Source organism: Mastigoproctus giganteus, chromosome 10 (assembly GCF_048544385.1).
Source record: "Mastigoproctus giganteus isolate SK-2022 chromosome 10, ASM4854438v1, whole genome shotgun sequence".
NCBI classification, from domain to species: Eukaryota; Metazoa; Arthropoda; class Arachnida; order Uropygi; family Thelyphonidae; genus Mastigoproctus; species Mastigoproctus giganteus.
The window spans coordinates 88,689,749-89,843,181 of NC_143584.1; the positions used below are offsets into that span (position 1 = coordinate 88,689,749).

The 1,153,433-nt window shown below is 37.5% G+C and overlaps 3 protein-coding genes across 10 annotated transcripts in view; 1 reads left to right on the top strand and 2 right to left on the bottom strand.

Annotated features, from left to right (window-relative positions):
- Positions 1 to 103,285: 103,285 nt before the first annotated feature.
- LOC150079141 (uncharacterized) lies at positions 103,286 to 176,902 on the bottom strand. The gene is made up of 6 exons (XM_090382968.1): positions 176,849 to 176,902; positions 147,759 to 147,863; positions 137,513 to 137,629; positions 120,306 to 120,401; positions 108,230 to 108,315; positions 103,286 to 103,532 (listed from the first exon to the last, which is right to left on the bottom strand). The coding sequence occupies exons 1-6, from the start codon at positions 176,900 to 176,902 to the stop codon at positions 103,286 to 103,288; spliced, it is 705 nt and encodes a 234-aa protein (XP_090239094.1).
- Positions 176,903 to 199,968: 23,066 nt separating this feature from the next.
- LOC150079142 (polyamine-transporting ATPase 13A3-like) lies at positions 199,969 to 950,808 on the top strand. Of its 5 annotated transcripts, XM_090383358.1 has the most exons (29): positions 199,969 to 200,179; positions 340,902 to 340,987; positions 350,286 to 350,453; positions 365,176 to 365,234; positions 402,005 to 402,119; positions 419,984 to 420,153; positions 449,508 to 449,577; positions 464,062 to 464,196; positions 506,719 to 506,785; positions 510,609 to 510,740; positions 534,175 to 534,351; positions 560,909 to 561,054; positions 569,537 to 569,799; positions 605,656 to 605,800; positions 670,136 to 670,243; positions 686,487 to 686,640; positions 699,023 to 699,265; positions 715,971 to 716,146; positions 745,190 to 745,294; positions 782,229 to 782,308; positions 782,420 to 782,462; positions 818,530 to 818,639; positions 846,426 to 846,522; positions 867,105 to 867,177; positions 884,415 to 884,565; positions 899,521 to 899,666; positions 919,119 to 919,207; positions 945,267 to 945,353; positions 950,082 to 950,808. In XM_090383358.1, the coding sequence occupies exons 1-29, from the start codon at positions 199,993 to 199,995 to the stop codon at positions 950,580 to 950,582; spliced, it is 4,083 nt and encodes a 1,360-aa protein (XP_090239484.1). In that variant the 5' UTR covers positions 199,969 to 199,992; the 3' UTR covers positions 950,583 to 950,808. The 5 variants fall into 5 exon arrangements, 2 of the variants coding, with proteins under 2 accessions (XP_090239484.1, XP_090239485.1); XR_016547547.1 differs by lacking the exon at positions 899,521 to 899,666 and having other exon boundaries at positions 950,082 to 950,119; XR_016547548.1 differs by lacking the exons at positions 899,521 to 899,666; positions 919,119 to 919,207; positions 945,267 to 945,353; positions 950,082 to 950,808 and having other exon boundaries at positions 846,426 to 846,526; positions 884,415 to 884,538.
- Positions 950,809 to 968,558: 17,750 nt separating this feature from the next.
- LOC150079143 (potassium voltage-gated channel subfamily KQT member 1-like) overlaps positions 968,559 to 1,153,433 on the bottom strand; it is a 334,431-nt gene continuing 149,556 nt past the window's right edge. For 3 of the 4 annotated variants that reach the window (XM_090383460.1, XM_090383459.1, XM_090383462.1), the window contains exons 5-18: positions 1,140,908 to 1,140,986; positions 1,124,541 to 1,124,637; positions 1,119,473 to 1,119,613; positions 1,117,738 to 1,117,848; positions 1,115,318 to 1,115,413; positions 1,113,682 to 1,113,789; positions 1,102,448 to 1,102,592; positions 1,099,053 to 1,099,208; positions 1,090,771 to 1,090,848; positions 1,071,113 to 1,071,233; positions 1,045,999 to 1,046,074; positions 1,032,467 to 1,032,561; positions 999,574 to 999,667; positions 968,559 to 968,764 (exon numbers count right to left, since the gene is read on the bottom strand). In XM_090383460.1, coding sequence (XP_090239586.1) covers positions 968,657 to 968,764; positions 999,574 to 999,667; positions 1,032,467 to 1,032,561; positions 1,045,999 to 1,046,074; positions 1,071,113 to 1,071,233; positions 1,090,771 to 1,090,848; positions 1,099,053 to 1,099,208; positions 1,102,448 to 1,102,592; positions 1,113,682 to 1,113,789; positions 1,115,318 to 1,115,413; positions 1,117,738 to 1,117,848; positions 1,119,473 to 1,119,613; positions 1,124,541 to 1,124,637; positions 1,140,908 to 1,140,986 — 1,505 coding nt within the window. In that variant the 3' untranslated portion in view covers positions 968,559 to 968,656. Of the gene's footprint in view, positions 968,765 to 999,504; positions 999,668 to 1,032,466; positions 1,032,562 to 1,045,998; positions 1,046,075 to 1,071,112; positions 1,071,234 to 1,090,770; positions 1,090,849 to 1,099,052; positions 1,099,209 to 1,102,447; positions 1,102,593 to 1,113,681; positions 1,113,790 to 1,115,317; positions 1,115,414 to 1,117,737; positions 1,117,849 to 1,119,472; positions 1,119,614 to 1,124,540; positions 1,124,638 to 1,140,907; positions 1,140,987 to 1,153,433 lie in introns of all 4 variants that reach the window. The other variant, XM_090383461.1, reaches the window with a different exon arrangement.

The window sequence follows — 1,153,433 nt, forward strand, 5'->3', positions numbered from 1 at the left end:
ATTGTTTCGAGGAAAAGTAACGCCGAAAGTGAAAAAGAAAACCCAGTTTTTTGACTCAGAAGAGGAAAGATTTGCGATGAACTTAAACATAGTGTTTAGAAGTCCGTGAAATCAGAAGAAGAAGAAGAAACGTTTGTGATATGTATATAAGAAATCAGAGTAATCTCTAATCACATATCTTTATTAGGTAATCCCTAATTGAGATATGGGATCTTGTCTAGAAATCAGCTTGTTATCAAAGATGAGCATATGAGCAGCAGACATTTTTTTGTGATAAACAAAACAGGGCTGAGTTTCGGAAGGGTTTAAATTAACTAAGTTATATTTATCCCATTGATGAATTGCCTGGAAATCGGCATTTAAGGAACTGGTGGTGGATATTGGAGAAGTTGAAGAGAATGGTTTCTCAAACTGTTTTTCTTGTTAGCAAGAAAATGAATACGATTTCCAGACAATGAAAGGTCATTAATATACAAGAGAAAAAGAATGAGAGAAAGAACTGAACTTTGGGGAACACCAGCATTAGTGGAAAACTTAGAAGACAGCCATCTACCATCATCCGCACAGAGCCGTCAGAGAGAAAACTGGATATCTAATTGCAAAAAGCAGTCGGCAATTCATAAGATATTATGAGATTATTAAATTTGTATTAAAAATTATAGGTGATACAGTATGCAATTGGAAAAACTGATAAGATAAAAATCCATTTTAAATTACGAGATCAGTGATAAACTAGCGTGTTTTTATTTTTTTTTTATTTTACAAAATAAACTCAGAAAAACGTAACCGATTACTGAAATACCATGCACGCCTTTAAAAGCTTCCTCTCTTTTAACAATCATTCTATCTCATTTAGATTTTGCTGCCCTCATTTGTTCTCCTTACATTCACTCTGATACAAGTACAGGGTTGTTAAAATTAAAATATACCTATGTAGAGGGCTCTGGAGTGAGTTCTAAGGCTCGTACTGAAAAGAAATTTGGACAACAGGTATAATTAAGATTGTGATCACCATTTATTGGGAAAAAAAATTAGTTAAAAAATTTGTCACTATAAGGCGCTGTGGCAATACAAATCACTTGAACAGCGCTACAATTGTTCAATTGTCCTCCATTTTACACAACAACAGTTTCCATTCGAAGAACAGCATTTTCTACAGCAGAACGTAACATGTCAACTGGAATAGCCAGCACATGACGTATAATGCTGTCCTTCAGATCTGCCAGAGTTTGACATCCTTCCGATACACCTGGTTCTTCAAAAAACTCCCCAACCAGAAGTTGCATGGGGTGAGGTCCGGTGATCGGAGTGGCCAAGATGTCTGGAAAAAACGGCTGATGACCAGCTCGTCTGTAAAGTGTTGCCTTAGCTATCTTTGGATGTGGGGTGGCGTACCATCTTGCATGAATATGGTATCCTGAAAGTACCCACGTTGTGCAGCTCTGGTATTGCGAAATTTGCCAACATTTCATAATATCGCTGTCCAGTGACGGAACAGGCGCGGGGTCCAGTCAGTGTTATCTGTTCAAACAAATATGGCCCAATCATGAATGTGGCCGTAAATCCACACCACACTGTCACTTTTGGAGAATGCAACGGGACCTCTTCGATAACTCGAGGGTTTTCTGTTGTTTTCGAGGGTTTCGAGGGTTGACAGTTGGATATCACTTGGCCATGGAACAAAGTGAAAAGTGCAAAGTGTGTTAAGTGTCTAACGGCACCAGGGGTTCCCCCCATCTCCGCGTTGCTTTCATTGTGAGTGTACCAGTTCACTGGGAAGGCCAGAGATTTAAAAGTGTATGGATCATGTGAGTGTGTTGTGTTATGTACCGTTGTTTGGCCATGGAACATCCAAAGGATGTTCCATGGCCAAGTGATATCCACTGTCATTCGCGCCAGAAACTGAAGTGCGTATGTAAAACGAATATCTGCATCGCCATGCTTTAGCTGCTGTAGCATGTGCATCTTGTAAGGATAGCACCGCAACACCTGACGCATTACTAGCCTTACAGTGGAATACGGCATGTCCACTTCACGAGAAACAGCTGGCACACTTGCGCTACCACATGGAGATTGACTTGATAAATCCACGACAGTCATAGCCACATCTTCAACCCGAGAGGATTCCACTCGTTTTCGACCTCTACCTGGTTGAACACCAAGATGTCCTGTCGCTCAAATTTCGCAATCATTTTGAGGACAGTTGTAGGTCCACGTGGGCCTTATGCGCTTCTGACGCCGGAATTCTCTGATAACCGCAGCTGCATTGTTACCTGCACTGTTACAGCAGTGCAGGCAAACATCTACTGTATGATTTTAAGAGACTGTTTTGCTTTTATACAGTACAGTAGAGCAGAGTAGTGGCGCTGTGGCAATAACTTACGATTAATCAAATAACGTAACTAAGATAGTTACGCGCCATACAGTGACACAGCACCATACAGTGACAAATTTTGTAACTAATTTTTTTTTTCCCAATAAATGGCGAGCGTATTCTTTATTGTACATGTTGTCCAAATTTCTCTTCGGTACGAGCCTTAGAACTCGCTCTTGAGCCCTCTACATAGGGATACTTTAAATTTAACAACCCTGTATAATACTTGTATGAATCTTTTAGAAAAAAAAATCCAGAGGGTTGCAAAAAAAAAAAAAAAAAAAAAAAAGAGTACGTTGACTCTACACGACGAATATTCGTTAGTTACTATATAAAGACCATAACTGTACAATAGTTTTTTTTTTTTTTTTTTTTTCACAAAGCTCTTTTCGATCAGAAAAGAAGCCTTTTGAAACAGTCCTGATATTATTTCCTCTCATATTGCATGTCTTTAGAAAACAAATTCTTGATTTGAGATGATTAGGTATATAATCATCTCAAACATCTTGAAGGATTTTTTGATTAATCCGAGGAGAGTTTTTAATTTGTGATTTTTAGCTTGTTGTTTATTTGCACCAAAGATTAATATTTGGTTCGCACAGAAATTAGCACTGTTAATAAATCATTAATGTTCTGGGCAAACCATTGATGGCTCGCAAAAACTGAGGTCAAATTCTAAATCTGCATATTGATATTCATAACGAAACGCCAAGAACTGTAGATAAATAGAATCGATACTATGTTACCGCTACAGAAATTGATACTGTGTAACATTTTTTTTTTTTTTTTTGGGAAAATTTGTTGCACATAGTATCAATCTGTTTTATAGTTTTATCACCTCTGATTTAGCCTTTCCCCATCTGTTTAACTCTTTTTTAAAAATCCTAGTATATTTAAATAGAAATTCTTGTTCATAATTCTTTTATAGGCCCGAATAACAAACAACATAGGCCCGAAGACGAGATTAAGAATCTTGAACTGTTTCCAGTCTTGTATTAAGTATTGCTGTAGTAATATTTTTTCACAATATATTTTTATTTACCTACTTATCAGTTGTCATTCCAACTTCTTGATTAGGAAACCAGTCTTCTCCAATTAGCTCTATCTTAGCACCATTCCCCGCACCCCCCCCCCCCTCTCTCTCTCTCTCTCTCTCTCTCTCTCCAGCTCCTCCCAACAAACACCTCTTCTTGCCATCTTCTCGGCATTCTTTTTTTTTTTTTTTTTTTTGGTCTTTTACCTTCATTTTATCTCCTGACATCGTCTTGGGCAGTCAGATATCCTCCATTCTCTTTACATGACCAAACCATCTCAGTCTGTTCCTCTAAATCTTGTAATCGTTGTTCTCCCACTTTCTCCCGAATGGCTGCGTTTCTTACTCTATCTCTTCTGGCCTTTCCACACACACCTCAGAAACTTCATTTCCAGCGCTTGCATTCTGATAATATCCTTCTACCGCATTATGATTCCAATCCACAGGTTATTATTGGTACATAATAAGCTGTGTAGAGTAACAACTTGTACTTCTCAGATACCTCCTTTCTTCAACCTAGATCTTTTACATAGTTACAAAACATTCTTCCTTGGTTTGCTGTTCTACATATCTCCTTATCAATTCTCCCTTCTTTATCTACTGCACTCTCTAAATATCTAAAACTACCCACTTCTTCTATCTTCTTTCTCTCAATAAAAATGTTAATCTCTTTTTTCGTTGTCATTCTCATTGCATTACTCTTATCATTACCAAACTTTAAACTGTATCCCTTTGCTTCCTCCACCCAGCTTTCCATCTGTTCCTGTACATCCTCCCACCCATCCCCTTAAATCAACAAATCATCAGCAAAACATGATCGCTTTCCTTTTTCTGTCCCAATCCTTTTCTCCACAGCATTTGCTATATCATTCATTACTAGCGTGAACAGTAGAGGTGAGGAGAGTGCATTAACCTGTCTGAGTCCATTATTAATTTCAAACCAGTCTGTGTTTCCAACCATAGTTTTCACGGAGCTTTCGGTCCCTCACTGTGAATAGACATTTAATACTCTCTATTAACGACTTTCCTTCTGGCTTCCCATACCGTTCTTCTCTCTACACTATCGCACGCCTTTTCAATATTCAAAAAAAAAAGCCACGGACAGATCCCTTCCATACTTCACAGCACAAATTAGATCCGCCGTCGATCTACCCTTTTCTGAAGCCTCTCGTCTTCCCTCATCCTCGTCCAATCTTTTCTCATACTCTCCTTTCATATAATTTCCCTTAATGACTGGTCAGGTGATCTCTCTGTATTTCTCACTTCTTTTCCTGTCCCCTCTTTTATATATCATCATCATCACCCATTTCCAATCCACTGCAGAATGAAGGCCTCTCCAGCAACTTTCCAGTTCCTTCTGTTTTGTGCAATGGCCATCCATTTACTACCCACAAACTCATGAATTTCATCTGTCCATCTCCGTCTTGTCTTCCAGGTTTTCGTCTAGCTCCTCTTGGGTACCATTCTGTTATTTTCTTAGTGCATCTGTCATCATGTCTTCGAGCTATGTGTCCTGCCAAGGACTATTTTAGTTCTTTAGTTTTGATAAGAATGTCCTTTACTTGAGTTTGCTGCCTAATCCATGTGTTTCTCTTCTTATCTAACAGTCTGATTCCCAAAATAATTCGTTCCATTCTTCGCTGTGTAGTTCTCAGCTTCTCTTCCATGCTTTTGGTGAGTGCCCAAGTTTCACTTCCATAAGTCATGGTGGAGAGTATACACTGGAGTATACTTTACGTTTCAGACGAATTGGGATATTGTTTCTCAGTATGTGACTATACTTCCTGAATGCTATCCACCCAAACTTTATTCTTCTCTTGACTTCCAGCCATTTATCATTATTATAGCTAATGACTTGTCCCAGATAAGTATATGACTCCACCTTTCAATTACTGCTCCTTCAATAATTATATCCTTCTCTGTGGTATACTTGTTCATCATTACTTTTGTTTTAGCCATATTCATCTTTAGTCCAAAATCCTTACTAACTCTGCATAACCCATTAAGATTTTCCTCTAATTCTTTGGGATCGTGACTTATGACCACAATATCATCTGCAAATCGTAAATGGTTTAGGTACTCTCCATTCATATTGATTCCTTTCTGCGACCAGTCTAATCTTCTGAAAGCTTCCTCAAGGACAGCAGTAAACAACTTCGGAGATATTGTGTCTTCTTGTCGAACTCCTTTCTCAATTTTATTTGCTACTGTATTTTTTTGTCTAGTCTAATAAAGTAGGTAGCGTTCTCATATATTTTCTTCAATATCATAATATATGGTGTATCTATGCCGTGTCTTTCCAGTGCCCAAAACATTGCCTTATGCTGTATGGAATCAAATGCCTTTTCATAATCCACAAATGCCAGGCATAATGGTATTTTATATTCATTTGCTTTTTCCATTAGCTGTGATATTACGTGAAGGTGATCCATAGTTGAGAATCCTGTCCTAAAGCCAGCTTGCTCTTTCAGTTGATTCTCATCAAGTATTCATTCCAATCTGTTAGTAATGACCCTTGTGAACAACTTGTAGGTGTGAGATAACAAGCTAATTGGTCTATAATTTCCACTTTCTGATATATTTCCTTTCTTATGCAGCAAAACTATGTTCGCATCATTCCACTTCTTAGGCGTCGCACCTTTCTAATCACACCAATTCATTTTGTGAAGAGTCTTGCCAGTTTTTGTGTCACGTCTCTGCCTCCCAATTTTAACAACTGTACAGTAACTTCACCCCCCCCGGTTATTTCTGATTCTTCATTTTCTTCAACGCATGTTCTACCTCATCAGGAAGGATATCGGGTATGTCGTATGTGTGATATATAGGCACAATCAATTCTCTTTTCCAATTTCTCGTTATCCTTTTCTCCATGGACATACAGAGTATTGCTACTTCCAATACTCTGTATGTCCATTGCAGCCCTGTTGACCAGCACATCCTACCATTTCTATCGTCACTTCATCATGCCTTGGCTATTTATCTCTCCTTTCATCTTTTCCATTGCTGCCACTTCACTCCTTGATATTCCTCTCTCCCCCTTCTCTCATTTCCAAACGTCTTCTTCCATTGCATTTCCTTTTTTCTCTGATATTCAATACCATTGTAAAATAATCTTTCCACTTCCTCCTTATTTCTTCTTCACCTGTAATTATTCTTCCCATCTCAAATACAAGTAATATTGTTGTTCCCTGTCCCTCCTCATATTTTTCATTATTCCATATAATGTCTTTTTCCCATTATTAACATCGCACAGATCTTGCGACCAATTCCCTTTACTATTCTCTTTGCATTCCTTTTTTGCTTATTTATATTCTCCCTCTGACACGTCCATCGGGTTTCTACATCTCTTTCGAAAGAATCTATTCTTCCTTAGAATAGCCTCCTTTGTTTTCTCTCGTTCCATCAATGTGTCTCTTTCCAACTCCTCACGGCACTTGTTCCCCCACAAATTTCCTCCACAGTGGCAACGCAACCAAAGCCCTTTTTAAATCCTTCCTATTTCTCTTCTACTCCTTATACTTCATTCTCAGTTCAGCTATATTCTCGTTTTTTAGCCTCAATATTTTAATTCTCCTATCTTGTCTTCTTTTATTTCTCTCTTTATTTGATGCCAGCACCCCTGAGTAGTCCCTAATCACTATCGCTGCTCTTGGTAGTGCCATTTTATCCTTCACTCTCGGTCATAGGTTACTACTAATCAATATGTAGTCAATTACAGTACTGACTTCTGCTTCCTGTCCCAGCTTAACTGTGACTATTCTGCTTCTGAAACCACATTATTCCTCAAGCATAGGTCCAACCTTCTTTCGCCTTCTTCATTTCTTCTCCCTTTTCCATACTTGCCCAAAAATGTTCCACATCGTCTTCTATCTATGCAAACTTGCGAATTAAAATGCTCTATAACAATCTGATCTTCTTCCTTTAAACACTCCATCTCTTCCTCAAACGTAACTTTTTCCTTACTTTCGCATCCTGTTTGTGGTACATACACCTGCAGAATGTTGATCCTTTCTGTCCTACCATCATCTTGATCCCTACCATCCTGTGGTTTATTTAGTTAACTTCCACAACTTTCTCCCTCCCTTCTGGGCTCAATATTACACTCACTGCGTTTTTCTCTCTCTCTTCATTTCCTGACCACCAAAGCTTATGGCGCCTCCGTAGCCAGGTGGGTAGGAGCAGCAGTGCGTAGCATATGCTTCTTGATTAGACCGGGGTTCGAGCCCGTGACCACCAAATACAGAATATGCGGAAAGGTTAGGGAATGACCACCGCATATCTCCGGAGCAATATGGCCTTAGTTGCTAATGCTCCTAAAAACCAAACAACAAACCAAAGCTTATCTTTTTCCGAGTATCTTTTATCCTTTTCCTCTCCACTTCACTTACTCAATCCCAACACATCTAGTCTTCGCACATCTATTAACACTTCCTCCTTCCCGTTTCAAGTTAAAATATTCAGTGTTCCAAGCCTCATGTCCTTTTTCCACTCTCTACAGTCGTTAACCGTACGATTTCGCCCCGAAAGTAGTTGGCTAATAGAGCTCTAATGAGGCTGTGACGGGTTTTCTTGATTTCCTTGGTTTTGAAAGCACTTAGTTATCCACTGTCGGCTTGCTAGACCTGTCACGCCTCATTAGAGCTGTATTAGCCAACTACTTTCGAGGCATCGTAAGAGCACCCTTGCAATTTTCCCTACTCATAGTCTTTATTCTTTATCTATGTTCGCTGAAATCATAGTCTATATTTTAAATGCAATTAATAATGTTTATCATGTGTTTTCCGAAGATTATAACGAAATGATATCGAATAATTCTCACGACTATTAATTATTACCATTTATGTCTGTTCTTATTTACAGAAACATCAACAGGAACTAATCGACGTGATAAGAAAAGAAAAAGAATTAAAAGTGGAAAACCACGAGCGGCATAAGTCATTGTTGCACAACGTAGAACAGAGTCGCAATCAGGAAAGTACCATGTTAACGAAACTTAAATCCCTCATTGAAGTTGGAAATACCGGTGCAAATGTCGTTGATCTGGAGGAGAGCCAGGTAAATGAATGTTCAGTTTCTAATTTTTATGTAAAGAGTCAGATATACACTCATTGATGACAGAATTATGACCACCACCTAATACTGTGTTGGGCCGCCGTTTGCACAGATAACAGTTGTTATTCTCTTAGGCATTGACTCATTAGATGTCACAGACGCAATCAGGGATCTGCAGCCAGCCATACTGTCTGCAAGTCTTTTCACACAGTCAGAATAGATGACGGCTGCATACCCATACGCCCCACTTCCCATTGCAGAACATCCCACACGTGTTCAACTGAAGTGAGGTCAGGCGAATTTAGAAGCCAATCAGCATATCCCCCATCCTACTTTCAATCTTTTCTCGTACTTTCCTCTCTATTTTTTCATACAATTTCAAGATGTTGGTAACTTCACTGTGTTCCTCGAACCACTCGTGCACACTACAGGCTCCATGACACGTCTTGGAAGATCCCGTTTCTGTCGGGGAAAAAATTCAACGTGACAGGGTGCATGCGGTCGCCTAAGAGTTGCCGGTAAAGTGTAAAGTGTTCGGAGTCTAACGGCACCAGGGGTTTCTCCCATCTCCGTTTAAGAGTAAGGTATATGAGTAATGTACTGTTGTGTCGTGTATTGGTGCATTGTATCTCTGACCTTGGCCCCCTCAGTCGCTTGGCCCCTGGTGGTACCGACCGTTACCATACTTTGCTACAGGAAGGCAGGGCAGGTAGCCAGCAGATTTGATATGTACTCTGGCAGGCTCTGCCACCTAGTTTCCAAGGCTTTTAGTGACAAGGGTCTAAAAAAACAGGGGGGGGGGAGGAGTGGAAGAGCACTAAAGTTAAGTTAGAATGGCCGAAAGAGGTTTCAAATCAAATCAAAAGAGGTTTCATCAAATCTGCTGGCAGGTAGCCAGCAGATTTGATATGTACTCTGGCAGGCTCTGCCACCTAGTTTCCAAGGCTTTTAGTGACAAGGGTCTAAAAAAACAGGGGGGGGGGAGGAGTGGAAGAGCACTAAAGTTAAGTTAGAATGGCCGAAAGAGGTTTCACAAATGCAGTTAATTTGGACGCGTTGGTATTTAGTCGTCAAGTTAGGGGTGAAGGAGGTCGTTGCAGGTAGATGATGGAGTTGGAGACTGAAGACTGGTGGGGGACAGAAAGAAGTATTGGGACGATAGAAAAGGCGATCCCAGTGGTGGCAGTGGGAACGAGTCTCACCAGGAGAAACGTGGGGGTGGAGACGGAGGACACCCACCCCCACAGTGGGTGGGTGTCCCCCGATATGGAAAGATAGGAGCCAGGCAAGGTGCCCGGTTCAGAATGCCAATATGGATTGATGGTAGCAGGCTGCATCGTCAGATCAGTGGTGTCCAGTTCTGTAAGATCACGTCCAGTGTCTGTCATACATAGGTCAGGTGGCCATCCAGGAAAAGATTAGAGAGATGGCTTGTACCGAATTCTTCATCGCTTAATCAGGGTTTTTCTCCCTTTATTCGGGGTATTGTGGCAATGAGTCGATTTATGGTGTCCAGTTTCGTCAGTCACTCCAGGGACCTAGTGTCCCATCCAATGTCTGTTTCAGTGTGGTCAAGTAGATATTGACAACATTCAGCGGTGATAGTCAATCCAGGTGGGCATTCATTTTTGCTATTCACATTGTGGATATCGTGTTTCCTGAGTTGAGATAGGACAAAGTACAGTTGAGGTCAAAATCAAGATAGTGTCAGTTTCATTGGGCTATGAAGGTTGTGGATATATCCTTCTTCCGGTAAAAAGGTCCTGCACATTTTGCATTAAAGCCTTCTAGTGGTCCTCGTTTTTTTTCTGTGGTAAGAAGCATAGTCTGGTGATAAGGCGGCATTGTATATCCTCACTTTGAAAAAGACTATTTGGATAACCGGGATAAATCTTCTGGTGACGTCTCCTTTCACTGATCTTACCCAGCGAGTTTACAAGTTTTTCTGCAGGTGGGCAAGACATTTCTTTTCTTGCCACCTGTCATTTGCTGGGTCAGTTGTAAAGTTCAAGCAGGTGGATGCTCTGCCCTTGAATAATTGAGAGAGAAACCCACAGCGAATGATCACGAGATCAAGGGGGAGGGCTCCCTTGAACTTGGAGAACGTGGGTGCTTATGGCGCAGCATACTCTGGAGATTGTCAGGACAGATCGTTGGAGGGTCTCTAGCTTTATGTTGACTGCAGTCACTGCCTTGTGGAACTAGATGCCCAATGCACGCGTTATTACCGGTAAGAAAATGGTCTTGTAGAAGAGGGTGAGGGTGAGGGTCCTCTTCTTCAGTCGTCATTCGTGGAAGGTGACTCTTGCAATCAGTGCAGAATATTTCTTGATTGATCTTACTTGGCAGGTATATGGGGTGGGATGTAAATGAGAGATTGTTGTCCAGCAGTATGCCAAGGTATTTGAGCTCTTTGATGAGTTAAACTGTAGTTCCCTGGATCTTTATCTGGTGGGGGGACCTTCTAATGTCCAAAGTGCCCCTAAGTAGAATTGAGGAATTTTATTGGTGATAGCCTTAGGTGTTGCTGGCCAACCCATTCCTGTAGGGTGTTTACTGCATGGTTTGCAGAGATTTATAGTTGAGCTCTCGGGTTCACCGCCAGCATCAGGATCAATTCGTCTGCATAGGCCAGTGACACATCTCCAAGATCAAGATTAATAAAGCTGTCACAGACTACATTCCAAAGAATGTGGGCCAAGCACTGAGCCCTGTGGGCACCCTCTGAGTACTGGTCATGTGACTGAGCAGTATAGGGTGCTAACGATTACCTTTCAATTCGATAGACGTTTTTATAGTTGTATAGATTGGCTGGTATTTTGGCTTTCAGGAGTCTGTCAAGGAAGCTTGGTCACCATAAGGAGTCAAATGCCCGGGCAAAGTCAACAGAAATAATGAGAAAGTACTTGTTATTGGTGATATTTTCCAAAGCATCCACTGTGGAACTGCCACTTCTGAAACAAAATTGATTTCCAGATGGTAGTCCAGCATTGATTGGAGTAGTGCGTTTTGATTCTATTGTGTAGGAGATGATCTATGAGCTTATTTAGAACAGACAAAAAGGCAATAGGCCGGTACGACTCCGGGAGGTCTTGAGATTTCATCTGGTTCTTAGGAATGAGCCTTAGTTTTTCGGATCTCCATTATGCTGGGAAGTAGCCCATCTCAAGGCACTGGTTGAATAGGCTTAATATTGTATTTGGGATTGTTTGAATAACCTTCTTGACAATCTCCAGCTCCAGCATGTCCTCTCCTGCAGACATCTTATTTTTAATCTTTGCTGGCGTGGTGATAAGGGGTCCTCCACCTCGATTGTGGCATAGGTTTCATTTTCCTCACATAGCTGTGTTTGCTCTGGAGTGTTTGGTTGCATGTGCTGAAGAAATGTGGCATCGAGAATGTTATTATGGACTCTGTCCATGTCTTTGTGTAGGTGACTTGCGGCGTTTTAGTAGCTGGCATGTCTTGGGCCCTGGGATGTTTTTTAGTTGTCACTTTATAGACATCCCCCCCCCACAGGGATCATTGTTTCCATTTGTGGAGACTAAATTCTCCCAGAAGTGATTATTGCGCTGTTTGATCAGGGTAGTATATTCAATTTTTCCTGGTATATATTGTTGTCTGAGGCATTCCACCTCTGTCTCCAGCCAGGTCTTTCTTGCAGGTTGGAAGTTTTTCCTTCGGGTACTGACCTAGCATCTTAATCGTTGGAGCTCCGGGCATCACCAGGGCACTGCTCCTGAGGCTGGTTTCTTCTTCCTTATGGAGTTAGCTGCAGCTTCAATGATGATGTTTAGAATTGCCTTTTGGTGCTGGTCTGGGTCCAGTCCCACTGTGCTGGGAGAGCGGGTGGCCTCGGTCAGTGTTTCACTGAATTGTTGCCAGTTCACCTTGTCTACTGTGAATCTCTTAGGTGCTTGTCTTGTTACTGGTTACCAGTTTATTGATTGGTGGACTTGGAAAGTTATCATACGATGGTCGAACATGGTCCAGCTCTCCCTGTCCAGGATGAGATGGGTCATGCGACTGATCTTGTAGCCAGGATCATATATATTGTCTTTCCACATCGTACTGGAAAACGTCAGCAGGTTATTTGGTAGGTTAAGTATTGAGAAGTTGCTGTTTGAGGGGTATTCTTCTAATCTCTGACCATTATGCACTCCTCTTCTTGAACCACGCTGCGACCTGCAGTTTGCGTCAGCCATGGCGATAATTTTTGGACTTGGATATTCTAGTGAGATGCTTTGAAGATATCTCATAATTGAGGGGGGAGGGGTAATCCTCCCCTAGCCAGTAGTAAAGAGACTGTGCAGAATTCTCCCAGTGAAGTGGTCATAACGACACATGCTGCCCAGTGGAGGCAGTACTGTCATTTTGGTTACGATAAGATCAGGATTTCTGATTCGCTGCCCACAGGGTTTCCCCATCTACCTGTATGATCTTGTATGCTAAGGGGTACCTTCTGACTTACTTGCCATGAGAGTAAGGCTCTATCTATTCTACAATCTGTCTTTCCTTAATTTTAATTTATGCCCTCTTAGGTTCGTAATCTGAACAAGCGGAAGAATCCCATCAGAATTCAGCGTGCTCAACCCATTCAAGACCTTATACACCTCAATCAGATCACCGCGCAGGTACATAGTCTCCAGCCATTGCAATTTGCAGAATTTAAGCCTCTATTGGTAAGAGGATCCCTTCATTGCCTTCACCAATCTTGTTGCCCTTCTCTGTACACGCTCAAGGAAATCTACATCCTTCCAAAAATGAGGATTCCAGAACTGTATGCAGTACTCAAGGCGCGGCCTGGCCATTGCCTTATAGAGAGGGACAATCACCTCCTTTTCCCTGCTAGCAAAATTCCTATATATCATTGACAAAACCCCATGATCTGCCCTGGCAGCCTGTCTGCATTGCTCAGAAAACTTCATATCTGACTGCACAATTACTCCCAGGTCTTTTTCATTTTCTACCACCTTAAGTGTAGTACCACACAGTTGGTACTTTTCTCTCGGGTTACTTCTACCGATACTTAGTACTTTGCATTTGTCAAGGTTAAACTTCAGTTGTGACTTCTCAGCCAATCTGCCCAAATTTTCTAGATCCTGCCATTACAGTTATTAATGGCAGGATCTATAAAAGTAGCACACTGCCAATACTGTCATTAACAACCCTGCCAACCTTTGTATCATCTGCAAACTTCGACACTAAGCCTGATATGCCTTTATCAATATCATTGAAAAACATACAAAACAACAGTAGACAAAACACCGAACCCTGTGGGACTCTACTAATAACATTAGTCCACGAAGAGCAGCACCCGTTGATTACCACCCTCTGTCTTCTTCCACTCAACCATCCCTTTATCCATTGTAGAAACTTACCCTTAATACCATTCTGCTCCAATTTGTACAGTAGTCTTCCATGCGCAACAGTGTCAAAAGCTTTCCTGAAACCCAAATATATGATATCAAAATTATTTTTTGCATCCAGTTCCTTTGTAACCACATCATAATATCTTATCAAATTTGTCAGACAAGACTTTCCCTTAACAAACCCATGCTGTGTCTGAATTGTTGCAGCAGTCTTGTCTAGATGATCCTGCAATGCATCTTTAACCAGCGACTCCATTATTTTACCCGGAACAGAAGTTAAACTAACTGGTCTGTAATTACTCGTGTCACCCTTCGATCAACCCTTTGTGAATTGGGGATACATTTGCACATCTCCAGTTGGTGGGGATCTCCCCTGAGTCCAAGGATGCTCTAATAATTATGGCTAAGGGTTTGCTTACTTCATTTGCCACCTCCTTTAATATAAAACTGGATAGATCTCATTCACCACAGGTGCCTTTCGTATGTTTAACTTCACTTTGCTCTCAGTTATTACAAAATCATTAAGCACCCTGCTACAATTTGATAACCTTCTCCCATTTTCAAACCTTAACAGCTCCTCATGTATGAATGTAGATGCAAAATACTCATTCAGTTTGTTTGCTATCTGAGCAGGATCATCAACAGTCGAACCATCGATATCAAGTTGACCAATCAGATTCATCCCCTTCCTTTTAGAGTTTATATAAGTAAAGAAATCCTTGCTGTTTTTCTTAGCATCCTTTGCCAAAGATTTCTCGTAATCTGTCTTCGCCTGCCAAACCTCCATTGTGACTTGATTACAGATTAGCTTTTATCTGCCATAGGCTTCTGTGTCGCCTGATAATTTATATGTATCCCATGCATTTTTCTTCCGTCACGAGTCTCATTAGTTCATTTGATAACCATTTAGCCTTAAACCTTGAACAATATTTCTTAATAGGTATGAAACTTTTAGTAGCTTCCATGATTAATTCCTTGAATGTTTACCACTTAGAATTTGCTGTTGGTAACATCATCAGCTGATCTCACTGTACAGAATTTAAAAGCTGTCTGAGACCACTGTTCTCACCTTTACGGAAGCAAAAACCCTTTCCTTTTTCCCCTGATGGTAATTATATCTTTAAGTAAATCCCACATTAGTACACTGTGATCACTGCCACCTAGTGGTTCCTTTATGTGCAAATTCTTAATACACGAATGATCGCTGCTGATTACCAGATCAAGAGTATTACCCTCTCTGGTTGCCTCTCGAACATGCTGCTGCAGAAAACAATCATCCAATAAATCCACAAAAGTCTTACTAGTTTGCGAGTGACCAACCCACAAGTTGTTGTAGGATTGCAGACACTTTCAAATTTAACCTTCAAATTTGTGTTGTAGGATTTAAGATAAGTCCCCATAGTTGAACCTTAATTGGAATTCACTCTTTGCCTTCATGTCAATCGGGCACTTGTTGTCCCAGATGGAGAGGTCTGCTTATATTTTTTGCAACTTGCAGTTCGCCAGGTCGTTCCTGTTTTTTAGGGCACGAGTTAAAGTCGTGGCTCCTCTAAGCACAGTGGCCACATGTGGGTTGGACTTGGTTACAGGTATGTGTTGTATGCCCGAAGCGACAACACAAAGCATTTGGTGCCAGCCAAGTGATCTCTAAAAACGGTGCCTGCCCCAATTTTTGAGGATCCTGTTCTGTTGACTTATTGTTTTCCGCGCAACTGGGGTAAGTTCACCGACCCAGTTTGTACCGTTGCCAACTCTTGATACTTCCCGAAGTATCAAGCCTTGGCTTGATACTTCGGGATGATAAGTTTGGTGGGTTCCACATCCAAATGGTTCTGTTTCAGGTTTCTGCTGTATAGTTCCTGCCATAGTACTTCCGGGGTTAAGTCTTTATCACTGTTAAAAATTATTGATGCTGAGCCCTTTCCTTCAAGTCCGAGACTTTGGGATTATTTATAATCCTATTGGCAGAGCTGCTGGAAGACCTCACCAGTGAAGCTTTGGCCCATACTCATCAGGGGTCCTAGCTCTTACCAGCAAAACATGCCCCAAATATAAGCAATCACTGCCACCAGCCTGGATAGTGGACACCGTGCATGACGGGTCCATAGACTTGTGTTCCTTGGCCACACATTAAGATCACGTTGTTCTAGGTATTTGTACTCAGCCCACCAGCACACTCGTTTACTGTCCTGTGGTGTTGACACCACAGCATTAGCCATCCTTCGCCATTGACCTTGTCTGCTGTGAAACCCCATACGTCTGAGTGTGCTTCGCATCGTCATCTGGAATATTGTTCTTGCATTCCCCATATTGTATTGCGAAGTCAACTGCCGCACAGCGACCTGATATTGAGCCGGTTCAACATGCTGCACCCTTCGTTCCGTACGAATATCTACCTTGAGTAATCCTTCAGTAAGTGAGGTGATGTGACCCGTTCGATACCATTCTATCACTTTAACCACAGTGGGCCATGAAGAACCGACAAGAAGTGCTATTTCCAATATGGAAGCACCCGACACACGAGCTCCCACAATCATGCCCTTTTGAAACTCCGTGGTATCTTTACTACTACTTTATCACTTTTACTTGCACAACTAGATGCAAATTATCACTGCTCTATCGTACAAAGGTGTTCAGATTTTTATACTGCGAGCTATGCATCACAGTCCATTATGGATGGGATGGTCATAATTAAATAATCAGTGGATTCCGGTTATTTGGGCCACCGGTTAATCGGAGCAGCCGTTTATTTGGGGCAAATCTTAAAAAAACAGAAACCAATCGAGAAAATAGCCAGGGTTTACTTCGCTTAATTGGGACAGCATGCCGTTTAATCGGTGGAGATTACCCTACGATTGTCTCCGACGGTACCACGTTGTTCGGTCGAAATTCTGGAGGTCACAACCATAAAACAATAAAAACAATTAGCAGTGATCTGTTTATTGGGCTTTTCTGTTAGTGAAATCTATCATAAATGGACAGTAAACTCGATCTTACGATAATACCGACAGCTGGAATTCTGTGGGTTATTATGGTGAAATGAGTTTACACTTCAATGAAATCTTCAATTATATAAAAAAATTAATTTTCAGAATCTTCTCTTCATTCCTATTTTTAAAGCTTTGTAGCTCGTTACTCCGTTCTCACTTGTGCGTATATTGTGTTACTTGTAATTTGTGTGTGCCGTGTTCTTTGTTATTGATTGCTTATCTTTTTACCGTTTTAAATTTTAACCCCCACCCACAAATGTCAGTGAACAGAAATGTCAACTAGTTAGTATGTACATATCACAGTACGTATTAATTATTCCGATTATCACGTATCATTTAATATTTTAATTGGTAAGGTAATAAAGGGTAAATTTGTGCTTAATATATATTTGCTTTTATAGCCTGTAAATAATATTCCTCCTATTTTCGCTAATTAGAATCGCTGTTAAAATTCAAATTCAATTCACAAACGTGATCACAATGACTCCGGCGCTTACTGCACATCGTATAGTGAACGGTACTGTATTATGTCGAGTTCGTCGTAACGTGATTTGGTTGTACAGTGAACCAATTGTAAAGGGGGGTACATGGTATTTTTAACTATTTACGTGAAACTTCGGATAATTGGGGCAGCCGCTTAATTGGGCCAAAATGCACTAGTCCCGATGTGTCCCAAATAACTGGAATGGACTGTATATACAGGGTTATTCAAAATGAAGTCCGGGGTTTCAATCAATTCCTGTACACACGTGAGCAGACATAGGAAGAAAGAAATATTTCCAGAATGCAAGTATAGTAATGAAGTTTTTTTACATACCTCATAAATATTCAATATGAGAGCCTTTAGTGATCCGGCAGACATCAACTCGGGAAAGGAATTCTTTCCACACACGGCTTAGTAAGTCAGGAGTGATGCTTTCAATGGTTTTGGTGATCCGATCTTTCAGTTCTGGTATATTCGCAGGTAAGGGAGGCACAAAAACCTTATCCTTTACGAAACCCCACAGGAAGAAATCGCATGGCGTTAGGTCGGGAGACCGAGGCGGCCAATGAATCGATCTGCTGATCTGCAGCACTCCCACGTCCGATCCATCGCTGCGATAAATGGCGGTTTAAAAAATTCCGGACTATGTGATGGAAGTGACATGGGGCACCATCTTGCTGTAGGATGAAGTTCGCACTATCGTCCTGTAGTTGGGGTAGAAGCCATAAGCGTAATAAATCCAGATAAATCTCCCCAGTTACAATCTTTTCACAAAAGAAAAATGGACCGTAAACTTTCCTTTGAGATTAGCCGTGCAGCATACCGAACATCGCGAGCGTGGGAACGAAACTTGAGATATATGCGTTCTTTCGAGATGGCTACAAATGATTATGACACGTGCGCTTTCCCAAAAAAAATTCTGAAACCCTGGACTTCATTTAGAATAACCCTGTGTATATATATATATATATACACCGGGTGGTTACAAAATTAGTTTCCCTATTCAGGAGACACTAGTGTCAAAACGGTTGGAGTTAGCGCTGTGAAAATCAGTGGGTATGTCATTTAGGGTATGGGGCAGGATTTGTAGAGGGAAAAATATTAGTTCAGATTTCCGCCACCAGGAGAAAAACGACACTACACATTTGTAAAAGTTGTCATTTACTTCAAGAAACGCTGTCATTTACTTCAAGACACGATTTAAATGACATCCTGTTAGATAAAAGCAGAAAGTTCTACGCCACCATCAATAACCATTATGGCTCTTACAAAAATGGAACGTGCTCTTTTAGTAAAACTGTTCTACCAGAATAATAGTAAAGCTAATGCAGCACTACGTGAAAATCGGAAACTTAAAGGTTTGCGTTAAGGACCTTTGAGACTGTCAGTGGGCCTTCGAAAACTAAGGCCGCCGTAGCCTAGTGGTCAGGTGCGTGGGTGCATAAGTACACGTGCCTTGAGTGACCGGGGTTCAAGCCCGTGACTGCTGAATACGGTAGTTTCTTGTATTCTGTCTATCTTGTGAACTCTGACCGTTTGGTTGTCCCGGAGTATAAACAGAAAATTTATTTTTAATAAAGAAATTTTAAACAACTGACAGGGAAGTTAGGTTTAATTCCAGGCAGGGGACCTGACGACCACGTATCGGAACGGAGGTACTGGATGAAGTGGCGGTTGCAATGGTCAGAATGTGAAACACTACCAGTCAGTAGTGACTGCCAGAGGTGTGTCAAGAGACTTGAACCTTCCTTGGTCTGCTGTACGTAAAGTGCTTCGAATAATTTTACGCTGGTTGCCGTAAAAGATTCATGTAGTGCAAGAACTAAAGCCTTGTGATCAACAACGAATATGTTGCCCTACGATTTCTCGTATGGAACTTGACGATACATGGGCTCGAATGATCTTGTGGTCTGATGAGGCACATTTCACTCTTCATGGGGCTGTAACACCATACTGTAACGTACGTACCACACCATACTGTAACGCAGTGGTCTCAAACTCAAATTGCATGCAGGCCGAATGCACGATCTGAAAGCAGCTGACGGGCCGTACGTTAGTTTGTCTCCATCTATATAGCAATATGAACTGCGCAGCTGTGCATCCAGCTAACCAACTAGTGACTGACTGAAGGAAAATATATATCAGAAGTACCAACTCAATAGAAAAAATCGGAAATACCAGAATACTGAAGCGCCACCAACTGTCGGCTGGCGAACTAAATTTACTGATTGTATCGACGTGGGAAGTTCTCCCACCTTACCCCAGTCATGTGGCCTGGCATACTAGCATACAGTGACAAAGACAAAACTCCAACCTATTCATTCTATCTCTTTTTCCTTCAATAGCAGTCGTGCACATAAGCTCAGTCCATATCTCTGTGTCTCTAAAATTATAAGCACCATATTTACAACAAATACATAATTCAAATGTATTTGCGGGCCGTGTAAAATTGCTTCGGGGGCCGGATGCGGCCCGCGGGCCGCCAGTTTGAGACCACTGCTATAACGTATGTACAAAGTCTATACGTTACAGTATGGTGTGGATTCAGAGCAGAGTTTATAATCGGACCATTTTTCTTTGAAGAGTCTACACCTCATTCCCTGTAAGGTAAATAGTGCACGGTACTGCGCTCTTCTAAGAGATCACATTATTCCCACTCTGCAAGAAAGGCAATGCTTCCAGACCGCAGTGTTCATGCAAGATGGTGCCCCTCCCCACATTGGTCGACAAGTGAAGCAACTGCTCCGTTCAACGTTCGGAAATGATAGTATCATTTATACTGTAGAGACCTTCCGCAGTTCTGGCCAGGCAGATCTAAATCCCTGTAATTTTTGGCTATGGAAATACCTGAAAGACAGAGTTTACCGTAGTGGCATACAGACGCTTGTCGATTTGAAAGCAAGCATTAAACAGCATGTAGCCAACATCCCCAATAGACACTACGTGAAACTGTGTTGCACGCAGTCCTCCATTTTCAGAATGTTATCTCAAGCGAAGGAAAGCACATAGAACAATGTCTGTAGATTTCTAAGTTTTGATATTAAAATCTAATCCTAAGTTAAGTATTCCATCTCATGTTTAAAGTGACAATTTCTCCCCTCATGGCGGAAATTTGAACAATTTTTTTTTTCTTTTACAAATCGCTTCCTCATGCCCTAAATGGCATACCCATCTAGCCGTTTTGACACTAGGGTCTCCTGAATAGGTAAACTTATTTTATAACCACCCGGTATATATATATAGAACAAAGAGAAAAGGTGTTAATACATTTTCTCATATATATTAGTAAAAATTTCAGAGCTGCAAGGCTCAATAACTTCCACGATTTTTCAATATATTAAAAAAAGTAAGAGATTACCTCCATCTTTTTCGTGGAATGCTTCAGTCAATTATCTCTAAATGTAACGGATAAAATAAGATGAAAAAAACGAATTAATAAATTCCCTCACTCATGGATATACGACCAAATTCTATGCGCAACGGAATCGAAAGCCGAGAGCCCCAACACGACCCGAAACACATAAAACCACCGCAGCAAGACCATGAGTGTGAAAGACATTGTGTCAAAAAAAAATAATTAAAACCGCTTCCGATAATAAATAATTAAAATCGCGATTAAAATCACGATTAAAAAAGATTAAAATTACAATTAAAAAGTTAAAATCACAAAATTTGGATGAACACTCAAATTAAACGAAATGCACAGCTGTTTCCCTTCCATTTTTTAAGCAGACCACGCTTTTCGGCTGATCGCCGTGTTCACAGGATGGGAATATCGCGGTGTTTGTGTGTTCATCCAAATTTTAATCGTGATTTTAATAGTGCTTTTAATTATTTATTATCGGAAGTGGTTTTAATTATTTATTCTGACACAATGTCTTCTCACACTCATGGTCTTGCTGCGGTGGTTTGATAAAAATAAAAATAAATAAATTTTCTGTTTATACTCCAGCACGACAACCAAGTCAGTAGAGTTTACAATAAATCGTCAATACAAATATTTATCGTATTTAGTAGTCAGGAGCTTGAACCCCGGTCCACTCAAGGAACGCATGCTATGCACTCTCGCTGATGACCACTCGGCTACGTCAGGCCAAATGTGTTTCGGGGTCGGGTTGGGGCTCTTGGATTTCGATTCCGTTGCGCGTCGAATTTGGTCGTATCTACATTTGAGTGAGGGAATTCATTAATTCGTTTTTTTCATCTTATTTTATTTGTTACATTTGCAGAGAATTGACTGGAAGCATTCCACGAAAAAGATTGAGGTAATCTTTTACTTTTTTTAATATCTCATATATATATACATACAGGGTCATCTAAAAAGGTGTCCGTGATTTCCCTTTTAATTATCTTCGGAAATATTTGATCGATTGCTGCGATCGTAGCAGCAAACAGTGTGGTAACTCACCAAGTTTCATTTGACCTTAGCTGAGCCGTGAGTGTGCGCAGAATGACTCCTACACGTGCCGCCTCAGTCAGTGTCAGTAAGATGGCTGTGCAACAGAAAGCGTGGTGCAGGGGTCGGCAACCTGCGGCTCTTTGAGCATGTAACTGTGGCTCTAACTTTTAGCCTACATGAAGCAAAGTTTGAAATGGAGTTAGAGGACTTAAAAATCAAGGACGTGGTGTGCATGACTAAAATGCCTTAAAACTGAAATTGGGGATTTGGAGAGGCAAAAGGCCCGACTTCTGTCCACCTGGCATATTGATCAGACTTTTCTCTATAAGAAAAGTCTGATCCTCGATAGCAATCACTGATTCCAAATAACCTCCACCCATGCCCCATATTCAGGGTTTTCTCCCAAAATGTGCGCGGTATTGTCAACAAATTGGCTTCTCTGCAGTCCCTCCTCCTGCTCGACAAATCTGATTTCATTTGCAGCCAGGAAACTTGGCTTAACTATGGAAGACAACTTATCCATTTGGCCACTCCCCACCATTACAGAAATATATGCAATGCAGATGCCACCTCCGCAAACGTGGTGGGGTCTGCATCCTGTTCAAATAATCCATTACCTTGTGAGTGCACAACTCAGTAACTCACCAGCATTTGAAGCCATTTCTGCAATCTTCAAAGTCCAAGAAATGAGGATTCAGGTTGTTGCCATTTATTTACCTCCAGACCATAATCCCGACACCAGGAAGGAGCTAACTACCTGGTTTATAACCCATCTCAAGCCTCACACGGTCACGTTCGTTTTAGGAGCCTTCAACATGCCCTCCCCAAGACTGAAGTAGCTATAAATGACCTCATAGACCTTATACTTATCCATACGCGACCTACAAGACGTCAACAAAACGTTAAGCTCTTATTTCATAATCTCGACAATCTCTCTCACGTTGACTTTTAAGTTTGCCTCAGCCCATCTTCCAATTGCCTTAGTTAAAACCTGTGCTTACCCCAACCACTGGGCCAATATAACCATAAAGAATCTCAACTGAAGATCTTCTCATTAAAGGTTTTAAACTTCAAATCATCCTACAAAGATCTACAGACTGGAACCAAATCGTTGCCAGCCATCCTAATCAAAAGCTCACCAATTTAGCTAACATTAGCATTAGCATTAGTAGAGGCATATGATGCAAGAAAGCAAGCTTATTCAGCATCAGCCAAAATAAAAAAAAAAAAAACCACCCACTCCCATTTCACCCCTCCATTCGTTCGAAATACCTGTCCAGTTGAGCCTTAAATTTGTTTAGGCTATCAACTTCAACAACAAGTGATGGAAGTTGGTTCCACCAACCAACCACCCGCTGGCCAAAGGCAAATTTCCGCACATCTATCCGACATCTGTCCTTCCTCAATTTAAATTTATGTCCTCTGAGGTGATTATTCTTAGCAAGAGGAAGAATCCCATTGGCATTGAGCATGCTCAAACCATTTAAAGCCTTATACACCTCTATCAGATCACCTCGCCGGTGCCTAGTCTCCAGACTCTGTAATTTGCAAAACTTAAGCCTTTCTTCGTAAGAGCAACCCTTTGTTCCATTCACTAATCTTGTTGCCCTTCTCTGTACCCGTTCCAGAAGCTCTACATCCTTCTTGAAATGAGGCCTCCAGACCTATATACTGTACTTAAGGTGTGGCCTGACCATTGCCTTATACAAGGGAATAATCACCTCCTTATCCCTGCTAGAAAAATTCCTGTATATCATTGACAAGACACCATGAGCTACTCTTGCAGCTCGTCTGCATTGCTCAGAGAACTTCATATCTGCCTGCACAATTACCCCCAGGTCCTTTTCATTCTCCACCACTGTCAGTGTAGTACCGCAGAGTTGATACGTTGCTCTGGGGTTACTGTTTCCCATATGTAGTACTTTACATTTGTCAATGTTAAACTTCATTTGCCACCTCTCAGCCCATCTGTTCAACCTTTCCAGATCCTGTTGCAGCAGCATAGCGTCAGTAGTGTCCTTAACAACCCTGCCAACCTTTGTATCATCTGCAAACTTGGACATTAAACTTGATATACCATCATCAATATCATTCATAAATACCGAAAACAACAACGGACCCAACACTGAACCCTGAGGAACTCCACTAATAACATTAGTCCACGTTGAGCAGTGTCCATTGATTACCACTCTCTGTCTTCTGCCACTCAACCATCCCCTTATCCATATCAGCAATTTGCCTCCAAAGCCACACTGCTCCAATTCACAGGCGAAGTCTTTTAACAAGTTAAAAGACATCGCCTGTGAAGAGTTTCCAAGTCCGAAACCAAGAACTGGTTTCGAACTCGAAGAGTGATGCCAGGGGTTGACATTGTGATCGAGATTGTCATTACTTGTTCCATATCTTTGACTTCCTGTCTTAGGTCTGATAGCCAGGAATATTATCCTGGCCACCTGGTCGTGTCTGTGAGTGTGCTCCATCTGGGTAATCGCCCGGCATCTTGCGGTGATGTGCTGGATTGTTTCTGGTGCCAAGTTGCATCAACGACATGCTGTTACTCCAGAGTCCTTGGCGCTGTATTTCTTGTTGTTCCTGGTATTGGTTACCTGATCTTGGATGGCGAGCATGAATCCTTCCGTCGCGGGGAAGAGCTTTCCTTTCGTAAGCCAAGCGTTGGAAGCCATCTGATCTATGTAGTGTCTGCCATGGAGTGTCTTCGCCCATTTCAGAGACTGTTGGGCATCATTGCGGAACAAGTAAATACATGGGCAGTGTTAGGATAGCTAAGAATAAGAACATGTGCACCAATGCAAGGAATGTAGTAAAAAAATTTGATGAATCTGAGGTGCTAATCAAAACATCAAAGGCAGATATTGTTGAGACATCAGAGACGTGGTGTCACACAGATATAAGGAATGCAGAATTGGAATTTGGGGAGTACAATGTGTGCAGAAAGGATAGACAGGCAGGAGCAGTTATGCTATTAGTGAAGAAACACATAAAATCAAATGAAGTGACTCCAGGAGACATGGATGGACAGTGCAACCTTGAGTCAGTTTGGTGTGACATAAGCACTGGGAACACAAAATTGAGAGTAGGAGTGTGCTATGGGCCTAATGACTCTGACGAGTATAATGAACAGCTGTACAGAGAAATAGAGTGGGGCAGTAAATCAGATTGCCTCATAACAGGGGATTTTAATTTCCCAGATTTTGACTGGAACTTGTGGGTTGGTCATTCACATACTAGCAAGGCTTTTGTAGATTTATTGATTATCAGTAGTGATTCATGTATTAAAAATCTGCCGATAAAGGAGCCATAGGGAACAGTGATCACAGTGTGCTGATGTGGGATTTACTCAAAGAGGTAACTACCATCAGGGAGGGTAAAGCGAAGGGTTTTTGTTTTCGTAAAGGTGACTACGGAGGTCTGGGACAGTTTTTAAATTCTATACAGTAGGACCAACTGATGATGTTACCAACAGAAAATTCTAAATGGGAAGCATACAAAGAATTAATCTTAAGTCAGTTTGGTGACATTTCTATGTTGAAGACAAACATAAAAAAGGCATCTGGGGTGGCGCCTCCATAGCCAGGTGGGCAGGAGCACACGCTTCTTGATTAGACCGGTGTTCAAGCCAATGACCACCAAATACGGAGGTTGCGGAAAGGTCGGGGAATGACCACCGCATATCCCCAGAGGAATATGGCCTTAGTTGCTAATGCTCCTAAAAACCAAATAACAAACAAACAACAAGCATCTGGGGTGGATGGGATCTATCCAGTTATATTAAAGGAGGCGGCAAAGGAAGCAAACCCTTAACCATAATTATGAGAGCTTTCTTGGACTCAGGGGAGGTACCCATGGACTGGACATGTGCAAATGTGACCGAAATTCACAAAGGACGATTAAAGGGTGACAAGTAATTACAGATCTGTTAGTTTAACTTGTTCCGGGGGAAATAATGGAAGCGCTGGTTAATGAAGCACTGTAGAATCATCTAGACAACACTTCGGTTATAGTTTCTACACAGCATGGTTTTGTTACGGTGAAGTCTTGTCTGAACAATCTGATTGGATACTATGATGTGGTCACAAAGGAACTGGATGCAAAAAATATTTTTGATATCATATACCCGGATCTTAGAAAACCTTTTGATACTGTTGCACATGGAAGACTACTGTACAAATTGGAGCAGTGTGGGATTGGAGGCAAAATGCTGCTATGGATATAGGAATGGTTGTGGGAGAAGACAGAGAGTGGTAATCAATGGGCACTGCTCTTTGTGGACTAATGTTATTAGTGGAGTACCCAGGATTCAGTGTTGGGTCCATTGTTGTTTTCTGTATTTATTAATGATACTGATGAAGGTATATCAGGCTTAATGCCAAAGTTGGCAGGGTTGTTAATGACACATATGACAGTGTGCGGCTGCAAGAGGATCTAGAAACGTTGAGCAGATGAGCTGAGAGGTGGCAGCTGACGTTTAACATTGACAAATGTAAGGTACTGCATATGGGTAGCAGTAACCCCAAAGTAACATATCAACTGTGTGGTGCTACATGCACGGTGGTAGAGAGTGAAATGGATCTGGGGGTAATCGCACAGTCAGATATGGAGTTTTCTGAGCAACGCAGACAGTTTGCAAGAGTAGCTCATAGTTTCTTGTCAGTGATATACAGGAAATTTTCTAACAGGGATAATGAGGTGATTATCCCATTGTATAAGGCAAGGGTCAGACCACACCTTGAGTACTGTATACAGGTCTGGAGGCCTCATTTTAAGAAGGATGTAGAGCTGTTGGAATGAGTACAGAGAAGGGCAACAAGATTAGTGAATGGAACAAAGGATTGCTCTTACGAAGAAAGGCTTAAGTTTTGCAAATTACAGTGTCTGGAGACTGGGCACCTGCGAGGTGATCTGTTTGAGGTGTATAAAACCGTGAATGGCTTGAGCATGCTCAATGCTGATGGGATTCTACCTCTTGCTCAGAATAATCGCCTGAGAGGGCATAAATTCAAATTGAGGAAAGACAGTTGTAGGTTAGATGTGCGGAAGTTTGCCTTTAGTCAGTGTGTGGTTAATTGCTGGAACTAACCTCCATCTGTTGTTGTAGAAGTGGACAGCTTAAATAATTTCAAGCCAGAACAGGACAAACATTTGGAACAAATGGATGGGTGAGATGGGAAGGTTTTTTTTTTTTTTTTTTTTTTTTTGGCTGATGCTGTATAAGCTTGCTTTCTTGCATCACATGCCTCTACTAATGCTAATCTTTCTGTCTTTGTTTCTCCTGCGTGTTGTCTCCTAGTTGAGGTTGAGTGGTGTGTGCCGTTTGTCTATCTTTCTTTTGGTGGTGGATTGATGCTGTGTTTTATGATAGTAATCCTGCTGATTCTTAACCGCCTTCTCTTTCTCAACGAGGTCAGTCAAGCCCCTCCCTCCTCCTTTCTTTCATTACGGGCTACGGTCAGATTATTATTTATTTATTTCATTTTTCACTGCATAGCTATGAAACATTACTTTTCTTTCTTTAACTATGATAAGGCCAAGCTTGCCCTATTTAAAGAAAGGAAAAGGTAAAAAATAAATTTAAAAAAATAACAATAAAAAAAATAAAATCACTGTTTACTATTCCAGGCATGATATCTACACTGTAAAACTACATCTTTACTCTTCAAATTGAAACTCCCAACTTTCTAAAATTACATTTCCGCTTCCTCGACGTCAAATCGCTACTCGTTGAACTCCTCGGATTTTCTGCAGAAAGCTTGTATTGTTCCAAGTTCAACAATTTCTGAAATAGTCCAATCGAACTATCAAAGCAAAAACAATTTTCGCGTGTGATAGGAAAAAACTGAATAAAATTAGGATGTAGTCTTATTGTTATTATAATAATAATGTTAACGGATCCCAAGTGTAACTTATATTCCTACAAGTATATTATATCTGTAGATATCTACGTTCACGAATCGATTTGCGCATTGCGCTCTACCCACTTCGCCTTAGTTCAGCTAGCTAGTCTCAATTCAAGACGACCTTAAAATTCCTCGTCTTCGAACCGAGACCTCTCCAAAGAAGCGACGAAACCACTATGAAGTCAAGGACGATTTATTGTTATTTTTTTTAAAAAAGGCAACAGTATTTGAATGTTTCCAATGAGAACTTCGGTGCTGTATAATTACCGTTTCAATCGCCAGATGCGCTGATAGACAACAACAAATTTGTCTTCAGATATAAGAACGCTCTTTTATAATAGAAAATATTATGGGCGACCCCATGCCTGTACATTTTCCTCCGTGCTTCTCGTGCACGCATGTCATTAGTTCACCATTCCTGCCCTAAAGTCTTTGCAACAAGTGTTAGCATAGAAGGTAAGGGTCAAGGTACTATGAGATTAACTCTCCAAATGTATTGCGGTAAATAAGGGGGATTTAGCTTATTTAACTGAGAAATGGATTTTGCACAAGGAGGGGAGGGGGGGGTTTGTAGTATTCCACTCCCAATGTAACCCAAAGTGAAATTATAAGAGTTGAATTGCACAGGTGATTAATATTTGCACTGAATAAGCATTTTATTCGGTGTACAGTGTGTCTTTGTAGTTTGTCTGCCTCAATTCTTGATTAATTTCAAACACATACAACAGGTGTTAAATGTCACCAACCTCGCTCTTAGATAAGCTTTATACGCCTGGGTTCAGAAGATGGAACTGTCATAAAAATTAAAATCTGGGATATTTGTGTCAAACCATGGAACTTTACAAGCCACAGCCTTGATAACTGCACTATTTATATTAAGGCATGCTAATTATAATGTTTTAGTATCTTAATGCCAATATTTTCTTGTTTACATTTGAATAGGATGAAGACGGCACGTCTGACGGTGAATCCACATCTGTTGAAGAGTAAGTACTATTTTCAGAACTAATTAAGGAGAATTAGTCCATAAAATTGGCATACCAAAAAAAAAAAAAAGGAGATTTATTTATTTTTTATTATTTTTAATATATTTCAAATTAGTTGCAGTGAGATTATTAAAACACTTACAGAGATAACACATAAAGCCATTCAAGAAGTAGATAAATTAGAGTTGCATAAATTTAGTATAAAAATTTACTAACTTCATCTTACATACGAGGGGCGTTGAAACTCTACCTGTTATTCAGAATCATCCCGAGCATTAAGAATAGTTTACATTTCTAAACAGTGGCCTTCACATGCAACATGTGCAACAAGAGGTGAAAGCAACTTTCACCTCTTGCAAAGCTTCTCAAACGCAAGTAACAACATAACAAGTAGTACTGTGCATTTCTGCAGGCTCTTCAACTTAGCGACCGTGACACTTCTTACTTCAAAACCGCTATCAATTTTTGTCCCTTTTCACTTTTCAAGATCATAGGGTATAGTGCGTTCGTGTCTAACGGCACCAGGAGTTTCCTCCATCTCCACGTTGCTTTCATTGTAGGTGTAACAGTTCACTGTAACGGCCAGAGATTTAAAAGTGTATATACACTGTATTTTGTAAGTGTAGTGTTATGTATCGTTGTTCTTCTGGCCATTTAGCCGCTAGACCTCTGCTGGGGCCCAACGTTATCCACACTATGCCTCGTGGAGGCAGACCAGGCACCCAATAATTTAAAATTTTCACTCTGGCAGGTCCTGCCACCTAATTTCCTGAGATTTCAGTGGCTAATACCTTAAAAAACAGGAGGGGGGGGAACGCTGGAATTTAGGTACTGCCGAAAGAGGTTTATATTAATGCAGTTTAATTTTGGAACGATATCTTTAGCAACGTTATACAACACTAGATTCCCCATAACCAAATGATATACGATTCATTAATTTCCTTATGAAAAGAACTTCCTCCACCGGTATTTAACGGATGCACTGCTTAATGAATTTAATCTGTAAGATTGCTGAATAAACTCCAGTGTCTTCTCGAGATTTTGATCCAGATTCACACAATATCAATCGCATATCTTTTCCTAAAAACGTAAGAAATATTGTTTGGCTTTGAAGCTCTTTGTATAGTTAATTAAAAGCATATGTACCTTCCAGGCTATGCATTCTAATTATCTTATCGCGTAAAATAATCACTAGATTAAATATAAAATAAATAACACAATAAACACTTTTTTTCCCACTCTTAAACACTGATATACTGGTTCATCCATATGTATATCTTATAATGCCAATCTAACTCTTGCGCTGTATTATGACTCCTCTTACCACTCTGGAAAGCTCTAGCCTACAACGGGTGGAACAGCTTTGAAACTATGAGGGATCAAAATCCACTAGCATCTCTCTTCCCACCTTTTCCACCCCTTTTTCTTAATTGAATTTTAAATACCTTAAAATGAATATGTAAAATTGGGAACGATGAAATATAATGTGTATACATAAAGTTTTCTTCTGTTTTTTTTTTTTTTTTTTTTGTTTCAGAAAAGCGAAAATCTTATCTGATTGAAAAAAAAATTGATTGTTGGTTATGAAACGCTGCCTTCATTTTTTTTAAAATCCTGTGTATAGGATGTTTATAAATCTCCCTTAGATATTGTATGATGCACTTATGTAGTGGAGTGACTATTTGGCAACCGAAACTCTAGTACCACAGGCGCCTCCGTAGCCAGGTGGGAAGGAGCAGTAGTGCGTAGCACACGCTTCTTGATTAGACGGGGGTTCGAGCCCGTCACCACCAAATATAGAGGATGCGGAAAGGTCAGGGAATGACCATCGCATATCCCGGAGCAATATGGCCTTAGTTGCTAATGCTACTAAAAAACCAAAAATAACAAATAACAATCTAGTACCACATTATCAATGGGTCATGCACCTTTTTTGCAAAAGCAAAGGGGCTAGATTTTGCAACGTATTTAAGTCAGAGTATGTAACCCCAGGAATACGGAATGATGAAAAATTAAACAGGCAAGAAAACTGTTACATTGTTAAAAGAAAATTTAATTCTTGCCATCTCCCGCTTTCAATATCTTAGTGCTATTCGTAAATTGCAATGTTCAAATTAACATTTTAAACATCCCCATAACACTTCATGACAGTAGATATGGTCTCCAAAATACTCCAATTTTAGAGACATATTATTTTAAGTTTTTTAAAGGAAAAAATCTCATGCATAACTTTCCTGCAATTCTCCGCCACCCATATATTATTATTAAAATCAGTTTATTTCTCAAAAAATCTTGGGTCACACCGGGACGGCTCTGTGCCAGAAGGGTGTGAATAGTTACAGCCTAAAGTGCTTCACCAGTACGCTAAACTGAGATACTTGTGAAGGTAAAGTGTAAAGTGTGTTTGGGGTCAAACGGCACCAGGGGTTTCCCCCATCTCCGCGTAGTTTACATTGTCGTGTGATACAGTACACTGTAAAGGCCAGAGATTTAAAAGTGTATGGATATTGTAGATGAGTAGTGTTGTGTACCGTTGTTCTTTTGGCCATTTAGCCGCCAGGCCTCTGCTGAGGCCAGACGTTGCCCACACTTTGCCCCGTGGAGGCAGACCAGGTACACCAATATTTTAAATAAGTACTCTGGCAGGTTCTGCCACCTAGTTTCCTGAGATTTCAGTGGCTAGGACCTAAAAAAAAAAAAATAAATAAATAAAATAATAATAATAATAATAATAATAAATAAAAAAAAATAAAATAATAATAATAAAATAATAAAATAAATAAATAAATAAATAAATAAAAAATAAAAAAATTTGAGAGGTTATCGCGTGGTGGTTGTGCTAGAATTGTGAGGCCGAAAATTGTGGGCGAATCAAATTTGGCTGTAATTAAGTTTGGATGTGTGGGGCTTTCGCTTGCGTGCAGGTAGAGTGGGAGGGAGACTGAAGGCTGGGGGGGGCGACAGACAGAAGAATGGAGTCGATAGGGAGGGTGACTCCAAGATTTGGTGGGGCATGCCCATGCCCCACCAGAAGGGAAAGTGTGGGTGGCAAGGAGGGAAGGAGATAGAGGGACCATCACCTCCCCCCCGGCCAGGGAAAGGGAAGAAAAGTGGACCAGGCAAGGGCGCCAGGTCAGATCGCCAATAAGGCTAGTGTGCAGAGAGGCTCTGCAGTTTCTTCAGTCGGTGGAATGTCATTTTTGGGACATTGTCCCATCCGAGGTTTACAAAGTCCAGTTTATTTTGTAGCCATTCATTGGTTAAGATCCCATCCGAGGTTATTTAGTCCAGTCAGCTTGGATGTGCATTTGCGATTTCATTTTGTTTCTTCTGTTATGAAGTCGGATCCCTGGGGGTTTGATTTGTTCTGGTGGTCCTTAGTGGTGTCGAATTGTTTTTCTGATTATGGGCAGCTTTGATGGGTACTTGCATTCTCTTCATTGCAGAGGTTGCGGCTGGGGGAAGGTCCGTCTTCTGCTGAAGAGGCCCTGAGCGAATTTTGTTAGCGCTTTGTAGCTGTCTTCTTCTTCTAGGATGAGGTGTTCCTGGTTTTGCAGTGTGAATCGAATTTCAGTGATGAGCCGGCAGCGTAGATCTTGATACAGGTGACAGTGATACATGAGGTGTTCCCATGTTTCTGTTTGGCCACAGTGGCAGAGAGGAGTGTCACTGAGTCGGAAGCCTGATAACTTGTGTCTGAATGCACCGTGTCCGGTGAGTAGGTATGTGACGAGGAGTCCTGGAGACAGCCAGTGGGGATATTTTGGATATACCGTCTGAATTGTCGGCACGAATTTCCGGGTGATTTCACCTTTTATTGAATTTTCCCAGCAGGTTTGCCAGGTCTGTTGGAGATGCAGTGTGAGTCGCTTCTTTTCCATTTTAGGGTCATTGGCTAAGTCAATCGTGTAGTTCAGGCAGGTGGACGTTTTTCCTTTGCTGAGGTGGTGTAGGATTCCGCGACGAACGATCTCCAGGTCCAGGGGGAGGGCACCCATAAGGACCTGCAGCGCGTGAGTACTCACCGTCCTGCAGGCTCTGGAGATCGTTAGCAGGGTATATCTTTGTATCGTCTCGAGTTTTCTCCTGTTGACCGCGGTGGTCGCTTTGTGGTACCAGACTCCGGAGGCATATGAAATGGCTGGCAGGAATACTGTCGTATAGAAGAGGGCGAGGGTCCTTTTCCTCAAGCCCCAGTCCTTACGGGTGACTCTTGCAAAGAGTGCAGAATAGTTTCTGATTTTATTTCTGATGTATGTCAGATGTGGTGTGAAGGATAGATTCCTATCGAGCATGACTCCCAAATGTTTTAATTCCCTTGCGAGTTTGACGGTTTTCCCCTGGACTTTGATTTGGGGAGGCCTCCTAATATCTAGGTTCCCCCTGAGTAGGACTGAACATGTCTTGGTTGGAGAAATTGTGAGTTTGTTGTTGTCAGCCCAGTCTTGCAGGATAGTGACTGCTCTATTTGCGGAGTTCTCTAATTGTGCTCTGCAGTCCTCAGCAAGCATCAGAATAAGATCGTCTGCATAAGCCTGGGATGTGACGTTTCCAAGGTTGAGATTTAGGAAGCCGTCTAGGACGACATTCCAAAGAAGAGGGCCCAGAACGGAACCCTGTGGGCATCCTCTGTGTATCAACCATGATACGGAGCAATACGGAGTAGTGACTGTGACTGATCTGTCTGAGAGGTATGTACTGATGCATTTGTATAGATTTGCTGGCAGGTTGCCTCCCGGAGCCTGCCGAGGACACTTGGCCACCAGAGAGTGTCAAACGCCCCAGCAAAATCTATTGCGATGACGAGGAAATACTTTCGGTTGGTTGTGGTTGCGGCGTTAACAATATTTTCCAATGCATCTACGGTGGAGTATCCTTTTCTGAACCCGAACTGATTTCGGGATTGAAGGCCTGCGTTTGAGTAGTGAGTTTCTATCCGATTTCGTAGGTGTTCCATCAGTTTGCTCAGTACAGACAGTAAGGCTATGGGTCTGTAGGACCCTGGGAGATCCTGCTGCTTTGTTGGATTTTTGAGGATGAGCCGAAGCGTTGCCGTTTTCCAGGTGTGTGGGAAATAGCCTTCTTTTAGGCACTGGTTAAATAAATTTAGTATTTTTTCTGGGATAGTCTCAACTGCCTTTTTTACGATTTCTGGCTCTAATAAGTCTGCACCTGGTGATTTCCTGTTTCTTAGTTTGGCGGCTGCAATGTCCAGTTCGATCCTAGTAAAGGGCTCCTCCTCTTCGATTGTTGTGTAGGTACTATTTCTTAGGCAGAGCGATGTTTGTTCTGGGGTGGTTGGATCCAGGTGTTTCTGGAACATGGCATCTAGGATATTATTGATGGATTCCTGCCACGTTTTGGTGTACTCCCCTTGTGGCTTCTTGGTTGTGGGGATGACTTCGCCTCTGGGGAGTTTATTTGTGGTCACTCTGTAGACCACTCCCCAGGGGTTGTCGTTTCCAACTGTGGATACTAGGTGCTCCCAGGAGCGTTGTTTTCGTTCACGGATCTTTGCTGTATATTGATTCCTGGCCGTTCGGTACTGTTGTCGTAGTGCTTCCACCTCTACTGCAGGCCAGCTACGCCTGGCACGTTGAAAATTTTTTCGGCAGGTGTTTACCACACGTCTGAGTTGTTGTAATTCTGGGGACCACCAGGGAACAGCTCCCGGAGTAGGTTTTTTCCGCTTTATGGAATTGTTTGCTGCATCTGTGATAAGCTTGACAATTTTAGCTTGGTGTCTATCTGGGTCTAGTCCTTCTGTGTCAAGTGCTTGAGCAGCTGTACGTAATGACTCCTGGAAGAGAGGCCAGTCTGCCTTCTCAACAGCATATCTGTGTTGCATTTGTCTATGTACCATTTGTCTATTTAGTTTCCTGTTTAGTTGAAAGGTGATTGTTCGGTGATCAGATGAGGTCCAGTCTTCTCTGACAGTCCAGAATGCAATGTGGTCCGCTAGAGATCTGGTAGCCAAAGTAACATCAATCGTGGCCTCCCACATCGTGTTTGAAAATGTTGGTAGGTTGTTTGGTTTGTTAAGGATCATATAGCAACTGTTTGCCAGATACTCCTCCAGGTGTTGTCCATTTACCGCGCCACGTCGCTCCGGGGTTTCACTAAACCACGCCGGCGAACGGCAGTTTGCATCAGCGCCCACTACGATTTTAGCGTTCGGGAATTCCTCCAGAACATTTTGCAGGTAAGTTATAGCTGGGAGGATATCTTCTCCTGGCCGACAGTAAAGCGATACTGCATAAAATTCGCACTAAAAATACTTGTGAAGGTATGAAAACAGGGGCAGATGACCAAATTTCTGATGCATAGAGAGGGATCGGCGTAATACACCTCAGGATGTGCCAAACAAGCAGCGCTGGCTGATGCACACTAACGAGCTCCTGATGCACTGCCCAAAGAGCCGCATATGTCTTCTGCCTCATCCTGACAAAGTGAGGCTGAAAGGTGAGCCTAACATTCCAGGTGAGGCCAAGGTCAGTATGGGAAGTCACTTTTTGCACCTGCTCCCCACTAACAAAGATTTAGATATCATTTTTGACTCTCTTCTTGGTTATTGGCAGTTGCGCTGATTTGGAAGGGCTCAGATGCAGCCCAAGTGTGGCAAGATAATTTTCCAAGCTCAATATCTGCCTAGAAGCTTGTCAGTTAATATCATGAATCTGATGATTATGATCTGAGCTCAAGTAGAACTTCAGATCATCAGCGTAAGAGACAAAGTTAGGATTCTCAGCTAGGAAAGGCCCCAAAACTGCTGCAAATAGATAGCTGACAGCACACTTCCTTGCGGGATGCCTCTTGAGACGTCAATAGTTACCTGGAAGTCGTTGTTGATCACAGACAGGTGTCTAGGAAGTAAAATTGACTTCAAAATTTGAAGTAAGGTTTCTGTCAGGCTGAAGTAGTGTTTCAGAATGGTAAAAAGAGCTGGGAGGTGTATTCTGTCATAAGCCGATTTAATGTCTAGGAATATGATATCAATCTGTGATTTGCTCTTAAGGGTCCACTGAATTCTAAAGAGGGCATCAAGAAGATTGGTAGTTGTCGATCTACTGTACAGAACAGTATGCAGGTACTCGGGCCTGTGTACAAAGCAATGCTGGGCAATTGCTGGCTGGATTACTTTATTCAAAAATTTTGAGTAAAGAACAACTGATGGAGATTTGTCGCAGGTCTTTAGGAGATTTGGGTTTCTTGATCTTTGGAACGGGCTTAGCATGATAAGTTCTTCAAATTGAAGGAACTGTTCCACATTGCAGAACTTGTCTGAAAAGATGAAGGAGAAGGTCAACAAATATGCACTGCAAATTTTGATAATAAAGGGTGGGAAACTATCCGGACCCATAGTAGCTTTGTTGGGGAGTTTATTAATGATATCAGTTAGGGTCTCTCTAGTTATTTCTATGTCAGTCAAGTGTGCCCTAGGTAACCAGTCCTCATGTGAGAGAGAGGAATCAGAAACAGGAAAATCTGTCTGCAGAAATCTGAACTGTGCCCATTCCTGGACAAGCTTTTGGGCAATGGCTAGATGATGATGATGATGCAAAAGGATCCTTCTAGCCCTCTTCAACCTATCGAGAACAGTTTTTCTTTTTCAAGAAGCATGCTTTTTCTTTCTTAAAGATGGAAAGGTCTGAGGGAAGTTGGGTTTTCTGGCATTTCCGGTTGGTCTTCTGCTTCCTGATGAAAGACGTCTTACTTTCCTTATTAAAACTCCGATTCAACTTGTTACCAATCCTGGTGATTCTGGCTGCACCATGTAATGCAATTAACTTCAGTTGTTCAAAAGCATAATGGCATCTTACAACGGCTCAGAATAGAGACGTCCCCAGTCAAACTCAATCAAGCATTGGAGAATGATCTCTGGCTTCAGCTATTTAGTAGAGAAGGCTATCCTAGGCAAGTCAGCGGAGTACTCGTCAGGGAACCCAATGGAATTGCTCTGTAAGGATAGTTTACATGCAATTGGATCAGATTGGAATCAAAAGTTGCTAGATAGCAGTTTGATGTCTTGCAAGTTGTGGAAGATTAGGTCCAGCGCTTGACTCACTCTAGTTGGTTGCGTCGCTAACCGTGTAAGATTAAAGGCCTGAAGAGAACTTCAAAGCCCACAACAGCATCCCCATGCTGTTGTGGGCAGTGGCAAATTAAAATCACCTGCTACAACAGTTGGAATTTTAGGCACTAAGTTGGTTGCTAACCACGTGAGCAGCTCAGCTCTAGTCTTCACTGTGGTCTGGAGGAATGTAAACCAGGCAGCACTGGATTTGGTGAAGGGGACTCCTCAGCGTCGTGCAGACTGCCTCAAAGTTGTTCGACTGGCTCACTCGTGTCCTTATTGGCTGGAATCGATTCAACACCTGCTCCCCACCCACTAATCCTATGATTCCCTATGTGTTTGTAATGGGTGTTAATAGGGGTAAGATCAAGCTGTCGGTCTGCCGCATGTTTCTGTAAGGCAGATGACATCACACCCATTAAGAAATAGAGTCTGGAGACAATGAAGCTTGATTTTTAGGCTGCGTACATTCTGCATAAACCAAAGAATCTCTCCTTCGTGTGAACCTGGTAGCATGCCATCCTTTTGTAGTTATGGCTGTTTATCTCGACTAGGTCCGTTGTAGGCGATCAATCTGCCCCTCTCTTGGAACGGCTTTATGAGAGTGCCTACGGGCTAGCACCTATAATCCAAGACGATATGCTTTGCATTCACAGGGCAGGAGATGATAAAGGAAGAATAGTTCAGATGTCTAGTGATAGCCTTTGCGTCTAAGTTGATCCCATGCTCTTGGGCAAAGAGTGCCCTGATACTTTCTGCTTTTGTTGCTGGTCCCAGTCTGGAAACAAAATTTCTCTCAGATCTGGACAGCTGAAATATTATATGTCTCCTCGACAGAGGGACCGAGGTAGGTTCGGTTGGAACCGAGGTATTAGGCTCCTGGGATGGAATTCTGTTCCCGTGTTTTCAAAAATTTTGAAAACGCTTTGGGCACAAGCCATTTGTGGGTTATGCCTGGGAAATTGCGCATGAGAGTTAAATTGATCAGAGAGACAGAAGGTATCCGCTTTAGCGTAGATCAGCTCTTCCCTGTTTTGACGTGGGTTTTCTTTCATCTTCATAATGTAGTAACAGTGATAAGTCTGGCTCAGAACCTGGCCACCAGGCTTCTCCCGACGTCTTCTGTAAGGTTGGTGCAGATTAGATTCCCCAGGAATCATGCACTTATCCTGGGTAAAAGGATTGTCAGCTTTGAAGGTCGGACCGCACTCATGGGAGCCGGTGTGCGGGGATGAGTAACCAAAGGGTTCAACATCACGGCTGGCGTTACGATCTGTTGAGTTGTTCTGTCTGCAAATAGAGGAGAACCGTGCAAATTTTTGAGATCTGTTATTCTATGCTGGACATGCCCAATTTGCGATGGGGGTTTTGGAAGTGCATTAACTGCTTCCTGTAAGTGCTCCCGCGGTTCCACATGGTCCATCACTGACGTCTGATTAGAGGAAAAACATTCACTAATAAAGATTTTGAGATCTCTGAGTTGTTCATTCAGTACAAGCATTTGGTCGAGAATCTCTGTATTTTGGGCTCTGAGTTTTCCAATTTTATCATTGAGGCAGGCAAGATAGTCGATTATTGGGACAGAACTTCTCCGAAAATGATCTTAATCTTTCAGAGAGGGCGTTGAGTATAGACGTGTTGTCATCTAAAGCACTTTTAAGTGACAAACTATTAAAGGGACTATTAACCTGTAAGCCCTTCGCGGCGGTGGCAGGAGCAGTATTAAACTCCCTATCTGAAAAAGCAACGTCTTTCCCAAAGCATAAGCTTGAATCTCCAGGTGTTCTCAACACAGACGAAGCAATACTACCTTCAATCGAACGGCGCACCTCAAGAAGGCCAGAGGGGTTGGATGGGGTTTCTTCTGCAAGTAGTAGATATAGTAGATATCTCTTCCTTCGAGATGTCCGCACTTTTTGAGTTACTTGCGCAAAGATGGCAGATCCATTTTCTTTTCCGTTGTTTGTTCAACCTTTTAACTTTAGGTGGCTGGCAATCACGACAGATGATTCTACAACATAACACAAAGTAATACCGGGGCCTCCGATTTCCATCCACAATCAGCACAGGATTTTCATTGTATACAGCTGAATTGGAAGCGAAGGAACTGAGCTGAAAAAGGGGATGAGAGGCATGTTGGGAAAGGCTGTAATCGGGTAGGTGAAAAAGCAGGGAGTAACAAAGTCTTGCTGAAATTGGGCAGCTTAGCAGCATGAAGTGTAGGCTAAATTCCAGAGATGCACAAATTAAGTAAGTCTTGAAAGAGCAGCTCGGCTATCTGAGACCTCTTGATGAGTGTGTCCAGCAATCATCTTATCAAATACTTGATTGCCAGGCAGAAGTAGACAAAAATAATCAAAGTTAGGTTGCTAAGTTCCGTCTAACTCGCTGTCAACATGCAATTTCTTAAGCTAAACAGATGCATAAGTAGGTCAGAGTTGTAAAAGTCGCACCTTGCATGCCATCAATTGATGGAAAACTCCCACCGCAGAGGAACTGCTTGTCCTGTTCCGAAGCAGACAGTCGTTAGCCAGCAGAGTAGGCCAACAGAAGTGAAGTTTGAATTCGGGCCTCGAGACAAGCAAAGATGGCAAATGTGAATATAGGTAAGAAACAGATAATGCAGAAATCATAATTACCTAAAAGGTTAGGGTAGCAACCTTCCACAGGAATTACTAGGCAGGTCACTATACAAAAAAAAACTGGTGTAACTCGCGAAATAAATACATGAAAACACTGTAAACTTGAGGAGCACAAGATTAAAGAGTCTTCATAGCTATGCACACTCTTCTCGTAATTATCGTAACATTGCTTCTTATCTCCTTGAGTTACGCAGTTTAAACAAGTCCATTCTTAAACAAATAAACAAAAAAAAAAAAAAGAGGGTAAAAAAGTTGGCACATAAAGCCAAGCATAAAATGTACCTTTGTTTAGCCAATTCTTTCTCTTTTATCTCCCATCCCAACTGCCGTTGAATTCGCCACTGATCACAGATAACAAGGTCTATCTGTTATTCATAATCAAAACGATCGTGTCGGCTTAAGTTTTGCATCTAAAAATATAAATCATTTTGAAAAGTCTCAACGTGGAATCGAGCTGATATTAATTAGAATTTAACATTGTTGTTGTTGTGGGGTTTTGATGCATTAGCGGCTTACACTATATTATTCAAAGTAATCACCACCTGACTGAATGCACTTATTACAATGTTCTAAAAGTTTCTGAAAAGAGTGAGCAAAGGCGTTCAAAGAGATGATGTTCAATTCGGCGGGTGCATTTTTCTTTATGCCCTAAACATCCTGAAATCTTTCCTTTGGGGCACTTTTCACATTGGCAAGGAGGAAGAAGTTATTGGGTTTTAGGAGCATTGGCAACAAAGGCCACACAGCTCCGTATATATTGTCTGTAAATTTTGTGTTCTGAGGTTGATTTTCTGCTTGCTGGACGAAAAACCCAGGTTTGCTGGATGAAAATTCATGCTATTCCTGCCTGAAATCGACTAACTCAGCCATCTTGTGAAAAATACCCATAAAAATTAATCCCGTCATTGACGGAATTCCAACTCAGGTCTTTTCCATCCGGTGTGGGGAGGACGGCGATTCTATCAACTGTGCTGTCCACGAGGGCAAAGAAGAAGTCCGGGTGCTAGACTGGATGAGTAGGGTAGATGGTTGATCTGTACAATGCCATATGTCATCAGAAATGCCTTCACATCAAGTGCGGAACATCAGGTGGGAACATTGTCATGCAACAAGAACAAGCAGACTTTCTCTCGAAATTGCGGTTTCGCAAGGGAAATGCGCTTCAATAGTCTTTGAAGCACCTATCTATAGAACACAGCATTGACACTCTCCCTTTCAGGTACAAATCTCCCTTTCATGTTGTGACGCTTTGTCTCTGGGTCGTAATGAAACGCCAATGCTCATCTCCGGTTACAATACAGTCAGGGAAATTAGGATTGTCTTGACAAGTCTGGATGAAGGTTTCGCATGACCTCTTTGTTGCTTCTGCTCATCAGCACAAATTTTTAATAATCTTCCTTTTCCCTACATCTTCATTAAGAAATCGATGAACCGTCTCCTTATATCCAACTTATCAACCATTATTCTGAGGGTTAAACGACTATCTTCAGCCACAATTTCCACAACTTGGCGCCTCTGTCTTCATTCCGAAAAAACTGAATCATCACGAACTTCTTGGATCATCGCAAACATCATCACGCTGTTCGTCTTTGAACCGCTTTACAATTCAAATACACTGTTATGACTAGGGACAAGCATGTTCAACTGGTTCTGCCAAACAGGGCCCCATCGCTCAAATTGTCTAAATAATATCATCCGTGTCTTTTCCGCATTTCTATCAACAAGCCTACTGCTGTCTTAATATCTAGTTAAGCACATTATCATCATTCCAAGACCACTTGCGCAAGTCGACTTGAAAATTTCTAAAAAATCACTATTACAAAAACATGCCGTACAAGGTTTCCACAAGATCCCATGTAATTCTAGAACAATGTCCCAAAAGTTTTGGGGCCGGCCCTGGGTATGATGTTTCATCACTATAAACAGTTTTTAAAATTTCATACGTCTCTGTTGCAGATATTCCCAGTTTAAAGCAAAATCTGATATCCATACATTTCTGTATAATATCGGTGTAGATCAGCTGTCGTCAAACTACGGCCCGCGGATATTTCTATTAGATAGTAACAATTAATGTTTAGATGACACTAAAATTTATGCAAAACACATTTTACAGATTATTTTAACATTTGTCGGGTGATTAATAGTGTTGACACCTCTGTGTCACCAGCTTAGTCTTGTTAGATATTAATTGTTATTTCCACTCAAAGCTATTCTTGAAAACATCTTTAAAATAATATGTTAATCTTCACACTGCCATTAAATAGCAATAGGGGTTAGAGACAGTAATTAGGGATTTCTCTTGCCAACTTGCACACCAACCCAGATGTACAGAGTATGCGAGCAAAGGTCACCCTGGGCTTTCACTACACAAGAATCGCCGATAAAACCTGGCACTTGCAGCATGGTCTGATGATTGGTATTGGTAAGATCCTGCCTGAACCCTGATGTTCAGAGCAAGGAAGCAAAAGTCACCCCTGGCTTCTACTATACAAGAACCCCAGATCCAGGATAAAAACATGACTGTCCTATTGGCTAATGGAGTTAATCCCTCTACTATAAATTAACTGCTGGCAGTCTGTATGCACATAACGTTTCTGGTAGCATCGGCAAGAGGAGGCTGTCGGCAGGTATGAATTTAATCTCTCTTAGCATTAGTTGAGGTATATGATGCAAGAAAGCAAGCTTATAGACCAAAAAAAAAAAAACTTTCCCATTTCACCCATCCGGTCACTCCAAATGTTTGTCTAGTATTGCCTTAAATTTATTTAAGCTATCAACTTCCACAACAACAACAACAGATGGAAGTCTGTTCCAGCAATACACGCTGGCTAAAGGCAAACTTCTGCACATCTATTCTACAACTCTCCTTCCTCAATTTGAATGTATGCCCCCCTCAGTTTCTTAATCTCAGCAAGTGGAAGTATCCCATCAACAATGAGCCTGCTCAAACCATTCAATGCCTTGTAAACCTCAATCAGATAACTGGCAGGTGCCTAGTCTCCAGATGCTGCAACTTTTAAGAATGCAGAATTTAAGCCTCTCCTGGTAAGAGAACCCCTTTGTTCCTCTCACCAATCTTGTTGCCCTTCTCTTTACTCCTAGCAACTCTACATCCTTCCTAAATTGAGGCCTCGAGACCTGTAACACAGTACTGAAGGTGTGGTGTGGTGTGGTGTGGCCTAACCATTGCCTTATACAAAGGTATAACTACCTCCTTGTTTCTACTGGCAAAATTCCTATATGTCATTGACAAAACTGCATGATCTGCTTTAGTAGCCCATCTGCACTGTAAGAGAACTTCATATCCAACTGCATAATTACCCCTAGGTCTTTTTCATTCTCCACCTCCACGAGTGTAGTACCAGACAGTTGGTACGTTTCTCTTGGGTTACTGCTACCCATATGCCGTACTTTGCATTTGTCAATATTAAACTTTAATTGCCACTTCTCAGCCCATCTATCTAACTTTCATAGATCCTGCTGCAGTAGCATACTGTCTTTACTATCATTAACAACCTTGCCAACCTTTGCATCATCTGCAGACTGGTACATTAAGCCTGATATACCTTCATCAATATCATTAATAAATACACAAAACAACAATGGGCCAGGCATTGAACCTTGGGGGATTCCACTAATAACATTAGTCCACGTAGAGCAGTGTCCATTTGTTACCACTCTCTGCCGTCTCTCACTCAACCGTCCCTTTATCGATTGCAGCAACCTGCCCTTAATACTATACCGCTCCAATTTGTACAGCTGTCTTTCACGTGCAACAGTATCGAAAGTTTTCCTGAAATCCAAGTATATGATATTAAATTTTTTGCATCCAGTTCCTTTGTGACCACATTATAGTATCCAATCAAATTGGTTAGACAAGACTTCCCATTAACAAACTCATTCTGTGTCTGAACTATTACTGTAGCCTTGTCTATGTGATCCTGCATCACTTCTTTAACTAGTGACTCCATTATTCTACTGAGAAACACAAGTTAAACTAACAGGTCTATAATTATTTGTGTCACCCTTTGAACCCCGTTTGTGAATTGGGTACACATTTGCATTCAGGGGACCCCCCCCCCCTTAATCTAATGATACTCTCATAATTATGGCTAAGGGCTTTCTTACTTCTCTCGCTGTCTCCTTCAATATAACTGGATAGATTCCATCTGCTCCAGGTGCCTTTATGTTTAACTTAAACAATTTCTCCTCCACTTTGCTCTCTGTTATAACAAAATCATTTGGCTCCCTGTTAGTTTAGTAAACTTCTCTCCTCCCCATTCTTACAGTATTCCTCATGAGTGAATGTAGAAGCAAAATACGAATTCAGTTTGTCAGCTATTTGAGCAGGATCAACAGTCGAACCACCAACATCAATCAAGTGAATCAATCTGATTCATCCCCTTCCTTCTAGAGTTTACATAAGTAAAGAAGTGTTTGTTGTTTTTCATTGCATCCTTTGCCAAGGATTTCTTGTAATCAGCCGTCACTTGCCTAACCTTTTTGACTTGATTACAGACTAGCTTTTATCTGCCATAGACTTCTGTGTCACCTGCTAATTTATATGTGTTCCCACGCACTTCCCTTCTCCACCACGAGCCTCATTAGTTTATCTGACATCCATTTAGGACTAAATCTTGAACAGTATTTCTTAGTTGGTATGAAAAGCCTAGTAGCTTCCAATATTAATTCCCTGAAGGCTTCCCATTTAGAATTCACTGTTTTTTTAACATCATCAGTTGATCCCACTGTATAGAATTCAAAAACTGCCCGAGACCACCGCAGTCACCTTTACGAACCCTTCCCTTTAACCCCTGATGGTAGTTACATCTCTAAGTAAATCCCACATCAGTAGACTGTGATCACTGTCACCTAGTGGTTCCTTTGTCTGCAAATTCCTAATGCAGAAGCAATCACTGCTGATAATCAGATCAAGAGTAACTTGCTCTGGTTGCCCCTCGAACATGTTGCTGTAGAAAACAATCCTCCAATAAATCCACAAAAGTATTGTGAGCGTACAAGTGACCAACACACAAGTTCCCGTCAATATCTGGAAAGTTAAAATCCCCCTTATAAGACATTCTGATTTACTGGCCCCCTATTTCTCTGCACAGTTGCTCTGCAAATATGTAAAATCAAAAATACGATCACGTCTAACTGACCCGCATTTACATGACTTTTTAAGAATTGAAACTAGTACTTTAAAACCCAATATTATGAAACTTAGTCGCACTCTACAACCAAATTCATTGCATTAATTATAATTTTGTTGTATTACTAACTGTATTTTTGTGATTAGTACAATAAATAAGCAATAATTAAAATTTGATATATACAAATTGGTATATTTTATATTACATATCCATCGATTTATTTTTGAATCTGTAGATACCGGTGTATATATATACAGGTAGCCCTCGTTTTGCGCCGATCACCACAACGCCATTTTTTTTTTTGCAAATTTTTTATAAATTGTCAGTACTATGCTATCCACTGTTCGCATGATTTAGGACAATCTGAGGCAATCAGCAATTAGCACATCCGTATCAGAGACGAGAAAGATTCCTGCCCTCAAAGTAACCACTCGTGGATGCGGTAGTAAAGGTCCATGCGGTGAACCATTCAGTTGGTTGTTGTTTACATTTTTTATTAATTGTGCTATTAATAAATTAAATAAAAATAACAGTGATATCTGTGTGCAATTTTTGTCAATCGTGTTATAATATTTTTAATTTAATAGAATAAAGAAACACCATGTCTGATAAAAGAATTTCATTGAATCTTAGTGCAATATTCGGAGGATGGAATCTGGTGAAAGCTGCCCTAATGTGTGTAGGGCTATGAATATGCCTCCATTGACTATTACTACAGCTATGAAGAATGCTAAAAAAATAAAACAATCGATGCAAAGTGGTAGGTAAAATTTTGGTGCCTGGAGCCTAACCCTGTGATTTCCGATTGACTCCGTTATTAAAGGGTTCCATTTGCACCTGTCCTCCTCCCCCCCCCCCCAGGAATCTAACCCCGACATAAATCGAGGGCTACTTGTGTGTGTGTGAATATTTATATATATATTTTTTATTAATTAAAGCGTTCGGTATAAAATTTGTTTCTCTGCATAACATTAAAATGTATGCAGAGAATGTAATTTTCAGTAATTAGGAATTTTCTCCGGCCCCCCCAAATATTCCAAAAATTCATATTTGGCCAGCTTCTCTAAACGTTTGGGTACCCCTGGTGTAGGTACGCCATAGAAAACTCCATAGAAAAAAAAAACTACGATAGTAGTGTAAAAGGCGTCATTTCATCTGTATCTCATGTTGTTCTCATCTTTCACACCGATTTTAAAAAGGTAATGTTAAACTCTTAAAATATTATGCTTAGTAGCATTTAGTTTTATTTTAATATTGCTACGTGCAAAATCGTGACACAAAACGTTAATGCTACTAAATAAAACCGACCGTTACTTGCAACCTGTCAGCCTACTGGGCAATCTTTGTAGCACCATCTGTTGAAAATTTTGAACTACACTTCTGTTTATTTTCAAACTCATCGAACATGATCGCAACATCACCACTCTGGGAACTTTATACCACACCTCATATTTAAGTCTGTACAAGTGCGTGCGTGTTCACGTGTGAATTTGCATGTTGTGCCACTGAAAAACCCGAAATAACTCACGGGAGGAAATTCTCCTCTCTTTGCATGAGATCGGTTAACTACAGCACTGAAGAGTATCTTTGAAATTCCTCTAGTCCTTGACAGGACAGAAACTCTCCAAACAGGTAAAAACTGGAGAAACCACTATACCGTCACAGAGGGTCTAGAATTCAATGAGTTAATTTTAAATGCAAATTAATTAACTGATGCATTTCAGTGACAAACTAACATTGTAAATAGGAATATTATAAGCACCACAATATGCCAAAAGAGTGTCTTAATTGGATAAAAGTTTCATGCGTGTTTTTATTACTCTCGAGGTATACATGATCAAAACCATACGCAGGCGTCACCATCCCATCTTCTCTCTCCCTCTCTCTTTCCATTTGATTCTTTTGGTAAAAATTTAATGAAATGGATGTAAATGAGAGATATAAATAAAAAAAATGCCATGGGAAAGGAATTTACTGATTAAATAAACTAACAACTGTACGTCAAAATGAACCTTATTTCAAAGCTTTATCCTTTATAACCAACCTCCGGCATTCTGTCTAACTGGATCACAAATATCACAGAGACGTTGATAACAAAATCAGGAAAAACAAAATTATTAGTTTGCATGTGTGTTGTAGAAGTATTATTATCAATTATAAAATCTGTTTAATGAATCAATAAATATGGTAAACACCCCTTAAACAGCCAATCATCCAGCAGAATGATTCATCTTAGATGCAGTTATTTACATCATATATGATATACTAATGCATACTCCCATCAATTGTTTGAATCACATACAATTATTTACATACAGCAAAAAAGCACGTGTCGCGGCTGCATCAATGTGCGGGTTTCTTGCAGTTTTCTGGATCTATAAGAGTTTTCTTTAAGCACCAAGGCAAATAAGGCTACGAGAAGACTATATTGCATCTATAAATTGCATATATTCTGTAATCTATTTGCTTGACGAAAACCCCTAGTTTCTGGGAGGCAAAAAGCTTGAATCGACATTGCAAGCTGACAGGCACGTCTCCAAGCAGGTCGAACCTCAACATACAAAAGTCCATCAAGTCTCACAGCAGTTGATGCTAAAATCAAAAAATTATAAGTGACCGATTGCATCATCAAACTTTAACCCAAAATAAAATATTTGGCCAGCTACCGTTGCGAGCTGTCAAAATTACTAGTGCGTTCAATTCAAGGATTACAAGAAAAAGTTTTTATGGTATAACTTAGATAAATTTTTCCAAAAAATTTAGTTAATTCATTGCTAAAGAGAATTTGTGTTGTTGTTATCGGTGTTAAAAGTCCTAGTCATTATTAATATATTTTGTAAATACAGTAGTCCTATAACCTTTGCTCGCAATAAAATACCAGATAGGGATTACTTACTTTGCTTTCAAGGAAATGAGTGTTCAATATTTTTTTTCACATTACTGTATGTTTCAAAGAGCAACTGCTTTAAATATTCTTTGTTTAGAGGAGAAGAGGAAAATGCAACTCACCGGGCATCGAAGCTCGAAACTGAAAAATACAAGACACTGTATAAGTCAACACACGGAGAAAAACAAAACCTATCCGAAATGGTAGCAATGCTGAATAAGAGGTAAGAAAATATATTTATGAATACAGTACTTACTAGACAGGAAGTGGAAAATTTTCTTATTACAGTACTTCAAGTTATTATTAATCGGTGAGGCTGAAATATCTATTGCAAACATTTGACCAAAACTATGTCAAATGATATAAATTAGTAAAGTGGGAACTATCTCATCAAATTTTTCAGCCAGAATATTTCTAGTACTATGAATAAATGCTATGGACTTGTCTCCTTGAGAGACTACTTTTAAGCATCATCGGAAGGTTATTCTGTTATTTAATAAATAAATACATAATCTTTATGCCCAACACAGCAAGATGCCAGCGGTTCACAAAATAAATGGATATTTCATACATAAAAGTAATGTCAAAAAAAAAAAACATAAAATAACAAATAAAAATAAAATAAATATAAAATGAACAGAAAGCTGTAATGACAAGAAGGCACTCTGAAGTCTAGGAGCAACTCTGATCACACCACACAGAAAAAAGCTTTCAAGTTTTGTCTAGCCTAAAGCAACTGTTACATGTTCATTTTGCACACTAATCGAATCAATCGATCTAATGAGGAACATACGTGTTTCCCCGGAACACAGCCATGCCGAGACGAACAAGGCTCTTGCCTTAGGTTAAAAGTTGAAAGGGGCGCCAAAAGAAATAAGAAATAATTGCCAACGTTGCCATGATTAACAGTAGGGCGCAATTCTTCATTCTTGCCCCAGGTATTAAAATGGCTCAGCACGGATCTGTCCCGGAAGCTCTAGTTTTTCTTCGGAAATACATCGGAAAATCTCCAGTAAATCCGCCAATTTTACCTCATACACATGGAGGGATTAAGAGATTAAATGAATTTTGATATGGTAATGTGTTAAGGCGCAGAATTAGTGGTTTGTCATCATGACCTATACTGGCTAAAGAAGTTGTTGCTGAGTCTATACCCAAGGATGGGGAAGGATCTTTGCCTCAGAATGGACAAATAGCCTTACCTCAGGATGGGGAAGAAACGCAACCTAGGAACAAGGATCCATATCAGTGATTATGGCCAAAATCCCGACAGTACCTACTATATTGTAAAAATATAATTCTATATATTTACTAGTTTTTTAGTAAGTAAAAATTTACCTTATTAGATTAATTTAGTGGAAAGAATATAAAAAACTAAATTTTAACGACAAATACCTCTCTCAATTTGAAGATCATGTTTCCTGTTACAGAAACAAAGTTATAAAAACGACTTAATTAATTTTACTTAATTATACTGCATTTAATTGATAATTTTTCAAGTTGAATTTTGGTATTTGTATAGGGCATTTGAGCAATAATTATAGGTATAGCATTGAAATGCTAAAGATAAAAAACTTGAAATAAGAATACTTCCAGAATATGAAATTTAGAGTAATGTATTTTGGCAGCTGCGTCATAAATATCATTAGCATAACTAAAACTATAATTATACAGGTATTTGTTATTAGCAATACTTTCTCAAATTTTTTGACAAGTACATTAGGCCTGACCATGGGCGCTGGCATGATATTTTGAAAGGGGTAACAGGGAAAAATATCGGTATGTTGCGATGTAGAGCTACAGAGCTCTACATCCTTCTTAAAAGAAGTATATATGGGAAAACGTCATTATAATAATACACTGAATAAATTTTATTCAGTGTATTATTAAACTTAATTAATAAATTAATTATTATAATTAAACTGATTATTCTTTATCACATAATTTTTATGCAGGAAAGCTTTTTACCCAGAAAACTTGCGCGGAAAAATAATACATTGCAATATATATAGTTAAAGTGACCAGATGTCTCGGATTATGAGCGACAGTCCCAGGTTTCAGTCGTTGAGTTCAGGCAATGCAAACTGTCCCAGATTGGACATGTAGCCTCCATACTTAATGGCAAACATAGTTGTACACGGCCGACCGGGCTAGCCGGGTGGGTTATATAACTAAAATTCGAACCAAAGGTCGCGGGTTCGAATCCCGCCTCAGGGTTTGGATCAAAGTACTGCAAAAACCTTGGAAGGTGCATTATGGCCACAGAAGCCGATGCGCCAACAACTAGCAAAAAAAAAAAAAAAAAAAAAAAGTTGTACACGTTGGCACTAATGATATCAAGAGTAGGAGACCGGCAGAATTACTTAACAAGTATAGGTCACTGTTGAAAAAAACTATGAATTAGGGTTGAATTTGAAAGTGTCTGCAATTCTGCCCAGACACAATAGAAGAGAGTATATGATGAGAGCCTTGTCGATCAATTCGGCCCTGGAAAGATTGTGCAAGGCTCAAGGGATAGAATTTTTTTCAGCCTGGACTGTACTTGTTAACAGGAGAGACTGCTTCTACAGTGATGGGATACACTTAAATAGAAAGGGTGCAAGAATATTTGCTGATGCTATTGAGGCAGTGTTAGGTGGGTCAGAAAAAGTTAGCTTGGGGGGATACAAAGACTAATACATTAACAGTAGCCGCTGGCAGAGGTGAAAGTGATTCTTGCACTGCTTCTATTAGAATGAGCAGAAGCCTGAAAAACAATATGCAGGATATTTCAGAGACTGCTGGGAGTCATTGCGGTACAAGTAAACACATGGGTTGTGTTAGGGTAGTTAAGTATAGAAACAGGTGCATGTATACTTGCGTGTACACCAATGCTAGGAGTTTAGTAAATAAATTTGATGAATTTGAGGTATTGCTCAAAACATCAAAGGCAGATATTGTTGGGATATCAGAGACGTGGTGTCACACAGATATAAGGAATGCAGAACTGGAATTTGGGGAGTACAACGTCTACAGAAAGGATAGACAGGATAGGAAGGGAGGAGGGATTATGCTATTATTTAAGAAACACACAAAAACCAACGAAGTCAAGCCAGTCGACATCGCTGGACAGTGCAGTGTCGAGTCAGTTTGGTGTGATATAAGCATTGAGAGATCAAAATTGAGATTAGGAGTGTGCTATAGGCCTAATGAGTCTGACGAGTATAATAAGAAACTGTACAGGGAAATAGAGTGGGCCAGTACATCAGAGAGTCTTATAATGGGGGATTTTAATTTCCCAGATATTGATTGGAATTTGGGGGCTGGTCACTCACACACTAGCAAGGTTTTTGTGGATTTATTGGATGATTGTTTTCTACATCAGCATGTTCGGGAGGCAACTAGAGGGAGTAATACTCTTGATTTGATTATCACTACTGATTCTTCATGCATTAAGAATCTGAAGATAAAAACCACTAGGTGGCAGTGATCACAGTGTGCTGAAATGGGATTTACTCAAAGAGGTAACTACCATCATGAGTAAAGGGAAGGGTTTTTGTTTTCGTAAAGGTGACAACGGTTGTCTGAGACAGTATTTAAATTCTATACGGTGGAACCAACTGATGATGTTACCAACAGCAAATTCAAAATGGGAAGCATTCGAAGAACTTATCTTGGAAGCTACTAGGCTTTATATACCAACTAAAAAATATTGTTCAAGGTTTAGGTCTAAATGGATGTCAGATGAACTAATGAGACATATGGCAGAGAAGAAAAACGTATGGGATATATACAAATTGACACGTGACACAGAAGCCTATGATAGATACAAGTTGATCTGTAACCAAGTTACAAAGGAGGTTAGGCAGGCGAAGGCAGATTACGAGAAATCTTTGGCAAGGGATGCAAAGAAAAACAGCAAAGAGTTCTTTACTTATGTAAACTCTAGAAGGAAGGGGATGAATCAGATTGGTCCACTTGATATTGATGGGTCAACTGTTGATGATCCTGCTCAGATAGCTAACAAACTAAATGAATATTTTGCATTAACATTCACACATGAGGAGTTATTCAGCGAGGGGAATGCCAGAGGTGTATTCAACTCTGGCAGTAAGCTAAAGAATCTTGTAATAACTGAGAGTAAAGTGGAGGAGAAATTGTTGAAGATAAAAAGAAGAAAGGCACCTGGTGTGGATTTGATCTATCCAGTTATATTAAAGGAGACAGCAAAGGAAGTAAGCAAACCCTTAGCCATAATTATGAGAGCTTCCTTGGAATCAGGGGAGGTACTCATAAACTGGAGATGTGCAAATGTGACCCCAATTCACAAAGGAGGATCAAAGGCTGACACAAGTAATTATAGACCTGTGAGTTTAACTTGTGTTCCAGGAAAATTAATGGAGGCACTGGTTAAAGAAGCACTGCAGGATCATCTGGACAAGACTTCAGTTATAGCTCAGACACAGCATTGTTTTGTTAAGGGGAAGTCTTGCCTGACCAATTTGATTGGATACTATGATGCAGTCACAAAAGAACTGGATGCAGGGAATAACTTTGATATTATATACTTGGATCTTAGAAAGGCTTTTGATACTGTTGCACATGGAAGACTGCTGCACAAATTGGAGCAGTGTGGCATTGGAGGAAAATTGCTGCTATGGATAAAGCGGTGGTTGAGGGGGAGAAGACAGAGAGTGGTAATCAATGGACACTGCTCATCGTGGACCAATGTTATTAGTGGAGTCCCTCAGGGTTCAGTGTTGGGTCCATAATTGTTTTCTGTATTTATAAATGATATTGATGATGGTATATCAAGCTTAATGTCCAAGTTTGCAGATGATACGAAGGTTGGCAGGGTTGTCAAGGACACTACTGACACTATGCTGCTGCAACAGGATCTGGAAAGGTTGAGCAGATGGGCTGAGAGGGGGCAAATGAAGCTTAACATTGACAAATGTAAAGTACTACATATGGGAAACAGCAAACCCAGAGCAACGTATCAACTCTGTGGTACTACACTGACAGTGGTAGAGAAAGAAAGGGACCTGAGGGTGGTTGTGCAGGCAGATATGAAGTTCTTTGAGCAGTGCAGATGGGCTGCAAGAGTAGCTCATGGTGTATTGTCAATGATATATAGGAATTTTTCTAGCAGAGATAAGGAGGTGATTATTCCCTTGTATAAGGCAATGGTCAGCCACACCTACAGTACTGTATACAGGTCTGAAGGCCTCATTTCAAGAAGGATGTAGAGCTGCTGGAACGAGTACAGAGAAGGGCAACAAAATTATTGAATGGAACAAAGGGGTGCTCTTACAAAGAAAGGCTTAAGTTTTGCAAATTACAGTGTCTGGAGACTAGGCACCAGCAAGGTGATCTGATAGAGATGTATAAAGCTTTGAATGGTTTGAGCATACTCAATGCTGATGGGATTCTTCCTCTTGCTCAGAATAATCACCTGAGAGGGCATAAATTCAAATTGAGGAAAGACAGATGTAGGATAGACGTGCGGAAATTTGCCTTTAGCCAGCGGGTCGTTGGTTGGTAGAACAGACTTCCATCCCTTGTCGTGGAAGTTGATAGCCTAAATAAGTTTCAGGCTCAGCTGGACAGGTATTTCGAACGAACAGAGGGGTGAAGTGGAAGTGGTTTTTTTTTTGGCTGATGCTGCACAAGCTTGCTTTCTTGCATCAAATGCCTCTACTAATGCTAATGCTAATGATTTGCATTATGTTTTCCGGGAACAAATGGTACAAGGGAAAGAGTTTTTTGTAGTAAATAAGTTGTGGACGTTAACAAAAAAAAAAAAAAAACCTCACCATAGAAACACTGTAAGCAATACTACAAAATTATGAAGAATTATTAAGAAAAATTCACTCAGCAGAAAAATATATTTAATTATATTATTTAATTTCTCTTGTTTTTATTGTTAAAAGAAGTATATATATTTATTAGTAATATTATTTCAGAGAAAAAACAATCTTTTTTCACTAAACAAAAATGAAAGTCGATTAACCCAGGGGCTCACATCTGGTGAGTATGGGCTTGGCACACCCAGGATCCTGAGCTGGATATCACCATTCTTCTGCTTCTTGGTGATTCCCTTCTCTCTCTCTCTCTCTCTCTCTCTCTCTCTCTCTGGGTAACTCGGAAAATTTTTTTTTTGGCTGGTGCAGCATAAGCCTCAGGCTTCCTTGCAATATATGGCTAGTAATAATAATAATAATAAAAACATGACCCCTCTAATAAGTTTTTTTTTTTTTTTTTTTTTCCCTTCTAATAACTATTTTTTTCAGTTCATGTCCTTCATACTGTTCGTCATGGAGCGTAAAAGGAGGGGTACCTTTTCTGACTGAAAATATAATATTTCAAAATTTAAATATTTTCTAATATCCTATACATTATATTTTTTATCCTATTTTTATTTGGTCTGAATTCAAAACATCGTTTTAAATTCAAATAAAGACAGCTTCTCTACAAAAGAAAATCACGATAAGGTAGCATTTGTCCAATTTTACGAATATTAGCGGATCTCGATCACGCAAGCAGTCTGCCCAACATGAGCAGTACCTACACTGAATTTCAGCCTTTCTGTGAAGAAAAAAAAAATAATAATAAAAAATAAATATATATATAACTGATAATAAATATAAAATTAAAACCAAATTAAAACATATGCCAGTAGTATGGCAAAACTGTAGAGCGAAAATTTAACATTAGCATAGGCACATGATGCACCCATCCACTCGCTCCAAATGTTTGTCAAGTTCTGTCTTGAATCTATTTAAGCTTTCAACTTCTACGACAGATTTAAGTTTCTTGCAGCAATCAACCACCCGCGGGCTAAAGGCAAACTTCCGCACATCTATCCTACAACTGTCTTTCCTCAATTTGAATTTATGCCCTCTCATGCGATTATTCTGAGCAAGAGGTAGGATCCCATCAGCATTCAGCATGCTCAAACCATTCATGGCTTTATACACCTCAAACAGATCACTTCGCAGGTGCCCAGTCTCCAGACACTATAATTTGCAAAACTTAAGCCTTTCTTCGTAAGAGCAACCCTTTGTTCCATTCACTAATCTTGTTGCCCTTCTCTGTACTCGTTCCAGCAGCTCTACATCCTTCTTGAAATGAGGCCTCCAGACCTGTATACAGTACTCTAGGTGTGGCCTGACCATTGCCTTATACAATGGAACAATCACCTCCTTATCCCTGCTGGAAAAATTCCTGTATATCATTGACAATACTCCATGAGCTACTCTTGCAGCCCGTCTGCACTGCTCAGAGAACTTCATATCTGCCTCCACAATCACCCCCAAGTCCCTTTCATTCTCTACCACTGTCAGTGTAGTACGACAGAGTTGATACGTTGCTCTGGGGTTGCTGTTTCCCATGTGTAGTACTTTACATTTGTCAATGTTAAACTTCATTTGCCACCTCTCAGCCCATCTGCTCAACCTTTCCAGATCCTGTTGCAGCAGCATAGTGTCAGTAGTGTCCTTGACAACCCTGCCAACCTTTGTATCATCTGCAAACTTGGACATTAAGCTTGATATACCATCATCAATATCATTTATAAATACAGAAAACAATAATGGACCCAACACTGAGCCCTGAGGGACTCCACTAATAACATTAGTCCACGATGAGCAGTGTCCATTGATTACCACTCTCTGTCTTCTCCCGCTCAACCACCCCTTTATCCATAGCAGCAATTTGCCTCCAATGTCACACTGCTCCAATTTGTGTAGCAGTCTTCCATGTGCAACAGTATCAAAAGCCTTTCTAAGATCCAAGTATATAATATCAAAGTTATTCCCTGCATCCAGTTCTTTTGTGACTGCATCATAGTATCCAATCAAGTTGGTCAGGCAAGACTTCCCCTTAACAAAACCATGCTGTGTCTGAGCTATAACTGAAGTCTTGTCTAAATGATCCTGCAGTGCTTCTTTAACCAGTGCCTCCATTAATTTTCCTGGAACAGAAGTTAAGCTCACAGGTCTATAATTACTTGTGTCAGCCTTTGATCCTCCTTTGTGAATTGGGGTCACATTTGCACATTTCCAGTCTATGGGTACCTCCCCCGAGTCCAAGGAAGCTCTCATAATTATGGCTAAGGGGTTGCTTACTTCCTTTGCTGCCTCCTTTAATATAACTGGATAGATCCCATCCACCCCGGGTGCCTTTCTTGTGTTTATCTTCAACAGTTTCTCCTCCACTTTACTCCCAGTTATTTCAAGATTCTGTAGCTTACTGCTAGAGTTGAATACACCTCTGGCATTCCCCTTGCTGAATAACTCCTCATGTGTGAATGTCGATGCAAAATATTCATTTAGTTTGTTAGCTATCTGAGCAGGATCATCAACAGTTGACCCATCAATATCAAGTGGACCAATCTGATTCATCCCCTTCCTTCTAGAGTTTACATAAGTAAAGAACTCTTTGCTGTTTTTCTTTGCATCCCTTGCCAAGGATTTCTCGTAATCTGCCTTCGCCTGCCTAACCTCCTTTGTAACTTGGTTGCATATCAACTTGTATCTATCATAGGCTTCCGTGTCATGTGTTAATTTGTAAGTATCCCATTCATTTTTCTTCTCTGCCATATGCCTCATTAGTTCATCTGACATCCATTTTGGCCTAAACCTTGAACAATATTTCTTAGTTGGTATGTAAAGCCTAGTAGCTTCCAAGATAAATTCTTTGAATGCTTCCCATTTTGAATTTGCTGTTGGTAACATCATCAGTTGGTCCCACTGTATAGAATTTAAATACTGTCTCAGTCCATCGTAGTCGCCTTTACGGAAGCAATAACCCTTCCCTTTACCCCTAATGGTAGTTACCTCTTTCAGTAAATCCCACTTCAGTACACTGTGATCACTGCCACCTAGTGGTTCATTTATCTGCAGATTCTTAATGCATGAAGAATCACTGCTGATAATCAAATCAAGAGTATTACTCCCTCTAGTTGCCTCCCGAACATGCTGATGTAGAAAACAATCATACAATAAATCCACAAAAGCCCTGCTAGTGTGTGAGTAACCAGCCCCCAAATTCCAGTCAATATCTGGGAAATTAAAATCTCCCATTATAAGACTTTCTGATTTACTGGCCCACTCTATTTCCCTGTACAGTTCCTTATTATACTCATCAGAGTCATTAGGCCTATAGCACACTCCTACTCTCAATTTTGATCTCCCAATGCTTATGTCACACCAAACTGACTCAACACTGCACTGTCCAGCGATGTCGACTGGCTTCACTTCCTTGGTTTTTATGTGTTTCTTAACTAATAGCATAACCCCTCCCCCCTTCCTATCCTGTCTATCCTTTCTGTAGACGTTGTACTCCCCAAATTGCAGTTCTGCATCCCTTATATCTGTGTGACACCACGTCTCTGATATCCCAACAATATCTGCCTTTGATGTTTTGAGCAATACCTCAAATTCATCAAATTTATTTACTAAACTCCTAGCATTGGTGTACACGCAAGTATACCTGCACCTGTTTCTATTCTTAGCTACTCTAACACAACCCAAGATCCAAATATATGATATCAAAGTTATTCTTTGCATCCAGTTCCTTTGTGACTACATCATAGTATCCAATCAAATTAGTCAGACAAGACTTCCCCTTATGAAACCCATGCTGTGTCTGAGCTATAACTTAAGTCTTGTCTAGATGATCCTGCAATGCTTCTTTAACCAGTGCCTCCATTAATTTCCCTGGAACATAAGTTAAATTAACAGGTCTGTAATTACCTGTGTTTCTTTTGATCCTCCTTTGTGAATTGGGGTCACATTTGCACATCTCCAGTTTATGAGTACCTCCCCTGATTCCAAGGAAGCTCTCATAATTATGGCTAAGGGTTTGCTTACTTCCTTTGCTGTCTCCTTTAATATAACTGGATAGATCACATCCACACCAGGTGCCTTTCTTGTTTTTATCTTCAACAATTTCTCCTCCACTTTACTCTCAGTTATTACAAGATTATCTAGCTTATGCCAGAGTTGAATACACCTCTGGCATTCCCCTCCATGAAGAACTCCTTACGTGTGAATTTAAATGCAAAATACTCGTTTAGTTTGTTAGCTACCTGAGCAGGACCATCAACAGTTGAACCATCGGTATCAAGTCGACCAATCTGATTCATTTCCTTCCTTCTAGAGTTTACATAAGTAAAGAACACTTTGCTGTTTTTTTTTTTTTTCCATCCTTTGCCAAAGATTTCTGTAATCTGCCTTCGCCTGCCTAACCTCCTTTGTAACTTGGTTACAGACTAGCTGATATCTATCATAGGCTTCTGTGTCACATGTTAATTTATATGTATCCCATGCATTTTTCTTCTCTGTCACATGTCTAATTAGCTCATCTGACATCCATTTAGACTTAAATCTTGATCAATATTTCTTTGTCGGTATGAAAAGCCTAGTAGCTTCCAAGATTAATTCTTTGAATGCTTCCCATTTTGAATTTGCTGTTGGTAACATCATCAGTTGGTTCCACTGTATAGAATTTAAATTCTGTTTCAGACCACCATAGTCACCTTTACGAAAGCAAAACCCTTCCCTTTACCCTTGATGGTAGTTACCTCTTTGAGTAAATCCCACTTTAGCACACTGTGATCGCTGCCACCTAGTGGTTCCTTTATCTGCAGGTTCTTGATGCATGAAGAATCACTACTGATAATCAGATCAAGAGTATTACTCCCTCTAGTTGCCTTCTGAACATGCTGCTGTAGAAAACAATCATCCAATAAATCCACAAAAGCCTTGCTAGTGTGTGAGTGACGAACCCACAAATTACAGTCAATATCCGGGAAATTAAAATCCCTCATTATAAGACACTCTAATTTACTGGCCTACTCTATTTCTCTCCACAATTGCTCATTATACTCATCAGATTCATTAGGCCTATAACACACGCCTACTCACATTTTTTTCTTTCCCCGTGCTTATGTCACACCAAACAGACTCAACATTGCATTGTCCACCCACATCAATTGGATGCACTTCCTTAGATTTTATGTGTTTCTTAACTAACAGCATAACCCCATCCTCCCTTACTGTCCTGTCTATCCTTTCTGTACACATTGTACTCCCCAAATTCCAGTTGTGCACTGCTTATGTCTGTGTTACACCATGTCTCTAATATCCCAACAATATCTGCCTTTGATGTCTTAACTAGCACTTCAAGCTCATCTAATTTATTACCTATGAGGCGCCTCCGTAGCCTGGTGGGAAGGAGCAGCAGCTGTGCGTACCACACGCTTCTTGATTAGACCGGGGTTTGAGCCCGTCACCACCAAATACGGAGGATGCGAAAAGGTCAGGGAATGACCACCGCATATCCCGGAGCAATATGGCCTTAGTTGCTAATGCTCCTAAAAACCAAATAACAACAACAACAATTACCTATACTTCTAGCATTGGTGTACAAACAAGTATACATGCACCTGTTTCTATTCTTAGTTACCCTAACACAGCCCATGTATTTATTTGTTCCACTATGACTCCCAGCAGTCCTGGAAATTCCCGTTGCCTTGCTTTCCAGGCTGCTGCTCAATTGCATTTCAATAGAAGTAGTACAAGAATCACTTTTACCTCTGCCAGCGGCTACTGTTAATCTATTAATACATGTATCCCCCCAACCTAGCAGTTTTCCGACCTACCTAACTCTGGCTCGATAGCATCAGCAAATATTCTTGCACCTTTCTATTTAAGTGTGTCCCATCCCTGTAGAAGCAGTCTCTCCTGTTAACAAGCACAGACTAGGCTGAGAAAAATTCTACCCCTTGGGCCTTGCACAATCTCTCCAGGGCTGAATTGATCGACAAGGCTCTCATCATATACTCCCTCCTATCGTGTCTGGGCAGAATTGCAGACACTTCCAAATTCAACCCTAACTCACAGCTTTTTTTCAGCATTGTCTTGTACTTGTTAAGTAATTCTGCCGGCTTCCTACTCTTAATATCATTAGTGCCAACGTGTACAACAATATCACCCTTTTTGCCCTTAAAGGATGATATCTGCCCTACAATGTCATCAACCTTTGCTCCTGGCAGACATATCCTGGTCCTGTTCCATCTATCCTTTTTGCACAATATGTTCCCCGTTTCCCTGACAAGAGTCACCTACAATAACTAGTTCCTTTGGGACTAGTGCATTCTGCCTTGGGGGTTGCAGCTGTGTTGTGTGATATTCAAGTGCAAGCTCTGGCATTGATGTGGGGAGCTGAGAGCTTGATGGGCCCTCAATTTAAATCCTTCGAGGACATCCACCCTGTCCTTCAAGCTCTCATATAAGCCCATATCAATGCCGAGTTGGCGCCTGATTTCCTCGTACTCCTTACATCGTGCACACACAAAGACATTCCCCTTGGCAATATCATGTTCCATTCCTGATTGCTCCACAAACATCAGTTCTCCTCTGAGCCACAGCACTTCCACTAGTTGGAGCCTTTTGCTTTGCTGCTCTGGTCTGAGTCATGATTTCTATTCAAGTTCAATAAAATTCCAATACAAAATATAACCCTAAACCTATATCCCAATGCAGTTATAACACTATATATATGTATTTCGGTATCAAATATTATCTCCGAGTTACGTTATATGACTTTCTTATCCCCTGTCAACTTAGTTACGTTTGTAATAAAAGGGTCGCTATATTTATTTAGTTAAAAAAGTACAATTCAATTGACAATGAAATTTAATAAGATTAATAAATTTTACTGATTAATTGATACTATCATACTCGCTATCTAGTTTTCCATTAAACCTTATGTTATCTAGTTTTCCGTTAAACCTTAGTATCCCACGTTGTATCTTATAACAATGGCGGCAAGTTATGAATGGCTGAAAGACAATGATTTATGTATTTGCTACCAGAAAGAAACTGGATATATATCTTATATGACTGTAATCTATATGATTATAGAACGGTTCTTAGAAATTCCATTAGCTTACTGCAGCAAGGGAACAAAGGCTTCTTCTTGGAGGGCTTTGATGCTATTCAGTTTTAACAAGATTTTACTAATAGGTATTCAGAAGAAAAATTCTGTATTCCACTAATTAGGTTGTTACATCTTGTGCTTTGACTGCTGGAATTTTTTTCCCACTCCCAATCACACCAAGATCTTTTTTTGTTGTTGTTTTATCCTCTGGAGTGGATCCCCAGAGGAATCTGGTCCATCTTTTGGAATCACTATGTGGATTAATGTCAAATAGAAACATTATGTGAACTACTGGACTGGCCCACCTTAACATGGTGTGGACGAGTACCTGGAAGCAGCCATCCCAGTGACTGTTGCTACCTGGAAGCAACAGTCACCAGAACACACATTCATATGCGCGCAGGGGGGCTGCTTTACAGTTTTCTGTATCTTCGCATAATATAGAAGCAGATTTGAATGTTTGTTCTGGGTGCCACCCTTACATAAAACATACATCTCCTTATCAACTAATTACTAAGATTATAACTTTACAGAACACTTAATAAAATTCCATATTTAGTTTTACATTCTCTAAGCTTCACCATTCAGTTTAATTGCAACTGTATAATATATAATTTAGGAAGGATGTAGGAACATTTTTGGAAGGATGTAGAGCTGCTGAAACGAGTAGAGAGAAGGGCAACAAGATTGGTGAGGTGACACAAAGAGGTGCTCTTACCAAGAAAGACTTAAGTTCTGCAAATTGCAGCGTCTGGAGACTAGGCATCTGCAAGGGGATATGATTGACATATATAAGGATTTGAATGGTTTGGATCCCATCAGCATTGATGGGATCAATCTCTGAATTTCAAATTGACAATATAGAAAAATAATATATTCAGTAGCAGATAGCCAAAGCTAACAAGATTATAACCCGAGTCTGAACAATCTATAATCTTAGTTCAATTCAATTTATATTCTTATGCTATGTAATTTTTAACTAACTAACAGTCTATACATGTAATGTTTTCTGTATATAGTATACTCATTTCATTTCTTCATTTTTTAGTACTTTATTTAATTATTTTATTTATTTATGTCGGATGATTCAGGCAACCTTGTCTTTATAGTAAATTGTTAACCCCTGGCCACTGCGCCATGGTTTTTTTCTCCTGGAAACTGGGGTTTTTTGTTTTAACAAACAGAAAATCAACCGTAGAATACACGCAATTTACAGACAGTATATACGGAGCAATATGGCCTTAGTCGCTGATGCTCCTAAAACCCTAATAAACAACAACATTGCCCACTCATTTCTACAACTGTTATGTTTGTTGCTAGTGGATTGCAACAAACATAATATCCAGTGCTTCATATACGATATATGGATATGAAACTGATATATATATATGAAAAAAATAATAATAATAATAATTGCTGAATTTTTATTGGTCCGAATTTAATGAAATTTGAAATGGTTTGACAAATCTATCTCTTGCTTTATATGAGTGACCAGTGTAGGAACACTGTACCTTACAATATTAAAAACATTTTCGAATGTTCTGGAACTTTCAAAATCCAATTCTTTGTATCTCTATTTGCCACTTTAGTTGCTAATTTAAACTGAAGATCCTTCTCAAACTGTGTCCTTGATATTCCTAATTCTTTAATATTTCTTTCATATGGCTGATCCACAAATTCCATCTTTTCTAATTCCTGCTCCAATCATATATTATAATTCTGGAACAGGCTTTCTTTTTTGGCACTTCAGTTTTCATACCCTTTTCTGGAATAAGTTCACACTCTGCTATGCTTTGAATATCTGCACATGACTCTACTTTAAGAACTATGCCCTTTTCTCTTATAGTCCTCATTCTCCTTACTTTAACTCCTTTCAACTCTGGATTAATTGACTTCTTCAACTTCCTCACTAGCTTTTAAATGTTCACCATTGGTTAAAATTTGCATGTCTTTCCTGTGTTTTCACTTCATTCTTTTTAGCATCTTTAACAACATCAGTGTAACTTTCCCTCACTTTTCCAATAGTTACACAATCCCTCACCCTAGCTCTCAACACTTGGTTTTCCACATATATATATTAATTGCCTTTGACTCTAAAAGGTCCCACATTTCTAATATCTCCTGCATAGACTTTCTTGTGCATCACAAAATAAGAAATCATGAAATTTCTTTCTCCATTTTTATATCTTTTAAAGCCTCATCTGCATTCTCTTCCTCCAGTTCTTCCATTCTTGATCTTTTAAATCCAGTCCTTTGCGATAATACATCCATAACAACTGGTGGATCAATATTACTTTCTTCTTCTCATTGCTCAGAAGAACTTTCTTCCCCTTCTTCAGGAAGCCTCTCTAATCTCACTGATAACGTGAGAGTAGAAGGAGATTTCCACACACTGGTCCCTTCCTCACCTTCCACAATCTTCTGGACATTCTTTGCTCTTGACTGTGCAGCCACAGATATTTACAACTGCAATTGCTTATAATCTCAATATGAAATGAAATCCAAAATATTCAATAAAATTAACACAACTCCAAATCAACAATTAAACCAAAATCATAAAATTACAATAAAAAAACAACTGATCAAACACTGCTTGCTGTATGAATCCCAGAGCCCAGACAACACATTCAACTCGCTTCCAGGGACCAGGAATTCTCAGTCTGTACTTCCTTCTCACTATCTCTTCTACATTCAGTTTTTGCAGTTCACTCCACAGCTAATGGCACACTTAGCTGGCCAGGACAAGCTTGGCTGCCCATTCCAAACTACGTGAAAGCGAAGGTCAATCTAAGTATTCAATGGTCAATGTAAGCACAGTTGAACTATTGCTTAACCCAAGGTGCTATCACCAAAACGTTTCTGCCATAGGTTGCAATGGTCAGTCCAAAGCTACCAAACTGGTACGTCCCTGGACTGTATACAATCTTCCCAACCTTCACCCTGACAGGTCACGACCTCCTAAAGGCAAAACACACTTCCGTGGGGGTTGACTTTTTTTTTCTTTTTTTTTTTTATAAAAACCCAGAACACAAGAGGTATTAGAACCTATAGTACTTAGTACCGTGCTTGGGTTGGAGGTTGAGAAGACGAAAGAAGATATTTGTTTATTTGTTGACATTAGACTTGAACTTTCGTAGACTAATTTTCAGGAAATATGTATGAAGGAAGGTTGTTCCAGAAAACGGCAGGTGAATGAATAAACGAGGAAGATGAAAAGTTGGTTCTGTGAGTTTGAAGTTGGACAGTAAATGGATGTTGGCTTGTGGCGACACATCTTTGGACTGTTTTGAAAGAAAGAGAGTGGGAATTACAGAAACTAATTCAGAAGAACCGTGGCCATGGAAGTATCAATAGAAAAGGCATGCAGCAGAAACAGTGTCTATGAGACAGAGAGTGCAGAGACTCCGTTAGAGATAAGTCATTAATTAACCTAACTGCCCTCTTCTGAATGGAATTTAGAAGCCTGAGAGAAGGGTTGGGGATACTGCCCCAGATGTGGGAACAATATTCCATCATAGGGCCGATTTGCGATTTGTACAGAGTGAACAACTGTTTGGAAGAGAAGTAACGCCGAGAGTGAGAGAGAAAACCAAGTTTTTTAGATGCAGAGGAAGCAATATTTGTAATCCTGCTTGTGCCAAGAGAAATTAGAAGTCGGAGTATCCCCAAAAGAGATATATCATCTTGCCTAGAAATCGGAATGTCACCAAAAATAAGCATAGGAGCAGAAGAATCCTTTTTGCACAATACAAGACAGGACTGAGTTTTAGAAGGGTTGAAATCAACTAAGTTATTTTTGTGCCACTGGAGAATTACCTGGAGATCAGCATTTAAGGAATTGGTAGTGGATATTCGAGAAGTTGAAGCTGATTGAGCAGTGCAAGGTTTCTCAAACTGAAAAGTGGAATGCAATGTGCTATCTTCAGCAAAACTATGGATAAGATTTTGGGTCAATGGAAGAAGGTCATTAATTACAAGAGGAAAAGATTGGGAGAAAGAACTGAACCTTAGGGGATACCAGCATTAGTGGAGAAGTTAGAAGACAGAGAGCAATCTACCATCACCCTCAGTGAGCGATCAGAGAGAAAACTGGATAACCAATCACAAAAAACAGTTGTCAACCCATAAGATGGAAGCTTGTTTAGAAGACATTTGGGCCAAACACGATCAAAAGCCTTTGAGGTATCAAGAACAACTGCTTGTGTTTCACCGAACTTTTCCATTGAATTTGTCCATCAATCGGTAACATAAGCCAGAATATTACCAGTGATCGACACTGATGGAATCCATACTGGTGATCATTGATCAGACAGAAGGATTCTAGGTAGTTTAAGAGTTGACGGTTATTTGATTTCTCCATTACTTTAGAAAGAGCAGAAGTAATTGCAATGGGATGATAATTGGATGGTAGGGATTTGTCATCCTTTTTAGGAACTGGCTGAATATGAGCAAATTTCCAAGCAGAAGGAAAAACACCTTTGGAATAAGAAAGTGAAAAATGGCAGCAAAGACCAGGAGTAAGTTCAGGAGCACAGGTTTTGAGAACAAGTGGAGAAATACTATCAGAACCTGGAGCTTTAATAGCATCAAGATTTGTCTAAATCCTTCTGACATCCTTTTGACAGAAGACCACAGGAGGCATTGAATGGAGCGTGTTGGGAATGGTGGGAGGTGTTTTACCAAGATCATTAATACATGAGTTGGAAGGAAAATGGGGGGGTGGTCTTGTCAATGATATAAAAAAGAATGTTGCTAGCAGGGATAAGGAGGTAATTATCCCTTTGTATAAAGCGATGGTCAGGCCACACCTTTTTACTGCATACAGGTCTGGAGGCCTCATTTTAGGAAGGATGTAGAGCTGCTGCAGAGAAGAGCAACGAGATTGGTAAGAGGAAAAAAATGGTTGCACTTACAAAGAAAGGCTTAAATTCTATAAACTGCAGTGTCTGGAGATTAGGCACGTGTGAGGTACCCTGACTGAAGTGTATATGGGCTCAAATGGTTTGAGCAAGCTCAATGCTGATGGGATTCTTCCTCTTGCTCAGATTACATACCTGAGGGGGTATAAATTCAAATTGAGAAAAGACAGTTTCAGAATTGATGTGCAGAAATTTGCCTTTAGCCAGCATGTGGTTAATTGGTGGAACAAACTTCCATCTGTTGTTGTGGAAGTTGACAGCTTAGATAATTTCAAGAAAGAACTAAAACCTTTGGAGCGAATGGATAGATAAAATGGAAAGTGTTTTTTTTTTTTTTTTTGGCTGATGCCCTATAAGCTTGCTTTCTTGCATCATATGCCTCTATTAATGCTAGTCTTGTAAGTACAAAATTAATACACTCACTGCACCCCTTCCCCCCAGGTGTGTAGCTCATACAGCCAGGACCACACCGCAGCTGAAGAACAATAGTAAGCTGAGGTGTACAGGGGTGCAATGTAGTAAGAAAGACACTGAATGTGTGTGAAACAAATGACCAGAATTAATGGAAGAATACAAATATATATATTTGTAATAATATATATGTTATTTATCTAGGTATTAGGTAGTTATTAATCTGTAAGATAATCTATACTCTAAGTACCATTATTTCAATTTAAGTTACACTACATATGATTGTGTCCTCCCTGGTGTGTAAAAGATGATGGATGCAAGGGGGAAAAAATCCAAACACACTAACATACATAAATCTGGCCTTTATGGAATATGTATTCGTCACATTGCTAGATGTGGAGTTGGAGAAAACCCCAGAGCTGCATTACAATTAACACTATACACTATAGCCTAATACATTCTTTTATCTACTCATATTTTAGAAATAAACAAGGAGTTACCTTTTACAATTCTCCTTATGCGAATAAATTATGAAATGATACATTAAAACCAGATTACATAATTTAAAATAATTTAAAACTCATAATGTGTGTTCCTCACTATTGACACACGGGCACTCCAGGATCACAGTAGTGAACCCCCAACCCGACCCCAGAAATATCAAAACCCCCATGCAACCTTTAGTGAAGGAAGACATTTTGTCATAAACGAGAATTTGAAATATGAAAGATATACTATTAAAATGAGACAAAAGTACGACAAAACAATGAATTTAAAATGCACTAAAAATTCCTCCCTTAAGCGGACTAAAATTTTGACAAGTGTCATGTTCACAGTGTGGAATGAAACTAACAAACCATGTGTGTTCGGAATCTTATAAATAGGAGATTAGTCTTTGGTAAGCATCGTTCGAATGACCACGAATCAGATAAGAGAAAAATGACGTCGAATGTTAATAGAGTTTTTTTGTAATTTCATTTCTAAAGTTTCGGCAATCAATAATTTAATATAATTATGTTGATTATTTTAAATTTTGGCTTCATTAAACAGGAATGTGTGGTTTTCATTTATCGCATGGACTACTAGTTCTGATGCGTTCGCATGTGATGCACGGACTGATGCTTCATGTTGCTTAACCCTCGAGTTTAAAATACATTGATAGATCCAATGTAAGAAGAATCACAATCCTTACATGAAATGTGGTAGATGAGGTCACGTGTTTGTTCAGAATTCGATTGTACCGTGTGATTTTTTAGCGTTGCATATAATTTACAGTCCAGTTTTGCTACTATTTTCATTTCTGTACCTCTAAAAAAGGTTGTTAATTTGTCTATACCAGTGTTCAACATACGGCATTGAAATAAAATATTTTTTATTAATCCTGTCATTATGTTTGTTATTGATTATTTTGTCTTTAGTTTCTAATTTAATGCTATCGACAGAGGTAATCGGGTATCCTCTATTTAGGAACCTATTCGTCAGTTCTTATATTTCTATCTGTAGGGCAAGTTGTGTGGAAGAGTATTTGAATGCATTTAAGAACTGATTTAACACGATCGACCTTTTATATGAGTAAGGGTGGTAGCTACTATAGTGTAGGAACATCCCTGTATTCGTGGGCTTATGATAAATACTGAAATTAATATTTTCTCCCTCCCTCTTAAGTGTAAAGTTTAAAAAATTTATGGACTTTTTCTTCTTGTTCTTTCTCCAGTGTAAATTTTAACCTAATGTGCATATTATTAAAAGTTTGCAAAACTTCGTTTGTAGTGTCATTATCCATTATAATGAGGATGTCATCGAGGTATCTTCCATACCATGTTATTTTTGGTAAAAACTGTGTTAAATGTATATTTTCTAATCTATCGAAATACAACTCTGATATCAGGCTGCTCAAGTTTGAACCCATAGGCAAACCGAAAATCTGTCTATAAATCTTACTTTCAAATAAAATATAATTAGCCTCAACCACTAATTTAATTAGCTCAAATATCTCTTTTTTGGGCAACTTCGTATGTTAATGCTAATAGTGTTATTGTTTAATAAATCCCAAATTACATCCAGTGCATATATTTCATTAACGTTAGTGTATAATGAGACTACATCAAGGGAAAATAATTTAACTCCTCCCCCAATTTTACTCAAGACAAAGGAATTGCTGTGCACCCAGCCATTCTACTTGGTCTCAGGGTAGGAACATCAGACAAGAGGAGGGCTAGGAACTCTTGACCAGAGGCACTAGAGTTGTGGGGCAATGTGTGGAGCAGTGAAGTTAGCCATAACGGCCATGTTCCCTGGATACACCTAGTAAGGAAGAAAACCAAGGACATACAAGAGATGATAGAATGGAAGATGCAGGGGGAAGTACAACAGGCAATCAGGAAGTCCCACAACTGGCAAAACCCAGAGATAGATAACTTCCACATCTACTAATAAAAAAACTTCAGCTGCACACAGGCACAGAGCAAGGCAGTTCACCCGTATTATGATATGGCACCCTGACACAATCCCGGTTTCTTACTCAAGGAATTACCTACCTGAAGGCTGAGGAAAATTTGTTCCCTAAAATTTGGAAAACTGTTCTCCTTAGAGTGATCCTAAAAAATCCGGAGAAGTCCTTGAGCGAACCATCATCATATCGTCCGATTGCATTGTTACCTATATTGGGAAAAATATATGAATGATTAATTATAAGTAGATACAATGCAAGGTATGTAGCTTCAAGCTTAATTTCAGAAAAACAGTACAGTTTTAAAAAAGGCAGGTCCACAGAAGATGCCATTCGAAAATTAATGGACACTGTGCATAATGATTCTTGGCGATATGTCCTCGGTTTGTTTGTGCACTTTAAGGGCACGTTCAATGACCTGTGGTGGGGTAGTATCCTCCGCAGGGCTAGAGCCGCTCTGTGTCCTGGTAATTTATACAACATCTTGAAGGATTACTTTTCGGACCTCAGTGTTCTTGTCCGGTCAAAATTTGACGAAATAACATATAAAATTCAATGAGGATGTCCCCAGGGATTCATGCTCGGCCCCTACATGTGGACAATGGTGATGGATGAATTCTTAGAGGGTAACTTGGGAGACGCTACCGCCATTGCCTATGCCAATGACTTGGTATTGGTTGTGTTGGGTGACTCCAGGAAAGAAATTGAGGAGAAAGGTAGTATAACCTTAAGCAAATTGTTAGATTGGAGTGTCCTTCACAAGCTCACCATTTCTAAAGAAAAAACTGTGATCTTGTTATTGAAGGACAGGCTAAGCCATTCTAGGCTGCCAGTTATTAGAAGTGGAGGTATCTCTTTGAGGAACATCTCAAATGTTCGATACCTGGGTTTGCACCTGGAAGAGAGTCACTTTTTCATAGAGCATGTAAAATATTTGAAAGTAAAAGTTAAGCATTTATATGCCAAGCTCCGGAGGGTAGTCAGGATTAAATGGGGAATAAAGAGGCGTGCCCTAAATATGTTATACGAATGTGTTTTTGTACCCTTCTGACGTATGCTTCTGGAGCTTAGTTTGAATGCATTAAAAAGGTAATAATTAAAAAGCATCTATTTTCAGCTCAGAGGTTCGCTCTTCTAGGTGTGACAAGGGCTTGCCGTACAGTGGCAACTGATACTTTACAAGTAATACAAGTAATTTTGGGTAAATTACCTGCCGACTTATTAGTAATAAGATCTAGGTTGAGATATTGTCTGAAAAGAGGCATTTCAACTGAAATTTTGGGCATCCGGTCTTGCTCGGAGAATAAATGATAAACTCATGAATATCTGGCAAAACAGATGGACCTGTTCTGAGAATGGCAGAGAGAACGTTTGTATTTCTGCCCTCCGTCTTGACAGTAAATTTTAAATTGCGGCCATGGCTTCAGTTTGGTTTGAATGCGTGCTTTCTCCTCACGGGGCATGGCTTGAGGTCCAGGCTGAACCAGTTTGGCTTGGTTCCCTCTGGTCTCTGCGAGTGCGGGGTGGTGGAGACTGGTCTTCACGTTGCCCTCAACTGTTATAATTATTTGGATATAAGATCTGAATTAGAAAAAAGTACTTTTGTGTTAAATGATGGTTCTCTTCCAGAATGCTTTTTAGATAAAAGTTTATTTAAATTGTTTTTAGAGTTTATAAATAAGGTTTTTAAAAGAAGAGCCGGAATTCTATCTACACATGGCATACCTCCTCAAGGTCTGGACGGAAACTGAACGCTTTGGACAGAGTAATGCACTGTTCATCTCCTTCAGGCTAAACTGCCGTGGCTCTTCTTTGCTGGTCATGCTAAGCACTTCTTCGGTTTTATTTAAAAATTTTAATATCATTGTTTAGATTATAAATTTAATAATTATTGTGAATATAATTCATTCTACCGTATGAATGAAATGTAAATATTGTATATTGCTACATATTTATTATATTTACTCGTTTATTATTGTAAATGTTTTATGTATATATATGTATATATTTTATATATTTTTCAAATTTGAAATTATATTTTATATATATATTTTGAAATTTATAAATAATCCTTGGTAGTAATAAATTTCGTGAATGAAATTAGCGCATATGGACTTCGGTCCTGGTGGCACCTTTTAGGGAAGTGCCTAACATGTCCATGTCTACCTGAAGGCTAAGGACCAAGATACAAGACACCCGCAAAATTAAGGCAGATCGCCCATCTCTCAACAAGTACAAATCCTAATCAGCTGCATAACATAACAAAGATATGAGACCATCTGGAGAGCCAGAACATCATGGCCGAGCAGAAGGAATGCAAATAGATGAACAAAGGATACAAGGAGCAATTGATGCAGCAGTCATGGAGCAAGCCTACAAGCAGCACACAACACTGTACACAGCCTGCCATAAAGCCTACAACCCCCATACCCCATAGCTGGCTGATAGATGCTGAATATCTACAAAGTCAACAGGATACTGACATGCTTCCTAGAAGCAACCATGACAAAGTGGAAGACCACCATCAAGGTTGAGAACATCATGACCAAACTGATCCCCATCAGGGGAGGAATCTTCCAGGAGGATGCCCTGAGTCCACTGTGGTTGTGCCTAGCACTTAACCCACTGTCCACCACTCTCAACAACAGCAAGTAGGGAAATATCCTCAAATAAGGGAAGAAGAACCTATACACCCTCTCTCACCTGATGTATATGGATGACATTTAACTCTCTGGGGCAACCAAGAATCAACTCCAATAGCTAATACAGATCACTGAAGAGTTCAGCACTGACATCAGGATGCAATTTGGCCTAGATAAATGAAAGACACATGGATTGCATCAAGGATATCCAATGGGATGAAACAACAAGCTGAAGACCGGTGAAGAGATTGATGCCATGACAGAGGAAGAGACATACAAATATCTGGGGACGATGCAGGCCCACCAGTTAGAACACAAGGAGACCAAGGTCTGGCTGACTGAGAAATACCATCAGAGAAAGAAGTCTGCGAAAAATCAAAGCTGAATGGTGGGAACATGGTCACAGCCATAAACACCTATGCTGTCCCCCTCAGTATTAATATACTCCTTCGGGATAACAGATTGGGCCAACACCAAGCTGGAGGAGATTATAAGATCAACCAGGAAAATAATGATCAAGGGTCACCAACACCACCCAAATTCCCTGAAAGGAGGAGGGAAGGGATTGACTGACCTCACTGAACAAGAGAAGGCAATTAAGAACTTGCAGGATTACTTCCAGGAAACACAGCACCAATCTACCAAGCCATAAGAAAAAACGGTGCACAACATTGAACTTTAACAAGGACACCTCATTCGAACAGACAGAAGAAAAAGACAAAGCTGGGTAAAGAACGCACGCCGTGGCAGACAATGACCTTCATCAAGACTACATCAATAAGATGGCTTCTAACGCACAGCTGATGAGTGGGAGGCTCTTCCCTGAGACAAAGGATTCCTGCTCACCATCCAAGACCAGGTAATAAATAATGGGAAATACATCGCCAAGGATCCAGTAGTGACCAGAGCCATGTCGATGATGCCACCTGGCCCCAGAACTAGTCCAGCACATCACTGAGAGATGCAGGGTAGCAGATGATTACCCAGACTGAGTACATTCGTAGGAACAACCAGGTCATCCGGATAATACATCAGAAGCTAATACAAAAAAGCCAGTTGATAAAAGAACGTTTATCATATTACAAGTACTATTCCCAGGCCGTACTCGAGACCCATACTCACTAACTATACTGGGACCATGCCATAATAATGGACAGGAGGTTCCTGCACAACATATGAGACATAACCCTCATCGACATCAGGAACAGTCTACCTACCTGATCAGCATAGTGGTGCCCAACACCAGCAACCTCCAGAAAATGATCAGGAAGTACACAGAACTTAGAGGAAGTAAAAGAGATGTGGCATATGGAACAAGTAATGATCATCCAGATCACTGTGTCAACAATCAGCATGGTACCAAAGAGCCTCCATAAGAATAGAGCAACAATATGCCTCCTAGAGAGCACTTACATTGAACTCCAGAAAGCCACAATCCTGAACACCTGTCGGACAATAAGAGAGTTCTTCGACCAACAGTAATGACAATAATAATAGCCAGACACAACCAATCACCCAATGCAATTGGTATCAGCACCCATCACAGTGTGGGAAAAAAATCCCATGAAAGGAGTAAAGGTTTTTATAATAACAACAATAAGTGGCATTGTAAATCAGTCAGTGAAGATAAAGTTATAAGAAATTATAGTAATAAAATTTTATAATCTATTATGGAATTCATTATTGTCCCCAAAATGGAAGAATGTCAATTTCTTCAATGAACTTATTTTTGGAATTTACTAAAAGATTACTTTAGCCATTTCAAACTGAACTTGGCATTTCGGCTTCAATTTAGAAAAATAATAAATACAGGCAATCCCCGTATAACACAGTATTTCTACAACACACTTGATAAATTGCAGCAATTCTCACACAACACGATACTTATATAACACGTTAAGAGAATTGCGGCAAACCATGCATAACAGTATTTTTGAGCTTTTCGTGGGGGAAACCCTGCTATTATGTTGGATATAATTTTCAACATTCGCACTCTTTTTTGTGAATCCCCGCTGTTGACTCGCTAGTCATTATGCAAAAAAATAAATAAATAAATAAATAAAATAATAAAAATAATTATTGGGAAATCCCTGTGTTAGGTTCTGTGCTATTGAACTTGTGCTAGTTTAAGACCATAAAAATTTATGACTTTGAAGTGTGCGGTTCGTAACTTTGAAGGTTTTTGTAAGGTTATTTTGGTTTTTATTTGATCGTTTATAAATTTTTCTGAGTATGTATTACTAAACTTTGTTCTTAAGAAGCATATTGGAATAATTTCTTTGTTGTGAATTAAATTTCAGTCCTAAATTATGCCTAAGGAAATTAGACATAATTTGGGTTTGGGTAACTGCCGATTTATTTAAAGAATGGATTATAAACTGTTTTGTGCCAGTTATGGAAAACTATTTAAAGTGGAAAAATCTAGATTTCAAAGTTTTAATACTATTGGATAACGTGCCAAGTCAGCCAAAAGATTTAAGTCATCTAAAATGTTGAAGTAATGTTCCTACCACCTAATACTTCTTTAATGACGTAGCCCAGTGGTCAGGAGTGAGCGTGCATAGCACGCGTTCCTTGAGTGGACCGGGGTTCAAGCCCGTGACTACTAAATACGATTTACATTTGTATTTATGATTTATTATAAACTCTACTGACTTGGTTGTCGTGCCGGAGTATAAACAGACATTTTAATTCAGCCATTAGATCGAGGCTTTATATCTACCTTTAAAACTCATTACAAATGAAAATCATTACAATGGATTTTGGAAAAATTTATTTCAAATCTATTGAAGTGATGGAGGCATGGAAACATTTTTCAATTGTGGACTGTATCAGAATCATAGCTTTATCGCTCAAAGAAGTAAAAACGTCAAATTTAAATGCATGTTGGAAAAATGTATAGCCAGAGTCAGTTCATTCAGGAAATATGGTCCAACCGGCAGAAAACAGAATCAGTGTGATAGCAGAACTTGCTAAGTCAGCAAGAGGGGAAGGTTTTGATGATAGGTCAACTGAAGACATATAAGAATTACTGGTAGAAAAGAGGCTGGCAAAGTGGATTTTGTGGAAATGGAATCGGAGGTAAACCAAATCAATTCAGAAGATGATAGTGCAGATGAAAATTCTGAAGTTCCAAATTTTACACTAAAAAGCATACTTCAAGGCATAATCTTAGCCAAGCAATTAGAATCTTATTTTTTTTTAATGCAGATCCTTTGACTGGAAGGAACACAAAGTTCAAAAGGGAGCTTCAAAAATGCCTAGCTCCATACTATGCAATTTACAAAGAACTATCAATCAAAAGCAAACAATCCCGGAATAGTGATATTTTAAAAAGAGCAGAAGATACACAAAATCTAGATGCTGCAGAAGAAAGTTCAGAAGGTGAAGATATTCTGCAACATAGAAAAGGTTCTCATTTGATTGTGCTTAGCAGCAATGAAGAGGAAAATTATTAAATGAACATACATTAACTGACATATTATGTATCAGTTTGTAAGACGTTTGTTCAGTTATTACTATTTTTAATAAAAACTAAGTTTCCGATAGTTACAAAAAATTGTATTTTTGTTAGCTTTTGGAACACAACCCCCCCTTTTTGTACTGGTTCTTCCTAACTACAGTGTTATAAGAGGGTTACCTGTACTGCAGTCGAATAGCAACAATTTAAATAGATACGAATGTAAAAGTTCCTGAAATTCCACCATGTGGATAGAACACAATGGCCAGAAATTATATGTATACTGTGTCTATACTCTCAACTTCTAAGGCAAATAATAATTTATTTTTCAGGCTAGATGAAGTAACAAGTCAGGTGATAGAAGCTGAGAGGCATTGCAGAAGCCAACAGTGCCAAATTGAGGAACTTAAGAACAAACTAGCATGCATTAAACAAGGAAAGCCTGTAGAAGGATTAGAAACCCTAAAGGCAGAGCGACATCTTCTTCTGGAAGAACAGTAAGTTGGAACCTTTTCTGTTATTTAATTTTAAGACACTATCAAACACAAATTTCATTGAGTCACATTCGCTGTTTCAAAATGCTTTGGCTGATTATACTCATATATCAAAGTTGCAGTCATTATGTCATGCCATGTGTGGTGGATAAATCTGCTTTTGTGAATTAACTCTCTGTTATTCTTTCAAATTTGCATGGAAGAAAATAAAATAGCATTGGAGAAAGAGTGAGGTACAAGGGTGGTGCCAAACTGCTCACAAAGGTATACACCACAATAAAGTCCCTTTCTCAAATACAAATTTAGCGAAAATATTTTCAGGTTCCAGAAAATCTGAAATTCATTTCGTTATTATTAATGCTAAAATAAGTCTAGTTTGAAGAAAATAGTTCCAGCGATATATTCAGGGCAACAAGGGGTTTAAATTGCTTTTCAGAAAGAATAAGAGGAAGCATATACCATTAATTAGAACTTGAACTATTAAGAAACTTTGTGCCATTAATTAGAGAACTAGTAATAGAATTTCATTTAAAGTTGACTGTAGTCTGCAGTAGTTCCTTGAACATTCACTAGAGTAGCAATAAGTTACAGCACTTTACATACTTTTGATCAATCCCCCTGTAACATACCCCCCTTAGGTAGCATAGTTATAGTTGATAGGATCACTTTCCTTCCAAAAACCGGCTGGAAAATATCTGAGTCTGAGTGCCATCAATGGTGGCAGGAATTTTTACAGGCATTTTTCACGTGGCTGCGTTAGCTGGTCTCAGGAGATGATAGCATGGTTTTTCTCCTGGAAACTCAGGCTTTTCATCTAGTAAACAGAAACTGATCCTCAGAACACATGCAATTTACAGACAATACACACTGAGCAAAATCACCTTAGTCACTGATGCTCCTTAAAGCTTACTACAACAACAACATGCTACTAAATCCCATGTGCTCTTTCAGGAAGCAAAATAGCAAAGAATTTGTGCCCTCACAATCAAGTAAAAGGATAAAAAGTTGTGCTGGTTTTTTTTTGGCCAAAACAGAGTGCTGCGCAGGGAAGATTATAAACTTTTTTTAAAGCTCACTGTGCACCTGCAATAAACACAATACTTCATTCATCCCAGCCATTTGAAGAAAAATGCTGTATAAAGGTAAAAATAACCTTGCATGGCCAGAGTTTATTGCGCAGAAAATGTTGAAACTTTCAGATTGCAATGCAACATAGGCCAGAAAGGTCAACAAGAACAACAGCTCGTGATCTTGAAATATTTCAGAATTAATGACCACTTCAGGTTTAAAAATGCTCCCATACACAATTACTTTCCAAAAAGCTTAAATTACTTAAATTCAATGCACGGGCAGACTGTACAAAGTGTAACATAACACCTTGTTGTCAGATGAAGCTTTATTTTCATTTGGACAGAATGTAAACAAATAGAACCAAGGAGAGGCAGCTTCGAGACCTCCAGGTCATGGGAGACTCAGGCAAACACAGTCCCCACAACGTTATTTTTTGGGCATTTAGAATATGTGCAAAACATTGTTCTGCTTAATCTGACAATGAGCAGATCAATGTTTTGAAAGACAAATCCATTTTGCCAGATTCATGAAAAAAGTAACTACAAATGGAAACTGACTGTGTAGGTAACTGTCAGTATTTGCATATGGTACAAAAAACTTTTTACATCAGCTCATGGCAACTCATCTTTCTGTACACACCTAATTGTTTATACAAGACAGCTCCACCAAATACAGCAAAATGCTGCATTGTATTTTTTGCACATTGTTTATAGCTCATGCATGTAGTCATACCCTTATCCTGATCATTGCAACTACGCAAGATTAATTTCTTGAATGCTTCCCATTTAGAATTTGCTGTTGGTAATATCATCAGTTAGTCCCACTGTATAGAATTTAAAAACTGTCCAAGACCACACCAAAGCCACATTTACAAAAGCAAAAACTCTTCCCTTTACCCCTGGTGATAGTTAAATCTTTAAGTAAATCCCACATCAGTACACTGTGATCACTGCCACCTAGTGGTTCTTTAACCTGCAGATTCTTAATGCATGAATAATCACTGCAGATAATCAGATCAAGAATATTACTCCCTCTGGTTGCCTCCCGAACATGATGCTGTAGAAAACAATGATCCAATAAATCCACAAAAGCCTTGCTAGTGTTCAAGGGACCAACCTGCAAGTTCCAGTCAATATCTGGGAAGTTGAATGTAGTTGCAAAATATAGAATATAATTTGAATGTTTTTGAGTGACCTGAACTGGATCAACAGTTATTTCGCTTATATCCCCCAGCCAATGTGATTCGTCCTTTTCCTTTTACTGCTTTTCTTTGCTTTCTTAGCCAGTCTTTTCACAATCTGCCTTAGATTGCCTAACCCCCCTTCAAGACTTGAGTGCAGACTAGTTTATGCTTAATGTAAGTTTGCTTCTTCACTGATAATTTATAATTATCTCTTTCATTTTTGTTTCTCTGCAACTAGTCTCATCAGCTGGTCCCATGAAATGAATTTAAAAACTGTCTAACACACATATGTGCGTATGTGTACCATCTGTGGTGGCTCCCAGAAATAATCTATCTCCACCTAGTACAACTGTGCTGAAATACAGAACTCTGTAAAAGGGGCCTGATGTGTGGATTAATGTGTGTTAGTGAATGTTCTGTAGTGTGTGTTGTTAGTGTCAGGCCTCTTTGCCACCAGGGAGTAGCCATAACCTGAAAAACTGCTGCATGGTGCCCATCCACCAGCACAAGGAGCCAGGCCTGCATCCCAGTCTCTAACAGCATCCACTGGAGGTAGTGCTAAACCATTGGATGCTAATCCTCTATGCACAGGTTGCCCAAACCTGTACATTTAAAAAACTGTTTCAACTTGTCCTTGCCATTTTAAGCAAGCAATAGTCACCTATAAAAAAAGAGTGCAATATCTCTAGGCGCAAAAAAAAATGCTGCATTACCTCATGTTCCCAGTACTCTTCTAGAAAGCAACTGTCTTCTGAGATCAAAGACAACTTTACAATATTTCTGTAAAAGATTAAAATTATCATGGTTAGATATAAAATTAACCAAGTCACTATTTCTATTGACAAAAATATCAAGGATATTCAGTTCTTAAATTATCATATAAAGAACATTCTAATAAAACATGTTGCCATGTTTCTTCGCTTCCACACAAACAGTTACTATCATCTTCTAATCCTAACTGGTATAATTTAGCCTTCAGTAAACCACTGGTAAAAACAAATGAAGTCAGCATACTAGGGACAAACCATTTACTGATTTTCTTATTAGTCAAAAATTGTACATCTGGAATAAAATTTAGAGTAACTATACCAGTTGTACTATTATCTCATTTTAGCTGCCATATATCATACAATTCGATTAAAATTCTAGTCTTTTCTTGTTTTATGTTATTTTCAGGATGAGTATCAACATTTAAAATACTAACAGCTTTATCCCTTTTCAAATGATATACGCAACCTCTGTATACTATCTGTAAATCTAAAGGAAGTGCTTCATTTAAAATCCAAAGAGCATTCATTGATACTGTACAGCATGCTCTATGCATAACTCACTGTAATGAACATAACTTTTCCCTCATTTTAATATTAGCTACCATATAAAACCATACGTTACCACAGACAAAGAACACCACTTTATAATACAAATTCAACATTTTCTTATTTAATCCCCAATTCACTCATGCTATTCTAATTACTGCCACACTAAAAGCTGTTATCTTATCTCTCAACTGCTCAACATAAGTTATAAAATACAGTTTATCATCTAACCCCCAGATATTTCAAACTTCTAACATACTCCACCTATTTATTATAAATTAAAATTCTGGCTGGTTGACTGTAATTGAATGTGGCTCTAGAAGTCATCATTTTAGTTTTATTAATTGAGATTTTTAATTTATCCACTGGCACCCATTCAATTAAATCTTTGTAATACAAATTAGTTCTATCCTCTAACACTACCCAAGAGATACCCAGTATACAAATTGCCAAGTCATCGACATACAGAATTTTATGACGGTGTTCAAACGAGAGAGCCACTGATTAAGTACCATATTCCAGTAATCCCAAAACAGAACCCTGTGGGCAACCCCCTCCACATTACTTTTTCAAAACTTAATGTAGAGCTTTAATAGCTGTTTTCCTATCTGAAAAGTAATTAAGCAGTACCACATATAGCTGCTCACTACAGTTTAATCGAATCAGTGAATTAAATAGGCTTTCCCACCATAATGTATCAAAGGCTCCCTCAAAGTCAACGAACACTACTAGTACATACTTTGTAATTGCCTGATTACAGTAGTTGATCAAATCTTCAATTGCATTTTCAGCAGATTTGCCCTTCTTAAAGCCATATTGATTGGAAATGTGTTGTTCACTATTTCATAATAACTCATCTATTCTTATTGCTAATAAACTTTTGTATACCTTACCCAAATTGGGTAGTAATGCAACAGGCCTATATGCTATCGGATGAGTAGAATCCTTGCTTGGTTCTGGTATATTTGTAACAGAGCATATTTCGACAAATAGAAATACAGCTTCAACTAAACACGCATTGCACATAAACATCTTAATAATGACTACATTTTCAATTAAATTCATTCCTTGAAATTTATTAACATTTAGCTTAGATATTATGGACTCTAAGCTATACTGTAATCTTACTGTAATATAATTCATCCATCGTAGAGACTTCTGTTTGAATTATATTACAGTAACTGTCATTAGAAAGAATACTTGATGAGAATCAACTGAAAGAGCAAGCTGGCTTTAGGACAGGATTCTCAACTATGGATCACCTTCATGTAATATCACAGCTAATGGAGAAAGCAAATGAATATAAAACACCATTATGCCTGGAATTTGTGGATTATGAAAAGTCATTTGACTCCATACAGCATAACGCAATGTTTCGGGCACTGGAAAGACAAGGCATAGACACCCCACATATTATGATTTTGAATAAAATATATGAGAGTGCTACTTCCTTTATTAGACTAGACAAAGACAGTAGGAAATTTAAAATCGAGAAAGGAGTTCGACAAGGAGACACAATATCTCCGAAGCTGTTTACTGCTGCCCTTGAAGAAGCTTTCAGAAGATTAGACTGGTCGCATAAAGGAGTCAATGTGAACGGAAAGTACCTAAACCATTTACAGATGACATTGTGGTCATAAGCCACGATCCCAAAGAATTAGAGGAAAATCTTAATCAGTTATGCACAGTTAGTAAGGATTTTGGACTAAAGTTGAATATGGCTAAAACAAAAGTAATTTGAACAAGTATGCCACAGAAAGGGAAATAATGATTGAAGGAGCAGTAATTGAAAAGGTGGAGTCATACTTATCTGGGACAAGTTATTAGCTGTAATAATGATAAATGGCTGGAAGTCAAGAGAAGAATAAATTTTGGATGGATAGCATTCAGGAAATATAGTCACATACTGAAGAGCAATATCCCAGTTTGTCGGAAGTGTAAAATAATGAACCAATGTATACTCCCCACCATGACTTATGGAAGTGAAACTTGGGCACTCACCAAAAGAATGGAAGAGAAGCTGAGAACTACACAGCAAAGAATGGAATGAATTATATTGGGAATCAGACTGTTAGATAAGAAGAGAAACACACAGATTAGGCAGCAAACTCAAGTAAAGGACATTCTTATCAAAACTAAAGAACTAAAATGGTCTTGGGCAGGACACATAGCTCGAAGACATGATGACAGATGGACTAAGAAAATAACAGAATGGTACCCAAGAGGAGCTAGAAGAAAACCTGGAAGACAAAGGTAGAGATGGATAGATGAAATTCATGAGTTTGTGGGTAGTAAATGGATGGCCAGTGCTCAAAACAGAAGGAACTGGAAAGTTGCTGGAGAGGCCTTCACCCTGCAGTGGATTGAAAATGGCTGATGATGATAATGATGATGAAATGTCATTCTCTTGTCTTACCTTATCCTGTATCTGTGAATCCTCACATTTATTTCCTCCGAATATATGAAATCCAAAACAGCAGAGACAGGTGATACCCAAGCCTGAGTTTCTTCATCGTTTGTTTTAATACCATTAAAAATGTCTTCAGTACGAATCTTATTTCTGCTTATCTTATAAAGCAACTCCAAGGTTCCTTATTGTCTACTTCTTTAACCAGCTTCTGCCAAGCCAACAATTTGCTGTTATAAATTTCTTTATGATACAGTTTTTTTCTTTCTTCTATAATTCTCTTTTTACCATTTCACCTTTGCAAGTTGCCATGATCTCCTTCTCTGATATAACTTTCTAGCTCTGTTTACCTCACTCCTTAATCTGGAAAGTTCTTGCGTCTACCATGTGATAATAGCTTTCCCTTTGCTCTTTTTCTTGCCTGCATATACTAATGCCCTGTAAATTGCATTTTGCACATAGTTTGAGTATTCCAAGGCATTTAACACATTAAACTGTATTCCCTTACTACCATCAAAATCTAGTTTCAATGATTCATGGAATTTATTAAAATTTAAATGTAGTTATTGAAAATCTACAAATCCTGAAACATTGGTTTCTGATTTTCTTGGAAACATGACTTTATTACAAAATGTATTACTCTGTGATCACTCTGGGTATATTCTGTCATGACTTTCCCATCTGCTATTCTGTCTCCCATATTATTGAATGCTAATGTTATGTCTATATTAGATGACCATTTACAATTGAAAAGGTATAGGGCATAAAAGGCCTATTATATACAATAAAGTTGTGTACCATTATAATTTCCTCTAGTATTCTACTTATATTGTCTCTGTTCTCACTATACCATAAAATAGATTTAGCATTGGAGTCCACAGTAATTACTAGATAACAGTCCCCAATTAGAGATGTAACTAGTTCTAAATAATGTGTAGCATCTTCTATACTCTGTGATGGAAGACAGTACATTGAAAGAAGATAAAAACCAATGTAACATGTGTAAATTAATGCACATGCAAAATTTTGTGTACAGAGATTGTTGAGTTTCACAACACCTATATCATTATTTATTACAACAATAGCTGACTTAGAATTAGTGTCCATACAATTAACTACTCTAGATGCAAGAGAAAGTCTTGAAATGTGATAACCTGATGATCTAGCATGCTGTGGGTACACAAAATGTTCCTGTAGACACAAAATGTCACAATTTTTTCATAAGTAATTATTTTAACTTCATCCATAACTGCTCTAGATTGCTGACAATTTAATTGCAGTATCTTAATATCATTTATGATGGGGTAATTAGCAGCCTGTTTATTGTTATTACTACGAATTTAGCCATTATTAATTTTCAAACTTGTCAGTTCAATAGCTCTAAGGTATTCAAACACAACCAGTACTTCTTACAGAATGATTACAATCTCTTTTGCGTCGTTTACAGTTTGGATGCAATCTGCAATGTATATGCAGATTATCTTTGCCTAGACAATCTGCATATACATGACTATTTTCAGGACAATGTCCACATGTCATTGTTTTATGTGTACAATATGTAGCTGTGTCCAAAGCCCAAACATTTATAGCATTTTGGTACAACTGTACCTAAGTAAATCCTTTCCATTTCCATTAAACATTTATACAGTATAAGAGAATAATCTATCACCCAACTAGTAAGGTTTGGCTTTGTACCAGAAATAAATCTAAATTTTTTTTCCTCGTATAACTTCATCTTCTATAAAATCAGTCTAAAATTTTTGTAGTACAAATCTGCCATAATGTCCTCCTTAGTCCAATCCTTAGTTATATCATATAACAGAATCGTGAGATCATTCATCTTAGGTCTATCAGGTATAATACCTACCACAGCCAAAGTGTTTGATGAACAAAAATTCTCTAAATCCCTCTTGTTATCTGCCTCAAGCAACACCCCTTGTTCTGCACTAACTACATATTCTTAATTTTAATTTTTTTTGTTACTTCTTGATTGTATCCATCACAAAGTCTCTTATTTCTTGACTAGATTTTAATTCTGAACTCTCCCCTACTCTCAAAATAACATTTTTCTCCTTACGTTCATCAATTAACTTTTGATGAACTTAAGGAGAAAAATTTTGAATTAACTCCTTGACCATTGTAGTCACCATTATGAAAGCAAAATCCTTATTTATCCTTTATAGTTATAATTTTAAGTAAACCCCACATCAATACACCACGATCACCGCCACCCAGTTAGCTGTAGATTCTTAATGCATGAATGTTATTGTTGTAGTAGTAGGGTTTAAGAGCATCAGCGACTAAAGCCATATTGCTCCGTGTATATTTCTGTAAATTGGGCATTCTGAGGTTTTCTCTTTTCTCTTTAAACTGTAATTTCCAGGAGAAAAAAAAAACTGTGCTATCCTCTCCTGAGATCAACTAACTAAGCCACATTGTGAAAAAGGCCTTTAAAATTCCTCACATCATCAGCAGGATTCGAACCAAGGTCTTTTCCATCCAGTGTGGGGAGGACGGCGATCCTTCCGATTGTGCTACCCATGAGGGCCAATGCAAGAAGGAGTCACAGGCTAATAACACTTTTTTTTTTTTTTTTTTCAGTTTTTCCCTAGTTTTGGATTGACACCCATTACATGAACATGGATTTCAAGTCTCGCCATGTTCGTGTCGAGTGTAACCACACTCTACACGAACATTGCGAGACCCAAAATGAGACCACTCATTTATTCAGCCCCATTTACATGAATATAATTATTTATTCATTTATTTATTATTGTTTATGTAATTGTTTGAATACATATATATCCATTATTTCATTATAAATTGTTTCAAGAAAGATTCAGTGAAATCATCTGATGAAATTCTCCTGTATGTGCAGCTCTTTTCTAATGAAATCACAACAGACATTTGGAAAATTCAAATGTGTTAAAATGGGACAATCATGGTTAGTCATAAGTATAGATTAAATGACAATTAAGTAACTGTTATACCATGTGAGTGTATTTTAAAATGTATTTATTAAAAAGTTACCACATTGTTCTGCACTTAAAATATTGCCAATGTTTAAGGTTCTACTGAATTTCGAAATGCTACCATAGAAACCAGCCTGAAGATGAGGTTTTAATGTTTCACATTTTAAAATATATTCATGTGGTATAACAGTATATTTAACTATCATTTAATCTATACTTTAGGAAAATTTACCAGTTATACTTTGACTGTCCTCTAGTTGACTAGAATAAGGTATGGACCATACCTAATTATTTGTACCTCTTGTTCTATTTGATTACCTACGTAGTTAAACAAAACAAAAACATTGATGCCGTTTGCCATACCCATAATGTTGGGGCAGCCAGAAGATCATGATGGCGATTGTTACTTTTTTTTTATGAGAATATAACTGGAATCTCATCGAAGAATAAGCACAATCTTGTTTATCCAAACCCAACAAGACCAATCTCGTGATGACAGTATGGCGATTCCAGTACTTTCACAACACAGACTAGATTCATTAGAAGATGAAATGGAATGCGATGCAGGAGCAATTGGCAGAACCTGAGAACTTCAGCCAATCCAGGTACAACACCAATGAAGTGGCATCGGAGCTGGAGCTCTTTATCCCAGTTCAGTTGAATGACCTCTTTAGAAATCTGGCTCCTCTCCAAAGATAAAAGCCAAACTTCTGGCTTTGAGCTAAAGCAGAAACATTGAGTTAAACAAAATGTATGTCTCAGTAACGAAAATTGGGGCAAACTCCAGTGCTGGCTGCCAGAAAAAAAACACTACAGAAAAGAAAACAAGTTTTAGTGGCATTTTTTTTACACTAAATAATCTGCTTTGCTACTGCCACGATTTTATTTCCACCTCTCCATATTAAATTTGGCTTGATAAAGAGGTTTGTGAAAGTGATGAGTAAGATGAATTGAGAAGATTTTATTAAATTAAATAAAGGAGAAATTCCAAAAAGAATCAGGGGGGAGAGAGAGAGAGAGAGAGAGAGAGAGAGAGAGAGAGAGCGAGTGCTCGCTTCAGTAGGATGAAAGCTTTCAAAAATGTCTAACTAAAAGCATGGTAGTAACTGCTCTATTCATATAAAAAATGGGATGTCGTATGTCGCTGAAACTTTTTCTTGAATTAGCATCTAAACTTCTTCCCCAAAAACCTTAGCACTGTGAGTGACGAGCAAAAGGAACAATTCCATCAACACAAAGTAGATGGAAAACTGCTACCAAGGTTTCTGGAAAGAATGTATGTTGGCAGACTACTGCTTAATGCTGTACTGCAACATTCCAGGCAAAGTGTATTAAAAGAAATCATCTGCACATTTTTAGTACATATCTCTTTTTACACACTTTAAAAATTTATATTTAATGAACAATATATACAAATGTAAATTTTTTTGATACTTTGAAGTCAAAAAACATTAATTTTTTTGCAACAATAAAACTTTAATTGTTCAAAATGCCATCCATCTGCATTAATGCATGAGCAGCATCCATCTTCAACAGATCTACATTTCACTATGTAGATCCATCTTCAACAGATCTACATAGTGAAATGCACAAAAAATAGGTGAAATGTTTTCTGCTTCTTGTTGAATTTTCATCCAGATTTCCTCCAATGTTTGTGGTTTGTGACTGTAAACCTGATTTTTCAAGTATCCCCAAGCAAAAAAATCTAAAGGGGTGAGATCTGCCGACCTTGGAGGATATTCAAAAGCACTCCCTTGATGACCTATCCGTTGATCATCTTCCTGGATTACATGCACTAATCGAGGTATAAATGACAAAGTTTAATTCCTTCATCATTCTAAAAACACTTGTATGGTTTAAATCTAGCTTTTGTGAACACAGTCTTGTTGATTTTCTTGGGGTGCACAAGATTGCATTTCTTACAGTTTCAGCATTTTCATTACTTCTTGATGTCCTCTTCCTACCACATACTAATTTATTGATATTCTGAATGGTTCCATGATCCTCAAATTTATCCCACAAACGAATAATTGTTAAACGTGTGGATGCTTTTGTTTCACATTGTTATTTCCAAGCATGCTGAACTTCACTGACATTTTCATTTTTCCAATACAATTTTATAAGTGCCTTTCTTCAAAACTTAATTGGGTACTCTCCATCATTTTAGAGGTATCTATAAAATAAAACAAAAATTAAATTATTGTTAAAAAATTGTCTATTTTAAAGCTACAAAATGAATTTAAGAAAATTAAATTGGTGCATACTGTTCATTAAATATAAATTTTTAAAGTGTGTATACATAATTTTGAAACACCTTGTAGTTCTATCAGCAGTCATATTAGTAAAACTACACATGCTGGGGGGAGGAAGAAATCTCATTTTGTTGGCCAGTGTAATTAGATAAAGAATTTGCTTTTTTCTCAGGAAGAGACTAGCCTGGGTGAGAATAGTCACCACAGCTAATAACTTTTGCAATGTGCTACTGCTGAGGGAAAAAAAAAAAAGAGAGAGAGAGAGAGAGAGCTAAAATTGTTGGGAGCTGCCCAGGATTACCTACAGCCAGCCCGGCCCAAGTTTTTCTTGATGCTTATCTAACATTCTGGGTATAGAAAACAGTTATCTAGAAAAGTTATGCTACTGTGTGAGTGACCAACCCACAAATCCCAGTAAATACCTCAAAGGTAAAATCATTCATTATCAGACAGACAATCCAAGTTACTGGTGCACTTTATTTTTCTGCATAACTGTTCTTGATAGTCATCATAGTCATTCGGCTTTAACATACTCAAGCTCTCACTTTTGTCTTCCCAATGCTTATATCATACCAAACTGACTCTACATTACAATGTTATTCAAACTCAACTAAATTTAACCTCAGGGGCTCATATCTGGTGGGTATGGGCTTAGCATACCCAGGATCCTGAGCTAGATATCATCATTCTTCTTTTTCTTGGTGATTCCCTTCTACTTCTCTCTCTCTAGGGGTAATTCAGAAAAATTTTTTTTTTGGCTGGTGCAGCATAAGCCTCAGGCTTCCTTGCACCATATGGCTAATAATAATAAAATAATAATAAATCAACTTGTTGTTGTTATTTGGTTTTTTAGGAGCATTAGCAACTAAGGCCATATTGCTCCGAGGATATGTGGTGATCATTCCCTGACCTTTCCGCATCCTCCGTATTTGGTGGTCACGGGCTCGAACTCCGGTCTAATCAAGAAGTGTGTGCTACGCACTGCTACTCCTGCCCACCTGGCTACGGAGGCGGCCAATAATCAACTACCTTAGATATTGTGTGTCTGTTAACCAAGCACATATTGCCCCATCTTACCTTTCTCCCACATTGTCCATTCTCTCTATTCAAATTCTGCATCCCCTACGCCTAGGTGGCACCATTTTTCTGATATCTCTATAATAATGTCACAATTGATGAATTAACCAATATTTAAAAAATGGACAACATATCAAACATATTAAATTAAAAATGTTCCACCAATCTGAGAATGAAAATTCATAATGTTTGTAACAGTTTCTTAGGAAACATTAAATGAGTAAACACTTTGTGCCTCATGGTGTAGGGAGACAACTTCTCATTAGTTATAGGTAGTCAACACAGCTAAAAGGAACGGCATCCATTCATGTTCTTTCCCCAACCTTTCCAGCCCTGTGTGCAAGAATTAGTTCCACCACAGCATAAAATGTGATGGCTTATGAAGAAATAATAACTATGTGAAAATCATGGATGGCTGCTGAGAAATGAATAAATTAATTTGGTTTCTTTAATCATGTTCCAATCTCATTAGTTACAACATTGAGTCTTGCTTATAACTAGAGCCATAACTAGGTATTCCAACGTCAAAAAAATATATATATATTTTTGCACCCTGATAAATAAATAGATATACTGCAAAATACGGTTATTCATTCATTTTTCAATATTTCAACATTAATAAAATATCAACAAATAAATACATATTTACATAAATATACACACATGGCGGACACATGTGTATGTGTTTATAGATATGTGGGCTGTACTTTCATGATCAATACAGGTCCTGAAAACAATGGAAAAAAAAGTTTATTTAAACATAGTTGTATGCTCAAAATTGCATTGTTTCTTCTCTCCGAATTGTAGCCAGTTTGTCTTCATGAAATTAGTCAGTAAAAAATTACCTCTTGGTCTCTGGATATACAAATCACATTACAATGGCACAGGGAAGTGGATAAATAATAAAATCCCTTATGAGGAAGGGAATAAGACAGATATATATATATATATATATATATATATATATATAATAGATTATTATATGTTATTATTATTATTATATAATAGATTAAGATATATATATAATAAAATAGAGAGATAAAGTTCTAGCAGCTCTAGTTCTAGTTCTAGAAGGATAACTATAGTGTCAGTGAAACAGTAAGTCTCCTTTCAGACAAAATATATACTAAATAAATTTAGTGCTAACTTAATACAGAAATACATTCTATAATACTGCTTCACAAAACTAACAACAGTCTAACAACCAAATATGAAACTTGTTCAGATTTGTGCAAATAAAATCTTTACCAACTCTCGGTACCAGTAATTGAACTTCACACTTCATGTCATCGTTGCTGCCAGTCTGTCTTCAGAAGAGTCACCATCGGTCGTTCAAAGCAATGTGTTTGATTTGCCTTGCTGAAAATTGTTATTCATAAATATTGACCACATTATTAGTTTGACAGTGATAATTTTTATTTAAATTATCTTCCATTACTGTGAAAATTAATTGTAAAAAGTGCATATCTGGCTACTGGGGCAGTCCCAAATAGGAGCTATAATCAGTCACCCTCAAATGACCAAAATAATTTGGATTTTTTTACAGCTATGTGATGGTTAAAGCTTAATGATTTCCCGGAACACTGTTTTAGAACCCTCACCACCATCCTTTATAAAATCCTGGATCTGTCCCTGTTAGGCTATGTTAGTTTAAACTTCTCCTAATGTAATTACACCGTTGCATGTGGTTTGTGATGTTTGTAAAGAGCTGTTTTTAAATTAGTTTCTTATGCTGATTTCAGAAAGGTTATTCATTTTTTTTTTTTTTTTCTATCACTTACCAATTTTTCACAAATCGCTTAGGGATTGTCATGAGTTGCATTATTGAATGTATTAAGGCATAAATGCTGGGAATTTGTAAACTAAATCTTCACAACCTTCATTCATTTCTTTTTTGACTTTGGGAGCTCCAATGCAGCAGTGCTTATCAGTGTGAGCTCGGTTTATTTTTGAGATTGTGTCCAATTTGTGCTGAAAAGTGAGTAAAATGTCTTCACACAAGTGTTTGAACAATCCAAACATATTTTATTATATTTGTGGAAGTTACATAGTCCTCATGCAAAGAGAAGATATTACAGAATTTGTAAAAAATGTGTACTGTGCTTATTTTAGAGTGATATAAGTTTTCTGAGCAGTGGGTTGCACTTATCAAGAAAAACTCAAGTTCTGTAAATTGCAGCATCTGGAGACTAGGTGGCTGTGAGGTGATCTGATTGAGGTGTATGAAGTGATCTGAAGGCCTTGAATGGTTTGAGCAAGCTCAATGCTCATGGGATTCTTTCTCTTGCTCAGATTAAGCATCTGTGAGACATAAATTCAAATCTAAGAAAGACAGTTGTAGAATAGTAATGCAAAAATTTGCCTTTAGCCAGTGGGTGGTTGTTTGCTGGAACAAACTTCCATCTGCTGTGGAAGTTGATAGCTTAAATAAATTCAAGGAAGAACTAGACAAACTTTTGGAGCGAATGGATAGGTGAAATTGGAATTTTTTTTTGCTGATGCTGGATAAGCTGGCTTTCTTGTATCATATCCCTTTGCTAACTCGGTGACCAAGATAAACAATGGGCTTCACAGAAAGTTTGCCATACCTCTGTTGAAGCAGTGAGATTGTGAAAAAATGGTAAACAGAAGGCTATGTCATTTGCAATTCCCATGATTTAGCAGAAGCCTAGAAGCCAAGTGATGATTGTTACTTTTGCTAAGTTAATGAAGAGGGATAAAATGAAAAGAGTAAGAATGGCACTGTATATCCTAATATTCCATCTGCCATTAGATCAGTCCCACATGGAGATAACCTGCCAATTCCATGCTCTCCAACTTATATTGGGGAGTGTAGCAGCTGAGATTGCTGAAAGTGAAGCTTCTGAAGATGAAACTGAAGCCTACATGCCTGGAGACACCGAGTCCAGCCCTCAATTGTTTTCACAGCATGAATTCAATAATCTGGTAAGAGATTTAAATTTACCAAAGGAATCTGCATGGTTGGAGACTTAAGTCAAAAAATCTAGCACATGGTACATTTTTGTCATGGTATAGACATAGAGAACAAGAACTAGCTCCATACATTTCTGAAGATGATTCTATGTTTTTTGTAGTAATAAAAGTAACTTAATGAACTATTTAGGAATTAGTTACAATCCTACACAGTGGGGTTTCTTATTGCTCATCTAAGAGAGATCTCAAAGGTGCATTGCTCCACAATGGAAATAAATATGGGTCAATTCCATAAGCTCACTCTGCACATTTGAAGGAAACATGAGAAATTGAAGTTGTTGACAAATATTAAGTATGAAGAACATGGTTGATTGGTTGGTTGGTCTGTGCTGATTTTAAATTGACAGGCATGTTACTTGGATAGCAATCTGATTAAAAAAAATGCCTTGCTTTTGTGTGTGTGAAACAGTTGGGCAAGGGGTAAGCACTGTGATGTCAAGATGTGGCCAAAAAGCGGGTTAGCATTAGCAAATTCTTCAAGAAAGCAAGCTTATATAACATCAACCAAAAAAAGGCACATCCCATTTCACCAATTCATTCCCTCCAATAGTTTGTCTACTTCTTCCTTGAATGTATTTAAGCTGTCAACTACAACAACTGGCTAAAGGCAAACTTCTACACATGTATTCTGTAACCATCCTTCCTCAATTTGAATTTGTGCCTTCTCATGTGAGTGGTTTGAGCAAAGGGGATGAATCCCATCAGCTTTGAGCTTGCTCAATCCATTCAAAGCTTTAAAGACCTCAATCAGATCACCTTGCAGGTGCCTAGTCTCCAGACGCTGCAATTTGCAGAACTGAAACGTTTCTTGGTAAGAGCATCCCTTTATTCCTCTCACCAAACTCAATGCCCTTCTCTGTACTTGTTCCAACAGCACCACATCCTTCCTAAAAATGTGACTACCAGACCTGTATATAGTACTCATGATGTGGCCTTATACAAAGGGATAATCACTTCCTTATCTCTGCTAGAAAAATTCCTGTATATCATTGACAAAACCCCATGAGCTGTCCTGGCAGCTTGTCTGCATTGCTTAGAGAACTTCATATCTCACTGCACAATTACAACCTGGGTCATTTTCATTTTCCATTACTGTGAGTGTAATGCTACACAATTGGTACATTACTCTGGGGTTACCCATATGCAGTACTTTGCATTTATCAATGCTGAACTTCAGTATCATTGATAAGTCATCAATATTGTCAATTGATGATATTGATGATTTATCAATAGCCTGAGAGTCTAAAATAGAATACGCATGATCTTCACATCTGATAAAGATTATCCTGCTTTTCCACTGAGAAGATTGGACCTTTGTTTCTGGGTAACAGCCATATACTAGTAATAATGGAAAAAACAAAATGAGAAAAAGCCTCTGAAAAAAAAGAATATCCTCACTCAACAGCATGAGTGTCACGAATCTATCATGTGCCATTCACAGTTTGCAGTCCTTGAACTGTGCTATTGATGAAGCTGACCATACAGAAATGCTGGTGAATGATGTGTTGCACATCATTTTATCCAAGTACAGTCCTCAAAAACCTCCTTGAGGATTCTCCCCTATAATTGATTGATTCCAAGTAATGTCATAATTTAAGCTGTTTACTTTTATAAGACCGTGCACAAATTTTGAAATAAATAAGAGAGCTATCATGCTGTGCAAAAGGTGTTTTACAATCACACTAGGACTGGAAAAAGCCAGTTTAACACTATTAGGCTAAAAAAATAAAAAATCAGTTTTAGAATACATTACACTGTCTGTTGGTGTGCACACATGCTATGATTACGGTCACGACATGCAATTGGCAGGAAATGTGTTCCATCTACTGTCAATACAAAATATTAATCTAGGGCTTTCTACATGTTGTTAAAATAAAAATCATATTTCATGTAAAAAATATGTAACACATGGAATTGCACATTTTTTATATGAAATATGATTTTTTTCATAATCGCAGAATTCCAAATCTTTGCACCAGCCCGCCCTTTTCCATAGCCAGATTTATCCAGGCACAGCTACTCAGGGATCCAAAGTTAAAAAGGTGCCAGTACAATGCGATTACTTTTGTTACAGAACCACTGCAGCCTTATTTTTAGGGCCTCTAAAAATGTATGCTCTGGCTGGCCCTATTCTACATAAATATTGTACTATCTCTCCCACTCGATAAATGGCACTGCCCCCTTGTTCATGTTAAGCACAACATTTCACAACACCAATCAATAATAAAAACTGCAATGATTCTTCTCTAAATACTTTATAAAAACCAACTCTCCTCTAATAAACACTGATAGCATCCACTGCAATACACAAAAAGAAATTTGTTCTATACAGAGTTTAATATTTCATTGGTTTGCCAAGTGGTTTATTTTCACTTCTGCAGCCACTTAAAATTTATAAAGATTGTGCTTTCCCCATTACTCGACATTGCTAGGAACCAAGTATCTGGGGTGGGGCACTGAATAGCTTTATAAATACCCTATGAAATAGAACATTTTAAAAAAGATTTCATGTATATAGTGCAAGTTCCTTTTAACAATAAGAAAAATTTTTATCTGACAGGAGAGGGATATAGTATATACTGTACAGTATATGAGTTTTGCAGAGGCTGTCCTCAATATGTTATAACACTACCACCTTTCCCCACATTTAAAATAGTATTAGTTGTGGAAAATGATGCAAGAAACCAAGTTAAAAAAGTATCAGCAAAAAAAAAAAAAAAAAAAAACCTTACCACATCACCTGTCCATCCCTTCCAATAATTTGTCTAGTTCTTTCTTGGATTTATTCAAACTACCCACGTCTACAACAGATGGAGGTTTGTTTCAATGATCAACCACATGCTGGCTGAAGGAAAACCTCTGCACATCTATTCTGCAACCATCCTTCCTCAATTTGAATTTATAATCCCTCATGTGCATAGTCTGACCAGGAAGGGAATGCCATCATCACTGAGCTTGCTCAATTCATTTAAAGTCTTAAAAAACTCAATCAGATCACATTAGAAATGCCTAGTGTTTGCAGAACTGAAGCCTTTCTTGGCAAGATCACCCTTTTGTTCTCTTCACCAACCTCATTGCCCTTCTCTGTATCCTTTCAAGCAAATCTACATCCTTCCCAAGAAGCCTCCAGATCTGAATGCAATATTCAAGATGCAGCCTAACCATCACCACTTGATGATTTGATCAATACTTCAAATTCATGAAATTTATTTTACAATGCCTCTTAGCATTTAGTGTACATGCAAGTATGCATGCACCTGTTCTTACTCACCCTAACTCAGCCCATGTATTTACTCGTTCCATTATGACCCACAGCAGTATTTGAAATCCCCAACACCTTGCTGTCCAGGCTGTTGCATGTTTCAATAGAAGCAATATATGAATCATGTTCCATTCTGCCTGTGGCTCTAATAATCTATTAGTTAACCTATTTTTACAGAGATGGGATATACATAAATAGAAAGGGTGCAAGGATATTTGCTGATGCTACTGAGGCAATGCTAGATGGGTTGGAAAAACAGTTTTGCCTATTAACAAGCACAGACCATGCTGTGAAAAATTCTACACCATGAGCCTCTCTCCAGGGCCAAATTGACTGAGAAGGCTCTCAACATGTACTCCCACCTATCATGTCTGGGCAGAATCGCAAACACTTTCAAATTTAATCCTAACTCGTGACATCTCAACATTCCCCTGTACTTGTTAAGTAAGTCCTCAGATCTCCTACTCTTAATACCACTTAAAATCATTAGTGAAATGTGTACAAGCTCTATAATGTCATCTACTTTTGCCCCAGGCTGACATACCCTGGTCTTATTCTAACTATCCTTTTTGCACAATATATTTCCTGTTTCCCTGACAACAGTGTCTCTGACAATAACTACCACCTGTGGGGACCAGTGCATTCTGCCTTGGAGATTTCTACTGTGTGGCCTGATGCATAAATGTAAGCTCCATTGTCACTGAGTTAGATAGCTGAGAGCTTGATGCTCCCCCCATTTTAATTCCTTCAAGGGCATCCACCCTATTCTTCAAGCTCTCATTAATGCCCATCAGAAAGCTGACTTCACACCTAATTTCTTCACACTTTTTGCACCAAACACACACAAAGATATCTCCCTTAATTATTATCCCAGTCCAGACAAACATCTCACAAGTAGCACGTTTTGTAGGGCCACAATTTTTAGAAGAACTGCCCCCTTTAGTTCTAACCAGAGCCACAGCACTCCAGCAACTTTGAATCCGTTGCTTTGCTTCTCTGGTCTGAGGCATGATTTCCATTTAAATTTAATTTAATTTTAGAATACTACACTGAACTAATAGACACCTAAATGCAATAATAACACTACTCTATTCACAGGTTATGCAGCAATAAAACATATTAAGCTATCAAGTTTACGTTACATGTATTACACTATATCGTTACATCCTAGTTAAATTAGTTATAGCCTTATTAGAAATAATTTCTTAGCTAAAAATAAAAGATAATATGCCATCCTATGTGATTAGAATCTTTGAACTACTTATTTACCATAATTAAAACCCTACTATTCCACTACCATGCCCTACACTACTAGTTACATGATACAATGTTTGCACCAAATCACCGATACAAATGCTCTAAGATATTAAGTCATAACTTACAAAATCTCTAGCTAAACTTAAAAATATGCTAACAAACATAACTGGGACTATTAATCTATATTAATTAATCTAAATTGAAAACAAATTTAATTTGTGGTTCGTAGCCCCAGAAACAAATACAACAACACAAAATCTTAAAATGATAAAAAAATAGATATATCACTGATTATCATACATTATAATTTTGATATAGTAATATGGACAGTTTTTGATAGACAAGATAGCATTACAAACTTGATAATGAAGATGTATGATAGGTATTAAATATACAATTCTTGTAAGTTTTATATTTGTAGTTTTTACAAGCATCACCATGTGGAGTATAATTATATAATGATAACTGTATTATATAATACAATTAAATATAATTATATAATATAAATGGGCACTGAACCTCTTGAAGTAATGTTATTAGTCGAGTCCCTCAGGGTTCAATGCTGGACTCCTTACAATATTTATTGACAATATTGATGAAGGCATGTCAAGCTTATTGTAAGTTTGCAGACGATACAAAGGTTGGCTGGGGGGTTAATGACAGGTCTAGATAAATTAGGCAGATGGACTGAGAAGTTGTTGTTGTTGGTTGGTTGTTTATTTGGAGCATTTAGCAACTAAGGCCATTTTTGCTCCGGGATATGCGGTGGTCATTCGCTGACCTTTCCGCATCCTCCGTATTTGGTGGTGACGGGCTCGAACCCCGGTCTAATCAAGAAGCGTGTACTACGCACTGCTGCTCCTTCCCACGGACTGAGAAGTGGCAATCAAAGTTTAACATTGGTAAATACAAGGTACTACATATGGGCAGCAGTAATCTCAGAATAACATATTAATTAAGGTGTACCACCTTCAAAGATGGTGGAGAATGAAAGACTTAAGGGTAATTGTACAGTCTGACATGAAGTTCTCTGAACAGTGCAGAGAGGCTGCTAGAACAGCTCATGAGATTCTGTCAAAGATATAGAGACACTTTTCCAGAAGGAACAAAGAGGTGATTATCGCATTGTCTGAGGCAATAGTTAGTTAGAATACATCTTGAGTATAGCATACAGGTCTGGAAGCCTCACTTTAAGGTGTGGATCTCTTAAAACAGAAGAGCAACCAGGTTAGGTTAGGAACACAAAAGGGTACGCTTACCACAAAAGACTTCGGTTCTGCAAAATTTCAGCACTTGGAAACTAAGCACTTGCAAGGATTGAAGTGTTCAGGGCTTTAAATGAATTAAATAAACTTAATGATGGTGGTATTCTAAGTCTCTCTCTCAGGCAACACACACACACAAACTTAAATTGAAAAAGGATGGCTGCACGACAGATGTACAAAAATTTGCTTTCAGCCATAGAGTAATTGATTGTTGGAGAAAATTGTCATCTGGTATTGTGAAAGTAGGTAGCTTGAATAAATTTAAGAAAGAATTAGACATATTATTTAGAAGGAATGGGCAGATTATATGGGTGGCTTTTTTTTTAGCTGATGCCAAAACAAATATAATAATAATATATTATTATATTATTTCTACCTGACTGGGGGGGTTCCACCCCAAGAGGGTATTGCTACCAAGTACACAGGACGGTCGTTATGTCTGGTGTTACGGTTGGTCGAGGAACTCTGATTATCTTACAGCTATTCGGGATTGCAACTTTTTGGAGTTCCTTGTAGATGTTCTCTGGGAGACCTATTGCTGCTAGGCTGTTATGCAGTCTTTGACACCATACTGGTGGTTGACATGATGATCGGAATGGTCATTACTTGTTGCATGTGCCACACCTCTTTGATCTCCAGTCTTAGGTTCGTGTACCTCCTGGTTTTCTGGAAGTTGCCAGTGTTGGACACTGCTATATCAATCAGACAGGTAGCCTTTTCCTTCTTGTTGATAAGGGTTATGTCTTGTCTGTTGTGTGGGATTGTCTTGTCCACTATTATGGTGCGGTCCCAGTACAGCATGTGGGTTGAGGTCTAGTACTGCCTATGGTTTGTACTTGTAATCGGTATGTCCTTGATAGCTTCTGATGTATTATCCTGGCTACCTGGTCGTGTCCACAAGTGTACTCAGTCTGGGTAATCACCTTGCATTCTGCGGTGATACGTTGGATTGTTTCTGAGGCCAGGTGGCATCGTCAACATGTGTCATTTGACACTCCGGACTACTTTACGATGTAATTTCATTTCTGGTGTTGATTACCTGGTCTTGGACGGGGAGCATGAATCCTTCAAGTCTCAGGGAAGAGCATCCCACTCGTGAGCCATACATTATTATTATAAATTATGTTAATAATATATAATAATTATGTAATATACTACAATTTACATATTATGATTTAATAATAATACTAATAAAATGACCTCCATGCCCATTCTCCATGGGTGTAAGCACACTGACTTTAGGGTATTGAACCTCTCACAGCAATTGCCTCGGCACTTACTGAAACAACTTAATCTAATCAAACTCAAAAATGTCATTTTTAAATTGTTTTTTAGATAATTTTCTATCTAACAATAAATTTAACAATTTAACAATCAATTCTTAAATTGAATAAGGCAATTCACATCTGTGTTAGAGAGACCTCTTGACAGTATTCCATGTAAATATAATTTATGTATTCCGTTTTATCAGGCTGAAAGTTCTTAAAGAAGAAAATGAGTTTCTTAGGACCTTCCTAAAAAAGGCTGTTGTTACTAAAGAAGATGACTTTCGACTCTATCAAACTAGCATGGAGGGAGCAAAGCGGCTTTACTTGAAGAGTTTGAATGAGATAAAACGCCATATCTCAAACACATCACTATCATAAATGATCTTTAGAGTATTAATAGCTATTAAATTGTTCAAAGTGTGTGGCATAAAACATAAGCATTATAGTAACTGAAATACAAATGTAGTTTATTTTGAGGTTCCATGACAATATATTGCTTTAATTAAAAGATAATATAAGTCATTTGGCACATTTTTATTTTCATTTTGGAATTGTTTTATTTTATATTTATAAGTTAAGTGATAAGGAATAAATGTAGGAGATAAATTTAAATATAAAAATGAAATATTATCCCGAACATTTTTCAACCTTTATTTCAACAAATGCAGATGAAGGAACGCAGTGGTATAGTTCAAAGCACTAATGTGTTTGGATGTAGGGGAGAAGTTTAATTAAATACACAAGTGATATGACTATTTTAGTATAAGTGGACCTCCGCTTTATGACTGGCTTAATAGGGCTCACAATACCAGTTAAAATCTTAATACCAGTATTTTGGTATTTTTAATTTATGAAACCAGGATGCCGGTATTCCAAAAAAAACATTTTTCGCAATACATTTTGATGACAATTAGGTGCAATAAAGTAAGGAAAAAAACAAGTAATTACTTGAATTCGTGTTTTAAATCAAACTTTTATTACAATAATAAATATTCTAGCAAAAATTATTAAACATACAGTTATTCTAAAAACAAAAAAATAAGCATCCAAAAAAAAAAAAAAAAAAAAAATTTCCTTTTTGACTTTTTATGGCACTATATCTGTATTAACGAAAAAGAGGGATTGACATTTAAGCTTGGTGAGGAAAGCAAATATAAGTTGTGGGGGAGGGTTATTTATTTATTTATTAATTTTTATTTCCCTGTACTTTAGTTCTGCCGTCAGTGGCCATTGTTATGATTTTTGTACAGCAGTTCCCCACAAGCTACCTGACTGCGTTAAAAAATGAGAATTTCCAGGAGCTTGAGGGATATTCCCCCCCCAACACGAGTATATATATTATATATTGTATTAATATTATATTAATTAATTAATAATATTAATTTGTATTAATACAAACTTATATATCGTATATATATATTATATGTGAGCTGTCAGTTTCTAAAGAGCAATGACACAAATATAAAACAAAAGTCATTTATCATACAAATCTACTTACAATACTTAAGTGGTGTTCATTTACATCTAATCTATTCATTTTTCTCATTTAATCTGTTAATACATGCTATAATTTCCATTAAATTTCTCTCAATTAACAATCTCAACTCTCTCTACAGCTTCAAACACTAAACTAATTTAATCTTAATCACCAATATCAATTCTCTTCACAACAACAACCCATAAGTCGCTAACTTAATGCTAACAATTCCATGTAATGTCTCTTAATTTAGCAATATCAATTTTCTTTACAACTTCAAACACTAAACTAATTTAATCTTAATCACCAATATCAATTCTCTTCACAACAACAACCCATAAGTCGCTAACTTAATGCTAACAATTCCATGTAATGTCTCTTAATTTAGCAATATCAATTTTCTTTACAACTTCAACCAATAAACCAACTCAATACTAAACATTTCCTTATTTCTCGTGTTTCTTCAACTTCAACCTTACTCTAAAATAATCTCCCAATTTAAGTACCATTTCTAAAACAACACGGTTCAGAGGACTTACCTTCCTTCTCTTTCACGGTGGGATTCCTTCCACGAAGTGCAGTGATGTCTCTCTCTCCTTAGTCGAACTCTGCATCTCTGCTGTATAGCTCTTCCAGTACTGTCTTATTTCGGGATTTCGAGAACAGTTCTCTGTTAATACTGAAGGAAATTAACACGGCAGTAATAGAAGCCAGGGCACTATCTGACTGGCTTGTTATTCAACTTCTGGATTAACTTCTAGCACAGAAAACATGCCCGAACATGACGCGAACTGAACCCAGAACTACCACTGGAAGTCTGCAACCCCTCCGAACAACAACCACAAACCCTTCTTTTGGTGCGAGCACCTTATTTATTTCCTTCACATTTATTTATTTATTGAATTGATTGCAAGTTACAATTGCACCCCATACTACTTTTTTATATGCAAGCTTATGTGCAAACCCCAGAGGAGTTTGCATGCATTTACGTATCTCCCCCTATCTAATTTAAACCTGACCCAATCACAGTGTTATTCTTTAAACTCACACTTCTTCCTTTGGTGGGAAAAACAGAATATTTTTCCCACACAACGGAACGCTTTTGTCTTTTACCTCTAGATCATCTGTTCACAATAACTTTGAACTGCTCCATACCGACACCCTTTCCCAAAATGCACCGAGTGTCACATCCTCAAGTAGCGGTGTAATAGAGGGATTAAACTATTGCTGCTGTTGTTGTTGTTGTTTTGGTTTTTAGGATCATTAGCAACTAAGGCCATATTGCTCCGGGGATATGCGGTGGTCATTCCCGGACCTTTCCGCATCCTCCGTATTTGGTGGTCATGGGCTCGAACCCCGGTCTAATCAAGAAGCGTGTGCTATGCACACGTATCTCCCCCTATCTAATTTAAACCTGACCCAATCACAGTGTTATTCTTTAAACTCACACTTCTTCCTTTGGTGGGAAAAACAGAATATTTTTCCCACACAACGGAACGCTTTTGTCTTTTACCTCTAGATCATCTGTTCACAATAACTTTGAACTGCTCCATACCGACACCCTTTCCCAAAATGCACCGAGTGTCACATCCTCAAGTAGCGGTGTAATAGAGGGATTAAACTATTGCTGTTGTTGTTGTTTTGGTTTTTAGGATCATTAGCAACTAAGGCCATATTGCTCCGGGGATATGCGGTGGTCATTCCCGGACCTTTCCGCATCCTCCGTATTTGGTGGTCATGGGCTCGAACCCCGGTCTAATCAAGAAGCGTGTGCTATGCACTGCCGCTCCTGCCCACCTGGCTACAGAGGCGCCTTTAAACTATTGATCAGAAGCTTTTAATTTTAACCGTTCCACTCCTGCCATACCACTGTTGACCATATTCCTTAATTGCCCTACCAGGCCTACTGCCACTAATGGAAATATTTCCGTAAAGATGTTTTCGTTATTCCTTAAGTGCTTTACTTCCAGACACACTATACTTACTAAGAGAAATATATTTGTAAGATTTTATGTCTTACATTTTCATGATGTTTTCAGGTTTTTGTTGCATTTGTAGTGTATAACAACCCCTCATTTGCAAATTCAGCAGTATTAATGATTTATTGTTGTTGATTTTATAACCTTCATGGGAATAAATCAATGGATAATTATTTTTTAAATTAGTACCGAAAAACCAGTATTTTTGTATCAATACAGGGATTTGAATACGGAAAAAAATTATCAGAATCTCGGTATTGTAAGCCCTACTGTATAATCAAATCACTTTACAATGGACTCACCATAATGAAATACCATTCACTATACAATATATGGTAAGTGCCAGTCACTGTGATCATGTTTGCAAATTGAATTTTAATTCTATTAAACAGTGATTCTAATAAGCAAAATAGGAGGAATATTATCCACAGGCTACAAAAGTAAAGATCACAAATTTACACTTTATTACATTACCAATTAACAAAATTCAATGATACGTGAAAATCGGAAAAAGATAAACGATCAATAACAAAGAATATGGCATGCACAAATTGCAACTAACACGATATACGCACAAGTGAGATATGGAGTAACAAGTTTACAAAGCTTAAAAAGTAGGAATGAAGAGAAGATTCTGTAAATTTATTTATGTTTTTTAAATGATTGAAGAGGAAGGGGGAAACACATTTCACCATAATAACATAAAAACCCATAGAATTCCAGCTATTGGTATTATTGCAAATGCAATAAAATCAAGTTTACTACCTGTTTATAATAGATTGCACTAACAAAAAGCCCAATAAACTGGAAACTGCAAATTGTTTTTATTATTTGACAGTAGTGACTTCCAGAAATGTGCTTTAGAAAAATATTACAAAGGTGTTCAAAACTGATTCTTTTAACTGAACATATGAAGCAATGAAGTGTAGTGCATTTTAATGATTTGAATTGGTTTATTGAAATTAAAGTGGCTGATTCCATTAACCAGTGATCATGTTAACCAAAGTCTACTTATTTCACTTCACTTTACAACAGAATGGGCCACAGAGTAGCAACATACAGAGTGGGCAGTCTCACAGATGATAATGTTAATTTCGGTTACATGTTGAAACGCATAGAAAGTGAAGCCACCAGTTTGAGATTATAGAAACAGGCTGAAGCATTGCAAAGAGATTCCTGGAGAATTTTCTAGTTTTGTAATTGTGAGGGACAGTATATTGATTCATTGCTTATTAGTATGAGATGTTTACAATTAATTATTATTCCAATACAAAATAGGACACTATGAAAGATGGAAGAATAGCAAAATATAAACATAAGTAAAGATTTCGGCAAGTTTATATTGACGGTTATGGTAGCCTTATAGTAACGAAGAACAAAGTCGTTTTTTTCCTTCTTCAGTTCAAATCCTTCCGTTTCCACCCTTTTCTTTTTCTCCCCCCTACTTTAAATTAATTTCTCCACATAAGTAATATGGTAATTTACTTATGTTTTCACATACATATAATAATTTAATATGTAATATTTTGAATTGTTTTTATAATATAATGGTCAGACATTGGCTAAAATGTAGCCTAGAAGGAGGTTAAGATGACAGTATGTGTAACCAGTTGCAATAAACATTGACAATTAAAGAATTTTTACATACACATTACTGGAATCAGGTGGGTAATTACAGCAGGTTTCAGTACAGTGAGACCAGTGCACCTGTCTTACTGTACTGAAACCTTTTATTATCACCTACCTGAACCCAGATGGGTGATAATAAAAGGTACATAAAATTCAGTATTTATTAATATTTACCGCAACTGGCAACATAACTGTCATCTTAATCTCCTTCTAAGCTGCATTTTAGCCAATATCTGGTCATTATATTTTAAAATATTACTTATTGTGACCCACTCTATTATCTGTATAATTGTTTGTTATACTCATTACAGTTTAGAACTATAACACAATTCTACTCTCATTTTTGTTTTCCCAGTGCTTATATGACACAAACTAACTCAACATTACACTGCCCGCCGATGAACACCTGGCCTGTCTGTCCTTTCTGTACACATTGTACTCCCCCATATTCAAATTCTGCAACCCCTTATGTTTGAGTGACACCATATCTCGGATATTTCCACAATGTCTTCATTTGATGACTTAATCAGTGCTCCAAATTCATCAAATTTATTTACTATGCTCCTGGCATTAGTGTACATGCAAGTATACTTTTGGACTTGGATGTAATTTCCATCCTACACTGATAACGGTGAGTTAAATAAAAATTTATACATGGAATAAAAATATACTTTTAAAGTCTGCATAAGTGAAAGACAGCCATGTCGTCTTTCACTTATGCAGACTATGCTGGCCTTGAACAGTTTTCAAGTAGGCATTAAAAGCCTACTTGAAGTTTTTCCATTTTGTCACTTCATGTTAATAAAGTGTACTATTTTGATGTGTGAAACATTCAAGACCATATTTCTTTGTGAATAAATATGGCCTTGAATGGCTTGCAGTTGCACATGGCTCTTTCACTAATTGTGAAAGAGCCATGTGCAACTGCAAGCCATGATTAGAACACTACCACTTCCCAGAATAATTTTATGAATTTTCTTTAACAGAAAGGTTATGCAGTAACAACAGTACACGCAGTATTATTTTGTTTCCTTGGTTTTATGCAGAAGAAATTTCAATCAGACATTAGAGTATTAAAATTTAATGTGGGGGAATATACAACACTAAAGTACTCAAATTATTCAGCTTTTAGTGTTTTATAAACTTATAATCAAGCATTTTATAAGGTAAATTTTTTCATAAGTTTTTCACAACACACCCCATCTAACATAATCTAGGCAATATTCAGCTGTTTAGTTTCTATTTCTGTAACTCGTTTATGCAATCTGCTTGTCTTCTCTTTCAGTTTTCCAGCAATTTCAAAATACTCTGATAGTGATTCATCAAATTTCTCTTCCATTGATTTCAAATGATCAACTTTCAGACGTAAATGTTTGCTGTGGTCTTCCAGGCTTTCTACTTTTGCAGTTGCATTTGCAGCATCTTCCTGAATATCTTCAATTTTACAAAGGAGAAGGTTTCTGAAATTAGGAAAATAAATGCACAAATGCCAAAAAAAAAAAAGTCTGATTAGAAACATCTCTAAATCATGTACTTTATACATTTCTTGTGACATACCCTTAAACCATTAATAGATGAAACACTTCTATTTTGTTTATCAATTAAGTTGCTAACTTATTTTTTTCACTACCGTTCTAAGATAGCTAAGTGAGCCTTATTTCCAAAAAGTTACTGATGGATTACACCACAATTATGTGGTATGATCCATCACAATTATAGGTAGTGACATCACCTGTTCAGTTTGATATGCCCCCCTGTTGGTCCACAGAAATATCCCAGGGTCAATGATCTGAACTGTCCTTACTCTATCCTAGCATGCCAGGAACTGAAAGGAAAAATCCAAAAATATCTCAGGATCACTTTAAGCCAGGTGCTGCACCATGTCCAATTTTTTACAGGTAGCAGTAGTGACAAATGATGCAAGAAAGCAAGCTTATAGCATCAGCAAAACACACACACACACACACACACCCACCCCTTACTCTCCAAGAATTTGACTAGTTCTTCCTAGAATTTATTCAAACTATCCATTTCCACAACAGACTGAACTATTCCAACAATCAACCATTTGATGGCTGAAGGCAAACTTCCACACATCTATACTGCAACCATCCTTATCCTTCCTAAATTGAAGCCTCCAGACCTGTATACAATACTCTAGATGTGGCCTAACCACGGTCTAGTACAAAGGGATAATCACTTCCTTATCCCTACTAGCAAAGTTTCCATACATCATTGACAAAACCCCATAAGCTCTCCTGGCAGCACATCTGCACTGCTCAGAGAATTTCATATCTGACTGTACAATTACCTTCAGGTCTTTTTCTGCTTCTACTACCCTGAGTTAAGTTACTCCAAGATTATTGCTACTCATATGCAGTACCTTGCATTTGTCAATGTTAATTTTCAACTGCCATTTCTCAGCCCATCAAATTAATTTTTCTAAATCTTGTAGTAGCATACCATCATTACTGTCATTAATCACCCCGCCAACCTTTGTATTATTATCTCCAAACTTTGACATTAAACGTGATATAACCTTCGTCAACATCATTAGCAAATGTTGAAAACAACAATGGGTCCAGCACTGAACCCTAGGGAACTCCACTGATAACATTAGTTATGTTTGTTATTTGGTTTTTAGGAGCATTAGCAACTAAGGCCATATTGCTCCGGGAAATGCGGTGGTCATTCCCTGACCTTTCCACATCCTCCATATTTGGTGGTGACGGGCTCGAACCCCGGTCTAATCAAGAAACGTGTGCTACGCACTGCTGCTCCTTCCCACCTGGCTACAGAGGCGCCTGATAACATTAGTCCACAAAGAACAGTGCCCATTGATAACCCCTCTCTGTCTTCTTTCACTTAACCATCCCTTTGTCCATAGCAGTAACTTGCCCTTAATGCCACGTTGCTCCATTTTATACAGCAGTCTTTTAGGTGCAACACTATCAAAAGTCTTCCTGAAATCAAGTATATGATATCAAAATTATTTTTTTTTGCATCCAGTTCCTTGATCATTGCACCATAATAAGCTGTCAGATTGGTTAGACAAGACCATCCCTTAACAAATCCATGCTGTGACTACAATATAATTACATTTTTGTCCATGTGGACAAAACTTCTTTAACCAGTGACTCCATTATTTTCCCTGGAACAAATGTTAAGCTGACAAGTCTGTAATTACTCATGTCACCTTTTGTTCCCCCTTTATGAATTGGGGATATGTTCACACATCTCCCATCCATAGGGACCTTCCCTAAATCCAAGGATGCTCTCATAATTACAGCTAAGGGCTTGCTCACTTCCTTTGCTGCCTTCCTTAATATGATTGGATAGATCCCATCTGCCCCAGGTAGCCTTTTTACATTCAGCTTCCAACAATCTTCTTCTACTTTTCTTTCTGTTATCACCAAGTCATTTAGCTCCCCGTTGGAATTTGATAAACTTCTGACATCCCCTCCATAAAGAATTTCTCATTTGTGAATGTATAGGCAAAATATCTATTCAATTTTTCAGCAACCTGAGTAGGGTCACCAACAGTTAATCCATTAACATCAAGTGGCCCAATGTGATTCAACCCCTTCTTTCTATTGTAAAGTCTTTGCTGCTTTTCTTGGTGTTCTTTGCCAGACTTTTCATAATCTACCTTAGCTAGACTAACCTCCTCTGTGATTTGATTACAGACTAATATATATTTACCATAAGCTTCTGTTATCACCTGATAATTTATATGCATCCCATGCACTTTTCTTCTCTCAAAGGACCTTATGGGCAATGGCCAAAAAACAAATTCTGACTAATGGCTGCAGGGATTATCCTACACTTAGGAATGAAAGTAAGGAGTTCGTGCAAAACTTTTATTCCTAAATGCAAAGTAATTCTCCAAGCAATTGTTCAAAATTTTTTATGCTCTGTGTTTTTTTTTTTTTTTCATTGCAGACTTTCCTGCATCTGCTGCACCATATGATACACTTTTACCAACAGCCCAATATTAAGTTAGGATATGTCTGGAATTCATTCTCTTCTCTAACTACTGGCTCTGTGAACATTGAGAACATAATTCATGTTTGCAATCATATAATTCATAATTTATGTTCATGAGAACATCAACTTTGTGAACATAATATCACATGTGAGCTGATAAATGGCTGCATTTATCATCTCCTATGTACAACAACTGTAATCCACCTATGCTCAAATGTCAGATAAAATTCAGTCTGTTTCAATAATTTACTTGTTCACAAAATGAATTCAGGCCTTCAGAAAATAAAATCAATGTCAGTTATCAAATAAGCAAACAACCAATAAAATTACAGATGATACAATCATAACAAAGAGAGAAAGTCAGTCCGCTGAGTGCATACCAAAAAACAAAGCTTTCAATGGATGATGGCATCATAAATACTGAGTTTTGCCAAATGTGCTTATGAACTTTCGCTATGAAGAAAATATTGTTTTGCCAACAGATAACAGATTTATGCTATAAATTATATCTCTAAACTAGAGAAATTAAATTATTTTTTTTAGTTCAAAGTTTTTTCTATATGCCAGAGAAAGTAGAACCTATTTACACTTTGTTTGCCAAAGAAAAGTTGGCAAAACTATAGACTTAAATAGAGTACCTATTAAGATATGATAAATTCCCAACATTTTACCACTAAGGACTGCACAAAAACATGCTAACTTAACCTGCAAGAATAATTCCCCCTAATTATTTTCCTCACAGTGCAGAATGATTATCACTTTATACACTTACCTTACACTGCTGCCATATGAAAATAATTAATGATTATAATCATTAATAATAATTACATGTAATGTTATACATCTATTGGAAAATAACATTGGTCAGCATCAATTTCCTTCATGAAATAATTTCGACAGATTCTTGTAGAAAATACGTTCAAAAACTCAGATATGTGCTTAAAGAAATCTCATCACACTCAGTTTTCAAATATCGTAGATTAATGACTGAAAACCAAGACCTGTAGTTAGTTTAATCACCTTTTCCATCTATTTTATCTATTTATTTTTTTAAATTTTTTTCTATCACATTCAGGAGCTTTCTAAAACATTTGAGAACATTCTAGAATATTGCTATGTGTGGAAGAAAGGTCAGGATGTTTTTGGAAGGTTCTAGAACTTTCAACAGAATTAAGAAACATTGAGCTTTCTAGACACTTCTCTACCGATATATATACGAGTGGGTTCTGCACCAAGCAAGCATTATCGTATTTCAAAAAGTGTACGTGTTTCAGAGAGCGAATGGTGGACAAAGTGAACAAGTGTTTTAGTGAATTAGTGTTTGTAAACAAGTGTTGTGTGCATTAGTGTAAATCGTGAAACTGTGTTTAAATTAGAAATAAAAATCTACAATTTCTTAATTGTATATTTAAAGATTAATAGATCCATTGTTCAATATTTAGTATGGTATATAAAATTTTCTAAAAATATCTGAAATAATTTTTACTAGAAACTTAGTTTTTGACTTTAATCCCTTCTCCCTTAAAACTGGTGGTGTTACAGCAATATGGTTGCATTAATTGAATTCAGCAATGTCAAATCTACAAGAATCACCATGAATTTTAACAGGGTGTGAAAAAAAAATTTTTTTTTTTGCTAACCAGTGTAATTTAATAAGAGATAATTATAACTACAGATTAAATAGATTTTACAAATATAAAATTAACTTTACAAAAGCCATTCTTGACAGTTTAAACATTCAGAAGGATAGGGTAAAAATTCAGAAAATAATCCTTATATATACCTTCTATACATCCTTCACTGATCAGGCAATGTGATCTCTTATCAATGAGGATTAGAAGGTACATTTTCTCTGAAAAATGATTTCTTTGGTTTGCACTGTGGTTTTCCAAGTTTTCCTGTACATATTGTTCCTAACAGATATAAAACACAATTTGCATTCCAGTAATATAAATATATGAACCCTTCATGAGGAGTCCCTGAAAGACTGGGACTTTGTTGTGGCTATGTTCAGCTGCATTCCAGAATGTAGGGCCTCTCAAAAAAAATTCACAGCGCAGTACTTCCAAAACCACTGTGCAAACACACAGTTTAGAGGGAACCCTACTGGCAAGCAGTAAAATGAACCACATAACATCTACAAATTCCTAATAATGAAATATATTCATACCTTTCATGTTCTTTGGATTCATCACCTCTCTCTCCTACATCTCCAATAATATTGTCAGATAAAGTAGCATTTGCTTCTGTTTGCAGCTGAAACATTATTTTCGATAATATAACAGTTATCAAACAATAAAAGCAAATCAGAGTGCAAGAAAAAATATATTCACATTAAAAAAAAAATTGCACAGTGATTTTTATTCAGAAAACAAGATCTATCTGGAAACTGCTTTGTGAGGATGATCAGGTTTATCAAGAATAAATGTAAAGTTAAACATCTTTTCCACTCCATCAGCTGCTTAAGTTTCTAAAGTTTTTTTTTTTTTATATATACTATATTTGAAACATGGCAAAAAAATTCATGATATTATCTGACAGCAAAGAATAAACAAAAAACAAAAGTAAATATCTCTCTCTCTGTCTTCCCCCACCTCTAGTTTGTGTGTTCCTGTAGAGTAAAATTACAGCCTATACGAAGAGGAATGATATTACAATTTAATATAGGTTTTGAAACAATTTGATAATTCATATATATATATTTTTTTTTTTTTTTTGCTGTCATGGGGGAAGCCAAGAAAATATAAATGCAATGAAGAATTTTCATCAGACTATTTGAATTCTCATTGAAATATAATCCCATTCCATTACTTAATGCTGCACACCACTTGGCTACTCATTTAGATCTCATACAGTTATTCAGAGTTTTGGCACTAAGTTGCTAATGGGATCATCTACCATCTGATCTGAGTCCAGCAGACTTGAAACAGCTGTCATTGTGATGCATTGAGTTTTTAATGGATTCACTCCCTTGGTAATGCTGTTCAATTAAAAACAAAATAATGTTTTTAGGCTGTAATGATATCTCTAAAATGAGCAAGAATCCCAAGCCCATCACATGATGTCAAAGGATGAAACACAGCTTCCCATACAGAAAGACTGAAAAATATGAATACAGTGAAGCATTTTTATTACAACCTGTTTAATGTTTTGAGAAGAACATGCTATGTTTGATTTAATGTATTTTAGAATGAATATTATGAAAGAGAGCCATCTTAATCACAGAAAAGAAAGGGATAGAATTAACTGTAAAAAATGTTATAATTAATCATTTTATAATACAAGAATCAGTGCTTTACAGAATGAGCTATGATAGTATTCTTGTAACATTGATAAAAGTTACGATTCCTGATTTGCCTTCATTAAATATTTTTATGGAGAATTTTCTATTCAACTGTAAGTTAGTTGAATAGAAAAACCTCAATCCATAATTATGAGGTGTTCCACTAGGACAAAGTTCTCAAATTTATTCCCATCTTAAAAATGAATACATAAGTTCATGCTGCCCTTCCCACAGTGTAATCCGAAGGTTGGCTGTAAACATTCAAGTCACAAGTCCAAGCTGAGTGTGCTGAATTTTGGCAAATTCTGGTAATATCTCCACCCCACATTTGAAAAGCATTTTTCCTAGGAGTGCTCCACATATTTCTCAAAGAGCAGGGATTTTTTTCAGCTTATCCACAGCTGACATCAGAAAAGCTCTCTAATCAATTCAGCTATAAAGTTTAGTAGAAAATCTAAACCTCACTTGAATCTTCTCTGTCAGTTTGCTCAGGAGTTCACCTGTGAATGTCGTGGAGTGCATCAGATCGCTCCGCTTGATTATATACAGCTAGTTCAAGGGGGAACAAAGGAACAGGATGTAAACAAAGGATTGTTAATGGCAAATTGAAAGTTTTAGAAGTCTTTATTATTTAACTGACCACTCATTATGTATTCTGTTAAGTCTTCAGATGAAATTAAAATAAGTATAACCAGATAAGTCTTTACATGGGAACAATGGTATGATTGTTTTTGGCCACCATTCTTGCAGCATAAAAAGTAACTTGTCCTGCAATAGACGTAGCAAGTAAAAAATCTGACTGTTTAATCATATTTGACTCTGAAACACCAGCAAATCAGTGGGAAATTCTATCCCCCCTTCCACATGTGAACTGAGCATAGGTGGCTAAAACTCGCTAAATAACAAGAGTTATCGTATCCATGAGTTATCAATCAAATTTGATATATTTTTACTGGGGCATGATTTTACTGGAGCATCATGCCGCAAATCATTTCCTATGAAAGATGTCCACAAAATATATGCACCAAAAGTGTAAAAGATAGAAAGCTGAGAGTATAGAAATTATGACTTAAGGCTGCAGATACTGAGGCAGAGACTCGGGATATGCAGCCTGTAGTTTGCTTCCAACAAACTAATTTTTAAGAAAATTGAGGGGCCCATCAAGATCTCAGCTGCCCACATCAACGCCAGAGATTGCACTTGGTCATCACGCAACACAGCAGCAACCCCCAAGGCAGAATGCGCTGGTCCCACAGGAAAGAGTAGTTGTTGGTGACTCTATTGTTAGGGAAATGGGGAACATGCTTTGTAAAAAGGATAGGTGGAACAGGACCAGGGTATGTCTGCCAAGGGCAAAGGTTGATGACGTTCTAGAGCAGATATCATCTTTTAAGGGCACAAAAGGTGATATAGTTGTACACGTTGGCACTAATGATATCAAGAGTAGCAGACCGGCAGAATTACTTAACAAGTAGAGGTCACTGTTGAAAAAGAGCCGTGAATTAGGGTTGAATTTGAAAGTGTCTGCAATTCTGCCCAGACACGATAGGAGGGAGTATATGATAAGAGCCTTGTCGATCAATTTGGCCGTGGAAAGATTGTGCAAGGCTCAAGGGGTAGAATTTTTTTCAGCCTGGACTGTATTTGTTAACAGGAGAGACTGCTTCTACAGGGATGGGATACACTTAAATAGAAAGGGTGCGAGAATATTTGCTGATACTATCGAGGCAGTGTTAGGTGGGTCGGAAAACTGCTAGCTTGGGGGGATACAAAGACTAATAGATTAACAGTAGCCACTGGCAGAGGTGAAAGTGATCCTTGCACTGCTTCTATTGGAATGAGCAGAAGCCTGAAAAACAAGATGCAGGATATTTGCAGGATGCAGTGTCGAGTCAGTTGGGTGTGACATAAGCATTGGGAGATCATGATTGAGAGTAGGAGTGTACAATAGGCCTAATGACTCTGATGAGTATAATAAGAAACTGTACAGGGAAATAGAGTGGGCCAGTACATCAGAGAGTCTTATAATGGGGGATTTTAATTTCCCAGATATTGACTGGAATTTGGGGGCTGGTCACTCACACACTAGCAAGGCTTTTGTGGATTTATTGGATGATTGTTTTCTACATCAGCATGTTCGGGAGGCAACTAGAGGGAGTAATACTCTTGATTTGATTATCAGTAGTGATCCTTCATGCATTAAGAATCTGCAGAGAAAGGAACCACTAGGTGGCAGTGATCACAGTCTGCTGAAGTGGGATTTACTCAAAGAGGTAATTACCATTAGGGGTAAAGGGAGGGGTTATTGCTTTCGTAAAGGCGACTACGATGGACTGAAACAGTATTTAAATTCTATACAGTGGGATCAACTGATGATGTTACCAACAGCAAATTCAAAATGGGAAGCATTCAAAGAACTTATCTTGGAAGCTACTAGGCTTTACATACCAACTAAAAAATATTGTTCAAGGTTTAGGCCTAAATGGATGTTAGATGAACTAATGAGATGAACATATGGCAGAGAAGAAAAATGCATGGGATACATACAAATTAACACGTAACACAGAAGCCTATGGTAGATACAAGTTGATCTGTAACCAAGTTACAAAGGAGGTTAGGCAGGCGAAGGCAGATTACGTGAAATCTTTGGCAAGGGATGCAAAGAAAAACAGCAAAGAGTTCTTTACTTAGGTAAACTCTAGAAGGAAGGGGATGAATCAGATTGGTCCACTTGATATCGATGGGTCAACTGTCGATGATCCTGCTCAGGTAGCTAACAAACTAAATCAATATTTTGCATCGACATTCACACATGAGGAGTTATTCAGCAAGGGGAATGCCAGAGGTGTATTCAATTCTGGCAGTAAGCTAGAGAATCTTGTAATAACTGAGAGTTAAGTGGAGGAGAAATTGTTGAAGATAAACACAAGAAAGGCACCTGGGGTGGATGGGATCTATCCAGTTATATTAAAGGAGACAGCAAAGGAAGTAAGCAAACCCTTAGCCATAATTATGAGAGCTTCCTTGGACTCAGGGGAGGTACCCACAGACTGGAGATGTGCAAATGTGACCCCAATTCACAAAGGAGGATCAAAGGCTGACACAAGTAATTATAGACCTGTGAGTTTAACTTCTGTTCCAGGAAAATTAATGGAGCCACTGGTTAAAGAAGCACTACAGGATCATCTAGACAAGACTTCAGTTACAGCTCGGACACAGCATGGTTTTGTTAAGGGGAAATCTTTCCTGACCAATTTGATTGGATACTATGATGCAGTCACAAAAGAACTGGATGCAGGGAATAACTGTGATATTATATACTTGTATCTTAGAAAGGCTTTTGATACTGTTGCACATGGAAGACTGCTGCACAAATTGGAGCAGTGTGGCATTGGAGGAAAATTGCTGCTATGGATAAAGGGGTGGTTGAGGGGGAGAAGACAGAGAGTGGTAATCAATGGACACTGCTGATCGTGGACTAATGTTATTAGTGGAGTCCCTCAGGGTTCAGTGTTGGGTCCATTATTGTTTTCTGTATTTATAAATGATATTGATGATGGTATATCAAGCTTAATGTCCAAGTTTGGAGACGATACGAAGGTTGGCAGGGTTGTCAAGGACACTACTGACACTATCCTGCTGCAACAGGATCTGGAAAGGTTGAGCAGATGGGCTGAGAGGTGGCAAATGAAGTTTAACATTGACAAATGTAAAGTACTACACATGGGAAACAGCAACCCCAGAGCAACGTATCAACTCTGTGGTACTACACTGACAGTGGTAGAGAATGAAAGGGACCTGGGGGTGGTTGTGCAGGCAGATATGAAGTTCTTTGAGCAGTGCAGACGGCCTGCAAGAGTAGCTCATGGTGTATTGTCGATGATATATAGGAATTTTTCTAGCAGGGATAAGGTGGTGATTATTCACTTGTATAAGGCAATGGTCAGGCCACACCTAGAGTACTGTATACAGGTCTGGAGGTCTCATTTCAAGAAGGATGTAAAGCTGCTGGAACGAGTACAGAGAAGGGCAACAAGATTATTGAATGGAACAAAGGGGTGCTCTTACAAAGAAAGGCTTAAGTTTTGCAAATTACAGTGTCTGGAGACTAGGCACCAGCGAGGTGATCTGATAGAGGTGTATAAAGCCTTGAATGGTTTGAGCATACTCAATGCTGATGGCATTCTTCCTCTTGCTCAGAATAATCACCTGAGAGGGCATAAATTCAAATTGAGGAAAGACAGATGTAGGATAGACGTGCAGAAATTTGCCTTTAGCCAGCGGGTGGTTGGTTGGTGGAACAGACTTCCATCCCTTGTCGTGGAAGTTGATAGCCTAAATTAGTTTAAGGCTCAGCTGGACAGATATTTCGAACGAACAGAGGGGTGAAGTGGAAGTGGTTTTTTTTTTTGGCTGATGCTGCATAAGCTTGCTTTCTTGCATCAAATGCCTCTACTAATGCTAATGCTAAAATGATTCTGCAAATAATTCAGTGGATGAAAATAATAAACCTGGGTCAGTTTCCAGTAAAAAGAACAAAATGAAGACAAGATACAGAACAGAGTCCCCCCTGCTTACAGGTGCATGAAGTTCAGCACACTTCACACACCTGCACCCAAAGAGAGGAGTACCCATAGTCACTGTGCTGTCCAATGCCACAATTATAAAGACTGTAAGAAAGCACAGGAGGCAAAATGTGCAAAATTATAAAGCAGCTGAGCTGACTTTCAATCATTCAGCGAGGGATGCCAAGTGCCCAACCTACATGAAAGCAGTGAAGCAGTAAACTTAAAATAGATTATGGATATTCTGCATAATCACAATAATGATCAGGCTTTGAAGTTCTTACAGCTTAATTGCGATCAGTGGTAGACTAAAAATAGTTATGGAAGAAAACCAAATGGATACAGCTTGTATCCAAGAGCCCATGGCAGCAGGGTTCAGAGTTATCCCATAAACAACAGAATAATTGAAGCCTCCACAGCTACAACATGGGCTGCCATAGTAATCAGAAACAGAAACATCACAATTATTAAGATCAATAGCCTATGTACCCCACTGGCTGTCTGTGCATGGATTACCCCTTCCCCTAAGATCCCTGCATATTATATCTATGTACTGCTGGCCTAATCAAAGTATAGTTCCTTCTATCCAATATCTTGAAACAGCACTGAGCCAGCTTTCTGGCAACAAAATCTTAATATCAATGGACTCCAGTGGTATAGCCATACTCCACACAGATCAGAAATTTTCAGTGTGCAAGAACTAGAATACTTCATAGCAACTACCCCACTACAAGTCTTAAACCAGCCACACAATCTGCCAATGTACAATATTATATTGCATGAGAGTGTGCTAGATGTTACTATGGCAACACAAGCATAGCACACAAGTTCCTAAACTGGCATGTACAGGAGGCCTGGACTACATCTGACCACCATGTTATCACCTTCCTGTTCACGTGCCAACTGGATCAGACCCAGCCCCCAACATATGATATTATCAGATATAACTTGAAAAAAGCAGACCAGCAGAAATATAAAGAAACTCGTGGATCCCTCCTTTCAGGAATAACCCCAGAACAGAATAATCAAAAGTATCCACTTAAACAGGTTCAGAAACTAACAGAAGTCATTATCAGTGCAGCAGATACCTCTATGAAGAAAAAACAACCAAGCCCATACTCAGTTACCTGGTGGTGCCCTGAGCTGGGCATTCTCTGGGAAAGGGTTCACCAGATAAGAAAACATTTCCAGATATTCAGTCCAAATTGGCCCCTATCAGAGGTTAATGCCAGAGGGAAAACATGCAGGCATGTAGAGTATATTAAGTATGGTGGCAACTGAACATCAGTTTAACTCTGCCTTGGTACACTACAATGAACACACAACCCTGCAAAAGGCCAGAAATGTGTGTGTGATGTCATGTTATGTTACCCATCCATATACTACAAAAATCTGTCTAGTTCAGCCTTGAATTTATTTCAGCTGTCAACTTCCACAATGCCAAATGGAAGTTTGTTCCAGAAATCAATCACCCGCTAGATAAATGCAAATTTCTGCACATCTATTCCACAGCTGTCTTTCCTCAATTTGAATTTATGCCCCTCAGGTGCAGAATCTGAGCAAGAGGAAGAATTCAATCAGCATTGAGCTTGCTTAAACCATTCAAGGCCTTACACACCATAATCAGATCACCTTGCAGGTGCCTAGTCTGCAGAATCTGCAATTTGCAGAACTTAAGCCTTTCTTGGTAACAACAACCGCTTTGTTTCACTCAATAACCTCGTTGACCTCTGTATTCATTCCAGCAGCTCTACATCTTTTCTAAAATCAGGCCTTCAGACCTGTATGCAGTACTCAGTGTGGCCTGACCACTGCCTTATATAAGGGGATAATCACCTCCTTATCCCTGCTAGCAAAATTCCTATGTCTCATTCCCAAGACCCCATGAACTACTCTTGCAGCCTGTCTACACTGCTAAGAAAACTTCATAACTGACTGCACAATTACCCCCAGGTCTTTTTCAATTTCTGCTACCAAGAGTTTAGTACAGCACAGTTGGTATGTTACTCTGGGATTACTGCAATCCATATGCAGCACTTCACATTTCTCATGTTAAACTTCAGTTGCCACCTCTCAGCCTATCTGCTCAACTTTTTCAGATCCTGTTGAACGCAGTGTACTGTCCTTACTGTCATTTTTAAGCCTAATATACCTTCATCAATATCATTGATAAATGCAGAACACAACAATGGGACCAACACGCACCCTTTGGGGACACCACTAATAACATTACTCCAAAGATCAGTGTCCATTGATTACCACTCTGTCTTCTCCCAATCAACCATCCCTTTTTCCATAGCAGCAACTTTCCCAGTAATTCCATACTGCTCCAATTTGTACAGTAGTCTTCCATGTGCAACAGTATCAAAAGCTTTCCTAAAATCCAAGTATATGATATCAAATTTATATTTTGCAACCAGTTCCTTTGTGACCACATCAAATTGGTCAGACAAAATTTCCCCTTAATAAACACATGCTGTGTCTGAACAATAACTGCAGTCTTGTCTAGATGATTCTGCAGTGCTTCTTTAAACAGTGACTCCATCATTTTGCTGCCTCCTTTAATATAACTGGATAGATCCCATCCACCTCAGTTGCCATTCTTATGTTTAACTTCAACACTTTCTCCTCCACTTTGCTCTCAGTTATTACAATATCATTTTAACTCTCTGTTAGAGTTTGATAAGCTTCTGGCCTCCATTTTCCTAAAGAATTCCTCATGTGAGAATGTAGATGTAAAATACTCATTTAGTTTGTCAGCTAACTGAGCAGAATCCTCAACAATCAAACCACTGATATCAATGGTTTGATTGTTGGACCAATCTGATTCATCTGCTTTCTTCTAGAGTTTACATAAATAAAGAAGTCTTTACTGTTTTTCTTTGCATGCTTTGCCAAAGATTTCTCGTAATGTGCCTTTGCTTGCCTAACCTCCTTTGTGACTTGATTACAGACTATCTTGTATATAGGCATCTGTGTCTCCTGATTTTGAGATTATGCCGGTGATAGAAAAAAAGGTTTGACAAAAATCATCATAAATAGAATATGTATATAGAATGTGCTCAGAAGTCTCGACCTTGCCACAGAAACAAAGATCGGAATCAGAGAGATTAAACTGAGCCAATTTTACATTTATTGATGTATTGATGTGTCATGCCCTGTAAGAAGGAAACAAGAATACAGATCTGGCAAAAACCATTTCAATGTACTTTGACTGAAAAAAATTAACATCACTGATAAAAGATTTAGTGACTTGACACTTAGAGGAGTCAATCCAGTGTTGCTGCCATTTTGACATAAGGATATTGAAGACCCTGAATTTTTTCTCTTTTCAGATCATTTACCCCCAGGGGCTCACATCTGGTGAGTATGGGCTTGGCACACCCAGGGTCCTATGCTGGATATCATCATTCTTCTCTTTCTTGGTGATTCCCTTCTACTTCTGACACACACACACACACACACACAGGGTAATTCAGAATTTTTTTTTTTTTTTGGCTGGTGCAGCATAAGCCTCAGGCTTCCTTGCACCATATGGCTAATAATAATAATAATTAGATCAATCAAGTTGAATGCCATCAAAGTCAAGAGGAATATTCTTTTTTAATAAAACAGCAAAAAAGTCAAGGGGCCAGAAACCAGACATGTACTTGTAAGGCAGGAGTCGAGACAGTTCTACAAGTTTTCAATAAAAGTAAAAGAAAACTGCTTTGTATTGTGCATAGTTTACTCTTGAAAGTGGAAAACCTGGTCAGAGTAAAACCAAGCTGCATCTACATAAGTGGCAATGACAGCCTTAGAGAGTGTTTAATGTTTTTTGTAGATATTACACACCAGCAATTTTTTACACTTATCATGTAAAAATAATAAAGGAGGATAGAATGTCAGACAGTATCTATAGCTATCCAAGATAATCCCAGGGGCTCGCATCTGGTGAGTATGGGCTAGGCATACCCAGGGTCCTGAGCTGGATATCATCAATCCTCTCTCTCTCTCTCTCTCTCTCTCTCTCTCAAATTTTTTTTTTGGTGGTGCAGCATAAGCCTCAGGCTTCCTTACACCATATGGCTAATAATAATAGTAATATCTGGTTTTAGTGGCATAATGAATGAATACTGGAACCATTAAGTTTAATTAAAGGAGGTCGGTTAGCAAATAAAGAACCTTTTAAATACCATAACAGAAATTTTATGTTGAAATTTTTTAGTTTTTTAGCTTTAGCCCATTCTGATAAGTCCTGTAAGATGCTATTAACTTGAGTTTCTATCTGGGCCGTGGAGTTAGCATGGCATAAAAGGACAAGGTCGTCCGCATATACCATTTACTGATAATTATCATATTGTCTCTTAAGCAGCCACTGATTTAAAACCAAATGCCAGGATAGTGGACCAAGTGGAACCTTGTGGGCAACCGCAATTAATTTGTCGATAAATAGCCTGAAAGTTGGAAGCAACGCAAATGTGTCTGAAAAATAATTTCTCAGAGTGTTATATAAGTTAAAGGGACAGTTTAAAGAACTAAGACATTTGAGGGCACTCTCCCACCAAAGAGAGTCGAAAGTGCCGTTGAAGTTGACAAATATGGCTAAGGAGTATTATGTTGTGTGTAAGTGATGAGTTTCATAAAATGAACCAAAGCATCTTCAGTACCAACTCCAGGTCAAAAGACAAATTGATTTTCTGAGTAGAATTTAATTTTAGTCAAAAGACAAATAATATGGTAAGACAAAAGTCTCTCAAAAACTTTTCCTAAGTGACTTAGAAGGAAAATAGGTCTAAAAGAACAGGGGTTATAAATCAGTTTGCCAGGTTTGAGGAAAATTTTCACAGTTGCATTCCAGACTGTAGAGAAAGATCTTAAGTATAAGCATTTGTTGAATAGTTTAACGATGCAGTTTAATTATGAATATACTTCAATAAGGTCTTTCCCTGGACATTTGTCAGGAAACATACCAGGTTTTAAGGAGCCAATAAGGCAGAAAAAGAGGACTCCAGGCAAATGCTTGTTTGTACCATGGGTAATGCCGACGCGTGAGGTGAGGTGTACTGTACTGTACTGCTTAAATGCTTATACTTAAGATCTTTCTCTACAGTCTGGAAATCTGCACTGCACTGTACTGTACTGTTACCAACAGTCTGCCAAAAGATAATGTGATAAACACCATAAACACCTGGGAGGAAACAGTTAACCACATCCTTGATCTACTATTTCCAGTAAATGACAGTTCTCTCACAGAAGAACAGGAAGTTATATGCACTGAGAAACAATAACTGTCAAAGACCCTGGAGGAATTATCCATAGCACTGGAAAAAAACAAAAATAACAAATGTCCAGGTAATGATTTAACCACACCATCTATTGTAACTGTATAATAATTGTTTACAAAAGGGAATCTTCCCAACCACTTGGAAGCAGGAAAATATAAGATTAATATTAAAGAATCCTGAAAAACTGCCAACAGACCATAAATCATATAGGTCCACTGCCTTTGCCAGCTTTGGGCAAGGTAATGGATAGGTTAATACTACCCATATTACAGTATAACTATCTCAATACCAATCTACAATCAAAAAAGCGATGTGGCTTTAAACAGAGTTGCTCTACAGAAGATTTAACGAACCACCTAATTAATTCAGCTAACACAGCAGAAGAAAAATATGTAATGGCAATATCTATAGACTTTGCAGGAGCATTTGATGCATTGTGGTGGCCCAGCATTCTTCACAGACTGCAAAGTGCTGGAATACCACAGAACCTATATCAAATAATACAAGATTACCTAAGGGATAGACAGGTCTCGGTCAAAACCAGATACCACTACATCACCAGAAGTGTGACAAAAGGAAGCCCCAGGGTTTGGTGCTGGGTCTCTATTTTTGGAATCTGATACTGAATGAATTCCTGGGAAAGGATATTATTGGTCCAACTGACAGGGTCGCCTTTGCTGATGACCTTGTCCTGATATACAGTATTTGCTTTTATAAATGGTACTGTATATCAAAATCTATTTTTTTCCTACTATTTTTTCCAGTATTGGTATAGGCCTGCTGCATTCCAAAGTTTTTCCAGCTTATAAAGGAAGTAAACAATATATCAATGTCAAATGTTTTTCTCCAATACTGTACTGTAATAATTTATCAATATCAACTGACATCTGTAATATTTTTAAATATCTCAACAGTGTTGTGTTTTTACTTTAAAAATTGAAAAATTAAGAATTTCAAAATTCAAATTTATAGCTGGATGTCAGCATACAGCAATACAAATCAAACTAAAACAATCTGGGATCAAAAAATTATTTTGAGAATCTTCAGCTGCATTTTTCAAGCTCTACTAATTTTCATCATCATGGAATATGAATATTAAAAAATATTAACTTGACTAATGCTTATACTTACTCTGGAAAGAAAAGTTGACATGTGTGCTAGTTCCCCTGAGAGCAAAGTCCATGGCAAATGAAGCTGCTCCATAGTATATGCACCAGAAATCAGATCCTGAAACAGAAGTGGTCTTTCACAGTAGTGAAGTGTCTATAATACTATTAATAATCAATAAACTTTATGCTTTTTTTTTGCAAAAAAGACAGTAAAATTACTGCCTACAGAGTGTAAATCTTTTGTTTCAAATGCAAGTTCATAACAAAAGACAATTGAACACCATTTTCTTGGACCAAAAGAAATATTAAGACAATGATATAAGTGCAGGTTTATATTTTAACTCAAAAGGATAATTTTTTGCAAACTGTTGTTTTTTTGCAGGTACATTTTTCTGTCTGAAGAAAGCAACCTCATACCCATGGTAATGCCAACTAACTTTTCAGTGCCAAGAAAAATTACTAAAACATTTCATTAAAAACTATACTATAATTGCCTATACTTGGCTGTCATGGATACTAGAGCTGCACTGATAAGAAAATTGCCCCATTACCGATTAATCACCCAATTAGTCATTACAGTGCCTTGCTTCGTCATTACAATGCCCCACCTCAATAGTCAGCAGCAGTGGCATATCCAGGTATCATTGTAAGGGGGGAACATGCCGACCAGGTTTTTTAGTTTTTTTTTTTTTTTTAGAATGCCTCCTATGTTCTTTTTCTTTAATTTAAAATTTTTGGTTAAGGAGGGACATATGCCCCCTCTGCCCACCACTGAATACACCCCTGGTCAGCAGCCCAGTGAAAATGTTGCCTATTGCTTAATTACAGTACAATACATACAGTCAGATATCAACCAAATAATACTAATATGTGGAATATTACAATGATTCATGTCTAAGAGTGTTCAATTACAGAATCAGTTACATATCTGTAAGGTAGCCTGCTGGAAGGTAGTCTAAGAGACTACCTTCCAGCAGGCATTTTTTTGCATCCCGGTGACACGATACATCATTTGCATCTCAGAAGCACATCCCTGATACACACAGACAGTTAAGCAGCAGTCACGTGACTCCTACTTCGATAGTCTGCCTGTCACACTTGAACCCATTAAGAAGGACTGCAATTCATGGATGAAAAAAAATTTTTTCCTACTCAAGTCTTTCTACATTGCTACCATTCTAGACTTTTGGCAGCACGGGTATACTCCAGTTTAAAGTACCCTACCCCTCGTGTTTCACTACGTAACGAACAGAAGGTTGCATGAAGGACGTGAACTGATAAAAAAATAGTCGTAATTAGAAGGGAAAAAAAAACAATTATAAGGTGGGTCATGTTTTTAATTGACTTTCATTTGTGTTTAGATTTTTAAGCGACTCAGGGAGGGATTCAAGCAAAAACCAGTTGTTGACCATGGCCGGGGAGTGCCGCAAACTGGTGTTTTACCGGCATCGCTGGGGACTTCGATAATTCTACTCGACATCAATGAGTTTAACGATTTTTAATGGTTTTATAGGTAAACTGAAGTGATATTTTGTTATTTGCATTATTAATAATAGTGTTAAAATACACATTGATGGTTATTCTTTTATCAAACTTGGAACTTGAAAAAGTCTTTTACAAGGAGATGCTGAATTTGGAAATTTGAAACAAGAGCCAATATGAGAACCACAGCAAATTACAGGAAACTTACCCAACAAACTGATCATACCATATGAACTGGCGCATTATGACCAACATAGTCCATGTGCCATTAAACCCTAGCACAACCAACCAACCAACCAACCCAACAAACTTCTCTGCTGCTACTACAGTTTCTCACTGCATTCTTGGTAAAGAGATGATGCGTGTTATCGGTTAGTTTCCTGTGGTTCTCATGTCAGTTTCTTTACGTTCGCCTCTTGTTGTATTCAGTTTGTTTGTACACCTTATTAATCCATTAATCTAAATCCTCTTAATATTTTTTCACATTAAATTTTAATAAGATTTCAGCAGTGCTGTAGTCGTAAAACTAGATTTAAGGTATACTCTATAAATGTTGCAAAAAGTAGAGTATACTGTGCATATCAGGCTTATTAATCAAATTTGCTTCAATTGCATAGAAGTCGCACAAAGCTATAAGTATTGCCTAGGAATCAAATTCTAATAAATTTATTTTTTTAATTTTCAGTAAATATTTTAATAATACTCATTTTTTCAAGTCTTTCAAAAACCAGAAGGTATATGCTATTCACTTAAAAAAATTCAGAGGGTATACAGCGTATACCCTCCACTACAGCCCTGGATTTAAGTAATTGTCAAAGTAACCATTATGGCACCAAGTATTGCATGGAAGTATTTTACAATAAATCCAAAGGACAAAACTGTTTGCATATGTAATTTATGTGATACCACCATATCAAAGGGCAGTAAAACGACTACAAATATTACTTTTATTATTAGCCACATGGTGCTTGGAAGCCTAAGGCTTTTGTTGCACCAGCCAAAAAAAAATTCCCGAGTTACTGAGAGAGAAAACAAGAGGCAAAAGTAGAAGGAAATCATGAAGAAAGAGAAGAATGATGATATCCAGCTCAAGACCCTGGGCGTGCCAAGCCCATACTCACCAGATGTGAGATGAATCATCTCAAAAAGTTCCATCCAGAAGAAATGTCAAAAGAAATAGAAGCATCAGATCAGTTGAAAATGACATATGCTTAATGTTCATCAGGAAGTGGCAGCACCATTGAACCTCCTGCTAAAGTGCAAACTACTATAGAAACAGTATTAACAAAGAAGAAGCTTTGGGATATTAATGACCACAAGGCCAAAGAGATCCATTATTTAATTGGAGAAATGATAGCTGTTAGACTTCAACCATATTCTGTAACACATGACATTGAATTACAAAAGCTATTAAAAAAATTTTTTCCCAAATTACAATATTCCAAGTAGAAAATATTTCATTGATAAAATCATTCCAGATATATTTCAGAAGTTAAAAAGAAAACTTCAAACATCCCTTGATAAAGCCGCCAACATTTCTTTAACCACTGATATTTGGACAACTACTACAAATAATTCTCCATTTGAGTATTACAGGCCACTGGCTTTCAAATGAGTTTGAACAACGTCGGGCTGTCCTAAGAATTCTTCCATTTTCAGGCTCTCATATAGGGATATGGATCAGTGACGAGTCAAACAATGTGCTATAAGAATATAAGCTCTCAAAAGCAAAGTCTTCCTCATACTGTGAGATTCTGGAGCACATAAGCATTAGCATTAGTAGAGGCATACAATGCAAGAAAGCAAGCTTATGCAGCATCAGCCAAAAAAAAAAAAAAAAATCCTCCCTCACCCCTCCATTCGTTCCAAATGCCTGTCCAGCTCAGCCTTAAATTTATCTAGGCTATTAGCTTCCACAACAAAAGATGGAAGCCTGTTCCACCAATCAACTACCTGCTGGCTAAACGCAAAATTCTGCACATCTATGCTACAACTATCTTTCCTCAATTTGAAACTGTGCCCCCTCAGGCTCTTAGTCTGAGCAAGAGAAAGAATCCCATCAGCATTCAGCTTGCTCAACCCATCCAAGGCCTTATACACCTCAATCAGATCACCTCGCAAGTGCCTACTCTCCAGGCGCTGCAATTTGCAGAACTTAAGCCTTTCTTGGTAAGAGCACCCCTCTGTTCCCCTCACCAATCTTATTGCCTTTCTTTGTACTCATTCTAACAACTCTACATCCTTCCTAAAATGAAGCCTACAGACCTGTACACAGTAGTCTAGGTGTGGCCTGATCATTGCCTTGTATATGATAATCACCTCCCTGTCCCTGCTAGCAAAATTCCTATATATCATTGACAAGACTCCATGACCTGCCCTGTCAGCCCGTCTGCACTGCTCAGCAAACTTCATATTTGACTGCACAATTACCTCCAAGTCTTTTTCACTTTCCACTTCCCTAATTGTAGTACCACACAGTTGGTAGGTTTCTCTTCAGTTATTGCTACCCATAGGCAGTACTTTGCATTTGTCAATGTTAACTTCAGTTGCCATATATCATTGGCAACTGAAGTTAACATTGATGATATATCCTAGATCCAGTTGGAGTGGCATACTGTCTTTACTGTCATTAACAACCCTGCCAACCTTTGCATCATCTGCAAACTTGGACGTTAAACCCAATATACCTTCATCAATATCATTGATAAAAATACAAAACAACAATGGACCCAACACCGAACACTGGGAAACTCCACTAATAACATTTGTCCACGAAGAGCAGTTAGTTAGTTAGTTAGTTATTTGGTTTTTAGGAGCATTAGCAACTAAGGCCATATTGCTCCGGGAATATGCGGTGGTCATCCCCTGACCTTTCTGCATCCTCCGATGAAGAGCAGTATCCATTGACTACCACTCTCTGTCGTCTCCCACTCGCCATCCTTTTATCTATTGCAGCAACTTACCCTTAATGCCATACCTCTCCAATTTGTACAGCAGTCTTTCATGTGCAACAGTATCAAAATCTTTCCTGAAATCCAAGTATATGATATCAAAATTATTTTTGGCATTCAGTTCCTTTGTGACCACATCACAGTATCCAATCAAATTGGCCAGACAAGACCTCCCTTTAACCCATGCTGTGTCTTAACTATTACTGCAGTCTTGTCTAGATGATCCTGTAATGCTTCTTTAACCAGTGATTCCATTATTTTCCCCAGAAACACAAGTTAAACTAACAGGTCTATAGTTATTTGTTCACCTTTTGAACCCCCCTTTGTGAATTGGTGATACATTTGCACACCTCCAGTCCATGGGGAAGTCCCCTCAGTCCAAGGGGACTCAGGGGACTTCCCCATAATTATGGCTAAGGGTTTGCTTACTTCCTTTACTGCCTCCTTTAATATAACTGGATAGATCCCGTCCACCCCAAGTGCTTTTTTTATGTTTAACTTCAACAATTTCTCCTCCACTTTGCTCTCAGTTATTACAAAATCACTTAGCTCCCTGTTAGGGTTTGATAAACTTCTGGCACTCTCCCTCATTGAATAACTCCTCATGTGTAAATGTAGATTGAAAATACTCATTCAGTTTATCAGTTATCTGAGCATGATCATCAACAGTCACCCCATCTATGTTAAGTGATCCAAACCGATTCGTCCCTTTGGATCACTTAATTCATCCCTTTCCTTATATAAACTCTATAAGGAAAGGGAACTGCCAAAATTATTCCCCTGAAGGCTTCCCATTTAGAATACGATGTTGGTAACATCACCAGTTGATCCCACTGTAAAGAATTTAACAACTGTCTGAGACCCCTGTAGTCACCTTTACAAAAGCAAAAGCCCTTCCCTTTAGCCTTGATAGTAGTTACATATTTAAGCAATTCCCACATCAGTACATTGGGATCACTGTCACCCAGTGGTTCCTTTATCTGCAATTTCTTAATGCATGAATAATCAGATCAAGAGTATTATTCCCTCTGATTGCCTCTCTAACATGTTGCTGTAGAAAACATGTCATCCAATAAATCCACAAAAGTCCTGCTAGTGTGCGAGTGACCAACCCACAAATTACAGTAAATATCTAGAGTTAAAATCCCCCATTATAAGACATTCTGATTTATTGGCCTACTATTTCTCTGCACAATTGCTCATTATACTCATTAGATTTATTAGGCCTACAACACACACCTACTCTCATTTTTTCCTTTCCCAGTGCTTATGTAACACCAAACAGACTCAACATTGCATTGTCCTCCAACATCAATTGGATGCACTTCCTTAGATTTTATGTGTTTCTTAACTAACAGCATAACCCCCATCTCCCTTCCTGTCCTGTCTTTCCCTTCTGTACACATTGTACTCCCCAAATTCCAGTTCTACATTCCTTATATCTGTGTGACACCACGTCTCTGATATCCCAACAATATCTGCCTTTGATATTTTGAGTAATACCTCAAATTCATTGCATGTTTTTCTTCTCCCACTAGTTCAATAAACATCTAGTTTTACCCTAGTTATTTTTTAAAGATTTATTATTGTTTTCACATACAGTGGAACCTCGGGTCATGAATTTAATTCGTTCTTTGACTCCGTTCGCGAACCGAAACAATTTTTCCCATTGAAATTAATGCAAATCCAATTAATCGTTCGCCTGCCCCAGAAACATATTGTTTTTTGACTTTTTTATGGATTTATGTGTGGCAAAAATATATAATATAAAATATACAGTATAACTTTACCTTTGTGGTTGATAGTTGCTGGCACAGGTAGATGGTAGAGGAGGAGGAAGACTACTCCTTCGAAGGAGAGTCCCATTCCATAATAGCGTCGAGCATTTCTGGTGTTTTTTCTCTTGTTTGTATCCTGAGAAGTGGTTTGATTGCTGGCTCGGTGGCTGGTGTTTTCACAAGATAACGAACCAGAGACATTTGTCTTTTTCTTTGTTGGATAATTTTCCGAAAATGGGACATCACATTGTCATTTAAAATATCCACTGCTCTGCTGGTCACAGTTTTGTTAGGGTGATGCTTCTCAATGAAAACCTGCACTTCACTCGCTACAAATTTCTTTGATCTCAGCACTTGAAACATGTACCACCTCTTCCTCCTCCTCTCCCGAGTGCTCCTCCTGCATAACTTTCATCTGTTCATGTTGAAACTCAACAAGTTCTTCTGTGTTGAGTTCTTGTCTGTGGTCCTCCACCAGCTCCACCACATCCTCCTCGTTGACCTCCAAGCCCAACTCTTGCTAATGGTCACAATCTCATTTACTATAGTTACATCTGTCTCCTCGAAGTCTCTATCAGGCACACAACCTGGCCAAAGTCTCCTCCAGGCAGATTGAAACGTGCGGTTAGAGACATCGTTCCATGCCTTGTCAATGAGGTTTATGCAGTGGAGGATATGGAAGTGATCCTTCCAAAAATCAGTCAGGGTCAAATCCGTGTTTGACCCTGCGTGATTTCCAACTTCAACTTCTTGAAGTTGGAAATTACTTGCTGGTCCATGGGCTGGATGAGAGGAGTGGTGTTAGGAGGCAGAAATCTGACTTTTATGAAGTCGTATTCAACATCAAGGTCTTCTTCCATACTTGGAGGATGGGCAGGAGCATTGTCCATAACCAGCAGACACTTAAGGGGCAAATTATTTTCCTCAAGGTATTTCTTGAATGTTGGCGTAAAAACTTCAGTCAACCACTCCATAAAAAGTAATCTTGTCACTCAAGCCTTGCTATTCGCTCTCCACAATACCGAACGTTTACCCTTTAGCACTTTATTGCGTTTAAAAGCGTGCGGATTTTCAGAATGGTAAACTAAAAGAGGCTTAATCTTACAATCCTCACTTGCATTAGCGCACAATAAAAGTGTAAGCCTGTCCATTGGTTTGTGGCCAGGCAGTGACTTTTCCTCTTGAGTTATGTAGGTCCTTGGCATTTTTTTCCAAAAAAGTCCCGTTTCATCGCAATTAAAAACTTAATGTGGTACGTAACCTTCAGAGTTGATAAAGTTTGCAAATTCCTCCACATAGGCATCTGCTGCTTTTTTGTCCGAACTAGCTGCCTCTCCAAGCCTAACAACACTATGAATTCCAGTTCATCGATAAAACTTCTCGAACCAGCCTCTACTTGCTTTAAATTCGTCAATGCTAGCATCACTTGTATTCGGCGTTTTCGCCACTAAATCACTGTGCAAAAGTAAAGCCTTCTCACATATTAGGGCCTCGCTAACACTATCTCCAGCAAGCTGCTTTTCATTAATCCAAACTAACAATTTTTCTACTTCTTCTAACACTTGAGACCTTTGCTTTGTTAACATAGTCACTCCTTTAGCCACATCAGCCGTCTTTAGAGCATCTTTGTTCTTTAAGATAGTACAGATCGTAGATTTAGCCATGTCGTACTGCTTGGCAAGATCAGAAACACGAACACCATTCTCATGTTTAGTTATTATTTCCTTCTTCATTTCTACTGTAATATGCTTAGGCTTCTTTACACTGCTGTCACTAACACTTTTCACTTTCTTGGGAGCCATAATGAGGGTTAATTTAATGCAAAAAGCAAAAAAAAAAATTGTATCAAGAACAACGCAATGGCAAACAATGTTCACAGCGTGCAAACCTGAGTACGACTGATGCTGTTCGCGAGCCAAAAACATGGCGCCAAAGCCATGTTTGTGCATTCGTGCGCCGAGGCATTGTTCACGGGTCAAGTCAAAATTTGTTCAGAAATTGTGTTCGTAGGCAGATTTGTTCGTGACTAGAGGCGTTCATGACCCGAGGTACCACTGTATTAAAAATAGGAACAAAAATCTGATATTTATCTACAAATGGAAGTTGTACTGTGATTAGCAAGAGATGTAGTTTCAAATTCTGAGCATTGTGAATCATGCCAAATTTGAAATAAACCCAAAACAAAAGTAGCTAACAGTATCATATATATATATAATGTATTTTTAATTTTTAATATTTACTAGGGGGCTTTACCCCCTACTCGCCAACCCCCGCACATGCTTTTCTACGTAAAATGTAGAGGTGTGACAAAGTAAGTCAAATCTTTTCTACGTAAAAAGACACCTGTCAAAATGCACTGATCAATATCTAATCAGGAAATGACCTATGTAATTATTTATCTGTGCATTTGTAGTGACATAACCATCCCGCCCAATTGTACCACATGACCTGCATCCCTCTTCTCCCATTGGCTACCCCACCCCAAGGCATTCTCAAGGTGCAATAAATATCACTATGTAATTATTTATCTGCATTTACATAGGTCACTTAGGAAAAGTGCCTTTTGCTTTGGGTTCCATAATGCATGAGGAATATTGTTGCATCTGAAAGAGCAGGACTAAATTATTTACAAACTATACAAATATTTAAAATTACAACATACAACTATTTACAAATATACAAACTATATCGGGTCCCTTCAGCAGCTGACATTACAATGGAACATCAAATTATGCCGGGTGTGACCATGTTTCAGACAGTGAAGCATGTGCATGAGGTTGGTGACAGTTATGGAGGCAGTTGTCTTTCAATGGACAACGATGTAATTATTTACCTGAGCATTTGTAGTGATGTAATTGCCCTGCCCTCTTCTCCCATTGGCTCGAATAAATATCACTAGGAGGGAAACTTTTTTAATGTATATAGAGAGGTATACATAATAAGCAAAAATATATGTGCATATGCATATTTTTAATTTCACAAATAAAAGAGAATAAGAGACTAATGTTTCTGTTCTATGTATAAAATGATTTTTGCAATTTTAAGCAGATTTATTTATTTATTATTATTATTTTAAAATAGGTATAAAATTTTTTTTATTAAACCATTAAAAAGCACATACAATAAATACTGCAAATAATTCAGAAAAGATGAAATACTGGCATTGTTCACGCAGAATTCAAAAAAATCCGAACACTTTCAAGAAACTAAAACGAAAGCTAGGTCTGGTGACCCACCATTTTTGCCAAATTAAACAGGTACGATCAAATGAAGTAAGGGGGATCTATGAAAAATAGTAGCACATTTGCTCATAGGGTATTGCACAAGCTCTGCATCAATTCCATATCTTCCAAACATGTGTTTGGAAGATAGAATACAAACATGTATTCTACAGAGCAGAAATAGAAAATCGAATCAGATGCATTTGATAGTTGTACTTACAAAACTTGCTTTGTACAAACAGCTAATATTTCAAGTAACTGTCAGTAGATCTTACATGCTGATCTTCAGGTAATTCACCAGTGGGAAGAAGAAAATTTAGTTAACTTCAGTCCTAAAACCAAGTCCTATTTTATTTCACAAACATAAGTCTGTACCTTTATCAACATCATTAATAAATAGCCTGTGCGGACGTAGCTTATTGCCGCTCCTGGAACAGGGAAGTTTTATTAGCTTAAATTGGCATATTAACTTATTTTCTAGAGTAGTTTTATATTCCTAGTTATGATACTTAGTTTAAAGTTTAACTTAGATAGAGATTTTGTAGGTATTACTTAGTATCAGTAAGGGTATCAAATCCACGTGTTACAAGTTGCAGCTCCGTTGAACGAGAGGTTTTTTTTTTAACCATATTTAGCCGATTTATTAACCAATTGTTATATCAAATTATTTTCTGTAAGTAGCTAGTCAGGATCCTTAGTATATTCTGAATTGAGACAGCGAGAGTTGGAAGTTAATCAATACTTAAGTGTACTAATGATACTTAAGTGTACGTAGATTTACCGTACGTAAATTGCCACCATTCTTATGCGATACAAAATATCTCGAACTAGATAGCATAAGCTTAGTATAGTATAGTACATAATATAATATTGTCAGTTAATCAGTAAATCTATTAATCTTGTTGAACTTCATTGTCAATTAAATTGTACTTTTTTTTTTTTTTTTTTTTGGTAGTTGTTGGCGCATAGGCTTCTGTGGCCATAATGCACCTCCCAAGGTTTTTTGCAGTACTTTGATCCAAGCCCGAGGCGGGAATCGAACCCGCGACCTTTGGGTTGCCAGGCAAGCACTTTACCCACCCGGCTAGCCCGGTCAGCAATTGTACTTTTAACTATATACATATAACGACTTAGATTACGTAACATAAATAATTAGCAAAAATAAATAATTAATACTTAACTTGATTCGGAAGTTATATAAAGGGATTTCGTAGATAACACTCGATACTGCAACATAAATATAGTGTTATAACTGTGTTGGGATACAAGTTTAGGGTTTTAATTTTGTACTGAAATTTAAATTTTATGGAAATTAAATCGAAATCATGACTCAGACCAGAGCAGCAAAGCAAAAGGTTCAAGCTAATGGAAGTGCTGTGGCTCAGAGGAGAACTGAGGGGGGCAGTTGCCCTCTGAATCACAGCCTTTTAAAATGCACTATTTGCTTGATGTTTGTGGAGCAGTCAGGTACGGGACATGATACTGGCATGGGGATGTCTTTGTATGTGCACGATGCAAGGAGTGTAAGGAAATCAGACGACAACTCAGCGTTGTTATGGGCCTATATGAGAGCTTGAAGGACAGGGTGGATGCCCTCGAAGGATTAAAAGTGAGGGGCCCATCAAGCTCTCAGCTGCCCACACCAACGCCAGAGCTTGCACTTGGGCATAGCGCAACACAGCAGCAACCCCCAAGGCAGAATGCGCTGGTCCCAAAGGAACTAGTAGTTGTTGGTGACTCTATTGTCAGGGAAACGGGAAACATGATTTGTAAAAAGGATAAGTGGAACAAGACCAGGGTATTTCTGCCAGGGGCAAAGGTTGATGACGTTGTAGAGCGGATATCATCTTTTAAAGGCACAAAAGGTGATATAGTTGTACACGTTGGCACTAATGATATTAAGAGTAGGAGACCGGCGGAATTACTTAACAAGTACAGGTCACTGTTGAAAAAAAGCCGTGAATTAGGGTTGAATTTGAAAGTGTCTGCAATTCTGCCCAGACACGATAGGAGGGAGTATATGATGAGAGCCCTGTCAATCAATTCGGCCCTGGAAAGATTGTGCAAGGCTCAAGAGGTAGAATTTTTTTCAGTCTGGTCTGTACTTGTTAACAGGAGAGACTGCTTCTACAGTGATGGAATACACTTAAATAGAAAGGATGCAAGAATGTTTGCTGATGCTATCGAGGCAGTTTTAGGTGGGTCGGAAAACTGCTAGATTGGGGGGATACAAGGACTAATAGATTAACAGTAGCCACTGGCAGAGGTGAAAGTGATTCTTGCACTGCTTCTCTTGGAATGAGCAGCAGCCGGGAAAATACGATGCAGGATATTTCAGAGACTGCTGAGAGTCATTGGGGTACAAGTAAACACATGGGTTATGTTAGGGTAGCTAAGAAAAAGAACAGGTGCATGTATACTTGCGTGTACACCAATGCTAGGAGTTTGGTAAATAAATTTGATGAATTTGAGGTATTGCTCAAAGCATCAAAGGCGGATATTGTTGGGATATCAGAGACGTGGTGTCACACAGATATAAGTAATGCAGAACTGGAATTTGGGGAGTACAACGTCTACAGAAAGGATAGACAGGATAGGAAGGGAGGAGGGGCTATGCTATTAGTTAAGAAACACATAAAATCCAAGGAACTGAAGCCAGTCGACATCGCTGGACAGTGCAGTGTCGAGTCAGTTTGGTGTGACATAAGAATTGGGAGATCAAAATTGAGAGTAGGAGTGTGCTATAGGCCTAATGAGTCTGATGAGTATAATAAGAAACTGTACAGGGAAATAGAGTGGGCCAGTACATCAGAGAGTCTTATAATGGGGGATTTTAATTTCCCAGATATTGACTGGAATTTGGGGGCTGGTCACTGACACACTAGCAAGGTTTTTGTGGATTTATTGGTTGATTGTTTTCTACATCAGCATGTTCAGGAGGCAACTAGAGGGAGTAATACTCTTGATTTGATTATTACTAGTGATTCTTCATGCATTAAGAATCTGCAGATAAAAACCACTAGGTGGCAGTGATCACAGTGTGCTGAAATGGGATTTACTCAAAGAGGTAACTACCATCATGAGTAAAGGGAAGGGTTTTTGTTTTCGTAAAGGTGACAACAGTCGTCTGAGACAGTATTTAAATTCTATACAGTGGAACCAACTGATGACGTTACCAACAGCAAATTCAAAATGGGAAGCATTCAAAGAACTTATCTTGGAAGCTACTAGGCTTTATATACCAACTAAGAAATATTGTTCAAGGTTCAGGCCTAAATGGATGTCAGATGAACTAATGAGACATATGGCAGAGAAGAAAAATGCATGGGATACATATAAATTAACATGTGACACAGAAGCCTATGATAGATATAAGTTGATCTGTAACCAAGTTACAAAGGAGGTTAGACAGGCGAAGGCAGATTACGAGAAATCTTTGGCAAGGGATGCAAAGAAAAACAGCAAGGAGTTCCTTACTTATGTAAACTCTAGAAGGAAGGGGATGAATCAGATTGATCCACTTGATATCGATGGTTCAACTGTTCATGATCCTGCTCAGGTAGCTAACAAACTAAATCAATATTTTGCATCTACATTTACACATGAGGAGTTATTCAGGAAGGGGAATGCCATAGATGAAGTAAACACTGGCAGTGAGCTAGATGATCTTGTAATAACTGAGAGTAAAGTGGAGGAGAAATTGTTGAAGATAAATACAAGAAAGGCACCTGGGGTGGATGGGATCTATCCAGTTATATTAAAGGAGGCAGCAAAGGAAGGAAGCAATCCGTTAGCCATAATTATGAGAGCTTCCTTGGACTCAGGGGAGGTACCCACAGACTGGAGATGTGCAAATGTAACCCCAATTCACAATGGAGGATCAAAGGCTGACACAAGTAATTATAGACCTGTGAGTTTAACTTCTGTTCCAGGAAAATTAATGGAAGCACTGGTTAAAGAAGCACTGCAGGATCATTTTGACAAGAATTCAGTTATAGCTCAGACACAGCATGGTTTTGTTAAGGGATGGTCTTGCCTGACCAATCTGATTGGATACTATGATGTAGTCACAAAAGAATTGGATGCAGGGAATAACTTTGATATTATATATTTGGATCTTAGAAAGGCTTTTGATACTGTTGTACATGGAAGACTGCTGCACAAATTGGAACAGTGTGGCATTGGTGGCAAATTGTTGCTATGGATTAAGGGATGGTTGAGTGGCAGAAGAGAGTGGTAATTAATGGACACTGCTCATTGTGGACTAATGTTATTAGTGAAGTCCCTCAGGGTTCAGTGTTGGGTCCATTGTTGTTTTCTGTATTTATAAATAATATTGATAATGGCATATCAAGCTTAATGTTCAAGGTTGCAGACGATACAAAGGTTGGCAGGGTTGTTAAGGATGCTACTGACACTTGGCTGCTGCAACAAGATCTGGAAAGGTTGAGCAGATGGGCTGAGAGGTGGCAAATGAAGTTTAACATTGACAAATGTAAAGTACTACATATGGGAAACAGCAACCCCAGAGCAACGTATCAACTCTGTGGTACTACGCTGACAGTGGTAGAGAATGAAAAGGACCTGGGGGTAATTGTGCAGGCAGATATGAAGTTCTCTGAGCAGTGCAGATGGGCTGCAAGAGTAGCTCATGGTGTCTTATCAATGATATACAGGAATTTTTCTAGAAGGGATAGGGAGGTGATTATTCCCTTGTATAAGGAATGGTCAGGCCGCACCTTGAGTACTGTATACAGGTCTGGAGGCCTCATTTCAGGAAGGATGTAGAGCTGCTGGAACGAGTACAGAGAAGGGCAACAAGGTTAGTGAACGGAACGAAGGGTTGCTCTTACGAAGAAAGGCTTAAGTTTTGCAAATTACAGTGTCTGGAGACTAGGCACCGGCGAGGTGATCTGATAGAGGTGTACAAAGCCTTGAATGGTTTGAGCATGCTCAATGCTGATGGGATACTGCCTCTTGCTCAGAATAATCACCTGAGAGGGCATAAATTCAAATTGAGGAAAGACAGATGTAGGATAGATGTGCGGAAATTTGCCTTTAGCCAGCGGGTAGGTGGTTGGTGGAACAGACTTCCATCCCTTGTTGTGGAAGTTGATAGCCTAAATAAATTTAAGGCTCAGCTGGACAGGTATTTCGAACGAACAGAGGGGTGAAGTGGAAAGGTTTTTTTTTTTTTTTTTTTGGCTGATGCTGCATAAGCTTGCATCATATGCCTGTACTAATGTTAATGCTGTACACTGCAGGTAAGGTTAGGTATAAGGTATGTTCGTGTCAAATGCACCTGGGATTTCTCCCAACTCTGCGTGTGTTTTGCTGTATCGAGGACAGTACACTGTCAAGCCAGAGACTTGAAAGTGTGTGGGCCATGTCTCTGCAGTGTGATATGTTGTGCCCATTGTTTGACCGGCTTACTGGCCGCCAGGACCCTAGTAGGGCCTGACGTTGCCCATACCCTGCCACGTGTGTCCAGTATCACAACAAATAGCTCTGGTAGGTCCTGCCACATAGTTTCCTGGGATTTCAGTGGCTAGGACCTTAAAAAAAAAAAAAAATTTTTATGCATTTGACATTAGTGCTTAATGGGATTGCTCTTTGGAAATCGCTGGTTGGGGTTGAACGCTAAAGTGATGTGTTAAAGGCCTAATAGGTCGGGCAAAATTTTGATGTTATTAAATTTAGACGTGAGGCTATACGCTAGATAAAAGCTAATAGTGTTTGTTGTCTTAGAGATTTAGACGAAACCAGTGAAATTTGGACGTTGATTAGAATTTGGCGGCATTGTCAAGGGTGTACCTTGGTCGATTTAGTGAGAAGGGGGGAGACTGAAGACTGGGGGAAAACAGAAAGAAGAATAGGGATGATAGAGTAGGCATCCCCAAAGAGGTCAGTGGAGACGAGCCCCACCAGGCGAAGTATGGGGGATAGGCAGGGAGAATAGGCCTGGTTCCCTTTAGAACCCCATCCCCAGGCAGGGGGGAGACAGAGATCTGTCTCCCCCCTGCCTGGGGATGGGGTTTTAAAGGGAACCAGGTTAGAGTACCCAGTTCAGATTGCCAATGACGTGTTGGCAGTAAAGCCGCAGAATCTCTTCATCAGTGTCATGTCCAAGCAGTGTCGAATCTGGTATGAAGGTCAAGCTGCCCATCCCGCTCCAGGGGTGGGATACGTTAGCTGGCAGTGGGGAACCCACCAGGCGACGGGGTAAGAGAGACACATTTTGCAACAAGACACTCTTAAGGCAGAGGCAATGGAACGTGTGCTGGTAGTAGGATTATTCTGGACGGCATTCAACACACTTTCTTCTATGGTGGGAGTTTGCATCGAATGTGGTCTGCCCGCACTACTCCTGTTACCTCTAAATGACCCATAATCGCACAAATTTTGATGCACACATGCAAACAAACGGTGGTCCGGTACATGTCTGTCTGTCTGGGAGGCGTTCTCCATAAATTCATTGAGCGGCTCGTCCATTGCCCTCTGCTAATACATACACTAGGTGCATGTCTGCCAGCTCACAGTCCGTGTATCGATGCATGCTCTTCATGCAGCAACTACTGCTTGAATGAGTAAACTAGAAATTTTCCCTCTCGGGAATTGATGAACAGCACCATCTACCGACTTATGGTGATGTTTCCGGTTATGGGTTCCTATGCGATTCACATTCCTTTAGAAGTTACCCACCTCCCCTAATATATTTATTTATTTACTTATATATATGGCATATATTAAAAATAATGAAACTATAAGTTTTAACTAAGAATCAAATTCTAATAAATTTATTTTCTGATTTTCAGTAAATAATTTAATAATATTTGTTTTTTCAAGCCTTTCAAAAACCAGAAGGTACACGTCATTCACCTTAAAAAATCCAGAGGGAATACGGCGTATACCCACATATACCCTCCACTACAGCCCTGGTCATATCTATGATTTATCAAACATTATCCTGTAGAGATTGGGATGCCACAGTCTCACTGTATAAGGAAATTGCGAGACCACGTTTGGAATAGTGTGTTTAAGCATAGAAAACTCATCTGAAAAAAAGACAGAGCTTCTTTTAAGGGTCCAAAGATAGGCAACTTGCAATTGGCAAGAGGGTGATCATATGAGAAAAGACTGATTATGTGGGCTACAGAGCTTGGTAACCAGGCACCTCAGAGGGGACCTGATTGTGGTTTATAAGGCTCTGAGAGGGGTTAATAAATGAATGAAGGTGGAATTTTCACTGTTATAAAGAATTCCAGAACTAGTGGCCATAAATTCAAATTACAAGGGAAGAGGTTTAGACTAGATTGTAGGAAGTCTTCTTTTAGCAAGCAAGTCTTTGATTGCTGGAACAGGTTACCTTCACAGGTAGTTGCTAACAGGTTGAATAAATTCAAGGTCAACTGGATAATTACCTATGTGAGGAGGGAAGCAAATAATTTTTATTTTCTTATCAACTTGTTTTTTTTTTTGTTTTTTTTCATGGCAAGTGCAGCAAAAGCCCATGGCTTCCCTTGCACTATATGACTATTACTATTTTCAAGTTAATGTTTGTGTTTAATTGGTGTTTTTAAAGTTTAATTTACCAAAAATATTTTAAACTTGTCCTTTGAGAAAGGCTGTTATAAATAAACCAGTAAAAAAAGTCCACAATTTATATAAATTTGTCTGTTTTTGTAGTTACAAAGTTCTATTAAATATTTGTGGATCACAGTTGAGAGTGGATTTTACAACTATAGTTGTAAACCTATATGATGTTATACTAACACTACATTAAAGATAACTAACTACCTTCAGAAAAATACGATCTTCCTCATTATTTTCGTTGTGAAACGTAAGCTTCATTCCTAGGGTTTGGAGTAATGCTGCAGTATCTTTTCTGTCCATATTATTTTTTAGTATTTGGAACTGAAACATTTTAGAGAAAAACACTGATTATAATATATAATAATTTATGAATTTGAAATACTCTGAAGTTAAAATAACACTTTTAAAAATTAGATTACAAAAATTCAACATTTATTTATTTATTTATTTATTTTATTTTTTATGAAAACCCCAAACACCGGAGGTATAAAACCTATAGTACCATGCATGGGTTCGAGATTGAGAACATGAAGGAAGATGACATTAGAACTTCAACTTCTGTAGATTCTAATTATCAGGAAATATGTATGAGGGAAGGTTGTTCCGTAAAACGGAAGTGGAATGAATAAATGAGGAAGAAGAAAAATTGGTTCTATGAGTTTGAAGTGGGACAGTAAAAGGATGTTGACTAGTAACAGCACATGTTCGGACTGATTTGGAATTATAGTAGCCAATTCAGAAGAACAGTTCCCATGAAAGTATCAACAGAAAAGGCATGCAGAAGAAACTGAACATCTATGAGATAGAGAGTGGAGAGACGCTGTTGGAGATGAGTCATTAATTAACCTAACTGCCCTCTTCTGAATGGAATCTAGAAACCTGAGAGAGGTTTTGGGGGCACCGCCCCAGATGTGGGAACAATATTCCATGGCAGGGCGGATTTACAATTTGTACAGAACAGCTGCTTGGAAGAAATGTACTGCCGAAAGCAAAAGAGAAAACCCAGTTTTTTAGATGCAGAGGAAGCAATATTTGTAACGTGCTTATGCCAAGAAAGATTAGAAGTCAGGGTAATCTCCAATAGAGATATATTCATCTTGCCTAGAAATATGAGTGTCATCAAAGATAAGCATTGGAGCAAAAGAATCCTTTTTGCAAGATAAGACACTGAAGGACTGAATATTAGAAGGATTGAAATCAACTAAGTTATCTTTGTCCCACTGGAGGATTACTTGGAGATCAGCATTTAAGGAATTGGCAGTGGATAATCGAGAAGTTGAAGCTGTTTGAGCAGGGCAAGGTTTCTCAAACTGAAAAGTGGAATGCAATGTGCTATCATCAGCAAAACTATGGATAGGATTTCCAATCAGTGGAAGAAGATCATTAATGTACAAGAGGAAAAGAGTGGGAGAAAGAACTGAACCTTGGGGAACACCATCATTAGTGGAGAAGTTAGAAGACAGAGCCATCTACTATCGCCCACAGTGAGCAGTCAGAGAGAAAACTGGATACCCAATAACAAAAAACAGCTGGCAAACCATACGATGGAAGCTTATTTAGAAGACCTATATGCCAAACATGACTGAAAGCCTTTGAAATGTCAAGAGTGATTGCTTGAGTTTTACCAAAACGTTTCCATTGACTTTGTCCATAGATGAGTAACATAAGCCAGAATGACACCAGTGGATTGACACTAACAGAATCAATACTGGTGATTGATGATCAGATGGAGTTTCTAGATAGTTTAAGAGTTGGCAGTTAATTGATTTCTTCATTACTTTAGAAATGAGTAGAAGTAGTTACAATGGGACAAACTGGATGGAAGAGATTTGTCACCCTTTTTAGGAACTGGCTGGATATGAGCGAATTTCCAGGCAAAAGGAAAACACCTTTGAAATAAGAAAGTGAAAAAAGGTTCCGTAGAACAGAAGTAAGTTCAGGAGTGGAGAAATACCATCAGGACCTGCAGCTTTCTTAGCATCAAGAGTCTGCTGATGAGGCTAGTGGGATCCAGATGTGTTCAAAGCCGTTAAGTTGACTTTTTTTATTTATTGATTTGAAATTGTTTTTGTATAGCTTCTAATTTAAATTTAGCAGTATAGTATTTTTTTTTGTGATTTTCGAATTAATTTGGTGCATTTATTCTTTACTCGGCCTTGTAAATGCATAAAAAACCACAGTTGATTTTTGCTGGCATTGAATCGACAGTAGCATTCAAATCTGCCACCATTGTTTTTGTATCAATATAGCAGATACTGGTAGTTTCTACGTAACTTGTAGCAGTGTAATCAGTATCAGCAGAGGATTATAACTATAAATTAGAGCACTACTTATGTGTTTTAATAATTTAATGTGTAATATTCATAGAGTTTTTTAGAATTGGTGATTTGGCATAGATAGCTAGCATGGGAGTTCAAACCACTTGGGTAACAATAGATAGTTAAATTTATTATCTGTTATATAACTACTTAGATTTTACAAACATAACGTTTTAACTTAAACTTGATAGGATATATGAAATTCATATAACATAACTCAGTAGTAGAAGATAAAACTCGATACTGAAATATATGTAGTGTTATTACAGCATTGGGATATAAGTTTACTGTTTTATATTTTTAATTGTACTGAAATAGAATCGAAATCATGCCTCACACAAGAGCTGCAAAGCAAAAGACTCAAGGTAGTGGGAGTGCTGTGGTTCAGGGTAGAACTGAGAGTGGTGGCTGTCTTCTGAATCACAACCTCTTGAAATGTACTGCTTGTTTGATGTTTGTGGGGCTATCAGGAATGGGACATGATATTGTGAAGGGGAATGTCTTTGTATGTGCTTGATTTAAGGAGTGTGAGGAAATTAGGTGCCAACTCAGCATTGTTATGGACCTTTATGAGAGCTTGAAGAACAGGGTAGATGCCCTTGAAGGGTTTAAATTGAGGACCCATCAAGCTCTCAGCTGCCCACATCAACACCAGAGCTTACACTTGAACATCAGGCAACACAGTGGCAATCCCCAAGGCAGAATGCACTGGTCCGACAGTAACTAGTTGTTGTCGATGACTATTAGCAGGGAATACATTACACAAAAAGGATAGGTGGAATAGGACCAGGGTATGTCTGCCAGGTCAAATGTTGGTGGTGTTGTAGAGCAGATATCATCTTTTAAGGTCACAAAAGGTGATATTGTTGTACACGTTGGCACCAATTATATTAACAGTAGGAGAACGATGGAATAACTAACAAGTATGCATGGGTCAATGTTGAAAAAAAGCTGCGAGTTAGGGTTGAATCTGAAAGTGACTGCAAGTCTGCTGACACAATAAGAGGGAGTATATGATGAGAGCCTTTAGAATCAATTCGGCCATGGAGAGACTCTGCAAGGCTCATGGGGTGGAATTTTTCTAAGCCTGTTAACAGGAGAGACTGCTTCTACAGGGATGGGATACAATTAAATAGAAAGGATGCAAGAATATTTGCTGATGCTACCAAGCCAGTGTTGGTGGGTCGGAAAACTACTAGCTTTAGGGGATACATGGACTAACAGATTAACAGTAGCCGCTGGCTGAGGTGAAAGTGATTCTTGCACTGCTTCTATTCGATTGAGCAGCAACCAAGAAAACAAGGTGCGGGGGATTTCATAAACTGCTAGGAGTCATCGCAGAACAAGTAAATATGTGGGCCGTGTTAGGGTAACTAAGAATAAGAACAGGTACATATATACTCGCGTGTACACCAATGCTAGGAGTTAAGTAAATAAATTTGATGAATTTGAGGTGTTGGTCAAAATATCAGAGCCAGATATTGTTGGGATATCAGAGACATGGTGTCACACAGATATAAGGAATGCAGAATCGGAATTTGGGGAGTATGATTTGTACAGAAAGGGGAGACAGGATAGGAAGGGAGGAGGGGTTGTGCTATTAGTTAAGAAACACTAAAATCTAAAGAAGTGCAATCAGTTGACATGTGAAGACAATGCAGTGTTGAGTCAGTTTGGTGTGACATAAACACTGGGAAGGAAAAATTCAGAGTAAGAGTGTGTTATAAGTCTAATGACTCTGATGAGAATAATGAACAACTGTACAGAGAAATAGAATGAGTGAATAAATCAGATTGTCTTATAATGAAGGATTTTAATTTCCCAGATATTGACTGGAACTTTCAGTTGGTCGCTCACACATTAGTAAGGCTTTTGTGGATTTATTGGATCATTGATTTCTACATTAGCATGTTCGGGAGACAACTAGAGGATCTGATTATTAGTAGTGATTCTTCATGCATTAAGAATCTGCAGATAAATGAACCACTAGGAGGCACTGATCACAGTGTGCTGAATGGGATTTACTCAAAGAGGTAACTACCATCAGGGTTAAAGGAAAAGGTTTTTGCTTTCGTAAAGGTGACTACGGTGGTCTGAGACAGTATTTAAATTCTATATGGTGGGATCAACTGATGATGTTACCAAAATAAAATTCAGAATGGGAGCCATTCAAAGAATTAATCTTGGAAGCTACTAGGCTTTACATACCAACTAAGAAATATTGTTCAAGGTTTAGGCCTAAACGGATGTCAGATGAACTGACATCCGTTTAGGCCTAATGAGACATGTGGCAGAGAAGAAAATGCATGAGATATATATAAATTAATGGGTGAAATGGAAGCCTATGATAGATGTAAGCTGGTCTGTAACCAAGTCACAAAGGAGATTAGGCAGGCAAAGGCAGATTATGAGAAATCTTTGGCAAAGGATGCAAAGAAAAACGGCAAGGAGTTCTTTACCTATGTAAACTCTAGAAGGAAAGGGAAGAATCAGATTGGTCCACTGGATATTGGTCGTTCAACTGTTGATGATCCTGCTCAGGCGGCTAACAAACTAAATGAGTATTTTGCATCTACGTGAGGAGTTGTTGTTGTTATGTTGTTATTTGGTTTTTAGGAGCATTAGCAACTAAGGCCATATTGCTCCGGGGATATGCAGTGGTCATTCCCTGACCTTTCCACATCCTCCGTATTTGGTGGTGATGGGCTCAAACCCTGGTCTAATCAAGAAGCGTGTGCTACACACTGCTGCTCCTTCCCACCTGGCATGAGGAGTTATTCAGGGAGGGGAATTCCAGAGATGAATTAAACTCTGGCAGTGAGCTATATGATTTTGTAATAACTGAGAGGAAAGTGGAGGAGAAATTGTTGAAGATAAACATAAAAAAGGCACGTGGGGTGGATGGGATCTATCCAGTTATATTAAAGGAGGCAGCAAAGGAAATAAACAAAACCTTAGCCATAATTATGAGAGCTTCCTTGGACTCAGGGGAGGTACCCATGGACTGGAGATGTGCAAATGTGACCCCACTTAAAATGGAGGAGTCATTTTAAGAAGGATGTAGAGCTGTTGGAACGAGTACAGAGAAAGGCAACAAGATTAGTGAATGGAACGAAGGGTTGCCCTTACAAAGAAAGGCTTACGTTTTTCAGATTAGTGTCTGGAGACTAGGCACCTGCAAGGTGATCTGATTGAGGTGTATAAAGCCTTGAATGGTTTGAGCATGCTCAATCCTGATGAGATTCTTCCTCTTGCTCAGAATAATCACCTGAGAGGGCATAAATTCAAATTGAGGAAAGACAATTGTAGGATAGATGTGCAGAAGTTTGCCTTTAGCCAGTGGGTCGTTGATTGGTGGAACAGACTTCCATCTTTTGTTGTGAAAGTTGATAGCTTAAATAAATTTAAGGCTGAGCTGGACAGGTATTTGAAATGAAACAGAGGGGTGAAATGAGAGCGGTTTTTTTTTTTTTTTTTGGTTGATGCTGCATAAGCTTGCTTTCTTGCATTGTATTCCTCTACTAATGCTAATGCTTTTTATATTGTGAATAATAATTCCTTGATAAAAATGTAAAATAAGAGATCAAAATGTTTTTTTTGTTTTATGACTTGAATATTAAAGTAACAGTAAAATAGATAATATGAACAAGAGCTGTAATGCTCAATACAAGTAACAATGGCACCTCCGTAGCCAGGTGGGCAGGACCAGCAGTGCGTAGCCCACGCTTCTTGATTAGACCGGGGTTCGAGTCCGTGCCCACCAAATACGGAGGATGTGGAAAGGTCAGGGAATGACCACCGCATATTCCCGGAGCAATATGGCCTTAGTTGTTAATGCTCCTAAAAACCAACAACAACAACAAGTAACAATAAAAATCATTTTAATAGAAACTTTTAACTTATTTATTGTACAATAAAAAATAAAGTTGATGGTCCTCTGTGGAACTGATGACCATCAACTTTAACCAAGGGACAAACCAGCGGTGTTTCCCAGACCACAATCCAAACAACTCTCCTACATATGAGACTGCGGAGCAGGCACCCAGTCAAGGCATCCAAGCTTATGGCCACCCACTGCCACAATGCCTTTAGGTAAATGTTCAGATGGAAAATTAGGCAAATGTACAGATGCAAACTAAATTTTGCATCTTAACAGTGTCGTTAGACTATAATTGACTGGAAAAAGTTGCCTTTTCTGACGAATCACATTTCCTGCTGTACTGTGTGGATGATAGGGGAGGTTTTGGTGACAAACTGCAGTGAAGAATCACTTCCATATCCTAATCCAGGGCCTTCGTAGCCAGGTGGGAGGGAGCAGCAGTGCGTAGCACACGCTTCTTGATTAGACCGGGGTTCGAGCCCGTCACCACCAAATACGGAGGATGCGGAAAGGTCAAGTGATGACCACCGCATATTCCCGGAGCAATATGGCCTTAGTTGCTAATGCTCCTAAAAAAAAAACAAAATAACAATAATAAATGTCCTAATCCAACAGAAACAGGCAGGTGGTGGCAGTGCTTTGGTATAGGGGATGTTTTCCAGGAAATCTCTTGGAGCCCCTCATACATCCCCAAATCTCTGAATGATAAAAACTGTACATTGTGGCTGATTAGGTACAACCTCTCATGGTGACTATCTTCCTGGATGGCACTGGTATGTTCCAGCATGATAATAGCCACTGCAATGTTGCCACTATTGTTCAAGAGTGGTTTGCCAAACATGAAGGAGTTCGGGTGCTACGTTGGCTGCCAAATTCACCAGATGTGTATCCCATGGAACATCTCTAGAATTAGGTGGATTAACGTATCCAGTGATTGGATCCTCCACCACAGACTCCACTATACATTGACCTGCAGGACACAATCTTGGGGACAGGGTACAACATACTTCCAGCAATATTCAGAGGCCTTATAGAGTCTATGCCTCACAGACTATATGAAGTTCTCTGAGCAATGCAGACAGGCTGCAAGACAGGTCATGGGGTTTTGTCAATGATTGTCAATACAGGAATTTTGCCAGCAGGGATAGGGAGGTTTTTACCCCTTTGTATAAGACAATGGTGAGGCCATACCTTGAATACAGCAAACAGGTCTGGAAACACCTCGTTTCAGGAAGGATGTGAAGCTGGAAACTTGGGAAATTCTAGGAACAAGGCTTGTGCAAAATGATGCGAATTGACTGAATCCCACCACTGGACAGAGCCCATAAAAATATAGAACCCAATAAAATTGCTAACACAGGGTTAAACATCTTAAATTTCTAATAAATAAATGAATATTATAGTAAATATAGCACTTTACCTTGACAAGATATGGAGTCTAGTTGTTGGAAGTGGGTGTGAAGGGTTGCAGCTGGTGAGTTATAGCGAAGAGGTAGAAGGGGGTTAACATTCTGAGGATGAAATGTTGTTACACCTGATGTGGAAGGGTGTGACTCACTGTCCAGCTTTTCTTTCTTCTGTGCTGGTTTAAAATAGCTATCCAGCTTTTGTTGCTTTTTCTGCCTCCTTCTTTCACAGTTTCATACCTCCTTCTTTCATGCTTGTTGGAAGTGGGTGTGGTGAAGGGTTGCAGCTGGTAAGTTATAGCGAAGAGGTAGAAGGGGGTTAACATTCTGAGGACGAAATTTTGTTACACCTGATGTGGAAGGGTGTGACTCACTGTCCAGCTTTTCTTTCTTCTGTACTGGTTTAAAATAGCTATCCAGCTTTTGTTGCTTTTCCTGCCTCCTTCTTTCATACAGGAGCTGCCTGTATGGTTCCAAATGGTTCTGAATGCCACGAAGCGCAATCCTACTACATTCAGCATTGCAGGCTGGCCTTGATTAACGCAATTAATTTGTCCCACAAGCGCATCATGCAAAACGGAAACATGTTAATCGAATATAATAATCAATAGAAAAAATTATAATTGGTCTGTGACCTTCAGAAACGTCCATAAAAAAATACTTTTTAAATAACTTTTTAACTGCAATACCATTTAAAGATAATGAAAATAATTATAGAATTAAATGCTTATTGCATAAAATACACAATGAAGAAACTATTTGTTATGGAAATATTTGAACACAGTCATTTGAACAGTGTTGGCTTTCTTTTTTTCACCAATCAATTTCTGATAACCAACAACAATCCTGTCTAGGCACAGGAGAAATAAATACAGTATCGCGGAGAATCTCAAACCTTTTGTTTGAGGTTCTCTGTAATATGAAAGTTTCATTTAGTTCTTTCACCGTTATCTCCTTTGCAGTAACATTTTCATCTGGCTCATTTAAAAATTAAATTTTTTTTTTCATTTAAAAATTAGAATTTTTAAATGCACATCTTCGTGTGACTTTATTAGTGGGACACAAACAAGTAACACGTCTGCTTCCGATAGTTGATGGAACACACTAGGGCGGGCAGCAGGCAAACGCTTGTTTATTGCCCATCTGACGTGCAGTAAGCTTAGCGTGCGATTCAAATCTTTTTCAAATATCACATAAAAAAAAAGATCATGTTAACTGGAAATTTGCATCGTGTAAGTGAAAAGTAACTTTCTGCAGAAGTATATGACTATACTTCTGCAGTCTACTGTTTGTCGGTGGAAAGCCTACTGAGGATAGTGCACTACTGAGGGATAGGTACCACAGACCAAATCGGACTGGCATGCTACCAAAGTGAGTGACAGTGATGTGAATGTAAATCATAAGTCTGAATACTTTTTTTGGAGGGTATCTTTGAAGCTGATAATGTGCTTGAGACTAAGCTTCAGTGCAGTATGAACTCTATAAATAAATATTACAGACAAGACACAACATTAAAACTCACAATTATTATTAGAAGGGACAGCAAAAACAGAAGAATGCCATGTTTCCAGGCTGTTGTATCAATGGCTATATTATCCATTTGTGAGAAGGCTACCATCATCAGGCAAAAAAACAGAAGTTAAATAGCAAAGATATAGGTAACTGCCAGCAAACATCTTGATGGAGCTTAAGCCATATTTTCTTGTACATGAATTTTTTTTTCGCTCAAAGCTTGTGAAATACACTCTGCAACATGTACCTATAAGAGAATACAAGATGCATTTTATTTAACCAACATACTTAAAATATAACTACATTTAATTTAAAGTAGTTCATCTAATTTGATCAAACACCATAATGATTAAATTATGGATGCCATATGAAATCAACATTCTCATAGTAACTGCTACCATTAATTTTCTTCAGTAGCCTTTTTCATTTAAAACTCATTACTTTAGTAGGTACTAAAGTAATGAGTTTTAAATATATATACATACTTAAATGTATACATACTTAAACGGGTCAAGTATAATTGAAGTTCATCTACTATAATGTTGTTGTTGTCGTTGTTTGGTTTTTAGGAGCATTAGCAACTAAGGCCATATTGCTCCGGGGATATGCAGTGGTCATTCCCTGACCTTTCCGCATCCTCCGTATTTGGTGGTCACAGGCTCGAACCCCAGTCTAATCAAGAAGTGTATGCTACACATTGCTGCTCCTGTCCACCTGGCTACAGAGGCACCTATTCTAATGTATCCGTAAATAAAACTAGTAAAAAAAACATTCGTATCCAGTATTCTAGCTGTAAGGAGATCTGGATGAAAATTATGCAAAACCATTAATTCCAAAGGTCATCAACTAGGAAAGCCGTACTGGTGATGCTTGAGTTAGGATGACCACAGATTCAGACAAGTACAACATAAATAAGAAAGGAATTGTTCAATGAGTTTTATCTCACAGCCATGGCATGCTCAAACTGAAAAATTACAAGGAGTCCAATATTCCCAAAGTAGACATTCTTCAGGAAAACCCTAAAGAAAGTATCACAGAGTTTCACCTCAAGCTACGTTGTAGACAACTGCAACTAATAATCCTCTCACTGATAAAATGTGTTGGAAGCAGTTGCATGAAACATACAGTACGTTTAAGGCACGTGCTGAGGTTGTAATATGTTGCAGCACCACAATCACTAGGCAATAATATGATGATCATTAGTATTTGTAATATGTAGTATGCAGAAAAAATCCCATCTCAAATGCACAAAAATAAAACCACATGTTAGCATTGTGCAGAGGAATATCAATTTACATAAAAGCAGTGATCAAGTCATTTGTGCTGCTGGATACCAGTAATGGTGGCAATTGGAACACCTTACACAAAGGAGCATAAGCAGTTTCCCTTTTCCTTTGACCTCTCCAAGATTGCATCATTAAACTAGACTGTTCTTCGGCCTTACAATAAAAATCATAAACCATATAACAAATTTTAAATCTTAAAAAATAAATATAATAAAAACAACACTGGCTACTATTACAATTATATTTTTATAGTTTTAATAGACACTACCATATACACAGCTAAGCATGCCAAATTCCCTACTCTATATATGTGGCTCCCACATAGTAATCTACAGTAGAACTTCAATTATCTGCCAGGGTACAGGTCCGAGACAACGACAGATAATCGAATTGACGGATGATAGAATATGTACATCAAAACCATTATACAATAGAATGGGTCACCTAACTTGTTTATTTTATTACAGAATACATAACCTAATGAAATTTAATTCCAAATGATATTAGACTAAATGTCACTTTTATACTTTAACATTCCACCAATCACACCAATTTAGCACACTCATGCAGCATCTGTGAAATACTCCCTTTTGTTATAATTATAAAAAATTAATTTTTAGCTTTTTTACTAATTTGAAAATGATCATTATTAATTATGATTTACTAAACCCAATTAAAAAATACTGAATGAAAATAAACAAGTAAAATAATGTTTTGTTGTATTTTTTTAGAAATTTGCAAGGTCAATGATTCCCTTGGTTGAAAACCAAATGCTCAAATGGCACGGTAGACACAACATGGACATCTGTATTTTTATCAACTGTTTACCTTTAGCCAGCAAAACTAAAGCCCTCTATGGCAAGATTAGACACCTGTAGCTGCCATCTCACAGATGCCATGTGGGAAAGGAAGTTTGCTAGAAGACAGATAGACATTTCTGCTCACCTAGTGCCTTTTAAAGCCAAACAAACTTAACATCTGATAATTCATAAGCATTCATAGTATACCATAACAAAACCAGAAAATACTGTATAACCAGAGAATACTGGTTGGCAAAGTTACATGGGGGAATTTGATTTCATCACAGTATACTGATGTGGCATTTACTTAAAGATATAATTACCATCAGGGGTAAAAGGAAGGGTTTTTGCTTCTGTAAAGGTGACTAGAGTGGCCTCAAGACAGTTTTTAAATTCTGTACACTGGGACCAACTGATGATGTCACCTTTTTTTTTTTTTTTTTTTTAGGAGCATTAGCAACTAAGGCCATATTGCTCCGGGATATGCGGTGGTCATTCCCTGACCTTTCCGCATACTCCGTATTTGGTGGTGACGGACTCGAACCCCGGTCTAATCAAGAAGCATGTGCTACGCACTGCTGCTCCTTCCCACCTGGCTACGGAGGCGCCTGATGATGTCACCAACAGCAAATTCTAAGTGGGAAGCGTTGAAGGACTAAATGTCACTTTTATACTTGATATCAATGGTCCTGTGGAAGCTAATAGGCTTTTCATTCCGATTAAGAAATATTGTTCACGGTTTAGGCATAAATGGAAGTCAGATTAACTAATGAGACTCGTAACAAAGAAGAAAAATGCATGGGATCATATAAATTATCAGGTAAAACAGAAGCCTATGGCACATATAAGCTAGTCTGTAATCAAGTCACAAAGGAGGTTAGCAAAGGCAGATTACGAGAAATCTTTGGCAAAGGATGCTAAGAAAAACAGCAAGGACTTCTTTACTTATATAAACTCTAGAAGGAAAGGGATGAATCAGATTGGTCCACTTGATATCGATGGTTCGACTGTTGATGATTCTGCTCATATAGCTAATAATCTGAATGAGTATTTTGCATCTACATGCACACATTATGAGTTATTAAAGGAGAAAAATGTTAGAAGTTTATCAAACTGTAACAGGGTGCATAATTATTTTGTAAAAACTGAGAGCAAAGTGAAGGAGAAATTGTTGAAATCAAACATAAGAAAGGCACCTGGGGTGGATGGGATCTATCCAGTTATATTAAGGAGGAAGCAAACCCTTATCCATAATTATGAGAGCATCCTTAGAATCAGGGGAAGTCCCCATGGACTGGAGATGTGCAAATGTATCCCGAATTCACAAAGAAGGATCTAAGGGTGACATGAGTAATTGCAGACCAGTTAGTTTAACTTCTATTCCAGGTAAAATAATGCAGTCACTCGTTAAAGATGCATTGCAGGATCATCTAGACAAGACTGCAGTATGCAATAGTTCAGACACAGCATGGATTTCATTAGCATTATAGTAGAGGCATACGACGCAAGAAAGCAAGCTTATGCAGCATCAGCAAAAAAAAAAAAAAAAAAAAAAAAACGCTCCCATTTCACCCCTCCGTTCGTTCCAAATACCTGTCCAGCTCAGCCTTAAATTTATTTAGGCTATCAACTTCCACCAACAAAGGATAGAAGTCTGTTCCACCAACCAACTACCTCCTGGCTAAAGCCAAACTTCCACACATCTATCCTACATCTGTCATTCCTCAATTTGAATTTATGCCCTCTCAGGTGATTATTCTGTGCAAGAGAAAGAATCCCATCAGCACTGAGCATGCTCAAACCATTAAAGGCTTTATACACCTCAATCAGATCACCTTGCAGGTGCCTAGTCTCCAGACACTGTAATTTTCAAAACCTAAGCCTTTCTTCGTAAGAGCAACCCTTTGTTCCATTCACTAATCTTGTTGCCCTTTCTGTACTCGTTCCAATAGAGAAGGGCAACATAATTAGTGAATGGAACAATGGGTTGCTCTTACGAAGAAAGGCTTAAGTTTTGCAAATTACAGTGTCTTTCTTAAGGGAAAGTCTTGTCTGACAAATTTGATTGGATACTATGATGTAGTTACAAAGGAACTGGATGCAAAAAATAATTTTGATATCATATACTTGGAATTCAGGAAATCTTTTGACACTGTTGCACAAGGAAGACTACTGTACAAATTGGAGAAGTGTGGTAATCAATGGATGCTGCTCTTCATGGACTAATGTTATAAATGAAGTCCCGCAGGGTTTGGTGTTGGGCCCACTATTGATTTGTATATTTATCAGTACTATTGATGAAGGTAAAAACTGCAGCCAATTTCAACCCACTGTAGGATGGAAGCCTCCTTAACAATTGGTACATTTCTCTTGGGAGAAATGTACCAACTGTGTGGTACTACACTTAGGGTGGTAGAAAATGAAAAGGATTTGGAGTAATTGTGCAGTCAGATATGAAGTTTCCTGAGCAATGTAGACAGGCTGCCAGAGCAGGTCTTGGAGTATTGTCGATGATATACAGGAATTTTTCTAGTAGGGAAAAGGAGGTGATTATCCCTTTGTATAAGGCAATGGTTAGGACACATCTTGAGTACTGTGTAGAGGTCTGGTGGCTTCATTTTAGGAATGATGTAGAGAGTTGTTGTTGTTGTTATTTGGTTTTTTGGAGCATTAGCAACTAAGGCCATATTGCTCCGGGATATGCGGAGGTCATTCCCTGACCTTTCCGCATCCTCTGTATTTGGTGGTGGGGCGACTCCGTAGCCAGGTGGGAAGGAGCAGCAGTGCATAGCACACGCTTCTTGATTAGACCGGGGTTCGAGCCCGTCACCACCAAATATGGAGGATGCGGAAAGGTCAGGGAATGACCACCGCATATCCCGGAGCAATATGGCCTTAGTTACTAATGCTCCTAAAAACCAAACAACACACACAACACAACACATTTGGTGGTGGTGACGGGCTCGAACACCGGTCTAATCAAGAAGCGTGTGGTATGCACTGCTGCTCCTTCCCACCTGGCTATGGAGGCGCCATGTAGAGAGTTGCCTGAGTGTGTACAGAGAAGGGCAACAAGACTAGTGATGGGAACGAAGGGGGGTTCTCTTACAAAGAAAGAGTTAAGTTCTGAAAATTGTAGCATCTGGAGACTAGGCACCTGAGAGGTGATCTGACTGAAGTATATAAGGCCTAGAATGGGTTGAGCACACTGAATTCTGATGGGATTCTTCCGCTTGCTCAGATTATGAACCTGAGGGGGCATAAAATCGAAGTGAGGAAAGACAGTCATAGAATAGATGTGCGGAAATTTTCCTTTTAGCCAATGGGTGGTTAATTGCTGGAACAAACTTTCATCTGTCATTGTGGAAGTTGATAGCTTAAATAAATTCAAGGAGAGACTGGACATACTTTTAGAGAAAAATGGATGTATGAAATTGGGTTTTTTTTTTTTTTTTTTTTGGCTGATGCTACATAAGCTCATGTACTTGCTTTCTTGCATCACATGCCTCTGTTACTACTGCTGCAGTACTATTTACAAATTAAAAAAAAAAAAAATTTAATTCTTATCTGTTAGGCATCATACTAGCAATAGAAGGTTAAAATAGGGTGAATAAAATTTTTTAACACAGGCAATTTTTTTGTTACTTGAAGCATAATTTGTGTGCCAGTCTTAATTCATCTGCATTCATAAAGCCAAACTTATACAGAACCAGCAGGGAAAAAAATTCATTTTCTCATCCCTTCTTCCAATAATTTGAGCTCTACTTTTTAATTTCAGCACATTTGAATATAACAGAAACACATATTTATATTAGGGGGGGGGGGAGTATGTTTTATTCAGTTGTGTTAACAGAATTGCTGATATTTCCTCTTTACATAAGCATTATCTACATGTTTCCCATGTATATTATGCATAAAGTAACCAGATCCCTAGTATTCCAATGCGGAACATCAAGGGGGGATTTTTCAATACCCCTAAAAACAATATACACATATTTTTTTTAAATGTTTTGTATATGAAAATATATTCACATTATCTTTCTTTACATCAAAATAATTTTCCTCCTAGTCATATTTATAAAGCCAATGGGAGAAGAGGGATGCGGATTACGCGGTAATACGTAACAAATACTAAGATACATAACAGAAACTTGCTTTACTGTTATAAAACGAGCTTCTGTTTCAGCATGATCATGCTAGATAAACCTGAGCATGCGATTTGTTTATCTAGAATGACTGCGCAGTACCATTCTTGATTTCCATATGTAACGTATTTTTTATAAACTATCAGTGTAAATACACCATAGTTTGCTCATAAAAATGAACTACATTCGCAGTGTAAATGCATCGATTTAATTGTATCTCATATTGAGACTACCTTCACGACAAGTTACCATGTATTGCACTACCTTGAATAAGTAATGCTTCACTAATAGAGAAGACTATTACTTATTCTCAGTGAGCACCACCACCCAGACAGCACAGTTTCAAGGCTTGTTGACCTATCATCGATGGGTGGGCAGGTACACTGGTGTTGCAATCATGCCAACCCAGTTGTAATATGATTCCACAATAGGAGAGAGGCCAAAAGGTGTACAGAATCCATCTCTCATATTGTGGAATCACTTCACAACTTGGTTGGCATGATTGCAACACCAGCGTACCTGTCCGTCCATCAACCATAGGCCAACAAGCCTTGAAATGGTGCCATTTGGGTGGTGGTGGTTGTGCCCACTGAGAATAAATAACAATAGTCTTCTCTATTAGGGAAGCGTTACTTTTTTTATTATTATCATTAGCGATATAGTGCAAGGAAGCCTGAGGCTTTTGCTGCACCAGCCAAAAAAAAAAAAATCCTGGGTTACCCAGAGAGAGAGAGAGAGAGAGTGTCAGAAGTAAGGGAATCACCAAGAAAGACAAGAATGATGATATCCAGCTCAGGATCCTAGGTGTGCCAAGCCCATACTCACCAGATATGAGCCCCTCGGGGTTACACTTATTCAAGGTAGTGCAATACATGATAACTCGTTGTGAAGGTAGTTACAATATGAGATACAATTAAATCGATGCCTTTGCATTTACACTAGCATTAGCATTAGTAGAGGCATATGATGCAAGAAAGCAGGCTTATTGCAGCATCAGCCAAAAAAAAAAAAAAACCTCCCATTCACCTCTCCGTTCGTTCGAAATACCTGTCCAGCTGAACCTTAAATTTATTTAGGCTATCAACTTCCACAACAAGGGATGGAAGTCTGTTCCACCAACCAACCACCCGCTGGCTAAAGGCAAATTTCCGCACGTCTATCCTACATCTGTCTTTCCTCAATTTGAATTTATGCCCTCTCGGGTGATTATTCTGAGCAAGAGGCAGAATCCCATCAGCATTGAGTATGCTCAAACCATTCAAGGCTTTGTACACCTCTATCAGATCACCTCGCCGGTGCCTAGCCTCCAGACACTGTAATTTGCAAAACTTAAGCCTTTCTTTGTAAGAGCACCCCTTTGTTCCATTCAATAATCTTGTTGCCCTTCTCTGTACTCGTTCCAGCAGCTCTACATCCTTCTTGAAATGAGGCCTCCAGACCTGTATACAGTACTCGAGGTGTGGCCTGACCATTGCCTTATACATGGGAATAATCACCTCCTTATCCCTGCTAGAAAAATTCCTGTAAATCATTGATAACACACCATGAGCTACTCTTGCAGCCTGTCTGCACTGCTCAGAGAACTTCATATCTGCCTGCACAATTACCCCCATCTCCTTTTCATTCTCTACCACTGTCAGTGTAGTACCACAGAATTAATACATTGCTCTGGGGTTGCTGTTTCCCATATGTAGTACTTTACATTTGTCAATGTTAAACTTCATTTGCCACCTATCAGCCCATCTGCTCAACCTTTCCAGATCCTGTTGCAGCAGCATAGCATCAGTAGTGTCCTTAACAACCCTGCCAACCTTTGTATCGTCTGCAAACTTGGACATTAAGCTTGATATACCATCATCAATATTATTTATAAATACAGAAAACAATAATGGACCCAACAATGAATCCTGAGGGACCCCACTAATAACATTAGTCCACGATGAGCAGTGTCCATTGATTACCATTCTCTGTCTTCTCCCCCTCAACCACCCCTTTATCCATAGCAGCAATTTGCCTCCAATGCCACACTGCTCCAATTTGTGCAGCAGTCTTCCATGTGCAACAGTATCAAAAGCCTTTCTAAGATCCAAATATATAATATCAAAGTTATTCCCTGCATCCAGTTCTTTTGTGATTACATCATAGTATCTAATCAAATTGGTCAGGCAAGACCTCCCCTTAACAAAACCATGCTGTGTCTGAGCTATAACTGAAGTCTTGTCTAGATGATCCTGCAGTGCTTCTTTAACCAGTGCCTCCATTAATTTCCTGGAACAGAAGTTAAACTCACAGGTCTATAATTACTTGTGTCAGCCTTTGATCCTCCTTTGTGAATTGGGGTCACATTTGCACATCTCCAGTCTATGAGTACCTCCCCTGATTCCAAGGAAGCTCTCATAATTATGGCTAAGGGTTTGCTTACTTCCTTTGCTGCCTCCTTTAATATAACTGGATAGATCCCATCCACCTCAGGTGCCTTTCTTGTGTTTATCTTCAACAATTTCTCCTCCACTTTACTCTCAGTTATTACAAGATTATCTAGCTTACTGCCAGAGTTGAATACACCTCTGGCATTCCCCTCACTGAACAACTTCTCATGTGTGAATGTCGATGCAAAATATTCATTTAGTTTGTTAGCTACCTGAGCAGGATCATCAACGGTTGAACCATCGATATCCAATGAACTACGAATGTAGTTCATTTTTATGAAAAAACTATGGTGTATTTACACTGGATATTTTATAGTTAATTCATGCTCATATTCTATTATGCCTCGTGCATTTATATTTTTATTACAGCAACAAATTTATATATATATTCATGTATTTATATTTTCATAACTGGGGAAGAGACACACACGGTGTCAAAAGCTTCTGTAAGAATTTTATATTATTAAAAGAAGCGAGGGCAGCAAGTAGGGGCGAAGCCCCCTAGTTATTATTATTATTATTATTATTATTGTTGTTGTTAGCCATATGGTGCAAGAAAGCTGTTGTTGTTGTTTGGTTTTTTTAGGAGCATTAGCAACTAAGGCCATATTGCTCCGGGGTTATGCCGTGGTCATTCCCTGACCTTTCCACATCCTCCGTATTTGGTGGTCATGGCTCAAATCCTGGTCTAATCAAGAAGCATGTGCTGCTCCTGCCCACCTGGCAACGGAGGAGCCTGCAAGAAAGCCTGAGGCTTATGCTGCACCAGTCAAAAGAAGAAAAAAAAAATTGGGTTTTACTCTGAGAAAGAGAGAGTCAAAAGTAGAAAGGAATCACCAAGAAAGAGAAGAATTATTATTATTATTACTAGCCACATGGTACAAGGAAGCCTGAGGCTTATGCTGCACCAGCCAAAAAAGAAAAAAATTCCCGAGTTGCTCCCTGTGTGTGTGAGTGAGAGAGAGAGAGAGAGAGAGAGAGAGAGAGAGAGAGAGAGAGAGGGGCATCACCAAGAAAGAGAAGAATGATAATATCCAGCTCAGGACACTGGGTTTGCCAAGCCCATACTCACCAGATGTGAGCCCCGCAGAATGGTGATATCCAGCTCAGGACCCTGGGTGTACTTAGCCCGTACTCACCAGATGTGAGTCCCTGGGAAAATAAAAAATAAATACATACCCTTCTTTGAACTAAACTTATAAAATAAAATATTACTTTAAAAAAAAAATAATAAATACCTTATATTTGGGGGGGGGGGGTTGCATAGCAAGGCTGAAATTCAGTATACGGTACCCTTCCTGTTACGCTACGTACGAAAAGAAAGTTGCAGAAGGACGTAAACTGAGAAAATTTGTTGTAATTAGAAGGAAAAAAAACACTTATTAGATGGGTCATGTTTTTAACCGATTTTAATTTTTGTTTAGTGAAAAAAACATTTTTTTTTTTGTGAAATAATAATAATACATACTTCTTTTAACAATAAAAACAAGAGAAATTGGCTAACATTTAGTACTCGGTGCACCCTTCTATGCTCGCCGACGAGGCAATGGTCTTGGGGTGTTTATTCCCCCTCTTCCAGCTGTTTTAAAATAGGAAAACGAGTTGCCGATTTTAAAACGGCGGTCTTGGGGTGTTTATTCCCCCTCTTCCAGCTGTTTTAAAATAGGAAAACGAGTTGCCGATTTTAACCACTGCCGCCATTTTGAAAGGTGCACCGAGTACTAAATCTTTACCGAGAAATTAAATAATATAATTCAATATATTTCTCCGCTGAGTAAATTTTTCTTAATTGCTATTAATTTTCTTAATAGCATTATTTGCTATTTCTTCGTAAAATTCTTCACAAGAATTAGCAAAATTGCCCTTTGATTGTAGTAATGCTTTCAGCGTTTCTACAGAATCGTGCTTTTGTTGACGTCCACAGCTTATTTACTACCGAAAAAAAAACTCTTTCCGTTGTACCATCGGTTCCCGTCAAACATAATGCATATGATTTGCATTATGTATGGAGGCTATATATCCAATCCGGGGCATTTTCTGGGACAGTTTGCAATGCGCGGAAAATAACTGAAAGCCGGGACGCATGCACGAACTACCTACTTTTGCAGTTAATTTATACATGTAAGATATGGGACAATACTCTTCAATATGCTATCTTGTAAACTGAAACCTAAAACATTCAATTGCTTCAAAATAAGAAAATCCATAAAGCAGAAGTCAACCTTTGAATATGATTATCATTATAAAAGCCATAATTCTGTTACAAGCATTTTTCACTATTCTTGAATAGGTTACCTAAGAAAGTACTGTGTATATATATAGAGGGAGAACAACGTATATAGAGGAACCATAAAAAATAAATAAAAGTGGCTAACTACAAAATGGTCAATTAAGAAATACCAAAATCCAGCAAAATGCATCTTACCCACATCTTCTTAAACTCCAATTTAATAATAAATTTTAACGCACACTGGAACTTTTAGCAGTGAAGGAACAATGAAAAGTCAGAATAAAATTGGATAAAATGGCTTGTGTTGAATCTTCATTGTTGCTTTTAAAATAATCAGTGCTGTTCCTTTTAGTTATTATTAAGTCATTTTCATACTGATTATGATCCTGAAAATAAATTTAATATTATTAGTACATTTAATTTAAATATTAGTACAATATTTATAACAACCCGCCTATAGTCGCGCTACACTTGACAGGTGTAAAGAAAAAAGAATCTTTGCGCTATCTTTCTGGTTCAAAGTTAGTGAAACTTTCTCTAACTTTACATAAAGTGTTACTAGAAAAGCTTTTAAATTAAAATTTCAGCCATACATCATTGTGAGAGCACATCGTGTGATAACTTGTGTTTCAACCCCAGGGGTTCACATCTGGTGAGTATGGGCTTGGCACACCCAGGGTCCTGAGCTGGATATCATCATTCTTCTCTTTCTTGGTGATTCCCTTCTCTCTCTCTCTCTCTCTCAGGGTAACTTGGAAATTTTTTTAGCTGGTGCAGCATAAGCCTCAGGCTTCCTTGCACTATATTGCTAGTAATAATAATAATAACATTAGGGCAAATAACAAAAAAAAAAAAAAATATAAACTCGGGTGACCAAATTTTTAGTGATAAAAATGAAGACAAGACGTATTCCGAACACGAAAATCGGGATGCTACCAGAAGCCAGCTAACACAAGTTAATGTAAGCATAAAAAAAAAAAAAAAAAAAAAAAAAAACGCGCCTGAAATATTACTCACTGAGTTACATTTCAGGCGCTTTCAATTCTTTTTTCTTAAATTAAATTATTTTTTCATATTCTGTCATTAACAGAAATGAAAAGCTGGTTAATTGGTTGTTGTAAGCGTACAGCAACCTGGCCCATATTGGGCCATATACAAAAAAAATTTGTATAATAGTTTGCAATTGTGTGCTGTTTGTGGTCGATTTGCTGTTTGCGGACGAAAAACCCGTTTCCGGGACAAAAAATCATGCTACCCATTCACTGGTAGATCCAGAAAAAAAATGACAGGAGGATGACAGGCACCATGATACGAACCCATAACTCTATTGCTACCTTATCTTACACTCTGTGCTTATATCCTTCTAAAAATCTTTATATCTTTATAAGGATATAAATTTATACCAAATTTTAAAAACTAATTTAAAAAAAGATGTATAAAGTTATGTTATATAAAAGCGTTTGTGAGTCGAGTGATAAATAAATAAGTAACTCAATATAAATTATAAGGAACATGAAAATTAATATTTATATGTTTACCCTACAATTTTATGAGGTGTAGCAGTGAAAGTCACAAAGTTTGTTTTATAAAATGTTATTCAGTTCTTTGAAATGAAAGAAGAGAACAAGTTTACATGTACTCTAAATGCAGTTTTCGCGAATGTGTTCTGGCAATATATTTTGAACCTCTTCAGGGGTTATCTCAATATTTTTATTTATATTGAGCATGGCCAAACCATTGAGTCCTATCTGATCCATTGTTGATCTCAAGTAGGTTTTAATTATTTTCAACGAACTAAAAGATCGCTCTGCTGTTGAAGTAATAACTGGTATTACACAAAGAATTTTCAATAGGCAGTCGACGTTTGGAAACATAGACGCAAATCTGTAAGCTGCTGTAATCTGTAATTTGTAATTGATGTATCGACTTTTTCGAATGTCTGTATCCAGAATTCCCTCTATAGTTTCAATTCTCCATGAAGTACCTCTATAAGGGATGGTAAATCGGATTCATATGTTTTTGCTGCATCCCGTATCTCTTCATCTGTTGTGTCCGAATCAAAATAATATTTGGAAATTATTTTTTACAATTTGGATACAGCTATGGTACAGTGGCGTGCGTTATACCTTCATGGAGCCCAAGACAAAATGGAATTTGGGGGCCCCATCTAAAGAAAAAACTAATAAAGAATATTTTCAATTTCATTTAATTGTGACAACAAAACAAACAAATTATATGACATAAGAACTAAATATAAAATTTCATCAAAATCGGTAAAACCATTTTTGAAAAAAAAAAAAAAAAAAAAACGTAATTTTAAAATTAACCTTCAAGTAAAGTTCATTGGCGCTGGCAGGTAGAAAATTCAGTTTCTGTTAAAAGCCACTAAAAAAATATTAGCAAAAAACAGCAATGAGTTTTTGAAACAGTGATTTTGGAGCCCTTCTCTGACCGTGAGCCCTAGGCAGATGTATTCTTTTTTCTACAGGATAACGCGCCACTGCTATGGTATTATCTTTAGAAAATTGTGAATCTAACTTTGAAATCAGATAGCCAAGATAGGGTAAAAATGTATTCACTCGAAAATAGTCTATCAGATCGGTCAAATTAACTCGGTTTTGTTCCACATTTCTGACTCTTGGAATTTGTATTTCCACGTCTAAACTTTCGGAATTACTTTTGGTCTGGTCAAATATAATTCTAAATTCAGTTTCTGAATTTTCTCTTAATCTATTCAACGCCGTTTTAGCAATTTCTACCACTGCAATTGCCTTACAGAAGTCAACATTAATGCTTTGCAGTTGAATTTAAAATTGTAGTGTGATGGCTAAAAACGTTGTCAAAATTCTTAAGCACAACAAATTTGCAAATTGCTGCGGATAGTGACTGGGCATTCATGGATACTGACAGTATTGGTGCTAATTATATCATCCACCACAAAAACTACTGCAGGCAGTATTTCCAAAAAGTATAGAATTCCGTGGTGCTCTCAACACAGCGAGTTTCCCAAAGTTTCCTGACCTTTACTGCTTTCTGAGTCGGTAAGAGTTCTGTTATTTTCGCACTTAACAGTTAAATTCTTCAGGCAGATTCTCTTAAAAAATTGTAAACATTTGTAATTATGCCGACAGTATTCCGAATACATCATTCGAATTTAAAGCACAATGTGTGTGCCAATCACAGGCTGTACACACACACATTACTATTAGGTGTGTCGGAAAACTGCTAGCTTGGGGGGGGGGGGGATTCAAAGAATAAAAGAATAACAGTAAGCGCAGTCAGAAGCGAAAGTTATTCTTGCACTGCTTCTATTCTAATGAGCAGCAGCCTAGACAGCACGTTCTGGGGATTTCAAGAGCTGCTGGGAGTCATCATGGAACAAGTAAATACATGTTTGTGTTAGGGTAAATAAAAGTAAGAACAGGTGAATATTAGTACTGTATTAGTATTAGTATTAGTAACGGCCGCATGGTGCAAGAAAGCCTATGGCTTATGCTGCACCAGCCAAAAAAAAAAAAAAAAAAAATCCGAACAAAACAATGATAAAACAAAAAATAAATAAATAAATAAAATAAATAACTAAATAATAATAATTAATAAATAAAAAAAAATAAAATAAAAAGGAAATTAAACCTATCATCCTATGCGCTTCCCTTACCCGAAAGTACTATCCAGATGACCTTTGAATTTCCCCAAACTGTCGGCCTCTACCACCCATGAAGGCAACTTATTCCAGTAATTTATAACTCGCTGGCTAAAATAAAACTTCCTGCAGTCCAATCTAAACATATATATACTTGCATGTACAGAAAGGCTAGAACTATAGTAAATAAATTCGGTGAATTTGAAGTGCTGATCAAGACATCAAAGGCAGATATTGTTAGGACATCAGAGACATGGTGTTACACAGATATAAGCAGTGGAGAATTGGAATTTGGGGGGTACAATGTGTACAGAAAGGATAGACAGGATAAGAAGGGAGGAGGGATTATGCTGTTAGCTAAGAAACATATAAAATCAAAGGAAGTGCATCCAGTTGCCATGAGTGGCCAGTGCAATGTTGAGTCTGTTTCGTGTGACATAAACACTGGGAAAGGGAAAATGAGAGTAGGAGTGTGTTATAGGCCGAATGACTCTGATGAGAACAACGAACAGTTGTGCAGAGAAATAGAGTGGGCCAGTAAATCAGAATGGCTTGTAATGAGAGATTTTAATTATCCGGATATTCACTCGAACTTGTGGTTTGGTCACTCTCACGCTAAGAAGATTTTGAACCTTTATTGGCGGATTGTTTTCTACAGCAACACGTTCACGTTCGACGAGCAACCAGAGGAAGTAATCCTCTTGAACTGATTATCAGCAATGATTATTCATGCATAAAAAATTGCAGATAACGGAACCACTAGATGATAGTGATCACGGTGTACTGATGGGACTTACTTAAAGATGTAACTACCAAGAGTAAAGGGAATGGTTTTTGATTTCATAAAGGTGACTAAAGGGGTCTCAGACAGTTATTAAATTCTGTACGGTGCGATCAACGGATGAGGTTAAAAATAGGGCGTTCAACTGGGAAGCCTAGAAGGAATTAATCTTGGAAGCTACTAACTAGGCTTTTCATACCATCTAAGAAATACCATTCACGATTTAGACCTTGATGGATGTCAGATTAACTAATGAGGCTCGTGGCAGAGAAGAAAAATGTGTGGGATGCATATAAATTATCGGGTGACACAGAAGCCTATGTCAGATATAAGCTAGTCTGTACGCAAGCCAAAAAGAGGGTTAGGCAATCGAAGGCTGATTACGAGCAATCATTGGCAAACGATGCAAAGAAAAACAACAAAGATTTCCTTACTTATGGAAATTCTAGAAGGAAGGGATGAATCAGATTGGTCCGCTTGATGTTGATGATTTCACTGTTGATGATCACGCTCAGATAGCTGACAAACTGAATGAGTATTTTGCATCTACATTCACACATGGCAATTCTGTAAAGAAGGGGAGGACAGAGGTTTACTAAACTCTAATAGGGAGCTAAACGATTTTGTAATATTGAAGAATAAAGTGGACGAGAAATTGTTGAAGTTAAACAGAAAAAACTGGGGAAGACGTACTGAAACAGAAGGTACTGGGGAAGACGGAATCTATCCAGTCATATTGAAGGATGCAGCGAGAGAAGTTAACAAATCCTTAGCCATAATTATAAGAGCATCCTTAGATTCAGGGGAGGTCCCCATAAAGGAGATGTGCAAATGTATCCCCAATTCATAAAGGGGATTCAAAGGGTGACACAAATAGTTATAGACCTGTTAGTATAACTTCTGTTCCAGTGAAAATAATGCAGTTATTGGTTAAAGAAGTGATGCAGGATCAACTAGACAAGACTGGAGTGATAGTTCAGACACACCATGGGTTTGCAAAGGGGAAATCTTGTCTGAACAATTTGTTTGGATAGTACGATGTGGTCAGAAAGGAAATGGATGCAAAAATTAATTTTGATATCATATACGTACTTGGATTTCAGGAAAGCTTTTGATTTTTTTTTTTTTTTTTTTGGTAGTTGTTGGCGCGCCGGCATCTGTGGCCATAATGCACCTCCCAAGGTTTTTGCAGTACTTTGATCCAAGCCCGAGGCGGGATTCGAACCCGCGACCTTTGGATTACCAGGCAGGTACTTTACCCACCCCGGGTAGCCCGGTCGGCAAAGCTTTTGATACTGTTGCACAAGAAAGACAGCTTTACAAATTGGAGCGGTATGGCATTAAGGGCAAGTTCTGCAATGGATAAAACGATGGCTGAGTAGGAAACGTCAGCGTGGTAATAAATGGACACTGTTCTACGTGGACTATGAAGATATGAAGACTATGACAGATATGAAGTTCTCTGAGCAGTGCAGACGGGCTTCCAGAACAGGTCATGGAATTTTGTCAATGATATATATAGGAATTTTGCCAGCACAGACAAGGAAGTGATTATCCTCTTGTATAAGGCAGTGGTCACGCAACACCTTCAGTACTGTGTACAGGTCTGTAGGTCTCATTTTAGGAAGGATCTAGAGTTGCTAGTACGAGTACAGAGAAGGGCAACAAGATTAATGAGAGGAACAAAGGGGTGCTCTTACCAAGAGAGGATTAAGTTATGCAAAAAACATCTGGTGAGGATGAGCTTGACACATCCAGGGTCCTGAGCCTGGATGTCGTCATTCTTCTCTTTCTTTACATCTCTCTCTCTCTCTCTCTCTCTCTCTCTCTCTCTCTCTCTCTCTCTCTCTCTCTCTCTCTCTCGGGGAATTCAGAATTATTATTTTCTTTTTTTCCGGCTGGTGCAGCATAAGTCTTAGGCTTCCTTGCAAAATATGGCAAATAATAATAATAATAAAGTCGCAGCATCAGGAGACTATGCACCTGCGAGATGATCCGATTGAGATATATAAAGCCTTGAATAGTCAGAACAGGCTCAAAGGCTTTTGCACTCGTAAAGGTGACTACAGTTGTCTCAGAGTTTTTTTTTTTTTTTTTAATTCTATACAGTGGGACAAATTTATGATGTTACCAACAAGAAATTCGAAATGGGAAGCATTCAAGGAATTATTCTTGGAAGCTACTAGGCTTTTCATACCAATTAAGAAATACTGTTCAAGGTATAGGCCTAAATGAATGTCAAATGACCGAGTCAGATTCGTGGCAGAGAAGAAAATGCATGAGACGGGTATAAATTATCAGAACAGATGCCTATAGTATATATAAGATAGTCTGTAATCAAGTCACAAAGAACGTTATACAAGCAAAGGCAGATTACGAGAAATGATTGGCAACGATGCAAAGAAAAACAGTAATGAATTCTTTAGTTATGTAAACTCTAGAAGGAAGGATGAAACTCTAGAAGGATGAATCAAATTGTTCCACTTTACATCGATGGTTCGATTGTTGGTGCACATGCTGAGGTAGCTGATAAACTGAATGAGTAGGTTGTATCTACAATTACACATGAGGTGTTATTCAGGGAGGTGAATGCCGGAAGTTTATCAGATTCTGGCAGGGATCTAAATGATTTTGTAATAACTGAAACAAAATCGAAATTTTGTAATAACTGATTGGAGAAACTTTCGAAATTGAACATAAGAAAGGTACCTGGATGGATGGGATATTTCCATTTATATTAAAGTAAGCAGCAAAGGAAGTAAGCAAACCCTTGCCATAATTATGAAAACTTCCTTGGACTCAGGGGAGATCCCATGGACTGGAGATGTGAAAATGTGTTCCAAATTCACAAAGAGGGGATCGCAGGGTGATGTGAGTAATTGCAGACCTGTTACTTTAATTTCTGTTTCAGGGAAAATAATGGAGGCACTGGTTAAGGAAACAATGCATGGCATGATCATCTAGACAAAATCAGGGGCTCACATTTGGGGAGTATGGGCTTGCGCACCCAGGTTCCTGAGCCTATCATCATTCTTCGTGATTCTCTTCTCTCTCTCTCTCTCTCTCTCTCTCTCTCTCTCTCTCTCTCTCTCTCTCTCTCTCTCGGGTAATTCAGAATTTTTTTTTTTTGACTGGTGCAGCATAAGCCTCAATTTATCAAATTATTATTTTAGCGTTGCCCGTAATTGAAAACATTAATCTGTATTTGTGTCTGCAAATTGCGTGTGTTTTATTGTCGATTTGCCTGTTTTGCCGGGAGAAAAACCGTGCTATCAACGCCTGAGGCCAATTAACTCAGCCACGAACTGAAAAACGCCCATTAAAGTTCCTCGCGTCATCGACGGGATTCGAACCTGGGCCTTTTCCACCCGATGTGGGGAGGACGGTGACGATACCACTGTAGTAGCACAGACCACATAAACCTCAGGCTTCCCTGCACCATATGGCTAATAATAATAATAAGAGAAAGACAAGGACAATGATGACCAAGAGCCGCCAACACCACCCAAAGCCAGCCGTGGGGAGACTGAAACCTGCTCGGAAAGATGGAGGAAGGGGCCTGATAAACCTCGTCGAGTAACAGGAAACTGCAATTGCTAACCAGAAGGAATACAACAAGATTACATAGATAAAATTGCTTCCAATGCATGGCTCACGAGCGGGATGCTCGTCCCTGAGACGTAAAGATTCATGCTCGCCATCTAAGACCTGGTAATCAACACCAGAAACTATAGAAAATACATCATCAACGAGCCCGGAGTATCCGATGACAAATGTTGACGATGCCCTCTAGCCTCAGAAACGATTCTAAACATCACAGCAGATTGCAAGGTGATCACCCAGACTGAGTACACTCATAGACAATACCAGGTATCCAGGATAATACATCAGAAGCTAGCAAGTAAATACCAGTTGAACAAAGAAATTATACCGTACTACAAGCACGAACCCCTGGCAATACTAGAGACTGCAACCCACATGCTGTACTGGGAGGACCGCGACATAATAGCGGATAAGATAATCCCGCATAACAGACCGGACATAACCCTTGTGGACAAGAAGGAAAACGCTACCTATCTGATTGACATAGCGCTACCCAATACTGGCAACCTGCAAAAAACCCATGGGGAAAAAATTAGGAAGTACACGGACCTAAGACAGGAGATCAAATAGATGTGGCATATGAAACAAGTAATGACGATCTCAATCATCGTGTCAACCACCAGTATGGTGCCAAAAACCGTACATAACAGCCAGCAGCAATAGGTCTCCCAGCTAACACCTACCAGGAACTCCAGACAGTCGCAATCCTGAACACCTGTAGGATGGTCAGAGAGTACCTCTACCAAGAGTAACACCAGACATAACAACAACCACCCTGTGTACTTGGTAGTAATTCCCATCATGAGGGGGAATCCCCAATCAGAGAGAAATAATAATAATAATAATATTGCAGTTGCAATTCAGACACAGCATGGGTTTATTAAGGGAAAGTCTTGTCTGAAGAATTTGATTGCGTACTATTATGTGATCACAAAGGAACTGGTTGCAAATAATAATTTTGATATCATATACAGTACTTGGATTTTAGGAAAGCTTTTGATACTATGGCACATGGAAGACTACTGTACAAATTGGAGCAGTACGGCATTAAGGGCAAGTTGCTACAGTAGAGTGTAGGGTGTGTTTAGTGTCGAATGGCACCAGGGGTTTCCCCTATCTCCGCGTAGTATACATTGCTGGTGTGACACAGAACACTGTCAATGCCAGAGGTTTAAAAGTATATGGATTTTGTATATATGTAGTGTTGTGTACCGTTGTTCCTCTGGTCATTTAGCCGCTGGGCCCCTAATGGGTTCCAACGTTGTCCACACTCTGCCCCGTGGAGGCAGACCAGGTACACCAGCATCATATTTACTCTGGCAGGTCTTGCCACCTAATTTCCTGAGATTTCAGTGGCTAGGACCTAAAAAAAAAAAAAAAAAAAAAAAGCTGCAGATAGGGGTTAGCCAAAAAGATTACTGGTTATGCGTTTTCATGTTGTTATTAAGTTTTTAGGTGTAGGGCTCAGGCAATTTCGAGCTGGTTCGGACGCTGGTTATAAGTTATAAAAGGAGGAGGGAGACTGAAGGCTGGGGAAAAGACAGAGATAAGGGGTCCATAGAGAAGATGACCCCAAAACAGTGGAGCAGGCCCATGCACCACCAGAAGGAAAAGAGGGATGACGAGGGGGCAGGCGACCAGAAGTAACCTCTCCCCTCACCTGGGTGGTGGAGGAAAAGAACCACGCAAGGGAACATGGCAAGGAAAGCTTAACGGCAGCAACTGAGCTGTGCTTTTGAGTGTCATACCTGGGACGAAGGTCCCGTCCCATCTTGTCTTCTTTTTCAGAGTCTGGCGAGGCTGTCACACTTGGGACTGTACGTAATGTGTCCTGCCCGATGTATACTTGTTACTACGAGTTCGGAGCTTTCAGGTCTGGTCGTCAAGTGTGTGGTTATCACTGGACTGTGTAACTGAACCTAGTACGGGTCTCTCCTAGAATTTATCCCGTTTGTTAAGTCAAAATTAGAGATGTATGTTCACTGCAGTCTGATTTTGGGGGCAGTTTCACGGCTTCCGTCCATTTGGTCACTGGATCAGCAGAGCTGCATAATATCACAGTTTGTGAAGAGCCTAAATCAGGAAGGTCCAAAACAGTGTTGTCATTCATGGGACAGAGGTCCCGTCCCAATATCAATGGTAGTCGTTGACAGTCCTGCTTGAATTTGAGCAAGACGAGTTAGTCAGGTGTACGTTCGTTACAGAGGTAGGGATCTTCTTCTTGTGAAGAGCTCCTGGTAGTATTGCGAGAAGGCCTTGTACTCTCTGTCGCTGTCCAACAAGTAATGCTCCTGGAGTTTTGGATTGAAGTTAATTCTGGTAATCAGAATGCAGCGAAGGTCCTCACACAAAGGGCAGTCATACATTAGGTGAGTCCAGCTCTCCACAGTGGCAGAGGGGATCATCAATAATTCCAAGACTTGAGAGTTTGGCTCCGATGGATCCGTGACCTGTTAGCATGAAAGTTTCTTACAGGCCGGGGGAAAACCATGACGGAGACTTGGGATATATCTTGTTCATATGTGGAGTAAATTTCCTAGTGATATCCTTTAGTAGAGTTAGCCCATCTATCTTGCCATGTCTGCTGTAAATGGAGGCTAAGGCGCTTCTTTTCAGCATTCAAGTTGTTAGTGGGTCAATGGTGTGGTCCATGAACGTCACCGATGTGCCTTTTGATAGTTGGTAGAGGAACCCGCAACGTATCACCTACAGGTCCAAAGGAAGGGCGCCTGCCAGCACCTGAAGGGCATGGGTGCTGACAGTACGGCAGGCCCTGGTAAGGGTAAGGAGGATAAATCTTTGAATAGTTTCAAGCTTCTTTCTGTTTACTGCTATTTTTGCTCTATTTTCGCTCCAGGGATATGGTATCCACGGATACCATATCCCTGGAGCGTATGTAATCGCCGGTAGAAATACTGCTTTGTAGAACAGCGAGAGAGTGCGGCGGTTGAGGCCCCAATCCCGCCGCGTAACTCTGGCGACCAAGGCAGTATAGTTCCTTAACTTTGCCTCCAAGTGTTTAGAATGTGGAAGGAATGTAAGTAGAGTCCAGGATTATTCCTAGATATTTCAGTATCTAGACCTGGAGAGATAATGAATACAGTAATTGTCAATGGTGTGGAAACAACTGATTGGATTACAACAGTGCAGGCAATAACATCGGAGTTGTTTCCTCATGAGGAAGAAGGGGGGAGATAACAGAGCAAGAAGGTATCAAGGACTCTAATGTAACATACCTTGGGTCTGTTGATATTAGCTTATTTACTTTAGAGGAATTGAGAGCCGTTCCTAAGAAAATTAACATTTCCAAAGCTCCGGGGATCGATTTAGTAGAGAATATCGCTGTTCTTAAAGTGATTGAGTTTTATCCTAACATTTTGTTAAACTTATATAATAAATGCTTACTTCAAGGTACCTTTCCTGGGATCTGGAAAGTTGGTTTGACCAAGCTGTTAGTTAAGCTGGGTAAAAAATCAAATGACCCAAGAGGGTATAGACCAATTTCGTTATTGGCTAAACTTGGCCAAGTTTTTGAAAGATTGTTATTTTTAAGACTGAACCAAGTCATGGATAAAAATGGTTTGACCCTACCTTTTTTTTTTTTTTTTATGAAAACCCCAAACACGAAAGGTATCAAAACCTATAGTACTTAGTACCGTGCATGGGTTGAAGGAGAAGTATGGGGGGAGGGGGGGATGCCGGAAACTTTGCTCTAGAGACTAAACATGGGTTTCACCACTTCAAGCCTCCAATAAGCAAAGTGGTGGTATTTCACCGGTTGATGAAAGTCACTACCACCTTAGCTTAGCAGCATGGTTTCAAGAGAGGGCATTCTACGGAGGATGCCATTAATGATCTCATGAATTTCACCAACCAGGCAGAGGATAAGTATGTGTTAGCCATCTTTATAGATTTTACTGAAGCTTTTGACAAGGTGTGCATGAGAGTATTCTGTTTGTATTAAGGGGTATGCAATGTCCAGACTTAATGCATAGAACGATACAGAGTTATTTGTATGGTAGAAAAATTATACTGAAATCTAAGCATTTACAGTTTAATAAGAATCTTTCGAGAGGGTGTCCTCAGGGGTCTGTATTGGGCCCACTTTTTTGGAACTTAGTACTTAAGATTGCTTAAGCAGATGTTTTGGTTTTATGTGTTACTGGTAAATCCAGGTCTGTGCTTGAAATAAGTGTGGCCCAGGTATTAGAAAGTCATGGGCTAATCTGCATAAACTATTGATATCTACAACTAAAACTGTTATGATTCTTCTTCTTAAGGGGAAACTAAATTATGCGCGACCGCCAAAAGCTTTAATTAAGGGGGGGGGGCAGATTCCCCCAGTATCTGAAGTGAAATATCTAGGTATAAGAATTGATGGTAGATTATCGTTTTTTCCACATTTAAATTACTTACATGAAAAAGTTAACAAATTTACTGCAGAAATAATTCGATTAACTAGGTCAGATTGGGGGTTGAAAAGGAGAGAGTTTTAAATTTATACTACAAGGCAGTCTTCTTACCCATAGTTGCGTACGAAGCATCAGCCTGGTACTTCAGCGTTACTAACGTTAAATTTAAACAGAAATTGTTATCGATTCAGCGCTCAATGCTCTTCAAAGCTCTTCCTCTCAAGTGCAAGACCTCCTAGATGTCATTTCTTCTGATGGTTTTTCTCTTCTCACTGACGGAATTATCCCGACTAGAATGGGAGAGTCCCACAATTGCCTTCTTGACTTCGCAATTGGGGAATGCTCACTAACCTATGCAGTACTGGATGCAACCATTTCTGATCATCGTCCCATCTTAATGGTAATTGAAAATGAAGAAATTGTGGAAGAGATCATGCACACTTACAGATCTGTGACTTCAGGCTCTCTCAATCAGCTCTGCTATGATCTCCAGCAGTCTTCGTGGGATGGGGTGATTGCTACAGATGATCCTGAAATTGCGACGAACTTCTTCTATGAGCATATCCTAAATAGTTACGAAAAATGCGCGTCATACATCAGGATCCCAGGGAATAAAAAGACCACTAGGCCAAGACGGAAATTATGCCCATTTATCTCAAATAAAATTTGTAACATGCTAAAGAAAAGGGACAAACCTGAACGAATTGCTAGAGAAACAGGAAAGGAGGGGAAAAAAAACAAATACACAACGTACAGAAACAAAGTCACCGACAGTATTAGGTCGGAGAAAAGGAAATATTATTGTTCTCAACTTAAAGGCGTCATTACAAGCAAGGAAAAGTGGACAGTCTTGGACAAGCTACTACCTGGAAGGAAAACGAAATCACAGAGCTACGTTGGAGATGTAGTTGAGAACGAGATACTCATCTCAGATGACCAGGAAAAAGCCGCAGCCTTCTGTAATCTTCACACTTGAGATAAAGTGATTACCACTTTATCTCAAGTGTGAATAACCTTTTTAAAGACGAAGTTGACTCTAGAGATAATGCAACGACAGAATCTGTCAAGCACTCAATGAGGAGCTCGTTTTTCTCGCTCCGCTCTCAGATCAAGAGATTTTAGAAGCAGGGCATCAATTAAAAGAAAAGGGAGCCCCTGGCTTTGATGAAATATCTCCTGCTCTGCTGAAATATCTCCTGCTCTGCTGAAAAAGGTCCTGAACTCAGTTCTAACACCACTGAAGTATATTTACAATCTTTGCTTTCAATCTGGTAAATTCCCGTCTCAATTCAAAAAAGCAGTCATTGTTCCTGTTCCTAAGGGGAAAGATTGCAACTCTATCAACAATTTTCGTCCAATAGCTCTACTCTCAGTTTTTGCAAAATTATTCGAAAAATTCTTCACGGCAGACTCATGGGCTTTCTGGAAGTCAATCAGCTTATCCATCAACAACAGTACGCTTATCGTTCAAAAAGATCCACTGACCTGGCAATTGTTGACTTCTGCTCTAGGATCACCGACTGTCTTGAAAAGGGTCACTATGCAATAGCACTGTTTCTAGACCTATCAAAAGCTTTTGACTGCATAAATCATAATATCCTACTCAACAAGCTCAACAATCTTGGCTTGAGAGGAAAAATTAACCTTCTCCTTGAAGACTACCTTACTGATAGGCCATTTGTCGTTAAAACAAACTAGTCTTTTTCAGACATTTCTTATTTCACCAGTGGAGTACCTCGAGGCTCACTTCTCGGACCTATCCTATTTGTTCTTTACATTAATGAATTTCTCTCTCATCTTCCATCTTCCAACCTAGTAGGGTATGGCGATGACATTTCCATTCTAATCACTGATAAAGACCCTAACCAACTTCAATGCAAGGTCTCTGCCCTGCTCTCTGAAATGCATAGTTGGCTACAAAAGAATCAGCTTATACTAAACCCAGAAAAATCCAAATATATGGTGTTTAGGACGAAAAATAAACCATTAAATATTGATTTCGAAATAACATACAAAGGAAAACAACTCGAAAGGGTGAATGATACCAAGTTTCTAGGAATCTGACTAGATGACAAGCTGAGTTGGGATAAACAAATGATCACCTTACAAAAGAAGACTTCGTCACGAGCAGGAATACTCACCCGAGCCTCTGCCTGGGTACCTCCTTCCCTTCTCAGACTAGTATTCCTTTCCTTAATACAGCCTCACTTCACATATGGAATCATCTCATGGGGTACGACCAGTCAAGATAACCTTGCTAGAATCAATTCACTTGTCAATTGTAAGAGTCAAGCGAGACTCTTAAGCATCTACCAACTGATACAAAAAGCTGAGGCGGTCTTTGTCTACAATGCTTTGAAAATTCCAAAATTTCCTCCTCTCTTCAGATCCGTTTTTATAACAACAGAAGAAGAAGGAATAAGATATAATTTAAGAAATGAAGCGAACCTGAAGGTTCCACTTTTTAGAAAAGCCATAGGTCAGAAAAATATAAAATACAGAGGCGCAAAAACCTGGAATAATCTTCCTGAAAATATCAAAAATGCTATTTCACTAAACAGGTTCAAGAAGCTCCTAACTGAACACATCACCAGGGATGTTTGATCTAAATCACCTTCCACTCAACTCCTGAACTTTCCACAATGCATACCAGTTTGGAAATTATGTAAACAAGTTGAAGGAATAGCCGTCAAAAAGCTTGTAACACTCTACGCAATTATTTCATAATTTTTTTCTTTCATACTTGTTATTGTAAAAGTACTCACAATGTAATTATAAGTACTGTTGTTAACCACGCGACATGTGTGGTTGGTTTACGAAGTCTTTGTAATGGAATGTAGAAACATGTCCGATTCATGGTGTATCTGGTTTTATTGTTATCTTTTTCAAAGGGAACACCCCCTAAAAAGCGTCTGGCTTATGTGTTCTCCCTCTCTTCTTGCTGTTATCTCCCAACAATTGTAACACAAAATAGGGATACATAAATTATCAATTATCAATTATCAATGCTTTATGTTATTTCTAGTTTGTGCAGAACAGTCTCAACGAATGCTATGCAGGTTTTGGCCGGGCATTTGCCTCTAGACTTGTACATTGTGTATCGGGCCCTTTGTTATTACTTAAAAAAAGGCATAGTGGTTTTTTTATGAATATTACATCTGATGTCACTATAGAGATAGCTAAAGCTAAGAAAAATGTTCTAACACAGTTGATTGGTATATGGTATGGCAACAGAGATGGGATCTTAGCGTAACTGGGGAGGTGACTAGATTGTTTATTCCAACAGTTAAATTTACTTATGATAGTAACAACAAATGTTTTTTTCCTTCTATGGTAACATCGTTTATTTTAACTGGCCATGGCTCATTAAATTTTAAACTACATTACTTTGGTCTAGTCAGCTCTCCTTTATGTACTTGCGATCAACCTGAGACTTGGAGTCATTTATTATATGATTGTAGTTTGTATGTTGAACTTAGAGAAAGGCTAAAAGTGAAGATTGGTAATTTGGTTAGAGGCTGTGAAAGTGATCTTATTGCTAATCAGGATAAATTTCAAGCACTGGAAGAGTTCTGTGTAACTGTTTTTCAACGGCAAAGACATTGGAATAATTTAATGCTTACTAATTAAGATTTGGTTATATACACTTTGATTATCTGGTTGTTGTTTTTTTTAGTTTGTTTATATTGTATGTATATGCGCGTGTGTGTGTGTGTGTGTGTGTGTGTGTGTGTGTGTATATGTGTATATGTGTATATGTATATAATTTTTTTTTATTATTATTATTTTATTATTTTATTATTTATTTATTTTTATTTTTGCTGGCTCTCAGGTGTGGGCAGCCTGGGATTTTTGTTTTGTTTGGTTTTTAGGCGCATTAGCAACTAAGGCCATATTGCTCCGGGAAATGCGGTGGTCATTCCCTGACCTTTCCGCATCGTCCATATTTGGTGGTGACGGGCTCGAACCCCGGTCTAATCAAGAAGCGTGTGCTACGCACTGCTGCTCCTTCCCACCTGGCTACGGAGGCGCCGCAGCCTGGGAGCGGGATTGCTGGCACCCACCGGTATAGCACTACTTCCGGTGGGTGCGGGATTTTTGTGCATGAGGCACTGTTAAAATAGTAGATCAGGCCCAGTACCAAGTGACTATGGGCGGCCATTAGGGAGCAGTTGTGCAGGTGCTAGCTGTTCCCTGGTGGCGAAGAGACCTGCGACACAGGTCTGTTTTGCAGAGGTTCTGCACAAATTCAGTTTATCAGGTGGAGATAGACGGAAGTCTAGGTGCCACCCTAGACATAGTAATAATAATAATAGATATTTCAATTCAGTAGTGAAACGTATTGTGGTCTCGTTTATCTTAATTTGTGGACGTCTTCTGAGGGACACTTTCAGTAAGATGCAATTAGTCTTCATTAGAGAGATTTCAAGATTATGATCCCTTGCCCAGTTTTGTAATATCGAGAGAGCCTGATTTGCAGAATTTTCTAGTTGCGCTCTGCAGTCTGCAGACACGGCCAGGATCAGATCATCTGTATAGGCCTGGGAGATAACTTCATTCCGGTTAGTGGTGAGGAAGTCATCAAGTACAACATTCCAAAGGAGCGGCCGCAGTACTGAGCCTTGGGGACAGCCCCTGTAAACCTGGCGTTTGACTCTACAGTATGGTGCATTGACATTTATTTCTCTGGCTGTGAGGTAGCTTCTTATGGTGTTATAAAGGTTTCCTGGAAGACAGGCACGTTTTAGTCGGCTGAGGACGCTCGGCCACCAGAGTGAGTCGAACGCCCCAGCAAAGTCTATGGCAATAATCAGGAAATATTTTCTCTTTGAGTTTGTGGCAGTTGTGAGAATATTCTGGAGTGTGTCAACTGTTGAGCATCCTTGTTTGAAACCATATTGGCTTGTAGAGAATAAATTTGCTGCATTATAATGTACTGTAATTCTACTGTGTAGTAGGTATTCGAAAAGCTTGCTTTGCTGCAGTGGATAAAAAGGATGGTTGAGTGCGAGAAGTCGGTGAATAAGGGGGATGTGGGAGTACCTCTGCATCTATGGTAGCGGTCGCTGCCTACACAATATTAGCTGTATGAGGTCTTGATGGAGAAACCACTTCGCACCTGAAAGTTCGATCACACCGGCATATGGCCGTGCTACCAAGGCACCCATTACCATTCGCTTCATTTATCACTTTAATTGTTTCTGATGCATATGTAAACCCATCTGACATAAAAACGAATCACATATTACTGTTCAATATATGTTCGTCATGCATTTGAACAGTGATCGTCAGTGACACGCGGTTAAAAAAACTCTCTTCACGCAACACTAGCTGGACAAGTACTGGCATGCGCACACAGTCTGCTCAGTAGCGATCAGGGAAAGCACCTCTAGCGGCAGTTATGGAAAGTTTGTACGGTAAACATAAAATCTTTCACCGGTCTGCGAATTAAATGATCACCCCTCCTAAATATACTGCCCTAATCAAAAGAATCTTTGGGACTGGGGGCTTCTCTGGCCATCTTGAAAGCCATATTCTTCCCGATTGTTACATATGCTGCTGGGGCTTGATGCCACAGGGCCATACTTGCCAATAATGTAGCCAAGCTGCAATCAATCCGAGACATGCCATGCCATGCTACTTACCATATCCAGAGCATACTGCACAATTAGCACAGCGGTGCTCTAGGTCCTTGCTGGTACCATCCCGTTCGACCTGGAGGTTGCTCACTGTGGTTCCACTACAAGGCATCACACATATACAAAGTCCATACACTTTTGAATCTCTGGCTTTTCCAGTCAACTGGTTCACCCACAATGTAAACTACGCAGAGATGGGGGAAACCCCTGGTGCCGCTTGACCCTAAACACACTTTACACTTTACACTTTACAGATGAAGAAAGGCTGTTCCGACAACCCCTCTAGATTTCGCCATATACCGGTCTAATGATTTCAAACAGGAAACCAAGAGGCTAGATGAATGCCTTCCACAACAATGGCATCCAGATGGGATAACTCACCGAAAAGCACCATCACAAGTCTTTCCTGCCTTAAGTCACAATTACTCACTCCGAGCCTTCTTTCTGGTTTTCCCCTTGGTTACATGTAACATTTCTTATTACAGCACACAGATCATTAAAATCCAAACTTGTAAGCATTGGAATCACTCAGGACCCATTGTGTACATGCAACACCTCAGAAAACTGGGCACTCACCATTTACCATTGCCCAATTTATGATGACCTAAGGACGATACTTATCACAGCTGTTCATATTTTCCCTCAAGGGACCAAACACTAGTTCATCTTAGACCACGAATATTATAATGCCCTCGCCAAGTTTGCTTAAGACATTTTCTCCATTTTCGACCCTGTGGCACCTGACCAATCTTCCCAGTTGAGATCTCCACTTGAACCATAATTAAACACCGATATCTCTACCTGTCAGATGACTGACCTCTGCAGCTTTGCAAGTTGCTGATACCTAGAAGGCTCAATAACTACACAGGATCCACAGATGCCCAGCAGGGACGCCTTCATTACCCCAGAATATGACAACCAAATTTTGCACCTGGACTCATCAGGTAATACACTGCTAATACCTCCGTAGATCTCAAGATACAAAAGACCTCTTAGCTGGACTCGACTTGCTCTAGCTTCGGCTAGACTTACCATGGATGAACTGCAAACCCTACATTGACCTACCTGAATTTTCTACTACATCGACCTGACTGCATTTGACCTTATAACTGGATATACATCGCACGGTTACACGAAGTTTATCTCTTGTCTCCTCCCCCTGTCATTGGTAGGACCATGCTAACCCATAGAGCAGGTAGGAACAGTGAGACCAACATACAGCAAGGGAACAGCATGTTGGTTGCATCAACATGCTGCTCCCTTGCTGCACGCCTTTCCTGCCCACTCTGCGGAATATCTCAATCGCCCTTTCGCCTGATGGAGCCTTGTTCCATTGACACCTGGAAGGAGCTCTTCTCTTCATCTTCCATATTTCCACCTGCTACCACCCTCTTGCATACACTGTTTTTTTTTTTTACTTGGTTCCATCCAGGAAGCTCAGGCGACCCCGACTCACCTCCAAGTGATGGCGGCGAGCAACGTAGGGTTCCACTAGGGACCCTGTGGCCATGTAGCCAGACACACAACAAAACATAACGTTACATTACACAAATAAAAAATTACACGTTTCTGCGCGGTAGCACAGTAGTATCGTCACCGTTCCCCCCACACCGGGCGGAAAAGGCTCGGATTCGAATCCTGTCGATGACGTGAGGAACTTTAATGGGCTTTTTTCACTCCGCGGCTGAGTTAGTCGGTCTGATAGCAAGGTTTTTTTTTTTTTTTTTTTCACAGAAACTGGGGTGTTTCGTCCAGCAAAACAGATAAATCGACCAGAGAACATGCAATTTACAGCACAATACACATATGGGTATATAGAAGCAGTTTGGGGTGACTCTAATAAAATAATTTGAATTACATTTTATATTACAGTAGTACTATGTTTCACCATGGCGCAAATGTGGGGAACCACCGGTGGCACCTTACATCAAAATACTATGCTACTAGAAGGGGTGGCATTTTTTTAAAAATCTTTACTGCTACTGGATGGCGCCACATAATATTTTATTAAAAATAATTTTATTATTAAGATGGACTCGGACACACCTCTGCAAACTTTTCATCAAGAGCCCATAGAAAAACAAATACGCATATCTTTTGTTTTAAATAAAGTGATGATTGCATTCCATAGATATTCGAGACATCATTATTACTATAATATTACAGTACAGTAATATTGCTATAATATTAATGGTTTAAGCTGTGAAAGAAATGTGTTACCTGAGAACAATAAACTATAAATAAATTTGTATTATGCTATTTTCGGAACTGTGTTATACATTAGTAAAATGTCACATTCATAAATTTTGTTATTACAGCTAACAATGGGAAGAAATGATTTCTTAATAAACCAGCATGTTTTATTTTATGAAATCATTTTTAGAAAGAGTCATATTTCGTATAAATCTTCGCCCATAAACATTCCACGGAGCGCATATTTCATTCTACATGTAATATGAATCTATTCCCTACAATCTACATTGTTAACTCCTGTGACACGATGTAGCGTCCCAAAGTGTAAACAGAATATTTCTTTACATTAAGGATTTTCACTTCAGATGTTGTTGAAATAGAGTTTTGCGAGCATCAGTGACAGAGGCCATATTGTTCCGCGTATATTGTCTGTAAATCCGTGTGTTGTGATGTCGATTTTCTGTTTTCTGGATGGAAAACCAGAGTTTCCCAGAGAAAAACCACGATACCTTGCCTGAGACCGACTAACTCAGCCGTTTTGTGAAACGGCCCATAAAGATTCCACCGTCATCGACGGGATTCTCAAGTTGTTTTTTCACTCGATGCTTAATGCCTTGATCATAGACGTCCGCACTTTTTGCCTTAAACCACGATTCCACGTCATTGATGACTTCCTGAGACGAATCAAAGCGGCGTCCACGCAATGGTTTCTCAATTTCTCGAAACAAGAAGAAGACGTCTGACGGTGCTAGGTCAGAGAATAGGGTGGGTGCTGCAGTAGTTCGAAGCCGCGCTGGGCAACAAAGTTGGTGGTGGCAATGGTTTCTGCAAAGGCGTAAGCAATCTTGGAACCCATCGTGAAGAGACCTTATACATGTGCAGATAGTCATGTAAAATGCTGTGAGCAGACCCATAACTAATGCCCACTACATTTGCGATTAAATTAATTGTCACACGTATGTCACTCAGCACCAGCTGCTCAACCTTTGCAATCGTCTCACTCTCTGTGGATGTTGATGGCCTTCCTTCTCTTGGCTCGTCAAAGACACTTGTACGACCGCACTGGAACTCCTGTTTCCACTTTTTTTACAATGTCATAGGATGGACAATTCTGTCCACACACAGCTTTTATTTCTTCATCAATGTTCTCAAATGCAGGAACAGGAACTTGATTACTGCCCAATACTCCACTTTGTTAACCACAGTGTCCCTTCCTCAGATTCCGGGCTACACTTCTGGTGTACGATCTACGGGAATGAAATTTCACATGTTAGTTATTGAATATGTAGACAACTTATATTAAAAATGGCATCTTCCTACTGATGTTTTATCTAGGTCACGGTACGAACGTTTTTATACTCCCTCGTGTATATATCTATATATGCGCAAGCGCACCTGATAATATGTCACGATCACAATATGTTAGTTTGGGAAGAGCTATTCTAGAACCAAAATAAATATTTTAACAAACTGTTCACAAACGTCTCAAATGGGATTTTAATAACAGGATCAAGCAGGAAATTAGCATTATTTCAATTTTTCTAATCTTAACATTCAAGATCTGATCTTTATTTTTATGTTTGTACTTTAGGATTTAAAGTGCAATAGCACCATTAGCCAGAGTAAGCTACTTATGATCAGAAATCCTTCCACTTTTGAGTTAACAGATCAGTTTTTTAGCAGACTAAAATCACGATTTTATTAGTCTAGAAAACGAAATTCTCTCTCTCTCTCTCTCTCTCTCTCTCTCTCTCTCTCTCTCTCTCTCACACACACACACACACACAGATTTAATTAAAAAAAAATAACAAAAAAAGCACATAATAGAAAAAAAAAAAAAAAAAAAAAACATTCTATCTTATTTCGAAAGAAAATAACAGGAGTTGCTGTCTACACAAAGAAAAGCCTGTTTGTAACCTCCGAAGCAAGAAGATATTGTTTAATTTTGCGCAGCCAGATTACCCAATACAGTATTTATCTATGGGTAAATACCGTGATAAATACGAGTAAAGTTTACAAAGAAGTTGCTCGACTGGTTCTGAAAATTGTAAAACCGAGTTTTCAGTATACTAATTCAAACTAATTCATAAAACAACGAAGCCGAAAACACCGTAGCTCGAATGTGTATCGGCAGCATTTTTCAATGCTATAATTATATGGGATAAAGCTAGAAACGCACCTTCTCACAGGTGAAGTATTAGTTTGTAATTTATTAGCCTCATTAAATTCTGAAATTTTTTATTATATACCATACAGAAGAAAAAGAAGGCAAGATGCCATTGTATATAGTAAATTTGTTGTTTAGTGTAGTCTTTTGATGTAACGGTAATGATTACGAAACTGATATACTGTACTACAATTGGTAGTGTATGTTGATACTTATTTTGGTATCTAATTAAATTAATATAAAGTGACCAGAGGTCCCGGATTTCAGTCGTTTGCCCTGCATTTCAAACTGTCCCGGAAAATTTATCGGATTGGACATGTAGCCTCCATACTTAATGGCAAACATAATGCAAATGATTTGCATTATGTTTGCCATTAAGTATGCAAATCATTTGCATTATGTTTGCCGGGAACAAATGGAACCACGGAAAGAGTTTTTTTAGTAGTAAATAAGTTGTGGACGTCAACAAAAAAAAAAAAAAAAAAACACCAACTTGACCGTAGAAACGCTGAAAGCAATACTACAGAATTATTAAGAAAAAATTCACTCAGTGGAAAAATATATTTAATTGTATTATTTAATTTCTCTTGTTTTTATTGTTAAAATAAGTATGTATTTTTATTATTAGTATTATTTCACAGAAAAAAAACATAACCTTTTTTCACTAAACAAAAATGAAAGTCGATTAAAAACATAACCCCTGTAATAAATGTTTTTTGTTTCCTTACAACTATTTTTCTCAGTTCATGTCCTTCACGCAACCTTCTGTTCGTTCATGCAGCGTAACAAGAGGTGTACGTTTCCTGACTTTAAAATATAATATTTCAAAATTTTAATATTTCTTAATATCCTATACATTATATTTATTATCCTATTTTTATTTGGTCTAAATTCAAAACATCGTTTTAAATTCAAAATGAAAACAGATTCTCTACAAGAGAAAATCACAATAAGTATAGCATTTGTCCGATTTTACGAATATTAGCGGGTTTCGATCACACAAGTTGTCTGTCCAACATGAGGGGTACCTATAATGAATTTCAGCCTTTCTGTAAAAAAAAAAAAAAAAAAAAAAATATATATATATATATATATATATGTATGTATATAGGTTATATCTGTTTTTTTTTAATAAGAAGTGTGGTATTTTATTTTATAAGTTTAGTTCAAAGAAGTATATGTATTTAATTTATATTTTGTATGTGTGTATATTGTTTCTAGGGGGAATTGTAAAATTCTCCCCCCCCCCTCCAGATGTCCTGCATTGGAATACTAAGGATCTGGTCACTTTAGTTAATATTACCCCAATATCATTAATGTAATTACGCTTTGACTTTTAAAATCTCTTACTGTATTCGTGTTTTAATTTGCGAACCCTCGTTTTTCCAGTATAATGCTTTACAACAGGGCCGTTCCTGGCCCCTTGGCCGCGTGTGTGCAGCAAGTTTTTGGCGCCCCTTTATATCATATTTTTAAAAGGAATAAACTTTTCCGAAAAATTTTTAGTTTTTATTAGTAATATGAACATCATCATCATCAGCCATTTTCAATCCACTGCAGGATGAAGGCCTCTCCAGCAACTTTCCAGTTCCTTCTGTTTTGAGCACTGCCCATCCATCTACTACCCAAAAACTCATGAATTTCATCTATCCATCTCCGCCTTTGTCTTCCAGGTTTTCTTCTAGCTCCTCTTGGGTAAAGGTAAAAAGGTAAAGTGCAGGCGTTATCAACCCACTGCAGGATGGAAGCCTCCTCAACAATTCATGCTGAGGGAAAATGGACCATAATCTGCCACGCTGGTCCAGTGCGGGTTGGCAGATCGACCGTATTCAGCAGTCAAGGGCTTGAACCCCGGTCTACTCAAAGAGCGTGTGCTACTGCACTCCCGCTCCTGACCACTCGGCTACGGTGGCCTCGTCCCTCTTGGGTACCATTCTGTTATTTTCTTAGTCCATCTGTCATCATGTCTTCGAGCTATGTGTCCTGCCCAAGACCATTTTAGTTCTTTAGTTTTGATAAGAATGTCCTTTTCTTGAGTTTGCTGCCTAATCCATGTGTTTCTCTTCTTATCTAACAGTCTGATTCCCAATATAATTCGTTCCAATCTTCGCTGTGTAGTTCTCAGCTTCTCTTCCATTCTTTTGGTGAGTGCCCAAGTTTCACTTCCATAAGTCATGGTGGGGAGTATACATTGGTTCATTATTTTACGTTTCAGACAAACTGGGATATTGCTCTTCAGTATGTGACTATATTTCCTGAATGCTATCCATCCAAAATTTATTCTTCTCTTGATTTCCAGCCATTTATCATTATTACAGCTAATAACTTGTCCCAGATAAGTATATGACTCCACCTTTTCAATTACTGTTCCTTCAATCATTATGTTCCTTTCTGTGGCATACTTGTTCATCATTACTTTTGTTTTAGCCATATTCAACTTTAGTCCAAAATCCTTACTAACTGTGCATAACTGATTAAGATTTTCCTCTAATTCTTTGGGATCGTGGCTTATGACCACAAAGTCATCTGCAAATCATAAATGGTTTAGGTACTCTCCGTTCACATTGACTCCTTTCTGCGACCAGTCTAATCTTCTGAAAGCTTCCTCAAGGGCAGCAGTAAACGGCTTCGGAGATATTGTGTCTCCTTGTCGAACTCCTTTCTCGATTTTAAATTTCCTACTGTCTTTGTCTAATCTAATAAAGGAGGTAGCACTCTCATATATTTTCTTCAAAATCATAATATGTGGGGTATCTATGCCTTGTCTTTCCAGTGCCCAAAACATTGCCTTATGCTGTATGGAGTCAAATGCCTTTTCATAATCCACAAATGCCAGGCATAATGGTGTTTTATATTCATTTGCTTTCTCCATTAGCTGTGATATTACGTGAAGGTGATCCATAGTTGAGAATCCTGTCCTAAAGCCAGCTTGCTCTTTTGGTTGATTCTCATCAAGTATTCTTTCTTTCTAGTAGTAGTAGTAGTAGTAGTAGTAGTAGTAGTAGCAGCAGTGGCATGTGATGCAAGAAAGCAAATGTATGAGCTTATGCAGCATCAGCCAAAAAAAAAAAAAAAAAAAAATCACACCATTCCCTCCAAATGCCTGTCCAGTTCCTCCTTAAATTTATTCAACCTATCAACTTCCACAACGACAGATGGAAGTTTGTTCCAGCAATTAACCACCCGCTGGCTAAAGGCAAATTTCCGCACATCTATTCTACATCTGTCTTTTCTTAATTTGAATTTATGCCCCCTTAGGTTCGTAATCTGAACAAGTGGAAGGATCCCATGAGAATTCAGCGTGCTCAACCCATTCAAGGCCTTATATACCTCAATCAGATCACCGCGCAGGTGCCTAGTCTCCAGCCACTGCAATTTGCAGAACTTAAGCCTCTCTTGGTAAGAGGATCCCTTCATTCCCCTCACCAATCTTGTTGCCCTTCTCTGAACACGCTCAAGTAAATCTACATCCTTCCTAAAATGAGGATTCCAGACCTCTACGCAGTACTCAAGGCGTGGCCTGACCATTGCCTTATACAGAGGGATAATCACCTCCTTTTCCCTGCTAGCAAAATTCCTATATATCATTGACAAAACCCCATGACCTGCCCTGGCAGCCTGTCTACATTGCTCAGAGAACTTCATATCTGAGTGCACAATTACTCCCAGGTCTTTTTCATTTTCTACCACCTTAAGTGTAGTACCACACAGTTGGTACGTTTCTCTGGGGTTACTTCTACCCATATGCAGTACTTTGCATTTGTCAAGGTTAAACTTCAGTTGCCACTTCTTAGCCCATCTGCCCAAATTATCTAGATCCTGTTGCAGTAGCACACTGCCATTACTGTCATTAACAACCCTGCCAACCTTTGTATCATCTGCAAACTTCGACATTAAGCCTAATATACCTTCATCAATATCATTGATAAATATTCAAAACAACAGTGGACCTAACACCGAACCATGCGGGACTCCACTAATAACATTAGTCCAAGAAGAGCAGCACCCATTGATTACCACCCTCTGTCTTCTCCCACTTAACCATCCTTTTATCCATTGTAGCAACTTACCCTTAATACCATTCTGCTCCAATTTGTACAATAGTCTTCCATGCGCAACAGTGTCAAACGCTTTCCTGAAATCCAAATATATGATATCAAAATTATTTTTTGCATCCAGTTCCTTTGTAACCACATCATAATATCCTATCAAATTTGTCAGACAAGACGTTCCCTTAACAAACCCATGCTGTGTCTGAATTATTGCTGCAGTCTTGTCTAGATGATCCTGCAATGCATCTTTAACCAGCGACTCCATTATTTTACCCGGAACAGAAGTTAAACTAACTGTTAGTAACGACCCTTGTGAACAACTTGTAGATGTGGGATAACAAGCTAATTGGTCTATAATTTCCAATTTCTGATTTATCTCCTTTCTTATGCAGCAAAACTATGATTGCATTATTCCACTGCTTAGGCATCTCACCTTTTCTAATGCACTCTGTGAAGAGCCTTGCCAATTTTTGTGTTATGTCTCTTCTTCCCAATTTTAACAACTCTACAGTAACTTCATCTTCCCCCGGGGCTTTCTGATTCTTCATTTTCTTCAATGCATGTTCTACCTCATCAGGAAGAATATCGGGTATGTCGTATGTGTTGCTACTTTGCAATCCATCTTCCCCACTGCTGGCATCATTCCCTCGCTCCTTGTATAATTCTCTATAGTAGTCTTCTGCTATTTGAATTATGCCTTCTCTGCTGTTTATAAGTACACCATCGCTGTTCTTCAGTTTCAGTATCATTTGTCTTTCTGTATTACTGCTCATGACGGCTGATTTAAATCCTTTGTTTTCCCTTAATGTTTGTTCTACTTTTCTTGTGTTAAAACTTCTTATGTCCTCTCTGAGTCTCCTTCTAATGGCTTTGCATAACTCTGTATACTCAATTTTCTCCCTGTCAGTGTTTTTCTTGTTCTTCATTTGTCGTCTTCGGTTCATCATGACAAGTGTTTCTTGGCTAATTTTTTCTTCTTTGGATTTCTTTTTCCCTATAGGTTTCTTGGGCTTTATCACTTTCAGAAAGTTGTAGTATTCCTCATCGATATGTTGGTCCTGAGCAGTTTGCAGAAGCTCAAACTTGTTCTTAAGTTCCCATACATACTGCTTTTTCTCCTCCTCTGTTATCTCAAAGACCTTTGTATTATTTACTCGAGTCAGTTTTTTCCTTTCCTTTCCTACATCTATATCAAGTGTACATCTTACCATTCTGTGATCACTTCCAACATTTACCTTATTCAGGATGGTAACATCATTCACAATATATCTCCTGTTAGTGAGGATGAAGTCGATTTCATTAGTTGTTAATCCATTTGTACTTTTCCATGTCCAGTTTCTGTTCACCCTTTTCTTGAAAAAAGTCTTCATTACTGACAATCCTTAGATTCTGCAAATTCCACAAGTCTTTCGCCTCTTTTATTTCTTTCACCAATTCCAAAATTTCCTATAGTTCCTCTTTCTGCGCTGTTTTGCCTTTTTCCAACCTTAGCATTGAAGTCCCCCATAATAATAGTGTAGTGGGTTTTCTGCTCATCTAGAAGACTCTCAATTTCGGTGTTCATTTCTTCAACCTCTTCATCATCAAGGCTCGATGTTGGTGCATAAATCATTATAATCTTTAGCTTGTACCTCTTAGAAATCTTGAGTATTAGTCTTGACACCCTTAGTGATGTACTTTTGAATTCCAAAATGTTGTTTTTAAAATCTTTATGGACCAGAAACCCAACTCCACCTTCACTCCTTTCACTGTTTCCATTGGTGTACAGCAGATTTCCACTTGATAAACTTATAAGTGATTCATTTCTTCTTCTTGTTTCAGCCAAACCGATGATATTCCAATTCACATTTTCTAATTCCTTTTCCAGCTCTAATATCCTGTCTTCACTAATCTTACGTTATGACAGGACAAGTTCAGTTTCCGTGCATGGCAGCCTGGTCGTACCCAGAGATTCTTAGCACCCTCTGCTTCCACTCTGATCCTCTCGCTGCCGTAAGAGGGAGAGTGAAAGCTGCTGGGGACTGAGGGCCATTTCTTTTGTCGTGCTGTCATATGCTGGACGGTTTAGTCTTTTCCTCTTCACGCTGACCAGGCGTCTTGAAGAGAACCACTCTACACGTTCTTTGCCACCTAAGTGACGTAACAGGGTTTACCATCGAGAAGGTGTGCATGAGTGGATTTTAGGGAGGCAGGCCAACCGGACTTCTCCTAAATCTTCTGTAATAGAGAGATATCGGATCCATCAGTGTTTTAGGCTGAGTGTCTGATAACACACAGGATACCTGTTCCCCTCTAAGCCCCTTAGAGGGGAACAGGAATAATGACACAAATTTAAATTAAATATTTACTGAAACTGATACACAAAACTACATATCATGATGTACTTCGCTATTAGTTGCCTCAGTGTTGCACTACTCTAAACAAAATAATTTGTTGATGCTGCACTTGAGATGTACATTGCTGTTTATTTAGAGTACTTCCATTATCGTGGTTTTGATTTCCGATGAAAAAAAACCCCGATATTTGCTTCCAGCCAGCGAGTAGTTGATTGTGGGAACAAACTTCTATCTAGTGCTGTAGAATAGGGTACTAATAAATTTTAGAAGAAACTAGACAAATTATTAGATAGATCAGACAGGTGATGTGGAAAGCATTTTGTGGGTGGGCTAATCTGTAGAAGCTTGTTTTCTTGCATCATTGCCACTAGTAATACTAGTACTAAAAATCTTCTGATAGAGAGTAGAAGAACACAATTTATAAACTAGAAAGATAAAATACACAAGAGACCACCAGAAAACGAGGCCTGGAATATATTAGGCCAAACTCCATCAATCTCATCATCTCAATTTTTCCGAAAAAACTGTATCGCAAATGTATATCGGCAGCATTTTTCAATGCTAGGATTACAGATACAGCTAGAAATTATTAGTCTATAAGTCTAATTATTAGTCTATAATTTATTAGTCTCATTCAAGAAAAAGAAGGCAAGATGGCATTGTGTATCGGAAACTTGTTTTTTAGTGCCTTCTTTTGCCCTTAATATTTCTGTTTCTCTGGTTCAAACCGAGGTTCGATCCATTATATTCACGGAAAAAGCCCTGATTTCAATCTATTAGACTCCCAATATAGAACAGGTGAAGAACAGAGGGAAATAAAAAGAATGATACGGGGAGAATAAAGTGAGCGGTTTAAATTTAAAAAAATAATAATAATAAAGAAAAATTCTGTAGCAGGTACATGTGTCCTGCCGCTAGCATATTGAACGTGTTTTACATTTAAGAGTCCAGTCATAGGCAGGCGTTAAAAACGTTTTAATTTTCAGATATTAATAAAATTCATGGATAATAATATAACAATGTTTTTATTTTATTAATAATAATTACATTTCTGTTACTGAAAGTATTGGTCTGTGATCACTAAAGTAGAATATATAATTTTTATATTAAAGAGTTCACGACTAAATACATCATCTATAGTTGTTCCATTATGTGTAATATTTATCGAAAGATCTGATGACATGTCCAAGTTGAAGAATGTTTTCATAAATGTGTGCAACTCTTTTCCAGCCTCAGAGTTTAATTGTAAAGAAAAAAAAAAAAAATTACATTCAATCTGAAAAGACCAGGTGACTTGAAACCAGATGCGTTTTCGAATTAACACATTTCTCAGTTTCCGAAAGTTTTTTGTATTTTAAAACCTTAATATTTCTGTTTCTAAATTCCTTAGCTTTCCAACGATATGCTATACGTCCACATTATCCCGTTTATTATGTGAGAAAATTTCCTCGATCACATGTTCATATTTTTTGCTATCCTGGAAAAACTACCGCAATTTTCAAAGTTTTGAAAGTTTTTCCTCTAGTATAGAGCTAAGATGAAGCTCCTTGCAAAATTTTATTAAATTTCGTCCAGTAGAAGAAAATTAAACTAGAATAAATTTTCGTAACGCTTTTCGCATGACGATTTTTCGTTACAAATTTTTTGGAATAACGCCAGTAAAAACGTTTTTAACGTCAAAATAAAAAATTCTACACGCTGTTAACCCCAAGAACTTAACTTAGCTGAAGTCTGGTAAAGTTTACTCCCCTTTTCTAATTCTATTCTCTTTCCCTGAATGACAACGCAATTAAGAGTGAATCGTTGTAACAGTGACATGAATAGGACCTGTAAGATGGAGCAAGGTCAGGAAAATTGCAACGGTCAGGAGCGAGATTGCAACACGTGCGCGGTTGCTTATTTACTTATACAGTAGACTCTCGATTATCCGGGATAGATGGTAAAAAAGAGAGGCGGCAAGCGAGTGCATTGAACCATTGAGGCTAATTATGCGAGCATCACTAGACTCTGGGGAGATTCCCTTGGATTGGAAAAGTACAAATGTATCTCCCATACATAAGGGTGGCTCTAAAAGTGAAGTTGGAAATTATCGACCTGTCAGTCTGACTTCAGTAGTAGGGAAAATCATGGAGGCAATGATCAAGGGTGGAATTCAGGATCATTTGGATCGAATTGAAATTCTCAAGGATACTCAGCATGGTTTTGTAAAGGGAAAATCATGTTTAACAAATCTGGTTCGCTATTTCGAAAGGGTCACTCACGAGCTGGATTTAGGGAATAATTTCGACATTGTTTATTTAGATTTCAGCAAAGCTTTTGACCCAGTCCCACATGAGCGGTTGCTTTATAAGCTGGAACAGGTTGGAATCACTGGGAAAATCCTTAGATGGATAGAAGGACGGCTTCAGGGCAGGAGGCAGAGGGTTGTGATAAATGGCTGTTCCTCAAATTGGGTTGATGTAAGAAGTGGGGTTCCCCAAGGATCAGTATTAGGACCACTGTTGTTTTTAATTTTCATAAACGACATTGATGAAGGGATAGAGGGCGTGATGTCTAAATTTGCAGATGATGTTAAAATTGGTAGAGTAGTTAATGATCACTGTCAAGCTGAGCTTCTTCAGAGAGACCTAGATAGACTTCAGGAGTGGTCAGAAAAATGGCAGCTGTGCTTTAATCCAACAAAGTGTAAGGTATTACACCTGGGAAACAGTAATCCCAAAAAAACTTATTCACTTGGTGGAGTTCAACTAAACCCAGTACTGGAGGAAAGGGACTTGGGTGTTACGATACGGTCAGACATGAAATTCTCTGAGCATTGTAAACAGGTTGCAAGGAAGGCCCATGGTGTCCTATCGATGATCTATCGAACTTTTGCAAGTAGAGATAGGGACGTGATAATCCCATTATATAAGGCTTATGTTAGACCACACTTGGAATACTGTGTTCAAGTATGGAGACCGCACCTAAAGAAAGACATCAAGCTTCTTGAAAGGGTGCAAAGACGGGTAACTCGCCTGGTGAGATCGGCAAAAGGGCGTCCTTATGAAGAAAGACTTCGAATATGTGGGTTGCAGAGTTTGGAAACTAGACACCTTAGAGGAGATTTGATTGAGGTGTTTAAGGCTCTGAGAGGCATCAGTAAAATGAACGAGGACAAAATTTTCAAGATTATAAATGATGCTAGAACTAGGGGACATAAATTCAAGTTACGGGGGGAAATGTTTAGATTTTACTGCAGGAAGTTTTATTTTAGCCAGCGAGTTATAAATTACTGGAATAAGTTGCCTTCATGGGTGGTAGAGGCCGACAGTTTGCGGAAATTCAAAGGTCATCTGGATAGTACTTTCGGGTAAGGGAAGGGCATAGGATGATAGGTTTAATTTCCCTTTTTATTTATTTTTTATTTTTTTTTTTAATTTATTAATTATTATTATTTAGTTATTTATTTTATTTATTTATTTATTTTTTTTTTTTTTTGTTTTTATCATTGTTTTGTTCGGATTTTTTTTTTTTTGGCTGGTGCAGCATAAGCCATAGGCTTTCTTGCACCATGCGGCCGTTACTAATACTAATACTAATACTAATACTAAAAACAAATCCAGGATAATCGATTTCCCGGTTAATCCAAAAATACAAAACTCCCCGACATACGTAAGGGTACGTTCCAGGACATTTTACTTCGTCGAGTTTTACGTAACTCGAGAATGACTAATAACGTATTGCTACTATGTTATTATTGACAAATTTGAATTCCGCGCGATCCTTGTTAATAATGTTTGGCCATTTTGATACATCTAAGGATATAATGATTCCTTAGAGATTTAGCAGATGCACCGTTTTCAAACTTTTGAATAATTTCAAGTTTATGTTTAACTGAAAACGCAACTCTTTTGCTTTTACTCATCATTTTCGCGATTTCTAAGCAAAAAAAAAAAAAAAAAAAAAAATTACTATAAAAAAAATTCCGACATCTCTGATATAAATAACGAAACAAAATTTGTCCTTTTGCGCTGCAACGGAACGCAACAAATCGACGCGACGCAATAAAACAAACTAAACATTTGGTCTCTCTCTCTCTCTCTGTTTTATTTTTATTTTTTTTTTTTTTTTTGAGCGGCGAGTGTGAAGACAGCGAGGATTGCAAGATAATAGGTGCACTAATGAACGTGGAGAGACCGCATAAGGTGTTTAGCCAATATAAATAACGAATGTCAGAGACACATTGGACAGAAGAAGGAACACTGGATATGACAGAAGGATGAATATTTTACTCAGGGAGAAAAGACAACATACATAGAGGAGTCGCTTTCATAGTAAAGAAATATCTATTAAATTCAATAATATAAATTCACCCACACAGCTCAAGAATTATAAATTTAAGAATAAAAAGTAAAGAAAAAGGAATCTTCATAAAAATAATCCAGGTATACGCCCCAGACTCCTCGCATGATGATACAGCTGCCTTCTATTCAGACCTACAAGAAACCATAGATAACACAAACAAAAAAGATATTTTTATAATAATGGGAGACTTTAACGCAAAAGTTGGAGGCTTTTCGACAGATTTCAGTGATGTATTAGGAAAGTTCGGGATAGGAAATAGAAATGAGCGAGGAGAAATACTCTTGAACTTCTGCAAAAAAAATAAACTATTTATCACCAACACACTGTTCTACCACAAATCTCAACATAAGTATACATGGACATCACCAGATGGAAATACAAAAATCTGTATGGACTACATTTTAATAAATAACAACTGGAAATCATCCATTCAAAATGTTAAAACTCTTAGAAGTACAGATTTTGACACCGACCATGAAGTGCTAGCAGCAACAATTAAATGGAAATTTAAAAATACGAAGCCAAAGAACAATAGAGCAACTTTAAATATATCACGATTTGAAGAAGACAAAATAAAGGAAATTTATGGGAGAACCCTACAAAAAAAATTAAAAGATATAAACTATTCATTATCTATGGAAAATATATGGGAGAAAACTAAACAAATTACTAAAGATGCAGCCATAGAAACCGAACAAAACCAAATCAAATAATCCTTGGATTACAGCAGAACTTTTAGATGTATGGACGGAAAAAAGACAAATGAAAAACCTCCTAAACAAAGAAAATAGTCAAGACAAAAGGGAAAAATATAAAGCCCTAAACAATAAAATAGACAACCTATGTAAAGCTGCTAAAAGGAAATGGTTGGAAGACAAAGCAAAGCAGCGGGAAGAGGCAAATAAACGTCAGGACTCTAAAACAACTTACCGGGTTATAAAGGAACTCTCTAAAACCTACATCTCGAAAACACTGACGATGAAAAATAAAAACAATATAAAAACAGGAAACACGGCAAGGCACCCGAAAATGACGGTATCCAAGCAGAACTATGGAAATTCGGAGGCGATGCAATGTTAAAACACCTCGCACAACTGTTTAATCAAATTTTATTTACAGGTGATAGATATACCAGAAGACTGGAAAAATGGAATAATAGTACCTATACACAAAAAAGGAGATAAAAAAAATTGTCAAAATTATAGACCCATTACCCTTTTAAACCATATATATAAAATATTTATAAGGATCTTACAAACAGGATACTTAAAACATATGAAGGAACAATAGGGGAAGAACAAGCAGGATTTAGAAAAGGCAGATCAACAATAGACCAAACATCATTGCAGAAAAATATTGGAATAAGAAGAAAACTCTTTATCTGTGCTTCATCGATTTCAAGTAGGCATTTGACTCTGTAAACAGAGATAATTTAATGAAGCAACAACTACAAAAAATCCCACTTGATCATGAAATAATCATGTTTGTAAATAATTTCTACAAAAATACAAGAGCAATAGTAAAATTCAACAACTTTAAAACAGAGAAATTTGAAATAGAGAAAGGAGTCATGCTGGGATGCCCTTTATCTCCATATCTATTTAATATCTACCTAGAAGAACTAATGAAATCAATTGAAGAAAAAAGAGGCACAATAATAAATGGAAAAAATATAAACGAAGTTAAAGATCTGGGAGTTACTTTTACCGCTACATGTGGGTTTGAAAAACACGTTAGGAATATATTAAATCAAGCGAAAAAACAAATTGGCTTCATTAAACTGCAGACGTACAGATTTCAAGATCCTCAGTTCTCTGTGCTCCTATTTAAGACAACTATACTCCCTATAGTGGAGTTTGCTTCTCCTATATGGAACCCACACTATGCATACATGATACAGCAAATAGAATCGCTCCAGATGAAATTTATCCACTATCTTTCCAGACGTAACCCCATGTTTTACCACAGAATCTTCTACCGGAATCTCTGTTCCTACTTCAAGCTTCAATCTCTGGAAACTCGGCGAACTGTTCTTGATTTAAAACTGTTGTACCACATCTTCGCTGGATCAACTTACCTGCCGGATCTTCTATGCCATATTGACCTTCACGCTCCAGTGGTGGCTACTAGACAGAAGACTACTTTCCACATCGGTAACTCCAGATTAGAGATATCCAGGAACTCCTTCTTCAAAAGAACATTGGCACTCATGAACAAGTTTGACTTGGATATGGCTGTGAACAAGAAACAATTTCACAGAACTATTTGGAGTAAATTGACCAATTGACGGATGAGTTCTGGCCTAAAGATGTCCTCATTAATTCGTGTGTGTGTGTGATGATGTCTCCTGCAGCAAACTGCTTTCTGCGAGTTTACATAGCGCTGGACTTGACGTCATGAATATCTTTTTATTTTTGTGAATTGAACTTTTCCCGTTTCCATTGTACAAAGTATATTAGTCTACCATTTATTTTTATGTTTGTACAACCTTTGCTCTGTTATACACTTTAACTGGGCGAATGCCTGTTGTGTATATTATATGTTAAAAAATAAAATAAAATAAAATAAACCACATAAAATATGCAGATGATATTGTGATTTTAACAGAAACCAAAGAACAACTAAAAGAAAAATTAACAAACATCGATAAAGCAAGCAACAATTAGTGAATTAATATTTATATAAATAAAACCAAAGTAATGCAAATCGGTAAAAATATAGAAGACATAAACATCCAAAATCAACAAATAGAACAAGTAAGTACAAAAATTTGTATACGTGGGCTCTCTAATAACCGAAAACATAAGTAATATTGACCAAATTAATCACAGACTGAACATCGGATGGACAAACATGAACAAACTCAAAAACATATGGAAGAGCAATAAAATTTCAAATAGTCTAAAAATTAAACTAAATGAAACTGTCATCGTACCCATAGCAACTTATGGATCAGAGAATTGGAGAATAAATAAGAAAGAAAGGCAAAAGATAATGTCATTTGAAATGAGATGTCTAAGGAAAATCAATAAAACAAATTGGAGAGAACATAAAACTAATGAAAAAGTAAAGAGAGATCTAAATTTTGAACACAGAATAATAGAGCAGCTCTACAAAAAACAACTTCAGCGGTTTGGACATGTGAACCGGATGAAACAACACAGGCTGCCTAATGTAGTACTGACAGGAAGAATTGGAGACCACCAGGTACACCCAAAAGAGAATGGCTCCAATGCCTAAAGGAAAACACAGGCTTTCAGAGTTATCAACAAATGATGCAAGATTCAAGAGATCGACAACAATGGAGGAAGATATCTAAATAGGGACTCAACCCGTACCAAACGGAAGAGCAGAATGATGAATGATGAGGAAATAACGAGGAAAACATCAATTTCTTTCCGAGTTCATGTTCTAGTCCAGTGGTCTCCAAACTGGGGTGCACGCACACCTAGAGGTGCGCGAGATAATCCTCAATGAAATCGTGAGGGCTGTTTGCGACACTGATATTTTATTTATAAATAATACATTATATCTAGATAATAAAATCTTTATATAATGCATACCATGTAAATTATTTATAAATAAAACAAATAGTATTGCATTACATTTACTGCACTTGTTACATTAATGATTTCTTATCATTTTGTACTTGAACTTCAATTTAATTTTGTTTTGTATTTTTTTATTTGTGATCTTTTAAAATTATATGTGATTTTAGATATAATGCCTTCCATGTAAATGATTTATAAATAAAAAATATATATTAAACCTATATATTTAATTTTTTTTTTTCGGGATGCGCGCTAGTCTTTTTAAGTAAAATAAGGGTGCCCGACCGAAAACGTTTGGAGACCACTGTTCTAGGCAACTGATCCAGGATAAAGACTTAGCTGCCACTTAGTGGAACTGCATACTTGGGGCGTACTAATTGGGAGGCAGCTCGATCTTACGTACCTACATAGAAGTTTCATAAGAAGTCAATTTAACAACGACACACAATTACCTATATACCGTAATGTGTCATTAATAAGTAATCCACAAAAAAAAAAAAAATTCGAAAATTACTTCAGTTCAAGACTCTAGTCACTGACCCATGGCATTAATTTCCTACATGGATAAATCAGTATGGAAAAAATTAATAACATGGTGAACTAAATTCATTCTAATGAAAAAGAATCTCCCCTTAACTTGTTCTATTGAATTTAAAATATCTTGCAGATTAAAATGACACTCAGGTCTGGATTATCGCCTACTTCCAGAAAATTATAGTGTTATTTAGAAATACAAGTCTGTATATTTTATGTTCAACTTATTTAAATTTAATTTATTAAAATAAGTTAAGCTACATATTAACGTATAAGTTAGTGCAATTGCATCAGTTCAGTACATAGCCAACTACTTAAATAGTTATAAATTGGCACCATTAACAATATCTCATATTGTGAATACCTTCACAACGAGTTGCCATGATATTATTATTATTATTATTATTATTATTATTATTATTAGCCATATGGTGCAAGGAAATCACCAAGAAAGAGAAGAATGATGATATCCAGCTCAGGACCCTGGGTGTGCCAAGCCCATACTCATCAGATGTGAGCCTCTGGGGATTATTGCATTACTTCGAATAAGTAACACTTCACCATAGGAGAAGACTATTGTTACTCATTCTCAGAGGATACCATCACCCATACGGCACCATTTCGGAGCTCATTGGCTCCTCATCAGTGGGTGAGTAGATACCCTGGTGTTGCAATGATGACAACCCAGTTGCGAAGTATAAATCCACAATATGAAACTACATATTACATATTAATGAAATAATATGCAGCTTTCTGTGCATTTATTTGTATGAACTTTACTTAAAATTTCTCATTAAATTTTTCTTGAAGGATATATTTTTACCACTACAAATTTAAATTGTTATTTGATATATTCCTGAAAACCGAATGAGAGCGCTAGTGTGGAACTATTAATTACTTTAAACGCTGAAAAGAAAAGAGTAATACTGTAGGGCAAAACCCATCAGCAATCGAAGACAACCACAAGGAAAAACATTTTCAAATAACTACAAACGGGGTTAGGGGTTTCAAAAACAATGAAGTACAAAACTTAACTTGTCGATATAGCAAATCCAGGAGTATTATATACATGGTGTGTCAAAAATAGTAGTACAAACATTTAGGGGAGGTAGGTAACATCTAAAGGAATTTGAATCGCATAGGAACCCATAACCGGAAACGTCACCGTAAGCCGGTAGACGGCGCTGTTCATCATTTCGGGAAAGGGAATATTTCTGGTTTACTCATTCAAGCAGTAGTCGCCGCACGAAGAGCATGCATCGATATACGAACTGTGAGCTGGCAGACATGCACCTAGTGCATGGATTAGCAGAGGGCAATGGACGAGCCGCTCAACGAATTTATGGAGAACGCTTCCCAGACAGATGTACCGGACCACCGTTTGTTTGCGCGTGTGCATCAAAATTTGTGCGATTATGGGTCATTTAAAGGTAACAGGAGTAGTGCGGGCGGACCACGTTCGACGCGAACTCCCGCCATGGAAGAAAGTGTGTTGAATGCCATCCAGAATAATCCTACTACCAGCACATGTGCCGTTGCCTCTGCCTTAGAAGTGTGTCGTTGCAGTGTACAGCGTGTCTGGCACGGCGATTCCTTACACCCCTTTCATCTCCAAAGGGTTCAGTTACTGCTCCCCCAAGATCATCCTGCACGTGTGGCTTTTGCGCAGTGGTTTCTCCAAGAAAGTGTTCAAGACTTAATTTTCCAGCGTATGTTTTGTTAACGGATGAGGCTTATTTCACTCGGGAAGGCTTATTCAATCAGCACAATGCTCATGTGTGGGCACAGGACAACCCATACGGTGTGCGCCCCCATGCGGCACAACATCGCTTCGCAATAAATGTGTGGGCAGGTGTGGTCGGTGACTGCTTAGTCGGCCCATACCTGTTACCATCCCGCACGAACTCCGCTAAATATCGGATATTTCTTGAACAAGTTCTACCAGGGTTATTTGACGATGTTCCAGCAAATGTGAGACGCAATATTTGGTTTCAACATGACGGGGCGCCTGCCCATTATCGAAGGTGTGTTCATGACCATTTGAACAGGCGTTTTGGGCGTCGATGGATTGGACATGGTGGACCCGTTGCCTGGCCCCCATGCTCACCTGATTTATCGAGCCTTGATTTCTTTCTGTGGGGGCCCTCAAATCTATTGTGTATGAATCGCCCGTGGAGACGGAAATGGATCTCGTGGCGAGACTCTTCGGCGCTGCTGCTACTGTCAAAGAAACTCAAGGTGTGTTCGACCGTGTCCGCCAATCCATGCTGCGTCGGTGTCATGCATGCATCGCGTCCAATGGTGGGACATTCGAGCATCTGTTGTAACATGATGAAATGCATCCATCTCGTACTCCATTGTTAATATTATGTCAAATAAATGTTTGCCACTAATTACTGTCTTGTGTCATTTCTGCTTCTTGTGCCCCTGCTACTACTTTCCCGTGACGTTTCCGATTATGGGTTCCTATGCGATTCGCATTCCTTTAGATGTTACCTACCTCCTCTAAACGTTTGTACCAATATTTTTGAGACACCCTGTATAAATCAAATGAATTTGTGAGCTTTTGATTAAGTCAAATAACGCTGATGTAGTTGGGCTTACTGAAGCATGGTGAGATTCGTTAGAGAATCGAGACGAAGAATTTAATTTTGATGCATATTCTGTGTTAAGGAGTAATAGGGAGGGATAGATGGGTGGGGACTGATGCTTCTGATCAAAAACTGTCTCAGAGTGACAAGAAATTTCCGTGCGTCTGATCAAGATAACGTACGAGATATTTAGTCAGTGTGGTGTGAAATGACTTGCAGCCAAAGGAAAGATAGTAAGGAAATGTTATACGCCAAACGACTCGAGAATTGTGACAAAAAACTTCTTTAGACAATTTGAATGGGCCGGGAAATATGACTATCTCATTATGGACGAATTCAAGCGGAATTCATGGACAGGAAATGTATTATATGGTAACGGGTTTTTGAACAAACTGGATGATTGCTACTCTCTCGATCGTGCTTATCTCAGCATGTTCGAGAAGTACAAGAAGATCTAATATCCTAGATCTAGTGGGAACTAGATCTAGGATATTAAGAGTAACTACATTATATTAGCAGTGACCACAATACCATGAATGGAATGTATAACCTGTATAGCCGAGCAATTCAATTCAAAGCCTGTATAGCCGAGCAATTCAAAGGTAAAGACGGGCAATTCAATTTCAAGAGACGTAACTATAATGGAATGAGATTTTTCTTGGGCTCGATTAATTGGAGTGACTACTGTATGGTGTTGGATATAAATACACTTTAAGAAATATGTAAAGGGTTTATCCTCGAAGCCACAAACGTAATTTATTACACATGTTGTGGGTACTTGGTTTAATCAAGTTTAAACGTAAACTACAAACGCAGTTTCTTACACGAATTAATATTCAGAACTGCATCATGTAATTTTGTCTTCAATGTCCGATGACCAGCCGCATTAAAATTTCCTGTGCATATTTAACGTATCTCGTTGTGAAGGCACCCACAATATGGGATATAATTAAAACGATGACTTTACACTACATACGTAGTTCAAATTTATGAGTAAACTATGGTGTGTATCTACACCAATATTATATAGTTAATTACCTAAACCCATAAGAAATTATGCCTTGTGCATTTCATCTTCTAATACAAGTTAATCATGGATAGTTCTAGATAAGGGCGCATTTGCTAGGGTGCAGTGGTGCAACTGCTCCGAAACTCCATACGAATACAGGGCTGTTTGTCGACGCAGGAACACGTCGCGAGGAAAGGGGCTTCAGTGTTTCAGCTATACCCAAATACTTTGGGTATTTCGATTAAAACGAAAAAAACCCAAAAAACCTAGTTGTTTCCTTTAGATCAAAGCAGCATTCTGATTGAGATTAGCAGTCCTGATTAAAAGCCCATCACTACAATATAAAAATCGTGGGTATGTCACTGGTTGCAGCCTAACACCCGCGGAATGTACCTTAATTTTAGGGCCTTTAAAAATTTAAAAAAAAAATAAATTTAAGGAGAAACTGGACAAACATTTAGAGGGAATGGTTGTGTGAATTTTTTTTTGGCTGATGCTGCATAAACTCATACACTTGCTTTCTTGCATCACATGCCACTATTACTATTACTATTACTATTACTACTATTACATGTAAACACATATATATTCTTGTACTCCTGAACTTGAACCATTCGTTCCAAAAAATATACACAATTATACATTAACAATACATATTTATAAACATAGATATTACTTTTAACAAGTATCACATCTGGTGAGTATGGGCTTGGCACACCCAGGGTTCTGAGCTGGATATCATCATTCTTCTCTTTCTTGGTGATTCCCTTCTACTTTTCTCTCTCTCTCAGGGTAACTAGGGATTTTTTTTTTTTTTTTTTTTTGGCTGGTGCAGCATAAACCTCAGGCTTCCTTGCACCATATAGCTAATAATAATAATAATAATAATAATAGTATTTTGGTAGTCCCCAGACTACCAAAATCTGGCATTGCTCCAATTGTGTCTCTGTGTTGGAGGCGCGGTTTAATAATATTGCTAATCATAATAATAATCTGTTACATAACCGAAGACTAGCCTGTTTTTGTGAAATAATAAATTCGTTGTTATTCTAAGAAATATTTTGTAGTGTCGCTTTTCCCAATAGTGGCGTAACTAGTTATACTTTAGGTATATCAAGACATGTGGTTTGTATTTGAGTCGCATAAATTGTGAAATTAAGCAGCCTTATCACGTGTAAATTAGGTATTATCATTCTCATCACACGTCAATCTATAAGTATTCTTTCCAGTCAGATTTCTATCTGAGAGAATTCTTAGTATTCAGTCTTATCAATGTCAGGTTATTGTGAAATTCGCGATGAAGTTGGTTGCATTGCTTACTCCACGCCATTTTTAGCTAAGCCTGTTAATTATCCTTTATCGTCCTGAGAACTGGAACACATTAGTTAAAATACATTAAGGCGCTTTTAGAATCAGTTGCTTATTATGCAGATCTGTTAATATGCCTTGCATATTAAACAGATCGATGTTGGCTTTAAAACGAAACACTTTCAAAGACATCATCCTAGAAAGATAGGGGAAAATGTCTGGACGCATCCCACCATAAGCCGGCTGTTCCTCTGAAAGCTGTTTCAGTCATTACTGTGATTTTTTTTTTATTTGTTTATTTATGGCTGTGATAAATTAATTTAAACTGCATATAATTATTTCTGAAACTCCTTTATTAATTTAGAAGATCAGTTGCTTACAGTTTTAATAATTTATTGTAAAGTTTCTAGAACAACATAATAATAATTTTGCGTAGCTACGTTACATTAACGATATCAGTCATTAATTTAGTAAGAGTAAAAACGTGCTGCGCCGTCAAATAATCAAAATTTAAAATGGCTGAAAGGGGAAATTCTAGGTTATTATCAATATTTACAACCAAGTACTTTGCAAATATGCTGCAGAAGGAAGGATATGGTTCACCAGGTCATATAAGTAATGGCAGTTTAAGGCAGCAGAATCATATACCACCAGAACCAGAAGGTTTTGTACCACTTCTTGATGGATTAGTAGGCATTAATGGTAAGATAAACCCTAATTATTGCTAGTTAAAAGCAAAGTTTATTAAATGAAAATTATTAGCGTTTTTAAGTTGTTTTTTATGTAAAAATTAAAATTAAAATTTTGAAAGGAAGTTATGTATTTTGAATTTGTTTAACTTCTTAAATTTAATTTTCATAAGCATATAACTTTGCTGTTTCTTGCAGTGTTGAGCATCATATTTTCAAGAAATGTAAATAACGGTACACTGGTTGTTCCTTGCTAGTAAACAGAGAAAACTGTGGATTTGAAAAGTTTTAGAAAATATTAAGGTATACAGTACATTATGGCTTTAACTGCCAGTGCACCATAAAAATCTAAATTGGTGATCCTTGTCAACCAAGAAAACATTGAAAAATGGGTGGAGATTCTTCCATTTATTTTACCTTATAAATTTATTTTTAATGTGATATCATTCCTTTTATGACTGTTTTGATAATTAATTGTTAAATGGAGTACCTTTCTCCCACAAAATTGACCAGTTAAGATTTGAACATTTTTTTCTAATTACATATTATTTCAGTTACTGTTATGTCCAGTCAGTGTATTTCCCCTGATATTGTACTAAGGAATAGCAAAGTAAGACAGATGGTTTTACTTTGATTTCAACTAAATAAGAAAACTGAATATTTTGGAGTTGTACATTATCAGTCTATAAGGCTATCAAAGAGCAATTTTGAGTTTCAGAGATGCTAACCTACTCAAAGTAGACCCTTTGTATAACCTGGGTCAGCCTTTAGTTGCTTTGGAAGAGAACTCTATCCAGACTACAATGAAAGGGAGATGCCACAATCTATGAAGCCTCTGTGTATATATAGTTGAGTTTGTTACCTGTCATAATATTACTGACTACTTAAAGATAATACACTTTGCAATAATGGGATGGGCACAGTTGAGTATAAACTTTCCTTTTATGGGAAAAATTAATAGCCTAACTTGTTGGCTCAACTTTCTTTTGTATAAACCCCCAGGGGCTCACATCTGGTGAGTATGGGCTTGGCACACCCAGGATCCTGAACTGGATATCATCATTCTTCTCTTTCTTGGTGATTCCCTTCTATTTCTGACCCCCCCCCCCCTCTCTCAGGGATAACTCAGAATTTTTTTTTTTTTGGCTGGCGCAGCAAAATTCTCAGGCTTCCTTGCACCATATGGCTAATAATAATAATTGGAATACACTCTATATTTTTATAATGAGAAATTTATTTTACTGCAGTGAAAATAAAAAATAATCTTTCCCATCTATTATTGAACATACAACACTTGTGCTTCCCTTCTTTGAAAGAGGTTTTGTGTAGGTCTTATTTAAAGGGATTTGGTAATTTTTTGTATAGTGTTTTAAAAGGAAAAATTTTTAAAAGTACTTCATAAATAGATTATAACATAAAATTAACTGTGTAAAATTAGTTTTCCCACAATCTGCAGTTAATAAGTAGAAAAAAAAAATAGGGAAATTATAAAATTAGTCACCTTCCTTTATTATGCAGTTCTCTGTTTGCCTGAGATAATGGCACATGACTGCTGAAGAACTGCAGATTGGAAACTCTTATTAGCTTCTTGGTGAAATATAAAAGCAGACTGGGGATGTTAGTTTTATGTTAATAATGTTACAAATTGGAAAAACATTTTGTTTATTATAAACTGCAATTACTCATTTGTTAATTAATTATCGTATTTGCCAAGTAAAGTTACGTTAAAGCATCAAGGACTCACGATAGTGAAGCCCGCAAACTTGAGATAAGTCAACATGAGGTGTTTATTAAAGTATTTTTTAAATAGATATTATAATATAAAATTAACTCTACTATATTAATTAGTTTGTCCATAACCTGCAGTTAATAAGTAGAAAAAAATTGGAAAATTAAAAAAAATTAATTAGCTATGTCTTTGTTGTGCAGTTGTCTGTTTTGCCTGAGAGGGCTGCAGAAAAACTAACATGTGCACAAAACGGTATAGGAATTAAAATTGTAGAATTTTAGACGTAATCAGCTTTGTGCAGGTTTAATAATACAATTGTGTATTACCCCGTGACTTTTTAAATTAATCAGTTGGCTTTTCTGCAGTGCTTTTGATTTAAATGAATAATATCTGAATTCTAGATAATTAGTATTAGTAGTGGAAAATGATGCAAGTAAGTAAGCTTGTATAGCATCAGCCAAGGGGGAGGGGATCTCACATCATCTGTTCATCCCCTCCAATAGTTTGTCTAGTTCTTCCTTGAATTTAATCAAACTATGGGTCAGTGTCTCCATAACCTCTCTCTCTCTCTCTCTCTCAGGTTTCTAGACTACATTCAAAAGAGGGCACTTAAGTTAATTAATGACCCATCTCTTACAAATTCCCTCCACTCTCTGGCTCTTAGATATTCTGTTTCCCGTACATGCCTTTTTTATAGATACTTCCAGGGGCACTGTTCTTCTGAATTTGCTTCTATAATTTACCCTCTCTCTTCCTTCCAAACCAATCTGAACAGCTGCCACAAATAGTCCTCATCTTTTTACTGTCCAACTTCAAACTCACAGAACCAACTTTTCTTCTTCCTCATTTATTCTGGCCTCAATTGCCAATGCACCATTAAACACCAAACCAAGCAACCTCATTCCTTGCACCATATGGATAATAATAATAATAATAATTTATTCATTCATTCATTCATTTTAACTTCCATTTTCTGGAACAAACTCCCTTCACACATTTCCTGAAAATTAAAATCTACAGAAATTCAATTCTAATGTCAACAACAATATTACAATATTATAGTGTTATGTTTATAACAATATTGTACGATATTACACATCTATTTGGGTGAAATGTAGTGTTTCTAAATATGTTGCTCCAAACAGTTCAGGGCTATTGTAATATTGATTGTAAATGACAATGTTTATTTAATGAATCAGTTTAATAAATACTGGAATGGTCTTAAGGGACTAAAAGGCTAATTATGGTAATTATTATTATTATTAGCCATATGGTACAAGGACACCTGAGACATGCTGCACCAGCTAAAAAAAAAATTCCCGAGAGAGAGGAAAGGAAAGGAATCACCAAGAAAGAGAAGAATGATGATATCCTGCTCAGGACCCTAGGTTTGCCAAGCCCATACTCATCAGATGTTGAGCCCCTGAGGTTAATAACAATCTGCAAGATAGATAAAAAAAAAATGTAAATAACAAAGATAAATAATAAATATCCATTTATTAGCCTGAAATGTTATATGTACATTAACAACTTTAAATACTTACTCTGTGTAGCTCAGGGATTAAAAGGGCTTGCAGTGTAGCAAAATAGAAAAAGTCAGTGTAATTGAACACTACATAGAGACACTGCTCAAAGCAATACGATTAAGAAACAGTGAGTATGTAAATATTAATTAATACAAGAAGATTTAAAATTAGACATTAGAAGCACACTTAGGTAGAGGTTAGCTCATGTTAATGCGCTATATGCAAGATAATATCAAGACTTTTATCTGATTGAGGGTTAGGGTGATAAAAATTAATCAGGGATAAAATTTCTATTATTTATTGAACTTAATGAAGGCCTTAGCCTGGTATTTTTTTGTAGGACATGCCAGTTAATTGCAAATATAAAGGCTAGTGTCACCCATTAACGTGTAATTTCACAAATGAATTGAGGGACAAGATTTCTGTAGTCTTTTCAAGAGGAATCCTGTTAAGGACTTTGTAGTGGAGTTCTAGACCAAGTGAATTCATGACCAGGCTGCAGATTTGCCAATTTCATAACCATAATTTCTATAGAGTGTATTGGCTTCAGGTTAGAAACAGCAGTAACTTACCATACCTTTTACCTATACTGCATTATTGATAGAAGATGGGTGTCTGTATTTTTAAGTAGCACATCTGGTTTTATAACATGAATTAGCTATTGATGCACAAGCCACATTTTCCTTAGAGGAGAAATTTTCTTAGAATAAAGAAGTAGCTGTAAGTCAGTATGTACCCCAAGATCCTCTCATATTTGAACAGTCTTAATCCTGTGTTCTCCAGTATGCAGAACAATGATAATTGAAAGTTCTTTTTTGTCAATGTGGTGTCCTGATTTATCTGAATTAATTTCTAAGCCATTTTGTAGATACCAAGTAACCTGATGCACAGTTTAAAATACAGGTTGGCCAATTATATTTCCACTTAAAAGTTTGGAATCCCATTTCATTTTTCTTAATTTTCAAGTTTTTTATTAAAAAAAAAATACCAACTTGTTTACCAATTTTTATTAAAATATTCATTATGTATGAAAATCAAAAAACTGAAGTAATATTTAAGAAATTTCTAGAATATTGGAGAATATTTCAGAAAGGTATAGGTCCTTGAATGTGGTGGAAGATTCTTAAATGCATTAGAAGATTATTGAATGTATTAGAGCATTGTAGAGCAACTTGACTTTATGATTCTATAAAGTCAGTTGTTTCAATATCATAGGAGACTTTAGATGATTGTACAGTGTTTTGCAATGATATAAATTGAGGAGTAAGAGCTGTAACCCAAACTCGACCATACATAATTCAGAAAGAGGGTTTTGTGATAAACGTGGCAAGAAATAAGGAACTGAGTGTTGTAAAAAAAAAAAAGTTTTTATAACTCTGTATAAAGAAAGTTATTCCATGATAAGTACTGGCAAAAAACTAGGTGTTTCATTTAAAGTACAACCTACCATTCAGCGATTCAAGGAGACTGGGAGTTTAAAGGATAAACCATGCAGGATGACCTTGCGCAACAACGGAAGCACAAGATAAGACCATAACACTGATTTCTAAATGCAGTTGATGACTTACTGCATCTGAAATATGAGCTTAGTTTGATTGAAACAGAGAAACTCCTATGTCTACAGCCACTGTAAAACTTTTGTCTTAAAACAGCTGGACTTCATGGACATGTAGTGGTCCGACAACCTTTATTAAAACTGAAAAATCAAAAGAAATGGTTGGCTTGGGCTAAGGGCTAATTATCCAATTTTGGGACATAAAAATTGGATAATTGAAGAGTGGAAAAACATACTGTGGACAGATGAATTCAAATTTGAAATTTTTGGATTGAAGTATAGTTTGTGAGATGATCAACTGAAGCAAAAATGGTACTACATTGTTTAGTTGTTTGTTGTTTGATTTTTTTTTTTTTTTTTTTTTTAGGAGCATTAGCAACTAAGGCCATATTGCTCCGGGATATGCGGTGGTCATTTCCTGACCTTTCCGCATCCTCCATATTTGGTGGTGACGGGCTCGAACCCCGGTCTAATCAAGAAGCGTGTGCTATGCACTGCTGCTCCTTCCCACCTGGCTACGGAATCGCCACATTGTTTAGTGCCTACAGTCAATCATGCAGGTTGTTCCATTACAATCTGGGTTGCTTCTGTTTTTCCAGAGTAGGTCACATCATCAGAATTGGATTAATTTTAAGAAAAGAAGGCTATAAAAATACTCTTGGTCATAATGCAGTATTCCCTGGACTTGACTTTATATTACAACAAGGCAGTGACCCGAAGCATAGCTCTGAGATATGTAAGGACTTTCTAGCAACTACAAAACAGGAGAGGTTATTGCAAATTATGGTGGCACCTTTCCAATTGTCCGACTTTAACCCATACAGCTTTTATGTGATCATAAAGTCTGTGAAGTCTACCCATCTTCCCAAAATTTATGGGTACCTTGCAGATCATTGGAATAATGTTAGTCAAGATTATTATTAGGCTATTATAGACACTATTGTAAAATTAATTGTCAGGGTGCTATATCTGTGTAAGTTAGTGATAATATCTTATGGTAGACATTTTGATGAAAAATCATTATAGTTGTTAATATTAATCATTTCAATATTTTTAGCCGTAAATTTTTCAGTGCTTAATAAAAAAAAACCTTAAAATACTTTGTGTTTTTTTTTTTTTTTTATATTAAACCTTACACCAGTGGTCGTCAACCTGGTCCCTACCACCCACTAGTGGGCGATTCAAGCTTTCATGGTGGGCAGAGTGGAGTTTTTTGTCCATTGTTACAAATTTTGTTCTTCCTCCATATATTGAATACAGTGCTAACAACTTTGAGTTTGACTTTTTATGATGAAGAGAGCAAATATAATTTCGATAGTGGTGGATACCAAAAACTGTGGAAAAAAAATGCCTGCGTTATATCCAGATATCTGGAAAATGATATTTCATTTATTGATACCTTTCCCTACCTCATGTCTTGTAGAATCGGGCTTTAGTGCTGTTAATCATTATCACCAAACAGAGAAACCGTCTGAATATCACTGAAAGAGGAGACCTTCGTTTGTTCCTTACAAAAATCGAACCAGATATCAAATATTTAGTCTCGCAGCATCAGCCTCAAGGATATCATTAATTAAAGGTAATTTCAATAAACTTTATTGTTTTCGCATTTAACTTTCTTTTTCTTCAATTTAAGCAGCTTCCGCACTAGTAGGCGCTGTATCGACGGAGATGCAGAAATTCATTAAATTTAAATTATCTATGTGTAAACATACATAAAGTATAAATAAAAAGATAAATTTAAGTACATATTTTTTTACAAACCCTCTCCTCTAAAAATTACTTCGCACTTGTGCTAAATTGAGTTACTGTGGCACCGGTGGGTGGTAAGGAAATTTTACCATCAACAAAGATACAAAAGTGGGCTGTAGATATTAAAAGGTTCACGACCCCGACCTTACACTGTCATAGCTGATTTCAAAAAAAAAAATAAATAAATAAATAAAAATAAAATAAACTGTTGTCATAAGTTGTGATTTCAAACTTTTAGGTGGGAGTGTATATACAGTGGAACCTTGTTAATCCTTCAGTGGTCACATCACCTTTCACGATATATTTAGTATCCATTTTAAAAATTCATTTTTGTGTTTGTGAATTTCTTTATAATCTCATAATAGGTGTTTTTGGTAACACATTCAGAAACATGATATGCAGCTTTTAAGTTTTTCTGGAACTGAAAATGCTCCCTTAAATTATTGAATTATATAAGGTTCCTAAAGTGAGTATTTTAGTAATTCACTGATATTGAATAAGGATTAAAGATGCTGGTTCCAAGCAGGTGGTGATTAGGTTGTACATTTTGAAGAACTATATCTCTTTAAAAATTGTAACCAAGTTATTTTAGTGGCATAGTGTGCAGGTAAATCAATATGGAAAATTTTGAAAATCTAAGCATTTTGGCTTCAGTAAAGTAAATTCTGCCTTTAATTTCTTGAAGGAATATAGATCATTCTCAGATATTTCATGGTACTTCTGTACCACTTCTCCAGTGAATGAATTGCTGTTCTTGTTACATTTCAACTTTGTATACAAATTTACTATAATAGAGCAGTCACTGAAGTTGTGTAAGAACCACAAAACATCTAAAAATTATTTGTCTTCTTTGTAGAAATAAAGGCAGATTTTACCTAATTGAAGTGTTAGGTTTTCACTATTCTCCAAAATAATTTTATTATTATTTTGGAGAATAGTAAAATCTCATCTAATGCATTTTGTCATTAAAAAATGCAGAAACTGTATGTGTAAATTAAACAGAAAACTTTGAAAATGAAATTTTATTTCAAGTGCTACATTATGAAATACTATTATTATTTTTTTTTTTGGTTAGTTGTTGGCGCATCGGCTTCTGTGGCCATAATGCACCTCCCAAAGTTTTTGCATTTTACTCTGATCCAAGCCCAAGGTGGGATTCGAACCCGCGACCTTTGGGTTGCCAGGCAGGCATTTTACTCACCTGGCTAGCCCGGTCGGCACTATTATTATTACAGACCACATTGAGAACAGAAAAGATTTGAAAAATAACCATTTAATGATATATAGGATCTTTCGGTTGAATTTATTCATCAGTGAGGATATAATGATTTTGATTCAGTTTTGATTGTTCAGTTTTACATACACATCAACACTGTTTGTAAACTAAAAAATCACAACTGAATCAAAATTAATGAGTGAATAAAGGAAATTCATTAAAACCATTTCCCACCGTCATATGTCACAGAATCAGTTACTGCATCCAATACTGTCATCTTCAACAGCATTGTCTCCATCTTCAGAATTATTTGGTTCCAGGGGTGTCAAAAACCAGCACGTGGCTCTATAACAAACAGCCTTGCTGAGCCTATCTTCTTCCTCTAATTTCTCTTTACTGTAACTCATGGCTATGGTCCAGGCCTAGGGAAGCTATCCCCCACCAGTGCCCCTGTCCCATAAGGCCCACTCAGTACGTCTATTTGGTTTATAATCTGTACATTTATTAATCCACTCTGACAGTTATGTTTCAAAGTAGCATTAAAATTCATATGCACTAATTCATTTTCAGTGTTACATGGAAACATCTATTTGCACATAAATGTGTAATTACACAAGGGATACAGACTGTTACCAAAATAATAATGAGATTTGAATAAAATAACTTCATTTTTACACAATTAACAAGAATGCCGCACACTGAAATTGAAACTGGAATCATAATGAGATTGGTCGCGTGGATGGCTATTGTTATCCAGTTCGATTTGCAACCCAAGTTACTTAGGCAACTGACCTACAGCTGATCTCAAATCACACTGAATCCATGAAGTAGGGTTAGAAAAGTTCACAGGATCTAAATTTTTGGCTTTTAATAATGGGGTTAGAAAGCTTGTTATAATGAGATCTGTTGAATTTTGAAAATTTTCTTGGTTTGAAAACCTGTTTTAATATTAACTTAAGCTTTGCGTAACAATATTAAGAATAATATTTTTAGATTTTGTTTTATTTATAAGAGAAACAATGAGAAAGGAAACAGTATAATTGAAATGAAAATATGTAATCAGTATAACGTGAACTTGTAAAAGTAGAATCAACATTAATATTAAAGGAAAGATGAATTCAGTTCAGTTGCATAGTTTGTCTTGTGTGCATTCTTTAAGTGTTGAGCATTATTATAACTTCTGCTTTCATCATTTCAAACAACTTCATTTTGCTTGTTGGTAAGCAGCTCATTAGATGTTGGTGTTGTTATAGTCCAAAGCTTCCCAAACTTTTATAGCTTGTCCACCTTTTAAAATATTTCATAAAATTCATACCTCTCCCATCTTCCAGAACAAGTGCAAATAAATAGATTTGACAATTTATAAGTAAATATATACTTCATTATGTTAATTTCAAAGATTGAAATAAAATACACTTGATACCTGATTAGTGAAATGGTTTATCCATATTTTGTTAAAAAAAGTGCTTCATAAAAATGACATGTGCATCCCCCTCTCCAAAAAAATTTTGTGCTGGGGGATCTGGCTCCACACTTTGGCAACCTCTGCTTTAGTGGCAACATCATCTACCTTAAATTCCCCAAATTCTTCAACACAATCCATATACTCATTCAAAATCCCATTCCTCAGTGTTGCTGTCTTTTTCATTTATTCATTTGCTAGATTGTTTTTCAATGATATTCTTGTCACAGCTACCCTCTGTGTAGCACTTGATTATTACATTTGATGCAATAACATTATGAATAGCATCCAGAACATTCCACATTGGTTGCAAATTATTCCCTCCTATGTAGCAGCTGACCAAGCACGTTATTGGGCAGGCTTTATATTCTTCTCTTGAAGTTATTAATGTTTTCGTCCAGTTGCTGTATAAAACTAGTAAAATGTTGAAATTTGAGTTTTCTTGGTACCTGTTTTAAAGTTAACTTAAACTTTGTGTAACAATATTAAGAATAATTAGAGGTATAAGTGAGAAAGTGAATATTAAGAGGTGAAAGTGATTATTGTGAAAGTGAGAAAGTGAATATTAAGAATAATTAGAGGTGAAAGTGATTCTTGCACTGCTTCTATTAGAATGAGCAGCAGCCTGGAAAACAAGATGCAGGGTATTTCAGAGACTGCTGGGAGTCATTGCGGTACAAGTAAACACATGGGTTGTGATAGGGTAGCTAAGAATAAGAACAGGTGCATGTATACTTGCATATACATCAATACTAGGAGTTTGGTAAATGAATTTGAGGTATTGCTCAAAACATCAAAGGCAGATATTGTTGGGATATCAGAGACGTGGTGTCACACAGATATAAGGAATGCAGAACTGGAATTTGGATAGTACAATGTGGATAGGAAGGTAGGAGGGGTTATGCTATTAGTTAAGAAACACATAAAATCCAAGAAAGTGAAGCCAGTCGACATCGCTGGACAGTGCAGTGTCGAGTCAGTTTGGTGTGACATAAGCATTTGGAGATCAAAATTGAGAGTACGAGTGTGTTATAGGCCTAATTATTCTGATGAGTATAATAAAAAACTGTACAGGGAAATAGTGGGCCAGTAAACGATAGTCTTATAATGGGGGATTTTAATTTCCCAGATATTGACTAGAAATTGTGGGTTGGTCACTCACACACTAGCAAGGCTTTTGTGGATTTATTGGATGATTGTTTTCTACATCAGCATGTTCGGGAGGCAACTAGAGGGAGTAATACTCTTGATCTGATTATCAGTAGTGATTCCTTCATGCATTAAGAATCTGCAGATAAAGGAACCACTAGGTGGCAGTGATCACGGTGTGCTGCAGTAGGATTTACTCAAAGAGGTAACTACCATCAGGGGTAAAGGCAGTGGCGTAGCTACCATGTAGGCAGGCAAGGCAATTGCCTCCAGGCCTGGGCCCTTTAGTGCTCGGCATCTTTGGCTGTCTTCTCTTTTTGCAATTTTCATTAATTAAGTAGGGGCCTGAACATGTTCTTTGCCTCTGGGTTCGAAAAAGGGTAGTTATGCTACTGGGTAAAGGGAAGGACATTTGCTTTCGTAAATGCAACTACGGTGGTCTGAGACAGTATTTAAATTCTATATGGTGGGACCAACTGATGATATTACCAACAGCAAATTCAAAATGGGAAGCATTCAAAGAAATTATCTTGGAAGCTACTAGGCACTACATACCAACTAAGAAATATTGTTCAAGGTTTAGGCCTAAATGGATGTCAGATGAACTAATGAGACATGGCACAGAAGAAAAATGCATGGGATACATATAAACTAATGACTGACATGGAAGCTTATGATAGATATAAGCTGGTCTGTAACCAAGTCACAAAGGAGATTAGGCAGGCAGGCAAAGGCAGATTATGAGAAATCTTTGGCAAAGGATGCAAAGAAAAACAGCAAAGAGTTCTTTACCAATGTTAACTCTAGAAGGAAAGGGATGAATCAGATTGGTCCACTGGATGTTGATGATCCTGCTCAGGTGGCTAACAAACTAAATGAGTATTTTGCATCTACATTCACACATGAATGTAGATGCAAAATCCCAGGAGTTATTCAGGGAAGGGAATGCCAGAGGTAAACTCTGGTTGTGAGCTAGATGACTTTGTATTAACTGAGAGGAAACTGGAGGAGAAATTGTTGAAGATAAACATAAAAAAGGAACCCCGGATGGATGGGATCTATCCAGTTATATTAAAGGAGGCAGCAAAGGAAGTAAGCAAACCGTTTGCCCTTGAATGGTTTGAGCAGGCGTAATGCTGATGGGATTCTTCCTCTTGCTCAGAATAATCACCTGAGAGGGCATAAATCCAAATTCAGGAAAGACAGATGTAGGATAGATGTGCGGAAGTTTGCCTTTAGCCAGCGGGTAGTTGGTTGGTGGAACAAATTTCCATCCTTTTTGTGGAAGTTGATAGCCTAAATAAATTTAAGGCTGAGCTGGACAGGTATTTGGAAGAACGGAGGGGTGAAATGGGAGCGGTTTTTTTTTTTTTTTTTTGCTGTTGCTGCATAAGCTTGCTTTCTTGCATCATATGCCTCTGCTAATGCTTTGTTTAGATTTTTTTTTATTTATACGAGAAACCGTGAGAAATTGTGTAAATGAAACCATGAGGATTTCTTGAAAATGTGGCACGCACACATTTTCTCATACCTAAATTTTCAGTTAATATTTGTCTGTTTTTCTTAGATCATCGTCCACATTCTCTCTCTTCCTTCTAAAAATCTTTTATGCCATTCAAACATGGAAGCTCTTGACATAGTATCTTCCCCATAAACTTGACATAACTTTCAGTTGCTGTTTTCTATAGTTTTATTAAAAATTTGAGGTTGATTCGTTGTACGATTCTTTTGTCTGTCATTTTTCTGGCAAACTGCAAAAACACATGATAATGTAAACCTGTCTCATTGCAAAGCAAATGAGCATGTTGAAATGTGACCGGGCAGGCAACTAGGGAAAGGTTCAAGGTCAACTGCTGTAAATTTGTTTCACAGGTGGTGCTTGATGTGTAGTGGCTGTGCATGCAGTTGTGTTATTTAATAACCACACCTCGTATGTGCATCAATTTGCAATTGTCACTAATCTGTCACCCCTTCTTTGAACTCTTTCTCTCTCGAAGTTGTATATCTTTTTTTGAAGTGCAGCCTCCAGATCTGAATACAATATTCTGAATGTGGCCTAATTTGCCTTTTATAGAGCTCTAATACATCCTTCCACCTACCAGCAAAGGTGCTATAAATCATTAACAGGACAGCGTACCTTCCTAGTGTCCTGTTTACACTGCACAGAAAACTTAATATGAGACTAAATTGTAACACATAGGTCTTTTTCATCTTGACCAATTCAGCTTTTCTTTCTAGCTTATATGTAACTCCAAGTTTTCTGCCCCCCCTAATATGTAATCTTACATTTAGAAACATTAAAACTGTAGTTGCCATTTTTTTTAGACCATGTATGCAACCGATTCATGTCTTTTCGAAGTAACAAGACTTGACTGAAATTGTTAACAACCCTTTCCACCTTCAAATCATCAGAAAGCTTCGATAACTTCCCTTAGATGGTCTTGTCAGTATCATTTATGAAATTAGACAAAGAAGGGGACCCAACACTGGTTCCTAAGGGATCTCACGGATTACACTTGTCCAACCTTAAGACTGTGTGTCTCTCTCTATATACAGGATGATTCAGGAGAAATAGTAAATATTTTGAGGTTATAGTATTGATTATTCTGAGTAAAAAAGTTCATATAAACATTGTCCAATTCTTAATGGATACGGAGATACAGCTGTTTGAAACTGGCATGCACAAAGCCATTATGAGAGGTATTAAAGAACGATAAATGACATAAATGACTTATTGTTTGTATTTATTGACTTTTTGAATGATACAAAACAAATAATTGACATATTTTTTACAGTTCACAATAAATGTTCGAAAATCCCGAAAAACCTCAATGCACTTTTCAACTTTTGTGGTAATATGACTAATATGATGTGTTGTCTTGGCATTCCTTTGAGGGCAGCAGTATCCAAAATGCGAGTGAGCAATTCATTTCTTGTATTCACCTTTTCTTTGTATACTGTGCTTTTCATCCATCCCCACAAACAAAAATCTAACAGAGTGAGGTCTTGGAGACCTTGGTGGCCAATGAATGGGACCACCACTGCAGCTGATCCATTGTTCAGGGAAAGTTTGATTTAGATATTGTATCACCAGAGGGGTATAATGTGCAGGAGCTCCGTCATGCTGAAAGTACATACCAATCCTTGTAGCCAAGGAACATCCTCCAATAGTAGTGGAAGTTAGTTTTGCAGAAATTCTAGGTAAATGGGTCCTGTAAGGTGATTTTATAACAAAACAGGCCCAATCAACTGATTGTCGATGATACCGAACCACACGTTTACAGTGAAGCAATGTTGAAAATTTGTTTCTACAGTGGCATGTGGGTTTTTCTGACCACCTATGAGAGTTACGAGTGTTGTTTGTAACGTCACTGGTGAAAGTTGCTTCATCGCTGAACAGTATTAATGGAATTAATCGGCAATTAGTATTTACCCACCGACAAAATTCCAATCGCTGGGCATCATCTCCTGGTTGAAGGTGTTGCACCCGCTGTATGTGAAATGGATACAAGCTGTTCTCACATAATGTTTGCTGTACTCTTGTCTGTGGAACGCTGATATGTGTAGAAATTCTGTGCGCTAATAGTAGAACTACGTTCTATTGACTGAAGAATGTGTTCTATTTCATCCACATTTTGTTCATATGCACGTTCACAGGGCTGTACTTACACTTCTCGCGGCTGAGGCGCTAAGCTCTTGCGGGGTCCCCTTTAAAGATACCAGAAGCCAAAAAAAAAACCTTGCATATATATGATCAGAAAAAACAATTATTTTTACCAATTTGTTTAAACACAAACGTTGTAATAATACTGTGAAATATGAAGAAAAGTACTGAATTAAACTCTGTCTCAAAAGCCCGTGAGGGTATGATGACCAGCCACACGGCTTTGGTGGGTCATCATGTGGTCAGCAAATCTACTTCCATCGCAGTGTTTCGTGACCAGCGTCTACTACACTTTCACAAGTAGCTCCTCATTTCACAACATGATGCTGGGTGAACACCATAAATTTGGGCCCCCACCAGAATCGAACCCAGGTTGCCTGCACAGTCAGAACCGAGCTACGGGGGAGTCCAACGACAAAGTATAATACACAAAAAAAGTACAACAAATTAGTGTATTTACTAATTTTAATACAAAAATAATATCAAAAATTGTGTTACAAAAATATTATAAAAACATTCAAATCTTGTTTGTCAGCAGTATATAATATCAGGTACATTATAAATTAGCAATGCAATAGCTGAATTATGAGTTGATACAATTTATTTGCATAAATATTTTTTCTTTGGCTTTACCTCAGCAAAAATATCTATTAAATCATCGTAATTAATGCTGTTTACTTGTTCAGATTCAATAAATAATAATGACATATTGCTCATTTTATCTTGAATTAAACTATTCCTCAAATAGTTTTTAACTCATTTGAGAACAGAAAATGACCGTTCCCCGTTTACTAACCGGCATTGCAAAAATATTTTTAATATTATTTCAACAATGGGAAATGTAGATCTTAATCCATTATTAATGATATTATATATTTCATTCATATTGTGCCAATATTTTCTCCTTTAATAAAGAGTAAAAATTAGATAACTTCATCTTTAAACTTTTCCGAGTCAACGTCATTTTTATATATATACTTATTAATTTATCGATATTAATGTTGAATTGTTTCATCTAAATCAAGATTTATAAATATTTTAAAAGTATCTAAAATATTGGTGTTTACTTATATTCGTCTATTTATTTCAGCACTTAAATCCATCACAAATAACATTGAATGTATTGATAATAAGCATTTCTTTCCCTTCTAAATTACTTCATTATCTCTTGTTTCATCGCACAGTTTTCTTTTTTAAATTCAACTTTGTTTATTGCCATTCGTCAGTTAATTTATCTTTTCTTTCAATAATATAAAAATCGTTTCTAATATGAAAACTATATTCATGTAATTCTGCATGATTTACTGTACGATTCTGATTTCAAAAGATCAGAATCATGTAGTAAATTTATTGCAGGATATTGTAACGATTTACTTGGTTTTTTTAAGCTATTTAATATTTTATCCCAGAGGACAGTAAATAATTCAGTTTCATACTCAACATTTTTTTAAAATTAATTTAGTACATTCTAGACGCACTACTGCCTTTCATGTTCACTTGATAAATTAATTAAGGCTTCTTTTGTTAATTTATAACAATTTTGTTATAATGGTTTATAACCATCTAGTATCACTTAAATTTTTCAGTGTTAGTCAATTTCTTCCAAAATATTGATTTAAGACATTCCATCTTCTTGGGGCAGCAGAAAAAAAATTATATAAATTTTCTATAAAGTGGAAAAAATGCTCTGCAGTAGAACAATATTCAACTGCATTAGTTCCAATTAAATTTAGAGAGTGACTAGTAGAAGGTACATAAAATACAGTAGAACTATGTTGCTTCAATCTGGCTTGGACTCCTTAATACAGTACTTTCCTGCCACATTTGAAGCATTACCATAACTTTATCCTCTGAAGTTTGTAATAGCAATTGATAAATCTCCTAATCTTTTTAAAATACAGTCGAACTTGGTTATAATGAGCATCAAGGGACAGACAAAATTTTCTCGTTATAACCGTTACTAGCCATACCACTGGGGCCATTAAACAATGAACACTTTATATCAGTGATGAGTTAAATCTACCTCTTGTTTTTTTAAATTCTCAATAACTTGATAAAAAGATAGATTCAAAGAAATATTAAAGAGAAAAAAAATAATATAAGTACAGTATATACCTACATATTATTTGTATTAATATGCTTGTATAAACTACAATACACTTAATATTAAACAAAATTTGTCTGTAATTTTAAAACCATACACTTAATACTAAACAATTTCTCTGTACTTAAAAACAATACTGTTTAATAATAAACACGATTTCAATTAGTCTTTATTTATGAATCTTAAAGTTGATATTTATTTTAAAGATTTCCCTTTGATATTTCTTGTTTCCCCTTAAAACACTCAATGCATTAAACGTCTCATTACTTGCCTCAGTTCCTTCAAAAAAATTGACTGTCTCCATTGCACCTTGAGCTTGTGAGATTGTCAGCACTGATTTTGATCATTTTCAATTGTCATCATATCATCATCACAATCATAGTCTTTACCATTGTCGTTATCGTCTTTGTTGAGCACAGTATCTACAATGTCAATCTCCGTAGGAAGACCACTAGTTAATAAGTTGTCATCGACTCGTAAAAATTCATCAATGTTATCTGTATTAAAACCTACAATGTTTTTACGTAGCAACCATTCGGATAATGGTAAGTTGTTTTCTTCGTTTCCATCTTCTTCATATACAATTGAAATTTCATTTGAATTTAATTTTGATTTCTTGAAGCAATTCGATATGGTTGTCGAAGTAACATTGTTCCATGCATCATTCAATAAATTTATAGCATCCAATATCGATATAGACTTAGTAGGTTTCTGTTCTCTTTGACTGATCAGACTTAGATCTAGAAATCTTTTATAAAATCTTTTCAAACTCTCGATTATAGCTATGTCCATTGGTTGAAAAATTGATGTCGCATGGGGAGGGAGAAACACTAGCTTAATGTTGGACACATTTTGAATCTGGGGATGTGCAGGACAGTAAGTACTCGTGAAAAATATCTGAAGTCATCCAAGCTTTCTTGTTTGCAGTGAATCCACAGGATAGGACAGTAAGTACTCCTGAAAAATATCTGAAGTCATCCAAGCTTTCTTGTTTGCAGTGAATCCACAGGATTACATTGCAAACAAGAAAGCTTGGATGACTTCAGTTTCCTTATGTTTGGTGAGCCTTTGATTTTTTTTTTTTTTTTTTTTTTTTTCACACCAACACATGTTTCCCCTTTGAATTTAAATGTATTGTCAGGTACCAAATTATTAAAAAGTCCTGTTTCATCAGCGTTGTAGTAGTAGTAGCAGTAATAGAGGCATGTGATGCAAGAAAGCAAGCGTACGAGCTTATGTAGCATCAGCCAAAAAAAAAAAAAAAAAAACCAACCCAATTTCATACATCCATTTCTCTCTAAAAGTTTGTCCAGTTCCTCCTTGAATTTATTTACACTATCAACTTCCACGACAGATGGAAGTTTGTTCCAGCAATTAACCACCCGCTGGCTAAAGGCAAATTTCTGCACATCTATTCTACAACTGTCTTTTCTCAATTGAATTTGTGCCCATGCAGGTTCATAATCTGAGCAAGCAGAAGAATCCCATCAATTCAGCATGTTCAACTCATTCAAGGCCTTATACACCTCAATCAGATCACCTTGCAGAACTTAAGCCTTACTTAGTAAGAGAACCCCTTCGTTTCCCTCACCAATCTTGTTGCCCTTCCCTGTACACGTTCAAGCAACTCAATATCCTTCCAGACCTGTACGCAGTACTCAAGGCCTGACCATTGCCTTATACAAAGGGACAACCACCTCCTTTTCCTTGCTAGCAAAATTCCTGATATCATTGACAACACCCCATGACCTGCTCTGGCAGCCAGTCTGCATTGCTCAGAAAACTTCATATCTGACTGCACAATCACTCCCAGGTTTTTTCATTTTCTACCACCTTAAGTGTAGTACCACACAGTTGGTAAGTTACTCTCAGGTTACTTCTACCCATATGCGGTACTTTGCATTTGTCAATGTTAGACTTCAGTTGCCACTTCTCAGCTCATCTGCCCAAATTTTCTAGATCCTGTTGCAGTAGTACAACTGTTATAGATGTCTTTGTCATTGAAATCTTTCCTGATTTCTGCCCAAACAGGGTCAATCCATTCATTTGCCATTATTGGATCTGCAGATCGAGATTCTCCACTAATCTTTGCATAAACAATGTTATGTCGGTTTTTAAATCAATCTAGCCAACTGTTGTTACACACAAAATTGTAGTGTCCAAATTGTTTAGTAAATTTTTCTGCTTGTGCCTTCAAGATTGGACTGTATTGAAAATTCAGCACTTTGTGGTGAACCATTAAAACAATGCTTCATTAACGTTTGTAACCTCGCATTTTCTAAATTTTTTTTTTTTTTTTGGTTATGTGCTTTTCCAGTGCCAATATGTAAACGTCTTTATTCTTCCACAATGTCGATACATTTGAAGGAGAGAAGGAGACAAAGAAAACTTTCACTTCAACATTTTTTGCGCAACGTTCTAATTGAATAATTTCGACTTTTTTGCAAATCGAGAAACACTTTCTTTTGTTAGTAGACATGGTTCTGAAGGAAGGGTTCATTTCTAACTTATTTTACTTTAAATTGATAAAGTGATCTGCATACAGACTTCTAAAAGTCCCATTTCCAAAATTCTTTAAGTCCCGAAATAAATTTATGGTACAGTGAATAAAAGACAATCTGTAAATAGGGTAATGTGACAAGCACAACGTCAATGCACTATTGTATAGTCCCTGTCCCCGGAAGGACAAGGTCATAAACTGGCTTCTAATCCGATGCTGGTGGTCATAAAACTAAGTCTCCATTTTCATCTATTCCAAGAATTGGGATTTTTCGACTACCACAGTAATTAAAAATGTTTGCATGGTTACCAAAATTTGTTATGTATATCCATGTAGTACGCTTGTTATAACAGTGAGCGATTGTGTGGGAATACGTAAATTAAAATCATTATGGCTTTTTGCTCGTTACAGCCATGATCTCGATATAACCAAGTTCGACTAGTTTTTTCCATATATTCAGCATTGTGATGTTCTATAGGAAGGAAACCTAAAAATTGTTCTTTGATGACACAATTTTGTGATATTTATCTTATAATAAACACTAATTGATCAACATGGCTAATGTCAGGGGTTGAATCAACAATAATTGAAAAATATTTTGCTTCTTGAATTTCAGAAACCATCACCTTTTCAACTTTTTCTGCCCTCAATTCTATAAATTCATCACAGGTTTTATGTGAATGGTAATTGGTTTTGCCCGATCCACAATTAGCATACATCTCTGTATGATTTCTTAAAAAAAATATATCAAATTTGCTCAAATTTTTAGGCAACTTAGGTAATTTCACTAAGTTCTGTATAAATTTTGTCATTACTACTCCTAAATCCTAAAAATTATAGGAAATTATATCCAATAATTCTTCAGATTGAATTAGTTTCATTATTTCCATGTCAGTACGACCCAAAATTGAATGTCTATTCAAATAAACACACAGCATTAATGTGATCTGATGAAAAAGACCGTTCACCACTTGCGTTTGTCACAGGCATTGTGAGAAATATTTTCAGAATTGTTTCAACATTCAGAAATGTCGATCTAAGTCCATCATTAATAATATTGTACATATATTTATCAATATTTGAAACATTTTCTTCTTTGGCATAGTTGCTGCTATTATAATTAATGCCTTTTTAAATATTAATATATCATTGTTTCAATTTGTGCTTCATTTAATTCATTGTTTAATGATGATTTCAGATTTTTAATTCAAATGAGATTATAGTAACAAGCTTAAGAGTAATATAACTGATAATAATATTGATTCAATATAAAAAATTAACACTTGAATCAATTCATATTTTAAGAGCGAGAAAACAAAAAGCTTTCAATAAAGGAAACTTATGCCACAGTCACAGTAGATAACAGAACATTACATAGATATGATATTTAAATTTTCTGTTACAACAGAATCAAAATTTATTAAACTACAATACTTTCAGAGAGATAGATAGATACATACCTATATTTACTTCAGTTTGAGCACTCCTACGTATCACACTTTAACTTGGCACTGCAGCAATTATTCTCAGTCTCAGCTTATATAGATTCTCAAAATCCCTGGGTGGTCCAATTAAAATAATTTCTTTAGAACGAATAAAATATCCATAAAATGAATTGATTTCGAGAGACCTGGGTACATACTGTTCGCACCTGTGGTCTTTAGGCAATAGAGCTTCTGCTGTAGAAAGCACGAATTAAAAGCTAAAAGAATTAACATTCCACAATTCAGTGGGGTTTGTAACACTTTTACAACTGCCTTTCCCACAAACTGTACCAAGAAGTCGTCGTGTTGGTCAACTGCTTTCTTGTGTTCATAGCTAGTGGAAATGATTAAGGCATATTGCCGAAGCAGATAATGTGCCATTGTCAGCCTGTGTTCTATTGTTACACCCAATTAGAGAATTATGATAAAGCAATTTTCCTAAACTCAGGAAATTAATCTGTTCTTTTGGAGAAATGAGTCATCCACACTTTCAGTAAATTTCACCTGTCTCTGTTTACATAGTAGGTACAAGTGGGCCTTAGTTTAGATCAGAGTGTTAAAAAAGAAGTCTCTTTAAAAATTTGAGATTACAGAGGCCTTGCGAGGCCCCCCCTCTATTGTGAGACCTGATGCTAGCGCCTCATGCACCTATTTATATGTACGGCCCTGCATGTTCAGAAGAAATGAGCTCTTGGAACTGTACGTCTCATGCAGTTTGGTGTAAACACTAGTAAATGTTCTTGAATTCAGTATTCTGCGGTTAGAACCGTCAATGGTATTCTATACAAGCAGTGGTAGCACTTCCACCACAAAAACTGTAGAGAAACACCATATCGGCATATTCAGCATGTTTGAAGATGTGTGTCATTCCTAACAACACTTCTAACACCAAATAGCGTCAGATTATAACTACTTGGTCACATCTGATTCAGGGAGCTGTGCATGCCAGTTTCAAACATGTGTGTGTCAAAACTTATCTCCATCCAGCTGTTTAATGATGCATCATAGTAACTTACCGGATTGGTCAAGCATGACCTTCTGTTAATGAACCCTCGATGGAATCTAGTCAAAAATACCCTTCTTTTCAAGATGGTATTGAATTGTACCCTTAACCACAGACTTCAAGATATGCCCTTACAACAGAAGTTCAACTCATTTGCCTGTAGTTACCAAATTCCTTCTAGCACCACTTTGGTGGAATAGGAGATATTTGCACTTCTTCATTCTAGGGGGATTTTCCGAGAGTCAACACATTATGTTAATATCAAACCATTCATAATGTTAATACATTCCCAACAATCTGATATGTCCTCTGGAGCCTTGTCCTCCTTTAATCTCAGTAGGTTTTCTAAAGAAGCACTTCTCTGAGATCATTACCGTATTTCTTCGATTCTAAGACGCCATCGATTGTAATACGCACCTTAATTTCAGTACCACCAACAGAAAAAAAGCTTTGATTCTAAGAAAAAAAAAATAAATAAAATAAAACGCTAAAATAAATCTAACAAATATTTTTATTATAATAAATTCAATTTACTAACAACAATAGTATTTATCAGTAGGTATGTTGTTCATCACTTTCTTCTGAACTGTTTATATCTGAATCAATATCAGTCTACTTCATATTCAGAGTCTGATTATTTGGCTAATGCAGCATAAGCCTCAGGCTTCCTTGCACCATATAGCTAATAATAATAATAATAATAATAAAATATCGTCTTCTGAGCCATCGAGAGCATTGGTGATGCAACATTTTTTTAAATGAGTGCTGCACTATTCTTTCTGGGATTAGCTTCTAAGATGTTGATATCCATTCTGCCAATTTTGATACTGGCGCTTTCTTAATTTTTCCGGAAGGTGTCAGTGGAAGGTTGTCAGTCAACAGCCAGGATTAATATTCCTTTCTCATGTAATCCTTAAATGGTTTGTTGACTGAAACGTTGAGTGGCTGCAGTTGGCTAGTCATGCCACCAGGAATCATTTCGAGGCATATCGAAAAGACCAGGGTCTCATCAGCACTTCCAATTTGACTAAACTTGTTTATTTTTTTCCTTAATTTTATCACCTGTCGCTGAAAGTTAACCAGATTCTGTTGAAAGTCTGCAGGAATTTTTTGACAGATAGATGTTCTGTGCCTTAACAATAATCTGCTATGATGCACGAGTCTGTCGCACCAGTTGTGGCTGCCTTTAAAAATTATTTTCTCTATTCCTAGGGACTTGGAAATTTCTCTGGCTTTCAATTGCATGGCTTGTCGAGTGATGGGTAAGCCTTTTGCACGTGTCTCCATTACAAAACATATCACAGCTTCATCGACTTGTGAAAATTTTCCTTTCTTAGGTCCTGTAAAGCACCTGGTCGTTGCTTTGCACGAAAATATGGAATTGCGATCATTTCTCCAACGATGAACATTTACTTCACTAATGGCAAAATGTCGACCCGCAGCTCTATTTCCATATTCTTTTGCATACATAATAACTTTTCGCTTCAATGCGGCTTCGTAGTGCAATCTTTTTGACATTTTAATGTGCAATAAGGGATCAAAATGAACGAAATACAGTAACTCCACTTCTTACGTACTTTCAAAGATACAAACAAAACTTCCTATTCACTGAGTGATCTACACTATAATGAAATAACAGTGGCTTCACATTTCGAAAGCACGTGAAATCACCCATACCACTTTATTCTCCAATGGAATTGGAGAATGCGATAACGGTCAAACTTGGAGGCGGGGTTTTCACGTAAAAACAAAATGTGTGGTGCCATGTGTAAAGCACAGGAAAATTTGAAAAAAACTGAGATTGTAAGATGCCATCGATTCTAAGATGCACCCCGTTTTTAGAGATGTTTATAGGGGGGGGGAGGATGGGTCTTAGAATCAAAGAAATACGATATATCACTTATTTTACAGCAGTTTTGGCTCTTTAATATTTGCTAAAGATTTCAACTTGCTTTTGGTTAACCAGTTAACAGACCTGTTTGATTTACATATTCCCATGGTGCACTATGGCCATAGTTGCCAATGCGCCTAATAAATCCCTAAAACAAACAACAAACATATTCCCCTTTTTTCATTCACATATTAAAAAATTCCCCATCTCTGTTCTTGGCTTTCTTCGTTAATGCTTTCTTTTAATTAGTTTTGTCTTAACTCCTCAATATCTTTATTACATATCCTCTTATAATGCTCATACTTGCAATTTCTGGTGATTGTAACTATCACAGATAGAAGAAACAAAGTGGGTCAGTAGTAGCATGTTGACGCAGGTCTTGACATGTGAAAACTCTCCACTCACTATAACCATCAGTGAATGATTATGAATCATAATGAGTGGTTATAATTTGTTTTTCTTAATTAAACCTTAACTCCCCTTGTTATCCATTTTGGCAAGGATAAATCCCTTAAATATTCCTCATAGTGTATTTATTTGTGTCACTGCATATAATAGTCACAAGTTACTTGACCCCAGGAGATCTCATTCTATTATAATTCCCTTCCTTGAGATTGAAGTGCTTGCATTTATCTTTGACCACATAGGTTTATTTAGACACAACCACATTTTATGGTATTGTGGTAACTACCTGCCATCAGTTTGCACTGTGAAGTTTTCGCTACAGTTAAGCTCCTTAGTGATAATGAAATCCTAGGATATTAGACTCCCTTGTATTCAGTTGGACATACTGGGATATATAACAGTTAGGCAGTTTGCTTGAATAACTGTTCCCATACAACATGTGATCAAAAATTTTGTTGACTGAAACTAATATTTGGGAAATGATGAAGCTTACTGGCCATTCTGATGGATTCCTTTCAAAGTAGTCTCCTTGACACCGTGTACACAAACTTCACTGCTTCTTCAACTTCTGGAAACATTTTTGATATGCTTCTTTTGGAATTGCTAATAGTTCCTGTGTTGTTTGGAATAATTTTCTCAAACATGGCAAATCTGTGATCTTTCAAGAGGACTTTAAGCTTGAGGCGGGAAAATTCACAAAGAGCTAAATCCATTTAGCTCTTTGTGACGGTTGATGAAGGATAATCGGAATGGAGTGCTTCACATGAAATTCGTGGATGGGAAACAGTAAGTGTGGAAGAGAGTTATCATGATGTAAGTGCCAATTCCACGAAGCCTCCTTTATGGCTGTATTCTCTGAATTGTTCAGTTGCCATTGAACTGTTTTGTAGTATTCCATGTTTGCTGTTTGACTATGCAGCACAAATTCATAATGAACAATGCCCTGTGAGTCAAAAAATACAATAAGCATGATCTTCACATTTGATAGAGATTATTCTGCTTTTGTGGGTTGGAGAAGATCTGTCTTCCATTGACAGGACTGGGCCTTTGTTTCTGGGTTATAGCCAGATGACGCACATGATTTGTCACCTGTGATGATAGAAGAAACAAAGTGGGTCAGTAGTAGCATGTTGACGCAGGCAGGTCTTGACATGTGAAAACTCTCCACTCACTATAACCATCAGTGAATGATTATAACCACTCATAATCATAATGAGTGGTTATAATTCAAGGGTTATAATTTATAATTCCTTTCCTTATTTTCTAATGATTTTGCCTATATTGGTTGTGAGGTAACATGTGTTCGACCTGTATTTTAAACTGTGAAATATCGAAATGCTTTCTTCTTGGAATTGTTCCAGGAAATTGGCAAAAACCAAAGACGTAGTGACGTTCGAAGACTCCGTGACAAGACATTATTCAGTTTTAATAAATATAGTTCCCCCCACCCTTAAAGCCAGAGTTCGGATTTTTAAACATGCATGAAAGGGAAATTGGAAAACTGTTTTTAGAAATCCAATGATGTTTTGAATGAAACACTCATTTAAAGTCGGCCTGTGAGGTTTAACTGGTCTCTTTGCTTCAGATTATTTTTCAGCAACATACAAATTGTATTGTACAGTATTTATACCCAGAGAAACTTGAACCCAGTTTAGTGTTAACGTGAAAAGCTAATTACTGTCACTTTAAAAAGACGATTGTACAGCTTTGAGCCAAAGAGACTTTTCGAAAGCACTCGGAATACATTTAATAAGATTTAGACTTTTTGCTATTTTAATCCAACAGTTATAGTGAAGCTTCAATGGGATTGCCGTATTTATTAGGGAAATGAAAATGATGCACTTGTGGCCATTTTCGTATAGTTACACAAGGCAACTAGCCGGAAGCTATCGAATTCAACTTTTTTTTTTTTTTTTTTTGTAAACATTACTCTTGAGTTATGACTAATCCCGGACGGCTCCACAGGAAATTTTGTAAGTGTAATAAAGAAGTTAATGAACGCAGTGCATTACATTTCCGCCGTATTCAATTTTTTTTCCCCTTCAATTGATGGAATTTATTTATTTACAAACTCTGTGGAAAAGGAAATTGTTGTTGTTATGGGGATTTGATGGCGCATAAGCAGCTATGTCTATAATGCGCCTGAAAAAAGAAATATTTGCCGGATTTCTGTTTGCTTGATTTAAATGAAATCTGCGACACGTGATAAATCTTTCTAGAAGAATTAAATTGTTCTATCACTTCCTTCCGTGTGGGATGAAATACTTTTCCCCCCCTCTCTGCTTCCTTTTTCCCTGTCCCAGTTCAACCGGCACAGGATCGGTTGAACTGGGATAGGAGAATTCCATCCCGTACAGGAAGGAAAAAAATTCCATCCTGTGCGGGATGGAATTTTTTTTTTTTATTACACTACACACACCGGCCTTGACAGGGTCTATAAAAACTGAACAGAGCAACGAGGCGGAGATGAACTTCTGTTCTAGGAGCTGCCCATACAAATACAATAAAATAATTAAATATAAAATTTCATGAGAATCCGTCCAATGGGAGTATAGTTTTAACGTACGTACGCGGCTTTATTTTCTTCACCATGTCACATGAAGAAAATAGAGGCGCGCGCGCACAGCACGTGCCAGCAGGGCCTTGCCCGGGACGCCATTCTTTAAGTGGGCGCCAAATTTTAACAAATCATGAAAAAAAAAAAAAAAAAAAAAAATATATATATATATATATATATTATCTTCTTAGTAAAGGGGGCGCTGAAAAATCTATCTGCCCGGGGCGCGTGAATACCTTGATCCGGCACTACACACACACACACATATAAAGTTAGGAAAAATCAGAGAGTGATAGAAGGTAACAGAAAATATGCGAATAATAATGAATAATAAAAATATGCGAATAGAAAATAATAGATAAATAATTACAAAATTGACAATTTTTTTGTGGATTTTGTAATTATCTCTTATTATTCATATTTTTTGTTACATTCTATCACCCTCTTTCCCCCTTATAATTTTTTCTCACTTTATTGTCCATGCTCTTCATAGGTTTAGCATTTGCTGCATTTGACTGCACTAGACTATCCCCCATTTTTCTGCCTTGTTTCTACTTTCTTGTTATTCTTTTCATACACGCACGCACGCAAAAAAAATATAGAGTAAACGTATAATAATCGTAATTTTTCACAGTAAATATGAAATAGCCTAACTTCCTCTTTTTTGGGGGGAAAAAATAGTAGTCATTTTTAGGGGGCTTATACATAAGCGCCTATTATCTTCATGCCCGATCGTCCATCTGCATGTAATAGAGCGACATCCAGTGGACTGAATGTCATTAAAATTAGTCCACTGGATGTTCCTCTTTTATATTTGGTTCATTCAGAAAGATTTGTCGAGCCATCCTAAATTTCATTACGATCGGAAAAATAGAAATCCAGTTATTATATTATTATATATACAGTCGATTCCGGTTATTTGGGACACATCGGGACTAGTGCATTTTGGCCCGATTAAGCGGCTGCCCCAATTATCCGAAGTTTCACGTAAATAGTTAAAAATAGAATATACCCCCCCCCCCCCTTTACAATTGGTTCACTGTACAAACAAATCACGTTACGATGGAGTCGCCATTGTAAAGTACTGTTCACTATACGATATGTAATAAGCACCGGTCATTGTGATCACGTTTGTGAATTGAATTTTAATTCTATTAAACAGCCAGGAGCGGATTAAGGTCGGTTGAGGCCCCGGGCGCAGAGGAAAATATTGGGCCCCTTAAAAAAAAAGAGACAGGGAAAATAAAAATACATGTTAACCAATTTTTTAAATAAATAAAAAATATTATGTACTATTAATGTTTTATTTCCAATAAAATTTGAATATAATATATGTATAATATAATTAATAATAGCATAATAATGATCACAAAGTTTTGAACTAATATGTTCAACTAATTTGTTGGAGTTTTGCATGGGCCCTCAGAAGTCGGGGCCCAGGGCGCGCGCCCGCCGTTAAATCCGCCTCTGTAAACAGCGATTCTAATTAGCGAAAATAGGAGGAATATTATCCACAGGGAATATTATCCAAAAGTAAAAATATATTAAGTACAAATTTACCCTTATTACCTTACCAATTAAAAAATTAAATGATACGTGAAATTCGGAAGAATATACGTGATAATCGGAATAATTAATACTTACTGTAATATGTACATACTAACTAAACTAGTTGAGTTACTAACTAACTAAACACATTACGAAGCTTTAAAAATAGGAATGAAGAGAAGATTATGAAAATTATGTTTTTTTTTATATGATTGAAGATTCCATAGAAGTGTAAACACATTTACCATAATAACCCACAGAATTCCAGCTGTCGGTATTAGCCATCTGAATGGCTACAGTCAAATGGCAGCTGCAGAAAGTATGGTTGCGACAATACAAGTACAGTAGTTGGTTACAAATACAGTACTTTTATTGTTGCAATGTTTGATTGCAAATACAGTACTGTACTTGTGTGATTTCAACAATTCGTTATAATAATTCGCCTCTGGAGGAAGCTGTAGATGTAATGTCTGCATCGCATTTTTCGTGACCAATGAGATTTACTCAGTTGAGTTACCCAAGGATGTTTCACATCAAAAAGAAATTCACAAATTACATGTAATTTTCTTTAATGCAGTATTGTTAGCTTTGGGCAGTTCATGCACGCTTCGCGTGTATTGTTATGTAAGACTTGTGAAGGTGGTGACGCTTGTGAACAGATACGTCTACTGTATGTAAAGAGAAAGACTCAAGAGTACGTACAGTATATGGAAAAGATCAATAAATATAATTGTAATTAAACAACAGTTAACTTTATTGTGTTCAATAAAGTTATAATCCTAGTAATTAATTGTTAAGGAGATAACTATGGTTACTTTTCACTTCAATGGATGGTTAATCATGAAAAAAAAAAAAAAAAAAATAGAATGCACCTGAAATGTAATGCACTACGTACATTACCTAACCTACAGTGGAAGTATGTTATTGGATGTTTAGACATTGCCGGGGAAAAAAAAAGAGATTGATATCACATTTTCAGCGTATGTTTCTTTGATCCCTGGAAAGTTTTTAAGATCAATCATAGCCCACCCCACGACTTCCTAAATCTATTCATATAAATGAAAGTATATTTCGTGTATCACTCTAGAACGAAAAGCCAGATTGGGGCCAGATTTTCAACCTGTTCTTTATTGTTGGTCATTGGGAGAATTTCAGGTCTACTTACGATTTTACAGCCCTCGTCAAATTGGCATAAATGAAAGTAATTTCGTATTAATCGACAAGAAAATTACGGATTGCTGCTAAATTTTCAACATATATTCTGTTGGTCTCTAGTATGGTTCTAGGTTCAATTTTGATTTCGTAGCATTTCCTCCCCAGTTCCCACTACAAATATTATTACAAATACTACAAATATTACCGTAAATTTGGAACAGAGTTCTGATCCATTTTCAGCATTTCAATGCTTGCTCAGAATATTTTAGGAATCTTTGTAATTTTTTTCATGTTGATGGGTTGACTTATTTTGTCATAAATCATGAAATATTATTATTTGTTACCGCGCCTGAAATGTAATGCACCGTTTACTTGGTATATTCTTTTAGCTATATATTAAATAACAAGAAGCCGGGTGTGCGTGCCATAAAATAAATTTAAACTTAGACTGACTCCATATGTTAACTGGTTTTATGGGGATTGTTTCCTGTCATGATTTTACTGGAGGGATCCCTTCAGAATTTTACTGTTATAAGGATAGGGTGATTAAAAAAAAAAAAAAAAAAAAAGTTTGCAGGCGCCCTCCGTGCTTGCCCGTATTATTCTTTTTGTTCTTAATTTCTTCTTGATTACTGCACATAGTTGATAGTTGCTTCCTATCTTGTTTGTGGAGTTTTAGCCACGTCAGCTACTTAGACCATATTGCATTGTGTTGTATGTAGAAATGTATGTTCACGGGCCGATTTGTATGTTGTGTAGGTTGAAAAATACGAAATAACAAGGGAATCCTACTCCCTCCACCTGAAATCGGATAACCAAGAGTCTACGATGACTTCAAAAATGCTTTCAGTTAGAGACCGCAATCGACTCCCGCTTCCCCAAACGACTGACACGTGCTGAAACCACTATACTGTCACGGAAGAACGCTCTCGTTTCTTTATTTTGTTTAGAAGAAGAAGAATATTTATTGCAACACATAAAAGTTTGTCCAGTTCCTCCTTGAATTTAAGTTATTAACTTCCACAATGACAGATGGCAGTTTGTTCCAGCAATTAACCACCTGCTGGCCAAAGGCAAATTTCCACACATCAATTCTACAACTGTCTTTCCTCAATTTGAATTTACAGGAACTCCCCGACTTACATAAGGGTTGCCTTCTGCGGAACGCTACATAAGTCTGAATTTCCCCCATGCTTGTGCAGCACTTGCAACTGTGCTTGCTGAATTGATTGAATCAAAAAAGAAATGTTCGACGAACATGTAAATAGAATTATTTATTGTATCTATTCAATTTTTTATCTCATGCGCAGGAAAAATTACAAAAGCGTGCAATTTAAAAAAATTATAAAATTACAAAAAAGAGAAGAGACAGGCATAACGTCTAAGTTTTACCTCTCAAGCATCGTTACTAGAATCGACGTCTTCAGCTGATAAGTACGCCGCTGTGGAGATTTAGAAGGGGTTAGCCGCTCAACCTTACGAAAGAACATATTAATGGATGACTGGACAGTGGCTTTTTTCTTTTCATCGCGGATTTCTTTGAAACAAGCATATCATTCAACCCTCTGTTAACTTTTAAGAATCGTTTGCTGTCAGGATCAAATCGTTTGAAACCTCGCCATTGCCGATTCAATTTCACGAAATGCCATTGCCATCTCTCTGGTGATGAAGTGTCTCGGCTCTTCATTTAGTTCATCTTGAGCTTCGCCAGCATTTTCTTCTTTCACTGTCGCTGCCTGCAAGTCAATAAGTTCTTAGTTAGATAATTCCTTTTCTTCTTCCCCTATTAACTCCTCCACGTCTTTGGCATCAACCTCCAACTGTGAAGTAGCTATGCAACCTTTACAATCTTATCTGTAACCTCTTCATGTGATTCGTCTTTTTCAAATCGTTCGAAGCCTTTTACGTGCCGTGGGCATTTTCTTCCATGTGTCATTTAAACAACTTTTAGTAATTTCTGCCCAGGCCTTATTAATGTCTAGGATGGCTTGGTAAATATTGTAAGATTTCCAAAAGTCTCTTAACATAAAATTTTTCTCACCACTTACTGCAGACAATGCCTGAGCAAATGTTGTGCATAAATAGTATGCTTTTTAAGTCGAAATAAACACCCTGATCCGTACGTTGGATGAGTGAAGTTGCGTTTGGCGGTAGAAATATAACTCTCACGTTCCAATTGAAATCATCTAGATGCGTAGGATGTCCAGGAGCATTATCTAATAGAAGCAAAATCTTGAAAGGAACGTCGTTGTCTTTACAATATTTTTCAACTTTGGGAATGAAGGAGCATTTAAACCAATCCTCAAAGAGAGATATTGTTATCTATGCTCTCTGGTTCGATCGGAAATGCACGGGTAGGGTGGCTTTATTTAATGCCCTTAAAAGCACAAGGATTTCCAGAATGGTACACAAGCAGTGGGTTTAATCTGTAATCTCCTGCTGCATTAGCCCCAAGAAAGAGCATGGCCTTATCTTTTGACGCCTTGAAAGAGACTTTTGGAAATTTAAAGAGACTTATGGCATTGTATTTTTTTCTTTGGCAATGTATGTTTGGTCCAGCATTTTTTTCCAATACAGAGCAGTCTCGTCAACGTTAAAAATTTGCTGCGTTGAATAGCCGCCTTCATCAATAATTTTTTCCCACACATCACAAAATTTCTCTGCAACTGCAGAATCGACACTGGCGACTTCTGTATACTTTAAAGTTGTGGAAACCAGCGCGATGCTTGAACCTATTAAACCACCTGTTGCTTGCCACGAACTTGGCTTGGGGTTCGACTTACTTATCCTTAATATCTTTATAAATACTTGTTGCTTTTGCTTGAATGGTCATTAGACTCGGGGGCACTCGCTTCTGAATCTGTTTTTGCATCCATATTATTAACAGCTTTTCCATCTTCGATATAGCACCTGAACGCTGTTTTGTTATCAAAAGCCTCTCTTGGTAAAAGGATCCCTTCATTCCCTCTCGTGCTGTTGATCTTAAGTGCGTTGATCCTTAGACATGTTATTTTATACATGCACTGTCCTTTAAAACAGTATTCTCTATCGAAGCAGCAAGACCTAATTCCCTTGCAATAGATGACAAACTTTGTCCTGCTTCGTACTTAATCATTTTCATCTTCATTTCTAAATCAATTTCGTTTCGTTTCGTTTCGTTTCCTGGCACTACCACCACTTGCAATTTCTGTTGGTCGCTTTCCCTTCATCATTGAAATGCATAAATAGGAATGAAGAGAAGTTTCTGAAAATTTGTTTTTTATGATTTAAAGATTTCAGTGAAGGGGAACACACATTTCACTCTAATAGCGTAAAAACCCACACAATTCCAGTTATCAGGATTATCGCTTATTGCAAATGCAATAAGATCGAGTTTATTGCCCGTTTATAATTAGATGCGCTAACAGAAAAGCCCAATAAACCTGAAAGTGCAAATTGTGACCTCCAGAAACGTGCTTTAGAAAAATATCACAAAGGCGTTCAAAATTGATTCTTATAACGGGAACATATAACGATTAAATGGTAGTGCAATTTTCATTATAAATATGACCTTTTAGAGAGATAAATAGCTTAGTAACATAGCGAAATTTAACTTCCAATGACTTGGAACGAATTACAAAAAAAAAAAAAAAACACCAATGTGTTATTGGGTTCACATTACGATATCCTCATTTATTCCTACACGATACTTTCCACGATTTTTTTTAAGTTTGCACCGGCCGGCATAAACTTACGAAAAGTCGAATATTGCAATTTGGGTGGGTATTACGTAAGTCGGTGAGTTCCTGTATGCCCCCTTAGGTTCGTAATCTGAGCAAGTGGAAGAATCCCATCAGAATTCAGCGTGCTCAACTCATTCAAGGCCTTATACACCTCGCAGGTGCCTAGTCTCCAGCCGCTGCAATTTGCAGAACTTAAGCCTCTCTTGGTAAAAGGATCCCTTCATTCCCCTCGCCATTCTTGTTGCTCTTCTCTGTACACGCTCAAGCAAATCTACATCCTTCCTAAAATGAGGCCTCCAGACCTGTACGCAGTACTGACGGCGTGACCCTGACCATTGCCTTATACAAAGGGATAATCGTCTCCTTTTCCCCATTAAACGTCCATCCCAAACTATATTAAATTGCCTTGGTTATAAGACATGTAGACATAGATGGTAATAATAATAATAACAAGCAGGTTAAAAATACTACAAGACATTAACAGGACACTTACCATTAACAGACTTGGGTAATCCCGAAATTTTATTTAACAATAAAATCCATTCTTTGCTTTTATTTTTTGAAAATATATTAATAAATTTTTCATTCAAGTTTGGTTTTCCTCTCGCTCCTCAGTTCCTTTGACTCGTTTTATCACCTAAAATTTCGTATTGGGAACCTGCCAACTAAGCATTGACTCAACAACCAATGGGGCCAAAATGTGAACTGCGTAGCGCACAGTTCCACCTACGGTTCAACTTCAAAGTTGAAAACGATCTCGTGTTTTTTTTGTTTATTATTGAAATGGTTATTGGAAATATTGGAAACATGGATGAGTATACTACTCAACCTATATTTCAACAACCATTTCATGCGGGACCTGTTAATAAAAATAATGATTTCATTGCATTGTTCTTCACAAATTTTCATATAACTCCGTTGACTGTATAATTAGATTTAAAAATTGTTGTTGCTGCAGTTCCAACCAGCCGCCCCTGATGCATATATAATAAAAAGGATATAAAATGTATTGTTTATAGGCTGCGACCAAACAGTCTTGTTTGTGGTATACAAAGGAAGAATTAGCCACAAGTAGACCCTTGCTATGAAAAAAAAAAAAAAAAAAAAACCTAAAGGGAATGTGAAAACCATAAAGCGAAACTGCTCACGGTTGAGTTATGGCTGCAGACTCCCCTGAAAGCCGCGGAACACTTTACAATAGCATCTGTCAGGAACCAATTCAGGGGAAACCTATTCGCGGCCTGCAATCTTGTTTGCGATATACAAACAAAGAATTAGTCAAAAGTAGACCGTTTGTGTGAAACACTATCAAGAGATGGTTCCTGTGAAAATAAAGGGAACTGAAAACTATAAAACGAAAATGTGGGACACTTGAAATAGTGGCTTTTAGTTACAATTTGTGCAGCCAGAAATATTGCCCATTTAATTACAGGTAGTTGTCGACTTTACGAGTTAATTCGTTCCTAGCGCGCGCTCGTAAAGCGGTAATTAAATCCCATAAACATAATGTTAAAAATAGGGGTCACGTTCTCAAAAATGAAATTAGTTAGATAATTAGTTTATGTTGAAACAATGATTGATTTATCCAAAGAAATTAAAATGTAGCCTGTAAATTCAAGCAAATTATAATAATGAAGAAATTATTTATGGCTTACAGATTTTAAAGAATGTTTATTCTTCATCATCGACTAAAAGCACACTCATTGATCACTTATTATTGGCTCGGCACTCGTTAGTGGCGTCTCCGTAGCCAGGTGGGAAGGAGCAGCAGTGCGTAGCACACGCTTCTTGATTAGACCGGGGTTCGAGCCCGTCACCACCAAATACGGAGGATGCGGAAAGGTTAGGGAATGACCACCGCATATCCCGGAGCAATATGGCCTTAGTTGCTAATGCTCCTAAAAACCAAATAACAAACAAGCACTCGTTAGTTTGTTGCACAAGAGGCGTTTGTTTCCAAGATAATCTTCTATTTTCTTTATAAATTTCAATACCGTGCATATGCATTTTTTAACGGAACGCACAAACTAAGGTCGCCGTAGCCTAGTGGTCAGGCGCGCGGGTGCATAAGTACACGTGCCTTGAGTGACCGGGGTTCAAGCCCGTGACTGCTGAATACGGTGCTGTTTCTTGTATTCTGTCATCTTGCGAACTCCCCTGACCGTTTGGTCGTCCCGGAGTATAAACAGAAAATTTAATTTAATTTAATTTAATTTAACACGATTTGCGCGGAGTAACAAGTTTACGAAGCTTAAAAAAAGGAATAAACAGAAGATTCTGAAATTTTTTTTTTCATTTATTTATTTTTTATACGATTGAAGATTTCAGTAAAGGGAAAACACATTTCACTATAATAACGCAAAAAAAAAAAAAACAAAAAAAAAACAAAACACGCAATTCCAGCTATCGGTATTTTCGCAAATGCAAGAAGATCGAGTTTACTACCGTTTTATAATTGCTTGCAGTAACAGAAAAGCCCAATAAACCGGAAAGTGCAAATTTGTTTTGTTTTATGGTCGTGACCTCTAGAAAAATAGCACAAAGGCGTTCAAAATTGATTCTTATAACGGAACATATGATAACGATGAAAGTGTAGTGCATTTTAATGATTTGAATTGGTAACTAATACAATTTACACTATAAAAACGACCTTTCAAAGAGTTATATAGCGAAAATTTCAACTTCCGAGGTCGTGGAACGAATTACCAAAAAACAATGTGTTATTGGATTCACATTACGATATTTTAACGATACTGTGGTTCTCTGAACTGATTAATATCGAAAAGCAGGGTACACTGTATTGTATAGCTACGCGCGTGGTTTGAAATGCGGTATTTATGAATGTTTAACATTCATTTTTTGCAATATATGTTCATATTTTCGATTTTGTTGATACTTGAGGAAAAAAAAAAAAAAAAAAACTCGTAAAGCGAGAACTGCCTGTATTTTGAAAATTCCGTGTCTTTTGAATTTTAGTGATTTATTTTCGTCGCGTACCATCTAACAAGTATCACATTATTTTCATTTGATTTTTCGTGTTATGTTTATTTGACATAAATTTATTGACTTCGTGTTTTATAAAATAAAAATTACTATTTTTTTTCTTTTTTTAACCTGGGGAGGGGATTTATTCCACCGGGGGTTAAACTCACCCCAGGTCACCCCCCTAGATTCAACACTGTGCATGATTATCATATTCCCGGCCTGGCATTCTGTTATCTTGGTCCTTTAGAAGTCAGCTAGTTAGCATTTATCGGTTCTTTGCTGTGGCTAACGGGGCTTTATCTCGGTGAGAGGTCTCATAAAATGGTCGAATTATCGCTCCACTTGGCCATAGATGGGTGGGAGATTTCATTGAAATATTTTGGGTTGAACTATTGTTGAAATTTAAATTGAAATATTCCAATTTAAAAGTTGCATAGTTGTTACTTTTGATTTGCAGCTGATTTACAGAAACACAGTCGGAGTTCTTCTTCGACGGCTGCAATTTGGGTGGGAGTTATGGGGATGAAGTTTTTAGACGAAGATGCTTGTTCTTGCTTTTGTCGGTTGTCTTATTTCACGCAGTTTTGATGTTCCAGAGGTGCCCGTGGCAACTAGGCGCTTCTGTATTGGTGGGGTCCATGAGTGGGTTTCAGGCGGATAGCTGGATGAGCCTTCTTGCACGCGTTGTTAGATCCAGCTACGAATTTTGCGCAGGTTGATGAATTGTCAAAATGGGTATACTTACTCGATAGCTGGTTGGTATGGGAAGTGGTAGCAGAAGAGCTGTAGGCTTTGTTTCCGGAGGAGTATATGCTGATGTCTACAGATTTCGAGCAAGCACATGCAACTATGGGGTTGTTTGAGTTGGGCTTACATTTTTGTGTAATGTGGTGATGCGGTAGGTGGTTGGGAGAATAATGGATGACGAACGAGCTTGTTGAGTCATCATGTGATCAGGGTCTTCACTTAGCTTGCTTAGCTGTTTGTTGTGTATGTAGACTTACAGGGTCCGTGAGTGCTGGCTGGTCTGCCTTGCACGACCGCCGGGTCAGAGGAGTTTACAATAAATCATGAATACAACCTTTAATCGTATGTAGCAGTCACTGGCTTGAACCATGCCACTCAGAGTGGACCATGGTTTAAGTTCTACTGCATTCTCGCTCCTGACCATTCGTTACGTAAAGCCTTTATAACAAGGCATTACATGTAATCAATAAGTGTGTACGACAATAAACAGGTTCATAAACTGAATTCATCTTTACAATGTGAACATTTCCAACAGAAATAAATTGAGCAGTTCCAAACAATAAAATTTGTACATTTATAAATTATCATTAAAATTACTTATTGGTCCTTAGGACATAGACAATATATAATGAATAAAAGGATTGAGCAAGCTGAGTTCTGATGGGATTCTTCCTCCTCCTGAGACTTGAAGGGACATAAATTCAAATTGAGTAATGATGGTTGCAGAATAAATGTGCGGAAGGTTGCCTTTAGTTAGTGGGTGGTTGATTGCTGGAACATACTTCCATCTATTATTTGTAATAGTTGATAGCTTAAATAAATTCAAGGAAAACTAGACAAATTGTGCATAGGTGAAATGGGATTTTTTTTTTTTTTTTTGATGCTGTATAAGCTTGCTTTCTTGCATCATTTGTCAGTACTGTTACTAAAATAAAGGTAATTTTAAATTAGAAAATGTATATACAATTAGAGCAATTTCCCATTAATTTTCAGTGTTTTGTCCCTTTACTCGAATATTATCACTTGTTTTCTTCGTCTGTAATTACGATAGAGATGCTAACATCCCAAGTTATGTGCGGATGGTCTCCTCTGTAATACTGTGCAATTATTGATAGTACAGACTTTACATGATGATTGTTCCCATTATTCCGAAATACTACAAAAAGCTGTTTTTCTATATTTAGCTTAGCCACATTCCCAAACATTGAAAATACAATACAAAATCAAATAATGAACTCGAAACGCGAAATTTTTGCAATTGACGTCATGCAACGACTTTTCAACATCTTTCCGTACAATATAAGAACTGAGGACAACGAATTTCGAAATTGCAGCATGGATGCTCCGCATGCACCGGAAACGTAAAAATAAAACGTAAGTGCGTTATTCAGAGAGTTCTAACCTTATAGATTATTTCCGAAACGCATACATATTATGACGTGAAAAACTTGTTACATTCCACTTCATAGTATTTACAGCACCGAAAATCTGGAAAATAACAAAAACTTTTAATGTCGCGTTTTGTATTATTTATTTATTAATTTATTTGAATTTTTGTCACTTTTCCTAGCTCATTTTCAGTTTGTTAAAATGCAACTCTGCCTTTTTTCATTCTTATTTAAAATGTACACCCAATCTTTCCGCCAAATGATCGCGCCATATAGATTAAATTCAATAGTATGAACCAGAGCTATAATGCTCGATACGTTCTACGTTGATATCAGTATTTGTAAAAGAATAAGAGAAGTTTATCTCAATAAGATACGTAGAACACTTCCGTATGATACTCTCCAGAAATTAAAACGAAAACAATTGCAAATCGTTTTGCAATTTTTTTTCCTTAAATTAATTTTTTACTTAATTTTTAATTGCGTTAAATTGATTTTTAATTGTTAATTTGGTTTTTAATTATTTCTTACTGTAATGTAATATTTTCGATTTTTTAATTGTTTTCGTTTTAATTTCTGGAGAGTATCGTACGGAAATGTTCTACGTATCATATTGGGATTAAATTCAAATATTTTCCCTGTCGTTTTGGATGTGCGCAAATTCGCCACCTTGTTTTTTCAAATGATTCACCAATTTATAAAAAAAAATACCTTGCAAGCAAGTTCACTGTAGTAGCCTAGCAAAGTTAACCTGTCCCATGCTCGATGTGGGTTTCCTCCACCAATGTAGTAGTAGTGGCATGTGATGCAAGAAAGCAACTGTATGAGCTTATGCAGCATCAGCCAAAAAAATATATATAATAAAATAAAAAAATCACACCATTCCTTCCAAATGCCTGTCCAGTTCCTCTTTAAATTTATTTAACCTGTCAACTTCCACAACGACAGATGGAAGTTTGTTCCAGCAATTAACCACCCGCTGGCTAAAGGCAAATTTCTGCACATCTATTCTACATCTGTCTTTTCTTAATTTGAATTTATGCTCCCTTAGGTTCGTAATCTGAACAAGTGGAAGGATCCCATCAGAAATCAGAGTGCTCAACCCATTCAAGGCCTTATATACATCAATCAGATCACCGCGCAGGTGCCTAATCTCCAGCCACTGCAATTTGCAGAACTTAAGCCTCTCTTGGTAAGAGGATCCCTACATTCCCCTCACCAATCTTGTTCTCTGTACACGCTCAAGTAAATCTACATCCTTCCTAAAATGAGGCCTCCAGACCTGTACGCAGTACTCAAGGCGTGGCCTGACCATTGCCTTATAAAGAGGGACAATCACCTCCTTCTCCCTACTAGCAAAATTCCTATATATCATTGACAAAACCCCATGACCTGCCCTGGCAGCCTGTCTGCATTGCTCAGAAAACTTCATATCTGACTGCACAATTACTCCCAGGTCTTTTTCATTTTCTACCACCTTAAGTGTAGTACCACACAGTTGGTACGTTTCTCTGGGGTTACTTCTACCCATATGCAGTACAGTACTTTGCATTTGTCAAGGTTAAACTTCAGTTGCCACTTCTTAGTCCATCTGCCCAAATTATCTAGATCCTGTTGCAGTAGCACACTGCCATTACTGTCATTAACAACCCTGCCAACCTTTGTATCATCTGCAAACTTCGACATTAAGCCTGATATACCTTCATCAATATCATTGATAAATATACAAAACAACAGTGGACATAACACCGAACCCTATGGGACTCCACTAATAACATTAGTCCACGAAGAGCAGCACCCATTGATTACCACCCTCTGTCCTCTCCCACTTAACCATCCTTTTATCCATTGTAGCAACTTACCCTTAATACCATTCTGCTCCAATTTGTACAATAGTCTTCCATGCGCAACAGTGTCAAAAGTTTTCCTGAAATCCAAATATATGATATCAAAATTATTTTTTGCTTCCAGTTCCTTTGTAACCACATCATAATATCCTATCAAATTTGTCAGACAAGACTTTCCCTTAACAAACCCGTGCTGTGTCTGAATTATTGCTGCAGTCTTGTCTAGATGATCCTGCAATGCATCTTTAACCAGTGACTCCATTATTTTACCCGGAACAGAAGTTAAACTAACTGGTCTGTAATTACTCGTATCACCCTTCGATCCCCCTTTGTGAATTGGGGATTTGATTTTAACTTCCCAGATATTGACTGGAACTTGTGGGTTGGTCACTCACACACTAGTCAGACTTTTGTGGATTTATTGGATGATTGTTTTCTGCAGCAGCATGTTCGAGAGGCAACCAGAGAAAGTAATACTCTTGATCTGGTTATCAGCAGTGATCATTCGTGTATTAAGAATTTGCAGATAAAGGAACCACTAGGTGACATTGATCACAGTGTACTGATGTGGGATTTACTTAAAGATTTAATTACCATCAGGGGTAAAGGAAAGGTTTTTTGCTTCCTTAAAGGTGAGTACAGTGGTCTCCGACAGTTTTTAAATTCTGTACAGTGGGATCAATTGACGATGTTACCAACAGTAAATTCTAAGTGGGAAGCATTCAAGGAATTAATCGTGGATGCTACTAAAAGTTTCATACCTATTAAGAAATATTGTTCAAGGTTTAGGCCTAAATGGTTATCTAATGAACTAATGAGACTCGTAACAGAGAAGAAAAATGCATGGGATGCATATAAATTATCAAGCGACTCAGAAGCCTATGGCAGATATAAGCTAGTCTCTAATGAGGTCACAAAGGAGGTTAGGCAGGCGAAGGCAGATTATGAGAAATCCTTGGCAAAAGATGCTAAGAAAAACAGCAAGTATTTCTTTACTTATATATACTCTAAAAGGAAGGGGATGAATCTGATTGGTCCACTTGACATCGATGGTTCGACTGTTGATGATCCTGCTCAGATAGCAAACAAACTGAATGAGTATTTTGCATCTACATTCTCACATGAGGAATTATTAAGGTTTGAAAATGGCAGAAGGTTATCAAATTGTAGCAGGATACTTAATGATTTTGTAATAACTGAAAGCAAAGTGGAGGAGAAATTGTTGAAATTAAACATAAGAAAAGCACCTGGGGTGGATGGGATCTATCCAGTTATATTAAAGGAGGCGGCATAGCAACTAAGCAAACCCTTAACCATAATTATGAGAGCATCCTTGGATTCAGGGGAGGTTCCCACGGACTGGAGATGTGCAGGACTGGAATGTAAAAATACCGGCATCTAAAATATCAGAATGTAAAGTCGTCTTTCATCAACACTTTAAAATTTTAATATGTTTACACCCTAATAAAAATATTTTATTTCCTTTGTTTGAGTGTTAAAAGTAAAAAAAATTGAATGACAACTAAAACTCTCACCTTCTGATTTGAAGTCAGTATGTATCTTTTTGTTCAACTTCATTTCTCTTTTAATGAGGATTGCATATGAAAACATCACAAAATTTCAAATCCACTTTCCTTTCATCTTAAAAGTATTTTCATATATAAATATTATCTTATTTATTAATGGCCATGTTAGATGTAATTAAGAGCGAAACTGTTAATCATGATTTTGATACGATTATCTGAAAGGAAATTTTTATTAGATACATGAATTTTATTCAATGAAATCCATACACCCAATTGCGACTCACATGCCTTCAAAGATTACGTTGTGCTGCTCTCAAGTCTCCGGAGGTTATCTTTCGTGGCTATCAGCATCACTAAGCTTGGTTCACCAAGCTTAGTGATCGTTTAAACGAATTTCAAAATTCGTTTATTTACGCTACGTCGATCCGAGAGCCTTCCTGCAGTCAATGTAAAGTCACGTTTTGATTCCAGTACTAGTTCTGTTCACCTATATTACACACAAATAACAAATGTATTATTAAGTATACCCAACAGAAATAACTTACCATTTGTGAATATATGAGTATAGTAGTGATTGTGATTGTAGTGTCCCGCAAAATTTTAGCCTCTTTAAAAGTGTGCCGCAGCAACGAAAAGTTTGAGAAACTGCGTAGACTTTCAGAATAACGGCACCTTCTGGGATTAGAGATGCCGTTATTTCGATTTTTCCGTTATCTAGAAAGTTTTATTTTTAATATATTTAATGCAAAAATAATGAGGCTAAATAAGAAATAGAGAGATTAAGAATGCAATTTTATTAACGGCGCATTAAAAAAAACATAAACATGTTGCCGATCCAATGTTATACACTCCTTTTTTTTTTTTTTTTTTTTTTTATGAAAACCCCAAACACGAAAGGTATCAAAACCTATAGTACTTAGTACCGTGCATGGGTTGAAGGAGAAGTATGGGGGGAGGGGGATGCCGGAAACTTTGCTCTAGAGACTAAACATGGGTTTCACCACTTCAAGCCTCCAATAAGCAAAGTGGTGGTATTTCACCGGTTGATGAAAGTCATCTACCACCTACTCCTGCTTACGCCCGTTCTATTTGCTCTTATTATATCAAGTTTGCCACTAAGCTTTAATGTTCTTAATTATTCTTCTTTTCTCTGTATGAGGTTTTAGGAGCCATAGTGAGGGGTTTTTAATTTGAAATAAATGTAAAATAGCGCTTTAATCCGTGATATCAGTACATTCATTCATTCATAATTTACAATTGTGTGTTAATAAATAAATAAATAAATGAATGAATGTACTTACTGATATCATGAATGAAACCATGCCGAAAACAAAAAAAAAAAAAAAAAAAAAAGTAATCACATGACTTTCCGTTTTCTTGTTTTCGGCACTGCCAGACATGCGCTATGTAAACATCCGATTTCAAAATGTGCCGTTATTTCAACAGTATACTGTAATTGTTATCCTCATAAGTTGGCGAGGCTAACGAACAACAGAAGCTAGCGAAGAAATACCAGTTGGTCAAAGAAAGTAATACCGTATTAATAGTACGAACCTCAGGCCATACTAGAGACCCCTCCCCACAAGTTGAACTGTGACCGCGCCATAGGTCCCGCACAACCGACATGACTAATCCTCATGACCCTAACACTATGCACACTATGAACAAGTATGCTCCAAATTACTGATTGCAGCCTTTATACAAGAAAGCAAGAAGCCGTTAAAGATGACGAAATGTCACAAGGATAGGCATTTTCTAGTGCTTATACCTAGCTTTAAAATGGTAATTATCGCTCATGTATAAAAATGATTGAGACATCAGAGATTTAAAAAGACATTCAGAACGATTAATCTTATTCATTGCTGATAATATATCCACAGTTGGATAGACTACAGTTACTTTCAAATTAGCTTCTGGATCAGAAATTTGTTGATCAGTACATATAGCCATCAAATTTACTCTTCACTGATGGGTATGCGCTTATGCGAAAATGATGCTGATCACTGTATATTCTGATAATTCTGAGCCTGTATACAGGGTGATTCACTACCAGTGCGACAAACTTGCAGGACGTGTAGGGGGCACAAAGACGAATCGGAATCACATAGCATTGCAGGGTCCGAAATGTCTTCGTCATGCGGTAGAGGACGTTGAACGGGAGGTCGCGTGAACAGCGATCCCACTGGAAGTCAGCATTTGCGAACCGGTTCTCGAAGCAGTAGGACAAGTATTCAAACGTTGAACTGGCCGACATGCACCTCGCGTATGGAGTTGCGGACTGTAACGGGCGCGCCGCTCTGCGCTTGTACCAGGAACGTTTCCCCGCACAGGCGTGCTCCTCATCATACGATTTTCGCACGTGTGCATAGAAGGTTACGTGAGACTGGTATCGAGAGCGAACGACGAGGACGCCAGACAATGAGGAGATTGTCCTACGTCTTGCAGAAGGCAATCCGAGTACGAGTACTCGAGTGATAGGCCAACGATCAACTCCATACGCGAGGTGTGTGTGTGTGTGTAAAACACACACACACCTCGCGTATGGAGTTGCGGACTGTAACGGGCGCGCCGCTCTGCACTTGTACCAGGAACGTTTCCCCACACAGGCGTGCTCCTCATCATATGATTTTCGCACGTGTGCACAGAAGGTTACGTGAGACTGGTTGTTTCACGAGAGGTACCATGAATCGAGAGCGAACGACGAGGACGCCAGACAATGAGGAGATTGTCCTACGTCTTGCAGAAGGCAATCCGAGTACGAGTACTCGAGCGATAGGCCAACGATTGGGTATTTCCCAATCCACTGTATGGAGGATACTGTCAACACACCAAATGAGTTCATATCATCTGCAACGCGTCCAATCATTGGAGCCTGCGGATTATCCACTCCGGAGGACTTTTGCTACTTGGTTTCTTCAACAGAAACGGTTCGCAAATGCTGACTTCCAGCGGGATCGCTGTTCACGCGACCTCCCGTTCAATGTCCTCTACCGCATGACAAAGGCATTTCGGACTCTGCAATGCTATGTGATTCCGATTCGTCTTTGTGCCCCCTACACCTCTTGCAAGTTTGTCGCACTGGTAGTGAATCACCCTGTATACTGCGTCAGTGCATTAAAAATTTCACATTCAAAAACATAAAAAGATAAATAGTTTCACAATTCTGAAATTGCTTTAGTAAACTAGATGCTCCACTTCTTTCAGCAGTACTTTTAATTCTAGTTAACGGCTGCATTACATTATTCTGTCTGTGCCGTATACTATGAAGCAATCAGAAGACCAACATTGAGCAGAGCTTCTGCGAAGTGATATGTGAGTTAGGGTGGAATTTAAGATAGCCCTTTTATACTGTAAATAGACTTCCACAAGACCATAAAAAAAAAGCATTTATTTTAGGAATTGACTTTACTGAATTTTTAATTAATAAATTTAAGTTATAACTGGTCCAGTATACATAGTTTGCTTAAGGAAACTTCAAGTAACAGCGCTTGAATACTCGCCATATAGTCGTGCCATCTGAATTTTGAAAGATTAAAACTCCTCTGCTTTCACTGCTCTCTAAATTTTAAAGTACTAGGAGCCTTGTAAGCTCCTAGTACTCAGTACTCAACGCTCTGCGTATTGATTTGTGTGAAGCTGAGAAATTGTTCATTAGTTGTGTTAGCATATATGCATAATGCGGCTGTTGTTCTTGCCACATCCGTAACAGCTCGACCCTCAGTGGATGGATTTTCATGTAGTTTTAAATTTGGGCCCTTTAAAGAAATTTGTCTAGCTGTTCCAAATGTTAAAATTGGACAATTAGAAACCCAGAAGATACAGTATTTTTATTTATTTATTATTATTTTTTTTTTCTTATGGGTTTTGCCATCATGCGATGGGTACTAATATCAATTGCATGGGGTGATTGTTATGTCCGACCACCCTTATTGGTCGAAGAACTCTCCTACAGGTGTTCAGGATCGCGCTTTTTGGAGTTCCTTGTAAGTGTTCTCTGGGAGGCATATTGCTGTTAACTTCTTATGTAGGCTCTTTGGGACAATGTTTACAATGACTGTGACTGCGTTTACAACATGGTGTACAACACAGTAAGTGTTGGGCGCCGCTATGTCGATCAGGTAGGTTGCCTTTTCCTTCTTGTCAAGGGCGCCTCCGTAGCCAGGTGGGAAGGAGCAGCAGTGCGTAGCACATGCTTCTTGATTAGACCGGGGTTCGAGCCCGTCACCACCAAATATGGAGGATGCGGAAAGGTCAGGGAATTACCCCGCATATCCCGGAGCAATATGGCCTTAGTTGCTAATGCTCCTAAAAACCAAATAACTAATTAGTCCTTGTCAATGAGGGTTAGTCCGGTCGGTTGTGCGGGACCTATGGCGCGGTCCCAGTTCAATTTGTGGGTAGGGGTCTGCAGTACGGCTCGAGGTTAGTACTTGTAATACGGTATACTTTCGATGACTAACTGGTATTTATTCGCTTCTGTTATATTATCCTGGCAACCTGGTCTTACCTATACATCTGGGTGATCATCCTGCAGTGGTGTGCTGGATTGTTTCTGGGGCAAGGTGGCATCGTCGACATGGGTCTTCTATCACAGATTCTTGGCGATGTGTTTTCTGTAATTCCTGGTGTTGATTGTCTGGTCTTGGATAGCGAACATAAATCTTCGGTCTCGGGGAATAGTCTGGTGGTATATGGCGCAGATCTGGGAAACCACAGGTGGTGCTTGACCCTAACATTTTTTTTTTTTTTTTTTGTTGGTATTCAAGATTGGCCACTTTGACTACTGGATTGCTGGCAACCAGTGGCATGGCACACGAACAAGCGGATGCGGGATATTGTGCTGTAATTCCTGGTGTTGATTGTCTGGTCTTGGATAGCGATAGCGAATGACCACCGCATGTCCCCCTGGAGCAATATGGCATTAGCTGCTAATGCTCCTAAAAACCAAAAAACAAACAAAACAGTCTACTGGACTAAGGCCCGGCATCAGCTATCCAAGTGATAGTGCTCCTGGTGGTAAAGTGGCCTGACGTAAACAACACATATTAATACATACACAAACACATTTATACTGTCAGGCCCGTTGTACAAAGTTTCTGTATGTCTACACAGAGATATTAGTTGGAGATAAGCACATGCCTTGGAGCCACTATAGACAGGGAACATATACACGTGACCCTTACACTATGCACACTATGGCGAACTATTCTTTGGAAGCCCCTTTATCTGTGTCTCTTGGAGTGACCTCATTGTAGTGCCTTCGTTGCCGTTTTTCTGTCCTTGTTTCTTCCGTCTTTAGGTAGGTTTCTCATCATTGAGGTTGAGCGGTGTGTGCTGTTTGTCTCTTTTCCTTATGGCCTGGTAGATTGGCGCCGTGTTTTTCTGGAAGTAATCCTTTACATAAAGCGATAAAAAATGTTTTTATCGCTTTATTTTTGTGTTTGATGAGGTCTGTCAAATCCTTTGCTCCTTTCTGGGACACCTTTTCAATGTTGTTGGGGTTTTCGTCGTCATTATCCTGGTTCTTCTCATGATTTTCTCCCAGCTCGGTGTTAGTGCACTCTTTGAGCAAGTGATAGAGGCAACAAGAGGAAGCAATAGTACTCTTGATCTGGTTATTAGCAGCTATTCTTCAAGCATTAAGAATCAGCAGGTAAAAGACCAACTGGTTGGCAGTGATCATAATGTAATAATGTGGAATTTAATTAAAGACATAACTACTGTTAGGGGTAAAGGTTTTTGCTTTCGTAAGAGTGACTACAGCAGTCTCAGACAATGAGTTTTTAAATTGTATGCAATTGATAACGTCAGAAAAACTTATGTTGTTACCAACAGCAAATTATAAATGGGAAGCATTCGGGGAAGTAATGATAAAAGCTACTAGGCTTTCATATCAACGAAGAAATGCTGTTCAAGGTTTAGACCTAAATGGATGTCAGATGAACAATTGAGACAAGTGGCAGAGTAGAAAAGTGCATGGGATGCATAAATTATCAGGTGATTCAGCAGCTTATGGTATAGATATAAATTAGTCTGAAATCAGTTGATAACGTCAGCAGTTGATAACGGTAGATTGGCGCCGCGATTACAGTACTTCCAGAAAAACACGGCGCCTGGTAGATTGGTGCCGTGTTTTTCTGGAAGTAATTCTTTACATAAATCGATAAAAAATGTTTTTATTACTTTATTTTTGTGTTTGATGAGGTCTGTCAAATCCTTTGCTCACAGGCCGCCGTAGCCTAGTGGTCAGGCGCGCAGGTTCATAAGTACACGTGCCTTGAGTGACCGGGGTTCAAGCCCGTGACTACTGAATACGGTGCTGTTTCTTGTATTCTGTCTATCTTGTGAACTCCTCTGACCGTTTGGTCGTCCCGGAGTATAAACAGAAAAAATCCTTTGCTCCTTTCTGGGTTATGGTCAGTCACTCGACGGACACCTTTTCAATGTTGTTGAGGTTTTCGTCGTCATTATCCTGGTTCTTCTCATGATTTTCTCCCAGCTCGGTGTTAGTGCACTCTTTGAGCAAGTGATAGAGGCAACAAGAGGAAGCAATAATACTCTTGATCTAGTTATTAGCAGCTATTCTTCAAGCATTAAGAATCAGCAGGTAAAAGACCAACTGGTTGGCAGTGATCATAATGTAATAATGTGGAATTTAATTAAAGACTTAACTACTGTTAAGGGTAAAGGTTTTTCAACGAAGAAATGATGTTCAAGGTTTTAGACCTAAATGGATGTCAGATGAACAATTGAGACAAGTGGCAGAGAAGAAAAGTGCATGGGATGCATAAATTATCAGGTGATTCAGCAGCTTATGGTATAGATATAAATTAGTCTGAAATCAGTTGATAACGTCAGAAAAACTGTTACCAACAGCAAATTCTAAATGGGGAAGCATTCAGGGAAGTAATAATAAAAGCTACTAGGCTTTCATATCAACGAAGAATACCATTCAAAGTTTAGACCTAAATTGATGTCAGATGAACAGTTGAGACAAGTGGCAGAGAAGAAAAGTGCATGGGATGCATAAATTATCAGGTGATTCAGCAGCTTATGGTATAGATATAAATTAGTCTGAAATCAGTTCGCAAAGGAGGTTAGGCAAGCTAAGGCAGATTGAGAGGTCTTTGGCAAAGAATGCAAAGACTTCTATGATTACAGTAACAGTAGAAGGAAGGGATTGAATCACATTTGAGCCACTTGATGTCAGTGGGTTAACTGTTGATGACCGTGCTCAGTTTTCTGATAAATTATTAGGTATTTTGCATCTACATTAAAACGTGAGGCATTTTTTTGGGGAGGGGATGTCAGGAGTTTATCAAAACACCAATGGGGAGCTAAACGACTTCGTGATAACTGAAAGGAAAGTTGTAGAGGAATTATTGAAGCTGACCTTGAAAAACACACCTGGGGTGGATGGGATCTATCCAGTCATATTAACAGAGGTAGCAAAGGAGTTAAGCAAGCCTTTAGCCATAAGTATGAGATAATCCTTAGATTCTGGGGAGCTCCCTATGTACTGGAGATGTGCGAATGTATCCCCAATTCATAAAGGGGGATCAGAAAGTGACATGAGTAATTACAGACCTGTTAGCTTAGCATCTGTTCCAGGGAAAATAATCGACTCAATGCAATTATACTGTAATCACAGCATGGATTTGTTAATTGGTGGTCTTGTCTAACCAATCTGGTAGGTTACTATGATGCAATTACTAAGGAACTGGATGCAAAAAATAATGCTGTTGATACCGTTGCACATAAGACTGCTGTAAACTGGAGCAATGTAGCATTGAAAAACAAATTACTGCTATAGATAAAATTTAGGGATGGTTAAGTGGAAGAAGACAGTGTTTATCAATGGACACTGCTGTTTGTGGACTAATGTTATCAGTGGAGTATCCCATTGTTTTCAATATTTATTAATGATATTGATGACGGTATTTTAGGCTTAATGTCAAAGTTTGGCAGAATAGCTAACGACAGTAATGAGCTACTGCAACAAGATCAAGGAAAATTGGGTCAGTGTGCTGAGAAATGGCAGTTGAAGATTAACATTGACAAATGCAAGGTACTGCATATGGGTAGTAGTAATCGCAGAGTAACTTATGAAATGTGTGGTACTACATTCAGGGTAGTGCAAAAATGAAAAAGACCTGTTGTTAATTGTGCAGCCAGTTATGAAATTCTCTGAGTAGTGTAGACATGCTGCTAGAACAGCTCATGTGGTTTTGTCAATGATATACAGAAACTTTGCTTGCAAGGACAAGGAGGTAATTATCCCTTTGCACAAGGCCATGGTTGTGCCGCACCTTGAGTATTGTTTACAGGTGTGGAGGCCTCGCTTCAAGAAGGATGTAGAACTGCTGCAACGAATGCAGGGAAGGGCAACCAGATTGGTGAAGGGTAAAAAAAAAAAAAAAAAAAAAAAAAAAGGGGTACTCTTACCTAGAAAGGCGTCATTTCTGAGAATTGCAGCTTCTGGAGATTAGACACCTGGAGGGTGATCTGATGGAGGTGTTTAAGGCCTGGATTATATTGAGTAAGCTAAATGCGAATGGCATTCTTTCGCTTGCTGAGACTACACACATGAAGGGGCATAAATTTATGTTGAGGAAGGTAGCCTTCAGCCAGCAGGTGGTTAATTTTTGGAATAGGCTTCCATCTGTTGTGTAAGTGAATGGTCTAAATAAATTCAAGAAAGAACTAGACAAATTCTTGGAGGGTGTCGTTGAGAGAAGTGTATAGTTTTTTTTTTTTTTTTTGGCTGATGCTATATAAGCTTGCTTTCTTGCTTTTTTTTTTTTTTTTTTTTTTTGCCAGTACTACCACTGTGATGGAGTACGTTAGTTGCTGTGTTTCCTCTGTTCGGGTTGCTTTTACAGGCTTCTGAGTCTTATAGTATTTCTTCGTCAGGCGGGGCTTGATCTTGTGTTCTAGATGTTCAACTTGCATCATCCGCAGGTACTTGTGGGTCTCTTCCTCTATCATGGCTTCCATCTGTTTAACGGTCTTCACCTCGTAGTTTCGTCCGAGTTGTTTTCCCTGATGCAGTACATGGAGCTTGCATATTTTTAGTCCGAATTCCATCTTGATGTCAGTGTTGGAATTTTTGTGATCCCTAGGATGAAGAAGTTGAAGTTGCTTTTCAATTGCCGTGTAGAGCTTGATGTCATCCATGTACATCAGGTGGGAGAGGGTGTACAGGATCTTGCTTCCTTCTTTAACGGTATATCCATACTTTCTGGTATTAAGCATGGTGGATAGCAGGTCGGGTACTAAACAGAACCATGGAAGATTCTTCTCCTGATAGGGATCGGTATGTTCTCGACTTTGATGGTTGTCCTCCGTTTCATCTTGATTGCTTCTAGGAAGTTTGTCACTCACTGCCCTGTTCATTTTGTAGATATTCAGCATCTCTGTCAGCCAGCTATGAAGCAGAGACCTCGATGGGAGCTGTGTACGGTTTAGGCTCACTTGCCCTAATTCATGTGCCTTAATCTCAGAAGCACTAATGGTGACTTGCGCTAATCGCACACGCCCTAATGAACGCCTGCCATAATAGTGACCAGTCCTAATTGTGTACCAATGGTAAGGGGGGGGGGGGTGCTATTGTCAGTTGCCCTAAGCAAGTATATAATTGCATACCTTCAATCCCTTTTACTCTAATTATCCTTTACAGGGGATTGATGAGCAAGTGAGGTAACGTCCCCTGGTGTTTCCATCTGCGTTTGTCAACCTAAGAATTACTTCAAATAGTAGCCAAACATCAGCATGACGTTTGCTCTTTACAGCGGGGGATAATACTTATTAAGGTTATTATTATATTTTAATTATAATATGATTATTATTATGTTTTAATATTATAATTTATAGTTGGTGTGCCAGCTGGTTCAAGACCTTCCCCATACCTATCATCAGACCATGCTGCTGCTGCCAAGTTTTTTTCCTGGATCCGGGATTCTTGTGTAGTATGTATGCATAAAGGCCAAATGTTTCAATTTCTTTATTTTCTTCTTCCAGATAAGTCAAAATCAACTTACAATCGCATGTTCTGATTAAATCAACAGAAAGCTTTGCAAATCGGGACAATGTTTCAACGAAGAAAATTCCAAGTTGATTACGAAAATGCTGTGAATCAGATCGATAAAATAAACATTTTCTGATGCTGATATTAAGGGCTGTTTATTTCATTTCAGTCAAGTAATTTGGCAGAAAGTACAACATTTAGGATTACGATTGGCATACATCGAGGAACAAATTGTCAGAAAGTTAGTGAAGTCAGTGGTGGGATTAGCATTTGTTTCTTTAGAGGAAGTTTGGGAAGGAATCATTCGAGAACGTCCACCGCCGGAACATCCTTCATATGAAAAGTGTGAAGAGCTTATAAAATACTTCGAAACAACTTGGATTGGACCCACTGCTCACTTTCCGCCTACCCGAAGGCTAAAACCCTCGCAAAATAATAAAGACCGATCACCTGTCTCCCAACAATGTACAAGTTACCGACCATATGCATAACCCAAGAAGATATTGGACCACTTAGAGAGCCAGAATATCATGGCTGAACAAAAGGATGCAACGAGCAATTGACTAGCAGGATAACAGGCGCAATCCTAGAAGAATCACCCAACCTGTACAGACCCCACTTGCCCCAATTAGTATAAGGGACTTTTTGGGATAAAACTATGCTGCCCCTCGATGGATAATCATGTGGAAGGATGCCATTATGCCTTAAATAAATCTGTGGGGCACCATCATTTTAATATATGGAAGATGATTACCATTTAAAAAAACAACAAGCTAACTTTAAGAGAATACTAGGATTAGTAAATGTTGGAAATCTTCCACCTCGTAAATATGAGTCCATTAATAAGAAATTAATGAAATTAACAGCAGATAGACAAAACGGGGACATCGATTTACACACTTTTGTGCAAGCAGTTGGTTACTTTCTTTCACTAAATGATTAGTATAATTTTAACTTTAATAATTTGTATTTGTAACCTGTGTTTATTTCTTTATTTGATATCAAGACATTTGTATAAAGAAAATAAATAAATTATTTTGATGTTATATATTTGTTTATTTTTATTTTTTTCATTGTTTTTAAGTCCATGTTTATATTTTTATCGCTCCGAAAAATAGGATACGGTTACATACACACACAATAGAAATGTGATTAGGGAAAGTGGGACATGGAGCATATACTTTTAATGCAAGTGAGAAATAGGGCTTAAGCTATTAGGGCAAGTGGGGTGTGTACAGGTTGGGGTGCTTCTTCTAGGCTTGCGCCTGTTACCTCGATAGTCAATTGCTCGTTGCATCCTTTGCTCATCTGCTTGCATCCCTTTTGTTCAGCCATGATATTCTGGCTCTCTAAGTGGTCCGATATCTTCTTGGTTATGCATATGGTCGGGAACTTGTACATTGTTGGGAGACAGATGATCGGTCTTTATTATTTTGCGAGGGTTTTAGCCTTCAGGTAGGTGATTCCTTGAATCATACTCTGGGGTCATCCCGGTGAACTGCTTTACTAGGCTTGTATGTGCTGCTGAGCTTCTTTACCAGTGGTTATTATTATTTTTTTTTTTTTGGTAGTTGTTGGCGCATCGGCTGCTGTGGCCATAATGCACCTCCCAAGGTTTTTGCAGTACTTTGATCCAAGCCCGAGGCGGGATTCGAACCCGCGACCTTTGGGTTGCCAGGCAGGCACTTTACCCACCCGGCTAGCCCAGTCGGCACCAGTGGTTGTGGATGTTGTCTCTTCCTTTTTTTTTTTTTTTTTTCTTTTTTTTTTAAAATTTTATTTATTTATTTCTTTTTATTTTTTTTAATTTTATTTATTTTATTATTTAGTTACATAAATGTTTTATTTTAATAATTTTGGTTCCAAATCCAGCACCACGGGTGATCCTTTTTTTTTTTTTTTTTTTTTTCCCCTCTGGAATGGGCCCCCAGAGGATCCTGGCCTACCTTCTGACAACATTAGGTGGGTCAGAGTCTCTCTTGAGACAGTACGTGCTTTACATGGACTGGCCCACCTTCCCGTGGTGTGGACGAGTACCCAGAATCATCTGTCCAGGTGACTGATGCCTCTGGGTAGCCAAGCGGCCAGAACAGAACAACAAAACACACACATAATACACACAAACCGACGTCACACACATATCTGGCCCATTTGTAGTGCTACTGTTCTTCACAGAGATACGAGGTGGAGTTGAACAAACGTTCTAGGAGCCGCCCTTTACATATACACATGTCCACATGTCTCTTCCTGGGGTTCGCCTGTTGTACTTCTTCCTTGTGAATCTCCCATTTTTCCATTTTGTGTGTCCTTGGTTTTCTTCCCTTCTAGGTCTGTCCAGGGGGCTCGGGTATATTATCTAATTTCACTGCTCCATAGGTTTCCCCAGAACTTATCTATTTTATCATACTTAAATAAAATGTAAATGCTCAAGGCATAATAGATTACGAGTTTAAAATACACTATAAAATATAGGTGTAAATACACCATAGCGAACTCATAATGAAAAACTACATAAGTAGTGTAAAGGCATCGATTTAATTGCATCTCATATTGTGACTACCTTCACAACGAGTTACCATGTATTGGCACTACCTCGAATAAGTAACGCTTCACTAATAGAGAAGCCTATTATTACTTATTCTCAGTGGGCACCACCACCCAGACCGCACCGTTTTATGGCTCGTTGGCTTATCCTCGGTGGGTGGGTAGGCAGGTAGGTGAAAGTAGTCACAATATGAGATACAATTAAATCGATGCCTTTACACTAATGTAGTTTTTCATTTTGAGTTCGCTATAGTGTATTTGCACCTATATTTTATAGTGTAGTTTAAACTCTTAATCTATTATGCCTTGAGCATTTATATTTTATTTAAGTATTATGTTGCACACCTTTTGGCATCTCTCATATTGTGAAAATAACGTCACAACTGGATTGGTATGATTGCAACACCAGGGTACCTGTCTGTAAATGGCATGTGTGTGGTCGATTTGCTGCTTGTTGGTCGATATAAGGGACTTTCCGGGATAAAACCATGTTGCCCCATGCCTGAGACCGACTAACTCAGCCAACACATTGTAAAAAAAAAACCAGAAAAATACCTCACATCATCGACGGGATTTGAACTCTGGCCTTTCTCACCCATTATGAGGAGAACGGCATTCTACCACCTGTGCTACCCACAAGGGCTTTACACTCATGAGCCAAAACATTGACCTCTACCTAGGTACGCTAGGTCTCCCCATACCGGCTACCAAATTCTAGCGTTTTCCCCCTTTTTATTTTATTTATTTATTATTATTATTTTTTTTTTAAGGTCCTAGCCACTGAAATCTCAGGAAACTAGGTGGCAGGACCTGCCAGAGTAAATAATATCTAAATTACTGGGTACTTGGTCTGCCTCAATGGGGCTGAGTGCGGGCAACATTGGGCCTCAGCAGGGTTCCAGCTGCTAAATGGCTAGAGGAACAACGGTACACAATACACGTACAATATCTTTGGCCTTCCCAGTGAACTGGCACACCTACAATGAAAGCAACGCGATGTGGGAAACCCCTGGTGACACTAAACACACTCTAGATACCGGGTGGGAAAGACCTGAGTTCGAATCCCGTCGATGATGTGAGGTATTTTTCTGGGCTTTTTTTCACAATGTGGTGGCTGAGTTAGTTGGTCTGAGGCGAGGGGCAGCATAGTTTTATCCCGGAAATTCCCTTATATCGACAAGCAAGCAGCAAATCGACCACGGAACTTAGACATAATACATGCAGCGCAATATAGCCTGTCTCTGATGCGCCTGAAATTCTACAACTACATGAGTTTATATGAAAAGTTAAATTCTTTTCTGATATTTTCACTTAACCTGTTTGAATCAGTAAAAACTATTACATTAGGTCACCTGTAAAGTTACTTTCAACTACCCATATGTGTGTTGTGCCTGTAAATTGCATTTGTTCTCCGGATTTGCCTGCTTTGCTGGACAAAAAACCCATTTTTTTTTTCCGGAGGAGAAAACATTGCTATCTACGCCTGAGACCGACTAACATAGCCACGGGGTGAAAAAAGCCCATAAAAGTTTCTCGTGTCATCGACGGGATTCGAACGTGTCTTTTCCACCCGGTGTTGAGAGGACGGTGACTTTACCACTGTGCTACTCGCGCAGACTCGGGTGATTGTAAAGATAGCGCATCATTCTGGAGAATTTAGTTCAGAAGCATCAAGCCTTTTTGGCTAAGGAGAAAAACAGAAAAATGCTGAGCGGCCGCGGGCCGCAAGAACAATTCCTTACCGCTAATTGTTCATTTTTTAAAAATATGATTTAATTTTTGTTGATCAATGCTTATATTTAGAGTTTTTGCACGTAATAAATACGAATTACCCTAATTACACGGTAATAAGACTAATGGTAATAATATTGTTAAATAATAATAATAACACCCCCCACCCCGAACAGGGAGAAATAAAGTAATAACAATATTGTAATAATATTCTTAAATATTGAGGAAAATGGAAAATACATTAGCGCAACGGAGAAATCGACTTGGGCATTTTTCAATTAAATATTTTTGAAAAATTTGTTTTTTAAAACTGATGTTTTCTATAAGTTGTATGAAACTGTATTTTGTGATACTCTAGTATTTAGTTTGGGGAAGGAGGGAGAGACTAGAAGTGCCTACATGACCGCACGCATCCTTTGAGTTGGACACCGCTAATTTTGTCCTTTCAGTGAATATGTAGATAGAAGAGAAGAATTTCCCATCCTTCTCTTTTGTCTATAAGCAGTTATCGTGCTACAGAATTTATGCCGTCTTGCAGACCACAACCCTCCAGTGGCTAAAAGGCGAATTCCAAGTGGATAGACTATCTGTGTTGTGTGATGGACAGTTTGCCTTGCAGTCTCCATTGAACTGCTCAAAGATGCGATGTTATTTCTAGTTCGTTGAATTCTAATTTTGAGAATTTTCTTCCTTAGAAGATGTATAACAAGTTATTGACACATTCCGAAAAACTCACTAGTGAAGTTGAACCCTACGATCGATGGAGTATTAAATTTTTTAAGTATTGACATTTTTTATTTCGAAAGAAAAGCCGCTGAAATTTATTGAGATTAAGTTTCCTTATATTTTTTTAATCACCGTTAAATGAAGTTTGCTTCTTGTTATGCATAGTGTGGTTGGCATATTCAATAAGCACTTACTAAAAATTGAATGTTCCGGAAATCACATAATAGAGGTCACGAATTGCATGCATTATACGATCGAAATGCTAAATTATGCATTGAAGAAAATTTGTTATTATTACTACTACCCTAAAATTTGTGATTTCTTTTGAAGAAAAATTTGACATTTCCTTACCCTTAATTTGTGAACAGGTAACTGATCACAAATTTTAAGGGTGAGGAAATGACAGTGAAAGGCGAAATATTTGATATGTATAAAACCGACTTGTGAATACCTAAAAAAAAAAAAAAAAAATAGGGTTCGAATCCTTCGATAAATTCAAATTTATGGGATGGATGATTTTAAAGAATAAACCAGTTTGTGATGAATTACCAAAAATAATTGTGTAAAAATGTGTAATTAATGTGTAAAAATATTACTGATATGGAATTTAAAAGAGTTGAAAGAGGGGAATGATGATTTGCTTAAGAGATCTTGTTTCGATCTGTGGTCATTGTGTGTATGTTATTCCTGAAGTTTGTACTTGAAGAGTACACCTCGGAAACTGAGAAACTATCTTGCTTTTTGTTTGCCATTCTGGCTCGTAATGGAATCGTCGAAAAAATATTTTAAGAAATTCACGAATCATTATTCAGATTCATTATAACCAGACAACACCTCAGCTCACACCGGTATCGAGTTATGAAATTACATTTTAGAAAAATCTATAATTCAAAGTAGTTTGTAATTTATAATTTGTTATCAACCGTACTAAAAACGGTAATTTTTTTTTTTTTTTTTTTGTTAAATTTATTTTCCTAAAATAGTTTTTAACATATGTTGTTATTTTGGTTTTTAGGAGCATTAGCAACTAAGACAATATTGCTCCGGGGATATGCGGTAGTCATTCCCTGACCTTTCCGCATCCTCCGTATTTGGTGGTCACGGGCTCGAACCCCGGTCTAATCAAGAAGCGTGTGCTACGCACTGCTGCTCCTGGCTACGGAGGCGCCAGTTTTTAACATACCAGATTAATTAATTTGTTTACAGTACCACTTTGTTTTGTCAATGTTCTTTGGTCAGAAGAACGAAACCGTTTTGGATGTAAAACGCTCGTAATTCCATTATAAAGTGTAAATTAATAACTTATAAAGAATTTGTTTTCCGGTACAGTATATTAACCATATTTTCTTTTTATAAATATTCCTGTTTTATTTTTGGAGCACTTGTTTCCCAACCATTGGTTTTTATTTATTATTATTTTTTTAAGGCTTTTTAAAAGTCGTCTTCAGCATCTGGTCATTCTGAATTTTTTTTTTTTTTTTTTTTAAGCACGGCTGTGATGTTATAGATACAAGAGTTATACATTTCATCTTTTCTTAGTTGCTTCACAAAACTAGGGGTCTCGGTCTTCGAGTGTAAATATAACATATCGGCATTCCCCGCCTCCACAAATAACTTATCCCAGTGTTTCTAAATATCGAATTCAAGGCCGGTGGATTTCCGCCTCTTGTTTTTCCGAACCTTGCTAGGAGCGACTTCAAACAACTTTCTTAGCAGGAAAAGTTGACTTTTGTTATAGTGTTATAGTTACTTCCTTCCCACTTCAAGGTAATGTACAACTTTGAAAATGGTTCACGATGTTGGGTGGAGCATCCTTATCAACTTGTTTTACCAGCAGTGATACACGTGTTCTCCTCTGCATACTAATGATTTCTTTGAAAAGCGTTATTCAACAGGCATAAATTATATTCATATGATAAAATTTGTTGAGCTCGGATATGCACGAAGTTTCATATAGTAACATTTTCAGTTCATGCATTGTTTTTTTTTCTCACCATGTCTCAAATTTTTTTGTCACCCATTGCACCAGAGGTTCCCAAAAAAAAGCTGGCCAAGCGGCCTGACATAAACAACACATACTACAGTACGCGCATTAACACTATATAATATTGGTGTGAATACACCATAGATAACTCTTAAATGCAAAAAGGAAAAAAACTACGTTTGTATTGTAAAAGGGCATAATTTTATCTGTATCTCATATTGTGCTCTTCCTTCACAACGAGTTGCCATGTATTGCACTACCTCGAATAAGTAACGCTTCACTAAAAGAGAAAACTATTGTTACTTATTCTCAGTGAGCACGCCACCCAGATGGCACCGTTTGAAATACGGTATGGGATAAAGATCTCTGTTATCCTCATACTATCCCTATTAGACTTAGGAAAGCAAAAAAGATGTAGGAAGGTGATAGTAGGAGAGGAAGAAAGGGACAGTTACGCCTTCAACTCACACTACTCAAAAGCTCATAAATTCCTCGAATAGGCAACGCTTCCCCAGTAGAGAAGATTGTTGTTACCTATTCTCGGAAACACCGTGAATATCAGGCTCTCCCTGGTGACCGTTTCAAGGATGTTGGCCTATCATCGGTGGGTGGGCAGGTACCCTGGTATTGCAGACATGACAATCCAGTTGTGAAGACACTCACAATATGAGAAATGTTAAAAGGTGTACATGATAATGTATAATGCAACAAGGCATCATAGGTTTAAGAGTATAAATAATCTATATAATATTGGTGTGAATACACCATTAAAGGCAAAAAACTACGTTTGTAATGACTGGATTGTCATGTCTGCAATATCAGGGTACCTGCCCACCCACCGATGAAAAGCCAACAAGTCTTGAAACGGTGTCGTCTGGGTGGTGGTGGTGCCCACTGAGAATAAGTAACAATAGTCTTCTCTTTTAGTGAAGCGTTACTTATTCGAGGTAGTGCAGTACATGGCAACTCGTGGAGGAGCACAATATGAGATACGGATAAAATGATGAACTTTTACACTACTACCTAGTTTTTTGCCTTTAAGAGTGATCTATGGTGTATTTACACCAATATTATAGATTATTTATACTCTTAAACCTATGATGCCTTGTTGCATTGAGTTTAAATTATACATTAGCGCATTAACAAATGCACATTAATACTATGTCAGGCCCGTTTTACATAGATTCTGTATTCCATCACAGAGACATTAGATGGAGGTAGGCATACGCCTAGGATCAACCATAGACAGGGAACACATACATACAGTGCGTAGTACCGTGTGTGGGTTTAAGGTTGAGAAGATACTTAGTACCGTGTGTATTAAGGTTGAGAAGACAGAAGATACTTATTATTGACATTAAACTTGAATTTCTGTAGATTCTGATTTTTCAGGAAACATGCGAAGGAAGGTTGTTCCAGAAAACAGAAGTTGAGGGGATAAAAGGAAGAAGAAAGGTTGGTTCTGTGTGTTTGAAGTTTGACAGTAAAAGGATGTTGACTGGTTGCGACACATATTAGGGCTGGTTTGGAAGAGATAGGATTTTGAATTGCGCACCTATAATTCCAACCGTCTGTAATGGTTGGAATTATAAATGCGCAATTCAAAAGAATAGTGCTCATGGAATGTATCCAGTGGTGGGATTCAGCCGGTTCGGCAGAACCGATACCTAATTTTTTGTTGAGTTCGGCGAACCGGTTGTTAAAATGGCACTTGTGATCAGGGTTCTCTCTAAGGTGGGCGCCTATTCTATGCCATTTATTAATTCAGCAAGAAATTTTCGTTTAGTATCGATAAAATGAAGAAAATGTATGTTCTGACTGATGTTTATCAATGGTATAAGCATAGTGCTTTGTTTATAAAAGTTTATGATATGACCACACGTGGACAGAACCAGTAAAACTATTCAAATATATTGGCACATATCCGCTTCTACTCTATAATATATTAAAATAAAACATTTTTAAATTTTTTTGCAGTAGACCTTAAAAGGATGAAAAGGCAACAGAGTTTGACAGATTTTTTTCAATAAGAAACCAAAATCAGAATTTGTTGTATTAGAATTGGCCTTGGATTCAGTTACATCACCAACAATTTTCGTTGAACTAGTTGAATTGGAAAAACAAGATGCAGAGACAATATGTTTTTCAGTTATGGAAAGTTTAAATAATGTTGGGCTTACTAAGAACTACCTAGAAAAAAAATTAATAGGATTTTGCTCCGATGGTGCCAGCGTTATGCTTGGGAGAAAATCTGGAGTGAGCACTAGGATTGCAAAAGAGTTTCCAAACATAATAATATGGCACTGTTTAAATCATCGCCTCCATCTTGTTTTAGATGATTCAATAAAGGAAATAAAGCAAGTAAATCATTTTAAAATATTTATTGATAAGATATATACTATTTTTCATCAATCCAATAAGAACCAAACTGAACTTTCCAAAATATCCGAACAACTTGGAATTGAAATTATAAAGATTGGTAGAGTTTTGGGACCAAGATGGGCTACCTGTAGTTTAAGGTCAACCCTAGCTGTGTGGCGCGCTTATCCAGCGCTACATCACTATTTTTATTCAAATAAAAAGTACTTAGGTATGGCTACCCGTCTTGAAAATATATATTTTATAACTGATTTGGCATTGATGATTGATATTTTATACGAAATTTCTCTTTCAAATGCACTGTAAGCAAGAAATATAGACATAATAAAGGCTGAAAAACTCGTGATAAGATCTATTAAAGCATTTCAAATGCTTGGAAAGGAAAAGGTTCCATACGAAAAAAAAGTTGATGAATTAATTACTTCAGAAACCTTCAAAAATATAAAATTTGTAGAAAATCATCGATTTGTCTCGGGCTTCCTCGAGAAAGACTTTTAGAAAACATCATAACGAATTTGAAAAAAAAAAAAAAAAGACTACTGGATTGTGAACATTTAAAAGCAAGTTGTAGCCAATTTCAAGAGAGGAATTAATTACAATTTCTCGATTTTTTGGAGCCAGATTACTGGAATATTGAAGAAGTACTAGTTCCATGGAAAGCAGCTGAAAAACAATTGCTCGTATTTAATGACATTTTTAATTACCAAATTGATATTAATGATTATCGAGATTTCTTGGAAAACGTTTTAAAAAATTCCCAGAATTATGCAATTCCTGAAAGTGTTCAAAGAGCTAAAAATATTGTCAGAACAATTGCGGTAAGTTCAGCAGAAGCGGAAAGGGGTTTTTCAAAGATGAACATAATATGTTCAGAGAAGAGAAGTCGCCTAACTGTTTCTAATATATCAAACACAATGACTATTAGTCTAATCGGCCTACCTCTAAAGGAATGGGATCCTACTCCTACAGTGGTTAAGGATAGATCACTCAGCCGATGATGCTCGGATAAAAGCGAAGAAAATTGCAAGCGAGGACGCCAATCAAGAAGCAATATGGAAATATCTTAAATAACAGTTTTAGTTTTTTGTCAGGTATTCTTTAATATTTTTTCATTAATATTTTAAAACTTTCTTATAGAGGTCCACAAAACATAATCTAGTTTTGTGGACCTCTTTTATTGTTCTTATTTAAGTATTAACTGCATGAAATAATAAACTACCTTTCGGTATATAGTTTTTTTATACTTAGAACAGTCATTAGGGCAGCGAACCGGTTGTTAAATTATTTGAATCCCACCACTGAATGTATCTATAGAAAAGGTATGTAGCAGAATCAGAACGTCTATGAGACAGAGTGGAGAGATTCGTAAGAGATGGATCATTAATTAACCGGCTACCCTCTTTAAATAGTCTAGAAGCTATGGTTGGGTGATGTGTTTTAGGCGCATCAACAATTTACGCCATATTGCGCCTATATACATGTACAGTATATTTCTCTGTAGTGTCGGTTTGCCCGAATGAACGCATTGCAGCATCGGTTGGAAAAGGGTATTGACTCCAAAATGGAACGATGCTGAAAAGTAACATGTTATCAGACTACTGATAACATGTTACTGATAACTTGTGAATACTATTAAATTGTCATAATGTTTTTGGAAAGCCATACAAGTGATTAAAAACAAAGGTTAAACTTTACCAGCGAGTACAGGTAGTTCTCGACTTTACGAGTTAATTCGTTCCTAGCGCGCGCTCGTAAAGCGGGAATTTATTTCTCATAGACATACGGTTAAAAATAGGGGTTACGTTCTCAACAATGAAATTAGTTAGCTAATTAGTTTGTTTAAACAGTGATTGATTTATCGAAAGAAATGAAAACGTAGCCTATAAAATCAAGCAAATTATAATAATAGAGAAATTATTTACGACTTACAAATGTTTATTCTTCATCATCGACTAAATGCACACTCGTGATCACTCATTATTGGCTCGGCACTCGTTGGTTTGTTGCACAAGGAGTCGTCTTCTTCAGAAATGTTTCAAGAGGCGTTTGTTTCCAAGATAATCTCCTCTTTTAATTATAAATTTCACGATTGCATGCATAAGCATTTTTTAATGGTACACAAATTGTAACTAAAACGATTCGCGTGGAGTAACAAGTTTACGGAGATTAAAAAAAAAGGAATGAAGAGAACGTTCTGAAAATTTGTTTTTTATACGATTGAAGATTTCAGTAAAGGTGAACACATTTCACCATAATAACGTAAAAAAACACACAATTCCAGCTATCGGTATTTTCGTAAATGCAAAAGATCGAGTTTACTACCCATTTATAACTGCTTGCAGTAACAGAAAGGCCCAATAAACCGGTAAGAGTAAATTGTTTTTTGGTCGTCACCTCCAGAAATGTGCTTTTGAAAATCACAAACGCGTTTAAAATTGATTCTTATAATGGAACATATGATAACGATGAAGGTGTAGTGCATTTTAATGATTTGAATTGGTAACTAATACAATTTACAACCCACGCTCACGACCTTTTATATGGCCCTTAAGGTCACGCTTGTGACCTTAAAAATGACATTTTAGAATTTTTTTGAAAATTTGAACTTCTGAGATCTTAAAACGAATTACCAAAGAACAATGTTATTGGGTTCCCATTACGATATTTTAACGATACGATGGTGTTTCTGGAACTGATTAATATCGTAAAGCGGGGTACACTGTATTGTATAGCTACGCACGTGGTTTGGAATGCGGTATTTATGAATGTTTAGCATTCATTTTTTGCAATTAATGTTCATATTTTCGATTTTGTTGATACTTGAGGGAAAAAAAAAACTCGTAAAGCGAGAACTGCCTGTACTCCTAGTGGATCTTTGCGACAAGCAATGATAGAAAAGTGTAGCTCCTCCCACTTATTGCTCTGACAGGTGATTTGCGGTACAGTGAATGCCGTCTTTCCCCCGACTTAAGCCTGCAAGTTTGCGTTAGAGCAGCGTTTTGCGAACCCATGGGGGTTCGTAGACCAGTTGAAGGGTTCGCGAAATGGATCCTCTGAAACTGGTCAGATTATTCGTTCTATGTATAGCAAATTGATGATAAATAAAGTTATTATTATATATACTGTATATATAAAAAAAAAAGTTGAGTTGCTTTTAACATAAAACTTTGAATTTTCATTTTAGAAAACCCAGTGTGTGTGCGCGCGCACACACACACACACACACACACACAGTGCTTTTTTTGCAAAAAAATTGGTGCCGGTACTCATTCTTTGCTATCAGGAAAAATTGACAATTAAAAGGATATGTAAAGTACTCTAAATTTTTTTTTTTTTTTTCCTGATGTTACTTTAGTAGTAATGTTTTTGGAATAAGAACAACAAATTTAAGTATATTAACACAGTTTATTAAGCATAAATTTATTATTTAAGTATATAAAAATATATTAAAGTAGCACCGTATATAAAAAAATAAAGTAAAATAAGTAAAAATAATTTAATAATAAAGTTTTTTTTTTTTAGAATATTACAAATTTTTATTAAGTTCTCATCCGATACACTGTGTCTGAATGACGTTTCCGAAGCAGCGGCGGGTCTACAATTTTAAGAAATAGTAGTGAAGAAATTGTTTTTGTCATCAACGAAGTTCTGGTTGGGCTGACAATCAGATTTATTTGTGAAAATTCTCGTTCATCACATTCACCGATGAAATTGGTGTCGTACTCAGAGCGTTCATCAAATGCTTCAATTCTTCTGAAACCGTTTTTCAATTAGGTACGCCCAAAATCCACGAATTGGATCTCTTTCATTTAACTTAACCTAATTGACAATTTTCTAACTTCATTTTCACCAAATGCCAACATTTCATGTTTAGAAGGTTTAATACCTTTGTTGTCCTCATTTTCCTTCGCTCGTCATCGATATTGTCACTAGTTCTTTGAACTAGTTGTTAAATTTGAATATTTTCTTTTTTTTTTTTGAAACTGTCCAAAATGTCGGTGTCATTCGTGTATCCAGATACTATGACCGTGTAAACAGAGGTAAGAAAAATGTCGATACAGAAAAAAAAAAAAAAAACGCACTTCCGCGAAACAGATGACTATTTGTCGGGCTGAAAGAAAAATCACTTTCTCCTAATTCTCGAACAGGGCGCTTACAGTTGATTCAGTGGCGTCCAACCTATGGCCCGCGCGGAAAGTGAACTAAAACAGCATTTAAAAATTTGTTAATTATCAAAAAATTTTCTCATTAAATGTTTTGTTCAGTAAATGTAATTGTGTATTGTATTTAATAAAATTTTCGAATATTTTCAATTTTTCTTTTACATGTAACAAGAAATCGAAAATGTAACACTAATTTTACTCGAATCACTCAGTGCGGCCCGCGAAAGAAATCTAACTTTGAATTTTTTTGAATATGGTCCCTGTACGAGAAAATTGTATTTGTGTTTTTGTATGTTCTTTCAAGGTAAGGCCACTGTGTCGTGTAATAAATTAAAAAAAAAAAAAAAAAAATCCAATCAGTTGAACTAGGATAGGGGAAAAGGAAGCAGAGAGAGAAAAAAAAAATAATCCCGCACAGGAGATTTTCATCCCACACGGGAGAAAGTTATAGGACAGAAAATTTGTCTGTGAGCTTGTGTGTGTGTTCTGTGGTGTTGTGTTGTGTATTGGCCTTTTGGCTACCTGGAAGCATTGATCACCTGGACTTCCGCCTCAAGGTACTTAACCCTAGCCGCGGGAAGCAAGGCCTTCCCTACTATCTGCTCGCCCTCCTCTCCAGGGAACGAGTTTCCCAGGGAGGAAAAGAAAACTAGAGTAAGGTGAGGAGGGGGACGCCCGCCGGCCCAGGGGAGCCCCAGACCAGGAAAAATTGCTAGGGGAAAAAAGAGTGGGTGAGAGGTTGCTAGCCTGACACGGGGGAAAAGATTGGATACCACTGAAGTAGAAGGTTGACCAAAGCCCATTGGCAGCATCGGGAATACCCCTTGATATGCTCACTGTTGACCAGCGCGACTTCTCCGTATGTGGGACAGGTGGTCGGATAGGTGTTAAGAGTACTCCTCAGTTGCAGAATGGTAATCCCGTTAGCTCCCTTAATTCGTGCAGCAGCACAAATTGCCTGAAGGCCACAAATGCGAACAGTGCGTACCGAGTTAAGTCTGTACTGATCCGTTCTTTATATGAAAATTTTCTTCGCTGAACTGAAACTATTTTAAATGTAACTTCCAAGGGTAATTAAAATTCGCTATAAAAGGAGGTACGTTAAACAGAGGTCCGACTGAGTAATTTATAATTCTAAAAATGATTATAAAGTTTTTATATAGAAAATGTCTTAGCAATATAGAGTGAAAAATGCAAATTTAATTAAATAAATTTAAGCTTGTTAAAAAAAATTACGTAATACTGTATTACGATTACTGTATTACACAAATTTCGAAGTGTACTGCATCCAAACGTCACACATAACTGTTAATAAAGGTGCCGCTACGCCGTACCGTCGCGTCCGGTCCCAAAAAAAAAGCACTTATATATATATATATATAGTAGGGGTCCGCAAACTTTTTTGATTTTTGAAAGGGTCTGTAGATCTTAGTAGTTTGGGAACCACTGCGGTAGAGTATATACGTAAACACGGGGTAACCTTTTATAAAGATTCTGAAAATGCGAAGGAGAAAGTGAATGCCGTCTTGGCGCTGGTTTTAAATTGGGAAACGAGTTTACCCCGTCGGTGCTGGATTTGAATCAGGAAATTAAATTCTCCCTCATTGCTGGTTTTAAATCATTGCTGGTTTTAAATCGATAAATGAGGCCCCCCCCCCCCCATGGTGCTGGTGTGAAATCGTTTCCTGCTTTTAAACCAGCACCCGGAGGGGGCGGATTTTAAACCAGAGTCAAGATGGCATTCACACTCTCTCTGCGTTCATTTGCATCTTTAGAAAAGTGTGCTGATTATAAATCGGGAAATGAGGAACCCCCTTGGTGCCGGTTTGAAAGCGTTTCCTGCTTTTAAACCAGTACCGGGGGGGGGGGTTAAATCAGCGTCAAGACGGCATTCACACACACACTCTCTCTCTCTCTGCGTTCATTTGCATCTTTAGAAAAGGGTGCCCCGTGTTTCCATATAGTCTAAGGAAACCTGCCAAGTCGCAGTCTAGTGTCTAGAAAAGAGTATCCGTATTCTCTCTTGATTGTTTGCCGCCGACATCCGAGGGAAAGCACCAACGTGGCTGCATAGATGTTACCATAACCAACTTACGAAGGCAAGGCGTTGTCTGTTCTCTCGGCATACAGCGGAGATGGGGGAAACCCCTGGTACCGTCAGACAACTAACACATACAGACATACATACATGTCATGTGACGGTCACGTGACATCTCGTGAGTGTAAGGGCACAAACACACTTATCAATTCACGAGACTTCACTCCTATACATATCTAATGTCAAATGTGGGGGAGCTATACAGTATTTACCAATTATTTTATTGCTAGGAGAGCACCGTTCTAATTGGCTCTATTCACAAGATAACACGACAGGCTTCAAGACCGAATGACACATGTCAGGATCTCAGATTTTTCTGTTCGAACAGAAATTGCGTTAGGCGTAACAGGAGGGAAATGAAGGATATGCTAATAGAAAATTAAATTAGAAGTAAATAATCTGTTTTCAGCGCAAATATATAGGAAATTAAATTCTTTATTCATCCGTAAGTACATCTTGAAACGATTTTCATCATATTCTATATCTTGCAGTAAAGGATTTAATTCGCCTTTTTCTGTTCTCTTCCAGTTGATGTCGTTTGTCCATTGCGTACTCACTTTTGTTTTCTCGGCTATAAGAGAAGCGCATGCATCTTCTAAATCTTCTTCAAAATCTGAAGGGAGGATGAACTCTGGCAATTCATTTCGCTTCAGCTTTCCTCAAAGAGAATGACACATACAACGTTACAGGTTACCAGACGTACCCCTTTTGGAAGTATAATAAAATTTCCAAGATACCCCTTTTTTAACATTTGAAAAAAGCAGAAATCATGAAACACCCTGTTGAGATGATTATTTAGGAAGAAAGAATTAACTGACGATAAAGTTGTTGAAATGCACCCTTAATTAAAGACTCAAATACGACATTCTATCCTATTTACAAAGAGGATTGTAGAATATTTATACAAATGCTTACTTTGTAACCTTTTACATTCTACTTGACTTCTTTTTTATTTAGTTGTAATGGTTTAAGGCTCAGGCAACAAACTTTTTTTATTTAAAATTCCCAGTATCAATATCGATTTGCTGTATGAAGAATATGTTCTGTTGAAATCATTCCGTAGAAGTATTTCAAAAGACCTCAAAAATACCACAGATGTTTGGATAAAAATTTTAAATGCGTACGAAGTACGTAATACAGAAAAAAATATTAATTTTGTTTTTGCTTTGCCTCACTCAAATACGCAATTTCGAAATTCAATCAGCGCTAAGGAAAAAGTAGTTATTTGTTAAAAGGAAAGTTAAAATACTGCAAGTTTAATTTTGAATAAGGACTTATTCTGTCAAAATACGAAACAAAAATTTTTAATGAAATTTAATAGCAACAAAAAAACTACTTCTCAACCCTAAAAATTGACCATGTAAGAAATTATGAGTTGTGCAAATTGAAATGATCGACTTGTTCGTCCCCTCAATTTATTCTGTTGGTCTATTTTCCTCCTTTGGCCATTTTTGAGCGTCCCTGTGACTGGACATTTGCGGTGAGTATGCAGAGTAAACTGTTTGAAGTGGAGGGTGCTTCGGAATAGGCACAGGTGCAATGTCCTTGAAGTTATTTGTTTTCGGATATTCTTACTTGTGCGCTGAAAACAGATTATTTACTTCTAATTTAATTTTCTATTAGCATATCCTCCATTTCCCTCTTGTCACGCCTAACGAAATTTCTGTTCGAACAGAAAAATCTGAGATCCTGACAATGTCATTCAGCCTTGAAGCCCGACGTGTTATCTTGTGAATACAGCAAATTGGAACAGTGCTCTCCGAGAAATAAAATAATTGGTGAATATAGCTCCCCCACATTTTACATTAGATATGTATAGGAGTGAAGTCTCGTGAAGTGATAATAGTGTGTTTTGTGCCCTTAGGAGGCGCTACACTTGCCAAGCAGCCTGTCAGAGCAATAAGTGGGAGGAGGTACACTTGTCTCAAATTGTTTGTCGCAAAGATCCACGCAAGGGGTGCCCGCTTATAAAATTAACCAAAACAAATAAAGAAAATATTATAGTCAAGAATTAGAAAAGGGTTAATGCTCTACTGTGAAACAGTCGGATTGGCAAGAGTACTTTCTTTCGAATGGTTGTCGGAGTAACGACATCGACAACCATACGAACTGTACGAAGCAATAGCAGTAACTGGACACGCACATGCAGTTCAAGAACAAATCGGGATATGTAACTTCCATTGCACATGCGTAAATCGCGACAAGGCAAAAAAAGAATAACTTAAACCGAAGTGCTGATTACAATAAACGTCATTTTTTTTTTTTTTTTTTTCCTTTATGTATTATCATCCGCCTGATCGGGACTATGTAAAATGATAACATTATCCGTGATCACAATAAGGGGTTTACACTATACAATATATAAATTTTATTTCATTCACGTGTATTTATTAATATAAATGCAAACTTTTACATTTCGTTATCCATCAATAATGCCTGCGCAGTTAGAAGAGCGTTATAATCACCTCTCCCAACACCGGGTTGTAAAGCCCCAGTTCAAATCCCGTCAATGACGCAAGGAACTTTTACCTACATTTTTTTTCCCCCGAAACGCGACTTGGTTCGTCGGCCTCATGCATAGATAGTAACATTCCCCAACCTGGCAACTCTGGTTTTTCGTACAGCAAAACACAAATCGACCATAGTACACACGCAATTTTTGGACACAGCATGGCCTATAAGTTGGGTCTCGGGTGCCTTAATAAGTCAGTTTTTTAGATTTTTTTTTTTTATTTGTCAGTGATGATTATTCTGTAATTATGTTATTAAATCTGTAATATCCTTGAACGTCTTGGTTTATCGAATCACATAGGTTTAAATAGAATATTCAGTAGTTCTTAGATTGACAAAGATAATTATGCATTTTTTGTTCCGACAGAAAAACATTACTTCTTAAAAATTCATGGATATAATAGCAAGATACTGAAACTTGTGCATGTTGTAAATATTTTTCTAATTTTATACAGGAAACTTATTTTGATTTCCATGAAGTGGGCGTTAAAAAATAAAACAGTAAAAGTGGAAACGTTTGGGCTCAAAAAAGTTGTAAATAGCTGATCTGGAGAGACTAGTCAGTGATTCACCACTCTGCATTTTGAAGGAAAAAAAAAAAAAAAAGAGTATTTCTGAATCATTTTCTAATGCTAATTTCAAAAATGACCTCCGTTTGGTTCCGTCATCAGGTTTTTTCAAAATCACGAAAGAAAATTTGATTTTTCACAAATTTTTATTAATTTGGCAGAATTTGTGCACTGAAATTATAATAAAATGCTACTTTTACCAGATATATTTAAATACAGGTTGAAAACACAATAAAAAAGGGCAGTGTGATAAAAAGTCCACTAAAACACTCGCCTTTCATTTTAAAACCTGATCTACCATGGTCAACTTTTCGTTTCTTTGATTTTCTTGCAGATCCTTCTACTTTACAGGCACTCTTCAGCATGCAACAATAGTCAGTCATTGTGTTGACATTTTACCTCCCCTGATGCCTCATTTCTATTTCTTTAATGTTCTGGTGAAATCTCACCCTGTTCTTTTCAATATTTTCTGGGAAGTAGTCGACATGGGAGTGTAAAAAATGTACCTTGACACTCATATTCCAGGCTAGCTTCTTGAAGTTTGTTAACATATTTTCAACTATATTCTTGTAGTCTTGATCCTTGTTGTTCCCCGAGAATTTGTCACTAACAGACCTGAAGATAATCCATGACTGTTTTTCTCTTTTATTCATAGTTACCTCAAAATCTCGGACCCTCATCAGTTTGTGAATTTGAGGTCCAACCAAAATACCTTGTTTTAGCTTCTCTTGGGTGATCATTGTGAATTTAGTACAAAGGTAGTTGAAGCAGAGGCCTTCCTGCGGTAAAGCTCTCACAGATTGTTTCATCAAACCCAGTTTGATGTGCAAGGATGGGAGAAGAAGAAGGAGGAGGAGGAGAGTTTTGGGGTCTATTAGTGGTTTATGAACTATATTCTTCCAGGCAACAAACAGTCGGATTGTTGAAAGGTCTGGCCATAGAGGAAACAGTACCTTTATGGCTAGACCTTGACATCCAAGTACTTACTCCTTGCCCGACTGCCCCACTCACATGAAAAAAGCAAGGCATTTTTTGTGTAGCCAGATTGCTGTCCAAGTAACATGCTTGTCACTTTAAAGTTAGCACAGACCAACCAACCACGTTCTTCTTACTTAATATTTGTCAACAATGTCTTCAAGTTCTCGTATGTTTATTTCAAATGCACGTGAGTTACTGGAATTGATCCATATTTATTTCCATTGTGGAGCAACACACTTTCGAGACTCCTCTTTGTTGAGTCAATAAGAAGTCTCCACAGGTAGGATTGTAACTAATTCGTAAATACACTGCTCAACAAAATTAACAGAACACGTAGAAAATTTGGTGTAACTCGTGCAGCTTGCGTTGCAGCGGGACAAAATTTGGTATGGTGGTGTACCATACAATAACAATGCCATGAGGAGGCTGAGAAACTTCGGACAGGTATTAGGACATCTATAGGGGTATAAGAATTACCAAAAAGGTCTTATTACAGAAGTCGATATGATGCTTGAAAACATGGTCACATGACTTCAAATGGCGTATGATCCCCTCCAATGGCTGAACAGGCCTGACAACGGTGAGCCATGCTCGATATAAGGTTGTCTATAAGATTCTGTGGCAACAAATCCCATTCTTCCACCAGCGCAGACGTTAGTTCACCAAGTGACCAAAGTCAACTGTTTGCGTGCAATATGACGCACAAGGGCGTCCCATACATGTTCGATAGGATTTAAGTCTGCTGATTGGGCTGGCCACGGCAGTCTTTGGATATCTTCAGTTTCAAGATATTTCCCCACCACTTGCTCTATGTGCAGTAGCGTTTTTGCATGAAAAGAAAATCTGGACAAACCGCACACCCAAAAATTCGGACATAGAGTTCGAAGATCTGTTATCGGTACTTCTGCGTAGTTATGGTATCCCTCTCAAAAAGTTGAATAGAATAGAAGCTTTAATTGCAGTATGAGCTACATGCAATTAATCGTGTCACGGCATGATGGTGCCACGGGTTTGCAATACATATTTACATCCACATCCATACACACATAAGAAATACATAACATATTATATAATATACAGCCACACATATATGGACACAAATACATAAATAATTAAATTATTGCATTAACCGTAACCACAAAAATTAGCAATGAAGAGGCTATTGATCATTATTTGCCTCACACGAGAACACCGCTTCCACCATGTGGCCCTTTCTCTGACGGAGGGATTATATCAGGCGACAACTCAACGTTGTTATGGGCCTATATGAGAGTTTGAAGGACAGGGTGGATGCCCTCGAAAGATCTAAATTGAGGGGCCCATCAAGCTCTCAGCTGCCCACATCAACGCCAGAGCTTGCACTTGGTCATCACGCAACACAGTGGCAACCCCCAAAGCAGAATGCGCTGGTCCCACAGGAACTAGTAGTTGTTGGTGACTCTATTGTCAGGGAAACGGGAAACATGCTGTGTAAAAAGGATAGGTGGAACAGGACCAGGGTATGTCTGCCAGGGGCAAAGGTTAATGACGTTGTAGAGCGGATATCATCTTTTAAGGGCACAAAAGGTGATATAGTTGTACACGTTGGCACTAATGATATTAAGAGTAGGAGACCGGCAGAATTACTTAACAAGTACAGGTCACTGTTGAACAAAAGCCGAGAATTAGGGTTGAATTTGAAAGTGTCTGCAATTCTGCCCACACACGACAGAAGGGAGTATATGTGAGAGCCTTGTCGATCAATTCGGCCCTGGAAAGAATGTGCAAGGCTCAAGGGGTAGAATTTTTTTCAGCCTGGACTGTACTTGTTAACAGGAGAGACTGCTTCTATAGGGATGGGATACACTTAAATAGAAAGGGTGCAAGAATATTTGCTGATGCTATCGAGGCAGTGTTAGGTGGGTCGGAAAACTGATAGCTTGGGGGGATACAAAGACAAATAGTTTAACAGTAGCCGTAGGCAGAGGTGAAGGTGATTCTTGCACAACTTCTATTAGAATAAGTAGCGATCTGGAGCGTGGGGTGTTGGGGGTTTCAGGGACGGATGGCAGTCATCCTGAAGTAGGTGGGTATATGGGATGTGTTAGGGTGAATAGGAGTAGGAGCATGTATGCTTGCATGTATACCAATGCTAGAAGTATAGTAAATAAATTTGATGAATTTGAAGTGTTGGTCAAGACATCAAAGGCGGATATTGTTGGGATAGCAGAGACGTGGTGTCACAGAGATATAAGGAATGCTGAACTGGAATTTGGGGAATACAATGTGTACAGAAAGGATAGACAGGATAGAAAGGGAGGAGGTGTTATGCTGTTAATTAAGAAAAACATAAAATCAAAAGAAGTGCATCCAGTTGATATAGATGAACAGTGCACTGTTGAGTCAGTTTGGTGTGACATAAGCACTGCGAAAGCAAAAATAAGAGTAGGAGTGTGTTATAGGCCTAATGACTCGAATGAGTACAATGAACAATTGTACAGAGAAATAGAGTGGGCTAGTAAATCGGAATGTCTTACAATGGGGGATTTTAACTTCCCAGATATTGACTGGAACTTGTGGGTTGGTCACTCACACACTAGTCAGACTTTTGTGGATTTATTGGATGATTGTTTTCTGCAGCAGCATGTTCGAGAGGCAACCAGAGAAAGTAATACTCTTGATCTGGTTATCAGCAGTGATCATTCGTGTGTTAAGAATTTGCAGATAAAGGAACCACTAGGTGGCAGTGATCACAGTGTACTGATGTGGGATTTACTTAAAGATTTAATTACCATCAGGGGTAAAGGAAAAGGTTTTTGCTTCCGTAAAGGTGAGTACAGTGGTCTCCGACAGTTTTTAAATTCTGTACAGTGGGATCAACTGACGATGTTACCAACAGTAAATTCTAAGTGGGAAGCATTCAAGGAATTAATCGTGGATGGTACTAAAAGGTTCAAACCTATTAAGAAATATTGTTCAAGGTTTAGGCCTAAATGGTTATCTAATGAACTAATGAGACTCGTAACAGAGAAGAAAAATGCATGGGATGCATATAAATTATCAAGCGACTCAGAAGCCTATGGCAGGTATAAGCTAGTTTGTAATCAGGTCACAAAGGAGGTTAGGCAGGCGAAGGCAGATTACGAGAAATCCTTGGCAAAAGATGCTAAGAAAAACAGCAAGGATTTCTTTACTTATATATACTCTAAAAGGAAGGGGATGAATCTGATTGGTCCACTTGACATCGATGGTTCGAGTGTTGATGATCCTGCTCAGATAGCAAACAAACTGAATCAGTATTTTGCATCTACATTCACATGTGAGGAATTATTAAGGTTTGAAAATGGCAGAAGGTTATCAAATTGTAGCAGGATACTTAATGATTTTGTAATAACTGAAAGCAAAGTGGAGGAGAAATTGTTGAAGTTAAACATAAGAAAAGCACCTGGGGTGGATGGGATCTATCCAGTTATATTAAAGGGGGCGGCAAAACAACTAGGCAAACCCTTAGCCATAATTATGAGAGCATCCATGGATTCAGGGGACGTCCCCACGGACTGGAGATGTGCAAATGTATCCCCAATTCACAAAGGGGGATCGAAGGGTGACACGAGTAATTACAGACCAGTTAGTTTAACTTCTGTTCCGGGTAAAATAATGGAGTCACTGGTTAAAGATGCATTGCAGGATCATCTAGACAAGACTGCAGCCATAATTCAGACACAGCAAGGGTTTGTTAAGGGAAAGTCTTGTCTGACAAAGTTGATAGGATATTATGATGTGGTTACAAAGGAACTGGATGCAAAAAATAATTTTGATATTATATATTTGGATTTCAGGAAAGCTATTGACACTGTTGCGCATGGAAGACTATTGATCAAATTGGAGCAGAATGGTATTAAGGGTAAGTTGCTACAATGGATAAAAGGATGGTTAAGTGGGAGAAGACAGAGGGTGGTAATCAATGGGTGCTGCTCTTCGTGGACTAATGTTATTAGTGGAGTCCCACAGGGTTCGGTGTTAGGTCCACTGTTGTTTTGTATATTTATCAATGATATTGATGAGGGTATATCAGGCTTAATGTCGAAGTTTGCAGATGATACAAAGGTTGGCAGAGTTGTTAATGACAGTGTGCTACTGCAACAGGATCTAGATAATTTGGGCAGATGGGCTAAGAAGTGGCAACTGAAGTTTAACCTTGACAAATGCAAAGTGCTGGATATGGGTAGAAATAACCCCAGAGAAATGTACCAACTGTGTGGTACTACGCTTAAGGTGGTAGAAAATGAAAAAGACCTGGGAGTAATTGTGCAGTCAGATATGAAGTTTTCTGAGCAATGCAGACAGGCTGCCAGGGCAGGTCATGGGGTTTTGTCAATGATATATAGGAATTTTGCTAGCAGGGAGAAGGAGGTGATTGTCCCTCTGTATAAGGCAATGGTCAGGCCACGCCTTGAGTACTGCGTACAGGTCTGGAGGCCTCATTTTAGGAAGGATGTAGGTTTACTTGAGCGTGTACAGAGAAGGGCAACAAGATTGGTGAGGGGAATGAAGGGTTCCTCTTACCAAGAGAGGCTTAAGGTCTGCAAATTGCAATGGCTGGAGACTAGGCACCTGCGCAGTGATCTGATTGAGGTATATAAGGCCTTGAATGGATTGAGCATGCTGAATTGTGATGGGATCCTTCCACTTGTTCAGATTACGAACCTAAGGGGGTATAAATTCAAATTAAGAAAAGACAGATGTAGAATAGATGTGCGGAAATTTGCCTTTAGCCAGCGGGTGGTTAATTGCTGGAACAAACTTCCATCTCTCGTTGTGGAAGTTGACAGGTTAAATAAATTTAAGGAGGAACTGGACAGGCATTTGGAGGGAATGGTGTGATTTTTTTTTGGCTGATGCTGCATAAGCTCATACAGTTGCTTTCTTGCATCACATGCCACTACGACTACCTCATCGGTATAATCCTTCATCCAGATATTATATATCTGGATGATATTATACCTCATCGGTATAGGTCCCAGTGCCGATTTTTGGAGAACCCCACTTACTTTTTTCCAATCTACAGAATAACCGTTAATCACAGCCCTTTGCTTCATGCCGTCTAGTAATCCTCTGAGGATTTTCCCTGTGATTCCAACATGTTCCAGCTTATAACAGTAACTAAGAAATTTTCTGAAATCTAAGTAAACAACGCCGAAATTATTTTCTGCGTTCAGCTCATGAGTTACTCTCAAAGCCTATCATATTGGTTAGATATGATTTTTCCTTGAGAATACCATTTCTATTTAAATGATACTGTAATCCACTCTTTATTATTGCCTCCATGTTTGTCCCTACCATGTCAGATGATACTGATGTCAGATACATGATTGTCCCTACCATACTGATGTCAGACTCACCGGTCGATAGTTACCCACTTAACTCTTAGAGCCACCTTTTTCAATGTATTAGTGATACATTGGCACTTCTCCAGTCCAAGGGAATGATTCCTGAATGAGTGACGACCTCATAATTAACCTCAATGACTGAATGTACTCTCATGCCGCCTCCGTCAAAATTAGAGGGTATATGCCATCATCTCCAGTATCCTTAATCGCCTTTAGGCTCGAAAGATCTTCTAATAAGTAATCATCAGAAATTTCAATATCGTAATTTCATGCTTTCCAGCTGCACTCGCACAATTTCTCCTCACTGCGAAGGAGAAATCTCCTGTAATTTTGAGGTGTTTTCCTGTAATTATTGATGCAAAGTACTTGTTAACATCATCTGTAGGCTTAGTATTTACGAGAAAAACTTGTTCCAGTTCTTTGCTCTCTCTTAGCCAGCGATATTTCTCATTTGCCTTTGCCAGCCTAACTTTTCAGTGGTATTATTACACATCAATTTGTAGTTGTTATAGGGTTCGGTACTTTTCATCGTTCTGTAAATTTTTCCATGCCATTATTATTTTTTTAAATTAAACTGGCCAGTTCATTATTCATCCATCTTTGACTTTACTATATTTTCTTAATGTTGTATGTGCTTCACGGCTTCTCTGACAATAGATTTGAAAAAGATTATGCAAATAACTTACGTTATTTGCATAATCGGAAGTTATTGCCATAGCGCCACTACTCAGCTCTACTCTACTCTACTCTACTGTATAAAAGCAACGCAGTCTCTTCAAAATCATACAATAGATGTTTGCCTACACTACAGCAGCAATGCCAACAACTTTGCAGGAAAAGGCGCTATTAGTGAAGCTGTACTATCAGAACAGCAACTATGCGGCTATCAGAACAGCAACAATGCAGCTGCGGCTATCAGAGAATTCCGGCGTCAGAAGCGCATAAGGCCCACGTGAACCTATGACTGTTTGTGATGTCCGCGAAATTTGAAGCGACAAGACATCTTGGAGTTCAACCAGATAGAGGTCGAAAACGAGTGGACTCCTCTCGTGTTGAAGATGTGGCTATGACTGTCGTGGATTTATCAAGTCAATCTCCATGTGGTAGCGCAAGTGTGCCATGTTTCTCGTGAAGTGGACATGCCGAATTCCACTGTAAGGCTAGTACTGCGTCAGGTGTTGCAGTACTATCCTTACAAGATGCACATGCTACAGCAGCTAAAGCATGGTAATGCAGATATTCGTTTCACATACGCCTTTCAGTTTCTGGCACGAATGACAGTGGATATCACTTGGCCATGGATCATCCTTTGGAGTGATGAAGCCCACTTCTGCTTAAATGGACAAGTGAATATGTAAAACTATCCCATTTGGGCAACAGAAAACCCTCGAGTTATCCAAGAGGTCCCGTTGCATTCTCTAAAAGTGACAGTGTGGTGTGGATTTACGGCCACATTCATGATTGGGCCACGTTTTTTTTAAAAGGTAACACCGACTGGACCCCGCACCTGTTCCCTCACTGAACAGCGATATGAAATGGCAAATTTCGTAATACCAAAGCTTCAACAACGTGGGTGCCTTCAGGCTACCATATTTATGTAAGATGGTGCGCCACCCCACATCCACCGTTGTATCCAAAGATTGCTAAGGCAACACTTTACAGACGAACGGGTCATCAGTCGTTGTTTCAAGACATATTGATCATCCCGATCACTGGACCTCACCCCATGCGACTTCTGGTTGTGGGGTTTTTTGAAGAAGGCAGATCCGAAGGACAGCATTAGATGCCATGTGCTGGCTATTCCATTTGATGTAGCACTGTTCAAGTGATTTGTATTGCCACAGCGCCATATAGTGACAAATTTTGTAACTAATTTTTTACCTCAATAAATGACTAGCGCATTCTTTATTGTACCTGTTGTCAAATTTTCTCTTCAGTACGAGCCTTAGAACTCGCTCCTAGGCGCCTCTGTAGCCAGGTGGGCAGGAGCAGCAGTGCGTAGCACATGCTTCTTGATTAGACCGGGGTTCGAGCCCGTGAGCCACCAAATACGGAGGATGCGGAAAGGTCGGGGAATGACCACCGCATATCCCCGGAGCAATATGGCCTTAGTTGCTAATGCTCCTAAAAACCAAATAACAACAACAGAACTCGCTCCAGCGCCCTCTACATAGGGATACTTTAATTTTAACAACCCTGTATTTTAAAGAAAAGGTCGTTCTGTGCATGCCGTTAATTTTCGCCGTCCCTCTGATTGGTTCCAGCAACATTGAGTGTGGTCTCTACAGCTATGGGATTGTGGTCTGACTTAAAGCGAAACAAGTTGTCTGCTAATGTAATGCTAAGCGTATTGTAATAGACACCAACTAACCGTTGATTCCCTCTAGTTGTTGGAGTAACCAGCTGTTTCAGATTAAGTTGTACAAGAAGAGAGTCAAGTTTTGTTTTGCGTCGGTATGTTTTGGAATTGGCACGTTAACGTTGTGGGGGGTGGTTTGTGGAAGAGAGTTATTCTGGAGGTATAATACTTTTTCTTTTATTATTATTATTTATTTCTTTAATAATAAATCATATTAACCTTCCAGGCCCACCTCTTTTAACTTTGTATTTCTCACTTAAATTTCCCCCTTAATTTACCACCCTCTACGTTAACACCTGACTTGTATACTGCACAGAAGATCACAGATTCTGGGGGAATAATAGTTCGTGTATGTCTCCTCTGGACTGGCTGAATATTCAGAATGACTCAATACTACACATGATAAACATATACAAATTTGTTTATTTCACAGTATATACATTAAAGAATTGCATCATACAACATCAATTGGTATAATGTTAATAACTGGCATTATATGTGTGTTAAGATGTAAAATTAATAGCAAATGATATAATGTCTCTTCGTGTCTTTCTGCTTTTTCTCCTTCTGGTTTAGGTTACATCTCATAACATTATTTTTTCTTTCTAACAGTTAAACTTCCCAACTGGAATTACCTCAGTGGGCTTAACACCTCTATGGATATTGTCCTAGATTTATAAATCCCCGCTATAATCTTTCATTAATTTATCCCTTCCAAAATAATTCAATCTTAATATCTTGTAACGTTTCAAGTACATAGAACACCTTTACTTCTTAACTTAGAACATACCAGTCAAGTACATGTATCTAAATCTTCCTTGCTTTAACTTATCCTTGAGATGAAGTACATACATCTATGAACCCTTTTCTTCCTTTTATACTAATCAATACCAAATCTACTATCAACTAAATAAACATTTTTCTAAAGTCCTTCTCCTCAAATCTAGCTTAAAATTATTATCTCGTACTTACATATTAACTTAGGGAATCACTCTTTACACTACCTTTTCTCAGTTCAGGGGCGACTCATCATCAACAGCATAGGGCATCATCAGGCTCCAACTGGAATTTTTCATCGGCAAAGTACTGCTGTTCATCTACAGGGATTCTCCTACGTTCAGGAACTCGCTCTTCTTTCCATACGGCTATTAAATAAGTTGCTCCGGCCTGCTGATCAGTTCGATGAAACTGGGAAGCATAATAGAATTATCAGGACTCTTCTTACTGCTTTATCAGGAAGCCTGGCTATGTAGCTCTTCCTTATCGTTCTATGGTGAGGCTTTTCAATCCTTTTTTCTCAGCTCCAGCATAGGTGTTTCCATCGTTCAACGGTTATCTCCTTTCTATTCCAACAACTCTTAAACAGCAACTCCCACAACTCATTACTATGTCCGTTACTTTCTGGCGATTCTCCCGGCACTTCACGGGATTTCTTTCCAGCCGCACATCACTCAGGCATCTCTACGGGAACTCTCTAAACTTCCACACTGCCAAAACTCACAACTCTTCCACAAAAAAAACCCTCCTCTTCCGTCTTGCATCTCCCTTTTTGTTTCAGCCGCTCATTCTAATTTTTATCCAATCGTCGTTCGTTCTTCATCACCTCATTATTCTCATTCGCTCTCTCCCACTTCTTCCGTTTTTCTTGGCCCTTCCCTCTCCTGCGGTAACTTCCTGTTTACAAAATTTCCATCAACTTCGATGAACTACTGGGCGTCTAGAAATTTCTATATATTTCCTTGTGATCATTCCCGATTCACTTACCGCCATTAGTCCACTCTGTTTCTTCTCTACCGCTCCTTGGAAATTAATAAGTGCTCAAGGAGTCGGTCTGTTTCAAATAGCTGCAGCCATTTCTACATAGTGTATATCGCATCCAGGGTTTTCTTCACCCTCCTAGTTCTTAAAATCTTCCTCTCCACAAGGGGGAGTCGGTTCCCTTGTTCTTTCCTTCCAAAGAGCTGCTCACTTTCTGTTTATGCGACCATGAACTGGCCTTGCGGTGCTCCCTTTGTACTAGTGTTCCAGTGCTCCCATTGTCTTGTGTACCGTCCTGCTACCCCCCGTTGTTACGTTAATCCTCCCCTACTTGACTGTATGGACAGAGCGATCGCAATCTAAGCTGAAATCATCCTATGTACATAATATTATTTAATATATACATTTTTTTTCTTGTTATGTTATAATATTTATAACATAACATTCGCTAGGATAAGTGTAAGAATTTTGTTCTTACAACGTCTCCTAACAGGATCGTATCTACAGCTGGATTGAGGTTAAAGGGAAGCCATGCAAAGAGTTCATTTCTGCAATCCCTGATGTGCTCAGGAGGCAGATATATAAGACAGATTTGTAATTTTATTTTCCCATTGAAAAAGGTAGCACAGGTGGCTTCAAAATTATCTGATTTGGAGAGGTGTTCCTTTGTAGACTGATATTCATCTTTATACAGGATCATGGTTCCTCCACTCCGTTTTTCAGTTGTTCCGTGCCAAAGCATTTGTATCCAATTAGTTGTCTGTTATTGCGTAACCACGTTTCAACAAGGCAAATGTAGTCAAAGTCAGCCATCAACATGCAGGTGTGTAGCGCGGGAAGCTTGTTGGAAATGCTTCGAACGTTCTGCAAAAAACACCGCACGTTGCCAATCCTCTGTCTGAGAGAAGGGGAGGATTTGGTTGTTACTGTAATGTTTCAGAAGGGCTATTTGATCTTGATTTTATCATCCATCTTTCCCTGTATGGTTTGACAAGCGACCCTGCTGGCCAGTCCTGAAAATTCAGTAGCAACGAGCAGTAGCGTAGGAACGCCTTGGCATTGGGGCAGATGCCAAGGGCGCCACTGACAGGCCACATCGGTTCCGTGCCAAGCTGTTTCGGTGCCCAAGGCTAGCTGACGAAATGGCATCCCTAGATGATGTCCCATCAGAATGCGAGCAGAGGGCGGAGTGAAATTAATCTTTACCAAATGGCGTGTTTTCAGAGGGCGAATCAAACCAAATGCATCCGTAAATCTGAGTACATACTGCAAATCAGCATAGATCTATTTGCTGCCAGAACGTAATTTTGAAGGAACCAATCAGGCAACCGCTTCATCAGCGTATGCACGAATGCACAGCAGTTTGCAATTCACGCATTGTGTACGTTCTACGATATTGAATAAGTTAGAAGTTATAAATAATGTGTGTATAGTGTTTTTGTGCTTGCTATATAAAGAGGTAATCGTGAATATTGTGATTTATAATTTAAAGAAAACCTCCCCAGAACAAAAAACCCCAGAAACGCCATCAATTAAAGTGAAAAGTAGGACAAAACCCCCTTAGTTAAAGTAAAACATGACAAACGCTCCCATTTTTTTCCGTTTTCGGTCTTTAACACCATTATAAAAATTTTTGAGGGGATCTTTAGAAATAGAAAAAAAATAACTAAAATTTCAATAATGTCGTAATCCTTAAAAATATAATCTTTGCTTGTGTTGGTTCATTCTACTTGATCATTTTTTTTTTTTTTTTTTTTGTCTACCTGAATAATCCTCCAAAAGTGACCCATTTAGTGATCATGTGACCTCACTTTGTATTTTAGCAGCCTGCCAGGGGTTAAATCAGAATTAACTTCAAGTTATTGCTGGGGTGGGCAATCAGGTGTTGTATATAAGGCCACTAGGTCTAACCTGAGGCACTAGTTCCACTCCAGCTACCATAGTGTTAACGTCTGTGATATTACACTGTTGTTGTGAGCTTTGTAGTGTTTTAAAAAATTGGTTATACTCTTTGAGTGACCTGAAAAATCGGTTCTCCAAACACCATGGAGATCAAGAATAATAAAGGAGGTTCTAAACTGTGTGCAAAAACTACTTATACACCAAGAAGAGCTCAAACAGTAGACGAATGCGTTGGGAACGTTCGCAGAGGAATGCACTTTCTTGCAAAGGTTTTGCTCATACAGATTTGGAGGTGAAGCAACTACAGTAGACTCTCTCGATTTTCCCGAATAGATGGTAAAAACAAATCCCGGATAATCGATTTCCCGGTTAATCCAAAAATACAAAAGTCCCCGACATACGTAAGAGATACGTTCCAGGACTTCTTACTTCTTCGAGTTTTACGTAACTCGGGAATGACTAATAACATATTGCCACTATATTATTATTGACAACTCTGAATTCCGCGCTGTACTTGTTAAAGTTTAGCCATTTTCGTACATCCTTATTATTTTAATTTTCTGATCCAAATCGATGGCTTTCCTTTTGTTGGTAGATTTACTAGTAGCGCTGTCACTTATTCTCTTAGTCGGCACCATGATAACGGTCAAAATGAAATTTTCTGAAAAGCACTTCACAGGGTTAAACAAAAACTTGAAATTATTCAAAAGTTTGAAAACGGTGCATCTGTTAAATCTCTAATGAACCATTATAATGTAGGTGACCAAACCATACGCAACATCGTAAAAAATAAAGGGAAGCTATTACACTTAATCGACATCGCAAAAAATAAAGGGAAGCATCGTATTGGACACGCGAGTAGTACGTGGTAAGTTTTTTACGTTATTATGGAGGAAGGCCGCCGTAGTGGTCAGGCGCGCGGGTGCATAAGTACATGTGCATTGAGTGACTGCTGAATACGGTGCTGTTTCTTGTATTCTGTGTATCTTGTAAACTCCGTTTGGTCGTCCCGGAGTATAAACAGAAAATTTATTTATTATTATTTATTTTATATTTCGTTTTTTATCTATCGCCATATTTTTTACGTAGGTTGCTGAACATTTTTCGATACAGTAAGTCCTCGACTTACGCAACTACGGATGTACGTAAATTATTTTTCACTCAAATTTTTCTTTTTTTAGGATTGTAAATTTAAAACAAACAAAAATAATAAATAAATAAAATAAGCAATCAATAACGACGATCACGGTACGCACAAGTAAGATACGGACAAACAAGCAAAAAAATAGGAAAGAAGAGAAGATTCTTACAATTTATTTATGGTTTTTTTTTTTATATATGATTGAAGATTTCAGTGAAGGGGACACACATTTCACCATAATAACGAAAAACCCCACACAATTCCAGCTATCGGTATTATCGCAAATGCAATAAGATCGAGTTTACTACTCGTTTTTAAATGAATTGCATAAACAGAAAAGCCCAGTAACCCGGATGGTGCAAATTGTTTTTGTTTTATGGCAGTGACCTCCAGAAATGCCGAGTAACCCGGATGGTGAAAATTGTTTTGTTTTATGGCAGTGACCTCCAGAAATGTGCATTTAGTAAAATGTGAGTTCGCGTGAGATGATAATAGTGTGTTTCCCCTTAACTGAAAACGCAACTCTTTTGAATTACCCACCATTTTCGCGATTTCTAAACAAAAAAAAAAAAAAAAATTCTATAAAAAAATTGACATCCTTGACATAAATAACGAAACAAAATTTGGCGCTGCAATCCTTTGGCGCTGCAACGGAACGCAACAATCGAAGCGACGCACTAAAACAAGCTAAACTTTTTTTTTTGAGCGGCGGATGTGAAGACAGCGGGGACTGCAAGATAATAAGTACACTAATCTCCCAATGACGACTTATAATGCCGCTTGTCGCTTATTTACGACTTGCAAAATATCTGTTTATACCTATTCTAGTTATTACTTGAATTTTTGATTTCTGGTTGTTGTTTTTTTTTTTTTTTTTTTTTTTTTTTTTTAAATTTGGAGTCTTGATGTGTCCTGGTTAATCGAAAGTCTGCTGTACTTTCCGTTGCTGAACACAGCTACGACTCAGATCCTAATAAGGTTAAAGCAGCCGAAGTAAGCAGCACCAAAAGACAGCTGCTTTGACCAACAGGGTCAGATAGGCATATATTGTTGCAGACGCCATATGTTAACAACCACTTGAAGTCCGTTGTGCCATTGGTCTACTAGACTCTTTGAAACGTAATGTTCAATGTTTACAAAATGGAGCATTTCCAAAGGACCTAACACTTGTCGTTGCATCCAGCCACCAGCTCTTCCTGATGGACTACTTCCAGTATTCATGAGAAAGATTCCTCCCGGTTCCACCACAGTTATGGATTGTCCATCAGGCAACCATTGATGAGGAGGCTCGCACCAACAACCTATGCGAGAGTTGGATTGTTTTCCATGGTCCTGTGGGGCATGACCACCCAACCATCTGGAATGCCACTGAAAGTATTAGAAAGGATCAGGCGGTATCAACAGCCTTGATTAAGGATTCTCATGGTGAGTCCTCACAGGACCATGGAAAGCAAACGTGCCACAAAGGAGTATCAACAGCGTTTGAAGAACCTTTGTCTAGACTATGCGAATGAGAGAAAGACCTTGAAGGAATTTTTGAATGGCGTAGGTCACAGTATCAGGTCGAAGAAAAATGAACTTTAAATTAACCGTAACGCTTAATGAGATTTTCAATATTGTGCTTTATTTGTTTGATTTTTTTTTTTATAGATACTGTATGATGTTCCTTTTATTATGTTCATTTTTATGATTGTGTAAATAACTTCGTTCTTCTGTAAAGCAGGGAGCTATAGATTTATAATGCAAGTGTTATACATAAAGTATGTACATAAAGCAGTGCAATACTTATGCCTTCCTTATTCTGATATTTTTCATGTCAGAGAAGTGTTCATAAACTATAAATAATAATAAATATTACGATTTCAAAATTTCGTATTATTGTTTTTCTCAGGGTTTTCTGTCCCATAGAATTTTTTTTTTTCCCAGGGATATTTTGTCCCAGGGTGTTCTATCCCACACTGTTCCTGAACATATGTTAAGTACTGTATATAATATTGGTGTGAATACACCACAGATCACGAAAAAACTACGTTTGTAGTGTAAAAGGGCATTTTATCTGTATCTCATATTGTGCTCCTCCTCCTTCACAACGAGTTGCCATGTTTGCACTGCCTTGTTGTATTTAGTTTAACTTATACAATGTTAAGTACGTATCCTGTCACTAATGGCCGATGTTTCATAAATAGTGGAAATACAAAAATGAAGGTATTGAAAAACAGAATGGAAATTATTATTTTATTGCAAAAAACAAGGAACAATATATTGTTTTCCTTGCCTCTTATTTGTATCTGGCACAAATAATGTTCCATTTTGAAGCTCAGATAGATTTAAGGACTGGAAACATGTACAAAGGGTACTAGGAAAGTTTTGCAATACAGCTTTGTTTATTTAATTTTTTCAAAGTAATTTCCTCTACATTCAATACACCTCTCCATCCTCCGAAACCAATCTTTAAACCAGTTCTGCCAAGTTTCACTAGGGAGTAAAGCACACTCGTTGTCCCAAGCCCGTAGAAGGTCCTCATCACTGGAAAACCGCCTCCCTTTTAGCTTCATTTTCACATGCGGGAACAGTGCAAAGTCGCAGGGAGCAAGGTCTGGACTGTAGGGAGCGTGCTCGAGAAGTTTCAGTCCTGTCGTGGTCAAATATTCGGTGCAGGCTTTGGCGCAGTGAGCTGCAGCATTATCGTGATGGAAGTACCAGGTGTCCATTCTTGACTTTGGCCGCAGGTTCTTCATAGATCCAATGACTTTAGGCAGGCATTGTTCAGTATACCACTTAGCTGTGACTGTCTTCTGCGTGTCCAAAACGACACGTTCCACAATTCCACTCGATTTGAAAAATACAGCTATCATTTTCTTCTTTACAGATCGGGATTTTCTGACAATTACGGGTGTGTCGTCATCATCAAAGACCCAAACTTTGTTTTGAGCCTTGGTCGGCAGATCGTAATAGTACAGCCAAGTCTCGTCACCTGTCACGATGTTGTTCACATACCGAGATTGTCCCTTATCAAACTTTTTTAACATCTCCCGGCACCAAGTCACACGTCGTGTCATCTGCTCTTCAGTCAGTAGATGCGGCACCCAGAGAGAACAAAGTTTCTTCACGTGCAAATGATCTTGCAGAATCGAACGAATTGCTGGTGCATTTAGGCCCAAAGTATCCTCTATCTGTTGGTAGGTCACTCGCCTGTTTTCGTCAAGCATTTTCCTCACAGCAGTAACGTTTTCCTCCGTAACTGACGTTCGAGGCCTTCCCGGCCTCTCAGAATCCTCCAGAGTGAAATTTCCGCTTTGGAATTCTCTGTACCACCTGAATATCGTTGTACGATGTGGACAATCATCATCTAGTGCAAGAGTCATTTCTTCTAAGCACTGGTCTATGGTTAAACCACGTACGAAATTATACCGCAAAACTGTCCTTATCTCATTTCGTGACCACGATGCCATCGCAAGCACTTTACACTCTCACTACTAATGAATAACTGAGCCCATCGACTTGGCGCGGCGGCTACTATGCACGTATGAACATGTCTCAACAAGCAGCTTCCTGTGATTCATTGTTGCGTCATATTGCAAAACTTTCCTAGTACCCTTTGTAGTAGTAGTAGTGGCATATGATGCAAGAAAGCAAGTGTATGAGCTTATGCAGCATCAGCCAAAAAAAAAAAAAAAATCACACCATTCCCTCCAAATGCCTGTCCAGTTACTCCTTAAATTTATTCAGCCTATCAACTTCCACAACGACAGATGGAAGTTTGTTCCAGCAATTAACCACCCGCTGGCTAAAGGCAAATTTCCGCACATCTATTCTACATCTGTCTTTTCTTAATTTGAATTTATGCCCCCTTAGGTTCGTCATCTGAACAAGTGGAAGGATCCCATCAGATTTCAGCGTGCTCAACCCATTCAGGTGCCTAGTCTCCGGCCACTGCAATTTGCAGCACTTTAGCCTCTCTTGGTAAGAGGATCCCTTCATTCCCCCTCACCAATCTTGTTGCCCTTCTCTATACACGCTCAAGCAAATCGACATCCTTCCTAAAATGAGGCCTCCAGACCTGTACGCAGTACTCAAGGCGTGGCCTGACCTGACCATTGCCTTATACAGAGGGACAATCACCTCCTTTTCCCTGCTAGCAAAATTCCTATATATCATTGACAAAACCCCATGACCTGCCCTGGCAGCCTGTCTGCATTGCTCAGAAAACTTCATATCTGACTGCACAATTACTCCCAGGTCTTTTTCATTTTCTACCACCTTAAGTGTAGTACCATGCAGTTGGTACTTTTCTCTCGGGTTACTTCTACCCATATGCAGTACTTTGCATTTGTCAAGGTTAAACTTCAGTTGCCACTTCTTAGCCCATCTGCCCAAATTATCTAGATCCTGTTGCAGTAGCACACTGCCATTACTGTCATTAACAACCCTGCCAATCTTTGTATCATCTGCAAACTTCGACACTAAGCCTGATATACCTTCATCAATATCATTGATAAATATACAAAACAACAGTGGACACAACACCGAACCCTGTGGGACTCCACTAATAACATTAGTCCACGAAGAGCAGCACCCATTGATTACCACCCTGTCTTCTCCCACTTAACCATCCTTTTATCCATTGTAGCAACTTACCCTTAATACCATTCTGCTCCAATTTGTACAATAGTCGTCCATGTGCAACAGTGTCAAAAGCTTTCCTGAAATCGAAATATATGATATCAAAATTATTTTTTGCATCCAATTCCTTTGTAGCCACATCATAATAACCAATCAAATTTGTTAGACAACACTTTCCCTTAACAAACTCATGCTGTGTGTGAATGATTGCTGCAGTCTTGTCTAGATGATCCTGCAATGCATCTTTAACCAGACTCCATTATTTTATCCGGAACAGAATTTAAACTAACTGGTCTGTAATTACTTGTCACCCTTCGATCCCCCTTTGTGAATTGGGGATACATTTGCACATCTCCAGTCCGTGGGAAACTCCCCTGAGTCCAATGATGCTCTCATAATTATGGCTAAGGGTTTGCTTAGTTGCTTTGCCGCCTCCTTTAATATAACTGGATAGATCCCATCCACCCCAGGTGCTTTTCTTATGTTTAACTTCAACAATTTCTCCTCCACTTTGCTCTCAGTTGCTACAATTTGATAACCTTCTGCCATTTTCAAACCTTAATAATTCCTCACGTGTGAATGTAGATGCAAAATACTCATTCAGTTTGTTTGCTACTGAGCAGGATCATCAACAGTCGAATCATCGATGTCAAGTGGACCAATCAGATTCATCCCCTTCCTTTTAGAGTTTATATAAGTAAAGAAATCCTTGCTGTTTTTCTTAGCATCTTTTGCCAAAGATTTCTCGTAATATGCCTTCGCCTGCCTAACCACGTTTGTGACCTGATTACAGACTAGTTATATCTGCCATAGGCTTCTGAGTCACTTGATTATTTATATGCATCCCATGCATTTTCTTCTCTGTCACGAGTCTCATTAGTTCATTTGATAACCATTTAGGCCTAAACCTTGAACAATATTTCTTAATAGGTATGAAACTTTTAGTAGCATCCACATTTAATTCCTTGAATGTTTCCCACTTAGAATTTACTGTTGGTAACATCTTCAGTTGATCCCACTGTACAAAATTTAAAAACTGTCTGGGACCACTGTACTCACCTTTACGGAAGCAAAAACTCTTTCCTTTACCCCTGATGGTAATTAAATCTTTAAGTAAATCCCACATCAGTACACTGTGATCACTGCCACCTAGTGGTTCCTTTATCTGCAAATTCTTAATACACGAATGATCACTGCTGTTAACCAGATCAAGAATACAGTATTACTCTCTCTGGTTGCCTCTCGAACATGCTGCTGCAGAAAACAATCATCCAATAAATCCACAAAATGTAAATCCAAACGTTCTATTTCATGAGAATTCGTTACAACACAATAACCAATTTCACAAAATGGAAATTGGTAGAAAAGGGTTTTCAAAAATGTGGACTAATTGATGACGTTGCACAAGTTGGACTAAGGAGCGAAATTTCGAAATGGCGCCATATACTGAAACTAATATTAAAATGTATATTGTTCTGTGCTGAAAATAATTTGACATTTCGTGGACAAGTTCTTTAAACAGAGGTCCGATAGTACTTATTATTATTTATTATGATTTTACCAATTATCGAAAAAAAGGCGTGTAGTCATGAATTTGCCAAGGGCGCCAAAAACCTAGCTACGTCTCTGGCAACGAGGACTATCCCATTGGGCACGTGACAACAAATGAGGCGTAAGCAGGATGCCTTGTTTTTAATTGTTTAATTTCAACTGTTAATCCAAACTCAGTTTTACACATGTCTTTGATGTTACTGGCCTGTGTTGCAGGGCCTAATCTGGAGATAAAGATCTTCTCTCGTGTAAGAACGGTTGTAATATTATATTTGGCCAGCCTATTCAAATCTCGGTTGGATGTGCTACGAACGTCAGTACTAGGACCCTTGCGATTAGAAAACCAAGGTGCTGCACACTGCCAGACATTATTACCAGTAGTGTGGGTCTCATTCGAGGTGTTGCCACTTTTTTCTGGCAAGGGCGAATGCGAAATACTATTAGAACTGGGGTCCTGTAGTCTGTGGGATACTTCTGCTATCTTGTTTTTCTCTCTTAAGGTTTCGCTGATGATTTGCTTAGCAGTGATTGAAATAAAAGCAGGTTGAGGAGGATTAAATGATGGGACATGAGGAATCTCCGAATGTGAGAGGGACGGAGCTTCAAAGGTAGCAGAGCTCTGACGAATGTTCGCTCCATCTTCCTCTGTATTCAGAGAGGGAATTGCCAAACCACGACTGACAACTGGCTTTGTTATGAGTGACGGCAGTGTAGTTGATCTCACGATGCAGAGAGCAATCGACTGCTTTGCTAATCTTCACACCTGGATGACTGAGGGGAAGAAGGGGACCTGTAGCCCTTATTCTTCATGCGGGTGTGATTTTCTAGACTATCCATCTTCTCCACCAGTCGCTTTACACCGTAGGATTTTGAGCTTTTGCTCTTTAAGCAAGTTGTTTTCTTCTTGCAGGGCGTATATGAGTTTATAGATCTTTCCTATCCTTCCTAAATAAAACCTGCTCTGGGCACTGCTCTTTGTGGATTAATGTTTTCAGTGGATATAATGAATACAGTCTCCCACGGTTCATTATATTTATTAACGATATTGATGAAGGTATATCAGGCTTAATGTCAAAGTTTGCAGTTGATAGAAAAGTTGGCAGGATGGTTAAAGACAGTAATCAGGGCGATCTTGTTGCAGTAGCTCACCCTGATTACTGTCATTAACCGTCCTGCCAGTAATCAGGGTGAGCTACTGCAACAAGATCGAAGAAAATTGAGTCCGTGGGCTTAGAAATGACAGATGAAGTTTAACACTGTTTAATTTACTTCTCCCCCCCAAGTCTTTTTCATTTTCCACTACCTCAGTGTACCACACAACTTATGAGTCACTCTGGAATTAGTGCTACCCATATGTAGTACTTTGTATTTGTATATAATTTCTGTATGTCAAATTGACATACAGAAACTTTGTTAGCAGAGATAAGGAGGTGATTATCCCTTTGTAAAGGCCGCATCTTGCGTATTGCATACAGGTCTGGAGCCCTCATTTGAAGGATATAGATCTACAGTAACGAATGCAGAGAAGAGCAACCAGATTGGTGAAGGGAACAAAGGGTGCTCTTACCTAGAAAGGCTTCAGTTCTGCAAATTGCAGCTTCTGGAGACTAGGCACCTGCGGTGTGATCTGATTGAGGTGTTCAAGGCCTTGAATGGATTGAGTAAACTAAATGTGAATGGCATTCTTCCTCTTGCTAAGACTGTACACATGAGGAGGCATAAATTTAAGTTGAGGAAGGATTTGTAGAACTGAAGCCTTTCTAGGTAAGAGCGCCCTTTGTTCCCTTCACCAATCTGGTTGCTCTTCTCTGCATTCGTTACTGTAGATCTATGCAGGATAGACGTGTGGAAGGGTGCTTTCAGCCAGCTGGTGGTTGATTGTTGGAACAGGCTTCTATTTGTTGTTGTGGAAGTGAATGGTTTGAATAAATTTAAGGAAGAACTAGACAGATTCTTGGATTGTATGGATCGGAGTGTGTTGTAGTGTTTTTTTTTTTTTTTTTCTTCTTTTGGCTGATGCTAAATAAGCTTGCTTTCTTGTATCGTTTGTACTACGAATACTACTAAATACATTGTATATACCATAGTGAAACTCATTATTCCCTAATTTTGGGTAGAACCACGTTTCCATTATTCCTGTTATGTCAGCATTAGTTATCCTAACCAGGAATTCGAATTCACTTATTTTATTGACGACACTCTTGACATTCCTGTACACAGTTAAGACTAAGTGTTTTTGTATGATTTACTACTCTGACATACCCCTTGAAATTAACTATGCTTGTTTCGCTAGCTTGATCTTCCCGCTCATTTGAAACGTCATTACCTTCCGAATATATTGTATCGACTGCTGTGGCAATAAACAATAATTCTAGAGACTTGTGCATTACTTTGATCTTTATCATCAGATGGTATACATATTACCCCTGTTGCCCCTAATTAGTAGTTTCCATGAACCCTTGCTATCCTCAGTTATACTGGCAAAAACCCTTGCATCACTTTTATTCAAGTTTATTCCATCTCTATAAAAGATTCCTTCTACCTACAAGCGCGGACCACGCTGATTTAAAAAAAAAAAAAAAAAATTCCCTCTCAAATGAATGATGTGATTTACTTATGGATTCACACAGACTTGCAACAAAAATTTATAAAATAAAATGTTTTAAATTTGAAGCAGCTTACATTTCATTTATGGACAGCTTGTAATTCATACGAGAGCCAATTAGCATCCAATGCTAGTAAATCAAATTTCATTCTTGCGTTTTAGTTATTATCAATAGATATGCCACTGCATATAGATAAAAAATGATAGTAATTATTATAATAATACAGTATAAAGAAATGAAAAACTCGTAAAACTTTATAAAAACCCATCGAAGATAAAGAAAAGGGGGGGGGGAGACCTTTCTACAGACTAGGAATGGCGAATCAAGGAAACCACGAGCAGCACGAGAACCACAGAGGAAAAATTATAGACACACGGACCAAATCGACCACACAACATACGCAATATGGGTTACGTGTAATACATAACAAATACTAAAATACGTAACAGAAGCTTGTTTTATTGTGGTAAAACAAGCTTCTGTTTAAGCGTGGTCACGCGCTATGTTTATCCAACATTACCACGCGTACCATGCTTTATTTCCATATGTGATGTTTTATGTATTCATAGCAGAGGAAGAGACGCACACAGTGTCGAAAGCTTCTGTATTTTATTTTACTTTATCAAAAGAAGCGAGCAGGGGACGAATCCCCCTAGTCTCTCTATACATCAAAAAAGTTTTCCTCCTAGTGATATTTATTCGAGCCATTGGGGTAATTACGTCACTAGAAATGCGCAGATAAATAATTACGTCATTTCCTGATTAGATTTCGATAAGTGCGTTATAATATTATTATACAAATTATTATAAAACATTATACAATACAAAACTATACAAATATTTACAAAAAAACTAAAATATTTATAAATTACTAAATTATTTATAAGCATACCTCTACTACAACGGAACAATGGGTCCCTTCATCATCTGTCATTCATATATACAAAAAACGTTATAATGGAACGTCAAATGATGCCGGGCATGATCATGTATTAGACAATGAAGCACGTGCAAGAGGTTGGTGAATGTTAAATGGAAGGTACACAAATGGGTTACTGGGCAGAATCAGACACTTGCTGTTGACGATGTAGAGTTCATTGCATTGAAAGACAGCTGCCTCCATAATGTTCACCAACCTCATGCATGTGCTTTGCTGTCTAATACATGACCACGCCTGGCATCATTTGATGTTCCATTGTATTGTCAGCTGATGAAGGGACCTGATATAGTTTGTTTATTTGTAAATAGTTTAGTATTTTGTAAATATTTTAAATATTTGTATAGTTTGTAAATATTTTAGTTAAATATTTTAGGCCTGCTCTTTCGGATGCAGCAATATTCCTCATGCATTATGGAACCTGGAGCAAAAGGCCTTTTCCTAAGTGACCTATGTAAATGCAGGTAAATAATTACATAGTGATATTTATTTCACCTTGAGAATGCCACATGGTGTGGTAGCCAATGGGAGAAGATGGGTGTGGGTAACGTAGTTAGGTGAGCGGGGAAATCGTGTCACTACAAATACACAGGTAAATAATTACATAGGTCATTTCCTGATTAGATATCGATCAGTGCGTTTCGACAGGTGTGTGTTTTACGTAGAAAAGATTTGACTTACTCCGTCATACCTCTACATTTTACATAGAAAAGCATGCGCGGAGGTTGACGAATCCTTCTAGTATAAATAAATAAATAAAAAATCGCTAGAAGAATATTTACTGTTTAAATAAACTAAACATTGACATTAAATTGGAACTTAATTTTTGACCTTAATAACCGAATGCAGCGATTCCTTTTATTTTTATTAATAGCAAGTTAAATTAAATTAAATTTTCTGTTTATACTGTGGGACGACCAAACGGTCAGGGGAGTTCACAAGATAGACAGAATACAAGAAACAGCACCGTATTCAGCAGTCACGGGCTTGAACCCCGGTCACTCGATGCACGTGTACTTATGTACCCGCGCGCCTGACAGATAACTATTAACAGTGTATCTGAGGGAAGAACAATGAACAGAGTTGATAATAAGGAATCCAACAATAAGATAAACATTGATATAGATTCAAACATTAAAATCATATGTACAGAAGAGGTATGTATTTAGTTAAGTTACTGGTAGGCCTGACGTAGCCCAGTGGTCAGGAGCGAGAGTGCATAGCACGGGTTCCTTGGGTGGACCGGGGTCCAAGCCCGTGACTACTAAATACGATAAATATTTGTATTGACAATTTATTGTAAACTCTACTGACTTGGTTGTCGTGCCGGAGTATAAACAGAAAATTTAATAAATAAATAAATTAATTAGAGAATAGAAAATAGTAAAACAAATAATAATAGTAAACTACAATAATTAGATGAGACCTAGTCACTTTGCAGTTCAAGGGAAGAGGCAATCTTGTGGATGGAGTTCAATCAGTGATTGCGAGTTGTCAAAAAAGTCACTGAGAGAGTCATTTGCCGATTTGCTAATTCTGTTCAGTGGACTGAACTTCATAAAGCCAGTGGTAGCAGAGTCAAGGCGAAACAGGGTAAGGTTCCTGATTTGTCTACAAGAAGCACTGACGTTGATTTTACTAAGGATATCAGATGCTTCATAAGTTTCAGTAATTACTTTGGATAGAAGGGTGATATCAGCAAATCACAGACACCAGAATTAGATCAGAGACTGGCATAATCTAGTACATTGTGAACATGAAAAAATCCCTCTGCTTTTTCGGAAAGTCTCTTGTCTCTTCATGTTTTTTTTTGGAAGAAGTCCTGCATTTTGCAAAAAAAAAAAAGTCTTTTTTTTTTTTTTGCCTGTTTTGGCCAAAATACTTGTTTTCCTCATGTCTACAAATCTAATCTCCAGCTTTTCGAAAGTCAAGAGTGTTGGCAACTATGGAATTGTAAGAAGCTTAATGTGACCTCGAACCTCGTGAGGCGCCTCCGCAGCAGTGCGTAGCACACGCTTCTTGATTAGACCAGGGTTTGAGCTCGTGACCACCAAATACGAAGGATGCGGAAAGGTCAGGGAATGACCACCGCATATCCCCGGAGCAATATGGCCTTAGTTGCTAATGCTTCTAAAAACCAAATAACAAACAAACAAACAAACAGAACCTCGTGATTTAAGTTCTCATTAGGAGTAACATTTCTAATGCTTACTCCTTACATGACACCAAGAATTTTTTAATATCTTTTATCCCTATTTTTATTAACGTTTTCTGTTATTTATCACAATAAAAGTATTAGTGTGATTAAAGTATTAAAAAGAAGTGGCGTAATAACAGTCAAATTATACCATGGTTGACGTGTTTCCAAGACTCACCAAGACTAATTCAAGTCTTGGTGATTCAGCACTTGCTACTCGTTTGGAGCCGTTTGAGTCTAATGTTCAGTACTGGAAGAATCTGTTGTGTAACCTGAGTTGTTCAATTTGAGGTTAGGAGTTTGTGTGGGACGGGGGGTTCCATCCCTTAAACAGAATAATATGCCATAGAGCAGTGGTCTCAAACTGGCGGCTCGCGGGCCGCACCCCGGCCCGCGAGCCGCCAGTTTGAGTAAAATTGCCCCCCGAAGCAATTTTACACGGCCCGAAAATACATTTCAGTTATGTATTTGTTGTAAATACGGTGCTTATATTCACTCTCATTTTGTTATAAAAAAAATTCCGGCCCGTCAGCTGCTTTCAGATCGTGCATTCGGCCCGCATGCAATTTGAGTTTGAGACCACTGTCATAGAGCACAAGTAGATAAACATGGTGCTCTGCAACCCATGGCGTGAAGTGTCTTGGCGGTAATCCAAAATAACCCAAACCTTTGTAGCCATTTTTTGAAAAGTTGCTACGCTAGAATGAAACCATTGTTGGTTAACTTAGGTAATATGTACTTTCGCAATATCTGAATCAATTATTATGTAATGAATTTGAAGTACAATATACTGCTTTTGTTGTTTGCTTATTTTGAAGGTAAAGAAATGGCATACATATAATGAAGTGTTTTCTTGTGCAAGGTGAACAGACCACCTGCTTTTAGTAGGACACTTTTTTTTTCCCCAATCTATTCTGTTGTACCCTGTTTCTGCTCCTGCTTATTTCTAATATCCTAGTAAATAAACTTTCGTAAACATATGTCCTGTGTACTTTATCTGTGTTTAAAGTTGTCCTTCATTGAACTACAGATCTTATGATCTTAATACAGAAACAGAATCATTCAAAATGGACGTTGCCGTGTGGCAGTAATTTTGTCACTGCAGCCATAATACATTTGCAATTGTTATATCTTGAACTGAAGCACACGCTTCTTGATTAAACCGGGGTTCGAGCCCGTCACCACCAAATACGGAGGATGCGGAAAGGTCAGGGAATGACCACCGTATATCCCGGAGCAATATGGCCTTAGTTGCTAATGCTCCTTAAAAAAAAACCAATCTTGAACTGATGCCTTTCAAACTACTTGTGAATAAATTATCTAGTTCTTGAAGCATTATACAGTGTACTTGTATTATTTCATTAGTCACTTTGCGCATGGTTTATCATTGGCAGTGGCGTAGCTGTGGGGGGAGCGATCCGCCCCCCACAGCTACGGGGGAAGCTGTGGGGGGGCAGCACTTTTCACGGGAGACAATTTTATTTTTCGACGATCTTTAGAACAGCAACTGAGTGATGAAATAGACTTCGACAATGTCATCGACGATTTTGCTAACAGAAAATCAAGAAAAATAACGTTTTAGAATGTTGGAATTAAAGTTTTACTTCAAAACAGGGCTCCCATTCACAAATTTTAAAAAAACCTAGATTGCAACTTAAATAAACCCAAAAAAAACCTAGTTTTCATCATATAGTATAGCAACACAAATAAGATAAAACTTACCATGCATAAATATCTTTTATTTAATTGTAATCAGAATTTTCATCCCATTCAGTTCCCTCCACATTTATTTTTTGAAGTTCTTTTATTTTTTCAAACGTTCTTTGAACATTTTTTCAAACGTTCTTTGAACATTTTTTCAAACGTTCTTTTATGACAAGTTCCTTGTATGACTTCTTTTACCAATTCTGATTTAGATTTCCATATATAGCAATTTTGATTAGATCTATTTATCGCTTGTTTTGCCATTAGTCGATCTTTCACAGTTTCTGGTTTAAGGGAGTTTGTGGCTTTTGTTTTTATATGGTTTACTTGGGAGAAGATGCTTTCTACGCTTGCCGAAGAGTGAGGTAAAATAGTTAGACTGGTCATAAAATTAGATAAAATCTTATATTTAGAATTATTAAAGCCATCTTTTACATTACGTAGTAGATACGAAAACTCAGGGATGGTTTTGTAAGAGAGATCTTACAAACGAAATGATCTCCATCATCTAGAAGATCTGTTTTGTCTTCAGAAACAAGGTGAGGGAACTGCATTGCTAAATGGAAAATTGAGGATGGCGATTTGGCACGATCATGTATCACTACTGGGTCAAGAACATTGAGACTGGCGATAATTCCATCGTCATTTAGAGGAAATCTTTTTCTGATTTCCATACAAAGTTCAACAAGAAATTTTAAACAATCATTTTTAAACCTCTTTTCACTATCACCAAGTGGTGTTGAATTTAATAAGGCCATACAACGGCCTCCCAAATATATTTTATTCAAAGGCTTATGATTTATTGCATTGCTTGGATCAATTTCAACCAGCTTGCACGAAGTAATGACTTCTTTTATGAAAAAACTAAGAATATTTTTATACTCAATTGAAACCATTGAATGAAGTGCAATCTGAAATGCTCAGATTGAAATTCAATATTCAGGCAGTTTATTTTCTCCAGTACATATCCTAAAAACAACAACATATGCTTGGTTCCTTTGGTGATCATAGTATTGTAAATATTCCCTCCACCATCGATTTTGTCAATTTTTGATTGAGACTGAAAATAAAGAACTAACGCATCCCACTGCTCAATAATAATTTTTATTACATTGCCACGGGATAACCAACGTGTTTGTGCTAATTTGGAGATTTTATGCTTAGCAGTATCTACAACATCTTGAATCATTTTGAACTCGTTTAATCTTTTACTACTACGGGAAAAATAACAAGAGATATTTTTTATAAATATTTCTAGATATGATGGTAGTACTTTGACTGAATGACTAGCACATAATGCAAAAGAATGGCAAACACATCCCATTATAAATACTGATGGTACATCCTTTTTTAGCAATGACTAGAACCCACTCTTAGTACCCATTATAGTGGCACAATTATAAATTTTCTGTTTATACTCCGGCACGACAACCAAGTCAGTAGAGTTTACATCATCGTCAATACAAATATTTATCGTATTTAGTAGTCACGGGCTTGAACCCCGGTCCATTCAAGGAACGCGTGCTATGCACTCTCGCTCCTGACCACTGGGCTACGTCTCACTTATTTGTGAAAAGATCTTTTACAGCTTGATAAAGCCCTTCTGAAGTACCATTTTCGACACAGTGTCAAGTAACACTTCTACAACATCAAGTTTTTGAATATCAAAATATCTAACAACAGCTAGAACTTGCGATAAAGATAAATCTGTACTTTCATCTATTATCATTGAAAACTTGTTGTTTCTGCATATGTTAGAAATGTATATTTTTTCATGATAGGCTATGCCATCTTGTATAAGATAAGAGACTTTAGTCGCCTTCATCTGAACTTGTTTTGCAATATTGCTATCATGAAATGCTTTCTTACATGCTTCTATAAGGTGATCACATTGCGCAAATGGAATATTATACTCAGAAATGAGTGCAGCAATTGTTAACTCTGCCTTTGCTACTTCTTCATTCCCCGTAGGTACTTTTTGTGAAGAACGTGTCTAACGTTGAACTTGTCTTAGCAATATTTGCACTTTTTCTATGTTTAACTGTATTTTTATGCGCTAGTAACATCGATTTATTGGCATTCTTTACTTTACTTTCACAACAAATACAGTAAGATGCACCTTTTTCATTACTGTCTTCTTTCAACCAATCCTTTAATTCCGGATCTTCTAATCATTCATTTCTGAAATTTTGAGTATACCACCGTTTATTCATCTTTCTCTGTGGGGAACAAGTTTCAGACATTGTGGGCAATTTGAGGGTATGGCTAGTTAGCAGTTATCTTATTTAAAAATGTTCTACAAAATAAAAAATAAAGCGCTAATCCATTAACATAAAATAGAAATAAATTTATTATATCACTGTATGTAGTACACGCATAAATGTAAAAATCACACAAAATGCAATAATACCACGAATGATCACGAAAGACTGTGCAGTAAAGACCGCCTTCCGCCTGCTCAATAGGCTGCGCATACATGTTAGTAACACGAACAAAAACCATAGTGTAGAACCCTGCGAAAACTTTGAAATCCTTTTACATTAGTATTTTGTACAAGCACTTGAGATATTACAAATTATGATCAGTATTATTAGAATATACAATTAAGAAAATTGTAAACTGTTATTAAATGTATTAAATTTTATTGTATTTACAAGAAATAAAAATAAATTTTGACTAAAAATTAAAAATTACCGAAAAAACCCAGATAATGAGATATTTTTGTGAAAAAAACCTATCAACCCAGATGACAATCAAAAAACCCAGATCTGGGTGGAAAAACCCAGGAGTGGGAGCCCTGCTTCAAAAATAAAGTGTTTTAATTTATTTCGCTATACGTCGTTTTGACTTTTTGTAGTATTTTTGGTGTGTATTGAGAGGGGCGGCAAAAGCTCTAGCTACAGTACAGATCATTGGATAATAAAACTTGTAACATCATCATCATGAGTGTCGTTAATGAATATCAGAAATTTGCTATTTCTAAATATTTTACTTACCTTTGCTTTGGTTCATGTCGACGTATTGTTATTCACGTAGTTTTTTACTCTTCAGTTTTTTTTTTGTTTTTTTTTTCGTTGATTCTTTAATTCTCATTATTAATAGGAGAAAGTTTAAGATTCCATCATTTGCTACTTTATACGGGTTACAGATATAATTTTGAATCAATCCCAGCTTCTCAGTATGTGTCTGTTATGAGGTGCAATTAGTTTTTAGTTGCTGATATCTTAACTTAAAACAATACACAGCAACTTAAAATGCCCAGAGTTGCAAGAAAACCAGATGAATAAAGCCATATTCGAAATTGAGAATTTTCACGCTCGTAGCGTTCGTTGAAAAGTATTTACACATTTCTTGGATTCTTCATTGAAAGGCCTCTGAGTATTCGTGACTCAGCATAATTTTTATTCAGGCTTCGAGTAGCCTTCTTCAAAGTGCTCATTCTCTCATTATAAGTACGTGTTCTTACCTGAATTAAAATTGCTGCCACTACCACTTGCTATTTAACTTGCGATTAAAGAGCATCCTGGCTAGACCTCTTCACCTCTCACAGTAGTGTGTCATTTCGCCTCAGTCGTTTTGGGAGGACTGACCTCACCAGTATTTGTTGCAGGACTTGACCCAAATATGGAAGGTAAGTTGTCGTGAAGTTATCCTCGACTTTGATGAAAGTAGTTAGGTTGATTAAGAGCGAACGAAATGTACCATCTGAAGTGTTTGTTTTTAACTGTTGTTTTTGGCCGAGGAAGAAATTATTTTTCATGATAGCTTCTTTTCTTTTATTTATTATTTTTTTTTCCCCCGGTAAAAAAATAAATTCAAAGCTACTTCGCCAGGTAGTACTTTCGCAATCAGCCGGATGGAAATACCCTATCTGCAACAATAGCCGGAATTACTGAGAAATACAGCCTAAAATGCTGATAAACTACGTACCTTATCATGATCCCGCAAATGGGATTGGAATTTAATCTCATTGTACTTTACTTATTTTTAATGATCGACACAGCTCAGTTTGATGTGGTCGCCAAGCTTCGCAAACATGCACGAACTTTGCTTTACACTTGTGTTATGATACAGTGGTTCTGTTAGTCACACTTTGGTCTTCTACTGTTGACATCGCCACGTGTTCATAATTGGCGCAATGTATCCAGGTAAAGACACATTTTGATTTTTCATGTATCTTTTATTCTCTTTAGGAGAAGTGTCAGAGGCGATTTTTCTTGCTTCGCTAACGCTTACACAGTTTGTTATCGAAATTTATGGCTACTGAAATTACAACATACTCCTTTTACTTCTACACGCGTATAGTACAGTACTTAAAATACAGTACTTAAAATCAGCACGTATCTACCAAGAATTTAATTTTTTTTATAAAGCTATAAAATATTAAAAATTAACTTTTTTTTTAAGAAGACAAACTACTAACTTTTTAAATGGAGACGTAGTAACATAAAGTTTGAAATGTTCACTTAATTATTACTTTTATCATTATTAGCAAAAAGTTTTGTAGTAAAAAAAACATTTTTTACTGCAGTATTAGCATTTTTGTAGTAAAAAAGTTTGTTCTTTAAATTTTATGAAAAGATATTTACATCTTATTTTAAGTTTAAGCATGATAAACCATTACAAAATTTCCAGTTTTCATTTATTTAGATATTATCCTGTCACATTTTTGAAATATTTAATTAGTGTACATTCTTAGTTTGTCGATAAAACAGAAACGAGAATCCTGTTTCATAAAATTAGGTTTAAGTGTGATTCAAAGTAGAAATTGGAAGAAATCAATTTTCATTCCCTTACAAAAAAAAAAAAAAAGGAAATCTGAAAATTTGCTCAAATTACAGGACTGGACTATTAGCCTAATTTCTCACGCTAGCAAGATTCTTCTTAAAAATCACATTAAACAGAATCTCAAGAAAACTTGAAGTGCCAGAAGAGCAAGCAGGTTTCAGAAATCAGATTTTAAGTCTACGACTGATTGAAAAATGCAAAGAATTCAATGTTCCAGTCGTTTTGTGTTTTATAGATTATGTAAAAGCATTTGATTGTGTTCAACATGAGAAACTATGATTAATATGGGTTTCCCAATCCACATAATTTAGCTACTTACCAGGAACAGGAAGGAACTGTGAGAACCAACAAGGGAAACACGGACTTTTTCACAATAGGTAACTGTGTCAGGCAGGGCTGTATTTTGTTACCTCACCTTTTTAACCTTTATGCTGAAGATATCATGCGTGAAGGTTTGGAAGATTTAGAGACTGGCATCAAAATTGGAGGACTGAAGATAAATAACCTTCGTTATGCAGATGATACTGTGCTAATTGGTAATTCGAAGGATCATCTTAAAGAAACTCTGAGGAGAATATGTAAAGCAAATAAGAAAAATAGATTTTTTCTGAATGTGTGTAAAACTAATTTTATGGTGAGTGGTGATAATCTCGGTTCCGGTAAAGCGAAGGTTAATGGGCAAGATATCGAAGAAGTTGATGAATTTGATTACTTAGGGTCGAGAATAAATAAAAATAGTGACTGCTCAAACGATGTAAAGAGACGACAGGCAGTTGCTAAAACGTTGGTCGTTGATCTGATAAAATTACGGAGAGATCATGATCTGTCCCTAAAGACGAAACTGAGAATCATTGATTCGTTAATTTTTCCAGTTGCCACTTATGGGTGTGAAGGATGGAATCTGAAAAGAGTTGACAGGAAGAATTCGGGTAGCCGAAAAATAATGCATAGCCAGAATTATTTTCTGGCTGAATAAATCACAGCCTAAAGAACAATGTATATTATAGCCATGCTTTGATACAGGATCATCTCCCATAATTAGTAACTTCTTTGTTACAGCAAAGTAGAACAACGCTAACACACTGATGTCTTTTACGGCAGGGTTGCGCAAAGTGTAGAGCGCAAAAATGCCACCTGATCGTCAACTAGAACCAGTCCTCTCGACAGTGTAAATACCTTATCCACCGTGATGTGATTTTTATCAGTAATAATCGTAGCATTCCCCAGGAATCATCGTTGCACTGGGTATTTATACGAGGGGATTCAAGAAAAGAAAAAAGTATTCATCCAGAAGTATTTGTGATAGAAAGATGAAATTGTTTTGTTTGATACCTAGTTTCTATAGTAACCACACAAATTTTGGTTTCGATCCGACAATTTTTTTTTTTCTTTTTTGCAGCAGCGCTGAATGAATTCACATTGAGACATATTGTGAATGTGTCACAATGGATACAGATCAATGATTCGGTTCCTCTTTCTGCAAAGGAAAACACCCAAAACAATCCAAGAAGAAATGGCCGCTGTTTATGGAGAAGCCTGCCCAGGTTACAGTGTTATTGCACATTCATATAAACAATTCAAATTTGGAAGGTCCTCAGTGCAAGACGAAGAATTCCCAGGACGCCTAGCAAATTCGGTAACAGAAGAGAGCGTTGCAAAAATCAATACATTAATTCAGGATGATCGCCGTATGTTAATACGGCGATCATCCTGAATTAATGTGTAGGGTCTGTGGAGAACATCCATTAACAGTTGCATACGAGTCAAGTGTCTGCTAAATGGGTTCCCCTACTTCTGACCCCTTACCAGAAAAAGGAAAGGGCGCAATTTACACATGAAATGTCGATGTGCCAGGACAGGAAAACAAGAGTTTTTTTTCACGGCTAGCCATCGTCGAAGAAATTTGGATTTATCACTATGATCCCGAAACTAAACAAATGTCAAAACAATGGAAGCATGCAGAATCACCATCCCCCCCCCCCCAAAAAAAAAGAGGCAAAGGTGCAATCTTTGCATGAAGGCAAGGTGATATTGTCAGTTTTTTGGAATTAGCATTAGTAGAGGCTATGTATATCTTAGTGCACTTGCATCATTTATACACAGCCATTTATAGATTAGCAAATTTGCAATAGCGGCATCGTTTAAGTTACATCTCATATTGTGAATACCTTCACGACGAGTTTCCATGACATTGCACTACTTCGAATAAGTAACGCTTCACCTGAAGGAGAAGACCGTTGTTACTTATTCTAAATGGATACCACCACCCAGACGGCACCTCAGTGCTATTTGGCCCTTCTTCGGTGGGTGGGTAGGTACCCAAGTGATGTAATGATGACAAAACAGTTATGAAGTATATCTTCACAATATGAGAGATGCCTGTTGGTGTATGATATAAGTTAGGACTCTAATGCATTAAGGGCTTATACCTCAAGCTGTGAAAGAGTTAAGACTATGTATATCTTAGTGCACTTGCATTGTCTAACTCTTTTGCAGCTTGAGGCATAAGCCCTTAATGCATTAGTAGAGGCATATTGTCTGTGCACGTAGTACAGTGGTATCGTCACCCTACATCGGGTGAAAAAAGGCCCAGGTTCGAATCCCGTCGATGACGCGAGGAACTTTAATGGGATCAACTTCCACAACGACAGATGGAAGTTTGTTCCACAATCAACTGCCCGCTGGCTAAAGGCAAATTTTCGCACATCTATTCTACAACTGTCTTTCTTCAATTTGAATTTATGCCCCCTCAGGTTCGTAATCTGAGCAAGAGGAAGAATCCCATCAGCATTGAACCTGCTCAAACCATTCAAGACCTTATACACCTCAGTCAGATCACCTCGCAGGTGCCTAGTCCCCCAGACGCCGCAGTTTGCAGAACTTAAGCTTTTCTTGGTAAGAGGACACCTTTATTCACCTCACCAGTCTTGTTGCCCTTCTCTGTACTCGTTCTAGCAACTCTGCATCCATCCTGAAATGAGACTTCCAGACCTGTACACAGTACTCAAGGTGTGACCTGACCTTTGCCTTATATAAAGGGATAATCATTTCCTTTTCCCTACTAGCAAAATTCCAGTATATCATTGACCAGACCCCATTATCTGCACTGCTCAGAAAATTTCATACTGCCACATCTTTTTCATTCTCTACCACCCTGAGTGTAGTACCACACAGTTATGTTGCTCTGAGGTTACTGCTACCAATATGTATTACTTTGTATTTGTCAATGTTAAACTTCAGTTGCCACTTCTTAGCCCATCTGCCCAACTTTTTTAGATCATGTTGCAGTAGCATATTGTCATTAACAACCCTGCCAACCGTTGTATCATCTGCAAACTTGGACATTAAGCCTGATATACCTTCATCAATATCATTGATAATTATACCAAACAATGGGCCCAACACCAAACCCTGGGGGACTCCACTAATAAAATTAGTCCACGAAAAGCAATGCCCACTCAACCAACCCTTTATCCATTGCTGCAACTTGCTCTTAATGTCATACTGCTCCAATTTGTAAAGCAGTCTTCCATGTGCAACATATCAAATTTTTTCCTGAAATCTAAGTATATGATATCAAAATAATTTCTATCCAGTTGCAAAAAATAATTTTGATATCATATACTTAGCATGGTGTAATACCAAAGAATCACCTTCAAAAGGGTTGCACTGTGACGGCGAAGTATTTTTCAACCCCATCATAAAGCTGCGTGCCAGATGGAGAATTCTGTCAAAAGGTGTGCGTCTGCTCCACCATAATGCCCCTGCGCATTCCACGCATGCCGCAGAGAGGTGTGCCCACGAATGTGGGTTTGAAATGTTGCCGCATACTGCTTCTTCCTCCGATCTGGCACCTTCGGATTTCTCTCTCTTTCCTGCCCCGAAGTCCGTTTTTTGTGGGAACATTTCGCTGCTGCTGATGATGTGATTTCTGCTGCCGAGTCGTGGTTTGAAGGACAGTCAGAAGATTTGTACAAAACTGGCCTGCGGAAGTACCGTATTTCCCCATGTATAAGACGCACCTTAATTTGGGGCCGGAAATTTGAAAAAAAAATGTATTACCTAAAAAGTTATTGAATTCAAGTTTTATTCATCATATAATTCATACAACTCCTCATCACTGTCAAAACTCCCATCCATTAGCTTGTCCTCATCTGTGTCTGATGACGAATCACTGTCTTCATATATTGCCTCGTCCTCAGTTCCATCTATGGCATTTGAAATGCCACACTTCTTAAATGACTTCACAACGATCTCAATCTTGATATTATCCCAGGATCTTTTCACCGAGGTACAAACTTCTCCTATAGTTGGTTTCTTCACTCTTTCTGCTGTGTCAAATTGTCCCCAGAAGACTTCATCCATTGGTTCCATTCGTCTCTCATGGCAGCTTTGAAGGGTTTGTTAATGCTGACATCAAGTGGTTGGAGCTGGGACGTCAAGCCTCCAGGTATGACGGCAAGTTTTGTTTTTTGCTCTGCAGCAATCTTCTTTGTATTTTTTGTTATGTGTGCCCTGAACTGATTAAGCACCAATAGGGCAGGTTTGCGTAAGAGCTCACCTGGTCTCCTGCTCCAAACTTTCTAAAACCAGATCTTCATCCCATCCTGATCCATCCAACCCTTGTCATGAACGTGGACAATCACTCCTCGAGGCATGTCTTCTTTTGGCATTGTTTTGCGTTTGAAAATCAGCATAGGAGGCAGCTTGGTTCCGTCGGCACAACAAGCTAGAACAACTGTATAATGGCTCTTTTCATGTCCACTTGTCTTCACAGTTACAGTTTTCGCCCTCTTCTTATCAACAGTTCTGTTACGTGGGACATCAAATTGAAGGGGGACTTTGTCCATATTTGCAATCTGTCCCAACTCAAACTGATGTGTCTTCCGACATTGAATGACAAAACGATGAAATTCAAGGACCTTCTGCTCATATCTTTCAGGCATCTTTTGGGCAAATCTGGTGCGTGTACGCATGCTTAGTCCATTCCGTTTCATGAACCTGAAGCACCAATTGTGTCCTCCTTTGAAATCAGTAACTTCTTTTTCATCAGCAAGTCTTCTTGCCTCATGCTGAACCATCTTTGTGGACACAGGAATTCCAATTGCCCTTTGCCCTTCAATCCATATCTTCAATTTCCTCTCTAAATCAGGCCATTTTGCTGACTTGCCTTTAATGGCCTTCTTCTGCCGTGGCGTTTTCAGTAGGGTTTCTTCTTCCCGTAGTCAGTCTCGGATTGTTTTCTCAGTTGGAGGAGGAAAATCTTTTCTGAAACGTTCTGCCCAGAAATGGCTCAGAAAATCTTTTCTGAGCAATTTCTGGGCAGAATGTGGCAAAATGTAACCTAATATACCGGTAACAAGTGCGAAAAAATGAGCGCAAAGACAACAAGCGCGAAAAAGCGGGAAATGCAAGTAAAAAAAAAAATCTACAACCACTGTATAAGACGCACCCAGTTTTTAGACGCCACATTTTTCGAAAAAAGGTGCATCTTATACATGGGGAAATACGGTATATTGAGAAGTGGCAAAATGTATCATTTTGTCTGGTGAGTAAGTTGAAAATGTGTAATACATGGCTGTCTCTACCTTTTATCACTTATGGGTGAATACAAATGTTTTTTTTTTTTTTTTTTAACTTTTTCCCCACCCCCGTATAATTTTGCCATGACTGTCTCATATAACATTTTAACATAACTTTTCTTTTCCTCTGTATACCTCCTTTTTAAACTTTCTGTTTTGGCCGCTACCTTGAATCACCTTACCTACTGGATCGACCGCGTTGCACTCGTCACATTTTTTTCTCTTTATCTTTAATTCATGTCACCACCAACAATTTTCGAGTCCTATTTTTTCCGTATAGCAACAGTAAGATTAAAACATTGTCAGCCTACCTTGATTAAAAATTAAAACCATGTCAACACTCTTTGAAATTCAGTTTTAAATTTTGTATGGGCCACTCTTCCGTCCTGAGGACGGATTTCCGTCTTTTGAAAATTTTTCCGCCCCGAAAATTTCGAATGATTTTCTAAAATAAATATGAAGAAGTTATCTTTCAATTACTGAAAATCGGCGATCGGGAAATTGCTTCGCGGCAGTCGTTACACAAAATACTCTTGGCAGTTGTGAAAGTTCAGTTAATGCCAAAATAAAAAAGAAACCGGTGTACATATTTCGTTTGCAGCAGGCCCAAACACAAGCATGCCAGCTCCTGATGCTGAGCTCATTTGTGAAATCACGTAACGCTGTATATCCCGCGTTTTAGAAACAAATTGTAAATTATTATTATTATTATTACAATTAGCCATATGGTGCAAGGAAGCCTGAGGCTTTTGCTGCACCAGCCAAAAAAAAAAAAAAAAAAAATTCTGAGTTACCCTGAGAAAGAAGAGAGAAGGGAATCATCAAGAAAGAGAAAAATGATGATATCCGGCTCAGGACCTTGGATGAGTATAGGCTTGGGTGTGTCAAGCCCATACTCACCAGATATGAGCCCCTGGGGATATAAAGAAGGTTAAATTTACTTTGCTTCTTTAAATATTCTGATTTATTTTAAACAACACTATTGGAATAAATACATTGTTGATTATATTTTTAACTGAAATGGCTCAACATGCTCCATGTAGCATTTGAGAGGAAGGAATTTTTTTATTTACTGAAGTGCTGATAATGATGGCAAAAATTGGTTGGATTTTTTTTTCAATCTTGGTGAATTGTAAAGAGTGGCACCCATGATTTTGCCTTACGTAATTCTTAAATGTCTGCAAATTCATGGAACAATGTAAACCATATTATACATCTGTATTTTGTAATAGATATAACCAGGGCAGGCTTTAGGGCAAGGCCAAATAGGCACTGGGCGTAGGGGTGCCAAGGTTTAGGGGGCTCCAATGCCACTCTCCTCCTCCTCCTCCTCCCAAAAACAAACCTGCAAGAAAAATTTGTGTATTTCATGTTTAATATTAAATTCATAATTTATAATTACTAATTTACATAATATAATTTGCATAATTATAATGCATATAATTTACTTTTGTAAATAAAAATAAAATGTAAAATTAGCCATTCTAAAAAAATGATAATCTTCGCATTGGCTGGAGGGGATGCCATCAGTCAATGTGTTCTGGGGCATCATATACATACCCTTGAGCTGGCCCTGGATATAACTTATGCATCTGTAGCATCTTGTGCACCACGAATTGTGCACTTCTCATTGATTAATTATATTTGCTGCAGATGCTGTTCCCAGGGTTACATCAATATAAGATTCATCCTGTATCGTATCCGGTATCATCGTAAGGGAATCATGACGACCAGGTTTTTTTTTTTAGATAGGCCAAGGAACACTTATACACATGGTTAAGGGAGACATATGCCCCTCTGTCCCTTCCTAAATATGCCCCTGGATTCGTCCATAGTAAAGGAATACGTTGCCATCTGTCCACATTCATTTATAACTCATAACCTCTTTATTGTAATAAATTCCATCATCTCACCATTTTAATCAATGCTTTGATTTACCCAGAGCACAGAATCTGTGTTTGATCCAGGGCAATCAACATGTCTTACTGACCTAGTTCCTTGCATGCTCTTTCTATATAATCCAAATGGCTCAGCTTGTCCCAGAATTAGCAGTAGATGCAGACTACAGCAATCCTGTAAATTTAGCACAAACCCCTTGTATGAAGTAAATTTAGAAATGAGATAATCATGAAAAGTCTCTCTGCATTGCCACTGTTTCATTGGATATGTGGCAAGTCATTTGCTGAAATCAGTAGTAATGTTCTTTATTATTCAGTAACATAGTAAACTGGTATATTAAATCTTAGTATAAGTTTTCGTCACCCGTCTTCTTGAGAAAGAGTTTCAGCCACTTTCTGATTGAAATGGCACCACGCATGTGTATTCACACGCACATACACACTTTCTCACTCTTTTTTTTTTTTTTTTTTTTTGTAAGAAGTAACTGTGTTTCAGGGATTTTCATTACTCCATATCCTACCATTTTGAATACTAATGTAACCATTCAAGTAGAACCATACTTTATCATTGAAGAAATTTTGATCCAAAATACCAATTCCATATGAATCAGTAAAGGCATGAAACCAATGACGATAATGCAGTCTTTTTTTCATTATCGGGTTCTTTAAATTAATGCATTAATCAGGATTTCACAACGTTTTCCTTTCGAATTATATTCAAAATAGAGTTCAAAAGGAAATCTGTGACATCTATAAAAAAAAATCTTCATGCTTGCCACTTAGGCAAGTATATCCAAATTATAATAGATAAAAATTTAGAAAATTTCATGCTACTGTTGTGCGGGAAAAAATCTTCCCCAGTTCCACCTAGGGGCACATGTATATAGGGTTGTCAATGCCTGCATTATATGAATACAAGAGTGTGGAGGTCTAATTTTTTAACATCCCTTTGTCTACCTGAACAAGATATACCTGTTTGCTTATCAATGAAGGGAATCCAGTTTTTTGTCCCGAACTCCCCCCTTCCTTGTTTCACAAAAATGGGTTTACTAATTGTGAAATTGCTTATTTACATGGTACTGATGAATTGGCATTTTTTTCCCTCCCAATTCCACTCTGATGTTTGCATAACTGAAAGCAAAGTGGAGGAGAAATTGTTGAAGTTAAACATAAGAAAAGCACCTGGGGTGGATGGGATCTATCCAGTTATATTAAAGGAGGCGGCAAAGCAACTAAGCAAACCCTTAGCCATAATTATGAGAGCATCCTTGGACTCAGGGGAGGTTCCCACGGACTGGAGATGTGCAAATGTATCCCCAGTTCACAAAGGGGGGATCGAAGGGTGACACGAGTAATTACAGACCAGTTAGTTTAACTTCTGTTCCGGGTAAAATAATGGAGTCACTGGTTAAAGATGCATTGCAGGATCATCTAGACAAGACTGCAGCAATAATTCAGACACAGCATGGGTTTGTTAAGGGAAAGTCTTGTCTGACAAATTTGATAGGATATTATGATGTGGTTACAAAGGAACTGGATGCAAAAAATAATTTTGATATCATATATTTGGATTTCAGGAAAGCTTTTGACACTGTTGCGCATGGACGACTGTTGTACAAATTGGAGCAGAATGGTATTAAGGGTAAGTTGCTACAATGGATAAAAGGATGGTTAAGTGGGAGAAGACAGAGGGTGGTAATCAATGGGCGCTGCTCTTCGTGGACTAATGTTATTAGTGGAGTCCCACAGGGTTCGGTGTTAGGTCCACTGTTGTTTTGTTTATTTATCAGTGATATTGATGAAGGTATATCAGGTTTAATGTCGAAGTTTGCAGATGATACAAAGGTTGGCAGGGTTGTTAATGACAGTAATGGCAGTGTGCTACTGCAACAGGATCTAGATAATTTGGGCAGATGGGCTAAGAAGTGGCAACTGAAGTTTAACCTTGACAAATGCAAAGTACTGCATATGGGTAGAAGTAACCCCAGAGAAACGTACCAACTGTGTGGTACTACACTTAAGGTGGTAGAAAATGAAAAAGACCTGGGAGTAATTGTGCAGTCAGATATGAAGTTTTCTGAGCAATGCAGACAGGCTGTCAGGGCAAGTCATGGGGTTTTGTCAATGATATATAGGAATTTTGCTAGCAGGGAAAAGGAGATGATTGTCCCTCTGTATAAGGCAATGATCAGGCCACGCCTTGAGTACTGCGTACAGGTGTGGAGGCCTCATTTTAGGAAGGATGTAGATTTGCTTGAATGTGTACAGAGAAGGGCAACAAGATTGGTGAGGGGAATGAAGGGATCCTCTTACCAAGAGAGGCTTAAGTTCTGCAAATTGCAGTGGCTGGAGACTAGGCACCTGCGCGGTGATCTGATTGAGGTGTATAAGGCGTTGAATGGGTTGGGCACGCTGAATTCTGATGGGACCCTTCCACTTGTTCAAATTACAAACCTAAGGGGGAATAAATTCAAATTAAGAAAAGACAGATGTAGAATAGATGTGCAGAAATTTGCCTTTAGCCAGCGGGTGGTTAATTGCTGGAACAAACTTCCATCTGTCGTGGAAGTTGATAGGTTGAATAAATTTAAGGAGGAACTGGACAGGCATTTGGAGGGAATGGTGTGTTTTTTTTTTTTTTTTTTTTGGCTGATGCTGCATAAGCTCATACACTTGCTTTCTTGCATCACATGCCACTACTACTATTACAATTTTGATAAAAATATTGTTTGTCTGTAAACACGTTCAGACATGGAATATGTCATGATGGCTTTGTCACAAACCAACCGGTGTGGAGATAAGTTTAAATGAAACCTTAAGAGCTGCTGTTTTGCATGTGGAGGTATCTAGTGTTGCCAGCAATGTCGTTTTCAAAACGAGAGAAATTAACTCTTTCATTTTGTCTTTCTTTATGTATTTCATTTCATTTTATAGAGAGGGAAACAGTGTGAAATTCGAATCACTCTGTTTACCTTCTCTCTATCTCACACATGCCCATGTGAAGAGTAGTCTGTTTTTTTTCACATATTGGAGTCACTTTGTAAAAAAAAAAGTTTTTGTATGTACTTCAGCACAACTGTTAGGTCAGAGGAGTTTACAACTAGTCATTTTGACAATGAATACAATTGTTAACCATGTTTAGTAGTAGTATTAGCCATATGGTGCAAGGAAGCCTGAGGCTTATAGTGCACCAGCCAAAAAAAAAATTTTGAACTACGCCCAGAGAGAGAGAGAGAGAGAGAGAGAGAGAGATAAAAAGGAATCACCAAGGAAGAGAAGAATGATGATATCCAGCTCAGGACTCTGGGTGTGCCAAGCCCATACTCACCAGATGTGAGCCCCTGGGGTATTCACATGGGTGTGAACCATGGTCCACCACTTGGCTACTCCAAGGCCTGTTCTAGTCAAGTTAAGCCTAGCAAAACTATCATAGTACCAAAACTTCCCTTATGGGAAGAGGTACAAAAGTACCTCTTACCATAGAGGGAAGAGGGTGAGGAGTCAGGGGGACCTGATGGCTGGTTGATTGTCAGTGATCATGTGGGCTTCTTTGGCAACCTGGTGGGGGCATAATTTATATTTTTTCTGCAGAAGTATAGTAAATGAACTTTATGTGACCTCCAATATTCCGATTTTTATGCAGATTTAATGACTTATTTTGATTAGAAATTTTGTAAGCTTGAGATGTTGGAGCAAATTCCTGAGACTGTCTGTCTCTTTATATAGGAACTTCCGTGATTTGTTATATTCTCTGTATATAGTCTATGGACAGACATATACTTCATTGACTGTTATTTCTTCAGAACAATTTTATACTTTATTTTATTTATTTTTATGTTCACTTTGATGCAAAATGTTTAGGCTAAACAACATGGTTTCAGATAACTTTTGCTGTTCCAAAAATTCCTTTTACTAAAGAACAAACTGTATTTGTAGCAAACTGTAAAGTTATAGCAAGTTCAGGTGTCTGTCCAGCCAAGTGGTCAGGGAGGGATAGTAAAACCTCACTAATTTGGACTTCGCTAATCCCCTTTGGCATTTTTCCCTAAACTCTAAAAGGGAAATTGTAATGGAAGTAAAATCCACCACTAATATAAGATACTTTTAACAAAAACACTTAGTAACTATAAGGGGTGCATCAGGGTTGTCAAAAGCAGTAAAGTACAAGCTTAATTTGTCTATACAGTAATGAATGGAGTATTACGAATAAATTAAATGAATTTGAGCTTTTGATCAGGTGAACTAATGCTGATGTAGCTGGGCTACCAAGACATGTTTTCACTCAGAAATGATAATTTCATTTTGGTTATCATCGCCATGTGATGTAAAGCATAAGGGTACGGTACATACGTGCCCATGACGGTGGTTCAGGCCAGCGACTTTGAAATGCAGTGATATTTCTTGTATTCTTGTGAATACCTCTGACATTTTTTCATCTTAGAATATACAGGAAGGCCTCGCATAACGCGAATTCGATTAATGCGAATTTCAGTTAACGCTATTTGAAAAAATTATACCACTTTTCACTTTACACGATGCAAATTTCCAGTTAACGCGATCTTTTTTTTTTTTTTTTTTTTTTTTTATGCGATAGTTGAAAAAGATTTGAATCGCGCGTTAAGCTTACCGCGAGTAGTACAGTCAATAAACAAACGTTTGCCTGCTGCCCGCCTCGGTGTGTTCCATCGGAAGAAGACGTGTTACTTGTTTGTCTCCTGCTAATAAAGTCAATGCACACTTGCATAAAAATTCAAATTTTTAAATGAGCCAGATGAAAATGTTTCCGCGAAGGAGATAATGCTAAAAGAATTAGATGAAATCTTTCATATCGCATAGAACCTCAAACAAAAGGCTTGAGGTTCTCTGCGATATTTATTTCGCCAGGGCCCAGAGAAGATTGTTGTCGGCTATCGGAAATTGATTGATGAAAAGAGAAAGTCAACACTGTTCAAATATTTCCCAACAGTCATTTCTTCATTGTGTATTTTATGTCAGAGGTTCCCAAACTTTCTCGGTTCACGGCGCTCTTAGTGTCTCAGTAATTTTTTCAAGGCGCACTCAGACCAAAAGAAATACCTAACAGTTCCGCTTAGTTGTTAGGTCCAAACAACTTAATAAGAAATGTTGAAACTGTGAACTACCTCGAGCTAGTAGTTAGCGCAGTATCCGACAGATGTCGAGTATCGCTGTGTTTCCATCGAAAATTTAAAATATTCTGCGGCGCGCAGTTTGGGAACCGCTGTTTTATGCAATAAACATTTAATTCCATAATTATTTTCATTATCTTTTACATTGTATACAGTTAAAAAGTTATTTAAAAGGTATTTTTAAAATTCTTTATGTACATTCCAGAAGGTCGACCAATTATAATTTTTCCTATTGGTTATTATATTCGATTAACGCGTTTCCGTTTTGTGCGATGCACTCACGGGACGAATTAATCGCGTTAATCGAGGCCCTCCTGTAAATGGAAAACTTTTTAATATTTGTGCGTTTAGGGGAGATAGGAAGGGAACAGATCTCAGTGATAGGAGGGGAGTGATATTTATTATCAGAAACTGCCTGAAGGTAGCAAGAACTTTCCCCCTAGTTAGATCATGGGTAGTGCAGATGAGTTACTGTGGTGTGAAATGACTTGTGTTAAAGGGAAAATGATAATTGATGTATATTACAGGCCAATGACTCCGTGGGGTATGACAAAAAAATCTTTCTAAGCAGATTGAATGGGCTAGTAAATACATTTGTCTTTATGGGAGAATTTAACCTTCCTATTATATCGAGAGGGAGAGAGAGGGGAGTACAAGGGGACTCAAACATCATAGGTCTGGTTCTCAGTAAGGAGCATAACTGTATCATGAACTTAACAGTGGGAGAACCACAACCTGTGGTCAAAGGTAAAGACAAAAGTTTCAATTTCAAGAGAGGAGACTATAAGCAATGAGATAATTCTTGTCCTTGATTGCGTATGGTATACACCGCCCTACCCCTAATATATGGCCACCTCTTCATGAGTAGTTGGTCATGTCCTACCCAAGCATCACATTATACACAGCTATAAATATGCTTTATAGGCCTGTAAGGAGATGGTAGTATGATTGTGAATGAAAGATACTGCAATGAACACAGTTAAGAGACTTCCAGCGTGGAATTAAAATATGGTGTCGCATTGCAGTCGGTCTGTACTTGAAATTTCAATGGTCAACTGGTGATGTGATGTGATCTGCAAGTGGAAGGAACTGGTGCTGAAACAATCACAAAATGACCGAGTAAGCCTCTGAAGCTGAGAGAACGTGACAGGAGAGCCCTGTAAAGACTTATCCGTTGGGAACATAGGTCAGTGTTGTTGCAGCTCACAGGCCCTCAGCGAGATGATTGAGATACATGTCGGTACACAACAGTGTACCGACATGTATCTCAATGTGTACACAACAGTGCTGCATGATATGGATTACCATGGTTATGCAGCTGTTTATAAGCCACTAATCATCCCAACTGATGCCATCTAGCTTGGCGTAAGGCCCCCACCACTTTTGGACTAGCTGGAGTCCTGTATTGGGTCAGGTACCTGTGGGTTACCCACAGTGTGGGTTGGGTCTTTAGAAATTTTGTGGTTTGTAGGTTGAGTGTGGGTTCCAGTTTTTAGAATGTAAATAATTTGATATAGTAATACCAAAAATTAATATACAGTCACTCCTCGACTTACGTACTTATTCGTTTTTTTTTTTTTTTTTTTTTTTATTCATGTATGTAAATCCATTTTGTACATAAGCCCAACTTAGTCTGTCTTGTAGATACTAAATACATATAAAGTACATGTATTTAGCATCTACATTTTTTTCTCACCGAGATTATAACCCTCAACAAATTTCACCAGGCCGTATGTAGAGTATTGTTTACAGCATTTTACGATTTGTAACCGAGTTAAATGAGGCAGAAAAAACACAAAATGAATAATAATCTAGAGTACAGTATTTATTCAAAAGTAATTTTTTCTAATGCCTGTAAACAATACTATATAGTGTATAAACAAGATACAATATACAAGAACAAAAATAAACAGGACTTTAATTTGCCCACATTATTGTCGGTGTTGTGGAGATGGAGGATCATAAACTTTCGATGACACTGATTCTGCTGATTTGGGAGCAGATTGACTGGTCGTGGTACCACGACCATGTGTTCACGTTCACTTTCTTGAAAAACTGATTGATTTTAATCTACACAGGTTTTTTCTTTTCGTAGATTAGTTTGTAGCAAGCAATGTCATTGTTTACATCTGCTGCCACTTTGTGACGCTCTCAGTGTTAGGATCTTGAACCTCAAAAGATGATAGTGCTTTTTCTGAAAAAGCTTCAGCTAGCTGCTTGCGGGTGAAATTTTTTTAAACTACTTCTTCCTCTTCAGTGGCCTCCTGCTGTGTTTATTTTTCAAGTTTGAAGAGATCTTCATTGGTCAGCTCCTGGGAGTGGTTTTCCAACAATTGGTAAACACTCTTCTGCCACTTCTAGATCCAATTGTTTTCCGAGTTCCACCACGTGTTTCGAGATTGACACTACCTCTTCAAATGTATGGAAGTCGTGAGCAAATTGTGGGATGAGTTTCTTCCAGATCTCATTCATATTTGATGATGTTATCTTATGCCAGGCAGCATCTATATTCTTGATTGCATCGTAGATGTTATATTCCTTTCAAAACTGCTTTAAGGTCATGACAACTCTCCTTCTCTTGCTGCTAAGGCTTCCATAAAAGTTCTTCCTGTGTAATAAGACTTGAATGTAGCAGTAATCCTCTGATCCATTGGCTGTAAGAGGGAGTTGTATTGGGAGGCAGGTACACCTCTTTAACATTAAAATGAAAATCATCCAGGTGAGGTGAATTGCCAGGAGCATTGTCCAGTGCTAACAGGATCTTGAATGAAAGGTTGTTTTCAGTACAGTACTTTTCTACTTGTGGTATGAAATGTTTGTGGAACCACTCCTTGAAGATTTCAAGAGTTAGACAACCAGATGACTGGAAGTGAAGCCTTGATAATGCCTTTGCATGCAAAAACCCTTTTCTGCATGGTACCCTAACAGTGGTTTGAGTTTGCAGTCACCGACAGAAATTTCCCCTGGCAGCAGAGTTATCCGGTCATTTCCTTTCCTTCTTTCATATATACATGCGATCAGGCATTTTTTTCCAAAACAATCCAGTTTAGCATTAGTAAAGGCATACGATGCAAGAAAGCAAGCTTATGCAGCATCAGCCAAAAAAAAAAAAAAAAAAAACCCCTCCCATTTCATCCCTCCGCTCATTCCAAATGCCTGTCCAGCTCAGCCTTAAATTTATTTAGGCTATTAGCTTCCACAACAAAAGATGGAAGCCTGTTCCACCAATCAACTACTCACTGGCTAAAGGCAAATTTCCATACATCTGCTCTACAACTATCTTTCCTCAATTTGAAACTGTGCCCCCTCAGGTTCTTAGTCTGAGCAAGATGAAGAATCCCATCAGCATTCAGCTTGCTCAATCCATTCAAGGCCTTATACACCTCAATCAGATCATCTCGCAGGTGCCTACTCTCCAGGTGCTGCAATTTGCAGAACTTAAACCTTTCTTGGTAAGAGCACCCCTTTGTTCCCCTCACCAATCTTGTTGCCCTTCTTTGTGCTCGTTCTAGCAACTCTACATCCTTCCTAAAATGAGGCCTCCAGACCTGTACACAGTACTCTAGGTGTAGCCTGACCATTGCCATGTATAACGGGATTATCACCTCCCTGTTGCTGCTAGCAAAATTCCTATATATCATTGATAAGACTCTTTGACCTGCCCTGGCAGCCCATCTGCACTGCTCAGCAAACTTCATATTTAGCTGCACAATTACCCCCAGGTCTTTTTCACTTTCCGCCTTCTTGAGTGGAGTACCACCTAGTTGGGAGGCGCCTCCGTAGCCATGTGGGCAGGAGCAGCAGTGCGTAGCACACGCTTCTTGATTAGACCGGGGTTCGAGCCCGTGACCACCAAATACGGAGGATGCGGAAAGGTCAGGGAATGACCACTGCATATCTCCGGTGTAACATGGCCTTAGTTGTTAATGCTCCTAAAAATCCAAATAACATAACAAATAACCACCTAGCTGGTACGTTTCTCTTCAATTATTGCTACTCATGTGCAGTACTTTGCATTTGTCAATATTAAACTCCAATTGCCACTTCTCAGCCCATTTTCCCAACTTATCTAGATACAGTTGGAGTAGCATACTGTCATTACTGTCGTTTACAACCCTGCCAACCTTTGTATCATCTGCAAACTTGGATATTAAACCTGATATACCTTCACTAATATCATTGATAAATATGCAAAACAATATTGGGCCCAACAGCGAACCCTGGAGAACTCCACAAATAATAACATTTGTCCACGAAGAACAATATCCATTGATTACCACTCTCTGTTGTCTCCCACTCAACCATACCTTTATCCATTGTAGCAGCTTACCCTTGATGCCATACCTCTCCAATTTGTACAGCAGTCTTCCATGTGCAACAGTATCAAAAGCTTTCCTGAAATCCAAGTATATGATATCAAAATTATTTTTGGCATTCAGTTCCTTTGTGACCACATCACAGTATCCAATCAAATTGGCCAGACAAGACCTCCCTTTAACCCATGCTGTGTCTTAACTATTACTGCATTCTTGTCTAGATGATCCTGCAATGCTTCTTTAACTAGTGATTCCATTATTTTCCCCGGAATACAAGTTAAACTAACAGGTCTGTATTTACTTGTGTCACATTTTGAACCTCCTTTGTGAATTGGTGATACATTTGCACACCTCCAGTCCATGGGGACCTCCCCTGAGTTTAAGGGAGCTCTCATAATTATGGGTAAGGGTTTGCTTACTTCCTTTGCTGCCTCCTTTAATATAACTGAATATATCCCATCCACCCCAGGTGCCTTCCTTATGTTTAACTTCAATAATTTATCTTCCACTTTGCTCTCAGTTATTACAAAATCACTTAGCTCCCTGTTAGCATTTGATAAACTTCTGGCACTCCCCTCATTGAATAACTCCTCATGTGGGAATGTAGATGCAAAATAGTCATTCAGTTTATCAGCTACCTCAACATGATCATCAATAGTCAACCCATCTATGTTAAGTGGTCCAATCTGATTCATCCCTTTCCTTCTAGAGTTTACATAAGTAAAGAACTCCTTGCTGTTTTTCTTTGCCAAAGATTTCTCATAATTTGCCTTCGCCTGCCTAACCTTCTTTGTGACTTGATTACAGACTAGTTTATACCTTCCATAGGCTTCTGTGTCACCTGATACTTTATATGCATCCCATACATTCTTCTTCTCTGCCACTAATTAATTCATTAATTCATCTGACATCCATTTAGGCCTAAACCTTGAACAGTACTTCTTACTTGGAATGAAAAGCCTAGTAGCCTGCAAAATTAAGTCCCTGAAGGCTTCCCATTTAGAATTCACTATTAGTAACATCATCAGTCGATCCCACTGTACAGAATTTAAAAACTGTCTGAGACCTCTGTAGTCACCTTTACGAAAGCAAAAGCTCTTCCTTTAGCCTTGATGGTAGTTACATCTTTAAATAATTCCCACATCAATACATTGTGATCACTGTCACCCAGTGGTTCCTTTATCTGCAGATTCTTAATACATGAAGAATCACTACTGAGGATCAGATCAAGAGTATTACACCCTCTTGTTGCCTTTCGAACATGTTGCTGTAGAAAACAGTTATCCAATAAATCCACAAAAGTCTTGCTAGTGTGTGAGTGACCAAACCACAAGTTTTAGTCAATATCTGGAAAGTTAAAATCTCCCATTATAAGACATTCTGATTTACTGGCCCACTCTATTTCTCTGCACAATTGCTCATTATGCTCATCAGATTCATTATGCTTATAACACACGTTATAAGCATAATGAATTCCTTTCCCAGTGCTTATTTCACACCAAACAGACTCAACACTGTATTGTCCACCAGCATCAATTGGATGCACTTCCTTAGATTTTGTTTCTTAACTAACAACATAACCCCTCCTCCCATCCTATCCTGTCTATCCCTCCTATACACATTGTACTCCCCAAATTCCAATTCTGCATTGCCTGTATCTGTGTGACACCATGTCTCTGATATTCCAACAATATCTGCCTTTGATGTCTTGACTAGCACTTCAAGCTCATCAAATTTATCAACTATACTCCTAGCATTGGTGTACATGCAAGTATACGTGCACCTGTTCCTGCTCCAGCCACCCTAACACAGCCCATGTATTTACTTGTTCCACTATGACTCCCAGCAGTCCTGGAAATCTCCATTACCTTGCTTTCCAGTCTGCTGCCCATTCTAATAGAAGCAGTGGAAGAATCACTTTTGCCTCTGCCTGCGGCCACTGTTAACCTTTTAGTCTGTGTATCCCCCCACGCTAGCAGTTTTCCTACGCACCTAACACTGCCTCGATAGCATCAGCAAATCTTCTTGCACCCTTTCTGTTTAAGTGTATCCCATCCCTGTATTTAAGTGTATTTTTAAGTGTATCCCATCTCTCCTGTCAACAAGCACAGACCAGGCTGAAAAAAATTCTATTCCTTGAGCCTTGCACAATCTCGCCAGGGCCGAATTGATTGACAAGGCTCTCATTATATACTCTCTCCTATCATGTCTGGGCAGAATTGCAGACACTTTCACATTCAATCCTAACTTGTGAATTTTTTTCAACATTGACCTGTACTTGTTGAGTAACTCTGCAGGTGTCTTACTCTTAATGTCATTAGTTCCAATGTGTAGAACAATATCAACTTTTGCCCTGAAAAGATGATATCTGCTCTACAAAGGCATCAACTTTTGCCCCTGGCAGACATACCCTGGTCCTGTTTCACCTATCCTTCTTACATAGTATATTCCCCATCTCCCTGACAATAGTCACCAACAATAACTACTTCCTTTGGAACCATTGCATTCTGCCTTGGAGATTGTTGCCTGACGCACAGGAGTGAGTTCTGTTGTTGAGCTGGGCAGCTGAGAGCCTGATAGACCCCTCATATTAATTTCTTCGAGGGCATTTGCCCTACACCTCAAGCTCTCATAGACTCCCATCAGAACGCTGAGTTGGTGCCTAATTTCTCGACACTCCAGACACCTAGCACACACGAAGGCATCCTCCTTGGCTAGATCATGTCCTGTTTTAGAAAGGTCGGCAAACATTTCACATTTTGCACATTTTTTGAGACTGTGATGCGTTGGAGAATTGCCCCCTTCATTTCTCCCCCGAGTCACAGCACTCTCGCAAGTCTGTGATCTTTGCTTCGCAGCTCAAGCCTGGGTCATGATTTCTGTTTAAATACAATTTAATTAACAATGAAATTTAATAAGATTAATAATATTTTTGATTAATTGATTATACTATAATAAGCTAACAGATTCCTAATACAGTGCTTGTATTATGCTCTCTAGTTTTACTTTATACCTTTGCTATCAGTTCGAGATATATATACATTAAGCTATTTCTTATCAAATACAAAAACCTGTGCTCCTGAACTTACTCCTATTCTTTGCCGCCTTTTTTCACTTTCTTATTATGGAAATTTGCTCATATCCAGCCAGTTCCTAAAAAGGGTGACAAATCCCTCCCATCCAATTATCGTCCCATTGCAATTACTTCTACGCTTTCTAAAGTAATGGAGAAATCAATTAACTGCCAACTCTTAAACTATCTTGAAACCTTCCGTCTGATCAACGATCGCCAGCATGGATTCCGTCAGTGTCGATCCACTGGTGATATTCTGGCTTATGTTACCCATTTATGGACTAATTCAATGGAAAGGTTCGGTGAAACACAAGTAGTTGCTCTTGACATCTCAAAGGCTTTTGATCATGTTTGGCATAAAGGTCTTCTAAACAAGCTTCCATCTTATGGTTTGCCAACTGTTTTTAGTAATTGGTTATCCAGTTTTCTCTCTGATCGCTCACTGAGGATGATGGGAGATGGCTCTCTGTCTTCTAACTTCTCCACTAATGCCCGTGTCCCCCAATGTTCAGTTCTTTCCCCCACTCTTTTCCTCTTGTATATTAATGACCTTCTTCCATTGACTGGAAATCCTATCCATAGTTTTGCCGATGATAGCACATTGCATTCCACTTTCCATTTTGAGAAATCTTGTCCTGCTCAATCAGCTTCAATTTTTCGAAAATTTGCTACCAATTCCTTAAATGCCGATATTCAGGTAATTCTCCAGTGGGGCAAAGACAACTTAGTCGATTTCAACCCTTCTAAAACTGTCTTGTCTTATATCTCGCAAAAAGGATTCTTCTGCTCCTATGCTTATCTTTAGTGACACTCCGATTTCTAGACAAAATGATATATCTCTTTTGGGGATTACCCTGACTTCTAATCTCTCTTGGCACAAGCACATTACAAATATTGCTTCCTCTGCATCTAAAAAACTTGGTTTTCTCTTTCGCTCTCGGCGTTACTTTTCTTCCAGACAGCTGCTCACTCTGTATAAATCGCAAATCCGTCCTGCCATGGAATATTGTTCCTACATCTGGGGTGGTGCCCCCAAAACCTCTCTCAGGCTTCTTGATTCCATTCAGAAGAGGGCAGTTAGGTTAATTAATGATTCATCTCTAACAGAGTCTCTCCACTCGCTTTCTCATAGACGTACTGTTTCTGCTGCATGCCTCTTCTACAGATACTTCCATGGGCACTGTTCTTCTGAACTGGCTTCTATAATTCCCGCTCTCTCTTTCAAAACAGTCCGAACACGTGCCGCCACCAGCCAACATCGATTTACTGTCCAACTTTGAACTCACAGAACCAACTTTTCATCTTCCTCATTTATTCTTCATTCAACTGCGGTTTTGTGGAACAACCTTCCTTCATACGTATTTCCTGAAAATTACAATGTACAGAAGTTCAAGTCCTATGTCAACAAATATCTTCTTTCGTCTTCTCAACCTCCAACCCAAGCACGGTACTAAGCACTATAGGTTCTAATATCTCTCGTGTTTGGGGTTCACATAAAAAAAAAAAAAAAATATGGCGGCTAGTTCAACAATATTGGTACCAACACCGGGAGTCGTAACTTCCAAAAATTACTGGTTAAATTCAAAATAAGAAGCTAACGAATGCTACTAAACCTATTTAATATCTCCGTAAAACACAATGTACTATGTTAAATAACGAAGAATACGTTAAAAATTAAAAAAATACTTATCCCTTTACAGCAGCCAAAAACCCACCGTCTGTACTGCTCTGTGATTTCGTCTACATTAAAGATATATTCTGGCGTATGATCCTCATTAACAATAAGTCCCACAAGAACTTTTTTTTTTGCATTTTTGCCATGTTAGGGAAATAACAATATCTTTTGTAACAGGAAAAACACTGTTCCTATTCTGAACAAAAACAAAAAAAACTTGAGGGATCAGGAATAGACAAGCAGCAGTATCAGTTAGCATGAGGGTAGCTGATGCAGTGTTACCACATACATACCAGATGATTTTGGTACTTTGTACTCATGTTCAAAACTGTAGATATATTTTTGGTATACAGTATTTTTATTTATTTTGAAAAACTTCGTGCTTTGTATGTATGTACATAAGTAAAGGAGTTCCTGTATTAACTCATAAAGCAACAGTTTTTCAGTTTTTTTTTTTATTTCTAAGAAACGGTATTTACTAAATTATCAGGCGTGTTTCATCTTTTGTTTTTTTTTGTGTGTGTGATTTGAATTACACACAAATGCTACTCCACTACTGATATTTTTGTAAATTGCATATATTCAGCTGAATCTCCCCCAGTATCTTATTTCTAGATATGAAAAGTAGACGAAAACATGAGACTCATGGACATCCTTTTTCAGTATCTAAATTATCTCTGATTATGATGTTATTATTATTATTATTATAATTAGCCATATGGTGCAAGGAAGCCTGAGGCTTTTGCTGCACCAGCCAAAAAAAAAATTCTGAGTTGAGAGAGAGAGAGAGAGAGAGAGAGAGAGAGAGAGAGAGAGAGAGAGAGAGAGAGAGAGAGAGAGAGAGAGAAGGAATCACCAAGACAAGATGATGAGAGAGAAGATGATGATATCCAGCTCAGGACCATGGGTGTGCCAAGCCCATACTCACTAGATGTGAGCCCCTGGGGGGGTAATGTTTGTTTTTATTACGTTATTTTATTACGTTACTTCTGATTATGAATAATAATTCTTCTAAATAATAAAAATAAAATAAAAAAATAAATTTAAATGTTATTTATAAAATAAATAATTTTAATTTATTACTGATGACAATTCTTTTTTTTTTTTCTTTTTCTTTTTTTTTTTTTGTGGGTTGCAGGTTGGATTGCAGGTACAAACAATGCAGGTTGGGTTTGGGTGCAGGCGTGGTTCTAATAGAGTGGACCCATGGGACTCTACTGTAGATAAGTGTAAAGCTGTACTGTGGAGTGATGAGTCATGATGCATGGTCTGCCCTCTGATGGTTGTGTCTGGGTGTGGCAGGTGTATGGCAAAAGCTAGCTGTGGTTTGCAGGAATGTATTATCCCAACGATGAAGTTTAGTGGATGCAGAGTAATGGTCTGGGGATGTTTTCCTTGGTTCACTCTGTGACCATTGTTTTGAACAAAATCATGCAATGCTGAGGTTTTTCTAGAAGTCCTGGACAATAATGCATTACCTACATTGTGGCATGTCGAGGAAGGCCCATACCTGTATCAGCAGGACAATGCTCTTGCATTATGGTGGATTGGTTTTAGGACATGAGTGTCGAAAAGTTGGACTGGCCAGCTCAGAGCCTTGAACTCCTGTAGAGAACCCCTAGAATGAATTGGATTGTTGGGTGCAGATGTGGAGAGGCTACCCCAAAAAAACAGAACTGAACTGGTCATCGTTCTGAATGCTGAATGGTGGAAAATATCAGAGGATTTACAAAAAAAACTGGTGTAGTGTTCCATGGAGATTACGATTACAGGCTGTCACAAAGGCTAAAGGTTTCAGCACATATTAGTAGTGGCAAATGATACAAGAAAGCAAGCTTATAGAGCATCAGCAAGGAAAACAAAAAAAACCCTCCCCACCTCACCCATCCATATCCCATCCAAGAATTGTTCTAGATTTTCCTTGAATATATTCAAACTAGCCACTTCTACAACAACAGTTGGAAGTTTGTTCCAATAATCAACTGCCTGCTGGCTGAAGGCAAACTTCTATCATGTATCCTGTAACCATCCATCCTCAATTTGAAATGTCCCCTCATGTGTGCAGTCTCAGCAAGAGCAACAATGCAATAAACATTGAGCTTACGCGATCCATTCAAAGCCACTCAAATCAGATCTCCTTGCAGTTGCCTAGATTGCAGATGCTGCAATTTGCAGAACTGAAGCCTTTCTTGGTAAGAAAAAAGGGAAAAAAGTAAACTGTAGCCATTATCAACCCACTGCAGGATGGAAGCCACCTCAACAATTCATGCTGAGGGAAATGGACCTTAATCTGCCATGCTGGTCCAGTGCGGGTTGGCAGATTGACCATATTTAGCAGTCAGGGGCTTGAACCCCGGTGTATTCAAAGAGCGTGTGCTACTGCACTCCTGCTCATGACCACTCAGCTACAGAGGCCATTTCTTGGTAAGAGCACCCTTTTATTCCCTTCCCCAATCTCATTGCCTTTCTCTGCACAAGTTCCAGAGATTTACAGCCTTCGTAAAATGAGGTCTCCAAATCTATATGCAGTACTGCAGTATAAAAAGAGATAGAGTATAAAAAGAGATAATCACTCCTTATCCTTGCCAGCAATGTTAAAATTGTATATCATTGACAAAACCCCATGAGCTACTTGGAATGTCCCCTCATGTGTACTGCACACATGAGGGGACATTCCAAGTAGCTCATGGGGTTCGCTAATCAGTGCAGATATTCCAGTGTCTGCACTGCTTAGCGAACACTATATTATCAGATTGCACAAGAACTCTAGGTCTTTTTCACCTTCCATTATGCTAGTGTACTACCACACACTATGTATGTTAATCTGGTATTATTGCTACCAATATGCAGTACCTTGTATTTGTCAATGTTACACTTCAACTGCCATTTTTCAACTCGTCAGCCTAAATTCTCTAGATATCGTTGCAGTAGCTTGCCTTGATTACAGTCATTAACCACCTTACCAACCTTTGTATCAACTGTAAACGTAGACATTAAGCCAAATATACAGTAATCGGTATCATTAATAAATATTGAAAACAGCAGTGGGATCAGCACTGAACCCCGGAGGACTCCACTAATAACATTAGTCTACACTGAGCATTGCTCATTGATAACCACTCTGTCTTTGCCTACTTAACCATCCCTTTATCCATAACAGTAACTTCTCCAATTTGTAAAGCAGTCTTTTATGTGCAACAGTATCAAAAGCCTTCTTGAAATCCAAGTACATGATATGAAAATTATTTGTTGCATCCAGTTCCTTTATTACTGCATCATAGTATCCATTCAGATTTGTCAGACAATCTGCTCTTTAACAAATGCATGCTGTGACTGCAGTATAATTGCATTCTTGTTTATATTTTATTTTTATTAATAACAAGATACACAACAGGTAACCATTAACAGTGTATCTGAGAGCAGAACAATGAACAGAGTTAATAACAATAATAAGAAATCCAACAGTAAGATAAACATTGATATTGATTCAAACATTAAAATCATATATACAAAGGAGGTATGCATTAAGTTAAGTTACTGGTAAAACAAATTATAAATAAATTAATTAGAGAATAGAAAAATAATAAAATAAATAATAATAATAAAATACAATAATTAGATGAGAGCTAATCACTTTGCAGCTCAAGAGAAGAGGCAAACTTGTGGATGGAGTTGATCAGTGATTGGGAGTTTTCAAAAAAGTCAGAGAGTGATTTGCTGATTCTGTTCAGTGGAAATGAAGTTCATAAAGTCAGTGGTAGCAGAATCAAAGCAAAACAGCGTAAGAGTCCCGACTTGTCTACAAGGAGCATTGAATTTGATTTTACTAAGGATATCAGATTCTTCATAAGTTCCAGTGATTACTTTGGCTAGAAGGGTGATGTCAGCAGTAACTCTTCTAGCATACAGACTCCTCGGGAGAAAGTAATCACACAGCGATTCATAGTATACTGAGTGATAAAATAGAGGATTACAGAATGTAAGGTAATGGATAATTTTTTTTTGGACCACTTCAATTTTGTTAAAGTCTTTGTGTGAGGATTCCAGATGTGTGAGCTGAATTCAAGGATTGGCAGAACAATAATTTTATAAAGGATAACAGCATATCTGTAGTTTTTAAACTTGTAGGCGTTCTGTTTGATAAATCCCAGTGTCTTGAATGCTCTATTGGTTATTTTAAGGACATGGGCATTGTCCATCAAATTTAGCCCTGCTGGGGAAGAGAATTCCCAGGTTGTTAACTCTGTCACACCTTTCAATGATCACAGAGTTAATATTGTACTCCGTATTTATTAATTGTGGAGATCTGCAGGATGAGAAAGAGATTACTTTGCATTTCGAGGGGTTAGCAGACAAGCCATTCAGAAATAGCCACAGAGAGAATTTATTGAGGGAACATTGAAGCTGTTGAGAATTGGCAATCTCCAAATTCACTTCTGTGCAGATCTTAAGATCATTTGAACATTGGAGGTGCAGATGAAAGAAGGAAGATCATTTATGAAAACAACGAAAAGTAGAGGGCCTGGCAGGGGAACCCCCGAGGTACTCCACTTCGTGGTATAAAATGGTTTGAGTTCACTTGATTGATAATAACGCTCAAGGAACAATGCATAATGTAGCTCCATAGCCACGAGAGTGAAGAGTCATGGATACCATATAGCTTAAGTTTTCCAGAAGTTGTTTGTGCGGGACTTTATCAAATGCCTTTATCTGTATAAACTGCATCAACTTGAACGTGGTTATCAAGAACTTCAGAGATATGTTGCCAGAAAGGAAGGAAATTTATGATTACTGACTTGCCACTGCAAAAACCATGTTGATTCTGATCAATGAAAGGCCTGAAGAATTTGAAGAGATGTTTGTGTTATTGCTGTGCCGAAGAGCTTAGCCAGGCTGTTTTGCAAGGATATGGGTCTGTAATCAGTTGCAATTTCCCTTTTTGAAAATTGGAACTATATTGTCCTGCTTAAGGTACTTCCCCAGTGTGAGAGACAATTTAAAGATCTGAAGTATGAGAGGCTTTAAGGCAGTGACAGTCATTTTCCAAAATAAGCCAGGAATGTCATCTGGACCTCTAATATAGTCTTTTTTCATGCTTTTTAATGCTGACTTTAAATCTTCATGTTATGATCCTTCTTCTTCCTAAATTCTTCATCATATGATCCTGCATTACTTCTTTAACCAATGACTCCATTATTCTTTGGAGCAGATGTTAAGCTAACAGGTCTGTAATTATTCATGTCATCTTCTGATTCCCCTTTGTGAATTGGGCATACCTATGCACATCTCCAGTCCAAAGGGACCTCCCCTGAATACAAGAATGCTCTCATAATTATGGCTAAGAGGTAGCTTACCTCCTTTGCTGCCTCCCTTAATATAATTGGATAGATCCCATCCACCCCATCTGCCTTTTTTATGTTTAGCTTCAACAGTTTCTCTTTCACTTTATATTCAGTTATCACAACGTCACCCCTTCTTCCCCAAAGAATTCCTCATGTGTGAATTTAGATACAGAATACCTATTCAGTTTGTCAGCAACTCAAGCAAGGTCATCAGCAGTTAACCCATTGACAACAAGTGGCCTAATGTGATCCAATCCCTTCTTTCTGTTGTTATTATAAGCATAGAAATATTTTGCTAGAGACTTCTCATAATCTGCCTTAGCTTGCCTAACCTCCTTTGTGACTTGATTACAGAATAGTTTATATCTGTCATAAGCTTCTGTATCACATGGTAATTTTTATGCATCCCATGCATTTTTCTTCTCTGCCAGAAGTCTCATCAGTTCATCTGACATCCACTTAGGTCTAAGTCTTGAACAGTATTTCTTAATTGGTATGAAAAGCCTTTCCCCTTATGCTTAACAGCGATTATATCTTTTAAGTTAATTTCACATTGGTATGCTGTGATCACTGCCACTCAGTGGTTCTTTTTTTTTTTTTTTTTTCCCCGTTATTATCATTATCAGCCATATGATGCAAGGAAGCCTGAGGCTTTTGCTGCACCACGCAAAAAAAAAAAAAAAAAAATTCTGAGTTATCCTGAGAGAGAGAGAGAGAGAGAGAGAGAGAGAGAGAGAGAGAGAGAGAGAGAGAGAGAGAGAGAGGAATCGCCAAGAAATAGAAGAATGATGATATCCAGCTCAGGACTCTGCGTGTGCCAAGCCCATACTTTCCTGCAGGTCTTGAATGCATGAAGAATCTCTGGATAACCAGATCAAGAGTACTGCTTCCTCTTGTTGCCTCTCTAACATGACTGCCGTAGAAAATAGTCATCAAATAAATCCATAAAAGTTTTGCTAGCATAAGAGTGACCAATCCACAAATTCCAGTCAACATCTGGAAAGTTAAAATCTCCCATTATAAGACATTCTGATTTGCTGGCCTACTCTATTTCTCTGTATAGTTGTTTGTTATACTCATCACAGTTTAGGCCTACAGTACACTCATGCTGTCAGTTTTGTTTTCCCAGTGCTTATGCCATAGCAAACTGATTCAACATTTCACTGACCACTCATATTGACTGGCTGTATACCTTTCAATTTAATATGCTTCTTAACTAAGGGCATTACCCCTACCCCCTTTTATCCTGACTGTCCTTCCTGTATACATTGAACCCCCCATATTCAAATTCAAAATTGCTTAAGTCTGAGTTGTTTGTTATTTGGTTTTTAGGAGCATTAGCAACTAAGGCCATATTGCTCCTGGAATATGCGGTGGTCATTCCCTGACCTTTCCACATCCTCCGTATTTGGTGGTGACGGGCTCGAACCCCGGTCTAATCAAGAAGCGTGTGCTATGCACTGCTGCTCCTTCACACCTGGCTATGGAGGCGCTAAGTCTGAGTGAAACCATGTCTCCGTTATCCCCACAATGTCCGCATTAATCAGTATTTCAAATTAATCAAATTTATTTAGAATGCTGCTGGCATTAATGTACACAAAAGTATACTTGGATGTGTTTACTTGTTCTGTGATGACCCACAGCAGGGCTTGAAATCTCTGACACCTTGCTTTCCGGGGTGCTGCATGTTCCAATAGAAGCAGTGCAAGAATCACTTTCACCTCTGCCTCTGGATCTAGTTAATGTGTTAAGTCTATATATCCTCTCCAAGCTAGCAGTTTTCTGCCCTGCTTTTATAGCATTAGCAAATAATTTTGCATCAGTTCTGTTTAAGTGTATCCCATCCCTGTAAAAATGGTCTGTTCTGTTAACAAGCACAGAGAAAACTTCTACCTCATCAGCCTTGCACATTCTATAAATCGGCTGAATTGATTGACAAGGCTCTCAACATGTATACATTCTCTTATTGTGTCTAGGCAGAATTACAGCCACTTAAATTCAGTCCTAATTTGCAACCTTTTCCAAACATTACCCTGTATTCAGATCTCCTACTTTCAATATCATTAGTGCCAACATATACAGCAATATCTTTTCTGCCCTTAAAATGTGATATCTGTTCTATGTCATCTACTTTTGTCCATGGCAGATGTATCCTGGTCCTATTCCACCTTTCTTTCTTTCTTGCACAATATATTTCCTATTTCTCTGACAAAGTCATTGACAATACCTCCTGTGGATCAGCACGTTCTGCTTTGGGGTTGTCCCTGTGTTGCCTAATGCACAAGTGTGAGCTGTTGCATTGTGTTAGGCAGCTTGATGTCATCCCTGATTTTAATTCCTTTAAGGGCATCTACTCTGCTCTTCAAGCTCATAAATGCCCATCAGAATGCTGAGTTGGCACCTAATTTTTTGACACTCTCTGCACCAAACAACCATAAAGACGTCCCTGCTGTATCATGTCCTCCTTTAGAAATCTACGAACATTGGTACAAGTAGCACATTTTGTTAGGCTTTATGATTCGTAGGAGAATCACTCCCTTCAGTTCTCTCCTGATCCATAGCACTCCCGCTACTTTGATCACGCTGCTTTGCTGCTGTTGTCTGGGGTATAATATCCATTTGAATTTAATTTAATTTGACAATATTACAGTATACTAATTTATACTTAAATTATTATTATTATTATTATTATTAACCATATGGTGTGAGGAAGCCTGCAGCTTATGCTGCACCAGCCAAAAAAAAAAAAAAAAATTTCTGAGTCACACTGAGGGGGAGGGAGAGAGAGAGAGAGAGAGACCGAAATAGAAGGGAATCACCAAGAAAGAGAAGAATGATGATATCCAGCTCAGGACCCTGTGTGTGTGCCAAGCTCATACTCACCAGATGTGAACCCCTAGGGTTGATGCAATAATATATATCAAGTAGTTTACATTATACGTTACCATCAAGTTCATGTTATCCGTTGTGCCATATCATTACTTTTGTAAAGTTTTAAATTACTTATAATTTTACCAAAATAAAATATCTTGGCTAAAAACAAAAAAGTATATTCCAGCATATGTGATTAGAGCCTTCAAGCTACTTATTTATCACAATTAAACTCTACAGTTCCATTACCATGCATTACACACTAGCTATATGCTACTATATTCATGCCAATTCACCGATACAAAAGCTCTATGAATATTAAGTTGCAACTTACAAAATCTATAGTTAAATTTAAAAATAAACTAACAAACGCCACTAATATTATTAAGCTATTTATTGAACACAATCTAATATGTTAATTTAGTCATAAAGACAAAAGTTAAGGCAAAATTTTTCAGAGAAATTTATCCGTTCCCAGGAGCTCAAAATTCTTCATCTGCACAGTTTGTAACTTTGAATCCTATTACATTTTCCTGAAAATAAAGGTAATTTGTTGATATGCAGGTGTCTGGATGTTAATGGTGGCCTTGAATATTTCCCATAGTCTGTAAATATGCTTTGGGAAATATTCAAGGGATTTAACCTTGTGGGTTAGAAACATATCTGTATGAATAGTTAAGTTCCATAAGTTTAACTTTCCAATATGAATTACAGTGAGGTTAAGAATTTAATTGGGCAAAAGAAATAAGCATGTGATGGTTACAGATAATCATGGAATTCTTATTTGTAAGGGCATTATAAAAGAATATGTAACAAAGTCATTGATGGGGTAACACTGGTGAAAGCTGATTATGAGAGTGCACTAGCCAAGAATGGAGATTGGGAATTCTTATTTCTGCACACAAAAAAAAGAGTAAATCAAATAGTCCCTTTAACTAATTTCAGTGTAAAGGCCATAGAAAGCCAAGCAAAAATGGCAGATGAATTGAACAGATACTTAACAATATTTACAGTTGAAAGCAAGCTTAAATCTTTCAGAAATTAAGAAACCAGATTGCTGTAATATAAGTGATATAATGATTTCAGATGAGCATTTGTTAGAGAAGCTACTGATGTTAGAGGAAAGGCTTCAGGAGTTGATGGTATATACTCGGTTATAATTTAAAAGGCTACATGTGAATGTATCAGATCTCTGAGAATGTTAACAAGACCATCTTTAGACTCCAGGGAGATCACTCCAGGCTGGAGAAGTCCACAAAGAATGAATGAAGTCTCCTTAGTCCAAAATTGTGGTGTTAAAGAGGAGTTAGTAAATGTGAATGGCAATCTTCTTTGTGCTGAGACAACACATGAGGTGTTATAAATTGAAGTTGAGGAAGGATGAGTGCAGGGTACATGTGCGAAAGTTTGCCTTCAGCCAGCAGGTGGTTGATTTTTGGAACAGGCTCCCGTATGTTGTTGTGGAAATGGATGGTTTGAATAAATTCAAGGAAGAACTAGGCAAATTCGTGGAGAGTATAGATGGGTGAAGTGTGTAGGTTTTTTTTTTTGGCTAATGCTATATAAGCTTGCTTTCTTGTATCATTTGCCACTACTGCTATAGGCCAATGAGTTTGATTTTTGTCTTAGGGAAGATCATGGAGTCTGTTGTCAATGATGCAATTTAGGACCATCCCAACAATAATGGTTTCTTGAATAGATGCCAGCATGGGTTCATTAAGGGGTTGTCATGTCTGAATCGCATCCATCTCTTTAATTAGTGTACACTTGATCACAAATGAGCTAAAAGGTAGGAAACAGAGGGTTGTCATAAATGGTCAGTCTTCGGAGTGGTGGACCAGGTAATAGGAGGTGTCCCCCTCAGTGTTAATTTTTAGGTTCCCACCTATTTCTAATTTTTATAAATGATATTGATGAGGTGTCCAAGGGAAGCTGTCAAAGTTTAGAGATGATTTGAGGGTGGGAATGGTAGTTAACAATTTGTGTCAGGCCATGATGCTTCCAAAAGGACTTGGATCAGTTACGTACATGGTCTGAAAAATGCCAACTAAAGTTTAATGCTTCCAAATATAAGGTTATACAGAGAGAGAGAGAGAGAGAGAGAGAGAGAGAGAGAGAGAGAGAGAGAGAGAGAGAGAGAGAGAGAGAGAGAGAGAGAAAAGTAGAAGGGAATCACCAAGAAAGAGAAGAATGATGATATCCAGCTCAGATCCCTGGGTGTGCCAAGCCCACACTCACCAGATGTGAGCCCCTGCGAATCACACAAGAAATATTGCATTTGAAATATTGTATTCAGGCCTGGAGCCTGCACCAAAAAAAAAAAAAAAAAAAAATTTCTGGAGAGGGTTCAAAGAAGGGCAGTCAGATTAATGATGAGAGTAAATCAATACATCTATGAAAAATGACTTAAGAGGTGTCGGCTTCCAAGTTTGACAACTAGACATCTTACAGGAGATCAGTTTCAGATTTTTGAGTTGCTGAAGGAGTTTAGCAAATGGAATGAGGAAGATCTGTTCTCCCTTGTAGGTGAGACAATTTTTGGATGCGCAAATATAAAATATCAGGGAATAACAGACTAGATCTCGTGACGTTCACATATGGGTATTGGGATGTCAGACATTTCAATATGGTACCTCTGACTGTGGCACAAGCAAAGTGTCTGAATAAATTCACAGCGGAATTAGATGGTTACTTTGTCAGATTGGGAATAGTCAGGATATTCTGTTTAATTTTATGATTATATTATTTATTTATTTCAGCATCAACCAAACAAAACATTAATGTTTTGTTTGGTTGATGCTGAAAAAGCCTTTGTTGTGTTGTTTGGCCTTACTTAATAATAATTATTTGAATCTTTTGTGATTTGGACTACCTTGTTTTTTTTACATATGCATTTTATTTATGCATAACAACAACACTTGTTTCTAAACAAGAATTTAATGATACAATTCTTTCAGATTGGGCTCACAATCACTTAATAAAAGAAGAAAATCCATTTTAATGGAAAAATTAAATTCAAATGAAAACATTAGGACATTTTTATTGTTAGATAATGGTTCTGATAGGAAGTCACTCAGCTAGACATTTACATGAATAGAAACAGTTGAAGAGGGTTTTTTTTAAACTTGACTATCCTGACTAAAGGAGGAAAGACAGACAGCATTAAAAAATATATTATAAAATGTGCTCTGTATCTGTACTGGAGAATGAAATGAGGCGGAGTACAGTAGTAAGTGCATGAAAAAAACATAAAATAATGACGATGGAATTATATATGAAGAGTGTCAAATGCATTGCACAAAAGTGAAAAAAGAATATTGATTTGGGTATGTAATGTAATGTAAGAATGTGGCTAGAAGAAGTTGAAACAGCAACAGCATTTCAAGGGAAAAATCTGTAGGGGAAGTGAAGAAAAAAAGAAAAAGTTAAATTACTCAAAGACAGAAATTCCCTCAATCTTATTCAGTTTCCTAATTCTGATGAGAAATTATAAAAATAATTCCTTATTAACATCTAAATTATTACATATTGCTGCTGGTTTTGTGTATAAATATGCTTGTATTTTTATGAACTATAACTTGAAAATATTTACACACAATTATATTCTATAATTGTGTGTAACGATGACTATTATGGGTTTCCCAATCCACATAATTCACCTGATTAAGCTACTGCACCAGGAACAGGAAGGAACTGTGAGAACCAACATGGGAAACACAGACTTTTTCACAATAGGTAATGGTGTCAGGCAGGGCTGTATTTTGTCACCTCACCTTTTTAATATTTATGCTGAAGATATCATGCGTGAAGGTTTGGAAGATTTAGAGACTGGCATCAAAATTGGAGGACTGAAGATAAATAACCTTCGTTATGCAGATGATACTGTGCTAATTGGTAATTCGAAGGATCATCTTAAAGAAACTCTGAGGAGAATATGTTAAGCAAATAAGAAAAATGGATTTTTTCTGAATGTGTGTAAAACTAATTTTATGATGAGTGGTGATAATCTCGGTTCCAGTAAAGTGAAGGTTAATGGGCAAGATATCGAAGAAGTTGATGAATTTGATTACTTAGGGTCGAGAATAAATAAAAATAGTGACTGCTCAAATGATGTAAAGAGACGACAGGCAGTTGCTAAAATGTTGGTCGTTGATCTGATAAAATTATGGAGAGATCATGATCTGTCCCTAAAGACGAAACTGAGAATCATTGATTCGTTAATTTTTCCAGTTGCCACTTATGGGTGTGAAGGATGGAAACTGAAAAGAGTTGACAGGAAGAAAATTGAGGCATTTGAAATGTGGTGTTAAATTACTGTTACAGGAGAATACTGCATATTTCTTACTTGGATCAAAGAACAAATTAATGGGTATTGAATAAAATTGGCAGGCCTAAAATCTTTCTTCATAGCATCAACAAAAGAAAACTCAAGTTTTTTGGTCATATAGTAAGAAGGGAAAACTTTCTATTGAAGAATATAATGGAAGGAAAAACCGAGGGAAAGAGGTGCAGAGGAAGACCTACAACTAGGTGGAAGGATGGGATCAGTGAACCTCTTAGCATGACACTTTGCGATGCTGCTCGTATAGCACATGATCGATGCAGTTGGAGGAATTTGTTGGTGGCCACAACAGCTCCTCAGTGAGCTATGTGACTGGAAGAAGAAGATATTCTATAATTTAGACTACCTCCCACCACCCTGCCCCTGATTCAAATTAGTGTGGTTCTACCATATACAGATTGCCAATTTTAACATGTTCTGTAACAGAGTGCGAACTGTTGGCCACTGGATAAAAATTTAATATGTGATATGATTTCAGCAATCAAATTATCTTAAAATCTGAATGCATACTACTCGTAACTATAAAGTACTATATTGTAAACTAGTTTTGAATGTCTCTCAAAATGAATGGTTTTATACATTGCAAACACAGCTGTAACCGTTAGAACGTGATCTGCTTATAACGTGATGCATGCATGGCTCCCATTTTTCATTAGTTGAAATGTGTTTTTAGCCACTGAAGATCAACATTTTGGTTTCCTTGCGAACACGTGGTGATATTTTCAGTTTAACATGAATCCACGATGCGCATTATCCTTTGATTTCCATAAGAACACTAATAAACGACTTGTAACTTTACTGCAAAGTATTTGAACATATACAGTATTTTTTTAAAAGGTTCACTAGGTGCATGTAAAATCACAGAAGTCATTTACATACAAGGCACAATCCTTTTGTTGTTTCATGCTGGTAATGATCTGTTTGATTTTTATTTCAGGTGAACAAACTGGCAAGCTGTCTTGTTTTACTTAATGCACTCATACAGAATAGGATATTCACTTGAGCAACAATTCAAGCATTTTAGTTTTAGTAGTAATTTAAAGAAATTTTTTAAACTTCAAAAAATGGAAGAAGTTTACTTTAGAAATAAAAATTGCTGCTCTTGATAGAATTGAGTCCAAAGTCCAGCAAATTCAAGTAGCTAGAGACCTTGGTGTGAATGAATCTACAGTGTGTGGATGGAAAGAAGAGGAGAAACGTTGTGATGCAGCCGATCGGGCTAGCCGGGTGGGTAAAGTGCCTGCCTGGCAACTCAAAGGTCGTTGGTTTGAATCCCGCCTCGGGCTTGAATCAGAGTAGAAAATGCAAAAACCTTAGGAGGTGCAATATGGCCACAGAAGCCGATGCACCAACAACTAACAAAAAAAAAAAACTTTGCGATGCAGCCAAGTCTATGGAAACAAGCGATGGACTTCAATGAAAACACTTGTGGCAACCTCAAGATGAACAATTGGATAAAGCTGTGTTTCCGATGGTTTGTTCAAGAATGATCTGAAGGTACACTTCTATCTGGACCCCATCTGCAAACCCAAGCTAAAAAATTCCACAATGATCTTTATGGAAATGAGTCCACAGCATTCATTGCAAGTAATGTTTGTTTATTTGGTTTTTAGGAGCATTAGCAACTAAGGCCATATTGCACCGGGATATGCGGTGGTCATTCCCTGACCTTTCCGCATCCTCCGTATTTGGTGGTGACGGGCTCGAACCCCGGTCTAATCAAGAAGCGTGTGCTACGCACTGCTGCTCCTTCCCACCTGGCTACGGAGGCACCTTTGCAAGTAATGGATGGCTAACATGTTTTTAAAAGTGGCATGAAATAATCAAAATAGCTATATCAGATGAGATATGTTCAGCTGATGATAAAGCTGCATACTGTTATCTTGCTCAGCTTCAGAAAATAATTGAAGATGGTGGCTATACTACAGAACAGGTATATAACTGTGATGAGACCGGACGTTTGTTATAAAATGTTACCCAATTCCACTCTGGCTTGAAAGAATAATGCTCAAAGAACACAAGGCTTCAAGCAAATGAAAGATAGAGTGGCTGTAATTTTCTGTGTAAACCAAACAGGAAATCACAAACTGAAGCCACTTTGCGTAGGAAAGTTTAAATCACCACGGTGCTTCCATTATGTGAACATGGCCTCTGTCATTTGCCAATGACTTTAACAAAAATGCATGAATGACTTCCAGCATTACTGAAAACTGGTTTCATAAGCAATTTGTACCTTCCTGTATGTAAACACTTATGCCAACAAGGGCTGGATACCACACTCTCTTGCTGCTGGATAACTGCCCTATCTATCCTCCTGCCAATAATGGTAGGAGGATAGATAGGGCAATTATCCAGCAGTTTGACCCGTTCAACACCTGCTGTTGTCGAACGGGTCAAACCACCTCCTGTTGACTGAACTGTAAAGAATTATGCAAGGTGGATGTTCATGGTGATCGAAGGTGCAGCATGTTGTGTGGGCTCAGTGACACTGTGCAACAGTTAACATCGCAATACAATATGGAGACTGCAAGAAAAATATCCCAAATGACGAGCACACTCAGACATAGGGTTCCACAGCAGATGATCCAAGAGACACTCTCTGCTCACCACTGATCATTGTCAACAGTGAATGCTGTGGTGTCAACAAGCTGGTTGGACCCTGGAGGACAGGAAACGAGTGTGCTGGTCAGACGAGTCCAGATACCCGGAGCAACACATTGACGAACACCTTCATGCATGGTGCCTGCTATTCAGACAGGTGGCAGTGGTTGCTTAATATGGGACATATTTTTCTGGCAAGAACTAGGCTCAATTTTTCACTTATGAGGTCTACCAGAAGCTCTTAGGAGACCATGTGCACCCTGACATGTTGCCCTATTTCATGGACTGAAACAGGATCTTCCAAGAGAATAATGTGCTGCATTGTCAGGCCCACACTGTACAAGTGGTTTGAGGTACACAGTGAAGTGTGCAAATTTGCCTGACTCAATTCAATTAAATACCTGTGGGATGTTTTGGAAAGGGAAGCGAAGCGCATGGACATGCAACCATTATCTGTTCTGACACTCAAATGCCTTGCATGAAGCATGGTTGCAGATCCCTACAAACATTTCCAGACGTTTAGTGGAGTCAGTGAATAGTGATTGTTATTCATGCGATTGTCAGCCCAACATGGTATTAAATGGTCAAATTGAGTGATAGTTCAGTGTATATATGCATCTGTGTGTAGATCAATAGATAGATTTATGTATGGATGTACAGTAGAACCCTCACAAATTCAGCATCCTTGGAATCCAGGATTTTTGAAAATTAGTTTTTTGAAAGTTGTGCACATAGCTAAGTATTTAGGGACAGTTCATTCCTTTTGTTAGATAATACAGTAGCTCTGATTCCTGTAATCTCAACAAAATGATAGTTGCCAGCATTAAGCTGAAATGTTAACCTATACTGCCAGAATTGTCCAGTGGTTGCCTAAAAAAAAAAAGGTTACAAGTTTCAATGCTACCTCCAGTATGGGTGTTGCTATTTTTCAGTATTTTTCTAGATGAGGTATAAATAGCGTGATATGATTGCAGCAATCAAATTGCCTTGAAAATTAAATACCTGCTACTATACTGTACTATATTGTGAACTAGTATTGAGTGTTTAGCAAAATGAATAATTATTATACATTGAGAATACCTAGCAGTGATGTCACTTTAGTTCTGCAAATTGCAGCTTCTTGCACCTAAGCAGCTCTAAGGAGATCTAATTTGAGGTGTTTAATTCTTTGAATGAAATTGAATTGAATAAGCTCAGTACTGATAGCGTCCTTCATCTTGCTCAGACCACACACACAAGAGAGCATAAATTCAAATTATGGAAGGATAATTTCAGGACAGATACGCAGAAATTTGCTTTCAGCTGGTGGATTGTTGGAACAAACTTTTCTAAATGGTGCTGTAGAAGTGGGTGGTTTGAATAAATTCTAGGAAGAATTAGACTGCTAATTTTTTTTAGGTTCTGCTGTATGTATATATATATATATATATAAGCTGGTATTGCATTCAGCAGTTATATTTTATTAACATAAATTTTATTTTATGAATTTCTTTAAATTAATGCAAGTGCATATCATAACCAGTTTGGTAGCAGTGCTGGTTTCAAGCACAAGTTGTATTGTTGTAAAGAGTATATTGTATCTAATGTATAGTGTTTTTTTTTTTTTTTTTTTTTTTTGGGTAGTTTTTGGCGCATCAGCTTCTGTGGCCATAATGTGCCTACACCAAGGTTTTTGCAGTACTTTGATCCAAGTCCGAGGCAGGATTCGAACCCGCGACCTTTGGGTTGCCAGGCAGGCATTTTACTCATCCAGCTAGCCCGGTCGGCCTAATGTATAGTAAATTTAGTGGTTCTTTAAACTTTGCTTCACTTAAACTTTTAAGCAAAACTCTTATGCTTAAATTTACTAGTGATTTTATTAGCTTTAAATTATTATTACTACTACAGTAACAGTTTTTCAGGTGGTTTCTTTCTTAGCAGATATCACATTATTATTGAATATTTAATTATCATTATGAGATGTAGTTTTTTAATGAAAGTTTTGATATTCACAAATAAAGTAATAAATATAATACTTGAAATTAAAAGCGCTATCAAGTTTCTGGAATCTATTTAATGTTAATAGTGCACAAATCATATGTTTTGCAGATTATTCTCTTACACCTCTTCATTGATTATAATCCCTGAAGAAGTGGAGCAGTTTGTTAGTTTGTTCTTTTGATATAATAGCAGGGTTACAATTACTGATTGCAGTTCTAGTTTTAGACTCTATTAACAATAAGTAAGTTCCAAAAACTTTACACGGATGAAGTGTTTTCAGTTCAAGTGTTTAGATAAATTAACAGAGTTTTGTTAAAATGTTTTATGAACATATTGTTGTGTTTTTAGGTGATACAAATAAACTAACAAAGGACAGTCCACCACCATTAAAGGAAGGCATAGATTATATTAATGTAAGAGAAGAAGATCAAATGGTGAGTATAAATGCTTAGGAATAAAGCACATCTTACTTCTAATGATTTAATTTTAGAAATTAATTTTACAATATTGTTGGCCAGCTTCTATGCACTTGTGGGCCGAAAGATAAATTTTGAAATTCAGATTGTGCAAGCTAAATATAACACTATTATAATAATATTTATGTAATATAATAATGCAGGCGGTCCCCAACTTACATAAACTTAACTCTTTTGGTAAGGTTTGAAATAAAAAAAAATTAAATTGTGTGTTGGGGTTGGAGATGGCATATGTGAAAAATGCAGTCCCTTCTGATGCATGTTGGTTCACATTTGTAATGTGCATTATTCAATCCGTGGTATTTGCTCAGTAATGATTTTTGAGAAATTAAAACACTATTATACCAAATTGAAGAGAGTTGCAAGGTGCAACTAGTAATTCTGACGGGTACTAACTGCCACTACCATTTGAATTAGCATTCAAATTCTAAAATTTTTAGAAATAAATAAGCAGAATCCCATACTCATCCAGGGGAAGCACAGTGACATAGTCTCTTGTTAAAGTATGGTGCAACTGCTGTCTTAAACAAGCTAGGGAATCCCCACTCCACTTAGCCTGCCTAGTGAATGCAAACACCCACTAAAGAAAAGGAATGAAAAAATTTAGGGGAACACAGTGACCACTTCAAGAGGCAACAGCACTTGGAAATTCCCAAACACTTGTATTCTGTCATTGCTTGCTAACAGCAACAGCAAAAAGAACCATGGATGCTCCAGTTTGAGCAGTCAAGTCTGATATGACAAAACAAAATACATGTTAAATATGGTTATCAAATAACTAGTAAACAACTCAAACTAAAAGACAAAATGCAAAGTAGATACCAACCATTCAATGAGAAGCCAAACCAAAATGCAAATATCCAATGTTAACATCCAATAACTGAAATTAAACAAAACTACATATTAACTATAAAATTAGATTGATTTGATTTAACACTCAACCATTTGACAAAAATAATATGTGAACCATTCTGTAGACAATTCTGTTGTAATCCATGCTTTCTTATTGGATGGGCAAATTACGGGCAATGTGATTTTTACAAAACCCTTTAGAGCTATTCGGTTTTCTGCTATGAACATCAGTAGAGGCTTCAGTTTAAAATCCCAGATGAGTTTCCACCCAACAAAGGTGTTAAACGATCTTTTGATGCTTTATATCCAGGTTGGGCATTTTTTATTTTCAGCTAAAGTTTGTGAGGGCATTTTTTTCCAGAACAGTCCAGTTTCGTCGATGTTGAAACCTTGTCCGTCCTTGTAGCCATCTTCCTCAATGGTGTCTTTCAGTTCACTGGGAAATCTTGCTGCAGCATCTTTGTTTGTGCTTGCACTTTCACCTGAGATACGAACATTGTGAAGCTCAACACGATTTTTAAATCGGAAAAACCAACCACGACTGGCTGTAAATATTTCTTTAGTCTCCTCCTCTTCATTTTCTTCTTTTTCCTTCAGTGTGTTATAAAGGCTCATGGCTTTCGCTTGAATGATGTTTTGACTCAAAGGAATTTTCTTTGGATTACAATCTTCTATCCATATTAATAAAAGACATTCCATGCGGTGCCAACTCTATTGTCTCACATGCACATATGCCATTAGCTCTCCTCAGACAGTCAGCGGCAACAGTGTTCAGTGTTCCATCCTGACAAGACAAAGTGATAGCTTTTCATTTCACAATTTATTTTTTACCCCTTTAAATACAAAACAATGAGTCAAAAAAGAAAAAGTAATGAAAGCAGAAGCTACTAAATGTAAATGGCTTACATTAGAAAAAAACTTGATATTATCAAGCAGTAGCGTAGCTACCCTTTTTCAGGCATGGAGGCAAAGAACATGTTTAGGCCCCTACTTAATTAAAATTGCAAAACGAGGAGACAGCCAAAGGCACCGAGCCCCTAAAGGGTCTGGGCCTGGAGGCAATTGCCTTGCCTGCCTACATGGTAGCTACGTCACTATTATCAAGTGCCATGAAGATGGTGTATCATATGCTAAAATTGTGCGGGAAAATGGAATGAACGAAGCATCAGTGCGAACGATTATTCAAAAGAAGGATCAGTATAAAGAGCAGGGAATTTCTACAGCATTTTACATGACGAAATTGATAACTAAGCAAAGAAGTTCACTATCGATTAAGTACATGTACCTAGGCTACGATAATGCAGCATATATGTAGAGTACGTGTCTACGATATTATTGTAAATTTTCAAATAAAGTTGATAAATCATAAAGTTTATCGATTCCTCTGAAAACTAATAAATTTATTATAAGTTAAGATATAAAAATATAAACAAACAGGAGCCTTTGGGGTGATGGAACATTATAGTCATAAAGCAATAAACTTTATGACTATTATGGAACCCAATACCAAAGGCCTTTTCACAGACAAACTTAATTGAAAACCGTGTTATAGTGAAACCTGTGATGTTTGAAACCATGCTAAGTGAGGTATTGCTGTATATCTATCTTGAACCACTGATGGCATTATTTTCCTAGAACAGAGATCAAGCTTACAGGTCTGTAAATACTCACTTTTCCCTTTGATCCCCTTTGTGAAAAGTAGAGACATTTGCATATCTAATTTATAGGAATCTCCCCCCCTGAATCAAAGTATGCACTTATAATTATGGCCAATGGCCTGTTTGTCTCTTTTGCTGCTTGTTTTATTATTATTGAATAGATTGCATTTTATTATAATTAGATAAAATTAGTTCAGCTGTAGGTGCCTTGCTGACTTTTAAATTCAACAATTTTTTTTTTTCACTTTCTATTTCAGTTTTCAGAAAATCGTTTAGCTCCTAGTTATAACTTGGGGTTTATTTCTGGTATTCTCATTTCTAAAAACTCCTTCATGGGTAAATGTAGAGGCCAAATATATATTAGTTTATTAGCAACTTCAACAGGATCATTAGTAGTTGCACTATTCATATCTAGTGAGCCAATATGATTCATCCCTTTCCTTCTAGTGTTAACATAAGCAAAGAAGTCTTTTCTACTTTTCTTTACATTTTTAGTCAAGGACTAGTCATAATCTGCCTTAGCTTGTCTAACTCTTTAATGACTTGATTGCAGACTAGTTTGTACTTACTCTAAGTGTCGGCACCCCCAGTTCATTTATAATTTTCCATGTATTTTTCCTCATCTGACACTTGTCTTGTCAGTTCGTGTGACATCCATTTAGGTCTAACTTTGGACAGTATTTCAAAGAAATACCGTTCAAAGTATAGAAATACTTAGTAGCTTCTATGTTTACTTTCCTGAATGCTTCCCATTTAGGATTTGCAGTTAGTAACACCATCGTTCCATTGAAAAGAATTTAAGAACTGTCTAAGACCAATGTAGTCAACTTCATGAAAGCAAAATCCTTTTCCTTTACTCTTGATTGTAGTTACATCTTTAAGTTATGTTTGTTATTTGGTTTTTAGGAGCATTAGCAACTAAGGCCATATTGCTCCGGGAGATGCGGTGGTCATTTCCTGACCTTTCCGCATCTTCCGTATTTGGTGGTGACGGGCTCGAACCCCGGTCTAATCAAGAAGCGTGTGCTACGCACCGCTGCTCCTTCCCACCTGGCTACACATCTTTAAGTAAATCCCACATCAATGTGTTGCTGCTGCCTTGTGTTTCTTTTATTGAGAGATTTTTAATGCATGAGGAGTCACTGCTGATAATCAGATAAAGAGTATTGTTTTCTTGTGTTGTTGTATATTGCTGTACAAAGCAGCTGTAGAATAAATCCAGAAAATTTCTGCTACAGTGCAAGTGACAAGATCACAAGTTCTAGTCAGTATCTAGAACTTGTGGAATTGCTCATTATAAAATGTTCTGTTTTACTGGCCCACTCTAATTATCTGTATAGTATCATTAAATTTATTAATTTTGACTGTTAATCAATTAATTTGTATTTAAGCGGAAATCATTCTGCAGACTAGAGCAGCAAAGCAACAGGCACAAAGTAGTGGGGGTGCTGTGGCTTAGGGAGAAACTGAAGGCGCGATTCTCCAACATATAACAACCTAACAAAATGGGCAACTTGTGAAATGTTTGCAGACCTTTCTGGAACAAGACATGATCCAGCCAAAGGGGGATGTCTTTGTGTGTGCTAGGTGCAGGGAATGTGAAGAAATTAGGCGCCAACTCAGCATTATGATGGATGTTTATGAGAGTTTGAAGAGTAGGGTCGATGCCCTCAAAGGAATTAAAATGGGGAGCCCCATCAAGCTCTCAGCTGCCCAACTCAATGCCAGAGCTCATACTTGTGCACGGACAACACAGCAGTAATTTCCAAAGCAGAATACACTGGTCCCACATGAGATGGTTATAGTCGGTGACTATATTGTCAGGGAAACTGGAAATGTGTTGTGCAAGAAGGATAGGAGGAATAGGATCAGGATATGTGTGCCAGGGGCTAAAGATGATGACGTTGTAGAGCAGATATCATCTTTTGTTGGCATAAAAGGTGATATTGTTGTACAAGTTGGTGCCAATGATATTAAGAGAAGGAGATCTGAGGACTTACTTAACAAGTATAGGGCAGTGTTGGGAAAAGGAGGATTGAATTTGAAAGTGTGTTTGCAATTCTGCCCAGCCATGATGGGAGGGTGTATATGTTGAGAGAATTGTCAATCAATTCAGCCCTGGAGAGACTGTGCAAGGCTTATGGGGTAGAATTTTTCTCAGCATTTTGTGTGCTTCTTAACAGGAGAGATTGTTTTTACAGGGATGGGTTACACTTGAATAGAAGTGTATCTCATCCTCCTTATCACTAATGCTAGGAGCATTAGTGTTAAGGAGGTGATTATCCCCTTGTATAAGGCCATGGTTAGGCTGCATATTGAGTACTGTATACAGGTCCGGAGGCCTCAATTAAGGAAGGATGTAGATCTACTGGAACAAGTGCAGATAAGGGCAACTAGACTGGTAAAGAGAACAAGAGGATACTCTTACTAAAAAAGGCTTCAGTTCTGAAAATTGCAGTGTTTTGAGACTGCAGGTAAATGCACCTGCAGAGAGATCTGATAAAAGCCTTGAATGTATTGGGTAAGCTGAATATTTTGCACCTACATTCACACATGAGGAAGTCTGTAGGCAAGTGGAGGCCAGAAGCTTATCAAACTCTAGCAGGGAGCTAAATGATTTTGTAATAACTGAGAGCAAAGTGGAGGAGAAATAGTTGAAGTTGACCATAAGAAAGGCACCTGGGGTGGATGGGATCTATCCAGTTATATTAAAGGAGGTAGCAAAGGAAGTAAGCAAACCCTTAGCCATAATTATGAAATCTTCCTTGGACTCGGGGGAGGTCCCGATGGACTGGAGATGCGTCCTCAATTCACAGAGGGGGGGATCAAAGGGTGATATGAGTAATTACAGACCCGTTAGTTTAACTTCTGTTCCGGGGAAAATAATTGAGTCACTGGTTAAAGAAGTATTGCAGGGTCAGCTAGACAAGACAGCAGTAATAATTCAGATACAACATCAGTTTGCTAAGGGGAAGTCTTGCCTGACCAATTTGATTGGATACTACGATGTGGTCACAAAGGAACTGGATGCAAAAAATAATTTTGATATCGTATACTTGAATTTCAGGAAAGCTTTTGATACTGTAGCACATGGAAGACTGCTGTACAAATTGAAGCAGTATGGAATTAAAGGCAAGTTGCTACAATGTATAAAAGGATGGTTGAGTGGGGGGGGGGGGTCAAGACAGAGAGTGGTAATCAGTGGATAGACACTGCTCTTTCTGGACTAATGTTATTAGTGGAAGCCCCCCCCCCTCCAGGGTTCAATGTTGGGCCCATTGTCATTTTCTGTATTTATCAATGATATTGATGAAGGTATGTCACGGTTAATGTCCAAGTTTGCCGATGGTCCGAAGATTGGCAGGGTTTTTAATGACAGTAATGACAGTATGCTACTGCAAAAGGATCTAAAAAAGGTGGACAGATGGGCTGAGAGGTGCAACTGAAGTTTAACATTGACAAATGGGAAGTACTGCATATGGGTAGAAGTATGCAGTACTTTACATGTAGTACTTAGTACCGTGCTTGGGTTGGAGGTACTAAGTACTATAAGTTCTAATACCTCTCGTGTTTGGGGTTTACATAAAAAAAAAAAAAAAAAAAAAAAGAAGTAACCCAGAGTAACTAACCAACTGTGTGGTATTATACTCAGGTTAGTGGAGAATGAAAAGGATCTAGGAGTAATTTTGCAATCAGATATGAAGTTTTCTGAGCAGTGCAGACAGGCAGCAAGAGCAGCTTATGGGGTCTTGTCAATGATATACTGGAATTTTGCTAGCAGGGATAAGAAGGTCATGTCCCCTTGTATAAGGCAATGGTCAGGCCACACCTAGAGTACTGCATATGGGTCTGAAGGTGTCATTTTAGGAAGAATGTAGAAGCTGCTGGAACGAGTACAGAGTAGGGCAATGAGATTGTTGAATGGAACAAAGCGTTGCTGTTACAAAGAAAATCCTAAGTTCTGCAAATTGCAGCATCTGGAGACTAGGCAGCTGCGAGGTGATCTGATTGAGGTATATAAGGCCTTGAATGATTTGAACAAGCTCAATGCTGATGGGATTCTTTCTCTTGCTCAGATTACTCACCTGAGGGGACATAAATTCAAATTGAGGTAAGACAATTGTAGAATAGATGTGTGGAAAGTTGCCTTTAGCTGGCATGTGGTTGATAGTTGGAACAAACTTCCATCTTTCGTAGTGGAGGTTGGCAACTCAAATAAGTTTAAGGCAGAACCAGACAAGCATTTTGAGTGAATGGATGGGTGAAATGGGAATTTTTTTTTTGGCTGATGCTTTATAAGCTTGCTTTCTTGCATCCTTTGCCTCTGTTAATGCTAATGGCATTCTTCCACTTGCTGAGACTACATGTGAGTGGACATAAATTTAAGTTGAGATAGGATGGTTGCAGGATAGATGTGTGGAAGTTCGTCTTCAGCCAGCGGGTGTTTGTTTGTTGGAACAGGCTTCCATCTGTTGTTGTGGAAGTGGATGGGTTGAATAAATTCAAGGAAGAACTAGACAAATTCTTGGTGGGTAAAGATGGGTGAACTGTGTAGGTGTTTTTCCCTTTTTTTTTTTTTTTTTTTTGGCTGATGCTATATAAGCTTGCTTTCTTGCATCATTTGCCACTACCCTGCAATACTCACTGGACTTTGCTGCTAAACTATCAAAAACCATTGGTGCTTTGATAGAAGAAATAAGAAAGGATATATTATCACACATTGGAAACTCCACCGTTGTATCTCTAATTGTCTTCATCTTACTGAGTACAGTATAGTCATTTGGCCTATACAGTAATGCACTCCTACTCTCATATTTGTTTTCCCAGTGTGTATATATCACACCAAACTGACTCAACATTGCAGTGGTCACCCACATCAGATGGGCACACTATCTGATTACACAAAATGTTGGAAAAGTAATTAATGGCAGGAATGAGGGTTTGCTACCACAAGAGTAGAGAAATAAAGCAGATTGTTTTGCAACTTCAAGGTGGTGTATAATGAAAGATATCCTGGGTAATTTTACAGTTTTTTTTTTTTTTTTTTTTTTGTCCTCGCTTTTTCCCATTATATATGGGAGTCAGTTTTTATTGTTTTGGCATGAAATTTTTGCAGCCGGATGCCCTTCCTGACGCCAACCCTCACCCTTTGTCCAGGCTGGGGATATGCAGTGGTCATTCCCTGACCTTCTGCATCCTCCGTATTTGGTGGTCACGCACTTGAACCCTGGTCTAATCAAGAAGCATGTGCTATGCACTACTGCTCCTGCCCACCTGGCTACGGAGGCCCCCTGGGTAATTTTACAGTCTAACATGAAATCTTCTGTGCAGTGCAGCCAGGCTGCTAGGATAGCTCATGGGGGTTTTGTCAATGATATGCAGGAATTTTTTCATCAGGGACAAGGTGGCTATCCTGCTGTGTCAAGAAATGGTAAGTTTCAACTTAAGTACTACATATAAGTCTGAAAGCCTCATCTTAGGGAGGTTGTGGATATTTGGAATGAGTGCAAAGAAAAACAAGATTGGTATGGGGAACAAAAGGAGATACTCTTGCTAAGAAAGACTTCAGTTCTTTAAATTACAAAATACTAAAACATAGGCACATGTGGAGACCTGATTGAAGTGTTTGAGGTTTAAATGGATATAGTAAAGTAAATGCTGATGGCATCCTTACTCATTCTTGGATGAATGCACACAAGGAGATAAATTGAAATTGAAAAAGGATGGTTGCAGGATAGATGTGCAGAAATTTTCATTCGACCTAAGATGGAAAAATAATGCGGGTAGTTTTTTGGCCGATGCTGTATAAGCTTGTTTCCTTACATTGCTTGCCACTTCTGCTACTGCTACAGAATTTTAATGTATTTTAAGTTTTTTCAAAATTAGATAAAAAAAAATAATAAAATAAAATGTATTTCCCACAAACATGTGCCCAATTCTATACAGTTAGAAAGCTGTGGATGTTTGATATTTAACAATGGCTATGAAATTTTATTGGTAAAAATAATAAAAATAGAAAAATAATTAATTGTAATTTTTCCATTGAAAATTCCTATAGCCATTTTGTAAAATTCAAACTAGCATAGCTCATTTACTAGTCATAATTGGACACATGTTTATTTGACTTTTTTTCCCTTTCTAGGTCCTAAGAATGTGTGCCAGGAATTTATTGCACATATTTTTTTAAAGTATGTATGCTAGATATTCTGTAGCTCCCTGCAATCTATATATATATATATATATATTTTTTTTTTTTTTTTAAGGTGAAATAAAAGACCTATTAAAAAAAAAAAAACAGAAAAAGTAGTACAGTAGTAGTAAATGTTGACTGGAAACCCCCTCTCTTCCCTTGGCAATCAATAAAAAAAAAAAAAAAAAAAACAACCTTTCCCTCTTCATTCCATTCAATCAGTATTCATTAATTTATATAAAATGCTATCACTTTTCGTCCTTGTTTTCTGTAGTTTCGGAATGTTTTTAGTTTACCAAAATATGTAGATGTTTACTATTTACCCTTTAACTTTTCAATTAGATACTATGAGCCAAATAAAAAAAAAAAAAAAAGAGGGTGTTTCATGTTCTTAACTTGGACTACTGGTTGCTGAGCTATGATCTAGATTAATAACTGTTTATGTTAGTTTGTAGTGTAATAAAAATTTTTTTATACACAGGACCTGTATATTTTTTACCAGAATTTGTTTTATATATTTTATATAAAAATGTAAATTTTTATATTTTTTATACAGGAGATCTATGGTTACAGACCTCATCCTTTCTATACTTTTCTAACTTGGATAGGAATAATATTAACTGTCGGTCTTCTCCGTTTAGTATTCCACTGGCATCCGGAATGGATGTTGTATTGTACTCATATTCATTGTGATCTTGAATGTGCATCAAAAGTTCTTCTTGTGGTGAGTATAGGTTTGAATTGCCTCCTCTCTCCTGAAAAAAGTGGATACTGTAATATTGGTTAGCAATATGAGATGGTATCAATGATACTTGTAAAAAAGTTAAAACTTAGAATCTGGATGTTACTAACAAATTAGAAGATTTAGTGTTCCAAGTTTCATTGTAAAAGTATTGCATTCTTTATACTGTATGTTATTGAATGTTTTTTCTGTCAAAGCTGGTTTCTGTAGCAGTTACGGTTTCTTATAAATAGCAGGATTTATGCATTAGTTGAAGCATTTGTCCAGAAAAGTATATTATTGTGTGGTCTATTTAAATGAGCGACTTTACTTGTAAAGATTTATTTTTTCTTTTATGTGCATGAAAGCCTCCTTACAGATGTATACACTGTTTTAATGTATAATCGCTGGCTATGGTTCTGGAATAAGGTTTATGTATGATTGTATTACACATTGCAAGATAAACCTGTATGGTATATTAAAAAAAAAAAAAAGTGTATAGCCCATTGTTAACTGTTGTGCTGATATATCAGCTGAAGAAAGCCTTTTATAGTTGTAAACTCCTCTGGCTCCAGCCATACAGAGTATAAATAGAAATTTATTAATGTGCTTGGTGAATGTGTTATCCTTTGTGTGTGATTGTGCACATAGTTTGATTGAGTTTTTTTTTTTTTTTTTTTTTGCATTGACAACAGAAAGAATTGAACCAGAGAAGAAAAGGCATGAAAAGTAAAGTACTCAGAGCATATTTTGTGAAAGATCTGTTCAGATATCATGAAGTGATTTGGATACTTCACAATTAATAGAATGAGTATTTAGCCAAGCTGAAATTTAGCAGTAATTTGAATATAGATAACTAGGAATTATGGAATTTATTCAATTGTTTTGTAACTTCAATTTATTTATTACAGTTTTACTACACATTGTGTGTGACTATAGAAAAAAAAAGGAAATCATAAAATGTTCAGAATTAAGCTCAGTGCTGAGTGGAGTGTAGTCCACTGCTAATTAAATATACCAGCTGTTCCCAAACTACTGAGATTTGCGGACCCCCTTCAAAAATCAAAACAAGTTTGCAGACCCCTACATATATATAGGGTGTTTCAAAAGTGATGGTCAATAATTTAAAGGTGAACTGTACAGACTACAATATGCAAAAAAAGCCTAGTAAACATGGGTCCTTAAGTGAATTGTTTGAGATATTGCACATTTCTAGTTGGGATTCACCACTGACAAGGTGAACGGTACAGAGTTGGGATCCACCACTGACTTGTTTGTTTAGGTTAGGTTATGCTCATTCTCTTCGTTTCCCCTCTCCCAATGCTCTGAGACATAGAAGGCATACTAGTACTTGTCAAAGAATAGTCAACGTGGAAAGAGGTTATAACAACGAAGAGTATGCGGACATGCGCTTCATGTATGGTAAAGCCAACGGCAGTGCACTCAAGGCTGCACTTTTGTACCAAGAAGCATAATCCCCCCGAAGTCAGCCCAACAGGTGCACATTCATCAGGGTATATCAATGCCTTAGAGAACACAGGCGCTTCACACATAGAGTATGAGCAGGTAGGCCCAGAAGCATGACACCTGATGTTGAGGAAAAGGTGTTAGAAAGAACATCCTGTAACTTGTAGCATCTGTAAAATCCTGTGGTGTTGAAACCAAAAATTAAAAATGTATTATCTTATGTTTAATAAAACCACCCTTAGCAAAGAATTCACAGCATTTTTGCTAAACTAGTGCTCCCATAGTCAGTGGCAGATGTTAACAGAAAATGTGCATTATCTCGAAAATGGTTCATTTGCAGCCCGATGTTCACTGGGACTTTTTTTTTTTTTTTTTTTTGCTTATTTTAGTTTGTACATTTCACCTTTAAATTATTGACCATTTTTGAAACATCCTGTATATATATGTGTGTGTGTGTGTGTGTGCGCGCGTGCGTATATATATATATATATATATATATATATATATATATATATATATGAAAATATATATGAATATAATGAAAATACGGTGTACCCTGGGAGCCATATACGTGTTGACCGAAAGGGGGAGGGAAAGATAGGAATCAAAATTAAAATAAATATAACAATAGAAAAAATAAACCAAATGGAATTTTGAAGAGACAACCAAGGTGGAAATAGCATTGCGGTTTCATTCATAATTTTAGTGTCTTCTTCAGAGGTCATCCTTAATTTCGATTCCTATCTTCCCCCCCCCCCTTTCGGTCAACACGTATATCGCTATCAGGGTACACCGTATTTTCATTAGTCTAATTCTAAGCATAAATATCTACTTACTATATTTTATACTAATAATAATAATTCTTTATATATACATTATGGTTGTAGGGTATTTTTGCGTTAGCATTGACCCTGATCCATATTTCATGTTATCGTAATACTGCTTATCTAATCTTATCTAAATCTTAATCCCCCCCCGCATATACCAATAGCTTCTCCATTCTATTATTCTAAAAGATTATATATTATATATATATATATATATATATATATGAACACTGGGTTTTCTGAAAAGAAAATTCAAAGTTTTATGTATGAAACAACCGAACTTTATTCTTATTTTTATACAGATATATAATAATAACTTTATTTATCATCAACTTGCTATACATAGAACTAGTAATTTTAAATATGTATACAATTATATATACTAATTGTATTGAAAATAAGTAATGTTCTATAATGAAATTCGTTGTGATTCTATTCTGTGATTCTTAGAAAGGCTTAAAATTCTTAGAAATTCTGTGATTCTTAGAAAGGCTTTTGATACTGTTGCACATGGAAGACTGCTACACAAATTGGAGCAGTGTGACATTGGAGGCAAATTGCTGCTATGGATAAAGGGGTGGTTGAGGGGGAGAAGACAGAGAGTGGTAATCAATGGACACTGCTCATCGTGGACTAATGTTATTAGTGGAGTCCCTCAGGGCTCAGTGTTGGGTCCATTATTGTTTTCTGTATTTATAAATGATATTGATCAAGCTTAATGTCCAAGTTTGCAGACGATACAAAGGTTGGCAGGGTTGTCAAGGACACTACTGACACTATGCTGCTGCAACAGGATCTGGAAAGGTTGAGCAGATGGGCTGAGAGGTGGCAAATGAAGTTTAACATTGACAAATGTAAAGTACTACACATGGGAAACAGCAACCCCAGAGCAACGTATCAACTCTGTGGTACTACACTGACAGTGGTAGAGAATGAAAGGGACTTGGGAGTGGTTGTGCAGGCAGATATGAAGTTCTCTGAGCAGTGCAGATGGGCTGCAAGAGTAGCTCATGGAGTATTGTCAATGATATACAGGAATTTTTCCAGCAGGGATAAGGAGGTGATTATTCCCTTGTATAAGGCAATGGTCAGGCCACACCTAGAGTACTGTATACAGGTCTGGAGGCCTCATTTCAAGAAGGATGTAGAGCTGCTGGAACGAGTACAGAGAAGGGCAACAAGATTAGTGAATGGAACAAAGGGGTGCTCTTACGAAGAAAGGCTTAAGTTTTGCAAATTACAGTGTCTGGAGACTAGGCACCAGCGAGGTGATCTGATAGAGGTGTATAAAGCCTTGAATGGTTTGAGCATGCTCAATGCTGATGGGATTCTTCCTCTTGCTCAGAATAATCACCTGAGAGGGCATAAATTCAAATTGAGAAAAGACAGATGTAGGATAGACGTGCGGAAATTTGCCTTTAGCCAGCGGGTGGTTGGTCGGTGGAACAGACTTCCATCCCTTGTAGTGGAGGTTGATAGCCTAAATAAGTTTAAGGCTCAGCTGGACAGGTATTTTGAACGAACAGAGGGGTGAAGTGGAAGTGGGGTTTTTTTTTTTTTTTTGGCTGATGCTGCATAAGCTTGCTTTCTTGCATCAAATGCCTCTACTAATGCTAATGCTATCAGTATATTATTTTAAGAAAATAAACATACAGTGGAATCTCGTTAATACAAAGTTCAAGGGACCTAACTTTTCGAGTTTTGTAATAATGAGGTTTGTAGTTACGAGTTCCCCCAAAAGTGTCAAAATTTTTTACCTTTTTTTTTTTTTTTTTGGTGCATACTGTACAACTAAGAATAATAATAAATAATAATAATATCAAAAATAAATTAATAAAATAAAATAAAAAGAAAAGCCTTGTCTAACAATACAGTAATAGGAATAACATATTTTTTAAAGATTTTATTTGTAAGATAAACTAAGAGAAAAGCCATATTAGCGAAAATGAAAATATTGTACAGTATATATTTTGATATATACAATATTTTAGTATCACAGTAAAACAAATTACAACCTTAATATAAAAGGAGACATACAAACCATTAACTTTTTAATAAATTAATCTAATTTAAAGAAAGAATCCGGTTGTTTGCACAGTTTTTGTACTATATGCATTTTTAACTACAGCACAGACATTATCAAATGCAACAGTTGTTTCTTTATGAACGTTACTGCAGGCAACACATTCTCTATTATGTTCAATGCATTTTGGGCATCTTTTTTAGATGGCAGTGTGCACCCTTTTTCACTGGTAACAAAAACATCATCGATTTGTTTGGTACCCAGCAGCTCTTCTGGTGTTGGCTTTGCAGTGGTAGCACCGTCATCATCCACCTTTACAAACTCTTCAAATTCGCCAACCAAATGCCGTATGCTCCTTCAAATTCCTCCATTCCTCACTGTTGCTATCACATTCGTCTGCTGGACCATGTTTTTCGATTATGTTCTCTCCAAAACCACTTTCTGAAGCAGTTGATTATTATACTTGATGTAATACTTTCTCAAGCAATAACAAGATTACGGATAGCATCCAAGACATTCCAATTTGGCTGCAAATTGTTCCCTCCTTCTACGTTGCGGATTAAATACCTTATCAGGTGGGCTCTATATGCTCTTTTGAGGTTATAAATAATGCCTTGATCCAGTGCTTGCATTAAACTGGTGGTATTGGGAGGTAAAAACAACAGTCGTATATTTGTCAACTTGAGTGTTTGGGCAGAATGTGCTGTACAACGGTCTAGAATCATCAAAATGTTCCTTTTTTCTGAAGCCATTCTTCTGTCCAATTTTGATAACCAAGAATGAAAAATTTTGACCGTAAGCCAAGCACTTCTATTGGCCTTGTAATCACAGGGAAGTCGGTTAACTGCTTTAAAACATCTTGGCTTGGAAAACTTACCAATCACAAGGGGCATAGTTTTGTACTGCCATCTGAATTTCAGCATAACAGAACAGCGAGTCTTTGTTTACTTAATTTTCCACCATGAAAAGACTCTCTTCGAACAATAAATGTTTTGTTTGGCAGCAAATATTATAAAATAAACATGTCTCGTCAAGATTAAAAATATCTTTGCCTCATATTTTTCAAGGATGGACTGTACAGAACACAACCAGTCTGTAGACTTTTCTTTGTCGACTAATCCAGACTCACCGCAAACATTTTGCAAAACCAAGATATCCCTGTCTTTAAATCTTTGGAGCCAGCCACTGCTGTATTTGAAGTCGCTAATCCCATGTTGCTGAGCTAGATATTGGCAAATTAGATGCACGCATTTGTTGGTACCACTCGAAAAGTTTTGTTTCAAGTTCCTCATGTTTTGTACCATGAATTCGTTTCCTGTTTTTCATTACTGCTCCAGTGTCACGCACTTCTTCACGGCGCCTCCGTAGCCAGGTGGGAAGGAGTAGCAGTGCGTAGCACACACTTCTTGATTAGACTGGGGTTCAAGCCCGTCACCACCAAATACGGAGGATGCGGAAAGGTCAGGGAATGACCACCGCATATCCCGGAGCAATATGGCCTTAGTTGCTAATGCTCCTAAAAAAAACCAAATAACAATAACAATAGCACTTCTTCAAGTCTGTTTCAGTTTTTCAGTATTGTAGTAAAGTAAGTAAAGGGATGTTTTATTCTTTTGCAATGTCTGCTTTGCATCTTTCCATCCTATCAGCCTTTTGTATAATTCTTAGTTTAATTTCCAGGCTTAATTCTGTCTGTCTACGTTTTTTCGCCATAATGCTGCTGGATAAGATTTAATATAAACAAATTTTAAATTAATTTAAAGACACGTTCTGAAAAAGACATCAGCTGACCCTATTCCCGTGGAGAGCAAGGGAGTGCATGAAAACAACTTAGAAAATTTTTTTATTCTTTTGTTAATTTAACAACTCATCCTTCAGAAAGATGTTTTTCAGAGTGCACTTGACATTGTAGCTATACAACATCAAGTGCAAACACTTGACATTGTATAGCTACAACGTCACACCAATTTATGGTACAAACTGCTTTTGTGTAAACAAAAGCAGTTTGTACCATAAACTGCTTTTGTTTACACAAAACTGATTTCTAACAAGTCAGTGCCATCCTTCAGGAAGTAAGGAGCCAGGTGGCCCGGGGCAATAATGGGATCGCTCTGCCAAGATTTGTATTAAACATACAAAACGACAATATTTATTTCTCATGGGGTGAAAAAGAACTTTGTAATACATATTAACCAAATTTTGTAATAAACGAATATATTTACATAGAAAAGCCTATCCTTTCGCAGGGGACTGGTATGTGCTTCATATAAACGAGTACTTTTTATAAACCGAGTTTGTATTAATGAGATTTTACTGTATTACTTGATACCTTCTGAATGTTTTGCAGACCCCCTGGAACTGGTCTAATGACCTCCAGGGTTCCGTGGATCCCAGTTTGGGAAACACTGAAATATACTGTAGTGGAATAGCACTGGAAATATAGGGTGGTCCAGAAAAAAGGTTTAGTGAAATGGAACTCCTGTTTTCTGTTTCAGCTCAAAAAAAAAAAGTAAGTGAAAGGACTTACTTTTGGGGAAATATGCTACCTAGGTCATGGAAATTTCATTTGCTCAAATAAATATAGTGGATTCTGGTGAATTGGGACATACGTTAATCGAGTCAGCTGTTTATTTGGGACAAAATTTTAAGAACAGAAACAAAACAAATATTTAGCCTGAATTTGTTCTGCTTATTTGGGCCAACTCGCCGCTTAATTGGGGCAGTGAAGGTCATGATTGAACAATGAACTGTATGTAGATGGCACGCACGCTCATAACATAGAGATCATGCGGACAGCAGCCGAGTCAGTTATTGTGAAGATGTGCTGTTGAGCGGTTGTGTTATGTTTGTTTTGTGTTGTGGTAATTGGATTCTGATAGAAATTTTTCTCGCAGTTGTTTACAATCACATTAGGTACATATGTATATGTCTTGTGGGTTAGCATAGATTAAAACTCTACCAAACAGTGCACTGATTTTTTTCAGTACATTTAAGACCCCTGTCAAGATGCCACGTAAAGATTTGTCACTTTCAGAAAAAACCCCTATTCTTGACAAGATAAAAAGTCAACCCCCTAACATTAAGTCATTGTCAGCTAGCAGAGATAATTAAGGTGCCAAAATCTACAATTTCACGACTGCTACAGCAACAAGAAATACTTAGAGAGGAGTGAACATTGCGCGTGGGTTTAAAGAAAACATCTCATAAGTGAAAGAAGGAAGGCAAAGGTCCAGACTGTCGAGGATGCTTTGAATCAATGGTTTTCCACTGTATCTAAACGAGGTATGTGTGTAAGCGGCCCTATGCTAAAAACCAAGTCAGAAGAGTTGGCCAAAAAGCTAAGTCGTTTAAATTTCAAAGCGACAGATGGTTGGTTGTCTCGATGGAGATGTAGAATAACATTAGTTAGAAAAAAGCACACGGCGAGAAGGACAGTGCTGATGCTACAAGCACTGAGAAATGGAAATCTGAAAAACTGCCAGAGTTGCTTAAAAATTTTAGTGGGAATGACATTTACAATGCTGATGAAACAGGCTTGTATTATTGTGCTATGCTGGATGGTTCCCTGAGCTATCAACACGTAACATTGTCCAGTTCAAAGAAAGCAATGGATTGTGTAACAGTGTTTATCTGCTCAAACATGTCAGGAAATGATAAACTCAAACTTTTGGTTATTGATAAAAGTGCTAAACCTCGTTGTTTCAAGGGACTTACAATAGGCAGTTTGCTAGTTTTGTATTATGCCAATAAGGTGTGTATGACCACATATATTTTTACACAATGGCTAATGAACTGGGACGTGGAACTGCAACTTAAGTCCAGAAAAATTCTGTTGATATTGGACAACTGCATGGCAACCTCTAATGTAGATGGTTTAAAAAATATTGAACTGGGATTTTTACCCCCTAATACCACATTCCTGATACCTATGGATGTGGGAATTATAAAACATTTGAAGACCTATTATCACAGAAAGCTGGTTAATCACATCCTCGAAGCAATTGAGGAAAATTTGCTGACATCATCTTCAAAATCAATAGAAGTTATTGCAAAAGTTTCAGTGTTAAAAGCTGTACAATTTATTGCTGATAGCTGGTGAGGAATAAGCAGTAAAACAATTCAGAATTGTTTTACTAAATATGGTTTCACAACTAACTGTGATTCGGACACAATGAGATGTACAGAAAATGAAATGGCTTTGGAACTGCAACAGGTCCAAAATTGAAGTATTTTTAATGATGGACCTAATGATTTAATGATTGATATTTTAATATCCTGATATTTTAATAACATGTTGAAAATGAAAATTATGAGGAAACTATTATTGAACAAATTGCGCCAAAACAGTCAGACACCAGAAGACCAAGAAAATGATGACGATGATATACCTAAGTGAGTGACTAACCAGGTTGCCTGGAAATATATCACTGAATTGAGATGCTATTTCATGTAGGAAGGCAATGAAGGCAGTCCTTTATTAGCATTAGATAGCTGCGCCGACTTTGTTCAGTTGCAGTCCATAAAGAGAACACATCAAGGTACACATGATCATTTTTTCAAAGTAAGAACCCTTAAGTAATGTGTAACCTTTGCTTGACACATATTATTCTGTACTGTATATTCATTTTACATATGTACATTGCAAACAAAATGTATGTATGTATATTATATGTACATACGTACATTTTGTTTGCTTTTAGCTTTAGTTATTTTTAAATAAATGTTCGTACCAATATAACTTAAATACAGTGTGCATTCTTTAAATGCCACATTCCTGTTATTTTATTCTTACCTTTTTGCCTTCGTTAGAATATGTTTTTCAGCTCATTAAAATTTTGCTTAATTGGGGTATCTACTTAATTGGGTCAAAGCGATCTAGTCGTGATGTGTCCCAATTAACCGGAATCGACTCTATTTCCTGACAGACCGATTTCTTGTGGTGACTTTTCATTACCATTGTATAGTCCAGATGTCTACCGATCTGAAGCATATTTTTGGTGATTATTCTGAGAAAAGTGTTCCTAGAACCCTGCACAATCTGTGTAGTGATCAGTGTTTGTGATTTAAGACATTTCTGATGAAATTTTCTGTCATGGTTGACAGATTAATTTGTCATGTGGAATTGTTTTGAGAGAAATGGTGCATACTTGGAAATTGTCTTTCCACAATAGATGCTTTGGTTTTATGTTTTTCCTTAATTATGGGAACTAGAAATGGATGTGTTTTCTAAGACATAAGGAATTCCAATTTTATTGCTTTAGCAATAAACAGTTAAATAACTTTTGTTATTTAACTTTGTTATTTTTTTATATGTTTTATTTTGTTATTTTAAATTTGTTATTTTATTTTTATTTTATTTTGTTATTTTGAATTTGTTATTTTGTTATTTAAAGTTAAAGAACTTTTGTTGGATCAGTATCTTCAATGGAGTCCCTTAAGTTTATGTGCTAGGGCCCTTCTAGTACCTAATTTTCGTTAATGATAATACTTGTAATACTTAACAAAAATGTTAACAAAATTTGTGATACTGTCATCAAGACAGTATTACAACAAGTTTTGTCAAAATTTTCTGTAATATTAAGATGGGTATGGTTTTAATTGTAATTAAGATTTGCCACAAGAACTGAACTTAACTGATGGAGCTGTCACTTGAAAAACATACTTCATGGTAATCTGAATATTCTTAGACTCAAATGAAGTTCCAGAAGATTGGAGATGTATAAATGTCTTTTCCATATATAAAGTTGATAAGAATAATATAGAACAGTGGTCTCCAAACCTTTTTGGTCGTGCACCCGTTTTTTTACTTAAAAGGACTAGCACACACACTGGGGGAAAAAAAAAAAAAAGAATTAAATATATAAATTTAATATTTTTTTTATTTAAAAATCATTCACATGGAAGGCATTATATCTAAAATTGCATATAATTTTAAGAGATCACAAATAAAAAAATACAGAACAAATTAAATTGAAGTTCAAGGACAAAATGATAACAAATCATTAATGTAAAAAGTGTAGTAAATATAATACAGTGCTATTTATTTTATTTATAAATAATTTACATGGTATGCATTATATCTAGATATAATACATTATATCCAGATTATATATCACTGTGGAGAACAGCCCTCATTATTTTATTGGGGATTATCTCACGCACCCCATGAATCATCTCGTACACCCCACTTTGTAGACCACTGATCTAGGAAATTATAGGGCAGTTACTGTGATTTTTCTGACAGAAAAAAATTATCTGAAATGTTCTTTTAGTGGCATTCTGCACAGGTAAGTCAAAAAAATTTTTCTCACTTCTCCATTTTTTGAAGAGGTAGCATGTATGATCAATCATATGTGCTACTCCTAAGAATAATATCTAACTGCTAGTAAGATATCATGAGGTAATCATGGAGGAATTGGATGCAGGAAATAATGACATAATTGTATTTTTGAAGGTCATTTGAGTGCATAAATTGGAAAAGATTGGAATTGGGAGTAGGTTGCTACAATTGATAAAGGGGTGCTTAATTAGAAACAGTAATGATTGCTAGGCAAAACTTTTGTTGGATCAGTATCTTCAGTGGAGTCCCTTAAGTTTATGTGCTAGGGCCCTTCTAGTACCTAATTTTCGTTAATGATAATACTTGTAATACTTAACAAAAATGTTAACAAAATTTGTAATACTGTCATCAAGACAGTATTACAAGTTTTGTCAAAATTTTCTGTGATATTAAGATAGGTATGGTTTTAATTTCAAAGACTGGTGAAGTTCTGTAAACTAGGTATCTGTGAGGAGACCTTATAAAGGTTAATTAAGCTAGTGCTTAAAGCATCTTTACTGTTTCTAAGATTGCACGCACGCGCGCGCACACACACACACACACACACACACACACACACACACACACACACACACACACACACACACACACACAAATTGAAAAAGAATGGTTTCAGGATAGATGTACAGAGATTACAAAGGGTACTAGGAAAGTTTTGCAATACAGCTTTGTTTATTTAATTTTTTCAAAGTAATTTCCTCTAGATTCAATACACCTCTCCATCCTCCGAAACCAATCTTTAAACCAGTTCTGCCAAGTTTCACTAGGGAGTAAAGCACACTCGTTGTCCCAAGCCCGTAGAAGGTCCTCATCACTGGAAACCCGCCTCCCTTTTAGCTTTATTTTCACATGCGGGAACAGTGCAAAGTTGCAGGGAGCAAGGTCTGGACTGTAGGGAGGGTGCTAGAGAAGTTTCAGTCCTGTCGTGGTCAAATATTCGTTGCATGGCTTTGGCGCGGTGAGCTGGAGCATTATCGTGATTTAGGTACCAGGTGTCCATTCTTGACTTTGACCGCAGGTTCTTCATAGATCCAATGACTTTAGGCAGGCATTGTTCAGTATACCACTTAGCTGTGACTGTCTTCTGCGTGTCCAAAACGACACGTTCCACAATTCCACTCGATTTGAAAAATACAGCTATCATTTTCTTCTTTACAGATCAGGATTTTTCTGACAATTACGGGTGTGTCGTCATCATCAAAGACCCAAACTTTGTTTTGAGCCTTGGTCGGCAGATCGTAATAGTACAGCCAAGTCTCGTCACCTGTCACGATGTTGTTCACATACCGAGATTGTCCCTTATCAAACTTTTTTAACATCTCCCGGCACCAAGTCACACGTCGTGTCATCTGCTCTTCAGTCAGTTGATGCGGCACCCAGAGAGAACAAAGTTTCTTCACGTGCAAATGATCTTGCAGAATCGAACGAATTGCTGGTGCATTTAGGCCCAAAGTATCCTCTATCTGTTGGTAGATCACTCGCCTGTTTTCGTCAAGCATTTTCCTCACAGCAGTAACGTTTTCCTCCATAACTGACGTTCGTGGCCTTCCCGGCCTCTCAAAATCCTCCAGAGTGAAATTTCCCCTTTGGAATTCTCTATACCACCTGAATATCGTTGTACGATGTGGACAATCATCATCTAGTGCAAGAGTCATTTCTTCTAAGCACTGGTCTATGGTTAAACCACGCACAAAATTATACTGCAAAACTGTCCTTATCTCATTTCGTGACCACGATGCCATCGCAAGCACTTTACACTCTCACTACTAATGAATAACTGAGCCCATCGACTTGGCGCGGCGGCTACTATGCACGTATGAACATGTCTCAACATGCAGCAACAAGCAGCTTCCTGTGATTCATTGTTGCGTCATATTGCAAAACTTTCCTAGTACCCTTTGTATTTACCTTCAACCAGAGTTTGTCTAGTGTTACATAAAATGGATAGTTTCAATAAATTTAAAGGAGGAAACCATTGCATGACTCTGAAAATGCTGCACTGAAAGTTGTTCCTCAAAAAAAAAAAAAAAAAACCTGTATTTTGTTCTACTTTCCCTAAGGCATTGCTGGTCCCAAGCCCAGATGAGAAAGGAGGAGGGGGAGGAGCATACCTCATGTAAAAAAACCCTGGGCTTGGCTGGCTCCGGCCGACAGTACCTGGGATGGGCCCCTGCCTGGGTTACAGGTGAAGATGGAGGATCTATCTTCAGCAACAGTGGAAGTCTGTCACTCTTTCTAAGATACTGGTCCCATCTAAATTGTGGACTATGCAGCAGAGGAATGGCAAGTTGACTGCATTATTTGCCTTAAACCCTATGGATCTCAGTCATTGTAAGATAAACAGTTATGGAGAGATCTAAATTTTGAATGCATAATAATAGAGTAGATCTACAAAAAACAACTCCAGTGGTTTGGACATGTGAACCAGATGAAACAACACAGGCTGCCTAATGTAGTAGTGACAGGAAGAATTGGAGATAAGAGACCATCAGGAACACCCAAAAGAGAATGGTTCCAATGCCTAAAGGAAAACACAGGCTTTCAGAGTTATCAACAAATGATGCAAGATTCAAGAGATCGACAACAATGGAGGATGAGATTAAATAGGAACTCAACCCATGCCAAATGGAAGAGTAGAATGTTGATGATGAATGCATGGTAGTAAATTTCAGTGATTATGTATATTTCAGGCAGTGTTTGCTTCCTGTGTGTCTAGTGTGTACTGGATATATGTACTGAGATTAATCAGGAAATATTTGGTCTAGGGTTGGTAGGTTATATAGATTAACTCTTAACAAAAATGGATTTGCATATTATTTTTGCCCTTTGAGAGGAGTTTGGGAATTAACTGAAAAAACTTTTCTGATGACAAGCTGGGAGAGAGTGAGAGTGGTTATAGGTTATTGGTGAAAAGGTGATGTTTTCATGGGATTGTATTGAGATTCATTTCAAGGACAGACATTAATATAGTGAATGGTATCCCATGATTCAGTTAATCCAATGACAGCTTCTGTCATGGATTAACTGAATGGTTTACTGGAGTAGTATCCATTGTAAGGAAGTTGCTTTGATAATACGAAAATTTTTTTAATTTTTATTTCTCAGAGCAAACTAAACTAAAATTACAATTAATTAGCTTTCGGCTGAGTGGACAGCCTTCTTCAGATAGAAAAATACTTTGAATGGCAGTTGGAATAGAGATGTGCACTGCCAGGATGGTGCGTGAGGCGCGTGGCTAATTGTTTGAGGTTGATGTTTGTGGCTGTGACGTATGGTGGTGACGTGGCCAGCGTTTGTCTATGGACAGAATTACTGCTTCTGTGATGGGGTTAACTTGACAACCACTGTTCCTGTTCAAAGAGGTATCCGAGCATTTGAACAGGAACAGTGGTTGTCAAGTTAACCCCATCACAGAAGCAGTAATTCTGTCCATAGACAAACGCTGGCCACGTCACCACCATACGTCACAGCCACAAACATCAACCTCAAACAATTAGCCACGCGCCTCACGCACCATCCTGGCAGTGCACATCTCTATTCCAACTGCCATTCAAAGTATTTTTCTATCTGAAGAAGGCTGTCCACTCAGCCGAAAGCTAATTAATTGTAATTTTAGTTTAGTTTGCTCTGATAAATAAAAATAAAAATTTTCGTAGTATGAATCCAGAGCACGTAGGCCTCTTTCATTATATTGCTTTGATAAGTTTCAGAAGTGGAGAACCAGACTAGTGAGGCTAATATCCACGCTGAATATATTAAAGATATATGAAGCCTTTAGTTATATTGATATTAGATAATTATAAGATATAAATTTCTCAATTTTCTTAGTAGCAAATGAAGCATAGAGATATCAGTTATATGAATAATTGCCATGCAATATTTAGAAAGAATTTAAGCTAAATTTTCATGACTGATAATTTTTTTTTTATTGTGACTTTTTTTATTATGAGTTGTGAATGGATAATTGCATATTATTTTATTTTAAAAAGCATTATCCTGTGAGTTCTCTCCAGTTTACTGTTAAAAATAATTAAGTTTGTAATAAAAATTTAATTTCTGCTTCTGTAGAATCAGTATAGACAACTTTATGTTGAAATTATCAAGAGGATTCTTCCTGAAGATGTAAAGTAAGAAGTCATTTTATTGTTATTTTTAAGTTATTGTTATTATTTTTACAAAATGCATACCAGGATATCCAAGAGTTGCACAAGATATTGCAGCTCTGGCAAATGCTAAGTTTTTATTTATATTTAGCCATTTTATTGACTTAATTGTTATATTAAATTATTTTCTACAAGTAGTTTTATAGTTCTAGTCAAGCTCCTTGGTTTATTTGAATTTATATAGCGATTTTGAAAGTTAATACTTAGTGTCCATAGATTTTACCATTCGAAACTTGCCGCCATTGTTATACAATGCAGAATAGTGTAACGTATATCCCGAACTTATATTTTTTCTTAGCTAGCTTAGATAGCTAGCATTTATAGCTTAACGTTTAACATAAAACTAGATAGCAAAATACGTAGCACTGTATTATAAATCTGCTAGCTTAATTTAGTATTATCAATTAATCAATTACAATTTATTAATCTTATTAAATTTCATTGTTAATTAAATTGTACTTAAATGGAATCATGACCCAGACTAGAGCAGCAAAGCAACGAGCACAAAGTACCTGTAGTACTGTGGCTCGGGGGAGAACCGAAGATGCCGATTCTTCAACGCATCACAGTCTAAAAAAATATGTGAAATGTGCAATATTTGCAGACCTGTCTAGAACAGGACATGATCTAGCCAAGGGGGATGATGTTTTTGTGTGTGCTAGGTACAGAGACTGTGAAGAAATTAGGTGCCAACTCAGCATTCTAATGATCGTTTATTAGAGTTTTAGGTGTAGGGTACATACCCTCGAAGATATTGAAGTGGGGGACCCATCAAGTCCTCAGCTGCCTAACTCAACACCAGAGCTCACTTCTGTGCATCAGGCAACACAGTGGCTGTCTCCAAGGCAGAATGTGTTGGTCCCACAAGAGCTAGTTATTGTCAGGGAGATGGGGAGTATATTAGGCAAAGGACCAGAGTTTATCTGCCAGGAACAAAAGTTGATGAGGTTGTAGACCACAGATATCATCTTTTAAGGGACAAAAGGTGATATTGTTGTACATGTTGGTACTAATGACCTTAAGAGTAAGAGATCTGCAGATTTACTTAACAAGTACAGGTTAGTATTGAAAAAAAGTGAGTTAGAGTTAAATTTGAAAGTGTCTGCAATTCTGCCCAGGCATGATAGGAAAGAGTATATTGTGAGAGCCTTGTCAATCAATTCGGCCCTGGAGAGATTGTGCAAGGTTAATGGGGTAGAATTTTTTTCAGCATGGTCTTTGCTTGCTAACAGGAGAGATTCTTTCTACAGGGATGAGATACTATTAAATAGAAAGGATGCAAGAATATTTGCTGATGCTATCGAGGCAGTGTTAGATGGGTTGGAAAATTGCTAGCTTGGGGGGATTCACAGACTAAAAGATTAACAGTAGCCGCAGGCAGAGGCAAAAGTGATTCTTGAACCTCTTCTATTCTAATGAGCAGCAGCCTGGAGAGCATGTTGCTGGGGATTTCAAGAGCTGCTGGGAGTCATCATGGAACAAGTAAATACATTTGCTGTGTTAAGGTAACTAAGAGTAAGAACTGGTGCATGTATACTTGCATGTATACCAATGCTAGAAGTATAGTAAATAAATTTGATGAATTTGAAGTGCTGATCAAGACATCAAGGGCAGATATTGTTGGGATATCAGAGACATGGTGTCACACAGATATAAGCAGTGGAGAATTGGAATTTGGGGAGTACAATGTGTACAGAAAGGATAGACAGGGTAGGAAGGGAGGAGGGTTCTGTTAGTTAAGAAACACACACAAAATCTAATGAAGTGCATCCAGTTGATATGGGTAGACAGTGCAATGTTGAGTCAGTTTGGTGTGGCATAAACACTGGCAAAGGGAAAATGAGAGTAGGAGTTTGATATAGGCCTAATGGTTCTGATGAGTAGAACGAACAATTGTGCAGAGAAATAGTGGGCCAGTAAATCAGAATGTCTTGTAATGGGGGGGGGGGGGATTTTAACTTTTCTGATATTGACTGGAACTTGTGTATTGGTCACTCTCACACTATCAAGATTTTCGTGGATTTATTGGATGATTGTTTTCTACAGCAACATGTTCCAGGGACAACCAGAGGAAATAATACTCTTGATCTGATTACCAGCAGTGATTATTCATGCATTAAGAATTTGTAGATAAAGGAACCACTAGGTGACAGTGAACACAGTGTACTGATGTGACTATTTACTTAAAAGATATAACTACCATAAAGGGTAAAGGGAAACGTTTTTGTTTTCGTAAAGGTGACTATAGTGGTCTCAGACAGTTTTTAAATTTTATACAGTGAAATCAACTGATGATGTTTAAAGCAGTGAATTCTAAACGGGAAGCCTTCAGGACTTAATTTTGCAGGCTACTAGGCTTTTCATTCCAACTAAGAAATACTGTTCAAGATTAGGCCTAAATGTCAGACGAACCAGTGTGGCTCGTGGCAGAGAAGAAAAATGTATGGGATATATAAAAATTATCAGGTGACACAAGCGTATGGCAGATATAAGGTAGTCTGTAGTCAAGTTACAAAGGAGGTTTGGCAAGCGAAAGCTGATTGCGAGAAATCCTTGACAAAGAATGCAAGCAAAACAATGAAGACTTCTTTACTTATGTAAATTATAGAAGCAAGGGAATGAATCAGATTGTTCCACTTTGATGTTGGTGGTTCGACTGTTGATGATCCTGCTCATATAGCTGACAAACTGAATCAGTATTTTGCATCTACATTCAGACATGAGGAATTCTGTAAGGAAGAGGAGGAAGAACTTTACTAAACTGTAACAGGGAGCTAAACTATTTTGTAATAATGGAGAGTAAAGTGGAGTTAAATTTTTTTTTTTTTTTTTTTATGAAAACCCCAAAGACGAGATGAATTAGAATCTATAGTACTTAGTACCATGCTTGAGTTGGAGGTTGAGAAGACGAGAGGAGGTATTTGTTAACATTAGACTTGAACTTCAGTAGACTGTAATTTTCAGTCTACAGAAGACTGCAGTTGAATGAATAAACGAAGCAGATGAAAAGTTGGTTCTGTGAGTTTGAAGTTGGACAGTAAATGGATGTTGGCTGGTGCTGGCACGTGTTCGGACTGTTTTGAAAGAGAGAGTGGGAATTATAGAAGCCATTCAGAAGAACAGTGCCAGAACAGAAGAAGATACAGGAAGTATCTGTAGAAATGGCATGCAGCAAAAACAGAACATCTGTGAGATAGTGAGTGCAGAGACTCTGTTAGAGATGAGTCATAATTAACCTAACTGCCCTCTTCTGAATGGTATCAAGAAGCCTGAGAGAGGTTTTGGGGGGCACCGCCACAGATAGGGGAGCAATATTCCATGGTAGGGCAGATTTGTGATTTGTACAGAGTGAACAGCTGCGAGGAAGAAAAGTAAAGGCGTGAGTGAAAGAGAAAACCAAGTTTTTTAGATGCAGAGGAAGCAATATTTGTTATGTGTTTGTGCCAAGTTAGAGAGAGAGAGAGAGAGAGAGAGAGAGAGAGAGAGAGAGAGAGAGAGAGAGAGAGAGAGAGAGATTAGAAGTCAGGGTAATCCCCAAAAGAGATATGTCAACTTGAAGCAAAGATAAGCATAGGAGCAGAAGAATCCTTTTTGCAAGATATAAGACAAGACTGAGGTTTAAAAGTTTTAAGACTGAGTTTGTCTTTGCCCCACTGGAGATCGGCGTTTGAGGAATTGGTAGTGGATATTCGAGAAGTTGAAGCTGATTGAGCAGGGCAAGGTTTCTCAAAATGGAAAGTTAAATGCAATGTGCTATCATCGGCAAAACTATGGATAGGATTTCCAGTCAAGGGAAGAAGGTCATTAATATACAAGAGGAAAAGAGTGGGGGAAAGAACTGAACCTTGGGAGACACCAGCATTAGTAGAGAAGTTAGAAGACAGAGAGCCATATACCATCATCCTCAGTGAGTGGTCAGAGAGAAAACTGGATAACCAATTACAAAAAACAATCGCCAAACCATAAGATGGAAGCTTGTTTAGAAGACCTTTATGCCAAAGACGATCAAAAGCCTTAGAGATGTCAAGAGCAACTGCTTGTGTTTCACTGAACTTTTCCATTGAATTTGTCCATAAATGGGTAACATAAGCCAGAATATCCGCAGTGGATCAACACTGACGGAATCCATATTGGTGATCGTTGATCATACGGAAGGTTTCTAGGTAGTTTAAGAGTTGGCGCTTAATTGATTTGTCCATTACTTTAGGAAGAGTAGAAGTAATTGCAATGGGACGATAATTGGATGGGAGGGATTTGTCACCCTTTTTAGGAACTGGCTGGATATGAGCAAATTTCCAAGCAGAAAGAAAAACAACTTTGGAATAAGAAAGTGAAAAAAAGGTGGCAAAGAACAGGAGTAAGTTCAGGAGCACAGGTTTTGAGAACAAGTCGAGAAATACCATCAGGACCTAGAGTTTGCTGAACATCAAGATTCATCAAAATCCTTCTGACATCCTTTTGACGGAAGACAACAGAAGGCGTTGAATGGAGCATGTTGGGAATGGTGGGATTTGTTTTACCACGATCATTAATACATGAGTTAGACGAAAAATGGGATGCTAGCAGGTCAGCTTTATCCTTGGACCAAATGACAACAGAAGCATCTGGTTTTGACAGAGTTGAGAGCAGAGATGGGCAAAAATTGCGGCCAATAGCTTTGGCAAGAGACCAGAATGCTCGGCTGCCATTAGGGCAAGAAGCAAGTTTTCTACTTTTAGCCTGTTCAAAATCTAGTTTGGATTAGTTTATAACTGCTTTACAATTGTTGCGAGCTTTGGTGTAGTCAGAAGATGAAACTGAAGAATTTGAAACAAGACAAGTACGATGTGCAACATTCTTCTCCTGAATGGCCTTAGCACATTTATTGGAAAACCAAGGTTTAGATAAAGGATTAGATTTTAAAGTGGAGTGTGGGATAAAGGATTCCATTCCTGCAAGAATAATTTCACTGACGTGATCTGAGGAAATGTACACATTAGAAATTTTGAAACAGTAGTCCGACCAAGGAAAAGAAATCTCACAGGCCATCCCATTTTGCATTCTTGTAATGCCAAACAACACGAGGTTGGGAATAGCCATGGGATAAAGGCTCCATTGGAGAAGTGACAATCACCAAGTTATTATCTGAGATTCCTAAAGGACCACTCACTTTGACAGTGTTCTTAGAAGGGTTGTTTGTGTGAAAAAGATCAGGTGTGTTGGCTGTATGATTAGAATTGTCCGGTATACTTGTAGGTAAATGAACAATCTGTGCAAGGTCATTAATAAAAATGATTATAGACCTGTTCTCTTCCGGGGAAAATAATGGAGTCAATGGTTAGAGAAGTAGCATTAGCATTAGCATTAGTAGAGGCATTTGATGCAAGAAAGCAAGCTTATGCAGCATCAGCCAAAAAAAAAAAAAAAAAAAACCACTTCCACTTCACCCCTCTGTTCGTTCAAAATACCTGTCCAGCTGAGCCTTAAACTTATTTAGGCTATCAACTTCCACGACAAGGGATGGAAGTCTGTTCCACCAACCAACCACCCGCTGGCTGAAGGCAAATTTCCGCACGTCTATCCTACATCTGTCTTTCTTCAATTTGAATTTATGCCCTCTCAGGTGATTATTCTGAGCGAGAGGAAGAATCCCATCAGCATTGAGCATGCTCAAACCATTCAAGGCTTTATACACCTCTATCAGATCACCTCGCTGGTGCCTAGTCTCCAGACATTGTAATTTGCAAAACTTAAGCCTTTCTTCGTAAGAGCACCCCTTTGTTCCATTCACTAATCTTGTTGCCCTTCTCTGTACTCGTTCCAGCAGCTCTACATCCTTCTTGAAATGAGGCTTCCAGACCTGTATACAGTACTCGAGGTGTGGCCTGACCATTGCCTTATACAAGGGAATAATCACCTCCTTATCCCTGCTAGAAAAATTCCTATATATCATTGACAACACACCATGAGCTACTCTTGCAGCCCGTCTGCACTGCTCAGAGAACTTCATATCTGCCTGCACAACCACCCCCAGGTCCCTTTCATTCTCTACCACTGTCAGTGTAGTACCACAGAGTTGATACGTTGCTCTGGGGTTGCTGTTTCCCATGTGTAGTACTTTACATTTGTCAATGTTAAACTTCATTTGCCACCTCTCAGCCCATCTGCTCAACCTTTCCAGATCCTGTTGCAGCAGCATAGTGTCAGTAGTGTCCTTGATAACCCTGCCTACCTTTGTATCGTCTGCAAACTTCGACATTAAGCTTGATATACCCTCATCAGTATCATTTATGAATACAGAAAACAATAATGGACCCAACACTGAGCCCTGAGGGACTCCACTAATAACATTAGTCCACGACGAGCAGTGTCCATTGATTACCACTCTGTCTTCTCCCCCTCAGCCACCCCTTTATGCACATCAGCAATTTGCATCCAATGCCACACTGCTCCAGTTTGTGCAGCAGTCTTCCATGTGCAACAGTATCAAAAGCCTTTCTAAGATCCAAGTATATAATATCAAAGTTATTCCCTGCATCCAGTTCCTTTGTGACTGCATCATAGTATCCAATCAAATTGGTCAGGCAAGACTTCCCCTTAACAAAACCATGCTGTGTCCGAGCTATAGCTGAAGTCTTGTCTAAATGATCCTGCAGTGCTTCTTTAACTAGTGCCTCCATTAATTTTCCTGGAACAGAAGTTAAACTCACAGGTCTATAATTACTTGTGTCAGCCTTTGATCCTCCTTTGTGAATTGGGGTGACATTTGCACATAGTGATGCAGGATCACCAATAGCTCACCAATAGCTTCGAGGAAAGACAGTTGTATAATAGACAAGACTGCAGTAATAGTTCAGACACAGTATGGATTTGTTTAGGGGAAGTCTTGTTTGACCAATTTGATTGATTACTATGATGTGGTCACAAAGGAATTGGATCAAAAAATAATTTTGATATTATATTCTTGGATTTTTGAAAAGCTTTTGATACTGTTGCACATGGAAGACTGCTTTACAAATTGGAGCAGTATGGCATTAAGGGCAAGTTGCGGCTATGAATAAAGGGATGGTTGAGTGGGAGACTGCACAGTGGTAATAAATGGATACTGCTCTATTCACTAATTATCATTGATATCATTGATGAATGCCTTCATCAATGATATCGATGAAGGTATATTAGGCTCAATGTCCAAGTTTGCAGATGATACAAAGGTTGGCAGGGTTGTTAATGACAGTAAAGACAGTATGCTGCTGCAACATCTAGTAAAGTTAGATAGATGTGCTGAGAAGTGGTAACTAAACTTTAAAATTGTCAAATGCAAAGTGCATCAAATGCATATGGGTAGCAGTAACCCAAGAGAAATGTTCCAGCTGTGTGGTACTACACTCGGAGGTGGAGAATGAAAAAGACCTGGCGGTAATTGTGCAGTCTGATATGAAGTTCTCTGGACAGTGCAGACGGGCTGTCAGAGCAGGTCATGTAGTTTTATCAATGATATATAGGAAATTTGTTAGCAGAGACAGGGAGGTGATTATCTCCTTGTAATAAGACAATGGTCAAGCCACACCTTGAGTACTTTGTACAGGTTTGGGGGCCTCATTTTAGGAAGGATGTAGAGTTGCTAGAACGAGTACAGAGAAGGGCAAGAAGACTGGTGAGAAGAACAAAAGAGGGGTGCACTTATAAAGAAAGGATTAAGTGCTGCAAATTGCAGCGTCTGGAGACTAGGCACCTATGAGGTGATCTGATTGAGGTGTATAAGACCTTGAATGGTTTAAACAGGCCCAATGCAGATGGGACACTTCCGCTTGTTCAGATTAAGAACTCGAGGATTCGTAGACTCAAATCGAGGAAAGACAGTTGTATAATAGATATGCAGAAATTTGCCTTTATCCAGTGGGTAGTTGATTGCTGGAACAGAGTTCCATCTGCTTTTGTGCAAGTTGATAGCTTAAATAAATTTAAGGCTGAACCAGACAAACATTTGGATTGAATGTATGTGTGAATTGGGAAGGTTTTTTTTTTTTTTTTTTTAGTTGATGCTATATAAGCTTGCTGTCTTACATCATATGCCTCAACTAATGCTAATGTTAAAGAGTTCTTTCCCTACCCTCTACTTCCTCCTCTCCATAATTGCGAGAAATGGTCCGAATTTAAATTATGGTAGGCGGAGATGCTTAGGACTAACTTTTTAAAACTGATACTGTACTACAGTCACCTATCACAAAATTATAAACACTATGTATAGTAGACAGCGCAAAAGATGATGGCACACTATGGCCATAGTTGCCGGTGCACCTAATAAATCCCTAAACCAACAACAACAGCAGCACAAAAGCTGAGAAAATGCATCCATAATTGAATAAAAATTAAGCCAGACAGTCAAACTTTAAAGAATATAATGCAGACTAAAAAGGGTTTAGGGCTGAAAGTCTCAGACTACAGGGAGATTTACTAGATGAACAAGTTAGTTCAAAGCAGCATTTTATTTTGTAGTAAATTACTATGAACTAAATGATATGACTTGATGTGACCATTTTTTTAAAATATTTACTTACACATTAATAAATAATATTTATGAAAAAACATTGTAAATAATATTCAAGAAAAGAATACAAATAATAATTTTTAAAAGCACATTTTCAACGCAAAGCATTTTTAACATCAGTATTATGATAATGATATTATTTATGGAAATCATCACTTTCATCAGGAATAATGTATTACATTCTAGACAAACAAGTTAATGCAAAGCATCATTTTAGTTCATAGTAAATTACCGAAGTAGATGAAATGGCATAGTTTTTATTACATCTCATATTGTTCGGTGTAGATGCACCATAGTTTACCCATAAATTTGAGCTACGTATGTAGTGTAAAAGGCAATGTTTTAATAGTATCCCATATTGTGGGTGCCTTCACAACAAGATAGCTGGTATTGCACTACTTCAAATAACGTTTCTCTAGTTGAGAAGACTACTGTTATTTATTTTCAGTGGATAATCCACCACCCAAACGATCATTTCGAAGCTTTTTTCATCTTCTAATACATTATTATTTTTACACCATTTGGCATCTCTCATATTGTGGAAATAACTTCGCAACTGTGTTGGCATGTTGCATTACCAGGGTACCTGCCCACTCACTGATGATGAAGCCAAAAAAGCTTCGAAATGATCGTCTGGGTGGTGGTATCCACTGAAAATAAATAACAGTAGTCTTCTCTACTAGAGAAGCATTATTTATTTGAAGTAGTGCAACACCAGCTATCTCGTTATGAAGGCACCCACGATATGAGATACTATTAAAGCGATGCCTTTTACACTACATACGTAGTTCAAATTTATGTGTAAACTATGGTGTATCTACACCGATATTATATAGTTAATTACCTAACCCATAAAAATTAAGCCTTGTGCATTTCATCTTCTAATCTCACATTGTGAATTCCTTTACAAGGCGGTGCTGTGATATTGCACTACCTTGAATAAGCAAAGCTTTGCCAGTAGAGAAGACTAATATTACTTATTCTCGGCAGATGCCACCATCCAACTGGCACCATTCTGAAGCTTGTTGGCTTCTCAATGGTGGGTGGGTAGGTATTCTGATGATACAATGAGTGAAACCCAGTTATGAAGTATAACTCCACAATATTAGCATTAGTAATGGTACATGATGCAAGAAAGCAAGCTTATTAGCATTAGTAGAGGCATATGATGCAAGAAAGCAAGCTTATGCAGCATCAGCCAAAAAAAAAAAAAAAACCCTTCCGCTTCACCCCTCCGTTCGTTCGAAATACCTGTCCAGCTGAGCCTTAAATTTATTTAGGCTATCAACTTCCACAACAAGGGATGGAAGTCTGTTCCACCAACCAACCACCCGCTGGCTAAAGGCAAATTTCCGCACGTCTATCCTACATCTGTCTTTCCTCAATTTGAATTTATGCCCTCTCAGGTGATTTTTCTGAGCAAGAGGAAGAATCCCATCAGCATTGAGCATGCTCAAACCATTCAAGGCTTTATACACCTCTATCAGATCACCTTGCCAGTGCCTAGTCTCCAGACACTGTAATTTGCAAAACTTAAGCCTTTCTTCGTAAGAGCAACCCTTTGTTCCATTCACTAATCTTGTTGCCCTTCTCGTTCGAGCAGCTCTACATCCTTCTTGAAATGAGGCCTCTAGACCTGTATACAGTACTCTAGGTGTGGCCTGACCATTGCCTTATACAAGGGAATGATCACCTCCTTATCCCTGCTAGAAAAATTCCTGTATATCATTGACAGAACACCATGAGCTACTCTTGCAGCCCGTCTGCACTCCTCAGAGAACTTCATATCTGCCTGCACAATTACCCCCAGGTCCTTTTCATTCTCTACCACTGTTAGTGCAGTACCACAGAGTTGATACGTTGCTTTGGGGTTGCTGTTTCCCATACGTAGTACTTTACATTTGTCAATGTTAAACTTCATTTGCTACCTCTCAGTCCATCTACTCAACCTTTCCAGATCCTGTTGTAGGAGTATAGTGTCAGTAGTGTCCTTAACAACCCTGCCAACCTTTGTATCGTCTGCAAACTTGGATATTAATAATAGAATCTTTAATTGCAGCAATGATATGGTGGTGCCAGGGGTTATACCATCATCAATATTATTTATAAATACAGAAAACAATAATGGACCCAACACTGAACCCTTAGGGACTCCACTAATAACATTAGTCCACGATGAGCAGTGTCCATTGATTACCACTCTGTCTTCTCCCCCTCAACCACCCCTTTATCCATAGCAGCAATTTGCCTCCAATGCCACAGTGCTCCAATTTGTGCACCAGTCTTCCATGTGCAACAGTATCAAAAGCCTTTCTAAGATCCAAGTATATAATATCAAAGTTATTCCCTGCATCCAGTTCTTTTGTGACTGCATCATAGTATCCAATCAAATTTGTCAGGTAAGACTTCCCCTTAACAAAACCATGCTGTGTCCGAGCTATAACTGAAGTCTTGTCTAGATGATCCTGCAGTGCTTTTTTAACCAGTGTCTCCTTTAATTTTCCTGGAACAGAAGTTAAACTCACAGGTCTATAATTACTTGTGTCAGCCTTTGATCTTCCTTTGTGAATTGGGGTCACATTTGCACATCTCCAGTCTATGGGTACCTCCCCTAAGTCCAAGGAAGCTCTCATAATTATGGCTAAGGGTTTGCTTACTTCCTTTGCTTCCTCCTTTAATATAACTGGATAGATCCCATCCACCCCAGGTGCCTTTCTTGTGTTTATCTTCAAGAATTTCTCCTCCACTTTACTCTCAGTTATTCAAGATTATCTAGCTTACTGCCAGAGTTGAATACACCTCTGGCATTCCCCTCGCTGAATAACTCCTCATGCGTGAATGTCGATGCAAAATATTCATTTAGTTTGTTAGCTCCCTGAGCAGGATCATCAACAGTTGAACCCTCGATATCAAGTGGACCAATCTGATTCATCCCCTTCCTTCTAGAGTTTACATAAGTAAATAACTCTTTGCTGTTTTTCTTTGCATCCCTTGACAAAGATTTCTCGTAATCTGCCTTTGCCTGCCTAACCTCCTTTGTAACATGGTTACAGATCAACTTATATCTATCATAGGCTTCTGTGTCATGTGTTAATTTATATGTATCTCATGCATTTTTCTTCTTTGCCATATGTCTCATCAGTTCATCTGACATCCATTTTGGCCTAAACCTTGAACAGTATTTCTTAGTTGGTATGTAAAGCCTAGTAGCTTCCAAGATAAGTTCTTTGAATGCTTCTGTTGGTAACATCATCAGTTGGTCCCACTGTATAGAATTTAAATACTGTCTCAGACCATTGTAGTTGCCTTTATGAAAGCAATAACCCTTCCCTTTACCCCTCATGGTAGTTAACTCTTTGAGTAAATCCCACTTCAGCACACTGTGATCACCTCCACCTAGTGGTTCCTTTATCTGTAGATTCTTAATGCATGAAGAATCACTACTGATAATCAAATCAAGAGTATTACTCCCTCTATTTGCCTCCCGAACATGCTGATGTAGAAAACAATCATCCAATAAATCCACAAAAGCCTTGCTAGTGTGTGAGTGAACAACCCACAAATTCCAGTCAATATCTGGGAAATTAAAATCCCCCATTATATAAGACTCTCTGAGTTATTGGCCCACTCTATTTCCCTGTACAGTTTCTTATTATACTTATCAGAGTCATTAGGCCTATAGCACACTCCTACTCTCAATTTTGATCCCCCAATGCTTATGTCACACCAAACTGACTCGTCACTTCACTGTCCAGCGATGTCGACTGGCTTCACTTCCTTGGATTTTATGTGTTCCTTAACTAATAGTATAACCCCTCCTCCCTTCCTGTCCTGTCTATCCTTTCTGTAGACATTGTATTCCCCAAATTCCAGTTCTGCATTCCTTATATCTGTGTGACACCACATCTCTGATATCCCAACAATATCCGCCTTTGATGCTTTGAGCAATACCTCAAATTCATCAATTTTATTTACCAAACTCCTAGCATTGGTGTATACGCAAGTATACATGCACCTGTTCCTATTCTTAGCTACCCTAACACAACCCATGTGTTTACTTGTACCACAATGACTCCCAGCAGTCTCTGAAATATCCTGCATCTTATTTTCCAGGCTTCTGCTCATTCCAATAGAAGCAGTGCAAGAATCACTTTCACCTCTGCCAGTGGCTACTGTTAATTTATTAGTCCTTGTATCCCCCCAAGCTAGCAGTTTTCAGACTTACCCAACACTGCCTCGATACAGCATCTCATGAGAAATGCCTTACAGCATGCAATAGTAAAGACCAAAAAAGGGTTAAAAGTAAACATTTAAACTATCTAAAGAGGAGTGCTAAAAGGAAAGTTAGATTTAAATAATTTCAGCTGATTCCATGCCACTGAAGTAAAAAATATTTTGAAGCATTTAATTATTTTGGCGTTGAATTCATATTGTGATAGTGTGAACATTGTCACAAGTTCCCATTGGCTGTCTTTAGTTAAATGTGGAACTGTGCTGGTAGAACAGCAGCAACTTTGGCAGATGTATTTATAGAAGAGGTTAGAAGTGGTCATACGAGCAACTTTCAGGTTATCAAACTGAGAAGTACAACAAGCAATTTAGCAATTTGGTAATTTGGCTATTTAGTTATTTCACATGGTTAAAGAAATAGTCAGCACTAGTCAGTGTTAGTAGCACAAATACAAAAATTATTAATAATTCTAAACACTGTACTTGACAAGTATATTTATTATGCCCTGTCATTTCCTTCATCTTTTGTGACTACTACTCTAGTGTATTATGAGATGAAATTAAGAGTTCAACTTTTTTTATGTATATATATATGTTTTTTGTATATATAAATATTTTGTATGTATATATAAATTTTTCATGTGTTCTCTGTGTAATATGAATGTATATATACATTCCCTGTGTGGTGTGTATACATTCTGCATTTTCAAAGGTCACTTCAAATAATGTATACATTTACATATTTGTCTTAATATTTGAATATGTGCTGCCATATCTGTGTTTCCCTTTAATTACAGACATAATTTGTAATAGATGGCAGTACAAAAATAGTATTGAAAATCTGGATAAAAATTGCAGCTTAGTATCAGTTGCCGATTTGCATTTATAAAAGATGAAATTGGATAAATTCTTTAGAATTTAGATCTGGAAGTTGAAACCAGATTGAGTGTTAAATTGATATAGATGATATTACTTCATTAAAAAAAAAGGTTTTTAACAAATTTTTATAACTGTTTTGCAAATATATATATTTTTTATTATTTTTGAAATAATCTGGTGTGATTTTTGATAATTTCACCCCATTGTTGGGAAATCCAATCAAAATAAGAACAAATTAATATTTAAAAGAATTTATATACAAAGTTTTATTTTTTTACAGAACTTCAAATTCCATAAAGGAACTTACCTCACAAAGCCAATTTATTCCTGTAGCTCACAGACATTTAAACTCTTGATTAAGGGAAAATGAATATATCCTAATTGCTACTAATTATTATTATTAATTAAGTAATAATTTGAGTATTGTTTTTTAAAATTCACTGTTAGTTAACATTTTGACTACATTTTACAAGTAGTAGTTAATGAAGTTTATTGCATATGAACATGTACAAAGTTTCTGTTTTTGGATAGACTTTCTTCAAAATATTGGTATACTGGTTTCAAACAGAGTGCACAGATGTTGCTTCAGTTTCTAGAATTTTGAAATCTTATAATGCTCAGAAATTTGCCATACATAATTGAAAATGTCAAATGTCTCCAATTTTTGGAAAATTGTATTTCAAAAATAGTGATAATTAATTAAAAGTCTATTATTATATGGATGTGAGACTTGGACCTTAAATGAAAGACAAAAAATAAATAAATAAATAAACTATTGGCTGTTGAGATGGATTTCTTGCAAAGATTGGCAAGAAAGTCTAGGACTGAAAAAGTTAGAAATGATGTGATAAGGAATACAGTGAACATCCAAAAAACCATCATTGATAAAATAGAGGAGAAAAGATTGGAGTGGTTTGACCCTGTGAAGAGAATGGAGGACGACAGATTGCCCAGAAGGACCATGGAAATGGATGCCATGGAGAAGGAAAAAGAGAGGAAGACCAAGGACGTGGATAGAGAGTGAGAGAGTAGCTATGAATAGAAGAGGACTGGTGGATGGAGATTGGGAAGGTAGAAGAAAATGAAAAAAAGAATAAAGGAATGACTTTTTGATGTTAGGTTGAGGAGAACCATCGTAATAACTGAATAAATCCTAAGAAGAGAAAGGGAATTTGCATATATACTATATATATGTTTTTTTTTGGCTAACTAAACAATTATGGCAAACAGTTCACATTCATTGACAAATATGAGAAATTTGCTGCATTTTTAAAAAATTATGATTTGAATGTAGTTTTCAATTTTTTTATGAAGGAAAAATACAGAGAAAAACATTATTGATGTATCTGTCATTTTGACCCTTTCTCTTTCTTGCCATTATAACATAATTTCTGTGCCTTTTTTTGGAATAAAATAGTTTTATCTTTTCAGCAAAAAAAAAAAAAAAAAAAAAAAAGGAAAACTTCATTAAAGCTATATATTTTTTTAAATTTCTTATTTTTATTAATGAATATGACTATAATAAATGCTTAAGAATTGTGTTTGCCATAATTGTTCTGTTAGCAAAAAAAAAAAAAAAAAAAAAAAAAACACTCTGCAGACTTCATTTCTAATGCATGTACAGTATGGCCCAGGGTTATACCTCTCTCAGTTTAGCATGTAATAAAGATTAGTTTTCATAATATGACTGCTGATAATATCATTCAAGTTAACACAATTTCATTAAAAAACACATGAAACTGGTTATAATTGCATTTTTATCATTTTTATAGTTTAAACCCAATACAATTTATATAAATATATTTAAAACACAATTTTATACCCAATTTAAAAGTGTTGTGTGGATGATTTTCTTCAGTATGCTTTGTCCAGAATATTGTGGTGCTGTATCCATCAGTAGTCTGCCAACATAAATTGTTTCCAGATACCTTGTTAGCAATTTTACATTGACTTAATGTCTTGATGGAATTGTTTCCCATGCTTCTCACTCACCCTGTCAAGGTTTTTGGGAAAGAAGTCTAGTGAATGCAAGAAATGAAGTTTCGGTGACACATGACATTCCCCAATTTATTTATATGCATTGAGCAGTTTCTGAACTCCATCTTTTTATGTGGGAAATGTGTAGTTACCCAAGACGTTTCCAGAATGCTACTTGAAGTTACGCTTTTTAGTTCTATAACAAGTCAAGTTAGGGCAGTGCATCCTCGCTAGATGCACTAATACAACATACTGCACACTATGCATTCCTGGTTAATATGTCCTCTTTTAAGTCCAATAACATCTGGTATAATGGTCTTCAGTAGAACAGCTGTCCCAATGGAATGGGAAACAATGTTTTGTGAATCCTCCTTGCATGCCCATTCCATTGATGAGTATTATATTGAATTGCTTTAGTATTGAAATGGGAAGTTTATCTTCCTCTTTGGAGAAAGCTGGACCTCTAATGAGGTCATTCAACTCATTTTGGGTAAACAGCTCCAACTGTGTTGTCTCTTTGTTAGTTGTTTATTTAGAATTGGCTGAAGTTCTCTCTGTCAATAGCACTTTCACTACATTCTGTTTTGTGTTTTAAAGAATCTAGTCCATGCTGTGGAAGTTACTGGAATTGGCAATTTGTCATCATGCAGGATTGGCTCATCACTGAATCTAGGTTCAGATAAATAGTCTTGTGGTTATCCTTCACTGTAAATCCCTTTGCATTCATATTACAAAAGTAACAGTCACCATCATGGCCTTTTGATTTGCTTGATGTCATAGATATGGCAAATGGCATCAACTTTTTCATTTTGTTCAACCAAACACAATCCATTTGAACAAGTAGTAAAAATACAGTGGACCCTGCTTTATGATATTAATTTGTTCCAGAAACACCATCATACTGTGAAAATATCGTAATGTGAACCCAATAACACACTGTTTTTTTGGTTATTCATTCCAAGACCTTGGAAGAAATTTTCGCTATATAACTAAACTATTTATCTCTCTAAAAGGTCATTTTTATAATGGAAAATTGTGTTAGTTTTATATAAATTTGTATCAGATGAGCACAACAAAAAAATCACTTCAACTAAAGGATGCAGAAAGAAAACATGCATCTAACACATTTATAAACACTGCTATCTAAGAGGAAGGACATGTGGTCTGGTTGGAGACAGTCATAAGCCCATCGTAAAGAGAAATAAGTAGGCTCAGGTTAACATGATCACTGGTTATAGAATCAGTGGCGCCTCCGTAGCCAGGTGGGAAGGAGCAGCAGTGCGTAGCACACGCTTCTTGATTAGACCGGGGTTCGAGTCGGTGATCACCAAATACGGAGGATGCGGAAAGGTCAGGGAATGACCACTGCATATCCCCGGAGCAATATGGCCTTAGTTGCTAATGCTCCTAAAAACCAAACAAACAACTATAGAATCAGCTGCTTTATAGAATCAAACTTCAAAAAACCAATTCACATCATTAAAATGCACTACACTTTCATTGTTTATCAGAATTACATCTTCGGTTATAAGAATCAATTTTGAATGCCTTTGTGATATTTTTCTAAAGCACATTTCTGGAGGTCACTACCATAAAGAAATAAAAACAGTTATAAATGGGTAGTAAACTCTATCTCATTGCATTTGCGATAATACCGATGACTGGAATTCTGTGGGTTTTTATGTTATCGTGGTGAAACGTGTTTTCCTTCGCTGAAATCGTCAGTCCTATAAAAAACAAATTTTCAGAATCTTCTCTTCATTCCTATTTTTCAAGCTTTGTAAACTTTTTACTCCGTATCTCACTTGTGCAATTTGTGCATATCATGTTTTTCATTATTGATTGCTTTTTTTTTTTTGCTGTTTTAATTTTTACAAACCCCCCTAAAAAAGAAAAAAAAAAAAAAGTCAGTGAACAGAAATATCAGCGATTATATGAGATACTACCCAAAAGTTCCTGAAATTTGTATGTTGCACAGGAACTATGTCTAGTACGGACTTGTGGCATTAGATAACACTGCATGCATCCTTTGTGAATCAGTGTGCCACATGGTGTCTGGCTGGATAGAGTCATTGAATATTTATGCGTATTTCTTTGGCGGTTTGTTTTGTGTAGTTTGCGATTGTTGCGATGGCCGATGTGACAGAGCAATGTGCTTGCATCAAGTTTTGTTTCCTTCTTAACAATACAGCAACAGACACCCATAGGAAGTTGAAACAAGCTTTTGGTGACAATGCTTTAGGCCAGATACACACCTAATACTGGTTTAACCATTTTAAAGATGGTCGAACGTCGGTTGATGATGATCGCTCTGGGCATCCATCATCGAGCACCACCCCGGAAAATGTTGTATAAGTTTGGGCGGTGATCTAAGAAGACTGCAGGCGGACCATCCACGACATTTGTGGCATTGTAGGACTCGTACGACACGTGTCAGTGGATTTTGTCAGACAAGTTGAACATGAGAAGGATTGCGGCCAAGTTCATGCCATGGTTACTGAGTGAAGACCAAAAGCAGCATCGCATGGAAGTTAGCAGAGATCCTCAAGAATGGGCCAGGAGTGATCAAAACTTCCTTTCTACAGTCGTCACTGGTGATGAGAGTTGGCTATATGGGCATGACCCAGAAACCAAGCAACAATCATCCCAGTGGAAGAGCCTATTTTCACCCTGACTGAAGAAAGCCCGGCAAGTGAGGAGCAATGTGAAGTCCATGCTGATCTGTTTTTTGGAGATTGACGGGATTATCCATAAGGAATTCATCCCTCCTGCCCAGACTGGCAACGCAAAGTTCTACTGCAACATCCTGAGGCGATTACGGGAAGCCATCAGGAGGAAATGTCCCGAGAAGTGCCACACAAAGAACTGGGTCCTTCATTATGACAATGTGCCAGCCCACACCTCTCATTGCAGTGCAGTTTTTGGCAGCCAACAACATGACAATCGTCCCCCACCCCTCTTATTCACCAGACTTACCCCTTGCGACTTCTTCCTCTTCCCAAGAATGAAAATCAAGCTGAAAGGTCGAAGATTTGACCGCATAGAGGATATCCAAACTGAATTGCAGTTGGTGCTGAACAATACGATGACGGACTTTCAGGATGCATTCAAATTGTTGGAGAAGTGCTGGGATTGATGTTTACGCTCTCAAGGGGACTACTTCAAAGGTGATGGTAGCGAATAAGACCCAGGGTGAGTCTAATTTATTTTATAAATACATTTTGGGAACTTTTGGGTAGCACCTTGCATTACAATATTAATTAAGCTATGTATGCAAGTATAAATTTATTTTGCTAACATGTGGAAAATATTCTTCCGATTTTCATGTATTCTTTAATTTTGTTATTTGGTATAAGCAAAAATAGGAGGAATTGTTAATTCCCCTTATTTTCGCTTATTAGAATCACTGTTTAATAGAATTAAAATTCATTTTGCAAACGTGATCACAGTGACTGGCACTTACATATTGAATAGTCAACTGTATTTTTATGATGAGTACACCGAAAGTAGGTTGTTCGAACAGTGAACTAATTGTAAAGCAGGGGTACACTGTAATGCATGTTGCCCACTCCTTATTTTAATCACCTAGAGAACAGTCACAAAGTAACTGGTAAAGTTTTCAAATATCTGTTTTGGTTAATATTTGTTATTTGATTAGGAAAGAGCTATACACACATAACAGAATTTGTTAGGGTGATACTTACACCTTTGAGGCATGACTATGAATGTGTTTCAGTATTCACCAGATCTTACTGAAACAATTTATAATCAAATAATAAAATTATGAAATAACAAGCTTATAGGCTTATTCAAACAATTACATAAATACAACATAATCGTACATAAATAAATAATTATGTTCATGTAGGTTAGCTAAATAAGTATTTGAGTGGTATTAATCTCATCATGTTCATGTAATCGATGTCATCATAAAAACTAGATATTTTTAAAGGAAAACAGAAAACAGATTTTTAATCAGTATACAAAAATCTCTCTAGTCCACATAATTTTTTGTTTTTCTGATGAAAAAAATACTTGACCTGCATGGTCTAGAAATACAAGTGAAAATGCCTTCATCCATTGTTAGTAAAATTATCAGTCTGCCTTCCTTGTCAGCCACATTTATAACATACCAGTGGGATATAAGTTTAGAGACATAATGTCATAAACATCAAAATAAATTGATGGATGATGAACTGATCAGCAGACTATCATAATAAAAGTATTTTATTATGCATTTGGTAAAAGCATTGTTACTGTTTTACCAGCATTGTTCCATTTAAGTTATTTTGTGTTAATGTGGTCCAGTTAAGTGTTACAGTTTCAAATAATTATAGACTCACAACAGAAGTTGTGTGACCTAATAAATTTCATAAATTGTAGACTTAGTTTGGCAGCCAGCTGACTCTTTACAGTGAATTTCTTAAGTGAAAGGCTGTTTATTTATGGCAGTTGAAAGTTTGCTGGACCCAAACAGAATTCACAGATTAGTAAGTTGCCAGCTGAGTTTTTGGAAACATCAAGTTAAATATTATTTAACTTAAAACATAATTGTATTTGGAGAATCAATTCATCATTCAGTAGCACTCTCTAGAGAGGATGTTTCTTTGGCAAAGGATGCAATTTTATTTATCTTTTGCAGAAAAGCAAAAGATAAATGCTGGACAGAACAATGCCAAGAAATCGAAACCTTAATGCAGTATGGATGAACAGATAGGGCCTACAAGAAAATTAAAGAAATAACAAGAAAATGTAATGGAATTTGCTCCGGAGCAATCAGAAATGAAAAAGATAATGCCATTCTCGATGCAAAAGAACAACAAGAGACACAGAGAAAATATATAGAGGATCTATACATGGAACCATGTAGTTACACTTGAAAATATGATGAGAAAGGAGAACAACAAAACTTAAAACAAGATCAAATATTAAAAGAAGAATTTGATGTAGCTTTAAAGTTACTTCCTAACAACAAAGCCCCTGGTATAGATAATATTACAGCAGAATTAATAACGAACAGTGGAGATCAAGTCAAGCAATCACTATTTGGATTGATTTTGAAAGCATATAGTGAAGGAAAATGCTATATATATAGAAGAACATTGTACAACTGTCATAGTACCAATACCAAAAAAATCTGCCCCAACCAAATGCAAAGACTACAGAACCATCAGCCTCATATCACATGCATCAAAAATTCTCTTAAAAATCATAAAAATATGAATAGAATCCTACATCAAACACTTTTTAGAGGATACACAATGTGGGTTCAGAAAGAACTTATCTACAAAAGAAGTAATAGGAACTTTAAGATTCTTAGGCGAAAGAATGATAAACAATGGCAGGAACCTGTATGTGTGCTTTATTGACTGTGCAAAAGCATTTGACACGGTAATTTGGAATGAGCTTTTTCCTCTACTAGAAAACATGGGATGTCCACAAAGATTAATTAGGCTAATATTTCACTTGTATAAAAGACATCATCAGGTTAAACAGAGAATTGACAGAAACAGCAAAAATAGGGAGAGGAGTGAAGCAAGGATGCCTGTTTTCCCCAGGTTTATTTAATATATTTGCAGAATTAATAGTGAAAGAAGCATTTGATGGTAAAAAGTTAGGTATAAAGATAGGCAGAAGAACACTTAGCACAATCAAGTTTGCTGATGATCAGGTAATCCTTGCAGGTAGCCCAAGAATGTTATCCAATATGCTAAAACAGTTAACTAAGAAAGTGAAGAAATATGGAATGAAGATTAACACTAATAAAACAAAGATTATGATGATAAGTAAAAAGCCAAAACAATTTCACATTTAAACTGATGGAGATAAAATAAAACAGGTAACAAAATTCAAATATCTAGGACAGATTATAACACAAGATTCACCTTGCCACAGTGAAATCGGTTCAAGAATTGCAATGGCAAAACAAGTATTTAGAGGTATTAAAATCTCTTTACTAAGCCAAAGAAATATGTCACTAGACCTAACAAAAAGAATTATGAAAACATACAATTGGTTAATTTCTTTGTATTCAGCAGAGACATGGACATTAAAAAAAAACCAACTTGAAAAAACTAGAGGCTTTTGAGATGTGGTGCTGGTGGAGAATGGAAAATATTAGCTGGACAGAAAAAATGAGTAATAACATGGTTTTATAACGAGTAGGAGAAGAAAGAGAATTCCTAAGAAGAATCACAATACAGTGGCTACAATTCATCGGACACACCATGAGGCATAGAGGGATGTTACTGGATGTGCTAGAAGGCAAAATACCGGGAAAAAGAAAACAAGGAAGACCAAGAAACACCATCATAAATACAATTCTGAAGGAAACTGGGCTTTGAAGCTATGCAGAAGTGAAACACCTAGCACATGACCGGGGGAAATGGAGACAGCTCATCAAAGGGGCAAACCAGTCGATAGACTGATACACTGAAGAAAAATAAGTGAGGAACAACCAAATTGAGATTTGATAATAATGAAAGAAGAAAGAATTGATATATTGGGACAATTGTACAAGTGCACAGGGAAGTTTGGAATATAAAAAAATTATCCCAATTATTCTTGCTTGCTCGGAATTTAACAATTCCTGATGACAGTAATGAGTGTGAGAAAATATTCAGCCAAGTGAAAACGGAACTGAGCTCTGATCTCTTTCTGGTAAAGCTTTGGAAATGCTCTCGAGAGCTAAGTCTAAACAGCAGTGTCATTATTATAAACAAAATTTCTACTCTATTTCTGAAGATGGCAATGTCTGCAACAGTTTCTTTCTTAGCGCAACCATAATTACTTGATGTCTAACAGGCAATCCAATTAGAAATTTGTAGACAAAAAAAAAAAAAAAAAAAAAAAAAAAAACCAAGAAAAGTCAGTGTTTGAAAGATGATATACTGGTAAATAGTCCTAATAGTGTTTTTTAATATAAAGTGTGTGTATTGTTAGTGAAATTTAATTTATAGTGTAGTGTTGTGTGGACTTTTAAAAACCTGCTTTTCCTGAAAAATCTTCTGTTTTCCTCTGCTTACAATTACTAATATGTAGCTTTAAAAAAAAAAAAACATTTGTCAGCTATGTACTAAGCTTTGAGAAATTCTTCAAGGTTTGGATTCAGATGAATTGATAAGGCTTAGTGCCAGAGAATCAAAATACATAGGGTGACTATAAATTATCAAGGGATATAGTGGCCTACAGCAAGTATAAATTATTTTGTAATTAAGTTACTGAAGGGAGGCTAAGGCCTTTGTATTCAAGTCTTTGTCTAAGAATACAAAGAAAAGTATCAAAAAATTCTTTGCTTATATTAACACTTTGAGAAGGAAAGGGATGAAACACATTGGTCCACTATATACGAATTTTATAAATATTGATTATCCTATTCATTTTTGAGAAAAACTGAATAAATATTTCACGTGTAGCACATGTGAAGGAGTTTGTATTGAAGAGATACCAAAGTAATATAGTATTATTTTGTATTGTATTATTATATAATATTTAATTGGTTATAATTATAATTACAAGTAATAATTGGGAGATAAATGATATTGCGATAACTGAGTGGAAAGTGGAAGAGAAATTGCTGAAACTAAAAGTAAATAAACTACCTGTGCTGAAGAAATCTGGCCAGTTATATTAAAAGAAGTAGTACGGGAGATAAGCAAACCTTTAGCCATAATTATGAGAGCATCCTTGGATGCTCTTATAATTATGGCTAAAGTGTAAATGTCTCTTCTGGAAATGTGTAAATGTCGCTTCTATTCATCAAGGTGGATTAAAGGGTGAAGTGCATAATTACAGACCTGTAAGCTAGAGTTCTATTCCAGGAAAAATAATAGAGTCAGTGGTTAAATTCTGCATTCCTGTAAATATGCAGACTCAACTTGACAGGAATGCAGTTTAAATTTGGATTTGTTAAGGGGAGATCCTGTCTGATCAGATGCTATTAGTTGGTCATAGCATCTGATCAGGTGCTATGAGTTGGTCACGAAGGAACTGGATGCAAAAATTAATTTTGATGTCACTTAGATTTCATTAAAGTTTTCGATACTGTTGCACGCGAAAGATTGCTGAAATATATGACCAAAATAGTATTAGGGGCAGGTTATGCTCTGGACAAAGGGACGGTTGAGAGACAGTGAGAGTTAAGTTTATTAATGGTCATTACTTTTTATGGACTAATGAATGAATGAATGAATCAATCAATCAATCACAATGAGTTACCGTGTATTGTACTACCTCGAATAAGTAATGCTTCTCTAATAGAGAAGACTGTTGTTGCTTATTCTCAGTGATCACCACCACCCAGACAGCAGTTTCAAAGCTTGTTGGCCTGTCGTTGGTGGGTGGGCAGGTACCCTGGTGTTGCAATCATGCCAACCTAGTTGTGAAGTTAATTCTACAGTATGAGAGATGCCAGAAGGTGTATAAATAATATTATATTAAAATATAAATGCACAAGGCATAATACGATATGAGCTTTTATATTTTATAGATAGATTATTTTCTATAGATAGCTTATGAAAGAGCTATCTATGGTGTATTTACATCGATATTTTATAGTATATTTTAAGCTTATATCGTATTATGCCTTGTGCATGTACATTTTAATATAGTATTATTTTATACACCTTCCGACATCTCTCATATTGTGGAATTAACTTCATAACTGTTTGGCATGATTGAAACACTAGGGTACTTGCCCACCCACCGATGAGGAGCCAACAAGCTCCGAAACTATCCATCTGGGGGGAGGCCTTGTGAGGCCCCTCGTTACCGCGAATAGGTTACAGCAGCCTTCCCCAATGGGGAAGCATTGCCTATTTGGGAGCTTTATGAGTGGTTAGTTAGTTCATTGAGTGAGTGTGAGGAGTAACTAACCCTTTCCTCTTTCGACAACATTTCTTCTTCTTCTTACTATCACTTTCCTACACCTTTTTTCCTTTCCCGTGTCTAATAAGAACAGTATGTGGATAATAGTGTTTTATCCCATACCATTTTTCAAACGGTGCCATCTGGGTGGTTGTGCCCACTGAGAATATGTAACAATAGTCTTCTCCATTGGTGTAGCGTTACTTATTCCAGGTATTCAATACATGGTAACTCTTGAAGGATGATCACAATATGAGATACAGATGAAATGATGCTTTTTTACACTACTTTTGTAGTTTTTTGTTTAAGAGCTATCTATGGTGTATCTACATCGATATTAAATAAATAATTAATTCAGCTATGTATGTATAATTTAGTATAACTAAGTATAATTTAGTTTTATTTTGCTAACTTGTAGATAATTGGTAATAAAGTGTAAATTTGTGCTTTATATCTTTATTTATATAGCTTGTGGATAATATTCATCAATTTTGGTTTATTAGAATTGCTGTTTATTAGAATCAAAATTCAATTTGCAAACATGATCACTGGTCAGCTCTCAGCCCATATCTGTTTGATCTGGTAATGGATGTGTTGGTGAGAGAAGTGAAGAGTAGAGCACCATGGAGTATGCTGTTCACAGATGATATCGTACTGTACGTACCATCCCAAGGAAAGGTAGAGAAGAAATTGGAGGAATGGAGGAAAGCGTTGGAAGAGAGAGGCATGAGGATAAGTAGAACAAAGACAGAATATATGGTATTGAATGGAGAAGATGCAGGAGGAAAAGCTACCATCAGTTTCGAAATTTAAGTATCTGCGATTGAACGTTGAGAGGGATGGAGGATTGAGTGCAGAAATACAGCATAGAGTGCAATGTGGATGGTTGAACTGGAGAAAGATGAGTGGGGTGCTGTGTGATAAGAAAGTAAATTGTAGAATGAAGGGAAGAGTGTATAAAACTGTTGTTAGACCCACATTGATGTACGGTGCTGAGACATGGGCGATTACACGGGCCCAGGAGAAGAAGATGGAAGTGGCGGAGATGAGGATGCTAAGATGGATGTGTGGTGTGACAAGGAAGGACAGGATAAGAAATGACTACATCAGAGGTACGATTAAGGTGGGCCTCTGAGTAAAAAAAATGCAGGAATCTAGGTTGAGGTGGCTTGGACATGTGGAACGAAGAAGTGAGGAGAAGGGTGGGGAAGAGGTGTGAAAAGTTGGAGGTGATAGGGAAGAGGAAGAGGGGGAGATCTAAGCTGAGATGGAAGGACAAGGTGGCAGAGGATTTAAAAGAGAGAGGATGGAGGAGAGAGGAAGCCCAGGATAGGGAGGAATGGAGGAAAAGAATTAAGGACAGAAATGCGGATCCCATATAAACGTGGGAAGAAGGCGAAGATGAGCAGAAGAAGACCAGCTAACTGACATATTTAAGGATTTTGATCGTGTTTGGCATAAAAGGTCTTTTAACAAGCTTCCCTCTTATGGATTGCCAACTGTTTTTTGCAATTAGGTATCCAGTTTTCTCTCTGACTACTTGCTGCAGGTGATGGTAGTTGGCTCTCTGTCTTCTAACTTTTCCACTAATGCCGATGTTCCCCAAAGGTTCAGTTCTTTCTCCTGCTCTTTTTCTAACTTTTCCACTAATGCCGGTGTTCCCCAAAGGTTCAGTTCTTTCTCCTGCTCTTTTCCTTTTGCATATTAATGACCAGTCTTCCACTGACTGGAAATCCTGTCTATAGTTTTGCAGATTATAGCACATTGCATTTCATCTTCCAGTTTGAAAAACTGTCCTACAAAACCACTTCATCTCGAATATTCACCACCAATTCCTTTATTAGTATTATTATTAGCCATATGGTGCAAGGAAGCCTGAGGCTTATGCTGCACCAGCCAAAAAAAAAAAAAAAATTTCTGAATTACCCCGAGAGAGAGAGAGTGAGTCAGAAGTAGAAGGGAATCATCAAGAAAGAGAAGAATGATGATATCCACCTCAGGAACCTGGGTGTGCTAAACCCATACTCACCAGATGTGAGCCCCTGGGGTTAAATGCTGATCTCCAGGTAATTCTACAATGGGATCAAAGACAACTTAGTTAATTCAGTCCTGTCTTATATCTCACGAAAAAGGAGTTGGCTGCTTCTAGCTTATCTTCGATGGTACTCAGATCTCTAGACAAGATCATGTATCTCTATTAGGAACTATCCTGACTTCTAATCTCACTTGGTATAAGCACATCATGAATGTTGCCTGCATCTAAAAAACTTGGTTTTCTCTTTTGCTCTTGGTGTTACCTTTCTTCTAAACAACTCACTCTGTACAAATCCCAAATCTGTCCTCATGGAATATTGTTACAACATCTGGGATGGTGCACCCAAACCCCTCTCAGGATTCTAGACTCCACGTCTGCTAAATTAATGACCCCTTTCTTACAAAGTTTCCTTCTTTTTGTCTCATTGTCATATTGTTTCTGCTACATGCTTTTTCTATAGATATCTTCATGGGCACCACTGTTCTTCTGAATTGGCATCTGTAATTCTCCCTCTCTCTTTCAAACCAGTCCAAACATGTGCCACAACTAGTCAGCATCCATTTAATAGCTACCTTGAAGCTCACAGAACTAACTTTTATCCCTTTGAGGTTTCCATTTAAACCAAAATAAATAAGTAAATAATAATCTGTGAGGAGATGAGACCTGTTTGAGTTGTTTGAGGCTTTATTTGGATTGAGTTCATTATTGACATCCTTACTATTGCTTAGATGATGCACATAAGAGGATATATATTTAAGCTGAAAAATATTCTTTGTAATGTGTCCAAAACATTGTGATCAGTAAATGAGATATTGATGGTTGCAACAAACTACCATTCAGTGCTGTGGAAGTGGATTATTTTAAATAAATTTAAGGAAGGATTTGACAAATTATTATTGGGATTGGATATATGAGTAGTTTTTTTTTTTTGGCTGATGCTGTATATGGTTACTCAATTGAATCATTTTGCCAGTACCAGTTCTGACTTTTTTTCCACACTTTATGTATTCCTTTTATCCAGTCCTTTTATTATCATTATTAGTAGTAGTAGTATTGGCAGATGATGCAAAGAAGCAAACTTATACAGCATCAAAAAAAAAAAAAACACCACTACCCATCTCGTCTGTCCATCCCCTCTGATAATTAGTCTAATTTTTCTTAAGATTTATTCAAACTACCCATCACCACAACATCAGATTGTAGTTTGTTCCATAGTCACTCTCTGGCTGAAAGAAATTTTGCCCATCTATCCTGTAACCATCCTATTTCAATTTAAGTTTTTACCCCCTTTTGGGTTTTGTCCAAGAATGAGTTAAGTCTACTCAATCCATTTAAAGCCATAAATACTTCAGTCAGGTCTCTTTGCAAGTGCCTAATTTCCAAGTACTGTAACTTGCAGAACTGAAGTCTTTTGTGGTAAGAGTACCCCTTTGTGTTCTTGATAATCTGGTTTCTCTTCTCTGCACCTGTTCCAAGAGATCCATATCATGAGGCTTCGAGACCTGATCAATCCTTTATCAAGAATTTCCAAGAAAACATTGACACAATACATTGTATAGGTAATTGCTAGTCCATCGCCCCCTTTGATTGAATGCAAAACATTGTGACAAAGGAATTTGGCTTGTCAGCAGTTTTTTTTGCAAGTTATGGATCCCATTTGTTCTGACTCCTGATCAAAAGAGATATTGGTGCAAGACATTTTTCAGAATTATATGAGTTACCAAAGCAGATCTGGATAATTTTTTGTCAACATTTATAACCATAGATGAAACATAGTTTGACCAATATCTTCCTGAGTCAAGCAGTCCAAGAAATGGAGGCACCTGAGTTCACAATCTTTAAAGAAGACAAAAATGGTTCCATCAGTTTGAAGGGACATGGCAGCAATCTTTTTGTGATTCCAGACAAATGATAGTGTACTCTGTTCCAACAGATCAAACTTTAACAGTGGTATATTATGCTATATCTGTTGTGTTAATTGTGAGATGCCAAAAGGTCTAAAAGAAAAGGGATACTGATAAAGTGCATTTTTTCACTAAACATTAGCATCAGATTTTGCAGTAAGTGAATTACATAAGTGTTTATATGAATTTCCACCATACTCACCTTATGCGCACCAAATCTGGCCCCGTCATACTTAATTTTGTTTGCCAAATGTAAATTTCATTCATTGAGACAAAAATTTGAGAAAATGAGGTTATATCAACTGTAGAAGTATGCTTTTCAGGCCTTGATGGATCATTTTATAGGAGTGGAGACAAGTGCATTGCATCATTGCTGGAACAAGCATGTGCATCTTGAAGGACACTGTTCAGTACCCCTCATATTGGTATTAATATTAGTAGCGGTAAGGAAGGAAGCAAGCTTATACAGCTTCAGCCAGAAAAAAAAAAATGAAAAAAAAAAAAAAAAAAAACTACTACCCATATTGTCTGTTCATCCCCTTTAATAATTTGTCTAATATTCTTAAAATTCATATGATCAACTTCCACTGCACCAGATGGAAGTTGTTTCAACAGTTACTTTTGGCTGAGAGCAACTTTTTGTGCATCTATCCTGCTTCCATCCTTTTGCAATTTAAATTTACCTCCTATATGTGTTGTTGTTTCAGCAAGAGTAAGGATATTATTCACATTTAATTTACTCATTCCATTCAAAGCCTTGAAGTCCTCACTCAAATCTCCTTGCAGGTGCCTAGTTTTTTCCAGGCACTGCAATTTGCAGAAATAAAGTAGCCTTTTTGGTAAGAGTTCCCATTTGTTCCCTCTTGTTAAATTTGTTGCCCTAATCTGCACCTGTTCAACAGATCCACAGCCTTTCCAAAATGAGGCATTCAGACCTGTAGCCTAACCATTACCTTATAAAGCAGAATTATTATCTCTTTATCCATGATGGAAAAATTCCTGTTTATCATCGACACCCCCCCCCCCATCCCATGATGTGTACTAGCAGGCAGTCTGCAATACTCACCAATATTCAAGAATAATATACCAACTGTATGAAACCACCCACAAGTGTGGTTCCATATAGTTGGTGTATTATTCTTAGATTACTGCTCCTTTGTGCAGTACTTGTCATTTATCAATGTTAAATGAAAGGTACTGCACAAGTCTAAAAGAACCATGATTTCTATCGTTACCCACTCTGCTAACCTTTGTATTGTCAACTGACTTAAACATTAACCTTGATAAGCTTCATCAGTATTGTTAATAAATATTGAAAACAATAAGAGGACCAGAAATGAACTGTGAGAAGCTCCACTAAATCATTAGTCCACGAAAAGCGGCGCCATTAATAACCACTCCTTGTCTCTTACCATTTAATCCCTTTATCTATAGCAGTAACTTGCCTCTATTGCCACATTGCTCCATTTTTGTACAGAAGTCATTCCTGTGGAACATTATCAAAAAATTTAACTGAAATCTAAGTATATGATATGAATATTAATTTTGCATCCATTCATTTGTGAACTACATCATAGCAGCTGATCAGATTGGTTAGACAAGATCTCTCCTTAACAATTCCATGCTATGAAGGCCTTTTAAATTGCATTTCTGTGAAGATGATTCTGCACTACTTTAACCACTGACACCATTATTTTCACCAGAACAGAAGACAAGCTTATAGTTCTGTAAATACTCACCTCACCCTGAGCAGTAGTAGTAGTAAATGATTTCAACTTAATTCTTCATCTTCATGTTTTTGCAGCATGGGTAAATATTTTTATGGTACTGAGGTTGAATCTACCCTTCACAAACTACTGTAAATCTCTGCTTTGGTGAAAATTCTCGGGTGAATTGCTGAAATTAAACATTTTCCTAAACACAACTGGAAAATGGGTGATTCTCGATAATGGATTACCAGATTTGGCAGGTTTGATTGTACCTAATATAATATAAGTAATTTAATATAATATAATTCATATATTATATTATAATTAATAATATTTAATGCAGTTGTGCCCCTGTATCCGCTAATTCAATTACCCGCGGTTAACCCTGGAAAAAAAAAAAAAAAACTTAACACTTACTACTCGAGTGTCCAATTCAATGCTTCCCTTTATTTTTTGCGTTGTCGATTTTAAATTGAATAGCTTCCCTTTATTTTTTACAATGTCGCATATGGTTTGGTCACCAACATTATAATGGTTCTTTAGAGATTTAACGGATGCACCATTTTCAAACTTTTGAATAATTTCAAGTTTTTGTTTAATTTGAAAGCACAACTCTTGCGATTTCTAAACAAAAACAACAACAACAACAAAAAAAATAGGGTCGAGATTCAGTATTGGTTGCCCCTTCCGAACTGCTAGCGATATGGCCGTGATTGATGGGTGCTGACTCCGCCCAGTGTCACGTGATCTCCTGAACATACGGAAACATCTGATGTGGGTGACACGCACTGCATGTCACCCATGTGCCAAGCCTATACTCACCAGATGTCAGCCTCTAGTTATTACTTGAATTTTATGATTTTTTTTTTGTTTAAATTTGGAGCCTTGAAGTGTCCCGGTAAATCGAGAGTCTGCCATACTTTATTATTACCATATTTAATGTTGGTAATGTCTTACTGTGTGTTTAATTGATAAAGTAAACTGTATTATGCATATGTATTTACAAGCAAATCATGTTATATTTGGGGTCAGCAGGTGTTCGCTTATATCCGCAATTTCAGCCATTCGCGGTAGGGCTTGGAACGTATCCCCTGCGGATACGGGGGTCTTACTGTATAATATATTTATTAATATAATATATATTACTTATTATATTATTAGTGCACAAGTGAACAACAATTAATAAAGAGCACATAAGTACAGTGAAGTTTTTTAATAAAAGAGTTTAGAAGAAAAGAACCCCCAAACTCGAACATGAAATATTTCAGTTGAAACAACAATATTTTATAAATAAGAAAATAATAAAGTTCTTATATTATGTCATTGATCTCTCAGGTTCTATTATCTCGATCTTATACATGTCACAAGGGAAATTTTTATTTGGAGTGTATCACCGAGGCAACTTCTGGTGATATCATCTTGATCTTGGAGTAAAATTCTGTGGAGTGTGGATTTTGTTCTGTCCGTGTTTCATTTGTAAAATATTAATGTAAACGCTTGTTATAAAATCGCTCTCTCTCTCTCTCTCTCTCTCTCTCTCACACACACACACACACACACACACACACACACACACACATAAAATTATTCTCTGATTTGAGTTATTAGCTCTGCAGTGATGGTGCTCCATAAAGTAACAAAGCCAATGGTGCAAGACCTAAGAGACTTTCTTTTTAATTTTTGGAAGAACTTTTTAGGTTTTTTGAATTGTTTAGAATATATAAATATATACTGATATTTCATATTTTCTTAATGGATTGTAATACTTATTGTATGTAATTTTTAATTAGAAAATTAAATAATTAAAAAATGCAGCATTTTTTATACCTTTTTATTTAAAAATACCAAAAAAAATTTTTCTTGAAAGCTACAATAAAAAATATAGTCATAAAATATAAAGATGAAACAGTTGGGTTTCCATTTTCCAGTTTAAAAAACCATAAAACATGCAAAATTTAAAAAATGTGCTTGTGTTTATGCTTATTTTTATTATGTGTAAAAGTAGTTTAAAAAAATTAAAAAAATGTGTATATTAGATAATATTATTCAGTTCAATTTTAAATTTTTTTAAAAATTTACTCAAAATTTGGTGTTCCATGGAGTGAATTAAATTTAAATATTATGCATGTTGTGCTAACTGGTGTGAGTTAAAATCACCTTCCATGTTTGTATGATAATGAATTTATTATTCAAAAAATCAGTAGAACTATTGTCATTATGATTGTGGAAAGATTACATTAATAGATCATGGGAGTGTTTTAAAAATAACTTGAACTAGAAACATATAATTCCAAGTTCGTTATTGTCACTACCCATCAGGTTCCCATGCTAGCATGGGATGTGCAAATGTAAAGCGAATATGCAGTGAGTCCAATGCTTTTTTTGGGATGGTATGCAATGGTACGGTGTACCGGCACCTTTATTAACAGTGACATGGGACATTTGGATGTAACCCAAGCACGGTACTAAGTACTATAGGTTGTAATACCTCTCGCGTTTGGGGTTTCCATAAAAAAAAAAAAAAAAAAAAAATGCACTTCGAAATTTGTAATATTCCGTAAATTTTTTTCACATGTTCACCTACTATACAAATAAGCTTAAAATTATTTAACTAAATTTGCATTTTTTACTGTCTATTGTTAAGATGAAATTCTGTATAAAACAGTATAACCATTTTTATAATTTTAAATTACTCAGTCGGTCCTCTGTTTAACGAAGTTCTTTTATAGCGAATTATTTTGAATTCCCCCTTGGAAGCTACATTTAAAATAGTTTCTGTTGACCGAATAAAATGATCATATAGCGAACGGATTAGGAGAGAATTAACTCGGTATGCACTGTTCGCATTTCTGGCCTTCAGGCCATTTAGGCAATTAGTGCTGCTGCTGCACGAATTAAGAGAGCTAAAGGGATTACCATTCTACAACTTAGTGGTACCTGCTAAAACCAATCCAACCACCTGTCCCACATATAGTCACGCTAGTCAAGAGAGAACAGATCCAGGTGTATTCCGAATGGGCTCTGGCCCACCTTCTACTGCAGTGGTGTCCAACTTTTCCCGTACAGTGGCCGTATTCAAAAAAAATTCAAAGTTAGATTTCTTTAGTTCCATATCTAAAGGTTGCATGTAAAAGTAAAATTGAAAATATTTGAAACTTTTATTAAGTGCAATACACAATTACATTTACTGAATAAAACATTTAATGAGAAAATTTTTTTGATAATTAACAAAATTTTAAATGCTGTTTTAGTTCACTTACAGTTAATTCACAGAGGTTGGATACCTCTGTGAATTAACTGTAAGCGAGTCGTTTGAGAATTAGAAAAGTGGTTTCTTTTACTCTGACAAATAAACATCTGTTATTTCACGAAAGTGTGTTATCCACATTTTTCCATAAATTTTCCTCTATCTCTGTTTACATAGTCACAGTACCTGAATATCCGAATGACCCTTACATTTTGGATAGTTTCAAAAAAAATTAAAAAAAAAAAAATTCAAATTTAAGAACTAGTGACAATACCGATGACGAGACAAGGAAAACGATGACAACGAAGGTATTAATCCTTCTATACATGAATTGTTGGCATTTGGTGAAGGTGAAGTTAGAAAATTGTCAATTAGGTTACAGTTAAATGAAAGGAGATGCAATTCATTGATACCTAATTGATAAGAAGGTTTCAGAAGAATTGAAGCATTTGGTGAATGCTCTGAGTACGATACCAATTTCATTGACTGAATGTGAACGAGGATTTTTACAAATGAATCTGATTGTCAGCCCAACCACAGCTTCGTTGATGACAAAAACTGTTTCTTAAAACTGTAGGCCCACCGCTGACCAGCTTCAATCTAATGAAGTATGTTAATTCGTGGCTGCTTCGGAAATGTCATCCAGCAACTGACACACAAAGAGGTCGGCATAAGTGTCTGATGAGAACTTAATGAAAATTTGGAATATTCTACAAAAACTTTTATTATGAAATTATTTTTACTTAATTTACTCAGAGTTTACTTATTTTTTATATACTTGAATAATAAATTTATGCTTAATAAACTGTTAATATGCTTAATTTGTTGTTCTTATTCTAACAACATTACTACTAAAGTTACAATATCGGGAAAAAAAAAATTTTAGAGTACTTTTCATATCTTTAATTTTCAATTTTTCCTGAGAGCAAAGAATGAGTACCGGCATCTATTTTTTTATTAAAAAAAAAAACACTGAGTGAGACCTAATAGGTTCTCTCATGTGTTAATGCTGGGAAAATGATACAAAAAAAAAAAAAAAAAAAAGTTCAAGAACCATACTAAATAAAAATTGTTTATATTTAAGAAGGTACAGAAAAAACCACTAATTTTAATCTTAAAATATCAGTTAACACAGCCTTGTTGTCAAGATGAACCTCACTGGTTCAGGGTTAAGTGCCAGAATGAAGTAATCTTCAAAACTTTCTATTTACTTTTTTGGCCCAATTTGTAGTATACAAAGCTGTTGTAGCATGTGAAGACATTGTTGTTACCTGTATACAAAGAATACAAAGTTCATTGTATACAAAGTATACAATGAACTGAAATAACTAATAAATAAAAAATCAGAAAAAAAAAAATTAGAGAGCCTAGCTTCACCTCTGGAATGACACCTCACAGAATTCTGTTGTAATGGCATTACTGTTGCCTCTACTCAAGCAGATGATCTCAGTTTCCATATGATACCAAGGTAGGCAGGGTGGTTAACGACAGTCATCACCACGAGCTACTACAAGACCTTGAAAAATCGGGTCATTGGATAGTGGAGAATGAAATAGACCTAGGGGTAATTATGCAGTCAGGCATGAAATTCTCTGATCAGTGCAGACATGCTGCCAGGACAGCTCACAATATACAGAAGCTTTGCTAGCAGGGATAAGGAGGTGGTTATCCCTTTGTATGAGGCCATGGTTAGGCTGCAACTTGAGTACAGGGCTGGAGGCCTCACTTTAGGAAGGATGTAGATCTGCTGGAACAGGTGCAGAGAAAGGCAACCAGATTGGTGAAGAGAACAAAAGGATTTTCTTACCTAGAAAGGCTACAGTAAGACCATACACACCTGCATGGAGATGTGATTGAGGTCTTTAAAGCCTTGAGTGGATTGAATAAGCTGAATGTTAATGGTATTCTTCCACTTGCTGAGGCTACATATTGAGGGGCATAAAATCAAGTTGAGGAAGGAAGGTTGCAGGAAGTTTGATATAGTACAGAAGTTTGCTTTCAGCCAGTGGGTGGTTGATTATTGGAACAGGCTTTCATTTTTTTTTCTGGAAGTGAATGGGTTAAATAAATTCAAGGGAGAATTAGACAAATTCTGGAGGGTACGGATGGGTGAAGTGTTTTTTTTTTTTGGTTGATGCTATATAAGCTTTCTTCCTTGCATCTATTGTCATTACTATTACTACAAATATTGTAGACAGATGTGTCACTGAACAAGTAATAGAAAAAATAATGAACTAAAAATAATGAAAAATTAATTACATCTGGAATTTCACCAGACCATTTTAGTTAATAATTTTTCAGTTTATTTTCAATATGATTATTATTATTATTATTAGCTATATGGTGCAAGGAAGCCTGAGGCTTATGCTGCACCAGCCAAAAAAAATTTCTGAGTTACCGAGAGAGAGAGAGAGAGAGAGAGAGAGGTAGAAGTAGAAGGGAATCACCAAGAAAGAGAAGAATGTTGATATCCAGCTGTGCCAAGCCCATACTTAGATGTGAGCCCTTGGGGTTGTTTGCATTTTCCTAGGATATCCACAAATGGATGTCTGAGGTATATCTCTGTCATTGAATGCAGGCAGGCAGCAGTGATGCCATTATAGTAGAATTCTGTGAGGTGTTCTTGAGGTGAGGGTAGGCTCTCACTGATTTTCTGTTTTTGATTTTTATTAATTAGTTAATTTCATTTCTTTCTTTGTATATGGGTGATAGTAGTTTCTGGTAACTACAACACCTGTTGCAGTTTAAGCAATATTTTCACATGGGAAAATAGTGATATTAATTTTAACTTATTTTACCATATATACATCCTTCCTTTCTTGATGTAATAGGTTAGTTTGGTTTTTCAAGTGAAAAGTTGTTCACAAGATTCAGTTGTCCATAATGTTCAACATTATAAACGTTGAGTTTTATATTCTTATATATGTCACAAATGAACAGGATTTGAAATTTATTATTTTATTTATTTACTTTTCTTGGTCATACAGCAGAATGAAATTGTAGTGTGTGTATGTTTAAAAAAATGACCAATATAAAACAATTTCTGTGATAGTTGTAAACAGTGATGATTGGACCAACAGTGGATTTTTTAGGTTAAATATCTCCAAGTGTTTCAGAAGATTTGTTCCACTCTGCCTCTTAACACCTCATTTTAAAATTATAACAAACATCTTTGAAATGATATCTTATGCCAAAAGTTGAGCTTTTTCGGCCATTCTTGCTGAGACATTTCTTTGATTCAGTTTTGACATTTTTAGTTTGGTTCACATACAGTGTGTTAATATTTACTAGAATTTATGGTATTGCAATAAAATAAATATAGAGTAGCTTAATTCTAATGAAATATTTCTTTGCATTTAAGATTGGAACCAATGACATCTCTTGTAAACAATGGCCCAAAGACTGATTTTACAGATTCTAATATGTCAAAGGAATTAAATTATTCAACAGCACATTTAGTTAAACCTGGACCAGCAGTAAGTGTTATATAAATTAATAGATAAAAATATTTTACAAATAAAATCATGTGTATGTATAGCAAATTGTTTGGGATTATTTTAGAATCGTTAATCTCACAATTCTCAAAATAGAATTTTTGAGAATTTTGGAAATTTTATTACTTATTTTGCAGCTAATGAATATTTACAGGTTGAGTGCAACTGATTCACTAAGTAAAATTTTGCACCAGTGAACTGGTCAGTAGCTTTTAAAAAAGATTTCATGATGCCTGAATTAATAAAACTAGTAACAAGTGTAGTACAACTTAAAGATAATATATCTCTTTACACTGTCGTTTAGGATTTGACATGGGCTAACTCCTATCCTTTGAAGAAATTGTACAGTTAAGTATAGCTGAACTCAATCAAAATTCACTTCCAATGAATCACACAAAAAAAATGCATTATTTTGACTTGCTTTCAGCATAGGCTGGCCCCAATTGAAAGAATTTGGGTCAAAAGATAGTTTTTCACTAGGTCAAGTTGTCTTCAACAATTCACCTTTAGATTTGTTCACATTTTATATTTTTATATATAAATACAGTCACAAATAAATAGCATTCAATGTTTATTGTTACTTTTTTTTTTTTTTTTTTTTTTTCACCCTAGTCATACAACTGAATGAAATTATAATACTACTTTTTTTTTTTTTTTTTAATACAAAAATTTACACTCCAAAACTACATCTCTATGTTATAGTTATAAAGCAGTGATGATTATTTCTTTGTTAGATACTGCATAAAGCAGACTGCCATTTATATTTTGTATAACTTTTTTTATTTAGTATTAATAAAAGCCAAAATATGAAGGGAATCTAGGCTTTTGTTATGTCAAATAACTTATCCCTCATGTATACTCTTCCTACTGCCAGAAGGTTCTCATCTAGTTTCTCTTTAAATTTCACCAAGCTGTGAATCTTCTTCCCCAGGAAGACAGGTTGTCATTGGTCAGTGATGTGCTAATCAAACTTAAACTTCCTTAGGTCCAATAGTTTTCTCAGTAGTGCTTATTTCATTATAAAATTAAAACCTTCATTGAATTTGAATCATTCCAGCATCTCAATCAGGTTCCTTATAATACTTCAATTACGTTCCACCCAGGTGGAGGGGAAAAGATATTACTATACCAACAGTAGGAACCCAAATCCCAAAACTAATTGAAGTTATAGAAGTTATAGTTTCATTTTCATATCCAGTAGAAATTGAGAAAAAAAAGAAAATTGAAACTTGAATATAATATAGTTAAAATCAGATTTTAAACCAAAGTTACAGCTTATAGTGATCCTCTCTGGGTGCATTTATATACACTGGCATGTGCCAAAAATCCAGCATTACCTATGACCATAGAAGAATATTTCAAAATAAGCTAGAATTTTGGACATGTAACTTAAAATCAGTAATGACAGTGGAATATTATCTTGCTATCAAAAGTCCTTATTATACTTAATTACTGATAAGTACAATAAGGAGCTTGCTTACTGATCTTACTTAATGAGAATGATTCCTTCAACTGAGGGGCCCAGTGATCTGTGATCCACTGTTCTGGGAATCCTCTGGAAATGAAAATTATTGTAAAATGTGTTAAAAAATATATAGAAATAATTATAAATAAAAGCATGAAATCATAGAAGCTCATAGAAGAAATTGCTCATTGGCAATTTTCCACACTCGTTGACAATTTCTCATGCTCATATATGTGTACTTCAACTGAAACATTGAGTTTCAGTTGAAGTACTCTAGAAATAATGAAATTATGAAATGAACTCTAAAAGTTCATTTCATTATTTCAGTGTGTAGAAACTGTTGGTTTACCAATGTGGCTCTTAAAAGTGAATATTTTGCCAATTACAGATAAAATTATGATTTTACAAGCTGATGGCATGTATTCTAAAATAACTAAACAAATCAGTAAAATAAATAAATAAATTTTCTGTTTATACTCCGGGATGACCAAACGGTCAGAGGAGTTCACAAGATAGACAGAATACAAGAAACAGCACCGTATTCAGTGGTCACGGGCTTGAACCCCGGTCACTCAAGGCACGTGTACTTATGCACCCGCACGCCTAACCACTAGGCTACGGCGGCCTGTCAAATAAATTTTCTGTTTATACTCCGGGACGACCAAACGGTCAGAGGAGTTCACAAGATAGACAGATTACAAGAAACAGCACCGTATTCAGTAGTCACGGGCTTGAACCCCGGTCATTCAAAGCACGTGTACTTATGCACCCGCGCGCCTGACCACTAGGCTACGGCGGCCTATTCCTAAGAGTATACTCTTTCACTATTCTGAAAATTCAAAAAAAGATTGAAAGCTTAGAGAAATCTGCTGCACCAAAGACAAAGTATCTGGACCTTGAAAAGGTACTCTTGAAATTGGTAATGATGATTCATGCAAAAAACATTCCTATAGATGGAAATTTTCAACCAGGTGAAAAAAAACAAGAAAAGTACTTCAGATCTCTTTCTTGTGAAGATCTAAATGGAAATGCATATTTCACCAGGTGAAAAAAAAAAAAAAAAAAAACCCAGTGAAAATGCTTCAGATAGTCTCTTTCTTGTGAAGATCTGAAGAAATGGAAATGCTCTTAACAGCAAAATCCTAATAGCAGACTCATTTTTATAAGCAAAGCTTTGACTTAACATTTCTGAAGAGGGCAAAATCTGCAACAGTATCTTTGTTGAAGTGATCATAATCCGGCTATCTCTAACAGATAATCCAAATAGAAATCCTTGGACAAAAATCCTAGAGAGGTTAATGTTTGATAGCATGCTGTACTATAAAAGCAGTCCTATGGCTCTATTTTAATATAAAATGTATACGTTGTAAGTGAAATTTAATTTCAGGTGCCAAGACTGGATTAAAAAAAAAAAAAAAAAAAAAAAAAACCTGCTTTCCCCAAAATTTTCCTGTTTTCCTCAAATAAGTGCTTTTCTTTTGCTTCCATCCAATTATTATTTGCAGCTTTATAAAAGTTACAAGTTGGCAGGCATGATAATGGCTTAGATGTTATGATCTGCAAAGTATGATAGCTAGCCATCTAAGAAGAAATAGAATTGAGGTGTACCATGTACTGAAGGGGTTGAGTAAAATGAATGAGGAAGGTCTGTTCTCCCTTATGTGAGGCAAAAACCAGGGGCACAGATATAAAATCTCAGGGAATAACAGAATCTTAATCTCATGAAATTCTTTTATGTGTAGCAGGTTGTTGAATATGAATAAGCTACCTCCCAGTATGGCAGGATCTACAATTAATGTGGAATTGGTTGGTTACTTTGTCAGAATATGAATTGTATGAATATTCAGGATATTTTTTTTTTTGCTGAGTTCATTTCCACGCATGACTTGGCCTTACTGCTAATAATAATAATTTGAAACAGTGTGCTAAAAAACCTATATCTATAAAACTGTTTTGTTAGTCCTAGTTTTGTATGTTGATGGCACAAGCACTTTTCCAGGAGTGATTTCAGATTATCATAGGTTTTCTTTAAATGTTTAGAATAGGTGATCATAATTGATGGTAACATTTCCATTTTGTAGCAAAAACTCCTTTTAAGCTGATTGTTGAGCTTTTGGTGAAGAATCTCAATTTCAGTGGATGATATGTAACACCCAGTTTATTGATTAAACCATTTACATCAGTAGAGAACATGAGAGATTCCTCCTTGGAGTAGAGCAAATGAATTTTGTTTCTCTGTACTTTTACCAAGTAAATGAAATGCTAGGTGCAAACAGCTTTTTTGCATGCAACTTTGGAGCCTGTGAGCTGTTTGTGAAATTTCAGTGTCTGTGTACCAACTCATTCAGTTCACCGTGTTTAAACTGCTTACTGCTTTTTTTTTTTTTTTTTTTTAAACACAGTTTCAGCATCGCCAGTATACTCATGCACTATGCTTACTTGGGAAACAATAAGAATGTTTGCCCTGAGGGTATCAATGTTATGAGGTTTAGTTGGAATTGGTACATCTTCACTTTGGGGGACAGGATGAAGAGTTGATTGATAGCAGATTTGGATACTGTATTGCAACTCTGTTTGTGGTTCCGTTTCCTATAATATGTGCATAATAGTATACGTGATATGTGATATATGGGTTCACGCCATACAAAATGCAAGGTATATTCATTGTTAATGGATGGCAAACATAATATGGGAACTAAGATTTCTCTGTCATCAATTCAAACACCAAAATAAGAAAGATGCACTTTCTTTAACCCTATCATACATGCAATGTTGAGTCATTTTGGCGTGACTTAAAGGCACTGAGAAAACTAAAATGAGAGTAGGACTCTTCTATATGCCAAATTACTGTGATGAGTGTAATGAACAACTACATAGACAAGTATAGTGTGCTGGTAGATTGAAATGTCTTATAATGGGGACTTCTAACTTTATAGATATTGACTGGAGCTTGTGGGTTGGTCATTCATAGAGTAGCAAAATTTTTCTGGATTTATTGGATGACTGTTTTCTGTAGCAGCTGGAGAGGCAAAAAGAGAAAGCAGTACTTTTGATCTGATTATCAGCAGCGACTCTTTATGCATTATGAATATCCAGATAAAGGAACTACTAATTGACATTGATCATAATACAGGGTGTCCGAGCTAGAGGTATCCAAAAATACACACATATATCTCAGCATCTATAAGGTGTATTAAAATAATTTTTTTGTTATTATACAGAGTAACTCACCAAGTTTTTATGAAGGTTAGTAAAGTTCAATATGGGCACCTTTTGTAGCTCGACAAATGTCAAAACAATATTTGAGCTCTTGCCAAGTGTTTTCCAGTATCTGAGACATTATTAGAGCAACTGCTTCAACGATACGCTGTATCAAATCATCCAAATCCCGAAATTTTCTGTGGTACACACAGTCTTTAATAAAGCACCATGCTTTTTTTTTTTTTTTTTTTCATAGTCATATCTATGAAAAAAAAATGGACCGATGAAGCCATTTTTGTACACTCCTAACCACACATTGACTTTTGGTGTGTCCCTTTCATTTTCGATCACTTGGCGAGGATTCTCCATACCCCAAATGCGGCAAAATGGAACGAAACAAATCTTGGAGAGATTTCCTATCGACCAAGCTTTCTTTTGAGAAAATATAATGAGTGGTTCTTGCATTATAAGTCATTATTTTTGGATACCTCTAGCTCAGACACATTGTATATTGATCTACTTAAAGATATAACTGCTGTTGAGGGTAAAAGGAAGGGATTTTGCTTTCTTAAATGCAGCTAAAGTGTTCTTAGTTTTTAAATTCCTTTCAGTGGGAAACCAATTGATGTTACCAACTACAAATTCCAAATGGGAGACACTCAAGAAAGTAATTATAGAAGCTACTAATCTTTTTATACCACAAAGAGATAGTGTTTAAGGTTTAGACCTAAATATCAGCTGAACTAATGACATTAGTGACAGAGAAGAAAAATGTATGGATGATTATAAATTAGCAAGGGACATGGAAACGTCCAAAACTAATCTGCAGTCAGGCCAGCCACTGAGGGAGTTAGGCAACCTGAGACATATTATGAGAAGTCCTTGTCTAAGGATGTAAAGAAAAGTAGCAAAGAGGTCTTTGGTTATGTTAACATTAGAAGGGGATGAACATCAATAGACATGAATGGCATAACTATTGGTGACTGTTCAAGTTGCTGACAAACTAAACAATTTGCATCTACATTCACATTTGAAGAAATTTTAGGGATGAGGCAGGCTATAACTGAGAGGTAAATGATTTTGTGATAACTGAGAGAAACTGCAAGAGAAATTGATGAAGTTAGAAGTAAATAAGGGCACCTGGGGCTAATGGGATCAATACAGTTATATTAAAAGAAGCAGTAAAAGAGGTAGGCAAACATTTGGTCATTGTGGCCAAAGGTTGCTTACCTCTCAGGGCAGGTTTCTATAGATTGGAGGTGTGCAAATGTTTTTGCCATTCACAAAGGAGTATCAAAGGATGATGTGTGCAATTGTAGATCTGTAAGCTTGACTTATGTAGTAGTAGTAGTAGTAGTAGTGGCATGTGATGCAAGAAAGCAAATGTATGAGCTTATGCAGCATCAGCCAAAAAAAAAAAAAAAAAATCACACCATTCCCTCCAAATGCCTGTCCAGTTCCTCCTTAAATTTATTCAACCTATCAACTTCCACAATGACAGATGGAAGTTTGTTCCAGCAATTAACCACCCGCTGGCTAAAGGCAAATTTCCGCACATCTATTCTACATCTGTCTTTTCTTAATTTGAATTTATGCCCCCTTAGGTTCGTAATCTGAACAAGTGGAAGGATTCCATCAGAATTCAGCGTGCTCAACCCATTCAAGGCCTTATACGCCTCAATCAGATCACCGCGCAGGTGCCTAATCTCCAGCCACTGCAATTTGCACAACTTAAGCCTCTCTTGGTAAGAGGATCCCTTCATTCTCCTCACCAATCTTGTTGCCCTTCTCTGTACACACTCAAGCAAATCTACATCCTTCCTTAAAATGAGGCCTCCAGACCTGTACGCATTACTCAAGGCGTGGCCTGACCACTGCCTTATACAGAGGGACAATCATCTCCTTTTCCCTGCTAGCAAAATTCCTATATATCATTGACAAAACCCCATGACCTGCCCTGGCAGCATGTCTGCATTGCTCAGAAAACTTCATATCTGACTGCACAATTATTCCCAGGTCTTTTACATTTTCTACCACCTTAAGTGTAGTACCACACATTTGGTACGTTTCTCTGGGATTACTTCTACCCATATGCAGTACTTTGCATTTGTCAAGGTTAAACTTCAGTTGCCACTTCTTAGCCCATCTGCCTAAATTTTCTAGATCCTGTTGCAGTAGCACACTGCCATTACTGTCATTAACAACCCTGCCAACCTTTGTATCATCTGCAAACTTCGACACTAAGCCTGATATACCTTCATCAATATCATTGATAAATATACAAAACAACAGTGGACCCAACACCGAACCCTGTGGGACTCCACTAATAACATTAGTCCACGAAGAGCAGCACCCATTAATTACCACCTTCTGTCTTCTTCCACTCAGCCATCCATTTATCCATTGTAGCAACTTACCCTTAATACCATTCTGCTCCAATTTGTACAATGTCTTCCATGCGCAACAGTGTCAGAAACTTTCCTGAAATCCAAATATATGATATCAAAATTATTTTTTGCATCCAGTTCCTTTGTAACCAAATCATAATATCCTATCAACTTTGTCAGACAAGACTTTCCCTTAACAAACCGTTGCTGTGTCTGAATTATGGCTGCAGTCTTGTCTAGATGATCCTGCAATGCAGCTTTAACCAGTGACTCCATTATTTTACCTGGAAACAGAAGTTAAACTTACTGGTCTGTAATTACTCGTGTCACCCTTCGATCCCCCTTTGTGAATTGGGGATACATTTGCTCATTTCCTGTCTGTGGGAACCTCCCCTGAGTCCAAGGATGGTCTCATAATTATGGCTAAGGGTTTGCTTAGTTGCTTTGCCGCTTCCTTTAATATAACTGGATAGATCTCATCCACCCCAGATGCATTTCTTATGTTTAACTTCAACAACTTCTCCTCCACGTTGCTCTCAGTTATTACAAAATCATTAAGTACCCTGCTACAATTTGATAACCTTCTGCCATTTTCAAACCTTAATAACTCCTCATGTGTGCATGTAGATGCAAAATATTCATTCAGTTTGTTTGCTATCTGAGCAGGATCATCAACAGTCGAACCATCGATATTAAGTGGACCAATCAAATTCATCCCCTTCCTTTTAGAGTTTATATAAGTAAAGAGATCCTTGCTGTTTTTCTTAGCATCCTTTGCCAAAGATTTCTCGTAATCTGCCTTCGTCTGTCTAACCTCCTTTGTGACCTGATTACAGACTAGCTTATATCTGCCATAGGCTTGTGAGTCGCTTGATAATTTATATGCATCCCATGCATTTTTCTTCTCTGTCACGAGTCTCATTAGTTCATTTGATAACCATTTAGCCTTAAACCTTGAACAATATTTCTTAATAGGTATGAAACTTTTAGTAGCTTCCACGATTAATTTCTTGAATGCTTCCCACTTAGAATTTACTGTTGATAACATCGTCAATTGATCCCACTGTACAGAATTTAAAAACTGTCTGCGACCACTGTACTCTCCTTTATGGAAGCAAAAACCCTTTCCTTTACCCCTGATGGTAATTATATCTTTAAGTAAATCCCACATCAGTACACTGTGATAACTGCCACCTAGAGGTTCCTTTATCTGCAAATTCTTAATACACGAATGATCACTGCTGATAACCAGATCAAGAGTATTACCCTCTCTGGTTGCCTCTTGAACATGCTGCTGCAGAAAACAATCATCCAATAAATCCACAAAAGTCTTACTAGTGTGTGAGTGACCAACCCACAAGTTCTAGTCAATATCTGGGAAGTTAAAATCCTCCATTATAAGACATTCTGATTTACTAGTCTATTCTATTTCTCTGTACAATTGTTCATTGTACTCATTTGAGTCATTAGGCCTATAACACACTCCTACTCTTATTTTTGCTTTCGCAGTGCTTATGTCACACCAAACTGGCTGAACAGTGCACTATTCATCTATATCAGCTGGATGCACTTTTGATTTTATGTTTTTTTTAATTAACAGCATGACACCGCCTCCCTTATCCTGTCCATTCTTTCTGTACACATTGTACTCCCCAAATTCCAGTGCAGCATTCCTTATATCTCTGTGACACCACGTCTCTGCTATCCCAACAATATCCGCCTTTGATGTCTTGACCAACACTTCAAATTCATCAAACTTATTTACTATACTTCTAGCATTGGTATACATGCCAGCATACATGCACCTATTCCTAACCCTGACACATTCCATATACCCACCTGTTTCACGATGACTGCCATCAGTCCCTGAAACCCCCAGCACCCTTCGCTCCAGCTCGCTACTTATTCTAATAGAAGTTGTACAAGAATCACTTTCATCTCTGCCTGCGGCTACTTTTAACCTTTTTGTGGGGGGATTCACAGACTTGAATCCCCCCAAGATAGCAGTTTTCCGACCCACCTGACACTGCCTCGATAGTATCAGCAAATATTCTTGCACCCTGTCTATTTAAGTGTATCCCCTCCCTGTAGAAGCAGTCTCTCCTGTTAACAACTGTAGAAGCAGTAGATCTCCTGTAGAAGCAGTCTCTCCTGTTCCTGTGATATATAGGATCTTTGTGCAGGGACAAGAAGATAATTATCTATTTGTATGATGCATTGGTTAGGCTGTCCATCTTGAGTACTGCATAGTATTGAAGCTTCATGTTAAGCAGTATTAGCATGTCTTTATTGTTATTATTATTAGTCGGGCATATGATACAAGAAAACAAGCTTATAAAGCATCAGCCAAAAAAAAAAAAAAAAAAAAACCCTTCCACATCTCTTATTCCATTCCCTCCATAATTTGTCTAGTTCTTCCTTGAATTTATTCAAACTACCCACTTCCACAGCAAAATATGGAAGTTTATTCCAACAATTGACTGCCCACAGACTGTAGGCAAACCTCCATACTTCTATCCAACAACCATCCTTCCTCAATTTGAATATATGCTCGTGTGTGTGCGTGTGTAGTCACAGCACGAGAAAGAATACTATCAGCATTGAGCTTTGCTTAATCCATTCAAAGCCTTAAGATCTCTCAGATCACCTTGCAGATGCTTAGTCTCCGGACATTGCAATTTGCTGAAATTGTTCTTGGTAAGACCACCCTTTCATTCCCTTCACAAATGTCGTTGCTCTTCTCTTCACCCATTCCAGCAGATTTACATGCTTCCTAAAATGAGGCCTCAAGACCACCATATCTGAAATACAAGTATATGATATGCAGTACTCAAGATATGGGCCTAACTATTGCCTTATATGATAGGATAATCTCCTCCTTATCCTTCCCAGCAAAGTTCTGTATATCATTAAAAAATCTTCATGAACTGCCCCGAGAGCCTGGCTGTTTTGCTGAGAGAACTTCATATCTAACTGAAAAGTTACGCCAGGTCTTTTTCATTTTCTACTACCCTGAGTGTAGTACCACACAGTTTATATGTTAAGCTGGGATTACTGCTACCCATATGCACAGTACCTTGTATTTGTAAATGTTAAACTTCAACTGCCATTTCTCAGCCCATTGACCTAATTTTCCTAGATCTTGTTGCAGTGCTCACCTTTATCATTGTCATTAACTACAATGCCAATCTTTGTATCATCTCCAAACTTAGACATAAAGCCTGATATAACTTCATCAATATCATTAATAAATGCTGAAAATAACAATGGGCCCAGCACTAGTCCCTGGGGGGACTCCACTAATGTCATTAGTACACAAAGAATAGTGCCCATTGATAACTGTCCTCTGTCTTCTTTGGCACCTCCGTGGCGAGGTGGGCAGGAGCAGCAGTGCGTAGCATACGCTTCTTGATTAGACCATGGTTCGAGCCCGTGACCACCAAATACGGAGGATGTGGAAAGGTCAGGGAATGACCACCGCATATCCCCGCAGCAATATGGCCTTGCTATATGGTTGCTAATGCTCCTGAAAACCAAAATAAATAAAAAATAAAAATAAATCTGTCTTCTTCCACTCAACCATCCCTTTATCCATAACAGTAGCTTGCCCTTAATGCCATATTGCTCTATGGTGAAAGAGGCCTATGCGCTCCGGATTCATATTATTGAAATGAAAAATTATAATTCCTCAGAGCGGTTTAATACTAGAACATACATACAAAGAACGGTTAATATACAAAAGAGCTTTCGGCTGAGTAGACAGCCTTCTTCAGTTAAATAGAAAATATATTAAATGACAGTTAAAATGGAGATGTGCACTGCCAAGTTGGTGTGTGAGGCACGTGGCTAATTGTTTGAGGTTGAAGTTTGTGGCTGTGACGTATGGTGGTGACGCGGCCAGCGTTTGTCTATGGACAGAATTATTGCTTCTGTGATGGGGTTAACTTGACAACCACTGTTCCTGTTCAAAGAGGTATCCGAGAATTTTATGTTTAACGATTCCAACCAGGTGCGCCGTAGGTAATGGTGCGACCTGTCCACAACCACGACATCGCGGTGTGGGTCAATGTCGTGGCGGGTTGTCCAGACGTGCTCGGCAATAGCTGAGTGCTCCACATCTGCCAAACGGATCGCCCTTTTATGTTCTGAGAGACGTTTCTCGAGCCGATGTCCAGTCACTCCAAAGTAGCAGCTAGTGCAGTCACAGCAAGAGATGCGATAGACCAAACCGCTCTGCAGAAGGGTGGGGACAGGTGTTTTCACGTTAGAAATGAGAGAACGTAGTTTCTTGCATGGGAGTTGAATGCACTTTATCCCATGTGATTTTAGGATTCTACCGATCTGTTGTGACAGGTTGGGGTAGTATGGGATAAATGCCCTCGTGGATGACTCACCACTGTTGACGTTACTGTTGGTCGCCACGTTGTCGCGTGCCTATAGGTCACACCTGTCAAGGATGTCGAGATGATAGCCACACCTGTTTGCCATGGCAGAACTGACAGGGAAACCCATGGCTGTGCCATGCACCTGCTGGTAAATTGAGTCGCTAAACATGATTGCACCCACTGTTAAGCACAGTATGAGGGCAGTGGAAATGTCATCAGGCGTCAGTCTGGTTCTGTCGCTAAGGCTTTTATCATTGTCCAAGAGTTGTTTTGCACAAGAGATGGCAAGTTCCACTGGGAGGAGGTAAAGAGTGATACTACATCGAACGATGCCATGACTTGATCTTGTGAGATGGATATAGTGCGGATCCTTTCTATGAACTCAATACTGTTGGAGACGGTGTAGGTGGTCTTGCCAACTAGAGGAGAAAGAAGCCTCGAGACAAACTTAGACAACTCGTAAGTCGGTGATCCACAGCAGGATACAATTGGTCTTAGTGGTGTGTCTTCTTTGTGTACCTTAGGCAGGCCGTAAAACCGTGGGATCTGACACCCGGAGGCACTGAGGTGATTACAGGTTGACTGTGTTATCTTCCCCTGTTTGAGCCAACTATTGATGAGGATATTCACCTCTGACTCCCATCGTTCCAATGCTCTGCTGGGGGTAACGGTTAAGGGTTTGTAGACGGAAGTGTCTCGCAAAAGCAGTAAGGCTTTCGCCACGTAATCAGCGCGGTTCATTACAACCGTACGACGGCCTTTGTCCGCCGGTAGAATGACGATGGACAAATCCAGTTTTAGTGCCTTGAGGGTAGAAATCTGCATACAGCTGAGGTTTGAAGAGACGGGGCAAGCATGGTGTAGAACTGCTGCAGTCTTTAAGCGGATTGCGTTGGCCACATCTTCTGGGAGGCGTGATAAACATGTTTCCACGCCTAAGGCGATGTCAGTGATCGCTGGGTACTTTGGAAGAACGGCAAATGCCATGCCAAGAGTCAATAGGTCTATTTTTTCTGCAGATAACTGCTTGTTGCTCAGGTTCAATACGAAATCTGTGCAACCTGTGGAAGGGGCATTATGCAGGCACGTCTCATACACTCATTAGAAAATGGTGGTTTATACCGAAATCCTTTCGGGATAATCTTGTTTGCTTTGCATCTGTGAGCAAACCTCAGGTGTTGTCTGCCATGGGCTACAAAGATGAAATCCTTCTGTAGTCTCACAACCATATCGTATGTTGGTTGGCCAAGAATAGTTCTGTCCATAGACAAACGCTGGCCGCGCCACCACCATACGTCACAGCCACAAACTTCAACCTCAAACAATTAGCCACGTGCCTCACGCACCAACTTGGCAGTGCACATCTCCATTCTAACTGTCATTTAATATATTTTCTATTTAACTGAAGAAGGCTGTCTACTCAGCCGAAAGCTCTTTTGTATATTAACCGTTCTTTGTATGTATGTTCTAGTATTAAACCGCTCTGAGGAATTATAATTTTTCATTTCAATAATATGAATCCGGAGCGCATAGGCCTCTTTCACCATATTCGGACTATTCTTGGCCAACCAACATACGATATGGTTGTGTGACTACAGAAGGATTTCATCTTTGTAGCCCGTGGCAGACAACACCTGAGGTTTGCTCACAGATGCAAAGCAAACAAGATTATCCCGAAAGGATTTCGGTATAAACCACCGTTTTCTAATGAGTGTATGAGACGTGCCTGTCGGAACTTCGGCTTCAAGACTCTACGCATATGGATTGGCTGCCTCCACCGTGACATACAGCGTGCTTCAGCGAGCAAAGTAGCCCTACTAGTCGACCTTAAGGCTCTGATTCCTGATCCTATTTCACCAATGTAATCAATACTTTATGCTACCAGGCCGTCAGAGAATCAGATCGTTATTGTGCCCGACAGAAACGTAAGTTCAATACTTTAATTAATGAATCCCGTCAATTTCGTCGCCAGCATAATACTCCTTCCACAGGTTGCACAGATTTCGTATTGAACCTGAGCAACAAGCAGTTAAGCCGACCGGGCAAGCCGGGTGGGTAAAGTGCCTGCCTGGCAACCCAAAGGTCGCGGGTTCGATTCCCGCCTCGGGCTTGGATCAAAGTGCTGCAAAAACCTTAGGAGGTGCATTATGGCCTCAGAAGCCTATGCGCCAACAACTACCAAAAAAAAAAAAAAAACAAGCAGTTATCTGCAGAACAAATAGACCTATTGACTCTTGGCATGGCATTTGCCGTTCTTCCAAAGTACCCAGCGATCACTGACATCGCCTTAGGCGTGGAAACATGTTTATCACGCCTCCCAGAAGATGTGGCCAACGCAATCCGCTTAAAGACTGCAGCAGTCCTACACCATGCTTGCCCCGTCTCTTCAAACCTCAGCCGTATGCAGATTTCTACCCTCAAGGCACTAAAACTGGATTCGTCCATCGTCATTCTACCGGCGGACAAAGGCCGTCGTACGGTTGTAATGAACCGCGCTGATTACGTGGCGAAAGCCTTACTGCTTTTGCGAGACACTTCCGTCTACAAACCCTTAACCGTTACCCCCAGCAGAGCATAGGAACGATGGGAGTCAGAGGTGAATATCCTCATCAATAGTTGGCTCAAACAGGGGAAGATAACACAGTCAACCCGTAATCACCTCCGTGCCTCCGGGTGTCAGATCCCACGGTTTTACGGCCTGCCGAAGGTACACAAAGAAGACACACCACTAAGACCAATTGTATCCTGCTGTGGATCACCGACTTACGAGTTGTCTAAGTTTGTCTCGAGGCTTCTTTCTCCTCTAGTTGGCAAGACCACCTACACAGTCTCCAACAGTATTGAGTTCATAGAAAGGATCCGCACTATATCCATCTCACAAGATCAAGTCATGGCATCGTTCGATGTAGTATCACTCTTTACCTCCATCCCAGTGGAACTTGCCATCTCTTGTGCAAAACAACTCTTGGACAATGATGAAACCCTTAGCGACAGAACCAGACTGACGCCTGATGACATTTCCACCGCCCTCAGACTGTGCTTAACAGGGGGTGCAATCATGTTTAGCGACTCAATTTACCAGCAGGTGCATGGCACAGCCATGGGTTCCCCTGTCAGTTCTGTCACGGCAAACATTGTGATGGAGGAGTTAGAGGGACGTGCGTTTACACACGCACCAGATCACATCGCCTTTTGGTGTCGCTATGTAGACGATGTGTTCGTAGTTATCCCTAGAGACTCAGGTCAGCGAATCCTAACCCACCTCAACTCACTATCGCCCTTCATAAAATTCACGATTGAGCTGGAGTCGAACAACACCATACCAAACCTAGATGCTCTTGTCCGGCGCGAAGACACATGCTTGAAGACGACAGTTTATCGTAAACCTATGTGTGCTGGCCAATTTACCAACTTCCGGTCAGCACATGCACGGGGTCACCTCCTCACCACTGCCCGAACCTTGCTAACTCGCGCCTGGACACACTAGCTCTGCAGGTGAAAGACGCACAGAGATCACCAGGGTCAAAGTGGACCTTGCAAGGTGTGGCTATCCCATCGACATCCTTGACAGGTGTGACCTACAGGCACGTGACAACGTGGCGACCAACAGCAACGTCAACAGTGGTGAGTCATCCACGAGGGCATTTATCCCATACTACCCCAACCTGTCACAACAGATCGGTAGAGTCCTAAATCACATGGGATAAAGTGCATCCAACTCCCAGGCAAGAAACTGCGTTGTCTCATTTCCAACGTGAAAACACCTGTCCCCACCCTTCTGCAGAGCGGTTTGGTCTATCGCATCTCTTGCCGTGAATGCACTAGCTGCTACTTTGGAGAGACTGGACGTCGGCTCGAGAAACGTCTCTCAGAACATAAAAGGGCGATCCATTTGGTAAATGTGGAGCACTCAGCTATTGCCGAGCACATCTGGACAACCCACCACGACATTGACCCACACCGCGATGTTGTGGTTGTGGACAGGTCCCACCATTACCTACGGCGCACCTGGTTGGAATCGTTAAACATAAAATGCTCGGATACCTCTTTGAACAGGAACAGTGGTTGTCAAGTTAACCCCATCACAGAAGCAATAATTCTGTCCTTAGACAAACGCTGGCCGCGTCACCACCATACATCACAGCCACAAACTTCAACCTCAAACAATTAGCCACGTGCCTCACGCACCAACTTGGCAGTGCACATCTCCATTCTAACTGTCATTTAATATATTTTCTATTTAACTGAAGAAGGCTGTCTACTCAGCCGAAAGCTCTTTTGTATATTAACCGTTCTTTGTATGTATGTTCTAGTATTAAACCACTCTGAGGAATTATAATTTTTCATTTCAATCATATTGCTCTAGTTTGTACAACAGTCTGTTATGTGCAACAGTATCAAAAAGCCTTGCTGAAATCCAGTTATATGATATTTTAAAATTATTTTTTGTATCCAGTTCCCTCGTCACTGCAACATAATATCCGATAAAATTGGTCGGAAAAGATCATCCCTTAACAAATCCATGTTCTGACTAATGTATAATTACATTCCTCTCTTGATGGTCCTGTATTACTTCTTTAACCAGCAACTCCATTATTTTCCCTTGAAAGATATTAAACTAACATGTTTTTTATTACTCATGTGACCATTTGATTCCCTTTATGAATTTGTGAATTCAATCACACATCTTCAGTCTGTGGGGGACCTTCCCTTTGAAAGGGTGCACAGAAGAGCAACCAGATTAGTTAAGAACACTGAGTATGAGGTTATCCATGTGTTGGACAAGATTTTGCAGCTCTGGTGAACGCTAAGTTTTTATTTATATTTAGCTGTTTTATTGACTTAATTGTCATATTAAATTATTTTCTATAAGTAGCTTTATAGTCCTAGTCAAGCTCCTCGGTTTATTTTGAAATTAGATAGTGATTTTGAAAGTTAATACAGTAGTGTCCATAGATTTTACCATTTGTAACTTGCCGCCATTGTTATACAATACGAAATAGCGTAACATATATCCTGAACTTGATAGCATAAGGTTAAACGTAAAACTACATATAGCGAAATATATAGCACTTATTGTATTGGTAATACTATACAAATCTAACAGATTAGAAATCTGTTAGATTTGTATAATATTATCAATTAATCAGTCAAATTTATTAATCTTATTAAGGCCAACACGAGAACCACGGTAAACTTCAGGAAACTTTTACCAGTCAAAAGCGTTTCTCGGTACCACAGCTTCTCCCTGCATTCTCGGTAAACAGATGGTATGTGTTATCGGTTGTGGCAGTAGAAGTTGATAACGATGTATTGATTAGTTATTTCTTATTATTAAAAGCAGATTATCGGAATTCATGAGTGGGCTGAAATTTACTTATGGGTACACCCTCCCGACTGCCTCAGTCTTAGGGTGTTTATCACCCCTTCCCAATGTTTTAACCTGATATGAAAATGCCTTCTACAGATGGTGCATGTTATCGGTAGTTGCAGTAGAAGTTTTCCTATTGGGTTAAAACAGCAGGAAGGGGAATAAACACCCTAAGACTGAGGCAGTCTGGAGGGTGTACCCATAAGTAAATTTCAGCCATGAAGGCATTACACTCATGAACTCCAATAATCTGCTTTTAATAATGAGAAAAAATTAATTAATACATCATTATCGACTTATACTGCCATTACTGATAACATGCACCATCTGTTTACCGAGAATGCAGGGAGAAGCTGCAGTACCAGGAATCGCATTTGACTGCTAAAAGTTTCCTGTGGTTCTCATGTTGGCTCTCTTTACCTTTTGTTCTTATTAAATTTCATTGTTAATTAAATTGTACTTAAAGGGAATCATGACCCAGACTAGGGCAGCAAAGCAATGTTCACAGATTAGGAACTCGCATATGAAAGCATTAGAAGTGTGATTCTTTATTTTTAATTTTGCGGTGTTAAATGTCAGGTGTAGCAGTTGGAATCAGGATTGTTCATACATCAATGATGCAGCATATTCTGGGGGGGGGGGGTGAAGTTACGTCATTAATAATAATAACAACACATGATGATAAATTAACAATTAAAATACTACAAGAATTCTTTGATTACTAGATGATTACTAGATTGCATAATGTATTCGTCAAATTAGGTCAGTATGGCAAATGCTGTAATGTAATTTTTTTGGAAATTTTACATGCCAAAAGAAAAAAAAGAGACAGTTGTTCTTGGTATTCCCATCAGGTAGGGAATAAAATTCTCATAATTTTAAGCAGCAAAAATAATGTATACCAGTGTTGTCCATGATTTCTGAAAATTTGCTGAGTAGTGGTGATTAGTGTGTGTGTGTGTGTGTGTGTGTGTGTGTGTGTGCGCGCGAGCGCACATTTATTTGTCTGTTAATGAATGATATGTTTATAATTTTAGGGAGAATTTTGGCCAACTTGCTCTTTAATGTACTTTGAAAACAAGAAAGTACGTTATTTGTGGGACAATCTTTCCAAGCAATTTGTGCCACTTAGAGGACTAGATAGAGGTCTTCCATGTTCATACTTTCACCATCAGAGAGGTCTATCATCTGCTGAACAGGCCCTAAGGTAATTTTATGTATACTTACATGTGATGTTATTGTAGTGCAATAAATCAGATTATTACCCTAGCTTCTGTAATGAATTTGTATTTGCAAATGCAACATGTTTATTTAATGGATATTTATTATTTTTTTAGCTTCATTATTCAGTTTGTGATGATTTCTTTCTTGTTAGTTCAAGATCATTTTGAATAAATAAGTGAACTTACTTTTCAGCTCAGCTTTTGTTATTATTTAATTTACATATTTGTATGCCTGGTTGTTGTCTGTCTGCATCCCGACACACACACACACACACACACACCCACCCACCCACCCTTGGGGGGTGTTATTTTCACAAGAGTTTTTTTTTTTTTCCCATCCATTCTCTAGGTACACTGGCTGCATTGTTTTCATCTATATTTGACTGTTGTTCCTCTAAAAAAAATGTTTTCTGATATTATTTATTATAATTGTATTATATCACCGTATTTCCCCATGTATAAGACGCACCTTAATTTTTGGGCCCGAAATTTGAAAATGTATTACATAAAGTTACTCACATACTAGCAGGGCTTTTGTGGATTTATTGGATGATTGTTTTCTACATCAGCATGTTCGGGAGGCAACTAGAGGGAGTAATACTCTTGATTTGATTATCAGCAGTGATTCTTCATGCATTAAGAATCTGCAGATAAATGAACCACTAGGTGGCAGTGATCACAGTGTGCTGAAGTGGGATTTACTGAAAGAGGTAACTACCATTAGGGGTAAAGGGAAGGGTTATTGCTTCCGTAAAGGCGACTACGATGGACTGAGACAGTATTTAAATTCTATACAGTGGGACCAACTGATGATGTTACCAACAGCAAATTCAAAATGGGAAGCATTCAAAGAACTTATCTTGGAAGCTACTAGGCTTTACATACCAACTAAGAAATATTGTTCAAGGTCTAGGCCTAAATGGATGTCAGATGAACTAATGAGGCATATGGCAGAGAAGAAAAATGCATGGGATACTTACAAATTAACACATGACACAGAAGCCTATGATAGATACAAGTTGATATGCAACCAAGTTACAAAGGAGGTTAGGCAGGCGAAGGCAGATTACGAGAAATCCTTGGCAAGGGATGCAAAGAAAAACAGCAAAGAGTTCTTTACTTATGTAAACTCTAGAAGGAAGGGGATGAATCAGATTGGTCCACTTGATATTGATGGGTCAACTGTTGAAGATCCTGCTCAGGTAGCAAACAAACTAAATGAATATTTTGCATCGACATTCACACATGAGGAGTTATTCAGCAAGGAGAATGCCAGAGGTGTATTCAACTCTAGCAGTAAGCTACAGAATCTTGAAATAACTGGGAGTAAAGTGGAGGAGTAAGCAAACCCTTAGCCATAATTATGAGAGCTTCCTTGGACTCAGGGGAGGTACCCATAGACTGGAAATGTGCAAATGTGACCCCAATTCACAAAGGAGGATCAAAGGCTGACACAAGTAATTATAGACCTGTGAGCTTAACTTCTGTTCCAGGAAAATTAATGGAGGCACTGGTTAAAGAAGCACTGCAGGATCATTTAGACAAGACTTCAGTTATAGCTCAGACACAGCATGGTTTTGTTAAGGGGAAGTCTTGCCTGACCAACTTGATTGGATACTATGATGCAGTCACAAAAGAACTGGATGCAGGGAATAACTTTGATATTATATACTTGGATCTTAGAAAGGCTTTTGATACTGTTGCACATGGAAGACTGCTACACAAATTGGAGCAGTGTGACATTGGAGGCAAATTGCTGCTATGGATAAAGGGGTGGTTGAGGGGGAGAAGACAGAGAGTGGTAATCAATGGACACTGCTCATCGTGGACTAATGTTATTAGTGGAGTCCCTCAGGGCTCAGTGTTGGGTCCATTATTGTTTTCTGTATTTATAAATGATATTGATGATGGTATATCAAGCTTAATGTCCAAGTTTGCAGATGATACAAAGGTTGGCAGGGTTGTCAAGGACACTACTGACACTATGCTGCTGCAACAGGATCTGGAAAGGTTGAGCAAATGGGCTGAGAGGTGGCAAATGAAGTTTAACATTGACAAATGTAAAGTACTACACATGGGAAACAGCAACCCCAGAGCAACGTATCAACTCTGTGGTACTACACTGACAGTGGTAGAGAATGAAAGGGACTTGGGGGTGATTGTGCAGGCAGATATGAAGTTCTCTGAGCAGTGCAGACGGGCTGCAAGAGTAGCTCATGGAGTATTGTCAATGATATACAGGAATTTTTCCAGCAGGGATAAGGAGGTGATTATTCCATTGTATAAGGCAATGGTCAGGCCACACCTAGAGTACTGTATACAGGTCTGGAGGCCTCATTTCAAGAAGGATGTAGAGCTGCTGGAACGAGTACAGAGAAGGGCAACAAGATTAGTGAATGGAACAAAGGGGTGCTCTTACGAAGAAAGGCTTAAGTTTTGCAAATTACAGTGTCTGGAGACTAGGCACCAGCGAGGTGATCTGATAGAGGTGTATAAAGCCTTGAATGGTTTAAGCATGCTCAATGCTGATGGGATTCTTCCTCTAGCTCAGAAAAATCACCTGAGAGGGCATAAATTCAAATTGAGGAAAGACAGATGTAGGATAGACGTGCGGAAATTTGCCTTTAGCCAGCGGGTGGTTGGTTGGTGGAACAGACTTCCATCCCTTGTGGTGGAGGTTGATAGCCTAAATAAGTTTAAGGCTCAGCTGGACAGATATTTTGAACGAACAGAGGGGTGAAGTGGAAGTGGGTTTTTTTTTTTTTTTTTTTTTTTTTGGGCTGATGCTGCATAAGCTTGCTTTCTTGCATCAAATGCCTCTGCTAATGCTAAAGAGCAAGAGGAAATCAAATGAGCATGGAAGAAGACAACCCCGACCGAAGTGAGGCCATAAACTGATCAAAGCACCCAACAGGACCCTACAAAGATCAAAGAAAATAGCAGTGACAAAGAACTTGGTTAGACACAGCTACAGGAACTCCCCAACGAAGATCAGTGCATGCAAACAAACCAATTGACAAAAAACTCGGACTGGACATAAATGCAGGAACTACTGCGGTACGCCATATGGCGGTCTGAATCGGACTCCCTAGTCCTATTCACCTTTAATTCCCAATTCAGGAAAAGTCCTGGCAGGAGGGAGATGGTTTGCTCTTCCCTCCCCCCTGTCACTCTCCGCTTCTCTACTCCTGGTGGGGTATGTGCCAGTAGCTAACCTTTTTCGGGCCCGGAGGCAAAGAACATGTTCGGGCCCCTACTTAATTAATGAAAATTGCAAAAAGAGGAGACAGCCAAAGACGCCAGGCCCCTAAAGGGCCCGAGCTCGGAGGCAATCGCATTGCCAGCCTACATGGTAGCTATGCCACTGGTAAGGGCCTACCCCACTGCTTTTGGGGACACCTACTCTATTGTCCCCATACTGCTGACTTTTCTCCCCAGTCTTCAGTCTTTCTCCCCTTCTTTGTCTATACACCAGCGCATCAACTCCAGGGGCTCACATCTGGTGAGTATGGGCTTGGCAAACCCAGGGTCCTGAGCTGGATATCATCATTCTTCTCTCTCTCTCTCTCTCTCTCTCTCTCTCTCTCTCTCTCTCTCTCTCTCTCAGGGTAATGGGAATTTTTTTTTTTTTTTTGCTGGTGCACCATAAGCCTCAGGCTTCCTTGTACCATATGGTTAATAATGATAATGATAATGATAATAAAGTTATTGAACTCAAGTTTTATACATCATAAAATTCATACAACTCATCACTGTCAAAACTCCCATCCATTAGCTTGTCCTCATCTGTGTCTGATGACGATTCACTGTCTTCATATATTGCCTCTTCCTCAGTTCCATCTATGGCATTTGAAATGCCACACTTCTTAAATGACTTGACAATGATCTAAACCTTGATATTGTCCCAGGATCTTTTCACCCAGGTACAAACTCCTATAGCTGGTTTCTTTACTCTTCCTGCTGGTGTCAAATTGTCCCCAGAAGACTTCATCCATTGGTTCCATTCATCTCTCTTGGCAGCTTTGAAGGGTTTGTTAATGCTGACATCAAGTGGTTGGAGCTGGGATGTCAAGCCTCCAGGTATGACGGCAAGTTTTGTTTTTTGCTCTGCAGCAATCTTCTTTGTATTTTTTGTTATGTGTGCCCTGAACTGATCAAGCACCATTAGGGCAGGTTTGTGTAAGAGCCCACCTGGTCTCCTGCTCCAAACTTTCTCAAGCCAGATCTTCATCCAATCCTGATCCATCCAACCCTTGTCATGAACATGGACAATCACTCCTCGAGGAATGTCTTCTTTTAGCATTGTTTTGTGTTTGAAAATCAGCATAGGAGGCAGCTTGGTTCCGTCGGCACAACAAGCTAGAACAACTGTATAATGGCTCTTTTCATGTCCACTTGTCTTCACAGTTACAGTTTTCACCCCTTCTTATCAACAGTTCTGTTACTTGGGACATCAAATTGAAGGGGGACTTTGTCCATATTTGCAATCTGTCCCAACTCAAACTGATGTGTCTTCCGACATTGAATGACAAAACGATGAAATTCAAGGACCTTCTGCTCATAGCTTTCAGGCATCTTTTGGGCAAGTTTGGTGCGTGTATGCATGCTTAGTCCATTCCGTTTCATGAACCTGAAGCACCAATTGTGTCCTCCTTTGAAATCAGTAACTTCTTTTTCATCAGCAAGTCTTCTTGCCTCATGCTGAACCATCTTTGTGGACACAGGAATTCCAATTGCCCTTTGCTCTTCAATCCATATCTTCAATTCCCTCTCTAAATCAGGCCATTTTGCTGACTTGCCTCTCATGGCCTTCTTCTGCCGTGGCATTTTCAGTTGGGTTTCTTCTTCCCGTAGCCAGTCTCGGATTGTTTTCTCAGTTGGAGGAGGACCAAACTTACGTTCAGCAGCACGATTTCCATTCACTTTTGCAAACTGGATCACTTTTAACTTGAATTCAGCACTGTACGAAAATCTTTTCTGATCCATTTCTGGGCAGAACGTGGCAAAATGTAACCTAATATACCGGTAACAAGTGTGAAACAATGAGCGCAAAGACAACAAGGGCGAAAAAGCGGGAAATGCAAGTAAAAAAAATCTACAACCACTGTATAAGACGCACCCAGTTTTTAGACCCCAAATTTTTCGAAAAAAGGTGCATCTTATACATGGGGAAATACACCTATTTATTAATATAAATAGGTGTATTTCCCCATATATTATTTATTTATTAATATAAATATAATTTACATCAATTATTATTTATCATAGTGTAATTGTGTAAATGTAAGTAGGGTTTAAAAAAGCTAGAATGCAGTGGAGTTTGGTAACTATGAAACTCTCCTATCTTCCCAGGCGGTTTTTTTTTTTTAATAATGGACAAATGTGTAGATTTAAGGACATTTTGTATTACAGAAGTAGTATAGATAATATTGTGAATTGCAAAAGTTTTATTTTATATTAAAAATGTTTTTATTTTATATTAAAAATGTTTTTATTTTATATTAAAAATGTTTTTATTTTATATTAAAAATGTTTTTATTTTTATAAGTTTACAACTTCTGGTATAGTACACTGCTTTTGATAAAATGCACAAGTGCAATAATAGACAAAAACAGTTAGTTAATCTATTCAATGAGTTACAATTCAGGTGAGTTATGAATTTTTTTCTTTTTCTGCAGTTAATAGAAGTGAAAAAGAAATAAGTTATCTCCTCTTCAATTAATTATTAAGATTATATCTTCATTCTTCTTCTCTGTGTGCCATCTCCTAACGGAGATCAGCGGCCACCACGGCAAATGTCTCTCTGTCTCTGGTAGCTTTGAACAGATGCTCGGTGTTCAGTTCTATACAGTTCTTAATGTTATCAAGCAACGATGTACGTTTTCTCCCAGGGCGTCTTCTTCTTCTTCTTCCTTCCAGTCTCCCCTCAATAATTAGCCGTGGAATTGTGTATTTGTTGTTCCTCATCAGGTGTCCAAGATACACCGATTTTCTTTTCTTTGTTCTTCAGCAATTCTGCAGGTCACTCTTGCTGTCCATGGTATTTTTAACATTATTCTGTACGTCCATCATTCAAATGCTTCTAGTTTTTTTGAAGTGTTAGTTTTCAGTGTCCCTGTCTCAGTACCATACAACAAAACTGACCAAACATAAAATCTCATCATCCAGATTCTCAGGTGAAAATACAGGTTTCCATTGCACAATGCAGGTATCATTTTAAGAAAATACTGCCTGGCCATTTCAACCCTTGCTTTTATTTCCATATCTGGTTCGTTTTTGTCATTGATCCAACAGCCTAGATATTTGATTTTGTCAACTCTATGAGCCTTCCATTTAACACTAGAGGAGGTGTTGGCATTGCTCCATTAAGGACCATGAGCTAGTCTTGTTGATATTAATTCTGAAGCCCATTCTTTCAATTTCTTCATTCACACGATTGAGAGGTATCTGCAAGTCCTGCATATTAGTTGTACAAAGTAGTGTCATCTGCATAGCGAATGTTGTTAATCACTCTGCCATTGACAGATATTCCTTCATTTCTTCCTTTTAATCCTCTTTTGAAGATGATGTCCAAGTAAATGATAAACAGGAGGTAGGGAGAGTACACATCCTTGCCTCACTCCACATTCAATGTTGGTGTTTTCTGTCTTTCTGCCATCAACTACAACAGATGCTGTTTGGTTCCTGTAGTGGTGTTTGATTATTTGGATGCCCTTTTCATCAAGGCCAGACTCCAAGGATCTCGATGGGTTTGGTGTGTTGAACTTGATCAAAGGCCTTTTAAAAGTCAATAAAACAAAGATGGGCATCAATCTGTTGTCCTTTTTCCCGGAGCTGACAGAAGTCTAGGTACGGCACAAACCCTAATGTAATAGTTTGGATTATATGAAGTTGGTCAATAAGCTTTAATGTTATTCTTCTTTTGTTCTTCTCTGTATTAGGTTTATTAACTTTAGGAGCCATAGTGAGGGGTTGTTAATTTAAAATAAAGCAAGAAAGACACTGACAGGGAGAAAATTGAGTATACTGAGTTATGCAAAGCCATTAGAAAGAGACTCAGAGAGGACATAAGAAGATTTAACACAAGAAAAGTAGAAGAAGCATTAAGGGAAAACAAAGGATTTAAATCAGCAGCCATGAGCAGTAATACAGAAAGACAAATGATACTGAAACTGAAGAATAGCGATGGTGTACTTATAAACAGCAGAGAAGGCATAATTCAAATAGCAGAAGACTACTATAGAGAATTATACAAGGAGCGAGGGAATGATTCCAGCAGTGGGGAAGATGGATTGCAAAGTAGCAACACATACGACATACCCGATATTCTTCCTGATGAGGTAGAACATGCATTGAAGAAAATGAAGAATCGGAAATCCCCGGGAGAAGATGAAGTTACTGTAGAGTTGTTAAAATTGGGAGGAAGAGACATAACACAAAACCTGGCAAGGCTCTTCACAAAGTGCATTAGAAAAGGTATGATGCCTAAGCAGTGGAATAATGCAATCATAGTTTTGCTGCATAAGAAAGGAGATAAATCAGAAATTGGAAATTATAGACCAATTAGCTTGTTATCCCACATCTACAAGTTGTTCACAAGGGTCATTACTAACAGATTAGAAAGAATACTTGATGAGAATCAACCGAAAGAGCAAGCTTGCTTTAGGACCAGATTCTCAACTATGGATCAGCTTCACGTAATATCACAGCTAATGGAGAAAGCAAATGAATATAAAACACCATTATGCCTGGCATTTGTGGATTATGAAAAGGCATTTGACTCCATACAGCATAAGGCAATGTTTCGGGCACTGGAAAGACAAGGCATTGATACCCCATATATTATGATTTTGAAGAAAATATATGAGTGTGCTACCTCCTTTATTAGACTAGACAAAGACAGTAGGAAATTTAAAATTGAGAAAGGAGTTCGACAAGGAGACACAATATCTCCGAAGCCGTTTACTGCTGCCCTTGAGGAAGCTTTCAGAAGATTAGACTGGTCGCAGAAAGGAGTCAATGTGAATGGAGAGTACCTAAACCATTTACAATTTGCAGATGACATTGTGGTCATAAGCCACGACCCCAAAGAATTAGAGGAAAATCTTAATCAGTTATGCACAGTTAGTAAGGATTTTGGACTAAAGATGAATATGGCTAAAACAAAAGTAATGATGAACAAGTATGCCACGGAAAGGGAAATAATGATTGAAGGAGCAGTAATTGAAAAGGTGGAGTCATATACTTATCTGGGACAAGTTATTAGCTGTAATAATGATAAATGGCTGGAAGTCAAGAGAAGAATAAATTTTGGATGGATAGCATTCAGGAAATTTAGTCACATACTGAAGAGCAATATCCCAGTTTGTCTGAAACGTAAAATAATGAATCAATGTATACTCCCCACCATGACTTATGGAAGTGAAACTTGGGCACTCACCAAAAGAATGGAAGAGAAGCTGAGAACTACACAGCGAAGAATGTAACGAATTATATTGGGAATCAGACTGTTAGATAAGGAGAGAAACACATGGATTAGGCAGCAAACTCAAGTAAAGGACATTCTTATCAAAACTAAAGAACTAAAATGGTCTTGGGCAGGACACATAGCTCGAAGACATGATGACAGATGGACTAAGAAAATAACAGAATGGTACCCAAGAGGAGCTAGAAGAAAACCTGGAAGACAAAGGCGGAGATGGATAGATGAAATTCATGAGTTTTTGGGTAGTAAATGGATGGCCAGTGCTCAAAACAGAAGGAACTGGAAAGTTGCTGGAGAGGCCTTCATCCTGCATTGGATTGAAAATGGCTGATGATGATGATGAATTTAAAATAAATATAAAACAGTGGTATAATCCTTGATATACTGCTGGATGGATGGGATCTATCCAGTTATATTATAGAAGTTGGCAAAGGCAGGAAGCAAACCGTTAGCCATAATTATGAAAGCATCCTTGGACTCAGGGGATGTCCCCACAGACTGGAGATGTGCAAATGTATCTCCAATTCATAAAGAGGGATCAAAGGGTGACATGAGTAATTACAGATCTGTTAGTTTAACTTCTGTTCCAGGGAAATTAATGGAGGCAATGGTTAAGAAACCAATGCAGGATCATCTGGACAAGACTGCAGCTATAGTTCAGACACAGCATGGATTTGTTAAGGGGAAGCCTTGTCTGACAAATTTATTTGGATACTATGATGCGGTCACAAAGGAACTGGATGCAGAAAAATAATTTTGATATCATATACTTGAATTTTAGGAAAGCTTTTGATACTGTTGCACATGGAAGACTACTGTACAGATTGGAGCAGTATGGCATTAAGGGCAAGTTGCTACAATGGATAAAAGGATGGTTGAATGGGAAGAACACAGAGTGATAATAAATGGACACTGCTCTTTGTGGACTAATGTTATTAGTCATGTACCCCATGGTTCAGTATTAGGCTCATTGTTGTTGTCGGTATTTATCAATGATATTGATGATGGTATATCAGGATTCAGGTCGAAGTTTGCAGACGATATGAAGGTTGGTAGGGTTGTTAATGACAGTAATGATAGTATGCTACTGGAACAGGATCTGGAAAAGTTAAGCAGATGGGCTGAGAGGCGGCAACTGAAGTTTAACATCGACAAATGTAAAGTACAGTCTGTCCTCGTATAGCACGATAGTTGCGTTCCTTGAAACCCTCGTGCAATGCAAAATCGTGCAATATAAACAACAGGCCCTATGGGTTAGGTGCCGACCACCCAAGATTGAACACACATTTGGAACCAAAACATTACCAAACACAATAAATAATCGGGTAATTTTAATCGTTATAAAATACTTACGTATTTTATAACGATTAAAATACGTAATAAAAATAATATTATATTATAATAAAGTATTTTTAGTATTTTTTAATACTAAAAAAGTATTTTTTACGGATAAAATACGTATTTTATTCGTAAAAAATTTATTATATTAAATAAAATAGTCGTAATAAAATACTTACGTATTTTATAATACGTAAGTATAAATTATAATACGTAAGTCGTAATAAAATATTGCTAATGCTTTTGCTTCTATCGTAAGCAAACTTGCTTTTTGTTTGATTTTCTATCCAAAGAGATGACAGCCGTTCCATCTCTTCCAATTCTTTGTGTCTTAATCTAATGATTTTAATTACACTTTGAGTTGTTCCCGCTATGAAAGTTGTTTTTATTTTCTCTGCATTCTTTGTAATTCTCCGCATTGCCTCATTTAGGTCTGTAGCACGTGCAATATCACATGGTCTTTCATTTCGCTCAAAGCGTTTCACAATTTCATATTTTTTCTCTATCGACAGAAGCGGACTGGCCATAAGCCTTACGGGGGAAACCACGGTGGGCCGTAGGCCGGTGTGATTTTGGCCATAAACCGTAGTATGAGGCCACTACAAATTTTCCCGGGTAAGAATTTTTGACCCAGTCCGCCTCTGTTTATCGATATTGCTTCTTTTTTTTTTTCTCTCTGAATCTGCAGTGTCTTAGCCAGGACGCTTCCTTTTCACACCTTTTAAGTAATTTACTCATTTTTAGGGAATAAAGCACAATTACAAACGAGGTGGCACGTTTGATACACAGAAACAAAGCTGCGCGCGTGTAGCAACTGAATAAACAACACTGTAAAGGCCGAGATACACTATTAACACCTCACATTTTACTAAAGCACATTTCTGGGGGTTACTACCATAAAACAATAAAAACAATTTCCAGTTGCGTTTCTGCTAGTGGAATCTGTTATAAACTGGTAGTAAACTCCATCTAATTGCATTTGCGATTATATCGATAGCTGGAATTGTGTTGGTTTTTACGTTATTATGGTGAAATGTGTTTCCCCTTCACTGATATAAAACACATAAATACATTTTCAGAATCTTCTTCGTTCCTATCGTGTTGCGTTCATTTGGGGTGATTCCGCATTCGACTGCCATTTCTTGTAAACACAAAGGCGAATCGTGTATAAGCGAATTCGGTTCGTGTTATATAAGATAACGTTCCCCTATTTATAAATCGTGTATGATCGAATTCGTATAATGCAAACACGTGTTATACGAGGACCGACTGTACTGCATATGGGTAGCAGTAACCCCAGAGTAACATATCAGCTGGGTGGTACCACACTCAGGGTAGTGGAGAATGAAATGGACCTGGGGTAATTGGGCAGTCAGATATGAAGTTTTCTGAGCAGTGCAGACAGGCTGCAAAAGTAGCTCATGGTGTCTTGTCGATGATATACTGGAATTTTACTAGCTGGGATAAGGAGGTTATTAGTATTAGTATTAGTAACGGCCGTATGGTGCAGGGAAGCCTATGGCTTATGCTGCACCAGCCAAAAAAAAAAAAAAAAAAAAAAAAATCCGAACAAAACAATGATATAAACAAAAATTAAATAAATAAATAAATAAATAATAATAATTAATAAATAAATAAAAATAATAAAATGAAATAAAAAATAAATAAAAAGGAAATTAATCCTATCATCCTATGCGCTTCCCTTACCCGAAAGTACTATCCAGATGACCTTTGAATTTCCCCAAACTGTCGGCCTCTACCACCCATGAAGGCAACTTATTCCAATAATTTATAACTCGCTGGCTAAAATAAAACTTCCTGCAGTCCAATCTAAACATTTCCCCCCGTAACTTGAATTTATGTCCCCTAGTTCTAGCATCATTTATAATCTTGAAAATTTTGTCCTCATTCATTTTACTGATGCCTCTCAGAGCCTTAAACACCTCAATCAAATCTCCTCTAAGGTGTCTAGTTTCCAAACTCTGCAACCCACATATTCGAAGTCTTTCTTCATAAGGACGCCCTTTTGCCGATCTCACCAGGCGAGTTACCCTTCTTTGCACCCTTTCAAGAAGCTCGATGTCTTTCTTTAGGTGCGGTCTCCATACTTGAACACAGTATTCCAAGTGTGGTCTAACATAAGCCTTATATAATGGGATTATCACGTCCCTATCTGTACTTGCAAAAGTTCGATAGATCATCGATAGGACCCCATGGGCCTTCCTTGCAACCTGTTTACAATGCTCAGAGAATTTCATGTCTGACCGTATCGTAATACCCAAGTCCCTTTCCTCCAGTACTGGGTTTAGTTGAACTCCACCAAGTGAATAAGTTATTTTGGGATTACTGTTTCCCAGGTGTAATACCTTACACTTTGTTGGATTAAAGCACAGCTGCCATTTTTCTGACCATTCTTGAAGTCTATCTAGGTCTCTCTGAAGAAGCTCAGCTTGACAGTGATCATTAACTACTCTACCAATTTTAACATCATCTGCAAATTTAGACATCACGCCCTCTATCCCTTCATCAATGTCGTTTATGAAAATTAAAAACAACAGTGGTCCTAATACTGATCCTTGGGGAACCCCACTTCTTACATCAACCCGATCTGAGGAATAGCCATTTATCACAACCCTCTGCCTCCTGCCCTGAAGCCATCCTTCTATCCATCTAAGGATTTTCCCAGTGATTCCAACCTGTTCTAGCTTATAAAGCAACCGCTCATGTGGGACTGAGTCAAAAGCTTTGCTGAAATCTAAATAAACAATGTCGAAATTATTCCCTAAATCCAGCTCGTGAGTGACCCTTTCGAAATAGCGAACCAGATTTGTTAAACATGATTTTCCCTTTACAAAACCATGCTGAGTATCCTTGAGAATTTCAATTCGATCCAAATGATCCTGAATTCCACCCTTGATCATTGCCTCCATGATTTTCCCTACTACTGAAGTCAGACTGACAGGTCGATAATTTCCCACTTCACTTTTAGAGCCACCCTTATGTATGGGAGATACATTTGCACTTCTCCAATCCAAGGGAATCTCCCCAGAGTCTAGTGATGCTCGCATAACCAGCCTCAGTGGTTCAATGCACTCGCTTGCCGCCTCTCTCAAGATTATAGGGTATATTCCATCAACTCCAGGAGCCTTACTGGTCTGTAGGCTTGAAAGTGTTTTCATTAAATAATCTTGCGAAATTTCAATATCATTAATTACATATTTTTTAACTTCGCTCCCACAATTTCCCATTGCCACAAAAGGCTTTTCATTTGTAAATATCGATGCAAAATAACTGTTGAGTTCATCTGCAACGGCAGCTGGTGTATTTATTACTATCCCCTTTCCCTTACGTAAAGGTCCGATCTGGTTTGTCCTGCTCTTCTTGGCATTTATATATGTGAAGAATTCTTTATCCCCCCTCTTTGCTCTGTTTGCTAGTGATTTCTCATAAACTGCCTTCGCCTGTCGAACCTTTTCTGTGGCTCTATTACAGATCACCTTGTAGCTGTTATAGGCTTCAGTACTTTTTATTGCTCTGTAACCTTTCCATGCCACCTTTTTCTGCTCAAGTAATGTGGCAACTTCACTATTCATCCAACTTGGAACCCTTCTCGTGGAGTATTTTTTTAATGGTATATACGCATTCAAGGCATCTGTGATTAATGTTTTAAAAGCGTACCACAGTTCAATTGTATTCATTCTCTGCGCGATATCTACCCAGTTAATAGAGGCCATGTAGTACCTTAAGGCATCATAATTTCCTTTTCTGAAATTAAAACCCATTCCTTTGCCTTTTACTTCTGCTACCTCTCTCGTCATCATCCACCGTAGAACTCCATGATCACTTCCTGCTACTGGTTCCTCTACTGTCAGCCCTGTTATGTCATCTGATTCATGTGTGATGATGAGGTCTAGGATATTCTTTTCTCTAGTACTTTCCCTGACATGTTGATACAAATAACAGTCATCTAGTTGATTTAAAAATTTTGTTCCCCATGTCGAGTTTCCTTCCCATTTACTCCAATCAATTAGAGGCAAATTGAAATCACCCATAATAAGACATTGACGCTTACTTGCCCATTCCATTTGCATGTAGAGGCTTTTGTCATAGTCTTCACAATCACCTGGTCTATAGATTACTCCTACTCGCATTGTACCTTTGTTTCCAACTATCTCACACCATACAGACTCTATACTAGCATGTGAAATGTCTGAATCCGGGAAAGCTATCGTCGCACTCAGGCTGCTTCTGATAAGAAGCATTACCCCACCACCCCTTCTATCTACTCTATCCTTCCTAAATACATTATACAAGCCGTACTGAAACTCATCATCCCCAATTTCCGGGTGGCACCACGTCTCTGTAAGCCCTATTATGTCCGCGTTACTTGTTTTAACCAGAAGTTCGAATTCGCTCATTTTATTGACGACACTTCTAACGTTACTGTATAAACAATTAAGATTTACTGTTCTTGTATATTTAACAACCCTAACACAACCCTTGAAGTTTTTTAGGCTCTCTTCCCTGATATTAGCTACCCGCTCACGTGAAACGTCTTTGCCTCCAGAACATCTAGATAATACGTCGAGTTGGGGTAACAGATAAGAACTCTTAAGGTATGTGCAAGAGTTACATTGACCAATATTATCAGATAAACGCGTGTCAGTATTACCCACATCCCCCCTAACTAGCAGTTTCCCTGAGCCTTTAAGGTATCCTCAATAATACTGGCAAAAACTTTTGCACCACCTTTGTTTAAGTGTATCCCGTCTCTACAAAACAAATTCCTTCTACCTACAAGTGTGGGCCATGCTGATAGAAATTTACCCCCTAAAGCCTTGCAGATTCCTTCAAGTCTTGAGTTAATCCACAAGGCTCTTAACATATAATCCCTCCTATCGTGTCTGGGCAGAATTGCAGACACATAGACATTATGGCCTAGCTCGCGACATTTCCTCAGCATGGTCCTGTATTTTTCCAACAAATCGTCAGATCGTGTACGTTTAATATTATTTGTTCCCACATGAATAATAATATTTTCTTTACCCCCTTTAAAATCTGACAGTCTGTTGGTGACATCATCAATAGTTGCTCCCGGCAGACATACCCTGGTTCTGCTCCACCTATCTTTATTACAAAAAATATTCCCCGTTTCCCTGACAATGGAGTCTCCTAATAAAACAATGTCCTTTTTAACCAGGGTAGTTTGCACTTGGTTTTTCTGTTTTGAGGCTCGAATCGGGTGTGCATCACTTGGTAGATTGCTGGAGTTTTGAGTCATTGACGAGCTCCCAGAAGCATTATTTTCGAGGGCAAGCACTCGTTTTTTCAGGGATTCAAATTGTTCCATCAGTGCACCAAATTGTAATTTAAGATCGGTGCACTCCTTACATCGATCACAAAGAAAAGAATCCCCAGGTGAGGTAGGATTAGTCACCAGGTCGACCTTGGAAAACATTCCACAGGTTCCACAACGGATTAAATCATGACTCACCCGTAAATCGCCATCTGCTATTTCCGTGTGAGTCACGATACCCTGTGACGTGTTTAAGGCAGATCTCGTAACTACCATTATAAAATTAAATAAATATCAATGAAAGTAACTTTAAAAAATATTATCTATAATATTATTAAAATCAAACAGTTACAGGAAAACCTATAACAAAATAATCCAACAATATCTAAATAAATCAAATATTTAAAAGCACTATCCAAAAGTAAACCACTTAACTGAGGAGCCCTGTCTAAGCGTGTCCGCTCACCTCGAATGCCAACGTACGATGATTACCTTGAGTACTTGATCAGGCTGCACCTTGAGTACTTTATACAGGTCTGGAGGCTTCATTTTAGGAAAGATGTAGAGCTGCTGAAACGAGTACAGAGATGGGCAATGAGATTGGTGAGCAGAACAAAGGGTTGCTGCCACCAAGAAAGCTGAAATTCTGCATGTTGCAGCTTCTGGAGTCTAGGCACCTGTGAGGTTATCTAATTTAGCTGTATAAGGCATTCAAGATGCCTGGTCAGAGTGAAGAGGAAAAGACCAAACCCTCCAGCATATGACAGCATGACAAAACAAATGGCCCTCAGTCGCCAGCGGCTTTCACTCCCCCTCTTATGGCAGCGAGAGGATCAGAGTGGAAGCAGAGGGTGCTAAGAATCTCTGGGTACAACCAGGCTGCCATGCACGGAAACTGAACTTGGCCTGTTACAACGATCACTCATCGGTGAAGACAGGATATTAGAGCTGGAGAAGGAATTATAAAATGTGAATTGGAATATCATCGGTTTGGCTGATACAAGAAGAAGAAATGAATCACTTATAAGTCTATCAAGTGGAAATGTGCTGTACACCAGTGGAAACAGTGAAAGGAGTGAAGGTGGAGTTGGGGTTTGTGGTCCATAAAGATTTTAAAAACAACATTTTGGAATTCATAAGTACATCACCAAGAGTGTCAAGACTAATACTCAAGATTTCTAAGAGGTACAAACTAAAGATTTTAATGATTTATGCACCAACATCGAGCCATGATGATGAAGAGAGTGAAGAAATGTACCGAAATTGAGTCTTCTAGATGAGCAGAAAACCCACTACACTATTATTATGGGGGACTTCAATGCTAAGGTTGGAAAAAGACAAAACAGCGCAGAAAGGGGAACTATAGGAAATTTTGGAATAGGTGAAAGAAATGAAAGAGGCGAAAGACTTGTGGAATTTGCAGAATCTCAAGGATTGTCAGTAATGAACACTTTTTTCAAGAAAAGGGTGAACAGAAAGTGGACATGAAAGAGTCCAAATGGATTAACAACTAATGAAATCGACTTCATCCTCACTAACAGAAGATATATTGTGAATGATATTACCGTCCTGAATAAGGTAAATGTTGGAAGTGATCACAGAATGGTAAGATGTACACTTGATATAGATGTAGGGAAGGAAAAAACTGACTCGAGTAAATAATACAAAGGTCTTTGAGATAACAGAAGAGGAGAAAAGGCAGTATGTACTGGAACTTAAGAACAAGTTTGAGCTTCTGCAGACTGCTCAGGACCAAGATATCGGGTGCCTACGTAGCCAGGTGGGCAGGAGCAGCAGTGCGTAGCACACGCTTCTTGATTAGACCGGGGTTCGAGCCCGTCACCACCAAATACAGAGGATTCGGAAAGGTCAGGGAATGACCACCGCATATCACTGGAGCAATATGGCCTTAGTTGCTAATGCTCCTAAAAACCAAATAACGACAACGACAATGACCAAGATATCGACAAGGAATATTACAACTTTCTGAAAGTGATAAAACCCAAGAAACCTATAGGGAAAAAGAAATCCAAAGAATAAAAAATTAGTCAAGAAACACTTGTTACGATGAACCGAAGGCGAAAAATGAAGAGCAAGATAAACACTGACAAGGAGAAAATTGAGTATATTGAGTTATGCAAAGCTATTAGAAAGAGACTCAGAGAGGACATAAGAAGATTTAACACAAGAAAAGTAGAACAAGCATTAAGGGAAAACAATGGATTTAAATCAGCAGCCATGAGCAGTAATACAGAAAGACAAATGATACTGAAACTGAAGAATAGCAATGGCGTACTTATAAACCACAGAGAAGGCATAATTCAAATAGCAGAAGACTGCTATAGAGAATTATACAAGGAGCGAGAGAATGATGCCAGCAGTGGGGAAGATGGGTTGCAAATTAGCAACACATACGACATACGCGATATTCTTCCTGATGAGGTAGAACATGCATTGAAGAAAATGAAGAATCGGAAATCCCCGGGAGAAGATGAAGTTACTGTAGAGTTGTTAAAATTGGGAGGAAGAGACATAACACAAAACCTGGCAAGGCTCTTCACAAAGTGCATTAGAAAAGGTATGATGCCTAAGCAGTGGAATAATGCAATCATAGTTTTGCTGCATAAGAAAGGAGATAAATCAGAAATTGGAAATTACAGACCAATTAGCTTGTTATCCCACATCTACAAGTTGTTCACAAGGGTCATTACTAACAGATTAGAAAGAATACTTGATGAGAATCAACCGAAAGAGCAATCTGGCTTTAGGACAGGATTCTCAACTATGGATCACCTTCATGTAATGTCACAGCTAATGGAAAATGCAAATGAATATAAAACAATTATGCCTGGCATTTGTGGATTATGAAAAGGCATTTGACTCCATACAGCATAAGGCAATGTTTCGGGCTCTGGAAAGACAAGGCATTGATACCCCATATATTATGATTTTGAAGAAAATGTATGAGAATGCTACCTTCTTTATTAGACTAGACAAAGACAGTAGGAAATATAAAATTGAGAAAGGAGTTCGACAAGGAGACACAATATCTCCGAAGCTGTTTACTGCTGCCCTTGAGGAAGCTTTCAGGTTAGACTGGTCGCAGAAAGGAGTCAACGTGAATGGAGAGTACCTAAACCATTTACGATTTGCAGATGACATTGTGGTCATAATCCATGATCCCAAAGAATTAGAGGAAAGTCTTAATCAGTTATGCACATTTAGTAAGGATTTTGGACTAAAGATGAATATGGCTAAAACAAAAGTAATTGTTTGTTTGTTATTTGGTTTTTTGGAGCATTAGCAACTAAGGCCATATTGCTCCGGAATATGCGGTGGTCATTCCCTGACCTTTCCGCATCCTCTGTATTTGGTGGTGACGGGCTCGAACCCCCGTCTAATCAAGAAGCGTGTGCTACGCACTGCTGCTCCTTCCCACCTGGCTACGGAGGCGCCCACACACACACACACAAAAGTAATGATGAACAAGTATGCCACAGAAAGGGACATAATGATTGAAGGAGCAGTAATTGAAAAGGTGGAGTCATATACTTATCTGGGACAAGTTATTAGCTGTAATAATGATAAATGGCTGGAAGTCAAGAGAAGAATAAATTTTGGATGAATAACATTCAGGAAATAAAGTCACATACTGAAGAGCAATATCCCAGTTTGTCTGAAACGTAAAATAATGAACCAATGTATACTCCCCACCATGACTTATGGAAGTGAAACTTGGGCACTCACCAAAAGAATGGAAGAGAAGCTGAGAACTACACAGCGAAGAATGGAACCAATTATATTGGGAATCAGACTGTTAGATAAGAAGAGAAACACATGGATTAGGCAGCAAACTCAAGTAAAGGACATTCTTATCAAAACTAAAGAACTAAAATAGTCTTGGGCAGGACACATAGCTCGAAGACATGATGACATGGACTAAGAAAATAACAGAATGGTACCCAAGAGGAGCTAGAAGAAAACCTGGAAGACAAAGGCGGAGATGGATAGATGAAATTCATGAGTTTGTGGGTAGTAAATGGATGGCCAATGCTCAAAACAGAAGGAACTGGAAAGTTGCTGGAGAGGCCTTCATCCTGCAGTGGATTGAAAATGGGTGATGATGATGATGATGAAGGCCTTGAATGGTTTGAGCCAGCTCAATGCCAATGGGAATCTATTCCTCTTGCTCACATTACTCACCTGAGGGGACATTAATTCAAATTGAGGAAAAACAATTGCAGAATAGATGTGTGGAAATTTGCCTTTAGCCATCAGATGGCTGATAGTTGGAACAAACTTCAATCTGTTGTAGTGGAGGTCAACAACTTAAATAAATTCACAGCAGAACTAGACAAACATTTGTAGTGAATGGATGGGTGAAATGTGAATTTGTTTTCCCCCCTTGACTGATGCTATATAAGCTTGCTTTCTAGTGTCATATGCCTCTACTAATGCTAATACTAATTATGTTGACATTTAAAGGTTGTCCCTTCAGCTGGAGTAACATTCTTTCGGAATGTGGCACAAAGTTGAGGACACTTTTGGAGACATATTTGGTGACTAGGATCCATACTCCATGCTGTTGTGTTGTTGTTGTTGTTGTCATTTCCAGAGTAGTATAGGGTCGTGCCTTTGGAAACATGCGTGAACTAGGTCATCTAGTGTCACTTAGTCCCATCACCTGTACATTAAGGATCACATTCTTAAGTTTTCCTGGATCACATTCTTAAGTTTTCTTGCAGCAAACAGTGTTCTGACATTTCATGTTCCAATTCGCCAAAAATTCACTGTTTTGAGCCTGGTGATTCTTAGCACCCCTGTCCCATTAAAGCGACACCGGGCACTCTGTGCCAGTTGTAGTTTTCGTGCCATTGTGATTGTTCTAGGGATATAGTAATGCAGTAGTTTCTTGCTGGCTTTCTTCATCGCAGTGCTGTAATGATAAAATCTATCACAAAGCTATCACTGATAGATCAGATAGCTTTGCCTGTACTGTAGGAGCTGCTGCCCTCATCCAGAGGTGTTATTTAGAGCACCTTCTCCTAGGTATGTTGCCTTACTGAGCTAAAGAGTCACATCTCATACACCTTGCAGTTTTCATTAAAAACATAGTCTATTCAGTCATTCCAAGTTCATGGGATCCTCTCTCTCTCTCTCTCTCTCTCTCTCTCTCTCTCTCTCTCTCTCTCTCTCTCTCTCTCTTTCTCAGCCTTTCTGTTACAAGGGGGGAGTTCCTCAAGGATCAGTTTACAATGTTACACTCTTTTATTATCAAAGTTAATTTCATTACCGAACAACTTCCTCTAGCCATGAAGAGTGCTTTCTTTTTTGATGACCTTAGCATTTTTTTTGCAGTCATGCAACAACTGTAATTAAAAAAACAATTGCAACATGCCATTGACCATCTCAGCTGCTGCATAACAGCAGATATTTAAAGTTCTCATCCCAGTAGACAGTTTGTGAATATATTTATCATAAGTAGCACCTTTAAACTTAATGAGAATTAACGCTCAAACAACATATTATTTCATTAGTACCTCTGACAAAATCCTCGGCACTTGCATTTGATAAAAAATTCACATTTCTTTAACATGTTTGGCAGCTGCAGACAAATATATGGAAGGTGTATAAACCCTTTATTCTATTTTATCTAGCAGTTAAATGCAGATCATTGCATCAGTGTAGTCTAAACTAGATTATGCATCCCAAGTATATGCAATAAAACCGCATTAAGTCAAAGTTGAAGGGACCAAAATATGTGCATTTCAATTTAAATAGATTCAACGTATCAGTATCAAAAAGGAATTTTTAATACTTTTCTTTTAGTTTCATTGTGGTTGACGATTAATGCATTAATTTAGTCAATATGAGAAAGATTACAGTTATACCATGGAGAAATTCAATTTCTCACATGTAATAACATATTTTTGAGTTTTGTTTTTGCTGCCTTTGCTAATCATACAGCTCTATCTATACAAGCTGTAGGTTAAAATGAACAGTATGTTGTTTATTATGTATATTAACATTAGCATTGGTAGAGGCATATGATGCAAGAAAGCAAGCTTATACAGCATTCGTCCAAAAAAAAAAAAAAAACCCTTCCCGTTTCATCCATCCATTCACTCCAAATGTTTGTGTAGTTTTGCCTTGAATTTATTTAAGCTGTCCACTTCTACAACAACAACAGATGGAAGTTTGTTCCAGAAATCAACCACCCGTTGACTAAAGGCAAATTTCTACACATCTATTCTATAACTGTCTATCCTCAATTTGAATTTATGTCCTCTCAGACAGATTAATCTGGGCAAGAGGAAGAATCCTATCAGCATAATTATTTATTTTTAAAAATTTTCTTCTTATTATTATTTTATTCTTTTTTAAAAATGTATTTATTATTATTTTATTTTTATTTTTTGGCTGACGCAGCATAAGCCATAGGCTTCCTTTGCACCATGTAACCAATGCTAATATTAATACCTCAACCACCTAAATTGTAAGTTCTCCCAAAGCGCAATTGTGAGGTTGGATATTTATGAACCGAGAGATTACAATAGTTTTTATTTATATAATTTCTTTACTGTTATAATTAAAAATTCTCTTTTTTTCTCCTATCTTTTCCAGCTGGGTCTATTAGAGAAATTTGAAAGGAATTAGGAACACTTTCTGTTCTTTCTTCATTTCTTTCCTTTTTCTTGCTTTACTATTATTATTATTAGCCATATAGTGCAAGGAAGCCTGAGAGAGAGAGAGAGAGAGAGAGAGAGAGAGAGAGAGAGAGAGAGAGAGAGAGAGAGAATGAAAGTCAGAAGTAGAAGGGAAGGGAATCACCAAGAAAGAGAAGAATGATATCCAGCTCAAGATTCTGGGTGTGCAAAGACCATTCCCATTCATACCCCCCCCCCCCCCCCCCCAAACAAACAAGCCCAGTGATACTCAACTTCCTGAAATTGTTGACTCAAGCTTAGTTATTTGCTCTTTGGGAAAATATTCAAAACTTTCAATATCTAACTATGGGGACAGTGCTGTATTTAACTTGGGTTTTAAGTTGGAGGAATCCTTTGGAAATGTTTCAGCAGGTTAGTCAGGCTTTTATTAGCCTTTTATAGTAGTTAAATTGGATTCACACTTGCTTTATTTTTTATTTTATCTTTTGTCATTCCTGAAAGTCAATATATGTTTATGTCCTCGAGGTTGTCACAGCATTCTCTCAGATATGCCAGACAAGCTGCACTTGCTACCTGGGAGTCTAAAACACTGATGGAACTGATATTCGGGTGACACTCAAGTCAAGTGGACCCAATTTCGGCGAAGTTCAGACGGTCTGTGACAGCCAGATCCTCTGCTTGCACCTTCACGATGGTGGGACTGTTAGTAATCCTGGGTATAACCTCCATGCACAAGTACGTGGTGGGTGACCACCCAGGTGTGAACCAACGTAATCAGGGGATGAGGTGTGGTGCCCACACCACATGGAGGAATGCCACCCCTCTTTGTTACCAGGCAGTGGTAGGTGACTCATCAACCGGTGCAATACCACCACTTTGCTTATTGGAGGCTTGAAGTGGTGGAACCCATGTTTAGTCTCTAGAGCTAAGTTCCAGTCATCCCTTCCCTATCTTTTCCATCATGTAGTATGATTGATGACTTTTGTGGTTATGATGAACATCATGGCGAGTTCCAATATTCCTTACATTTCGAGGGTACAGCTCTAAAACGGTGTTCGCAGGCCGGCCGCTAGTTAGTACACCGGACTGAACCTATTGGTAACTCTCTAGGAGGCTTCCAGATCAGCTAGTGTATAATCTTGCTACCTCTACTTTGCCAGATAGTGACTGGAGGGAGTCAGAGTAGTGTGTGTGTGCGGGGAGCATTGTCAAAGCCACGTTATGTCAAGGATCTGGGTATATTCTTACCATGTGTACGCCATATCCAAAAATTTCATTACTTCATACAGCATGTCCCACCCACTTTTTCTTCTAATTGAATACACCATGAATTGTCAAACTAATAGAGCAAGCTTATCTGCGAAAAGATCTAAACCTCCCAAGCACTTCCTAATTCATTTCACAAATATACGTGGTCTCAATTCTAATCTTAACGATGTCCATTTCCACTTGCTGTTTGCCAAACCCCATGTACTTTTTCTGACAGAATCTCAGTTATCGGTTGATTCAACTACTGCTCATCTCAGATGCCCAAATTATTTGCTATATGATTCTTTTCGTCTCAAAGGTGGTACTTGTGCACATGTCCATTCTGATATTCCCTGTCAGAGACTTGGCAATTTGGAATCTACTCTCTTTGATCTTCTCTGGCTTAAAATCTTTCTACCTCATTGTGTAAAATTCATCTGTTGTCTTTACCGTTCTCCCAACTCCACTAATCGCTTGGAGCTGTTTGACTTCCTCTCTTTGCAACTTGACTTTCTCCAGTCCAACTTTCTAACACTGAGGTAATTTTCCTTGGTGATTTTAATGTTCAGAACTCCAGCTGGCTTCCGTTTTCTAGTCACAGCTGGTCGAGATGCTGAGGCTTTTGCAATTACTAATGACCTTGCACAGATTGCTCATTTACCTACAAGAATACCGGACAATCCTAATCATATGCTTGATCTTTTTCTCACAAACAACCCTTCTAAGTACACGGTCGAAGTGAGAGGTCCTTTAGGCACTTCAGATCACAACTTAGTGATTGTCTCTTCTTCAGTGGGCCTTTATCTCATGGCCATTCCCAACCTCATGTTTGGCATTACAAGAATGCAAAATGGTATGACCTGTGAGATTTCTTTTCTTCTTTTCCTTGGTCAGATTACTGTTTCAAAACTTCTGATGTCAACATTTGCTCAGATCGTGTCAGTAAAATTATTCTTGCAGGAATTTAATCCTTCATCCCACACTCCACTTTAAAATCTGGTCCTTTATCTAAACCCTGGTTTTCCAATAAATGTGCTAAGGCTGTTTAAGAGAAGAATGTTGCATATCATAATTGGCTTGTTTTTAATTCTTCAGTTTCATTTTCTGCCTACATCAAAGCTCGCAACAATTGTAAAGCAGTTATTAATCAGTCCAAACTAGAGTTCGAACAGGCTAAGAGTAGAAAACTTGCTTCTTGCCCTAATGGTAGTTGAGCATTCTGGTCTCTTGCCAAAGCTATTGGCTGCAACTTTTGCCCATCTCTGCTCCCACCTCTGTCCAAACCAGATGGTTCTGTTGTCACTTCAGCCAAGGATAAAGCTGACCTGCTAGCATCCCATTTTTCTTCCAACTCATATATTAATGATCTTGGTAAAACACCTCCCACCATTCCCAGCACTCTCCATTCAAGGCCTCCTGTGGTCTTCCGTCAAAAGGATGCCACAAGGATTTTGACGAATCTTGATGCTAAGAAAGCTCCAGGTCCCGATGGTATTTCTCCACTTGTTCTCAAAACCTGTGCTCCTGAACTTACTCCTATTCTTTGCTGCCTTTTTTCACTTTCTTAATCCAGAGGTGTTTTTCCTTCTGCTTGGAAATTTGCTCATATCCAGCCAGTTCCTAAAAAGGATGACAAATCCCTACCATCCAATTATCATCCCATTGCAATTACTTCTGCTCTTTCTAAAGTAATGGAGAAATCAAATAACTGTCAACTCTTAAACTACCTAGAATCCTTCTGTCTGATCAATGATCACCAGTATGGATTCCATCAGTGTCGATCACTGGTAATATTCTGGCTTATGTTACCCATTGATGGACAAATTCAATGGAAAAGTTCGGTGAAACACAAGCAGTTGTTCTTGATACCTCAAAGGCTTTTGATCGTGTTTGGCCGAAATGTCTTCTAAACAAGCTTCCATCTTATGGTTTGCCAACTGTTTATAGTAATTGGTTATCCAGTTTTCTCTCTGATCGCTCACTGAGGGTGATTGTAGATGGCTCTCTGTCTTAAACTTCACCACTAATGCCGGTGTCCCCCAAGGTTCAGTTCTTTCCCCCACTCTTTTCCTCTTGTATATTAATGACCTTCTTCCATTGACTGGAAATCCTATCCATAGTTTTGCCGATGATAGCACATTGCATTCCACTTTCCATTTTGAGAAACCTTGCCCTGTTCAATCAGCTTCAACTTCTCGAAAATCTGCTGCCAATTCCTTAAATGCCGATCTTCAGGTAATTCTCCAGTGGGGCAAAGACAACTTAGTTGATTTCAACCCTTCTAAAACTCAGTTTTGTCTTATATCTCGCAAAAAGGATTCTTCTGCTCCTATGCTTATCTTTAGTGACACTCCGATTTCTAGGCAAAATGATATATCTCTTTTGGGAATTACCCTGGCTTCTACTCTCTCTTGGCACAAGCACAGTACAAATATTGCTTCCTCTGCATCTAAAAAACTTGGTTTTCTCTTTCGCTCTTGGCGTTACTTTTCTTCCAAACAGCTGCTCACTCTGTATAAATCACAACTCCGCCCTGCCATGGAATATTGTTGCCACATCTGGGTTGGTGCCCCCAAAACCTCTCTCAGGCTTCTTGATTCCATTCAGAGGAGGGCAGTTAGGTTAATTAATGATTCATCTCTAACAGAGTCTCTCCACTCGCTGTCTCATAGACATACTGTTTCTGCTGCATGCCTCTTCTACAGATACTTCCATGGGCACTGTTCTTCTGAATTGGCTTCTATAATTCCCGCTCTCTCTTTCAAAACAGTCCGAACACATGCTGCCACCAGCCAACATCCATTTACTGTCCAACTTTGAACTCACTGAACCAACTTTTCATCTTCCTCGTTTATTCATTCAACTGCCGTTTTCTGGAACAGCCTTCCTTCATACATATTTCCTGAAAATTACAGTCTACAGAAGTTCAAGTCCAATGTCAACAAATATCTTCTTTCGTCTTTTCAACCTCCGACCCAAGCACGGAACTAAGTACTATAGGTTCTAATACCTCTCGTGTTTGGGGTTTACATAAAAAAAAAAAAAAAAGTAAATTTTTTCACCCTTTTCTTCAATTATTACTATTGTTAGCCGTATAGTCCAAGGAAGCCTGAGGCTTATGCTGCACCAGCCAAAAAAAAATTTGAGTTAACCTCATGGAGAGAGAGAGAGAGAGAGAGAGAGAGAGTCAAAAGTAAAAGGGAATCACCAAGAAAGAGAAGAATTATGATATCCGGCTCAGGACCCTGGGTGTGCCAAGCCCATACTCACAGATGTGAACCCCTTTCTTCCAGTGGCCAGAAGTTTTTACTTAAAACATGATTATAAGGAAATTATTGTCATTCCTTTTTCTTTATTTTAGTGCAAGGCTAATGAGGTGTATTATGCAGAATATTAAGTATCTTTTTTTTTTTTTATTGCACTGCACCTGATTGATGAGTTTGAGTTATTTTGTTAGTTCTTACAAACAAATTTTGGCGAAGGTAAAGAAAGCCTGCACAAGAACGATGAGAAACATCGGATAATTTACGCGGAAAATTAGTTTCCCGATACGGCACTCTAGCGCTGCTCACTTGGTAAACAGACGGTAGGTGTTATTGGTCTGCAGCAAAGTCGAGAACGATATATTGATTGACAGGAAGGCGTGGCAAATGATGTGCTGATTGGTGCGCGAACCCAACACACGATAACATCGGTTTAGTATCTTTTTAGCAGCACTAATGGTAACTTGTCCTAATCGCACATGCCCTAACCTTTTTTCACCATTACAGTATTTCGTAATGTTGAAAAAAGGTCTGGTTACCTCTACTTGAATCCCATGGGAGCTTGAAACCCTCCTGAAGTGGAGGGATAACCTAACCTTTTTTCTTTAGAATCAGTCATATTTAGAAATACATTCATAAAAAAATAAATTTTTTTTATGACTACTGTAAACCCCCGCTATTTGTGGTATCTGTATTCGCGCTCGCTGATTTAACATAAAATGAAACCTAAAAAAAAATGTGAATTTTAAAGCACCGTGAACATTTTCCGCCATAAAAAAACATGAGCGTGGCTAAAATTATGTTTCCTGGTCAAAACAGCGCTCGGTGGGTGGGGGGAGAGGGGTGACAAAATCGCGAGTGTGGATGTTTCTCGCTAATTCTTGTTCAGTATGGATTATGCGCTTGTCATGGAAGGTTTCGTCATTTGCTTTTAATTTATATGCTTATAAATTGAATAAATTTATCAATTTATAAATTGATATGCTTAATCAACTTTTGCAGTGTAAAACAGACTTTTTCTATTGTGTTAATGGAAGAAAGTGACTTTATTGTGGACAAGTTCTTTCTGACCTGTACAAAAATATGGCTACAAATAACAAGGGAAATGTGAAAAGATCAAAGGTGATGACATTAGCGAATAAAATTGAGTTATTAGATAAAATTTCTAATGGTGAAAGTGTCTCCTCAGTGGCAAAACATTATAAAATCAATGAGTCAACGGTACGATCAATCAACAAATCGGATGAAAAAATCCGTCGTAGTGTCCGTGAAAATGCACTAATTGCTTCAAAAGTTTGTTATGTAACTCGTGATGTTAAATTAGAAAAAATTGAAAAAGCTTTAAATCTGTGGATAGAAGACCGAACTCAAAATAAAATTCCGTTAAGTTCGCTCATCATTCGTGAAAAGGCAAAACTCCTTTATCAACACTTTAGCGAAACTGGTGATAGCACTGGCGAGATAAGTTTTTTAGCTAGCAAAGGTGCTGGTTTGAAAGATTTGTTTGAGATTTCTAATAAATATTACATTTAATATTAAATTGTTTCTTATTTTCATTTCGATGCCATATGCTTGCATTTCACTATGAACTGTCTATGTACATAGTCATATTATGAAGGTACATATAATACCTACATAGACAAAATTTTAGACTAGTTTTTCTTATATATTTCATACTTTGGAACGGAACCCCTTTTATTACTATGGGAGCCATAACTCAGTATTTGCGTTTTCGGTATTTGCAGCATTTCTCAGGAACGTAACCCCCCCCGCGAATAGCAGGGGTTTACTGTATTTTTATTTTCTTGTTCAATAATATGTCCTAATGGTGAAAAAAGGTCAGGTTACCTCCACTTGAATCCCATGGGAGCTTGAACCTCTCCTGAAATGGAGGGGGTAACCTAACCTTTTTTCTTTAGAATCATGGGTGGACTAGCACATAAATTGTTTATTAACAAAATATTAATTTTTTATTACTGTACTTTTATTTTTAAAGACACTCGTGTGGATACACGAGTGTCTTTAAAATGTCACACGTATCATAACATCAATCAGCACCTTAAAAGATTCATCGCTACTATTACCTGTTCACCGTTCATTACAAAACTATTATGCATCATTCTTTACTGTTAAATACACATCATAATGCCAACCAATGACTACACAGTAGTTTGTCATCTGTCGTGCCCACCACCAATCATTTCATCGTTTGCCATGCGTACCTGTCAATCAATATATCCTTCTCAATTTCTGCTTCAGACCGATAACACCTACCGTCTGTTTACCAAGCGAGCAGCGCTAGAGTCTGGTGTCGGGAAACTAATTTTCCATGTAAGTTATCTGACGTTTCTCATCGTTCTTGTGCAGGCTTTCTTTACCTTAGCCCAAATTTCTAATTTTAATGGAAGATGTTGTAAACGATGTAGGATTTAAAAGGCATATATGAGTGTAAAAATTGTCTGTTTGCACTCTTGTGGATATGTCCTACCACTGTTGACATATGTTTTTTTCATACACTGGTGAATGATTGCTAGGAGACTCTCTTCACTGTGAGAAACTGAATAATGTATTGCACAGTTTTGAATGCATTGTCACCACGAACACCATATTTATTGTCTCTGCTGCTGCACATCACTCCCCAAGCATATATGACATCTAGTTTACCATATCATTACAGGTGCCTTCGTAGCCAGGTGGGCACGAGCAGCAGTGCATAGCACACGCTTCTTGATTAGACCTGGGGTTCGAGCCCATGACCACCAAATACGGAGGATGTGGAAATGTCAGGGAATGACCACCGCATATCCCCAGAGCAATATGGCCTTAGTTGCTAATGCTCCTAAAAACCAAATAACAAACAAATATATCATTACAATCAGGGTATATTTTTATTTGTTTGATTCTTCCTCATATTTAAACACATAGTTTATATCGAGATGTTAAATTTTAATTCCTATAAACTGATTTATTCTAAATTTTTCAAATTTTTTTGCTGTGGATATTTTTGTGATATTTGTTTTTCTGAAATTATATATTTCAGAAGAGTATTATTTGGTCAGAATGAAATTGAAGTCCATGTACAGTCTATACCAGAAATTCTTTTCCAAGAGGTATGTATTTTGGTTTTAGTATTATTGCTGTCTTTTTTTGCACTGATGGAAAAAAGAAAAAGTTAAATTGATTTGAAAACTGTGTGCATCTTGTCTTAGGTTAGAATAATATAATACTTGCCATTGATAGTGCACCTCATTCCAGGAAATCAATCATGATCACTCCTGCCCTGAAGACAGTTGCTATGATTTTCTCAGCTTATTTCTGCGCCCGAAACTTTTTAGGAGAAGTAAAGAGGGTTGCTTTCCCTGTTTCAATTATTCTTTAGTTTCAGAAGTGGTGTGTGCCTATATTTCATCCCTAGTGACATACTCGCCCCAAAACTGAGCTTTGTTAGCTTCAAAATGTTGCACCTCATCACAACACTTCTCTCTTTCCCACTTCTGATCTGCATTCAGTGCTTTAGGAATCCATCTCAAAGAAACCTTGATTCCTAAAACATTCACAGTGTCATGACCTTGCTTGTGGGAAGTGTTGAATGTTATCTCATCAGCAGTCTTTTCACATTGTATAAAAGACCAATGAGAGATGCATATAGAGAAGTACGTTATGAATGTCAAGTGGTTGATGGGCGAAGAACTGATCAAATAGTATATCACAATATTTGTGGCATACTTTATCATTTTTTATACAATAAAAAAAAATAATAAGAAAGCATTAGTTCTGTTCGGCCATCAAGGTGATTTGTGTGGTGATATGAATCGATGAAGTATTAAAACATTCAAATAATGAAAGTACTTGTGGCAGAAGGTGTATAACTTTATGAATAAATTTAGTAAATTGTGGACTGGTTTAGCAACCAGCTTATTTTCTGTCATGAATTTCTGATGCATGTTTCCTTTACGTCAGTGGAAAGTCTGCTGGTTACAAACAGAAAAAGTTTTCAGTAGTATTAAGTTAAATATTATTTGACCACAACTTAAATATAATTATATTTTAAGAGCCACTTTGTAATCCAGTAGCACTGTTCAGTGAACATGTCCTTTGAACCAAATTAAAATGAACAGATTTTTCAAAAAAAAAAAAAAAAGTTTCCAGTACTTCTCAGCATCATTGAAGATACTGCTAAATATCTGTTTCTTCATCAGAAGGATGCTTAAGCATTTTAACAATTTCTCATAAGAATATTGAGTTTTGACTTTCTCTTTGTGGTGATCAGTTAATGTGTAACAGACAATGCAGACAGAAATCAACTGACATAAAAATCCTAGCTAAGCTAATATTTAAAAGCATACTGTACTGGTAAGCTGCCCTGCTGCTGAATATTAACATAAAATGTGTTACTGTTTTCAGTGAAATTTAATTAATTTAATTTTTAGTATAGTGGACTTCAAAAAAACTCCTGCTTTTCTGACAAACCTTGTGTGTGTGTGTGTGTGTGTGTGTGTGTGTGTGTGTGTGTGTGTGTGTGTGTTCTGGACAAAAAATCTTGTTTTTCTCCATATTATGGTTAACCAAAAATTAAAAGTTGGCAGCTATTAACTTTTAAAAATTAAGGTGGTTACTCCATTTTCATTAATCATGTTCAATTTACTTATTTATTATATTTTTCAATTTTTGTTAGTTGACGAATTTTAGGTCCTTGACTCTTTGTCTTGAAAGGCAACATGCACGCGTGCAAAATTTTCCATTTCAAAATTTTGTGTTTAGCTACCTTTTTTTCCCCCTTCTTTTCTGTTTGCTGCTTTTGAATTGAAAAATAAAACTATGGAATATTCCTTAGTAGTAGTCTTATGGTGCAAAGAAGCCAAAGGATTTTGCGACAGTAGCCAAAAAAATAAAATAAATATATAAAGAAAATAAATAAGCTTTGAGGTTTCCTCCTTACTTAAATTACTGTCCAGCTGATCTTGAATTTCCCCATCTATCCAACCACAACTATCTGCAGAGGTGACTTATTCCAGTAATTAATGGCTCAATGGCTAAAAGAACTTCCTGCAATCCAGTCTTAAATCTCTTTCCCCATAATTTGAATTTATGGACCCTAGTTCTGAATAATTTATAACAGTGAAAATTTTGGCTTCATTCATTTTACTATCCCTTCTCAGAGCCTTATAGACCTCAGTCAGGTTCCTAAGATGCATGGTTAATTAGCTCTGTAGCCCACATATTTGAAGTCTTTACTCATATAGGTGACCTTTTTCAGGTCTCTAAGTGGGTTGTTTCATGCCTTTCGACCATTTCAAGAAGCTCATAACGTGTTTTTTTTTTTTTTTTTTTTTTTTTTTGTTGCAATCTCCATACTTATTCCATGTGCAGTCTTACAATTGTACAGTGAGATTAAGACCTTCCTATCTCTATAAGCAAATGTTTCATAAATCATTGACAAGAAACTGGACCTTCCTTGCCAGTGGAGAACTTCATGTCCACACTTATCATAACTCCTAAATCCCTTTCTTCCTCTACTGTTTTTAATTCAACCTCTGCCAAGTGTTTAAGTTTTTTGGGGTTGCTATTCCCCAAATGTAAGACCTTGCATTTTGCTACATTAAAAAAAATGTGGTTGCCACTTCTCTAACCATTCTTGAAGCCTGTCCAAGTCATACTGAAGGAGTGTTGTTTGATGCTAATCATTAATCACTCTCCTAATCTTTGTCATCTGCAGATTTTGAAATTGTGCTTTCTATCCCTTTGTCATTTATGAAAATCAGAAACAACAGTGATTCCAGAACTGATCATTGGGGGATCTGATTAGTAACCATTAATCGTAATCCTCTGCCTGTTGACCTTAATTTAAATTCATGTTGTCTAGTTTTTGCCACCTGCAAGGAAATTATGCATGATATTTAATATACCTTAAGTCACCATGCAGACATCTGATCTCAAGAATTTGCAATTTATAAAACTGAAGTCTCTCTCTCTCTCTCTCTCTCTCTCTCTCTCTCTCTCTCTCTCTCTCTCGATAACTTTGCTTCACCTTTTCCACGAATCTTCATTCCTCCTGAAATGGTTTCCATAGCTGTGTGCTGTACTCAAGATTTAAGAATCTCTGTCATAAAAAAAAAACCATATGTTGTTCTTAGTATCTTGTCTATATTGAAGAGGAGGAGAGAGTTTAACTATCTTTTGACCCCTGTCATATCACTAACTAGTAATCCACCATTGCCACATTTTTACAGCTTATACAAAAGGCAAGCATGCAAAGTTATATAGAAAGTCTTCTGTCCATAATTCTTTGCATTTAGTTCTTTTGTAATAACATCATAATAGCTTATCGCAGAGTTGTCCAACTTGTGTCCCTTGGTTAGTTGTGTTGTTGGTGGCTCCATGTAAATTATTGTAATGCTCCTATAATATGTAGACCCTACAAATATCATACCTTCCCTTAACATATTTTCAGTTTATATATAATGTTCATGTGTTTATTTTATTATTTACTTAGTATATACCTAATATAGGCACTACTGAACCTGGTATTCATTTGCATAGTTTTAGTGTGGTTTATACTACCAATAGTTCTGTTAGTAACTTGAGGTAACCTTTGTTGGAGGCAATCTGTTTGACCACATCAGCAGGTGGTTCAACTTGTGTGGTTCAACCACAGGGTTACTTCAAAGGAATTATCTATTTTTAAGAAGTGATATAGTAGTTAAGGCAAAAACTTTCGAGCCTGTGACCACCAAATACGGAGGATGCGGAAAGGTCAGGGAATGACCTTTCTGCATATCCCTGGAGCAATATGGCCTTATTTTGCTAATGCTCTTAAAAACCAAATAACAACAACAACAAGGCAAAAACTTTATTCACTTACAATTTACAGTAAATTAAGTTTGCTTATATTTGAACTGACTTGTCATCAACTGCATATGTGGATGCATTAGCATTAGTAGAGGCATATGATGCAAGAAAGCAAGCTTATATAGCATCAGCCAAAAAAAAAAAAAAAAAAAACCCCCCTTTGCATTTCACCCATCCATTCACTCCAAATGTTTTTGTCTAGTTCTGCCTTGAACTTATTTAAGTTTTTGACCTCCACTACAAGAGACGGAACTTTGTTCAGACTATCAACCACCCGCTGGCTAAAGACAAATTTCTGCAGATCTATTCTATGGTTATCTTTCTTCACTTTGAATTTATGTCCCTTCAGGTGAGTAATCCAGTGGTGTATTTGGGCCAGAACACACCGACCAACATTCTGGTAAATGTCATAATAGAAAATCATTAAATTTATACACCTAATATTACGAAACAATGGCATAATCAAAGGAGAGGGAGAAATATCTATTTTACCCATTGCTACTAAAAATATATATATTAATAGTAATCATTAAAATTAACAGATTTCTTTAAATATTTATTTAAAAACAAAAAATATAAATTTCGCAATGAAACTTGAAAGTTTCTTACTAAAGTACAATGTGTTAGATAAAGAGATCGAACGAATGAGATATACTGTGATGTGTGCGAATGCTGCATTTTGATTTGCCATGAGCTGAATGCTAGAACTGGTTGTTCTATGAACCGTGAGTCTGAAGTCTGATTCAGTTACTGTACAGTCGATGTGGCATCATCATCATATAGTCTTCTGGAGAATCAGCGTTCCGGTACTATTTTATTTTAGCAATACACCTGTGGAGTAATCTGAGCAAGAGGAAGAATCCCATCAGTATTGAGCTTGCTCAAACCATTCAAGACCTTATACACCTCAATTAGATCACCTCTCAGGTGGTGCATTATGGCCACAGAAGCCGATGCGCCAACAACTACCCCAAAAAAAAAAAAAACCTCTCAGGTGCATAGTCTCCAGATGCTGCAATTTGCAGAACCTAAGCCTTTTGTTTGACTCTCCATTCTCATTGCCCTTCTCTATACTCATTCCAGCAGCTTTACATCCTTCCTAAAATGAGGTCTTCAGACCTGTATTCAGTGCTCAAGGTGTGGCCTGACCATTGCCTTATGCAAGGGGACAATCATCTCCTTATCACTGCTAGCAGAATTCCTGTATATCATTGACAAGACACCATGAGCTACGCTTGCAGCCTGTCTGCACTGCTCAGAAAACTTCATATCTGATTGCACAATTATCCCCAGGTCCCTTTCATTCCTCACTACTCTGAGTGTAGTATCACCCAGTTGGTATCTTACTCAGGGGTTACTGCTACCTATATGCAGTACTTTACATTTGTCAATGTTAAACTTCAGCTGCCACCTCTCAGCCCATCTGCTCAAATTTTCTAGATCCTGTTGCAGTAGTGTACTACCATTACTGTCATTAACAACCCTGCCAACCTTCGTATTGTCTGCAAACTTTGACATTAACTGTGACTTCACCAATATCATTGATAAATACAGAAAAGAACAATGGGCCTAACACCAAACCATGGGGTCTCCACTAATGACATTAGTCCACATAGAGCAGTGTCCATTGATTACCACTCTCTCCCTTCTCCCACTCAACCATCCCTTTATTTGCAGCAATTTGTAGAGTAGCCTTCTGTGTGAAGCTTTCCTAAAATCCAAGTATATGATATCAAAATTATTCTTTGCATCCAGTTCCTTTGTGACCACATCATAGTGTCCAATCAAATTTGTCAGACAAGACTTCCCCTTAACAAACCCATGCTGTGTCTGAACTGTAACTGCTGTCTTGTCTAGATGATCCTGCATTGCTTCTTTAACCAGTTACTCCATTATTTTCCCTGGAACAGAAGTTAAACTAACAGGTCTGTAATTACTCGTGTCACCCTTTGTGAATTCGGGGCACATTTACACCTCTCCATGCATAGGGACTTCCTGTGAATCCAAGGAAGCTTTTGTAATTATGGATAACGGTTGGCTTATTTTCTTTGCAGCCTCCTTTAATATAACTGGATAGATCCATCCATGCTAGGTGCTTTTCTTATTTTAATTTCAACGATTGCTCCTCCACTTTGCTCTCAGTTATTACAAAGTCATTTAGCTCCCTGCTGGGGTTTGATAAGCTTCTGCTGACCGGGCTAGCCAGGTGGGTAAAGTGCCTGCCTGGCAACCCAAAGGTCGCCGGTTCAAATCCCACCTCAGGCTTGGATCGGGGTAAAATGGAAAAACTTTGGGAGGCGCATTATGGCCACAGAAGCTGATGTGCTAACAAAAAAAAAAAGAAAAAAAAAAAAAAAGATAAGCTTCTGGCCTACGCTTCCTTACAGACATTCCTCATGTGTGAATGTAGATACAAAATACTTATTCCGTTTGTCAGCTACCTCAGCAGGTTCATTAGCAATCGAACCTTCAATGTCAAGTGATGGGAGGAGTTATGTTCCTCATTTTTGATTCATTAACTTGTTTAGTTGATTGATTCAGTGGCTCAAGCATGTGTTACTATTGTACTTTTCATGTGTGCTCTGTACATTTGGATTTCAGTTATTTTGTTTTATTATTTTCCTTTGGTTTATCAGATTTTAGTGAAATATGTGTGGCTATGAAGAAGCATTATGCCAAAAAAAAAGGTGAAAATAGAACATTTCAAAAACAATGAAAAAATAATTATTTTAGTGCTGAAAACAATCAAAAGTTCAACCATCTAAACTGCTTACAAGTTTTGTCCACCTGGAATTCAATTTCTCTTTTTTTCATTAAGATAAACTGAAAAAAAAAATATATATAAAGGCTAGTTAAAAACTGTGTTGCAGGAAGATTATAAGAAAAACTTAAAACAATGAGCTAGGATCTGTACTTAAGTAGCAAAGATTTGCAATCAAGTGTGACTGTTTTTTATGCAGTCCTCTGTTGCAGCTTCACTAGCGTGATACATTGCCATCTGCCACATATTTGGAAAGATCTGGAAGAATTTATAATGGCCTCTTCATTTTAGGCTGTAGTTAGCTGATCTCAGTTGGAGAAGTAGGTTTTTTCTCCATAAGTTATTCCAAGTTTTTCAGCCTGCAAAACACACTCTTCTGCAGAGAAAATACATATATGTGCATGAATGACAAGCTCCAGTACTCTTAAAATAATAATTTGATTTAATTTTACTTCTTATGCTGTAGTATTAGGACTTGCAAAGTCCAAAAAGTCTTTAAGTGACAATATCCTAGTGAGAAAATGTGCAATGAAATGGCAGAATTGTTTGGTGACAACAACATGGCTGATGAATTTGAAACTGTGCATTTATCTCATTAAACTGTGGCAAGGAATATAGCTAAGGAGAATGGCTGAGGTGAACTTGTGATGGAAAAATTGAACAACATTATTGAAACATTTCTCATATGTGGGTGAAGGTAAAGACCAAAAAAGATACATGTCTGCTACTGATTTTTGTTTGGGCTGTTCAGTGAGTTCTTGAATCAGTGAGAACTATTTAAACTTTCTTCCGTTTGTGGAACAATTAATGTGATTGATATTTATGATGCTGTGCAGAAAAGTGTATGCATGGCAAAATTTGCAATGTTTTGACAAGTATAAAGCCCAAATATTGTTATGAATGTAACCAAAAATTTATGGTTGGTAAGTGAGATGGATTGTTGGACCATTTAAAACAAAAAAGGGAAAAATGTTTTAAAATTCACTGCATTATCCATCAAAATGTATAAAAATCATTGAAATAGTAAGTAACGAAAATTGTTGTAAAAGTGATAAAATTCATTCAAATTCACACATGAGGAATTCTGTTGGGAAGGGGATGCCAGAAGATTATCATATTTTAAGAGGGATTAAATGAATTTGTGAAAACTGAGAGGAAAGTGGAGGAGAAATTGTTGAAGTATTAAAAGGAGGCTGCAAAAGAGGTAAGCAAACCTTTAGCCTTGATTACAAGAACACACCTGTATGCAGAGGAGAGGTCACTATGGAATGGAGATGTACAAAGGCATTCCAAATTCGCAAAGTGGAATCAAAGGGAGAGACAAATAATTGTAGACCTATTTACTTGATTTCTGTTTCATGGAAAATAATGGAATCAGTGGTTAAAGAAGAAAAAAAGGTGATGGAGAATAGATGGAAAATAATGGAGTCACTGATTAAAGAAGTAGTTCAGGACTATCTCCAACAGGAATGCAGTTATATTGCAGTCACAGCATGGATTGTTAAGAGGTAATCTTGTCTGACCAATCTGATTGGATACTCATCATCATCATCAGCCGTTTTCAATCCACTGCAGGATGAAGGCCTCTCCAGCAACTTTCCAGTTCCTTCTGTTTTGAGCACTGGCCATCCATTTACTACCCACAAACTCATGAATTTCATCTATCCATCTCCGCCTTTGTCTTCCAGGTTTTCTTCTAGCTCCTCTTGGATACCATTCTGTTATTTCCTTAGTCCATCTGTCATCATGTCTTCGAGCTATGTGTCCTGCCCAGGACCATTTTAGCTCTTTAGTTTTGATAAGAATGTCCTTTACTTGAGTTTGTTGCCTAATCCATGTGTTTCTCTTCTTATCTAACAGTCTGATTCCCAATATGATTCGTTCCATTCTTCGCTGTGTAGTTCTCAGCTTCTCTTCCATTCTTTTGGTGAGTGCCCAAGTTTCACTTCCATAAGTCATGGTGGGGAGTATACATTGGTTCATTATTTTACGTTTCAGACAAACTGGGATATTGCTCTTCAGTATGTGACTATATTTCCTGAATGCTATCCATCCAAAATTTATTCTTCTCTTGACTTCCAGCCATTTATCATTATTACAGCTAATGACTTGTCCCAGATAAGTATATGACTCCACCTTTTCAATTACTGCTCCTTCAATCTTTATTTCCCTTTCTGTGGCATACTTGTTCATCATTACTTTTGTTTTAGCCATATTCATCTTTAGTCCAAAATCCTTACTAGCTGTGCATAACTGATTAAGATTTTCCTCTAATTCGTTGGGATCGTGGCTAATGACCACAATGTCATCTGCAAATCGTAAATGGTTTAGGTACTCTCCGTTCACATTGACTCCTTTCTGCGACCAGTCTAATCTTCTGAAAGCTTCCTCAAGGGCAGCAGTAAACAGCTTCGGAGATATTGTGTCTCCTTGTCGAACTCCTTTCTCGATTTTAAATTTGCTACTGTCTTTGTCTAGTCTAATAAAGGATGTAGCACTCTCATATATTTTCTTCAAAATCATAATATATGGAGTATCTATGTCTTTCCAGTGCCCGAAACATTGCCTTATGCTGTATGGAGTCAAATGCCTTTTCATAATCCACAAATGCCAGGCATAATGGTGTTTTATATTCATTTGCTTTCTCCATTAGCTGTGATATTACGTGAAGGTGATCCATAGTTGAGAATCCTGTCCTAAAGCCAGCTTGCTCTTTCGGTTGATTCTCATCAAGTATTCTGTCTAATCTGTTAGTAATGACCCTTGTGAACAACTTGTAGATGTGGGATAGCAAGCTAATTGGTCTATAATTTCCAATTTCTGATTTATCTCCTTTCTTATGCAGCAAAACTATGATTGCATTATTCCACTGCTTAGGTGTCACACCTTTTCTAATGCACTTTGTGAAGAGCCTTGCCAGTTTTTGTGTTATGTCTCTTCCTCCCAATTTTAACAACTCTACAGTAACTTCATCTTCCCCCGGGGCTTTCTGATTCTTCATTTTCTTCAATGCATGTTCTACCTCATCAGGAAGAATATTGGGTATGTCGTATGTGTTGCTACTTTGCAATCCATCTTCCCCACTGCTGGCATCATTCCCCTGCTCCTTGTATAATTCTCTATAGTAGTCTTCTGCTATTTGAATTATGCCTTCTCTGCTGTTTATAAGTACACCATCGCTATTCTTCAGTTTCAGTATCATTTGTCTTTCTGTATTACTGCTCATGGCTGCTGATTTAATTCCTTTGTTTTCCCTTAATGCTTGTTCTACTTTTCTTGTGTTAAATCTTCTTATGTCCTCTCTGAGTCTCTTTCTAATGGCTTTGCATAACTCAGTATACTCAATTTTCTCCCTGTCAGTGTTTTTCTTGCTTTTCATTTGTCGTCTTCGGTTCATCATGACAAGTGTTTCTTGACTAATTTTTTCTTCTTTGGATTTCTTTTTCCCTATAGGTTTCTTGGGCTTTATCACTTTCAAAAAGTTGTAATATTCCTCATCGATATCTTGGTCCTCAGCAGTCTGCAGAAGCTCATACTTGTTCTTAAGTTCCAGTACATACTGCTTTTTCTCCTCTTCTGTTATCTCAAAGACCTTTGTATTATTTACACGGGTCAGTTTTTTCCTTTCCTTTCCTACATCTATATCAAGTGTACATCTTACCATTCTGTGATCACTTCCAACATTTACCTTATTCAGGATGGTAACATCATTCACAATATATCTTCTGTTAGTGAGGATGAAGTCGATTTCATTAGTAGTTAATCCATTTGGACTCTTCCATGTCCACTTTCTGTTCACCCTTTTCTTGAAAAAAGTGTTCATTACTGACAATCCTTGAGATTCTGCAAATTCCACAAGTCTTTCACCTCTTTCATTTCTTTCACCAATTCCAAAATTTCCTATTGTTCCCCTTTCTGCGCTGTTTTGTCTTTTTCCAACCTTAGCATTGAAGTCTCCCATAATAATAGTGTAGTGGGTACTATGATGCAGTAACAAAGGAACTGGATGCAAAAAATAATTTTGATATCATATACTAAGGTTTCAGAAAACACTTTTGACATTGTTCCACATAAAAGACTGCTATACAAATTTTATCAGTGTGGCATTAAGGACAAGTTGCTGCTTTGGATGAAGGAATTGTTGAGTGGGAGAAGACAGAGTGGTTAAAAGTGTGCACTGGTCTTCTTAAACTAATTAAACTTCTTAAACCAAGTTACAAAGGAGGTTAGGCAGGCGAAGGCAGATTACGAGAAATCTTTGGCAAGAGATGCAAAGAAAAACAGCAAAGATTTCTTTACTTATGTAAACTCTAGAAGGAAGGGGATGAATCAGATTGGTCCACTTGATATCGATGGGTTGACTGTTGATGATCCTGCTCAGGTAGCTAACAAACTAAATGAATATTTTGCATAGACATTCACACATGAGGAGTTATTCAGCGAGGGGAATGCCAGAGCTGTATTCAATTCTGCCAACAAGCTAGAGGATCTTGTAATAACTGAGAGTTAAGTGGAGGAGAAATTGTTGAAGATAAAGACAAGAAAGGCACCTGGGGTGGATGGGATCTATCCAGTTATATTTAAGGAGGCAGCAAAGGAAGAAAGCAAACCCTTAGCCATAATTATGAGAGCTTCCTTGGACTCATGGGAGGTACCCATAGACTGGAGATGTGAAAATGTGACCCCAATTCACAAAGGAGGATCAAAGGCTGACTCAAGTAATTATAGATCTGTGAGTTTAACTTCTGTTCCAGGAAAATTAATGGAGGCACTCGTTAAAGAAGCACTGCGGGATCATCTAGACAAGACTTCAGTTATAGTTCGGACACAGCATGGTTTTGTTAAGGAGTTAAGGTGTCATGGTTTTGTTAAGTCTTGCTTGTACAATTTGATTGGATACTATGATGCAGTCACAAAAGAACTGGATGCAGGGAATAACTTTGATATTATATATTTGTACCTCTGAAAAAAGCTTTTGATAGTGTTGCACATGGAAGACTGCTGCACAAATTGGAGTAGTGTGGCATTGTAGGCAAATTGCTGCTATTGGTAAAGGGATGGTTGAGGGGGAGAAGACAGAGAGTGGTAATCAATGGACACTGCTCATCACGTACTAATGTTATTAGTGGAGTCCCTCAGGGTTCAGTGTTGGGTCCATTATTGTTTTCTGTATTTATAAGTGATATTGATGATGGTAAATCAATCTTAATGTCCAAGTTTGCAGACGATACAAAGGTTGGCAGGGTTGTGAAGGACACTACTGATGCTATGCTGCTGCAACAGGATCTGGAAAGGTTGAGCAGATGGGCTGAGAGGTGGCAAATGAAGTTTAACCTTGAAAAAATGTAAACTACTACATATGGGAAACAGCAGCCCCAGAGCAACGTATCAAACTGAAAGTGATAGAGAATGAAAAGGACCTGGGGGTAATTGTGCAGGCAGATATGAAGTTCTCTGAGCAGTGCAGATGGGCTGCAAGAGTAGCTCATGGTGTCTTGTCAATGATATACAGGAATTTTTCTAGCAGGGATAAGGAGGTGAATATTCCCTTGTATAAGGCAATGGTCAGGCCACACCTTGAGTACTGTATACAGGTCTGGAGGCCTCATTTCAAGAAGTATGTAGAGCTGCTAGAACGAGTACAGAGAAGGGCAACAAGATTAGTGAATGGAACAAAGGGTTGCTCTTACGAAGAAAGGTTTAAGTTTTGCAAATTACAGTGTCTGGAGACTAGGCGGCGAGGTGTATAAAGCCTTGAATGGTTTGAGCATGCTCAATGCAGATGAGATTCTTCCTCTTGCTCAGAATAATCACCTGTGAGGGCATAAATTCCGGTTGAGGAAAGACAGATGTAGGATAGATGTGTGGAAATTTGCCTTTAGCCAGCGGGTAGTTTTTTTTTTTTTATGAAAACCCCAAACACGAAAGGTATCAAAACCTATAGTACTTAGTACCGTGCATGGGTTGAAAGAGAAGTATGGGGGGGGGGGGAGATACCGGAAACTTTGCTCTAGAGACTAAACATGGGTTTCGCCACTTCAAGCCTCCAATAAGCAAAGTGGTGGTATTTCACCGGTTGATGAAAGTCATCTACCACCTGAGTTGGTTGGTGGAACAGACTTCCATCCCTTGTTGTGGAAGTTGATAGCCTAAATAAATTTAAGGCTCAACTGGACAGGTATTTCAAATGAACGGAGGGGTGAAATGGAAGTGGGGGTTTTTTTTTGTTTTGGCTGATGCTACATAAGCTTGCTTTCTTGCATCATGTGCCTCTACTAATGCTAATGGTACTACAGATTAGTATGATGCAGCAGTGCATACTATTGGTCTATCTAGTGCCTTGTATTAAAACATGATATTTTTATAAGACACCCTGTATAATATGAGTTGGAAATCAGTCATAATATAAATTGGAACCACCACCACCACTCTTGGAAAATGCAGATTTCAATTTTGTATGATTTACCTCCACATTTTTTAAATATTACAGTTAGAATAAGTGTTGAATCATCAAAGATGATAGTGTCACTGTAGGCATATCATGTATTAATAGTTTGCCTGCATTATTTTAACACTCCTTAAAAATAAAATACTGTGTGCTATATGAGCTTGACTTTTTGGTTTGGTTATAGACATGCCACTACCTATTCTTATTATATAGCTTTAAAGAAATATTATTGGAACAAAACATGCACAGCAGTATACTCATTAACAGTTCATATACAACTATGACAGTTGTAACAAGAACAGTGACAATAAATTAAATAAAATTACCGAACATCACTTATTGGGAGATATGAAAAAACAAAGAAAAGAAAAACAATTTTCCTTGAACATTTGCTTTAAAAAGTTTGCTTCTTGTGAAGCTTGATCATAGTTGGAGTTTTGTCAGTGAAAACACTTTTTGGATACCCTGTGAAGGATATTGAAAAAGTCTGTTGACTGTTAGAAACAGGCATATATTCATTGGACACTGAGTTTCATGGCGTCACACTTCAGTGTTATTATGTAATTTGATACGGTCAAGAAGGAGCAGTGCAGTTACAAGTGGTGACCAATTTAAAAATGCTCTTTCCTCACCTTTAATTTTCTTCCTCATATACCACTTGTGTGTTCTGCCCCCCCCCCCCTTTTTTTTTTTTTTTTTTTATTGCTGAAGTGATATTTCTTTATATCAGACTTGAACGTCTATTTTGTCTTTAGCTGCAATTAAACTATACACTCCTTTGAGAGAATATATCATTAATGTATTTGAGGTATTATTTCCTGTGATTCAATTTTTATTATTAGTTTTTTACTAAATTTCTTAAATGTACAGATCCTTCACAGAAGGATTATGTAAAACATTAAGTACATTAATCATAAGCAACTTATTTGCACAACCTTAATTCCTGTAATTTTAAGACTGGAAATTTCTTAAGAGCTGGCTGTTATAGTGAATTGTGTATTATTGAAGTTTTAGCAGTGAAAAGTTTTAACTTTTATTAAAGAAATTAATGAAGACGCTTTGAGTCAGCAACAGTAAAGAACCTTACTCTTTACTTATTCAAGGGTGGCTACAACCGATGTTAAATGTATTCCATGATTCTATGTCAAACATATTTTTACACAACACAAAGGGCGCCTCCGTAGCCAGGTGGGCAGGAGCAGCAGTGCGTAGCACATGCTTTTTGATTAGACCGGGGTTCGAGCCCATGACCACCAAATACAGAGGATGCGGAAAGGTCAGGGAATGACCACCGCATATCCCCTGAGCAATATGGCCTTAGTTGCTATGCTCCTAAAAAAAAAAAAAAAAAAAAAAAAACAACAAAAAAACTATAAAATTGTTCTTTTTTTAGTTAGACATACCATAGTGAGTATAATATAATACACAATGAAATAAATATTTAAGTTTGTTGCATCCTTTTCAAAAGATTCTGTATTACATTCCATAAATTAATTTTTTTCTTTCCGTTTTTTTTTTTTTTTTTTTCTGTTATAGGTTCTGGAACCATTTTATATTTTCCAAGTGTTTTCTGTGATTATTTGGTATTTAGATAACTATGTCTACTATGCATCTTGTATCATTGTCATGTCAGCCATTTCACTTGCCACAAGTGTTTATCAGATTAGAAGGGTAAGGCTGTAATTACTTAAAATCATTATTGTTATTATTATTCTGAGCCTTGAAATGTTTCTGAATTGGAATATGTATTTTTTGAAAGTAAGTAGATGTACACTTTGTTCCATGTAATATTTCATTCTGTAATAACTTACAAAGATAAATGTACTTTGAATATCTGAAGAAAATTTTGACATTTAAGCCTCTGATTTGAGGTTTTCCTCTAGTATAATGAAGGAATCTGAGAATAGCATCTACATTGGAAACTTTAAAATTAGAAAACAAAACAAAAAATTACATGAATTACATATATAGTTCCAAAAGTTTGGTTTAAAATGTGTCAGTCACACACACAGTACTCTTTTCACTGTGGTTTTACCCTGGGAACTTAAACTTAGAAATTGTTAGTGTTAGATGACCTGTTTCAGCATGTTTAAGTCAGCGAGCAACTGCTGCTCCTTGTGGGTCCTTGATGGAGTGGACAGGGAACCCTTTAATACTACTGAAAATTTTCAGAACTTCTTAGTTGTTAAGATTTAGTTTAAGAAAAAGCTGCTTTCATTCTTCTGTCTAATTTTCCAGTGGAATGCCTTGTAATCTGTTAGTATGTGTCTGTTCTTTAGCATTTCAAAACTGCTTCTGTAGTAATCTCTCATTAAGGATCACAATGATGTTTCCCCCTTGTTTGCTTTGGTGATTCAAATTTGAACAGTCTTGGCTGAGGGACCTCAAGGTATTTTTTTCTTTCAGAGAAAGATTAGCCCTAAAGGTTTGCTTTGGAGTTGTGCAGGATATTAAATGGATCCCAGTGGTAATGAGTATTAAGTTTTCTGAACCAAAAAATAAAGTATTGGGAATTTATTCAGAGTAAGCACAAAGTTCAGGCCTTTATTCAGAATTTAAAACTCTCTGGAGTGAGAGGAAGACTGGCTATGGTCCATAATCTAGTCCTTTAATAAAAGGATCTTCATTTGGCATCAGGTATTAATGCCTTTGCATTTCTGGCAGATTGGTACAGCATGGCTCTATAGTTTTTGTGTTAGGGTTCCGATATTCATGAGTTTTTGATTGGTTGGTTCACCTTATGTTTGAAGGGTTGAAGTTTATGTAGTTTAGTGATATATTGGTCTTTTGGGCAATCTAGGTGATACTGTTGTTATACATGTGGATGTATGGATCAATTTCATTCTAGTTTGCTCAAAAGAGTTTGGTATAGTCCTTTGAATATGATAAGCTCAGAATCTCATGGTTTTTATAAATTCTGAGTAATTTTATATGGACTGTGTTAATGATGGTTGTTGATCTGATTTCTCTCATTGGGTCTTGGAGAATTCATGGTTTTTTGTTTTTATTTTATTTTTTTTCTTTGTATGATTCTATGGAATCTTCATTGTAGAAGAAATTGTGATGTGAAGGTAATCCTTTATTGCAGAAGAATCAAAGTAATAGAACAGTGAATTTCAGCAGTGTGGTGTCACAGCATTTAATAATGCTTAAGTAGGCATAAAAAAGTATACCTTAAATAGTTACATGGTGCTGTTTGGTAGGCACACATGTGCACATGCACTAAAACGATCAAAACATGGTAAGTTCAATGTTTTCCCTAGAACTGTGTTTTATTAATAAATAAAATGTGAAATTTTCATTTTTGTACTCTCAGTAGTTATTTTTTTTTTTCAAAGGAGTTTGGACCTAAATGGCCATTTAAGTGTAATTTTAAGTGTAAAATTGCTATAGCACAGCCAAAGTTAAACATTCTTCTCTCTTGCTGTCTCTTTTTATTGAATTAACAACATTATGAACATCTTGGATATGCACTATTGCAGTGGTCTCAACCTTTTATGCTTCACGTACTCCCTGGAAATGTGTATGTAACTGGCGTACCCCTTGTATAGATAGATAAAACTATAGTTATAGTATAACAATGGGAATAAAATAAAACATATATATATATATATATATATACACATTAAATTTTGTATTCATAAATTGCATATATTGATAAACACAAAGAGTGACAAACAATTTAACAAATCTTATAAAATTATAAACATTTTACTGGGTAATCAGTGAGATGGTTACACTTATTTATATGCTTGTACAGTTCATCAATGGTTTATATGCTTGTACAGTTCATCAATGCTTGTACAGTTCATCAATGGTTGAAGATGACTTGCAACTCTACCTTAACAAGATAACGTAGAGTTGCAAGTCATCTTCAACATCCAGCCTGTTCCTATATTTATTTTTTAAAGCAGTTAAAGATGAAAACCAGTTTCACATAAATAAGTTGTTATGAAAGGTAACAATATTTGACTGCAATTCTTGACAAAGTTGGATATTCCTTCTCCACTCCAATCCAAAAACTAATCAATGGCTTTTTGGAATGAATGCTTTTTAAACTATTGTCACAAGATATCTCAATCAACCCTTCTTTATTGGATATTCCTTCTCCACTCCAATCCAAAAACTAATCAATGGCTTTTTGGAATGAATGCTTTTTAAACTATTGTCACAAGATATCTCAATCAACCCTTCTTTATTGGACAGTGGAAACTTTCATTTTTCCAAATGAAATGTGAAGGGGTCTCGAATCCATTCTTGTGTTTCATCAGGAGGTGGAAAATACTGCCCTATAAGAGTTTTAAGAGTGCTTAAGTGAACGATTATTTGTTGTCTGATGTCTTCAAAGTCATTTGCTCATTTTCTCTAAGAAATGAATCTAGTCGCTGAAATCGGTCACAGCTGTTCTTTTTTTAATTCTGTTTTTCCAGAGAAATTTTTTTTACCATGGCCTCTCTTTTCTTTTCAGCATAGAACACATCAATGTTGTCTCCTTGCAATGATAAGTTCACTTTTTCAAAAATATCAGTGAAATATGCTAACCGTGGAAGGCATTCTAAGTCTTGTAGTCTCAAAGAAAGTCGAAACTTGTGGTCCATGAAAAAAAGCGTACTTCATTGTGGAGTTCAAATAAACAGCAAAGAACATTTCCTCATGACAACCAGCATACTTCTGTGTGAAGCAGCAATCTCTTATGCAGGCTACCCATTCCTTCACACATAATTGAAAAAAGGTGAGACTTCAATGGTCGGGTTTTGATGAAATTAACCATTTGTACACCTTCATCCAGAACTCTTTTCAAATCATCAGGGGGAAATTTAGCTATCAGCGCTTCATGGTGAAGACTACAATGAGTGAACTTACATTCTGGTGCAACTTGTTTTATATGACCTGCTAGTCCTGTGATATAACCACTCATTGCTTTTGCTCTGTCAGTACTTATAGAAATACAATTTTTACATTCAAGGTTGTTTTTGGCAAAAAATGAATCAATCATGTTAAAAATATCCTCACCCGCAGTAGAAGTTTTGAGAGGCTTACAAAATAAAATATATTCAAATATTTCTCCTGAATTTTCCACCCACAAAAACAAGTAATCGAGCTAGCCCAGCTACATCTGTCGACTCATCCACATGTATCGCAAATCACGGACTACATTGAATAGAGGCGCCTCCGTAGCCAGGTGGGATGGAGCAGCAGTGCGTAGCACACGCTTCTTGATTAGACCGGGGTTCGAGCCCGTCACCACCAAATATGGAGGATGCGGAAAGGTCAGGGAATGACCATCGCATATCCCGGAGCAATATGGCCTTAGTTGCTAATGCTCCTAAAAACCAAATAACAAACAAACAAACAACATTGAATAGCTTGAATGAGTTGGTCCTTAATATTACAGGCCATATCTTTAATTCTCCTGGAAACTGTGACATTTGACAAAGGAATGGTTCTGACAAGGTTTGCCTCTTTTTGACCAACTATACAAGAAACTATTTCTTCTGCTGCTGGAAGAATGAGTGACTCGCCTATTGTGTGAGCCTTTCCGGCTTTGGCAATTTGAAGGCTTACTGTGTAAGATGCTCTAAGTACACTTTCATTTTATTCTATGCCAGAATAATGCTTAATTATGGTTTTTCTACTGCTCAAGTCTTCCAAAAGACATTCAAAATAACCTAAGAGCTTATTTTTTAAGTGCTCATGTTTTGTTTCAAAGTGTTGCTGTAAAAGAGACAGTTTCATAGAATTTTGTGACAGGACTTCAGTGCAAAAAACGCACTGTGGATTTGGTTCTACTAAATTTCCGGTCCATGTAAAGCCAAATTGTAAATATGATTCAGGATATTTACATTTTTTAATTTTTTTTAACACTTGATTGTTTAACTTTTAACATTCTTTTAGTTACTGCTGAATCCACCTCTTTACTCACATGGGATGATGACGTAGTCATAGATGTAGAAGCAATCGGCTCTGGCTCCACGTTATTTTTCTTCTTAATTATCCATTTATCCATGTTTCAGGGCACTTTAAAACCACATTCATTTAACTTCACAGTAAACTGAAGACTTAAAATAACTTTAAGCACAATCACTAAAATAACTTTAAGCACAGCAGATGAAATAAATCACAACAAATACATAGAGCAGTAAGAAGGCACATTCACTCACTTAGAATGGATTGACTGGGAGATCAGCTGTTCGGGTAGGTTCGGCTCTCAGGTAGGGAAGAGAAGGGAGGATTGACAAACGTGTTTAGTGTCACTCAGTTCTCAGAAATTATTCAGTAGCAGTGCTGCCAAATTAGCGATTTTGTTACTAGATCTAGCGACTTTTGAACTCTCACAGTGTACCCCCAAAAGTTTTACCATGTTGTACACCCATGTTGAGAACCACTGCACTATTGTATTGAAAAATACAGATTTTCAAATGTTTATTATGCAAGTGTGTATTAATATTTTTAAGCAAGTTTTGCAAAGAATTCAAGAGTAGTGTGACCATCACAGATACAAAATTTCATTTACCTAGCTGAAAGAATTAATTCAAGGATTTTTTAAAATCACTCCATTTTTAATTTTTAAAAAATGTTTATCACATTACTACATTATTTATTCGTTGAGTTTGGCTATTGACTTGAATGGGCAACCTTTGTTTATCTGCAGATCAGATGAAATAAGGCCAATTGTGTGTGTGTTATTATCATTATACAGCAAACCCCCGCTATTCACGGGGGTTACGTTTCTGAGAAATGCCGCGAATACCGAAAACGCGAATACTGAGTTATGGCTCCCATAGTAATAAAGGGGTTCCGTTCCAAAGTATGAAATATATAAGAAAAACTAGTCTAAAATTTTGTCTATGTATGTATTGTATGTACCTTCATAATATGACTATGTACATAGACAGTACATAGTGAAATGCAAGCATATGGCATCGAAATGAAAATAAGAAACAATTTAATATTAAATGTAATATTTATTAGAAATTTCAAACAAATCTTTCAAACCAGCGTCTTTGCTAGCTAAAAACATTATCCCGTCAGTACTATCACCAGTTTCGCTAAAGTATTGATAAAGGAGTTTTGCCTTTTAACGAAATGAGTGAACTTAAGGGAATTTTATTTTGAGTTCGGTCTTCTATCCACAGATTTAAAGCCTTTTCCATTTTTTCTAATTTAACATCACGAGTTACAGAGCTAATTTTTGAAGCAATTAGCGCGTTTTCACGGACACTACGGTGGATTTTTTCTTCCGATTTTTTGATTGATCGTACCGTTGACTCATTGATTTTATAATGTTTTGCCACGGAGACACTTTCACCATTAGAAATTTTGTCTAATAACTCAATTTTATTCGCTAATGTCATCACCTTCTTTGATCTTTTCACATTTCCCTTGTTATTCGTAGCCATATTTTTGTACGGGTTAGAAAGAATGTCCAAATAAAGTCACTTTCTTCCATTAACACACTGGAAAAAGTCTGTTTTACACTGCAAAACGGTAGATTTATCATTTTTGTAAGCATATCAATTTATAAATTGATAAATTTATTCAATTTATAAGCATATAAATTAAAAGCAAACGACGAAATCTTCCATGACAAGCGCATAACACATACTGAACAAGGATTAGCGAGAAACATCCACACTCGCGATTTTGTCACCCCTCTCTCCTCACCCACTGAGCGCTGTTTTGACCGGGAAAGAAAATTTTAGCCACGCCAATGTTTTTTTATGGCGAAAAATGTTCAAGGCGCTTTAAAATTCACATTTTTTTAGGTTTCATTTTATATTAAATCAGCGACCGCGAATACGCGAAACCATGAATACAGATACCGCGAATAGCGGGGGTTTACTGTACATTCATTTTACAAACATGTATTTTAAAAATAACAAGGGTAATTACTAAAACTGTATCAGGAATATTATAATTGCAATGCAGTTAAACCAAATAGTATGGAAATATAATAAATCATGACATATGAAATTATTAAATGATAACACAAGAAATGAAAATATTAAACATTGTATTAATGTGACTTTTGGACATTTTTCACAAGAGTGCCAACGTTTTGATAATATTCATGTGGCTTTTCATAAACTAATTTGAAGATTGTTTTCAGTCTTTATATTTATATTTCATTTTCAAAAGCAGCTGCTCACATCTATAAATGTGAGAAGCTCTTTTGTAATTTTTATAGGTACTCCCAAATAAGTACATTTTAGAGAATGTTGATGGTTAATTTTAAAGGAAAAGAATATAGTCTCACTCTCCAATGACAGAAAAAATAAAAGAAAAACATGAATGTGTCAGACAGAGTATGAGTCAAAAAAGTGAAAATTTTATTGCAGAATAAGTAATAAAAGGCTTACACCAGTTTTTTTTTTTTTATAGTAGATTATGTCGTGACATATGTGAAGAGTCCACATGTTGAAAGTCAGAGGTATCGAGAGCGAGGCAATACAGGCACATGGGGCCAGCACTCATACCAGCCTAGTCTGCCTTTTCCTATTGTGTGTGTGTGTGTGTGTCCAGGACTTGGCTGACCTCTCCCCCCCCCCAACCCCCAGACAAAAGTTACCTATTTCTGATGTAAACAAACAAATAATAATGGTTTATCTTGCTTGTATGTACAGATGATTCAGCTTTCACTAAATATTTGCTTCCCATCATTGTAACATGGCTTTCTACATAACTAAGAGGCATTAGTAAAGGCACATGATGCAAGAAAGCAAGCTTATATATCATCAGCCAAAAAAAAAAAAAAATAATAATTTCACCCATCCACTTGTTCCAACAATTTTTTCTAGTTCTGCCTTGAATCTATTTAAGCTATCAACTACAACGACAGATGGAAGTTTGTGCCAGCAATCAACCACATGCTGGCTAAAGGCAAACTTCCACACAGCTATCCTACAACTGTCTTTCCTCAATTTGAATTTATCCCCTCTCAGACAATTATTCTGAGCAAGAGGAAGAGTCCCATCAGCATTGAGCATGCTCAAACCATTCAACACTTTATACACCTCATTCAGATCACCTCGCAGGTGCCTAGTCTCCAGACACTGTAATTTGCAAAACTTAAGCCTTTCTTCGTAAGAGCAACCCTTTGTTCCATTCACTAATCTTGTTGCCCTTCTCTGTACTCGTTCCAGCAGCTCTACATCCTTCTTGAAATGAGGCCTCCAGACCTGTATGCAGTACTCAATGTGTGGCCTGACCATTGCCTTGTACAACGGGATAATCACCTCCTTACCCTACTAGAAAAATTCCTGTATATCATTGACAAGACACCATGAGCTACCCTTGCAGACCATCTGCACTGCTCAGAAAACTTCATATCTGCCTGCACAATTACCCCCAGGTCCTTTTCATTCTCTACCACTGTCAGTGTAGTACTACACAGTTGATACGTTACCCTGGGGTTACTGCTTCCCATATGCAGTACTTTACATTTATCAATGTTAAACTTCAATTGCCACCTCTCAGCCCATCTGCTCAACTTTTCTAGATCCTGTTGCAGCAGTGTACTGTCATTAGTGTCATTAACAACCCTGCCAACCTTCATATTGTTTGCAAACTTGGACATTAAGCCTGATATACCATTATCAATATCATTAATAAGTACAGAAAACAAACAATGGATCCAACACTGAACCCTGAGGACTCCACTAATAACATTTAAATCATGAAGAGCAGTCCATTGATTACCACTCTTTGTCTTCTCCCACTCAACCATCCCTTTGTCCATAGCAGCAATTTGCCTCCAATGCCACACTGCTCCACATTTTTGCAGCAGTCTTTCCTGTGCAACAGTATCTAATGCCTTTCTAAGATCCAAATATATGTTATCAAAGTTATTCCCTGCATCCAGTTTCTTTGTGACCACATCATAGTATTCAATCAAATTTGTCAGACAAGACTTCCCCTTAACAAAACCATGCCGTGTCCGAGCTATAACTGAAGTCTTGTCTAGATGATCCTGCAGTGCTTCTTTACCCAGTTCCTAAATTAATTTCCTTGGAATAGAAGTTAAACTAACAGGTCTGTAATTACTTGTGTCGCCATTTGATCCTCCTTTGTGAATTGGGGTCACATTTGCACATCTCCAGTCCATGGGTACTTCCCCTGAGGCGAAGGAAGCTCTCATAATTATGGCTAAGGGTTTGCTTACTTTCTTTGCTGCCTCCTTTAATATAACTGGATAGATTCCATCCACCCCAGGTGCCTTTCTTATGTTTATCTTCAACAATTTCTCCTCCACTTTGCTCTCAGTTATTATAGAATCATCTAGCTCACTGCCAGAGTTTAATTCACCTCTGGCATTCCCCTCCCTGAATAACTCCTCATGTGTGAATGTAGATGCAAAATACTCATTTAGTTTGTTAGCTACCTGAGCAGGATCATCACCAGTTGAATCATTGCTATCCAGTGGACCAATCTGATTCATCCTCTTCCTTCTGGAGTTTACATAAGTAAAGAACTCTTTGCTGTGTTTCTTTTCATCCTTTGCCAATGATTTCTCGTAATCTGCCTTTGCCTGCCTAACCTCCTTTGCAACTTGGTTTCATACAAGCTTATATCTATCATAGGCTTCCATATCACCCATTAATTTATATGTATGCCACATGTCTCATTAGTTCATCTGACATTAGTTCATTTAGGCCTAAACAGTGCTTATTTTGTAAAAAAATAGGTGCCGGTACTGATTCTTTAATATCAGGAAAAATCGAAAATTAAAAGTGTGTGAAAGTACTCTAAAATTTTTTTTTTCCTGATATTGTTACTTTAGTAGTAATGTTTTTAGAATAAGAACAACAAATTAACTATATTTACACAGCTTATTAAGTATAAATTTATTATTCAAGTATATAAAAAATATAAGTAAAATGTGAGTAAAATAAGTATAAAATAATAACATAAGTAAAAATAATTTCATAATAAAGTTTTTGTAGAATATTCCAAATTTTCATTAAGTTGTCATTGGACACCCTATGCCGACTTCTTTTCTTCCTCTTTGTGTGTCGGTTGCTGAATGACGTTTCCAAAGCAGCCATGAATCGACATATTTTGCTGGATCGAAACGGGTTAGTCGTGGGTCTACAGTTTTAAGAAACAGTAGTGAAGAAACTGTTTTTGTCATCAACGAAGTACTGGTTGGGATGGCAATCAGATTCATTTGCGAAAATCCTTGTTCACATTCACTCGATGAAATTTTTATCATACTGAGAGCGTTCATCAAACGCTTCAATTCTTCCGAAACCTTCTTATCAATTAGGTATCCCCGAATTGCATTTAACTGTAACCTAATTGACAAGTTTCTAACTTCATTTTCACCAAATGCCAACAGCTCATGTTTAGAAGAATTAATACCTTCATTGCCCTTGTTTTCCTTCTCTCGTTATCAGTATTGTCACTAATTCTTAAATTTGAATTTTTTTTCTTTTCTTTTTTTTGAAACTGTCCAAAATGATGGTGTCATTTGGATATTCAGGAACTGTGACCATGTAAATGGAGATAGGGAAAATTTATTGAAAAATGTGGATAACGCACTTCCGCAAAACAACAGATGATTATTTGTCGGGGTAAAAGAAAATCACTTTTCTAATTCTCGAACGGGGCGTTTACAGTTGATTCACAGAGGTGTCCAACCTACGGCTTGGGAGGAAATTGAACTAAAACAGCATTTTAAATTTTGTTAATTATCAAAAAAATTTGCTCATTAAATGTTTTTGTTCAGTAAATGTAATTGTGTATTGTACTTAATAAAAGTTTCGAATATTTTAAATTTTACTTTTACATGCAACAAGATATGAAAAATGTAACACACTAAAGAGATCTAACTTTGAATTTTTTTGAATATGGCCACTGTATGGGAAAAGGTTGGACACCACTGCAGTAGAAGGTGGGACAGAGCCCATTGGGAATACACCTTGAACTGCTCACTCTTCACCAGCGCAAATTCTCTGTATGTGGGACAGATGGTTGGGTAGGTTTTACCAGGTACCACTAAGTTGTAAAATGGTAATTCCTTTAGCTTTCTTAATTTGTGCAGCAGCAGCACTAATTGCCTGAAGACCAGAAATGCAAACAGTGCATACCGAGTTAATTCTCTCCTAATCCGTTCGCTATATGAAAATTTTCTTCACTAAATGGAAACGATTTTAAATGCATCTTCCAAGGGGAATTCAAAATAATTCGCTATAAAAAGACTTGGTTAAACAGAGTTCCGACTGAGTAATGGAAACTTCGCTCAATGGAAACTATTTTAAATGCAACTTCCAAGGGGAATTCAAAATAATTCGCTATAAAAAGACTTCCTTAAACAGAGCTCCGACTGAGTAATTTAGAATTATAAAAATGGTTATACAGTTTTATATAGTAAATATCTTAATAATAGACAGTAAAAAATGCAAATTTAGTTAAATAATTTAAGCTTATTTGACTAGTAGGTAAACATGTGAAAAAAATTTATGGAATATTACAAATTTCGAAGTGCATTGCATCCAAATGTCGCGGTCACTGTTAATAAAGGTGCCGGTATGCTGTACCATTGCCTACCATTCCAAAAAAAAACTGAGCCTAAACCTTGAACAATATTTCTTAGTTGGTATGAAAAGCGTAATACTTTCCAAGATTATTTCTTTGAATGCTTCCCATTTTGAATTTGCTGTTGGTAACATCATGAGTTGGTCCCGCCGTATAGAATTTAAATACTGTTTCAGACCTCCCTAGTTGCCTTTATGAAAGCAAAAACCCTTCCCTTTACCCCTTATGGTAGTTACCTCTTTGAGTAAATCCCAATTCAGCACACTGTGATCACTGCCACCTAGTGGTTCCTTTATCTGCAGATTCTTAATGCATGAAGAATCACTACTGATAATCAGATCAAGAGTATTACTCCCTCTAGTTGCCTCCCGAACATGCTGATGTAGAAAACAATCATCCAATAAACCCACAAATTCCAGTCAATATCTGGGAAATTAAAATACCCCATTATAAGACTCTGAGTTACTGGCCCACTCTATTTCCCTGTTCAGTTTCTTATTATACTCATCAGAGTCATTAGGCCTATAGCACACTCCTACTCTCAATTTTGATCTCCCAATGCTTATGTTACACCAAACTGACTCGACACTGCACTGTTCAGCCATGTCAACTGGCTGTACTTCCTTGGATTTTGTGTTTCTTAACTAATAGCATAATCCCTCCTCCCTTCCTATCTTGTCTATCCTTCCTGTACACATTGTACTTCCCAAATTCTTTTTCTGCATTCCTTATATCTGTGTGACACCATGTCTCTGATATCTCAACAATATCTGCCTTTGATATTTTGACCAGCACCTCAAATTCATCAAATTTATTTACCAAACTCCTAGCATGGTGTACACTCAAGTATGGCCTGACGTAGCCGAGTGGTCAGGAGCGAAAGTGTATAGCACGCGTTCCTTGAGTGGACCGGGGTTCAAGCCCGTGACTACTAAATACGATAAATATTTGTATTGATGATTTATTGTAAACTCTACTGACTTGGTTGTCGTGCCGGAGTATAAACTGAAAATTTATTTTTATTTGTGCATCTGTTCCTATTCTTAGCTACCCTAACACAGCCCATGTGTTTACTTGTACCACATTGACTCCCAGCAGTCTCCGCAATCACCTGCATCTTGTTTTCCAGGCTGCTACTCATTCCAATAGAAGTAGTGCAAGAATCCTTTTCACCTTTGCCAGCGGCTACTGTTAATCTTATTCATTGTATCCCCCCCAAGCTAGTAGTTTTCCGACCCACCTAACATTGCCTCAAATTCTACATGTGATGATCATTCTCTGCTTGCAGGCAGATAATAGTAATAGTAATAGTAGTAGTGGCATGTGATGCAAGAAAGCAAATGTATGAGCTTATGCAGCATCAGCCAAAAAAAAAAAAAAAAAATCACACCATTCCCTCCAAATGCCTATCCAGTTCCTCCTTAAATTTATTCAACCTATCAACTTCCACAACGACAGATGGAAGCCCGTTCCAGCAATTAACCACCCGCTGGCTAAAGGCAAATTTCCGCACATCTATTCTACATCTGTCTTTTCTTAATTTGAATTTATGCCCCCTTAGGTTCGTAATCTGAACAAGTGGAAGGATCCCATCAGAATTCAGCGTGCTCAATCCATTCAAGGCCTTATATACCTCAATCAGATCACCACGCAGGTGCCTAGTCTCCAGCCACTGCAATTTGCAGAACTTAAGCCTCTCTTGGTAAGAGGATCCCTTCATTCCCCTCAACAATCTTGTTGCCCTTCTCTGTACCCATTCAAGTAAATCTACATCCTTCCTAAAATGAGGTCTCCAGACTTGTACGCAGTACTCAAGGCATGGCCTAACCATTGCCTTATACAGAGGGATAATCACCTCCTTTTCCCTGCTAGCAAAATTCCTATATATCATTGACAAAACCCCATGACCTGCCCTGGCAGCATGTCTGCATTGCTCAGAGAACTTCATATCTGACTGTACAATTACTCCCAGGTCTTTTTCATTTTCTACCACCTTAAGTGTAGTACCACACAGTTGGTACGTTTCTCTGGGGTTATTTCTACCCATATGCAGTACTTTGCATTTGTCTAGGTTAAACTTCAGTTGCCACTTCTTAGCCCATCTGCCCAAATTATCTAGATCCTGTTGCAGTAGGAGACTGCCATTACTGTCATTAACAACCCTGCCAACCTTTGTATCATCTGCAAACTTCGACATTAAGCCTGATATACCTTCATCAATATCATTGATAAATATACAAAACAACAGTGGACCTAACACCGAACCCTGTGGGACTCCACTAATAACATTAGTCCAAGAAGAGCAGCACCCATTGATTACCACCCTCTGTCTTCTCGCACTGAACCATCCTTTTATCCATTGTAGCAACTTACCCTTAATACCATTCTGCTCCAATTTGTACAATAGTCTTCCATGCGCAACAGTGCAAAAGCTTTCCTGAAATCCAAATATATGATATCAAAATTGTTTTTTGCATCCAGTTCCTTTGTAACCACATCATAATATCCTATCAAATTTGTCAGACAAGACTTTCCCTTAACAAACCCATGCTGTGTCTGAATTATTGCTGCAGTCTTGTCTAGATGATCCTGCAATGCATCTTTAACCGGCGACTCCATTATTTTACCCGGAACAGAAGTTAAACTAACTGGTCTGTAATTACTCGTGTCACCCTTCGATCCCCCTTTGTGAATTGGGGATACATTTGCACATCTCCAGTCCGTGGGAACCTCCACTGAGTCCAAGGATGCTCTCATAATTATGGCTAAGGGTTTGCTTAGTTGCTTTGCCGCCTCCTTTAATATAACTGGATAGATCCCATCCACCCCAGGTGCTTTTCTTACGTTTAACTTCAACAATTTCTCTTCCACTTTGCTCTCAGTTATTACAAGATCATTAAGCACCCTGCTACAATTTGATAACCTTCTGCCATTTTCAAACCTTAATAATTCCTCACGTGTGAATGTAGAGGCAAAATACTCATTCAGTTTGTTTGCTATCTGAGCAGGATCATCAACAGTCGAACCATCGATGTCAAGTGGACCAATCAGATTCATCCCCTTCCTTTTAGAGTTTATATAAGTAAAGAAATCCTTGCTGTTTTTCTTAGCATCTTTTGCCAAGGATTTCTCGTAATCTGCCTTCGCCTGCCGAACCTCCTTTGTGACCTGATTACAGATTAACTTATATCTGCCATAGGCTTCTGAGTCGCTTGATAATTTATATGCATCCCATGCATTTTTCTTCTCTGTCACGAGTCTCATTAGTTCATTTGACAACCATTTAGGCCTAAACCTTAAACAATATTTCTTAATAGGTATGAAACTTTTAGTAGCTTCCACGATTAATTCCTTGAATGCTTCCCACTTAGAATTTACTGTTGGTAACATCGTCAGTTGATCCCACTGTACAGAATTTAAAAACTGTCGGAGACCACTGTACTCGCCTTTACGGAAGCAAAAACCCTTTCCTTTACCCCTGATGGTAATTAAATCTTTAAGTAAATCCCACGTCAGTACACTGTGATCACTGCCACCTAGTGGTTCTTTTATCTGCAAATTCCTAATACATGAATGATCACTGCTGATAACCAGATCAAGAGTATTACTTTCTCTGGTTGCCTCTCGAACATGCTGCTGCAGAAAACAATCATCCAATAAATCCACAAAAGTCTGACTAGTGTGTGAGTGCCCAACCCACAAGTTTCAGTCAATATCTGGGAAGTTAAAATCCCCCATTATAAGACATTCCGATGTACTAGCCCACTCTATTTCTCTGTACAATTGTTCATTGTACTCATTCGAGTCATTTGGTCTATAACACACTCCTACTCTAATTTTTGCTTTCGCAGTGCTTATGTCACACCAAACTGACTCAACAGTGCACTGGAACATTTTAATACTTTTTGCATAAGTTGCTTATGTCATAATCATGATTAATTGTGATTTGAAGGTATTCCTTTATTCTAGAAATAATAGAGCAGTGATTCTCAACTCTGTGGTGTCACAGATGAGAATCACTATACTATTACTATGAATCAGATATAAAATGAAGCTTGTAAAAAGCTTCATTTCATTTCTGAATGCATTTCTCCATGTTATGACAGAAGACAAAAACCTGGTAATGTAGAATAAAAAAATAAATTTTTTTTTCAAACAAAAAATTAATAAATTCTTTGTGAAAGGGGCTGAACTACCTCATAACCTGCTGTGCCTAGCATTAGCATTAGTAGAGGCATATGATTCAAGGAAGCAAGCTTATACAGCATCTGCCAAAAAAAAAAAAACAAAAAAACCCTTCCCATTTCATTGATCCATTCATTTCAAATGTTTGTCTATTTCTGCCTTGAATGTATTTAAGCTATCAACTTCCACCACAACAACAGATGGAAGTTTGTTCTAGCAATCAAATACCTGCTGACTAAAGGCAAATTTCCATGTATCTATTCTACAACTGTCTTTCCTCAGTTTGAATGTATGCCCCCTCAAGTTTGTAATCTGAGCAAGAGGAAGACTCCCATTAGCATTGAGCCGGCTCAATCCATTCAAGTCCTTATAAACCTCATTCAAATCGCCTCACAGGTGCCTAGTCTCCAGAAGCTGCAATTTGCAGAACTTAGCCTTTCTTTGTAAGAGCAGCACTTTGTTCCCCTCGCCAGTCTTGTTGCCCTACTTATGGATTAACATGGTAGCATAACAGTAGGGAAAAATTTCATTTCAGATCCCAGAAATATAGTCTTTTTTTTTTTTTTTTAATCCTAACAGGTGCTCTAAGTGACAAAAAATTGAAAATAAGTACACTAGAGCCACTATTCTCAGTCTGGTGCTAGTGATCACCATGGTGCTCCTTTATGGTTATAAAGGTTTGTGAAAAATCTTGAAAGGATGCATACAAATATTAAATTCATTATATTTTCTGCAGTGTTTACTTTCATTTAAACCGATTGGGGCTCATTGTCAAATGACTTACCCATTACAGTGCTTGCCAGTAGGTGTTCAAAATGAGTCTCATTATTGGAAAATAGTAACTGGGAAAAATGGTAAAAGAAGCAAGTTTATAGAGCATCAGCCAAAAAAAATAAAATAAAATAATATGATTACCCTCTTCATTTGCCCAATCTTTTAATAATTTTCCTAATCCTTTTTCAAACATTCAATTCCCCACCTCCACAACACCAGTTAGTTTATTCCAACAATAAATACTCTCTGACTGAAGGCAGATAAGTCTGTATTGTTGTCTGCAACTATTCTTTTTCAATTTAAATTTGTCCCCTTTTTGCATGTGGATGCATGCATTATGAGAAAGGGTAAAGATGTCATGAAACATTTTGTTTACTCAGCCTTTTTTAAATCCTTAAACACTTAAATTAGGTTACCATGTGGATGCTTAATTTCCAGATGTTGTAATATATGGAATTTTCTTGAAGAACATGCTCTTTTGCCCCAAGTAATCTTATTGCTTTTCTTTTTCCACCCTTTCCAATAAATCGATGTCTATCATAAAATGTGGTTTCCATCTGTATGCAGTATTCAAGATGTGCCCTAACCATTGTTTTACACAATGGGACAATCATCTCTCTCTCTCTCTCTCTCTTTTTCTTTTTTGTTTTTTTATATATATATATAAACCCAAAACACGAAAGGATTTAGAACCTAGAGTTCTTAATACTGTGCATGGGTCATTTTTGCACCATAAAAAACCAATAACCAAAACCGTCCATGGGTTGAAAGTTGAAAAGACTGAAGATGCTTGTGGACATTAACTTGAATTTTTATAGAAAATACATGTACTGGAAGGAACAGAACTTGCAGACAAGTTCCGTTTTTCCTTTCTGTATATCAGTGTTTGAGGTAGAGACCATAGACCACTCATATTTAAGGTAAAGGTTGCAAGCTACAAAAAATATTCAACTATATATGCAAATATATTAACTATTTTTTAAATCCATTGGTATGTACTGATCCTCAGCATATGTGGTATACGTTAGGTACACTAACGTATACCACATATGCTGAGGCATGTTGTATCTCCTGTCAATGTTAATGGGATTTGTTGCCTGCCTGCAGAAGCACTGCTGTATATTATTTAACATGTTAATCTTGTTAAGCAAAAAAATTTATACATAAAGCCAACATGAAACCAACTTTAATCATTCACATGACAAAAATGGATAAATCACTTTATTTTAACATAATTAGATCTTTGCTTAAACTTTTCTTAATTTTTTTTTTTTTTTTCCTTCTTTTTGTGACATACACTCGTGGATCATGAGGGCCAATTGTAAAATGTCACTTTTTTCCCTGAGATATGTAACCATGAGCTGTTCCAGCAGCACGTGCCTAAACTGCTCATCAGTACCTTTCCATCCAGTGGGGTCCATGAGGTATTCCTTATTTTCTTGGCACAGCTTGAGTTGTTCACTGATGGGCTGTGCTGGTTCCTTCAGTATTGCGTTTAGGAGGTTGTCGACTGATTCCTCCCATGTCGTTGTTAGAGTGCCTCGTGGTATTCAGGTTGTCATGAGGACTTCTCCCCTGGGGAGTTTGTTTGTGGTTACTTTGTATACTTTGTACAATTTGGGTTTCAGTGTTGGTGTATTTTCTTATAGTCCAGCAGTTGTTGAAGTTTCATGTCTGCTACAAGGCATACTGTGCCCTTAGTGCCTGATCACAGAACGGGCTCGTCTTCTGGCAAAGAGTTCCTGTGCGAATCTGGTGAGGTTCTTATATTCTTCACTTGTGTCAAAGAGATTATGCTTCTGGCCCCGTGGCAGGTAGGTCAATCTTGTTATTAGGTTTCCATGTTGTTCTCGTAGTTTGTACATTCGTGCAAGAGGTGGATCCAGTTTTCTGGTTCACCACACGAACAGTTGGGGTCTTGGAGGAGGCCCAGAGATGTTAGTTTCTCGTTGAAGGGGCCATGACTCATCAATAAGTAAGTGGCATATAGGCCTGGGTTGAACCATGCAGGTAGTTTCTGGAAAATTCTGTCTACATCAGGTATGAAGCACCATGTCACTTCCCCTTTGGTTGAGTCTGTCCAGCTGTTTTGCCATTCCTGTTTTAGGTGTGTCAAGAGCCGAGCCTTTTCCATTTTTATAGTGTTTGTGGGTTCAATCATAAAGTCCAAGTAGGTCACAGAGATTCTTCCTTTTGACAGCTAGTATAGTAGTCTGTATCTGACCACTGAGATCTAGTGGTAAGGATCCAGTAAAAACCTGGAGTGCTTCTGTGCTCACAGTATTGCCGGCATGGGTGGTTTTGAGCAATATTGTTCGTTGTGTTGAGTCCAGTATTGTTTCGTTGGTGGGCAGTCTGGTTCTATGGTACCATATTGCTGTGGCATATGTGATTGCCGCAAGAAAAGTTGTTTTGTAGTACAGGGACATGGTTCTTTTATTCAGCCCACAGTCCCTGCACGAGACTTGTGCAGTCAGGGCCAAGTAGTTCCTAATCTTAATCCTGAGTTGCCTGAGATGTGGTTGGAATGTGAGCTTGCTGTTGAAAATGATCCCGAGGTATTTCATTTGTTGGGCAAATTTGATTTGATTGTAGTGCCATTTATTTTAATTTGTGGTGGCCTCCTTACGTCCAATGTTCCCTTAAGCAAGGTGGAACTTTTGGCAGGCGAGGTCTGTAGAAAGTGCGCTGTAACCCACCACTGTAGAGTATGTAAAGCTTGATTTGCTGAAGTATCAAGTTGTGCCCTATTATCTGCCATCACAGTGAGAATTAAATCATCTGCAAATGCCTGGGTTACCACCTCCCCCAAGGCCAGGATCCAGTAAAAACCTGGAGTGCTTCTCCATTTTGAATTTTGACTGGGTATCTGTGTATGAGTAGGTTTCTCATTGCATTGGGAGTGTTCAGAAAGTCATCAAATACTATATTCCACAGCAGTGGAGTGAGCACAAATCCCTGGGGGCATCCCCTGTGGATGTTCCTGCAGATTTGTTGGTATGGTACTTTCACTTCTATTTTTCAGTGTGAGAGTTGGGTTTTGATATTATTGTAAAGGTTGCTTAGGACCTATGCCATTAGAAGCCTGTCCAGGATGCTCAGCCACCAAAGTGAGTCAAATGCACCTGGCAAAATCCATTGCAATAGCAAGAAAGTACTTCTGTTGGCAATCATTCACTGATATGAGTAGGTTTCTCATTGCATTGACAGTCGAGCTTGAATCAGAATTGGTTTTTTGCCTCAAGGTTGGCAGTGGAGTAGTAGTGTTGCATTCGTCTATGAAAGAGCTGTTCATATAGCTTACTTAAAACTGTTAGGAGCGCTATGGGTCAATATGATTCTGGGAGTGCCGGGTTTTTGCTTGGGGCTTTGAGAATTAATTTGACATTTACTGTTCTCCACTCCATAGATAAGTAGCCAGCCTCCAGGCAGCAATTGCACAATCTTAGGAGAAATTGGGGTGCTAGGTCAGCAACCTTCTTTATTTCAGGTTTGAGCATCTCTCTTCTGGGGCATCTTTTGGGCCTGATCTGGGCAGCTACTTCTTGGAGTTTCTCCATTGTAAATGGTGGCGCCTCCGTAGCCAGGTGGGAAGGAGCAGCAGTGCGTAGCACACGCTTCTTGATTAGACCGGGGTTCGAGCCCGTCACCACCAAATACGGAGGATGCGGAAAGGTCAGGGAATGACCTCTGCATATCCCGGAGCAATATGGCCTTAGTTGCTAATGCTCCTAAAAACCAAATAACAAACAAACAAACAGACATTGTAAATGGTTGTTCCCTTTATTCCACGAGGTATTCCTCATTTTCTTTGCACAGCTTGAGTTGTTCACTGGTTGGCTGTGCTGGTTCCTTCAGTATTGTGTTTAGGAGGTTGTTGACTGATTCCCTCCCATGTTGTTGTTAGAGTGCCTTGTGGCATTCAGGTTGTCATGAGGACTTCTCCCCTGGGGAGTTTGTTTGTGGTTACTTTGTATAGAACCCCCCCCCCCCAGGGATCCATGTTTTCAGCAGTAGAGACAAGCAGCTCCCAGTATTTTCTTTTACTCTTTTGAATTTTGTCTGTGTATCAGTTTCTTACCTCCCTATAGGCCTCCACCTCAGTCTACTGTCCAAGACCTGTGGGTTCTTTGGAATTGTTTCCTTCTATTTGCGCCATCCTTCCTAAGGGTCTGCAGTATGATCGTTTAAAATGGATCTAATTTTGTATTTGATTAGCTGCAGAAAACGCCCTTTCGGATTCTATTCTAGTACTGAGATAATCGTAGATGATCTCAGTCCATATTTTCTAGGCTTTGAACTTTTTTAGCAAAAATAGTTAAAAGTATTTCATTAATTTCCGACTCAAGTTCATCTTTTAAAATCTCATTGGAGTTAGGCTATTTCTTATTTTGGAAAGAATTTGTGGAACACTGATGTTCTCTTCCATGTTGGTCTTCCATGGTTGAATTATGTTCATCATTTTTTGAAGGAGAAAGACATTTTATTCAGCGAAGTATAATTTTCACTATAGTATCTTTACTAAGTCTGGGAGAGAACAAAGAGTGGGGATAAGGAATAAAGAGAGCAAAGAGTGCAGTTAAGGAATTCTTCACATGTATAAATGCAAAGAAGAGAAGGACAAATCAGATCGGACGCATATGTAATTGCATGGTATAGTATTAGATACCCCAACTGATGTTGCAGATAAACTCGACAGTTACTTTGCATTGATATTTACAGAAGAAAAACCCTTCACGTCAATGAGAAATTATGGGGGTGAAGTTGAAAAAAATGTGATTGATGATGTTGAAATTTCACATGTTGATTTAATGAAAAACGTTCACACCACACAGGTGAGTAAGGCTCCTGTGGATGATGGTATATACCCTATAATCTTAAAGGAGGTGGCAAGTGAGTGCATTGAACCATTAAGGCTAGTTATGAGAGCATCACTGGACTCAGGAGAGATTCTGTTGGATTGGTGTAAATTGGAACATAAAGATGGTTCTAGGAGTGTAACAGGAAATTACCGACTGGCCAGGCTAACCTCAGTAGTAGGGAAAATCATGGAGGCAATGATCAAGGGTGGATTCAGGATCATTTAGATGGAAATGGAATTCTGTAGGATACACAGCATGGTTTTGTAAAGGGAAAATCATATTTAACAAATCTGGTTAGCCATTTTGACAGGTCACTCTTGAGCTGGATTTAGAGAATAATTTCGAAATTGTTTATTTAGATATCAGCAAAGCATTTGACTCAGTCCCACATGAGTGGTTACTTTATAAGTTGGAGCAGGCTGGAATCATAGGGAAAATCCTTAGATGGATAGCACAGTGGCTTGAGGGCACCAGGCAGGCGATCGTGATAAATGGTTATTCCTCAGATTGGATTAATGTAAGAAGCGGGGGTACCCAAGGATGAGTATTAGGACCACTGTTGTTTTTGATTTTCAAAAATGACATCAATGAAGGGATATAGGGTGATGTTTAAACTTGCAGATGATGTAAAGATCAGTAGAGTAGTTAATGATCGCCGCCAAGCAGAGCTTCTTCAGAGTGACCTAGATAGACTTCTGGGATGGTCAGAAAAGTGGCAGCTATATGCTTTAATTCAGTAAACTGCAAGGTCTTACACCTGGTGAACAGCAACCCCAAAATAACTTATACACTTGGTGGAGTTGAACTAAGGTCAGTAGTGAAAGAACGGGAATTGGGAGTTACAATATGGTCAGACATTAGGTTGTCCGAGAATTGTGGACAGGTTGCAGTGTTGCATGGTTTCCTTTTGATGATGTATCGAACATTTGCTAGTAGAGATAAGGATGTAATAATCATATAAAGGTCATTTTATAACCTTTATGTGATTAAATTATAAACTTTTTTTTTTTTTTTTTTTTTTTAATTACTGAAAAACCGGTATTGTAAGCCCTAATTCACACTAACCATTAGAAAGACACAATATGGCCCTAGCAGCCTATGTGCATTAAAGTTTATCACAACAACAACAACGTCTGGTGCATTCCAGGTGCTGTCTGAGTTAGGTCTATCAAAGTTATGACTGTGCCATAGTGGGGACGTGCAGTCAGCATCCATAGATACCAGAATTTTACTGTCGGGTTGTAGGGCTAGAGATGCCTGTAAATATTGTAGATTTGGTCCTATGTTTTCACCTGGTTTACAGTAATAATAGCTGCACCGGGGGGGTCTGAGGTAGGTCTATCAAAGTTATGACTGTGCGATAGTGGGGACCCGCAGTTGGCATCCATAGATACCAGAATTTTACTGTCAAGTTGTAGGGCTAGAGCTGCCTGTAAATATTGTAGATTTGGTCCTATGTTTTCACCTAGTTTATAGTAATAATAGTGGTGCACCAGGGGGGGGGGGTCCCCCTGTGCAGATCGTCACGAGGCCAGTGAACCTATGGTGCAACAAGTCTTTGCCGGGAATTTACAGCTGGGGGGGGTGGTGGAAGTTTATCCTTGCAAGTCCAGTAGTTGTCAGTGTTTTGGTGTGTAGTTCAGTTACAGTCTGTTCAGTCTTCAGTTAATAGTTGGCAATTCTGTTGGCTATATTTAGGTGGTATGTCAGCAAGGCTGAGGCAATTAGTGATTGAGGATCATTGTACATTCCAGGGAGGAGTGTCCATAGCTGGGAGGCCAGTTGGTCTTGAGTTTGTATTTATTAGTGATTAAGGAGGCTCTGACAATTCGGCACCGTTTGAAAAGCTGTTATGCGAAGGAGGTAAAGTGTTTGTCTTACTCCTGAATTAGAATTTGCTCCTGGTCTTTTGGGAGATTTAGATTGATCTCTTGTGATTAAGATTGATCTCGGTTCTTCATATTCTGTGCGTCATATGTAATATGCTGCCAGGTTTCATTGAGACCACAGTGTCAGAGTGGGTCGTCAGTGATACCCAGTGATGTTAGTTTCTCTTGGATCGACCCATGCCCTGTGAGGAAATATGTTACATGCAGGCCTGGGGAGAACCAGCTTGGAGCTTTTGGGAAGGTAAATGTGATGTCCGGATAAATTTACTGATAACTGTTCCACCAAAGGAATAATTACCAGGAAATTTTGCCATCTTGCCAGACCTGCTGAAGGTGAGCTAGGAAGCATCTTTTTTCTGCTTTGTGGTTATTAATTGGATCAGTAGTAAAGCCAATGGTGTTAGTAGAGGCTCCTTTAGATAGGTGGTACAGAACACCACATATGATAATATCTAGGTCAAGGGGGAGGACCTCGGCAAGGACCTGGAGAGTGGAAGTGCTTGCTGTACAGCAGTCTCTGGTGATAGTGAGTAGGATGGCCCTTTGAATGGTTGCCAATCTCTGTTGGTTAGTTACAATGGTTTCCCAATGGTAGCAAATCCCCGCAGCATAAGAGATGGCTTGTAAGAAGACTGATTTATAAAACAAGGCTAGGGTGTGGTGGTTTAGATCCCAGTCATTCCAAGTAATTCTTGTGACAAGTGCTATGTAATTTCTAATCTTTGTCTAGAAATATTGGAGGTGCGGAAGGAAAGAAAGCCTGGAGTCCAGAATGACTCCCAGGTGTTTCATCTGAGTTAGGAGACTTTTTTTTTTTTTTTTTCATTTATTGAGTAAAGCAGCCCCTAGCCAAAAATATCTGGCAAATCTGCTATACATATAGACATTGTAAAATATACAAACATTGACAATAATCTTATATACATGAAACATTTACATATCAGTTAATTCAGTTAGCACATGATGAACTAACTGTACTGTACAATGGTCATCCTGAACTGAGCTACAGCATAACGAGCTGGACAAGCAGGCTACAGTAGAAACCGATGAAGAGACACTGTCTACAGATGAGCATCACGTTCTAGAGACTGATCATCGCTGGTAATTTCCAAAAGGTAAACAGTTCAAGGAACAGCAATCCACCAGCGGTCAGAGAGCTCAACAGAAGTTACTCATACTAACCAGTAAAACCAAGCTGGAAGAAGATGTTATTGCAGGATCAAATCCAAGAAAAACAACAACTAAGGCTTCTTGCCAACTGCATTGGCAGGAGCAGAAGTGGACACCCACTCATGAAGGAAACGGAGTACCAACATCCTGCCCACTTCTGCAAAGAAATTTCTTTGTTCCTATATATATAAAAAAAGGAGACTGTGGAACAATGAGAAAACAATCATGTGGTTGTCTGATGTCTGGCTAGTTGTGCTGTTAACAACTCTAACGCAGCTGATATAAACACTAGCTCATGTATGTCATCTCAATATGCCTTGTAATTCCCCCTCCACTTTCCAGAGTGTTGCATATTCCTATAAGGTGTCTCCGTAGCCAGGTGGGCAGGAGCAGCAGTGTGTAGCACATGCTTCTTGATTAGACCGGGGTTCGAGCCTGTGACCACCAAATACGGAGGATGCGGAAAGGTCAGGGAATGACCACCGCATATCCCTGGAGCAATATGGCCTTAGTTGCTAATGCTCCTAAAGACCAAAATAACAAACAAACAACAATATTCTAATAGATGTGATGCAAGAATAAATTCTACCTCTGTGTATCTCTTCCCCTGTACCGGCAGTTTTTTGAATCATCAAACTGTCTTGGTAGAATCAGCAAATATTCTTACATCCCTTCTATTCAGGTGTATCCAGCCACCATAAAAACAGTCATTTCTGTTAACAACACAGTCTATGCTGAGAAAACTTGTATCTCATGAGGTTTGCACAGGCTCTCCAGAGTAATTGATTGAAATATCTCTCATCACAAACTGCCTCTTATCATGCCTTGGCAACATTGTAATATCTATCTTGTATTACATTAGAAATTTATATTATTTCATAAGTTAATTACTTGAAGAATTTATCAGTGACATATGCAAATGTATCTGCACACACTCATACATAGACTGTATGGAGCAGCAGTTAATTTATTTGGAACATCTTCCTAGTATTGTGCAAGACTTATTTGCATCCAGAACAGCCACATTTTATATCAGCAAGGACTCTACAGGATGACAACTTTCCAATTTTTTTTTTTTTTTTTTATCCGTGGAAGAAACTAGATAGCATTTCTCAGTTATTATGTGGTGGATGGAAATGGAACAGTATGTTTAACTCTCATCTTAATCCCAGTAATCCTTTATTTTGGAACAGCACATGCACAGTGCAAGTTTCATAGCATGGCACATTATCTATCAGGATATAGAAAATCATATTGATGGAATGTTCTTGTTCACGGCGATTTTAAATAGAAGCTGTAAATCTAGGCGGCGATTCCACAGGTGTGGAATCACTGCCTAGATTCCACATTTCTACCTAGTGTAGAAATGTTTTCTCTCCATACTAATTGTACATTTGATTTCCTGTCTTATGCACCTGCCAAGCAGGTATGGGATTCTTGACTTTATTCTGTTATTTCCATATCAGCTCCTGTTATCTACATGATGGAACTGGGATTAGTCAGAACTAGTAGACACTTTTCCAGTCCCCAATATTCCTTTTCCCACTCCCATTTTTTATTATATTTAAGTGGTAGCTGATATGTGGTTGTGACTGCAGCTACTGTAACCCAGAAATTTAGTTTAGACAGTTTCCAATTTGTTGGAATAGATGTTGATACTTTCCTTGGTTGTATCAAGAAATTATCAGGTTCACATATGTGCACTTAAGTGTAATTCTGACCATCCTCCATTTTACTTGGGAATCAAGCATTTCAGTCTATGTATTTCTTATTAAATAACTTGAATCAAATCATTTGTCTATTTATATGCTGCAGATGTGACTTGCCAAAAATGTATTTTAATAATTGTCATGACTGAAAACATACAATACTGAAGCTTGTCTAGTGAATGTATATTAAGCCATACATTTGTCACATTATGACCAACATTGCCTTGATATATGTTCACTAAAAAGCATTGCACATTCTTAAAGTATACTAAAAGTACCCTTAAGGTATAATTTAAGTGTGTGTATATATATATATATTATGAAATAATAATAGAAAGGTTGGAGAAGGAAGAAAAGTGGGAAAAATGTATCAGATCAGATTAATGCCATCAAATTATTGATTAAACATTACATCAGTTTGTAATCTAATTACTACTATAAGAGTGTATATGTACATGAGTCTTTTTTTTTTTTTTTTATGAAAACCCCAAACACGAAAGGTATCAAAACCTATAGTACTTAGTACCGTGCATGGGTTGAAGGAGGGGGGGGGGGATGCCGGAAACTTTGCTCTAGAGACTAAACATGGGTTTCACCACTTCAAGCCTCCAATAAGCAAAGTGGTGGTATTTCACCGGTTGACGAAAGTCATCTACCACCTTCAGACCAAAAGAGCACATGTATGATAAGACTTTAATATAAAGGTATAAGAGCACAATACGAGCATTTAGGAAAAAAGAACCTATAAAGACTAAGATTGACTGAGTTGGTTTACTGCATTATACCCTATAAATAAATATATAATTAGCAATAAAAATATAAATTAAAATAAAATATTTTTATTATTTTATTGCTAATTATATGTTTATTTATAGGATATAATGCAGTAAACCAACTCAGTCTATCTTAGTCTTTTAAGGTTCTTTTTGCCTAATGGCTTGCATTGTACTCTTATACCTTTATACTAAAGTCTTATCATACATGTGCTCTTTGGTCTGAAGATTCACTTTCAACATATACACTTATATATATATGTGCTTTCAGAGTCATTTTAAATAATGTGCCCAATAGTATGAATTGTGTTGAATCTTCCAGTAGTACATGCTGCTGTCTCTTATCTGTGTTTCTAATTAATAATAGAATTTATAATAAATGGCAGCATGAGAATAGCCTTGAAAATTGGAGTAGGAGATAAAGATTGCAGTTCGTAGTTTTAACAAGTTGAATTCCAGAGAATTGAAGAATTTCTCTGGAATTCATGTATTTGATGAAATTGAATCACGTGATACATAAATAGATGTAAGAGAATATCGCATTTCTGATTTTATTTTTGACAGTTTCACTAGGATGTTGGGTGGCCAAATTGAAATAACAGTAAATTAATATTAAAAAGCATTCATGTGCAGTATTTATTATTATTTTTTAAAAATAAAACTTCATAATTCCACAAACAAACTGGCAAAGCTCACTCCCCTGAGCCCACACTTTCACCAAACTAATTTCTCCTAAAAGGGTTAAATTACAGCAAAGTATTGCTGATTTAATTTATGATATATTTATATCATATAGAAAAGTTTAATTGCATCTGTCGCATAATAAGTAATCACTGAGAAGAAATTACTATGCATGCATTACTGATTTTAGGTCTTCATATTCATTATTGATATTTGTGATAATTTAAAATATTAGATTTTGCACTTGGAGAAAAGAAATTCAGGGGTGACATACAGATTAGGAGACACTGAATTAAAGGTAGTTCAAGATGAGTAAGATTTAGGGGTTAGATACAAGCAGGCATAAAAGTTTTCCTTTCAGCATAAGTGAGTGGCCGGGAAGACTCAGAGTATACTATCAATAATCAATAGGACTTCTGCCAACAGGGAGAATGATGTTATTATTCCTCTAGACTTGAATATGATTATTCCAAATGAAGTGAAACAAGAATAAGGATAAACAAATATAAGTTTTTGGGAAGCAGTTGAAGATTAAATCTTATGAAGTTCACCTTCATATAGTTGTTGAGCATTAGAATAAGTTGCCTTCCAACATAGTCATGGTAGTGAGTCTGACAAATTTCAGGAAATTGGATTTTTGCTTTTTAGAAATGGGTAAATTGGGATTGATTCAAGATTTTCAGGGTTGCCCTTTTTTTGTTTGTTTTGGCCAATGCAGAATAAGTTCACATCCTTGCATCATTTGCCCTGATTAATACTAGTATGAAAATCTTATATAGTGAACAAGAAGATTAAGGATTTTAAAATTTTCATTAGATTTAGTGATTTGTGAGAAGTTAATGGTAGTTCTTTCTATGGCTGCCATGAGCACTTTAAGATATTTTCATTTTTGCCACATTGGATTTATTGTTTTCCATTTTTCTTTCTAGTTTATGCAGTTAAATGAACAAGATCCCAATTTTTGGAATACCTCTTATTTCAGAAATTTTGTTCGTTATTGATACTGCATAAAGAAAATAGTTGATTATTTCCTCTAACAGATCCATATATTCTTGAAAATGAAAAGTTAAAGGGAAAGTGAGCAGAACTATTTTTTTTAGTAATTATGCATGCTAGGCTAAAGTATAAAGAGATAATCATGTGTGCTTTCTTGTCATGAACGAACTAACTCAAAATGTTTTTGCTATAGGCCAGTGGCCAGACATTTATGTGAAAAAGCATGTTATAATCACTGATAATGTCTTTATTACAAACTTGTGGACTTGCTACTGCTTGTTAAGTTTGATTCACTGCAGCAGAATTTTCTGAAGAAGTATTATGGGTAAGTTCGGTTATTAAGAAAAACATTTATTACAAGTATTTTTATTTCCGTGTTTTTTTTTTTTTTTTTTTTTTTTTTTTTTAGGTTATACTTTAGTATGTGAATGATTTTCAAAAGTTTTCAGCGCTCAGTTATAATACTACAGTGGCTCAGATGTAATGCAAGCATTCATTTCTAATGCTGTCTAGAAACCTCAAGCTTGAAAAAAATATATAAAATAACTGTTGCAACAGGTTCAGTAGAGTTTGAGGCAGATAAGTACATTATCAGACATACATACATAGAACTAAAGAAATATAACAGTTGAAGTAGTATAGTATAATAATGTATACAGTGTATCAGATTGCAAACTGGCATTTGAGTAACCATGGAATTTAATTCTTTTTTCAGTATAATTGTTTGTAAGTAATTAATACCTTGTTGATTATTAAAAGCTGCAAATGCTGCATGAAAGCAAAGCAATTTCTGTTATGTTTAATTGGCGCACAGTGATAATTTGATTATTTTTGCTTATTTAAAGCACTTACTTCATTGCAGAACATAATTCGAGGCTCCTGTTTTGAAATTAGGACCCTTTGCCCAGACCGCGTTAAATATAGTTTTGAATTAATTATCTCAGTTAGCCTTGCTTTTGAAAAACATCTGGTCGTTACTAACTTCACAGTTCCTGGTACTCTATATTTCCATTAATAATGATAATATGATAATAAAAACCTTTAGTAATTGGAGGTGAGGGAAATAATTATCCTTCCATATACACTAAGCAAGCTTAATAATTACAGTATGCATACTGTTGGATTAAGATCTATCGGTTTATAAGAGGCACCGGTCGCACAGGCGAACTTCCCATATCCATCAGGTGAACTTCCTGATGGACATACAGGTGAACTTTCCATATCTATTTACTGCATTTTCTAGTCATGTTTAGGAAAGTAGGTGAGTTTGGCAAACCACATGAGAATCAGCATATTTAGTCCTTGGATTGATCATTTTCCAAAGCTGTGCATGTTAGAGCATTGTAGTCATTATAGTCATTTAGGATGGATGGAGATTATTAGGATGGATATTTCACCCTAAAGCCATAAGTTGGAACACAATAAACCATACTCCAATGATATTGAAAAATTTGTCAGATCAGAATTGCAGTATTCGTTAACAAGATAAGTGATGGAATACACAACTTCTGAGTTTCATGAAAACATTATACTTGGCAATGATTCACTAAACTCATTTACCCTATAGTAAATGTTATTACAACTTTTAGATATTCATCTCTGAACATAATCAACAGAGCAACTTTCATTCATTTGCATTTGCCCATATGCCACCCAAAAGAAAATTAAGTATCCTGGAGGACTATGGCCTTTGAAACACTACACTATCCTATCTTCTGTGGAAAAGGTTGTATTGTCAATGACCCTAGTGTAGTGATTGTATGAAACTTCACATTTTTCCCCTTCCAAAATGTGTTGTACATAGTGTAGTGTATTTTGGATGGTGAAGTAATTTTGTGATTATTCTGCTATATTTTTACTGCATTTTTCATCAGCTGTATGTCACCTTTCTCTTGGGTAAAAAGTACATTTGTACAGTACTATGTATGATAAGTTAACAGATGCATTTTATTATTATTATATATATTTTTTAAATGACTATAATAAAATGGCTACCCAAAATCTGGAAAATTCAAAGATTAGTCAAGAATCATCTCCCAATGTTTGCTGGATTTGGGAGGTTTGATTGTATTAGAAATGTTGAAATACTTTCTATTGGATAATTGAGTTTGTAGAAAAAGTTAGATTGTTGCGAAAACTTAAATGTGCAATCTTTAGTATTAAGTCATGTGCATCACCCACATATCCCTTATATCAATGTAGATTAATTTTTCAGTTTGTTTTTGTAACAGGACCTTAGCATATTAGAAAATGAATGCTTGAATCATTAAAGAATCTACAATGTGTGTGTCTGTGTTTTTTTTTGAAAGCACCAAACATGAAAGGTATTAGAACCTATATAGTATTTAGTAAAGTTCATGGGTTGAAGACAGAAGATAGTTGTTGATATTAGGCTTGAATTTTTTTTTTTTTTGGATTGTAATATTTTTCAGGAAATACATGTGAAGGAAAGCTTTCCAGGAAGTAGAAGGGATAAATGAGTAACAGGAGAAGGTTGTTCTGTAAGTTTGGAACTGGACAGTGAATGAATTCTGACTGCTTGTAGCATATATTTGAACTGGTTTTTTTAGAGTGGGGAAAATTACAGATGCCAATTCAGAAGGACAGTCAGTGCCCATGGAAGTATTTATAAATAAGGCATACAGAAACAACTGAACATTTGTGAGACATAGAATAGAGAGACTTTATAAGAGATGGGTCATTAATTAACCTGATTGCTATCTTTTAATGGATTTGAGAACTTTGAGAGCTCTTTGGGGACACAACCCCAGATATAAGAACAATTTCATGGCAGAGAAAATTTTGAGATTTGTACAGAGTTGAGTAGCTGGTTAGAAGAAAAGTAGCACTGAAAGTGAAAAAGAAAACCCAGTTTTTTTTTATGTAGAGGAAGCAATATTTGTGATGTTCTTATGCCAAGAGAAAGATTAGCAGTTGGCCCTAATAGAGATCTAGAAATCAGAATGTCATCAGAGATGAGCATAGGTGCAGTAGACTCATTTCTTTGTGAGAAATAAGACAAGACTGAGTTTTAGAAGTTGAAGTTAACTAAGTGTTCTTTCTCCCCATTGGAGAATTACTTAGAAATTAGCATTTAAGGAATTGGTGGTGGATGTTAAAGAAGTTGAGGCCATTTGTGCAGGACAAAGTTTTTCAAATTGGATGGTGGTAGAGTGCTATTAGCAGCAAAACTATTGAGAGGATTTCCAGTCAGTGAAAGAAGGTCATTAATATACAAGAAGAAAAGAGTGGAAGAAAGAATTAAACCTTGTGAAACACTGAACACTAGCATTAGTGGAGGAGCTAGATGGCAAAATAGCCTTCTACCATGACCTGCAGTTATCAGTCAGACATAAATGACTGGAAAAAACAGTCATTTATGCCAAACATGACCAAAAGCCATAGAAATGCAAAGATCAACTAATTGAGTTTCACAAAAAATTGAGTTCCATCACAAAAGCATTTCCATCAAAATTTTTTCAAATATGAGTAACATAAGCCAATATATAACCAGTGGATCAACCCTGACTGAATTTATATTGGTAATCATTGATCAAATGGAAGTCTTTGAGAGTTAGTAGTTGATGGATTTTCTGCATTACTTTGAAAAGATTTGGATGGAAGGGATTTGCATTTTTTACAAAGTGGCTGGGGCTAAGGTAAAGAAAGCCAACACAAGAACCACGGGAAACTTTTACTGGTCAAAAGCGTTTCCCGATGCAGCTTCTCCCTGCATTCTCTGTAAACAGATGGTGTGTGTGTTATCGGTAGCGGCAGTAGAAGTCGATAACGATGTATTGATTAGTTTTTTTCTTATTATTAAAAGCAGATTATCGGAGTTCATGAGTGGGCTGAAATTTACTTATGGGTACACCCTCCAGACTGCCTCAGTCTTAGGGTGTTTATCCCCCCTTCCCAGTGTTTTAACCTGATATGAAAACGCCTTCTACAGTTGATGCATGTTATTGGTAGATGCAGTAGAAGTTGTTTTCCTATCGGGTTAAAACAGTGGGAAGAGAGGATAAACATCCTAAGACTGAGGCAAGCTGGAGGGTGTACCCATAAGTAAATTTCAGTTGCAAAGGCATTACACTCATGAACTCCAATAATCTGCTTTTAATAATGAGAAAAAACTAATCAATACATTGTTATCAACTTCTACTGCCATTACCGATAACACGCACCATCCGTTTACCTTGAATGCAGGGAGAAGCTGTGGTACCGGGAAACACGTTTGACTACTAAAAATTTCCCACGGTTCTTGTGTTGGCTTTCTTTACCTTTGCCGTGGCTGGATATGAGCAAAAACCAGTGGAAATAAGAAAGGTGTAAAAAGGCAACAGAAAAGATTGAGTAAGCTTACGAGCACAGGTTTTGAGAAATGCCTTAATTTCTAGATTTTTCAGAATTCTTCTAACATTCTTCTGTTGGAAGACCACAGGGAGGCACTGACTGACTGAGTGAGTGTAGAGTGTACCGGGTATGGTTGGAGGTGATTTACCAAGATTGTCAATACGATAGCAGAAAAGTAAGATGCTAATAAGTCAGCTTTGGCTTTAGTTGAGGATGCAATATAACTATCAGGTTGTCAGAGAGAGAGGTGAGAGTATAGACAAACAGAAGCTGGAGCCAGTAGCTCTGGCAAGAGACCAGAACGTTCAATTGGACAAGAAGCAAGTTTTTTACTTTTACCTTGTTCAAAAAAGATTTGGTTTGATTAATAACTGTTTTCAGTTTTTGCAAGGTTATATGCTTAACAGCCTTAGCATATTTATTGGAAAACTGAGATTTAGATAAAGGACAAGATTTTAGGGAGGGATGTGGAATAAAGAATTCCAACAAGAATAATTTTACTAACACAGTTTTCTCAGACTGTCTGTGTGCTTTCTATTCGTTTTCTTGGTTAGACAGACAGACAGACAGACACAGAGAGAGAGAGAGAGAGAGAGAGAGAGAGAGAGAGAGAGAGAGAATTGCTTCATTTTGAGGTGCTTAGAGGACCATTAATAACAAATTCAAATTGAGGAAGGATGGTTGCAGGATAGATGCACAGCAGCTTGTCTTCAGCCAGTGGTGGTTGATTGTTGGAACAAACTTCCTCCTGTTGTTATGAAAGTGGGGAGTTTGAATAAATTCATGAAAGAACTAGTCAAACTATTGGAGTCGATGGACAGGTGATGTGATAAGTTTTTTTTTTTTTTTTTTTTTTTGTTTGGCTGATGCTTTGAGCTTGGTTTCTTGCATCATTTGCCAATACTATTACTAAAAAATCCCAGCAAGGGTGCAAATAATGGGATTTGATTGACATTCTGCATCCCACTTTTCCATAATTTTCAATCAACTTGTTCATCATTTCTTTATAATTTTCACCCTTGGTATTAATCAAGAAAAATACCAATCACTACAAGGAAAAAAAATTGAACCGCATTTCTCTCACCATCAGTCATCCCCCCCCCCCCATCCAGATATTGTGATGTCATCTGCCTAACTTGTGAACCAATAGATATGTTTCCTTTCACTTCTGCATCAAGCAATTTTGAAAACATAGATTATATATGCTTGAAAGTGTCATATTGAGCATCCAGTTCTTTAAAAAATTGTTTGACCAGATGCAGTTTGATATAGACTGATGGATTGTTTACTGCATTGTGTAGGTTCCAGGACAACAATTCAATTATAGCAGGCAATTCTCTTCTGTAGTACTGATCTGCTTCCTTTCTCTCCTGGTGGCAGAGAAAGCAAGAAAATTCAGAATAATTGCCTTGCATACCCAGGAGTATTTTGAAGTCCCCACACACTCCCATTTGTACTGACCATACTTTATTTTCTCTAAGGTATGCTCCACATTTCTATAGTTTCTTTAAAGTAGTGAGCACAACAGCAATCAATCAGTCTATTTGCTCTCCAGCAATCAATCAGTCTCTGACTGAAAGAGCAAATTTTTGTTCATCTATCCTGCAACCTATCCTTTTTCAATTTAAGTCTGTCTCCTTATGTGTGTTGTCTCAGAGAGAGAGAGAGAGAGAGAGAGAGAGAGAGAAGGGAGGATGCCATTAACATTTAGTTGAGGTCCATCTAAAGCCTTAAACAAGTCAGTCAAGGCACATGCAAGGAGACCTTACATGTGCTTAAGTTTTCAGGCACAGACAATTTTTAGAACTGATGTCTTTCTTGATGTGAGTACCCTTTTGTACCCCCTGAATAATTTTGTTGTTCTTCTCTGCACCTCTTCCAATGGATTGACATAATTTCTAAAATGATACTTTCAGAGTTATATTCAGTAGTATTCAATTCAAGGTGCAGCCTAACCGTTGCCTTTCTGCTCTACTCAGAGCTTCATATTGGGTTGTACAATTACCTTTAGGTCTTTTTCATTCTATACTAACCTGAGTGCAGTACAATTCAATTGGTATATTATTCTGGAATTACTGCTGCCCATCTGCATTACCTTGCATTTATCAACGCAAGTACTAGTATTATAAATGGCTAAATGAAGGAAGCAGATTTTTTTTTTTGCATCTGCCAAAAAAAAAAAAAAAAAAAAAAAAGGATAAAAGAAAATGAGGTAAAATTTTCTATTATTCATATCTTCCTATCACCAAAAAAGTGGCTAACCATTTTCAATTTTAACAGACTCTCTGCCTCAACTGTTGTGGCCAGCCATTCATTCCACTTATCTACATGGCTCAAAGTAGACATCATGAGATGCATCCTATCAATGAAATTTTATCTCTCTCATTCATTTTTGTTGATTCCTTTCAGGGCTTTATATACCTCTGTTAGGTTCCCTCTGCGATATCTAGTTGCCAATCTTTGTAGTCTTCACCCTCTAAGTTGTTCTGCACACGAACATCAATTAACGTAGTGATTAACTTTCTTCAAGTGTGGCCTCCAATGAATTTCTAAATGCACTGTTATGTAAAAGGGCAACGACATCCTTTTCCCTACATGTAAAGGTCATATATATCATAGAAAGGGATGGTATATGATATATAGAACCTATGACTCCGGGGGTTCACATCTGGTGAGTATGGGCTTGGCAAACCCAGGGTCCTAAGCTGGATATCATCATTCTTCTCTTTCTTGGTGATTCCTTTCTACTTCTCTCTCTCTCTCTCTCTCTCTCTCTCTCTCAGGATAACTCAGGGAATTTTTTTTTCTTTTTGGCTGGTGCAGCATAAGCCTCAGGCTTCCTTGTACCATATGGCTAATAATAATAATAATAATATGATATACAGGGTGTCTCAGAAATACACGGCATAACTTCAGGAATGAGTTCCTCATATGTAGACAATAAAAATATTTTATATCAATATAGTTCCGGAAATGCTTGGTTTCCGAGTTATTAACCAGAATGTCTTATCTCCCGCAGGTGATAAGCCCACTTCATGCATGATGGTGCTCCCGCACATTTCAGCTGCCTAGCCCGCAATTACCTGAATCGAAGGTTTCCTGGTCGGTGGATAGGTAGAGGTGAACCAACTGCCTGGCCTCCACGTTCACTGATTTAAACCCTCTAGATTTCTTCTTGTGGGGTCATTTAAAGTCATTGGTGTATTCGACTCCGGTAGCTGATGTGGAAACTCTCCACAATCGAATTGTGGCAGGTTGTGAGACAATACGAAACATGCCAGAAATTTGGCATCGTCTTCGTGAGTCCATGAGACGTCGATGTGAGGCCTGTATTCAGGCAGAAGGTGGACATTTTGAACAATTACTATAAGGTGATGTGAACAGTTAAGTGTCATAGACAGACCTTTAAAACTCGGAAACCAAGTATTTCCGGAACTATGTTGATATAAAATATTTTTGTTGTCTACATATGAGGAACTCATTCCTGAAGTTATGCCATTTATTTTTGAGACACCTTGTATAGAACTTTCACAGTTAGAAAAAAAAGATGCTGTTGTCCTTTTACATAAGACCATGAGATTGCATTTAGATTATTCTTTGAATGTCAATTTTACTATTCTCTCTCACCTATGTTTTAGTCAGCACTTGATCCAACAGAGGATCTTGCCATTAATCCGAATTTATTTCTGTTTATATAAAAGCCTTTTGTGGAGTGCTGTATCAAAAGCTCTACTGAAGTCAACGTAAATGATGTTAGAGTTGTTTTTTGCACACTACTATTTCATGGCTGTATTCACTTATAAAAATAATCTTTGGCTCCAATTTTTTTTATCTCTTGATAGTTTAAAACTGTCCTGTGCTTTTTATCTTTTTCTTAGTTTAACCTTTAACTTCCCTGGTCATCCACATGGGCATCTTTCTTTTGTGAAATTTCCAATGGAACCAGTTCCTCGAATACTTCCCATAATAAACAACTTATAATTGTCTGTCCATTTAACAGATCTTAAGAAGTACCTCAATTCTATATAACCCCTTTCTTGAAATTGAAGCCCTCTTCTTTTCCTTTGACTACAAATTTATCTGAACATTACCATTTTATGACATTGTAGTTACCTGCTGATGGTTTCCTCCTGCACTATGAAATTTGGATTCTTGCTGAGAACCAAGTCAAGGATATCAGAGCTCCTTATACTTTCTCTGCCACATTGGAATAAATAGCTATTCAGATGGCTCAAAAATCTCTTTTCCCATGAGACAATTGCATTTGGCTGCCCATTGAAGTTGCCTATAAAGATTTTTGTCATACTTTTCGGAATCATTCAGGCTGTAACTTACCAAACTGTCATCTTCCTTTTACCAGTCATTTTGCACCACAAACTCAGCATCCATCTGAACTTGGGTACAACCCCAGGAGCTCACATCTGGTGAGTATGGGTTTGGCACACCCAGGGTCCTGAGCTGGATATCACCATTCTTCTCTTTTTTGGTGATTCCCTTCAACTTCTCCCCCCCCCCGGGTAACTCGGGAAATTTTTTTTTTTTTTTTTTTTTTGGCTGGTGCTGCATAAGCCTCATGCTTTCCTGCACCATGCAGCTAATAATAATAATAAACATGTAGCTAATAACAGTCTGATTGCTTTCAGAGAGCTTTGATAAGAAGCATGACTCTTCACCTCCCCTTCAAACCCCCTATCTCATCCCTCTTGAATATGCTAGGTGTATAAAGCCTTGAATGGTTTGAGCTGATGGGATTCTTGCTCAATGCTGATGGGATTCTTCCTCTTGCTCAGAATAATCACCTGAGAAGGCATAAATTCAAATTGAGAAAAGACAGATGTAGGATAGACGTGAGGAAATTTGCCTTTAGCCAGCGGGTGGTTGGTTGGTGGAATAGACTTCCATCCCTTGTCGTGGAAGTTGATAGCCTAAATAAGTTTAAGGCTCAGCTGGACAGGTATTTTGAACGAACAGAGGGGTGAAGTGGAAGTGGTTATTTTTTATTTATTTATTTTTTATTTTTTTTTGGCTGATGCTGCATAAGCTTGCTTTCTTGCATCAAATGCCTCTACTAATGCTAATGCTGTATTCACCATAGTGAAATTCTCACTATATATCTGGATGGCACCTGTTATATTAGCATTGGTTCCTAACCACAAGCTCAAATTCACCTAATTTATTTACAGTACTGGAATTACAAGAATGTATAGACAAATTAAATTTTGTTTCTTTTGGCTTTTTACACCCTGATGTATTCCTTGTTTGTGCTTACACTTTTGCCAGTGATATGTTATTGTTAGTGATTTTTGTATCTACAGGTAATACAGGTTGAACATAGGTATTCACAGGAAGGGTGAATGTGTGATTTTGGCCCATGTCACTAATCCCCCCCCCCCAAATTAGCAATTTCCCTGAGCCCTTAAAGTGTCCTCATAACACTAGTAAAAACTTACTTGTCACTTCTTTTCACATGAATTCCATCTTTACAAAACATTTCTTCTATTAACTAGGACTAGCACAAGCCACACCAAGAAAACTTCATCACCACAAGCCTTGCACAATCCTCAAGTCTAGAGTAAATCTACAAGGCTTGCATCACATATTCCTTCCTACCATGTCTGGGTAGAATTGCGGACACAGAAACGTTTTGTCCTCTCTCACAACATTTTCTAACCTGACCTTATATTTCTTGACCAATCATTTGTTCATTATGTTTTAAATCATTAGTACTCATGTGAATTGCTGTATGCTGTTTATTACCCTTAAAATCTGATAGCTAGTTTCTCACACCTGGCAGACACCTGGTTCTGTTCCATCTGTTTTTTATTACAGAATATTACCAGCTTCCCTTATGAGTCTCCCAGTAAGACTACCTCCTGTGGAACTAGAGCTTTCTGCACTGAAAGATTGTCCTGGTGCTGGAATCAGGGGAGCATTGCTTGATATAGGATTTGCCACTAGGCTGTGTTAGGTTGTTGTGTTGTGTTGTTTTTTGGTTTTTAGGAGCATTAGCAACTAAGGCCATATTGCTCCGGTATATGCGGTGGTAATTCCCTGACCTTTCCGCATCCTCCATATTTGGTGGTGACGGGCTCGAACCCCGGTCTAATCAAGAAGCGTGTGCTATGCACTGCTGCTCCTTCCCACCTGGCTACGGAGTCGCCAGCTGTGTTAGGGTAACTAAGAGTAAGAACATGTGCATGTATACTTGCATGTACACTAATGCTAGGAGCATTATAAATAAATTTGATGAATTTGAAGTACTGTACTGGTTAATGTATCAAATGCAGACATAGAGGAAACATGGTGTCACTCAGACATTTGAATATGGGAAGTACAATGTATATTGGAAGGACAGACAGGACAGTAGAGATAGAAGGGTTATGCTTCTTAGTTAAGAAGCATATTAAATCTAAGGCAGTGCATCCACTTGACCTGAGTGACAAGTGCAATGCTAAGTCAGTTTGGTGTGATATAAGCACTGTGAAAACAAAATTGAGAGTAGGAGTGTGTTATAGGCCTAATGACTGTGATGAGTATACCAAACAGCTATACAGAGTGGGCCAGCAAATCAGAATGTCTCATAATGGGGGATTTTAACTTTCCAGATGTTGATTGGAATTTATGGGTTGGTCACTCACAGATTATCATGAATTTTGTGGATTTCTTGAATGACTATTTTCTACAGCAGCATGTTAGAGAGAGACAACAAGAGAAAGTAATACTCTTGTTCTGGATAACAGCAGTGATTCTTCATACATTAAGAATCTGCACTTAAAAGACCCACTGGGTGGCACGATCACGGTGTACTAATGTGGAATATAATTAAAGACATACTATAGTCAAGGTAAAGGGAAGGCTTTTTTTTTTTCTTAAGGGTGACTACTCAAAGAAGCTGCTAGACTTTTTATGCCAACGAAGAAATACTGTTCAAGGCTTAGACCTAAATGGATGTCAGATGAACTATTGGGACACTTGGCAGAGAAGAAAATGGAATGCATATCAATTATCAGGTGATACAGAAGCCTATGGTAGATATAAATTAGTCTGTAATTAAGTCACAAAGGAGGTCAGACAATCAAAGGCAGATTATGAGAAGTCTGGTGAAGAATGCTAAGAAAAACAGCAAAGACTTCTATACTTATATTAACAGTAGAAAGAAGGGGTTGAATCACATTTTTCACTTGATGTCAGTGGGTTTACTGTTGATGATCCTGCTCAAGTTGCGGCACAAATTGAATAGGTATTTTGCATCTACATTCACACATGAGGTATTCTTTATGCAAGGGGATACTAGAAGTGTATCAAACTCTAATGAGGAGCTAAATTATAATTGAAAGGAAAGTGGAGGGAAAATTGTTGAAGGATGGAATCTATCTAATTATATTGAGGGAGGTAAGCAAACCCTTAGCCATAATTATGAAAGCATCCTTGGATTCATGGAAGGTCCCTATGGACTGGAGATGTGTGAATGTATCCCTAATTCACAAAGGTGGATTAAAAGGCGATATGAGTAATTGCAGTGTAATTCCGTGAATAATTGTTAGCTTAAAGTAGTTCAGGACCACCTGGACAGGCATTTAATTATACCAATCACAGTATGAATTTGTTAAGGTGCAGTCTTGTCTAACCATTCTGATAGGTTACTATAATGCGGTGACCAAGGAAGTGGATGCAAAAAATAATTTTGACATCATATACTTGGATTTTAGGAAGGCTTTTGATACTGTTGCGTATAAAAGACTGCTGTACAAACTTTAGCAATGCGGCCTTAAGAACAAGTTACTGTTATGGATAAAGGGATAGTTAAGTGGAAGAAGACAGAGTGGTTATCAATGGGCACTGCACTTCATGGACTAATGTTGTTAGGGGAGTTCCCCAGAGTTTAGTGCTGAGCCTATTGCTGTTTTAAATATTTATCAGTGATATTGATGAAGGTATATCAGGCTTGATGTCTAAGTTTTCAGATGATACAAAGGTTGGCAGGGTGGTTAATGACAGTCATCAGGGTGAGATACTGCATTAATATCTCAGAAAATTGGGTTGATGGGTTGAGATGTGGTAGTTGAAGTTTAACATTGACAAATGCAAGGTACTGCATATGGGTAGAATCCCAGAGTAGCTTATCAACTGTGTGGTACTACACTCAGGGTAGTGGAGATTGAAAAAGACCTGGGGGATTGTGCAGTCAGACATGAAATTCTCTGAGCAGTGCAGACATACTGTCAGGACAGCTCATGGGGTTTTGTCAGTGATATACAGAAACTCTGCTAGCAGGGATAAGGAGGTGATTATCTCCTTATATAAGACCATGATTAGGCCACATCTTGAGTACTGTATACAGGTCTGGAGTGAATCCTTCAGACCTGTATATCAGAGCAGATCTACTGAAGGATGTAGATCTGCTCTGATGGGTGCAGAGAAGGGCAACTATACTGGTGAAGGAAACAAAAGGGTGTTCAAAATGCAATCTGCAGAACTGAAGCCTTTCTAGGCTTCAGTTCTGCAGATTGTCTTTAAAGCCTTGAATGGATTGAGTAAGCTGAATGTTAAAGGCATTCTCCCATTTGCTGAGACTGCACACATGGGGGGCATAAATTCAAGTTGAAGGATGGTTGCAGGATAGATGTGCAGAACTTTGCCTTCAGCCAGTGGGTGGTTGATTGTTGGAATAGGCTTCTATCTGTTATTGTGGGGGTGGATGGGTTGAATAAATTCAAGGAACTAGACAAATACTTGGAGGGTATGGATGGGTGAACTGTGCAGGTCTTTTTTTTTTTTTTTTTTTTTTTTTTGGCTGATGCTATATAAGCTTGCTTTCTTGCACCATTTGCCATTACTACTACAACAACTCCTCTTTTAAAGTTCTGTTTACCAACTAAGAGAGCCTTATTGTGAACCACATGCATTATTGGCAGAACATCAGACAAAATCAAGAGGGCAATGAATCCCCTCAGATTAAAACTTCCACTCTTAGCTATCTAATCTGTGTGCAGTTTTAAAAGAAGAGATCATGCTTATAAAAGCAAATAAGTGATACATACCTGACTCACTTTTACCTCTTTAAAATATCAGATCCACCTTTTTATCCTCACTTTCATACTTAGCTCACAGCCCAGCATATCTTTGTTGATTTCTGTACTTACAATAAAGCAAATATCCCAGTTCACTTTTACTCTGAAACTGCTCTTGGATAGCAGTGCTCACTTTCCTTAGAGAGAGAGAGAGAGAGAGAGAGAGAGAGAGAGAGAGAGAGAGAGAGAGAGTTGTTGTTGTTGGGTTTTTTTTAGGAGCATTAGCAACTAAGGCCATATTGCTCCGGGATATGCAGTGGTCATTCCCTGACCTTTCCGCATCCTCCGTATTTGGTGGTGACAGGCTCGAACCCCGGTCTAATCAAGAAGTGTGTGCTACGCACTGCTGCTCCTTCCCACCTGGCTATGGAGGCACCTGAGAGAGAGAGAGAGAGAGAGAGAGAGAGAGATGCTATAACAATATTTGATACTTAAACATCTAAAATCTATGTATCTGTCATTGATTAAAAGTGTTATTCTCAACCTTTGATTGGCACATTCCAGCTTTTATTTGCCCTTGCACCATAATGCAAATAACTTCTAAAATCTCTGGCAAAAAGAGCTTAGCCATTGTTGGAACAATGTCCAAGCGCTTCTTGCCATCGATTTCTCATAGAATTAAAATTGATTCATGAAAATCATTATAGGTTACGTTACTTTTCAGTTACCCTGTATAATTGAAATTGGCTGAGTTTAATTGCATTGATGTAAGCACTTATAGAAAGTCACTGTCATCAGTACTATTATTATTATTAGCCATAGGGTGCAAGGAGGCCTGAGGCTTATGGTGCACCAGCAAAAAAAAAAAAAAAAAAAAAAAATTCTGAATTACCCAGAGAGAGAGTGAGAGTGTGTGTGTGTAGAAGGGAATCACCAAGAAAGAGAAAAATGATGATATCCACCTCAGGACCCTGGGTGTGCCAAGTCCATACTCACCAGATGTGAGACCCTGGGGTAATAATGTATGAAAGCTGAGACTTACTTCACCGAGAAATTAAAATTACTTTAAAAAATGTAATGATCAAATTTAATTTTATTCTTTATGGAAAAGTGGTTTTATAATCAGAATGGTGTTTAAAAAATAAGCCAATAATATATTAGAAATAAGTAGTAACATTGTGTGTGTTTGTGTGTGTGTGTGTGTGTGTGTGTGTGTGTATATATATATATTAATAAAAGTTTGATTTCGATAGAACCAAACAGCCCTAAGAGATACAGTTCATGCCACTGATATTGTAACTGTATGGAGAGGTAGAGATGGTAAGTAAAATTTAATTTATTTTTTATGATTTTAATTTTTAAGGTTATTCCTGATGAGAAACTTTGTATAAATTACTTTAATGTTTTCTTTAGAATTTATCACAAAATAACTAGAATAGCAGCTTCACAAAAGAAACTCCTTAAAACACTGGAAACTTACATGCCATAACAGTATGCATCAAGGTTAGATGATTAGGAATATATCCTCTTAGGATTAATTCTTCAAGCCAAAGAAGCCAATTTTTCAGGAACTTTCAACAGTTACCGGCAAGAAGTAATGATCCTTATTGATTGATTACATTCGAGTCCAGCTCCTTTTTCTATTTTAATCTGGCTTTGACAAATCTTCTCACAGGAAGAAACTTCTGTAGAACAGCAAGATATTAGAGAAATGAAGTTTACATACCGTTTTTCTGTGTTGGTCATTCTTTAGATGTAAGTGAAGCATGTACATAATAGTAATAAACAATGCTTTATTGAATAGTATTTAACTGGAGCAGCAGTGCTACGCACTGCTGCTCCAGTTAAATACTATTTAATAAAGTTACATACTATTCAATTAAATACTATTTAATATTTTAACATTCTATTATGTCACTGTGTAAGGTTGATTAGACCGGGGTTCGAGCCCGTCACCACCAAATACGGAGAATGCGGAAAGGTCAGGGAATGACCACCGCATATCCCGGAGCAATATGACCTTAGTTGCTAATGCTCCTAAAAACCAAATAACAACAACAACAGTATTTAACTTTGCTGAATGCTCATAACACATCAGATGAATAATCCAGAACACTTTAAAAACTTGCATATCTCACCATGGAATTCATCTTATGGATCCTCGTCAAAATGTCAGTGGAAACAATACACAGAAATATTAACTCAAAAGCATCAATTTCACACTTAATAACATTTTGGCCTTTTGTTTCACTATGACAAAAAAAAAAAAATAATGATAAATGTTATCTGTTCTACTAATCACTCTATAGCTAATGTTCGTCCTGCTTTCTAATATTTTAACATTCTATTATGTCACTGTGTAAGGTTGTTGTGCTAGCAGTAATTGTTTGTGCTCTCTCTCACTCTAGACATTGTTGGCACTACTAACTTTTATTTTTGCAGTTGATTTTTCAAATGCCGCGAATATATTATCTTGTTAGAAAGGTGCACTATACTTTTACAGCATAGGAAAAAAGAAATTATTGGTAGTTGTCTATTATCCCTCCGCCAGTTTAAGTTACAAGTAAGTCTGATCTAACTTAATGTGAGCAGTGTATATTTATTTTAAATAAAAATATACACTAGATAGCAGTGGCGTGTTATACCTTCATGGGGCACAAAGCAAAATGGAATTTGGTGGCCCCCATCTAAAAAAAAAAGAAAAGAAAATTTTCAATTTCATTTTATTGTGACAACAAACCAAACAAATTATATGACATAAGAACTAAATATAAAATTTTCAAAATCAGTAAAATCAATTTTGAAAAAAAAAAAAAAAAAAAAAAAAAACGTAATTTTCAAATTAATCTTCAAGTTAAGTTCAGTTTCCAATAAAAATCACTTAAAAATATTAGTAAAAAACAGCAATGAGTTTTTGAAACAGTGGTTTTGGGGTCCCCTCTGATCAGGGCTTTAGGCATATATCTATTTTGCCTATAGGATGACATGCCACTGATATAGGTTAGGTTAGGTTAGACTTGTAACTTACGTTGGCAGGAGGATAATAGACAAGTACCAAAAATAATAGTTAATAAATTTACTTACATTTATGAACCTTTGTTCATAAATGTAAGTACAGTTCATTTTCTTCATCCTTGTGATATTATTTGTACTAAAATAACAGTTTAATTTTTTTCTTAACAATGCTTACTAATGCATTTACGTTATTGGACAATGATCTATTGTCATTTTTATTCTTGTGGAGAAAATTAACACAAACTCACTACACATAGAATTAACCTCACTTAATCTACAGGGATGCATTTCTTCCACAGTACCTTACCCTGTAAAATTCTGATTTGTGCTCAGTTCCTGAGAATGCTGCCTTATTGGCTTTTCATCTGAGCATCTTTGATAGCTTGAACATTATTATTATTATTATTATTATTATTAATACTAGCCATATAGTGCAAGGAAGCCTGAGGATTATGCTGCACCAGCTAAAAAAAAATTCCAAGTTACCCTGAGAGAGAGAGAGAGAGAGAGAGAGTGTCAGAAGTAGAAGGGAATGACCAAGAAAGAGAAGAATGATGATATCCAGATCAGGACATACTCACCAGATGTGAGCCCCTGGGATTAATATTTTGCTATTTTTTTATATTTACACCACCTCCATCTTTATTGATGTTCACGACAATCCCTTGTCTTTTCTATTCATCACATACACAAATTATTGTCAATTAATGCAATTGGCACATCCTTTTTCCAAATGTGTCAGCACTTTTGTCCTCTATTGACATTCCCATGCATGCTTTTACATGCATGGGGACGTCATGCACATGCTTTGGCATGACACATTATCCTGCTGAAAGATGGCACCACCAGAGGGAAGACCGTTGGCATGAAAGGGTGTACCTGGTCAGCAATGATGTTTAGGTAGGTGGTAGACGTCAGAGTGGGCATGGATGACTGGACCCAGGATATACCAGCAGAACATCGCCTAAAGCATTACACAGCTGCCATGTGTAATGCTTTAGGTGTATCCAGGTGCTTCACGGTGTATCCAGGTGCCATCACTTCCCCAGGTAAATGATGCACACGTACCCAGCCATCCACATGGTGATTCATTGGACCAGACAGCCTTCTTCCAATCACTCAAGGTCCAGTTTCGATGCTTGCGTGCCCATTGTAGGCACTGTCGTCGGTGAACCATGGTTAGCATGGGCTCTCAGTACAGCCTGCAGCTATGCACTTCCATTTTCAGCAGGGTTCAATATACTGTGTGTTGTGACACATTATTCCCGTCACCAGCATTCGAAATACCAGCCAGTTGCACCACAGTCGCCCTTCTATTGCCATGTACCAACTGGGAGAGCCTTCACTCACCTCGCCGGCGGTTTGTGGGTTTCCCCTCCTCAGACCACTTTCAGTAGGTACTAATCACTGCTGACCGTGAGCACCCCACCAGCCGTGCTGTTTCGGATATGCTCTGACCTAGTTGTCTGGCCATTACAATTTGGCCGTTGTCAAACTCACTTAAGTCCGCTGCCTTTGCTATCTGAAGAACACGAGTAATCCTGATTAATGGAGCTCAGTATCAGGTGTTTTTTTATACTGTGTCCAGACCCGCACACGTGCTGTAGTTCACCTGCAGTTGCTTCGATTTGCATAAAAACTCACTGGTCATAATGTTTTTTGGCTCATCGGTGTAATACGTTGATGCAATATGGTCTTAAATGCTGATACACCATAAAATAAATAACAACATAAACCTGAAATACATTTCTCAACTATAAAATGTAAAAATAGTTGTTATACAAATTTATCATGACGATTAAGATGTATATATCAGTTTAAAGCTGTTATACATAACTTAAATGTGTACTATAAAATGAAAGAGACAGCATATACATTGACATTTATATTTTATGTGGCACATGCTTTAAAATTATTAAAGTAATGCTTTATAGAGAAGCTGCCTAAAGTATTATTGTATTTAAGCTGTGTGAATAGTAAAATAGGCTATTAAAAATAGCCTATTTTACTACATGTGAAAAGAATTGATTGGTTAAAAAATTCTTGGAAATAATTAAGCTGAATAATGATTGATGGTTTTATTTATTGTTCACGAACTCCTTTTTAAATATGAAATCTAAAATTTCAGTTTATGAGCAGATTCCATCGCAACACCTTGTACCTGGAGATGTCATCATCCTTCCACGCCATGGTGGTCTTATGCACTGTGATGCAGTTTTAATAACTGGAAATTGTATAGTCAATGAAAGTATGCTTACAGGTGAGCATTTGTGTTTTTATGCATAAATCAATGTTCAGATTGGGTGAATACAATAAAAATTATAAAATAGATAAAGCCATTTGGCCTGGTTGAATATTTTAAAAATCATGGGACTACATTGATCTGTGCTTTTACAGTCTTATGTTTTACAGCAGAACAAGCTATCTTTTGAGAGCTTGCCTTCATATTGCATTGCTTTCAAATGAATGTCATTACTGAAAGGTTATTCTTTCATTTGTTTTAAAAAAAAGATGCTACTTTTGTTTCAACTGTTGTGTTTTGGGAATGTTTTATTTGCTACTAAGGCCCATCTGTTATTTGGTAAGGGACCAGTAAGTTCTGAGACAGGCTGCTGTAAAAGTGGCTTGTCTTTTTTGAAAGTACTGCAGTGCTAAGGGAATTTGTCAAAAAAGCAAAGTTCATTCTATTGGGACACAAGACAATGTTTTCTCTTGCAGTTTAAATTCTGCATTCGTTCAGTTAAAAAAAAAACAAAAAAAAAAAAAACCCAAAATAACAAGGTAGTCTTGTGCTTTTTATACAGCATGCATAAATTATGTACATATATTTAACTTCAGGACTGTTGCAGTACACTGTTGGGTACACGTAAAATTGAATGCATTAATGTTTCAAGAATTATTCAAATTCCCATTTCAGAATAAACAAATGAAATTAGTTTCATCTACTATAAAAAGTTTTGTAAGTGATTTCACTGGCTCTGAGTGACCATGTGACAAAAGTTGCTGGGGGGGGGGATGACTATTTGACCACATGTATTTGTATTAACACGTATTTGTATTAATTTGTATATGAAATCACTTACAAAGTTTTGTGAGTGATTTCACGGGCTCTGAGTGACCATGTGACAAAAGTTGCTGTGGGGGGGATGGCTATTTGACCACTTGTATTTGTATTAACTTGCAGTTAATACAAATACAAGTAACTGAAATCCTGATTGGGCTGAGACTTAAAAAAACTATCGCATTGTGCCAGATTGCCCATAACTCTTTCAGAGCAAAAATTAAATTAAAGCTCATCTGTGCTGAAAGCTGAAGTGCAGGTGTACAGCTGATTATTTAAATTAACAGCTAAATAGAATAAAAGTTCTTACCACTGTGTCACTAGGCATTTAAATTCCACTCAGATAACAAATTATTTAAAAATAGTATTGACATTCACTAAGATTCCCAAATGATACCCTTTCCTCATCATTTTGTAACCTTTGGTTTATGTTGACTGTCCTAATATATCTCTCTCTCTCTCTCTCTCTCTCTCTCTCTCTCTCAGAATGATGGAACTTGCAGCAGAATATCCTTATTATAAATTTAATAGGGAGATGTATCAGCAATACATCCCTGTCTTAGCTGAAATCTTCATGTCCTGATTAAAAGCTGACTCTTTTAGAACATGGGTCTAGAAATAAACAGCTTTTAATCAGGAATCAGAAAATGGTGGCCTGTAGTTCTTTTTTGTGCAGCTCACAGAGTGCCTGACCAATATTATAAAATGCTGCTTGTCAGTGAATTTTGATATATCAAAAATGCAAAAACAGAGAAACAAATAATAGGAAAGAAAGTTGGTGTTTGCTGTACTTTGACCAAATTGATGATTGATTGGAATGACAAGGGAAAGGTTTTTCTTTATTTATTATTATTATTTTTTTATCTGCTAAGTTATGCATTCTTCATTATAAATATGGAAATGAAATGCAGCTCTCTACTACCAATAGGTTGCCAGTCTCTGTTAGATCATTCCAGTTTAAACTGAAAATTAGAGGTGTGCAAAACTTCTTCCTAATTTGGCTACATGTGGAGGAGGTCCTCAACCAATTCAACCTATATTTAACTTTAAATTAGGAAAAGAATCAAACAAATAATTGATCTTCTGAATAAGTTGCCTCTGCTTATTCATATACAACTTGCCTCAACAAGTCCTTGTATAAAAAGTCCAGTACTGACTTGAAATGTGTGTTTGGTTTTCTTTCTAACTATTCCATTCTTTTCAAGGTTAGAATTATTTTGCCATAAGATCAGTAGGATGAATGTGGGAGATACATATTCACTGGTAAAAGAGAAGACAACCAGGGGGCAGAAATTTGCAAAAATTTTGGTAAGAAAAGCAACAGAAGAAGCCACTATGATTGAGGCAGAGAGTTTGGTCAAGTTCGAAGTGGAATTTGGCGAAGGGGAAGGATACGAGTGATAGTGTTTTTGGCAGATGTAGTAGAAATTTGTTTCTAGCCCTTGTAATACTAATAATAACTTATATAATTAAACCTTAGTATTGGAAGAACTCTAAAAGACCTGGGGGTAAGTGTGCACTCAGACATGAAGTTCCCTGAGCAATGTGTACAAGCTGCTAGGATGGTCACGGGATTTTGTCAATAATATACAGAAACTTTGTCAGCAAGGATTAGGAGGTGATTATCATAATGTATAAAGCAGTGGTTAGGCCACAATTGGAGTACTGCATACAGGTCCAGAAGCTTCATTTTAGGAAGGATGCAGATCTGTTGGAGCAGATGCAAAGAAGAGCAACAAGATTAGTGAGGGGAACAAAAGGGTGCTCTTACCAAGAAAAACTTCACACCTGCAAATTGCAACAACTGGAAACTATGTAGATTCTGATTGAGGTGTTTAAGGCTTTGAATGGATTAAGTAAGCTAAACACTGATGGCATCCTTACTCTTGCTCAGAACACATATGAGGAACAAACATTTAAATCGAAGAAGGATATTATAGGATATATGTATGGAAATTTGCTTTCAGCTAGATGGTAGTTGATTGTTGGAATGAACTTCAATATGGTGCTATGGAACTGGGTAGTTTGAATAAAATTAAGGTAGAACCAGACAAATTATGAGGGAATGTGCAGATGATGTGGGAAGGGTTTTTTTTTTTTTTTTTTTTTTTGGCTGATGCTCTATAAGTTTTGTTTCCTTGCCATCGTTTGCCAATACTAATACTAATAAGCCATTTCAATATATATGCATACCTTCCCATGACATATAATAGAAAAGATTGCTAATAATACCATTGCAGGTTTTCAAAATAACTAGAGCTTCTATGATCCTTCCCTTGCATTAGTTCCTTCTTTGAAAGGCTCAAGAGAATCAACAGCATTCTGAAGATCAAGATATACCTCAAATTATTCACATTTTTGAGATCAAGCTTTGTCCCATACCAATACCGGAGAAGCATGGAGAATTTTATTGCATCCCTTGTAAATGCAATTTATACATAGGGCAGCTGGGGTATCTTCTTACTTATAATCTGTACATTGAATAAGAAAGTGATATACATCTTCAGGGAGACTCTTAAGACAGAGTTGGCAGAATAGCTGTCTGGAAGGTTTGAATAAAGAAGGTTCTTTTTAAAATGCAATGAAAGGTTTTTACAATTAAGTTTAAAGATATGTTCATTCAAGCAAACATAATCTCTACTATTAACAAAAGTAGTTGTTCTTCATTTAGTCCTTACAGGCTGAATATATTTGGCAGTTCTTTGCAATTCTAATCCATCTTTATGCAGTAGCATTTTCTATTGGCCAGACTGGAGAAGGATTTCACCTATGTCCCTCTAGTTCAGAAGAGCCATCACAGATTAGTTTCAAAAGCTCATCCTAGACTAAGCCAAAAAGAGTCCAACAAACTAGTACCATGTCCACAGAACTGTTGTTTGTCCAAAAGGTATTCTCACCTCAGGACTTTGCTTGTTCAGATCAGAAATGAGGGCATCAATAACAATAGCTAAACAAAAGTCAACATCAGTAATAGTAGCTCATTTGGTTCAGCTACTATTACTGATGCCTTCCATTTTCTTTTGATATTCTTACTTTTTATACTATACTTATATTCTTTTATGTATTTCTCTTAAATTCATTTGCAATTCAACTTAATTTTAATTAAATATATTTTAAAATCTTTTAATTCTTTGGTTTATGTATTGTATTTTATTTAACAGGAGGTAAGTAATTTGGAACACTGTGAACTACTAGGTTCTCTAAGTTTTTGGACTTTAAATCTTAAATACTTGAAATGAAAGCACTTTATGCTATATAAAGTTTAGAATCTATTTATTACTAATAGAAATGCAGATAATTTCAGATCCCCTTAATATTTTGATTGAAACAATCTGTGCAACATGATGTTCAAACATTATATTAGTATTTGTATTACTTTAAATAAATTTTAAAACCTCTTAATTTTTTTTCTTATATATTATATTTTATTTAATTGTAAGTACCTAGTAAGTTTAGATTATTACTATATTCAATACCACTCTTACACCACATGATATATATATTAAGTTTAATAGGCTAGTAAGCTAGTAAGTTTATTTAATAGGAACCTCTGTATATTTTTGAGGAAGACCCTGATCTGCTTAGTCATAGAATGATTGACTATTTAAATATTCAATTTTCACATACCCTTTTGGATGTTGAAAGTTTATCTTAATTTAAAAAGGGATCAGATAAATGCATGCTTGAAAAAATGGGCAAATGAAGCATAGGAAAGTGATGACATTGTTTATTTTATTATTAATTATTTATTATTAGTATTTTTTTTTTTCTTTTCACTGATGCTGTAGGCTTGCTTCTTTGCATTATTTTGCCAATCCTAATAATTTTTCTAATTGTAAAAACATAAGATATAAATATTTTCACTGTTATATCCTTTTGTAAATCAGCAAAAGATCACTCACTCCCACAAAATTACCAACCTATCTCTCTCACCAGCTGCCTAAGTAAACTCTATAAAGAATGATACACAGGTGACTTACCTGGTTTCTTGAAACTAAAACACTGATGAACAACAGTCAGTTTTGTTTCCAACAAAATGATCCACTTTGGAGCTGATGGTGAAAGGCTGAGACTAACGTCCATAATGCTTACATCATAAATGAACATCTTGTAATGGTAAGTTTTGATATTGAAAAGGTTTTCGGCACTACATGGAGGTATGGCATATTGACAGAACTTTTCATCTAGGATTGCAAGGGCACTATCCAGAATTGATTAGAAATTTTCTTCAACACAGAGCATTTCAGGTCCGTTATCAGTCTGTACTTCCTCGGTTCTGCACTCAAGAAGAAAGTGTCCCATAAGGATCAGTACTACCCCTTTTTCACTTAGACTGAACACTATAACACAGAACATGCCCAATACTGTAGAACTATATATGAATGCCAATGGTTTTACTATACCTTGCCATTCACAAAATATTCATACTATTGAAATACAGCTGCAACTTTTCATAAATAAGTTAGAGGCATAAGCATAGCATTAGCATTAGTAGAGGCATTTGATGCAAGAAAGCAAGCTTATGCAGCATCAGCCAAAAAAAAAAAAAAAAAAACCACTTCCACTTTACTCCTCTGTTTGTTCGAAATACCTGTCCAGCTGAGCCTTAAACTTATTTAGGCTATCAACTTCCACGACAAGGGATGGAAGTCTGTTCCACCAACCAACCACCCGCTGGCTAAAGGCAAATTTCCGCACGTTTATCCTACATCTGTCTTTCCTCAATTTGAATTTATGCCCTCTCAGGTGATTATTCTGAGCGAGAGGAAGAATCCCATCAGCATTGAGCATGCTTAAACCATTCAAGGCTTTATACACCTCTATCAGATCACCTCGCTGGTGCCTAATCTCCAGACACTGTAATTTACAAAACTTAAGCCTTTCTTCGTAAGAGCACCCCTTTGTTCCATTCACTAATCTTGTTGCTCTTCTCTGTACTCGTTCCAGCAGCTCTACATCCTTCTTGAAATGAGGCCTCCAGACCTGTATACAGTACTCTAGGTGTGGCCTGACCATTGCTTTATACAAGGGAATAATCACCTCCTTATCCCTGCTAGAAAAATTCCTATATATCATTGACAATACACCATGAGCTACTTTTGCAGCCCATCTGCACTGCTCAGAGAACTTCATATCTGCCTGCACAACCACCCCCAGGTCCCTTTCATTCTCTACCACTGTCAGTGTAGTACCACAGAGTTGATACGTTGCTCTGGGGTTGCTGTTTCCCATGTGTAGTACTTGGGTCTTACTGTAGAACTATATATGAATGCTAATGGTCTTACTATACCTTGCCATTCACAAAATATTCATACTATTGAAATACAGCTGCAACTTTTCATAAATAAGTTAGAGACATAGATACTGCAGAATGGATATCATTTATCAGAACAAAAAAAATTGCAATTCACGTCTGCAAAAAAACTCATACAAAGTCAACCCCACAGTGACAAACTTCCAAAAGCAACCATGGCGAAATGGAGTATCACCATCAAGGTAAGAGCCAGAGAAAACATCACAACGAGGTCAAGCCCCATCAGAAGAGGAATCTTTCGGGGAGATGCCCTGAGCCCAGTGTGGTTTTATCTAACACATGATCTGCTATCCACCATACTCAACGACAGCAAGTACAAATGTACCCTCAATTAAGGAAGGAACAGCCAGTATACCCTCTCCCACCTGATGCACATAGATGACATCAAGCTCTAAGATGCAACCAAGAAGCAACTCCAACAGGTACTCCAGATCACCGAAGAATTCAGCAATGACATCAGGATGGAATTTGGACTAGACAAATGTAAGACCCACAGACTGCACCAGGGAAAATCAGTTGGTCAAAACTGCCAGCTGCAGACTGGTAAAGAGATTGAAGCAATGACAGGGGGAAAGATCTACAAATACCTGGGGTTGATGCAGGTAGAGCACAAGGAGCAGCTAGAGCACAAGGAGATCAAAGCCTGCCTGAGCACAAAATACCATCAGAGACTCATAAGTCTATTTAAAGCAAAATTGCATGGAGGGAACACAGATAAAGCCATAAAGACCTGTGCAGTCCCAGTGTTAACATAATCCTTTGGAATCATAGAATGGACTAACACCAAGCTGGAGGAGATCGAGGGAAAGACAAAGACAGTGATGATCATGAGCCACCAACACCACACAAAGTTGGCTGTGGAGAGACTAACCATAGCTGAGGAAGCTGCTTGATGGACATCATTGAGAAGCTGAAGAATTACTTCCAGACAAACACAGCACCAGTCTACCAGATCATAAGGAAGAGAGGCAAGTTGAATAACCCCCCCCCCCCCCAATTCAATCTAAGCACAGAGAGCCCTCTTTCACAGATGAAAGAAAGATAGACAAAGAAGGCATTCCATGGCACTGAGACTGAAAGATTCATGTTCTCCATCCAAGACCAGGTAATCATCACCAGGAACTATAGAAAATACATCAGTAAGCAACCCAGAGTGATAGATGACACATGTCAATGCCCACCTAACCCCAGAAACAGTCCAGCACATCACTGCAGGATGCAGAGTGTTCACCCAGATGGAGTACAATCATAGACACGGCCAGGTCACTAGTATAATACATCAGATGTTAGTGAGGAAATACCAGTTGATCAAAGAGAAAGTGTACCGTATTACAAGTACGAACCACAAGGTTGTACCAGAGACCCCAACCCACAAATTATACTGGGACCACACCATAATAACAGACAAGATTATCCTGCATAACACATTAGACATAACCTTTGTCTAATCTGAGTGACATAGTGGTGCCCAACACTGGCAAACTCCAGAAAACTATAAGGAAAAGTTCAACAAGTACACAAACCTAAGACAGGCAGTCAAACAGATATGGCATAAGGAATAAATAATGACCATTGGCATATTCAGGGGGGGAGATCAAAGAAGGTAATTAGCTAAGAATAGAAACAGGTGCATGTATACCTGCGTGTACACCAATGCTAGGAGTTTGGTAAATAAATTTGATGAATTTGAGGTATTGCTCAAAACATCAAAGGCAGATATTGTTGGGATATCAGAGACGTGGTGTCACACAGATATAAGTAATGCGGAACTGGAATTTGGGGAATACAATGTGTATAGAAAGGATAGACAGGACAGGAGGGGAAGAGGGGTTATGCTATTAATTAAGAAACACAAAGTCCAAGGAAGTGAAGCCAGTCGACATCGATGGACAGGGCAGTGTCGAGTCAGTTTGGTGTGACATAAGCATAGGGAAATCAAAATTGAGAGTAGGAGTGTGCTATAGGCCTAATGACTCTGATGAGTATAATAAGATATTGTACAGGGAAATAGAGTGGGCCAGTAAATCAGAGAGTCTTATAATGGGGGATTTTAATTTCCCAGATATTGACTGGAATTTGTGGATTGGTCACTCGCACACTAGCAAGGCTTTTGTGGATTTATTGGATGATTGTTTTCTACATCAGCATGTTCGTGAGGCAACAAGAGGGAGCAATACTCTTGATCTGATTATCAGTAGTGATTCTTCATGCATTAAGAATCTGCAGATAAATGAACCACTAGGTGGCAGTGATCACAGTGTGTTGAAGTGGGATTTACTCAAGGAGGTAACTACCATCAGAGGTAAAGGGAAGGGTTTTTGTTTTCGTAAAGGCGACTATGATGGTCTGAGACAGTATTTAAATTCTATACAGTGGGACCAACTGATGATGTTACCAACAGCAAACTCAAAATGGGAAGCATTCAAGGAACTAATCTTGGAGGCTACCAGGCTTTACATACCAACTAAGAAATATTGTTCAAGGTTTAGGCCTAAATGGTTGTCAGATGAACTAATGAGACATGTGGCAGAGAAGAAAAATGCATGGGATACATACAAATTAATGGGTGACATGGAAGCCTATGATAGATATAAGTTTTTCTGTAACCAAGTCACAAAGGAGATTAGGCAGGCAAAGGCAGACTACGAAAAATCCTTGGCAAAGGATGCAAAGAAAAACAGAAAAGAGTTCTTTACATATTTAAACTCAAGAAGGAAAGGGATGAATCACATTGGTCCACTGGATATTGATGGTTCAACAGTTGAGGATCCTGCTCAGGTGGCTAACAATCTAAACGAGTATTTTGCATCTACATTCACGCATGAGGAGTTATTCAGGAAGGAGAATGATGTAGGTAAAGTAAACATTGGCAGTGAGCTGGATGATTTTGTAATAACTGAGAGGAAAGTGGAGGAGAGATTGTTGAGGATAAACATAAAAAAGGCATCTGGGGTGGATGGGATCTATCCAGTTATATTAAAGGAGGCAGCAAAGGAAGTAAGCAAACCCCTAGCCATAATTATGAGAGCTTCTTTGGACTCAGGGGAGCTACCCATAGACTGGAGATGTGCAAATGTAACCCCAATTCACAAAGGAGGATCAAAGGCTGACACAAGTAATTATAGACCTGTTAGTTTAACTTCTGTTCCAGGTAAATTAATGGAGGCACTGGTTAAAGAAGCACTGCGGGATCATCTAGACAAGAATTCAGTTATAGCTCAGACGCAGCATGGTTTTGTTAAGGGCAGGTCTTGCCTGACCAATTTGATTGGATACTATGATGTAGTCACAAAAGAACTGGATGCAGGGAATAACTTTGATATTATATATTTGGATCTTAGAAAGGCTTTTGATACTGTTGCACATGGAAGACTGCTGCACAAATTGGAGCAGTGTGGCATTGGAGGCAAATTGCTGCTATGGATAAGGGGATGGTTGAGTGGCAGAAGACAGAGAGTGGTAATCAATGGACACTGCTCAACGTGGACTAATGTTATTAGTGGAGTTCCTCAGGGTTCAGTGTTGGGTCCGTTGTTGTTTTTGGTGTTTATGAATGATATTGATGATGGGATATCAAGTTTAATGTCCAAGTTTGCAGATGATACAAAGGTTGGCAGGGTTGTTAAGGACACTACTGACGCTATGCTGCTGCAACAGGATCTGGAAAGGTTGAACAGATGGGCTGAGAGGTGGCAAATGAAGTTTAACATTGACAAATGTAAAGTACTACATATGGGAAACAGTAACCCCAGAGCAACGTATCAACTCTGCGGTACTACACTGACAGTGGTGGAGAATGAAAAGGACCTGGGGGTAATTGTGCAGGCAGATATGAAGTTCTCTGAGCAGTGCAGACGAGCTGCAAGAGTAGCTCATGGTGTCTTGTCAATGATATACAGGAATTTTTCTAGCAGGGATAAGAAGGTGATTATTCCCTTGTATAAGGCAATGGTTAGGCCACATCTTGAGTACTGTATACAGGTCTGGAGGCCTCATTTCAAGAAGGATGTAGAGCTGCTGGAACGGGTACAGAGAAGGGCAACAAGATTAGTGAATGGAACAAAGGGTTGCTCTTACGAAGAAAGGCTTAAGTTTTGCAAATTACAGAGTCTGGAGACTAGGCACCGGCGAGGTGATCTGATAGAGGTGTATAAGGCTTTGAATGGTTTGAGCATGCTCAATGCCAATGGGATTCTTCATCTTGCTCAGAATAATCACCTCAGAGGGCATAAATTCAAATTGATGAAGGACAGATGTCGGATAGATGTGCGGAAATTTGCCTTTGGCCAGCAGGTGGTTGGTTGGTGGAACCGACTTCCATCACTTGTTGTTGAAGTTGATAGCCTAAACAAATTTAAAGCTCAACTGGACAGGTATTTCGAACGAACGGAGGGGTGAAATGGGAGTGGTGTGTTTTTTTTTTTTTTTTTGGCTAATGCTGAATAAGCTTGCTTTCTTGCATATATGCCTCTACTAATGCTAATGCTAAAGGTACCAAAGATCCTACACAAGAGCCTATCAGCAACAGGCCTGACTGGGACCTACAAAGAACTCCAGAAAGTTGTAATCCTGAATATCTGTTGGATAGTCAAACAGTTCCTCAACCAACAGTAATAATAGCCAGACATAACAAGCATTCTGTGCAATTGGTACCAGCCTGTCATGGCGTGGGATCACCCCACCAGGGAGAAATGATAATAATTTAATTTTGATTTATTTTCCCTATAATTAATTATGAGAAAGAGAAACAGAATTGGACCCTAAAAAATATATATTAGTGGAATTGATATTGGTATTTAAAAATAATTAAGAGTTTACCTCAATATTTCTTCATAGGATGACTTCTGCACCATACTCTCCAAGTAAGATTGACTTAGAAATGTGTAATAACTTCTTTAAAATAATTTAATGTGTTCATCACTCTTAGCACATGAACAATCCAACACGTTGGGATCACAGTTGAAGGCCCCAACCCGACCCCAGACGCATAAAACCCTCCACGAATCCTCAAGTGACTTAAGACATTGTCAAATATATATCATGGTTTAAATACAGGTGACCCTTGCTTAACGCTGATAATTCGTTCCGGAAACACAGAGCACTAAGTGAATCCGTGCTAAGCAATCGTCACATTCCCATAAGGTAACATATGTATTTGTGAGTTGCAGTCGGTGCCATAGGATATTTCCTAATCAATAATAAATGGTAGTGTAAAGATGCACAAATGTCGGTCAAAATACTTAATATTCAAATATTTGTACATATAAAATATTCTGCATTACATACATATATAATTGTGGTAACTACTTACGTATCAAAATTAAACTTAAAATGATAATGAAAATCATGAATTTAATTGATTGATCTAAATTGATTTTAATTGATTTAATTTAATTGATGAATTTAATCATGAAAAATGTGTCGATTTTGGGTTGTGCTTTTGCCCTCTTCCTGGTAAACTAAAAGGGGTTTTAATTTTAAATCCCCCACAGTGTTATCACCCAACATGGCATGGGAATGTCAAAAAAACCTGGCATGTTTTTTTTCTTCTTTCAATATGAAACTTCTTTTAGGCATTCGTTTCCAAAAACGTTCTGCTTCATCTATGTTAAAAACTTGGTGAGAAGTATAACACAATTCCCCTCTTCAATAATTTTAACAAGTTCTTTTTTTTTGAAAGTTTCGGCTCCTTGATCTGCACTTGTGGCTTCTCCTTGGATTTTAAATCTATTCAACTAGCCCTTGCTAGTTTTAAATGGTTCCACATTTTTTATTTTTTTTGTAATATTTAGCTTAACTGAATTCTGCATTGGATATTATCTTCAATAAAATTAGTTAGTCTCTCCATTTCAATCCTAATAGCCGGCCTAGCCCTAGTTGCTCGCAGTGGAACAGCTGTCTTTCCTGCCGCTGAAATTAATTCTTTATTTTTTATAATTGTTTTTACAGTTAAACTTGCCAGTTCTAAATTATGGTACACATCTGCTTGTCGTTGACCAGAATCGATTTGCTTCAAAATGTCTAATTTAATTTTTAAATTCAGTCTTTTTCTTACATTTATAGTCTTCATAGTGTGTCCAGACGTTGTTGCTTTTTCATTCTTATCTGCCACTATTAACTCTTTGAAAATGTAATTGCATTGGTTATGATTCAATGTTTGATTAAACTGTCCGTTACGCACGATGTCTAATACTGTACCGAGTGATGACTAGACTTCAGATAAATGCATGTAACACAAATATTACAAGCAATATACTTGAAAATTTTTTAAAATGTTGATCTCGGAACTACATAACAAGTCATTGTACTACAATTAAATTAGCATGCGAGAAATTTTCACTGAGCGTGGGAAAATTTCTGAAGTTGGAATGGGAAACATTTTAATGCTGTTTTGCTATTCATTTTCCAGCTATCGACTCCATCAAATTAAACAATTTCATTAAATATGCCAAAAATTTTCTGTCTTTTTCGCTAGCCTTCAGGTAGGTGATTCCTTGAATGAGAAACTCTAGGATTGTGTCAGCGTGCATCAATCTGTAAATGAGCATTATAGTGATTTGTGACAGCGTTATAGTCAGATATGAGTTATAATATAAGAACAGCGTTATAGCGAATCAGCGTAAAGCAAACTGCATTATAACGAGGGCCTGCTGTATAAAAATAGACTCCGATAAAATTATGTAGTGAAATAAAAGTTAAATATAAGATGTGACGACAAAAAATAATTTATGACAATTTCCTCCATTAAGTGGACCAAGCTTTTCAATTTTTGTCATGTTCACAGGTTGGAAAATGAATGCAAGGTATGTGTGTGTGTGCTTTGATAAAAATAGGAGATTAACTGTTACTGTACATGCTTGTAAATGACCATGTATCTGAAATGAGAAAGGGACGTCGGGTCTTAGAGTTACTATGTAGTCTCATTCTCAAGGTTTCTGCTATCAACAGTTTTGTGTAGTTATGTTGGATATTTAAAATCTTGGCTTTGTTAAACAGGAAAATGTGATTCTCATTTATGGCATGGAAGGACAATTCTGATGCTGTGGCCCGTGCCGCTCGGACCGATGCAGTATGTTCTCTGATGCCATAGTCCATGCTGCTCGGACCTAAAAACAACCAAATATGGTTGCTTCTAGGAAGTGTGTCAGTGTCAGGTTGACTTTGTAGATCTTCAGTGTCTATCAGCCAGTTATGGGGTACAGAGTACAGGTTGTGGTGCTTGTTGTAGGTTTGCTGCATGACTGCAGCGTCAATGGTCAGTTGCACCTTGTATCCTCTGCTCATTGGCTTACATCTCTTCTGCTGCTCGACAATGATATTTCTGGCTCTCTAAGTGGTCTGATATCTTCTTAGTTATGCAGCTAGTTAGGGGCACACGCTTCTTGATTAGACCGGGGTTCGAGCCCATGACCACCAAATATGGAGGATGCGGAAACGTCAGGGAATGACCACTGCATATCCACGGAGCAATATGGCCTTAGTTGCTAATGCTCCTAAAAACCAAACAACAACAACAACAGCTAGTTAGGATCTTGTATATTGTTGGGAGACAGGTGATTAGTCTGAATTTTCTGTCTTTTTCGTTAGCCTTCAGGTAGGTGATTCCTTGAATGAGAAACTCTAGGATTGTGTCAGCGTGCATTATTATCTGGGTGAACTGCTGCACTATGTGCCTGTCTGTTCAGCTGAACTTTTTGCTGTTGTGATACAGTTGAAAACAAGCCACTTTTATTTACTAATAATAAACATTAAGTGAACATAACGTGCAGATTAGGTAGATACCTGGGCGTTCTTTCTCGATGTTTGAACCAATCTGTAGTTGTAGATATTATCTATTCCTGGGGTTCACCAGTTGTGGGACTTCCTGATCGACTGTTGTACATCTTCCCAAATCTCCCATTCCGTCATCTCTTATACATTCTTGGTTTTCTTCCTTTCTAGATCTATCCAGGGTGCATGCATGGCTGTTATGGCTAACTTCACTGCTCCACAGGTTTCACTAGTACTTTTGGGGGGTCCATTGCCTTCCTTCTCCTCTTGTCTGAATTTCATCAAATGTCCTGTTGTCTATTTTCTCTACCTGTAACGGTGAAGTCTCTTAATGAATATAGGTGTTTCTGCTTGAGGATGTCAATGTATTCTTTGATCCTCTGATTATTGTTTTCATGGTTGCTGTAGATGACTTTCTTGAGGACAGCCTTTACTTTTCTGATCAGCTTCTTACTTCTGTTACCCCATTGGTAACTGGAGTAAGTTGTTCTATCTTCACTCTTATCTCTTTTGTCTTCTACTGTAGTCTTTTTTTCCCAGGCTGGTGGTTCCTTGTCTTTGCATTTTATGTTATGTTTGTCTCTGGTTTCCCTCCTGTTAATCCTGGTGGCTGTCAAGCAGCACAGTAAATGGCTGTGTGGATGGTATCTAGTGTTGTTTCATTGTTGTTCAGACAATCTGGTATTATTTGCTTATTGAGGTGGTCTGTGACTTGCCACAGGATTCTGTTGGGTCTCTGCTTCAGTATGGTGTGGGTCTTTGTGGGATCTGTTCCCTCGAATTCTGCTAGGGCTTTCTTTCACTCTTCTTCTATTCTGGATTTTGAAATCTTGTCTGTTTCCAGTTCAGCTGCCCCGGGTTGTAACTTGCTATTCCTCCTCTAGTTCTAGCTAGTTCCTTTGTCTCAGTATTCATTGTTATTTGTAGTTGATCGCTCACATTTGCTTGATTTCTTTTTTCCAAGGTTGCAGGAGCTATCAGTTTCTTCTTGATGATGATCCGTCTCTCTTCTGCTATTTGCTCTTTGGTGACCTGAATAGTCAAGAATTATTCCAATCACTTAGTGTGTAGTTTTGTCCTGTGCATTGTCGTGTCTGTCTCTAGCTTTATTAGGTGCCTCCGTAGCCAGGTGGGAAGGAGCAGCAGCAGTGCATAGCACATGCTTCTTGATTAGACCAGGGTTCGAGCCCGTCATCACCAAATACGGAAGATGCGGAAAGGTCAGGGAATGACCACCGCATATTCCCGGAACAATATGGCCTTAGTTGCTAATGCTCCTAAAAACCAAATAACAAACAAACAAACAACAATCTAGCTTTATTATTTCATAGTATGCTCACATGATGAACGTATTCATTTCGATGATCCACTTCATGCATTGGCTTCTTTTCCTCCTGGGTGATTACTAGTGCAGGAAACACTTCCAGTTGGTTGGACTGGATGGTCTTGCCCTTCAGTTGTTGTGGCCATATAGAAGACAGCACCACTCGCTCCACTGTCTTCTTTTTTTCAGACTGTCTCTGACTTTTGAGCCGACTGGGCTAGCCGGGTGGGTAAAGTGCCTGCCTGGCAACCCAAAGGTCGCGGGTTCAATTCCCGCCTCGGGCTTAGATCAAAGTACTACAAAAACCTTGGGAGGTGCATTATGGTCACAGAAGACTATGCACCAACAACTACCAAAAAAAAAAAAGTCTCTGACTTTTCAAACTAACCCCTCTGCCTGAGGCCTGAACTTGTTCATATCATAGAGAGTCATTGGAAGCTAATATACATTTTATTTGCAATAAATGCATATTTATAATATAAATATATAAAATAAATATATAATTATATTTATTTTAGACAAACTTCTTGTGGGATTCCTGAGCCACTACTAATAATATTTTTTCTAATTATAAAAGCTGAAAATATAAATATTTTCATAGAGTCCAGATTCTCTCTCTCTCGACAATTTCAAAACTATCCACAGATTGCAGTACAGGAGTGTCTGAACAATAAACAGAAATGTTTGTGAATGAGATTGTCTGCAGCACATAATGCAGTATGAAGAAAAAATATTTCTCTGATCTAGTGACTGTAGTTGAGGCATGATACAGGTACTTGAAGTAGAGTGCAAATGACACATTACAGAGTGGAAACATCAATCATCACTCTGACTGAGGAGTCAAAAATTCAAAACTTTTGAAAGTGCTGGGAAAGTTATTTATATGCCATTCTTTGACTCATAGAGATTACTGCTATGCCATTTCATATATGAAGGTGACCATTGTCATTTGCAATGGTCTTTGGAAAAGACAATTTGCAACCAAAACCAAAAGACCTATGAACAGGGTATAAAAGGAAATAAAATTTAAAGGTGGCATAAGTGCATAAATGGTGGAGATATTTTTGAAAAATAAGTACTATCTTTTGAAAAAAAAAAAAAATAAATAATACTCTAAATTATTAAGAAATATACACCATATGAATAATTATAAAGTGAATTTGTTGTGCTAATCTTAGTCAGTCAACTCAACACAATTAATTCATTTTATCCCTGCAGTGTATTGGTGTATTTTTTCTGCATTAATTTAGTATGACATTCCCGTCTGCCTTATACTCTTAATTGGTTCTTGAATATTGGAACATAAGATGGATGAAAGTATTCTAGCTGGTAATTTTGTAAATAATATTGGGAGAATATGCAATCATTGGACTAGAAAAATATAATTTTAAAAATTATATTTTTTGAAATGAAAAATATTCAAGTGAAAAAAAATATATATAAAATATAAATACAATTTTTTTTTTATTTATGTTATTTATTTATTTTTTGTTTGTGCCCCTCTTTGTGTGCTTCTGGTGGAGTGGAGATCTTGCTCATATCCATAAAAATTCTAACAGTACTCCAACTCAGGGGTGGGGAACCTTTTTACATTGGAAGGCCACATTTTATTTAACCAAGATACTATTAGGCTGAATGCTGAGATTTTAATATATACAAAAAAATTATATTTTTATAGGCATATTTATAATTTTAATTACAGCCTGTTATTGTATGAGGAATTTAAGCAAATTAGTGAAGGCATTTATTTGTTTAGCAAAGATGATAACAAAACTAAAAATGGACGAATTTAGACAACAAACCATTTAATGACTTTTTTGTTTTTGCGACTGCTTAATGCCAGATAGTAGTCTGAATTTGGTTCCAACATTGTTGGCGTACTTTTAATTACTCCTCCAAGTGTGAATATCCATCATCTGAGATCTCAAGCTTGTTTTTATTTGTGTCACATATGAAAACGTTGATTCACAACAGTAGGTTGTGCCAAAACAAGATAGCATTTGATAAGCATGTTGACGTAGACATGGGTATTCAACAGCATTTTTCCATATTTAAAGAGGATTGTTCTTCGCATCAAATAGTGACTTCAGAATATTATCTTCTGAGAGCTGAATTAATTTCATCTGTAGGTCATCAATGCTTTGGAAACATCAGTCAGATATGGTTGAAAAGCTGGTTTAAGTGTGACATCATGTTTCTGAAAATCAGCAAACCTTTCATTATATTCTTCAATCAGGGAGTCAAGAACAGCTGTGTATCCTTTCATGTCGCATTTCCTTAATGATTTGTTTGTATCCTGTTCATTAATTACTTTTGCCAGTTCAGGAAAGTGTTCGGCTGAAAGTTCCGATTAGTTAAGCAATGTTTTGAAAAAGGTCAGCCTTTTCCGAAATGCCTGCATTTTAAGCCACATACATTTAGATTTGGTTTTACCTTGTAAAAAATATTCAGATCATTTTTCTTTGACATTATATCACACAAAAATGCATTATCTCTGCCGAATTCCGCTTGTGATTAGTTTTTGCAAAGATAAAAGTTTGACAAGTATTTGTCTTTGGGCCAACCACTGCACTTTAGAATGATGTGGCAGATCCACGCTGAATGTTTCATCATTGCTGAAGCATGTTGCAAAATTGGCAATGTAATGTGATGTATTTGCTCGAATGGTTACAGGTAGTTTACAATACCTGTAACTTTATTTAATGTGTCGCTTAAAACGGTAGATTTGGCACACAGATTCTGTTGATGAAAAGATACAGTGAAAGGAAATCAAAGTATCTGGATCTGGCAGTTCTTTTTGTAGTAACGCAACAAATCCATCATGTTTTCCTCTCTTGGAAGGTGTGCCATCCGTGCATAAACTCACTAAATTGCATAAATTCAGTTTCACTTCATGGCATTTTTCTTTGAAGTTGGTGAAGATGTCAGTTCCATGTGTCCTAGCAGTAAGGGTACCCAAAGTCAGTAACCCCTCATGACAATGAAAACCCGCAATTATAATACCAATAAAAAATAACACCTGCGCTGAGTCAGTAATGTCAGTGGATTCATCCAAGGTGATCGAATAATAAATGACTTCCCATCATACAAGTTTCTAGCAACAGCAGTCGGTCATCACTAGAAATTTGTATGATATGCAACCCAAAGCACGAGGCCTGTTTTCCAATAAATGGCTTCACTTTGGCATATTGCATGAAGTTGTTCTGTTATATATTACAGTCTAATTCATGTTGCCAATCAGTTATGGTCCTCCTTGAAAGAGTTAGTTGTTTGTACTTCTTAACTTTAGCTGAATCTAATCATCCCCACCTTCAATAATGCATTCGTTTATGATTCCATCGCTAAATGGCTTACCTCTTCTTCCAAGTATATATACTACGTTGTGTCGCTTCAGTGATGTCATCTGTTGTCCTGACATAGTTTTGAATATTGTTTTGCTGCTGCTGCTTTCCATCTTTCATTTTCTTATATGCAAACTTTCGAGGTTCTCCTTCTAGTTTAGCGTATTTGTTGTCCTTATGAGACATAATGCTGATTGCATTGTATTTCTTCACTGTTGCCAATATGGCATTGCAGAGCAAGCACATCATTTTATCATTCAATGCCACAACGTAATACTGCAATTCCCATTCTTCATTGAATACTCTCTTTTCCTCCTTTAATGCTCTTTTCTTATTTCTTGACATAATTGTAAGCAGTAAAAATTAACCAGTAAAAATTAAAAATGAAATACACAGATTGATTGAAGATTCAGTTTTAAAGGAAACAAGCACCGATGACACTGGGGAGAATGACCAGAATGTCAACTGATATTGACAGCAGTCAGCAAGATGAATCATCACTAATAAGAATGATAATGTTGCCAAATGAAGTTCAGTTTCAAGTGGAAGTGGTGCCATATCATCTATATGGGAAACAATATTCTGTAAAGATTCGTGAATTAGAATAAATGCTTTATTTTATATTTACTTTAATATATAATTCATTATTATTTTCCTTAACTAGAAAAGGCAGTGCATACATTTTATTTGACGCTTATATTTTCTTTAACATGTTACAGTCCATTCTTAAGAAGCTCTCAGGCCTTTGATGCAAATCACTAGGTGATTGCCAGTTCGCCAATTACTGAGTTGCCACTGACAGTCCTCTCGCTAACTACACAGTTATCGATTGAAATAATTTTACCTGTTCACTTTGTTTTGTCCTCTATCGATCTATCCAATATTTTTATGCCTTTTATGTCTTTTGCTAATGTATGGCCTAAATGTACACTAATTTATATAAGGAGAATAATGATATATAAAATATACGTTACAAATATTTTGAGTTTGGTGTTATGTCATGAAATAAAAGGCTGATTTTGCATTTGAGAGAAATAGACAAAAGGCTGCAGGTTCCCCACCCCTGCTCCAATTGCTTTAAAGTGAACATACAATAACATGATGCTCATGGTGTGTAACTACATTATGGAGTGGTGGAAGGAAGTTTGTTAGAAGGTTATCTTGAATAGCAAGGCTCTTGATGTTCAGGATGATTGAAGATCAGCAAATCATTGATAATTAGTGAAGAAGAACTTAAAAAAAAGTTCCTAATTTCTCCACTAGGCTGACAATGCATTCCTTATAAACCATAGGTTACTGTGCCTGTAAACAACACTAATGCACCTCCAGAAGGTTAATCTGTCATTATTTAAAAGAAACTACCTGATGTTTAAAAGAAGTCACATCTTTTAAGTGAATGAATGTCTTGGCAGTGCCATTTATTTGAAAGTACAGTCGAAGCTCTTTATATCAGCCTTCTTTTTAATGTCCCAACACGTTATAACATCCTATGTGGTTGGTCCCAGCCAATTGCTCATTAACCTAATGCTATTTTATATTCACTATGACGACATTGAAAATAAAAGGATTTCTCTATGATGACCATAAATTTCTACCTCTTAATCTGAATTTTTACTTTTTTATTACAATATTCCCACTTAAAAATGACAGAACGCTTCAAATATATTGAAGTAATTGACAAGCTTGCAGCCTGACTGTAAGAAATCATTTAAGATTTTCCATGCTCTTTTCTCGTAGTGCAGTAATGCTGTGAACCTAGACTAGAAGTTAATTTTATTAGTTAGTGTATGCTTATTGGTAGGACTCCAAGAAAGTGGGTAGCTTTGCAAATTGCAGATAAAGTTAGGATTTTGCAAGCTGTAGAAAATGGTGTGCATTCTAAGACTGACATTGCCAAACAGTACAGCATTCATAAGAGTACTCTGTTTGCTATTCTGAAAGATCAGAAAATGATTGAAAGTTTAGAGAAATCTGCTACTCCAGGTAGGATTCGGGCATGAAAGGCGAAGATCTTGAAAAGGTTTTTTTTGGAATGGCTAATGATGACGCTTGCAAAAGACCTTGCTGTAGATGGTAAGCTTTTAAAAACTAAGACTGAATCATTTGCACATCGAATGGATATTGAAGAATTTAAAAGTTCAGAAGGTTGGTTCCAGAAATTTAAGACTTGTCATGTCCTGTCTTTCAAAAAAGTGTGGGCAAAAGTGCAGCCAGTGACAATGACGCTATAAAGGAATGGGAAGAAAAATCATTTAAAAAGTATTTTGCTGACATACGACCACAAAAACACCCTCATTGCTGATGAAACTGGACTTGGTTATTTTTTTTTTTTTTTTTTTATTTGCTACCGGATAAAACACATTTAAAGACGAGAAATGTAGTGGCAGAAAAAAGGCCAAACAACAGATTACTGTTCTCCTAGCAGCAACATGTCTAGCACAGAGAAGCATGGATGACATCACAGATCTACAAAGAATGAATTGGAGACTTAGATCGTAAGATGAGGGAGAAGTACAGAAAAATTTGCTGTTTGTGAATAACTGCACCCCTCATTGTCAAGAAAACAACCTACGTACAATAACTATCGAGTACCTTCCACCAAATATGATGTCAGTTCTTCAGTCACTCGATCAAGGTGTAATCCAGTGTTTAAAGAAAAACTGCCGAAGATTGCTATTAAACAAAATTGTGCTGTGTCTTGAAAGCAAAATTCAGTGTGAAATGACATCCTGCAAGCAACGTATTTATGTTTCACCATGGGATGAAGTTGATGAAAAAGTGATTTCCACCTGCTTCAAACATGTTGGATTTCCCACCTCGAATGATGCAATGTGTTAATTTTTGGATTAAAGTTTGTAGTGATACAGATGAGGAACCTACTGTGGTTGAACAAGAAGTTTCAGTGAAAGATGCTCATCAAGGATTAGAACTTGTACGTCTTTTCCCCCCCTCCCAAGCGATACCTAATGGCAAAAGTGAAATAACTGTTATCCTTCTTAATTCTCTTTTAAAACATCCTCTACCATTGAAACAGCATGTTTTGACAGATTATTTTAAAGTATCAAACAATTCTCTTCTTAGGTCTTCTCGATAGGTATGTAGCCTATGTAGTGTAATTTACAATTTAATTGTAATAACCTTACTGCACTCTACAATCAATGCAAATATGATGCAAGAAAGCAAGTTTATCTTGCTTTCTTGCATCATATGCCAATGCTTATCTTGTAAGCTTAAAAAATAAAAACTTCCTATTTCAGTCATCCACTTGCTCCAAAAGTTTGTTCCAGCAATCAACTACCCGCTGGCTAAAGGAAAATTTCCGCACCTCTATTTGACAACTGTCTTTCCTCAATTTCAGTTTATGCCTAGTCAGGAGGTGCCTCCATAGCCAGATGGGAAGGAGCAGCAGTGCGTAGCATACGCTTCTTCATTAAGCCGGGGTTCGAGCCCGTCACCACCAAATACGGAGGGTGCAGAAAGGTCAGGGAATGACCACCGCATATCCCGGAGCAATATGGCCTTAGTTGCTAATGCTCCTAAAAACCAAAACAACAACTGCCTAGTCAGGTTTAATCCGAGCAAGAGGAAGAATCCCATCAGCATTGAGCCTGCTCAATCCATTCAAGGCCTTATATACCTCAATCAGATCACCTCACAGGTGCCTAGTCTTTCTATATTATAAATAAGATTATACTATATTGTATTAGTAGAATTACATTAAACATTCAAGCTGTTGCTTGTTTTGTTGCTGATTTTATGAGCAATTGATATTATGTCCGTCTGATATAACGACCATTTTTCTCATTTCCCTGGGGGATCATTATCTAGAGCTTCGACTGTAGTGACACCATCTGGTATTGTGAAGGTGAAATGTACTCTGTGGTGAGCAACAAGACCTTTAAAGACCAGTTTAAATACAAATGGTTGCAGAAATATGTGAAAGCATTAGATATTTCATAATTTCAAAGCGCTAATTTTGTATTGTTATTTAAGAAATAGTGTGATTGTATCTTAGTTTAACTATTTATTATTTTATTGTATAAAATAATAGCTATATGAAATATAAAATAAATAGAATACAGAAAAATCACATGATAAAAATTTAGTTACTTGAGAGACACGTATTGTTATTTAAGAAATTATTTGTATTGTTATTTAAGAAATAGTGATTATATCTTAGTTTAAGTATTTATTTTTTTATTCCATAAAATAATAGCTATATGAAATATAAAATAAATAGAATACAGAAAAATCACGTGATAAAAATTGAGTTACTTGAGAGACACCATAATGCAAATTTGAGTGCTATTATTAATGGCTTGTAGTGCTAATTATGGATATTAGAATAAGTATTTTTGTTCCAAGATCTGTACAAAGAGTGCTATTGTGGATGCCTCTTTTTTCTAATTTTTCTTATAATATGCATCTAAAATTATAAATTCTATTTGTATATGCTCTTATTATTTATACAGTTTTTTGTTTAATCCCAAGACAGTAAATTTTTAATGTTTTTGTAATATGTCTTTTCACATTTAATTTTAAATGTTTTTAGTTATTTGAGGGAAGTTTTGTAAGAGTCTTATCCTTTTAGTTGTTTGAATAAATTAGTTGTTTTGAATAAATCAGTTTATTCAAGAAATGCTCCTATATCTTATTTTAAAATGTTACATGTTAATTTTACCTATTAGAAGTAAATTTTGTTTTGTACTTCATTAGTTATGTGTATTTTCTTGGCAGTTATCTGATTTGGCATTAAGAAAATACTTTATAGGAAATAAAACACTCTGTGTATGCGTAATTTTTTTTTCATTTGTTTAACCTATACTTAAAGAAAAACTGTAAAATTTTTTGTCAGATCATGTTTTTTTTTTTTTTTTTTATTAGGGGAAAGTGTTCCTGTTACTAAGACTCCATTACCAATCTTTGAGAGTTGTCATGGATTTCCTGATAAGTTATACCATCCAAAAGAACATGCTCGCCATACATTGTTTTGTGGGACCAAAGTTGTTCAGACTCGGTATTATGATAATGAAAAAGTTAAAGCTATTGTCATCAGAACAGGTAAAATGCTCTGTTTTTACAGAGTAAGATATATTAATTGAGTATAAATAAATTTTATTTATTAAGAGAAGCCTAAAAGTTAGAGTTAAAAAAAACAAAACAAAAAAAAAAAAAAAACAAGAAAATAGATTAACATGTTGACTGCCTGCCAAGCTAGTTTAAGAAAAAAAATTCCCTGGGGGCAAAAAGTATTTAGTAAATAATTTGATTAGTAATTTAAAATAAATATTGCAATATCAGTGTTGTGTCGTTTTTTTCGCTTAAAATATCAAAAAAAAAGGTTTTTTTTTGTGTCGCCTATATGTGGCCAAGTAGGTTACTCTATTTCTTGAGAAGCCATGTTGGCCACACTCGTGCGATCCTATTACAGCACACATATGAAGGTCGTTTGTGATTAGTTTATTGCACACGCTGCAATAAAGTAATCTCAATAAAATAAAGTCACAAATATTGCAATAAGTTTGTCAAAATAAGTTCTTTTATGCACTGTTGTATTGTGTTGCGTGTTTCTCCACAAGTTTGTACAAGTGTGTTGTTAAAAAAAAAAAAAAAAAAAACCCTTTAAAAAGCAATGGCTAAAAGAAAATTACTAAAAGAAGAATAACTGAGAGAAATTGCTGAAAATAGTAGTAGCTGCTTAGTAGTAGTTCTGAAGATGGAGAAGATTTCAAATCTGTTTCGGTAAAAGATCCTGACTGGGATATTTCTTTTACTTTTTTTCTCATCAGTGTTTTGCATCAGTTCTTCTGCCATCTTCTGGATGGCAGAAGAAAACACTGATGAGCAATTTGAAAAGACCAAAGAACCTGAGATTGAAGAGACTGAAACAAATGAAGTTATTGAATGGACTGAATACGAAGGATGCAAAAAATATATGATTTTACTCACAAATCGGGACTGCAAATAGAATGTATCAAGAAATATTACTCATCTTGAGGCATTTTGATTATTTTCTGATGAAGAAGTCATAAATTTTATTGTAACAGAAACAAACAGATATGCTGAACAGGTGCCTCCATAGCCAGGTGGGCAGGAGCAGCAGTGCGTAGCACATGCTTCTTGATTAGACCGGGGTTCGAGCCTGTGACCACCACAAGCTCGAAGCCCGAAGGTCAGGGAATGACCACCGCATATCCCCAGAGTAATATGGCCTTGGTTTCTAATGCTCCTTAAAAAAAAAAAAAAAAACCAAACAAACAAACATATGCTGAACAGAAAATTCAGAGTACCTGAGCTTCGCGGCAGAGTCATTTAAAAAAGTGGGTTCCAACAACTGCTGATGAAATAAGAGTGTTTCAGGCTTCTTATATGGATGGGACTAGTAAGATTGGGTAGTATTGCATCTTTCGGGTCAACCAAACCTATCTATAAAAATAACTTAGTAACAAAAATTATGTCTCGCAACAGATTTGAATTGTTGTTATGTCTCATTCACTTTTCAGACAATGAAATTGCCATTCATTCCTTGGAGGAGCAGGCTGATATTCCAACAATATATACCAAATAAAGTGCACAGATATGGAATCAAGCTGTTCAAGTTATGTTCCACTGAAGGATAAACCTCGTTGGGTAAGATTTATTCCGGTAAAAATCTGAAAATTATAGAATATCCATAGGTTTAGCTGCAAAGGTCTGTGAAGAATTATCACAAGGGACTTCTAAATGAAGGTTGCACCTTTTATGTAGACAATTTTTATACAGGCTACCATCTGGCATTATCGTCTCTTCATCAAAAAACTCATGTTGTTGGTATGTTATGAGCCAGTAAAAAATTTATGCCTAGAGAAGTCATGTACTCCAAGCTAAATAAAGGGGAGATGATTGCCAAGGAAGAAAAAAATGGAATTATTGTTCTCAAGTGCCGAGATGCTTGAGATATGGGACTACTGACAACAAAGCATCCCCCAGAAATGGTTGATGGCAGTCAACATGTTAATATAATAATGACTAACATCAGAAGGCCAAATGAGCATTGGATAGAAAATCAAACAGAATATAGTCTTCACAAAAAAGGAAAACTATCAACCCCTACTACCACCATCCCAAAGAAAATGATTAGAAAAAGAAAATGATTAAAAAAATTATTCCATTGTATGAAGCAATGGTCAGATTACACCTTGAGTACTGCATATAGGTCTGGAGGCCTCATTTTAGGAAGGATGTAGAGCTGCAGAACAGGTACAGAGAAGGGCAACAAGGTTTGTGAGGGGGAACAGAGGGATACTCTTACCAAGAAAGGCTTCAATTCTGCAAATTTCAGCATCTGGAGACTAAAGCACCTGCAAAGTGATCAGATTGAGGTGTTTAAGGCTTTGAATGGATTGAGCAAGCTCAATCAATGCTGGTGGAATTCTTCCTCTTGCTCAGACCATACATGAGGGTACACAAATTCAAAGTGAGGAAAGATGATTGCAGAAATGGGAAGGGTTTTTGATGTTAAAAACGTTTTTACTGGCGTTATTCCAAAAATTTTGTAAAACCATCGTGCGAAAAGTGTTGCAGAAGTGACACATTCAGCTTCTGCCAGAAGCAAATTATTGTAACTTGTGTTGTTGGAATCATACTTGAATGATGGCAACAATAATTTATCTTCTACTGGACCAAATTTAATGAAATTTTGTATAGAGCTTTTTACATATATGGCTGAGTAGTAGTTTGTCCAGGATAGTGGAAAATATGCACGTGTGATCAAGGAAATTTTCTCACATAATAAACAGGATAATGTGGATGTATAGCATATTGTTGGAAAGCTAAGGAATTTAGAAACAGAACTGTTAAGGTTTTAAGATACAAAAAAACTTTCGGAAACTGGGAAATGCATTAATTCGAAAATGCATCTGGTGTCAAGTCACCTGGTGTTTTCAGATTGAATGTCATTTTTTTCCCTTTACAATTAAACTGAGGCTGGAAAAGAGTTGTGCACATTTATGAAAACATTCTTCAACTTCGACATGTCATCAGGTCTTTCGATAAATAGTACACGTAATGTATTTAGATGTGAACTAAAATCTCTTCACTGTAAAATTACATATCCTGCTTTAGTCATCACAGACCAATACTTTCAGTAACCGATATGTGATTATTATTAATAAAATAAAAACATTGTTATATTATTATCCATGAATTGTATTAATATCTGAAAATTAAAACGTTTTAACACCTGCTGATGACTCTTGAATGTAAAACACGTTAAATATGCTAGCAGTATAGGACTCGTTATGTACCTGGTACAGAATTTTTTATGAATATAAACACTTAATATATATATATATATATATATATATATATATATTAAGTGTTTATATTCATAAACACTGGACTCCCGCTAGTCCGAACTAATTGGGACCGAGCCCTGTTCGGATTAGCAGAATTTCGGATTAGCCGAATAACGTACCCCAGATTTTAAAATGAATAAGGAGTGAGTGACGTTGATAGCTTGAAGTAATGCTTCAGGAAATCACAAGCTACCTTTGATGATGATCATTAAATCAGCGAAGCCGAGAGCGCTTTTAAAAATATGAACATTAACAATCTTCCAGTTCATTACAAAAGTAAAAAAAAAGCTTGGATGAACGGACAGCTTTTCATTGAGTGGTTTCATAAACAATTTGTCTCAGCAGTGAAACGTTTCAGCAATGAAAATGATTTGCCACCTCGCACCATTCTCCTCATAGACAATGCGCCATCCCACCCAGACGTTTCCGAGTTTACATCAGGGGATATAAAGGCAGCTTTCTTACCGCCTAATGTAACACCGTTATTACAGCCGGCGCCTCCGTAGCCAGGTGGGAAGGAGCAGCAGTGCGTAGCACACGCTTCTTGATTAGACCGGGGTTCGAGCCCGTGACCACCAAATACCGAGGATGCGGAAAGGTCAGGGAATAACCACCGCATATCCCGGAGCAATATGGCCTTAGTTGCTAATGCTCCTAAAAAAAAAAAAAAAAAAAAAAAAAAAAAAATTATTACAGCCCATGGACCAGGGGGTGTTACAGTCTATCAAGCTTGCATACAGAAAGAAATATCTTAGGTCCTTGATAGAAGATAACATCAATTCACTTTCTTTACATGAGAAAATGAAACAAGTGAACTTAAAAGATGTTGTATATTGGGTTGCTGAGCTGTGGGAGACTGTAACCGGTGGCAAAACATAGCATCTTCTAATCGATTTTCATCGTTACGTCAAAAGAAATTAACAGAGTTTGTTACTTCTGAAAAATGGCTTTTGTTCCTGTTTTGGTGTATAAATATTGATCTGTAGTTTTAATAGGCCATGTCAAACACTGATTTATTAATTTTGTATTAGTACAGTACTACAATAAAATACAATTTTTTTGTGGAATTCTAAATGTCTTTGTACCATTAATACCATTTAAATTTAACGTATTTAACATATATTTTGCGAACTAAAAAATTTCCTCTCCGCTGACCAAAACGTGTTCGGATTAGGCGGACGTTCGGATTACCGGGGTTCGGATTAGCGGGAGTGCACTGTATATATATATATATATATATATATATATATATATACAGTATATATTTTTTTTTTTTTTTTGTCTGATGCTGTATAAGCCTGTTTTCTTGCATCATTTACCACTACTAATACTAATATTAATACTAAAGATATGAGAGAGTTCAAAATAATGGATAAATGATCTGGAACAGAGAGAAATGAACAGAGGAGGAGGTTGACTCGAAAGTTTTATCCCAGCGGGGAGAGTAAGTGGTATGCTGGTTAATACAAAAATGGACTCTAGTTTGAAGACAATACAAGATTTTGATGTTTAAATATATATATCTAAAAACAATTTATAATCCAATCATTGAAAATATCATTACATCATTGAAGCTATAGGAAAAATGGACCCCAGTATTTTGTTATTCTTATGGATAATCTTAGAGATAATCCTGTAACTCTTATAGATAATCCTAGTTCATTTGATGATTCTCTTCTATATCTCAGATGTAAAAAATATACTAATACAGCTGTAACATCCAAATCTGGCAATCTCGAGGTTCCAGTAACCGTGGTACTTGGAGATTGCCAGTTTTTGGATAATAAATCTAACCAAACATAAATTCATGCATGCAAAAAAGGAGAAAGCATCAGCAAGCAAAATTCTCTGTAGCAATTTTTGGATACCTGTAATGCAGTTAGGCCTATTTTACTTACTAAAATATTAAACAACTATACAGTATGTACGGCGCCTCCATAGCCAGGTGGGAAGGAGCAGCAGTGTGTAGCACACGCTTCTTGATTAGACCGGGGTTCGAGCCCGTCACCACCAAATACGGAGGATGTGGAAAGGTCAGGGAATGACCACCGCATATCCCGGAGCAATATGACCTTAGTTGCTAATGCTCCTAAAAAAAAAAAACAAATAACAATAACAATACAGTATGTAATTAGAAAGACAAGAGTAATGAATACAGCCATTAATAAACACAGGGTAAAAGCTTGCTGTGAGCAATGCAACATATTTGGTTCTTCAGGTTTCTTATTTCCAAGGCAATGCAAGGCAATCACTTGGAGCTCTTTGACTTCCTCTCTTTGCAACTTGACTTTCTCCAGTCCAACTTTCCTAACAGTGAGGTAATTTTATTTGGTGATTTTAATGCTCACAACTCCAACTGGCTTCCGTTTTCTAGTCACACCGACCCAACTGGTTGAGATGCTGCGGCTTTTGCAATTACTAATGACCTTGCACAGATTGTTCATTTACCTACAAGGATTCCGGACAATCCTAATCATACAGCCAACACGCTTGATCTTTTTCTCATAAACAACCCTTCTAAGTACACGGTCGAAGTGAGATATCCTTTAGGCACTTCAGATCACAACTTGGTGATTGTCTCTTCTCCAATGGAGCCTTTATCTCTTGGCTATTCCCAACCTCTTGTTGTTTGGCCTTACAAGAATGCAAAATGGAATGACCTGCGAGATTTCTTTTCTTCTTTTTCTTAGTTGGATTACTGTTTCAAAACTTCTGATGTCAATGTTTGCTCAGATCTGTTCAAGAGAAGAATGTTGCATATCGTAATTGGCTTATTTCCAATTCTTCAGTTTCATTATCTGCCTACACCAAAGCATGCAACAATTGTAAAGCAGTTATTAATCAGCCCAAACTAGAGTTTGAACAATCTAAGAGTAGAAAACTTGCTTCTTGCCCTAATGGTAGCTGAGCATTCTGGTTTCTTGCCAAAGCTATTGGCCACAACTTTTGCCCATCTCTGCTCCCACCTCTGTCCAAACCAGATGGTTCTGTTGTCACTTCAGCCAAGGATAAAGCTAACCTGCTAGCATCCCATTTTTCTTCCAACTCATGTATTAATGATCTTGGTAAAACACCTCCCACCATTCCCAACACTCTTCATTCAATTCCTCCTGTGGTCTTCCGTCAAAAGGATGTCAGAAGGATTTTGATGAATCTTTATGCTAAGAAAGCTCCAGGTCCCGATGGTATTTCTCCACTTGTTCTCAAAACCTGTGCTCCTGAACTTACTCCTATTCTTTGCTGCCTTTTTTCACTTTCTTAATCCAGAGATGTGTTTCCTTCTGCTTGGAAATTTGTTCATATCCAGCCAGTTCCTAAACAGGATGACAAATCCCTCCCATGCAATTATCATCCCATTGCAATTACTTCTACTCTCTCTAAAGTAATGGAGAAATCAATTAACCGCCAACTCTTAAACTACCTAGAAACCTTCCGTCTGATCAATGATCGCCAGTATGGATTCCGTCAGTATCGATCCACTGGTGATATTCTTGCTTGTGTTACCCATTTATGGACTAATTCAATGAAAGGTTCGGTGAAACACAAGTAGTTGCTCTTGCCATATCAAAGGCTTTCGGTCATGTTTGGCATAAAGGTCTTCTAAACAAGCTTCCATCTTATGGTTCGCCAACTCTTTTTTAGTAATTGGTTATCCAGTTTTCTCTCTGATCGCTCACTGAGGGTGATGGTAGATGGCTCTCTGTCTTCTAACTTCTCCACTGAACCTTGGTGTCCCCCAAGGTTCAGTTCTTTTCCCCCCTCTTTTCCTCTTGTATATTAATGACCTTCTTCCATTGACTGGAAATCCTATCCATAGTTTTGCCGACGATAGCACATTGCATTCCACTTTCCATTTCGAGAAACTTTGCCCTGCTCAATCAGCTTCAACTTCTCGAAAATCTGCTACCAATTCCTTAAATGCCGATCCTCAGGTAATTCTCCAGTGGGGCAAAGACAACTTAGTTGATTTCAACCCTTCTAAAACTCAGTTTTGTCTTATATCTCGCAAAAAGGATTCTTCTGCTCCTATGCTTATCTTTAGTAACACTCTGATTTCTAGGCAAAATGATATACAGTCAGTCCTCGTTTAACACGTGTTTACACTACACGAATTCGATCATACACGATTTATAAATAGGGGAACGATATCTCATATAACACGAACTGAATTCGCTTATGCACGATTCGCCTTTGTGTTTACAAGAAATGGCAGTTGAATCCAAAATCACCCCAACCGAACGCAACACGATATGAATGAAGAGAAAATTCTGAAAATGTATTTGTTTCTTATATCAGTGAAGGGAAAACACATTTCACCATAATAACGTAAAAACCAACACAATTCCAGCTATCGGTATAATCGCAAATGCAATTACATCGAGTTTACTACTAGTTTATAATAGATTCCACTAGCAGAAATGCAACTGGAAATTGTTTTTATTGTTTTATGGTAGTAACCCCTAGAAATGTGCTTCAGTAAAATGTGAGGTGTTAATAGTGTATCTCTGCCTTTACGTTGTTGTTTATTCAGTTGCTACACGCGCCCAGCTATGTTTATGTGTATCAGGCGTGCCTTCTCGTTTTGTAATTGTGCTTTATTCCCTAAAAATGAGTAAAATACTTAAAAAGGTCTAAAAAGGAAGCGTCCTGGTGAAGACACTGCAGATTCAGAGAGAAAAAGAAAAGCAATATCGATAAACAGAGGCGGACTGGGTCAAAAATTCTTACCCGGTGGCCTCATACTATGGTTTATGGCCAATATCACACCAGCCTCCGGCCCACTGGGGTTGCCCCGGTAAGGCTTATGGCCAAAATTACTATCAAATTACTATATTACTATATTAGGATTACCTGTAAATGATTACATTAACCCGTATTCATGTCTGTAAATTGCGTGTGTTCTCTGGTCGATTTGCCTGTTTTGCTGGACGAAAAAACCCCAGTTTCTGAGGGGGGAAACCTTGCTATCTACACCTGAGACCGACTAACTCAGCCACGGAGTGAAAAAAGCCCACTAAAGTTCCTCGCGTCATCGACTGGATTCGAACCCGGGTCTTTTCCACCCGGTGTGGGGAGGACGGTGACGATACCACTGTGCTACCCACGCAGACAAGGCTTCTGGCCAGTCCACCTCTGTCCATAGAGAAAAAATATGAAATTGTGAAATGCTTTGAGCGAAATGAAAGACCATGGGATGAAATGAGGCAACGCCGAGAATTACAAAGAATGCAGAGAAAATAAAAACAACTTTCATAGCAGGAACAACTCAAAGTGTAATTAAAATCCATTAGATTAAGACACAAAGAATTGGAAGAGATGGAATGGCTCTCATCTGTTTGGATAGAAAACCAAACAAAAAACAAGTTTGCTTACGATAGAAGCAAAAGCATTAGCAATATTTTATTACATAATAGTCTTAATAAAATACTTACATATTTTATTACGATTATTTATTGTTTGGTAATGTTTTGGTTACAAATGTGTGTTCAATCTTGGGTGGTCGGCACCTAACTCTATTTTTTCCATAGTGCCTGTTGTTTATATTGCACGATTTTGCATTGCACGAGGGTTTCTAGGAACACAACTATCGTGCTATACGAGGACTGACTGTATTTCTTTTGGGGATTACCCTGATTTCTAATCTCTCTTGGCACAAGCACATTACAAATATTGCTTCCTCTGCATCTAAAAAAACTTGGTTTTCTCTTTCGCTGTCGGCGTTACTTTTCTTCCAAACAGCTGCTCACTCTGTATTAATCGCAAATCCGCCGTGCCATGGAATATTGTTCCCACATCTTGGTTGGTGCCCCCAAAATCTCTCTCAGGCTTCTTGATTCCATTCAGAAGAGGGCAGTTAGGTTAATTAATGATTCATCTCTAACAGAGTCTCTCCACTCGCTTTCTCATAGACGTACTGTTTCTGCCGCGTGCCTCTTCTACAGATACTTCCACGGGCACTGTTCTTCTGAATTGGCTTCTATAATTCCTGCTTTCTCTTTCAAAATAGTCCGAACACGTGCCGCCACCAGCTAACATCCATTTACTGTCCAACTTCAAACTCACAGAACCAACTTTTCATCTTCCTCATTTATTAATTCAACTGCTGTTTTCTGGAACAACCTTCCTTCATACATATTTCCTGAAAATTACAATCTACAGAAGTTCAAGTCCAATGTCAACAAATATCTTCTTTCGTCTTCTCAACCTCCAACACAAGCACGGTACTAAGTACTATAGGTTCTAATACCTCTCGTGTTTGGGGTTTACATAAAAAAAAATATATATATATAGCCCACAGATGATACTTTCCCTCACTTTAGAAATCAGCAAAGATTTAACTAATATAGAGATTAATAAAAATTGACATCTTTATTGATGTCAAGACCCACCAGCAAGACTTTTGTGTATTTATTGGATAATTGTTTTCTACAGCAACATGTTCAAGAGACAACCAGAGGGAGTAATACTTTTGATCTGATTAAAAGAGAGACAACCAGAGGGAGTAATACTTTTGATCTAATTAACAGCAGTGATTCTTCATGCATTAAGAATTTGCAGATAAAGGAACCATTAGGTAGCAGTGTACTAATGTGGGATTTACTTAAAAATGTAACTACCATCAGGGGTAAGGGAAAGGGTTTGTGCTTTCTTAACGGTGACTACAGTGGTCTCAGATAGGTTTTAAATTCTATACAGTGAGATCAAAACTCATGTTCTTACCATCAGCAAATTCTAAATGGGAATTATAGGAATTAATCTTGGCAACTACTAGGCTTTTCATACCAACTAAGAAATACTGTTCAAGGTTTAGACCTAAATGGATGTCAAATGACCTAATGAGGCTTGTGTCAGGGAAGAAAAATGCACGGACGCATAAAAATTATCTGGATACACATATCTATGGTAGATATACGATAGTATTTAATCAAATCACAAAGGACATTAGGCAGGTAAAGGCAGATTGCAGAAACCTTTCGCAAACAATGCAAAAAAAAAAAACAAAAAAAAAACAGACTTCTTTACTTATGTAAATTCTAGAAGGAAGGGGATGAATCAGATTGGTCCACTTGGCATCGACGGTTCGATTGCTGAGGTAGCTGACAAACTGAGTGAGTATTTTGTATCTACATTCGCACATGAGGAGGTCTATAGGGAAGTGGAGGCCAGAAGCTTATCAAACTCTGGCATAGAGCTAAATGATTTTGTAATAACTGAAAGCAAAATGGAGGATAAATTGTTGAAATTGAACATTAGAAAGGCATCTGGAGTGGATGCAGTTATATTAAAGGAAGTAAGCAAACCCTTAGCCATAATTATGAAAACTTTCTTGGACTCACGGCAGGTCCCCGTGGACTGGAGAAGTGCAAATGTGTCCCCAGTTCACAAAAAGGGATCAAAGGGTGACATGGGTAATTACAGACCTGTTAGTCTAACTTCTGGGGCTTTTGCTTTTGTAAAGGTGACTACACGGTCTCAGACTGTTTTTAATTCTGTACAGGTGGATCAACTGATAATGTTACCAATGTTGAATTCTAAATGGGAAGCCTTCAGGGACTTAATATTGGAGGCTACTAGGCTTTTCATTCCAACTAAGAAATACTGTTCAAGGTTTAGGCTTAAATGGATGTCAGATGAATTAATGAGGCTCGTGGCAGAGAAGAAAAATGTATGGGATGCATATAAAGTATCAGGTGACACAGAAGCCTATGGCAGGTATAAACTAGTTTGTAATCAAGTCACAAAGGAGGTTAGGCAGCCGAAGACAGATTATGAGAAATCTTTGGCAAAGGATGCAAAGAAAAACAGCAAAGAGTTCTTTACTTATGTAAACTCTAGAAGGAAAGGGAGAATCAGATTGGACCACTTAACATAGATGGGTTGACTATTGATGATCATGCTCGGGTAGCTGATAAACTGAATAAGTATTTTGCATCTACATTCACACATGAGGAGTTATTCAATGAGTGGAGTGCCAGAAGTTTATTAAACGCTAACAGGGAGCTAACTGATTTTGTAATAACTGAGAGCAAAGTGCAGGAGAAATTGTTGAAGTTAAACATAAGGAAGGCACCTGGGGTGGACGGGATCCTTCCAGTTATATTAAAGGAGACAGCAAAGGAAGTAAGCAAACCCTTAGCCATAATTATGAGAGCTTCCTTGGACTCAGGGGAGGTCCCCATGGACTGGAGGTGTGCAAATGTATCACCAATTCACAAAGGAAGTTCAAAAGGTGACACAAGTAACTACAGACCTGTTAGTTTAACTTGCGTTCTGGGGAAAATAATGGAATCACTGGTTATAGAAGCATTGCAGGATCATCTAGACAAGACTGCAGTAATAGTTAAGACACAGCATGGGTTTGTAAAAGGGAGGTCTTGTCTGACCACTTTGATTGCTTACTATGATGTAGTCACAGAGGAACTGAATGCCAAAAATAATTTTGATATCAGAGACTTGGATTTCAGGAAAGCTTTTGATACTGTTGCACATGAAAGACTGCTGCACAAATTGGAGAGGTATGGCATCAAGGGTAAGCTGCTACAATGGATAAAGGGATGGTTGAGTAGGAGTCGACAGAGAATGGTAATCAATGGACACTGCTCTTCGTTCACAAATGTTATTAGTGGAGTTACCCAGTGTTCGGTGTTGGGCCCATTGTTGTTTTGTATATATATCAATGATATTGATGAAGGTATTTCAGGTTTAATGTCCAAGTTTGCAGATGATACAAAGGTTGGCAGGGTTGTTAACGACAGTAATTACAGTACTCTAACTTTATCTAGATAAGTTGGGAAAATGGGCTGAGAAGTGGCAACTGGAGTTTAACATTGACAAATGCAAAGTACTGCATTTGGATAGCAATAACCAAAGAGAAACGTACCAACTGTATGGTACTACACTCAGGGAAGTGGAAAATGAACAAGACCTAGGGGTAATTGTGCAGCCAAATAGGAAGTCTGCTGACAGTGTAGACGGGCTGCCAGGGCAGGTCATGGAGTCTTGTCAATGATATATAGGAATTTTGCTAGCAGGGACAGGGAAGTGATTATTTCTTTATACAATGCAATGGTGAGGCCACACCTAGAGTACTGTGTACAGGTCTGGAGGCCTCATTTTAGGAAGGATGGAGAGTTGCTAGAACGAGTACAAAGAAGGGCAACAAAATTGGTGAGGGGAATAAAGGGGTGCGCTTACCAAGAAAAGCTTAAGTTCTGCAAATTGCAGTGCCTGGAGAGTAGGCACCTGCGAGGTGATCTGATCGAGGTGTATAAGGCCTTGAATGGGTTGAGCAAGCTGAATGCCGATGGGATTCTTCCTCTTGCTCAGACTAAGAACCTGAGGGGGCACTGTTTCAAATTGAGGAAAGATAGCTGTAGAATAGATGTGCGGAAATTTGCTTTTAGCCAGTGGGTAGTTGATTGGTAGAACAGGCTTCCATCTTTTGTTGTGGAAGCTAATAGCTTAAATAAATTTAAGGCTGAGCTGGACAGGCATTTGGAAAGAATGGAGGGATAAAATGGTAGGGTGTTTTTTTTTTGGCTGATGAATTGGTACAGGCATACGATGCAAGAAAGCAAGAAAGCTTGCTTTCTTGTATCGTATGCCTCTACTAATGCTGATGTCATTCTGAATAGTTTTTGAAATGCCTTTAAATGCTGCATTACTTTCTAAATGGTTCTTTAAATTGGAATCTAATGTATGTACAAGTGAAATTTATTAATCCTCTGAATACTCCTGGATTTTTAGAATTGTCTTTTTTGTCATGTCCACGTAAAGGAATTTCAAATTGTTTTAGATAATACCTCACGATTCTTGGTAACTTTTCTGTTATTTTGCAGATTGAAAGTCTGTAGGCCTCATTAATAGTGAAATCACGTTATCAATATGTTTCTTCGAACTCTCATATTTTAAAGTTTTTTTCTTTCATTCTCTTTATGTTTATAAGGCTATTTTTTTTTTTGTCCACTTTAAGTCACCTCCGAACAGTAAATATGGAAAACAATACAATGCATTTTTAACTTCACAACTACAAAGCCAACTTTTCTTTTGGTACCATTCAGTTTTAAAACTGAGAATATATTGCTTATTATTACTTATTCCCCTCTGAGAAATTTGAATCTTTGGTGTGGGATGACCTTTTTTTAATTGCAGTTTTTTCTTGGAGAGATAATTGTGAAAAACTAAGTTGCTGAAGTTTATTCACTGTCACATGATTTACTTCATGGGGAAGCATGGAGGCCATTATCGAATCAAAGTTTACAAAATCGTGTTTCGTAGAAATAAGGTTTTACTTACATATTACCTCATAATATAACTTTAACTTACCAAGTTCAAGCTCAATTCACAATTAAGCTAAATTACACTAAATTAAGTTTAATAAAATCACATAATTACACTGTTGAACATTGAATATTGACTTAACACTGATATTATTTAGTTACTTAATGGGAATTCGGGTGAATAACAAAAGACACCGACATTGTGGCTAAACACCGATCATGGTCAACGATGAAATCTGCACTGCGGGCTTTACAGTGACTTTGATTCGTTTCAACTATAAAAAATGTATATTGGCAGGTTGCCAATGGCAGCCAACTATCAGATATTCACTGTAATGCAAAATGTCACTGCCTGGTGCACAGTGAGACCTACGGTTAATTAAACTTCAAAGTTGGAAATGATTTTGTGTTTTTATTCATTTATTATTGAAATGATTACTGGAAATAGAAGATGCGCATACTATATGCGGCTCCTGTTAATAAAAATATTCATTGCATTGCATTGTTCTTCACAAAATTTCATATAACTCCGTTCACAGTATATCTGGATTTAAATAGTTGGGAGTGCCGCAGTGCCTATAGATGAGCCGCCTGTGCACATTTCTCTAATTAGCAAGAATTGGAGAAAAAGGTGCAGAAAAAGATATCACTTAACATGCTATTACATGTATAAGTGGCGCCTCCGTATCCAGGTGGGCAGGAGCAGCAGTGCGTAGCAAACAGTTCTTGATTAGACCGGGGTTCGAGCCCGTGACCACCAAATACGGAGGATGTGGAAAGGTCAGGGAATGAGCACCGCATATCCCCGGAGCAATATGGCCTTAGTTGCTAATGCTCCTAAAAACCAAATAACAACAACAACAACAACAACATGTATAAGTGCAGAAAAAGATATCACTTATACATGCTATTACACCATTGCAAAACCCTAGTGCTATTTTTTGATTTTCTCTTTATGAAAAAAATTTGAAAAAAGACACCATCCAGAAGAATGGTGTCTTTTCATCAAACGTTCAAGTAAACGGTTGAAAACTGTCACTTCAATGGGAATATTTGCCCATCGATTCCTGTTGAATATTCTGTTTATATTAAAGAAGCTAACAAAGTGTGAAGCATGTGCTAGAGAAAAATCATGTATGGCCAATATAAACAGGGGATGTTGGGACTTCAAGATGATGGGGTTCCTTCTAGGTTTACAAGTTGGATTAGCTAAGTTCCCTTTCTTTTGCTGCCTCTGAGACAGTAGGGCAGTTGATCAGCATTACAGCAGAAGTGAATGGTCTGCCATAATTGAGTTGCAGTCCTGACACACACACACACACACACACAGTGTAGTAAACAATCCCTTGATTCCAAAAACATCTTGCTTCCCTTCTACCAGTCCATATCAATCTGGGACAGGTCAATTTGTTAACGCATTGAAAGCTCAAGGTGATGTCTCAAGCATATATAATCTGTTTTCAGAAATGTAGTAGTAGTAGTAGTGGTGGCATGTGATGCAAGAAAGCAAGTGTATGAGCTTATGCAGCACCAGCCAAAAAAAAAAATCACACCATTCCCTCCAAATGCCTGTCCAGTTCCTCCTTAAATTTATTCAACCTATCAACTTCCACAGCGACAGATGGAAGTTTGTTCCAGCAATTAATCACCTGCTGGCTAAAGGCAAATTTCTGCACATCTATTCTACATCTGTCTTTTCTTAATTTGAATTTATGCCCCCTTAGGTTCGTAATCTGAACAAGTGGAAGGATCCCATCAGAATTCAGCGTGCTCAACCCATTCAAGGCCTTATACACCTCAATCAGATCACCGCGCAGGTGCCTAGTCTCCAGCCACTGCAATTTGCAGAACTTAAGCCTCCCTTGGTAAGAGGATCCCTTCATTCCCCTCACCAATCTTGTTGCCCTTCTCTGTACACGCTCAAGTAAATCTACATCCTTCCTAAAATGAGGCCTCCAGACCTGTACGCAGTACTCAAGGCGTGGCCTGACCATTGCCTTATACAGAGGAACAATCACCTCCTTCTCCCTGCTAGCAAAATTCCTATATATCATTGATAAAACCCCATCACCTGCCCTGGTAGCCTGTCTGCATTGCTCATCTGCCAGTGACCATGACTGAAGTTTAACCTTGACAAATGCAAAGTACTGCATATGGGTAGAAGTAACCCCAGAGAAACGTACCAACTGTGTGGTACTCCCAGGTCTTTTTCATTTTCTACCACCTTAAGTGTAGTACCACACAGTTGGTACGTTTCTCTGGGGTTACTTCTACCCATATGCAGTACTTTGCATTTGTCAAGGTTAAACTTCAGTTGCCACTTCTTAGCCCATCTGCCCAAATTATCTAGATCCTGTTGCAGTAGCACACTGCCATTACTGTCATCAACAACCTTGCCAACCTTTGTATCATCTGCAAACTTCGACACTAAGCCTGATATACCTTCATCAATATCATATTATTGATATTGATGAAGGTATATTGATAAATATACAAAACAACAGTGGACCTAACACCGAACCCTGTGGAACTCCACTAATAACATTAGTCCATGAAGAGCATCACCCATTGATTACCACCCTCTGTCTTCTCCCACATAACCATCCTTTTATCCATTGTAGCAACTGGATATTGATGAAATGATAGATGAAAGTGTTTCAGTTCTTGAGATTCATCCAGAGAATGACATTGACACGGGTAGGCTAATCTTCCCAAAAAAAGAAAAAGCAAAAGTAGGCAAGCGCAAACAAAAAAATCCGCCGTAGGAAACCAAGCCCTCCATTTAAAACCAAACAATGTACACAGTGATTCAATGGAATTGTCATGGACTTCGTGCTAATTTAGATCACCTCTACGATCTCCTAAGTGAATATAAGCCTATTGCAGCATGCATTCAAGAAACAAACCTAACGAATGTAGTATCTGTAACAACCAAACACTTCACAATTTATAGAAAAGATGGAAACTGCTCTAATGCAGCACACGGAGGAGTAGCGCTGTTAGTAAACTCTTTAAATCTTCCAGAACTATTCCATTACAAACACCATTGCAGCATGTATCACCATTGGCATAAAAATAACATTAGTCTCATTGTATCTGTCACCAAACCACGCTTACACCCTTGCTGATTTAGATGACCTAGTAAGAGAAATACCTGCTCCTTTCTGTATTCTGGGTGACTGGAATGGCCATAACCCCCTATGGGGTTCTCAACATCTTGACTGCAGAGGACAAATAATTGAGAAATTCTTGGATAAACACAATCTATTTTAAACACTGCCGATCACACATATGTGCTTATACCATCTGGTTCAAGCTCTGCCATTCATCTATCAGTATGTTCCCCAACAATATTTCCTCTCATAGACTGGACAGTTACTGACAACCCTCTTGGTAGTTACCACTTTCCGATCATCTGTAATTTCTGTACAAGTTCTCCTCCGCAGAGTACCATTAGAACAACTTGAAAATTTGACAAGGCCAATTTGATTAAATATCAAGAAAAAGCTCATTTAGATTCCACTATCATTGCTACTGACAAGATTGATTCTGCAGTAAGCTATATTACAAACAAATAATGTCAGCAGCTAAATCAGCTATCTCGAAATCTTCATTTAAAATCTGACTCCATCGAAAAATGTGGTGGAATGAAGCATGTAGCATTGCTAAAAGAGAAATAAATAAATACTGGAATCAGTTTAGAAAACATCCAACCACAGCCAACCTCCTACAGTTTAAGAGAGCAAGGGCTAAGGCTTGTCATGTAAGACGAATGGGTAAAAAAGAAGCATGGACACGCTATGCTTCCACCATACACAGATTCACAGATACTGCTACAGTCTGGAAAAAAATCAAACGTATCAATGGCAAATACTCACTTACTACTTCTCCGATTCTATTTCTGAACACACGGAAATTGCTAATGCATTCGGCTTGTCTTTTGAAACACTCTCAGCTGTTTCCGCCTATGAACCAGCCTTTCAGTCGCTAAAATGCAGTACAGAAAAGTATAAACCGAATTTGAATACCGCTCTCCAACATTCATACAATCTGCCACTGACCATGACTGAATTGCTTAATGCGCTCACAAAAGCGAAAAACAGTGCTCCGGGTCCTGATGGAATTTATTACGCTATGATTTCCCATTTAAGTGAAAGATCATTAAGTGCTCTCTTACTACTCTATAATAGAATTTTCTTAGAGGAATATTACCCCACCAACTGGTGCCATTCTTATGTGCTAGCCTTCCTGAAACCAGGAAAAGACCACACAGATCCAACAAATTATCGACCTATCTCCCTAACAAGTTGCTTGGGAAAAACAATGGAAAAAATACTTAACGCCCGACTAACGTGGTATTTGGAGACTCAAAACATTCTGAGTTCAAGCCAGTATGGTTTTCGGAGAAGTAGATCGACGCTTGATCTCATTATCAAAGCGGAAACAAATATTCAGAATGCCTTTCTAAGAAATGAGCATTTTGTTATAAGCGTTGACACCGAAAAAGCATTTGATACAACTTGGCATTATGGGACTCTTCGTGACTTACGTAAATCTGGTCTTCGGGGTCATCTCCTGAAATTTATTCAGAACTTCCTATCTAACAGATCCTTCCAAGTCCTCTTCCACTCGTCACTTTCTGGAACATATGTACAAGAAGAGGGAGTTCCCAGGGCTCAGTGCTGAGCACAACACTCTTTGCCATTCTATAACCAAGTGTATACCTAACACAGTTGATGCATACCTGTATGCTGATGACCTTGCCATCTCATGTCATTCTCAAAATATGCGACTTATTGAGAGACAACTACAAGGCACCATTAATAGAATAGTCTCTTGGGCTAAAAACAGTGGCTGCAGAATTTCTAAATCGAAAACAACTGCAGTACACTTCTGTCGTAAACATTGCATTGCATCCTGATCCAAACCTTCAGTTAGCCTCTCATTGTATTACATTCCAGCCAAATATTCGTTTTCTTGGTATAATACTTGATAAAAAACTAAACTTCCTTGAACATATAAAATATATTCGTACCAGCTATCTTAAGAAACTAAATATTCTCAGAGTAATCTCCTCTATGTCATAGGGTGCAGATTACATGTTATTACATTTATACTGCTCATTAATTAGATCTCGCTTAGACTATGCATCTCCTGCATACGCATCAGCCAGGCCAAGTGTACTGAAATGGCTTGATCCCATTCATCATAGCGCACTTCGAGTAGCACTGGGGGCCTTCCGTACATCTCCCATTTTAAGTCTTTATATGGAAGCCAATGAACCGCCGCTAGACCTTTGACGACAAATTCTTCTCCTAACTTATTCTGCTAAAATCAGCAGCCTTCCACATCACCTGATATGGCAATTATCTCTTCAGACCAAAATGATAAAACCTCTATCGAACTAAATAACGTCTCAACAAACCATCTGGTATTAGACTTCAAGCTCTAAACACTAGCTGGGGACTCAACATGAATAACATACTGCAAGATACTAGCATGGAAATCCAGCCATGGCAAATACCCACGATACATATTGACAAATACTATCAGAAATGGAGAAAGAATAATCTTCCAGATATTAACATCAGACAATTACATCTGGCCCACTCCACTCCACTCAGTTTAGAAGTTACGTGCAGCTATATACAGATGGATCCAAGACTGTCAGTAAAGTTGGTACTGCTGGATGCTATCATCGCCAAACAGCTCCCCTCAGAATGTAGTAATTATACCGCTGAGTTATATGGCATTCTATTAGCCCCGGAGAAAATAAAAGAAACCTCACATACTCAATCCATAATATATACTGATTCATTAAGTGCTGTGAATTGTATGCAATGTAAATACCCCAACAGTCATCCTCTGGTACAGCAAATCTGGACTCAGTTAATAGCAATTCATGCACGTGGTCACCGCATAATTTTTTGTTGGATTCCTGGACACTCTGGAATCCCAGGAAATGAACAGGCAGATTTAGCTGCCAAAAATGCTTCAAATCCTATCTCATCCAATTTCAGGACACCTTACGTTGACTATAAATGCATTATACAGCAGATCTCTAAAGAATGGTGGAAACGTATATGGGAAAAAGAAACAAATAATAAACTTTTTGAAATAAAGAGAGAACCCAAACAGTGGCGGTCCAGTCTGAGAGCAAATAGAAAAGAAGAAACTGTATTTCCGCGACTACGCATTGGTCACACATACCTCACTTACAGTTATTTATTAAGAAAGGAAGATGCCCCACAATGCAGTAACTGTTCATGCCCACTCACTGTAAAGCATATCTTTATATAATGCCCACTATATCTAAGAGAACGAAAAACTGCTTTCTCCTTACTTTTTAAAAATTGCAATCAATTAACACTACATAATGTTCTAGGAGATCATCATGATATGGATGACATTTTTGTTTTACTAAAATCGATTGATAAATATCACCTTGTCTGAATTTCTATCAGAATCAACACCAACAAGAAACATATACTAGTCAGAAATCAGTGCATTATAGACACAGTTGCTGATGCACCAACAAACCTAACAACAACAACAGCTAAGAGAAATGCTTTTCAATTGTTTCTCATTGTGATGACTGGCTATCCTTAATATTGAGAGTGAAAATTATAAAGAAATGTTGACAAGCCGATTGAAAATTATGTAAAATCAAGATGCGTAATGTTAGTCAAGCACCATTGCTTGTGCCCTCACCTAGATTTTTTTCAGGCCAACCTTGGTAATGTTAGTGAAGAGCATGGGAATAGATTCCACTAGGATAGCACATTCTTGCCTTACTTGGTTCAGGCTGATCATGCTGACCAGAAAAGACCTTTAAAAAAAAATCTAAAAACGCATATTTTAAAAATCTTAAAAATGTTCAAATGTTCATTTTTAATGATTTCTTTCTTTTTGTTTTTTATTAACTAAAAATGATTTCTACTCTTTAATTTATTTTTTTTTTAGCTTTTTTGTTTACTTGTAGCAAAGATGAATACTGAATTCTGTATAGAACTTAAATATTATTAATAAATCAGATATTGCATATTTACTTTTCTTTCATTTGTTCCGCTTTGGCTGATCTGAAGTCTGTAATGAACAGGGCTAGAAAAACCTATCAGCGAAACAGATACCTATCTGAGGATGACGTGCAGCTGCTGAGGGAGGATTATTGACTGAGCATATTCTTGGACTGAGTTAGCAGACTATCCACTTCAGATGACCAGGTGATGGCCTCATTTGATGTGGTGTCTCTCTTCACTTCAGTCCCAGTACAGCTAGCCATCACACGTGCAAAGAAGCTTCTAGACAATGACCGGACCCTAAGCAGCAGATCTTCTCTAACATCCGATGACATTTGCACCACCCTTAGATTGTGCTGACTGGTGGTGCTGTTATGTTTGGTGAGTCTATTTACTGGCAGATACACTGCACAGCCATGGGATCACCAGTTAGTTCAGTCATGGCAAACATTGCAATGGAGGAGCTGGAGGGTCACACAATCTGGCAACCCCACAAAGGTGCGGTTGCCATATCCTTTTGGTGCCAGTTCATGGTCATCCCTTGGGAGTCAGGAGACTGGTTCCTACACCACCTCAACTCTCTGTCGCCCTTCATTAAATTCACCATTGAACTGGAATCGTCCTTCCTTTCTTAGACACCCCTTGTCGGGCATGAGGGTTCGTGTTTTAAAGACTTCAGTCTTTCGCAAGCTGACGTGTGCTGGCCAATTTACCAACTACTGGTCAGCACATGCACGCAGCCATCTTCTTGGCATGGCACAAGCCCTAATAACCAGCTCCTGGACCCACTCCAGTTCTGAGGATGATAGGCGCACTGAGGTTCTGAGGTTACTAAGGTTAAGGTAGATCTGGCAGAGTGCAGATACTCTACCAGTGCCCTGAATAGATGCGACCTAGAGGCTCGTGACCGTGTTACCAACCGCAGGGCCCCACGCAGTGATAACCCCACTACAACCGCATTTATCCCGCATTACCCGAACCTGTCACAAAAATTTTCTAGGGTCTTGCAGGTTCATGGGATAAAGTGTTTACAACTTTCAGGGTGAAAGTTGCAGTCCCTCGTCTCGAGAGCTAAAACACTCCCCCCCCCCCTCCTGCCTCCGTAGCCAGTTGGGAAGGAGCAGCAGTGCGTAGCACACGCTTCTTGATTAGACCGGGGTTTGAGCCCGTCACCACCAAATACGGAGGATGCGTAAAGGTCAGGGAATGACCACCACATATCCTGGAGCAATATGGCCTTAGTTGCTAATGCTCCTAAAAACCAAATAACAAACAAACAAACAATCCCCCTCCCCCCCCACAACAGAGTGGATTGGTGTACCGTATTTCCTTCCGTGATTGCACTGGCTGCTATGTTGGGGAAACTGGCAGAAGACTCAGTACTCGGGTCTATGAGCACGAGAAAGCCATCCATTCAGCAGACGTGGATCACTCAGCGATTGCTGAGCTCTTCTGGTCTACCCAGCACAACATCAATCCACGCCACGACGTCAAGATTATTGACCGATCCTGCAACTACTGTCGCCGTGTCTTGTTGGAATCGCTCCACATTTTGTGTTGTAGCAGTTCCTTTAACCAGAACAGAGGATGTTGCATCAACCTCATCACTGAGGCAACCATCCTCCTAACTGACAAACGTTGCTGCTTTGAGTATTCCTGAGTATTGCACCTACAACCACAACCACAAGCCTCCACTTCAACCAGCTAATTGTTGCAAGCACCTGTAGCACGTGATTCTCGCGCATGACCACCATGGTATGCACATGATATTCTGTATTTTTACAATAACAGTAACTGACATAACTGAAGAAGGATACCTTCCGTCTGAAAGTTTTGTGTTTATTACCTTTTGTTTTTTGTTCTAATCAGTTATTAAATGTATGTTTATTACATCTTGTTTTTTGTTCTAATCAGTTATTAAATGAATTTTAACTCAACCATTTATATTTTATTTTCCTGGTTTCCCAGTGATGCAAAATTATTGCTCTAGCATGAATCCTGGATACGTAGGCCTTTTTTCACATATTCTAAACTTCTATTTATAAATACAAATCTTCAGCATCTAAATGGATAATAGAGTCAAAATTCGAATATAAAACCCTTCAAATTTAATACAATATAACTCAGATTTTTTTTAAAATAATGCCTTTTAAACAAAGTCCCAGAGAATGGAAATTTAACAGTTAACTCAAAATTCCTCTCACCCCCCCCTCCTATGCAAATATTTTGCTTCTCTTAGTCAGTCAGGGGGTTTGTCTCTGACAGTTCATTCCAACCACTGAGAGGTGAGAGCAATTAAATAGCCTTACTAAGACTATTTGGTTGAAAAAGTAAGGAAGGCAATTTGGTTGGGGGAGGAAACAACAACAGAAGACTAAATCTTAAATTCAAGGCGCCTCCGTAGCCAGGTGGGTAGGAGCAGCAGTGCGTAGCACACCAAATACGGAGGTTGCGGAAAGGTCAGGTAATGACCACCACATATCCCCGGAGCAATATTTTTTTTTTTTTTTTTTTTTTTTATGAAAACCCCAAACACGAAAGGTATCGAAACCTATAGTACTTAGTACCGTGCATGGGTTGAAGGAGAAGTATGGGGGGAGGGGGATGCCGGAAACTTTGCTCTAAAGACTAAACATGGGTTTCACCACTTCAAGCCTCCAATAAGCAAAGTGGTGGTATTTCACCGGTTGATGAAAGTGGCCTCATTTGCTAATGCTCCAAATAACAGACAAACATAACATAACTTAGATTCAAGCTTACCAATCAAAAATCACATAGCAGCCCGGTTTATTGGATTTATGCCCCTTGGGCTTTGGCTGCAGGACAGGAAGCAGAAGTTTGTGATTAATGGCTATGCTTCAGATTGACCTTTGTTAGAAGTTGGATCCCTCAAGGTTTGGTGCTATAACTATTGTTATTTCTAATTTTCTTAAGTCACATTATTGAAGCAATACAAGGCATGTCAAAATTTGCTGGTAATTTGAACCAGTGTCAGGCATTTATTCAAGTCATTCTGAAGAATGATTTGAATAAGTTTTAGCAATAGATAAGTGGCATCTCTGTTTTAATGCTGAAAAATGCAAGGTTAATTTGAGGGTTCAGGTAAGTGAAGTTCACTATTGTGTGTGTGTGTGTGTGTGTGTGTGTGTGTGTGTGTGTGTGTGTGTGTATACCCCATTTCTGGGCCTCCACTGTGTCCAGGACTTGGCTGACCTTTCTCCCAATGCTCCTGACAAAGGTTACCTATTCCTAATATTAACAAACAAATAATAATGGTTTATCTTGCTTGTATGTGAAGATGAGTGCAAATGATTCAGCTTTGAGTAAACGTTTGCTTCCCATTGTTGTCACATGACTTTCAACTAAGAGGAATTCTACATGTGATGGCCATTCTCTGTTTGCAGGCAGATAGTGAAACATGTTTAACACTTTTTGCATTAGTTGCTTATGTCAAACACAAGGAACATGTTTAACACTTTTTAGGGTCCGTAGTCTAATGAAGGACCTTTATAATGTCACTCGGTTGTCTGTCTGTCCTTCCGTGTGTCACAGCATTGTACCTCTCGAACCACTCAATCTATTGACTTGAAATTTTGCATGGGTCTGTACATCATGTGGGCAAACATAACGTCATATAGATCATTGTTGACAAAAATTTGCCTGAAAAATGGGGGGATAAAATGTGTGGGGACAAAAATGTTGTCGACAACCTATAGCTTATTATACACCATTGGAAAGAGCTCAATAAGTAGGTTTAAAATATAACTTTAAAATATTTTTAAAATTAAAAATGGCAGTGACAGACAGGAAAATGTGGTAATTTTCTTGTACCCGCCACTTTTGTTGCTAATGGAGCTAAAAATTTAAAAATCACATTAGCTATGTGTTATTCGATGCTTATCAAGGGAAAACTATTCTGATTGAAATCTATCATTTACTTTTTGCACTTCGATAGCTTTTTTTTATTGCACGTCGATAGCACACTTCTTTGTACTAAGTAACTCTCCTTTTGGTGACAAAAAGGTTGTTTGTTAAATAGTTAGTTAATAATTCTATAAAGGTCATTTATAAATTTTGTGACAAGAAGTATTTTTTAACAATTTTCAAAGCTGGAGTTGTCCTGGCAAGGAGGTACTCAGAGAGCCAGTGTTTCGGCAGTGGTGGGGAGGCACCTGTGCCGAGTCTTGCACAGCTCTCACCTGCCGGTCACTTCTCCAGGAAGAAGTTGGAGTCACTTCTCCCACCCTTGTTATTCACAACAACTGGAAAGACTCAAATAAACAATGTTTTTGTTAGTTCCTCAGTTGTAGGCCAATCTGGGGTACTAAAGCTTTTTTTCAGTTATTATTAAGCTCTCTATTTGAGATACTACACTAACGACCATTCGTGACTACAGACTCTTCATTCTGAGTTGACCGATTTATTCTATAAGTTGCTTATGTCATTGTCACAAGGAATTGTGATTTTAAGATGTAATCCTTTATTCTAGAAGATTCAAAGTAATAGGACAGTGATTCTCAGCTCTATGGTGTCACAGATGAGAATCACTGTTCTATTACTATGAATCAGAAATAAAATGAAGCTTGTAAACAGCTTCATTTTATTTCTGAATTGCATTTCACCCTGTTAGGTGATAGGTGACAGAAGGCAAAAATATAGTAATGTAGCGTAAAAAAATAATTTTTTTTTTCCCACACAAAAAAAAAAAAAAAAAATAATAAATTCTTTGTGAAAGGGGCTGTGCCTACTTCATAACCTGGTGTGCCTACTTATGGATTTTCCCTAATGTCATGGTAGCATGACATTAGGGAAAATTTTCATTCCAAACAAGCAAACTCCATATAAAATATGCAATTTACAGAAAGAATACACACATGCCTTGTGGCCCTAGTTACCTTAATTCAAAAATTAAAGTGATCAATGAACTTTCAAAAAACATTCTCAGTTTTTGGTCTTAAACATTGCTTTTCTTTATTCATATGTGTATATTGTAATTTTATTCTTTCCATTTATTTTCTATAACCTTATTTACTTTTGAGTCTATTTTTGATAGTTTGAGAGGGGAAAGAAAGGGAATAAAAATATATACTGTTTGGAATAGTATATATTTTTATTCCCTTTATTTCATATTCCAACAGACTAAATTTTAAATTATGCCAGTTGAGCTGCACATTTGAAGTATTACTATTCATTAAAATAAGGTTGTTATTTCAAAGTTCAAACTTGGTAATTTGACTTGTTTTTTTTTATTAAAGTGAATTTACTGTGTACATTCTGAGCAGATACTATAATACATCATGCTATAATCATTGGAAATATAATATATCTACAGTGATAAGGAAATAATTTACTAATTCTGTAATAAGGTTGAAGATACCATTACTGTAAAGATTGTGAAACACTCTTAGGAATGCAGTGATAGTTGACATTTAAGTTTTATAGATTGTTATTTTTTATCTTACTACATAAACTGTAGAAACTAATATGACCCTTGTGTGTTTATGGGCTATTTGGTGCCCCTGCTTAAGAACAGTTTTAGAGTAAACCTCATTACCACTGCATGACACTATTAATTTTCTATTAAGGCAAGAAAGAGAACTGTCAGTTCTCTTTCTTGCAAAGAATGAATGGCAAAATCTGCTGGAATGATGGCAACACAGTTGTACAAAAAAAAAAAAAAATATTGAAATTTTATTTATAGAATCTTATTCAAAGCTTTTATTGAATATTTTTATTTTATATATTTTATTAAATTTATATTTAATTTTACAGTAATTTTATATTAAGGCTAAGAACTACCAATTCTCTTCCTTGCAAAGGATCAAATAGCAGCAAATATCAAATAGCTGTTGGAATGATGACAACATTTGTGTAATCAAAGTCATTACATAAAAGAATAATAAGATAAAAAGATTAGTGAAATGTTATTTATATAATCTTGTTTAAAGCATGTATTTGACTATTTTTCATATTTTCACTCCAGGTTTTCAGACAACCAAAGGAGAACTGGTACGCTCTATGATGTTTCCAAAACCTGTTGACTTCAAATTTAACAGACACGTTCATAAATTTATTGGATGTTTAGCAGCATTGGCCAGTATTGGTTTCATCTACACTGTTGTTATAAAGGTTAGTATAATGACATCCTTTCAGATCCATTTTATTTTTTAAAGCAGTATGTGTGCAGAGCAAGGAAAAACATAATGGCACCCTGGTAATAATAGCAAAATACAATTTAGAACTACATGGTTATGTTCCTTCAATTTAATCAGCACGCATGTGCTGTAACCTTATCTCATATTTGTGGAAATCTATATGCAGAGTAGTTCATATAAGAGGATACTATAAATATCAATTGATATTTATAAGATCCTATTTGTGGGGCTTAATATGCTGTATGTTTTGAAACGCCAGTCCTAAAGAAGTTTTCTTCATTCTGGGAACTGGTCAAAGTTTGCAGAGATTCTCCTCACAAAGAAAAAAAAAAAGTTACTTTAGCACACCAAAAGTCAACCTCCTGAATGAATTATTGAGAACAAAATTATGAATCTTGTGAGAATTAATTGGCTTCATACCATATAATACTGGACTCATAGATGAATAATTAGTTCTAAGAATAGGCACAGAGAACATATATATATTTATGATGAGAATTTGCTTGAGGAACATGCCAAGGAATAAGAGAAGAGGCAATAAAATTGTGGACTAAATTAAAAATTAAAGAGGAAGACTAAGTCCTGCCTTAAATTAAGAGGAATTAAATGAAACCTGTTGCATAGAGCATTGTAATCTCTGCAATGGAACTTGGTTGAAACAAAGGAAAATATATAAATTTGATTTGAATATGTAAGAGTAGGTCCAAAAGAAATTTCTGGGACATATATCAAATAATGAGACAGTAGTCAAGGACAGGTAAAACTAGTTGCTTGAAAAAAGGGTCACAATAGCAGCCTCACTATTAAAAGCCAAGGTTTAATGAGATAAAGAAACCAAAAGGCTTTTGGAACTTATGAGTCAATGGATGAAGACCATAATGTATAGTGACAACAATGTCTCAGAAGTGATCAACAACTCTCACCTCTTCCTGATCAACATGCTAATCCAATAGCAGTAAAGGTTTAAGCCAATGTCTCTGGATAAACTGACAAAGTTTTTACTTACTTGTATTTAAAGGCATTGTTTTCATTGAGCCAGCATGAGGTGAATTTGAGGTAAGACTGTAAAATATGGGCATTGGAGATTGAATCGTTAACCTTATAGACTTTAAGGTCATCAGCAAACATTTGCCATTCAACACTGAAAGTTTGGAGAGCTGTTACGAAGTCATTGAAATATGATGAATAGTAGAAGGTCCCAGAGAAGAGCCCTATGCCCCACTTTGCAAGAGGAAAAAACAGTGAAGGATGAAGTTCCTCTGAGAATGACTTTTCCTGACTGTTTAGCAGTCAAGTAAAGGTGGTACACAGTCAAGTAAAGGTGGTAATACTCCATAGGACTAACCTAAAATAAATCACTTTAGAGTGAACAGAGTGAAAAGCTTTGGCAGTGTCTAAGAATAGAACAATGAATTTTAAGATCCTTTTCCATATTCATATGCGTGAAGTGCAAAAATAAGGCTAAATTGGAGCAGGTTGATCTACAGGGCATAAACATGAATTGGAATTCATGAATAAAAGGATGGATGGATGGATGCACTTAAATTCTTGAAGATTGCAGTTTAAAGGATCCAGGCTAAAATGTTAATAATCAAGATTGGTCAGTAATTACAGAGATCAGATTTATCTCCATGATTTTTAAAAATAGAAAATGTTGTGAACTTCTGAAAGCATTAGGATAAATACTAGAGGAAATGCAGAAATTGAACAAATTAGTAAGAATAGGCACTAGTATAGTTGAGCATTGTTTAAACAGTATGACTGGTAGCCCATCAGGTTCTGTGTTGATATGGTCTGTGACCTTAGAAATAATAGTTAATATATTCTCAGATGAAAGTTCAAATGAACTCAGACAATCCTTGAAGTCAACTGTAAATCAAAAATAGTGGTCTAGAATTGTCACAATTCAGGGAAGGTGAGAAAATGTATGAAAAGATCTGCCTTTTTGGTAGGAAAATAAAAGCAAGGATACTGCTCATTAAAGAGAGTAGGTATACATTTCGATTTAATCAGACTTTTTACAAAACCCCAGAGAGGTTTGATGTTGGAGTTGTGTAAAGCAAATTCGACGGGTGTGAGATATTGATGATACTGAGAATTACTTAATTTTTTTAACCTATCATCTGATATTTGGGAAAGCTGTATACAACGACTGGCTACAATTCTTAATAAAATGCTTATGTAAGGGTTCATGAAATGGATCCAAGATCATAGTTATAAGCATATAATATTCAGTGTGAAAAGCCTTCCCAGTTTGAGTTAGGTTTTAATGGAATTAATGAGTGAATCCCATCGTAGAGTTTGTTATTAAAATAACACCACTCTGCATGGTTTACAAAGTTTATAAACTAATAGCTGTTTTTAACTCAGTTTTTACACTGATTTCAGAAATGTTATTTCTTTTTTTCTATAACATACCATTTTTTTGCAAATCACTTAAGGTGATGTCATTAGTTGTATTATCGAATGCATTAAGTTAAGTTAGGAGTAAATGCTTGGAATTTGTAAAATAATCTTCACATGTTGGCACCACCTTCAGTCATTTGTTTCTTGATCTTGAAAGCTCCATGCAGCACTGTTTATCAGTGTGAGCACTCAATTTATTTTTGAGGTTATCATATCAAACTTGTGCTGAAAAGTGAGTAAAATGTCTTCATGCAAGTGGTTTGAACAATGCGAACTTATTTTGTTATATTTGTGGAGGTTATGTAGTCCTCAAGCAAAGACAGGATATTACAGAATTTGTAAAAATTGTGTATTGTGCTTATTTTGGAGTGATACTTGGTGACCAATATATACAATGGGTTCGACATAGTTTGCCGAACCTGTGTTGAAGCATTAAGATTCTGGAAAAATGATAAAAAGAATGCTATGCCATTTTCAATTCCCATGATTTGGCAGGAACTTACTGATGACTGTTACTTTTGCTTAGTTAATATAGAAGGATATAATGCACAGAGTAAGAAGGGCATTGTGTATTCTAATATTCCATTTGCCAATAGACAAGTCTCACATTGAAATAACTTGCTGATTCCATGTTCTCCAGTTATAGTGGAGAATGTTGCAGCAGAATGCTGAAAGTGAAACTTCTGAAGATGAAATTGAAGTCTATATGCCTGGAGACATTGAGTCTGGCCTAAATTGTTTTCACAGCATGAACTCAATCTGGTAAGAGATTATTTTTACCAAAGGAATCTGCAGAGCTCCTTGGTTCTTAGATTTCAATCAAAAAATCATATAGCACATGGAATATTTTACTCATGGTACAGATATGGAGAATGAGAACAAGTCCTCTACTTTTCTGAGGATGATTCTATGGTTTTTTGCAGTAATATAAATGACTTAATGAACTATTTAGGAATTAGTTACAATCCTACACAGTGGAGATGAGAAGTTGACAAATATTAAGTATGAGTCTGGGTGCGAGGTTAGCCTGTGCGGACGCAGCTCCTTGAAGCTCTTGGAACAGAGAAGTTTTTCCTGATTTATTTTCTGATTTATTAGCTTAAATTGTCATATTAACTTATTTTCTAGAGTAGCTTTATATTCCTAGTTACGATACTTAGTTTAAAGTTTAACTTAGACAGAGATTTTGTAGGTATTACTTAGTATCGGTAACGGTATCAAATCCACGTGTTACAAATTGAACGAGAGGTATTTTTTTTTAACCAAATTTAGTCGATTTATTAACTAATTGTTATATCAAATTATCTTCTATAAGTAGATTATACACCTAGTCAGGATCCTTAGTTTATTCTAAATTGAGATAGCGAGATTTGGAAGCTAATCAATACTTACGAGTCCGTAGAAGTACCGTTCGAGAATTCCCGCTATTTTTACATGATAGCATAAGCTTAGTGTAGTATAGTGCATAATATAATATTGTCAATTAATCAGTAAATCTATTAATCTTGATAAATTTTATTGTCAATTAAATTGTATTTTTAACTCTATATATATATAACGACTTAATCATAACAAATAATTAATACATAACTATAGTGGTACACGTGATACGGAAGTTGTATAAAGGGAACTCGTAGAAAACACTAGATACCGAAAAAAAAAATATAACATAACTGTTTTGGGATATAACTTAAGGATTTAATTTTTGTTTTGAAATTTTATTGAATTAAATCGGAATCATGACTCTGACCAGAGCAGCAAAGCAAAAGGCTCAAGCTAATGGGAGTGCTGTGGTTCAGGGGAGAACTGAGGGGGGGCAGTTGCCCTCTGAATCACAGTCTTTTAAAATGCACTGTTTGCTTGATGTTTGCAGAGCAGTCGGGTACGGGACATGATACTGCCAAGGGGGATGTCTTTGTGTGTGCACGATGTAAGGAGTGCAAGGAGATCAGGCGACAACTCAGCGTTGTTATGGGCCTTTATGAGAGCTTGAAGGACAGGGTGGATGCCCTCGAAGGAAATAAATTGAGGGGCCCATCAAGCTCTCAGCTGTCCACATCAACGCCAGAGCTTGAACTTGGTCATCAGGCAACACAGAGGCAGCCCCCTAGGCAGAATGCGCTGGTCCCACAGGAACTAGTAGTTGTTGGTGACTCTATTGTCAGGGAAACGGGGAACATGCTTTGTAAAAAGGATAGGTGGAATAGGACCAGGGTATGTCTGCCAGGGGCAAAGGTTGATGACGTTGTAGAGCGGATATCATCTTTTAAGGGCACAAAAGGTGATATAGTTGTACACGTTGGCACTAATGATATTAAGAGTAGGAGACCGGCGGAATTACTTAGCAAGTACAGGTCACTGTTGAAAAAAAGCCGTGAATTAGGGTTGAATTTGAAAGTGTCTGCAATTCTGCCCAGACACGATAGGAGGGAGTATATGATGAGAGCCTTGTCGATCAATTCGGCCCTGGAGGGATTGTGCAAGACTCAAGGGGTAGAATTTTTTTCAGCCTGGACTGTACTTGTTAACAGGAGAGATTGCTTCTACAGGGATGGGATACACTTAAATAGAAAGGGTGCAAGAATTTTTGCTGATGCTGTCGAGGCAGTGTTAGGTGGGTCGGAAAACTGCTAGTTGGGGGGGATACAAGGACTAATAGATTAACAGTAGCCACTGGCAGAGGTGGAAGTGATTCTTGCACTGCTTCTATTGAAATGAGCAGAAGCCTGAAAAACAAGATGCAGGATATTTCAGAGACTGCTGGGAGTCATTGCGGTACAAGTAAACACATGGGTTGTGTTACGGTAGCTAAGAATAGAAACAGGTGCATGTATACCTGCGTGTACACCAATGCTAGGAGTTTGGTAAATAAATTTGATGAATTTGAGGTATTGCTCAAAACATCAAAGGCAGATATTGTTGGGATATCAGAGACGTGGTGTCACACAGATATAAGTAATGCGGAACTGGAATTTGGGGAATACAATGTGTATAGAAAGGATAGACAGGACAGGAGGGGAGTAGGGGTTATGCTATTAGTTAAGAAACACATAAAGTCCAAGGAAGTGAAGCCAGTTGACATCGATGGACAGGGCAGTGTCGAGTCAGTTTGGTGTGACATAAGCATAGGGAAATCAAAATTGAGAGTAGGAGTGTGCTATAGGCCTAATGACTCTGATGAGTATAATAAGATATTGTACAGAGAAATAGAGTGGGCCAGTAAATCAGAGAGTCTTATAATGGGGGATTTTAATTTCACTGGATATTGATGGTTCAACAGTTGAGGATCCTGCTCAGGTGGCTAACAATCTAAACGAGTATTTTGCATCTACATTCACGCATGAGGAGTTATTCAGGAAGGAGAATGATGTAGGTAAAGTAAACATTGGCAGTGAGCTGGATGATTTTGTAATAACTGAGAGGAAAGTGGAGGAGAGATTGTTGAGGATAAACATAAAAAAGGCACCTGGGGTGGATGGGATCTATCCAGTTATATTAAAGGAGGCAGCAAAGGAAGTAAGCAAACCCCTAGCCATAATTATGAGAGCTTCTTTGGACTCAGGGGAGGTACCCATAGACTGGAGATGTGCAAATGTAACCCCAATTCACAAAGGAGGATCAAAGGCTGACACAAGTAATTATAGACCTGTTAGTTTAACTTCTGTTCCAGGTAAATTAATGGAGGCACTGGTTAAAGAAGCACTGCAGAATCATCTAGACAAGAATTCAGTTATAGCTCAGACGCAGCATGGTTTTGTTAAGGGCAGGTCTTGCCTGACCAATTTGATTGGATACTATGATGTAGTCACAAAAGAACTGGATGCAGGGAATAACTTTGATATTATATATTTGGATCTTAGAAAGGCTTTTGATACTGTTGCACATGGAAGACTGCTGCACAATTTGGAGCAGTGTGGCATTGGAGGCAAATTGCTGCTATGGATAAGGGGATGGTTGAGTGGCAGAAGACAGAGAGTGGTAATCAATGGACATTGCTCAACGTGGACAAATGTTATTAGTGGAGTTCCTCAGGGTTCAGTGTTGGGTCCGTTGTTGTTTTCGGTGTTTATGAATGATATTGATGATGGGATATCAAGTTTAATGTCCAAGTTTGCAGATGATACAAAGGTTGGCAGGGTTGTTAAGGACACTACTGACGCTATGCTGCTGCAACAGGATCTGGAAAGGTTAAACAGATGGGCTGAGAGGTGGCAAATGAAGTTTAACATTGACAAATGTAAAGTACTACATATGGGAAACAGTAACCCCAGAGCAACGTATCAACTCTGCGGTACTACACTGACAGTGGTGGAGAATGAAAAGGACCTGGGGGTAATTGTGCAGGCAGATATGAAGTTCTCTGAGCAGTGCAGACGAGCTGCAAGAGTAGCTCATGGTGTCTTGTCAATGATATACAGGAATTTTTCTAGCAGGGATAAGGAGGTGATTATTCCCTTGTATAAGGCAATGGTTAGGCCACATCTTGAGTACTGTATACAGGTCTGGAGGCCTCATTTCAAGAAGGATGTAGAGCTGCTGGAACGGGTACAGAGAAGGGCAACAAGATTAGTGAATGGAACAAAGGGTTGCTCTTACGAAGAAAGGCTTAAGTTTTGCAAATTACAGAGTCTGGAGACTAGGCACCGGCGAGGTGATCTGATAGAGGTGTATAAGGCTTTGAATGGTTTGAGCATGCTCAATGCCAATGGGATTCTTCATCTTGCTCAGAATAATCACCTCAGAGGGCATAAATTCAAATTGAGGAAGGACGGATGTCGGATAGATGTGCGGAAATTTGCCTTTGGCCAGCGGGTGGTTGGTTGGTGGAACCGACTTCCATCACTTGTTGTTGAAGTTGATAGCCTAAACAAATTTAAAGCTCAACTGGACAGGTATTTCGAACGAACGGAGGGGTGAAATGGGAGTGGTGTGTGTTTTTTTTTTTTTTTTTTTGGCTGATGCTGAATAAGCTTGCTTTCTTGCATCATATGCCTCTACTAATGCTAATGCTAATGAAGAACATGGTTAGTTGGTTAGTCTGTGCTGACCAACCAACCAAGTGATAGGCATGTTACTCGGACAGCAATCTAGCTATACAAAAATGCCTGTGTGTGTGTGTGTGTGTGTGTGTGTGTGTGTGTGTGTGTGTGTGTGTGTGTGTGTGTGTGTGTGTGTGGAACAGTTGGGCAAGGAGTAAGCACTGGGAATGACTTTTGGAATAAACTCCCACCTAACCTATCTTTTTGGAATTTGGAAGTTCATCTAAATTTAAGGGGATTGATTCGATAAATACTTGAAAGAAATATAGATGAAGATAAATTTTATTTGTCTATTTTATTTTATTTTTTTTTTATATTTAATTTCAGTTAGTGCCAAATAAGTTTTCTTTCTTGCACCATCTCACTAATACTAATCATTTCACCATCTTCCCTAGTTTGGAGAACAGTGGTCCATTCTCAAGGTCTTTTGTTACTGTTATATAATGGAATGAGGAAAAGATCTGGAGCTCATGCAGACCACATTATACCTACACTGAAGTTTGCTGTTGATAGTATAGTGGTGTGGACCTGTTTGTGTCGTTTAGACTAGGTCCATTGGTTGTCACATATGGGATAGTGAATGATGTGCCCACCTTACCTCTGAGAATTCTTCCCTACATTTGTCATGGAAAATCAGTGTAGAAGAGGATGTTAATGTGGCAGTGTTCTTATTGCAGAGCTCAGTTAATAACACATTAATTTGAGCACAACATTCAAATACAACACCCAGTAGTTGAGTACAACTACTGGGTGTTTGTCCACATCTATATAAAAGCATTTAATTTCATTTCTATCTCTTTACAGTATATTTTATTTTCAAAAACAATGTATATATGAGAACTTTCATTATGTGTATTTATATAAAATCACTATGTACTTTTTCATTTAAGGTTTAATTTAAAAAAAATTATTTTTGATCTGAATTCTTGTATTTCATAAAAAGTAAGGTTTTTATTTATATAAATCAAAAGATTTAATTGTATTCTTTGTCTATTTCATTTTAATGGTTAGGCTCACCGAAGTATACCAGCAGGAAATATTGCTCTTAGAGCATTGGATTTGATAACAATTGTTATTCCTCCAGCTCTTCCAGCAGCAATGACAATGGGTATTGTGTATGCACAACAAAGGTTGAAAAAATCTGAAATATATTGCATATCCCCTCGTGCCATTAATATCAGTGGTTGTATTAATTGTGTTTGCTTTGACAAAACGGGAACTCTAACTGAAGAAGGTCTTGATATGTGGGGAGTTGTAGCCACTAAAGATAGCAAGTAAGTACCATGATTCATTTGCCGGTTAATTATATGCAGTTACTAATTATTTATCTTAACCCATTGAGAGTTACATTGTTTTGTAATATGAATGCTCCCAATGGCAGTGGGGCAATATTTGTCCTCCCCTCTATATGCTTGTGAGTTCAGAACAGTAATGGATACTTTTCATTGAGTTTTTCATTTTTTCTGGTCATTATAACTTACTAGTTGTAAAAATAATTAATCATACTACATAATGGTATTAAATTAGTAAGAAGTGGTTGCAGTGTGATTTTTCACAATGTTCAAGTCATTACTACACTGTGCATTGAAAAAATAAACTACCTCATTCACAAAAGCAGGACCTTAATGCTTCTGCAAATAAGATTTTTTCTCCCTTGTACTCATTACAACTGCATACATTAATCCTATTCAGAGCTACAATATCAGAATGATACAATGAAAGTCATATTTCAAATTTTTCAGTGTCTGCCAAACGAGAATTTTATTTTTATGAATTTTGTTAAAGGTCTCAGATATCAAATTTCAGCTAAAATATAGTTTATTATGTAATTTTATGCCTGTAGATAGTAATCATATTTTGAGCCACAGTTTTCATTGTATTAGATGAAGTGTTAAATGTGTTTCACTAAGATCTCATCAAAAGGTTTTAAGACTTTATTTATTGGCGCCTCCGTAGCCAGGTGGGAAGGAGCAGCAGTGCGTAGCACACTCTTCTTGATTAGACCGGGGTTCGAGCCCGTCACCACCAAATACAGAAGATGCGGAAAGGTCAGGGAATGACCACCGCATATCCCCAGAGCAATATGGCCTTAGTTGCTAATGCTCCTAAAAACCAAATAACAAACAAACAACAAAAACTTTATTTATTACAAAAGAAGTAGTGGAGATAAAGGTGCAATATGATTAAATGTAGAAGAGGAGTCATTACATTACTAGAGTACTGCCACCATAAAATGCTATTTTCTATACTGTAGCCATTACCATAATATCTGGAACATACTTTTTTTTAAAATTTCTCTCCCTTATACTAGAACTTTTACCATAATTTTTCTTACCCATATACAGAAACCTTGATTTAACATTAAATCATCCTATAAGAGAATTGAAACTTTCACTGAATTCTTTGTTCTTAAAGCAGGTACAATTATTTTACAGATTTTAATGCACAGTATAACTTGATCTTAATGGAAGTCTTGCAATGTAACATAAAAATAGGTACGGTTTGGCCCTTTTAGTGCTTTGCCACGAAACAACATGTAATTTTTCATCCTCTTAGCTCAAAAATGAGGTCACAACCTACCTTTGCGCCTTGATTTTTCTCTAGCTTCTAACCAGGGGCTATTCCTGTATAAATTTGAGTTTTCAGATGATATGATACCTTGCTGGGTTTTTGCTTATTTACTCAGTTTAAATTGCTGGAGGGAACAGTCTCCCAAAACCAACCAGCTTCTTTTTTGACAGTAAAATTTTAAAATCTAGGGTATAATCACATATCATAAGTACAATGTCTTGAGCCGACCGGGCTAGCAGGGTGGGTAAAGTGCCTGCCTGGCAACCCAAAGGTCGCGGGTTCGAATCCCGCCTCGGGATTCGAACCCGCGAATAGAAAATGCAAAAACCTTGGGAGGTGCAATATGGCCACAGAAGCCGATGCGCCAACAACTACAAAAAAATCTTGATTTTCAAGAGGCACTGTTGCTTGAAATATGATGTCCAAATTCCAGATCCCGTAAAAAATTTGAAATTTGCGTACATAGGCTTATAAAGTAATGTCATCTAAACTTTTATATTTGTTGCTATTTTCCTATTTGTTTCCAATTTTCTATTTTTTCCTACTTGTTGACCCTTTTACACTCATACTTGTCGTTTCAAAATAACTGATATTTTCAAATGCAAGGCTGAATATTGCCTCAGAAGCAGTTATCAGATCACTGATCCTTGAAGTAGCATATTTTGTTGATAATATTTTACTGATAATATTTTCTCTGGAAAGTTCCCAAATTAGCCAAGTGGGAAGGAGCAGTAGTGCGTATCACATGCTTCCAAAACAACAACAACAGCTCCCAAATTATTTTTATTTATTTTTTCTTTACCCAGTACAGACTAAAGTGGGGAAACAGGTTTTACAACAGCACCTTCATCTAAATCAGAATTTTCAGGTTCAGTTTCACCATTTGTATGATTCTTTTATTCTGGTAAAATTCAATTCAATTTCACAATTACTGAGAAATTTACAAAAAGCCAAATTTACACTTGACAAAAAAAAAAAAAAAAGCACTGAAGCTATTTGGCCAGGTACTCTGAGGTATAAGAGCTGATCACCCAGTTGTCAATTATTTACACTATTGAGAAAAGCCAAGAAAGGCCAGATATTTTGTAAATGGTGGTACTCAACTGAGTATAAGTAACAACAGACTTTTTTCTAATGGGGAAATGTTATATATTCAAAGTATAAGAGGAAGGCAACTCATTAATGAAGGATTTCACAATATGATATGTCTTAATAATGGTGCCTAATATGCAAACTTCAGTTTATCTTAAAATTCAACTGTGTAGCAATTATGCAGTTGGACTAAACACTGTCATAGTTTGACCCTTTAATATTTTAAAATGATTAATTTGGTTTATATATTAATTAAAACTTCCACTAACGGTTTCTAAATTTTAATAGTACTGTTACTAGTTGAAAGTGGTTCTAACAGTGCTATATAATAATGTCAGGAAAATTCAAATAATTGGGTAGTAACTCGAGAACTGCAACCAAGCATTACACTATGCCTGCTGTGTCCAGTAGTTAAAGGCAAAGGAATGGGTTATAATTTCAGGAAAGGAAATTATGAGGGCTTAAGGTGCTACATGGTCTCTGTTAATGGGTAGATATTTGCTTTCAGTGGATTGGGGATGAGAGTGTCCACATGTTGCTCAAAGAAATTTTAGCTCCAGGAATCCGAGTTTGAAAATCCAGGAATCCAAGGAATCCAAGGAATTCAGGAATCCAAGTTTTGAAAATTTCTTGCCGTTTTTACAGACCTAATAGTTGTATTAAAAAATAATCTGTAAGTAGCTTTAGAGTCCAAGTTACACCCCTTAGTTTATTTTGAATTTAGTTAAAGATTTTGTTGGTTACAACTTAGTATACATAGAAGCTTGTACCGCTCAAAACTTGCTGCATAGTATATTAGATCAATACAGAATAGATTAACATATATCTCAAACTTGATAGTGTAAGGTATAACATAAAACTAGATAACATAATACATACCACATCATTAGGAATCTGTGAGTTTAGTACAGTATTGCCAATTAAACTTATTAATCTTATTAATTTTCATTGTTAATCAATTAAATTGTACTTAAACAGAAATCATGCCCCAGACTAGAGCACGAAGTAGCAGGAGTGCTGTGGCTCGGGGAAGAAACAAAGGGGACGATTCTCCACCATATCACAGTCTGAAAAAAGTACAAAATGTGAAATGTTTGCAGAACAAGACATGATCTAGCCAAGGAAGATGTCTCTGTTTGCTAAGTGCAGAGAGTGTCAAGAAATTAGGTGCCAACTCAGTGTTCTGATGGGTGTCAGTGAGAGTTTGAGGAGTCAGGTAGATGCCCTCGAAGGAATTAAAATAGGGACTTGTTGAGCTCTCAGCTGCCCAATTCAATGCCAGAGCTCGCTCTTGTGCATCAGGCAACACAGTGGCAATCTTCAAGGCAGAATGCGCTGGTCCCACAGGAGCTAGTTATCGTTGGTGACTCATTTGTCAGGGAAACGGGAAATATATTGTGAAAAAGGGATAGGTGGAATAGGAATTAAAATAGGGACTTGTTGAGCTCTCAGCTGCCCAATTCAATGCCAGAGCTCGCTCTTGTGCATCAGGCAACACAGTGGCAATCTTCAAGGCAGAATGCGCTGGTCCCACAGGAGCTAGTTATCGTTGGTGACTCATTTGTCAGGGAAATGGGAAATATATTGTGCAAAAGGGATAGGTGGAATAGGACCAGATTATGTCTCTCAGGGGCAAGAGTTGATGACTTTGTAGAGAAGATATCATCTTTTAAGAGCACAAAAGGTTATATTGTTGTACACATTGGCACTAATGACGACATTAAAAGTTGGAGATCTGCAGACTTAGTTAACACGCACAAATCAGTTTTGAAAAAAAAAGTCACAAGTTAGGGTTAAATTTGAAGGTGTCTGCAATTCTGCCCAGAAATGAAAGGAGGGAGTACACGATGAGAGAGCCTTGTCAATCAATTCAGCCCTGAAAAGATTGTGCAAGGCTCGTGAGGTAGAACTTTTCTCAGCGTAGTCTGTAGTTGTTAACAGGAGAGACTGCTTCTACAGGGATGGGATAACACTTAAATAGAAAGGGTACAAGAATATTTGCTGATGCCATCAAAGCAGTATTAGATGGATTGGACAACTGCTAGCTTGTAGGGGGGGGGGGAATTCACAGACTAATAGATTAACAGGCAGAGGTGAAAGTAATTTTTGCACTACTTCTATTAGAATGAGCAGCATCCTGGAAAGCAAGTTGCTGGAGGTCATTATGGCACATGTAAATACATGGGCTGTGTTACAGTAACTAAGAGTAAGAACAGGTACAGGCAGTTCTCAATTTACGAGTTCCCGCGTTTACGAGTTTTTTTCCCCAAGTATCAACAAAATCGAAAATATGAACATTAATTGCAAAAAATGAATGTTAAACATTTATAAATACCGCATTTCAAACCACGCGTGTAGCTATACAATACAGTGTATCCAGCTTTACGATATTAATCCATTCCAGAGACACCATCGTATCATGAAAATATCGTAATGTGAACCCAATAACACATTGTTTTTTGGTAATTTGTTCCACAACCTCGGAAGTTGAAATTTTCGCTATATAACTCTCTTAAAAGGTCGTTTTATAGCGCAAATTGTATTAGTTCATCTTCATCGTCAGCCATTTTCAATCCACTACAGGATGAAGGCTTCTCCAGCAACTTTCCAGTTCCTTCTGTTTTGAGCACTGGCCATCCATTTACTACCCACAAACTCATGAATTTCATCTATCCATCTCTGCCTTTGTCTTCCAGGTTTTCTTCTAGCTCCTCTTGGGTACCATTCTGTTATTTTCTTAGTCCATCTGTCATCATGTCTTCAAGCTGTGTGTCCTGCCCAAGACCATTTTTAGTTCTTTAGTTTTGATAAGAATGTCCTTTACTTGAGTTTGCTGCCTAATCCACGTGTTTCTCTTCTTATCTAACAGTCTTATTCCCAATATAATTGGTTCCATTCTTCGCTGTGTAGTTCTCAGCTTCTCTTCCATTCTTTTGGTGAGTGCCCAAGTTTCACTTCCATAAGTCATGGTGGGGAGTATACATTGGTTCATTATTTTACGTTTCAGACAAACTGGGATATTGACAAACTAGGCCTCCGTAGCCGAGTGGTCAGGAGCGGGAGTGCAGTAGCACACGCTCTTTGAGTAGACCGGGGTTCAAGTCCCTGACTGCTGAATACGGTCGATCTGCCAACCCGCACTGGACCAGCGTGGCAGATTATGGTCCATTTTCCCTCAGCATGAATTGTTGAGGAGGCTTCCATCCTGCAGTGGTTTGATCATGGCTGCACTTTACTTTTTACTTTTACTTATCCATCAAAAATATATTCTTCTCTTGATTTCCAGCCATTTATCATCATTACAGCTAATAACTTGTCCCAGATAAGTATATGACTCCACCTTTTCAATTACTGCTGCTTCAATCATTATTTCCCTTTCTGTGGCATACTTGTTCATCATTACTTTTGTTTTAGCCATATTCATCTTTAGTCCAAAATCCTTACTAACTGTGCATAACTGATAAAGATTTTCCTCTAATTCTTTGGGATTGTGCCTTATGACCACAATGTCATCTGCAAATCGTAAATGGTTTAGGTACTCTCCGTTCACATTGACTCCTTTCCGCGACCAGTCTAATCTTCTGAAAGCTTCCTCAAGGGCAGCAGTAAACAGCTTCGGAGATATTGTTTCTCCTTGTCGAACTCCTTTCTCAATTTTAAATTTCCTACTGTCTTTGTCTAGTCTAATAAAGGAGGTAGCATTCTCATATATTTTCTTCAAAATCATAATATGTGGGGTATCTATGCCTTGTCTTTCTAGTGCCTGAAACATTGCCTTATGCTGTATGGAGTCAAATGCCTTTTCATAATCCACAAATGCCAGGCATAATGGTGTTTTATATTCATTTGCTTTCTCCATTAGCTGTGATATTACATAGTTGAGAATCCTGTCCTAAAGCCAGCTTGCTCTTTTGGTTGATTCTCATCAAGTATTCTTTCTAATCTGTTAATAATGACCCTTGTGAACAACTTGTAGATGTGGGATAACAAGCTAATTGGTCTATAATTTCCAATTTCTGATTTATCTCCTTTCTTATGCAGCAAAACTATGATTGCATTATTCCACTGCTTAGGCGTCACACCTTTTCTAATGCACTTTGTGAAGAGCCTTGCCAGTTTTTGTGTTATGTCTCTTCCTCCCAATTTTAACAACTCTACAGTAACTTCATCTTCTCCTGGGGCTTTCTGATTCTTCATTTTCTTCACTGCATGTTCTACCTCATCAGGAAGAATATCGGGTATGTCGTATGTGTTGCTACTTTGCAATCCATCTTCCCCACTGCTGGCATCATTCCCTCGCTCCTTGTATAATTCTCTATAGTAGTCTTCTGCTATTTGAATTATGCCTTCTCTGCTGTTTATAAGTACACCATCGCTATTCTTCAGTTTCAGTATCATTTGTCTTTCTGTATTACTGCTCATGGCTGCTGATTTAAATCCTTTGTTTTCCCTTAATGCTTGTTCTACTTTTCTTGTGTTAAATCTTCTTATGTCCTCTCTGAGTCTCTTTCTAATGGCTTTGCATAACTCAGTATACTCAATTTTCTCGTTGTCAGTGTTTATCTTGCTCTTCATTTGTTGCCTTCAGTTCATCATAACAAGTGTTTCTTGACTAATTTTTTCTTCTTTGTATTTCTTTTTCCCTATAGGTTTCTTGGGCTTTATCACTTTCAGAAAGTTGTAATATTCCTTGTCGATATCTTGGTCATTGTCGTTGTTGTTATTTGGTTTTTAGGATCATTAGCAACTAAGGCCATATTGCTCCAGTGATATGCGCTGGTCATTCCCTGACCTTTCCGAATCCTCTGTATTTGGTGGCGACGGGCTCGAACCCCGGTCTAATCAAGAAGCGTGTGCTGCGCACTGCTGCTCCTGCCCACCTGGCTACGGAGGCACCCGATATCTTGGTCCTGAGCAGTCTGCAGAAGCTCAAACTTGTTCTTAAGTTCCAGTACATACTGCTTTTTCTCCTCTTCTGTTATCTCAAAGACCTTTGTATTATTTACTCGAGTCAGTTTTTTCCTTCCATACATCTATATCAAGTGTACATCTTACCATTCTGTGATCACTTCCAACATTTACCTTATTCAGAATGGTAGCATCATTCACAATATATCTTCTGTTAGTGAGGATGAAGTCAATTTCATTAGTTGTTAATCCATTTGGACTCTTCCATTTCCACTTTCTGTTCACCCTTTTCTTGAAAAAAGTGTTCATTACTGACAATCCTTGAGATTCTGCAAATTCCACAAGTCTTTCGCCTCTTTCATTTCTTTCACCAATTCCAAAATTTCATATAGTTCCCCTTTCTGCGCTGTATTAGTTACCAATTCAAATCACTACACTTTCATCGTTATCATATGTTCTGTTATAAGAACTAATTTTGAATGCCTTTGTGACATTTTTCTTAAGCACATTTCTGGAGGTCATGACCATAAAACAATAAAAACAATTTGCACTTTCCGGTTTATTGGGCTTTTCTGTTAGTGCAAGCAGTTATAAACGTGTAGTAAATTCGAGGTTATTGCATTTGCGAAAATATCGATAGCTGGAATTGTGTGTTTTTTGGCGTTATTATGGTGAAATGTGTTTCCTCTTTACTGAAATCTTCAATCGTACAAAAAACATAAATAAATTTTCAGAATCTTCTCTTCATTCGTTTTTTTTTTTTTTAAGCTTCGTAAACTTGTTACTCCGCACAAATCGTATTAGTTGCAATTTGCGCGTTCCGTTAAAAAATGCTTATGAATGCTATTGAAATTTATAAAGAAAAGAGAAGATTATCTTGGAAAGAAATGACTCTTGAAGCATTTCTGAAGAAGACAACTACTTGTGCAACAAACTAACGAGTGTCCGAGCCAATAATAAGTGATCAACGATGTTGTTCGATGATGAAGAATAAACATTCTTTAAAATTTGTAAGTCATAAATAATTCCTTTATTATTATAATTTGCTTGATTTTAAGGCTACGTTTTAATTTCTTTGGATAAATAAATCATTGTTTAAACATAAACTAATTAGCTAACTAATTTCATTGTTGAGAACTTGACCCCTATTTTTAACATTATGTCTATGGGATTTAATTCCCGCTTTACGAGTTTTCGCGTTACGAGCACGTGCTAGGAACGAATTAACTCGTAAAGTCAAGAACTACCTGTATATGTATACTTGCATGGAGACCAATGCTGAGAGTGTAGTAAATAAATTTGATGAATTTGCAGTGCTGTTTGAAGACATCAAAGGTTGGTATCATTGGGATATATCAGAGATGTTTGCACACAGATGTAAGGAATGTGGAATTTGAATTTGGTGAGTAAAATGTGTACAGAAAGGAGAGACAGGATAGGAAGGGAGGAGGGGGTTATGCTGATAGTTAAGGAACACATAAAATCTAAGGCAGTGAATCCAGATGACATGGATGGACAGTTCAATGTTCAGTCAGCTTGGTGTGACACAAGCACTGGGAAAGCAAAAATAAAGGGAGGAGTGTGTTGTAGGCCTAATGACTGATGAGTACAACGAACAACTGTACAGAGAAATGAAGTGGGCTGGTAAATCAGAATGTCTTGTAATGGGAATTTCAGCTTTCCAGATATTGATTGGAAATTGTGGATTGGTCACTTGCACACTAGCAAGACTTGTGGATTTATTGGATGACTGTTTTCTATGGTAGCATGTTTGAAAGGCAAGCAAATGGAGTAATGCCCTTGATCTGTTTATCAGCAGTGATTATTCATACATTAAGAATCTGCAGATAAAGGAACCACTTGGTGGCAATGATCACATTGTACTGATGTGGGGGTTTACTTAAAGATGCAAGTACCATCAGGGGTAAAGGGAAGGGGTTTTGCTTTTGAAAAAGTGACTACAATGGTCTCAGACAGTTTAAGTTCTATGCAGCGGGACCAACTAATTACTTTACAAACAGCAAATTCCACTTGATATTGATGGTTCGACTGTTGATGATCCTGCTCAGGTAGCTGACAAACTGAATGAGTATTTGGCATCTACATTCACACATTAGAAGTTACTTTGGGAGGGGGGATGCCAAAAGTTTAACTAACTCTAACAAGCAACTACAGGATTTTGTTATTACTGAGAGCAAAGTGGAGGAGAAATTGTTGAAGTTAAACATAAGAAGGGCACCTGAGGTGGATCGGATCTATCCAGTTATATTAAAGGGGGCAGCAAAAGAAGTAATCAAACTGCTTAGCCATAATTATGAGAGCATTCTTGGATTCATGGAAGTCCCACAGACTGGACATGTGCAAATTGATCTTTTATTCAAAAAGGGGACAATTGGATAAATTGTAGGATTCCTTAGGGTATCGATTTAATTGACTTAATAAATAGTAGCAATATCTTAATTTTCAGTACTTACCTTAATATAATCTGCAGTTGGGCTTAGAGTGAATAAGGTGGAATAGACTTAAAATTGGATTTAATGTGGATGAACTTAAATTTTTGAAACGGAGTTAAAATATGCTCAAGGAAATAGAAGTGCACATCTTCATCCTTGGTTGTCATGAATTAAGTTGAAAGGAATTGGAACTATGAGAGTATAATCAAGAGACCAATAGCCGTAACGATAGGCTTTCGTTATTAACTTCTTCAGTTCGTAATAGTGAAGAAAGAGAGAGCGCTTGTATTTTAAAAGAACTCTTAAGTTCCCATGATGTTCTTTGATGCACGTGGGAATCTCAGGTGCATGAGATTCCAGACTGGGGAGAGGTTGTAGGGTAATTTTGCATTTAATACGTTTAATTTAGATTGATGCCGAAACCATTCTATGATAAGGGCTTCATACTGGTAAATCCTGAAACTAGATTGTAATTTAATAATGGGGGGTTGCTGAATCTACTCAAGGTGTATGGTTATGGGATTGTACATGTAAAGTCAGTTCTGTATTTGCTTGTCCAGTTTTAAAGCTATTATAATGATAGTATGCTCGTGTGTTTGATGTTTTTGTAGAGCCGTATTTTGAAGCAGTGCTTCCGATATAGCATGCATTACATTTTTGCTGGCATTTTATTAAATATACTATGTTGTTCAAATCGCAGATTTGGTATTTATAAGGTTCTTTATAAGAATTAAACATGTGGATTCCCCCACTAAGACTGATAATTTCTTTCAATAAATCAGCCTTTGCTTTTCCTCCTTTCTGGTTAAGATTATTTCCCCCCTTACAAAATTTTCTAAATTTTGTAAGAACTCTTTAAGTTCTTGCAAAATTTAGATTAACAATACCATCCAATTATTTGAGAAAATAAACCTCATTATTATTTCCAACACAGATAATTTAGCATCTTTCGATATAGTATCCCTATACACCAATGTACATCTACCAACCGCTTTACAGGCTCTACACGATTTCTTAACCAATGACAGCACCCTAATTAATCGTACCTCTCTCTCTCTCTCTCGATCAATAGCATATTGGAACTTACTTCATTTCTCTTAGATAATAGACATTTCCGTTTCAATAACCAAATATATCAACAAACATTCAGTTTACCTATAGGATTGGGCATCTCAGCCCCCCCTGTCCGAAATATATTTAGCCTCTATAGAAAACCAAGTTTTGCAACCTTACCCTACAGAGTTAAAATTATTAGTAAAATAATAAGAGGAGTTCACCTCAATATAGTGCGTAGAACACTTCCGTATGATACCCTCCAGAAATTAAAACGGAAAAAACTAAAAAATCGACAACTTACCGGTACATTAAAGTAAAATATAAATAATTAAATAATCAATTTAACACAATTCAAATCAGTTTAAAACAATTAAAAATCAAATTAACGCAATTAAAAGAATCTAACAAAAATATTCAAAAAGAATTTCCTTCCTTTGAAGGCAATATTTTAGAAAAGAAATATGGTAACTTTGGGCCGAGTACCTTAGTGTAGATTTAATGTAATTTTGTACCAAGCCATTCAAAAAATCTCCCATAGTTGTGTGTATCGATTGTTTACTGCTGGAGAGACAGGAAGTGAATGAAATAGTCAAAAAGATTTTCCTTCCTTTGAAGGCAATATTTTAAAAATTAATTAGATAGTATGAATCAGAGCTGTACTACTCAATATGTTCTACGTTGATAATAATATTAGTAAAATAATAAGAGGAGTTTACCTCAATATAGTGCGTAGAACACTTCCGTATTAAAATTCCGTATTAAACATTTCCCTCCAAAAATTAAAACGTAAAAAACGAAAAAATCGGCAACTTACCGGTACATTAAAGTAAAATATAAATAATTAAATAATCAATTTAACACAATTCAAATCAATTTAAAACAATTAAAAATCAAATTAACGCAATTAAAAGAATCTAACGAAAATATTCAAAAAGATTTTCCTTCTTTTGAAGGCAATATTTTAGAAAAGAAATATGGTAACTTTGGGCTGCGAATACCTTAGTGTAGATTTAATGTAATTTTGTACCAAGCCATTCAAAAAATTTCTGGAGGGTATCATACGGAAGTGTTCTACGCACTATATTGAGGCAAACTCATCTTATTATTTTACTAATATTATTATCAACGTAGAACATATTGAGTAGTACAGCTCTGATTCATACTATCTAATTAATTTTTAAACTCTTATTGACTATTTCATTCACTTCCTGTCTCTCCAGCAGTAAACAATCGATACACACAACTATGGGAGATTTTTTGAATGGCTTGGTACAAAATTACATTAAATCTGCACTAAGGTACTCGGCCCAAAGTTACCATATTTCTTTTCTAAAATATTGCCTTCAAAGGAAGGAAAATCTTTTTGAATATTTTCGTTAATTCTTTTAATTGCGTTAATTTGATTTTTAATTGTTTTAAATTGATTTGAATTGTGTTAAATTGATTATTTAATTATTTATATTTTACTTTAATGTACCGGTAAGTTTTCGTTTTTTCCGTTTTAATTTCTGGAGGGTATCATACGGAAGTGTTTTACGCACTATATTGAGGTAAACTCCTCTTATTATTTTACTAATATTATTATCAACGTAGAACATATTGAGTAGTACAGCTCTGATTCATACTATCTAGAGTTAAAATTATATACACGCTATTCTGATGACATCCTTATAATTGGTAATAAAACTATAATTGATGACCTTTTTACTAAGTTTAATTCCTTTCACAATAGATTAAAGTACACTCTTGAATTAGAGGAAAACCGACAATTAAATTTTCTAAACCTTACCATATATAAAGCTGATACTCAACTCAGAACTAGAATTTTCAGAAAAAACACCCACACCAGAATATACTTACATTATGAGTCACACCACCCTTTTAGCACAAAAAAAGCTGTTCTGTATAATCAAATATATAATGCCATCAAATACAGTTCAACACAAAACGACTTATCTAACGAACTTCAATATCTTACAGAAAAATTTATATCCAGGAAATACCCCTTACAGTTAATTCAGAAAACTATTTCAACGTCCAAAATAATATTAATAATCCATCCAAACATAACACACACAACAATTTACGCGTAGTTCTTCCTTACCACAGTGACCTTGCTAGACAGTTTCGTCGAATATTTGCAAATAGCGACATTACACTCATATTTTTAACATACAATAAACTAGGATCCATGTTTAATTCTTATAAAGAAACTTATAAATACCAAATCTGCGATTTGAACAACATAGTATATTTAATAAAATGCCAACAAAAATGTAATGCATGCTATATCGGAAGCACTACTTCAAAATACTTATGTAAACTCTAGAAGGAAGGGGATGAATCAGATCGGTCCACTTGATATCGATGGGTCAACTGTTGATGATCCTGCTCAGGTAGCTAACAAACTGAATGAATATTTTGCATCGACATTCACACATGAGGAGTTATTCAGCGAGGGGAATGCCAGAGGTGTATTCAACTCTGGCAGTAAGCTAGAGAATCTTGTAATAACTGAGAGTAAAGTGGAGGAGAAATTGTTGAAGATAAATACAAGAAAGGCACCTGGGGTGGATGGGATCTATCCAGTTATATTAAAGGAGGCAGCAAAGGAAGTAAGCAAACCCTTAGCCATAATTATGAGAGCTTCCTTGGACTCAGGGGAGGTACCCATGGACTGGAGATGTGCAAATGTGACCCCAATTCACAAAGGAGGATCAAAGGCTGACACAAGTAATTATAGACCTGTGAGTTTAACTTCTGTTCCCGGAAAATTAATGGAGGCACTGGTTAAAGAAGCACTGCAGGATCATCTAGACAAGACTTCAGTTATAGCTTGGACACAGCATGGTTTTGTTAAGGGGAAGTCTTGCCTGACCAATTTGATTGGATACTATGATGCAGTCACAAAAGAACTGGATGCAGGGAATAATTTTGATATTATATACTTGGATCTTAGAAAGGCTTTTGATACTGTTGCACATGGAAGACTGTTGCACAAATTGGAGCAGTGTGGCATTGGAGGCAAATTGCTGCTATGGATAAAGGGGTGGTTGAGGGGGAGAAGACAGAGAGTGGTAATCAATGGACACTGCTCATCGTGGACTAATGTTATTAGTGGAGTCCCTCAGGGTTCAGTATTGGGTCCTTTATTGTTTTCTGTATTTATGAATGATATTGATGATGGTATATCAAGCTTAATGTCCAAGTTTGCAGACGATACGAAGGCTGGCAGGGTTGTCAAGGACACTACTGACACTATGCTGCTGCAACAGGATCTGGAAAGGTTGAGCAGATGGGCTGAGAGGTGGCAAATGAAGTTTAACATTGACAAATGTAAATTACTACATATGGGAAACAGCAACCCCAGAGCAACGTATCAACTCTGTGGTACTACACCGACAGTGGTAGAGAATGAAAGGGACCTGGGGATGGTTGTGCAGGCAGATATGGAGTTCTCTGAGCAGTGCAGATGGGCTGCAAGAGTAGCTCATGGTGTATTGTCAATGATATATAGGAATTTTTCTAGCAGGGATAAGAAGGTGATTATTCCCTTGTATAAGGCAATGGTCAGGCCACACCTAGAGTACTGTATACAGGCCTGGAGGCCTCATTTCAAGAAGGATGTAGAGCTGCTGGAACGAGTACAGAGAAGGGCAACAAGATTAGTGAATGGAACAAAGGGGTGCTCTTACGAAGAAAGGCTTAAGTTTTGCGAATTACAGTGTCTGGAGACTAGGCACCAGCGAGGTGATCTGATAGAGGTGTACAAAGCCTTGAATGGGTTGAGCATGCTCAATGCTGATGGGATTATTCCTCTTGCTCAGAATAATCACCTGAGAGGGCATAAATTCAAATTGAGGAAAGACAGATGTAGGATAGATGTGCGGAAATTTGCCTTTAGCCAGCGGGTGGTTGGTAGGTGGAACAGACTTCCATCCCTTGTCGTGGAAGTTGATAGCCTAAATAAGTTTAAGGCTCAGCTGGACAGGTATTTCGAATGAACAGAGGGGTGAGGTGGAAGTGGTTATTTTTTATTTATTTATTTTACTTTATTTTTTTTTGGCTGATGATGCATAAGCTTGCTTTCTTGCATCAAATGCCTCTACTAATGCTAATGCTAATATGGCTCTGCAAAACCATCAAACGCACGAGCATACTATCATTAAAATAGCTTTAAAACTGGACAAGCAAATACAAAACTGACATTACATGTACAATCCCATAACCATACACCTTGAGTAGATTCAGCAAACCCCATTATTAAATTACAATCTAGTTTCAGGATTTACCAGTATGAAGCCCTTATTATAGAATGGTTTCAGCATCCATCTAAATTAAACATATTAAATGTAAAATTACCCTTCAACCTCTCTCCGGTCTGGAATCTCATGCACCTGAGATTCCCATGTGCATCAAAGAGCATCATGGGAACTTAGAGTTCTTTTAAAATACATGCGCTCTCTCTTTCTTCACTATTACGAACTGAAGACATTAATAACGAAAGCCTATCGTTACGGCTATTGGTCTCTTGATTATACTCTCATAGTTCCAATTCCTTTCAACTTAATTCATGACAACCAAGGATGAAGACGTGCACTTCTATTTCCTTGAGCATATTTTAATTCCATTTCAAAAATTTAAGCTCATCCACATTAAATCCAATTTTTAGTCTATTCCTCCTTATTCACTCTAAGCCCAACTGCAGATATGAATTAAGGTAAGTACTGAAAATTAAGCTATTGCTACTATTTATGAAGTCAAAAAGGGGATTCAAAGAGTGACAGAGTAATTACAGACCTGTTAGTTTAACTTCTGTTCTGAGGAAAATAATGGAGTCACTGGTTAAAGAAGCACTACAGGATCATCTTTACAAGACTGCAGTCATAGTTCGGATGCAGCATGGGTTTGCTAAGGGGAAATATTGTCTACTATGATGAGGTCACAAAGGAACTGGATGCAAAAAATCATTTTGTTATCTTATGATTGGAATTTGGGGAAGCTTTTGATACTGTTGCACATGGAAGACTACTGTGCAAATTGAGAACAGCATTAGTAGAAGCATGCGATGCAAGAAAGCAAGCTTGTATTGCATCAGCCCAAAAAATAAATAAATAAATAAATCCTTCCCATTTTACCCATCCATTCACTCCAAATTTTTGTCTAGTTCTGCCTTGAACGTTTTGAAGTTGTTCACCTCCAGTACAACAGATGGAAGTTTGTTCCAACTATTAACCACCCGCTGGCTTAAGGGAAATTTCAGCACATCTATTCTACAATTGTCTTTCCTCAATTTGAATTTATATCCCATCGGGTGAGTAATCTGAGCAAGAGGTAGAATCCCATCAGGATTGAACTTGCTCAAACCATTCAAGGCCTTATCCACCTCAGTCAGATCACCTTGCAGGTGCCTAGTCTCCAGATGCTTCAATTTGCAGAACTTAAGCCTTTCGTGTTAACGACAACTGTTTGTTCCACTCACCAATCTCGTTGCCCTTCTCTGTACTTGTTCCAGCAGCTCTACATCATTTCCTAAAATGAGGCCTCCAGACCTGTATACAGTACTCAAGGTGTGGCCTGACCCTTATACAAGGGGACAATCACCTCCTTATCCCTGCTAACAAAATTCCTCTATATCATTGACAAGACACCATGAGTTATTCTTGCAGCCTGTCTGGACTGGTCAGAAAACTTCATTGCTGATTGCAGAATTACCCCCAGGTCCTTTTCATTCTCCACTATCCTGTATGTAGTACCACACAGTTGGTATGTTACTCTGGAGTTACTGCTACCCATATGCAATACTTAACATTTGTCAATGTTAAACTTCAGTTGACACCTCTCAGCCCATCTTCTCAACTTTTCCAGATCCTGTTGCAGTAGCATACTGACTTTACTGCCATTAACAACCCTGCCAACATTCGTATCATCTGCAAATTTGAACATTAATCCTGATACACCTTCATCAGTATCATATGATAAATGCGGAAAACAACAATGGGCCCAACACAGAACCCTGGGGGACTCCACTAATTACATTAGTCCATGAAGAGCAGTGTCCGTTGATTACCACTCTCTGTCTTCTCTCACTCAACCATCCTTTTATCCATTGTAGCAACTTGCTCTTAATGCCAATACTGCTCCAATTTGTTCAGTAGTCTTCCATATGCAACAGTTCTTGCAATACACTGCATTGTGCAACGACATCATGTGGTTGCAAAAAATATTAGTCCAGTTCTTTACCCATCTCTCAGTATAGTTTTTAAAACCATCAATAAAATAGTCACATAGCAAATATCATCACCTTTTCAGAAAATTTTGTGTTGATAATGAAGAACAGTATGTAAAGCTTCTTTTACAAAGAGAAGTGAGAGGACTTTCTAAAGGAAACTGTCTAACAAGGTTTATAAGTCTTTTTGATGTGATAATTAGTTTTTTAGAAAGCAAAGGAGACACAGATTTAGCCAACGAGATCAACAAGCACAAAAACAACATATACTATATGACTTGGATTTTTCGAAAACTTAATGAAGTATCACTTCAACTTCAAGGGAAATTAATTACAATGATAGACTGCAAACGCATGTTAAAAGCCTTTACTGAAAAACTAGAAATATTTGAAAGCAGTTAAATGAGAAAACAATATCATGGTATGCAAGTTAGTTGAAATCAATGAATCTCCTACCGAGAATGATCTTAAGAATTATTAAGATCATTCGTGTTCTTTAAAAGGTGAAATGAAAAATAGATTTTCAGATTTATTTTCTTTTCAAGTGAAGCCTTGGATGTTAGATCCAATTGAATGCGATGCCGGGTCTGCTAGCAAAGAAATTCAAGAACTTGTTGAATTAAAATGTAAAGAAGAATGGAAATATAAATTCAAAAAAGATGAAATGGCTAAGTTGTTGGGGATCAAAAAGAACTAAACTTCTTAATCCAACAATGTGGTCTGAAATGGCCAAAGTACTTCTTTGGTTTCCAATGTCTTATATGGTTGAAAGTAGTTTTAGTTCAGTAAATAAAATGTTAACAAAGGAAAGAAACAGATTTGATATATGTTCAAGAGGAGACATTAGAATTAAATTTATTAACATCATACCGAATGTTGAACTTTTAGAAGAAGCATCATGTTCAGGGATCCCATTGAATAAAAATAGTAAGTATAAAGTATTTTCTTGTTTAAAATTTCATGGGGGGCGATTAGGAAAAAAAATCGACATTGGCTCCATGGAGCCAAAGGTGGATATGTGAATAACATCATGGAAATGAAAAAATACAATTTAAGCTTAATAAAATCAGTTTTATTTTATTCGGTATTTTCATTTACAATCAACAATAAAGGTTTGTGGTAACTAAAGTAGGATACATAATTGAAACAATTCAAACTATTAACGTTGTGATTGAAGACCAAGTCAATACATGAGTGACCATGCATAGTAGATTTTGTAGGATCTGATGCGAGTTTAAGATTGAATGTTGATTCCACGAAGTCAAGGAATGGAGAATTTTCAGGTTTCTTAACGTCAGTGTTGTATTCACCCACTAAAATTATTGGGATCTTTTGAAAGTTGAATTACCTTACAACTTTAGGTATGTCTCCAAACTTTGGCATATAAATCGCTAGATTGGATATTAAGAAAACTTTAATCTGCTGCAATGTTGAATTAGGTGCTATGTAGAATGTTACAAGTAAAGTCTTCTGTCCATTTATTTCAACTTCAGCTGCACAAATGTCACCACAATTATCTGTACCAGTCATTTGCCACAGCGAGTCAGCATCCACAGTAATGAGAATATGTGGCGTAAATATTGTTGATTCGACTTTATTGTACATTGCAACACCCAAAGAGCTTTTGAATTGTGTGATATGTTTGTATCCTCGAACATCAACATTTTCAAGCCATGTTTCATTTAATGCCAAGATATTCGATTCCATGAGAATTGGATCAGTCGCAATGTCTTTGCTATTAAGTTTCAACTTTGTGTATTCAACAATAACATTCTGAAACTCGACAAAGCAACTTGATCTCAAAATTGTAATGCAGTTGTAGAGAGTGTTTCCAAATAATGGTTATTCAAATGTTTCATTTCAGTTTGAAGATATTGCACCTTAGGTGTATTACAACTGTGAGCATGGTAGAATGTAAAGTCATCTTTCTGATGTACAGGCCATCGATGCTTCTAACTCTCAACAATGCAACTTATACCAGTTGCTGTTCGAGATTCTTATCATAATCAAATACAATTTCTTTGAAAGTTCCACCCTGAGATTTATGAACCGTCATGGCACAGGCTTCAACCAAAGGAAATTAGATTCTTTTGCATTTAAGCATTTTGCTTTTGAAAGATACCGTGGCGGAATGTCTTGTAATTGGAGTCCAGCCAGATTTTAATATGCCACGATGCAACAATATGTGCAGGCGAGACTTGAGATGACTCTTAGTTCCAACATTCTTGCTTTCAAAATGTAACCACAATCTTTTGATTTCTATTTCTTCCATCTCAGTGTGCTGTAAAGTTCCAATTGCTCCATTGACCAAACCATCTTCAACACCGATGTTTGTAGTGATCACGTAAGGTTTTCCTGTCGATAGATGCAACACCTATGGCAAACCTCCGATCTCTGCTACACTCATTTGATGGAGTTTCGTTTGCATACTAGTCAACTGTTCATGACCCTTATAATCGGTGAAATGATCATCGGCTGTACAATCAATGGTGGTGTTTCCTTCGAATGCTTGAGCATTATATTGAACAACATCGTTGTTACGATGAAACAAATGAACAGCATTTGGTACTTGTTCCATGACAAAGTAATGAAGTAGTAACTTTAACGATTTGTTCAACTCTCGAAAACTAAAAACCCAATTTGAAATCTAGTTATATATCCTTGTAGAGCTCTCAAAGGGCAACAATTTTGTTGCTCAATTGCATGCAACTTGTTGTGTCACTGCATGCAACAAGTACATGCCAAAATCTACTGCCCAGAGTTCGAAGTTATATTGTGAAAGAAAGAAAGAGAGAAATTGGACAGAAATGTGAATCTAGATGACTCTCTCTGTCTTGTGTTCCACCACTGACTTTGGTGCTTCCTCTTCAATGTTAGATTTGTGATTTTGTCGAAATCTTTGAACATGTTTAGTTGATGTAACGTTTGGCATTGTCACAACTTAACTAAATGAAACACAACTGCACTGCTCGACAAATGCGAAGTAACTGAACGAAGTAGTTATTTTAACGAGTTGGTTCAACTCTCAAAAACTAAAAACCCGGTTTGAAATTTAGTTATATATCCTTGTAGAGCTCTCAAAGGGCAACAATTTTGTTCTTTACTGTTTTTGTCTAACATTTATAGTTTTCAAGACGTTGCGAAAACAAACTTTAAAATGCTCGAATTTTTCAAATCTCTCAAACTTGCATTGCTATTACTCGGGAACCATAAAAGCTACATCACAAATATTTATAGATGTAAAAACTACATTTCCTACTGAACAATTTTATCACTTACTGTTTATGTCTGTCTTTCATAGTTTTTTAGAAGTTATTGAGAGTGAAAGTAACCAATGCACAACGCCAAATGACCAAAATGTGACCTTTTTAGTTTTTTCGAAAAAAAATTAGCATTAGTAGACGCATACGATGCAAGAAAGCAAGTTTATGCAGCATTAGCAAAAAAAAAAAAAAAAAAAACTCTCCCCTTTCACCCCTCCATTCATTCCAAATGCCTGTCCAGCTCAGCCTTAAATTTATTTAGGGCTATTAGCTTTCACAACAAAAGATGGAAGCCTGTTCCACCAATCAACTACCTGCTGGCTAAAGGAAAATTTCTGCATATCTATTCTACAGCTATCTTTCCTCAATTTGAAACTGTACCCCCTCAGGTTCTTAGTCTGACCAAGAGGAAGAATCCCATCAGCATTCAGCTTGCTCAACCCATTCAAGGCATTATACACCTCAATCAGATCACCTCGCAGGTGCCTACTCTCCAGGCACTGCAATTTGCAGAATTTAAGCTTTTCTTGGTAAGCACACCCCTTTGTTCCCCTCACCAATCTTGTTGCCCTTCTTTGTACTTGTTCTAGCAACTCTACATCCTTCCTAAAATGAGGCCTCCAGACCTGTACACAGTACTCTAGGTGTGGCCTGACCATTGCCTTGTATAACGGGATAATCACTTCCCTGTCCCTGCTAGCAAAATTCCTATATATCATTGACAAGATTCCATGACCTACCTTGGCAGCCCATCTTCACTGGTCAGCAAACTTCATTTTTGACTACACAATTACCCCCATGTCTTTTCCACTTCCCTGAGTGTAGTACCACAAAGTTGGTACGTTTCTTTTTGGTTATTGCTACTCATATGCAGTACTTTTCATTTGTCAAACGATATTAAATATTTCTAATTTTTTCTTGCATATTCGTCAATGGCATTATATACCCAACAAAATAAGTATAAAATTGTTTATACTGTTGTCTGTTAGTTTTGGAGATATAACAGCGGTTAGACATTTCACTTTTCGTGACAGTGAGTGCTGTAGGGTACCCTCAGCATAGACGTTATTCACGTCAGAAGTGATTAAAATCTTCAAAATATTTATTTATTACAATTTAAACCCTACTATTCTTCTGCGCTACTGTTTATGCTGCAATATTCCTGCCAAAAACACCGATACAATAGCAGTACAAGTAGCAAGTTGTAACTTACAAAATTACTAGATAAATTTAAAAAATAAGCTAACGAACACTACTAAGCCTATTTAATCTATTGTAAAACACAAATTAATACATTAACTAATCAAAAATATGAGAAAATCTCAAGCAAAACTTATTCATTTGCAGCAGCAGCTACAGAAGTCTGTCTTTGCCAAGCGACACCTGGCAGCCAAATCTGCCAGTATGGCATTAAGGCAACTTGGTGCTATGGATAAAGGGATGGTTGAGTGGAAGAAGAGAAGACAGAAAGTGGTAATCAGTGAACTCTGCTCTGCATGAACTAATGTTAATAGTGGAGTCCCCCAGGGTTCGGTGTTGGGCCCATTATTGTTTTCTCTATTTATCAATGATATTGATGAATGCGTATCAGTCTTAATGTCCAAGTTTGCAGATGATACGAAGGTTGACAGGGTTGGTAATGGCAGCATGCTACTCCAACGGGATCTAGAAAAGTTGAGCAGATGCTCTGAGGTGGCAACCGAAGTTTAACATTGACAAAAGCAAAGTACTGCATATGAGTAGCAGTAACCATAGAGTAACTTACCAACTGCGTGGTACTATACTCAGGGTAATTGAGAATGAAAAGGGCTTCGGGTAATTGTGCAGTCAGATATGATTTTTTCAGTGGAATGCAGACAGGCTGCCAGAGCAGCCTGTCTGTATTGCACTGAAAAAATCACATCTTGTTAATGATATACAGAAATTTTGCTAGTAGGGATAGGAAGGGGATTATCCCCTTGTTTAAAGCATTGGTCAGGCCACACCTTGAGTACTGGATACAGGTCTGCAGGCCTCATTTTAGGAATGATGGAGAGCTGCTGGAATGAGTACAGAGAAGGTCAACAAGATTGGTGATGGGAACAAAGGATTGCCTATGAAGAACAACTTAAGTTTGCAAATTGCAACATCTGGAGACTAGGCACTTGAGAAGTGACCTGTTTGAGATGTTTAAGGCCTTGTAAAGCTCAATGCTGATGGGATTCTTCCTCTTGCTTAGATCGCACACCTGAAGGGCTAGAATTCAAGTTGAGGAAAGACAGTTGTAAAATAGATGTGAGAAAATTTTCTTTTAGCCAGCAGTTGGTTGATTGCTGGAACAAACTTCCATCAGTCATTGTTGAAGATGATTGTTTAAATAAATTCAAGGAAGAGCTGGACAAATATTAGAGCAAATGGATGGGTGAAATGGGAAGGTTTTTTTGCTGATGCTGTCTAAGCCTGCTTTCTTGCATTATATTCCTCTGCTAATGCTCATATCTCACAGAGAGTGAATACAATTAAGTTATGGTATACCTTTAAAACATTAATCTCAGAAGTCTTGAATGCATGTATACCATTAAAAAATACTCCATGAAGAGGATTCCAAGTTGGATGAATAATGAAGTTGCCAGATTACCTGAGCAGAAAAAGACAGCATGGAAAGGCTACAGAACAATAAAAAATACTGAAGTCTATAACAGCTACAAATTGATATCTAATAGTGCCACAGAAAAGGTTAGACTGGCAAAGGCAGATTATGAGAAAATCACTGGCAAAGAGATTAGTGAGTGGGGATAAGGAATTCTTCACATATTAAATGCAAAGAAGAGAAGGACAAAACAAACCTTAGCTGATGTTGCAGATAAAATCAACAGTTACTTTGCGTCAATATTTACAAAAGAAAAAAACCTATATATCAATGAGAAATTATGGGAGTGAAGTTGAAAAATGTGTATTTCATGTTACTGAAATTTCACACGATTATTTCATGAAAAAATTTTCAAGCTTTCAGGCGAGTAAGGCCCCTGGGGTTGATGGCATATAATTTTAATGGAAGTGGCAATTTAGTGCATTGAATCATTAAGGCTAATTATGAGAGCATCACAGGACTCAGGAGAGATTCTGTTGGATTGGGAAAGTGCCAGTGTATTGCCAGTACATAAAGGTGGTTTTAAGAGTGTAGTGGGAAATTACTGACCAGTCAATCTAACTTCAGTAGTAGGGAAAATCATAGAGGGAATGATCAAGGTTGTAATTCAGGATCATGTAGATAGGAATGGAATTCTGAAGGATACAGAGCATGGTTTTGTAAAGGGAAAATCATGTTTAACAAATCTGGTTAGCTATTTTAACAGTGTCACTCATGAGCTGGATTTATGAATAATTTTGATATTGTTTATATAGATTTCAGCAAAATGTAAGCAGTTACTTTATAAGCTTGAAAAGCTTGAATTTGAAAGTGTCTGCAATTCTGCCCAGACACGATAGGAGGGAGTATATGATGAGAGCCTTGTCGATCAATTCGGCCCTGGAAAGATTGTGCAAGGCTCAAGGGGTAGAATTTTTTTCAGCCTGGACTGTACTTGTTAACAAGAGAGATTGCTTCTACAGGGATGGGATACACTTAAATAGAAAGGGTGCAAGAATATTTGCTGATGCTATCGAGGCAGTGTTAGGTGGGTCGGAAAACTGCTAGCTTGGGGGGAGACAAAGACCAATAGATTGACAGTAGCCACTGGCAGAGGTGAAAGAGATTCTTGCACTGCTTCTATTAGAATGAGCAGAAGCCTGAAAAACAAGATGCATGATATTTCAGAGACTGCTGGGAGCCATTGCGGTACAAGTAAACACATGGGTTGTGTTAGGGTAGCTAAGAATAGAAACAGGTGCAGGTATACTTGCGTGTACACCAATGCTAGGAGTTTAGTAAATAAATTTGATGAATTTGAGGTATTGCTCAAAACATCAAAGGCAGATATTGTTGGGATATCAGAGACGTGGTGTCACACAGATATAAGGGATGCAGAACTGGCTTTTGGGGAGTACAACGTCTACAGAAAGGTTAGACAGGATAGGAAGGGGGGAGGGGTTATGCTATTAGTTAAGAAACACATAAAAACCAAGGAAGTGAAGCCAGTCGACATCGCTGGTCAGTGCAGTGTTGAGTCAGTTTGGTGTGACATAAGCATTGGGAGATCAAAATTGAGAGTAGGAGTGTGCTATAGGCCTAATGACTCTGATGAGTATAATAAGAAACTGTACAAGGAAATAGAGTGTGCCAGTAAATCAGAGAGTCTTATAATGGGAGATTTTAATTTCCCAGATATTGACTGGAATTTGGGGGCTGGTCACTCACACACTAGCAAGGCTTTTGTGGATTTATTGGATGATTGTTTTCTACATCAGCATGTTCGGGAGGCAACTAGAGGGAGTAATACTCTTGATTTGATTATCAGCAGTGATTCTTCATGCATTAAGAATCTGCAGATAAATGAACCACTAGGTGGCAGTGATCACAGTGTGCTGAAGTGGGATTTACTGAAAGAGGTAACTACCATTAGGGGTAAAGGGAAGGGTTATTGCTTCCGTAAAGGCGACTACGATGGACTGAGACAGTATTTAAATTCTATACAGTGGGACCAACTGATGATGATACCAACAGCAAATTCAAAATGGGAAGCATTCAAAGAATTAATCTTGGAAGCTACTAGGCTTTACATACCAACTAAGAAATATTGTTCAAGGTTTAGGCCAAAATGGATGTCAGATGAACTAATGAGGCATATGGCAGAGAAGAAAAATGCATGGGATACTTACAAATTAACACATGACACAGAAGCCTATGATAGATACAAGTTGATATGCAACCAAGTTACAAAGGAGGTTAGGCAGGCGAAGGCAGATTACGAGAAATCCTTGGCAAGGGATGCAAAGAAAAACAGCAAAGAGTTCTTTACTTATGTAAACTCTAGAAGGAAGGGGATGAATCAGATTGGTCCACTTGATATCGATGGGTCAACTGTTGATGATCCTGCTCAGGTAGCTAACAAACTAAATGAATATTTTGCATCGACATTCACACATGAGGAGTTATTCAGCGAGGGGAATGCCAGAGGTGTATTCAACTCTAGCAGTAAGCTACAGAATCTTGAAATAACTGGGAGTAAAGTGGAGGAGAAACTGTTGAAGATAAACACAAGAAAGGCACCCGGGGTGGATGGGATCTATCCAGTTATATTAAAGGAGGCAGCAAAGGAAGTAAGCAAACCCTTAGCCATAATTATGAGAGCTTCCTTGGACTCAGGGGAGGTACCCATAGACTGGAAATGTGCAAATGTAACCCCAATTCACAAAGGAGGATCAAAGGCTGACACAAGTAATTATAGACCTGTGAGCTTAACTTCTGTTCCAGGAAAGTTAATGGAGGCACTGGTTAAAGAAGCACTGCAGGATCATTTAGACAAGACTTCAGTTATAGCTGGGACACAGCATTGTTTTGTTAAGGGGAAGTCTTGCCTGACCAATTTGATTGGATATTATGATGCAGTCACAAAAGAACTGGATGCAGGGAATAGCTTTGATATTATATACTTGGATCTTAGAAAGGCTTTTGATACTGTTGCACATGGAAGACTGCTACACAAATTGGAGCAGTGTGACATTGGAGGCAAATTGCTGCTATGGATAAAGGGGTGGTTGAGGGGGAGAAGACAGAGAGTGGTAATCAATGGACACTGCTCATCGTGGACTAATGTTATTAGTGGAGTCCCTCAGGGCTCAGTGTTGGGTCCATTATTGTTTTCTGTATTTATAAATGATATTGATGATGGTATATCAAGCTTAATGTCCAAGTTTGCAGACGATACAAAGGTTGGCAGGGTTGTCAAGGACACTACTGACACTATGCTGCTGCAACAGGATCTGGAAAGGTTGAGCAGATGGGCTGAGAGGTGGCAAATGAAGTTTAACATTGACAAATGTAAAGTACTACACATGGGAAACAGCAACCCCAGAGCAACGTATCAACTCTGTGGTACTACACTGACAGTGGTAGAGAATGAAAGGGACTTGCGGGTGATTGTGCAGGCAGATATGAAGTTCTCTGAGCAGTGCAGACGGGCTGCAAGAGTAGCTCATGGAGTATTGTCAATGATATACAGGAATTTTTCCAGCAGGGATAAGGAGGTGATTATTCCCTTGTATAAGGCAATGGTCAGGCCACACCTAGAGTACTGTATACAGGTCTGGAGGCCTCATTTCAAGAAGGATGTAGAGCTGCTGGAACGAGTACAGAGAAGGGCAACAAGATTAGTGAATGGAACAAAGGGGTGCTCTTACGAAGAAAGGCTTAAATTTTGCAAATTACAGTGTCTGGAGACTAGGCACCAGTGAGGTGATCTGATAGAGGTGTATAAAGCCTTGAATGGTTTGAGCATGCTCAATGCTGATGGGATTCTTCCTCTAGCTCAGAATAATCACCTGAGAGGACATAAATTCAAATTGAGGAAAGACAGATGTAGGATAGACGCGAGAATTTGCCTTTAGCCAGCGGGTGGTTGGTTGGTGGAACAGACTTCCATCCCTTGTAGTGGAGGTTGATAGCCTAAATAAGTTTAAGGCTCAGCTGGACAGGTATTTTGAACGAACAGAGGGGTGAAGTGGAAGTGGTTTTTTTTTTTTTTTTTTTTTTGGCTGATGCTGCATAAGCTTGCTTTCTTGCATCAAATGCCTCTGCTAATGCTAATGCTAATGCTAAAAAGCTGGAACAGCTTGGAAACACAGGAAAAATCCTTATTGGATAGCAGGATTGCTTCCGGTGAGGAGGCAGAATGTTGTATTTAATAGTTATTCCTCAGATTGGGTTGATGTGAGAAGTGGGATTCCCCAAGGATCAGTATTATGACTACTGTTGTTTTTGATTTTCATAAATGATGTTGATGGAGGGATAGAGGGCGTGGTGTCTAAATTTGCAAATTATGTAAAGATCAGTAGATTAGTTAATGATCACCACCGAGGTGAGCTTCTTCAGAGTGGCCTAGATAGATTTTAGGGTGAAAGTGGCAGCTATGCTATTATTCAGCAAAATGCAAGGCCTTACACCTGAGGAATACTAACACCAAAATAACTTACAGGAACTCCCCGACTTACATAATGCTTGACTTATGTAATACTCGACTTATGCAAATTCGACTTTACGTAAGTTTTTGCCGGCCGGTGCAAACTGAAAAAAATATGGAAACGTATTTTGCATCTGTAGGGATAAATGTAAGTATTTTGAAAATATCGTAATGTGAACCCAATAACATATTGTTTTTTGTTTTTTTTAATTTTGTAATTTGTTCCAAGTCCTTGGAAGTTGAAAATTTCACTTATTACTAAACTATTTATCTCTCTAAAAGGTCATTTTTATAATGAAAATTGCAGTACCCTTTCATCGTTATCATTGTTCTGTTATAAGAATCAATTTTGAATGCCTTTGTGATATTTTTCTAAAACATTTCTGTAGGTCACTACCATAAAACAAAATAGGAAAGCCCTAGTAGTAAACTCGATGTTATTGCATTTGCGATAATACTGATAACTACAATTGTGTGGGTTTTTACGCTATTATTGTGAAATGTGTTCCCCTTCACTGAAATCTTCAATCATATTAAAACAAATTTTCAGAAAATTCTCTTCATTCCTATTTACGTATTACAATGATGAAGGTAAAGTGACCAACGAAAAGTGGAAGTGGTGGTAGTGCCATAAAACAAAACAAAATTGATTTAGAAATGAAGATGAAAATGATTAAGAAGTACGAAGCAGGACAAAGTTTGTCATCTATTGCAAGGGAATTAGGTCTCGCAGCTTCAACGGTGAATACTATTTTAAAGGACAGTGCATGTATAAAAGAACATGTTAAAGGATTAACACACTTAAGATCAACAGTGATCACAAAACATTGTTCAGGTTCTATATCGAAGATGAAACAACTATTAATAATACAGATAGAAAATCAGATTCAGAAGCAAGTGCCCATAGTCTAATGACCATTCAAGCAAAAGCAACAAGTATTTATAAAGATATTAAGGATAAGTACGTCGCACCCCAACCCAAGTTCATGGCAAGCAATGGGTGGTTTAATAGGTTCAAGCATCACACTGGTTTCCACAACATTAAAGTATGCAGTGAAGACACAATTGCCGATTCTGCAGCTACAGAGAAATTTTGTGATGTGTTGGAAAAAATTATTGATGAACGCAGCTGTTCAATGCAGCAAATTTTTAACATTGACGAGACTGCTCTGTATTGGAAAAAAATGCCGGATCGAACATACATTGCCAAAGAGGAAAATACAATGCCAGGTTTCAAGGCTTCAAAAGATAGGGCCATGCTCTTGCTTGGGACTAATGCAGTGGGAGATTACAGATTAAAACCGCTGCTTGTGTACCATTCTGAAAATCCTCTTGCATTTAAGGGCATCAATAAAGCCACCCTACCCATGCATTTCCGATCGAACCAGAGAGCATGGATAACAGTATCTCTCTTTGAGGAGTAGTTCAAATGCTGCTTCATTCCCGAGGTTGAAAAATATTGTAAAGACAACGACGTTCCTTTGAAGATTTTGCTTCTATTAGATAATGCTCCTGGACATCCAACGCATCTAGATGATTTCAATTGGAACGTGAGAGTCGTATTTCTACCGCCAAACACGACTTCACTCATCCAACCTATATGTCAGGGTTTATTTCGAATTTAAAAGCATACTATTTATGCACAACATTTGCTCAGGCATTGTCTACAGTAGACGGTGAGAAAAATTTTACATTAAGAGATTTTTGGAAATCTTACAGTATTTACCACACCATCTTAAACATTAATAAGGCCTGAGCGCAAATTACTAAAAGTTGTTTAAATGTCGCACGGAAGAAGATATGCCCACTGCACGTAAAAGGCTTCAAACGATTTGAAAAAGACGAATCATATGAAGAGGTTACAGATAAGATTGTAAAGGTTGCAGAGCCACTTCTGTTGGGGGTAGATGCCAGAGACGTGGAGGAGTTAATAGAGAAAGAAGAGAAGGAATTATCTAATGAAAAACTTATTGACTTGCAGGCAGTGATAGTGAAAGAAGAAAATGTTGACGAAGCTCCAGATGAACCAAATGAGGAGCCGAAACGCTTCATCACCAGAGAGATGGCAATGTCATTTTGTGAAATTGTATCGGCAATGGCGAGGTTTCTGAAATTGTATCGGCAATGGCGAGGTTTCTGAAATTGTATCGGCAATGGCGAGGTTTGAGAAGATGGATCCTGACAGCGAAAGATTCTTAAACGTTAAGAGGGGGTGATTGATATGTTTGCTTGCTTCAAATAAATCTGCGATGAAAAGAAAAAAACCCACTGTCCAGTCATCCATTAATGTTTTTTCGTAAGGTTGAGCGGCTGACCCCTTCTAAATCTCCACAGCCCTCAACCTCTGCATTGGGTACTTATCAGCTGAAGATGTCAATTCTGGCAACGATACTCAAGAGGTAAAACTTACTGACGTTATGCCTGTCTCCTCTCTTTTTTTGTAATTTTATAATTTTCAAAATTTTTTAAATTGCACGCTTTTATAATTTTTCCTGCGCATGAGATAAAAAATTAAATAAATACAATAAATAATTCTATTTACATGTTCGTTGAACATTTCTTTTTTGATTCAATCAATTCAGTGAGCACAGTTGCGAGTGCTGCACAAGCATGGGGGAAATTCCGACTTATGTAAGCAACCCCTACATAAGTCGGGGAGTTCTTGTATACACTTGGTGGAGCTGAACTAAAGTCAGTTGTCTAAAAATAGGGGCTTAGGAGTTGTGATACTGTCCGACATGAAGTTCTCTGAGCATTGTAGACAGGTTGCAAGAAAGGCCAATGGTGTTCTATCAATGATTTATCAAACATTTGCTAGTAGAGATAGGATGTCATAATCCCATTTTATAAGGCTATTGTTAGACCACACTTGGCATACTGTGTTCAATTATGGAGACCACACTTAAAAAAGACATCAAGCTTCTTGAAAGGGTCCAAATATGGGTAAACGTGCCTGGTGAGATCGACAAAAAGCCGTCCATATGAGGAGAGAGACTTTAAATATGTCGGTTGCACAGCTTAGAAACTAGGTACCCTAGAGGAGACTCGATTGAGGTGTTTAAGGCTCTGAGAGGCAAAAATAAAATGAATGAGAATGAAATTTTCACGGCTATAAATGATTCTAGAACTAGAAGCCATAAATTCAAGTTATGAGGGCATTGATTAGACAGTGAATTATAAATTACTGGAATAAGTTACCTATCTGGGTAGTTGAGGCTGACAGTTTGCAGAAATTCAAAGGTCAGCTGGATAGCTATCTGCAGTAGGAGGGAAATGCATAGGTTGTCTATTTCCTTTTCTTTTATTATTTATTTATTTATTTTTATTATTATTATTTTACTGTTTTTTTTTTTTTTTTTTTTTGTTTTTTTTTTTTGATATCCTTGCACCATATAGCCATTATTAATACTAATACTTGATTTGTTAGAGCCACATCCGATTAAGTTTTTATTTAAATAACTCCTGTCAGAACCATTCATAAATATATGTAGTAAATGTGTTTGTCTGTCTGGTTCTACTAGGTCAGCAAAAATCATTCACCCTTGTTACCAAATTAAAATTTAAAGAGGGGGGGAGGAAAGACTATATATTTGTAATACAAATTCTTAAATGATTGTTAATTTTTTTGCTTATAGTACTTTCTTTTGGAAATGGAAATGTTTTCTGGAAATATGCTTTTGGAAATGTATTCTGTGATTCTCATAGCTGAATTTGATGATGGACATCAGTGCCTGGTGTTCATTACCTTTGTCTAGTTTGTATTTAATTTATAAATCAGTTTAATCATTTGTGTTGTTGGAGAGTATTCTGTATCTTTTAGCCAAACTGTAAACTTTATTAAAATCCTTTATAGGTTCTAGGTAGAGCTACTTCATTTTTTTTATAAATATGACTTGGAAGAACATCAGTCTTCATTTTGCAATTTCTTGGTGTGCTCTGGAAATAAAATGATATATATATATATATATATATATATATATACAGGTGTTTCAGTTAAACGTTTCAGAACTTCTAAGAGGGGTAGGGTACATCCTGACAACTCGAAATCATATAGCAATGTGGGGTCGGAGATGCTTTCCTGAAGCGGTGTTGTACACAGAAGCACCATAAAGAAAAGAGACCGTAAGTGAGAAATCGTTTTAATAATACATGAAAAGAAGCAAAAGGTACATGGATTAAAGTAAGTGTTCGAAGTTTCTTCCACGGGCTACAATGAACGCCTCACATCTCCGACTCATGGACATCCGAACATTCTGGAATACTCCAGGCGAATTTCGAATTTCTTCGGCAGCTACTGCGATTCTTGCAACCAGCTCCTCAGCATTGTCAATAGGGGTGTCATAAACTAGTGATTTCATATGACCCCAGAAATAAAAATCAAGACATGATAGGTCGGGTGACCGAGCAGGCCAACGCACGGGACCACCACGTCCGATCCACTGTTGACCAAATGTGACATCCAGGTAGTTACGAACATCTCCGCTATAATGGGCAGGGGCTCCATCGTGTTGGAACCACATTGTCTGTTGCGTCGATGCAGAAATCTGTTCATCTCTCAAAAGTTGTCACCAAAAGTTTTTTTTTTTTTTTTTTCCTTAATGAAACTTGTTAAACTGTTTTCTTTATTCGGGATCACTCTATGCATAGAGTGATCACAAATAAAAAAAATAGTTGAACACTTTCCACTCTTTAGAAATATATAAACCATGATCTCTCTCTCTTAAGTACATTTGGAGTAACATGTTTTTCACTGTTTCACAAAACTGAGTATGCTCTTGCGGGTTGCAAGTGAATATAATTACCATCCTGCCACATGGGTGGAAAAGGCTTGAGTTAGAATCCCATCAGTGAATTTTTAAGGGGTTTCTTCATGATGTGGCTGAGTTAGTCAGTCTTCAGGAGAGGGCTGTATGGTTTTTCCCCTACCAGAAATTCTGGTTTATCATCTGGAAAGCACATCAACCACAGAATACATGCAATTTACAGACATGGCATATGGACCCCTTTATATCCTTAGTTGCTTTGGTGGTTAATACGCACAAATGAACTGAGCAGCCTGATTTTTCATTTTTGACAATAAGTTTATCATATTTTTCTTTAAACATTGTATAGTGATTTGAATTCCAGCAATATGGTAAATTATTTTGACTTAACCTGGCCTGGCATAGCCAACTGGTCAGGAGTTGAGTGCAGTAGTACACGCTCTTTGAGTGCTCTGTGGTTCAAGCCCGTGACTGCCAAATACTATTAAGGATAGTAATTAAGATTTTAAAATTTATTGTCAACTCTCCTGATCTGGAGGTTGTGCCAGAGTATAAACAAGTACTTTATTTATTTTTTTTTAAATTTAAATTCAGAAATTTGGACTGCTGACGCAACTGATTCCACTAGTGATGATACTGAAATTTAAATCTAATTCTAAACTTGACAATGATGCCCATCAAGAATTTTGCTGATTTTCTAAGAAGTTTTGCAATTACTTTTAAATTTTGTTCTTTTAATTAAAAAAATCAGCCAACACTTTAGAATATTGAGTTGAAGAATGCTTTTGCCACTGATGGCGCTGATTCTGATGTTGACAATGCATCATCATCTTGCATCGCATTTTCTCTATAACTGGTCAGCTTGACATTTTCTCAAAAAAACTAGTAGAAGTTTGTTTGTCATTGCACATTTTAACATGAAGTATCAATAATATGTATTAATATATTATGAGAAATTTAAACTAGCCAAACGTGCACTTTTTACAATTAATTGGCATAGTAATGGAAGATAATTTAAATAAAAATTATCATTGATAAACTAACAGTGTGTTTAGTATTCATGTTGAAACAATTTTCAATGAGGTAAAATGTGCTTTTTTGAATGATGATGACAACTCTGCTAATGGCCATTAGCAGGTAGCAACAGCATTATAAGTGAAAAAGTTTGGTTACCGGTTCTGGAGGGTTTGTAAAGATTTTATTACTCACACAAATCTGCACAAATCAAATCTGGTTGTTAGACTGTTGTTAATTTTATGAAGCAATATTATGAAATCTTTTTGTGTATTAAGTTAGCATGCATGCATACAATTGTTGCATACAAATTGCATGACAATTTGCTGTATTCAACAATTTGTTGCATGAAGAATGCCAATTTTTAAAATTTTAGAAATGGATTGCAATAATTATTATGTTTGTGTTTTAATAAAGAATTTAATTTAAAAGTTCTGTTTTCACATACATTATTTTCAATTAAAACCTTTTTTAGTTTTTACTTGGGGGGGGGGTGGAAGAGAAACATTATACCTATGAAAGTATTAACCCTCTTCCAGTTTGCTATTTATAAAACCACCAAGTGTGAATTATCAAAAGCAAGCATGCATATATTTTGGTAAAGACCAAGAAACCAAAGCATAGTAATTTGGAACTGCTGAAAAGACAAGCTTAAAATCTGAGTGTGAAATATTACCTACTTCAACAGAAAGCAATGTGCCAGTTTTTGCAGGAATCCAAAGCAGAAAGTATCAAAATAGAAAGTAAATGAAAATTAATGTCCATCAACAGAAATGTTGGAACCATCAACCATCTGAGCAAGCTGTAATCTGAATAGTTGAAATAGCTGCAATAAATAGGAAAACGAAGAATGAAAAATAAGAAGTGAAGAAATGTCAGCCATGAATCCATGTTAAAAAAAAAAACTTTATTAAGAAAAAGAAAAGCAAATTAAACAATCAAAAATTAGATTTTTCTTTATGAAAAATGAAGTTACAATGTCTGAGTCATTGCAGAAATAAACTGGCAACTTTTTTGTTTATTTATAATTTGCATTATATGAAGTTTATACTAAGGAGTTTATAAAAAGTTGGCATCTCAAGATTACAAGTTATGGGGGAAGAGAGGAAAAGAGGTACATGGAAGAGGCAGGAGAGGATAAAACTGCCAATTGTTTTCCTCCTTAGTAATATTTTTATAGTTTATTATAAATGGTAAATGTAATCTTAAAAGAACATCTGTGCTTTTTATCCATAAATAAAATATATATATATATATATATATATATTTTTTTTTTTTTTTTTTGCCTTTGGAGCATATCTTTTGTACAATATATGTGATATGAAAGTCAGAACATACAGAAGTTGATTGGCCCAATTATTTGTTGTGTGTGTATGTGTATTTTTTTATTTATTATTATTTATTTATTTGATTTATTTTATATATATATATATATATATATATTTTTTTTTTTTTTTTTTTTTTGGGTGGTTGTGCTACACCTCAGATGTAGTGCCGCCATGCCTAAAAAAAAAAAAAAAAAAAGATTTAAAACAGTCCGTCAAAAATTGCATGTTTAGAAAGGTAGAGAATATTAGATGAACTGTGATTGTTGTGTTTTTACACTGAGTGGCCAGTTTATTAGGTGCATCACCATAATACAATGAATTGATTGCTTTATCAGAAACAGTGTCATTTGTCATACTAGGCTATATAAAGCAGATAGTCAGATACTGTGGCATCTCTTGCACATGTGCACGCTGTTCAGTGACTATCAACCAGCAGAGTATCTTAGTAATTTTCAGCATACTGTGATGGCAAGATGTGCTGGTGCATGTATCATGTACAATACCTCCCTGCTGAGCTTTTCAAGCATAACAGTGTCTAGTGTGTACCAAGAAAGGTCCAACAACCAGAAAACATTAAATTCAGTGTTCTGTGGCCAGAGGCAGCTTATTGTGCAGTATAACAGACAAGCCACAGTTGATCAAATGACAACATAATATAGAGGAGTATTGGAATGCTCAGTGTGTCAACCTAATTATGAACAATCTGTATTAGCAGATCTCACTGGGTTCCACAGTGAACATATCACGGGTGAAAAAAAGGTCACTTGACTTAGTTACAGTTGTTCCCTCCTGATAGCAGGACCAAAATATATATCAATAGGCCTGTTGTCCCAGGTGTTAACACTGTGGAGGAGTATTTTCATGGCATGTATTAAGTCTGTTGATACATCTGGAGCAATGTGTATGAATGGCACATCCTACTTAAACATAATTTCTGGCCAGGAGCATCCAATTATGCTTACAGTTTATCCATCTGATAATGGTTACTTTACTTTCATCTGAAAGTAACCATTATCGGATGGATAAAACTGTAAAATTAAACAATGGTTAAACTGTAATAGTAGATAACTATTATCTTTTAAGTTTATCCATTTGATAATGATTACTTTGTCTGCATGAACTGAAGTAGCCAATTACCAAAGTCTGCATAGGATGTTGGCCCATGCAGATTCAATTACATCATGTGGTTCAGAATGCATTCAGCACCTTGAATGATGTCCCCAATGACTGAACACTTCTTGAACTAAAGGAGCTGCTGTTTGTTATTAGATTAGCGTAATAAACTGGGCACTCTGTATGTTCTGTATGTTTTTGTGCTGTTAGCTTAATTAGAAAATCATATAAATAATTATTTAGTTTTCTAGAACCTGAAAAAAATCCATCAAAACTTGCATTTGGGCCTTTACTAATTGGAATGACAGCATGCCACTCTTTAACAGTTATTGATAAAGAACTTAGTGGGGATCCTTTAGATCTTAAAATGTTTGAAGCAACTGATTGGGTAAGTAATAGACAGGAATTATGCTTAAATATATTGTGAGTATCAAATCACTAATACAGTATTTGAATGGTATGCTGCATAGGTTATCTTTGATCCAAATACTTGATCTAAAAAGCATTTTCTCATTGTTTGTTTTATTCTCTGTTAGTTTTGTCTTTTGTTGTATTTTTGTGATGGTGCAACAACAAAATGGCAATCAATTAAGAAATGGGGGAGAAAGAAAGTATGCAAAATGGCTGTTATTTAGACAATATTTAGAATAAATAGTTTTTTGAAATCTTACATTATTCTTAAATTAGTTCTTTAGATAGATGAAATGATTTTTAGTTCTAGTATTTGGATGAAATATTTGGATTTGTAAATGTTACAGAATAATGTTTAAAATAGCAGTGCTATTGCTTATGTACTACAGATGGTGTATGCTTAGCTTTTTTTTTTTTTTTTTTTTTTGTTTTAAATACATTGATGAAATATTAGGAAAAATTATTTCTTCTGTTTTTGCACAAAAAAGTGGAAAATTATACTATGGAGAATTCATTGTTTACATAACATACTGCAGTGTTTCCAAGACTAGTGTTATCAGCTAATTAATACAGTACAGTAGTAAAGGTTGTGATTTTATATTCCAGTGCAGGCATTGAACTAATCTAAAGACCAAATGCAGATATGTATAATTTTAAAATTGTATCTAAATAAGTTTTAAAAATTAATATTGTTCTCTAAAATTTAATAAAGAATTTTGTTACTTAATTTGTTCTGTACTTTTTAGAAGCACTAAAGAACATCATAAATTACAATTTTAGTTTTAGTTCAGAGAATATATAGGGGTCTAGCAAAAGGATTTTAAGGATTTTATTTTTTATATTTTCTAAAATACATTCTAAAAAATACATCATTAATAAGTATTAACAAAAATCTTTCTTTTTCCAAAAAAATTGAAATCTTTATTTTGTTATAACATAAGTATGAAAATAAGATCTTGTAATTTCCTTTAAGATTAGCGGTTGATGTATGAATTTCATATTGTAGAGATGAGCAGCAAAGTTGATTTTCACCTCTGTTCAGCTGCACATAATGAAATATTGATTTAATAATGGGCCATCTAGTTAAATGGGTCATAAATTTTGTAAATGTGCAAAATTGTAGCTCATGGTTTCTTGTCAATGATATACAGGAATTTTTCTAGCAGGGATAAGAAGGTGATTATCCCCTTGTATAAGGCAATGGTCAGGCCACACCTTGAGTACTGCACAAAGGTCTGGAAGCCTCATTTTAAGAAGGATGTAGAGCTGTTGGAATGAGTGAATGGAACAAAGGGTTGCTCTTATGACTTTATACACCTCAATCAGATCACTTTGCAGGTGCCTAGTCTCCAGACACTGCAATTTGCAAAATTGAGGTGTATAAAGTCTTGAATGGTTTGAGAACGCTCAATGCTGATGGGATTCTTCCTCTTGATCAGAATAATCGCCTGAGAGGGCGTAAATTCAAATTGAGGAAAGACAGTTGTAGGATAGATGTGCGGAAGTTTGCCTTTAGCCAGAGGGTGGTTGATTGCCTGAACAAACTTCCGTCTGTCGTTGTAGAAGTTAATAGCTTAACTGGGTTCAAGGCGGAACTAGACAAACATTTGGAGCCAGTGGATGGGTGAAATGAGAAGAGGGTGTGTGTTTTGATAAGCTTGCTTTCTTGCATCATGTGCCCTCGCTAATGCTAATATGGAATTGTTGATTTTATACCATAACAAACATGAACTGTGCATTACAGAGGATTGTACCAATATCATGTTATTAGGTGGTGTACAGTTATAGCAAGCAGTATAATTTATCCATAGCTCTTTTGAGAGTGATCAAATCAAGGCAAAACGGTAACAATGAATGTTTTGAACGTTTGAAATATACTGGTACATGATACACAATTTCCTTGTATCACAGTTGCAGCAACTTAATCTAACCAAGTTGTGGTTTCAGCATGATGCAGCCATCCACCAGTGAGCATGGGGGGGTTACTAAACAATTTTGTGTAATGGAAACAAACTAACTGCCATGATTTCAGATTTAACAGCACCAAATTTCTTTCTGTGTGATTGCTTTGAAAGAGAGAGAGCATACATTCATTTTCAAGTCACATGTTATTAAACGATTTGAGTATATGTGTTAAGGATTGAAATCAGTGGCATGACAAGCAGACTTTTTCTTTTAATAGAAAATCTTGTTCTGAGAGCATGCCCATGTTGTGTAACAGGTGAATGTTTACTAGATATTATTTTTTCATACTTAATGTAATAAATTTAAGATTTCTGTATACATTTTTTATAACAAAATACTGTTTTTTCATTAATAGGTTAGAAATTTGGTAAAGTAAAATGCTTGTACTTCTTTTGCAGACTCTGCTTGAAGTTTCTTTAAACTCAATCTTAGTCTTTCTTGCCTTATTAAGAACAAATACAAATAACTGAAAACCTGTAATGTATGAATAATTAATTTTTTTACTTTGTGAACACATCCAAAATATTACCACTTCAAGCAGCTGCCTAGTTTGTCTGGTAATTAAACAAGTCCTGCTTATGGGAACTTTTGCATTGTGTGAACTGTTTTATACAATTCTGTAGTTTCTAAAATTTTGATCCTGCACAAGTAGGTGAAATTAATTAAATAAGTGAAATTTTGTACATGAATGCAAAGGTTTGTTTCAGAAAAGGTTTTCATATTCAATCTGAAGATATGAGATCAAAAATAGCAAATAGCACATTTGGGGTGCTAATGGGGTAGTGATGCGCAATATAAAGCCTCTCCTACTCAAATGTCAACCTCTCCTCCTTGTGGTGCACCCTGGTTTCACAGATGAGGCTCTGACGACCGAGTACCAGGCGGGATAACCTGGAGGTCCTCTTGATTTGTGGAATCATTTCATTAGATTAAGGCCTCCCAGGTAACTGGCCATGCTCTGTTCTTTCTTTTAGAAAGTTTTGTTTATCACTAATATTCCCCATTTATTTAACATAATAATTTAAAATTTACCCTTAATCTATCTATATTCACAGTTAAGAACACCTGCTTTTCTTTCAGGATTCCACTGTTTATCTTGCTTTACCGAGGTAAATAAAGATTTTAATCATTTACAGTGTGTATCAGACTAATGCTTAAGCTGATACTTCAACTTGTAAAACATTGTGAAATGTGGTAGTTTATATTTATTTTGTGTCTTTTTTTTCCTCCTGTTTTATAGTATAAATTATTACATTAATTTTCCTGTTCTAATTTTTGATGCAATATTATATTCTGTTATCATAAGCAAATATATTATTTGCATGTGAACCCTCACATCATTCATGATTTTAAATACAGAAGCAATTTATGATCGCTATTCAAAGTTTTAATCTTATAGTATTATACCTTTATTGTGTAACTTATGATAAATATAACATGATGTCATTAGATATGAAGTTAAGTGTTTTTAGACAGATGGAGAAGATAGTTTAGTTGTGACAGCTATTATATTTGAGGAAAAATACAGCATTTATCTATTGAGATGCACAACGTTGCCCCCCCCCCCCCCCAAGTAGAATGTGTTCCAAAATAAACTTCTCTTCAGTCTATTTTGGAATGTTACTTTGCAACCAAATGATTTTTGCAATCCAAGCAACATTCAGTAATAATACTAATGCAAAACTGCATTCACACATTTCTGCACATTCTGCTTTCTGCACATTCTATAACAATTCTAATTAAACTTTATATTTATGTTTAATAAAATTTTGCTGTATTGCAAACTAGATGATATATTTTAATTGGATACACCTGTATAATGCATTAAGACTATTCTTGAATGTTAGTTTGTCCACAATCTTACTCTTTAGGTTTACATCTCCAGACATATGTATTATTTGAAAGGTCTTGACGAGGAATTTTAATATTATGAAGAATATGTTAAATAAATAAAATAAAATGAAAGAATTAAATTTTTAATTTTGAAATTACTTAAATGACTCAGAATTTTAATTGCTTTTGTTGCCAAATTGTGCAGTTTTTGACCAGTTCACTATTGTGTCATGGCAGTAGGGTAAAGTATTAAAAGCAGTTTAACAGTGAGTAGATATTGTTGTTGGTTACAGAATTTTTATTGTTACCTCTTCAGTGGAATTTAAATTATAACATATTATTCTGCATCTGTGTTCTTCCTTTTAGAACCTGATTTATCCACAGGTAAATCAGGTTCCTTAATTTACTTGTTTCTTTTAATAATGTATTAAATTTTCTTATATTAATGCATTTAAATTTTAACAAAACAATACACAACATAAAGTCATGAAAATTTCGATTTTCGCATGTTCTTGTTTTGGTTAAACTTTTTTCTTAAAAGACATAACTATAAATCTGAGAGCAGCTATGGCTCAATATATGCTATGTTTTGGTAATATTTGAAAATTACAAAAGAGCATTTTGTAAAATTACAAAAGAGCATTTTGTAAAATTACAAAAGAGCATTTTGTAAAATTACAAAAGAGCAATTATAAAAATGCATGAAAACTTCTTTAAAATTATTAAATGTGTTCAAAATTCTCAGAACAGGAATGATCTGATACCCCGAGATCATAGTCGAAAGCTCCAACCTGACAACCAGATTCATCGAACCCTCCATGAATCCATTAGTGACTGAAAAAATTATCAGATACTTAAAAATAGAACTTAAAAGCTACTAAAAATACTTAAATCACGAAACTTTCCTTCCTTAACGAAGGAAAGTTTCGTAATTTATTGTCATGTCATCGTCGTTTTATTTATTTTTTTTTATTTATTAAATTTGATTACATGCACAAATAAATAAATAAATAAATTTGCCAAACCTTCCTTCCTTAAGGAAGGAAGGTTTGGCAAAGTCAGAATCCTGTATTCACTATTTCATTCTGTCAAAATTGTAGCTCTCATAATTTGTATGCAGACATGCAGTGCAGAAATTAAGGGTAAATACCTCATATAGCCATACATTAGCATTAGCATTAGTAGAGGCATATGATGCAAGAAAGCAAGCTTATTCAGCATCAGCCAAAAAAAAAAAAAAAAAAAAACCCACTCCCATTTCACCCCTCCATTCGTTCGAAATACCTGTCCAGTTGAGCTTTAAATTTGTTTAGGCTATCAACTTCAACAACAAGTGATGGAAGTCGGTTCCACCAACCAACCACCCGCTGGCCAAAGGCAAATTTCCGCACATCTATCCGACATCCGTCCTTCCTCAATTTGAATTTATGCCCTCTGAGGTGATTATTCTGAGCAAGATGAAGAATCCCATTGGCATTGAGCATGCTCAAACCATTCAAAGCCTTATACACCTCTATCAGATCACCTCGCCGGTGCCTAGTCTCCAGACTCTGTAATTTGCAAAACTTAAGCCTTTCTTCGTAAGAGCAACCCTTTGTTCCATTCACTAATCTTGTTGCCCTTCTCTGTACCCGTTCCAGCAGCTCTACATCCTTCCTGAAATGAGGCCTCCAGACCTGTATACAGTACTCAAGATGTGGCCTAACCATTGCCTTATACAAGGGAATAATCACCTCCTTATCCCTGCTAGAAAAATTCCTGTATATCATTGACAAGACACCATGAGCTACTCTTGCAGCTCGTCTGCACTGCTCAGAGAACTTCATATCTGCCTGCACAATTACCCCCAGGTCCTTTTCATTCTCCACCACTGTCAGTGTAGTACCGCAGAGTTGATACGTTGCTCTGGGGTTACTGTTTCCCATATGTAGTACTTTACATTTGTCAATGTTAAACTTCATTTGCCACCTCTTAGCCCATCTGTTCAACCTTTCCAGATCCTGTTGCAGCAGCATAGCATCAGTAGTGTCCTTAACGACCCTGCCAACCTTTGTATCATCTGCAAACTTGGACATTAAACTTGATATACCATCATCAATATCATTCATAAACACCGAAAACAACAACGGACCCAACACTGAACCTTGAGGAACTCCACTAATAACATTAGTCCACGTTGAGCAGTGTCCATTGATTACCACTCTCTGTCTTCTGCCACTCAACCATCCCCTTATCCATAGCAGCAATTTGCCTCCAATACCACACTGCTCCAATTTGTGCAGCAGTCTTCCATGTGCAACAGTATCAAAATCCTTTCTAAGATCCAAATATATAATATCAAAGTTATTCCTTGCATCCAGTTCTTTTGTGACTACATCATAGTATCCAATCAAATTGGTCAGGCAAGACCTGCCCTTAACAAAACCATGCTGCGTCTGAGCTATAACTGAATTCTTGTCTAGATGATCCTGCAGTGCTTCTTTAACCAGTGCCTCCATTAATTTACCTGGAACAGAAGTTAAACTAACAGGTCTATAATTACTTGTGTCAGCCTTTGATCCTCCTTTGTGAATTGGGGTTACATTTGCACATCTCCAGTCTATGGGTACCTCCCCTGAGTCCAAAGAAGCTCTCATAATTATGGCTAGTGGTTTGCATACTTCCTTTGCTGCCTCCTTTAATATAACTGGATAGATCCCATCCACCCCAGGTGCCTTTTTTATGTTTATCCTCAACAATCTCTCCTCCACTTTCCTCTCAGTTATTACAAAATCATCCAGCTCACTGCCAATGTTTACTTTACCTACATCATTCTCCTTCCTGAATAACTCCTCATGCGTGAATGTAGATGCAAAATACTCGTTTAGATTGTTAGCCATCTGAGCAGGATCCTCAACTGTTGAACCATCAATATCCAGTGGACAAATCTGATTCATCCCTTTCCTTCTTGAGTTTAAATATGTAAAGAACTCTTTTCTGTTTTTCTTTGCATCCTTTGCCAAGGATTTTTCGTAGTCTGCCTTTGCCTGCCTAATCTCCTTTGTGACTTGGTTACAGACCAACTTATATCTATCATATGCTTCCATGTCACCCATTAATTTGTATGTATCCCATGCATTTTTCTTCTCTGCCACATGTCTCATTAGTTCATCCGACAACCATTTAGGCCTAAACCTTGAACAATATTTCTTAGTTGGTATGTAAAGCCTGGTAGCCTCCAAGATTAGTTCCTTGAATGCTTCCCATTTTGAGTTTGCTGTTGGTAACATCATCAGTTGGTCCCACTGTATAGAATTTAAATACTGTCTCAGACCATCATAGTCGCCTTTACGAAAACAAAAACCCTTCCCTTTACCTCTGATGGTAGTTACCTCCTTGAGTAAATCCCACTTCAACACACTGTGATCACTGCCACCTAGTGGTTCATTTATCTGCAGATTCTTAATGCATGAAGAATCACTACTGATAATCAGATCAAGAGTATTGCTCCCTCTTGTTGCCTCACGAACATGCTGAGGTAGAAAACAATCATCCAATAAATCCACAAAAGCCTTGCTAGTGTGCGAGTGACCAACCCACAAATTCCAGTCAATATCTGGGAAATTAAAATCCCCCATTATAAGACTCTCTGATTTACTGGCCCACTCTATTTCCCTGTACAATATCTTATTATACTCATCAGAGTCATTAGGCCTATAGCACACTCCTACTCTCAATTTTGATTTCCCTATGCTTATGTCACACCAAACTGACTCGCCATCGATGTCGACTGGCTTCACTTCCTTGGACTTTATGTGTTTCTTAATTAATAGCATAACCCCTCCTCCCCTCCTGTCCTGTCTATCTTTTCTATACACATTGTATTCCCCAAATTCCAGTTCCGCATTACTTATATCTGTGTGACACCACGTCTCTGATATCCCAACAATATCTGCCTTTGATGTTTTGAGCAATACCTCAAATTCATCAAATTTATTTACCAAACTCCTAGCATTGGTGTACACGCAAGTATACATGCACCTGTTCTTTTTCTTAGCTACCCTAACACAACCTATGTGTTTGTTTGTATCCCAATGATTCCCAGCAGTCTCTGAAATATCCTGCATCTTATTTTCCAGGCTGCGGCTCATTCCAATAGAAGCAGTGCAAGAATCACTTCCACCTCTGCCAGTGGCTACTGTTAATCTATTAGTCCTTGTATCCCCCCCAACTAGCAGTTTTCCGACCCACCTAACACTGCCTCGACAGCATCAGCAAAAATTCTTGCACCCTTTCTATTTAAGTGTATCCCATCCCTGTAGAAGCAATCTCTCCTGTTAACAAGTACAGTCCAGGCTGAAAAAAATTTTACCCCTTGAGCCTTGCACAATCCCTCCAGGGCCGAATTGATCGACAAGGCTCTCATCATATACTCCCTCCTATCGTGTCTGGGCAGAATTGCAGACACTCTCAAGTTCAACCCTAATTCACGGCTTTTTTTCAACAGTGACCTGTACTTGCTAAGTAGTGCCGCCGGTCTCCTACTCTTAATATCATTAGTGCCAACGTGTACAACTATATCACCTTTTGTGCCCTTAAAAGATGATATCCGCTCTACAACGTCATCAACCTTTGCCCCTGGCAGACATACCCTGGTCCTATTCCACCTATCCTTTTTACAAAGGATGTTCCCCGTTTCCCTGACAATAGAGTCACCAACAACTACTAGTTCCTGTGGGACCAGCGCATTCTGCCTAGGGGGCTGCCTCTGTGTTGCCTGATGACCAAGTGCAAGCTCTGGCGTTGATGTGGGCAGCTGAGAGCTTGATGGGCCCCTCAATTTATTTCCTTCGAGGGCATCCACCCTGTCCTTCAAGCTCTCATAAAGGCCCATAACAACGCTGAGTTGTCGCCTGATTTCCTTGCACTCCTTACATCGTGCCTGATTGTCGCCTGATTTCCTTGCACTCCTTACATCCTTGCACTCCTTACATGATCCTGCCCCTTGGCAGTATCATGTCCCGTACCCGACTGCTCCGCAAACATCAAGCAAACAGTGCATTTTAATAGACTGTGATTCAAAGGGCAACTGCCCCCCTCAGTTCTCCCCTGAACCACAGCACTCCCATTAGCTTGAGCCTTTTGCTTTGCTGCTCTGGTCAGAGTCATGATTCCGATTTAAACCTTAAGTTATATCCCAAAACAGTTATGTTATATATATTTTTTTTCGGTATCTAGTGTTTTCTACGAGTTCCCTTTATACAACTTCCGTATCACGTGTACCACTATAGTTATGTATTAATTATTTGTTACGATTAAGTCGTATTTATATATATATAGAGTTAAAAGTACAATTTAATTGACAATAAAGTTTATCAAGATTAGTAGATTTACTGATTAATTGACAATATTATATTATGCGCTATACTAAGCTTATGCTATCGTGTAAAAATGGCGGGAATTCACGAACGGTATTTCTACGGACTCGTAAGTATTGATTAGCTTCCAAATCTCGCTATCTCAATTTAGAATAAACTAAGGATCCTGACTAGTCTATAATTACTGATAGAAGATAATTTGATATAACAATTGGTTAATAAATCGACTAAATTTGGTTAAAAAAAAAAAAGACCTCTCGTTCAATTTGTGACACGTGGATTTGATACCGTTACCGATACTAAGTAATATCTACAAAATCTCTGTCTAAGTTAAACTTTAAACTAAGTATCGTAACTAGGAATATAAAACTACTCTCATAATTTGTATGCAGACATGCAGTGCAGAAATTAAGGGTAAATACCTCATATAGCCATACATGAAGTGGCTATATGAGATATTTTCAATAAAGTTCCCATTTTCCATCATGTTTGATGAGTTTGAAAATAAACAGAAGTGGTACGTTTATTTTCAAACCTTCCTCTAGATGGTGGTACAGAAATTGTCAAGTAGATTGAAAGGTTGTAACAACCAGTTTCATTAGTAGTGTTAATGTTCTGCATCACGATTTTGCAATGAAGCAATGAACGAATGTCAAATTTTGATTTAAACTGGCAAAGTGTGCAACAGAAATATATGAGATGTTTAAAATTGTGTATGGTGATGAAAGGTGATCAAACACACCAGTAATATTATGTTGTACAGTGCATTTGAATGGTATAAGCAGTTCAAAGACAGATGTGAGGATATTCTCGATGGCCCTAGAAGTGGGCATCCTTCAACCTCTTGAAATGAGGACAGAGTTTGCAAAAGTTCAGGAAATTGTGGCAACAAATCATTGTTTGACCTTCAAAATGATGGATGAAGAATTGGACCTGAATAAGGAGGCAATTTTTCAAATTCTACATGAAGATTTGGGGAAAAGGAAGGTCTGTGCAAAATTTGTGCCCCACAGCCTTATGGTTGAGCAGAAGCAACGAAGAGTGTAATCATGCAGACTTATCAAGACAATCCTAATTTCCTTGACTGTATTGTCACTGGAGATGAGTGTTTCAGTACAACCCAGAGACAAAGTGTCGGAACATGCAGTGGACTTCAAAATTATCACCAAGGCCAAAGAGTGTTGTTTGCAGAAGAAGAAGAAGATGCTGATCATATTTTTGACACATAGGGTATGATTCAAAAGGAATTTTTACTGGAAGTGGAGAGAGTCATGCTGTGTTAGACCTACAGGTGCTTTGAAAAGTATTCAAGCTCATTTCCAGGGTGAGATTGCAATTTCAAAAGAAGGGCAGCTGGTTTTTGTTACACAGCAATGCCCCACCCATTCTGCACTTGTTTTGTAGACATTTCTGATGAAACATCAGCTATCCACCCTACTCTCCCAAACTAGCACCAGCAAAATTCTTCCAGTTTCCTAAAGTGAAAACTGTTCTCAAAGGAGATTTCAGGATGTTGAAAACATAATGAAAAACATAACTGCCAAACTGAACATCATCTCTTTGGATGCCTTTGCTGGCTCTTTTCAGAAACTTTTAGAAAGGTGTAATAAGTGCATTTAATCATATGATTGATTTAAATAAAAATAAAACCATTTTTGGGCTCCTTCACTTTGTGTTCTTTTTCATTGCACCAATCTGGGAACTTTATCGCCACACCTCATATAATAGTAGAACTTATTAAAGTGACCATCTCCATATAGTGACCATTCAAATTCACCAAATTTTGATGGATCAGCAGAAAAGTTACGCTCCCTGTATGTGAGAAACTCACTATAGTTGACCACCTGTCTGTTATGTAATGTGATCACTTTGAAAATTTTTTTTTTTTTTTTTTTTTTATTATATTAGGTAGTCCCATCCAATGTTTTGGCAGCCCCTATTTACAATATTATATAGGTAATAATATTGTGCAGAAAGAGGTTAATGATATCGTTAATTACTGCTATTGGACAAATTTCCCTCTCTTTCTAGCCAACCACTTTCCTTCTTTTGAAACAAATGAGATTATGTATTTTCTTTTGATGGAAGTACAGCTTCCTACGCCATCTGTGATGGTGCAGTAATTCAGTAGGCCAGCAGCACAAGGAGATATGCGAACCATCCTAGTCTGTTCTCTTTTCATGTTGGTACTGAAAGCTGCAACTTAGCCTGTTCTCTGGACATTACACTAGAAGTCTCTTGATTGTGCAGTAGTTCAGCCAGTCAGAAGCACAAGGAGCTGTGTTATGATACTGTAGTATCTCACGTCCCAGTACTAGTTCAGATGTCATACAGTAGTTGCAGTGCAGTACTCATAATGTGGTCATCACATTGCAATACAAAGTTATATAAACAATTTGTAAATTAATCAAGCTTAATTTCCTTTTGTGCTGTTCCATGTCTACAGCACGTTTCGTGCAGTGATCCTGCAGCAGAAGAAACCACACGAATGGTCATTAGTTACAATGCAGCAGCAGGAGCCACGTGAAATGAAGGATCAGTCAAAATTGCCTGAGAGGGCATAAATTTAAATTGAGGAAAGATGGTTGTAGGATAGACATGTGGAAGTTTGCCTTTAGCCAGCGGGTGGTTGATTGTTGGAACAAACTTCCATCTGTCATTGTAGAAGTTGATAGCTTATTAAATAGACCCAAGGCAGAACTAGACAAACATTTGGAGCAAGTGGATGGGTGAAATGAGAAGGTTTTTTTTTTTTTTGGCTGATGCTGTATAAGCTAGCTTTCTTGCATCATGTTCCTTGACTAATGCTAAATACAGCACAAGGACATGACAGATCAGTAGTCACAGTGCAGCACAGGAACTGCTAAATAAAGGTCATGATTTAGCATATCAGGAGAGAGAGTTGGAGAGAGTCTATTTATAGTCTGTAACAGTGCTATACTGTGGAATTGAACACCCATTGTTGTACAAGAAGATTATCACATATCCATACCCACCTTCACTTATAACGTGATCTGTTATCAGGAACATTTATTCATATTTTCCTCATAAATAGAATCCAAGCTTAGCACATCAGTTTAGATCTATTTTTTTCCATAAACAAGCCAATTCTATCTCAATTTTTAATCTAGCCAAGGCTTTAGTACATTATGTTAAGTTCCAGAGCTTGGCACATTCAACACTATGAGTGTTACCTTCCAGCATTCGGCAGCATGGTGGTCATTCATTTAAAGCAGCAGTTCCCAACCTGTTTTGACTTGTGAAACCCTTTAAACATAATATTGTTATTGCAAACCACTAAGCCTATATTCTCTGAAATCGTATAATAGTTCTGAATTTTTATTATAAAATATTTCTAGTACTGTGCTTTTATAAGCAATATTGCGTAATAATATAACATTATTAAGTACCTATACATAACAATGGTCTTTGAGAATGAAAATAAATTTTATTTTGTCATGCATGCTCACTGTATAAGGACGTGTGACCCAAATCACAACTAAATATAAATTTTGAACCGAAACACATAAATTAACGTTAAACTATTTTGTAGTTTACAAAAATATACCTATGTAAATCTAAGCAGATGCCATTACAGAATTTTTAGTGTGAACCAACCCCCTGGGGACTTGCGAACCCAGTTGGGAACCGATATAGAGTAAGCTTCCACCAGAATGTACCATACATCCGTGCCTACTTCAATAATTGCTTTCCCATTCCGAATCTCTGTTCATTCCTAGCAGGACATAGCATCGTTGAAACATCGACTTGGCTTAATTTTCAAATGCAATGAAATCAGCCTCAGTTGCATTCAGAGAACTCTCATTGCCCTCTTCTGTGCCACTTGACAATCAGCACTATATACTATGCCCTCTTAAAGTCTGGCTAAGCTAGGGGCCACACAGAGAATCAATTCCTGCCTTAGGTTCATGTATTCTTGACAGTAGTACAATGGGTGTTCATGATTTTCTTCCAGTCCACAATAACATGTAGTTGCATCAGAAAAACCCAATCTCAGAGAAAGTCCCTATTGACTGGAAATGTGCAAATGTGTCCCCAATTCACAAAGGGGGATCAAAAGGTGACACGAGCAATTACAGACCTGTTAGTTTAACTTCTGTTCCAGGGAAATTAATGGAGGCACTGATTAAAGAAGCACTGCAAGATCATCTAGATCAGCATTTCTCAAAGTGCATTCCACTGGTGGGCCACAAAGATTTCCTGATAGGGCCATGAATTTTATTACTAAATAAATATTTGTTCTGGTCACTTCATACTAAGCGCTGTTTGTGTTTGGCAGGTTTATATTTGTATCATGCACCCGATGGGGTCTGGGTTTCGGGTGGACCGAGTTACAAAGAAAAGATGTCACCATCTTTAATGTTCAAGATAAAGTAAGAGCAATATATATAAAACTGGAACTATGGTAAAAACGCCTTGACAAACATGACTTTGAGAGTTTTACTATGCTGAATGATTTCTTGATGACATCTGGCAAAAATGATCATCTAATATTTCTAATATGATCATCAAAGACTTGAAAGATCACTTACAAGGCCTTTGCAACCAGTTCAAAAAATATTTTCTAGAACCAGAAACAGGATTTGAGTGGATCAGGAATCCTTTTACATGCATAGAATACATAAAAATCATTGAGGGGAAGCTTTCATCAAAAGAAATAGACAATCTTGTCGAACTAGCTTCAGATATATTTCATTGAAGTTCGTGTTTAGGGGAAAGTTTGATGGACTTTTGGTTCCACTTACAGTCGGAATATACTGGACTCACTGACGTAGCACTGAAGTACTTACTGCCATTCCCCTCAACTTATAACTGCGAAGTTGGTTTTTCAACACTTGTGAGTCTGAAAACAAAGAACAGAAATCGGCTAAATGTGGAGGTGGATATGAGATTAAAACTCTCCAGCTTGGAACCTGATATACCTTTACTGGTTTCTAAAAGTAAAAAGTGCTATTCTTTGCATTAATTTATATAGTATATTTTGTTCTTTTTTATATGTACCCACTTAATTCCTTGAATAAATAATTATACACTTTACAGTTAAAACACTTCTTGGTATTATTCACAATATATCCCAACTTCCAATTTTCATTCGACTTAATTTTTAGTTGGAACCAGTTCAGGGCTGACAATAAATGCGAAGCCCACGATCTTACACTTCGATGCAGCATTTGTAGGCTCACCTCTGGTGGTAAAATATGACCTATCTTTAAATATGAGTTATGGGAGGGGCTAGTGGGCCACTGAGTTATGTGCTATGTCCAAGTGGGCTGCGATCAGAAAAGTTTGAAAAACACTGGTCTAGACCAAACTTCAGTTATATTCCAGACACAACATGGGCTTGTTAAGGGGAAGTCTTGTCTGACCAATTTGATTGGATACTATGATGTTGTCACAAAGGAATTGAATACAAAAAATAATTTTGATATCACATACTTGGATTTTATGAAAGCTTTTGATACTGTTGCACACGGAAGACTAGACTACTGTACAGATTAGAGCAGTATGGCGTTAAGGGCAAATTGCTGTTATGGATAAAGGGATGGTTGAGTGGGAGAAGACAGAGAACGGACACTGCTCTTCATGGACTAACATTATGAGTGGTATTCCCCAGGGATCCATGTTGAGCCCATTGTTGTTTTCTGAATTTATCAATGATATTGATGAAGATATATCTGGCTTAATGTCCAAGTTTGCAGATGATACGAAGGTTGGCTGGGTTATTAATGACACTAATGACAGTGCGCTACTGCAACAGGATCTAGAAAAATTGAGCTGATGGGCTGAGAGGTGGCAACAGAAGTTTAACATTGACAAAATGAAAAGTACTGCATATGGGTAACAGTAACCCCAGAGTAATGTATCAACTGTGTGGTAATACACTCAGTTTAGTGAAAACAAAGCAAATGAAGAATGAAAAAGACCTTGGGGGTAATTGTGCAGTCAGATATGAAGTTTTCTGATCAGTGCAGACAATCTGCAAGAGTAGCTTATGGTGTCTTGTCAATGATATACAGGAATATTTCTAGCAGGGATAAGGAGGTGATTATCCCCTTGTATAAAGCCACACCTTGAGTACTGTATACAGGTCTGGGCGCCTCATTTTAGGAAGGATGTTGGGCTGCTGGAACGAGTACAGAGAAGGGCAACAAGATTGGTGAATGGAACAAAGGGTTGCTCTTACAAAGAAAGGCTTAAGTTCTGCAAATTTCCGTGTCTGGAGACTAGGCACCTGGTTGGTGATCTGATTGAGGTGTATAAGGCATTGAATGGTTTGAACAAGCTCAATGCTGATGGGATTCTTCCTCTTTCCCAGATTAATCACCTGAAGGGACATGAATTCAATTTGAAGAAAGGCAGTTGTAGAATAGGTATGTGAAATTTCCGTTTAGCCAGCGGATTGTTGATTGCTGGAACAAACTTCTCTCTGCTGTTGTGGAAATTGACAGCTCAAATAAATTCAAGGCAGAACTGCACAAACATTTGGAGAGAATGGTAAATTTTTTTTTTTTTTTTTGACTGATGGTGTATAAGCTTGCTTTCTTGCATCATATGCCTCTACCAATGATAATGCTAATTGGGTCAAAATTGCCGTCAGACAGAAAGTGCAAAGCTTTGTCACATATCCTCCATTTTAATCTTGTAATTCTTGATATCATTTCTATAAATTTTCTAGTCTTGTCTCTCAAAAATGATATTAATATAGCTATTGAATGATTACAGGTGGTCCAAAAGTACACCTAGATACTTGAGTTGCAGTACTACTTGCAAACTTATGCCATTTAACCTAATTACTGGCAGCCTGGTCCTTGTTAAGTATCCCTTCATTATTACAATATCTGTCTTTGAACTGGATACAGTTAGCCCTTGAAGTTTACACCACTGATCCAAATCTTGCATCAGAATTTCTGATCTTCTCTCTGTTTCCCATCTGGAGTCCCCGTCCACCAACATAATAGGTTAATCTGCATATGTAATCATTGTTACTAGATATATCCCAGCACAGCCAGTCTTCTAATTCCAGGTTCTACATCAAGGGGCTGAACACTGATCCCTCTGGACATCCTTTAACCACTTTATGCATTATGCTCTCCGGATTGCACTGCTATTGTTCTTTCTCTGAAGTAGTCCTTAATTATACAATAAATTGCATATGATCATTTGGCCATTCTTAACATCATTAACACACTGTTCCAATCTATTCTGTCAAAGGCCCAGCAAAACCTACAGAAATACCTGTAGGTTTTGCTGGGCAATGTGTATTTGCTTTCAGATTGTTTAATACAGCGAAGAACAGCACAAATTGCACCTTCTGTTCTATGTCAACAGTTATATCCATACTGCTTTCCAGATACAGGCATATTATATCTTATACATTCTGTTATTCTCGTTGCTAGTAATCACTAAACTTTCTCTAATCTCAGAAGCAGTGCAATTGGCTGATAGGAGTTAGGATCATTTTTAGGTTTGAGGAGTTAATAGAACTTTCAACATCGCATCCTTCAGGAGTGCAGGAAGCAACAAGCCCTGATACAAATGTTAAACATTGTTTGTAGTAAATTCAGATACAAATGATGAAACCTTTTAATTACTTCTCCCAATAGTAAGTTCATTCCTGGCCACTAGTTGTTTCTAATTTTACACACTGCTTGATCCAACTCATCTAAGAGGTAAATAGATTGGTTTGTCCATTCTATTAATATAGTCCCTATCTGCTTATGTGCTAATAAGTCATGTGTATGGACCACCAATCAATCAGTCAAGGATTGAACTCATAGATTTCTCCCAAGTAATCCATTCCACGTTAACCTGTCCTGTTCCATGTTATTTCTACTGATATTCTTATCATGCCTTTTTATATCTAAATTATCTCAAATGTCATCATTATCTGCTATTTTAACCAACATTCTCTAAGCCTCATATTGTTCACAACCATATATACATAATTCCTCTGAATTCTCAAAAATTGCTCCTTCAGACACCCCACATTGTCATACAGAAAGTGTTCTGTCCTTTCTTCACTCACTGTTATTTCTTCCTTGCTTTATATATTGACTTCTGCAATGAGCTTAGTTCAGTTGCCCGCCATTTTACTGGTGTATACTTTATTTGCTTAAGTTTCATTGAGTGCTTTGAGGCACATCTTCACTTGTCATTCTAAGCCAGCTTATCTTCATGATCAGAAAATTCCTGTAGCTTTTCTGTAACGAAGTCATTAAAAGTATCCCAATTAGCATATTTAACTGCAAAACATCTGACCTGTTTTACAAAATTATTAGGTGCTACTGAGTTCTCCAGTGTGAAACTGATTGCCATATGATTGCTGATATCCAATCTTTCTTAACAAACCAATTATTAATTAGCTTACTGCCACTTCCATTTGTAATAGGTTGACACTAGAATAGAATAGCTGTTTACAATGGAAAATGTATGTGGCATACCTGTTAGGTTATCTATGTCTAATCTCCTTGATGCAACAAATTATTCAAGACCATTACCACATCCATCTCTGGTCTCACTAAACCATTGGAGATTTAGCATTAGAATCCATACAAATTACTACTGGAAAATTACCTAAGTTATCTAGCACTTTTCTTAGGTATTCTAGATATCTCTCCATTGCCATGGCATGTTGACTATGAGACAAAGAGACTATGATTATTTTTTCCACTTTTTACTCAATATTCACACAAACTGAGCGTCCTATATACAAGTCCATACTATTCATTGGTTACAGCTTTCTCATGAAAATTCATGGAAAATTCAGCTCCAGAATAAGAATTTCTGTGGTCTTATAGCAAGCATCCATCTCAATCAGTATTGTTCTCTTGTCAGCGAGTATTTTCTGCCTGCCTGTTATATCTTTGGTTCAATGTCCCATTTCTTCAGCACACTGCTTATTTAATTCCTGAGCAATAGCACACACATTTTTTAGAAGTGCTATCCAAGTATAAATTTCTGAAACTCTGCAACTCTTTTTGAATAATCTTTGTTCGACTTAAATGTGTGAAATGAATTTGGGCTAACTGCCTTTATAAACCAAAATATACATATTTTGTAGTAACGATTTCTTGAAATCAGAGGTAAATTGAACTTCCCAAATCCTTGTGACTTAATCCTTACCGGCTGTTGGTTTTATATTTTTCTTTATAATACAACTTCAGATTTTGGATGGCTGCTTATTATGAAAAATATTACTTTGTACTGCAGCGTGCTGTACATATTATACAACTATCTTTTTTAAAGAGAATGTTAATGTACAATACATGGAAAAGTATAGTAAATATACAATGCATATTGTACAATACAGTAAAGATAAAATTATTTCCCATTATATACATGTGTATAGTATATATTGAAAGGTGATAAGTGATGTTTCATAAAGTCACTTCACTAAAGTTCCGGTCTCAAGTATTCCACAACACATAATGAATGCATTTTGAATGGCCACAGTCCTCTGGGTCTTTTAATTTTCCTTTATGTCAAATTCCAGTGAATAAATGTTTCTGTGTTGATGTTTACAAATGACGGTCTGAAAGTTCTAAAAACATTCACTAGCACTAAATATGTTTAGCGAATAGTTGCCTTAGTTGAATGCTTTATGTTCCAATAAAAACCCATAATTCATGATTTATCATTGAGTTGCTAATGATAAGTCATAAATATCAGTAAACATTGATATTTATTATAAGTCATAAATATCAGTAGGCACTGATATTTATTAGTTAAAGCGGTCCCAGTCAACCAGTGGCAACCCCGCTAATATTCTCCATTGCACTTGGGGTGCAATAATCACTTCTAGCTCTAAGTGGAATCACTGCCTTGCATAATCAACCTCTTAATGTGTGAATTGTCAATCTGAGAAATTAATTTGCTGATTCATCTATTTTTCTTAAACATAGCCAGAAAATGGGTTATGTCAGATAATGGATTGTTAGATTTGTGAGGTTTTAACTGTTGTTAATATCAAGGGTGGATTCTGCTTTAATGGTGAGGGGGGGATTAAGCATATAAGAAATTGTTTTTTTAAGGAGGGAAAATCGTTTTACAATTTTTTTTGTTAAATTAATTTTTTACTTAATTTTTAATTGTTGTTAATTATTTCTTACTGTAATGTAAGATTTTCAGTTTTTTAATTGTTTTCGTTTTAATTTCTGGAGAGTATCATACGGAAGTGTTCTGTGTATCATATTGAGGTAAACTTCTCTTATTCTTTTACAAATATTGATATCAACATAGATCTTATTGAACATTACAGCTCTGGTTCATACAATCAAAAAGGTTTTCTGAAATATAAGTATATGATGTCTGAATTATTTTTTGCATAAAGTTCCTTGGTTACTGCGTCATGGTAGCTAATCAGATTGGTCAGTATAACTGCGTTGCTGTCTAGATAGCCTTTCCCTATTTCTTTAACCAGTGATTCCAGTATTTTCCCTGGAACAGAAGCTAAGCTAACAGGTCTCTAATTACTTATGTCTTGCTTCATCTCCCTTTGTAAATTGGAGATACATTGGCACAACTCCAGTCCCTAGGGACTTCCCTCGAATCCAGATTTTCTCTCATAATTATGGCTGAGGTTTACATATCATCTTTGCTGCCTCCCTTAATATAATTGGATTAATCCCATCCACTCTAGGTGCCTTTTTTATGTTTACCTTCAACAATTTCTCTTCTACTTGCCTCTCAGTTGTCCCAAAACCATTTAACTCCCTGTTAGAGTTTGATTGTGTGAATGTAGATGCAAAATATCTATTGTTTGTCAGCAAACTAAGCGGGATCATTAATAGTTAATCCATTCATAGCTAGTGATCCAATGTGGTTCAGTTCCTTCCTTCTACTGATTACTTAAGTAAAGAAGTCTTTGTTTTTCTTTTCCAGGAATTTCTCATAATGTTCCTTAGCCTCCTTTGTTGCTTGATTGCAGACTAGTTTATATCTGCTCTAGGTATGTATCACCTGATAATCAATAGGCATCCCATGCATTTTTCTTGACCTCTATGTCTTATCAGTTTGTTTCATATCATTTAGGTCTAAATATAATACAGTACCTCTTAGTTGGTATGAAAAGCTTATTAGCTGCTACGATTGCATCACTGAATACTTTCCATTTAGAATATTCTCTTGGTAACTTAATCATTTGGTCCCGCTGCATGGAATTTAAAAACTGTCTGAGACTATTATCATCACCTTTATGAAGCAAATACTCTTCTCTTTAATTACACCTTTATATAAATCCCACATCAGTACGCTGTGATCACTGTCAATTTGTGGGTGTTTTATCTGCAGATTTTAATGCATGTGGGTCATTGCTGATGATCAGATCAGGATTATTCCTTTCTCTTTTATTTTTAAGGAAAGATCAAATTGTCACTCATGGGCGCAGCATTTGACTGAGCAGCATACTGAAAGATTTGGAGTTAATTTTCTTAAAAAAAATTATGCTATCCAAACATATGTCCAGATTCTTCTGAAAACAGGTTATTTTTATAACTTAAGAGACCTTTGAAACCATGGTGTATGTTTAATTACTTTAGTTTTAAATACACAAAAACAAAATTTTAGAAAAGTATAGATACTGTACTTTAATTTAAAATTGCATCTATTTAAATTAAAGTATATCTTTAATTTACTTTAATTCAAATATGCTTTTGTTTGTATTAGCATTAGTAGAGGCATATGATGTAAGAAAGCAAGCTTATACAGCATCAGCCAAAAAAAAAAAAAAAAAAAAAAAATCCCTTCCCATTCAACCACTTGCTGCATAAAGGCAAATTTCTGCACATCTATTCTACAACTGTCTTTTCTCAGTTTGAATTTATACCCCCTCAGGTGCGTAATCTGAGTGAGAGGAAGAATTCCATCAGCATTCAGTTTGCTCAACCCATTCAAGGCCTTATACACTTCAATCAGATCACCACCCAGGTGCCTAATTTTCGGATGCTGCAATTTGCAGAACTTCTCTCCACTCTGTCTCATAGACATTGTTTCCAATGGCGGCTCATGACTGATATACGGGGGTGCTGCTTCTTAAAGTTACATTAAATTGCCTTGGTTATAAGACATGTAGACATAGATGGTAATAATAAAAGCAAATTAAAAATACTACTAAATGTTAACTGGACACTTACCATTAATAGACTTGGGTAAGAACAACCGTTTGTTTCCTTGAACGATCTCATTGCCTTTCTCTGTACGAGTACAGAGAAGGGCAATGAAAAGTTAGGCAGAAAGAACTCTAGAAAAGTTAGGCAGATGGGCTGAGAAATGGCAACTGATGTTTAACATTGATAAATGAAAAGTACTGCATATGGGTAGTAGTACTAACTTCAGAATAACATACCATCTTGGGTGGTACTGCACTCAGGATAGTGAAAATTGAAAAAGATCTGGGGTAATTGTGTAGTCAGATATGAAATTCTCTGAGAAATGCAGAGGGGTTGCCAGATAGCTCATGGGGTTTTGTCAATGATATACATGAATTTTGCTAGCAGGGATAAGGTGGTGATTATCTCATTGTATAAGGCAATATCAGGCCACATCTTGAGTACTGCATACATGTCCGGAGGCCTCATTTTAGGAAGGATGTGGAGCTGCTGGAAAGAGCACAGAAAAGAGCATCGAAATTGTGTAGTCAGATATGAAGTTCCCTGACAATGGTGACAGTTTGCCAGGCAGCTCATGGGGTTTTGTCAATGATATATAGGAATTTTGCTAGCAGGAACAAGGAGGTGATTATCCCATTGTATAAAGCCACATCTGGAGTACTGCATATAGGTCTGGAGCTGATGGAAGGAGTACAGTGAAAAGCAACGAAACTGGTGATCAGAACAAAGGGATGCTCTTACCAAGAAAGGCTTCAGTGCTGGAAATTGCACCATCTGGAGACTTAGGCACCTGTGAGGTGATCTGTTTGAGGTGTTTTTAAGGCTTTGATTGGATTGAGCAAACTCAGTCTGCTCAGTGCTGATGGGATTCTTCCTCTTGCTCTCAGCCCACATATACGAGGGGATACAAATTCAAATCGAGGAAGGATGGTTGCAGAATTAGCAAACATGTTCAGAAGCTTGCCTTTAGCCAGCAGGTGGTTGATTATTGGAACAAACTTCCATCTGTTGTTGTGGAAGTTGATATTTTAAATCAATTCAAGGAAGAACTGGACAAATTATTGGAGGGGAAATATGACGTTACCTTATTTGCCCTAATTCATATGCCCTAATAGCTTAAGCCCTGTTTTCCATTTGCCCTAATCACATTTCTATTGTGTGTGTATGTACTGATTTTTTCGGAGCAATAAAAATATAAAAATGGACTTCAAAAACATAATGAAAAAAATGAACAAATATAACATCAAAATAATAATCAATTCATTTTCTTTATACAAATACAAATTATTTAAATTCGAATGATTAAAGTTTAAATTATACTAATCATTTAGTGGAAGAAAGCAACCATCTGCTTGCACAAGTGTGTAAATCGATGTCCCCGTTTTGTCTATCTGCCGTTAATTTCATTAATTTCTTATTAATGCCTCCAATTTAGGTTTTTTACGAGATGGAAGATTTCCAACATTTACTAATCTTAGTATTCTCTTAAAGTTAGCTTGTTGTTTTTTAAATTGGTAATTGTCTTCCATATATTAACATGATGGTGCCCCACAGATTTATTTAAAGCCTAATGCCATCCTTCCACATGATTTATTGTCTGAGGACCAAAATTAGCTTGATTACACAATGATGGCAGAAAGTGAGCAGTGTGTCCAATCTAATTTTTTTCAAAGTACAGTCCATTCCAGTTATTTGGGACACATCGGGACTAGTGCATTTTGGCCCGATTAAGCGGCTGCCCCAATTATCCGAAGTTTCACGTAAATAGTTAAAAATACAATGTACAATCACTTGAGTCACTGTACAATCAAATCACATTATGACAAACTCACCATAGTAAAGCACCGTTCACTATACGATGTGTAGGCGCCTCCGTAGCCGGGTGGGCAGGAGCAGCAGTGCGTAGCACACACTTTTTGATTAGACCGGGGTTTGAGCCCGTGACTACCAAATACGGAGGATGCGGAAAGGTCAGGGAATGACCACCGCATATCCCCGGAGCAATATGGCCTTAGTTGCTAATGCTCCTAAAAACCAAATAACAACAACATACGATGTGTAGTAAGCGCCGGTAATTGTGATCACGTTTGTGAATTGAATTTTAATTCTATTAAACAGCGATTCTAATTAGCGAAAATAGGAGGAATATTATCCACAGGCTATTAAAACAAAGTTATATTAAGCAATTAAATGATACGTGAAAATCGGAATAATTAATACGTACTGTAATATGTATATACAAACCAGTTGACATTTCTGTTCATTGACATTTGTGGGGGGGGGTAAAATTTAAAACAATAAAAAGATAAGCAATCAATAACAAAGAACAAGGCACACACAAATTGCAAGTAACGCGATACGCGCAAGTGAGAACGGAGTAACGAGTTATGAAGCTTTAAAAATAGCAATGAAGAGAAGATTATGAAAATTAATTTTTTTATGATTGAAGATTTCATGGAAGTGTAAACACATTTCACCATAATAACCCACATAATTCCAGCTGTTGGTATTATCGCAAATTCAGTAAGATCGAGTTTACTGTCCATTTATGATAGATTTCACTAACAGAAAAGCCCAATAAACAGGTGAATGCTAATTGTTTTTATTGTTTTATGGTTGTGACCTCTAGAATTTCACCAAACCACGTGCTACCGTCGGAGACAATCGTAGGGTAATCTCCAGTGCTGCAGTTTCCTGCCCCAATTAAGCAAAGTAAACCCTGGCTATTTTCTCGATTGGTTTCTGTTTTTTAAGATTTGCCCCAAATAAATGGCTGCCCCGATTAACCGGTGGCCCAAATAACCGGAATCCACTGTATTTTATAAGCTCTTCACACTTTTCATATGAAGAATGTTGTGGCGGTGGACATTCTCGAATGATTCCTTCCCAAGCTTCCTCTAGTTCCTCTAAAGCAAGGGTTCTTAAGCTTTTGCTTTAAGTGAGCAAAATTTTGATTTTGAAACTTAAATACATGTGAGCACCATATATTAAAATATACATTTTTTTGCTTAAAGGTTAAAATGCATTTTTTCAAATTAATTTTTTAGCCATATTACATAAATTTTAAAAATAATTGCAAATTTTCTTCCGAATGTGGTGTCCTTTTTTTTTTTGTTTTTGATATTGTTCATTAATGAAAAAGCACTTTCACACGTGTATGTTGATCCAAACATAGAAAGTACTTTGAACACTTCTTTTTGTAATAAAGTAATTTTTTGCAGTTGGAAGAACCCCAGAATTTTAAAATAGTAAAATGAAAGTGTAATCTTGAAATCTTCAGTAAATATTTCATTAAAAAGATTTTCTTTATTGCTTTTTATTAGAAAAGCTTTTACTTCTTCAACTAACCCCCAAATTCTTGAGAGCATCTTTCGACGACTGAGCCAATGAACCTATGTATGGGTGATAAGATCAGAATGCGGTGCTTGAAGATCTTCCAAAAATATTTTTAGAAGTCACTTATTTAGAGATTTAGTAATAAAATAGTTGATGACTTTAACAATGACTTCAAGACCTCCTATAATTTCTTTTTGATTTTTCATTTGTGAACACAATGCCGCAATATGAATCAAACAGTGATAATGCTCAAAATTAGTTACCCTTTCCTCTCTATTAAGATAAGCAGTAATTCCTTTGTTTGTACCTATCATGGAAGGACATCATCGCTAACAATTAATACAAGTTTACTCAGATCAATTTTGTACACTGTGAGGAATTTCGTAAGTGCATCATATACATCTTTTCCAATTGTATGACCAGTAAGCGGCAAAATAACCAAAAAATCCTCTTCACAGCTGCCATCATGTTGAATCAAACGAATGAAGCACATGAGTTGTGATATGCCTGAAACATCAGTCGAATCATCAAGTGCCAGTGAAAAAAATACACAACTTTCGATTCTACTTAATAATTCATTGAATATTACATCTGCCATTTTATGAACTTGATTTGAAACTGTCATTACTCAAAGGAATAATTTTGGCATAGCTAATCAAGGTGGCTTTCTGCTAAGATGCTAGTAAGCACTTCTTTTATTATTTCAGCACTAGTGTAAGGCAGTGAATTCTTTGTAATTATATTTGATAAAATGGACACTTCATTCACTAACACTTTACTACTATTAGCTTGACCTAAATTTAAAATATTTTTCTCTTTCAAGTTTCTTTTTTTCTTCTTGAAGTTTAACTTTTCTAATACTATCGCTAAATTTTGGAAAAGTTCCTGAAAATTCCTATGGCATGTTTGGTAATCTCTGTCACAATTTGACTTCGAATAGTCAGCCAAACATGCCTGAAATAATAAGCAGATTACACCAGTTTCACTACTATTATCTATTACCAAATAATCATATTCCTAAGGTGATTGAAATTCACACTATTTAATTTTTTGTTTCTTTGCATTTGAAATGTGTAGGTCTAAATCAGAAGACTGCGAAGGTAGTGTTAATGCATCATATTTTCCCTCATTATGTTCGTTTCTGTTTCTTTTTAAAAACTTATCCATTTTGAAAGGGTTTAGTAAATTTAGTTAAATCTGTTAAAAGAAAATACATTTAAGCATTTGCACACAAAATCAAGGTTTCTTACAATAACTTACTATAACAAGTCAGCACTGCACAGTACATATACGGTATCTATTGCAGCAGCACAACTGAATGAAACCCGGCCGGAACCTGTTCTAACATGTTAAAACCAGAAACTGAGAATCGCATGAGGCAGTGTCTTCAGTCTGCACTGCAGCAACAATAATCTTACTTTCAACAAAGTATTTTGTAAAAATTTTTCTTACTAAATAAATGTCAAATTAACAATAATTAATAAGAAATAATTTTAAGAATACCATCAAAGTGTCAAACTTTGACCGTTTTTGAAATTAAAACGTCGCAAAATATATAATTTTCTTCCAATCACTAACAACAGAAAGGATTTTCTAGCAAAGATTGGCATGGATTTTTGTAGAATATTGCAGAAAGTTGAGAAATAGAATGCACCTTTTTTAAATACAAAAATTTATATATAAATTTTTTAGCTTAAGCGATGGTGCCTGCAAGCACCCATTTTAGGATCAGTCGTAAGCAAAATGTATTTTTTAAACAGCACAATGGTACTTGTTAGCACCAGGTTAAGAACCCCTGCTCTAAAGAAACAAATGCTGATCCAACCATTGACTTCACTAACTTTCTGACAATTTGTTCCTTGATGTATGCCATTTGTAATCCTAAATGTTGTACTTTCCACCAAATTGCTTGACCACTCAAACCACCTACATCTTTGAAGGCTGGATATCTGTATTGTAACATCAGACCATATGTTCCAAATCCTCTCCACTGCTGTAAATGCCAAAAGTATGGTCATTCACAAATGGCATGCCGTGCAGGTGCTATCTGTTCCAATTGTCTTTCTCAGGAATATACCAATCAGAACTGTCCAGCGGTGCAACCAAAATGTCCAAACTGCAAGGGGGAGACCTTTCTGCTTATTCCAAAAACTGTGAATATTGGAAAAGAGAAAAACAGATACAAATATATAAAGTAGAACATTCTGGGACATACCAAGAAGCCAAGAGAACTGTACTCGCCACTACCATAAAGAAGACCTTCCTATGCACATGTCATAAGAAAACAGTGTACAATAGAGATTCACACTCAACCACCCTTTTATCCAGTACCACACTGCTCCAATTTGTAAATTTAATACCACACTGCTCCAATTTGTAAATTTCAAACAGATTTCATGATTCCTCCAAAGAAGTCCATTTCAGACTGGACATGAGCATACTTATAACATCCCAGCCAAAACAAAAAGAGAAACTCACAAACAAACCACTATCTTTACCTCCCAATGCAGAACACTCGGAAACGAAAGCCCCTCAAGAAAAACATAATGTCATAAGCCAGAAGTCAACAGAACAGATGGATACAGAAGTGACCAAACAATCAGACGAATTAGTACTAGAGATTTTTGTGGAACAAGATATGGATACTGGTAAACCATATTTTCCAAAGGAAAAACCTAAGTTTGAAAAGCTTAAAGCAACATCAAGGAAACAGTCTGAAACTTTCTCCAAAACCAAACAATGGGAACTATAATCCAATGGAACTGCAGAGGATTTCACACTAATAAACATGATACAGGTGACTCCTGCTTAACGTTGATAATTGGTTCCGGAAAAACTGAGCTTTAAGTGAATCTGCGCTAAGCGACTGCTGTATTCCCTTAAGCTAACATATGTATTTGTGAGTTGCGGTCGGTGCCATAGGATATTTCCTAATCAATAATAAACAGTAGTGAAAGGATGCACAAATGTCGGTCACTATTTAATATTCAAATATTTGTACATATAAAATATTCTGCATTACATACATATATAATTATGTGGTAACTACTTACATATCAAAATTAAACTTAAAATTCCAATTAAAATCATGAATTTAATTGATCTAAATTGATTTTAATTTATTTGATGAATTTAATCATGAAAAATGTGTCGATTTTGGGTTGAAATTTAGACCTCTTCCTGGTAAATTAAAAGGAGTTTTAATTTTAAAACCCCCGCAGCGTTACCACCCAACAACAAAGTCAACTGATCTTTCACCGCTTTGAAACCTGGCATGTTTTTTTCTTCTTTCAATATGAAACTTCTTTTAGGCATTCATTTCCAAAAAAGTCCATCTATGTTAAAAACTTGTTGAGAAGTATAATGCATAATACCTCTCTTCAATAATTTTAACAAGTTCTTTTTTGAGTTTCGGCTCCTTGATCTGCATTTGCGGCTTATCCCTGGATTTTAAATGTATTCAACCAGCCCTTAATAGTTTTAAATGGTTCCACATTTTTTTTTTTTTTTTTTTTTAGGTGAGTTTTCTTCAGATCATCATATAGGCTAATCTCTCTCTATCTGTTTTTTTTTTTTTTTTTTTTTTTTTTTTTTTTAATATTTAACTTAACTGAATTCTGCATTGGATATTATCTCCAATAAAATTAGTTAGTCTCCATTTCAATCCTAATAGCCAGCCTAGCCCCAGTTGCTTACAGTGGAACAGCTGTCTTTCCTGCTGCTAAAATTAATTCTTTATTTTTTATAATTGTTCTTACAGTTAAACTTGCCAGTCCTAAATTACGGCACACATCTGCTTGTCGTTCACCAGAATCAATTTGCTTCCAAACGTCTAATTTAATTTTCAAATTCAGTCTTTTTCTTACATTTGTAGTCTTCACAGTGCATCCAGACATTGTTGCTTTTTCATTCTTATCTGCCATTATTAACTCTTCAAAAATGTAACTGTGTTGGTTGCATTAATTATGATACAATGTTTGAGTAAACTGTTCGTTACGCACAATGTTTAATACTGTACTGAGCGATGACTAGACTTTGGAGAAATGGATATAACGCAAATATTACAAGTAATATACTTGATCATTTTTTAAAATGTTGATCTCGGAACTATGTAACAAGTCACTGTACTGCAATTAAATTAGTGTGCGAGAAAATTTCACTGAGCATGGGAAATCTTATCAAGTCGGTGTGGGAAACGTTTTAATGCTGTTTTGCTATTTATTTTCAAGCTATCAACTTCATCAAATGAAACGATTTCATCAAATATGCTAAAAATGCAATCTGTAAAAGAGGGTTATAGTGATTTGTGACAGCATTATAGTCAGATACGGGTTATAATATAAGAACAGCATTATAGCGAATCAGTGTGAAGCGAACCACGTTATAATGAGGGTCTGTTGTATATATGATCTGATTGCACAGCATACCCCACTGTGTCTTTGCCTACAAGAAACATATCTCAGGTCTCAAGACTCTCTCACAGTAAAGAACTATATCACATTCCTTAAAGACAGAGTTATAGGCAGCACAACCCATGGTGGTGTAGCAATTCTGGTAAATTCACACATTCCTTCCCAGATTCTTGCTCTAAACACAACCCTCGAAGCGGTTGCAGTAGGAATAGCAACTTAAACTCTAATAACCATTATAACAATTTACATTACCACAAACCAAGAATTACTACAAGATTTAGAAGATATACTAATTCAGTTACCTCCACCCTTCTGTATACTGGGAGACCTCAACGGACACAGCCCTTTGTGGAGTGACATAGCTATAGACCCGAAAGGAAGACAAATTGAAAAATGGATAGAACAGAATGGCTTAACCCTTTTGAATGATGGCACACATACATACATGCATCTTCCATCAGGAAACAGCATAGCTATCGACCTATCTGTACGAGGGGTTACCAAAAAAGTTGTACCCTTACCTAGAAATAATAGTCTTAGAAAGGTAAAACTGGTGCCTCCGTAGCCAGGTGGGCAGGAGCAGCAGTGTGTAGCACACACTGCTCCTGCAGCCTGTGCTACGCACTGCTGCAGGCTTTGTTTAAAGGCTCTGTACAGGTGAAGTGTGGAAAGCTCCAAGTGCTATATGGAGCACACTGTAGTGTACGTGGTCTAACCATCTCATTGCACTTGGTTTCGCCGAGTCGTAAACAGCTGCTCCATAATCTATTTTGGAATGAACTATTGCTTGATAAAGTTTGAGAGGATGTTTAATTTCTTTAGGCACAAAAGTCTGAGTTGTTTAATATGCTCAAGGAATATTAGATTCTTATCAAAGAGAAATCCTAAGAATCTTATACTTGGTACTAACTGGGATCATATGTTCATCACGTTTCAGTTCAGAATCAGGGTGTAGGTTTCATTTTCTACAGAAGTGTATAGATGCAGTTTTTTGCATGGAAATCCGGAAGCCATTTGTTTATTGTTCCTTGTAGCTGCTGTTCTATTTGCATATTCTGAGAGTGATAGGAAATACTGAAATCATCAACATATAAAGCTGCATCAATGGTTCTTGGAATGTGCTCAGTTATGGCATTTATTTTAATAGCAAAAAGGGTAGTGCCAAGCACAGACCCCTGAGGTATGCCTTTTTCTTGGGTGAAAACCTTTGAAAGGGTTGTCTGCAGCCTGTGTTGAAATTTTTGATATATTTAGGAAGATGTTCACATAATCCAAGGAGGTATAGGTTTTGGAGAATTTCATAATGCCATGCCATATCGTAAACCTTTTCTATATCAAACCAGATCACGACGTGATGTTCCTTTCGGAAGGCATTCCATACACTGTTTTCTAATTTTATAAGTAAATCTAGTGTTGGGCAATTTTTGCTGAAACCATGCCGTGCTGGATCGAGAAGGTTATTTCTGTTTAAAAACCATGTTAAATGAGCATTTATAATTTTTTCCATTACTTTGCCTAGGCAACTTGTTAAAACAATTCGATGGTAGTTGCAGGTCAGAGAGATCCTTTCCTGGTTTTGGGAAAGCTAGAATTATTGCATGATGCCAACTATCTGGAAACAGGTTTTCTAGGAAGATTTTGTTATACAATTCAAGTAATGCCATTTGGGATTGGTCATCAAGTTCCTTTAGCATAGTGAATTGGATTTGGTCTGGTCCTACAGCACTTTGCTTTGTCCGCGATAGAGCTGTTTTCAATTCATGGAAAAGTTAATGGAAGGTTGTACTGTTCATCATTTCTTGTGGAAAAATTCAGTTTGTGTCTTTCTATTCTTGCCTTGTATATTTGAAAATGGGAGTACATGAGGTGGTTGCTGATGTTTTGGCAAAGGTTTTTCCCAGTGCATTGGCTATTTCTGAAAGTGGTACAGTGATTTGTCAGTTCCAGTTTAGGATTGGAGGTGGATTAAACTGGTATCTGCCATTCATTTTGCTGATTTTATTCCAGACAGTTTGAGATGGTGTGGAAATTGTTAATGTGGATGCAAATTTTATCCAGGATGCTTTCCTACTGGCTTTTCTAACATATCTAGCTCTTGCCTTTTTGAATGATATGATGTTCTCTGCAGTGGCCCATCTTTGAAAATTATTCCAGGTTTTATTTCTCTCTCTTTTAGCATGCAAACATTCTTCATTCCACCATTTTTTTGGATGTGTTGGGAGGTGTGATGATGTTTTTGGAAAAATTTTTCTCAGCAACTTGGATTAGTTTATTTGTTACATATTATACTGCTGCATCTAATGGTTTTTGCTTGATAATATCTGCATCCAATTTTGAAATAGATTTATACAATTTCCAATCTGCTTCATTTATTTTCCATCTAAGGTTTCTACGTGACTGATATGTAGTTTCTAATGCCATGGTAATGATTACTGGATGGTGATCGCTGTGTAATGACCAATCAAGTATTGGAAATAATACTGGAGAGCAAACGAGGGGATATCGAAAAGTTCATACCTTGACCTAGATAAAACATCAGTAGGAAGATGCTGTTTTTAATATAAGTTGTCTATATATTCAATAACTAACATGTGAAATTTCATTCCTGTAAAGTGATTCTACACCAGAGGTGGAGCCTGTAATCTGAGGAAGGGCACTATGGTTGACAAAGTGGAGTATGGAGCAGAATTTCCTGCATTTGCAAGGCAAGAAATGCTAAGAAATTGACGAAGAAATGAAAACTGCGTATTGACCATCCTATGACACTGTTAAAAAGTGGAAATGGGAGTTCCTGTGCAGTCGTACAAGTGTCTTTGACAAGCCAAGATGGCCATCAGTATCTGCAGACAGTAAGACGATTGCAAAGGTTGAGCAGCTAGTGCTGCATAACAGACATGTGACAATTCATTTCATTGCAAATGCAGTGGGAATTAGTTTTGGGTCTGTTCACAGCATTTTACATGACCATCTGCACATGTCTAAGGTCTCCGCACGATGTGTTCCAAGATTGCTGACGCCTTTCCTTTGCACCGAACCCTGGGGGACTCCACTAATGTTATTAGTGGAGTCCCCCAGGGTTTGGTGTTGGACCCCATTGTTGTTTTCAGTATTTATCAATGATATTGATGAAGGTATATCAGGGTTAATGTCTAAGTTTGCAGACGATACGAAGGGTGGCAGGGTTGTTAATGACAGTAGTGATAGTACACTACTGCAACAGGATCTAGAAAAGTTAAGCAGAGAGGTGGCAACTGAAGTTTAACATTGACAAATGTAAAGTACTGCATATTGATAGTGTATCAACTGGGTGGTACTACACTCAGGGTAGTTGAGAATGAAAAGGACCTGGGGTAATTGTGCAGTCAGATATGAAGTTTTCTGAGCAGTGCAAAAAGGCTGCAAGAATAGTTCATGGTGTGTCTTGTCAATGATATACAGGAATTTTGCTAGCAGGGATAAGGGGGTGATCGTCCCCTTGTATAATGTAATGGACAGACCAAACCTTGAGTACTGTATTCAGGTCTGAAGGCCTCATTTTAGGAAAGATGTCGAGCTGCTAGAACAAGTAAAGAGAAGGGCAACGAGATTGGTGAGTGGAACAAATGGTTGGCGTTACCAAGAAAGGCTTAAGTTCTGAAAATTGCGGCTTCTGCAGATTAGGCACCTGTGAGGTGATCTGATTGAGGTGTATAAGGCCTTGAATGGATTGAGCAAGCTCAATGCTAATGGGATTCTTCCTCTTGCTCAGATTACTCACCTGAGGGGGCATAAATTCAAATCGAGGAAAGACAATTGTTGAATAGATGTGTGGATCGCCTTTAGTCAGCAGGTGATTAATAGTTGGAACAAACTTCCATGTGTTGTAGTGGAGGTCAACAACTTAAATAAGATCAAGGCAGAACTATACAAACATTTAGAGTGAATGGATGGGTGAAATTGGAGCGGGGTTTTATTTTTATTTTTGGCTGATGCTATATCAGCCAAAAATAAATTGCTTGCTTTCTTGCATCATATGCCTCTACTAATGCTAGTGTTAATGCTAAGCAATGTCGAATGCAATGTTCTTGCCAACTGTTGGATTTCTGTGCGTCTTCGAACTACTGCAGCACCCTATTCTCCTGACCTAGCACCGCCAGACTTCATGTTTCGAAGAATGAAGAAACCATTGCATGGACAGCGCTTTGATCCATCTGAGGAAGTCATCAATGAAATGGAATTGTGGTTTCAGGAAAAAGTGCGGACTTCTATGATCAAGGCATTAAATAATTGATTCATAGATGGGAGAAATGTGTTACTATACATGGAGAGTACATAGAAAAGGATTAAAGTTCCTGTGAAGTTTTACCCTAAATGTTGTTGTTGTTTTTTAGGAGCATTAGCAACTAAGGCCATATTGCTCCGGGGATATGTGGTGGTCATTCCCTGACCTTTCCGCATCCTCCGTATTTAGTGGTCACGGACTCGAACCCCAGTCTAATCCAAAGCCTTTATGCAGAAGCTCATGAACCTTCACTACAGCTTAGATGACAGAACTTGTTATTACACTATGCTGTCAAGATAAAATCTGTGATTGATCATTCAAATAGAGAATTACTGTTTTTATCTAACTGGGAACGCATATACCAAACCCATCCAGGAATGAATTGACCTGCTAACATCCATCTGAAAGATTTGCTGCTAAGCCGAGAGCTTAATTATGATACTGTAGCTACTACGATTGCACAGACTGTTCCACCATGGTGTCTAGTTTAACCCATGTATGATGTGTATTTTCAAACCTGGGAGGGGGGGGGGGTAACAACTCTAACAAACTACCAGCAATTACATGCAGTCTATAAAGAACAATGTGCACATCACACTTTCATATATACACACATGAGTCAAAAACAGAGACTTGTAAGAGCTGGGATTCACTTTGAAGATTGTACCTTCATCCAACAACTTTCAAAAGAATGCAGTATTTTTACTGCTGAATTGCAAGCTATTTTAATGGCTGTAAACCAATTTAAATGTAAACAGATAGCAAACAGCATAATTTTCACTGACTCACTTAGCTCCGTTATTGCTTTGCAGAATGCTAATACCATAACACACCCAGTTCTACAACAGATCCAATATTCAGTATCAAATCTATTGAAAAGAAATCACAATATCAGATTCTACTGGATCTCAGGCCACACAGGAATAACTGAAAGAAGCTGCCACCTCTGATTATGCCTTTTGCTCAATACTATATACTGACTATAAGTCCTTAATCCACCAAAGCAGAACAAAACAGTGACAACAACAACACTGGGTAGATTAGACCAACAATAAACTTCTATAGACCCTCCTCAATACCAAAACTGTCAAGTTCCACTTACTATTCATCACTTCATGGTAAACTGTCCAAAATTTAATAGAGAACGTTTATGAGCATTTCAAACAATCATGAATGTGCAAAACAACCTCATACTTAAAACAGTTTTGGATGACCGGCCAAATATTAATGACGTTTTCTTTTTCCTTAAGCTAATTGGATACTTCCAAAACATATAAAATTAATAGTATAGCATTTATGGAGAAGCTACATGATTATAAAGCAGACTCTTGACTTTCTTCTAAACAACACCAAGCAAGTGAAAAATGTTGAAATACGAAACTCTCATAACCTATGCTAGGTGCATTATAGCCTAAGCTGCTCTTGCACCTTTCAAACGACAACAACAACAAGCCTTATCTGTCTTAGCTTACCTGACCCCCCCCCCCCCCTCCGAGTATCTAGATCACAGATTACTATTCTATACAGTAGTATCTCAGAAATCTAGACCTTTTTGAATATTTCTCCAATAGTCGTAATATATAAGGGCAGAAGGAAATTGGGCTGCTGGCTGAACTTCAAAAAAAAAAACAAACAAAAAACCCCACAGGTGATGAATTTGTGTATTAAATTCCATTTTTATATTCTGTTAATATATTATATTATATTCTCTTAATATTCCATTAATACATATGTTCAGTGAATAATTTCGAAGCACTAATTTCTTTCTATTTTACATATTTTTTCGACTTTGTCATTGTAACTATGTATTTGCAACATATAAAATCATTCATTTTGCAAAACATTCAATTCTAGTTCACAGCATAGGGTTTAATAGTACAGTGGTATGTATTTAGTTTTTAAGGTGATTTGATTGCTGAAATCATTCATGCTATTTATGCCTCATATTAAAAAAATATTGCACAGTCACAACATCCATTCCAGAGGCAACGAGTAAACCTTTGACCTTTATTTCTTAGGTAAGTTATGTTGTCCATGTGATCAGTCTGTAGGCCTGTGAGCATGTTTATTGCATATGACATGTGCTTGGTTAAGCTGTAACCAACTATCAATGAATAGGTGTGCAGATATTAAATGGTGTGTGTTATTTTGTCAACATAATATATAAGCAGAAATATGTGCTTGTGTGATTTTTAAAATTTCAAATTTTTCATTAAAAAATTAAACATTGCATATAATAATTAATGTGATCCTTTAACAAAAGGTTAATCATTGTTATACTGCAAGGATAATTGAAAAAATTAAAACAAAATTTTTTCCCAAAATAAAAAAGAAATTTGGGTGTTTTGTCATTTTGCACAAGCACAACCTTGTTTGCTTCTTTTTAGTGCACAACTACTACTGGCTTAATTCTCTTCAAAATTAAAAAAAAAAAAAAAAAAAACAACAATGACAACATGAAATGATTAGTCACTTTTATATTCTAACTCTTAAATTTGTTAAAGGTTGGTTCATTAAACTCTGTAATATTCAGCCCTTTTTACAATCCAGAAAACAATCCATCTGGCATCTGTATCAGCGATTGCATGTCTTTAACCCATCAGCAGGTGCAAAAAGGGTTTTTCTTCCTCAAAACATATTGGGTCACTTAGACCCCACATACCTATATTTGAAAATTCAGCAAAAAATAAAACAAAACTGTTCACTTTTTTTTGATGCCATTAATATGTTCAACCTTTTCTGAACACAACTGTGAAAAATCCATTTTTAAATTAAAAACATATTTTTTAATTAATTTTTGAAATTAAAACTCCATTTAGACCTGTCACTGAACAAAATGCAAATTTAAAAATCATGCACCTCAATGAATACCTGAAATTGGATGCCAGCCTGTCAGTAACAGAATTGCATGATGCGTAAAACATGAAATACACACATCAGCAGTATTATTCCAGATGACGCTTCAATTTCACAAAGCTAGAGAGCAGTACTAATTGGAGGAAAGCATGTGGCAGTGAATCCACCTTGCTATCAATAACTGTAAGTGACAGACGTCAATCAAAATATGTATATAATTAAGTTTCACTTAATTCATGAATTTTTCCTAATTGTGTAATAATTAATAGAGATTTTTCAGTTGAGAAATCAAAGAAAACATTTTCAAAAATAGCTATTAGAAATCTCAGCTATGTGAACAGAGTATTAGATGAGTACAAATTGTTGAAATGTAGTCTGGGGTCTCATCAACACTGCTGCTTGACTGGAGCTACACGGTATTTCTTTCTTTATAAGTTGCTTGTAGAGCCTTTTGTTCATTGATCTTTTTGTTATCTAGCAGTATTTACACTGCACAGATAATGCAGCTGTCTTAATTTTCACAGAAATAAAAAACTTGCCTGTGTAACTTGTTGCCATGGTATTGCACTACTTTAAACAGCTAGCCTAACTAAAAGGTTAATCGGCCTTTTCTTTAAAAGATAAACTGCTATGACAGCCAGTTTCAGCACCAATTGATCCCTCATTAGATAGTAGGTGGTCTCTGTGAGCTGCCATGTGGCATACAAAATCAATTTTCAAAATTTAAGTGATACAGTATCAGGGCAAGTTTGTTCTGCTGTTTGTATTAGTATTAGCAATGGCCACATGGCACAAGGAAGTCTATGGCTTATGCTGTGCCAGCCAGAAAAAGAAAAAAAAAAATAATAATAAGAAGAAAATTTTAATAAAATAAATAATTAATAAAAGAAAAGGAAGTAGGCAATCTATACATTTTCCTCCTCCCATAGGTAATTATCCAGCTGAAATCAGTTAGAAATAAGACCATTATGTTAACCATGCAGTGGTCTTAATTCTGACTAGTTAATTCATTTAAAGAATTAAGACTCTGCAGTGGTCTTAATTCTTTAAATCCTGCTGGCTGCAAAAATGTTGAAGTACAAAATAATCATTATAAATGTTTACAAATGTAAATAAAAATGTATTCCTCCAAACTATGCAACTACTGGGTATGCCTCTCTAAAATCTGGAAAATTTTAAAATCCAGCACCCCTTAATCCCCGAGAGTATTGGATTTTAAAGAGTTTGTTACTATATATATATTATGAGATTCTAAGGCACTTTAGTGTTCAAGTTTTTTTTTTTTTTTTTTTTTTTTTCAAATTTTGCATTAAGTGCTGGAGTTCAAAATTAAGAATTCATACAGTTTTGTATATATGCTATTTATATAAACCCCCAATTATAATGAGAGTTTATACGCATAGCACTCCTTTCCTTTGAAGGGAACCTCCCGAATGAGCACCATAAGCAGAAAGCATTATGTGGGTCCATCTCCTTTTTGGAGGGTACTTTTCTTTTTTAATTAATATTTTCGTAGATAATATCGATTTATATGCAAGTTGAAACCTCTACGTAATCTACCACACTTGCTTTTTTGACACCTTTGACCTTCTTTGCATGCTTTTAACAAGAAAGAAAAATTTAAAAAGACTTTATGAAATTAAACTAAACATATATATTGAGTATTATAAACATGTTAGATGTAGTAATAGTAATGACTATCCTGCTTTTAATAGTTATAATGCTTTCATTAATGAAATTTATTAATGTTTTGTTAAACAGATGTGTGTGCGTGCGTACACACACACACACACACACACACACACACACAGAGAGAAAATACTCATTAGTATATTAGCAACAAAAATAGATGAACAATTTTTTTGATTAAAAAAAAGAAATCATGGAAAGAATGCACAAATAAATGGGAAGACATTTAGTTATCAAGTTCAGTGCCCTGGGTGCCAAGCGTTATAGTGATCAAGCGATTTTCCGAGTGATTCTTAGAGCGTTTAATCAAAGCCACAGTTCTTCTTTAGTCTAAAAAAGTTTATTTTACATTCTCTTTAATCAATAACTTAATTGTAAGTTATTGTAAGCAAGTTTTAAGAAAGGAAATCCACCTTTCTTTTTTTTTTTTTTTCCTTTAAACTAACGCATTAACCCTTATACCGCTTGGTCACTCTAGCGGCATTGCTCCTGCCTACCTGTGGCGGGGCCAGTAACCTGGGAGAAGAAATCCACTCTCCCAAGGCTGAAAGGAGCAAAGATGGAAAACAGTTCATTTCCACCTTTAGAGCCATCGAGCTCAAGAACAATGACAAAAAACAATGAAAATGACTTTTCTCAACCTAAGAGGTTGAAAAAAACTCCTCAAGAGGAGATAAAACCCCTCAAGAGGAGATACCAGCTTTCCTCATCTTACATTCACTCTCTGAACAACCTCTGAGCAAATTATCACCTTTCCTTGTGCAGAAATGCATTGAGACTGCTGCAGGCCCACCTAAATCAGTAAGGCGACTTCAATCCGGTGATCTTCTGGTTGAGACTACCCAACCTCAACATTCTACAAAGCTATTAAAGCTCACAGCTTTTGGAGGACACCCAATAAAAGTTACTCCCCATGCCACCTTAAACTCCTCTAAGGGAGTAATACCAAAATGGGATTTATTAACAGTATCAGAGGAGGAAATTGTCAAAGAGCTACACGAACAAAAAGTCATCCAAGCAAGGAGAATTATGACTCGAAAATATGGTATTCTTGTTCCAACAAGGAGCATAATTCTCATTTTTAACACTCCTAGCTTACTATCATCTGTGAAAGCAGGCTATCTGCATTGCTGTGTCCGACCATACATCCCAAATCCCACCAGGTGCTACAAATGCCAAAAATATGGATACTCCCAGACTGCATGTCGAGGTGAGGCAACATATCCTAATTGTGGATCAACAGAGCATAATCAATCTGATTGCACCATTACCACTCGGCTTTGCCCAAATTGTAAGGGTAACCATCTGGCTTTCTCAAAAACGTGAACTATGGAAGCATGGAAAAAAAAATTCAAAAATATAAAGTAGAAAACAAAGTGATATACTCAGAGGCAAAAACAGAAAACAGAAACAAAGCATACATATGCCACAGCCACTTAGCATTTCCAATCAGTGGGGATTCAAACTGATGTATCAGTTCCTCTGAATGTATCCATTGCTAATTGGGCACGTTCATTGCTCACTACCTCGAAACAGTCTTCTTCTCAACAAACAACTGAAAAAGCCAGTAACACCCCAATTACCATACCAACCGATGTTTCCTCAACAAAACCAAAAGTGTCAGAAACCATGAAATCACAATCATCACTCTCCACCAGAATGGACATTGATGAATGCCATGACTCAGATAATGGAATCCTAGAATTACATGCAACTGATGAGATGGATGTGACCTGCCCTTTTTTTTCTAAGAAAGACAAAACCAAAATAGATCGATACAAGCAAACTACAACTAAAAAGCAGTCAGAACCAAAAACATGCCATAAAACCGCATAAAGGAAAGAATCCTTCAATGGAATTGAAGAGGCTTTTGGAATACAGAAGATGATTTGCAGGATCTTATCGATCGGTGCAAGCCAGCTGCCATAGCTTTACAGGAAACTCTTTTAAATTCTCGAGTGTGTCCTACTGTTAAGAACTATGCTATCTTTAGACGCTATAGGAGTATAGACACGCCAGCTCATTGAGGGGCGGCGATTATTGTAAGAAACAACATTCCATCCAAACATGTTTCTCTTCAGACTCCTTTTGAGGTAGTGGTGGTGCGCATTGTAATTGGTATTACTCTCACAATATCTTCTGTATATCTCCCTTCTAATTCCTCTTTCTCCTCGGATGACTTAGAAAACTTAATAGATCAGCTGCCATCTCCCTTCTGCTTATTCGGAGACTTCAATGCTCATCATCCACTATGGGGATCTCCAAAAGTTGACAAAAGGGGCAAACTAATAGAAGCCCTGCTGGATACTCATCATCTTACCCGATGAAACACTGGTGAGCCCACATATATCCATGTTTCTACAGGATCCATGACTGCAATAGACCTTACAATCTGTTCTCCATCTATATATGCCAATACGGAGTGGTCAGTTCTAGATAACTTACTAAAGAGTGATCATCTACCGATCCTTTGCAAGATACAAACACGAGTAAACTTCCCCCCTATCGCAGTGCTCCAACTGGAAATTCTGTAGGGCACGTTGGCATGAATACTCCTGTCCAACTCAGTTTGACGGTGATATAATCCAGTCTCAGCCCATAGATAACATCATCGATCATATAACCAACCAGATATTACATGCTGCTACTTCTTCAATACCTAAATTTCAACCTGGGAAATGTAAACACAGCAGTTATTGGTGGAATCAGGAATGCACACATGCTAGACAAGAAAAAAAATAGAGCTTGGAATTTGTTTCGAAAATGTCCTACATCCGGTAATCTTATTAACTTTAAAAGACTCAAGGCGAAGTTCTGCCAAATAAGAAGAAAAGCCAAGAAAGATGTCTGGATAAGTTTTAGTTCCACTATTAAAAAGGACACAGACAAATAGACTCATCTGGAAGAAAATACAAGCACTTAATGGTAAATATGTGCAATCCCCATCCTCAATCCTAAACTGGAAAGGACAGGAGTTGTCCGCACCAACAGAAATAGCTAATGCATTAGGCAAATCATTTGCCAGTATATCAGCAGTGTCCACATACAACCAAACCTTTCAAAAAATTAAGGCATCTGCAGAAAAACAAAAAATAAATTTCTCTACTAAGGTATCACATCTGTACAATCAGCCATTCACTCTAAAGGAGCTTTTGGAGTCTCTCAATAAAACATCCAGTACTGCTGCTGGTCCAGATGGAGTCTGCTATATAATGTTAAAAAAACTAAATAACAATGCACTAAGCTCCCTGTTGAAATTCTACCTATTGTAGAATTTCGAAAAAATATTCTATTAATATTTTTTTGAAAATAGTTACCCACAATCCTGGTGTCACTCAATTGATCTAGTTTTTCGGAAACCAGGGAAGGATCATACCATCCCGCATAATTACAGGCCGATTTTACTCACTAGCTGTTTAGGAAATAGAAAAAATGGCACACATGTGGCTAACATGGTTTCTGGAAACCAACAATCTGCTAAAGAGAAATCAGTATGGGTTTCCGAAGAATTGCTCAACCTTAGATGTGATGATTAAAGCAGAAGCAAACATCTGCATTGCTTTCGTAAGGAGACAGCATCTGGTCATGGTTAATGTAGATATTGAGAAAGCTTTTGAAATCATGTAACGATATGGCGTCCTGCAGGACCTTCATTCTTTTGGATTGAAGGGACAGTTACCCTGATTTATACAGAATTTTCTATTACCACAGAACGTTTCAGGTCAGATATATGACCTGAAACGTTCATATATCTGAACGTTTCAGATATATGAACATTTATCCAAACCATTTGAACAAGAAGAAGGTCTACCACAGGGTTCCATCCTAAGCACATTATTCACAATAAGAATTACTAATATGACACGAAACATACCAAAAACAGTTGAATCATACAAGTTTGCCGATGACCTGATTATCTCTTGTCAGTCACAAACTGTGAATGCCATTGAAAGGCAACTTCAAATATCCATAACCAGAATAGAATCGTGGGCTCAACAGAATGGCTATTCCTTAGCAGAAAATAAATCAACAGCAGTGCATTTCTGCAAAATACATCCAGATCCTGAAATATATTTAAAAAATAACCCAATTCCTCTTACCAATAACTTTCGTTTATTGTGTTTATATCTAGACAATAAACTTAATTTTTCCAATCATATAGCCTACCTTAGAACGGCCTGTCTAAAGAAATTGAACATCTTAAGAGCTGTCTCTGCTAACTCCTGGGGTGCTGATAGACACTCTCTATCACATCTCTATAGAACTTTAATTCAGTCCCGCTTAGATTATGGATTACCTGTGCATGACTCTGCAAGGAACAGTTCCTTGTTGTGGCTAAATACAATTCAGCATAGTGCCCTAAGGATAGCCATGGGAGCCTTCAGAACATCTTGAGTCCACAGCCTGTATATTGAGGCAAATGAACCTCCATTGCACCTCGGGCAAAAAACCTTACTTTGTAATTATGCTGCAAAAATTAAAAGTATTCCATCTCACCTCAGCTGGGAATACCTGTTTGATCCTCAAAATGTAATGTTATACTGTAATAAACCTAATGAAAACCGCCCTGTGGGTCTTCGATTGCAAGAAATCATGAGCAGTTGGAATATTAACTTTCAGCATATCCTTGATGACTATGCTTCTCCTGAACTTCCCTGGATTCAATTTTCATCTCGTTGTGATACTTTCTTTCTGAGATGGGGAAAATGCTACCTGCAAAACAACAATCCACAGCAGCTGCATGAAACCCACATTTCAGAAAACTCAGAAAAACTACTTATCTACACTGATGGCTCCAAAACAGATGAAGCCGTAGGTGCTACGGCAATTTCTTCTACCTTCTCAATATCTGTATCTCTTCCTACTGAATGCAGTATCTATACCGCAGAATTATATGCAATAAAACTGGCCCTAGATAATATAAGCAAGCAGCATTTCAAGTAAGCTTTGATATACACTGACTCCTTAAGTGCAATCACCGCCATTCAGTCTGTTACTTCTTCCCACTATTCCATTCTGAAACATCCGATACATCTTATATCAATATCAAACCAGATGGTCACCTTCTGCTGGATCCCTGGTCATGTCGGTATCCCAGGTAATGAACGTCCGGATCATGCTGCTAAACATCCTGACAGTACATCATTCTGCCATCTGAAAGTCCCGTACACTGATTATAAATTCACTATGAAAACAGCATGTAGGACTCAATGGTCAGAACTGTGGCAAACACAAGTCAATAATAAACTATTCCAGGTTAAAAAAGAACCTCAGCTGTGGAATTCTAGTTTCAGGAGAAGCAGGCGAGAAATCATTTTGGCTAGACTTTGAATTGGTCATTCTTATACAACACATCTGTTCTTGCTTATGGGAGAGAATCCTCTTCAATGTCTCATCTGTCAGACCCAGCTAACAATTAAACATATTCTAATAGAATGCCCTCGGTACGCAACTATCAAAAAATCCAGCTTCTATTCTCTATCCAATTTGCAGGAACCTTTAACTTTATTACACATACTTGACAAAAATGCAAATTTTGAAGAACTATTTCAATACTTGAAATGCACAAAGTTATATAACCATCTCTGAAAGACATAATATACAATTTTCAGTCATAAGAAATTCATGAACAGGCACAATATGGCCCAGGAGGCCCTTGTGCCAAAAATCCTCAATTACAACAACAACATAAAGTTCAGTCTTTCTGCCTTTAAAGTTTCAAACATAAGATCACCTGCTCTGGAAATGATTTTTATGAAGTAAACAAACTGCCCCATAAATGATTCTTAGACTTTAGAAATCTTTATTGCAATAATAGTAATAATATGAATCGGCACATTGTAATATTAACCCCAGGGGCTCACATCTGGTAAGTATGGGCTTGGCAAACCCAGGGTCTTGAGCTGGATATCATCATTCTTCTCTTTCTTGGTGATTCCTTTCTGCTTCTGACACACTCTCTCTCTCTCTCTCTCTCTCTCTCTCTCTCTCTCTCTCTCTCTCTCAGAGTAACTTGGGAATTTTTTTTGACTGGTGCAACATAAGCCTCAGGCTTCCTTTGCACCATATGACTAAGAATAATAATATTGCCCTTCACGGCCACGAGGCCAGGGATTAACAATGATAATACAGTGTGTAAGAGAAATGAATAAATAATAATAACAACAGAGAACATGTGAAAAATCAAACATAAGGAAATACATATATGGAAGCATAAAATGAAGTACAGTACAATTACATACAACCCAATATACAAAGAAAATATAGGTGGATACAAATAATTTTATATTGTAATACAAAACAGGTAATGTTCTTTGTACCGAAGCAGAAGTACAAAGTTTATCATTACTCATCGTAATACTGAATAAGTTCATAATCCTTCATTTTATAAGTGTTTGCTTTTTATTTACATAATTGTTATTTTATATTGTACTTAATACGTAGTCTTATAGTTTTAATTACGCTGGTTATTTTTATTTTTATTTATATAAACAGTTTTTGTAGATATACGTAATACTTTATAAAACCGTTATTTCGTTCGAATATTGTAGGCATTGCTTTTGTATATAGTGATAGGGAATTCAAATTTTTAATTGAGGTAGCTAGGTAGAGCTAACGTATAATTATAGACACAGTAATACGCTTCACTGTTTCTATTAGATAGAGTAGTATTGACATTTAATTAATTTAATTTATTGATTTTATTAATTTAAAGTATCATGCCCCAAACTAGAGCAGCAAAGCAACAGGCACAAAGTGGCAGGAGTGCTGTGACTCATGGGAGAACTGAGGGGGGCGATTCTCCAACGCATCACAGCCTAAAAAAATGTGCAGCTTGTGAAATGTTTGCCGAACTATCTGGAACGGAACATGATATTGCCATGGGGGATGTCTTTGTGTGCGCGATGCAAGGAGTGTAAGGAAATCAGGCGACAACTCAGCGTTGTTATGGGCCTATATGAGAGTTTGAAGGACAGGGTGGATGCCCTCGAAAGATCTAAATTGAGGGGCCCATCAGGCTCTCAGCTGCCCACATCAACGCCAGAGCTTGCACTTGGTCATCACGCAACACAGCGGCAACCCCCAAGGCAGAATGCGCTGGTCCCACAGGAACTAGTAGTTGTTGGTGACTCTATTGTCAGGGAGACGGGGAATATATTGTGTAAAAAGGATAGTTGGAACAGGACCAGGGTATGTCTGCCAGGGGCAAAGGTTGATGACGTTGTAGAGCAGATATCATCTTTTAAGGGCACAAAAGGTGATATAGTTGTACACGTTCGCACTAATGATATCAAGAGTAGGAGACCGGCAGAACTGCTTAACAAGTACAGGTCACTGTTGAAAAAAAGCCGTGAAATAGGGTTGAATTTGAAAGTGTCTGCAATTCTGCCCAGACACGATAGGAGGGAGTATATGATGAGAGCCTTGTCGATCAATTCGGCCCTGGAAAGATTGTGCAAGGCTCAAGGGGTAGAATTTGTTTCAGCCTGGACTGTACTTGTTAACAGGAGAGACTGCTTCTACAGGGATGGGATACACTTAAATAGAAAGGGTGCAAGAATATTTGCTGATGCTATCGAGGCAGTGTTGGGTGGGTCGGAAAACTGATAGCTTGGGGGGATTCAAGGACTAATAGTTTAACAGTAGCCGTAGGCAGAGGTGAAGGTGATTCTTGCACAACTTCTATTAGAATAAGTAGCGACCTGGAGCGTGGGGTGTTGGGGGTTTCAGGGACGGGTGGCGGTCATCGTGGAACGGGTAGGTATATGGGATTTTTAGGGTAACAAAGAATAGAAGGAGCATGTATGCTTGCATGTATACCAATGCTAGAAGTATAGTAAATAAATTTGATGAATTTGAAGTGTTGGTCAAGACATCAAAGGCGGATATTGTTGGGATATCAGAGACGTGGTGTCACACAGATATAAGGAATGCCGAACTGGAATTTGGGGAGTACAATGTGTACAGAAAGGATAGACAGGATAGAAAGGGAGGAGGTGTTATGCTGTTAATTAAGAAAAACATAAAATCAAAAGAAGTGCATCCAGTTGATATAGATGAACAGTGCACTGTTGAGTCAGTTTGGTGTGACATAAGCACTGCGAAAGCAAAAATAAGAGTAGGAGTGTGTTATAGGCCTAATGACTCGAATGAGTACAATGAACAATTGTACAGAGAAATAGAGTGGGCTAGTAAATCGGATTGTCTTATAATGGGGGATTTCAACTTCCCAGATATTGACTGGAACTTGTGGGTTGGTCACTCACACACTAGTCAGACTTTTGTGGATTTATTGGATGATTGTTTTCTGCAGCAGCATGTTCGAGAGGCAACCAGAAAAAGTAATACTCTTGATCTGGTTATCAGCAGTGATCATTCATGTATTAGGAATTTGCAGATAAAAGAACCACTAGGTGGCAGTGATCACAGTGTACTCACGTGGGATTTACTTAAAGATTTAATTTCCATCAGGGGTAACGGAAAGGGTTTTTGCTTCCGTAAAGGCGAGTACAGTGGTCTCCGACAGTTTTTAAATTCTGTACAGTGGGATCAACTGATGATGTTACCAACAGTAAGTTCTAAGTGGGAAGCATTCAAGGAATTAATCGTGGATGCTACTAAAAGTTTCATACCTATTAAGAAATATTGTTCAAGGATTAGGCCTAAATGGTTGTCAAATGAACTAATGAGACTCGTAACAGAGAAGAAAAATGCATGGGATGCATACAAATTAACACGTGACACAGAAGCCTACGATAGCTACAAGTTGATCTGTAAACAAGTTACAAAGGAGGTTAGGCAGGCGAAGGCAGATTACGAGAAATCCTTGGCAAAAGATGCTAAGAAAAACAGCAAGGATTTCTTTACTTATATAAACTCTAAAAGAAAGGGGATGAATCTGATTGGTCCACTTGACATCGATGGTTCGACTGTTGATGATCCTGCTCAGATAGCAAACAAACTGAATGAGTATTTTGCATCTACATTCACACGTGAGGAATTATTAAGGTTTGAAAATGGCAGAAGATTATCAAATTGTAGCAGGGTACTTAATGATTTTGTAATAACTGAGAGCAAGGTGGAAGAGAAACTGTTGAAGTTAAACGTAAGAAAAGCACCTGGGGTGGATGGGATCTATCCAGTTATATTAAAGGAGGCAGCAAAGGAAGTAAGTAAACCCTTAGCCATAATTATGAGAGAATCCTTGGACTCAGGGGAGGTCCCCACGGACTGGAGATGTGCAAATGTATCCCCAATTCACAAAAGGGGATCGAAGGGTGACATGGGTAATTACAGACCAGTTAGTTTAACTTCTGTTCCGGGTAAAATAATGGAGTCGCTGGTTAAAGATGCATTGCAGGATCATCTAGACAAGACTGCAGCAATAATTCAGACACAGCATGGGTTTGTTAAGGGAAAGTCTTGTCTGACAAATTTGATAGGATATTACGAAGTGGTTACAAAGGAACTGGATGCAAAAAATAATTTTGATATCATATATTTGGATTTCAGGAAAGCTTTTGACACTGTTGCGCATGGAAGACTATTGTACAAATTGGAGCAGAATGGTATTAAGGGTAAGTTGCTACAATGGATAAAAGGATGGTTAAGTGGGAGAAGACAGAGGGTGGTAATCAATGGGTGCTGCTCTTCTTGGACTAATGTTATTAGTGGAGTCCCACAGGGTTCGGTGTTGGGTCCACTGTTGTTTTGTATATTTATCAATGGTATTGATGAAGGTATATCAGGCTTAGTGTCGAAGTTTGCAGATGATACAAAGGTTGGCAGGGTTGTTAATGACAGTAATGGCAGTGTGCTACTGCAACAGGATCTAGATAATTTGGGCAGATGGGCTAAGAAGTGGCAACTGAAGTTTAACCTTGACAAATGCAAAGTACTGCATATGGGTAGAAGTAACCCCAGAGAAACGTACCAACTGTGTGGTACTACACTTAAGGTGGTAGAAAATGAAAAAGACCTGGGAGTAATTGTGCAGGCAGATATGAAGTTTTCTGAGCAATGCAGACAGGCTGCCAGGGCAGGTCATGGGGTTTTGTCAATGATATATAGGAATTTTGCTAGCAGGGAAAAGGAGGTGATTATCCCTCTGTATAAGGCAATGTTCAGGCCACGCCTTGAGTACTGCGTACAGGTCTGGAGGCCTCATTTTAGGAAGGATGTAGATTTACTTGAGCGTGTACAGAGAAGGGCAACAAGATTGGTGAGGGGAATGAAGAGATCCTCTTATCAAGAGAGGCTTAAGTTCTGCAAATTGCAGTGGCTGGAGACTAGGCACCTGCGCGGTGATCTGATTGAGGTGTATAAGGCCTTGAATGGGTTCAGCACGCTGAATTCTGATGGGATCCTTCCACTTGTTCAGATTACGAACCTAAGGGGGCATAAATTCAAATTAAGAAAAGACAGATGTAGATTAGATGTGCGGAAATTTGCCTTTAGCCAGCGGGTGGTTAATTGCTGGAACAAACTTCCATCTGTCGTTGTGGAAGTTAATAGGGTGAATAAATTTTAGGAGGAACTGGACAGGCATTTGGAGGGAATGGTGTGATTTTTTTTTTTTTGGCTGATGCTGCATAAGCTCATACATTTGCTTTCTTGCATCACATGCCACTACTACTACTATTTCAGATAGTATTGTTGGCTTGAATTGACATTAAGATGAGCTTCGAGGAGAAGGATCAGAGACAGAGTTATACAACTCAAGGATCCTTGTCATGAGCAAACTTATTAAGGTCAGTAGCCAATGACTGGGTATGTGAGAGCATCTGAAAAGGCAGAAACCTATCAGACAAGTGAAGGCAGGTGAGATGTGTGCACAAAGTTGGAGTCATTCTGAGAGAAGGCCAAGAGCACAAGTCTCAGAATGATGGTGCCACAATCTATCTAACAATCGTTTTAACAGTCATGGTAAGTTGTTTCATCCCCTAATCCGTGTGGGGAGCCTGTGAATTTGTAGCAAACTGGCCATTGCAGTTATCCTTAACTGTAGAATTTGTTTGTGTGTGGCCCATTTTAAGAACCAAAACTCAGCAACAAAAAGTGGCCTAATTGTGCTAGGAGTATCAGATACCCATACCTCTGCAGCATATAAAAGTGGAGAGTATACCATGGTTTTATATAGTTTCTGGTAGTTTTGACATCATTAATATACTGTAAATGCTGTTTGGTGAATTCATCAGAGTCAAGCTGCCTGGGTGAGCAGTTTGTCCAATGTGTTACTTAAGCAGAGCTTAGGATCATAAACAACCCCGAGATCAGTATGCTTATTGACGATGGTGATAGGAGCATTACACAATGTTGGCCGAATATCAGAAGGTGTTTTCTTTAAAAAGAATATCATGAATTCAGACTTTTCTGGGTTTATTTTTAGTTCGAATTGGTTGAGGTAGTTTGCAAATTCCAGGAGTATTATTAATTGATGCAATTATTACAAGATCATCGTGTGGAGTAATCAGTGTGAGGAGCTTCATATCATCAGCCTAACATAAAGTATCATGCTTCCACTCAACAAGTGGGCAGATAAGCACTGTAAACAAGAGCTTTGATAAGACATCACCCTGTAGAACGCCTGAAGGGATACACGCTCATATGTTTGCTAATGGACAGTAAGCTAGGTTATTCTATTTTGAAAAAGTGACATGAGGAACTGCAGAGTGTGTCCCTTGATCTGATAATGGTCTGAAAGTAGCTTCAGCATTGCAAGAACATTTATAAAGTCGAAGGCTGCATTGAGGTCTACATAGGTGACTGCAAGCTCTGCTTGAGATTCAGTTGCAAAGGGGATAGAGTTGGTGGTGGCTAAGAAGTTAGTCACAGTGGATCTATGTGGAAGGGAGTAATGATTTTAGTTACTATCATTAATTTTCCTAAACCAAAACTGAAGAGGAAGGATGGTAATATCCAGATTTATTCCTGCTTGGAATCTAAAAAAAAAATGGTCATACACACCTGACTGGCGTTCTCACTTAGTTATTCTGTGAAAAACATAATTTCACTCAAAAAAAGTACTCTGGTAAAGCAGTGTCTCTATTTGGGATGAGAAAAATTTCAGTTATTAATATTGAATCAAAAATAGGTGTAATACAGCCACTTTCACTTTATTCACCAGTAGAGCTCGAACTCAGTGCTGAGAACCCTTCAGACTCTTTGATAATGATGGTACAGGTCAAACATATCACAAATCTACTTTCTTAGGATCCTGTTTCCATTTGGGATATACAGCATGACCTAGGTGGATCCATGCAGAGAGATGCCATTGTTCTTAACCCATTAATGCTCACATAAAAACCCATTAAGCTGCATGGGGACACGGATCATTTGAATTATTTAATGGAGATTTTTAAAATTACTGATTAACTGGATGAGTGGGGGGGAATACAAAGAGTATTTTGGGTTACACCTAAGTGTGTTCTTAGAACACAAAAGAGTTAAAAAAAAAACCAAAAAAAAACCAGAATATCCCCATGCAGTTAATAACAGTTTTAATGGTTATATGCAGCTGTCAGTATTTTATTTTACTTGGCATTGATAAACTTTTAAGTCCAGAAACTGAGTTCCATAATGACTGGTGAAGGAGGTAATTATAACCATACTGGTAAATGGTAATAAATTTACCATTAATCTCACTAATAAATTTAATGTTTTAATTCTTGACCTCTCATAAGTCATGAAGTTAATCACATGACAAATGATAGTATAGAGCAATATGCTGTATTCAGATTTGCCTTTTGTCTCCATTGAACTTATCTTAAAGTATGTGAATGACCTCACAGAATCATTTAAGCTGTAAATTTAAGAAATAATTGCATATTCTTCTCTTGATGTCATATAGCATCCCTGAAAAAAAAATTCCACTTAAGTAAAAATTTATAAGCAAAAGCACAGTATTTTGTAATACAAGGTAAGTTCCATACAAGATTTTGTACGTAGCCTACCTTATATTTGCAAGATCCATCATATAAGTTTAGGAAACTGACAATGCTTCATTCCCCTGAGACTTGGGTCTGAGGGGAATGAAGGTCCTATGATTTCTTTATAAGGCGGTATTCATACAGATCATTATGGATGAGTTCCAGCTTGGTTCCACTGGGTAAACATCATTACACACACACAGGAAACACCTGGAGTAAATGCAATGCTTATCTTACTGCAGATGTGTCCTTTGCCTGTAGAACTATTTCTACTGTAGCCCTTCAAATTTTACTGGGCAGACTTCCTTTAGACCTATGCCTTGCACACTTTATTGCACACATGCAATAAAGATAAACATCCCTACTGAAGTTTTTGGAGTGACTTCAAATTAGACATGGACGTCACAAGAGAAGGAAAGAATTTTGGGTGAATTAAAAGTGTCACTGTTTTAAAAAAAAATCAATCAAAGTGTCCATTCACTATCTTCTTTGTTTAGTAGAGTCATGACCTCATTATATCCATGCTCATTATAACAAAGTTTGAGTAGTATGTTTGCTTTTAACCCTTCAGTCATCCTGTGGAGAACAGTAGCCTTCTAGCATATTTAAAACCCATGATTGGTACTTGCACCTACAGTGATGAGGCTCTCTGTATCTTTCTACTCTACTCCAATTCCTAGTTTCTTTTTGGTTTGAGATCAGTGGGCCAGTAGTCTTAGTGATTTGCACAAATTACTAGCAGTAACAGTCACCTGCTGATTGATGCCAGTAAGGCTGAGCCGTGTGACTACTCTCATTATGAATATAATTTCAGAATGCACTGTTCTTGTTCACTGTGTAATCATGCAGTTATTTTATTCCAGTCTAATTATTTCAGGATCAGTTTCGGTTCTAGAGTCCAGTGTTCCTGTTTACTGTGTTGCCACACAGTTATTTTATTTACATATAAATAAATGTAGCCATTGTGACATTGTAAAAGAATTAATGTAGGTAAGTTTAAGCATTGAAGGAAGAGCCGGGGCCAGATAGGTCACTGATCTCAGGCCTGGACATTAAGTATGGGGGAGGGTGTTCAGACCACCAATTGTAGAGACCAATGTTCCTGTTCACTCTTTAGCCACACAGTTATTTTATTTACGTATAACTAAATGTTACAAAAAAGAGGAATTGGAGGGGAAAGGCAGGCTCAGTGAGGTTAGAAACAAGAGTGGCTGTTTCACTGAACCTTAGGGGCCCTGGAGGCCAGTGCTGGCTTTTGACACCCCCTGAAACTAAATAATTCCAAAAATAGAGAAAATGATATTGAAACTGACAGTATTTTATATAGTGATCATAATTCTTCTGCAACCAGATGACATTGGAAAAAGCTTTTTAGCAAATTTTCTTCAATAATTCTAATGATGTTATTATTATTAGCTATATATGGTGTAAGGAAGCCTGAGGCTTATGCTGCACCAGCCAAAAAAAAAATTCCCCAGTTACCCTAAGAGAGAAAGAGAGAGAGAGAGAGAGAGACGAAAGTAAAAGGGAATCACCAAGAAAGAGAAGAATGATGATATCTAGCTCAGAACTCTGGGTGTGCCAAACCCATACTCACCAGATGTGAGCCCCTGGGGTTAATGTATATGTGAACTCTTTCAACAGTTGCGACTGAATCAAAATCATCATATCCTCAATATGAAAAAATTAATTCAATTGAAAGAGCCTCTATATTATTCAGTGGTTAATTTTTTTTGTAGTATTTACTATCCAGAATGTGTTCTCTAATACTATATTATAATGTAGTACTTTAGTATGTACTTAAGTACTTTACATTATAAAGTACTACTTTATAATGTAGTTCTTGTTCTTCTTTATAATGTAGTACTTCTTTAAGTAATACATTATTATTATTATTAGCCATATGGTGCAAGGAAGCCTGAGACTTATGCTGCACCAGCCAAAAAAAAAAACAACTCTGAATTACTCCAAGAGAGAAAATAAAGTACTACTTTATCAAAAATTCCCCTCAACCGGGAACCTATACTTGGTGAGGGGACATCGCTGGTATCCAGGTGAATGAGGGACCAAGCCTTAGTACACCACTTTGGTCTCTGTTTCAGCAAAACAAGAGGTACCGGCTCAGCCTGAGTGGCATCAATCAGCAGGTGACTGTTACTGCTAGGGTCATCAGCATTCCAGTAGGTCTCCCTTCCCTTTGGGCCTGTGGTGGAGTCAAGATTTATTGGAAATGTGGGTACGATTCTCTAAGTGAACTTGGCTTCCCGTTTATGTAAATAGCACCTGCTAGTTCATGAGTGGGTATCCCCTTGTAGGGCTCTGTGATGGATTAGGTACTTAGAGCATCAGAAACGTTTCTTTACTCTTATGAGTAATTTAAATCTCACTTCTTCTGAGGCTCCAGCAAGGCCTGTACATAACAGATTAGATGAGATTGACAATTACATCTGCCAAAAGAGCCAGAACTGAAGATATGCCATCAGTGACATCACTTTTTCTCATTCTCCATTCTACTATAGAGTAGGCAATTGGGAAAATGCCACTCTTCATCTTGAAAGGATTAGAAGGGTTGGCATGATCCCCAAAATCTGCAAAAAGTTTAAGATCTGGAGATCTTTTAGTTGAAGCCTCATGTGCAAAATATGCCTAACAAATTTTGAAAGCCACATTGATAAGGGTGATAAGGCCCTCCTTTATCACCTGCGTGCACTGCATGGAGAACCGAATGCCCACCCCTATCATGTAATATCCAAATACTTTGCTTCCTCTACTATTTTTAATTTGACCTCCACTATTATGTAAGTTATTTTAAGGTTGCTGTTCACCAGGTGTACAGTCTTGCATTAAAATCATCACATTTTCATTTTAATGATGTACTGTAGAAATCCAGTCAGTTTCTCACATACTAATAACAAAAGATCACTGTTATAATCATAAATTGTCACAGTTTGAGCTGTATTACCTTGGTTGTGTGACGACTTTCTCATCTGTTCTAATATGAAATCAAACTGGCTGCTACTCATGCAAATATTGGATGAAAATTATATCCATATGACCCTGCCATATGGGTGTAATTTGAAAGAGCATTTTGCACTACAATATGAAGTTTCCAGAATAAAACTAAGAGTGAAGTATCACCCTTTTTTGCATGGATTCACAAAGTTAAGTGTGATATTGCTTAATATTTCTGAATTAAAATATTTATTTTTTTTTTTTTTCTTTGGAAAATGTGCTGGATTTTAAATAATTCTGGATTGTGTGCCACATTTTATGCAGCTTCATGCATATAAAGGGTTAAGGTCTGCAAATTGCAGTGTTTGGAGACTAGGCATCTTTGGGGTGATATGATTGAGGTGTATAAGGCTTTGAATGGTTTGAGCAAGCTCAATGCTGATGGGATCCTTCCTCTTGCTCAGATTATGCACCTGAGGGGGGCATAAATTCAAATTGAGGAAAGAAAGTTGTAGAATAGATGTGCAGAAATTTGCCTTTAGCCAGTGTGTGGTTCTTTGCTGGAACAGACTTCCATCTGTCGTGGAAGTTGACAATTTAAGGCAGAACTATATAAACTTTTGAAGTGAATGGATGCATGAAATGAGAAGGGTTTTTTTTTTTTTTTTTTTTTGGCTGATGCTGTATAAATTTGCTTTCTTGCATCATATGCCTCTACTAATGCTAATATAAATATGTTATTGTAATAATTATGAAGATATATCATGTGTCTATTAGTTTTATGTACTCTGTAACTTCACTTGAGTCTATCACTATAACTGCTTGCTTGCACACAGTGGATTAACTGAAGACTTGAGGGAATATGCAAGACAAGACTTTTGAGGGGGTCTGATTTTATCAGTGTGACCCCCCCACTTGTAGTTAGAAGGAATCTATCTTGTAGAGATGATATTCATTTAAACAAAGGTGGTGCAAGGATTTTTTCAATTATCATTGAGGATACCTTAAGAGTTCAGGGAAACTGCTAGTTGGGTGGAGAAGAGTAATATAGATCCACGTTTATCTGATGATATGGGTCAAAATAATGCTTCCACTCACCTCAAGAATTCTTGTTTGTTGCCTCAACAACCGATGTTGGCAAGATGTAATGAGGGTAGCAACATTTCAAATGAGTGGGCTGAGAAAGATAGGGAAATAAGCCTAAATAACTTCAAGGGGTGTGTTTGGGTAGTTAACTTTAGAAGAATACTTAGTCTTTAACTCTATCTACTATATTGTCAGGTGTTGTCAATAAAATGGCTGAATTTGAACTCCTCGTTAGCATAACTAATTCTGACATAATAGGGCTAACAGAAAGGTGGTACCACCCAGGTAATGCCTCCTATTTTTTTCCTCTGGAAATTTAATTCCTACAACTATGCCTTTTACATCAATTAATCCTCAATCATTAATAAAAAAATTTTTATTTTTCCACCAAGTCACCATTTTCTATGCGCTTCTGCCATCTCTGAGTCAAATGCTTTATTCAAATCCTGTAAATGTCCTTACTCTTGCTTCATAGGACTTTGCGAACACTGTGCTTGAGTAGGATGTCTGCAAAATGGGTTCTACGGAGTGCATCCTTCAGCAGGCTGAAGAGGTGATAGTTGGAAGGTGCAAAATCTGGGCTATGAGAGGGATGAGGAAGAACAGTACACCCCAGGTTTGCAATACCCTCCATTGTGCAAAGACTGGTATGGGGTTGTGCATTGTCACGGAGAAGAACCTTGTTAAGGTTTTTGTCTAGTCGAACTCTACGGATGTGGGCTTTCAACGTTTCCATATATCAGTCTGAGTTGATTATGGTGCTGTGCTCCAAGAAGTCCACAAGCAAGACACCCCCCCAATCTTTGTCCCAAAACCACTGGTGCCAGGATTTTACCAACAGAAATCTGTATTTTGAACTCCTTGCATGGTAAATTTTGATGGTGCCACTCCGACTGTCTCTTCATTTCAGAGTCATAATGGTGGACCCAGGTTTCGCCACTTGTGACTATGCATGAAAGAAAACCCTCTCCTTCACTGTCATAGTGCTGCAGAAGTTCTGATAGAGATGACTTTCCTGGTTTCTTTGTTCTTGTGTCAACATTTTCGGGACCCACTGGGCTCAAACCTTGTTGTAGCCTACTTCCTTTATGTTGGTTATCACAGCAGGTTTCCCTATACCTACTGCGTTGCACAGTTTTCCTGGGAAACTGTGCAACGATGTGGTGGTCCTCTTTGATGAGCGTGGGATATGGCTGTCTGTTGTCAGTGGCCGGACATTGTGGGGCTTGTCAACGTCACTTTCCCCACTCAAAGTGCCTTACACAATGTCTAACTGTATTCACATCTACAGTATCGTCGCCATAAACATTTTTGAGATGCATATGGATTTTGATAAGCGTCACTTTTTCCTTGGTAAAAAATTCAATCACCATTGTTTGCTTGATACGTATATCTGCAACACCCATCATTTTGGACTATTCATGTGCTGCACTCACGAGACTGATCATAGTGCCACTCAGTATGGTGAAACTGTAGTGTAAGCAAAGTATAATGAGAGTGGGAGTAATCTACAGACAAGAAATTTGTGAAGATTATGACAAGTCTTTACATGCGGATGGATTGGGCAAGCAAGTTCAAATGCCTTATTGTGGGTGACTTTAATCTGCCCCAGATTGACTGGAATAAGCAGAAGGGAAACTCATCGTGGGGAAAAAATTTTCTAATTAAACCAGATGATCATTATTTGTACCAGCATATCAGAGATAATAATAGGAGTGAGAATTTCTTTATCCCAAATTACCCACAAATTATATTACATCACAGCTTAAAATATGGGAACCATTTGCAAGTAGTGATCACGCAGTTGTCAATTGGAAGATGAAGAAAGACGTTGCAGTAGTTAAAAGGTAAAGCATGGGTTTTAATTTCAGAAGAGGGGACTTTAACAGTGTAAGGCACTATGTGGCATCTATTAATTAGGCAGGTTGCAGCGTGAGGGTGAATACACTTGAATTAGGGAATATCTTTAAAGCAAAAATCACAGAAACCATGAATGCATAGATCCATTAAGAAAATATTGCATGAAGAGAATGTCAAAATGGATGAATGTGGAGCCAGCCTCTCAAATAGAGCAGAAAAAGATAGCATGTGATAGTTACAGAGTGATCAAAAGTACTGAAGCCTACAACAGCTACAAGTAGATTTGTAATGGTACCACAGATAAGGTTAGAGAGGTCAAGGCTGTGCATGAGAAAGCACTGGCTAACAGGAAAGAATGGGGACAAGGAATTTTTCATGGATGTGAATACAAGGAAGGGGGGGAAGCAAATCAAATTAGACCATTGTGTACAAGGTGTGAGAAAGTCTTAGACAACCCAGGTGATGTTGTAGAATGAATGGAACAGGTACTTTACATCTGTCTTTGCTGAGGAATGACCCTTCGTGCTGAGAAGAGGCTATGCTAGAGAGGCTGTCATATGAAATTAGTGATTTTGAAATTGCTGGTGATTGTGCATTAGCATTAGCAAAGGCACATGATGCAAGAAAGCAAGCTTATATAGCATCAGCCAAAAAAAAAAAAAACCCTTATTTCACCTATCCACTTGCTCCAAATGTTTGTCAAGTTCTGCCTTGAATCTATTTAAGCTGTCAACTTCTACAATGAAAGATGAAAGTTTGTTTCAGCAATCAACCACCTGCTGGCTAAAGGCCAACTTCTGCACAATCTATCCTACAACCGTGCATGAGGAGAATGCCGAAATGGATGAATGTGGAGCCAGCCTCTGAAATAGATCAGAAAAGGATAGCATGTGATAGTTACAGAGTGATCAAAAGTACTGAAGCCTACAACAGCTACAAGTAGATTTCTAATAGTACCACAGATAAGGTTAGTTATTAGAAAAACTTCCGAACATAAAGACAAGTAAGGCTCCTGGAAATTGATGGCATATACCCCATAATTTTGAGGGAGGCCACCAGGGAGTTTATTGAACCATTGAAGTTAATTATGAGGGCATCTTTGGTTTAGAGAGGTGCCAATGTATCACCAATACATAAAAGTGGTTCTAAGAGTGAAGTCAGTAACTACAGACCGATTAGTCTTGACTTCGGTGGTAGGGAAAATCTTAGAGGCAATGATTAAGAGTGCAGTCTAGGGCATTTAGAAAGAAATGGCATTCTGAAGGACAATACATGGATATGTTATGGGGAAAAGTATATGTTTAACTAACCTAGTAAACTACTTTAGCACAGTTACTCATGAGCAGGATGTATGGAACAGTTTCAACATAGTTTATTTAGATTTTAGCAAAGCATTTCAGTCAGTCTCTCATGAAAGGTTACTGTACAAGCTGGAACATATTGCTATTACCAGAAAGATTCTAAGATGGATTGAAGGGTGGCTGCAGGGCAGAAGGCAGAGATTTATGATCAGTGGATATTCTTCAGATTGGTGTAAAGTCAAGAGTGGGATCCTTCAAGGATCAGTTCATGGACCACTGTTGTTTCTCATTTTCATAAATGGCATCGACAAAGGGATAGAAGGTGTGATGTCAAAATTTGCAGATGTGGATATGAATTAAAAACAATATAGAAAGAAAGGAATCTGGGAGTTATAACATGGACAGATATGAAGTTTTCTGAGCAGTGTAAACAGACAGTCAGGAATGCCCATGGTGTCCTATCAGTGAATTATCAAACATTATCCTGTAGAGATAGGGATGTCATAATCCCAATGTATAAGACAACGTAAGACTACATTTGGAATACTGTGTTCAAGTATGGGGACCTCATCTGAAAAAAGACATTGAACTTCTTGATAGGGTTCAAAGATGAGCAACTCACATGTTGAGATCGGCAAAAGAGCGACCATATGAGGAAAGATGATTATGTGGGCTACAGAGCTTGGCAACCAGGCATCTCAAAGGTGATCTGATTGAGGTTTATAAGGCTTTGAGAAGGGTTAGTAAAATTAATGAAGGTGGAATTTTTACTGTTATAGAGAATTCCAGAACTTGTAGGCACCCAGACACACAGACAATGTGACCTAACTCGCAGCATTTCTTCAGCATGGTCCTATATTTGTCTAACAAATCGTCAGATCGTGTGTGCTTAACACTATTAGTCTCCATGTGAATAATAATATTTTCTTTACTCCCTGTAAAATCTGACAATCTGTTGAATCTAATCTAAACCTCTTTCCCCCTGTAATTTTATTTATGCCTACAAGTTCTGGAATTCTCTATAACAGTAAAAATTCCACCTTCATTAATTTTACTAACCCTTCTCAAAGCCTTATAAACCTTAATCAGGTCACCTTTGAGATGTCTGGTTGCCAAGCTCTGTAGCCCACATAATCATCTTTCCTCATATGGTCACTCTTTTGCCGATCTCAACATGTGAGTTGCTCATCTTTGAACCCTATCAAGAAGTTCAATGTCTTTTGAACTTCTTGTCCTCCGAAACTAGCAGTTTCCCTGCTAATTTGGGAGGACAAGGGTAATATAGATATGTGTTTATCTAATAATATTGGTCAAAATAATGCCTGCACATACCTCAAGAGTTCTTGTTTATTGCCGCAACAGAACATGTTAGCAAGATGTTCTAGGGCAGAAACGTTTTAAATGAGCGGGTAGCTAATGCCAGGGAAACAAGCTTAAATAACTTTAAGGGTGTGTCAGGGTAGTCAACTATACAAGAACACTAAGTCTAAATTGTTTATACAATAATGTCAGACGAGTCATTAATAAAATAATTGAATTCAAACTGCTGGTTAGGAAAAGTAACGCTGACATGATAGGGTTTACAGAAACGTGGTGCCCCCCAAAGATACTGGATGATGAATTTCAGTTTCAATATGGTATGTATAATGTATTTAGGAAGGATAGGGCAGATAAAAGGGGTGATGGGATCATGCTTCTTATCAAAAGCAGCCTGAGCATGACAAAAGCTTTCCTGGATCCAGACTTTTTGCATGCTAGTATAGAATCTGTATGGTGAAAGGTAGTTGAAGCAAAGGTATAATGAGAGTGGCAGTAATCTTCAGGCCAGATGATTGGGAAGATTATGATGAGAGCCTCTGTGCAGATGGAATGGCCAAGTAAGCGTGAATCTCTTATTATGGGTGATTTTAATTTGCCTCTAATTGATTGGAGCAAATGGGAAGGAAACTCCACATGGGGGACAAAATTTTTAAATCAACTAGATGATTTTTATTTGTACCAACATGTCAGGGAAAGTACCAGGGTAAAGAATATTCTAAACCTCATCATTACCCACGAACCAGATGACATAATAGGGCTGGCAGTACAGAAACCAGTAGCAGGAAATGAACAAGGAGTTCTACAGTGGATGGTGAAGAGAGAGAGAGGTAGCATTAGTTAAAGGCAAAGGAATGGGTTATAATTTCAGGAAAGGAAATTGTGATGCCGTAAGGTGGCCTCTATTAACTGGGTAGATATATCACAGAGAGAGAGAGAGAGAATGCAATTGAATTACGGTATATCTTTAACACATTAATCACAGAAGCCTTGAATGCATATATACCATTAAAAAAAATACTCCACGAGGAGGATTCCAAGTTGGATAAATAATGAGGTTGCCAGATTACTTGAGCAGAAAAAGCTGGCATGGAAAAGTTACAGAGCAATAAAAAGTACTGAAGCTTATAACAGCTAGGTAATCTGTAATAGTGCCACAGAAAAGGTTAGGCTGACAAAGGCAGATTATGAGAAATCGCTGAAAAAAGAGCAAAGAGTGGGGGATAAGGAATTCTTCACATATATAAATGCAAAGAAGAGAAAAACAAATAAAATAGGACCCTTATATAATGGATGTGATAGATACCCCAGATGTTGCAGATTAACTCAACACTTACTTTGCATCGATATTTACAGAAGAAAAACCCTTTATGCCAAAGAGAAATTATGGAAGTGAAGTTGAAAAATATGTAATTAATGGTATTGAAATTTCAAGAGTATTTAATAAAAAAACTTTCAAGACTACAGGCAAGTAAGGCTTCTGGGGTTGATGGCATATACCCTATAATTTTAATGGTGATAAGTGAGCACATTGAGGCTATTTATGAGTGCATCCTGGACTCAGGAGTGATTCCATTGGATTGGAAAAGTGCCAGTGTATCTCCAATACGTAAGGGCGGTTATAAGGGTGAAGTGGGAAATTACCGACCGGTCAGTCTAACTTCAGTAGTAGGGAAAATCATGGAGGCAATGATCAAGGGTGGAATTCAGGTTCATTTAGATAGAAATGGAATTCTGAGGAAATCTCAGCATGGTTTTTTAAAAGGAAAATGATATCTAACTAATCTAGTTAGCTATTTTGACAGGATCACTCATGAGCTGGATTTAGGGAATAATTTCGACATTGTTCATTTGGATTTCAGCAAAGCATTTGACTCAGTCCCATATGAGCGGTTACTTTATAAGCTGGAACAGGTTGGAATCACAGGGAAAATCCTTAGATGAATAGCTGGATGGCTATGGGGCAGGAGGCAGAGGATTGTGATAAATAGTTATTCCTCAGATTGGGTTAATGTAAGGAGTGGGGTTCCCACTGATCAGTATTAGAACAACTTTTGTTGTTGAATTTCATAAATGACATTGATAAAGGGATAGGGGAATTGATGTCTAAATTTGCAGATGATGGAAAGATTGGTAGAGTACTTAATGATCACCACCAAGCAGAGCTTCTTCAGAGTGACCTAGATAGACTTCAGGGATGGTGATAAAATGGCAGCTATGTTTTAATCCAGCAAAATGTAAGTAGTAGTAGTAGAGGCATGTGATGCAAGAAAGCAAGCTTATGTAGCATCATCCCCAAAAAAAAGAAATACCCCCTTTCCCATTTGGCACATCCATTCCCTCTCAACGTTTTTCCAGTTCCTCCTTGAATTTATTTTAAGCTATCAACTTCCACAACCACAGATGGAAGTTTGTTAAAGCAATCAACCACCCGCTGGCTGAAGACAAAATTCTGCACATCTATTCTCCAACCGTCTTTCCTCAATTTGAATTTATGTCCCCTTGTGAGTAATTAGCATTTAGCATTAGAAAGGGCACATAATGCAAGAAAGCAAGCTTATATAGCATCAGCCAAAAAAAAAACACTCACCCCCCCCTCTTCTCATTTCACTCATCCACCTGCTCCAAATGTTTGTCTATTTCTGCCTTGAATCTGTTTGAGTTATCAACTTCTACAACGACAGATGGAAGTTTGTTCCAGCAATCAACCACCTGCTGGCTAAAGGCAAACTCCTGCACATCTATCCTACAACTGTCTTTCCTCAATTTGAATTTATGCCCTCGCAGGCGATTTGCGAGGGCATAAATTCAAATTGAGGAAAGACAGATGTAGGATAGATGTGCGGAAATTTGCCTTTAGCCAGCGGGTAGCTGGTTGGTGGAACAGACTTCCATCCCTTGTTGTGGAAGTTGATAGCCTAAATAAATTTAAGGCTCAGCTGGACAGGTATTTCGAACAAACGGAGGGGTGAAATGGAAGTTTTTTTTTTTTTTTTGGCTGATGCTGCATAAGCTTTCTTTCTTGCATCATATGCCTCTACTAATGCTAATGTGAAATATGGAATTATTGGTCCAGTAAAATGAATTTAAACTAAAAACCTGCAGTAGCATAAAAATATAATAATGCCATAACAAAAAGTTGTCTTTCTGACTATTAATATTGCCTATCCATAATATGAGATCATATTTTCAATATTTATATATTTTCAATATTTATATATTTTCCATAATTTTAATGAGGAAGTATTTATTTTGGCAGTATAATCAGATAGAATCTAAAGACAAATATAAGCATTTTGAAACTCTTTTGATTAAGCATTTTTTAATGCAAAGTCATAAAATAAACAGTCCTACCAGATTATTGATAATTAATGATAATTGTGATCCTACCAGATTATTGATAATTAATGATAATTGTGATCCTACCAGATTATTGATAATTAATGATAATTGTGATCCTACCAGATTATTGATAATTAATGATAATTGTGATCCTACCAGATTATTGATAATTAATGATAATTGTGATCCTACCAGATTAATGATAATTGTGAAAATTAGTGGATTTAAACTGTACAGTAAATATAATGGTCTTAATACTCATAACAGAAAACGTTTTTCCTCACAATGAGTTCTTTGGTACTGAATTGCACTATCAGAAGATGAGACATTGCTTTGACAGTCTAGTTCAGGATTATCAGATAACAGTTGGCCAGCTATGTAATAGATGAAGTTGTAATTTCATAATTAAAAAATTAGCTAATATACTGTTTTGGGCTTTTCAAAATCATGAAAAGTAGGACTTTCTTTCACTCCATCCATTGGAATTGTCAATTGGAGGTCACTTCAGGGACCAGTAAGTCTTGACATTTTCAAATAGCCAGGGCTATTTGAAGGTTATTAATTGCCCTGGAATTATTCTTCACCACATGAAAGACCCCAATAATATTATATTTGTTTTGCTGCTGTTCCACTATATGAAAAGGTCCAATCCACTTTGATGCCGTAGTTTCCAAGCTTCCATCTTAACATAGGAATATTCATAGTAGTTTCTAATCATTTAAATAAATGACAGATTAACCTTGACAGTACCATTTGTTTAAAAACAATTGAATACCAGGGCAAGAGATGAAGGTAGAGTTCACCACAAATTGTCTGCTGTGAACATTAAGACTTTCATTTACTGGACAGTTTAAATCCTGCCAGCCAAAAAACACAGAGGAGAAAAAACTGCTCCTGCTTCATGAAATTTTGAAAAGGCATTTACTCTAATAATTTCAAAATGCTAACTTCATTTGCTGCTTGGCAGTTGAAATATAGCATCATAACCATATGCTATCATGAAATTGCTACTAGAAGCCATCTGCTCACTGATGTAAGAAATGATAAGTCCTGACACAGGCTGTCATAGTAGCTATATTGTGAGATTATTATAGTTTGACATTTTCTATTTCAGATAGCCATCTTAAACAGGCTGTCTTAGTAGCTATATTGTGAGATTATTATAGTTTGACATTTTCTATTTCAGATAGCCATCTTAAACAGGCTGTCATAGCAGTGCATGGTCTTTCAAATAAATGCCAGATAACTATTTATTTAAAAGTAGCTCAATACAGTACCTTGTGGTGAAAGCACAGTTGATTCTTGTTTGAGCATTGCATTGACTAGACAACTAGTTGTAGTTCTAGAATAATGTATGCAAACAGATACTGTTATGCACATTCAAGATTGAATCTATATATGTTGTCACAAATTATGCACAGCCCATGTCAAGGGCAAGTCATGCTGTTGTGTAACTGTTATGCTGCTTTATTGGCTACAGAAAAGTAGTTATAATGAAATTGAAAAGTACCTTGGGGCTGTAATGGAATATAAATGGAGTTATTTTTAAATTTTGCCACCCAGAGAAATATGAGGACAAGAAAGCCGTACTTTTTACAATTTTGAAAAGTCAAAATAACATTAGCTATTTTATAATTTTGAAGGTCAATGATTATATTATATCATTATTTTATTATTTTATTTTTTAGGAGCTAGAAGAGCCTGAGGTTGATGACACCACAAAGTATGATATTATTACTCCAACTATTGTTCATCCTAAACGTGTAAACCCAAAGATTGAAGATGTTGATATGGAGGTTAGTAATTACGCCTGTACAAAACAGTCTTGGATTTAGTAAAACTGAATGTTAATATTAATTTGAATTTTAAGTTGAATTTTAAAAAATACAGATGTGTTTAAAGAAATATTCATGGGATTAATTTATATTTTTGCTTGAAATTTAACTTTACTTTGCTTAAGGAGATAATTTATATATCATAGGTATTCTGGTTCCTTTATACAAAGCCTTTGAATAGGTACATCATATCCCAAAGATTTATATAGGCAGATATTAGATCCATTAAAATATATATTTGACATCTGTGATAAGAGTTACAAGTATGCACTAATATGGTGTTGGGGTACCCTTTCCTTTTAAAACATCTTGTATTTTATGGGAATGGATTCAAATAAATCTTGAACTGTCTTAAGAAGACACTGGACCATTCTTCATGGAGGAATGTTTCAAGCTCCTTGAGTAATGAAGGTGGAGGAAATCTGCTTCTCACTTCCCTCTCCAAATATGCACAGTGCAATGGCATAACTATGCCAATGCAGCTGCATTGGGGCCCCGGGCTTGAAATAGTCCTGTGAAATTTGGAAGATAGATTCATTTCTCAAGACAATTAACAAATTTCATTAATAAACAACCAATTTTTTTAATTAAATGTAACACATTCTTATCAACCGTTTTGAGCTTTATGTAGTGCCATTTATTATAATTTTAGCTCCTTTTTGAAGATCATTTAGTGTGATTTACAAATCTCAAATGGCAACAGTGGCTATGGCTCTGTGAAACAATATAGTTCGTTTAGTGCTCAGTGATCAAGCATAAAGTGCAGTTATTTTATAAAGTTTTTATTTTATAATAAGTAAGTTAAAAAAAAAAAGATGTAGGAATATTTTACTAATTTGACTGTCACCTTATAATTTCTTTTTAGAATAGAAAAAAAGAATACAAGCACACCAAGCAACTATGCTAAAAGAAAAAGAGTCTGCAGAAGCACTAGAAAAATAATTAATTTGAAAAAAATTCAAAAGTTGTCTTCTTTCTTCCCCAGGAGAAACGCGAGCTCTTCTATTACTACACCAACGGAAACAATAGCATCAATGTAAGGTTCAGTATCCGCAACAGGATCATCTTTTCCAGCACAAACTACAGATATAGATGTAAAAATTCCAAATGAACACTAATGAACTAGAACTATTAGAAAGTTTAGTTTGTGAACAATAACCAAGTGATATGGGTCCAGACATAATGGATATGAAGAGATTTATCTTACATCATGGACCTTGTAGACCTAACCCTCATTCCTAAAAAAACACAGTAACAGGTTGTTTTCAGAAAGGTATTACAAAACAATATACAAATCCGGTCAATCTTAAAATGAACAGATTTTGGTTGTGTTATTCTCCAAAATTGGATGCAGTGTACTGCGAACCCTGTTGGATATTCTCATGAAGTAAGCAGAATTCTGGATGGATACAAGGAATAAAGGATCGGCACAATTTATTCAATAAAATTAAACACCATGAAGCAAGTTCGTCGCATACATAGGCTTGTTATCTTAAGGAATTATGGATGGCAATCAAATTTTTGGATAAAAATGTAGACAAGAATTTACAACAAGAATTGTAATTTTTAGCAGAAAGTTTTGGAGTGGCTTGTCAAAATAACTCTAAAATTATCAAAAATTTCAATCACATTTTGAGGCCATCGAGAGAGTTTGAAAGCTACATACAATGAACTTTGTCTGATGTAAATTTTTTTAGCCAAGTGTTAAATTAGCCATTTGGCACTGAAAAATATCTGTCCTAAAATACAAAATGAGTTGATAGAATATTTGAATTTTCATTTAAAAAACAATTAATAATGGAAATATAAGACTCTTTTCTTTTCTGTCATATTAGATGCAACCCAGGACATTTAAAAAAAAAACCAGCAGCAATACTGGAAGTAAACCTACAGGATTAAAATCGAGGAGTCTTTTCTTGGCTTCGTTCATCTAACCAATCAAACTGCTGCAGGTATAACAACAACTATTTGCAACACACTGCAATCAAATGATTTGGATCTTTCTAAATATCGGGGCCAAAGATATGATGGGGTTAACGCTACGAGTGCAGTTTATTCCAGAGGTTCAAGCCAGCATAAAAGAAATGGAACCAAATCCATTATATGTTCATTGTGCAGCTCATTAACATCAACTTAGTGATGAATGATGCCATTAATGGTATGTCAGATGTATTTTACAGTTGTAGAAAGCAGCTATGTGATTTTTAGACATAGCATCAATCATTGGTCTTGCTGTCTTCATATTGTGCTGAATCAGATGTTGCTTTAAAAAAGCTAAACCCTACTGGTTAATTGGTCATCTTTTGTCATTAATAGCAATAAAACAATGGTATACAGATATTCAGAAAGTTTTAACCAAAATCATTTTGGATACTACAAAAAAAGATGACAAAACAGAAATAGAAGCAATCAGAATTTAAAAAATATGGAAAATTTTGAATTTGTTGTTATTACTGTAATAATGGAAAAGGTTCTTTTGAATATAGATTTGGCATCAAAATTTCTGCAAAGAAAGGATTTAGATATTGTTCAGGCAGCAACACATTTAGAAATGTCTTTTGTTGCTGTAAAACAACTACGAAATAAATTCAAAATTATTTTGAAGGAAGCAACTGTTGTCATAAAAAAATGTGGTACTCGAACTGAATTAAAAATGAAAGAAAATGAATAATAGATTTTACAACGAACTTGTAGATCACTGATTTGAAAATTTATAGAATTATTTCCAGGTAAATGTCTTTTATAGAATAATTGACGTTTGTATTAAAACACAAATTCAAGGGTTCGAAAACTATTGTCGACTTATTTTAATTTTTAACACAGAAAATATTACTGAATATGACAGACAAAGAAATTGTGCAAAACACATCTTGCATATAGAATCAGTATCGAATGATTTATCCAATCCTTATCTCCTCAGTTATTACTTTTTGTCAAAACACTCCAAAGGGAAATAGAGAAAATTAGCACAATAAAAGAATTGGTTGAACTTGCGTTGGTGCAGTATTATGATATGAGCACGAGTTACACTCAAGTGTGTTCATTACTATTATTATTTTTTTTTTGACAATTCTGTTAACCGTGGAAAGAACAGTATGATCATTTTCAAACTGTAGTTAATAAAAAATTATTTAAGAAATGCCGTGAGTCAAGAACGACTGTCTGGCTTAACCCTTTTAAGAATAGAAGCAGAAAAGGCAGAAAATATGGATGTGTCTCAGCTAACTGATGATTTTGCTAATATGAAAGCTTGCCGAAAGAAGTTCTAAATACAGATTTTCAAAGCAAAAAATAGAAGTCAACTTATGTAAGAATATACGGTAATTTGTTTTGGCTTATATAATGTGTTAATAAAATTTTTTTAATTTTTGCATACTTGCTATTTAAATCTATTTTTTTAAATATCATTTGATTTTTGCATTTAAATGCATATCCTTACATTTAGAAGCATTTAGTGTACTGTATTGTATTAATGTTGTGATTATTATTAAATATATAATTATTATTATCAATATACCAATTTCAATTTTTATTCTCGCTTCGTTAATACCATTAATAAAAAACATAATAATAAAGTAAAACGTAAGTAAATGGATAATATGTTGATTTTTTTTTTTTTTTTTTTTTTGCTTTTCATTTTTTGGGGTTGGGTTAACACGGAAGGGCAGGGCCCATGACCTGTGTTAGCACTGGGGGCCAATTTGCTCTAGTTACGCCACTGCCACAAGTGGCTCAATAAGGTTTAAGTCTGAAAATTGTCTAGGCCATGGGAGATGCCCAGCCTCAGTTTCATGCTCCTCAAACCAAGCTTGGGCATATCTGGCTGTGTGTATTGGAGCATTATCATCTTTAAACATGGCATCATTTGTGTGAAACAATGTTCACACCATGGGAGGAACCTGGTTACTCAGAATATCAAGGTAATCAGTGGCAGTGACTCACCCATTCAGAGTGATGATAAGACCTTAGTAAATATCTTACTTTATAATAATCTGTTAGCATTAGTAGAGGCATATGATGCAAGAAAGAAAGCTTATATGGCATCAGCAAAAAAAAACCCTTCCCATTTCACCCATCCATTCACTCTAAACGTTTGTATAGTTCTGCCTTAAATTTATATAGGCTGTCGACTTCCACACTGACAGATGGAAGTCTGTTCTAAAAATCAACCACATGCTGGCTAAAGGCAAATTTCTGCACATCTATTCTACAACTTTCTTTCCTCAATTTGAATTTATGCCCCCTCCAGTGCATAATTTGAGCAAGAGGAAGAATCCCATCAGCATTGAGCTTGCTCAAACCATTCAAAGCCTTATACACCTCAATCAGATCACCTCGCAGGTGCCTAGTCTTCTTGGTAAGAGCAACCCTTTCTTCCACTCACCAATCTTGTTGCCCTTCTCTGTATTCATTCCAGCAGCTCTACATCCTTCCTAAAATGAGGTCTCCAGACCTGTATGCAGTACTCAAAGTGTGGCCTGATCTTTGCCTTATGGAAAGGGATAATCATCTCATTATACCTGCTAGCAAAAATTCCTATATATCATTGACAAGACTTCATGAGCTACTCTTGCAGTGCACTGCTTAGAAAACTTCATATCTCACTGCACAATCACCCCCAGGTCTTTTTAATTCTCCACTACCTTGCGTGTAGTACTGCACAGTTGGTACTTTTCTCTGTGGTTACTACTACCCATATGCAGTACTTTGCATTTGTCAATGTTAAGCTTCAGTTGCCACTTCTCAGCGCATCTGCCCAACTTTTCCAGATCTTGTTGCAGCAGCAGCATACTGTCATTATTGTTATAACGACCCTGCAAAAATGACAAAGTGACCTTGAGAGTTAGGTATTGCAGTGTGATCAGCATACTTTGTACTAACCATACTGAAATGTATGGTTATACTATCCATGGCACAAACATTACATTTTTAATACATGTTAACTCTATTTTTTATTAAACAAATTTTTTAACATTAGAATGCTTATTCCTTTTGAAAAGGAATGCTTATTCCTTTTCAAAAGGAATAAGCTCTACTTTGTATAAACTAGGGCTTGCATAAAACCGAGAAATTTCAAAACCGAGTTTAACCGAAGTTTATTCTTAAAACCGGTTTTAAAACTGATTTTCTCAGACTTAGGGAAAATAATTAAAAGCTTATAACACCAGTATTTATTTTATCTTGGGTAGATTGTACAAATCGTAATCAAATCTTTTAAACAAAATCTATCACCTCTTATAGTAAAAAAAATAAAAAAATTAAAATGCTCCAAAAAGGTAACCAGCTTGAGATTATACAAAATTACAAATTGTATTCAAATCCTTTGAATAAAAACTATCTTCTTGTATAGTAAACAAAAAAATAATAAGCCCTATAATAATAATAATAATAAATACTTTACTATTTATTGCTCAGCTTTTTTTCTGAAAATGGTCCTATAAAAAACACAGTATATTAAGCATTTTTCCTGATAGACCTGACCTTACTTTTGTGTTAAAGAGACCAGTGATCGAAAACACTCTCTCAGATTGGACACTTGTTGGTTTAATGGTCAGCAGTGCTCTATAAACTTTCTCCAGCTTTTCACTTCTACTGCTAGTTGCCTCCAAAATTTTAAATTCTTTGCTGATTTCCAATTCACTTGGATATTTTGAAGGCTCTTCATTTAGTCTCTTTATTACACTATCATACTCTCGCATGAGTGTATCTCCGATATCGGAACTAGGCGAGTCTTTGTTTTCTTCTAAAAGAACAGTTCGTTTATTTTCAGTTTCTTCATTCAACGCTAAGACTCCTTCGGAATGTTTTGCAAATAATCTCTGATAAATCTCTTCAGCATGCTTTTTCAAAACTTGCTTACTTGGAAAATCAAAAGTTCTTGAACCTGAATCTTCTTTCCTAAACTTTTTGGGGTTGTGTAGATAGCTCAGCAAAGCCACAGTTTGGCAATTTCGTCTTGCATTGTAACGCTGCAAAAGGCTTTGGTGAAATTTTAAAGCAAATGGGGTTTCTGCTGTATCAAGCTTAGCAAGCAGAAATTCTGTTGAAGACTCTGCTTTAAGTAAGTCTGTATCTTCTGAGGTTATAGCCTTCAGAATCATTTCAACTGGTAGCAAAGTTTCACATAGCAATTCAAGTGTTTTCCAGTCATCGTCAGACACAGCTTCAGTTGACAGTACTGCACATAGAGCATTTGGAATGCAATTTTTCAATTTCAAAAATCTCTCAGTCATATAGAATGTGCTATCCCATCTAGTCTTGCAATCTAATATAAGTTTATATTCTTTCCCATTAAATTTTGCTTTAACAAAATTTTGTAATATGTCATTTTTGGTAGGCAATTTTCGAAAAAGCTTGCAAATTTTTCTGACTTTGTTAATAGTTTGTGCAATATTAGCCATTGGATTGAAGAAATAAATGAGCTCATCAGTAAAGTCGGTTTGATAAAGCATGCCTTGCTGTCTTTCTTCATCATCACTACTTTCTTCATTATTTTCATTTTCTTCATTGTCTTTGGGAGACTCAGAGACTGTCGCACCATAATTGATTGCTTTTCCATAAAGTACATCTATAACTGACAGATGTATACAATGGGCTATACATTGTTGATGGTTAGGCGGAATTTGCTTGCCAAACTTAATCATCATTGCTGCTCCATCGGTGGTGCAGGCAACAATATTCTCATCCAAGTTCTAACCAAATTCCTTCAAGTGTCCATTCACAGTTTGCTCAGTTCTTCTGCTATCAAGTGAACCATTAATCTTAATAAGACCTAACGAACAATGATTGTCTTTTGAATGCACATTTATATTCATATACCTTTTATTTTGTATAGACGTATATTCGTCTAGAGTCAATAAATACCATGCACCCGAAACCAATGAATTTTTGAAATGCTGAATGAGTTCTTCTTTCTTAGTTTTATAATAATTCAGAACCATATTTTTTAATTCCATTCACTGTGGCTGGTGGTAATTTATCGTATTTATTTCTCTGAAGGTGAAGGCTTGATTGTATAAACTCACTCTTGGCAATTGAATTAAAAGAAAATCCATCTAAAGCAGCTAATTTTGAAATCTCTTCTTCCATAGATTTTTTAACGATAAAGTTTTCTAATGTTCTTACCATTTTTACGGAAGGTTCACTGTTATCTTGTTTAATGTCAATGTGATGTATTTTCTTTAAATGCAACATCAAAGATGATGTAGATCCTCCAGACGACTTCATTATCATCTGACATTTCGAACATTGTGCTTCATCTTTGCTTTTTCGAGCAAAATAATTCCATACATTTGATTTCATCTTAGACATATTAAGAGTAATAAATATTAATTAGTAGGAATTTATATCACCAACAAGTTTAAATAAAAATATTGAAGATAACAAAGGCACAATACTATGCATCACTCCCACAAGCACTGAATGAAGAGTCTAAACGAGGCAAGTTTCAAAAGATACAGGTGGGAAGATAAAAGGTACCCCTCCTAGATTTGGGCCACTTGCCCATGAGATTCGTACCTTAAAATAAAATAAAAAACATATTTAAAACATAAAGCAGTTGAACGATCCAGATAAACGAACAAACAAAAGAAAATGTGCATAACAAAAAACTATATTCGAGGGCTAACTAAAAAAATATTTGAATCCGGTTTTAGAAGCTCGGTTTCGGTTTTAACAACTCAATATGAAAATCGGATTTAACCGGTTTATAAAACTGGTTTGCAAGCCCTAGTATAAACTGATATTTAACTATATAGTATCGGTGTAAATACACCATAGTTAACCCATATATTTGAACTACGTATGTAGCGCAGAGGACATCGTTTTAATTGTATCTCATAATGTGGTTGCCTTCACAACGAGATAGCTACTATTGCATTACTTCAAATAAATAATGCTTCTCTAGTAGAGAAGACTACTGTTATTTATTTTCAGCGGTACCACCACCCAGACGATCGTTTCAAACTGTGCGGCTTCATAATCAGTGGGCGGGCAGGTACCCAGGTAATACAACAAGCCATCACAGTTGCAAAGTTATATCCACATTATGAGAGATGCCAAAAGGGTGTGGTGGTAATGTATTTGGAAAATTAAATGCACAGGGCATAATCCTTATGGGTTTTGATAATTAACTATATAGTATCGGTGTGAATACACCATAGTTAACCCATATATTTGAAATACGTTTGTAGCGTAGAGGGCATCGTTTTAATTGTATCTCATAATGTGGTTGCCTTCACAACGAGATAGCTACTATTGCATTACTTCAAATAAATAACGCTTCTCTAGTAGAGAAGACTACTGTTATTTATTTTCAGCAGTACCATCCCCCTCGACGTGGGCACCTGTACGTGGTGAGGGGACCTCCCAGTGGTGCTGCTGGACTTCCAGACTAGCATCACTGGGATCCAGCGCCCACAGCCCAGGTTCCAGGCTTACATCAATGGAATCCGGCGTTTGTGCCGTGCGCTGCGACCCGTGGAAATTCGGAAAGAGGGATCCTGGTGGTTGAGGGGCCCAGCTTTAATACACCACTTTGACCCCTGCTTCGACAAGATGGGAGGTCTTGGAAGGCCCAACTAGGATCAATCGGCTAGTAGGCTCGCCTGCGAGGGTCAACCGTGTCAATGCCATGCCCCTACCCTCATGGTCCGAGGGACAGGATTCAGGCTGGCGGCGGTGCGGGTATGGTGTCTGGGTAGCCCTGCCGTTTCTCTCCCGAGCGCATTTATTGCATGCTGGGTAGTGGGCGTCCCTTTGGGCTCCGTGGTGGGTGGGGAGCCCGGGCACTGAACCACTTAAAAAACTACATGAATCCTGAGTATAAATTAATTTCTTCTGGGGCCCCAACCTGGTCCCAAACTGAAAATTTTACCGTAGACCAAGAGAACGTCACTTCTGCAAAAAGACAGAAAAAGGAGGTTATATCAGGTCCTACACCTCGGTTCCTGATAATTCACTCAACTAGTGAGAAGCCTATAGGAAAAATGTCACCGTTCTTTATCCAGAAGGGGTTGGAAGGGTTGGCAGGCTCTCCTAAGTCTGTCAAACGTCTTCGTTCGGGTGACATACTTGTTGAAACCAGAAGTGATATACACTCAGAACAGCCCCTCCGTGCTACATCTATCGGGGGAATGCCTGTCACTATAACCCCCCACAAGACACTGAACGCATAATCCTTATGGGATTATGCACAGGGCATAATCCCATAAGGATTATGCCCTGTGCATTTAATTTTCCAAATACATTACCACCACACCCTTTTGGCATCTCTCATAATGTGGATATAACTTCGCAACTGTGATGGCTTGTTGTATTACCTGGGTACCTGCCCGCCCACTGATGATAGGCCAATAACCTTGAAACGGTCGCCGGGGGGAGCCTGATAGTCACGGAGTTTCTGAGAATGGGTAACAACAGTCTTCTCTACTGGGGAAGTGTTACCTATTGGAGGAATTTATGAGTTTTTGAGTGGTGTGAGTTGAAGAGTTACTGTCCCTTTCATTCTTCGATGACATTTCTTTTCCTCTTCCACTCCTACTATTACTTTCCCTCTACCTTTTTGCTTTTCTAAGTCTAATAGGAACAAATGGTTTGAATTTTATAATTCATTTGTTTGGTCTAATAGATCTGGTCCAATGGGTTTTTTTCACATTAAATTCACACACGGCTTTGAAACGAACGTCTGGGTGGTGGTACCACTGAAAATAAATAACAGTAGTCTTCTCTACTAGAGAAGCGTTATTTATTTGAAGTAATGCAATAGTAGCTATCTCGTTGTGAAGGCAACCACATTATGAGATACAATTAAAACGATGCCCTCTACGCTACATACGTAGTTCAAATATATGGGTTCACTATGGTGTATTTACATCGATACTATATAGTTAATTATCAAAACCCATAAGGATTATGCCCTGTGCATTTAATTTTCCATAAACTGATATTGTATTAACAAGGTTTTCCTGTATAATATATAATAGTCTAGGTAGGTTAATTTCAGTTGCCCTAATTATTCGCTATATGATTCCTTTCTCTTCAAAAGTTAGTACTTGTGTGTATATCTGCTCTGATATTCCCTCTAAAAGACTCAGTAATTTGTAATCTCCTCTTTTTGATCTCCTCTGTTTAAAATCTCTCTTCTCCATTCTGTCAAATTCAACTGTTGCCTTTTTCATTTTCCAAATTCTAATAATCACTTGGAACTCTTTGGTTTCCTTTCACTGAAACTTGACTTTATCCTAGTCCAACTCTAAGAGTGAGGTAATTTTCCTTAGCAATTTTAATGCTTTTAACTCCAGCTGGTTTCAATTTTCTTTTCACATGGACCCAGCTGGGCAGGATGCTGAGACTTTTGATGACCTCACACAGATTGTTCATTTACTTACCAGAATACTATAAAATCCCAACTGCACACCCCCACACTTTTACAAACTGTCCTTCAAAGTACACAGTTGGGATGGGTGGCCCTCTAGGCACCTCAGTCCCAACTTGGCAACCGTCTCTCTTCTCCAATGGAGTCTTTCTTTGTTGGATAGAGGTCCGCAGTGGTTCTGAGGTGCAAGTCGATTGTCAGGCCCAGGTATAGGGGCGAAAGACTAATCGAACCATCTAATAGCCGGTTCCCTCCTAAGTTTCCCTCAGGATAGCTGGCACTCAAGGGAATCAGTCTCATCTGGTAAAGTGAATGATTAGAGGCCTTGGGGCTAAAACATCCTCAACCTATTCTTAAACTTTAAATGGGTGAGAAGTCTGGCTTGCTTGACTCGAAGCCCGGTCAAAAGGATGTGAGTGCCCAGTGGGCCACTTTTGGTAAGCAGAACTGGCACTGTCGGATGAGCCAAAATGTTGTTTAGCATTATAAGAATATGAAATAGGATGATCTGCAAGATTTCTATTCTTATTGTCCTTGATTGGATTACTGTTTTCAATCTTCTGATGTCAATATTTGCTCAGATTGCGTCAGTGAAATTATTCTTGTAGGGATGAAATTCTTTATTCTGTACTCTACCTCAAAATTTCATTCTTTATCTAGGCGCCTCTGTAGCCAGGTGGGAAGGAGCAGCAGTGCGTAGCACACGTTTGTTGATTAAACCGGGGTTCGAGCCCGTCACCACCAAATATGGAGGATGTGGAAAGGTCAGGGAATGACCACCGCATTTCCCGGAGCAATATGGCCTTAGTTGCTAATGCTCCTAAAAACCAAATAACAAACAAACAAACAAACAAACATTCTTTATCTAAACCTTTGTTTTCCAATAAATATCTGTCTGTCTGGTCAAGAATGTTGCATATTGCAATTGGCTTGAATCCAGGTTCAATTTTTCCAAGATCTCCAAGTTCATTTTCTGCCTACACTAAAGCTCACAATTGTAAGCAGTTATTAATCAGTCCAAACTAGATTTGAACAGTTTATAAATAGAAAACTTGCTTCTTGTCCAAACAGTACTAAAGCATTCTGCTCTCTTGTTAAAGCTGTTAGTCACAACTTTTGCTAATCTATACTCTCACCTCTGTTAAAACCTGATGGTTCTGTTGCCTTTTCAGCTAAAGAAAAAGCCAACTTACTAGCAACCTACTTTTCTTCTAACTTTGTATTGATGATCTTGGTAAACAATCTCCCACCATTCCCAGTATCAATGTGTCAACTCCACTCAATGTTGACACAAAAGTATGTCAGGAAATGTTGAGTGGAGTGTACTGACATATTCTCCTCACATCAAAAGGAGAGGTCAAACAGTTTTGATAATATTGATGCCACGAAAGCTTGAGGTCCTTCCTTTGGCATTTCTCTGCTTGTTCTCAAAATATGTGCTGCCATGCGTGCTCCTGTTCTCTGTTGCCTTTTCACACCTTCCTATTCTACTGGTATTTTTTCTTCTGCTTGAAAATTTTCTCAACATCCAGTTCTTAAAAAAGGCTGACAACTTCCTCCCATCCAATTATTATCTCTACTCTATCCAAAGTAATGCAGAAATCCATTAACCCAACTCCTGAACCTGTCTCGAAACTTTCCATCTGATCAATGATTGCCAATATGGATTCTGTCAGTGTCAGTCCACTGGTGATACACTGGCTTATGTTACTCAACTACTACAGGCAAATTCAATGAAAGTCTTGGTGAAACTCAAGCAGTCTTTTGATCATGTTTGGCATAAAGGTCTTCCAAATAAGCTTCCATCTTGTTAATTGCTGAATGTTTTTTTTGCAATTGGGTATTCAGTTTTCTCTCTGATTGCTAACTGTGGGCAATGGTTGATGGCCTCCCTGCCTTCTAACTAACAGTTCTTTCTCTCATTCTTTTCCTCTTTTATATTAATGATATTATGTTGCATTCCACCTTCCAGTTTGAGAAACCTCTCCCTGCACAAACAACTTCAGCTTCTCAAATATTCACCCCATTTCCTTAAATGCTGATCTCCAGGTAATTCTCCAATGGGTCGAAGATAACTTAGTTAATTTTACTCCTTCTAAAACTCAGTTCTTACAAAAAAGGAGTCTACTGCTCCGTCAGTGACACTCAGATCTGTAGAACCACCCCATCTTGAAATCAAAACTCTCACCTTTTCCTCTGGCCACTGAAATTTCTTTTGGCACTACTCATTTTATAATATTGTGGTCACTACCTGCTATCAGTTCCTCCATTGTCATGTCGCTGATTCTGCCAAGTGAGAACCAAGTCAAGGATATTTAAGTCCCTTGTACTCCCTCTGATATCATGGATTAAATATAGTTTATTCCATGATAAACTTGTACTTCCTCTGATATCATGGAATAAATATCATTTATCCCACTTGTTTAAAAATTTGATCCAAATAAGTGTGCTGTTAGTCCAAGATCTCCAGCGAATAAGAGGGGTTAAAATTGCTCGTAAAGGCAAAAACACTTGCTGATTAAAGTTGTATAAAGAATTTGTTATTGTACTCCTCAGAGTCATTTGGCATGTAATAAAAGCCTTCTATTATAATTCCCTTACCAGTAATCATTTCACACATGGATCTGTGATCTACCAGACTTGATCAAGGTCTAGGAATGATCTTTTTGTTTTCAAGCAGCTTTCGACATGAATCATATCCTTCCCTGTCTTGGGATGGCACCATATCTGATCTAACCCTAAATATCAACATTAGTTGATTTTACTAGAAGTGCAAATTCATTCAGTTTATTTAAAGGTTAAATTTTGTATTCTGTTACTTTTTTATCACTCTGATACATTCCTTATAGCTACTTAACCCTTTTGTAAGTACACACACACATACATGTTTTTCATGCATGAGCTCTGGAGAGTGTGTGTGGGGGATTTCATGTGTCATTTCTGTGGTGGTATGATGCATACCACTACAGAGATGACACATGAATTAAATAAAGAAATTCAAGATCATTTTAGATAATGTGTCAATTTATATGTGAATTTGTCTATAAATTCATAGCTACTTAACCCTTGTGTTGCCATATTTTTGTGTTCCCAAGTAATTGTAGACCCTTTATAACAATAATGATTGATAAGAAAATAGCTTTGAAAAATTAGTACTTGTTACTCTGAGGTGTGTGATTTGGGCATACAAAAGCTGAAATTAGTAGTAGTAGTAGTGGTAGTGGCATGTGATGCAAGAAAGTATGAGCTTATGCAGCATCAGCCAAAAAAAAAAAAAAAAAAAATCACACCATTCCCTCCAAATGCCTGTCCAGTTCCTCCTTAAATTTATTCAACCTATCAACTTCCACAACGACAGATGGAAGTTTGTTCCAGCAATTAACCACCCGCTGGATAAAGGCAAATTTCCGCACATCTATTCTACATCTGTCTTTTCTTAATTTGAATTTATGCCCCCTTAGGTTCGTAATCTGAACAAGTGGAAGGATCCCATCAGAATTCAGCGTGCTCAACCCATTCAAGGCCTTATATACCTCAATCAGATCACCGCGCAGGTGCCTAGTCTCCAACCACTGCAATTTGCAGAACTTAAGCCTCTCTTGGTAAGAGGATCCCTTCATTCCCCTCACCAATCTTGTTGCCCTTCTCTATACACGCTCAAGTAAATCTACATCCTTCCTAAAATGAGGCCTCCAGACCTGTACGCAGTACTCAAGGCATGGCCTGACCATTGCCTTATACAGAGGGATAATCACCTCCTTTTCCCTGCTAGCAAAATTCCTATATATCATTGACAAAACCCCATGACCTGCCCTGGCAGCCTGTCTGCATTGCTCAGAAAACTTCATATCTGCCTGCACAATTACTCCCAGGTCTTTTTCATTTTCTACCACCTTAAGTGTAGTACCACACAGTTGGTACGTTTCTCTGGGGTTACTTCTACCCATATGTAGTACTTTGCATTTGTCAAGGTTAAACTTCAGTTGCCACTTCTTAGCCCATATGCCCAAATTATCTAGATCCTGTTGCAGTAGCACACTGCCATTACTGTCATTAACAACCCTGCCAACCTTTGTATCATCTGCAAACTTCGACATTAAGCCTGATATACCTTCATCAATATCATTGATAAATATACAAAACAACAGTGGACCTAACACCGAACCCTGTGGGACTCCACTAATAACATTAGTCCAAGAAGAGCAGCACCCATTGATTACCACCCTCTGTCTTCTAGCACTTAACTATCCTTTTATCCATTGTAGCAACTTACCCTTAATACCATTCTGCTCCAATTTGTACAATAGTCTTCCATGCGCAACAGTGTCAAAAGCTTTCCTGAAATCCAAATATATGATATCAAAATTATTTTTCGCATCCAGTTTCTTTGTAACCACATCATAATATCCTATCAAATTTGTCAGACAAGACTTTCCCTTAACAAACCCATGCTGTGTCTGAATTATTGCTGCAGTCTTGTCTAGATGATCCTGCAATGCATCTTTAACCAGCGACTCCATTATTTTATCCGGAACAGAAGTTAAACTAACTGGTCTGTAATTACTCGTGTCACCCTTCGATCCCCCTTTGTGAATTGGGGATACATTTGCACATCTCCAGTCAGTGGGAACCTCTCCTGAGTCCAAAGATGCTCTCATAATTATGGCTAAGGGTTTGCTTAGTTGCTTTGCCGCCTCCTTTAATATAACTGGATAGGTCCCATCCACCCCAGGTGCTTTTCTTACGTTTAACTTCAACAATTTCAATTCCACTTTGCTCTCAGTTATTATAAAATCATTAAGTATCTTGCTATAATTTGATAACCTTCTGCCATTTTCAAACCTTAATAATTCCTCACGTGTGAATGTAGATGCAAAATACTCATTCAGTTTGTTTGCTATCTGAGCAGGATCATCAACAGTCGAACCATCGATGTCAAGTGGACCAATCAGATTCATCCCCTTCCTTTTAGAGTTTATATAAGTAAAGAAATCCTTGCTGTTTTTCTTAGCATCTTTTGCCAAGGATTTCTCGTAATCTGCCTAATCGTAAATTAGGCAGAATAAAATTCTCTCGTAATCGTAAATTTAATCAGTTCTTTGGAATTCTGATCAAAGTTGATACTGAATCATGTGATACATAAATAAATGTAGAGGATATTATGCATAAAAAAAAAGAACTAACTTATATATTTTTTTTAATGATTTTTTAAAATTGTGATTTGATTTTTGACAGTTTCACTGTAGTGTTGGACAAACAAGTTAAAATAAGAACATATTAATATTTACAAAGTTTTATGTACAAAATGTTCATTTTTACAAAATTTGAATTCCATATTGAAAGTCACTCTGTAGAGTCTTTGGAAACTCATCTTTGGAAACTCACTGCCTGTAGGCTCCATGGATGTGTGGAAAATGTACTGCAATGGGCCCATGTGCATTCTGTGAACTTACTGGCACAACTTGTGTGCATTTTGGGAACTCACTCATGAAAGGATTAAAGATGTTATTTCCCTATAGCATGGGCTGCTATTGATTTTAAACACCTGTTTCATTCCCTTTCCATGTGTATGGTAATTTGTGAACACACTCAAGTACTTTAAATATTCTACCATGAATTAAATTTTATAAAATTATTTGCATACTCTTAATGTACAAATAAACACTTTTTTTTTATTCTTAAAAACAAAGAAAATCTATAAACAAAGATGGAGAAGGATTTATACAAGAGACTGAGTTGTTGTAGCAGGACATAAAAGATAAAAGTTTGAGAAATGCTAACTTAAGGGGAAGAGAGAAAGAGAAAATAAATTATGTTCTTTATTTTTAGCCACCACTTGAAGTTGGAATTGTTCGCCAATTTCCATTTTCCTCAACTTTACAAAGAATGAGTGTTATCACTCGTGTTCTTGGTGCTCAGAATTTTGAAGTTTATACAAAAGGAGCTCCAGAAACTATTGTTTCCTTAAGTAAGCCAGAAACAGGTAAAGTACTTTTAAATTTATACTTTAATTATAGTATGATATACAAGTTCTCTGCATTTGTTTCATATTTCGATATATTATGCACATTCTGATACTATTTTGATATATATTATGTTAAATTAATTATGTAAATTTTAGAAAAGAAGCCTACATCATAGGACTCAAACTTAATATAAAGAAATATAACTCTTATACCTCATGAAAAACAGGATTAAGAGTCTTTATTAAGAAACTTCTGTATTTGCCCCTAATGACTAGGCTATGTCTGTAGACAGTACATTTCGGTATTGTCTACATTTCTAAGCAGCAATACGTTTTAGCACTGTACCCTTTTCTAGGCAGTAAATTTCATTACTGTCAATGTTTCTAGGCAGTACTGAAAACAAAAGTTTTCCTCTCTTCGGGCCTTGTGACAATAGATAGCTTCCCGGTGCAGATGACTTGCTGAGTCTAGCCCAGTTTTCGTATGGCAATAGGGAGATCAGTTGTCAGAGCAGTTAAGAGCCTTATGGCTCACAGAACCATGGAGGAAGTATTATGTAGAATACACTTGTGCCATTGTTAAAAAATATATTTTAATATGTATAAACCCATAAAATTGGAATACTATATTTATCTAATATTATTAAAAATATTAGAAATTTCAAGGTAGTATTATAAATAGTTCATGTTTTTAGTGTTTACTTTCTGTTTTTTGGCTAGCATGTGCAAATCAACCTATGAACACACACTAGTACAGACATCATACTGTGCAATATGGGGATAGATACTGATGTAATATGATTAGAAAATGCTGATGCACCATAAAACCACTGCCAGCAAGCAGCAGATAATATTTACTTTCTGCATGGGGTAGAAGCCCTAAGTGCCAGTATATTAGGAATCACAGTAACTTTTTGTTTTAGTGATACTGGGCACTTTTTTTTGTTTAAATCACTTAATATCTTCAGAAAGTCTGCAAACTTAATTTTAAATCAAAATCTATTTTAGTGTGTTGTCCTGCTAACCCAAAATCTATTTTAGTGTGTTGTCCTGCTAACCCAAAAAGAAATTTACCTTCATTAATTATTTTATTTTTATTAGCTTTTCATTTCTGCATTTTGTTCATTAGGATGCTCACTACTGCCTCCATATGATGAGCCCAGTACAGAAGAAAAACAAATCTCCCATAGCTAATTAAATTCAGTTTAAAATGAACAGCAAAAAAAGAGCCCCCACCCCAGGAGTCTCTAGATAGGATACACACAACCTCTAAAACTGAAGACAGCATTAGTACAAAGAAGCAGAAAGCAGAAACAAATTCTCCCATAGTCCAGTGTTCCTGATTATACATTGTCATAATAAAGTGACATTAGGGAAGTTGTCTCCTTTCCTAATGAAAACACTTAAAAGAATAATTGGATTTTTTTAAATCATTCAAATTCACAAAAAATCAGTGAAAACAGTTGAAACCATCAGAACAGAACAGAACACTCAAAAAAAAGTACAGAATGTGAAGAGCTTCAGAGGGCTTCTGGTCACACTATCCCCCCCCCCACACACACACACATTAACCATGTCAAGAGGAAAATTTCTGAGTGAGGGAAATATCTCTGATGCCACAAAGGATGAAATACATTATACTGGTATACATTTTTTTAAATAATTGTCTTTTTTAATGCAAATAAGTGAATTTGTGCAATTTTAGGTGTTGATTTGAAATCTGCAATTTATTTTGCTCTGTCATATCAAATTTTTGTGAAAAATGAAAAAAAAAAATTTTTTTTTTTTTTTTTCACATTAGACGGGACCTCAGTCAGGTCTCCTTTAATGTGTCTCCTCTGAAAATTGAATTTTTCTAACAGTGAGGTATTGTAGGTGGTAGATGACTTTCATCAACCGGTGAAATACCACCACTTTGCTTATTGGAGGCTTGAAGTGGTGAAACCCATGTTTAGTCTCTAGAGAAAAGTTTCCGGCATCCCCCTCCGCTCATACTTCTCCTTCAACCCATGCACGGTACTAAGTACTATAGGTTTTGATACCTTTCGTGTTTGGGGTTTTCATAAAAAAAAAAAAAAAAAAAAAAAATTTCTTGGCGATTTTAATGCTTGCAACTCCAGCTGGCTTCAATTTTCTTTTCACATGGACCCAGCTGGGCAGGATACTGATGCTCTTGCAATAACTGATGATCTCACAGAGATTGTTCATTTACTTACCAGGATACTAGACAATCCCAACTGCACACCCCCACACTTTTACAAACTGCCCTTCAAAGTACACAGTTGAGATGGGTGGTCCTCTAGGCACCTCAGTCCCAACTTGGCAACAGTCTCTCTTCTCCAATGGAGTCTTTCTCTTAGGGCCATCTATTCTGAACCTTGTGTTACAAATGGCCAGAAGAGCTCTGTAGACCAAGACCAAGCTCTGGCCAACACAATAAAAGTCTTTCCTCATACGGTCACCCTTTTGCTGCTTTCACCATTCGAGTTGCCCATCTTTGGACCCTTTAAAGAAGCTCAATGTCTTTGTCAGATGAAGTATACCAAATGCAGCCTTTTACATTGGTATTATGACCTTTATCTCTGCAGGATATTGCTCAGTAAATCGTCAGTAGGATACAATAGGCCTTCCTGTTTACACTGCTCAGAAAACTTCATATCTGCCTGTATTGTAACTCCCAGATTCCTTTCTTCTTCTACTGTTTTTAATTCAACCCCACCAAGTATATAAGCTATCTTGGAGTTGCTATTCATATTTATGTATTTATTTCAATCATTCAACATACAGTTTTCAGTACAATGTATTAAATACAAATGGTGATATATTCAGTCATCTCATTAAAAATAATATTAGTTGTTCAACAAGGGATTTTTTTTTTTTTTTTTTTTTTTGTTGCACATTTGAAATTCTTCTTTGCCCCTCATGTGAATCCCCTTTCAAACACTCACAGTAGTCTGCTCTCATTGCCTCATTCTACTTATCCTTTTATATTTTTTTCCATAGTGTTGATATTTTTATGAAACTTATTATACTTTGCCTTCACTCACTGCATCAAGGTACTGTGGAAAGTATTCAAGTTGGCTGTGCAGAAAATGAACTTCACAACTCAATTGCAGCCTAGATTTTGAAACTACTCATAATAAGCAAGTTTTTGATTGTATTCTTGTGGTCCTATAAATGCCTAAATAGTTTTTCATAATTCCCTTGAATTCTAACCAAGCTTCTAGTTCTTTCTGAGACACAGAAGTTCTTAAATTATCATCTTGTAGTAGTCCTCTGATTTGTGGTCTTTCAAATGCCAGCACAAAGTTTAGCATCACTTAAATTATATGCCAAAACAGCTTTGCTCGTCAATGATATTTTTTTGTTCCCATGTGTGAGAGATAGACCTTTTTTGGCTGCATCTTCCTAATCTAATGATCAGCTTTAATACTGCTGTCTCATTTTTACAGAATGTAAAGAAAATTTGTGTAACCCAACTGTTGTCCAAGAAGTATGGTTAGTACCATCTTACCATAAAGTATCTACTCGTGATCACAATATTTTACTTTTCTAACAAGGATTTCAGACTGTTGTAAGTTTCCCTTAAGTATACAGAATAGGCAATCAGAGTAATGTGCATAGCTGAACTTTTTAAGTTCATCTTCAAGCTGTCAGTGATAATTTCCCTGCTGGATCATATATAAACCTAGTGCACTGATTAAATCATTTACATCAATGAAGAATACCAAGGATCACTCCATAGATTAGAAGGAAATAAATTCTCTTTTTCTGCAGCTATACCAAGCCAATGAAGTGCCAGGTACCAACAGATTCTTTCACTCAACCTGGAGTGCTGGATTCTCCAGTAGATGCAAGACCATTACCAGATCACTTTATTCAGTTGTGTAAACTGGACCTTTCTTTATCCTAGTCTCCACTGCTCAGAGAACCTTATGTTGGAGAATGAAACAGGCCTCTATGTCACTTTCATTCACCAGCACAGTGAATGTGCCCAGCTATTCTAAGATTTATGCAGCATATATATATATCAGTAACTTGCATTTATCAGCGTTAAGCCTTATTTGTCACTTCTCAGCCCATCTGCTTAATTTTTCTGGGTTCTGTTGCAGTAGTAGCTTTAACTGCACTGCTAACCTTCATATCATCAGTGAACTTAATATGCCTTCATAAATTAACTTTCAATATTTATTTTGTCAATAATTATTGAAATCAGTAAGGACTTCAGCACTGAACCATGAGTGATTCACCCAATAACAAATCTAAGAAGAGCAGTGCTGTCCATTAATAGCCACCTTCTGCCTTCTCCACTCAACTATCCCATTATCCATAGAAATAGCTTCTTCCTAATGCTGCAGTTTGTACAGCAGTTTTTCACGTGGAACAGTGTGCTGAACACTTTAACTCAAATTTAAATATATTTCAGAATTATTTTTTGCATCCATTTTCTTTGCTACTGCATTATAGTAGCCAATCAGAATGGTCAGACAAGATCTCCTGTTGACAAACCCATGCTGTGATTTTCATATACAGTAAAGCCTTGCTAATCTGGTTACAGTTAATCCGGATGTTGGATAATCCAGATTGAAATATGACAAATTCTGTTCAGAGTTGAATACTTTGAAAGACACATGGGATTGGAAAGCAAATGAATCACTCTGACTGCGTGCTGATTGACTCTGCAGAGAGAGATGGAACATACATTACATTGCCTTGCATGTTGTTCAGTGTTGTTGTTGACTCTGAGTGAGACGGATGTTATTGCTTATATCACTTCATTTGGGTACTTCTTTATATGTATCTATGTACATAAGTTAACATATTTTATATAATTATGGGTTGTAAAGAATTGAAAAGTGGAATAAAAAGAAAACACGTTACTTTAACTACAATTAACAAACTCAAAGTGATAGAACAACTTGAAAATGGTGTTCCTGGAAAAACAATTGCTGATCATACCGTGTGGTGCTACACTCAGTATAGTGGAAAACGAAAAAGACCTAGAGATACTTGTGCAGTCAGGTGTTAAATTCTCTGAGCAGTGCTAACAGGCTGCCAGGAGAGCTCATGGGCTTTTGTCACTGATATACAGTAATTTGCTGGCAAGGATGAGGAGGTGATTATCCCTTTTTACAAGGGGTTGGTATTGGCCAAAAGACTGTGTCAGATATTAAAAAACAAAAAGAATCTATAATTCAAATTCAATGTGGGGTGCGATAAAAGCAGTGTATCAAATAGACAGTCATTAAAAAAGCCAAAAGAAGTGCTGCTGCTGGAAGAAGCTGTATTTAAGTGATATTCACAGGAACAATCAAGTGGCATTGGCGTGTGATGCCAATGCCACCTGATAAATGTATAAAAAGACAATACATTTATCCATCTATCAATAGATGAATGTCTTTTTATAGTTTTTAAAGGCTCTACAGTAATTTTTTTTATTTATTTCCATCTGCACTGCCTATATCATTAAATTTTCCATTTATTTGTGTTCTAAGTATTTTTGTCTTTTAGAGCTATCTTTTGCTTCACTAATCCGGATTATTGCTTAATCTGGATGACTTCTCCCTCCAGTTAATCTGGATTACCATGGGTTTACTGTAATTACATTTGAGTCAAGATGATCCTGCCATACTTCTTTAACAGATGATGCCATTATTTTCTCTAAGGAAAAGAAGTCAAACCATTGATGCATTTATTTTCTCTGGAAAAGAAGTCAAACTTAATGTTTGTAATTACTCGTTTTGCCTCTTGATTCCCCTTTGTGAATAAGGAGAGACATTTACACATCCCCAATCTATATGTACTTCCCCTAAATTCAAGGATGCTGGCATGATTATAGCCAAAGGTTTGCTTATCTCTATTGCTATTTCTTTTAATATAATTGGTTAGGTTCCATCAGCTCCAGGCACGTTTTTTTTTTGTTTTTTTGCCTCAGTAATATCCTTTTACACTTTAATGAATTTTCCTTAACAAAACTGTGTTGTGCATCTTTCAAGATTTACTTTGTGTAACTGTCTCTCTAAATGGCACTCTTGATCTTTACTTCCATGATTTTCCCTAACACAAAAGTCAGACATATCAGTCTGTAGTTATCCACTTCACCCTTAGAACCACCTTTATATATTAGCAATATGTTGGCACTTCTCCAGCTTAAGGAATCTCTCCACGTTCAGCAATGTCCTCATAATTACTCAGTATCTGCAATAAGTTTCAGGTGCCCTCCTTGCCTTTAGGCTTGAAAGTTTATTCATCTCTACTTGGTCAGTTTAAAATTTATCTATCTTGGTATCCTGCTCATACTGTATTTTCTTAATGGTATACAGCAGTGATGTATACCATGGTGAGCAACCTGTGGGCCACATACTGTTCGGCTAAAAAACTTTTTGCGGCCCGTCTCAGCCTATAAGAATATTTCAATAAATTTTCATAAAACATGCAGTTCAAGTATCAAAAGTAATAAAATAAATAGTTGCCAAAAACATAAATGTTAATAATACATAACAGGTGTCATCAGTATTATTTCCACACTTCTTACATCAGTACTGTGCTAAATAGAGAAATAGGGAATTCTCTTGCATTGACGAGTAATGTAAATAGTTGTTGTTAAAACATCATAGTGTTAATGTTACAGTTGTTGCCTGCTGCTATATAACAAATATTGCAGTTGTAAAGGTACATCTTCATATATGAATTCTAATTATTGATGATGTAAAAATACTTTGTTTTCCTATATCAGTGTTAAGCTATTATTGTAATAAAATAGTATTATTTTATACTTTACTACTAACATAAATATAATTTAAAGTTAAAAATAAAATTTCTGTTTTCATTATGTAAGAAAATATCCAGTTCCCTCATCCTGTGGCCCATGTATAAGGAATAATTTTAAATTACCCTTCAAATTAAAAAGGTTGCACATGACTTGTATACAGTGTCCCAGAATTTGTCTGTGTGTCAAACCATGTGATTTCTAGGGAAATTAAGTTAAATATTGTTTGTCAAAATTTCATCAGGCACAACATTTCCGTAGAAAATGCATCACAAATGGACGCATTATTTGGTCTTCTCACTGTACAGTGGGAAGACCAAATAATGTGTCCATTTGTGAGAAGAACTAATGAACTGTCTCCTTATGGATCAATGGTAAAGTGATTCATTTGGGGACGATCTGGGATTCAGTACCCAGATCGTCCCAGATTAGGATACAATATAAAATATGCATCTAGTATTATTTACATTAAATTAAAAATGAAGTCAGTCATGAAAAATAAACAGTATCTTATTGAAGAAGGCTTTACATTGTTATATTATGTCTATCTTCCCTTTGTATATCTTGTTAATTAAAGGTAAAAGGAAAGTATGAAACTTTTATAAGTATCTGCTGATTAATCAGTTTAAACAGTTTTAGCATAAATATGTTTGTGTTGGTTAGGCGTAATATATCATGGTTATGAGACACATCATCTGAGTGAAGGGAATTGAAAATAAAAAAAAGGGAATATTTTACCAGATTGCTATTTACCTTTGTCATTCAGAGTCATTTGTATATATGTAGAGCTAGCTGAAAAATAATAAGCTGCCTGTAACTAGAGAAATCTCTGAACACATGGTTTCTGTTATGTGTCATCACTAGAACATGTTTTACTTTCCACCTGAAATTTAGCATCAAATTAGAAATTGGAAGAAAGAATGTTGTAATGACTGAGTGAATTTATAAAGCCTTAAACAGTTCTTTAATTCATAAAGCCTTAAACAGTTCTTTAATTTATAAAGAAGTTATTTGGTATCAGTGCCTAGGGTATTGCTGATTAAGTGTGAATATCTGTGAAGGTTTAAATTTGTTCCAATGAGCTATTTCATTATTTCCTCCACTAGATGAGATCACTAGTTTGCTATTCTTTAGAAGTGTGCAAGCATTCTGAGGTGTTATAATTTTGTGAACTTTCTTCTTGTTGAATATTTTGTACCTTGAATAGATCTCATCAGTGGGAGATGAAACAAACAATATCAGTAATTCAACAAAAATCTTTTATTTATACAAATGAAAAAAATACATATGTCAAGGATTCCTATCAAATTCTTTTGATAAAATGGAAAGCAAGCCACTTTAGCTATTTTTTAAAAGTGAAGACAAGGAAGTTTGAAGACAAACTTTGTTTTTGCAAACTTTATCCAAAATTTTGCCACAGAAAGTTTGCAAAGTTTGTTTTTGGTAAAACTTTGTCTTGTCAAAGACAGTTTTATTATTTATATATGATTTCACTTTGACTTGAGAAACACTGTCTTAATTTGGAACATAAATAGATTTGTTTATTACTCATATTGGAAAGAAAAAGAGAAATTTTGTACCTTGACAGAGATGTTTTCTCTTTAGCACTGTGTTGCATATTTCCTTTGATTAGGAGGATAGAACAGATTAAGTTTATTTTGATTTAAAAATAACACACACACACACACACACGCGCGCACGCACACACACAAGTTAATATTTGTAGAAGAATAAGAGAAATTTACCTCAATATGATATGTAGAACACTTCCTTATGATACTCTCCAGAAATTAAAACAAATAAAAGATCAATGCAAAATGACTACAGTACAAAACCAATTTGAACACAATTCAAAAATTAATTAAAATTAAAAAAAATTAAAAATTAATTAAAAACCAATTAAAGTTAAACATAAAATTTTAAAAACGATTTTCCTTCTTTTCAAATTTTACATTTAACTTTAATTTTTTAAATTATTTTTTTGAATCTTAATTAATTTTTTAATTTTGTTCGATTGATTTTTTACTGTAATCATTTTGTGTTAATCTTTTATTCATTTTAATTTCTTGAGAGTATCATATGGAAGTGTTCTACGTATCATATTGAGGTAAATTTCTCCTATTCTTCTACAAATATTGATATCAACGTAGAATGTATTGAGCACCATAGCTCTGTTATATACTATCAAACACAAGTTAAGGATAAATAATTGTTTAATTGGCTTTAATTTTTTAATTAATTGACGTACTTCTTATAATATTAAAGTTTCTATATCATTTAACCCTAGTTTTTGTAATTCCCATAGTAAAGTAAATTACTTAAAAGAAAATAATGTATTAGAAAATGAAATGCAGAAGGCATAATTTCTTATGGGTTTAGGTAATTAACTATATAATATCGGTGTAGATACACCATAGTTTACCCGTAAATTTGAACTATGAGATACTATTAATTGTATCTCATATTGTGGGTGCCTTCACAACGAGATAGCTGGTATTGCACTACTTCAAATAAATAACGCTTCTCTAGTAGAGAAGACTACTGTTATTTATTTGTAGTAGTGCAATACCAGCTATCTCGTTGTGAAGGCACCCACAATATGAGATACAATTAAAACGATGCTTTACACTACATACATAGTTCAAATTTATGGGTAAACTATGGTGTATTATATAGTTAAAAGAAAATAATACAGCAATGCCTCCTCCCTCCCTATGGGAACCACCTCCCCACATGACGATTTTTGTCAGAATGTCAGGTATTCGTCTCAGGGAGATTTTACTGTACACACACACACACAAACACATTTGCAATGTTGAACTTAATTCAAAATAAGTATGTACAATAGTCAAACAAAGTAAGAAATGAATGCAAAAAGAAAAATATTAAGAATACATTCCTAAATTAATTTAGAAGATATAGCCAATTAGAACAGAATTATTGCTCCCCCCCACTCCTTAATGGTGTCCACAACTGAATTGTGTTAAATACCACTAAAAAAAAAAAAAAGAAATAAAACCTATCCAACAACTTCACCAAAGGATGAATCAGAAATAAATCAAGAGAGAGTCTGACCATTGAGCCCCATTTCATTGGAAGACCACAAGGCAAGCAGTGGTCATGGAATCGGTGCAACTGGAAAATAATCAGTGAGCCTGAGCTGTGCGCTGCAGTACAAATCTGCAATCATTCTGCAAATCTGTTGCATCAGTTTACTGATTTCTTAGTTCTACACTTCTTTTTTGCTAAGTTGTTTGAGTTTGTCAAAACTTAAGGCTACAGCCTTACATTATGGCAGCATTCAGGTTATTGAAATGTATTAATTTCATATTCTTTGCTTTGATCATTTACTGAGGCCTTGTGGTTGCTGATAAGGTTTATCAGCAACCACAGAAAAATTATTATAAAGAGGGATTTCCTCTACCCTAGGCAAAAATAAAATCCCCATATTCTGTCCCCATAAATTTTTAGGTATATATATATATACTTGGGTGGCATTTAGTTTTACTAGCTTCATATTATATTATCTTTCACCTTTCAACTGTGCTGTCTACAGAGGAGATCAAATATGTGCATATATGTTTTCTTTCATCAGGGTTTTTTCTCCAAAATATTCTTTTAAAATCAACACAAAGTAGTGTAAAATATTACTTGTGTGTTGTTTCCTGCATCCACTCAGTCTTTGTACCTTTTTGCAAGTATGTGCAAGTGACAAATGTCACTTGCATATACTTTTCATGTAGTGTGGCCAGTTTATTTGCAGTTTACCAGAACCCACATTCAGTGGTGCTCCCTGATAGCTACTAAAAGGAGAGGGGGCTATAGATATAAACTTGTGATAAAAATCCTGGTACTACTACTGTTCATATTTGTCATTGGTGATTACTGGGTGGCTTAGCTCGAGATGACTGATGTATTTGATAAGCATTTGTTGCTTTTATGTTCTTGCCATGGTTGTGAAATTTACTTGCAATTTATGAGCACCAACATTTGTCCTCAGGAATTTCCCACTGAAATTCATCAACAGAACATAATTCAAAGGTAAAGTGAAATTTGCTCTATCCCACCACCACCATATTGTTGGTGCAAAATAAAGTTTGTTTTATGAATGCAAGTGCATTGGTCATTTATTTTCATATATATTGTTTTACTAATTTAATTAAGAGGTTTAATCAAAAATAGCATGGTCTAACTGAGGTGACTGCAGAGTTTCTTTAAAAAATATAACATAAATTTATATGAAAATGAGTCTATGATATGGAATCTGATATAACCCTCCCCAAGGTAATTATTCTGATACCATTTGCTAAAGTACTCAAATATTGGTATGTTTATACCAATGTTTGAGTACTTTAGCAAATCTACACAGATCGCCTGGAACTGCTATAAGATATATATTACCTGGCCACTTTATTAGAACCATGGAGGTTTGAATATATGTGACAAACCATGCTAAGAATATGTAAATTGAGGTCACATGGTATATGGCATGTGCAGGAAAGCACTATGAAGATGTGTGACCCAGCTAGTATGTTCTCCATTGCCAGTGAACTGATTTTAGATCACTGGAAATGAGGAATGCCACGAGGTGTATTGTTGGTGCATGCTCATCAGGTGCACAGCTCAGAGTATGGTTGCACTTTTCAAATGATGAAAGAATAGTGTCATTCAAGTCTTTAACAATTGGAAAAAATGCTCAGAAAACGTCCCTGAACAGATGTAACTATAGCCAAAAATGCAAGGTGATGGAGATTAGTGCTTCACATTCATTACAGATTATTAAATAATCATTGTAATCAGTGTAATCATTGCCAAATGATGAACATTTAACTTCTACATTTAATGCAGAAACATAAGAGGACATCAGTCCTGTCAACATGCAAAGAAAACTAAAAATAATACAGTATGGGAATTTAAGACCCTCACAGAAGCCACCGATCTCAGATACTTATTGGAAAATATTGCTGAATTGATGCCAGGAATGCAAAGGAAAGAAATAGGAGGACTAGAAAGAAGTTATGTGGTCTGTTTAGTACAGATTTATGCTTTTCATCTCTGATAGAAGAGTACATATATGGAGGAAACCACACAAGGCACTGAAACAATCCAATCCTGTTCTGTACAAACTGCTGGAGGAGGTGTAATGGTGTGAGGAATGTTTTCATGGCATAGGCTCAGTTTTTTAATCTCTCTGGGGGATGCCACAAACACCAGAGAATATCTGAACATTGTTTACATTACTGGGTCAGGTACACCCGGTAATGTTACATGTTTAGCCACTATGGACAGGGCTACTTTCAAGATGACAAAGTAACTATTGACAGTACCAAATATGTGAAAGAGTCGTGAGGAATGTCAGCACCTGCCCAAGCAAAACCAATTGAGAATAGTTTGTTACATGAATGGTCTGATATTCCTTTTGTTACTTTTCACACCTTATTTGATTCCATGCCATATGATATGTGCATAGATTTGGATCTAGTTGGTCCAACATGCTGTTAGCTCATGGTTTCAATAAAATGGCCAGGCAGTGTAATTTTCCATATTAATTTTAATACTTATTCTCTAAATTGTTATTATATATCTGTGATTCAAGATTTTTATGAAAAATTAATTCTTGGTTCTTCCTAGTTCCGTCAGATTTCAGTGAGGTACTGATGAGCTACACTCAGCAAGGTCACAGAGTACTGGCTGTTGCTTATCGAACTCTTCCACGTATCAGCTATGCCAAGGCTCAAAGAATAACCCGAGAAGAGCTGGAAGATAACCTTAATTTCTTAGGGCTGTTAATTTTAGAAAATAGACTAAAACCTGAGACAGTCAGAGTATTAGCTCTTTTGAAAACTGCAAATATTAGATCTGTGATGGTTACAGGTAAACGCTAAAAAATCTTAAGTGCTCTATTATTAAGAAGTAACAACTCTTTAGCCTATAGATTTTTCCCTCTGTTTGTTAGATTAAAATACCATTCATGTTTTTATTTTATGACAAAAAATAAAATAAAAATAAGTAAGATGTCTTCCTATTCAAAACAATTTAGTAGTTTTTTTTTTTTTTTTTTGTTATTGGCTGTATTTGGATAGGGCTAATCACTTGTCCATGATTTTGACCTCAAGTTTTATGTCTACAAAGACATACTGCAAACTAAAATCTGGCATGTTTTACAGTCAGTGAATATTAAGAAAACAGTCCAGATTTTATTTATTTTTAAAAATCCATGCAAAAAAAGACTGGCATTTCTCTATTTTTGTGCTATCACTCATTCAGCAAATTTCATAAGGCAGCATGAATTGCTTGTACTTGCAAATTTCAGATAGTGTGGCTGGTCACATTGTGTTTGCATGAGCTGGTGCCAGTTTGACATCACTTTAGAACAGCTGAGAGTGAAGAAAAATACAGTAGGAAATGTCCAACATAGGTACATATGAAAAAGTGCATGCGACATTAAATGGCGCCTCCGTAGCCAGGTGGGAAGGAGCAGCAGTGCGTAGCACACGCTTCTTGATTAGACCGGGGTTCGAGCCCGTCACCACCAAATACGGAGGATGCGGAAAGGTCAGGGAATGACCACCGCATATCCCGGAGCAATATGGCCTTAGTTGCTAATGCTCCTAAAAACCAAATAACAACAACAGCAGCGACATTAAATCTCTTTAATCTCTTCCATAAAGAGTGAATTGTTGATGTTCACAAAAACTAAACTTAGTGACCTTTGTTATTACATGCAAGAAATTGACTGAATTTTTCCACAGTATATTATTAAAATGTACTGTGTAGAAATTCAGTCAATTTCTTGGATGTAACAACAAGGGTCACTAAATTTTAGTTTTTATTGTTATTATAACTAATCATGAAGCCAAAGAGCTATATAACTAGTGACATTGCTAGTTTCAGAGCAAAATTCTGAAATCATAAAATCAGAGGTTGATGTTGGGGATGAACTGTTAGAACAGTCTTGCAAATCAGGTATGTGCTTATTAGATACCCAGGACATAGTGCTAAATATGCATCTGAAATAATCATCAAGGTAGGTAGCATCAATATGGAAACTTTAAGCTGCAAATAAATGGACAGATTTTTTCCCCTCTCAATTAGAATAATTTTAAATACATGAAGAAGTTTTAAGCTTTGGACAAGATGTCACATGCCAATAACAAAATGCTGTTAAGTGAAGCCTTGGATTTGAGAATAATACTACAGTTACTACTAACCAGTACTAGTAATAATACTGGTTAGTATTAGTACACCATAATATAATACTTTAGTTAAACAGAAGTCACCCTTTAGTTTAACAGAAGTTAAACTAAAGGGTGACATGAGTAATTACAGACCAGTTAGTTTATCTTCTGTTCCGGGTAAAATAATGGAGTCACTGGTTAAAGATGCATTGCAGGATCATCTAGACAAGACTGCAGCAATAATTCAGACACAGCATGGGTTTGTTAAGGGAAAGTCTTGTCTGACAAATTTGATAGGATATTATGATGTGGTTACAAAGGAACTGGATGCAAAAAATAATTTTGATATCATATATTTGGATTTCAGGAAAGCTTTTGACACTGTTGCGCATGGAAGACTATTGTACAAATTGGAGCAGAATGGTATTAAGGGTAAGTTGCTACAATGGATAAAAGTATGGTTAAGTGGGAGAAGACACAGGGTGGTAATCAATGGGTGCTGCTCTTCTTGGACTAATGTTATTAGTGGAGTCCCACAGGGTTCGGTGTTAGGTCCACTGTTGTTTTGTATATTTATCAATGATATGGATGAAGGTATATCAGGCTTAATGTCGAAGTTTGCAGATGATACAAAGGTTGGCAGGGTTGTTAATGGCAGTGTGCTACTGCAACAGGATCTAGATAATTTGGGCAGATGGGCTAAGAAGTGGCAACTGAAGTTTAACCTTGACAAATGCAAAGTACTGCATATGGGTAGAAGTAACCCCAGAGAAACGTACCAACTGTGTGGTACTACACTTAAGGTGGTAGAAAATGAAAAAGACCTGGGAGTAATTGTCCAGTCAGATATGAAGTTTTCTGAGCAATGCAGACAGGCTGCCAGGGCAGGTCATGGGGTTTTGTCAATGATATATAGGAATTTTGCTAGCAGGGAGAAGGAGGTGATTGTCCCTCTGTATAAGGCAATGGTCAGGCCACGCCTTGAGTACTGCATACAGGTCTGGAGGCCTCATTGTAGGAAGGATGTAGATTTACTTGAGCGTGTACAGAGAAGGGCAACAAGATTGGTGAGGGGAATGAAGGGATCCTCTTACCAAGAGAGGCTTAAGTTCTGCAAATTGCAGTGGCTGGAGACTAGGCACCTGCGCCGTGATCTGATTGAGGTGTATAAGGCCTTGAATGGGTTGAGCACGCTGAATTCTGGTGGGATCCTTCCACTTGTTCAGATTACGAACATAAGGGGGCATAAATTCAAATTAAGAAAAGACAGATGTAGAATAGATGTGCGGAAATTTGCCTTTAGCCAGCGGGTGGTTAATTGCTGGAACAAACTTCCATCTGTCGTTGTGGAAGTTGACAGGTTAAATAAATTTAAGGAGGAACTGGACAGGCATTTGGAGGGAATGGTGTGATTTTTTTTTTTTTTGGCTGATGCTGCATAAGCTCATACACTTGCTTTCTTGCATCACATGCCACTACTACTTACTAATACTAGTACTGTCCCATATTACAATATGAGACAGTAATTGCTGTGACTTTATTTATTGTTATTTGTTCGCATTTAACAAGCTGAACTGTTATTTACATATTTAACCAGTAGCACTATATTTTAATCATAAATGTTTGCAGGTGTAAATAAGTTCAGTTCTTAGTACTTCAGATTTTTATATAAGAATATATAAACTTTATTTGTTTAAATTGAATGTACATAAAACTCCAAGTATAGTCCCAACGAGGTTCATTCTCATAAAGGGACGCACCTTTGGGGAAGCCATGTTTATGCGAAAGACATGTTATTAGCATTGTTATTAGTTGAGGCATAATACAAGAAAGCAAGCTTATAGAGCATCAGCCAAATAAAATAAAAATAAAAAACTTCCCATTTCACCTATCCGGTCACTTTAAATGTTTGTCTAGTTCAGCCTTAAATTTATTTAAGCTATGAACTTCAACAACAACAAATGGAAGTCTGTTCCAGCAATCAGCTACCCGTTGTCTAAAGGCAAACTTCTGCACATTTTTTTTTACAACTGTCTTTCCTCAATATGAATCTGTGTCCTCTCAGATTCTTAATCTGAGCAAGCGGAAGTATCCCATCAGCACTGAGCCTGCTCAAACCATTCAAGGCCTTGTACACCTCAATCAGATCACCTCGCAGGTGCCTAGTCTCCAGATGCTGCAACTTACAGAATTTAAGAGAATCCTTTTGTTCCTATCACCAATCTTGTTTCCATTCTCTGTACTCGTTCTAGCAACTCTACATCCTTCCTAAAATGAGACCTCCAGACCTGTATGCAATACACAAGATGTGGCCTAACCATTGCCTTATACAAAGGTATAATCACCTCCTTGTCTCTGCTAGCAAAATTACTATATATCATTGACAAAACTCCATGACCTGCTCTGGCAGCTTGTTTGCACTGCTCAGAGAACTTCATATCTGACTGCACAATTACCCCCAAGTCTTTTTCACTCTCCACCTCCCTGAGTGTAGTTCCAAATAGTTGGTACATTTCTCTTGGGTTACTGCTACCCATATGCAGTACTTTGCATTTGTCAATATTAAACTTGAGTTGCCACTTCTCAGCTCATCTACCTAACTTTTCTAAATCCTGTTGCATTAGCACATTGCCATTACGGTCATTAACAACCCTGCCAACCTTTGTATCATCTACAAACTTATACATTAAGCCTGATATACCTTCATCGGTATCATTAATAAATATATAAAACAACAATGGGCCCAGCACCGAACCTTGGGGAACTCCACTAATAACATTAGTCCACATTTATTACCACTCTCTACCGTCTCCCACTCAACCCTCCCTTTATCCATCGCAGCAACTTGCCCTTTTTACCTCTCCAATTTGTACAGCAATCTTCCATGTGCAACAGTATCAAAAGCTTTCCTGAAATCCAAGTATATGATATCAAAAATATTTTTTGCATCCAGTTCCTTTGTGACCACATCATGGTATCTAATCAATTTGGTCAGGCAAGACTTCACTTAACAAACCCATGCTGTGTCTGAATTATTACTGCAGTCTTGTCTAGGTAATCCTGCATCACTTCTTTAACCAGTGACTCCATTATTTTCCCAGGAACAGAAGTTAAACTAAGAGGTCTATAATTATATGCGTCACCCTTTGAACCCCCCCCCCCCCTTTGTGAATTGGGGATACATTTGCACATCTCCAGTCCATGGGGATCTCCCCTGAATCTAAGGATGCTCTCATAATTATGGCTAAGGGTTTGCTTACTTCCCTCACTGCCTCCTTCTATATAACTGGATAGATTCCATCTGCCCTAGGGGACTTTTTTATGTTTAACTTCAACTATTTCTCTTTCACTTTGCTCTCCATTATTACAAAATCATTTAGCTCTCTGTTAGAGTTTAGTAAACTTCTGTACTCACCTTCCTTACAGAATTCCTCGTGTGTGAATGTAGATGCAAAATACTCATTCAGTTTGTAAACTATCTGAGCAGGATCATCAACAGTCAAGCCACCAATATCAGATGAACCAATCTGATTCATCCCCTTCATTCTAGAGTTTACATGAGTAAAGAAGTCTTTGTTGTTTTTCTTTGCGTCCTTTGCCAAGGATTTCTCGTAATTAGCCTTCACTTGCCTAACCTCCTTTGTGACTTGATTACAGATTAGCTTATATCTGCCATAGTCTTCTGTGTCACCTGCTAATTTATATACATCCCACGCATTTTTCTTCTCTTCCACGAACCTTATTAGTTCATCTGGCATCCATTTCAGCTTAAATCTTGAACAGTATTTCTTAGTTAGTATGAAAAGTCTAGTAGCTTCCAAAATTAATTTCCTGAAGGCCTCCCATTTAGAATTTGCTGTTTTTAACATTATCAGTTGATCCTACTGTATGGAATTCAAAAACTGCCTGAGACCACTGTAGTCACCGAAAAAAAAACCCTTCCCTTTACCTTTGGTGGTAGTTACATCTTTATGTAAATCCCACATCAATAGACTGTGATCACTGTCACCTAGTGGTTCCTTTATCTGCAGATTATTAATGCATGAGCCATCACTGCTGATAATCAGATCGAGTATTAGCCCCTCCCCAGTTGCCACTCGAACATGTTGTTGTAGAAAACAATCCTCCAATTAATCCACAAAAGTCTTGCTAGCATGTGAGTTTCAAACCCACAAGTTCCAGTTAATATCTGGAAAATTAAAATCCCCTATTACAAGATATTCTGATTTCCTTGCCCATTCTATTTGTCTGCACAATTGTTTGTTATACTCATCAGAGCCATTAGGCGTATAAACACACTCCTACTCTCATTTTCCCTTTGCCAGTGTTTATGTCACACCAAACTGACTCAACATAGCATTGTCCACCCATGTCAACTGGATGCACTTCTTTAGATTTTGTTTCTTGACTAAAACATAATCCTTCCTCCCTTCCTACCCTGTCTGTCTTTTCTGTACACATTGTACTTCCCAAATTCCAATTTGCACTTCTTATATCTGTGTGACACCATGTCTCTGATATCCTAACAATATCTGCATTTGATGCCTTAATCAGTACTTCAAATTCATCAGATTTATTTACTATACTTCTAGCATTGGTGTACATGCAAGTATACATGCACCTGTTCTTACTCTTAGTTGGTGCCTCCATAGCCAGGTGGGCAGGAGCAGCAATGGGTAGCACTCGCTTCTTGATTAGACCGGGGTTCGAGCCCATGACCACCAAATATGGAGGATGCGGAAATGTCAGGGAATGACCACCGCATATCCCCAGAGCAATATGGCCTTAGTTGCTAATGCTCCTAAAAACCAAATAATAACAATAACAATACTCTTAGTTACCCTAACACAGCCCATGTATTTAATTTTTCCATGATGTCTTCCAGCATCTCTTGAAATCCCCAGCAACTTGCTCTCTAGGCTGCTGCTCATTACAATAGAAGTAGTGCAAGGATCGCTTTTGCCTCTGCCTGCAGCAACTGTTAAAATTTTAGTCTGTGAATACTCCCCCAAGTTAGCAGTTTTTTGACCCATCTAACACTGACTTGATAGCATCAGCAAATATTCTTGCACCCTTTCTATATAAAAATATCAGATCCCTGTAGAAGCTATCTCTCCTGTTAGCAAGCACAGACCATACTGAAAAAAATTCTACCCCATTAGCCTTGCACAATCACTCCACATCCCAACTGATTGACAAGGCTCTCATCATATATACTCCCCCCCCCACATCATGTCTGAGCAGAATTGCAAACACTTTCAAATTCAATCCTAGCTCACGACTTTTTTCAATATTGACCTGTAATTGTTAATTAAATCTGCAGATCTTTTACTGTTAAGGTCATTAGTGCCAACGTCTACCCCAGTATCACCTTTTGTGCCCTTAAATGATGATATCTGCTCTACAACGTCATCAGCCTTGGCAGACATACCCTGGTCCTGTTCCACTTATCCTTTTTGCATAATCTCCACAACAGTAGAGTCACCAACAATAACTGGTTCCTTTGGAACCAGCGCATTCTGCTTTGGAGATTGCCGCTGTGTTGCCTGATGCACAGGAGTGAGATTTGGATATGAGTTAGGCATTTGAGAGCTTGATGGGCCCCTCTTTTAATTTCCTCGAGGGCACCTATCCTACACCTCAAACTCTCATGCGCCCATCAGAACACTGAGTTGTCACCTTATTTTGTCACAGTTTCTGCACATAACACACACAAAGACATCCTCCTTGGCTAGATCATATCCTGTTCTAGACAATCCCCAAACATTTCACATTTCACACATTTTTTTAGACTGTGATGCATTGGAGAATTGCCCCCTTTGGTTCTTTCCGAGCCACAGCACTCTGGCTAATCTGTGAGCATTGCTTTGCTACTCTTGTCTGAGTCATGATTCCATTTAAGTACAATTTAATTAACTATGAAATTTAATAAGATTAATATATCTTACTGCTTAATTGATAATACTATACTAAGCTAACAGATTTCTAATACAGTGCTTCACGTTTTGCTATCTAGTTTGGGATATACGTTGTATCTTATAACAATGGCAGCAAGTTACAAATGGTAAATCTACAGACACTAAGTATTAAATTTCAAAATCACTATCTAAATTCAAAGTAAACCAAGGAGCTTGACTAGGACTATAAGCTTCTTATAGAAAATAATTTAATATATTAATTAAGTCAATAAAATGGCTAAATATAATTAAAAACTTAGCATTTGCTGGAGCTGCAAAATCTTGTCCAACCCATGGATATTAAGTAATAACCTACAAAATCTCTATCTAAGTTCAAAATAAACTAAGTATCATAACTAGGAATATAAAGCTACTTCTAGAAAATAAATTAATATGCCAATTTAAATCAATAAAATGGCAAAAATTTAAGAAAAACTTCTCAATTAGCTGGAGCCATAAAAACCACGCACAAGTTTTCACCTAGTTCAAGTACAGAGTTCTTACTATGTTAAATTAAATTTAAGAAACATTGAACCAGGAAATAAAGACAGCAAAATATTTAATGCTGTCATAGGAGTAGAATTCTGCTCCTATGAACTTAACCATCTCTATCACAAAACAAAACATAAAGAATAAACTAAACATAAAAATGTTTAATAAGATAAAGAATGTAAAAGGAAAAGAACCAAAGCAACACTCTCCCTTGGCAGAATGATTGCACAACTCCTTGCCCAAAGGGATACACACCCACACCTCAAAGAGTGAGCACTAGAAAAATGAAATCATTTTACAAAAATTAAAAACTGTAAAGATGGAAAGTCCCCACAAGCACTGTCTTTTCAAGAGACTCCAGCTCTTATGAAATTTGAAAAAGAATCATATTTCAATCACTGTTCACTATCTCAGCAAAATATCAGTGGATGTCTCAATATGTTCCAGACATTAAGAGAAATAAAGAAAGGGAAAAAAAAAAAAAAAAAAAAATGCTATTGCCACTGCTCTCTATGGAATAAAATGCAGATTTAGACATCAGCTCCTACAATTGACAAAAACTGAATACCGCATTGTTGAGCACTGTTCAACGATGCTGTTTTCAGTTTAGCTTACATATTGTTTATGTGCATTTTGTGTCTGAGTGATTGATTTTATTTTGCCATGTAGGTAGTTTTAACCTCTCACTCTCTTTTAATCATCTCAAGGAGATCAAATGAGTCGGCTAGTGCTAATAACACACAGAAGGTGAAAAGCTCTGGAAGAACTTTTAATTCAAAAATAATTGGACATTCTAAAAGACATGATTCGGGCAAGTGTTAGATTTACACTGCATTTAGTTGTTTTGATGATTTGAAAATCAGCAATGTTACAAGCTGTTATTGTAAATAATGTAAATACAGTATGCATATAAGACTCTGTAATATTAAGGTAAGTTTACATTTTATTGAATGTATACTGTTTTTATGTTTTATTACATAATTTATGTGTCAAATGAAATCTACATTTCTATAATAATCATCTTATAAAAATTTAGATTCCATGGAAAACCGCCACGTAACATCCTTCTCCAATTATATTATGTGTCAAAGCTTTATATTTAAAGCTTTAAATGTTTTTCCTACATTTAATATTGTTATGTAGAGAAATGGTGTTTTAAAATCAGTCAGAAATGCTGATCATAATTTTGCATAATAATTTTGCACAATTTTGTATAATAGCATTCTTCATTATTTTTTTCTTAAAATATTTACGTTATATTCTATGGACAAATCTTCCTTGCTTAGTGCTGATTCACTTAGCACTCTGTTTTTATGACCCTAATTAAGAGGATGAGATGCCTGTAGTAGAATCTAACACAAAATATGCACTATGGTATTAAACAAGAAAATAAAGGTTGCACTTTTTGCATTGATTGTATGGTATAGTAAGATTAATTTGTAAATTACAGTATGTACTGTATACAATAGTACATATATACAGTATCTACTTACTGTGTATACTGTAATAGTGCATATGTACATACTTAAGGCCTAACCATGAATTGGTTTCAGACTGTCAAAATGTGCTATTTTAGTGACAGTGTTTCTTAAAGAAGATTATAAAGGTGCATGATGACAGTTTTTTGCAGCACTTGAAAAAAATTATGTACAAGTTGTAATCCTTGATGTGAAACTTCTTGCTCAACCATAGTAGTTCATCTTCTTCATTCATGCATAACTTAAAATAAGCAATGTCTGCATCTACTTTGGTTTCTTCTAAACGTGTCTCCTCTAAATTTAGGGATGCTGTTATCTACAAACAACAAAATATTTCTATTCTCTCTCACCTTGTGATCCAAGTCTCTGATCCATTCCTCATAAATTTTTCATGACATCCAAGCCTTTTAGCTTGCTCAGAACATAGTCAGCAATGTTTTCAAAGTTTAAGGCATTTAGGCTTTCCTAGTGGAAGTGAGGAAGCTTCTCTGTGCCAGACATGTTTGCTATTGAGAATGGTAATCTGTTGTTTTTTCTTTTTTTTTTCTGCCTCTACATTTCTCACCTTTGAATGCAAGCATTTTATCTACAATAACAGCTTAAAAAAAATCCAGTTTCATCAGCACTGAAGATGTTCTGGTCATATGTCAGCAAAACATTTTATAAATGATTTTCCTTCATAGCTTCAATGTTGTTGGCTGCATTTTTGATGCACACTTTTGTTTGAAAGATAGTCCTTAAAATATCTGGAACCATAAATTGAAAGATTTAATCTTCAATATTCATCCTTAGTTTTTAAAAGATTTCTTCCTACAGGAATGTTTTTTGCATGCATCATCATTAGCCATTCTAAGAGTAGTACCTTTTCAAGATCTGGATACTCTGCCTTTTGTGCTCTTATCCTATCAAGTGCAGCAGATTTCTCTAAGCTTTCTATATTTTTCTGATCTTTTAGAATGGTGAACAGTGCTCTTAGGAATGCTGAACTGTTCAGCAATGTCACTCTTAGAATGCACTCCACTATCTGCAACACATAAAATCTTAATTTTGTCTGTGTGTTGGCAAAGTTACTTGCTTAATAAGAATAAATATGGTAAATCAATAATATACAGTCTATACTTAATGTATAATGAAGTAAGCTACTAGTTAAAGTTAGTTTTATCATGCCAATAAGCTTGCGAAATTGCCATTGAACATGGGTAATTGCCTATGAGTGATTTTTTGTGGTCAGCTCGCAAGCTTATCATTAGCATCAATAAATTAGCATTCTTCATTTTGACATGCAAATATTGTAATAAAAAAAGTAAAAAACAAGATAGTGGTTGAAATTTTCAGATTATTGTAGACAATTTGTTATAGTCTTTCAAGATCATAATAACAAATGTAAAATAGCATTTGATTTATGGAAAATATGCTGGGACATACCAGATAGGTTGTTATAATGTGCTGTGATTAAAAAGGGAATTGCTGTAAAGAATAACTTTGTAATTACTCTCCAAGCCCTAATGACTGTGCCAATGTGGAAAGAATTTATTTCATGTTTTAATATTTATAATGATTATGTATTCTGAAAATCAGTTTTTTTTTCCACAAGCAATAATTAGCATGATATTGAGTGTTAAAATTATATGCAAAATTAATTAAAATCATTGTTTGACGAATTATGTACTATTAAGAAATTATAGTCATACTTAATGTATGACTATAAATACTGTGCTTGTTAATTGGGGAGACTGTTATAAGTACTAACTGTTATAAATAAGGGTAAATATTTGAGTATCGGGGGACTCACTTGGCAGGTAAAGTATAATTTTTTTTTTAAAGCATTTTTTTTTAAATTTTTGTTAATGCAAAACAAGGGAATCACTTATGGCAATATATTTTTGATTCAGTTTGAACAATGCTTGAAAAAAAAAAAAAATCAAAAATCATAGTTTTCGGTTTTTTTAAAAACACATTCTGAATTTTACATAGTTTTCCTTTCTTGGTAAACCTAATATGTTTTATGAATAGGTGAACTCTAAAGATAAATTTTTATACTGAATTTTCCTTCAGAATTATTTCATTAAAACAAGACTTTTTCTTTGTGTTTGTAACAGAAAGAAAAAAGTTTAAAAAAGGAAGATATCAGTGTCCAATGCTGACCAGACATGATAGGAGATAGTACTTGAAGAGAAACTTGTCAATAATTTTTGATCTGGAGTGACTGAAAGGTTCATGGGTTGGAATTTTTCTTAGTGTAGTCTGTGCTTGTTAATTGGGGAGACTGTTTTTACAGGGACAGGATACACTTAAACAGAAGGGGTGCAAGAATATTTGCTGTTGCTATCAAGGCAGTGTTAGGTGATTATAAATTGCTAGCTTTGGAGGGATACATAATAGATTAACAACAGCTGCAGCCAGAGGTGTAAGTGATTCTTGCTGCTTCTATTGGAGCAAACTAGAAAGGAATTTCAAGGACTGCTGGAGGTTATCATGTAACAAGCAAATATATGGGCTCTGTCAGGGTAACTAGGAATAAGAAGAGGTGCATGTATTAGGGGATGAATCAAATTGGTCCACTTGACATTGGTGGTTTGACTGTTCATGATCCTGCTCAAATAGTTGATGAATTGAATGAGTATTTTGCATCTACATTCACATATGAGAAATTCTGTAAGGAAGGGAAGGACAGAAGTTTACTAAACTCTAACAGGGAGCTAAATGATTTTGTAATAATGGAGAGCAAAGTAGAGGAGAAATTGTTGAAGTTAAACATAAAAAAGTCACCTGGGGCAAATGGAATCTGTCCAGTTATATTGAAGGAGGCAGCGAGGGAAGTAAGCAAACCCTTAACCATAATTATGAGTGCATCCTTAGATTCAGTGGAGATCCCCATGGACTGGAGATGAGTAATTGTATCTTCAATTCACAAAGGGTGATGCAAATAATTATAGACCTGTTAGTTTAACTTCTGTTCCAGGTAAAATAATGGAGTCACTGGTTAAAGAAGTGATGCAGGATCACCTAGACAAGACTGCAATAATAGTTCAGACATAGCATGGGTTTGTTAAGGGGAAGTCTTGTCTGACCAATTTGATTGGATACTACAATGTGGTCATAAAAGAACCGGATGCAAAAAATATTTTTGATATCATATACTTGGATTTCAGGAAAGCTTTTGATACTATTGCACATGGAAGACTGCTGTACAAATTGGAGTGGTATGGTACTGCAATGGATAAAGGGATGGTTGAGTGGGAAGCAGTAGAGAGTGGTAATAAATGGACACTGCTCTACATGGACTAATGTTATTAGTGGAGTCACCCAGTGTTCGGTGCTGGGCGTATTGTTGTTTTGTGTATTTATTAATGTTATCGATGAAGGTATATCAGGCTTAATGTCCAAGTTTGCAGATGATACAAAGGTTGGCAGGGTTGTTAATGATAGTAAAGACAGTATGCTACTGCAAATTTTTATTAGAAAAGTTAGGTAGATGGGCTGAGAAGTGGCAACTGAAGTTTAATATAGACAAATGCAAAGTACTGTGTATGGGTAGCAGTAACCCAAGAGAAACATGCTAACTCAGGGACGTGGAGATGAAAAAGACCTGGGGGTAATTGTGCAGTAGTATATGAAGTTCTCTGAGCAGTGCATACGGGCTGCCAGAGAAGGTCATGGAGTTTGGTCAATGATATTTAGTAATTTTGTTAGCAGAGACAAGAAGGTGATTATCCCTTTGTATGAGGCAATGGTCAGGCCACACCTTGAGTACTGCTTACAGGTCTGGAGGCCTCATTTTAAGAAGGATGTAGAGTTGTTAAAATGAGTACAGAGAAGGGCAGCAAGATTGGTGAGAGGAACAAAGGAATTCTCTTACCAGGAGAGGTTTAAATGCTGTAAGTTGCAGCATCATGATACTAGGCACCTGTGAGGTGATCTGATTGAGGCCTTGAATGGTGTGAGCAGGCTCAATGCTGATGGGATACTTCTGCTTGCTCAGATTAAGAACCTGAGGAAGTTTGCATTTAGCCAGTGGGTAGTTTAGTTGATTGCTGGAACAGACTTCCATCTGTTGTTGTGGAAGTTGAAAGCTTAAATAAATTTAAGGCTGAACTAGACAAACATTTAGATGGTTGAAATTGGAAGTGGTGTTTTTTTTTATTTATTTTTTTTTATTATTATTTTTTTATTTTATTTTTTATTTTTTTGGCTGATGCTCTATAAGCTTACTTTCTTCCATTATATGCCTCAACTAATGCTATACCTTCATGTACACTAATGCTAGGAGCATAGTAAATAAAATTGAAATTTAAGCACTAGTTAAGTCATCAAATGTGGACATTGTGGGGATGTTGGAGATGCGATGTCACTCAGACATAAAGAATGCGGAATTTGAATATGTGAGGAAAATAATGTGTAAAGAAAGGACAGATAGTGCTGATTGGTGGGTTATGCTCTTAAATTAAGAAGCATAATAAATCTAAGGTAGTTCATCCAGTTGATACGGGTGAACAGTGCAATTTTTGTTGTGACGTGTTGGAAAAACAAAAATGAGAGTAGGATTGTGTTATAGGCCTGATATCAAACCGGGATGAGTATAACAAAAATACAGGGAAATAGAGCAGGCCAGTAAATCAGAAAATCTTATAATGGGGTATTTTAACTTTCCAGATATTGATTGGAATTGTGGGTTGGTCACTCACACACTAACAAGAAATTTGTGGATGTCCATTTTTTACAGTAGCATTTTTAAAAGGCAAATGACTGTTTTCTACAGAAGCATATTAGAAGCAACAAAAGAATGCAATAATCTTGATCTGATTATCAGCAGATCCTTCATGCATTAAGAATCTGTAGATAAAAGAACTACTAGATAGTAGTGATCACAGTGTATTGATGTGGGAGTTACTCAAAGATGTAACTACCATTGAAGGTAAAGGAAAGGGCTTTTGCTTTCATAAAGGTGACTAAAGTGGTCTCACAGTTTTTAAATTCTATTCAGTGGGATCAACTGAAGATGTTAGCAACAGCAAATTGTAAATGTGAAGCAGCGTTCAGGGAAGTAATCAAAGAAGCTGATATCTGAACATTGCCAATTTTTTCTTGTGAAGAACAGAAGTAAAGTTTGCTTTTCTAAAACTTATCTAGGCTTTTCATAACTTAACATGATTTTTCAACTCAGAAATAACATTCAAGGCTTAGACCGAAATGTATGTCAGATGAAATAATGAGACTTGTGGCAGAGAATAAAAATGTATGGATGAATATAAGTTTCAGGCGATTCAGAAATCTGTGGTAGATGTAAACTAGTCTGAAATTAAGTCACAAAGTATGTTAGGCAAGCTAAAGCAAATTATGAGAATTCTTTGGCAAGGGATGCAAAGAAAAACAGCAAAAATTCTTTACTTATGTAAAAGGCTAGAAGGAAAAGGAATTACACTGATCCACTTGATATCCATGGTTTAGCTGTTGATGATCCTGCTCAAGTTGCTGACAAAATGAATAGGTATTTTTCATCTACATTCACACATGAGAAATTCTTTAGGAAAGAGGATGCCAGAAGCTTATTAAACTCTCTATCATAGAACTAAATCATTTTGTGATAATTGAGAGGATAGAGGAAGAGAAATTGTTTGGCTGAACATGAAAAGAAATCTGGGGTGAGTGGGATCTATCCAGTTGTATTAAGGGGAGCAGGTAAGCAAACCTTAGCAACAATTAAGACTGAAAACCTGGATTCAGGGGAGGTTGGCTGGAGATGTGCAAATGTATCTCTGTTTCATAAAGAGGGATCAAATAGCGATATGAATAATTACAGACCTATTAACTTAACTTCTCTTACAGAGAAAATAATGGAGTCACTGATTTTTGATATCATATACTTGAATTTCAAGTAACTTTTGATACTTATGCACATAAAAGACTTATATAAATTGGAGCAGTGTGGCATTAAGGGTAAGTTGCTGTAATGGATAAAGGGATGCTTGAGTAGGAGGGGAGAGAGAGAGAGAGAGAGAGGGAGAGGGGGGGGGGTAGGTTTCAGTGACTCCAAGCTCTGATCAGGAATCAGTGACACTTTTATCCCTTTGTCCTCAGATTGCTGTGCCTGTTAAGCAAGTCACTGATATCTGAACATTGCCAATTTTTCTTGTGAAGAACAGAAGTAAAGTTTGCTTTTCTAAAACTTATCTAGAAAGATATCAGAAAGAAGTTTTGCTGTTGTTGGCAATCACAGTTAAGTGAACATTCTATTGAATTCCTGGTTTTTTGAGTTATCATTGAAAGCTTATCTTCTCTGTTTTGGAAAAACTGATTTTTTGAACTTTGATAAATGAATGATCAGTATTTTTCATTATGTAGTGAAGTCCAAGGGATGAAAAAGTTCTTGTGATGCTAAGAGACCATAAACATCAGTCTCCTAGCATCACACAATGGATGCTAGTAAAAAAATACAAGCAAAGCAACTGAAAGTAATCACTTGTTTTTTAGCACTTATTTGTTGCACTTCTGTTTATGCATTATTACTTACACACAATTGCAGGAATTTTGAAATAATGGCATCAATGAAAATATCATATTTTTCATTGATACCCTTAAAGCACTAGCCCCAAAATGAGTGGTAATATCCCACCCTTCCTTATTCATCAGACCTTCCCCCCCTTGACTTTTTCTTGTTCCTGAAACTGAAACACAAGGGCCTTTAGAGATAAAGATTTCAGCCTGTGAATTGAAAATATCATGCAGCAGCCCATTACGTCCCAAATTAACAGTTGGTATCTGCCTGAGCTGATGAAATGGGAATAGAATACCATCAAAACAGCTGTCAGTGTGGTTATACCGTCTTTTAAATAATAGCAAAATATTTTTCTTTTTAGAATTGCAATTTGGAAAAATAGTGCAATATGTGAGGGTGAATTGTGAAAAAATTAAGATGATATTGTGCACATGAGCTGTCCATGTTAATTTGTATAGTAATTATCACCAAAGTGAACACTGTGGTGATGTTTATTTTGCATGGTTTTCATTTGACTGCTGTTCACTAATTTTTAATTTTAATAGTTTTTGGCAAAGAAAGACAGTTACAGAAGCCCACTATAACATATTTAGTAATTAGCACCCAGACTTATCCAAAAATAAGCACTACTAATAGAGAATTAGTCTCACTGAGAAAGTTAATAAATATAGTTTACATTTACTATATTTCATTTAGACAAATTCTTTTATCATTTTTAAATTTATTTCTCTAACATTCAATCCGTTGTAAATGAAAAGTGTAGAGTATGTTATTATTGCCAGTGGTGTAAAAATTTAGAGCTACCTTTTTAATAATAATTTAATTGCAGAGAAGGGGCAGGAGCGCACGTGTGCTCTTGAATGCATACCTACACACATGGAGTTTTTTTGCATATTTTGGCAATATAAAATCAGTGTTAAATAATATTTATATGCAACTCATTCTCTGAAAAATGCATATTAATTTAATATTTTTCAGGTGATAATATGCTAACTGCACTAAGTGTTGCTCGGGACTGTGGCATGATTGAGCAGCATCATCAAGTTGTGCTTTTATCTTCAGTTAGACATGATAATGAGCAGATTCCTACTCTCTCTTGGTGCTATTCCAGTATATCTAATAAACATATGGAAGAGGTGGCAGTGATACATCAGGTGAATGGGTGTTCAGAAATTTTGTTTTAAATGTTCTCTGCAACTGATAGAATTTTAAGTAATTGGAAACTGAAAAGTCATAAATTTTTAATATATACATCTTTAATTAAATGAAATAGTAATAAAGATAAAATTTTACACATTGTTTAATGGCATGTTCTTTAAAAAATACAAGTAAATAAAAAACATGTAATTCTTTCTGTAATTTAATTTTAAATATTTTAACTCACTTTTTGTTGCAACAAAATTTTTTTTGTAATTGTTTTTAATGGCTTAGAATGAAGTAAATTTAGCAAAGTTCCATTTCAGGCTTAAAATAAAGCCAAATACAGATTGTTCCATCATTATGTGATATAATTAACCCTTCTGCACACACTCGTATAATAAAATATTACCTGAGTAATTACATGGGCTACATAAGGATTACTAAAAATGTAAATAGGCATGCATTTATTTGTATTATATACTAATACTAGGAGTATAGTAAATAAATTAGATAAATTTGCAGGAGTATTGAATTAGTCATCAAATGCAGACATGATAGGAGTATCAGAAACATGGTGCCATTCACAAATAGGAGATGCAAAATTTGAATGTGGTAATTATATGTACAGAAAAGACAGTCATGACAGGATGGTATTTTTCTTTAAGAAGTGCATAGACTTTAAAATTGTACAACCAGTACTGTTTTAGAGTCTGTGCACTTAATTATATAAAAATGGCAGAAATCTGTTTAGGCAACCTGAACAGGCAAGCAAGTATGATTGCATGTTATTAGCATTAATAAACACACACACACACACACATGATGCAAGAAAGCAAGCTTATGCAGCATCAGCCAAAAAAAAAAAAAAACCCTTCCACTTCACCCCTCCGTTCTTTCGAAATACCTGTCCAGCTTAGCCTTCAATTTATTTAGGCTATCAACTTCCACAACAAGGGATGGAAGTCTGTTCCACCAACCAACAACCCGCTGGCTAAAGGCAAATTTCCGCACATCTATCCTACATGTCTTTCCTCAATTTGAATTTATACCCTCTCGGGTGATTATTCTGAGCAAGAGTCAGTATCCCATCAGCATTGAGCATGCTCATACCATTCAAGGCTTTGTACACCTCTATCAGATCACCTCTCCGGTGACTGGTCTCCAGACACTGTAATTTGCAAAACTTAAGCATTTCTTCGTAAGATCAACCCTTCGTTTCGTTCACTAACCTTGTTGCCCTTCTCTGTACTCTTTCCAACAGCTCTACATCCTTCTTGAAATGAGGCCTCCAGACCTGTATACAGTACTCAAGGTGCGGCCTGACCATTGTTTTATACAAGGGAATAATGACCTCCCTATCCCTGCTAGAAAAATTCTTGTATATCATTGATAAGACACCATGAGCTACTCTTGCAGCCCATCTGCACTGCTCAGAGAACTTCATATCTGCCTGCACAATTACCCCCAGGTCCTTTTCATTCTCTACCACTGTCAGTGTAGTACCACAGAGTTGATACGTTGCTCTGGGGTTGCTGTTTCCCATATGTAGTACTTTACATTTGTCAATGTTAAACTTCATTTGCCACCTCTCAGCCCATCTGCTCAACCTTTCCAGATCCTGTCGCAGCAGCATAGCGTCAGTAGCGTCCTTAACAACACCGCCAACCTTTGTATCGTCTGCAAACTTGGACATTAAGCTTGATATACCATCATCAATATTATTTATAAATACAAAAAACAACAATGGACCCAACACTGAACCCTGAGGGGCTCCCCTAATAACATTAGTCCACGATGAGCAGTGTCCATTAATTAGCACTCTCTGTCTTCTGCCACTCAACCATCCCTTTATCCATAGCAACAATTTGCCACCAATGCCACACTGCTCCAATTTGTGCAGCAGTCTTCCATGTGCAACAGTATCAAAAGCCTTTCTAAGATCCAAATATATAATATCAAAGTTATTCCCTGCATCCAATTCTTTTGTGACTACATCATAGTATCCAATCAAATTGGTCAGGCAAGACCTTCCCTTAACAAAACCATGCTGTGTCTGAGCTATAACTGTATTCTTGTCAAGATGATCATGCAGTGCTTCTTTAACCAGTGCTTCCATTAATTTTCCTGGAACAGAAGTTAAACTCAACTTGTGTCAGCCTTTGATCCTCCTTTGTGAATTGGGTTTACCTTTTCACATCTCCAGTCTGTGGGTACCTCCCCTGAGTCCAAGGAAGCTCTCATAATTATGGCTAACGGATGGCTTACTTCCTTTGCTGCCTCCTTTAATATAACTGGATAGATACCATCCACCCCAGGTGCCCTTGTGTTTATCTTCAACAATTTCTCCTCCACTTTACTCTCAATTATTACAAGATCATCTAGCTCACTGCCAGCGTTTACTTCATCTATGGCATTCCCCTCCCTGAATAACTCCTCATGTGTGAATGTAGATGCAAAATATTGATTTAGTTTGTTAGCTACCTGAGCAGGATCATGAACAGTTGAACCATCGATATCAAGTGGACCAATCTGATTCATCTCCTTCCTTCTAGAGTTTACATAAGTAAAGAACTCCTTGCTGTTTTTCTTTGCATCCCTTGCCAAAGATTTCTCGTAATCTGCCTTCGCCTGCCTAACCTCCTTTACAACTTGGTTACAGATCAACTTATATCTATCATAGGCTTCTGTGTCACTTGTTAATTTATATGTATCCCATGGATTTTCTTCTCTACCATGTCTCATTAGCTCATCTGACATCCATTTAGGCCTGAACCTTGAACAATATTTCTTAGTTGGTATGTAAAGCCTAGTAGCTTCCAAGATAAGTTCTTTGAATGCTTCCCATTTTCAGTTTGCTGTTGGTAACATCATCAGTTGGTCCCACTGTATAGAATTTAACTACTGTCTCAGACCATCGTAGTCGCCTTTACGAAAGCAATAACCCTTCCCTTTACCACTCATGGTAGTTACCTCTTTGAGTAAATCCCACTTCAGCACACTGTGATCACTGCCACCTAGTGGTTCCTGTATCTGCAGATTCTTAATGCATGAAGAATCACTACTGATAATCAAATCATGAGTATTGCTCCCTCTAGTTGCCTCTCGAACATGCTGATTTAGAAAACAATCATCCAATAAATCCACAAAAGCCTTGCTAGTGTGTGAGTGATCAATCCACAAATTCCAGTCAATATCTGGGAAATTAAAATCCCCCATTATAAGACTCTCTGATTTACTGGCCCACTCTATTTCCCTGTACAGTTTCTTATTATACTCATCAGAGTCATTAGGCCTATAGCACACTCCTACTCGCAATTTTGATCTCCCAATGCTTATGTCAAACCAAACTGACTCGACACTGCACTGTCCAGCGATGTCGACTGGCTTCACTTCCTTGGATTTTATGCGTTTCTTAACTAATAGCATAACCCCTCCTCCCTTCCTATCCTGTCTATCTTTTCTGTAGATGTTGTACTCCCCAAATTCCAGTTCTGCATTACTTATATCTGTGTGACACCACGTCTCTGATATCCCAACAATATCCGCCTTTGATGCTTTGAGCAATACCTCAAATTCATCGAATTTATTTACCAAACTCCTAGCATTGGTGTACAAGCAAGTATACATGCACCTGTTCAATATCCTGCATCTTATTTTCCAAGCTGCTGATCATTCCAATAGAAGCCATGCAAGAATCACTTTCACCTCTGCCAGTGGCTACTCTTAATCTATTAGTCCTTGTATCTCCCCAATCTAGCAGTTTTCCGACCCACCTAACACTGCCTCGATAGCATCAGCAAACATTCTTGCTCCCTTTCTATTTAAGTGTATCCCATCCCTGTAGAAGCAGTCTGTCCTGTTAACAAGTACAGACCAGGCTGAAAAAAATTCTACCCCTTCAGCCTTGCACAATCTTTCCAGGGCCGAATTGATTGACAGGGCTCTCATCATATACTCCCTCCTGTCGTGTCTGGGCAGAATTGCATTAGCATTAGCCAAAAAAAAACCTTATTTCACCCATCTACTCGCTCCGAATGTTTGCCTAGTTCTGCCTTGAATCTGTTTAGGCTATCAACTTCTACGACAGATTGAAATTTGTTCCAGCAATCAACCACCTGCTGGCTAATCACATCTATCTTACAACTGTCTTTCCTCAATTTGAATTTATGCCCTCTCAGGCAATTATTCTGAGCAAGAGGAAGAATCCCATCAGCATTGAGCATGCTTAGACCATTCAAGGCTTTATACACCTCAATCAGATCACCTTGCAGGTGACTAGTCTCCAGACACTGTAATTTGCAGAACTTAAGCCTTTGTTCCATTCACTAAACTTGTTGCCCTTGTGTGTGGCGCATTATAGCCTTAGTTGCTAATGCGCCAATAAAATCTAAACCAACCAACCAAGCACTTCTCTGTACTCATTCCAGCTGCTCTACATTCTGCTTAAAATGAGACCTCCAGACCTGTATACAGTACTCAAGGTGTGTCCTGACCATTGCCTTATACAAGGGGATAATCACCTTATCCCTAATAGAAAAATTCCTATATATCAGGAGTGGCCAACTTAATCTGTGATGCAATCTACTTTTTTCCTTCAAAATGTGCCGCGATCTACCATCTCAAAAATTTCATTGCACAAGGTGTGCAAATCGAGGGATGACTGTATATTTAAAATTCGTTGTGATCGACCAAAATTAAATCCGCGATCGACTCGTTGGCCACCCCTGCTATATATCATTGGCAAGACACTCTTGCAGACTGTCTGCACTGCTCAGAAAACTTCATATCTGCTTGCACAATTACCCCCAGGTCCTTTTCATTCTCTACCAGTGTAGTACCACATAGTGTGTTATTGTAGTGGTATGCAAAAAGCACACATTTTTTCTACTCTTCATGGAGCAAATCTTCATTACTGAAACAAAATTTAATTGTGTAAATGATATACTTTGTATACATGACTGTTGAAGAAGGCAGAGAGGAAAGTGGGGGAGTCATCATTTTGTGTCGGTGATGATTTGGTAGGGGGTGGGCTATGAAGAGCCACAGACCTGAATTTATGTGAACAAGGAATTGTACCTTTTAATTGTGGAAACTATACATTCCATTTTGCTTATATCAATTAGAAAAGGTCTTATACCTTATCTAATTGATACTTCTTTAGATATTCTGTTTCTGGTTTTAATTAGGGCTTGATTTTCGATATAAATTACTTTCACTATTCTAATAACATTTTTAGATATATCTTTATTTTCTAATATGTTTAATTCTATAGTTTTTCAAAGGTCTTGTAATTTCAGTCAAATTAGGTAATTTGTCTTTTATTTATTTTTTTCCCCCCATGACATCTTAATTTTTAATAACCTTTAATATTTCTTAACCTTTAATATGGAAGCTTTCTAGGTAGTTTGAGTTGGTGGTTAATTGATTTTTCCATTACTTTAGAAAGAGTAGAAGTAATTGCAATGGGATGATAATTGGATGGGAGGAATTTGTCACCCTTTTTCGGAACTGGCTGGTTATGAGCAAATTTCCAAGAAGGAAAAATACCTTTGGAATAAGAAAGCGAAAAAAGGTGACCAAAAACAGGAGTGCAAGTTTTGAGAATAAGTGGAGAAGTACCATCAGGAGCTGGAGCTTTCTTAGCATCAAGATTCATCAATATCCTTCTGATATCCTTATGATGGAAGACCACAGGAGTCATTGAATGGAGCATGCTGGGAATGGTGGGAGGTGTTTTATCAAGATCACTAATACATGAAGTGGAAGAAAAATGGGATGCTAGCAGGTCAGCTTTATCCTTGGCTGAAGTGACAATAGAACCATCTGGTTTTGACAGAGGTGGAAGCAGAGATGGGCAACAGTTGCAACCAATAGCTTTGGTAACAGACCAGAATGCTCGGCTACCATTAGGTCAAGAAGCAAGTTTTTTACTCTTAGCCTGTTCAAAATCTAGTTTGGACTGATTAATAACTGCTTTACAATTTTTGCGAGCTGTGGTGTAAGCTGAAAATGAAACTGAAGAATTGGAAACAAGCCACTTATGATACTAATTATGATATGCAACATTATTTTCCTGAACAGCCTTAGCACATTATTGGAAAACCAAGGTTAGGATAAAGGACGAGATTTTAAAGTGGCGCATGGAAGAAAGGATTCCATTCCTACAAGGATAATTTCACTGACATGATCTGAGCAAACGTTGACATCAGGAGTTTTGAAACAGTAACCTGACCAAGGAAAAGAAGAAAAGAAATCTCGCAGGTCATCCCATTTTTGCTTTCCTGTAATGCCAAACAACTTGAGGTTGGGAATAGCCATGAGATAAAGGCTCCATTGGAGAAGAGACAATCACCAAGTTGTGATCTGAGGTGCCTAAAGGACCACTTACCTCGACTGTGTACTTACAAGGGTTGTTTGTGATAAAAAGATCAAGGGTGTTGGTTAAATGGCCGGATTGTCCAGTATTCTGTTAGGTAAATGGACAATCTGTGCAAAGTCATTAGTAATTGCAAAAGCCTCAGCATCATGTGCAGTTGGGTCAGTGTGACTTGAAAACGGAAGCCAGCTGGAGTTGTGAACATTAAAATCACCAAGGAAAATTACCTCACTGTTAGGAAAGTTGGACTGGAGAAAGTCAAGTTGCAAAGAGAGGAAGTCAAAGAGTTCCAAGTGATTACTGGAGTTGGGAGAATGTAGCGGCAACTGATGAATTTGACAGAATGAGGGAGAGAGATTTTAAGCCAGAGAAGATCTAAAAGAGGAGATTCCAAATTACCAAGTCTCTGACAGGGAATATCGGAATGGACATATGCACAAGTACCACCTTTGAGGTTAAAGGAATCATATAGCGAATAATTTGGGCAACTGAGATGAGCAGTGAATCAACTGATAACTGTGTCAGATGGGGTTTGGCAGACTGTAAGTGGAAATGGGCATCATTGAGATTAGAACTGAGACCAAGTATATTTGTGAAATGAACTAGGTAGTGTTTAGGAGGTTTAGATCTTTTAGCAGATAAGTTTGCTGTGTTAGTTTGACAATTAATGGTGTATTCAGTAGTAAGAAAAAGTGGCAGAGTGTAAATGGAAATGGACATCATCATTGAGATTGATGTGTGAAGTAATAAAATTTTTGGATATGGCGTACATATGGTAAGAACATACACAGATCCTTGACATAACGTGACCTTGACAATTCCCTCCTGCATACACACTACTTGGACTCCTTCCAGTTGCTCTCTGGCAGAGTAGAGCAGCAAGATTATATATAAGCTGATCCGGAAGCCTCCTAGAGAGTTACCAATAGGTTCGGTCTGGTGTACTAACTATCGGCCAGCCTGCAAACACTGATTTAGAGCTGTACCCTCAAAATGTAAGGAAGTTTGGATCTCACCAAGATGTTCATCATAACATCAAAGGACATCAATCAAAATGCATGATGGAAGAGATGGGGAAGGGTTGACCGGAACTTTGCTCTGGTCAACCCTTCCAACTAAACATGGGTTCCACCACTTCAAACCTTGAATAAGCAGAGTGGTGGTATTACACTGGTTGATGAGAGTCATCTATCACCCAGGTAATACAGAGGGACAGCATTCCTCTGTGTGGTGTGGGCACTACACCTTGATCCCTGCTTACATTGATTCAAACTTGGGTGTTTACCCACAGTGTACTTGCACATGGGGATTACTAACAGTTCTTACTTATTCCAGCAGCTCTACATCCTTTCTAAAATGACGCCTCCAGCCCCTTTTAGAGAGTACTCAAGGCACGGCCTGACCATTGCCTTATACAAAGGGATAATCACCTCCTTATCCTTACTAGCAAAATTTCTGAATATCGACAAGACCCCATGAGTTGCTGAGGCAGCCTGTCTTCACTGCTCAGAAAACTTCATATCTGATTGCACATTGCCCCCCCCCCCCCAGGTCTTAATCATTCTGGATAAATTCTGAGTGTAGTACTGCAGAGTTGGTTTGTTACTCTGGGTTACTGCTACCCACATGCAGTACTTTGCATTTGTCAATGTTAAATTTCAGGTGCCACCTCTCAGCCCATCTGCCCAGCTTTTCTAGATCCTGATTCAGGCGCCTCCGTAGCCAGGTGGGAAGGAGCAGCAGGGCGTAGCACACGCTTTTTGTTAGACTGGGGTTCGAACCCATCACCACCAAATATGGAGAATGCGGAATGACCACCGCATATCCCGGAGCAATATGGCCTTAGTTGCTAATGCTCCTAAAAACCAAAATAACAATAACAATCATGATTCAGCCGCATACCATTGTTACTGTCATTATCAACCCTACCAATCTTTGTATCATCTGCAAACTTGGACATTAAGTCTGTTATATGTTCATTGATATCATTGATAAATACGGAAATCAGCAATGGTCCTAACAGTGAACCCTGGGGATTCCACAAATATCAGTCCACAACGAGCACTGTCCATTGATTACCACTCTCTGTCTTCTCCCACTCAACCATCCTTTTATCCATACAGCTCCAATTTGTATAGTAGCCCTCTGTGTGCAACAATAGCAAAAGCTTTCCTGAAATTCAAGTATATGATATCAAAATTTTTTTTTTGCATCCAGTTCCTTTGTGAACATATCATAGTATCCAGTCAGATTGGTCACACAAGGCTTTCCCTTAACAAGCTCATGCTGTGTCTGAACTTTAACTGCAGTCCTGTCTAGATGATCTTGCAATGCTTTTTTAACCAGTGACTCCATTATTTTCCTTGAACAGAAGTTAGATAACAGGTCTGCAATTACCCATGTCACCCTTTGAACCCTCTTTGTGAATTGGGGATACATTTGCACATCTCCAGTCCATTGGGAACTTCCCTGAGTCCAAGGATGCTTTCATAATTATGGCTAAGTATTCGCTTACTTCCTTTGCTGCCTCCTATAATATAACTGGATAGACCCCAGGTGCTTTCTTTATGTTTAACTTCAACAATTTCTCCTCCACTTTGCTCTTAGTTATTACAAAATCATTTAGCTCACTAGTAGTAGTAATAGTGGCATGTGATGCAAGAAAGCAAGTGTATGAGCTTATGCAGCATCAGCCAAAAAAAAAAAAAAAAAAAAATCACACCATTCCCTCCAAATGCCTGTCCAGTTCCTCCTTAAATTTATTTAACCTGTCAACTTCCACAACGACAGATAGAAGTTTGTTCCAGCAATTAACCACCCGCTGGCTAAAGGCAAATTTCCGCACATCTGTTCTACATCTGTCTTTTCTTAATTTGAATTTATGTCCCCTTAGGTTCGTAATCTGAACAAGTGGAAGGATCCCATCAGAATTCAGCGTGCTCAACCCATTCATGGCCTTATATACCTCAATCAGATCACCGCACAGGTGCCTATTCTCCAGCCACTGCAATTTTCAGAACTTAAGCCTCTCTTGGTAAGAGGATCCCTTCATTCCCCTCACCAATCTTGTTGCCCTTCTCTGAACACGCTCAAGTAAATCTACATCCTTCCTAAAATGAGGCCTCCAGACCTGTATGCAGTACTCAAGGCGTGGCCTGACCAATGCCTTATACAGAGGGACAATCACCTCCTTCTCCCTGCTAGCAAAAATCCTATGATATATTGATATATTGATATCTTGACAAAATTTTGTCAATGATATATTGATAAAACCCCATGACCTGCCCTGGCAGCCTGTCTGCATTGCTCAGAAAACTTCATATCTGACTGCACAATTACTCCCAGGTCTTTATCATTTTCCACCACCTTAAGTGTAGTACCACACAGTTGGTACGTTTCTCTGGGGTTACTTCTACCCATATGCAGTACAGTACTTTGCATTTGTCAAGGTTAAACTTCAGTTGCCACTTCTTAGCCCATCTGCCCAAATTATCTAGATCCTGTTGCAGTAGCACACTGCCATTACTGTCATTAACAACCCTGCCAACCTTTGTATCATCTGCAAACTTCGACATTAAGCCTGATATACCTTCATCAATATCATTGATAAATATACAAAACAACAATGGACCTAACACCGAACCCTGTGGGACTCCACTAATAACATTAGTCCACGAAGAGCAGCACCCATTGATTACCACCCTGTGTCTTCTCCCACTTAACCATCCTTTTATCCATTGTAGCAACTTACCCTTAATACCATTCTGCTCCAATTTGTACAATAGTCTTCCATGCGCAACAGTGTCAAAAGCTTTCCTGAAATCCAAATATATGATATCAAAATTATTTTTTGCATCCAGTTCCTTTGTAACCACATCATAATATCCTATCAAATTTGTCAGACAAGACTTTCCCTTAACAAACCTATGCTGTGTCTGAATTATTGCTGCAGTCTTGTCTAGATGATCCTGCAATGCATCTTTAACCAGTGACTGCATTATTTTACCCGGAAAAGAAGTTAAACTAACTGGTCTGTAATTACTCGTGTCACCCTTCGATCCTCCTTTGTGAATTGGGGATACATTTGCACATCTCCAGTCCGTGGGGACCTCCCCTGAATCCAAGGATGCTCTCATAATTATGGCTAAGGGTTTGCTTAGTTGCTTTGCCGCCTCCTTTAATATAACTGGATAGATTCCATCCACCCCAGGTGCTTTTCTTATGTTTAACTTCAACAATTTCCCCTCCACTTTGCTCTCAGTTATTAGAAAATCATTAAGTATCCTGCTACAATTTGATAACCTTCTGCCATTTTCAAACCTTAATAATTCCTCATGTGTGAATGTAGATGCAAAATACTCATTCAGTTTGTTAGTAGAGCACTGTTAGAGTTTGGTAAACTTCTGGCCTGCACTGCCCTACAGAATTCCTCATGTGTGTGAATGTAGATGCAAAATACTCATTCAGTTTATCAGCTACCTGAGCATAATCATCAGTAGTCTATGTTAAATGGACCAATCTGATACATCACTTTCCTTCTAGAGTTTACATAAGTAAAGAAATCTTTGCTGTTTTTATTTGCCTCCTTTGTCAAAGATTTCATGTAATCTGCCTTTGCTTGCCTAATCTCCTTTGTGACTTGATTGCAGACTAGGTTATATCTACCGTAGTCTTCTGTTTTGCCTGATAAAATATATTCGTCCCATGCATTTTTCTTCTTTGCCACGAGTTTTATTGGTTCATCTGAGTCCCCGGTGTCGAAGTGATTTGTGCTTAAGTGTTTCCTAGTGCAACTATTAATCTAGTCTACTGCCTATACATATTGCTTCGCTTGCAGCGTACTTCCTTATTTCGCTTGCAGCATACTCCAATCTTTCGCTTGAAACATACTACAATCTTTCACTTGAAATGTACTGCAATCTTTTGCTTGAAATGTACTACAATCTTTTGCTCAAAATGTACTGCAATCTTTCGCTTGAAATGTACTGCAATCTTTCGCTTGAAATGTACTGTAATCTTTTGCTTGAAATGTACTGTAATCTTTTGCTTGAAATGTACTGTAATCTTTTGCTTGAAATGTACTGCAATCTTTTGCTTGAAATGTACTGTAATCTTTCGCTTGAAATGTACTACAATCTTTTGCTTGAAATGTTCTGCAATCTTTCGCTTGAAATGTTCTGCAATCTTTCGCTTGAAATGTACTGCATATACCTTTACTCATTTAATCACTAGGGGCACACCTCTACCTCCGTGTGGTGGGGCTGTAAACCTGGTGGAAAGAGCTTCTCCCCCCCCCCCCCCAGAGCTAGAGAAGCAAGATGAATACTGAACAATATCAAGTGCTTAAATCATAGTCCATGCCTAGTACCAACTTTTAAAATGACAATTAAAAGAGACAGAAGACTGTTCGGATGGAGCAACCGTGCTCATCATTTTAAATTTTCTACTCCTTCACTTGTCAGCTTATGAGTAAATTGTCTGACTTTGTCATACAGAAACAATCTGGGAGGTATTGCAAGATCTCTTGGCCCTGGGTGCCAAGCGATTGTGACTGAGCAATTTCTCTATGCTTTCACTATGATTTTCTAAAAGTTAAATTCTTGTTCTCTTTTACGTTCCTCTCCTTCATAAATCCTTTTATTTTAAAAGCAGCTCTTGTATCAAAAGTACTGGTAGGGGGCAAGGAAGGAAAGTAACCTTTTTTATTTTTCATATTTTATAGACTAACTCCTACTAATTGCACTTGGTGACACCAGGCACAGCTCCTGCCTCCCCTTGGCGGTGCCGGTAACCTTGGCAGAAAAGTTCATCTGCCAAGGGCTAAAAGAAGCCAACAGGAACAGAATGTGTTTCCATCTTTAGTGCCGACAAGCTCTCAGCCAGAGACAGAAAATGACCATGTTTCATCGCAACCAAAGAGGTTGAAAACCAATTTCTCAGAGACAGACTTACCTGCATTTTTAATAATGCACTCACTATCAGAACAGCTCCTCTCAGTAAGCTATCCCCCTTTCTAATCCAAAAAACACCTGTAAAGTATTGCAGGGTCTCCCAAGACAGTTAAGAGACTGCAATAAGGGGACTTACTTGTTGAAACTCTAAACCACAGGCATTCTGAAAAACTGCTACAAATGACAAATTTTGCTGGAATTACAGTGAAAGTATTTCCCCATGCAACCCTAAATACATCAAAGGGCGTAAAATCTAGTTGGGACCTGATTAATGTGATGGAAGAAGAAATTAAAGAAGAGCTTCAGGAACAAAATGTAATTACTGTAAAAAGAATTATGATCAAAAGAGACAATATACTCACACCTACCAGAAATATCATTCTCACCTTTAATAGTCCAAACCTACCCTCATCAGTAAAAGCAGGATATCTACTTTGCTGCACCACTCATCCTTCCATTCCTAATCCATTGAGATGTTATAAATGCCAAACGTATGGCCACTCTCAAACGACTTGCAGAGGGAACCTAGTATGTCCCAACTGTGGATCCTCTGATCACATTCAAAGTGATTATTCGGCGAAAGAAATGATGTGTTCCAACTGCAAAGGAAACCATCCTGCCTACTCTAAGACATGTGAGAGATGGAAAACAGAGAAAACAATTGTGAAATATAAAGTTGAAAACAAAATTAGTTATCAAGAAGCAAAAAAATTAATTGTACCCACTATACCTAAACCTAATAATGCCAATATTGCAAAAAAATATCAAACAATAGCCACTCAAACTGATGCTGCTATTCCATCAAACATATCAATCTCCGACTGGGCTCAAGCTGTCCTCTCTCTCAGCAATGTTCCAATCCCCTTAAGCACTCAGACCAAGCAAGTAATATGCCTCTTACAATACTAGTGAAATCTCCTACTCTGCCAGTGATTGCTCCTACTTCAAATAAACCTAGTTCGACATCAGAAAGGATTATTCAGGACACATTGATGGATGCAGAGTACTCATCCAAACAGGAAGATCCAATTTTGGAAATATTTGCAGAAGAGATGGAAACCGGTCGCCCTACCTTTCCAAAATGAGACAAACCGAAGCCTGAATGCCATAAGACAGCCACATCGGGTACAGCTCCTTCTAAATTCAAGTCATACCTTATATTTTGCATTTGAATTGCAGAGGCATTCAACATGGATGACATTCAATACTTAATTGAATGTCATCCATGTCGCTACTCTCCAGTTGGTTTCTGCTTGCAAGAAACCTATTTAACTCCTCAAATTTCCATTTCCATAAAAAACTACTCAATCTATAGATGAAATCAGAATACATCAGATTCTACTCATGGTGGTGTAGCTACTTTGATTAACTCAAAAGATTCTGACTAGGAAAATCACTCTCCAAAACCAAATTGAAGCCGTCGCTGTGTGTCTGATTACTGAGATTGCTTTAACACATGTCAGTCTATCTCCTACCAAATCATACCTACTCTTATAATGACCTTGAAGAACTTTTAATACAGCTACCCTCCCCTATCTGCCTTCTAGGGGATTTCAGTGGCCACCACCCTTTTTGGGGATCATCTAAATTAGGCAGACAAGGCCAATTGATTGAAACTTTATTGGAAAAACAAAACCTCAATCTTCTTAATAGTGGCTCACACACCCATATACAGTTACCTACTGGACAGACTTCTGCAATTGACCTATCGATTTGCTCCCCGATACTACTTCCAGTCATTCAGTGGTCCGCTCTGGATGATCGCATGGGCAGCAATCATTTTCCAATTGTTTGTAATCTGATGACTACACAACCACCATTAGACCAACCCTGCAGGAAATGGAAATTCTCTAATGCTAATTGGGACAAATTTCAGTCAGCAATCACTCTGGACAAAAAAATTATAATTACAACCCAGAGATGAAGTTACTGATTATATCACATCCCGCCTTTTATTTGCAGCAAAAAGCCCAATTCCATTATCGAATTCCCAGACCCCGATGCCATTTCAACCATTGGTGGAATGAGGAATGCATAAAAGTGAAGAAAGAAAAAAATAAAGTGTGAAATTTATTTTGTCAACCTCCAGCTGCAGTTAATCTTATTAACTACAAGAAACTAAGGGCAAAAGCATGTCCCATTCAAAGACAAGCCAAGAAAGATTTTTGGACTCGTTTGCATCAACTATCAATAGAAACACTAACCCATGATTAATATGGAAGAAAATTGGACAGCTTTCTGGGAAGTTTCCTACTGTTCCTTCCCCAATTATTTCCTGCAATGGACTAGAACTCTCTGCTCCTCTGTATATAGCAAATGCCTTGGGCAAAACCTTTGCTCAAGTCTCAGCTGCACTCACCTACACTCTGGAATTTCAGAACACTAAGACCACCACAGAACAGAGACCCATCAACTTTCAAACCTCACAGTTACTTCCATATAACCAGCCTCTCCAATACTGTGAACTTTTGCAAGCCATCAGAACAACACACAAACAGTGCCACTGAGCCAGATGTGATATATTGTGTTATGTTACAATACCTTGATGAGAAAAACTTACAACTGCTGCTAGTCTTCCTTAGCTGAATCTTCCTGTAAAATGTTTATCTGAATTTTTTGGCACCATGATACAGTTCTGACCTTTTTGAAGCCTGGAAACGATCCCTCCAGTCCTAATATACTGGTGTGCAAAACTTAAGGACCAATACTATTTCTAAAGGTTCCAACCACAAAATCTTTACTTAAGGTACTCTTTACTGATAAGAGTAGATTCAGTCTCAGCAGCGATTCTGGACGTCAGCTAATCTGGCGAGAGGTTGGCACACGGGATCACCCCACAGACATCACCGAAAGGGAATGATATGGCGGTCAAGGTGTTCTTGTCTGGGGAGGCGTTATCTTGGATGGACCTACACAATTCCAGATACTGGAAGGCGGTACTGTAACCGGTGCACTCTACTGTACTGAGGTAATCCTTCCTCATGTGCATCTGTTCCGAGAAGCCATTGGCCCCAAGTTGGTGTTTATGGATGATAACCCCATCACTCTGCAGCTGTGATGTGCTTTTGGAAAGTGAGGACATTGTTCGTATGAATCGGGCTGCCTGTTCTCCCGATCTAAATCCCATCAAATACATATGGGACGCTTTGGGGAGATGCCTAGCGACACATCCACACCCACCAGAAAATGTTCACCAGCTGAAGATGGCACTGACAGAGGAATGGACAATCTTACCTCAAGAACTTATCAACAACATTGTTCTAAGTATGGACAGGCAGTGCAAAGCCTGCATCGACATTAGGGGTGGCCATATCTCCTACTGAGGACCACCTCTTCCATTTGTTCCATCTTTGGTAGTGATGCATCTGTATCATGGCAGCCAGTGCTATGTTGCCATTTTTGAATAAAGTCCCTCTGTACCGTTTTGTTTCTATTGTTGTGTCGGTGTTGTTTCCTTCATCATTTCTGTACCTCACACAGTTCCTTTGGTATGCTTTTCCCATATCCAGGCCATTCCTATGAGAAGCTACAGGTGAAAACCTGACTGGTCCTTAAATTTTGCACACCAGTATGGTTACAGACCAATATCTCTGTCAAGTTGCTGTAAAATTCTTGAAAAAATGATCCACAGTCGACTCACTTGGATCATTGAAAGCGAACATCTACTAAGTAATAGTCAACATGGCTTTCACCAAAACAGGTTCTCCTTTGATCTGATGATCAAGGCTGAATCTGAAATTCGCAATGCCTTTGTGAAAAATGATCACTTAGTTATGGTCTCCATAGATATAGAGAATGCATTTGATGCTACCTGCCATTATGACATTCTCCATGACCTCCATAATCATAGTCTACGAGGCAGCCTGCCTATATTTATTAGGAACTTTCTCAAGAGTTGCTCTTTCCAGGTCCGATATCAAAATTCCCTTTCGACTACATTCTCGCAGAAACAAGGAGTACCGCAAGGCTCAGCATTGAGTGCAACCCTGCTTGCCCTTAAAATCGATTCCATTACAAAAGAACTCCCAAATACTGTAGAGGCATTCCTATCAAGTGGACCAATCTGATTCATCCCCTTCCTTCTAGAGTTTACATAAGTAAAGAACTCTTTGCTGTTTTTCTTTGCATCCCTTGCCAAGGATCTCTCGTAATCTGCCTTCGCCTGCCTAACCTCCTTTGTAACTTGGTTACAGATCAACTTGTATCTATCATAGGCTTCTGTGTCACGTGTTAATTTGTATGTATCCCATACATTTTTCTTCTCTGCCATATGCCTCATTAGTTCATCTGACATCCATTTAGGCCTAAACCTTGAACAATATTTCTTAGTTGGTATGTAAAGCCTATTAGCTTGCAAGATAAGTTCTTTGAATGCTTCCTATTTTGAATTTGCTGTTGGTAACATCATCAGTTGATCCCACTGTATAGAATTTAAACACTGTCTCAGTCCATCGTAGTCGCCTTTACGAAAGCAATACCCCTTCCCTTTACCCCTAATGGTAGTTACCTCTTTGAGTAACTCCCACTTCAGAACACTGTGATCACTGCCACCTAGTGGTTCATTTATCTGCAGATTCTTAATGCATGAAGAATCACTACTGATAATCAAATCAAGAGTATTACTCCCTCCAGTTGCCTCCCGAACATGCTGATGTAGAAAACAATCATCCAATAAATCCACAAAAGCCTTGCTAGTGTGTGAGTGACCAGCCCCCAAATTCCAGTCAATATCTGGGAAATTAAAATCCCCCATTATAAGACTCTCTGATTTACTGGCCCACTCTATTTCCCTGTACAGTTTCTTATTATACTCATCAGAGTCATTAGGCCTATAGCACACTCCTACTCTCAATTTTGATCTCCCAATGCTTATGTCACACCAAACTGACTCGACACTGCACTGTCCAGCGATGTCGACTGGCTTCACTTCCTTGGATTTTATGTGTTTCTTAACTAATAGCATAACCCCCTCCCCCCTTCCTATCCTGTCTATCCTTTCTGTAGACATTGTACTCCCCAAATTCCAGTTCTGCATTCCTTATATCTGTGTGACACCACGTCTCTGAAATCCCAACAATATCTGCCTTTGATGTTTTGAGCAATAACTCAAATTCATCAAATTTATTTACTAAACTCCTAGCATTGGTGTACACGCAAGTATACATGCACCTGCTCTTCCTCTTAGCCACCCTAACACAACCCATGTGTTTACTTGTACCCCCATGATTCCCAGCAGTCTCTGTAATATCCTGCATCTTATTTTCCAGGCTGCTGCTCATTCCAATAGAAGCAGTGCAAGAATCACTTTCTCCTCTGCCAGTGGCTACTGTTAATCTATTAGTCCTTGTATCCCCCCAATCTAGCAGTTTTCCGACCCACCTAACACTGCCTCGATAGCATCAGCAAACATTCTTGCAACCTTTCTATTTAAGTGTATCCCATCCCTGTAGAAGCGGCCGACCGAACTAGCCGAGTGGGTAAAGTACCTGCCCGGCAACCCAAAGGTCGCGGGTTCGATTCCCGCCTCGGGCTTGGATCAAAGTACTGCAAAAACCTTGGGAGGTGCAATATGGCCACAGAAGCCGATGCGCCAACAACTACCAAATCATCCCTGTAGAAGCAGTCTCTCCTGTTAACAAGTACAGACCAGGCTGAAAAAAATTCTACCCCTTGAGCCCTGCACAATCTTTCCAGGGCTGACTTGATCGACAGGGCTCTCATCATATACTCCCTCCTATCGTGTCTGGGCAGAATTGCAGACACTTTCAAATTCAACCGTAATTCACGGCTTTTTTCATCGGTGACCTGTACTTGTTAAGTAATTCCGCCGGTCTCCTACTCTTACGCTGGCAATCTCTCTCTTTCTTGCCATTCTCAGAACATGAGATCTGTCAAAAGGCAATTGCAGATGTCTCTCAATAAAGTACAAAAGTGGGCTGAGTTCAGTGGATATCGTCTTTCCCGACAGAAAACAGTTGCGATCCACTTTTGCAGTCAACGCAAATTGCATACAGATCCTGAACTTCAGATATCAAATTCCACCATTCTGATTGCCATTGCCGACCGGGCTAGCCGAGTGGGTAAAGTACCTGCCCGGCAACCCAAAGGTCGCGGGTTCGATTCCCGCCTCGGGCTTGGATCAAAGTACTGCAAAAACCTTGGGAGGTGCAATATGGCCACAGAAGCCGATGCGCCAACAACTACCAAATCAAAAAAAAAAAAAATCAATCTGATTGCCATCAGTTTCAGATTCTGGGGACTAATCCTGGACAGTAAGCTAAACTTCTTTGAGCATATTAAATTAATACGTACTACCTGATCAACATGCTAAGAGCTTTATCTGCCCTGCCAGGAGGAAAGGTCAATATTCCAGGAGGTGAAAGGATAGGTCATTTTAAGCAAAAAATTCATATAAACATGTGCCCTACCCCGAATGGTTTCTGAGATAGAGGGATTTGAATATTTATTTTTCAAGTGACAAATTTAGAACAGTTTATAATAAATTTTCAAAAATGCCACCATCAACTTCAATGTACTTTTCTACTCTCATGAGTACATGGGGTGTTGCTTGTCTAAGTGTATCTTTACGTTCCTTTATATGGGAAGCAGCATCCATTATGCGAGCTAGCAGGTCATCTCTTATATCCACCTTTCTTCTGTACACTTCACTCTTCATCCAACCCCATAAACAAAAATCTAATGGGGTTAGATCTAAAGATCTTGGTGGCCAGTTAATGGCACCACCACGACCAATCCACTGATTATGGAAAATTCGGTCCAGACGTTGCTTCACACATCTGGTAGAATGGGAAGGGGCCCCCATCATGCTGAAAGTGTATAGCACATTGTGTGGCCAAAGGAACGTCCTCTAGTTGTTCACCTAATGTATTTTGCAAAAATTGAAGGTAATTGTGTCCTGTCATTCGATGTTCTAAAATAAATGGACCTATCAACAGGTTATCGATCATACTGCACCACACATCGATTGAGAAATTAACTTTAAATTTGTTGTTTCCACTGTACCATGTGGATTCTTGTGCGACCATCGATGAGTGTTACGTGTGTTGTTGATTCCATTCCGTGTAAACGTGGCTTCATCAGTAAATAGTATTGATGGAAGCACTTCACGATTGGCATTTAACCAATGACAAAATTCAAGATGTGCGGCACTGTTCCCTATGTGAAGATTTTGCACATGCTGTGGGTGAAATGGGTACAAGCTCTCTCTTCATGTAGTGTTCGCCATAACATGAGTTCGTGAAACACCAAGACGTGCAGAAAGTCTTCGCGTGCTAATTGTAGGACTTGCTCTTAACATCATATTCAGCCATACCTTTTTAATCAACCACTACTCCATCTCTATAGAAATAAACCAAGTAAAATATGACCAGTAGGCCTATGGCTCCTTTAAATATCACAGAATTGGAATGTTCCTCTCCACAATAGGCAATAGATAAAGAATTACTCTCGTCCACCATGGACCCCTTACCTGAACTGACCTGTGATATTTATTTCCTTCAATGGGGAAAGAATCGTCTACCAACATTCAGTGTTGGTATAATCGTCTACCGACACTGAATGTTCACCAACTCCATGCTAGCTATATTCAAAACTGTGTTGACTTCTTGCTGATGTATACGGATGGATCCAAATCTCATTCAACCGTTGGAGAAGCAGCAGTGATTCCCTCTGCTATCACATCAGCTTCTCTTCTGCCTGAGTACAGCAACTTTTCAGCAGAATTATATGCAATACAATTAGCTCTAGAAAATTTGACTCTACACCCATCTGCAAAATATATAGTTTACACTGACTCTCTCAGTTCAATTAAAGCAATGCAGAATCCCTCTCAAAAGAATCACTATATATTAATTAAAATCAGGAGTTTGCTATTACAAATTGAAGATTGTGAACAACCTAGTGAAGTTTTGCTGGATTCCAGCTAATTTAGGCATAAAAGGAAATGAACTGGCTGATATATCTGCAAAAAATCCGTCAACTTTAGACCTAACCTCTGTCCCTATTCCAGCGCTCGCTTATAATATCTTAATTCAAGCAGCATGCCATGCACAGCAGACAGAGCTATGGCATAACCAAACGAATAACAAACTTTTCCAGTTGAAACAAGACTGAAAGTTCTGGCATTCAAGCAATCAGACAGTGTGATGGGAAGAAGTGGTACTTATGCGGATAAAAATAGGACATACCCATCTGACTCACCTCCATCTACTCATGTATGATGATCCTCCTCAGTGTCCACACTTCTCAGAACATCTAACAGTTAAACACATTTGATTGACTGTCCACACTATCAACAACATTGAACTTCAATACTTCAAAATCTGGCTAATCTTCAAGAACCGTTGACATTACATCATATAATTGGAGAGGAGGCAAATATTAATGAACTTTTCTGCTTTTTGAAACAAATTGGAGTGTATAATCTTTTATGAATAAGTTTCAGAACTGAAATGAAATTGAACTGGCTTCATTCTTAATTATTTTCTGATAGTCCTACAAATAGGCACACTATAGCCATAGCAGTTAATGTGCCAATAAACATCCATGCCACACACACACACGCAAGATCTCCTAAGATGGTTAAGAGACTGCAATCAGGAGACTTATTACTAGAAACGATGAATCACAGACATTCAGAAAAGCTTTTACAACTAACAAACTTGGCTGGATTTCCAGTAAAAATATCTACTCATGCAACCCTAAATTCATGTAAGGGTGTCATATCCAGTTGGGATATATTAAATATCACATAGGAAGAAAAAACCCAAGAGTGGCAGAGACAAATTGTAATTGAAGCAAATAAAATAATGATTAAAAAAGATAATCAACTTACCAGAAATATTATTCTCACCTTCAGTACACCCAACTTATCCTCCTCTGTAAAAGCAGGTTACTTACTTTGCTGAATTTGCCCCTGCATTCCCAACCCTTTAAGATGTTATAAATGCCAAAAATATGGTCATTCTCAAACTGCATGCAGAGGAAATCATGTCTGCCCAAACCGCAAAGTTAAACTTCTTTGAACTTTGCATATTCCAAGACATGTGAAAAATGGAAAACAGAAGGGAAAAAAAATAGTAAAATACAAGTTTGAGAACAAGGTCAGTTTCCAAGAAGTGAGAAAACTAGTTGCACCTACTATAAACAAAAATATTACCTATGCCAGTGCTATAAAAAAAATATCAAACCATCTCCACTCAAACTGATGTTACGGTTCCCATTACTAAATCAATTTCTGAATGGGCTAGAGCAACAATCCAAGCTCTGAGATCAGGCAAATAATACTCCTCTGACAATACCACTGGCATCTCCTTCTCCTCCAACAATTGCTTCCGCATTCCATAGTACCAGCTAAATGCATTGCTACCACATCCCATAGTATTAATACAATGAAAAATATTTGTCTAAGGTAAAGAAAGCCTGCACGAGAAGTATGCAAAAAGTTCGATGAAATTTACCAGTAAAAGTACTTTGCCGTAACGGCATTTGTACTGTTGCTCGCTCCATGAACAGACGGTGGGTGTTATCAGTCTGGAGTAGAAGTTGAATCCCACGGGAGCTTGAAACCCTCCCGAAGTGGAGGGGGGTTAATCTGACCTTTTTTCTTCAGAATCACTAATTGAATCACGAACATCGTCATATTGGAAGTTCTGGCGCTGTAAAAAATGTTCATAACGTAGTTTCACCAGTAAACTTTTTCGAAGTTTGCCATGCTTCTCATGTGTGCTTCCTTTGCCTTTTTTTTTTTCTTAATAAACAGTTTAACCACTAGTCCACCCGTGATTCTAAAGAAAAAAGGGCAGGTTACCCCCTCCACTTCAGGAGGGTTTAACGCTCCCATGGGATTCAATTTCTACTCTTGACTGATAACACCCACTGTATGTTTACTGAGCGAGCAACATTACAAATGCCATTACGGCGGAGTACTTTTACCGGTAAATTTCATCAAACTTTTGCGTGCTTCTCGTGCAGGCTTTCTTTACCTTTGTAACTTCCCGTATTATCCATACGGGAAGATCCTATTTTAGAAATCTAAACCAAAGAAGAAATGCACACTGGTCGGCCAGGTTTATCAAAAAAAAAAATAAACCAAAGTTGGAATGTTATAACCAAGTCGCCTTCACAAAGCAGTCAGATACAGCCCCATCAACTAAATACAAATAATGCCTTGTATTTTACAATGGAATCGTAACAAATGTAAACATTGACAAATGTGAAGTACTGCATATGGGTAGCAGTAACCCCAGAGTAACATACCAACTGCATGGTACTACACTCAGAGCAGTGGAGAATGAAAAAGATCTGGGGGTAATTGTGCAGTCAGATATGAAGTTTTCTTAGCAGTGCAAACAGGCTGCAAAAGTAGTTCGTGGTGTCTTGTCTTTGATATACAGGAATTTTGCTTGCATGGATAAGGAGGTGATTATCCCCTTGTATAAGGCAATGGTCAGGCCACACCTTGAGTACTGCACACAGGTCTGGAGGCCTCGTTTTAAGAAGGATGTAGAACTGCTGGCAACGAGTTTGGTGAATGGAACAAAGGATTGCTGTTACCAAGAAAGGCTTAAGTTCTGCAAATTGCAGCATCTGGAGACTAGGCACCTTTGAGGTGATCTGATTGAATGGTTTAAAGTGATTGGCCTTGAATGGTTTAAACAAGCTCAGTGCTGATGGGATTCTTCCTCTTGCTCAGATTATTCATATGAGAGGACATAAATTCAAATTGAGGAAAGACAATTGTATAGATGTTTGGAAATTTACCTTTAGCCAGTGGTTGGTTGATAGTAGGGACAAACTTTCATCTGTTGTAGTGGAGGTCAACAACTTAAATAAGTTGAAGTTAGAACTAGACAAACATTTGGAGTGAATGGATTATTCACTCATACTCTCTCTCTCACTGATAAAAAAAATAAAATGGGCATCTCCACTTTTTCAGAGATGAATATTCTAACAAAGTGGAGCAACATAGAATCCACAACACATCAGGTTCAGATAATTGTTTATACTTTTCAGTGTTTGTTAGTTCAGGCATGTGCATTGGGTTCCATGTAATAAACATCCCACATGCTTCACTAAACATCCACATATAACTGATAGTGCTGCCTATATTCACTAGTTTCAATCCCTGAGTGACATCATTAAGATCACATATCAAATTCATTTTACTCTATTTATCTGTTTTGTCATTTAAACTTTTATAATAGAATTGATCAATTTATTATATAACATTGATAGCTGTTTCGAGATGTGATTTACAATGATTTGGTTACAGAAATTATTAATGAAACATATGCATAAATCCACCACCTGCAGTTTTTTTTTTTTTTTTTTTTTAAACGGCTAACTAGCCTACTTCCCCTCGGCTCTTGTGTAGTTAACTACACGTGGAAAAATATTCAACACGGCAGATTTTTGAGGATTCTGTCGTATATATGAATACACAGTGTCCACTCAAAACATTATGACCAACCCCACATTTTAACAATCAGCCATTCCTCCCCATCTAGTGGCACATGGTAAGAACCAGTAAATGTGATACTATCTGTTCTTGGCATATGGTCCAAGATTTACTATCTGTTCTTGGCATATGGTCCAAGATTTACTATCTGTTCTTGGCATATGGTCCATACCGATCAAGTATGATTTACTTGATCGGCATGGGCCAAGGATGTGATTTGATGGACTTCGAAAAAAGATGATGATTGTCGGGTATCAGTTGAGGGGTGCAGTATTACAGAAATGGCAAATCTTGTGAACTGTTTGCAGAGTGGTGTAGTTAAGGTGTTCAGGAGTGAAAGGATGGTGGTTAGAGCAGTAGTCACCAGGAAAGTGGTGGGTATCCCACTTCATCAATGGTCATGGTGAACATAGGCCTTGTGTGAGTCAATAGACAGAAAACAGTGGAATGGGCAACCATGGACTTTAACCTGGGACAACCAGTTGTGTTTCCAAATGCACAATCCCACAGTCTCTCCTCCATATAGACTGTGTAGAGTAGGCACCTGGTCAAAGTACCCATGCTTATTGCCACTAATCGCCAGTGACACTTAAAGTTTGCATCTGAACTGTGTCATTAATAGTCTAATGAAATTGTTCAGTTTGCATCTGAACAATGTCATTGGAATATTAATAACTAGAAAAAGTTTCCTTTTCCAATGAATCATGTTTCTTATTTGCATGGAAAACAGTTGATGGAGGGTATGGCAACAAATGAGAGGAATCACTCTGCCTTGGTCCAAGAGAAATAGGGTAGTGGTGTATTGGATGGGGATATTTTTGTGGGATTCTCTTGGAGCCCTCATACCCCTAGATTGCACTCTGAATGCTAAAAACTACCTATCTATTGTGGCTGATCAGGTACATCCCTTCATGGTGACTGTCTTCCCAAATGGCACAGGTATATTCCAGCAGGATAATGTGCCCTGCCACATTTACAGTGTTGTTCGAGAGTTGTTCATCAAACAATTTCGATCTACATAATCACATCTGTGGAATTATGTGGATCGACAGATTTGTGATTTGGAGCTTCTACTGCAGACTATTGCAGATCTGTAGGAAGCATCCCACAACATCCTGGCAACACAGTACAGTATTCCACCTGCAACATTCAAAGACCTTAATAGAGGCCATGCTTCATCGTGTGGAGTGAATGGTGGAGTGAGTGAGTGACTGCAAGAGGTGGAGGACATACCCACTATTATTAGATAGTCATAATGTTTTAATTGGAAAGTATATATGTAGTAGTAGTAGTAGTAATAATGGCAAATGATGCAAGAAAGCAATTGAAGCTTATATGACATCAGCCAAAAAAACCTACACATTTCACCCATCCGTCCCCGCCAAGAATTTGCCTAGTTCTTCCTTGAATTTATTCAACCCATCCACTTCCACAACAACAACAACAAAAGATGGAAGCCTGTTGCAACAATCAACCACCCAGTGGCTCAAGGGAAACTTCCACACATATATTCTGCAACCGTTCTCCCTCAACTTGAATTTATGCCTCTTTGTGTGTAATCTCAGTAAATGGAAGAATGCCATTAACATTCAGCATACTCAATCCATACAAGGCTTTAAATACCAATGCCTAGTCTTGAGATGGTGCAATTTGCAGAACTGAAGTCTTTCTAGATAAAAGCACCATTTTGTTCCCTCCACTAGTCTGGTTGCCCTTCTCTGCACTTATACCAGCAGATCACATCCTTCCTAAAGTGAGGCCTCCAGACAGTACTCAAGGTGTGGCCTAACCATGGATTTGTACAAAAGAATAATCACCTCCTTATCCCTGTTAGCCAAGTTTCTGTATATCATTGACAAAACCCCATGAGCTGTCCTGGCAGCAAGTCTGCACTACCAAGAGAATTTCATGTCTGATGTACAAATACCCCCCAGGTCTTTTTCATTCTCCACTACCCTGAGTGTAGTACTACACAGTTGATAAGTTACTCTAGGGTTTCTGCTACCCATATGCAGTACCTTGCATTTCTCAATGAGGTGCCTCGGTAGCCAGGTGGGAAGGAGCAGTAGTGCGTATCACATGCTTCTTGATTAGACCGGGGTTCGAGCCTGTCACCACCAAATACGGAGAATGCGGAAAGGTCAGGGAATGACCACCGCATATCCCGGAGCAATATGGCCTTAGTTGCTAATGCTCCTAAAAACCAAAACAACAACAGCATTTATCAATGTTAAACTTCAACTGCCATTTCTCAGTATATCAACCCAATTTTCCTAGATTACGTTGCAGTAGCTCACCCTGATGACTGTCATTAACCACTCTGCCCACTTTTGTCTCATCTGTAATCCTAGACATAAGCCTGATATACCTTCACTGGTATCATTGATAAATACTGAAAACAACAATGGGTCCAGCACTGAACCCTGGGGAACTCCACTAATAACTTTAGTCCACAAAGAGCTGTGCCCATTGATAACCACTCTGTCTTCTTCCCTTTAATCATCCTTTTATCCATAGCAGTAACTTGCCCTTAATGCCACATTGCTCCAGTTTGTACAGCAGTCTTTTATGTACAACAGTATCAAAAGCCTTCCTGAAATCCAAATATGTGATGTCAGAATTATTTTTTGCATCCAGTTCCTTGGTCACTGCATCATAGTAATCTATCAGATTGGTTAGACAAGACTACCCCTTAACAAATCCATGCTGTGATTGCAGTATAATTGCATGTCTGTTCAGATGGTCCTGCATTACTTCTTTAGGCGCCTCCGTAGCCAGGTGGGCAGGAGCAGCAGTGCGTAGCACATGCTTCTTGATTAGACCGGGGTTCGAGCCCGTGCCCACCAAATACGGAGGATGCGGAAAGGTCAGAGAATGACCACCGCATATCCCCGGAGCAATATGGCCTTAGTTGCTAATGCTCCTAAAAAAAAAAAAAAAAAAAAACTTCTTTAATCAGTGATTCCATTATTTTTCCTTGAAAAGACATTAAGCTAACAGGTATGTAATTGCTCTGTCATCTTTTGATTTCCCTCTATGAATTGGGGATAAATTTGCACATCTCCAGTCTGCAGGGACCTCTCCTAAATCCAAGGATGGGATGATTTCATAATTATGGCTAAGGGCTTGCTTAGAACCTTTGCTGCCTCCCTTAATATAATTAGATAGATTGCATCCACTGTAGGCGCCTCTGTAGCCAGGTGGCAGGAGCAGCAGTGCGTAGCACACGCTTCTTGATTAGACCGGGGTTCGAGCCCGTGACCATCAAATACGGAGGATGCAGAAAGGTTAGAGAATGACCACCGCATATCCCCGGAGCAATATGGCCTTAGTTGCTAATGCTCCTAAAACCAAATAACAACAACAACAGCATCCACTGCAGGTGCCTTTTTTATGTCCATCTTCAACAAATTTGTCTCCACTTTCCTTTCATTTATCACAAAGTTATTTAGCTCCTCATCAGAGTTTGGGTAAACTTCTGGCATCCCCTTCCCTAAAGAATTCCTTATTCATGAATGTAGATGCAAAATACCTATTCAGTTTGTCTGCAACATGAGCAGGGTCATCAACAGTTAACCCATAGACATCAAGTGGCCTTTCCTTCTACTGTTAATATAGACATAGAAGCCTTTGACAGAGACTTCTCATAATCTGTCTTAGATTGCCTAATCTTCTTTGTAACTTGATTACAGACTAATGTATATCTGTCATAGGCTTCTGTATCTCCTGATTAATTATATGCATCTCATGCACTTTTCTTCTTTGACACATGTCTCAATAGTTCATTTGACATCTGTTTAGGTCTAAGCTTGAACAGTATTTCTTTGTTGGTATGAAAAGCTTATCATTACTTCCCCGAATACTTCCCATTTAGAATTTGCTGTTGGTAACATCATCAGTTGGTCCCACTGCACAGTATTTAAAAACTGTTTGAGGTCCCTGTAGTCACCCTTACCAAATCAAAAGCTTTACCCTTGACAGTAGTTATGTCTTTAATTAAATTCCACATTAGTACACTGTGATTACTGTCATCCAGTTGGCCTTTTACCTGCATTTTCATAATGAATGAAGAATCACTGCTGATAACCAGATCAAGAGTATTACCACTTGTTACCACTAACATGCTGCTGCTGTAGAAAACAGTTATCCAAGAAATCCACAAAAGTACTAATCTGTGAATGACAAACCATAAATTCCAGTTAACATCTGGAAAGTTAAAATCCCCCATTATAAGACATTCTTAATATTGGCCCACTCTATTTCTCTGTATACCTGTTGGTATACCCTCACAGCGATTAGGCTTATAACATGCTCCTACTCTCAATTTTGTTTTTCCAGTGCTTATATCACACCAAACTGACTCAACATTGCACCCATCACCCAAGTCAACTGGATGCACTGCCTTAGCTTTAATATGCTTCTTAGCTAAGAGCATAACCCCTGTCCTGTCCTGTCCTTTCTCTCCTTCCTGTATCCATTGTGCTGCCCATATTCAAATTCAGCATCACTTATGTCTGAGTGACACCATGTTTCTGCTTGTCTTACCATGTCTGCATTTGATGACTTAATCAGTATTCCAAATTCATCAAATTTATTTACAATGCTCCTAGCATTAGTGTACATGCAAGTATACATGCACATGTTCTTATTCTTAGTTACCCTAACACAGCACATGTATTTATTTGTTCCATGAGGACCCACTGCAGAGCCTGAAGTCCCAGACACCTTGCTTTCCAGACTACTGCATGCATTGTATTGCATACAATGCATTCTATGTATTGGTATTGGTTTACCAATACATAGATTGCATTGCGTTAACCTAATTTAATGCTTAAAAATAAGAAATATTTGCACATCACAGCGATGTCATTGACAGAAATCATTATAAATGGTTCATGTTAGTATAATTGTTGTTGATTAAAAAAAAAATTAACACAAACCATTTATAGATGCATGTTTAATAAGCTTTCTATTTTGAATGAATTCTAGTCTAAAGTTTTACTTCATTGCTAACAGTTCATAAGTTTACTTTTTCTTTAATATCTTATAGTGAAGTGATTATTAGTCTAAACCTGATTGACAGTACTAAAAATCATTCTGTCTCTTCCCCATCCCCCCTTTTTAGTGGTAGTACCATCACTTCCCCCAAAAATCATTGCTTGTTTTAAACATTAAGGAAATGTGTTTTGTTACTTATAGTTTTTGTATTCTGAATATCAATTTATTCAGTTATTCTTCTATTTTTATATAGGATAAAATCAACATAATGATTGAAAAGGAAGAAAAATTGCACATTGCGCTCACTGGAAATACTTTTGCTGTCTTAAAAGATTACTATTCAGAACTTCTTAAAAAGGCACGTCTATTTCAAAACTTTAATAATAATCTTAGGAAATCATGTTAATTAACAATGTTGGTTTGTAATTGTCCTAACGTTATTAATTCAATTGATTATAATTCTTATATTTGGTTGAAATTTTTTAAATGTAAGTGAAATGCTATCTATATGAATACAAAAACTTATTTGATCATTTTATTTAATTTATTTTATAATCAATGAAGTTTAAAATTTAATATTACTAAAAATTTCAATATTACAAGGATATGATGATAATATGAATTTTAAGCAATATTAACAAGAGACTCTTAATTGATGGACTTGATACAGCTCTTCAATAATAAATCCAACAAGGCTTGGATTTATTGGGATGCAATGGCACAGTTTCTCTTGGGCTCAAAGTTGGTGGTTGTAAGGGTGAATCCTGGCACTGTTACTATAAGGAATTATTTTTTAGCTTTTAATATTCATATCTGCCAGAGTCCTAGACTATCTGATTTTGGCATTGTATCATGAGCCTGAAATTAGATAAGTAGACACAGTGATCTTCTGTATATCATGCAATTTTGCATGACTTCGGATTGAGTGTTACTTGGCTTGAAATGCAGTTTGACATAGTTAAGAAGTACAGAAAGGTAGAAAAATGTCCAAAGCCCTTCTGGATATTGCAAAATATTGGGCCCTGAGGTTTGTTATAGACATTCTTCCAGGTGTTACAGGCTAAAGCTTGCTGCCTGGTCTGATACACGGCAAATACCCCAGGTGCTCACATCTGGTGAGTATTGCTTGGCACACCCAGAGTCCTGAGCTGGATTTCATCATTCTTGTCTTTCTTGGTGATGATTACTTTCTACTTCTCTCTCTCTTAGGGTAACATAAGCTTCAGGCTTCCTTGCACCATATGGATAATAATAAAAGAATATAAACACTGATGGACCTGATATTCAGGTCCATCAGTGTTATTGCTGTGTATCCATATCCAAGAATTTCATTAATTCATATGATATGCCTTCCCCCCACTTTGTGTACTAATTGCATTACAAATAATTAAATAACTCTTTATTGTATATATGAATGTTTGGTACATATTAGCATTAGTAGAGGCATTTGATGCAAGAAAGCAAGCTTATGCAGCATCAGCCAAAAAAAAAAATAAAAAAAAATAAAAAATAACCACTTCCACTTCACCCCTCTGTTCGTTCGAAATACCTGTCCAGCTGAGCCTTAAACTTATTTAGGCTATCAACTTCCACGACAAGGGATGGAACTCTGTTCCACCAACCAACCACCCGCTGGCTAAAGGCAAATTTCCATACGTCTATCCTACATCTGTCTTTTCTCAATTTGAATTTATGCCCTCTCAGGTGATTATTCTGAGCAAGAGGAAGAATCCCGTCAGCATTGAGCATGCTCAAACCATTCAAGGCTTTATACACCTCTATCAGATCACCTCGCCGGTGACTAGTCTCCAGACACTGTAATTTGCAAAACTTAAGCCTTTCTTCGTAAGAGCACCCCTTTGTTCCATTCACTAATCTTGTTGCCCTTCTCTGTACTCGTTCCAGCATCTCTACATCCTTCTTGAAATGAGGCCTCCAGACCTGTATACAGTACTCTAGGTGTGGTCTGACCATTGCCTTATACAATGGAATAATCACCTCCTTATCCCTGCTAGAAAAATTCCTATATATCATCGACAATACACCATGAGCTACTCTTGCAACCCGTCTGCACTGCTCAGAAAACTTCATATCTGCCTGCACAACAACCCCCAGGTCCCTTTCATTCTCTACCACTGTCAGTGTAGTACCACAGAGTTTATACGTTGCTCTGGGGTTGCTGTTTCCCATATGTAGTACTTTACATTTGTCAATGTTAAACTTCATTTGCCACCTCTCAGCCCATCTGCTCAACCTTTCCAGATCCTGTTGCAGTAGCATAGTATCAGTAGTGTCCTTGACAACCCTGCCAACTTTCCTATCGTCTGCAAACTTGGACATTAAGCTTGATATACCATCATCGATATCATTTATAAATACAGAAAATAATAATGGACCCAATACTGAACCCTGAGGGATTCCACTAATAACATTAGTCCACAATGAGCAGTGTCCATTGATTACCACTCTCTGTCTTCTCCCCCTCAACCACCCCTTTATCCATAGCAGCAATTTGCCTCCAATGCCACACTGCTCCAATTTGTGCAGCAGTCTTCCATGTGCAACAGTATCAAAAGCCTTTCTAAGATCCATGTATATAATATCAAAGTTATTCCCTGCATCCAGTTCTTTTGTGACTGCATCATAGTATCCAATTAAATTGGTCAGGCAAGGCTTCCCCTTAACAAAACCATGCTGTGTCTGAGCTATAACTGAAGTCTTGTCTAGATGATCCTGCAGTGCTTCTTTAACCAGTGCCTCCATTAATTTTCCAGGAACAGAAGTTAAACTAACAGGTCTATAATTACTTGTGTCGCCCTTTGATCCTCCTTTGTGAATTGGGGTCACATTTGCACATCTGCAGTCCATGGGTACTTCCCCTGAGTCCAAGGAAGCTCTCATAATTATGGCTAAGGGTTTGCTTACTTCCTTTGCTGCCTCCTTTAATATAACTGGATAGATCCCATCCACCCCAGGTGCCTTTCTTGTGTTTATCTTCAACAATTTCTCCTCCACTTTACTCTCAGTTATTACAAGATTCTCTAGCTTACTGCCAGAGTTGAATACACCTCTGGCATTCCCCTCGCTGAATAACTCCTCATGTGTGAATGTCGATGCAAAATATTCATTCAGTTTGTTAGCTACCTGAGCAGGATCATCAACAGTTGACCCATCAATATCAAGTGGACCAATCTGATTCATCCCCTTCCTGCTAGAGTTTACATAAGTAAAGAACTCTCTGCTGTTTTTCTTTGCATCCCTTGCCAAAGATTTCTTGTAATCTGCCTTCGCCTGCCTAACCTCCTTTTTAACTTGGTTACAGATCAACTTGTATCTATCATAGGCTTCTGTGTCACATGTTAATTTGTATGTATCCCATGCATTTTTCTTCTCTGCCATATATCTCATTAGTTCATCTGACATCCACTAAGGCCTAAACCTTGAACAATATTTCTTAGTTGGTATGTAAAGCCTAGTAGCTTCCAAGATAAGTTCTTTGAATGCTTCCCATTTTGAATTTGCTGTTGGTAACATCATCAGTTGGTCCCACTGTATAGAATTTAAATACTGTCTCAGTCCATCATAGTCGCCTTTACGAAAGCAATAACCCTTCCCTTTACCCCTAATGGTAGTTACCTCTTTGAGTAAATCCCACTTTAGCACACTGTGATCACTGCCACCTAGTGGTTCATTTACCTGCAGATTCTTAATGCATGAAGAATCACTACTGATAATCAAATCAAGAGTATTACTCCCTCTAGTTTCCTCCCGAACATGCTGATGTAGAAAACAATCATCCAATAAATCCACAAAAGCCTTGCTAGTGTGTGAGTGACCAGCCCCCAAATTCCAGTCAATATCTGGGAAATTAAAATCCCCCATTATAAGACTCTCTGATTTGCTGGCCCACTCTATTTCCCCGTACAGTTTCTTATTATACTCATCAGAATCATTAGGCTTATAGCACACTCCTACTCTCAATTTTGATCTCCAAATGCTTATGTCACACCAAACTGACTCGACACTGCACTGTCCAGCAATGTCGACTGGCTTCACTTCCTTGGATTTTATGTATTTCTTAACTAATAGCATAACCACTCCTCCCTTCCTACCCTGTCTATCCTTTCTGTAGACGTTGTACTCCCCAAATTCCAGTTCTGCATTCCTTATATCTGTGTGACACCACGTCTCTGAAATCCCCACAATATCTGCCTTTGATGTTTTGAACAATACCTCAAATTCATCAAATTTATTTACTAAACTCCTAGCATTGGTGTACACGCAAGTATACATGCACCTGTTCTTTTTCTTAGCTACCCTAACACAACCTATGTGTTTGTTTGTATCCCAATGATTCCCAGCAGTCTCTGAAATATCCTGCATCTTATTTTCCAGGCTGCGGCTCATTCCAATAGAAGCAGTGCAAGAATCACTTTCACCTCTGCCGGTGGCTACTGTTAATCTATTAGTCCTTGTATCCCCCCAATCTAGCAGTTTTCCGACCCACCTAACACTGCTTCGATAGCATCAGCAAACATTCTTGCACCCTTTCTATTTAAGTGTATCCCATCCCTGTAGAAGCAGTCTCTCCTGTTAACAAGTACAGACCAGGCTGAAAAAAATTCTACCCCTTGAGCCTTGCACAATCCTTCCAGGGCCGAATTGATCGACAGGGCTCTCGTCATATACTCCCTCCTATCGTGTCTGGGCAGAATTGCAGACACTTTCAAATTCAACCCTAATTCACGGCTTTTTTTCAACAGTGACCTGTACTTGTTAAGTAATTCCGCCGGTCTCCTACTCTTAATATCATTAGTGCCAACGTGTACAACTATATCACCTTTTGTGCCCTTAAAAGATGATATCCACTCTACAACGTCATCAACCTTTGCCCCTGGCAGACACCCTGGTCCTGTTCCACCTAGGTGCCTCCGTAGCCAGGTGGGAAGGAGCAGCAGTGCGTAGCAGACGCTTCTTGATTAGACCGGGGTTCGAGCCCGTCACCACCAAATACGGAGGATGCGGAAAGGTCAGGGAATGACCACCGCATATCCCGGAGCAATATGGCCTTAGTTGCTAATGCTCCTAAAAACCAAATAACAAACAAACCTGTTCCACCTATCCTTTTTACAAAGCATGTTTCCCGTTTCCCTGACAATAGAGTCACCAACAACTACTAGTTCCTTTGGAACTAGTTCATTCTGCCTTGGGGGCTGCTGCTTTGTTGCACGATGACCAAGTGCAAGCTCTGGCATTGGTGTGGGCAGCTGAGAGCTTGATGGGCCCTCACTTTTAATCCTTCGAGGGCATCCACCCTGTCCTTCAAGCTCTCATATAGGCCCATAACAATGCTGAGTTGTCGCCTGATTTCCTTCCACTCCTTGCATCGCGCACACACAAAGACATCCCCCATGGCAGTATCATGTCCTGTACCTGACTGCTCCACAAACATCAAGCAAGTAGTGCATTTTAATAGGCTGTGATTCAGAGGGCAACTGCCCCCCTCAGTTCTCCTCTGAGCCACAGCATTCCCATTAGCTTGAGCCTTTTGCTTTGCTGCTCTGGTCAGAGTCATGATTTCGATTTAATTTCAATAAAATTTCAATTTCAGTACAAAATTAAAACCCTAAACTTATATCTCAACACAGTTATAACACTATATTTATGTTTCAGTATTGAGTGTTATCTACGAAATCCCTTTATATAACTTCCGTATCAAGTTAAGTATTAATTATTTATTTTTTACTAAATATTTATGTTACGTAACCCAAGTCGTTATATGTATAGTTAAAAGTACAATTTAATTGACAATGAAGTTCAACAAGATTAATTATCTGATTAATTGACAATATTATGTACTATACTATACTATATTAAGCTTATGCTATCTATTTCGAGATATTTTCTATCGCGTAACAATGGCCGCTATTTACTAACGGTAAACACGTGGATTTGATACCCTTTCCGATACTAAGTAATACCTACAAAATCTCTATCTAAGTTACTTTAATCTAAGTATCGTAAATAAGAATATAAAACTACTCTAGAAAATAAGTTAATATGCCAATTTAAGCTAATAAAACAGAAAATAAATCAGAAAAAACTTCTCTGTTCCAGGAGCAGCAGAAATGTACGTCCGCACAGGCTACCCTCGTTCTCGTTCTCCTAGATTATATTATTATATAATCCCGGGTGATTGTATACTAATATGTATTCAATCCCCTGGGATAGATTATATATTAATGTAATCAATGCCGGAAGTGGAGGATTCACATTAGAAAAAAATAAAATAAAATAATATGAACAAATAAAAAATAAAGAGCTTTTCAAAGATAAATTTAAATTACAGTAATATGGGTAAAATAGCATGGATTTCAATTAGTCTCAAATCATACAGTTGCCCGGAGTGAAGAGTCCATATAAGGGACCCCTGCCTAGTGTTTCAGCATACAAGTAGAACACAACAAAAAGTTTCCGGGATTCATTATTTTTTCTCCCCGGTGATGTGAACCAAACACATCCTCAATGAGAGAAAGGCTTTGTGCTAGGGGAATTGCCCTTGGATGAGTGGCAGCACACCTGCAGTCATGGATAGCAAAACTTATGGCCAAATATTGCAGGAAGACTACACAGATTGAACACTAACTTTCAATTATTTATCAATTTAATTATCGAATTGATATTTGATTGTGGGACTGCTCACGAGCACATTTTTTCTATACCTTTTGTTGACAAGTACATTATCTAGCAGCTATATGAATTCTAGAATTTGTTGGGGAAAACACCTATCAGATAGTCTCAACCTGTTGGGATAGGCACCAAGACAGGATTAGATTTAAGACTGGGGACAGAAATTCTCCATATAGTATCCTAGAAGTTTGGTTTGGAAATAATGTGTCAACATCTTTATAGAGTAAACTAGCCTCCTCTCATGAGTGAATGCCAAAAGGTGTTTGATGCTAATTTGTGACTCCATCCCACCGTATGGGCATTTATTCTGGAGAATACCAGCTGTTGAAACTTGGAAATTCCGACAAATATCCAGACCTCTGTAGCACATAGAAATGATGAGTAAACACACGAGTGATGATAATGTATCTGCAACCAACGGAGTGGTTCTGCAATGAACGAGTTGTTGTTTCAGGCATCTAGGGAAGCCTGAAAAATTAAGTATGGAGGTGATCCACTTGAGAAAGAAATGGCATCTTCTGGTTAAAGGCTATTGCTAAATTGGTGTGTTGTTTCACGGCTCAGATAGTGGGTCCTTTTGTCATCAGGCACACAGTGGTGGGTTTGTCTTTTAGTGAAAATGTAAATTGGTGAGTAACCAATTTACATCTTTGCATCAATGTAACCACGTTGATGCAGAGACCAAATCTTAGATCTTGTTTAGGACCTTGGTATTAATGTTCTCCAAGGTATCTTCAGACCTGGTGCTGGTAAAAAGCTTAATTTCATCAGCGTATGTCATTGCGACTGAACACAAAGAGGACAAGAACAGCAGAGAAGAGGGTCCAAGACAAGACTCCACTCTGCTGTGAGCCTGAGGTTAGCATTCTGTTGGAGGCATTCTCTGCATGCTGCTGTACAACAATGGTTCTGTTGCCCAGTAATGCACAACTAAACCTCAGCAAGTCTCCACTAATGTGGTAACAAATGAATGAGCAAAGGGATGGAAATAGCATCAGAGGCTGCCTGAACATCTATGTATGCAACTGTGATTTCTAATCTCTTCTCAAAGCCCTGGATAATTTTGGTAGTACAGTAGGCCCTCGATTTAATGGACCCTGATTTAACGGACAAAAAATTTCTGTCCTGAAGAAAAAATTTATTTATATCTGATAACATTGCGCATCAGACAGCACATCTGTCTGATGTGCAATGCTATCAGACAGATGTGCTGAAAATTCCTTCTAATGAAAAAAAGGCTGTTTTACTGCTAGATAATGCACCGGCTCACCCTAATGCTGAGAGGTTAGTTAGCAGGGATAGGAAAATTAAATGTATTTTCTGCCTCCTAACACTACTTCACTGATACAGCCGATGGATCAGGGTGTAATCATTGCTTGTAAGAGGTTGTATAAGAAGAAGTTTTTGGAAGAGGTAATGGTTGTTTTGGAAGAAACAGAAGACTCAGAAGAAAAAGATACAAGAGGCACCAGGAGGCTGCAAAATTTGCACACATACAACATCAGATCTCCTGTATTCAACTTAGCAGCTGTGTGGAAAGATGTGAAGTTTACTACCTTGTCCAATGCTTGGAAGAAGTTGTTGTACAACGTAGAACCCGAAATGGACTTTGAGGGAGTTGAGGCGTATAATTTTTGGGACCCTCTTCTGAGGTCTGGCAACAAAAATGCAACTGAGAATTATGTGGAACAGTGGCTCGGAAATGATGAAGGTTATCCGGGCTGTCAAATTTTTTCTGAGGGAGATATTGCGGAAAATGTTCTTTGCGGAGAAGAAAAGGATGATGATGATGACAAAGATGAAGAATCAGTTGCACCTCATCCTAAATTGTCTGTTATAAGACAACATATGGATGAAATCATACATTATATTGAATCATCATCAGACCCTGATGTGCTTTCTTATTATGAACAGTTTAGAGAATTTCAATCTACAATAATAAGGAAGCAGCACCAAGGTGTAAGGCAAATGAAGCTTGATGATTTCTTCAAGACCACTTCATCAACTGGACCTGTTTCACCAGAACCCTCTACCAGCAAGGAATTAACACCTCTCCCTCCATATGACAGTTGTTTCTGACTCTGAAAATTGTGATTCTTTCAATTAAGTTGATACATAATATTCTTTTTTACTTTTTTTCGTTTTTTATTCAATGGAGTTTAAGAATTTTAAAGTATTTTTCCCTCTAAAATGGATTTAAATGAAAAAACCTAATGTTCACATTGAAAACAACTTTGTGTGAGCTTTAAGGGGGAAAAAATGTGGTAGAAACACTCCATTTGTTACATTGTATAGTTTTTGATGTGTTTAATTAAAATAAAGTTTGGTTCCTATCATAAATTTATTTTTTTATTTTTAACAGATGTTTTAGTATAATTTACTTAATGTACATTTTAATAATATTTTATTCATACTTATCCATTATAATAGCATTTTAATAAATCCTGTGTCTTTTAAATTCGTTATTAATATATGTTTTCAAACTACATTCCATTTAGCAGACTTTCAGCAATAGCGGACACCCCTTCCCCCAAATAGTCCATTAAATTGAAGGACTACTATAGTGATTACCAAGTTCATAGCGATTGATCTGCCTGGAATGGTGTAGTGAAATTGCAGTGGCTGTTGTGGAATTATTTGATTGGTAAGAGTTTTAAGAAGGGATTTCTCAAAGAGCTTGCAAAGATTACTACAGGCAAGATTGGATGGAAGTGATTTGACTGCAAAGCAAACCAGCACTTTGGCAGTGATTTCTATAAATATATGTGCTATGTTGTGGGAAAAAATGTTCAATGAGTATTCTGTTGAACAGAAACAGGAGTGAATGAATGAATAAGAAAGACTTTGAGACATTTTAACATAAACTGAGGAATCTTATCTGCTCCAGTTATGCTGATAGGCTGCTCATCATGAAAATCAGTTGATTCCTTGTAATTTGGATGGACCTGATGGAGTCAACTGAGATCAGGTTATTAGGAAGTTCTGTTGGTACAGGAGCTTCTGGTTGAGCTGAGAACTTTGTTATGCAATTGAGCCAGTCACTGAGGTCAAGGCAGTTTGTAACTGGTTCTCGTGAAAAGGTTTCCTGTTTTGAGGGTATTCTTCAAATACTGTTTAATGGCTGACTTCTTATATGTGATCTGGAATATACAGGTGACACCCGCTTAATGCCAATAATTCGTTATTGAAAAACAGAGTGCTAAGTGAATCTGCACTAAGCGAGCTCCGCATTCCCATAAGGTAACATATGTATTTGTAAGTTGCGGTCGGTGCCATAGGGTATTTCCTAATCACTAATAAACAGTAGTGAAAAGATGCACAAATGTCGGTCAAAATATTTAATATTCAAATATTTGTACATATAAAATATTCTGCATTACATATGTATATAATTATGTGGTAATTACTTACGTATCAAAATTAAACTTAAAATGCCAATTAAAATTGTGAATTTAATTGATCTAAATTGATTTTAATTGATTTAATTTAATTGATGAATTTAATCATGAAAAATGTGTCGATTTTGGGTTGAACTTTGGCCCTCTTCTAAATAAACTAAAAGGGGTATTAATTTTAAATCCCCTGCTGCGTTACCACCCAACAATAAAGTCACCCGATCCTTCGCCGCTTTGAAACCTGGCATGTTTTTTGCTTCTTTCAATATGAAACTTCTTTTAGGCATTCGTTTCCACAAAAGTCCTGCTTCATCTATGTTATAAACTTGTTGAGAAGTATAACACACAATACCCCTCTTGAATAATTTTAACAAGTTCTTTTTTGAAAGTTTCGGCTCCTTGATCTGCACTTGCGGCTTCTCCCTAGATTTTAAATCTATTCAACCAGCCCTTACCAGTTTTAAATGGTCCCACATTTTTTTTTTTTTTTTAGGTGAGTTTTCTTCAGATCATCATATTGGCTAATCTCTCTCTCTCTCTCTCTCTCTCTCTCTCTCTCTCTCTCTCTCTGTTTTTTTTTTTTTTTTTTTTTTTTATAATGTTTAACTTAACTGAATTCTGCATTGGACATTATCTTCAATAAAATTAGTTAAAAGTCTTTTCCATTTTAATCCTAATAGCCAGCCTAGCCCTAGTTGCTTGCAGTGGAACAGCTATCTTTCTCTCTGCTAAAATTAATTCTTTATTTATTTTTTATAATTGTTCTTACAGTTAAACTTGCAAGTCCTAAATTACAGCACACATCCGCTTGTCACTGACGGGAATCGATTCGCTTCAAAACGTCTAATTTAATTTTCAAATTCAGTCTTTTTCTTACATTTATAGTCTTCGTACTGCGCCCAGACGTTGCTTTCTCATTCTTATCGGCCATTATTAACTCTTTGAAAATGTAACTGCATTGGTTGCATTAATTACGATACAATGTTCAAGTAAACTGTCTGATAAGCACAATGTCTAATACTGTACTGAGTGATGACTAGACTTCGGATAAATGCATATAACACAAATATTTCAAGCAATATACTTGATCATTTTTTAAAATGTTGATCTTGGAACTACGTAACAAGTGACTGTACTGCAATTAAATTAGCGTGCGAGAAAATTTCACCGAGCATGGGAAAATTTCTTAAGTCGGCATGGGAAGTGTTTTAATGCTGTTTTGTTATTCATTTTCAAGCTATCGACTCCATCAAATGAAACGATTTTGTTAAATATGCCAAAAATGCAATCTGTAAAAGAGCGTTATAGTGATCTCTGACAGCGTTATAGTCAGATACGGGTTATAATATAAGAACAGCGTTATAGCGAATCAGCGTAAAGTGGACCGTGTTATAACGGGGGCCTGTTGTATGTGATCATGAAGTAAACTGGGAAACAGATATTACCCATCTAATGAGGAAGTCTATTCCAAGGTCAAGGTCACAGTTTTGCAAAACTTGCCAAGGAATAGAACTGGCTGCTTAGGTGCATCTTGTAGGATCTAGGTATTTGGGCCACGTGATTGCCTTAGTTACATTTTCTGTCCCCTTGTCAATGTAAGCTGGCACATCCATTTGTAGATAGAGTATGATTGGTCATGATCTGACTGAATTCTGCTGATGGGATAGTCACCTGCCTCGCACATCATTAAGGAAAATTCAAGGTCAAGAATATTGTTTCCTCTGGTGGGTTATGAGTTAATCACTTTTAGCTCTAGAATACTCAGTCTTCGTTTAGATTCTTAAGGGGAAGTGGAAGATTAAAATCTCCACAAACAAGGTTTCTTATCAATGAGAGAAGATTGTTCACTGACCAATTAAGTGTCTTGTCTATTGCTTGAGAGTCTGGAACTGACGGAAGATACACAACAGTGATGATATCAAGAAAATGGTATTTGTTCCTAAATGTGGTCAAGGCCACCTCAAAGACAACTGATTGGCTTGAAACTGAATGAATCAGAGAGAAAACTTGATCATTGAAAAGGACTGCAACACTACCTCCTTGACAATTTTTCCTTGAGGTTTAAACCATTTGATAACCAGCAGGCATTTCACCAGGTGTGCATATTTTCATTTCAGTTTAACCAGATTTCTGCTAAGCATACTACATCCATACTTTGGAAGAGTAAAAGCTTCTCAGCCCGATCAAGTTTGTTTCTCATAGATCTTATGTTTTGGAAGAGAACTTGGAAGGATGTCATTCTCTGGATATCTGCTAGCTTTGACCTGGGCCTTGCATGTTTGAACTTACTTATTGATGCTCTCTCTCTCTCTCTCTCTCTCTCTCTCTGTCTCTGTCTGTCTGTCTGTCTCTCTCTCTCTCTCTCTGCATCTGGTATTGCCTTTCACTTGCATGAGGCGGAATGCCTGTTATTTAAGATGGCTTTAATTTCCTTATGGTTTGTACACAGTTCAACCCTGATATTCTGGAGAGGTGCATCTGTGCAAAGTGGTGTGTTTGATTGTCAACGGATAGGCATGGAAGGATGTCTTATAGTCAGCATGAAGTGTCTTGGTGGTTTATAGCAGTAAGTATATTGAGAATTGAACGTATTTTAGGTGCTGAGTGGGCTTATTAATTATAGATGTGACTATTGATTCAAATTGATTTGGGTCGTAGTAAATGCAAAATGAAGTATGATTTATTCCTAGTATCTAGGTTTTCTACATTAAAGGTTGTTGATTGGAGATCTTCCTGCAGTATGTTTGCAACTAGCTGAGGTGATGCATCTGGGGCCAGCCACAATACAAGCCATGAGTAAAGGGACTTAAACCTCTAAGTCCAGGCATAGGCCTGGACTTAGAAGTTTAAATGACTGAAGCCATCTTACTCTCCATGCCATATCTCTTCTGACATGTTGTGCAGTTAATGTTACATGCCTAGACTCTGTCAAAGGCATCCAGTTTTCAGATTGGGCTACTCTGTTATGGGTTTTGAGAGACTTGGTGATAAAACAGTCTTATTCTTGGCCTACTGGTGAATTAGTTAGCTGATACAAGGTCAACTGAGTTGATGTTGCTCTTCCTGCACGTAGTAATTCCAAGCAAATCTTGGAGACAAGTGTGGCATTTGCTTTAGAGGTGCTTGCCCTAAGGACATTGAAAATAGTCACATTATTCTGCATTGTTGTTGTAGAGATGAGTTCATTAGAGATTTCTTTTTATTTTGTCACGATGATCTTAAGACTCAAAGACCGTGCCAAGATTTGGGCTCACGTGATGTGCTAGTAGTGACTGATGCACTTACCATTGTGGTGAGAGCAACAGTTTTGTCACTAATCAGCACAAAGAGATGATTCTCCATATCCTCTATCTGGACATGCCTTAACTTGTTGTAGCCCCCTTTCCCCAAAATAAAAGTTCATGCCTCTACCTTAAACAGTTGCAACCTCTTTTATCATCTTTCCACTAAGGAGACCATGATCACTCCCTGGTAGAGGTTCCTGTACTGTTAGCCCTATGATGTCATCTGGTTTGTGGGTGGTGATGATCTGGCCTAGGATAGTCTTAGTATTTTCTCTAACATGCTGATACAAATAAACATTAGCTAGTTTATTTTAAAATTTTGTCCCAATGACCAAAGTCAATTTCTGCAAGCATTGAATCGACAGTAGCATTCGAATCTGCCGCCATTGTTTTCGTATTGATATAGCAGATACTGGAAGTTTCTACGTAACTTGTAGCAGTGTAATCAGCATCAGCAGAGGATTATAAAATAAAATTATAGCACTACTTATGTGTTTTAATAATTTAACTTATTACGTAGATCGTAAGGTACAACGGTAATATTCATAGAGTTTTTAGAATCGGTGATTTGGCATGGATAGCTAGCGTGAGAGTTCAAACCACGTGGGTGGCAATAGATAGTTACATTTATTATCTATTATAACTACTTAGATTTTACAAACGCAACTTCCCACTTTCTCCAGTCACTAAAGGAAAAAGCTGAAATAACCTGTAATAAGACATTTACACTTTCTCACCCATTCTATGTGCATGCAGAAGCTCTAGAGATGCATACTAGTATAGAATCTGTGTGGTGTGAAGTATCTTACCTTTGCATTCAACTATTTCACACCACCCAATCTCTATGCTGACATCCTTAAGTTTTTTGAATCAGGCTGCTTTTGATAAGAAGCATAACCCCCACCTCTTCTGTCCTACCTGTCCTTCCTAAGTACATTTTGTATACCGTAGCAAAACCCATCATCCTTCTATTTCTGGGTGATATTATTTATTATTATTATTAATAGCCATATGGTGCAAGTAAGCCTGAGGCTTATGCTGCACCAGGAAAAAAAAAGTTCCCGAGTTACCCTGAGAGAGAGAGAGAGAGAGAGAGAGAGAGAGAGAGTCAAAAGTAGAAGGGAATCACCAAGAAAGAGAAGAATGATGATATCCAGCTCGGAACCCTGAGTATGCCAAGCCTATACTCACCAGATGTGAGTGAGCCCTGGGGTTGTATGTTTCCATTACCATTATTATGTAAATTTGGTTTTCCTAATCAATTCAGGTTCACTCATTTTCTTAACGAAACTGTAGTTGCAGTTCATATGAAGTTTCTTGATATAGTTTACTGCCCTTGAAGTTATTTAAGTTTGTTTCCTAGCATTAGTTTTCCTTTCATTTTAAGCCTCCCTATCTTTGGCACGTCTTACCATTATTGGTTTTTGCAATGAGAAATAATTCTTGAGATCTGTGCAAATGTTTCTTTGATCCATAAGGCGCCTCCGTAGCCAGGTGGGAAGGAGCAGCAGTGCATAGCACACGCTTCTTGATTAGACCGGGGTTCGAGCCCGTCACCACCAAATACGGAGGATGTGGAAAGGTCAGGGAATGACCACCGCATATCCCAGAGCAATATGGCCTTAGTTGCTAATGCTCCTAAAAACCAAATAACAAACAGTTTTGATCCATATCATAAGATAAATGCAGCCGACTGGGCTAGCCAGGTGGATAAAGTGCCTGCCTGTCAGCCCAAGGGTCGCAGGTTCGAATCCTGCCTCGGGCTTGGATATCACAATGGTGCCACACTATCCAGTTGGATCTTATGGCCACGATACACGAAGGAAGCAGGAAAAAACTGGTTCCTTCATATATTGCTCACATCAAAAAAAAAAAAAAAAAAGATAAATGCATGCCTGTATTATCTCTGTCCCCCCTCTCCCCAAACTAGTTAGCAGTTTTCTAAATCCCTAAAATATCCTCAATAACGTTGGCAAAAAACCTTGCATTGCCTTTGTTTATATGCATTCCATCATGACAACATAGATTCCTTTTACCTACCAGGGTGATCCACACTGATATCCCCCTCTAAAAAAGTCTTGCAGATTGCTTTATGTCTTCATTTAATCTAAAAGGCTTTCCATATAGTCTCTCCTTTCATGCAAGAGAGAGAGAGAAGAATAATTGCATACTCATATATTCTGATGTAATGCATGGAATTTTTTTCAGCTTTGTCCTGTTTTATCCAACAATTCACCAGTTGTATGTGTTCAACATCATTAGGCCCCACATGAATAAATATTTTCTCTTTAATTACTTGGAAGGGGATCTGTGTGATTGTTCATTATTATGTTAATGAATTGATAGATACTACACTATTATATCACATGGTAGATTAAGTAATTTATTATTGATATTATACAATTTTAAAGGATTGAACCACCCTCAATGCTATTAAACAATTTATGGCTACATTTCGGGTACTCACTCTCTCCCATTTTCAGGCCTATAGAGGTTAGAACATTGTTTGAGGAGTGATACTACAACTTTTCAGTTTGATAATGATATGTGCATTGATTGAACTAAGTTAAATAGAGGATAATTCAATTATTTACAATACAGCTTATTCTAATTACATCTAAAATATTATAATATACTCCATTGTAGATACAATTGCTATCTAATTATTACATTAATAATTAGATAGCAATTGAAAAATATGAAAAATCCCTAGAGTTACTCTCAAAATTATGTTTGGAAGGGCTTACCTGTTAATGTGATACTGGAGTGGAGTTTCTTGGTCTGGTTGGGGAGGACTGGGAGAAGTAGGAGTGCACAGTGTGTTTATATAGGTTGGGGTTGACTTAGGTGTAGCCAATGGGAGGTTGTTGCTTGGTTATCCCTGGCAGATTTTGAGGACAGATATATTATGGAGGGAAGATTAGGCTGCTTCTGAAGTTAAGGGGGAGGAACAGTTTGAGAGTATATCTGTGGATCTTTCTAAACTTTTTAACTTGTTATTGATTGTTAAACATGATCTGATCAATTGATATATGATCTATTCAATAACTGATTGTGTTATACTGCTAAACCCATTAAAATTAAAATAATGTATATTACAATATCTCAATAATTTATTGGGATGTTTGTTTTGGTATATTGGGATAAACTCTAGTTTATCCCAATATACCATTCTCTGTATCTCTAATGTCTCACAGTGATGACCTTCCAGTTCCCAATTCACTTTACAGAAATATCTTCAGAATTGGATGTGAACCTGGCGAACAACCTGGATTACACCTCAGAAGCCTGTTCCAGTAAAGTTTGTTTGTTTGTTGTTTGTTATTTGGTTTTTAGGAGCATTAGCAACTAAGGCCATATTGCTCTGGGGAGATGCGGTGGTCATTCCCTGACCTTTCCGCATCCTCCGTGTTTGGTGGTCATGGGCTCGAACCCTAGTCTAATCAAGAAGCGTGTGCTACGCACTGCTGCTCCTGCCCACCTGGCTATGGAGGCGCCTCCAGTAAAGTCCCACAACCCTAACAGCAATAATTTGATTGATAATGTAATAAGGGAATTGGCACTAATCAAATCCATTAGTAGCTCTTGAAATCTTGTTTAAACAGTTTGCTTGTTTTTATAAATGCCTGCTGATGAGGCTAGTGGGAGCCAGATGTGTTCAAAGCCGCTAACTTGACTTTTTTTATTTATTGATTTGAAATTATTGTTTTTGTATAACTTTTGATTTAACTTTAGTAGTAAAGTATTTTTTTGTGATTTTGTGATTAATTTGGTGCATTTATTCTTTAATCGGCCTTGTAATTGCATAGAAAACCAAAGTCAATTTCTGCAAGCATTGAATCGACAGTAGCATTCGAATCTGTCGCCATTGTTTTTGTATTGATATAGCAGATACTGGAAGTTTCTACGTAACTTGTGGCAGTGTAATCAGCATCAGCAGAGGATTATAAAATAAAATTATAGCACTACTTATATGTTTTAATAATTTAACTTATTACGTAGATCGTAAGGTACAACGGTAATATTCGTAGAGTTTTTAGAATCGGTGATTTGGCATGGATAGCTAGCGTGAGAGTTCAAACCACGTGGGTGGCAATAGATAATAAATGTAACTATCTATTATAATTACTTAGATTTTATAAACGCAACGTTTTAACTTAATACACATAACTTAAACTTGATAGGAGATACGAAATTCATATAACGTAACTCAGTAGGAGATAAAACTCGATACTGAAATATATATAGTGTTATTACTGCATTGGGATATAAGTTTAGTGTTATATTTTTAATTGTATTGAAACTGAATCAAAATCATGGCTCAGAGTAGCAAAGCAAAAGGCTCAAGGTCTGACAACCCCCCCCCCCCCCAGGGGAGAACTGAGGGGGGTTGTCCTCTGAATCACAGTCTTTTGAAATGTATTGCTTGTTTGATGTTTGTGGAGCTATCAGGAATGAACATGATATTGCCAAGGGTCTTTGTGTGTGCTCAATGTAAGGAGTGTGAGGAAATCAGGTGCCAACTGAGAGTTGTTATTGGCCTTTATGAGAACCTGAACAACAGGGTAGATGTCCTCTAAGGATTTAAATTGGGGGCCCATCAAGCTCTCAGCTGCCCACATCAATGCCAGAGCTTGCACTTGAAACTCAAGCAACACAGGAGCAATCCCCAAGGCAGAATGCACTGGTCCCACTAGAACTAGTTGTGTCGGTGACTCTATTGTCAGGGAAACGGGGAATATATTGTGCAAAAAGAATAGATGGAACAGAACCTGGGTATGTCTGCCTTGGACAAACGTTGATGATATTGTAGAGCAGATATCATATTTTAAGGGCACAAAAGGTGATACTGTCGTAAACATTGGTACCAGTGATATTAAGAGTAGGAGAGTGGTGGAATTATTTAACAAGTACAGGTCAATGTTGATAAAAAAAAACTGCGAATTCGGGTTGAATTTGAAAGTGTTTGCAATTCTGCCCAAACACCATAGGAGGGAGTATATAATGAGAGCCTTATCAATCAATTCGCCCCTTCAGAGATTGTTCAAGGCTCAGGGTAGAATTTTTCTCAGCCTGGTCTGTGCTTGTTAGTATAAGTGTATCCCATTCCTGTAGAGATTGCTTCTACAGGGATGGGATACACTTAAATAGAAAGGGTACAAGAATATTTTCTGATGCTATCGAGGCAGTGTTAGGTGGTTGGAAAACTGCTAGCTTTGGGGGTGGGGGGATTCATGGACTAATAGTTTAACAGTAACCGCTGCCACTGGCAGAGGTGAAAGTGATTCTTGCACTGCTTCTATTAGAATGAGCAGTAGCAGCCTGGAAAACGAAGTGCGGGGGATATCAGAGGCTACTCAGAGTCATCACGGAACAAGTAGGCACCTCCGTAGAGAGGTGGGAAGGAGCAGCAGTGTGTAGCACACGCTTCTTAATTAGACCGGGGTTCGAGTCCGTCACCACTAAATACGGAGGATGCAGAAAGGTTAAGGAATGACCACCGCATATCCTGGAGCAATATGGCCTTAGTTGCTAATGCTCCTAAAAAAAAAAAAAAAAAAAAAAACCAAATAACATAATAACGGAACAAGTAAATACATGGGCTGTGTTAGGAAAGCTAAGAACAGGTGAATGAATACTTGCATGTACACCAATGCTAGGAGTATAGCAAATAAATTTGATGAATTTGAGGTGTTGGTCAAAACATCAAAGGCATATATTGTTGGGATAACAGAGATGTGGTGTCACACTGATATAAAGAATGCAGAATTGGAATTTGGGGAGTACAATGTATACAGAAATGATAGACAGGATAGAAAGTGAGGAGCAGTTATGCTATTAGTTAAGAAACACATAAAATCTGAGGAAGTGCAGCCAGTTGAAAAGAAAGAAAGTGTTGACTCAGTTTGGTGTGACATAAGCACTGGGAAAGCAAAATTGAGAGTAGGAGTGTGTTATAGGCCTAATGAGTATGATGAACAATTTTATTTCTGTGATGTACAGAGAAATAAAGTGGGCCAGTAAATTAGATTGTCTTATAATGTGGGATTTTAATTACCCAAATATTGACCAACTTGTGGGTTGGTCCCTCACACACTAGCAAGGCTTTTGTGGATTTATCTGATTATCAGTAGTGGTTCTTCATGCATTAAGAATCTGCTGATAAAGGAAGCACTAGGTGGCAGTGACCACAGTGTGCTGGTGTGGGATTTACTCAGAGGTGACTACAGTGGTCTGAGACAGTTTTTAAATTCTATACTGTGGGACTAACTGATGATGTTACCAACAGCAAATTCTAAATGGGAAGCATTCAAAGAATTAATCTTGGAAGCTACTACCAACTAAAAAATATTGTTCAAGGTTTAGGGTTAATGGATGTCAGATGAATTAATGAGATATGTGGCAGAGAAGAAAAATGCTTGGAATACATATAAATTATCAGATGACACCAGAAGCCTATGGTAGATATAAACTGGTCTGTAACCATGTTATGAAGGATATTAGGCAGATTACAAGAAATGTTTGGCAAAGGATGCAAGAAAAAAAAAAAAAAAAGCAGCACAGTTCTTTACTTATGTAAACTCTAGAAAGAAGAGGATGAAACAGATTGATCTACTTGATATTGATGGTTCTACTGTTGATGATCCAGCATAGGTAGCTAACAAACTGAATGAGTATTTTGCATCAACATTTACACATGAGGAGTTTTTCAGGGAAGACAATTCCAGAGATGTATTAAACTCTGGCAGTGAGCTAATTGATTTTTAATAACTGGGAGCAAAGTGGATCATAAATTGTTGAAAATAAGCAAATGAAAGGCACCTGGGGGTAAATGGGATCTATGCAGCTATATTAAACTAGGCAGCAAAGAAAGTAAATCAAACCCTTAGCCATAATTATAAGAACTTCTTTGGACTCGGGAGACATACCCATGGACTGGAGTTGTGCAAATGTGACCCCAATTCACAAACGAGGATCAAAGGGTGGTACAAGTATTTACAGACCCCAGTATTAATTTCCCCAGAACTTCTGTTCTGGGGAAATTAATGGAGACACTGGTTAAAGAATCACTGCCGGATTATCTAGACAAGACTTCAGTTATAGTTTGGACACAACATGATTTTGCTCAGTAGAAGACTTGTCTGACCAGATTGGTTGGATACTATGATGTGGTCACAAAGGAACTGGATGCAAAGAATAATTTTGATATCATATACTTAGATCTTAGGAAGATTTTGATACTGTTGCACATGGAAGACTGCTGTACAAATTGGAGCAGTATGACATTAAGGGCAAGTTACTGCTATGGATAAAGGGATGGGTGAGTTGGCAAAGACAGTGGTAATCAATGGACACTGCTATTCGTAGTCCATTGTTGTTTTCTGTATTTATTAATGATATTGATGAAGGTATACCAGGCTTAATGTCTAAGTTTGCAGATGATACAAATGTTGGCAGGGTTGTTAATGACACTAATGACTGTACGCTACTGCAGCAGGATCTAGAAAAGTTGGGCAGATGGGCTTGAGAGGTGGCAACTGAAGTTTAACATTGACAAATGTAAAGTACTGCATATGGGTAGCAGCAACCCCAGAATAATGTATCAACTGTGTGGTACTACACTGACAGTGGCAGAGAATGAAAAGGACCTGGGAGTAATTGTGCTGTCAGATATGAAATTTTCTAAGTGGTGCAGCTTTCACTCTCCCTCTTACGGTAGCGAGAGGATCAGAGTGGAAGTAGAGGGTGCTAAGAATCTCTGGGTACGACCAGGCTGCCATGCACGGAAACTGAACTTGGCCTGTTATAACGTACGATCACTCATCGGTGAAGACAGGATATTAGAGCTGGAAAAGGAATTAGAAAATGTGAATTGGAATATCATCGGTTTGGCTGAAACAAGAAGAAGAAATGAATCACTTATAAGTTTATCAAGTTGAAATCTGCTGTACACCAATGGAAACAGTGAAAGGAGTGAAGGTGGAGTTGGGTTTCTGGTCCATAAAGATTTTAAAAACAACATTTTGGAATTCAAAAGTACATCACCAAGGGTGTCAAGACTAATACTCAAGATTTCTAAGAGATACAAGCTAAAGATTATAATGATTTATGCACCAACATCGAGCCATGATGATGATGATGAAGAGGTTGAAAAAATGTACACCGAAATTGAGTCTTCTAGATGAGCAGAAAACCCACTACACTATTATTATGGGGGACTTCAATGCTAAGGTTGAAAAAAGGCAAAACAGCGCAGAAAGAGGAACTATAGGAAATTTTGGAATTGGTGAAAGAAATAAAAGAGGTGAAAGACTTGTGGAATTTGCAGAATCTCAAGGACTGTCAGTAATGAACACTTTTTTCAAGAAAAGGGTGAACAGAAAGTGGACATGGAAGAGTCCAAATGGATTAACAACTAATGAAATCGACTTCATCCTCACTAACAGAAGATATATTGTGAATGATGTTACCGTCCTTAATAAGGTAAATGTTGGAAGTGATCACAGAATGGTAAGATGTACACTTGATATAAATGTAGGAAAGGAAAGGAAAAAACTGACTCGAGTAAATAATACAAAGGTCTTTGAGATAACAGAGGAGGAGAAAAAGCAGTATGTACTGGAACTTAAGAACAAGTTTGAGCTTCTGCAGACTGCTCAGGACCAAGATATCAACGAGGAATATTACAACTTTCTGAAAGTGATAAAGCCCAAGAAACCTATAGGGAAACAGAAATCCAAAGAAGAAAAAATTAGTCAAGAAACACTTGTCATGATGAACCGAAGACGACAAATGAAGAGGAAGAAAAACACTGACGGGGAGAAAATTGAGTATACTGAGTTATGCAAAGCCATTAGAAAGAGACTCAGAGAGGACATAAGAAGATTTAACACAAGAAAAGTAGAACAAGCATTAAGGGAAAACAAAGGATTTAAATCAGCAGCCATGAGCAGTAATACAGAAAGACAAATGATACTGAAACTGAAGAATAGCGATGGTGTACTTATAAACAGCAGAGAAGGCATAATTCAAATAGCAGAAGACTACTATAGAGAATTATACAAGGAGCGAGGGAATGATACCAGCATTGGGGAAAATGGATTGCAAAGTACCAACACATACGACATACCCGATATTCTTTCTGATGAGGTAGAACATGCATTGAAGAAAATGAAGAATCGGAAAGCCCCGGGGGAAGATGAAGTTACTGTAGAGTTGTTAAAATTGCGAGGAAGAGACATAACACAAAAACTGGCAAGGCTCTTCACAAAGTGCATTAGAAAAGGTGTGATGCCTAAGCAGTGGAATAATGGCAATCATAGTTTTGCTGCATAAGAAAGGAGATAAATCAGAAATTGGAAATTATAGACCAATTAGCTTGTTATTCCACATCTACAAGTTGTTCACAAGGATCATTACTAACAGATTAGAAAGAATACTTGATGAGAATCAACCGAAAGAGCAAGCTGGCTTTAGGACAGGATTCTCAACTGTGGATCATCTTCACGTAATATCACAGCTAATGGAGAAAGCAAATGAATATAAAACACCATTATGCCTGGCATTTGTGGATTATGAAAAGGCATTTGACTCCATACAGCAGAAGGCAATGTTTCGGGCATTGGAAAGACAAGGCATAGATACTCCATATATTATGATTTTGAAGAAAATATATGAGAGTGCTACCTCCTTTATTAGACTAGACAAAGATAGTAGCAAATTTTAAATCGAGAAAGGAGTTCGACAAGGAGACACAATATCTCCGAAGCTGTTTACTGCTGCCCTTGAGGAAGCTTTCAGAAGATTAGACTGGTCGCAGAAAGGAGTCAATGTGAACGGAGAGTACCTAAACCATTTACGATTTGCAGATGACATTGTGGTCATAAGCCACGATCCCAAAGAATTAGAGGAAAATCTTAATCAGTTAAGCACAGTTAGTAAGGATTTTGGACTAAAGATGAATATGGCTAAAACAAAAGTAATGATGAACAAGTATGCCACGGAAAGGGAAATAATGATTGAAGGAGCAGTAATTGAAAAGGTGGAGTCATATACTTATCTGGGACAAGTTATTAGCTGTAATAATGATAAATGGCTGGAAGTCAAGAGAAGAATAAATTTTGGATGGATAGCATTCAGGAAATATAGTCACATACTGAAGAGCAATATCCCAGTTTGTCTGAAATGTAAAATAATGAATCAATGTATACTCCCCACCATGACTTATGGAAGTGAAAGTTGGGCACTCACCAAAAGAATGGAAGAGAAGCTGAGAACTACACAGCGAAGAATGGAACGCATTATTTGGGAATCAGACTGTTAGATAAGAAGAGAAACACATGGATTAGGCAGCAAACTCAAGTAAAGGACATTCTTATCAAAACTAAAGAACTAAAATGGTCTTGGGCAGGACACATAGCTCGAAGACATGATGACAGATGGACTAAGAAAATAACAGAATGGTACCCAAGAGGAGCTAGAAGAAAACCTGGAAGACAAAGGCGGAGATGGATAGATGAAACTCATGAGTTTTTGGGTAGTAAATGGATGGCCAGTGCTCAAAACAGAAGGAAGTGGAAAGTTGCTGGAGAGGCCTTAATCCTGCAGTGGATTGAAAATGGCTGATGATGATGATGATGATGATGATGAAGCAGTGCAGATGGTCTGCAAGAGTAGCTCATGTTGTCTTGTCAATGACATACAGGAATTTTTCTAGCAGGGATAAAGAGGTGATTATCCCCTTGTGCAAGGCAATGGTCAGGCCACAGCTTGAGTACTGTATACAGCAGGCCTGGCCAACCCAAATTGTTCTGCAGGTCACCTTGACAAACTACAATTTTCTGCGAGCCACCTTGATGAACTACAATTTTCCGCTGGCTACACGTAAAATAAAACAATCTTTTAAAAGTAAAAAATCAAATGCCATAAAAATTTATTTTATTCATTCATTTATTTTTATTATACAGCCACAACCCTTTGGCTTACGTAATACTCGACTTACGGAAATACGACATTGCATAAGTTTTTGCCGGCCGGTGCAAACTTTAAATAATCATGGAAACATATTTTGCATCCCGTAGGAATAAATGGCAGTATTGTGAAAATATATCGTAGTGTGGACCCAATAAGACGTGTTTTTTTGGTAATTTGTTCCAAGACTTCGGAAGTTGAAATTTTCACTATATAACTAAGCTATTTATGTCTCTAAAAGGTCATTTTTATAATGGAGCACTACCCTTTCATCATTATCATATCTTCCGTTATAAAAATTAGTTTTCAATGCCTTTTTTGATATTTTTCTGAACTGTGTTTCTGGAGGTCATGACCATAAAACTATAAAAACAAGTTGCACGGTTTATTGGACTTTTCTATTAGCAGAAGCTATTATAAACAGGTAGTAAACTCGATCTTTATCTTATCTTATCTTCCTTCATGGATTAGGCGATCTGCCTGTTCCAATCTCAAAGAGGTTTGCCCGTCTTTTTTTTTTTTTTTTTTCGGTTTTCCTGTCTCTTATTATCTATTATCTATTATCTTCCTTTTTTTTCTAAATGTTCTTTCCATCTTTGTCTATATTCTATAATTTTTTCATTAATTGAGTAAATCTTTAATTCCTTTCTAATATTTACATTTGGTATTTTATCTAATTTTGATAAAAACCAAAATAACAAACAAACAGTTCTTTTTATTGTTCTGCCTATATTTTGAAATTTTGAGTTTCTGGTTCATATTTTCTTTGACATCATATGTTATATCACATCCTAGATATTTAAAATGTTTTACTTGTTCTAATATTTTATTGTCTATAACTATTTTTGCTCTCACTGTATTTTTCCCCTTAAAAGCATTGTTCTAGTTTTCATTGTTGATATTTTAACTTTATATTCTTCTGTTATTTCGTTTAATTTAAATACTGCTCTTTGTAAATTATCTCCCACTATCTTGAATAATTACTTGATAATCTGCAAATAGCAGTGTATTAATCCTATTTTTTGTATTTAAATATATCCCTGTATTAATTTCCTCTTTCCATTTACATATCATATCCTCAATATATATGTTAAACAATGTTGGTGACAAGCTACATCCCTGTCTAACTCCTTGATTTATTATACTTTCTTCTGTTAATTTATTACCTGTATCTATTACTATTTTTGTTCCTTTATATAAACTCTGTATTATTTTTGTAAGATGCTTTGGGTATCCCTTATTACTCAGTATATCCCATAGTTTTCGTCTGTTTACTCAATCAAATGCTTTTTCATAATCTATAAATGCTAAATGGATTTCTAAATTAAACTCTTTTCATTTTTCTATTATTCGTTTTAATACAAATATATTATCTGTACATGATCTTCCTTTTCTGAAACCTGCCTGTTCTTTTATTAATATTTCATCAGAGATAATTTTATTATTTATTATTTTGCTATACATTTTATATACTGCATTTAATATGCTAATCCCTCTATAATTCTTTGTATCATTTCTATTTCCTTTTTTAAATATTGAATAATTTTTGCTATCTTCCATTCCACTGGTATTTTATATTGTTTCCAACATTTATTAAATAAATTTAGTATCCTATCTTTTAAAAAACTTCCTCCATACTTGATAAGATCTGCATTTATACCATCCATTCCCACTGCTTTTCTATTTTTTGTAGCTTTCAATGCCTTTTCTAATTCTTTCTTTCTAATTGGATCTATGACACTAACTGGGTCTAACTGTATCTCTTCTATTTGATATGTTGGGTCTTTCCACAATTCTTCATAATGTTTTTTCCATTGTTCTTCCTTTATTATATTTATTCTTGAAGTGTCCTTCTCTGTGCTATTCAAGTGTTTCATCATTTTATATGCCAAATTTTGTCTTCCATGAACATCATGTTCTATTGTACTTATAAATCTATCACATGACTCTGCTTTAGCCTTCCTTGTTATATCCTTAGTTTTATTACGTTCTTGTTTATATATTTCTTCATTCTCCCTTGGTCCTGTTTAGCATTAGCAAGGGCACACATGATGCAAGAAAGCAAGCTTATATAGCATCAGCCCAAAAAAAAAAAAAAAAACCCTTATTTCACCCATCCCCTCGCTCCAAATGTTTGTCAAGTTCTGCCTTGAATCTATTTAAGCTATCAACTTCTACAACGACAGATGGAAGTTTGTTCCACCAACCAACCACCCGCTGGCTAAAGGCAAACTTCCGCACATCTATTCCACAACTGTCTTTCCTCAATTTGAATTTATGCCCTCTCAGGAGATTATTCTGAGCAAGAGGAAGAATCCCATCAGCATTGAGCATGCTTAGACCATTCAAGGCTTTATACACCTCAATCCGATCACCTCGCAGGTGCCTAATCTCCAGACACTGTAATTTGCAAAACTTAAGCCTTTCTTTCTTAAGAGCAACTCTTTGTTCTGTTCACTAATCTTGTTGCCCTTCTCTGTACTCTTTCCAACAGCTCTACATCATTTCTTAAAATGAGGCCTCCAGACCTGTATACAGTACTCAAGGTGTGGCCTGACCATTGCCTTATACAAGGGGGTAATCACCTCCTTATCTCTACTAGAAAGATTCCTGTATATCATTGACAAGACACCATGAGCTACTCTTGCAGACCGTCTGCACTGTTCAGAAAACTTCATATCTGCCTGCACAATTACCCCCAGGTCCTTTTCATTCTCTACCACTGTCAGTGTGGTACCACAGAGTTGATACGTTACTCTGGGATTACTGCTTCCCATATGTAGTATTTTTCATTTGTCAATGTTAAACTTCATTTTCCACCTCTCAGCCCATCTGCTCAACTTTTCTAGATCCTGTTGCAGCAATGTACTGTCATTAGCAACCGTGCCAACCGTTGCATCGTCTGCAAACTTGGACATTAAGCCTGATATACCATCATCAATATCATTTGTAAATACAGAAAACAACGATGGAACCAACACTGAACCCTGAGGGACTCCACGAAGAGCAGTGTCCACTGATTACCACTCTGTATGTCTTCTCCCACTCAACCATACCTTTATTCATAGCAGCAATTTGCCTCCAATCTCACACTTCTCCAATTTGTGCAGCAGTCTTCCATGTGCAACAGTATCAAAGGCCTTTCTAAGATCCAAATATATGATATCAAAGTTATTCTTTGCATCCAGTTCCTTTGTGACTACATCATAGTATCCAATCAAATTAGTCAGGCAAGACCTTCCCTTAACAAAACCATGCTGTGTCCGAGCTATAACTGAAGTCTTGTCTAGATGATCCTGCAATGCTTCTTTAACCGGTGCCTCCATTAATTTCTCTGGAATAGAAGTTAAACTAACAGGTCTGTAATTACCTGTGTCTCCCTTTGATCCTCCTTTGTGGATTGGTGTCACATTTGCACATCTCCAGTCCATGGGTACTTTTCCTGAGTCCAGGGAAGATCTCATGATTATGGCTAAGGGTTTGCTTACTTCCTTTGCCAACTCCTTTAATATAACTGGATAGATTCCATCCACCCAGGTGCCTTTCTTATGTTTATGTTCAACAATTTCTCCTCCTCTTTTCTCTCAGTTATTACAAGATTATCTGGCTTACTGCCAGAGTTGAATACACCTCTGGCATTCCCCTCCCTGAATAACTCCTCATGTGTGAATGTAGATGCAAAATATTCATTTAGATTGTTAGCGACCTGAGCAGGATCATCAACAGTTCAACCATCCATATCAAGTGGACCAATCTGATTCATCCCCTTCCTTTTAGAGTTTACATAAGTAAAGAACTCTTTGCTGTTTTTCTTTCCATCCTTTGCCAAAGATTTCTTGTAATCTGCCTTCGCCTGCCTAACCTCCTATGTAACTTGGTTACAGACCAGCTTATTTCTATCATAGGCTTCTGTGTCACATGTTAATTTATATGTATGCATTTTTCTTCTCTGTCACATGTCTAATTAGTTCATCTGACATCCATTTAGGCCTAAATCTTGAACAATATTTCTTTGTTGGTATGAAAAGCCTAGTAGCTTCCAAGATTAATTCTTTTAATGCTTCCCATTTTGAATTTGCTGTTGGTAACATCATCAGTTGGTCCCACCGTATAGAATTTAAATACTGTCTCAGACCACCGTAGTCACCTTTATGAAAGCAAAAACCTTTCCCTTTACCATTGATGGTAGTTACCTCTTTGAGTAAATTCCACTTCAGCACACTGTGATTACTGCCACCTAATGGTTCCTTTATCTGCAGATTCTTGATGCATGAAGAATCACTACTAATAATCAGGTCAAGAGTATTACTCTCTCTAGTTGCCTCCCGAACATGCTGCTGTAGAAAACAACCATCCAATAAATCCACAAAAGCCTTGCTAGTGTGTGAGTGACCAACCCACAAATTGCAATCCATATCTGGGAAATTAAAATCCCCTATAATAAGACTCTCTGATTTACTGGCCCACTCTATTTCTCTGCACAATTGCTCATTATACTCATTAGATTCATTTGGCCTAAATCACACACCTACTCATTTTTCCTTTCCCAGTGCTTATGTCACACCAAACAGACTCAACATTGCATTGTCCACCACCATCAATTGGATGCACTTCCTTAGATTTATGTGTTTCTGAACTAACAGCATAACCCATCCTCCCTTTCCGTCATGTCTGTCCTTTCAGTACACATTGTACTCCACAAATTCCAGTTCTGCACTGCTTATGTCTGTGTGACACCATGTCTCTGATATCCCAACATTATCTGCCATTGATGTCTTGACTAGCACTTCAAGCTCATCGAATTTATTAACTATATGCCTAGCATTGGTGTACATGCAAGTATACGTGCACCTGTTTCTACTCTTAGTTACCCTAACATAGCCCATGTATTTACTTGTTCCACTATGACTACCAGCAGTCCTGGAAATCCCCATTGCTTTGCTTTCCAGGCTGCTGCTCAATCACATTTCAATAGAAGTAGTGCAAGAATCACTTTTACCTCTGTCAGCGGCTACTCTTAATCTATTAGTCCGTGTATTCCCCCCAAGCTAGCAGTTTTCTGACCCATCTAACTCTGCCTCGATAGCATTAGCAAATATTCTTGCACCCTTTCTATTTAAGTATATCTCATCCCTGTAGTGTAGAAGCAGCCTCTCCTGTCAGCAAGCACAGACCAGGCTGAGAAAAATTCTACCCCTTGAGCCTTGCACAATCTCTCCAGGGCCGAATTGATCGACAAGGCTCTCATCATATACTCCCTTCTATCGTGTCTGGGCAGAATTGCAGCCACTTTCAAATTCAATCCTAACTCACGGCTTCTTTTCAGTTTTGTATATATTTAAGATATTTATCTTGTTTGTTTTGTACTGCTTTAGCTATTTCTTCATTCCATATCTTTACCCCCCCTCTTCTTATAGTTTTTCTTAAATTGTCCTGGTGTCTCTTTTGATATCTTTTGAATTATATTTCGTATATTATTCCATTCTTCTTCTAATTGTTCTCTCTCTGCTATTTTACTTATTTCATCTTTAAGCCTTTTCTCATATACATTTTGTATACTTTCTTCTTGAAGTAAATATACTTTGTAACCTAACTCCTCCTTCCTCTTTTAATAGCTTTTCTCTTCTTGCATTTAGCCCATAACTCTATTTTTAAAGCCGCTAAAAATGATCTAAATTAATATCATATCCTCTAAACACCTTAGTATGTCAACATTGTTTTGCTAATTTTTGATTTATGATTACATAGTCTATTATTGATTGTGTACCTCTTGCCGACCATGTATATTTATGTATATCATGTTTTCTAAAAAATGTATTGTTATCTTTAAATTATTAAAGTTGCAAAATCTCTTAATTTTTATCCATTTCCATTTACTTTATTTGCTCAATAACATCTCATATTTTTTATTGGCTTATTCCCTACCTGAGCATTATATCCCAAAATAACTACATGATCCCTTTTTACATTCTTATCTAGTTCTTTTTGTAACTCTAAATAAAATTTATGTTTTTTCCTCTTTTCCATGTTCTGGAGCATAAATTCCAATTATACATAAATAACCTCTTATCTCTAATCTTACCCCTAATCTTATTGCATTTGTGATAATACCAATAACTGGAATTCTGTGGGTTTTTACATTACGGTATTATGGCGAAATTAGTTCCCTTTCACTGAAATCTTCAATCATATAAAAAACATAAATAAATTTTCAGAATCTTCTCTTCATTCCTATTTACTTATTACAATGGTGAAGGGAAAGTGACCAATGGAAAGTGCAAGTGCTGGCAGTGCTAGGAAACGAAACAAAATTCATTTAGAAATGAAGATGATTAATTAAGAAGTATGAAGCAGGACAAACTTTGTCATTTATTGCACGGAATTAGGTCTCGTGGCTTCAACAGTGTCTACTATTTTAAGGGACAATGCACGTATAAAATAACACGTTAAAAGATCAACGCATTTAAGATCAACAGTGATCACAAAACAGCATTCAGGTGCTATATAGAAGATGGAAAAGCTATTAATAATATGAATAGAAAATCAGATTCAGAAGCAAGTGCCCCTGAGTGCAATGGCCATTCAAGCAAAAGCAAGAAGTATTTATAAAGATATTAAGGATAAGTATGGCAAACACCAAGACAAGTTCATGGCAAGCAGCGTGGTGATTTAATAGGTTCAAGCATCATGCTGGTTTCCAAAACATTAAAGTATGCAGTGAAGTCAGTAGTGCTGATTCTGCAGCTGCATAGAAATTTTGTGATGTGTTGGAAAAAACCCCTTCTAAATCTCCATGGCCCTCAACTTCCGCAGCGGCGTGCTAATGAGCTGGAGAGTTAATTCTGGCAATGGTGCTCGAAAGGTAAAATTTGCTGATACTATGCCCGTCTCCTCTCACTTTTTATAATTTTATAATTTTGAAATTTTTGTAATTTTTACTGTGCATCAGATAAAAAAAATTGAATAAATAATTCTATTTACATGTTAGTCAAACTTTTCTTTTTTGCTTCAATCAAATTTGTGAGTGCTGCATAAGCATTTAGGGAAATTCTGGCTTACATAAAATTCCAACTCATGTAGATTTACATGGAATGCAACCCCTATGTAAGTCAGAGAGTGGCTTTATATCTACATCAATGAGATATTTGGTTTTCTTTGTGATCACTCAGTTTTTTTTAAATCAATTTCAATATTGGTAGTTGCACATCTTAATTGATTTCCCTGATTTTAATCAGTTATTGAAGCTCGAGATTTACTTTTAATAAATTTCATTTTTGAAAAAGAAAGTTTCACAAACATATGTGGATCCAAAGGTGCTCACAATTTTTTGTGCAAAAAGACTTTAATTTGGGATACTTTTCCGTTGTCTCATATATGTGCTGTAAAACTTGATTTTTTATGTCTTGACGTGAATGTGTTTTAATTCACTGTTGCACTGTAAATCAATTACTTCCATCTACAGAGTTTCCAGTTCAAAGAAGGGAAGGATTGGTGGGATTCGGTGAAGTACAGCTGATCTATTATATTTCTCGTTATTTATCATGCCTGGTGCAGCTAGTGAATGATTTCCAACTGATGTAGTCAGTAGCATAAAAATCATCTGGCGGGCCACAGGTTGGACAGGCCTGGTAAACAGGTCTGGAGGCCTCATTTTAGGAAGGATGTAGAGCTGCTGGAACGAGTACAGAGAAGGGCAACAAGATTAGTGAATGGAACAAAGGGTCGTTTTTACGAAGAAAAGCTTAAGTTATGCAAATTACAGTGTCTGGAGACTAGGTACCTGCTAGGTGACCTGATTGAGGTGTATAAGGCCTTGAATGGTGTGAGCAAGCTCAGTGCTGATGGGATTCTTCCTCTTGCCCAGATTAATCACCTCAGGGGACATAAATTCAAATTGAGAAAAGATAGTTGTAGAATAGATGTGTGGAAATTTTCCATTAGCCAGCGGGTGGTTGATTGCTGGAACAACCTTCCATCTGTCGTAAAAGTTGACAGCTTAAATAAATTCAAGAACTAGACACATTTGGAGCATACGGATTGGTGAAGTGATAGGGGGTTTTTTTTGTTTTTTTTTTGGCTGATGCTGTATAAGCTTGCTTTCTTGCAGGATCCCAGCTGCAAAAATTCCAGTTACAGAAAAAGACGTCTAACTTATGGAAATCATTACATTGTACAGGTAGTTCCCTATTTTATGAGTTAATTCATTCCTAGCATGCTCATAAAGCAAAAACAGGTAAAGTGGGAATTTATTTCCCACAGACATAATGTTATAAAAGGGATTGCATTCTGAATAATGAAATTTGACCATAGTAATGTTAAATAAAGGTCAACAAAACAGTAGTTTATGCTTAAACAATGATTTATTTGTCCAAAGAAATGAAGGCATGGCCTTTAAAATCAAGCAAATTATAATAATAAAGAAATTATGTCATACAAATGTTAAAGAATATTTATTCTTCATCATCACTAAATGCCCCCTCGTTGATGGGGCGCCTCCGTAGCCAGGTGGGAAGGAGCAGCAGTGCGTAGCACACGCTTCTTGATTAGACCGGGGTTCGAGCCCATCACCACCAAATACGGAAGATGCGGAAAGGTCAGGGAATGACCACCGCATTTCCCAGAGCAATATGGCCTTAGTTGCTAATGCTCCTAAAAACCAAACAACAAACCTCGTTGATGGTTCATCACTCATTGTTGGCTCGGCACTTGTTGCTGGTTTATTGGAAGCTAATGGAGTCATCTTCTTCTTCAGAAATGCTTCAAGATTCATTTATTTCCATGACAGTCTTCTCTTTTCTGTATAAATTTCACAATAGCATGCCTAAGCATTTTTTAAATCTGTAGTAACTTTTCTAGTGCGCTCGAAATTCGAGTCTCTTGTGAATTAAAAATCTCAATTTCTTTTTCTATGCATTGAAAAGCTTCATCAAGCCCTTTGAGAGTGAAAGAATGAACAGGAATTTTAGCTATTAAATCTTCTTTTTCCTCAGCTTCTTCACATTTTGTCATTTCAATGATGTCTTCATTTGTGAGCTCTCCATCGTGTGCTTAAACCAGATCAGTGACGTCCATTGTAGAAACCTCAAGCTGCAGTTAGTTAGCAATATTAATGACCGCTTCTGTTTCATTTTGTACAATCTCTGCTGTAGTAGTACTGTATTGTATACAATACTATACACAGTAGTACTATATTGTATAGGTATGTGCATGGTTTGAAATTGTAAGCTTTGGCTTACTAGTAAAAAAAAAAATAAATAATATATATATTTAACATTGGAATATTATATCTTTTTACAACTTAGATTGATTCAGTAAACATTTAATTAAACACGCCAACAATTGATTAAAATAGGATTAGGTATTAATGGTTTACAAATGTACTTAAAGGCGAAGCAAATTTCTCAGTAGGACGGTGAACTTCAACCTACAGAAGGTCAGGTCAGAATTCCTCAAAAAAGACCGAGCCAGGAGAAGTATATGGAGAAACGGGCTGAAGGTGCTTAGAAGGGTGAAGGAATTTATCGGGATTTATATTAAAATAAGGGGGGAGACTTTAGAACCAAATGGAGTATATAAGGATTTGGATGTCTTTAAAACTACTGAGAACTGTAATTATTCCTTGTAGTAGATGAGATTTAGTATAAACTTTGGTAACTGTGCATCTCTGTGGAGTTTACTTGTACTGGACGATTAGTTGAAAAATTAACCCTTATTATTAATTGCAATAATGTATGTACCTAAGTTTGAACCCTTATATTAAACAATGTTGCAATTATATATGTGTATATGTCAGTTTGTCTCACTCTATTCTAGCTAACCCAAAATCCCTGGACTTGTATATGCAGTCAGAGGCCCAAGAGTAACATATAGTTACCTAAATAAAATAGCAGTAGGTGAAAAAAAAAAAAAAAAATATATATATATATATATATAAATTAATTAAATAATTATACAGGGTGTTTCAGTTAAACGTTTCAGAACTTCTAAGAGGGGTAGGGTACATCCTGACAACTCGAAATCATATAGCAATGTGGGGTCGGAAATGCTTTCCTGAAGCGGTGTTGTACACAGAAGCACCATAAAGAAAAGAGACGGTAAGTAAGAAATCGTTTTAATAATACATGAAAAGAAGTAAAAGGTACATGGATTAAAGTAAGTGTTCGAAGTTTCTTCCACGGGCTACAATGCACGCCTCACATCTCCGACGCATGGACATCCGAACATTCTGGAATATTCCAGGCGAATTTCGAATTTCTTCGGCAGCTACTGCGATTCTTGCAACCAGCTCCTCAGCATTGTCAACAGGGGTGTCATAAACTAGCGATTTCATATGACCCCAGAAATAAAAATCAAGACACGATAGGTCGGGTGACCGAGCAGGCCAACGCACGGGACCACCACGTCCGATCCACTGTTCACCAAATGTGACATCCAGGTAGTTACGAACATCTTCGCTATAATGGGCAGGGGCTCCATCGTGTTGGAACCACATTGTCTGTTGCGTGGATGCAGAAATCTGTTCATCTCTCAAAAGTTGTGGCAATACTTGCTGCAGAAAGATCAAGTAGATAGGTCCGGTTAGACGACACGGTAACAGGTAAGGTCCGATGAGGTGATCTCCCATAATACCGGCCCATACATTGACCGAAAATCGAATCTGTGCTGCACGACGTCGCACGACGACTTCTGTGTACAACACCGCTTCAGGAAAGCATTTCCGACCCCACATTGCTATATGATTTCGAGTTGTCAGGATGTACCCTACCCCTCTTAGAAGTTCTGAAACGTTTAACTGAAACACCCTGTATATATATAGTACAGTATAAAACCATACCCCTACAAAATTCCACATCTGTGAACGTTTAGTATTTATTTATTGCAATTAAGGTTCATATTTTTGATTTTTTTGTTACTTGATACTTGAAATAGATAACTTGTAAACCCAGGAACTCGTAAAGCGTGGAACTGTCTGTATTGCTCACTTTACATAGAAATTGGTATTATTCACAATCAAGAAGTGTGGCATCTTTTCATAGACAATTGAAGTAAAAGTTTGAAAGCGGTATTGCTTTATAGTGGGATTTATATACCTATTGATTCCTGTTGGGCACCTGTTCATATTAAAACAGGCTACAAAAATGTAAAGCATGCATTGGAGAAAATCAAGTATGACCAGTATAAATGGGATGTCTGTGGTGACTTCAAAATGCTAGGGTTCTTTCTGGGTTTGCAAGGAGTTTCACTAAATTCCCTTGGACATCAGGGCAGAAGATCAGCACTTTTGGAGAAGAAAATGGTCTGCTAGAAATGAGTTGCAGCCTGGTGCACACACAATGTAGTAAACAATCTCTTGCTTCCACCATTCCATATCAAGCTGGAACTGGTCAAACAAGCTGTTAAAGCAGTGGGTCCTCAACCTTCAAGCACATGCAGTCTTGTTTTCAAAGTTCTGATGCAAAAGTGAAAGTTAGGCGTATTTATTAGTCAACATGTTAAACAGGTTTGGACTTTGTAAGTACTGACAGACAAAATTGACTGATGCTAAATGAAATACCTGACAGTTATTTTGCCTTGAAGTGAATGACTTTCTTGTTAACATTGAATGAAAATTCCAGACATCTAGTTGAATAGTTGAATGAAAAATTATGGAAAAATGGGATAAATACTGTCAGTTAAGCTCCTTACTTGCACTCTCACCTGTAAATTTTCAGAAAAAATGTGGATGATGTTGGTTAAGAGCATGGGAGAGATTCCACCATGACATAGTCATTAGAGAAGAGGTGTTAAGGAAGATGGGATGAAGCAATGATGGGATACTGTTTCCTTTGTTGTTATTTGCAGTATGTTCACTCTATTCTGTACAGAGTACAGAATAGAGTGAACAGAATAGAATTAATAAATCTGATATAGTATTATTGTATATTTACTTTTCTTTCATTTCTGGGCAAACCATTGATTATTCAAAATCTAAGAATATTTGGTCCCACATAAATGCAGATAAACAGAAGCTTTTTGAAATGCTCCTAAAAACCAAATAACAACAACAACAACAACAACCTTTTATCCTTTGACAATTATCCTTTCAGATAATTGTCATGAAGTATGCATTCTCATCAAGTTTTATTGAAAGAAAATTTGGATATTTTACTGTCATTTTGGTTTCGAAGAAAATCTGAATATTTCTGTCAAAATGATATTTTTGTTGTTTTGTATCACTTGGTATACAGTTAAAAAGGGAAATGGGCAGGGATTGCTTTGCATGATTTAAGTCACTTTAAATGCAATTCTTGCTAAATTAGTATTATTAGTGAGTAAAGCCGAATGATGCAAGAAAGCGAACGTTTTCTTCATCAGCCGAAAATTAATAAATAAAATAATAATAATAAAACTTCAGATAAAACAGAATATCCGTACTAATCCCGTTCCCACAAGGTAATCATACAGTTCTACTCTAAACTTAGACTCTCTGCCTCCATCATGTTGAGAGGCAACTTATTTTAGTGTTTGACAACCCGCTGTCCAAGTGAATGTCATGAGTCTCTGAGATTTTGTATTTGTGTCACCTGGTTCATGCCTCACCCATGAGGGAAGAACAGACCTTTTTCATTCATTTATTCAATACCTTCAGTGCTTTGTTCACCTCAGTTAGATCTCTTTTTAGATAACTGGTTGGAAATCCAGAAATTAATTTTAGATTTCCAACATGTTAATTGATTTCCATCAATTCCTCTTCCAGTTAACCCTCTGCCACATAAATTTTAATCCTAAATGCTAGAGGTGCATTATTTGTAAGATTGACCCATATGTACAATAATTTAAAAAATGCATAATCATTTGTCCTTATTTTTATTTTTTTCAAAAAAAAAAAATAATAATCATTATTAATATAACATGTATCTGAAGGAAGATCTTATTTATACTGCAGTATTAACATTATTACTTTCAATTGTAGGTAATTGTTTGTGGTACAGTTTTTGCTCGAATGGCTCCTGAACAGAAGCAACAATTAATAGAATTACTCCAAGAATTGGGGTGAGAAGATTGTCATAATTTTAGTTTCCTAATTTTATAGATGTTGAATATTAGTGTTTTAATTTTAAGAGGATTGACAATAATGATCTTACATTCTGTTGTTTTCTATAGGTACTATGTTGGCATGTGTGGAGATGGAGCAAATGATTGTGGGGTAAGCATTTTTTTTCTTTCTTTTTTCTTTTTTCTTTTTTTTTATAGTACAGTTAAACAAAATGCAGTATATTTCACAAGCGTGGAATTCCAGGAGGAACGATTTGCAATTGGATGAAAGAGGAAGAAAAATCACTTTCATTCTTAGACTCTATAGAAGATGAAGTAGGCTTCCAAAGAAAGAAAACTAGACTTTGTGAAAACAATGATGTGAACCGATGCTTATATAATAGAAGCATAATAAAGGAGTACTGATAAATGGAGTAATTTTAATAACACAAGCACTTAAATTTGGTAAGCTACTTGGTGGAGATGATGACAAATTTAAAGCTTCTGAAGGATGGCTTTTGAGATTGAAGACTCGTCATGGAATTTCCCAGGTTAGTCTTGTAGTTTAATCTGCATTTGATGACATTAAAGTTGCAGAAGCATTTCCTGAATTTTTGCATAATGTGATTCAAGATGGTGAATTCAAAGATGAATAATTGCACGTTTGTGACAAAACAACATTGCACAATAAACTGCTCCCCAACAAGTCACTGGATATCAAAAAAGGCACCTAACAAAGCAGGCATAAAATCTGACAAAAAGAGAATTACTGTGCACAAACAAGACTGTAAATCACAAACTAAAGCTTTTGTGTATTGGAAAATGATGAAGTTGCCAGTGTTTTAAGCACATCAGTATGAAATCTTTATCTATGATTATAAAACTGCTTGGATGATAAGTGATATTTCTGCTTTGTGGTCTGAAAGTGAGTTTGTTCATTGGTGAGATGCCACTTGCTTTCCAAAAAACTTGAAGAAAAGACTCTATTACTGGATCACTACCCAGCTTATCCTTCAGCTGATGTCCTAAAATCAAAAGATGGCAAGATCAGAGTCACATTTCTGCCAAGGAACACAGCTGCACTAATTCAGCCTATGGATCAGGGTATTATTCGAGCCTTGAAAGCTTGCTATCTTGGTGATCTAATTGCTGGTGTTGTGAACTCAGAAATTCAAGTTCTAGAATTTCTGAAAACATAAACACTGAAAGAAGTTGCATACAGTATTAGCACGGAGAAAGTAAGCTCAAAAGCAATTGAAAACTGCTGAAAAAAATATATATTGGAAAATATGAAATCACTAATAGTAACCTTGAATTAGCAGCATTTTCAGAACAAGAAGCAAAAGCTGCTTGTAACATACTAGGTGGATATGACCTGGCTGCTTGGGTTGAGGCAGTTGTAGAAGTGCCAGTTGCGGCATCACCTAAGAGAGGAAGAAATCACAGCCTCCATGAACAATGGGAAGATAATTAACAGACAGAAGGCCAATGACATAGGGAATGACTCAGAAGATAATGTAGATGCCTCTTGTAAGGAAAAAGCACCATAAATTAAAGTGCTTAAAAAAAAAACAGTGAGGTAATGGTGTGGTTAGAATGCCAGAGTGATAGTTGAACATCTTCGTTTATTGAGAATTATGTACTGAAAAAACACTGTCATCAGTTTCAGAAGGAATGCATAAAATATAAGTCCATAACGGCATTGTGTATTTGTAGAATGTAAAGGGAATGATATAACTTTAAGTACTTTGTCTTTTAGTCTGTATACTCATAAAACATTAGTAAATGAAGTATTTGTTTACTAAATGTATTTATGTTAAAAATGGGGGGGGGGGGATGGTCAAATTTTTTTCGGCTATAATACAGATATTAAGGTTGTTGCCTGATACATGTTATATCGAGGTTGACTGTAGTTGCAAAGATGGTGGCTGGTCACGTGACAGGTTCTCACATGCAAATTTTTTTTTGAAAACCATTAAAAAAATAAATCACTTCAGAAACTATTACACTAAAAGTATTATATTGTATCTTTCTACATTCCTAAATATTTACTATATTTAAGAAGGTAGATAAAGTTTCAGATTTTAAATCATTGATTAACAGTTCACGTAAGAAAATAATTTTAGGATCACCTGTCAGGTTACCCACATTACTGCCAGATTAAAGTAATTATATTGCTTTTGAAATCATGTCTTTCATCAGCCAAATTATGAATAACTTTTCTTTCCTTTCAGAGTCATCCTGCTCTGCTCTAAACAACAACAGCAACTAGGGACCAACTTTGTTTACAATATTATAAAATCTGTTATTGATTCTCCCTCTCTTGAACAAAACAGGCAGAACTTTTGTTATACCCCACCTGAATTCTTGTCACCAAACTTGTTTCTTACTGCCTTGTCCTTCTTGTTCACCATTTAGTTGTTAATCCTCTGTTCTCTTTTCTTCAGAAAACAAATGAAACATAAAAATACTCTTAACCCACTACATACAAGAAATTACTCTTCACTCTGTGTCATTAAGCCTGTCGAATTTAAGTGCATATTCTTTTTCATCCAAATTTTAGGTGAAATATGTGAATAAATTAATCCCACTTTTTATCTACATTCATTTTTGAGTGTATGAGGGATTAAAGTGAGATTCTAATATACTACAATTGAAATATGCACTCGTACATTAAGTGAGGGATTTATTTATTTGTGCAGGAATGTACAATAAATGACTTGGGTGAACCCGGCATCCAACCCTGCATTCAAGTAAACTTGGTATGCTACCACTTGATCATACTATATGGCATCTTTCTGCTCTCCTTTCTGGCATTTCCCTGTCTGTCTATAGATCTGCCAATGTGTCTTGTTTCCTAACACCAACTTCATGCATTTTTGCTATATAATTCCCCCCCTTTGTCTTCTAAGTGTACTCCCCTCCCCCATTTCTACATTTGTTTCATGCCTTTTGGTTTCTTTTTTTGAATATGCCCTTTCATCTTACTGATTTTTCCCTAATTTTTTATGATAATTTTTTAAGCATCCCACTTTTCATGTTTTCTCCTACATAGTTGCTACACCACTCATCACTTACCACAAGTTTTCATTTGGAATGGTCCTTGCTTAATTCCCATTACCAGTACAGAGTGATTTATTGCTGAGTGATGACAAGAACTCTTAAAGGGCTTTGGAAACAGTGGATGAGTTCATCTCTGATGAAAGTTTCAGATATGATATAATCATGGGGTTAGCTACCTCGGCACCTATTCTGAACAATAGTAAATACTGCACTTATCCTAAAGAAACCAACACACCTCATAGCAGTTTAAGCATTAGATCTCTCTACTTGATTATTCTTAATCCCCCCCCCCCTATTAACTGTTCTGTCCTGAACCAGTCAGTTGGTTGACAGTAGAGTGGGTCAGTGAACAGCTAACCAACACCCCTTTATATATTACAGGCAACCCCCCCCCCATAACATGGTACTTCTGCAACACCCGAGGGCTCACATCTCGTGAGTATGGGCTTGGCACACCCAGTGTTCCGAGCTGGATATCATCGTTCTTCTCTTTCTTGGTGATTCCCTTCTACTTCTGACTCTTGCTCTCTCTCTCTCTCTCTCTCTCTCTCTCTCTCTCTCTCTCTCTCAGGGTAACTCAGGGAATTTATTTTGGCTGGTGCAGCATAAGCCTTAGGCTTCCTTGCACCATATGGCTAATAATAAAAATAAAAAAACACGGTTTCACTCTAACACGATTGATAAATTGCAGCAATCCTCGCACAACACGGTACTTATATAACATGGTTTCGCTCTAACATGGTTAGAGATTTCAGTAAACCTCGCATAACACAGTATTTTTCGAGCTTTTGTGTGGGGGGGAACCCTGCTATTATGTTGGATGTAATTTTTCAACATTTCCACTCTTTTTGAATCCCTGCTGTTGACTCGCTAGTCAAAAAAAAATTATTGAGAAATCCCTGTATTTTATTTTGTTGGGAAATTCCCTTGTTACGTTCTGTGATATTGAACTTATGGAAAAATCTAGATTTCAAAGTTTTATTACTATTGGATAGCACACTAGGCCACCCAAAAGATTTAAGTCATCCAAACATTGAAGTTATGTTCCTACCACCACAGTTGTACTGGGTTAATACAACTTCTTTCATTCAGCCATTAGATAAAGGCATTATATCTGCCTTTAAAACTCATTACATCAGAAAATCATCACAATGAATTTTGCAAAAAAATTGATTCTGAATCTATTGAAGTAATGGAAGCATGGAAACATTTCTCAATTGTGGACTTTTTCAGAATCATAGCTTTATCACTGAAATAAATAAAACTGTCAACATTAAATGTGTGTGGAAAAATGTATGGCCAGAGTCAGTTCATTCAGGGAATATGATCAAACTGGCAGAAAACGGAATTTGGTACGTCAGTAGGAGGGGAAGGTTTTGATGATATGACTACTGAAGCCCTCCTGGGTAGCACAGTTGATAGAATTGCCCTCCTCCCCCACACCGGGTGGAAAAGACCTGAGTTCGAATCCCTTCAATGAAGGTAGGAATTTTTATGGGTCTTTTTCACAACGTGGCTGAGTTAGTCGGGTGAGGGTAGCATGTTTTTTTCTCCTGGAAACTTGAGTTTTTCGTCCAGCAAAACAGAAAATCGACCTCAGGACACACATAATTTATAGACAATATGCACAGAGTAACGTGGCCTTAGTCGTCAATGCTCCTAAAAAAAATAAAAAAAGATATGATTACTGCGTTCAAGAATTACTGGTAGAAAAACAGTCCGGCATAGAGGATTTTGTGTGAATAGCATCAAAGGTAAAATCAAATCAATTCAGATGATAATAGCGCAGATAAATTCTAAACTTCCAAAATTTTACACCAAAAAGCATAGAATCGCACTGAGCAATTATAATCTTATTTTTTGAATGCAGATTCTTGAATGAAAGGAGCCCAAAGTTCAAAAGGGAGCTTCAAAAATGCTTAGTTCCATACTATGAAATTCACAAAGATTTATCAAGCAAAAGCAAACAAACCCAGATTACTGATGTATTTTGTTAACGAAATAGTGTATTTTTATTAGCTTTTGGAATGTAACACCCCATTTTTTGTACTTTTTCTTAGTCCCGTATAACACAGTTTCGCACAGCACGACATTTTATAGGAACCTAATAACTGTGTTATACGAGGGTTACCTGTATATAGATCATGGAAAAAAGTGATTAATAACCCTAACAAAATTAATTTTATTTATTTTATTAATTTAAAATATGAAATTTAAAAACACAGAAATAAATAATAAGTCACAAACTTTTCAAACTAATGGATATTTTTAAATACATATGCTATTGATATAAATGCAAATTTTAAATTAGTAATGGTGATATGTTTTTGAAGGTAAAATTGAACACATTTATCTATATCCTTTCATCCTACAAATTGTATGCTATGGAAGATGTTTAGATGATGTGCGTGGCATCAATGATTGCCAATATATACATAATATGTATTATTATACATGATGTATACATTTATTTGTATACATGCCTGTTTAAAATTTATTTTACAAGAAGATTCTCTTTATTCTCTAAATTTCTTACACTTGGCAATAATTAGGAATGGAACATTTATAGATTTTAAGATATATTGTAAACCAACTAATACAGGCATGTTGTTACTGTATGATGTCATATTTAATTAGTTTTTAAATGCATGTAAGCACTGCACTACCCCAATTGCATTGAACAGTGAGATTCGTATTTTGATAGACAGATTTTTAAGTCAAAAGTATCCTAATAGTCCATTTCTTGACATATAGGAACACGTTATGCTACGATTAAATTCTACAATAAACCAAATCAATTACAGACAAAAGAGAAGTTAAACAGTTAAATACGCATTCTTATTTAGAAGTCTAAGTGTGATTAAAATGAATAATACAAGATTTGGTTCTAAATAGATTTAAAGTTAATTCTGTGCCCTCTACTGGGGAACATTGTGAGAAAAACTCATGGTGGATCTTCAGATAGTTGGGGAGCAAGTTTTTCTATTCTGGAAAGTGAAGTGCAGTATGCTCATGTAAGCAAAACTGTGGATGAAATTTTTAAGTCCATGGAAGTAGGATGGTGATATACAAAGGAAAGAGTAGATTTTATTTACCATTGTGCGTAGTGAGTGGCCATAAAATAGACCATGCAATTACAAAAATTTTATGACAAGCTGAGGCTCATTGTGGTTTCTGGCATTTAATTTTAAGATCCACACGTGCACACCTGACCCTTTTACCACACATATGTTGCTTATGATGCGCTGATCCCAAAGGAATTAGTTATTGTTGGTGACTATTGTCAGGGAGGCAGGGAATATACTATGCAAGAAGGATAGGTGGAACAGGACCAGGGTATGTCTGCCTGGGGCAAACGTTGATGACGTTGTAGAGCAGATATCATCTTTTAAGGGCACAAAAGGTGATATTGTTGTACACGTTGGAACTAAAGACATTAAGAGTAAGAGATCTGCAGATTTACTCAACAAGTACAGGTCAACGTTGGAAAAAAGTTGCAAGTTAGGGTTGAATGTGAAAGTGTCTGGAATTCTCCCAGACACGATAGGAGGGAGTATATAATGAGAGCCTTGTCGATCAGTTTGGCCCTGGAGAGATTGTGCAAGGCAGCTCAAGGGGTAAAATTGATTTGAGCCTGGTCTGTGCTTGTTGACAGAAGAGACTGCTTCTACAGTGATAGGCTATACTTAAATAGAAAGGGCGCAAGAATATTTGCTGATGCTATCGAGGCAGTGTTAGGTAGGTCAGAAAACTGTTAGCTTGGGGTGATTCACAGACTAAAAGGTTAACAGTGGCCACAGGCAGAGGCAAAAGTGATTCTTGCACTGCTTCTATTAGAATGAGCAGCAGCCTGGAAAACCAAGACAATGGAGATTTCCAGGACTACTGGGAATCATAGTGGAACAAATAAATACATGGGCTGTGTTAGTGTAACTAAGAGTAGAAACAGGTGCATGTATACTTGTATGTACACCAATGCTAGGAGTATAGTTAATAAATTTGATGAGTTTGAAGTGCTAGTCAAGAAATCAAGGGGAGATATTGTTGGGATATCAGAGACGTGGTGTCACACAGACATAAGCAGTGCAGAATTGGAAATTGGGGAGTACAGCAAGGATAGACAGGGCAGGAAGGGAGGGGTTATGCTGTTAGTTAAGAACCACATAAAATCCAAGGAAGTGCATCCAATTGATGTTGGTGGACAATGCAATGTTGAGTCTGTTTGGTGTGACATAAGCACTGGGAAAGGAAAAATGAGAGTAGGTGTGTTGTTAGAGGCCTAATGAATCTGATGAGTATAATGAGCAATTTTGCAGAGAAATAGTGGGCCAGTAAATCAGAATGTCTTATAATGGGTGATTTTAACTTTCCAGATATTGACTGGAACTTGTGAATTGGTCACTCACGGACTAGCAAAGACTTTTGTGGATTTATTGGATGACTGTTTTCTACAGCAATGTGTTCGAGAGGCAACCAGCGGGAGTAATACCCTTGATCAATGTGTTCGAGAGGCAACCAGCGGGAGTAATACCCTTGATCAATGTGTTCGAGAGGCAACCAGCGGGAGTAATACCCTTGATCTGATTATCAGCAGTGATTATTCATGCATTAAGAATTTGCAGATAAAGGAACTACTGGGTGTCAGCAATCACAATGTACTGATGTGGGAATTACTCAAAGATGTAACTACCATCAAGGCGAAAAGGAAGGGCTTTTGCTTTCGTAAAGGTGACTACAGGAGTCTCAGACAGTTTTTAAATTCTGTACAGTGGGATCAACTGATGATGTTACCAACGTTGAATTCTAAATGGGAAGCCTTCAGGGACTTAATTTTGGAGGCTACAAGGCTTTTCATTCCAACTAAAAAAATACTGTTCAAGGATTAGGCCTAAATGGATGTCAGATGAACTAATGAGGCTCGTGGCAGAGAAGGAAAATGTATGGGATGCATATAAATTAACAGGTGACACAGAAGCCTATGGCAGATATAAATTAGTCCGTAATTAAGTCACAAAGGAGGTTAGGCAGGCAAAGGCAGATTACGAGAAATCCTTGGCAAAGGATGCAAAGAGTTATTTACTTATGTAAACTCTAGAAGAAAAGGAATGAATGAGATTGGACTACTTAACATAGATGGGTTGACTGTTGATGATCATGGTCAGGTAGCTGATAAACTGAATGAGTATTTTGCATCTACATTCACACATTAAGAGTTATTCAATGATGGGAGTGCCAGAACTTTATCAAGCTCTAACAGGGAGCTAAGTGATTTTGTAATAACTGAGAGCAAAGTTGAGGAGGAATTGTTGAAGTTAAACATAAGGAAAGCACCTGAGGTGTATGGGATCTATCCAGTTATATTAAAGGAGGCAGCAAACCCTTAGCCATAATTATGAGAGCTTCCTTGGACTCAGGAGAGGTCCCCTTGGACTGGAGGTGTGCAAATATATCAACAATTTACAAAGGGGGTTCAAAAGGTGACACAGGTAACTAACCTGTCAGTTTAACTTGTGTTCCGTGGAAAATAATTTAATCGCTGGTTAAAGAAACATTGCTGAATCATCTAGACAAGACTGCAGTAATAGTTAAGACAGTATGGGTTTATTAAAGGGAGGTCTTGTCTGACCAATTTGATTGGATATGATATGATCACAAAGGAACTGAATGCAAAAAAATAATTTTTATATCATATACTTGGATTTCAGGAAAGCTTTTTATACTGTTGCATATGGAAGACTGCTGTACAAATTGGAGTGGTATGGCATTAAGGGTGAGTTGCTACAATGGATAAAGAGATGGTTGAGTGGGAGATGACAGAGAGTGGTAATTAATGGACACCGCTCTTTGTGGACAAATGTTATTAGTGGAGGTTCACAGGGTTTGGTGTTGAGCCCATTGTTTTGTATATTTATCAATGATATTGATGAAGGTATATCAGATTTAATATCCAAGTTTGCAGATGATACAGAGGTTGGCAGGATTGTTAATGACAGTAAAGACAGTATGCTACTCTAACTGGTTCTAGATAAGTTGGACAAATGGGCTTAAAAAGAGGCAACTGAAGTTTAACATTGACAAATGCAAAGTACTGCATATGGGTAGCAGTAACTGAATACAAACATACCAACTGTGTGGTACTACACTCAGGGAAGTGAAAAGTGAAAAAGACCTGGGGTTAATTGTGCAGTCAAATATGAAGTTCTCTGAGCAGTGCAGAGGGGCTGCCAGGGCAGGTCATGGAGTCTTGTCAATGATATATAGGAATTTTGCTAGCAGAGACAGGGAGGTGATTATTCCGTTATACAAGGCAGTGGTCAGGCCACATCTTGAGTACTATGTACAGGTCTGGAGGCCTCATTTTAGGAAGGATGTAGAGTTTCTAGAATGAGTACAAAGAAGGGCAACAAGATTGGTGAGGGGAACAAAGGGGTCTTACCAAGAAAGGCTTAAGTTCTGCAAATTGCAGCACCTGGAGAGTAGGCACCTGCGAGGTGATCTTATTGAGTTGTATATGGCCTTGAATGGATTGAGCAAGCTGAATGCTGATGAGATTCTTCCTCTTGCTCAGATTAAGAACCTGAGGGGAGACAGATTGAAATTGAAGAAAGACAGTTGTAGAATAGATGTGCAGAAATTTGCCTTTAGCCAGCAGGTAGTTGATTGGTGGAACAGACTTCCATCTTTTGTTGTGGAAGTTGATAGCCTAAATAAATTTAAGGCTGAGCTGGACAGGCATTTGAAATGAATGGAGGGGTGAAATGGGAGGTTTTTTTTGGCTAATGCTGCATAATTTTGCTTTCTTGCATTGTGTGCCTCTACTAATGCTATTGATGATTCACATTTATGTAACTAATGAAGTGTTACCCATATTATTATATATGGCAGTTTGATCTGCACTTTTTTTTTTTTAATACAGTAGGCTCTCTTTATAATGCAGTTCACTTTACGCTGATTTGTTATAATGCTGTTCTTACATTATAACCCATATCTCACTGCAACACTGTCACAACTCACTATAATGCTCTCTTAACAACGACAAAAAGTTATGCCTTGCATTTGCTTGTATGTACATGAGTTCAATGACCACAGTCATCACTCAGTACAGTAACCATAACAGACAGTTTACTCGAACACTGTATATTACAAAGCAGTTTCTGATCGTGGACAATGCACCAGGACATTCAAGCAAAGAGGGCTTATAAGACTTGAACAATCATATAATTTTTTTTTACATGCTTCCAAACACTACATCTCTGATTCAACCAATGGACCAAGGTGTTATTTCCACATTTAAAGCCTACTACATAAGGAACACCTTTTCCCAAGCTGTTAAAGCCATCAACACTGGTGAAAATGTACCGAGCCTAGAGGAGTTTTGGAAATCCTACAACATTAAAACTGACATCTAAAACATTTCCAGTGCCTGGGATGAAGTGACCCAGAAAACTATGAATGGAATGTGCAGAAAAGTTTGGAAGGATTGCAAAATGTATTCCCAAGAACCTGTTGATTCAGTTGAGAATGTTAAAATTCAAATTGTTGAGCTTGGAAAAGAAGCAGGATGGGACGACATTGATGGGCACCTCCGTAGCCAGGTGGGCAGGAGCAGCAGTGCATAGCACACGCTTCTTGATTAGACCGGGGTTAGAGCCCATGACCACCAAATACGGAGGATGCGGAAAGGTCAGGGAATGACCACCGCCATATCCCCCGGAGCAATATGGCCTTAGTTGCTGATACTCCTAAAAACCAAATAACAAACAAATAAACAAACGAAATTGATGATGACGATGTACAAGAGATGATTGATAATGCAGGGATGGCCTCTCTAATGAACTCGTGGAAATGATAAAAGAACAAGAGCATGAAATTGAGGGAGAAGATGATCAAGACCCTACAGATGAAGAACCAATAAAGTTGCTAACTGAGAAAGAACTTAGTGAAGCTTTCGAACACTTTGAAAAAATCTGTGATTATTTCCCAGAGAATGACTGTGACATGGAACGAAGTTCAAATGTAATAAGAAGTTTAAAGAAAGAAATGAATCCCTACGTGATTTTGTAAGAGAGGAAGAGGGCCAAAGTAGAATCCAAAAATTGACACATTTTTCAGTCCAAAGATACGAAAACTCGACAGCCCAGAGCCATCAGATTAATAAATTCATGATTTAATTGATATTTTAATTTTCATACATAATGTAGCTATTTACCACATACTTATATGCGTATGTAATGTGCATACAGTATTTTATATGAATACAAATTTTTGAATATTAAATATTTTAACCGACATTGTGTGTCACTACCGTTTATTATTGATTAGGAAATTTTCTATGGCCTATACCACAACTCACAAATGCATATGTTACCTTATGGGAATAAGGCTCGCTTAGTGGTGATTCACTTAGTACTCATTTTTCTGGAACAAATTATCTGCATTAAATGTGAGTCTCCTGTACTGTGGTTTCTCGATTATGCCATTTAATTTAATAAGCTATATACCCCATTGTTTAAGAATGAAAATTGCATTGTTAGGAAATGGTATTTCTGAAAGAGAAAATCATTCTGAAGTAGTGCACAATTTTCAAGGCTTACTGTAATAAATATCAGTGATAATAAATACTTTTTTTTAGGCTATGGCCAGATGGGATAATAAAAATAAAAATTTTAAGTAAAATGCTGAAGTTAATAAAAACAGCATTTTTATTCTCTTGTCTGGCTGTAGTCTTAGGAAAGGTCTCAAGCTTTAGAGTAAAAAAAAAAAAAAAAAGGACGTGGTATTTGAAAAAATATGGTATATGCATATTTCAGAAACAACACAGAAGATGCGACACTGTTATAGGCAAAATAAAAATGCAGTTCTAAAATGAAAACCAGTGCTCTTGTGGAAAACAAGTAATTTACTAACAATACCATGAATAACAATATAGCATATAATTAAATTAAATATTATTACTTTATAATAAAATTATAAAGTAATAAAATTACCTGAACCTTACAGGTTCAGGTAATATAGGAATTATTAACTGATATAATTTAATTTTGGGTAGGAGGAAATAGCTATATGTGACCGTTAATCATTCTTATGGACCAAACTGGAAAGAAGAGGAACACTTTCAGAAAAGACTTTTTTTTATTCAACTTGCTTGAGCTGTAATAAGGGGCAGAATATTTACATAGGTTTGCATTCCTGTGAGTTAAAATCATGCTCTTTAACTCATACATTAGTAAAAAGTCAATTTATTTATGTCCCTCTCTATTACAGAAAATTATAGTGTAATGTTAATACAGTATTTAATAAAAATAATTAGCTTATTGATATGCAAGACTAACTTAATTTGTCAATTGATACAATAAGTCTTGACTTAATTTATCAATAAGTCAAGACTAAACAGTTCCAGTAACTAAATAAAATTGGCAGTGTTTCAGATATAACCCAAAATTCAGGCTTGAATTTTATAAAATATATGTATGAGGAGAAATTGACATAGGTACAATACATGAAATCAATTTCTAAATTTAGCTAAGTCAAAGTAAAATTTAGAATTGAAAAATGAAATAAATTTTTTAATCGAAATTTAGTTATTACTTCAAAACTTTGCTACTCAAAGACTGGAATTTAGAAGAATTAACTATACTGCACTAATGAACACTAAATACAGAAATGACTGGAAAAAGGACCTATATTTTAAGTGTCCAGAATATTTATCAAAGAAACATGCTGCAAGAATGTATTCATCAAGATTGCAGCCATCAGAAACAACTATCCGTTAAATATCATCAAGTATTTGAAGTATTACATCAAAAATCTGCATATCTCTTTTTTTTTCCCATTTATTAGTAAAAAAAATAAAATGAATGCAAACTAGCAAAATAGCTGGAGTATCAGCATATATCTTTTGAGAGCTAGGCCTATCAATAATATGGTAAAACACCAGGCAGAACCCATTAATGAGTCTGAGCTACCATTTTGGGGCATGTATGTATATTAGCATTAGTAGAGGCATATAATGCAAGAAAGCAAGCTTATACAGCATGAGCAAAAAAACTTCCCATTTCTTCCATCTATAAGTTTGTCCAGTTCTTCCTTGAATTCATTTAAGCCAGGGCTGTCCAAACCACGGCCTACAGGCTGCATGCGGTCCGCGGAATGATTCTGTGCAGCCCTCCTGTGGGTTAGGCCTTTTGATTTCCACATGCAACAAAATAAAACTCTCGTCGCAAAACACTACTTGCGAGTGCAAACCTAGCTTCTACGCTCTACTTCAAGTGCATTTTGTTGCGTCCATGCTAGATGTCTCGTTTCAACATGTATGCTCTGGGGCGGGTCGCCCGTCGTTAGTGTTGTTCGTTCGTTCGTCCTTTTACCAAGGTTGTGTCACTGGGACTCACCAAATTACTAGATATGAATTACAATTGATTTCCATGTTATCTTCAAATATACTTCACTTCTACTTAATAAATTACTACTTATCATCGAACAACCATGTCTCATAAGAAAATAAAAATTGAAGAAAAGCGAGTGTATGTCATGTTGTTTGTATGTTGTTTGTTGTTGTAATGTTGTATGTATGTTGTTTGTAATCAAATAGTGTGATTCCCACCGGGAATCACACTATTTGATTACAAACAACAAGAATAAAATTCAATATCTTGTTTGCATGAAAGTTTTGTCAATGCCTAAAGAGTATAATGTGAAACAACACTACACTGCACTACATTACACAGTAAAAGATTTGAATAAAAGATTGGGGAATTAAGAAGCACCATTATTGTGAAATATAAGAAGAAATTGATGCATCAAACGAGTTTTTTTGCTAAACTTAGCACTGCACAAAGTTCTAGCTTGGCCGCTTCGTACAAAGTAGCATTAGAATTAGTGAAAGCAAGAAAGCCTTTTAGTGCCGGTGTGATTGGGAAGAAACATGCAATTTAAATGGCCAAACGATTTAATGAGCCGAAATTAGCCTAGAAGTTTGAAACAGTGGCATTATCTCATCTGACCATTGCAAGATGTGTAGCACACGTGGATCAATGCGTTTCAATAAAAAAGCTGTGTGATTCAATAGCAAAATTTGGGTACTTTTCAGTGTGTCTGGATGAAAGCACTGATCAAGCAGACATAAGTCAACTTTTAATTTTTGTTCAAACTATCCAGGAGGGGTTGTTATTTGGTTTTTAGGAGCATTAGCAACTAAGGCCATATTGCTCCAGGGATATGCGGTGGTCATTCCCTGACCTTTCCGCATCCTCCGTATTTGGTGGACACGGGCTCGAACCCCAGTCTAATCAAGAAGTGTGTGCTACGCACCGCTGCTCCTGCCCACCTGGCTACGGAGGAGCCTATCCAGGAGGACTTTGCTATTAATGAAGAACTGCTCAGTCTTATATCTTTGCATGGGACTACTAAAGGTACTGATATTTTTGAAGCAATTCAAAACTCTGTTATAAACTATGGAGGATTCAATAAATGTTCCTGCATTGTCACTAATGGGGCCAAAGCTATGACGGTGACTGGAATCGGGTTTTGTGGACTATTGAAACAAAATAACATTAACTGCCCTACCATTCATTGCATCATTCAAGAAGTACTCTGTGGAAAATCTCTATGTCAAGTCAATGCCATGAAAGTAGCTGTAAAAGTAACCAATATTATATGAGGGGGTTATAGATCTCTGACCCATTGTAAGTTTAGCGATTTCTTGAGTGAAATGGATGTGCTGTATATGGCGATTTGCTCCTCCATTCTGATATTCACTGGTTAAGTGCAGGAAAATGTCTGGAGTGCTTTTTTTGCCATTCGGAAAGAAATACCCATATTTCTTAAAAATGAAGTGAAGTCTGACACAATAGAACTTGAAAATCAAATGCAAGATCCCACCTTTTTATCTGATTTTGCATATTTAACAGATATGACCAACCATTTGAATGAGTTGAACTTAAAGCTGCAGGGCAAACAACAGAATATTGCCAACTTATATGGTCATTTTGAATGGTTTTAAAAGTAAATTGAAGCTTTTGAAATCAACATTGGCCAATAATATTTTTACTTTTTTTCCTAATTGCAAAAAACAATTTGAAGAAATTAAGAATTTTTTGAGAGAACATAATTTTCAGCTCATATAAAGTGCATTGAAACAATCATGGAGGACTTTGAGAATCGATTTGGTGATATTAAGGAAATTGAAGAAGATATTTCAGTTTTCATTCAACCATTGACTGTCAGCAGTGAAAACGTAAGATCTGACCTCCAACTGGAATTGTGCGATTTGCAATCTGAGCTTTTTTATACTGGCAGAATCGAAAAATGAGAAGATTTTTTAAAATTATTACCAAGAGAGCACTATCCGATATTGAGGACTTTGGACTCTATGTGCTCAATGCTTGGGAGCACATATCTTTTCAAAAGCACTTTTTCAACAATGAAATTCATAAACTCCAAATGCAGATGGTCATTGACTGATAAATCACTTTCACATTTACTGCAATTGGCAACTACAAGCATCGATAATGATATAGCCATGTTAGTAAATGAAAACAAACAACCACAGGGCTATCATTAAAATGAAATAGTTATAAACAATTGTATCTTGTCTACTGTTTCAATGAAAACTTTTATAAGCAACATGACTTTCCTTTATTACAAAATTATAGAAGTGCTTGCTAAACCTAACAGTAGGACTAAACCTTAATAAACCTAACATTAGGACTCTCCAAATATTGTAACATCTGTAGTGTATTTATTATTTTGAATGCAGCCCTTGGATTGATCTTTTTTTTTTTTTAATGTGGCCCTCGGATTACATAAGGTTGGACAGCCCTGATTTAAGCTATCAACTTCCACAATGACAAATGGAAGTTTGTTCCAGCAATCAACCACCCACTAGCTAAAGGCAAATTTCTACACATCTATTATAGAACTGCCTTTCCTCAATTTGAATTTATGCCCCCTTGTGAACATAATCTAAGCAAGAGGAAGAATCCCATCAGCATTGAGCTTTCTCAAACCATTCCTTATACACCTCAATCAGATCAACACACAGGGCCGTACTTACACTTCTCAGGGCCTGAGGTGCCAAGCTCTTGTGGGGCCCCCTTTAAAGATACCAGAATCCAAAAAAAAAAAAAAAAAAAAAAAAAAAACTTGCATATATAAATATAATCAGAAAAAAACAATTCTTTTTACCGATCTGTTCAAACACAAACATTGTAATACTGCAAAATATAAAGAACAGTACTGAACTAAACTCTGTGCCACGCATTGTTTTCTCACCTCTGGCCTTTAAGCAATAGAGCTGCTGCTGTAGAATGTGCAAATAAAGAACTAAATGGACATTCCACAATTTACTGTATCAGTAAACATTTACAACCGACTCTCACATTCTGTACATGGCAAAGTGTGGGCAATGGTGTGGGCAATTTTCCCAATAGAGGGCCCAATGGCTAAATGGTCAGAGAAACAACACAACAGAACATAACACTATACAACAAACCACTCCCCACCCATTTTTTAAATCTCTGCCCTCCACAGAGTTCTGTGTCACAAAGAATACAACGCAGCGATGGGGGAATCCCCGGCACCATCAGACAACTAACATACACTTATACTGTACTGAGAAAGTCGCACTGGTCAACTGCTTTCTTGTGTTCATAGCCAGTGGAAAAGATAAAAGCATATTCCCGATGTGGATAATATGCCATGGTCAACCTGTGTCCTACTGTTGCACCCTATTAGAGAATTAGGAGAGAGAGATTTTCCGCTATTCTGGAAATTAATCTGTTCTTTCACAGAAATTAGTCATCCATACTTTCAGTAAATTTCACTCGTTTCTGTTTACATGGTAGGTATAAGTGGGCCCTAGTTTAGATCAGGGCATTAAAAAAAAGAAATCGCTTTAAAAATTTGAGATTACAGAGGCTATGCAGGGGCCCCCCCCCCTCTATGGTGTGCCCTGAGACTAGCACTTCATATGCCTGTTCATAAGTACGACCCTTTTGGAGGGGGTATCTGTGCAGTCAGATATGAGAAAATTGAGAAAATCAGATATGATGTGATACGTTACTCTGGAATTACTGCAACCCTTATGCAGTATTTTGCATTTGTAAAACTTCCGCTGCCATTTCTCGGCCCATCGACCCAATTTTCCTAGGTCTTGTTGCAGTAGCTCACCTTATTTCTGTCATTAAACACCCTGCCTTGTGTCATCTGCATAAGTGGACATGAAGCCTGATATCCCTTCATCAATATCATTATTAAATATTGAAAACAATGGATCCAGCACCAAATCTTGGGGGAACTTTACTAATAACATTAGTCCATAAAGAGCAGTGTCCACTGATAACAACTCTCAGGCTTCTTCCACTTAACCAACCCTTTATCCATAGCAGTAACTTTCTTTGAATCCCACATTGCTCCAGTTTGTGCAGAAGTTTTTATGTGCAACAGTATCAAAAGTCTTCCTGAAATCCAAGTGTATATCAAAATTACTTTTTTTTCATCCAGTTCCTTGGTCACTGCATCAGAGTATCCAATCAGATTGGTTAGACAAAACTGCCTCTTAACAAATTCATGCTGTGACTGCAATGTAATTGCATTAATATCCAGATGGTCTTGCATTACTTCTTTAACCAAAGACCCCCTTTATTTTTCTGAAACAAATGTTAACCTAACAGGTCTGTAATTACTCATCTCACCTTTTGATCCCACTTTATGAATTGGAGGTACATTTTTGCATCTCCAATCTATAGAGACCTCCCCCGAATCCAAGAATATTCTAATAATTATGGTTAAGAGTATGCATACCCCCTTTGCTGTCTTCCTTAATATAATTGGACGTGTTCTATCCACCCCAGGTGCCTTTTTTATGTTTAGCTTCAACAATTTCTCTTCCTCTTTAAGTCATTTAGCTCCCCTTAGAGTTTGATATACTTTTGGTTTTCCCCCTCGACTAAAGAATTTCCCGTTTGGGAATGTAGATGAAAAATAAATATCCAGTTTGTCAGCAACCTGAGCAGGATCATCAACAGTTAACACACTGACTTCAAATGGCTCAATGTGATTCGGCCCCTCCTTGTATTGTTATTATAAGCATAGAAGTCTTTGCTGCTATTCTATGCCAGAGACTTCTCATAATCTGCCTTGGCTTGGCTAAACTCCTTTATGAATTGATTACAGACTAATTTATATATATATACCATAGGCTTCTGTATAACCTGATGATTTATATGCATCCCATGCACTTTTCTTCTCTGCCATGTGTCTCAATAGTTCATCCCAAATCCATTTAGGTCTAAGCCTTGAACAGTATTTCTTGATTAGTATTAGTATGAAATGCCTAGTAGCATTCAATGATTACTTCCTTGAATGCTACCCATTTAGAATTTGCTGTTGGTAACATAGTTGGTCTGACTTTATAGAATTTAAAAATTGTCTGAAACAACTTTAGTTGCCCTTATGAAAGAAAAGCTTCTTTCTTTCTTTACCCTTAGCAGTAGTTATGTATTTTATTAAATTTCATAGCAGCACACTGTGATCACTGCTACCCAGTGAGTCTTTTACGTGCAGATTCTTAATGCATGAAGAATCCCTGCTGGTAACCAGATCAAGAGTATTGCTTCCTCTTGTTGCCTCTCTAATATGTTGCTGTAGAAAAGAAGCTCTACAGTGATATTTTTTTATTTATTTTCATCAGCACTACCTATATCATTAAATTTTTCATTTATTTGTGCTGTAAGTTTTTTTTGTCTTTTAGGGCTATCTTTTGCTTCACTAATCCAGATTATCACTTAATCAGGATGACATTCTTCCCCCATTTGGATTAGTGAGGGTTTATTGTATGTGATGTCAATTTTTTTTTTTTTTTTTTCCAAGTAGTTAGTATTAGTAGTAGCAAATTATGCAAGCAAGCAAGTTTATTAAGTAGCATCAGCCAAAAAAAAAAAAAAAACCCATTTCACTTATCCATCCCCTCCAACAGTGTTTGTCTAGTTCTTCCTTAAATTTATTCAAACTATCCACTTCCACAATAATGGATGGCAGCTTATTCCAGCAGTCAACTACCTGTTGGTTGACTGAAGGTAAACTTCTGCTCATCTATTCTGCAACTATCCCTTCTCAATTTGAACTTATGTCCCCTCATTCGCATAGTCTGAGCAAGAGGAAGGATCTCATCAGCATTCAGTTTGCTCAAACCATTCAAATCTTAAACACCACAATCAGATTACCTCACAGGTGCATCTCCCGTTTCTGCAATTTGCAGAACTGAAACCTTTCTTGGTAAAAGCACTCCTTTGTTCTACCCCTCACCAGTCTCATTACCATTCTCTTTACCTGTTCCAGTAGCTCAGCATTCTTATTAAAATGAGGCCTCCAGACCTATATGTTGTAGTCAAGATATGTCCTGACCATTGCCTTATACAATGGGATAATCAATGGGATTGCCATTTCTCAGCCTAACTACCTAATTTTTCTAGATCTTAGCATTAGTAGAGGCATATGATGCAAGAAAGCAAGCTTATTCAGCATCAGCCAAAAAAAAAAAAAAAAACACACCACTCCCATTTCACCCCTCCGTTCGCTCGAAATACCTGTCCAGTTGAGCCTTAAATTTGTTTTGGCTATCAACGTCAACAACAAGTGATGGAAGTCGGTTCCACCAACCAACCACCTGCTGGCCAAAGGCAAATTTCCGCACATCTATCCGACATCCGTCCTTCCTCAATTTGAATTTATGCCCTCTGAGGTGATTATTCTGAGCAAGATGAAGAATCCCATTGGCATTGAGCATGCTCAAACCATTCAAAGCCTTATACACCTCTATCAGATCACCTCGCCGGTGCCTAGTCTCCAGACTCTGTAATTTGCAAAACTTAAGCCTTTCTTCATAAGAGCAACCCTTTGTTCCATTCACTAATCTTGTTGCCCTTCTCTGTACCCGTTCCAGCAGCTCTACATCCTTCTTGAAATGAGGCCTCCAGACCTGTATACAGTACTCAAGATGTGGCCTAACCATTGCCTTATACAAGGGAATAATCACCTCCTTATCCCTGCTAGAAAAATTCCTGTATATCATTGACAAGACACCATGAGCTACTCTTGCAGCTCGTCTGCACTAGTCAGAGAACTTCATATCTGCCTGCACAATTACCCCCAGGTCCTTTTCATTCTCCACCACTGTCAGTGTAGTACCGCAGAGTTGATACGTTGCTCTGGGGTTACTGTTTCCCATATGTAGTACTTTACATTTGTCAATGTTGAACTTCATTTGCCACCTCTCAGCCCATCTGTTCAACCTTTCCAGATCCTGTTGCAGCAGCATAGCGTCAGTAGTGTCCTTAACAACCCTGCCAACCTTTGTATCATCTGCAAACTTGGACATTAAACTTGATATCCCATCATCAATATCATTCATAAACACCGAAAACAACAACGGACCCAACACTGAACCCTGAGGAACTCCACTAATAACATTAGTCCACGTTGAGCAGTGACCATTGATTACCACTCTCTGTCTTCTGCCACTCAACCATCCCCTTATCCATAGCAGCAATTTGCTTCCAATGCCACACTGCTCCAATTTGTGCAACAGTATCAAAAGCCTTTCTAAGATCCAAATATATAATATCAAAGTTATTCCCTGCATCCAGTTCTTTTGTGACTACATCATAGTATCCAATCAAATTGGTCAGGCAAGACCTGCCCTTAACAAAACCATGCTGCGTCTGAGCTATAACTGAATTCTTGTCTAGATGATCCTGCAGTGCTTCTTTAACCAGTGCCTCCATTAATTTACCTGGAACAGAAGTTAAACTAACAGGTCTATAATTACTTGTGTCAGCCTTTGATCCTCCTTTGTGAATTGGGGTTACATTTGCACATCTCCAGTCTATGGGTACCTCCCCTGAGTCCAAAGAAGCTCTCATAATTATGGCTAGAGGTTTGCTTACTTCCTTTGCTGCCTCCTTTAATATAACTGGATAGATCCCATCCACCCCAGGTGCCTTTTTTATGTTTATCCTCAACAATCTCTCCTCCACTTTCCTCTCAGTTATTACAAAATCATCCAGCTCACTGCCAATGTTTACTTTACCTACATCATTCTCCTTCCTGAATAACTCCTCATGCGTGAATGTAGATGCAAAATACTCGTTTAGATTGTTAGCCATCTGAGCAGGATCCTCAACTGTTGAACCATCAATATCCAGTGGACCAATCTAATTCATCCCTTTCCTTCTTGAGTTTAAATAGGTAAAGAACTCTTTTCTGTTTTTCTTTGCATCCTTTGCCAAGGATTTTTCGTAGTCTGCCTTTGCCTGCCTAATCTCCTTTGTGACTTGGTTACAGACCAACTTATATCTATCATAGGCTTCCATGTCACCCATTAATTTCTATGTATCCCATGCATTTTTCTTCTCTGCCACATGTCTCATTAGTTCATCTGACAACCATTTAGGCCTAAATCTTGAACAATATTTCTTAGTTGGTATGTAAAGCCTGGTAGCCTCCAAGATTAGTTCCTTGAATGCTTCCCATTTTGAGTTTGCTGTTGGTAACATCATCAGTTGGTCCCACTGTATAGAATTTAAATACTGTCTCAGACCATCATAGTCGCCTTTACAAAAACAAAAACCCTTCCCCTTACCTCTGATGGTAGTTACCTCCTTGAGTAAATCCCACTTCAACACACTGTGATCACTGCCACCTAGTGGTTCATTTATCTGCAGATTCTTAATGCATGAAGAATCACTACTGATAATCAGATCAAGAGTATTGCTCCCTCTTGTTGCCTCACGAACATGCTGATGTAGAAAACAATCATCCAATAAATCCACAAAAGCCTTGCTAGTGTGCGAGTGACCAACCCACAAATTCCAGTCAATATCTGGGAAATTAAAATCCCCCATAATAAGACTCTCTGATTTACTGGCCCACTCTATTTCCCTGTACAATATCTTATTATACTCATCAGAGTCATTAGGCCTATAGCACACTCCTACTCTCAATTTTGATTTCCCTATGCTTATGTCACACCAAACTGACTCGACACTGCCCTGTCCATCGATGTCGACTGGCTTCACTTCCTTGGACTTTGTGTTTCTTAACTAATAGCATAACCCCTCCTCCCCTCCTGTCCTGTCTATCCTTTCTATACACATTGTATTCCCCAAATTCCAGTTCCGCATTCCTTATATCTGTGTGACACCACGTCTATGATATCCCAACAATATCTGCCTTTGATGTTTTGAGCAATACCTCAAATTCATTGATTTTATTTACCAAACTCCTAGCATTGGTGTACACGCAGGTATACATGCACCTGTTTCTATTCTTGGCTACTCTAACACAACCCATGTGTTTACTTGTACCGCAATGACTCCCAGCAGTCTCTGAAATATCCTGCATCTTGTTTTTCAGGCTTTTGCTCATTTCAATAGAAGCAGTGCAAGAATCACTTCCACCTCTGCCAGTGGCTACTGTTAATCTATTAGTCCTTGTATCCCCCCCAACTAGCAGTTTTCCGACCCACCTAACTCTGCCTCGACAGCATCAGCAAAAATTCTTGCACCCTTTCTATTTAAGTGTATCCCATCCCTGTAGAAGCAATCTCTGCTGTTAACAAGTACAGTCCAGGCTGAAAAAAATTCTACCCCTTGAGCCTTGCACAATCCCTCCAGGGCCGAATTGATCGACAGGGCTCTCATCATATACTCCCTCCTATCGTGTCTGGGCAGAATTGCAGACACTTTCAAATTCAACCCTAATTCACGGCTTTTTTCCAACAGTGACCTGTACTTGCTAAGTAATTCCGCCAGTCTCCTACTATTAATATCATTAGTGCCAACGTGTACAACTATATCACCTTTTGTGCCCTTAGTTCTGTGAACAGTGCATCTTGTCTGCACTGTTCACAGAACTTCATACCTGATTGCACAATCACTCCCAGGTTCTGTTAATTTTCCACTGCCCTGAGTGTAGTACCACACAGCTGGTATGTTGCTTTGGGATCACTGCTAACCATATGCAGTATCTTGTGTTTGCCCATGTTAAACTTCAATTGCCATTTCTCAGCCTAACTACCTAATTTTTCTAGATCTTGTTGAAGCAGTATACCTTCATTACTGTTATTAACCACCCTGCCAACCTTTGTATAGTCTGCAAACAAACTTAGACATTAAGCCTGATGTGCCTTCATCAATATCATTAATAAATACAGAAAACAATTATGAGCCCAGCACCGAGCCCTGTGTAACTCCACTTACAATGTTAGTACATGAAGAGCAGTGTCCATTTATAACCACTCTCTGGCTTCTCCCAGTCAACCATCATTTTATTCACAGCAGTAACATGCCCTTAATGCCACACTTCTCCAGTTTGTACAGCAGTCTTTATGTGCAACAGTATCAAAAGCTTTCCTGAAATCCAAGTATAAGATATCAAAATTATCTTTTGAATCCAGTTCCATTGTCACTGCATCATAGTATCCAATCAAATTTGTCAGACAAAATCTCCCCTTAAGAAAATCATGCTGATGTTTAACTTTGAAAATTTGTCTTTCACTTTCCTCTCAGTTATTACAAAATAATTTAGTGCCCTGTTGGAGTTTCATTAACTTCTGGCATCCGCTTTCCTAAAGAATTCCTCATGTGTGAATGTAGATGAAAAATACCTATTTAGTTTGTCGGAAACTTGAGTGGGATCATCAGTGGTTAAACCATCAATATCAAGTGGACCAATTTGATTCACCCTTTTCCTTCTAGTTTTTTTTTGTTAGTTGTTGGCACATTGGCTTCCGAGGCCATATTGCACCTCCAAAAGTTTTTGCATTTTCTACTCTGATCCAAGCCTGAGGCGGGATTCAAACCCGCAACCTTTGGGTTGCCAGGCAGGCACTTTACCGACCTGGCTAGCCCGGTCGGCTTCCTTCTAGTGTCTACATAAGTAAAGAAGTCTGTTGTTTTTCCTTGCACAAAAGATTTCTAATCATCTGCCTTGGATTTGCCTAACCTCATTTGTGATTTGATTGCAGATTAGTTTATATCTACTGCATGCTTCTGTATCACCTGACAATTTATAATAATTCCAATCATTTTTCTTCTTTTCCAAAGTTTCACAAGTTAGTCTGACATCCATTTAGATCTAAGCCTTGAACAGTATATCTTAAATAGTATGAAAAGCATAGTAGCATCTGTGTTTATTTCTCTGAGCATTTCCCATTTAGAATTTTTTGTTGGTAACATCATTAGTTAGTCCCACTGTACAAAATTTAAAAACTGTCTGAGACCACTGGTCTGCTTTACAAAAACAAAAATCCCTCCCTTGATCCTTGATGATAGTTATATCTTTAAATAAATCCCATATGAATACACTTTTGTTCACTGCCACCTAGTGGTTCATTTCTGCAGATTCTTAATGCATGAAGAATCAATACTGATAATCAGATGAAGGATATTGTTCTCTCTTGTTGCCTCTCTAAAATGCTGCTGTATCCAATAAACCCACAAACATCCTGCTAGGGTTTGAATGACAACCCTCAAGTCCAGTCAGTATCTGGAAAAAAAATCGCCCATAAAAGACATTCTGATTTAATGTTTCTTACTGTAAGGATATGAATGAATAATGTAATACGGATAATGAATATAGTTCCCTACTGTAAGGACATGAATGAATATCATTAGCATTAGTAGAGGCATTTGATGCAAGAAAGCAAGCTTATGCGGCATCAGCCAAAAAAAAAAAAAAAAAAAAAAAAAAAAAAACAATAAATAAATAAAAAATAACCACTTCCACTTCACCCCTCTGTTCGTTCGAAATACCTGTCCAGCTGAGCCTTAAACTTATTTAGGCTATCAACTTCCACGACAAGGGATGGAAGTCTATTCCACCAACCAACCACCCGCTGGCTAAAGGCAAATTTCCTCACATCTATCCTACATCTGTCTTTTCTCAATTTGAATTTATGCCCTCTCAGGTGATTATTCTGAGCAAGAGGAAGAATCCCATCAGCATTGAGCATGCTCAAACCATTCAAGGCTTTCTACAACTCTATCAGATCACCTCGCCGGTGCCTAGTCTCCAGACACTAATTTGCAAAACTTAAGCCTTTCTTCGTAAGAGCACCCCTTTGTTCCATTCACTAATCGTGTTGCCCTTCTCTGTACTCGTTCCAGCATCTCTACATCCTTCTTGAAATGAGGCCTCCAGACCTGTATACAGTACTCTAGGTGTGGTCTGACCAGTGCCTTATACAATGGAATAATCACCTCCTTATCCCTGCTAGAAAAATTCCTATATATCATCGACAATACACCATGAGCTACTCTTGCAGCCCGTCTGCACTGCTCAGAAAACTTCATATCTGCCTGAACAACCACCCCCAGGTCCCTTTCATTCTCTACCACTGTCAGTGTAGTACCACAGAGTTGATATGTTGCTCTGGGGTTGCTGTTTCCCATATGTAGTACTTTACATTTGTCAATGTTAAAGTCATTTGCCACCTCTCAGCCCATCTGCTCAACCTTTCCAGATCCTGTTGCAGTAGCATAGTGTCAGTAGTGTCCTTGACAACCCTGCCAACCTTCGTATCGTCTGCAAACTTGCTTGATATACCATCATTGATATCATTTATAAATACAGAAAACTATAATGGACCCAATACTGAACCCTGAGGGACTCCACTAATAACATTAGTCCACGATGAGTAGTGTCCATTGATTACCACTCTCTGTCTTCTCCCCCTCAACCACCCCTTTATCCATAGCAGCAATTTGCCTCCAATGCCACACTGCTCCAATTTGTGCAGCAGTCTTCCATGTGCAACAGTATCAAAAGCCTTTCTAAGATCCAAGTATATAATATCAGAGTTATTCCCTGCATCCAGTTCTTTTGTGACTGCATCATAATATCCAATCAAATTGGTCAGGCAAGACTTCCCCTTAACAAAACCATGCTGTGTCTGAACTATAACTGAAGTCTTGTCTAGATGATCCTGCAGTGCTTCTTTAACCAGTGCCTCCATTAATTTTCCAGGAACAGAAGTTAAACTAACAGGTCTATAATTACTTGTGTCACCCTTTGATCCTTCTTTGTGAATTGGGGTCACATTTGCACATCTCCAGTCCATGGGTACTTCCCCTGAGTCCAAGGAAGCTCTCATAATTATGGCTAAGGGTTTGCTTACTTCCTTTGCTGCCTCCTTTAATATAACTGGATAGATCCCATCCACCCCAGGTGCCTTTCTTGTATTTAACTTCAACAATTTCTCCTCCACTTTACTCTCAGTTATTACAAGATTCTCTAGCTTACTTAACAGTACTTACTAGAATACACCTCTGGCATTCCCCTCGCTGAATAACTCCTCATGTGTGAATGTCGATGCAAAATATTCATTTAGTTTGTTAGCTACCTGAGCAGGATCTTCAACAGTTGACCCATCGATATCAAGTGGACCAATCTGATTCAACCCCTTCCTAGAGTTTACATAAGTAAAGAACTCTTTGCTGTTTTTCTTTGCATCCCTTGCCAAAGATTTTTCGTAATCTGCCTTCGCCTGCCTAACCTCCTTTGTAACTTGGTTACAGATCAACTTGTATCTATCATAGGCTTCTGTGTCACGTGTTAATTTGTATGTATCCCATGCATTTTTCTTCTCTGCCATATGCCTCATTAGTTCATCTGACATCCACTTAGGCCTAAACCTTGAACAATATTTCTTAGTTGGTATGTAAAGCCTGGTAGCTTCCAAGATAAGTTCTTTGAATGCTTCCCATTTTGAATTTGCTGTTGGTAACATCATCAGTTGGTCCCACTGTATAGAATTTAAATACTGTCTCAGTCCATCGTAGTCACCTTTACGAAAGCAATAACCCTTCCCTTTACCCCTAATGATAGTTACCTCTTTGAGTAAATCCCAATTCAGCACACTGTGATCACTGCCACCTAGTGGTTCATTTACCTGCAGATTCTTAATGCATGAAGAATCACTACTGATAATGAAATCAAGAGTATTACTCCCTCTGGTTGCCTCCCGAACATGCTGATGTAGAAAACAATCATCCAATAAATCCACAAAAGCCTTGCTAGTGTGTGAGTGACCAGCCCCCAAATTCCAGTCAATATCTGGGAAATTAAAATCCCCCATTATAAGACTCTCTGATTTGCTGGCCCACTCTATTTCCCCGTACAGTTTCTTATTATACTCATCAGAATCATTAGGCCTATAGCACACTCCTACTCTCAATTTTGATCTCCCAATGCTTATGTCACACCAAACTGACTCGACACTGCACTGTTCAGCAATGTCGACTGGCTTCACTTCCTTGGATTTTATGTATTTCTTAACTAATAGCATAACCCCTCCTCCCTTCCTACCCTGTCTATCCTTTCTGTAGACATTGTACCCCCCAAATTCCAGTTCTGCATACCTTATATCTGTGTGACACCACGTCTCTGAAATCCCCACAATATCTGCCTTTGACGTTTTGAGCAATACCTCAAATTCATCAAATTTATTTACTAAACTCCTAGCATTGGTGTACACGCAAGTATACATGCACCTGTTCTTTTTCTTAGCTACCCTAACACAACCTATGTGTTTATTTGTACCCCAATGATTTCCAGCATTCTCTGAAATATCCTGCATCTTATTTTCCAGGCTGCGGCTCATTCCAATAGAAGCAGTGCAAGAATCACTTTCACCTCTGCCAGTGGCTACTGTTAATCTATTACTCCTTGTATCCCCCCCAATCTAGCAGTTTTCCGACCCACCTAACACTGCCTCGATAGCATCAGCAAACATTCTTGCACCCTTTCTATTTAAGTGTATCCCATCCCTGTAGAAGCAGTCTCTCCTGTTAACAAGTACAGACCAGGCTGAAAAAAATTCTACCCCTTGAGCCTTGCACAATCCTTCCAGGGCCGAATTGATCGACAGGGCTCTCGTCATATATTCCCTCCTATCGTGTCTGGGCAGAATTGCAGACACTTTCAAATTCAACCCTAATTCACGGCTTTTTTTCAACAGTGACCTGTACTTGTTAAGTAATTCCGTCGGTCTCCTACTCTTAATATCATTAGTGCCAACGTGTAAAACTATATCACCTTTTGTGCCCTTAAAAGATGATATCCGCTCTACAACGTCATCAACCTTTGCCCCTGGCAGACATACCCTGGTCCTGTTCCACCTATCCTTTTTACAAAGCATGTTTCCCGTTTCCGTGACAATAGAGTCACCAACAACTACTAGTTCCTTTGGGACCAGCGCATTCTGCCTTGGGCAGAATGTTAATATCGTGTTATTACCAACTAAGAAATACTGTTCAAAGTTTAGCTCTAAATGGATATCAGATGAATTAATGCAGCTTGTGGCAAAGAAGAAAAATGCATGGTACGCATATAAATTATCAGGCGACACAGAAGCCTATGGAAAGTATAAGCTAGTCTGTAATCAAGTCAGAAAGGAGGTTAGGCAGGCAAAGGCAGATTACAAGAAATCTTTGGCAAAGGATGCAAAGGAAAAACAGCAAAGAATTCTTTACTTATGTAAACTCTAGAAGGAAAGTGGTGTATCAGATTGGTCCACTTAACATAGATGGTTTGACTACTGATGATCATGCTGAGGCAGCTGATAAACTGAATGAATATTTTGCATCTACATTCACACATGAGGAGTTATTCAAGGAGGGGAATGCCAGATGTTTATCAAACTCTAACAGGGAGCTAAATGATTTTGTAATAACTGAGAGCAAAGTGGAAGAGAAATTATTGAAGAAGGCACCTGAGGTGGATGGGATCTATCCAGCTATATTAAAGGAGACAGCCAAGGAAGTAAGCAAACCCTTAGCCATAATTATGAAAGTTTCCTTGGACTCAGGGGAAGTCCCCATGAACTGGAGATGTGCAAATATATCCCCAATTCACAAAGGGAGATCAAAGGGTGACACGGGTAATTACAGACCTGTTAGTCTAACTTCTGTTCCAAAGAAAATAATGGAGTCACTGATTAAGGAAGTGATGCAGGATCATCTAGAGAAGACTGCAGTTATTAGCATTAGCATTAGCATTAGTAGAGGCATTTGATGCAAGAAAGCAAGCTTATGCAGCATCAGCCCAAAAAAAAAAAAAAAAAAAACCCACTTCCACTTCACCCCTCTGTTCGTTCAAAATATCTGTCCAGCTGAGCCTTAAACTTATTTAGGCTATCAACCTCCACCACAAGGGATGGCAGTCTGTTCCACCAACCAACCACCCGCTGGCTAAAGGCAAATTTCCGCACGTCTATCCTACATCTGTCTTTCCTCAATTTGAATTTATGCCCTCTCAGGTGATTTTTCTGAGCTAGAGGAAGAATCCCATCAGCATTGAGCATGCTTAAACCATTCAAGGCTTTATACACCTCTATCAGATCACCTCGCTGGTGCCTAGTCTCCAGACACTGTAATTTGCAAAACTTAAGCCTTTCTTCGTAAGAGCACCCCTTTGTTCCATTCACTAATCTTGTTGCCCTTCTCTGTACTCGTTCCAGCAGCTCTACATCCTTCTTGAAATGAGGCCTCCAGACCTGTATACAGTACTCTAGGTGTGGCCTGACCATTGCCTTATACAATGGAATAATCACCTCCTTATCCCTGCTGGAAAAATTCCTGTATATCATTGACAATACTCCATGAGCTACTCTTGCAGCCCGTCTGCACTGCTCAGAGAACTTCATATCTGCCTGCACAATCACCCCCAAGTCCCTTTCATTCTCTACCACTGTCAGTGTAGTACCACAGAGTTGATACGTTGCTCTGGGGTTGCTGTTTCCCATGTGTAGTACTTTACATTTGTCAATGTTAAACTTCATTTGCCACCTCTCAGCCCATCTGCTCAACCTTTCCAGATCCTGTTGCAGCAGCATAGTGTCAGTAGTGTCCTTGACAACCCTGCCAACCTTTGTATCATCTGCAAACTTGGACATTAAGCTTGATATACCATCATCAATATCATTTATAAATACAGAAAACAATAATGGACCCAACACTGAGCCCTGAGGGACTCCACTAATAACATTAGTCCACGATGAGCAGTGTCCATTGATTACCACTCTCTGTCTTCTCCCCCTCAACCACCCCTTTATCCATAGCAGCAATTTGCCTCCAATGTCACACTGCTCCAATTTGTGTAGCAGTCTTCCATGTGCAACAGTATCAAAAGCCTTTCTAAGATCCAAGTATATAATATCAAAGTTATTCCCTGCATCCAGTTCTTTTGTGACTGCATCATAGTATCCAATCAAGTTGGTCAGGCAAGACTTCCCCTTAACAAAACCATGCTGTGTCTGAGCTATAACTGAAGTCTTGTCTAAATGATCCTGCAGTGCTTCTTTAACCAGTGCCTCCATTAATTTTCCTGGCACAGAAGTTAAGCTCACAGGTCTATAATTACTTGTGTCAGCCTTTGATCCTCCTTTGTGAATTGGGGTCACATTTGCACATTTCCAGTCTATGGGTACCTCCCCTGAGTCCAAGGAAGCTCTCATAATTATGGCTAAGGGTTTGCTTACTTCCTTTGCTGCCTCCTTTAATATAACTGGATAGATCCCATCCACCCCGGGTGCCTTTCTTGTGTTTATCTTCAACAGTTTCTCCTCCACTTTACTCCCAGTTATTTCAAGATTCTGTAGCTTACTGCTAGAGTTGAATACACCTCTGGCATTCTCCTTGCTGAATAACTCCTCATGTGTGAATGTCGATGCAAAATATTCATTTAGTTTGTTAGCTACCTGAGCAGGATCTTCAACAGTTGACCCATCAATATCAAGTGGACCAATCTGAATCATCCCCTTCCTTCTAGAGTTTACATAAGTAAAGAACTCTTTGCTGTTTTTCTTTGCATCCCTTGCCAAGGATTTTTCGTAATCTGCCTTCGCCTGCCTAACCTCCTTTGTAACTTGGTTGCATATCAACTTGTATCTATCATAGGCTTCTGTGTCATGTGTTAATTTGTAAGTATCCCATGCATTTTTCTTCTCTGCCATATGCCTCATTAGTTCATCTGACATCCATTTAGGCCTAAACCTTGAACAATATTTCTTAGTTGGTATGTAAAGCCTAGTAGCTTCCAAGATAAGTTCTTTGAATGCTTCCCATTTTGAATTTGCTGTTGGTAACATCATCAGTTGGTCCCACTGTATAGAATTTAAATACTGTCTCAGTCCATCGTAGTCGCCTTTACGGAAGCAATAACCCTTCCCTTTACCCCTAATGGTAGTTACCTCTTTCAGTAAATCCCACTTCAGCACACTGTGATCACTGCCACCTAGTGGTTCATTTATCTGCAGATTCTTAATGCATGAAGAATCACTGCTGATAATCAAATCAAGAGTATTACTCCCTCTAGTTGCCTCCCGAACATGCTGATGTAGAAAACAATCATCCAATAAATCCACAAAAGCCCTGCTAGTGTGTGAGTAACCAGCCCCCAAATTCCAGTCAATATCTGGGAAATTAAAATCTCCCATTATAAGACTCTCTGATTTACTGGCCCACTCTATTTCCCTGTACAGTTCCTTATTATACTCATCAGAGTCATTAGGCCTATAGCACACTCCTACTCTCAATTTTGATCTCCCAATGCTTATGTCACACCAAACTGACTCAACACTGCACTGTCCGGCGATGTCGACTGGCTTCACTTCCTTGGTTTTTATGTGTTTCCTAACTAATAGAAAAAACCAAGGAAGTGAAGCCAGTCGACATCGCCGGACAGTGCAGTGTTGAGTCAGTTTGGTGTGACATAAGCATTGGGAGTTCAGACAGAGTTCAGATTATAGTTCAGACACAGCATGGGTTTGTTAAGGGGGAAGTCTTGTCTGATAAATTTGATTTGATACTATGATGTGGTTACAAAGGAATGAATGCAAAGAATAATTTTGATATCATATACTTGGATATTTTAGGAAAGCTTTGTGGCACATACCAGACTACTGTACAAATTGGAGCAGTATGGCATTAAGGGCAAGTTTTTTTGTTTTTTTTTTATGAAAACCCCAAACAGGAGAGGTTGATTCATTGATTGATTTTGGGTTTATTGGCGCAAAAAAGAGGAGAGGTATTAGAACCTATAGTACATAGTACCATGCTTGGGTTGGAGGTTGAGAAGATGAGAGATGATGTTTGTTGACATTAGACTTGAACTTCTGTAGACTGTAATTTTCAGGAAAGGCATATGAAGGAAGGTTTTTCCAGAAAATGGCAGTTGAATGAATAAATGAGGAAGATGAAAAGTTGGTTCTGTGAGTTTGACAGTAAATTTTATGTTGGTTTTGTGAAGTTGGACAGTAAATGGATGTTGGCTGGTGGTGGCACGTGTTTGAACTATTTTGAAGGAGAGAGCAGGAATTATAGAAACCAATTCAGAAGAACAGTGCCCATGGAATTATCTGTAGAAAAGTTGCTAAATGGATAAAAGAATGGTTGAGTGGGAGAAGATAGAGAGTGGTTATCAATGGACACTGCTCTTCATGGGCTAATGTTATTAGTGGAATTTCCCAGGGTTTGGTGTTGGGCCCATTGTTCTTTTCTGTATATTGATGAAAGTATGATATTGATGTGATGATATTAATGATATTGATGAAGGTATATCGGGGTTAATGTCTAAGTTTGCAGCCAATACAACTGTTGGCAGGGTTGTTAATGACTAGTGATAGTACACTACTGCAACAGGATATAGAAAAGTTGAGCAGATGGGCTGAGAGGGGGCAACTGAAGTTTAACATTGACAAATGTAAAATACTGCATATGGGTAACAGTAGCCACAGATTAACGTATTAACTGGGTGATACTATACTAAAGGTAGTGGTTCTTTTCATCTTTCACTACCCTGTGTATTACTATACTCAGGGTAGTAGAGAATGAAAATGACCTGGGGATAATTTTTCAGTCAGATATGAAGTTTTCTGAGCAGTGAAGAAAGACTGGAAGAGTAAATGTAGCTCATTTCCTCTTGCAGAAATAAGTAGCTCATGGAGTCTTGTCAATAATATACAGGAATTTTGCTAATAGGGATAAGGGGGTGATTGTGACTTGAGTACTGTATACAGGTCTGCAAGCCTCATTTTTGGAAAGAAGTAAAGCTGCTGGAAGTAGAGATGCAATTGGTGAGTGGAACAAAGGGTTGATGTTACCATGAAAGGCTTAAGTTCTGCATGATGTAGCTTCTGGAGACTAGGCACCTGCGAGGTGATCTGATTGAGGTGTATGATGCCTCGAACAGATTGAGCAAGCTCAATGCTGATGGGATTCTTTCTCTTGCTCAGGTTACTCACCTGAGGGGACATAAATTCAAATTGAGGAAAGACAGTTGTAGATTAGGTGTGCGGAAATTCACATTTAACCAGCGGGTGGTTGATAGTTGGAACAAACTTCCATCTGTTGTAGTGAAGATCTGAAACTTAAATAAGTTCAAGGCAGAACTGGACAAACGTTTGGAGTGAATGGATGGGTGAAATGGGAAGGCCGTTTTTTTTTTTTTTTTGGCTGATGCTTACTTTCTTGCGTCATATGCCCTACTAATGCAAATGACTTTATGATTATATCCAGTCGTATTGGTTAGACAAGATTATCCCATAAAAAATCCATGCTTGACTGCATGGATTTTTTATGGGATAATCTTGTCTAAATGGTCTGTATTACTGCTTTGACCAGAGACTTCATTATTTTTCCTGCAACAGAAGTTAAGCTTAATAGGTCTGTATAGGTCATGTCACCCTTTAATCCCCTCTGTGAATTGAGGATAGATTTGCATGTCTCTATTATGGCTAAAGGTTTGCTTACCTCTTTTGACTTCTCTTAATATAATTGGATACATTTCATTCACTCCAGTTGCCTCTTACGTTTAACATCAATTTCTCTTCCAGGCTTCTCTCTGTTTGCACAAAATACTCTCATTCCCCATTAGATTTGATACACTTCTTGCCTCTCCATCCCTAAAAAATTCCACCTGTGTAGTTGTAATTGCATAATATCTATTTAGTTTATCAGAAACCTGAGCAGGGTCATCAACAGTTAAACCAATCATTTGTGGCGGACCAGTGTGATTTATCCCCTTCCTGCTAGTATTACCATAAGTAAAGAAGTCTTTGCTGCTTTTCTTTGAATTCTTTATGAGAGCTCTTCATAATCTGCCCAAACATGCCTAACCTCCTGTGTAATTTGATTTCAGGCTAGTTTATATCTATTGTAGACATTGTGTTTATTGTATCATCTGATAGTCTGTATGCATCCTATGTATTTTTCTTCTACAAGTCTCATCATTTCATCAGAGACATCCATTTAGTTCTAAGCCAATTCCATATCGATATACTGTAATCACAGCCACCTAGTGGTTCTTTTATCTGCAGATTCTTAATGAAGAGTTGTCATGATAATCAAATCAATAGTATTGCTTTCTCTTGTTTTCTCTCTGACATGCTAGAAACCATTATCCAATAAATCCACAAAAGCCTTGCTACTGTGTGAATGACAAATCCATTCAATATCTCGAAAGTTAAAAATCCTCCATTATGACAATCTGATTTATTGGCCATTCTATTTATCTGTGCAGTTGTTCATTATACTCCTCAGTCTTTAAGCCTATAATACATTCTTACTCTCATTTTTGTTTTCCCAGTACTTATGTGACACTAAACTGATTGAACATACTGGCCACCTGCATTGACTGGGTCCTCTGCCTTATTTTCTATGTCTTCCCCGAGCAACAGTGCGTAGCACACGCTTCTTGATTAGACCGGGGTTCGAGCCCGTCACCACCAAATACGGAGGATGCGGAAAGGTCAGCGAATGACCACCGCATATTCCCGGAGCAATATGGCCTTAGTTGCTAATGCTCCTAAAAACCAAACAACAAACATATGTCTTCCCCCCCAGTCTGTCCTTTCTGTACACATTGTAGTCCCCATATTTAAATTCAGTATACCTCATGTCTGAGTGCAGTATCTGGAAAGTTTGTCTGTGATATCCCTGCAATATCCACTATTTGAAGACTTAACCAGTACTCACAATTCATCAAATTTATTTATTATTCTCTTAGTATTAGTGTATGTTCAGGTATAAATGCAATGTTTTTCACTCTTATTGACTGTAACACAGCCCATGTGTTTGCTTGTTCCGTGAGGACTTCCCTGTCAGGCCTTTAAATCCTCAACGTGTCTGGCTGCAGCTACTGTTATACTATTAGTTAGTATATCCCCTCAAAGTTAACAGTTTTCTGACCAATAGCAACAGCAAATATTCTTGCAACCCCTTCTGTTTAAGTTTAACCCATCCCTGTAAAAACGGTCTCTCCTGTTAATAAGCACAGAACATACTGAGAAAAATTCTACTACATGAGCCTTGCATGACTCTCCATGGCTGCACTGATTGACAAGGATCTCATCCTCTTGTTTCTGGTCAGAAGAGGCAGAAACTTTCAATTTCAACTCAGCTTTTTATCATCATTGCCCTAAACTTGTTGCCGTATGCTTGTTCATTGCCGTAAACTAAATCCTCAGGTCTCCTGGTCATAATATCATTATGCATGATATTACAAGCAGGAGACAAAAAATCACTTTTTTTGCTGCTCTTAAAAGATGATAGCTGTTCTACAATATCTTCAATCTTTGCCCCTCCCCAAGCCTGATATTTCCCATTTTCCTGACAATAGAATCACCAGCAATATCTACCTCATGCGGGACCAGCACCCTCTGGTGTGAAGAATCTCTTTACTTCCTGTATTGTTTTGAGTGTGGTCTCTGGCATTGTGCCGAGCAGCTGAGTGCTCGAAGGGTTCAACCTTTTAATTTCTTCAATGGCATCCAGCCTGTTCCTCAATATCTCATATAAGCTCATCAGAATATTGACTTGGGGCCTAAGATCCTCACACTCTGTACAAAACACAATACCTATAGTGCCCTTAAAAGATGAAAGCTCTCTACAAACATCATCACCTTATTTTTTGTCATATAGTCAGAAGTGCTTTTCTACAAACAGTAAAAAGCACCTGAATGTTAATTATATTTTATCCTGTCAGACATACAGCTTTTCTGTATGTACCTTTTCACTATATGGTAATCATTTATAATTGTTATTTGGTTTGGGTTACATTATTTCTTGTGAAAATATTATTACATGTAATTTTCATACAGTGAATGCTATTATTACTAGGCTCTGAAAGCAGCACATGCAGGAATATCGCTGTCCGAAGCAGAGGCATCTGTGGCTTCTCCTTTCACATCCAAAACTCCAAATATTTCTTGTGTACCAACTCTTATCAGGTAAAGTATTATATTTAGTTCTTTCAATAATAAACTATACATTAAAAAGTTGTGTTTTAATAATTAGTAATATAAGGGTTGAATTTTTTATTCTGTTTGTTCCTTCAGACTGATTCATCTATAATGTAATCAAAATTAAATATCTTGCAATTAAAAAGTAATGATTAACTGCAGAACAGTGTCAAGCCAGTGATAGGATTAAAAGTAAAGAATGTTTGGTTTTTAAGTTGAAATAAAACTTTTGTATATGTATATAAATTTTGACACCATTATAGATTTCTTCAGTTTTACCTACACCATTAGTTAAAACTTTGGAATTGCCATGATTTTCTCTGTTTACAGAAGAAATGCCATGATTACAGAAGAAAATGTTCCTAAAGTAATTTAGGAAGTGCTGGAAATACAATATAAAATAACAAAAAAAGTTTTAGAATAAGCAAATAACATGAATTTTAGCAGTGCCTCTGATTAGGTCCAAATGTGAAATATCCCTAAGATCGGAAAGCATAAACTAATTACAGTACAGGACCAACAAATTATAAATAATGTAAAATAGACTGACCATTATGCCCCATCTCGACAGAGGACCACAAGGCCAATAATGGTCAGGGAATCACTGCATTTTGAATATTAGACAAATCAGTGAATCAATACACTGATTGATTCGCGTATGCAATAGATTTGAATAATCTTGGCCCTTGTGCAGTGAAAAATTATAATAGAACAGAGCCTAGTACTTGCATGGCAACACTGTACCACTGACAGAGACACTGTTAAACCAGAATATATAAGAGAAATTAGAATATAAATGGCAGTATGAGCATGCATTAGCATATCGACTCACTACTGCCATATGAAATAAATTGAAAAATTAACTAATTGTAATGAGAAGAAAATTAAGAATATTAACATTGCAGTTGGTAACATCAATAGATGGTCCCACTTTGTAGAATTTAAAATATGCTCGAAACCACTGTAATCATCCTTTCCTTTACTACTTGACAGTATTTATGTCTTTAAGTAAATCACATGTCAGCACACTGTGATCACTGCCAACCAGAGGAAGAGCTAGTTGGCAGTGATCACAGTTGGCAATGGCAATGCATGAAGAATCTCTGTTGATAATCAGATAAAGAGTATTGCTTCTTGTCTCTATAAGATGTTGCTGTAGAAAACAGTTATCCAGTAAATCCACAAAATCTGCTAGCTGCAAGCAAATTTCTACACATCTATCCTGCAACCATCTTTCCTCAATTCAAATTTATGCCTCCTTTGTTGTTGTCTGAGCAAGAGTAATGATGCCATCAACATTTAGTTTACTCAATGCATTCAAAGCTTTAAACACCTTGATTAGATCATTACAGGTGCCTAATTCTGGAGCTGCTGAAAAATTGCAACATCTCTGAAAAAAAAAAAAAAAAACACAAACAAACTCCATTGGCTGATCTACTAGCCCATCTGCACTGCTCAGAAAACATTGTTTGACTGCACGATTAACCTCCCCCCCCCCCATCCATGTCTCTTTCCTTCTCTGCTACCTTGTGGTACTGCACAGTTGGTATATTATTCTGGGGTTACTGCTACTCATGTGTAGCACCTTCCATTTTTTAAAGTTAAACTTCATTTGTCATCTGCCTCATTTCTCTGTATCTTGTTCTAGTAGTATATCTGATTGCTGAAATTAAGCTTTGCAAACTTAGACTTTGTCTCATATGCCTTCATCAATATCATTAATAAATATTGAAAACAAAAATATCGTTAAAAAGTATTGAAAACAATGGGTGCAGCACTGGACCTTCAGCGAGACTTCATTAATAACATTTGTCCAAGAAAATTTACTGCCCATTAATACCCACTCCCTCTTCTCAAACTCAACCATCGTTTATCATAGCAGTAACTTCCAAAAATTCCACGTTGTTCCAGTTTGTACAGCAATCTTTTATATGAAACACTATCAAATGCTTTTCTGTAATTTTTTGCATGATATCAGTCTTTTTAATTTTTGCACTTTTTGTGACTGCCATCATAATATCCAACCAGATTGGTCAGATGAGATGATCCAGCATAACTTCTTTAACCAGTTTCAGGAAAAATAATTCTGTTATTTTTCCTGAATCAGAAGTGAAGCTTACAGGTCTATAATTACTCGCTTCACCCTTTTATTCTCTCCTTTGTAAATAGGGAATACATTCACACATTTTCATTCCATAGAACCTCCTCTGAATCCATGGATTGCCCATAATTATGGCTGAAATTTGCTGACCATCTTTTCTCTCTTTCTTTATGTAATTGGGTAGATTCCTTCACCCCTAAGTGCATTGGCTTCAACAATTTTTCTTCTGCTTTTCTCTCAGTTATCACAAAACTATGTAGCTGTCTGTTAAAATTTGTTATACTTCTGGCATCATTAATCCCTAAAACTTTCCTGACACGAGAACAAACATGCAGAATATCTATTCTGTTTATGAGCAACCTGAGCAAGATCATCAACAGTCACACATTCATATCTAGTGGAAGAATACTATTCATTCCTTTTCTTCTAGTGTTAACATTAGTAAAGAAATCTCTTCTGCTTTTCTTTGCATTTTTTTTTGCCAGATGTCTTTTAATCTGACTTAGCTTGCCTAACCCCCTTCGGGACTTGATTACATACTAGTTTATACCTACTGTATGGTTTCTGTATCTAATGATAATAGAGTATCTCATGCATTTTTATTCTCAGCTTCTAGGATTACTTTCTTGAATGCTTTCCCATTTAGAATTTGGAATGGTACCATCATCAGTTTTTCCAGCTGAATGGAATTAAAAAACTGCCTGAGACCATTGAGTCACCTTTACAAAAGCACAATCCTTTCCCTTTAATTCTTGACTGTAGTTACATCTTTTAAGTAAATCCCACTTTTATCTGCAGATTGTCAGTGCATGAAGAACCACTGCTGATAAACAAATTTTGGTCATATCTCGTTACAGGCATGAAAGTAAGTTTACTTTATAGATTTTGGGGTGCTAAACACTGAAATAGTGCTTAAAATGGTAGATTGGCTCTTGTTTTTGAAAAAAAGTAGGTTTTTTTTTTTTTTTTTTATATTTATGTGATATACTGTCAAAATAACGGTCTGTTGAGATCAGATGTTTACATACAGTGCAGATGTCTTGCAGTGCCGAAAAAAAAGAAAACAGCAAGTCACGTGATTACTATATTTGTTTACATTCACCATTTTGAAAGTGAATTCTGTACTGATATTGCAGATTATACCACTGTTTTACGTTTATTTTAAATTAAAAACCTTCACCATGCCTGCTAAAGTTATAAATTCCATACAGAGAATAAAAGAAGAACAACATTAAAGCTTAGTGACAAACTTGATATAATCCAAAGTATTACATTAGGGTTACCCAGAAAATTAATTCATATACCCATGTGTATTGTGTCTGTAAATTGTGTGTGTTCTCTAGTCGATTTGCCTGTTTTGCTGGACGAAAAATCCGTTTCTGGGGGGGGGGGGGAGTTTTTATCTATACCTAAGACTGACTATCTCAGCCACAGAGGATCAAGGTATTTTTTATTTATATGGCAGTAAGATGTAGCTATGACCATACCTGTATCAAACACGGGACCTTTTGTCTTTTGTTTGTATTCAGCTTCGGGAGCATCCCTTTTCACCATCCAACAATAATTGGCTAACATGGCGGCACTCCATTTGCTCTTGTATCTTTGTTCCATTTCTGCAATATCTTGATGGAAGTGCTCACTATGTTCGTTGCTGACGGCACCACAGTTTGGCAGGAAGAAATCCAGGTGTGAGCGCAAGAACTACATCTTCAATGGCATGTTGTGCCCCAGTTTTTCGTAAGATATAATGAGATCTTCCACAAGCTGATTGTAGTTGCTGGCTTTAACATTTCTTAGAAAACCAGTCGAAACATTTCGAAAAGCTTTCCACACTGTTTCTCGCTATCACTAAGGACACATTCAAACTGTTTGTCTTTGAAAAGTTGCCTTATTTGTGGACCAATGAAAATGCCTGCCTTAATCTTCTCTTGTGAGTATATGAATGTAGGACCATTCACAAGATTTTTCATGAGCCCCAATTTAATGTGTAGTGGTGGAAGCAAAATTTTATTTGGATCTACCAGAGGTTAAAATGCTACATTCTTCATTCCATTCATTCCAGATGTAATGATTTTCATCGAGACCAACTCCTCTCTCGTAGTGCATATCCTTGTCACCACTATCCCACTTGCAGAGAAAGCAACAATTCTTAGTGTAACCCTTTTATAGTTCTAATAAAATGGTGATTACCTTTACGTCACCACATATCTGCCACTCATACTTCTGAGCGTATGCCTAAGAGGATGTTCTCCATGTTTGTGTATGTCTTTTTTGTGAATGGCATACACAAGAGGTATCAAAGGCAGCATATTTCCATTGTGTAATAACACAGCCTCAAGGCTAACCTTAGAAGCTTCTATAAATAGCCGCCATTCTTCGAGAATGTGCCTCATGTTCATTGCTGCCATTAGACCATCAACATCCTTACAAACAGTGAGTTCACCTTCTGTTTGATAGAATTTATCATAGTCTGTATTTCAAGTACGAAATGTTGTCACTTTCACAGAATGATCTAGAAGATTCCACTGTTATAGCCTTGAGGCCAAAAGCTCTTCTTATTCATCAGCAGTTTGAGGTCCCTGATGAGGTCATTAAGCTCACTTTCTGTGACCTTATGTGGTTCAGAAGGATAAAGTTTTTGACAAAATGGTGTACTTCTTCTTGTATATCAAGTTAGTAGTAGTAGTAGTGGCATGTGATGCAAGAAAGCAAGTGTATGAGCTTATGCAGCATCAGCCAAAAAGAAAAAAAAAAAAAAAAATTACACAGTTCCCTCTAAATGTTTGTCCAATTCCTCCTTAAATATATTTAACCTATCAACTTCCACAACGACAGATGGAAGTTTTTTCCAGCAATTAACCAACCGCTGGCTAAAGGCAAATTTCCGCACGTCTATTCTACCTCTGTCTTTCCTCAATTTGAATTTATACCCCCTTAGGTTCGTAATCTGAACAACTGGAAGAATCCCATCAGAATTCAGCGTGCTCAACCCATTCAAGGCCTTATACCTTATACTAAACAACATTCAGGTAATGTTGTTTAGTATCATCAGAGTGTACAAAAAATTGGTCAAGTGATTAAGGAATAGGTAGGACGAATTGCAGATGATATATTTGGGTACATCACTGTCCACTTTTTTTTTTATTGTCATCCTTTTTCTGATAGGAGGCACCATACAGAAGTAACAGTCTGTGATGTGATTTGTTGACTCCCTCCATATCATGGGCACTGCAAAAGGCATAAAACGTCCTTTTCGTTTCACCCACGCATTGAGTTTTGATAGTATGAATCAGAGCTGTAATACTCAATATTCTACATTGATAATAATATTTGTAAAATAATAAGAGGAGGATTATAAAATCCTTTAGACAGGTAATACAATTTGGGATTAAGAACTACGATACATTATTTAATAATCTTAAAGACTGTAGACTCGGCGACAGTGACAATTTATTCTCACTAGATGTTACCTCGTTATATACGAATGTAAACGTTGAATACACATTAGATATTATTTGGGATATGATAAATAAAAACTCGACACCGATTAATTATACGAAGCTACCTATTAAGGAAATTTTTCACTTAATTAAACTGTTAGTTGAGGCCAACTACATCACCTTTCGAGACAAGGTGTACAAACAAATTTTTGGATTACCAATGGGTTTGAGCCTGAGCGGCTTAATGTCAGAGATCTATCTCTCAACGATTGAGCATATACATTTGACACCTTTTCGACCCCGTATCACATACTATGGGAGGTATTTAGACGATGTTCTAGTTATTACTGATAGTAGTACTATTCAAGACATTTTACATTTGTTTAATAATATTCATTCTAGACTCAAATTTACATTGGAAAGGGAGGATACGGATACAAAGTCATTAAACTTTCTAAATTTCACGCTTACCCGGGACTCGAATAAAATACAATTTAGCATCTATCGAAAACCTACAGACACCGGTATGCTTCTTCATTATAATAGCTATCACCCGTTCACCTACAAAAGATCGATTAATCTTTAATCAATTTCTAAATGCCTATAAATATTCAACGACGGATTCTGCTTTGGACTCAGAAATTCAAATATTAACAAGCAGTTCTTAAACAGGGGTTATTCCATTGTCACAATAAACCAAATTAGGGTACAGGCTAAGGATAGGATACAAAATACTACACCAACCAACAATAGTAATATCAAAAAATACTTTATTTCTGTCCCATATGTTGAATCTATTAAGCTGTTTGTTGGCACAAACAGCCTAATAGATTCTTTAAAGATACCGAATTTAAAATTGTACCCAGGCCGATACAGAAACTACATACTATACTGAACAATCGCTCGGTTCTTTCCGCGTTCGCAACACAAATTAATGATCTGGTATACAACATTTCTTGCAGTGATTGCGACTCGTCTTACCAAGGTTCGACGCAATTTTCTCTTAATATTCGTGTAAATCAACATGAAGCCTCAGTTCGTGCTTCTCGTTCAGCAGCGTCAGAATTAGCCTTTCATGACATTAACGAAAAACATACTTTTTTATTTAACGAGCCCAAAATACTTAACGTTCAACATAATTATACACGACTATTAATTGCAGAAACCGTAGAAATTAAATTACACGAGAATTCTGTTAATGTTCGGCGGCCATATTTGATCTCCGATGCGTGGACCTTTACGCGCATGCGCAAAGACAAATAATCACTATTTAAGTTTCAGGTTTAACCTGATTCGGTAATTTTCATTCCTGTGATCACGACATACAGTCGAAAAGCGTTGTCAGCTTCAGGAAGGAAAATGGTTTTGAATATTTTTGTTAGATTCTTTTAATTGTGTTAATTTGATTTTTTAATTGTTTTAAATTGATTTGAATTGTGTTAAATTGGTTTTTAATTATTTAATTATTTATATTTCACTCTAATGTACCGGTAAGTTGTTGATTTTTTTCGTTTTTTCCGTTTTAATTTCTGGAGGGTATCATGCGGAAGTGTTCTACGTACTATATTGAGGTAACTCCTCTTATTATTTTACAAATATTGAGTTTTGATGAACGGGTAGCGCATCATATGAGTGGAGCCCAGTTTTTGTCCTGGTTGCTTCCTTTAAACCCAAAGTAGAAGAAGTAGGCTTTTTTATGGCTCTAGTTAAGGAATGTTTTCTTGAAATTAACGTGACTTCTCCATAGACGTAAAAGAAGTCATCCGGACTATTCACACAATTACAGGGACTATTCACATAATTACACAATTGCAATTACACAATCACAATTATCTTACATGACACAAACACTGCACAAAAAGTAGGAATCTTGCTAAGAACAACCATTAACTGAAAACAACCGTTAACTGAGAACAAAACAGAACTAAGTACTGAGAACCCAGTACTTAGTGTATTTGAGGATTATTGCAACAGAGTTGAAGATACATTTAAGGCAACAACAACTTATTACATGATGCAGAGTGAGGCGACAGTTGCTGATCACGTGATAAGAGTGTTGTGGTACTGAAACTGCAATGTTGCCATGCATTTTGCTTAGACTAACTTGCTAATATGAGACCCGAACTGTAATTCAAAAACAAGAACCAATTGACAAATTTTAATGTGACAAATGGGCCTGGAGTACTGGGGTCCATAGTTTAATAATTTCAAACAGATATTACAGTATACCCAGTTATAAAATATAAGTATAAATTCAGTAGCTTTCGGAACACGTGTCCCTTTATCAACTGACAAAATTTGAATACATTACAAGCAAAGGTGGCACGTTACTCATGCGTCATTGTTGTAGCACGGACGTGTGCTGCCTTACGCCAGTGATCATCCATCAATAAAACTGTTGTCTCTAGGATGGGATGTATACGCATGCCTTTCTGGCGATTTAATGCCTTAGGGTTGTTTATTATGTTTAGTGACTCTAGCCATAGGCGGTGGCGAAAGTGTCGCGCGTGGTCCACTATCTCAAAGTCGCGCTTGGGGTCAAGATCGTGGTTGGTAGCCCAAAAATGTTCTGCAAGCACGGACTGGTCAGTTTCGGCAAGCCGGATTGCTCTGTCGTGTTCCGTGAGGCGATCCTGGAGACGTCTCGATGTCTCACCTACGTAGCAACTGTTACAGGCCCTACAGGTGATACGGTACACCACATTGCTGCGTAAGACAGGTGTGACAGGGGTCTTCACATTGGAGACAAGTGAACGCAGGTTCCTACCTGGTAATTGCACACATTTGATGTTGTAACTTCTCAGGATCTTCGAGATACGTCCTGACACTCCTGGATAGTACGGAATGTAGGCGGACGATATGCCGACTTGCTTCGGAGGTCTTGGGTTGGAAGTAAGTTCTTGTGCCTGTAACAAGCATCTGTTTAGTACATGGGATGGATAACCGCATCTGGTTAGGTCCGCCTTCACACGGGAGATCTCGTTACGTCTAATTGTGTCGGTGCTGGAATGGCTCCAGGCCCTGGAGAACAGGGTGCGGGCAGTGCTATTGAGATGGCTTGAAGCGTGGCCGGACCTGTAGTTGGTGAATTGACCGCACCACATGGGTTTGCGGTATACTGAGGTCTCTAGACGTGGGCCTACGCGATGCACTAGCACGTCTAGAAACGGGAGCGAACCGTCCACCTCTGATTCTACGGTAAATTTGATGAAATTGGATACGTCGACGATATTTTTACCATAATACCACGTGGTTCTGAAACGGTACTACTAGAACACCTCAACTCTCTATCCAATTTCATCAAATTTACCGTAGAATCGGAGGTGGACGGTTCGCTCCCGTTTCTAGACGTGCTAGTGCATCGCGTAGGCCCACGTCTAGAGACCTCAGTATACCGCAAACCCATGTGGTGCGGTCAATTCACCAACTACGGGTCCGGCCACGCTTCAAGCCATCTCAATAGCACTGCCCGCACCCTGTTCTCCAGGGCCTGGAGCCATTCCAGCACCGACACAATTAGACGTAACGAGATCTCCCGTGTGAAGGCGGACCTAACCAGATGCGGTTATCCATCCCATGTACTAAACAGATGCTTGTTACAGGCACAAGAACTTACTTCCAACCCAAGACCTCCGAAGCAAGTCGGCATATCGTCCGCCTACATTCCGTACTATCCAGGAGTGTCAGGACGTATCTCGAAGATCCTGAGAAGTTACAACATCAAATGTGTGCAATTACCAGCTAGGAACCTGCGTTCACTTGTCTCCAATGTGAAGACCCCTGTCACACCTGTCTTACGCAGCAATGTGGTGTACCGTATCACCTGTAGGGCCTGTAACAGTTGCTACGTAGGTGAGACATCGAGACATCTCCAGGATCGCCTCACGGAACACGACAGAGCAATCCGGCTTGCCGAAACTGACCAGTCCGTGCTTGCAGAACATTTTTGGTCTACCAACCACGATCTTGACCCCAAGCGCGACTTTGAGATAGTGGACCACGTGCGACACTTTCGCCACCGCCTATGGCTAGAGTCACTAAACATAATAAACAACCCTAAGGCATTAAATCGCCAGAAAGGCATGTATACATCCCATCCTAGAGACAACGGTTTTATTGATGGATGATCACTGGCGTAAGGCAGCACACGTCCGTGCTACAACAATGACGCATGAGTAACGTGCCACCTTTGCTTGTAATGTATTCAAATTTTGTCAGTTGATAAAGGGACACGTGTTCCGAAAGCTACTGATTTATACTTATATTTTATAACTGGGTATACTGTAATATCTGTTTGAAATTATTAAATTTTAATGTGATTTTTATGTTCAGCAGCATAAAATCAGTGAGGATTGGGTATTTTTGTTTTCATAACATTTTACGTGTTGTAATTTTACCAGTGTAATCAGATCAAGAGTTGTGCTTTTCTTATTATCTAACATGTAGAAAACAGTCAATCCAGTAAATCTAGAAAAGGCTTGCCTCTGTGTGAGTTGCCAACCCACAAGTTCCAATCAGTATCCTGGAAAGTTAAAATCCCCCATTATAAGACATTATAATTTACTGGCCCTCTGTACTTGTCTGTATAGTTGTTCATTATACTGATTATACTGCTCATTATACTGATCATTCTCACTTGGCCAATAACACACTTTTATCATCATTTTTGGTTTTCTCGTACTTATGTCTCACTAACCTTGTGTTAACATTGCACTGGCCATCCACATCCAGTAGGTAAACTGCCTTAAATTCTGTGTGCTTCTTAACAGGAGCATAACTCGTTGAATCAGTCACATTGGGATAATTAATTACTAAGAAACTGTAATATTTACAACTGTTCCTGTCTGTCCTTTCTATACACATTTTCCTTACCATATTCAAATTCTGCATTCTTGTAATGTCCACATTTTTAATAATGCTTAACCTGTGTACCCCCACCCCAAGCTGGTAGTTTTGCAAGCACCTATCACTGCCTCAATAGCAAACACAAATATTATTGCACCTTTCTATTTAAGTGTATCTCATCTTTGTAAAAACAGTTTCTCCAATGCCTAACTGATTGACAAGTCTCTCGTGTACTCCCTCTTACTGTGTCTGTGCAGAAATGCAGATGCTTTCAAATTTTTTAATTCTAACTTGTGACTTTTTCTCAAAATTGCCCCATACTTGTTAAGTATGTCTGCAGATCTCCTACTCTTAATATCATTAGTGCCAACGTGTACAACAGTATCAACTTTTGTGCCCTTAAATATATCCCTGATAATAGAGTTGAGTCTAGGAAAGTTTATCGCCAGCAATTTACCGCCGTGTCAGTTTATGACATTTTACCGTCTAGAAGCAATGAGATGTGCTTGGTCAAATCATCAAAAGATATTTTTTATTTAAGTTTCTGCCTTAAGCTATGATTAGAATATTTTTGGAATTCTATGAACTGTGAGGGAATAGTACGGAAATAAAAAAAAAAAAACACATGTATGGAAATATGTAATTTAATAGGTAGATTATGTATTTTAATAGTTACATGAATCACAAAAATAGTAAAAAATCCATTATTTGAACAATATAACAATTGGTTAATTTTAAACTAAACTAATTATAACATTAGGTATGTCCTAGTACACTGCAAAAATTCAAAATGAATGTTTATGCAATCTTCAGAATCAGTCACGTTGGGATAATTAATTACTAAGAAACTGTAATATTTACAACACAGTATGTAAATTATTAATAAGAAATATTATGCGCTATACCTCTTTGATAATCAACAATATCACCCTGTTCATCATATGCACTAACAAGCCTTTTAATTCGTTCATCACAATCGCGATACTTCTTCTTTTTTTGTTGCCCGGATCACCTCCACTTAAATATTGTTCAATGCGCATTTCGTTAATACTTTGTTCTTTTTTAATGCAATCGATAAATTTCCAAATGTTGGGATGATAAGCAGCAACTTGTTCCTCAATCCTCTATGCCACCCTTCAACAGAATTATTCGTTCTTGGTAATCCTTCAAGAACAAGCTGGCATACGTTCCACATTTAATGGAAATACTTTGGTGGTCGACGAAGATATCGTCTGGTTGGGCGTCCAATCCATGTATCCTCAAAATAATCAACAACTCCTACCATTTTCACACAAATGTTCAAAAACAACTGTGACAATTGGAGTGGGCACAAATGCAATTGCTGCCAAAATTCACATATTTAAAGCAAAATTAGCATCAGTTTCATAATGTTGTTTCAATCCATTATTCTGAATGGAAAGAAAAATACATTGTGAAAAGTGGAAAAAACAACCCCGTTGCGAAGCGTCAGGAAAAGCTCTTCTGCAAGCATTCATCATCACCATCTCAAAATCTATAGTTATTGATTGTGGGGACATAGCCGGTTCCAATACTTTCAGTTGCTGTAGTAGAGATACATACGTTTCCTCAGACTTGTTAGGCAATAATGCATGAACTAATGGAAGCGATATTTTGTTCTTGAATCCATGTATCTTATACAGCTGATAAAAAAGTAAGGGAACAGTTTTGAAAGTCCCATCGGCATTCCAGTGTTCACTTCGCACTGACAACTGCAAATTTCTTTTCGTACTGAAAATTAACATACAATTGTCCTCGGGTCCAGAATCAAATTGTAGAAACAATTCTCTATTGCATGATGTTTTATATTCTTCTGTATAAACTATGTCTCTACGATACGTTGGAAGAACTGGGCCATCAGAATTTCGATTTCTTATATTTCGGATCGTTCGTTTCATTGCATCTACACTTGGAAGCTTAGGGGCTGCTGCTTGGCTACAGATTCTCGAAACATTTGAAATAATACTATGAGGCATATTATTTGTTGTTTCTGCATAAGTTCGAATGGTATCAAGAAGTTGTTCTGCCTCAACTCCTGCTGCGTCTCCACAATGATTCAGCTCCTTCCATGTTTTAACGATGGTGTTATCTACCGTAGTAACTCGAGCGGCAAATTTGGTTTTTCGGTAATTTTGACACTTCCAATGAATTTTTGTTTCATTTTGCCTGTCTTTATAAAACAAATGTCCACTAAAGCACAATTTCGGTTTTCCTTTTTCTGATTTCGAAAATTCCACCGACATGATGCGTTCACAAACTCAAAAGGATGAAAAATAAACTCAAAATAAGAAAATGTTGTGATTGTAAGAGATTATAAATATATAAGTACCTCCCTAATCGGTATGCCCTACCCCCCACTTCCCTAAAATATGCTACTTAAGTTAAAGGAATTAAGTAGGTACCTACCTAATTCCAATTTTTGGAAAATAACAGGCAATTAAATTAAAGCACCTGCAATGGTATGTATTTCTAGGAAATGTATACCTAGCATATAACTTCCATTTTTAATTGCACTTAATTCTTAAATAACATCTATAGAAAAGCCTTATTTTCAATATAAAATGACCAATAAATTTATATAAATTATATGTATTGCTTGGTGATAAAATATGCTAGCTATCATTTGTAGGCTATAAATTGTTTATAAACTTAAATTTTCTTAAACTTTTTCCCTAGACTAAGTCTAGGAAAGTTTATCGCCTGCAATTCACCACCAGCAATTAATCGCTAGCAGTTTACCGCTGCGTCTGTTTATCAGATAAACAATTTATAGCCTACAAATATCACCAGGTGATACATATAATTTATATAAATTTATTTTAAACTTAAGTAGCATGTTTTAGGGAGGTACTTATATATTTATAATCTCTTACAATCACAACATTTTCTTATTTTGAGTTTATTTTCATCCTTTTGAGTTTGTGAACGCATCATGTCGGTGGAATTTTTGAAATCAGAAAAAGGAAAACCGAAATTGTGCTTTAGTGGACATTTGTTTTATAAAGACAGGCAAAATGAAACAAAAATTCATTGGAAGTGTCAAAATTACCAAAAAACCAAATTTGCCGCTCGAGTTACTATGGTAAATAACACCATCGTTAAAACATGGAAGGAGCTGAATCATTGTGGAGACGCAGCAGGAGTTGAGGCAGCACATCTTCTTGATACCATTCAAACTTATGCAGAAACAACAAATAATACGGCTCATAGTATTATTTCAAATGTTTCGAGAATCTGTAGCCAAGCAGCAGCCCCTAAGCTTCCAAGTGTAGATGCAATGAAACGAACAATCCGAAATATAAGAAATCGAAATTTTGATGGCCCAGTTCTTCCAACGTATTGTAGAGACAGTTTTTACAGAAGAATATAAAACATCATGCAATGGAGAATTGTTTCTACAATTTGATTCTGGACCCGAGGACAATCGTATGTTAATTTTCAGTACGAAAAGAAATTTGCAGTTATTAGCGCGAAGTGAACACTGGAATGCCGATGGGGCTTTCAAAACTGTTCCCTTACTTTTTTATCAGCTGTATACGATACATGGATTCAAGAACAAAATATCGCTTCCATTAGTTCATGCATTATTGCCTAACAAGTCTGAGGAAACGTATATATCTCTACTACAGCAGCTGAAAGTATTGGAACCGGCTATGTCCCCAGTCAATAACTATAGATTTTGAGACGGTGATGATTGAATGCTTGCAGAAGAGCTTTTCCTAACGCTTTACAACGGGGTTGTTTTTTCCACTTTTCACAATGTATTTTTCGTTCCATTCAGAATAATGGATTGAAACAACGTTATGAAACTGATGCTAATTTTGCTTTAAATATGCGAATTTTGGCAGCAGTTGCATTTGTGCCCATTCCAATTGTGACAGTTGTTTTTGAACATTTGTGTGAAAATGGTGTTTTTCCTCCAGAATCGCAAGGAGTTGTTGATTATTCTGAGGATACATGGATTGGACGCCCAACCAGACGACATCTTCGTCGACCACCAAAGTATTCCCATGAAATGTGGAACGTATGCCAGCTTGTTCTTGAAGGATTACCAAGAACGAATAATTCTGTTGAAGGGTGGCATAGAGGATTTGAAGAACAAGTCGCTGCTTATCATCCCATCATTTGGAAATTTATCGATTGCATTAAAAAAGAACAAAGTATTAACGAAATGCACATTGAACAATATTTAAGTGGAAGTGATCCGGGAAACAAAAAAAGAAGAAGTATCGCAATTGTGATGAACGAATTAAGAGGCTTTTTTGTGCATACGATGAACAGAGTGATATTGTTGATTATCTAAGAGGTATAGCGCATAATATTTCTTATTAATAATTTACATACTGTGTTGTATAATATTACAGTTTTTTGTTACAGTTGTAAATATTACAGTTTCTTAGTAATTAATTATCCCAACGTGACTCATTCTGAAGATTGCATAAACATTCATTTTGAATTTTTGCAGTGTACTAGGACATACCTAATGTTATAATTAGTTTAGTTTAAAATTAACCAATTGTTATATTGTTCAAATAATGGATTTTTTACTATTTTTGTGATTCATGTAACTATTAAAATACATAATCTACCTATTAAATTACATATTTCCATACATGTGTTTTTTTTTATTTCCATACTATTCCCTCACAGTTCATAGAATTCCAAAAATATGCTAATCATAGCTTAAGGCAGAAACTTAAATAAAAAATATCTTTTGATGATTTGACCAAGCACATCTCATTGCTTCTAGACGGTAAAATGTGATAAACTGACGCGGCGGTAAATTGCTTGCGGTAAATTTTCCCGACTCCAATAGAGTTAACAACAGTAGCTACTTCCCGGAACCAGCACTTTCTGCTTATGTAGATTGCATTGTGTTTTCTGAATGAGTGGAGACTCAAGTGTTAAGCTGGGCATCTCAGAACTGAACAGTTGTTCCCTTTTGAAATTCAAGGGCATGGGCCCTCTTTCTCAAACTCTCATATAAAAGTCAACCAGAATGCTGAATTGACACTTAATCTTTTCATACTCTTTGCAAAAAAAGCTAAAAATGTCATCACTATGGCTGTGTCGTGTCGTGTCGTGTCATGTCCTACTACAGACATCTGCACAAAATGACACCATACATAAAGACCTCCAGAATATTTATTTACTACAATCTAAAACACTAATTACTACTACAATGTTGTGCTGCACAAATTACTGCAATTACTTCTGTCACAAACACCATATCTTGATGCAGTGTTCATGCCAAAATCATTGATAACAAGGTTTTATTAATATTTAGTTGTAATTTATTAAATCCTTAGCTAAATTCAAAAAAGAACAATTAAAGCTGTTTTAATTGTCCTAATCATATACAAGTTAATACTGTTTTAATTGTCCTAATCACAAAACACAACCTAGTATGTTAATTAAGTAAAACTTTTATAAGAAAAAAAAAAAAATCCAAAATTTTCCATTGCACGCTATAACCTTGAACACTGTGTGGCCATGGTCGCAGTGTGGCTTTGAAGTGCTATATGTTATAGCATTGCGCTGAAGGCCTGAGTACCCTTCTGCCCATAAGACGGGGGAATTTTAGGCAACATTTTCCGGAAAGTGTAGTTAATTTAATTTGCAATAATTTTTAAAATCTACAGCTTTTATATTAATATGATAAATATACCTATATACTTAAATATATATGCTAAATAGAGAAATGTATCAACTGTGTGCGGTACTATAACAGCATAGTGGAGAATGAAAAAGACCTGGGGGTAATTGTGCAGTCAGATATGAAGTTTTCTGAGCAGGTCATGGGGGTCTTGTCAATGATATACAGGAATTTTGTTAGCAGGGATAAGGAGATGACTATCCCATTGCATAAGACAATGGGATAGTCATCTACAAATCAACTTGAGTACTGCATACAGATCTGGAGGCCTCATTTTAGGAAGGATGTAGAGTTACTAAAACGAGTACAGAGAAAGGTAACGAGATTCGTGGGGGCAGGAAATGGGTGCTCTTACCAAGAAAGGCTTCAGTTCTGCAAATTGCAGTGTCTGGAGACTAGGCACCTGTGAGGCGATCTGATTGAGATGTATAAGGCTTTGAATGGTTTGAACAAGCTCACTGCTGATGGGATTCTTCCTCGTGCCCAGATTAATCGCTTGAGGGGACATAAATTCAAATTGAGGAAAGTTGTTGAACAGATGTGTGGAAATTTGCCTTTAGCAAGCGGGTGTTTGATTACTGGAACAAACTTTCATCTGTTGTTGTGAATGTTGATAGCTTAATTAAATTCAAGGAAGAACTGGACAAACTTTTGGAACAAATGGATGGATGAAATGGGAAGTTTTTTTTTTTTTTTTTTTTTTTTTTGTAGCTGATGCTGTATAAGCTTGCTTTCTTGCATCATATGCCCCTGCTAATGCTATACTAATGATAAAAATAAATTTTCCCTAACTATTGGAGTTTAATAGTTCAGTAGTGATCAAAGGCGAATATTAATATTAATAGCAAATGATGCAAGAAAGCAAGCTTATTCAGCCTGTCCATTTCCTCTAATAATTCTTTTAAGTTATTTCTTGAATTTATTTAAACTACCCACAACACCACATGAAAGCTTTTCAAACAATCAACCACCTGCTGGCTGAAAGAAATTTTCACATAACTATCCTGCAACTATCCTTCCTCGACTTCAATTTATGCCACCTTTGTGTGTCTAGTCTCAGCAAGAGAAAGAACACCATCAGCATTGGGCTTACCAAATTGACTCAAAGCTTTAAACACCTCAATCAGATCTCCTCACCAGTGCCTAGTCTCCATATGGTGAAATTTAAAGAAGTTAAGCTTTTTCTGGTAAGAGCACCTTCCTGTTCCCCTGCACCAATTTCATTGTTCTCCTCTGTATATTCTAGCAGATTCACATTTTTCTTCAAATCAAGCATACAGAGCTGTATGCAGTACTCAGGATGTGGCTGAGTGATTGCTTCACACGAAGGGACAATCACCACCTTATCTCTGCCAGTAAAATTCCTATATATACAGTCAAACTTCCCTATAATGTATTTGATAAATCTAGCGAAAACATTCATTACAGAGAAATTTCGTTATGCAGAGGATATCTTTTTTATTGGAAATTATCCAATTAGAAAATGAAAACTAATCTACATTTATTTTTAATGTATTTTATTTCAAAAACATACTTATTTAAATTACATTTACACAGTTTTCACCGGTAAGTATCACAAATTTAAAAAATTCGGTAATTTTCGCTATCCTTAATTTGCACAGTATAATTAAAGATGTCTGATTCTCAAAGAAAACCTCACATTTATTCAAAGCATTAAAAACATTATCAGGAACATTTTCACAAAACTGTAGACCCAGATGAACCATTTTAAAAGCGTGAATCATTTCTTCTTCGCAAGTTGGCTTTTCTATGGGTTGTTCTGATACGTCTTAGCAGTAGCATTACCATTAGTAAAGGCACATGATGCAAGAAAGCAAGCTTATACAGCATAAGCCAAAAAAAAAAAAAAAAAAAAACCCTTCTCATTACACCCATCCACTCGCTAAAAATGTTTGTCTAGTTCTGCCTTGAATCTATTTAAGCTATCACCTTCAACAATAACAGGTGGAAGTTTGTTTCAAAAATCAATCACCCGCTAACTAAAGGCAAATTTCCACACATCTATCCTTAATTTGAATTTGTGCCCTCCCAGGCAATTAGATTATTATCAGAAAGAGGAAGAATTCCATCAGCATTGAGCATGCTCAAACCATTCAAGGCTTTATACACCTCAATCAGATCACCTCCCAGGTGCCTAGTCTCCAGACACTATAATTTGCAAAACTTAAGCCTTTCTTCGTAAAAGCAACCCTTTGTTACATTCACTAATCTTATTGCCCTTCTCTGTATTCATTCCAGCAACTCTACATCCTTCTTAAAATGAGGCCTCCAGAACTGTATACAATACTCAAGGTGTAGCATGACCATTTCCTTATATAAGGGGATTATCACCTCCTTATCTGAGCAGGATCAACAGTCGAACCATCAATATCAAGTGGACCAATCAGATTCATTCCCTTCCTTTTAGAGTTTATATAAGTAACAGCAAGGATTTCTTTACTTATATAAACTCTAAAAGGAAGAGGATGAATCTGATTGGTCCACTTGATATCGATGGTTTGACTGTTGATGATCCTGCTCAGATAGCAAACAAACTGAACGAGTATTTTGCATCTACATTCACACATGAGGAGTTATTAAGGTTTGAAAATGGCAGAAGGTTATCAAATTGTAGCAGGGTGCTTAATGATTTTGTAATAACTGAGAGCAAAGTGGAGGAGAAATTGTTGAAGTTAAACATAAGAAAGGCACCTGGGGTGGATGGGATCTATCCAGTTATATTAAAGGAGGCGGAAAAGCAATTAAGCAAACCCTTAGCCATAATTATGAGAGCATCCTTGGACACAGGGGAGGTCCCCACAGACTGGAGATGTGCAAATGTATCCCCAATTCACAAAGTGTTCAAAGGGATCGAAGGGTAACACGAGTAATTACAGACCAGTTAGTTTAACTTCTGTTCCGGGTAAAATAATGGAGTCACTGGTTAAAGGTGCATTGCAGGATTATCTAGACAAGACTGCAGCAATAATTCAGACACAGCATGGGTTTGTTAAGGGAAAGTCTTGTCTGACAAATTTGATAGGATATTATGATGTGGTTACAAAGGAACTGGATGCAAAATATAATTTTGATATCATATATTTGGATTTCAGGAAAGCTTTTGACACTGTTGCGCATGGAAGACTATTGTACAAATTGGAGCAGAATGGTATTAATGGTAAGTTGCTACAATGGATAAAAGGATGGTTGAGTGGGAGAAGACAATGGGTGGTAATCAATGGGTGCTCAGATGGGCTAAGAAGTGGCAACTGAAGTTTAACCTTGACAAATGCAAAGTACTGCATATGGGTAGAAGTAACCCCAGAAAAACGTACCAAGTGTGTGGTACTACTCTTAAGGTGGTAGAAAATGAAAAAGACCTGGGAGTAATTGTGCAGTCAGATATGAAGTTTTCTGAGCAATGCAGACAGGCTGCCAGGACAGGTCATGGGGTTTTCTCAATAATATATAGGAATTTTGCTAGCAGGGAAAAGGAGGTGATTGTCCCTCTGTATAAGGCAATGGTCAGGCCACGCCTTGAGTACTGCATACAGGTCTGCAGGCCTCATTTTAGGAAGGATGTAGATTTGCTTGAGCGTGTACAGAGAAGGGCAACAAGAATGGTGAGGGGAATGAAGGGATCCTCTTACCAAGAGAGGCTTAAGTTCTGCAAATTGTAGTGGCTGGAGACTAGGCACCTGCACGGTGATCTGATTGAGGTGTATAAGGCCTTGAATGGGTTGAGCACGCTGAATTCTGATGGGATCCTTCCACTTGTTCAGATTGCGAACCTAAGTGGGACATAAATACAGATTTAGAATAGACGTGCGGAAATTTGCCTTTAGCCAGCAGGTGGAATGGCGCGATTTTTTATTATTTTTTTGGCTGATGCTGCATAAGCTCATACACTTGCTTTCTTGCATCTCATGCCATTACTACTACTTATACCTACTAGAGAGCTACTCTTGCAGACCGTCTGCACTGCTCAGAAAACTTAATATCTGCCTACACAAATACCCCCAGGTACTTTTCATTTTCTACCATTGTCAGTGTAGTACACAGTTGATACGTTACTCTGGGTTACTGCTTCCCATATGCAGTACTTTACATTTTTCAATGTTAAACTTCAGTTGCCACTTCTCAGCTCACCTGCTCAACTTTTCTAGATCCTTTTGCAGCAGTGTACTGTCATTAGTGTCATTAACAACCCTGCTGACCTTCGTATCGTCTGCAAACTTGGACATTAAGCCTGATATACCATCATCAATATCATTAATAAATACAGAAAATAACAATGGACCAAACACTGAACCCTGGGTGACTCCACTTATAACATTAGGCGCCTCCGTAGCCAGGTGGGAAGGAGCAGCAGTGCGTAGCACACGCTTCTTGATTAGACCGGGGTTCAAGCCCGTCACCACCAAATACGGAGGATGCGGAAAGGTCAGGGAATGACCACCGCATATCCCGGAGCAATATGGCCTTAGTTGCTAATGCTCCTAAAAACCAAACAACAACAACCACTTATAACATTAGTCCACAAAACCATTCCTTTATCCATAGCAGCAATTTGCCTCCATTGCCACACTGCTCCAATTTGTGCAGCAGTCTTCCATGTGCAACAGTATCAAAAGCCTTTCTTAGATCCAAATATATGATATCAAAGTTATTACCTGCATCCAGTTTCTTTGTGACCACATCAAGATCAAATTGTTCAGACAAGACTAACCCTTCACAAACCCATGCTTTGTCCTAGTTATAACTGAAGTCTTGTCTAGATGATCTTGCAGTGCTTCTTTAACCAGTGCCTCCTTTGTGAATTGGGGTCACATTTGCATATCTCCAGTCCATGGGTACTCCAGCCCCTGAGTCCAAGGAAGCTCTCATAATTATGGCTTAAGGGTTTGTTTACTTCCTTTGCTGCCTCCTTTAATATAAGTGGATAGATCCCATCCACCCTAGGTGCCTTTCTTAGGTTTATTTTCAACAATATCTCCTCCACTTTGCTCTCAGTTATTACAAAATCATCTAGCTCACTGCCAGAGTTTAATTTACCTCTGGCATTCCCCTCCCTGAATAACTACTCATGTGTGAATGTAGATGAAAAATACTCATTTTGTTTGTTAGCTACCTCATCTTCAGCATCATTAATTTCTTTGTTATCACGATCACGTCTAACACTGTTCAGCAGTATTTCATCTTCATTTGGATGTTCTGTTGTAGCCAGATCTTGATCTACATAAACATAACCATCCAGTGTTATATGATTTTTGATGTTTCCAGACGATTCTGATAACGTCCGAAAGTTTTTCAGTTGTGAAAATGTTAGTTCTTCTGGTTGTTGTTCGGCTTCTGTATTCAATTCAAATCCGGCTTTTGAAAAACAATTTTGAATAGTGTATTCACTGACATCATTTGTCCAAACTTTTGTCAGTTCAGATTTGCAATCTCTAAGGTTAATTGTAACTTCTAAGTTTCTGTTTTCTTTGTAGCACATCGACAATCTTCATAAATATTTCTTTCTATAATGAAATTTAAAATTTTTAATAATGCCTTCATCCATTGGCTGGAAATTTGACTTTTGTTGATAAAAACAACAACTTCACACTTTTCATTTTGGCAGAAATACTGGCAGGATGTGCCCGGACAGTTGTCAGTAATCAACATGATTTTTATTTTTTCGTACGCTTGTCTAATTTTAATATCCATTCTTCAGAAATATCACTTGTCATCCATGCTTTTTTATTAAATGTATAGTCAACTTCCAATGATTTTGTTCCTCTAAAACATCTTGGTTTTTTGATTTTCCAATAACTAAAAGTCTTAATTTTTCACTTCCTGTCATATTGGCTCGAACTAACATAGTGATTCTTTCTTTGCTTTGTTTTTCACCAAAATATTTATCATCCTTAAAAGCAAGTGTTCTATTAGGTAAACATTTAAAGAATGAACCTAGTTCATCAGCATTAAAAATGTCCTTAGGTTCATATTCTTCCAAAATCTTCTTTAAGGTGTTGTTCCTCCAACTGTTGCAATTTTCTTTGCTTACATCAACACTTTCTCCACAAATAACCTTTTCCACAATTCTGTGGTGCTTCTTAAATTTATCCAACCACCCAGTGCTCACATTAAATTCTTTATGTCCAAGAGACATACAGAATATGCAAATTTCAGAGCTTGTTGCTTAATTATTGACCTGATATTGGTATATTCTTTTCACATATCACTTTCACCCATTTTAAAACAGCTTTATCAACATTTTCGTATATACCCTGCTTGATTCACTTCTTGTCTGCTCCTCCTTCAATTGCATTTAAAATTGATTCTCTGTTTTTTAAAATCGTAGATAAACTGCTTGCAGTATGCTATATTTCTCTGCAATATATTTTTTCTTAAAACCCTGGTGAATATCATGAAGAATCTTTACTTTATCATTAATACTTAAACATTTTCTCTTCGACATTGGTAAAAATTACTTGGCTGCAACTCACTGCCGATACATACACCATGTAGCTACCACAAACTTTGCTGCACTGGCCATATAGTGAATTGTTAGTACTGCCTACTCAAAGCGTTCACTTGTCAGTTCAACAGTATCATGTGACCTTTCCTATCAATCACTTTGAAGAAATATACGACTTTGTGAATTCCTTTTATTCTGCTGTTATTCATATATACATGGAAGAAAATGTGTAGTTAACGTATGCTATATGTTACTTTTCAGGAAAAAACAAGAGCACATAGCCTATGTGATTGTTTACAAATGGTTCTAATAGAACAAAATTTTAAAAATTTCATGAACCCATCTACTGGGAGTCCAGTTAAATGAGAACAGACATATACAAAAACTATCATATAATGATTGACAGGAAGGTCACATGGTACGGTTAGGTGAGAAGTGAATGTCACTCAGTAGGCATTACTAAAAACTGACTATCGAAGCATTCTATGTATTGCCGCCGCAGCGAATTTCGTTTTCTCCTTAGCCAACATTAATTTACAAATCTACCCTATTGATTGCAAAGCTTATGACCACTTTTAAGTAAACCCATTTGGTTTTATAACTGTAAAAAAAAAAAAGAAACAAAGATCCTCCTATGGGCATTAATGGCTACGAGTGTTCACTAAAAGGATGGTGAATTCCAGATGCTAATGAGCAATTTCGGAGGGAAGGAGGCCATATTATATTTGAGCAGGTGTTTAGCGGTAAATGCTTGAAAGTCTTTAAAAATTCTTTTGCTAATTTTTTTAAAAAAATCGTTATAGAGAGACTAGCACTTCACTATTTGTGGTTAATTTTACATCTAATTTTGTTTCAAGGTGCAACGTTTTGCAAAAAAAATTCGTAATATAGAGAAATTCGTTAAATAGAAATTTGTAATAGAGAAGTTCCACTGTATATCATTGACAAAACCACATGAGCTGCCCTAGCAGCCCATCTGCACTGCTCAGAGAACTTCATGACTGCACAATTAGCCCCAGATCCTTTAATTCTCCACTACTCTGAATATGATGCCATAGAGTTGCCATCGTATTCAGAGTTATTCTGGTATTGCTGCTTTCCTTATGTAGTACCTTGCATTTGTCAATTTTAAACTTCAGTTGCCACTTCTCAGCCAATCTACCTAATTTTTCTAGCTCTTGTTACAGTAGCATATCCTGATTACTGTTACCACTCTGCCACCTTTGTATCATCTGCAAACATTAAGCTTGATATCAGTATTGTTAATAAATATAGAACACAACGGTGGGCCCAGTGCGGAACACTGGGGGAGTGCCCATTGATACCACTCTTTATCTTTCCCACCCAACCATCTCTTTATTCATAACAGAAACTTTCCCATAATGCTATACTGCCCCAATTTATACAGCAGTGTTTTCTATGAACAGTGTCAAAAGCTTTTCTGAAATCTAAGTATATGATATCAAAATTATTGTATTGAGTTTCTTTGTTATTGTGTCATAGTTTAGTGAGACAAGATTGTACCTTGACAAATCCATACTGTTACTGTAGTTTGCATTCCTGTCCAGGGGGTCCTGCATTACTTCTTTAATTAATGGCTCCATAGTTCTCCCTGAACAGAAGTCAAGCTAGCAGGTTTGTGATCACTTATGTCATCCTTTAATCCCTCTTTGTGAATTGAGGATGCATTTGATTATCTCCAGTCCATCGAGACCTCCGATGAATCCAAGGACGTGATCATAATTAATGCTAAGGATTTGTTTACCTGTTTTTCTGTTAGCATTAGCATATGATGCAAGAAAGCAAGCTTATACATCATCAGCCAAAAAAAAAACCGTCCCATTTCACCCACCCATTCACTCTAAAAGTTTGTCTAGTTCTGCCTTGAATTCATTTAAGCTGTCAACAACAACAGATGGAAGCTTGTTTAAGCAATCAACCACCCGCTGGCTAAAGGCGAATTTCTACATCTATTCTATAACTGTCTTTCCTCAATTTGAATTTATACCCCCCAGGTGCATAATCTGAGCATGAAGAAGAATCCCATCAGCATTGAGCTAGCTCAAAACCATTCTAGACCTTATGTGCCTCAAGCAGATTGCCTTGTTGGTGCCTAGACTCCAGACTGCAGTTTGCAGAACTTAAGATTTTCTTCTTAAGAGAAACTTTTAAGTGTGGCTTGACCATTGCCTTATACAAGTGGATAATCACCTCCTTATCCCTGCTAGCAAAATTCCTGTATATCATTAACATGATATACATGTTAATGGTATACAGGAATCAAAATTATTTTTTTATACATGGTATCAAAATTATTTTTTGTATCCAGTTCCTTTGTGACCACATCATAGTATCCAATCAGATTGGCCAGACAAGACTTCCCCTTAACAACCACATGCTGTCTGAACTATAACTGCATTCTTGTCTAGATGATCCTGCAGTGTTTCTTTAACCAGTGACTCCATTATTTCTCCCGGAATGAAGTTAAACTAACAGGTGTGTAATTATTCTTGTCACTCTTTGATCCCACTTTGTGAATTGAGGATACATTGGCACAACTCCAGTTCATGGGGACCTTCCCTGAGTCCAAGGATTCCCTCATAATTATGGCTAAGGCTTTGCTTACTTCCTTTGCTGCCATCTTTAATATAACTGGATAGATTCCATCCACCCCAGGTGTTTTTCTTATGTTTAATTTCAACAATTTCTCCTCCACTAGGCACCTCCGTAGCCAGGTGGGAAGGAGCAGCAGTGCGTAGCACATGCTTCTTGATTAGACTGAGGTTTATCCCTTCACCACCAAATACGGAGGATGCGGAAAGGTCAGGGAATGACCACCGCATATTCCCGGAGCAATATGGCCTTAGTTGCTAATGCTCCTAAAAAAAAAACCAAAAAAATAATTCCTCCACTTTGCTCTTAGTTATTACAAAATCCTTCAGCTGCCTGTTAGAGTTTGATAAACTTCTGGCATTCTCCTCCCAAAGTAACTCCTTGTGCTAATATAGATGCAAAATATGCATTCAGTTTGTCAGCTACCTTAGTGGGATCATCAATAGTCTAACCATAGATATCAAGTGGACCAATCTGATTCATCTTTTTCCATCTAGAGTTTGCATAAATAAATAAGTCTTTGCATCCTTTGCCAAAGATTTCTCATAATCTGCCTTATCTTGTCTGACTTCCTTTGACTTTATTCTAGACGAACATATATCTACCATAATATAAGCTTCTATGTCTCCTGATAATTTATATGCATCCTATGCAATTTCTTCTCTGCTGAGAGTCTAATTAGAATGAGTCTCATTTAGAATTTGCTGTTGGTAGCATCATCAGTTGGTCCCAAGTATAGAATTTAAAAACTGTCTGAGACCACTTTAGTTGCCTTTACAAAAGCAAAAACCCTTCCCTTTACTCCTGATGGTAGTTACATCTTTGAATAAATCCCACATCAGTACACTGTGATCACTGCCACCTAGTGATTCCTTTATCTGTAGATTCTTAATGCATGAATAATCACTACTGATAACCATATCAAAGGATTACTCCCTCTGGTTGCCTCTCGAACATGCTGCTGTGGAAGAAAAAATTATCTGGTCAATCCACAAAAGTCTTGCTAGTGTGCGAGTGACCAATCCACAAGTTCCAGTTAATATCTGGGAAGTTAAAATCCCCCATTAGAAGACAATCTGGTTTATTGGCCCACTCTGTTTCTCTGTACAGTTGTTCGTTCCTCCTCTGAATCATTAGGCCTGTAACACACTTCTGCCCTCATTTTGCTTTCGAAGTGCTTATGTTAAAACAATTTGACTCAACATTGCATTGCGACCCATGTCAAATGGTTTGCATTCCTTAGATTTTATGTGTTTCTTAATTAACAGCATAATCCCTGCTCACTTTCTACACATGTACTCCTCAGATTCCAATTCTACATTCCTTATATCTGTGTGACAAGACGTCTCTGATATCCCAACAATATTTCTTTAATATAATTAGATAAAATCCATCCCCTCCAGGTGCATTTTTATATTTAGCTTCCATTAATTTCTTTTTCACCTTGTTGGTTATCACAAAATCATTTGTAGCACATGCTTCTTGATTAGACCGGGGTTCGAGCCTGTGACCACCAAATACGAAGAATGCGGAAAGGTCAGGTAATGACCACTGCATATCCCCAGAGCAATATGGCCTTAGTTGCTAATGCTCCTAAAAACCAAATAACAACAACAACAAAATCATTTAGCTTGCTGTTAGAATATGATAAACTTCTAGCATCCCTATTCTTGAAAGGCTCCTCATGTTTGAATGCAGATTTAAAAGAAATATGTGTGTGAATGCAGATTTAAAAGAAATATGTGTGTGAATGCAGATTTAAAAGATATATGTGTGTGAATGAAGATTTAAAAGATATATGTGTGTGAATGCAGATTTAAAAGATATATGTGTGTGTGAATGCAGATTTAAAAGATATATGTGTGTGTGACTGCCGATTTAAAAGATATATGTGTGAATGCAGATTTAAAAGATATAAATAGTAAATTGTATTAGTATTAATAGTGGCAAATGATGCAAGAAAGCAAGGTTTTACAGCATCATCAAAAAAAAATTCCCATTTTACCTATCATTCCCCTCCAATAGTTAGTCTAGTTCTTCATTGAATTTATGAAAACTCTCACAACAATGGATGGAGGCTGGTTCCAGTAATCAACTAACTGTTGGCTGAAAGCAAACTTCTGCACATCCATTTTGCAATCATCTTTCCTCAATTTGAATTTATGCCCCCTCATGTGCATAGTCTGAGCAAGGCAAAAAATCCCATCAGAATTGAGTTTGCTCAAGCCATTTAAAGCCTTAAGCATGTCATTCAGCTCACCTTGCAGGGGCCTAGTTTCCAGACACTGCAATTTGCAGAACTGAGGTTTTGTTTTCTTGGTAAGAGCACCCCTTTGTTCCCACTCGACAATCTTGTTGCCCTTCTCTCTACCCATTACAGAAGCTCTACACCCTTACACCCTTCTTAAAATGAGGCTTTCAGACATGTAGGCAGTACTCAAGATGTAACCTGACCATTGCCTTATACTGTGGGAAAATGTATACAATAGCAGTGGTTAGTTTTAAGGTATGAAAAACTTATTTTTTTAAATATGTAATTAGAAAAGTCTTGATTTTTGTTTTCAAACTTGGCTGCTGATGTACAATTACCCTACAAAGCTACATAAGCTATTGTTTTTTTTTTTTTTTTTTTGTCTAGGGAAGGTCGAGCTGCATTAGTGACCTCATTTGGCATACTCAAGTACATGGCATGTTACAGCCTTACTCAGTTTGTTTCTGTTCTTATTTTATATACCGTAAGTAAGTTCTTATTTTATATACAGTAAGTACTGTTTTGTATGCTAATTAAATAGGTCATCATGAGTATTAATGAAGGGATGTTGGTCTAAATATAATGCCGGAGATCTCAACAATTTTACTTTTAGATGCACGTAGGTTTGTATCCTAAAATGAATTTTAATTTTAGTATTAATATGATTTATCATATTGTCTGGCCATTGTTGGTGTTTTTTTTTAGTTTTTTTTTCGCTACTATGTGTGCCAAATAGAAATGTAGAGGTCATTTGATTATAGAGTTGGTTGGATTTTTTTAAATTTTTTATTTAACTCTTTATCTATGTGTGGGACTCTTAGCTCCATGCTTTTTTAGCCATTTTGCAAGCGGAAATAATATCTATGCTCGAATCTGCAATTCCCTAAAATTAAAGCATTCAGTTTTTTTTTTTTTTTTTTTTTTTTTTTCGGTTTAGATTGGCAACAAGAAAATCTTGCTGCAATGTCTGAAATCTGATAGTCTTTCTACCCGGGGATTGCAGTCTTTGGATTTTTTTCCGGTTTGCAGACAATAAATTTAACCAATCATGAAATGTCAATTCAATTGCAGATAAAGGGAAAAACACATCAGCAGTGTGGCTGCCATCTACTTTTTAATAATTTTCCTACATTATTAACTATATTGTTTTATTCTTATAATAATAATAATAATTTTATCCTATGAGCTTTTGGTAAAAATTGATAAATGAGGAACTTCATACCAGAAAGTTACCAAAGCAATCATCCACAAAATCACTTTAGTAATTATTTCATTAAAAATATAAAACAATGAAGGAAAAACATAAACAGAAAAAATTACCACACAATATAATTTTTTTACTAAAAGCTGAAAATTATATCATCCATGTATAGGAATAAAAGCAAGCGTTTTTGGAATCTGTATCACCTGATAACTTATGCATATATCAGGTGATGCAGATGCCTACAGTAGATATAAACTAGTGTGCAGTTAAGTCACAGAGGAGGTTAGGGAAGCTAAAGCAGACTGCAAGTGTATGGCAAAGGATACAAAGAAAAGCAGGAAAGAGTCTTTACTTATGTAAACATGAGAAGGAAAGGAATGAATCACATTGATCCACTACATATGAATGGTTTAACTGATAATCCTGCCCAGTTTGCTGACAAACTGAATAGCTATTCTGCCTCTACATTCACATGTGAGGAATATTTTAGGGATGGATCCCCATCCCCAAAAAAAATCCTTCTGGCATCCAGCAGAAGTTTATCAAACTCAAAACCATTTGAGTTTGATAATCATAAAAACATCAAAGATAAACATAAAAGGCACCTGGGATGCATGGGATCTATCCAGTATTATCAAAGGAGGCAGACCTTTGCCATATTTATGAGAGCACTCTTTAATTCCAGGGAGATCCCTATGGGGAGAACCCCCCCCCCCCAACAGATCTTGAAATCTCAGAATCCTTGCTTTTCAGGCTGCTGGAAAGCAAGGAGTTTGCTGTTGCATATTCTAGTAGAGACAGTGCAAGACTCACTTCACCTTTGCCTGCAGCTTCTGTTGGTTTATTAGTCCTTGTATTCTATCCAGAGGCTAGCAGTTTTCCAACCAACCTAATTCTGCCTTGATAGCATCAGCAAATATTCTTGCACATCTTCTATTTAAGTGTATCCTATCACTGAAAAAAGTCTCACCTGTCAATGAGAACAGAATATGTTGAGAAAAATCTCACTCTATGATCCCTGTCTAGTCACTCCAATGCCAAATTAATTGACAAGGCGCTTATCATGTAATCCATCATATTGTGTCTGGGCAGAATTGCAGACACTTTCAATTTCAGTCCTAACTCTCAACTTTTTCTTGACCATGATCTGTACTTGTTAATTAAATTCTTAGTCTGAGATCTCCTACTCTTAATATCATTAATACTAATGTGTACAACGTTATCACCTTTTGTGCTCTTAAAAGATGATAGTTAAAAATGTGCTCTTGCTATTTGCAGGAGCAAACAGAATAATAAATATTTTACTGATATAATAATTAATAAAAATGAATATCAATAAAGAATTGTTTTCAAAATAAATAGAACAGGGTTCCTATTTCCTTACATTTCAAAAGAAATGTAGGGAATTGAAACCCCCCCCCCCCCCAACTGATGTTTTTTACTCATTCTAAAATTCTGACTTTAGAATGAGCCAAGCCACTGCCCACCCCTGTTAAATTAGTAAAGGCTACCTTTTTTGTCAGTAACAACCAAGCCACTGCCCACCCCTGTTAAATTAGTAAAGGCTACCTTTTTTATCAGTAACAACCAATGAGAGACAAATACAGAGATATGTCACAAACATCACAGTTTGATAAATGATGGAACTGATTGTATTGCAACATTTGTGGCAGTATAAGTGTTTATATACACCAAAATTATCATGTTCATATACAATTTAAAAAAAACAAACCTCATGAGCCAGAGAATCAAAAAAAGCAAAAACACAGCTATCACTAAAGCTTACCCATTTCAGGGCCTTGCAAAAGCCAATAACAGGCATCTTAATAAGATTAATTTTTCTTAATAAATAAATTTCCATTTATACTGGATGGATGAGGCCAATAGAATTTACAATGTCAACAACTGTTTCACTGCACTTTTTGTGACAGCATATGGGCTCAATCATGCAGTTTGCATCTACTTACATTACACAAGGATTGCTGCCAGCCAGGCAGCAGCCCTAGTGAGTTGTGTCTGAAATTATGCTGATATGATCCAATTAAGTACTTCCATCATGCAGTATGATTGATGACTTTTGAGGTTATGATGAACGTCGTGGCGAGATCCAATCTTCCTTACATTTCGAGGGTACAGCTCTAAAACAGTATTCGCAGGCCGACTGCTAGTTAGTACACCAGACCGAACCTATTGGTAACTCTCTAGGAGGCTTCCGGATCAGCTAGTGTATAATCTTGTTACCTCTACTCTGCCAGATGGTGACTGGAGGGAGTCCGAGTAGTGTGTATGCAGGGGGGGGGGGACATTGTCGAGGCTACGTTATGTCTAGGATCTGGGTATATTCTTACCATGTGTAAGCCATATCCAAAAACTTCATTACTTCATACAGCAAGTCCCACCCACTTTTTCTTACTATCGAATACACCATGAATTGTAGAACTAATAGAGCAAGCTTATCTGCAAAAAGATCTAAACCTCCCAAACACTTCCTAATTCATATCGTTAATATACATGGCCTGAATTCTAATCTCAACGATGTCCACTTCCACTTGAAATCTGCCAAACCCCATGTACTTTTTCTGACAGAATCTCAGTTATCGGTTGATTCAACTACTGCTCATCTCAGTTGCCCAAATTATTTGCTGTATTATTTCTTTCGCCTCAAAGGTGATACTTGTGCATACGTCCGTTCTGATATTCCCTGTCACAGACTTGGTAATTTGTAATCTCCTCTTTTCGATCATCTCTGGCTTAAAATCTCTCTACCTCATTGTGTCAAATTCATCTGTTCTCTCTACCGTTCTCCCAACTCCATTAATCACTTGGAGCTCTTTCACTTCCTCTCTTTGCAACTTGATTTTCTGCAGTGCAACTTTCCTAACAGTGAGGTAATATTCCTTGGTGATTTTAATGTTCACAATTCCAGCTGGCTTCCATTTTCTAGTCACACCGACCCAGCAGGTCGAGATGCTGAGGCTTTTGCAATTACTAATGACCTAGCACAGATTGGTCATTTACCTACAAGAATACCGGACAACCCTAATCATACAGCCAATACGCTTGATCTTTTTCTCACAAACAACCCTTCTAAGTACACAGTCGAAGTGAGAGGTCCTTTAGGCACCTCAGATCACAATTTGGTGACTGTCTCTTCTCCAATGAAGCCTTTATCTCATGGCTATTCCCAACCTCGTATTGTTTGGCATTACAAGAATGCAAAATGGGATGACCTGTGAGATTTCTTTTCTTCTTTTCCTTGGTCGGATTACTGTTTCAAAACTTCTGATGTTAACGTTTGCTCAGATCGTGTCAGTGAAATTATTCTTGCAGGAATGGAATCCTTTATCCCACACTCCACTTTAAATTCTCGTCCTTTATTTAAACCATGGTTTTCCAATAAATGTGCTAAGGCTGTTCAAGAGAAGAACGTTGCATATCATAATTGGCTTGTTTCTAATTCTTCAGTTTCATTTTCTGCCTACACCAAAGCTCGGAACAATTGTAAAGCAGTTATTAATCAGTCCAAACTAGAGTTTGAACAGGCTAAGAGTAGAAAACTTGCTTCTTGCCTAATGGTAGCCGAGCATTCTGGTCTCTTGCCAAAGCTATTTGGCCGCAACTTTTGCCCACCTCTGTTCAAACCAGATGGTTCAGTTGTCACTTCAGCCAAGCGTAAAGCTGACCTGCTAGGGCGCCTCCGTAGCCAGGTGGGAAGGAGCAGCAGTGCGTAGCACACGCTTCTTGATTAGACCGGGGTTCGAGCCCATCACCACCAAATACGGAGGATGCGGAAAGGTCAGGGAATGACCACCGCATATCCCGGAGCAATATGGCCTTAGTTGCTAATGCTCCTAAAAACCAAATAACAACAACAACAATGACCTGCTAGCATCCCATTTTTCTTCCAACTTATGTATTAATGATCTTGGAAAAACACCTCCCACCATTCCCAACACGCTCCATTCAATGCCTCCTGTGGTCTTCCATCAAAAGGATGTCAGAAGGATTTTTACGAATCTTTATGCTGAGAAAGCTCCAGGTTCCGATGGTATTTCTCCACTTGTTCTCAATACCTGTGCTCCTGAACTTACCCCTGTTCTTTGTCGCCTTTTTTTCACTTTCTTATTCCAAAGATGTTTTTCCTTCTGCTTGGAAATTTGCTCATATCCAGCCAGTTCCTAAAAAGAGTTCAAATCCCTCCCATCCAGTTATTGTCCCATTGCAATTACTTCTACTCTTTCTAAAGTAATGGAGAAATCAATTAATTGCCAACTCTTAAAATACCTAGAAACCTTCCATCTGATCAATGATCACCAGTATGGATTCCGTCAGTGTCGATCCACTGGTGAGATTCTGGCTTATGTTACCCATTTATGGGCTAATTCAATGGAAAAGTTTGGTGAAGCACAATTAGTTTTTCTCTTGACATCTCAAAGGCTTTTGATCGTGTTTGGCAAGCTTCCTTCCATCTTATGGTTTGCCAACTGTTTTTTGTAATTGGTTATCCAGTTTTCTCTAATCGCTCACTGAGGGTGATGGTAGATGACTCTCTGTCTTCTAACTTCTCCACTAATGCCGGTGTCCTCCAAGGTTCAGTTCTTTCCCCCACTCTTTTCACCTTACATTATGATATTTTTTTTTTTTTTTTTTTTTTGGTAAAACTATATCCTTAAGCAGTTGAACGTTTTCTGGTTGGTAAAACACAGAACACATGCATACAATGCTGCAAGTGGAGTTTTCAGAAACTTTAAATTGAATCTTATTTAATTTTAATATAATTAAAACTGCCAATTCATCAACTAGTTGTGTTATTCAAAGGACAAATTTTTTGGCACCAATCTAAAATGACTGTTTCACAACAACAACAAAAAAAAAAAAAAATAAAAATCAAATCCTAAAATGTCCATATTTTGGACATCTCCGGTGTTTGGAGATCCAGATTTCAGAAGTTTTACAAGTTTCTACATAACATCATGTGGGCCACTACAGGTGCCAATTTTATTTTTAATTTCTTTTGTGTCTTTTGAGTAAAGTGTTCCCCTTGTTAATTTTTTGAGCAGAACATTTTCCTTTTTAAATTTTTTTTTTTTTTTTTTTTTTTTTTTTATACTACAAAAATGCAGAATGTGTGCAAACTCCTATTTAAAATAATGTATTATCGAGTTTGTCTCTTTTTATTTCAATTTGTGCATATGCCTGAATGAAACAAATTTTTTAAAATGCTGTTTAAAAAGCAGCATTTTTAAAAATTTTAATTCTAGTCTACATATGTACAATAAACGATGTTATTTATTTGGCTGTGCTCCAAATTTAATTAAAATAAAAGATCTTTAAAATTTTTAAATTTATAAGTAAGAATAAGATGTCCGAACAACCAAATGGAGCAAAATTTCGAAAGAAGAAGTAGTTGAGGGCAGAAGAAGCAAAGAAATTGTCAGATAATTTTCAAAATTGGTTTTTGCTAGTGGACATCATTGACCAAAATAAAGAAAATCCTGTTAGCCGCAATTCAGTCATTCTTGAAGCTGAAGAAAATTGTAGCGAAACAGAGGTTATAATACAATAATAATTCTGAAAGTAACCAGAAAACTGAGTCGGAGTATGACTCCCCTCAGATTGTAAAAAATGAAAATAATAATCATATCATGCTGAACTTAATATAATATTGGGCATCGAATATTTCTGACAAAATAAGATGTTTTTTAATAGAACATAGAACGGACCAAGGCAAAGATGAGGATTTTGTTATTCTTTATCCGAGGACAGATGTCGATTTTATATTGAGTGGTTTGGAAAAAAAACTTGCTAATAGTGAATTTTAGACAGAAATTGGCTGATTTACTCCAAAGAAACTAAATCTTTGTATTGTTTGCATGCATTTTATTTGGAACTAATAAAAATACTGGCACTGTGCCTTCATTAGGCGGCGCCTCCGTAGCCAGGTAGGCAGGAGCAGCAGTGTGTAGCACACGCTTCTTGATTAGACTGGGGTTCGAGCCCGTGCCCACCAAATACAGAGGATGCGGAAAGATCAGGGAATGACCACCGCATATCCCCGGAGCAATATGGCCTTAGTTGCTAATGCTCCTAAAAACCAAATAACAACAACAGCCTTCATTAGTCAATTCACAGAAAGCTTTTTCCTCTTGGAAACATGTATATAGATATATTTCAAATCATGAAAATTCATTACACCATGAACACATTTTAAAATGGAAATCAAATGAAGAGAGTCTAAAAAATTCTGGACTTTTTCATGATGCTCTACAAAAAGCAATTTTAAGAGAAAGAAAAATGGAGAAGAATTTTAAAAATTATTTTGGACACTATTATTTTGGGAAAAAAAAAGTCTTGTATTAAGAGGTTCAAATGAGATAGTTGAGAATCCGAAAGCTGGAATATTATTGAACTTGTAAGTCATTATAAAAAAGAACTAGCAGAACAAATTTCAAATCATCGTAAAGGAACTGTGAATTATTTATCGCAAAAAATTCAAGACTAATTTATATGATTAATTGAAATTAAATTCCGGCCAATATTACAGGTGACCCCCGCTTAACGCTGATAATTCATTAGGGAAAAACAGAGCACTAAGTGAATCCGTGCTAAGTGAGTGCTACATTCTCATAAGTTAGAGTTGCAGTTGGGGCCATAGGATATTTCCTAATCAATAATAAACAGTAGTGAAAAGATGCACAAATATCAGTCAAAATATTTAATATTCAAATATTTGTACATATAAAACATTCTGCATTACATACGTATATAATTACATGTATAAGAACTACTTAAGTATCAAAGTTAAACTTAAAATTCCAATTAAAATCATGGATTTAATTGATGAATTTAATCATGAAAAATGTGTCTATTTTGGGTTGTACTTTGGCCCTCTTCCTGGTAAACTAAAAGGGGTTTTAATTTTAAATCCCCTGCAGCATTACCTCCCAACAATAAAGTCAACCGATCCTTCGCCGCTTTGAAACCTGGCATGTTTTTTTATTCTTTCAATATGAAACTTCTTTTAGGCATTCATTTCCAAAAAAGTCCTGCTTCATCTATGTTAAAAATTTGTTGAGAAGTATAATACATAATACCCCTCTTCAATAATTTTAGAAGTATAACACATAATACCCCTCTTCAATAATTTTAACAAGTTCTTTTTTGAAAGTTTCGGCTCCTTGATCTGCACTTGCGGCTTCTCCCTGGATTTTAAATCTTTTCAACCAGCTCTTACTAGTTTTAAATGGTTCCACGTTTTTTTTTTTTTTTTTTGGTGAGTTTTCTTCAGATCATCATATAGGCTAATATATCTCTCTCTCTCTCTCTCTCTCTCTTTTATAATATTTAACTTAACTGAATTCTGCATTGGATATTATCTTCAATAAAATTAGTTAAAGTCTCTCCATTTCAATCCTAATAGCCGGCCTAGCCTTAGTTGCTTGCAGTGGAACAGCTGTCTTTTCCGCTGCTAAAATTAATTCTTTATTTTTTATAATTGTTCTTACAATTAAACTTGCCAGTCCTAAATTATGGCACACATCCGCTTGTTGTTGACCAGAATCGATTTGCTTCAAAACATTAATTTTATTTTCAAATTCAGTCTTTTTCTTTATAGTACGAAGACTATAAAATACATTTATAGTCTTTTTTTTTTTTTTTCGGTAGTTGTTGGCACATCGGCTTCTGTGGCCATAATGCACCTCCCAAGGTTTTTGCAGTACTTTGATCCAAGCCCGAGGCAGGATTCAAACCCGCGACCTTTGGGTTGCCAGGCAGGCACTTTACCCACCCGGCTAGCCCGGTCAGCTATATATATATATAGTCTTTCTACTGTGTCCAGACGTTGTTGCTTTTTTGTTCTTATCAGCCATTATTAACTCTTTGAAAATGTAACTGTGTTGGTTGCATTAATTATGATTCAACGTTCGAGTAAACTGTCCATTAGGGGCTCACATCTGGTGAGTATGGGCTTGGCACACCCAGGGTCCTGAGCTGGATATCATCATTCTTCTCTTTCTTGGTGATTTCCTTCTACATCTCTCTCTCTCTCTCTCTCTCTCTCTCTCTCTCTCTCTCTCTCTCTCTCTCTCTCTCTCTCTCTGGGTCCTAGGGTAAATTAATTTTTTTTTGGCTGGTGCAGTATAAGCCTCAGGCTTCCTTGCACCATATGGCTAATAATAATAATAATAAGAATAATAATAATAATTACGCACGATGTCTAATACTGTACTGAGTGATGACTAGACTTCGGATAAATGCATATAACGCAAATATTACAAGCAATATACTTGATAATTTTTTTAAAATTTTGATCTCGGAACTACGTAACAAGTCACTGTACTGCATTTAAATTAGCATGCGAGAAAATTTCACTGAGCGTGGGAAACATTTTAATGCTGTTTTGCTATTCATTTTCAAGCTATCAACTCTATAAAATGAAACAATTTTGTTAAAAATGCAATCTGTAAAAGAGCGTTATAGTGATTTGTGACAGTTATAGTCAGATATGGGTTATAATATAAGAACAGCATTATAGCACATCAGCGTAAAGCGAACCGCATTATAACGAGGGCCTGCTTGTATTTCAAAAATTAAAAAAGCCAAGTACTGTACTTCTCTTTGTTAACTGATTGCACATTTGAGGCACCTCCGTAGCCGGGTAGATGGGCAGGAGCAGCAGTGTGTAGCACACGCTTCTTGATTAGACCGGGATTCGAGCCCGTGACCACCAAATACGGAGGATGCAGAAAGGTCAGAGAATGACCACCGCATATGCCAGGAGCAATATGGCCTTAGTTGCTAATGCTCCTAAAAACCAAATAACAACAACAACACACCTGATTTACCACATCATGAACAAATGTCTCAAATAATTATATATGTGCAAATTATTGACGGTAAAATATCAATAGAAGAGTGTTTCATTGATTTTACATAAAATAAAGAAAAGGCTGCCATTAGATTGGCAACAGAAATTCTTACCAAATTAGAAAAGGATGGGCTTGACATTAAAAATGTAAGAGGGCAGGGATACAATAATGGGGCCAATATGGTGGGAAAATATAAGCCGTACAGGCAATAATTTTTTTAAAAAAAATGAATTTGCCACATTTGTACCATGTTCGGAACATAGTCTTAATTTAGCTAGTGTACTGCAGTGTCAAAAACATCTGGGATGATAAGTTTTTTTGCCGTTGTTCAAAGAATACTTTTTTTTTTTCCTGGTTCCACTAGTTGCGGGAAAAGTTTAATGAATACTTTGAAGATTTCACTTAAAGAACATACAGACACAAGAAGGTCATCCAAAGAACGAGCTATAAAATCTTTGTTCTTAAAAATAACAAAAGTTCATGAAGTCTTAATTGATATCAAAGATACATCTGCAAATGCAGAACTGTCAGTATTGCTCTGTCTGCTTGCTTTTACAAATAGACTATCCATTTTTATAAAGATTGGCTATATGGAATAAAATTCTTCATAATATTGACTGTGTAAATAAAGCAATACAAGCTGCAAAGCTTTGCATACACAACTCTTCCCAATTAATAAGTGGATTGATAAAATATCTCCTTGAAATACAGGAAAGTGAATTTCAAGATATTTTCGGATATGCTGCTATCACAGCAGAAAAAAATGGATATACCAGTTACATTTCCAGATGAAAGAAGAATGACACTACAAAAATCCAGGGGCTCACATCTGGTGGGTATGGGCTTGGCACACCCAGGGTCCTGAGCTGAACATCATCATTCTTCTCTTTCTTGGTGATTCCTTTCTACTTCTCTCTCTCTCTCTCTCTCTCTCTCTCTCTCTCAGGGTAACTTGGGAATTTTTTTTTTTTTTTTTGGATGGTGCAGCATAAGCCTCGGTATTCCTTGCTCCATATGGCTAATAATAATAATAACCTTCAGACAATTTAAATTTATCTGCCAAACAACAATTTTTTATTGAAATTAAATGTGTTTTGGATGTTCTTATGAATGGCACTAGATTTGAAAAACTGAATACTATTTCTTCAGATTTTGATTTTATATTTGGAATTTCACTTGCATTAGTTAATAAATCTGACTTGCAGAAGGCTGCTTCTGACCTTGCATTAAAATACAGCAAAGATTTAAATGCAACAGATATTTGAAAAATTGTTTTACCAATTTCAGGATATAAAATCTGTAACTACTTTACAACTTCTCCAATTCATTCATGAGTATTGTCTAATAGAATCTTATCCAAATATAGACATATCGCTATGAATTTTTCTTACCCTTCCTGTAATAGTAGCGTCTTGTGAAAGGTTTTTCAAAGCAAGAAAAATTCAATTAAAATAATACACCTTCATTGCATATTTTTAGTTTGTTATAATGTTAAAAGTACTATGGTTTTTGTACTAGATATATAAACATAAAATATCTGGTTTTCTAATTTCTTTGTAGTTTATATAGAATTAAATTCTCTGTAGATATAAACGAATATTTGTAAATTCCTTTTTCTTTGATATTTTTGTTTTGTTATGTTCTTTGTATTAGTTAAATTTTTTTATTAATAAATATATGCTCATAGACCGTTGCAATAGTAATTTTTATAAATTCATAAAGATTGCAGAGGGAGAAAATTTCCCCCAGGCCACGAGCTTCAAGGGTGCAAGGAATTATCTATCACAATCAGGGGTGCCAGAAAGACATGTTGCCCCGAGCGTCGATGACTCTAGCTATACTACTGAAAGATTGACTGCCTGCATATAATGGGGGCTTACTTATAACACTTTTGCCCCAGGCATAGGATTGCCTAGTTCCAGCCCTGGCTTTACGCTTAAAACTGCTTAGTAGCTTATGCAGCTTATAAGCCATGGTTTGTTTGTTTGTTTGTTATTTGGTTTTTAGGAGCATTAGCAACTAAGGCCATATTGCTCTGGGATATGCGGTGGTCATTCCCTGACCTTTCCGCATCCTCTGTATTTGGTGGTGACGGGCTCGAACCCCAGTCTAATCAAGAAGCGTGTGCTACTCACTGCTGCTCCTTCCTACCTGGCTACGGAAGCACCATAAGCCATGGAAGAACTAGTTTATGTGGAAGAAGAAGAAGGTGGCTTCTTCCATCTAATTTTCTGAGATGCCAGCAGAACTCCAAAATCAATATTTGCGAGGCATTGTCTGTATTACCATTGTGTTATCAGTTACTCTCTGCAGAGTACTGGTGAAACTAGAAGTTTACCTGGTAGGGTTAGTTTGTTAGCTGTAGTGGAAACAGAAAAAGACATTGTATTTACTTTAATTTTTAATATTGTTGGAAAGCCTTGGTTGCCATATTTGGATACAGAAGCACAAAAGTCCCTTATTTCTATAGAACTTTTGAGAACACTTCATCCACAGTTGCTTATGATAAACTTTCCTTAACACAGATCATAGATAAAAAAAAACGTAAACTGCAACTTGGTATTTTTGAAGCTGGACATTAGACAACTTTATATGATAGATTATAAACTAAATATTCCAGCACAGTTAATTCAACTTATCTCATAATCTAACACATATCTTGGAAGAGATATGTGTTAGATTATGAAATAAGTTGTTACATCAAGATTGGACATGTGATTAGAGTTACAAGAAAAAGGAAGGACCATGTCTTCATGGTGAAATTTTATAAAAATATGTCAAAATTAGATTATGACATATTATGGTATGGCACTGCTACTTTTTTTTAGAAATTGTCTCACTCTTTAGTTATCCTAAGTTAATACATTAAAGCAAACTCTGAAAGTAAAAAGGAAAACAAGTTAGATAATGATCGGAGTACATTACATTTCTGGCATTAGCAAATAGTAATAATTTGTGATTTATAACCAAAAAAAGAGCAAAAAACAACTACCAAATTGAGAAATGTTTCATTTCTGCTCATGAGCCACATTGCTCATTCATTCCATCAACCAGTGCATGGCAACAAACATTCAGTGCTTTCTATTGGTCTGATTTTATTGAAATTTGGGAAGGGTCAATAAATCAACAATCAATTCAACTGCAATATACAGGGAGTTCCTGGTATCCGAATAGTCATTATATGAGCCCCCGCAATTACGAGGATTTGAAAATTAAAAAATTAAAGGAAGCCCTTGAAAAAATTGACCAAGCACTTGAATATTTTTGTGACAACGACCCTCTTCATGATCATGCAGCAAAAGTTAAGTGCAAAGTTAAAGACAACTAAATGCTATGACACAATTTTATCTGAAAAAAATACAGCAAAAAAACCCCCAAAACTCTGGATTGCTTCTTTATTCATAAAACTGAAAAATAGTGTAACTTCAATAAACTTTACTTAACCTTCCATTGTTCAATATATTATGATTAAAAAAAAGTCTAATAAAATAATTGTCTCATTTTTTATTATGTACTAATACATATTATGAAGATTTGGTCCATTTTAAGTGGAATTTTCTGGAACTAATTACCCTCAGATAATGAGAATCCCATCCTGTGTATGTATAGCCTACATATGTATAAAAAAAAAAAATAATAATAAATAAATAAGTAATAATTTCCAAATTTCAATTGGTCTGATTTTAATGAAATTTGGGAAGAATCAACAAATTGTTCTGAAGAGCAAAATATAAAATTTCATGAAAATCCATTAACAGGGAGTTGAGTTATTAATTGTGGATGGATGGGTAAAGAAATGATAATTGTCGGATAAATCAGGTTGACCTGATTTTATTGAAATTTGAGATAGCTTGGCAGATCTTTCTAAAAGGATACCAAATATAAAATTTCACAAAAATCCATCAACTGGGAGTAGAGTTATTACATAAAGATAAAAAAAAAAAAGAAAAAGACATAGTACTTGCTCCAATTTTAATAATATCTGGAATGAAAAATCTTTTGAAAGGTCCAAATATAAAATTTCATGAAAATCCATCCACTGGTAGTTGAGTTGTTACATGAAGACAGACAGACATGATAGTTACTATTGACACATTAGTTACTATTGACCAATGCACCTAAAAATGAAGGCTAGTAGAAGAGGATTATTTTAATTGAAATCAAACTTAATAAGATACACAAATTGGGCACAGTATTCAAGTTTCAGTATTAGGGGCACAATATAATGGGTCTCTCTAGCTTGTTCATAAAAAGATAGTTACTCAGGGGTTACCTCACAGTAATATGCCTATTGTTTTTAGTGGTAATCATGCAAGGTTGCAAATCAGGTGCAATCAATTTAAGAAATAGGGACATTTGTGGTCTTGTGAACTACCAGCCTTATGTGTCGCCCCAACTTATAAACAGAAAATTTATTTATTTTCTTAATAAGCATCCTAGTAGTACATTGTAAAGCATGATTGTTTTAATTGTGTTGTAATGTAACATGATTTTTGCAAAGACACAATAAGTGCATTCAGCAACATTTTACAAATTACAAGACACATGTACAATGTGTTTCATCAATTTTTCACTTATATTCACTAATGATCACAGAGCAGTTGAATTCTTGCGTCAGGACCTTGGTCAACACGTTGCTACTGACTCCACTTTTTTTTTTCTTCTGTCATTAGTATTAGCAGTGGTAAGTGATGCAGGAAAGCAAGCTTATAAAGCATCAGCCAAAAAAAAAAAAAAAAAACTAGTGATGTATCATGGGCCTATGACCATGATCTGAAACAAATTTACATCCCTGTCAATGAAAGGCTTCTTCTCTAAGGTCCAAAAAAAAATTCTTATTTTTTGGTTCACAGGGCATTATTCGTTGAACCCTTGTGGAATATTCATTTGTCATTATTATTTAAACAGAAAGAAAGCCAACAAGCTCTATAAGAATAACTCTTCTGAAGATATAAATGCTCTTTTTCATGCTCAAAAGTCTATTCAATCGAGCCAAAAAAAAACAAGCTTTAGAATGGTATGTAAAAAAAAAAGAACTAAAAACAGAAAAAGGGCCTCTCAAGTGCAAACTTGTTTGGCGAATCTTCCTTTTCCAGGTTTGTTTGTTTGTTTGTTATTTGGTTTTTAGGAGCATTAGCAACTAAGGCCATATTGCTCCGGGATATGCGGTGGTCATTTCCCTGACCTTTCCGCATCCTCCGTATTTGGTGGTGACGGGCTTGAACCCCGGTCTAATCAAGAAGCGTGTGCTATGCACTGCTGCTCCTTCCCACCTGGCTACGGAGTCGCCTCCTTTTCCAGGTTCTTGCATGTTGCTTGAAAATTAAAATTTCAAAAAAATGATTCTCTGCTTGACCATTCTATTCTAGGTCCTGATGATGTCCTGAACGTTTGCATAAAATTTGCAAGTATTCTATGTTATAGATATCTTGGTTCTCCATATAATTGGTCCTCAGCTCAAGTCATGTAAAAGTTGGAAAATGTACAGAGTTTTCCCTGTTGCTCATAAATAACATTGAATTTTCAGCCAGTATATATTTTCTCATTATTCTTTAATGTTGGATAACATTCTGTTTCATGAACTATCATCTCATATTTTTAACATAGGGCTAACATCCATTCATTATGGTCTCTCTTCCTGATAAACTGAAACTTGCCTTGCTAATCTGAAATCAACTGTCTTCAGCACCTGGCAAGTTAAATATAATCCATGCTATTATTTCATTAATACTGTAGCCACCTGTGGCATGGTTGTAACCAAGGCCTAGTTGTTTTCTTTTAGAGCACATTACATTTTTATCCCAGGTCCAGTCCTCCAACTTCAATTTTTGTTAACCTTCCGTTAATAACATGACATCTGATAAGTGGCACTTTTTTTTTTTTTTTTTATTTGTAAATGAAATCACATCGTCCTATGTATCTTTTCCCACCAGTATAACTAGTTATACAGTATTTTCTGTGTTCATTTTAATATACTATGAAGTACAGACATTAAATTTTTGTTTGGCGTTTAACAGATGCCTCGTGAGCAAAAGTGTCTACCTTTCTTCTAGGCAATTACCATTCCTATGTGGCATCTATGAGATTCCAGCAACAGGTATCTACGCTTGCCATAGAGCTTTGATTTTACCAGCTAACAAAAATACAGATGTTCACACTGCCTCTGTGTTTCAATCTGGGGGATCAGTGATCTTAAAAATTCAAAAAAAATATATGATAAAAACTTTCTTTATAAGTATTATTATTGGTTTCTCTTGTTCGTTTTCGTTCAATATTTTGTAATTGGATTTAGCAAATCATAATTAATAGATTACTGTTTTTAAATGACATTGTTAAATGACAGAAGTATGATAACAGCTCTTGTATCCATTTAACTAGTCTGTGTCTTCTCTAGGGAGAACTCTGCAGCATTTTTTTATTTATATATCTGTTCTTCTCTTCCTTCCAGGGCTACCAGGAGTAAAACTTTTCATAACAAGCCTGAATTTAACATTGAATATAATATTTTCTTCAAACCCGCAGGAAATCAGTGGCAACATTGTTGCCACTGATTTCCTGCGGAACAGTTGAATTCAACAGTTGAATTCCACCATGGTCTCTCTAGATATTATTTATACTTTCTCTCTCTCTAATAATTGGTCATTTAAGGATCTAATCAAATGTTATTAATTTTTATTATTATTATTATTATTTATTTACTAAATTCAAAAAATAGCAAAGGCTTAATTTTTCAGTACTCACCTTGATCGATCTGCAATTGTTATGGTTTGAATAGCAAGAGGTGACTAGCTTTAAGGTGATTGGTTCTTAAATTAAGGGGTGGGTAAATAGTAATTATGATGGAAACAGGATTAAAATATGCTCAAGGAAGTAAAAGTGCACTAACTCCATCCTTGGTTGTCATTAAATTGGGATTCTAAATAGTGGATAAGCCAAACGTCGTAACGAAGGACTTTCGTAAAAAAACGTCTTCAGTTGGCAAGTTAAATGAAAAGGGAATGCGTACTGTATTTAAGAAGAATTTTGTAATCCCGTGATACACTTTTTGCGGGAATCTCAGATTGGTGAGATTCCAAACGGGAGAAAGATTGAAGGGGAGTTTCGCATTTATAATATTTAGATTGGAGTGGTGACGAAACCATTCTATAATGAGGGCTTCGAATTGTAAAATTTTGTAACTGTTTTTTTAATTTTAATATGGTCAACTAAGGGAGTATGGTTGTTGGAGTGGGCATGTAAAGTAAGTTCAGTGCTAGATTGTCCAGTTCTGAAGCTATTGTAGTGATAGTATGCTCTGGTATTGGATGATTGAGTTGAACCGAATTTGGTTGTGGTACTACCAATGTAACAGGCGTTACAATTGTGTTGACATTTTATTAAATAAATAATATTATTCATTTCGCTTGTTGGATATTTATGTGTTTCTTTATATTTATTGAAAAGTGATCCGAGTTTGTTATAAGTGTAAAAAATAAGAGCGATGTCTGTACCGGCAAATATTCGCCAAAATTGTCCTGCAAGATTACTATGATAAGGAAGGACAAGACGTGTTTTACTATTTATGATGTGTTTTATGGAGTTATTGATATTAATTTTTGCAATGGAAATGGTATGTTGGATTAATTTTGGAGGGTAATTTCTGGCTATGAATTTTTTTGTGCGATATTGTAACTCATTGGATAGGTTGTCTTGTGAGGTGCTGAATTTAATGGTGTTATAGATTTGGTTATAGAGAACGGATTTTTTTATGTTGAAAGGGTGGTGCGATGTAAAATGTAGGAATTTCCCTGTGTGTATATGTTTTCTATAGATCTTAATTCCTAGTTTAGTACCTGTTTTATATATGGTGAGATTGAGAAAATTAATTTGTTTATTGGTTTCTATTTCGAGTGTGTATTTAAGTCTGTCGTGAATTGAATTGAATTTTATAAAGAGGTTATCAATTATAGTTTTGTTTCCTATTAAAAGTACATCATTGGCGTATCGCATGTATAACTTTATCTCGGAAGGGTAAGGTTGTAGGATTTTATTTTCAACTGTGGCTAAGTAAATTTCGGAAAGGGAAGCAGAGATGCCCAAGCCCATGGGTAACCCGAATATTTGTTGGAAGATCTGATTGTGAAATCTGAAATGCCTGGCGTCTAATAGTAGAGAGGTGAGTTCTAAAATATTGTTTATAGAAAGGGAGGTGCGATTAATGAGACTATTGTCGGAAGTTAAATATCCATGAAGGGCTTGTAAGGTGAAAGGTATATGTACATTGGTGTATAGTGATATGACATCAAACGATGCTAGAATATCATCGTCAGCGATTATGGTGGTTTTAATTTTCTCAAAGGCTTGGTTGGTATTACTGATTTTAAATTTGGAAAACCTGTTGAGTGGAGATATGATTTTTACTAGAAATGAGGATAGGTTTGCGAAGGCAGATTTACTAAAAGAAATAATTGGTCTTAAGGGGGTGGCCCGGTTTATGTAGTTTGGTAATTCCAAACATATGGGGGAGAACATTGCTTCGTATGCCAATCTGCTGTAAGGTATGTAGGGTGATTTCTTTATTAGACTGGAGTTTTCTAAGGATAATGTCAAGCTTGTTTTTTAATTTGGATATATTATAGGAATTATTAATTATATAGGTGTCTTGGTCTGCTAGAATTTGTTCCATTATTTCTATATAAGTGGCTTTATCTAAAATTACTATGGTATCTCCTTTGTCTGCTTTTTGGATAATAATGTCGGAGATTTTACTTAATTTATGAATATCATTGAGTTGTTGTTTGGATATATTAGATTGGGGGGGGGGGGAGTTTGTTTGTTTGTTTGTTATTTGGTTTTTAGGAGCATTAGCAACTAAGGCCATATTGCTCCAGAATATGCGGTGGTCATTCCCTGACCTTTCCACATCCTCCATATTTGGTGGTGATGGGCTCAAACCCCAGTCTAATCAAGAAGTGTGTGTTACGCACTGCTGCTCCTTCCCACCTGGCTACGGAGGCGCCTAGGGGGGGGGGGAGAGTTTTGAGTTAATAATAGTGTTAGTCTGATGTAAAATGCACCATTTGTCAGGGTAATGTTCGAGTTTTGTTTGAAGTTCAATAATACTTTCTTTTATGGGATATTGATGGCTTTTTATCGCAAAGTTGAATCCATGCTCTAAACTTGCGAGTCCGGTAGGAGTGAAAGTTTTAGAAGAAATGTTAACTGTGGAAATTTGTGGAGCCGTTATTTTTGTTTCCTGGGTAAGTGTGATCCATTTTTTAGAATGTCTTAGTTCAACCTCTTTAAGGGCTGCATTAATACGTATACTGTTCAGGTTTGTGAATTCGATCCAGGTATTAGGTTGCATGTTTCTCTTAAGTTTAAATTTTAAATAATGTATCTGGTGTAATATATTATAATATATTACACCAGATACATAATAATATATTCGGGCAAATTTCGGAATCACATTGTGATTTAGGCATTTCTGTAGAAAGGTGATATGTAATTTGTTAATGAAATGCTTGATAAGTATTTTTGAAAATCGTATCTTACTATTTGGCAAGTTCGAAGGCATTGGGATGAAAATTAGATAGACGGTGCAGATTAGGTGTACTTTATGTGTTAAGGAAATCTAATAATTGGACACTTAGAAGTTATAGTATGTCTTAAAGTACTGTTTTATTGGACTAAATTCAAAAAATAGCAAGGGCTTAATTTTTCAGTACTCACCTTGATCGATCTGCAATTGTTATGGTTTGAATAGCAAGAGGTGACTAGCTTTAAGGTGATTGGTTCTTAAATTAAGGGGTGGGTAAATAGTAATTATGATGGAAACAGAATTAAAATATGCTCAAGGAAGTGGAAGTGCACTAACTCTGTCCTTGGTTGTCATTAAATTGGGTTAAATTGGGATTCTAAATAGTGGATAAGCCTAAAGTCGTAACCCAATCATCTAATACCAGAGCATACTATCACTACAATAGCTTCAGAACTGTACAATCTAGCACTGAACTTACTTTACATGCCCACTCCAACAACCATACTCCCTTAGTTGACTCAGCTATTACCATATTAAAATTAAAAACCACAAAATTTTACAATTCGAAGCCCTCATTATAGAATGGTTTCGTCACCACTCCGATCTAAATATTATAAATGTGAAACTCCCCTTCAATCTTTCTCCCGTTTGGAATCTCACCAATCTGAGATTCCCGCAAAAAGTGTATCACGGGATTACAAAATTCTTCTTAAATACAGTACACATTCCCTTTTCATTTAACTTGCCAACTGAAGACGTTTTTTTTACGAAAGTCCTTCGTTACGACTTTTGGCTTATCCACTATTTAGAATCCCAATTTAATGACAACCAAGGACGGAGTTAGTGCACTTCTACTTCCTTGTGCATATTTTAATCCCGTTTCCATCATAATTACTGTTTACCCACCCCTTAATTTAAGAACCAATCACCTTAAAGCTAGTCACCTCTTGCTATTCAAACCATAACAATTGCAGATCATTCAAGGTGAGTACTGAAAAATTAAGCCCTTGCTATTTTTTTAATTTAGTCCAATAAAACAGTACTTTAAGACATGCTATAATTTCTAAATGTCCTATTATTTATTTATTATTATTTTATTTATTTATTTTATTTATTTTATTTTTTTTCAATTTTTATAATTTATTTGTTATTTTATGCCATCCTGGTCAGTCTGGATGGCATAAAATAATCAAAACTGTATCAGGTCTGATACAGTTCTGATTTTCATAATTATTATTGCAAGCAGTATGTAATATTCTTGATGATGATCATATTAAACATTTTTACGTAGCATTTGACACATCTTTGTTTTGTTTTTTTACATACAGGTTAATGAAAAAGTTCATAAGTTCTAAAACTGTTTAATGCTGTATAAAATATACCTTATATGATTAAATTTTTATTGTTGTTTAAAGCTGTTACCAGTGATAAAAATATATTTTGATTTTAGTTATAAAAATATTTTTTTATAGTTACATTCCAACCTTACTGATCTGGAATTCTTATATATTGATCTCTTTCTGATCACATTATTTGCTGCCTTATGTAAGTATTTTACATCTTATTGCACCTTATATTTTATTGAAAATTATTATTATTTTTTTTATTTGATAATTTGTAATTACAATTCCTTTTAGGTTTTTAATGTATTATCATGTAACCAAGTTTCAATTTTGAGCCAGTTATAAAATCATAAAAGCACTTCCCTTCTACTCAGAACCTCTAAAAGATTTTTCTCTGAGTGTGCACAGCAAAAAAATCCATGCTGGAATTTTGTTACTTGGGGGGGGGGGGGGGGAAAGCAATGTTTGTCATTTCAACCTTCACAGGACAAATAAAAATGGAATTTTTTTCCCACACTTTTAAATGTGTACTCTGGTATGTATATTTAGTATTGTGTCCATAGTTGCCACTGTCAGTCATAGTAAAATTTTAAATATTAGCAATATACATAGTTAAAAAGAAGGCCTAGTTATAAAGAAATACCATCATGAAAGTGATTGCTATTAATACAGTATATGAATGTTACACAGACATTTCAACACTCAGTAATGCATAATGTCAGTCAAGATAGTATTCTTTACAATGAAATTTTAAGCTGTGAAGTTGCCAAATTCAGTTGAAGCATTTAAAAAAAAAAAAACGAAAAAAAAAAAAAAAAAGCAGTTTGGCACAGTCATTATCATTCATAAATACAAGAATGGGAGGGGCGCCTCTGTAGCCAGGTGGGCAGGAGCAGCAGTGCGTAGCACACGCTTCTTGATCAGACCGGGGTTCGAGACCACCAAATACGGAGGATGTGGAAAGGTCAGGAAATGACCCCGCATATCCCCGGAGCAATATGGCCTAAGTTGCTAATGCTACTAAAAACCAAATAACAACAGAATGAGAAAAGGAATTTCAATTAAGAGTTTTCCTGGAAAAATATAGGAATGTATTCGTTACAGTGATATTCCTTAAATGACCCATTTTTATATAAAGATGCATAGTAAATTGAAATGGGATGGAAAGTAATTTTGTTACTCTGGCATCCATTATACCAATGTTTTACTGTATTTATTTGTAAAGATAATCCTTGGATTTTTTTAAAGTACTTTTGCATGTCAGTCTGAGCATTTCATAAATTACAAGGAGTGGTACAAAAGTAATGCTTCCTATTTTTTTCCTCAGAAAATTTAATTCCCACAACTATACCTTTTATATCAATTAATCCTCAATCATTAATAAACGCTGCTATTTTACCACAAAGTCACCTTCGTATTCTATGCACTTCCACCATCTCTGAGTCAGACACTGTATTCCAATCCTGTAAAAGTCCTTACTCTTGCTCCAGATGGCTTTGCAAAAACTGTGCTTGATCTGGCCATTGTCCACAAAATGGGTTCCATGGAGTGCATCCTTCGATGGGCCTAAGAGGTGCTAGTCAGAAGATGCAAGACCTGGGCTATGAGAGGGATGAGGAAGAACAGTGCACCAACAATGATTGTGTCAGCATTTTCAGGACTGACTGGATGCAAATTGTGCAACTGCATTGCACAATTTGCGTGTTGTGATGCAATGGTCCTCTTTGACCAGCACATCAACCTGACTCTTGTTGTCTGTTGTCACAGACATTACTGGCTGGCCGCTTCAGGACTTGTCAGCAATATCACTTTCCCCACTCTGAAAAGTGGTAGGTATCATTTGCCAGCACCTTAAGTGACCTTTCTAACCAAAACAGTAACAATGTAGACCCAATAATCCAAACTCTTCCGGTTATCTGCAATATGGGCAAATGGAAGACAAAGCTGAAAAAATTAAGGATCCCCAGAGACTGAACGATGACCCTGTCATTGTGGACCCCCAGGACAACATGGAGAACTCCCTGTTCTGGATCCCAACCCATAAAGCGGATAAACTGCAAGCAGCTAGTTCCCAAGTCAGAGCAGGAAACGTGCTCCCAGGTGAAGACCAAAGAACACCCAGAAATGATCTTACCCCCAAAAGACACAAATTAAGACAAGCAACAGGGCCCATCCCCTGACACTGCTATACCAGAAGGTACTGTTTATGAAAAAACCCTCTTTCTTAAAATGGCCCTCGAAACCATCTTCAGGGAGAATCCCAATAGGATTTCCACTGGCTTGAGATCGCAGATTGTCACCATCTTTCACAATTCTGCATGATGCACACGTGGAAAGTAAGAGAGCTGTCACACAGCTACACACCTACATGGAATGTGGGGCAAGGCAAAAGCCACAGCATGCCCCAACATATTCAGAAGCGCTGAGGACAAATGCCAAGGAACCATCAGTAACACCAACCCAAAACGTCACTAAACGTAAAACACTCCTGCCTGCCCCACACTTGGTCATCCTCAGACCAAAATCAACAGAAGAACTTGCTACAACGAAGCTGTGAAAAACACAGTAATAACAAAACTGGCAGATGACTTCAAGACAGCAAGAATTAAATCTGTTCAAAAAATAAGAAGCACAGACATCATTATAGAAACCCAAACCAAAGAAGATTCCCAAAGGATAATTCGCGAATCCCAAGATTCCAACCCTTGGACTGGAAGTGCAGCTTCCAGTTCAAGGTTAATTGCTGGAACAAACTTCCATCTGTCGTTGTGGAAGTTGATAGATTGAATAAATTTAAGGAGGAACTGAACAGGCATTTGGAGGGAATGGTGTGATTTTTTTTTTTTTTTTTTTTTTTTTGGCTGATGCTGCATAAGCTCATACACATGCTTTCTTGCATCACATGCCACTACTACTACTACTGCCATCTTTACAATGCCCTTTGATGCTGCCTTACTACTGAAATTCAATACAATACATACAGTCAGTCCTCGTATAGCATGATAGTTGTGTTCTTAGAAACCCTCGTGCAATGCAAAATCGTGCAATATGAACAACAGGCCCTATGGGAAAAATAGGGTTAGGTGCCGACCACCCAAGATTGAACACACATTTGTAACGAAAACATTACCAAACACAATAAATTATCGTAATAAAATACGTATTTTATTACGACTATTACATAATAAAATATTGCTAATGCTTTTGCTTCTATCGTAAGCAGACTTGTTTTTTGTTTGATTTTCTATCCAAACAGATGACAGCCGTTCCATCTCTTTCAATTCTTTGTGTCTTAATGTAATGGATTTTAATTACACTTTGAGTTGTTTCTGCTATGAAAGTTGTTTTTATTTTCTCTGCATTCTTTGTAATTCTCAGGGTTGCCTCATCTAGGTCTGTAGCACTTGCAATATCACATGGTCTTTCGTTTCACTCAAAGCATTTCACAATTTCAATTTTTTCTCTATCGACAGAGGCGGACTGGCCATAAGCCTTACCGGGGAAACCCCGGAGGCCGGTGTGATTTTGGCCATAAACTATAGGATGAGGCCACTATAAATAAATTTTGCCGGGTAAGAATTTTTGACCCAGTCCGCCTCTGTTTATCGATATTGCTTTTCTTTTTCTCTCTGAATCTGCAGTGTCTTCACCAGGATGCTTCCTTTTCACACCTTTTAAGTATTTTACTCATTTTTAGGGAATAAAGCACAATTACAAAACGAGGAGGCACACTTGATACACATAAACAAAGCTGCGTGCGTGCGTGTAGCAACTGAATAAACAACACCGTAAAGGCAGAGATACACTATTAACACCTCACATTTTACTAAAGCACATTTCTAGGGGTTACTACCATAAAACAATAAAAACAATTTCAAGTTTCATTTCTGCTAGTGGAATCTGTTATAAACTGATAGTAAATTCAATCTAATTGCATTTGCAATAATACCCATAGCTGGAATTGTGTGGTTTTTTACGTTATTATGGCGAAATGTGTTTCCCCTTCACCGATATAAAACACATAAATACATTTTCAGAATCTTCTCTTCATTCCTATCGTGTTGTGTTCAGTTGGCAGTGATTCAGCGTTCGACTGCCATTTCTTGTAAACACAAAAGCGAATCGTGCATAAGCGAATTCAGTTCGTGTTATATAAGATATCGTTCCCCTATTTATAAATCGTGTATGATCGAATTCGTGTAGTGTAAACACGTGTTATACAAGGACTGACTGTATTTGAAAACTAGGAGGACCATGTACTGGAAGAGGAGAACAGTTACAAGACCCTAACAAAACATGCACAGGACCTCTTTGACTGAAGATGGACCTTTCACGTGCCACAGCCACAGCAACCATGATTAACGTAAACCTTTATTTCGCCTCTTCTTCCAATGAAACCACAACCTCACACCATCCGGTACTATTGGAACCTACCAAGCCTGACCATGAAAATCACCACACTGTCCATGGATGGACTCTCAACTGACTGAATCAAAACAACTTAGGATAGACCACTTCCCAGGATGGATAACACTGACTGGACTGGACCGAATACCCAGATATGACAAGTACATACTAAATTCACGGACGTGACCCAAGGACCAGACCAACAAAGCAGACGCACTGCTACTATCCGACAACCACTGACTGGACCAAACACCCAGTTCTGACAATCACAGACCTGTCCCACGGATTTGACCAAGAAGCAGCCACACTGCTGCTGCTGTGTGACACCACAGACTGGACCAAACACCTGGAAATGACAACAATGGATTTGACCAAACAGCCGACATACTGCTGCTAAGCCTTTTGGTGATCTGTGCCAGCTCTCTTGCCTGGCACACTTTATTCCCTTCCCTGGTGGAGGGGGTAACAGTCCCCTGTCTCTTTGCCACCCCACTCTTTCCCTCTGGTGGGGCATGGGCATGCCCAACTAACACGTGCTAGGGTCGTCTACTCTATTGACTCCAGTCCTTCCTAACTATCTCCCCCAGCTTTCAGTCTCCACCCCCCTCTCTATTTGCATGCCTGTGCACAACCTACACCAAAATTTTAACTTTTCTAAATTATTTCGCCCCCTCCTCGCCCACTAAATCTCCAACGCACCTGCACCAAACCGGGAAAATACAACAGGTACGTGTTAAATATACAAACAGGCGTGAAAAATTTTTTTTTTTTTTTTTAAAGCCACTGAAATTTCAGGAAATTAGGTGGCAGGACCTGCCAGAGTACTTATTTAAAAATAATGGTGTACCTGGTCTGCCTCCATGGGGCAAAAGTGGGACAACGTTGGGCCTCAGCAGAGGTCTGGCTGCTAAATAGCCAGAACAACGGTACATGACACCACACACCTCAAGATCCACACACTTTTAAATCTTTGGCCTTTTACAGCAAACTGTATCACCTAACTATGTAAACTACGCAGAGATGGGGGAAACCCCTGGTGCCTTTTGACCCTAAATATGCTTTACTTTAGGGGATGCCAGAAGTTTATCAAACTCTAACAAGGAGCCAAATGACTTTGTGATAACTGAGAGGTACCTGGAGGAGAAATTGTTGAAGACAGACTTAAAAAAGGCACATGGGGTAGATGTAATCTATCCAATTATATTAAGGGAGGCATGAAAAGAGGTAAACAAATCCTTAGTTATAATTATGAGAGCATCCTTGGTTTCAGGAGAGGCTCCTATGGACTGGACACGTTTGAATATATCCCCAATTCATAGAAGGGAATCAAAAGATGATGTAACTACAGACCTGTTAGCTTTATGTCTATTCCAGGGAAAATAATGGAATTACTGGTTAAAGAAGTAATGCAGGACTATTTGGACAGGCCTGCAATTATACTGCAATAACAGCATGGATTTCTTAAGGGGTAGTCTTGTTTAACCAATCTGATAGGTTACTATGATGCAGTGACCAAGGAACTGGATGCAAAAAATAATTTTGACATCATATATTTGGATTTCAGAAAGGCTGTTCATACTGTTGCACATAAAAGTTTAATGTAGAAACTGGAGCAATGTGGCATTGAGGGCAAGTTATTATGGATAAAGGGATGGTTAAGTGGAAGAAGACAGAGGATGTTTATCAATGGGCACTGCTCTTCATGGACTAATGTTAGTCGTGGAGTTCCCCAGGGTTCATTGCTGGGTCCATTGTTGTTTTCAATATTTATCAATGGTATTGATGAAGGTATATCAAGCTTAATGTCTAAGTTTTCAGATGATAAAAAAGGTTAGCAGGGTGGTTAATGACAGTCATCAGGGTGAGCTACTGTAACAAGATTTAGGAACATTGGGTCAATGGGTGGAATTAACACTGACAAATGTAAGGCAATGTATATGGGTAGCAGTAACCCAAGAGTAACTTCAACTGTGTGGTACTACATTTAGGTTAGTGGAGAATGAAAAAGACCTGGGGGTAACTGTTTTTGTCATACATGAAATTTTCTGAGCAGTGCAGACATGCTGCCAGGACAGCTCATGGTGCCTCCATAGCCAGGTGGGAAGGAGCAGCAGCAGTGCGTAGCACATGCTTCTTGATTAGACCGGGGTTCAAGCCCGTAACCACCAAATACGGAGGATGCGGAAAGGTCAGGGAATGGCCACTGCATTTCCCGGAGCAATATGGCCTTAGTTGCTAATGCTCCTAAAAACCAAAATAACAAACAAACAACAAACAGCACAGCTCATGGGATTTTGTCAATGATATGTGGAAACTATGCTAAGAAGGATAAGGAGGTGATTATCCCTTTTATAAGACCATGGTTAGGCTGCATGTAGGGAACTGTATACAGAACTGGAGGCTCCACTTTAGGCAGGATGTAGATCTGCTGGAATGGGTGCAGAGAAGGGCACCCAGACTGGTGAAGGGAGACTAGGCACATGTGGGGAGATCTGATGGAGATGTTTTAAGCCTTGAATGGATTGAGTAAACTGAATGTTAATCGCAATCTTCCACTTGACCACTCCTTTCACTTGAGATTGACTAAGTACAGCCCAATTGAGGAAGTCTTTGAAATTCCTGTAGGAGGGCACAGCTGCCCATTGATTTTCAAACTGGAGATCACATGATTTTAAGCAGAAGGAAAACAAACTTTTGTGCAAAAACAGGATATTTTTCAGACCAGTGGGATTATATTAAAATGTACATTTTATATTAAAACACAGCAATAGGACTGATTGTGTTCTCAAATATTAAATTACCTAGGATTATTTTTGAATGTGGATTTCTGTTTGGATTGTCTGTTAGACATCAGCTGATTATGACTTGAGAAAGATACTGTTGGAGATTTTGCATCTCATGAGAAATGTTGAGTCAAAGTTTGTTTAATACAATGGCACAAGTAGTCAGACTTGGCTGTCAGGAGCATTTCCAAAGCGACACTGTGGGGGGTGTCTGAATTCAGGCATTACCATTAAGAATTATTAAAATGACAAGAATAACCTGGGATAATTCGTTATATTTGATGCTTCCATATGCACTTATCAGTTCCCCAACAAAGGACCACTGTACAAGTATCCTTTCTTCTTTCATAATAGCATCTTGTAGGCTCTAACACAACTGAAATGATTCTGTCAAACATCTATTGCTTCATCTGTGTCTCTATCTTTAACAGTAAAATTTTCCAATTTGAAGTAGCAGAAATACTGGAAACCTATCCAGAAAAAAGTTCAAATTTTAAAATGATGCACTGCCGGTCAATGAAATTTGTGCACCATGTAGTCACAAGTGTCTAACATGGTATGGACATGTAAAACTGATGCAAGAAAACAAATATCCAAAGGCTATCCTGGAATGGATACCTCCTGGAAGAAGGAGAAGAAGAAGACCTAGGAGGACATGGATGGATGGAGTATGGGAGTGCCTGACAGCCCGAGGCTTAACCAACCAAGACACCTTGAACCGCACTTTATGGAGGGAAAAAAATTCCTAACAAGAAATAACTTGTAGGCTGAGGAAACCCACTGTAAATGGAAACACTCCTGTTGAAGAAGATGTAGTCACAAGAGCAATAAAGTACTTCCTCACTGAACAAAATAAATGAAACCTGTCTTGTTTTAGACTCTCATGACACTGGCAGTACAAATGCAATGATTAAGTTACCCCAGAGGCTCACATCTGGTGAGTATGGGCTTGGCACACCCAAGGTCCTGAGCTGGATATCATCATTCTTCTCTTTTTTGGTGATTCCCTTCTGTTTCTCTCGCTCTCTCTCTCTCTCTCTCTCTCTCTCTCTCTCTCTCTCTCTCTCTCTCTGTGTCTGTAACTCAGAAAATTTTTTTTGGCTGGTGCAGCATTAGTAGTAGTAGTAGTAGTAGTGGCACTTGATGCAAGAAAGCAAGTGTAGGAGCTTATACAGCATCAGCCAAAAAAAAAAAAAAAAAAAATCACACCATACCCTCCAAATGCCTGTCCAGTTCCTCCTTAAATTTATTTAACCTATCAACTTCCACAACGACAGATGGAAGTTTGTTCCAGCAATTAACCACCCGCTGGCTAAAGGCAAATTTCCGCACATCTATTCTACATCTATCCTTTCTTAATTTGAACTTATGTCCCCGTAGATTCGTATTCTGAACAAGTGGGAGGATCCCATCAGAATTCAACGTGCTCAACCCATTCAAGGCCTTATAGACCTCAATCAGATCACCGCGCAGGTGCCTAGTCTCCAGCCACTGCAATTTGCAGAACTTAAGCCTCTCTTGGTAAGAGGATCCCTTCATTCCCCTCACCAATCGTGTTGCTCTTCTCTGTACACGCTCAAGCAAATCTACATCCTTCCTAAAATGAGGCCTCCAGACCTGTACGCAGTACTCAAGGCGTGGCCTGACCATTGCCTTATACAGAGGGACAATCACCTCCTTTTCCCTGCTAGCAAAATTCCTATATATCATTGACAAAACCCCATGACCTGCCCTAGCAGCCTGTCTACATTGCTCAGAAAACTTCATATCTGACTGCACAATTACTCCCAGGTCTTTTTCATTTTCTACCACCTTAAGTGTAGTACCACACAGTTGGTACGTTTCTCTGGGGTTACTTCTACCCATATGCAGTACTTTGCATTTGTCAAGGTTAAACTTCAGTTGCCACTTCTTAGCCCATCTGCCCAAATTATCTAGATCCTGTTGCAGTAGCACACTGCCATTACTGTCATTAACAACTCTGCCAACCTTCGTGTCATCTGCAAACTTCGACATTAAGCCTGATATACCTTCATCAATATCATTGATAAATATACAAAACAACAGTGGACCCAACACCGAACCCTGTGGGACTCCACTAATAACATTAGTCCACGAAGAGCAGCACCCATTGATTACCACCCTCTGTCTTCTCCCACTTAACTATCCTTTTATCCATTGTAGCAACTTACCCTTAATACCATTCTGCTCCAATTTGTACAGTAGTCTTTCATGCGCAACAGTGTCAAAAGCTTTCCTGAAATCCAAGTATATGATATCAAAATTATTTTTTGCATCCAGTTCCTTTGTGACCACATCATAATAACCAATCAAATTTGTCAGACAAGACTTTCCCTTAACAAACCCATGCTGTGTCTGAATTATTGCTGCAGTCTTGTCTAGATGATCCTGCAATGCATCTTTAACCAGTGACTCCATTATTTTACCCGGAACAGAAGTTAAACTAACTGGTCTGTAATTACTCGTGTCACCCTTCGAACCTCCTTTGTGAATTGGGGATACATTTGCACATCTCCAGTCCGTGGGAACCTCCCCTGAATCCAAGGATGCTCTCATAATTATGGCTAAGGGTTTGCTTAGTTGCTTTGCCGCCTCCTTTAATATAACTGGATAGATCCCATCCACCCCAGGTGCCTTTCTTATGTTTAACTTCAACAATTTCTCCTCCACTTTGCTCTCAGTTATTACAAAATCATTAAGCACACTGCTACAATTTGATAACCTTCTTCCATTTTCAAACTGTAATAATTCCTCACGTGTGAATGTAGATGCAAAATACTCATTCAGTTTGTTTGCTATCTGAGCAGGATCATCAACAGTCGAACCATCGATGTCAAGTGGACCAATCATATTCATCCCCTTCCTTTTAGAGTTTATATAAGTAAAGAAATCCTTGCTGTTTTTCTTAGCATCTTTTGCCAAAGATTTCTCGTAATCCACCTTTGCCTGCCGAACCTCCTTTGTGACCTGATTACAGACTAGCTTATATCTGCTACAGGCTTCTGCGTCGCCTGATAATTTATATGCATCCCATGCATTTTTCTTCTCTGTCACGAGTCTCATTAGTTCATTTGATAACCATTTAGGCCTAAACCTTGAACAATATTTCTTCATCGGTATGAAAAGTCTAGTAGCTTCCACGATTAATTCCTTGAATGCTTCCCACTTAGAATTTACTGTTTGTAACATCGTCAGTTGATCCCACTGTACAGAATTTAAAAACTGTCTGAGACCACTGTACTCCCCTTTACGGAAGCAAAAACCCTTTCCTTTACCCCTAACGGTAGTTACCTCTTTGAGTAAATCCCACTTCAGCACACTGTGATCACTGCCACCTAGTGGTTCCTTTATCTGCAAATTCTTAATACACGAATGATCACTGCTGATAACCAGATCAAGAGTATTACTTTCTCTGGTTGCCTCTCGAACATGCTGCTGCAGAAAACAATCATCCAATAAATCCACAAAAGTCTGACTAGTGTGTGAGTGACCAACCCACAAGTTCCAGTCAATATCTGGGAAGTTAAAATCCCCCGTTATAAGACATTCTGATTTACTGGCCCACTCTATTTCTCAGTACAATTGTTCATTGTACTCATTCGAGTCATTAGGCCTATAACACACTCCTACTCTTATTTTTGCTTTCGCAGTGCTTATGTCACACCAAACTGACTGAACAGTGCACTGTCCATCTATATCAACTGGATGCACTTCTTTTGATTTTATGTTTTTCTTAATTAACAGCATAACACCTCCTCCCTTTCTGTCCTGTCTATCCTTTCTGTACACATTGTACTCCCCAAATTCCAGTTCTGCATTCCTTATATCTTTGTGACACCACGTCTCTGCTATCCCAACAATATCCGCCTTTGATGTCTTGACCAACACTTCAAATTCATCAAATTTATTTACTATACTTCTAGCATTGGTATACATGCAAGCATACATGCTCCTATGCTTATTCCTTGTTACCCTAACACATCCCATATACCCAACTATTCCAGGATGACTGCCATCCGTCCCTGAAACCCCCAACACCCCTCGCTCCAGGTCGCTTCTTATTCTAATAGAAGTTGTGCAAGAATCACCTTCACCTCTGCCTGCGGTTACTGTTAAACTATTAGTCTTTGTATCCCCCCAAGCTAGCAGTTTTCCGACCCACCTAACACTGCCTCGATAGCATCAGCAAATATTCTTGCACCCTTTCTATTTAAGTGTATCCCATCCCTGTAGAAGCAATCTCTCCTGTTAACAAGTACAGTCCAGGCTGAAAAAAATTCTACCCCTTGAGCCTTGCACAATCTTTCCAGGGCCGAATTGATCGACAAGGCTCTCATCATATACTCCTTCCTATCGTGTCTGGGCAGAATTGCAGACACTTTCAAATTCAACCCTAATTCTCGGCTTTTTTTCAACAGTGACCTGTACTTGTTGAGTAATTCTGCCGGTCTCCTACTCTTAATATCATTAGTGCCAACGTGTACAACTATATCACCTTTTGTGCCCTTGAAAGATGATATCCGCTCTACAACGTCATCAACCTTTGCCCCTGGCAGACATACCCTGGTCCTGTTCCACCTATCCTTTTTACATAGCATAGGAAGCTCGGGCTTCCTTGCACCATATGGCTGCTAATAATAATAATAAGTCAGAATCATCCTTCTTGTTTAGTCTACTATGGTAATCAACTTTCAAAATAGATTTGGAAGATTTAAAAACCATTGGTATAATAAATCTGCACATATCATTCTTCAACATAACTAAAAACAATCCTACTAGATCGATGTGAACATGCGCACTCTGGATTAAAGTGGTCCACTGCACTTCAATTCAATCATATTCAATGCACCACAGATATAGGATCAAAGAGTTAAATTTTAAATGTTACATCATCAACAGTGAATGTTATTTCTTTTAAATGTTATGCCATCAAATGTTAGCATAACATTTAAAAGAAACAAACAAATTTCTTTATTCAAGCCAGAAAACAGGAACATGAACAGCAGACTTTCTCCACAAGTGATAATAATATGTTTAAAAACATCAACTTGTTTGGCTTTTTAGAATTGCTTTCGGCAGAAATTCGCAATTGAGTTCTTTTGGATATTGATTTTTATGAGTCAGTAGCACTCAATAATGATCATTTGTTGCACTTTTCAATTTCATAACTCTGAAAAGTGTCCAACACCTCTTCTCATCATTTCTAACCTCTTCTTTAAAGACTTGTCACAACTGTGTGCACATGCTTTAAACACTTTTTTACTTCAGTGGCATGGATCAATTGAAATTGTTTAAATCTATCATTCCCTTTAGCACTTCTACACAAATAGTAGTAAATGTCCAGCAAATATTTACCTGCTTTCACAGGAAGGCATGCAGCCCCCTTTTCACTGCACAAATTAAAGAGAGGAGATTGAGGCCTACTATGACAAGAGCATTTACTATGTCAAACAGGTTTATGAAGGAATCCTACATGCTGCCCAATAATAGCATTGAAAGAAAGCTATATTTGATTTGAAATTTTTTTTATTATTATGAAACGTGCAATTTGTAATTCCCTTGATTACTGCCATCTGTGGAAATTGAAAGTGACCAATTTTTCAGAGCCATCACTGTCTCTTCTTTTCCCATTAGCACAATTTCACTAACAATGTGCTTGCATGTTTAACACAACTCAGTGGAAGATTATGTCTATGAAAAAAGATGCAAATAAACATTCAGTATGTAAAACATCAATGTCACTATAAAATGCTATATGTATTTTTGCATTGCTCTCTACACATTGCATGCTGCTCCTTACAGTTATTTGTTTGCAAATAAGTGTAAATTGTCTGTATTTCCAGTTGCTTGAAATTGAAAAAAAAAAAAAAAAATATATATATATATATCATATCTACATACAGTATAGAAGGTGAATGTGTTATACACTGAGTGATCACTGAATTATGACCACCCCTATGAAAACTGAATGCGACCCGTTGACCACGTGAGGTACGAGAGTGCAGAGTTAGTCGACCTACATAGCACAGATAAGGTGTCAGTGGTTCAGTAGGTAGTAAAATTCCAAGTGTGATGGGTAAAAGGAAGAATTTATCGGACTTTGATAAAGGACAGATTGTGAGTGCTCGATGAGCTGGTGCATTGATTTCCCAAACAGTTGAACTGGTGGGGTGTTCGAGAGCCGCCATAGTTAGTGTACCAAGACTGCCATCAAAACTGCAAAGGTCAGCGAAAGGTTGATGTTAGAAGTGAGCGCCAGGTTTGACGACTCGTACAGGCGAACAGGTGCAGCACTGTTGAAGAGTTGACTACCCAATAAAACATGCCAGATATTGTTCCAACCCGGAACAATATCTGGCATGACCATGCATCACACGTTCTCACATATGGGCTATACTAGCAGACGACTCTTACGACATCCTCTCCTAACCAAGTGGTGTAAAAGACTCGTCTGGTGCAAAGAGAATGCAAGCTGGATGTTAGAAGACTGGAAGGTGTGCTGGTCGGATGAGTCATGTTATTTACTTCACACCATGGATGGTTGTGTGCGGATTTGGCGTCAACAACATGAGGCTCTTCATCCATCATGCATGGTTTGTTTTGTTTGTTTTGGTTGGTTTTTAGGAGCATTAGCAACTAAGGCCATGTTGCTCCGGGATATGCGGTGGTCATTCCTTGACCTTTCCGCATCCTCCGTATTTGGTGGTGACGGGCTCGAACCCCGGTCTAATCAAGAAGCGTGTGCTGCGCACTGCTGCTCCTTCCCACCTGGCTACGGAGGCACCTATCATGCATGGTATCAAAAGTGCAGGCCAGTGGATGCAGTTATATGGTGTGAGGCTTGTTTCACTGGCAGGAACTTAGACCACTGGTGCATGTGGAACAACATATCAGTGGTCTCCACTATCAACTGCTTGCTGACCGTGTACATCCTGCTGTGTTACACTTTTCCCCGAATGGCAATGGTGTCTTCCAAGATGACAATGCGCCGAGCCATCGGGCACTTGTTGTGCAGGAATGGTTTGAGGAACACAGTTCTGACTTCCAGCATATCGATTGGCCTCCGAACTCTCCCGATATCAGTCCCATAGAGCACTTGTGGGACAATGTCTTACCCAACGTCTAACTGTACTCACATCTACAGTATTGTCATATAAACATTTTTGAGACACGTATGGATTTCAATAGGCGTCAATTCTTCCTTGGTAAGAAATTCAATCACCACTCTTTGTTTACATATATCTATAACATCCACCGTTTTGAATTATCCGTGTACTGCACTCATGAGACTGATCACACCGCCACTCAGTATGGTAAAACTAGAGACCCTAGTGACCACTCAGTGACATGCGAAATAATCTGCGGCGCCACATTTGAAAGCAAAAAATTAGGAGGTATTACTTTCATACTGCTCTTCATATTACACTGTGAATCCCTAGTGCAAATGAAATTTCTGTTTGTTTAAATTGGCTAACTCATTAATCATCTGTCTCAGAATCCTCTTCATGCTGTATTGGCTTAATGGTATATTTGCATTCAAGGCTCTGTGACTAGGGTTTCTTCCCGGGAAAAAATCGAACTTTAAATTTTCTGATTCCCAGGAAAAGCAAATTCATTTCCCGAGAAATTTAGATTTTTGTAATTTGGAGAAACAAAATTCTATTTTAAATAATAAGCTTTTAAAGGGAATTAAAGAGCAGCTTTTTAAACATAGAGATAAAGTCTTAGTGACCAATCCAAATAAATTAAATGAGGTTAATAATGTTTTTTTGCTATGGCAAATAAAAATGAAATTCTGCGATCTGCAAAATCGATAATGGAACAAATTTTCAAAGAAAAGTATACTTTAATAGAAGAGTCCGAAACAGAAAATAATACAAAGAAATGGAAAATTCGGAACCCTGGGAATTAGAAGCAGATTAAAAAACAGAGTTAGCGAGAGACATATCTATTTCAACGTCAAAAGCAGAGCCAATCCAATCAAATAAGGAATTTTCATCATTAAGAAGTGAGATGAATTTATATGAAGCAACGTGTACACTGACACTGGATCTAAAAATTTTATTAGATGCACTGCTAACAATTAGATCTACTTCAACCCAAAATGAAAGCAATTTTTCTACTTCAGACTTATTTGTAACTAAGCAAAGATCCAGGCTTTCCTACCAAGCAATTAATGCACTGTGTGTTTTAAAATTTCGTTTTAACAATAATTGTAAATGTTAAATGCTATTATTAGTTTTCCTTATAATAATAAATGTATAGAATAATGTTACCTATCTGTACTATGTACCAATATAATAAAATTTTCTGTTTACATTCATCAAACTAAGAGTCATATTTTTTTAATATTTAATTCTCATTAAATTTTAGTTTTTTTACTTACACACAATGTATGGTTCATTATTATAGTGTTTTATGACTAGAATAAGAACAAAAATTCTTATCAGAGAGATAGCAAATATTTAATCAATAAAATAAAATTTTCGGGAATTCTTTAGAATTCTTGGGAACCACAATTTCCCGTTCCCTATTTCCAAAGATTAAAAAAAAAAATTTATAAACCCTATCTGTGACTATTATAGCTTTAAAGATATACCATAACTCTAATGTACTCATGCTCTGTGAGCTATCTCCCTAGTTGAAAGAGGTCATGTAGCACCTTAAACTGTCATACTCTCCTTTCCTAATTTAAAAGGCGCCTCCGTAGCCAGGTGGGCAGGAGCGGCAGTGCATAGCACACGCTTCTTGATTAGACCGGGGTTTGAGCCCGTGAGCCACCAAATACGGAGGATGCGGAAAGGTCAGGGAATGACCACCGCATATCCCCGGAGCAATATGGCCTTAGTTGCTAATGCTCCTAAAAACCAAATAACAACAACAACCTAATTTAAATCCAACTTTTTTGCCTTTAACAGTTTCTCTCTCTCTCTCTCTCTCTCTCTCTCTCTCTCTCTCTCTCTCTCTCTCTCTCTCTCTCTCTCTCTCTCTCTCTCCATCCATTCATCCATCTTGGAACTCTGTGATCACTCCAGTAATGGTTCTTGTTTATACTCTGGCATGACATGACCACCAGGTCAGAAGGTTTACAGTAAATCATGAATAAAATTGTTAATCATATTTAGCAGTCACAGGCTTGAACCACAGTCCACTCAAAGAGTGCGTGTGCTATTGCACTCTTGCACTGTCAGCTCTTAGATGTCATTGATTCCTTGGTAATAATCAGGTCTATAATAGTCTAGAGTAACTAACAAAACATAGTAATACATGCATGTATTATTTTGAATATATGTCATTAACAGTTTTATGAAAATGGAAGAGACTAATCAAGCCATGTTTATAGTATTTTTGTTATTTTTTTCCCAGTAGATAGAATGGGTAAAAGTTTTATTATGTTGAAAATCAATCATCAGTGTCAAACAAATTTTTAATAACAAAAAATAAAAAATTTTTTTTAATTATTGCGATTCATTATGAAATAATCAAGCATTGGTATACAGCAAGCAAAAAACAAGACAACAATTCTGAAATAAAAATGAAATTGGTGACCCTTGTCACCACGTTTGTTACAATTGGGGGTGCCACTACTGCCTGGTTAATGGACACTATCATTGATAGTGAATGAACTATTGATATCAGTGAATGAACAGAGATATGTAGATATGTTAGAAAATGTTGTTATTCCAGATTTCAGACAGGCACCCCTATCTCATGTCTGGTAGAATGGGCAGGCCTACATATTCACTTAAAACTTATTGTATAATTAAGGGAACCTTTTGATGGAAAAAAAACATCAGTAGAGCTTTTGAAACAAAGTATCCACATTGTAGCCAGATTTGAATTCTGCCAATTACTGGTTGTGGGTTAATCTAAGACCGCATCTGCAGGCATGACCTAAAAATTATCACACAACTAAAGAAGGTAATCCAAATAGAGATTCTTTATTTTATTTTATTTACATATAGTTGTATGTTTGCATCAAAACTTGTATATTTTTAATTGAAGCTTAATATCCCACTGTTGCTAAGATGAAACTTTTTTGGATTTTTGCTATTATGGAAAAATTAATTTTCAATTTTTTTTTTTCATATAAGAAATTTTGATTAAATTAATTTATCTAAAATACATTCAAAATAAATTATATTATACATATTATTTCTTGCAATCATTAATAAAATTAAAGATAATTTTCTTGACAATATATAATTAATGCACTCTTATTTTTAAGTTGGGAGGACTGAAGCCTATCCAACTCTAGTGAAAAAACCACCTCCATCCAGTTTAATTGGAATTATTCCCCTAACTTCCTTGCTGTCTCAGGTGGCACTAGTCACACTTGCTCAAGTACTTGGAGTTTCCATCCTCTGGAAACAATCCTGGTAAGAAGAAAGAAATGATAAGTATTTTATATCTAGAAAAAATTGTGATTAAAACTATTTAATCACAATTTAATAAAGGCATAATAACAAGTTTTTTTTTTTTTTTTTTTTTAAGTCATTTCTTTTGAAAATGTTTGTTTGTAATGGACCACACTTTCTCAGGGTGGTTCATTGTAAAGAGAAACTATTTTGAATAACTGCTATGCAAATATGTATAAGTTATTTGAAAAATAATTTATAACCTTTTTTTTTATTGTTTCAGAATAATTTGTAATCTGAAAATATTATAAAAGTCCATACGGCTTACACTGAAGCATTATGGACTTTTATTTCAATTTAAATTGTGACTTTTATTGCAATTTAAAATGTGAAAATGCTACTGCAGAAGTTGCTTGCCGGTTCAAGACATTTTTTGCACATAAACCACCCACAATAAAGACCATGAAGCAAATTTTGAAGAAGTTCAATGAGGTGGGAGCCAATGCACATTCCACCACAACCTGGTAGACATATCTCAAAGACAATTTGGAACTTATAAAAGAGAATATCGAAAAATGTCTAAAAAAAAAAAAAAAAATCACAAAAAGCAAAGACTGGTTAATCATATTTTTTATCAAATTTATCATTCCATGTTGCTGCAAAATTGGAATGAGAACAACCAGTTAGAAGATCAAAATTTCCCAAAAGGTTTTTTCAATGAGTGCTAAAAATGCAGATATAATTCAGTGTTTTGTGGACTAATAAAAACTAAATTTAAAACAACATTTAAACTAAATGGAGCTGTTAATCACCATAACTGTTATTGTCGGGGACTCTATTGTCAGGGAGATGGGAAATATATTGTGCAAAAAGGATAGGTAGAATAGGACCAGGGTATGTCTGCCAGGAACAAAAGTTGATGACGTTGAAGAACAGATATCATCTTTTAAGAGCACCCTTTGTGCCCTTAAAAGATGATATCGTTGTACACATCGGCACTAATAACATTAAGAGTAGGAGATCTGCAGGCTTACTTAACAAGTACAGGTCAATGTTCAATAAAAGTCACGAGTTAGGGATAAATTTGAAAGTGTCTGCAATTCTGCCCAGCTACGATAGGAGGGAGTATATAATAAAAGCCTTGTCAATCAATTCACCCCTGGAGATATTCTGCAAGGCTCATTGGGTAGAAGTTTTCTCTGCCAGGTAATTGTTATTGTTATTTTGGTTTTTAGGAGCATTAGCAACTAAGGCCATATTGCTCCGGGATATGCGGTGGTCATTCCCTGACCTTTCTGCATCCTCCATATTTGGTGGTGACGGGCTTGAACCCCGGTCTAATCAAGAAGCATGGGCTACAGAGGCGCCTCTCTGCTAGGTCTGTGCTTGTTAACAGGAGAGACTGTTTCTAGAGGAATGGGATACACTTAAATAGAAAGGGTGCAAGAATATTTGCTGATGCTATCGGGGAAGTGTTTGGTAGGTCGGAAAACTACTAGCTTGGGGGGGGGGGGAGATTCACAGCACTAATAGATTAACAGTAGCCACAGGCAGAAATGAAAATGATTCTAGCACTACTTTTATTGGAATGAGCAGCAGCCTGGAAAGCGAGGTGCTGGGAATTTCGAAAACTGCTGGGAGTCATCATGGAACAAGTAAATACAGTCACTCCTTGTATAACACGTGTTTATGTTTACACTACACGAATTCGATCATACACAATTTATAAATAGGGGAACGATATCGTATATAATACGAACCGAATTCGCTTATGCACGATTCGCCTTTGTGTTTACAAGAAATGGCAGTCGAATGCGGAATCACCCCAACTGAACACAACATGATAGGAATGAAGAGAAGATTCTGAAAATGTATTTATGTTTTTTATATCAGTGAAGGGAAACACATTTCACCATAATAACTTAAAAACCCACACAATTCCAGCTATCGGTATTATCGCAAATGCAATTAGATTGAGTTTACTACCAGTTTATAACAGATTCCACTAGCTGAAACGCAACTGGAAATTGTTTTTATTGTTTTATGGTAGTAACCCCCCAGAAATGTGCTTTAGTAAAATGTGAGCTAGTGAGGTGTTCATAGTGTCTCTGCGTTCGGTGTTGTTTATTCAGTTGCTATATGCGCGCAACTTTGTTTATGTGTATCAAGCGTGTCTTATCATTTTGTAATTGTGCTTTATTTCCTAAAAATGGGTAAAATACTTAAAAGGTGTGAAAAAGAAGCATCCTGGTGAAGACACTACAGATTCAGAGAGAAAAAGAAAAGCAATATTGATAAACAGAGGCGGACTGGGTCAAAAATTCTTACCCGGGAAAATTTGTAGTGGCCTCATACTAGCGTTTATGGCCAAAATCACACCGGTCTCCGGCCCACTGGGGTTCCCCCTGGAAAGGCTTATGGCCAGTCTGCCTCTGTCGATAGAGAAAAAATATGAAATTGTGAAACGCTTTGAGCGAAATGAAAGACCATGTGATATTGCACGTGCTACAAGCCTAAATGAAGCAATGCTGAGAATTACAAAGAATGCAGAGAAAATAAAAACTTTCATATCAGAAACAACTCAGTGTAATTAAAATCCATTAGATTAAGACACAAAGAATTGGAAGAGACGGAATGGCTGTCATCTGTTTGGATAGAAAATCAAACAAAAAACAAGTCTGCTTACGATAGAAGCAAAAGCATTAGCAATATTTTATTATGTAATAGTCGTAATAAAATACGTAAGTATTTTATCACGATTATTTATTGTGTTTGGTAATGTTTTTGTTACAAATGTGTGTTGAATCTTGGGTGGTCAGCACCTAACCCCATTTTTCCCATGGGGCCTGTTGTTTATATTGCATGATTTTGCATTGCACGAGGGTTTCTAGGAACACAACTATCGTGCTATATGAGGACTGACTGTACATGGGTTGTGTTAGGGTAACTAAGAGTAAGGATAGATGCATGTATACTTGCATGTACACCAATGCTAGGAGTATAGTAAATAAATTTGACGAATTTGAGATGCTGGTAAATCCATCAAAGGCAGATATTTTTGGGATAGCAGAGACATGATGCCACACATAGGTAAGGTATGCAGAATTGGAATTTAGGGAGTACATGTATACAAAAAGGATAGAAAGGGAGGAGGAGTTATGCTGTTAGTTAAGAAACACATAAAATCTAAGGAAGTGCATCCAGTTGACATGGGTGGACAGTGCAGTGTTGAGTCAGTTTGGTGTGAGATAAGAACTGGGAAAGCAAAGTTGAAAGTAGGAGTGTGTTGTGTAGGTAGGGTGACCATACATCCTGGTTTAGCCGTGACAGTCCCGCATTTTAGAATGTTGTTCCAGCAAGTTTAATGTATGTCCCAGTTAAAAATATTTTTATTTCAACTATAAATTTTTTATTGATCTATTTTTCTATTTCATAGAGATTAATTAACATTAACTTCCCAAGGAATTTATTGCTTCTGAGTTACTTAATAATAGAATTATACCCAAATGTAGAATCTTATGCAAACAATCAATATGGAATAAATAAATTTTGAAGCTGTACTAAATCTCAAACACAGCTGTGCTATCTATTACACAACCAGACCGTGAATCAGCTAAACCATATCAGCCTGTGGGTGCCTCGCAGTCTGTGAACTTTTCTCTAGCTACCCTCAGAGCAAATATTTTTCTTTAAAAAAGTATCTGTTATTTAAAAATCCACTGGAGAAGGCTTAACTTAACTATAATAATTTTTATTTTCACCCATGTCAATGAAAAACTGAAAATGCACTTTTAATGAACATCTACAGGAATATATGATATACAGGAATTTTGCTAGCACAAATAAGGAGGTGATTAAACCTCTGTATAAGGCAATGGTCAGGCCACACCTTAAGTACTGCAAACAGTTCTTGGAGGCCTCATTTTAGGATGGAAGTAGAGCTGCTACAACAAGTACAGAGAAGGGCAGCGAGATTGGTCAATGGACAAAGGGTTGCTCTTACCAAGAAAGGCTTAAGTACTGCAAATTGCAGCATCTGGAGACTAGGCACCTGCGAGGTGATCTGATTTGAGGTGTATGAATGGTTTCAGCAAGCTGAAAGGTGATGGGATTCTTCCTGTTGCTCAGATTACACATTCAACCAGGCATAAATTGAAGAAAGACAGTTGCATAATAGATGTGCGGAAATTTGCCTTTAGTCGGAAGGTGGGTGATTGCTGGAACAACCCTTCCATCTGTCGTTGTGGAAGTTAATAGTTTAAATAAATTCAAGGAAGAACTGGGCAAACTTTGGAGTAAATGACTACTTGAGATTAGAATTTTTTTTATTATTATTTATTTATTATTTATTATTATTTTTTTTGGCTGATGCTGCCTAAGCTTGCTTTCTTGCATCATATGCTAATGCTAATTTAGCAATCTCATTGCATTTCTCTGCACACATACCAGAAGATCTAAATTCTTCTTCAAATGAGGCTGTCAGACCTGTATACAGTACTCAAGATATGGCTTAAGATTATGCCATTGTCTTGTACAATGGCATAATCACCTCCATATACCTGCTAGAAAAGTTCCCGTATATCACTGACAAAACCCCATGAGCTGCCCTGGTAACCTGTCTGCACAGCTCAGAGAACTTCATATCTGACTGCACATTTACTCCCAGGTCTTTTTCATTTACCACTAGACTGAGTGTAGTACTACACAATTGGTATATTTATCTGGGATTACCATTATCCATATGCAGTATGTACCTTGCATTTGTAAATATTAAATTTCAGCTACCATTTCTCAGCTCATTGGTCTAATTTTTCTATATCTTTTTATAATAGCTTACATTGATTATTGACTTTTTAACCAATCAGCCAACTTTTGTATCATTTGCAAACTTAGACATTAAGCCTGATATACATTAATTAATATTATTAATAAATATTGAAAACAACAATGGGCTCAACACTGAACCATGGGGAACCCCACTAATAACATTAGTCCAGAAAGAGCACTCATTGATAACCACTCTCTGTCTTCTCCTACTCAACCATCCCTTTATCTATAATAGCAACTTGCCTTTAATGCCACATTGTTCCAGTGCAGCAGTGTTTTATGCAAGCCAATATCAAAAGATACAGTTGCACATAAAAGAATACCTTCTGGAAACCAAACTATATGATATCAGAATTATTTTTTGCATCCAATTCCTTTGTGACTGCATCATACTATCCAATCAAATAGGTGAGACAAGATTTTTCTTTAGGCACAATATGGCCCAAGAGGCCCTTGTGCCAAAAAAATAATAATAATAAATTAATTAATAAAAAAAATATATATATATAAAATAATAATGATAAAAAAATAATAATAAAAAATAAAGGAAGAAGAAGAAGAAAAAAAACAATTTAAATAAATTGGCTGCACTAGAGTGGGAACTCGAAGCAGAGCGCGTGGAAAAAAAAAAAAAAAAATAGATATAAAATAATAAAATAAGTAAATAAATTGGCTGCGCTAGAGTGGGATCTCAAGGCAGAGAGCGTGAAGAACAAATTAAATAAATAAGAAAAATAATAATTTAATAAAAATAAAGAAAAGAATAATTTGATTTAGAAAATAAAGAAGATAAATAAAATAAATGAATGAAATGAAATGAAAATGAATGAATAAATAAACTGGCTGCACTAGAGTGGGAACTCCAGATAGCACGTGGAGAAAAAAAAAAAAAAAAATGAAGAAGATGGTGGCATGCGAATATAGAACTCTTTAAGTCACTGAAGAGGTATTGTTAGGTGCAGTAACAACTATGTAGCTCTGCTTCCTGCGCTCAAAGACTTCGGATGCATAGGATTGGAATGCCTTTACATTGTCAGGTGTTTGGAGTAGAGGCTCTAGTTGCTGTTCTGAGATACCTGGCACAGCCTGCAGCAGGGTCCTTCTTAAGTCATCGTACAACCTGCATTCGAAAAGAAGATGTTTCCAATTCTCTGAACTGCCGCAGAAACAGCGATCTGTTGGTAGCAAACCCAGTTGATGTAATTTTTCGTTGAGGGACCCGTGTCCGGTAACTAAGTAGGAGGATTCCAAGGTGAGAGAAAGCCAGGTCTTTACCGTTTTCAGGGTTGTGAAAGTGACATCAGGGAGGAATTTTCTTGTAACGGAGCCTGTGTGTAAGGTGTTCCATCTAGACTGCCAAATGTTGACGAGTTCCTTAAAACGAGTGGAGAGACTCTGTTAGAGATAATCATTAATTAACCTAACTGCCCTCTTCTGAATGGAATCTAGAAGCTTGAGAGGGGGTTTGGGGGCACCGCCGTAGATGTGGGAACAATATTCCATGGTAGAGAAGATTTGCGATTTGTGCAGAGTGAACAGCTGTTTGGAAGAAAAGTAAAACGAGAGCGAAAGAGAAAACCAACTTTTTTAGATGCAGAGGAAGCAATATTTGTAATGTGCTTGTGACAAGAGAGATTAGAAGTCATGGTAATCCCCTAAAAAGATATATCATCTTGCCTAGAAATCGGACTGTCACCAAAGATAAGCATAGGAGCAGAAGAATCCTTTTTGCGACATATAAGCCGAGACTGAGTTTTAGAAGGTTTGAAATCAACTAAGTTGTCTTTGCCCCACTAGAGAATTACATAGAGATCGGCATTTAAGGAATTGGTAGCAGATTTTCGAGAAGTTTAAGCTGATTGAGCAGGACAAGTTTTCTCAAAATGGAAATTGAAATGCAATGTGCTATCATCGGCAAAAATATGGATAGGATTTACCGTCAATTGAAGAAGGTCATTAATATACAGGAGAAAGAGAGTAGGAGAAAGAACTGAACCTTGGGGGAAAACTGACATTAGTGGAGAAATTAGAAGACAGAGAGCCATCTACCATCACCTTCAGTGAGCAATCAGAGAGAAAACTGGATAACCAATTACAAAAAGCAGTTGGCAAACCATAAGATGGAAGGTTGTTTAGAAGACCTTTATGCCAAACACGATCGAAAGCTTTTGAGATGTCAAGAGCAACTGCTTATGTTTCCCCGAACTTTTTTCCATTGAATTTGTCACATAAGTCAGAATATCACCACTGTGGATCGACACTGATGGAATACATATTGGCGATTGTTGATCAGATGGAAGGTTTCTAGGTAGTTTAAGAGTTGGCAGTTAACTGATTTCTCCATTACTTTAGAAAGAGTAGAAGTAATTGCAATGGGACGATAATTGGATAGGAGGGATTTGTCACCCTTTTTAGGAACTGGCTGGATATGAGCAAATTTCCAAGCAGAATCAAAAACACCTTTGGAATAAGAAAGTGAAAAAATATGACACAAAATAGAAGCGAGTGCAGGATTAGAGAACAAGTGGAGAAATACCATCAGGACTTGGAGCTTTCTTAGCATCAAGATTCATCAAAATCCTTCTGACATCCTTTTGATGGAAGACCAGAGGAGGCATTGAATGGAGTGTGTTGGGAATGGTGGGAGGTGTTTTACCAAGATCATTAATACATGAGTTGGAAGAAAAATGGGATGCTAGCAGGTGAGCTTTATCCATGCCTGAAGTGACAACAGAACCTTCTGGTTTGGGCAGAGGTGGGAGCAAAGATGGGCAAAAGTTGTGGCCAATAGCTTTGGCACAAGACCAGAATGCTCGGCTACCATTAGAGCAAGAAGCAAGTTTTCTACTCTTAGCCTGTTAAAAATCTAGTTTGGAGTGATTAATAACTGCTTTACAATTGTTGCGAGCTTTGGTGTAGGCAGAAAATGAAATTGAAGAATTGGAAACAAGCCAATTACAATATGTAACATTCTTCTCCTAAATGGCCTTAGCACATTTATTGGAAAACCGAGGTTTAGACAAAGGATGAGATTTTAAGGTGGATTGTGTGATAAAGGATTCCATTCCTACAAGAATAATCTCACTGACACGATCTGAGCAAACATTGACATCAGAAGTTTTGAAATAAGTAATCCGACCAAGGAAAAGAAGAAAAGAAATCTCGCAGGTCATCCCATTTTGAATTCTTGTAATGCCAAACAACACGAAGTTGGGAATAGCCATGAGATAAAGGCTCCATGGGAGAAGAGACAATCACCAAGTTATGATCTGAGGTGCCTAAAGGACCACCCACTTCGACTGTGTACTTAGAAGGGTTGTTTGTGAGAAAAAGATCAAGTGCGTTGGCTGTATGGTTAGGATTGTTCAGTATTCTGGTAAGTAAATGAATAATTTATGTGAGGCCATTAATAATTGCAAAAGCCTCAGCATCTTGACCAGCTGGGTCTCTGTGACTAGAAACGGAAGCCAGCTGGAGTTGTGAACATTAATATCACCAAGAAAAATTACCTCACTGTTAGGAAAGTTGGACTGGAGAAAGTCAAATTGCAAAGAGAGGAAATCAAAGAGCTCCAAAGTGATTAGTGGAATTGGGATAACGGTAGAGACAACAGATGAATTTGACACAATGAGGTAGAGAGATTTTAAGCCAGAGAAGATCAAAGAGAGGAGATTCCAAATTACCAAGTCTCTGACAGGGAATATCAGAACAGACATATGCATAAGTGTACCACCTTTGAGGCGAAAGGAATCATACACTGAATAATTTGGGCAACCGAGATGAGCAGTAGAAGAATCAACCGATAACTGAGATTTTGTCAGAAAAAGTACATGGGGTTTGGCAGACTACAAGTGGAAATGAGCATTATTGAGATTAGAATTGAGAACACGTATATTTGTGAAATGAACTAGGAAGTGTTTGGGAGGTTTAGATCTTTTCGCAGATAAGCTCTGTCTATTAGTTTGACAATTCGTGGTGTATTCAATATTAAGAAAAAGTGGGGGGGACATGCTGTATGAAGTAATGAAATTTTTGGATATGGCATACACATGGTAAGAATATACTCAGATCTTTGGCATAACGTGGCCTCGACAATGCCCCCACATACACACTACTCCGACTCCCTCCGAGTAGTGTGTGTATGCGGGTCACTATCTGGCAGAGTAGAGGTAGCAAGATTATACACTAGCTGATCTGGAAGCCTGCTAAAGCGTTACCAATTGGTTTGGTCCGGTGTACTAACTAGCAGGCAGCTGGCCTGCAAACACCGTTTTAGAGCTGTACCCTTAAAAATGTAAGGAAGTTTAGATCTTGCCATGATGTCCGTTATAACCTCAAAATTCATCAGTCATACTTCATGATGGAAGAGATAGGGAGGGGTTGACCGGAATTTAGCTCTGGAGACTAAACATGAGTTCCATCCACTTCAAACCTCCAATAAGCAAAGTGGTTGTATTGCGCTGGTTGATGAGAGTCATCTACCACCTAGTATTGCCTGATAACACAGAAGGGCAGCATTCCTCCATGTGGTGTGGGCACCACACATCAACCCCTACTTACGTTGGTTCACACCTGGGTGGTCACCCACAGTGTGCTTATGCATGGGGGTTATACCAAAGATTACTAACAGTCCCACCCTCATGAAGGTGCAAGCAGAGGATTTGGCTGTCACAGACCATCCGCATGTCGCCGAAATTGGGTCCACTTGACTTGAGTGTCACCCGAATATCAGTTCCATCAGCGTTTTAGACTCCCAGGTAGCAAGTACAGCTTGTCTGGCATATCTGAGAAAGTAGAATTTAGTAGAATATGAATTTTCTATCTCCTATCAAGTATATATATTAAGTCATAATGTTACGTTTGTAAAATCTAAGTGGTTATATGTATTAGGTTAAAACATTATATTTGTAAAATCTAAGTAGCTATAATAGATAATAAATTTAACTATCATTGCCACCCATGTGGATCAAACTCTCACGCTAGCTATCTATGCCAAATCACCGATTCTAAAAGCTCTGCGAATATTACTGTTGTATGTTACGATCTACATGACAAGTTAAATTATTAAAACACATAAGAAGTGCTATATAGTTCAAAATCTTCTGCTGATACTGATTACACTGCTACAAGTTACATAAATGCTTCCAGTATGGCGCCTCTGTAGCCAGGTGGGCAGGAGCAGCAGTGCATAGCACATGCTTCTTGATTATACTGGGGTTCGAGCCCATGGCCACCAAATACGGAGGATGCGGAAAGGTCAGGGAATGACCACCACATATCCCCGGAGCAATATGGCCTTAGTTGCTAATGCTCCTAAAATCCAAATAACAAACAACGACAAGCTTCCAGTATCTACTATATCTATACGAAAAAGCCGCTCCGTAGCCAGGTGGGCAGAAGCAGCAGTGCGTAGCTCACGCTTCTTGATTGGACCAGGGTTCGAGCCCATGACTACAAATACGGAGGATGCGGAAAGGTCAGGGAATGACCACCGCATATCCTCGGAGCAATATAGCCTTGGTTGCTAATGCTCCTAAAAACCAAATAAACAACACCAAACAACTATTCTAAAACAATGGTGGCCAATTTGAATGCTACTGTCAATTCAATACTGGCAGAAATCGACTGTGATATTTCATGCAATTACAAGGCCGAGATTGGCACCTCCGTAGCCAGGTGGGCAGGAGCAGCAGTGCGTAACACATACTTCTTGATTAGACCAGTGTTCGAGCCCATGAGCCTCCAAATACGGAGGATGCGGAAAGGTCAGGGAATGACCACCGCATATCCCCGGAGCAATATGACCTCAGTTGCTAATGCTCCTAAAAAAAAAACAAATAACAAAATAAATAACAAGGCCGTGTAAAGAATAAATGCACCAAATTAATTTTAAAATCTCAAAAAAATACTATATACTATACTACTAATTTAAATCAAAAATTTAAACCAAAAACAATAATTTCAAATCAATAAATAAGAAAAGTCAACTTAGCAGCTTTGAAAACATCTTGCTCTCACTAGCCTCGTCAGCCTATTTGTATTAATACTCGACAAGGTTTTTTCTATCAGTACGGTGGTTAGCACAAAATCAAAATTTTCAATATTATTTTTAATCTGGAAGGCTTTTGACTTTATCACTTTTTGATGATTGTATAATAATCTTATTTAATGCCATTAGCAAATCATGAAATCTCAATTTTATAGCAATTATATATGCAAGCCAACTAGACCAACAAGTTGGATTTAATTTCTTCAATATAATATCGCATTCCCTTGTAAAACCAAAAAAACAGGAGGTGCTACCCAACTGTTCCTGAAATTTGAATATTGCACAGGAACTACACTAATATGGACTTGTGGCACTAGGTAACACTGCATGCATCCTTTGTGAATCAGTGTGCCACATGGCATCAGACTGGATAGAGGCATTGAATGTTTATGTGCAGTTCTTGGCGTTGTGTTTTGCGTAGTTTGCGATTGTTGTGATGAGAGAGCAACATGCTTGCATCAAGTTTTGTTTCCTTCTTAACGATACAACAGTAGAAACCCATAAGAAGTTGAAACAAGCTTTTGGTGATGATGCTTTAGGTCAGACACGGACCTACTACTGGTTTATCCATTTTAAAAACGGTCGAATGTTGGTTGATGATGACGATCGCTCTGGGCGTCCATCATCGAGCACTACCCTGAAAAATGTTGCAGAAGTTCGGGCAGCGATCCATGAAGACCGCAGGCGGACCATCCATGATATTTGTGGCATTGTAGGACTATCGTACTGTTACTGAGTGAAGACTAAAAGCAGCATCGCATGGAATTTAGCAGAGATCTTCAAGAACCGGCCAGGAGTGATCAAAACTCCCTTTCTACAGCCGTCACTGGTGATGAGAGTTGGTTATATGGTATGACCCAGAAACCAAGCAATAATCATCCCAGTGGAAGAGCCTATCTTCGCCCTGACCGAAGAAAGCCCGACAAGTGAGGAGCTTTGTGAAGGCCGTGCTGATCTGTTTTTTGGACACTGAAGGGATTGTCCATAAGGATTCATCCCTCCTGGCCAGACCATCAACACAAAGTTCTACTGTGATGTCTTGAGGCAGTTAAGGGAAGCCGTCAGGTGGAAACATCCAGAGAAGTGGTGCACAAAGAACTGGACCTTTCATCATGACAATGCATGGGCCCACACATCTCTTCCTGTGGTGCAGTTTTTGGCATCCAGCAACATGACAATCATCCCTCACCCCACTTATTGGCCAGACTTAGCCCCCTGCGACTTCCTCCTCTTCCCAAGAATGAAAAATGAAGCTGAAGGGTCAAAAATTTGACAGCATAGAGGATATCCAAACCGAATTGCAGGTGGTGCTGAACACTATGATGAAGAAGGACTTCCGGAACGCATTCAAATCATGGGAGAAGTACTGGGATCAGTGTTTACGCTTTCAAGGGAACTACTTTAAGGGTGACAGTGGTGAATAAGACTCAGGGTGAGTCTAATTTATTTTATAAATACATTTCAGGAACTTTTGGGTAGCACTCGTATATACTTTGAACAATGCTGAAATATTTGTAGTAGTCCATTTACTGCATCATTAATAATGAAATTGAGATTGCAATAATAATACTATACTCAATAATAATGACCCCCAATAAATGTGCCCCTACTCCAATAATGGGCCTCTATTTGACTTTGGCCCCTGCAGTCACAAATCCTTAACCATTGTCATGGAAGCAGCATCTAGTTAACAATAAACATGCTTCATGTGAAAAAAATTATTATTTGTAGACACAGTAAATTTAATCATAAACATAACTAAGAAACTTACATTTTTACTCAATTAAAGTTTTTTCTGTTACGGGCAGGAGGGCAGTGGGCCCCAATGCAGGATTCCATCTTCTACACTTTCCTTTCAGTTATCACAAAGTCATTTAGCTTCTCATTAGGGTTTGATAAACTTCTGGCATCCCCTATCCTAAATAATTCCTCATGTGTGAATATTGATGCAAAATACCTATTCAATTCGTCTGCAACCTGAGCATTGTCATCAACAGTTAACCCATAAAAATCAAGTGACCCAATGTGATTCAATCCCTTCCTTCTACTATTAATATATGCATGGAAGTCTTTGCTGTTTTTCTTTTCATGGTTTGCCAGAGACTTTGCATAATCTGCCTCTTGCTTAACCTCCTTTGTGACTTGATTACAGACTAATTTATTTCTACCTAAGCGTCTTATCACCTGATAATTTACATGCATCCCATGCCCTTTTCTTCTCTGCCACGTGTCTCAAATAGTTCATCTGACATCCATTTAGGTCTACTCCTTGAACAGTCTACTCCTTGAATAGGTCTACTCCTTGAACAGTGGGAAGTATTCATACCTTTTGATGGTATGAAAAGCTTAGTATCTTCTTTGATTGCTTTCCTGAATACTTCCCATTTAGAATTTGGTAACATCATCAGTTGGTCCCATTGCACAGAAATTAAAAACTATCTGAGACCACTGTAGTCACCCTTATGAAAGCAAAAGCCTTTACCTTCGACAGTAGTTATGTCTTTAATTAAATTCCACATTAGTACACTGATCGTTGCCACCCAGTGGGTCTTTTACCTTCAAATTCTTAATGCATGAAGAATCACTGATGATAACCAGATCAAGAGTATTGCTTTTTCTTGTTGCCCCTCTACAGTGCTGCTGTAGAAAACAGTCATCCAAGAAATCCACAAAAGTCTTACTAGTCTGCAAGTAACCTGCCCACAAAAATTGCAGTCAACATCTGGAAAGTTAAAATCCCCATTATGAGACATTCTCATTTGCTGCCCCACTCTATTTCTCTTTATATCTGTTTGGTATACCCATCACAGTCATTAGGCCTATAACACACTCCTACTCTGTTTTGTTTTGCCAGTGCTTATATCACATCAAACTGACTCAACACTGTACTCCTCACCCATGTCAAATCCTTTCCTGTGTGTCTTTCCTATATACATTGTACTTCCCCTATTCAAATTCATCATTACTTATGTCTTTATTTGATGTATTTCAGATTCATCAAATTTATTTACAGTACTCCTAGGGTGCCTCCATAGCCAGGTGGGAAGGAGCAGCAGTACGTAGCACACGCTTCTTGATTAGACCGGGGTTCGAGCCTGTCACCACCAAATACGGAGGATGCGGAAAGGTCAGGGAATGACCACCGCATATCCCAGAGCAATATGGCCTTAGTTGCTAATGCTCCTAAAAACCAAATAACAAACAAACAACAACAAACAGTACTCCTAGCATTAATGTACATGCAAATATACATGCACATGTCCTTACTCTAGCTGATTCTTGCACTGCTACTCCAATAGTAGCAGTGCAAGAGTCACTATCCCATCTGCCTGTGGTTCTAGTTAAGCTATTAGTCTTGTTACCCTCCCCCCAATCTAGCAGTTTTCCAACCCACCTATCACTGCCTTGATAGCATCAGCAAATATTCTTGCACCCCTTCTATTCAAATATATTCCATACCTGTAAAAACAATCTCTCTTGTTAACAAGCACAGACCATGCTGTGAAAACTTTTACCCATATGAGCCCTGGACGTTCTCTCCAGTGCCCAATTGATTGACAAGGCTCTCAATATATACTCCCTCATGTCAGATAGAATTGCAGACACTTACAGGCCTAAGTACAGGCCTAACTCCTGACTTTTTCACAACAGAACTGGATTGTTTAAAAATCTAACACACAGACATGGCAACAAACAACTCTTTCACATCAACATTACGTTACCATCCAGGTTATGTCTAGACTACAATAAAGAAAGCACTATTATGTTTCCGAAACCAAAGTGAACCAACAACTAATTAATACAAGCAGCTAGAGAAAAAGGTATCACCAACAAAATCCTTCATAAAATGATTAGTGGACAAACAAAAATTAAATGCAGTCAGATCGCCACCCAGTCACTGAAGGGTTAAATAAGCTGGTCTTTCAAAAGGTGCAAAGCAATTGTTTCAGACTTTTCTCTTTATATTTACATACTTATCTCATGACCCAAATTTAAATTGTAAAAATTTAAAAATAATTTATCAGAAATGGAAATCTCACTTTTCTTTTATAAATACATATCTTGGTGATGTCAATAATATCACTAATTATCATTATTAGGTACAAGCCTCATGAGCCAAAAAGTGAGGAAGACTTTCAGAGTCATGACAATTTTGCCATCTTTGCAGTATCAGTCTTCCAGTACATTTCATTGGCGATTATTTTCTCCAAAGGAGCACCATATCGAAAATCTATTTTTACAAATGGTAAGTTACCATTTGGAAAATTAAATTTTGCATAAAGAGATATTAGTGAAACATTTAATTAGTGTGTTATTACCAGTAGTTATAACCATTCAAAAGGAGAAAATTGAATGCAGATGAAAGCATTAAGACATTGTTACATAATTCACATCCTTCTGCAGAAATTTTATCAGGCGATAATAGTGATATCAGGTGCCTTTTCTTAACTCCTAATACTACAGCTGTTATGGATCAGGGAGACATACTGATCTGTCAGCATCTACATCTAAGAAAATAATGGAAGGCTGGTTTTTTTTTTTTTTTTTTTTTGAGAGATGATTAGGAGAGTGAGCAGGATGGAAAACTGACCAAAATTAAAAATTATAACAAAAAAAGTGCTATTTACACCTGGGCTGCAAGTGGAATGAAATAATATACAATAGTAATTGCATGGACCCGAGACAGAGCATACTGCTACCGGGTGAGTCCACAGGTGGCAGATAGTGGAACGACCTTCAGATATGGAGGTCAGCTATGAATAACCAATAAACAGCCGCAAGCCAAACCTGGGCTCAACTAGCTCCGGCTGTCAGTACCCAGCAAGGCCCCTGTCCAGGGTTACAGCTCCCATGCTTAGGATAACGAGCGATGGCCAATGGCAGAATCCACAGTTAGTAAACTGAGGAAGAAGGCAGATGAGCTATGGCCTCAGAAGGCAACGGTTGTTTCAAGCAGAGGAACTTCTGGGAAGAGAGATGGTGTTCTTGGTAAACACATCTGGCAGAAGGCAATGGCAAACCACTGCTGTAAAATGCCAAGAATGTCATGGTCATGCACAATTTAAGAAAGGAAGACAACAGCGTGAAGGAGATCTCAGTGTCGTCAGATGCAGATGCCTCGCTCAGTACGGATAACCATGAACTGCAGGTGGTGCCGAATCATCAACAAGAAACTGTAAGCAGAACCAGCAGAAACAGAAAGAAAAACAGGCGCGCGTTGAAATTGGCTACTTGGAATGTGAGGACTCTTTTCCAATGCAGTAGTAGTAGTAGTAGTGGCATGTGATGCAAGAAAGCAAATGTATGAGCTTATGCAGCATCAGCCAAAAAAAAAAAAAAAAAAAAAAATCACACCATTCCCTCCAAATGCCTGTCCAGTTCCTCCTTAAATTTATTCAACCTATCAACTTCCACAACGACAGATGGAAGTTTGTTTCAGCAATTAACCACCCGCTGGCTAAAGGCAAATTTCCGCACATCTATTCTACATCTGTCTTTTCTTAATTTGAATTTATGCCCCCTTAGGTTCGTAATCTGAACAAGTGGAAGGATCCCATCAGAATTCAGAGTGCTCAATCCATTCAAGGCCTTATATACCTCAATCAGATCACCGCGCAGGTGCCTAGTCTCCAGCCACTGCAATTTGCAGAACTTAAGCCTCTCTTGGTAAAAGGATCCCTTCATTCCCCTCACCAATCTTGTTGCCCTTCTCTGTACCCGCTCAAGTAAATCTACATCCTTCCTAAAATGAGGTCTCCAGACCTGTACACAGTACTCAAGGCGTGGCCTGACCATTGCCTTATACAGAGGGATAATCACCTCCTTTTCCCTGCTAGCAAAATTCCTATATATCATTGACAAAACCCCATGACCTGCCCTGGCAGCCTGTCTGCATTGCTCAGAGAACTTCATATCTGACTGCACAATTACTCCCAGGTGTTTTTCATTTTCTACCACCTTAAGTGTAGTACCACACAGTTGGTACGTTTCTCTGGGGTTATTTCTACCCATATGCAGTACTTTGCATTTGTCAAGGTTAAACTTCAGTTGCCACTTCTTAGCCCATCTGCCCAAATTATCTAGATCCTGTTGCGGTAGCAGACTGCCATTACTGTCATTAACAACCCTGCCAACCTTTGTATCATCTGCAAAATGCGGCAAACTTGAGAATGTAAAACAGGAAATGGAACAATTACAAATTAACATACTTGAATTATGTGAGATCAGGTGGAAAGAGAGTGGAGACTTCAAGACAGGGCAACAAAGAATGATTTATTTGGGAGGAGACAGACACGAAAGAGGAGTTGGGGTTTTGTTGGATAGGGCAATGTCTGAGAGCATGTTAGGTTGGTGGGTGTTATCGGACAGAATACTGCTGGTCAAACTCAAAGGAAAACCTTTTGATATGGCCATCATTCAGGTGTATGCTCCAACAGCAGAGAGTAGTGAAGTGGAACTAGAAAAGTTTTACGAGCAGCTGGAATCAGCAAGGAAACAATGCAAATCTCAGGAAATTATAATCATAATGGGAGACTTAAATGCAAAAGTAGGAAGTGAGCCAGATGGAGACGTGATAGGAAGATATAGATTGGGAAATCAAATGAAAGAGGCAAAATCTGGGCACAGTGGTGCAAGATAAATCAACAAGTGATTACCAACACTTGGTTTAAAGAACATCCAAGGCACACCTGGACATGGAAAAGTCCAGGAAAAACTGAAACAAAGCACAAGAACAGAATGTTTTCAATTTGATCTATTGCAGAAAGATGATGGCATTAGGAATGCATATGCTGAGGCAGTCAGAGACATGTATGAGATACTTGCAAATGAAGGAAACAGCAAATGGCATGCACTGAAGGAAGCCTTCGCCAACACAGCATATGAGACCATTCCAAAGAAAGAAAGGAAAAGTAAAAATCAATGGATGACGAGCAATATCCTGAGCTTCATGAGGCAAAAGAATATCGGAAGAATGACAAGGAAATTAAGAGGGAATGCAAAGAGGCAAAAGAAGCATGGTTAAATGAGCAGTGCCAAGAGATTGAAAATTATGAATACTATTGGTGGGATATAAGATCTGTCCAGCGTCTGGCTGTATAAAAGTGAAGGACAGAACAGTAATCATGGAAAAAGGCAAAGTTATGGACAGAATACGAAGAACTCTTTCAGGACGAACACGGGGGAAAAACCAATAAGCCATAGGACCCTGAAATACCGAAATTGGAAGTCAGGGCAGCTGTATCCCGATTAAAAAGTAATAAGGCAGCTGGACCCAGATGCCATCGTGACAGAAATGATAAGGGCTTTGGTTGATTTTGGCATTGCAATAATAGCTGAGGTGCTAAATGAGATATATGACAGTGGAGTGATACCAGAGGATCTTAGTAAATCCATATTCATAGCTCTGCCAAAGAAACCAGGGGCTCTGATTGTGAACTACATTGCACCATTAGCTTAATGAGTAATATTACTAAAATTCTTCTAAGAATAATATTGATGAGGATAAGGAATAAAATAAGGCAAGAGATAGGAGAAGAACAATGGGGATTTATGCAAAATACTGGAATAAGAAATGCTAGCTTCATGATAAGGATAATGTCGGAGAGGGCTATTGAAATGCAGAGAGACCTATTTATGTGTTTCATTGATCTTATGAAGGCATTCAACAGGTTTAAACATGAAGAGCTCTTCAACATTCTAGATTGTTTAGACATAGAGGGAAAGACATAAGGATACTCAGAAACTTATACTGGGAACAAACAGCAAGCCTGAGAATTGGAAAAGACAGGGGTGAGAACATAAGAATTCTGAGGGGTGTAAGATAGGGCTGTATTTGCTCTCTGAACCTATTCAATCTCTACAGCGAGGAAATTATGAGAGGAACACCTGGAATTGGAGGATTTCCGTTTGACGAACAGAATGTAAACAACATCAGATATGCAGACGACATCGCTCTCATTGCTGAGACAGAAGAACTACAGGAACTTCTAGACAAAGTAGTGGAACAAAGTAGAAGGAAAGGCTTAACAATAAACATAAAAAAAAAAAAAAAAAAAAAAAAAGGCAGAGTGCATAGTTTTCAGCAAAAAGAAAATTGTGCCCAAATGCATACTGAAAATAGGGAACAACATCATAAGACAAGTAGAGAAATACAATTATCTAGGGAGTTGCATTACACGAGATGGATGATCAGATAATGAAATCAAAAGACGGATTGGTATGGCCAAGGCCACATTTCAGAAACTGGGCAACATACTAAAAGATAGGAAATTGTCAATGAAAACGAAAAACAGAATTTTGAAATGTTATGTTATATTTGTCCTTACATACAGTAGTGAATGCTGGGCAATCTCCCGAGAAATGGCAAAGAGTTTGGAGGGGACAGAAATATGGTTTTATAGACAGATGCTAAGAATATCCTGAACTGAACATATCACGAATGTAGAGGTACTACAAAGAGCAGGAACACAAAGATCATTACTGAGGAACATAAGAGAAAAGCAGCTGAAATTTTTTGGGCACATCATGAGGAAGGAAGGTTTGGAGGAGATCATCATGACAGGCAAAGTGAATGGAAAGCAAAGCAGAGGAAGACAAAGAATAAACTATATTAGTAGTCTGACCAACTGGATGAATGTACGGAGTCTAGACCTGCTGAGAACAGCAAAAGATCGAGAGATGTGGAAGACCGTGATCACCAACGTCCTTAATGGACACAATACATATAAAGAGAGAGAGAATTGCATGGAGAAAAAAGCTATTTAATGATGAGTGTTTTTATTGCTCTTAATGACTTAAATGCATCAAAGTTGCAGAATATCTTGAGTAGCAGTGGTGAAAAAAGTACTAATTTCGGGTTATAAAAACATTCAAGTGGGAGGGTGGGGAGAATCTCTAGAGAAGAAGAAGAAAGTAAATAAAAAGCAAAATTTCATGAAAGCCAGAAGTTACTTCAGTTCCCTTATTATATTTGCTATGTCTGATGCGGTACTCAGAAAATGTTTTTACACTCTAAAAGAAATGAACAATGGCATTATGATACAAAAATATGATTACGATCTTTACACAATATCTGTTTCTTCAGAAAATGAATTTGGACCACCTGTACCTGATTAAAATTACAGTTATTAATTTGTAGATCAGTTATTGTTAAGAAAATCATGAAATCATATTGTTCCTGTTTTACTTGATTTTGAATGCTTTATGTTCAATTTTATTTTGAATATAAACATTTTCATAAATATTTTTCTTTTCATCACATTCATATCCTAATACCATCTAAATTAGCATATGTTACTGGGTTGAGAATAAATTTGCTTCTTTTTATAAACTGTGAATTGAAATAAATAAAATAAATAGAGTGGGCCATTAAATCAGAATGTGTTATAATGGGGGATTTTAACTTTCCAGTTATTGACTGGAACTTGTATGTTGGCCACTAACAAGACTTCTGTGGATTTCTTGGATGATATGTTTTCTACGGCAACATGTTCGAGAGGCAACCAGCGGGAGTAATACTCTTGATCTGATTATCAGCAGTGATTCTTCATTCATTAATAATCTGCAGATAAAGGAACCACTAAATGGCAGTGATCACAGTACACTGATGTGGGATTTCCTTAAAGATGTAACTACAATTGGGAGTAAGGTGAAGGGTTTTTGTTTTCGTAAAGGCAACTACAGTGGTCTGAGAGAGTTTTTAAATTCTATACAGTGGGATCAACTGATGATGTTACCAACAGTGAATTCTAAATGGGAAGCCTTCAGGGACTTAATCTTATAGGGTACTAGTCTTTTCATACCAACTAAGAAATACTGTTCAAGGTTTAGGCCTAAATGGATATCAGATGAATTAATGTGGCTTGTGGCAGAGAAGAAAAATGCATGGAATACATATAAATTAACAGGTGACACAGAAGCCTATTATAGATATAAACTGTCTGTAACCAAGTCACAAAAGAGGTTAGGAAGGCAAAGGCAGATTACGAGAAATTTTTGGCAAAGGATGCAAAAAAAAACAGCAAAGAGTTCTTTACTTATGTAAACTCTAGAAGGAAGGGGATGAATCAGATTGATCCATTTGATATCAACTGTTGATGATCTTCCTCAGGTAGCTAACAAACTAAATGAATATTCTGCATCTACATTCACACATGAGGATTTATTCAGGGAGGGGAATGCCAGAAGTGTATTACACTCAGGCAGTAAGCTAGATAATCTTGTAATAACTGAGAGTAAAGTGGAGGAGAAATTGTTGAATATAAACATAAGAAAGGCACCTGGGGTGGATGGAATCTATCCAGTTATATTAAAGGAGGCAGCAAAGGAAGTAAGCAAACCCTTAGCCATAATTATGAGAGCTTCCTTGGACTCAGGGGAGGTACCTATGGACTGGAGATGTGCAAATGTGACCCCAATTCACAAAGGAGGATCAAATGGCGACACAAGTAATTCAGACCTGTTAGTTTAACTTCTATTCCAAGGAAATTAATTTAGGAACTGGGTAAAGAAGCACTGCAGGATCATCTAGACAAGGCTTCAGTTATAGCTCGGACACAGCATGGGTTTGTTAAGGGGAAGTCTTGTCTGACCAATTTGATTGGATACTATGATATAATCACAAAGGAACTGGATGCAACGAATAATTTTGATATCTTATATTTGGATCTTAGAAAGGCTTTTAACACTGTTGCATATGGAATACTGCTGCACAAATTGGAGCAGGGTAGCATTGGAGGCAAATTGCTTCTATGGATAAAGGGATGGTTGAGTGGGAGAAGACAGAGAGTGGTAATCAATGGACACTGCTCTTCGTGGACTAATGTTATTAGTGGAGTCCTCAGGGTTCAGTGTTAGGTCCATTGTTGTTTTCTGTATTTATTAATGATATTGATAATGGTATATCAGTCTTAATGTCCACATTTGCAGACAACATGAAGATTGGCAGGGTTGTTAATGACACTAATGACAGTATGCTGCTGCAACAGGATCTAGAAAAGTTGAGCAGATGGGCTGAGAGGTGGCAAATGAAGTTTAATATTGACAAATGTAAAGTACTGCATATGGGAAGCAGTAACCCCAGAGTAACTTATCAACTGTGTGGTACTACACTGACAGCGGTAGAGAATGAAAAGGAGCTGGGGGTAATTGCGTAGGCAGATGTGAAGTTTTCTGGGTAGTGCAGATGGTCTGCAAGCGTAACTTACGGTGTCTTGTCAGTGATGTACAGGAATTTTTTTAGCAGGGATAAGGAGGTGATTATTCCCTTGTATAAGGCAATGGTCAGGCCACACCTTGAGTACTGTATACAGTCTGGGGGCCTCATTTTAAGAAGGATGTAGAGCTGTTGTAATGAGTCCAGAGAAGGGCTCTTACAAAGAAATGCATAAGTTTTGCAAATTACAGTGTCTGGAGACTAGGCACCTGCAAGGTGACCTGATTGAGGTGTATAGAGTCTTGAATGGTTTTAGCATGCTCAATGCTGATGGGATTCTTCCTCTTGCTCAGAATAATCGTGTGAGAGTGCATAAATTCAAATTGAGGAAAGACAGTTGTAGGATAGATGTGGAAGTTTGCCTTTAGCCAGCGGGTGGTTGATTGCTGGAATAAACTTCCATCTATCGTGGTAGACGTTGATAGCCTAAACAGATTCAAGGTAGAACTAGACAAATATTTGAACCGAGTGGATTGATGAAATGGGAAGAATGTGTGTTTTTTATTTTATTTATTTATTTTATTTATTTATTATTTTTTTTTTTTTTTTGGCTGATGCTATATAAGCTTGCTTTCTTGCATCATGTGCCCTTGCTAATGCTAATATAATTATATTCCATAATTTCTAGTTTTTACTAATTCTGACTACACCTTTCTCTTATTAGTCTGAATTATTGAATGTACTGAGGTACCGCGAGGTGGGGTCATCATCATCTGCCATTTTCAATCCACTGCAGGATGAAGGCCTCTCCAGCAACTTTCCAGTTTCTTCTGTTTTGTGCAATAGCCATCCATTTACTGCCCACGAACTCTTGAATTTCATCTGTCCATCTCCATTGTTGTCTTCCATGTTTTCTTTTAGCTCCTCTTGGATACCATTTTGTTATCTTCTTAGTTCATCTGTCATCATGTCTTCAAGCTATGTGTCCTGCCCAAGTCTATTTCAGTTCTTTAGATTTGAAAAGGATGTCCTTTACTTGAACCTGCTGCCTATTCCCATTTGTTTCTGATCCCTAATATAATTCGTTCCATTCTTCGCTGTCTTGTTCTCAGCTTCTCTTCCATTCTTTTGGTGAGTGCTCAAGTTTCACTTCCATAAGTCATAATGGGGAGTATACATTGGTTCTTTGTTTTCATTCAGACAAATTGGGATATTGCTCCTCAGTATGTGACTTTATTTCTTGAATGCTATACGTCCAAAATTTATTCTTCTCGACTTCCAGCCATTTATCATTATTACAGTTAATGACTTGTCTCAGATAAGTATATGAATCAGGCGCCTCCGTAGCCAGGTGGGAAGGAGCAGCAGTGCGTAGCACACGCTTCTTGATTAGACCGGGGTTCGAGCCCATCACCACCAAATACGGAGGATGCGGAAAGGTCAGGGAATGACCACCGCATATCCCGGAGCAATATGGCCTTAGTTGCTAATGCTCCTAAAAACCAAATAACAACATAACAACAGTATATGAATCCACTTTTCAATTTCTGTTCCTTCAGTGATTATATTCCTTCTTGTGGCATACTTGTTCATCATTATTTTTAATTTAACCATATTCGTCTTTAGCCTGAAACACTTACTAACTCTGCATAACTGATTAAGATTTTCCTCTAATTGCATCATGGCTTATGATCACCTGCAAATGTCATCTGCAAATCGTAAATGGTTTAGGTACTCTCCATTCACATTGACTCCTTTCTGCGACCAGTCCAATCTTCTGAAAGCTTCTTCGAGGGCAGCAGTAAACAACTTCGGAGATATTGTCTCCCCTTGTTGAACTCCTTTCTCAATTTTAAATTTGCTGTTGTTTCTGTCTAGTCCAATAAAGGAGGTAGCATTCTCATATATTTTCTTCGAAATCATAACGTATGGGATGTTTATGCTTTGTCTTTCCAGTGACCGAAACATTGCTTTATGCTGTATGGAGTCAAATGCCTTTTCATAATCTACAAAATGCCAGGCGTAATGGTGTTTTATATTCATTTGCTTTCTCCATTAGCTGTGATATTACATGAAGGTGATCCATAGTTGAGAATCCTGTCATAAAGCCAGCTTGCTCTTTCAGCTGATTTTCATCAAGTATTTTTTATAATCTGTTAGTAATGACCCTTGCGAATGACTTGTAGATATAGGACAACAACTAATTGGTCTTTTATTTCCAATTTATCTCCTCTCTTTGCAGCAAAATTATGATTGCATTATTCAACTCCTTAGGCGTCACACCTTTCGTAATGTATTTTGCGAAGAGTCTTGTCAGGTCTCTTCCTCCTAATATTTACAAATCTATAGTAACTTCATCTTCACCCAGTGCTTTTTGATTCTTCATTTTCTTTAATGCATGTTTTACTTTATCAGGAAGGATATTGGGTATGTCATATGTGTTGATAATTTGTGATCCATCTTCCCCACTGCTGGCATTATTCCCTCGCTCCTTATATAATTCTCTATAGTAGTCTTCTGCTATTTATAAGTATACCATCACTGTTCTTCTGATTCTGTATCATTTGTCTTTCTGTATTACTGCTCATGACTGCTGATTTAAGTCCTTTGTTTTCCTTTAATGCTTGTTCTACTCTTCTTGTGTTAAATCTTCTTATGTGCTCTCTGAGTCTCTTTTCAATCGCTTTGCATAACTCAATATACTTAATTTTGTCCTTGTCACTGTTTATCTTGTTCTTCATTTGTTGTCTTCGGTTCATCACGACAAGTGTTTCTTGAATAATTTTTTTCTTCTCTGGATTTCTTTTTACCTATAGGTTTCTTGGGCTTTATCATTTTCAGAAAGTTGTATTCCTTGTCGATATCTTAGTCCTGAACGGTCTGCAGAAGCTCAAACTTGTTCCTAAGTTCCAGTACATACTGCTTTTTTTTGTCATCTCAAAGACCTTCATATTATTTACTGTAGTCAGTTTTTTCCTTTCTTGTCTTACTTCTATATCAAGTGAGGTGGAGTATTGCAATCTATCATTGTGAAACAAGATATTTTGTTAACTTACAAGATAAGCATGATTCAAAACCTTTACCGCTTTCTTAGTCGCATAAATGAATACATAAAACTAAACAGTAACAAAAGGTTCAAATTGGTGATTCCAGGCATAACTAAAATCCAAAATATATCACCTGACCTAAGCTAAGTAAATTATTTTTCATAAATAAGCCAACAGAAGTGATCTACTCTTGAAAAGAGTATAATGTGGTATATAATGCTCTGAATTTCTGCTTTGATTTTAGCGAAATCTAAGATTAAATTAAATTGATTGTATATATTGATGTTGAATAAATACGAAATCTCAAACAATTTGGCTCTTCTCTTAAAGTATATGGCTTATTCTTATTGAATTATTAACTGAAAAAAATGCTAGATACAGTATTTTGAAGGCGATTACTCAGGTGTGAACCAACTTAGGCAGGGATGGAGTTGTGGCAACCACACCATATAGAGTTATGGCCAGCTTCCATGATTACTAAGCAATTAAAATAAAAGATCAAAAATATTTAGTTAAAACTCATGAAATTAAATAGAATATATTATATAAACACAATTAAAATACACTGGTTAAAAGCGCTAAAAATATACACAAAAAACTAATTAGTAAATAATACAGGGATTACCTTGAACTCTTTATAGGACGGCTTCTATCCAACTCTCCTAGTCCATCACGTAAATTAATTAAATTACAATAAAATTAATAGACTTCATTTTAATGTGTTCCATATTGATAGCTACAACACCAACTTTATAACCCGGAATCACTGTTGAGGCCCCAACCCAACCCCAAAACTATCAACCGTGATGCAACCATCAGTATAGGAAAACACTATGTCAAATTTACTAATAGTAGAAAGAACAAATAAATAAGATATACGTGAAGACAGATTTCTATAGGAGATATTGAGCAGATAATAGCTCTTATTATACTAAATGGATAAACTAAAAACACAATAAGTGCACATTAGCTTTCAGTTTCAGTTGGCAACCTTTATCAACTAAAGTAAAAGAGGTTAGTGGTGGCTTAAATACAGAGTTTGAGTGATTTAAAGTTGATCACGTGTGCAAGCATAAGTAATGAAGAAAGAAGTGATGTGACAAACTATAATGGAAAGTAAGAGAAAACGGAGGGACAGAATAATGGTGGGGGATGTATGCATGTACACAGTCCTTATTAATTGAAGTCCAGGCTGATGTAGCAGATTCCAACCAGATGAATCTTAAAGGGGGCATAATCTATTATGCAGGCATCTGACAAATGATGCAAGAAAACAAGCTTATAGAGCATCAGCAAAAAAAATAAAAACTACCCAGTTCTCCCATCCATCCCCTAAAAGAATTTGTATAGTTCTTCCTTGAATTTATTCAAACTGCCCACTTCCACAAAAACAGATGGAGCTTTGTTCCATCAATGAACCACCCACTGGATGAAAGCAAACTGCCACACATCTATTCCTGCAACTATCCTTCCTCAATTTGAATTTGTGCCCCCCCTTTGTGTGTAGTCTCAGCAAGAGGAAGAATAACACCAACATTGAGCTTAGTCAATCAATTGATACTGCTATGGATAAAGGAATGGTTGAGTGGGAGAAGACGAGAGTAGTTATCAGTAGGCACTGCTCTTCGTGGACTAATTGAGGTGTTTTCAAGGCCGAAAACACCTCAATCAGATCTCCTCACAGGTGCCTAGTCTCTGCTGCAATTTTCAGAACTGAAGCCTTTCTTGGTAAAAACACTCTTTTTGTTTCCTTTGTGAATCTTGTTACCCATATCTGCATACCTTCCAGCATATCTATATCCTTCCTAAATGAGGTCTCCAGGCCTGTATACAGTACCAAAGATATGGCCTAACCAGAGCATTGTACAAATTGATAATCATCTCCTTATCCCTGCTAGCAATGTTCTGTATTTTATTGACAAAACCCCATGAGCTATCCTGGCAGCATGTCTGCACTGCTTAGAGAATTTCATGTTTGATGCACAATTATCCCCAGGATCTTTTCTTTCTCAACTACCCTGAGTGTAGTACCACACAGTTTATAAGTTGTTATTGAGATATTGCATCTGGGTTACTCATATGCAGTACCTTGCATTTGTCAATGTTAAAATTCAACTGCCTTTTATCAGTCCATCAACTCAATTTTCCTAGATTGTGTTGCAGTAGCTCACCCTGATGACTGTCGTTAACCACCCTGCCAACCTTTGTATCATCTGAAAACTTAGACATTAAGCCTGATATACCTTCATCAGTATCATTAATAAATATGGAAATGACAATGGGCCCAACACCGAACCCTATGGAACTCCACTAATAACATTAGTCCATGAAGAGCAGTGCCTACTGATAACCACTCTGTCTTCTCACGCTCAACCATTCCTTTATCCATAGCAGTATCAAAAGCCTTCCTGAAATCCAAGTACAGTCAGTCCTCGTATAGCATGATAGTTGTGTTCCTAGAAACCCTCGTGCAATATAAATAACAGGCCCTATGGGAAAAATAGGGTTAGGTGCCCACCACCCAAGATTGAACACACATTTGTAACCAAAACATTACCAAACACAATAAATAATCATAATAAAATATTTACGTACTTTATTACAACTATTACATAATAAAATATTGCTAATGCTTTTGCTTCTATCGTAAGCAGACTTGTTCTTTGTTTGATCTTCTATCCAAACAGACGTTCCATCTCTTCCAATTCTTTGTGTCTTGATCTAATGGATTTTGTTACACTTTGAATTGTTGTTCCTGCTATGAAAGTTGTTTTTATTTTCTCTGCATTCTTTCTAATTCTCGACGTGGCCTCATTTAGGCCTGCAGCACGTGCAGTATCACATGGTCTTTCATTTCGCTCAGTGTTTCACAATTTCATATTTTTTTCTCTATCGACAGAGGCGGACTAGCCATAAGCCTTAGTGGGGAAACCCCAATGAGCTGGAGGCCAGTGTGATTTTGGCCTTAAACACTAGTATGAGGCCGCTACAAATTTTCTCAGGTAAGAATTTTTGACCCAGTCCACCTCTGTCTATCAATGTTGCTTTTCTTTTTCTCTCTTAATCTGTAATGTTTTCACTAAGACACTTCATTTTCACACCTTTTAAGTATTTTACTCATTTTTAGGGAATAAAGCACAATTACAAAATGAGAAGGCACATTTGATACACATAAACAAAGTTGCGCATGTGTAACAACTGAATAAACAACACTGTAAAGGCAGTGGCAAACTATTAACACCTCACTAGCTGACATTTTACTAAAGCATCTTTCTGGGGGTTACTACAATAAAAACAATTTCAGTTGTGTTTCTGCTAGTGTAATCTGTTATAAGCTGATAGTAAACTCGATCTAATTGCATTTGCGATAATACCGATAGCTGGAATTTGTGGGTGTTTATGTTATTATGGTGAAATGTGTTTCCCTTTCACTGATATAAAAAACAAATATATCTTCAGAATGTTCTCTTCATTCCTATCGTGTTAGCATTAGTAAAGGCATATGATGCAAGAAAGCAAGCTTATGCAGCATCAGCCAAAAAAAAAAAAAAAAAACTTCCACTTCACCCCTCCGTTCGTTCGAAATACCTGTCCAGCTGTGCCTTAAATTTATTTAGGCTATGAACTTCCACAACAAGGGATGGAAGTCTGTTCCACCAACCAACCACCCGCTGGCTAAAGGCCAATTTCCGCACATCTATCCTACATCTGTCTTTCTCAATTTGAATTTATGCCTTCTCAGGTGATTATTCTGAGCAAGAGGCAGAATCCCATCAGCATTGAGCATGCTCAAAGCATTCAAGGGTTTATACACCTATATCAGATCACCTCGCCGATATCTAGTCTCCAAACACTGTAATTTGCAAAACTTAAGCCTTTCTTCGTAAGAGCAACCCTTTGTTCCATTCAATAATCTTGTTGTCCTTCTCTGTACTCGTTCCAGCAGCTCTACATCCTTCTTAAAATGAGGCCTCCAGACCTGTATACAGTACTCAAGGTGTGGCCTAACCATTGCCTTATACAAGGGAATAATCACCTCCTTATCCCTGCTAGAAAAATTCCTGTATATCATAATAAGACACCATGAGCTACTCTTGCAGCCCATCTGCACTGCTCAGAGAACTTCATATCTGCCTGCACAATTACCCCCAGGTCCTTTTCATTCTCTACCACTGTCAGTGTAGTACCACAGAGTTGATACGTTGCTCTGGGGTTGCTGTTTCCCATATGTAGTACTTTACATTTGTTAATGTTAAATTTCATTTGCCACCTCTCAGCCCATCTGCTCAACCTTTCCAGATCCTGTTGCAGCAGCATAGCATCGGTACTGTCCTTAACAACCCTGCCAACCTTTTTATCGTCTGCAAACTTGGACAATAAGCTTGATATACTATCATCAATATTATTTATAAATACAGAAAACAATAATGGACCCAACACTGAACCCTGAGGTACTCCACTAATAACATTAGTCCACGATGAGCAGTGTCCATTGATTACCACTCTCTGTCTTCTCCCCCTCAACCACCCCTTTATCCATAGCAGCAATTTGCCTCCAATGCCACACTGCTCCAATTCGTGCAGCAGTCTTCCATGGGCAACAGTATCAAAAGCCTTTCTAAGATCCAAGTATATAATATCAAAGTTATTCCCTGCATCCAGTTCTTTTGTGACTGCATCATAGTATCCAATCAAATTGATCAGCAAGACTTCCCCTTAACAAAACCATGCTGTGTCCGAGCTATAACTGAAGTCTTGTCTAGATGATCCTGCAGTTCTTCTTTAACCAATGCCTCCATTACTTTTCCTGGAACAGAAGTTAAACTCAAGTCTATGATTACTTGTGTCAGCCTTTGATCCTCCTTTGTGAATTGGGGTCACATTTGCACATCTCCAGTCTATGGGTACCTCTCCTGAGTCCAAGGAAGCTCTCATAATTATGGCTAAGGGTTCGCTTACTTCCTTTGCTGCCTCCTTTAATATAACTGGATAGATCCCATCCACCCCAGGTGCCTTTCTTTGTTTATCTTCAACAATTTCTCCTCCACTTTACTCTCAGTTATTACATGATTATCTAGCTTACTGCCAGAGTTGAATACACCTCTGGCATTCCCCTCGCTCATGTGTGAATGTCGATGCAAAATATTCATTTAGTTTGTTAGCTCCCTGAGCAGGGTCATCAACAGTTCAACCATCCATATCAAGTGGACCAATCTGATTCATCCCCTTCCTTTTAGAGTTTACAAAAGTAAAGAACTCTTTGCTGTTTTTCTTTGCATCCCTTGCCAAAGATTTCTCGTAATCTGCCTTCGCCTGCCTAATATTTAACAGGAGGGCGCTGACTCTCTTTAAAAATTAGAGCTGTGACTTGCAGGCTCCGAAAAAATGATAAGTGTTTGCCTTTTTATTTACATAATTGTTATTTTATATTGTACTTAATACGTAGTCTTATAGTTATAGTTACGCTGGTTATTTTTATTTTAATTTAGATAAACAGTTTTTGTAGATATGCGTAATACTTAATATACGTAAAACCGTTATTTCGTTCGAATCTTGCAGCCATTGTTTTTGTATATAGTTTTAGGGAATTCAAATTTTTAATTGAGGTAGTTAGGTAGCTCTAACGTACAATTTATAGAGTAATACGCTTCACTGTTTCTATTAGATAGCGTAGTATTGACATTTAATTAATTTAATTTATTGATTTTATTAATTTAAAATATCATGCCCCAAACTAGAGCAGCAAAGCAATGGGCACAAAGTGGCAGGAGTGCTGTGACTCGGGGGAGAACTGAGGGGGGCGATTCTCCAATGCATCAGAGCCTAAAAAAATGTGCAACTTGTGAAATGTTTGCCCAACTCTCAGAACAGAACATGATATTGCCATGGGGGATGTCTTTGTGTGTGTGCGCGGTGTAAGGAAATCAGGCGACAACTCAGCATTGTTATGGGCCTATATGAGAGTTTGAAGGACAGGGTGGATGCCCTCGAAAGATCTAAATTGAGGGGCCCATCAAGCTCTCAGCTGCCCACATCAACGCCAGAGTTTCCACTTGGTCATCACGCAACACAGCGGCAACCCCCAAAGCAGAATACGCTGGTCCCACAGGAACTAGTAGTTGTTGGTGACTCTATTGTTAGGGAAACGGGAAACATGCTTTGTAAAAAGGATAGGTGGAACAGGACCAGGGTATGTCTGCCAGGGGCAAAGGTTGATGACATTGTAGGGCAGATATCATCTTTTAAGGGCACAAAAGGTGATATAGTTGTACACGTTGGCACTAATGATATTAGGAGTAGGAGACCGGCAGAATTACTTAACAAGTACAGGTCACTGTTGAACAAAAGCCGAGAATTAGAGTTGAATTTGAAAGTGTCTGCAATTCTGCCCAGACACAATAGAAGGGAGTATATGATGGATGAGAGCCTTGTCGATCAATTCGGCCCTGGAAAGAATGTGCAAGGCTCAAGGGGTAGAATTTTTTTCAGCCTGGACTGTACTTGTTAACAGGAGAGACTGCTTCTATAGAGATGGGATACACTTAAATAGAAAGGGTGCAAGAATATTTGCTGATGCTATCGAGGCAATGTTAGGTGGGTCGGAAAACTGATAGCTTGGGGAGGTACAAGGACTAATAGTTTAACAGTAGCCGTAGGCAGAGGTGAAGGTGATTCTTGCACAACTTCTATTAGAATAAGTAGTGACCTGGAGCGTGGGGTGTTGGGGGTTTCAGGGACGGATGGCAGTCATCCTGAAATAGGTGGGTATATGGGATGTGTTAAGGTAACTAGGAATAGGAGCATGTATGCATTGCATGTATACCAATGCTAGAAGTATAGTAAATAAATTTGATGAATTTGAAGTGTTGGTCAAGACATCAAAGGCGGATATTGTTGGGATAGCAGAGACGTGGTGTCTCACACAGATATAAGGAATGCTGAACTGGAATTTGGGGAGTACAATGTGTACAGAAAGGATAGAAAGGGAGGAGGTGTTATGCTGTTAATTAAGAAAAACATAAAATCAAAAGAAGTACATCCAGTTGATATAGATGAACAGTGCACTGTTGAGTCAGTTTGGTGTGACATAAGCACTGCGAAAGCAAAAATAAGAGTAGGAGTGTGTTATAGGCCTAATGACTCGAATGAGTACAATGAACAATTGTAGAGAGAAATAGAGTGGGCTAGTAAATCGGAATGTCTTATAATGGGGGATTTTAACTTCCCAGATATTGACTGGAACTTGTGGGTTGGTCAAAGTTGGCAGGGCAAAGTTTCTCAAAGTGGAAGGTGGAATGCAATGTACTTATTGTCAGCAAAACTATGGATAGGATTTTCAGTCAATGGAAGGTCATTAATATGCAAGAGGAAAAGAGTGGGAGAAAGAACTGAACCTTGGGGAACACCAGCATTAGTGGACAAGTTCGAACACAGAGAGCCATCTACCATCATCTGCAGTGAGCGGTCAGAGAGAAAACTGGATACTCTGTTACAAAAAACAGCTGGCAAACCATAGGATGGAAGCTTATTTAGAAGCCCTTTATGCCAAACATGACCATAAGCCTTTGAAATGTCAAGAGCAATGGATTGAGATTCACCAAACTTTTCCATTAAATTTGTCCGCAGATGGGTAACATAAGCCAGAATATCACCAGTGGAACGACACTGATGGAATCCATACTAGCGATCTTTGATCAGATGAAAGATTTCCAGATAATTTAAGAATTGGCTGTTAATTGATTTCTCTATTATTTTGGAAAGAGTAGAAGTAATCGCAGTGGGACGATAATTGGATGGAAGGGATTTGTCACCCTTTTTAGGAACTGGCTGGATATGAGCAAATTTCCAAGCAGAAGAAAAAATACCTTTGGAATAAGAAAGTGAAAAAAGACGACACAAAATAGGAGCGAGCACAGGTTTAGTGCAGAACAAGTGGAGAAATACCATCAGGACCTGGAGTTTTCTTAGCATCAGATTCATCAAAATCCTTCTGACATCCTTTTGACACAAGCCTGCAGGTGGCATTGAATGGAGTGTACTGAGAACGGTTTGAGGTGATTTACCAAGATCATCATTACATGAGTTGGAAGGAAAATAGGATGCTAGCAGGTCAGCTTTATCTGTAGCTAATGTGGGAACAGAACCATCTGTTTTTTTTCAGAGGGGGTAACAGAGATGGGCAAAAATTGTGGCAATAGCTTTGGCAAGAGACCAGAATGCTTAGCTGCCATTTGGACTAAAAGCAAGTTTTCTACAATTAGCCTGTTCGAAATCTAGTTTGGACTTATTAATAACTGCTTTACAAAGTATAAATAATACTTACTAATAATTTTTATTATTATGCAATGTCGCTTATAAAAACATAGTACTGAAAATATTTTTGAATAAAAATTCAGAAATATACGATTTCAGAGAATATAGGCTTAGTGGTTCGCATTAAAAATATGTTGAAAGGGGTTCGCGATAAAATATACTACGTTGAAAGGGGTTCGCCAGTCAAAAAAGGTTGGGAACCGCTGAGCTAGTGGGTGTTGATGGTTGGAACAAACTTCTGTCTGGTGTTGTAGAAGTGGGTGGCTTGAATAAATTCAAAGAAAAAGTAAACAGACTGTTACAGTGGTATGGGAAGAGTTTTTTTTGCTGATGCTGTATAAGCTTACTTTCTTGCATTGCTTGTCGCTACTAATACTAATTAAAAAATTATGTAGTTTGGAAGTGAATTCCATGCTATAGGAATACCAAAATTCACACTGATATAATTGGAATAGATATTTACAGAATACACCAGGGTAATGGGTTTAATATTAAGGGTTAGTTAATTCATGTGACTTTCTTGACTTTATTATTTTGAATTTATAGCTGAACATTAGAGTAACATTATCGTCAAAAAAAGTATAATCACATAAGAAAAAATGTGTAACAAAATCTTTAAAAATTGTTTAAATTATTATTATTTTTTTATTTATTTATTTATTTTTAATCAGTAATATCCTCTGCATTTATATATATAATTTCTTCAATTTTGGCTTGTTTGAATCCACATTGTCTTAAATCTTATTGAGAAGTTTTATCCTCTTATGCTAATTTTTTAAACTGTTGCAAACAAGTAAGAAATGGAACTAATTCCCCGTACTTTAAAGACAATCTGTATATACTACAGACATTTGTTGAGACTACATTGAAGCAAACTTCAAAATGTGAAAGGGTTAATTAATTTGCAGTTCCTTGAAGTGAAAAATGAATAAAATGAAAGTGCCTCTTGAATAATTCAGAAGAACCTGAAATGATATGATCAATTGAAACCATTTATAAGATTATATTCTCTAGGAAAATGCATTGCTTCTCAACAATTAAATTTTCAAAGATCAAAGTTACCATATAGATAAAATGTTGTTTAATTTCTTGAGGTAGGTAGTTTATTTTAGAATATATGTGAAATATAAATAATTCTTTTTCCATTATCTTGCTTCCTTATTAGTTTTATATTTTATTTCAGTATTGTTCCTAGCAGCACTGGTGATTATGACATGCTGTACAATATACCTCATCATCAGTCCTTATCCCTCGCTTGCAAGTCATTTTGAGGCAAGTAATTTTGGCCAAAGTTAAAGCTAATTTCCTCCTGTCATTCTAAATATGCATATTAGTTAAAAGTTAAATGTAAATGATTACTGTAGCAATTGATATAGAATTTTACATCTTGTATCATTCGATTTTGGAATAATTTGATCTTCACTGCAGAGATATCTAAACTTTGAGGGAAAAAATTTTAGAAATGACAAAAATCTGTTTTATTACTTTCCTTTATAATATTGGTAGAGTTTAACCTGTTCAGCTCAGTACCACACCCAGTTATTCACGTTTTGACAGTAGTATGGTTTTTTGACCAAAGGATGATAATACCATTTCAAACTGCCAAGAAAAACTGATTATACTTGTTTGAACGGAGGAATTACACTATCGAAACCAGTTCTCAGAAAAATTAGCATATGCCCTTTTTACACAAACCATAAAGTTAGGAGTGAAGGCTGCATTTCAAAATAGCAAGCATAGTACTTCAAAATGAAGAGGCATTAGAATTACATTTTGCATGTGGTACAAATGCTAGTGGAGGGAATAAGACCTTCAGTGAAGTAGCAGCTGTAGACTCTAAAACTTCAACTAAGTATATTTTGAGTATCCTCTCATGTTTCTTTCCACTCTGTGCAGAATTCTACATGAAGTTGCATCTTGTAATTTATTTACATTTAGTAAAATACTATTTGATTAAATATTATTACATCATACAGTCCGTGGAGGTTTTTTTTTTAATGCACTATAACAAATTAGGCTTAACTCTGAAACAAACCTGGCACACAGCTATGTGCCAGGTTATTTTTTTAAAGAAAGAACTGAACAGGTTAAAAATATTTAATGCTTTATGATTTTAATTAAGGAATTCTTCATTCCATTATTTATATGTGTGTATTAAAATCTGAATTGTTCTTTTAGTGGCATTGTGGAACAGTTAAATTGAAATGGAAAATAGTAAAAATCTAAGCACTTCAACCTGCATAGACTAAAATCTGTCTCTAATTTCTTAAAGACATTTCTTAAAGGAATGTTCATAATTCTCAGACTTTTCTTGTAATATTCCCTGTATTCTTTCTTCTTCAGTGACTGAATTGCTGTTCAAATTATGCCCCACCCAACACACACACACTGTGTGAAATGCTTAAATTTTCACTATTTTCCATGTATTAAATATACAGCATCCCAAAACAAGATACAATAAAAATTCTGGTAATTTGAAATTAGTTAAAGAACAGCAATCTTGTACACACACAGCTGAACATGCATGCGTGCACACACACAAACTGGTATCAACTGAACACTTTTTTATTTTTTGTCTCAGTTGGTAGCATATCATGTAGATCAAAATAGCACCACAACAAGCTGTTAAAGAAAAATATGCCACTTGTGATTGGTAAATTTGGGTTTTATTGATGCATTAGCAACTAAGGCTATAATGTGTCAAAACCAGAACATATAACAATAAACATATGTAAAAAGGTAAATTTTAAGTAAGAATAAAAAAGTTTAATGATTTTAGAAAACTAAAAATGGCTGGCACCATGACCATTGTCAGAGTAAAATCTGCCTGGGTGTATAAGGCTCAGTCAGATCATTAATAGTGATAATATATAAAACATGTTGCTGTCTATAATGTGGACACTCAGATAAAATGTGTCATTTGGTTAAAAAGGTGTCCCAGTACTCACACACAGGGGAGTCATCTGCCTTCAGCAGGAATGAATTACTGTGTCCTATGTGGAAGGGAGCAAAAACAACTTCCTCTCTTCCTGCATAGACTTGACTGCCAGTGTTTGATTACAGGTTTTATCTGATACAGCTCTTGTAACCTGCCCATCCCAAGATCGTTGCCACTGTGAGAGTAATCAATCACGTATTATTTGCCTGTAGTTTGTATAGGAGACTAAAAGGTTACGGTTGTTCTGGGATTGTGGTGACCTGGCTTCAGCATCAGCCAATTCATTATCCTTGATTCCAGTATGGGTTGGGATCAAGAAGAAACAGATATTGAATGAACATTTAGAAGGAGAATGTAACATCTGCTGGACCCAGGTTAGGAAGGGATGAGGATTTTATTTAATCAGCGATAAAGCCTGTACTATATTTAAAGAGTTGATACATACCATACAGCTTTGGTAATTGTGGGTTTTAACTTGGCCTAAGGCTAATTCTGTAGCATACAACTCTGCTGAGTATATGCTGCAGTCATTGGGAATCTTCTTGGATATAGTGTTATCTGAGAAGATGGCAGCAGAACTCTGATTTTGAGCCATTAGTGAAGACAGGCAAGAATTCATAGTGTTTGGCTTGGTGGGGAGTGAATTCATAGTGTTTGTCAATAAACAGAATTTGGAGTGGTATTTTCCCCCCAGTATTATTACTTAATAATACATCATTACTGGAGAAGTTGCATGATGGTATTAGAGTATGCCAGGATGGTGGCAATGATGACTCAGCCACATTCTATTCTACTATGATGTTTGATTCTCTTAGTAAATCTTGAATGTGAATATCAAAGGGACGGTTGTCAGCCTTGTGACTGTTAAAAATTTTCCCAACGTGGTTTAAAAACAGATACCCATGTGGGGTGGACTGGCAGGAATTTTAGTTTAAATGTGTACTGTAATGATATTTGCTTTCATTGAAGAAACAAGGATGGTTCAGTTGCTTTGACATATACAGGGTGATTCACTACCAGTGCGACAAACTTGCAGGAGGTGTAGGGGGGTACAAAGACGAATCGGAATCACATAGCATTGCAGGTTCCGAAATGCCTTCGTCATGCAGTAGAGGATGTTGAACAGGAGGTCGCGTGAACAGCGATCCCGCTGGAAGTCAGCATTTGCGAACCGTTTCTGTTGAAGAAACCAAGTAGCAAAAGTCCTCCGGAGTGGACAATCCGCAAGCTCCAATGATTGGACGCGTTGCAGATGGTATGAACTCATTTGGTTTGTTGACAGTATCCTCCATACAGTGGATTGGGAAATACCCAATTGTTGGCCTGTCGCTCGAGTACTTGTACTCGGATTGCCTTCTGCAAGACGTAGGACATTCTCCTCATTGTCTGGCGTCCTCGTCGTTCGCTCTCGATTCATGGTACCTCTCGTGAAACAACCAGTCTCACGTAACCTTCTGTGCACACGTGCGAAAATCATATGATGAGGAGCACGCCTGTGCGGTAAACGTTCCTGGTACAAGCGCAGAGCGGCGCGTCTGTTACAGTCCGCAGCTCCATACGCAAGGTGCATGTCGGCCAGTTCAACGTTTGAATACTCATCCATCCTACTGCCTCGGGAACCGGTTCGCAAATACTGACTTCAAGCAGGATCGCTGTTCACGTGACCTCCCGTTCAACATCCTCTACCGCATGACGAAGGCATTTCAGACCCTGCAACGCTATGTGATTCCGATTTGTCTTTGTGCCCCCTACATCTCCTGCAAGTTTGTCGCACTGGTAGTGAATCACCCTGTAGACTCTGGACCGCTCCAGTAGCAATGCAAATGGCCTGATGGTGGACTGGGTCAAGCCATTGCAATAGACTGTTTATGGCCAATGCATACACGTGGGACCCATAATCTAATTTAGGATGTATGAATGCATGATAAAGTTGAAGTAACATGCAGCAATCTGTACCCACTTGTTGGAGGATATAGCCCATAATATGTATGGGCACTTTGTTCAAAGTTGGCATATCTGTTCTAAAAATGTAAACTTTTTATCAAATATAAGTCCCTTGAATTTTGTTTCAGATGCTGCTGGGATCGTGTTTTGCCCAAGCTTTAGTTCCAGTTCAGGGTGAAGGTTCCACTTCTGACAAAAGTGGATGCAAACAGTCTTCCAGGAAAAAAACTTGAACGCATTAGCCATTGCCGAAGAGTTGACATGGTCAGTGGCATTTTGCAATTGCTTATCGATAACCCTCACGTTGCATGACTGAAAAGATGCTAAAATCATCAACAAAGCGGCACTGTTTATGGTTGGAGGTAGCTGTTCAGTAATAGAATTAAGTTTGATAGCAAAAAAGTATTACACTTAGGAACTGATCCTTGAGGAATTCTTTCCTCTTGGCCAAATGGCTGAGAGAGTGTGGATCTTACACGGATGTGGAATGACTAGTTTGAGATAAAATTTTTAATAAAAATGGACAATCTCTTAAGAAAGACACTCTCTTAAGAGCAAAGTTGTAACTATCTTTTAAAATTCCAAATTTCCCAGCTGTGTCACACACTTTTTCCATCACAAAGAACACCAACGACTGGTGTTTACAGACGTTTCCATTCAGATTAAATGACCAAGTATTGATCCATTTCTTCAGAGGCCACACTGTGTCCTGGAATGGAGGTTGTTAGCTTCTAAATACCACATAAGTCAAGAGTTGACCATTTGTTCCAGAATGATCTTGCAAGAGCAGCTAGTCAGAGCCATAGGACAATAATTATTTGGTATTTTTGGATTCTTTCCTGGTTTAGGAAAGGAAGTACAATTGCCTTGTCCCAGGAATCCAGAACCTGCTCTTGGAGATAGATTCTGTTGTAGAGAAAGAGTAGACAATCCATAGATTGTGGTGAAAGACGTTTAATCATCACATAATGGATGTCATCAGACCCAATGGCACTCACCTAGGAATGAGAAGTGTGCCGCTTTCAGTTCCCATTGTGTAATTGGTTGATTGTAGGCTTCACAACCATTTGAGGACAGCTTGAGGATCAGAAACTCTGGGGTGTAAGATGTTTTGTAGTTATGTTAGTGAAAAAAAGCCGTGAATTAGGGTTGAACTTGAGAGTGTCTGCAATTCTGCCCAGACACGATAGGAGGGAGTATATGATGAGAGCCTTGTCGATCAATTCGGCCCTGGAGGGATTGTGCAAGGCTCAAGGGGTAGAATTTTTTTCAGCCTGGACTGTACTTGTTAACAGGAGAGATTGCTTCTACAGGGATGGGATACACTTAAATAGAAAGGGTGCAAGAATTTTTGCTGATGCTGTCGAGGCAGTGTTAGGTGGGTCGGAAAACTGCTAGTTGGGGGGGATACAAGGACTAATAGATTAACAGTAGCCACTGGCAGAGGTGGAAGTGATTCTTGCACTGCTTCTATTGAAATGAGCAGAAGCCTGAAAAACAAGATGCAGGATACTTCAGAGACTGCTGGTAGTCATTGCGGTACAAGTAAACACATGGGTTGTGTTAGGGTAGCTAAGAATAGAAACAGGTGCATGTATACCTGCGTGTACACCAATGCTAGGAGTTTGGTAAATAAATTTGATGAATTTGAGGTATTGCTCAAAACATCAAAGGCAGATATTGTTGGGATATCATAGACGTGGTGTCACACAGATATAAGGAATGCGGAACTGGAATTTGGGGAATACAATGTGTATAGAAAAGATAGACAGGACAGGAGGGGAGGAGGGGTTATGCTATTAATTAAGAAACACATAAAGTCCAAGGAAGTGAAGCCAGTCGACATCGATGGACAGGGCAGTGTCAAGTCAGTTTGGTGTGACATAAGCATAGGGAAATCAAAATTGAGAGTAGGAGTGTGCTATAGGCCTAATGACTCTGATGAGTATAATAAGATATTGTACAGGGAAATAGAGTGGGCCAGTAAATCAGAGAGTCTTATAATGGGGGATTTTAATTTCCCAGATATTGACTGGAATTTGTGGGTTGGTCACTCGCACACTAGCAAGGCTTTTGTGGATTTATTGGATGATTGTTTTCTACATCAGCATGTTCGTGAGGCAACAAGAGGGAGCAATACTCTTGATCTGATTATCAGTAGTGATTCTTCATGCATTAAGAATCTGCAGATAAATGAACCACTAGGTGGCAGTGATCACAGTGTGTTGAAGTGGGATTTACTCAAGGAGGTAACTACCATCAGAGGTAAAGGGAAGGGTTTTTGTTTTCGTAAAGGCGACTATGATGGTCTGAGACAGTATTTAAATTCTATACAGTGGGACCAACTGATGATGTTACCAACAGCAAACTCAAAATGGGAAGCATTCAAGGAACTAATCTTGGAGGCTACCAGGCTTTACATACCAACTAAGAAATATTGTTCAAGGTTTAGGCCTAAATGGTTGTCAGATGAACTAATGAGACATGTGGCAGAGAAGAAAAATGCATGGGATACATACAAATTAATGGGTGACATGGAAGCCTATGATAGATATAAGTTGGTCTGTAACCAATTCACAAAGGAGATTAGGCAGGCAAAGGCAGACTACGAAAAATCCTTGGCAAAGGATGCAAAGAAAAACAGAAAAGAGTTCTTTACATATTTGAACTCGAGAAGGAAAGGAATGAATCAGATTGGTCCACTGGATATTGATGGTTCAACAGTTGAGGATCCTGCTCAGATGGCTAACAATCTAAACGAGTATTTTGCATCTACATTCACGCATGAGGAGTTATTCAGGAAGGAGAATGATGTAGGTAAAGTAAACATTGGCAGTGAGCTGGATGATTTTGTAATAACTGAGAGGAAAGTGGAGGAGAGATTGTTGAGGATAAACATAAAAAAGGCACCTGGGGTGGATGGGATCTATCCAGTTATATTAAAGGAGGCAGCAAAGGAAGTATGCAAACCCCTAGCCATAATTATGAGAGCTTCTTTGGACTCAGGGGAGGTACCCATAGACTGGAGATGTGCAAATGTAACCCCAATTCACAAAGGAGGATCAAAGGCTGACACAAGTAATTATAGACCTGTTAGTTTAACTTCTGTTCCAGGTAAATTAATGGAGGCACTGGTTAAAGAAGCACTGCAGGATCATCTAGACAAGAATTCAGTTATAGCTCAGACGCAGCATGGTTTTGTTAAGGGCAGGTCTTGCCTGACCAATTTGATTGGATACTATGATGTAGTCACAAAAGAACTGGATGCAAGGAATAACTTTGATATTATATATTTGGATCTTAGAAAGGCTTTTGATACTGTTGCACATGGAAGACTGCTGCACAAATTGGAGCAGTGTGGTATTGGAGGCAAATTGCTGCTATGGATAAGGGGATGGTTGAGTGGCAGAAGACAGAGAGTGGTAATCAATGGACACTGCTCAACGTGGACTAATGTTATTAGTGGAGTTCCTCAAGGTTCAGTGTTGGGTCCGTTGTTGTTTTCGGTGTTTATGAATGATATTGATGATGGTATATCAAGTTTAATGTCCAAGTTTGCAGATGATACAAAGGTTGGCAGGGTCGTTAAGGACACTACTGATGCTATGCTGCTGCAACAGGATCTGGAAAGGTTGAACAGATGGGCTGAGAGGTGGCAAATGAAGTTTAACATTGACAAATGTAAAGTACTACATATGGGAAACAGTAACCCCAGAGCAACATATCAACTCTGCGGTACTACACTGACAGTGGTGGAGAATGAAAAGGACCTGGGGGTAATTGTGCAGGCAGATATGAAGTTCTCTGAGCAGTGCAGACGAGCTGCAAGAGTAGCTCATGGTGTCTTGTCAATGATATACAGGAATTTTTCTAGCAGGGATAAGGAGGTGATTATTCCCTTGTATAAGGCAATGGTTAGGCCACATCTTGAGTACTGTATACAGGTCTGGAGGCCTCATTTCAAGAAGGATGTAGAGCTGTTGGAACGAGTACAGAGAAGGGCAACAAGATTAGTGAATGGAACAAAGGGTTGCTCTTACGAAGAAAGGCTTAAGTTTTGCAAATTACAGAGTCTGGAGACTAGGCACCGGCGAGGTGATCTGATAGAGGTGTATAAGGCCTTGAATGGTTTGAGCATGCTCAATGCCAATGGGATTCTTCATCTTGCTCAGAATAATCACCTCAGAGGGCATAAATTCAAATTGAGGAAGGACGGATGTCGGATAGATGTGCGGAAATTTGCCTTTGGCCAGCGGGTGGTTGGTTGGTGGAACCGACTTCCATCACTTGTTGTTGAAGTTGATAGCCTAAACAAATTTAAAGCTCAACTGGACAGGTATTTCGAACGAAGAGGGGTGAAATGGGAGTGGGTTTTTTTTTTTTTTTTTTTTTGGCTGATGCTGAATAAGCTTGCTTTCTTGCATCATATGCCTCTACTAATGCTAATGCTAATGCTAATGTCTCCCCAGGTTCGCATCCATTATGCTCTAGGATTGATGAAGGATGTGATATATATCTGCCCTTCGTTTTCTGGACTTTGTCCCAGATGACTTTTGGTGTTGCAGCCAAGCTGATGGAAGATATGAAGCAGATCCAAAATTCCAACAGAACATACTTTGGCGCATTGCACATTTGAAGGCTACTAACTTTTCTGTGGTTTTTCTATTGATGAAATTCCCCACGCCTTGTTTTGTGGTTTTCTTGCCACTGTGTATTCTGTATTCCACTATGTTTTTGGAAATAGAACTGATGTCTTTGGATTTTGCAATTGCCACTGCTTGGACAATACTTTCTGTGATGTACTTAACTGTTATTAATTGACTCTCGGCTGGTTGTGGTGGTATTAAACGTTGCCAGGTATTTGAAGGCATTCCAGTCAACATGATTGATCTTCTACCATGATATCCTAGACAGTTCCTGGTCTCCCATTGCAAAGGGTGGATATCATGGGGAAGTAATCACTACCATAAGGGTTTTCTTCAACCTCTCAAGTACACACAGGCAGAAGGGAAATGGAGCAGATGGAAAGATCAGTAGCAGTAAATGTATGGGTAGGCATGTGGAAAAAGTTATTAGAGCTCACATTTAGAATGGCTAGGTTGTTATATTCAAGCATATACTCTATAATCCAACTCCTTCCACTGATGTTAGCACTACCCTACAGAATATTATATCCATTGAAATCATCAAGTTCTGTGTTGGGATGTCATTCCCAGTTGGCAAACAGATTAGAAGGAACCCTACTGTGAGACAAATAGCTGTGGCCTTTACTGTAGTGGTCAGTGGCATAGGATGAAAGGGATATGGTTACCCTCAAGGATAGCAACTCCTCCATGGGCAGATCCATCCCTGGTTCTGTCCTTAATGATACAGAGGAGGTTCTAATTTGCTTTTAAATATGTCTCCTGTAAGCAGATGTACATTGGCTCATACTTAAGGAGGGCTTCGATGTCTTTACTGTTTCAACAGAAACCAGCAGTTCCACTGGAGAAAATGGAATGTGGGCATTACTTAGATTTTTTGGACTTCCAAGGAGTTGATGGCTTTGCTTTCTCAGTCTTGGATTTATCCTTTTTGGGGAAGTATGGACTTTGTCCTGTGTCCTTATCTTCCTCTGCAAAAACTTTCAAGACTGCATCTTTATTTGTTTCCTTTACCTCTATCTCCATTTTTCATTTGTTGCAGACAGTGAGTCAGGTTTTTTTTTGTCTTATCTGTATTATTTGGTTTAAAGATGGAGTGGTAAGTGGTATCGATATGGGAGTGGCAGCTGATTTTGTACTGGATTTTGGGTGTTCAATAAGTAGCCTGCAGTGGGAACAAAAGATTCTTTTCGTAGGATTGCCATATCTGTTTGAGTTCCAACAGATAGATTGCTTCCCTGTAACCTTCTAAGTATATGTTTGCTTATTGGTACTTACTGGCCTTACCAATTTTCTTGCCTGGAATATTCAACTCTGCTTTATGTTGTATTTGCTTTTTTCTTGTTTCCTCTGCTGGCATTCCCTTGAGTATGCAGGGTGCTCACTTTCACAGTTGACACAATTGGGTTTGGTGGCTGTACATGCACTGCTTTCATGATCTTTTGCATCACAATGAGCACAGGCAGACACCCCTACAGCAGGCAATCTGTGAATGTCCATATTTTTGGCACTTCAAACATCGCAGTGGGTTTGGGATGTGCAGCCTTACTAATGCATTTTATGTACCTGGCTGTTATTGAATTATATGTTAGTGAATAAAATGTAAGAATAAGGTCTCTGGTTGGTACTAATTTCCCCATCCCTATGTATGGAAATTCTTTTAACAGCTGTGACTTTAGTTCAGAGCAGATTTCCTCCTCAGTTATCTCATGGAGGTCCCACTTGAGATGATACCTCTCGAATTTAGTGTTGTGTGGTGTCATGGTAATCAGTATACCTCTGCCTGTCATTTTTGTTTTCAATTAAGAGATCCCTAGAACAAAGCCTCAACTGATTTCAGGGAACCTGCTAATCCCTCTAAACCCATCTGTATTAAAACGAGTGCCATTTTCCCATTAGGTTTCTCAGTTTTTGAATGCATAATTAAGAACCTTGGAAGGGAACCTGACAGTACTTTGTTTGGAGGCTTTTGCTGCATTGGCATTGTCTGTTTTATAGGTTGATTTTCTGATATGGACCACATTGGGGTTCCTGAAGGAATAACATTATCAGACGCATTCTTAGTGTGTTTTTATATTTGTTCAGTGCCTGGGCTCCACGCCCACCGTGGAGCCCAAATGAGATGCCTACCATCTGGCAAACAATAAATGCACTTGGGAGTGGATTGCCAGAGCTACCCAGACACCATACCTGCACTAATGCCATGTCCCTACCCTCAGACCATGAGGATAGGGACATGGCATTGACCCTAGGCAAACCCACTTGCTGATAGATCCTGGGCGAGCTATCCCAGGATTATCTTTCTTATCGAAGCAGGGATCACAGTAGTGTGTTGAAGCTCGGCCCCTTCAACCACCAGGATCCCCCTTTCTGCATTTCCACGGGTTGCAGTGCACAGTAAACATGCCAGATTCCTGTGATGTTAGCCTGGAACCATGTACAAGTGCCCACATGGAGGGGCATCATGCTTATGGATTGTGAGATTAAGTAGTTTTTTTTTTTTTTTTTAATTAGTTATTAAAGAAGCAGCAGTGCAAAGCATTCTAAATTGACTTTATCAGTTTGAAGCAGGAGTTTTAGTAGCATACAAACAGAAAAGTGCTCATACTAGCCGTCCATAAATAAACATAAATTAACAACAAATAAGCTAGTAATGAAATACAGTACATGCAAAATGCATGTCATGCTCACTCATTTTGCAGTATTTCAAAGTTGTAAAAGTACTACATATACATAATTTTTAAATCTTGCATTTTTGTTTCCCTGGTTGCATACTGAACAATCGGTAGTTGTTGGCCACAATGATTTTCCTTAGAGATGAAGAAAAATGCTAGAACAAGATTTCAAAGGTGTTAAAGTTATATCCATACCACAAATGCAAACAGATGCAAATACTCCAAGTTGATTGATAATGAAAAACAGTTTTATCCATGCATGTTTATAGATGATTGAAGTGGTAATTTCAATAAAGATAGTTTTTTACTAATGGAGTGTCACTTCATTTCAAATTTTTGATGGAATAAAAATCTGTATGCAAAATTGCAAGGGTTATTTATTGTCAGAATGGAATGGAATCATGAACAAAACTAAATTTGGAAATGGTAAAATATGCTATCACATTTCTAATAAAACAATGAACCATCTGCTGATTTCTCTGTCATGGTACTTCCTCTGTGAGTTATTAAATAACAGCAGACAATAAATTTTATGCTTTTGATTTTTTCCCTCCTAAAAAATTGTATATCTTATGGATTTTGATGAGCTCAATCCAAATTCAGTCATATTGCAGGTTACACTTATTGGGATTTTAATGAAATTTTAACTTAATTTTAATTAAAATTTTAATGAAATTTTAACTATGCAATAAATGGCATAGAAATTTTTTTTGTTCACTCTTTTGTAACCATCAGGTGCACTTGATCAATGTCCAGTAAAATCTGTCAGTACACTGGGCTTCTGTGTACTGACAGACTTTACTAGACATTGATCTGCTTCATTAGTGATGAACACATTCACTGTGTTCATGACTAATGTGTCGAAATGATATCTACCCAGATATCATTTCAACAATCTGGAGAACTTTAGAAATAATAAAACAAAGATTCTCAAAATCATTACTTTCAACTTTTGGCAGAATCCCCATCAGGGTCACCCACATGCTACTCTGAATATATATCCAAAGGAATCAGAATGAGATTGGAGGAATATGACCAAAGAGGAAATATTAGAGCAGTTAAAAGAGCAGAAAGTCATACAAGCAAAGAGAATGCTGGGAAGAAAGGATGGTGAAATTGTTCCCACAAACCATACTTAACTTCAGTATGCAAAATCTCCTGAATACTGTTAATGCAAGTTACCTCAACTACCACATGTCATTTATTCCAAATCCTAGGGTGCTCCAAGTGCCAAAAGATTGGCCACTCACAAGCCACCTGTCAAGGTGTTTCAGTATGCACTAAATGCCAAAAGATGATACACAGATTCTAGATGTCCAAATTGTAAAGGGGATTAATTGTGATATATTCTGTTCATTTTTAGTTCTGTGCTATGAGTCCCAAGTAATAACCCTATAAGGACTCAAGCGTTTAGGGCATAAGCCTCAAGCTATGAAGGAGTCTAGACTATGTATAAATATAGTGCAAATGCATCAGAAATACATAGCTATATCTGAATAAATCAGAATATTGGTAAAACGGCATCGTTTTAAGTTATATCTCATATTGTGAATACCTTCACAACGAGTTGCCATGATATTGCACTACTTCGAATAAGTAACGCTTCACCTAAGGAGAAGACTAATGTTACTTATTCTCAGATGGATACCACCACCCAGACGGCACCGTTTCAGAGCTATTTGGCCCTTCTTCGGTGGGTGGGTAGGTACCCGAGTGATGCAACGATGGCAAAACAGTTATGAAGTATAACTCCACAATATGAGAGATGCCTGATGGTGTATCATGTATTTAGACTCAAGCGTTTAGGGCATAGGCCTCAAGCTATGAAGGAGTCTAGACTATGTATAAATATAGTGCAAATGCATCAGAAATACATAGCTATATCTGAATAAATCAGAATATTGGTAAAACGGCATCGTTTTAAGTTATATCTCATATTGTGAATACCTTCACAACGAGTTGCCGTGATATTGCACTACTTCGAATAAGTAACTCTTCACCTAAGGAGAAGACTAATGTTACTTATTCTCAGATGGATACCACCACCCAGACGGCACCGTTTCAGAGCTATTTGGCCCTTCTTCGGTGGGTGGGTAGGTACCCGAGTGATGCAACGATGGCAAAACAGTTATGAAGTATAACTCCACAATATGAGAGATGCCTGATGGTGTATCATGTATTTAGACTCAAGCGTTTAGGGCATAGGCCTCAAGCTATGAAGGAGTCTAGACTATGTATAAATATAGTGCAAATGCATCAGAAATACATAGCTATATCTGAATAAATCAGAATATTGGTAAAACGGCATCGTTTTAAGTTATATCTCATATTATACACCATCAGGCATCTCTCATATTGTGGAGTTATACTTCATAACTGTTTTGCCATCGTTGCATCACTCGGGTACCTACCCACCCACCGAAGAAGGGCCAAATAGCTCTGAAACGGTGCCGTCTGGGTGGTGGTATCCACCTGAGAATAAGTAACATTAGTCTTCTCCTTAGGTGAAGCGTTACTTATTCAAAGTAGTGCAATATCATGGCAACTCGTTGTGAAGGTATTCACAATATGAGATATAACTTAAAACGATGCCGTTTTACCAATATTCTGATTTATTCAGATATAGCTATGTATTTCTGATGCATTTGCACTATATTTATACATAGTCTAACCCTATAAGGATATTTGCTTTTAGTAATAAATATACTAAGATTAAAAAACAAATATTTCTTAGTATATTTATTACTAACATTATTAATCCAACTAACCTTCTCAACTAGATGGCAGTAATCACAGTGTATGATGTAGGATTTATCAAAGATGTAAATCAGGGGTAAAGGGATGGGTTTTTGCTTTTGCAAAAGTGACTACAGTGGTCTCAGTTTTTAAATTCTATACAATGGGACCAACCAGTAAAGTTACCAACAGCAAATTCTAAATGGGAAGCATTCAAGTAAAATACTGTTCAAGGTTAGGACTAAATGGATGTCAGATGAACTAATGAGACTTGTGACAAAGAAAAAAATGCATGGGACAAATATAAATTATCAGGAGACACAGATGCCTATGGTAGATATAAGATAGTCTGTAATCAAGTGACAAAGGAGGTTAGGCAAGTAAAGGCAGATTATGAGAAATCTTTGGCAAAGGATGCAAAGAAAAACAGTAAAGACTTCTTTACTAATATAAAGTCGTCTCTACATTAGTAAAGACGTTCCACTGTAAAGAAATATAAATTATCAGGAGACACAGATCCTATGGTAGATAAAGTGGCTGACAAAAAAACTGCATCACTTGTGAATTTTGCAAATAATGTTTTGCACTGCATTGTGGGTTGCAGAAATGTTCAAAATGCATTTGTTAGATGGGATATATATCTCTGTGGATGAATAAAAAGACTCCACCTGATATACCTAATTGCCATAAATATCTTCCCAAAGGGTAAAATGTGTAATTAATGGAAACATGAGAAATCATGCAAATGGCAATCATGACAACCAGGCATACATTTTATTGCATTTACGTGTACAAACGGAAATGACAAATTAACGTAATAGTATTATGTACTGTAAATCAGCAAAATAAGTCCTCAATATTTTGTTTTTCCTCCTCGAGCCGCAATTGCAGCCTTGAAATGATCTGGCATAGAGTTAATCAACTTCTGGATATACGGTTGCCCAATTTTGTGGTACCATACTCTTACAATGCTCTCCTGCAGCTCAGTCTTACTTATTGGCTTCTTCTGAGCAATTTTAGACAACATTATGGACCAACAATTTTCGGTAGGGTTCAAATCTGACTGTTGCTTGCCAGGTCAGTCCAACACTGTAATGCCAGCTTTTCTGAGGTATAACTGCACGTTAAGGGAGAAAAAATAAGGGAAACATTGGTGTAAGTATATTTTAGGCTTTGTGAGACAAGAAGACAAACTCATCAGTAAATATAAATAGCATAAAACTTACCAGTTTTGCTATGTGGCAAGTGTGTCCTGTTGAAAAATCCAGTTTTGGACATCTGTGTGGTGATCCCTAATAATGGGTTTCAGGCACTCCTCCAAGATAGTAGTGTATGTTTCTGCATTCGCCATTCCGTTAATAAACTTAACGGAATGGTTAAGTTTATCAACACCAGAGGCCATCTCAAAGTCCAGTTTTAGATCAGAAGCACTAGCATGGCGATTATGAAGGCATAGCTGCAAATATTGATCTTGGGAAGGCATAGCCACTCTCTTATGGCCTGATCCAGGTCTTCTAGTCACATCACCAGTTTCACGCTTTAATTTCAACACTCAGGATACTGTTGAATTGTGGCAGCCTATTTTATCAGTGATAGCAGCAAGCCCTTCCTGGGACAGAGCAACAGCTACTTTTTTTCTTGGTGTCAACTGAACATATGGAGCCATTGTTACACCTCTGCAAAACAGGATACTAATGAGCGTGTATAACCTTCCAATGCCGTATTTATAGAAAGGCTGATGCAATAGAAGAGTTATCTGATGCAATACCTTTCTTTGTGACAAACGAAATGACTGTAATCAAACAATATCTTATACATTTCACCACAAATGTTACTTTTTTTTAAGGTGATGCATTTTTTTTTTTTTTTTTTTTTTCTGTCCACCACTATAAGATAGTCTGTAATCAAGTGACAAAGGAGGTCAGGCAAGCAAAAGCAGATTATGAGAAATCTTTGGCAAAGGATGCAAAGAAAAACAGTGAAGACTTCTTTACTAATGCATTCAGAAGGAAGGGGATGAATCAAATTGGTCCACTTGATTTTGATGGTTCGATTGTTGAGGATTCTGCTGACAAACTGATTGATTATTTTGCATCTGCATTCACACATGAGGAATTGAGGGAAGTGGAGGCCAGAAGCTTATCAGACTATAACAGGGAGTTAATTTTGTAATAACTGAGAGCAGAGTGGAGGATAAATTGCTGAAGTTAAACATAAGGAAGGCATCTGGGGCAGATGAGATCTATCCAGTTATATTAAAGGAGGCAGCAAAGGAAGTAAGCAGGCCCTTAGCCATAATTATGAGGGCATTCTTGGACTCAGGGGAGGTCCCATGAACTGGAAATGTGCAAATGTATCCCCAATTCACAAAGGGGGATCGAAAGGTGACAAGAGTAATTACAGACCAGTTAGTTAAACTTCTTTTCCGGAAAAAAATAATGGAGTCGCTGGTTAAAGAAGCACTGCAGTATCATCTAGACAAGGCTGCAGTTATAGTTCAGACACAGCATGGGTTTGTTAAGGGGAAGTCTTGTCTGACAAATTTGATTGGTCAATAAACTGAGTAGACAGTAATTATTATTATTATGAGCTATATGGCGCAAGGAAGCCAGAGGCTTGCTGCACCAGCGGGAAAAAAAAAAAAAAATTCCCAAGTTACCCTGAGAAAGAGAGAGATAGTCAAAGGTAGAAGGGAATCACCAAGAAAAAGAAGAATAATGATGATATCCAGCTCAGCCCTGGGTGTGCCAAGCCCATCATGGGATATCTACCTAGTAACGGGTAAACCCACCTATCACCCACATAAGGGCAGTCACACAGAGATGCATTGAGTCCACAATATCACAAAAGCATTCCACAAGTATTTCCATTCAGGCTTGCTGCACCAATGTCCATAATTCCATCACATTCCTGAGTGGAGGATCTAAAGCTCAAAGTGACATTTCTACGGCATCCCAAAGATGCTTGATATGGTTCATGTTCAGTGAACAGTGAGGCCATTCCATGGTGGTAAAATTTGCGGAATGCTCTCTGAACTGTGTTCTTGTCACCACAACTCTGTGGGGAAGCATATTGTCTTGCTGGAAGAGTCCATTGCCCTCTGGGTGCATGATGACCATGAAGGGATGCAGATGGTCTGCAAGGATGGACATGTAACTTGGACCATTCAGAGATGCGTTTAGACATACCAGAGGTCCCAATGTATGCCAGTTGAACACACCCCAGATCATTACCAACCTTCCACCTACCTGAACAGTTCCTTGTTGACATGACGGTTGCATAGCTTCGTGTGGTTTCCACCAGGCAGGCATACTCCCATCCACTCAAAATAACTGGAAACAGGACTCATTGGACCAGGAGACCCATCTCCAATCATCCAAGGTCTGGTGCTGATGTTCTTTCGCCCATTTGAGGCTTAGAGTCCTGTGTCATGATATTAACGACCCACCAGCAGTGGGACTCTGGTGGGTCGTCAGCTCCCATAACCTATTGCTGCTAATGATTGCCTGATAGTTTTTTGGGTAATAGGAAAGAAGAAAACTATGAAATGTTGGTGTCTAATTTATTCAAGTGCTACAAAAAGATGTGCTGTCGAATGTCGTTGAAAATGCATTTTCTTTATTCCCATCTCGAATTTTTCCCCGAAAATCTGGGAAATGTGAGTGATGAACAAGGGGAGCCTTTTCATCAAGGTACTTCCATGATGGAAAAGCAGTACCAAGGTTGCTGTGATCCTGTAATGATGGGAGATTACTGCTGGTTCCTTGTGAGGGAAAATAAGCAGGAATACGAGAGAAAATCCCTTAGTAGCAATCATTTCTAAGAACAATTTACAGGTATGCTGCTGATTATATATAATTGATATACACTGAGTGATCACTGAATTATGACCACCCTTATGAAAAGTGAATGCAACACCGGTTGACCACGTGAGGTATGAGAAGATGCAGTTAGTCGACCTACGTAGCATGGATAAGGTGTCAGTGGTTCAGTAGGTAGTAAAATTCCGAGCATGATGGGTAAAAGGATTTATCGGACTTTGATAAAGAACAGATTGTGGGAGCTCGACAAGCTGGTGCCTCGATTTCCCAAACGGCTGAACTGGTGGGGTATTCGAGAGCTGCTGTAGTTAAAGTGTACCAGGACTGGCGTCAACATGGTCAAACAACGACCTGACGTCAAAACTGCAAAGATCAGTGAAAGGTTTGAAGTTAGAGGTGAGCACCAAGTCTGACAACTTGTACAGGCACAGCATTGTTCAAGAATTGACTACCTAATACAACGTAGGCCAACCTAGAACAATATCTAACATGACCATGCATCGCAAGCTTGCACATACGGGCTATACCAGCAGACGGCCCCTACAACATCCTCTCCTAACCAAGGTTCATCTGCATAAAAGAGTCGCCTGGTGCAAAAATCATGCACATTGTTGAGTTGGAAGACCGGAAGAAGGTGTGCTGGTCGGATGAGTCACGTTATTTACTCCACACCATACATGGCCGTGTACGGATTTGGCATCAACAACATGAGGCTCTTGATCCATCATGCATGGTATCAAAAGGGCAGGCCAGTGGAGGTGGTTGTATGGTATGGGGAATGTTTCACTGGCAGGAACTTGGACCCCTGGTGCATGTGGAACAACGTATCACTGGTCTCTGCTATTGTCAACTGCTTGCTGACTGTGTACACTCTGCTATGTTACACTTTTTCCTGAATGGCAATGGTGTCTTCCAAGCCAATGCACCAAGCCATCAGGCACTTGTTGTGCAGGAATGGTTTGAGGAACACAGTTTTGACTTCCAGCATATCGATTGGCCTCCGAACTCCCCTGATATCAATCCCATAGAGCACTTGTGGGACACTATGGAAAGGCATATCAGGCTTCTGGATACACCAATCACCTCCATACCTGCATTGCTGGCCGCATTACACACAGCTTGGTTGGCCATACCTCCCGAACACTTCCGACATCTTGTTGAATCAATGCCACATCGGATAGCTGCTGTACTGAAGGCAAAAGGAGGATCTACGAAGTATTAGGTAGGTGGTCATAATTCAGTGTATAACTATTTCGCTATGATTTATCATATTTTTTCCGAAGTTAAATAAGGTATAGAGAATATATAATATTTTTTTACACTTGTATTATAAACATGAATTATATGTATATATCCCTTTATTTAGAGGGGAACAGGTATTCTGTGTGTTATCAGACACTCAGCCTAAAACACTGATGGATCCAATATCTATCTATTACAGAAGATCTAGGAGAAGTCCGGTTGGCCTGCCTCCCTAAAATCCACTCATGCACACCTTCTCGATGGTGAGCCCTGTTACGTCACTTAGGTGGCAACGAACGTGTAGAGTGGTTCTCTTCAAGACGCCTGGTCAGCGTGAAGAGGAAAAGACCAAACCCTCCAGCAATGAGAGCACAACAATACAAATGGCCCTCAGTCCCCAGCAGCTTTCACTCTCCCTCTTACGGCAGCGAGAGGATCAGAGTGGAAGCAGAGGGTGCTAAGAATCTCTGGGTACGACCAGGCTGCCATGCACGGAAATTGAACTTGGCCTGTTATAACGTACGATCACTCATCGGTGAAGACAGGATATTAGAGCTGGAAAAGGAATTAGAAAATGTGAATTGGAATATCATCGGTTTGGCTGAAACAAGAAGAAGAAATGAATCACTTATAAGTTTATCAAGTGGAAATCTGCTGTACACCAATGGAAACAGTGAAAGGAGTGAAGGTGGAGTTGGGTTTCTGGTCCATAAAGATTTTAAAAACAACATTTTGGAATTCAAAAGTACATCACCAAGGGTGTCAAGACTAATACTCAAGGTTTCTAAGAGGTACAAGCTAAAGATTATAATGATTTATGCACCAACATCGAGCCATGATGATGAAGAGGTTGAAGAAATGTACACTGAAATTGAGAGTCTTCTAGATGAGCAGAAAACCCACTACACTATTATTATGGGGGACTTCAATGCTAAGGTTGGAAAAAGGCAAAACAGCGCAGAAAGAGGAACTATAGGAAATTTTGGAATTGGTGAAAGAAATAAAAGAGGTGAAAGACTTGTGGAATTTGCAGAATCTCAAGGAATGTCAGTAATGAACACTTTTTTCAAGAAAAGGGTGAACAGAAAGTGGACATGGAAGAGTCCAAATGGATTAACAACTAATGAAATCGACTTCATCCTCACTAACAGAAGATATATTGTGAATGATGTTACCGTCCTGAATAAGGTAAATGTTGGAAGTGATCACAGAATGGTAAGATGTACACTTGATATAGATGTAGGAAAGGAAAGGAAAAAACTGACTCGAGTAAATAATGCAAAGGTCTTTGAAATAACAGAGGAGGAGAAAAAGCAGTATGTACTGGAACTTAAGAACAAGTTTGAGCTTCTGCAGACTGCTCAGGACCAAGATATCGACGAGGAATATTACAACTTTCTGAAAGTGATAAAGCCCAAGAAACCTATAGGGAAACAGAAATCCAAAGAAGAAAAAATTAGTCAAGAAACACTTGTCATGATGAACCAAAGACGACAAATGAAGAGCAAGAAAAACACTGACAGGGAGAAAATTGAGTATACTGAGTTATGCAAAGCCATTAGAAAGAGACTCAGAGAGGACATAAGAGGATTTAACACAAGAAAAGTAGAACAAGCATTAAGGGAAAACAAAGGATTTAAATCAGCAGCCATGAGCAGTAATACAGAAAGACAAATGATACTGAAACTGAAGAATAGCGATGGTGTACTTATAAACAGCAGAGAAGGCATAATTCAAATAGCAGAAGACTACTATAGAGAATTATACAAGGAGCAAGGGAATGATACCAGCAGTGGGGAAGATGGATTGCAAAGTAGCAACACATACGACATACCCGATATTCTTCCTGATGAGGTAGAACATGCATTGAAGAAAATGAAGAATCGGAAAGCCCCGGGGGAAGATGAAGTTACTGTAGAGTTGTTAAAATTGGGAGGAAGAGACATAACACAAAAACTGGCAAGGCTCTTCACAAAGTGCATTAGAAAAGGTGTGATGCCTAAGCAGTGGAATAATGCAATCATAGTTTTGCTGCATAAGAAAGGAGATAAATCAGAAATTGGAAATTATAGACCAATTAGCTTGTTATCCCATATCTACAAGTTGTTCACAAGGGTCATTACTAACAGATTAGAAAGAATACTTGATGAGAATCAACCGAAAGAGCAAGCTGGCTTTAGGACAGGATTCTCAACTATGGACCACCTTCACGTAATATCACAGCTAATGGAGAAAGCAAATGAATATAAAACACCATTATGCTTGGCATTTGTGGATTATGAAAAGGCATTTGACTCCATACAGCATAAGGCAATGTTTCGGGCACTGGAAAGACAAGGCATAGATACTCCATATATTATGATTTTGAAGAAAATATATGAGAGTGCTACATCCTTTATTAGACTAGACAAAGACAGTAGCAAATTTAAAATCGAGAAAGGAGTTCGACAAGGAGACACAATATCTCCGAAGCTGTTTACTGCTGCCCTTGAGGAAGCTTTCAGAAGATTAGACTGGTCGCAGAAAGGAGTCAATGTGAACGGAGAGTACCTAAACCATTTACGATTTGCAGATGACATTGTGGTCATAAGCCACGATCCCAAAGAATTAGAGGAAAATCTTAATCAGTTATGCACAGCTAGTAAGGATTTTGGACTAAAGATGAATATGGCTAAAACAAAAGTAATGATGAACAAGTATGCCACGGAAAGGGAAATAATGATTGAAGGAGCAGTAATTGAAAAGGTGGAGTCATATACTTATCTGGGACAAGTTATCAGCTGTAATAATGATAAATGGCTGGAAGTCAAGAGAAGAATAAATTTTGGATGGATAGCATTCAGGAAATATAGTCACATACTGAAGAGCAATATCCCAGTTTGTCTGAAACGTAAAATAATGAATTAATGTATACTCCCCACCATGACTTATGGAAGTGAAACTTGGGCACTCACCAAAAGAATGGAAGAGAAGCTAAGAACTACACAGCGAAGAATGGAACGAATTATATTGGGAATCAGACTGTTAGATAAGAAGAGAAACACATGGATTAGGCAGCAAACTCAAGTAAAGGACATTCTTATCAAAACTAAAGAACTAAAATGGTCTTGGGCAGGACACATAGCTCGAAGACATGATGACAGATGGACTAAGAAAATAACAGAATGGTACCCAAGAGGAGCTAGAAGAAAACCTGGAAGACAAAGGCGGAGATGGATAGATGAAATTCATGAGTTTTTGAGTAGTAAATGGATGGCCAGTGCTCAAAACAGAAGGAACTGGAAAGTTGCTGGAGAGGCCTTCATCCTGCAGTGGATTGAAAATGGCTGATGATGATGATGATGATGATCCCTTTATTTTAACATTAAATGTTGGTACATCTTTTGATGTAGACGTGACTTTTTATGGTGATTTGTGGAATCAGCACGTTTATTTCCTCCAGAATCACATATTTTTATTGCATAGTTATGATAAAAAATATTTTTTGTTGGCTAATGTAATTATTAGTTTTAATGTGGTCCAAGGTTATCAAAGTTAAATACATGTAACTCTGCGGTGTATATACTGCACTCCTGTGGAATCTTCTCAGAAACTGCGCTGTCTGGGAAGACGGTAGCGGATCCTACAGATTACTCGGATTTCGGGCAGGAAATCAGAGTAAGTGGATCGATGGGTAGCATAAAGTTGTAGGTAAACAGATGGTGAGGTGCTTGTCTTTCCCCCAATATTAAGGGAGAAATTGCATGGTGGAAAGTAGGCATGCCATTTTATGTAGCTATCATCTCCCTTCTGTTTTTTAGCAAATTTCAGTGGGCAGTATCCATTATGGGATCTCTCCAAATGGATAAACAGAAAATTATTAGATAAGCACAATCTTACTTTGCTAAATACAAGTTCTCCCATTTATATTCACTTCTCTATAGTATCAATTCAAAAATCAATCTGTACTCTCACTATTCCAAGCATTGAGTGGTCAGTACAGGTACAAAATCTGAACTCTGGGAACATAGGGACCTGTAGATACTGGTTTTTGGACACTAAATATAACCAATCATGAAATATCAAAATTCAAGCACAGATGAAGGGAGAACACATTGGCAACATGGCCACCTACATTTTGATAACTTTTCTACATTACTAACTTACTGTTATTAACTAACATAATAATTAATAATTATTCTTTTTAATTATTATGTTAGTAAAATCTTTATGGTTCTCTGAAGTGAGAGAGGATATTCTCCCTGGGCTGTATTTTGTATTGCAGTGAAAATAAATCCACAAAACAAAATTTGCTCGATAGCCAGATTTTTGCTGGTGTTTATTGTAGTATTGCTCATTACTCTTGCTTTTTAATTACGCATTGTATAGCTGTTTTATTTACCAATTTAATCAGTAAATTAAATTATTAAAGGTACCTGAACACAGCTATGGAGAATTTATTCCTGATTTTTTCACTGACGTTCAAGAGTGCAGCCAGCTGATGATAACAGTACAGGATAATGTACATGCATTATTCAGAAAAGCAGAGAAACTAACTTTACTAATATCCAAACTTTCAGGATAAATCATTTGATTGCAGCATTACATGAAAAGATTGTGATTTAGAACTCTGCCTTCTAAATAAAAGATCAGTAATATGAAATTTAAATATTGTTTTAATGTATTTTCCTCTCTTTAGTGAGGTTTTTTTTTGCATTGATTGTAAGATCACTGAGGGTGTTACTCTACTATTTGAGCTTCTCCACAGCTACCAAAGTATTCTGTTTCGATCATGCAGATCAAAAGGCCTTTGCTTTTATTCCTACATCCAGAAGTATTATCATCAGCTTTAGTAAAAAAAAAAAATCATATGGTGCTTTGTTTGTTTTTTCCCCCCTCTTTTGTTATTTTATTTATTTAATGGAATTTTACTGGAGTGGTTCAGTAATATTCAGTAACTTCATTGTGCCAACTTTTTCATTTATTAATTTGACCAATGATTCAAGGGATAATAAAAAACTAATATCCAGATTAAAAAGAAATAAACGTAAGGAATAGCAACTATCTCACTAGAGAACATTTGAACTGTTTTACACTTTTAGTGATGACAGCATTTATTTGGGCTCAATTGTGCAATTTACATCCATACATTACCCAAGGACTACAGCCAGCCCAGGCAGTAAATAGCCTTGTGTAGTTTTGTCATCAAGGTAACTGTATGCTCTATTGATCCACTTAAATATTAAAACCCATAGTAAAGGTGTATGGTTTTAGAAATGAATTACATAAATTATGAATGTGAGGGTTAGCAGCTTTCTATCATAAGTTAGCAAGACTATATAGTGTTTACTTACAGTAGTTGAAACCTTGGTGATTACCAAAAAAAAAAGCATACAGAGCTGCCAATAGAGTTTTTGGAAGCTTTAAATTAAATATTATTTAGCTTTAATGTAATTGAATTTGACAATTCATCAATGCAATTGCACAATTTGGAGAATTAATTTTTGCACCAAAGTAAAATGATTGTTTCCAGGGGGAGAGAGAAAAATCCTAAAAATATTCAGATTTTGGGTGTTCTGCCATTATTAGAAAATCCTCTTAACAGTGACCATTATCGAATAATCTATAAAATATAAAAAGCTGCTAAATTATAACCAGTAACTTGAACAAATTGGGAATACTCAAACACAGACATTAAAAACAATTCTTATTTCATATGATGATCAAGTTGTTAAACACCAATCCATTAATAACATTACTAAACACATTACCAAAATATTAGCTGCAGCACAAGCCTCTGTCAATCATTGGTGGAACAGTGCTCGTGATATGAAAAATATGAAAGAATAATGCCTGGAATTTATTTTGAAAATATCCTATTACTATATATTTCATTGAAAATATACTAACAGAAGTCAGTATATTTTCAACCTTTTACCTGAATTATTTTTGTGTTAGAATAATATTGTCATATAAAACATTTAATTAAGTTCGTGTCAGGCATAGCCTCTTACTATACTTAGTTGTGAGCAGAATGAGCGCTGCTCCAGTGGAGAAGTATATTGCTTTTTATTTAAAGTACATGCAACCCAGGCCATACCCAGATTCAACTCTGATTGGAATCTCATCAGCGGGCAGGTAGGCGTTGTGAAGGCTTGAGAAACCAGTGACTATATATATATATATATACACATAATATGTGAAATGCGAGATGGTGCAGTAAGGTAGATATAATTTAGTCAAAAGTTTAGAATAAACAAATCTTTTGTTATTGGACTACTATAGAGGATATTTCAAAAGTATGTGCAAAAAATTCTGGAACATAATTCTAGGATCCAAAATAAGAGTAAAAAAAAAAAAAGTCAGATTCCGAATTTTAAAAATGGCTGTGGATTCGAGTCTTATTTATTTTTATGTCTACATAATGTGATTATGTTTCTCCAAGAATGTTTTGCACTTACTTTTGAAACACCTTGTGTATACTTGATACTGTACCTATTTGCATGGAATTTTTCCACACACTGTTACATATTGTGAACCAGCTCACACATTTATGTTTATTTTCAATACGAGGTAATAAAAATTTTCCCTCTGTAATTAAAATAAGAAAAGTGGCAAACATGATCAAAAGTGAAGTTTTATTTTTGAATAGAAAAAAAATGGACATTTTTTAGGAAGGGTGGATATGAATCTAAACATGCAAAAAGATTAAATCTATGGTTCTGGTTAACTCCATATGCTAAGGGATAAAAGTAGGTGGAAATCACTGTAACTGGAACAGAGATAATGTGAAGAAACCCCTTTTGTATTAAATATGATTATTTTTTACTCTGTGACTAATGTTATGTTTAAAGAAGAAATTATTTCTATTTAAACATAATATTAGTCACAGAGTAAAAGATAATCATATTTAAACTATCATTTAAAATCATATTAAGTTATAAATTAGGATATAAGACAGAATATAACATAAATATAGGATGTAAGGATATATAATGTAATTAAGATAATAGTATAATATAATTATAATTGATAATATAGGTAATATAATTAAGGATAGGATATATCCTATATTTATATTATATAAGATTTAACCACAGAAAACTATAGAATGCCAAATTGAAGTTTAATATTGATAACTATAGTGCATTTCCTGACTGTCCTTGTGTACCAAAATTATTTTAATATGGAAATCTATGGAAATTTTTTTTACACAAAAATATTTGTAAATACATTGTCTATTCTATTGGCAATGATCTCTAATGGACTATACTGCTATACTATAACTCAGTGCTAGTAATAAAAAAAAAAAAAAAAATACATTATAGTATTATTACTACTCTATATTTTCAGTTGGAGGTGAAGGACACTACATGGGAGTTTCGTGTAGCAATGGTTATCATTGCTGTTGCCCATTTTATAATTGCCTTGTTCACTGAGGTATGACTTTCTGTTATGTATTTATTATAAGCAGCATTAGCTAACTAATTTAACTTACTCTTAAACATACATTATATAAAATGTGTACTAAGTATATATGAAGACTGTTCAATAAAAAATGATCATAATTTTTCATGAACCAACTTATTGCTATTTCTTACTGAGCTGTGGAATTTAAGACCATAGCAACTGCACAGTTGAATTATACACACGGTGTGATGTTGGCAATTGGTCAAGTTTATGTATGTCTAGTTTTGCCTACATAACAATTGACCTGACACATGAGGAAAAATATGCTGCTCTCAAATTTTGTTTCCATCTCAAGAAAACGTCAGCAGACATAGAAAATGTTAAAAGAGGCTTATGGTGAATCTACACTTCCATATAGCACAGCTCATGAGTGGTTTAGAGTGCTTAAAGATGAACATGATTCAATCACAAAAATCGGTGGTTCTGGAGCTCCAACCATTGCTGTACCACAGAAGCCATAAACACTTCTTTAATTGTGAGAGAAGATCTGTCGTATGACAATAAAGCAATTGGCAGAGGATGTTGAGAATGGCAGTAAGAAGCACACACTATATTCTCGATGACTATTTTGCCTATGACACATGTTGTGCATGCTGTGTTCCAAGACTACTCGCACCTGAGCAAAAGCAAGTTTGTGTGCCAGTAGCTGCAATATATTGGTACCAAAGATGGTGAGGATAGTTTACCACATCATACAACTGTTATGGGACCTTACTACAGAACTGTACTGCACACTTTGTGGGATTACATTCATTGCAAATGACCACAACTGCACACATGTGTGTGGATACTGCATCATGACAATGCAAGACCTCACATTGCTCATACTGTTATCGAGCATTAATGTCAAATGTGTTCCTCATCTGCCTTGCAACTCTGACCTTGCTATTTTTTTTTCCAAAGTTAAAGACAGAGCTGCAAGGAAAATGTTGCTATTCATCAGAAGTTGTAAAGATATCAGAGGCAATTATGAAACGCATGTCAAAAAATGGCATCCACCATATTTTTGAAGAATGGCAGAAATGGAGTAAGTGCGTTTCATCAAATGGGGATTACCTTGAAAATGACCATCAAAATATGGATGATTAATAAAGGCATATCATGAAAAAAAAATTATGATCACGCTTTATTGAACAGCCATCACATATGTATATATATTGGTCTGAATTTTGTTGAAATTGTATGCGTAGTTTATATGTTCAAGTTTTCCATTCATATGTTCAGGAACTGAAAACTTAAAGTGTTGTCCACAGACATTTTGCTAATAACTTCATTCAGTCTCACTGTGAGAACATCAAGGGGAGCTAACAGTATATATCTTATGAAAAACAAAATATCATGTCACCTGTACAAAGCATGATTGAAAAATTTCTGAACTGATTGAAAGATGACACTGCTATAGTTAATATAAAATCATCTGCTAAGTTATGGTAGAATGGGGCTACTGACTCAATTGTCAATTTATTTCAACATGCCATTGGATATATCACTCAAAAGTGACATACTCGGGTAAAATGATGCTTGGCTCTGCAATGTTTTTCAAAAAATATCTGAAAAATCATAAAACTGTGCGTAAGTGCAAATTCTGTTTAAAACCAGGCAAAACTACTACAGAAACCTACAGCATGTTAAAATTTGCTTTTGAAGAGGAAACAGTGAGTATTTAGGTGCTTTCATTGTTTCCATGGGAAAATACATTCCCAGTTTGGAATTGGACAAAGTTTTCCCACTTACAGTTTTGAAACAGAAATGTTCACAATTAGCAACTTTCTATATGCATTCATTTTATTTTCACCTTAACAAAGTTTCATGTAATGAATTTCCACTCTTACATAGTTGATAAATCCTTGAATATTCTCATTTTACATATCTTTATAGTAGAAATAATAATTGTATGTAGTTGTCATTTTTTTTTTTTTTTTTGGAAGAAAGGTCACATGATTTTTAAGAATCCATAGACAAAAAAGAAAATACTACCCATTGTCCAACTCATAAAAAGTGGTTGCATCGATAATGTTCATTTGGCTGCCTCACTGGCAGCAAAAATGAAATGTCCAGATGCCCCTCAGGTGTCTGGACACAGTTACTTCCAAGAATTCACTATCACAACAGCCCTTATGGATATATAGCTATCTAATTTATTTTAAAAAAATATGAAACATCAACTTTGGTTTCAAAACCTTGTTTAAATAAAATTGTGGCATGATCTACAGGCTTAAGAGCAAGATTTGGAAATCTAATTTAAAGATGTAGATCTGCTGGAAAGGATGCAGAGCAACAGGATTAATTGGGGACACAAATGGTACATCTTTAATGCTTTCTCAGGTGACACACAGGTATTCATGGATTTGAATTCAAAAAGGATGGGTACAGAATAGATGTGCAAGATTTGCATCAACCACATTCTAATAACCATCCATAAGTTAGTAGAAGGTTATTACAAATGAAGTTGGCAAAATGGTTGTTTTTTTGGCTGATGTTGTAATAAGTTTGCTCCCTGCCACTATTTTGTTGATACTTATCATACAGAGTGAAATAAATTAGAGTTTCTCATATTAAAGAAGTTGATGTTGTTTTTGCATAGCAGGGTTACTTTAATTTAAATGTAATTCACTATCATCGATAATGCTCTATAAGCTTGCTTTCTTGCTCAACTATGGATAGGATTTTTAGTCAGATTATATAGAGGAGGAAAAGAGATAACAGATCCTTGGGGAACACCAACATTAGTTAAGAAGTCAGAAAACCACCATCACTTACAATGAGCAGTCAGTGGTGGAACTGGCTACCTAATTGCAAAAAATAGAAGTTAATTTAGAAGATCTTTATGCCAAACATGATTAAAAACATTAGAAATTCAAGGGCAACTGCTTGAGTTTTATTGAACCTATCAAGTTTGTCAATAGAAAGGTTCAGTGGCTTATAATACCTGCATCAAAGGTGAGTAATACAAGCCAAGATATCACAAGTGGATTGACACTGACAGGACCTACATTGGATAGAAATTGTTGATATTTGCTGTTTTTAACTATATGAACAAATTTCAACTGGATACGAGCAAATTCCATGATCGTATTATGTTTCATGAGGTCATTAGTTATCATCTTGAAAGATTTCTGAGGCTTTTGCCTTGGCATTCTTTGAATGCAAATAAATAGAACAAATATGAGTAGCAGGGTGAAACATTTGGATAATTGAGATTTTGTCAGGTAAATTTGTAACAAATTTCAACTGGATACGAGCAAATTCCATGATCGTATTATGTTTCATGAGGTCATTAGTTATCATCTTGAAAGATTTCTGAGGCTTTTGCCTTGGCATTCTTTGAATGCAAATAAATAGAACAAATATGAGTAGCAGGGTGAAACATTTGGATAATTGAGATTTTGTCAGGTAACAAAATTGGACTTAGCAGATTCTAGGTGGAAATGGAATCATTCAGATTGGAACTAAAAGCATATATATTAGTAAAATGAATCGGTGTATGGCAAGTTTAGATCTTTTCACAGATACGTTTGTTCCGTTAGTTGACTATTCATGATGCATTTATGTAAATATGAGGTAAACGTAGTGGAGGGGAGGCATTTCTGAATCGGTGAAATTTTTAGACGATACACGGACAGTATATCCAGTTCCTTGACACAATGTCACCTTAGCAGTGCTAGGGGATACTCCAGCCTCTAGTAGTATTATTAAAATATTTTTATTTCCAGATGGACCTATCCTTCCTCCTGATTATTCCCAAACATTCAGAAGAGTAGTAGTATCCTTTACTTTACTGGCTCCTTATGCAACTTTTCTGTTGACAATAATTTGAAATTTACATGCTCTATTTATATGCAGTAATCTCAGCCACATCTACCAAAGTTTTTGGCACTGCCAGGGAGGTTTGGGAATATCTCTAGTAACAAAGTATATATGTGTTGATTTATGAATGTGAAGTATCCCTCCCCCCTCACCCACACTCAGGTTATAAATTGGGAAGAGCAGTATCTGTGCTGCTTATCTTGTAATTAGCTTAGTAATTATATTTCACCGTCTTTTCATGCTGGATGGACAAAACCTGAGTTTGAATCCCATCTCAATATGAAGAATTTCTACAGACTTTTTTTCATCCTAAGTTTAGTTTCAGACAATGATGGATGCTTCTCTCAGAAATTGGTTTTTCATTCTACAAAACACAGAATACATACACTCTGGACTGACACCTCCTTGCTTGACTTCCCTGGTCACAAACTAAAAACATTTCAACACTTTGCAGAGACTGAGGATTAGAACAGTACCATCTGTACTGGCAATGAAAAATTACATTACACACTTATTAACATCAATCCATCAGAAACACTGCTTTGAAATTAACATAAGCCAAGAGCAATGAGGTAAAATTTGTAGCTGTGAACTACTTTACAAATAAATTTTTTATATCTAGTAGGAATTCTGAACATTAAATAAGGTTAGCTCTTATGCTAGCAGTTCTGCTTTACCACCATTACAAATGGTTATTGGGCATTTTCTGCAGGTTCTTTATGGACAATTTAGATATAAAGGAGTAGTTACCACTCCCTGATCATATTTGTGTTGGGGCTGAATTAGGGATGCATTAAATTTATTTATTATTTTTTTTTTATTTAAAAAAGAATATTTGATTCTTATTATCAGCATAACAATATAATGATCACTTTTTTGTTTCTTTTCTAGACCTTTTTGGTAGGTTACATCCTTTTTCACAAGTGCCAGGGAAAATTGTGCGCTAGGGATAAAATTAGTCAATTTCATCTTATTCAGGAGGAGACTTGTGGCTCCCCTTCATGGCTGCCAGTTAGTGAGTCTCCCACTGAAATCACCCTCATCCATTCAGCAACTGTTACCAGTGCCTTTAGTGGAAGCAACTTAACAACCCCCACTAGTGATGTTGCACCTTCTGATATTGATACAGTTGACTCTGGTAAAAGGGGTGAAGGTGATGGATCTTTCCAAGTATCAGAAACAGAAGATACTTCTTTGCCAACAACGCCATTATATGTTAACTCGGATTTTCAGGGTACATCCTCCAGTGAGGCCTGTCTTTCAAAGGCAGCTCATCAGAAGCTACTGAGCCTTAATGGATGTTGTGTTGAGCATAGTAGTTCAGAAAAACTGCAAAGCCATCTTCCTTCAGAAACTTCTGCCATTGATACAACTATTTCTACTCATTTGTAAGTGTTCGGGGATATAACGTTTTGATGAAAATAGGATGATGAGAGACTACTTTCATTCACTTTTGTATGTATTGTTTGCAATAAAAAGCTCTCAGAAACTGTAGCATGCTAAGCTCTCTTTGACCAAGAGCTAATGCAGAGAGTAGGTCCATTATATACAAACATGTATATTGCAGTTTTATGAATGAGATAATGTATATAGTGACAATGACTTTTAAAATTACCAAAAGTAATTTAAACTTACTTCTGTATTGTAATTGTTTATATTTGCATATTTATTTGTTACAATAGAAATTCTCAATCTTTGAACAATGTATGAAATTTAAGAATTTCTATAAATTTTTTTTTTTTTTTTTGTAATTTATTAGTTTAATTTAAAAAAAAAATTAAATATTTCATTCTCTATTCCCAGTTATCATTGTGGTGGATGGTAATTTTTTGTGTAAACCCACAATATGGCATCTTGTTTAAAAATTTAAATTCATTTCATTTTAATACTAATTCCAGTGTGCGCAACACACAGAGAAATTATGTTTAGATCTAGAAGTTTAAGTATTTATACTGCAAGTAATCATACAATTGTAAATAAAATGGTCTCCATTAGAGAAAATATTTTTTAAATTCCATTTTGTTTCATATATTTTCACTAAATTTTTGACTTAATACCTTCAGGTTTTTATTATGTACTGCATTGTTTTTTAATCAGAATTCACCTGAGCACATCATTTTAATAACTTTCTCAACTTTGTACATGAATATCGTGTGAGGAGCACATTTGCCTCCATACCTTTCCAATTTATACATTTCTAACAAAAAGTTGAAATGATGCATGTATCAATAAACTTAAGTTGAAACTGAGACAAGAAAAATAAATGAAGTATGCTGTTTATGCTCTCTGTTTTTTTTTTTTTTTTTTTTTTTTTGAAGTGTTCTCTATTCCCAGTTATCATTGTTACTTGATGTTGATGGAAAGATATAAATGTTAGTAGAATATGAATTTAATATACTCAATAGAAACATTGAGTTATATCAAACTTTATTATAAGAATAATAGAAGACTGACATTTTAAGCAAAATGCTGTTTTATCTCCACAACCTTTGGAACAAATGTAGTTAACAAATAATTAGTTAATTATTTTCACACATTGATAAAGCCTGAATAATTAAATAACCACAGCTGCCAATTCTCCAATGGAGAAGCTGTTTTTTGGATTCTATTTGACTCCCCTTCTCTTTCTCATCACCGTATTAGTTAGTACATAGAGTTTCTCCTTTTTTTTTTTTTTGTAAAAATACCATTGGCTAAGGTAAAGAAAGCCAACATGAGAACCAATGCACATTTCGGGAAACTTACTGGACAAACTCTTTTCCTGCTACTACAGTTTCTCCTTACATTCTCGGTAAACAGATGATGTGTGTTAGCAGTAGTGGCAGTTGATAATGATGTATTCATTAGTTTTTTTCTCATTATTAAGAGCAGATTATTGGAATTCATGAGTGGGCTGAAATTCACTTATGGGTACACCCAGACTGCCTCAGTCTTAGGGTACTTATCCCCCCACCCTTTCCCACTGTTTTAAAATAGGAAAACTACTTCTACAGACAGTGCATGTTATCTGTAGTGGCAGTAGAAGTTGTTTTCCTATTTTAAAATAGTGGGAAGGGAAGGATAAACACCCTAAGACTGAGGCAGTCTGGAGGGTGTACCTATAAGTAAATTTCATCCACAAAGGCATTACACTCATGAACTCCAATAATCTGCTTTTAATAATGAGAAAAAAACTAATCGATGCATTAGTAGAGGCATATGATGCAAGAAAGCAAGCCTATGCAGCATCAGCCAAAAAAAAAAAAAAAAAAAAAAAACACCACTCCCATTTCACCCCTCTGTTCATTCGAAATACCTGTCCAGCTGAGCCTTAAATTTATTTAGGCTATCCACTTCCACAACAAGGAATGGAAGTCTGTTCCACCAACCAACTACCCGCTGGCTAAAGGCAAATTTCTACACATCTATCCTACATCTGTCTTTCCTCAATTTGAATTTATGCCCTCTCAGGTGATTATTCTGAGCACATTGTAACTGCGGTAGCAGGGAAATAGTTTGCCCAGTAAGTATGCCATGGTTCTCATGTTGGCTTTCTTTACCTTTGCCACACCATTTTCCTGTCTTTTTCTTTTTGCAAAAAATAGTAAAACTACATTAAAATCAATTTTTAAAAAAAATTATGCATATTTTCTTAATTTCATTCATGAATACAGCTGTGATAAACCTGAGGACAGTGTCATAATTGTTTAGTTAGTCATTTAAAAAAAAAAAAAAAAAACACCTTTATTCTGCACATTTCATAGCTAATGTAATATATACACCCAGAGGACGATACCCTCTCTCAAATTAAAGCAATAAAAATTAATAAAAGAACTTAACTTATTGAAAACCAAATATTAAAGTTTTATTTTCAAAGAAAATAAATTATATTTTCAACTACTAGCTAACATTGCCGACTGGCTCCAGAAATACATCCCCTCCAAATAAATTAGTAAAGACTGTCTCCCTCAAACTACAAAAACCACTAGACAAGTACAGAGACAATATACCATAGATTCTAAAACAAGTTGCTGCAGTAAAACTTTTAACTTGTTTTTTATACATATAATAAAGAAAAAACATATCAGTACAAGTTTACACATTGTGATTTGTATGGTGATGTGGTCCAATGAAGTGTTACAACTTCAAGCATAAGCTGTATGGCTTCATGAAATAATTGCATGACCTTATGAAAATTGTGGGTGTGCAGGGTCTAGTGACCCTGCCCAAAGTTTTAAAATCAGAAATAATTTTAATTTTTTATGCCACTTTTATTTTCAATTGTATTAACACAACTGTGAAAAATCCATTTTTTATATTAAAAACATTTTTAATTAATTTTTGAAAATAATACCCCTTTAGACCTGTCAGCAACAAAATGCACAATAAGCGGATTCCATGTGACACTTCAATGTTGCAAAGCCAGGGCATTAGCCATTGGAGGAAAGTCACTGATTGTACATGAGATATGCCATTCAATGCATGCATATAATTAGGCATAACTTGATTCCTATATTTTCCCTGTTTCCTCAATAATTAGAGATTTCCAGAAGTTAGAGTGGAGGGGGAAAAAAAAAAAAAAAAACAACTATTAGGAGTTTTAGCTGTGTAACTGCCTCAGGATTAAAACACGAGAACTAATCTGATGCATATCCATAGATATAACCTGCTAGTAGTTATATTCTGTTGGAACCCATGCCACACTTAAATAGCAGAGAATGACTGTGCAGATTGCACAGCCAAATATGCATCCAGTATCCTCCCCTTCAACAAATTTTCAAGTACCATTTCTTGATTACAGGTGTAATACATGGAACATAGAGTTAATGACATATACTGAGGGAAAATTGTCTATTCGTAGCTTCTAAATGAATAATGCAATTATTCATTCAGGAGGAGGCCATTATAAGAGTTGAATTATACATTTTGGTAAAGACCTATACAATTAAGGGAGAGAAAGCATTCTATGATTTTATCATTCCCAATGAATTGAAACCCCATATCTACTAGAGCAGTACTTTCCAGGATGCACGACTAGTAATTGATGGACTGTAAATTGAATGTCCAATTCCTAGTCTTGCCAGAACCACTTCCTCTCATCTATTTCACTGAAAGCTGGAGGACCACAGCTTTGGTTCTTGCTTTATTTGGAAAAGTTTGTTGCTGGTATTATTTTCCCAGATTTAAGACCAGTTATCATAGCAGACTTTGCAAATAATAAGCTTATAATCAGTATAAACTACTTGAAAATCTTGGCAGTGGGACAAGTTGTTTAGTGGCAAGGTCAGCACATTCGTTTTCCAGAATGCTGCAATAACCTGGGATCCAGCAAAATGTCACTAACCGGACTAATCACAGGAGAGTGAATGCTTTTCAGTGTAGAATGAGAGAAAGAAATTCCGCATGACACAGACTCACTGAGAGAGTCAGTGTAAACTAGGGCTGGTGAGATAGAAAGATTAATAATCAAGTCATCTTTATAGCAAAAAGTTCTGCAGTGAAAATACTGCATGCTACAATGAAGCTGTAATTGCAAAGAAAGAAACTTCCACCATTGCCTGTCAGTAAATATAATACAGGCCTGTTTTGTTACAGTTAAGGTTCAAGGGAATTGCATACAACTGTTTGATACTGGAAGGAGGCATAACATTCTTTGCATAGTGATTGAAAGTAGTCATAAGTGGCAGCAGCATACATTCAAAGTGGAACAGGTGGAGTGGTGTCCTGGAAATTTTTACCTAGGTGACGTTCAAAGTTTGAACCAGTCTTTTAAGGCGAAGAGAAGCAGGTCAGCTTTCGTGTGGCTTGCTATCATAGAAGGAATCCCACTGAGTATTATATAGGTACTTAATCCCAACTAGGCAGTGATGGAAGACTCCAGATCTTTGTAGCATAGAGAAACAGCAGTGTTTTCCAATCAAGATGTAATAGAGAGTTCATGTACTTTGATATTAGCATTATCAGAGCCATATGATGCAAGAAAGCAAGCTTATACAGCATCAGAAAAAAAAAAAAAAAAAAAAAAACCTTCCATTTCACCCATACATTCACTTCAAATGTTTGTCCACTTCTTCCTTGAAGTTAAGCTATCAACTTCCATGACAGATAGAAGTTTGTTCCAACAATCAACTACCCACTGGCTAAAGGCAAATTTCTGCACATCTATTTGATAGCTGTCTTTCCTCAATTTCAGATTATGTCCACTCAGGTTTGTAATCTGAGCAAGAGGAAGAATTCCATTAGCATTGAGCCTGCTCAATCCAGTCAAGAGACTAAGCACCTTGCAGGTGCTTAGTCTCCAGCTGCTGCAATTTGCAGAACTTAAGCCTTTCTTTGTAAGAGCACCCCTTTGTTCCCCCTGACCAGTCTTGTTGTCCTTCTCTGTACTTGTTATAGAAATTCTACATCCTTCCTAAAATGAGGCTTCCAGACCTGTGTGCAGTACTCAAGCTGTGGCCTGTCCACTGCTTATACAAGCGTGATAATCACCTCTTATCCCTGCTAGCAAAATTTCTGTATATATATATGAAAAGACCCCATGACCTACTCTGGCAGCCTGGCAGCACTGCTCAAAAAACTTCATGTCTGACTGCACAATTACCCCCAGGTCTCTTTCATTCTCCACTACCCTGAGTGTAACATCAACCATTTAGTTGTCACATTTCTCTGGGGTTACTGCTACCCATATGCAGTACTTTGCATTTGTCAATGTTAAACTTCAGTTGCCACTTCTCAGCCCATCTGCCCAACTTTTCCTGATTGGGTTGGAGAAGTCTTGAAAGCCCCTCTAGCAGTCCTTAGAACACTGTTCTGGACAATGTTCAGCCATTGTAAAGTACTACTTCTGGAAGAGTTGTATATCAAAGAGCCATAATCTAGATTAGAGTTTAGTAAATATGTAATAAGGTTATACTGACCCTATGGCATGAATGAAACTGACTGGATAAGATGAACGTGAGCTTGGAAATTCAGAATATCAGTCCCAGAAATTTAAAAGTATTAACAATTGGGATTGGGGTAGATAGCACATCACTTACAGCAGTGGACTATATCAGTACTTACTCACTATATCAGTGATTGAGTTAAATCTACCTAATATTTTTTTTTTTTTTTTTTTTTTGAATTCTCTATAACTTGATAAAAAGACAGATTCAAAAAAACAAAAGAAATATTAGAGAAAAAATAATAGTATATACCTACATATTATTTGTATTAATATGCTTGTATAAACTATAATACACTTAACATTAAACACAATTTATTTGTCTAATTTTAAAACCATACACTTTGTATGGTTTTAAAATCGTCACTTAATACTTAAATTATTTCTCCGTAATTAAAAACAATACTAATTAATAATAAACACTATTTCAATTAGTCTTATTTATGAATCTTAAAACACACAACACGTTAAAAGTCTCATTATTTGCCTCAGTTCCTTCAAAAAAATTGACTGTGTACATTGCACCTTGAGCTTGTGAGATTGTTGGCACTGATTTTGATTCACTTTCACTTATCATCTTTGTTGAGCACAGCATCTACAATGTCATTCTCTATAGGATGGCCACTAGTTAACAAGATGTCATCGACTCATACAAATTCATCAATGTTATTATTAAAACCTACAACGTTGTTACGTAGCAACCATTTGGATAATGGTAATATCTTTTCTTTGTTTCCGTCATCTTCATCTACAATTGAAATTTCATTTGAATTTAATTTTGATTTCTTAAAGCAATTCAATATGGTTGTCGAAGTAACATTGTTCCATGCATCATTCGATAAACTTATAGCATCCAATAATCGGTTCCTGTCATATTTGCGCATACGAAAATCATCAAGCGAGTCTGATTTTTTTTCCACCAATACATTTTTCCCCTTTGAATTTAAATGTATTGTCAGGTGTCAAATTATAAAAAAGTCCTGTTTCGTCGGCACTGTAGATGTCTTAGTCAATGAAATCTTTCCTGATTTCTGCCCAAACATGGTCAATCCATTCATTTGTCATTATTGGATCTGCAGATAGAGATTCGCCACTAATTTTTGCATAAATGATGTTATGGCAATTTGTAAATCGATCCAGCCAACCATTGTTACATACAAAATCATTGCATCCAAATTGTTTAACAAATTTTCTGCTTGAGCTTTTAAGATTGGACTGTCTATTGAAAATCTAGCACTTATTTGTGTACTGAGCCATTGTGTACTGGTTACAAACATTGCTTCATCAACATTTGTAATCTCCCACTTTCAAATTTTTTTTTTTTTTTTTTTCGTTATGTTCTTTTCCAGTGCATGTTTATTCTTTCACATCATTGATACTGTTGAAGAGGACAAAGAAAACTTTTTACACACTTCAACACTTTTTGTACCACATTCTAACACTAATCATTTGGACTTTCTTGCAAATCAAGAGACAATTTCTTTTGTTAGTAGACATGTTTTTGAAGGAAGGGTTCATTGCTAACTGATTTTACTTTAAAATGGCAGTAAAGTGATCTGCATACAAACAATTATCGTTTCCAAAATTCTTAGAAGTCCCGAAATAAATTTATGGTTCAGTGAATACAAGACAATCTGTAAATAGGGTAATAGAAATTACAAGCAGAATGCCATTGCACTATTGTATAGCCCCTGTCCCCAAAAGGACAAGGTTCTTCTTCGGTCCTTAGCTGGTGGCTGGAGGAGGCCACGCAACCAGTACGCTGCTGTAGGTGCCGCAGGGTTTCGGACTTGCTCTGTGATGTTCTTCCATGCTTTACGATCCATGGCGTCAGTCCTGGCCTGATTAAGGTCGAGACATCGGCTCTTCAGGTCATTTTCCACTTGCTTGGCCCACGTTTTCCTAGGCACGGTCCGTTGAATGCTCCATTGGGTGGGTCGTCTCCAAAGGAGTGTGGATGGTATTCTATTCGCGCCCATTCTACATACGTGGCCAAACCATCTAAGCCTTTGCTTCTGGATTTGGTTGGCGATGGTTGGTTGCTGTTGGCATCTGGCGCGGATGGTATCATTAGTGATGCAGTCGCGAAGTGAGATGCCCAGGATCTGCCGCAGGCAAGGCATTTGGAATACCTCAAGTTTGTTTAAATCTAGCTTGAGACAAATCCATGTTTCCGATCCGTAAAGGAGAATGGCAGGATCAAAGTCCGGAAGAGTCGGATTTTAGCCTTTGAAGAAATGTTGGTCCTCTTCCACAGACACCATTTGAGAGAGGTGAACGCAGTGGCCGCCTGTCCAATTCTGCTGTGGATCTCCATGGTCGATGCAACTTTCTTCTCCTGGACCAGCGACCCAAGGTATTTAAAGTCCTGCACTTGCTCGATCTGGACGCCTTCGAGATAGATGATGGCTTGCGACCCATCTGTTGTCAGGGCCTTTGTCTTATCAGCATTGATCTTCAACCCATATGGCTGGGCAATCTGGTAGAGGATGTCCGTGGCTTCAGCGTCGTTTCTGGCAAAGATAGCACTATAGTCTGCCACACAATGATCCTTGCCATATTGTATACCCCGTCTGTTGCTGAATGCTTGCCTCATAATGGCGTCGACCACGGTGTTAAAAAGCAACGGGGAGGCCACGTCCCCTTGGCGGACTCCAGTTTGGATGGTAAATTCCTCAGATTAATCGTTCTGGATGTGCACCTGGCTGGTTAAACCATTGTATGCAGTTTGGAGAAGTGTGATGACTTTTCGAGGTACATGTTCAACCTCAACCAATTTCCATAAGGCGAGCCGGTGGACACAGTCGAAAGCAGACTTAAAGTCAATAAAAACAATGACGGTTCGCTGTCCACACCGGATCCTCTCCTCCATCAGTTGACGGATGGCGAAGATTTGATCACAGCATCCTCGCCCAGGTCTAAATCCCGCCTGTTCTTCTCGACTGGTTTGCTCGCAATGTTTTTGCAGCCTTGACTGAATGATCTTCATAAGGACCTTTCCGATGATGGAAAGGAGACTGATGCCACGGTAGTTCTTGCAATCCCGATTATCACCTTTCTTGTGGATTGGCACAATAATGGCTTTCCTCCATGTTAGCGGAATTTGTTCAGTGCACCAGATGGTTTTGAGGAGAGAGTGTAGTCGGCGAAGCAGTACATCTCCCCCGGCTTTGATCACTTCTGTGGTGACTTGGTCCACTCCTGGTGCCCTGCCATTCTTTAGGGATTGTATGGCTGCTTTCACTTCTTCTACTGTAGGCTCGACATCGACCATGGAGATCAATCGGTGGTGCAGCTGGTGGTGGTCCCTGAGGTGGGTCGTGATTATACAATGCCTTAAAGAATTCACTCCACTGTTGCAGGCATTCGGACGGTGATCGCACGAAGGTCCCATCAGCGTTCTTGATGTTGTGACTAGTCAATTTGGTCTTTCCACTCAGACATCTGAGGGTACGGCAGTGAGTGTGGTACTCGTGTTTGGATGCCGCCTCTTCAAGATCGTCTGCCACTTGGTTCCAGTATGCTTCTCTCTCCGCTTTCATCCTCTGTCGGCCTTCTCAGTTTAACTGCCGGTAACTGCCTGTTCGAAATCGACCAATTTTGCCTGTTTCCGTTTGTCCACGAGGTTGAGGGCACTCGTCTGATATCCATGGTTGCGTTCGGCATAGGGCAGGTGGGCATAGGGTCTTGGCACATTCCAGGATGGCATCAGCGATCTGCTTTTCTTCTTCATTTATATCCTCGGAGGCGGCCAGTGTCTCAAAGCGGTTGGATAGGGCGATCTGATATGCCTGTTTGTTGGCAGTATTCATTAGTTGCCTCCAGTCCAGCTTGGCTGACCGAGATGACCTTTTTGCATGTCGTAACGTGGTAAACCAGCCCCTAATCTGATGAACCAGATTAGGTTTATCCTGTCTATCCTTTCTGTACAATGTGTACAGAAAGGATAGACAGGATAGAAAGGGAGGAGGTGTTATGCTGTTAATTAAGAAAAACATAAAATCAAAAGAAGTGCACCCAGTTGATATAGTTTAACAGTGCACTGTTGAGTCAGTTTGGTGTGACATAAGCACTGTGAAAGCAAAAATAAGAGTTGGAGTGTGTTATAGGCCTAATGACTTGAATGAGTACAATGAACAATTGTACAGAGAAATAGTGGGCTAGTAAATCAGAATGTCTTATAATGGGGGATTTTAACTTCCCAGATATTGACTGGAACTTGTGGGTTGGTCACTCACACATTAGTCAGACTTTTGTGGATTTATTGGATGATTGTTTTCTGAAGAAGCATGTTCGAGAGGCAAGCAGAGAGAGTAATACTCGTGATCTGGTTATCAGCAGTGATCATTCGTGTATTAAGAATTTTTAGATAAAGGAACCACTAGGTGGCAGTGATCACAGTGTACTGATGTGGGATTTACTTAAAGATTTAATTACCATCAGCGGTAAAGGAAAGGGTTTTTGCTTCCGTAAAGGTGAGTACAGTGGTCTCAGAAAGTTTTTAAATTCTGTACAGTGGGATCAACTGATGATGTTACCAACAGTAAATTCTAAGTGGGAAGCATTCAAGGAATTAATCGTGGATGCTACTAAAAGTTTCATACCTATTAAGAAATATTGTTCAAGGTTTAGGCCTAAATGGTTATCTAATGAACTAATGAGACTCTTAACAGGGAGGAAAAATGCATGGGATGCATATAAATTATCAAGCGACTCAGAAGCCTATGGCAGATATAAGCTAGTCTGTAATCAGGTCACAAAGGAGGTTAGACTGGTGAAGGCAGATTACGAGAAAAACAGCAAGGATTTCTTTACTTATATAAACTCTAAAAGGAAGGGGATGAATCTGATTGGTCCACTTGACATTGATGGTTCGACTGTTGATGATCCTGCTCAGATAGCAAACAAACTGAATGAGTATTTTGCATCTACATTCACACGTGAGAAATTAATTAGGTTTGAAAATGGCAGAAGGTTATCAAATTGTAGCAGGATACTTAATGATTTTGTAATAACTGAGAGCAAAGTGAAAGAAATTGTTGAAGTTAAACAAAGGAAAAGCACCTGGGGTGGATGGGATCTATCCAGTTATATTAAAAGAGGCGGCAAAGCAACTAAGCAAACCCTTAGCCATAATTATGAGAGCATCCTTGGACTCGGGAGGTTCCCACGGACTGGAGATGCGCAAATTTATCCCCAATTCACAAAGGGGATCGAAGGGTGACACGAGTAATTACAGACCAGTTAGTTTAACTTCTTTTCCGGGTAAAATAATGGAGTCACTGATTAAAGATGTATTGCAGGATCATCTAGACAAGACTGCCGCAATAATTCAGACATAACATGGGTTTGTTAAGGGAAAGTCTTGTCTGACAAATTTGATAGGATATTATGATGTGGTTACAAAGGAACTGGATGCAAAAAATAATTTTGATATCAGATATTTGGATTTCAGGAAAGCTTTTGACACTGTTGTGCATGAAAGACTATTGTACAAATTGGAGCAGAATGGTATTAAGGGTAAGTTGCTACAATGGATAAAAGGGTCGTTAAGTGGGAGAAGACTGAGGGTGGTAATCAATGGGTGCTGCTCTTCGTGGACTAATGTTATTAGTGGAGTCCCACAGGGTTCGGTGTTGGGTCTACTGTTGTTTTGTATATTTATCAATGATATTGATGAAGGTATTTCAGGCTTAATGTCGAAGTTTGCAGATGATACAAAGGTTGGCAGGGTTGTTAATGAGAGTAATGGCAGTGTGCTACTGCAACAGGATCTAGATAATTTGGGCAGATGGGCTAAGAAGTGGCAACTGAAGTTTAACCTTGACAAATGCAAAGTACTGCATATGGGTAGAAGTAACCCCAGAGAAACGTACCAACTGTGTGGTACTACACTTAAGGTGGCAGAAAATGAAAAAGACCTGGGAGTAATTGTGCAGTCAGATATGAAGTTTTCTGAGCAATGCAGACAGGCTGCCAGGGCAGGTCATGGGATTTTGTCAATGATATATAGGAATTTTGTTAGCAGGGAAAAGGAGGTGATTGTCCCTCTGTATAAGGAAATGGTCAGGCCACACCTTGTGTACTGCGTACAGGTCTGGAGGCCTCATTTTAGGAAGGATGTAGATTTACTTGAGTGTGTGCAGAGAAGGGCAACAAGATTGGTGAGGGGAATGAAGGGATCCTCTTACCAAGAGAGGCTTAAGTTCTGCAAATTGCAGTGGCTGGAGACTAGGCACCTGTGCAGTGATCTGATTGAGGTGTATAAGGCCTTAAATGGGTTGAGCACGCTGAATTCTGATGGGATCCTTCCACTTGTTTAGATTACGAACCTAAGGGGGCATAAATTCAAATTAATTAAGGACAGATGTAGAATAGATGTGCAGAAATTTGCCTTTAGCCAGCGCGTGGTTAATTGCTGGAACAAACTTATCTGTCGTAGAAGGTGATAGGTTGAATAAATTTAAGGAGGAACTGGACAGGCATTTGGAGGGAATAGTGTGATTTTTTTTTTTTTTTTTTTTCTGGCTGATGCTGCATAAGCTCATACACTTGCTTTCTTGCATCACATGCCACTACTACTTTCCTGTCTGCTTTAACACTTTCACTGCTGGCTTTTCTGGCAAACGTTTGACCCAGGATTGAGTCAGTCTGGATTGGGAAGGGAAGAGACATTTCAGGACTTTTTTTCCTTCTCACTATGACTGAATTATTCAGCCTCTGGTGAGGGTTACTTGGCAAAAATATCTGGTTGTTTTTTTTTTTCCCTGTCAAATTTCAATTTCATACATTTCTAGCATCCCCCATGTGTAGAAATTTTTTGTGTTGATGCAGAATATCTATTCACTTTGTCAGCAACCTACTCAGGATCAAACAGTTAAATCATTCATATCTAGTGGACCAAAGTGATTCATCCCCATCCATCTAGTGTTTGCATAAATAAAGAAGTCTTTGCTGCTTTTCTTTACATTCTTTGCCAGAGACTATTTGTAATCTGCCCTTAGCTTACCTAACCTTCTTTACGACTTGATTGCAGATAGTTTAATATATCAGCTTATAATTTATAATGCATCCCATGCAATTTCTTCTCTGCCATCAGTCTCATCAGTTCATCTGACATCCATTTAGGTCTATGCCTTGAACAATAGTTGGTAAGATAAACCTAGTAGCTTTTACAATCACATTACTGAATGCTTTCCATATCTGAGACCACCGTAGTCACCTTTGTGAACATAAAAGCCATTTTCCTCGACTTTGACAGCAGTTACATCTAAGTAAATTCCATATCATACACTGTAATCACTATTACCTAGTGGGTGTTTTATCTGCAGATTCTTAATGCATGAATGGTCACTGCATATAATCAGATCAAGAGCATTTTTTCCCCATTGCTTCTCTAACATGCTGGTGTAGAAAACAATTATCAAATAAATCCACAAAAGTTCTGCTACTGTGCAAGTGACAACCCACAAGGTCCAGTCAATATCTGGGCAGTTAGTCTCCCATTATGACATTCTGATATACTGGCCTACTCTATACAGTTGTTTGTTATACTCATCACTATAACACACTCCTACTTTTATCTTTGTTTTCCCAGTGCTTATGTCACCAAACTGATTCACATTGCACTGGCCACCCATGTCCACTGGATGCAGTGCCATATTTTTAACTTGCTTCTTAACAAAGTGAATAATCCCTCTCTCTCCTGTACATGCTGTACTTCCCATATTCAAATTCTGAATTCCTTATATCTGAGTGACACCATGTCTCTGATCTCCCCACAATGTCTGCAATTGATGATTTGACCAGTAATTCAAATGCATGAAATTTATCTATTCTCCTAGCATTAGTGTACATGCATTTATTTTTACTCTTAGTTAACACATTCCAGCAGGTCTTGAAATACCCAACACTTTGTTTTCCAGGCTGCTTCAGATTGAAGGGCCAAGTAACAAACAAATTTGCCAACTTAATCAGAGAAACACAAATAATAACAACACTAAATATAAATCATCAATTACAAAAAACAATAACTGTTAAGCAATGAAGTTCCATTTAGGGGCTTCCAGAGTGTTGCACCAAAGAGTAGCCTCAAGACCTATCCTACCTTCAAAAACATAAGCAAACAGCACAGTTATATGAATGCTGTATTGTGGATACAGAATGCATCTGCCAGATGCTAGGAAGAAGGATTACTTAATAACTGCATCATTCCACATGAACTAAAGAAATATTGTCACCTTTTCACAAGACAAAATTTTGAAATGCAATTTGTTTCCTTAGGAAAAAACCTAAGGTTTTTCAAACCTCATATGATAAAAACATGATTGTTTTTATAAATCAGCCTTTCAAAATACAATATTTAAATCATAATGTAAATCAGCATTGAAAAATACATAATACCTACCATATGGTGGGGGGGGGTGGCTCTTCTGATCCTCCATGTTGAAACTACCAGCATAAATTGCCTCAGTACCACACTATAAATAAGTAGTTTCCTAAAGTGGCAATATTTATTGAACCATTAAATTCATAAGTCTTCCCACCTTGGCTGTCTTGGGGTATAATTAGTGATTTTACTTACCTTGCAGTGTCTCTCTACATCTGTCTTGCACATTTATATTGCATAAGTATAAGCAGTTATTCTTGATTAGTGATGGGTAGCTTTTTTTTTTTTTTTTAAAGATATGTGATGTCTAAAATTGTTTGTGATCCCAGTTGTTGCGCTTTCTTGTCACATTCAAAAATCAAATAGAATCTGAATTTATGATCTGCTTATTTTTGCTTCAAAACAAAAGAAATTCTTCTTGCTAAAATGTAAATAAATAATGATTACAAGAACAGCATTACTGGAAATAGAATTTATTCAAGATGTCAACATCATTTATTTACAACAAAAATATACTTCATCTATAAAAATAAAATGACTGTAACACTGACTTACAGGCAATTCATGTTACTGCAGATGCCAACTGAAGTAATAGGCTAAACAGCATATCATAAGTGAGCATGCAAATGTTCTATACTGCAACAAATTCTTAACATGAATTAATGTTTTGGTGTATACCCATACTTTCTAAATTCATTTTGCATCACAGGGTTTTTATCAGATCAGAGGCATCGCTATGATGTTTGGTCTGTTGGTGGGGAGGAGAGAAAGATATTATATAGAAAACAATTTTTTTTTTTTTTTTTTTTAAATACATTTTTAATCTTTAGAAAAACTTAAGCAGCAAATGAAGTCTGCTATGGAGGAAATGCTAATCAATCCAAACGATTCTGATTGTGATCCATGCGTCTCTCATTCAATCTTCATAACCTTCAAAAGATGCTGCAGCCAAAGTTACTGTAGGATTCACCACCATATAGGAAATATACATTAACAGTCTGGTGATTAGCTATTATAAAATTGACACCTTGTATTGCTGCAATTATTGCTTCATCTTGCAAAACCACCTAGTTAAAATTCCATATGCAATATGGCAAATTTAAAAGAGAAAATCATTACATAGTCACATGTACACTATTAGTCTACATGTTTCACAAAAGAATTAGAATAATGGGATACCATGCAAATTTGAGACATGAAATATGAATAAAATAAACTGTTCAGATAAACATATGCCTAGTGTTTGGAAAAGAGTTTGCTGTTACCTGCACAGCATCCAGGTTACAACAAATTAAATGTCCTGATAAAATACCACAAGCTTTTGCTGTTCTTTTTAACCACTAACCAGAATGAAGATAGCCATTCAGTGGCACCCTGCCAGCTGTTTGCTACCATTTTAGTTAAATATTTTGTTCAACCAACTAATAATTTAGCCATTATCTGAAAACATGGACTTTATGTCCCAAAAACGTGTTGTATTCAATTCTTCTTGCACAAAGAAAGTCCATGGGCTCATCAGATATTTCTTGATATGCATCCACAATATGAGGCCTTTAATTAATTGATTGCTAAATAAGTTTAGTGAATAATTTAAATCGTCCTATTTGAGAGTCATGTTTATAATAAAGGTGTGCGCTTAGATTTTGGCACAAACATGATTACACCTATGATCACTGCACAGTTTTAATTGAAGAATGTTTTATATAATATGACATTCTTGGAACCAAAAATGAATAGTTACATTTCATGGTTCTTTTGGGTTCATTTAGAACTAGACAGCACAACTCTGAAATCTTGAGCTGCTAGCAACATGAGAACCTGATTATTGCTGCAGCAGTCCCATGTATAAATTTATATAGTGCACTGATGGTAATTCAAAAGATAACAGTGCATTAGTAACTTGTCTGTTAGAAAAATCAGCTAAAGTAAAGAAAGCCAACAAGAGAAACACAGTAAACTTATGGACAAACTGGTTTGCCACTATTGCAGTTTCTCCCTGCATTTTCGGTAAACAGACGGTACATGGTAGCAGAAGTAGAGAACAATATATCGATTGGCACGCAAGCATGACAGATGATGTAATGATTAGTTTTTCATTTTCTCAAGCAGATTATTGGAGTTCATGAGTATTTTCACTATTAAAAAAACCATATTACTGATTTCTTTGTACATTTTAAGGTTAGGTTTCCTAACCTAACCTTAAAGGACAGGTTTCTTTATTTTTTGTTATATTTCATAACCTGACCTTAAATGTTAGGTTAGGAAATAATAGGAAAAGGTTTCCTTATTTTCCCTAACCTAACCTTTAAGGTTAGGTTGGGAAATAATAGGAAAAGAAAGATCGATTCTTTATAACATCAATCAATCACTTAATGCTATGATGTTATCACACCTATGTGTCAATCAGTATATCATTCTCAACTTCTGCTGATACCGATAACATGCACCGTCTGTTTACCGAGAATGCAGGGAGAAACTGCAGTAGCAGCAAACCAGTTTGTCCAGTAAGTTTCCCCTTGTTTGCCATGGTTCTCGTATTGGCTTTCTTTACATTCACTGAAAAATCATTTAAGCAACTATAATATACGTATTGGTTCAGAGAATCTACACAAATCTACAGATGTTTTTTGTAGTACACTATAAACATCTTGCAATATACATACTGAAATAAGATATGTATAAATGAATTATTGTGTCAAACATATGCAGCAGAAAAATAGTAAAGTAGGAAAGATTAATTAAACAATTTTTCTCTTCTCACAATTTGCTTTTAATACATTGGTTTCTGTATCAAAAATTGTATACAGATATGTTGTGCATGATAATGGGTCTAAGATGTGTTGACTCCTCAAAGTGTGTTGATTGTTGATCAAAATACTTTAAAAAACCCTCTCCCCTTCATTTAACCCCAAAATGGGAGTGAAGACAGAAGCTCAACACTTACCTCAACAAATAAGTGTTGTATAAAACAAATTTAGGTACTCTACAAATCTTTTATTTAAAAATCTTTTGTTATTATCTGTGTTAATAACAAAATTGGAATAAGAATGAAATAAACAAATGACAGGCTTTTTTATTTGTGCATTTCCTCTAAGGAAAGACTTTAGAATTAGTAGTTAAAGAAAACAATAAATACCTAGTGCTAATTTGGAACTTGTGATAGATACCCTAACACTTTTGGGGGAAAAACTGTCAGCTTAAGGAAATTTGCATTAATAGCACTGAGCATTATATAATTATACTGGTCGACAAGGAGTTAAAGAAGTAATGTACTTTTAGTTAGGCAGTATAAATATTTTCCAGATGGCACTACAAATGAATACTGTGACATGTTTTCAGGTCAAATATCTGTTACAGACCTGTTAAAAATAAAATTTGGTTACATGGCAAGGTGAAGTAAAAGTTATATTTTGAGTGATATATATTAAGATTGCTGATGAATGTATCAAAACAGTCATATATACATCTTAATGCTAAACACTAAAGGAAAATAAAATCAAGAAACAGTTGGGAAAGACTGAAATATTATCACACAATATCAACTACAATCATAATTATTTTGTTTAAATGCACAGTAGTCACATCTTAATTCTGCTATCACAATGCTACCATAGTGCAATCTATAAATTATTTATGCAAAGTACACAAGGTAGCCTTTCTGAATGACACCTTCATTGATTTTACATTAAATCATAACATGGTATCATAACAGATTCTGCAGGTGTATAAACTCAGAGCAACTTGATGATTCAAGAATTTATGGGCTATAAAAATAAGACCCAGTCTACTATATTCTTTAAATATAAAAGTATATTTGAGAGTAAATCTATTAAAACCTCATTACTACTTTCTAAGTTATAGTACCAAAACAGATTTGAGTAGAACTGATAAAGTTCCCACAAAAATAACACTATAGTTGTATTCCACAGTTCCTGCATTTTTGATTATAATATAAAAAAAAGAAGCATCACTTCTGTAGTTTTCAACTTGAGCCCAACTTGCTCTTCTAAAATTTAAAATTTTCTTAAAACATTTCCAATTTCCGAGAGAAAGCATGACGGACTAACTCTTGTTTAAAAGAGTAACTACGAGTACTACAGAAGCAGGACAGGTGGCACTACTGCTCACTGGCAAAACAATAACATAAATTAACTGTCACCTGTGAACAGGTGTGCTTAAAGATTCCTGTACCAACTGCTGAGCACTAAGAAGAGTTTGCAAGCTAGTGACAATGGTGTCCATTTTCTTCTCTAATTTGGTCATCTAATAATAAAAAAAAAAAGTCATTAACTCTTATTCTGAACTCAAGAAACAAAAAAAATAAAGTTGTATAGGTATTATAATCATTTCTGCCATTAAGTAGAGAATTTAATTACACGATTATTTTTATATACCATACATACTAAGGTGAACCCAAATATTTTAATCACCTCAAAATTCATATACAAAAATATTCTAATTCATCTTTAAAGAACAATAAGAAAATAGGGTAATAAAAGAGAAAAGCAATTTTTATTCATGTTCAAAACCTGGCAATCCATCACTGCTGCTGTCTGATAGTGAACTGTTGTTCTCATCAAATAGAATATCTTCTGTGCCATTTATGGCATCCCAAGAATTTTATACCCACTGGCAACACCATATAAATTATCTATAAATTATTTTTGCAAATGTATAAACTCAGAGCAACTTGATCATTCAAGAATTCATGGGCTATAAAAATACTCAGTCTACTATATTCTTTAAATATAAAAGTATATTTGACAGTAAATCTATTAAAACCTCATTAATACTTTCTAAGCTGTAGACTGATAAAAGTTCCAACAAAAATAACACTATAGTTGTATTCCGCAGTTCCTGCATTTTTGATTATAATATAAAAAAAAAGACATCACTTCTCTCTAGTTTTCATCTTTAACCCACTTTGCTGGTTAATTACATAAGTGAATTGTCTCCTCCTCCTCCTCCTATAGCCAGTATTAACCTGTGTTATGGTGCCTTCATCCATTTAGTCAATTCTTCTTTCATGAAAAAAGGCTTGTTAATAGAAACAATCCAGTGGTTGTAGCTGACCAATAAGTCCACCTGAAATTACAACAAGTTATGTTTTAACTTTTCCACCCTCCTCTTTATGACCTCTGTTTTATGTCATGAAATGGTTCCACACCAGCGGGGTTTCTTGAGAAGGCTACCAGGACACCATGACTATGCTTTTTCCAGTCACAGTTTGAGCCAACCAGAATTTGCATTTGTTGCAAGTGACATTTACGGGGGGAATTGTCTTGGTCTGCGTTGCTATTTTTTGATGTTTTTGGGTTTCAGAAGTATAGCTATGCTTTGGCATGTCTAGAAGGAGTTGTTTTCTTGTGTGCTGGTGTACTTGATGCTCAGTTTTGTACTTTTGGGATTTTCTCCTAACTACCACAAGTCACAAGCTTTGGAATACACCTGATGACTGCCTTTACAATTTGGACAATATGGTGATCGAGAGTGCAATCTGTTTGCATGCTCTTGTGACTGGCAATTAGGGTATAATACATTCCTACAGAATTCACATGGGGAATTCTGTAGGGAAGTGGAGGACAGAAGCTTATTAAACTCTAACAGGGAGTTTAATGATTTTGTAATAACTGAGAGCAAAGTGGGGGAGAAATTGTTGAAGCTAAACATAAGGAAGGCACCTGGGGTGGATGGGATCTATGCAGTTATATTAAAGGAGGCGGCAAAGGAAGTAAGCAAACCATTAGCCATAATTATGAGAGCTTCCTTGGACTCAGCGGGTGGTTCCCATAGATTGGAGGTGTGCAAATGTATCACCAATTCACAAAGGGGGGGGTTCAAAAGGTGACACAAGTAACTACAGATCTGTTAGTTAGATCAAAAATTGACATATCAATATGTCATATTGATAGTAAACATAACGATATGGATAGTAAATATGGATAGTAAACATAAGTTGAATCTACTCTAATATATTTCTGAATGTGTTGGTATTTCTTATAAATAAATTATGCTTTGAAAATAACATTCTCTAAACAAAATATCTTTAATTTTATTTATTTATGAGTATTATTGATTTTAAAGTAAACTAAACATTAACTATAGTAAACTAAACAATATTTAAGTAAACTAAAGAAATTACTACTTACATATATTAGAAAGTGCAGAATAACTTAATTTTACAGAATCATTATATAAATAATGATTATCTTAAAAGGATTTTCAGCAATATTCATTAGAATGAAATTTTGGTGTAAAAAAATGATCTGTCACCCCAATAAATTCATTGAAAAGGGATTTTACTGTATAATAATAAGTAAATTTTTTTTTATATGAAGTGGAGGAATATTTTTCAGTTTACAGCCCCTTCCCAGGGGCCCATCCTAATTCAACACTGGTCGAATTGTAATTTGTGCATAATGGTCTTGGTACTTATGAGCCCAACATTTTACAACTGGAAAATGCTCAATGCTTCTCTCTCCAGTTTATGTAAAGCCTGAGCTTGCACAGATAGTTTATATCAATTTATAGCTTGAAAAGATACTGCCTACATAAATTTCAAAATGTTAAATATTAGTTGACTTGCTTTTGAAAAAGTGGCATTGAATACTAAATAAAATTTTAACTCTGAGAACAGTGGTTGTAGTAGTAGTGGCGTGTGATGCAAGAAAGCAAGTATATAAGCTTATGCAGCATCAGCCAAAAAAAAAAAAAAAAAAAAAAATCACACCATTCCCTCCAAATGCCTGTCCAATTCCTCCTTAAATTTATTTAACCTATCAACTTCCACAAAGACAGATGGAAGTTTGTTCCAGCAATTAACCACCCGGTGGCTAAAGGCAAATTTCCGCACTACATCTATCTTTTCTTAATTTGAATTTATGCCCCCTTAGGTTTGTAATCTGAAGGATCCCATCAGAATTCAGCATGCTCAGCCCATTCAAGGCCTTATACACCTCAATCAGATCACCGTGTAGGTGCCTAGTCTCCAGCCACTGCAATTTGCAGAACTTAAGCCTCTCTTGGTAAGAGGATCCCTTCATTCCCCTCACCAATCTTGTTGCCCTTCTCTGTACACGCTCGAGTAAATCTACATCCTTCCTAAAATGAGGCCTCCAGACCTGTATGCAGTACTCAAGGCGTGGCCTGACCATTGCCTTATACAGAGGGACAATCACCTCCTTTTCCCTGCTAGCAAAATTCCTATATATCATTGACAAAATCCCATGACCTGCCCTGGCAGTCTGTCTGCATTGCTCAGAAAACTTCATATCTGACTACACAATTACTCCCAGGTCTTTTTCATTTTCTACCACCTTAAGTGTAGTACCACACAGTTGGTACGTTTCTTTGGGGTTACTTCTACCCAAATGCAGTACTTTGCATTTTTCAAGATTAAACTTCAGTTGCCACTTCTAAGCCCATCTGCCCAAATTATCTAGATCCTGTTGCAGTAGCACACTGCCATTACTCTCATTAACAACCCTGCCAACCTTTGTATCATCTGCAAACTTCGACACTAAGCCTGATATACCTTCATCAATATCATTGATAAATATACAAAACAACACCGAACCCTGTTGGACTCCACTAATAACATTAGTCCACAAAGAGCAGCACCCACTAATTACCACCCTCTGTCTTCTCCCACTCAACCATCCTTTTATCCATTGTAGCAATTTACACTTAATACCATTCTGCTCCAATTTGTACAGTAGTCTTCCATGCGCAACAGTGTCAAAAGCTTTCCTGAAATCCAAGTATATGATATCAAAATTATTTTTTGCATCGAGTTCCTTTGTAACCACGTCATAATAACCAATCAAATTTGTCAGACAAGACTTTCCCTTAACAAACCCATGCTGTGTGTGAATTATTGCTGCAGTCTTGTCTAGATGATCCTGCAATGCATCTTTAACCAATGACTCCATTATTTAACCCGGAACAGAAGTTAAACTAACTGGTCTGTAATTACTCGTGTCACCCTTTGATCCCCCTTTGTGAATTGGGGGTAAATTTGCACATCTCCAGTCAGTGGGGACTTCCCCTGAGTCCAAGGATGCTCTCATAATTATGGCTAAGGGTTTGCTTACTTCCTTTGCCGCCTCCTTTAGTAGGTCCCATCCACCCCAGGTGCCTTTCTTATGTTTAACTTCAACAATTTCTCCTCCACTTTGTTCAGTTTTTACAAAATCATTAAGCACCCTGCTATAATTTGATAACCTGGCATTTTCAAACCTTAATAACTCCTTGTGTGTGTGTGAATGTAGATGCAAAATACTCATTCAGTTTGTTTGTTATCTGAGCAGGATCATCAACAGTCGAACCATCAATATCAAGTCGGCCAATCAGATTCATCCCTTTCTTTTAGAGTTTATATAAGAAAAGAAATCCTTGCTGTTTTTCTTAGCATCCTTTGCCAAAGATTTCTTGTAATCTGCCTTCACCTGCCTAAACTCCTTTGTGACTTGATTACAGACTAGCTTATATCTGCCATAGGCTTCTGTGTTGCCTGATAATTTATATGCATCCCAATGCATTTTTCTTCTCTGTCACGAGTCTCATTAGTTCATTTGATAACCATTTAGGCCTAAACCTTGAATAATATTTCTTAATAGGTATGAAACTTTTACTAGCTTCCACGATTAATTCCTTGAATGCTTCCCACTTAGAATTTGCTGTTGGTAACATCATCAGTTGATCCCACTATACAGAATTTAAAAACTGTCTGAGACAACTGTACTCACTTTTAGGGAAGCAAAAACCCTTTTCTTTACACCTGATGGTAATTATATCTTTAAGTAAATGCCACATCAGTACACTGATGCGGGATTTACTTATATTGCCACCTAGTGGTTCCTTTATCTGTAAATTCTTAATACACGAATGATCACTGCTGATAACCAGATCAAGAGTTTCTCTCTGGTTGGTAATATAGGGTATGGAGCAAGTTCTAATTTAGTTTTCCAGTAAAGATTTACCAAAGAGTATCTTAATGATAAGATCTGTTTTCACTATGAAGGTACAAGTTCTGCTTCTCATGTTAAATTTTTTTTTTTTATCTGACAGAAGGTGTTTTAAATTCTTTAATTGAAATTAGAGTTGTATAATTATAGCATTCAAGAAATGACACTGATCATGAAGGCAACCAGATATCACTTGCCTATATAAAAAAAGGATTAGAGATATTCATCATTTTAGAATTACTTTAGAAAAATTTTCTTCTCAGAATGGGAAATGAATTTTTTTTTTTGGTTGGTACTGTATAAGCTTTGCTTCCTTGTATCACGTTGCCAGTACAGTCAGTCCTCGTATAACACAGTGTAGTTGTGTTCCTAGAAGCCCTTGTGCAGTGCAAAATCGTGCAATATAAATAATAGGCCTTATAGGAAAAATAGGGTTAGATGCTGACCACTCAAGACAACACATACAGGGTATGTCAAAATTATGTTAACACTTATAGGGAATGAACAGTTGAATTTTATTATTATTATTTATTTTTTTTTTTTCAGATATAATGGCAGATAGGTTAATGCTAGAAGAAAGAAGAGTGGTGGCAAGCTTGATGGAAGTATTTTGTTCTCCAACCATAGTCCGCAACAAGTTCCAAGAAGAATTTCAATGAGACCCACCAAGCCGTTTAATGATTTGTCGTATATACAAAAAGTTTGTTTGAACTGGCTTGGCTGCGGACAACTACAAAGGTAATGCCAGACATCCTAGAACAGGTAGAAGTGAAATGAACATCGCTGTTTTTCAGCTATCAATTCTGAAAAGATACAGCAAATGATGCAGTTTGGAAACAGGGATTTCCCAGAAAATTGTGTAGAGAATTTTAACGCAGGACCTCGGAATGCACCGTACCATATCCAACTCGTCCAAGCATTGACAGACGGTGAAAAACGTGTTCGTGTGGAATGCTGCCAGATTTTAGCAGAAATGGCAAACATCCAACCAGACATTGAGTATCAGATGCCGTTCAGTGATTAAGCCACTTTTCACATTAGCGGTCATGTGAACCGACACAACACAATCTTTTGGGGTACCGAAAATCCACGAGTACTTTGTGAACACGAACATGCCTCCCCAAAGGTGAATGTTTGGTGTGCTGTTACCATTGCTAGTGTAATTGGACCTTACTTTTTTGACACCCCAACAGTGAATTCCGAATCCTACTTACATATGTTGCAGTCCTACGGCATCAATGAACTTCCACTGATAATACACTCAGCAGGGTATTTTCAACGGGACGGTGCACCTGCGCATTTTGGTTGTATTGTTCGTGATGTCCTAGATAACACATTTCCACGAAGATGTGGGCCTTTGCAATGGTCTCCCCACTCCCCTGATCTGACGCCCTGCAACTTCTGGTTGTGGGGTATGGTGAAAGAGAGAGTGTACAGCACGAAAGTTCAGAATATCAATGAACTCAAGGAAAGAATTACGAATGTGGTAACATCTATTCCCAGAGAATTATGCGTCAGGGCGTTAAATGCTACTTTCAATCATTTCTTATTGTGTGTTGATAACAATGGACAACAGGTTGAGACCTTACATACATAACATTCCACATATACAATACGGTGTCTCTGTACCAGGTGGGCAGTAGCAGCAGTGCACAGCACACGCTTCTTGATTAGACCGGGGTTCAAGACCGTGACCACCAAATACGGAGGATGCGGAAAGGTCAGGGAATGACCACCGCATATCCCGGAGCAATACGGCCTTAGTTGCTAATGCTCCTAAAAACCAAATAACTAACTAACTAATATACAAATACAATAAATGTTGATTTATGTTCAGATGATAAATGTTCAGTTAATGTTGATAAATGTTGATTTCAGTTAATGTTTTTTCCATATAAGTGTTAATATAATTTTGACATACCCTGTATTTATAACCAAAACATTACCAAACACAATTCATAATTGTAATGAAATACTTACATATTTTATTATGATTATTATGTAATGTAATAAAATATTGCTAATGCTTTTGCTTTTATCGTATGCAAACTTGTTCCTGATTTCTTCTTTGTTTGATTTTCTCCCACACAGATAACAGACATCCCATCTCTTCCAATTCTTTATGTGTTGATCTAATGGATTTTATTACACTTTGAGTCGTTCCTGCTATAAGAGTTGCTTTTATTTTCTCTGCATTCTTTCTAATTGTTCTCAGTGTCTCCTCATTTAGGCCTGTAGAATGCACAATATCACACATGTTCTTTCATTCTGCTCAAAGTGTTCACAATTTTTTGAAAATATTTTTCTCTCTCTCTCTGAATCTGCAGTATCTTCACCAGCACGCTTCCTTTTCACACTTTTTTCAAGTATTTTAATCATTTTAGGGAATAAAGCACAATTACAATATAAAAAGAACAAAAATGAGGAGGCACGCTTGATATGCACAAACAAAGCAGACGCATGTAGCAACTGAGTAAGCAATGCATTAAGTGTTGATTTCAGCTGGGGTGATTCCACGTCATTTGACTGCCATTTCTTGTAAGCGCAAAGCCAAATCATGCATAAGCGAATTCAGTCAATGTTATATGCAGCATCATACCCCTATTTATAAATCGTGTATGATCGAATTTGTGTAGTGAAAACACATGTTGTATGAGGACTGACTGTACTTTGAAAACTAATATTAACACATCAACCAGGAGTTTAAGGAATCAACAGGGATTGAGGTCTGTATGAACACAGTATATACAGAGCTCCATAAGCTCAGTTTTCATAGAGAGCAGTGATGCATAAGCCAAACGTCACCAACTGCACTCTGAGATCTAGCCTTACATGGTACAACGAATACCACAAATGGGCCATAGGGCAGTGAAAAAAAAAATCAGTTCTATGGAGTAATGAATCTTGCTACATTCTGTTTCAATGGTTATGGAGGATATCTGGAGAACATCTGCTACTATATTGCATTGTGCCAACAATAAAGTTTGGGGAATATGGGGTTTATGGTGTTTGGCTGTTTCTCGCGATATGGTGTAAGACTGGTGCAAAAACTGTGAGGCATGATCCCAGATAGGTCGCAAGATAAATTAAAGGGGTCGCAGCAATCTTTAAATAAAATTATATTTTTGTGTAAATAAGAGCTAAAAAACCTGTTGTTAAAATTACTTTTTCAATACTGTAGGCTATGGACACACAAAGCAGCTAACTAATGCAGCTTCTCGGTATGTATTCTCAATACTACTCAATTGCTGAGTAGTACTGAAAAGTACTTTTTTTAATTTTTTTTATTTATTGTACTAGGCGGTCCCAGACAGCTTTCCTGGCATCCCCGCCACTAATCACAATACTGTACAGATAATTACAGACTTACAGCACTAATTCCTGCTCCATTACAAGATATTGAAGTTCTGCATTTCATGTACCTACACCATTATAAGACATTGAAGTGCTGCAGTTCATATAAAATGAATTTGGAGTCCCTGCCACGAAAAGTAGCTAATGAGAAATTGCAATCAGTACATAGAATTTCAATGTAATGTCCAGTCTGAGAAAAAAGTCTTTTTAATAAATGAAATATAACCCAGAAAGCTGAATTCCACACCCTGGAAGTATTCTCCAAAGTAAATTGCAGTCAGACCGTGGAAGTATTCTCATCAGTAATATGTAGTCAAAAGATAAACACAGATCTGTTGCAAGTGCATAATCTTCATAAGCATTGAAATATGCTTAGTTAGACGTTGACATTTCCAATGGACTCGTTGAGTACGCTGACTTAAAAGACCAATCAGTGATGAAATGCACAACCTGAAGCAACTATCATCATTGAGTACACAGACTTGAAAGACCACTCGGGAAGCACCTGTCCTTATCAAATACTCTGCCTTGAAAGAGCACTCAGTGATGAAATGTAGGCTAATTAGGGATGAACTGGCTTATTTGTACTAGTCCTTTTGAATAATTGGTGATTATCTAGCAGCTGCCAAAGCTCATGCCTGCAGTACCAGGAACTGTATCACACAGCTGTCATCCGTGGCACAAAGAACGGCAAGCGAAGCAGTTTCCCCTTATGACATTGTGTTGTAGGACCTAGTGATGCCTTGGAATTACAATTTCCATATGATTAAGCCGGAGGATCAATTCATGCAGCAAGGATCATTCAAGAAAAATGTTGTAGGAGCTTTTCACGGCATGGTGGATATTGTTTTCAATACAATAGTCACCTCCTACTGAAGAGGATGTTGGTTTTCACCTCCACAAGGATACAACAAAGTAGTCGCCTCCTACTGTAGACTGATTGGTTGGTTGGTTGGTTTGATGTTTAAAGGCACACTGGCATCTATGGCTATAATGCGGCAAGTCAAAATTATAGCCAATACATTTTTTTTTTTTTTGGTAGCCTATAAACAGGCTACCACATTAAGGATGTAACTAATATACAGCAGGACCTCTATATAATGAAATTGATGGTTCCCTTGAAAAAAATTCATTAAGTAGAAATTTCGTTATAAAGAAATATGACCTTTTCAACAGTGAAAAATACTGTAAATTCAGAAATATAGTAAAAGATGGGAAATAAATCAGAAATAAGTGGGAATGAATAAATTTTCTAACATTTTAAAACAATTAGCATTAGTTGAGGCATATGGTGCAATGCAAGAAAGCAAGCTTATACAGCATCAGCCAAAAAAAAAAAAAAAAAAACACCTTCCCATTTCGCCGATCCAGTCACTCCAAATGTTTCTCTAGTTCAGCCTTAAATTTATTTAAGCTATCAGCCACAACAACAACAGATGGAAGTCTGCCCCAGCAATCAACTACCGGCAGGCTAAAGACAAACTTAGGAACAAGAGGGGGTGTTAAACTTAGGTACGAAGTTTGTGGTGATCCCTCCTAATCCGCCAATTGCGGAAATCCCGGGGGGCTCACATCTGGTGAGTATGGGCTTGGCACACCCAGGGTCCTGAGCTGGATATCATCATTCTTCTCTTTCTTGGTGATTCCCTTCTACTTTTGACTCTCTCTCTCTCTCTCTCCTCTCAGGGTAATTCGGGAATTTTTTTTTTTCTGGTGCAGCATAAGCCCCAGGCTTTCTTGCACCATATGGCTAATAATAATAATAAGTGGCTATGGGCATCAAAATCGCTGTGAGTAAGTTACCTGTGGTCGTTGCCAATGAAATCCATACAAGAACCTCAAGCCATTTTGAGTTAGGCTCGGGCAGCTCCCTCCAATCTCAGCATTAGTCAGAGGAAAGCGCTTAAGGAGCTTAGACAAGATGGTAGTATAATGGTCTTGCCTGCAGATAAAGGTAGGTCAACAGTAATCCTTGACAAAGAAGAATACTGTAGCAAAGCCCTGGAACTTTTGAATGATAGAGCGACATACAGGGTTACTCATAGGAATCCGTTGGTGGGTTTGGAATGGCAGATAAACAAGACTCTACAAGGTTGGTTGAAGGCTGAAAAGATTTCTAAAGATGTTTATTGGACATTGCATGCAACAGGATGCCAATTACCTAAGTTCTACGGCCTTCTAAAGATTCATAAGACGGGGGTTGAGCTTAGGCCAATTGTGTCATTTATATGGACATTCCAATTTTATCATCAGGGATAGTGGAGACTTCGTGTGATTCATAAGGGATCAGACTATAGAAGAGGGGGAGGCCATGGTATCATTCGATGTGATATCCTTGTTCACGTGCATTCCTATTGACCATAGGGTGCAATGTGCACATATGGCATTAGAAAAGGATGACACCCTAAGGAATAGGACTCCATAGCGTGGAGGACATTTGTGGTGGGGTGGAGCTGTGTCTCTCAAGTACCACCACGGTGTTTCAAACCACAATGCACAAGCATGTTCATGGCGCAGCAATGGGTTCCCCTATTAGTGCTGTCATAGCAAATTTAGCTATAGAGGAGCTCGAAGCCAGGATTTTTGATGGGTCGGTTCTTCCCATGCGCGCATGGAAACGATAAATTGACAATACATTTACAATTATTCGGAGAGGGAAAGAGGATGAGGTGCTTGGTTTCTCAATAGCTTTTCCCCGTTTATTCAGTTTACCTCGGAGGTGGAAGTAGATGGTACCCTCCCTTTCCTTGATATGTTGGTACATAGGGAAGGCCCTAGGGTGAAAACCAGTGTATATAGGAAACCCATGTGCTGGTAGATGACTCATCAACCAGTGCAATACCACCACTTTGCTTATTGGAGGCTTGAAGTGGTGAAACCCATGTTTAGTCTCTAGAGCAAAGCTTCCAGCATCCCCCCCCCCCCATACTTCTTCGACCCATGCACAGTACTAGGTACTATAGGTTTTGATACCTTTCGTCTTTTGGGTTTTCATTAAAAAAAAAGAAAAAGAAAAAAAAAACAATAAAGCACAAACCAACAACCATTATAAGAACAGTGTTATTAGGGCATTGTTGGCAAGGGCTGGATCCCATATCAGCACCTCCGAAGATAGAAAAAAAGAAATTAAATGTGTCACAGTGGATCTCAGAAAATGCTGCTACCCCCATGATCATAGATAAATATATCTGAGAAGCAGAGCACGGACAAAGAGAACCGTTTACACTAGTTGGCACTGCATACATTTCCTACTATCCGGGCCTAACTGAGCGTAGAGCTCAGGTATTGTGCGATTGCCAGACATGCTGTGTGCAGCTGCCAGGGCGGAGGTTACACGCAGTTCTGTCACAGGTCAAGGACCCCATACCAAGGGAATGTAAAAGTGGGGTCGTGTATGAGATATGGTGGGCAGATGGGGAATGTTATATGTTGGTGAAATGAAACGTCGGTTTAAAGATCATCTGGGGGAACATATGAACGCAATAAAGACCGCGGATTATGGGAAGTCTGCTATGGCACAACATTTTTGGGAGGAGCACCATTAAATCTCTCCAAATGAAGCTGTTATCGTTGACTGGGCACATAGATTTTGGGAATGCAAATGGCTCAAGCGCATACAGATTTGCTCCTCTGAGAGCAATACCATTAATAATTTAATTTCTATTGGAACGAGCAGCAGCATGGAAAACAAGATGCAGGGTATTTCAGAGACTGCTGGGAGTCATTGCGGTACAAGTAAACCATGGGTTAGCATTAGCATTAGTAGAGACATTTGATGCAAGAAAGCAAGCTTATGCAGCATCAGCCAAAAAAAAAATAAATAAAATAAATAAATAAAAAGAAACCACTTCCACTTCACCCCTCTGTTCGTTCGAAATACCTGTCCAGCTGAGCCTTAAACTTATTCAGGCTATCAACCTCCACGACAAGGGATGGAAGTCTGTTCCACCAACCAACCACCCGCTGGCTAAAGGCAAATTTCCTCACGTCTATCCTACATCTGTCTTTCCTCAATTTGAATTTATGCCCTCTCAGGTGATTATTCTGAGTAAGAGGAAGAATCCCATAAGCATTGAGCATGCTCAAACCATTCAAGGCTTTATACCCCTCTATCAGATCACCTGGGTAGCTAAGAATAGAAACAGGTGCATGTATACTTGCATATACACCAATGCTAGGAGTTTGGTAAATAAATTTGATGAATTTGAGGTATTGCTGAAAACATCAAAGGCAGATATTGTTGGGATATCAGAGACGTGGTGTCACACAGATATAAGGAATGCAGAACTGGAATTTGGGGAGTACAATGTGTACACGAAGGATAGACAGGATAGGAAGGGGGGAGGGGTTATGCTATTAGTTAAGAAACTACATAAAATCCAAGGAAGTGAAGCCAGTCGACATCGCTAGACAGTGCAGTGTCGAGTCAGTTTGGTGTGACATAAGCATTGGGAGATCAAAATTGAGAGTAGGATTGTGTTGTAGACCTAATGACTCTGATGAGAATAATAAGAAACTGTACATGGAAATAGAGTGAGTCAGTAAATCAGAGAGTCTTATAATGGAGGATTTTAATTTCCCAGATATTGACTGGAATTTGTGGGTTGGTCACTCACACATTAGCAAGGCTTTTGTGGATTTATTCGATGATTGCTCTCTACATCAGCATGTTCGGGAGGCAACTAGAGAGAGAAATACTCTTGATCTGATTATCAGTAGTGATTTTTCATGCATTAAGAATCTGCAGATAAAGGAACCACTAGGTGGCAGTGCTGAAGTGGGATTTACTCAAAGAGGTAACTACCATCAGGGGTAAAGGAAAATTTTTTGCTTTCGTAAAGGCGACTACAGTGGTCTGAGACAGTATTTAAATTCTATACGATGGGGCCAACTGATGATGTTAACAACAAAAAATTCAAAATAGGAAGCATTCAAAGAATTTATCATGGAAGCTACTAGGCTTTTCATACCGACTAAGAAATATTGTTCAAGGTTTAGGCCTAAATGGATGTCAGATGAACTAATGAGACATATGGCATGAGACATATGGCAGAGAAGAAAAATGCATGGGATACATATAAATTAACAGATGACATGGAAGCCTATGATAGGTATAAGCTGGTCTGTAACCAAGTCATAAAGGAGATTAGGCAGGCAAAGGCAGATTATGAGAAATCTTCGGCAAAGGATGCAAAGAAAAACAGCAAAGAGTTCTTTACCTATGTAAACTCTAGAAGGCAAGGGATGAATCAGATTGGTTCACTTGATATCAATAGTTCAACTGTTGATGATCCTGCTCAAGTGGCTAACAAACTAAATGAGTATTTTGCATCTACATTCACACGTGAGGAGTTATTCAGGGAGAGGAATGCAAGAGGTGAATTAAACTCTGGCAGTGAGCTAGATGATTTTGTAATAACTGAGAGGAAAGTAGAAGTGAAATTGTTGAAGATAAACATAAAAAGGCACCAAGGGTGGATGGGATCTATCCAGTTATATTAAAGAGGCAGCAGAGGAAGTAAGCAAACCCTTAGCCATAATTATGAGAGCTTCTCTGGACTCAGGGGAGGTACCCATGGACTGGAGATGTGCAAATGTGATCCCAATTCACAAAGGAGGATCAAAGGGCGATACAAGTAATTATAGACCTATTAGTTTAACTTCTGTTTCAGGAAAATTAATGGAGGCACTGGTTAAAGAAGCACTGCAGGATCATCTAGACAAGACTTCAGTTATAGCTCGGACACAGCATGGTTTTGTTAAGGGAAAGTCTTGCCTGACCAGTTTGATTGGATACTATGATGTGGTCACAAAGAAACTGGATGCAATGAATAACTTTGATATCATATATTTGGATCTTAGAAAGTGTTTTGATGCTGTTGCACATGGAAGACTGCTGAACAAATTGGAGCAGTGTGGCATTGGAGGCAAATTGCTGCTGTGGATAAAGGGTTGGTTCAGTGGGAGAAGATAGTGGTAATCAATGGACACTGCTCATCGTGGACTAATGTTATTAGTGGAGTCCCTCAGGGTTCAGTGTTAGGTCCATTGTTGTTTTCTGTATTTATAAATGATATTGATGATAGCATATCAAGCTTAATGTCCAAGTTTTCAGATGATGCGAAGGTTGGCAGGGTTGTTAAGGACACTAATGACAGTACGCTGCTGCAGCAACAAGATCTAGAAAAGTTGAGCAGGTGGGCTGAGATGTGGCAAATGAAGTTTAACATTGACAAATGTAAAGTACTACATATGGGAAACAGTAATGTATCAACTCTGTGGTACTACACTGACAGTGGTTGAGAATGAAAAGAACCTGAGGGTAATTGTGCAGGCAGATATGAAGTTTTCTGAGCAGTGCACACAGTCTGCAAGACTAGCTCATGGTGTCTTGTCAATGATATACAGGAATTTTTCTAGCAGGGATAAAGAGGTGATTATTCCCTTGTATAAGTCAGTGGTCAGGCCACACCGTGAGTACTGTATACAGGTCTGGAACCCTCATTTAAGAAGGATGTAGAGCTGTTGGAACGAGTACAGAGAAGTGCAACAAGATTAGTGAATGGAACAAAGTGTTGCTCTTAAGAAAAAAGGCTTAAGTTTTTCAAATTACAGTGTCTGGAGACTAGGCACCTGCAAGTTGATCTGATTGAGGTCTATAAAGTCTCACTGTTGAAAAAGGAGGCGAATGCCTCTGAAAAATACGTTGTTTTAGCGCTTTTATTGGTTTTATTATCCTGTGTTTTATCTACATTGTTTATTGTAATTTATTCATTGCAGTTTAAAATTTCATATTTTATTGTACAGACAGATACCTTTTTATCAGTTTTATCCAGTGTAATTATATCATTCTATTTATTTCATTTATTTGTATCATTATTATTTTAATATAACACAATGCTATTTACTTATTTTATTTAATAACGGGTGGTGTAGGATTGTGCAGTTATTATGAAAATTGGGGATACGTTTGCACATCTGCAATCCATGGGGACTTCCCCTGCGTCCAAGGATGCTCTCATAATTATGGCTAAAGGTTTGCTTACTTCCCTTGCTGCCTCCATCAATATAACTGGATAGATTCCCTCCACCTCAGGTGCCTTTAATATGTTTAACTTCAACAATTTCTGCTCCACTTTGCTCTGAGTTATTAAAAAATCACTTAGCTCTCTTTTAGAATTTGATAAACTTCTGGCATTCCCCTCCTCGAATAACTCCTCATGTGTGAATGTAGTTGCAAAATACTCATTCAGTTTATCAGCTCCTTGAGCTGGATCATCAATAGTCGAACCATCTATGTTAAGTGGACCAATCTGATTCATCCCCTTCCTTCTAAAGTTTACATAAGTAAAGAACTCTTTGTGTTTCTTTGCATCCTTTACCAAAGATTTCTCGTAATCTGCCATTGCCTGCCTAACCTCCTTTGTGACTTGATTAAGACTAGCTTATATCTGATGTAGGCTTCTGTGTTCTGTGATAATTTATATGCCTCCCATGCATTTTTCTTCTCTGCCACAGGTCTCATTAATTCATCTGACATCCATTTAGGTGAACCTTGAACACTATTTCTTAGTTGGTATGAAAAGCCTAGTAGCCTCCAAGGTTAAGTCTCTAAATGTTTCTCATTTAGAATTCACTGTTGGTAAAATCATCAGTTGATCCCACCATATAGAATTTAAAAACTGACTGCGACCATTGCAATCACCTTTGCGAAAGCAAAAAACCCTTCCCTTTACCCTTGATGGTAGTTACATCTTTAAGTAAATTGAAGGATACATCTTTAAGTAAATGTAAGTCGTTAAATCTTTAAGTAAATGCCACATCACTACCCCGTGATCACTGTCACCTAGTGGTTCCTTTTTCAGTAAATTCTTAATGCATGAATAATCACTGCTGAAAATCTGATCAAAAGTACTACTCCCTCTGGTTGACCCTCGAACATGTTGCTGTAGAAAACAATCCTCCAATAAATCCACAAAGGTCTTGCTAGCATGCGAGTGACCAACCCACAAGTTCCAGTCAATATCTGGAAAGTTAAAATCCCTCATTACAAGACATTCTGATTTACTGGCCCCCTATTTCTCTGCACAACTGTTCGTTGTGCTCATCAGAGTCAATAGGCCTATAACACACTCCTACTCTCATTTTACCTCTCTCAGTGTTTAAGCCACACCAAACAGACTCAATATTGCACTGCCCACCCATGTCAACTGGATGCACTTCCTTACTTTTTTTTTTTTTTTTTTTCAAAAGTACTACTCCCTCTGGCTTCTGTGGCCATAGTGCACCTGCCAAGGTTTTTTGCAGTACTTTTATCCAAGCCCGAGGCGGGATTCGAACCCGCAACCTTTGGGTTGCCAGGCAGGCACTTTACCCACCCGGCTAACCCAGTCGGCACACTTCCTTAGATTTTATGTGTTTCTTAACTAACAACATAATCCCTCCTCCCTTCCTACCCTGTCTATCATTTCTGTACATACTGTACTCCCCAAATTCCAATTCTGCACTGCTTATATCTATGCGACACCATGTCTATGATATCCCAACAATATCTGCTTTTGATGCCGTGATCGGCACTTCAAATTCATCAAATTTATTTACTATACTTCTAGCAGTAGTGTACATGCAAGTATACATGCACTTGTTGTTACTCTAAGTTATCCTAACACAGCCCATGTATTTACTCATTCCATGATGACTCCCACCAGCTCTTGAAATCACCAGCAACTTCTCTCTAGGGTGCTGCTCATTACAATAGAAGCAGCACAAGAATCATTTTCGCCTCTGCCTGCGGCTACTGTTAATCTTTTAGGCTGTGAATTGTCCCAAGCTAGCAGTTGTCCAACCCACCTAACACTGCCTCGATAGCATCAGTAAATATTCTTGCACCCTTTCGATTTAAGTGTATCCCAATTCCTGTAGAAGCAGTCTCCTGTTAGCAAGCACAATCTCTCCAGGGCCAAATTCAACGACAAGGCTTTCATCATATATTTCCTCCTATCATGTCTGGGCAGAATTGCAGACACTCAAATTTAACCATAACTCAAGACTTTTTTTTTTTTTTTTCAGCATTGACCCGTACTTGTCAAGTAAATCTACAAATTCCTTACTCTTAAGGTCATTAGTGCCAACAATATCACCTTTTGTGCCCTTAAAAGATGATATCTGCCCTACAGCATCATCAACTTTCACCCCTGGCATACATAACCTGGTCCTGTTGCACCTATCCTTTTTGCATAATATATTCCCCGTCTCCCTGACAATAGAGTCACAAATAACTACTTCCTGTGGGACCGGCACATTCTGCCTTGGAGATTGCTGCTGTGTTGCCTGATGCACAGGAGTGAGCTCTGGCATTGAGTTGGGCAGCTGAGAGCTTGTGGGCCCTTCACATTAATTTCTTCGTGGGCAAATACCCTACACCTCAAGCTCTCATAGACGTCCAACAGAACGCTGAGTTGGTGCCTAATTTCTTCACAGTCTCTGCACCTAGCACACACAAAGACATTCTTCTTGGCTATATCATGTCCTGTTCTAGACAGGTCTGCAAACATTTCACATTTTGCACATTTTTTTAGACTGATGTGTTGGAGCATCGCCTCCTTCAGTTCTCCCACGAGCCATAGTACTACGGCTACTTTGTGCTTGCTGCTTTGCTGCTCTAGTCTTGGTCATGATTCCGTTTAAATATAATTTAATTAACAATGAAATTTTACTGATTAATTGATAATACTATACAATTCTAACATATTTCTAATACAGTGTTATGTATTTCACTATTTAATTTTATGTTAATCCTTATGCTATGAAGGTCGTGATTTACGTTACGCTATTCCATATCATATAACAATGGCGGCAAGTTACAAATAGTAAGATCTATGGACTAAGTATTAACTTTCAAAATCACTATCTAAATTCAAATAAACCAAGGAGCTTGACTAGGACTATAAAGCTACTTATAAGAAATAATTTAGTATAATAATTAAGTCAATAAAATGATTAAATATATATAAAAACTGGCATTCACCAGAGCTGCAAAAATCTTGGCCAACATGATAATAACCTCGTCCAACTCCTCTAATTACTTTATTAATTAATACATACATATTAAGAAATTACTACTTACATGATGCACACAATGTATTAGTACACTTTTAAGAATTATGTCGTAAAATACAGTGGATTCCGGTTAATCGGGGCAAATCTTAAAAAACAGAAACCAATCGAGAAAATAGCCAAGGTTTACTTCGCTTAATTGGGACAGCATGCCATTTAATCGGGGCAGGAGACCGCAGCACTGGAGATTACCCTACAATTGTCTCCCACTGTACCACGTGGTTCGGTCGAAATTCTGGAGGTCACAACCAGAAGACAATAAAAACAATTAGCAGTCACCTGTTTATTGGGCTTTTCTGTTAGTGAAATCTATCATAAATGGACAGTAAACTCAATCTTACTGAATTTGCGATAAAACCGACAGCTGGAATTCTGTGGGTTATTATGATGAAATGTGTTTACACTTCCATGAAATCTTCAATCATAAAAAAAAATAATTTTCAGATCTTCTCTTCATTCCTATTTTAAAAGCTTTGTAACTCTTTACTCTGCTCTCACTTGCGCGTATCGTGTTACTTGCAATTTGTGTGTGCCGTGTTCTTTGTTATTGATTGCTTATCTTTTTACTGTTTTAAATTTTAACCCCCCCCCACCACCCACAAATGTCAGTGAACAGAAATGTCAACTAGTTCGTATGTACATATTACAGTACGTATTAATTATTCTGATTATCACATATATTCTTCCGATTTTCATGTATATTCTTCCGATTTTGACGTATCATTTAATTTTTTAATTGGTAAGGTAATAAAGGGTAAATTTGTGCTTAATATATCTTTGCTTTTATAGCCTGTGGATAATATTCCTCCTATTTTCGCTAATTAGAATCGCTGTTTAATAGAAATAAAATTCAATTCACAAACATGATCACAATGACTGGCGCTTACTGCACATCGTATAGTGAATGGTACTTTACTATGCTGAGTTCGTCGTAACGTGATTTGATTGTACGCTGAACCAATTGTAAAGGGGGGGATACATTGTATTTTTAACTATTTACGTGAAACTTTTTACTACGTTTAAACTTTTTAATAGTTTCTATGTGAAACTATTTACGTATTATCCGCATTGGGAATATGCATTAATCTTTGCCAATGGCTGTGGACACATATATAGCAGTTGACCAGAGTGACTTCTCGGTACAGTAGTGTATAGAATGTATAAGTTTTACTTCTTTTTAGCCATCGCTGATCCACTGCTGGGCAAAGGCCTCTCCCAAAACCTTCCATCTTTTTCTATTCCCGCACGTGATTTGCCAGTTTCCTCCTGCAGGGTTTTACAGGCACTGCTAAATTGTAAAATGTTTTAACTCTTAATTCATGGAATTAATCCCTTAGCTCATTCTCTTAAAAGCTAAAGGGATTAATTCTTAATCCTTTTTGCTTTTAAGAGCACGAGAGTAGCCTGTGCGAACGTACATTTTTGCCGCTCCTGGAACAGAGAAGATTTTTCTAATTTATTTTCTGTTTTATTAGCTTAAATTGGCATATTAACTTATTTTCTAGAGTAGTTTTATATTCTTATTTACGATACTTAGATTAAAGTAACTTAGATAGAGATTTTATAGGTATTACTTAGTATCGGAAAGGGTATCAAATCCATGTGTTTACCGTTCGTAATTGCCGCCATTGTTACGCGATAATAGATAGCATAAGCTTAATATAGTATAGTATAGTACATAATATTGTAAATTAATCAGATAATTAATCTTGTTGAACTTCATTGTCAATTAAATTGTACTTTTCACTATACATATAATGACTTGGGTTACGTAACAAATAATTAGTAAAAATAAATAATTAATACTTAACTTGATACGGAAGTTATATAAAGGGATTTCGTAGATAACACTCGATACTGAAACATAAATATAGCATTATAACTGTGTTGAGATATAAGTTTAGGGTTTTAATTTTGTACTGAAATTGAAATTTTATTGAAATTAAATCGAAATCATGACTCTGAGCAGAGCAGTAAAGCAAAAGGCTCAAGCTAATGGGAGTGCTGTGGCTCAGGGGAGAACTGAGGGGGGCAGTTGCCCTCTGAATCACAGCCTATTAAAATGCACTACTTGCTTGATGTTTGTGGAGCAGTCAGGTACGGGACATGATACTGCCATGGGGGATGTCTTTGTGTGTGCACGATGCAAGGAGTGTAAGGAAATCAGGCGACAACTCAGCATTCTTATGGGCCTATATGAGAGCTTGAAGGACAGGGTGGATGCCCTCGAAGGATTAAGAGTGAGGGGCCCATCAAGCTCTCAGCTGCCCACACCAATGCCAGAGCTTGCACTTGGTCATCACGCAACACGGCGGCAGCCCCCAAGGCAGAATGCGCTGGTCCCAAAGGAACTAGTAGTTGTTGGTGACTATTGTCAGGGAAACGGGAAACATGCTTTGTAAAAAGGATAGGTGGAACAGGACCAGGGTATGTCTGCCAGGGGCAAAGGTTGATGACGTAGAGCGGATATCATCTTTTAAGGGCACAAAAGGTGATATAGTTGTACACGTTGGCACTAATGATATTAAGAGTAGGAGATCGGCGGAATTACTTAACAAGTACACGTCACTGTTGAAAAAAAGCCGTGAATTAGGGTTGAATTTGAAAGTGTCTGCAATTCTGCCCAGACATTATATAATGATAGCCCTGTCGATCAATTCGGCCCTGGAAGGATTGTGCAAGGCTCAAGGGGTAGAATTTTTTTCAGCCTGGTCTGTACTTGTTAACAGGAGAGACTGCTTCTACAGGGATGGGATACACTTAAACAGAAAGGGTGCAAGAATGTTTGCTGATGCTATCGAGGCAGTGTTAGGTGGGTCGGAAAACTGCTAGATTGGGGGGATACAAGGACTAATAGATTAACAGTAGCCACTGGCAGAGGTGAAAGTGATTCTTGCACTGCTTCTATTGGAATGAGCCGCAGCCTGGAAAATAAGATGCAGGATATTTCAGAGACTGCTGGGAATCATTGGGGTACAAATAAACACATAGGTTGTGTTAGGGTAGCTAAGAAAATGAACAGGTGCATGTATACTTGCATGTACACCAATGCTAGGAGTTTAGTAAATAAATTTGATGAATTTGAGGTATTGCTCAAAGCATCAAAGGTGGATATTGCTGGGATATCAGAGACGTCGTGTCACACAGATATAAGTAATGCAGAACTGGAATTTGGCGAGTACAACGTCTACAGAAAGGGTAGGAAGGGAGGAGTGGTTATGCTATTAGTTAAGAAATACATAAAATCCAAGGAAGTGAAGCCAGTCGACATTGCTGGACAGTGCAGTGTCGAGTCAGTTTGGTGTGACATAAGCATTGGGAGATCAAAATTGAGAGTAGGAGTGTGCTATAGGCCTAATGACTCTGATGAGTATAATAAGAAACTGTACGGGGAAATAGAGTGGGCCAGTAAATCAGAGAGTCTTATAATGGGGGATTTTAATTTCCCAGATATTGACTGGAATTTGGGGGCTGGTCACTCACACACTAGCAAGGCTTTTGTGGATTTATTGGATGATTGTTTTCTACATCAGCATGTTCGGGAGGCAACTAGAGGGAGTAATACTCTTGATTTGATTATCAGTAGTGATTCTTCATGCATTAAGAATCTGCAGGTAAATGAACCACTAGGTGGCAGTGATCACAGTGTGCTGAAGTGGGATTTACTCAAAGAGGTAACTACCATTAGGAGTAAAGGGAAGGGTTATTGCTTTCGTAAAGGCGACTACGATGGACTGAGACAGTATTTAAATTCTATACAAGTGGGACCAACTGATGATGTTACCAACAGCAAATTCAAAATGGGAAGCATTCAAAGAACTTATCTTGGAAGCTACTAGGCTTTACATACCAACTAAGAAATATTGTTCAAGGTTTAGGCCTAAGTGGATGTCAGATGAACTAATGAGACATATGGCAGAGAAGAAAAATGCATGGGATACATACAAATTAACACGTGACACAGAAGCCTATGATAGATATTTGTACGTTGATCTGTAACCAAGTTACAAAGGAGGTTAGGCAGGCGAAGGCAGATTACGAGAAATCTTTGGCAAGGGATGCAAAGAAAAACAGCAAAGAGTTCTTTACTTATGTAAACTCTAGAAGGAAGGGGATGAATCAGATCGGTCCACTTGATATCGATGGGTCAACTGTTGATGATCCTGCTCAGGTAGCTAACAAACTGAATGAATATTTTGCATCGACATTCACACATGAGGAGTTATTCAGCGAGGGGAATGCCAGAGGTGTATTCAACTCTGGCAGTAAGCTAGAGAATCTTGTAATAACTGAGAGTAAAGTGGAGGAGAAATTGTTGAAGATAAATACAAGAAAGGCACCTGGGGTGGATGGGATCTATCCAGTTATATTAAAGGAGGCAGCAAAGGAAGTAAGCAAACCCTTAGCCATAATTATGAGAGCTTCCTTGGACTCAGGGGAAGTACCCATGGACTGGAGATGTGCAAATGTGACCCCAATTCACAAAGGAGGATCAAAGGGCGACACAAGTAATTATAGACCTGTTAGTTTAACTTCTGTTCCTGGAAAATTAATGGAGGCACTGGTTAAAGAAGCACTGCAGGATCATCTAGACAAGACTTCAGTTATAGCTCAGACACAGCATGGTTTGTTAAGGGGAAGTCTTGCCTGACCAATTTGATTGGATACTATGATGCAGTCACAAAAGAACTGGATGCAGGGAATAACTTTGATATTATATACTTGGATCTTAGAAAGGCTTTTGATACTGTTGCACATGGAAGACTGCTGCACAAATTGGAGCAGTGTGGCATTGGAGGCAAATTGCTGCTATGGATAAAGGGGTGGTTGAGGGGGAGAAGACAGAAAGTAGTAATCAATGGACACTGCTCATCGTGGACTAATGTTATTAGTGAAGTCCCTCAGGGTTCAGTATTGGGTCCATTATTGTTTTCTGTATTTATAAATGATATTGATGATGGTATATCAAGCTTAATGTCCAAGTTTGCAGACGATACGAAGGTTGGCAGGGTTGTCAAGGACACTACTGACACTATGCTACTGCAACAGGATCTGGAAAGGTTGAGCAGATGGGCTGAGAGGTGGCAAATGAAGTTTAACATTGACAAATGTAAAGTACTACATATGGGAAACAGCAACCCCAGAGCAACGTATCAACTCTGTGGTACTAATGAAAGGGACCTGGGGGTGGTTGTGCAGCCAGATATGAAGTTTTCTGAGCAGTGCAGACGGGCTGCAAGAGTAGCTCATGGTGTATTGTCGGTGATATATAGGAATTTTTCTAGCAGGGATAAGGAGGTGATTATTCCCTTGTATAAGGCAATGGTCAGATCACACCTAGAGTACTGTATACAGGTCTGGAGGCCTCATTTCAAGAAGGATGTAGAGATGCTGGAATGAGTACAGAGAAGGGCAACCAGATTAGTGAATGGAACAAAGGGGTGCTCTTACGAAGAAAGGCTTAAGTTTTGCAAATTACAGTGTCTGGAGACTAGGCACCGGCGAGGTGATCTGATAGAGGTGTATAAAGCCTTGAATGGTTTGAGCATGCTCAATGCTGGGATTCTTCCTCTTGCTCAGAATAATCACCTGAGAGGGCATAAATTCAAATTGAGAAAAGACAGATGTAGGATAGACGTGAGAAAATTTGCCTTTAGCCAGCGGGTGGTTGGTTGGTGGAATAGACTTCCATCCCTTGTCGTGGAAGTTGATAGCCTAAATAAGTTTAAGGCTCAGCTGGACGGGTATTTCGAACGAACAGAGGGGTGAAGTGGAATTATTTTTTTTTTTATTTATTTATTATTTTTTTTTTTATTTATTTATTTTATTTATTTTTTTTTTTGGCTGATGCTGCATAAGCTTGTTTTCTTGCATCGAATGCCTCTACTAATGCTAATGCTAATCATCAGCAGGTGGGCAGGTATACAGGTAATGCAAACATGCCATCACAGTTGCAAAGTGGTTCCACAATATGAGAGATGCCAAATGGTGTCAGAATGATACAATATTTGAAGATTAAATGCACAAGGCATAATATGAAATGGGTTTAAATTAACTATATAATATCAGTGTAGATACAACATAGTTTACCCATAAATTAAACTATGTGCGTAGTGTGAAAGGCATCATTTTTAATTGTATCATATTGTGGCTACCTTCACGAGATAGTTAATTTAAACCCATATCATATTATGCCTTGTGAATTTGATCTTCAAATATCGTATCATTCCAAATACCATTTGGCATCTTTTATATTGTGGAACCACTTTGCAACTGTGATGGCATTGTTTTGTTTTTGTTTGTTATTTGGTTTTTAGGAGCATTAGCAACTAAGGCTAAGGCCATATTGCTCCGGGATATGCGGTGGTCATTCCCTGACCTTTCCGCATCCTCCGTATTTGATGGTGACGGGCTCGAACCCCGGTCTAATCAAGAAGCGTATGCTACGCACTGCTGCTCCTTCCCGCCTGGCTACGGAAGCACCCTGTGATGGTGTGTTTGCATTATCTGGGTACCTGCCCACCCAACAATGATAGGTCACCAGCTTTGAAATAGTGCCATCTGGGTGGTGGTATCCACTGAGAATAAATAACATTAGTCTTCTCTACTAGAGAAGCATTACTTATTCGAATTAGTACAATACTTGGTATCTCGTTGTGAAGGTAGCCATAATATGAGATACAATCAAAAACAATGCCTTTCACACTACATACATAGTTTAATTTATGGGTAAACTATGGTGTATCTACACTGATATTATATAAATTAATCCAGTGTAAAAAGTTAAAAACGTCAGACATTTTGCCTCTGTCACCTAAAATCTGACTGAGTGGAGATGGTTCAGCAAGATTATTAAAAGCCCTAAAAAATAAACTTCATGATTCTATAAAAACAGAACACTATAAAAACGTGGCAGATAGTTAAAACAGTACTACACATCTCACACATAGGTGGGTCATCCACCCTCAGAAAAAGGAATGGGTTAGATGACTATGACCTATGTGGAGCCAAGCAAGAACAACTTCCTGTTTTCGGACCCTGTGTAGACTGGACTGCCATTGCATGATTACAGGCTTAACATGATGTAGTTTATTCGTGGCCTGTCCGTGCCAAGAATCTTGCCATTGGGAATATAATTTAGAACATATTATTTGCCTGTAGTCTGTATAGGGGACTGACAAGCAATGATTATCCAGAGAAAGGGCTGATTTGGCTGTGATATCAGCTAATTCATTTCCCCAGATCCCAATGTGGCTAGGAATCCAGCAAAAGCGAATGTCAAATTCTGATTCAACAAGAGAGAGAGAGAGAGAGAGAGGGGGAGAGAAGCATCTGCTGGATTCAACCGGATGAGGGTTATATCTCATCGATAACAGAGCCTATAAAATGCTTGATGAGTCACTATAAATCATATACCTTTGGTAATCGCTATTTTTAATGTGATCAAGGCTGCTTCTATTACATGCAACTTTGCAGTATAAATGTTAGTTTCTTGTGGATTCTTACTGGATAATGTTTTGTGAGGGAATACAACAGCAGATCCCACATAGCATTCTGACTTCAAGCCATCTGTATAGACTGGCAAAAAGTCATAATACTTTTCTCTGTGTGATGCAACAACTCTTTGCATCTCTGTGTGATGCAAAGAGTTGTAGTAGATAGCTGGCAGTGTAGTAGCCTTCTTCCAGATCTTAAGGGAGAAGTCACAAGTTGGAAGAAATTGCCTTGGTGACTGGGCAACAATCTCTACCGTCATGCCTAGTTCATTTAGCAGCCCTTGAATACCAAAAGGTTTGTTGGCAGTCCGTCGCGTGTTGTAGAGGTTTTTCCAACGTGGCTCAAAAATGGATGCCCATGTGAGATGATTGGGCAGGGATTTCAATTTAAAGACATACTGCAAGGAAAACTGCTTACGTCAAAGAGATAGAGATGGTTCATTTGCTTCAATGTAAAGGCTTTGGACATGAGATGTAAAGTGTGTTAGACTTTGGACAGGAAACGTGCAAAATGCTCCAGTGGCTATCCGGATGGCCTGTTGGTGGACTGGATCTAACCACCGAAGTACACTATCTTTAGCAGAACCATAAGCCTGAGACCCATAATCGAGTTTGGAATGGACAAGGGCTCAATAGAGATGAAGAAGGATAGAATGATTTATGCCCCATGAAGTTGACGAAAGGGCACGAAGGATGTTAAGCCCTTCACACCTTGTCCTAAGCTGACGAATACGTTGTAGAAATGTCATCTTCTTGTTGAAAATAAGTCCAAGGAATTTTACTTCTGCTACAACTGGGATGTTATTTTGTACAAGCCTTAAATCTGGGTCAGGATGAAGATTAATTTGAGACAGAAGTATACACAAAAGGTCTTCTGTGATGAAAATCTGAACCCATTAGCCAATGACCAAGATATAAGGTGATCAATGGTTTTCTACAGTTGACTTTCAATGACCCTCATATTGCATGAATGAAAAAATATAATAAAATCGTCCACGTAGAAGGCATTGTTTACCATGGGTGGAAATCATTCTGTGATAGTTTATTTGATTGCGAAAAGCATGACACTTAGAGTGGATCCTTGTGGGACTCCCTCTTCCTGGGAACACTTGAGAGAGGGTGGATCCCAAACGAACTTGAAATTTGCTATTCAAAAGAAAGTTTTTAATAAAAAAAAGGAAGGTTACCCCCAAGACCAAAGTTATAAAGATCTTGTAATATGCCAAATCACCAGGTTGTGTTGTACACTTTTTCAATATCAAAGAAAACCACTACCAGATGCTCAGAATTAATAAAAGCATCATGAATGCAAGTCTCCAGTCGGATTAAATGATCCAGAGGAGATCTATTTCTTTGGAAGCCACACTGTGGCCTGGAAAGCTGACCATTTGTTTCCAAATACCATACAAGGCATGCATTAACCATTCTTTCCAGGATGTTGCACAAACAGCTTGTCAGAGCAATAGGATGATAGTTACTTGGATTTCTAGGATCCTTTCCTGGTTTTGAGAAAGCAAGAACGATAGTCTTTTGCCAGGAATCCGAAAATTATTTGTTAAGAAAAATTCTATTAAACAAAATTAGAAGGTGATCCTTAGATTGTGGTGAGAGGTGTTTTAACATTTCACATAATGAATGTCATCTGCTCCCACAGGTTGACAGGTTGCAAGTAACAACCAGTTTCATTAGTAGTGCTAACATTCCATGTCACAATTTTGCAATGAAGCAATGGATGATTATCAAATTTTGTTTTAAATTGAAAAAATCTGCAATAGACACATGTGAAATATTAAAAGCTGATTATGGTGATGAAACATTAAGTTGTACCAGGGTGTATGAATGCTATAAGCAGTTCAAAGATGGACATGAGGATATTAACGATAACACAAGAATTGGGCATCTGTCAACCTCTCGAAATGAGGTCAGAGTTGCAAAAGTTCAAGAAAACTGTGGTAAGAAATTATTGTTTGACCCTCAGCATAATGGCTGCTGAGATGGATATGAATAAGGAGACAACTTGTCAAATTCTGCATGAAGATTTATGAAAAAGGAAGGTATGTGCAAAATTTGTGCCAAACAGCTTCATGGATGAGCAGAAGCAACAAAGACTGTTGTCATGTGAAGACTTCATCCATCAGGATCGTCAAGACAATCCTGACTGTATTGTCACTGGAGATGAGTGTCAAGTGTTTCAGTACAACTTAGAGATGAAGCATCAGCACATGCAGTGGACTTCAAAATCATCACTAAGTCCCAAAAAATTTTATTTGCAGAAGTCCAAGATCAAAACTATGCTGATCATGTCATGTTTTTCGACAAACAGGGTGTGATTCACAAAGAATTTGTACCTGAAGGGGGGAGAGAGTCAATGCTGAATTCTACGTACAGAAGTACATTTCCCGGAAAAGGCTGCAATTTCAAGAGAAAAGCAGATGGTTCTTGTTGAACAACAATGCCCTCACCCATCCCACACTTGTTATGAAGACATTTCTGACAAAACATGGCAGATCAACAGATTAATCATCCACCCTACTCCTCTTCCAAACTAGCACCCATAGACTCTTTTCCAAGAATGTTGATTGTTAAATTCAGGATGTTGAAGACATAAAGAAGAACATAACTACCAAACTGAAGATACCCAGCAATCCTTAAGATTTTAATATTGTGGACACAATTGATAAGGATTTAAATTTATTTGGACACAAAGTTCACACACACACACACAGCCTACAGCAGTACTCACACATAGGAGGGTCATTTGCCCTAAGCAGAAAACAATATATAAAATGCCTGCCCCATGAGGAGCTGATCGGGAACAACTTCCTCTTTTCATATGCTGCACAGACTGAACTATCACTGGCTTAATTACAGGCTCAATCCAGTTTTAATTTGTTTGAAGTGCATCCATAACAAGAATCGTGCTACTGGGAATATAGTTTATTTTTATTTTATTATTATTATTTTTTTTTCTGTTTATACTACAGGTCAGAGGAGTATACAAGATAGAGAGAATATTAAAAGAAACAGTGCCATATTTAGTTTGTTTGTTTGTTTGTTATTTGGTTTTTAGGAGCATTAGCAACTAAGGCCATATTGCTCCGGGATATGCGGTAGTCATTCCCTGACCTTTCCGCATTCTCCGTATTTGGTGACGGGCTCGAACCCCGGTATAGTCAAGAAGTGTGTGCTACGCACTGCTGCTCCTTCCCACCTGGCTACGGAGGCGCGCCATATTTAGTAGTTACACAGGCTTGAACCACAGTCACTCAAAGCCACATGTATTTATGCACCCTTGTAGTTGACCATTCAGCTACAGCAGCTATCAATTTGGTGAAGATTTGCCTTTAGTCTATACAGGGGACTAACAGGCAATGATTATCCAGGGGAAGGGTGGGGAGGCTTATCTGGCTGCAGCATCAGCCAAATTAATGTTCTTGTTAACAATGTGGCTTGGAATTCAGCAGAAGCAAATGTCTATTTTCGATTCCTGAAGAGAATGTGGCATTGACAGAACTCAGGACAAGACTTGAAGTCTATTACCTCACTGATGACAAACCCTGCAATGTAGTTATGGAATCAGTATACACCATACACCTATTGTAACAGTGAAATTTAATGTGATCCATGGTTAGCACTATTGCATGCAATAAAACCAGTGTATAGCTACTTTTTTGATACTATGCTGCATAAGAGGACAGCAGCTGATCCCACAGATGACTAACTTTGAGCTATATACATACACCAGCAAGATGTTCTGCTCAATGTGCTGTGAAGAGTTGCTTATATATAATGAGGTGTGGCACTCTTTCCCTAGTTCTTAAAGGAGAAGTCACAAATTAGGTGGTCAGCATGCCAAGGTGTAAAGAGTTGCCCATATGTAGGGCAACATAATCTACAATAATACAGGGATCAGTTAAATAGGCCTTAGATCCAAATGCCAAAAGGTCAGTTGGCAGTCTGGCAGCGTAATAAAGATTTTTCTATCATGACTCAAAAACTGATATCCACATAGGATAATCTGGTAGAAACTTCAATTTAAAAGCACACTGCAAGGTCAACTGCTTGCATTAACAAACAGATTCTCATTTGCTTCAAGATAGAGGATTTAGACACGAGATGTACAAAATGCTCCATTGGAAATGTGGATGGCCTGAATTGAATCTAGCCACCATAGTGCACTGTCTCTAGTGGAAGCATACACCTGGCAACCATAATCAAGTTTACAACAGACAAGAGCAAGGTAAAGAGAGCAGGAAACATCAATGAGCTTGTTTGTTATTTTATGGCACATTGGCATATCAAAGATGCATCCCAAAAAATGAAGAAAGAGCACCAAGAATGTTAGGCCTTTTTGCATACTTAGCTGATGGACATGGTGAAAAAAATTCAGCTTCTTATCAAAAATAAGCCCTAAGAATTTGGCTTCTTCTACCACTGGCAGGAATTTTGGGGTGATCTTTTGCCCAAGCCTTAATTCTTGGTTAGGCTGAAGATTATTAGCCAATGTCCAGGATGAAAGATCATCAATGGCTTTTTTTTTGCAGTTGCCTTTCAACGGCTCACATACCACAGGAATGACAATATGGTAAAATCATCAATGTAGAAGGCATTTTTTTTTACAGTGGAAGTTGTTCTGTGAATAGTTTATAGAATTTATTTTGATAATAAAAAGTGACATTCAGAACGGATCCTCATGGAGCTCCCACCTCTTGGCAAGACACTCTAGAGAGTGTGGAGTGTCTTGCCAATCCTACAAGATGCATTTGAAATCAAGTGAATTCCTCTATAGCCATATTTACAACATGGGCTACACAATGCTTTTCATAATTTTCCCAATAGAATTTTTCTTTCACTTTTTCTTCCACTGTAAAAGTACATTTTAGGCATAGTGGACTTTAAAAATAATTTGTTGTAATCAATTTTTCATCTAAATTATTTCTTCAAAGGAGATTTACTAGTAATAAGCATTTACTAGTAATAAAGCACTAGTAATAAGAGAAGTTGGCCATGGCACAAATATTTTTGCTATAGTGAAATTTTCATTAAAACATTTGTTGTAATGGAATTTTACCTTATATAAAAAACATGCTTATTAGAAGAGATACTGTTTGGCTTTCCCCAAGATCTTAAGATCATTTACCTGCTGCTCCATTTGATAAAGACGAGTAAGAACATTTGCTGGTTTGGCACTTTTATCAGAAGGAACTGCCACTTTTCCAAGAGTTTGATCAAGTCTGAAATTGTATATCAAAGAGTTAATATTCTGTCATTGTTGAATATTCAACAGTTTTATGAGATTACTGAGGTGTATGCATGTTACATACATTATATGCATATTTCATTAGAATTATGCAGTTCAAAAAATCAATGTTACAGATGCTGTCAATAATCAAAGGAAAACAGTTTAATATTAGCAGCATGAGTACCCATATTGGGTTGTCCCCTCTAGAATATGAATAAATTAAAATAAGATATACAAGATACTTTTTATAATATCGTAAAACAATTTAAATTATATTTATCAATAAATAAATGCTTTATAAAAGGAAATGTCAAACTGTGAACATAAGATAGTGAAAAGCAGTACATGAACATGCCAAAAAATGAAAACTGTTTGGGGGGGGGGGGGGGGTAGTTTCCACCATGGTGGTATTCAAACATCTTTGTGTTTTTAATCTGGTAGCACAAAAATGAAAAAGAAAAAATGAGAATCATTGCTTTATAACAAAATTTTAATAAAAAAAGAACTTTACAAGAAGCTTATGTTTTTCATTTGCTTTTTTTTTTTTTTTTGTTATCTTCCTGATCAGAAATTTTTCTCCAAAAAATTTTATTCAGTAGTGTCTTAGAAATTTCCTCTTGGCTGTTATATCTGTCTGTGATACTCTGCTTTCAACTGCACAACTGATGTTTCACAGGGTAAAGCAGTATTACGTATTGCCAGAATCCTATAAAATCTAATATAGTTTGGGAAGGACGTTATGTGGTTGTTTTCCATTAAGATTATTAATATATTTAATACAACTCATATACCACATGAAACTAATAATATAGTTTATTAAGCAATTTGCCTAAACTACCATACGTTAAGGTAACGTTTCAGGCATCTTACCAATACCCATTGCCTTGGAAAGAAGATCTTGCCAACGCTAGAAACCAAATGTGCATCTGGGATCATTGGCAAGAGGAGTCTGTCAGCAGCCTAGTTTGATGATAGGTACTGGTAAGGCACCTGAAATGTCACCTTAATGTATAGTAGTTTAGGTGAATAGCTTAATAAACAATATTATTAATTTCATATGGTATTAAATAAAGAAATAACCTATAAAGTCTGCTGCTATAATGAAATAATTTATTTTGTAATTTTTATCTTCTGTTTTATACCTTATGTAATGTCCTAGATATTTAAAACTAGTCAAAGTTATTGTAATGAGAAGCTCTGCTTGCAGATTCAATCAAAAATATGCTTGATTGTTCAATGAATTGGACTAGGTGGACTGACCTCACTCAACCAAATTTATTTTTCTAGAGTTACATTAGTGAAATTTCCACTGAATAGGCAAAAAAAGGACTACATATACCCTGCAGGCACATCTTCGGTTCAAAAACATTTTTGGCATCTCCACCAATTCAAAAGTGATGATTTTAGGAAAAGTTTTTTTATTTGTTTGTTTCCCTTGTTTGTCAACTGGTCTTGTGTCACATTAATATAATACATTATAAATAATAAATGGAAAGTAAATTATGAAGGATACAAGAAAAAAAAAAAAAAAAATCAGTATAAACTACCTTGCAGTAATGCAGTTAAAGGAATGGATATTTCAGTTCAGAATGCCAGGAATACAGTAAAGGCCACTATAACAAGAGCTGAGAAAAATCAGGGGAGAAAAATGCTCAATACGATGGAGTCTCATTATATGAAAACTTACAGGTTAAACAGTACATAAATTCTGATGAGCCGACTGGGCTAACCAGGTGGATAAAGTGCCTGCCTGCCTGGCAACCCAAAAGTCGTGGGTTCGAATCCCGCCTCAAGCTTGGATCAGAGTAAAAATGCAAAAACTTTGGGAGGTGCATTATGGCCACAGAAGCCGATGCACCTAACAAAAAAAAAAAAAAAAAAAAAAAATTCTGATGAAAACAATAAATTGAGGAAATTGGTTGTATACTCACTTTCTAGACTTATCTCAATAGCTCCATACTGATTAGAATTGACGCATTCTAATCAACTGAATCAAACAATAGATAATCGAATAAATGAAGTTAATATGGTATCTGTCCTACCAATTTTACACAATTGCACACCTTTCTATTTCTTTTCCATCCCAAAAAAGCTTCATCTTAAAATGAAGATTTCATGTTTTCCCATGGAAAGGTACTTCAACAAAATCTTATAAAGTGTTCCGACTTTTCCAAGTGTGCAGAATTCATTATGCAACAAACGTCACTTACAGCATTAACTGGCTGTTAACTTTCAAAAGTGGAAAGAGAAAGAAAGTCATGATTCCCTGATATTTTCATACACTTCAAACAACTGCTCCAATTACAAACCTGTTTCCTTAACTCTGAAAACAAGAGTACTGGAACTCCCTGACTTACATAAAACTTGACTGATGCAAATTCGACTTTACATAAGTTTTTTCCAGCCGGTGCAAACTGAAAAAAATATGGAAACGTATTTTGCATCTGTAGGGATAAATGGAGGTATTGTGAAAATATCGTAATGTGAACCCAATAACATATTGTTTTGTTTTGTTTTTATTCGTTCTAAGTCCTTGGAAGTTGAACATTTCGCTATATTACTAAGCTGTTTATCTCTCTAAAAGGTCATATTTATAATGGAAATTGCACTACACTTTCATCATTATCCTATGTTCCGTTATAAGAATCAATTTTGAATGCCTTTGTGATATTTTTCTAAAACAGATTTCTGGAGGTCGCTACCAAAAAACAATATACACTTTCCAGTTTATTGGGCTTTTCTGTTAGCACAATCTATTATAATTGGATACTAAACTCGATCTTATTGCATTTGCGATAATCCCGATAACTGGAATTCTGTGGATTTTTACATTACAATATTATGGTGAAATGTGTTCCCCTTCACTGAAATCTTCAATCATATAAAAAACAAATTTTCAGAAACTTCTCCTCATTCCTCTTTATGTATTACAATGATGAAGGGAAAGGGACCAACGGAAAGTGCAAGTACTGGCAGTGCCAGGAAACGAAACAAAATGGAAACAAAACAAAACAATAGAAATGAAGATGAAAATGATGAAGAAGTAATAAGCAGGTCAAAGTTTGTCATCTATTGCAAGGGAATTAGGTCTCGCTGCTTCTACAGTGAATACTATTTTAAAGGACAGTGCATGTATAAAAGAACATGTTAAAGGATCAATGCACTTAAGATCAACAGTGATCACAAAACAGTGTTCAGGTGCTATATCGAAGATGGAACAGCTATTAATAATATGGATGGAAAATCAGATTCAGAAGAAAGTGCCCCTAAGTCCAATGGCCATTCAAGCAAAAGCAAGAAGTATTTAGGAAGATATTAAGGATAAGTACGCCGAACCCCAAGCCAAGTTCGTGGCAAGCAACGTGTGATTTAATAGGTTCAAGCTTTGCACTGGTTTCCAAAACATTAAAGTATGCGGTGAAGTCGTCAGTGCCGATTCTGCAGCTGCAGAGAAATTTTGTGATGTGTTGGAAAAAATTATTGATGAAGGTGGCTATTCAATGCAGCAAATTTTTTATGCTGACAAGCCTGCTGTGTACTGGAAAAAAGTTCCAGATCAAACATAACAATGCCAAAGAGGAAAAGAAAATGCCAAGTTTCAAGGCTTCAAAAGATAGGGCCATGCTCTTGCTTGGGGCTAATACAGTGGGATCACTGCTTGTGTACCATTCTGGAAATCCTTGTGCATTTAAGGGCATCAATAAAGCCACCCTACTCGTGCATTTCCAATCGAACCAGAGAGCATGGATAACAATATCTATCTTTGGGGATTGGTTTAAATGCTGCTTCATTGTAAAGACAACGACGTTCCTTTCAAGATTTTGCTTCTCTTAGATAATGCTCGTGGAAATCCTATGCATCTAGATGATTTCAATTCGAATGTGAGAGTCATTTCTACCGCCAAACACGACTTCACTCATCCAACCAATGGATCAGGGTGTTATTTTGAATTTAAAAGCATACTATTTACGCACATTTGCTCGGGCATTGTCTGCAGTAGACGGTGAGAAAAATTTTATGTTAAGAGACTTTTGGAAATCTTACAATATTTACCATGCCATCTTAAACATTAATAAGGCCTGGGGGGAATTTACTAAAAGTTGTTTAAATGGTGCACGGAAGAAAATATGCCCAAGGCTTTGAAGGGTTTGAAAAAGACGAATCATATGAAGAGGTTACAGATAAGATTGTAAAGGTTGCAGAGCTACTTCAGTTGGAGGTTGTTGCCAAAGACATGGAGTTAACAGAGGAAGAAGAGAAGGAATTATCTAATGAAGAACTTATTGACTTGAAGGCAGCGAGAGTGAAAGAAGAAAATGCTGACGAAGCTAAAGATGAACCAAATGAGGAGCTGGGACGCTTCGTCACCAGACAGATGGCAATGGCATTTCATGAAATTGCATCAGCAATGGTGAGGTTTGAGAAGATGGATCTTAACAGTGAATGATTCTTAAAAGTTAACAGAAGGGTGAATGATATGCTTGCTTGCTACAAAGAAATCTACAATGAAAAGAAAAATGCCACCGTCCAGTCATCCATTAATATGTTCTTTCATAAGACTGAGCAGCCAAACCTTCTAAATCTCCACAGCGGCGTACTTATCAGCTGAAGACGTCGATTCTGACAATGATGCTTGAGAGGCAAAACCTACTGACGTTATGCCTGTCTCCTCTCTTTTTTTGTAATTTTATAATTTTTAAGTTTTTTAAATTGCATGCTTTTGTAATTTTTCCTGCACATGAGATAAAAAATTGAATAAATACAATAAATAATTCTATTAATTATTCATATAATAATTCACATGCTTGTCAAACATTTATTTTTTGATTCAATCAATTCAGCGAGCACAACTGTGAGTGCTACACAAGCATGGGGAAAATTCTGACTTACGTAAAATCCAACTTATGTAGAGTTCCGCGGAATGCAAACTTTACATTAATCAGGGAGTGGCTGTATAAGAATGGACCAACCTCAGCAACCTTGGCAAGTAATTTGTTACAGTGGTCACTCTTCATTGGCTAAAGATCCAGCATCAGTTCAAGAGCTTTAAAAGTTCAGGGAAAATCACAACTGCTAGTGAGGGAAAAGAGAAGAGCTATAAGTCAATGTCACACACTTCTGCTCTCTTGGAGTAGTTTGAAGGGTCCAAGGGTGAACGGTGGTTTCAAAGGACCAATGATGATTATTCATCAGTAAAGTATGTGAAAGGATGTAACAGAGGCAACAGCACAACATGATTCAATTATAATCGATGTTCGTAACAAGGAAACACAAAGCTTAAACTACTTATATAATAATTTTAGGAGTATTGTCAATAAAATGAATGAATTTGACCTACTTATTAGGTCTATAGAAGCTGATATAATACGGTTAATTGAGATTTAATGTCATTTGTTATACAGGATTCCGCCTTGACCACTGTGGCAGACAATTCATTCCAACATTCTACAAAACATTATCTAAAGTAAACTTTGTGAGATTCAGCTTTCTGTTACTCCCCAAAAAAAAATTTTTTTTTTCATTCGTACACAGTGGTTCTTCTACCTCCCTCACTCATTTTGATTCCCTTCAGGGCCTAATATACCTCTATCAGCTCCCCCCCACCCCCAAGGGGTCTCCTTGCCAAGCTTTAAAGTCCATGCCTTCTAAGCTGTTTTTCATATGGACAGTGATTAGCACCAATGTTACCAACCCAGTTGCTCCTCTTTGAACTCTTTCCAGAAGTACTGTCTTTCTTCAAGTGTGGTCTCAAGTGTGGTCTCAAGACTTGAACACAACATTCTAAATATGTGTTCTTACCATCATCTTTCTTATACACAGTACATTAAAAAAATAGAGCTTGGAATTTTTTTCGCAAATTCCCTACAAATGCTGTTCTTATTAACTTTAAAAGACTCAAGGCCAAATTCCGCCAAATAAGAAGAAAAGCAAAGCAAGATGCCTGGATAAGTTTTGCTTCAGCCATTAACAAAGACATGGGCAACCAACTCATCTGGAAAAAAAAGCACCATGTGTAACCTGTACACATGAAAGATGTTTTATTTTATGCAAAAACATCCTGGGCTTGGACGATGCTAAAGGGGTTTAGTATGAAAAGAATCTGAACACGTTTAACATTTTAAAGCATTTTTTTTCCGACAGTTTCACGAATTTGGGATTGCAATACATGTTCAATAGGAATTTACTTACAATGGGTTTGTGATAGCTAAAATACGATACATACACTTCAGATAGTAAAGAGTATAAATGTCTTTGAAACCAAGCATCAATTATAGTTCCATGATTAGTAGTCGATACAGATCTAGAAGTATTTAACATTAATCCAAATTTATTTTCTAAGAAATCAGTCGAAGGTTGGATTGAGTCTCTGCAAAATTAACATTGAAATCTCCACTAAGTATCATTGGTATTCGGTCACATTTCTTGTGAGAAAATTGTAGCAATGCAGCTCCTTCAATCGTGTAAGGAAGTAAAATGAAATGGATGAATTCAATGATGTGTTCAATCTTTTGGTTAGGTGAAATGTAAATGACTACTGACAATATCGTTTCACCATCAGGAAGAAGGCATTCAGCTGCGCAAATGTCTCCAACAGGTCTAACACTCCTGGATTTGCCAACAGTTTTTCGATAAATCACTTCCATATGAGAAGTAATAATGTGAATACGATTTTCTCTCTTATGATAAACTGCTACACCACAAGCTTGTTGATCTTCTCATTTGAATTGAATGACACAATCGAAGTTAAGTATGCTTACTTCTTCCTAATTTTCAGCTATTCTCTGAGGCAAGTGATTGACCATTGAATTAACATTTACAGGAGCATTTATAATTTGGCCCAAAATTCTGTATTGGCCAAAACCATGTCTTAGTCTTCTAATTTGCATGAATGGTATATGAAGAAAAATGAGCTGCTCAGTTACTAAATCCAATTGAGGCAGATGAGGTGGAACAGCAGGACAAACAAAACCATTGCTCTTCGAAAATGTTGGAATGGAATCATTATTGAGAGAGGCGGCGATGAGTATTACAAGTCTTCATAGTCGTTACATCTGCAGTCTGAAATTCTAGAAGAAGTAACAGGTAACTTCCTGCAGTACACAATTTTACATCATTTTCATACCATAATCGATCACAGATATCGCAAACCTCTCCAAATTCGTCTTTGGATACCATTATGTCGATTGTTCAGCTTCTTGATGAGAAGTCAATGTAGAAGGTTGATGTTGATCAAAATCTCGAGAAGCAGATTTTATTAAACTCTGTATTTTTTTTTTTTGTTCTCTCTGTTTTTAAACTTGTTCTTTTGTTGACATGGGAAGCTCCTTCGGTTGCTTTGAAGCTTTTATTCTTCCATAATTCTCTCGATTTTCCTCAGCTGGAGTTTTATCCATTCTTTTTTTTTATTATATTTTTTTATTTATGAAAACCCCAAACACAAGAGGTATTAGAACCAATAGTATTTAGTACTGTGCATGGGTTGGAGGTTGAGATGATGAAAGAAGATATTTGTTGACATTAGACTTGAACTTCTGTAGACTGTAATTTTCAGGAAATAAGTATGAAGGAAGGTTGTTCCAGAAAACAGCAGCTGAATGAATAAACGAGGAAGATGAAAAGTTGGTTCTGTGAGTTTGAAGTTGGCAGCAGATGTTTGGACTGTTTTGAAAGAGAGAGAGAGAGAGAGAGAGAGAGAGAGCGGGAATTATAGAAGCCAATTCAGAAGGACAGTGCCCATGGAAGTGTCTGTAGAAAAGGCATACAGCAGAAACAGTATGTCTATGAGACAGAGAATGGAGAGACTCTGTTAGAGAGGAGTCATTAATTAACTTAGCTGCCTTCTTCTGAATGGAATCTAGAAGCTTAACAGAAGTTTTGGGGTTGCTGCCCCAGATGTGGGAGCAATATTCCATGGTAGGGATTGGAACCCTTTTTAGGAACTAGCTGGATATGAGCAAATTTCGAAGCAGAAGGAAAAACACCTTTGGAATAAGGAAGTGAAAAAATTTGACAAAGAACAGGAGTAAGTTCAAGAGCACAGGTTTTGAGAACAAGTAGAGAAATACCATCAGGACCTGGAGCTTTCTTAGCATCAAGGTTCGTCAAAATCCTTTTGACATCCTTTTGATGGAAGACCACAGGAGGCCTTGAATGTAGAGTGCTGGGAATGGTGGGAGGTGTTTTACCAAGATCATTAATACATGAGTTGGAAGAAAAATGGGATGCTAGCAGGTCGGCTTTATCCTTAGCTGAAGTGACAATAGAACCATCTGGTTTTGACAGAGGGGGAACAGAGATGACAAAAGTTGCAGCCAATAACTTTAACAAGAGACTAGAATGCTCAGCTACCATTAAGCAAGAAGCAAATTTTCTACTCTTAGCCTGTTCAAAATCTAGTTTGCACTGATTAATAACTGCTTCACAATTGTTGCAAGTTTTGGTGTAGGCAGAAAATGAAACTGAAGAATTGGAAACAAGCCAATTACGATATGCAACATTCTTTTCTTGAACAGCCTTAGCATATTTATTGGAAAACCGAGGTTTAGATAAAGGACGAGATTTTAGGGTGGAATGGGGAATAAAACATTCCTACAAAAATAATTTCACTGACATGATCAGAGCAAACATTGACATCAGAGGTTTTCTTGCAGGTCATCCCATTTTGCATTCTTGTAATGCCAAACAACATGAGGTTGGGAACAGAAATGAGATAAATGCTCCATTGGAGAAGAGACAATCACCGAGTTGTGATCTGAGGTGCCTAAAGGACCACTCACTTCGACCGTGTACTTAGGATTATTTGTGAGAAAAAGATCAAGTGTGTTGGCTGCATGATTAGGATTCTCCGGTATTCTGGTAGGTAAACGAACAATCTGTGCGAGGTCATTAATAATTGCAAACGCCTCAGCATCTCGACCAGCTAGAATTAGACCAGCAAGGAAAATAACCTCACTGTTAGGAAAGTTGGACTGGAGAAAGTCAAGTTGCAAAGAGAGGAAGTCAGAGTTCCAAGTGATTAATGTAGTTGGGAGAACCATAGAGAGAACAGATGAATTTGAGAGAATGAAGTAGAGAGATTTTAAGCCAGAGAAGCCAAATTGCCGAGTTGTTATTTGGTTTTTAGGAGCATTAGCAACTAAGGCCATATTGCTCCCAGGATATGCGGTTGTCATTCCCTGACCTTTCTGCATTCTCCATATTTGGTGGTCACGGGCTCAAACTCCGGTCTAATCAAGAAGCGTGTGCTATGCACTGCCACTCCTACCCACCTGGCTAAAATTTGGCACAAATTTGCCACTTGGCAATTTGGCACAGAGGCGCCAAATTGCCGAGTCTCTGACAGGGAATATTGGAATGGACATATGCACAAGTACCACCTTTGAGGTGAAAGGAATCATACAGTGAATAATTTGGGGAACTGAGATGAGCAATGATTGAATCAACCGATAACTGACATTCTGTCAGAAAAAGTATATGGACTTTGGCAAACTGTAAGTGGAAATGGACATCACTGAGATTAGAACTGAGACCACATATATTTGTGAAATGAACTAGGACGTGTATGGGAGGTTTAGATCTTTTTGTAGATAAGTTTGCTCTATTAGTTTGACAATTCATGGTGTATTCAATAGTAAGAAAAAGTGTGGGGGGGGGGCATGTTGTATGAAGTAATTAAATTTTTTGATATGGCACATACACGGTACGAATACACTCAGATCCTTGACATAATGTGGCCTCGACAATGCTACCCGCATACGCACTACTCGGACTCCTGGGGCCTCCGTAGCCAGGTCGGCAGGAGCAGCTGTTGTTGTTATTTGGTTTTTAAGAGCATTAGCAACTAAGGTCATATTGCTCCAGGAATATACGGTGGTCATTCCGACCTTTCTGCATCCTCCGTATTTGGTGGTGAAGGGCTCGAACCCCGGTCTAATCAAGAAGCATGTGCTACACACTGCTGCTCCTTCCCACCTGGCTACAGAGGCACCGGGCAGGAGCAGCAGTGCATAGCACACGCTTTTTGATTAGACCAGAATTCGAGCTCATGACCACCAAATATGGAGGATGCGGAAAGGTCAAGGAATGACCACCGCATATTCCCGGAGCAATATGGCTTTAGTTGCTAATGCTCCTAAAAACCAAATGACAATAACAACAACTCAGACTCTCTCCTGTCACTATCTGGTAGAGTAGAGGCAACAAGATTATACACTAGATGTTCCGGAAGCCTCCTAGAGAGTTACCGATAGGTTCGGATCGGTGTACTAACTAGCGGTTGGCCTGCGAACACCATTTTAGAGCTGTACTCTCGAAATGTACGTAAGTTTGGATCTCACCATGGGGTTCATCATAACCTCAAAAAGACATCACTCATACTGCAAGATGGAAGAAATGGGGGAGGGTTGACAGGAATTCAGCTCTAGAAACTAAACATGGGTTCCACCACTTCAAGCCTCCGATAAGCAAAGTTGCAGTATTGCTCCGGTTGATGAGAGTCATCTACCACCTAGTATTGCCTGGTAACACAGAGGGGCTTCATTCCTCCGTGCGGTGTGGGCACCACACCTCAACCCCTGCTTACGTTGATTCACACCGTGGTCACCCACAGTGTGAATCGACTGCACTTACACATGGCGGTTATACCCAGGATTACTAACAGACCCAACCATCGTGAAGGTGCAAGCAGAGGGTTTGGCTGTCTCAGGCTGTCCAGACTTCGCCGAAATTGGGTCCACTTGACTTGAGTGTCACCCAACAGTGTTTTAGACTCCCAGGTTGCACAGCTTGTCTGGCATATCTGAGAGAATGTCTGCAAAAGCCTCTTCAAAATACTTTTATGGGTATTTTTACAATTCAATAGTTAGCGAAATCCATTTGTACACTAGTATGACATCATAGCCAAAAACTACTGCAAGAAGTTATTGTTTGTTGAAGTGATTGTTTTAATGTTGCATTCTTAAATCAAAGCCATTTAAATTTTAAGTAATGAAATGGTCTTGTGTGAAAGAATGATCTTGGAAGAATATTCTTAAATAAAATCTGCATATTTTATTAAAGTCTGCATTTTTTTTGTTCTCCATGTTTTTGAACTCATTCCTTTTCAACACGAGAGGCTTCTTCGGTGGCTTTGAAGCTTTTATTCTTACATAATATTACTACCCGCTGATTACTCTACCGAATAAATGTTAGTGACTGAGTTAGCAGCCTTTAGAAAGTGACATAATTTCCGTATATTTGTATGAACTTTCTCTACTGAATCAACTACTTAGTCAACATTAGTAACTGAATTAGCATTGTTAGCGCCATTTATGAAGTGATGTCATTTGCATCATTTAAAATCTAAGAGCCACCTAATAGGAAGTGACGTCATTTGTGTCCATATCACTTCAACAAACAATAACTTCTTGCAGTAGTTTTTGGTTATGACGTCATTTCCGTTACAAGAAAATTTCTTTGCTAATCAATTGCATCATTTCCGTTACAAGAATATTTTGTCACCAATCGATTTTACTCTAGTGCCGCCATAGATGTTTTCACATCAAAAGTTAGAAGTACATTAATTTGTTGGGCATTGAATATTGACCTTGGTGCACACAGGATTATGAGTTTCATTTTGTAATGAACAAATTTGTATAGGGAGTAAGGGAAGTAGTTACACATCTGATCAAATGCTGCCTGAATGCGGTAAGATCATACTCAGATTCAGAACAATTTTAGGAGAGCATAGAATGTGTGGTATGAGATATATAGTGGTAAAGGAAAGTTGAGAATGAGAGTATAACCACAGACCGGGTGATAACCATGAGTATGATAAGTCTCTTTATGCAACTTGATTAAGGAAGTAGATCTGAATGCCCTGTAATGAGAGATTTCAAATTACCACTAAATGAATCAAAATCGTGGAATAGCAACTTTATTATTATTATTATTAGCCATATGGTGCAAGGAAGCATGAGGCTTATGCTGCACCAGCCAAAAAAAATTTCTGAGTTACCGTGTGTGTGTGTGTGTGTGTGTGTGTGTGTGTGAGAGAGAGAGAGAGAGAGAGAGAGAGAGAGATAAGGAAATCACCAAGAAAGAGAAGAATGATGATATCCAGCTGAGGACCCTGAATGTGCCAAGCCCATACTCACCAGATGTGAGCCCTTGGGGTTAGGGGTAAATTTTCTGAATCAACTTGACCTGTTATCTGTATAAACATATCATGGAGAATAAACTTGACCTGTTATCTGTATAAACATATCATGGAGAGTACAAGGGGCAGGATATTCTGATCCAATCATTGTCAATGACCCAAATAATATCACATATAAGATGGCACAGGAATATATGTGATATTATTTGGGACCATAGTGTCACTAAAGCAGACAATGGCAAGAGAGATTTTCAGTACAAGTTTCAGTCTTAATTTCAATCAAATTTCAACTGTGGACTAAGGAGGACTAGGTCTGAATGCCCTGTAATGAGAGATTTCAAGGATTCAATCATTTAGGATAAAATATACAATAATGGAAGTACAGTTGTACAGTTTCATTGAAGTCACTAGTGCATTCGTTCCATTATGGACGTACCAAAAAAGTAGACTGCCAATATAGATTAGAGAGGATTTAACAAGCTTCAAAAAACAGAAAAAGGCAGTTCAGATTCATATAATAATTAAAAGTTTATTTGTAACAAGACCACAGGGGGTTAAGCAAGTGAAATCTAAATGTTAGCAATGGCAGAGGCATATCATACAAGAAAGCAAGCTTATATAGCAAGTGAAATCTAAATGAAAAAAAATCTTTCCATTTCATGCAACCATTCACTCCAAAAGTTTTGTCTAATTCAGCCTTGAATTTATTTAAGCTGTCAACTTCCACAATGACAGATGAAAGATTGTTCCACCAATCAACCACCCGCTGGCTAAAGGCAAATTTCCACACATCTATTCACCAACTGTTTTTTTTCAATTTGAATTTATGTCCCCTGACTGAGGTAAGTAACCTGAACAAGAGGAAGAATCCCATCAGCATTGAGCTTTCTAAAAACCATTTAAGGCCTTATACACCTTAGTCAGATCACCTTGCAGGTGCCGAGTCTCCAGCCACTACTACAATTTGCAGAACTTAAGCCTATCTTGGTAACAGCAACCCTTTGTTCCACTCACTAATCTCATTGCCCTTATCTATACTCATTCTAGTATCTCAACACCTTTCCCAAAATGAGGCGTCCAGAACTGTATGAAGTACTCAAGGTGTGGCCTGACCATTGCCTTCTACAAGGGGATATCATCACCTCTTATCCTTGCTAGCAAAATTCCTATATATATTATTGAGAAGACCCCATAAGCTACTCTTGCACCTTTTTTTTTTTTTTTTTTATGTAAACCCCAAACACGAGAGGTATTAGAACCTATAGTACTTAGTACCGTGCATGGGTTGGAGGTTGAGAAGATGAAAGAAGATATTTGTTGACATTAGACTTGAACTTCTGTAGACTGTAATTTTCAGGAAATACATATGAAGGAAGGTTGTTCCAGAAAATGGCAGATGAATGAATAAACGAGGAAGATGAAAAGTTGGTTTTGTGAGTTTGAAGTTGGACAGTAAATGTATGTTGGCTGGTGGCTGCACGTGTTCGGACTGTTTTGAAAGAGAGAGCAGGAATTATAGAAGCCAATTCAGAAGAACAGTGCCCACGGAAATATCTGTAGAAGAGGCATGCAGCAGAAACAGTATCTATGATACAGCGAATGGAAAGACTCTATTAGAGATGAATCATTACTTAACCTAACTGCCCTCTTCCAAATGGAATCTAGAAGCCTGAGAGAGGTTTTTGAGGGCACCGCCCCAGATGTGGGAGCAAAATTCCATTGTAGGGCAGATTTGCGATTTGTACAGAGTGAACAGCTGTTTGGAAGAAAAGTAAAAAGAGAGCGAAAGAGAAAACCAAGTTCTTTAGAGGCAGAGGAAGCAACATTTGTAATGTGCATGTGCCAATGCCAAGAGAGATTAGAAGTCAGGGTAATCCTCAGAAGAGATATATCATTTTGCCTAGAAATCGGAGTGTCACCAAAGATAAGCATAGGAGAAGAAGAATCCTTTTTGTGAGATATAAGACAAGACTGAGTTTTAGAAGGATTGAAATCAACTAAGTTGTGTTTGCCCCACTGGAGAATTACCTGAAGATCTGCATTTAAGGAATTGGTACCAGATTTTTGAGAAGTTGAAGCTGATTGAGCAGGACAAAGTTTCTCAAAATGGAAATTGGAATGCAATGTGCTATCATCGGCAAAAATATGGATAGTATTTACCGTCAATGGAAGAAGGTCATTAATATACAGGAGAAAAAGAGTGAGGGAAAGAACTGAACCTCAGGGGACACCGGCAGTAGTGGAGAAGTTAGAAGACAGGGAGTCATCTGCCATCACCCTCAGTGAGCGATCAGAGAGAAAACTGGATAACCAATTACAAAAAACAGAGGCAAACCATAAGATGAAAGTTTGTTTAGATGACCTTTATGCTAATCACGATCGAAAGCCTTTGCGTTATCAAGAGCAACAACTTGTGTTTCACCGAACCTTTCCATTGAATTAGTCCATAAATGGGTAACATAAGCCAGAATATCACCACTCTGGATCGACACTGACGGAATACACATTGGCGATCGTTGATCAGATGGAAGGTTTCTAGGTAGTTTAAGAGTTGACAGTTAATTGATTTCTCCATTACTTTAGAAAGAGTAGAAGTAATTGCAATGGGACGATAATTGGATGGGAGGGATTTGTCACCCTTTTTAGGAACTGGCTGGATATGAGCAAATTTCCAAGCAGAAGGAAAAACACCTTTGGAATAAGAAAGTGAAAAAAGGTGGCAAAAAATAGGAGTAAGTTCAGGAGCACAGATTTTGAGAACAAGTGGAGAAATACCATCGGGACCAGGAGCTTTCTTAGCATCAAGATTCATCAAAATCCTTCTAACATCCTTTTGACGGAAGACCACAGGAGGCATTGAATGGAGCGTGTTGGGAATGGAGGAAGGTGTTTTACCAAGATCATTAATACATGAGTTGGAAGAAAAATGGGATGATAGCAGGTCAGCTTTATCCTTGGCTGAAGTGACAACAGAATCATCTGGTTTGGACAGAAGTGGGAGCAGAGATGGGCAAAAGTTGTGGCCAATAGCTTTGGCAAGAGACCACATTGTTCAGCTACCATTAGGGCAAGAAGCAAGTTTTCTACTCTTAGTCTGTTCAAACTCTAGTTTGGACTGATTAATAACTGCTTTACAATTGTTGAAAGCTTTGGTGTAGGCAGAAAATGAAGCTGAAGAATTAGAAACAATCCACTTACGATATGCAACATTCTTCTCTTGAACAGCCTTAGCACATTTATTGGAAAACCAAGGTTTAGATAAAGGATGAGATTTTAAAGTGGAGTGTGGGATAAAGGATTCCATTCCTGCAAAAATAATTTCACTGACACGATCTGAGAAAATGTATACATCAGAAGTTTTGAAACAGTAATCCGACCAAAGAAAAGAAATCTCGCAGGTCATCCCATTTTGCATTCTTGTAATGCCAAACAACACAAGGTTGGGAATAGCCATGAGATAAAGGCTCCATTGGAGAAGAGACAATCATCAAGTTGTGATCTGAAGTGCGTAAAGGACCTCTCACTTCGACTATGTACTTAGAATGGTTGTTTGTGAGAAAAAGATGAAGTGTGATGGCTGTATGATTAGGATTGTCCGGTATTCTTGTAGGTAAATGAACAATCTGTGCAAGGTCATTAGTAATTGCAAAAGCCTCAGCATCTCGACCAACTGGATCGGTGTGACTAGAAAATGGAAGCCAGCTGGAGTTGTGAACGTTAAAATCACCAAGGAAAATTAACTCACTGTTAAGAAAGTTGGACTGGAGAGAGTCAAGTTGCAAAGAGAGGAAGTCAAACAGCTCCAAGTGATTAGTGGAGTTGGGAGAACGGTAGAACAACAGATGAATTTGACACAATGAGGTAGAGAGATTTTAAGCCAGAGAAGATCGAAGAGAGGAGATTCGAAATTACCAAGTCTCTGACAGGGAATATCAGAACAGACATATGCACAAGTACCACCTTTGCGGCGAAAGGAATCATACAGCGAATAATTTGGGCATCTGAGATGAGCAGTAGTTGAATCAACCGATAACTGAGATTCTGTCAGAAAAAGTACATGGGGTTTAGCAGACTGCAAGTGGAAATGGACAGCGTTGAGATTAGAATTGAGACCACGTATATTTGAGAAATGAATTAGGAAGTGTTTGGGAGGTTTAGCTCTTTTCGCAGATAAGCTTGCTCTATTAGTTCGACAATTCATGGTGTATGCAATAGTAAGAAAAAGTGGGTGGGACTTGCTATATGAAGTAATGAAGTTTTTGGATATGGCTTACACATGATAAGAATATACCCAGATCCTTGACATAACATGGTCTCGACAATACCCTCTGCAAACACACTACTCGGACTCCCTCCAGTCACTATCTGGCAGAGTAGAAGTAGCAAGATTATACACTAGCTGATCAGGAAGCCTCCTAGAGAGTTACCAATAGGTTCAGTTCGGTGTACTAACCATTGTCCAGCCTGTGAACACTGTTTCAGAGCTGTACCTTCGAAATGTAAGGAATAATGGATCTCTCCACAATGTTCATCATAACCTCCAAAGTCATCAACCATACTGCATGATGGAAGAGATGAGGAAGGGTTGACCGGAACTTAGCTCTAGAGACTAAACATGGGTTCCACCACTTCAAGCCTCCAATAAGCAAAGTGGTGGTATTGCACCGGTTGATGAGGGTCATCTACCACCTAGTACTGCCTGGTAACATAGAGGGGCGGCATTCCTCCATGTGGTGTGGGTGCCACACCTTAACCCCTGCTTACGTTGGTTCACACCTGGGTGGTCACCCACCATGTACTTGTGCATGGAGGTTATATACCCGGATTACTAACAGACCCACCATCGTGAAGGTGCAAGCACAGGATTTGGCTGTCACAGACTGTCCGGACTTGGGTCCACTTGACTTGAGTGTCATCTGAATATCAGTTCCATCAGCGTTTTTGACTCCCAGGTAGCAAGTACAGCTTGTCTGGCATATCTGAGAGAATGTCTGTGACAACCTCAAGAACCTGTTTGCATTGCTCAGAAAACTTCATATCTGACTGCATAATTACCCCCCAGTTTTTTTTATTATCCACTACCCTGAGTGTAGGACCACACAGTTGGTATCTTACTCTGGGGTTACTGCTACCCATATGCAGTACTTTGCATTTGTCAACGTTAAACTTCAGTTGCCACCTCTCAGACTATCTGCTCAACGTTTCTAGATCCTGTTGCAGTAGCGTGGCATCCTTGGACACTCAGGGGAGGTCCCCCATGGACTAGAGATATGCAAATGTATCCCTAATTCACAAAGGGGGATCGAAAAATTACACGAGCAATTACAGAACTGTTAGTTTAACTTCTGTTCCAGGGAAAATAGAGTCACTGGTTAAAGAAACACTGCAGGATCATCATGATCATCATGCAGTAATAGTTCAGACACAGCATGGGTTTGTTAAGGGGAAGCCTTGTCTGACCAATTTGATTGGATACTATAACATGGTCACAAAGGAACTGGATGCAAAAAATAATTTTGATATCATATACTTGGATTTTAGGAAATTTTGATACTGTTGCACATGGAAGAAGGCTATTGTACAAGTTGGAGCAGTATGGCATTAAGGGCAAGTTGCTGCAATGGATAAAAGGATGGTCGAGTGTGAAAAAACAGAGTGGTAATCAGTAGACACTGCTCTTCATGGACTAATATTATTAGTTGAGTTTTCCAGAGGTCCCTGTTGGGCCCATTGTTGTTTTCTGTATTTATCAATCCTCATAATCATGGCTAAGGGCCTGCTTACTTCCTTTTCTGCCTCCTTTAATATAACTGGATAGATCCCATCCACCCCAGGTGCCTTCCTTATGCTCAACTTCAGCAATTTATCCTCCACTTTTCTCTCAGTTATTACAAAAACATTTAACTCTCTGTTAGAGTTTGATAAGCTTCTGGCTTCCAGTTCCCTACAGAATTCCTCATGTGTGAATGTAGATGCAAAATATTCATTCAGTTTGTCAGCTACTGAGCAGATCATCAACAGTCAAACCATCGATATCAAGTGATTTCTGATTCATCCCCTTCCTTCTTGAGTTTATATAAGTAAAGAAGTCTTTGCTGTTTTTCTTTGCATCCTTTGCCAAAGATTTCTCATCATCTGCCTTTGAATACTTAACCTCCTTTGTGATGTAATTACACACCAGCTTATATCTTATATCAGCTTATATCTTATATCCATAGGCTTCTCTCCCCTGATAATTTATATGGGTCCCATGCATTTCTCTCTCTCTCTCTCTCTGCTACAAGTCCCATTAGTTCACCTGACATCCATTTAAGCCTAAACCTTGAACAGTATTTCTTAGTTAGAACTAAAAGCCTAGTAGTTTCCAAGATTAATTCCTTGAATGCTTCCCATTTAGAATTTACTGTTGGTGTCATCATCAGTTGGTCCCATTTTGTAGAATTTAAAAACTGTCTGAGACCACTGTAGCCACCTTTATGAAAGCAAAAACCCTTCCCTTTACCCCTGATGGTAGTTATATCTTTGAGTAAATTCCACATCAGTACACTGTAATCACTGCCACCTAGTGGTTCCTTTATCTGCAGATTCTTAATCTATGAATAATCGCTGCTGATAATCAGATCAAGAGTATTACTCAATCTGGTTGTCTCTCAAACATGCTGCTGTAGAAAACAATCATCCAATAAATCCACAAAAGTCTTGCTAGTATGTGAGTGACCAATTCAAGTTCTAGTCTAGTCAAGTTCTGGAAATTAAAATTTCCCATTATAAGACAATCTGATTTACTGGCCCACTATTTCTCTGTACCGTTGTTCATTGTAATCATCAGAGTCATTAGGCCTTAACACACGCCTACTCTCAAGTCTGCTTTCCATGTGCTTATGTCACACCAAACTGACTCAACGCTGCACTGTCCACCTATGTAAACTGGATGCACTTAGATTTTGTGTTTCTTTACTAACAGCATGACCCCTCCTCCTCCCTTTTTATCCTATCTATCCTTTCTGTACACATTATTCTCCTCAAATTCCAATTCTGCATTCCTTATCTATGTGTGCCACACAGATATACCATGTCTCTGATATTCCAACAATATCCACCTTTGATGTCTTCACCAGCACTTCAAATTCATCAAATTTATTTACTATACTCCTAGCATTGGTGTACATACAAGTATTTATGCACCTATTCTTACTCTTAGTTACTCTAACACAACCCATGTATTTACTTGTTCGATCATTACTCCGTAGTCCTTGAAATCCCCAGCATCTCACTTTCCAGGCTACTGCTCATTCCAATAGAAGCAGTGCAAGAATCACTTTCACCTTTGCCTGTAGCTATTGTTAATCTATTAGTCTGTGAATCCCCCACCAAGTTAGCAGTTTTCCGACCCACCTAACACTGCCTCGATAGCATTAGCAAATATTCTTGCACCCTTTCTATTTAAGTGTATCCCATCCCAGCAGAAACAATCTCTCCTGTTAACAAGCACAGACTATGCTGCAAAAAATTGTACCCTATGAGTCTTGCACAATCTCTCCAGGGCCGAATTGATTGACAAGACTCTCATTATATACTCCCTCCTATTGTGTCTGGCCAGAACTGAAGACATAAGAGCCTATATTATTCATGCAAATTTTTTTGTTTTTTTTTTACACAGTTGGCTGTAGTTATGAAATGAAGGTGTAAGTTATCTCTGTACTTGTTCTGTTGTATTTAGATCCAAATCAGGTATTTAAGCATAACATCATTGGTGACACCAAGTTTTGCAATGCATATAAAGCCTATCTTGAAATGTCTGTAGATGATCAAAACAAGTTGTGAGCAACTCATTTTTCCTGTGATAGCTGCAGGTCAACATTAGAGGAATAGTTTTGTGGTAGTTGCAAGTGTATGCTTTTGCTATACCTTGAATGTGGTGAGAGCCCATATGAGACAGCCAAGAGCCAATAGGCAAAATTTTGCCTGGTTGTTTATTTGTATATGGGTTTTACAGTGCAAGGACAGAAAGGCCATAATGCACCTAACTATGGTGATGTTAAATACACAGTTTATGTATATAAATGTTGAAGTTCACACTATATTGTACAGCTGTATCCGTTTAAGGAATGAAAAATTTTTTGTCACGTGTGGTGTATCTGCCAGGAAGTCAGCAACACCGAAAGAATTATTCGTCCTGGAAAAAGAGGTAAACATAGCTTGTCAGTCACTATTGTATTTGGGGCAATCAATGAGTAAATGTTGGTCAGTGAACTGAGTGTTGCAGTTTGTACAGAGTGGTGGGTCAGTGGCTGCAAGCAAATAAAGATGTGTCAGGTGCATGTGGCCTATCCGTAATTGGGCAAATATGACTTCTTCATGTCAGTTGTCAAGTACACTGATTTCTAAGTTTGGAGATGTTTCTTTATATGGAATAGTTTGTTGTTTCCTTGACTCTGCCAGATGTGTTGCCATTGTTCAAGGCATCATTTCTTTATAATATACTTGTAGTCAGATGCAGGTGTAGTGAAGGATTGGTCTATAGGATCAGTAGCAGTTTTGGCAGCTAGGTCGGCCTGTTCATTTCCAGAAATTCCAGCCTGACCAGGGATCCAACAAAAGAGAACATTGTTTCTTCTGGTTTAATTTAGTCAGAGCATTCCAGATCTGTCTAAGTAAGGGGTTATCATTCTTTGTATTGTGTTGTATAGCTTGGATAGCACTAATGGAGTTGGTATAAATAATGCTGTGTAATCTGATTCTTAAGAGTGTATATTTTAAGGCCATGTGGATAGCACAGAGTTCTGCAGTATAGTTGCTACATTCAATGGGGAGCATTTGGATATGGTAATGTTAGGAAATACTGTTGCTGCACCAACATGCTTGTCAGTTTTGGATCCATCTGCATAGATCGGTGTGTACTGGCCATGCTGAGTTCTCAATGTGGCATGTATTTGTAATATATTCTGTTGGGACATGGTGTGTTTTCTCCAGGCTGTGAATGAAAAGTCACACAGCGGTATATGATACGTCCATGTTGGGATTGTATGAGAGGCAGTAGGCTGTATCTCACCCAAATCAATTTGCCAGTCAGCTTGTAGTGAGCAAAGGTGTATCCCAGCTGGTGGGTTTATAGATTGGAAAGCTCTATAAAGGTTTTCCCATTTAGGAGAGAAAAGACTGTTCCAAGTGAGGTGTTTTGGATGCCCTTTGAGTTTTGCAGCATAATTTAATAAAAGCATTTATCTGCATAGCTGCAAAGGTGTTTCATGCATGTGCTTCAGCATATAAAATCTGAACCGGTGATGTGCAGTATGTCCCCTGTGCAAGACGAAGAGAACTGTGGTGCACAGGATCAAGCCAACGTAAAGTACTTGGTCTAGCAGAGCTATATGCTACAGAACCATAGTCCAGACATGACCGTATTAATGCATGGTAGAGTTGTAGTAGCATGTAATGATTGGCTCCCCATGTTGTGCCCAAAAAAACTCTTAAGATGTTAAGCTTTTTAAGACAGTTAATCTGGAGCGTTTTTATATGATCAAGGAAAGCGAGGTTTTGGTCAAATATCACACCAAGAAAGCAGACACTAGGGACCACTAGTATGACTTGATTTTCTAGTCAAAGTTCCAGATGTTGGTGTAGATTATGCTTCCTACAGAAGTGTATCCCAACTGTTTTTTGGGATACACTAATGGAGATGAAATCCATTCTTTTGGGACCATTTATCTATTTTGTTGATGGCACATTGTAACTGTCTTTCTATCATTTGCATATTAGCCAATGGCAGGCCATATTGAAGTCATCAGCATACAGAGTAGTGGATACTGTTTGTGGTAGGTCATGTGTTGTTGTTGTTTTTGGTGCAAGGGCGACTTAGGCCATATTGCACTAATCAAAGTTATGAATGTTACACGTGCATAGTAACTGTTATGACATCAGTCAAAAACTATGATATAATTTTATCAGTTTAATAAAGTGGAAAAATTCCAGCAGATTAGCATCGTTGATTACCTATGATGTGGTAGAGTGTCAGTGGTTCTTTAAGATTTGGAAGAAAGCTAAATGAGTCTTGGCAGGCAGTGGTGTATAAAGTACACTCAACAAGAATATGTTTCATAGTAAGAGGAGAGTTGCACTGTGTGCATTGTGGAGGATCATCTGTGAGGAGATAAAGGTGGCCAATACGTGCTCTGGTTAAGACTACTTCCTCCCTTCTGTTTACACAGAAGCTGGAGGACCATAACTGCGGTTCAGGTTTTATTTGGAGGAGGTTATTATGCCTTTGGGCTTGCCACTGAATTGTCCACTGTTCCCTACATATTCTTCGTATATTACTTTTTTAGTCAAGGTATGGAACATAATACTGTGATGATTCTCTGTTGGATGGATGTTTAGTGGCATAGTCTGCACATTCGTTTCCTGGTATCCTAGAATGGCCTGGAATTCAGCAGAAAATGACCACTCGCTGGAGTTCTTGGATATGCATCAGTTTGGATTTTATAATTTTTATTAAAGGATGTGTTTGAGAAGAAACGTTCTGTAAAGCTATAAGTGCACTCTAGGAGTCCATATATATCATGCTTTTATGGATGGACAGGTGGAGAATATTTTCTATTGCAAGTTTGATGGCATATAATTCAGCTGTATAGCTGCTGCATTCATTGGAAAGCGATATGGAGAAGGTTTTATGAGGGAAGACGGCTGTGGCACCCACTCCACTTTCAGATTTTGACCCATCAGTATATATTTTTGCAAAATGCAGATAATTTTGTGTGTGGGCAATGTGGAGTTGTTGTATGTTGACATTTGCAACAGAGTGCTTTCCCCAGTTTAGGAAATAACTGTCACATGATGGTTTTATATAAGACCATGGGGGATCTGGACTGTTTGGATCTTGAAGAACTTTGTTGAAATGTATATTCGAAGATTGTAATAATGCCTGAAATCTGATTGCAGTAGGTTGAACTGCCCTGGGTTTATTTCTATAGTACATTGTGAACTGAGGGTCATTAATTATCGGTCTGATGGGATGGGTTGGTAGACTTTGGACTTTAGTCGTATAGTTGAGAAGTAACATCTTTATCCTGAGACTTAGGGGAAGTTCATGAGCTTCAATGAAAAGACTTTGAATTGGCAAAGTTCTATAAGCACCTATAGCTATCCTTATGGCAGAATGTTGAACAGGAGCAAGCCGTGCTAGCATGCTCTCCCTAGAAAAATCATAAACTGGAGCACCGTAATCAAGGCAAGATCTGATTAGGGCTCTATACAAAGTAACGTGTATTTATCTGCACCCCATGATGCTGAAGAAATAATTCTGAGTATGTTCATTTTTTTCTGGCATGACGTCCGTAAATATTTAATATATTCCATAATAAAGTTCAATTTTCTATCGAATATCAGACCAAGGAGACGAATGCTGTTCACAACTGAGATATGATTTTTTAAATGTAGCTCTGGATCTGGATGCATTTTGTGTTTGTTAAAAAAGTGAACTACTTTAGATTTTGAGCAAGAAAGTCAATACTCATTCTGTGCCATCCATAGCTGAATGTTATTAATTAAAATTTGGAGCTGCCGCTCAATGAAGGTCATGTTTTGCGAGCTGCATGAAATGGTGAGATCATTGGCACAGAGGTATGAACTCACAGTGATGGGAATATTTTTAGTCATGTGATTTATTCTTATTGCAAATAAGGTGGCACTGAGCACAGAGCCTTGTGGGACCCCCTTCTTCTTGTACATATGTTTGGGACAGGACCTGTTGGTATCGAACTTGAAAGGATCTGTGCTGAAGGAAGTTCTGTATGAAATATGGTAAGTGGACTCTCAAGTCAAGAGAACGCAGATCTCTCAGGATACCAAAACACCATGTGGTGTCAAATTCTTTCTCTATATCAAGGCATACCATGACGAGATGCTCATTTCTGATGAATGCATTCCTGATGTTTGTTTCTACTTTGACCTGAGATCCAGGGCTGATTGGTTTTTTCTGAAACCAAATTGATTATCAGAGATTAGGTTTTTGGAGTCAAGACCATGTGAGTCGACGGTGAATTATTTTTTTTTCCAGAGTTTTACTTAAGCAACTGGTGAGAGAAATGGGTCTACAGTTTTGAGGAATAGACTGATCTTTCCCTGGTTTGGGAATTGCTATTATATAGGAGTGATACCACGAACTGGGGAAAGGACGTTCAAGGAAGATGTGGTTGAAAAAGGTGAGCAGTGAAGAGACTGATTTTTTTTTCTAAGTGATGGAGCATTATATAATATATTCCGTCGGGGCCTGCAGCACTGTTTTTTGAGGTAGATATGGCTTCTTGAAGTTCAAGCATTGTAAGCAGCTAATTGTAGGGTGAAGAACATTTAGATCTGAAGTTCAATTGGGATTTTTCGGCTAATACTTTGATCTCTTGGAACAATGGATCATATGCTGTCGAGGCAGACAATTGTGAAAATACAGTCCCTAAGGTATTCACTATCTCTGTGGGAGTAGAAAGCTCCTGCCCATTCCAGTTGAAAAGTGGGGAGGATAATGGGGATAATTTTCCATTTAGCTGTTTTATTTTTCTCCATATTATTCCTGTGTCAGTATTTTTATTAATCGAACTTGCAAATCAAATCCAAGTCTCTTTTAGCTTTCTTCCTAATGTGAGAGGCCTTGGCTCTAAGTATTTTGTAGTTTATAAGATTAACCATGGTAGGATGTTTGCGAAACAAATTCCACGCTCGGTTTTTTCCTTTTTTGTGCACTTACACTCTTCATTCCACCAATAATTTATGGTTCTATGGATGGTTGACTATGATTGTGGAATCGTAGTAGATGGAGCAGCCAGTATTTGCATTGTAATGTGATCGGTAACTGTGTCAATTGGAGAGGTTTCGATGATCTGGTCATCAAAGGACACATGGGAAGTGAACCTTGCCCAATCTGCTTTGGAAAATTTCCATTTTATGAGGTTTTCTGAAATTATGGAATGTGCTGTTTGAATTTTACATATTACTGGGAAGTGATCACTGCTGAGTGGATTGTCAAGGCCCGTCCACTCAATACTAGGAAAGAGGGACAGAGAGCAGATGGAGAGATCTATTGCAGTGCTTGTACCTGTAGAGAGATGGATGTAAGTTGGTGAGCCAGTATTTAGTATAGTTAGGTTTTGTCTGTCAGCGAGCAGTTCACTAAGTTGCCCTAGTCTATCTGCATTGGGAGAACCCCACAATGGATGGTGTCCATTGAAGTTACCCAATAAACAGATAGGGGTTGGCAGCTGCAGAATAAGATCTTCAAGTTCATGAATGGTATAGGGTTGACTGGGTAGAAGGTAGAGAGAGACAAGTGACACAGTAATACCAATCATTATATGCACCGCAACAGCTTCAATGGAGGTTTGTAAGGTAATTTGTCTGCAAGGTACTCTTGAATCTAGGAGTGTGGCTACCCCTCCATGAGCAGTATTTGTAACAGTTCTGGCTTTTCTAAAAAGAGTATAATTTTTAATTGAGAGAGATACATGTGGTGTTAAATTTGTCTCTTGTAAACAGATGCTTGTAGGACGATAACAAATGATTAGCTCGTAGATATCATCAATGTTACTGCAAATTTCTCTACAGTTCCATTGTATGATATGATGCATTATTTGATTTTGTTGCATGAGGATGTTTCTGACTCTTTTTTATTCCCAGACTGTTTATGGTGATCGAGCTTCACTTTCTCTCTTCTTGGAAAGTTTCGGCATCCAGTATCCATGTCACCTTCTGTGTAAAGGTCTAGGATAAGTTCATTTGGGTCTGCATTATTATAGGTATCTATGTTGTTTAAAGTGGTATTGTTTGTCTTCCTATTGGGAGCTGAGTCTGCTTTTAATTTTGTAATATCTGATGAGCTATGAGGTGTGGCTGGTGGAACTGTGACTGGGGTGTTGTTGGCTCTGCCTACTACCTTTTGCTCCTTAGGAGTCGGTTTCATCAACGATGACAGTATAGATCGGGGCCCAATCTGCAATCGATATAGTTGGGGGAACTCATACTTCAGTTTGTGTAGATGCTGTTTGATATTTTTGCATCGCTGCTGCATATGTGCTTTTAGGTGCATTAAGCATAATTTGTTTTTTAGCCTCTTGGTATGAAACTTTCCGTTCTACCTTTGTACTTCTGGATTTTTTTTTCCCCTGTTTTCCAGAGATCACATGATTTTGAATAGGCTGGATGTGTGCCTTTGCAATTAGGACAGTGTGTTTGTTTGTGTTTGTTAGGGCAGTGTGATGTTTTAGCATCACAGTCTGTTTGCAAATGTTCTTTGGAACCACAGTTTGGACAGACTGGATCTCCTCTACAGGCCATTTATGAGTGACCAAATTTTTGGCACTCGTAGCATCTTATAGGATTCAGAATATAAGGTAGTACTCGGCAGTTGAGATAGCCAGCTTTGACACTACATGGTAGTATTGGTGTTCCGAATGTCAGGATGATGTTGTGGGTGGGAATCAGATCTCCATCTTTCCTGTTTGAGTTGCGTTTGGCTTGTATAATTTTTTGATGTTTAAGTTCCTAGACCAGTTCAGCTTCTGTTACGCTGATCAGATCCCACTCTGCAATTACTCCCTTGGAGGTGTTTAATGTTGCATGAGGGGTGATCTATATGGGTAGTCCTCCAAATGTTGTTAGATTCAGCAGTCTCAGAATGTTTACAATGCTGTTTCAACCAATAGGTCTCCAGATCTCAGACTTCTCACCATTTTGGGAGAGCCCACCACATTTTCTAAGCATTTCTGTATAAGAAATGGTGATAAAGTGCTCATGGATTTATCTGACAGAGAGAGTGTAAAATAAGGAATGATGGGCATTCCTGTTGTTCTGGGTTCTTATGCATTCTTTTTGATTTTGTTGTGTCACAGTTAGATTCATGATCAGCATCGCTGACAGTACTAGATGAGCGCCTAGGCTGCTCAAGTGGAGGATAATCATCGTAGTCCATGGTTAGCTCCTTTTTGCCCCGGAGGGTTGACTTTCCCTCACAGGTTTCCGGCCCCCACCACGGGGAGGCAGGAGCAATGCCGCAAGGAGGCCAAGCGGATAGAAAAGTTAGTTGATTAGTAAATAAATAAATATATGTAAAAGAAGAAAGGTGAATTTCCCTATCATCTGCAAACTTTGACATTAAGCCTGATATACCTTCATCAATATCATTGATAAATATACAAAACAACAGTGGACCCAAAACCGAACCCTATGGGACTCCACTAATAACATTAGTCCACGAAGCGCAGCACCCATTATTACCACCCTCTGTCTTCTCCCACTCAACCATACTTTTATCCATTGTAGCAACTTACCCTTAATACCATTCTGCTCCAATTTGTACAATAGTCTTCCATGCGCAACAGTGTCAAAAGCTTTCCTGAAATCCAAATATATGATATCAAAATTATTTTTTGCATCCAGTTCCTTTGTAACCACATCATAATATCCTATCAAATTTGTCAGACAAGACTTTCCCTTAATAAACCCATGCTGTGTCTGAATTATTGCTGCAATCTTGTCTAGATGATCCTGCAATGCATCTTTAACCAGTGACTCCATTATTTTACCCGGAACAGAAGTTAAACTAACTGGTCTGTAATTACTCGTGTCACCCTTCAATCCCCCTTTGTGAATTGGGGATACATTTGCACATCTCCAGTCCGTGGGGGCCTCCCCTGATTCCAAGGACTCTCATAATTATGGCTAAGGGTTTGCTTAGTTGCTTTGCCGCCTCCTTTAATATAACTGGATAGATCCCATCCACCCCAGGTGCCTTTCTTATGTTTAACTTCAACAATTTCTCCTGCACTTTGCTCTCAGTTATTACAAAATCATTAAGCACCCTGCTGCAATTGGATAACCTTCTGCCATTTTCAAACCTTAATAACTCCTCCTGTGTGAATGTAGATTCAAAATACTCATTCAGTTTGTTTGCTATCTGAGCAGGATCATCAACAGCCGAACCATCGATATTCAGTGGACCAATCAGATTCATCCCCTTCCTTTTTGAGTTTATATAAATAAAGAAATACTTGCTGTTTTTCTTAGGAGCTTTTGACAAAGATTTCTTGTAATCTGCCTTCGCCTGCCTAACCTACTTTGTGACCTGATTACAGACTAGCTTATATCTGCCATAGGCTTCTGAATCGCCTGATAATTTATATGCATCCCATGCATTTTTATTCTCTGTCACGAGTCTCATTAGTTCATTTGATAGCCATTTAGGCCTAAACCTTGAACAATATTTCTTAATAGGTATGAAACTTTTAGTAGATTCCACGATTAATTCCTTGAATGCTTCCCACTTAGAATTTACTGTTGGTAACATCGTCAGTTGATCCCACTGTACAGAATTTAAAAACTGTCTGAGACCACTGTACTCACCTTTACGAAAGCAAAAACCCTTTCCTTTACCCCTGATGGTAATTATATCTTTAAGTAAATCCCACATCAGTACACTGTGATCACTGCCACCTAGTGGTTCCTTTATATGCAAATTCTTAATACGTCCTTCACAAAAACAAGAAAACCATTCAAACACTCTTGGTTGAGACAAACATTCATCAGCATAAACTTTTTTTTAAATCGTCAAAAGTTTCCATAGCACTTTTTCCCAATTTACAATAAAATTTGATAACTGCTCCTTACTCCATTGTCAATTTTCTGACGACATGCACAAAACTACTATTACTCTTTCCATCATAAATCACGAACTTCTGACCGGACAAGTTTCAACTTGCACTCGTTGGAAAGAGCACACTCTAGCGGATCTAATCATGTTGTATTTTGGTCTCTTACATTAATACTAAACGCAGAGTGCATGCAGTCATGTCTAACTCCTCCCCAAATCAGCATTTCTCAAATTGTGGTTTGCAGGACTTGACAGTAAAACACTTTTTTTTTGCAGAAGGCAACAATCCCATTAGCAGTGATGGCAACTACAGGTACACCTATAATAACCTTGATATATTAAGCATTAGTAAATAACTGTGTTTAAAAAACAGTTAACATATTTTCATGTATAGTTTAATATCTGTTGTGGTCAGTGGCCTTTACATCAAATACAAAAGTGGTCTGCAATTTCTACCTCAAATATAAAAGCAGTCCATATCCAAAAAAAGTTGGGACATGCTGCCCTAGATAACGTAATTACAGCTTAGTTCACTGGTTCCCAAAGTGGGCGATACTGCCCCCTAGCGGGCAGTGGAACAATTAAGGGTGATAGTAGCCTCAGGTGCATTTGGGGGGCATTTAATAAAAATAAGGGGGGCGGTGAAAGCATAAAGAAGGAAAAGAAGATAAGAAAATTTAGAAAACTATTCGTACATGTTTCACCTGTTGTGTAACATAGTGTAACGTTATTTTCCAGGTAAACACACAAAATGCAAGTTATAACTGATCGGCGGTCAAGTCCGCCAACAGGTCTTAACAAGTAAGTACAGGTAGGCGAGCGTGTCGGGCATTGTCGATGAGTCCAGCTTACATCAGCAAGAATATGTGCGTGTAATGACTTGTTGAGAATACGATACTATAAATAGGCGTCATGTATGAAATCTAGTTTAGATTGTTTTTGAATTGTGTGACAAGCAGTTAACAATAGTGCAAGTGTAATAGTATTCAATTCAAAAATTTTAATTCATATTCGATATTTACGGATTACGGATCACATACAAAGCAAATTGTATTATTGTTGTTTCAATAAAACAGCAATTTACATGTGAGTATTTTTATACATTTTCTTACATATCTACTGTACGTTTCTATGGCTTCTAGTGTTTACTAATAAAATATTTTTATTGCATTATTAATGAAATCAGAGGAGCGAAATCATAAAAAAAAAACTGTTAACCATTAATATTTATTTCTATCTATTGAATCATCCGTGTTAATTGGTAAATAAGGTGTGTGTTAATGAGGAACAATTATATAAATAACGGAAAATTGAATAAAAACTATTAACCAATTCTTAATTGCATATTAATGTATTTTTTTTAATTAATTATTTCTTGATAAATTTAGTTTGATATTTGACAATTTAATATCAAATAAATATATCTAATGCTGAGCAAAGAACAAAACCTGGTTCATTAGTATTTTAGTTTGTTTGTCTTTTACCGTCTTACGCAAAAACCACTGATGTCGTGGACGCTATTCTAATAAGTATAACACAACTATTGCAAAGAATTTTGGTTCTGACTAGAGAAATATTAATTATATAATTTTTTTCTACAGATAATATTATGGCCGAATATAAGAAAAAATGTAGACAATATAGCATTGAATATTTGAACTATGGCTTTATTCAGTCGCCTACAAACAATATATTACCAATGTGTTTGATTTGCGAAAGAGTTTTATCAAATGAAGCTATGAAACCTTCAAGACTACAAGAACATTTGACAAAAGTTCATGCTGATAAAAAAGATAAGGATTTATTTTATTTTCAAGCACTTAAAGAAAAACGTTTTAAACAACCGACATTGGTAAAACTCTTTTCAACAGCATCCAAACAAGATGACGATGGGTTGCATGCTTCTTACGACATTTCGTTACTGATTGCTAAAATGGAAAAACTGCATACTATTGGTGAAGAACTAATTGTACCAGCTGTAAGTGAGGTAATACACACTATGCTGCACATGCCAGCATCTGATATTATCAATAAAATTTCTTTGAACAATAAAACAGTGCAAAGAAGAATTGATGAAATGGCTCAAGATGTTGAAGACTCATTATGTGAGTATTTAAAAACATCCGAGTTCTCTATATAGCTTCATGAGTCAACTTTGCCAGGAAATGAAGCCTTACTTTTAGCATATGTGCGATTCATAAAAGAAGAACAAATTTGCGAAGAATTATTATTTGCTAAAAATTTGAAAACTGATACTAAAGGAGAATCAATATTTCATGCATTGGAAGAGTGTTTTAAAGAAAAAGAAATACCCCTGAGTAATATCTTGTCAGTTGCTACTGATGGTGCTCCAGCGATGATAGGGTGCTATAGGGGGTTTCTTGCTTATTTAAAAAAGGCAGTGCCGAATGCATTCGCTGTACACTGTGTCATCCATCGTCAACATTTAATTGCCAAAAATCTGGGTGAATGCCTACATAGGTCATTAGATTATGTCATTAAAGCAATCAACAAAATCAGAATCAATTCATTGAATGACAGATTGTTTAGACAACTTTGTATTGAAAACGATGAAGAATTCAAATCGCTTGCTGCTTCATACAGAAGTTCGTTGGCTATCAAAAGGTACCTGTTTGAATCGGTTTTATTATCTCTTTAACTCCGTGCTAGAGTTTCTAGAAAACAAAGATGATGCTTTACGAGCCAACTTGATTGATTCCAGAAATGACATAGCTTATTTGACAGATTTGTTTAACAAATTTAATGAAACAAATCTACAACTTCAAGGCGATGAGCTGAATTTAATAAAAACAAAAGCTGTTATTTCTGCATTTGTGACAAAACTTCTTCTGTACAAACAAAATTTAGGACAAGGGGAATTCAGCCAGTTTCCAAATTTATCAACAGTAGAAAAATATGATGAAGACTTACTTACCTATTGTCAGCACTTGGATGCTCTCCATTCTGACTTCAATCAACAATTTGAAGATATTTTAAAAATGAAAATACCCGATTGGGTTCTGAATCCTTTTTCTAGTACAAACACAGAAGACTCTCCAAAATTACAAAAGAAGAAGAACTGATAGATGTAACAACAAACGAAGAACTGAAATTTAAATTCAAAGACGGCTACCAACAATTCTGGCTGCAAAAGCAGATACCTACAGTTTATCCTGGATTATGGGCTATATATACAAAAGTTTTTAATTGCATTTCCTTCATCATATTTAGTGGAACGTGGGTTTAGTGCGGTCCCAAATTTGTTAACAAAAAAAAGAAACCGACTGCAAATAGCGAATTGCAGTGATTTAAGAATACTGCTGACAAAAATAGAGCCGAAGATTAATACATTGATAGCAGCGCACCAGGTTCATCCTTCTCATTAGGATCATTTTTAATGTTATTTGTAATTTTTATTTTCATATTATCCTTCGTTATCTTAATTTTCTGTGTGTAATGTGAATGTTACTACGGTCGATTTTAATAAATAATTTTATAATTTCAAGCTTCAAGCTTTATTTACTGTGTTTTAAGACGTAGGTAGATATATAGATACACAAAAAATGCAAATTTTTTACTATACAGTATCTTTCTGTTTGTTCGCTTAAAGAAGGTAGATTTCCAGGGAAGCGCTGAGTTAATTTTTTTTCTGAAAAGGGGGGTGGTAGGACAAATAAGTTTGGGAAACTATGGTTTAGTTTAAACTTAATGTTGACTTCATCTCCCGGATAATTTATAATCATCCCATGCATTTTCCTTCTCTTCCACTAGTCTCATCACTTCATTTGACATTGATTCAGATCTAAACCTTGAACAATCTGTTAGTATAAAAAGCTTAGTAGCTTCTGCAATTACTTCACTGAACACTTCCCATTTAGCATTCACATTTTTTGACATCAGCTGTTCCCACTGAAAAAATATTTCCAAGAATTGTCAAAGATTACTGTGATCACCTGTGCAAAAGTAAAATCCCTTTCCTATATCTGTGACAGTTGTTATATCTTTAAATTATAAACACTTACCTGCGTTGTAACTCTCGAATGCGTACCATCATGCTTAGCTGTCCCTGAGAATACTGTTCAATAACATCACCTACATCATATGGCCTTCTTGCTTGCTTCCATGTAGGAATATAAAGGGGAATTTTTTTAGTATCCAAGACTATCAGTAGTATAAAAGGTTGAATATATAGTTTAGTTCCAAAAAAGTAAACATTGGTTGATATATTGAAAAATACTGCAAAACTTGCACAGTAGATATCCTGATCCTCTGAATTAGAGGCTTTGCTGGCTCTGTAAGGTACTCAGTCAAACTTAAACTATTACATCAACTAAAAAGATTCAGAGTAATGAAGTTCTTCAAAATTTATTCAAAATTAGACAATAAATTCAACATTTATGCAATTAATAGTTTACTGCACTAATAAACCATAGTCAGGTGTCTAATTTTATGCAATTAAATGGCTCACTGAATCCTCTTAGTAGAAATTAGACGAAAACAACTTAAAACCTATTTGTTACTCGACATATTAATTAATATATTTAGTAAGAATTAATACTGCATTCTTGTCAATGTTTCTGATTCAGTTTAAGGATATCTGTTATCAAGACAAAGTGAGCAGGTAATAGGATTCCTCCAAGTTTACTTGGATGAATCCTGTTAAGTTAGTTAGTTAATTATTTATTTGGTTTTTTTAGGAGCATTAGCAACTAAGGCCATATTGCTCCAGGATATGCGGTGGTCATTCCCTGACCTTTCCACATCCTCCGTATTTGGTGGTGACGGACTCGAACCCCGGTCTAATCAAGAAGTGTGTGCTGCGCACTGCTGTTCCTTCCCACCTGGCTACGGAGGCGCCGAATCCTGTTAACCTTGGAAAGTAAAAAGCAAACCAAAAGTGGTGATATTTCAAATTGGAGCAGTATGACATTCAGGGCAAGTTGCTGCTATATTATTATTTTATTATTATTAGCCATATGGTGCAAGAAAGCCTGAGGCTTATGCCGCTCCAGCCAAAAAAAAAAAAAAAAAAAAAGAAAAAAATCCCGAGTTACCCTGAGAGAGAGAGAGAGAGAGAGAGAAGCAGAAAGGAATCACCAAGAAAGAGAAGAATGATGATATCCAGCTTAGGACCCTGGGTTTGCCAAGCCCATACTAACCAGATGTGAGCCCCTGGGGTTAGATAAAGGGATGGCTGAGTGGGAGAAGCCTGAGAGTGGTAATCAATGGACTGCTCTTCATGGACTAATGTTAGTAGTGGAGTCACCCAAAGTTCGGTGTTGGGCTCATTGTTATTTTCTGTATTTATCAATGATATTGATGAAGGTATATTAGGCTTAATGTCCAAGTTTGCTGACAATATGAAGGTTGGCAGAGTTGTTAATGACAGTAAAGACAGTATGCTACTGCAACAGGAACTATAAAAGTTTGGCAGTTGGGCTGAGAGGTGGCAACTGAAGTTTAACATTGACAAATGTAAAGTACTGTATATGGGTAGCAGTAACACCAGAGTAACGTATCAACTGTGTGGTACTACACTCAGGGTGGTAGAGAATGAAAAGGACCTGGGGGTAATTGTGCAGTCAGATATGAAGTTTTCTGAGCAGTGCAGGCAGGCTGCCAGAACAGCTCATGGGGTCTTGTCAATGATATACAGAAATTTTACTAGCAGGGATAAGGAGGTGATTATCCCTTTATCCAAGGCGATGTCAGGCCACACCTTGAGTACTGCATACAGGTTTGGAGGCCTCATTTTAGGAAGGATGTATAGCTGCTGGAATGAATACAGAGAAGGGTAACAAGATTGGTGAGGGGAACAAAAGGTTACTCTTACCAACAAAGGCTTAAGTGCTAAAAACTTGTGGTGTCTGGAGATTAGGCACTTGAGAGGTGACCTGATTGAGATGCATAAGCCCTTGAATGGATTGAGCAAGATCAGTGCTAATGTGATTCTTCCTCTTACTCAGATTATGAACCTGAGAGAGCATAAATTCAAACCAAGGAAAGGCAATTGCAGAACAGATGTGCAGCAATTTGCCTATAGCCAGCGGGTGATTGATTGCTGGAACAAACTTCCATCTGTCATTGTGGAAGTTGATAGCTTAAATAAATTCAGAGAAGAATCATACAAACTTTTGGAGTGAATGGATGGGTGAAATGGAATTTTTTTTTGGCTGATGCTGTATAAGCATGCTTTCTTTCAGCATATGCCTCTACTAATGCTAATATTTCCTGTTCCCCGAGAACAGATTTGCAGTAATTTGCCTTTAGCCAGCGGGTGGTTGATTGCTGGAACAAACTTCCATCTGTCATTGTGGAAGTTGATAGCTTATATAAATTCAAGGAAGAACCAGACAAACCTTTGGAGGCGCCTCTGTAGCCAGGTGGGAAGGAGCAGCAGTGCTTAGCACACGCTTCTTGATTAGACCGGGGTTCGAGCCCATCACCACCAAATACGGAGGATGCAGAAAGGTCAAGGAATGACCACTGCATATCCCGGAGCAATATGGCCTTAGTTGCTAATGCTCCTAAAAACCAAATAACATAACAACAAACAAACCTTTGGAGTGAATGGATGGGTGAAATGGAATTTTTTTTGGCTGATGCTGTATAAGCATGCTTTCTTTCAGCATATGCCTCTACTAATGCTAATGCTAATATATCCTGTTCCCCGAGACATCCTGAAAGAAGATAAACTTAAAAAGATTTTGAACAAACAAAAGTTGAACATGAAATTTAATATACATAAAGAATTAACACAAAGCTTCATCTTGAAGTTCCAATTTGGTATATATATAAAAAAAAGATACTGCATGTTGGACAATTAATATCTGTCCAGACATCAGATGTTTACTAATGGAGACAAACTGGTGTTGAGTGTGATGATATGTGGTGGACTTTGTTTCTTTATACAATGCTTTAACTACTGTAGACCGGGGCACTTTTAAAAACATTGCAGAGAAAAACAGCCAACTTTAAGCTAACATAAATAAGAACCTAAATTTACACAATGTCCATTTTTAAAATATTTCTGCAACTATATAAATCCAAAATTGAATAATCTTAATATAATGCTTGTGACAGAAAATACCTGATAATCCAAATATGAAGAACAACTTAATGTTCTTTATTAATCAAGATCTGATTAATAAAAAACATTAACCCTGAGTGCAACAACAATAATTCAGGACTCCAAGTTAAAATTATTAAAATTAACCTGCAAAAAGCAGTTATGGAACCACCTACATTTTGTAAATAAACAGAAAAACAATAATGCTGCTTCCATTCAGTTGTCATATTATGTAAATAATATAGTTGTAGAGCTAAGACTTTTGTTTTCTGTCTCTCACAACCAAATGTATGCAAGCTCAGCTCCAAATTTTAATTAATAATTCAGGCATCACTATAGTAGTTGTTTACACTCAAACTCTGTGTGGAAACAAGAGAACTATCTTTGTTGGCATCTATTTTTATTTTTTGGATTAATATAAAATAAACAATCAATTTCATATTGTTTATAAAATCTCAGAGAAGTACCAAAACTTTACCACCCAGTCATCACTGATAGGAAGTACAATGAGGACAGAACAGACAGTCTTTAAATTCTTGTATTCCACACTATCAATTTAAGCAGAATTGAAATATGAAATATCAAGCAGAATTGAAAGAAATAAAAAAGGCTGCATAATTATGGACATTTCTCAGGAAAATGTCCATAATTATTATCAAAATATACATCATTCAAATTTTTAAGAAGCCAACTTATCTGAACAAAGACAGTCACTTAGAATAAAAGTGAACTTTCACTTTAAATGGGTTAAAGCTCACATCCGCAGGGTGATGAAAGAGTGAACATTGGCAAAGAGGTATATACACTGGAGAAGAAATTATCACAATCTTTCTCCCTACCTCTTAATTTAAAATGAAGATGAGCGACTATACACAGTGGCTGAAATCAAATTATTTATTTAAAATGAAGATGAGAGACTATATCCAGTGGCTGAAACTATTTAGAGCAATTCTCAGTGCGATCTAATGGAGAAAATGCAACCAAATTTGGATGGCATGCCCTTCAGAGGATGCAGGAGAGAAATGCATAAAAAGCACCACCAGGGGGGTACTGTACTGTGAATGATTTGCATAACCCACTCACACATAAATATGGAATGGAAGACTGCGATGCTTCAGATGATAATATCATAGTGTATGGAGCACCTATGCTTCTCACTTTAGCAGGGAATACTTTGATTGCAAAGCTCTATTACCAGAGTGGATGCAATGCAACAGCAACAATTCAGAATTTCAACGGTTACAAACACAAGTGAACAGGTCTAATGACACTATTATGTCAGAAAAATTACTGCACAGTCAAAGAAATGAAGTCTGGAAGTGAAATAAGAAGAGGATGCAAACCCCTCAAACCAAAAGTGAGTTGAAGATATTGCTACTGCTGCTGCAGAAAGATTTGTGTACCATATCAGCATAAGAGATCAGAACCAGTATACATGCAGTGGCAAGACTGCTGGATATCACACATGCAACAGTAGAGAAGGTGTTGCATAAGGTTTTAAAGTTCCAACCATATAGTTACCTCCCCTACCACACACCCTCCGCTGCAATCAATAATTGCAAGGAGGCAATATTAAAACTCAACTGGCATTTGCTCCCAGCTTCTTGGGAGGAATGGGGTAGACACTAAGAAACTATGAAATATCCCTGGAGTAGACTAGGCCTGTAGAATTGAACTATGGAGCCACCCTTCACTAGGGCTGCACAGGAACATTACATTAGACACACACCTGACCCGCACTGGCAGTAACTGGAACCACACCTAAACTTGCCATGCACTGTTTTTACCCACAACCCACAAAATTAAATAAATATTATTTTAATTAGTATTATTTTAAAATTAAAAAATAATGTCATATAAGAAAATTTGTATTATATTTTCTACATGTAAAAAATAATAAAATAATTACATTTAAATTAAAATATATCAATCAATAATATTAATATTTCATTGTATTGTATATAATACAGAAAAATATACATATAAATTTTTTTTAAAAAATGAAACATATTAATAATATAATTTGCAAATTTCGGTAAGTTGCTGTGTGGAAACAGGACATTATTAGTTTCTGGGTTCATCTGTACTCTTCTTCATTGGATTTAAAATTGAGATGCAGAAACTCTTTTGCTTACTGCAACAGTGCATGTTGGCAGGGATGGCAAGAATTAAATATGGATAGTAAAAAATGAAAATATAGACTTTTTTTATGCATTACATTGCAATTTTGAATTTACCACGATGAATGCAATCCTGAGTTAATACTCTTCATATCATTTGGGAAACTTTTAATGATGTTCTCCTTTCAGTTTTGTGCTGAAAGATTTCATTTTTGTTGTCGATTCGATTTATAATTCTGAAGCATCGAGTGCAAAGTTCATAATCAGAGGAAATATAATAGCAACAACAATAATATCATATTCAGAGCCCCCATGGGTTGCACAGTTCATATAATCACCACCTCCCAACATTGGGTGGAAAAGACGGTTTAAATCCTGTCAATTTCTATGGGTCTTTTTCACAACGTGGATGAGTTAGTTGGTGTCAGGTGAGGATAGCATGGTTTTTTTACTCCTGGAAATTTTTCATCCAGAACACGTGAAATTTGCAGACATATTATATACGGTGCAATATGGCCTAAGTTGCCGATGTACCTAAAACCCTATGACAACCAACCATCATAATCAGAGATAATTCAGAAACTGAAAAAGGATGGTTACAAGTCTCGTATTTTCATCTTCTTTTCATGTCTGGCAAAGTGATATTGAGGTGAGGGTTAAAAAAATAATTTTAAATCTAGGAAACTAATCGTACCTTTTCGAATGTAAGCAATTTATGAAGATATCAGTAGGGGAGTAGCACTATGTACAATTAATGTTACAAACAAACAAAAAAAAAAAAAAAGAGAGGATGCCTAGAAACAAGTTTTTATGCAATACCAACACCTTCACATTCTACAACAACTGCTACAAAAAAAAAAAAAAAAAAAACGATACATACCTCATAATTTAGTATATAATGTTACTTATAAAAGCTGATAAAAAGTTACTTTATAAATTAAAGTATTAATTTTTGGTATTATTATATTAAATTATTTACTTTCAAAAACTTGAACTGCACCCAACCCAATGCAGGACTCTACTCTACACTACACTATACTATACAGAAATCCCTTGCATGCATCACACTACCCAAGATGGTGCCTCCGTAGCCAGGTGGGAAGGAGCAGCAGTGCGTAGCACACGCTTCTTGATTAGACCGGGGTTCGAGCCCGTCACCACCAAATACGGAGGATGCAGAAAGGTCAGGGAATGACCATCGCATCTCCCGGAGCAATATGGCCTTAGTTGCTAATGCTCCTAAAATCCAAATAACAAACTAACTAACAAACACTACCCAAGATCACTTAGATGGTGTAGTATGATGCAGTTTCACAACTAACTTCATTATTGGCCTATTCTTTTTTGAAGAAATCCATCCTACTGGACCTGTATTCACTTGCCACCCAATGATACTGAAACATGTTAGCAACTGATGTCGTTCCAAAAATTTAACCCCAGGGGTTCACATTTGGTGAGTATGGGCTTGGCACACCCAGGGTCCTGAGCCAGATATCATCATTCTTCTCTTTCTTGGTGATTCCCTTCTTCTCTCTCTCTCTCTCTCTCTCTCTCTCTCTCTCTTAAATTTTTTTTTTTTTTTTGCCTGGTGCAGCAAAAGCCTCAGGCTTCCTTGCACCATATGGCTAATAATGATAATAAAACTGCAACAAAGAGAATGTCTGGAAACAAGTTTTTATGCAATACCAACACCTCCCCACTTATTGTGATTATTCAATAACTCCTACAACAGCATCTTACCACTGAAAAGATAATCAGTCACTCATTTCCACAACACGGCTGTCTTAATCACACAATCTTACTCCTTGCAACTTTTGGTCTTAGAATGACCTGAAGGAATGTGTACTGTGGTAATGTTTCTGACCTAGCAGCCTTGAAGGATAGCATCGCACAGAACATCAGAAACATAACCTCTAATATGTTGCATTCTGCAATTGCCCATGTCATTACTCTGAAGTTCTTCTAGATGACAAATGCAACCATATTAAGCACATATCAAGTACCACTTGACAAATCTAATATTGCCTCTCAAAACAGGAGGCACTGCACCATTAAGGTTGTGTTGTGCTAATGTGCTTGACAAGTCAAGCCACATGTGTATTGCTAATAATGTTGTTATAACAAAACTTCAAGCAATAAAATGTACTAGTATTAACAGTAAATTTTTCATCAGCAGTAAGTGTCGGTGGGGTATATTTTATTGATATTTTTCTTTTTATTCTTTTGTTTATACCTTAGCATTGTCCTACTGTGACAACTGTTGCTATGTGTAGACAACAGATTCCTTCAAACATTAAAGTTCAGAAGATCTAAGAATTCAAGGCAAGACACTTATATCCCATGAGCAATCAGAGATGGACAAGGGAAATAAACAAAACATTTATTATGCTAAACGACTATTTATACATAATGGGAAACAATACTCTTTCACGAACACTATCACCTTCATTTAAAATTTTTTGTTGTAACATCACCTTTACTATCATTTCATTGCATTTGCTCCTAATCTTAATCAACTTACAATTCAAATTAATCATACAATTAACATTATTTGTAAGGTGACACAACTACCATTAGAAAGTGTTCTCCCACATAAAAATTAGACTCCTATTAACTGTAACATGAAATCTTGCCAATATAAAATTCTCTCTAATCACACTCTTACTAATGGACTGTCCTCTACAGAAAAGCAGCTCTGTTCATACTCCTTATGTACACTTAAACCTTTTCCTTTTAATTTCTCATGCCACTATATTACCTCTTGCCTATCAACAATACCATCATACACAACACGTAGATTTATTTATTTACCTTAATCTATAATTTCATCTTAGCTCTTTCACAGTAAACAGTTCTGAAGGTTTACATTCCAGTGGGTCTCTCTCTCTCTCTGTCTCTCTCTCTAGTGCAGGAAAACTTTCCTTCTATTTAGATGAAGCCTTTCAATAACCGCAGGGGCTCACATCTGGTGAGTATGGGCTTGGCATATCCAGGGTCCTGAGCTGGATATCATCATTCTTCTCTCTCTCTCTCTCTCTCTTTCTCAGGGTAATTTGGGAATTTTTTTTTTTTTTTTTTTTGGCTGGTGCAGCATAAGCCTTAGGCTTCCTTGCACCATATGGCTCTAATAATAATAATAATAATTTAGCTCCTGAAGTCCAGCATATTAGAAACAGTTCTCTAATAACCTTGAGTGGAATTACCATAGCCATAACAGAGATCAGTGGGCACCATCTGTCTGGTCTACTTCCCAGCTTCTGGACAAACTCTCTTATAACTGGAATGTGTCCAGAGACTTTCAGTTTAAACTTTCTTTCACCATTTAATAAAAAAATATTACTGATAAGAGCTGTGCTCACAGCAATAATGTTTATATGAGGCTAATAAGCCACACGAAAGGGTCCATTTCAAATATCTTGTCAACCAGAGCCTACTTACATGCCCAAAATCTCTACTAAACGGATTTGAATCACATCACACTCTCACTCTCTTTCTTCAAATTTTGTCAGACCCCTCTGCTCCCACATGTCAATTACAATCCTGCATAGCTCTTCTACAATGAGATGCTTTTTAGGCCTTTCACACTATCAGGCAACAGGTTCCTTCAACATGCATTCCAAATTAGTTTGATTTCATCTAGAGATTTTATCGAGATTCCCCTATACTGCATTTGTTATACAGTGTTGGCAATCTAATTTTCCAGAAAATGCTGACTGATAGTGGATATAATAATAGTTAAATAGTGGATGTAATAAGTTCAATGTGTGGTCTCTGCTTGTTAACAGTCGACTGTTTTTACAGGGTTGGGATACACTTATTTCATACCAACAAGCATGAACCATGGATCTGGAAGAAGATCCAGATCTTCTTCCAGATCCAGATTCCAGATAAATAGAAGGGGTGCAAGAATATTTGCTGATGATATTGAGGCAGTGATAGGTGGGCCAGAAAACTACTAGTTTGGGAGGACACACACACACACACAGACTAATAGATAAACTAGAGTTGCAAGGATATGAAGATGGTTCTGCACTGATTCTATTGTATAAAATGCAGCAGCCTGGAAAGCAAGGTGACCAGTGCAATTTTGAGTCAATTTGGTGTGATATAAGCATTGGGAAAACAAAATTGAGAGTAGGAATGTGTTATAGGCCTAATGACTGTGACAAGTACAACAAACAGCTATACAGAGAAATAGAGTGGCTAAGTATATCAGAATGTCTTACAATGGGGAATTTTAACTTTCTGATCCATTGAAGGAGCAGAGTTGATCTGCTCCTTCAATGATTATATCCCTTTATGTGGCATACTTGTTCATCATTTGCTTTTGTTTTAGCCATATTCACCTTTAGTCCGAAATCCTTACTAATTCTGTAACTGATTAAGGTTTTCCTCTAATTCTTCGGGATCATGGCTTATTATCACAATGTCATCTTCATATTGTAAATGGTTTAGGTACTCTCCATTCACATTGACTCCTTTCTGTGACCAGTCCAATCTTCTGAAAGCTTTCTCAAGGACAGCAGTAAACAACTTTGGAAATATTGTCTCCTTGTCAAACTCCTTTCTCAATTTTAAATTTGCTACTGTCTTTTTCTACTCTAATAAAGGAGGTAGCGTTTTCATATATTTTCTTCAAAATAATGATGTATGGGGGTGCCTATGCCTTGTTTTTCCAGTGCCTGAAACATTGCCTTATGCTGTATGGAGTCAAATGCCTTTTCATAATCCACAAATGCCAGGTGTAATGGTGTTTTGTATTCATTTGCTTTCTCCATTAGTTGTGATATTAAGTGAAGGTGACCCATAATTGAGATTCGTATCCTAAAGCCAGCTTGCTCTTTCGGTTGATTCTCATCAAGTATTCTTTTTAATCTGTTAGTTATGTGATGACCCATGTGAACAACTTGTAGATGTGAGACAACAATCTAACTATTAAAGTTCTATAATCTCCAATTTCTGATTTGTCTCCTTTCTTATGCAGCAAAATTATGATTGAATTATTCCACTCCTTAGGAGTCACACCTTTCCTAATGTATTTTGTGAAGAGTCTTGCCAGTTTCTGTGTCATGTCTCTTCCTCCCAATTTTAACAACTCTACAGTAACTTTATCTTCCCCTGGGGCTTTCTGATTCTTCATTTTCTTCAATGCATGTTATCTCATCAGGTATGTTGTATGTGTTGCAAATTTGTAATCCATCTTCCCCATTCCCTCGCTCCTTAAATAATTCTCTGTAGTAGTCTTCTGCTATTTATAAGTATACCATCACTGTTCTTCTGATTCTTCTGATTCTGTATCATGTCTTTCTGTATTACTGCTCATGACTGGTGATTTAAGTCCTTTGTTTTCCCTTAATGCTTGTTCTACTTTTCTTGTGTTAAATCCTCTTATGTCCTCTGAGTCTCTTTCTAATGGCTTTGCATAACTCAATTTTATACTCAATTTTATCTTTGTAACTCAGTATACTCAATTTTATCTTTGTCAGTGTTTATCTTGCTCTACATTTGTCATCTTCGGTTCATCATGACAAATGTTACTTGACTAATTTTTTTCTTCTTTGGATTTCTTTTTACCTATAAGTTTCTCTGGCTTTATCACTTTTAGAAAGTTGTATTCCTTGAAATATCTTGGTCCTGAAAGGTCTGCAGAAGCTCAAACTTGTTCTTAAGTTCTGGTACATACTGCCTTTTCTCCTCTTCTGTTATCTCAAAGACCTTCATATTATTTACTCGAGTCAGTTTTTTTTCTTTCTTTTCTTAAATCTATATCAAGTGATGGTAATATTGTTCACAATATATCTTCTGTTAGTGAGGATAAAGTCTATTTCATTAGTTGTTATTCCATTTGGGCTTTTCCATGTCCACTTTCTGTTCCCTCTTTTTTGAAAAAAAGTGTTCATTACTGACATTCCTCAAGATTCTGCAAATTCCACAAGTTTTTCACCAATTACAAAATTTCCTATAGTTCCCCTTTCTCCACTATTTTGTCTCTTTCCAACCTTAGCATTGAAGTCCCCCATAATGATAGTGTAGTGAGTTTTCCGTTCATCTAGAAGTCTCTCAATTTTGGTGTACATTTCTTCAACTTCTTCATCATCATGGCTCGACGTTGGTGCATATATCATTATAACCTTTAGTTTGTACCTTTTAGAAATCCTGACTAGTAATCTTGACACCCTTGGTGATGTAATTTTGAATTCCAAAATATTGTTTTTTATATCTTTATGGACCAAAAAGCCAACTCCACCTTCACCCTTTTTTATTGTTTCAATCGGTGTACAGCAGGTTTCTACTTGATAAACTTATGTGATTCATTTCTTCTTCTTGTTTCAGCCAAGCTGATGATATTCCAATTCACATTTTCTAATTCATTTTACAGCTCTAATATCCTCTCTTCACTAATGAGAGATCTTACATTGTAGCAGGCTAAGTTCAGTTTCCGTGAATGGAAGCCTGGTGTTACCCAGAGATTCTTAGCACCCTCTAGTTCCACTCTGATCTCTCTGCCGTAAGAGGAAGAGTGAAAGCCGCTGGGGACTGAGGGTCATTTGTTTCATCATGTTGTCATAGTGCTGGAGGGTTTGGTCATTTCCTCTTCATGCTGACCAGGCATCTTGAAGAGAACCACTCTACATGTTCATTGCCACCAAAGTGACATAACAGGGCTTACCAACGAGGTGCATGAGTGGATTTCAGGGAGGCAGGCCAACCAGACTTCTCCTAAATCTTCTGAAAGAGAGATATTGGATCCATTAGCATTTTTTACTGAGTGTCTGATAACACTCAGTGTGGAGAGAGTTCCATATTCAAAGAGAGTTCAAAGGATATCATCAAGGGGCGAAGGTAAAGAAAGCCAACACGAGAACGACGAGAAACATCAGATAACTTACACGGAAAATTAGTTTCCCGACACGGCACGCTAGCATTGTTCGCTCAGTAAACAGACGGTAGGTGTTATCGGTCTGGAGCAAAGTTGAGAATGATATATTGACAGGTAGGCGTGGCAAACAATGTGCTGATTGGTGTGCTAAGACAACACATGATAACATTGGTTAAGTATCACTTTAGTAGCACTCAGCAATAATGATAACATAGTGTAAAAAAATATGCGGAGGTCCTAAAGTCTCGAAACTTTATTAGACAGTTGGACAGACAACTTGAGTAGTCGAGATCCACAAATTTTCGTAAAATCGGACAAATGCTAATAATTTATTGTAATTTTTCTTGTAGAGGATCTGCGATCTCATTATGGATTTTTTAGGGCAAGTTACCCCACTAATGGTAACTTACCCTAATGAACGCTTTCCATAATGGTGAAAAAAGGTCAGGTTACCTCCACTTGAATCCCACGGGAGCTTGAACCCCTCCGGAAATGGGGGGTAACCTAACCTTTTTTCTTTAGAATCATGGGTGGACTAGCGCATAAATTGTTTATTAACAAAATATTAATTTTTTATTACTGTACTTTTATTTTTAAAGACACTCGTGCAGACACAAATATCATAACGTTAATCAACACCTCAATAGCTATTCACTATATATATATATATATATATATATATATATATATATAAATAAAGAATCTTTCTTTCTTTTCCTATTATTTCCTAACCTAATGTTTAATGCTTAGGTCACGAAATATAAGGAAACCTTTTCTATTATTTCCTAACCTGCCATTTAAGGTCAGGTTACGAAAAATAAAAAACCTTTTCCTTTTTTCGTAACCAAACCTACATCAACAATATAGTAAAAATACTCACAAACTCCAAAAATCTGCTTTTAATAATGAGAAAAAAACATAATGAAGAACGTAAAAACGAACAGAACGAAACTTTTCTTATTTTAGTTTTCATCAAAATATCAACCAACATTTTATTTTCCTTACAAATTTCTTCCTTCTTTATAAAAATTCATCACTACTATGACCTGTTTACTGTTCATCGCAAAACTATTATGCACCGTTCTTTACTCATAAATACACATTATAATGCCAACCAATGACTACACAGTAGCTTGTCATCTGTCGTGCCCACCACTAATCATTTCATCGTTTGCCACGCCTACCTGTCAATCAATATATCCTTCTCGAGTTCAGCTCCAGACCAATTACACCTACCGTCTGTTTACTGAGCGAGCAGCACTAGAGTCCGGTGTCAGGAAACTAATTTTCTGCGTAAGTTATCTGACGTTTCTCGTCGTTCTCGTGTTGGCTTTTTTTACCTTAGCCCATCAAGGTAAAAAAAAGTTATTTGTAGATATGCAGGATTAGTGTATAACACTAATCCTGCATATCTACAAATATGCAGGATTAGTGTTAAACAAAAAATACTTTTATACTCCTAAAACTGTTAAAAGCTATTATTACCTGAAACTTCCTCCTGGCCAGGAAGTATTTCACTTTACGTATAGCTCTGATGGCATTCTTATGTGCTTCAGTAAGCCTGCCAATTTAAATGAAAACAGAAAGATGTGAGCTTCCTTGCCATGAACAAGCATGGCATTATTAGAAATATAGCCAAAAAGCAGTTCTGCTTTAATAATATCTAGAATAGTGTTTATATTGCAATAATAAATCAGAAATTGTGTAATAAGCAAGGGAATTTTGTGCAACAATGCAAAAAATTTATACCTACTACTAGTGTAGAGCAAAACTAAATAGACAAATTCTGTAATAAACATTATATAGAAATGACTAACCAAATTATATACTGTATAGTTTAAAACTGTAATTAAATATAACACTGTATATATATATTTTTTTAAAAATTGCTTTTTTTAAAGCAAATATGTGAATTTGTATAATTTTGTCATGCATTTCAAATTTAACTGATTTTTGCTTCACCATGTGAATTTTTTTTTTCCACAAAATTAAAAAAAACATTATCTATAAACAAAATATGCATATATAATAAAAGCCCTCTTATCCAACATAATTTGGAACAGTCCACTAATTGAAAGAGTTAGTTAAAGTAGGTAATCATAAAAAAAGTAGATCTCTTAAAATTGTTTTAAAAACAATTAAAAAAAAAATTGCAGCACAGTCCCTCAACTTTTTTTTATGAGGGGCAGATTCTAAATGTACATTTAGACTCCACCTATCCACCTAGCAGGTACATGTATACTTCCTTGACCATTACCATCAATGCTAGGAACACAGAAAATAAATTTTCAATGCTGGTCAAGTCATTAAATGCAGACGTTACACAGATATCAGAGAAGCCATCACCCAGATATAAAAGATGCTGAATTTAAATATTAGGAATACAATGCATACAGAAAGGACATAGTTTATAGTGTTACAGGTCTTGTGGCCCTGGGGGTTCCCCCAACTGCATGATTATCTTTTGTGATTCAATACAGACTCTGTAAAGGCTAGAAAAGGTATAGATTATAGTGTAGTGTAGTGTAGTGTAGGTCTGTTCACCTGGCCTCTGCCATTGGGCCCTTGGAAGGCCAAGGTCCCATTATTGCCCATCCTTCACCATGTGGAGGTAGGTCAGGGTAGGTCATGTAAGTCTCTGGCAGGGCAAACCTGGGAAAGCCCAAGTGGGGAAGAGACAGAAGGGGAAAAGGAGAAAAAGAAAGGGAAAAGAGGGGAAAATTTTTTTTTTTTTTTTTATTTTTTTATTAGAAACAAGCATGGGTGACAGTTTCAGTTTTGAGGGTAAAAAGGGAAGGTAAAGGGGTGGATGACAGGGAGGATTCCACTAGGAAATAGCAGAATAAGAAATATAGGGGCATCCCTACAGAGTCAACCCACCTTCTAATGGAGGGACTGTTAAGAGCAGTGTTAGCATTTGGGGTGATAGAGCCCAACAGGCAAAAAGTGAGGGGGGGAGGAGAAGGCAGGCCCTTTGGTGAGAGAATGGAAGAATAAAAGTCACAGGGCCAGGGTACATGTGGGTGGTGGTCACTATCCAGCTATCAGTGAATAGACTCACACTAGCCAGAGCCAATGCCAGAATCCCATGCCATGCCCTCAATATGAGTTAACATGACATGGGCAATGGCAGGGCATTTTTCATGATAGGATGCCTTCATTGCAGTCAGTCTGAGGGAAGGAGGGGCACCTGTCCATCACAAGGTCACAACGCACTCATGCCAACCTATCACACATCTAACATACAAACAGTCACAATAAATAATATTTTTTTTTGCACAAATTCAGGTGCATGAACAAGGGATGGTAACATCTAGAATACACCTATCGTTTGCCCATTGGTTTATTTCTCCATGGTCTTGCATGCAGACCATAGAGAAATATACAAGGCAGCACCTGAATGGATATTACATTTTTCTTAACACTGCATATACCATTCACTGATCATTTCAAGGTTTACATACATGGCGCCTCATTTACTGAACAGATACACATCTTAGCCTGCCAATATACTATTTGTAGATTATTATTATTATTGGACATGTATTCAGAGGGAACATTTATGCATCTACATAAGGGAAACATTCACATTCACTCACATTCATTCAATTCTCACTTGTGACAACCCTCTGAATAAGGATGGAGGGAACATTCTTTCCCAGGCTAAGATTACAATAATTATAGCAGGTCTTGCCTGGTGTTGGGGTCACCCCAACCCAAGGAAAAGCCCCAAACACAGATACTAACACACTGCACAGAAAAAGCACTCCCAGCCCATCAGGGTTGTTACTAGAGCAGATAGGAGTAGGAAGGAAACTGCATATAAAAATGGGTTCGGTCAAATGGAGGTCTGTTTTCAGAAAGTTTAGTTTTAGTGGACAGCCACTAGTTCCCCATCCCGCTCCCAGCAGAGAGGACATCCAAAAGGGCATGGGCATAGTATAGCGTTGACTGTCAAATGGCACCAGGAGTCTCCCCCCCCCCAACTCCACATTTGTAAACTCTGTGTCAAAATACAAACTCTATAAAGGCCAGAGATAGTGTGAGTTTAGGCTGTTAGTCTGCATAGTGTAGTATTGGGTTCTCTTGGTCTGTTCCTCCAGCAATTTAGCCACAGGGGCCCCTAGTGGGACCCCCATGTTCTTCCCTGTTCCCTTTTTCACTTCCCAGAGTTTTTTTTTCCCCCTCTCTGGGACCCTCCCTGGCAAGCTCAGGTGTTGTCCATGGTTTGTTCCACCAGAGACCCTTTTATTCCCTACTGTACCTTACCTGGCCTGCATTTTTAAAGGGCAGTGAGATGAGGAGGAGGAGAACAGATGAGGATAAAGATGGTGGAAGATAAGACTTTCCACCAGAAATAGGAAGTTAAAGGGATAGAGGGCACCCCTGGGGAAGGAGGTCATTCTCCAGAGGGAGGGAGAAAAGAGGGGGGAAATGGAAAAGATTTGTGGTGGTAGAGTCCACCAGCCAGAGGCTGGGATGGGGGGGGGGAAACCAAGCATTTTAGGGGAGTAAAGTCCCCCTAAAATGCTTGGTTAGTCATAGGGACAAGGTACCCTATGCGGGGGAGAAGATCACACTGTGGACATGCAGTGCTTCTCTGTTAGTAACCGTCAGCAATCCCACACCATGACTCAGAAATGGGAATATGAGCAGGGCAAGGAGAATTCCTGGTAGGTTGCCCCCACTGCAGTCTAATTTGGGGATGCCCTGCTAGAACATCGCACACTCTACATGCACTCAGCCCAATGCACACCTATCATACATTTACACAATTACTCTCTCTTTTATATATATATATTTAGGGGCAGACTGAATAACAGCACATAAGACAACCAAAACTCACATAATTATCAACTTACTTCATTATCATTTCAGCCTGGTCTGTGCTTGTTGACAGGAGAGACTGCTTCTACAGAAATGGGATACACTTAAATAGAAAAGGTGCAAGAATATTTGCTGATGCTATTGAGGCAGTGTTAGGTGGGTCAGAAAACTGCTAGCATAGGGGGATACACAGACTAAAAGGTTAACAATGGCCGCAGGCAGAGGCAAAATGATTCTTGCACTGCTTCTATTAGAATGGGCAGCAGACTGGAAAGCAAGGTAATGGAGATTTCCAGGACTGCTGGGAGTCATAGTGGAAGAAGTAAATGCATGGGCTGTTAGGGTGGCTAGGAGCAGGAACAGGTGCATGTACACCAATGCTAGGAGTATAGTTAATAAATTTGATGAGTTTGAAGTGCTAGTGAAGACATCAAAGGCAGATATTGTTGGGATATCAGATGTGTGATGTCACATGGACATAAGTAGTGCAGAATTGGAATTTGGGAAGTACAATGTGTATAGGAAGGATAGGAAGAGAGGAGGGGTTATGCTGTTAGTTAAGAAACACAAAATCTAAGGAAGTGCATCCAATTGATGCTGGTGGACAATGCAGTGTTGGGTCTGTTTGGTGTGAAATAAGCATCGGGAAAGGAAAAATGAGAGTAGGTGTGTGTTACAGGCCTAATGAATCTGATGAGTATAATGAGCAATTGTGCAGAGAAATAGAGTGGGCCAGTAAATCAGAATGTCTTATAATGGGAGATTTTAACTTTCCAAATATTGACTGGAACTTGTGAGTTGGTCACTCGCACACTAGCAAGACTTTTGTGGATTTATTGGATGACTGTTTTCTCCAGCAACATGTTCGAGAGGCAACCAGAGGGAGTAATACTTTTAATCTGATTATCAGTAGTGATTCTTCATGCATTAAGAATCTGCAGATAAAGGAACCACTGGGCGAAAGTGATCACAATGTAACTACCATCAAGGGAAGGGCTTTTGCTTTAGTAAAGGTCACTACAGAGGTCTCGGACATTTTTAAATTCTGTACAGTGGAATCAGTTGATGATGTTCCCAACAGAATAGGAACAGGTGCATGTATACTTGCGTATACACCAATGCTAGGAGTTTGGTAAATAAATTTGATGAATTTGAGGTATTGCGCAAAACATCAATGGTAGATATTGTTGGGATATCAGAGACATGGTGTCACACAGATATAAGGAATGCAGAACTGGAATTTGAGGAGTACAATGTGTACAGGAAGGATAGACAGGATAGGAAGGGAGGAGGGGTTATGCTATTAGGTAAGAAACAAAATCCAAAGAAGTGAAGTCAGTCGACATCGCTGGACAGTGCAGTGTCGAGTCAGTTTGGTATAACATAAGCATTGGGAGATCAAAATTGAGATTAGGAGTGTGTTATAGACCAAATGACTCTGATGAGTATAATAAGAAACTATACAGGGAAATAGAGTGGGCCAGTAAATCAGAGAGTCTTACAATGGGGGATTTTAATTTCCCAGATATTGACTGGAATTTGTGGGTTGGTCACTTACACACTAGCAAGGCCTTTGTGGATTTATTGGATGATTGTTTACTACATCAGCATCTTCAGGAGGCAACTAGAGGGAGTAATAATCTGATTATCAGTAGTGATTCTTCATGCATTAAGAATCTGCAGATAAAGGAACTACTAGGTGGCAGTGATCACAGTGTGCTGAAGTGGTATTTACTCAAAGAGATAACTACCATCAGGGGTAAAGGAAAGGGTTTTTGCTTTCGTAAAGGCGACTACGGTGGTCTGAGACGGTATTTAAATTCTATACGGTGGGACCAACTGATGACGTTACAACTTCTCGACTATCAACTAAGTTGTCTTTGCCCCACTGGAGAATTACCTGGAGATCGGCATTAAAGGAATTGGTAGCAGATATTCGAGAAGTTGAAGCTGATTGGGCAGTGCAAAGTTTCTCAAAATGGAAAGTGGAATGCAATGTGCTATCATCGGCAAAACTATGGATAGGATTTCCAGTCAATGGAAGGAGGTCATTAATATACAAGAGGAAAAGAGTGGGGGAAAGAACTGAACCTTGGGGGACACCAGCACTAGTGGAGAAGTTAGAAGACAGAGAACCATCTACCATCACCTCAGTGAGCAATCAGAGAGAAAACTGGATAATCAATTACAAAAAACAGTTGACAAACCATAAGATGGAAGCTTGTTTAGAAGACCTTTATGCCAAACACAATCAAAAGCCTTTGAGTTATCAAGAGCAACTGTTTGTGTTTCGCCGAAATTTTCCATTGAATTTTTACATAAATGGGTAACATAGGCCAGAATATCACCACTGTGGATCGAAAATAACTTAATCCATACTCGCGATCGTTGATAGGGCGGAAGGTTTCTAGGTAGTTTAAGAGTTTGCGGTTAATTGATTTCTCCATTCCTTTAGAAAGAATAGAAGTAATTGCAATGGGATGATAATTGGATGGGAGGGATTTGTCACCCTTTTTAGGAACTGGCTGGATATGAGCAAATTTCCAAGCAGAAAGAAAAACACCTTTGGAATAAGAAAGTGAAAAAAGGTGGCAAAGAACAGGAGAACTTACTGTTCGCCTGAACAGTATGTTCAGGAGAACAGGTTTTGAGAACAAGTGGAGAAATACCATCAGGACCTGGAGCTTTCTTAGCATTAAAGTTTGTCAAAATCCTTCTGACATCCTTTTAAAGGATGACTACAGGCAGCACTGAATGGAGCTTGTTGGGAATGGTGAGAGGTGTCTTACCAAGATCATTAATACAGGAGTTGGAAGAAAAATGGGATGCTAGCAGGTCAGCTTTACCCTTGGCTGAAGTGACAACAGAACCATCTGGTTTGGACAGAGGTGGGAGCAAAGATGGGCAAAAGTTGCAGCCAATGGCTTTGGCAAGAGACCAGAATGCTTGGCTACCATTAGGGCAAGAAGCAAGTTTTCTACTCTTAGTTTGTTCAAAATCTAGTTTGGACTAATTAATAACTGTGCTTTACAATTGTTTCGAGCTTTGGTGTAGGCAGAAAATGAAATTGAAGAATTGGAAACAAGCCAATTACAATATGCAACATTCTTCTCCTGAGTGGCCTTAGCACATTTATTGGAAAACCAAGGTTTAGATAAAGGATGAGATTTTAAGGTGGATTGTGTGATAAAGGATTCCATTCCTATAAGAATAATTTCACTGACACTATCTGAACAAATGTTGACATCAGAAGTTTTGAAACAGTAATCCGACCAAGGAAACGAAAAAAAGAAATCTCTCAGGTTGTCCCATTTTGCATTCTTGTAATGCCAAACAATACAATGTTGGGAATAGCCATGAGATAAAGGCTCCATTGGAGAAGGGACAATCACCAAGTTGTGATATGAGGTTCCTAAAGGACCACTCACTTCGACTGTGTACTTAGAAGTGATGTTTGTAAGAAAAAGATCAAGCGTGTTGGCTGTATGGTTAGGATTGTCCCATATTCTAGAAGGAAAAGGAACAATCAGTGCAAGGTCATTAGTAATTGCAAAAGCCTCAGCATCTCGACCAGCCGGGTCGGTTTGACTAGAAAACGAAAGCCAGCTGGAGTTGTGAACATTAAAATCACCAAGAAAAATTACCTCACTGTTCGGAAAGTTGGATAGGAGAAAGTCAAGTTGCAAAGAGAGGAAGTCAAAGAGCTCCAAGTGATTAGTGGAGTTGGGAGAAAGGTAAAGACAACAGATGAATTTGTCACAATGAGGTAGAGAGATTTTAAGCCAGAGAAGATCGAAAAGAGAAGATTCCAATTTACCAAGTCTCTGACTGGGAATATCGGAACGGACATATGCACAAGTACCACCTTTGAGGTTTGGTTTTTAGCATAGGGCCGCTTACACACACTCCTGGTTTAGATACAGTGGAAAACCATTGATTCAAAGCATCTTCGACATCTGGATCTTTGCCTTCTCTCTTTCGCTTACGAGATGCTTTCTTTAAATCCACGCGCAATGTCCACTCTTCTCTAAGTTTTTCTTGTTGCTGTAGCAGTCGTGAAATTGTAGATTTTGGCACCTTTATCTCAGCTAGCTGACGATGACTGATGTTAGGAGGTTGACTTTATCTTGTCAAGAATAGCGATTTTTTTCTGAAAGCGACAAATCTTTACGTGGCATCTTAACAGGGGTCTTAAATGTACTGAAAAAAAGGGGAGGGTACCAAATCAGTGCACTGTTTGGTACAGTTTTTAATCTATTCTAACCCACAAGATGTATACATATGTACCTAGTGTGATCGTAAACAACTGCAAGCAAAATTTCTTCAGAATCCGATTACCACGACACAGAACAAAGGTAAAACAACCACTGTACAGCATGACTTCGCAATAATTGATTCGGCTGCTGCCCGCATGATCTTTGTTACGAACCATCTAAATTAGTTTATTGTTCAATAAACTATATTTAGATGTTTGTGCGCGCCATCTAAATATAGTTTATTGTTCAATCAAGACCTTCATTGCCCCAATTAAGCGTTGAGTTGGCCCAAATAAGCGAAACAAATTCAGGCTAAATATTTGTTTTGTTTCTGTTCTTCATAATTTGCCCCAAATAAGCGGCTGCCCCAATTAACCGGTGCCCCAATTAACCGGAATGCACTGTAGTATAAGAATGTCAGTCAATGGATTTCTCCATCATTCTGGAAAGAGTTAAAGTAAGTTCAATCAGAAAGGAAGAATTTATCACCCATTTTAGAAAGTGGCTGTATACATCAGCAAATTTTCATGCAGAAGGAAAGACACTAGTAAAATGAGAGCATAAAAGACAACACAAAATAGCAGTTAAATTCTATATTATATAATGCACCAAGTTTTAAGGACCAGTAGAGAATGGCACTGGAACACTTGGTATCAAAGACTATTAAGAATTCTTCTAATCTCATCTCTTTCTGTCAAAAAAAAACCAAGGAAGGTACTGATAGCATGCATTCAACATGATGTGAGGAGGGCAATTTATCAAGATGATCAATGCAAGAGTAAGATGCTAATAAGTCAGGTTTTTTTAATATGAAGATACAACAAAATAATCTGGATATAATGGAGGCAAAAGTATGGATGGACAGAAGTTGCATCTGATGGCTTTTGCAGGAGACCAGAAGGCTCAACTGTTTATGAATGGACAAATGATAAGTAATATAACAGAACCTCAGGAAGTTGTTTGCAATGCCTTTACAGTTTTTGATCATGTTTGGTAAGATCTTCTAAACTTCTTATGTCTTGTGGTCTTCCAATTTTTGCAACTGGGTAGTCAGTTTTTCTCCGTCTGAGAGTCACTGTGTGATTCTCCATTGGGAATCATCTTGAGGTCAGCATTTAGATCTCATAAATTTAGAGAAGAAGAAAACTTAACTGTTAACTTCAATCTCCTCTAAAAACCTAGTCATTTTATTTTTTTCAAAAAAGAACCTGCTCCCATGACCATCTTAAACAACGTGCTCATCTTTAGTGGGGATAAACTTGTCTTCTAACCTTCCTTGACATAAGCATGACAAAACTATTTCATCTGGATAAAAAAAAAAAAAAAAAAAAAACAAAGTTCTCTTTCTCTCTTGGCATTACTGTTCTTCTGAGCAGATAGGCTGTGTAAAAATCACAAATTTTCCCTACCAAGAATGCTGTTCTCATGCTTCAGGTGTTTCCCCTCCTCCCCATCAACACTATTCAAACTCCTGGATATTATCTAGAAGGGTAATAGTCTAATTAATAACCCCTCACTTACAATCTCACTCCACTCCCTATCTCACAGGCATTCAGCTTTTGCTGATGCCAGCTGTGGTCCAAGCCACAAGTAAGGAGGTTACAGTTTTGAGCTAGTATATTGCCACAAAACATGCCCAGCCCATTCAGAACTTTATTTATTTATTGTACTATGTGGTCCCTGCCAAAGTTTGCCAACACTGTTGTCTAATATACAGATAATTTTGCATAACTGTAATATACTCTCTCTTTCTCCCTTCCCCCCTCTCCTCTGTTTTTGCCCAATTACAGAGTAGGAAGACCCTTTAAGATGACACATGAAAGTAACACAAAAATAAATACATACAGAAAACAGTTCAAAGTCCGGGTTAACTCTGGCAATGAAAAAATCTGACTGCCCTTAACAATTCAACATATTGTATATGCAGTCAAAATGAAATTGTAAACTCTTCTGGCCTCAGCCATCTAGAGAAGAAATGAAAACTTATTATTTACTCTGCATATTTCCAGGCACTGTTCACCTCAATTAACAACTATAATTCAAATATCTTCTATCTTCCCAACAGGTATATTCAATATCTATCATTTCTGAGGTCACCTATGAGGTAAGCTCAAAAATGATATATCCGAGTTTATGAAAAAGTGGTGGGATTGCACCCTATTTTTTATTTTTTTTTACTAGTTAGTAGATGTAACAGTCACCTACGTAGTAATACTGCAAGAAAATGGCAAGAAATCTGAGAAAACCGAACTAACAAGTTAATCCATATAAAGAAAGACCTGAAAGCACGGAAGTCCAGTATCAGAAATAACATTCAAGAATAAACAAAGGAATTACCTTTATTCCGTCTATAGGACTTCTTATTCAACCCTCCTAGAATGCCGATAAATTACGAATGATAATTTAAAATAATTTTAAAACTCGAAATGCATTCCTCACCATCAGTCCACAAGTAATTCAATACCCAAGGATTGCAGTCGTAGACCACAACCCGACCCCAGAAATATCTAACTCCATGTAGCTTCTAGTGATGGAAGACATTATGTTAGAAAAAATGCAAGTTAATAATATAAATTAGAATATAATTAAAATATGATGAAAAATAAAAAAATATATAAAATCCACTAAAAATTTCCTCCCTGAAGTGGACCAAAACTTTGACATGTGTCGTGCTCACAGGTTGGAATAAAAGTGACAAATATTGTGCATGTAGGTTACATTATCAATAGGAGATTAAACTTTAGTGCATATGTGTTCGAAAGACCACGAATCAGATATGAGAAATGGTCGGTGGATTGTTTATAGAATTACTTTGCAGTTTCATCTCTAAAGTTTCAGCAGTTGACAACTTCGTATAATTATGCTGAATATTCAGAATTTTAGCTTCATTAAAAAGAAATGTGATTTTCCTTTATTGCATGAACAGATGCTTCATGCTGTTTAAACATAAGATTTAAAATGCATCTGGTAGATTCAACGTAAGCAGAGTCACAATCCCTACAAGAAATGTTGTAAACTAGGTAATGGGACTGTTCAGAAGAAGATAATACCGAGTGATTCCTTAATATCAAATGTAATTTATGTGTTGGTTTAGCCACTATTTTCATTTCAGTGCCTCTAAAAAGATTGTTAAGTTGTCTGTACCAAGGTTCAATACACGGAATTGTAATAAAATATTTTTTTATTGACCCTGCACCAATGGATCAATCAATGGCTGATGGTGAGGAATTTTGAGTTTTAAAATTATTTTAAATTATCATTTGTAATTTATCGGCATTCTAGGAGAGTTGAATAAAAGTCCTATAGACAGAATAAAGGTAATTCCTCTGTTTATCCTTGAAGGTTAACATAACGCAGGGCAAATTGAGCCTATGGAAACTTTTACTTACTTAGTATCAGAAATAACAGACAGGAAGTTATACTTGCTAAACTACAGATAGGATACACCCACCTAACTCAATTGCATCTTCTTAATGTCACCAATCCTCCAATATGTCCAAACTTACAGGTAATACACAGCTGACAGTTCAACATCAACTTATTAGTAAACAAAATATTTACTACCATAAGTACACCTCTTACTTTAGCCCAACTGTTAGCAGATACGCTGGATGTAGCCAGAACTTTTACCTATCTCAAATGGATTAGATATTATAATGCGCTATAAATATTAGATTTAAAAAAAAAAAAAAAAAAACAACTTTTAGTTTAGGCACATTATGGCCAAGCTGCCCTTGCAGCGTTAAACCCAAAGTAGCAACAACAGCCTGGTGCCACAGAAGCACAGCCATTCCCCCTGTATATATGATGTAGATGCCACACCTAAATCTTCTTCATACTCAAGTTGTCCAAATTTCCAGCTTACAAGTATTCTTGGACATTGAAATGTCCAAAGAAAATATTATAAAGAAAATATTATTATTCTTGTGGGGACAAACGATATTAAACGTACACGATCTGACGATTTGTTGGAAAAATACAGGACCATGCTGAGGAAATGTCGCGAGCTAGGCCATAATGTCTATGTGTCTGCAATTCTGCCCAGACACGATAGGAGGGATTATATGTTAAGAGCCTTGTGGATTAACTCAAGACTTGAAGGAATCTGCAAGGCTTTAGGGGGTAAATTTCTATCAGCATGGCCCACACTTGTAGGTAGAAGGAATTTGTTTTGTAGAGACGGGATACACTTAAACAAAGGTGGTGCAAAAGTTTTTGCCAGTATTATTGAGGATACCTTAAAGGTTCAGGGAAACTGCTAGTTAGGGGGGATGTGGGTAATACTGACACGCGTTTATCTGATAATATTGGTCAATGTAACTCTTGCACATACCTTAAGAGTTCTTATCTGTTACCCCAACTGGACGTATTATCTAGATGTTCTGGGGGCAAAGACGTTTCACGTGAGCGGGTAGCTAATATCAGGGAAGAGAGCCTAAAAAACTTCAAGGGTTGTGTTAGGGTTGTTAAATATACAAGAACAGTAAATCTTAATTGTTTATACAGTAACATTAGAAGTGTCGTCAATAAAATGAGCGAATTCGAACTGCTGGTTAAAACAAGTAACGCGGACATAATAGGGCTTACAGAGACGTGGTGCCACCCGGAAATTGGGGATGATGAGTTTCAGTACGGCTTGTATAAGGTATTTAGGAAGGATAGAGTAGATAGAAGGGGTGGTGGGGTAATGCTTCTTATCAGAAGCAGCCTGAGTGCGACGATAGCTTTCCCGGATTCAGACATTTCACATGCTAGTATAGAGTCTGTATGGTGTGAGATAGTTGGAAACAAAGGTATAATGCGAGTAGGAGTAATCTACAGATCAGGTGATTGTGAAGATTATGACAAAAGCCTCTACATGCAAATGGAATGGGCAAGTAAGCGTCAATGCCTTATTATGGGTGATTTCAATTTGCCTCTAATTGATTGGAGTAAATGGGAAGGAAACTCGACATGGGGAACAAAATTTTTAAATCAACTAGATGACTGTTATTTGTATCAACATGTCAGGGAAAGTACTAGAGAAAAGAATATCCTAGACCTCATCATCACACATGAATCAGATGACATAACAGGGCTGACAGTAGAGGAACCAGTAGCAGGAAGTGATCACGGAGTTCTACGGTGGATGATGACGAGAGAGGTAGTAGAAGTAAAAGGCAAAGGAATGGGTTTTAATTTCAGAAAAGGAAATTACGATGCCTTAAGGTACTACATGGCCTCTATTAACTGGGTAGATATCGCGCTGAGAATGAATACAATTGAACTGTGGTACGCTTTTAAAACATTAATCACAGATGCCTTGAATGCGTATATACCATTAAAAAAATACTCCACGAGAAGGGTTCCAAGTTGGATGAATAGTGAAGTTGCCACATTACTTGAGCAGAAAAAGGTGGCATGGAAAGGTTACAGAGCAATAAAAAGTACTGAAGCCTATAACAGCTACAAGGTGATCTGTAATAGAGCCACAGAAAAGGTTCGACAGGCGAAGGCAGTTTATGAGAAATCACTAGCAAACAGAGCAAAGAGGGGGGATAAAGAATTCTTCACATATATAAATACCAAGAGGAGCAGGACAAACCAGATCGGACCTTTACGTAAGGGAAAGGGGATAGTAATAAATACACCAGCTGCCGTTGCAGATGAACTCAACAGTTATTTTGCATCGATATTTACAAATGAAAAGCCTTTTGTGGCAATGGGAAATTGTGGGAGCGAAGTTAAAAAATATGTAATTAATGATATTGAAATTTCGCAAGATTATTTAATGAAAAAACTTTCGAGCCTACAGACCAGTAAGGCTCCTGGAGTTGATGGAATATACCCTATAATCTTAAGAGAGGCGGCAAGCGAGTGCATTGAACCATTGAGGCTAATTATGCGAGCATCACTAGACTCTGGGGAGATTCCCTTGGATTGGAAAAGTGCAAATGTATCTCCCATACATAAGGGTGGCTCTAAAAGTGAAGTTGGAAATTATCGACCTGTCAGTCTGACTTCAGTAGTAGGGAAAATCATGGAGGCAATGATCAAGGGTGGAATTCAGGATCATTTGGATCGAATTGAAATTCTCAAGGATACTCAGCATGGTTTTGTAAAGGGAAAATCATGTTTAACAAATCTGGTTCGCTATTTCGAAAGGGTCACTCACGAGCTGGATTTAGGGAATAATTTCGACATTGTTTATTTAGATTTCAGCAAAGCTTTTGACTCAGTCCCACATGAGCGGTTGCTTTATAAGCTGGAACAGGTTGGAATCACTGGGAAAATCCTTAGATGGATAGAAGGATGGCTTTGGGGCAGGAGGCAGAGGGTTGTGATAAATGGCTATTCCTCAGATTGGGTTGATGTAAGAAGTGGGGTTCCCCAAGGATCAGTATTAGGACCACTGTTGTTTTTAATTTTCATAAACGACATTGATGAAGGGATAGAGGGCGTGATGTCTAAATTTGCAGATGACGTTAAAATTGGTAGAGTAGTTAATGATCACTGTCAAGCTGAGCTTCTTCAGAGAGACCTAGATAGACTTCAAGAATGGTCAGAAAAATGGCAGCTGTGCTTTAATCCAACAAAGTGTAAGGTATTACACCTGGGAAACAGTAATCCCAAAAAAAACTTATTCACTTGGTGGAGTTCAACTAAACCCAGTACTGGAGGAAAGGGACTTGGGTGTTACGATACGGTCAGACATGAAATTCTCTGAGCATTGTAAACAGGTTGCAAGGAAGGCCCATGGTGTCCTATCGATGATCTATCGAACTTTTGCAAGTAGAGATAGGGACGTGATAATCCCATTATATAAGGCTTATGTTAGACCACACTTGGAATACTGTGTTCAAGTATGGAGACCGCACCTAAAGAAAGACATCGAGCTTCTTGAAAGGGTGCAAAGAAGGGTAACTCGCCTGGTGAGATCGGCAAAAGGGCGTCCTTATGAAGAAAGACTTCGAATACGTGGGTTGCAGAGTTTGGAAACTAGACGCCTTAGAGGAGATTTGATTGAGGTGTTTAAGGCTCTGAGAGGCATCAGTAAAATGAATGAGGACAAAATTTTCAAGATTATAAATGATGCTAGAACTAGGGGACATAAATTCAAGTTACGGGGGGAAATGTTTAGATTGGACTGCAGGAAGTTTTATTTTAGCCAGCGAGTTATAAATTACTGGAATAAGTTGCCTTCATGGGTGGTAGAGGCCGACAGTTTGGGGAAATTCAAAGGTCATCTGGATAGTACCTTCGGGTAAGGGAAGCGCATAGGATGATAGGTTTAATTTCCTTTTTATTTATATTTTATTTTATTTATATATATATTTTTTATTTATTAATTATTATTATTTAGTTATTTATTTTATTTATTTTTTGTTTTTATCATTGTTTTGTTCGGATTTTTTTTTTTTTTTTTTTTTTTTGGCTGGTGCAGCATAAGCCATAGGCTTTCTTGCACCATGCGGCCGTTACTAATACTATTGCACATGGAGAATACAGCCATGGAGGTTACTAATACATCCACTATTTTGTAACTATTAAAAAGGGTGAAGAAACATTCAAATGCACAAAGAATGTAAAGTGGGATGGAAACATGTACCATATTTGACCAAGCCCCAAAAATTTTCAAGCTAACCCTGCATTAGGTTTTTAGGGGCAGGTATTTAAACCAAACATTTAATGTTATTTGTGCAGCATTATTATGCCCTTGTGGAATACAATGTTAAAACTAATATCTTCTGAAATATTAGCATTAACATATGTTGTAAGAAAGCAAGATTATACAGCTTCAGCAAAAAAAAAAAAAAAAAAAACTTTCCCATTTCACCTATCCATTTGCTCCAAAAGTTTGTCCAGTTCTTCCTTGAAGCTATTTAAGTTATCAACTTCCACTGGAAGTTTGTTTAGCAATCAACCACTTGCTGGCTAAAGTCAAATTTCTGCACATATATTCTGCAACTGCCTTTCCTCAATTTGAATTTATGCCCCCTTTAGTACATAATCTGAGCAATTGAGCTCGCTCAAACCATTAAAAGCCTTATACACCTCAATCCGATCCCCTTGCAGGTGCCTATTCTCCAAATGCTACAATTTGCAGAACTTAAGCCTTTCTTGGTAAGAGCATCCCTTTGTTCCCCTCACGAATCTCATTGCCCTTCTCTGTACCCATTCAAGCAACTCAACATCCTTCCTAAAATGAGCCCTCCACACCTGTGTACAGTACTCAAGGTGTGGCCATTAGCAGATAATGGTCAGGCCCATAACCCCATGAGCTGTTCTGGCAGCCAGTCTGCACTACACTGAAAACTTCATACCTGACTGCACAATTACCCAGGGCCGTACTTATGAACAGGTGTATGAGGTACTAGCCTTGGCCTCACCATAGAGGGGGGGGGCCTCGCATGGCCTTTGTAATGTCAAATTTTTAAAGCAATTTCTTTTTTCACACCCTGATCTAAACTAGGCCCTCTTGTAGCTACCATGTAAACAGAAAACGGGAAATTTACTAAAGGTGTGGATGCTCCTTTCTACCAAAGAACACATTCCAGAACAAAAGAAAATCTCTCTCTCCTAATTCTCTAATAGGGTGCAACAGTAGAACACAGGTTGTCAACTGCATATTCTCCGCATTGGGAATATGCCTTAATCTTTTCCACTGGCCTATGAACACAAGAAAGCAGTTAACCAGCGCAATTTCTCAGTACAGTATGCAGGAGTCTGTTGTAAATGTGTTACAGAGACTACTAAATTGTGGAATGTTCCTTTAGTTCTTAATTTGTGCATTCTACAGCAGCAGCAGCAGCTCTATTGCCTAAAGGCCAGAGGTGCAAACAATGCATACAAGGTCTCTCGAAATCAGCTTGTTATATGGAAGCTATTTTAATTGGACTACCTGTAGATTTCAGAATTTATATAAGCTGAGATCCAAAAACAGTGAAATTTAGTTTATTTTAGCAGTTAGTGTCATAATGCAGCGAAAATATGAATCTGGAGCATCTAAACAAAAGAGGCAATGAGAAAAAGAAGATCAAATTTGAAAACAAATTCAGTACTGTTCTTTATATTTCACAGTATTGCACCATTTGTGTTTAAACAGATCAATAAAAATAATTGTTTTTTTCTGATTATATTTATACATATATAAAGGGGGTCCCCACAAGAGCTTAGTGGCTCAGACTCTGAGAAGTGCAAGTACGGTCCCGCAATTACTCTCAGGACTTTTCCATTCTCCACTACCCTGAGTGAAGTACTGTACAGTTGGTATGTTACTCTGGTTACTGCTACCCATATGCAGTACTTTGCATTTGTCAAAGTTAAACTTCAGTTGCCACTTCTCAGCACATCTGCCCAACTTTTACAGATCCTGTTGCAGTAGTGTACTGTCAACCCTACCAACCTTCTTATCATCAGCAAACTTGAACATTAAGCCTGATATATCTTCATCAATATCACTGATAAATATAGAAAACAACAACAGTCCCAACACCGAACCCTGGAAGACTCCACTAATAACATTAGTCCAAGAAAAACAGTGTCCATTGATTACCACTCTGTGGCTTCTTGCACTTAACAATCCCTTTATCCATAGCAGCAACTTGCCCTTAATGCCACACTACTCCATTGTGCAGAGTAGTCTTTTACATGCAACAATATCAAAAGCTTTCCTCAAATCCAAGTATACAATATCAAAATTATTTTTTGCATCCACTTCCTTTGTGGCCTCATTGTAATATCTAATCAAATTGGTCAAGCAAGATTTCCCCTTAACAAATCCATGCTGTGTCTTAATTATTACTGGAGTCTTGTCTAGATGATCCTACATTGCCTCTTTAACCGGTGACTCCATTATTTCCCCAGAACAGAAAAGTTAAACTAACAGGTCTGTAATTACTCACATCACGCTTTGATCCCACTTGGTGAATTGGAGGTACATTTGCACATCTCCAGTTCAAGGAGATCATCCTTGAATCCAAGGATGCTCTCATAATTATGGCTAAGGGTTTGCTTACTTCCTTTGCTGCCTCCCTTAATATAACTTGATAGGTAGATACCATCCACCCCTGGTGCCTTTCTTACGTTTAACTTCAACAATTTCTCCTCCACTTTGCTCCCAGTTATTATAAAATTATTTAGCTCACTATTAGAGTTTGATAAACTTCTGGCCTCCACTTCCCTATAGAATTCCTTATGCATGAATGTAGATGCAAAATACTCATTCAGCTTGTCAGATACCTGAGCAGAACCATCAACAGTCAAACCATCAATATTGAGTGGACCAATCTGATTCATCCCCTTCCTTCTACAGTTTACATAAGTAAAGAAGTCTTTGCATTCTTTGTGAATGATTTCTTGTAATCTGGATTCACTTGCCTAACCTCCTTTGTGGCTTGATTGCATACTAGGTAATATCTACCACTGGCCTCTGTGTTGCTCGATAATTTATATGCATCCCATGTATTTTTCTTTTCTGCCATCTCATTAGTTCATCTTTCATATGGTACTGCTGGTTGATAATAATTACACATACTGCAACGACCAGAATAACATGTAGAAAAAAAAAACTAATATAATAGCTAGCAAATAATAGAATACAATTGAATAGAATAGCATGCACATTTTTATTACATTATTTAGGATGCTACTCTCAAACCTTTAAATTTAGACATTTTGGTGATCTAATGTGGGAAAGTTACCAACACATATTAATAACATGTACACATTTTTCTTTGTTTTTGCCATTTCTTATCAAATATTAATATCTATTCTGACAGTACATTTTGTACAAAATGACAGTATAAATTGCCAATGAATTGTTTTAATTTTGCTGTTATTTATGAGCATTAGCAACTAAGGCCATTTTGCTCCGTAAATATGCGGTGGTCATTCCCTGACCTTCCCGCATCCTCCGTATTTGGTGGTGACGGGCTCGAACCGCAGTCTAATCAAGAAGCGTGTTCTATGCACTGCTGCTCCTTCCCACCTGGCTACGGAGGCGTCACGGAATTGTTTTAAAGCTTATGGCTCTGATAATTAAAAATAATGCTAAATCATTATTTTTAATTATTATTTACCATTCCGTTTACTGGAATATTTTAAATTAAATAGAATAGTCATAATTAATTAATTTCTTTTGAAGTAATTCTTAGTATAGCTATTAGTATGGCTTCTTTCAGAACATCTAAAAATTAGCATTAAATGATATCCTAATTTCAGAAGTGCTCTAATCAATCAGATTCACTTCTATTTGAAAGTTTCATGTTATTTTTTAAAAAAAAATGCAAATATCACTGATGATTTGAAACATGCATGTCTAGGTGAAACAATTTTGGAAAATATTGCTATGTAATGCCACAGACATTCTCTCAGATATGCCAGACAAGCTGTACTTGCTACCTGGGAGTCTAAAACGCTGATGGAACTAATATTCGGGTGACACTCAAGTCAAGTGGACTCAATTTCGGCAAAGTCCGGACGATCTGTGACAGCCAAATTCTCTGCTTGCACCTTCACGATGGTGGGACTGTTAGTAATCCTGGGTATAAAATCCATGCACAAGTACATGGTGGGTTTTTTTTTTTTTTTTTTTTTGGTAGTTGTTGGCGCATAGGCTTCTGGAGCCATAATGCACCTCCCAAGGTTTTTGCAGTACTTTGATCCAAGCCCGAGGCGGGAATCGAACCTGCGACCTTTGGGTTGCTAGGCAGGCACTTTACCCACCCGGCTAGCCCGGTCGGCGTACATGGTGGGTGACCACCCAGGTGTGAACCAACATAAGCAGGGGTCGAGATGTGGCGCCCACACTACATGGAAGAATGCCGCCCCTCTATGATACCAGGCAGTAGTAGGTGGTAGATGACTCTCGTCAACCGGTGCAATAGCACCACTTTGCTTATTGGAGGCTTGAAGTGGTGGAACCCATGTTTAGTCTCTAGAACTAAGTTCCGGTCAACCCTTCCCAATCTCTTCCATCATGCAGTATGTTTGATGAACATCGTAGCGAGATCAAATATTCCTTACATTTCGAGGGCAGCTCTAAAACGGTTTTCGCAGGACAGCTGCTAGTTAGTACACCGGACCGAACCTATTGGTAACTCTCTAGGAAGTTTCCGGATCAGCTAGTGTATAACCTTCCTACCTCTACTCTGCCAGATAGTGACTGGAGGGAGTCCGAGTAGTGTGTATGCAGGGGACATTGTCGAGGCCACGTATGCCAAGGATTTCGGTATATTCTTACCATGCGTACGCCATATCCAAAAATTTCATTACTTCATACAGCATGTCCCACCCACTTTTTCTTACCATTGAATAGACCATGAATTGCCAAACTAATAGAGCAAGCTTATCTGCGAAAAGATCTAAACCTCCTAAACACTTCCTAATTCATTTCACAAATATACGTGTTCTCAATTCTAATCTCAACGATGTCCATTTCCACTTGCAGTCTGCCAAACCCCATGTACTTTTTCTGACAGAATCTCAGTTATCGGTTGATTCAACTACTGCTCATCTCAGATGCCCAAATTATTTGCTGTGCGATTCCTTTCGCTTCAAAGGTGGTACACTTATGCATATGTCTGTTCTGATATTCCTTGTCAGAGACTTGGCAATTTGGAATCTCCTCTCTGATCTTCTCTAGCTTAAAATCTCTCTACCTCAACTGTGTCGAATTCATTTGTTGTCTCTACCGTTCTCCCAACTCCACTAATCATTTGGAACTCTTTGACTTCCTCTCTTTGCAACTTGACTTTCTCCAGTCCAACTTTCCTAACAGTGAGGTAATTTTCCTTGGTGATTTTAATGTTCACAACTCCAGCTGGCTTCCATTTTCTAGTCACACTGACCCAGCTGGTCGAGATGCTGAGGCTTTTGCAATTACTAACGACCTTGCACAGATTGTTCATTTACCTACAAGAATACCAGACAATCCTAATCATACAGCCAACACGCTTGATCTTTTTCTCACAAACAACCCTTCTAAGTACACGGTCGAAGTGATAGGTCCATTAGGCACTTCAGATCCCAACTTGGTGATTGTCTCTTCTCAAATGGAGCCTTTATTTCATGGCTATTCCCAACCTCGTGTTGTTTGGCATTACAAGAATGCAAAATGGGATGACCTGCGAGATTTCTTTTCTTCTTTTCCTTGGTCGGATTACTGTTTCCAAATTTCAGATGCTCACATTTGGTGAGTATGGGCTTGGCACACCCAGGGTCCTGAGCTAGATATCATCATTCTTCTTTTTCTTGGTGATTCCCTTTTACTTCTGACCCTTGTTCTCTCTCTCTCTCTGTCTGTCTCTTCCCCCCCCCCGCACCAGGGTTAAAAAAAAAATTTTTTGGCTGCTGCAGTAAAAAATTTTTTTTGGCTGCTGCTTTCTTAGTATCAAGATTCGTCAAAATCCTTCTGACATCCTTTTGACGGAAGACCACAGGAGGCACTGAATGGAGCGTGTTGGGAATGGTGGGAGGTGTTTTATCAAGATCAATAAGATCATTAGCCATATGCTAGCAAGGAAGCCTCAGGCTTCCTTGCACCATATGGCTAATGATAATAATCATAATAATAATAACAACGTTTGCTCAGATCGTGTCAGTGAAATTATTCTTGCAGGAATGGAATCCTTTATCCCAAACTCCACTTTAAAATCTCGTCCTTTATCTAAACCTTGGTTTTCCAATAAATGAGCCAAGGCTGTTCAAGAGAAGAACGTTGCATATCGTAATTGGCTTGTTTCTAATTCTTCAGTTTCCTTTTCTGCCTACATCAAAGCTCGCAACAATTGTATTGATATTGGTATTTTTGGGCACAAGAGCAACTAGGGCCAAAATGTGCCTGTTCTTATGACATGTTTTTATATAAAATTTGGTTCCAGTTTGTAATCATAGAAAATCATATATTTGTATCTGCTTAAGAAAGGTAAATAGTTCTTTTAAATTCGCATTGTTTCCAATAATATGGGCAAGTGATAGAGGCTCTTTCAGTTGTGACAGTGAAGGGAAACTATTTTTTCGGAAATAGGAATACTGCTTACAATCTAAGAGTGTATGCTTGACGGTAAGTGGTAAAGCACAATGAGTGCATTGAGGTGGGACCTCCTGCTTGAGTAGATATATATGGGTTGGATGTGTATGCCCTATGCGTAATCTTGCTAGCACAACCTCTTATTGTCTGTTTTTTCTTAAGCTAGATTTCCATAGTGCTGGTTTCTCTTTGATTTCAAGCAATTTGTTGTTCGTTTGTGACCTCCAGATTTCAGACCACTGGATTGTATTGATTTTTTTAATGTGCTTCAAATAATCTACGTATGGTACTTGGTAATGTGATGGTATTGCACTGTTTAGTTGTTTGGCTGCCTGATCTGCTCTCTCGTTACCTGTGATACCAGAGTGCCCTGGGATCCAGCAAAATAGCACTGCATGATTCTTACTTCGTAGGTGGTTTAAGCAGGAAAAAATTTGTTTTATGACGGGATGCGATATTGAAAGTTTATTGTCCAAAGCGGATACTGCACTCATGGAATCTGTGTATATTATACTGCTAGTATTGTGGGAAGTGTTTATATTTTCTAGGGCTAATTTTATTGCGTATAATTCTGCAGTGTAACTGCTACACTCAACTGGTAATGATATTGAAAGCGTAAAAGAGGAAAAGACAGCTGCAGCACCAACAGAAGAGTCTGTTTGCGAACCGTCTGTATATATTATACAGCGTTGAGCATTGTTGAGGGCATGGTCTTTATGTAGCTGTTTAATACTTTCATATGGCAGGTATTTTTTTCCCCATTGCTGAAAATATTTATCACAGTGAGGGAGAGTTACAGACCAGGGTGGATCAGGTACATCTTTCTCTTGAAGCATATTGTCAAAGTTTATGTCCCAGGCATGTATCAATTCTTTTAATCGAATACCAGTGGGTCTATTTTCTGTAACTTTGCTGTTGTAGAACGTGATCCAATCAGAGTTGAGAATCAATGGTCGAACAGGATGGGCTGGAAGGCTTTGAATTTTGGCTGCATAATTAAGGAGCAGCATTTTCCTTCTAAGGTGAAGTGGAGGTTCATACGCCTCTACATACAGACTCTGGACAGGGGATGTTCTAAAGGCGCCTAGCGAAGTACGAAGGGCACTGTGTTGGATGGTGTTCAGTCTGGTTAGTGCACTTTTCCTAGCAGAGTCATAGACAACACCTCCATAATTTAATCGGGACCTGATAAGAGCACGATACAGATGTAGGAGAGAGTATCTATCAGCACCCCATTTCATGGCAGAAATGGACCGAAGAATATTTAGTTTCTTTAAGCATAGCAACAATTGTAAAGCAGTTATTAATCAGTCCAAACTAGAGTTTGAACAGGCTAAGAGTAGAAAACTTCCTTCTTGCCCTAATGTTACCGAGCATTCTGGTCTCTTGCCAAAGCTATTAGCCGCAACTTTTACCCATCTCTGCTCCCAACTCTGTCCAAACCAGATGGTTCTGTTTTCACTTCAGCCAAGGATAAAGCTGACCTGCTAGCATCCCATTTTTCTTTCAACTCATGTATCAATGATCTTGATAAAACACCTCCCACCATTCCCAACACGCTCCATTCAGTGCCTCCTGTGGTCTTCCGTCAAAAGGATGTCAGAAGGATTTTGACGAATCTTAATACTAAGATAGCACCTGGTCCCGATGGTAATTCCCCACTTGTTCTCAAAACCTGTGTTCCTGAACTTACTCCTGTTCTATGTCACCTTTTTTTCATTTTCTTATTCCAAAGGTGTTTTTCCTTCTGCTTGAAAATTTGCTCATATTCAGCCAGTTCCCAAAAAGGGTGACAAATCCCTCCCATCCAATTATCGTCCCACTGCAATTACTTCTAATCTTTCTAAAGTAATGGAGAAATCAATTAACCGCCAACTCTTAAACTACCTAGAAACCTTCCGTCTGATCAACGATCGCCAGTATGGATTTCGTCAGTGTCGATCCACTGGTGATATTCTGGCTTATGTTACCCATTTATTGACTAATTCAATGGAAAGGTTCGGTGAAACACAAGTAGTTGCTTTTGAAATCTAAAGGCTTTCGATCGTGTCTAACATAAAGGCCTTCTAAACAAGCTTCCATCTTATGGTTTGTCAACTGTTTTTTGTAATTGATTATCCAGTTTTCTCTCTGATCGCTCACTGAGGGTGATGGTAGATGGCTCTCTGTCTTCTAACTTCTCCACTAGTGCTGGTGACTCCCAAGATTCAGTTCTTTCCCCCACTCTTTTCCTTTTGTATATTAATGACCTCCTTCCATTGACTGGAAATTCTATCCACAGTTTTGCCGATGATAGCACATTGCATTCCACTTTCCATTTTGAGAAACTTTGCACTGCTCAATCAGCTTCAACTTCTCGAATATCCGCTACTAATTCCTTAAATGCCGATCTTCAGTTAATTTTCCAGTGGGGCAAAGACAACTTAGTTGATTTCAACCTTTCTAAAACTCAGTCTTCTCTTATATCTCGCAAAAAGGATTCTTCTGCTTCTATGCTTATCTTTGGTGACACTCCGATTTCTTGGAAAAATGATATATCTCTTTTGTGGATTACCCTGACTTCTAATCTCTCTTGGCACAAGCACATTACAAATATTGCTTTCTCTGCATCTAAAAAACTTGGTTTTCTCTTTCGCTCTCGGAGTTACTTTTCTTCCAAACAGCTGCTCACTCTGTATAAATCGCAAATCCACCCTACCATGGAATATTTTTCCCACAACTGGGGTGGTGCCCCCAAAACCTCTCTCAGGCTTCTTTATTCCATTCAGAAGAGGGCAGTTAGGTTAGTTAATGATTCATCTCTAACAGAGTCTCTCCACTCGCTGTCTCATAGACGTACTGTTTCTGCTGCATGCCTCTTCTATAGATACTTCCATGGGCACTGTTCTTCTGAATTAGCTTCTATAATTCCCGCTCTCTCTTTCAAAACAGTTCGAAAGCGTGCAGCCACCTGCCAACATCCATTTACTGTCCAACTTCAGACTCAAAGAACTAACTTTTCATCTTCCTCGTTTATTCATTCAACTGCCGTTTTCTGGAACAACATCCCTTCATACATATTTCCTGAAAATTACAGTCTACAGAAGTTCAAGTCCAATGTCAACAAATATCATCTTTTGTCTTCTCAACCTCCAACCCAAGCACAGTACTAAGTACTATAGGTTCTAATACCTCGTGTTTGGGGTTTACATAATAAAAAAATAAATAAATAAAAAAAATGATGTGGCAGAATGGTATAACTACCAATAGAGAATGGATGAAGTGTACAAATCTGTATGTGTCACAAGATTGAAATCAGAGCTACCTTGCTTAAGCTTAAGGTGACTTGTTCTTCTTCAGAAAAAGACGAGAACTATTTCTCTTGAAGTGAGGATTTCCCACATTGAGAATTTATTAATTACAATGAAGAGAATTCCCAGTTCACTTTTTCTGGATTCAATACTGGTCACTTATTGGAATATGATAAAATTATTGGAATTATCAAAATTAGTCTTGTGGCACTTACGTAGTGACCGTTTCATGGACTGGTTCATCAACATCATTCAATTCTGGCAATAGATCGCTGTATGACACATTTTGATGCATAAGTGATAGTTGACTTTTCCCTTCCTGGTGATCGAGGTTACCTGTGCAGAAAAAGAGTAAATGTCACTTTTGTAATCTGTAGTTGAGACTGCTACCTATCATTCTCAACTCAGAGAAATAACAGTTTATGCTGAACCATGATATCCAAGAATTTTAAAACAAATAAATAAAATAAAAGTTTTATACTCTGATACAGCTATCCAGGAGTCAGAGGAATTTATATCTTAGTTATAAATGCTACTTATGGCAGCCCATAAACCAGCACACAGTTAATGTATAAAATACCTTAACTGTGTTAATGTATTTTATACATTAGTTACACAGTACAGTACCCAGTTAATGTATAAAATACATTAACTGGGTACTGTACTGTGTAAATTAAATATTTTTATAAAACATCCAGGGGGGGATCACATATGGTGAGTATGGGCTTGGCACACCCAGGATCCTGAGTTGGATATCATCATTCTTCCCTTTCTTGCCAATTCCTCCCTCTCTCTCTCGGGAATTTTTTGGTGGTGCAGCATAAGCCTCAGTCTTCCTTGCACCATATGGCTAATAATAATAATTAATATTATTTAATATTAATGTACAAATTAATGTACAAATATTTTTATACATTAATATACACCAATATATTTTTTGTGTATGGGATTGATCTACAATATGTGCTTTAGTGATCATATATATCCCTCCAGGATCATGGAATGACCATAAATGAAGACCACCAAATACGGAGGATGCGGAAAGGTCAGAGAATGACCACCACATATTCCCGGAGCAATATGCCTTAGTTGCTAATGCTCCTAAAAACCAAATAACAACAACAAAAACCATAAATTAAGCAATATTTATTAACTGTATTACTATTCTACTGAAATCAAAACATGAAATGAACGTATACAATTATAGGGCTGGCTGTGGTTACTTTTGTGGACAGCTTGATTTTGGCTAACAGCCACAATCAAGTTACATCAGTGGTCTCCAAACTTTTTTGGTCGTGCACCCTTATTTTACTTTAAAACTGCTAGCACGCACCTTGAAATAAAATTTAAATATAAAAGTTTAATATATTTTTTTTATTTATAAATCATTTACATGGAAAGAATTGTATTTAAAATCAGATTTATAAAATCCCATATTTTAAAAGATCATAAATAAAAATATACAAAACAAAATGAAATTGAAGTTCAAGCACAAAATGATATGAAATCAAGTGTAACAAGTGTAGTAAATGTAATGTAATACTATTTGTTCTATTTATAAATAATTTACATGGTACGCATTATATTTAGAATCACATATATAAAATCACATGTAATTTGAAAAGATCACAATCTGATGCAAAAATACAAAACAAAATGAAATTAAAGTACAAAGTAGTATAAATCAAATCAACAGCATTTTTTAGTGGGGACAATGTGCTTGAATATTTTTCATTATTGCTGTGTTCTTGGTTTCAAATTTTGGGACACAGCTACCCAAAGATATGGTCCCAAGTTAAGTTTATTTCTAAACGTGATTTTAGTATTAGTATTAGTAATGGCCGCATGGTGCAAGAAAGCCTATGGCTTATGCTGCACCAGCCGAAAAAAAAAAAAAAAAAAAAATCCGAACAAAGCAATGATAAAAACAAAAAATAAATAAATAAATAAATAAAAAAAATAAATAACTAAATAATAATAATTAATAATAAAAAAAATAAAATAAAATAAAAAGGAAATTAAACCTATCATCCTATGCGCTTCCCTTACCCGAAAGTACTATCCAGATGACCTTTCAATTTCCCCAAACTGTCGGCCTCTACCACCCATGAAGGCAACTTATTCCAGTAATTTATAACTCGCTGGCTAAAATAAAACTTCCTGCAGTCCAATCTAAACATTTCCCCCCGTAACTTGAATTTATGTCCCCTAGTTCTAGCATCATTTATAATCTTGAAAATTTTGTCCTCATTCATTTTACTGATGCCTCTCAGAGCCTTAAACACCTCAATCAAATCTCCTCTAAGGTGTCTAGTTTCCAAACTCTGCAACCCACATATTCGAAGTCTTTCTTCATAAGGACGCCCTTTTGCCGATCTCACCAGGCGAGTTACCCTTCTTTGCACCCTTTCAAGAAGCTCGATGTCTTTCTTTAGGTGCGGTCTCCATACTTGAACACAGTATTCCAAGTGTGGTCTAACATAAGCCTTATACAAAGGGTACTAGGAAAGTTTTGCAATATGACGCAACAATGAATCACAGGAAGCTGCTTGTTGCTGCATGTTGAGACATGTTCATACGTGCATAGTAGCCGCCGCGCCAAGTCGATGGGCTCAGTTATTCATTAGTAGTGAGAGTGTAAAGTGCTTGCGATGGCATCGTGGTCACGAAATGAGATAAGGACAGTTTTGCGGTATAATTTCGTGCGTGGTTTAACCATAGACCAGTGCTTAGAAGAAATGACTCTTGCACTAGATGATGATTGTCCACATCGTACAACGATATTCAGGTGGTATAGAGAATTCCAAAGGGGAAATTTCACTCTGGAGGATTCTGAGAGGCCGGGAAGGCCACGAACGTCAGTTACGGAGGAAAACGTTACTGCTGTGAGGAAAATGCTTGACGAAAACAGGCGAGTGACCTACCAACAGATAGAGGATACTTTGGGCCTAAATGCACCAGCAATTCGTTCGATTCTGCAAGATCATTTGCACGTGAAGAAACTTTGTTCTCTCTGGGTGCCGCATCAACTGACTGAAGAGCAGATGACACGACGTGTGACTTGGTGCCGGGAGATGTTAAAAAAGTTTGATAAGGGACAATCTCGGTATGTGAACAACATCGTGACAGGTGACGAGACTTGGCTGTACTATTACGATCTGCCGACCAAGGCTCAAAACAAAGTTTGGGTCTTTGATGATGACGACACACCCGTAATTGTCAGAAAATCCCGATCTGTAAAGAAGAAAATGATAGCTGTATTTTTCAAATCGAGTGGAATTGTGGAACGTGTCGTTTTGGACACGCAGAAGACAGTCACAGCTAAGTGGTATACTGAACAATGCCTGCCTAAAGTCATTGGATCTATGAAGAACCTGCGGCCAAAGTCAAGAATGGACACCTGGTACCTCCATTATGAAAATGCTCCAGCTCACCGCGCCAAAGCCTGCACCGAATATTTGACCACGACAGGACTGAAACTTCTCGAGCACCCTCCCTACAGTCCAGACCTTGCTCCCTGCGACTTTGCACTGTTCCCGCATGTGAAAATGAAGCTAAAAGGGAGGCGGTTTTCCAGTGATGAGGACCTTCTACGGGCTTGGGACAACGAGTGTGCTTTACTCCCTAGTGAAACTTGGCAGAACTGGTTTAAAGATTGGTTTCGGAGGATGGAGAGGTGTATTGAATGTAAAGGAAATTACTTTGAAAAAATTAAATAAACAAAGCTGTATTGCAAAACTTTCCTAGTACCCTTTGTATAATGGGATTATCACGTCCCTATCTCTACTTGCAAAAGTTCGATAGATCATCGATAGGACACCATGGGCCTTCCTTGCAACCTGTTTACAATGCTCAGAGAATTTCATGTCTGACCGTATCGTAACACCCAAGTCCCTTTCCTCCAGTACTGGGTTTAGTTGAACTCCACCAAGTGAATAAGTTTTTTTTTGGGATTACTGTTTCCCAGGTGTAATACCTTACACTTTGTTGGATTAAAGCACAGCTGCCATTTTTCTGACCATTCTTGAAGTCTATCTAGGTCTCTCTGAAGAAGCTCAGCTTGACAGTGATCATTAACTACTCTACCAATTTTAACATCATCTGCAAATTTAGACATCACGCCCTCTATCCCTTCATCAATGTCGTTTATGAAAATTAAAAACAACAGTGGTCCTAATACTGATCCTTGGGGAACCCCACTTCTTACATCAACCCAATCTGAGGAATAGCCATTTATCACAACCCTCTGCCTCCTGCCCTGAAGCCATCCTTCTATCCATCTAAGGATTTTCCCAGTGATTCCAACCTGTTCCAGCTTATAAAGCAACCGCTCATGTGGGACTGAGTCAAAAGCTTTGCTGAAATCTAAATAAACAATGTCGAAATTATTCCCTAAATCCAGCTCGTGAGTGACCCTTTCGAAATAGCGAATCAGATTTGTTAAACATGATTTTCCCTTTACAAAACCATGCTGCGTATCCTTGAGAATTTCAATTCGATCCAAATGATCCTGAATTCCACCCTTGATTATTGCCTCCATGATTTTCCCTACTACTGAAGTCAGACTGACAGGTCGATAATTTCCAACTTCACTTTTAGAGCCACCCTTATGTATGGGAGATACATTTGCACTTTTCCAATCCAAGGGAATCTCCCCAGAGTCTAGTGATGCTCGCATAATTAGCCTCAATGGTTCAATGCACTCGCTTGCCGCCTCTCTTAAGATTATAGGGTATATTCCATCAACTCCAGGAGCCTTACTGGTCTGTAGGCTCGAAAGTTTTTTCATTAAATAATCTTGCGAAATTTCAATATCATTAATTACATATTTTTTAACTTCGCTCCCACAATTTCCCAATGCCACAAAAGGCTTTTCATTTGTAAATATCGATGCAAAATAACTGTTGAGTTCATCTGCAATGGCAGCTGGTGTATTTATTACTATCCCCTTTCCCTTACGTAAAGGTCCGATCTGGTTTGTCCTGCTCTTCTTGGCATTTATATATGTGAAGTTTATATATGTGAAGCATTTATATATTTTAATAATAGTCATTGCAGTGGAAGTCACCTCACATAGATACGTTGATCCGAATGGAAGGATTGTATCACTCTCTCTATTTACCAAATCTCTCCATGGATCATCCACGCATCCCACTTTGGAGACCACTGAACTAGAGTACTCATGTAGGCCATGGCGTCAGTCATCATGATATAAAAATACGCTCCACTGACCTATACCCGATAGTAAATGATTACAGCACAAGTAGTTGAAATTGAAATTTTGGGATAATTTAAACTTCATTCTCGCTAAGTGAGAATGATAAAGATTAAAATAGGTTTTAGGAATTAGGCCATAATAAAACATTCTGTAAACGTAGGTCCGCTGCAACCCTACGTGCTGCCAGTAAGAGAATCAAATTTGCCGTCGCAAAATATTTGGATTAAAAAATAAAATAAGGCGTAAATAATTATTAATAATAATTTATTGAAAAAAGAAAAGAATTACAACTTATGTGAGATATAATATAATGAAACAACAAACAAAAATAACAAAATCATTCTGAAATTCTGGAAATAAACTTTAAATTCTAAATCAGAGTAATCATACCCACAATGATGTTAAAATTATTGTTAAAAAAACTTTGTTAAAAAAATGTTAAAATAATGTTAAAAAAATTTGTTTCCTTACTTTAAAATGTGCGAATTTATTAATTATTTCATTTATGTTTATTTTTTCCAAAAGATAATTTTCTATTGAAATTATTCCTAAATTAAAGAGTCGTTGTTGAAACACTGTCAACCTTAAATAATTTGATTAATTTTAATTTTGAAAAACTCCGTTCACCTGAGGCAACTGAAACTGGTAAAGTTAGAAAAATTCTTATAGCAACTGCTATATTTTCAAAAGTATCTGTAAAATCGTTTTTAAAAATAAATTGTAAACTTTCAATGGGGTAATATTGTCTTTAATATAAATTTGAAGTACTTTAAGTTCTTCTAGTCATCCCACTTGTTCAAAACCACATTAACCTAGGCATCAGCCAACATACAGACCTGCTTCTTGCAAAAGCAGCCAGACTGAGATGAATATGCAAGCAGCATCAACAACATGTAACCGACAAATCCACCATGGTCAGATATATTGCTACAATAGTTCATTCCCCACTTCTCTATGCTGCAGAGATTTCGGCATCTGCATCTTCCACTACCATCAAAACCAGTGTTCTGGTCTTTAATATAAATTTTAGTAAAGATGATAGTAAAGTGTATTTGTGATAGTAGTGAAAGTGTATTTGTGTCTAACGGCACCAGGGATTTCCCCCATATCCACATTGCTTTCATTGTGGGTGTAACAGTTCACTGTAAAGGCCAGAGATAGTAATCGTGGCATGTGAGGCAAGAAAGCAAGCATATGAGCTTATGTAGCAACAGCAAAAAAAAAAAAAAAAAATTCATACAACAACCATTCCCTCTAAATGTTTGTCCAGTTCCTCCTTAAATTTATTTAACCTATCAACTTCCACAACGACAGATGGAAGTTTGTTCCAGCAATTTTTTTTTTTTTTTTTTTATGAAAACCCCAAACACGAAAGGTATCAAAACCTGTAGTACTTAGTACCGTGCATGGGTTGGAGGAGAAGTATGGGGGGAGGGGGAGATGTCGGAAACTTTGCTCTAGAGACTAAACATGGGTTTCACCACTTCAAGCCTCCAATAAGCAAAGTGGTGGTATTTCATAGGTTGATGAAAGTCATCTACCACCCGCTGGCTAAAGGAAAATTTCCGAACATCTATTCTACAGCTGTCTTTCCTCAATTTGAATTTATGCCCCCTTAGGTTCGTAATCTGAGCAAGCGGAAGAATCGCATCAGAATTCAGCATGCTCAACCCATTCAAGGCCCTGCCATCTAGTTTCCTGAGATTTCAGTGGCCAGGGCCTATATAAAAAAAAAAAAGAAAAAAAAGAAAAAAAAAAGAAAAAAAAAAGAAAAAAAGAGAAAAAAAAAAAGAAAAAAAGAGAAAAAAAGAGAAAAAAAAAAAGAAAAAAAGAGAAAAAAAAAAGAAAAAAAAAGAAAAAAAAGAGAAAAAAAAAAAGAAAAAAAGAGAAAAAAAAAGAAAAAAAAAGAAAAAAAAGAGAAAAAAAAAGAAAAAAAAGAGAAAAAAAAAGAAAAAAAAAGAAAAAAAAGAGAAAAAAAAAGAAAAAAAAAGAAAAAAAAGAAAAAAAAAAGAAAAAAAAAGAAAAAAAAGAGAAAAAAAAAGAAAAAAAAAAGAAAAAAAGAGAAAAAAAAGAAAAAAAGAGAAAAAAAAAGAAAAAAAAAGAAAAAAAAGAAAAAAAAAAAAGAAAAAAAAGAAAAAAAAAAAAGAAAAAAAAGAAAAAAAAAAGAAAAAAGGGGTAAACGCTAGGAAATAGAGAAGGCCAAAAGGTTTATATAAGTGCAGTTTAAATTTGAACATTTTTTAAATTTTTGTTAAGTTGTGTGGGGATTACGCTAGTGTGTTAGGCAGAGTAGGAGGTAGGCTGAAGACTGGGAGGAAAGGCAGAAGTACGGGGACAATAGAGAAGGCGACCCCAGAAGATTAGTGAGGCAGTCCCATGCCTCACCAAGCGAAGAAAGGCGCATGGCAGGGGAGGGAGGAAACAATAAAAAAAAGTCTCCCCCCTGCCAGGAGTTAGGTATTTAAACGTGAATAGGGTTATAGCACCCTATTCAGATCGCCAAATATACATTTGGCAGCAGCAGAGCTACAATCTGCCTGGTTGTCCCAGTCTGATCCCAGCAGGGGTCAGACCAATTATAAGGTCATTCGTGGGATAAATCCTGTCCGTGCAGTCCGGTGTTTGGAGTCAGACTGTGGTTTGTCAGGTCCAGGCTATCAATCTTGAGCAAGGTTCCTTTGCTAACTTGGGTCAGCTGCAAGTCCCTTATTATGCTAATTCAGTCCCAAAGGAAAGTCTTGTATCTGGGTGAGAGCCAGATACAAGACTTTTAGCTGCTCTTGCGATGGTAGTGGAAGATGCTCAGAGTACTGGCTCTCCTCAAATGAGCTTGACACAAGCTTAGCCTATCTCCCCAGCTCCGGACCACCGCATGGCCAAAACATTCAACATCCCAAGGCTACCTGGATCGTTGATGAAAGGAGACTCGTTATAACCGTCAAGCTCATTACTGGCCTTATCTCCTCTCCCTCCTTCTGGGACAACTGTGCATGGAGGATCCCAGTGGCACATCTGCAAGGAACTCCACAGCTATGCCCTCTTCAAACATGTCTTCACCAGTCGGACCGGTTTCTTCTGCAGCAAATATTATCACGCATCCAAGATTTAGATGTCGACTTCAACAAGTTTAGTAGGGATCGAAAGTACAGAAAAAGAATACTTGGTGGCGGATGGCCAAGGCCGCCAATATTATAACCCGTGTCCCGTGCAATGTAAACTAACTCAATTCAAGTCAATGTATTGAATTATGCGATCCCACTACGCAGGAGCGGTTTAAGGTCGGTTGAGGCCCCGGGCGCAGAAGAAAATATTGGGCCCCTTAAAAAAAAGAGAGACGGGAAAAATAAAAATACATGTTAACCATTTTTTTAAATAAATAAAGAATATTATGTACTATTAATGTTTTATTTCCAATAAAATTTGAATATAATATATGTATAATATAATTAATAATAGCATAATAATAATCACAAAGTTTTGAACTAATAGTTGAACATATTAGTTCAACTATTAGTTGAACTAATATGTTGAACTAATTTGTTGGGGTTTTGCGTGGGCCCTTCAGAAGTCGGGTCCAGGGCGCGCGCCCGGTGCGCCCGCCGTTAAATCCGCCTCTGCCACTACGGGCCCAACGGCTAAATGGTCAGAGAAACAACAGAACATAACGCTACACGACATAACCATATCCCACACACTTTTAAATCTCTGACCTCCACAGAGTACTGTGTTTCATGAACAGTACACAATGCAGAGATGGGGGGGGGGGGAACATCTGCTGCCGTTAGACAGCTAACACACTTTACACTTTTTTTTTATGCAATTTAATATATATATATTCTTATGTAATGTATTTTGTAACTAACTAATGGTATATATATATATATATATATATATATATATATATATATATATATACACACACACACACACACACACACTCTGTGTTCTGTAATAGTACACTCAATTCATTTCCTTTTCTAGTACTTTATTTGATTTACCTATCATTAATTCTTAATCCCTGGCCATTGTACTGTGACTCATAGTTGCAACTACGCTATTTAAATCATCATCTACCTGTTGCAATAATTATTATTATTATCTTTATTTTCTCCTAAGAGACACCCGCTTACAGCTATTAACCAGGGGGTGCACATTTATATATACAAATATAAGTTATATACATAATTATCTATTTATAATTTTTACAAATCAGTCTGTCTAAATTATACAAATTATACATTTTCTAAATTATACATTGTCTAATTAATTATATTATATATATATATATATATATATATATATATATATATATATATATATCATTGCCTTATTTTACATGACAGGCAGATAGAAAGAGAGCACAAGCATAATTTGCAATTTTACAAGCAATTAGAGAATGTTCACATCTACACCACTATTTACAGCGAGTTCACAGAAAGACAAGACGTCCAATATCAACATAACAGGAGCACCAGTGCGGAGCAAAAACAGGCCCGACCAGTTCATTCTTCATTTCCTGCATTCTCTTTTGTTTTCATATGTGGGCATCACTCAACATTTATAGGTGGAGTAATGCGTTTTGAAACACTTCAGTCCTGTATCTCTTCTCTGCGCAAAGCCTTTCTGGGTCTGCTTGAAGATCGTTGAACATCTTAATGGTGTTCAAAGGAAAAAATCGCCGAAGGCTTTCCAGCTGCGTGAGCGCGCTACTGATTGGAGGGGATGGTGTTCTATTCGCCCACCTTTGCGTCATGCGGGGCCGAGTCAGCAGGTAGTCAGTTTTCGGCGAGTCGAGTCTCCCGGTCAGCAGTTTTGCAAGCGTGAGAATGTTCTTGGTCACAATAATGTGAGACCAAGGCGTGACATCCAAGTTGGCATATAAAATGGTTCTTGAGATTGTAAAGGGCTGCGTAGTAATCCTGTTTAACCATCTCAGCATCCAGTACTCTAAACCCAGGAAAGCCTTGATGGTAGCATCTGGGGCAGAAGACCAAATCTGAGATGCGTAGAGAGGGATGGGGATGACGCATCTTAAAATATATTGTTTAACAAGGTCAGGGTTCCTGATACCTACCAGTTCTTGTCTGGAGGTCCATAGCGCTGCGTAAGTTTTCTTCTTTACATGTCCGAAATGGGGTGTGAAGTTTAGGTTTTCGTCCCATTTCAGACCAAGATCAATATGTGTCTTGACTTTTTTGACCACGCTGCCATTTACGCGTATTGATATGTGGTTTTTTAATACCTTGTTGGTGAAAACCATTTGTGCTGTCTTGTGTTCATTTAGTCGGAGCCCCATGCAATTAAGGTATTCTTGCAACTCGGCGATTTTGGAGTTTGCTTCGTTGTTGCATTGTAAAGATGTGTTTTGGTCATTCGAGGTGACGAAAAATTTCAAGTCGTCTGCATATACGACAAATTGTTCATGATTTTGGGTCAGGAAGGGATGCAGTGCTGTTGCGAAGAGAGTAGCAGAGAGGACACCACCTTGTGGGACTCCCCTGTTGACTTGGAATGTCTCTTTGTAAATTCCATTTATGGCAGTGATGTGTCTCTCCCTCAAAGAATTCGTTATTATAGCTAATACGTGCCCAGTTATATGGAAATATTCCTCCAAGATGATAGTAATAGCCGAGATGGATATACTGTCGAAAGCGGATGCAACGTCTAAGAAGACAATGTCTAATTGCTGTCTGAAGTTAAGGGCGTGTTGGATTCGAAATAGAGTCTCCATGAGATTGGTGGTAGTAGATCTTTGTGGGATCACTGAATGAAGGTACTCCGGTCTATGCCCGAAGCAGTGATGGTTGATGGTATTTAAAATGGATTTCTCAAATATTTTTTGAAACGAACATCCAATTGCAATAGGTCTGTAGTCTTTGGCGGATTTAGGATTGTTATTTTTGGGAACAGGTTTAACGAAATATGTATTCCATATCTTCGGAAAGTGGTTTTCACTTAAAATTTTGTGGAAAATTTTAAGGAGCAGATCTATGATGTATACACTGCTGATCTTAATCATGAAGAGTGGGAATTTATCAGGCCCAATTGTGGCTTTATTCCTGAGGCTATTCACAGCGGCTTTAATGTCATCTCTAGCGATACTGATTTGAGACAGTTCAGCACAGACCTCTGTCTTCAGTTTGCTGATTGCTTCACGGATTTTCTCTGTGTTGACTTTTCTGTTAACTTGATTTTCCGCCAGAGGAGTTCCAAAGGTGGCTTGGGTCCATTCTGAGAAGATGTGCTCGAGCATTATATCCGTACGCCTTTTCTTGTTATATATCCTGCTTCTTTCTTTAAATGTGATCGCACCATGTCATAGTGAGCTTGACGTTTCAATCGAATGAACCGCGCTCTAGCTTCTTTATATCGAATATAATCAGGTGGGTGTTCAGTTTTTTTCCATTTTCTGAAGAGTTTCTGCTTGTTTTTGAAAGCATATTTTACTTGTGGACTAAACCACGAATTTGCTCGATCGGAAATTTTAATGCGTTTTGATGCCCCCTCAAGAGCAATAAAGTGAAGGGTATCCGAAAGTGCTTCTAAGGCATCGTCTACGGGGAGTTGGAAGAGATTTTGCCAGTTGAAATTCACGAGCCGTTTCAAAATTACGTCTGGTTTTATATACTTGGTTGAGAAGATAACATCAGCGTTGTTTTCCCTCCTCCAGTTCTATTTTTGTCTACAAGCTTGACTTCTCAGGTTGGCTTGGATTGAGAGAGGGATGTGATCAGAAGCGAAGCGAGTCGTACTGTCAGTTAATGTGACGTCTAGAATAATGATTCTTCTTCTTCAGATAATGCTAAACCAGTGGTCTCAAACTGGCGGCCCCCCGAAGCAGTTTTACACGGCCCGCAAATACATTTCAATTATGTATTTGTTGTAAATACGGTGCTTATATTCACTCTCATTTTGTTAAAAAAAAAAAAAATTCCGGCCCGTCAGTTGCTTTCAGATCGTGCATTCGGCCCGCATGCAATTTGAGTTTGAGACCATTGTGCTAAACCATCAATATCGGACTCATTACGGTCAATGTCATTTAACTTAATATGTGCTTCTTTGTGCTGATTTAATAAATCGTCATCTGACCATTTTTTTTTAATCCAGAAATGTTATAAAACATTAAGTATTTCTACATGTTCTTCATATTTATAAACTTTTAGTTAAGGAGAAAGTTTTTGTGCCATAATTTGAAAGAAAAAAAAATTAATTTTGAAATTTTGTTGCGGATCCTGAATATAATCTCTACTTTGATAATCGAAATGACGTTTTTTACTATCTTTTCCTTACAGTGCTTACTTCTGGAAACGGAGCTTCAATGCCATAGACAAGCAGCCATATTTTTAGGACTGCTTCCGCTGTTCCATTTTCTTTAAAAATTCCGTGATATTTTGTACACATTCAAGAGCTTAAATGTATATCAGAATTTTTTTTTTTTTTTTTTTTTAGCATTTTACTTTACCGAATTAATTTTATTTAAAATAACAAGCCAAATTATAATCGAACAAACAAACTTATGTTATTTTTAAGGCTATTGATTTAGCATGTTTCCTTGTATCCATACCTTCATTATCGTCTTCAGTGATTATAGCAAAATACATTGTATATACTTCTCTAGTCATTTCTGGTATTTCATCTGTAATATTTGGTGAAATCATTTCAATAATTTCATTTTGTATTTGATCACCCAAATAATGCACGACATTTTTCCATTCAGATTTCTGAAAACGCAAATATTTTCTGCCATAACTGAATCAAATTTAGCAATTGTTTTACTAAGTTCTAAAAAAGTTACCATTATCATTTTCGTATAAATTTTTTTTAATATCCCCTGAATGCTATACGTACATTGCCTTGCTAAAAATAGTATCATATATATTATTCTGGCTTAATCCAAAATATGGGTATCTCCGTTGCGTGTGGCCGAATAACAGAGTGCTTATCCAGTCTAGTTCTGTGATTGGCTGATTATTGGGAATGTGTAATTTAACTCATTTTGCCTCTCTGATTGTTTGCAAATTCGCTTCTGATCCACTGATTCCCTTTGGCTCTTAATTCGTGCTTAGTGGCAGCACTAATTGCCTGAAGGCCAGAGGTGTGAACAAATGCATTCCCAGTGAGTTTCTCGTAATCCGTTCGTTATATGGAAATTTTCTTCGTTCTACGAAAATTATTTTAAATGTAATTACCAAGGGGAATTCAAAAAATATCGCTAAATAGAAAATTTCGTTATAAAGAAGTTTGTTTAATAGTGGTCCGATTTGCATATGTCAAAAGTGTTTTTGACCCCCTCCTGAACTGTCGCCGTAAGCGACGCTTACCACGCCGACCCTTTTGCTGCGGCCCTGTCCAGTGCGGTTTGGCAGATTAACCGTATTTAGCAGTCAGGGGCTTGAACCGTGGTCTACTCAAAGAGCGTGTGCTACTGCACTCCCGTTCCTGACCACTCGGCTACGGAGGCCTCGACGCGGCGGCCCTGTGTGAATGCCGAAAATTTGAAATTAAAAACATAACACATTCTCAGAACTTCATAAATTTTATAACCAAAATAAAGACCAATATTCTGTATGGAATACCAAGCGTGTAATTCAATGTTAGGGGGGTAGGATGACTAGATGTCCAAGTTTTCTGGGATGTGCCCGCTGTGACGAAAGTTTCTTTTCGTGACACGTAATGATCTCTGTTTTTCGATATTTTAAATCGCAGTGGTTTACCCAGTAGTTGTCATTATCTCAATTTTTACTCTCACACTACATCTATTAAATACGCATTTATAAAAGGCGCATTTCTTGTGCTGGAAAGGAAATCACTAATTCACGTAAAGGAATTATAAGCTGATTATAAAAAAATATATATTAATTATAAGGATGACTATTGTGCATTTCATCTCTTCTATGTGTGACCATTATAGTAGTGTAAATTTGCTGTGGACTAAAGGAGAAATTCCACCTGGGTCGACACAATCTGCCTTGCAAGCTCTTTTGATCTTGGGATGAGGTGTTATCTTCATTACAAGCTCGTCTAACTTGTTATTTTGAGAATTTTTTCGTTACAAAGGACATAACGCATAACAAGTTATTAAGACATTGAAAAACCCGTTAGTTTTGTTTATATAAAGAGATCGATCCAGTAGTAAATTTTTCCCAATTACTGAAAGCATTTTTTGCTTGCCGAAGAAAAGCCGCCCAAAATTATTCTAAAAAAAAAAAAAAACCAACAACTATTCTAATTCTGAATTCCCATTAGATGAAGCGTACTTTAATGTTATGCATACTGCTAGCATATTCAATAAGCAATTACTAAAAATTAGATGTTCTAAAAACTGCATAATAAAGGTAATCAGTAATGCGCACTAAATTTTTTTTCTGAATAAAAAAGTGGTCCAGCCTCTTTTGTTTCACTCAACTTTATTACAATTTGCATTTGAAACAGTTTCACTGCCTGTTGTCGGTATTAAATTAACAATGAAATTTTTTATGAAATAATGTTTAAAAGTTATCAAAATTTTTTAACCATGTTTATTAATACAATTAACATTTCACAGACATCTTAATGTAAACTCTGTGCTTGACCATAACCTCTTCCTCAGAAATTACCATCAGCATTGCTATTCTGAGGAAGTAATTTCTTAGCAATGACAAATGGTGCAAGAAAGCAAGCTTATACAGCATCTGCCAATAATAAAAAAAACTTCCAATTTCACTCCAATAGTTTGTCTAGTTCTTTCTTGAATTTATTTAAGCTATCTACTTCCACAACAGATGGAAGTTTGTTCCAGAAATCAACCACTCGCTGGCTAAAGGCAAACTTCCGCACCTTCTTCCATTTGAATCTGTGCCCCCTCATGTGTGTAGTCTGAGCAAGAGGAAGAATCCCATCAGCAGTGAGCTTCCTCAATCCATTCAAAGCCTTACACCTCAATCAGATCACCTCGCAGGCGCCTAAGTCTACAGAAGCTACAATTTGCAGAATTGAAGCTTTTCTTGGTAAAAGCACCCATTTCCTCCCCCCAATCAATCTTGTTGCCCTTCTCTGTACTTATTACAGCAGCTAAACGTCCTTCCTAAAATGAGGCCTCCGGGCCTCTATACGTACTCAAGGCGTGGCCTGACCAATTGCCTTATACAAAGGAATAACCATCTCCTTCTCCCTACTAGCAAAATTCCTGTATATTATTGACAAAATCCCATGGCTTGCTCTGGTAGCCTGTCTGCACTGCTCAGAAAACTTCATATCTGACTGCACAATTACTCCCAGGTTTTTTTCATTCTCTACCACCCTGTGTGTAGTATCACACAGTTAGTACGTTTCTCTAGAGTTACTTCTGCCCATATGTAGTACTGTACTTTGCATTTGTCAATGTTAAACTTCAGTTGCCACTTCTCAGCCCATCTGCCCAACTTTTCTAGATCTTGTTGCAGTAGCATATTGTCATTAACAACCCTGTCAATTGACACGAATGACACGAATATTGTCATTAACATATTCGTGTCATCTGCAAACTTGGACTTTAATATACCTTCATGAACATCATTGATAAATATAGAAAATAACAATAGGCACAACACAACCCTGGGAGCCTCCACCAATAACATTAGTGCACGAAGAGCACTGTATGTTTGTTGCCATTCTCTGTATTCTCCCACTCAACCATTCCTTTATCCATAGCAGCAGCAGCAGTCTTATGTGCAATTGCATCAAAAGCTTTCCTGAAATCCAAGTATATGATATCAAAACTATTTTTGCATCCAGTTCCTTTGTGACCACATTGTAGTATCCAGGCAAATTGGTCAGACAAGATTACTCCTTAACAAACCCATGCTGTGTCTGAAGTATAACTAGATCTCTGTGTAGATGATCCTGCATTATTTCTTTAAACATTGATTCCATTATTTTTCCTGGAAGAGAAGTTAAACTAACGTCTTAATTACTCATGTGACCCTTTGGGTGGGTGGGATCTATTCAATTATATTAAGGGAGCATTGGCACAATTCCAGACTGCGGTGACCTCACCTGAATTCAAGAATGCTCTCACAATTATGGCTGATTTTTCTTATTTCCTTCGCTGCTCCCTTAATATAATTGGATGGCTCCCACCCCAGGTGCCTTTCTTATGTTTAATTTCAACAATTTTTCTTCCACTTTCCTCTCTGTTATTTCAAAATCGTTTAGTTCTCCGGTAGAGTTTGATAAAAACTCTGCATTCTCTTCCCTAAAGAACTCTTCGTGTGTGAATATAGATGCAAAATACTCATTTAGTTTGTCAGCAACCTGAGCAGGCTCATCAACAGTCGAACCATCTATATCGAGTGGACCAATTTTGATTCTTCCCTTCTAGTGTTCACATAAGACTTAATTACATACTAGTTTCTATCTACTGTAGGCTTCTGTGTCGCCTGATAATTTATATGCGTTCTATGCATTTTTCTTTTCTGCCACGAGTCTCATCAGTTCATGTGACATCCATTTAGACCTATACCTTGAAGAGTAAATCTTGGTTGTTACGAATAGTCTACTAGTTTCTATGATTAATTCATTGAATGCTTCCCATTTAGAGTTTGCTGATGGTAACATCATGACTTGGTCACACTGTATAGGATTTAAAAACTGTCAGAGACCAATATAGTAACCTTTACGAAAGCAAAATCCTTCCCTTTACTCTTCATGGTAATTACATCTTTAAGTAAATCCCAGATCAATACACTTTGATCACTGCCACATAGTAGTTCTTTTATCAGCATAAACAATCTTGATGCACGAATGATGATATTCAGATCAAGAGTAATGTTCTCTCTTGTTGCACCGAGAGAGAGAGAGAGAGAGAGAGAGAGAGAGAGAGAGAGAGAGAGAGAGAGAGAGAGAGAGAGAGAGAGTACTGCTCTCTCTTGCTGCCTCTCTAGCATGCTGCTGTAGCAAACGGTCATCCAATAAATCTACAAAAGGCTTGCTAGTCTCTGAATGAGCAACCCACAAGTTCCAATTATTATCTGGAAAATTAAAATCCCCCATTATAAGACATTTTGGTTTATTGGCCCACTATTTCTCTGTACGGTTGTTCATTGTGCTCATCACAGTCATTAGTTCTATAACACACTAATCTCATTTTTGCTTTCGTAGTGCTTATGTCACACCAAACCGACTCACCATTGAATTGACCACAATATGCTTTGTAACTAAGAGCATCATCCCTCCCTCTACTATTTTGTGTCCTTTCTATATATTGTATTGTCCATATTCAAATGCTGCATCCCTTATATGCATAAGTGACACCACGTCTCAGATATCCCAACACTTTATATTTGATGTCTTGACCAGCACTCTAAATTCATCAAATTTATATACTGTGCTGCCGGCATTGGTGTACATGCAAATATGTACACCAATGGTACTAAGAGTAAGAATATGCACCTGTTCTTATGCTTAGTTAACCTAACACAGCCCATGTATTTACTTACTTGTTTCATGATAACTCTCAGCACCTTGCTTTTGAGGCTGCTTCTTGCACTAGAAGCAGTGCAAATATCACTTTTACCTGTGTCTAAGGCTGTTATTAATCTATTAGTCTATGCATACTCCAAGCTATCAGTTTTCCGAATCAACTAACACTGCCTCGGTAACATCAGCAAATATTATTGCACCCTTTCTGTTTAACTGTATCCAATTCCTCTAGAAGCAGTCTCTCCTGTTAACAAGCACAAACGATGCTGGGAAAAATTCTATCCTATGAGCCTTGTACAATCTCTCCTCCACCGTGTAAGTCCCCCCCCCCCTCCCCTTACTATCCAGGAGGTTTCTGAGCGCCTTACCAGAATTTCAAGCAATTACCATATCCAATGTGTGCAACTCCCCGGTAGGAAATTCTAGTTTATCTCGAGGGTGAAGTCGCCCATCCCCTTTTTTTTTTTTTTTGCAAGGTAGTTCGTATCAAAGGTCCGGATTGTGGGCTATGTTACATCGGCTAGAAGATTGTGTTTCCAGTCATGAAGGGAATGTCTGCATTGCAAATTTTGATTGACAACTACGGGTGTGAGCAGCACAATCTTGATCCTCGACGCAACATACAAGTTATTGACTGCTCGCGTGATTACCACCAGCACTCATGGTTCCAAGCACTCCATATTTTTAATGCGAGCCCCATTATGAATTGGAACAAGGGGACCCGCTTCACCCTATTATAGAGTCCATCATCTTGCAGTGCGATGAGCTCTGAAGTGTCTCTTACACGTTTTTTACCGATGTCAGATAATTACTTTATTATTGTTTTTAATGATCTCGCTTAGTCATCCTTGTCTGTACTAATTGTGTTATTGATCTTTATTAATACCGCGGTATGCCATGCATTCTTTTAAGCTGAAGAGGAGGCACCTCGACCTTTTATTTTACTAAATTTATTAAAATCCTTATTAAAGGATATTTATATCAACTCTGGTGTGTCGGTTGTTTCAAGAAGTTTTTTACGTTATGCCTCCCGACGCTAAGGGTTGTTTTCTAATATTCCGTACTCTAGTTTCAAAATGAAATACATGGTCAGAAAAATCGATTTTGTAATGAAACTGTTTAGAATTTCATTTTGCCAATTAAAACAGCTTGAAAAGGGCAAGATCAAGCAAAAAAAAGTTAAATAGTTAATGATCAAAGGAGGCGATCCTTCCTACTCTGATCTAAACAGTGATAAAATATAACAGTATTTAGTATTAATAAGGTCAAACGATGCAAGAAAGCAAGCTTATAGAGCATGATCAAAAAAAAAAAAAAAAAAAAAAATCCCATTTCACCTTCTGAGTACTGTAAATTATTTTAATTATTTGCGATGAAAGTTGACTGTTCCAGTGAGTCGGTCCGCTCACGCTCCTAGACCTATTCATCCCCTCCAACAGTTTCTCTAGTTCTTCCTTGAATTTATTCAAGCTATCCTCTTCCACAACATCAGATGAAAGTGTTTTCCATCAACCAAACACCCGCTCGCAAAAGCAAACTTCAACCATCCTTCCTAAATTTGAATCTATGCCCCCTAAAGTGCACTTATTAAACAGTCCATGAATATCCCCGAAAGTGTGCATTTTAAGATTTGCCATTGTCCTAACCATACTTTTTTTTATTTGATTTGTAATGTACGCTGCTTTAGCAAACAGAATATGATAACCCCAGGGGCTCACATCTGGTGAGTATGGGCTTGGCACACACAGGGTCCTGAGCTGGATATCATCATTCTTCTCTTTCTTGGTGATTCTCTTGTCTTTCTCTCTCTCTCTTTCTTAGGGTAACTTGGGAACTTTTTTATGGCTGGTGCAGCATAAGCCTCAGGCTTCTTTGCACCATATAGCTGCTAATAATAATAATAATAATAATAATATTTCAAACTCATAAAAATATCCTCAAAATTGAATATAACGAAGAAATTTATATATAAATTTCTATATAATTTATATGTATATATTTAATTTATTTATTAATATATTACTTAATATATTTAATTATATTATATATATACATTTATACATAAATAATAACAAAAATTGAATATAGCGAAGAAATGAAATTACACAATTTATTTGTTTTTAAATAGCAAACCCAAAATATGATTCTGAAATAATTGAAATTTTTCTCAAAGACGATGATTAGCTTACATCGAAAAACAAAGAAAAGTGTTCTTACCATAATCCCTGTCTGGGGATTCAGGTGACAAGTCGTTCAACATATCTGGAGCACTTGAAGAATGAGGCAACCCATTTCCTGGCAAAATATGCAACATTGATTCAACAACTTCTTTGGTTACAAATCACAAATGAAGAATAACATACACATGACTTCCAACTGTAGTCAATGCCAATGGGACACAGAAGTGGTTCATTAAAAAAAGCTGGTAGAACACATCACTAATCTTAAAATAAAATTGATTGTTCTATAATGTTCTAGTCATTATTACGGTGGACATTTCATTTGAGTACATTTCTGTTCTTGTTGCAACCTCAGATTTCATAAATCATTCGCAGGCATCTATCCTATTTATATTAATTAGAAAGTAACGAAGTGTACTAGGTCTATATGTTTAATTGTGTATATATATATAATTATTTTTGAAAATTTTTGGATGGATTTCTAATTTGAAAAACAAATGTAAATACTATCAATGTAAAATTGTAGTTAAAACTCTGTAGCAAGTACACATTTCGTAATCAATTTAAAGTTTCTGTTCTAGTATCGTTGCCTCGGTGCACTAACTATTGCATTGAAAAATTGGCACTTTGTTTAAACTAGTGCATTCTTTTTCCGGCACTAATCCCCGGTATCCTTGAATTTTGCTAATAACTTGCGCACACACCCACAGAAAAGATAATTAGGATATGGACCGTACTTGGATATGCTTGTTGAAAGGATTTGTAACCCCTTGCTCCGGAATAACATAACTCCAGAAAATCCAAACATATGCATTGAGTAGGTATGTAGTAATGAGAATGAGTAGTTTATAAGGAATTACATAGTCTTAGAAAGCAACTGGGCCGTACAAATAAAAAATTTTGCAGGCGCGCTCGTCAGTGGATCCCGCAATAGTAAAATTAATATTGAGAGGAGTAATCTTGAGCGACATTCAAAACTTACTAACCAATGGCTAATTTGCGGTTTATGCAGATAAATTTTGCGAAAATCGCAAATTAGCCATTCGTCAGTTAAGTATGGAAGTATTGGTATTAACTGCTCCCAAGCGCGCCTCATAATCTTAAGTGTATTATGTCTCTAGAAGTGTGTTTTCGGAATGATTTGCGTGTAGTGCGGACTGAAATTACTAATTGATAAGTGAGAACCTGTTGAAGAATATTTGTAAAATACCAATAAGCTGCATGCCGATATCAAACAGCTATCTCTCCGGATTATAATTGTGTAGCTAGAGAAATACATCCTCGACTACCAGTCATTGCTGGAGTCATCCAGAGTGAACCCCGTTACTCACACCTAAGTTCTCTGCGGTACTAAGCAACTCAGACAACTCTCCGAGGCCAGTATAAGAACCGGGGGATACCTGAAATTGTGTGCATCCGAGAGATAAGAGCAAACCAATAAAGAAAAGAATATCTATGTAAAAAAAATAATAATAATTAAAACTGTATTGTTGAGATATTAGTTTTGAACGAACAGGTGAAAATGCAGCAAACAGGTTGTTTTTTTTTTTTTTTTTTTTTTTTTTATGTAAACTCCAAACAAGGGAGCTATTATTGCCTATAGTACTTAGTACCGTGCTTGGGTTGGAGGTTGAGAAGACGAAAGAAGATATTTGTTGACATTGGACTTGAACTTCTGTAGATTGTAATTTTCAGGAAATACGTATGAAGGAAGGTTGTTCCAGAAAACGGCAGTTGGCTGGTGGCGGCACGTGTTCGGACTGTTTTGAAAGAGAGAGCGGGAATTACAGAAGCCAATTCAGAAGAACAGTGCCCAAGGAAGTATCTGTAGAAAAGGCATGCAGCAGAAACAGTACGTCTATGAGAAAGCGAGTGGAGAGACTCTGTTAGAGATGAATCATTAATTAACCTAACTGCCCTCTTCTGAATGGAATCTAGAAGCCTGAGAGAGGTTTTGGGGACACCACCCCAGATGTGGGAACAATATTCCATGGCAGGGCGGATTTGCGATTTATACAGAGTGAGCAGCTGTTTGGAAGAAAAGTAACGCCGAGAGCGAAAGAGAAAACCAAGTTTTTTAGATGCAGAGGAAGCAATATTTGTAATGTGCTTGTGCGAAGAGAGATTAGAAGTCAGGGTAATCCCCAAAAGAGATATATCATTTTGCCTAGAAGTCGGGGTGTCACCAAAGATAAGCATAGAAGCAGAAAAATCCATTTTGCAAGAAATAAGACAATACTGAGTTTTAGAAGGATTGAAATCAAGTAAGTTGTCAATGCCCCACTGGAGAATTACCTGGAGATCGGAATTTAGGGAATTGGTACCAGATTTTCGAGAAGTTGAAGCTGATTGAGCAGAACAAGGTTTCTCAAAATGGAAAGTGGAATGCGATATGCTATCATCGGCAAAACTATGGATAGGATTTCCAGTCAATGGAAGGAAGTCATTAATATACAAGAGGAAAAGAGTGGGGGAAAGAACTGACCTTGGGGGAAACCAGCACTAGTGGACAAGTTAGAACACAGAGAGCCATCTATCATCACCTGCAGTGAGTCGTCAGAGAGAAAACTGGATACTCTCATAAAAAACACCTGGCAAACAATAGGATGGAAGCTTATTTAGAAGCCCTTTATGCCAAACATGACCATAAGCCTTTGAAATGTCAAGAACAACTGCTTGTGTTTCACGGAACTTTTCCATTGAATTAGTCCATAAAGGGGTAACATAAGCCAGAATATCACCAGTGGATCGACACTGACGGAAACCATACTGGCGATCGTTGATCAGATGGAAGGTTTCTAGGTAGTTTAAGAGTTGGCGGTTAATTGATTTCTCCATTACTTTAGAAAGAGTAGAAGTAATTGCAATGGGACGATAATTGGATGGGAGGGATTTGTCACCCTTTTTAGGAACTGGCTGGATATGAGAAAATTTCCAAGCAGAAGGAAAAAGCCCTTTGGAATAAGAAAGTGAAAAAAGGCGGCAAAGGACAGGAGTAAGTTCAGGAGCACAGGTTTTGAGAACAAGTAAAGAAATACCATCGGGATCTGGAGATTTCTAAGCATTAAGATTCGTCAAAATCCTTCTGACATCGTTGTTTGTTTGTTATTTGATTTTTAGGAGCATTAGCAACTAAGGCCATATTGCTCCGGGATATGCGGTGGTCATTCCCTGACCTTTCCGCATCCTCCGTATTTGGTAGTCACAGGCTCGAACCACGGTCTATCAAGAAGCGTGTGCTATGCATTGCTGCTCCTACCAACCTGGCTACGGAGGCGCCCCTTCCTGACGTCCTTTTGATGGAAGACCGCAGGAGGCATTGAATGGAGTGTGTTGGGAATGGTTGGAGGTTTTTTACCAAGACCATTAATACACGAGTTGGAGGAAAAATGGGATGCTAGCAGGTCGGCTTTATCCTTGGCTGAAGTGACAACAGAACCATCGGGTTTGGTCAGAGGTGGGAGCAGAGATGAGCAAAGTTGCGGCCAATAGCTTTGGCAAAAGACTAGAATGCTCGGCTACCATTACGGCAAGAAGCATGTTTTCTACTCTTAGCCTGTTCAATCTCTAGTTTGGACTGATTAATAACTGCTTTTCAATTGTTGCGAGTTTGGTGTAGGCAGAAAATGAAACTGAAGAATTAGAAACAAGCCAATCACGATATGCAACGTTCTTCTCTTGAACAGCCTTGGCACATTTATTGGAAAACCAAGGTCTAGATAAAGGACAAGATTTTAAAGTGCAGTGTGGGATAAAGGATTCCATTCCTGCAAGAATAATTTCACTGACACGATCTGAGCAAACGTTGACATCAGAAGTTTTGAAACAGTAATCCGACCAAGGAAAAGAAACCTCGCAGGTCACCCATTTTGCATTCTTGTAATGCCAAACAATACGAGGTTGGGAATAGCCATGAGATAAAGGCTCCATTGGAGAAGAGACAATCACCAAGTTGTGATCTGAGGTGGCTAATGAACCTCTCACTTCGACCGTGTACTTAGAAGAGTTGTTAGTGAGAAAAAGATCAAGCGTGTTGGCTGTATAGTTAGGATTGTCCGGTATTCTTGTAGGTAAATGAACAATCTGTGCAAGGTCATCAGTAATTGAAAAAGCCTCAGCATCTCGATCAGCTGGGTCGGTGTGACTAGAAAATGGAAGCCAGCTGGAGTTGTGAACATTAAAATCACCAAAGAAAATTACCTCACTGTTAGGAAAGTTGGACTGGAGAAAGTCAAGTTGCAAAGAGTGGAAGTCAAATAGCTCCAAGTGATTAGTGGAGTTGAGAGAACGGTAGAGACAACAGATGAATTTGACACAATGAGGTAGAGAGATTTTAAGCCAGAGAAGATCTAAAAGAGGAGATTACAAATTACCAAGTCTCTCACAGGGAATATCGGAATGGACATATGCGCAAATACCACCTTTGAGGCGAAAGGAATCATACAGCGAATAATTTGGGCAACTGAGATGAGCAGTAGTTGAATCAACTGATAATTGAGATTCTGTCAGAAAAATTCTTGGGGTTTGGCAGACTTCAAGTGGAAATGGATATTGTTGAGATTAGAATTCAGACCACGTATATTTGTGAAATGAATTAGGAAGTGTTTGGGAGGTTTAGATCTTTTCGCAGATAAGCTTACTCTATTAGTTTGACAATTCATGGTGTATTCAATAGTAAGAAAAAAGTGAGTGGGACATGCTGCATGAAGTAATTAAATTTTTTGGATATGGCGTACACGTGGTAAGAATATACCCAGATCCTCGACAATGCCCCATGCATACACACTACTCGGACTCCCTCCAGTCACTATCTGGCAGAGTAGAGGTAGCAAGAAGGCTTCCGGATCATTAGCTGATCCGGAAGCCTTCTAGTGAGTTACCAATAGGTTGGGTCCGGTCTACTAACTAGTGTCCGGCCTGCGAACACCGCTTTAGAGCTGTACCCTCGAAATGTAAGAAAGATTGGATCTCGCCACGATGTTCATCATAACCTCAAAAGTCAATCATACTGCATGATGGAAGAGATGGGGAAAGGTTGACCGGAACTTAGCTCTGGCGACTAAACATGGGTTCCACCACTTCAAGCCTCCAATAAGCAAAGTAGTAGTATTGCATCGGTTGACGAGAGTCATTTACCTAAGCGATTTTGAATGATGGACAATTGCATTCTTTCTTTTAAATTTTCTATTAGAAAGGAATTTTCGGTTTGGGAGGACGGTGATTATTACCACTGTGCTACCGCACGAACAGATCAGAAGAACAGCAGGAATTGTTTGAGGTGCAATCTCACTGCATGCAGTGACAGTTCGTTCTGTAAGACTTTCGCACCCAGAAATTAACCTCGACACTGATAAGCATGATTTCTTGCTCCGAGTGCAATTTCCATTCACACCTTTTTTGGATTAGGATTATTCTCACTTAGTGCTTGAAATATTTGCAGTTTATGAGGATGCCACTGATTTCTTTTTCACGTCCTCGGATATTGGATTTTGACACCCCTGTTTCCGTAGACATGCAATACAGTGATCTGCTCGGGTTGGATGCAATTTTCAAGAACTGCCGTCACTGTTGCTTCATCAGAAAATATACATGAACATACACTTCGTTGTTTTTCCGGCACTAATCCCCGGTATCCTTGAATTTTCCTAATAACTTGCACACACCCACAGAAAAGGTAATTTGAATATGGACCGTACTTGGATATGCTTGTTGAAATGATTTGTAATCCCTTGCTGATTACGACCTGCACACTTTTGTCTTTATTCAGTATCATCATTCACAACTGCAACAAAAAGAAAATTCTTGGAACGTATATTTATTAATATTTATTGTGTAGACGGTTAAAACCTTGAAGGATAAATCTGCCGTGCATTTGTAGTGATACCGTACTTGATAAAGTCAATCAGTATTGCATGCATCGTATGCAATGTAGGGTTATACTGTTTGTGTGTTAGATGATTGGCCACTTAGCCAGGAGGTTCGCAGAAACTGCCGAATTCTGTTTACCATTCTAGGCCGGGCCAAACTAATGCGATATCATATAGATTATAATTTGATGTAATGTACAAGAAAAGGTGACCTACACCCGGCGGGATACGGGGTAAGATTTAAAGTGCTGTCTTGCTTTTTTTTCTTAAGACTACTAAATTATAGTACTAACTTCCAACACTTGCCATCACACATTCTCAAATATATCTTTCAATAACGTCAAATTTTCAAAAATATTTTGTTACCAAATTAAAAATATGAGTAATAATTTATAGATCAAAATTACAGTTCCAGTGACTATTTTATTCAATCATAAGTTCTCTTTCCTGGCAACATTCTTTCTGTCTTTATTTATATCTCTCCGTTCAATTTTTCTGTTAAAATAATCAAGGAATAGTTTGGATCTGCATCTAGATTTCATCATATATACCTAAAATAACAGAAACGCACATGAAATTCTTACCCAATACACTACTCGTCATATATTCAAGAACTGATTTGATAATGTACAGTATAACAGATAAACAATGGCAAGTATCAGTATACCTCATGGTAAGATAAGTATTGTGCATGGCAATTTGGTATTCCAGAGAAAAGTTGATTAAATCAAATCTTCTCACATGATATCAAAAATGATTTAAGAACTTGACTTAAAGGGAAATTATATCTATTAACAGCTAATAAACTAGGAGTTAATACAAATTAAGTGAGGCTGAAGGGTTGATTTAAATTAAAAGACTCAGACAGTGTTATGGAATATTTTAATTGCGAAAACAGAGTTGAGCTAATGGCGCTAAAATTCTGCAAGTGATAATTTTTAATCAGGAAATACGACATCTGCAGATTAAGTGGAAGTTTCTTGAGTAAGATTTTGTAACAGCAGGTGAATAAGAGTATAGGCATTTGTACACTAAGTATGAAGTGTATGGTTTTGTTTTCATGAAACCTACTATATTCTTAAAGCTGCGCATATTCGAGTTCTTTATTACAACACAGACAGCTAGCATTGAAAAATCGCACCTTCTTACTTGGAATCTGAAGAGAGAGTGGCAGTTTTGTTTTGGGTTTTTTTTTTTTTTTTAATACTAGGTGTACCCATTATAGAACTGCATAAATTTTTTTTTTTTTATGCAGTTCTAGAATATGCAGTTTTTTAATAGACGACAACGGGGAGAAAAGCAGTGCACTTCTTCCTCAGGTCATGTTTAATATAATTAATTCTTTACCTCCATTTTTGCTTTTTATGAATTTAAACCCTAAACACGTATCTTAGAGATAATTACTGGAAAAATAAGCTTTTGCTGGAAATTTGATGACCATTCTAGAACATAAAACCTGTAATAACAATTTTCCATTTCATGGAAAACTTACCCAATAAACACGGGTGCAAGGAGGAGGAGCAGGGAGTTACACGTGAATTCAAGTTCTACATGTGTGTAAGAATATCAGATACCGCCTGTTTGATTTTTTAAACGACCAACAACAAACTTGGGATAAATTAGCTGTTGGTGGCAAGAAATGGTGACATGAATCTTCAATTGTCCTTAAGAACTATTGAGAAATAAGAATAATATACGAGATTAGGCCAAATCATAGCCTATCTGCGAATTTATGGGATCCAAATACTGTACGAAACCACGTTTGGGTGTCTTAATCAAAGGTTGTTTGTTGTTAGCTTTTGCTTGCAAGGGAACATACCTCTTTCTCCCCTTCCCAGATTCACTCCTCTCATTATTGTCCCTGAATGAAAATCTTACATTCACTAAAAAGATGTTCTGAGCACAAGGCTCGGTCTGCATCTGAAAGTATACCTTAAAATTGAAACTTCGTTTATTAAAGAACATTTTCTTCGTTTTTTACTCCTTACCACATTTATCATAAAAATCGGTCCTGTCCAAGATTATGACAATAAGCTCCAAATAAGGTTTTGAATGAACAGTTATAAACAGGATTAGTATTTCTATAATCAGCAAGTGATGTGAACTACCAACTGATTTTTCACTTCTGTATCACAGTGACCTCACTAAACACAAAGGATGTTATCGAGATACTCTAGCGCCAAATGCTTCTAAACCTTATTTTAGTGTCTCATGGCCTGTAATTTAATGTGTCATTTGTCATTTTTTTTTTTTTTCAAAGCTCCCATTAAGAAAAATAATGCAGGTATTACTTCAATGTGGGAAACTGACCTTGAGCATATGGTTTAGAGTTTAATTTGTATTATTACATGAAAAAAAGGTTGAGAAGCACGCTTTACACAGCAAGCAACTATACGATATACTACAAGTACAAACTCTATACAGACTACGACTAATACTACAAGCGCCCTACCAGCGTCTGCGAGGTCAAAGGTGCGGGACTTCGACATTGGGATGTGGGAAGACAGACGAAGAAGACGAATAGGAAATCCTTTTTTTTCAGTTGACAGTTTAGTACTTGGGGTCTCGGAGATGCCAAAGGTAGATGACAGAGCTAGCGGATGATACACTATAAGGCAAAGCAACAACACAGACGACACATCAAGGAATGGTTCACATTATGACAAGCTACATTGCAACTCAACACTCACTACAATAAAATAATACAATGAAAAGAATCCATGTACAGTATATTTAAAAGTATTTTAATATTTTCTTCACACACACACACACACACACACACAGCAAAATCCAATTCATTTTTAACCCAAACATTGCATTAACCTCTTTAATAGTTAAGTGAAACTAAAGTAATCATGCGAGCCTTATGCCTAGGTGCATTCTTCACATGCACATTAATTTTAATTTCACAGACGTTGTCTTGTTTGAACTATTACTAAAATAAAGAACAATGTACACGATATACTTTGGATGAATCATAAAAATGAAAGGAAAATGGATTGTATAAACAACAAAAGTGAGCATAAAGAATGACCGGTGAAAAGTGTAGAGCGATTCTTTATTTCAGTTCACTTGGATGAATCAAATGGGGAAGAATCACTACTAGTGAACGAAATTATTACTCGTTCTCTTTCAGTGAATAAAATTATTAATCAAGAATGTTTATGGAAGCAGTCTAGAATTAAATGTCTATGTTAAAAAAAAAAAAAAAAAAAAAGCTGCTCAGGTAAATGCCAGTTCAATCTTTAATGTTCATTGAAATGTTTCTCATGTAGTGCAATAAGATGAAAATGATAGTAATTCGTTATGCGGCGGAAAGAGATTCTAATATTCATATCCGTAACTAAAGGCAAATGAAGACTAGATATGGGCGCATCAAAACCGAGGGCACAAAAACGTAAATTTAAAAATAATATTTATTTATTTATTTATTTGTTTACTGTGGGAAATAATGAACGCAAAATTAATTTCGCCTCAGGGTGAAATGAGCGCAGAGCTGTCTAGTTGCGGCTCTACTCTCATTACAGTATTTTGTTTTTGTGTTAATGGTGTCACTTTTACCTTACAAGGAGTTCGTTTAGTTGTCTTTCAGATATTTGAAATATTTATTAAAAAAAAAAAAAACGTAAAAAAAAAAAAATCGCAAGCGGAGATTTTACTTTTTTTTAACGTTTTTTTGGCAATTAAGCAGAGTGGGCATTGTGAAATATCTCTCCCAGCAGATCGCTATATTGTGCATACAGTAAGATCACTATACAGTGCATATAGTATAGAATTTTTAACCGAAAAAAAAAACAATCATGAAAAGATGCACTCAGAAACAGAAGCCATTCCGAAATTTGGGTCAAACGGTGCTTGACCCAAATTACTTGTAATCATAGTTCATAAAAAAATATAAACGATGGTTACAAGTAATTTGGGTCAATGACTCATTTTGAATTAATAGAAAAAGCAGAATTTCTGTGCAGTGCAATATTACGTGGAAAACTGTTCATTCACTTTCAAAAATGGTCAAGGTGGTGAAGCCTAAATCAAAGTGCATGTGTCGGAGGAGGAGGGGAAGATGCTTTACGAAAGATGGTCTTGGTCCCAAATGTTTTCGGCTAAGGTGACGTAATAGATTATAACTGAAATTAATAAGAATGCTCTGCCATCATTCGTCCACAAACGAAGAAAATTCTGCGATTAGATCTCTCAAGAAGCCAGTGCGATATGTCACAAAACCAAAAAGTTAATTTGTTTAAAAATCATAAAACTGTCTGTAGGGATATTTCTGCATTATTGGACCTAAATCCAATAAAAAATATTTTGTCAGCTATCAATCGCGAGTTGGAATCAACAATACATTCGATTTAAGGATTAAAATAAATGCTTTAAGTTTTTAAGGGAAACATAGACAAATCTTTGAAAACGTAGATATTCTCTTTGCTAAAAAGAATGTGTTATCAGTGTTAAGGGTAAAAGTAGTAGTTGTTATTAATGACTGTATACAGTTCAATAACATTCGCTCGCAATAAAATGTTTGCTTTCGAAACTTACAGGTATTTAATAATTACATAAGGAGAGCGTTGATATTATACCTAAACCAAAACTAGATATGTATATTTAAATACGTATATAATAATCATTTGGTCAATTGGTTTGGAATATATTTTTGAGTGCTACAAATTTTACACATTGCTGTATGTGTATAATGTTATTAAGCCGTTATTTTGAATTAAATAATGGCAAACTTTAAAAGCGAATTAATTCAATTTGGACCGTATTTCATGTAAAACAAGGTATCTTCATCTTATGAAAATCTTTCAGAACGTAAAGAATGTGCTAACACGAATCGATGAACCATAACCATCCGTCTTTATTTTCATGATCTTCGAAACGGGGAGTCCTGTGGAAAGACTTTTTTGTTTCTCACCAATTACATTCAATTTCGAGGGGAGTCGCTTCTTGGGAATAGGCGGCTACCCACGAACGATTTTTCCCGCAGATCTGGACCGCTATGATTTTACTACATGCAGTATTTTCTTGATAAATATTTTTTAAAACTTTAAAAAATTTAAAATTTAGAACTATATATTTTTTTTTTTTTTTCGTTTATAGCGGATTACGCACTAGCGGTTTTTGTCAGTTGGTTTTATCCCGCAGATATGAACCAACACGGTTCGTATCTACAGGAAAAACAGCCCGTGTGTGGCCGCCTATTGATGGTAGATGGTGTTATGCACTGTCTCCTATTTTTAATTAATAATCGAGATGAGTATGTAAGTAATCTAATAGTGACTGCCACTACATCTTAGATACCCAAATTTTCTGCACATGAACCGAAGAGATTGTACTGTTATAAGCAGATGCAACTCCGTCCTACTCATAAGACGATTACAAATGATAAGTTGATATCTATCATTTGTACTACGCATGAGTAAATTGTGCCTTTTCGGTTTTTAACAGTTTATTTTAAAAAATAAATTTAAATATGGGGCGAGTGGAGGATAGTTCGCTGGACAGTTTAGCGATTTCTATTGTTTTTGGTATAAGTGAAGTACCCCAGCAGAAAGGTCACTTTAGAATTTGTGATTTCCCATTGTGAAAAGGAATTTCGGTATATGTGGGCTATGAAATGATTTATCAGGGGAATAAAAAAAAAGGCTAACTGTGCATAAATTTGAACTGGAACAGTTCAATTGTTCAACAAGAATTTGGCCAGGCAGCATATTATCTTCGCTTCCTGTACAAAATCATATTTCAGCAATATACCACCTCTAAAACAGTCACTCGTTAGAAACTTGCCCAATTTCTTCAACGCACATTCTCACTTTGCCCAATCACTATCATAAATTTAACAATTACCACCCTTCGGCTCGATATCCACTGCCACATCTTCGAGGCTCCGTCTGTGAAACTCTGGTCGGCTGTCCTTCTGGATATCTGGTGTCCTGGCCTCTGGTTTCGACTTATGTCGACGTCTTCTAAGTGCGGCTATTGTTTTGCTCACCTGTAAGAAAGTACAGTGGACCTTTAAAGATTTATAACAAAGTATTTAGAAAGGTTTTAGCTAAAACATCGCACGACTAAATACTTGATTGTACATCTATTAAGAATATATTTAAAAAAAAAAAGAGTAAGAGATAAGCTCAATATTTTGCGTAGAATGCTTCCAGTCAATGCTCTCCAAATGTAAACGAATAAAATAATTTAATGAATTCTTTCACTCAGAGACACGACCGATTCGACGCACAATGGAATCAAAGCCCCAACCCGACTCCTAAACACATCAAACCAACCCAACGAAACCATGAGTGCGAGAAGACATCGTGTCAGAAAAATCAAATAATTAAAAAGGGAAAATCGATTACGAGAATAAATAATTAAAATCACGACTATGAAATTTGAATGAACACATTAAACAAAATTTACTGTACTTTCCTTCCTAAAGGAAAGTACAGTAATTTTGTTTAATTTGTATGTTTAATGTGTTCATCCAAATTTCATAGTCGTGATTTAATTATTAATTCTCGTAATCGATTTTCCGTTTTTAATTATTTTAATTATTCTGACACGATGTCTTCTCGCACTCATGGTTTCGTTCGGTTGGTTTGATGTGTTTCGAGGGTCGGGTTGGGGTTCTCTCCTTTCGATTCCGTTGTGCATCGAATCGGTCATGTCTCTATGAGTGAAAGAATTCATTAAATTATTTTATTCGTTTACATTTGGCGCGTATTCAACGGAAGCATTGTACGCAAAAGACTGAGGTAATCTTTTACTCTTTTTAAAATATATTTATTTTTAAATATATTGAATACAACATAGAAGTTATTGAGCCTTGTAGCTCTGTTTTTTTATTAATCTATTAAGAATAGTCATTGGCATATTCCAAGATATGTCTCTGATCAGAATCATGCTGACCAAGGTCAGAGTTGTTGTTGTTGTTATTTGATTTTTAGGAGCATTAGCAACTAAGGCCATATTGCTCCGGGAAATGCAGTGGTCATTCCCTGACCTTTCCGCATCCTCCGTATTTGGTGGTGACGGGCTCGAACCCCAGTTTAATCAAGAAGCATGTGCTACGCACTGCTGCTCCTTCCCACCTGGCTACGGAGGCGCTCCAAGGTCAGAGGAAGGTTTCAGTACAAATCCAAGAGAAAAGGAAAATTTCCACTAAAGGAACACAGCAACCACTTCGCTAGTTTGCTTTAGAACTACTGTACCTGCTCAGTCATTGGGTTCATTTCTCAAAATCAACCACTCTAAAACCTGAGATTACTAGCTGGTATTGTTAATCCTGGAACCAATTATCAATTAATGCGATCTTTTTATCAATTTTATTGCATACTTTTATTCGGCATATTTTTCCCGCAATAACGAACCATTAAAAATCATTGAATTGTACTTTGGGTTAGAAAATTTTGCAGTTGTAGACGAGCTGGACGAATCTGCCACAATTCAATCAATTAACATGTAAATAATAAAACAAATTTCTGTTTATACTCCGGGACGACCAAATGGTCAGAGGAGTTAAAAGGTAGACAGAATAAAAGAAACAGCACCGTATTTAGCAGTCACGGGCACTTAAGGCAAGTATACTATGCACCCGCGTTGACCACTCGGCTACGGCGACAGTACCAAATGAAAGATGCATTTGTACTCTTTGTATAATTTCGCCTTTCTCGAATAAAATAAATAAAATTATTAAATATTGATTTAAATCAATAAATAAAAGTAAACTTAATTTTGGTGGTAATAATAATAATTATTGAAAGTCATGCACAATACAAATTGACGTTAACAGAATGACGAAACGAAAGCTCACCGAATAAAACAACGCGTCAAGGTGTCTAAATTGACAGCAGATCCAGCGCAATAAGTGGATACATAACAATTTTAAAAGTAATTTATTTTATATTAATTTTAAATTATCATTTTTTTTATGAAAACCGCAAACACGAGGGGTATTAGAACCTATAGTACTTAGTAGTGTGCTTGAGAAGACGAAAGAAGATATTTGTTGACATTAGACTTGAACTTCTGTATGTCATTTTCAGGAAATACGTATGAAGGAAGGTTGTTCCAGAAAACGGCAGTTCAATGAATAAACGAGGAAGATGAAAAGTTGGTTTTGTGAGTTTGAAGTTGGACAGTAAATAGATGTTGGTTAACGGCGGCACGTGTTCAGACTGTTTTGAAAGAGGGAGTGGGAATTATAGAAGCCAATTCAGAAGAACAGTGCCCATTGAAGCATCTGTAGAAGAGGCATGCAGCAGAAACAGTACGTCTATCAGACAGCGAGTGCAGAGACTCTTTAGAGATGAGTCTTTAATTAACCTAACTGCCCTCTTCTGAATGGAATCTAGAAGCCTGAGAGAGGTTTTGGGGGGCACCGCCCCAGATAGGGGAACAATATTCCATGGTAGGGCGGATTTGCGATTTGTACAGAGTGAACAGCTGTGTGGAAGAAAAGTAACGCCGAGAGCGAAAGAGAAAACCAAGTTTTTTAGATGCAGAGGAAGCAATATTTGTAATGTGCTTGCGCGAAGAGAGATTAGAAGTCAGGGTAATCCCCAAAATAGATATATAATTTTGCCTAGAAATCGGAGTGTCACCAAAGATAAGCATAGGAGCAGAAGAATCCTTTTTCCGAGATATAAGACAGGACTGAGTTTTAGAAGAACTGAAATCTACTAAGTTGTCTTTGCTCCATTGGAGAATTACCTGGAGATCGGCATTTAATGAATTGGTAGCGGATATTCGAGAAATTGAAGCTGATCGAGCAGAGCGACGTTTCTCAAACTGGAAAGTGGAAGGCAATGTGCTGTCATCAGCAAAACTATGGATAGGATTTCCAGTCAATGGAAGGTGGTCATTAATATACAAGAGGAAAAGAACTGAACTTTGCAGGACACCAGCATTAGTGAAGAAGTTAGAAGAGAGAGAGAGAGAGAGAGAGAGAGAGAGAGAGAGAGAGCCATCTACCATCACCCTCAGTGAGCGGTCAGAGAGAAAACTGGATAACCAATTACAGAAAACAGTTGGCAAACCATAAGATGGAAGCTTGTTTAGAAGACCTTTATGCCAAACACGATCGAAAGCCTTTGAGATGTCAAGAGCAACTGCCTGTGTTTCACCGAACGTTTCCATTGAATTTGTCCATAAATGGGTAACATAAGCCAGAATATCACCAGTTGATCGACACTGACGGTTGTTTGTTTGTTTGTCATTTGGTATTTAGGAGCATTAGCAACTAAAGCCATATTGCTCCGTGGATATGCGGTGGTTATTCCCTAATCTTTCAGCATCCTCTGTATTTGGTGGACACGGGCTCGAACCCCGGTTAAATCAAGAAGCGTGGGTGCTACGGACTGTTGCTTCTGCCCACCTGGCTACGGAGGCGCCTGACAATGACGGAATCCATACTGGCGATCGTTGATCAGGCGGAAGGTTTCTAGGTAGTTTAAGAGTTGGCGGTTAATTGATTTCTCCATTACTTTAGAAAGAGTAGAAGTAATTGCAATGGGACGATAATTGGATGGGAAGGATTTGTCATCCTTTTTGGAAACTGGCTGGATATGAGCAAATTTCCAAGCAGAAGGAAAAACACTTTTGGAATAAGAAAATGAAAAAAAGGCGACATAGAACAGGGGTAAGTTCAGGAGCACAGGTTTTGAGAACAAGTGGAGAAATATCATCGGGACCTGGACCTTTCTTAGCATCAAGATTCATCAAAATCCTTTTGACATCCTTTTGATGGAAGACCACAGGAGGCATTGAATGGAGCGTGTTGGGAATGGTGGGAGCTGTTTTACCAAGATCAGTAATACATGAATTTGAAGAAAAATGGGATGCTAGTAGATCAGCTTTATCCTTGGCTGAAGTGACAAGAGAACCATCTGGTTTTGACAGAGTTGGAATAGAGATGCGCAAACGTTACGGCCAATCGCTTTGGCAGGAGACCAGAATGCTCGGCTTCCATTAAGGCAAGAAGCAAGTTTTCTACTGTATGGGCTTGGCACACCCACATCCTGAGCCGGCTATTATCATTCTTCCCTTTCTTAGTATTCCCCTCTCTCTCTCTCGCTCGCTCAGGGTAACTCAGAAAAGTTTTTTTTTTTTTTTGCCTGGTGCAGCAAAACCCTCAGGCTTCCTTGCACCATATGGCTAAGAAATTATTGATAATGAAAAAAATATAGTTCCTACTGATTAATAACTGCTTTACAATTGTTGCGAGGTTTGGTGTAGGCAGAAAATGAAACTGAAGAATTGGAAACAAGCCAATTGCGATATGCAACGTTCTTCTCTTGAACAGCCTTAGCATATTTATTAGAAAACCAAGGTCTAGATAAACGACGAGATTTTAAAGTGGAGTGTGGGATAAAGGATTCCATTCCTGCAAGAATAATTTCATTGACACGATCTGAGCAAACGTTGATATCAGAAGTTTTGAAACAGTAATCCGACCAAGGAAAAGAAAACTCGCAGGTCATCTCATTTTGCATTCTTGTAATGCCAAACCATACGAGGTGGGGAATAACCATGAGATAAAGGCTCGATTGGAGAAGCGACAATCACCAAGTTGTGATCTGAGGTGGCTAAAGGACCACTCACTTCGACCGTGTACTTAGAAAAGTTGTTTGTGAGAAAAAGATTAAGCGTGTTGGCTGTATGATTAGGATTGTCCGGTATTCTTGTAGTTAAATGAACAATCTGTGCAAGATCATTAGTAATTGCAAAAGCCTCAGCATCTCGACCAGCTGGGTCGGTGTGACTTGAAAAATGGAAGCCAGCTGGAGTTGTGAACATTAAAATCGCCAAGCAAAATTACCTCACTGTTAGGAAAGTTGGACTGGAGAAAGTCAAGTTGCAAAGAGAGGAAGTCAAAGAGCTCCAAGTGATTAGTGGAGTTGGGAGAACGGTAGAGACAACAGATGAATTTGACACAATGAGGTAGAGAGATTTTAAGCCAGAGAAGATCAAAGAGAGGAGATTCCAAATTACTAAGTCTCTGACAGGGAATATCGGAATGGACATATGCACAAGTACCACCTTTGAGGCGAAAGGAATCGTACAGCGAATAAGTTGGGCAACTGAGATGAGCAGTAGTTGAATCAACTGATAACTGAAATTCTGTCAAAAAAAGTACATGGGGTTTGGCAGACTGCAAGTGGAAATGGACATCGTTGAGATTAGAATTCAGACCACGTATATTTGTGAAATAAATTAGGAAGTATTTGGAAGGTTTAGATATTTTTGCAGATAATTTTACTCTATTGGTTTGGCAATTCATTGTGTAATCAATGGTAAGAAAACGTGGGGGAAGACATGCTGTATGAAGTAATGAAATTTTTGGATATGGCGTACACATGGTAAGAATATACCCAGATCCTTGACATAAACGTGGCCTCGACAATTCCCCCCCCCCCCCACATACACACTACTCGGACTCCCTCCAGTCAATATCTGGCAGAGTAGAGGTAGCAAGATTATATACTAGCTGATCCGGAAGCCTAATAATGGGTTACCAATAGGTTCGGTCCAGTGTACTAACTAGCGGCAGGCCTGCGAACCCTGTTTTAGAGCTGTATCCTCGAAATGTAAGGAACATTAGATCTCGCCATGATGTTCATCATAACCTCAAAAGTCATCAGTCATACTGCATGATGGAAGCGATGGGGAAGGGTTGACCGGAACTTAGCTCTGGAGAATAAACATGGGTTCCACTACTTCAAGCCTCCAATAAGCAAAGTGGTGGTATTGCACCGGTTGATGAGAGTCATCTACCTTGTATTGCCTGGTAACACAGAGGGGCGGCATTCCTCCGTGTGGTGTGGACGCCACACCTCGACCCCTGCTTACGTTAGTTCACACCTGGGTGGTCACCCACAGTGTGCGTGTGCATGGAAGTTATACCCCGGATTACTAACAGTCCCACCATCGTGAAGGTGCATGCAGAGAATTTGGCTGTCATTACGAAATATATCTTAATAGAATTCAGATGTTAGCTATTTTTATCTCAGATATGAAACGACTGTTGCAGGGCGATCAACTGGCTCACCTAATACTACAAAGTACCGTAATATTTTTGTGAACTCTTCTAGTAGTATGTGGTCGTCCTGAATGTAAACGTTTTTAAAATTTTATTTTTCATAATTATTTTAATAATAAATAAGTAAAATTATTTATTTTTTTTTATATTTTAATTTCAACATTTAAATAATTCCAAGAGGAATTTTAAACTTTTAAATGTTTAAAATTCTTTTTAAATGTTTTAAATAGTGGCTGATATCAGCACAACAATTGACGCACATTTTTAGGGATAGCTTACGGACCCGATACGGCCTCCGTAGCCGAGTGGGCAGGAGATGGAGTGCAGTAGCACACGCTCTTTGAGTAGACCGGGGTTCAAGCCCCTGACTGCTGAATACGGTCGATCTGCCAACCCGCATTGGACCAGCGTGGCAGATTATGGTCCATTTCCCTCAGCATGAATTGTTGAGGAGGCTTCCATCCTGCAGTGGGTTGATAATGGCTGCACTTTACTTTACTTACGGACCCGATCTCACAGTGAGCGTACCTGTGGCCACATACGTTACTCAAGGTCCACAGTCCACCCGAAATACGTAAATTTGTAAAAGGTACAATAACGCGGATTCTTTTGCTATCAGAATCAGTCAGTTGCGATAGCACACAATCTGATCGGTTAAAAACTCTAAAATGTGAATTAAACGTAGTGTAAACAAATAAATTTAAAAAAGTTAACAATAGTATATCACTTTAAAGGAAGGGCTGAAAACTGAAACAAGCCAACTGGCCTTCATTCAAACAAAAATAAAAAAAATAAATAAAAAAAATCGATCGAACTACTACATAAAATAAATAAATTAAAAAATACAGAATGGATAAGTAGTGCCTACACTCATCCAGAGAAGTATAAAGGTGCAGTTTCCTGCTTCAACTGCTGCCCGAAACAAGCGGAGAACTCAGTCTCCAAATTCACATAACCAACGTGTGAATACAGACGCCCATTTAAGAATAAAAACAAAAGTTTAGACCCACAGAGACCACTTCAAGGAGGCAGTGGCTCTGTGGAAATTCGATTTTTCTCATGGCCTGCTAGCAGATAAAGAACCATGGATAACCCTATAAGAGCGATCGAGAACACACAATGGATAATAAGAATTAGATAGGGTAAACTCGACAGCTAACAGGAACTCAAAGTGAAAACACAAAATGTAAATTTCCATGTCGACTGTCCAAAACCAAAATGTAAATAAACGATATCATCATCTTGTTTGAGTTGCTTTCTAGCTATTAGGTTAACTATATTTTTAAGACTTGTTTTCCATTATTTGTCTCGATTGCTTGCATAAGGGTATCAGTAATTATTTTGCTGTTAGCAGGCTATGACCGAATTTCTACAGGGCCGATGTCTCCTTGAAGAAGCGGCCACTGCGGTTTCCTTAAACTTTCCTGTGTTTTTTTTCCCTCTCTCTTAAGTGGAGTGTAATGCACTCACCCGATGAGTTTTGTGCAATGATAGTTCCCCCTTACTTTTTTCCAGTACCCTGCTTATCTATTATGTATTTTTATTTATTTGGTAGTTTTGGTTTTTAAATTTTCACTTGAATGAAGTTGGCATCTCTTCCGCATTACCTGTTGAATTTTGCAACAACTCCTTTCACGTGGTATTATAACGTTCCATTTTGTAAACCTTTAACCAGATAATGAGTCGCTATAAGGTTGCCGTAGTAGAGCGGTTAAGCACGTGCATACAGAAGTATACCACCTTGAATGAAACGTGGTTCAAGCTCACATGACCATCTTGCTTTCTCTCTTACATTTGTGAACTCCTCTGGCAGGTAAAGGAACCACTAGGTGGCAGTGATCACAGTGTACTGATGTGGGATTTACTTAAAGATTTAATTACCATCAGGGGTAAAGGAAAGGGTTTTTGCTTCCGTAAAGGTGAGTACAGTGGTCTCAGAAAGTTTTTAAATTCTGTACAGTGGGTTCAACTGACGACGTTACCAACAGTAAATTCTAAGTGGGAAGCATTCAAGGAATTAATCGTGGATGCCACTAAAAGTTTCATACCTATTAAGAAATATTATTCAAGGTTTAGGCCTAAATGGTTATCAAATGAACTAATGAGACTCGTAACAGAGAAGAAAAATGCATGGGATGCATATAAATTATCAAGCGACTCAGAAGCCTATGGCAGATATAAGCTAGTCTGTAATCAGGTCACAAAGGAGGTTAGGCAGGCGAAGGCAGATTACGAGATATCTTTGGCAAAAGATACTAAGAAAAACAGCAAGGATTTCTTTACTTATATAAACTCTAAAAGGAAGGGGATGAATCTGATTGGTCCACTTGACATTGATGGTTCGACTGTTGATGATCCTGCTCAGATAGCAAACAAACTGAATTAGTACTTTGCATCTACATTCACACATGAGGAATTGTTAAGGTTTGAAAATGGCAGAAGGTTATCAAATTGTAGCAGGGTACTTAATGATTTTGTAATAACTGAAAGCAAAGTGGAGCAGAAATTGTTGAAGTTAAACATAAGAAAAGCACCTGGGGTGGATGGGATCTATCAAGTTATATTAAAGGAGGCGGCAAAGGAAGTAAGCAAACCCTTAGCCATAATTATGAGAGCATCCTTGGACTCAGGGGAGGTTCCCACCCACTGGAGATGTGCAAATGTATCCCCAATTCATAAAGGGGATTCGAAGGGTGACACGAGTAATTACAGACCAGTTAGTTTAACTTCTGTTCCGCGTAAAATGGAGTCACTGGTTAAAGATGCATTGCAGGATCATCTAGACAAGACTGCAGCAATAATTCAGACACAGCATGGGTTTGTTAAGGGAAAGTCTTGTCTGACAAATCTGATTGGTTATTATGATGTGGTTACAAAGGAACTGGATGCAAAAAATAATTTTGATATCATATATTTTGATTTCAGGAAAGCTTTTGACACTATTGCGCATGGAAGACTATTGTACAAATTGGAGCAGAATGGTATTAAGGATAAGTTGTTACAATGGATAAAAGGATGGTTAAGTGGGAGAAGACAGAGGGTGGTAATCAATGGGTGCTGCTCTTTGTGGACTAATGTTATTAGTGGAGTCCAACAGGGTTCGGTGTTGGGTCCACTGTTGTTTTGTATATTTATCAATGATATTGATGAAAGTATATCAGACTTAGTGTCGAAGTTTGCAGATGGTACAAAGGTTGGTAGGATTGTTAATGATAGTAATTGCAGTGTGCTACTGCAACAGGATCTAGATAATTTGGGCAGATGGGCTAAGAAGTGGCAACTGAAGTTTAACCTTGACAAATGCAAAGTACTGCATATGGGTAGAAGTAACCAGTAATCCCAGAGAAACGTACCAACTGTGTGGTAGAAAATGAAAAAGACCTGGGAGTAATTGTGCAGTCAGATATGAAGTTTTCTGAGCAATGCAGACAGGCTGCCAGGGCAGGTCATGGGATTTTGTCAATGATATATAGGAATTTTGCTAGCAGGGAGAAGGAGGTGATTGTCCCTCTGTATAAGGCAATGGTCAGGCCACGCCTTGAGTACTGCATACAGGTCTGCAGGCGTCATTTTAGGAAGGATGTAGATTTACTTGAGCGTGTACAGAGAAGGGCAACAAGATTGGTGAGGGGAATGAAGGGATCCTCTTACCAAGAGAGGCTTAAGTTCTGCAAATTGCGGTGGCTGGAGTCTAGGCACCTGCGTGGTGAATAAGGCCTTGAATGGGTTGAGCACGCTGAATTCTGATGAGATCCTTCCACTTGTTCAGATTACGAACCTAAGGGGGCATAAATTCAAATTAAGAAAAGACAGATGTAGAATAGATGTGCGGAAATTTGTCTTTAGCCAGCGGGTGGTTAATTGCTGGAACAGGAACAAACTTCCATCTGTCGTTGTGGAAGTTGATAGGTTGAATAAATTTAAGGAGGAACTGGACAGGCATTTGGAGGGAATGGTGTGATTTTTTTTTTTTTTTTTTGTGGCTGACGCTGCATAAGCTCATATACTTGCTTTCTTGCATCACATGCCACTACTACTACATTTGTGGTGGTTGTTCTTTTTTTTTTTTGAATTTTCTATACAGCTTCTCCCCCCCCCCCCCCCCCTAGGCGCAGCAGTGCGTAGCACACGCTTCTTGATTAGACCGGGGTTCGAGCCCGTCACCACCGGATGCGGAAAGGTCAGGGAATGACCACCGCATATCCCGGAGCAATATGGCCTTAGTTGCTAATGCTCCTAAAAACCAAACAACAACACTCTCTCTTTACAGAAAGTGTGCCTATTTTATCTATTCCCTTCACAACTACTGGCAATAAAATCTATTCCCTTCACAACTACTGGCAATAAAATCTATTCCCTTCATAACTACTGGTTCTATTAAATACTGGCATATTTTATAGAACAGGCAGGTAACAAAAATTTTAATAACTTTATTTAAAACATATTAAATATTTAAAATGTTCTTTGTTTTCAATAATGAATTATTATTCTGTGTGTGTGCGCGTTACTGAGGTAATTAATGGACTTTAAATTAATTACACTTTCAACTGTAGCGTACTGAAGTGAAAATTTACTGTATTTTGTAATTTGCCTAAAATTAGGCCTGCTTTATTTGAATCACAAAATTGATAACCCTTTAAATATACCTGTGTGGACTACATGTATTTAACAAAAGCAGTAACTTAATTTATACAGTATAACGTGCACTTACAGTTTATTGACTCTAATGAAGTAGCAGTTTAAAATGGTAATGAATATGTAAATTTTTACATTTAAAATAAAATCCTTCGGAAACAACAACAAAAAGTTACAAGTTACAAACTGCGGTTTTTTTCCTATTAAAAAAAATTTTACGATCGTTCAGTTCAAATGATGTTACGGTATTTACATATGTTCTTTTTTTTTTCTTGTATTAGATTACATGCAGTTACTCAAAAATATCCTGGTTATGAAAAAATCGGTGGAAGAAAGTTATGACAAGGCAAGTAAAAGGGCTAGACATCGCCAGCGCGGTTCAGTACACACAAGCGGACATTCGGATACCAACCTTGTTCGGACTGTTTGCGTTGTCTTGATGTCTTCTGCTTCTCAGATGGATTTCCCACGTGGCCACGGACTTGAAACTTTTGTCGGCAGCGTAGCATCGCCAAAGGCACTGAAGGGTAACAAAAAAGTTTAAACAAAATATAAATTAAATGTGGCGTTATCAGCTAATGAAGTCTCAAATTAAACACTTTTATACCAAGTACGAAAATTGATGAGAAATGCAACAGTCGGGCTTCATTTTTATTTTTTATTCTGCTATTTCATTGGTTTTTTCTAATCTGATTTATTTTAATTGCTTGAATGCAGGTAGCAGTTGCATTTAGCAACAATTTTCATAGGTGGAATAAGAGCGCTTCATTTTAAGCACAAATCAGAAGAAATATGTTTTATGTAAAGTCCATGCTCCTATGAGTAACAAATGAAATAAATAACAAATATTGTAAAGTAAAATTTAAATCAGCTCTAGTAGTGTTAGCTCCACAGAAACAGGTTTTCCATCATCGGAACCAGAATACAAATAATATTTTCGAGTGATCTACTAGAAGATCCAATTTCTGAATAATAGACAAGTCACGGCTTGAAGTGAGCTTAGATGAAGCAGGATACCATGTCATGTCATCCCGCTTCTTTTGAAGAGATCCAGCACCATTCCGTTACCTTTTCGCGAATATATGAGAAGTCCTTGGAGTGTACCCAAGAAATGTACAAGCCATCCATCTATTTATTTATTTCCAACTTAATAAAACTTGTTAAATAAACAGCTACAGGTGCTCTATGAAGAGACTACAGCTTACTACATCAAGGGCCACATTGAAACTATTCATTATACGACTCTAGATGTAGTCGCATCCTGGTTTCCACCTTAACAAGATGGAAGCCAGGAAACTAAGAATAACATTCACCTCTCCCATCTGATCTAGATAATGAATTACAATGAGATTTTGTCACGTGCAAAATTCTGACTATAAAATCTTAAACAATAACACACAATCTTCAATCGACTTTCCAAAGAGTTTCTGTGAACTTTTGTCTGTAATTAGCAACGTCCCTTACCCTTAATTTCTGTATGTTCAGCTTTCGAGGATAAATAATAAGCGGGCTCTAATAAAACGTCAAACGGCACACTACAGAAAAATAAATTAATAAAATAAAATAAAAAGCCGTAAAGTGATTTTTCATTCTCTGGGTTTTCAGCTAAAAAACAAAACTTCAGCTCAAGTTTATTGAGGATAATATTGATATTTATTTCCATAAATTTCGAAAACAAGAAAACTGCACTGCGTGCAGTATAATATTTTGATGTTTCCGTTTAAGTACATTTCAAAAGAAGATATTTGGTTTAAATATTTTTGACAGAGTTAAGGTCTTTTAAAAGACACATCTGAAACAATCTGTGCTCGGATTCACATGTTCCATAATATTCTTCGATTGCATTAATAAATTTAAGGAGCTTCATAATGTCAAACTTATCTACTCATATTCGGCAAATGAGGATTCCAGTAATTTTGACATTGGTTGTCACTACGAATGCGGGCTATCGTTTTATTATTACACTGAAGGGTACAGACTTCATTATATTAGAACATGACATTAAAATAAATGTTAATTTTGTTTAAAGTATGGAAATTCCTACTTACCTGTATGAGAGTGGCTGCAGCAGGTATCTGTCTACTGAAATGCTTTTGTCTTTGTTGCTGTTGAACTTTGAGGGCAAAACCAGACCCTAAAATACCCTGATGAATAATATGTATACATATTAAAAGATGCAGCTTTAAATTTATATATAACTATTAAGCACGTTTCCTGAGAAGTGTCATTAAACATTTATTTGTTGAATTTGATTTATGAAATACACATGACATAGTACTTCTGTATTATCTCATTTAAATATATGTATAAATATAAATCAGGATAAACACACATTATAAATCATATAAACAGAGAATTAGAGAGGTATTTGCATTGAATTACAACAATAAATTCTATTAAACAGACAAGTTACCATCATAAAAAGATGTCTAGTTAAAATAGTTATTGTGGAGGGCGAGGCTTATTGCTTTAAGTAATGCAAGTAAAAAATAATTCCGATGTATTTCTTTTTACTTTTAATTCCTTTTCTAATTCCGGTGAAAGGCACGGGAATTAGAAAAACAGCCAAAATTGATTTAAATAAGGACTGTAGGAACCCTAATAGCAGATTAGTAGAAGTTTAGAAAGATGTTAAGGGAAGGATGTACAAGGTACTAAGGGAAGGATGTACAAAAGGTATAAATAAATATACATGAATCTAGAGATAAATCAGATGATAGTTTTGGGTTTTTATTAATGTATAATTAGACATATGTGTAGAAAGGTAAAGGGAGAGAAATTGGATATTTGATATTGGTTATGTCTAATATATATTTATGATAAATTTTGGAAGGGAAGGTAGAGAAATACAGAGAAAGGAATAACCTTCTGAATGTAGCTGACCTTTGGGACAAGCATTAGTCCAGAAATTGATGTCAAATGTACGATTGTCTTGATTAGAGTAAGTTTGTGAAATTATATTCCTCAAGACAAAATGGGGCACTAATTAAATCAGGAGTTAAGGGTGAAATTTCTAAATCAATTTATAAGGTAAGAATTTGATTTACATAGGAGAAAGGGTGTTACCTAATCCTCTTAAGTAATTATTGTTCATGTGTGAAGAAACTATACCAAGTTTTTGTAAGGATATTGATTATGTTGCGTAGAAAGAAATAACCCTTCTAGTGCAAAACCAATGTATTTAATTGTATATATATCTGATGCTACATAAGCAAATTTGGATAATATTAGTATGCGCCTGAGTTTTGATCATTTTATCATGTTGTATATATATATATATGTAAATAAACTATGTTATGTTATATATTAATGTATGTTTTTTTTCATTCTTGAACACTCAGCCTTTCCGAAGGGAATTATACGTAATTGAGAAGTTCCCTTGAATCTGGAATTCTCCTGTGAAGCCTAAGTCAGATGTGTAAGTGGGGGTATAAGAAAAAAAGAGGTCTATATAAATAATAGGGAACAAAATAAAAAATATTTAATATTATATTAAATAAATTCTCAAAAAAAGTAAAGACTCAAAAATTTCCCCCCCTCCACAATATCTTCTTGTATACTTTATCATTACAGAAGCGTTTATAATAATTTCCAATCTCCGATAAACTCGAGGTTCGCTAGGAACATTCTATGTAAAGTGTTGAGATTGGTTAATTTAAGACGATGGGTAAAACTCTGGTGTTCGTCGATAATAGTGCCTTCTGATCGAGAAAACAAAATGATATTTGTTAAAGTCTTTAAAGTCAGTTACCTAGCCTTCTAGAGGGTAAATCTAGCAAGGAACATACATTTCTTTCTTTCCAGGATTAGTCTCCACGGCTTCAAATCCAGGTTATGAAAGAGGACTTCCTCAGAGATAGTGAATCGCTTTTCAGTTATCTTATTGAGCCATCTAATGGTCCATATATTCAACATTTAAAAATATTTTGGGGTGTGTTGTCGGAAAAAAGACCAATCTGGGTTGCATATAGGGCTCAGGGTGTAATATAAAGAAATTTTATATCTTTATATCTTGAAATATAAAGTTTTCTGTCTCGAATCTCAGTGAATTGTTGTTTAGTAATTCACAAGACATACAGTCCTTGACTGCGGAGAATTTTCTATCAAGAAATCCCACTCAGTTCCAAGTTTTATGGTATTTTTTCCCCCTATGTTTAATGCAAAGAAGTAATGGAACAGACCTTTATGAGAATGTGTACTTTGAACATGAACGGTACTATCTGTTAAGGAAACATTCAATCGAAAATTGACATTTGTATATGACAAAGCAATAGGGAAGCCCAATATGAAAATTTCGAGGAAACGAGACCGTTCCCTTTTCCTCTTTATTTTGTAGTTTTTTAGGTGGGAGGGGAAGGATTAAAAAATTCAATTTGCGTATACTTCTTATCCTGTGCTGCACATTCAAAATACTTGAAAATTCATTTATTAAATACATTTAAGTTGGCCAGATAAAAAGTTTACTCACCGCAGGTAAAGCGAAGAAGGATACAGTGAAAATGGCTGAAATGCATGCCAGAACGCGGCCAAACCACGTGCGAGGTACCTTGTCGCCATACCCTATTGTCATCATGGTGACCTAGAAATTTAAGGTTTAAAAATCAGTAACTCGCTGTATAGATATTAACGATTTCTAATTAATAAATGCACGAGTGAACGAAACAGGTGTGTCTGCTCTAAATAATAGGTGACCAATTTCACCTATTATTTAGAGCAGAAATTATACAACAAATAAAAGTAAAAAAAAAAAAAAAAAGAAACAACCGAAACGTTGGTACGTTCTTAAAAACCACACTACTGGTACACAAAAGTTAGGATATAATCAATCGAGTTTGCACACTTTTCCTTTGAAACCAAACTAAAACTGCTCACACAAGTAAAGCAATTTGGCGCAAATAAACACAGATGCAGTTCACACATGCAAATATGGGTGGCTAGACGGTGCATCACCCAGTTCTATTTACACGTATATCAAGCACGTCCGAATAACGTTTCGTAGGGTAAAGCAGAGATACCACATGAGTGATTCATTACGGTAGAGAGCAGTTGGCAGGATGAAAGCGAGCCTATCACAGGCAGGGATAACAAGGATCCTAAATGTAGACAAAAAAAAACTGATCCTAACTGTTACATGAGATAGGAAGATAACGCACAGCAACTCTTCCGAGTTTTAGCTGCTTGGTAACTCTGGGAATATTTCTCACCAAACTACATCTCGTAGGGTAGGGAAGGGAAGGGAAAGATCTGCATGCAAAATGAACCACGACTTGTGTCCCTCTTACGTAATAAAGAAACGCCTGCTTAAAAGTGTCGTGGAAATGAAGTTAAAGGAAAAGGGTAAATGTTAATTTTTTCCATAGAGTTCCTGTTCAGAATAGAAGTGTTACTTTATTATTATTGTGCGTGGCCAGTGTGTCATTATTTGCGAGGTTTTACTTTCCTGTATATGACTTTGACACCGTCGCTGTGTCAAAGTCATATAAAAGCAATGGGGAAGCTGTGAAAAATGGAAAGAAATTAACTATATGAGTTGTTGGTAATTTATGTTGCGTAATTTATACCTTAACTAATAGGCTACTAATGATTAGTCATCCACACGTGTCTCTCTCTCACCTAATCATTCAAGACTTGTCTAGTGCTGCTAAAGTGAGATAAGCAAAAACTTGACGTATTCCGACTAGTTAAGAAAACACAGACAAGGTTGGGTTGTTTCAGATTACTGTAATGTTAAATCAACTCAGGCAGAGAGGCAGCAGTGTATTTTATCCGTAAACAGCATATTCTAAACCTGGTTTTTAGAATTACTATTTTTAATACTATTTTTTCCGTTTAAGGAAAAAATCCTTCACCTCATACCAAAACATAATAATAATAAATAAATTAAATTAAATTAAATAATTCTGCACCTCTTCTTCTGATTTTCTAACTCAACTCTATTTGAAAAGATTCTTCATGAATTATTAATAATATTCGAATCGCGCCTTCGGATAAATCATCCCATGAAATCCCGCAGATGGAAACCAGAAATGCGCGTGGCGTAAGGATTACAATTGATGAGAAGCGATATTCATAACACCACAGGGACTTTCAAAGGTGTTAATACTTCTTACCTATAATACTGTAATGATGTAAATACTCTATTGTACATAATTTTAAAAAGGTACTGTTTCGATATAACGATACTTTTATCATTTTAAACTTACCACTCCCCACCAGAGGGAGTCAGCATAACTCTCGAAATCCTTTTCTCCACTAGGGCCAACGACGTCCTTCTCTGCAAGGTACATGAAGTAAGAAGAAAAGATGAGTCCGAGAAAACCTATGTAGAGTGTGGTCAGTAGTTCCTAAAAAAATAGATAATTGAACTTTTCACTTTTCAGAAAGTGTCGAGAAATTTAGGAAAAAAAGATATGACATTTCTTTAGACGTTTAAAGTATCATCTAAAGATAGATGTTTATATTTAAAGCTGTGTAATCAGGATTCGAAATGGAAAAGTTTACAAAACGGAAAGCTCGTTAATAAAATATCTCTTCCCCCACCCCTATTAAGCGTGTACATGACATTGATACATGTCCCGAACGGGAGCAGCGTTCCCTTATACTGTTTATAATATAATAAATAATACAAAATTTCGATAATCTAATTTATTCGAATTCTGTGGATGGGAAATAATATTTTCCCTGCATTTGTTATACATATATTGGATCACGAAAGTGCACATTCAGTTAAGAGGGATAAGTGTAAGCACAAGAGGAGTCTTAGGACCTCGCTGTTCAATAGGCTGCCGAGATTACTAGCCAAGAGCTGTTACTTTTCACCATGAGTCATTCTTTTACAACGTATTTCAAAGTTAGTTAATTCAATAAAAGATGTACTTCCTTTATTCGTGTATTTTACACCCTAAGTGCTTCACAAAACCGCACTTCTCGATACTGGAAAACGAAAGAGCGGCTGAATCTGTCCAAAACTAAAAATTCTAACCTTTCCACTTTTTCTGAACAAGAGGTAAGTTTTACGGCAAATGGGAAAAGGTAGAGAGAAATTCTATAACCCGTATCACGTGTCCCTGCCTCCTATAGTCCCACTAATCATGTTTTTGTTATTGTCCCTGTTGGAATAGTTCCAGTCCGGGAGCACAAGTCACTGGATGACAAGTCACTTTTGATCAGAGACATAAAAAACATTAATTAAAAAAAAAATCCATTAACATCTGAGCTGCCTTCGATCGATTGGTATACTTAAAATGACATAGCGCCTACGGAAAAGACTAAAGGCCATGAGAACTTTCTCTTAATATTTATAACTTTTTTCACAAGTGTTCAAATCATCGTACTCGAATTATGCTATATTCATGTAACAAATCCATCTGTTATTAGCTACAATCACAAAGAACATACATAATAATAATAAATAAATTAAATTACAAGAAAAGAATTTGATGAAGACAGGTTTCACAGGCGTTGCTCAATTTTTGAATGTGTGGGCGGAATGTTTAGGAGGAGGAGGTTGGACACTGTCCAATGAAAGCAATATTTGTCCGTTCAATAAGCTTCGTATTCGAATTATCTGACGGGAGAGCATGCACTGTCATAGGCTTCACTGCTGACCCTGTCGCTAGTCGCGCTCTGGAAAAGAAGAGACTCACCGCCCATCTCACACAATTCCACTAAAGAAAGTCACCAAAAAGTTTCTCCCAAACGTCAACAAATGTTTCCGGAAGCGCCGCCATGGTTCTCTCCAGGGTTACATTCAACCTTCCTACTGACTGGCCATGGGCCCTCAGGGGATCATCTAAAATAGGTGGTTTCAAAAATGAAGTCAGAAATAAATTTAGAGATTAAAAGAGACAAGGCAGCGCAGATGGCCCACAGAGCATTTGTGATAGGAAAATATTGCCAATGCATTTCAATTTAAGTGTGGCAAAGATAACAGTTATTAAACGTGTGAGGATGATGTAGACGGATTGGACAGTTGAAAAGGAAAGCGTACTTAGCAACCATGGGCGCCGGCAGGATATTTTTAAAGGTGGTGCAAAAAAAAAAAAAAAAAAAAAAAATCCCCAAACTACAGTAGAACGTCGATTATTCGAACCATCGCTGCCGCCCCAAAAAAATAAAATTGCAGTTTCTACTTTTAGTGCACTGGTTGTTATGCTGAAATATTACTCATGCCGCTTGATGCATTCGTTTCCGATTATTTATTTGAAGATAAATGCCCTTTCTAATGAATTGAAACACACTGTTCTCATTGGTGCGTCCAAGGCATTTAAAATCTCCTCAAAAACCAAGCGGTGGTTCAACCCTGAGGTAAAACATGCTTTCAAACTAAAACAGAACTTGGAAAACGTCTGTATCCCTACAAGATCACATGTATTACAACCAACAAAGATCGAATTTCCTGCACGTAAGGAGGAGGGGCCCATCTTCAGTATATCCAAAGAAAGTTCAGGCATTCTAAACGAATCGCTACTACACATGTACGTCAGATGACTATGGATGAAGAAACGTTCAAACAGTGGGCACAGTCAACCTTCCACCCTGATCTGGAACAACATCCTCTCCTCTCTGTAGCGGCCATCAACCGATACAGCCAGGACTTCGCTTTCGCATATTAAGATCTCGAGAGATATGATAATAAAAGCGATTAATAGCCTACTCAACAAACCTACCGACGGATTTCCACTCTTTATTCTGAAAATTTGCAGTGTCTACGTGATCGACATGTTGCATAACATCTTCAACCGCATTCTCGAGTCTAGTATCACACCGACAATGGGGAATATCTATCACTCCTCACCAGTACCAAAAACTAACAGACCGAATGGCCTAAAAGGCTACAGAGCAATCTCCATATCCTGTGGGCTGCTAAACGTTTTTTTTGAAAAAACGATCCAGCCCATCTTAGTTGAACACTTTTTCAACGGACCACCACAGCATCTCCATACTGTTATTCCTAGAAGGTCCATGTTGTCTAATCTCTTAATGACCAGCTGGGCAATCCAAAAAAGCCCCAAATGCTAGGAAACAACTCAAAATTTTAATCCTGGACATACAAGCAGTTTTTGACACCTTTTGCACAACAGAGCTGGTTAAAATTTTGAAACTTTACTTCAGAATTAAAGGAAACCTACTTGCTATTCTAAATCAACTTCTCAACAACAGGAAAATTCTTATCAAATATAACCATAAATTGGAGAGCATCATCACGACCTCTGTTGGCATCCCACAAAGGAAAGTTCTCTCCTCATGGTTTTTTGCCACAGCTTTAGAGCCCTTTTCCTTGTGAAGCACCCTAACTTGCTCATACGCTGATGATCTCAAATTATTCGTCATATCGGATAACCAAGCAGAAGTACATGCAGTTGCCAGAACGTCCTGGTTGAACTCCAGTATTATCTACGACGTCTCGGGCTAAAGTTGAATCTTCAGAAAGCAGCTCAGATGACCTTCACAAAAAGGAGGACAAAGAATGAAATAACATTCAAATAACAATCAACGGGACCATCATTGAAAAGGTTCACTCTCACACCGATTTGGGGTCGAAGTGGGATGATGGTCTAACCTTCAAAGACCACTTCAATATGGCCAGGAGCTGGTCGGTCTTAGACCTAGTGGGTTCCTCTTGGATTAAGTCCAAAGAAATTCGATTCCTGTACTACTCTATGCATCTGTGCTTTGGTCAGGGAGCCTCCTCTGCTTAACTCAAGAGATTTCTTGGGGCCAAGTATTGGCTTCTGAGATGATTAAACAGGGTGATGGGCAACCTTGTCACCATCTCTCGGAGCATGCTCTACGCAAACCTCGGCATGAAACCATCATCAAGGAGAGGAATTTGCACACCTTAACACAACTGCTTTGTGGCCGAATGGATGCACCCAACATTTGGGAAGTGACAGCGAACCTTTGGACCACCGAACGAACCAGGTGCAATGCAACATCTTGTCTTAGATCTTCACTACAAAACTTGCAGTACCTAGGATCAGTGTTTCCGGCGAATACATTAGGACCGTATAACTCCCTGGGAATTGATGTCTCAGCTTTCTGCAGCTCGAAGCGGTACAGACAAGACACCCTGAAAGAAGTGTATAAACTGGAACTATTGACTGTACTACTTTCACAGTTTTGAAACTTCAGTGTCCATGTGGGCTTACTTGTAAATACAAGCAAGCCCACAATACAAATTCAATCAATGTAATCGCCTTGAATATTTATAATGTACACCCTTCTAGCCAAACCGGGGGGAGGGTGCCCACTGATATGGAAATAAAAAGATGTTAATAAAAATAATATACAATAGGACCCCACTCATACGGCAGGTTAAATTCCAGATCCCCCTCCCCCGCGCTCGAACTATATTATTGAACTATATATCAAACTATATTCGCAGAGAAGCCGAGAAGATTGAAATTTTTATTTAAAGATAATAACGAAAATTAACGTGGTCTAATTCTGTTTTGCAAGAGTTATTTTAATTTTTTTCTTGTTTTGATAAATTATTTGAATTAATATATTAGTTTTTTTGTAAAATTTGCATTGTTTTAATGTTTCAATAAATTAATGAGAATATTAAAAATTGTTTATTACTTCGACATCCAAAGGTGGTGCACTTGCACCATGCTGCCGGCGCCCATGTTAGCAACGTCACTATGAGCGCGCCAGGGTGAGGGTGCGAGGTAGAACGATTCCCCTCCCTATTTCAATAAATTTGTGAACGATACGCAGCAGCAGCTCAACAAGATTTTGAAAGAATCATTTTTTCCATAGGCGTTATCCATAAAGGTTGGTACCAGTTACATTCCAAACATCACGATAAAATCATATATGAATAGGCTTTTTAGTTTCGGGTTCCATAATGTCAATAAGGAATATTGCGACTTCCGAAAACACTGTATTTATTATAGAGTAAAATAAGGTACAAATAAAATACAAAACAGGCTGCTTTGTATTCGTATCCTAACTTATTTCTTATTTTACTCAATAATAAATACAGTGTTTTCGGAAGTTGCAATATTCCTTATTGACGATAAAATCATTTATTATTCGACAATACGTTACAGCAAGTTTACCGAGACATCACGACTTCTCAAAGATGCTGTAACGTCCTGCTTAATAATAAATGATTTTATAGTGGAGAGTAACGTAGTTAGTACCAATCTTTATGGATACAGAGTTTCAACTCACCTGTAACGATTTTACATTTTTTTTTTTTTTTTTGTTTTTGCTAAAATAGATGATTTATCGGCTGTCACACCAAGATTCGTGTAAATCTACCTGTCTGTGCATGTAGACAACTGATCCAAGTAGTCTCCAAGTGCCTCCTTGACGATCCACATGAAGCATTCGAAGGATCTGTAGAAATCGAATTCCTCTAAAGAAGAAAAAGGAGACAATGTTGAAAAGCAAAACCAGCGTCAAGAACACACTGAATACATTTTTTTTTAATGAATATGGCATTTACTGAGAAATGTACTTCAATCAAAATAATGGTATCGAGTAAATAAGCATTCAAATGTTCAGAACTTTGCACTTTAGATATCAACAAACTACGACTGAGGGAGGAGGGGGGTTAAGAGGAAGAAATGAGCGGAAAGTACCACGAGCTAAAAATAATATACAGTGCTCGCAGTAAGTTTCTTACAAAAAGGAAGAATGGGATAACGCAAGTCTCACAATTGAGTCAGAGGGAAGGAACTGATGCCAGATAAACATTTTCATTCCATTTATCCAATAACCGGAGCGAAGAATGTTAGTACCGCGAGTGGTTGCTAAGGTTGGCGAAATATCCCACGGTTAAAAGCTTATAACCAGTGGCGGCTCGTGATTCTGATGTATGGGGATGCTGCTTCTTAAAGTTACATTAAAGTGCCTTGGATACAACACATGTAGACATAGATAGTAATAATAATAAGCAAGTTAAAAATACTACAAAATAATAACATTAACACTTACCATTAACACACTTGAGTAATCTCGAAATTTTATTTAAAAATAAAATCCATTCTTCGGTTTTTATTTGTTGAAATTGATTAATAACTTTTTCATTCAAGTTTGGTGCACTGTTCAAATCGGCACCGCTCGCTCCGCAGTTCCTTGGACTAGTTTTATCCCCTCTAAAAAAATGCGTATTGGCAACCTGTGAACTAGGCATTGACTCAACCATTGGGGTCAAAATGTGGAACTGTGTAGCGCACAGTTCCACCTACAGTTAAATTTCAAAGTTGAAAACGATTTCGTGTTGTTATTAGTTTATTATTGAAATGATTATTGCAAATAGAGGATGAGATACTATATGCGGGACCTGTTAATAAAAATATTCATTGCGTTGCATTGTTGTTCACAAAATTTCATATACCGTAACTCCGTTGGCTGTATATTTAGATTTAAAAATCTGGAGATGCTGCAGTGCCTGCCAACGAGCCGCCCCTGCTTATAATGCAACATTGTACGAATATTATTCATTAACAGCGAGCAATTCTGCACTAGGAAAAGTCTGGACAGTATTAACCACATTCACACTAGTTAATTTTTTAAACTATGACATTAGTTAGTGCATTGGCATCATTGCTACATAGTTAAATTTTTTAAACAAAAACTGAAGTTCGTACATTGGCATCATTAGTGTCACATCTCATATTGTAAAATCTTTTACAACCAGTTGCCTCCTTATACAACAAATGCGCTAACTCATGTCAGAGTTAGGAAGGCTTTCTTCCCTAAAATATTCCTAATTTTTTAAATAACTCTGATAATGTTTATAACTCAATCTTCCCCCACTACTGGTCGAAAGGACTCCTATAATAAATAAATAAGGTGTGTTCAAAATGGTAGTAATTATTTTAATCTCTCTCTCTCTCTGAGACAGCACTTATAACAAAAGGGATATGTACATCCTTTAATGGAATGGAGGATTTTACCAAAATCATGCGATATGAAAATAAAGCTAGGCATAATTCAATCATACATTCTCACGGGATTTGATTGATTTGTATACCAACATTTAAAGTTGTTACGATATATCGGTGACAGTTTCATTCGAGGTCAGGTTGTTTATTTAATCTCGAAAATAGTGTCAAGAACGATTAACTGTTAATCGTTCTTTAGATTTTTGCAAAGGAGCATAAGAGGGATATATATTCCCTATCCCAAAAGGTATATTTTTCATTTTTTTTCCTACTTGTCCATAAATCTAGGTCGCTAACTTGTCTGTTTTTCCTTTTCCTTCATTATCTCGGAGGAATTTTTTTTTTATTGTTATTTTTATTGCAGTCAAAGCAATCCTCTTTTAATACATGTTACTCCATGCATCGTATTACCTATAGGCTTTGGCTCACCCGGAAATGTGATTTTCGTGCTTTTTGACTGTTAATGCAGCTAAACTCGGGACTTTTTATATCCCCCTCCCCGTCTTCTGGGGGTGAATGCAACGGTACAAAGTGACGCGCCTTTTTTTTTTTTTTTTTTACATGAGCTCTGATATTTTAATACAGCTCGAACGCATATTTTGTACGATAAGTGGCATTGGTCATTGCCATCAAGCAATGGCGACAGTGCGGTTTAAATCAAAAGAATTATTGTTCATTTATTATGCTATTTTTCTAATTTTATTAACGTTCATATATTGCTGATCCTTTGCTGTTTTGTCATTTCAAAATTCCAAACTGTTTAGAAAATTAGAGAACGATGTGTTTTCTCGTAGGCCTTTTGCATGTCAAACAGATTAACATTGCCAGCACAAGGATATAACACCAAAGTGCAGTAATTTTCAGCATAATGGATTTATTTTTTGAAATTCATTTTCTTTTTGGGTTTGATTCAAACTTTCATATTTTCAATCTTAGTTGACCCTCTTCTGTTAGGCAATTTAATAAGAATGGATTCTCTATGAGCATTTTTCTCATTTCAGATTTTTTATACTCGTATAAAATAGAAAATACTATTTTATGTATTTTAATACTATATTAAAAATACTAAATACTATATTATACCTAAAAAAAAAAGTAGGTTTCCTTTATCATTTCATATTTAAAACTGCTTGATCTTTGCTCATTTCACTGTTGCAAGTAAAATCGAAGACTCAATTATCTTAAGTTTCTTCAGATGTTTGCTATCAATCTCCTGTTGAAAACCTGTTAGCTACTCATATTTGCTGATCAGGAATCCCCAAAACACGCACACGTACTGTTACTGTCAGCCAAAGAAGTTGAGGTAATTAAGGTTGCTCTGGATTACTGCCAAAACAACTCTGGCCATTAGGTACCAGTATCTGTTTCCAAGTTGCGTTTATTGCAAATGCTGTCATGTCTATTTTTAAGATGAATGAAGATTTTGGAAAACTCTGTACATCTGCCTGAAAATGTTAACTTATTGCCCTCTGAAAATGTGTGGACAAGTTCCTCTTGTCATTGGCTAAACCGAACTATAGCAAAATGGTGGAGGGTGCAAGTCAAAAAAATGTATAAAAAGTTAAAAATTCAGTTTCAGTGACTCAGAAAGATCATTCTCAAAGTCATATTTGCTTGCAATATCTTCTTAAAACTGTGTATCGGATTTAGTTTTCTTAGTATTATCTTTCTCTGATATATACCCATTTGTGCAAACGATATCAGCAGAGAATCAGATATAACTACGATTATTAACTGACGAACAAAACTAAATTAGATTGCGACGATGTTTCTTGTAGTTTTGGGAGATATTTTAGTGCATCGAACACCTTGAACAAAGTATGCCAACTTACATGCAGAGTGCCGCATGCGGGTGTATAGGTTGTGTACCGCCCTGATTCAAGGGGGACGACGTCCGAAATGAAAAATTAAAATAAATGAAAATTAAAAACGAGAATGGTCATTCTCATTTTTGTTTGTACTTTACCATAAGCATTATTAAAAAGTTACTAGCCCATTACATTATCATCAAAAATTTGTTTCCAGCCATAAATTTTAAGAAACAGAATAATAAACAATTTGATAAAAGCTATTTTGTTTTTTTCTCGTAAAGTGCCAGAACATAGCTTTTTAAGTTACAAAATTCAGCTTGTTATGTGTTCGTTGATCATTACTAAAAACATTAGAATAGTTATCTACAATTATTTATTATTATCTTTTTTGGGGAGGGGAGAAGGGGAGCACCGATAAGATATTGCACAAAGGCGCTTCACTCGCACGCGGCGCATTCCTGCTTACATAGTATCTCCATTTCATATGATTTATCGTATATTATATCTGCACAAGTGTGTGTATGTGTTCATGGATTGTAAAATTTCAGAAAGCCTTTTAAGAATTCCTTATCCCCGACAAAATTTGATCTAAGGCCATCTGCGCAAGGTGCTACTGCACAACGGCCCTGAGTTTACGGAGTGGGGGAATCCAAAAGGAAAAAAGAAAAATTAAAACGTTACTTTGCACCAGGGCCCATGCTTCGCCACTGAACACACACACTTGGGGCAGTTTCATGAAATCCAGGGTACTTTCTAACACGGTTCCATCTGATGAAACACGAGTTCACTTTGTTCATCTGTCAAGATTTCTGTTACTTATCTGGGTCCTCTATTAACATATTTTACACTTTAAATACGTACGTATAACAAAGGCAGATTAGGAAAACCATCAAATCTGGTACTCTATTATCGAATATTAAAAACAGCATGAATTTGGAATGCACTTCAGATTGTAAAAGGTCAGTTTTTTGAACAAACTTATGTGTCTCCTGAATTTTAAAATTCCTTCACCTATAGATTCTATACCTTTCCTCTTTATCGCATATAAAATTTAAAGCTAATGTCTTAGTTTCTTAGTAGTCAAACTACGAACTTTTTAAACGATCCTAATATATGTTTAATTAACCGATCTAACCATTGTTGTATAAAATATATTTTCACTTTATCACTTTTTAATCGTGGCATTTCTCTCTGTTGGCCACAGCAATTCAATTTGATCTCTCCTAGCAGAAGCAGTCATCGCCTGCCGATATTAAACAGAAGGCACACACCTGATCTGACGTAATGCATCTCTTCCTCAGCGTGCTGAATTTTTATCTCCCACATAACTCTTCACAATGCTTATTATTAAATTCTTTAATAATAATTCAAAGTCTGGCCTACAGACAACCTGGGAAATTTAACTCGATCAATTTTATTATCTTCGATATTTCCATTCCTTTAGCCAATGTAATGGGAGTTGACTCGATGGATAACGATGATATCAATTTCCCAATGGGACAATGTTCTTGTAAGGACATTATTGAAATTATGTTCCTTTACCCGGAGTATTTAGTAATTTCAAGTCATGTAGACATCACGAAAGGTAAATATAGAAATCTCGTATACTTTGCGTTCGAAATTATATAGTTTAAAACAAACACATTTTGATTTTTCTTCCTTGTAACTCGAGTTACTGGCGACGAGCGTAACAGTGGGGTTACATAATCTCAAGAAAGCAAGAAAAACAATCGCTCTTTACTAATAGGTGAAAAATACAATGGCTACAATATTAAGAAATTAAATGCATCTGACTGCGCAGACTGTACCATGCAAGCCTTAAGATGGATTTAATTAAACCGCTCTTTCTTTTTTTCTTCTTAACGCAACAGGCACGCCCGAGGACAGTTAGGAATAAAAAGTGAGATCACATCCCACGAAGGAGGCTGAATGGAGCAGGTCAAGGACTTGTCTATAGAAAGAGGACATCATAATGTGTGCCATTAAAGACGTCAGACGTATGTACAGGTAAATCTAATATCACAAGTACGTCCAAGAACCGGTATTTGGTAACCTTAGTGTTCCAGAGAGAGCAAACGTTTTACATCCTTCACACAGTTTTTTTTTTTTTTTTTTTTTTTTCTTTTTTCACACTATACATTGGTGTGGCACAGGACAATAGTTCTCGACCTGTGAGTCATGATTATGGAAGAGTAGGGGTCGATAGCTGAAATGCAAGAAAATTACATTGGACAAGAAATAAAATAATCTTTATTTTGCTTGCTATACAGTACTTGAAACAGCACAGGCAAAATGATCCTTCATAGCCTGGGAAGGGGACTAGAATTTTAACATAATGGTTTGCAAATAGGAACTTAAGTCCCCATACGATCAGTTATAATATGCAACTAAACTATTCAAAATAAATCCATAAATTAAGTGACTGAGTAATAAGTTGCTGTCGTCCATAAATAAAACTGCATTTTTCAGTCGTAGCTTCAGAATGGTGTGCTACCTATTTGCTGCTTATAGAAAATAGGTAAAGAAGGGATTATTGATTTGATACTTGATTAAGCTTTGCTGAAATCAAATTAAAAAAAAAAGGAGAAAACGTATTTTGTTCAAAATCTCATTGTTAAAAAGAGACGCATACTAGGATGTAAACTTCCTCATAGTCACATGGATTATAGACGGGATTCTCAACAAGGAAACACCAACATCCATGTTTCCACATCAGTCTAGTCTAGAGAATAACTGAAGGCATGCGCAGTTAACAACCGTACTGCCCATTTTGCTGAGCAAATGATGACAGTTTTACTCAGTTCAAATATTTGACACTTTAACTGTATGAACTGCGCAGTTTATTAATTTTTTGTTATCACAATTATGTCGTCAGACAGTCAATTTACTCATTTTAGTTGATCGTGTATGGGAGCCTTTAAGATTTAAACTTAATATAAAGAAATGCTACAAATTTAATTGCATTTAGTGTATAAATTGAAAAACAAGTAAAGTAAAATAAAATAAAGAATAAGTCTTTAGTTGAAAAAAAAAAAAAAATTCTAAAAGTTTTAGCCAGAAGTAATTAATATTATATTTTGATATGTTCAATTTTTAGGGGCGTTCCCATATATAAACTTATATATGCGAACGCGGTGTGTGTGTGTGTGTGTGTGTGTGTGTGTATATATATGCCTATTGTCTTCACCATGTCCGTCCGCATGTAACCTACTGGACTCCTAGTATGAGGATCGGTATGAAATTAAATGTGGCGCCGTAGATCATTTCGCGTGTCACTGAGTGGTCAGGTCACTAGAGGTCTCTAGTTTCCACCATAGTGAGTGGCGCTGTGATCGGTCTCGTGAGTGCAGCACACGCATAGTTCAAAACAGTGGATGTTACAGATATACGTATCACGCAAAGAGTGGTGATTGAATTTCTTACTAAGGAAGAAGTGGCGACTATTGAAATTCATAAGCGTCTCAAAAATGTTTATGGTGACAATACTGTAGATGTGAGTACAGTTAGACATTGGGTAAGATACTTTAAGAGTGGGGAAAGTGATATTGTATGTATGTATGTATGTATGTAAGGTGCATCTGGAATGTTAGTTTACCTCCGCCTCGTTTCACTGTTAAGATACAGGTCACTGTAGAAATGAACTGGCCGTTTGATTACCCGAAATCAGCAAGGCGGAAACATGTCAACCGTCACCACGGGAAGGTAGGCCAGGGGCTACCAACCAGCAGCAGCAACAGAAGAGAAGGTTACCAAGAGCCAAACAAAGTTCGAGCCAAAGACTCTCAACAAGGTTTGCACTCAGTGGGTCCCGAAAATGCTGACACATGAGCACGATGGAGGCCATTGCAAAATTGGGGTGCATTGTTCTTCGTCACCCCCTCTCATAGAACGGATCTTGCACCTTCCGCAGAGGCGGATTTAACGGCGGGCGCACCAGGCGCGCGCCCTGGGCCCTGACTTCTGAAGGGCCCACGCAAAACCCCAACAAATTAGTTGAACATATTAGTTCAAAACTTTGTGATTATTATTATGCTATTATTAATTATATACATATATTATATTCAAATTTTATTGGAAATAAAACATTAATAGTACATAATATTTTTTATTTATTTAAAAAAAATGGTTAACATATATTTTTATTTTCCCTGTCTCTCTCTTTTTTTTAAGGGGCCCAATATTTTCTTCTGGGCCCGGGGCCTCAACCGACCTTAATCCGCTCCTGACCTTCCGACTGTCACCTCTTCGGCCCGCTGAAGAATGCACTCCGTGGAACCCATTTTGCAAACGACAACCAGTTCAAGCAATGTTCGCGAAGTCCTCCGGAGCAAGAGTTAAAAGGATTGAAATACAGCGTTTGACTCTGAGATGGCGGAAGTGCATAGAAAATGGTGACTTTGTGAAAAAAAATAATTCTTTATTAATGATTGAGGATTAATTGATGTAAAAGGCATAGTTTTATGAATTAAATTTTCTGGGTAAAAAAATAGGAGGCATTACATACTGTCATACCGCTCCTCGTAGGTTATTGCAGACGGATTTTCATGAAATTTTATATTTGGGCCTTTTAAATATTTTTAAAAAGCCCAAATATTAATTAGCCGTTCCAAATTTCATTAAAATCGGACTAATTGAAATCCAGCAATTAATATTTCTTTTTTCTATACAATATGTATGGAAAAAAGAAATTTCATATCCTTAAATGTAGTTTTAATGCAGTATTCTTAGCTTTAAGATACAAGCGAGATCACATTCACGAGTATGTATTGTGTGTGGTATCTCTTCACAAGCGATACCATATACAGGGTGATTCAGGAGAAATATTAAATATTTAGGGAAGTTATAGTATCGATTATTCTGAGTAAAAAAGTTCATATAAACATGTGTCCAATTCTCAATGTATACGGAGATACAGCTATTTGAAACTGGCGCGCACAAAGCCATTATGAGGTATTAAAGAACGATAAATGACTTATTGTTGGTATTTATTGATTTTTGAATGATACAAAACACAATTTTTTGTGTTTTGTACACAAAATTGACAAACACAATTGACAATTTTTTTTACAGTTCACAATAGATGTTCGAAAATCCCACCGCCAACCTTAATGCACTTTGCATCTCTTGTGGTAATATGACGTGTTGTTCTTCTGAGGTCATCTTGGCGTTCTTTTATGAGGGTAGCAGTATCCAAAATGCGAGCGAGCAATTTGTCTTTTGTATTCACCTTTTCATTCATCCCCAAAAACAAAAAACGGAGTGATGTCTAAAGACCACCCTAGTGACCAATGAACGGGACCACCGCGGCCGATCCATCGTTCAGGGAAAGTTCGATTTAGATATTGTATAACCAGACGAGTATAATGTGCTGGGCTCCGTCATGATGAAAGTACATACCAATCCTTGTAGCCAAGGGAACAACCTCCAATAGCAGTGGAAGTTCGTTTTGCAGAAATTCTAGGTAAATGGGCCCTGTAAAACGAATTTTAACACAACAAACCCAATCAACTGATTGTCGATGATGCCGCACCACACGTTTACAGTGAAGCGATGTTGAAGATTTGTTTCTACAGTGGGATGTGCATTTTCGTCTGACCACCTATGAGAGTTACGGGTGTTGTTGATACCGCCACGGGTGAAAGTAGCTTCATCGCTGAACGGTACTAATGGAATTAATCAGCGATTAGCATTTACTCACCAACAAAATTCCAATCGCTGGGCGCTGTCTCCTGGTTGAAGGTGTTGCAACCGCTGTATGTGCAATGGATACAAGCCATAATGTTCGCCATACTCTCGTCTGTGGAACACCGATACACGTGGAAATTCTTCGTGTGCTAATAGTAGGACTACGTTCTACCGACTGAAGAATGTGTTCTATTTCATCGACATTTTGTTCATTTTCACGTTCAGAAGAAATATGAGCGCCGAGAATTGTACCAGTCTCACGCAGTTTGGTGTAAACGCTCTTGAATCCGGTATTCTGCGGTTAGGAAACCGTCGACGGTATTCTCTACAAGCAGCAGTAGCACCTCCACCACAAAAAAAAAAAAAAAAAAAAAAAACCGTAGACAAACACCATATTGGCATATTCAGCATGTGTGAAGATGTGCGGCATTCTTAACAACACTTTAACACCAAACAGCGTCAGGTTATAACTGCTTCTTGGACGCATCTGATTCAGCAAGCTGTGCGCCAATTTCAAACAGCTGTATCTCCATATCCATTGAGAACAGGACAATGTTTATATGAACTTTTTTTATTGACTTTTTGAATGATACAAAACACATATAATTGACAATTTTTTTACAGTTCACAATAAATGTTCGAAAATCCCACCGCCAACCTTAATGCACTTTGCATCTCTTGTGGTAATATGACGTGTTGTTCTTCTGAGTCATTTTGGCGTTCTATATATATATATATATATATATATATATATATATATATATATATAAAAAGAGAGACGCGTGGTAGGATGTAAACATATTATACTGTTGTAATGAAACTGAACGGCTAAATTGGATTTATTGAACTCATGTCTGCATAATCCCTCCCCCCGTTCCCAAATTGGGAAGGAAGAACTCTAGGATACCAAGACGAATTTTGAAAAATTCTTTTACTTAATCCGGCCCTTTTCTTGGATGAAAAAAAAAATGGGGATAGGGAAACTCCTACTTGTGGAAGAGTAACGGGAATGTAATTGTAAAATTAATTGAATTTGAAGCCAAAGAGCGCACCTCGTTTTGGATAGGAAATTTAATTAATTTTTCAAGTTTATTCTATAACAATATTTCCTAACTTATACTAGGTACACCGATAAGCCAAAATATTATGATCAGCGAATCGTTATGCAAATCGAAACTGCAGTGAATTACGGCGCGTGCGCGGGTCGGGACACGGTATAAAAAAACACCTGATACTGAGTTCCGTTAATCAGCGTTACCCTTGTTCTTCAGATGGGGAAGGCAGCGGACTTAAGCGAGTTTGACAAAGACCAAATTGTAATGGCCAGACGACTAGGTCAGAACATAACTGAAACAGCACGGCTGGCGGGATGCTCACGGTCAGCCCTGGTTACTACATACCAAAAGTGGTCTGAGGAGGGAAAACCCACGAACCGCTGGCGAGGTTTTGGATGACCACGGCTCATCGATGCTCGAGGTGAGCGAAGGCTCTCCCGAATGGTTTCTGGCAACAGAAGGGCGACTTGTGTTCGGCCTCGCCAATGACCCAAATTGCACGTGCGGGGAGGTCGAAAGCTGGGCCTACCTGCTTTACGACTGCCCTCAATACGAAGATCTCAGATGCACCCTTATCACGAAAATCCATTACCTCCCCAAAGGATTTGAACATCACTTCATTGACACAGAAGAGGAGTACCGAGCACTTTTCCAGTACGCACAGGACCTTATCACAAGGAGAAAGGTGTTAACTGCCATACATCGAGATTGATAGTAGAGTATCATAAACAAATCGCATAAGACAGAGGCAACTCCTGTAAAAGAAAACTGTAGAAGAAAAGAGAATGAACTGAAAAGAAAGGAATAAAGAAAAGAAGAAAAGAGAATGAACTGAAAAGAAAGGAATAAAGAAAAGAAGAAAAGAGAATGAACGGAAAGGAAAGGAAAGGAATAAAGAAAAGAAGGAAAAAAGAAGAAAAAGAAAAGGACGGGATTATCCCCATGAGTGTTCCAACCTGAATCAAGTGGACAAGGAAACAACAAACTGCAGCCTAGCTCCCAAAGCCTTATGGCAGCCTGAAGAGGGTACCCTAGCCCCCTTCACCTTTAAACCCTACTCTCCGTGGGAACCATTCCCTCGTCTCCCACCCTCATTTTTACTCTGGTGGGGCATGTCCCACTGAAACTTAGGGCTGTCTTCCATATTGGCCCCATGCTTCTATCTTTCTCCCCCCCCTGTCTTCAGCTCCCCCTACCTATCTTCCCACTAGCGAGGCCCCCACACACCTAAATTTAAATACATCCAAATATCTTCGCCCACGTCCCGGCCTTTCAACTCAAGCGACATCAACCCCACAATTGACACTGGTATATGTATGCATGTTGCGTGTATATATGTACGTGTGTGTATGTATGTATCTGTATATACACATATATACATGCAATATAAATACAATATAAGAATTTTATTTTTTTATTTTATTTTTATTAGGTCCTAGCCACTGAAATCTCAGGAAATTAAGTGGGGGGATATGCCAGAGTAACTTAAGTCTACTGAGTTCCTGGTCTGCCTCCACACGGCGAAGGTGGGGCAACGATGGGCCTCAGCAGGGGGCCCGCGGCTAATCAACCAGATGAACAACGGAACACGACACTACACATATACAATATCCATACACTTTTAAATCTCTGTCATTTCCAGCGAACTGGTACACCCACAATGAAAACTACGTAGAGATGGGAAAAACCCCTGGTGCCGTCTAACACTAAATACACCATACCTAAACACCTACCTAGTCATCTGTGCAACTAAAAAAAACACATAGGGGACATAACCACATGACAAAAATCCACAAATAATATCCTGGATGACATCTTCCCAGGACACCTAGACCCAGCCACTCCAGAACAACTACTGCTCTGCCACCAAAACCGCACATACACCACAGAGCAGGAGAAGAACCATTCACAAGAGATGAACTGGACAATGCAGCAGCTTTTTTTTTTTTTTTTTATGTAAACCCCAAGCACGAGAGGTATCACAACCTATAGTACTTAGTACCGTGCTTGGGTTGGAGGTTGAGAAGACGAAAGAAAATATTTGTTCACATTGGACTTGAACTTCTGTAGACTGTAATTTTCAGGAAATACGTATGAAGGAAGGTTGTTCCAGAAAACAGCAGTTGAATGAATAAACGAGGAAGATGAAAGGTTCGTTCTGTGAGTTTGAAGTTGGACAGTAAATGGATGTTGGCTTGTGGCAGCACAAGCCAACATCCGTGTTCGGACTGTTTTGAAAGAGAGATCGGAAATTATAGAAGCTAATTCAGAAGAACAGTGCCCATGTAAGTATCTGTAGAAGAGGCATGCAGCAGAAACAGAACGTCTATGGGACAGCGAGTGTAGAGACCCAGTTAGAGATGAATCATTAATTAACCTAAAAGCCCTCTTCTGAATGGAATCACCAAGCCTGAGAGAGGTTTTGGGGGCACCACCCCATATGTGGGAAAAATATTCCATGGCAGGGCGGATTTGCCAATTTGTACAGAGTGAGCAGCTGTTTGGAAGAAAAGTAAAACGAGAGCGAAAGAGAAAACCAAGTTTTTTAGATGCAGAGAAAGCAATATTTGTAATGTGCTTGTGCCAAGAGAGATTAGAAGTCGGGGTAATCCCCAAAAGAGATATATCATTTTGCCTAGAAATCGGAGTGTCACTAAAGCTAAGCATAGGAGCAGAAGAATCCTTTTTGCGAGATATAAGACAAGACTGAGTTTTAGAAGGGTTGAAATCAACTAAGTTGCCTTTGCCCCACTGGGGAATTACCTGAAGATCGGCATTTAAGGAATTGGTAGCAGATTTTCGAGAAGTTGAAGTTGATTGAGCAGGGCAAGGTTTCTCAAAATGGAAAGTAGAATGCAATGTGCTATCATCGGAAAAACTATGGATAGGATTTCCAGTGAATGGAAGAAGGTCATTAATATACAAGAGGAAAAGATTGGGGGTAAGAATTGAACCTTGGGGGACACCGGCATTAGTGGAGAAGTTAGAAGACAGAGAGCCATCTTCCATTACCCTCAGTGAGCGATCAAAGAGAAAACTGAATAACCAATTACTAAACACAGTTGGCAAACCATAAGATGGAAGCTTGTTTAGAAGACCTTTATGCCAAACACGATCGAAAGCCTTTGAGATATCAAGAGCAACTACTTGTGTTTCTCCAAACCTTTCCATTGAATTAGTCCATAAATGGGTAACATTAGCCAGAATATCACCAGTGGATCGACACTAACGGAATCTATACTCGCGATCGTTGATAGGGCGGAAGGTTTCTAGGTAGTTTAAGAGTTTGCGGAAAATTGATTTCTCCATTACTTTCGAAAGAGTAGAAGTAATTGCAATGGGACGATAATTTTTTTTTTTTTTTTTTTTTTTTTTGGTAGTTGTTGGCGCATCGGCTTCTGTGGCCATAGTGCACCTCCCAAGGTTTTTGCAGTACTTTGATCCAAGCCCGAGGCGGGAATCGAACCCGCGACCTTTGGGTAGCCGGGCAGGTACTTTACCCACTCGGCTAGCCCGGTCGGCTGGACGATAATTGAATGGGAGGGATTTGTCACCCTCTTTAGGAAACGGCTGGATATGAGCAAATTTCCAAGCAGAAGGAAAAACACCTTTGGAATAAGAAAGTGAAAAAAAGGCGGCAAAGAATAGGAGTAAGTTCAGGAACACAGATTTTGAGAACAAGTGGAGAAATACCATCGGGACCTGGAGCTTTCTTAGCATCAAGATTCGTCAAAATCCTTCTGACATCCTTTTGGTGGAAGACCACAGGAGGCATTGAATGGAGCGTGTTGGGAATGGTTGGAGGTGTTTTACCAAGTTCATTAATACATGAGTTGGAAGAAAAATGGAATGCTAGCAGGTCTGCTTTATCCTTGGCTGAAGGTAGAACAGAACCATCTGGTTTGGACAGAGGTGGGAGCAGAGATGGGCAAAAGTTGCGGCCAATAGCTTTGGCAAGAGACCAGAATGCTCGGGTACCATTAGGGCAAGAAGCAAGTTTTCTACTCTTAGCCTGTTCAAACTCTAGTTTGGACTGATTAATAACTGTTTTACAATTGTTGCGAGCTTTGATGTAGGCAGAAAATGAATCTGAAGAATTAGAAACAAGCCAATTACGATATGCAACATTCTTCTCTTGAACAGCCTTAACACATTTATTGGAAACCAAGGTTTAAATAAAGGACGAGATTTTAAAGTGGAGTGTGGGATAAAGGATTCCATTCCTGCAAGAATAATTTCGCTGACACGATCTCAGAAAACGTGGACATCAGAAGTTTTAAAACATAATCCAACAAAGGAAAAGAAGAAAATAAATCTCGCAGGTCATCCTATTTTGCATTCTTGTAATGCCAAACTACACGAGTTTGGGAATAGCCATGAGATAAATACTCTATTGGAGAAGAGACAATCACCAAGTTGTGATCTGAAGTGCCTAAAGGACCTGTCAATTCGACCGTGTACTCAGAAGGGTTGTTTGAGAGAAAAAGATAAAGCGTGTTGGCTGTATGATTAGGATTGTCCGGTATTCTTGTAGGTAAATGATCAATCTGTGCTAGGTCATTATTAATTGCAAAAGCCTCAGCATCTCGACCTGCTGGGTCGGTGTGACTAGAAAACGGAAGCCAGCTGAAGTTGTGAACATTAAAATCACCAAGGAAAATTACCTCACTGTTAGGAAAGTTGCACTGGAGAAAGTAAAGTTGCAAAGAGAGGAAGTCAAAGAGTTCCAAGTGATTAGTGGAGTTGGGAGAACGGTAGAGACAACAAATGAATTTGACACAATAAGGTAGAGAGATTTTTAGCCAGAGAAGATCAAAGAGAGGAGATTCCAAATTGAAAAGTCTCTAACAGGCAATATCAGAACGGACATATGCACAAGTACCACCTTTGAGGCAAAAGGAATCATACAGCGAATAATTTGGGCATCTGAGATGAGCAGTAGTTGAATCAACCGATAACTGAGATTCTGTCAGAAAAAGTACATGGGGTTTGGCAGACTGCAAGTGGAAATGGACATCCTTGAAATTAGAATTGAGACCACGTATATTTGTGAAATGAATTAGGAAGTGCTTGGGAGGTTTAGATCTTTTTGCAGATAAGCTTGCTCTATTAGTTTGACAATTCATAGTGAATTTAATAGTAAGAAAAAGTGGGTAGGACATGCTGTATTAAGTAATGAAATTTTATGGATATGGCGTACACATGGTAAGAATATACCCAGATGCTGACATAACGTGGCCTCGACAATGCTCCCCACATACACTCTACTCGGACTCCCTCCAGTCATTATCTGGCAGAGTAGAGGTATCAAGATTATAAACTAGCTGATCCGGAAGCCTCCTAGAGAGTTACCAATAGGTTCGGTTCGGTGTACTAACTAGCGGCCGGCCTGCGAACACCGTTTTAGAGCTGAACCCTCGAAATGTAAGGAAGATTGGATCTCGCCATGGTGTTTATTTAAAATTAGGGGCTTACACGACATTGATCAGAAGCGGGAGGGGCAGAAAAACTGAGCGGATGCCCCTAGGGAAGAGGACATATTCCTACCTTTATATGTAGAACCAACTATACATTTTATATTTCAGTATAATACATGACTTTTATTTTCGTGATGTTTCTGAAGCTATCAGCAGATCCTCTGCTATGCCACTGGGGGTCAGCCATTCTACTTGCTACCATTGGCGCAGCTAGTGGAATAAGAAAGAAATTGTTGCAACTTGCATTATTATCTATTTTATTTTATTTTATTATTATATTTTTTTTTGCGTTAGCGTATATATTTTGTCATTCCATAACTATATGGAATGACTAAAATATAAATAACTGGCGGTGTCACAAATTGCAACCTGACCAGAAGACTGCTTCCGTCTCTCGATACGCTTGCCTGATAATCTGACTGGAATCTTGTCAGGTGTAAATGGCTGGGGACAAAAAAAAAAAAAAAAAAAAAACCAAACAAGCAGTGAAGCGTTTTAACATTGTGTAATTTGTAGCTTGCTGGCACTGGAAAATCCTTGTAAAATACATGCTGGTCCTTGCATACATTTTTACAATTAAGACAACCTGTATAAGGCGCTTATTTAAGTGTGCAATCTTGTGTCTGTCCACTATTATTCATATTAATAATACGTGCCTATTTAAAGTGTCCCCCATCCCAATAAAAAAACCATGAAATATTTACTTACCTGATTGCAGAAGTGGCAAACACTTGCCCATTTGATCCCACCACCAGTACTGCTGCAGACGCCACCACGATTATGAAATCTGTAAAAAAAAAAAAAAAAAAAAAAAAAAAATTGGTTTCAAAAGAATGAAGAAATTAATTAATGCTGAAAATAAATTTTTTTTTTTTTTTTTTTTGGTAACTGATCTCCTGAGAGAATATAGCACATGACTGGATGAACCGAAAACTTCTCGGAGCGTTCAAATTTAACTGTTATTTCTAATTTTAGTATCGTTAAAACAGTGAGCCGTGTATTTTTGTGGCAGCGTACAAGTCTGATCGCGCAATATGCGCATTAGTGACAGTGGCATAGCGGAAAATAATTGGCTATTGATCATCCACTTGTGCATCGAATAACTTATAGTATATTTCATTTTAGTTTATTCCTAGTATAAAAAAGTGGAAGGTTCCTTCGTTGATGAAAGTAGCTGCCTCATACGCTGGAATAATCGTCAAGGGCGTGGTCCCCTTAACTTATTCGTTCAGCTAAGGCAGCCACAGTACTGGCTGCTGCGATCCCTCAATAGGACATCAGGACATCCCCTTACTATCTCTAGGGCTATAATGCATTCGCTGCATGGAAACAAATAATCACTACTCGCAATATAATTATCCTCTCCAAGCTTATTTAGGGTAGATTGGATGCTCCCATCATCGATAGGCTCATCATTCTACCCAAAGATAACAGAAGAACAACTAATTACCAAACGTGAGATCCGACCTGCCCTCAACAAAATCAACTCTCTCGGTCATATGTTTTCAGCAAACACAAATTGGACTCCCGAACGACCAAATATTAACACCGAGGCGATTTGCGTGGACAAGATCTACAGATTCAGTCTTTGTGGATACCTATGCAATGTTAGATGTTTCAAGTTTCCTCCGATGTGTAGACTTCTGTGTTTGAGGATAAACTGCGCTTCCCCTCCTGTTCCGGACAGCCTTCTACAACTTGCCAGCTCTCCCGCACCGTGCTTCTAGGGATGCTGAATTTATTTAGAACATTTATCTTGAACGTTGTCTTGGCCTGCTGTAATTAATTTGATCTGTATCCTTTGTATTAATGTATATGTTGTTAATCTGTTATAGTTATGTTTACCCTCCTAGCAAATGTTTGCTGTCTGGGGGTGGATGTAACCGTTTCTTTACTTGAATAAATAAAATATAAAAAGAAATAGACTGCAGAGATTATCTGAAATTTCATTTGGCAAAAGCTAGGAGGCAATCAAATTGCCAAAGTCATAATGCCGACAACCAAAACGCAAAATCTGAAATCTCAAAACATCGAAAGCTCCAAAATGCAAACACCTCAAAATCCGACAAGTGCAAATGCCAACGGTTCGGAATTCCCTATGCTTTATATAACAGGTTAAAATGCCAACCGATCGGTTCACAGTAATCCTTTACTGTATCTGAATTAGGGGTCAAGGGAACCACTCCCAAACTGTGGCTGGAATTTATGATAAAGACTTGGATCCAACCAACTGAATAATAACCTCTATTACACACGTATTCGAGAAACATCATGAAGAAGATCATACTTGAATATTTCTATTATAGTTGTATGACACGGTGTTTTCTGTGCCAGAAAACTATAATGCCTCTAAGGTTTTTTTCGTAAGTAATGAGGTTCTGCGTGAAAAATATGAAACAAATGCCTCTTCGGGGGTATTCCAGAGGTGGAAGGATCAGATTCATTATAGAGCAGTGGTGTATTCGGGGCAGAACGCGCCGGAACGACGTTCCGGTACTTTTTTCTAAATATCATAATAGAAAATCATTAAATTTATACACCTAATATTATGAAGCAATGGTATAATAAAAGGGGAGGGAGAAATAATATCTATGTTACCCATTGCTCCTAAAAAAATATATTAATAGTAATTTTTAAAATTAATAGATTTCTTTAAAAATTTATTTTAAAACAAAAATATAAATTTCGCAATGAAACTTGAACGTTGCTTACTAAAGTACAATGTGTTCGATAAAGAGATCCAACGAATGAGATATACTGTGATGTGTGCGAACGCTGCATTTTCATTCGCCATGATCTGAACACTAGAACTGATTGTTCTATGAACTGTGAGTCTGAAATCTGATTCAGTTACTGTACAGTCGATGTGGCGTGATCATTATTATAGTCTTCAGGAGGGACGTACAGGATTTTTTTTTTTTTTTTATAATACACTGGTGTGCAAAACTTAAGGACCAACACTATTTCTAAAGGTACTTAAGGTACTCTTTACTGATGAGAGTAGATTCAGTCTCAGCAGCGATTCTGGATGTTGTTGTTACTTGGTTTTTAGGAGCATTAGCAACTACGGGCAAATTGCTCCGAGGATATGCGGTGGTCATTCCTCTGACTTTTCCGCATCCTCCGTATTTGGTGGTCACGGGCTCGAACCCCGGTCTAATCAAGAAGCGTGTGCTACCACTGCCGCTCCTGCCCACGGAGGCGCCAGCGGTTCTGGACATCAGCTAATCTGACGAGAGGTTGGCACACGGTATCACCCCGAAAACATCACTGAAAGGGATCGATATGGCGGTCGAGGTGTTCTCGTCTGGGGAGGCATTATCTTGGATGGACGTACACAACTCCAGATACTGGAGGGCGGTACTGTAAACGGTGCCCGCCACTGTACTGAGGTAAATCCTTTCCCATGTGCGTCTGTTCCAAGGTGCCATTGGCCCCGAGTTCGTGTTTACGGATGATAATGCCACACCCCATCGCACTGCAGCTGTTGATATGCTTTTGGAAAGTGAGGACATGGTTCGTATGGATTGGCCTGCCCGTTTCGCCCATCCTCTCCCCATTTCGATCTAAATCCCATCGAACACATATGGGACGCTCTGGGGAGACGCCTAGCGGAACATCCACACCCACCAGAAAATGTTCACCAGCTGAAGATGGCGCTGACAGAGGAATGGACGATGTTACCGCAAGAACTTATCAACAACATTGTTGTAAGTATTGACAGGCGGTGCAAAGCCTGCATCGAAATTAAGGGTGGCAATATCTCCTACTGACGACCACCTCTTTCCTTTGTTCCATCTTTGGCAGAGATGCATCTGTATCATGGCAGCCAGTGCTACGTTGCCATTTTTGAATAAAGTCCCTCTATACCGTTTTGTTTCCGTTGTTGTGTCGGTGTTGTTACCCTCATCATTTCTGTACCTCACGAGGTTCCGTTGGTATGATTTTCCCAAATGTAGGCCACTCCTATGAGAAGCTACAGGTGAAAACCTGACTGGTCCTTAAATTTTGCATACCAGTGTATGTGCATGTGAGTTCATGACCGATCTCTACTATTTAGATTAATTTATTTATTACTGTTTTTTCTAAGGTAAAAATTAATTTCTACGGGATTAAAAAATATAAATTTAAATTTAATAATTTCAATATTTAAAAATAAAAAGAAGAAATTCATTAAATACAAAATGAGCGAAAAACTAAAGCAAACAACATTAAATAGATTTCTTGATAAAAAAAAAACAACTAAAAACTGTGCAAGAAAATGTACAAGCATGTGGAAATGATAACGACATGACCTCTTTTTTTCCATCAAGATCTAAAGATGAGAGAAACAGTGACGCAGAATTAAAATTTAATTGGCCCCACTTTTGAAATGCTGACATGTGGACCGAGAAGAAAAAAACATATCCTTGGCTTGCATGCGACGGCGGAAAATTAGGATGTTTGACTTGTGCTGCTGTAAAAAAATTAGGGCCGTCTAAAACGCTGGGAGTTAGCATTTCAAAGGAATGGAGTTTGGTAGTGGTATCATCTTATGGCAAAGATAGAAGTGCACAATTGACATCTTTGCGTAAGAAAATTTATGAACATTCAAAAAGTACTTCACGTATACAGGCTGAAAAAAAATCTTGCAAGCTGCAAACGAACAACATTTAGAAGCGGTAATTGATCAAATGAATGACTCCGAAATTTTTAGCACCTGTAAGGTTTTTAGAATTGTATATTATAGTGCGAAACATGATCGACCATATTCTGACCATTTTGAGTTGTTACAACTTCAAGAATTGAATGGCACTGTTATTGCTCACGATTGCGTTTAAGAGCTACTAATATAATAGAGCATGTCGCAAAGCAAATGAAATTAAAATTGTGCCAACAAATTATGGACATACGTGGAAACTTATCAATTCTCATTGATGAGTCTACCACTCTAAGCAAGAAATCTACTCTGATTATTTATTTAAAATATGAAACCAATAAAATGAAAGATCTACATTACTTGTTTCTTGATTTAATCAAATTGCCAGACAAACAGCTTTTACAATACAGAGACTCTCTTAAAATGTCTTGAAAAATACGGATTTGACGACAATTATTTAAAACACTATTTAATTTCTTTTAAGAGCGATGGGGCAAGTGTTACGTTGGGCAGAAAATCTGGAGTTGGAAATAAATTATTAGAATTGAAAAATATCCAAAATTGATCAACCCATCGTTCAAACATCGCATTGTTTAAACCATCGGCTTTAGTTATCAGTTGGAGATGCAATATCAGAAGTTCATGGAACTAATTCAGTGTATTTGTATGTATCTGTTCTCTGTGTACTTATTGATGCTAGGCTGTTATGTAGAGTCACATTGCTCTTGAGGCTGAGGCTGTATAATGCAACGTTCCCATAGTGTCATCATCTACAAGTGATTTCTAAACCTTTTATGCCACTCAGTGCAATACTTCACAAAATGTGATGTCACCTCTACAGATTATGAAATCAATGATTGGATTATGGACTGGGACACGATGCTTTATTATTTAGTAGTATTGTTGTTCTTACATTAGTACTGATTGGGTGGATCCATCCTGCGACGGGTATTACTACCAAGTGCACAGGGTGGCTGTAATGTGTCGTGTTACTGTAGATCCAGGAACTCTGACTATCCTACAGGTATTCGGGATTGCAACTTTCTGGAATTCCTTGTATATGTTCTCTGGGAGACGTAGTGCTGCTAGGGTCTTTGGCACCATACAATTAACACTATACACTACGTTCGGCTATTATGTTCCGGCTCTTCAAGTAGTGTGATATCTTCTTGGTTATGCAGCTGGTCATAATCTTGTATATTGTTGGGATACAACTGATAGGCCTGTCTGGATTCTGTTGGGTCTCTGTGGGGTTATTATTTTTATTATTAATTAAATTAATTTTGTTTCTTATACTGGGCATATAAGTCTTTAGTCTTGCTTTTAATTTTATGAATTAAATCAGCATGCTCTTTTTATATATATTACAGGACATTTCATGTGAAGATATTGCTAATTCAATTTGCATTGGACTACACATAATTCAAATATCTTTCATATGAAATGAGAAAATTCATAAATAAAAAGAATTTCAATTATATAGTGTTTTTTTTTTTTTTTTGTTATTGTAATGCTAACTCAAATAATGATCTAAATGAAAGAATGCTAAATTCCTTTTGTTAAAGAAAATAACAAAAAAACAGTCAAAATTTAGTCACAGAGAATTGTCTTGCAAATTTTTCATTCATTCCAGATTCTTTGTATTTCTCTGAAGTGTATAAAAAAAAATTTATTAGTGGCTCTGGTTAGCGGGGAAATGATGCAGTGTTCATAGGATGCCAGACATAAAACAATAAATAAATAAAGGAAAATAATTAAATAACAATTAGAACCGAAGTTAAAAGCAGTTCAATTCATTCATTACATTGAAACCTAAAACAACAATTGAGATCAGTCAAAATGACAGTTGTAAATTTATGGAGTTAAGGTCAAAAAAGTAATATTTAAAAATATAATGGCCAGACATTGCCTAAAATGCAGCCTACAAGGATATTAAGATGACAATGATGTGTGCCATTTGCAATAAACATTAATAAATACAGAATTTCATGTAAACACTACTGGATTGAGGTGAGTGAAAATAAAAAGGTTTCAATAGAGTGAGACAGGTGTACTGGCATTGTACTGAAACCTGCTATAATTAGCCACCTGATTATTTACACCCAGTAGTGTAAATAAAAAATCTGTATTTATTAATGTCTATTGCAAATGGCATCTTAACCTCCTCCTAAGCTACATTATGGATGTTTCGCCATGACTTGTAAAAACATTAAACTTTATTAATAATTAAATAATTTTATTTTGTGAAAATAAGTAAATATCTATATTTAGCCAGAGAAATGAATTGAAAGTATAAGTGGGTAGAGAAAAAAGGAGGGGAAGAAAACGTGGGATTCGAACCGCGAAAAGAGAAAACAACAACATTTCATGTTACCACACGACTACTATAACCGTTTCCGTATTATTGCCGAAACCTTTACTTATGTTATGATTTGCTAATTGTCCGCCAAAAATAAGTGTTCTTATTTTTGGATTGGAGTAACAATAAATTATAAAAATTATATACTAATAATCTGCGAATTGATATATTGTCCAATGCAATAACAAAACTTTAAAAAATACTCTAGGAACATTGCTAACTTCTTCACAATGTCCCGGCCTGTTTCTATGTTCTGAAAGTGGGGCCTCCACTGTCTATGCCATTTTAACATGTAGCCGGAATTGCCATTGTCGTCTATGGGAGTATCCACTCTGTACGTTACTACTACTCTGCGGCACAGTACAGCTGCTACAGTCAGTTGGGAGTTTCTTGGCTATGGTGATGTTGTGAAATAACACAGCTGCACCGACATGACATTAGATTTTTGATCCATCTGTGTAGATTGGTGTGCGTGTGTCGGGTCAGCATGTATTTTAAATATGTGCTGTTAGGACAGTATATTTTTCACATGCTGTGAATGAAAAGTTTCACAGCGGAATGTGTTACATCCAAGGGGGTACTTTACAAGCGGCAGAAGGTTGTATTTTACCAAATCAGCGAGCGTTGGCGTATCATTGCTTTTGAGGTTACAGATAGGTAAACCCTATAGAGCAATGGTTTTCAACAGGGGTGCCACGTAATTTGGATTTAAGTAACTTAAATATTTAAATTTATATATTTATTTCATTATAAAAAATGTGTACGGTATCTTTTTAATTTTTTGGTGATCTATAATTGATGTTTATTTAGTACCTCTATATAAAGAATAAAATTATTAAAGATATAATTTGTATTATGAATTGTAATTTTTTTTATAGTTATATTATTGTAATAACTATCATAACTTTTTTTAATATTACACACACACTCGGATATAGCAGGCAGAAAATTGAGTAGGGGTGCCACAAAATAAAATAAATTACTTAGGGATGCCGTTATTTAAAAAAGGTCGAAAACCACTGCTACAGAGGTTTTCCCAATTTAGAGAAGAAAAGATATTTTCTGACATCGGCTGCTTACAAAAATCTGTTGTCAAACACAATACAAGTATGCTGTTTACCCTGGGCGTCCGCAGAGGAGGAGGACAAACGGGACGCTTGCCCCTTCCTGGGATCAAGTAAAAAATTCCACAAATTATAATCGTAAAAGTGATTGAGATATGTAACCTTACACCCTCGACCATGGGACGCTTTGTTTGCCTTAAAATTTTATTACGGGTTGGCCGGTTTCGGCCCTCGGCGGGGTAACCATAGAACACGTGTTTCATCTATTGCAGCAATAAAACAAGTGTTCCTATTTTTGGTTCATCGACTGATGAACCAAAAATAGGAACAAAATATGAACAAAACAAAATATGAACCAAAACTTCTGTTCCAGAAGTTTTGGAACATTGCGACTATTTTCCTTCTATTAATTCGGCAATAACTATTGGTATGACATTATCCATTACGACTTGTACCATTGAAAGAAGTTTCAGCACCTTGAGACGTGTGAAAACATGGTTAAGGTGTCCACTATCTCAGAAACTCGCTTATCAAGTTTATGTATGATTAGTGTGAACAGGAAGAAACTAGAAGAGGAAGCTGCAAAAAAGAAATTTTTTGAAAATGTCATCAATAGGTTTGCAAGCGATAGACGGAGAATTCAATTCTTATACGATACGTGATTATTGAAATTATTATTTATCTATCTATATATATATATTTATACACATACACACACACACACACACACACACACACACACACACACACACACACATTAATTCTTGTTTCCTTTATATTTTAAATTTATATACATTATGTATGTGTTTGTGTATTGTATAATCTACTTGTTTAATTAAATAATTATTTAAATAATTATTTGTCTCCAAGCTTTGCCCCCCACCTGGAAAATTTTATGTGGACGCCCATGCTGTTTACTGTATTAGTATTTCCATTTAGAAACAAATTAATAAGTTATCCAAATTTTTTAAAAATGGAGTATTTCGAATTTTAAATAAAATGAATCGTTTCAGATTTTTATCCAAAATAATATCCTTCGTATATAAGTTCCGATATAAAAAATAATAAATATATTCACTTATCATATATTTATTATTTTTCTGCGAGGGCGCTACTCAATATCGTAAACGCGCTATCGAAGGCGGATTTTTTTCTGTGAAACGAAGATTAAGCTGATGCGTTGTTGAAACAAATAATTTCGGATATTCCCAAGTTATAGACTACTGTTAGAAATATGTATGAACGGATATATTGTTATTTTCTCTGACTGAAAGAATTTTGTGTAATTATGGCATTAGTGGATTTATTCATCATCTTTCCCTCCTTCGTCGCTCAGTAGGATATGTACCAATGCGCGCAGCTAGTCAGGTAAAACATTTTTAATTCGACAGGTGTAGTAATTATGAAAAAAATTATGCATGTTATAATTAAAAAAACACAAATTTATAAGTAATATTATTGTACATAAATATATGATATTATTCCTTGCTGTTTTTAATTAGATTTATGCACAATTATGTTGTGTAATTATTATTTAGAACTCAGAGAAAGCGGGTGTTATTTCTGCAGTGCAATTGTACCTGCCAAAAGACAACTTGGGCAACAACAGCTAAATTTAGAGCTTCAAGAATTCTGTTGCGCTATAAAATAGGTCTCTTAAAAAGTAGTTCCACTTAGTGCGATTTGATATACATTAGTTCTAACTTGAGAACTGTAAATTGTTGATAATTGGAGTCAGTTCTATATGGAAATATCATAAGCAGCGAAGGAAGAAGACAGTTATAAATAAGGAAATGATATTACCTGATTTAATTGTGTAAATTAGAGATGTATGTGTATCAGCGTCCCCCTCCCCCAACAAAACTCCAGTATGTAAACTAGAGGTGTTCAACCTGGGCGTTTTGTGTCAGCGCTAAAACATATACAATCCTGAACAGCGGAAAGCTAACGAAAGTAGTTCTGTAAATATTATTAGTAGACATAAAACACAACATCCCTTTAAAAGGTATTCAAATATACACTTCAATATTTTCTACGGTATGAATAAAAATTTGTATTTTTTATTTTATTGAATTTTTATGTTATTGCATTTTATCGTATTGTATTTTTTTTAACTTCATCAAAGAATGTAGTTTTAAGTTGTAGTAGACAATGGTCTTATTTCCAATGAAAATAATGACATAATTCAGTCACTAAATCAAAAAGGATACGATCCTTGGTGTTAACGAAAAAAAAAAAAAAAAACCGCATATGTAATTGAAAATCATGCAGTTCATGTTTTTAGAATATTATTCGGTTTGCGGCAACTTTGACATGAGTATGTGTACTTTATATTGCGAGTTCGAGCTCGTGCGGTGCCGCAGAAAATATGCATGGCATATTGTTAGCTGTTCCAATGTGTAATTGTATATTATTATCCATATGGAGAGGGAGAGAGAGAGAGAGAGAGAGAGAGAGCGCTACAGTTGTTATATTTGGGGGGGGGGGGTTCTTGTCCGGTCTGTGTGCAAAAAAATGGATAAAACAGAGCAAATGTTGGGTGAAAGTTGAGATGTAATTTGTTTTTGTTTATAACCCCCCCCCCCTCCCGAATGTGCTTATATAAGTGAGAGAGAGAAAAAGTGATAGAAGGTAACAAAAAATATGTATATATATAACAAGAGATAAATAATTACAGAAGTCGTTTAATGGCCAGGATTGCAAACAAAATAGCAACATATGGCTTCATTTCTGATGTAAACCACAAGCCAAAAAGTAAAAAGCATAAAGATAAATCAAAATGAGAATAAAATTTTGTTACCGAAATAAATGAAAATAAAAGTTTTTCAAACAAAATAAGAAATTTTTAAAAGGAAGTGGGGGGGGGGTTTAAAATGGCTTTTGAACTTTACAGTTGACACTATGAAGACTAGAAATTAAAAATTATAATTGAAAACATAGTAAAAAGCAAGTAGCCTAAAGACAAAAATAGAAACAAATCTAATTTAGGTGACTCTTCCCTCTTATACTTAATGGGATACTGATATTTTCAACATACAATTGATTCATAATATACTTTTTTGGTCTTAAACTTAGTATTGCCAAAGCACTTTGTAGGTTTATCCAAACTTTTCATTTTAAATCTACTCTTCTTTATCATTTAATCAATGACATTTGTAAGTTTAGGCATTTATATACAGTAATACTCCCCAAAATCTTAAAATTTCAGTCAAAACTTATGGATTTTATTAATATTTCACATATTCCTTTATTACCTTCTGGTTGCCAAAATACATATGTTAAAATCAGGTACATAACTCAACCTTTTGGCTTATTAGCCTGTAATTACAAATCTGTGGCTACAAACTTTAACCCTAGCTCCTTTAATACAAATAGCTGTATTTGCAGTCACCAAAATTACAAATCTTTTGTTGATCCTAACTATGGACACTATTTCTGGGAATTGTACCCCATCCAGAACTCAAATTCTTTCTTATGGCTTCAAATTTTTAACTCCTAAATTTAACTTTTTCTTCTTTATGAAAAGACTCTTTAGAGGCCACCTAAAACTTTTCTTTTACTTTGGCATATAAACATAATACACCAGTTGAGGCCTTTTCAAATTTGGATTAATAAAGTTTTTTCAGAACTTTTATATAATTTTTTCCAAAGTGTACTCTAAATTTTGCATAAATTTTTTTTCTAAGATAAAAATGCAATTTGCAAGAAATACACGAGCATTTTGTTATTACACAGGTCAGCTATGCCTTTATAGGTAAGGATTTCTATATTGATATATTAAACAATGAGCTACATGACAGTTATACTTACAAACTGGTGCCCTCCTCTCCTAACATTATCACTAAAAATTATTAGCTTTAAATAAGAAATTAAAACTAAATATTAATAATTTAAAAATTCCTTTTGTTTATTTCATTCCAAAAGTTTTATAAAACAAATGTCAAATTCAGATTTATTACTTCTTTAAAAAATAGTTTACTTTTTCTGGAATTACATTAAAACAGTTACTTAAACCTGTCTTGGGTATTTTAACTAACAACAAATTTATCCTTAATAATTTACTTGTCTTGAAAACTTTAAAATCTAATAAATTACAAGATACTCAAACTTTTGATTTCCATAGTCTCTTTTCTAGTATAAATCTGGCTAATTTATAAATAGTTCTTTTAGAAATTTTCCATTAATATAAACATGTAATTAATTGTAACATCACTTTTTGAAATAACTTTATCAATTTTTGTGCCTTTAATAACTACAGTAGAATCCGGATAAAAAGTTTTCCCACATAAATTCGTGATAAAGAATACACAGTGTATTATTATAATGGCGTTTTCCTATTTAATAGGTTTTTTAAATATAGAAATTCTTTATTTTTAATATTAAAAAATATTAAACATTTGGTAATTGAACACGTTATTACCAAGCATCATTTTAGTTCGTAGTAACCACCAAAGTAGGTGAAATGGCATCGTTTTTTACATCTCATATTGTGAATGCTTTCACAACGAGTTGCCCTGATATTGCACTACCTCCAATAAGCAACGCTTCACCACTGAGAAGGCTAATGTTACTTATTCTCGGCGGATATCACCACCCAATAAGTAACACCACCTCTGGGTTGTGGTATCCGCCGAGAATCCACTGTCGAAGCGTTGCTTACCTGCTTATTCTCGGTAGTTCAATTTTAGGGTAACTCGTTGTGAAGGCATTCACAATATGAGATATCACAAAAACGATGCCACCTACTTCGGTGATTTTCTACGAACTAAACTGATACTACTCACTAACTTGTTCGATTAGGAAATTTTCTGTAGTCTGATGCCTTCAGCCTTAAAACCTTTTTAGTATAAAAAATTGGATATAATGGAAGTGACATATTGTAATTGTTTTAATCGATATCCATAATTGGATAACTTCGACTAAGTGAAGCATTTGCCGTTAAGTTCTGTTTCTTTTGAACAATTCTGAATTACTTAGTGGATTGTTCTGTGTTATTGTAATTGTGACCTTTTAAGATATGTTGAAACTCCAAAGGAGCTCATCCTTCCAACTTGGCAATGAGTATTTAGTAATGAGTTTAATGAACAGAATGTTAAGCAATTAGAAATCCTCAGTTTAAAAATGTTTCCCCATAGATAGAGTAAAATATTTATAAATTCTGATATAGTACTT

What these genes read in the sequence shown, in the direction of transcription:
- LOC150079141 (XM_090382968.1), bottom strand. Translation starts at nt 176,902, where the DNA reads ATGGCCACAGGGTCCCTAGTGGAACCCTACGTTGCTCGCCGCCATCAC. An exon ending in TCCAATTGCCACCATTACTG is followed by an intron (nt 137,630 to 147,758) that starts GTATCCAGCAGC and finishes AAAATGTTTCAG; the next exon opens with TTCCAAATACTAAAAAATAA. An exon ending in AAGATCGTATTTTTCTGAAG is followed by an intron (nt 120,402 to 137,512) that starts GTAGTTAGTTAT and finishes CTTCTGTTTCAG; the next exon opens with GATCTGATTTCTGGTGCATA.
- LOC150079142 (XM_090383358.1), top strand. Translation starts at nt 199,993, where the DNA reads ATGGCTGAAAGGGGAAATTCTAGGTTATTATCAATATTTACAACCAAG. An exon ending in TCTGCTGAACAGGCCCTAAG is followed by an intron (nt 420,154 to 449,507) that starts GTAATTTTATGT and finishes TATATATTTCAG; the next exon opens with AAGAGTATTATTTGGTCAGA. An exon ending in AAAATCTATTTTTACAAATG is followed by an intron (nt 899,667 to 919,118) that starts GTAAGTTACCAT and finishes ATTTTATTTCAG; the next exon opens with TATTGTTCCTAGCAGCACTG.